At 44.3% G+C, this 1,153,433-nt stretch overlaps 1 protein-coding gene across 1 annotated transcript; it reads right to left on the reverse strand.

Annotated features, from left to right (window-relative positions):
• Positions 1-311,602: 311,602 nt before the first annotated feature.
• On the reverse strand, positions 311,603-955,172 carry LOC115094361 (gamma-aminobutyric acid receptor subunit gamma-4-like). The gene is made up of 9 exons (XM_029607335.1): positions 954,336-955,172; positions 867,095-867,243; positions 813,735-813,802; positions 512,683-512,903; positions 477,013-477,095; positions 432,952-433,089; positions 346,986-347,138; positions 323,739-323,941; positions 311,603-312,391 (listed from the first exon to the last, which is right to left on the reverse strand). The coding sequence occupies exons 1-9, from the start codon at positions 954,392-954,394 to the stop codon at positions 312,113-312,115; spliced, it is 1,353 nt and encodes a 450-aa protein (XP_029463195.1). The 5' UTR covers positions 954,395-955,172; the 3' UTR covers positions 311,603-312,112.
• Positions 955,173-1,153,433: the final 198,261 nt, after the last annotated feature.

Raw genomic sequence — 1,153,433 nt, forward strand, 5'->3', positions numbered from 1 at the left:
AGCTATGTGTTGAAAGTGAAGTAACAGACTTTCTCCCCTGCCATTGAAGCAGAGAGCTATGCTGAATATGCGTTGACTGCAAATCCTTTTTTTTTTCCACATTTCCTCTTACCGTTGAAGCTTAGAGCAATGTTGGAGTCGCATTAACCGTGTGTATGTATATTGAATAAGGGTATTATCTCCAGGTAGTAGCCTTCATTCCCGCGAGCCACCCTCTCTTCATTCACGTCCTCTAGACAATGGATCCACAGTGTTTATCCCACGCCCTTTTGAAGTCCTTCACAGTTCTGGTCTTCACCACTTCCTCCGGAAGGGCATTCCAGGCATCCACCACCCTCTCCGTGAAGAAATACTTCCTGACATTGGTTCTGAGTCTTCCTCCCTGGAGCTTCAGCTCGTGACCCCTGGTTCTGCTGATTTTTTTCTGACGGAAAAGGTTTGTCGTTGTCTTTGGATCGTTAAAACCTTTCAAATATCTGAAAGTTTGAATCATATCACCCCTGCTCCTCCTTTCTTCCAGGGTGTACATATTTAGATTCTTCAATCTCTCCTCATAAGTCATTCGATGAAGACCCTCCACCTTTCTGGTCGCCCTTCTCTGTACCGCCTCCATCTTGTCTCTGTCTCTTTGTAGATACGATCTCCAGAACTGAACACAGTACTCCAGGTGAGGCCTCACCAAGGACCTGTACAAGGGGATAATCACTTCCCTTTTCTTACTCGATATTCCTCTCTCTATGCAGCCCAGCATTCTTCTGGCTTTTGCGATCTCCTTGTCACATTGTTTCGCTGACTTCAGATCATTAGACACTATCACCCCAAGGACTCCCTCCTGTTCCGTGCACATCAGCCTCCCCCCCCCCAATCGAATACAGTTCATTCGGATTTCCACTCCCCATATGCATGACTTTGCACTTCTTGGCATTGAATCTCAGCTGCCATATCTTCGACCACTCTTCCAGCTTCCTTAAATCCCATCTCATTCTCTCCACTCCTTCCGGCGTGTCCACTCTGTTGCAGATTAGTGTTGTCCGCAAATAGACAAACCTTACCTTCTATCCCATCCGCAATGTCGCTCACAAAGATATTGAACAGGACCGGTCCCAACACCGATCCTTGCGGTACACCGCTTAAAACCGCTCTCTCTTCAGAGAGAGTTCCATTTACCATCACGCACTGTCTTCTGTCTGTCAACCAGTTTGCAATCCAGGCCACCACCTCGGCTCTTACTCCTAAGCTTCTCATTTTATTCACCAGTCTCCTGTGTGGAACCATATCAAAAGCTTTGCTGAAATCCAAGTAGATGACATCGAGCGCTCTTCCTTGATCCAATTCCTTGGTTACCCAGTCAAAAAAGTCAATCAGATTTGTCTGACAGAATCTTCCCCTGGTGAATCCATGCTGCCTCTGGTCCAGCAATTCTCCAGACTGTAGATAGTTCACTATTCTCTTTCAACAGTGACTCCATTACTTTTCCCACCACCGAAGTGAGGTTAACTGGTCTGTAGTTACCAGCCTCTTCTCTGTTCCCACTCTTGTGAAGCGGGACCCCCACCGCTCTTCTCCAATCACTCGGCACCACTCCCATTTCTAGGGATCTATTGAACAGGTCACACAGCGGACCTGCCAGCACATCTCTGAGCTCCCTCAGTATCCTGGGATGAACCTCATCAGGCCCCATGGCTTTGTCCACTTTCAGATTCTTCAGCTCTTCCCATATATTTTCTACTGTAAATGGATTTTCATCTACTCCACTCCCCTCCAGTTTCTTGTTAAGTAGAGATGGTCCTTCTCCAGGGTCTTCTTTAGTGAACACAGAACTGAAGTATTCATTTAATATTTCTGCCATTTCTTCATCACTCTCCACACATTGATCCTTTCTACCTTTCAATTTCACTATACCACTTTGAACTTTTCTCTTTTCGCTGATGTATCTGACTTACATACACACATTAAAGAAGGCAAAGTCCTATGTGAGATATGCAAAGTAGATTTGCTTGAGTAAACTCTTAAAATTAGCTTACTTATGAGCGGCAGGCTTATTTAAAATCATACATGTGCAAGTGCATGCATGATTTAAAATCCAGTATAAAGAAAACCTATAAATGTGAGAAAAACAATATTACAAAAATGTGAACATATTTCTCACTTGATTTGGACTATGGAAAACATAATGAATTATTTTTCCAGCAACCTTCATATAGCACAGGGTCCTGGATATTAACCTGGTAACCCTTTAAGAGCTAAAAGCTTCTTTGTGCTGTGAGTATAATCATCGGTTGCTTTGGAAATGTAAACATATAGTCTCATATAAGTTGGTAAAATACTTAGCTTGATGTTGACAGAGATGACTCTTCTCTGTAAAGAATGCTGCTTGCACGTGTGGATGAAAGGCTGTTGTATTGATGCTGAATTTGAAGGTCCCTTTCAGGAAATCCTTGTACTTGCTATTGAATCGCCCGTGAAAGGCTGTTAAATTGATGCCGTATTTAAAGGTCCCTTTCAGGTATTCCTGATGCTTGCTGTTGAATCGCCCGACTCTGCAGGGTTTCAGAGTGATCTTCTTCTTCAGGGGTCCAGCCAGCTTGGTTGTAAGAGCAATTTATAAGTATGCCATATCACTATTTATGCAGCATTACGATGTGCGGCTTATTCCTGTATAATGAATAAATTTGAGACTTTAAAAACAAACTCCATAGTCCAGTTTTAATAGGCGCAAACATGTTGGAACAGATATTATCAGTTAACAAAAAGTCTGAAAGGTTTACCGGGTTTTCATGTGTGATCAGTGCTGCTTCAGATTTGCTTCCTGACAGTGCAGGAGCTTGGATAGCGTCTGACGCGGCGCGGTGCATGCGCTGTCATTTTATCTTTTGAAAAGCTCGCGAAACAGCAGGGTTCCTGGATTGCGGAAAAGTTCAATTTTATTGTATCTAATTGGGAATGATGTGTTATGGTTGCGCTAAATGAAAGAATGCCATTGAAACTTGTCATTTAATATGCACAAGATAAAGAACTACCATTGAAACTTAATTTGCAGGCACACGATGTCACTGTTTAGAATTCTAAACATCTATAATATGAAAAACGAATTAAAAATGTGAAGCGTGTGGATGAAAGACTGTTGTATTGAAGCCAAATTGAAAGGTCCCTTTCAGGTATTCCTTGTGCTTGCTATTGAATCACCCAAGAAAGGCTGTTAAATTGATGCCGTGTTTTAAGGTCCCTTTCATGTATTCCTAATGCTTGCTGTTGGATCGCCCACAGGAGAATTTTTATAATATCAATGTATGCCATTCGATCTTGTCATTTAAGCCAACAGGCTCAACTGTCTTTAATTTATATATCCAAAAATTCTCCCGGAAGTTTAGCTTTGCTTGGCGATCCCCACCTCTTTTAAACATGGGAATATGTTCCAGAATTGTCCAGTGGAAATTTGAGAAAATATGTCCTTCAGATATACAATGTGGAACTAATGGTGCCTTTAAGTCCTTAGTATTAATACGACTCCGGTGTTCAATGAGTCTAGTTTTAATTTTCCTCGATGTGAGTCCTATATATAGTTTGAGACAAGGGCACAGCAGTTCATAAATTACATGATCCGTATCGCAATTAGTGCTGAATTTTTGTTTGACTACATATCCTGTGTTGGGATCTTTCCACGATGTTCCCACCATAGTGGAACTGCAAAAATCACATTTCCCACATGGATTATGACCACCTTCCATGATTTGGGGCTGCAATGCATCAGTTATTGCTGCTCTTACTATGTGTTGCTTAATGTTGGTACCCCTGGAATATGAAAACATAGGGGAGGCACTAAAAATAGGATGAATCTGAAGAACATGCCAATTATGCTGAATGATTGCTTTGATTTTTTTTTTTTAGTTAGATTTGTGAGTTTCAATACACATACCAAGGCTCCTTTATCTGATCTTGCTTTGTACTGTAGCAATTGATCTCTATCTGAAAACTTGGCTCTGATGAAAACTCTTTTGATGACTTTCTTAGGATAGCCTCTCTGCTGAAATCTCATGGAAAGTTGCTGGGCTTGGTGTGTAAAATCTTCTTGAGAACAGATTCTACGTGCTCTAAAAAACTGGCCAACGGGAATCCCAAGCATATCTCTGCTTGCGTGCACGTGTATGAGTGCATGCATGTTTGTTTTAAAATTAGCCTGATACTTTTGAGACTTGAAAAGTATGATCCCAGTGGCCTAAAGGATAAGGTACTGGTCTTCTAAGCCTGGGGTTGTGGGTTCACATCTTATCTGGGGTGGGTTGTGATGTCTTCTAGCCATTATTTTCAGATAATAGAAGGACCAGGGGACACTCCATGATGTTAGCAAGTAGCTCATTTAAAACAAATAGAAGAAAGTTCTTTTTCACTCAGCGCATAGTTAAGCTCTGGAATTCATTGCCAAGGGATTTGGTTTTAGTAGTTAGTGTTACTGGGTTTAAAAAAGGTTTGGATAAGTTCCTAGAGGTTAAATCCAAAAAGTGCTATTACAGTAATTAATAAGCAATAGTAGCTTGTGATCTATCTAGTGTTTGGGTACTTGCCAGGTACATGTGATTTGGCTTGGCCTCTGTTGGAAATAGGATACTGGGCATGATGGACCCTTGGTCTGATCCAGTATGGCATTTCTTATGTTCTTATGTGTGCAAATGTAAACCTTGCCAGACTCCACCCCCTCTCAGAATGCTTCTCCCTGATCTCCCTAAATTATGCACATATTAATCAGGCAATTTACAAAAGGAAATTTTGTGGATAAAGCACAGTTTTTGCCTACAGAAGTCCCTTTGGAAATTACCCTCCTTGTGCAAAGCATTACAGTTAATAATAATAAAAGAGAGGTAACAATTTAATCATGAAGTTAGCAAGTAGCACATTTAAGACTAATCAGAGAAAATTCTTTTTCACTCAACGCACAATAAAGCTCTGGAATTTGTTGCCAGAGGATGTGGTTAGTGCAGTTAGTGTAGCTGGGTTCAAAAAAGGTTTGGATAAGTTCTTGGAAGAGAAGTCTATTAACGGCTATTAATTAAATTTACTTAGGGAATAGCCACTGCTATTAATTGCATCAGTGGCATGGGATCTTCTTGGTAATTGCCAGGCTCTTGTGGCCTGGTTTGGGATGCTGGATGCTGAGCTTGATGGACTCTTGGTCTGACCCAGCATGGCAATTTCTTATGTTCTTATCCCACTATCCTAATAGACATTTTCAGTATAAACTGTTAAAGCTAAAGAAGAAAATATGCAAAAACAAACAAACCACAAAAAAGACAGGGATTTCAGACAGGAAAAAAATATTTTTTGTTCTTTGAGGAAGAATTTTAGGGTTTAATTTACTTGACATGGTTAGTGGTTGGTTGGATGTAAATACTGAAATGTTCATGAAAATTTTAGAATATGATATGTATTTGTGGGCACTTAACTGGCATTGTCAAATTTGGAAACATGGAGAAACTTTAAAAGAGTATATTATTTTCTAAAAAAGAAACATGTAGTAGAAGGTACAATATATAAATGTATGTCATTTTTAACTTATGAATGTGTTATTATAAATCTCTTATAATTATTGATAATGCAGCATATATTTGTTTTAATAAATAAGAAAAATTGAATTCTCTGAAATAGCAAGATTCCAACGTTAATGCAAGTAGGACTTGCAAGAATAAGTTGATTTAAAACTTACTAGTCAATAATAATTTTAACAACAGATGTAGAAATATGAAAAAATCAAAATGAAATGATTATCAGTTCTGTCAACAAAATTAAAACAGCTTAATTAGAAGAAATTAGAGTATAAAAGCAGCTGATTTCAGTTTCATCCCTAAACAATTCTTACTATAATGGTTTAATCTGTTTTACCTGCTGGCTAATGTGAATTGGAGGGGTGAGACAGCAGCCCTAACATTGTTTAGGATTAGCAGAAGGAGATTTGAAGAAGGTTTATCAGTTTAGCTCCAGATGGTCCATTATTCTGTGGATTTCAATGACTGTTTCCACCCTCTTGCATCTGCTAGACTCACAAAAAAAACCACTCAGGCCTGATCACTTCTCATGCCTCACCTCCTATAAGATAAAAGAGAGGTAACAATTTAATCAGGCAGGCTGCAAAAAGAAAGGAATGAGGTAGGAGGTCTGGTTCCTCAATAATATGTGACATTTTGGTGCATGTTGAACATATAATTATTAGACCATCTTTACAGGTTGAAAACAAAAACCTTCTGCGCTTTGAATTATTTTTGCCTGCTTCCAACCATATCAATTGTTTAAAATGCCCTGAAATGAAAATCAAGCAGTGAGCATAAAACTCTCCTTTCGTAAAGCAGTAAGATTCATTTAAAGAGGTATTCTACTTCTGATAAAAATCTCAAGGCAGAAAGTTGATGTTATGCCTGGTAGCCAGATAGTAGTGGAACCACAGTTTAGACCGCTTACCTTGGGATGAAGAAGTCGGGACTCAGAGGAAGAGCGAGGGTACCGGAAGGTAGTCCAAGGTCGGGGCAGGCAGCGATCGATCAGGAACCAAGTGCAGGTAATCCGAATAGGTAGGCAGCAGGCAGAGTAATCCAGAGGCAGTCCAGGGTCAGGGCAAGACAGTGAGGCAGCAAATCCGAAGACAGCGAAGCTCCCAAGAACAAACGTGGCCGAAGCAGTTACTCAGGGAGCCAATCTCCCTTAAATAGTCAGTTTTCCCGCGCTGGATCGCCTGGGCCGGCGTCTGACGTCAGGGGGGCGTGGCCAGGGCCCTAATCGCGCGAGAAGTCGTTTCCCTCACCGCGCGGAGGTGCTGGCTGGGGCGTCTGAGGGAAACGCCCCGATCCCTGCCCGATCGCGCCGCCAATGCCGCCGAATCGGCCCCGCTGCTCCCCGGAGCCCGGACAGTCCCTCCCGCACGCTGGCGCGCCGAAACCCGCGCGGAAGAGGTAACAGTACCCCCTCCGCAAGGTCTCCTCCCCCGTCCACGAGGTCCCGGCTTGGAGGGAAAACGAAGATGAAACGCCTGCAGCAAACGGGGAGCCTGGATATGAGAAGAAGGCTCCCAGGTATTGTCCTCGGGGCCAAAGTGCTTCCATGCAATAAGATATTGAAGTCGCCCCCTCACGCGTCTGGAATCGAGAATCTCTCGAACCTCATACCGACCATCATCAGGAAGAATGGGCACGGTGGTCCGCCGCCGCCGCTGAGGCCAAGACAGGATAGCAGGCTTCAGCAAAGAGACATGAAATGCGTTATGAACACGTAGTGAGGGCGGCAGGCAAAGCCCATAGGTAACCGGGTTGATCCGTCGCTGAATCGGAAACGGCCCAATGAAACGGGGCGCAAACTTAGCCGAGGGGAGACGTAAGCGAAGGTGACGAGTACTCAACCAAACGAGGTCCCCACAGCGGAGATCAGGAGCGGGAATCCGTGTCTTATCCGCCCGCCGCTTCATGAACGCAGTGTGTTTGGCTAACAGAACCCGAGCGGAGGACCACAGTCGAGACATAGAAGCGGCCGTGGCGTTGACCGCCGGGCAATTGGAAACCGTACGAACGGGCAGAGGAAAGTGCGGATGCCTGCCATATACCAAAAAAAATGGAGAGCTCCCGGTAGCCTGGCGAACGTGATTATTATGGGATATCTCAGCCCAGACCAACAGGGACGCCCAATCATCCTGGCGTTGGTTAACATATGCTCGAAGAAACGTCTTCACCGATTGATTGGTACGTTCAGTGAGACCGTTGGACTGGGGGTGATAGGCAGACGAGAAATCAAGCCGCACCCGCAGAAGTTTACAGAGATTGGTCCAAAACTGAGCGGTAAACTGCACACCCCTATCGGACACAATACTAAGAGGAAGGCCATGGAGGCGAAATATGTGATGCAAAAAAAGTCGCGCCAATTCTGGGGCCGAGGGCAAACCCGGAAGAGGAATGAAATGCGCCATCCGGGAAAAACGATCCACCACCACCCAGATTACAGTGTTGCCACCGGAGGGAGGAAGATCAGTCATAAAGTCGGTGGCAATATGCGTCCATGGGGATGTGGGAAGAGGCAGAGGGTGTAGCAAACCAAAAGGCCTCCGGCGCGGCGTCTTCTGAGCCGCACAGACAGGGCAGGAGTCCACAAAATGCTTGACGTCCGTCTGCCAGTTGGGCCACCAATAATGGCGCGAGAGCAATTCCTTGGTGCGAGCGACCCCCGGATGACCAGCTAGTTGATCAGTGTGGGACCACCGAAGAACCTTGAGACGCAGCCGTTTGGGAACAACGGTTTTCCCCACCGGGACGGTGAAGGTGGCAGCCAACTGAAGTTGAGCAGGATCAATGAGGAAGCGGGGAGGATCCGGCGCATCAACGATGTCGAAGCCACGTGAGAGTGCGTCGGCTCGGACATTCTTGGTGGCCGGACGGAAACGGACAAGAAAATGAAATCTGCTGAAGAAGAGCGCCCACCGGGCTTGCCGTGGGTTCAGACGCTGGGCGGTAGCCAAATATTCCAGGTTTTTATGATCGGTATATACCGTGATGACATGGCGGGCCCCCTCCAAAAGGTGACGCCACTCCTCAAAGGCCAGTTTTATGGCCAAAAGTTCTCGGTCACCAATGGTATAATTCCGCTCCGCCGGCGTAAATTTTTTGGAAAAAAAGGCACAGGTTACCCACTGATCCTCTACAGATCGTTGGAGAAGCACCGCCCCGACGCCCACCGCTGAGGCGTCAACTTCGAGTGTAAATGGCCTGGTAGGATCAGGATGGCGGAGACACAAATCATTGGTGAATTCAGACTTTAATTGGTGAAAGGCTGATACCGCCTCCTCCGGCCAGTGCTGTACGGAAGCACCCTTTTTCGTGAGAGCGGTGAGCGGAGCCACTAAGGAGGAAAAATGAGGAATAAACTGTCTATAATAGTTAGAGAACCCCAAAAACCGTTGTAAGGCCCTTAACCCCACCGGCTGAGGCCAGGTGAGTATGGCATTGAGTTTGTCAGGGTCCATGGATAAACCGGTATTGGAAACAATATAACCAAGAAAAGGTAGGCGTTGTTGGTGAAAAACACACTTTTCCAGCTTGGCAAATAACTTGTGCTCCCGGAGGCGTTGCAAAACTTGTCGAACATGAAGCACATGCTGGGATAAGGAGGGAGAAAAGATCAAAATATCGTCCAAATAGACAATGACGTGAGAATAAAGGATATCACGGAAGATGTCATTTATCATGTCCTGAAACACCGCTGGGGCATTGCACAGCCCGAAGGGCATTACCTGATACTCATAATGACCGTCGTGAGTATTAAACGCGGTTTTCCACTCATCCCCCTCCCGGATTCTGATCAAATTGTACGCCCCCCGCAAGTCCAACTTGGTGAAGATTTGAGCCCCTTTTATCCGGTCAAATAATTCAGAAATGAGTGGAATAGGATACTTGTTCTTCCTGGTGATAGAATTAAGACCCCGATAGTCAATACAAGGTCGTAGGGACCCATCCTTCTTCTTAACAAAAAAAAATCCGGCTCCTGCCGGGGAAGTAGAGGGTCGGATAAATCCACGCTCTAAATTCTCCGAGATGTATTGACGCAAAGCGGAGGACTCCGGTTCCGATAGAGTGTAGATTCTGCCCTTAGGTGGTGTTTGCCCCGGCAGAATGTCAATGGCACAGTCATACTTTCGATGGGGTGGCAAGGTCTCTGCGTATTGTTTACTGAAAACATCATGAAAGTCTTTATAGGGAATCGGAATGGTACTGGAGAGGTGCATGGTCAATACAGGGAGAACTGGAAGTCTCCCCAGGCAATGTTGAAAGCAGAAGGAACTCCATGCTGTGAGCTCTAGTGAAGCCCACTCTATATGCGGCTGATGAATCCGTAACCAAGGTAGACCCAGTATTATCTGATTCACGGACGCTGGGAGTACAAATAGTTGAATATTTTCTTGATGAAGAACACCGGTTTGGAGCAACACGGGCTTGGTGATGTAGGTTATATGCAGTCCCACCGGTTGCCCGGAAACAGAGGTTACCGACAGCGGAGTGGGTAATGGTTCCACCGGAATCTGGAATTTCTGCACTAATTGTTCCTGAATGAAGTTTCCCGCTGCTCCTGAGTCTATGAAGGCTTGAAAATGCCATGATTCGCCGTTGAGGCGAATAGTCGTGGGTAGTAATAATTGAGGAGAGGGAATGGTGGAACCCAGGGAGGCCTCTCCTACCCGACCTAGGTCCGAGCGTTTCCCGACTTGTTGGGACATTTGTTGAGGAAATGACCTGCCCCGGCGCAATATAAACAGAGATTTCTTGCCCGTCTGCGATTCCGTTCTTCAGGAGTCAGGCGAAATCTATCAATCTGCATGGGTTCATCTGAGTCCCCTGCAACCGGAGCCGTCGGAGGTACGACCATAGGTTGCTGGAACGTGGGGGCCAAACGGAAATTTCTGCGAGTGGCAGCTCGCTCCCGGTTTCGTTCTTCAACCCGTAAATCCAAACGGATAGCCAACCGGATCAATCCCTCTAGAGTCTCCGGAGGATCCCGACCAGCCAATTGATCCTTGATATGTTCGGCGAGGCCTTGCCGAAAAATAGCTGTGAGACTCTCCTCCCCCCATGCCAATTCAGCAGCCAAGGTACGAAATTGAATGGCATATTCACCCACAGTTCTGGAGCCCTGTCGGATCTGAAGCAATTCATTAGCTGCGGAAGAAGACCGTCCAGGTTCGTCGAAGATCAGCCGGAATTCTTTGAGGAACCGGTCAAGTGAATGGAGGATAGGATCATCTCGTTCCCATAGGGGAGATGCCCACGCTAGTGCAGGACCCTCCAGTAAGGACAGAAGGAAGGTGGTTTTAGTCTTATCATTGGGAAACGAAGCAGGTTGTAAAGAGAAATGCATCCGGCACTGGTTGATGAAACCCCGACAGAGGGCGGCATTTCCATTGAATCGAGGAGGGGGGGGCACCCGGATGGGGACCGGGGTAACCGCCGGGCTAGGAGCGGGTCCTGTGGGCAAGTGGGCTAAGGCATCCATCCGCGCCACCAATCGATCTAAGACCCCCGTAACCTGATCCAGGACACCTTGCTGTTGTTGGATCTTATTGGCCATCCCGGGAATGGCCTGTAGAGCGGTCAAATCCACTGGCTCCATGGCTTCGGCCAACTGTTATGCCTGGTAGCCAGATAGTAGTGGAACCACAGTTTAGACCGCTTACCTTGGGATGAAGAAGTCGGGACTCAGAGGAAGAGCGAGGGTACCGGAAGGTAGTCCAAGGTCGGGGCAGGCAGCGATCGATCAGGAACCAAGTGCAGGTAATCCGAATAGGTAGGCAGCAGGCAGAGTAATCCAGAGGCAGTCCAGGGTCAGGGCAAGACAGTGAGGCAGCAAATCCGAAGACAGCGAAGCTCCCAAGAACAAACGTGGCCGAAGCAGTTACTCAGGGAGCCAATCTCCCTTAAATAGTCAGTTTTCCCGCGCTGGATCGCCTGGGCCGGCGTCTGACGTCAGGGGGGCGTGGCCAGGGCCCTAATCGCGCGAGAAGTCGTTTCCCTCAACGCGCGGAGGTGCTGGCTGGGGCGTCTGAGGGAAACGCCCCGATCCCTGCCCGATCGCGCCGCCAATGCCGCCGAATCGGCCCCGCTGCTCCCCGGAGCCCGGACAGTCCCTCCCGCACGCTGGCGCGCCGAAACCCGCGCGGAAGAGGTAACAGTTGAACAGTGAATGTCTTCAGTAACAGAGAAATATAGACCTAGATTTAGCATTTTGATATATATTTTGCATGAATAGCACCCGCAATAAAAAACAGCTGCTCCTGGAGAGAGTGAGAGAGAGAGAGACTCTCTTTATAAGGCTCTCATATAAGTAATCTATTTATACTACTGTAGGAGGAGCAATTAGTAACTCGAGGTAAGGTTTTGAGGTGGTCTAGGTTTTGGGGGCAGGTTTACATGCACAGTCAGAGGTGCAAACAGCATAGTACGCATCAGTGAAGATTTGATGTGATTTGGGTGAGGAAAGATACACACAGATGAGATTTGTACATTGTACTTTTGACCAAGTTGATAGCAGCTAGGTAGAAAGTGTATCAAACTAGTTGCTCCTCCTACAATGATATAAAATGTTGACTAATATGTGTGCCTCCCCCGAGGCGCTCTCTATCTCTCTCTCTCTACTCCCCCTCCCCTTTACCCTCTCCCGCTCCCTCTCCTTCCCTGTTTTCTGCTAACTGCGCTCTTATATAACTTGCCTAATCGACCCCTCTGTGTAAATTGTATATAATTTTACCATGTGTAAATTTAAAGTGTAAATTGCATATAATTCTTACCATGTAAGCAACTGCTCTCCAGTTAGAAATCGTTAATCTATCCCTTTTTTTCTAACAGCCCTGTTCGACATTCCCTGTTGTAATGTAACTTTCGCTTTCAGTGTTAATTGGTTTACCCCCTAGTTTATTGTAAACCGGTACGATAAGACTTGGTCTTGAGCATCAGTATATTAAAAGAATTCAAATAAATAAATAAGTAAATAAATAAATAAATAAATGGGAATTGTGATTTTTAGCGCAAATCCCATTTTGGGCATATTGCGCAGCATAACGCCATGAACAAAGGTGTAGTTATTTCCGGCATTAAAATGTGTGATAACATGTGTTATGCTATCACAATGCTAAGCACCCTTCATTCAAATTTACTATGCCCTAACTCCACCCAAACTCCTCCCATTCAGGATAAATTTTCAAACACATCTCGTGATGCGTTATTTATTGTGGGCATTGTGTTAGGGTCCGTGAGAAGGCCCTAACACAATTTGATAATTGACTCTTATAGTTTGAAAATTCACATGAATATAAGGGATGTGCAGTTGTTTCAAATGAATAGGTAATATGAAATGAACCAGGGCTTTTCTGTTTTCTTTATTTTGTTTAAAACAAATCAAATGGACAGTGTCCTTGAAAATGTTATGTGCGCCGGCCGCAACAGACCCGCAGTTCGGGCTCCTCACCTCTTTCAAAGTGATCCAGTATCTGGTGCCTCATCTCTGGCCGCTGTGGGCCACTGTCTCCATCTTCGGGCCACCCCTGGGGCCTCCGGCTCTGCTACAGTTCCTGATGCTCTGTGTGAGGCCTCTCCGTGTGGCCCGTGGAGAGACGCCGTCCCCACCAGTGCTATGCCCCTCCCTAGGTGCACATGTGCATAGCTGATCCTTTAATAGGGCCCGCGGTGGGAACCTGGCTGCGGCCCCAGATGATGACATTGACAAGCTGCGGTATATAAGGCCAGGCTGCGCTCTCTCAAATTGCCTTTGCAACAGGTCCCCTCGCTAGTCGAGTACTCGTTGCCTCTTCAGTTCCTGGTTCCAGATCCTGATTGCCTTCATTCCTGTTTCCTTGTTCTGGTGTTCCTGTTCCTTCATCTCTCCTTCAGATTGCTAACCTGGTTTAAACCTGCATTGCCTGACTACTCCGTTGCCTCTGTGCAGCCCCGGACCTCTGCATTGCCTGATTATTCCACTGCTTGTCTCCAGTCCCGGAACTCTGCATTGCCTGACTACTCCATTGCTTCTCTCCAGCACTGGACTTCTGCTTCATCTGACCATCCTTTGACTCTCTCCTCATCTAGACCCCAGCCTTGCTTGCCACTGCAGCCAGCCCTGAACCCATCTTGCTTAAAGATGCCTCTTCAGCCTTTGTCCTGGATGTGGTTCATTCAGGCTTCGACCTGCTCTTCCTTGGGCGCCCTCAGTTAGACTGTGTTCCTATTGGCGCCTAGGTCTCCGGGACGCCGCCTCATCCACCTAAGTCCAGCTGGCCCCGGCACCCAAAGGCTCAACCCGCGGGGAACGAGGGCTGGTATTGGTGAAGCGCCAGCCGGCCTCCGTCTGTAAGCCCTCTCTGCCTGCCAATGGTGGGGACGCTATAGGTAGCGTCAACCCCACCTCGGCTCAAGGGTCCACTTTCGGCGCAAGAGATTGCAAAGGCCATGGACTCGGTGAAGCCGCGTGCCCTCCAGGCTATTCCTGGCCTGGCCCTATAGGTACAGCAACAGTTTTGCGAGGCTCTGGCCTCTTCCCTTGAGCATCTGCATACATGGCTAGATGCCATGTCCAGCAACTCAGTTCCAGCGATGGCTTGCGCTCCACCACAGCCATCTACTTCCTTCTCCAGAGCCCTGCTGGCCCTGCCAGCCCCGCCTCGTTTCAATGGTGACTCCAAACTGGGTAGAGGGTTTATTAACCGGTGCTATATGCAGTTTGCTCTTCAACTCTCCATCTTTCAAGATGAATTAACCAAGGTCCCATTCATCTTGTCTTGCCTAGAAGGGAAGGCTTCTCCCTTGTGGGAGCAATCAGACTCACTCCTACGGGAATTGTCTCGGTTCGTGACTGTGTTCCGGCGAACCTTTGATGATCCTGGCCAGCATGCCGTGGCAAGTACTGGTCTACTACACCTGCGACAAGGCCAAAGAAGCCTCTTCGACTACACCATTGAATTCCAGACTTTAGCGTCTGAACTCGCTTGGCAGGAGGACTGCCTGCGAACTATCTACCTGGACAGGCTCTCCCCGCAACTAAAGGATGAGTTGACAACACGAGCGCTCCCTTCCTCTCTCGAGGATATTATCGATCTAACAGGCCGAGTTGACCACTGTCTCCAAGAGCATCACCGGGAGAATCATATGCCCAAGAAATCCTCTCGGATCCGTTCCCACTTGCCACCTGCTACCAACCCTACTACTGGTAGGAATTCTGGTGTGGCTGAGACCGCCGAACCCATGCAGTTGGGTCATGGGCACCTGTCCCCGGAAGAGCGCCTCTGGCGGAGACAGACATGCCTGTGTCTGTACTGTGAAGCACCCAGCCATCACCTACAGACTTGCCCAGTCCGTCCGGGAAACTTCCCAGCCTAAGTTCAGTTGGGGTCCTGAACTTGGGCGCAACGTCCCCGGCCCCTCAACTATCCATGCTTGTTACTATAGTCTGGGACACTCAATAATTTCCTGTCCTTGCTCTGGTGGATTCCGGAGCAGGTGGTAATTTTATCCTCAGAGACTTGGTCCAACCCCTGGGTATCAATACCCGTCCTCTCAAGACTTCCCTGTACATTGCTTCAATCTATGGAGAACCATTACCCGGTCGAGTCTCCTTAACTACAGAGCCAGTTTGACATCTTACTGGTGCTCTCCACTCCAAAGAAATTGAACTTTTGGTTCTAGAGAAGTCCATCCACCCAGTAGTTCTGGGACTACCTTGGCTCCAACGTCCCTTCCCCCAATTTGATTGGGTGTCTCTCCGGCTGACAGAATCTGGCTCTGCCTGTCACCATACTGGTCTTCAGAAAGTGGCACCCCCACCAGTGTTCCTCTGGTGACCACTTCCTCAGGCATACCTGCTCCCTACGCAGACTTCGAAGAAATGTTCTCAATGCTGAAGGCGGACCTCCTAACTCCTCTTCAGAAATTTAATTGTCCCATCGATTTTCTGCCTGGAACCCCCCCCCCCCCCCCCCCCCCGAGGGTGTACCTATCCTCTGTCACTTCCCGAGACCAAGGCCATGACCGAGTACATCCGGGAGAATCTTGCGAAGGGGTTTATTTGCCTCTCTACCTCCCCTGCTGGTGCAGGGTTATTTTTTGTTATGAAAAAGGACATATCTTTAAGACTGTTTATCGACTACCATGTTCTGAATGTGATCTCTCTCAAGGACAAGTACCCTCTGTCCTTGATATCTGAATTGTTTGATTGGCTACACGGAGCCTCTATCTTCACCAAGTTAGACTTATGCGGAGCCTATAACTTGGTGCGCATCTGCCCTGATGACATCTGGAAGACTGCTTTCAACACCAGAGATGGACATAACGAATATTTAGTGATGCCCTTTGGCCTTTGTAACACACCTGCAGTTTTCCAGCGAATGATTAATGAAATCTTCAGGGATCTCTTATACATCAAAGTTGTGGCGTACCTGCATGACATTCTTATCTTCTCCAAGGACCTGGCCACACACCTTACCGATGTTTGTACTGTACTTCAACGTCTTCGGGAGAACCGTCTGTTCACGAAATTGGACAAGTACCTGTTTGAAAAATCCAGCTTGCCCTTTCTGGGGTACATAATCTCCCAACAAGGATTCTCAATGATCCTGTGAAACTAAAAGGAATACAAGACTGGCCACAACCCGTGGGCCTAAAGGCACTTCAATGTTTTCTAGGATTCACGAATTACTACCGCCACTTCATACCGCACTACTCTATGTTGGTGGCTTCTCTTACAGCTCTAACCTGTAAGGATCAGGACACCCGAAACGGGACCCTGGATGCTATTTCCGCCTTTCATCGCCTCAAGGAGGCTTTCTTAACTGGATCTTGTCTCCATCATCCAGACCCTAATTGCCCCTTCCTGGTTGAGGTAGATGCCTTCATGATTGGAGCGGGGGCAGTCCTGAACCAACGCTCTGCTTCCGGATCATGGTCCTGTGTTCCTTCTGCTCGCGCAAATTCTCTGCTGCAGAACACAATTACAGCATTGGAGACCGCAAATTACTCGCCATCAAGCTGGCTTTGGAGGAATGGTGCCCATGGCTAGAGGGCACCCAACATAAATTTACAGTGTTTACAGATCATAAAAACCTGGAACACTTGAGCCAAGCCCATTGTCTCAATGCCCATCAAGCCCAATGGGCTTTGTTCTTTTCCAGATTTAACTTCGAGATTTGCTACCGCCCGGCAGAGAAAAATCTCCAGGCAGATGCCCTGTCTCGTTCATTTGAGCCTGAAGACAAACCCGATGAACCCAGTCATATTATTGACCCAGCCTGCATTTGTCTTTCGGCTACTCATCCTGTTCCTTTGGGGAAAACGGTGGTGCCCTGTCAACTCCATGAGAGAGTCCTCTGGTGGGCACATGACTCTAAGTTTGCTGGTCACCCAGGGTGAGCACGAAACTTAGCACTGCTTCAGCGGTTCTTCTGGTGGCCCACTATGGTCTCTGACGCTAAAGCATATGTCAATTCCTGCAGCACCTGCACTCAATACAAATCCCCAGTCAGGCGACCTTGGGGTTTACTCCAGCCACTCCCAGCTCCCGAAGAACAATGGACACATCTTGCCACAGATTTCATCATGGACATACCACCATCTAAAGGCCTCATGGTCATTTGGGTTACAGTTGACAAATTCTCCAAAATGGCCCATTTTGTTCCACTACCGGGCCTACCATCTGCACCCAAATTGGCACGCCTGTTCTTTTGACACATCTTCCGAATACACGGTTTACCCAAGGACATTGTTTCTGACAGAGGCCCACAATTCATCGCCAGATATTGGCGCGCCCTTTGTAAAAGATTTGGCATTAACATCAGTTAAACAACAGCATACCATCCTCAAACCAATGGACAAGCCAAGCGTACAAACCGCTCCTTGAAGTCCTTCCTCTGCGCTTATATAAACGATCATCAGGACAATTGGCTGGAGCTTCTTCCTTGGGTGGAGTTCTCCCACAACTCACACAGGTAATGTACCTGTGCTGCTGCCAGGGTACATTACCTTTTTCCTTCGTTTACGGGAAACAACCATGGCCACTGCTACCCATACCATTGTCAGTGCCTTCTCCTGCTGCGCAAGCTACTGCTGATGCCCTCAAGGCACTTTGGAACCAGATGAATCTTCGCTTAAGCCAGGCCGCTTCCTGGGCCAAGAGATCTGCTGACACCCATTGATGCTCGGCTCCCGAGTTCCTTCCTGGCCAGAACGTCTGGTTAAGCACCCATTATATTCAACTCAAGATACCTTCTCAGAGGTTTGCACCAAAGTATATTGGACCTTTTCCAATTATTCGCTGTGTCAGACCGGTAACCTACCAACTCCAACTGCCGCCTACATTGGGAATCCACAATACAGGATGCTGGGCTTGATGGTCCCTTGGTCTGACCCAGTATGGCATATTCTTATGTTCTTATGTTCTTACATTTCACGTATCACTCCTAAAACCTGTGGTCCTATCCTGGCCTTCACGAAAGGCTCCTGCACCTCCTCTGCTGGTCGCGGAGACCAACACCACTTATAAGGTCCACAAAGTCCTTGATGTCCGCCATAGGGGCCACCGGTGGGAATACCTCCTTTCCTGGGAGGGTTACGGCCCTGAAGAAAATTCATGTGAGCCAGCCTGTAACATCCTGGATAAGAAACTCCTCCTCCAATTTCATCGTACCTATCCGGGCAAACCCAAACCTCCAAGGGGGGGCATAGGGGGGGTACTGTTATGTGTGCCAGCCACATCATACCCACAGCACGGTCTCCTCACCTCTTTCAAAGTGATCCAGCATCTGGTCCCTCATCTCTGGCGGCTGTGGGCCTCCAGCTCCATCCTCGGGCCACCTCTGGGGTCTCTGGCTCTGCTACAGTTCATGATGCTCCGCGTCGGGCCTCTCCACGAGGCCTGTGGAGAGACGCCGTCCCGACCAGCACCGCGCTCCTCCCTAGGCACATGCACGCGCACAGCTGATTCTTTAATAGGGCCCACGGCGGGAACCTGGCTGTGGCCCCGGATGATGACGTCTGCAAACTCCGGTATATAAGGCCGGGCTCCACTCTCTCAAATTGCCTTTGCAACAGGTCCCCTCATTAGTTGAGTACTCGTTGCCTCTTCAGTTCCTGGTTCCCGATCCTGATTGCCTTCGTTCCTGTTTCCTTGTTCCGGTTTTCCTGTTCCTTCAGATTGCTAACCTTGTTTGACCCTGATTGCCTGACTACTCCGTTGCCTCTCTCCAGCCCCGGACCTCTGCATTGCCTGACTACTCCGTTGCTTCTCTCCAGCCCTGGACTTCTGCTTCATCTGACCATCCTTTGTCTCTCTCCTCGTCTAGACCCCAGCCTTGCTTGCCAATGACTCCAGGCTGCTGCCAGCCCTGAACCCAGCTTGCTTAAATATGCCTCTTCAGCCTTTGTCCTGGATGTGGTTCATTGAATCTTCGGCCTACTCTTGCTCAAGCGCCCTCAGTCAGACTGTGTTCCTATTGGCGCCTGAGTCTCCGGGACTCCGCCTCGTCCAGTACAGACTGATACCTACACTGGCTGCTGCCTCTGGTCTGACCTCGATCCCCCCATCGATGACCACTGATGGAGGCCACCTAAGTTCAGCCGGCCCCGGCACCCAAAGGCTCAACCCGCGGGGAACGAGGGCTGGTATTGGTGAAGTGCCAGCTGGCCTCCATCCATCAGCCCTCTCTGCCTGCCGACTGTGGGGACCCATAGGATCCCTCCTATGGGTAGCGTCAACCCACATCAGCCCAAGGGTCCACCTTCAGTGCAACAGAAAATAGAAAATATTTTTATTTGGATTTGTTTTCAGATTCCATTCAAGTCTAGTGAGTCAAGCAAAATTGCAGGGTTTTCTTCCACTCATGGTAAGCCACAGAAACCAGAGTGGAGCTGGGGTGGGAAATGACAGTGAAGGATGAGGATTAATCAAGGTAAAATATTTTTTCAACCAGCCTATCTCAGCTGCATCTGTACAAATTAATAATGAATTTCTCATTTGTTTTTAACCTGAATCTTAAAGCTAGATGCAACTTTGAGCAATCACCATTTTGATCCTTTTTTTCTTTCAGAGAAATGGTGCCTTTGAAGCTCATTCTGAGAACCAAATGAAAAGGTTTAAACAAGATTTAGAAAGGAAAGGAAGGAGAAACTTCAAGGCAAGGTAAGCTGTGCTGTTTCTTGACACTGTACATTTTTGTCTACTTAATGTTACAGAATTATTGTATCATTGATCAGGCAGGAGTAAGAGTGTTTCTCTTTCTGTGTGCACATTATAATAACTACAGTGTCTCTGATAAGTGACTGCTGCACTGACCCCAAATAGAACACCAGCCTATTTATTCTTTATTTTCTCTGACTTTATATGTATGGAAAAAGGGGTCAGCATACACTGAAGTGTGTGTGTGTGTGTCTTTTTACCTCAACCTCTGTTATTTCCTAATAGAAGTCTTTATTAGAGATGTGCAATCGTTTTTCACGATTTAGTCAATGCCAACGACATTGTCTAAATCGTCATTGTTGGGGAAGTTGGGAAAAAGAATCAAAATTCCACGAATTTTCGGGTTAAAGTCGGTTTTTTATTACTGCGCACTAACGGATGTTAGTGCGCATGGACTATCCATTAGCGCGCAGTCGCTGGATGTAGTGCGCAGTACATGGCGCCTCACCATACTGCGCACTAACGGATTATTAGTGCGCGCTCAGTACATGGCAGTGCGCGGTGATATATGTTAGTGCGCACTAACGTAAATTGATACTAAATTGACACTTTTTTTTAAATTGAAGGTTGAATATGTATTCCTATTGGGTGTCTTCTTGTTTTTTATTCATTACCAAGGTTACCAACAGCCAAGGTGCTGTTTTTTACAGATTGTTTTATATGGGGGATGGGGAATGGGAATGGGGGATAGAGCTATTAGCTTTTAGCTTGAAGTTCTAATCCTACTGTAGTAGTGTGTCTGTGGATATTGTGATTAGGTCATCAATCATGTGACTAGAATTTGTTTGATATATTATGCATAATATTCATTTGCATCATTTTTGAATTGGCCACTTAAATTAATAGGTTTATTTTCCCTCCTACTTTTAGTCAATAGGTAGCTATAATAGCTATATAATAAGGGGTGCTCTGCTTATGTGTTGCTTTTGTTTTGTGGGTTTGAGGAGAAAACATCAGTCAGTCATTATAGCTAGCTGCAGCTGTTGATTGATAGCTAATATTATACAGCCTTTATTGTTATTAATAAGGGGTAGCTGCTAGCTGGCTTAGCTAGCTGATACTAGTATCAGCCTATGATACTAGCCAGCCAGCCAGTAGCCATTGCCACTAGCCACAGTAGCATATAGCTACTGCTAGCAGCCAAGTACCACTAGCCAAAATAGCCAATAGCCACAACCAGTGAGCTGAGCTGAGCTCTACTCTTTTTTTCTGTTTCTTGAGTGAGCTCTTCGTTCGCAGCATTCCTAGCCTAGGCATAGGCAGGCACCAGCACTCCAGTCCAGCAGCAGTGCTTGCTTATAAAGGACAAGGTAGGTGCTTTGACTGCTTTCTGAACATTGTAGCAGTAGAGTTTTAATAGATTTATAAATATATAAAATTATATAATATTATATTTATCAATATTATATAGATGTATGTGTAATCTACTAGATTTATCACTAATAGTGTTTATAGCTAGCTAGCCATAGCCAGTGACACTAGGCTAATAGCTAGCTTGGCTATTAGCCTAGTGTCACTGGCTATGGCTAGCTATTAAAGCCAGTGAGTCACTACTATCAAATCAATTCTACTACTAAACCTATAATTGGCCAATAGTCTGTCCAATATCCTATATTATGTTTCTTGTGCTTGGCTTAAGGCTTCTGCTCCTGTGTGTGAGATTTGTGGGTAAGACTTGAAGTGGGAGGGAGAAGTTATTTTAGTCCAAAGAACAGAATAGGCCTGAAAAGGATATGAAAAAATAAGAATAGGACTTCTCTAACCTCAATGCTTGGCTTGCATGTAGTATTAACAGAAAAGCCTAGCCAGTCCTGCCAGGAGGCTAATGTAATGAGTGAACTGAAGTATTGCAGCCTAGTTTCAGTCTCAGTCTGCTGCAGTTTGATGCTCTGGCCAATGCATGGTATAAATTGCAATATAATATATTAGTAAGTATACTATATCAAATTATCAATTGTCAGTGTCACTCACTGACTAATAAAAAATAATCACTATATCCTTCTTTGTCCTGTGGTCTGGGGGTAGCCTTAGCAATAGCTAGCTAGCTAATGCTATTAGCTCAATAAAGTTTTAAAAATGAATACCAAACTAATTTATTAACTTGTTTAATGTACTATATTTATTATATATTTCTTTGACCACAGGATCATAATGCCCCTACCAGTACCCTCTGGAAAAAAACGTGTTGCTAGTGATAGTGCTACTGGAAAGAGCTGTCTGCCAGTCCCTAGGAAAAAACTGCGATTTTTTGAGAAGAAAGAGGATGTAGAAGTGCAAGGAAACTTGTTGCAAGGGAAGGAACGAGCAGAATTTGAGGGAAAGGTGAAAAGATTAGATGAAAGAATGGTGATACAGAAAATATTTGATGATGATGAAGAATCAGATATTGAGGAGGAGGAGGAGGAGGAGGAGGAGGAGGATGATGATCAGGAGTTTTTGGCTAGTAAACATTCAGAGGAGAAGGAGGAGGAGGAGAACAGAAGCAATGACAATGTTAGTCAGATTGCAAAACAAACAACTACTGCCAGTGCCAGCAGTATTGCTGGTACCCTGTCCCCTACACCATTTGAACATCCACGTGTGACTACTACTACTACTACTACTATTTCTACTACTAGTATGAAAATGACAAGTATCCAGCCTAGAGTAAGGAACAGTACAAGGACATCAAAGATTTGGAATCATTATCATGTTGTGGCTGACCAGAGATTTGGACAATGTATCCATTGTAAAAAGATGGTGAGCCGTGGAAGAATTATTGGACATCTTACTAACAGCAACATGAAATATCACCTTGAAAGAGAACATAGAGCACTGTTGCTTGCAGAAGAAGCTGGTCCCACCGTGCTTGCCCAGGCTTCAAGTAAAGCAACAGGGAAGCAGCCACAGAAGGAAAGTAGTAGTACTAAAGAAGATACAGATTGTGTGCATCTGCAGAAGCAGCAGTCTCCTCTTCCTCATCCCCAGCAGCAGCGGCAAGCTACCATGGAGCAGATGGGGTGGTGTTCTTCTGCAATGTCACAGAGCAGGAAGCAGGCAATGTCTAAAGTGGGTACACGACATATTGCTCTAATGATTGCTTTGGATGATCAGCCACTGCAGATTGTAGAAAATGAGGGATTTAAGCGGATGCTCCATTATTTCGCCCCTTACTACAAACTTCCTTCAAGAAGTACATTTAGCCGTCAGGTGCTTCCTTCCCTATACAGAAAATGTCGTGCTGAAATGCAGATTATGATGGCAAGGGCAAAGGGGAGGAGCATCCATCTCACCACTGATGTTTGGACTAGTATGAATGCAATGCATGCATATTTGTCTCTAACAGCACATTGGTGGCAGCTGGATGAGGCATTAATACCTGTAAGCACTAGCAGCATTGGCAGTGGCAGTGGCAGCAGCTCCAAAAAGGTTTCGCCAGGATACCATTGGGCTTTACTGCATGCTCAAGTGCTAGACAAGAGACATACTTCAGAAAATATCTTACACGCAATTCAGGGGATGATGGAAAAATGGAATGGGCTCCTTAGAAGCAGTGATATGGAATGCTTAAATGGATTTTTCATTACTGACAATGGTTCCAATATTATTAAGGCTCTGGCTGATGGCAGATTCAGCGGCATCCGATGCTTTGCACATACCCTGCATCTGATAGTGAGGGATGCTTTGGGGCTTAGTGGCAAGGAAGGTGGTACTACTACTAGTTGTAGTAGTCAACTCCTGAAGCGGTTGATTGAAAAGTGTCGCAAAATAGCTGGGCATTTCAATCGTAGTGTAAAAAGTGGGAAGCAACTCAGAAAGAGGCAAATAGCAGTTGGCGCACCTTTGCACAACCTTCTTCAGGATGTGCCTACCAGATGGAATTCCACCTATCTTATGTTGGAGAGGTTGTCTGAACAGCAGACACCTCTTCATGATTTGGCAATGGCAACTGAAATTGGATTGGAAAATCCTCTTGGATGTCAGGACTGGACAAACATTGCACACATGGTGCATGTCCTCAAGCCTTTCAAAGTATATACTGATGCATTGAGTTCAGCTAATGCCACTTTGGGTGGTGTCATCCCTGTAATAAACTATCTGGAGGAGGTATTACAGGAATTTCTGCATCATCCAGATTTCTCTAAGGAAGTGTTAATGCTTGTTAAATGCTTAAAAGAGCAAGTTGAAAAAAGATTGAAACCTCTCATGCAAAGGGATTGCTATATGTTAGCCACGATGTGTGACCCACGTGTGAAAGGCAGTATTGCTCTCAAGAACAATGCTCTTACACATTGGAAAAAAAAGTTGATTAAAATGGTTGAAAACATAATGTCTAACAGGGTCTGTTCCACTGGTAACGATGAAAAAGAATTAGTATTATCCTCTCAGTCTCCAACTCCATCCTGCTCAAGTACTAGTATGATCAGCTGCTCCCCTACCCCTTCCATAACACATCAAAATATGAGTCATTCCACATTTAATGAACTGCCTGCCATGTCACAAGCAATCGCATCAGCTGTTGGCAGAAGAGTTACTACTACTGAGTCCTACCTGCAGGAGAATGTTTCAGAACTGCATGTTAAGAGTTTTCTGTCTGAGCCAATTCAGAGCATGGACTCAAATCCCTTGAGATATTGGGCACAGAAAGCTTCAATGTGGCCTGATCTTGCAATACTAGCACAGCACTTTCTTTCCTGCCCGCCAACAAGTGTGCAAAGTGAAAGAGTATTTTCAATGACAGGGAACATAGTGAGTCCACACCGTGCACGTTTGTCTCCAGACTTAGTCGAGCAATTGGTTTTTATCAAAACGAACTTTCCACAGCTTGGGTATCCGAACTTTCCCTGTGACTGGGAGGAGTGAGCCTCTTGTCGAGGGCCGAGATCCAAGGTCAAGGGGTGGAAGAGAGGCTTGGCTCTATGCAGCTGTGCTCCCCGCATCGCTTGCTGGGGTGCCCGGCCACAAGAGGCAGCAGCGGCCACAACACTGCCGCTGCTGCCTCTTGTGGCCCACAGGAGAAGCCAGTCTGGGAGTCACAAGACATGAACACTCTGTCCTGCTGCGTCTCCAACACAGGCTTCTCACTCCCAGGCTCCTTTCCCCCAGTGTCCACCTCTGAGGCAGGCAAGTCCTCGCTGGGTTCTTCTGCCTCAGCGTCCATCTCCGACAGCATGATTGTGTGAATGAAGTATGAAAGAATTTCAGGCCAATACAATATAAAATTGCACTTACAGTGCACAGAGAGGTTGATACTCTAACTAAGTAGCTAGTGGTTGTACTAGTAGTAGCTAGCTACTAGCTAGCTACTACTACTAGCTACTACTTGGATATCCAGTTTATATCCAACTAGTAGCTACTACTACTAGCTACTAGTTGGATATAAACTGTTACTGTTATATCCACTACTGTAACAATATATTGATTAACCAAATATATACAAACACCCTTGAGTGTAATAAAAAGAGAAAACTGAGCACCCAGAAGTTGTACATTTCTGAAGGATTTTTTGTTCATGAGTCTGCTTTCTCCTAGTCCTTACTCCTACTTTAGTATCACAAGCATTAAAGTTTTTGCTTCAAATGGCTGTCTTGGTCATGGAGCAATTTTTGGCATTGACGTGTGAGTCATTGCAGTAGCTTGAGTGCTGCACACACTGCACACAGTGCACAATATTGTATTGGCCAGGTTGAAAGATGTGTGAATGGTCAGTAGCCACGGTTGAAGCCTTGACGTTGGCGCTACTGCTCACAAGTATACAACTTGTGCTAATTCAGCCAGACTGAATGTTGTATGGAAGTGTATGACTAACTTAGTTACTACTAAAACAATGAAATATGTTGGATTATAATAGACATACATCCGTACATGTCTGCTCTTTGTAATTTAGTAGTACCATACTATATTATTTTTGAATAATTATTATTAGTTAAATGACTAATAAAATAATATATAAAAAAGAACAAACAAACATTTTGCACAATGTTAAAACATTTATTTTTTTTTACATATATTTAACTATTAGACATTAACAATAGACAAACATTTTTGTCAAAAAAAATAAATTAAAATAAAAAAAAACCAGCCCTGTTACGAGCTGGTTCGTGGACCCTTGTTTCTGCGGTAGATACAGGACGGAAACTCCTCGATGACTACTACCGTCAGATGGCGAGGCCTGTGGACGACGTGGCTCGAACTTCGCCCTGGAAGCACGTGAAACCCCCAGGAGGAGCCCGTAGGATCACAGCCGCTGGGACTTAGGCGACACACAGAAGACAGAAGGTGGTCTGGATGCAGGCGCCTCCTGCAGGTCGTGATTTCCAGACGGCTGGCGCCTCCAGCAGGTCGTAAGAAGGTCTCTGTGGGGAGTAGGGAAAATCCAACAAGCCGGTCCCAGAGTCGGTACACAACCGTAGTCCGCAGCCAGTCCAGGGGTCAAAAGCCAGATCGTGGTCCAAAGCCAGTCCAAGGGTCGAAGGTCCAGTGCGAGGTCCAAAGCCAGTCCGAATCAAAGTCCAAAGCGAGATCCAAGTCCAATCCGAAGTCAGAGTCCAAGAGGGGTCCAAATCCAATCCGAAGTCCAAACCAAAAGAATCAAGCAGCAGGGAAGGCAAAGCAGGAGCAGGACGAAGAACCAGGAACCAAAAGCGCAGATCCAAACTAACCTCGATACCAAGGCAAGGTCTGAGGGACAGACCTTGCCGTTAAATACAGAATCCAGGGGAAGTGCTGCAAAAGGGAGCCACGACACTTCCTGTCGTGGCCCCTTTAAGAATAGTCTTCAGCCGCGCGCGCGGCCCTAGGCAGTCCGGGAAGGGGGCGGAGCCACGGAGGGAGTCAGGAGCCTGCGGCCGGCCGCCTGTCGGCCCTGGCCGCGTGGGGAACAGCGTCTGAGGCTCCCTGCACCCGCAGGAGTCCCCCTGGAGGTCCGACGCTGAGGGTGAGTGCCGGGTCCCGACCGCGGGCCGCCGCGACCGGCCGCCATGACAGTTGGCCCCGGTCGCGCGCTGCCGCGGCGGGCGGCCATAACAAGCCCAGCAGCCCAGGTCAAGGCGAAATATGATGCCTTGACTTCATGATGTTGCAGCAGGGTCAGGCTCATGTGGAGAGGAGGGTGCCGCCACTGGAGAAACCTGCTCTGAAGCAGAGGGAACTGGCACCTCCTCCTCATGAGGCATCTCATGAGGAGGAGAAGCCATTTCCCTCTGCTCCTGAGGGGCCTCCTCCAGGGCTAACAACCTCCTCTCCACAGTGCAGACACTGGCCTGCACCTCTTCGACCTTCTGCTGCAACATCATGTAGTCGGCATCATATTTCGCCTTGAACTGCCGTACTTCCTGCAGGATCTCCTCCAACTTTGAATATTGTGCACAGCAGCACTTACAGGTTGGAGGAGATCCTGGAGGAAGTACGGCAGTGCTGGTGCTGGTGCTGGCACTGGCGCTGGCGCTGGTGGTGGTGCTGGTTGCAGTGGTGGGCCGCTGGCTGCTGGCAGCTTTATCTTGGCCTGTAAAGAAATTAAAAAAAATAATAATTCAACATGAGACACAGAACTATACATTATACATACATTACACATAGTCAGATATGACAAATAAAAAAGCAAATACTGGATGCGTGCGAGCAAGTTTATAAAATAATCTACCCCTTATTTAGTTTATTGACCTTGAGGATTATAGAAAAATGAGGAGTCCATTGCAGGGGAGAAGGAGTGAGGGGGAGAGTGGAGGGATATCAAATCTATCAACATAGATTAGAGAGAATACATAATTTGAAGGATTGGAAGGAGAAATAATAGTCAATCTCAGGTTACACAGAATATGATGGTAGGAGATACACTACAAACCTCTTCTTTTTTTCACCTTCAATTCTTTAGTTTACTATCATAGCCACTCAGTGTCATTTAATATATACAAATAAATAAATACACACTTCCCCCCATTCCCAATCCCCAGCCACTAAAACTGATTGATATAAAAAAAAAAGATTTTGTTTTTCAGCCTCAGATAATATATACTACTTTACTGGCCGTGCCAAGAGATATATTATTTCCTACCTAGACCACTACTGGTTGCTGCCTCCGTCCTCCTCTGGTGACAGCTCTGCCTCCCACTAGGCCCAGGAAGCCCCGCCTCGTCCCTGCCTGGGTGTGGTTCTGTACAAGACAAATCAAAATTCAGAGAACAGTTAGAATTTTAAAAACAAGAATGAGATCAGACACAATGATTCATTCACTGTTATAGTAAAGAAACATTTTTAAACACAAATTCCATTACAATTAATTGAATACTTGTGTAATGTGTGTTGTTCTTGTGTAGTTTTCTGAAAACAACTTACCAGGCACGGAACGGGCCACGGTTCGGCGGACCTCCTCGAGCCACCTACCCTCGTGCAATCGCAGATGGCGACCTGAAAATTAGAGGGATATACAGGAAAAAGAATAACATTGATTAATTTTTACAACATGCCCATGTTTTGCCTTGACCTACTAGATTATTTTTTATGCAACATACAAAAGTTAGTTATACATAAATACTATTTTATTTATATTTCAATGTGGCTTTCAAAAAAATCCCAAATACCACCATTTCAAAACGATTAATATATAAATATCAATAATATACCACAGATAATTTTATTTCCTTTGTAGTCTAGTTATTAAGTATTAATACTAGTATAGTATAGGGTAAGGGTGGTACACTAGTAGCTAGCTAGCTAGTAGCTAGCTACTAGTATTTCTGTTTTTTTAAAATATATTTACTTAACAATATAACTTTTATTACTTATAGTAGTTAATTATTACATTATAATTATATAACTCAATGTATGCTACTAGTAGCTACTGTAGCTAGTATTACTATCATACTCTATTTAATTTTCAATGACAAAATAATATACATAATTTATAATTGAATATTATGATCAACATTATTATTTTCACCTTTCTTTTTCAGGTCTTCCACCTCACGAGGGTAGGAGGCCCGCCGGCAAAACTCCTCCTGGAGAGAGGCCCAGGCAGCAGTCTCCCTTTGCAGGTTAGGCCTGCTGCCTGGGGGGGTGTAAAGGTTCCCCTCATCCAGGAGCATGAGCCGGGCTAGGAGGTCCACGTCGGCCTGGGTAAAGCGGGGCTTCCTGGACCTTGCTGCCACCTTGGAGGAGGACGGTGGGGAGGAGTCAGACTCCCTCCCCCTGTCACCACCAGACTCCCTTTCACGTTCCATCCTACCATGAGAAAATAAAAAAGGAGATGAAAAAAAGTATGTGCTATAGGACAGCTGTTTGTTCAGAAGCTCACACACTAATGCAGGGAGGGGCTAGGCAGCTCCCCCCTGTCTGTGAAGCCAGCCCTCAGCCCTCACCCTCACAGTGACAGTACACTATTCAGTTCAGTGGCAGGGACATGGGGGGAGGGGAGGAGTGAGGGTCAGGCAGCTGAGCTCCCCCCCCCCCCCTGTCTGTGAAGCCAGCAAGCCTCTCACTACGTAATGCAGGCAGGGAGGGAGCTGTCTCAGCCCTCACTGTGAGGGTGAGGGCTGAGACAGCTCCCTCCCTGCCTGCATTACGTAGGGGGGGGGGGAGCTCAGCTGCCTGACCCTCACTCCTCCCCTCCCCCCATGTCCCTGCCACTGAACTGAATAGTGTACTGTCACTGTGAGGGTGAGGGCTGAGACAGCTCCCTCCCTCCCTGTCTCAGCCCTCACCCTCACAGTGACAGTACACTATTCAGTTCAGTGGCAGGGACATGGGGGGAGGGGAGGAGTGAGGGTCAGGCAGCTGAGCTCCCCCCCCCCCCTGTCTGTGAAGCCAGCAAGCCTCTCACTACGTAATGCAGGCAGGGAGGGAGCTGTCTCAGCCCTCACTGTGAGGGTGAGGGCTGAGACAGCTCCCTCCCTGCCTGCATTACGTAGGGGGGGGGGGGGAGCTCAGCTGCCTGACCCTCACTCCTCCCCTCCCCCCATGTCCCTGCCACTGAACTGAATAGTGTACTGTCACTGTGAGGGTGAGGGCTGAGACAGGGAGGGAGGGAGCTGTCTCAGCCCTCACCCTCACAGTGACAGTACACTATTCAGTTCAGTGGCAGGGACATGGGGGGAGGGGAGGAGTGAGGGTCAGGCAGCTGAGCTCCCCCCCCCCCCTGTCTGTGAAGCCAGCCAGCCTCTCATGCAGAGAGGGAGCTGTCTGACACTGACAATCTCTGTTAAACTTTTTTTTCACTAAATTAGCATAAAATTAAATGAAGTACTTTTGTGTGTTAAACTTTTAATTTCCCCTAATGTAAGTAACTTCATTTAATATTATTTTTATATTATTTTATGCTACTTCACCGAAAAAAAGTGCATTAACTATTTAACTTAACCAACTAAGTAACTACTAGTAAAGTAATACTGTATAAAAACTAAAACAAAATCTTATATATTTATTATATTATACACTTACAGTGGTAGAGTTGATGATATAATGTGGTAATGAAGAATGAATCAACGATAACGTTGTGTCTGTTGATTATTACTGGTGTACTCTGTACTACTGCTGCTCACTGCTCAGTGCTCAGCTCACTGCGTGCTCAGCTCACTCAGCTAGCTCTGTCAGAGACTGCACGTAGTAAGAAAATAATTATTAGTGCGTGTATTTTAAGCAAAATGGCCTCCGGGGACCTCACAGAGCATGCTCAAGGTAGTGCGCACTAATCCGCGTTAGTGCGCACTAGCCAGCGGTAGTGCGCACTAACTATGGATGATTTAAAATACTGGTTCTACATTCCCATTGCCTGTTTTCCAGGTGGTGCGAACCAGTGGGAGCAGGGAACCGTACATTTAGCTAACGAACTCCTTAAAAATTGATACGTTTTACTTAAAAGTTGCAATTTTTGGCAGTGCGCACTAACTTTAGGTAGTGCGCACTAACGGTAACATTGAGCGCACTAACCCCGTTAGTGCGCACTAACTACGGATGATTTAAAATACTGGTTCTACATTCCCATTGCCTGTTTTCCAGGTGGTGCGAACCAGTGGGAGCTGGGAACCGTACATTTAGCTAACGAACTCCTTAAAAATTGATACGTTTTACTTAAAAGTTGCAATTTTTGGCAGTGCGCACTAACTTTAGGTAGTGCGCACTAACGGTAACATTGAGCGCACTAACCCCGTTAGTGCGCACTAACTACGGATGATTTAAAATACTGGTTCTACATTCCCATTGCCTGTTTTCCAGGTGGTACGAACCAGTGGGAGCTGGGAACCGTACATTTAGCTAACGAACTCCTTAAAAATTGATACGTTTTACTTAAAAGTTGCAATTTTTGGCAGTGCGCACTAACTTTAGGTAGTGCGCACTAACGGTAACAGTGAGCGCACTAACCCCGTTAGTGCGCACTAACTCCGTTCGTAAAAAAAACCAAAACACACGCGAAAAACTAAATTTTTAAACGAATCGGTCGACCGAAGCCAGACCCGATACCTAAACACGAAGCACATCTCTAGTCTTTATAGTCATAGTTTCTGAAGCTGGAAGAGCATCTGTCATCTGTTTGTTCAATCAAACCTAGACTGTGTGTGGTATGCTACCCAGTAAGCTGGTCAGACAATTGTTGCTCATTGTATGAAACTAAGATTGCTGAGTTTCATCTTTGAATTTGAAGTGTTCCAGCCCCTGAGGCAGCGGCTGTTAAAGCTGTGAAACTCGGCCTGAGTCGGGCATTACGCGAACACGTCTCTGTTTTAATAAACATTGGAAAAAGATTGAGGCATCTATTCTTTTTTGTTTTCATGGTGATACAGAGCACCATCTCATTTCCTCTATGGTGGTTTGCCACTGCAGATATATAGCAGAAGGCTGCTGGTCTGCTACCTGATTGGTGGAAGGTGCTATAGGGTCAGCTTGAGGAAAATTCTTCCCCTTTTCAACCCTTTTGTTACAGCTTCTGCTTTCATTGGTACATTGTATCTCCAGGCTAGTACTACCACCCTCCCCTGATGCCAATGCCAGTGGGTGCTGTTTCTAACAGAGGAACATAAGAACATGCCATGCTGGGTCAGACCAAGGGTGCATCAAGCCAGCATCCTGTCTCCAACAGTGGCCAATCCAGGCTATAAATAACTGGCAAGTACCCAAAAACTAAGTCTATCCCATGCTACTGATGCCAGTAATAGCAAAGGCTATTTTCTAAGTCTATAGTTGATTCAGTATACCAGCTTTTGACAGATGCCCAAGAACCTTCCCTCAACTGATGGCTTTACTGCAGTGAACATAATGGGGAAAATACAGGTATTCCCTCACTTTAAAGCACTTCTATACAACAAATATCTTTAATAATCTCCGCTTTGCATTCTTAGGTGCTGCAGCTGTTGCTGGCACTGCATTTCAGGTTAAGGGTGGAACATAAGGAAAAAGGCCAAGGACATCACTTTTGCTCTTTATCTGTACTGCTTGCACTTCTTGGAGTTTGCTCTTATCACCGTCAGAATCACCTGCCACCCCCACCTACTCACTGGAGGTTAAGACACTACTGATTAGAACTCGCAAATTCCCTTCTGCTAATAGCTTTTTGATATCTTCTGATTCAAGGAATCTGAGACATGATTCTTCCTCAGAATTAGCTTTACAAAATACTACCTCCATAACCTCAAAAGCAGTAATCACGGAGGAGCTTGCAGCTGGTTTTGGGTATTGCACTTCTGCTGTCCCTGACCTTGCCCCATCCTGAAAATGCCAGCCTCTAATGACTCACTTGCATTATGCTCCCTGCTCCATAGCAAGAGGGAGACAACAGACACCAATGAAACATGTTATCCCAATTTGAGTTTCTTATGGTCTGAATTAGTGTTACTGATCTGCTCCCCCAGAGGGGAGGAGCTAGCAATCTGTTATTGATCTGCTCCTCCCGAGGGGAGGAGTAGCAATCTGTTATGGATCTGCTTCCCCAGAGGGGAGGAGTTAGCAGACTGTTAGTAATCAGCTCCTCCAGAGGAGAGGAGTTAGCAACCTGATGTAGATCTGTTCCTCCAGAGAGGAGGAGTAGCAATCTATTATGGAATCTGCTCCCCGAGGAGAGTAGCCAGCAGTCCGTTGTACTCCATAGATGGAGTTAGTGATCTGTTGTGGGTTGACTCCCCACAGAGTGGCAGTGTGTTATGATACCGCTCTAGTAGTATAAGGAATGAACAGGAAACTAACAGGAAGCAGATTTAAAACAAATACAAGAAAGTATTTTTTTCAATCAGCACACAATTAGGCTGTGAAATTTGTTGCAAGATGATATGGTCAAAGTTAGCAATAAAGCTGGATGTAAAAAAGGTTTTGAGCATGTTTCTGGAAGACGGGCTCATTAACAAATATTAGTCTTGGGGGTCAGGAGGGTCCCCCAAGACTTTCCAAATGTCCCTGGTGGTCCAGCGGGGGTCCGGGAGCGATCTCCTGTACTCGGGCCATTGGCTGCCAGTAATCAAAATGGTGCCAATAGCCTTTGCCCTTAATATGTCACAGGGGCTACCGGTACCATTGGTCAGCTCCGTCACATGGTAAGAGCACAAGATGGCGCCGGCCGTCCATTGCTTCACCCGCCCCGACCCTTTAAATCAAATTATTTAGAATCTCCCACCCTCCTGACCACCCCAAAATGTTTTTAAAGTACCTGGTGGTCCAGCAGGGGTCCCGGGAGCGACCTCCTGCACTCACGCCATATTGCCAATATTCAAAATGGTGCCAGCGCTACTTTTGCCATCACTATGTCATACAGGTCGTATACGGGTCCAGGAGCGATCTCCTGCACTCGTGACGTCGGGTGACAGGAACCAAAATGGCGCCGGTGCTACCTTTGCCCTGTCATAAGGTAAGGGCAAAGGGCCACCGGCGCCATTTCTATTAATGCAGCCGTGGCCCGAGAGCGGGAGATCGCGGGAGATCGTGCCGGGACCCCCCCACTGGACCCCAGGTAATTTAAAACATTTTAGGGGGGTTCGGAAGGGTGGGGGATTTGTTTTAAAGGGTCGGGGTGGGTTTTAGGGTTGTTTTGGTGTGCCGGTTTTCCCGCCCTCCCCCGATTACGATTTTTCCCACCACCGAGGTGATGCTAACCAGCCTGTAGTTTCCAGCCTCTTCTCTCTCCCATTCTTGTGAAGCAGGACCACCACCATTCTTCTCCAGTTACTAGGCATTACACCCCTTTCCAGGGATTTATTGAACAGATCACACAGTGGACCCACCAGCATATCTCTGAGTTCCCTCAGTATTCTGGGTTGAACCTCATCAGGCCTCATGGATTTGTCCACTTTCAGTTTTCTTAGCTCTTCCCATACATTATCTTCTGTAAATGGAGTTTCGTCTACTCCACTCCCTTCTACAGTCTTGATAACAAGTGATGGTCCTTCTCCAGGGTCTTCCTTAGGGAACACTGAACTGAAGTATTTGTTTAATATGTCTGCTATTTCTTCGTCTCTCTTCACCCATTGATCTTTATCATCTTTCAGTTTCATGATACACTATGGACTAGGGATTCAAATCATTTTTCTGACAGATGAAAATATCGTACGATATTTTCTCATCCGTCAGGTATCGGGGAGTTCCCGAAAGTGTTAGGAAAACCCCACAAAATTTCCGTGTGGTTTTCTTATTGTTTTGGTGGGGGCGGGAAGAAAGGGCACAAAGAAAAACAACCCCCAAACCCACCCCGACCCTTTAAACCAAATTATTTAGAATCTCCCACCCTCCTGACCACCCCAAAACGTTTCTAAAGTACCTGGTGGTCCAGCGGGGTCCGGGAGCGACCTCCTGCACTCGCGCCATATTGCCAATATTCAAAATGGTGCCGGTGCTACTTTTGCCCTCACTATGTCATACGGGTCATATACGGGTCCGGGAGCGATCTCCTGCACTCGTGACGTCGGATGACAGGAACCAAAATGGTGCCGGCGCTACCTTTGCCCTGTCATATGGTAAGGGCAAAGGGCCACCGGCACCATTTCTATTAATGCAGCCGTGGCCCGAGAGCGGGAGATCGTGCCGGGACCCCCCCACTAGACCCCAGGTAATTTAAAACATTTTGGGGGGTTTTGGGAGGGTGGGGGATTTGTTTTAAAGGGTCAGGGTGGGTTTTAGGGTTGTTTTGGTTTGCCGGTTTTCCCGCCCTCTCCCGATTTACGATTTTTTACGATTTAAAAAAAAACAAAACACATGACGATCAGATTTCCCTCCTCCCCCCCAGCCAAAAACGATCGTTAAGACGATCAATCACACGATTCACATCCCTAAAGGATACTAATGATGCATTAAAATTAGGGCATCCCGACAGTGAGGTTCCAATAATAAGAAAAGTTGTCCAATTGCCTGTAACTAAAACTCACCTGAGCTAAAAAATTCTAACTTATCCCTATCAATTAAGAAGCAGAATGAAAATACAAACAAAAAACACACTTTGAAATGTTTGTATGCTAATGCCAGAAGTGTAAGAAGTAAGATGGGAGAATTAGAATGTATAGCAGTGAATTATGACTTAGACTTAACTGGCATCTCAGAGACTTGGTGGAAGGAGGATAACCAATGGGACAGTGCTATACCAGGATACAAATTATATCGTAATGACAGAGAGGAGCACCTGGGAAGTGGTCTGGCGCTTTATGTCTGGGACGGCATAGAGTCCAACAGGATAAACATCCTGCATAAGATTAAATGCACAATTGAATCTTTATGGGTAGAAATCCCTTGTGTGTTGCGGAAAAGTATAGTGATAGGAGTATACTACCGTCTACCTGGCCAAGATAGTGAAATGCTAAGAGAAATTAGGGAAGCTAACCAAATTGGTAGTGTAGTAATAATGGGAGATTTCAATTACCCAAATCCACACTAGTGGAAGGAAATGTCTCAATTCCACCATGAGTCTTGAAATATGTATGTTTATTTCATAACATTAGACTGGCAACTCCACTTTTAAGCAGAAAACATCTTATAGAGGTCCCCCGACACGGTCCCGTGTTTCGCCGTGGCTGCGTTGGGAGGGCCCGGAAACTTCAATATAATCTGTAAAAAATAGATATATAATTGGTGGAATGGAAAATGGGAGGCAATACCATATTCAAACAATAATATAAGCACATACCTTATATATTAGCATTACAAATTTCACCAAGGAGCGCTAAAGTCCTGTTAAAGTCTATGGGGGACGCAAAGGCAGACAGAGGGAGCTAGTAGAGGATGGGACAAGAAAGTAGAAAGATCAATCATGTTTCAGGACATTTTCAGCCAGACTATCTAAATTGGCACCTTGCATAGATTGTTTTAATCTTTTTTTTAATTTGGTGAATATGAAACTAATAGCTCTTTCAGCAGCCAGTGAAAATTTTGTTCTTAATCATTCTTCTGTTGGATCACAGAGAGAGAAGGTAGAGATTTTGAAGCTTTATATTTAAAGGAGAAAGCATGTTGTGCTTTTTCTATCACTGTCACTGTCACTAAGTTCTAGCTGTGCTACTAACCACAAGATAAACTGTAATATACGTGAATGCAGGACTAAAACTTTTGTTTTAACATAGTAACAATAGTAATGATTGCAGAAAAAGACCAAAATGGTCCATCTAGTCTGCCCAGCAAACTTCCCAAGGTAGTAACTGCTGCTCCGTGCAAGTTATCCCCCTCATTTCTGTTATAACTGTCGCTCCGTGCGGGTTACCCCCAAGCTTTTTTATTTATTTCCATCCTCCAGCCTTTTGGGATCCACAGTGTTTATCCCATGCCCATTGAAATCTTTCACAGTTTTAGTCTTCAACACTTCCTCCAGAAGGGCATTCCGGGCATCCACCACCCTCTCCATGAAGAAATATTTCCTGAAGTTGGTTCTAAGTCTTCCTTCCTGGAGTTTCAAATCGTGACCCCCTAGTTCTACTAAATTGTTTCCAATGGAAAAGATTTGTTGACAACCATGGATCATTAAAACCTTTCAAAACTCTGAAGGTCTGTATCATATCACCCCTGTTCCTCCTCTCCTCCAGGGTATACATTTTCAGGTTCCTCAACCTCTCCTCATAAGTCATTCGATGGAGACCACCCACCATTTTGGTCGCCCTTCTCTGGACTGCCTCCATCCTGTCTCTGTCTCCCTTGAGATACGGTCTCCAGAACTGAACACAGGTCTCCAGGTGAGGCCTCACCAAAGACCTATACAAGGGGATTATCACTTCCTTTTCTTATTAGATATACCTCTTTCTATGCAGCACATTCTTCTGGCTTTGGCTATCGCCATGTCACATTGCTTTGTCGACTTCAGGTCATTAGACACTATCACCCCAAGGTCTTTCTCCTGCTCCGTGCACATCAGCCTTTCACCCCCCAATGCATACAGTTCTTTTGGATTACCACATCCTAGATGCATGACTGTACTTCTTGGCATTGAATCCCAGCTGCCTTATCTTCAATCACTCTTCCAGCTTCCTTAAATCCCATCTCATTCTCTCTACTCCTTCTGGCGTGTCCACTCTGTTGCAGATCTTAGTATCATCTGCAGACAAACAATACCTTCTATCCTTTCCGCAATGTCACTCATGAAGATGTTGAACAGAACCAGTCCCAACACCGATCCCTGTGGCCCTCCACTTAACACCATTCTCTCCAGAGTAGGTTCCATTTACCATCACCCGTTGTCTTCTGTCCGTCAACCAGTTTTTAATCCACTCCATCACCTTGGAGCTGACTCCCAAACTTCTAATTTTGATTCTTCTATGTGGGACTGTGTCAAAAGTTTTACTAACATCCAAGTAAATTATAACAAGCGCTCTTTCCGGATCCAGTTCTCTAATCACCCAATCAAAGAAATCAATCAGATTCATCTGACCTTCCCCTGGTGAATCCATGCTGCTTCTGATTGAGCAACCCACCAGATTGTGGATAGTTCACTATCCTTTCCTTCAGCATAGTCTCCATTAATTTTCCCACCATCGAGGTGATGCTAACCAGCCTGTAGTTTCCAGCCTCTTCTCTCTCCCCATTCTTGTGAAGCAGGACCACCACCATTCTTCTCCAGTTACTAGGCATTACACCCCTTTCCAGGGATTTATTGAACAGATCACACAGTGGACCCACCAGCATATCTCTGAGTTCCCTCAGTATTCTGGGTTGAACCTCATCAGGCCTCATGGATTTGTCCACTTTCAGTTTTCTTAGCTCTTCCCATACATTATCTTCTGTAAATGGAGTTTCGTCTATTCCACTCCCTTCTACAGTCTTGATAACAAGTGATGGTCCTTCTCCAGGGTCTTCCTTAGTGAACACTGAACTGAAGTATTTGTTTAATATTTCTGCTATTTCTTCGTCTCTCTTCACCCATTGATCCTTATCACCTTTCAGTTTCATGATACCACTATGGACTAGGGATTTGAATCATTTTTCTGACAGATGAAAATATCGTACGATATTTTCTCATCCATCATGTATCGGGGAGTTCCCGAAAGCATTAGGAAAACCCCAGAAAATTTCCGTGTGGTTTTCTTATTGTTTTGGTGGGGGCGGGAAGAAAGGGCACAAAGAAAAACAACCCCCAAACCCACCCCGACCCTTTAAACCAAATTATTTAGAATCTCCCACCCTCCTGACCACCCCAAAATGTATCTAAAGTACCTGGTGGTCCAGCAGGGGTCCCGGGAGTGATCACCCACTCTCGGGATGTCGACTGCCACTAATCAAAATGGTGCCGATGGCCCTTTTCCCTTACCATGTGACAGGGGCTATCTGTGCCATTGACTGGCCCCTATCACATGGTAGGAGCAATGGATGGCCTGCACCATTTTTTAAGATGGCACCGGCCATCCATTGCTCCTACCATGTGACAGGAGCCGGCCAATGGCACCGATAGCCCCTGTCACATGGTAAGGGCAAAGGTCCATCGGTGCCATTTTGTTTACTGGCAACCGATGGCCCAAGAGCGGGAGATCGCTCCCAGGACCCCGCTGGACCACCAGGTACTTTAGAAAGGTTTTTGGGTGGTCGGGAGGGTGGGGGATGCTAAATAATTAAATTTAAAGGGTCAGGGTAGGCTTTTTTTTCTTCAGTTCGGGACAGCCGAACAAAAGTGCTCAGAACTGCGGGAAACAAAAGTTTCCCGTGGTGGTTCTATGAACACGATACCGGAAATGAGTCCAGTACCGATTCACAGCTCTACTATGGACCTTTCTCCTTTCTCTGATATATCTGAAAAATGTTTTATTGTCTCACTTTATCTCCTTGCAATCCTTTCCTCTGTCTGACTTTTTGCTTTCTTGATTACTTTTTTCATCTCCCTCAGATAATCCTCCCTATGTTCCACTTTTTGGGATCCTTTATATTTCTTAAAAGCTGCTTCTTTTGCTTTTATTACATCAGCCACCTCCTTTGTGAATTAGATTGGTTTCTTATTTCTCTTACTTTTGTTTACTTTTCTAACATATAGATTTGTTGCTTTTGTAATTGTTCCTTTTAGTTTGGACCACTGTTGTTCAACCTCTCCCATTTTCTCCCATTTTCTCCCAGTCTTTAAGTTCTGCTTCCAGATATTTTCCCATTTCTACAAAGTCTGATTTTTTGAAGTTCAAACCTAAGGTCTTTGTGTGACTTCTCTGGATTCTATTTGCAATATCAAACCATACTGTTTGATGATCACTGGTGCTGAGGTGGGCACCCACCCAGACATTAGAGACATTAGCCCCATTAGTGAGCACTAGGTCAATTATAACTCCCTCCTTCATGGGTTCCATGACCATTTGTTTGAACAGAGCCTCTTGCAGGGCATCCACTATCTCTCTACTTCTGTTAGATTCTGCAGAAGGGATTCGCCAGTCAACATCCAGCAGATTAAAGTCACCAACAATCAACACTTCCCCCTTCTTTCCAACCTTTTTAATGTCTTTGATCAGATCTCTTTCTAGTTCTTCTGTTTGAGTAAAAAATTCTGTGGGAATTGGGGTTGAGGGACAGGTTGCCTGTATACTTGGGGAAGGTGGGTGCCTGATTGTTACATGTCTAGTTCTACCAGAGCCCACTGTAAGACATTTTTTCCTGGGATTCTATAACCTCTGTGGGAGATGGGTGACAGATGGATGTTTTAAGGAAAGGGAGGTTAATTGAAACCTGGCCAATTGCTCCTTTAGATGGATTAATTTCATTATTGGGAAGTTTTATTCCACAAATTTCATTTTGTTTAATGTTTCATTTTCTTTAGTTTTCAAAAAAAAAAAGAAAAAGAAAAAGAAATGGGGCCTCCCAAGGCCACCCATCCCCACCACCAATCCCTCCCACCCGTAAAAACGCTGGGTCCAGAATCTTCCCTGGCTCCCACTTACCTGATATGGGGGATCCGCTGAGGAAGCCCAGGCTCAAGCCGAAGCCAAAGCTTTGCATAGGAGAAGGCTGTGGTAAGTTGCTGAAGTCTCGGCCTAGGCCCTATGCAAAACCCAAGCTTCGAGGCTTGGTGCAGACACTGTGGCCTAGGCCTGGTACCAGGGCCTCGGCCCAAGCCCAACTCCAGATCTTAATGTTTAGGTCTGATGCTAGGGCTCGACCCAGAGGCTGGGTACTGATGTCTGGGGCTCAGCCCACATGCCCGATGTGGGGGCCTGACATGGAGACTGGGTCAGACACCAGTGTCTGACCCAGAGGATGGGTTCTGGGCCTCTGCGCTTCACTAAGGAAGGAACATTTCTGGAACAGGAAGCCAAACCGTGTCAGAGGGAACTTGTTTAGGGGCTCGGAGGATTTTGATGCTGTACCAGAGGGATTTTTCCTTGAGCTGATCAAGACATTCTTGTGAGTAACTATTTTGCTAACTAAAGAGACTAAAGAGAGGACCAGGCTAGCTTGTGCAGGGACTAAAGAGAGGAGAAACTGAGTAACTAGATACCCTGAAGCTATGGGAGGAAACTGTTATTTAAGAAGAGTTAAGATTTCTGGAACTGCAGTTTTGTTTGATTTCTGCATCTACTTGAACTGGCACTTTATGTTTGATCCTGAAGATTTTGCAGTAAACTATAAGAACATAAGAAAATGCCATACTGGGTCAGACCAAGGGTCCATCAAGCCCAGCATCCTGTTTCCAACAGTGGCCAATCCAGGCCATAAGAACCTGGCAAGTACCCAAAAACTAAGTCTATTATTTGAAGTATAACTGGAGTCTGGAGAGTGGTTTATTTATGCAGAAAGTTCTCAACCTGGTACTAACCCTGCAGGTTATCCTGCCCTCAGCTCACAGCTCCAGAAATCTATTCCCCCACCTCTGAACAGTAACTATTAAGCTCCCCAAGGCTGGGAAGGTGACCTTGGCATACAGAGGATTACAGAATAGCACCCAACGTGGAGTGAGAGATGCTGGGTGCTCACATTTGTACTTCTCACCCGATTTGACACTTTTTGCCACAAACTGCAGTGAAATTGATGCAGAAACAGCTAGAAGATACTTTTTACTATTTTCCCATGAAAATTCAAGATGGCCGCGCTGCCCACTGATGCCCAAGAGAAGGCACAAGGAAAAAGAGTGTGCATGTCCGTGTTGCAGCCGGGAAGTGCGAGAAAGAGATGATGTCATCGACTTTGTGACCCATCATGATCAATCAGAGCAGAGGTGGCCACAAATTGCACAGGAAGGAATGATTCCATGCAGCATACAGGAGCCAATTGCAGGAGACAGCATGAAGCTATGGAAGGTTCAACATGACTGTGTATTCATCCTTGTGAGCTAGACTGAGGTCGCGTTCACCATCCAAAGACATGGGTTACTAACTATGAGGACAGGTGTGGTTAAACATCGAAAATGGAGACACAGTGGGACATGCTGAGTGCCAGAACTGCCACCAACTTCAAGGGCCTCTCTTGATCTGAGCCTGATGCGCATTCTGCAGGGACGCCCTTTCTGAGCAGCAGTCTGGGTTGGCTGGGATGGCCCAATTTCAAGTGCGCGATGCTGTTGCTGTTCCAGAAGAGCCCATAAAATCCTCGGATGGTGAAAGAAGTGCTGGACCATCCAAATCATCATCCTTCTCAGACAGGAGCGAAGGTAGTACCAGGTGAGCCTTAGTGCGGCTTGCAGGAACCAGTTTCAGCAACAGTGAGGCCCCTATTACAATTGTGAATACCCAGGCTTTATCCTACCTTTTCTTGGACCCCCAAACAGAAGATCCAGAGAAGGGGTGTGAGACAAAAGAGGAAGAGAGAGCGGCAGTGAAGCCAGAGGTGCTCCTGGAAGGGAGGGACTTGGTGCCAGAGCATGGGGAGGAGAAGAACCTGCAATCATTGCAACGGTGCTGCAGTCACCTCAGCGAAGCCGAGGCCATGGTGAGATCCATCATCTTTAGAAAGAGGCATTGCAGCCTAAATCACAAGTTCTGTTGGTTAATGAGCCATCCTGGTTCATTGGTAGAGGCACTAGTCAGGACTGTCACCTGGGAAGATGGCCCCCATCCTTCACATCATCCAGAGCAAGTGAAGTGATCGAGAGTTTGTGGGCCATGTGAGTAGTTCACTGGGAGGCCCAAAATTCTAGCAAAGAGCAAGTCTCAGTCACCAGCAGTTTGCATCCAGACCCTAAAAATGCAGATTTCCATGTGTCTGCCCAAACTGGAGACTCTTCTGGACTTTGTCTGTCTGTCTGTGGGGTCCATAATAGAAGAGTCCTCCTCTTTTGGGATATCACCAGGCTGGACCATTTCTAGTCTCAAAGTCAAAACAAAGTCTACCACCAGTAGCACCACTTCATGGCACTGCAAAATGTTGGGGCTGCCCTGGGGAATTCCTGGCCTAGACACAGAAGATACTGTGGACCTTTCATAAGTTCCTGCATCTCCTGAATTAAGTACAGTATCCTGGGTGAAACCCAGATGTCCCAGAGAGAAAAGGTTGCTGCAGTGGAGGATTTTGATGCTGTACCAGAGCAGAATGGAGGCTGGAAGATTGGGTGCAGCAGGAGATCTACAAACGCATCAAATGGGAGATCACATACAAAGACTTTTCCTGTGTTCACTCTGTGATGCGGGCCACTATCAACAAACAATACCACCTATGGCAGGAAGGATGGAGTGTTCAAAAGCATGCCATTGTGATAGTGAGGAAAGAAGGAAAACACCATCTGTGTCCAAAGACCTACATTCTACCCAGTAGCAAATGCATATAGATCACTGACCACAGCTGGTATTCACCTCGAAGAACTCAAGCTAACAGAAGACCTCCAGTGTGAAGGACATTTATTTTGTTGTCTTCTGTTGTCTGTCCATTTGTTTATGCTTTATTCCAGGTGCAGCACTGTTTGCAGCATCTGTGATCAGTTAATTAAAGTTATGGACTTGAAGTGTTAAAGGGGGTCAAATATACCCTGAAAACGATAACCAGCCTTTTCAGCAGACTAAGCAGCAATAAGATATTGTCTTCTTTATGGGCTTTTATTGAATTTCTTAGGGTGCCTATGCACATTTAAAAGAAATTTGTGCTGTTATCAATTTTTCTATTATGCAGTTTATTTTCAACTCTGTTTTGAGGAAAAAATTGAAAAAAACTTAGCAAAAAGGTATAACATTTCTTGAAAAAGCTCCATTTCCTTCATCATTCTATGCAATACCTATTATTATATTACTTTTATGGTTGTATAACCTTGTTTTCTTACAGGTTGTGTATTCTAAAAGAAATAATTTTCCCCTCCCTAGGGAAAATACTTTCAGAGATGAATTGAGAATGGAAGAATTTACATTTCTCTCACCCAGAGAAATCATTGTATCTAATGATTTTAAGGTGGCCAAACTGATGGATAAAGTGAAGATAAAAGCCAGAAAAATGCTTGACTGCATAGGGAGAGGAATGGTCAGCAGAAAAAGGAAGGTGAAATTGCCCCTGTATAGGTCCCTGGTGAGACCTCACTTGGAATACTCTGTACAATTCTGGAGACTGCACCCTCAAAAGGATATAAACAGGATGGAGTCTGTCCAGAGGATGGCTACTAAAATGGTCAGCGGTCTTTGTTTTAAATTTTAGGGTATAGACTTAAAGATCTAAACATGTGTACCCTGGAGGAAAGGCAAGATAGGATAGAGACATTCAAATATCTCAAAGATTTCCATAAACTTGAGGTGAGCCCTTTTTAATGGAAAGGAGGCTCTAGAATGAGGAATCATGAGATGAGGTTGAAATGGTAGACTCAGGAGTAATCTTAGGAAATATTTCTTTACAGAGAGAGTGGTGTATGGGTGGAACAGCCTCACACTGGAAGTGGTGGAGATAAAAACAGTATCTGAATTCAAGAAATCATGGGATAATTACAGGGGATCTCTAAGGAAGTGATGAGAATTCTAATGCTAAATTAATTGGACAGATGGCCAGACTGGACGAGCCATATGGTCTTTTATCTGTCATCATGTTTCTATGTTGGGGATTCAATTAATTCATAGAAGGTCAAACACAGACTGCTACATTCTTGGCATCATTTGCTCCTCTTTTGAAGCTTTGAAGCATTTGTTCCATTGTTTGTTCTGTTTTACTTCTTTTTTTTTTTTTTAGTTATTTCATATGTTTATGATATTATTTATGCCACTTTGCCCCTCTCATGGTAGTTTGAGATGTATTTTCCACTGTTGGTGCCTTTTTCCTCTTATTTGATGCTTTGGGATATTCATCCAACTCTTGATATCTTGGGGTGTTTGTTATCTCTGCTGATGGCTGTCAGAAAGTTTCATAAAACATGGACAGAAAACCCCAAATTTAGAATCCTGAATATGATGCATTGCTTTCCCTTTTGACTTTAATGGAAATAAATGAAACAAATGAGCTTCTCATCTGAACTGAATGAAACAGGAAACCAAACCAAAAATTTTACCATGTACACACTTAGGGGTAGAATTTCAAAGCTCTACGCGCGTAAATCCAGAGGATTTACGCGTGTAGAGGGGGTTATGCAAGCCGAGCCTATTTTTAAAAAGCCCGGTGATGCGCTTAAAGCCCTGGGATGCGTGCAAGTCCCGGGGCTTGCAAAAAGGCGCTGGAGGGGCGGGGGTGGGGCCAGAGGCTTCCGACAGAGAAACCATTGACTCTCTGTCAGAGGATCGCGTGCCAGCATGATGCCGGCGCGTGCAACTTTTGCCTGCCCAGAGGCAGGCGCAAAAGGTAGGATAAACATTTTGGGGGGGTTAGAGTAGGGCTGGGAGGGGAAAAGTTAGGGGAAGGGGTGGGAAGGTCAGGTTAGGGGGAAGGGAAGTTCCCTTCCAGGCCACTCTGATTTCGGGGGAAGGCAGCGCGGTTCGGTGCGCACAAGGTGCACAATTGTGCCTGCGCTCACAAGTTATAAAATTGGGCAGACATGAGCGCGCGCTGGGTACCGCACGCACATGTAGGCCATGCACGCTCCTTTTAAAATCCACCCCTTAATGCACACATTGCGACAAACATGGCAGGACTGTTAGATGCTGCAAATAGATTAGAGATGTGCCTTCATTCCAACAAATGAAAAAATGAAACAAATTAGGCCATTTCTGGTTCATTCTGAATGGAATGAACTGAAAGTAGCCTCCTTTGAAAATATTCCAAAAGTTTTGAGTATTTTCATATTTGTGCCATATTTGAAGACAAAAACAGGCCTTCTGTGGTCCTAGCAGGACCTCCCTAGGTCAAAAATCTGACCTGACAAAGAGGCCTCCCTGGATGTGGCATGACACAAAGGCCTACTTGGCACCAGGGTCTGCCCCAAACTGGTCCATCACTGAGGTCCAGCTGGCACTGGGGCCTGCCATGAGCCTTCCCAGAGCCAAGGCTTACCTGGTTCAAGGACCTGCACTGAGCTGGCCCAGAGCAGAGGCCTACCTAGCATTAGGGTCTGCCCTGAGCCAGCTACATGTTCAGGCCTGCCTGAGGCAGAGGTTCACTTTCTCTCTTTTTTCCTCTTATTGCAAAGGACAGGGAGCTTTCCCCTTCCCAGATCCTCCAGACAGGTTGGGAACGATGCCCAGTCACTTCCACCCAGATCTCTACTTTAAAAATGGCACCGATATTTGGAAGATAGAACTGAAGCGGCATTACATCAGCAACTTCCTCTGCTACGTCCAGTGATATTTTGTTGATTTTAAAGGGGGAGGGGGAGGAGCAAAAGCATGACCTGGCCCCGGGCTACCCCCGGCACTGGGTAGGCCTCTTCACAGGGCCAACTTGGGACAAGCTACAAGCCAGATTTTTAGCTCGACGAGGCCTACAAGGGATCCCAGAGGCCCATTCTTTTTTCCTTTGGCTCAAGGCTTTTTTCATTTTGGTAAATTAACTGAACCAAAACAAATTTTAAAGAAATATCCCCCCCCCCCAAAAAAAAAACAAAAAACCCTTAAATGAAAAAAGAAACCAAATCAAGAAAAATTGGGCTGCATATCCCTAATATATATATAGTTTGATTTATTTGGGAAACATGCTAAGGCATGACCTAATAAAGCAGTCTTGTAGATCTATGTGTAAAAACGTCTAAAACATCTTTTAACTACTTTAATGCATATTTTATTTGCATGTAGAAAAAAATGTAGTTTTTAATAAAAGTATATCCCTGATTTTTTGTTCAATGGATAATCATAATTTTATGGTCTAAAAACCATATAGCAGAATCAAATTACTGGAAATTATTTCCCTGATCCCCAGCTCTGTAGTTTGGACCATTTTATGGTTGTAGTTGCATTAATCTACCCCTTCCCCCATATGCACCAAATATTAGTATAGAAAGCATAGTCAGATTCCTCCAGCAGCAACATGAGCGTATACATAATGAAAATGTAGTAACCCTACAATTGCCACCAATGGACACTTCTAGGATGTACTTCACCATTACCCCATTAACCATCCAGAATATGGTGTACTGCCTTCTAGAAGTGTCATTAAAAACGTTTAACATAGTAAGCCAATCTGGGGGAGCTATTGTCAAACGCAATAGCAGATACAGGGTCCTGAGAGCAACCTTGACCAAGGGTGACTGTTTAACTCCCACCCACCCCTGGGGTTGTGTTTCTGATATAATCTGCCTGAATACATAATTTTTAAACTATATAGGCTGGTAATTTGGTAATTCCTTAAGTGTTATCCATCAAATTTACAAAAATGAGGACTATCCAATGCAACTGCTGTGGAGCCTTTATATTGAGGGTAATCATATGGAAACCTAAGGCTTGCCCCATTTGTTCAGAACTCTCTACCTTGGAAAAGGAACTGGCTGAAGTTAAAGCTGAATTAGATTCAATAAAGAAAGTCCCAGCCACTTTACATTATTCAGGAATTAATTTCCCATTACCACAGAATAACCAAAGGTCAAGGAAAAAGAGATTTACTGTGGACTCAGGAAGGATAAGACCTGTGACCCACAGACACCCATTATTGACAGCTGTGCAGCCCACAACTCTACCCCCCCCCCCCCCCACACACACACGCACTCACACAGGGCATTAAGGAACTCAAAAAACAGTATTACAGTGGGCTCTGGAAGAATTAGACCTATGATCTGGAGACACAACCTGTATCAAGTGCAAAATGTACAAAATGCCTTCTCTGTATTAAATACAGAAGAAGTTCTTGAGAAAAAGATTGAAGTGTTATCTGAAAAGAGAGAAGAAACCCAATGCATACAGAAATTCCAGATCAGAAACCAAAGAAAAAAGCTCACTGTGATGGATGACTCTGTCATAAGAGGCACTAATCTTTTCCCTTGCACAAATGCAAAAGGAAAAGTGAATAACAAAACTCAACTAAAGAAGTCACAAAAGGAGTCCAGGAACAGCAGTAAACTGAACGAAGAAAGCTGGAAAGCTATGAGCACAAATGATCATAGTTTGGGCAATAAAATCTCAGATCTGCAAGCCCTAATGGTGGAGGCGGACTTGGACGTTGTTGCTGTCACAGAAACGTGGGTAATGGAATCTCATGACTGGAATATGGCAATACCAGGCTATAACTTGTTAAGGAAGGACAGAGAGGATAGGAAAGGGGGAGGAGTGGCTCTTTATGTCAGAAACAATATCCAAGCATCTGAGCTGCAAGGAAGATGGGGCAATGAAGAAACACTTTGGGCCGACCTAAAAAAAGATGGGGCATCCATTTTTATTGGAGTGGTTTACAGGCCTCCAAACCAAAAGGAAGAGCTGGACAGAGATCTGGTTGAAGACATCCAAAAGATAGGAAAGAAGGGAGAAGTGGTGATTGTTGGAGACTTTAATATGCCAAATGTAAACTGGAGAATCCCATCTGCAGAATCTAATAATAGTAGAGAAATAGTGTCAAACAAATGGGAATGGAACCCACGAGAGAAGGAGCTATACTCGACTTAGTGGTCACTAATGGAGATAATGTCTCTGATGCCCAGATGGGCACCCACCTCAGTACCAGTGATCATCAAATGGTATGGTTTAATATCACAAAAAGGATACGGAAAAGAAGCACAAAGACCCAAGTTTTGCAGTTCAAAAACATGGACTTTGATGAAATGGGGAAGTACCTGGAGGAAGAACTAAAAGGCTGGGAGAACGAGAGAGATGTGGATCAACAGTGGACCAATCTAAAAGGAGCAGTTACCAAGGCAACTAATCTATATGTTAGAAAAGTAAAGAAAAGAAAAATGAAACCTATCTGGTTCTCAAAAGAGGTGGCTGACAAAATAAAGGCTAAAAAAACAGCGTTCAAGAAATATAAAAGATCCCAAAGGGAGGAGCACAAAGAAGAATATCTGGTAGAACTGAGGGAGACGAAGAAATTAATCAAGACAGCAAAAAGTCAAGTGGAAGAGTGGATTGCCAAGGATGTAAAGAGAGGTGACAAAACATTTTTCAGATACATCAGTGAAAAGAGAAAAGTTCAAAGTGGTATAATGAAATTGAAAGGTGGAAAGGATCAATGTGTGGAGAGAGTCGAAGAAATGGCAGAAATATTAAACAAATACTTCAGTTCTGTGTTCACTAAAGAGGACCCTGGAGAAGGACCGTCGCTAGTTAACAAGAAACTGGAGGGGAGTGGAGTAGATGTAACTCCATTTACAGTAGATAATGTATGGGAAGAGCTGGGGAAACTGAAAGTGGACAAAGCCATGGGGCCTGATGAAGTTCATCCCAGGATACTGAGGGAGCTCAGAGATGTGCTGGCCAGTCCGCTGTGTGACCTGTTCAATAGATCCCTAGAAACGGGAGTGGTGCCGAGTGATTGGAGAAGAGCGGAGGTGGTCCCGCTTCACAAGTGTGGGAACAGAGAAGAGGCTGGGAACTACAGACCAGTTAGCCTCACTTCAGTGGGGGGAAAAGTAATGGAGTCACTGTTGAAAGAGAGAATAGTGAACTATCTACAGTTAGGAGAATTGCTGGATGAGAGGCAGCATAGATTCACCAGGGGAAGATCCTGTCAGACAAATCTGATTGACTTTTTTGATTGGATAACCAAGGAATTGGATCAAGGAAGAGAACTCGATGTCATCTACTTGGATTTCAGCAAAGCTTTTGATACGGTCCCGCACAGGAGACTGGGGAATAAAATGAGAAGCTTAGGAGTGAGTGCCAAGGTGGTGGCCTGGCTTGCAAACTGGTTGACGGACAGAAGACAATGTGTGATGGTAAATGGAACGCTCTCTGAAGAGAGAGCGGTTTTAAGCGGTGTACCGCAAGTATCGGTGTTGGGACCAGTCCTGTTCAATATCTTTATGAGCGACAGTGGGGACAGGATAGAAGGTAAGGTTTGTCTTTTTGCGGATGACACTAAGATCTGCAACAGAGTGTACACACCGGAAGGTGTGGAGAGAATGAGATGGGATTTAAGGAAGCTGGAAGAGTGGTCGAAGATATGGCACCTGAGATTCAATGCCAAGAAGTGCAGAGTCATGCATATGGGGAGTGGAAATCCGAATGAACTGTATTCGATGGGGGGAGAAAGGCTGACACACAATAGTCGACAGAACCTCCTTCAGGAGCATTGGATCTCCATACTACCCCTAAGTCCAGAATAAGAGCCTCCTGACTCAGCTTTTGTTTATACTAATAATTTTCTTCTGTCTCAAGCCTTTCCTTCCTTCCAGCAGTCTATGCCTCCAAGTTTAATTTCCCTGTTAAATGTAACTTTGTTCTTTGTGCTCATCCTATTGTTTTTGGTTACTATTCATGGTTCATTTCCCCAATTCGATGTAAACCGATCTGATATGGTCTCTACCATGAAGGTCGGTATAGAAAAGTGTTAAATAAATAAATGTGCACGGAGCAGGAGAGAGACCTTGGGGTGATAGTGTCTAATGATCTGAATTTGACGAAACAATGTGACAAGGCGATAGCTAAAGCCAGAAGAATGCTGGGCTGCATAGAGAGAGGAATATCGAGTAAGAAAAGGGAAGTGATTATCCCCTTGTACAGGTCCTTGGTGAGGCCTCACCTGGAGTACTGTGTTCAGTTCTGGAGACCGTATCTCCAAAGAGACAGAGACAAGATGGAAGCGGTCCAGAGAAGGATGACCAAAAAGGTAGAGGGTCTTCATCAAATGACTTAAGAGGAGGGATTGAAGAATCTAAATATGTACACCCTGGAGGAAAGGAGGAGCAGAGGTGATATGATACAAACTTTCAGATACTTGAAAGGTTTTAATGATCCAAAGACAACGACAAACCTTTTCCGCCAGAAAAAAAATCAACAAAACCAGGGATCACGATTTGAAGCTCCAGGGAGGAAGACTCAAAACCAATGTCAGGAAGTATTTCTTCACGGAGAAGGTGGTGGATGCCTGGAATGCCCTTCCGGAGGAAGTGGTGAAGACCAGAACTGTGAAGGACTTCAAAGGGGCGTGGGATAAACACTGAGGATCCATAAAGTCTAGAGGACGTGAATGAAGAGTGAGTGGCTCGCGGGAATGACCCTGGAAATAATACCCTTATTCAGTAAACATACACACTGTTAATGCGACTCCAACATTGCTCTAAGACTCCAACATTGCTCTAAGCTTCAACGGCAAGAGGAAATGTGGAAAAAAGGATTTGCATTCACAAAAACGCAGGGAGTAGCTTGCTTGTTACGGCAATTACTACCCCAAACCAAATAAGCCTGATACTTCACTTTCAATGCATATCCAGCATAGCTCTCTGCTTCAGTGGCAGGGGAGAAAGTCTGATACTTCAAGCATATCCAGCATAGCTCTCTGCTTCAACAGCAGGGGGAATGAAGAAAGTTGGATCTATATACAGACAACAACCAACAAGGACTGAATTATATAGTCTGGGTAAACAAATAAGCATGAGTGTAGCTTGCTTATTGTGGCGGTTACTACCCCTAACTAATTAACAGGCTGATACAGTACAGTGTGCTCCGACGGAGCGCACTGTTAGCCTGCTATTGGACGCGCGTTTTCCCTTACCCCTTATTCAGTAAGGGGAGGAAAACGCGCGTCCAACCTGCGGCACCTAATAGAGCCCTCAACATGCAAATGCATGTTGAGGGCCCTATTAGGTATGCGCGTGGGATACAGAAAGTTAAATGTGCAGCCAAGCCGCACATTTTACTTTCAGAAATTAGCGCCGAACCAAAGGTAGGCGCTAATTTCTTCCATCACCGGGAAAGTGCACAGAAAAGCAGTAAAAACTGCTTTTCTGTGTACCCTCTGACTTAATATCATGGTGATATTAAGTCGGAGGTCCCAAAGAGTAAAAAAAGTAAAAAAAAATAAAATTTGAATTTGGCCCGCGACTGTCGGGTGGAAAACCGGACGCTCAATTTTGCCGGCGTCTGGTTTCCGAGCCCGTAGCTGTCAGCGGGCTCGAGAACCGATGCCGGCAAAATTGAGCATCAGCTGTCAAACCCGTTGAAAGCCGCCGCTCCTGTCAAAAAGGCGGCGCTAGGGATGCGATAGTGTCCCTAGCGCTTCCTTTTCCCCGTTTCTACTGCGCCACCTAATTTGCATAGTGAATCGCGTGCACCGGCGAGGGGCCGGTGCACCCGCCGGGAGAGCGGGCATTCATCTGCTCTCCCGCGGACTTTACTGTATCGGCCCGTAAGCTAGATATTTCACTTAGATGCAGTTCCAACACTGCTCTCTACATTAATGGTGGGGGTGGAAGGGAAATTGAACCAAAAGGTTACTAAGAGCCAAGAGAAACAGATAAGTATGAGAAAAAAAAAAGTACAAAACTTGCTGGGCAGACTGGATGGACCGTTTGGTCTTCTTCTGCCATCATTTCTATGTTTCTATGTTTCATTTTGTGGTAGCTCTGGTGCTAGTAGGAAGGGTATGATGTCCTTCTTGTCCATGAAGATCCTGTATCTTCAGACTGACTGGAGAGACTGGCTGGTAGGGTCTGCTTTGTTGGGGTGGACTTCTGGGTGAATGCCTGGAGAGAGGGCTGGGGGGAGGGCTACCAGTTGGGAAGGGCTGGTGATGCTATGCCAGGTGAGTAATTATCAGGAAGGAAGGGAAGTTTTCCTGATGCCCTGGATAAACTTATGCGGCTAACTTAGACTATAAATTCAGCGGTGCAGTCATCCACTGAATATATCTGGCTATCCTAAAGTTAGCTGGTTAAGTTTATCCGGCTGGATAAATTATCGGCTAACTCTGAATATAAGTGTTAGAAGGATAACTTACCCTGCTAACTTAATTCCTCCCTATTATGCCCAATCCCCACCCACCACTTAGCCAAATAAATAATTAGCTGGATAAGTCAGAACTACTTAGCTAGATAAGTCAGAACTTATGTGGTGCTGATGAACATGGACCTCTAAACTTTTTAGTGTTAACATTCACATTAGTATTGCAGACAGGCCATTGAGGGCATGCTTTTAGCATGCTCTTATTAACATTTATCACAAAGAATATTATGTGGCATTTTAGCATGAATATATTGAGGGCGATTTTCAAAAGCCATTTTCCTGGGTTATATAAAATGACTTTTTGAACATTGCCTATCCTTCACACAGCCTGTTGTTCCATAAAGCATGCACTTTTAGGCCCACTGTATGGAGGTGTTCTCAGGGATGGGTTTAAAGTGGAGGATGCAAACTATGCATGTGATTTACAGTTTCAAACATACATGCATTGGTTTTCATGGAAAATCTATGTACAGGAAAAAACAGGTGCCGATTTCTGCAATTATATTTTCCTGCAGCAATTTTCAAAGGGACTTTCCCTCTGACAGTTTGTACAAAGTCTCTGGGTTAAAGAACACACAGACTTTGCATCAATGTGGGTAGTTTTGAAAATTGCCCTAAAACTGTTTACTCTCTTTCATGCCAGAATGCTTTTAGTGCAAGTTTTATTGCATAGGTTCCTTACTGAGTTCCCTATCTAACAACTTGGTAATGTTCCTAAAATGTTTCATATGAAGCACTTTATTCTTGGTGAGGTTGATATTCAAAGGGATTTGTCCAGGTTATTTTGGGGTTCGCTGGAAAAATCCCGAGGATGGATTATCTGGGTTTTTTTTTTACCAGATAAACTATACCTAGTTAACAGATCAATTCAGTAAAGTGCGGCCGCGGTTACCCTGCTCCTAACCAGCTTTCTACTCACTTTTCGGCCGCTTTAGTCCAACCCGCAATACACTATCCCCTTTAATCCATTCTTACTGCCTCTAAATCACCGGGTAACCCATTCCGCCCGCGGCATGTATATTAGATGTAAACGATCGAATTAGCTATTCCCTCCCATACAGTAACGCGAGCGCTGACTATCGCTTTTTTAACCTGCCGTTTTGCCGCACGTTTAACCTAACTTACCGCCTACCTTTACCCCTGCGTTAGAGGCAGGGGTAAGGGTAGGTGGCAAACTTTCCCCCAGCCCCCGCTCACCTGTCCTGGCCGCGTCCAAGGGTGCTGGTCTCCGGGGTAGCCCCAGTCCTCTCCCCTCCTCCCGAAGCAACAAAAGCGGAAAAAAGTGAAAAAAAAAGTAGCAACGAAGTGGACGGTTCTCCTACGCTCGGGATTGCCAGTCCTCTCTCCCTTCCTCCCGAAGCAAGGCGCGTAAAGCAGCCTTGCTTCGGGAGGAGGGGAGAGAGGACTGGCAATCCCGAGCGACTTTCTCTTCTTGCAGCCCCCCTCCGGAGACAGACATCGGCAGAGACGGATCGCGGCTCCCCTGCCTCCCGGAGGCAGCTGCCGGCGAAGGTGGATGCCTGCACGGGCGAAAGTGGCCCCTGTGCGTGCAATTGGGCCGCTCAAGGCGTGACGTCACGACGTTTGGCAGGGGAGCCGCGGTCCATCTCCGCCGATGTCCGTCTCCAGAGGGGGGCTGCAAGAAGAGTAAGTCGCTTCGTTGCTTTACACTGCCAGTCCTCTCTCTCCTCCTCCCGAAGCAAGGCTGCTTTACGCGCCTTGCTTCGGGAGGAGGGGAGAGAGGACTGGCAATCTCAAGCGTAGGAGAACCGTCCACTTCCTGGTACCTGTCATTTCAAATGTCATTTGAAATGACAGATACCAGCGTGTCCGTGAAGCGTTAGGCCTGCGCACCCAGGATACTGTATAGCGCTCTATACAGTAAAATGGGTTGCGCGGGCCTAACGCTTCACGGACGCTTCTTGGACGCAGCTTGCATTTGCAAGCTATTTAAATATAGTATCGAGCGGTAGGTGAGCCGGACTGTGCGTGTGGCAACCGCGGGTGCGCCCGGCCCCAACGCAGCTCTTCCTACTGCTCCTTACTGTATCGGCCTGTAAGTAATTAACCAGATACAATGTATTTGGGTAATATAGAGGTATTCTAGGAGTATTCCAGGGTAGATATAACTTAGCTGAATAATTTATTTGGCTAACTCCAAGATTTAGGATCAGCAGAATAAGTAGTTCAGCTAAATGTAGACTTGCCTTAGAGCAAGGTTAAAATTATCTGGATACCACTCTTCCCTCTAAGCTGTGTGCTTATGTGTGTGCTTACATATCGTGAACCATGCAAACACAGCAAAACATATCACATACAAGAAATCCCAATGTTATTGGCATTAACCTGCTCATAGTGTTGTGAGTGAACTGTTTAGTGGATCCTTGGGCCGACCTGTGAGAGACTGGGGAGAGGTGTACTATAGTCTCTGTAAGTGACAGGTCGGGAGGCGGATACCAGGCAGGAGCTGGACGTGAGCTTCACCCTGGAAGCCGGTACTCCCCCAGGAGGAGCCCGTAGGAGCCCGGCCGCTGGGACTTAGGTGATTCACCCTGGAAGCCGGTACTCCCCTGGGAGGAGCCTGTAGGAGCCTGACCGCTGGGACTTAGGAGATCACAGAAGCTGGAGCTGGAGCAGGCAGGCAGGAAATGAAGCATGCTGCTTGCTAGGACTGAAGCAAGCAGGAACTGAAGCAGAACTGGCTACTGGAACCAGACAGGAGCTGAAGCAGGACTGGCTACTGGAACCAGACAGGAGCTGAAGCAGGACTGGCTACTGGAACCAGACAGGAGCTGAAGCAGGACTGGCTACTGGAACCAGACAGGAGCTGAAGCAGGACTGGCTACTGGAACCAGACAGGAGCTGAAGCAGGACTGGCTACCGGAACCAGACAGGAGCTGAAGCAGGACTGGCTACTGGAACCAGACAGGAGCTGAAGCAGGACTGGCTACGGGAACCAGACAGGAGCTGGAGCAGGGCTGGCTACGGGAACCAGACAGGAGCTGGAGCAGGGCTGGCTACGGGAACCAGACAGGAGCTGGAGCAGGGCTGGCTACGGGAACCAGACAGGAGCTGAAGCAGGACTGGCTACGGGAACCAGACAGGAGCTGAAGCAGGACTGGCTACGGGAACCAGACAGGAGCTGAAGCAGGACTGGCTACTGGAACCAGGCAGAAGCTGAAGCAGGGCTGGCTACTGGAACCAGGCAGAAGCTGAAGCAGGGCTGGCTACTGGAACCAGGCAGAAGCTGAAGCAGGGCTGGCTACTGGAACCAGGCAGAAGCTGAAGCAGGACTGGCTACGGGAACCAGACAGGAGCTGAAGCAGGACTGGCTACGGGAACCAGACAGGAGCTGAAGCAGGACTGGCTACGGGAACCAGACAGGAGCTGAAGCAGGACTGGCTACGGGAACCAGACAGGAGCTGAAGCAGGACTGGCTACGGGAACCAGACAGGAGCTGAAGCAGGACTGGCTACGGGAACCAGACAGGAGCTGAAGCAGGACTGGCTACTGGAACCAAATAGGAACTGAAGCAGGTCTGGCTACTGGAACCAAATAGGAACTGAAGCAGGTCTGGCTACTGGAACCAGATGGGAGCTGAAGCAGGACTGGCTACTGGAACCAGACAGGAGCTGAAGCTGGACTGGCTACTGGAACCAAGCTGGAACTGAAGCAGAACAGATTACTTCAAGCAAGCCAGACAGAAGCAAGACTTGGGCATGGAGTGAAACAAGTCTCAGGCAGGAACGGAGTCGCTAACGCAATAGCACACTCCGGGGCACGGAGCAACAGAGAACTGCAAGGAACCCCATTGCAAGGCAAAGTCCTGGGCTCTGCGGCGGCCTTACATAGGCCGCGGCGTCTGACGTCATGAATAGGGCGGAACTTCCAGTGGCAGGAAATGGCCTTCATAAGCACGGATTGCGCGCACGTGCGCCTAGGGAGAAGGCATCCTGGCCGGGCTTCTCGGCGGCACCCCCCCCCCCCCCCGCCCCCGCGGGGATGCCACGAAACAGGCCGCAGACCCTCGGAGACGGGCCGGGACCAAGGAGGTAAGGGCTTAGTCACGGCTGCCATGACTGGGACCGCAACAGTAGCCCCCCTCTTACGCCCTCTCTTAGCAGGCCCGGGTTTACCTGGGTGGTCTTGATGGAAGGCTTTCAATAAGTCTGCACAAATTTGAATGTGGTTTATAAACCGTTGCACAAACAGAACATGTTTGTGTAAGCAGTCTTTCACAGAATTGAGGGAACATTGCCGGGTACATGTATCCAGATAACTTTTCCTTAATCGTCTGTATTTCAAATAGTTGTCAATTGTAGGAACCAAAATATTTAAAACATTGTTAGCAGGCCTTCGGGCCCGATCCCCTACCTTCTCATCCCACTAAAAGTATTAAACTTAATGTCAGGCCCTGTGCTCGATCTTCCTCCCTCAAATCCTCTCAAAAGATTGGAACAACGTTGTGAATCTATTGGCTCAATGAGCAGCGCAACTCCGCCTTCCACAGTTGCTTGAAAAATATTGGTCTCTTAGACCCTTCCTGAACTTCACCTTCCTCCCTCTTCCTAAAGCCCTAACCTGCACCCTTCTGCCCCACTCGGAACGCCAAACCTCCCCCCCCCCCTCCCAAGCCACTGGGACAGCAGTACAAATGTTGCACTCCTGGCGGCTTTCGGCTTTGCTTTCACTACAGCGCGGGAAGCATATACCAACCTTGCTGTCAGGAGAATACCCCGGACGCCATGCTGGCAGCTTATGCTACCAGTTTTGCTTTCACAGTAACACTGGATTTTGTCAAGAGTAGTATCACATTCCCAGCTGACCGGGGTGGGAGGCTGCTTATTAGATCAATAGGCCCACAACTTTGTTCCAATCTTTTGGAGGGCTTGGGTGGGAGTGGGGTTAGGCACAATGACCAACATTAGTTTAACACATTTAGTGGGGTGCAGGCCCACTAACATTTTTTTTTAATTTCATTTTTGTCACTTAACCGGCTAAATCCTTTAGGGTAGATTTTAAAAAATTGCGCGATCGCGTACTTTTGTTTGCGCACCAGGCGCAAACAAAAGTACGCTGGATTTTATAAGATACGCGCGTAGCCGCACGTATCTTATAAAATAGCCCAGCACGCGATGCCTGTTCCCTCTGAGGCCGCTCCGATTTCGGAGCGGCCTCTGAGGGAACTTTCCTTCGCCCTCCCCCCACCTTCCCCTCCCTTCCCCTACCTAACCCATCCCCCTGGCCCTATCTAAACCCCCCCTTACCTTTATTCCACGATTTCCGCCTGCGAAAAGCAGACGTAAATCTGCGTGCGTCGGCCGGCTGCCCTGCTCCGTGTTCTGGTCCTGGGGGCTGGTCCGGAGGCCGCGGCCACGCTCCCGGAATGCCCCCGGGCCGAAACCACGCCCGCATCGCCGCCCCCAAAACGCCGTATCACGCCCCCGAAACGCCGCGTCATTCGGCCACGCCCCCGACACGCCCCCCCCCCCCGCCCCTTTTAAAAAACCCCGGGACTTACGCACTTCCCGGGGCTCTGCACGCGCCAGCGGCCTATGCAAAATAGGCGCGCCGGCGCACGAGGGCCCTGCACGCGTAAATCCGCCCATATTTACGTGCGCAGGGCATTTAAAATCCGCCCCTTTGAATATAGCCGGTCAAAGTAAAGTTACCCAGGTTCATGTACCCAGATAATTTTAAACCTAACCGGCTATATTCAAACACGACTGGTTGCGTTTTGAAATTGATCTGAGAAACAGTACCTGGAAAATGTTATCATGTGTATTCAACTGGATGTTTATCCCACTGAATCGCCCTGGTAACTTATCCGAGTAACTTTACCAATTAAGTTATCCATTCACTGCTTTTCTGAACATTGGCCTTCGTGTGTTCTATCATTTCCTGTTTGGAAAAGCAGGCAGCTTATGGTCTTTATTTTCTTTAACGAAACCCCTGTCAGGGCAACCTCGGTTGCCTCCCATCTATGGTTTCTGATGACATCTGAGTTCCAGTGGGCTTCCTACTGAAATCCTGGCTTGGAGGCTTTAACAAGTCTTCTGCTCCATGGCCGGAAGCACTTATTATGTCTGAGACATTGGGCATTTCATTTTTAATCTCATTTGGGAGGAAACCTTAAGTGAGGACTGTACTGTGCGACCATAATCTAGCGCTACACATCTACAGAGAATCAGTACAGTTTAACTGATCTTTCATTCATGCAATATAGCCACAGAAACGTGGTACAGGAACTTCAGAGGACAGTCAGTGGGGGAATCTCCCCGGCAATAAATGTGCAGGAGGGGGCTCTGGGGAGAGCCTCTTGCTCAGATATTAATGAAAGGGAAATATTGTCTCACTGAGTATGCAGAGCTGCCAAGAGCCCCTTGCAAACAAATTGGTACCAAGGCTTTGACTAAATACGCAGAAACAGTTTTGAAAAAAAAAGGACCACCTGTGAGCTCATTTGATAAATCATTAAAGCTGCCCTTTCTGTTGTAGAGGAAGAGCCCTACAGAGGATGCTGATGCATTCAGTCTGCCTTATGGATGCCCTCCCTTTTTTCATCCCCAGGGAAGTGTAAAGAGGTTTCAGAAACTGGAGCCTGATTAAGTGAGAAAAGTAGAGTGATTCTCAACCCAGAGATATTTTCCCCTTTGCAACAACAACTTGAAAAGCTTCCACTCACCAGGCACTCCTGGGATTTCACCACCAAGGATCTTAAGAACTACAAACTGCAGTAATTTAAGGTTTTATGTTTTGGCTTCTTCTTTTCCATGTCATTAGTTTTTTTATTTTTTTCCTAAGGCATCAGAAGTTGTTAACTGAGGCAGTCCAGACTCCCTAGACTCTACTCTGTCTTAAAACAGCTGCTAAAAAAATGTCAGCACAAGGTGCCAATGTCTTTTTCATTTTGCTATGCAAATGCAAACCAGGTGTACGTGAAATAGATATCTAATGGAGTTACCTACCGGTTCAAATTTTTTCAGGACAGTGTGATTCAGCCCAGACTTTGCCTTGTTGCATAAATGAATTTGCAGGGAAAAAAATAAAAGCTATGTTTTATCATCAGGCTTATGGGTAAGGAGTTTGATATTATGACTATTGTTTACTATTTGTAGTGTATGTTATTGAATTGATTCTATTTTGTGCAGGTTGATTGACAGTGTTTGCATGTCTATGTGTACATTTTATATCATTATGAATGTCACTGTGTAATCTGCGCTGAAAAGCAATGCTGGAAGTTGCAGAATATAATTTTTTTTAAAAAATTAAAAAAATAAATACCTGATTTTCCTTAGAAAAAAATAAAACAGGCCTACAAGTTTATGCAATGCATGTAGTGAGAATAAAACCAAGATTAAATTGACCTGCCCTAAAAAATTGGAATGAGTTGGCAACCTTAGTGCCCTATGCACAGGCTTTTCTGACTGAGGAAAGGTGGCAAGACCAGATCTGGGTAAAAGGAATACAATGTTAGTAGCTACCATACAAAGTGGGATGCTGAGAGCAGGCATCAGTGGAGGCAATTAGGACAGGAGTATTTTTGGGAAGGGAAGGGGATTGTCCCCTGTGATCCACCTTTAGACCTATTCATGGATCTAGTGTGGCTTTTAAAGAGTCAGAAAAATAAGGTTTCCAATTTAAATTTCCTCAGACTAGTTGCATGGGGAGCTTTGATGTTGGCTATTTTATTTTGTAGAATAAAGGGTTTGTATTGATGATGGTTCAAAATGGAACAAAACCAGGGGAAGGAGCAAGATGGTAGGCACCTCCAAGCTCACAGCAGATGGTCTTTCCTTTAATCTTTCTTCTCTTTGTGCTTAATGAGCTTTAGCCCTCTCAAAATGGTCAAGAGACAAGCTAAATCTCAAGTTTCACCCAAGAGAACAGTGACGGTTGCTTCCTCTGGATCCATTCAGCATTTTGTGAACCACAGTGAGAGGAAGCTGGGTGGCTCTGAAGCTGGGCTGCTTGGAGGTTTAGAGGAGGAAGATTCCCTGAAAGCTTCCCAGGCCCTTGACATTTTGTTAAGCTTGGAAAACCGGAGGATTCCAGCAAAGCCTCCTGTAGGAGGGGTTGGTGGCTTTGTGCTGGACAGGTCCCCTTCCAATTATGTCATTGTTACAGTAGAATCAGCTACTTCATAGATGGAGCCCCATGGAACAATGGTGCCAACCATGAAGGAATTGTCAACATCAGTGGGATCCTCAATGGAGTCAGTGGGGGCAGTTGAGAGCACTGATACCGGCGTGGTGGACAATCAAGTTTTGGAGTTCTAGATACAGTTTTTTGGAGAGATCACAAGTCTTCTCACTTGAAGCAATCCAGCTAACAACTGAAGTGTTAGGGAAGGGCTTATCCACTAAAATCTCCCAGATATCTTCTGGTTGTCATGATTTTAACAAAAGACTGGAGGTGTGTTAGAAGTGAGTTGGCAAATTGAGTCCTTGGAGCAAAAGGCTATTCAGTTGCAGTCCAATATGTCTTTACTGGTTAAAGATAATGCATTGATACACCGTAAGATGGAAAATTTTGAGAACATTGTTTGTCCTAGAATTTAAGGTTGATTAATTTTCCAAAAATAAAGCTGATGTTCTCTAAAGAAACCTTTAAAAAATATATGCTTGAGGTTCTGAAGATTCCAAAATAATCTTTTCCCCTTATGGAAGGGGAAATGGATAAGGATAATAAAGATGGAATGGAATCTGCTTCTCCGGATAGCCTAGACCACTTTTTTTTTTAGAAGATCTAGGGGTGGACTTCCACTTTAATTGTTCAATTGGATTATGAAGCTTTTCTTTAGACATAGAGATGATTTTTTTTCAGAAGTAAAATTAGGATATTCCCTGTTGTAGCTGCTATAACTCAAAAAGAAGGAATCAATTCCTACTTTTAAGACCTAAAGTGTTACAAACTGGAGCTTTGCTCTTCCTTTACAGCTAAATGTTTAATAAAATATTAAAATATTAAAAATACCTTTTTTGAACTTATTCAGCTTACTTTTTTCCTTCTAAGTTGTTAGAAAGTGCTAGGTTAGGATCTACTCCAGCTGGACCATTTGGTACTGAGGATCAATTCTCCTAAAAGACTGATAGCTGCTTTTCTAACTAGCAGTGTGTTCTTGATTTCCTTTTTTGACATTTCCTGGCTTCATGACTTCTTTTCCTCATTTTGTTGTGATCATGTATGATTTCTTTTTTTGTGTTGAGGCTTATTGATTGGGGCATCTATGTACTTTGCTTTTCAAGATTTATTCTTGTAATTTTGTAAATTCAATAAAAATAAAATATTTAAAAAATGAAGCAAAACCTCAGGAAGACAATACTAGAAAGTTAGAATGTCTGTCAGATTGGCACAAGTAAATTAGCTACTGCCAAGTGCTTGGAAAAGGCAAGTTTGTCCAGTTTCAGAGAAATCACATTCTCTGGGGATGTCACAAGTTCAAAATGCAGGAAAACAATACAGTAGACATCTGTTAAGGTTGACATATAATCTTAAACTTCCTCTTGTGATAGAACAGTCTACCCTCTCATCATGAAGCAATTTTGAATCTCTTGCTGTAGAAAAACATTGTCCCTTAGCACTTTCATATTATGCCTTTTTTCAGTGTCTCTTTTGATATACTAATTCTAAATATAATTATGATAAAAGATAGTCACTTTAGGCCATTGGATGCTGGCTCCTGAAAGCCGGTCAAGAAATGTATTGTTAGTCCAATAAAAAGGTGTCACTGTACGTAATATTTTTTATTCACCTTTATGACTGCACATTCAAGTGGACTGACATGGCAACTGTACTACTCTGAGATAAATTTTGATAATTAGTGAATGACGAGGATTATGAAAAACAAAAGAATGGTAAGTGAAAGTCATATGTGGGGCTTCATTGGAGAGGAACTCCTCCACTGTTCCTACAGTACGCATATACACAACCTTGCATCAATTCTTCTTATGATTGCAGATAGCACAGGATCTGCACCCAAGTGAAGGAGGAATGGTGGGAGGAAATTGTGGCAGCCCATGTGGAGCAACTTTATAACTCTCAGGCTGATATTTCCTGCTGCTTATCTCACTAAATCTGCAGCAGGAAGTTTTGGCCTGCAAGTTTGAAGTTCTTTATGGTGCCGGAATGGAAGAAATGGAGCAGTAGGCTGCCGCATAATGGGCTCCTACCTAGTGGAGTCTCTACCGGTGAGGAAAATTCCCCCCCGAAAAGAAGTCACTGCCTTCTTTGCCAACCTAACTTTGACTGCAGAAAAGAAATGCTAATAGTCAGAGCTTCCAATCTGCTCCTTCAGATGCCACTGATGTCTCTTCTGATGGGCATATCGGACAATGCAAATTTCAGTCACCTGTTTGAAATGCATGGGAGAAAGAGACACAAACTGTAGAGGAGCAAGTTAGATACTGGCCTGTCTTTGATGTTGCCATCGGTACTACTGCTAGATGCAATCTAGTCTCTGCCCTCCCCTTGCCACCAGTTTCCCAAATTTCTGCTGTCACCTGCTCTATGCTTGTTATGGCCATCGGCCGCAGGCGACTGCGGCGGGCTTGTCTTGTCATGCCTGGCTCTCTGCTCCCGGTACACTCACGGCTCTAGCCAGTCACTGCTGCCACGTTCCTGCTGGCTCCCTGTGCTCCACGTGGCGGCTGGAATGCCACAGACCAGCGTTCCGACCATGGGCCTCCCTAGGCGTGCTCACGCGCCATCTGTCTTCCCTTTAAAGGGCCAATGGCGGGAACTTCAGGCTTGTCCCCGGCTGATCACATCATGGGCCCAGGATATTTAAGGACTACCTTTAGCCACCACTAACTGATTTGGCAATGAGTTCCATGGTTCCTATCTGGTGCCTGCTCCAGTACTTCGGATCTGTTGTTCCTGCTCTATGGATCCCTGTGCTTCTCGTCAGTATCCGGTCTCGGCGCTTCCCGCTCCTCGGGGCCTGGCTCAGCGCTACTCCACCTGAGAACTTGTCTCTGCACTTCCTGCTCCTAGGGGCCTGGCTCTGTGCTACTCCACCTGGGACCCTGTCTCGGCGCTTCCCACTCCTTGGGGCCTTGCTCAGCGCTACTTCACCTGGGGTCTTGCCTCCTCGCTTCCCGCTCCTCGGGTCCTAGCTCAGCGCCTCTACACTTAGGACCCTGCCGCTGTGCTCTCCGCTCCTCAGGACCAGCTTCAGCACTTCTACTTTGGAGATACTGCTTCAGTGCTTCCACTTGTCACAACCTGGCTCAGCGCCACAATACTACTGGACTGTGTCTTGGTGTTCCCGCTCCTCGGGGCACTCCCTGGTGCTTCTACAACAGAAGGTCCTGTCACTGCACTGCCATATCTCAGGCAGTACCCATATGCTGCTACTCTATGCTCACCTGCTACTGCAGACTCCCCACTCTAGCCCTACTTCAGCAGACTACAATACAAGTCTCTGTTTCAGTACCTCCTCACCTTGTAGCCACTTCTACATAGTTCTGCCCTACAGTCCTCGGAGCTGCAGTGGTCTTTCATCCCTTGAGACTTTCTCTCTCTCTCCCTCCAGGAGTACCTCAGTCTTGGACTGTTCTTAACCTCTCTGACACTCTCTGCTTCCAGCCATCTACCCTCTCCGGGACCAGCCACACAGAGGCATGCCTAAGACCAGGCAGCCCCAGCACCCAAGGGCTCAACCTGTGGGGAACAAGGGCCGGTACTGGTGAAGTTCCTCTTGCCTCTGTTCCTGGCCAGCCTCGCCTCCCGACGGTGGGTGCCTGTGGGGTCCAACCCCTCAGGTAGCATCAACCCCACCTCAGGCCAAGGGTCCACAATTCCTATACAATATTCCTCTTGATGCCACTGTGTCAGGACATGGTTTGTGTGATGGTGCACCATATCTGGCCCTTTGCAACCCAATTTCTGAAGAGCATGTTATAATTCTCCAGCACCCCAGTAATGAGCTGCTCATTGACCTACATGCTGAACTTGTAGGTGCATAGATGCAGACTATGTGCTGCCTGGCTGCCGGAGGATCGGCTTGCCACTTCCACTTCTGGAAAGGTGGTGTCACTCTCATGACTCCTCGCTCCCCTCTCTTCTACCCCCCCCCCCCCCCACCGCACCTGCCCTGACAACTCCTCCTATCTCTGTCCTCTCTGGCTTGCCTTATCCTGCTGTCCTCCTCCCTTCATACTCACCTGCCGAGACCTTTCCCCTTCTTGCCTCCTCCTATCCTTTCCCTCCTCTCTAACTCTACTTTTACTGTCCCTACCTCTACTCCACCCATCCGCCTACCATTCCTGCCCTCCTCCTCCTTTCTCCTCCCTCCTCCATGCATCTCCTCTCCTCTTTCCTCAAGCCTTCCACATTTCATCCTCCTCTGCTCCTCACCTCTCCTCATTACTCCTCCACTACTCCTCCACACAAAGGTATAAACAGACAAACAAGACAAATGCACAAAAACTAGCACACAGAGATAAATACAATAGACAAAGGTAAAGGTAAACGTAAACAGATGAGAAGCAACACACAGGAGAACTCACTCAGGAAATCACTAGAACTTTCCTCGAAAACTCCAACTAACCTTCAATCAGCTCTCTCCAATTCCCGACATACCGTCAAAGAGGCAACTGCAGGAAGCCGATATATATATAAACAAAGAAAATAATGTGCCATGCATTAAATGATGTGCGGTGCAATAATGCATCGCATGATGCAATACTTACATGTGCGTTGTGGTATTTTGTAAATTTCCCTAACAATGCCCATTTTTTAATATGGGACACTAACATACCATATTTTTGCTATATTTACCACAGCTTGCTGAATCTAGAGGATAGTAAGTAGATAATGGTAATTTCCAAAGAATTACACTGGGGGATATGAACCAAAAAATAGCATATATGCATATATCTAGCAAATTATGTATTGCTTGAAGTATTGCATGTAAATGTTAATAGGTGAAAAAAGGAGATTTTCCTGGTTAAGGTTCAGAACTAAATGTGCAATTTTTTAATTTTTTAAGTGGTATTCGTGCAGACATTTCTAAACTTGTCCAAGCATTTTTAAACCTGCAAATGGGCTCACATAATGAAAATCAGAGTTATCTTTTGTCTGCAGTTTTTGGTTGGGAGGTCTGGTGGGGGCTCAGGGTGAAGTGCTAAGGGTCTAGGTAAAGAGGTGATAGCCTGAGTGAACCGCTGGAGCTATTGGTTAATGGAGGATTCAAGATACATGTGTAAGTATTTTTTGAAACAGAGCACATGAATACTTTAAAATATACTTGCCTCTGCATTTAATTCTGGGTCATTATGTGTGAATTGTTACACTTATTACATGTGTAGAGTATATGCACATTTTTTTAAAAGGTAGAGAAAGAATATATGTGCTCCTGCATTATAAATATATGCATGCATTTTCAAGGCAGGGATATGCTGTATTTTATAAGCTATGTAGCTCCTGCCACAAGGATTATAAATTATTAGCACAACTCTCTGTGTGCCACCTTATACACACAAGTGATGTACCATGGACAGTTGAAATTTGGGCTTGTGAAAACCAGAAACCTGAGCCCAATGCCTAGGGCTTACAGTTCACCTTTTAGCAATCTCCAAATGCCTGTAGGAGGAAGAAGGCTTGATTGTTTTTTTTCTAAATGATATAAAATCAACTTCTAATCATAAGTCCAAGAGCAAAGTGTTCCAGCGAATTGGAGCCACTGTTGAGAATATTAATAGCATGTTATGATTCAAGTGCACCTGAAAAAATGATGGAGTTTTTAATTTAAATTGTTTTCTCAAAATGCAAGCTTCCAGTGGGAATCTAAAGTTGAAACAGTTCTTTCAGATTCTCAGGGACAAGAGTATGGACCGCTTACAAAACTGAAGTAGCTAACTTAAATTATAAATACCAAACAATAGGCAAACATTGGAGACTAAAAAGAACAGGGGTACTATGCACATGATATGGAAGTCCCGATATCACCCTAGCAGTTTTGATTGTATAGAAAATCAATGTATTAAATAAAGATTACCATTACCATTACTTTTCTGGATAAATTGCAGAGCTGACAACAACATTGAAAAAATCAGCCAACACTTCACATTCAAGGAGGGGTTTTTTCAGCTCACCAGAAGGTACATGGAGTAAATTGTTTATCATGGTAAACAATTCATGAGGCTGATTTAAGGAACTTTAATCTTCCTGGTGAAGAAAGATTTTTTTTTTGGCTAAGTTGATAGCATTTATATATTTCCAAAGAGAAAGATGATATGGTTCCTTATCTTATATACACTTGGAGGTCGATATTTAAAAACCATTTAAATATCTAATGTGGCTAGCATTTAGCCGCATAAGTTGGGTGCATTACGGGGTGGGTGGGCAGGAAGTATTTCTAGATGGAGAAAAGTTAGCCACATAAGTAAGTTATGTTTAACCTATGCGGCTAATTCTAGTCGGGCTGAAGGGCTGTCCTAAAGTTAGCCAGTTAGACTTAACCGGCCAACTTTAAGATAGCCAGTTATATTCAGTGACCACGCTGCTGAATATATCCTGCCAAGTTGCACAGTGGCTGAAATTGGACCTCTTGGTGTTTTATTCATATTTTCATTCATATTTTCTTAGATCTTTTTTAGAGAAAGAATCTTTTAGATCTCAGGGGAACTGGTTTCAGCGATGCACCCTGATCTAAAGATGCAATGAAGGAGGTGGTAGAGGACTCAGCAGGAGCAGAAACATTATAAAAAAATCAAATCTTCAGAGACTAATTGACAACATCTCTCAAACTTATTGATATCAATTCACCCATAGCAATACTTAAAGGTGAAAAACAGAAGAGGCTTTTGTCATAGCCTTTTGAATAATCAAAGATGATCAAACAATGGTCAGACCAAGGGACCAGATAAACCTTAATATTAGATATCATTTTGGTAAAGGAAAACTCATCATGGCAGAACAATAAGTGCAGCATTTGCCCACTGTCATGTGCAGGTACTGTCATTAATTGTCAAAGTTTCACTCTAGACATGGTGTTTCAAAATTCATGACTAAGCATATTGCTAGAATTGTCAGTTTGCAAACTGAAATCTAATAGTATCAACTCTTGGTTCCCCATTGCTAGAGATGAAGAAAGGCCATGAGTTCACTAGAATCTCCCCAAATAATCAGGGGGACATCAAAATAATAGGGGTGTGCATTCGTTTTGAACTTAAATGTAAAACGCAACTTATTTTTGTTTTTTAACTTAAAAAAGTGATGAGGCGAAAACGATCGGATTTCCAACGTATTCAACATAGCTATGTTGAATACGTTGGAAATCGCGATTGTTGATCCTAAATAAAAATTTAAACCCCTCACCCTCCTTAATCCCCCCCCCAAGACTTACCAAAACTCCCTGGTAGTCCAGCAGGGAGTCAGGACGCCATTTCTGAACTCCTTTGCGAGGAGCACGTGACGTCGGCGTCACGTCGGAGTGACGCGGCGTCACGTGATTCCCCGCGCGTTCGCTCCGGGACCCAGCTTTTGGCCAGCTTGGGGGGGGCCTCCAGGTCAGGAGGCCCCCCCCAAGCTGGCCAAAAGTTCCTTTTGGGTGCAACGAGGGTCCCGGAGCGAACGCGCGGGGAATCACGTGACGCCGCGTCACTCCGACGTGACGCCGACGTCACGTGCTCCTCGCAAAGGAGTTCAGAAATGGCGTCTTGACTCCCCGCTGGACCTCCAGGGAGTTTTGGTAAGTCTTGGGGGGGGGGGGGGGATTAAGGAGGGTGAGGGGTTTAAATTTTTATTTGCACGTATGGACATAGACTCAACTTATGGAATTCTCCATATGTCCATATTGACCGAAATTGACCCCCCCCTTTCGACTTATGGACTTATGAACATAAACTTTTGCTCTGCACATCCCTACAAAATAAGGCCAACTGCAAAAGGGCTGAAAGAAGGTGTAAATGCTGGAGGAGCCAGGGAAGACATGAAAGGGGACATGGGTGAGAGAGGAAGACAGATGAGGGATGAGGAAAGGGGGTGAGTAAAGAGGATGGAAATGATTATTTATGTAAACTGGAACCCATGCTTTCTCCCTATAAGCACTACTCTCACCAAGCCTCTGAGTACAGCTTCGTTTATACTACTGCATTACTTCTTTGTACTCTGCTTTGAATACTCTTTGCTGGAAAAATGCATAATAAACAAATGATTATGATGATGATGACAGGGAATAGGAGGTTTGGGAAAGAGTTAGAAAAGGAGGGTGAAATAGGAGAACTGAAGAGGGGTGAGAGTAAGAGACAGAAAGCTGGTAGGTAGGTGAGAGCTGAAAAGAGGGATATCGAGGAATAGAGAGGTGAGAGAGTAATAAGGAGAGAGAAAATATAATAGTGAATAGAGTTAGAGAAGAGAGAAATGGACAAAAATGATGAAAGGGAAATATCAATGTCAATAACAAAAGCAGGGAGAAGTGAAGAAGACAGGAGGAGGAAGAAGAAATGGGAAATAGACAAAAGATCCTGAAAAATAACTTAGGTGAAGACCAAGAGGAAAGCAGAAAAGAGAAACTGCAACCAACCTGATTAGAAAAAATAAAATTCCCAAAAAGCAAAAGTGGGAACAAAGTATTTATTTTCATTTTTTAGTGGTTGAAATATGTCAGCTTTGGTAATGTGCATTTCTTATAGTTTTGTTTCTTTGCTCAGCATAGGTGGAAACATATTTCAAGCGCTGCATACAGAGCCTGACTTCTCAGAGTTTCCATTTCAGTTTGTATCTGCATTATTTGTTTCTTATTTGCTGTCCTTTATTCTGCATTAAGTAAGGGTCAACCTGTGTTCCGTGTGTGCAAAGGTGAGAGATTCTGCTTGTTGTATTTTCCTAAGTAGGAGATATATTGGTGTTCTAAAGCCCAGTGTGATATTTCTACTACTATTACTCCTACTACTAGTACTACTTGTTATCACTTCTGTAGCGCTACTCAGTACATGCAGTGCTGTACAATGCAAGAACATAACAAATGCCATGCTGTGTTAGACCAAGGTCTCAGCATCCTGCCCAGCATCCTTTCTCTCACAGTGGTTAATCTGGCTCCCAAGCACCGAGAAGAGTCCAAAGAAGATTTATTTCCTTTTACTCGGTCCAGAGATAGCAATAGCTTTATCTAATCAACCTGACTAATAACATTTTATGGATTTTTCCTCCAGGAGCTTATCGTAACCTCTTTTAAACCCTGCTGTGCTGCTTAGCTTGACCATGTCCTCTGGCAACAGATTCCAAAGGTTGAATGTGCGCTGAGTGAGAAAGTACTTTTTACATTTTTTAAAAAACCTGTTAGTTTCATAGTGTCCCCTTGTTTTAGTATTATTTGAAAGATTAAATAACTATCCTATATTTGTCTGTTCCAGCCCACTCACAATTCTATAAACCTCTATCCGGCACCCTCTTAACTAATTTTTTTCTGAGTAGAAGAGCCCTAACCCGTGCAGCTCATAGAAGAGCTATTCTGTCTTATTTTTGGAGTCCCCTCTGCAGCTTTTCTAGTTACTTTTATGTTGTTTGTTTTTTTGTTTTAGACGGGGCGAGCAGAACTACTGGTTTGAATCGTACCTAAAAAAATAGATCCTATAAAGTCAAAATAGGTAGCTATGAATCCAAGCAGATAGATTTGGTTCATGGAGTTCCCCAAGGATCCTCCCTATCCTCAACATTATTCAACATATATATGTTGCCACTATGCAAACTATTAGCCGGCCTGGGGCTAACGTATTTCATTTATGTCGACCATGTCCAATAATTCCCATTATCGACTCAATTGAAAAAGCCATAAAATTATGGGAAGTCTATTTTTCTGCAATAAATCAACTTGTAACTCAGATGAGTCTATCCTTAAATCCAACTAAAACTGAATTCCTCATATTATGCCACAAACTAAACAATAAAGTAATTTCAGATGTGAAAACAGTACAGATGAAATATTCTATTTCACACAAAGTAAAAGACCTAGGTGTAATCCTAGACAGTGAATTAAACCTCAAGAAATTTATAAGTACTCAAACTAAAGATTGTTATTACAAACTTCATGTTCTAAAAAAATTAAGACCTCTTCTCCACACAATTGGTTTTAGAACTGTACTTCAAACTCTCATTTTCTCAAAAATCGATTACTGTAATGCCATACTCTTAGGCCTCACAGCATCCACCATCAGACCTCTTCAATTACTACAGAACGCCGCTGCTAGAGTTCTTACCAATACCCGAAAAACTGACCATATAACACCTATTTTAAAGGAATTGCATTGGCTTCCAATATCATACAGAATACATTTCAAAATTTTAACTCTAATCCATAAATCATTATACAATGACAAAGTTGAATGGCTCAATGCTGCCTTCCATTTTCATACGTCACAAAGGAACACGCGCTCAGTGTTATCAATCTGCTGCCTGATGGGAGGAGCAATCAGATAGGAGTTAGCAATCTGTTCAGAATTTGCTAGAGAGTTAGCAGTCTCTGTTATAGTTGTGGGTGGATTCTTGGGCCGGTGGCAGATGACCACACCCCCGGGGGAAAATCCTGAGAGAGACCACCGGTCAGGCTCAGAGTTTGGAGACAGACACACACTAGTTCTTTTATTAAACAATATATTGAACTACCAGAGATGGCAGAAGTGAGTTGGAAAGCCCGGCTGGGCTGTAGTCCCTCAGATACTGGAAAGCAATCCCTGGAGGCTGAGCTGTAGAGAAACTGAGATATAGTGAGTAGGCAGAGTATGCAGATGGTAACACTCACACAATGTCCCAATAGAAGCCCAGGAGCTGGAATGTATAGGCCCTCGAGAAGCGAGTACCTAGTTCCAGGGAAAGCTCAGAGAGAACGATGGTAACTCAATGATGTAGCTGATATAGTTGGTAGTGATGACTTCCAGGCAGAAGAGTATATGAAGCAAGTCTGTGAACAAGGGCCCTCGAGGAGCGAGTACCGGTTCCAGAAAAACAAAGAGTGAGGCCCCCAAGGAGCGGGTACCTCTGGTAAGTCCAAGGAGGCAGAGTTGCTTAGAAAGACAAAGTGAGTCCATTGTCAATCCTTGCTAAATCGATGTGTTAGCAAATACTGAGACCTTAAATATCCGTCGCGGGTGACGTCATCTTCGGGGGACGCCCCCGAGGTTCGCACCATTGCCGGTACTTCAGTCGGGGCCATGCTGCGCGCATGCCCCTAGGCCTCCAGGAACATGGTGGATAGCAGCGTTGAGCCGGTCCGGGAATGCCCGAAGACTTGCGGCGGAAGGACGCTGCGGCAGCCAATCTTCCCGCAGAATGGAGAGGGAAGCACCAGAGAGGTAAGGAGGGCGGAGAGAGGGTGTCAGGCACCAACGGACACAACAGTACCCCCCTTCAAAGGGCGACTTCCTCTTCGGGTACCAGGCTTAGGTTTTGAAGGATGCATGAGGTGGAACTGACAAAGCATCTCTTTGTCTAGGATTTTGGTCTGAGGCTCCCAAGAGATCACTTCGGGGCCAAAACCTTCCCACTTTAGAAGGTTTTCAAAGTCTTGCCTCTTTTACGAACATCCAGAATCTCTGTGATTTTGAGTTCTATTTCATCTTCTGTACTGAAGATCAGTGAGTCTTGAGAAATAGAAGATAGTTCATTAGGAGTTGTATCATCTTCATCCTGATATATTGAAGAACATTCACTGATTAGTGTATTGTTTTCCTCATGGAGTATAGTAGAACCTTCACTGATTAGTATATTGTCTTCATCTCGAGGTATTGAAGAACATTCGCTAGTTAGTGCATTGTCTTCATCTTGAGATATTGAAGAACATTCACTGGTTAGTACATTGTCTTCTTCTCCCCCAAGGCAAATGTCCACACCTGCTGGTGACTCTGATGGTTGAGTAAAGCTCTTCTGGAGATTTTCTTCCATATTTTCCGACGTTGCCTTATTCTCAAAAGTTGTAAGAATGTTCACCTGTCCTTTCGGAGGCTCAGCTTTAGACTTCTGTCATATGGCCAGTCATAGGGCTCCAGTGAAAGAAGAATATCAACTACTTCTTTGGAGAAGATATCCCCGAAGGGGGTGTACTGGAGTGGCAGGCCCGGTACTGCTGGAGTTGCAGGTCTGTCATTAATAGGTGATATCTCCTTAAGGCATTTCCCATGACATTCTGGGCCCCAGTGGGAGAGATCCAGAGATGCCCAGTTGAATTGGGGTTGGTGTACTTGCAACCAGGGTAACCCCAAGACGATGGGGTGCACAGCCTTGTCCAGTACGAAGAAGGAGAGTGATTCTGTATGAAGAGCTCCAGTGTGGAGAGTAACTGATTCAGTTTGGCAAGTAACATCTCCTGGTAAGGGCCCTCCATGAATGGAAAATAATCGTAGTGGGTCTTTCAACTTGATGAAGGGAATCCTCAAATATTCCACTAGACTGCTGAAAATGAAGTTGCCTCCTGCCCCTGAGTCCACTAGGGCAGGAGTCTGAACTGTGATCGGTCCATAAGTCAAGGAGACTGAGAGAGAGAGCGAAGGAGAAGGCGCAGTAAGGCCCATGAATAGTCCTCCTGTAGGACTTTGGCCCGTTCGTGCTTTCGGACAAATAGAGCATGTAGAGATATCGTGGCCGGGCTGACCACAGTACATGCAAAGGCCACTCTTCTTTCGAAATCTTCTCTCTTTGGTAGTCAAGTGTCCACATCCAAGTTGGATAGGTTCATCTGTATCAGCAGCAGGGGTTACTGGAACCATCTGAGGTGTAGAGGCAGTGCTGGCCTGTTTCAACCCGGGTACCACCCTAGGCCGGAGTTCCTTCACCTTGTCCCGGAGTCGTAGATCAATCCGAGTAACTAAGGCTATTAATTTGTCCAGCGAGTCAGGTGTTTGGCGAGCAGCCAGCTCGTCCTTCAAATAGTTATCCAGGCCTCTGCAGAAGAGAGTCTAGAGACATCTGGGGTCCCAGCAAAGTTCTGCCACAACAGTTTTGAATTCTATGACAAATTCAGCCAAGGATCTGCTGCCTTGCTTCAAATCCACTAAAGCAAAACCGGCTACAGACATTCGAGCAGGGTCATCAAAACGGATTTAAACAAGTCCATAAATCCTTCTATGTCCTGAAAAATCTAGTCCTTGTATTCCCACAAGGTGGATGCCCAAATCAGAGCCTTACCATCCAGGTAAGAAAGGATGTAGGTAATCTTGGAGAGCACTGTAGGAAATAGAGACGGCTGTAAGGCAAAGTGCATGCAGCATTGGTTCAAAAAGCCCCGGGTCTTCTAGATTTCTCCGGAAAAGCGAATTGGAGCCGCCAGTGGTACAGCAGTCTTCAAAGTTACCTCCGGTGACTGACCTTCTTGGTTGGAGGTTGTGCCTTGAGCCTTCTGTGTGTGTAGTTGATGAAACGCTGAAGTAAGTTTCTCCAAAGCGTCTTGCTGCTCCACAATGCATTGGGCCAGGCCCGGTATGGCCTGCAAAGTACTGATTTGTGCCAGATCCATGGAGTTAGCAAGCTGTTTTCAATCTGCTGCCTGATGGGAGGAGCAATCAGATAGGAGTTAGCAATCTGTTCAGAATCTGCTAGGGAGTTAGCAGTCTCTGTTATAGTTGTGGGTGGATCCTTGGGCCGGTGGCAGATGACCAGGCCCCCGGGGGAAGATCCTGAGAGGGACCACCAGTCAGGCTCAGAGTTTGGAGACAGACACACACTAGTTCTTTTATTAAACAATATATTGAACTACCAGAGATGGCAGTAGTGAGCTGGAAAGCCCGGCTGGGCTGTAGTCCCTCAGATACTGGAACAGCAATCGCTGGAGGCTGAGCTATAGAGAAACTGAGATATAGTGACTAGGCAGGGTATGCAGATGGTAACATTCACACAATGTTCCAATAGAAGCCCAGGAGCTGGAATGTATAGGCCCTCGAGGAGCAAGTACCTGGTTCCAGGGAAAGCTCAGAGAGAACGATGGTAACTCACTGATGTAGCTGATATAGTTGGTAGTGATGACTTCCAGGCAGAAGAGTATATGAAGCAAGTCTGTGAACAAGGGCCCTCGAGGAGCGAGTACCGGTTCCAGACTGTCACCTGAAAAACAAAGAAGAGAGCGAGGCCCCCGAGGAGCGGGTACCTCTGGTAAGTCCGAGGAGGCAGAGTTGCTTAGAAAGACAAAGTGAGTCCATTGTCAATCCTTGCTAACTCGATGTGTTAGTAAATACTGAGACTTTAAATATACGTCGCGGGTGATGTCATCTTCAGGGGACGCCCCCGAGTTTCGCGCCATTGCCGGTACTTCAGTCGGGGCCGTGCCGCGCGTGTGCCCCTAGGCCTCCAGGAACATGGCGGATAGCAGTGTCGAGCCGGTCCGGGAACACCCGAAGACTTGCGGCAGAAGGACGCCGTGGCAGCCAATCTTCCCGCAGAACGGAGAGGGAGGTGCCAGAGAGGTAAGGAGGGCGGAGAGAGGGCATCGGGCACTGACGGACACAACACTCAGCCAGCAATGGTACTTTACCAATTCCTTCTCCAAAACTAGCACATCTTAATACCGTTAGAGAGCGAGCTCTATCTTTAGTAGGGATGTGCAGAGCAAAATTTTATGTTCATATTTTTTATGTCCGAAAGGGGGTCCCACTTGCGGCCAATATGGACATAAAAAAAATCCAATGAGTTGGGTATATGTACATATGTGCAAAAAAAAAATTTAAACCCCCTCACCCTCCTTAATCCCCCCCCAGACTTACCACAACTCCCTGGTGATCGAGCGAGGAGTGAGGACGTCATTTCTGCAATCCTTGGCGAGAAGCATGTGACGTCGGTGGCACGTCGAGTGACGCGGCGTCACGTGATTCCCGGCTCGTTCGCGCCGGACGGCTCGTTCGGCCCAAAAAGAACTTTTGGCCAGCTTGGGGGGGCCTCCTGACCCCCCCAAGCTGGCCAAAAGTTCTTTTTGGGCCGAACGAGCCGTCCGGCGCGAACGAGCCGGGAATCACGTGACGCCGACGTCACGTGATTCCCGGCAAGTTCGCGCCGGACGGCTCGTTCGGCCCAAAAAGAACTTTTGGCCAGCTTGGGGGGGCCTCCTGACCCCCTCAAGCTGGCCAAAAGTTCTTTTTGGGCCGAACGAGCCGTCCGGCGCGAACTTGCCGGGAATCACGTGACGTCGCGTCTGAGTGACGCGGCGCCACGTGATTCCCGGCGAGTTTGCGCCGGACGGCTCGTTCGGCCCAAAAAGAACTTTTGGCCAGCTTGGGGGGGTCAGGAGGCCCCCCCAAGCTGGCCAAAAGTTCTTTTTGGGCCGAACGAGCCGTCCGGCGCGAACGAGCCGGGAATCACGTGGCGCCGGCGTCACTCGACGTGCCGCCGACGTCACATGCTTCTCGCCAAGGATTGCAGAAATGGCGTCCTCACTCCTCGCTCCATCACCAGGGAGTTGTGGTAAGTCGGGGGCGGATTAAGGAGGGTGAGGGGGTTTATATTTTTATTTTGGCTCAACAATCGCGATTTCCAACATATCGAACATATCTATGTTCGATATGTGGGAAATCCGATCGTTTATTTCGAATCAATTTTTTAAGTAAAAAAAAAATATGAGTTGCGTTTTACTAATGCGGTCAATCCGAATGCACACCCCTAATCTTTAGCAGGTCCTCACATATGGAATTCTGTACCACAAGACTTAAGACTAGAAGCAAACCCTCGAATCGTCAAGAAGAAAATAAAGATCTGGCTTTTTCAGCCAGCCTATGCATAATCTAACAATGGCTTCTTCAATATTACTCCAACTCATATATGATTTCATACTATTCACAGAAAGCAGAGCACTTACTGTACATCTGATATTTTTTAGTTCTCTCTCAATTTTAGTATTTGCCTTTTTAGAAATATTTATTGTATATTTTAGTTTAATGTTTTTCCTAATTATGTAACTGATTGTTTGTTTTTTAATTGTGTTTTATATTTTATTACATTGTAAACCGATGTGATGTTTCCTATGAACTTCGGTATATAAAAGCAAATAAAATAAATAAATAGGATGTGATTGCACCACGGCTCAATACAGAGCTCATATGACATTTTCTGTTTTATTGTCCATTCCTCTTCAGGTCATTCTTAACATTCTATTTGCCCTTTTTTTTTTTTTTTTATTACCGCTATTGCCCACTGAGCTGAGAATTTCAATGCATTGTCCAAGGTACTTTTCCTTGGTGTTGTTTTCCGATATAGAAGCCAGCAATGTGCATTTGTAGCTTGTATTATTTTTCCCTATGTGCAACCCTTTCCATTTTTGCAAATTATATTACATCTGTCATTTAGGTGCTCAGTTTCCTTGTTTCTCAAGGTCCTTCTGCATTTCCTCACTGAACATCAAAATGGAGCCAGCTACACCACAGGAAGGCATTGAAATGATGTCATTTTGGCACCATCCTCCAGGTGGATGATGCCATTTCTAAAGCACCAGGAACTGGGCAGGCTCAATGAAGCACCGCTCCTGCCCTTTTACCAGCTGGACTCAGGAAATGGGATAAGGGAGCTGGAGTGACAGCTCTCTGCTCTGGCAGTAACGCATAATGAGGGCACCGGGCCCAGGTGCTGGGCCTGGCTCAGTTCAAGGCCTCAGTACTGGAGCTAAGTCTCAGCAGCAGGGCTAGACCTTAGCACCTGACCCAGGAAGGCACATCCAGGACAGCTGGAGGTCCATGTTTTTAAATGTATTCATTTATTTTTATTTAACAGCTTTTCTATACCGATATTAGTCGGCACATCATTTGTTTTTTGTGTGTGTGTGTTTTTAATGGGTTTTTTTCAGTTTGGCAAATGAACAATACGTAACAAAAACATTAAATGAATCAAATAAAAACAAAACAACAACAACAAAATCCCTGAAACAAAATTAATGAACAGAACCAGCGATTTTGGGGCTGCACCTCACTTTAACCTGTTACCAGTCCACAAGAGGACACTGCCTCCTAATACATGAATTCTTAATTTCCTGAGGAGTCTCTCATGTGGGACTGTCAAATGCCTTCTGAAAATCCAAATGTACTATATTAACTGGCTAACCTTTTTCTACTTATTTATTTACACCTTCAAAAAAAAATTCCAACAAATTTGTAGGGCAAGCATTCCCTTTGCTAAAATCATGTTGACTCTTCCCGATTAAGCAATCTCTATTTATATGTTCAGTAATATATAAGTATAGCTTCTACCATATTTCTTGTCACTGGCTATAGTTTCCCAGTTCACCCCTTGAGCCCTTTTAAATATTTTGCATATGCTGGCCCCACTCCATTCTTCAGGTGTTGTGGATATTTTAAATGATAGGTTACAGATTGCTAGCAACAGGTTTACAATGTCCAATTTAAATTCTTTCAGGACTCTGGGCTGGGTACTATCTGGCCCTGTTGATTTGTTGCTCTTTGTCAGTTTATCTACTATATCCTCTTTTATCACATAGATTTGTTTTAGTTGCTTACAATTACCACCTTCAAATAATATTTCTGGTGTGGGTGTGTTCTGAACATTCTGCTCAGTAAAGACTGAGACAAAGCAATAATTCTGTTTTTCTGATATTTCCTTGTCCTCCCTGAACACCTCGTCTGTCATTATCTAGTGGCCCAAATAACTCCCTCACAGGCTTTTAGCTTTGAATGTACTTGAAAACATTTTTCTTATTCTTTTTCTGTGTATTCATTTTTGCCTCTCTAGTAAGCTTCTTCTCAAATTCTCCCGTGGCCTATCTTACTGTTTTACATCAAACTTGTTGGTATTTATGCTCTTGCCTATTTTTATTTGTGGTCAGCTTTCCATTTTTTGAATGATGCCCTTTTGGCTTTAAAAGTCTCTTTCATCTCATCAATAAGCCATGCTGGCAGTCATTTGGTCTTCTTTGACTTTCTATAATATATGGAATACATTGTATTTGGTAGGGGTATGCATTCGTTTCCAACGTATTGGTAATCCGCAACGTATAGGGCCATATTCGTTGTATTCATGGGGAAGCGAAACGTATCGCGATTCCCCACGAATACAACGAATCTTCACTGAATTATAGGGATGTGAATCGTTTTTTGACGATTTAAAATATCGTCCGATATATTTTAAATTGTCAAAAATCGTTAGAGCCACGATACAATAACAATTCCCCCGATTTATCGTCAAAAAATCGTAAATCGGGGGGAAGGGGGAGGGGAAGGGGGAGGGCGGGAAAACCGGCACACTAAAACAACCCTAAAACCCACCCCGACCCTTTAAAATAAATCCCCCACCCTCCCGAACCCACCCAAAATGCCTTAAATTACCTGGGGTCCAGAGGAAGGGTCCCGGTGTGGTCTTTTACTCTCGGACCTCCGTGCGTTGTAGAAATGGTGCCGGCGCTACGTCTGACCTGTCATGTGACAGGTCAAAGGTAGCCCCGGCGCCATTTTGTTTTTTTGTCCCCCGACGTCAGGAGCGTAGGAGATCGCTCCCGGACTCCCGCTGGACCCCCAGGGACTTTTGGCCAGCTTGGGGGGCCTCCTGACCCCCACAAGACTTGCCAAAATTCCAGCGGGGGTCCGGAACGATCTCCTACTGTGAATCATTTTTCCGTACGGAAAATGGCGCCTGCCAGCACCATTTTCCGTACGGAAAAACGATTCGACTGCAGGAGGTCATTCCGGACCCCCGCTGGACTTTTGGCAAGTCTTGTGGGGGTCAGGAGGCCCCCCAAGCTGGCCAAAAGTCCCTGGGGGTCCAGCGGGGGTCCGGGAGCGATCTCCTACGCTCCTGCTGTCGGGGGACAAAAAAACAAAATGGCGCCGGCGCTACCTTTGCCCTGTCATATGACAGGTCAAAGGTAGCGCCGGCGCCATTTCTACAACGCACGGAGGTCTGAGAGTAAAAGATCACACCGGGACCCTTCCTCTGGACCCCAGGTAATTTAAGGCATTTGGGGGGGGGGTTCGGGAGGGTGGGGGATTTATTTTAAAGGGTCGGGGTGGGTTTTAGGGTTGTTTTAGTGTGCCGGTTTTCCCGCCCTCCCCCCCCACTGGACCCCAGGTAATTTAAGGCATTTTGGGGGGGGTTCGGGAGGGTGGGGGATTTATTTTAAAGGGTCGGGGTGGGTTTTAGGGATGTTTTAGTGTGCCGGTTTTCGATTTACACGATTTACACGATATTTAAAAAACCCAAACTGCGACGATCCGATTCCCTCCCTCTCCCAGCCGAAATCGATCGTTAAGACGATCGATCACACGATTCACATCTCTACTGAATTATTCGGCCATCTAAAGGAGCGAATTTAAACAAACCCCCACTCTCCTGACCCCCCCAAGACTTACCAAAACTCCCTGGTGGTCCAGTGGGGGGTCCGGGAGCCATCTCCTGCACTCACGCTGGTGGCTGCCGGTATTCAAAATGGCGCCGATAGCCTTTGACCTTACTATGTCGCAGGGGCTACCGGTGCCATTGGTCGGCCCCGTGACATAGTGAGGGCAAAGGCTATCGGCGCCATTTTGAATACCGGCAGCCACCGGCGTGAGTGCAGGAGATGTCTCCCGGACCCCCCACTGGACCACCAGGGAGTTTTGGTAAGTCTTGGGGGGGGTCAGGAAGGTGGGGGGTTGTAGTTAAATCAATTTTAGCCAGGAAACGAATAAGAATGAACTCATGAACGTATCGGGGGCCCCCCTTGCCGAATGCAATGTATCTGCCCCCCCACGAATACGAATTACGAATGCAATGTATGCCGTCCCTCTGCACATCCCTAGTATTTGGGCTTTTAAGATCGTATTTTTAAACAATGTCCATACTTCATGAAAACATAACTTTTACAACTTATTTTTTCTAATTCTCTCCTTTTTAAAGTCATATGATATAGCAGTAGTTTTGCACAATGTCCTCCCTCCAGTAATTGTTTTCAAATTTGATTGCATTATAGTAACAAAGTAACAAAGTAATGAATAAAGCTCTCTCACTTTGGAAAACTTGCCTTCAATCTATAAACAATCTCCTCAATAATCTAAATTTGGTCCTCAACTCCGCTAAGACTGAATTACTATTTATCTCTTCCAACCCAGACATCCATCCTCCACAAACCCATCACAGTCTCCAACTCACCCATACTCAAGTAAGAGATCTGGGAGTAATTCTAGACAACCGCCTTAATCTAAAGACTATGATCAATTCGACTACCAAAGATTGTTTCCACAGACTACAGGTGTTGAGAAGACTCAAACCTCTCCTATATCTCCACGACTTTAGAACTGTTCTGCAATCCCTAATATTTTCAAAAATAGATTATTGCAGCGCTCTTCTCACTGGCCTACCCAGCTCAACCACCAAACCTCTTCAAATGATACAGAATGCTGCTGCCAGAATTTTAACCAGTACCAACCGAAGAGATCATATTACACCAATTCTCCGAAACCTTCACTGGTTACCAGTCTACTACAGAGTCCTTCACAAATCTCTCACCCTGATACACAAGTCCATCCATAACTATTTTCATCTTGACCTTGAATTTCCCCTCAAACTCCATACATCCAACAGACCGATTAGAGAAATCCACAAAGGAGAGTTACAACCCCCTCCAACCAAAACCATTCGCCTAGTTTCGACCAGGGTCCGAGCCTTTTCTCTAGCAGGTCCAAACATTTGGAATAGCCTTCCTGCAGAACTCAGGTTGGAATCATGCCTACTAACTTTTAAAAAAAAACTTAAGACTTGGCTGTTCCGACTAGCCTTCTTGGATCCTTCAGACACACAATAATCTACCATCCTACTCACGAGCCATGGAACCATGCCTTCTTTGTGAGATGCCTCTTATCCAATACCTCCGCAATTAAACTATCTTATGACTTTTGATTTTAAGTTATGGCCCTACTCGGGCCTTTTTTACTCTATTTACTTCCAAAGCTGTAAAGCCTCCAAGTTTATAGTCCTTGTTCAATGTAACTTTCTTGCTCTCTTTCTGATTATAACTTATTGTTCTGTTTTTTGTTACAAGTTTCTATCCCTCGTTCGATGTAAACCGATCTGATATGGTATTCAACCATGAAGCTCGGTATAGAAAAATGTGAAATAAATAAATAAATAAATAATGATGAAAGAAAAGGACTAAATAGTCCATTAAGTCTGCCCTACAAACTTCTCATGGTATCTACCATGCAGTGTAGGTCACCCCAGGTTTCTATTAAGGGTAGTCCAAGCAGTTATTCCCAATCCTTATGATAAGAGTGGAAATATTTACAATCAAAAACCAAGCAACTGTCAAACCAAAAAAAAAAAAATATTGCTAGCAACATTTTTACTAGGTGAGGAGCCTTTCAGAAAATTCCGTCTATGCTGACTTGCTTTGCTTTTAGACTTGGCCGCAGAAGGAGTCCTGTGCTTTTTCCCCTTATGTCTGCATATCAGTACCCCCAGACTATAAAAGTCCATTTCCCCTCCCCCCCCCTCAAAGCAGAGAGTAATGTTGTAGTTGTGACAAAAGTATCAAGGCTTATTGGTTGAGGGTAGTAATTTCTGTGCTTTTGAAGGAAGGTTAGGCAGGGTGTAGGGAACTGGAAAAAAGGCCACTTGCATCGCCGTGCGTAATTTGAAAATTCTCTCCACGCGCAAGTCACAGTCCGCCCGCACATGTGCTCGTGGATGTTAAAATCTGGCACGCATGTGTGTGTGGACATCAGATTTTACAACGTGTGTGTCGGCGCATGCATGTTATAAAATCGACGTGCACATAGACATGTGCATGCAGTTTTCATCAATTTGATCTGCCCTGTCACATTGCTATAATTTATATCTTGGTTATTTTAATTTCCACCATGTCTCTGAGATGCCTATTATGCCTATATCCTAGCATAATGCCATACATTCTAACTCAACAATCTTATTATTCAGACTTGGCATTCATATACAGATATTTTAAAGTAGGCTTTTTATTTGTATTTTTATTGACAATCTGCTTATTAGCAACAGATACAAGCAGTGTAGAGTCATTCACATCTGAGTGTGGTTTTTTAAAAATGTGAATTTGTGCAGTTTTGAATTATAACTTTGAAATAACCTTGACAGGGAATCACAGTATTACAGTGAAGAACCTAGGGACAATTTCTTGTAGGTTTTTTATAGCCAACTAAAGGCACGAGCTGTGCTTTGGAGGTGGGTGTAATTGTGGAAACGTTACTCGCCTCCCTCCATACCTAGCTTGCCTCATTGATGTTCCCCCAAATACTGTCTAAAGATATCACTAGGACAGATTCTAGGGAAGAAGGGAGTGAGGCAATGAGAAAATGCTGGGAAAGAGAAGAAAAGCAGGGGGATAGTGTTGCGTTTGTCGGTCTCATTCGGCTTCGACCTTTGTGACTCACCTCTCTCTCTGCTCTCTCCGTTAGCCTTGGGAAGATGGCTACCACCGCCTCTGCCAGCCGCGCTCTCCAGCGTCCCCGGAATGGCTATGGCAAAGCCTCACACCATGTTTCTTCTAAGGGTCTCCTATGGTGTGCGCACGCATGCCACCTGTGTCTTTATCCATGTTATGGCAGGAACCTCGGGGGCGTCCCCCTCAAGTGACGTCATGCCATCTGGGTATTTAGCCTGTGCTTGTTTGCTAGCTCATTGAGTTAGCAAGGATTGGACTTGTCCAGTCTAAGCTACTCTGCCGCTTCCGTGCTGCCGCTAGAAGCTCTCTCTGCCCTTCGGGGTATTCTATAACCTGGGTACCCACTCCTCGGGGGCCCTTTGCTTTCTTTCAGGTGCCTTACTGGTATCAGGTACTCACTCCACGAGGGCCTGCTCTCCCTGCCGTGGTGCCTGTAACCATCTACTTCTACTTACTGGAATCTCTACCACACAGCTACCATCTTAGTGAGTAATCTAACTTGTCAGTCTCTCTCATCTACAGCTCTGCTGCCCTGGGAACCTGCCACCGGACTTCTCTAACCACCTCTGTGAGACGGGTCTCCTCTGTCGAGGATCCCTGGACTGCTATCTCTGGATTGCCTCACTACTGCCATCTCTGGTAGAACTCATCAGCTGTTCAATAAAAGACAAATCTTTGTATTTGTGTGTCCTGAGTCTAGCTTGGTACTGTGGTTCCTCACAGGGCTCCTCCCTTTGGGCATGGTCATCTCCACAGTACCCCGAGAATCCACTCAAACACCTCTAACCATAACAGATAGGTGCTGGGGGAAGGGGTGTAAACATGGATGCTGAGGGAAGAGGCAGGGGGGTGGATATTAGGAATGTTCATTTATTTTACCCAAATGGGTAATATGTAATGAACGAGTCTATTTTTGATTAATTCCAAAGGGAAGAAACAAAAAATGTTCTCCTTTTGAAAAATCAGAACATTATTTAGATTTTTCAGTTTAGTAAATAATGTATGCTGGCATTAGGGATGTGCAGCAAGGACGGATACGTTTGATTTGGTATTCATATTCATCAGGACCCAAATCCGTTGCATCTGTTTTCGGGGGACCCCGATTCGTCCATTAGTTATAGGGTATTATAAGAGAAGGCTGTGACAGGGTATTATAAGAGAGGGTTGGGATAGGGTATTATAAGAGCTAAGCAGAGGGGGCATGAGAGACCCAGGAATAGGGGTAGAAAAGGTTCAAAAGTACAGGGAATGTCAGTAGAGGGGGTGTGAGAAAGCTAGTAAGTGTGAAGGGGAAAGAATGGGGAGTGAAAAAATAGAATTGATGTCAGGGTGGGGCAGAAGTGGTGATGACATAGGGTGTGTGAGAGCCAGAGGGAGTGAAAAAGGAGGGATGGTCAGGATGAGTGACAAAGATACATGCGTAGTGAAGGTGGAAGGGAGGCTGAGAGAAATCCGTAGATGGTGAAAGGGGAGAAAGAGAGTAATAGCGACAGAAGGGTTGATGGGGTGTGGAGAGAGAATGGAAGTCAGAGGTGTGATGGGGTAGATGGATAAATTAGCCAGAGATGGTGATTGGGAGGAGGAAGGATGTAGAGAGAGGCATAGGTAGTGCAAGAGAAAGAGAATGCTTCTAAGGGAGTGAATTGAAAAAGGGTGAATGTTAGGGTATAGGAGGTGTGTGTGTGTGTGTGTGTGTGTGTGTGTGTGTGTGTGTGTGTGAAAGAGAAAGAGAGAGAGAGAGAGACAAAAGGGATGGTCATGGAGAGAGCCAGAGGGCAGGGATCAGAGGGAGAATAAGGGGAAGGGGCAGAAGAGATACTAGAGGTGGGCAGAGGATAAGGATGGGAAGTAATGTAGCACAAGAGGTAGGGAGGTAGGTATTAGTATTGGGACCATTGAGCCCCAGCATTCTTGTGGGGTTTGGGACATATAAAGCTATGGCTGCCTAGAGAGAGACTGAAAGGGATAAGGTGGGAGGTTGAAAGGGAAACTGAAGGGAACAAGAGAGAGAGAGAGAGAGACACACATACATACACAGACTATGTGCCGGGCATGGGGGAAAACAAGAAAGATGCTGGTCAGAGACAAAGGGGTATAGGGTGAGAGGATTGAGAGATGGGGGGGGGGGGGGGGACAGATGGGACTGATAGAGAGACTGGTGGGGATAGCATTGAGGAATTGAAAGAGAGATACTTTTGGGACTCCCCCTACCCCCCTACCCCCCATCCCTTCATCTTTGAAAATTTGAGACTCTGGTACTGTGCATTCGGATTCCCTGGCTCTTGGTACGCGAAAGGTTGGCCACCCCTGCTCTAAGGCAAAGGAATTGCTAATATCTAATGGAGGAATGACTGAACAAAATAGTGACTGCTCAAAGTGTTCTTGGTTTGATTTCACCTGTACAAATGATGAAGTCATGACATGCAGCTGCCAGCTGGGATAGGCTGAAAACGTTGAAATATAATTGGCCTTTCTCATTCCTTCTTCCATTCCCCCAATGGCTCCACTTGGTCTGGTTTCATGGGCAAAAAGCACATTACTTTACTTCCCTCATAATGTTTGATGGGCTGAAACTGAATGAGTCAAAAAAAGATTTAGATTTTTCTGGGGCTTGTGCCCATTGGGTATCGTTGATCCCAACCATGCTGAAAATCGACTCATTTCTTGCATTTTTCATAATCATATCCTCCAAATGCATATTCCTAGAGCTTTACATTATGACTCATCTGCAGTCTTTCAGTAGAAACTAGTACATCCAGATCCATCCATGAAATATTGGAGATATGTATAGTCGTTCATTCCTTGATATTTTCTAGGTCTTTTCTACTCGATCCGTGCTTCAAAAGGTTTTATTTTATTAATTTCCTTAATTTATTTTACTTTTTCTCCTATTTTGGAAGTGCAATGGTGCCTCTGGCAATAACAGAATACATTCTTAGGGCCTAAAGGCACTTGGTTTTCTCTTTTCCTTCAAAGCAATCATCTACAGTATCTAAACATTATGGGTGTGATTAATGAAGGGTTTTTGTTTTCCCCTTTCTGTGTCAATGGTGGGGGGAACGCATAGTGAATCAGGCCCATTTTATACGTCATTATTCACATATTCAGTAGATTATATGTAAACTGATTATTTAATGAGGCTGTTTCTTTGGAATTGAAAAATGGTTATAAAAATGTTTAAAGTAAAAAGAAAAAAAAATGCACATTGAGTTTTACAATGTATTTTGTAAGTCTCATCCTGGTCCCATTAATTGAACTGTAGAGTTTTCATTTGCCTCTCAGCTACAATGACTTAGCTTGTTTAGTATTCCCTTGAATATAGCTCAAATAGCTTATGATGCAATTATGGAGAAGCTCAGGTCTCATAAAGAAAAATAGTAATTAAGTATCTGACAAACTTGCAGTAAGAAAATGTTTCTTCATGACATGTATAGTACAGATCAATTAGATTGTTTAGACTCATAAGTAGGATCCATAATACATTTGACTGTGAATTAATTAGTGATATAGCACAGCAGTTTCCATAATGAATGATGACATCAGATAGCAGTTACTCCACCATCAGATTATAATGGATATATTAAAACTCACTATGGTAGATAGACATCGTAGTGGCACTTGTAAAACATGTATAAACAGGAAAATGTTATCTTATATAATAGACATCTGTGATGACTCAGGATCCAGCTGTCTCTTCCTTTCACCCCTGGGGATCATGCATCCAGACTTAAATGTAAACCATTTGTCTCTTTATTTTCTTACAGACCCATGCCAGCAGCTGCAACACAAAAAAGAATAAACACAATTCCAACTTGGTTGGAGTTCTATCTATGCTAGCTATCAGCAAGGCTAAGCTTGTTAGCTATCTCAGGCAGACATAGAGAAAACCAATTATCCCTGGCATGTGTTTACTTGAGCTCTGGCTCCTTAACCAAATTCCCTTCTCTTGTCATTTATCACTCTTTTTCAGGTTAGCAGGTCCTCTAGTCCCCCTCCTGGGTGCTTCCTAGACCTCTTGATCCTTCTGGGTTTATGGTCCCTCCTACCTTCCTAACCTATACTCTGTTTTCAAGGCTTCGCTCTGCATGCATGACCCAGGGGATGAGAGGAGAAGATACAGTTGGGATCTGAGTGGTCACAGATGTTTGTCTATTGTACAATGTTTCTGTATTTAAATTAACATTTTCCTGTTTATACTTGTTTAGAAGTGCTACAATGAAGTTTATCTACCATAGTGAGTTTTAATATACCTTTTATAATCTGATGGTAAAATAACTGCTATCTGATGTCATCATTCACTATGAAAACTGCTATGCTGTATCATTAATTCACAGTTAAATTTATTATGAATCTAAACAACCTAATTGACAACTCTTTTGCCCTTCCAATCCGCTCATCTTAGACTCCTCTTTCTCCTTCTCTACACATATCCAAAACACTGCTAAAATGCACTGTGCCTTTCTCTTTAACATCACCAAAATCCACCTCTTCCTTTCTGAAACACTCCAAGAACCCTTATCCACTCACTCGTTATCTACCACTTAGACTTCTGCAAACTACTTTTCATAGGTCTTCTAGTGAACCATCTCTTTCTATTTCAATCTATCCAAAATTAAGCTACATGACTTATTTTTTGGTCACAGTTGCTTCTCCCATATAACCCCTCTTCTCAAGTCTCTACTTTGGCTCCCTATCCATTTCTGCATAGAGTTCAAACTCCTCTTACTCACCTACAAAAGCTTCTACTTTGCAGGCAGCTCCTCACCTCATTTCCTCTAATTTTTCCCTGTATGTCTCCTTGTATACGGTGCTAATTAGGCAAGTTACTCTTATCTATGCCCTTCTCCTCTACCTCCAGTTTACCAACTCCTCACTTTCCACCTGGTTGCACCATATCCTAGGAATAGAATTCTTGCTATTGGAAATTTGTAAACTGTCAATATCATCATCTATGGTACTTGAAGACTGGAGGGTTGCCAATGTAACGCCAATTTTTTTTAAAAGGATCAAAGAGTCTGACGTCTGTGCCAGGCAAAATGGTAGAAATTATCTTAACAAACAAAATTCCTGAACATATAGATATGCATAATTTAATGGAACAAAGCCAACATGGATTTAGTCAAGGGAAGTCTTGCCTCACAAATTTGCTACATTTTTTGAGGGCATCAATAAACATTTAAATTAATAAAATATCATTGGTTGCCCATCGTCTGGAGAATTACATTCAAGGTGGTGTTCTTGGCATTTAAGGGCTAAAGAGGATTGGCTTCAAGTGGCTTTAACTCTGCTCTGAAGTTATGCCAGCCTTCTAGGGCATTAATATCTAGCTCTCAATTGATTTGATTAGATGAATCACGTGACAGGCTATTTTATGCACAGGGTTGGTCCTCTAATTTTGGCATTCATTACCAGGGTGTCTGGAAGCCAAAACCAGATTGCTGAAAGTTCAAAAATTGGTAAAAGCCGTCTTCTTTCAGACTGCCTTTAATATGTGAAATAGCATAGAAGGCGCTGCCACGACATGACGATGCTGTCAATTCTCTCCTGAAGAGGTAGGGAAATGACATGCTAATGTAAGATTAAGTGATTTTATGCTGGAGTTGTATTTATGTGAGTAATATTTTATGTTTGCATGTATATAAACTGCGTAGCATTGTAGATAGGCAGTTAATAAATATTTTAAACAAATACATAAATGTGGATTAAGGTGAGCCAGTTGATATAGTGTATCTGGATTTTCAGAAAGCATTTGACAAAGTCTCTCATGACAGACTTCTTAGAAAATTAAAAAGTCATGGGATAGGGGGTGATGTCTTATTGTGGAATGCCAACAGAGAGTAGGGCTAAAAGGTAAATTTCCCCAATGGAAAAAGGTGAATAGTGGAGTGCCTCAGGGATCTGTTCTGGGACCACAGCTTTTTAATATTTATAAATGACCTGGAAATGGGAAAAACAAGTGAGATGATCAAATTTGCCGATGACACAATTTTTTTCAAAGTTGTTAAATCTCAAGAGATTGTGAGAAATTGCAAGAGAGCATTGCAAAACTGGGAGACTGGGCATACAAATGGCAAATAAAATTTAATGTCAAAAAGTGCAAAGTGATGCACTTAGGAAAGAGCAAGCTGAATTATAGCTAAGTGTCATTGTTGAAAATACATTGAAATCTTCTGCTCAGTGTGCAGCAGCAGCAGCCAAAAAAGCAAATAGAATGCTAGGGATTATTAGGAAAGAAATGGGGAATAAAACAGAGCATATCATAATGCATCTATATCACCACATGGTTTCAAACTCATCTTGAGTATTGTGTGTAGTTTTGGTCGCCACATCTCAAGAAAAATATAGCAGAAATAGAAAAGATACAGAGAAGGGTGACCAAAATGATAAAGGGGATGGAAGAGCTGAAGAGGTTGGGGCTGTTCAGCTTGGAGAAGAGACGGCTGAGGGGGGATATGATAGAGGTCTTTAAGATCATGAGAGGTCTAGAGTGAGTGGTATAGCAGCAAGCAGTCATGAATGAGTACACTGAGGTGTATATTAAAAAAGCATTAAGCTATGAAGTTCCCCAAAGTGTAGAGTGAGGGATATGGCAGCAAGCCCAGTTGCATCAATACCCCAAGAAACAGAGTAAGGGGTAAGGCTGCAAGAAGTGAGGCAACAGCCCAGCAAAGTGCTGAAACAAAAACGTGGTAATGCAGGGAAAGGAGCCAGGCAGACTGATGACAAGATTGTGAGGGCATTGTGAGGGTGAAAGAATAGTGGGAGTAGAGAATGCAGCAGCAGGATTGGCAATAGTACAGAGGCAGGGAAGGGAAGAGAGGTTTTCCTCCTTATCTTATCTTTTCTTTACTTTTTTTGGCTCTGTTTCTAGGGCCCACTGGAACCAAGAGGGTGAAAGAATAGTGGGAGTAGAGAACGCAGCAGCAGGACTGGCAATAGTACAGCAGTGTGCTGAACCAGCGGAGAGGCAGGCTGGACAGGGGCAGCAAGAGTGCCAGCTGCTGGCAACATCACAGCTAGAGCTGATGGCAAAAAGTGTGGGCCTTGGTCCGGTCGTAGCTACACACTCAGTCCTTCTGCCATGTACATGGAAATCCAGCAGGAGGAGGATAGTCCTAAGGAAGATAAATGCAAGAAACAAAGATAAATTCTCCCAGTGAAAAATCATAAATCAAAAAGTCAAAAAAGGCACTGGGTAGGTACATCACCACTCTTTAAATTGGTCAAAGGGAAAACCTCAGATATCAGCATTAATGGATCTTAGTCTGATGAACCAAGGGACAACAGAGCCATCACAGGTTAACAAACTTACCCATTTCTGTCACCCTAGGTGAGTTCCAAAGTCTATAAAATTCAGAATCTTCAAAAAATGCATTGTCATTCAACCACAAGAATGCTTATCATAAGATGAAGTGTGATTGCTGTATTAAGCCACTTGAATGTACAGAAATAAAGGTTAACAAATAAAAACAGAAAAATATATATATCAGGCGATACCATTTTATTGGACTAACGATACATTTCAGAGACACTCCAAAGCCCTACTTCTCTCAAAATGAAGATAAGAGACACTCCAACCAGCTTCTTTTTACTGCACATCTCCCAAGGATTTCTTTACTGCTTGTATCATGGACATCAAGACACTTCTCAACTGCCTATCACAAACCTCAGGGCATTTCTTCCCAGCTGCTGATATAGTCCATGTTTTGCTAAATGATGCTTCAGGGCAAGAAACCAGCACAAAATATTTGTTTATAATCAATGTCAGTGACCACAGTATTGGATTCAGATGAACAAAGTCTGTCAACACTTAAAATACTAGAGAGAGCATCCTTATTCTGGGCCATCATTATTCAAATAAATAGATCAGCCAAAGTGACAATCAGAAATAACCAGCACTATCATCTGCAATCAAGGGGCAGCAAGGATCCCATCATTTATTCCGAAGAGAATTGTACTAATCGTATGAATCCAAAATAAGAAAATGACTACACATTGTGCCATTCTATGCTTGAATTAAGACTTTCTAGATGCAAAGATCATAAATTAAATATTCATTGTTGTTCGTTAAAAATTTAAAGGTGATTCACCAACTTGCAAATCCAGAGATACTCTGTTGATAACCAAACAATGTAATTCTGTAAAGCAGTGTTGAGCCTGTAGGTAACATTCACTAGTGGAGCTGCAAGCCTCTCATTCTTAATATAGCTCTTGTATTCCAATAATCTTATGTAGCATTCTCCAGGGGCATTTTTTATGCACTTACCTGTCTGTTGGTCCTGGGAAATAAACTGAGCAATTCAGGAACGCTTACTGTTCGCAATTGCTAACTGCATATCACTCTAGAAACTAGGTTCTCCAAATTCTGCTCAGCCACGAGATTTTCAAAATCCCCTTCCATCTATCACGGTTCATTTGAATCAATAGAATCTGCAGCAGACACTGATCAGAATGGAAAAGGGAGCATTGTGCTGACTGTAGCTGATGCACAGCATCTAGTCCTCTCCCACTGCTACTGCCACCCTCCATCCTAGACCTGCTATCTTCATCACTGCCACTTGTGCTTGCTCCAGATAGAATAGCCTCCCTTCTTCCTCTTCCATGGCCACATTTGCCTGTTGATCCCAGTAACATGATGCAGTTTCTTCAAACTGACCACTAGTTGATTAGGGGCTTTTGTGTTGCATTGTTTGTACACCTTATTATAGATGCACATTGGAGCTATTGTAATAAAGTCCATGCGAAAACTGGAGTTAAATTTTAGCGTGGTTTTTATGGGGGCCTCTGCAGGATGCAAATTGAGCAGCAGCAAAAAAAAAGGCGTGCTATTTGAAAAAATGTGCTAAAATTTGAGTTAACCTGAAAAATCCATACCAATGCAGAGAAGTGTTTTAAAACAGGCATAAGGAGGTAGCTGCTTGAAGTTGGAATGAATGAAACCAAAGTGACAGTGCTTGCCCAGGTTGTGCCCAGGTTGGGATAAAAAGAGTGGCACTTTTTATCCCAACCTGGGCACAATCTCACATGCAAAACCGTTTGGGCAAGGTACGCCAAATAAAATCAAAAGGTAATCTCTGTAGGGTGGGTGAGCACCTCTAACGGCTTTAGTTGCCTTTTCCAGAGAGCTTACCTTTTGATTTCACTTGTCCCATGTGCATGCACTACCCGGCGCGCTCACATGGACACGCGATTTTATAACATGTGCACACTGGCGCGCGCATGTTATAGAATTCTGGATCAGTGTGTGCAAGGGGGAGTATAATTTAGCAAATTTGTGCAGCGACGCATTGAGGTCTTCCCCAGTTCCCTCCCAGTCTGCTCCAATTAAGGCCCCGACACATGAGTCCCGGGGTTTACGAGCGTGTCCGGGCCCATTTGAAAATGGGCCTGGCACGCTTAAAGCCCAGGATTTACACGTGCCAGGGTTTTAAAATTCGGCCTTTTGTGTGCTGTTCAGCTATAGGTGTCCACCCAATCAGCCTATTCTTTGTTCATCTAGCGGTAGCTGCCTTCCCCGGAGAGCTTATTATTTTGTTTTACTCGTCATTCCTTGTCAAAATGAACTTGAATGAGAAGATGTTCCACAAGTTGGGATGCACAGCACCAATCCTACATGAATTGCCATTTTGGCAAGGAATAAAAAGTAAAATGAAAACATGAGCTCTCTGGGGAAGGCTCCTTCAGTTGAATCGTATGCCCGTTGGTGCTGTGCATCCATCTTTGGTGTCTTGTTCAGCTGCAGATGCCCCTCAGAGAGTTTTATGCTTTGTTAACCAAAATCATGGTGCCTGCCCTAGAGTGCAAGTGCTTTAATTTTACTTGCCATTCCTTGCCAAAATGGTCTTGGATTAAAAACGTTTCTCTCTGGAATGAGCATTTACAGCTAGCTAAACAAAGTGTAAGCTCTCTGGAATGGCACCTACAGTTAAACAGTATGCCAAACTTGGAATGCACTTCACCTATGTATGTATTTATCTATTTAAAACCACTTTTTGTCCATGCCCTCCAATGTTCGGGACGGATTACACATAATCAAGGAAATACAAACAAATTCATAAACATAAAAACAGTGCCATAAAAATGCAGGACAAGCAATCAATAATTCAGGATAAGCACTGCTAAGGAGGAGCTGAAACTAGAACTGGTTCTTGAAAAGCCTGATTAAATAGAAATCTTAAGAACATAAGAACATGCCATACTGAGTCAGACCAAGGGTCCAACAAGCTTAGCATCCTGTTTCCAACAGTGGCCAATCCAGACCATAAGAACCAGACAAGTACCCAAAAACTAAGTCTATCCCATGCTACTGATGCTAGTAGTAATAACAGTGGCTATTTTCTAAGTCAATTTAATTAATAGCAGGTAATGGACTTCTCCTCCAAGAACTTATCCATTTCTTTTTTAAACATAGCTACAGTAAGGGGGTCATTTTCAAAGGAGTTACGCATGTAGGGGCGGATTTTAAAAGGCGCGCAAATAGCCTACTTTTGTTTGCGCTCCAGGCGCAAACAAAAGTACGCTGGATTTTAGTAGATACGCGCGGAGCCGCGCGTATCCACTAAAATCCTGGATCGGCGCGCGCAAGGCTATGAATTTTGTATAGCCGGCGCGCGCCGAGCCGCGCAGCCTACCCCGTTCCCTCCAAGGCCGCTCCGAAATCGGAGCGGCCTCGGAGGGAACTGTCCTTTGCCCTCCCCTCACCTTCCCCTCCCTTCCCCTACCTAACCCACCCGCCCGGCCCTGTCTAAACCCCCCCCTTACCTTTGTCAGGGGATTTACGCCTCCCGGAGGGAGGCGTAAATCCCCGCGCGCCAGCAGGCCTCCTGGGCGCCGGGCCGCGACCTGGGGGCGGGTACGGAGGGTGCGGCCACGCCCCCGGGCCGTAGCCACGCCCCCGTACCCGCCCCCAAAACGCTGCCGACACGCCCCCGAAATGCCGCGACGACCGGGCCCGCCCCCCGACACGCCCCCGACACGCCCCCCTCCGAGAACCCCGGGACTTACGCGAGTCCCGGGGCTCTGCGCGCGCCGGGAGGCCTATGTAAAATAGGCTTCCCGGCGCGCAGGGCCCTGCTCGCGTAAATCCGCCCGGTTTTGGGCGGATTTACGCGAGCAGGGCTCTGAAAATCCGCCCCATAGGGGGTAATTTTCAAAGGAGTTACGCGCATAAATGTAACTACTATTGTAGCAATTTTCAAAAGCCATTTACTCACGTAAAGTGCACTTATGCGAATAAATCCTATGGACGATTCAATGGCATATATTGTAGCAATTTTCAAAAGCCCACTTACTCGAGTAAAGTGCATTTACATGCGTAAAACCCAGATTTACGCATGTAAATGCTTTTTAAAATCTGGCCCGTAAATGTGACATACTATCGTAGCAATTTTCAAAAGCTATTTACTCGAGTAAAGTGCACTTACTTGAGTAAATCCTATGGACAATTCAATGGCATATATTGTAGCAATTTTGAAAAGCCCACTTACTTGAGTAAAGTGTATTTACTCGAGCAAAAACCAGTTTTGCTTGAGTAAATGCTTTTTAAAATCTACCCCTAACTGCACTAACCACATCCTCTGGCAACAAATTCCAGTTTAATTGTGCATTGAGTGAAAAAGAACTTTCTCCGATTAGTTTTAAATGTGCTACATGCTAACTTCATGGAGTACTCCCTAGTGCTTGTATTATCCGAAAGTGTAAATAACCGATTTACGTTTACCCATTCTAGACCTCTCATGATTTTAAACACCTCTATCATATCCCCCCTTAGCTGTCTCTTCGCCAAGCTGAACAGTCCTAACCTCTTTAGTCTTTCCTCATAGGGGGGATATTCCATCCCCTTTATCATTTTAGTCACCCTTCTCTGTTTTCAAAGCCTTCTTAAAATCTTTGGCATTAGACATTGATCGAATGGATAGAGGAAGGCGGGGGGGGGGGGGGGGACTTGCAATTGGAAAGGTTCTTTCATGTGTCATGGCCAATTTGGTTTGTCTTGCAGAAGGAACTTCAAGGAGATAATGATTTGCTGATGTGAGGTTTTGGGAGGGAACATAAAAATGTAAAGTAGATAGTATCCATGGATTGGTGATGTTATGGATTAGATTATGTACAATGGAAAGCAACTTGTATGTGATATGCCACTGGATCGGCAGCCAGTGCAAAGATTGCAATACTGGGGTAATGTGGTTGTGTAATTTTGTACCTGCAAGGAGACGAGCTGCAGAATTCTGTACAAGTTGAAGTGATCTGATGGTGATTAGTGGGAGACCTGACATATGGAAAGGGTGGAAGACCAAACTATCAATGAAAACCAAATAACACAAGGAATGGGTGATTTTTTAGAATGTCTAAAATGTCTTTTATTTAAACATTCAGATAGGTTTTTTATTATTGAAACTCTCAGATGAGACACAGGAGAGTGTGAGAAATGGGTTACATAACTTTTTCTCCTGTGTCACATCTCTGAGTTTCAGTAGTGAAAATATATCTGAATGTTTAAATCATTCTGGACATTCTAAAAATGTGACCATTCCTTGTGTTATTTGGTTTTGTGGGAGACCAATATAAAGGGAATTACAGCAGTCTAGTCTGGTGAGAATTAATGATTGGAGAACAGTGTGGAACTCATAGGGTTCTAGCAGAGGTTTGACATGGCAGAGGAGTCTCAGGGCTTGTATAACAGACAATGTGTGACTTTATGTTCAATGTGGAATCAAAGGCTGTAGATGCTCTCCCCGAGAGCTTACTGGAAATTAAGCTCCTGGGTCCAAGGTGGAGTAAATTCACTTTTATGGTGGCCAAAGTTATTCTACTGCTGTGTCCAGTCTGGTAGAAACATCTAGACACTACCACACTGGGCACAGCAATAGTATGACATGGCCACCAGAAATGTGAATAAAGCTTTACCTCTGCTGTAAACCAGAAGTAAAATTTCCAGCATTAAGAAAATGTGTTTTAATCTATCTGCCCTTTAAGGCACCTCCCTGAATTGCCGAGGAATTAATACCCTTTTACATGGGATTTGCATGCACCATGCTATGGGTTTCTTAGTGTGGATATTTTTGATGCTTAAACCCATATTACATATGTGAGCAAAAACCCGTGGTACACTCAGTGCAGCTTATTACATCAGTCAGTCACTTTTATTACATCAGTCAGTCACTTTTAATATGAACAAAGCAGAGGACAGCATAAGGTACAGTGAGTGAACTGATGCTTGCTGAGTGACTATATATACCTAAGAAAATAAGAAGTCAAACTTAGTTCAAGTGTCACACACGCAATAATTCATACACTACACTGTTGATGACTCTCTTATAGAGACCATTGATTTCATAGGCTGCAGCAAACACACAATCTCTGTATCTTTCCTGAAACCACTGGCACAGTGGCATATCCTCTCTTCTGGCTTGAAGTAAAAACAATGCAGTAATTTCTTTCATAGACTTTAATGAGACCAAATTGAATGAGACAAAAAGGATTTGGAGGACTGCGCCCATTGAGCTTGGATGATCTGAACTGAATCGAATATTGCCTTATTTGGATCAGTTTTCATATTTCAAACATCTGAAGTGATCCTGTAGCAAGGACCTGCTCTCCAGGTGATGTATTGTCCTCTTGCACTGAGGAAAAGTCACCCAGGGCTACTGCCCACGAGGGAAGGATTAGGCTGGCCATCATGGTGATTCAATTATTAGAAATGTAGATAGCAGGGTGGCTGGTGGGCGTGAGGTCCGCCTGGTAACTTGTCTGCCTGGTGCAAAGGTGGCAGACCTCACACATCACCTAAATGGGATTAGAGACAGTGCTGGGGAGGAGCCAGCTATTGTGGTACATGTGGGCACTAACAACATAGGAAAATGTGGGAGAGAGGTTCTGGAAGCCAAATTTAGGATATTAGGTAGGAAGCTGAAATCCAGAACCTCCAGGGTGGAATTCTCTGAAATGCTTCCTGTTCCACGTGCAGGTCCCCAGAGGCAGACGGAGCTCCAGAGTTTCAATGCGTGGATGAGACAATGGTGCAGGGAGGAGGGATTCAGTTTTGTTAGGAACTGGGGAAAAATTTGTGGAAGGGGGAGACTTTTCCAAAAGGATGGGCTCCACCTTAACCAGAGTGGAATCAAGCTGCTGGAACTAACTTTCAAAAAGGAGATAGAACAGCTTTTAAACTAGAACAAGGGGGAAAGCCGACAGTCAAGCAGCAGTGCATGGTTCGGAGAAATGTATCCTTGAAGGATACTAATAAAACAGGAGAGTTAGGGAATCCCAACAGAGAGGTTCCAATAAAAACAAACGTAGTCCATGTGCCTATATGTAATAAATCACCAAAGCTAATGATTTCCAAATTATCCCTAATAGGGATGTGAATCGGGCTTCGGACGATTGAAAATATCAGACAATATTTTCAAAATCGTCAGAAATCGGGGGCTCCCCCAAAACGATAGGAAAACCCAACGATATTGATCATGGGGGTTCTCTTATCACTTTGGGGGAGGGTGGGAAAAACGGCACACAAAAATAACCCCGACGGTCCAAGTGCAGGAGGTCGCTCCCGGACCCCCGCCGGCCATCCAGTGCTCCTACCATGTGACAGGGTCCGGCCAATGGCACGGATACCCTGTCACATGGTAAGGGCAAAGGGCCATCGGCGCCATTTTGATTAGTGGCAGCCGACGGCCCGGGAGCGGGCGATCACTCCAGGGGCCCCCACTGGACCATCAGGTACCTGTAAAAAGTTTTTTGGGGGGGGTCGGGAGGGTGGAGGAAGCTAAGGTATTAGTTTTAAAGGGTTGGGGTGGGTTTTTTGTTTATTAGCTCGGGCGTAACTGATAAACAAATCCACGATCAGGCCCGATGAAAAGAAACCCACATGTGAATCGGAACCGGAATCCGAACCTATTCCGGTTCTGATTCACATCTCTAATCCCTAACAACTGAAAAGCAGGTTGTTAATACAAACAAAAAACACACTTTGAATTGTCTGTATGCCAATGCCAGAAGTCTAAGAAGTAAGATGGGAGTGTTAGAGTGTATAGCAGTAAATGATGAGATTGATATAATTGGTATCACAGAGACTTTGTGGAAGGAGGATAACCAATGGGACAGTGCTATATCAGGGTACAAATTATATCGCAATGATAGGGAGGATCAACTTGGTGGGGGTATGACACTTTATGTCCAGGAGGGTATAGAGTCCAACAGGATAAAGATCATACAAGAGACTAAATGCTCAGTAGAATCTATATATGGATAGAAATCCCATGTGTGTTGGGTAAGAATATAGTGATAGGAGTATACAACCATCCACCTGGACAAAATGGTCAGACAGATGATGAACTGCTAAGAGAAATCAGAGAAGCTAACCAATTTGGCAGTGCAATAATAATGGGAGTTTTCAATTACCTTAAGAAAATTAAAAAAATACATAATAAATTTTTTTTTGAAAATTAATAAAGAAAACAATGATGGTGAATGAAAAGACCGGTTGGGTTTTTTGTCAAAACTACAATGACAGGCTTGCTGACACCGTCATTAGGCTTATGTTTAAAATTACAATTTTTTGGCCCCTTTTTTTGTTAAAGTTTTCAATTACCCCAATATTGACTGGGTAAATGTAACATCAGGACTTGCTAGAGACATAAAGTTCCTGGATGGAATAAATACTACTTCATGGAGCAATTGGTTCAGGAATCAATGAGAGAGGGAGCTATTTTATATTTAATTCATAGTGGATTGCAGGATTTGGTGAGAAAGGTAATGGTGGTGGGGCCACTTGGCAATAGTGATCATAACATGATCAAATTTAAACTAATAACTGGAAGGGGGACAATAAGTAAATCTACAGCTCTAACACTAAATTTTCAAAAGGGAAACTTTGATAAAATTAGGAAAATAGTTAGAAAAAACTGAAAGGTGCAGCTGTAAAGGTTAAAAGTGTTCAACAAGCATGGGCATTGTTTAAAAATCTAGACGCGCAGTCCATATGTATTCCACACTAAGAAAGGTGGAAGGAAGGCAAAATGATTACCATCATGGTTAAAAGGTAAGGTAAAAGAGGCTATTTTAGCCAAAAAAAACCATCTTTTAAAAATTGTAAGAAGGATCCATTTGAAGAAAATAGGAGAAAGCATAAGCATTGTCAAGTTAAGCGTAAAACATTGATAAGACAGGTAAAGAGAGAATTTGAAATGAAATTGGCCATAGAGGCAAAAACTCATAATAAAAACTTTTTAAAATATATCCAAAGCAAGAAACCTATGAGGGAATCAGTTGGACCGTTAGATGACCGAGGGATTAAAGGGGCTCTTAGGGAAGATAAGGCCATTGCTGAAAGACTAAATGAATTCTTTGCCTCCGTGTTTACTGATGAGGATGTTGGGGAGATACCAGTTCTGAAGATGGTTTTCAAGGGTGATGAGTCAGACGAACTGAACCAAATCACTGTGAACCGGGATTGTAGTAGGCCAGATTGACAAACTAAAGAGTAGAAAATCACCTGGACTGGATGGTATGCATCCTAGGGTACTGAAGGAACTAAAAAATGAAATTTCTGATTTATTAGTTAAAATTTGTAATCTATCATTAAAATCATCCATTACACCTGAAGACTGGAGGGTGGCCAATGTAACCCCAATATTTAAAAAGGGATCCAGGGGCGATCCGGGTAACTATAGACCAATGAGACTGACTTTCAGTGCAGGGAAAAATAGTGGAAACAATTCTAAAGATCAAAATCATAGAGCATATAGAAAGATATGGTGTAATGGAACACAGTCAACATTGATTTACTCAAGGGAAGTCTTGCCTACACATCTGCTTCATTTTTTGAAGGGGTTAATAAACATGTGGATAAAGGTGAACTGGTAGATATAGTGTATTTGGATTTTCAGAAGGCGTTTGATAAAGTCCCTCATGAGAGGCTTCTTAGAAAACTAAAAAGTGATGGGATAGGAGGCGATATCCTTTTGTAGATTACAAACTGGTTAAAAGACAGGAAACAGAGAGTAGGATTAAATGGTCAATTTTCTCAGTGGAAAAGAGTAAACAGCGGAGGGCCTCAGGGATCTGTACTTGGACTAGTGCTTTTCAATATATATATAAATGATCTGGAAAGGAATACGACAAGTGAGGTTATCAAATTTACGAATGATACAAAATTATTCAGAGTAGTTAAATCACAAGCGGATTGTGATACATTACAGGAGGACCTTGGAAGACTGGAAGATTGGGCATCCAAATGGCAGATGAAATTTAATGTGGCAAGTGCAAGGTGTTACAATTAGGGAAAAATAACCCTTGCTGTAATTACACAATGTTAGGCTCCATATTAGGAACTATCACCAGGAAAAAGATCTAGGCATCATAGTGGATAATACTTTAAAATCGTCGGCTCAGTGTGCTGCAGCAGTCAAAAAAGCAAACAGAATGTTAGGCATTATTAGGAAGGGAATGTATTAATAAAATGGAAAATGTCATAATGCCTCTGTATCGCTCCATGGTGAGACCGCACCTTGAATACTGTGTACAATTCTGGTCGCCGCATCTCATAAAAGATATAGTTGCGATGGAGAAGGTACAGAGAAGGCCAACCAAAATGATAAAGGGGATGGAACAACTCCCCTATGAGGAAAGGCTGAAGAGGTTAGGGCTGTTCAGCTTGGAGAAGAAATGGCTGAGGGGGGATATGATAGAGGTCTTTAAGATCATGAGATGTTTGAACAAGTAGATGTGAATCGGTTATTTACACTTTCGGATAATAGAAGGACTAGGGGGCATTCCATGAGGTTAGCAAGTAGCACATTTAAGACTAATCGGAGAAAGCTCTTTTTCACTCAACACACAATTAAGGTCTGGAATTTGCTGCCAGAGGATGTGGTTAGTGCAGGTAGTGTAGCTGGGTTCAAAAAAGGCTTGGATAAATTCTTGGAGGAGAAGTCCATTAACTGCTATTAATCAAGTTTACTTAGGGAATAGCCACTGCTATTAATTGTATCAGTAGCATGGGATCTTCTTAGTGTTTGGAAAATTGCCAGGTTCTTGTGGCCTGGTTTGACCTCTTTTGGAAACAGGATGCTGGGCTTGATGGACCTTTGGTCTGACCTAGTATGGCAATTTCTTATGTTCTTATATTCTTAAAGGGAAATCATATACAGTACCAACTTAAAATCAAATAATGGATTACAAAGGATATGACTATCATGTGCTTTTAACTATTTAACTAATACAATTCATAACCTGGAGTGCATTATTACAATTCTAGCAATATTCATAGAATATAGTTCATTATAAAATATCATTTTTTTAATTTTCTGATTTGATTAATAAACTTCAATAGAATAAACGAGTTCCTAGTGAAGGGGAAAGCATTTCAGACTGGAGTTTGTTCACAGGTGGGCTCACTATGGCAACATTTTATGAGTCTAACAGGTTGCCAAGAGAATTAGAACTTACTTTGTCACTCTCCCCACCCAAGAGGTGCTAAGAACAAAAGAATTGTGCTGAAAGAGCAAGAGAAAGAGAGAGAAAAAATGAGAACGCTGACCAAGTGCTGGCAAGCAGACCCAAAAGCAGGATCAAGGGAAACATGTTTTTTACTTTGGCACAGTACATTAGTCATTGATAACTTTACCACCAGCTGGTTAGATTTTTTTTTATTGTAGCACAGGATATCACTGAATTCCCCCGTCTCTTTACATGATCAGCCTGAGATCCAGCTGCCTACATCTGGCAGCCAGAACATGCAGATGGAGCCATTTTTGCTAAACAATTTTGTTCATGAGTAATAATTATACAACAGGGGAAATGCCTTTTAAAAATATTATTTAAAGGACTGAAAAGATAAAATCCTAGTGTAATTCTAGGTCAATAGTGATTTTCATTCTCAGAAAATGTGACTGTTAGTCCTCAATTAATAGTAATTCAAGGGAAATAAAGATGAAAGATGCAGTAAAGATTCCATTAGTATGGATTAAGGATAGGAAGGGGTGAAAATGTAGTTTCTGTTGTGAATGTGGACCCTTGAGATGAGATGACATTGTCGCTAAAACCAGGGAAGGACTCCTGCTGGTCCTCATCGTCAGGAGGCGGCTTCGGAGAAGACCCCACGGGACCTTCATTCCCCGCAGATTGAGCCCTTGGGTACCGGGACCTGCAGGACTTAGGCGCAGGTCTCCTCCTCTGTCAAGGCGTAGGACCATGAGTCGAGAAGCGGAGGCAGTGTCAGATGGGCCCAGGGTTAAGGCAGGCGGCAGATGGGCAGAAACAGTAACAAGCTGGAGGTCAGAGCAAGCAGAGAGGATGAACAGGTCAGAGATCGGAACAGGCAGAGAACAAGCAGAGACGAGGTACCAGGCTGGAGTCAAGGCAGGCAGAGGTCAAATGGAGTCAACGAAGCAGGGTCAGAACCAGAGAGTCAATCCGAGGGAACGAGGAGCGAGTCAGGAACTGGAGGCAAGGAACAAAAATGCAGGAACCAGGAATCAGGAACCGGAAACAAGGCAGGAACGCAGGAACAAAGGCAAAAATCAGGAACGTAAACAACTCACACTCAAAGAAGAGCAGGACCTGTTGCTGAGGCTCTGATTGAAGGCAAGGCCTGGCCTTAAATAGTCCTTGGCTGATGAGGTCATCAACAAGGGCTGCAGGGCTTCAGGATCCATCTCCACTGCTGCTAACCCTTTAAGAGGCCAGGCTGTCCCGCACGCATGCACTGAAAGAGGGGGGAGCAGAAAGAACCGAGGACGACCTGCACAAGGGACGCCCCGGCGTGAGGACCCGCACACAGGGCCCAAGTGCACCACACCAGCCCCGACGTGTGCAGTGGAACAGCGTACAGAACACAAGTCCCCATACTGGGATACGACACGGCCGCCTCACAGGGCCGGAGGTGAGTGCGGCGGTCCATTTTTGAAAGGTTTTTTCCGGATGAATTTTGTTTCATGTAATGTTTATTTCATTTCTTTAATTGAAAATCCCCAAAATAAACATTGAAAAAACAAAAATAACAAAAAAAGGAAACGGGGACTCCCGTACCCCTCACCCATCCCTCCCACTTAGAAAAATACCCATACCAGATTCCTCCACAGCCCTCACTTAACCGGTCTGGGAGAGATCTGCAAACTCTGGTGCAATGACCCCAGTGGACGGTGTCAGTTGGTGAAGAAGAGCTGAAGAAAGAAGATGCTGAAGAGGAGCTCCAAGGCCTAGTTTCTGGGCTTGGGTCTGGGACAGACCCTGGGCTGAGGTTCAGGCATCTGTATTTGGCCTCTGGGCTGGGCCGCATTATTGGGCATGGGTCAAGGCCTTGGCCCAGGCATGACACACAGCCTCTGGGCTGGGCTCGGGCATCGGATCTAGGTCTGGGCTGTGATGGACCCCAGACTCCAAGCTGGGCCACGACATTAGGCTTGGGTCCGGGCTGAGGCCCTGGCATTGGGATCGGGCCAGGATGTGGCATTGGATTTGGTAAGTATCGGGGGTTGTCAGGAAATTTCCTGGCCTAGCATTGGGCCAGTGCCTAGGCTAAGACCAAGGTGTCGCGTTTGGGTGTAGGTCATGCCTCCTTTGTTGAGTTGCAGTCTATGCCTAGGCAAGGCCAAGGCTTCTGGCCTAGGTCTAGGCCAAAGCACTGGAGTCACACTTGGATGTAGGCTAGGACCCCTGTTCTGGGTCTTGGCCTACTCCCTAGGCAAGGCCTCGGCTTTGGGCTTAGGCCTAGGCCTGACTGGCAACTTTTTTAAAATAGGTTTGCAAAACAAAGCAAGATTCCGATAAAATTTCATGAGAATTTAACTCATTCTGTTTTGAAAACACTCTAAAATAAAATAGGAAATCTTATCCCATTCCCTATTTCGTTTCTCCCAAGTATGGATAATTTTCAAAATTGATCCCGGTATATGCTGTAAATATATGCATTAAGATAATACTGATATATGTTTTGATGGAGATTTTCAAAATTATTTATTTTGATATATACTCATGTAGCTGGATAAACTGACTTGTTGGAATTGGAATTGCCTTCCTCAGAGTTGCTAAAAGTGCATGTGGGCTTCTAAAATGTCTGCACATTTAGCTGGTTTAATATGATGTACTCCTGGGGAATTTCACCGGGCTGAGGGCCATGCAAGTCTTTTTCCACACTCTGCAATCATAGGATGGGGTCACCATAACTAGAACGTCTCCCCCAGATGGGCTATGAATGCTGCTCCTGTAGCTTCCCCAGTTCTAAAAGACCTGACCTGGAGCTAGAACAGGTGACATTCCATATAATAGATAGTGTGCGCTACTAACTGAGCCACCAGGACAGTCCTTGGGTTGCAATTTTGGGATGGACTGTGTGGTTATATTTTTTTTTTTTTAGGGTGATTTGGGAGGAAAAGGAGGGATTAGTTAGATTAGGACATTTGGGTAGGTCTGGTCTGTTTTTGTATTATTTTGTTTCTTTTTAGTATATTTACTGTGCTGTGAATCCTTTCCTTAGTGAGATATAACATGTTTGGTTTTTTTTGTGGGGGGGAATCTCATAGAGATGTGCAGGAAAAGAGTATGACATTTTAACCAGAGTGTGAATGGTGAGTAGCAGTTCTGTAGGAAGCAGAAAGCAGTCGGAGCACCTGTGTACGAGCTTTTCAGGATATAGTCATCAGGCAGAATTCCACTTATCTGATGATTCAGAGATTAATGAAGCAAACAACACCTCTTTATGAGTTGTCCATTGAAGACAAAATCGGTATGGATCTCACCCTCTTGGGGCTTAATTATGATTCAGGCACTCTAAGTTCTTAAACCCTTCAAGGATGCCACAGAGAATCTAAACTGAAAAATAGTTATCATAATCGATATTCTGGAGGAGAAATTAAAGGGTTTTTGGAACAGAGTTGCTACTATTCAAAGACTCCTTGTAGCTGCAACTGCAAAATTAGTTCAAACTCTGCCAGCTATATTCTTATATGTTGGCTACTCTGTGTGACCCATGGATGCAAGGGAGCATCACCAACTAGTCTGGCATTTCTGGCATACTGGAAAATTAATTCCACTGTTGGAGCCCTTTGCCCCTTTTTGGTGCCATGGGGTGTCCATGCCACTGTTGATGTCCTCGGATGCTGTTTCCTCAGCTGCAGATTTCTGCCTTCAAGTTTCTTAAAACTGGAATAGAAAAATCCAATGTTAGATTAAAAATGTGTGCATTATTTCCCTCTTTAAAGTGAATTTTCAAAAGTTGTGCACATAAAAATATGCAGTTACGCATGTAAAATAACATATACGCGAGTATTCTATTTTAGAAACTTCAACACGCTGTATAAGTGTAAACCTTGTGTAAAAAGAAGCCCGGCCAGGGGTGTTCCAGGGCAGAACTAACATTTACGTGAATAAGTTGCTATTTTATAAGGAATTTATGCGTGTAAATTTGGCAGCTCCTGCACAATATCTGGAGGAAGTGATTATAAATGTTTTATAAGTGAAATACTGATTGGGTGGGCGATCTGGGTAAAATGGGGTTCTTCAAGTTGAAGATCCGACTTATGGAGGTAAAATACGTTTAAAATATGCGTTTTAAATCTACTCGCATATCACTTTAAAATAAAATGTAAAAATACAGGGGTATATCTAAAATATGCGTTTTAAATCTACTCGCATATCACTTAAAATTAAATGTAAAAATACACGGGTATATCAGTTGCGCATACTTATGGAGTTGGGGTGGATGCCGTGAAGACACCCCTGATGGTGACTGTTTTCGCCGTCAGTTTTCACCGCCAGTTTCGCGCCCAATAGCACCACCTTTTACGAGGTGCTATTGGGTACAAAAGCGGCAGCGATAGCACTGCGGAGGTGCGATCGCTGCCAGCTTTTGCAGGCCTGCCCCTCGCTTCGCCACCCCACCCCCCATTACCGTCAGATTTTCTAAGGTCTGTAACATTAGAAAATCCAGGCCTTAGCTGGCTAAGTACCGCATTTGCTATACTTAGCCAAATAAGTTATGAGTTTTCCGGATAAGTAACAGTAAAGCAAATTTATCTGGATAAGTGCAAAAATATATTCACCCATTTTTTTAAATGCGTGCGCATGTTCCCGGGCATGTTTATATGTAATTTATAACCTACGTACATCGTATATGTGTAGTAGAATATATATATGGAGTATATGTGGAGTAGTCTTGCACGTGCCCATATATCCTCTTTCAAAGTTATCCTTTTTTAATTTAATGGAAAAGAATGAAATGTCTGAGTTGCTGATCCAAATCAAACAAATAAACTAAACTGAAAAAAACAAACCAAACCAAAAATTGTTTGCATGCACACCATACTATTGTTGGATGCTCATCGCTTAGGCTGTTTTCCCTGAGGGGCGGATTTTCAAACACTATGCACACGGGTACTTTTGTTCGCGCCGGTGGCGCGAATAAAATCTGGTGTACTTTTGTTCGCGCCGGTGGCGCGAACAAAAGTACACCAGATTTTATAAGATATGCGCGTAGCCACGCGTATCTTATAAAATCCGGGGTCGGTGCGCGCAAGGGGGTGCACATTTGTGCAACCTGCGCGCGCCGAGGCCAGCGAGGCCTGCCTGTTCCCTCCGAGGCCGCTCCGATTTCGGAGCGGCCTCGGAGGGAACTTTTCTTCGCCCTCCCTTTCCCTACCTAACCCACCCCCATGGCCCTATCTAAACCCCCCCTTACCTTTGTCGGCAAAGTTACGCCTGCTAAAAGCAGGCGTAACTTTGCGCGCGTCGCTGGCAGCCCCGCTCCATCCTCCAGTCCCAGGGGCGTGGTCCGGAGGCCTCGACCACGCCCCCGGGCCCGCCCCTGAAACGCCACGGCCCGCCCCGAAATGCCGCGTCATTTCGGGAACGCCCCGGACACGCCCCCTCCATCCCCGTTTCGAAAGCCCCGGGACTTACGCGCATCCCGGGGCTTTACGCACGCCGGTGGCGTATGCAAAATAGGCGCGCCGGCGTGCGAGGGCCCTGCGAGCGTAAATCCGGCAGGATTTACGCGCGCAGGGGTTTTAAAATCCGCCCCTAAGTGATTAATTCATTTTAATAAATGGACATGTTTCTTCTGTGCAAGTAATTGTATTGAAATGATTTGCATCATAGACCATCTTATCAGGCCATACGAAAAATAATTTTAATGGTCATTGATTGCTATCAATGCAAGGTAACAGTATGAATCTGCATGGCCTTCTATTGGAAGGATGGTAGGAATGCAACAGAACTATGTAGTTCTTCTTAACAGAGTTGTTGATGTAAGAGCAATAAAACAGCATTAGCTGAATTTGAAAGTACCAGTGCTTTACATTTACCAAGTCCATTAAAAGTGTCCTTCTAAATCAAGGCAACATTGGAACAGTTTGTGCATGGTATTTATTTAACATCATTTCTATTAAAGAGATAAAGAAACAATTAGTCTCAGGATAAGCTTACAAATTTTTAATGACAGAATGAGTAACTGACTTCTAAAACTATCCTCTTAGTGATAACTTAAGAGGAGTGTGGAAAAGAAAGTCTTAAGATCTTTTTTTTTCTGATTCAAATGTATACATTTTTGTCTCTAGCAGGGAAATGCAATGGTAATAGTAGTAGCAGGGATATGAGTCACTCCAGAGTATCCACAGTCATAAGTCAACTGCTATTGGCAATTATGGGGCAGAATAAAACATATGCACGTGGCGTACATTTGTGCACGCAACCTGGTGCGCACAAATGTACGCCCGATTTTATAACATGCACATGGCTGCACATGTTATAAAATCAGTGGTCGGCGTGGTAAGGGGGTGCACAATTGTGACCTTGCATGCACCAAGCCGCGCAGCCTTCCTCCGTTCCCTCCCAGGCCACTCTGAAATCAGAGCGACCTGGGAGGGAACTTCCCTACTCCTCACCCCACCTTCCCTTCCCTTCCCCTAACTCTCCTGCCCCCCATCCCTAAGCTAAACCCCCCTAAAAAAATGTCTTACCCAGTTACGCCTGCCTTGGGCAGGTGCAAGTTGCGCACGCCAGCCAATGGCCTGCCTGTGATCTCGGGCATAGTGGCAAATGGCCGCTGTGCCTGGAGGCTTTTGCCCCACCCCTGCCCTGGACTTCCCTGCCCCCACCCCTCCCCCATCCCGCCCCTTTTTTCAAGCCCCGGGACTTACATGCATCCCGGGGTTTTACGCGAGCCGCCGGGACTTTTGAAAATAGTCCCGGCGCGCGTAACCCCCCTATGCGCGTAAATCCTCCTGGATTTACGCACGTTGGGCTTTGAAAATCTGCCCCATGTGTGTGTGTGTGTGTGTGACTGTGGGTGTACAGTATATAATTATTATTCTTTAAAATACTTATAGATTGCTTGATCCAAATATTGTACTATGTGGTTTAACAATAAAACATACAGCATCATATTTCACATATATACAAAACAAACAAATGACAACAAATCATCAATGATTATAAATTCTCTATCCTGAAAACTTCCAAAAATAAGTGAGCTTTCAACTGTTTATGGAAAGTCATTATATCTGAGTTGAGATGTAGATAGCTAGACTATTCATTTTATAAAATTGAATGCTTAGAAGGATGGTCCCAGAAAAAAACAAAGTGCTAGGGATGTGCATTTGAAATGCCCAATGAAAAAAATATGAATGAGTCAATTTTCAATTCGTTTCGAGGCTACCGAACCAAATGGGTTCGGTAGTCATTGTTGTGTCCTATTAAAGTTAGACTTTACTCTGTTAGGCAGATTGGAGTTGGTTGGGGATGGGACAAGGAAGGAGCAGAGCTAATCACATTTCAGCATATCCTTCAAACAGCCTATCACAGTTGGCAGCTGCATGAGATTCCTTCAGCACATTTTTAGGTAAAAGTGAAACTATCAGCACTTTGAGCCATCACTATTTTATCGAGGTGTGAACAGAAAAATATTTCTGTTTGGTTCAGATTTTTGGTTTGGTTTCCTGTTTCATTCAATTTGTTCAGTACAAATCAGAAAATCATTCATTTTATTGGTGTCGTTTTTTTCATTTGTTTCCATTAAAGTCAATGGCAGAAGAAATGCATTCTATTTTTTACTCTAATTTTAGGATTTTTCATCTAAGTAATATGAAACTTGATGGCAGACAGCAACAACAGTGGCAATATCTCAAGACACCAAGAGTAGCATGATACCTCATGGTACCAAAAGAGATCAAAACCCACCAAAAATGTCAAAAACAAAACAGCATAAAAACTGGCATGAGTAGTCCAAAACACCAAAAGAGGGGGCAAAGGGAACCAGAAGTGACATGAGCACCCGAAGGCATAGAGTGAGGGATGTGGTAGGAATCACAATGGTATGAAATGAATAACCTAAGACATAGAGGAGGAATATGGCAGCAATTATGGTGGCATGAATACCCCAAGACACATGGTGAGAAGAATAGTAGCAAGCACAGTGGCATGAAGTTCCCAAGGTATAATGTAAGGAGCATGGCAACAAGCAAAGTGGGATCAATACCCTAAGGCACTCTTACTATGTATACTACTCTTTACATACTAGAGATGTATAAGAAAAAAATTAGTTTGTATCATTTTAGGGTTATTTTTATTTGGTTTTCATGTTCTTTAATGTTTATTTTGCCTCGTTTCCTGAATGAAGATGAATATTATTTTTTTTAAAAACCCAAAATGAAAAAACTGAAAAGAAATAGTCTGCCACCATACCTGAACCATAGTTATCACTTCCACGGGGCTTTCCGATAAAGAAAGGGACAAGAGCAATGCCCAGTCACTCCTGCCTGAATAGCTCCCTTTCAAAAATTTTACTGGAACCATTTTGTTTTTCACTGTGTATTATGACCATACAACAAAATGGAGCTAGCCTTAAGTCCTTGAGGTTGGCAACACTGTTTTATGGCGGCTTGGCAAGTAGACAGTATATCCAGCTAAATATAACTGAATAAATTGTCACAGATATTCAGCAGAGCCAACTAGATACTTTGCTGAATATAGCAAGTTAGCCAGAAAAATGTATCCTGCTAACTTTGACATTCAAAGTGAGACATATGAAAAGGACAGTGCACTCTTGTGAAGATTTGATGACCTTCGAAGTGAGTGTTAAAGCCGTGCAATATGGCTTTGCAAATTCTGAAAGCTAGCCCACTTGGCCGAAAAACCCGCCCCAAACTCATCCCCTTTTTCTAATTTGCATCGCACTATGCGTTAAAGGTGTTTTCACATGCTTTTAAAGGCGTTTTTTGCATGCAAAAATGCCTTTAACGCATACGAAAATGCCATATAGCAGTTTGATAAATGACCCCCTAAATCAGACTTCCCAAACTGTGGGTCACAAATTCTTCAGCTGGGTTCACAAAACCTTTAGCTGGGTTCACAAAATCTTTAGCTGGTGTCACAAATACCTCAAATGGCAGAACTCTTCAGGCACCAGCAATTGCAGCATTAGAGGTGGAAGTCAGCATGGGGACTGTAAACTTGCACATGCTCACAGGTCCCACTAGGGGTGTGCATTCGTTGTGAACGAATGTGCAATATGCAACGTATAGGTCCCTATTTGTTGCATTCGTGGGTTCGCGAAACGTATGGCGAACCCCCACGAATGCAACGAATCCTGAATGAATAAACCCCCCACCCTCCTGACCCCCCCAAGACTTGCCTAAAGTCCCTGGTGGTCCAGCGGGGGTCCTGGATCGATCTCCTGCACTTGCACCATCGGCTGCCAGTATTCAAAATGGCGCCGATAGCTTTTGACCTTACTATGTCACAGGGGCTACCAGTGCCATTGGTTGGCCCCTGTCACATGGTAGGAGCAATGGATGGCCGGCGCTAACTTGTGCTCCTACCATGTGACGGGGCCGACCAATGGCATCGGTAGCCCCTGTGACATAGTAAGGGCAAAGGCTATCGGCGCCATTTTGAATAGTGGCAGCCGATGGCCCGAGTGCAGGAGATCGCTCCAGGACCCGCTGGACCACCAGGGACTTTTGGCAAGTTTTGGGGGGGGTCAGGAGGTCCGCCCCGACTCCTCCTCTTCCGGGGCAGACGCCTTCTGTGGATGGAGAAAAGAGTCAATATATTCCGACTATAATGTATATGACTCTTTTTATACATCCTGTATCATTTCCTAGTAAAAGTCTGCAAAAAGAGCAAGCTTTCTATATGTCTTCATATTCTCCATATGACACTAGTACCGGTGTGTACAGGATTAGAGTATACTACATTTATTGTAAGAATAAAATTTGCCTAGCCACTTCTAGTAACTGAGCAATTGGATTCAATTTTATCATGCCATAAGCGGTAGAGATGTGAATCGGAACTGAAATCGGATCCGATTCTGGTTCCGATTCACATCTCTAATAAGCGGTAACTTTCAAAGTGATGTGCGTGCACATGGATGCACCGATTTTATAACTTGCACACATTTATGCACGGATGTTATAAAATTGGCTACCCATGTGTACATGCGTGCACAATTTTAAATACACGCACATCTGCACGCAAATGCCGTCTCCAGTGTGTAAGTGGGGGGGATTTTAGTAGAAGTGCTTGGTGACTCATTAGGCCTATTTCCCAGTTCCCTCCCAGTTATCCCCAGTGAAAGAGAGGACTTCCTAAACCCCCTATCTAACTTGCCTCTCTTTTACCTTAATCCCGACCTGTCACTGACTGCATTGTGCAGTCCCAGCCCGCCCACGCCCCACCCAGGCCACACCCACATCCTGCCCCATTTTTGCCCAAACTTTATTATCCACGTACTGGGAGATACGTGCATGGCACGGGCCTTTTAAAATCCGCATGGCCCATGCACGGCTGAGTAACACACGTATCTCCTGATTTTGCTGTGCGCAACCCTCATAGGGAGCAGAAGGTAGATATGGCACTAGCAGCAATAGAAATGGAAAAGGAGGAGAGAAGGCATTTTCTCCAAAGAGTTTTAGGGCAATCACAAGTAGCACTACTCCTAATAGTACTGTAAAGACCAGAATTCCCTGCCTAAACTAACCAGAATTTTTATTTTAAGCAGAAGGAAACCACAGGCAGGGTCAAGCAAGAAGAAGGTCTGTCTGGAAGAGCATCTGATACCCGCTCCCACACTCATTTCCGTTCCTGTGCAGGGGCAGGAGAAGGCAGAATCAATGGAGGATGGCATCAGCCAATGTAGGAATGGAGGCACTACAGCAGAGCATCCAAAAGCAGTACAGTGCTCCCCTCTGATTCCTTATGAGCAGTGTCTGCAGCAGATACTCAGAGAAATCACGGATTCAGATGACTCATGGAAGAATTTCTCAGAGAATGTTGAACTTCTAGTAGCACTAGCTACCAACTAGTGAGCAGCTGCAGAAGGTAGAAGGTGATACTGTTGAAGAAAAGAGCACCTGCAGGAAGAACAAATAGTGGCAAGTGTGAAACACGCCCCTGGTCTTTTCCCTCCTGGTCCTCCCTCAACCCCAGCATTAGTGCTCAGGCAACCATGCAGAGAAAGAAAATCCTGCAAGACATCAGAGGTGTGGAGGCATTTCATAGTTAGGGGATTACCAGCATTTGTTGTAAGGCTATCAGCAGAGGAAAAAAATGGCCATATTATAAAAGTTGATAAGCAGTATTATTAACAAATAAAAAAGAGCAGTATTATTATTATATTTTTTTTAAAGAGTATTGATTTCAGGAAAGGCAACTAGTACAAGCCTGGAGACCGTTTGCCACTAAAAGCAGCAACAACAGCAGGAAAGACAAAGATAAAGGAGAGTGTCTCTATTTCAAGCTGACCTCCCGGCCCTTTCCTCTAGTGGGGTGGCGCCCCATCAGTGGCAAGCCACTAGGAAGCAGACGGTAAGTGTCTCTATTTCAAGCTGACCTCCCGGCCCTTTCCTCTAGTGGGGTGGCGCCCCATCAGTGGCAAGCCACTAGGAAGCAGACGGTGAGTTTTTTACTTCACTCTCCCATAGTTGGAGCTGGACAGTATTGTGGTGTCACAATGCATTAGGGAAATATACGGACTGGACATTTAAGCTAAGCGTTTGATATCAAAATGCATCAGGGGTGATGTACGGACTGGACATTTAAGCTAAGTGTTTGATATCAAAATGCATCAGGGGTGATGTACGGACTGGACATTTAAGCTAAGTGTTTGATATCAAAATGCTTTCTTTCTATGTGAAACAATAGGAGTTGATCTAGCTTGCCCCAGGGTCTTTCATGACTTTTTAAATAAATGAAAAAAAAAAACATTTCATAAAAATTGTTACTCCGAAGTGAGTCTGGAAAATAAAAAATAATAAAGTGGACCAGAGGTCTATACAGTTTGTGATTTTTGCAAACTGAGGTCATGAAGGTCCTTCAAACTGTACCTATTTAAAGGAAACAATTTGTTCTACTGAGGCTAAGTTTTGTGTGATTGTCAGGGAAATGTTTGCCACTGGATGTAGGAATTAAGTGGCTGCTGCGCCTCTTAGCACTCAATTGCAAAGTGCCTCCCTGGGACAGCATTATTAAGTAAACAGGTTATCCCTGCCCTGCACACTCTGTGCTGTGCTTACAGGAAGGCACAGCGGGCCAAGCTGCAGCAGGGAAGCAGCCATTTTACCAGCAGTATCTGGACCAGCCAGAATCATATGCATGGCTACCTTTTTCTGATTGGCAGCAGGCAGAGGCAGAGGAGGGCAGCAACCTATGCGAAGGGTGATCATCAGGGTACAGGTGAGCTGTTCTGAACACCCAGGGGATAAATAAATATCAGTCAAACCTCAGTGAATATATTAGCAGCAACAAAGAAGATGATGGAGGGCCGGCAGTGGGGAGACAGGACCGCTCCTGTTCTTTTTATTGTTACAGACATTAGTGCTAACATGAAAAAAGTAGTGGAAGATGGGGGCTATGGCAGGATCTACTGCTTTGCGCACTTGCTGCACCTTGTTGTAAAGGATACCCTGAAGGTCAAGTAGGAATCTGGCATCTTAGTCCTTGAAGGAACTGAGAGAGGTACAGGAAAAGAGCAGGGCATTTTCACTGAAGCATGAAAGATGGGCAGCACCTGCATGAAACACAGTAAGCAATAGGGGTGCTCCTGCCCTGGCTCATTCAGGATGCAGGTACCAGGTGCATTTCTACCAATCTAAGGTGTCTGATTCAGCAAGGCATTTTCTCATAGACACAGAATAGGAGAAAAGCTTTAGTGAATCAGGCAGTAGGGCTGCAGAAGTTAGTGGAGCAATGGTTAGCCTTTCATGGCTTCTTTGGAAAGCGAGATAGGGGTATGAATTGCCCCCCTAGAAAAGCATGACTGGCTAAAGATGACACCAATGATGTGTGTATGTACTGAAGCCCTTCATGAATGTCATGGAGGATCTCACCTGCAAATGAGCCATCCTAGGTAAGGTCTTTCCCATAATCAAAATCCTGGAAGAGAAATTAGAAAGTTTCCCGTAAAAGCAGGGACTGTCAACAAAGGAGTTGCTGTGTATGGTCTCCTTGCAGCCGCAGATAAAAGATAGGCTCAAACTTCTCATGAAGAAGGATACTTACATGCTTGCCACACTGTGTGACCCACATATGAAAGGGAATATTGCCCTCTGGTCTAATTCACTTGAAGAAGACCCTGTTGGGTAGAGGACAGGAATGGGAGTTCCAGAGGGAGAATGGGGATGCAGCATAGGAAAGAAAGTAAACCTCGAACAGTACTGTCAAAATGAGCAGCACCCTGTCAGCTACCACTTCCTCCTCAACCTTTACCCACCAATTGCTCTGACTTTTGTAATAAAGCTGGACACAAATGTTCTCTTAAATTCTTTGAACGAGTGTAGGAAACTCTTATTCTCTGCTCTCTAAAACAATCATGTACATACAAAATGTTTTGCTGTCTCTTCATAACTTCTGGCATCACTGTGGAAAATCGTGTGACAAACATTAGAAATTCATCTTCTTTTTTTGTAACCAGAATTGGTTCTTGATAATAGCAATTCTCTGTAGTTAAACAATGCATGCTTGTAAGCCCTCTTCACAATTTTATATGGACACTCTCTCGCTATTAATTTTCCAGCCAGTTTTCACAAAAGTTTTTTGAATTCAGAAACATCTGTACAATTTCTACGGTTTCTCAAAAATTGAGAAAACGGTAAATTGTCCTTCAGATGATTTGCATGAAAGCTAGATTATTCAAGAAAATAATTTTGATCAGAACAATTTGAAAATAAAGTTGTACTTATTTTCCATCTTCCCCTTTCTTGATCAACACATCTAGAAATGAAACACCGTGAAAATCAAAATTCATAGAAAACTCGATCTTGTCTTACCAACTATTTAGCAATCTGACCAATTTTATTAATTCATCCACGCCAAAACAAAAAAATCTCGTCTATATATCTCTTCCATGGTCTGAATTTGTTACAGAATGGAGAACAATCCATTCCTCTTCAAATCTTTCCAGTCATAAATTAACAAGTGATGGGGCCATGGTGGCACCCATGGCAGTGTCAGAAATCTGTTCTTAAAAAATTTTCTTCAAAAATAAAAAAAACATTTTGTTAAAGCAATCCCTGTCAGATTCTTGATGAAACTAGTGGGTACTGGATGTAGATGTGGTCTCTTCTTTAATAACTCCCTGACAATGTGCAGTGATTCATTTTACGGTATTGATGTATAAAGCAACTTGTTGTCTATGGTTGCCAAATAATATTCACTGATGCTATCTTCTCTGAAATCCTGTAAGATATTAATGAAATGCATGGTATCTTGAATATATGAGTTGTTTTTACTTACAAATGGCTTTAAAAATGATGCTACAGAAATAGACAATCTTTCCAATAAAGTGTCATTGGCCAAAATTATCAGTCTTCTGGAGGATCTGATGAATGTTTATGGACTTTAGGTACAGTATATATCATGAGAATGTGTGGATGTTTTAAATTTAAACATTGCATTTCTTTCTTTGTCAAAAAGCCAGATTCAAATGCACTCTTGCTTATTTTTTTAATTTCTTGATGCAACACCTTCATTGGATCTGATTTCAAGTATTTAATACACAGCAGGATCATGAAGTTGCCATGATAATATTTACATAAACTTCCCTGTCTTGAATCGCTGTACAGCCGCCTTTATCAGCACCCTTAATAATCTATGGGGTGGATTTTAAAAGGGTTATGTGCGTATACTTGCTCCTGCATGCGCCAAGCATATTTTGCATAGGCCCAGCAACGTGTGCAAGCCCCGGGACATGCGTATGTCCCGGGACTTGAAAAAAGGGGCAGGGAGTGGGCGGGGAGGGGGTGGAACCGAGGCCTCTGACCCAGCAGCCGTGCCGAGGGATCACGTGCCAGCACTCGGCCGGCGCACACAACCTACGCCTGCCCGGAGGCAGGTGCAACTTTAAAAACAAAGGTCAGGAGGGAGTTAGGTAGGGCTGGGGGGCGGTTTAGGGAGGAGAAGGGAGGGGAAGGTGGGGTGGAAGGAAAGTTCCCTCCGAGGCCGCTCCGATTTTGGAGTGGTCTCGGAGGGAACAGGGAAAGCCATCGGGGCTCCCCTAGGGCTTGGCACAAGTGTGCACCCCCTTGCGCGCCGACCCTGGATTTTATAACATGCACGCGTGCATGTTATAAAATCGGGCATAGATGTGTGCGTGTCAGGTTGCGCGCACAAATCTACGCCCACCGTACCTCTTAAAATCCAGCCTTATGTGTCCTTGCTAAGGGGTCAATTTTAAAAGGCGCACACACGTCCATGTGTGCACGGTTCCCAGTGCGCACATGGACGAGCTGATTTATAACATGCATGCATCGGCGTGTTTTAGAAAAATACACATGGTGACGTGATCCACTTACCTCCAAGTCCCCTCTAATTAAGAAGTGAACTGAGAGTGGAACCTCCCTAACCCTAACCTTATCCTTCCTCCCTCTTTCCCTCTCCTCTCTGACCCCTAAACCTACCCTAGCTATCCCCAAATTGTTTTTCTACTTACTGCTCCTCCAGAGCAGAAGTAAACTCTGCCCGCCCACTTGCTGCCAGCATGCGCTTCCCCGGGACAGCGTCTGTGCTGTCCTGGCCCGCTGCCCAGACCCTGCCCCCCCCCCCCCTTTCTTCAAGCCCGGCACTTGTGCGCATATCAGGGGTTATGCGTGTGGCCGGGGCCCTTTCAAAAATGCATGCGGTATGCGCAGGCCCCGGCCACACATGTAACCTCCAATTTTATGCATGCTGGGCTTTTAAAATTCTGGCTTTAATGTATTCAATGCTTCCCTTTCATTGCCACATAGATTATAAAATCTTTTTAGGCACTTAAAATGCATTTTTTTCCAAACATTCAATGTCCTTTAACACCACTCTTTTATATGTTTCCAAAACAGGTGCTAAAGGACCTGATGGACTCCATTTCGATCTTTCACAAACATGGGAATTTTGTAAATCCCTCTTACACAGGCTGGACGGCAAGGGGTCCAGCCCCACTTACCGGCTTGGTGGGGACCTCTTCTGGTTCCCTCGTCGTAGCAGGGAATCCCAGCAGATGCTTCCTGCTGCCCTCTGCCAACCCTGGCCCCGCCATGTTCTCCTGCGTGCTGCGACAGGAACGCCATCCTGCAGGCAGTCTCTGGCCTGCTCCTTAGGCCCACGCATGCTGCTCTGCTGCATTTAAAAGGCCAGCGGTGGGAAAATGTCCACGGCTCCTCCAATGTCGTCAGACCTGGGGTCCTATTTAGCCTAGGCACTTGCAACCATTAGATGCCTCGGTAACAGGTCAAACTCCATTGGAGCTGTTGGATGCCATGCTCCTGACTCTTCCTCTCTCCTTGTTCCTGACTCCTGTCTCCGTTCCCTTGGATTGACTTCTGGCTTTTGACCTTGGAACATGACTTGGACGTCTTCCAGTTTTCCACCTGCCCCGACCTCTGGAACGTCATTGGACCTCTGCTTGCCTGCCGCCTGCCCTGATCTCCAGAACATTGCCTGGAACCCGCTTGATCACTGCCTGCCTCGACCGCAGACTGTCTGACTCCGTCTTTTCCTCTCATCATGGGATTCCTCATCCCTGGAGACCCACACCTTAGTCCAGCTGGCCCCGGTATCCAAGGGGTCAACCTGTGGGGAACAAAAGCTGGTATTGGTTAAGGTCCAGTAGGGTCTCTGCACCGCCAAGTTCTGCCTGCTGACGACGAGGACCTGCAGGGGTTCTTCTGCAGGTAGCACCAACCTTATCTAAGCCAAGGGGCCATATCTCAACAATCACTTTGGATCTGTTGACTAAAATATAATTTCAAGAACAATGTACGTATACATTTTTCAAAGTCAATCCAGAATTGAAAAGGGTCAGGAGAAACCGCTGAGACAAATGAAAGACCTTTTGATAATATTATTTCTCCATCTTGATTTATAACATGTTTTGAGGAACAATGACTACTGAGTCCAATCGTGGCTGTTGCCTGCTAGTGACCATGTCCATATTCTCTGAGTTGAACCCTGCTTGAGATTGCCATGTTGGTTCTTACAGGTGTTCCTGTTCCTGCCCCTGCTACACTTTCTCATGCCTGAACTTAAAAAGTGCCATGCTTTTCTGTGTCCTCTGAGTAGACTCTTCTCCTTCTGATGAATCTTCAGAAGATGTGTTCAAAAAGGTCACCTATCATTTCACTTTTGTGTCTTACTCCAGGGATATAATGTATCTTCAGCATAATCTGTCTCATCTCTATTAAATTTTGATAGCTTGTATCTTCTGAGGTCATTTTTAAATGTATCAACTGTTTTCTGGCAGATGGCGTTTTTACCCACGGCAATTTGTTCATCAAGTTGTTGTTTAAGGTCATTATATAACTTTTTAGAAGATTTGATGATTAATATTATCAGATCTAATGAGCATTTGTTCAGGATGGAATTCCATCTTTCTACAAATGCTTCTTCTTCTGAAAAAGTTTAGGTTCTTTTATATGCAAAGTCCTCACGATATTTTTTCATTCTTACAATATTCTATGAGAGTCGTGCTGTGTAACTCTGCACTTATACAACTTTTATACAATGCAAGTAATTCTGAACATTGACTAGATGATGCCTTGGGAAGAGAATCATTAATTAAAGAGGGTTCTTGTAACATTGTTTTCACATGCTCTGTGCTGTAACTAAAAGCCCTTCGTCAAACCTTAGACATGCCCAAAAAATTATGAAATGTTCCAAACAAATGTGAGCTAGTGAAAGTAAGTAAAAACCCAAACTGATTAGTTCTTTCACCAGATATTCAATTGTTATTCCACCAATCGTAGCTGAGCTTAAAATCCAACGTTGTTCTAACTGAAGTAATAGTTTCTCACAATCTCCACCCCTAACATGCTTCTTAGCGTAATCTATGACAAAACATTTCAAACTTTCAAAAACATGATTCTGTCCTAGACAGTGAAAGACAATGGGTGCCTTTACCCTTTGCCTCTTCAGGCAACTTTTATGTTCTACTGTATAAATCCTCAATGCCCTTGCTGTTTTGCCAATATAAAGAAACTGGCATGGGCATTGAATTGCTGAAATTACAAATTCAGAATTGCACGTAGTCAAATGTGTTAAAACATACACCCGCTTGTCAGAAGGATTACAGAATTCTTTAATTTGTATAGTAATTTTGCAAATAGTAGAGATGTGAATCGTGTCCTTGATCGTCTTAACGATCGATTTCGGCTGGGAGGGGGAGGGAATCGTATTGTTGCCGTTTGGGTGTGTAAAGTATCGTGAAAATCGTTAAAATCATGAGCTGGCACACTAAAACCCCCTAAAACCCACCCCCGACCCTTTAAATTAAATCCCCCACCCTCCCGAACCCCCCCCCCCCAAATGCTTTAAATTACCCTGGGGTCCAGCGGCGGTCCGTAGCTAAATCGGGGGAAGGGGGAGGGCAGGAAAACCGGCACACTAAAACCCCCTAAAACCCACCCCGACCCTTTAAATTAAATCCCCCACCCTCCCGAACCCCCCTAAATGCCTTAAATTACCCTGGGGTAGAGCGGCGGTCCGAAACGGCCTCCTGCTATTGAATCGCGTCGTCTTCAGCCGGCGCCATTTTGCAAAATGGCCACTGCAAAATGGCGGCGGCCATAGACCAACACGATTCGACTGCTGGAGGTCGTTCCGGACCCCCGCTGGACTTTTGGCAAGTCTTGTGGGGGTCAGGAGGCCCCCCCAAGCTGGCCAAAAGTTCCTGGGGGTCCAGCGGGGGTCCGTGAGCGATTTTCTGCCGCGAATCATTTTCCGTACGGATAATGGCGCCGGCCATATGCGTATCGCCGGCGCCATTTTCCTTATGGAAAATGGCGCCGGCAGGAGACCCCCCCCCCGCTGAACGACCTCCTGCAGTCGATCTCCTGCCGGCGCCATTTTCCGTACGGAAAACGATTCGCGGCAGAAAATCACTCACAGACCCCCGCTGGACCCCCAGGAACTTTTGGCCAGCTTGGGGGGGGCCTCCTGACCTCCACAAGACTTGCCAAAAGTCCAGCGGGGGTCCGGAACGACCTCCAGCAGTCGAATCGTGTTGGTCTATGGCCGCCGCCATTTTGCGGTGGCCATTTTGCAAAATGGCGCCGGCTGAAGACGACACGATTCAATAGCAGAAGGCTGTTTCAGACCGCCGCTCTACCCCAGGGTAATTTAAGGCATTTGGGGGGGGGGGATTTAATTTAAAGGGTCGGGGGTGGGTTTTAGGGGGTTTTAGTGTGCCGGTTTTCCTGCCCTCCCCCTTCCCCCGATTTAGCTACGGACCGCCGCTGGACCCCAGGGTAATTTAAGGCATTTGGGGGGGGGGGGGGTTCGGGAGGGTGGGGGATTTAATTTAAAGGGTCGGGGGTGGGTTTTAGGGGGTTTTAATGTGCCGGTTTTCCTGCCCTCCCCCTTCCCCCGATTTACAATTTTTTGACGATAAATCGGGGGAATTGGTATTGTATCGTGGCCCTAATGGTTTTTGACGATTTAAAATATATCGGACGATATTTTAAATCGTCAAAAAACGATTCACATCCCTAGCAAATAGAGCATTTCCCACACTTATAATATCTGTGAAGAATGGAACCACCTGCAATGAAGAGGCAAAGAGTAGAGGCACCCATTGTCTCTCACTGTCTAGGACAGAATCATGTTTTTGAAAGTTTGAAATGTTTTGTCATTGATAACGTTAAGAAGCATAATAGGGGTGGAAATCCTGAGAACCTATTACTTCAATTAGACCAACGTTGGGTATACTAGAAGTTGCAGTGAGAATGCTGAGATCCATGAGTAAATGTAGCTGAATAACAGGAAATGTGAGTACAGAAAGATGGTGGGATATTATAGTATATGTTATTTTAATAAGGACTTTATATTTTAGATTCACGCCCTCATCAGTGGCAATTTAGTAGAACTCATAGCACAGAATAAAAAAAAAGCAGAGAAAAGTGCTCAGGTAAGTTCTTTTTAAGAAAAGTTAAAAAATAATCATTAAAAATATTTTGTACATTAATAAAATCTAGGAAGAATGGAGGTTTTTATGATCAATGATTGAACAAAATGGAGCATGTTCATAAGTTTACTGCTATGGCTACATAGCATTCTGAGACAACTTCCTTAGAGGTGACTTATTTATAAGGGATGAAGTTCTTCTGTGCATAAACAATAGTGTGACCTGGGGTGATTATATCCTATCATCTTAATGTGGCCAAATATGTATATAAAGCAATGGCAAAAGCCAGAAAAATACTTAAGTGCATAGGAGAGGAACAGCCAGCAGGAAAAAGGAGGTGATATTGATCTGTATAAGTCTCAGGAGAGACCTCATTTGGGGTACTGTATACAATTCTGCATCTTCTGCATCTTCTAAAGGATATAAACTGAATGGAGTTAGTCTAGAGGGCGTCTAATAAACTGGTCAATTAATTTCATTGGAAAGCATATGGGAACAGACTTAAAGATCTAAACATTTATATTTGGAGGAAAGGAAGGAAAAATGGATATACAAGAGAGACATTTAAATATCTCCAAGGATTAAATGCACAAGAGGAAGGGATCTCTCAACAGAAAGGAAGCTCTTGAATGAGATGTGCTAAGAATTAATGTAAGGAAATATTCTTTATGGAGATGTTAGGGATGCATGGAACTGCCTCCCAGTGTTGCTGTTGGTGATGGTAACAGTGTCTGAATTCAATAATTCATGGGATAAGCCCAGAGAATTTCTGAGGAAGAGGAAGGAAATGTAGGAGGTGAGGACGGGCAGACTTGATGGGCCATAGGATTTTTATCTGCTATCATGGTCTATGTTTGTAGAGCATGTGACATGTATCATTTGTTAGCATTTAAGAAAGATAAAGGAAGCAATGTATGTTGCCTCCAGATAGTTTCTTATATATCAGTAATAGATTGGATAAGTCAAAAAATGAGTGAAAAAATAAAAATGAAGAAAAAATATAGCTTTTCCTAGTGTGTAGCCAGATGGACTCAGGACCTCTGGGTATTGTACTCTCCTGATAGCAGATGGGAGACGGAGTCAGATTTCAAAGCTGACGATAGCCTACATATACCTGTGCAGCATGCTTAGCTCTTCAGTATTTCTCCATCTCCATAGCAGATGCGGACACTATCCCAAACAAGAATAGTGTAACATTTACAGCAAGAAAGAAGAAAGAAAATTTTGTTATGAACTAGTGCTGCCCGTGGGTCCCCCCCCCCCCCCCCCGCGAGCAGGCCACTTACCCCCGCTGTTGTCTTCAGCCAACGCGGCAGGATGCCGCTGTCGGCCTGCCCACGTGGCCCGGAGGCCGCCCTGGAACTTCCTCTGCTCCGTGGTCGGAGCCGCGGTCTTCTTCGGGGCTGGGAGTGCCCCCAACGTCATTACCATCTTCGCGGCATTCAGGTCGCAGCCCTGGGCTCGAGTAGCGGCAGGAGCCTCTCCCGGGGCCTCCTGCAGTGGCTGGAACCGCTGCCGACGTTGGAGCCTGCGCTCAGGCTCAGCCCTGCCTCTGCCGACGTCCTACACACAGACACTGTGCAGGCCGCTGGCCATGGTCCTGCACAGCCTCTGCTTCCTCCCCCTAGGCGCGCAGCCGCGTCTTCTCTTTCTATTTAAAGGGCCAGACACAGGAAATGTCTGGGCCCCACCTTGGGACTATTTCCTGCCTCCAGCCCTATAAAGGGCTGCTCCGTTCATTGTTCCTGGCCTTGCATCGTCGTTGTCTCTTCACTCTGGAGGCTCCTGCCTGCCAGAGCCTGTGTAAGGTCTTCTTCTCATCTTGTGGAGCTTTTCACCGTGATGTCGTCTTGTCTCGTCATGCTTTGCCATGCCATGCTATGTCTTGTCTCCGTGCCTGAGGTCCATGTCCAGGTATCTTCGTGATCTCCTTCATCCAGGTGTTCCTGCCTTCCTCGATGTTCCTTCCTATGCCATGCCTCGTCTCTGCTCTCGAGCCTTCTGGTACCAGTAGGCCGGGGGTCCCTCAGATGCAGTAGTCCTGGGTGGACTGCCTGCAGGTGGACGGTTGTCCTGTGCTCCTGAGCCGTCAAGTCCTGATGTGTGTTCCTGTGCTGTCCCGCTCCCATCGTGGTCCGTGACCAGTCTGCAAGGGCTGTGTAGGGCGCGTAATGGACAGAGTGGTCCGCGACTCAGTCCTGCGGGTGGCCTGAGTAGGGCGCCCTGAGAGACAGTCCAATGTCCATGCCTTGTGTTGCCTCTTTGGATGTCTTGTCGAGGATGCCGTTGCATCAGCCATTTGTCTTCGTGCCATGGATGCCGTCGCATCACCCCTAGTCTTCATGCCATGGATGCCGTCGCATCACCCCTGGTCTTTGTGTTATGTGATGCCGTTGCATCAATCTTCATGTCTTCATGTCAAGGCCCATCTGCCCTCAACCTCAGGCCAGGCCTGCTGCTCCATGCTGCTTGCAGCAGGTCCGAAAGGGCCCAGAATGGTCGGAGGACCATTCATCTTCCAACATCCTCGTATGTTTGGCCATGGGAGCTTGCCGGCCTGGCAGAGGGTCAGCCATGCGGGACCACTGTCAACCCTTGGCTTGGCCTAGAAGGTCTGGGTCAGGCTGAGGCCCATGGTCACACTAAACCACCGTTCTCAACAAATTTATCTTAAGAAGAGAGCCCCACTTCTCCTGTGGTGAAACCTAACGGTCCCTCCCCCAATCAAGACTTTCCTGAGGTGATTTTCAATATCCCTCAGAAGTGAGCCTTGGTCTGATGGCTTTGGATAAGTAAAAAAAATGAGTGAAAAAAATAAAAATAAAAAATATAGCTTTATTTGGATACTTCCTAGGCACATCCACTCACCCCTATTTCCTATCTATTCATAAAGGAGATGGGATGACTACCCTTTGATGAGATGAAGAGCCATTTCATTTACAGCTGGTCCCCAGTCATCTAAAGATAATGGCTGTAAGTCACTGTTCCTGGTAGAATGGAAGGGACTTGAATGCCTTAAATGTTCAAAAGTTCCTAAAACCCAATCTTCTTCCAAAGTTTATTTTATAATAAAGAAATTAAAAAAAAACAGCTATGGGCTTGGCACACTTGTACCTTCTGCTTTAATTAATAATTGATAGCAACCAAAAAGGGCTTGTGGGAAGCTGGCAACACTAATTCAAAAATAGAGGGTAATGTTACTGGGAAGTGTGATTTTACTAGAAGCATTTTATATCTACAATAATACACGTGTCCTTAAAGAGAAAAAAACTGAAAAGTAATTGTAGTAAGAGCACATAGAAATGCCAGCATAAGAATTCCACTTGAAAAGTCATTTTCCATCTGCAGGTCATAACATTTGTAGAGTAGCGGCAGTACATATTCAGTTACTTTGCATAGCGATGTGGTGTGATTTATTAATGACACTTTATTTTTCCCCCTAAAGTAAGACTGAATTATATGCATTAGCTTGACATCTCACAGTAAAAACTTTGTTTTCAACAGAACCCATAAGTACTTACTGAATGGTTTTCTTCTCTTGTGACATTATCAGCTGCATACAGCTAAGTTAAATACAATACAACTGCACACTTTAATAATATAGCCATAACATATCACTGAATCCCTCCTGTGTTACTCAAATTCAGCTTATTCTTTTTTTTTTTTACTTTTCCTTATTCATTATTTTAAATGCAACACAAGAAACTAGCAAATTATTTCACTGTGAATCAACAGAAAGATTATCACAAATAGATCAAAAAATATTGAAGATTACTCAGTAATATTATCTACAACTGAACCATGAATTTGCTTTTTCCTTGAAGTTGCCTTCAAGTGATAAAAACGTGTTTTGCAAACATGGATTGTTCTTTAATATGTATTCTTATATGATTAAAAGTCCTCAAGCACCTATACTGGCTGACAATTAACTCCAGGATCACTTAGAAAACACTTACCCTTATCCACAAAGCGGTTTACAACCACGACATGCCTTGGTTCGAGGAACACCTCCGAATCTGCACCCACAACAGACCCACCAGGGCTCAACAGCTTGCCACAATGCACACTCCCTCACCCAAACTGTCCAAACTTAAATCCACCAGGGAACATGCCCTCTCCCGAGCCGGACCCTCCCTCTGGAACAAAATGCCACCCAACCTTCGCCTAGAATCTTGTCATAAAAGATTCAAACAGAACCTCAAGACCTGGCTCTTTAAACAGGCTTACACCTAACTCTCCTCCTAAACTCTCTAATACCCCCGCTATACTCTCCCTCCCCCCCTTATCCTCCTCCCTTACCCCCTTATAATGCCTTCATACTAACTTGCCCCTGTTAAAATATTATACATTTACCCTCTAGTCCTCCCCCCCTGCAATTCCCCTCTCTTTCTCTTTTCTCTCCCCCAGCCCCGCTGCCAAGACTTCCCCACCCCAATGAACTTACCCAATTTAATGTTTCCAGTTACTATTTATTGTTATCTTTTGTTAATTGTTCTCTGTGAAACTCATTACACATTGTTACTTGTTCTCTGTGAAGCTCGTTGCTGTATTTAGTTATCTGTGAACCGAGATGATGTTCCCAACGTATCCCAGTATACAAAAACACTAAAATAAGTAAATAAATAAATAAATAAATACATAAATAAATAAATAAATAAATAACTAGAAGTTATTTTTTACTTGTATAGTAAAAACTGAGAGGGTATATGAGATTATGCTATTACCTGATCAAGAATTGTTAGAGGTCAAGTAAGGTATAATGAGCATTTTATTCAATTTGAACTGTAAAGTAACTATGGCCTGGATTTATCAAAATGTACTAAATATTGCATGTGTTTTATGGTAACAGGCAGCTTATCACAATTTGTGCTAATACCTATGTGAGAGTAAGAGAGTGAGAGAGAAATAGGGGAGACACCCTAGCTGTAATGGTCTCCCACTAGATTGGTATTTATATCTCTATGGAAGGCCCACCTAGTAACTCGAGGTGAGGTTTAGGTATTAGTGTAGGGGTTAGGGACCACTTTGATATTCAAAGTGAGACGTATGAACAGAACAGTGCTCTCTTGTGATGATTTGATGATTTTGGAATGAGGAAACTCACCCAAAGAGGGGATATGTGCAATGTTCTCTCAACCTAGCTTGATGTTACTAGGTTGAGAGAACATTGCACAAATCTCATCTCTGGGTGAGTTTCCTCACTCTGAAGGTCATTAAATCTTCACAAGAGAGCACTGTTCTGTTTGTACGTCTCACTTTGAATGTCAACGTGGCCCCTAACCTCTACACTAATACCTCACCTCGAGTTACTAGGTGGGCCTCCCATAGAGATATAAATAGTAGGGATGTGAATCGTTTTTTGACGATTTAAAAAAATCGTCAGATATTTTTTAAATCATCAAAAATCATTAGAGTCGCGATACAATATAAATTCCCCCGATTTATCATGAAAAATCATAAATCGGGGGAGGGGGGGAGGGCGAGAAAACCGGCACACCAAAACAACCCCTAAACCCACCCCGACCCTTTAAAACGAATCCCCCACCCTCCTGAACCCCCCCAAAATGTTTTAAATTACCTGGTGGTCCAGCAGGGGGGGTCCTGGCATGATCTCCCACTCTTGGGCCATCGGCACTATTTTGGCTGCCACTAATATAAATGGCGTCGATGGCCCGATAAAAAAAAAAAACCCACCCGACCCTTTAAAATGACCCCCTTAGCCTCCCCCATCCTCCGGACCCCCCCAAAAAAACCTTTTTAAATTACCTGGTGGTCCAGTGGGGGCACGGGGAGCGATCTCCTGTTCTCGGGCCATCGGCTGCCACTAATAAAAATGGCGCCGATGGCCCTTTGCCCTTACCATGTGACAGGGTATCTGTGCCATTGGCCGGCCCCTGTCACATGGTAGGAGCACTGGATGGCCGGCGCCATTTTTAAAGATGGCGCCGTTAGGGATGTGAATCGTTTTTCGACGATTAAAATTATCGTCCGATAATTTTAATATCGTCTTAAACCGTTATGGAACACAATACAATAGAGATTCTAACGATTTATCGTTATAAATCGTTAGAATCGTGAGCCGGCACACTAAAACCCCCTAAAACCCACCCCCGACCCTTTAAATTAAATCCCCACCCTCCCGAACCCCCCCCCCAATGACTTAAATAACCTGGGTGTCCAGCGGCGGTCCGGAACGGCAGCGGTCCGGAACAGGCTCCTGCTATTGAATCTTGTTGTCTTCAGCCGGCGCCATTTTCCAAAATGGCGCCGAAAAATGGCGGCGGCCATAGACCAACACGATTCCACGGCAGGAGGTCCTTCCGGACCCCCGCTGGACTTTTGGCAAGTCTTGTGGGGGTCAGGAGGCCCCCCCCCAAGCTGGCCAAAAGTTCCTGGAGGTCCAGCGGGGGTCAGGGAGCGATTTCCCGCCGCGAATCGTTTTCCGTACGGAAAATGGCGCCGGCAGGAGATCGACTGCAGGAGGTCGTTCAGCGAGGCGCCGGAACCCTCACTGAACGACCTCCTGCAGTCGATCTCCTGCCGGCGCCATTTTCCGTACGGAAAACGATTTGCGGCGGGAAATCGCTCCCTGACCCCCGCTGGACCTCCAGGAACTTTTGGCCAGCTTGGGGGGGGCCTCCTGACCCCCACAAGACTTGCCAAAAGTCCAGCGGGGGTCCGGAAGGACCTCCTGCCGTGGAATTGTGTTGGTCTATGGCCGCCGCCATTTTTCGGCGCCATTTTAGAAAATGGCGCCGGCTGAAGACAACAAGATTCAATAGCAGGAGCCCGTTCCGGACCGCTGCCGTTCCGGACCGCCGCTGGACACCCAGGTTATTTAAGTCATTTGGGGGGGGTTCGGGAGGGTGGGAGATTTAATTTAAAGGGTCGGGGGTGGGTTTTAGGGGGTTTTAATGTGCCGGCTCACGATTTTACGATTTTTCACGATATTTTACCCCCCCAAACGGCAACAATACGATTCCCTCCCCCTCCCAGCCGAAATCGATCGTTAAGACGATCGAGGACACGATTCACATCTCTACCGGCCATCCAGTGCTCCTACCATGTGACAGGGGCCGGCCAATGGCACGGATACCCTGTCACATGGTAAGGGCAAAGGGCCATCGGCACCATTTTTATTAACGCAGCCAATGGTCCGAGAGCGGGAGATTGCTCCCTGCACTGCCACTAGACCACCAGGTAATTTAAAAACCTTTTTTGGGGGTTTGGGAGGGTGGGGGAGGGTTTTTTGATTATCGGATCCGGCGCAGCCGATAATCAAATATCAAATCGGGCCGGGCGATAAAAATTTTAAGATTTGGATTGGAACCGGAACCGATCAGATTCCGGTTCTGATTCACATCTCTAATAAATACCTATGTAGTGTATGGGCATCACGGCTAGGCTCTCTCTCTCTCTCCCTCCCTTCCCCCCTCCCCCCTCTCCCCAAGAGGATCCTGATAGCTAGGCTGGCTCTCCAGGAGCTTAAAAAAGGTGTTTTTTTGCATGCAAAAATGCCATATAGCACTTTGATAAATGACCCCCTATGTGATTTAAAAAAAAAAAAATCCTGTGCAAATATTTTTGCACAGCAGGAAAGTGGTCATAAGTGAAGAATTTATTCACTGAAAAAAAAGTCTGATTCCACTGATCAGTTTAGTCTATTTTGGACTTTTTTTTTTGTTGAATAAAGCCCAAATATGAAGCTGCATGATAAGTGGAGACAACAGCTAAACTGGACCCAGCAGCAGACAGTGTAGATAATAGTGGGAAGATACAGAGAAGACAATGCATATAAAGGATCTGATGTACTAAGCAATGCTTTCCATTTCATATAAATGGAAAATATACAGTATTTCACAAACCTTACTCAGAACTATTCAACATGGTATAACCCATAAAAGGTGAGAATGTACAACCAGGAGAATCAATGTAGCTGTTAACATCTGGTGGATGATCAGTCAACAATTGAGCCATAAAGTGCGATCAATACAAAATAAACTGGGTACAATTTTTATTCGCTCTGAGACTGGCTGTGGTAATTAAATATTAAAAAACGTAGACTTCCTTATTTATGCTTGCCCATCATTTTCAGTTTACCACATGTTAGAAAGATTATTAAACTCAATTTTTTTTTATTTTTTGCTAAGTTGCCTGTAGCTAAATATATATTGAATGCGGGATTGTCTGTTAGCGTCAGCATCAACTTGAAGTGTCAGTATAGATAATATGACCATCTCCATGCTACACTAGGGATATGATTTTGAGGTGATTATAATCATAATTGTTTCCCAAAGCAATGAATAAAATAATTGAGTGCAAATTTGCATATGTAGACTTCATCCACTGCAGGTAACCTGGCATTATCCTGCATTTGAAAAGAGTCCATATTAGATCAAGAGGTTCATTTTCTGAGAATTTATACTTTCATTCCAGGACTGCAAAGCTCATAGCATCAAGCCTTCTGCTACTTGTAGCCATAATTGTGAACATGTTTAAAGATAAGATAAAATATCACTAGTGTGATATTCAAAACTTGCCATGTTTATTTTCCACTGTTTTAGTCTACTACCAATGTTACTATTATCATTTCTAAAACACTACAGGGCATATGCAGTGCTGTAGAGATACACAGAAGAGGCAGTACCTGCTCCATAGAGCTTACAATCAGGTCAAGACAAACATGACAAATTAGTCTATGGTTATATTTATTGTATTGTTAGGATTTGAAAGCAGCTTCACAAATATGAGTTTTTAGCCTGGATTTGAATAGGGCCAGAGAGAGAGAATGAGGCACTAAATCCAAAGTTTCTTACAGACATACAACACAGGAACATGGAAACTGTAGAGTCAGGAGTTCGTGGTGGAGGAGATCACAGATAAGAGTGGCTTGGCCAATAAACAGAGTTCCGAAGGAAGCTGTAGGAAGAGAGGAGAGGAGAAGATAGGTAATGATGAGCTGCAGAGAGAAAGCATCTGGGAGCAAGTAAGAGAAACTTGGATTGTATATAGAAGTGGACGGGGGCAAATGTAGCAACTTGAACCAGTTCCAAACAGTCCCAGCAATACTTATTTGAGATAAAGGTGACAGTAAGATACAATGATTCTAATTATCAAAAGCTGAAGACACATCAAATGGCTAATCTCGGAATCAAAACCTCACCAAATAATGTGAATACTAGATAGAAATTAATGGCGAGGGCTCTTGCCCAGTGCCTGATGGCTCTGCTTTAACATCGAGGACATGGGTCGGGACGGCACACCCACCTACCGGCTTAGGGCATGTATATCGGGGCGCGCATGCATTTCCAATTTCTCCTCCCCTTTTCTGCAGCGCAACCACAGCGTCAATTATCTGGGCCCGGGAGTTGAGCGATTACGTCACCAGTGCAATTTAAATGACCTTCCTTTCTCGCTTGCCTCTTTTTCTTGGCCACCGCATTCTTCATTCGCATCTCGGCTTGGCAGGCGCCTCCCCCCGCAGCTCGCAGCTGATGGAGCAAATCGATCAAGAAACTGCAAGTAAGTTGGGGACTTGGGCAGGAGCCTGACCGTATGTAAGAAATCAGCATGGGGGGACGTAGGAGCGAGTTTTAAGAGGGCAGCCCAGCGTTGAACAGCATGGTGGAATCGTAGCCACAGATGAAAAGAGCAAACACGAGAAGAGGTGTGCAGGCAGAAGCGAGCGGGGACCGCAGACCAAAAGTGAATCAGGTGAAATGCAGAAGGGAGATGAAGGAAGTGCTGCCAACCAATGTCGCATGCCAGAGGCAGATGGGCCACCCACGCCCATACAAAGGCCACTCCATTTTGGCCTGTTGCAGCAAACGCTGGAGATCAACATGCAACTAGCAGCCGAAGCGGCCTCCAGCAGCATCAGAGTTTCTGTAGATCATGCAGGCAGTGCACTCACTGCCCCACAAGGGATTTCCCCAGGGTGGGGCCCAGCATGGTCAGGGACAAGAAATTGCTTCTCTGCAGAAGGCCCATACTTGCGCTCTATGCAAAGCTGGGCCCCTACAAACCCATATGCGTCAATGCTGCCAAATTACCCATGAGCTCAGGGGATACCAGGACAGTCTCCAACATGGTGTCCAAACTTCAGGCTATCCTGGCAATGATAGCTATGCTCCAATGGCGCAAGTTTCGGGTCCATGGCCTATCCCAACATGGAGTGCATGCCAATCCATAGCTGAATCTACTGTACATGGGGGTCCACATGGTCTTTCAGCAGGGCCTACGAGGCTACAGGTAGCAGCAAGTGCACAGGACCTGGCAGCACAGGAATCATTGCCACTCACAGCGACATCAGAAGCAAGCCTTGATCGCCCAGCACAAGAAGCGGGAGACACAGGATATCAGACAGCAGTGACGGCAGCCCGCACTGATCCTGACATCAGCATAAGCGAGGGCAAATATGGGTGAGTCATCTGGGGTCTTGGGTGAGAACCCAGGTATGGGTAAGGATGAAAAAGCAAAAATGTTGGGAAAGCGAAAAGGCAAATCCAAGCAGAAAGCCAGGTCTGACTCCAGTTTGGGTAGTTCCATGGACTCCTCTGATTCAGAGTCATCTTCCAACAATAACCATGAAAAACCAGAGGCGAATTAGGCAGAATCATCTAGATCGCCTCCAGTGCTGATGGCACTATCGTAATTATAGGAGAGTGCCCCCAGGGTTCTGTGGAAGAAGATCAAGAAGTGGACATATATAGATATTGTTAGGATACTAGAAGGGAATAGGAAAGGAAGGGACACGAGGGGTAATAACAAACATGATGAGGCACCAATTCCAAGGAACATAATCAACTGGACAAGGGCATTCCTAAGGATGATAAGTGTGGTGAGCCAGGATGACCCTTCTCAGTATGGTCCCATGTTAAGCTATGCAGATACTATATTGGAGGCTTACAGGGAGTATGATGGCTGGGCTTGGCTGAAGTACAATGAGTGATTCAGGGACAAAATGGAGGAGAATTGTTTTATGATGAGGGACTTGCAGGATATTGGGCTCTCGCTAAGGCAAATGAAGAATAAAACGGCGGACACAGGAGCTAGCACATGGCCCACACATAGATTGGGTCAACAAACAGCCCAGCCTGGGCAGGTTGCTCTGAACTCCCTTTAGCAATGGCATCTGCTGGAGAAGCAACAAATCATTCTGCGGTTTCCAAGATTGCAAGTTTAAGCATGCCTGCTCGATCTGTCTTGCCCCTCACCCAGTCATGAAGTATGAGAGGAAGAACAGCATAGGGAGTAATAGCAAGTTAAAATGAATACAGCTCATTTGGGAAGGCACCATCTCTAATGTTAGATGCAATGTGGGACTGGTTTAATCACTATCCAAAGAAGAATAAGGCAAATTAATTGGTCAAGATTCACCATACCTTTTCAGGGTGATATCAAAGGCATTCATGCAGGGAACACTCCTTTGGTGGAGAGGCACATGGACCTAGTGCAACAGAAATTGGATTCGGAATTGGCAATGGGCAGACTGGCAGGTCCATTCAAGGTTCCACTGTTCAGCAATATGATGCTCTCCTCTTTGGCCATCATGCCGAAAAAGGAACCAGGTGACTATAGACTAATTCAAAACCTGTCCTACCCACAGGGAGCTTCAGTGAATGATCATCTGCCAGCTGATGAGTGCATAGTACAGTATTCATCATTTGTCAGAACCATAGAGATACTCAACAGGTGCGGCAGAGGGGCTCTCATGGCTAAGACCGATATTGACTCTGCCTTTCAGCTTTCTCCTGTCCACCCCAGCAGTTTCCCATTATTGGGTTTCCAAGGGTACTTATTATTTCGACAAATGCATGCCAAAGGTGTGTTCCATGTCAAACTTTTTAGCTCATTCCTGTATTGGGCTACCGCACAGGAGGCTGGCCTGGAGAACATCGTGCATTACCTCAACAATTTTTTTGTTTGTTGGTCCTCAGGCTTGCTCCTGTTTACTGTCCACATTCCACAGTCTGGCTCTTGAGTTCAGCGTGCCACTAGTGCATGAAAAAACACACGGTCCTACCACAGTAATCAAATTCTTGAGAATCGAGCTGGATTCAACCGATATGGTATCCAGGTTGTCTCAGGAAAAACTTCAGAAGCTTCAGCTCATGCTGGAACAGGCAGTCAGCCAAGAAAGTGACCTTAGCAAAGGTTCAATCCCTCATCGGCACCCTAAAACTTCACATGCAGTGTTATACTGATGGGGAGGGAGATCTTGAGGAGTCTATCGGCGATTACTGCAGGCAGTAGCCACCCAAATCACCACATTAGGATCATGTAGACTGTAAAGGATGACTTGGCCATATGGGTATTTTTTCTGAGCAAATTCAAGGGAATATCTTTATGGCAGGAGCCTCCCATCTCCAACCTTGACTTGGGCATATATTCCAACGCATCGGGGGGGGGGGGGGGATTTCAGAATTTATTGTCAGGAGCAATGACCTTCAACCTGGGTAAAATTGGGCCTGATACGAAACATTACCTTCCTCAAGCTCTTTCCCATTCTTATCGCTCTGGTCATAATGGGCGAGAAGCTACACAAACATATAATATTCTGGTGTGACAATATGGCCGTAGTACAGGTTATAAACAGGCAGTCAGCCAGATGTCATAAGGTAGAACAGCTGTTGGTTCTCACTAGTCCTCACTAGTCTTTACTTGAATATGGTTATTTGGGTGCATCACATGCAGGGAATTCATAATGGTATTGCTGATACTCTGTCACAACCTAAATGGAATTTGTTTCAAAAACAGGTACCTGGAGCCGACAAGGAAGGAGTACCAGTGCTGGACTGCCTATGGAGCATTGGAGTAACACCACAAATGACCTCTTGCAGAGATTGGTAGCGCCACCTACATGGAGCACATATTGCAGAGCTTATGGAAACATGTCCAAATTTTTGAGGAGTTGGGTTGAAGGGTCCATACCAGAGGAGTTAATTGTCAAATATATAGCATGGGCAAAGGACAGGAAAAACCAAGGTGTACAATGTCGAATCAGTTGGCGGGGTTAGCTTTCTTTTCAAAGGTCCAGGGATGGGGTGACCCAACTAAGAGTTTTTAGTGAAGAAAATGTTGGCAGGGTGGGCTAGAAAGATGGGGCCATTACTTGATTCAAGATGCTCAATTACTCATGATCTGCTCATTTGGTTATGGCAGGTTTTACCGATCATTTGCGAGTCCGACTTTGAAGTTAAACTATTTAGAACCGCATTTTCTTTAGCACTTTTTGGCATGCTGCGAGTCAGCGAGCTGGTGGCCACTTCCAAAAAAGACATGGGTTACCAAGGTATTCTGATGCAGAATATCAAGGTATCTGATCACTCCATGCAAATAATTCTTTAAAGGTCAAAAATGGACCTAGCAGCCCATGGTGTCAGGTTTAGCTTGAAAAACGCAATGTTGCAGATTACTTGTCCCATACAGCACTTGCTGAATTTATTGGCAGTGCAACCGGATGGCAGTGGATTTCAATTGATTAACGTTGATCATCTCCCCCTTACCAGATACCAGTTTTTGGCTGATCTGGCTTTGGCTCTGACTGGAGCATGGTGTAACGCCAATGACTTCGGAAACCATTCGTTTAGAATAGAGGTGGCCACCAGCACAGCTCAGGCAGGATTGCACATTGATACCATACAAAGAATTGGTAGGTGGAGGTCAGACACAGTTTATACGTATATTAGGACAAATCGTGCATGAATGTATAACCTTTTCTTTGAACCTCTCTTCACAGATCTATCCCAAGGGCCAAGGATTGTTGGACACTCCTTTGTCCACTGGGCAGCAAAAAGGGCTGTAATTCGCACATATGGGGCTCATTTGGGCCCGGCTGTGCGGAATGTGTGAATATTATGGATGGGAGAAAGTGGAATATCCTGGGATCAGCTCCTGCCTTTTGTACAACTCAAGAAGGATACTCTAGCCAAGTCTAATGTCATAGTTATACATCTTGGCAGCAACGATTTTGTGACCTGGTCCTGCATACATCTAATTCGCTTCATGAAGAATGAGTTGGTTTCCTGGTTTCCCCGTACATGTTTGATGTGGTCAGATATTATTCACAGGATAAAATAGAATGACAATAAATTATAGAAGAGGGGTCCCAAAAATACCAACCAGCAAATCGGCGTATGTGTGCAAAAGCTAGGTGGTCACCAGATATTGCATGAGTGGACAGACGGCCATTACAAAGGTCTTTATAGGCCTGACCGAATTCATCTTTCTGATATTGGTTATGATCTTTTCAATAATGCAATACAGGAAGATTTGGAATGCATTTTCAGGTAAAGAGGAAGCAGCTTTATGTGGGGGGCATGAAGCAATTGTTACTACCTCATACTAGTGGTGGGTACACGAGCTGGTGGGCTGACTTAGCCAGCCTTGGGTGACCACCTTGCTTGGAGGTCAAGGTGTCTGTCTCCTTTTGTTGCAAGGGTATGGCTCTTGGGTCAGGCAGGGGTGGGTACTGACATTATTGCATATCTCGATGTTATGTCTCTGTTTTTGGCAAAAAACAAACTGATGATCATCTAAAGTTTTGGGAAAACCAGAATCCAAATTAAAAAATGTTAAGACAATACTCATGGGGATGCTCTGTACTGCCATGCCCAGGACCAGGGTCATATTCCCAGCCAGGACTCCACTTCTTAGGTCACTCTGATCTGGGGTTGCTGTAAACAGTGTTCACAGCCCAGAGGTAAGGAAACCTCAGACATCATTCAATACTCAGGTTCGCCTTACTGCATTTTAGAGAGATCTGAGCTCTGTGGCACCTGACTGGATTATAACCTCAGTGGTTGGCCTACGTGGTTGTTTTGAGAATTATCAAACCAATCTCATCTTTACCATTTTTATCTAAATTAATGGAGATAGTTCTATTGAAGCAACTTAATGATTTTATGGACGAGAATCTGATTCTCAACCCTTATTAGTTTGGGTTTTGAAAATCACTAAACACAAACCTCCTATTATTTTCGACAGTGGACATTATTCACAGGAGTTTCAACACTGGACAGCGTAGTTTTATGATTTTATTAAATGTGTCAGCAGCATTTGGCACTGTTAATCCTGATACTCTGATTAACAGGGTGAAAGAAAATGGAATCGCAGGGAAAATTTTAGATTAGTTTAGGTCATATCTTACTAACAATCAGCCACAAGTTTGTATTGATTATAATACCTCTTCTTGGCATAGTATTGAAACTAGAGTTTCTCAGGGTTCGTCTCTATCCACATTCAATGCTCTTCAATATTTATCTGGCACCCCTTTGTTGTGTGCTATCTTATTTAGATGTGAAATATAGACTTTGGGGTAGATTTTCAAAGGGGTACGCGCGTAGGATATGCGCGTACCCCCTGAAAACCTACTCCAACCCCCCCCCCCTGCATGCGCCGAGCCTATTTTGCATAGGCTTGGGGGCGCGCGCAAGCCCGGGACGCGCGTAAGTCCCGGGGCTTGCATGGAGAGGCGTGCCGGGGGTCATGTCGGGGGGCGTGGTGGTCGTGACGCAGCGTTTCGGGGGCGTGGCGCAGGTGACGCGACATTTCGGAGGCAGTGGTGCGGGCGTGGTTTTGGCTCCGGGGCGTTCCGGGGGCGTGGCTGCGCCCTCTGGAACAGCCCCTGGGTTGGGTGATGGCGCGCCAGCAGCCCGCTGGCGCGCGCAGATTTACATCTGCCTCCGGCAGGCGTAAATCCGTCGATAAAGGTAGGGGGGGGTTTAGATAGGGCCGGGGGGGTGGGTTAGGTAGGGGAAGGGAGGGGAGGGGAAGGTGAGGGGAGGGCGAAAGAAAGTTCCCTCCGAGGCCCCTCCGATTTCGGAGGGGCCTCGGAGGGATTGGAGGCAGGCTGTGCAGCTCGACGCGCGCAGGCTGCCCAAAATCGGCAGCCTTGCGCGCGCCGATCCCGGATTTTAATGGATACGAGCGGCTACGCGCGTATCTATTGAAATCCCGCGTACTCTTGTTCGCGCCTGGTGCGCGAACAAAAGTACACGCTCGCACAAAATTATAAAATCTACCCCTTTATGTGGACAACATTCAGGGTTTGTTTTTTTTTGTCCTGTTTTGCCATCTTGAGATTCAAATTTTTGTTTTGTGTCTCTCTGCCTCACTGCAGTAAAGAGCTGTTTGTTGCATTAAAAAATTGCTGCTTAATATTTCTAAGACTGAGATTATGATTTTAGAAAGTAATCCTTCAATAGATGGACCTCAATTATTTGTATTTGATGGTTGTGAAATTTTGTTGCAGTCACAGGCCAAAAAATGTAGGTGTAATCCTGGACTCTAGATTATCGATGAAGCCTCAGGTGAAAGCAGTAGTGAAAGTAACTTTTTAAAAACTTCACTTAGTTAGAAGGTTGAAACCATTACTTGAACACTCAGAGGTAGATTTTAAAAGCCTTGCTGGTGCAAAAGTGGCCACATGCGCGCATAAGTGAGCTGTGCAGGAGCTAAGCGAATTTTAAAAAGCCGGGACGGACGCTCGTACATGAATGTATATGCGTCCAGGAAAAGCAAGCAGAAAAGGGGCTGGGCGTGGCCAGTGCATCTTTGCTACCGCTTCTCAGTAGGCGATGAAAAGTCTAACAAGAGAAGTTGATTTGTACACTGCAGTGCTAGCTGCAGTGTACAAATCAACCCCAATCCACTTCCCGAAAACCCCAATCCACTTCCCGAATCCACTTCCCCAATCCACTTCCCGAAAACCCACCCCGATTCAAAGTGCTCCTCTAGAGTGGTTCATATATAGAGAGTATCAGAGCTACTCTATACAGAGTCTCTGCATCTCTTTCTCTTTCTTTCTCTCTCTCTCCCACTCTCCCCAACTGATATTTGCATGTAAAAGCTGCAGAAGTACACACAGCAACAATATATTACATGCTACAATTGCGTTTTATAATATGAGGCATATTTTTGCTCACGCTGCAATATGTGTGTTTATGGGCGCACGCACGTTCCTTTTAAAATTTACCTGTCAGATTTTCGTATTGTGCTGCAGGCCCTGGTATTCACTGGATTTAATTATTGCAGGTCTCTTTACCTCGACCTGCCTGCACATGTACTGCATTCACTACAGATCGCCCAAAACACTGCAGCAAGAGGTTTAGTTGGTTTAAATAGCAGAGAGCACATGACTCCAGTGTAATATACTCACTGGCTTCTGATTATTGCTGGAGTTAAATATAACATGGCATCCATTCTTTTTAAGTTGCTTGAGAATAATTTTCCATAGGCTAATGCACTTGTGAAGATCTATTGCCCTTCCTGGCCACATTGTTCAGCACATACACGGTTTTTAGTTGTGCCTTCCTTTAAACTGACTCACTTCGAGAAGATACGTGAAAGGGCTTTTTTTAAATTGCAGGGCCTGTATTATGGAATTATCTGCCCAAGCAGCTCAGAAATTCAGTATGTGTGAAAGCTGGAAAAAAATGATTTTTTAAAAATTTCTTAAAAGTTATCTTGTAATCCGTGAGACAGAGATGTCAGACACCTTTTTCAAGTGAGGCCTTTTATGCCGAACCTGTTGATTTTTATATTGAAGTATCAAACAAACTTTTGTTTGTTAGGCTTTTACAGCCCGGTATTTAAAAACTACTTAGCCCGGTAAGTTGGACTTATCTGTCTAAGGGCCTCATTTTCTAAAGTATTGCAGGCCTGCGATACTTAGGAAATGAGGGGCGGGGGGGGGGGGGGGGGGCGAGCCTGCGCTAGCCGGCAGCGATCGCACCGTCGCGGTGCAATCACTGCCGGTTTCGCACCCAATAGCGCCACCATAGAAGGTGAAGCTATTGGGCGCGAACTCGGACTCGAAAAGGGCCTTACCTTTTCGTCGTCTGCGGCGTCTTCGTGGAGTCAGCTCCGGTGATGCCCCGACTCCTCCTCTTCCGGGGCCGACTCCGCCCCCATTTTGAGGCCCTAAGTGGCAGCTGCTGAATATCCAGTTACGTTCAGTGGTCGCCACTTAGCTGGATAAGTCTGAATACTGACACTTACCCCTGGATTCATACAAATATAGCGGAATGATGAGCTGTGGGAAAAATAAGGGGCGTGAAGGCGTTATTGAGTAGGCGGCCACTTCGCGGCAGTGCGTTTTGCCTGCCGCGGTTGCAGGCATGCTGTAAACTTTTGTCCAGTACCGCAAATGGGAAAGGTGTAGTTATTTCCAGCGGTACTGCTGTTGATAATGTGTAAAACATTATCGCCCACAGCACTACCTGGCCCTAAATTTTGTAAACTTCGCCCAAACCTCTACCTTTTCCTTCATTTAAATTTTAAAGTCACGATGCAGTAGTTATTGCATGCATTAGGGTGTTATCGTGTGAATTAGAGGTCCAACATAGCTGAAGGAAAATGCCCCCCCCTCCCACCCAACAAAAGTGCTCCTAGAAATGTTTAGGATAGCAGGGGATCGGTAACCTTTGAAGTCACATTTATTCCTGCCTGAAGCAATTATTAGAAGATGATCACCATGGGGGTTTTGATATTCAAAGTTTTATTTATTTATTTAACAATTCTTATTACCCACAATTCCAACAAAATTCATTCATTGTGGAGAACAACAAACATGCACAGGAAAACAATCATAAAAACATGTGCACAAAAACAGAAAAAAGAAATAAATAATTTGAATTAAAATCAATTAAAAACGTTTGTAAAAAGAGCCACTATTTTCAATTTACAAAACCACAAATAGTCTTACTGCAAATTTCAGCTGGTACCCCATTCCATATGTCAGAACCCATATTAGAAAAAGCCTTTTTTCTTGTGAGACATAAAGAATATTGGCCTGGATTATCCATTCTCGCAGAGAATGGTAAATCTAGCGGTACCGGAGGGTGGGGAGGGGGGGGGGGCGGCCTGTGAAAGCCGGCAGGGTTCGCACCACCGCGGTGTTATCGCTGCCGGCTTGAGCACCCAATAGCGCCACTGTGAAAGGTGGTGCTATTGGGCGCGCTACTGGCGACGATAACGGTCCTTACCTTATCACCGCCAGTGAAGATAATGCCGCGTCCGCCTCCTCACCGCCCTGCCTCCTCCCCTTGCTGCCCTGCCTACTCCCCTCGCCACCCCAACTCCGCCCACAGCAAGTTATCGCACGCGAAAAGGGACTTTTCACGTGTGATAGGCTTAGAAAATGACCTCCATTGTCTGATTATCTTTGAGAGTTAATTGGACAAACTTTGTTGTTTGAAATCTCTCTCCTCCTTCCCTTCTCTACAACTGACGTTTCTCTGGGCAAATCATAATGGCGCTGGAGGTGTTTCCAGGTTGCAGTTAAACTTTGGCAGTTAAAGTTCAGGCTGATTATCCAGTCCCAAATTTTCATGCTTAGTATCCAGATAAATGTAACCAAAGCTGCACATTTAACTTTATCAGCACACAAATGGCTGAATATCAGCTTCTATGATTCATCTGTTGCTACTTCCATTTGCACAAATCTCAGAGGAAGATGTGAGAACCTTATAATGAAAGATGCAGTGATATACTTACTTATACAATTACCAAGATCTGGATTTCAGAATGCCATTCTAAGGCAACCAATTATGATGTTACTAAAAAAGAGTATTTTTGAAACTGTGAAATTAAGTAGACCTCTCGCATGATTTCATTATTTAGCCACCGTGTTTGTTTTCCTTTTCTTTCTGGACTGCTTCAGGCTTTTGAAATCTCATTACAGATTTTAGTCATGACTAGGGCACTATAGGAAAAATTTGCTTTCAAACGGCCAGTTTCTGTAATCTATGCTACAGGGCCCTGTGGTCGCCATAGGAACCATGAGGCTTTCAAAACAGCTGGCTAATATCGGGATTATAAAAATGTCATTATGGGGTATGTCTGAAATGAGTGAAATATTTTATTTTCAGCACTGCATTTCTTATTTTGTTAATTAATTTTTTATTTTATGAGCCATTTTCGTAAATTAATTTAAATTATCACCATCATAATTATAATTAAACACCCCGTTTCCAGAATGCAGTGAGGAAAATTAGCAGCGATGATTAAATCCTTGAGTGGTCACATCCTTAAATAATAGTTATGTATGCTGTTTCTAATGGCACATCAAAGTAGCAGTAACATGCTCTAGTAATAAAATGCAAAAAATATTTCAATACATATGTGAACTATAGAATTTCTGTTCATTTTATCGCATGCTGGGGATACATTTTTTACTTCCCCCAAAATATGAAAAAATCCTAATTTAAAAATAACGTATGTATTTTTCTTTAAAAAAATGTTAATCTATAGCATTTGGGAGCTCAAAAAACAATACTGTTTAGGGATGTGCACAGACAATATTTGAATTGCTTCAGTTTTTCATTTAATTTGGTTCAGATCAGATCAGATCATTCATTTCTTTTGTAAACAGTGAGGGAAGGAATGCATCCTAATTTGACTGACTTTGCAGTTTTCCCTTCCAGGTTTTATGCTTGCTGGCAGGCATTATAGCAGCAGAGGCAACAGCATCCCAAGACACCAAAAATAACACAAATACTTCACAACACTAAAAATGGTGCAAAGGGTGCCAGGGCTGGCATATATAGGCCAAACCACAGTGAGAGGTATGAAGTGGCACAAATAATGCCATGAATACCCTAAAACACCAAAAGAGGGAGAAAGAAATCAACAGCGGCATGAACAGTGTAAGGCCCTATGAGAGGAGTAAAGCAGCACAAACATTGGCAGGAACAATCCAAGGCCCCATAAGAGTGACAAAGCAACACCCACAATGGTAGAAACAACGAAGGAATTGTGCAAGGGGCAAAGCAGCACAAAATGTTGCCTGAACACCTGAAGTCAGTGAGAGGGGCAAAGGACATCAACACCAGTGCCATGAATATCCAAGGTACTGTGAGAGGGGCAAAGCTGCACAAGGAATGGCATGAACGCCACAAAGCATTCAGTAAAGCTATAGGGGTATATTTTAAACATTGCGCGTGTGCGTCCATGTGCACTCGCTACCAAGCGCGCACACATGGATGCGTGATTTTATAACATGCTCGTGCTGGCGCGCGCATGTTATAAAATGCGGGGTTGGCGCACGCAAGGGGGGAATAATTTTGCAAATTCGCTCGGCGATGCGTCAGGGCCTTCCCCAATTCCCTCCCAGTCCACTCCAATTAAGGACCGGACTAGGAGGGAACTTCACAACTCCTTAGCCTAACCTCTCTTCCCCTTCCCCTATCCTGCCCTCCCCCTATCCCTATCCTAAATCCCCCCAAATTCTTTAACCTACCTTTTGCTCCTGCTTCTGAGCAGAAGCAAGTTGCACATGTTAGCACCCTGCCGGCGCGCAATCCCCCGGCAGAGTGGCAAATGGCAGCTGTGCCGGGTACCTCTAGCCCCGCCCTGCCCCCCCCCCCCTTCCGGACCACCCCTTTCACTATCCCCGGGACTTAAAAGCATCCCGCGGGTTTACGAATGTCGTCAGGCCCTTCGAAAATTGTCCTGGTACGCAAAAGGCCCAGCCACACGCATAGACCCTCGGGTTTTCACTTCTGCAAGAGGAATGGTCATTGTTACACTTGTGCAAGAGGCGTGGTCATTGTTAAAAAATACCAACCTAGAAGCACAATCCAGATGTATTCCACACATTAAGAAAGGTGGAAAGCAGGCAAAACAATTACCGGCATGGTTAAAAAGGGAGGTGAAAGAAGCTATTTAAGCCAAAAGATCTTCATTCAAAAATTGGAAGAAGGATCCAACAGAGGAAAATAGGAAAATGCATAAACATTGGCAGGTTAAATGTAAGATATTGATAAGACAAGCTAAGAGAGAATTTGAAAAGAAGTTGGCCGTAGAGGCAAAAACTCACAGTAAAAACGTTTTAAAATATATCCGAAGCAGAAAGCCTGTGAGGGAGTGAGTTGGACCATTAGATGATCGAGGGGTTAAAGGGACACTTAGAGAAGATAAGGCCATCGCAGAAAGATTAAATGATTTCTTTTCTTCGGTGTTTACTAATGAGGATGTTGGGGAGGTACCCGTACTGGAGAAGGTTTTCACGGGTAATGATTCAGATGGACTGAACCAAATCACGGTGAACCTAGAAGATTTGGTAGACCGGATTGACAAACTGAAGAGTAGTAAATCACCTGGACCAGATGGTATACACTCCAGAGTTCTGAAGGAACTAAAAAATGAAATTTCAGACCTATTAGTAAAAATTTGTAACCTATCATTAAAATCATCCATTGTATCTGAAGACTGGAGAATAGTTAATGTAACACCCATATTTAAAATGGGCTCCAGGTATGATCCGGGAAGCTACAGACCAGTTAGCCTGACTTAAGTGCTAGGAAAAATAGTGGAAAGTATTCTAAACATCAAAATCACAGAACATATAGAAAGACATGGTTTAATGGAACAAAGTCAGCATGGCTTTACCCAAGGCAAGTCTTGCCTCACAAATCTGCTTCACTTTTTTGAAGGAGTTAATAAACATGTGGATAAAGGTGAACCGGTAGATGTAGTGTACTTGGATTTTCAGAAGGCATTTGACAAAGTTCCTCATGAGAGGCTTCTAGGAAAAGTAAAAAGTCATGGGATAGGTGGCGATGACCTTTCATGGATTACAAACTGGCTAAAAGACAGGAAACAGAGAGTAGGATTAAATGGACAATTTTTTCAGTGGAAGGGAGTGGGCAGTGGAGTGCCTCAGGGATCTGTACTGAGACCCTTACTTTTTAATATATTTATAAATGATCTGGAAAGAAATACGACGAGTGAGGTAATCAAATCTGCAGATGATACAAAATTGTTCAGAGTAGTTAAATCACAAGCAGATTGTGATAAATTGCAGGAAGACCTTGTGAGACTGGAAAATTGGGCATCTAAATGGCAGATGAAATTTAATGTGGCACGTGCAAGGTGATGCATATAGGGAAAAATAACCCATGCTATAGTTACACAATGTTAGGTTCCATATTAGGTGCTACTACCCAAGAAAGAGATCTCCCTTCAGACCTTAGGCTCGAACAATGCCCAATTACCTTCAAAAAAAGACTCAATACCTGGCTGTTCACCCAAGCCTATGCATGACTTTGACTTTACTCTCTCCTACCCACCTGGACAATTCATTTTATCTCCCACTGCTTAATAATCCTAGATATAATTTTCAATTTTCCAGCCAACAATTGATCACATGTTACATTTGTGACCCTAATCCCGTGTATTTTGATTCCTGTTATTTAAAATGATCTATTTCATAATGTGTTTAAAGTGAGTTATATCCTAGTTCTTCATTCCTTGTTCTCTGTAAGACTCTCGTTCAAGTCATATCAATGTTGTATGTAAACCGAAGTGATTAGTAACATTGTTACTAGAACCTCAGTATATAAAAGTGTTAAATAAATAAATAAATAAATAAAATAAATAGTGGATAGCACATTGAAATCATCGGTTCAGTGTGCTGTGGCAGTCAAAAAAGCAAACAATGTTGGGAATTATTAGAAAGGGAATGGTGAATAAAACAGAAAATGTCATAATCCCTCTGTATTGCTCCACTTGAATATTGTGTACAATTCTGGTCGCCGCATCTCAAAAAAGATATAATTGTGATGGAGAAGGTACAGTGAAGTGCTACCAAAATGATAAAGGGAATGGAACAGAATCCTCATTATTTCTCAAGACGACCTGAACTCACCCCAACCAACCTTCACTACGATAAAACCCTCACCTTTTGTCAGAGATCTTGGGGTCATCCTTGACAATCAGTTCAACCTTAAGAAATTCGTTAACACCACCACTAAAGATTGCTTTTTTAAACTTTAAGTACTCAGAAACCTCAAGCCACTTCTACACTTCAAAGACTTCAGGCTTGTACTGCAAGCAATCATCTTGACAAAACTAGACTACTGCAACTCTCTGCTTCTTGGTCTTCCAGCCATCGTTTTAAAACCACTTCAGATGGTGCAGAACTCTGCAGCTAGGCTTCTCACCAACACCAAAAGGAGGGAACATATCTCCCCCACTCTTCAAAACCTACACTGGCTTCCAGTCAAATCCAGGATATTATTCAAGGTACTCTCAATTATCCATAAAGTTATCCACAACCTCACTTTCCTCAACACCTCCACTCCTCTAAAACCTCATACCTCCTCTAGACCTATTAGGAGTGCCTACCAAGACACCCTATTCGCCCCCCAAGCCAAAACTTCTATCATAAAATGCGCCATCTCAACAGCTGGCCCACACCACTGGAACGCCCTTCCACACGAACTGAGACGAGAATCCTGCCCGACTGTCTTCAAAAAGAGACTAAAAACATGGCTATTTAGTATTTAGCCAAGCCTTTCAGGACATTTAACTTATCTTCCATACAACATTGCTCTCACCCACCCCTCACCCACCCCTCCCTCTACCTCTTGTCCCCTCCTCTATCCTCATCAGTCCCTTTATTTAACCTTACTCCCATCCCTTTAAGATGAGTATTTCAATTCCTCTGATTCTCGGATGAGCTTTTTATCAGATATGTATAAATAATTTCCATTTATCTTAAAATGCAATGTTCAGATCAGAATGTTACTTTTCTTTTTCCTGTTAAAACTGTTGAATTCGCTAACTTGTTTACTCTATCGCTGTAAGGCAAAATTGAAGTTAAATGTAAACCGGTATGGTTTGTATCTCTACAATAATATCGGTATAGAAAAAATAAAAATAAATAAATAAAATAACAGCTCCCCTATGAGGAAAGACTAAAGAGGTTAGGACTTTTCAGCTTGGAGAAGAGACGGCTGAGGGGGGATATGATAGAGGTGTTTAAAATCATGAGAGGTCTAGAACAGGTAGATGTGAATCTTTTTTTACTCTTTCGGATAATAGAAAGACTAGGGGGCACTCCATGAAGTTAGCATGTGGCACATTTAAAACTAATCGGAGAAAGTTCTTTTTCACTCAACGCACAATTAAACTCTGGAATTTGTTGCCAGAGGATGTGGTTAGTGCAGTTAGTATAGCTGTGTTTAAAAAAGGATTGGATACGTTCTTGGACGAGAAGTCCATTACCTGCTATTAATTAAGTTGACTTAGATAATAACCACCGCTATTACTAGCAACGGTAACATGGAATAGACTTAGTTTTTGGGTACTGGCCAGGATCTTATGGCCTGGATTAGCCACTGTTGGAAACAGGATGCTGGGCTTGATGGACCCTTGGTCTGACCCAGTATGGCATGTTCTTATGTTCTTATGTTTTAAGTGATTTAAAATCCAGCCCATATTGCAGAAAGCACAGTAGTATCAACCCTCTGAGACATGGAGTGAGGGGTAATGGAAGTGTTGACAGGAATCCTGAATGCACTTCCAGTATAAAATACCTTGACAAATGTAGATATGGGATATATGCAGCTAGGCACTTGACCATTTAACACTGGGCACACGTGCATGCACCCAGTGTATTTTATGGCATGTAAGCATATGTGCACGTATGTTATAAAATAGCTGTTTCCCTGGGTGCACGCTGACATACACATGTGAATGAGTGCCTGCACATCCCTTTGAAAGTTACCGTCCCCTATGTTTATTTCAGTTTGATTCATTTCCCAAACAGAAATGAACATTCAAAAAACAAATCCAAAGCAGCAACAACAAAAGAAATGAGTGTCTTTATTAAGCCCCTCCAAGTCTCTCTCTATAAAGTTGATGGGATGGCAAAGAAAGGGGCAGGAGCTATGCACATTCCCTGCTGCCCCAAATGATACCGGGCACCCTGAGGATCGCACGAAAGTAACATCACTTTGGCACTGACCTCAGGGCATCCCATGTAGGTGCTTCTAGGAAAGCTGCTAGGAAGCCTGGAAATATCAGCGGCCCTGCCACAGGTCCCAGACAAATATTGGGCCTCGTTTACTAAAGTATGTCTCTCATTCGGTGTCTGTGGGAGAAATGCTTAGTAAATCAGGTCCTTTGAGGCTAAAAAGATGAACCGTTTAGAGCAGTGGTTCTCAACCCTGTCCTGGGGACCCCCCAGCCAGTCGGGTTTTCAGGATATCCACATTGAATATGAATGAGAGAAAATTTGCATGTTATGGAGGCAGTGTATGCAAATTTTCTCTCATGCATATTCATTGCGGATATCCTGAAAACCCGACTGGCTGGGGGAGTCCCCAGGACAGGGTTGAGAACCACTGGTTTAGAAGCTGTTCTATAGGGTGTTGCAAGGGTAGATTGGTGATACTGCACAATAGCGGATGATCATGCACTCTAAAATAGCTATTTTACAGGTGTAAGCATTTAAAATGATTCTGCAATAAAATATCAACCGTTCTGGAAGTTAATTAATTAGCATTTCCATGTCCATGTTAGCATTGTCATACTTGGTCCTTGATTTATTCCACTCTATTGAATTTAATTTTAAAAGTATTCCACCTTTTTTGAACAGACCTGTACATGGAGGATTACAAAAGCTGTAGCATAGCACAAGACATGGTCAAAAATACCAAATACAAATCATTCAAAAGAATCTATCATTCAGCAAAGCACAAAACAATTCTACACTAAACATCATGTTAAATTACACTTAAAACGTAATAAGTCAATTTTGTTAGGGTTTGTTTGGCTAAGTTCAGGACATAGCCATACAAAACCATAGCTTTCAATTTTGTTCCCTTCTGAATAAGTTTTAGCTGGGTAAATTATATCTAGTGATGCACATTCATTTTTAATAAATGCAAACAAATGGAATGAATGAGGCCATTTCTTGTTCATTCTGTATGGAACCAACTGAAAATAGACTCTGACAAAAGTACCTGAAAATCTTTTGGTATTTTCATATTCATTGCATTTAAACAACACAAAAAAGTGCCTCTAGTGTTGTGGTGTCGAGGTCTAGGACCAAGTTGGGCCCAGCACTGAGGCCTAGTTCCAGGATAGAGCCTAATCCTGGGGCCTACCCAGACCAGTTCCTTGACAAGTGCAGGAGTTGGGGAGCTCCTATCCCAGCCCCATCTTACTTACTTATTTATTTATCTATTTATTTATTTTTATATATATATATATTTATTTATTTATTTAACTCTTTGCCCTCACTATGTCACAGGGGCCGACGGTCGGCCCCTGTAACATAGTGAGGGCAAAGGTAGCACCGGCGCCATTTTGAATAATGGCAAAACGGCCCAATTGCAGGAGGTCGCTCCCAGACCCCCGCTGGACTTTTTGCAAGTCTTGTGGAGGTCAGGAGGTCCCCCCAAGCTGGCCAAAAGTCCCTGGGGGTCCAGCGGGGGTCCGGGAGCGATCTCCTTCACTCGTGCCGTCGGGTGCCAGGATTCAAAATGGCGCCGATAGCCTTGCCCTTACTATGTCACAGGGGCTACCAGTGCCATTGGTCAGCCCCTGTCACATGGTAGGAGCACAAGATGGCACCGTTGGCCATGTGACAGGGGCAGACCAATGGCACCGGTAGCCCCTGTGACATAGTAGGTCAAAGGCTATCCGGCGCCATTTTGAACTGGTATCGAGGGTGTGAGAGTGCAGGGGATGGGTCCCGGACCCCCCGCTGGACCACCAGGGAGTTTTGGTAAGTCTTGGGGGGAGTCAGGAGGGTGGGGGGTTGTAGTAAATTTTAATTTTAGCCGGGTAACGAATAGAATTAGATGTATAACATTATCGGGGCGCCATACGGATGTATGCAACATATCTGCCCCCCCGATGAATATGTATCCCGAATGCAACTTATGGCGTCCCTCTGCACATCCCTAGAAATCAGAAGTTTTGATGGAATGTGATCTGAAGGGTGTGTGGAGGGTTTCATTTTCTTAAGAATGGACTCAATCTCCAGGGAGGATGTAGGTTTGAAGGAGTCGAAGCTGGCTCCCAGGTAAAACGGGGTGGCAAATGGGAGGGGGGGGGGAGAGGGTAGTGTTGGGAGAGAGAAGTGATAAGAGGTTGGATATCTTTTTCTGAAAGAAGGCTGCAAGTTCATTGGACTTAGTTTGGGCTTGGTAATCGGGGATGGCTGGGACAGATAATTTTGTGAGTTCTGAGATGTACGAAAACAGAGCCTTGGCATCAAATTGGAAGTCATCGATTCTGCAGGTGTAGAAGTCTCTTTTAGTTTGTAGAATGGAGCTTCTATAGCAGTGAAGGGAGGCTTTATAAGCGGTCAGAGTGTTGGGGCAAGGGTCCTTGCGCCATTTGCATTCTTGGTGTCTAAGTTCTCATTTTTTCTTTTTTAATTCTGGAGAGAACCACGGTTGTTTTTTCTTAAAGGCTGGGTTGATTACTTTCTCCGACAGGTGGCATATTTTGTTGGCTATCGAGTTTGTGATATTGTACTAGGAGCCGTGGGCTGAGTTGGGGTTGGAGAAGTCAAGGTTATGAAGTTCTTCAGAGAGATGGGCATTGAGGTCATCCAATGAGCATGTTTTCCTGAAGTAGAAGGGGGGGGTGGGGGGGAGGCCAGCCTTTCTTTCTCCGAGAGGGTAGTGGAAATTATGGTGTGGTCAGACCAGGGGACTGGGGTGCAGTCCGGGGGAGTTGTGAGAGTGAGGCCAGAGTTTATGGTCTAGGGTATGGCCCACATTATGGTTGGGTTTGTTAATGATTTTTTTGAAACCCATGGCCCTGAAGGAGGTCAGAATGGCTTCGCAGTTGAGGGATGGCGGTGTCGCATCCACGTGGATGTTAAAGTCCCCCATGATCATGGCTGGGGAGTCAGTGTTTATGTGTTTCGCTATGGATTCTATGAGCGGTGAGGCATCTGTGTCTAGTATCCCAGGAGGAGAATAGATGAGCATGATTTAAGAATAGATGATTTGAGAATAGATGAGCATGATTTGAGAATAGATGAGCATGATTACTTCCTGGGAGTAGGAGCAAAGTCTAGTCATGCCTCCCCATTTACTGGTGCTTATAAAATGACTAGGTAGACAAAAAAATTATACATTTTTTACACAAATCTATATGTTAGTATTTTAATGTATATAAATATATAAAAAGAATCTATCAAATGACTTCCCTTAATATGAAATGTCTCTATATTAAGAATAAAGGCTTGATAGATCCTTTTTAGTTATTTATTTGCGATTTAAGATTGTGAAATTTTGTATATTTCAATAGACTTTTTAAAGAAAGGTGATTTTGTTTGTGTGAGATATGAGATGTCTGTGGGGTAGATTTTCAAAGGGTTACGCGCGTAAGATACGCGCATAACCTCCGAAAAGCTGCCCCAAGCTGCCCTTGCTCTCACTGAGCCAATCTTGCATAGGCTCGGCGGTGCGCGCAAGCCCCAGGACGAGCAAATATCCCGGGGCTTTGAAAAAGGGGGCGGTCCGGGGTGGGTCCAGGGGTGTGGCAGCGGTCCGGGGCGGGTCTTGGGGTCAGGGGGCGGTCTGGGGGCGTGGTGGTGGTTCGGGGGTGGTCCGGGGGCGGTCCCGAGTCCTCCGGCACGGCGGCCTGTGCGGGGGATGGCGCGCCAGCAAGCGCAAAAGGTAGGGAGGAATCTCGTTAGGGCTGGGGGGTGGGTTAGATAAGGGAAGGGAGGGGAAGGTGGGGGTGGGGAGCGGTAGAAAAGTTCCCTCCGAGGCCGCTCCGATTTCGGAGAGGCCTCAGAGGGAACGGAGGCAGTCTGCACGGCTCGGCGTGCGCAAGTTGCACAATTGTGCACCCCCTTGCACGCGCTGACCCTGGATTTTTGAAACATGCGTGCGGCGGTGCGCACATGTTATAAAATCGGGCGCAGATTTGTTTGCGCCAGGTTACGCGAACAAATCTGCTCCCGCGCGCAGGTTTTAAAATCTGCCCCTGTGTGAATGGAATGTATGGTGATTTTATTGAATAAGAATTGGTTGCATGGTTTATTTGTTGATATGGTGTGAGGACTTTAGCAATTTTATGGAAATATTTGATTTTTAATAAATAATTATGGTAGTTAAAAAGTGATTTGAGAGTTTAAAATTGTGTGCATTTCAATTGTCTATCAAAAGAAAGGTGATTTGGTTTGTGTGAGATATGGTATGTCTTTGTGACTAGAATGTGTAATGATGTTATTGAATAGGTGTTGGTTGCATGGTGTATTTTTTGCACATTGATATGGTGTGGGGCATTTGCAATTTTTGGAAATATTTGATTTTTGATAACTATAGTATTTAAAATACATTAAAACATTGAAATAAAGATTTGTGTAGAAAGGGGTAGATTTTTAAAGAAGCACGTGCGGGATACATTTGTGCGCGCTACCCGGCACGCACAAATGTACACCCAATTTTATAACATGCATGCGCTGCTGCATGCATATTATAAAATCCGGGGTCGGCGGGCGCAAGGGGGTGCACACTTGTGCACCTGGCACGCGCCGATCCCTATGGGAGCGGCCTTTGAGGGAACTTTTCTTCCGCTTCCCCTACCTTCCCCTCCCTTCCCCTATCTAACCCACCCCCCCAGCCCTACCTAAATCCTCCCCCTTACCTTATTTCAAGTATTTATGCCTGCCTCTGGCATGCGTATCTCGCGCCTGCTGGCCGACTGCTGGTGCACCTCGTGGACGTTTTCCCTACAGATTGAAGAAGACAATTTTCAAAGGACCCTTCTTCATGGGTAAACACTTATCTACCTGCAGAGAATCTCTTTAAAATTGCTCCCTGACGCATTAAGTTTTAAAATCTTTCATTTTATTATGTTTAAGCAGTATAGCCAAAGTAAGCAGATCCTACTCAGTTCAAATTCCATCTGAAAGACCATAAATATTTTTTTAATGCATGACTTAAATAATGACTTGCATTTTTCTTTTCTCCTGCTATATAAATATTGCTTTTGATTTGTTAGGTTGCGAGGTCTAACATAGCTCAAGTGTACATTTTCTCATCAATCATAGCAAAAACCAGCTGGATCATACAAATAGATTTGTCATGCTGTAAGTCCACTAAATTAGCCTACTGCAGTGTACATGAAATGTTGAAGGACCTACTGAATGGAAAGGAAATTTCTAAAAAGTGTTCATGGAGGTATTGAATTTGAAATGTCTCCAGACCACCATTTGTTTCACCGCCTGTTCTAGTTTCTATTTGTTTATTTATTTATTTATTTGAAGACATTTATTGCCCAGCCTTCCGACATTCAGAGTGAGGAACAATATGAACATACATAATCAAAGAATAAGAGAAACATGACAATTACTAGATCATACAAGAGAGAGGGGAATAGCATCATTCTTCATAACAGTACATAGATCATCTGAGAGAGTAAAATAATACACAGGAAGAGGAGTTCATTCTATCAAGACGGTTGAGTTCTGCCCTCACTTCTAGAAACATAGAAACATAGAAATGATGGCAGAAGAAGACCAAACGGCCCATCCAGTCTGCCCAGCAAGCTTTTGCACTTATTTTTTTCATACTTAGCTGTTACTCTTGGCCCTTATAAGTAACTTTTTAGTTCTATTTCCCTTCCACCCCCGCCATCAATATAGATAGCAGTGCTGGTGCTGCATCTAAGTGAAGAATCTTTCTAGTTGTTTAGGGGGAGTAACCACCGTAATAAGCAAGCTACTCCCATGCTTGTTTACCCAGCCTGTGCAATTCAGTCCTTATTGGTTGTTGTCTGAATATAAATCCCATTTTCTTCATTCCCCCCTGCCGTTGAAGCAGTGAGCTGTGCTGGATATGTATTCCAAGGGAAGTATCAGGCTTAATTGTTTCTGGGTAGTAACCGCCGTAACAAGCAAGCTACTCCCCTGCTTTTTTGTTGATGCAAATCCTTTTTTCCACATTTCCTCTTGCCATTGAAGCACAGAGCAATGTTGGTGTCGTATTAACTGTGTGTATGTTTATTGAATAAGGATATTAATCTCCAGGTAGTAGCCGTCATTCCCGCAAGCCACCCCCATGCCTCTTCTCTTCATTCACATCCTCTAGACCTTATGGATCCACAGTGTTTATCCCATGCCCCTTTGAAATCCTTCACAGTTTTGGTCTTCACCACTTCCTCTGGAAGGGCGTTCCAGGCATCCACCACCCTTTCCAAGAAGAAATACGTCCTGATATTGGTTCTGAGTCTTCCTCCCTGGAGCTTCAAATCATGACCCCTGGTTCTGCTGATTTTTTTCAGACGGAAAAGGTTTGTTGTTGTCTTTGGATCATTAAAACCTTTCAAGAATCTGAAAGTCTGTATCATATCACCTCTGCTACTCTTTTACATAAGAACATAAGAAATTGCCATGCTGGGTCAGACCAAGGGTCCATCAAGCCCAGCATCCTGCTTCCAACAGAGGCCAAACCAGGCCACAAGAACCTGGCAATTACCCAAACACTAAGAAGATCCCATGCTACTGATGCAATTAATAGCAGTGGCTATTCCCTATGGGGCGGACTTTAAGAGCTCTGCTCGCCTAAATCCGCCCAAATCCGGGCGGATTTAGGCGAGCAGGGCCCTGCGCGCCGGTGAGCCTATTTTACATAGGCCTACCGGCGCGCGCAGAGCCCCGGGACTCGCGTAAGTCCCGGGGTTCTCCGCGGGGGGCGTGTCAGGGGCATGTCGGGGGCGGGCCCGGTCGTCACGGTGTTTAGGGGGCGTGTCGGCAGCATTTTGGGGGCGGGTATGGGGGCGTGGTTACAGCCCGGGGCGGTTCGGGGGCGTGGCCGCACCCTCCGTACCCGCCCCCAGGTCGCGTCCCGGCACACTAGCGGCCCACTGGCGCGCGGGGATTTACGCCTCACTCTGGGAGGCGTAAATCCCCCGACAAAGGTAAGGATGGGGTTTCGACAGGGCCGGGCGGGTGGGTTAGGTAGGGGAAAGGAGGGGAAGGTGAGGGGAAGGTGAGGGGAGAGCAAACGAAAGTTCCCTCCGAGGCCGCTCCAATTTCGGAGCAGCCTCGGAGGGAACGGAGGTAGGCTGCGCGGCTCGGCGCTCGCCGGCTATACAGAATCCATAGCCTTGCGCGCGCCGATCCCGGATTTTAGAAGATACGCGAGGCTCCTCGTGTATCTACTAAAATCCAGCGTACTTTTGCTTGCGCCTGATGCGCCAGCAAAAGTAGGCCAAATCGCGCGGTTTGAAAATCTACCCCTAAGTAAACTTGATTAATAGAGATGTGAATCGTGTGCCAGATCATCTTAACGATCAGATTCGGCTGGGGGGGGGGGGGGAATCTGATCATTAAGATATGTGAATTGGAATAGTTTCCGATTCCAATTCACATCGCAAATTTTTTTTTTAGGGAGGCCCGCGCCGCTAAAAAAAAAACCCACCCGACCCTTTAAATCGACCCCACCCTCCCGACCCCCCCAAAAACTTTTAAAATTTACCTGGTGGTCCAGGGGGGCCTCGGGGGGCCTCAGGGAGAGGAGAGATCCAGGGGGGCCTCGGGGAGAGGAGAGATCCAGGGGGGCCTCGGGGAGAGATTTCCCGTTCCCAGGCATCACCTGTTCTAAAAAAAATGGCACTGGATGGCCGGCGCCATCTTTAAAGATGGCGCCGGCCATCCAGTGCTCCTACCATGTAACAGGGGCCGGCCAATGGCACGGATACCCTGTCACATGGTAAGGGCAAAGGGGCATCGGCGCCATTTTTTTATTAGAACAGGTGATGCCTGGGAACGGGAAATCTCTCCCCGAGGCCCCCCTGGATCTCTCCTCTCTCCAAGGCCCCCCTGGATCTCTCCCCGAGGCCCCCCGAGGCCCCCCTGGACCACCAGGTAAATTTTAAAAGGTTTTGGGGGGGTCGGGAGGGTGGGGTCGATTTAAAGGGTCGGGTGGGTTTTTTTTTTTAGCGGCGTGGGCCTCCCAAAAAAAAAAAAAGGGTCGGGAGGGTGGGGGAGGATAAGGGGGGTCGATTTAAAGGGTTGGGTGTTTTTTTTTTTTTATTGGGCCATCGGTGCCATTTTAATTAGTGGCAGCCAAAATGGCGCCAATGGCCCGAGAGCGGGAGATCGCGCCGAGACCCCCCCCCCCCCCACTGGACCACCAGGTAATTTAACATTTTGGGGGGGTTCAGGAGGTTGGGGGGAGGGTAAGGAATTGGTTTTAAAGGGTCGGGGTGGGTTTAGGGGTTGTTTTGGTGTGCCGGTTTTCCCGCCCTCCCCCAAATAATTCCCGTGCCCTATTTAACGATACAATACAAATGCCCCTGATGATAAATCGGGGGCATTTGTATTGTATCGTGCACTCTAATGATTTAGGACGAATTTAAAATTATCTGACGATAATTTTAATCGTTCAAAAACGATTCACATCCCTATTGATTAATAGCCGTTAATGGACGTCTCCAAGAACTTAGCAAAACCTTTTTTAAACACAGCTACAGTAACTGCACTAACCACATCCTCTGGCAACAAATTCCAGAGCTTAATTGTGCGTTGAGTGAAAAATAATTTTCTCCGATTAGCCTTGCTAACTTCATGGAGTGACCCCTAGTCCTTCTATTATCTGAAAGTGTAAATAACTGATTCAGATCTACCCGTTCACCTCTCATTATTTTAAAGAACTCTATCATATCCCCCCCTCAGCTATCTCTTCTCCAAGCTGTACAGTCCTAACCTCTTCAGCCTTTCCTCATAAGGGTGCTGTTTCATTACCTTTTTCATTTTGGTCTCCCTTCTCTGTACCTTCTCCATCGCAATGATCTTTTTTGAGATGCGGCGAACAGAATTGTACACAGTATTCAAGGTGCGGTTTCACCATGAGCAATACAGAGGCATTATGCCATTTTCCGTTTTGTTAACCATTCCCTTCTTAATAATTCCTAACATTCTGCCTTTTTGACTGCTGCAGCACAGTGAGCTGATGATTTCAAAGTATTATGCACTATTATACCTAGATCTTTTTCCTAGGTGGTAGCTCCTAATATGGAACCTAACATTGTGTAAGTACAGCAAGGATTATTTTTTTTTATATGCAATACCTTTCACTTATTCACATTAAATTTCATCAGCCATTTGGTTCCCAATCTTCCAGTCTCGCAAGGTTCTCCTGCAATATATTACAATCTGCTTGTGGTTTAATTACTTTGAATAATTTTGTATCATCTGCAAATTTGAAACCTCACTCGACGTATTCCTTTCCATTTCATTTATAACTATATTGAAAAGCACCGGTCCAAGTACAGATCTTTGAGGCACTCCACTGTTTACCTTTTTCCACTGAGAAAATTGCCCATTTAATCCTACTCTCTGTTCGTGGCTTTTAACCAGTTTGTAATCCACGAAAGGACATCACCTCCTATCCCATGACTTTTTAGTTTTCTTAGAAGCCTTCTGAAAATCGAAATATACTACATTTACCGGTTCACCTTTATCCACATGTTTATTAACCCCTTCAAAAAAATGAAGCAGATTTGTGAGGCAAGACTTCCCTTGAGTAAATCCATGTTGACTGTGTTCCATTAAACCATGTCTTTATATATGCCCTGTGATTTTATTCTTTAGAATAGTTTCCACTATTTTTCCTAGCACTGAAGTCAGGTTCACTGGTCTATAGTTTCCCGGATCGCCTCTGGAGCCCTTTTTAAATATTGGTGTTACATTGGCCATCCATAGTCTTCAGGTACAATGGATGATTTTAATGCTAGGTTACAAATTTTAACTAATAGATCTGAAATTTAATTTTTTAGTTCCTTTAGAACCCTAGGGCTGGATTTTAAGTGGTACGCGCAGGTGTATATATGTGCGCGCGTAACCCTTTTAAAATCTGCACCCTAGGATGCAAACCATCCAGTCCAGGTGATTTGCTGCTCTTTAGTTTTTCAGTCTGGCCTACTACATATTCTAGGTTCACAGTGATTTGGTTCAGTTCATCTGACTCATCACCCTTGACAACCATCTCCAGAACTGGTATCTCCCCAACATCCTCATTAGTAAACACAGAAGCAAAGAATTAATTTAGTCTTTTTGCAATGGTCTTATCTTCCCTAAGAACCCCTTTGTCATCTAACGGTCTAACTGACTCCGTCACAGGTTTCTTGCTTCGGATGTATTTTAAAAAGTTTTTATTATGAGTTTTTGCCTCTATGGCCAACTTCATTTCAAATTCTCTCTTCACTTGTCTTATCAATGTTTTACTCTTTACTTGACAATGCTTATGCTTTCTCCTATTTTCGTCAAATGGATCCTTCTTACAATTTTTAAAAGACTTTTTTTTTGGTTCAAATAGCCTCTTTCACCTCACCTTTTAACCATGCCAGTAATCGTTTTGCCTTCCTTCCACCTTTCTTTATTCGTTGAATATATCTGGACTACACCTCTAGGATTGTATTTTTAAACAATGTTGATGCCTGTGGAATATTTTAATCTTTGCAGCTGCACCTTTCAGTTTTTTTCTAACTATTTTCCCCATTTTATCAAAGTTTCTCTTTGGAAAAATTAGTGTTAGAGCTGTAGATTTACTTATTGTCCCCCTTCCAGTTATTAGTTTAAATCTGATCATGTTATGATCACTATTGCCAAGTGGCTTCACCACCATGACCTTTCTCACCAAATCCTGCATTCCACTAAGAATTAAATCTAAAATAGCTCCCTCTCTCATTGGTTCCTGAACGGAGCAGTCGTTTATAGGGATGTGCAACAGGGACAGATTCGTCCCATTCGGTATTCATATTTGTTGGGACCCAAATCCGTTGCATCCGTTGCATCCGTTGCATCCGTTCTCCGGAGGCCCCAAACCGTTCATTAGTTACATGTGTATTCGTTTCTTAAAAAACCCCATCCCAACCCTTTAAATTTAATTAACTACAACCCCCCACCCTCCTGACTCCCCAGGACTTGTCAAACGTCCCTGGTGGTCCAGCGGGTGTCTTGGAGCAATCTCCTGCACTCGGGCTGTTGGCTGCCGGTATTCAAAATGGCGCAGATAGCCTTTGCTCTTACTATGTCACAGGGGCTACCGGTGCCATTGGTCGGCCCCTGTCACAAGGTAGGAACAATGGACGGCCGGCACCATCTTGTGGAGGAAATGGTGAATCCCTGGGCCGATGGTAGATGACAGCACCCCCAGGAGGAGATCCTGAGAGGAACCACCGGCTAGGCTAGAATATGGGATAAACACAATAGTTCTTTATTAGACTGGAAGCTGGACCACCAGAGGTGGCAGTAGTGAGTCGCTGTGTCCGGCATGGCTGAAGTCCTTCTGATACTGGAATATAATCTCTGGGTCGCTGAGCTGTAGAGAGAGACTAGAAGTAGTGAGTAGACAGGGTATACTGGATACAAGATGGTACACTCACAATAGTAGATGTCTGCAATGGTCTCTATGCCACAGAGAGAGTCTTCAGTACATTCAGGAACAGGAGCCGTAGGTGAGTACTGGTTCCCACAGTCTGTAATAAGATCTCACAATTACTGTATATGACATGGCTTCTAAAGTAGAAGAGAGTCTGTATAAGATTCTAGAAACATGGGCCCTCGTGGAGCGAGTACCAGTTCCTATCTGTAATCTTGCCAATGTATCTCTTGATCTCTGTAGCTACGATAACGTCTTGGATGGAAGGGAGTCTTCAGAGCAATAGGAATGTAGGCCCTCATGGAGCGAGTACCGATTCATATGTAATAGAACTCACTGTGTTCACGTCCGTGATCGCTTCCAGGAAATGAGTCTTCTGAGTGTTCTGGCAATCTGAAATCAAGAAGAGAGAGCAGAGCCCCCGTGGAGCGGGTACTACTGGTAAGTTTGAAAAGGCCGAGCAGTGGGGACGGGTTCCCCGGCTGACTCGGATCGTTGGTGCAAGTATCGTGGACTGCCGAAGCAAGTCCCGTTGGAGTTTCTTGCTAACTCGTTAGAGGTTAGCAAACAAAGACCTTTTAAAGTGCAAATGGATGACATCACTACGGGGGGACGCCCCTGAGGTTCGCGCCCTTGCTGGTACAAAGTCTGGAGCGCGCACGCGCACTTAATTCATCGGGAACATGGCGGATCCGTAGCATCAGGCCGGCCCGGGGGAACCGGGACCAAGAGGCGGAGAGAAGCTGCCGCTGCACTGTCCGTCAGAGCCGAAGGGAGTCGCATCCCAGGTAGAGAGGGTGGAGCGAGGGGCGAGAAGAGGCATGAACGCAACACCTGGTCTCCTTCATCTGACGTTCCTGATCTTGTTCCTCATTGGAGCTCCTCCGTTGCCTAAGAACATAAGAACATGCCATACTGGGTCAGACCAAGAGTCCATCAAGCCCAGCAGCCTGTTTCTAACAGTGGCCAATTCAGGCCATAAGGACCTGGCAAGTACCCAAAAAACTAAGTCTATTCCATGTTACTGTTGCTAGTAATAGCAGTGGCTATTCTCTATGGGGCGGATTTTAAGAGCCCTGCTCGCCTAAATCCGCCCAAAACCGGGCGGATTTAGGCGAGCAGGGCCCTGCGCGCCGGGAAGCCTATTTTACATAGGCCTACCGGCGCGCGCAGAGCCCCGGGAAGCCTATTTTACATAGGCCTACCGGCGCGCGCAGAGCCCCGGGACTCGCGTAAGTCCCGGGGTTCTCCGAGGGGGGGCGTGTCGGGGGCGGGCCCAGTCATCGCGGCGTTTCGGGGGCGTGTCGGCAGCGTTTTGGGGGCGGGTATGGGGGCGTAGCTACGGCCCGGGGCGGTCCGGGGGCGTGGCCGCACCCTCTGTACCCGCCCCCAGGTCGCTGCCCGGCGCGCAGGAGGCCCGCTCGCGCGCGGGGATTTACGCCTCCCTCTGGGAGGCGTAAATCCCCGGAGAAAGGTAAGGGGGAGGTGTAGACAGGGCCGGGCGAGTGGGTTAGGTAGAGGAAGGGAGGGGAAGGTGAGGGGAGGGCGTTAGAGGATTCCCTCCAAGGCTGCTCCGATTTCGGAGCGGCCTTGGAGGGAACGGGGGTAGGCTGCGCGGCTCGGCGCGCGCAGGCTATACAAAATCCATAGCCTTGCGCGCGCCGATCCAGGTTTTTAGCAGATACGCGCGGCTCCGCGCGTATCTACTAAAATGCAGCGTACTTTTGTTTGCGCCTGGAGCGCAAACAAAAGTAGGCTATTCGCGCTCCTTTTAAAATCCGCCCCTATGGGGGTAATTTTCAAAAGGAGTTACACATGTAAATGTAACTACTATTGTAGCAATTTTCAAAAGCCATTTACTGGAGTAAAGTACACTTACACAAGTAAATCCTCTGGACAATTCAATAGCGTAGCAATTTTCGAAAGCCCACTTACTCAAGTAAAGTGCATTTACTCGAGTAAAACGCTGTTTTACTCAAGTAAATGCTTTTTAAAATCAGGCCCTAAGTGAACTTAATAGCAGGTAACGGACTTCTCCTCCAAGAACTTATCCAATCCTTTTTTAAACAGATACACTAACTGCACTAACTGCACTAACTAACTAACTGCACATTTGTTGCCAGACAATGGAAATCACATTGTCTGGCAACAAATTCCAGAGTTTAATTGTACGTTGAGTGAAAAAGAACTTTCTCCGATTAGTTTTAAATGTGCCAAATGCTAACTTCATGGAGTGCCCCCTAGTCATTCTATTATCCGAAAGAGTAAATAACTGATTCACATTAACCTGTTCTAGACCTCTCATGATTTTAAACAGCTCTATCATATCCCCCCTCAGCCGTCTCTTCTCAAAGCTGAAAAGTCCTAACCTCTTTAATCTTTCCTCATAAGGGTGCTGATTCATTCCCTTTATCATTTTCCGTCACCCTTCTCTGTACTTTCTCCATCACAATTATATCTTTTTTGAGATGTGGCGACCAGAATTGTACACAGTATTCAAGGTGCGGTCTCACCATGGAACGATACAGAGGCATTATGACATTTTCCGATTTATTCACCATTCCCTTTCTAATTCCCAACATTCTGTTTGCTTTTTTGACTGTCACAGCACACTGAACCGATGATTTCAATGTGTTATCCACTATGATGCCTAGATCTCTTTCTTGGGTGTTCTAATATGGAACCTAACATTGTGTAACTATAGCATTGGTTATTTTTCCCTATATGCATCACCTTGCACTTATCCACATTCCATGTTCTGATATTTCTGTTCCTGTGCCCTGATGTCCTCGTTTCTTCAGTTCCTGGCTCAGGGTATTCCTGTCTGGCCTCGCCTGCCGGATTCTGCCTCCAGATGACCATCCTGAGGGTAAATCCGTATTTGAGACGGTTCCTGTTCCTGGTCATTCGAGCCCCATTCTAGCTGGATCCTTTTCCTGTGCTGCCCGGATTCCCTTCCATCCTAAGCTTCAGTCCTGCACTTGTCCCGCTCTCCGTATGCTACGTGACCAGCCTCTTCATGTTGTGTAGGGTGCTCATCTGTGACCAGCCCAAGGGGGGCTGTGAGGGGAGCTGTGTAGTGTGCCCTGAAGGGCAGTGCCTGTCTGAGTCTTTCAAGTATCCTGAAACCTTGTCTAAATCTTCCAAGTACCACGTATGCTTGTCTGAATCTTCCAAGTTTTATGTATGCTCGTCTGAGTCTTCCAAGCTCCTTGAGCCCTCATCTGAGTCTTCCAAGTTCCTTTTCCATGACTCATCTTGTTCCTGCCCTCAGCCTCTGTCTGACCTCATGCACTTGTTGTTCCCAAATGGTGGGTCTGGAAGGGCTACCGTGTAGCTGGAGGGCTACTCTTGAGACCAGCATTGTATTGCTGGGTCTCACCGGTGCATGCAGGTCCAGTGGAGGGTTGAGCCTGCCTTGTTCCAGTTCCTGGTGTTCCATGTCTTGATCTTGGTCCAGCCTTATTCCTGCTCCAGCCCATGCCTGAACACTCTCACCTCCTATGGTGTGTATCTTGGGCTCCTCCCTGAGCCACGCCATGGCCCAAGGTCTCACAAGCCCTTTTTAGCAAGTGACCACACTTCTGAGCTTGCAACAATTAGAGAAGAGTGGTGGCAGTCCCACGTCACAAGAATAGATAGGAGGCTGAAAACTACAGGCTGGTTAGTCTCACCTTGGTGGTGGGAAAATTAATGGAGAATCTCCTGAAGGAAAGGATAGTGAACTTTCTACAATCTGGTGGGTTGCATGACCCAAGACAGCATAGATTCACCAGGGAAAGGTCCCGTCAGACAAATCTGATTGATTTTTTTGATTGGATGATTAGAGAATTGGATCAGGGAAGAGCACTCAATTTGATTTACTTGGATTTTAGTAAAACTTTTGATACAGTTCCACATAGAAGACTCATCAACACAATTAGAAGCTTGGACGTTGGAGCCAAAGTAGTCGCATGCATTGCAAACCGGTTGAATGACAGGAGACAGCATGTAATGGTAAATTGAACCTACTCTGAAGAAAGAATGGTATTAAGTGGAGTGCCACACGGATCGGTTTTGTGACCAGTTCTGTTCAATATCTTTGTGAGCGAGCTGGTGGAAGGGATAGAAGGCGCAGTTTGTCTGTTTGCAGATGATACTACGATCTGCAACAGAGTGGACACTTCTGAAGGAGTAGAGAGAATGAAAAGTGATTTAAAAAACTTGAAGAGTAGTCAAAGAATTGGCAGCTGGGATTCAATGCCAGAAAGTGTAGAGTAATGAATCTAGGGTGCGGCAATCCAAAAGAGCTTTATGTGATGAGTGGTGAAAGACCAATTTGCAAAGACTGGGAGAGGGACCTTGGTATGATGGTGTTTGATGATCTGAAAATGGTGATGCAATGTAACAAGGTGATAGCTAAAGCCAGAAGAATGCTGGGCTGCATAAAGAGAGGAATAACCAGTAAGAAAAAAGAGATGATAATGTCCTTGGTGAGGCCTCACAAGGAGTACTGCATTCAATACTGGTATTCATATCTCAAAAAGGATAAAGTCAGGATAGAGGTGGTCCAAAGAAGAGCGACAAAATTGGTGAGGGGTCCGCATTGGAAAACTTATGAGGAGAGGCTGATGGATCTGAATATGTACACCCAGGGGAGATATGACACAGACCTTCAGATATCTGAAAGGTTTTAATGATGCACAATTGTCAAACCTTTTCCGCTGGAAAGAAAACAATAGAACTAGGGGTCATTAAATGAAACTACAGGGAGGATAACTCAGAACAATGTCAAGAAATATTTCTTCATGCATTGTACTCTCAAGCTAGCTTGATAGCAGCTAGGTAGAAAGTGCATCAAGCTAGTTCAAGAGAACATTGTACAAATCTCTTTTTTTTATAGCTTTCATCACTCCACATAAAATCTTCACTGATGGTAACTGTGCTGTTTGTACCACTGTGCATATAAAACTGCCTTCCAAAACCTAGGCCACCAACAAAACCTCATCCTGAGATCAGAATGGCCCCACTTACAGTATAAAAAGTTGACTAATATGTGTGCCTCCCCAGAATATCTCTCTCTCCCCAAAATGTGATTTGCAATAAATATTACAAATCCCGGTGCAGCCATAATGCACAGCTATCGCCAGGAAAAAGGTGTAGTTAAATCCCGCGATAGCGTATGTTACGCTGTCGCACTTAGTGTTAGACACCCCTCATTTCATAAACTCCTCCCTTTTGACTAAATTTTTAGAATTTGCATATACATCTTGCGATGCATTATCTATTGCATGTGTTATGGCATTATCATGGGCGTTAGGGCCCTAACACCCGTGATAACGCCCTAACGCGATTCAATGAATGACCAACAAAACCTGAAATTTTGATGCAACTTCAACATAGCTCTCTGCTTTCACAGCAACAGTTAAGGGAAATTGGATTCAAACAGCATTCAAGGGCCCTGAATTTTACGGGCTGGTAAACTGATAAGCATGGGGTTAACCTGCACAGTGCAGCAGATACTGGCATAAACTTGCTGGGCAGACCGGGTGGATCATTTGGTCATTTTCTGCTGTCATTTCTATGTTTCTATATTTTCGTGTTTGTGTCTAATTAAACAAAAGGAAAGATAAGTAATTTTTTTAAATGTGCCTTTCTTTTCATTTTCCCTACCCTAACTCCTTCCCACCCCTATGCACATTCTTTGATTTATAGACTCTCATCCCATATAAAAGGACAAGAAATGGGGAAGTGACCTAGCCCTAATCAATAAATTAATTATCACTAGGGATGTGAATCGTTTTTCAACGATTAAAATTATCGTCCGATAATTTTAATATCGTCTTAAATCATTATAGAACACAATACAATAGAAATTCTAACGATTTATCGTTAAAAATCGTTAAATCATGTTAGTGCGCACTAACTCCTGTTAGTGCGCACTAACAGAAAATGATACAAATTGACACTTTCCAGGTCAGTAAAGGTCAGTTAGGAATGAATATGTATTCCTATTGGCTGGCTGGCCTCTTATCTATTGATGTTACCAAGGTTCCCACTGAGGTGATGGTTGGGGGGATGGGAAATGGAAACTGTTGGTAGTTGACAAAAAAAGTAATGTGATTTGTCTATGACTAGAACTTGTGCCCTATTCCTGATACCAGGGGTGTTGTGATCTTCCTGCACTCAGTGCCCTATCCCTATTAATACCAGGGGTGTTGTGATCTTCACAACACCCCTGGTGTCAGGGTTAGGGCACTGTGTGCAGGAAGATCACAACACCCCTGGTATCAGGGTTAGGGCACTGTGTGCAGGAAGATCACAACACTCCTGGTATTAATAGGGATAGGGCACTGTGTGCAGGAAGATCACAACACTCCTGGTATTAATAGGGATAGGGCACTGTGTGCAGGAAGATCACAACACCCCTGGTGTCAGGGTTAGGGCACTGTGTGCAGGAAGATCACAACACTCCTGGTATTAATAGGGATAGGGCACTGTGTGCAGGAAGATCACAACACTCCTGGTATTAATAGGGATAGGGCACTGTGTGCAGGAAGATCACAACACCCCTGGTGTCAGGATTAGGGCACTGTGTGCAGGAAGATCACAACACTCCTGGTATTAATAGGGATAGGGCACTGTGTGCAGGAAGATCACAACACTCCTGGTATTAATAGGGATAGGGCACTGTGTGCAGGAAGATCACAACACCCCTGGTGTCAGGGTTAGGGCACTGTGTGCAGGAAGATCACAACACCCCTGGTATCAGGGTTAGGGCACAAGTTCTAGTCACAGTGACTGATCACATTACTTTTTTTGTCAAGCTACCAACTGTTTCCATTTCCCATCCCCCATATATTGTCAGTGGGAACCCTGGTAACATGAGTAAATAAATAAGAGGGCAGCCAATAGGAATACATATTCATTCCTAAACTGACCTTAACTGACCTGAAAAGTGTCAAATTGTATCATTTTCTGTTAGTGCACACTAACAATGGTTAGTGCGCACTAACTCCCGGTTAGTGCGCACTAATCGGAAAAAACGATTTTTTAACTAAAAAATCGTGCCAAACACGATTTTCTTCTCCTGCCAGACGATTTCAATCCTTAAGATGATAGGGCACACGATTCACATCCCTAATTATCACCCCCTTGCAGGTCATTGTGAAATTAATATTAATATACTACACAAATCTAAAGGATAATTTACCAACCAAATTAAGAAATCAACAAAATTAAGATGCAAACAGCAGTCCAAGAGTGAGATGGGGCCTTCCAGTCTTTTACACTGTTGAGAGTTTGTACGAGGTGCAAAGAGCTGGTGACTCTCAGAGAACAAGTCCAATCTCTGGAGGCCAGAGTGGCAGACCTGGAAGAGCTGATGCAGATAGTGAGCTTATAGAAAAGACCATCAGGGACATAGTAGCCAAGACCCAACTCAAGTCTGGAAGCTCTTGTGCTGCTTTGGAGAAGCAAGGCCACCTAGATGGAGAGCATCACCTTGGTGTAGCAGAAAATAATCTTGTAGCTAGGTCCTGTTCTCCAGGTGATACATTATTCTTTTGCACCTAGGATGTGTCTCCAAGGGCTTGTGCCCAGGAGGGAAGGGTTAGTTTGTCCATCATAGGTAATGAGTAGGAATGTAGATAGCTGGATGGTGGTCAACATAAGGATTGCTTGGTAATTTGCTTGCCTGGTATAAAGCTGGTGTAAGGAAGGTGGACCCTTGAGCTGAGACAAGGTTGTTGCCATCACCAAGGGGAGGCCCCTGGAGGTCCTCATCGTTGGGAGGAAGTTCAGAGAGAGAAGACCCAACAGGACCTTCACCTATACCAACCCACATTCCCTGTGGGTTGAGCCTTTGGGTGCCGAGGCCAGCAGAGGTGCAGCTTTCTCAGTCAGCTGGCAGAAGAGAGGTTGGACATACCAAGACTTGAGTCAGGCAGCAGGCGGAGTGAGATGGAGGCCAGGCCGAGGTCAGGGAAGGCTGAGGACAAGCGGAGATGATGAACCAGGCAGAAGATCAGTGGAGGCAGTGAACAAACGGAGACAATGAACCAGGCAGAAGATCAGGGCAGGCAGTGAACAAACGAAGACAATGAACCAGGCAGAAGATCAGTGGAGGCAGTGAACAAACAAAGACAATGAACCAGGCAGAAGATCAGGGCAGGCAGCAGACAAGCAGAAACCATAAGACAAGCAGGGTCAGAGCCAGAAGATCAATCCAAGGGAGCAGGGGCAAGGAAGGGCTGGACGGAAGCAGAAACAAGACCTAGGACTAGAGCTGGAGCAGGAACTGGAGGCAGGAGGCAGGAGAACTGCAGGCGAAGACAGGATCAGGGCACAGACAATATGCACTCACAAGGAGCTGGACCTGTTGCCGGAGCAAAGAGGAGGTGGCAAGGCAGGGTATTTATACCTGCCTTGCCTGACATCATCATTTCGGGCTGTGGGGAACTTCCCCGCCATTGGCCCTTTAAATCTGGCCCAGGCATGCGCACGCCTAGGGGGCCTGGGGATAACTCCAGCATTGGCAGAGCGGGCCGCAACGGCAGCAAACTTTGCTGGGCCGCAGCAACACCTTGCAACATTTTGAAATGATGAGCTCCATCGTAAGCAGGGAGAATCCAGGCTGCTGGCATTAACCTTTAAAATGTAGCTAGAGCAGCATATAAACTAGAGGAAGAAGGAAAGCTGACAGTTGCTTAGCAGTACATGCTTTAGAAGTAGGTATCTTTGAAGAATACTAAAGAAACAGGAAAGTTAGAGCATCCTGATATGAAGGTTCCAATAAAAGCAAAAGTAGCCCATGTGCCTATAACTGAAGAACAGATTGACTTAAAATATTCTAAATTATCCCTGTTAACTGCTAGGAAGGTTGAATACACAAATAAATGATGTAGCTTGAAATGTCTGTATGCTAATATCAGAAGTCTAAAAGTAAGTTGGGAGAGTTATAGCACTGAATACAAAGGAAGAAAATTGGCATCTCAGATACCTGGAGAAAGGTCAGATTTTATTGGATGATTTAAATTCAGCATTTTTTTACACTTTTATTTATGTTATTATGTATGTTTAACTTTGAGTCACTTTGAGCCTTGGCATAGGTGGCATCTAAATGCAAATAAATAAATGGTGCAGTGCTTTACCAGGGTATAAATTATATCACAGTGATAGGATGGACCAACTTGGTGGGGGAGTGGCACTTTGTATTAGGGATGACATAGAGTTCACCAGGATAAATAGCAAGGTAGAATCTTTATACATGTAAATTCTGTCTGTGATGGGGAACATGGAGAAAAAGAACAGATGGACAATGACATACTAAGAGAATGTAGGGAATCTAACAAATTTGGCAGTACATTGGAAAATTTCAATTACCTCGAAATTGACTGGGTAAATGTTATATCTAGACATGCTAGGGAGGTAAAGTTTCTGGATGAAATAAATGAATTACTTTATCGAGCAGCTGGTCTGGGAACCAAAGAAAAGGGGGATCCATTTTAGACCTAATTCTTAGTGGAACAAATGATTTTGTGTAAGAGGTAAATGGTAATGGGGCTGCTCAGAAACAGTGATCATAACACAATGAAATCTGACTTAATGACTGGAGGGAGGAAATTAAGTAAATCTACTGTTCAAAAGGGAGACATTAATAAAATGAGAAAAATAGAAAAAAAAAACTAACTGGTGCAGCTACAAAAGTTAATCCTTTACATCAGGCATGGACGTTTTTCAAAATAGCATCTTGGAAGCCCAGACTAAATTGATTCCATACATTTAAAAAGGTAAAAGGAACACCAAATGACTGCTGGTAGGATTAAAAGTTTAGGTAAGAGAGGCTATTTTAGCAAAATGTTCTTTCAAATATTGCGAAAAGGGTCCATCTAAAAAAAAAAAAAAATAGGAAAAAGCATACGCATTGGCAAGTTAGATATAAAATATTGATAAGGCAGGCAAAAAGAGAAGATGAAAATAAGCTGGCCATAAAGGCAAAACTTCATAATAAAAACTCTTTTAAATATATCTGAAGCAGAAAGCCTGTGAGGGAGTTCATTGGACCATTAGATAAATGAGGGGTTAAAGGGGCACTTAGGGAAGACAAGGCCATATCAGAAAGACTAAATGAATTATTTTCTTTGGTGTTTACTGTAGAGGATGTTGGGGAGATATCTATGCCAGAAACTGTGTTTATTAATGGTGTTGATTTGGAAGAATTGAAACAAATCACGATGAACCTGGAAGATGTAATAGAGTAGTTTGACAAACTAAAGACTACAGATGGTTTATACCCCAGAGTTCTGAAAGAACTCAAAAATGAAATTGCAGATCTATTACTGATAATTTTTAATCTAGCATTAAATTACCTGAAGATACAAGGATGACCAATGTAACATCATCTAAAAATGGCTCCAGGGATGATTCTGGAAAATATAGACTAGTTAATCTGACTTCACTCCTGGTAAAAATCATATTCACTATTCTAAAGAATCATAGAACAGATAGAAAGACATGGTTTAATGGGACACAGCCAGCATGGATTTATGCAAGGGAAGTCTTGCCTCGCCATATTTTAGGGGTTAATAAATGTGAATAATGGTAAGCTTGTGCATAATCTGCATACAGCAAATTTGGATTTTCAGAAGGTGTTTGACAAAGTCCCCCATGAGAGATGAGAAATTTAAAACGTCAGAATAGGAGGCAATGTACTATTATGGATTAAAACTGGTTAAAAGACAGGAAACAGAGAATAGGACTAAATGGTCATTTTTTTCAGTGGAGAATAGTTTTCTCAGTGAAGTGCCTCAGGAATCTGTACTGGGACTTGTGTTGTTAATATGTTTAAAATGATCTGAAAAAGAGAACGATGAGTGAGGCAATCAAATTTGCAGATGACACAAAATTATTTTGAATAGAAAAATCACAAGCAGATTCTGAAAAATAGCAAAATCTTGTAAGATTGGGAGACAAGTACAAAGTAATGGATATAGGGAAACTGACTCACATTATAGTTACGCAATGTTAGGTTCCATATTAGGAGATGCCACTCAGGAAAAGAATCTGGGCATCATAGTGGATAATACTTTGAAATTCTAATTTCTGTGTGTGGTGGCAGTTTAAAAAGTAAATTGGAAAAACTAATGGCAGAATTCAAGCATATGGGATAGACACAAAAACACCAATGTTCAAAGGTACCTAACTTTAGGCATGTAAAAAGCTGCTCAGACTTCTAGTTATGGCAACTTGCTGAGCAGACATGGGAGGCTAGTGCTCTGGCAGCTCTCTCCACGAATCAAAGGTTTTGCAGTGAAAAGAATTTGAACAGCCATCATTTATCATGCTCAGGCCTCAGTAACCTCTAGCATTATTTGCAGTGCCTGGATAGGGTGACTACTTGAAGTTATGAGTGTGAAGACATCTTGAGTCATGCGGGATAAAATAAAGGCTGGAGATGCAACAATGGCAGCCGTTGGTGGAAAGGTCAGACCTGATTTGACGGTTTCAGAGGACATGGTCCAACAGATTCCCAACAGTGTGGCTGCAGCACTTGATGAGAGATTGATAACACTTCAAACAGTCATGGAGGAGATAAAAGAGTGCTTGGAAAATCCTACACACCGGATTGAGACAACAGAGCAGTGCCATTTCATTGCAGGAAGATAAAATGTTGCAGGCAGAGGATCAGATTGCTTGCTGAACTGCAATTGCATAATGTGAACTTGCTAGAGTGACTGGAACAATCTATGAATCTTGGGGTTGCCAGAGTTGGTAAAATGAGTGGAGCTGATAAAAATTATTGAAGACTGTTTACCCAAAGAGCTAGGCCTTTTAAAACTGGAGGATAAACCGTGCTGTGAAAGAGCACACAGAACTGGTATAGTGAAAGACAATAGCGGCAGGTGCAGACCAGTAGTGGCATGCATTCTGAATGGGTCTCATAAAACCGGAATACTCATGGCATATCGAAAAACCAGAATACTGGAGTATCAAGGCCACAAACTTCTCCTGCTTCAGGCTTACTTGGCGCATATGGTTGCACAGTGGAGAGAAATGGTGCCGCTATGCTCTGAGCTATTTCAAAAGGGTATCCCATTTGCTTGCTTTATCTGGCAAAACTAAGAATACAAGCTGACGTTGCTTAAATATTTTTCACTACGGTTGGAGAAGTGAATGCATACTTATCCTCCATAAATGCAGCAGCTGTGCAGTGATCTGTTGAGGTCACCAGCGATGGCCATGTTATGAGGGTGGTGGATCATATTTTGGGGTGAAACTGGGACCTACATGACAATGTTGTAAACTCGACTCTGAGGATGTGGCAAGTGTGGTGGAGGCACTGATACTGCTGACTGTAAATTTATCCCTCCAAATTAACATTCTGTTAGCGCTAAATTTGTAGATGTGGTGTTTCATGGTGACATTGCTTTCCATGTACCGTGGGACTATCCTCTGGTAATGAGGATTGAGCTTTTGGAAGTTAAGGTCAACTAGTACTAATGACCCATTAGGTTGCACATGAAGATTTTGTGATTATAGCCCCTTTGTTTACCTGCATTTATTGATGTTCCATTTTTTTTTTTTTTGCTTGTCAAGTGGATATGATGTACATTTTATTCCACAAAGTTAATAATCTTTTGTTACTAATTTCCATCAGACAGCAAGAATTGTAAACTTTGACTGCTTTTTGGGGGTCTCCTTTAATGAATAAATGTTATTGGATTCTATTACAAAAAAAATTACATTTTAGAGGGACCTGTAAGTGTTTTTTGTGATGGGAATGATAGGGAAGAGTTTGTGGGGTTTTGCTGGTGCACACTCCAAAATAGGGCTGGAGTAGCAGTGGTGTGTGGTCCCTTGACTTATATAGACTTTTAAAATATGTATGTATTTATTTAGAGGCTTTTTTATACTAATATTAGTGGATACATCATATCGGTTTACATCAAACTGAAGGTATAAATTACATTTAACAGGGAAGGGGGATGGGATTGCAGAGAATAAAAACTAGAGTAATAACTAAAGAGGAATGAGAAAAGAAACTGCAGAGAAATAACATGTTAACATAATAATGTGAATATTAGTAGATTAGAAGCAAATATCTGTGGCAATGGGCTTATGGTGTAAGGGTCCTAATCTGGGTATGCTTGTTTGAAGAGCCAAGTCTTTAACTTTTTCTTGAATTTTATGGTGCAAGGCTCGAGGCGGAGATTCGTAGGTTGTGTGTTCCAGCGGGTGCGGCCTGCAATGGACAGGGCTCTATCCCTTGTGGAGGAGAGGTGTGCATTCACATTATTATGTTAACATGTTATTTCTCTGCAGTTTCTTTTCTCATTCCTCTTTAGTTATTACTCTAGTTTTTATTCTCTGCAATCCCATCCCCCTTCCCTGTTAAATGTAATTTATACCTTCAGTTTGATGTAAACCGATATGATGTATCCACTAATATTAGTATAAAAAAGCCTCTAAATAAATACATACATATTTTAAAAGTCTATATAAGTCAAGGGACCACACACCACTGCTACTCCAGCCCTATTTTGGAGTGTGCACCAGCAAAACCCCACAAACTCTTCCCTATCATTCCCATCACAAAAAACACTTACAGGTCCCTCTAAAATGTAATTTTTTTTGTAATAGAATCCAATAACATTTATTCATTAAAGGAGACCCCCAAAAAGCAGTCAAAGTTTACAATTCTTGCTGTCTGATGGAAATTAGTAACAAAAGATTATTAACTTTGTGGAATAAAATGTACATCATATCCACTTGACAAGCAAAAAAAAAAAAAATGGAACATCAATAAATGCAGGTAAACAAAGGGGCTATAATCACAAAATCTTCATGTGCAACCTAATGGGTCATTAGTACTAGTTGACCTTAACTTCCAAAAGCTCAATCCTCATTACCAGAGGATAGTCCCACGGTACATGGAAAGCAATGTCACCATGAAACACCACATCTACAAATTTAGCGCTAACAGAATGTTAATTTGGAGGGATAAATTTACAGTCAGCAGTATCAGTGCCTCCACCACACTTGCCACATCCTCAGAGTCGAGTTTACAACATTGTCATGTAGGTCCCAGTTTCACCCCAAAATATGATCCACCACCCTCATAACATGGCCATCGCTGGTGACCTCAACAGATCACTGCACAGCTGCTGCATTTATGGAGGATAAGTATGCATTCACTTCTCCAACCGTAGTGAAAAATATTTAAGCAACGTCAGCTTGTATTCTTAGTTTTGCCAGATAAAGCAAGCAAATGGGATACCCTTTTGAAATAGCTCAGAGCATAGCGGCACCATTTCTCTCCACTGTGCAACCATATGCGCCAAGTAAGCCTGAAGCAGGAGAAGTTTGTGGCCTTGATACTCCAGTATTCTGGTTTTTCGATATGCCATGAGTATTCCGGTTTTATGAGACCCATTCAGAATGCATGCCACTACTGGTCTGCACCTGCCGCTATTGTCTTTCACTATACCAGTTCTGTGTGCTCTTTCACAGCACGGTTTATCCTCCAGTTTTAAAAGGCCTAGCTCTTTGGGTAAACAGTCTTCAATAATTTTTATCAGCTCCACTCATTTTACCAACTCTGGCAACCCCAAGATTCATAGATTGTTCCAGTCACTCTAGCAAGTTCACATTATGCAATTGCAGTTCAGCAAGCAATCTGATCCTCTGCCTGCAACATTTTATCTTCCTGCAATGAAATGGCACTGCTCTGTTGTCTCAATCCGGTGTGTAGGATTTTCCAAGCACTCTTTTATCTCCTCCATGACTGTTTGAAGTGTTATCAATCTCTCATCAAGTGCTGCAGCCACACTGTTGGGAATCTGTTGGACCATGTCCTCTGAAACCGTCAAATCAGGTCTGACCTTTCCACCAACGGCTGCCATTGTTGCATCTCCAGCCTTTATTTTATCCCGCATGACTCAAGATGTCTTCACACTCATAACTTCAAGTAGTCACCCTATCCAGGCACTGCAAATAATGCTAGAGGTTACTGAGGCCTGAGCATGATAAATGATGGCTGTTCAAATTCTTTTCACTGCAAAACCTTTGATTCGTGGAGAGAGCTGCCAGAGCACTAGCCTCCCATGTCTGCTCAGCAAGTTGCCATAACTAGAAGTCTGAGCAGCTTTTTACATGCCTAAAGTTAGGTACCTTTGAACATTGGTGTTTTTGTGTCTATCCCATATGCTTGAATTCTGCCATTAGTTTTTCCAATTTACTTTTTAAACTGCCACCACACACAGAAATTAGAATTTCAAAGTATTATCCACTATGATGCCCAGATTCTTTTCCTGAGTGGCATCTCCTAATATGGAACCTAACATTGCGTAACTATAATGTGAGTCAGTTTCCCTATATCCATTACTTTGTACTTGTCTCCCAATCTTACAAGATTTTGCTATTTTTCAGAATCTGCTTGTGATTTTTCTATTCAAAATAGAAACCCTCGCTGAACGACCTCCTGCAGTCGATCTCCTGCCGGCGCCATTTTCCGTACGAAAACGATTCGCGGCGGGAAATCGCTCCCTGACCCCCGCTGGACCTCCAGGAACTTTTGGCCAGCTTGTGGGGGGCCTCCTGACCCCCACGAGACTTGCCAAAAGTCCAGCGGGGGTCCGGAAGGACCTTCTGCCGTCCAATCTTTTTCGTCTATGGCCGCCGCCATTTTTCGGCGCCATTTTGGAAAATGGCGCCGGCTGAAGACGACAAGATTCAGGAGCAGGAGCCCGTTCCGGACCGCTGCCGTTCCGGACCGCCGCTGGACCCGCAGGTTATTTAAGTTATTGGGGGGGGTTCGGGAGGGTGGGGGATTTAATTTAAAGGGTCGGGGGTGGGTTTTAGGGGGTTTTAGTGTGCCGGCTCACGATTCTAACGATTTATAACGATAAATCGTTAGAATCTGTATTGTATTGTGTTCCATAACGGTTTAAGACGATATTAAAATTATCGGACGATAATTTTAATCGTCCTAAAACGATTCACATCCCTAATGGAGTATGCCATTACGGGTTGCTCTAGTGGGGCGGCTAGATTGTATGAAATGGAAGGGCTCGTCGAGCCAGCTAGAGTTGTGTAGGTAGATGAATTTGTGAATAATGGTAAGGGTTTTGCAGAGGATGCTTGAAGGGATAGGGAGCCAATGGAGGTCTTTGAGGATGTGGGTGATATGGTCGGATTTATGGGCATTTGTGATGGTTGTAGCAACAGCATTCTGCAGCATTTGGAGCGGTTTTATGGTGGCGTAGGGGAGGCCTAGAAAAAGGGAGTTGCAGTAGTCCAGTTTGGATGAGAGGGTCGCATGAATAATGGTACGGAGGTCATGGGTATGGAAAAGGGGTTTGAGTTTTTTCATAACGTTGAGCTTACAACCGATGTCTGCGATTTTTGGACTTCATCCATGTAATTGTGGTCTATCATTTAAATCTGGTCTGTTTATTTTAATTGTATTTTTGTTTTTATATTGTGAATGTTATTTTTGTAAATTGCTTAGACTATATATGTGTTAATAAAATGTTAATAAAATGAAATGAAGGGGGGGGGGATTTTGTTTGGGCAATATAACAGTATGGATTTGTGTGTGGTGGTTATGGAGTGAGTGTGTGTGTGAATGTTGAAGGAAGGAATGATGCCCATGCTGATACATAGTGTACAGGAGTGGTGGTGTTCTATTATATACCATATTGAACAGGGATTCTTTGCTTCAAGTTCTAGATGCTGTGGGGCTGGAAGCATCCAAAAACTATCAAGAATTTACTATGGTTCACTACTGCGGGCTATAGATTGTTTACCAATGCTAGTTGGAAAACTTAATGGTAGGAGTTAATATTGTCACAATGAATGTAGATGGCATACATTCCCTCATAAAGCAGAAAAGGCTGATTACTTTATTCAAACAGTTCAATATCCATAGAGATTATTGCAGCAAAGAGCCTTTTAAGAGCTATGGGATGACTGGTTATATAAGAACTATGATATGATTGGTTACATGCATGAATGAAGTTTAAATGAAACTTGTATTTTAATAATGTAATAATGCATGAATGAAGCTATAGATTTTATTTTGTTTTTATATTCTTTTATTGTTTTATATTATATTGTTCTATATTGTAAACCGATATGATGGTAATAACCAAATACCGGTTTAAAATTTTTTTAAAATAAATAAATAAATAAATGATGCAAGAGACCAATTTAACAGATGTGAAACATGCCAATTTAAATGGGAATGGGTTGGATAGTGTTTCTATTCCTCACTCAAGATGGCAGAGGGGAGTAGCTGTTCTTATTCATAAACAACTTTCCTTTCAGATGGAATGTCAGATAGTTTATAGTTATTGTTTATAGTTTATTGCTTTTATATACCGTCATATCAGGGATTCCATCATATTGGTTTACAATGAAATTGACAGAAAAATCACAGTCAATAAATACAATAAAATGAATAGAAAAGATAAAATTATCAAATTACATTATAAAACAAATACTAAAATCAAACAATTAATATAATGAATAGATATGCCATAAAAGTTACTTCCTTCATACCTGAGGAGGGCAGATTCATCATTGTGCTCGGAGGTGGCTTTGTGCAATGTGCATGGCCCAAATGTATATTCTCACACATACTTCACAGAAATAATAGTTAAGCTATTATAGTTCCCAGAATATCAACTGTGGTGGGGGGAGATTTTAATATAGTAGCAAATAAACACAGTGATCATAATCCACCTCTAGTACCTAAAAAAACGTGATGATAGTAAAAGCGTAAGTTTTGCATGTCAAGAATTTGGATTGATTGAAGCATGGCACATTTTATACCCAGGAAAAGTGGAGTTCACTTTTTTTTTTCTTTTTGAATCCTCATAATAGCTACTCAAGAATTGATTATGTACTTGTTGTAAAAGGCCTATTCACTAAGGGGCAGATTTTCAAAGGCTACGCACGTAACCCGAGAAAATATGCCCCTGCGCACGCCGAACCTATTTTGCATAGGCTCAACGGTGCACGCAAGCCCCAGGATGCGCGTATATCCCGTGGGCTCTGAAAAAGGGGCGTGGGCAGGGTGCCGGCCTGGGGGCATTCTGGGGGCAGGACCGAGGCCTCTGGAACAGCCGCCGTGCTGGGGGATGGCACACCAGCAGCTGGCCAGCGCGCGCAAGTTACGCCTGCCCAGAGGCAGGCATAACTTTAACAATAACGATGGGGGGGTTAGATAGGGCTGAAGGGCGGGTTAGATAGGGGAAGGGAGGGGAAGGTGGGGGGGGGGCAGATGATTTTGGAGTAGCCTCGGAGGGAACGGAGGAAGCCTGCGCGGCTCGGCGCGCACAAGTTGCACAATTGTGCACCTCCTTGCGCGCGCCAAACCCTAGGAGAGCCCTGATGACTTTCCCTGTTCCCTCCGAGGCAGCTCTGAAATCGGAGCGGCCTCAGAGGGAACTTTCTTTCTACCCCCCCCCCCACCTTCCCCTCCCTTCCCCTACCTAACCCACCCCCCCCAGCCCTACCTAACCCCCCCCCCATACCTTTGTTTTGCAAGTTGCGCCTGCCTCAGCTGGCGCGTGATCCCCTGGCCTAGAGGCTCTACAGAGGCCTCTGGCCATGCCCCCACCCCGCCTCTTTTTTCAAGCCCTGGGAATACGCACGTCCCGGGGCTTGCGCACAACGCCGGGCTTATGCAAAATAGGCTCGAAGCGCGTAGGGCTTTTAAAATCTGCCCCTAAGCTCATTAGTTCATCAATAGGAGCCATAACTATTTTGGACCATATCTGATTATAATTAAGATACAACTGGGTCTGACTGAGCCGAACATCTTTAGTTAGAGGATGAGTCCCAAGTTATAATGAAACATTTCAACAATATCTGCAGGAAAAATGGAAAGATTACGTGTCACTGAATCAATCTCAGTTTTCTGCATTATTGCTTTGGGAAGCAGGTAAATCTGTAGTGAGAGGACATACCATTGCCTATATATCTAAGACAAATAAATCTAGGGATGCTGAAATTTTGCGATTAACATTGGGTTTACAAAAAGCCCATAATAGACATCAGGCCGCCACACTATCAGATATACATTAGCAATGCCTAGATCAGATACAAGCGGCATTAAATCACTTGTTATTCCCAAGGACGCAGAAATCTTTAAAGTATTTTAAATACTAGCTATTTGAATATGATAATAAATCCAGCAAACTGTTGGCAAATTTTCTGGGTAAAAGGAATTAGGGATGCAGCTAGGGTTCTTCATCATTTGGCTCAAGGTATAGAGTCAAGAGTTTTGTAATTTTTATCAAGCCTTATATGATAAACAACCAGAAGATGTTAACATCCAAGCCGAGTTCTTTAATAATTTTCAAAGGCTCATAGAAAGGAAGATGTGCTACTTAAGCTTAATTCCCCAGTGACAGATTCAGAGGTGTAAACAGTAATACTAAACCTGAAATTGGGAAAGGCAACTGGACTGGATGGCCTATAAAATTTTACAGTTTTTAGTGCTGCCAGTTCTAGCCAATGTTTGCAATGATATATTATCCCAGGGTCATATATTTCAGGAGATGAATCAGTCTTTAATCATTTTTTCTTCCTAAAATGAATAAGAATCCCTGAGAAGAAGGTTCCTACCGTCCCATTTCCTTAATAAATGGAGATCTGAAATTGTTGGTGAGCATACTGCTCAGCCGTATCACTGCCATACTCCCAGACATTATTCACCTGCATCAAACTGGCTTTATTAATGGTAGGCATGGGGTAAGAAACGTGTAAAAACTGATAACTGCCATATACCAAAAACAGAATACAATGGCCATGCACTCAGTCTGGATATAGAAAAAGCATACGATTCAGTGACATGGTGATACATGTTTTAGGCCCTAGAGCAGTTTAATTTCAGGGGAAATATCCTGACATGGCTCAAAACTCTTTACAAAAACCAATCAGTTTTTCTCATTAATGGTAATATGACTGACAGCTTCCAGCTGCTAAGGGGAGTCAGACAGGGCTAACTGACAACTATTGCCTCTGCTATTCATTATGGGCTAGATTTTAAAAGCCCTGCGTGCGTAAATCTTCCCAGATTTACACGCGCAGGGCACTCGCGCGCCGGCGGCCTATTTTGCATAGGCCGCCGGCACGCGCAAAGCCCGGGATGCGCATAAGTCCCGGGGCTTCGTAAAAGGGGTGGGAGGGGGCGTGTCCGGGGGCATGTCCGGGGGTCAGGGGGTGGTCCAGGGCGGGTCCGGGGACGTGGCGACGGTTCGGGGGCGGGCTGGGAGGGTGTTCCCGAGTCCCCCGGCACTGCGGCCTGTGCCAGGGGATGCGAGGCGGCTCGTGAAAGTTACGCCTGCTTCAAGCAGGCGTAACTTGCCCAACAAAGGTGGGGGGGGATTTAGGTAGGGCCGGGGGGTGGGTTAGGTAGGGGAAGGGAGGGGAAGGTGGGGGGATGCGGAAGGAAAGTTCCCTCCAAGGTCGCTCCCATTTCGGAGTGGCCTCGGAGGGAACGGAGGCAGGCTGCGCGGCTCGGTGCGCGCAGGCTGCTGATTTTGCACAGCCTTGCGCGTGCTGACCCCGGATTTTATAAGATACGCGTGGCTACGCGCGTATCTTATAAAATCCAGTGTACTTTTGTTTGCGCCGGTTGCGCGAACCAAAGTACGCGCACGCGTACTTTTTAAAGATCTACCTCTACGGGCTAGATTTTAAAAGCCCTGCGCGCGTAAATCCAGGAGGATTTACGCGCACAGGGCACTGACGTGCTGGCACGCCTATTTTGCATAGGCCGCCGGTGAGCGCAAAGCCCCGGGACGCGCGTAACTCCCGGGGCTTCGTAAAAGGAGTGGGAGGGGGCGGGTCCGGGGGTATGGCGATTGTTCAGGAGCGGGCTGGGAGGGTGGTCGCAAGTCTCCCGGCACTGCGGCCTGTGCCGGGGGATGCGAGGCGGCGCGCGCAAGTTACGCCTGCTTCAAGCAGGCGTAACTTGCCCAACAAAGGTAGGGGGGATTTAGTTAGGGCCGGGGGGTGGGGTAGGTAGGGGAAGGGAGGGGAAGGTGGGGGGATGCGGAAGGAAAGTTCCCTCCGAGGCCGCTCCGATTTCGGAGCGTCCTCGGAGGGAACGGTGGCAGGCTGTGCGGCTCGGCACGCACAGGCTGCTGATTTTGTGCAGCCTTACACACGCCAACCCCGGATTTATAAGATATGCGTGGCTACGTGCGTATCTTATAAAATCCGGTGTACTTTTTAAAAGATATAGCTCTAAGGCATTAGAACCTCTAGCAATTAAAAGCCAAATAGGCCCCAATTTAAAGGTTTTCAGATCAGTTTGATCACTCTAAACCTAGCTATGTTCTCGGATGGCATTCTTTTTTTTTTGGGAGACCCAGTTTCTAGCCTTCCCAAAGTGATAAAGGCTTTTGAAGAATATCAGGCATTTGTGGGATTAAAATTAAATTTCAGTAAACCAAATGCCCTGCCCATGGATGAGGAGGTTCAATTGAACTGGCAGGGATTGTGTCCATTTACTTGGGCTCAAGGAAAATTTAAATATCTGGGAGCATTGTTGCCCAGGGACTTTTCTGCAATATATAAGCTAAATGTTAGCAAGGCTTTACATGGGACTACAACCCAACTTCATGTATGGAAAGAACTTTTGGTATCATTTATGGGAAGATGTGCCTTTTTAAAAATGATGGTTCTCCCAAAGTCATTGTATATGCACCACATTCTGCCATGCTGGCTGAGAAGAGCTGAGCTGGCATCCCTATGTTCTTGCATTGTTCGTTTCACCTGGAGGGGAAGACAAGCTAGAATAGGCTCTTAGTGGCTTGGCAACACAAAAGAATGTGTGTGTGTGTGTGGGGGGGGGGGGGGTGTGGAGGGGGGCATTGGATCTGCTAAATTTAAGGCACTACAGTGTTGCTTGTCAAATGAGGTATGTGGGAGTTTGGTGCCAAGGAAAATATAAGCTCTGTGTGGAACTACTCTTGAAGAGTACCTCATAACACTGGTCCCCACTGTTTATTGCACAAAAATGATGCCTCTATGAATAAGGTGGCAAAGGACAATGTTCTGCTATGACCAGTGGTATAGGCATGGCAATCATCTAGGCAAAGGTGGACATTATCTAATAAGGTGTTATTGTCTTTGGCAATAAAAATTTCCCGCCTGGAAGTGATTACAGGGTTATGTTTCAGAAATGGAAGACACTAGGTATTAGGTACATAGATCACCTGCTTGATGGCAACACTGCCAGGTGCCAGTCATTCACGACTTTTCCTACTTTTTTAATTTGCCCAACTCCCAATTCTTTGCTTTCTTGTAAGCCAGGCATTATTTGCACTCTCTGCAATTGTCGCAGGCTGAGCTGGATAAGGAATTTGTCTTCACTAATGCAATCCAAGATCTGGGCGAAGAGAGGAACTCAATTGCAAACTAGTACAACTTTTGTAAACATTTCACCGCCTCAGCTGTTGAGTCCCTCAGCAAGTGTTGGAGTAGAGTTCTAAAAAGTAATGTGTGTCTGTGTCTGTGATTCAGAGATGTGTACGGCTTTTGCATAAATATAATGTAGAGCACCTGGCACAGAACTGTTTAATTATGCACAGTGTCACGAATCAGTCGTCAAGCAGTTAAGAAATTTTCCCTTTATAACAAATTATTAAAACAATCCTCATGCCAGTTGTCTTCATGAAGGAAAATAGTTGTCAAAAAATCTATAATTAATTCACAATTTATTATTCCCAAAGTGACCAAAATAATAAGAGAAATTAGAGATATATTTGCAATAACAATATTCAATTATTCCAATTAAAACAATTCATTCTTTCTTCAAGTAACAATAAAAATGTATTTAGTAATTATCAATTGAAACTCATGCACTCTATATTCTTCATACATGTATTCATTCCAGTGTTAACGGTTGTCCCATATAATTGAATATATTAAACATATATGTAGCATATCATGACATATAATTGAAACAACAATCATAAATCATCAATGATAAATTGTATACCCTGTTTCTAGGTATTCTATATTTCAATTTGATATATATATATATATATATATATATATATATATATATATATATATATATATAATTATAAGTAAACTAGTATTTAGTCTGATAGCAAACTTGTATTAAGCTTATATGCTAAAGGTCTTATGTCCCAGGTGACAACATGTAACAAACAGCTCTAGTCTTCAATGGATGATTGAGTTTAAGGCTTGTGACCAGTGACCACAGCTAGCTAGCATGGGTACCCTTTATCAAAAGCAGATGGGAAGCTTTAGATGCTTGCGACGCTAGCTTTTGCAGGCTGGAACTCTTTACCCATATGATTTGTAACTCTGGTACCTCTTGAACTTATAGTCTACTTTTCTTTACCTACTATCCTCGCTATCTATCTTATGAGGTCATGCATCAAAGGGCATTATGGCGTTAATGCATGCGAAAAATGCTGTAGTGCACAGTACAAATGCAAATTTTGGGGGGGTAGGCAGGATAAGGGAGGGGTTTTGGGCAGGAATTTGTTAAATTAGGGGCCATTTCACACAGTTTTAACTACACCTTTATCCCTGGCTTATATGCCTGTAATGCAATATGACCGTTATTCCATCATTCATTCATCTATCTGTCATTCTCTATCAAAGACTGACAAAACTTTCCCGTGAATCAGTCAATTTAAAATTAATTTTTAATTTTCAATCAAACTTCCTACCTCAAAATATTAAATAAATATTCACACACACTCACACAAACATTCCATAAGTTTTCCTAACTATCTTCAGTTACTTTGTTTTCTACTAGGCCTCAAAAAAATCAGCAACTTTCCTGTGCCTGCGGCAGTCCCCACTCTCCCGCAGCACCCCAACAATGCCGGCTATCCCGCGCACATCGGCGCATCACGAGACACTTCGGGAGCAACACCGGTAGGCATCGAGAGACCCAGAGCAGTCATGGCATTAAAATAATATAGCTGCCTGTTCTGGTCCCGATGTGAACCCGCCTCTTCACACACAGCACACCTTGCTTACATTTAAACAATGCAGCCACCGCCGCCTGCACTCCAAACACGGCTCGAGCCGCCAAAATCTACTGCACCTGCAGCACTCTCGCCGCTCACAAAAAAAACATAACGCGGCGCTGCAGCCACCGCCGGCTCGCCCCTCTCACGGCCCCTTCTCTCTCAAAATGTGGCGAACATGCCGCCTGAGGCCCCATCGCGGCACCTCTTAATTTTACCACTAAAACGCGGTGCTCAGCCGCTGAAACCTTTCTTTTATTTTTCGGCCAGTCCCTTGCTCACATCGAGGTCAGCCAGCCAGATCCTAAAAATAAAATGGGTTCCAGTTCCTATGTGGGCCATTCAAGCCCTCCTCCCATGGATCCAGGTACTTATTTATTATTTTCTTCACCTATCTACAATAATACAGGTGCGAGTCTGAAAGTAATGAAATATAGGATCTTTATCATGCTTATATTGACAATGTTCTCAGATACCACATGAAACTGGCAACTTTTCCAAAATGTTCCTAATGCAATTTGGGTAATGGTGAGTTAGTGCACAAATTTATGACTTGCTCCAGAATATCTTTTTAGGATGGCATTCTGGGAGCCGTGGAAAATTGTGGTGGATTCTGTAGATCCCCAAGGGGGGGGGGGAGGGACTATACTCTTATTGGGAAATGGGGTAGAAAGCCTTGAACTAAATAAAGGTACAGATCTTTATTTATTTGGCATTGTAGTTAGCATGCAGATGCTTATTGCAACTATGGATTAAAAGTATACCACCTAGCCTATCCTCATAGCAGACTAAAATGATTGGTCTCATGCAGATGGAAAGAAAGGATACTTTATTTCACAAACTTAAAGCATCTTTTGAGTATGTGGAGATGTGGAAAAGGTTTTATGAGCTACTTTCAGTAGAATAAATAAATAATCTAACTTTTGTGGGGTACGCAGTAGATTGGGAGGTTAAATCTGACACCTCTCCTGCTAGTCAAAATATCAGTCCATAGGATGACCATTTGATTGCAGGACTCACTGGTTTGTGAGAGTGTCCATATACACAACAGTGTCCAGGGCCATCGATTCTTCCTGAATTCAAGGGAAGTACGCATGTGAGGTATGAATTAGGGATGTGAATCGTTTTTCAACGATTAAAATTATCGTCCGATAATGTTAATATCGTCTTAAATCGTTATAGAACACAATACAATAGAAATTCTAACGATTTATCGTTAAAAATCGTTAAATCGTGTTAGTGCGCACTAACTCCCAGTTAGTGCGCACTAACTCTCGTTAGTGCGCACTAACAGAAAATGATACAAATTGACACTTTCCAGGTCAGTGAAGGTCAGTTAGGAATGAATATGTATTCCTATTGGCTGGCTGCCCTCTTATCTATTGATGTTACCAAGGTTCCCAATGAGGTGATGGTTGGGGGGATGGGAAATGGAACTGGAAACTCACGAACACCAACAGAAAATGATACAAATTGTTGACACTTCCCAGGTCAGTAAAGGTCACTTAGGAATGAATATGTATTCCTATTGGCTGGCTGTGCTCTTATCTATTGATGTTACCAAGGTTCCCACTGAGGTAATGGTTGGGGGGATGTGAAATGGAAACAGTTGGAAGCTTGACAAAAAAATCAATGTGATGATCATCACTCATGTGACTAGAACTTGTTTGTTTATTATTTTTGTTAGCAGGCACGTGAAATGCTAGTGCATGTTGAATTTGCCAATCACTGTGCATTTTAGAAAGGTGGTCCTGGCTGGAACTATTATACACAGTTCAAATATATGTGGTAATTGATTGTTGGTAAGTGTATTTTTTAAGTAGCCACACTGGCCACCAGTATGTTTACTTTTCCTCCTACTTAACTCACTAGCTCAACTTTATAAGAAGGGCTTCTCTGCTTGTGTGTTGCTTTTGTTTGGTGTGAGGAGAGCAGAAACATCAGATCTTTATTCAATCTACTACAGTCATCTGTTATATTAACCTACTCAATTTTTTTAAATGATTTATTATATCACTGAATTAATAATTAATTATTACTAGGTGGTGGTGAATGACTGACTAGGCTACTAGCCTAGTGTCACTGGTGAGGCTAGTGGCATTTTAGCAGAATTATAATTTATTTTTATTAGTACTGCAGCATTAATATATTCAAGCCTAGGTAGGTAGCTGTCTGTGAAGCCAGCCTCTCACCAGTAATGCAGGGAAGGAGCTGTTTCAGCCTCACCATCCTCCCCCCCCCCCCCTCACCCACACACCATTCACTGGCTGGGACATGGGGGGAGGGGAGGAGTGAGGGTCAGGAAGCTCCCCCCTGTCTGTGAAGCCAGCCTCTCACTAGTAATGCAGGCGGGATAGGGCACTGCATGCAGGAAGATCACAACACCCCTGGTGTCAGGGTTAGGGCACTGTGTGCAGGAAGATCACAACACCCCTGGTGCCAGGGTTAGGGCACTGTGTGCAGGAAGATCACAACACTCCTGGTATTAATAGGGATAGGGCACTGTGTGCCAGAAGATCACAACACCCCTGGTGCCAGGGTTAGGGCACTGTGTGCAGGAAGATCACAACACCCCTGGTATCAGGGTTAGGGCACTGTGTGCAGGAAGATCACAACACTCCTGGTATTAATAGGGATAGGGCACTGTGTGCAAGAAGATCACAACACCCCTGGTGCCAGGGTTAGGGCACTGTGTGCAGGAAGATCACAACACCCCTGGTATCAGGGTTAGGGCACTGTGTGCAGGTAGATCACAACACTCCTGGTATTAATAGGGATAGGGCACTGTGTGAAAGAAGATCACAACACCCCTGGTGCCAGGGTTAGGGCACTGTGTGCAGGAAGATCACAACACCCCTGATATCAGGGTTAGGGCACTGTGTGCAGGAAGATCACAACACTCCTGGTATTAATAGGGATAGGGCACTTTGTGCAAGAAGATCACAACACCCCTGGTGCCAGGGTTAGGGCACTGTGTGCAGGAAGATCACAACACTCCTGGTATTAATAGGGATAGGGCACTGTGTGCATGAAGATCACAACACCCCTGGTGCCAGGGTTAGGGCACTGTGTGAAGGAAGATCACAACACTCCTGGTATTAATAGGGATAGGGCACTGTGTACATGAAGATCACAACACCCCTGGTGCCAGGGTTAGGGCACTGTGTGCAGGAAGATCACAACACCCCTGGTATCAGGGTTAGGGCACTGTGTGCAGGAAGATCACAACACTCCTGGTATTAATAGGGATAGGGCACTGTGTGCAAGAAGATCACAACACCCCTGGTGCCAGGGTTAGGGCACTGTGTGCAGGAAGATCACAACACTCCTGGTATTAATAGGGATAGGGCACTGTGTACATGAAGATCACAACACCCCTGGTGCCAGGGTTAGGGCACTGTGTGCAGGAAGATCACAACACCCCTGGTATCAGGGTTAGGGCACTGTGTGCAGGAAGATCACAACACTCCTGGTATTAATAGGAATAGGGCACTGTGTGCATGAAGATCACAACATCCCTGGTGCCAGGGTTAGGGCACTGTGTGCAGGAAGATCACAACACTCCTGGTTAGTGATCTAACTCCCGTTAGTGGGCACTAATCGGAAAAAACGATTTTTAACGATTTTTCAACGAAATAATCGTGCCAAACACGATTTTCTTCTCCTGCCACACGATTTCAATCGTTAAGACGATATGGCACACGATTCACATCCCTAGTATGCATAAAAGAAGTATGATCGAAAGTAAGAATGTATGTTCTGGAAGAGACATGAGTGGGATGAGTGAGATGGATGGATAAGAGAGTGTTGGGAGGGAGATAAAAGAAAGATACAGAGTATGGCATGACTTATAGGTGACATAGAACTTTGGAAACACTTTATTCGTTTGTAGCTATATTGATACATTTCAACTATTAAAGTTTGCATATTTCATGTTGACATATGTACTGGGATATTTTGTGTATTTTCTGCCCAATAGAAAAGAAATATTAAAAAAAAGCAAACAGAATTCAAGGAATTATTAAGAAAGGAATGCAGAATAAACCAGACAAAGCCATAATACCTCTGCATTGCTCCATCATGAGACGACACCTAAAGTGCCTCATACAGTTTTACATAGAAACATAGAAATGATGGCAGAAAAAAACCAAACGGTCCATCCTGTTTGCCCAGCAAGCCTACAGCAACACCTGCCACACTATATAGGTCACCCCCATATCAGTTTCTCAGACTGTAAAAGTCATTGCCCTTGTTTATTGCTATCTTGAGTCCAACCCCCATTATCTCGTTAAGCAGAGAGCAATGTTGGAGTTGCATCAAAAGTATCTTGCTTATTTGCTCTATTAACCACATCTCTAAAATTATTGGAATTATTAGGTAGGGAATGGTTAATAAAACGGAAAATGTCATAATGCCTCTGTATCGCTCCATGGTGAGACGGCACTTTGAATACTGTGTACAATTCTGGTCACCGCATCTCTAAAAAGATACAGTTGCGATGCAGAAAGTACAGAGAAGGGCAACCAAAATGATAAAGGGAATGGAACAGCGCCCCTATGAGGAAAGGATGAAGAAGTTGGGGCTGTTCAGCTTAGAGAAGAGATGGCTGAGGGGGGGATATGATAGAGGTCTTTAAGATCATGAGAGGTCTCGAACAAGTAGATGTGAATTGGTTACACTTTCAGATAATAGAAGGACCAGGGGGCATTCCATGAAGTTAGCAAGTAGCACATTTAAGACTAATCGTAAAAAATTCTTTTTCACTCAACACACAATTAACCTCTGGAATTCATTGCTAAAGGATATGGTAAAGGCAGTTATTGAAGGTGGGTTTAAAAGAGGTTTGGACAAGTTCCTGGAGAAGTCCATAAACTAATATTAACCAGATAGACTTAGGGAAAAGGCATCTACTTATGGTTGGGCATTAGCAGCATGGGATATATCTACTGTTTAGAATCTTTCCAGATGTTTGTGATTTGGATATTTTACTGGGCTTGCTGCATTCTGGTCTGACTCATGGACGCCCGGATACAGGCGGGAAGGTCCATGAACGGAAGCCGTGACCTTGGACGTCCGGCCAGGCGCTCAAGGCAGCGGGGCCTCCGATCATGGATGCCCGGATACAGGCAGGGAGGGCCATGCGGGGTCTGTAGAAAAGAACCATCCACTTACCTGGTGGAATGACATTTAAATTGACATTTGAAATGACATTTGAAATGACAGGTACCTGCGCACCCTGGATACTGTATAGGCACTGTATACTGCTCTATACAGTAAAATGGATTGCGAACGCCTACCGTTTCATTGATGCGCTTTGAACGCTCATTTACCGCTGCTTGGATTTGCATCTAATTTGAATACTGAATCGAGCAGCTTGTGAACCAAAATGTGTGCGCGTCAAACGAGTGGGTGCCCGGCACTGCCACACTTTTTCTTACGTGTCCTTACTGTATCGGCCCTTCAGTATGCCAGTTCTCATGTTCTTATGTTCATAGATACATGCAAACATTTATTCCCAGTGATGCAGCATCATCCTGCCTAATCCCTAATGGGAAGTACATCACTGCCAAGTGCCAATAGGCAGTCAACATTAGTGACAAATTTAAAATGGTGCCAGGGACACTCTGACATGTACACTAAGTTATCACTGCCAATAGTAGGGAAAATTGCTTTTCTCTTGCCCATAAAGATTCAGAATCCTTTTTTAGGAGTTTGTGGGACCTAGCATTGTGTGGGGCTTTTGTGGGTTCATAGGCACAATTTTCAGTTCAAGAGATGGGTGAGGGTACGTGGTTTCAGGCCTGGTTACCCAATTTTTGTTGATGGAGAAAGGTGTAGTTATTGTAAATAATTTTTAAACAAAATTTAACAATGAACTTTGCACAATTTATGTAGGAATACAACTAGTAAAAAACAATAGGAGGTCGATTTTAAAAACAGTGAGCGGCTGTCCATGTGAGGGAAGGTCTTTCGCTGTGGATATAATGTTTATAGAGGGCAATCCACATTATAAACAGTTCCATGTCGAATGTTAAAATATAATTTGTCTATGTAGTCCCCTTTTTAGCCAATGAAAACGTAATACACAATTGGAGGCGGTGCTGTTTGGCTTGTTTAACAGGTGTTGAAATAGTTGATAAAGCACATGTGTGGCGTTCTTGGGAGTGTAGCTGCCATTTTTAAGACCATGGTTGCCGTAAGTAGGGCTGTGATAACAAGTAAGTATATCGAATATTGATGTGATATTTTGGAGGAATTCTGTATAATGTTTTTCATTATTTGTGGTTAGAATATATTTAACATCAGGAGAAAATCTATAGCAACTAGATAAGGTGATGTTATGAGATTGCCGGTTATGATATATGGGTAAGTGTTATTGGTAAAAGTAGTTGAGAAGTTGGTTTGTAAATTCTGTGGTTTACATTTAGGGGTAGATTTCAATAGCTGCATGTGCTTCCCGGTGCGCGCACAAGGATGTGCTGATTTTATAACATGCACGCGCCGGCGTGCACATGTTATAAAATCAATAGGCCATGTGCACATACGCACTGGATTTTGTAATCCGCGCACAAGGGCGTGAGGATTTTTGCTAAACTCTTATGGAGACGCATTTTGGCCTTCCCCAGTTCCTTTCCAGACTGCTCCAATTAAGGAGCAGACTGGGAGGGAACTTCTCTACTCTCTACCCTAACCTCCCTTCCCCTTCCCCTCTCCTCCCCAACCCCTAATCAACATTTTTTTTTTTTAACCTTTGTTGCTGGCAGCTGGGATAGCGAACAATGGTACTGTCCCGTTCCGACCCCGCCCCTTCCTGCCCAGAACATGCCTTCCGGCCCACCCCTTCCAAGAAGACCGGCACTTCAGCACACACTGGCCTTTACGCGTGTAGCCGGGCCTCTTGGAAGATTTTCCCTGCGCGCATAAGGCCCGGCCACATGCATAAAGGCCGGAATTTACACGTGCTGGGTATTTAAAATCTGCCCATTATTTTATTGTTGCTTGTAGATTCTACTTGAAGTGCAAATGAATTTGCGATGATAGCTTTGGTTTAAAACTTACTTTTGAAATCTCTTTAAAAAACGGTGGAGGTGCTACTAAGACCTGCACATGGTTTTGAAAGTAAATATAAGTTGTTTTCTAAGAACTTCTTTATAGTTAATGAGTATAATTGATAATAAGTTTGACGTTTTTATATTTTCTGTTTTTCAGATGACATTATTGTTTTTGCATTGACATATTTTTACAATGCATAAATGTTTTGTGATACATATTGTACATGTACTATAGATTAATCTATTGGGATTTATGGTTTTAATGTATTTATTTATTTATAAACTTTTCTATACTGATATTCGTGTGATATCATATCGGTTTACAGTGTAACAGCAGGTGGATATTACAAAGAACGGGTAAAGGGGAGGGGATACATAGGAACAGTTGGCTTAGCAAGGAGGTGTCACAATTGAACCAGTCAAACATCAACTACTTAAACAATTATAAAATATAAATATAATTATAGTAATAACTAAATATAACAGAATTATGTACAGAGTTCAGCTAAGAGCTGGCATAATGAGTAAGTAGGGAGACGGGATTATTGAGGGTATGCTTGTTTGAAGAGCCAGGTCTTTAAGTTAGCTCTGAATTTGGAAGGACATGTTTTGAGCCGTAGGTTAGTAGGTAAGGAATTCCAGTGTGTAGGTCCAGCTATGGAAATAGCTCTTTCCCTTGTGGACGTGAGGTGAGCTTTTTTTTAGGGCGTGCACATGAAGGGTCCCATTATTGGAAGCTCTAGTGAGTACTTCGAGCGTATTGGTTGGAATGGCTCTTCAAGCCAATTGGAGTTATGAATGTATGTATGTAGATCCCCTGAAGAAGATGACCTGGGGTCTTTGAAACTAGGTTCCTAGTTGGGATAAATTGGGTATGATTGATTTTAGGATATACCGTATTTTTCGCTCCATAAGACGCACCTGACCATAAGACGCACCTAAGATTCAGAGGGGGAAAATAAAAAAAAAATAAAATTGTGCTAAACCGGCTCTGCGTCTGGGCGTCTTATGGAGCAAATTAGGGGAGTGCATAGTTTTTTTTTTTCTCCCCATTTTGTTTTCGGGTCTGGGGAGGGCCATTTCGGTCCACTCCCCAGATCAGAAAATTTTTCTTTCTGTGGGAACCCCCAAAACCCCCCCCCCCCCCATCCCAACCCTTTAAATTAACAACCTCCACCCCCCTGACCCCCCCAAGACCTGCCGAATTAATTTCCTGCAACCCCCCACCCTCCTGACCCCCCCAAGACCTGCCAAACGTCCCTGGTGGTCCAGCGGGGGTCCAGGAGCGGTCCGGGAACGATCTCCTGGGCGTGAGCCGTCGGCTGCCAGTAAACAAAATGGCGCCGACGGCCCTATGCCCTCACTATGTCACTGAGACCGACCGCTGCTATTGGTCGGTCTCAGTGACATAGTGAGGGCATAGGGCCGTCGGCGCCATTTTGTTTACTGGCAGCCGACGGCCCTATGCCCTCACTATGTCACTGAGACCGACCAATAGCAGCGATCGGTCTCAGTGACATAGTGAGGGCATAGGGCCGTCGGCTGCCAGTAAACAAAATGGCGCCGACGGCCCTACGCCCTCACTATGTCACTGAGACCGACCAATAGCAGCGGTCGGTCTCAGTGACATAGTGAGGGCATAGGGCCGTCGGCGCCATTTTGTTTACTGGCAGCCGACGGCCCACGCGCAGGAAATCATTCCCGGACCCCCGCTGGACCACCAGGGACGTTTGGCAGGTCTTGGGGGGGTCAGGAGGGTGGGGGGTTGCAGGAAATTAATTTGTCAGGTCTTGGGGGGGTTGTAGGAAATTAAGTCGGCAGGTCTTGGGGGAGTCGGGGGGGGGGGGGTGTTTGTTAGATTTTTGTTTGGTTTTTTTTTTATATTCGCTCCATAAGACGCACATACATTTTCCCCCCACCTTTGGGGGAAAAAAAGTGCGTCTTATGGAGCGAAAAATACGGTAGGTTGTAGAAACTTTAATGTAGTTGACTTGTATTGATGAGTGTTTACAATAAACTTGTTAAAATGTTGGTAACATCTATGTGATAGAGGTGGATCTAAGTAGAGATGTGAATCGGAACTGAAATCCGAACCGATTCTGGTTCCGATTCACATATATAGAGATGTAAATCGGAACTGAAATCTGAACCGATTCTGGTTCCGATTCACATCTCTACTAAATAGCCAGTCCCTGATTGAGGGTTATTATCTAGATCCTCCAAAAGTAGTGGCTGAAGAAAACAGGGCTTGATCCTATCAATTGTTCAAACTTCTGACCAGATTCAAATTTGGCAAATCCTGTTAAATTGTTAGAATCTTTTGTGGCTGTCCAACTGAGAGATTTTCTGGAAACAAGGTTTGAATCTGGTGCAATCTGACTTTTGGCCTGGATTCAGCCCTGAGACAGACTGAGGTCTTCACCTATGTACAGTTGCTGTTGGATCATGGAGGATTGGGTTTTCTGGTCCTCAGTCTTACTGCAGCTTTTGAACAGTTAATCATCAACGCCTATGTCAGTCAGTGCTTAGCTCAGTGGGTCTCAACCCTGTCCTGGGGACCCCCCAGCCAGTCGGGTTTTCATGATATCCACAATGAATATGCATGAGAGAAAATTTGCATGTTATGGAGGCAGTGTATGCAAATTTTCTCTCATGCATATTCATTGTGGATATCATGAAAACCCGACTGGCTGGGGGGTCCCCAGGACAGGGTTGAGAACCACTGGCTTAGCTGAATGTGATTTGGAGGATACTACTCTTCTGGACTGGTTCCTTTCTTTCTGGTAGAACACAGAACATGGAAATGGGGGACCAATCTTTTGCTCCTTAGTCTTTGGATTGTGAAGCCCCCCCAGGGCTCACCATTGTCACCATTACTGTTTAAATTATATCTTCACACTCTTGGAAATTTGTTTAGAAATCAGGCGAAGGAAGTTTTTATCTATGCAAATGATATTCAGATGTTAGTACCTTGCAAAATTCCTGGCAGGAATACATTAATAGCCTTAATCTGTTGTTTGCAGCTATTGCACTTAGATGAGGTCCTATTTTTTACAACTGAATGAGAACAAGCTCCATATTTTATGGATAAGTGCATCTCTGTAGCTAGCCCAATTTGTTAAGATTAATATTAGGTCTTCAGACATTGATTTGGCTTCTCAAGAACATGGGAGTGATTTTGGACTCAGAATTTTCCATTGAAAACAGATGTAAGCACAGTGATGAAGGAAATATTTTTGTTCTCTTCACTTAATTAAGCAACTATGCCTTCATTTAAATCCTCAAGATGTAAGGATACTGATGCAGGCCACTGTCCTATCACATCTAGACTATGGCAACTCTATTTATGTTGTCCTTACTAAGAGATTAATTAATTAGAAGATTACAAATTGTTCATAATGCAGCACCTAGGACTATTATAAACTGTGAGTGTGAGAGAGAGGGCCATGACTCCTCTAGTATTATTGGCTTCCTATCTCCTCTTGAATACACTTTAAGATTTTGGCCTTAACATTTCAGGCTTTAGGTGGTATGGGCCTTCTTATGTGACAGAGAGTTTCACACGTTATGAGCCAGGGAGAAGACTGTGGTCATCGCAAGATATTGCACTAGAGATAACATCTGTCAAAATGGTTACTAAGGCTCCTTCCTGGGAACTTTTGATTTCCAGTTTCCTAAGATTGTTGCAGATGAACAGGGGGTGGCAGGTGTGCTGTGCGCACCAGTAGCAGAATGCACACATATTTTCTCTCATGCACACACAAACACACCAACGCACCCGCATGTTCACTGTCATTTTCTCACACACAGACATGCTCATTTTCACATGCACACTCACTCAATTCTCCCCCTCTTCCACATAAACATTCACCTCAGTAACAACAAACCAAACACCCTCTACTGCCAAACCCCTACAAAAAAGAAAAAAAAAAAAAGACAGCTAGATCCTTGCCAAACCATTCCATACTATGGGGGTAATTTATCAAAGTGCTATATGGAGTTTTCGCATGCAAAAAATGCCTTTAACGCATGCAAAACACCATAATGCTTGGTGTGATGCAAATGAGAAGATATTGGGGTGGGAATTTTGGCCGTGGGCTTTATTGTGGTTGTGATGGTTTTTGCACTTGCTGTTTTCAGGAGAGAGAGAGAGAGCACCTAGCCATGATACCCTCACTCTAGATTGGTATTTACATCTGTATGGGAGGCCCACCTAGTCACGAGGTATTAGTGTAGGAGTTAGGGACAACTTTGACATTCAAAGTGAGATGTATGAACAGAACAGTGTTGTCTTGTGAAGATTTGATGATAAACTGCCTATTACCATAAAACACACCCCTTTTTTTATCGCATGCAATATTTAGTGCATTTTGAGAAATCCAGGCCCATATCAGCAATAAATCTCAGGACTCAAACAGAAGCAACTTTATCTATGAAAAAGCTGCAATGCAAATATTATATCATGTACCTAGAGCACTAATACACCACCTACTAGGGAAACAGATCAAACCGTACTGCTAGAAATATTGCACCTAAGTCACACACACAGAGGTTAGATCTAATACCTAACACAGAATAAGGAACTATAAATTAGAAACAGAAATATGCAAAGCCAAAATGGAATGCCCTAAAAATCAGACTCTGAGCAGTGGAATACTGAAAAAAGTACATAATATAAATATATAAGGCACATTCCCAAAAATAGCATATGCCAATCACTAAAAACTCTAAATGTGTTGGTAGTTTTTACCTTTGTTATCTGATCTGATTTTTCTAATCAGTTTTCACAGCCTCTTTCTTCCATGTTCCCCCTTCTTAGTCTTTTTCTAATTCTTTTTCAGTCTCTTTTTTTTTTCTTTTCTGTTTTTCTCTCCTCCTGTCTTCTCCCTTTCCTCCCTGAAAAACACACACAGATTCTCACTCGCATATGCGCGCGCTCTCTCTCTTACACACATCCACACCCATATGCTGTTTCTCTAATACACACACATACACACACACACACACACACACACACACACATTCTCTCTCACAGCAATAACTCAATCACTTCCTCGATTTACCTGAACATCCCCCCACTACTATGCTTACTTAATAGATAACAAGGAACCCACAGAGCTGTGCCATCTTTAACAACCTGCTCCTCGAGCTAAAGCAGTTACACAGCCTTTCTGACTCACCTTGCCCAGCCTTATCACACAGCTGCAGGACACATACTCCTGAGTTTGGGGGCAGCACATGCAAGGCTCCAAAATGTTTGACACCCCCAGCAACTTGAGGCTGGAGTGTGCGTTTCCCAAGTCATCGGTCAAGGAAAGAAAAGATGAAAGCATGCTAACGGAGAGAGAGAAAAAAGGAGACGCAGCTCCTGCGTAACCTTTCATCCACCACCAACTGCTATGGGAAATCTGCACTTCCTACCCACCCTGAAGAAATGGTAGTCACGCGCCTTGCGCGGCCTTCTGCTTTTGCTGCTGGAGACTCCAATCACCCCCCTGCTTCACCATGCCGGCTGAAAGATGCACCACAGATGTGTGTGCACATGATGATGGTAGCTCCAGCATGCAGCCACACATGGGCTAGAACAAAGAAGAGACACGGAGCAGGTAGTGGAAAATCTCCAGCCCCGAGATTGTATGATCCTACCTGAGGACCCAGTAATTTTCCTAAATATCCGGAGTCTCAGGGCTACATCTGGAGAGTTCCCAGGTATTCTAAGGCTTGTACGTTCTTTCTCAGGGATGACTGCTGTATTATAGAAGGCATCACTTCCTTTGCTAAGAAACTCTTCTAAATATTTGTGGTTCCATCAGCATTTAAAAACACGGTTGTTTACTAACTTCTTAATTCTTCTTTTAGGCTTGCACATTATTATCACTTGGTTTACATTAGACAAGGTAATGCTTATGAATCATTATTTGGACCATGGGTGTTCCCCTGGGTATTTGGAGATTTTTAATGTAATATGTTTTGGTGTTTTTTTTAGGTTCCCTGTGGGAGACATGTAAAATATTCTAAATATCAAAGAAGAGTTGGGGATTGAGATATCAATTTATCACAAACCCACTGAATGCAATGCATTTTTATAACCAGAGTTTTCATCTCAGACTATTCAAATATGGCTTACTGGTCAATACATTTTTTAGACCGAAACAACAATGTTCAGTTTTAGATTTTATGTCAGGCCCAAATTTTAGAGGGATGTATTTATGCGATACTTTTAGAAAAGTTTTCTCTAGATATCTACTTTACAAAGAGTAGCACTCTGTGGGGCAGATTTTTAAAAAGTACGCTGGATTTTATAAGATACGCGCGTAGCTGCGCGTATATAATAAAATCCGGGGTTGGCACGCGCAAGGGGGTGCACATTTGTGCAACCTGCGCGCGCCGAGCCCAGCGCGAGCTGCATGTTCCCTCTGAGGCCGCTCCGATTTCGGAGCGGCCTCGGAGGGAACTTTTCTTCGCCCTCCCCCCACCTTCCCCTCCCTTCCCCTCCCTAACCCACCTCTCCGGCCCTATCTAAACTCCCCCCTTACCTTTTCGCGTGTCGCCGGCAGCCCCGCTCCATCCTACGGTCCCGGGGGCTGGTCTGGAGGCCTTGACCACGCCCACGGGCTGGCGCTACGCCCGTGGGCCCGCCCCCGATATGCCGGAGCACGCCCCCGAAACGCCGCATCGTTTCGGGAATGCGCCCGGACACGCCCCCTCCCGCCCCTTTTCGAAAGCCCCGGGACTTACGCGCGTCCTGGGGCTTTACGCGCGCCGGCGGCCTATGCAAAATAGGTGCGCCGGCGCGCGTGGGCCTTTTAAAATCCGCCCCTGTGGTTTGAATGATGACATTGAATGGCAGAGTGTGCTGATAGCAAAATCTTTTAACATCAATGCAGAATGTGACTGTATTGCACTAATGAGAAATTTACTTCAGTGGATTTTCTAATTGGCCTTTAATTCCTGCCTAGTAGAATAAAGGTTCCATATTAGGAGTTACCACCCAGGAAAGATGTAGGTGTCATTTATTTATTTATTTATTTGTTTGTTTGCTTTTATATACCGACATTCGTTGGCGTACATCATATCGGTTCACATGACAACAATTGGAATAGATTGACAAGGGTCGTACTATTTTACATTTAACAAAAGCTGGTTGAAACTGAGAGTACAATGTAACAAAAAAAATTTGTATTTAACAATAACTAGTTGGAACTATGTATACAATGTAATAAAAATTAAAGGAACGAGCTTTAAATAATCGCGAGGTGGAGAGTCTTGAGGGGGCACATGTTTCAGGATAAACATTTGTGCAGGGGAGACGGTGTCATGGTGGATAATACATTTAAATGATTGGCTAAATGTGCTGTGGTGATCAAAAAGCAAACAGAATGTTAGGAATTATAAGGAAGGGAATGACAAATAAAATGGTGGATATCATAATGCCTCTGTATTGCTCCATGGTAAGACTGAAGCTTGAATACTGGGCCGGATTTTCAAAAGGTTACGCGTATAAATCCGGAGGATTTACGCACATAACCGGCCTTACACGCGCCGGGTCTATTTTAAAAAGGCCTGGTGGCACGCGTAAAGCCCCGGGACGCATTTAAGTCCCAGGGCTTTCCAAAAGGGGCAGGCTGTGGGCGTGGCGTGGCGGGCCGTGGGCAGGACAGTAGTGGGGCCAGAGGCCTGCAACACAGCGGCCATTGCCGCTGTGTCGAGGGATCACGTGCCAGCAGCCTGCCAGCGCTCGCAACTTGCGCCTCCCCAGAGGCAGGCGCAAAAGGTAAGATAAAACTTTTGGGGGGGTTAGAGTAGGGCTAGGGTGGGGGAAAGGTTAGGGGAAGGGGTGGGAAGGTCAGGCTAGGGGGAAGGGAAGTTCCCTCACAGGGAGCAGCCTGGGAGGGAATGGAGGAAGGCAGCGGGGCTTGGCGCACACAAGGTGCAAAATTGTGCACCCCCTTGCACGCGCCAACCACGGATTTTATAAGATGCATGCGCCTACGCGTGCATCTTATAAAATTGGGTGTACATGTGCGCGCGCCAGGTATTGCGCGCACATGTAGGCCGCATGCGCATGTTTTAAAATCTACCCCACTGTGCGTAATTATGGTTGCTGCATCTCAAAAAAGATATAGTTTCACTAGAGAAAGTACAGAGAAAGGCGACCAGAATATAAAAGGCATGGAATGGCTGCCCTATGAAGAAAGAATAAAGAGGTTAAGTCTGTTCAGAATGGAGAAGAGGCGGCTGAGTGGGATATAACAGAGGTCTACAAAATCATGAAAGGACTTAAACAGGTAAATGTGAAATAGTTATTTTCTGTTTCAGATAATACAATGACTAGGGGGAACTCCATGAAGTTAGCAAGTAGCACGTTTAAAAAAAAATTGGAGAAAATTTTTGCCAGAAGATATGGTTAAGGCAGTATAAGTGGGTTTAAAAAAGGTTTGGATATGTTCTGGAGGAGAAGTCCATAAACTGCTATTAATCAATAAGGAATAGCCACTGCTCAATGCCAGCATTAGTAGCATAGGATCTATTTAATGTTTGGGTACTTGCCATGTACTTATGACTTGGATTGGCCACTGTTGGAAACAGAATACTGGGATTGATGGTCTCTTGGTCTGACCCAGTATGGCATATCTTATGTTCTTATGTTCTTATATAATATTTATTTATTTAGCGTTTTTTTCCATACCGATATTCGTTTTCACATCATATCGGTTTACACAGTCTTACATTGAACCATAGAGCTGAAAACAAGAGCAGGGAAGGAAAAAGGCAGATAACAGTATAATATGTCAAACAGGGGTGGAATATTTACAGCTATTTACAGTTACATAGTGGGCAGGTGGCGTAAAGGTGCGGCAGGCGAAGGAGGGGAGGGAGAAGGGGGGTAATTGAGGTCAAAGAGCGGGGAGAAAAAAGGAGGGGTGGAATTATGTGAAGGCCTGCTTGAAGAGCCAGGTTTTTAGCTTTTTTTTTTAATTTCTAGAGGCAGTGCTCTTGGCGCAGTTCGGGGGGCATGGAGTTCCAGATACTGCACATTCTTTCATGGAGATGAGATGAGTGAGCTTGGGGGAGAGAGAGCTGAGTGTTCCTTTGTAGGTGGATCTGGTTGGTCTGTTGAGGGTATGGAACTGTAAGGAGTCATGGAGCCAGTGTATATCCTGATTATGAAGGGTTTTATGAATTATTATAAAATTATATAATTTTATAAAAAATAAAAAATGTTATAGAAAATTATATAATTATGAATGATTATAAAATGGTGTTACTTGTTTCCAGTGTAGGTAATTCCGATAGGAAAAGTAATTATTTACTCCTGAAGATGAATGGCATTTGAAATACTGTTATAGCACTGGTTATATTATTACTTGGAGTTTAGCCTTTGCCATCAGATAAATGTTCTTATGTATATCAACAAAACTGCAGGATTTACTGCAAGAAAAAAATATAAAAATCATATCTGCCAGAGACCAATAATTATAATGGTGACTGTGCATGTCAACCCTGTTTCAGCATCCAAGTCCAAGGATGATGGTCTACTTTACAATTAAACAATTGGCCAAGATTGAGCAGCTGGAAACAAAGTGAATTCTAATATTTACGAAGTAATTATATCAGCATGCATGATTAGTTATTCTGGGAGGTGTAGTTAGTTAAATGCCCCAAGTTAGGAGAGCAGCATTAACCCTCTCAGGTATTACTACTGGATAGTGCATCTAGGATTAATAATGAATGAGGGCATAATGATCATTTTAATTATTCTGCTCTCACTTGCATGCAGGTTAGTGTAACTCCAGCAGTACAGCATATTCTGCCATTAGATCTGGCACTGTCAGCAAATTATTTTTTTTTTTTACTTTAAAAGGTCAGCTGATCATGTTTAAGAAGACATGGTGGGCGAATCACAAATCAAACCAACCCTAATTAGGTCACTTTATTTCTTTCAGCCAATATATTATATAATGTAATTAGCCATCTCTCCTATGGAGAGAGGCTAGATTGGCGATGAGAAGACTTTTTTTTTTAATTATTTTTATTAATTTCCAACAAAAGAAGATATACAGAACTTTTTAGTTCGGAAAAAAAAAACCCACACCTAGTTTAGGGTTACAAAAAAAAAACACACATGAAACCTTATAATGATCAGGTAATATGCAAGCCCTTGTCTACGTGTAAAGATACAGGAAATCAGAGGGGCAAGATGTTACATAAGCAGAAAATTCAGGAAATTAACACAAATTTTATATCATATGCCTTTAGAATTAACTGAGATTATCTTTTACTTATGCCAACCCCCCCCCCCCCCCCCTGTAGGTTCATTAGAGTGGGAGTCTAGAAATAGCCGTAGCTGATCTGGCTCTCTAAATATATATCTAGCATTTTTATACATAATAATACATAAACATGGAAAATGCAGAGAATACTTAGCTCCCTTCTCCCGTGATTCCTCCCTCATCTCCAAAAATTGTTTTCTCTTGGTTTGTGTAATCTTAGTAATGTCAGGGAAGATTTTTATCGGGTATCCATAAAATTTGGAAGATTGATTTCGGAAGAATGTTCTCAAGATTGAATCTCTTTCTGAAGGAGTAGAAAGCTGTACGAAGAGCATCGCTCTATCTTCAACAACAAGTTCTTGAGATTGCTCCAGAATTGCAGTCAAGTCAAATGTGGCTTCTTGATTTCCTTTTTGTTCTTCTAAGGTTATATCGCCAGTAGCCTGAGAAAAGTAATATATCCTTTCAATCTTTGGCAAGTCTTTTTCCGAGAATTTTAATATTTATTTATTTATTTATTTAACAGTTTTATATACCGACCTTCATAGTAAATAACCATATCGGATCGGTTTACAATTAACAAGAATAAAAAACTGGGGTAACTATTCAAGTAAACGAAAGATAAACAGTAAGTAGGAATGAGTCAAAGTTACAATCAACAGGGAATATATTAAGAAGATAACTTCTAAACAGTTCTCGATGTGAAAGTAAACGCATTTTAGGAAAATTAATGATCCTTCTATTATTTCTTCTCAGCTGATTCTCTAGGCTTTCCATTTTCACCATTTGATAATTCTCAGATTTTATTAAATTGACTTGAATTTTTTCCACATTAATTAACTTCTTTTCTATTCCTCCAATTTCGGTTTCAATCTTCTCAACTCTTCCTTCCAAAGCTTGATTTTTTTTAAATACTTTCCTTTACCATAATTGTCAGGGAAACTATCGCCTTCTCCATTGAAGATATTGCTTTCAGGATTTCTTCCAACGTCGATTTAGGAGTCATAGACTTAGAGACCTCACAGATCACCCGTATATTTCCTTCACCCCACTCATCCTCCAGGGGGTTAGCTCCCACTGCGGCTCGATGCGACTCCTCATCCGGTAATCCCCTGGAGCCCGATCTATCAGGGCTCACCGAGGGCAATTTAATTTCTACGTTCCCTCTCTGGGGTCCTACCTCCGATGAAGTTCCAGGTTTTGCTCCGTGCAGAGCTGATAACATTGATTCAGGATCTCTCCTCTCACACGGTGGGGCCGGGGTGGTTGGCACGCCGGGGCTCAAAGAGATCTCCGTGGCCTGGGAGCTCAGCATCTGCTCGTCGCTGATGCCTCCAGGGGCCCCTCCCTCCGGCATCGAAATCGCCAGTCCGGCAAATGCTTCCTCTATCCGGGGCTGCCTTGATACTAGGACCGGAGTTGAGGTAATATTTTTAACTTTGGCTTTACGTTTAGTATGCGGCATAATACCGCGCAATAAGAACAAAAGTTCAGGAAATATTTAAGCCAAGAGGAGTGCTCACCTCGGGTGCTCAGCGTTTCCATTCATTCCTCGGCAGCCATCTTGCCCCAAGACTTATTTTTATAACTTCATAGGATTAAATTCTGTGGGTACATTTTACCCGCAAACTTTATCCTAAACTTTCAACACATGTGCATAACTCTACTTTGAAAAATTTTGGTTCATTGGATATATGTATAGACATACATGCTCACAATTACACCTGCTTCTGAGCAAGTGCAACTTTTTGCATGTGGATTTACATGCTTACTGTCAAAAATTGAAAGTATGCATGTTAATCCTTTTCCTGCCCCCACACATCTTTTGTGGTTGTACACACAAGTAAGTGTGAAATTGTATTTTGTACATACTTTTCTGCATTAGAAGCCTGGTTGATTTTCAAAAAGGCAATTTACATGCCTAAAAACCAGGTTTTATGTGCATATATCCTTCTGAAAATCAAACCCAAAGAAAAAATACATTTTCAAAGCCAATTACTTGATTAAATAGCTATTAACCTGGATCAATAGACTGTGTGAAAATTATACATCCCTGTGCGTGGGAAAAAATATGCACGGGGCTCAATAGCACAAACACATATGCTTTTACCTACAGAAAAAATTAGATTCGATCAGAGGCAGGGATAAGTCCGGGGAGGCAACAATGCAATAGTTTTGCATTTTTTAAACAATGTATATTTTTTAGGGAAAAACTATATGCAAAACAGGCAGGAGCAACTCTCTTGAGAAAGTGATGTACATTTGTTTAAAATCTACAAGTAAAAATACCTGTGGGCTCTGAAACTACCAGCAAAGTTTTCATGCCCTCCCGCCCCCCCCCCGAACTCTTACTCCTAGATAAAATATGTTTTTCCCTAGATGTTGTATGTGCCTTTGAGGAATAAAAGAGAAACTCACAGAATTGTCTAACAGATCAGGGCTTGGAGATGAAAAAGACAGCTTAAGTGTTCAGTATTTGTAATTCCTTAATCCTTCTGGGTATTCTCACATGCTTCAGCAATTCCATTTCTATTTAAATTATATCTCTAGCAGAGATATGCGCAACTATTTACAAAGGTTTTCTGGAAATATTTTGCTATACCATGAGAAATTTGGAAGGCTTCTCAAATAGGTTCAACAAACCACTTTGAAAAACAATTGCAAATTACCATTAAAGGTTAAACTATATATTTGGCCCCTGCAAAATCTAAAGCAGGTCTGCAGGGAAACTACCAGGAGTTCTGTGACTTCCTGTTGGATTGACATGAAATTTCAGCAGAATTGTGTTGAATGCCAATCTTAAACCAGACTGAAATCCATCTGGTTTGAAATTGATGTTGAATAGTTTACACACCTTCACTATTGGGAAGCCCTAAACTAGGCAGCTGCAAGAGTGGGAGTGTTATCTCAATGTATGGATCATGTCATCCAGTTAGTAGAAATTAAGCTCATTTCTATCCAATAGAACATGAACCATAATCTGTAAGAGTTGATAATGTACATCTGCACGGGTTGATGATTTATACTTTTCATAAAAGCCATTGTCATTTGTATTGCACCGTCTTTACGTTCCAGGGTGTGAGCACCCTGAAATTAGCACAAATGGGTCGATGCACCAAAATTGAGCACATGTTCATTCAAATTGTAAATGTGCATGTTATGTTTAAATATCTTTATTAAGACAAAAGCAAAGTACACATTACTGCAAACAAAGTCAGCAAGACTTCCACAGAAACATCAGATACACTAGAAGGCAAGAAATCATACATACAATCAACAGGTGATCTTCCCATATTACAAACAAATGTCCTTTTTTCCTTGAGTCCCCTCAAGTCTATTCCTTCTACACCCCATAAACTAACCCTACCCACCCCAAGATACAGACAATTGAATTTGATCTGGATGCATTTGTTCTGATACATCCAGAAACCAATAAGTATGTTCCCTAAAGTAAAACCACCTCCCTCCTTTCTCCCAGGGCCGGTGCAAGGGTATTGGGCACCTTAGGCGACCCTTGCGCTGCCCTCCCCCCCCCCCCTCCCTGGTCACACACCCCCTCCCCCCACCTGTTTCGGCGCCGACTGTCTCTATTTCGCTTTGCCGCGAGCGGGATAAGCCCCGCTTGCGGCACCACGTGGCTGCCCTTCGGCGCCCCCTACGGCTCGGCGCCCTAGGCGACCGCCAAAGTTCGCCTAATGGACGCAGCGGCCCTGCTTCCTCCCCCCCTCCCCAATCCCTCCCTTCTAACGAGAATGACCTAATCTCCTGAGAGCCCAACTAACTAATATCACCAACATCAATGTGTCATCTCGAAATGTACTACAAGGTATTCAAAATTAAACTCCGAGCTCTACCTGAGAGGCTTTGAATATACTTATTATCCCATATGACCAAAAATATTTTTGTGGATTTAAAAGATGTATGGGCTGCCATCGATTCCATAAACATAATATGTACTGCATTGCACCACTGCCAAAAAGAGGGCAAACAGCTTTCACACCATACCAGAAGTATCGACCTCTTGCCCTGTGCTAATACTTGCCTTACAAAAAGCCTATCCTCTTCTTTCCTCATATATTTGGAAATTTCTATCCCTAAAAGCACCAATCCAGGAGTAATTGGAATGATGTAGCCCAGAAGGGTACCGATGTACTGCAAAATCCGCTTCCAAAATGTTAAAATCACAGGGCATATCCAGAAGGCATGTATTAAAGTGCCTTTTTCTTTTAAACATTTTAAACATGTCTCAGATTGGGAAATATGCACCTTGAAGGCTAAAGCTTGAGAGAAATATGCCCTATGAAAACATTTAAATTGCATCTCTCTCATGGAGGAGGTACCTTTCAAAGTCTTAATATATGTGAGTAGAACATTAGGAGCAATAATAAATCCACTCTCCTCTGACGAACAATTTGCAAGAGTGTTCAGCTAGGTCTCTTGAACTAATTTTAGTAATTCCTTATGAATACGGGAAAGAGAGAGCTTTGTGCGTTTTGTCAAACATTTCAACAATGTTCATATCCAAAGTATCATGTCTCAATGAGAATAAATAATGATGCAATTGCAAGTAAGAAAAGAAAGCAGACTCTCTCAATAGAAAAAGGGTCTTTAGTGCTTGAAAAAACAATAGAGTGCCACTAGATTTGAGATTACAACAAGATAAGAAACAATTTCGGAATGGACTAAAACCTGGCTGTTTCGGCAAGCATATGCAGACGAGTAAAGGGAATATAGGAGTCTCTAGACATGTTTTTAGCGTGTTTTAACTTTTTTAACCTTTTACTTATATTGCCTTTACTTTTTAGCTTTTGGTAATTTTTATAGTTTTAAATAATCTAGTTTTTTAGAGATATTTATAATATAATAATTGTATTTTTCCTATTTCCTTTCTTTTTTACTGTGACAAATATGTGAACCATTGAGATGGATTCATCCACACAATGGTATATAAAACTGTTTAAATAAATAAAAATAAATACATCTGCCAATACATGTTGAATCTACATGATACCCTGATATTTCCCAAACACAAAACATCTGGACTGAGAGCTGGGCACAAAATCTAAATTTTCCTGAATTGACAGAAATGGAGAATAATTACCATCCATCTTCAAAAGTGTGCTGAGTTTCTTCCAAGCCCAGTACAAAGGTGCCACCAGTACAGAAGTTGCCAAACCTGTTGGTAATCAATTGGAGGCCGCATGCAAAACATAGCATGGATCTAAATTGGACATCATAACCCTAACACTCTCAACATTTGTATATAAAGATTTGTCATACAACCAATCTATTAATCATAGCAAACTCCTATGAGGAAAGACTAGAGGTTAGGACTTTTCAGCTTGGAGAAGAGACGACTGAGGTGGGATACGATAGAGGTGTTTAAAATCATGAGAGGTCTAGAACGGGCAGATGTGATTTGGTTATTTAGTCTTTCAGATAATAGAAAGACTAGGGGGCACTCCATGAAGTTAGCATGTGGCACATTTAAAACTAATCAGAGAAAGTTCTTTTTCACTCAACGCACAACTAAACTCTGGAATTTGTTGCCAGAGGATGTGGTTAGTGCAGTTAGGGTAGCTGTGTTTAAAAAAGGATTGGATAAGTTCTTGGAGGAGAAGTCCATTACCTGCTATTAATTAAGTTGACTTAGAAAATAGCCACTGCTATTACTAGCAACAGAAACATGGGATAGACTTAGTTTTTGGGTACTTGCCAGGTTCTTGTGGCCTGGACTGGCCTCTGTTGGAAACAGGATGCTGGGCTTGAGGGACCCTTGGTCTGACCCAGTATGGCATGTTCTTATGTCCTTGTCAGGAAGCCCATCCCACCCTGGCCTTCTTCAGTCATTTAATATTTAATAGCTATTCTGTGTTTTCTGCCTGACCACACAAACTTTAATAGCAATTTTTCTAATAATTTAGCATCCTTACGTTTGATGAAAATTAAGAGGATCTTTAAAATGTACAACCATTTGGGAAATAACACTATTTTGAAAAGATTTATACGTCCTCCCAAAGATATTGGCAATTTCTGCCAGTCAACTTGTCTTTAGTAAAGGCAAGTAAAGAGGATATATTAATCTCATACAGTTGTCCCAAATCCAATGGGACAAATATTTAACTCCCAAATATTTAAAGAAACCTGGAGCCCATTACATTAGAAAGTCCTCTATCCAATTAGTCTTAATTTCTTCTGGGTACACTAAAGCTTCTGACTCATCTTTATTGAGTTTAAATCCTGAGAAGTCCCCAAATACATAGATCTTATATTATAGCTTTTGAAGAGAGACAGCTGGATAATGTAAATACACTAATAAATCATCCGCAAAAGCATCTTATTTAAATACTGTGGGGCCTAAAAGAAACCCCCTTATTTCCTGATCTTATTGAATACATCTCAACAAAGGCTCCAGTGCCAAAAGAAACAACAGGGGCAAGGGGCAGCCCTGCCTCATCCCTCTACTCACTACAAAAAGTAAGGAGTACTCTCCATTCACTGTTACCACTGCCATAGGATCCATATACAATAGTCGAATCCCCTGTTTGAACAAGCCATCCAACTGCATGTACTCTAACAATCCAAATAGGTACTGCCACTCCACCCTGTCAAACACATTTTCAGCGTTAAAGCTGACTACCACAAAGGGAGTATTGTTATTTATACACAGGATGATAGCAGCGAGTAACTTACGCACATTCACTGTGGCATATCTGTTCCTAACAAAGTCCTCTTGTCCTTTGCCAACAAAATCTGGCAAAACAAGAGCCAATCGATCTGCCATAATCTTAGCTAACAACTTTTGGTCAAAATTTAACAAGGAAATGGGGTGGTTCGAAGACACAGAAGTGGGGTCTTTTCCAGGTATGGGGATAACCATAATCATTGCTTTATTGGCTTCCTTAAAGAAACACTGTCAATCCAATAATAATGCAAAGGATTTACAAAATAAAGCAATTAGGTCTTCCAGAACCTTGTAGAACTTCCCAGAAAACCCGTCAGGCCCCAGTGTCTTCAACTGTTTGGTCTTACAAATAACTAATACCACATCTTCTTTTGCTGATAGACCTATTCAACTTCAGCAAATGCTGGTCCTAAAAAGAACACAGACCCATATTCTGTAAAAATTCCTTATATTTGGTTTCACTATAGCCCTCTGAGGTGTATAACTGTATATAAAAATCTACAAAAAATGTCAGTATTCCTTGATTAGAATTTAACATTCTACCATCATGTGTTTTAAGGTTGGAAATAAAACATGGTCTCATATTCCTTCTTTTGGTTATTTATATTTGTTTATAACATTTCATTAACTTGTTTCCTTCTAAGACCAACACAGTTTTCAGTAAAAACATCCTATTAAAAATGTACGTGTATGTATGTGCTAATTTTATGGCATATATGTTACCATCATCTGGGACCAAATAAAAGGTGAATATTAAAAGTCTGGAGCACATTGAAACCAGGATATTATACACACAATGTGGAGAAGTTGGGCCAGCGTGCTCCTAGCAGATTTTAAAAGTCGCCCAGGTACGCAAGTACTCGCCACTGCACGCACAAATGAAAAGTTCTGAAACAAAAGAGGGCGGGGCATGGGCGTTCATGGATTTTAACTTGAAATTAGTGTGTAAATATTGATGCGCACAGATGCGCAGCAGGGACTCCTGCCGAGTAACTTTACTTCTGCTATGGGTGACGTGTAAGTTGCAAAACAAAACGTTTCTGGGCAGATCGGTGGGGTTTTAAAGGTCGGAGATAACAGGAGAGAAGGGAGGTTATTAAACTAGGGGGCTGTGGAAGTCCTTTTCCTTACTTGGGCAAACTGGGCAAACTGAAAATGGTGTCAGCACACGTGTCTTTTAAAATCTCTCCACTTATTCCAGTAGAAGCTGCATTTGCATGCATAGGCACATGTTTATTTCAAATTGTATGCAAATCTGTACATGGTCAGACTATTTTATAATATGCGTGAATATACACGCGTATGTTATTAAATTGCTGTGTCCCTGGGCGCAAGCTGATAAATGCGTACATATGTGCATTTGCACGCTGGTTTAAAAGTTACCATTGTAGTGCATAGTCCTCTATACTGAGCACATGCTAGATGACCTTAGCAGCATGCATGCTAAGCTTTAATGCATAGACCTCAAAATGCATTAGCAAAAAAACATTGTACCACAGACATCCATAGCAGATTCCTGAAGGTGGCCGGTTTTGCAGCTCATTTTGGACAGAAGCAAAACGTTGCTTGCAAGATTGTCTCTCTGTATCTCATCATGCTGCTGGTTTCTCATGTGCGTGTTACTAACAAGCAAAAATTCTGCATACAAACTGTGTTTGTCACCTCTTTAAGAAAAGTTGGATAGTTTTCTTTGAGCTAGTTGGTCTCCATTAACAGATTTGCGACCTTGATCTTTCCACCTTTGGTCAGGGTGTTGCAGAATCTGACTTAGTGTATATTGATGATTCACATTTACAGTTATAAATAAAACAAAGTAAAAACAGATATAATATTCTAGAAAGTCTTTATGTCCCCCAATCTAACAAGATAGATAAAGAGCTTAGTGTTTTGGGCAAAGCAAAGAGCAGAAGAAACTAAAATAGTTCCATCTGTTACCAGTGTCTGTTGCTTCACTTTCGCTGCTTTGGGGCTCATTAAAAGCATCTGGCTGTCAGCTTTTGAAATGGAAAATCTTTATTAAGAAATGTACAGTAAACAATGAGATGCTTCCAAGCTAAGTTGTAAAGTCTTTTTGTGGCAATCAATAGGGCCTTCCATTTTGTTTCTTAGAATGCTGAAACAATTTTATCTTTCTGAGACGGGTTCTAGCATAGAAATTAGGGACTTGTTTTTGAGATCCAAATCTACAAAATAACAGGGGACACGCACGACATGCAGTACACAGTACCGTATAAAGCCTTTTTCTCTTGCTTTAGAATAAATGCTGCAGGTTTCTTTCTGTCTTAACTTCCATACCAGTCACCTGCCCCATTCTTGATAAGTCCATATCTAATTCTGTTTTTAAAAATCATGTGCCTGCATCAGAGACTAATTTGACTATTACACAACTTACACTATATCAATTATTGCTATAACTGAGCAAGGGAATTTGGTTTGAAGTCTGTATAATACATTTCACTGTTAAATTATGTAGTACTATGCAGAAATAGGTCATAGATCTTGCTTTACTGTATGCATACAAAACATCTTTATTTCACACTGATGGTACCATTTCTTTCAATAGTAAAAACATATTTCCTACAGCGTTTTGTTTCAAGAGAATGAAAGGGTGGTTCGACCATAGTGTCGGGCTGCCTGGCATTAACAAAAGCGGCAGACACACTCCGGCAGCTTGATGCCGGCGGGCCTGGGGAAAGGCGAGGGAATTATTTAATTTCAAATACTCCCGTCGTGGTGCTGACCCATTGGTGGGCGCCACGGGGAGTATCAGGAGCCAGAGGGTACTTAAGGGGCGGAGTTTCTGGCGGGGGGGAGGCCCTTTTCCCCGGTGGTCTTGGCTGAGCGGTGAGGAATGGCAACGTGCTCCTTCGGCGGCAGCAGCGGCGGTAATTTTGGAGGATGCCTTTGTAGAGGTCACGGTTAGCGACCATGAGTCGGATGGCAAGCGCCGACAGATTGTGACCAGGGGGGAGGGTGGAGCTTTGGCAACAGGAGGAGGAGGAGTTTCAGACTTTCCCTACTGATCTGTCCGGTCTGAGGGCGGTGGGCAGCGCATGGGCCCGTCAAAAGGGGGGGCATCAGTGGTATCTCCCGGCCTCTGGGTCTGCTCTGCCACTGACAGGGAGGGGCAGGGGCCAAGGGAGAAGCTCTACAGGGCCACACGTGGCCTTGGCAGGATCTGCGGAACACCTCAATCTGCCCAGTGCCCCGAGTATGGCCAGATGGGGGGGGGGAGTGAGTGCCTGAGCAAGGCCCTAGCTTTGTCGGTAGGGAAGTGATTAGGTCTGCTGGTGGTATGGGATCATGGTTCCCTCAGTCTAGAGGGGGTCCTTCTGAACAGGCCATCTCAGGCCTCCGTCAAGGAGGTGGTATCTGGAGTTAGTACCCCTCGATCTGGAAATCAAAGGTCTGGGATCAGGGGTGCGGGGATCAGTTCAGGACAGGAGGGTACCTCTGCCTCGGGGCAGGATCCCGTGGCTAGGTCTATGGGGCTCCAGAGGCAGGGGGAGCTAAGGCTCGGGCCAGGTTGGATGGGGCATACTGGTGACCCTCGTGATTCAGGTGAGGGATTTGGAATGATGCAGGGTTGGCCTACCAGAGTATTTGGGATTCCCTGGTTGGGCGCGGCTCCCTTTCCTGGGGGATGGGGTGTTCAACGTGGATCTGGACACGGCTACTGTATGCGTGGTGATGGGGTACCTAGTCTCATGGGATACTCTCAGTAATTATGGGGTTATTGGATGAACCAAGCTTGAGGGATGCCACTGCTGGTAAAAACACATTTTTAGCAAGGGGGTTCAATATTCTCCGTAATATCTTGACAGTTTATACAGAATCATCTCTAAACCATGTATAATGACCTATTCAACCTAATGTACCAATTCTTATAAACAGCAAAATGACTTGCTGAAGAAACCGATGACGAATATACAAGCATATCCCTGTGAAAGACACTGACATGTCTGTGCATTCTGACAGTAAAGGAACCTGTGCATCATTGCCCTAGGTAAGCAACAGCAGAGAAAGTCATCCTCTGGACCTAATCCAATGAGCTGTGTGAACTAATTCAGATATTGACCTCCTCAGGGAAATGATACTTCCTGACTTTCATACTTGCTTTACTACAACTACTCCACCACTCCAAACAACTAACTGAAGAATAAAGTAAAGGTTATATATAGTCACTAAAGTGTATTTCCCAAAAAATGAGTGCATGTGAATACAACTAAACAAGTGTACCTCACAATATCTGGATATGGACCACCACATGATGTCAACCATCTGCAGAATGGTGGCTGAAGCCTTGCCCAGTTGTTCCATATAAGGGAGGTAGAATTGAATAAATACTGCAATCTGGTATGGACCATTCTGCTGGGTGCCCATCAACCTGATAAATTATGAGAATATCACTAATGACAGTTGAATTGTCTGCAAAATTTGGCATGTGGAGACCCAAAGGGCATGGAGTTGAGATATAGCATATAACGCTGGGTATACAAGATCTTAATACTCAGCCAGCCTATAATAAGGTGTTTTGGAGAGCCAATAGCACAGATCTTACAGGCGAGCATCATCTCTACGTGTGAGCATCAGCTCACACGTCCGGCGCCATCTCCTCTTCGTTGCTGCTGCGTTCGGGGAAGGCCTGCGCGATCGGTGCCAAGCCCCGCCGGGGGAAGGTCAGTGTTACTCTCTCCCCACCAAGCCGGCCTCAGTGCCGATAGCGTGGCAGACTTGCAGGAAGGAAAGGCTAATTAAAAACAAGCCTATTCGCGCCGAAAACGCCGAGCCCCGCCTACCGAAACTGCGCCTCCAATCAGAAGCTAGCACAGTGGGGCTTTAAATCTGCTCACACGTCCGGCGCCATCTCCTCTTCATTGCTGCTGCGTTCGGGGAAGGCCTGCGCGATCGGCGCCGAGCCCCGCCGGGGGAAGGTCAGTGTTACTCTCTCCCCACCCAGCCGGCCTCAGCACCGATAGCGCGGCAGACTTGCAGGAAGGAAAGGCTAATTAAAAACAAGCCTATTCGCGCCGAAAATGCCGAGCTCCGCCTACCGAAACTGCTTTCTTGGCTGCTGCTGCACACTGAGCAGTTTTCAACATATTTTCTATGATGATACCTAGAACCTTTTCCTGAGTGGTGACTCCTAAAGTGGAACCTTGCATTGCATAGCCATAATTTGGGTTACTCTTCCCTAATTGCACCACTTTGAACTTATCCACATTACATTTCATTTTCCATTTGCATGCCAAGTCTCCCAGTTTTGCAATGTGCTCTTGCAATTTCTTACACTCCTCTTGTGATTTAACAACTTTGAATAATTTTGTGTCATCAGCAAATTTGATCATCTCACATGTGGTTTCCATTTCTATGTCATTTATAAATATATTACAAAGCAGTGGTCCCAGAACAGATCCCTGGAGCCCTCCACTATTCACCTTTTTCCATTGGGAAAATGTACCATTTAGCCCTACTCTCTGTTTTCTATCTTTTAACCAGTTGGCAAGCGACAAAAGGACACTGTCCCCTATCCCATGATGTTTTAATTTCCTAAGAAGTATCTCATGAGGGATTTTGTCAAATGCTTTTTGTAAATCCAGATACACTATATCAACTGGCTCACCTTTATCTACATGTTTATTTATACCCTCCAAAAATGTAGCAAATTTCTGAGAAAATACTTTCATTGGCTAAATCCATGTTGGTTTTGTCCCATTAAACTATGCCTATCTATATGTTCAGCAATGTTGTTCTTTATGATAGTTTCTACCATTTTGCCTGGTACAGATTTCAAACTCACTGATCTATAGTTTCCTCAAACACCCCTTGATCCCTTTTTAAAAATCGGTGTTACATTGGCAACCCTCCAGTCTTCAGGTACCATAGTTGATATCGATAGTTTACAAATTTCCAATAGCAGGTCTGCAATTTCTTTTTTTTTTTTTTTCTTTTTATAAAAAGTCATCATTTTTGCAATATAGAAAATGGAACAACCAATTATTATATTAGAAGGAAAACAAAAAAAAATAAAATAAAACTAGATGAAACTAAATCCTATCACATTACTTCACCATCTTTTGTTATCGAAATATTTCCATTTACCCAAAAATCAATATCATTAATGGGACAACTCCATGGAATTTTAAGAGAGAATTACAGGAAATAAAATATTCAAAAGGAAAATGGCCTTTACACGCTATGCAGCAAACAAAAAAAGAAATCATACATTTGTGGGAGTCGATGTGGCTGGCTTTCTCAAATCAATAAAGGACTTTAACTGTTCAGGAGAAAAAAAAATAAAGGTATCTACTCCTTTCTTGAGCACGCATTTACACGGAAACTTTAACATAAAAGAAAAACCTAAGGCAATCACTTCCTGACGTAGGGCTAAAAAGCCTCTACGTCTTATTTGTGTAGCAGCAGCCAAGTCAGGGTAGATTTTAACATTAGCATTCATATATGAAACTGGAAAAGAACCAAAATATTTTCTCATAACCAGTTGTAAATCTGTTAAGGAAATAAAGGCGACCAGAAGTGTTGCTCTCTCCAGCACATTAATATCTGAATTTTCTATTACCGTATTTCAGTGAGGTTCCCTTGCCAGTTCTGAGCAGTAGCTGTTGCTGCAGACTTTGGGAGGAAATAACATTTATTAATAGATGGAAGTTCTTCCTGGGATATTCCCAGTATTTCCCCCATAAATTTCTTTAAGGTGGTATATGGAGTCTCTCCAATCACTCTTGGAAAATTCAAAATACGCAAATTCAATTGCCTTGACTTATTTTCCAGAGTCTCAATCCTCTTAGCAAGGGTATCTCTCTCTCTTACTGTGGCAGCTTTGAACTCCAAATTTCCAGACTCCTTCTCTTCCAAAGCATGAACTTTATCAGTAATCACATTTATCTGTTTTTGCATTTGAGAAGTAATTGTAGTACTTTGTAATATTGAATGCTCCAGTCTTGTATTAAAACCATTGAAGGTATTCACTATGCCTGCCATCATTTCCCACAAAGCGACAAGAGTTAGAACCTGAGGGTGTTCAGGGACAACCAACAGGGCAAATTCGGGTACTCCTCCCGCAGGATTTTGCAGAGTTCCTCCCGAGGGTTCTTCCCCGATTACCCCTGGTCCTAGCCCGGTACCTGATATTACTTCACCATTCGGTGTCCCTGGATTGTTTGTAGCCACAAGTCCCACTTCTCTCGGAGCTGCAGTTACAGCTGTTCCCTCTGCTAGCAATCCAGGAAGGTGTTCACCGATAAGCGGTCCGTGCTGCAACACCGTCTCAGCCCTCTGCGTTGGCCCTTGTCTTAGGTCTGGGCTCAAGGACAACTCCTCCAAGGACAGAGACGGAGCTCTCTCCCCATCTAGTCCAGCGGGATCCTCGTTCCTTGGAAAGTTTGTTGCCGGGCTAAGGAAGTTCATGATTTCTTGTTGTCCCATTACTGAAGGTAAAGAGACCGAGGGGAAAACACAAATTTTCCCCTTTCTTTTCGCAGGCATTATTTCAAAAAAGGTAGCTTCAAGAATCCTGGCTTCCCGAGCCTTTCAGCGTGCAGCCATCTTAGGAGCCCTCCCCCTTCCTCAGCAGGTCTGCAATTTCATGTTTCAATATTCTTCAGCACTCTGGGATATATACCACCTGGTCAAGCTGATTTGCTACTCTTTCGTTTGTCATTTTGCTTTAGTACATCTTCCAGGTTGACTGAGATTTGTTTCAGTTCCTCTAAATTATCACCTTTGAATATCATTTTTGGCATAGGTATATGTATTACATCTTCCTCAGTGAATACCAAAGCAAATAATTAATTTTGTCTCTCTGCTATGGCTTTGCCATCCCTAAGTGCCCCTTCAACTCCTTGTTCATCTAATGATCAAACTGATTCCCTTGCAGGCTTTTTACCCCAAATGTACCTGAAAAAGCTTTTAATATGAGTTTTGCTTCCATGGCAAGCTTCTTTTCAAATTTTCACTTTGCCTTCCTTATCAATGTTTTGCATCTGCCTTACCAGTGCTTATGCTGTTTCCTATTTATTCATTTGGATCCCTTTTCCATTTCTTGAAAGATGTTCTTTAGCTATGGTAGCCTCTCCCACCTCACCTTTAACCATGGCGGTAATTAGGGATGTGAATCGTTTTTGAACGATTAAAATTATCGTCATATAATTTTAAAATCATCCTAAATTGTTAGAGTGCACGATACAATACAAATGCCCCCGATTTATCGTCTGGGGCATTTGTATTGTATCGTTAAATAGAGCACGGGAATTATTTGGGGGAGGGCAGGGAAAACCGGCACACCAAAACAACCCCTAAACTCACACCGACCCTTTAAAACCAATTCCTTACCCTCCCCCACCCTCCCGAACCCCCCCAAAATGTTAAATTACCTGGTGGTCCAGTGTGGGGGGGGGGGGTCCTGGCACGATCTTCTGCTCTCGGGCCATCGGCGCCATTTTGGCTGCCACTAATTAAAATGGCGCCGATGGCCCGATAAAAAAAAACCCCACCCGACCCTTTAAATCGACCCCCCTTAGCCTCCCCCACCCTCCCATATGACATAGTGAGGGCAAAAGTAGCGCCGGCGCCATTTTGAATATTGGCAATACGGCGCGAGTGCAGGAGGTCGCTCCCGGACCTCCACTGGACTTTTGGCAAGTCTTGTGGGGGTCAGGAGGCCCCCCAAGCTGGCCAAAAGTCCGTGGGGGTCCAGCGGGGGTCCTGGAGCGATCTCCTGCACTCGTGACGTCGGGTGTCAGGAACCAAAATGGTGCCGGCGCTACCTTTGTCCTGTCATATGGTAAGGGCAAAGGGCCACCGGTGCCATTTCTATTAACGCAGCCGTGGCCCGAGAGCAGGAGATCGCGCCGGGACCCCCCCACTGGACCCCAGGTAATTTAAAACATTTTGGGGGGGTTCGGGAGGGTGGGGGATTTGTTTTAAAGGGTCGGGGTGGGTTTTAGGGTTGTTTTGGTGTGCCGGTTTTCCCGCCCTCCCCCGATTTATGATTTTTATCGATTTTTAAAAAACAAACAAACATGAAGATCAGATTTCCCTCCCCCCCCAGCCAAAATCGATCGTTAAGACGATCGATCATACGATTCACATCCCTAATGCAGATATGCCTTCCAGTCCTCTTCTGCTGTAAGAGTTGTGTAGCCTCTGAAACCTGGGCCTGTGGAGTTTAAGGTCTGGATCGATCGCTGTGACCTCTGGAGTCCTCTCCTGGCAGCTGCTGGGAACAATATGCAGATAAGCCTTCTGGTCCTCTTCTACTGCCTGATATCGTCCACATAGGTGAGAAGCATGTATTTGAAAACACAAAAGGAAACATCCTTAATAGTTGAATTGGTATGAATTGCAATGAGTAGGTGTTCAAGGAAGAGATTGAATAGGAAAGAAGATAAGGGACACCCCTGTCAAGTACCTCAACCCAATGAAAAAGGAGCAGAAATATGACTATTTACAAAAACTTATGCATGTGGAGAATCATATAGAATCTTTACCGCCTTTAGAAAAAAGTCACCCAAATTGACCCATTTAACACATATAATACATAAAAATCATGCCATCTCTGACATGTGATTCTTCATGTCAGAAATGTTTTCTCTTCTTCCCTGTGGCTGCAATTTTTCATCCCTCTTGATACATCATGAACAGTGCTGGATCTTTGAGTTCAACTCCCTTACTCCCACTGGCCTCAATAGGGAGATTGAATGGGTAGCATTTTTCTAATTTAAGTCCTTAGCTTATTCACATAGGGGCGGATTTTCAGAGCCCTGCTCGCCTAAATCCGCCCAAAACTGGGCAGATTTAGGCGAGCAGGGCCCTGCGCGCCGGTAAGCCTATTTTACATAGGCCTACCGGCGCGCGCAGAGCCCCGGGACTCGCGTAAGTCCCGGGGTTTTCGGAGGGGGCGTGTCGGGGGGGCGTGTCGGGGGCGGGCCCGAACCGCTCGCGTTTTCGGGGCGTGTCGGGAGCATTCCGGGGGCGGGCCCGGGGGCGTGGCTACGGCCCAGGGCGGCCCGGGGGCATGGCCGCGCCCTCCGGACCTGCCCCCAGGTCGCGTCCCGGCGCGCAGGAGGCCCGCTGACGCGCGGGGATTTACGCCTCCCTCTGGGAGGCGTAAATCCCCCGACAAAGGTAAGGGGGGGGCTTAGACAGGGCCGGGTGGGTGGGTTAGGTAGGGGAAGGGAGGGGAAGGTGAGGGGAGGGCAAAAGGAAGTTCCCTCCGAGGCCGCTCCGATTTCGGAGCGGCCTCGGAGGGAACGGAGGTAGGCTGCGCGGCTCGGCGCGCGCCGGCTATACAAAATCGATAGCCTTGCGCGCGCCGATCCAGGATTTAGCAGATACGCGCGGCTCCGCGCGTATCTACTAAAATCCAGCGTACTTTTGTTTGCGCCTGGAGCGCAAACAAAAGTAGGCCTATTCGCGGAGTTTGAAAATCCGCCCCTTATTCTTCTGTCTATATAAGTATTCCCCTCTATTTTCCATTTTTATTTTCAAAATTTTCTTCTTTTATTTATTTTACTAATTTCCATTTTTACACACCTTTTTTTTTTTTTTTTTCCTCATTTTTTGGATGCACTTTTCTCCTTGAACTTGCAAAACAATTTGTCTCTTAACACACAATTTTTTTTCAGAATTTATTTTCAGATAGCTTTCTCTTATTTATACCTTTTCCCCCTATTTTTTGTTTTGTTTTGGTTTTTTTTTTTTTACCATTTTAAGCTCACCTTCATAGCTTTCATTAACTGTTCCCTTTCATTTTGTTTTGACAGCTCCACTGTGATGCCATGTCACAAGTTCTCTCTCCGCTCCCTTTTCGGGCTGCCCCAATGTCATCGGCTTCACCCTGCCTCCTCTCAGGCTTCCCCGATGTTTTTGCACCTTTAAATTTTTATTTTCCGTTAAAAGACTGCATCTTGTCACCCCGCTCTTGCTGTTACAGCCCCAAATGCTGAGCCTTTTCAATGGAATTTAAGGTTTGTCCTCCCCCCACCCACCCGCTCCTTTCCACTCATGTGCTTTGTAACCTGCTATTTATTTAGTGTATTACCATATTAAGCTCTCTTTTAATCTTGTTTGGTGCGGCTGATGTGGTTTTTCTGTTTCTTCTTATGCAATGTTTGTGATCAGCATCTCTGTTTTCATCCCTTGGCAGTTCTGTGTTTCACGCATCCTGCTATCCCATGGTTCTTAAACATTTTTTAAAATTATTATAATGTCTTTATATCAGAAGTTTGGATGCACTACATTCCTTCACCATTTCTTTTTGTGTTTAGCTTTATCCTCTTCATTGTTGTTTTGTTTTTTATCCTTGTTCTTTTACAGCCTTATAACACCTTTCTTCATATGGATTTAAACTAATTATTTTGAATCTGGTATGCATGGTTACTTACATAGAAACATAGAAATAATGGCAGAAGATCAATAGGTCCATCCAGTCTGCCCAGCAAGCTTTCACTCTTATTTTCTCATATTTATATGTTACTCCGACCACTGAGTTCAGGGCCCTTATTGGTAGCTTTTTGATTCTAATTTCCTTCCACCCCTGCCAATGATGTAGAGAGCAATGTTGGAGCTGTATCAAAGTGAAGTATAAGGCTTAATGTTTGAGGGTAGTAACTGTCGTACCGAGCAAGTTACCCCGATGTTTGTATACTCTTACTGCTCAGATCAGTGCCTTGTTAGATGTTGCCTGGAATTAAATCCTATTTCTTCATTCTCCCTGCCATTGAAGCAGTGAGCTGTGCTGGATATGCATTCAAAGTGAAGTATCAGGCTTAATTTGTTAGGGGTAGTAACCGCCACAATAAGAAAGCTATTCCCTCACTTATTTGTTTACCCAGACTGTGCAATTCAGTCCTTTGTTGTTGTCTGAATATAAATTCTCTTTTTTCATTCCTGTGCCATTGAAGCAGTGAGCTGCGCTGGATATGCTTTCCAAGTGAAGTAACATGCTTAAATTGGTTTGGGGTAGTAACCGCCGCAACAAGCAAGCTACTCCCATGCTTATTTGTTTAACCAGACTGTGCAATTCAGTCTTTGTTGGTTATATGTAAATCCTCTTATCTTCATTCCCCCTGCCATTGAAGCAGAGATTTATGCTGTATATGCATCGAAAGTGAAGTATTAGGCTTAATTGGTTTGGGTAGTAACTGCCGTAACAAGCAAGCTACTCCCACGCTTATTTGTTTACCCAGACTGTGCTACCTTGTTGGTTGTTGCCTGAATGAAATTCTCTTTTCCACATTTCCTCTTGCCGTTGAAGCATAGAGCAATGTTGGAGTCTCATTAACCACATGAATGTTTATTGAATATAATGAATAAAGGTAATAATCACAAGGTAGTAGCCGTCATTCTTGGAAGCCATCCCCATAGATTAATCTATGAACTCTACACCACAACAAACATAACTATAATATTATGTGTGATGAAAACCACCCGTGTAAGTACCTAGGTACAACTGGTCATGAACTACTTCGCGAAATGTCTATGTCTAATGATATATTGTAACCGAACCTTTAACGGCACCTGTTAGAATGTGCTATAGTACGCTTTTACCCTCATTAAATATGTGCCTACATGTAAACCGTTGCGATGGTACTTAACTTAGCAACGGTATAGAAAAATTTTTAAATAAATAAATAAATAAAATACCTCGTCTATTCATTCCCATCCTCCAGGCTTTATGGATCCACAGTGTTTATCCCACGCCCCTTTGAAATCCTTCACAGTTTTGGTCTTCACCAGTTCCTCTGGAAGGGCGTTCCAGGCATCCACTACCCTCTCTGTGAAGAAATACTTCCTGACATTGGTTCTGAGTCTTCCTCCCTGGAGTTTTAAATCGTGACCCCTGGTTCTGCTGATTTTGTTCCAACAGAAAAGGTTTATCGTTGACTTTGGATATTTAAAACCTTTCGAGTATCTGAACATCTGTATCATATCACCCCTGCTCCTCCTTTCCTCCAGGGTATACATATTTAGATTCTTCAGTCTCTTCTCATAAGTCATTCGATGAAGACCATCCACCTTTTTGGTCGCCCTTCTCTGACCCCTCCATCCTGTCTCTGTCCCTTCGGAGATATGGGCTCCAGAACTGAGCAAAGTACTCCAGGTGAGGCCTCACCAATGACCTGTACAAGGGGATAATTACTTCCCTTTTCTTACTCGAAATTCCTCTCTCTATGCAGCCCAGCATTCTTCTGGCTTAAGCTATTGCCTTGTTACACTGTTTCACCGACTTCAGATCAGACACTATCACCCCCAGGTATCTCTCTGCTCCGTGCACATCAGCCCTTCACCCCCCCATCGAATACAATTCTTTTGGATTTCCACAGCCCATATGCATGACTCTGCTCTTCTTGGCATTGAATCTCAGCTGCCATAACTTCGATCAGTCTTCGAACTTCCTTAAATCCTGTCTCATTCTCTCCACTCCTTAAGGTGTTTCCACTCTGATCTTAGTATCATCTGCAAATAGACAACCCTTACCTTCTATCCCGTCCATGATGTCGCTCACAAAGATATTGAACAGGACCAGTCCCAACACCGATCCTTGCAGCACTCTGCTCATCACTGCTCTCTCTTTAGAGTAAGTTCCATTTACCATAACACATTGTCTACTGTCCTTCAACCAGTTTGCTATCCAGGCCACCACCTTGGCACTCAAACCCAAGCTTCTTGTTTTATTCACAAGCCTCCTGTGAAGGACCATATCAAAAGCTTTGCTAAAATCCAAGTAGATGACATCAAGCGCTCTTCCTCGATCCAATTCCTTAGTCACCCAATCAAAAAATGTGATCAGATTTGTCTGAAAGGACCTTCCCTTGGTGAAACCATGCTGCCTCTGTTCCATCAATTCTGCTGCTTGTAGACAGTTCACTATTCTTTCCTTCAGCAGAAACTCCAATACTTTTCCCACCACCGAGATGAGGCTAACTGGCCTGTAGTTTCCAGCCTCCTCTCTGCTCCTGCTCTTGTGATGTGGGACCACTGTCACTCTTCTCCAATCACTCGGCACCACTCTCGTTTCCAGGGAACTATTGAACAGGTCACACAGCGAAGCCACCAGCACATCTCTGAGCTCCCTCAGTATCCTGGGATGAAACTCATCAGGCCCCATGGCTTTGTCCACCTTCAGTTTTCCTAGCTCTTCCCATATACTCTCTTCCGTAAATGGAGTTTTATCCATTCCGCTCCCCTCTAGTTTCTTGTTATCTAGCGTCGATCCTTCTCCGGGGTCTTCTTTAGTGAATACTGAACTGAAGTATTCATTTAATATTTCTGCCATTTCTTCATCTGTCTCCACCCATTGATCCTTTTCACCTTTCAATTTCAGTATACCACTTTGGACGTTTTTCCTACTGATATATCCGAAAAATGTTTTGTCACCTCGCTTTACCTCTTTGGCAATCCTTTCTTTCGCTTGAATTTTCGCTTTCTTGATTGCTTTCTTTGTCTCCCTCAGTTCCACCAGATATTCTTCCTTGTGCTTCTCTCTTTGGGATTCTTTGTATTTCTTGAACACTGTTCTTTTAGCTTTTATTTTGTCTTCCACCTCCTTTGAGAACCAGATAGGTTTAATTTTTCTCTTGCTTTTCTTTACTTTTCTAACATATAGATTAGTTGCCTTGGTAATTACTCCTTTTAGTTTGGTCCACTGTTTTTCCACATCTCTCTTGTTCTCCCAGCCTTCTAGTTTTCCTCCAGGTACTTCCCCATTTCATCAAAGTCCATGTTTTTGAACTGCAAAACTCAGGTCTTCGTGCTACTTCTCCGTATCCTATTTGTGATATGAAACCATACCGTATGATGATCACTGGTGCTGAGTTGGGCACTTACATGGACATTAAAGACATTATCTCCATTAGTGAAAACTAAATCAAGTATAGCTCCCTCCCTCGTGGGTTCCATTACCATTTGTTTGAACAGAGCCCCTTGCGAGGCATCCACTATGGGGCGGATTTTAAGAGCCCTGCTCGCCTAAATCCGCCCAAAACCGGGCGGATTTAGGCGAGCAGGGCCCTGCGCGCCGGGAAGCCTATTTTACATAGGCCTACCGGCGCACGCAGAGCCCCGGGACTCGCGTAAGTCCCGGGGTTCTCCAAGGGGGGCGTGTCGGGGGCGTGTCGGGGGCGGTCCCGGTCATCGCGGCGTTTTCGGGGCGTGTCGGCAGCGTTTTGGGGGCGGGTACGGGGCGTGGCTACTGCCCGGGGCAGTCCGGGGGCGTGGCCGCGCCCTCCGTACCCACCCCCAGGTCGCGGCCCGGCACGCAGGAGGCCCGCTGGTGCGCGGGGATTTACGCCTCCCTCTGGGAGGCGTAAATCCCCCAACAAAGGTAAGGGGGGGTGTAGACAGGGCCGGGCGGGTGGGTTAGGTAGAGGAAGGGAGGGGAAGGTGAGGGGAGGGCGTTAGAGGATTCCCTCCGAGGCCGCTCCGATTTCGGAGCGGCCTTGGAGGGAACGGGGGTAGGCTGCGCGGCTCAGCGCGCGCCGGCTATACAAAATCCATAGCCTTGCACGTGCCGATCCAGGTTTTTAGCAGATACGCGCGGCTCCGCACATATCTACTAAAATCCAGCGTACTTTTGTTTGCGCCTGGAGCGCAAACAAAAGTAGGCTATTCGCGCTCCTTTTAAAATCCGCCCCTATCTCTCTCTACTATTGTTAGATTCTGCAGAAGGGATTCTTCAGTCTACATCCAGCAGATTAAAATCTCCAACAATCACTTCTCCCTTCTTTCACATATTTTGGATATCTTTAACCAGATCTTTGTCAAGCTCTTCCATTTGATTTGGAGGCCTGTAAACCACTCCAATAAAAATGGATGCCCCATCATCTTTTTTTAGTGCTTCTTCTTTGCCCCATCGTGCTTCTTCTTTGCCCCCATAGTGCTTCTTCTTTGCCCCATCTTCCTTGCAACTCAGATGTTTGGATATTGTTTCTGACATAAAGAGCCACCCCTCCCCCTTTCCTGTCCTCTCTGTCCTTCTTTAATAAGTTATAGCCCGATATTGCAGTATCCCAATCATGAGATTCCATGAACCACGTCTCCGTGACAGCAACAACGTCCAAGTCTGCCTCCACCATTAGGGCTTACAGATCTGGGATTTTATTGCCCAAACTATGAGCATTTGTGCTCATAGCTTTCCAGCTTTTTTCGTTCAGGTTACTGCTTTTCTTGGACTCCTTTTGTGACTTTTTTAGTTGAGTTTTGTTATCCACTTCACCCTTTTCCATTGCATTTGTATTTGTATTTGGGGGGTGACATTCTAATATCTTTCTGCTACCCCCTGCTTCTAGTTTAAATGCCTTATGCCACAAGATTTGAATTTATCTCTTAGGATCCTTTTTCCTGCCACAGAGAGATGTAAGCCATCTTTGACATATAGCTTTTTGTTGTTCCATACATGGCCCTAGCCCCCAATAAATCCAAAACTTTGTTCCTTACACCAAGATTTGAGCCATACATTGAAGTTATCAATATGGCTTAGTCTCTCCTTCCCCTTTCTTTGAACAGGTAACACCTCTGAAAAGGTGATGGTTGTTGCCATGTGACTAATCTGCTTCACTAGAGACTGGAAATCTCTCTTTACCACTTGGATGCTGTTACTAGCAAGGTCGTTGGTACCCAGATGGATGATATTATCAGCTTTAGAGTCTTTGCTTTCTTCTTGGATTGTTGTGACTATCTGAAAGGCATTTCTGCCGGCCGATGATCCTGGGAAGCATTTAACTGTAGTGGTTCCCTCTAGAAGAGTTCCCAAATTAGTGTCTCTGATGACAGAGTCACCCAGCACAATGAGCTTTCTTCTTTGGTTATTGATTGTATTTTTAAATTTCTGTTTGCATTAAGTTTCTTCTTTCTTTTCAGATACCACATCAATCTCTTTCACCAGAGCTTTTTGTACTTGTATCACTTGAGAGAGTGTGTGTTTCCGCATCACCGGTCTTATTCTACCAGAGCCCACGGTAATCATGTTCATTTTTGGGTTCCTTGTCACCGTGTAAGTGTGTGTGTGTGTGTGTGGGGGGGGGGGGGGTGTGGGGTGGGGGGAGACATGTGGGCTACACAATTGTGTAGAATGGGTGTGGGTCACAGGTCTTATCCTACCTGAGCCCACTGTAAACTTCTTTTTCTTTGAGTTTTGTTTTTTTGGCGATAATGAGGAATTAATTTTGTAATACTGTGAAGTGGGTAAAACTTTATTGCAGCTAATTCTGCTTTAGCTTTAGCCAACTCCTTTTTGAGGGAAGAGAGTTCTAAACAAATGGAGCAAGCCCTAAGTTTCCATATAATTTCCCTCAAAATCAAGGCTCCACAATAGTTACAATGGATAGACCTCATTTTGGTAGATTTATTTGATGGATAACACCTGAGGAATGACCAAAATTTCAAATTATCTAATTACCAATTATGTATTCAGGCAGTCTATATCAGAAAGACAACCCCAGGGGTGGATGGGTAGAGGGTTTTCCCTCCTATTCCTTTTTCAATTTATTTTTGCCTTGAGTCACATTTTTATTTCTATTCTTGTGTTTACAATATTTCCATATTTTCACCTTCCCTATTTGGATTTGATTTTCTATAATAATTCAAGCCTGGTATGCAAGTCTAGTTGCTTTACTGTTTTTTATTTGGATGTGGTTTATGTATCAATATGTCCCCATATGAAGATTTACATGGGATGCACTAGTCAGCAAATTAAAGTCTGGTTTTTGGAACATTGGTCCCGTATCAATACGGCAGCAACAGCCCCTATTGTAACTCATTGTTTAGAAAAACAACATAGCTTTAGTCAATTATGATGGACTATTATAGATCAAATTAACATATAATCAGAGGCGGCAATTATCCATCGTGATTAAATTACCGCGAACAATATTGGATCTATATGTTGTAAACAGAGGCTCCTAGGGGTTTAAACAAAGAACTTGATTGGGTATCGTTAATTTGATGACATCAGTTCGAATTTCCATTGGGAGTTTTAAAGTCACAAGTTAGCATATACACACTTTAAAGGTTTGGAAACAGCTTTCTCATGTCATTTTAGAAAAAGTTTTCAGCTGCCGGATGAATGCAGTATTATTTTGGATTGTTCGTGTGGACCATTCCCCTGATGAAGGATGATTTCTGAAAGCTGGCCAAGTTGGGAGTCAAAAAGCTAAGTAAATGGGGCAAATTTTCAAAGGGTTATGCGCGTAACCCCGAAAACCTGCTCCTGCGCGCGCCGAGCCTATTTTGCATAGGCTCGGTGACATGCGCAAGCCCCGGGACACGCGTATGTCCCATGATTTGAAAAAGGGGCTGGAAGGGAGCGGGGCCAGGGGCGGGTGGTGGTCCGGGGTGGTCCGGAGGTGGTTCCAAGTCCTCTGGCACAGCGGCTGTGTCGGGGATGGTGCGCCGGCAGCCAGCCGGCGCACGTAAGTTACACCTGCCAGAGGCAGAGGCAGGCATCACTCCTGAAATAAAGGTAAGGGGGGATTTAGGTAGCACTGGGGGTTGGGTTAGATAGGGGAAGGGAGGGGAAGGTGGGGGGAGTGGAAGGAAAGTTCCCTCAGAGGGAACAGGGAAAGCCATCGGGGCTCCCCTAGGGCTCGGCACGCGCAAGGTGCACAAGTGTGCACCCCCTTGCATACGCCGGATTTTAGAACATACACGCGGCTGTGCGCACATGTTCTAAAATTGGGCATACATTTGTGCATGCCAGGTAGCGCGCACAAATGTAGGCCACATGCGCAGGTTATAAAATCTGCCCCATAGTGAACAAGTAAAAGATATTGAAGAGTCTTTTCACAGCACATCGGCCACCATAATGGGGAGAGAATATTGACACAAATTGAAGAGACAAGCAAGGCGAGAGTTTGGAAAAACATGTATTTATTTGATTTTAAAAGTCACAGGAGAGCACAATATATATACAAAAAAAATTGCTCAAAAAATAATTTGTGAAACTGCATCCAATAATGGTGGTCGGTGGTTAGTTAATGATTATAATGCATGAAGCATCAGACAACGAGGCTGGTGCTTTGACTAGCTAATATATGAAACTACCATTTGTCCATCTTTATATATTTATTTAATAAATAAGGAGAGTTAATTATAGCAGTGTTTCACACATTATTCTGTATTTTGGGTTAAATGTTTAATTTCTTTGGATAAATTCTAAAGGTTAACCTCACGAGTGGAGATTATTTGGTTTGGTTGCTAAAAGGAATTGCAGCACCCTTTTTCTTTGAAATCACTAAAGAGAATAATGCTTCACCAACTCAGGATTGTTTCAGCTTGAGGGACTACTGTTGAGATGAATCTCTTGCAATAGGAAAATATCTGGGTGCAGAGGCTTTAAGTAGTTTAATACTTTTTTCCTACATTTTGGGTGATGTAGGCCATTACCATTCAGTGAGCCTCCAAAGAGACTAGCCATCATCCAATGTTATAATAAGTTCCTTCACAAAAGGATTATTCAGAAAAACGGAAAGGGAGAATCTAGCACAGATGCATATAGCACAGCTGTTGCCAAAGGAAGAAGGAGAAGGAAAATGAAGGCAGTCAGCAGTGACTGTTGTTACAAACTGGTGGAAATTAAACAGCAGGGAAAAACAATTGAAAGCCATGATAGCCAGAGATGTGCTACACTAATTCCCTTGCTGGACAACTGTAATTATAATTTTAAAAGCTTGGGTTACTACTATAGAACCACATTGAAACAAGTTTCCAGTGCAGTTTCAGTAGAGAAACAGTAGACATAGATGCTGAGACCAGATGTTATATTTACACTAGTTAATGTAATCATGTCTTCCCCAGTATTCTGATTGTTAAGGAATTTGCAGAGTTCTTCAGGCAACTCAATATTTTTAGTATGATTATGAAGTGTCACTTTCATTGTGGCTGGATAAAACATTCCATACTGAGCACCTAGGTATTTTAGTAGCAGTCTGAATTCCAATAGTGCTTTGCTGTGATGCACAGTTATTTTATCAAGATCAGGAACAAATATAACTTTATTGCACTCAACTGTGACTGCTGATTTTTTTCTTGCTAATTGCAATACTTCTAAAGCTTGAGGGTAACGAAGAATCATAAGCATATAGGCCAAAGATATTTTGAGTTTTTTGTGGATGTGAAGGAATTCTATATGCTCATTCCATTTTGAATGGGTGAGAAAACTGAATCCCAAGGCAAGTTGGTATTAGCGATTCTAGATAAGTAATCATGTTGGATCATTCCTTACCCTCCCTCAGACCGAGAATCTGTATGTTATTGTTTCTATTTCGATTTGCAAGAACTTCAACCTCCCACTGAATAGAATCTGTTTTTTTTAATAGACGCTTGAAACTGATTTACAGTAACGAAGAGTGAGGAAGGATGGTATTCTATATCTTGGATGCTCTACGAGTAGGTGGAAAGTTTCACCGAGAGTTTTGCCAATTCAGATTTTACCTCACAGGTATTAGAATGGTTTAATTTTAACATCTCTTTAAGCTGCAGAAGCTCTGCCATCATCACATCCTGTGAGGCCTGCAACTTGGGTTTAACAGGGAGGGCCTTCACAAGCAACAGAGAATCATGCTTTGATCTTTTTGTACATGAAGCTAACACAAAAGCTGCTTCAAACTTCCCTCCTTTGGAGCCTGACATCTTCATAGACAATCCAGTGAATTTTGAGTTCAGAAACTGCAATCGAATTGGTTAAGCAACGCGATCATGCAGAGGTTTAGCAGGAGTGAGAGAATCAGGCAGCCATCTTCTAGCTGCTTGCTAGCATCACTCTTCTAACTTGCCTCTTTTCAATGTGCAGCTGCTCACACTCCAGATGGTTCCCATTCCCCACAAGGTGTAATATAGCTGCCAGAAGGTACCTTGACACCACAATGGCAGTCTCCAAAAACTCCCAAAACAAAAATACAAATTGGAATGGGCATCCTTGATACTCTGCCTTTCACCCCGTCCTGCCCCTGAACAAACATTCAGGGTTTGGGTCAAGCACAACTGAGTCCTGCCTGGGCCTCTTTGACCCATTTCCTGCCAGCAAAACCATCTTCAAGGCCTGTGCCTATTCAGCTAGCAGAGACATGCCCAAGTGGGGCCACCCAGGCTCTCACCAACAGCTCCTGAAGGACTGGTTGGTGCTGGGGCCTTCCCCTGCATCAGACTACCCTTTCCATTAAAGTGTGATCACCAAGAAAGTGGAAGGAACAATGTTCATAGCACCTGCCCATATGGAGCCCTTTCAAAAATGGCACTGGATATCTGGAATATTATACCAGAGTTATATCATTCTGGCACCAACTTCTAGGCAGCCTCCAGCATTTTTTTTAAAGGACTCCATAAAGGCATGAACTGTAGGCATCATTTCTGCCCCCTTTTTGATGATCCCTCTTTCAAGATAAGGTGTAAGTGCGGGATAGAGAAGACTCTGGCACCAACCAATTCTTTAGAGTGGGGTCAGAATAGACTGGGAAGCTCTGTCTGGGCACAACTCTATGACCGGATAGGCCTGAGTTCTGAAGCTGGTTTTGCTGGTGGGTGGTCAGTCAGATGGGTAAGAAAGACACTAGTTGAGCTCAGCCCATGGCCGGAGTCTCTGTTGAGGGGTTGGAAGGCCTTGAGGATTCCTTTTTTTTTTTTTTTTTTTTTTTAACAAAAAAATAAAAATACCAAAAATATTCAGCAGTTTTCATGAGAAGTTATTTTCAGTTGTTCCATTCAGAACAGATCAAAAATGCCTCATTCATCACATCTTTCACATTTATCTCAAACAAATCACATCCCTAAATTGAAATGAAAAATGTTAAAGGTGAATTTTTAAAGCTGGTAGCACATGCACATGTCCACCCGACTTTAAAAGCTTCCCACATGCGCACACAAGTAACGATGCACAAATATCTAGCATTGTGAAGAAAAGAGGTAGAATGTGGGCGTGGCATGGGTGTTTTGGGGCAGGGCCAAGAGATATGCGTGCAAGTAGCTACACACCTGAGTATGCACCCAGGTTTATTTTGGCGCAAAGTTACTTCTGCTATGGAGGAGGCATGAGTCTTTATAAAACAATTTCCAGGCATCTCTGAAGTGCTTCAGGGGGTCTGGGTTAACTGGGAGGAGTGCAGGCTAAAGAACCAGGGGGGGGTTTGGAGAACCTAGCTCTAGACTGGGCAAACTGTGAATGGGTGAAACTGGTCATGGGCTGGATGTGCAACTGTTATAAAATTCTCTCATTTGTGCATCCCAAAGCTGATTTGCATTGCTGTGCATGCACAAGCTTAAAATTAGGGGCTCACATACACGCACCAAGGCTATTTTATAAGATGCACCCATATGAGTGTGCAGAATATAAAATTGCCGCGTATTTGGTCTCACACCCATATACACATGTATATGTGCGCCCGTGTGCCCATGAGGGTAATTTTCAATGGGAGTCCTGAGAGTAAAATATTTTATAGGCAGAAATAGCCTTTTACAAAATTGCCCGTTTGATATGTGGGTGATCTTACGCATGTCATTTTCACACATAACTTTATCTAGATTGAGTAGTAGCATTCCCAGAGGCAGGGAAGAGGAGGGTTTTGTACTTATTAACATACTTTTGCATTTTTCAAAGTACAGTTTGCTCAGAATAATGCAGCAAAATTTTTCTGTGCACAATTTAGCAAACATAATTTGCGTGGGTGCTTTCAATGGGATAATTTACAAAAGGAAACGTACACAAGTATGTGCACGCTAATGTTTTGCTGTCATGTCTGTTTGACTCCACAGCTCAAGCTTTCCCAGTCAGAATCTCTCTGCAGGATCCCTGGAGCAAATAACATTTTAATCACATTATTTTCCATCAGAATGTGCTTTTTCCTGTCACAAGACATGCTCTAATTCAACAAAGTAATTTACAAATAAGAGAATGGGTACAGAAGATAGTTCTCATATCTTTTCTTCACTATAATGATAATAATGCCTATATGGTAAATGGATTTGTTACCATTTAAAATCTATTCTGCATGGTTTCACCTATTACACCAGCTCTCCGTGCTAAGGTTCAGCCTGTGGCACAGTCTTTCCTCTACCAGGAGTCCTCAATGAACTTTGCCTATAGACCTGCCAAGGACCTCCTCACTGGTTGTATCAAGCCTTAGCCCCATTTAACCCTGCCTCATCATTACCTAGTTGCCTCTTGATCAAGTCACCCTGGCTCCCTGACCTGGCCACCTTGTTCTCTAATTCCTGTCTTGCCTTGAGCTCTATCCAGGCCTCCTATCTTGCAGCCTACCCAGGCTTTCTGTCTTGCTCAGTGGCCTCTCTTGGTCTCCTGCTTCACCCTGTGGCCTTCCAGGCTTCCTTGCCTTACTATGTGATCTCTCAGGCCTCCATGCTTTGCTCTCTGGCCTCCCAGGCCTTCTTGCTTTACATACCACAAAGATCAGTAAGATCATAAAACAAAGGACTTCTAATGGTGCCTTTTACTCGGAACACACACCTAATGCAAATAAGAGATGAATGCTTTCCATAGCAGGCCCCAAAAGTTGTGAAACTCTCTTCCAGATTCACTATGTCAGATAACAGAAAGAAAGAGTTTCAAGCGTGAACTGAAAATGTGGCTCTTAGAAATGCATACGATTTAATGTAAAATGCCAATATGCCAATAAGTTCAACACCAGTATCAGAGATAATTTTAGTGGAACGAGCAGTAAGCAATAAATGATATATAGTGTATTTTAAGTAGAATTAGAATTTGTATCTGCAGTTGTGTTGACCTAGAAATTGTATGAAAATGAACTAGATTATATATTTGCTGCTGTGTTGAACATGAATTAGGATATGTATTTGCTGGAATATGGATGTTGACACAGTGTCAGAATGTTGACCAAGAATATGGATGCTGATTTTGTAACCTTCAAATACTTTTGGCAATAACCCTCAATTTACAATATCTCAAAAACTACTCCCAAACTTATGAGGGAACTGTAAAATACAATGATAAATTACTTTCTTAACTTTTGGCAAGTCTCGTGGGGGTCAGGAGGCGCCGGAACCCTCGCTGAACGACCTCCTGCAGTCGATCTCCTGCCGGCGCCATTTTCCGTACGAAAACGATTTGCGGCGGGAAATCGCTCCCTGACCCCCGCTGGACCTCCAGGAACTTTTGGCCAGCTTGTGGGGGGCCTCCTGACCCCCACGAGACTTGCCAAAAGTCCAGCGGGGGTCCGGAAGGACCTCCTGCCGTCCAATCTTTTTCGTCTATGGCCGCCACCGCCATTTTTCGTCTATGGCCGCCGCCATTTTCGTCTATGGCCGCCGCCATTTTTCGTCTATGGCCGCCGCCGCCATTTTTCGGCGCCATTTTGGAAAATGGCGCCGGCTGAAGACGACAAGATTCAGAGCAGGAGCCCGTTCCGGACCGCTGCCGTTCCGGACCGCCGCTGGACCCGCAGGTTATTTAAGTTATTTGGGGGGGGGGTTCGGGAGGGTGGGGGATTTAATTTAAAGGGTCGGGGGTGTGTTTTAGGGGGTTTTAGTGTGCCGGCTCACGATTCTAACGATTTATAACGATAAATCGTTAGAATCTGTATTGTATTGTGTTCCATAACGGTTTAAGACGATATTAAAATTATCGGACAATAATTTTAATCGTCCTAAAACGATTCAGATCCCTACAAATGATAGTGTTGCACTTGGAGGTGGACCCTTGTTCTGGAGCAGTGTAGGGCGGCTCCCTGGTCGGACCCAGGAAGCACCTGCCACCAGGTGGTGGAGCACAGGAGGAGACAGAGGCTAGCTGGAGCTTCACCACTGAAAGCCCGCAGTCCCCCCAGGTGGAGCCCTTGGGGACCCGGGCCGCTTGGACTTAGCTGGGCCTCCCAGGGTCTCCCAGATAGGAAGTATAGAGGTGTGCCCACCAGGATCAAGGGTGCGCGGTCGATGTCTTGACTAAAGGCCTGAGGTATCAAGGAAGGCCAGTACAGTGTCTGTGATGACAAGGCTAGGAGCAGGGCCAGAATCCAGGAGGCATGGTCAGTAGTAGCAGAGGTCAAGTTCCAAAGATCAATCCGAGAGTAGTCAGCCAAAGCAGGGGTCAGGTTCCAGAGGTCAGACATGGTCGAGGAGGCAGGCAAAGGTCAGAATCTGGGCAGCGGTCAGCGTGGTCAAGGAGCAGGCAGAGGTCAGTACCAGAGAGTCAGTCCAAGAGGTACTACCTGGGGGAACACAGGAACAGATGGACGCTGGAACAGGAGGATGCTGGAACAAGACTGGAACAGGCGATGAGACACGGAGGCAAACTAGTACACACACGGTGTCGACCCAATTGCCAAGGCAAGGAAGTGCAGCCAGGCACTTCCTCTTGTCCTGTGTTCAATGAGGGCATGCTGCAGAGCTAGGACCCGCCCCTGGCCCTATAAGGGACTGGGCAGCCCGCACGCGCACCTAGGGGCGGGGCCGATGCCACGGAGGACGCGAGCCCCGCCTTGAGGCTGGCGTTCAGAGGAAGGCCCAGTGACCACCGCTGCAGGTGCCGAGGCCTGGAGGAGCGTGTGGCTGCTGCAGGAGAGGCCGTGCGCATGTTATAAAATCCATGGTCAGTGCGTGCAAGGGGGTGCACAATTGTGCAACTTGCGCGTGCCGAGCCGTGCAGCCTACCTTTATTCCCTCTGAGGCCGCTCCGAAATCAGAGCGGCCTCAGAGGGAACTTTCTTTCCGCCCCCCCCCCCCTGCACCTTCCCCTACCTAACCTGCCCCCCAGTCCTACCTAGAACTCCCATCTTACCTTTGTTGAAGAATTTACCCGCGCCGGCCGATGGCTGGCCCGCGATCCCGGGCACAGCGGCAAATGGCTGCGCCCCTCCCCGCCCCAGACCGCCCATGCCCCGCCCCTTTTTGCAAGCCCCGGGACATACGTGCGTCCCAGGGCTTGCACGCACACCCGAGCCTATGCAAGATAGACTCGGTGCACGCAGGGGCAGTTTTTCGGGGTTACGCGTGAATCCCTTTGAAAATCTGCCCCATTATTTTTACTTGTGTATACATTTCACAGTAAAGTTTGATAATGGTATGGTGATAGGCATAGATAATTCAGTGTCCAGACATTTTAAGAACAATACAACTATAAAAAGACAAGCTTGTACAAGATTTCTATAAACATGCTACATAACATCAACTATTGATTTATTTGATCCGTATTGATCTTAGTTTTAGTTTTAGTTGCAAACCTATGGCAACACTTTCTTACTGTGATTTATTTTTCCTTGTAGAAGCAAAGAATGTATTATAAAAACTTGGTATTTGACATCCCGAAAAAGCCCTGTCTATAAAATCCTGAAAATGTTATATCAATTCACAATGAAAGTAATGAAAAAATACAGTATTGAATGGTGTTATCAGCTTTAGTAACTTGCTTGAAACCAAGAGCTTACTAATGGTTCTGCTTGTACTTTACTTTAACATGAAATACCGGTTGCTGTAGTGCATGACCATCTCCACTTACAAAGTCCCCTGTTTTCAGTTATGAATTGCAGTATTTCAGTTGTCTTGAATATTATGTTTCTCAAGCTTCATAATGGAAATTTTTTGTGCTTATGAAATTGCCATTTTAGTGGTGCAGGAAGCTAATGTTTTTGGTGCATCCTTACAGATAGTACAGAATGGCTTGTAGTTAGAACTTTCCCACACAACCTTACTATTGCACTTCATCTTTGTTTGCAGGAGTGAAGCTCAGGTTCAATGTTATTATAAGCAATGAACCTTAATGCTGAGGTTGACCACTGCAAGTAGCAAGTTTGATGATAAGTATTGTAATAACACCAATTCTCTGCAAGTGCACTGAAACAACTCAATTCATACAGACCACTGGATGGCAGTCAGTACTAATGACTTTCCTTCAGTATTAACTGAGATCAAGCCTAAAATAACAACATAAAATACATGGTATGTGTTTCCTTCTGAGTAGCAATCCACTAAAACATCTGGGCTCCGTGTGTGCCATGAGCTTGTGGTTTTTAAATGTTTGATTATCATGATGTACTCTGTGTTTTATTGTGATCATTATGGTGTATTGTGCTTTTATTGTCTCATTATGATGATGTTTTGTTTATTTTGTAAATTTGTTTTGGTTTTATGGTAATTATACATATATCATTTGCATGCAAATTGATTGGATGTCAATCCCAAACTATATGGGGACAACAAACAATCTTATTATACAATAGACCAAAATAAAATCAATCTTACAAATCTCCTATATTTTGATATTTAGAATGAGGATAGGTGGTTACGCAGTTAGTGTTGCACTGGAGGTGGACACGGCCTGGTGCAGGATTGGTACGGCCTTCTGTGGGGACCCAGAGGGCACCTGCCGCCAGGAGGTGGAGCACACAAGGAGACAGAGGCTAGCTGGAACTTCACCAATTACGGTCTGGGGGGCTCCACGGGTTGAGCCTTGGATTCCCGGACTGCCTGGGCTTAGATGGGACTCTGGGGGTCTCCCGGAGAGATGATGGAGAGGTGTGCGGCTGACGGTGGACAGATGAGCTAGACCAGAACAGAGAGTACCAGAGACCATGGGTATGAGGCAGGAACTGAAGGTTCTCCGGGCAGAGTAGGCAGCGCCTAGTAGGGGTGTGCATCTGCAACGTATTTTGTCCTATCTGTTAAATACGTGGGGAGGCGAAACGCATCGCGACTCCCCATGTATTTAACGGATTTCTGTTTTATTCGGCCACCTAAATAAAAATTTAAACAAACCCTCCTGAACCCCCCCAAGACTTACCAAAATTCCCTGGTGGTCCAACGGGGGGTCCAGGAACTATCCCCTGCACTCACACCCTCGGTGCTGGTTTCATCATGGCGCCGATAGCCTTTGTCACAGGGGCTACCGGTGCCATTGGTCAGCCCCTGTCACATGGCCCCTGTGACATAGTGAGGGCAAAGGCGATCGGCGCCATTTTGAACACTGGCAGCAGATCGCCTTTGCCCTCACTATGTCACAGGGGCCGACCGTCAGTACCTGTGACATAGTGAGGGCAAAGGCGATCGGCGCCATTTTGAGTATTGGCATCGGACGGCCGGCGTGCAGGAGGTCACTCCCAGACCCCCGCTGGACTTTTGGCAAGTCTTGTGGGGGTCAGGAGGCCCTCCCAAGCTGGCCAAAAGTCCCTGGGGGGCCAACGGGGGTCCCGGAGCGACCTCCTGCATGCCGGCCGTCCGATGCCAGGACTCAAAATGGTGCCGATAGCCTTTGCCCATACTATGTCACAGGGGCTACCGGTGCCATTGGTCAGCCCCTGTCACATGGTAGGTGCACAAGATGGCGCCGGTGACCATGTGACAGGGGCTGACCAATGGCACTGGTAGCCCCTGTGACACAGGCTATCAGCGCCATGATGAAACCGGCAAACGAGGGTGTGAGAGTGCAGGGAATGGCTTCTGGACTCCCTGCTGGACCACCAGGCAGTTTTGGTAAGTCTTGGGGGGGTCAGGAGGGTGGGGGGTTGTAGTTAATTTTAATTTTAGCTGAGACACGAATATAACTCGCCGTATTAACGCATCGGGGCGCCATACGGCCGAATGCATCGCATTTGCTCCCCGACGAATCCGAATCACGAATGCAACGTATGACGTCCCTCTGCACATCCCTAGCGCCTAGTGGTCTAGCTCATATTCCCTCTATTCTTGCACACTGCTCTGTAACCTGTTACTGGGAGAACCACTGTCCGCCAGCTCCTGTGGAATACATACTTGGGCAGCGAGGTAAAGGGGTCTTCTCCACATATGGCCTGTCAGGCATTGTCACAAGTCATACAGTATGTGCAAACACTAATATTCTGCTGATAATGATGTGTGAGCAACAGTGGTTACCTGTAAACTTCTGAACAGCACACCTGTAGGGAGGTTACTCCATTGGGGTTCTGCAGCATCTAAATGATAGTGGTTCTGTTAAGATTCAGTAAAGTATAAAGAATATTTGTATCACTGGGTGTCACACACAATTCAGTAATTAATTATGACTCTGTTTGTGCGGCCATGGAGGACAGAATCCCTGACTGATGGTCTGCCACTGCAGGTGGACATCTGGAAGCTCTCAGCCCTCGACCTCTTGCCATACAGGGTGTAAGATGTTGCCTACATGTCCACACCAGTATGTGGCCTGTGTATGTAGTGGTTGACAGGCCAGGTGCAACACTGAACACTGCCATGCTATTTGTCAGCACCCTTAGGCACATCTTGCTTCCCGGGCACATTTCACCTCATGAAGGACAGGTTGCCTTGTGTGAGGATACAGCATGTAGCATTCAGCCTGTTTAGCGTCTGCCCATCCAGCTAGTGGAACTCCTGGACCACAGAAATGTGGCGCAGCTTGGAGCACAATTGTTAAGGATGCACATGTGCTTGGCCAAGTGTGAGGTTTAACAACACTGTAGCTGGGCATGGCATCAGCTCATGGCAACGTTGGCCCTCCTTATATACCCTTGAGGAGGACATCTCCGGGTGCAGCCTGGTGGCGTGCTGCCAGAAGGGTGCACCCTTATTAGGTACAGTACATGGAGGCTCTATGTGTAAATGTGCATGGTATCATGGTTGAGGGGCAAACGTGAGAGCGGTTGGTGCAGAGGGAGGGTGTGTTACACAGAGGCTAGGTACTAGGGATGTGAATCGTGTCCTCGATCATCTTAACGATCGATTTTGGCTGGGAGGGGGAGGGAATCGTATTGTTGCCGTTTGGGGGGGTAAAATATCGTGAAAAATCGTTAAAAATCGTTAAAAATCGAAAAATCGAAAAATCGAAAAACCGGCACATTAAAACCCCCTAAAACCCACCCCCGACCCTTTAAATTAAATCCCCCACCCTCCCGAACCCCCCCCCAAATAACTTAAATAACCTGCGGGTCCAGCGGCGGTCCGGAACGGCAGCGGTCCGGAACGGGCTCCTGCTCCTGAATCTTGTCGTCTTCAGCCGGCGCCATTTTCCAAAATGGCGCCGAAAAATGGCGGCGGCCATAGACGAAAAAGATTGGACGGCAGGAGGTCCTTCCGGACCCCCGCTGGACTTTTGGCAAGTCTCGTGGGGGTCAGGAGGCCCCCCACAAGCTGGCCAAAAGTTCCTGGAGGTCCAGCGGGGGTCAGGGAGCGATTTCCCGCCGCGAATCGTTTTCGTACGGAAAATGGCGCCGGCAGGAGATCGACTGCAGGAGGTCGTTCAGCGAGGCGCCGGAACCCTCGCTGAACGACCTCCTGCAGTCGATCTCCTGCCGGCGCCATTTTCCGTACGAAAACGATTCGCGGCGGGAAATTGCTCCTTGACCCCCGCTGGACCTCCAGGAACTTTTGGCCAGCTTGTGGGGGGCCTCCTGACCCCCACGAGACTTGCCAAAAGTCCAGCGGGGGTCCGGAAGGACCTCCTGCCGTCCAATCTTTTTCGTCTATGGCCGCTGCCATTTTTCGGCGCCATTTTGGAAAATGGCGCCGGCTGAAGACGACAAGATTCAGGAGCAGGAGCCCGTTCCGGACCGCTGCCGTTCCGGACCGCCGCTGGACCCGCAGGTTATTTAAGTTATTGGGGGGTGGGGGATTTAATTTAAAGGGTCGGGGGTGGGTTTTAGGGGGTTTTAGTGTGCCGGCTCACGATTCTAACGATTTATAACGATAAATCGTTAGAATCTGTATTGTATTGTGTTCCATAACGGTTTAAGACGATATTAAAATTATCGGACGATAATTTTAATCGTCCTAAAACGATTCACATCCCTACTAGGTACCACCTGTACCCCGAGATGCCATCCTGGTATGGGCTGGTGCAGTGGCCACCAACATCGTTGTCATAAGGGCTGCGACACACACCGACATGTGGCATTTACACTAGTTGCGTGGGATGTGCATGCATGTATTGTGGGCGGACTGGGTGGAGATAGGGTTGTGGTCAGAGTGCAGACCGAACATCATCCCAACTGTTCACCTTCCTACCCAGCGTACCAATTTACTGTACCGTATGAGGGCGACAGTGCAGTGAATCCTACATACGTTATGAGCCACAAATGTTTCCAGTATTATGATAGAGGCAGACATTAGTTTATCACCCTGTCTGAACCCCTGTCATCCTCATCACTGCAAGTAGCAAGCGTGGAAACCGCTGTTGCAGGACAGTAATGTGTGTCAGCTAGTGCATTATCACTCACGCCCATGCATGTGCTGGTGTTCCAAACAGCTCTGGAATATGGTGTGCATAGGTTGTGTGCTGAAAGGCTATTCGCCTGTATCCGGACACCTCACACACATTCATTGTTCCCGCTCATTGATCACCGATTCTTCCTATGCCACAACCAGGTGACTTGCCACAGAGGGGTAGTACACATGGTAGGAAAAGGGAGTGGCCTGTACATCAATATACCTCATCACCTGCCTAGCCGTATATCTGGCCCCCTTCATGCATACATTCCACCCTGTGCAGCCTCCTTTTGCATTCTGCCACCTCCATATGGGCGACACATGGGTAATGCGGGTTCAGCGAAAGGGTTGCCCTCTATGGACCGTTTCACATGTGGGTATTTACTTCCTTTATTTGCACATCCAGACCTGTGCTGGACGGCTGTGTGATCATCTGTCAATAGTGACATTAGTTAGTCATCCTACTCAGCAGTAAGGCTGCTATGATGAGGGCGTTGGTAGAGCCAACACGGTTATGATGGGCTGTGTTTGCACAAGCATCAATGACTGTTTGTCTGCTCACCAGGAGCGTGCTGTAGGGGTACAAATGGCTGGTTGGAGGTGCGTCCACAGTCCACAAAATGCCTTCTGTGCTATAGAACCAACTGCAGTGGCTTACGTGGTACCAGCCACACCCAGGTCCTTGCCTTGTGCCGCTGTGACCCTTTTGTGGGCGCTTGCGTTGCCCATCTGTTGCGGCCCTGTCCGAAGAGGCACTCTGTTACAGTCCTGAGAGCCTCATTGGCATTTTGCACACATCTCCATGTTTGAAAACATTGCAGCCAGCTACTTTCGGCACCTTATAGACATTGGAAGGGCACTTGACAGCACATTGAGGGGGACTGCATCCTTGTCACATCCACCTGTCAGTCCTCTTGTGAGGACTCACTCCTCAGTAATGGCCATCGATCACACAATAGAGCAGTATACACATGCATGCATCCTCCCTCTGCCAGCCTGGCCGATCAGCTGTGCTGCTGGTGACGGCCTGTCTGCGAGGTGGCTGCCGACAGTCAGGCCATCACCATTGTGGCGAAATATGTGACATGTGGGTGGGTACCCCTATGTCGCAGCTCAGTGCAGACAGCACTGCTGACAATTTCTACAACTGACATGTTATGACAGGAGTATGTACGGGCTACATTAAATGGTAGAGATGTGGTTCGTTTGTCGCACGAATTAGGAAATTACACAAAATTTCCTAATTCGTTGTGGTTTCGGAGTCCCCGAAACCCGAAAAGAATTTTCCCCGAATTTCGGGGAAATTTCGTTTTTCGGGTTTGCATGGGGAGAGGGGCACTTTTTTTTTTTTAAATTAAAAACACCCCAAACCACCCCAAACATTTAAATTAACTATAATACAACACCCCCCCCCCCATGATCCCGATCCCTCCCCAAGACTTTTCGAACATCCCTGGTGGTCCAGCAGGGTCCCGGGTGCCATTTGATCCTTCGTGCCCATGTTGTGCGCTATTGCCAGGCTTGCTCAAAATGGTGCCGAATAGCCTGAACTACCATGTCACAGGGGCTAACGGCGCCATTGGTCAGCCCCTGTCACATGGTCATCGGCGCCATCTTGTGCTCTTGACCCCCCCAAGGCTTGCCAATAATCCCTGGCGGTCCAGCGGGGGTCCGGGAGCGATTTCATTGTTGGCTGCCAGTAATCAAAATGGCGCCGATAGCCTTTGCCCATACTATGTTGCAGAGGCTTTTGGCGCCATTGGTCAGCTCCAGTCACATGACAGGAGCACAAGATGGCGCCGATGGCCATGTGACAGGGGCTGACCAATGGCGCCGGTAGCCCCTGTGACATGGTAGTTCAGAGGCTATTCGGCAGTCGGCACCATTTTGAGCAAGCCTGGCAATAGCGCACATGGGCACGAAGGATCAATTGGCACCCGGGACCCCGCTGGACCACCAGGGATGTTCGTAAGTCTTGGGGAGGGATCGGGATGGGGTGGGGGGTTGTATATATGTACGAAAATGCTTGAAAATGCTTTTAAATGCTTGGGGTGGGTTTTTTTTTAGCTTCGTTTCCCGATTCATTTTTTGGCCCGGTTTCGGGTTTCCTCGTTTCGTTTTTCGAAAAACAAAACGAGAAAACCTGAATTGTACCACGAAGTATCTGAACCAAAAAACGACCCGGTAGAAAAAAACGAAGCACATCTCTATTAAATGGTGGCTGTGAGTCCCAACAGGGGACATCTATATCATGAAGTCTGACGGCCTGTGTGTGTGCTCGTTCCATGAGCATGCATGGCCAGGTGGCTTTTTCCTTGCTTGTCAGGCACACTGTGTTGATCACTAACTGCATCACATAATGTGTGCCATATATAGCATGACACAGGTGTGTGTTACCCCTTGGATGGCAGGTGTGCTGTGGACACCAACCCTGAGCTCTGCTGCTATTCCATCAGTAGTTGTACTGTGACTAAGCAGTTCATAATGTTGCTGGGGACATGATGGGCAGGGTGTTACATACTGTACTAATATTCACAGACCATATACATGTACGGTAACGGTACACAATGTGCACATGAGCACCTCATAATTGACATTTCTACACAAGATACACGGTGGCTGCACCCTTTGCTGCCTAAACTGCCCTGTTGTGACAGCAATGCCCGGCTGCCCATTGAGCCCCCATCACTGGTTTCACAGCCAGAGACGTGATGAGAGCAGCCACAGGTTTCAAGTGGGACTGCATGGATATGTAGGCCAGAACACATGTACATGCATAGTCAGTTACAGGGAGCCCAGTGGAGGTGTGTGTGAAACAGAACCACCGACCCATGGGAGCTGGCACTATGACTGATGTTTCATGTCTGTACGACATGTGTTTATGGAGGCAGATACACAGTATTGGTGGGCCCATGGCAGCACAGTGGCCTACATACTGCCATAGCTGTGGGGGGGGGGGGGGGCGGCGAACTGTACATGCGTCTTCTTTCCTTCGCTGCAATACCTTGTAGCAGCATACATCCGCCACAACCATGTGCATGCAACCAGATAGCTGCCTCTCCTTTCAGCCAGCTGCAATGACCCCAGAGGTGTGTTGATGTGGGATGCTACAGTGATAAAGGACCTTCAGATAGGTGTGGGCAGCACCAGATGTGCTTTTTTCTCACGCACCCATTCATGAGGCGTCAGGAGGTTGTAGAGATCCTCTGTGTTCCCTGCTGTGTATTGAGGCTCTGCTGCCTAGGCCCTCACTGATACCACTTGCCTACTGAAGGGGCGTTAGTGTTGCCGCAAGATGCTCATGACAAGAATATTGAGGATTGGGAAATAGGGTTAGAGTGACGTAGGTAGGGTTCATTACTCCTAATGGGCGTCAATTATGCACCGATATGCATGTTACCGTGATAGCATTAGGGACTGACAGAGATACGGGCCATTACAGGTACAATTATTGAATGGTGTTAGCAAATCAGGGGAGGCGTGTGAGTGTGTTGTGTCTCATGGGGACAAGTGTGTACAGTACTGTCATCCTTGCTGGGATGTCAGTATGTAGCAAGTGCTTAGTCCAATGGCACCGAATAAGTAACACACATACAGCACCTGAGCAGAGCCTTGAGCCAGCCCTTAGCCACCTTATTATGGGCTATTCACTCTGAGGTAGAGCACCACCCCCAAACAGTTTTTGGGTGGACAGACTTAGCAGGTGAGGCACGTAGCAGACTGAAAAGGAGGTCTGCACATTACACTATATCCTACCCCATCAGTGGGCAAACTGCCCTACTGGGCCATGGTTCTGTCCCATGCCAACCTTAAAAGTGTGTCTGTATAAGGTGTTGGCGAACCTGGCTGCCACTGACTGTGTTTTCATGCCGTCGGGCACGCGCACATGGGGGATCAGGTCTGAGGTCTGGATCTATAGCCACAGGAATTCCATGCTGAAGAGCCACATTATGGAACACACAGCAAAGCAGGATTATCCTAGCAACCTTGGGGGGAGCATACAGTAACGCTCCCCCAGTCTTGTCCAAACATCGGAAGCAGCTCTTCAAAAGGCCGATGGTACGTTCAATGACTGAGCGTGTAGCACTTAAAGTCTCATTATAGGCCAGCTGTTGCGCCATGGCAGGCAGGAGGATTGGGGTCATAAGCCAGGGCCTGCATCCATAGGCTGCGTCTCCTGTAGCAATGAGATAGGCAAGCCATTACAAATAATGATGTTTGTGTCACATGGGTGTATGTGCTCAATACATGCAGTAAAACCGGATGGCACGAGGCAGCCCATTCCAGTTGCCCCACACCCTATGTGTGTGGCTTCATGATTGCTTTGGCACACAGCTGGTATGTGGCTATTAGGCGGTATAGCACGTGAAGGGCCCCTAGACAGTGAGATTTATGTCAGCAGTGTGTATGTGGTTGGTGCGTTACATCACTGTCCTTACAGATCATATCCCTGTGTTCGGATCATATGCATCGTGCACTGCAGTCATTGTGTACAGACACATCTGCTCAACTGTACCTTTTATGTAGGTATGCATACCCAATAACATACATTGTGTAAACTGGCTGCCCCTCAATGTGCACAAATGACTAGAAGTGATCATGCGAAGTCTCATGAACGTCAGGACCTCACGAACACCTGTGGATGTGAGCTGCCCTTACATGACAAGTCTAAAATCACCTGGGACACTGCCAGTAGCCATGGCTACACCAAATATGTGTAGGCTGTCCACTAGTGCAGTGAGGTGAACAAGTCATGGCACATACAGGCCATACAGGGGCTGCTGTGTACCTCCTGTTTGGCAGCCAATAGCAAGTGGTTGGGTGCATGAGCCATTCCACCACTTAAGGTAACACAATGAGCCACTCAGGTCTGTTGTGATGGGGACATATGACTCCATCCCGACAGGCGTCTGCATCACATTTGTGTGCCATTACAGAGATGAACATTCCAAATATGTTAGATGTATGTTAACGTCTATCTTACCTACAAGCCAACCATCACCATACAGGCCAGCTTCAAATTTGCGAAACAGAGCTGATTGCCTGAGTATGAAGGAATCGTGCGCTGATCCCGGAAAGCTGGACATCACCGAGAGGATCCGCATTCCAGCATCACACACCACTTGCACGTTGAGTAAGTGGAACTGCTTTCTGTTGTGGTAGGCTGCCTCCGTCTGATGGGGTGGAATGATGGCCACATGAGTGCAGTTAATAGCTCCAATGACATTCGGAAAGCGGGCAATATCATAAAAACCATGCTTGAGGTCCATCAGGTCCTGTGTGTTGCGCGGGAATGCTATGTAGCGAGGCAAGCGGTCCATAACAGCTTCAATGACCTGGGGCAGACACCGGGAAAAGGTGCTCTGTGACATCCCACCCACAACAGCTACCGTGGATTGGAAGGAGCCACTTGCTGTGAAGTACAGGGCGGCCAAGAGTTTGGTCAGGCCGGGGACGGCATGGCTCTTTCGGGTTCGAGACTCAAGGGCACCTCGTATGTCTTCATATATTTCCAGGATGGCACGAGCGCTGAGGCGATATCTGCTGATCACAACATCCTCTGGCATACCCAGCAATGAGGTTCATGGAAGATAGATCCGCTGCCTGTACCCGCGGTGACGTCGACCAACGTCCTGGCGTCTGCATCGGGCCTACTCAGCCATGGAGTGCACTGCCCCATACACTGAGATTGTGTAGACTCTGGAGAAGATAGACCTACTAAGAACAGGCCTTTTTATTGGGTAGCAGTACCTTTGTAGGTCGGTGGGGTTTGGTTTTCCACATTTTCGTTCAATGCGATAATATCGCGGTGTGTGCTATGCGCCGCGAAACAGTGTATCGCATTTGAAAGAGGTGTAGTTATTGGCCGCATTAGGAGCCATGCTAACAGTGCAGCCCTTTCGTGGCACTCGATAAGTCCTCCCTACTTTACATGTGCCTCACCCCAACTCCACCCCCTGAATACTTAATTCAAAATTTGCATTCGCGAACCGCGATAACTGCTTTTATCGCGGTTTGCGAATTTTTCGCACATGATACGGCCGTACCGCGCATGGTATTTCCTTGGAAAATGAGGCCCATTATCTGGTTTCAAGTAGCTAGATAACTAATAAAACTTAGTTGGCTATGTTTGAATATAATTTAATATATGGCCATGACAGGTTGTACTTCCCCTATCTTCCAAATCCCTCTGAAATTAAATTATCATGTTCCATGGTTCACAGGTTGACCCCCCTCCTTCCTCAGTTCTCTTAATATATTTAAAATTATGCTGCCCCTAGACCCTCTCCCCTGCTACAGTATCATGAAGCTCCAGAACATGCATACTTTTAACCATATATGGGGGCAGGGTTAAATTTCAGACAGTGAATTTATGCTGGTGATTCATTAGTTACCCACATAAGTGGCTTTGAAAATTGCTCTCCCTCTATATCAGGTCATATTTTTTAAATTACCATTTTATTTATTACATTTTATCATAAACATTTCAAGAAAATAAGTAAGAAAATAAGCAGAGAAATGGAATAAAACAATATATCAAATTTAAGAAATGACCCAGGTAAATATGAAAAAACTCTGCCAGCTAAATCCACAACAATGAGGAGATCCAGACCACATTATTAAAGGAAATTTACAAAGAAAAAGAAGGAATGATATCTTGAATCTGGACAATTTACTTACTTATTGGTCTAAATGCACTATCCCAATAAGTGAGGACTCAACAACAGGCGATCTTAACTCTTCTTTAGAGCTCAAAAAGATCATATCCTGATATGGTTCATAAATAATATTCCTGATGGACTGGTATTTACAGGGAAATTTTAAGAAATATAAAGCCCCAATACATTATACAGCAGATTACAGTAGCAAAAATTGTCTTCTCCTTTCTGAGTACTCAGCAACATCTGGACGCATCCTCACTTTGCAATTGACAAAGATAGCATCTTATTTAAAAAATTTAGTTATATTAAATGAAAAAAAGGCCAAGCAAACTTTGCATTATAAAAACTTATCTCAAAGTAACAATAACACATGATAAGAAAATATACTAAATTTATATTACAGGCTAAGTCATAAAAAGAAATGAAGGGAGCTAACAGGAAATTAATAATTTACAAGAAATAAACACAGAAAATGAGATGTAACCTAACAAAATTTAAATGGTTCCAATAACCCCAGCAGGTCCTACAGATGATTTATCTATGAGGAAAGATTCTAAATGAGTAGAATCATAGAAAGATAACATCTTTATATCTGAAAAAAAAAAAAAAAGCCACAACTAGTCTCCATCTGCATCCATGCCAGGCAAATCATCAGAGTAGAAGGTAATACCTTCTTAGAATCTGATTTTCTAGAACTCCAGTTAAGTCCAAAATATTCATATCTTGTGAAGGGTCTAAATGGTTGCCCCTTAGCTTCTTTTTCTTAAACTGAGGGAAATAGTACCCCCTGAATACTAGTGGGGTATTCTTCTCAATTGATACCTTGAGAATTTACAACAAATATCTAACAGGTTACCTTAGCAGAGTGCTAGACCCCAAATTTATGATGGGTTGAACCACTTACTCCATTTGCCTTCAGTAATAGACATTGACAAATGTAAGAATGTGCTTTTTGTATGCTCTCCTCCATTAGTTCATGCCTCCATCCAAACTCAAGGGACCTATTTGGGTTAGTCCAACTCATGCAGGAACTTCTTCAGAAGAATCTGATTAGCTACTTTGAGGCCTGTGTTCACCTCTGACTGTAGCAACTTCCAGCCGGCATCCTTTGTCCAATGGGAAAGACTCCATGGAGTTTCCCTGGGCTGAAGGGTGCCTCGCCAGAACTGATGCCAGTATGTTTCTGTCATATAACTGCCCCTTCCAGGATGGTGATTTTAACTTCTGAATAGCTGATTCTTCCATCTAGTTTGGCAGCTTGAAAAGTTAATTGGCTTCTGCCTGTAAGCAGAATTACCAGGTAGGTGGTCCAGGTAGCTTTGGGCCAGCCAGCCAGCCATGTGAGAGGCTCTCTCAAAAATTTTTAAAAGCACATTGGATCTTCTTTCATCTTCATTTTGAACAAGACCAGAAGCAATGGGGCTGGCCATGCAGGGACAGCTTGCATTGCTTGGGCTATCTTTGTCAGCATCCCCTGCTGCTGGTTAAATTATTCATGTAGAATTTGAACCATTTTCTGTAGTTGATGCTGCCCTTCAGTGAGGGTCTGTACCAAACACTCCATCAGGCCGATACAGTAAAGCGCGGCTGCGGTTACCCTGTTTCTAACCCGCTTTGTACGCACAATTTGGATGCATATGTCTAACCCGCGATTCAGTATCCGGTTTTACGCATCCTTACCGCTTCTTGAAATCGACGTGTATCCCTTTCTGCCCGCGGCATGTATATAATATGTTAATGATCGGATTAGCTATTCCCTCCAATACAGTAACGTGTGCCCAGATTATCGTCTTTTTAACCAGCTATTTTGCCGCGTCTTTAACCTGCAAATTTACTGCCTACCCTGAACCTGGCGTTAGTGTGGTGAACTTAGCCGCCCAGTCCCAAACCAACCCAATCCACAGAAAAAAATGTTTCTCGCACAAGGGGGAAAAATTATTACAAAAAATAAAGCAAGGCGCAGGGCGAAAATCATTTCTGTATTACGCTTGGGCATCGGGGATTGCCAGCTTGACAAGCGTCAGGCAAGCCCCAGCAGCCAGCGATCGGCGGCAGGGAGCGCAACAAAGCACCTGTGCGTGCAGCTCCGATTTTCTGCCTCCTTCGGATGGGCAAGAGAGAGACGAGATTTCACGGGCAAACTTTCTCCCAGCCCTCGCTCACCTGCCCTGGCCATGGCCACTAGAGATGTGAATCGTTTTCCATATCGTCTTAACGATAGAAATCGTGTGGCAGGGCAAGAAAATCGTGTTAGGCACGATTTTTTAGTTAAAAAATCGTTAAAAATCGTTTTTTCCGATTAGTGCGCACTAACTGGGAGTTAGTGCGCACTAACTGAAAATGATACAATTTGACACTTTTCAGGTCAGTTAAGGTCAGTTTAGGAATGAATATGTATTCCTATTGGCTGCCCTCTTATTTATTCATGTTACCAAGCTTCCCACTGACAGTATATTTATTTATTTATTTATTTAACATTTTTTATATACCGAAGTTCTAGCAACAATGTTGCTAATCATTTCGGTTTACATATAACATTGGGGTGACTTAACATGTGTGTCTTACATGGAACAGGACTATGGACTAACAGTATATGGGGGATGGGAAATGGAAACAGTTGGTAGCTTGACAAAACAAATAATGTGATCAGTCAATGTGACTAGAACTTGTGCCCTAACCCTGATACCAGGGGTATTGTGATCTTCCTGCACACAGTGCCCTATCCCTATTAATACCAGGAGTGTTGTGATCTTCCTGCACACAGTGCCCTAACCCTGGCACCAGGGGTGTTGTGATCTTCCTGCACACAGTGCCCTATCCCTATTAATACCAGGAGTGTTGTGATCTTCCTGCACACAGTGCCCTATCCCTATTAATACCAGGAGTGTTGTGATCTTCCTGCACACAGTGCCCTAACCCTGGCACCAGGGGTGTTGTGATCTTCCTGCACACAGTGCCCTATCCCTATTAATACCAGGAGTGTTGTGATCTTCCTGCACACAGTGCCCTAACCCTGGCACCAGGGGTGTTGTGATCTTCCTGCACACAGTACCCTATCCCTATTAATACCAGGAGTGTTGTGATCTTCCTGCACACAGTGCCCTAACCCTGGCACCAGGGGTGTTGTGATCTTCCTGCACACAGTGCCCTATCCCTATTAATACCAGGAGTGTTGTGATCTTCCTGCACACAGTGCCCTAACCCTGGCACCAGGGGTGTTGTGATCTTCCTGCACACAGTGTCCTTTCCCTATTAATACCAGGAGTGTTGTGATTTTCCTGCACACAGTGCCCTAACCCTGGCACCAGGGGTGTTGTGATCTTCCTGCACACAGTGCCCTATCCCTATTAATACCAGGAGTGTTGTGATCTTCCTGCACACAGTGCCCTAACCCTGGCACCAGGGTTGTTGTGATCTTCCTGCACACAGTGCCCTATCCCTATTAATACCAGGAGTGTTGTGATCTTCCTGCACACAGTGCCCTAACCCTGGCACCAGGGGTGTTGTGATCTTCCTGCACACAGTGCCCTATCCCTATTAATACCAGGAGTGTTGTGATCTTCCTGCACACAGTGCCCTAACCCTGGCACCAGGGGTGTTGTGATCTTCCTGCACACAGTGCCCTATCCCTATTAATACCAGGAGTGTTGTGATCTTCCTGCACACAGTGCCCTAACCCTGACACCAGGGGTGTTGTGATCTTCATGTACACAGTGCCCTATCCCTATTAATACCAGGAGTGTTGTGATCTTCCTGCACACAGTGACCTATCCCTAATACCAGGGGTGTTGTGATCTTCCTGCACACAGTGCCCTATTCCTGATACCGGGGGTGTTGGGATCTTCTTGCACACATCCCGGTATCAGGGATAGGGCACTGCATGCAGGAAGATCACAACACTCCTGGTATCAGAAATAGGGCACTGTGTGCAGGAAGATCACAACACCCCTGGTATTAGGGATAGGGCACTGCGTGCAGGAAGATCACAACACTCCTGGTATTAATAGGGATAGGGCACTGCATGCAGGAAGATCACAACACCCCTGGTATCAGGGATAGGGCACTGTGTGCAGGAAGATCACAATACCCCGGAGGAGTGAGGGTCAGGCAGCTCCCCCCTGTCTGTGAAGCCAGCCTCTCACTAGTAATGCAGGGAGGGAGCTGTCTCAGACTTCACCATCCTCCCCCCCCCTCCCCCACACACCATTCACTAGCTGGGACATGGGGGAAGTCAGGAGTGAGGGTCAGGCAGCTCCCCCCTGTCTGTGAAGCCAGCCTCTCACTAGTAATGCAGGGAGGGAGCTGTCTCAGACTTCACCAACCTCCCCCCCCCCCTCACCCACACACCATTCACTAGATGGGACATGGGGGAAGTCAGGAGTGAGGGTCAGGCAGCTCCCCCCTGTCTGTGAAGCCAGCCTCTCACTAGTAAAGCAGGGAGGGAGCTGTCTCAGACTTCACCATCCTCCCCCCCCCCCCTCACCCACACACCATTCACTAGCTGGGACATGGGGGAAGTCAGGAGTGAGGGTCAGGCAGCTCCCCCCTGTCTGTGAAGCCAGCCTCTCACTAGTAATGCAGGGAGGGAGCTGTCTCAGACTTCACCTTCCTCCCCCCCCCTCACCCACACACCATTCACTAGCTGGGACATGGGGGAAGTCAGGAGTGAGGGTCAGGCAGCTCCCCCCTGTCTGGGAAGCCAGCCTCTCACTAGTAATGCAGGGAGGGAGCTGTCTCAGACTTCACCATCCTCCCTCCCCCCTCACCCACACACCATTCAGTAGCTGGGACATGGGGGAAGTCTGGAGTGAGGGTCAGGCAGCTCCCCCCTGTCTGTGAAGCTAGCCTCTCATTAGTAATGTAGGGAGGGAGCTGTCTCAGACTTCACCACCCTCCCCCCCCCCCCCTCACCCACACACCATTCACTAGCTGGGACATGGGGGAAGTCAGGAGTGAGGGTCAGGCAGCTCCCCCCTGTCTGTGAAGCAAGCCTCTCACTAGTAATGCAGGGAGGGAGCTGTCTCAGCCTTCACCATCCTCCCCCCCCCCCCCTCACCCACACACCATTCCCTAGCTGGGACATGGGGGAAGTCAGGAGTGAGGGTCAGGCAGCTCCCCCCTGTCTGTGGAGCCAGCCTCTCACTAGTAATGCAGGGAGGAAGCTGTCTCAGACTTCACCATCCTCCCCCCCCCCCCTCACCCACATACCATTCACTAGCTGGGACATGGGGGGAAGTCAGGAGTGAGGGTCAGGCAGCTCCCCCCTGTCTGTGAAGCCAGCCTCTGACTAGTAATGCAGGGAGGGAGCTGTCTCAGACTTCACCATCCTCCCCCCCCCTCACCCACACACCATTCACTAGCTGGGACATGGGGGAAGTCAGGAGTGAGGGTCAGGCAGCTCCCCCCTGTCTGTGAAGCCAGCCTCTCACTAGTAATGCAGGGAGGGAGCTGTCTCAGACTTCACCATCCTCCCCCCCCCCCCCCTCACCCACACACCATTCACTAGCTGGGACATGGGGGAAGTCAGGAGTGAGGGTCAGGCAGCTCCCCCCTGTCTGTGAAGCCAGCCTCTGACTAGTAATGCAGGGAGGGAGCTGTCTCAGACTTCACCATCCTCCCCCTCCTCACCCACACACCATTCACTAGCTGGGACATGGGGGAAGTCAGGAGTGAGGGTCAGGCAGCTCCCCTCTGTCTGTGAAGCCAGCCTCTCACTAGTAATGCAGGGAGGGAGCTGTCTCAGACTTCACCATCCTCCCCCCCCCCCCCTCACCCACACACCATTCACTAGCTGGGACATGGGGGAATTCAGGAGTGAGGGTCAGGCAGCTCCCCCCTGTCTGTGAAGCCAGCCTCTCACTAGTAATGCAGGGAGGGAGCTGTCTCAGACTGGTATCAGGGATAGTGAAGGGGTCTGAACGCTTCAACCTGACAAAGGACTTCATGTACCAGAATTCCCTGCTTCATGACGGGTTTACTTACAGTCTGCAATACAGCTGTAATTAGGACATTGAGAAACTCTCTGTCAGCACATTGCACATTTTCATTTTTTTGGCTTCGCTGTTCTTATTCTCTGATAAGCTTTCACTGCTGTAACCTAGATTAGAACAATGGATGTATTATGTGATGGGCTGTATTACTGCAGACTCGCAAATTCCTTTCCAGAACTGCAAGTCCCAGCAGCCTCTCCTGCAGAACATGGGAGAAGTTTCACGAAAGTTCCAGGGTGTCTAGGGAGGGGGTCAGTAGCCCCTTCAGCCGGAATATGCTTGCTCAGCAATGCTTAGAACGCATGTGTAAAAGATAAGAACTGTAAAGTGCATAAGAGTCTGCTCCTGGAGGGGAGGGGCATGCAGTTGTACTAAGCCTTTGTCTTAGCTGCATCTTGCTGGCAATAAAAGTCTATCTTTACGGATCAGTTGTCTGGACCTCCTTACTGACTAAAAAGAGACGGTTACAATAGGGCACTGAGTGCAGGAAGATCACAACACCCCTGGTATCAGGAATAGGGCACAGGTTCTAGTCATATTGACTGATCACATTACTTTTTTTGTCAACTACCAACAGTTTTCATTTCCCATCCCCCCAACCATCACCTCAGTTGGAACCTTGGTAACATCAATAGATAAGAGGGCAGCCAGCCAATAGGAATACATATTCATTCCTAACTGACCTTTACTGACCTGGATAGTGTCAATAATTTGTATCATTTTCTGTTAGTGTTCCTGAGTTTCCATTTCCATTTCCCAACCCCCCAACCATCACCTCAGTGGGAACCTGGTTAACATCAATAGATAAGAGGGCAGCCAGCCAATAGGAACACATATTCATTCCTAACTGACCTTTACTGACCTGGAAAGTGTCAATTTGTATCATTTTCAGTTAGTGCGCACTAACTCGAGTTAGTGCGCACTAACACGATTTAACGATTTTTAACGATAAATCGTTAGAATTTCTATTGTATCGTGTTCTATAACGATTTAAGACGATATTAAAATTATCGGACGATAATTTTAATCGTTAAAAAACGATTCACATCCCTAATGGCCACCCAAGCCCCCAGCAGCAGCAGCAGCAGCAGAAGGGCGTCCATGGGTGCCGGTCTCCCATAGGGGCGCACTGACAGCTCCAGAGCAGCCCCAGTCCTCTCTCCCCTCCTCCCGAGGCACGCATAGCGGCTCCCCTGCCTCCCGGGGGAAGCCGGCAGTGAGAGCGGCTTCAGCAGCCTGGGGCGGATCGGGCGCTTCCCATGCGAGGAGGCTTCCAGCAGCCCCCGCCGGCGAAAGTGCATGAACGCACGCCTGTACACCCAATTTGGGCACTCAAGGCAGTGAAGGTGCATGAACGCACTCCGTGACCTCGGATGTCCAGCCGGGCGCTCAGGTCATGGCGTGCGTTCATGCACCTTCGCTGCCTTGAGTGCCCAAATTGGGCGTACAGGCATGCGTTCATGCACCTTCGCTACCTTGAATGCCCGCCTGTACGTCCAATTTGGGCGCTCAAGGCAGCGAAGGTGCATGAACGCACGCTGTGACCTCAGACATCCAGTCGGGCGCTCAGGTCACAGCGTGCGTACATGCACCTTCGCTGCGTTGAGCGCCCAAATTGGGTGTACAGACGTACAGGCGTGCGTTCATGCATCTTCGCCGGCGGGGGCTGCTGGAAGCTGCCTCGCATGGGGAGTGCCCGATCCGCCCCAGGCTGTTGAAGCCGCTTTCGCCGCCGGCTGTCCCCAGGAGGCAGGGGAGCCGCGGTGCACACCTCGGGAGGAGGCGAGAGATGACTGTGGCTGCTCCAGAGCTGTCAGTGCACCCGCACGGGAGACCGGCACCCATGGACGCCCTTCTGCTGCTGCTGCTGCTGCTGCTGGGGGCTTGCGTGGCCGCGGCCAGGGCAGGTGAGCGGGGGCTGGGGGAAAGTTTGTCGTGACCTGAGCGCCCAGCTGGACGTCCGAGGTCACGGCATGCGTTCATGCACCTTCGCTGACTTGAGCACCCAAATTGGGCGTACAGGCTTGCGTTCATGCACCTTCGCCGGCGGGGGCTGCTGAGAGCCGCCTCACATGGGGAGCGCCCGATCCGCTCTAGCTGCTGAAGCCGCTCTCACTGCCGGCTTCCCCCGGGAGGCAGGGGAGCCGCGATGCGTGCCTCGGGAGGAGGGGAGAGAGGACTGGGGCTACACTGTAGCTGTCAGCACGCCCGCACGGGAGACCGGCACCCATGGACGCCCTTCTGCTGCTGGGGGCTTGCATGGCCGTGGCCAGGGCAGGTGAGCGGGGGCTGGGGGAAAGTTTGCCCATGAAATTTCATCTCTCTCTTGCCCGTCCAAAGGAGGCAGAAAATCGGAGCTGCGCGCACAGGTGCTTTGTTGCGCTCCCTGCTGCCGATCGCCGGCTGCTGGGGCTTGCCTGACGCTTGTCAAGCTGGCAATCCCCGATGCCCAAGCGTAATACAGAAATGATTTTCGCCCTGCGCCTTGCTTTATTTTTTTGTAATAATTTTTCCCCCTTGTGCGAGAAACATTTTTTTCTGTGGATTGGGTTGGTTTGGGACTGGGCGGCTAAGTTCACCAAAAAAAAGAAATGGACCTATCATGTGAACTAACAGTAAATTGTAAATTAGGATCCCGACTATTCATCCATAATTCTAGCTCCTTCAATGCCTGTTGGGTGTCTGTCCAAATGAAAAACTTATCTTCCAGCTGATTTCTTCTGCCTAGAGTTGGAGCCGAGTAGCTCTGTCCATCCCCACAATGTTATTGACAGTAGGCCATCGGGCTACTTAAAGGAGCCCAGCTGCAAGAACTCTGGATAGCTGCTACTGCACCTAGCACTATTTCTCCCCGCTGTTACCTGCCAGTTTATTTCTTCTGCTAAGAATCAGAGCAGGGTAACTCTGCCCACCCCACTATGTCATCAACGGCAGTCCATCAGGCCGCTAAAAAAAAAAATCTCAACTGCAAGAACTCTGGAAGCTGCTACTATACCTAACACTTTATTTCTCCCCGCTGTTACCTGCCAGCTGATTTCTTCTGTCAGGAATTGGAACCAGGTAGCTCTGCTACTTCTACAAGATCATCAATGGCAGGCTATCGAGTTACTTAAAAGAATGGCCCACAAGCAGGCACACCAGCATCAGGCCACTGGAAAAGGACTACAACAAAGGTCCTGTCCCTTTGCTTGGACTTTTACTCTGACTTATCTTGTGTCTCATGATGGCTTCCATCTTACAAGGTATTTCTATTATTAGTGGATGAGGTTACTACAGTTCAGTAACTAGAGATAGTCCCTGACCACAAGTTCTAACTGGTGCCTCCTCGCTCCTCTAACTGTAGGAAATATGTCCTTAAATGCCACATTAAACCCTTTCCTTTAGCTTACATGAACATGTATCCCTAAAATCTAAAACAGATGTTGTTTTTCAGTTACTATTAGATTTAAAATTAGATTTTTTAAATTCTTACTGAGAGCTAACACAGTGATGCTGACATATCACTTGTACAATTAGCCTGTTCAAAAGGCTTCCATTTCTTGTACAAATCAAGACAAAACATAAGAGGTGGTGGAGTAATTTATAAGGAAGATATTCCTCTGAAACCTAGTTCCTTAGGTTTAGCCAACGATTGTAATACTGTAATTAAATGTGTATACTATCTTATAAGTCTGCTTTACTGTCTGCAAAATAACTTTGACTACAGACTTTTCCTTTCTAATAGATTTTTTTTATGTTCTGCACAGGCTCACTCTAATAAGGTTCATGTTTTGAGTGATCTCAGTCTCCATTGTCATAATCATCCTAAAGGTATCTTTCAGGATTTCTTATCATTATTGTCCTCCTTACAGCATTCCAATTAATAGCAGTACCTACTCATAAAGCTGGGCATATTATAGATTATATATTACTGCCAGACAAATGTCTGGAACAAAATGAAATTGCCAAACCACAGGTTACAGTGGTCCTTTGGTTAGATCATTTTTAAATTATATTTATGTTCTGCTTTTTTTAAAAAAAAATTTATAATTTTCTCTTTATTAAATTTCCAATAAAATTATATTTCTCTTTGTAAAACAAAGGAAATAACATGCATCAATAAACACAAAGACAACTCTTTACCATAATTAACTTATTTTGCATTTATAACGCCTAATCTGGGGGAGTAGTAAGAAATATAGAATATACTTATAGAAACATAGAAACATAGAAATGACGGCAGAAGAAGACCGAATGGCCCATCCAGTCTGCCCAGCAAGCCTCACACATTTTTTCTCTCATTCTTATCTGTTACTCTTAGCTCCTTGTTCTATTCCCCTTCCACCCCCACCATTAATGTAGAGAGCAGTGATGGAGCTGCATGCAAGTGAAATATCTAGCTTGATTAGTTAGGGGTAGTAGGGGCAGTAACCGCCGCGATAAGCAAGCTACACCCATGCTTATTTGTTTTACCTAGACTATGTTGTACAGCTCTTGTTGGTTTTTTTTTACTTCTCCCCTGCTGTAGAAGCAGAGAGCCATGCTGGATATGCATTGAAAGTGAAGTATCAGGCACATTTGGTTGGGGTAGTAACCGCCGTAACAAGCCAGCTACTCCTCGCTTTGTGATTGCGAATCCTTTTTTTTCTTCTCCCCTGTCGTTGAAGCTATGCAGGATATGCGTGAAGCATCAGTTTTTTTTTTTGTTTTTTTTTTTTCCCCCTGCCCTTGAAGCAGAGAGCTATGCTGGAAATGCGTGATGTATCAGTCTTTCTCCCATGCCGATGCAGGAGAGAACCATGCTGGATATGCATGGAAAGTGAAGTATCAGGCACATTTGGTTTGGGGTAGTAACTGCCGTAACAAGCCAGCTACTCCCCGCGTTTTGAGTGCGAACCCTTTTTCTTCTCCTTTGCCGTTGTAGCAGAGAGCTCTGCTGGATGTGTGAAGTATCAGTTATTCTTCTCCCCTGTCATTGAAGCAGAGAGCTATGCTGTATATGCATTGAAAGTGAAGTATCAGGCATATTTGGTTTGGGGTAGTAACCGCCGTAACAAGCCAGCTACTCCCCTCTTTATGAGTGCAAATCCTTTTTTCCATTACCTCTTGCTGTTGAAGCTTAGAGCGATGTAGGAGTCACAGTAAGCATGTGTATGTTTATTTAGTAAGGGTATTGTGTCAATAGCCATCATTCTGGCGAGTCACCCACTCTTCATTGGTGGCCTCTTGACTTTATGGATCCGCAGTGTTTATCCCACGCCCCTTTGAAGTCTTTCACAGTTCTGGTCTTCACCACTTCCTCCGGAAGGGCATTCCAAGCATCCACCACCCTCTCCGTGAAGAAATACTTCCTGACATTGGTTCTGAATCTTCCTCCCTGGAGCCTCAAATCGTGACCCCTGGTTCTGCTGATTATTTTCCTACGGAAGAGGTTTGTCGTTGTTTTTGGATCATTAAAACCTTTCAAGTATCTGAAAGTCTGTATCATATCACCTCTGCTCCTCCTCTCCTCCAGGGTGTACATATTTAGATTCTTCAATCTCTCCTCGTACGTCATCCTATGAAGATCCTCCACCTTCCTGGTCGCCCTTCTCTGTACCGCTTCCATCTTGTCTTTGTCTTTTTGTAGATACGGTCTCCAGAACTGAACACAGTACTCCAGGTGAGGCCTCACCAAGGACCTGTACAAGGGAATAATCACTTCCCTTTTCTTACTTGATATTCCTCTCTCTATGCAGCCCAGCATTCTTCTGGCTTTTGCTATCGCCTTGTCGCATTGTTTCGCTGTCTTCACATCATTAGACACTATCACCCCAAGGTCCCTCTCCTGCTCCGTGCTCATCAGCCTTTCCCCCCCCCATCGAGTACAGTTCATTCGGATTTCCACTCCCCATATGCATGACTTTGCACTTCTTGGCATTGAATCTCAGCTGCCATATCTTCGACCACTCTTCCAGTTTCCTTAGATCCCGTCTCATTCTCTCCACTCCTTCCGGCGTGTCCACTCTGTTGCAGATCTTAGTGTCATCCGCAAAAAGACAAACCTTACCTTCTATCCCGTCTGCAATGTCGCTCACAAAGATATTGAACAGGACCGGTCCCAACACCGATCCTTGCGGCACACCACTTAAAACCGCTCTCTCTTCAGAGAAGGCTCCATTTACCATCACACATTGTTTTCTGTCTGTCAACCAATTTGCAATCCAGGTCACCACATCGGCACTCACTCCCAAGCTTCTCGTTTTATTCACCAGTCTCCTGTGCGGAACCGTATCAAAAGCTTTGCTGAAATCCAAGTAGATGACATCTAGTGCTCTTCCTTGATCCAATTCCTTGGTTACCCAGTCAAAAAAGTCAATCAAATTTGTCTGACAGGATCTTCCCCTGGTGAATCCATGCTGCCTCTGGTCCATCAATTCTCCAGACTGTAGATAGTTGACTATTCTCTCTTTCAGCAGTGACTCCATTACTTTTCCCACCACCGAAGTGAGGCTAACCGGTCTGTAGTTGCCTGCCTCTTCCCTGTTCCCACTCTTGTGAAGCGGGACCACCACCGCTCTTCTCCAATCACTCGGCACCACTCCCGTTTCTAGGGATCTATTGAACAGGTCACACAGCGGACCCGCCAGAACATCTCTGAGCTCCCTCAATATCCTTGGATGAATCCCATCAGGCCCCATGGCTTTGTCCACTTTCAGGTTCTTTAGTTCTTCCCACACATTTTCTACTGTAAAAGGATTTTCATCTATTCCCCTTCCCTCCAGTTTCTTGTTGTTTAGAGATGGTCCTTCTCCAGGGTCTTCTTTAGTGAACACAGAGCTGAAGTATTCGTTTAATATTTCTGCCATTTCTTCGTCTCTCTCTACACATTGATCATTACCACCTTTCAATTTCACTATACCACTTTGGACCTTTCTCTTTTCGCTGATGTATCTGAAAAATGTTTTGTCACCATTTTTTATCTCCTTGGCAATCCTCTCTTCCGCTTGACTCTTTGCCAACTTGATTAATTTCTTTGTCTCCCTCAGTTGATACAAATATTCTTCTTTGTGCTCCTCCCTTTGGGATCCTTTATATTTCTTGAATGCTGTTCTTTTAGCTTTAATTTTGTCAGCCACCTCCATTGAGAACCAGATAGGTTTCAGTTTTCTTTTGCTTTTCTTTACATTTCTAACATATAGAGCAGTTGCCTTGGTGATTGCTCCTTTTAGATTGGTCCACTGCTGATCCACATCTCTCTCGTTCTCCCATCCTTTAAGTTCTTCCTCCAGGTAGTTCCCCATTTCCTCAAAGTCTGTGTTTTTGAACTGTAAAACTCGGGTCTTTGTGGTTCTTTTCCCTATTATTTTAGTGATATTAAACCATACCGTTTGATGATCACTGCTGCTGAGGTGGGCGCCCACCTGGACATCTGAGACATTATCTGCATTAGTGAGCACTAAGTCGAGTATAGCTCCTTCTCTCGTGGGTTCCAACACCATTTGTTTGAACAAAGATACTTGCATGGCATCCACTATCGCTCTACTATTTTTAGTTTCTGCAGATGGGATTTTCCAGTCTACATCTGGCATATTAAAGTCACCCACGATCACCACTTCTCCCTTCTTACCTATCTTATGGATGTCTTTAACCAGATCTCTGTCCAGCTCTTCCTTTTGGTTTGGAGGCCTGTAAACCACTCCAATATAAATGGATGCTCCGTCATCGTTTTTTAGGTCGACCCATAGAGCTTCTTCAATACCCCAACTTCCTTGTAGCTCAGTTGCTTGGATGTTGTTTCTGACATAAAGAGCCACACCTCCCCCTTTTCTATCCTCTCTGTCCTTCCTTAACAAGTTGTAGCCTGGTATTGTTGTATCCCATTCATGAGATTCTGTGAACCATGTTTCTGTGATAGCAACAATGTCCAATTCTGCCTCAGCCATTAGGGCCTGCAGATCTGGGATTTTATTTCCCAAACTATGAGCATTTGTGGTCATAGCCTTCCAGGTACTCTCTTTACGGTTATTGCATTTCCTGGACTCCTTGTGAGATATTTGTTGAGATTTGTTATTCACTTCACTATTTCTTTTTGCGGTAGTGCCACTGTTGACAGAGTTTTCCATCTCAATTAGATTTTTTTTTTTGCTTATGGATCTTTAAATACTGCATGCATTGTGTTTTCTCTCTCTTTTCTGGTAATACTGCAATGCTTTTCTCAAGAACTTCTTCAGTTTTTATTTTAGAGAAGGCTTGTTGTTCTTTTTGCATTTGGTACATTGTGTGTCTCCTCATCACAGGTCTAATTCTACCAGAGCCAACTGTATTCCTGGTTTTTAAAGAATTTCCTGATGACCTGTTTGAGTGGGGCGGTATACCTGTTGGCTGCTCTTCTGTCAAGAATGGGTGACTGTGGGTCCTACCTGAGCCTAATGGATCTCCTTTTCTTGACTCCTGGTTTGTTTGTGGTATTGGGGAATTATTTTCTGAGTAATGCAATGTGGGTGTAATTCTTTTAATTGAAGCTAATTGATCTTTAATCACAGTCAGCTCCATTTTCAAGGATGAGAGTTGTGCACAAATTGGGCAAGCTCTAAGTTTCCAGATGCTTTCCCTCAGAATAAAGGCTCCACAGCAGTTACATTGGATAGTCCTCATCTTGGTAATTTGTGGCTTTATTTCCTTGACTGTAACCAATGTACTAATTTATCTTGCTGCCAATGGTAATCTAGGCAGTCTTTATTAGAAACAAGCCCCAGGGGTGGGTGGGTAGAGGGGTAGGGTGGGAGGGTGGGAGGGAGTCAAACAGTTTAGCCTGGGACAAGCTGGGTAAAGCAGGGCACTACTGGACAGTTGTCTACCTATAGGTGTATACACCTATAGGTGTATACATACATACATACATACCCAACAAAAAATATTGAGGACAGAGGAGTTATATCACTTTACTGGTCATCATTCTCTGTTATTCAAGTAGGATTTTTATCAGATAAGAAAGTCTCTAAATGTAAAGGATCAGAAAATGCAAACTTCTTCCCCTGAAAATTCACAAAGCAAAAACAGGGAAATTAAAAAAAAAAAAAATTAAGCTTGCAGAGCCACTGTCTGCTCTTTCAGAGACAAAAAATGTCTTCGATGAGCTTGTGTGGCTCTGGAAACATCAGGGAAGATTTGTATTTTCTGTCTGCAAAATGGAGTATCTTTCTTTCTAAGGAAATTTTGGAATACATTATCTTTATCTTGTTCACACAGAAATGAAACAAAAAGTGCAGATCTATTGTTAATAATATCTATTGATTCCTCTAGAAAGGTGGATATACCCATACTAGAGGCTTCAACCATTTCTTCATTTTGAGTCATTTCCATTCTCATTAATCTTTTGGGAAAATAAAATATTTTTTTTTATCTTAGGTGACAGTAATATTTCCTTCATCAATTTCTTAAACATCTCCCATGGAGAGTGATAAATATTGAGTTTGTATTTTAATTAAGTAATTTAGTTTTATATTTTATAGTATGTATAACACTTGTATTTTTAGATTTAAATATGTTTTTTATTTAATTTTATATGATTTGAATGTTACCATTTTATATGAAGTTTGTAAACCATTATGAAGGCAAGCCTAAATGATGGTATATAAAAACCAATAAATAAATAAATAATTGCTTTATAGGGAAATTAACCAGCCGCAAATGTTTTGATTGCAGCATATTTTCCAAATTTTCAATCTCACTATGTATAACTAAATTATCCTTAATGTGCATACATTCTGAAATCTATATTACTTGTATTTTTGAAGAAAATACAACCAAATCTTTCTCTATAATAGAAATGTTCTTATTCTGCTCTTCAATTAATACCCTGTTATTAACTACAGAAGACAATGATGTATTCATTAAGATACATTTGAATCCAGCTTGGATATCATCCCCAGAGATGAATAAGAGTAACATTGGGGGTCATTTTCCTGAAGGATCGCACGCGATAAGGGACGTTTCACACACGAAAAGCCGCGTATGCCAAAGGGGCATGCGGCTTCGTCCGGCTTCGGCCAGCTGAATCAGGGAGACAGACTGTGGAGTCGGCCCCAGAAGTGGAGGAGTCGGGGGCATCTCCACAGATATAACAACTTTACACAACATTTGACTAGGTACCAATTTCTCAACCTGTATAGAATCACTGTGCTTAATAAAACATAGATTGCTAGCAGGTAATATATCTATTAGGGATGTGCATTCATCTAGGACGAATTAGACAATTTCAACAAAATTGTCTAATTCGTACTGTTTCAGCGAAATGTAGAAATTTTTCTCGAAATTTCGGGTAATTTCATTTTTTGGGGTTAGCGTGCACTAACGCGGGTTGTGCATGCTAAACCCAAAATTAGTGCATACTAACCCAAAATTCGGGTTGGCTGAAGAAAAAAAAATGAACCATGGGAAATACGAAATTTCCCGTGGTTCCCTGATAACGAAGCCTGAAACGATCGGGCCATCCGGTACACATCTCTAATATCTATTACCTTGTTCTCATCCACCAATGATGTAACCAATGGTTGAGGGGGAGAAGACAGACCCCACCAGGACTCAGGGATGCTAAAGATATAGCACCCTCCCTGTCCTCTGGCGACAATCTCCTTTACCACGTGATTGTCCATTGGTCCCCATGTACTTCCTGCATCAGGAGAAGATGTTATAGCTTTTGCCGTTCTTTTATTTCCCATTTAGGGGCAGAAAGAACCCTCTGTCTCCCTGATTCAGATGGCCGAAGCCGGACAAAGCCGCATGCCCCTCTGGCATGCGCGGCTTCGGCAACATGCCAGTGGAGGCGGTACGCTGCACTGCCGCAGATTTTAAAGGCAGCAGTTGGCTCTGGATGATGTCACAGGCCATGCCTCTGGATGGAAATCAGCCGATGCAGCTGGTTCAGAGCATCCAGGCAGGTCTCCACAATCTCTCAGGCTCCCTCTGTCAAACTGGAATCAGCTAAGAAAAAAGCTAATACATTTCAAAGGGTATCCAAAAAAGTTAATGGTCCTAGTGATAATGAGAAATTTAAGATTGAATGGGATAAACAGAAGCCTAACATAAAGCATGATTCAGTTCAATCTTTAGCTGCTTCCTTAACTACTCCCTTAAATTTCATAATGGAAACCGTGGCCTCAATGAAACCTAAAATATTGTCTTTTAAACATAGAAGAGTCCCATGCTATACTTACAATCTCAAAATTAAGAAAATAATTGTGTAGAGCTGAGAAAATATGGTGCAACATTCCTTGGTTGAGAATTTGGTACTATATTGCCAGATACACTCAGAATATAGAGAGCTCTTTATGACAATCAGAAAATCCTACTTCACATCTCGTTTAAAGAATTATTTGAATAGACTACATGAGCTCTTTAATATTGTTAATAATATTTTCAATCCCTTTTCTCAAGGATCTTTAGGAACAGATCAGATTTTTGCATATTTTTTTAAAAAGCAAAGTTAATATCATAATGGTAGGGAAATTGATTAGTAATGACAGTAAATTAGATCAAGTTCACCATTATCCTTATAGAACTCTTTTGAATATATTTCCACAGTTGATATTGAGCACTTTTTACTGAAGTTGAAATGTTGTCATTATTTGTTTGATCCCTGATCATCTTGGATATTTAATAATTTAAGAGATGATTTTATAAATGTTCTTAGGGAAATAGTTAATTTTTCTCTTTTGGAAGGTCTAATTTCTGATATTTTAAAAAGATCTTTAGTATGGCCATTTAAGAAGGGATATCTTATCTACCCATTGAGCAATGTTCAAGTACAAGCCCATTACAAACTTACTAACTAGGCAAATTAATTGAGAAAGAAGTAGAGACATCCAGTTAAAGAAATTTCTGCAGAGACAGCAAGTTCTACATGTTAATCAGTGTGCTTTTCTATTGAACATAGTACAGAGACTCTATTGATCTTTGTAAATGATTATATTTTGCACATGCTTGATATAGGAAATTCAGTTTTTGCTATCTATTGTACATTGTTTCTGCCTTTGACTCAGTAAACCAATGGGTTTTGCTTGCTCAATTAAGGCCTGTATTTTCTAAAATCGCAGGCCTTAGTGAATTGCGCGGTACAGAGGGGTGGGCCTGCGAAAGCCAGCAGCAATCGCATCACTGTGGTGCCATTGCTGCGGGCTTTCGCAAACCGTAAAAGGTGGTGCTACTGGGTGCGTTACTGGTGGAGATAAGGGGCCTTACCTTTTCACCATCAGTGATGTCTTCACCGCGTCCACCCTGGTACCGTGCCGACTCCACCCCGATCTAGCTATTGCATGCGAAAAGTCCCTTTTCGTGTGCGAAAGCTATAGAAAATGACAGCCATAGAAAACTAAGTAGTAGTGTTGATGGTAAGGTCTCCCAAATAGTTTGAGTCATACCTCTCCAGTCGCTAGCAACAAGTGATAATTGGAGCTCAATTTTCAAGTTGGTATACTCCTAAAACTTGTGTCTGTCTGTTCCCGACACCCTCTCTCTGCCCTCCTTATCTCTTTGGCGCCTCCCTCTTCATCCGTGGAAAGGTTTGGCTGCCGAGGTGTTGTTCTGCCAAAGTTCTCCGGCATCCCCGGACTGGCTAGACGCTGCAAACCACCATGTTCCTGGAGGCCTAGGGGCGCTTGCATGGCGCGGCCCCGACTGAAGTACCAGCGATGGCGCGAACCTCGGGGGCGTCCCCCGAAGATGACGTCACCCGCAACGGATATATAAGGTCTTAGAATTTGCTAACACATCGAGTTAGCAAGGAATGACTATGGACTCGCTTCGACTTTCCAAGCTACTCTGCCTCGTCGTAGTTAGCAAGGGTTACTCTACATAAGCTACTCTGCCTCCTCGGACTTACTAGGGGTACCCGCTCCTCGGGGGCCTCGCTCTCTCCTTTGTTTTTCAGGTGACAGTCTGGAACCGGTACTCGCTCCTCGAGGGCCCTCATTCCCAGACTTACTCGGTACTCTCTTCTGCCTGGAAGTCATCATTGCCAAATACATCAGTGAGTTACCATCGCTCTCTCAGAGCTTTCCCTAGAACAAGGTACTCGCTCCTCGAGGGCCTATACATTCCAGCTCCTAGGCTTCTATGAGACATTGTGTGAGTGTTACCATCTGGTTCAGTACATGAACTCTGCACACCCTGCCTACTCTCTATATTTCAGTTTCTCTACAGCTCAGCCTCCAGGGATGGCTGTTCCAGTATCTGAGGGACTACAGCTCAGCCGGGCATTCCAGCTCACTACTGCCACCTCTGGTGGTTCAGTATACTGTCTAATAAAAGAACTAGTCTGTGCCTGTCTCCATACTCTGAGCCCGACCGATGGTCCCTTTCAGGATCTTCCCCCGGGGGCGTGGTCATCTGCCACCAGTCCAAGGATCCACCCACAACTCTCCTAAATAACAACAGATGCTAACTCCAAGCAGACTGTTAACTCCGAACCGAACAGAACTGGGTTTCCCTAAGGATCTATTTTGATATCTGTATTTTTTAACATTTATGTTCAGTCATTAAATATCTATTTTAAGTTTTATGCAGATGACATTTAGTTGTATTTCCCAGCTATCAGTGATATTTCAGTAACCAAACAATTGATCTTGACTTGTTTACCAAGCATTGGATACCAATGCTTTAGTTTTAAACCTTGTTAAAACTGAGATCCTTTGGATATCATGGAAACCAAGACCAGCAGAATTTGTAGGATTATCCAGTCAAGGGGTTAATAAAAGATTTCTGATCATGTTCGTAATTTGGGAATTCAGTTTGACTCACAATTTAACTAAAGCTCTCAAATCAGATCATTTGTTTCAACCTGTTATTTTAGGTAAAACTTTTCCATCATCTTAGACCTTTCTTAGAGCAGATGGATTTCAAACAATTGTTCAAGCTTTTATCTTGTCTACGGTCAACTAAAATCCATTTACCAGCACTACAATATCTCCAAAATTCTGCAGTCAGGTTGATCATAAATATGCCAAAGCATGAACGTATTACACCAGAACTACAACATCTGAATTGGTGATTTGTAATCAAGTGGATAAAGAATAAGATCATAAAGTTAGTATTTAAATCTTTTCAAGATGCTCCAGAGTATTTTAAATTGTTTAGGAAATGTGTTCCTTCTCAGTCATTATGCTTAGCCTCACAATATCTTTTAGAAATGCCTAACATCAATAAAGTACATCTTTAAGAGTTTTGAAATTGTGATAGTTCAATAATTGGCCCCAAATTATGGAACACACTACCAGAAGACATTAACATGATCTCCGATCAAAGTTTTTCAGAAAAGGTTGAAGGCGATACTATTTCATAAGAACATAAGAGCATAAGATATGCCACATTGGGGCAGACCAAGGGTCCATCAAGCCCAGCATCCTGTTTCCAACAGTGGTCAATCCAAGTCACAATTACCTGGCAAGGACCCACACAATAGATAGATCTCAAGCTTCTATTTCTCATTTAATAGCAGTTTATGGATTTTTCCTTGTTGAGAATCTGCTAAGGAGTTAGCAATCTGTTATAATCTGTTAAAAAAGCTGGGTGTTAGATGGGAGAAGCAATCTAAATGAATGGCTCCTAAGAAGGAGGAGTCAGGTAACTTGTAGTGTCTCAGATTCTGTTATATTCCGCTATGCTGGGAGTTAGCAATCTGTTTGCTAACTCCTCACGGAGAAACCTATCTGTTATGAATCTGAGATTGAGTGGTGAATCCCTGGGCTGGTGGCAGATGACCACACTCCCAGGAGGATATCCCGCGAGGGACCACCGGCTAGGCTTGAGTATGGAGACAGACACATATTAGTTCTTTTATTAGTTTTATTAGTTATTTTGGAAACCACCAGAGGTGGCAGTAGTGTACTGATATGCCCGGCAGGGCTGTAGTCCCTCAGGCACTGGAACCGCGATCCAGGATGGCTGAGCTGTTGAGAAACTGTAGAAAGTGAGTAGGTAGAGTAGACAAGGTTCATGAACAGAACTAGATGACAAAACTCACATATGGTCTCAAGGAAGCTCAGGAGCTGGAAAGGTTTAGGCCCTCGAGGAGCAAGTACCTGGTTCCAGGGAAAGCTCTGAGAGAGCAATGGTAACTCACAGTTGTTTGTAGCAGCGATAGCTTCCAGGCAGTAGAGAAATTTCAGTGTCCAGGAACATGGGCCCTCAAGGAGCGAGTACCGGTTCCTATCTGTAATCTGAAAGTAAAGAAAAGAGTGAGGCCCTCGAGGAGTGGGTACCTCTGGTAAGACCGAGGAGGCAGAGTAGCTTGGGAGTAAAGCCGAAGCAATCCCCTTGCTAACTCAGTTAGATAGTGAATTAGAGACCTTTAAATATTGGAAGCGGATGATGTCATCTCAGGGGGACGCCCCTGAGGTTTGCGCCCTTGCTGGTACTTCAATCAGAGCATGTGTGCCCTAGGTCATCAGGCAACATGGCGGATCTGCAACGTCGAACCGGTCTGGGGACATCGGACGGAGACGGCATGGAGACGCCATGGCAGCCAGCTGTCCATCAGACCCGGAGGGAGTCGCCACAGAGGTAAAGAGGGCAGAGTGAGGGCGTTGAGCAGCGCCGGATGCAACATTCCTCTAGGAACTTATTAGGAAAGTGGACCCTTGAGCCGCAACAAGGTTGGTACTTTTGCCAGGAGAGGGCCCCTGGTGGCTCTTGTCGGCGGAAGGTGGAACAGGTATGGATGGCCCCACAGGAGCTTCACCTATGCCAGCCCTCGTTCCCCGCAGGTTGAGCCCTTGGCTACCGAGCCGGCAGGACATAGGTGGGGGCCTTTCACAGAGATTCCTGACTATCTGGAGAGAAGGCGGATGGAGAACAGGCGGAGTCAGGAACAGGCTGGAGTTCAGGGCAGGCAGCAGGCAGGGCGAAGACGAGGAAAACAGGCTGGAGGTCTGGGCAGGTGAAGGTCTCTCAGTCAGATATTGTAGGTGTTTAAGGTGAGGTCACACTGTTTTACTTGGCCATAGGTGCCAAATGGCCTGGCTAAGGCTCTGCCTCCGAGATCCACACATATCTTCCGGAGCGCGCACATCTCAGAAGTTTTCAAAAAGGAGCATGGCGTGGGTATGGTCTGGGCATGGCATGGACAGTTTGGGGTGTGTTCCTGAGATGTGCACGTAAATACTTACACAATGTGGCGCACGCCAAGGCCTCTTGCCTCGTTAGCTTACTTCTGTTATGGATGATGTGTTAGTGAAAAAATAAAGAAAGATAGGTAGTTCTGCGGGGTTTTAAGGGTTGGAGTTAACTGATTGGGAGGTGAAGAATATTAAACTAGGGGAGTTTTAGGACCTCTCTCTTTTACTGGGAAAACTGGAGACGAACTGGTAAAACTGGGAATAGCCTCAGCGCGCACCCCTTATTTACACGGTAGAATTAGCATTTGCAAGCACATGCATACACCTACTTAAAATTTGGTAAACATGTGCACACAGCTAGGCTATTTTATAACATGTGCATTTATGCATGCATATGTTATAAAATGGCCACGTGCCTGGGCGCAGACTGACGTATGCACGCAAATGTGTGAATGCATGCCAGTTTGAGAATAATCCAAAGAAAATCATGTATGTGTGTGATATTTAAATATTGTTTTCTATTTAATTGATATAAGTAGATTATGCTCTCAGCACACAGTATGTTTGAAATACAACCCTGCAGTTTTGTAAGATTAGTTGTTTTTTTTTTGTCTAGAATGGGAACTTCAGCTGAATATTAATATCAAAAACTAACAGTACATTTGCTGGCCAGAATTTCTCATTCAATTTCCTCGTCTCTTATATCTTCCAGTAAAAAACAAAGTACAAACTAGAGATCAATATTTCTGGGTGTATCAGAACTTACCCCAAGAAATCTGAGGTTCTGAATTTCCTATTCTTTGCAGCAGATAAGTTTTAGCTGAGTAAATCATTGCATGGCTAAATTTTTCCAGGATAAAAAAGAGGCATTATGAAAGCATTCTGGGAGTAGGGCTTATACTTAGACAGGTAGCACTGATATTCTGTGCTACCTGGAAAATTTTGTCTGGAATATCTGGTTATGATGGGAAGCAAGTCTAAAGTTATCCTTTAATTTTAATTCAGTCATGGGATAGGAGGCGATGTCCTTTCATGGATTACAAACTGGTTAAAAGACAGGAAACAGAGAATAGTATTAAATGGTCAATTTTTTCAGTGGAAAAGGGTAAACAATGGAGTGCCTCAGGGATCTGTACTTGGACCGGTGCTTTTCAATATATATATATTATTTATTTTTTTTATATACCGACATTCTTGCATTAAATGCAAATCATGCTGGTTTACAGTGAAACAGAAAAAGCAGGAAAAAATTCCTTAGTCGAATACAATGAAACAGCTTAGTTAACAAAGGAAACATAAAAATAAATTTTTACATATACTCAAAGGTTTGCACGAAGGGGTGCATAAAGGGGAGAGCCCTTTATGCACCCCTTTATGCGACGCCTGGTGTTGAGGCTGTCTTAACTGTCCGATGTTAGTGACGTCATGGGGGGGCGGGTCTAACGATCGCAGCACCTACATCGCTGCTTCTTTCCAGTTCCAGGTGAAGATCAAGCTGTTTCCTTCACTTCCCCTCCCATGACTGTGGGGTGAGAAGCGCTGCAGGGTGCCCCTTGATGTTATCTGGCTTCCCACACGTGACGCCTGGTGTTGAGGCTGTCTTAACTGTCCGATGTTAGTGACATATATAAATATATATAAATGATCTGGAAAGGAATACGACAAGTGAGGTTATCAAATTTGCGGATGATACAAAATTATTCAGAGTAGTTAAATCACAAGCGAATTGTGATACATAACAGGAGGACCTTGCAAGACTGGAAGATTGGGCATCCAAATGGCAGATGAAATGTAATGTGGACAAGTGCAAGGTGTTGCATTATATAACCTTTGCTGTAGTTACATGATGTTAGGTTCCATATTAGGAGCTACCAGCCAGGAAAAAGATCTAGGCATCATAGTGCATAATACTTTAAAATCGTCGGCTCAGTGTGCTGCAGCAGTCAAAAAAGCAAACAGAATGTTAGGAATTATTAGGAAGGGAATGGTTAATAAAACAGAAAATGTCATAATGCCTCTATATCACTCCATGGTGAGACTGCATCTTGAATACTGAATACAATTCTGGTCACCACATCTCAAAAAAGATATAGTTGTGATGGAGAAGGTACAGAGAAGGGCAACCAAAATGATAAAGGGGATGGAACAGCTCCCCTATGAGGAAAGGCTGATGAGGTTAGGGCTGTTCAGCTTGGAGAAGAGATGGCTGAGGGTGGGATATGATAGAGGATCATGAGAGGTCTTGAATGAGTAGATGTGAATCGGTTATTTACACTTTTGAATAATAGAAGGAAAAGGGGGCATTCCTTGAAGTTAGCAAGTAGCACATTTAAGACTAATCGGAGAAAATTCTTTTTCACTTAACGCACAATAAAGCTCTGGAATTTGTTGCCAGAGGATGTGGTTAGTGCAGTTAGTGTAGCTGGGTTCAAAAAAGGTTTGGATAAGTTCTTGGTGGAGAAGTCCATTAATGGCTATTAATCAAGTTTACTTAGGGACTAGCTACTGCTATTCTTTTTTTTTTTTTTTTTTTTTATTAGAGTTTTAAACATTTTTACAATGTATATAATCAAAGAATAAATTTTGACTTCAAGAAATTAATACATACATGTTTGAAGTAATATTCCAAACCAAAATTTCCTAGTCCTCATTATGGGAGGATAAATTCTAATAATAAATAAGGAAAATGTAAATCAAACTTTACACACTGGAAATTTCTACTTTTGCAGCTTCCTTAACTGTCTCAACCAACTTCCTTATCTGAAAGAAATATTTCTAAATGGGCGGGATCTTGCAAAATAAATTTGTTCTTCTGATGGACCACAATACACTTACAAGGAAACTTTAGGAAAAAAGTTGCTCCCAGAGTAATTACTCTGGGCTTTAAATTCAAAAACTGTTTCCTCCTTGTCTGAGTAGTGCGGGACACATCAGGAAAAAGTTGGACTTTTTGTCCGCAAAACAGAAATTCCTTATTCTTAAAGTATTTCTGCATGATTAATATCTTATCACTTTCTCTAACAAATGTAACAATCAATGTTGATCTTTCAGGTATATCATCCAAGGACGATTCTAGAAAGGCAGTCAGATTAGGAGACTGCTGCTGGACAATGTCCATTTCTTCCTCTCCCTCCTGCTTTCTTAACTTAGTATTAATCACATAATAAATTTTTGAAATGCTTTTGTCATCTATTGATGTAATCGCTAGATTTTCCACCAAATATTTCTTTAGTAATTCACTGGGAGATAGAAGTCTAGTCATTGGAAAATTCAAGAATCTTATATTTCTCACCCTATACTCATTCTCTAGACTTTCAATCTGCCGGTGAATACTTATACTATCTTTAATAAAGGCATTATTGGCTGTCTGAAGTGATGTTATCTGTAGGGTAGCCATTTTACTTGCTTCCTCTACTTGTTTCAGCCTATTATCACATGATTCTAAAGCATTTTTTGTTTCAGCAGATGACTTGTTACTTTGAGCCATGAAGCCCATCATAACCTTCTGCATTTCATTAATTGCCCTCCATACATCAACCAATGTTATGTTTTGGGGGTCAATGGGACCTGGAACCACACACTGTAGTTCTGAGCCTCCTATAGCCCCCAGTTCATTCTCCCGACCTCCTCCTGCAGAGGGGGATACAATACTGTCAGTAGATATCATCTCTGATTGTTTTGCAGTTGGTTGAGGTGAAGACAATATTTCTGCTACTGGTTGGGACCCAAGCTGCTGGCTGGGACTTACTGATGCTCCTGATGAAAAGGAAATATCTGGAATAGAATTGCGGGCTGATTGACTTACCCGCCTAGTTAAATGAAAATCCATGGGACCCTTTACCTGCTGAACAGCTGGAGACGATGTAACTATCCTCGATTTTCTTTTTCTACCCATATAACTTAAAGTAAGTCACTTAGGAAAACTTTTTACCAAGGGGCGCGCCCCTTTGGCGCGCGGCTTCGGCAGCGCGCCGACGGCTGCGCGCCGTGCCTTCGTTGAATTTATGCCGGCGTTCAGCCCGGTCCGTGATGTCACTTCCGGGGGCGTGGCTCGGGTCCGTTCGCGGTGGTAGGCTCAGGTGTGGCAAAAGAGCAGCGATTCAGTCCCGTATGCCTCCCTCTCTTTCGAGAGCAATTCCAGCCAACAACTCCTCCAATTCAGGCCGTACCTTCCTTGAATTTATGCCGGCATTCAGCCCGGTCCGTGATGTCACTTCCGGGGGCGTGGCTCGGGTCCGTTCGCGGTGGTAGGCTCAGGTGTGGCAAAAGAGCAGCGATTCAGTCCCGTATGCCTCCCTCTCTTTCGAGAGCAATTCCAGCCAACAACTCCTCCAATTCAGGCCGTACCTTCCTTGAATTTATGCCGGCGTTCAGCCCGGTCCGTGATGTCACTTCCGGGGGCGTGGCTCGGGTCCGTTCGCGGTGGTAGGCTCAGGTGTGGCAAAAGAGCAGCGATTCAGTCCCGTATGCCTCCCTCTCTTTCGAGAGCAATTCCAGCCAACAACTCCTCCAATTCAGGCCGTACCTTCCTTGAATTTATGCCGGCGTTCAGCCCGGTCCGTGATGTCACTTCCGGGGGCGTGGCTCGGGTCCGTTCGCGGTGGTAGGCTCAGGTGTGGCAAAAGAGCAGCGATTCAGTCCCGTATGCCTCCCTCTCTTTCGAGAGCAATTCCAGCCAACAACTCCTCCAATTCAGGCCGTACCTTCCTTGAATTTATGCCGGCGTTCAGCCCGGTCCGTGATGTCACTTCCGGGGGCGTGGCTCGGGTCCGTTCGCGGTGGTAGGCTCAGGTGTGGCAAAAGAGCAGCGATTCAGTCCCGTATGCCTCCCTCTCTTTCGAGAGCAATTCCAGCCAACAACTCCTCCAGCTACTGCTATTCTATATAACAGTATATAGCTATTCTATATAACAGAATAGCTACTGCTATTAATTGTATCAGTAGCATGGGATCTTCTTAGTGTTTGGGTAATTGCCAGGTTCTTGTGGCCTGGTTTGGCCTCTGTTGGAAAAAGGATGCTGGGCTTGATGGACCCTTGGTCTGACCCAACATGGCAAATTTCTTATGTTCTTATGTTCTTAACTTTAATTCTATTTGGGCATTTTCAGCAGAACTTGTATTCTGCTGAATATCTTGGATAAAGTTACTAAGTTAACTTACAAGCAATGTACATTTGTTTGGAATGAATGCAAAAAAGGCAAAGAATGATAACATTCACAGTTTGTAGAAATGGTGCTAACAGAAAATAGGCCTCAGACATATAAATATAAAAACTTTTGTGTATATTCATATTCTTTTATATTAAAAAAACCCCAGAAAAAATGGGCCTCTTGTGGGACCAGGTCCTGGTTGTCAAGACCAATGTCACTTGGTTGCTTTTCTTCCTTAACCTGCTTCAATCAAGGCCCAGCCAAGGTCAGGTCTCATGGCTGAGGTCAAAGCCTGGAAATAGGAATAAAACCTGAGCACAGATACAGGTGGTCTAGGCCTGAGGCATAGGACTGGATCTGAGACCATGACTCGGCCAAGGCCAGAACTCATCAGAGAGGCACTGACTTGGACCTAGGTTTAGCTCTGACACTGGGGCCCAGTCCTAAGCTAAATCCCAGTTGTCTAGGCTGAGGCCTGGCCAAGTCTGGGTTCTGATTGCCAAAGCCTGGGCCAAGGGCCTAGAACTAAGCTTAGGTCTGACAAAAGGGCTCGATCATCGCTGTGTCCTGGTCACCAAGGCCATGGCCTAGACCTTGGCCTAGGTCCAATGTTGGGGTCCAGCCTCAGGGGTCAGAACCCAGCCATAGATCCCCCGAGCCTGATGCTGGTATCCCCATCAAGGTCGGGTCTTAGTCACTGAGGCCCTAGAACTAGGGCATAGGCCTAGGTCTGATCCCAATGCCAGGGCCCAGATAAGGCTGGCTCCTTGTCATCGAGGCCTGGGCCTCAGCCTATGCTTAGGCCCAATGTTGAGTCCTTGGAGTAGGCCTTCCAATATCTTCTTTGCTTGAGCCATCAACTACAAATGATGTCCTCTGCCAGAGGACGTGCCACAGTGACATTAATGCCGCATCTTCCTCAAGGGTATATGGCACTATTTTGTTGTACAGCGTTACATTTGCATGAGCATATACAAAATAGCACCATCCGCCTTGGAGGAAGGTACCACAGTTATGTCACTGTTGTAATTCCTCCGGGTGGAGGAAGTAATTTGAAGTAAATGGATAAAAAAAAATAATATGTCAAAGATCTGCTCCCAAGTCTAAGCTTCAGGCACAGGCCTGGGCCTTGGTGACTGGGACCCAGCCTCAGCTGGGCCCTGGTATTGGACCAGACCTAGGTTTTGAATCTTGGCCTGGGTCTTGGCAACTGGGAACTGGCCTCCGGCCTGGCACTGATGTCAGGAATAAACCTATGCCCTGGTCTAGGCCTCATCAACCAGAACCCAGCCTCAACTAGGTCACAGTATTGGATTCAGGACTAGGTCCAGACATCAGTAACTGGGTCCCATGCCCCTGTGTTTGGCCTCAGCAATTAGGACCTGGCCTCAGCACTGGACCTAGGCATGACCTTGATGACTGGGATATGATCTCATCCAGGCAGGCCCTGGCATTTGGCTTGGACCTAGTGTCAAGCCCTGGCCTCAATAATTATGAACCCACTCTTGGCTTGGCCCTGGTATCTGACACAAGCCTAAGCCTCGGACCTATACTTGGGCTTCCATTTTTCTTTTGGAGTGAAGTCAATGAGGCCTTCCCTCATTGACTTCAAAGTAAAACAGAAAATGAACTAGAAAGGAAAAAACAAACTTGTTTCATTCCAAAACTAATGAAACTAATTGAGGCAACCATGAAACAAACCAGCTCACCGATGCAAATTTTTCGAGGCTGCATATCTCTAGTAACTTTCCACTTGCTTTGCCACTGAATTTGGACTTCATATTATACATCAGGCCATCTGGTCATATTACAATGCATTTTATCAAGGCATGTACAAATGCCAATTATGACTTGCTCTGTTCATAACTATCATTTCCTGAAAACATGTAAAGACAATTATAGAAATAATTTTGAAGTCTATATTCAACAAGGAGGTAAGTGGATTAGTTGTCTGGCTAAAGTTAGTTGGATAACTTTACCCGGGTGTTCAGTAGGATAAATGTCCCTCTGAATATGCTCTGTTAAAGTTATCCAGCAAACTTGTAAAGTTTTCCAGTCTTGTGTGGCCGGATAACCACTTAACCAGATATCTTCAAAAGATATCCAGTTTTTTTATCTGCACTGCTGCAGATAAAAAAATACAAAAAAAAAAAAAAAGTCACAATGGACATCCCAACCCAATTCCCTCCTCCCCATCTCACATTTAACAAATCCCTATGGGTTAAGATCAGGGCCGGTGCAAGGGTATTAGGCACCCTAGGCGAAACGTCAGCTATGCCGCCCCCCCCCCCCCCGCCTCCACACACAATTAACTTACATTGTGCATTAATGAAAATAACGAAGTCTGTATTTATAACAGAACACTTATTTGACATTTTTATGCCATGTAAACCATTGAGATGATTTGTCTTATCGACGGTATAGAAACTTTTATAAATAAATAAATAAAAATAAATAAAATAAACATAAACCAAAGCTATACTTGTTGCTCAAACAAAAAAAGCAGACACATCACATAATATTAAATAATTAAAATGGCAGTTAATCAAGAAAAATAAACTTAAAAAGCCATGTTTACTTACCCCCTCCAGCAGCTCTCTTACTCCTCTTCCATGCAGGCTGTAGTACACACCAGAAGCAGCAGTAGTGGCTAAGCTCTATACTCATGGTCCTCTTCCTTAAGGCCCATGTCTCTCACACACACACCATATCAGTCATGCCCCCATGACCAGTTTCTGTCTCTCACACACCAATCATTTCCCAAACAGTCTTTGACAAACACACCAGTCACCTTCCTGAACAGTTTCTCTCATGCCATACACAAACAGGCTTCCCACTCCCGTGTTCCACTTACATATATGGGCTTCTCACTCTCATAATCACTTTCTCTTTCTCACACACACTCACCAGTCTCTCACTCGCATGCTTGTTCTCTCCACATGCACAGGCTTCTCATTCCCATAATCACTTTCTTTCTCTCACACACATACACAAACACACACACCAGTCACCTGATCTCTCTCATGCATACACACACACACAGGCTTCCCACTCCCATGTTCTCTTTCAGATATACAGGCTTCTCACTCCCATGCTGTATCTCACACACTCCCAGCTTTCTCACTCCCATGCTCACTCTTCACATGCACAGGCTTCTCATTCCCATAATCACTTTCTTTCTCTCTCTCACATACACACAAACACACACCAGTCACCTGTTCTGTCTTACATATACAGACTTCTCCCTCCCATGCTGTGTCTCACACACACCCAGGTTCTCACTCCCATGCTCACTCTCTTCACATGCACAGACTTCTCATTCCCATAATCACTTTCTCTCTGTTACACACACACACACACACACATACACCAGTCTCTCTCTCATTTCCATGCTCGCTCTCCAGGTGCACAGGCTTCTCATTCCCTGAATCACATTCTCTCTCTCTCACATTCACATACACACCAGTCACACCGTCACCTTACCAACCAGTCTCTCTCTCATACATGCACACACACACAGGCTTCCCACTCCCATGCTCTCTCTCACATAATCAGGCTTCTCACTCCAATGCTTTCTTTCACATACACCCCCACAACACCAGGCTTCTTACTCCCATGCTTTCTCACATACCCAGAGTTCTCACTTCCATGCTTTTTCTCTCTTTCACACACACACACACACACACACACACACACACACACACACACACACACATCAGTCACATCCCTGACTGTCTCACACTCTCACACATCAGTCATCTCCTTGAGCAGTCACTTTCATTGTCTCTCACATATACACATACATCAGCTCTCTGACCAGTTTCTCTCAATCACACACACATGCTCTCGATCAAATACATTCTCTCACACAGGCTCTCAATCACACACACAGGCTCTCAATCACACACAGGCAGGCTGGCTGCTTCTCTCTCTTTCTCTCACTCACTTCCTCCCCCCCCCCCCCGAGCACAAATGGTAGCTGCAGCAGTCTCCTCCTCCTCCAGCCCCCGCAGGCCAAAAAGGAAGACTCCCATCGGCCGCGGGAGGCTCAAGCTGCTGACTCCTTTCCCGATTCCCGGCTGCTTCAATTGCTCGGGGGCCGATGCTGCTGTCGCCGCTATTTTTTTCATGCGGCACCGCTCTTTCTCCTTCCCGCGCATCACTTCCTGTTCCGGGTCAGGGGGGGGCGGGAGGAAGAAAAGGGCAGCCGCGGATGCCACAGCTTTTTTTTTTTTTTTTTTGCACCGCTGCCGTTCCCGCTGGGCTTGAACGTGCTGATAGCCCGGCGGCAACGGCAGCAGGGAAGGAAGAGCAGCGGGAGAGACCAGGAGCACGCGAACCGCTGGGGGAGGTCAGATGGGTCTTTTGGGGCGGGCTGCCGGCAGCGGCTTCGGGGGGGCGGCGGCGGCTTAATGCAGCTCTTTTAATTTTACCGGGGCAGCGGCTGAGCGCGGCTCTCTTAATTTTACCGGGGCAGTGCCGCCCCCGGGAAGCTGGCGCCCTAGGCGACCGCCTAGTTCGCCTAGTGCTTCCGCCGGCCCTGGTTAAGATCCACCTTAACCTCTCCAAAACAAAAATTTCAGCATTGTCCCTCCAGTACTCTTTCCATCCTCCTCCAGAAAAGAATTATAAAAAATAATGCTACCTCACCACTCTCCAACCCTCACTATGCCTACCACTTCCCTCAAGCCCTCCCACCCACCCAGTAACTGAAAATGGTTCCTTATGTGGCCCGTGATCGCAGCATGGTGAGATCCCAGGTTCTTCCAGAATAGCTCTGAACAAGCATGCTGGAACAATAAGCAATCAGTGTAACTATTGTGCTGAACAGTTTTGATGATAGCTTATGATTCCAGCGTGGCTGTGCAGAGCTATGCTGGAAGGGCCCAGGATCACAGCATACTGCACCTCAAGCAAGACTTATCCAGATAATTAACAAGTGATATTCAGTAGTATGGCTATGCTGCTGAATATCTCTGTAAAAGTCGCTAGTTAGCTGGATAAATATGATCTGTCTAATATTAGACTTGCTTTTGAACTTTTGAGCAAGTCTAACATATCCAGTTAACTTGATAGATCCAAATATCAGCATTTATCTGGCTAAGTTAACTGGTTAAGTAGCTCCTCCCCAGCCCAGCCACTTCCCATCCACCACTTATCTGACTATTCAACACTATATGCTTCCTCTATTTAGACTTCTGTCTGATCTAGGAATCACCTTCTTCCTATACGCTGATGACATTCAAGTCTATGTACCATGTACCAATTCTATTGAAAATGCAAGATTAACTCTAGCGACACACATGAAGGCTATACAACATAAACTATCCAAACTTAAACTAACTCTAAACACTAATAAAACTGAAATCATTCTTCTAGGAAGAAATTTACCTATAGCGACTCCTCACTTGACATGGGTAACTTCAACATTACACCCTGAGACCAAGTACGGGACTTAAGCATATAGATTGGCGAAACCCTGTGGAAAAGCACATAAATAATTTAAACAAATCAGAATATGTCAAACTGCACTTACTACATACACTGAAACCATTGCTAACTCATGCAGGTTTCTACACAGTCCTGCAGACCCTCATCTTCTCATACTTAGACTAATGTAATTCACTTCAACTCGGAATTCCAGTCTTCTAAAAAATCTTCAACTATTACAAAATGCAGAGGCTAAACATCATGTTCAGGGAAATTCAATCACATATCACATTCACTGATAGATCTTCATTGACTATCTGAACAATCCTGCATCAACTACAAAGTCCTAACATTAATAATCTCCACCATACATTCTAATAACTCTGGTTTGGTAGATGTAGCTCTATAATCATACTGGCCACAGAGATCTTTAAGATCTCAAAACAAAGGACTAATAGCTGTGCCATCATTACAGAATACTCACCTAACAAAAATAAGAGACCGCATGTTCTCAATAGCAGGCCCAATGATATGGAAACTCTTCCCGAGTATCTAAGACTGACACCAGAAACAAAGAAATTCAAACATGACCTAAAAACTTGGTTATTTCAAAATGCCTATAACCAACTTAAAATCACCTGAGCACAGAGCATGCACCCTCAAGGATGAAATCATTACGAACCTATGTGTCAATTTTTAAATTGTATGTTGTTTGACCTCATTAAGTCAATGTATATGTTAATGTATAATATGTATGTCATGTTGTAAACTGTTGTGATCTTTATTTTTTTTGTTTGACCTCATTAAGTCATTGTACTTGTTGATGTATAATATGTATGTAGATGTATAATATGTATGTATGTGGTAAACCGTTGTGATCCTTATTTGGAATGATGGTATATAAAATGATTACATAAAAAAAAAATATAACTACTTAGCCAGATAAGTACGTATCCAGCTAAGTGTCAACAGTTGATTACAGCCAGATATTCAGCCGCCACCACTTAGACAGTTAAATCACTACTTATCTAGCTAAGTAGCCCTGAATATTGGCCTCTAGCCAGATAAATGGCTCAATATTCAAAACTTTGCCCTTTAGATACTGTAGATAACTATGAGTTATATGTCTAAATGGCTTTGAATATTGACCTCTCTGTCTTTAATTTTCAAATGTTTTCAACAAAATATTGCTTTGCAAAAGATGCAAAGAAATTGTCTTTTCTCTACAAAATGTAAAATGATATGAAAAAGCTGTATTAGAAGTAGTAGCTGTCATGAAGTCATGGTACAAGGAATATCATGACTAGTATATACTGGGCTACAATGTACTGAGAATGGTCATTTTTAGGAAGAAAGGGAGGAGACATGGCACTATAGATAAAAAACGTATTAAATCAACAGAATTACAGGACTTATAAGGTAAGGAGGAGGCACTCTGGGTTAATCTGGAAAGAGAATATGGAACATCTTTTTATATTGGTGTAATATACAGACTTCCATCAAAGACAAAAGAAATGGATAGAGATTTAATGGAGGATATTCGAATAATTGTTATGAAAGGGGAGGTGCTATTGCTAGGTAATTTCAATCTGTTGGATGTTGATTGAGGTTTTGCAGCTGTGAGGTCTTCAAGAAGCAAGACGATCTTGGAATCTCTGCAGAGCAATCTATTCTGTCAACTGGTAACAGAACCCACCCACATGGAAGGAGGTGATAATCAAGTGCTTACTAAGGAAACAATGAGGTCCATATTCAAAAGCATTTAGCCAGATAGCTCAGAATTTAACCAGCTAAATAAATATTTGGGCACATATCCGGTTAAATTTTAGCCTCCTAATAAGTTAGATGGCTAGAATTTAGCTGCCTGATAGAGTCATTCATCAAGCTACATTAGAAACGTTTTGCACAATAAATGGGGTCTCACGTGATAGACATGTGATCTTTATCACAATATGCTTTAGTATTTAAATATAATGAGTATGCAAATGAAGAACTCCTACCACATTTAATGGTATAATGTCACATACTAATGCTGGATTTAATGCGAGAAATAACAACATCTCTTTGATTTGCGATAGGGAAGCAGAAAAGATTCTATTGTACCATAGAGGCAGATACTGCGGGATAGTGGTAATTATCTTGCGAGATAAAATGAGGCCTTCTCTCAGACACACCTTCACAGTCCTAGTGAGCCAATAAAACATTCTTTTTTTACCTGCCCTATCTCTCTAAAGCTAGCTAGAATTGTACTAGTACTGGGATACTGGCTGCTTCAGGCTGCTCAGCAACTACGACTACAAAAACAACCACAACCAAGGAAGATTCTAATACATCCTAGGGAAGACAAACACTGGTGCCAGAGCTGCAAGACCCGATAGTGGAACGGAATGGTCCCCATCAGGGTTTGCCATGCAAGAGATGAATGATGCGGTAGAAGATGCACATCTTTCATCTCTGCACAACATTGCTGGGGATGCCTGAGGAACACGTGGTTAAGAGATATCACCTGAGCTCTCATGCTATCATGAAATTATGTCAAGACCTCAGAAGGGACCTGGATTCTGTCACAGCAAGGTTCCATGCTATTCCAGCCTCACCAAACTATTGTGCACCTTGCATTTTATGGCATCTGGATCATTCCAAACAACAGTCAGGGTCATTGGGGGAATGTCACAAGCATATTTTTCCCACTGTCTGAGCCAGGTCATAACAGTTATACATAGCCATATTAATTGTTACATTAGATTCTCTCATAAGAGGCAAGACTTGTTGGACTTGAAGAGAGGTTTTTATGCCATTGCAAACTTCCCATATGTTCTGGGACCTATTGACTGCATTCACATAGCTATCATCTCCGACCAGCTCTTGGAGAAGATCTTCAGCAACAAAAAGCCCTTCTACTCCATCAATGTGCAGGTGGTCTGTGACATTTGACTGCGCATCCTTGATGTGGTCACCAGGTATCCGGGAGCTGCCCATGATTCTTTTATACAATTGCACTGACATGGGGGGCTGACAGGGATGTGACTGCATCAGTTAGATGATAAGTGGCTTGAACATTTAGGTCAACAAGCCATAGTGCCAAAGCCAAGGTTTCTCTCTCCATGCTTTAGAGGCCTGCTAATTTTACATGCCCATACAATGAAATTGCCACAAAGCTCTGTGTATGACCAAGCACTGCAGACTTTCAACTTATTACCTTTAAGCAAGTGGCTGTTCAAAGCCTCCCTCTTAAAGCTGTTGAAATGTCATGTGTCAACCAAAACCTTTTTGTGACCACAGAGCAGGAACTCCCAGGTCTGATGTGCCCTATTGGTGCTGTGTCAGCCAGGATGTTAGCCACAGTTTGTCTTGACCATCACAGGGGTGCAGGTGTTCAATTGAAGCTGTGGACTGCATTTTGGGGCACTCCTAGTCATTGCATCATGTCTGACAAATATGTATCTCTAGAGGATACTGCAGAACAATCAGGGACATGCACAATCATACCACAAGGTTGATGTCTTTCTGTAATGGCGTGTGGCAGCTATGATGTACAGCTTCAGTGTTAGAGGAGTACTAGAAACAAGTAGAAATAACTTGGTTGTAAGTAACATGGACACATTTTGTAGGAACCCCAGATGCATTTTTCCATTCAGGAAGATCTGACACAGCATAAGCAAGTTCTATAGCATACATATAGTGTCACAGTAAAACACTTGCATGGACTTTGGGTTTAGAAATGGCCTTTTAAGGCTCATGTCAAACAATAGCTTAGCTTACATTGTGTAATAACATTCTGTTGGTTTGCAGCGATATAACAAAGTCACAGTGGTGTAAATGATGCAACCATTCTCTTTTTGCTGCAAGAGATTTGGGATATGGTTGCAGGACCTGGCTTCTCACACCTGTTACTATTCCCAACATACCAATAGAGACGAGGTACAATGAGGTATTATGTTATACCCGCTGTGTCATTGAATGCATCTTCTAGGTTCTCAAAAGTATGTATCACTGTTTTGAGAAATGGTGGGAGCTTTCATGTATGTCCCATCCAGAGTAGCAGAGATAGTGCTTGTCTGTTGTATCTTTCATAATCTTGCTCTATGTTATGGCATACCAGTTGACTTTGTTCCAGATCTACCTGAGGATCGTCCATGAAAACCTGCACACGCTGGGGAGACAACATGGACTGGCATCTAATTTCAGCAAAGAGTCATACAATGCTGCTTTGCCTGTTAGTCATCATCTAATCCAGTGGTTCCCAACCCTGTCCTTTGGACCCCCCAGCCAGTCAGGTTTTCAGGATATCCACAATGAATATGCATGAAAGAAAATTTGCATGCTATGGAGGCAGTGTTTTGGGGTGCAAGTGCCAGCATGGTGCCATCTACTTTCATGTTAGCTAGGGGGAGAGATCTGGGCCAGCAGAGTAGTGATACCTGGGGGAGGGGGGTAGCATGAGGCCTGCCCTAAACCCTATTTTATGGTATGTTTTTCTAGACAGAGCACTACTTACCTACACATCTATAGACAGTGTGCCAGCCACACAAGGCCAGATTACTTTAGGCTTACTTAGCCATATTTACATACTGGCCGATTAGAACTACAGTTACCTGACCTTATGTAGGTGCATAAATTTAGGGTGATTAGATTAGGTGGAACTTTTATCTTGCTGAATATAGGAGACTGTTTCTGCTGCTAACTGTAGCCACATCACTTGTCCACTACCCAGCCTAATGATTATGGACCTTAGTGTACTTTTAGTCTTCTAGAAAACAGTGTCATCCCAGAAAACAGCCTTTATGTAAACCTCAAAGAGCCTGCTGTGTGCCAACTGAGAAGCCATGAGGATGTGGAAGATAGAGAGTCCCCACTGCCTCAGAGCAGAAAGTGATGAGGCTAGCTATTGCTTGGAACCAGGCAGATGTCCTCATACTTACTATCACCCCTGCACTGCCCTTGGTTGTTGATCTGTAGATAGCTAGTAGCACCATCCCCCCCCAACCAGTACAGAAATTCAAAAAGGAATAGGATAGAAACAAAGCGTTCAATTTCTTCCCCCTGCCCATAGTTCTCTGCCTCCACTAGGCGAATGGTGCCCAAATATTGGGTTTTTCTGAATGTCTAGTATTGCAAATAGGATTTACTTCTCTTCAGTGCAGGGATATATTCAGGTACTTAGTTCCTTCACTTCAACAGGCCTACATACAACTTACTTCAATAACAAGTTTTCATGGATCCCCCTCTGTAGCTCTTTTATATGACTCAGCAGCCCTCAGAATGGTAGAAGCAAGATATTGCACCCAGATATCACTTTTGGAAATCCTGAGGACCAATCCAGTTTCTCAGGGATGAAGCTTCTGTTCTGAGCCTCAAAATGTATAAAACCCTCCTGATTTGTTCAACCTTAAACTTACCAGAACCACCCAGTGACTCAAAGACAGAACACTGGCTTCTTATCCCACCAGACCCCCCTGGTTCAAGGTCAGCAAACAGTTTTTCATTATAGCTCCAGAATCCTTAATCAAGGAGACATCCTTGACTTCAGCATCATGGTAGTCAGGCTGCCCCTTTTAAACCCCCCTCCCCCCACCTTCCCAAATCAAGAGCATGTCTCTCACAGGGTCTAGGCAAGTCTAAAAATATGAAAAAAGAAGACACTAAAAAATGCAAAGCAAAGTATTAATCAGAGAGAATACCAATTGTTAGTTAGCAGCATATATTGGTCCCAAGAAACGATATGTGAGAACCCTATACTTCTCATACAAGAAGGGATGGGCCAATACTTGACATACTTAGCAGATCTGGGCGGATGACCCATTAGGAAAAATCTTTCTCATCACAATGCAATCCTGGAGGACCAGCTTCAGGATTGCACATGAGTGACAGTGCTGGCTGCCATGCTTGGCTCTCAGTTAGGCAATGAGCATGTGATACCTGCATGTTTATTTTATGTCCGGTGACACTACTAGGTGGCACATAAGTAGCATTTAATAGACCTAGGCATAGCTCTCAGGCATCCTGCACTATTCTAGATTTAGCTACTATTTCTGTTACTACTACTAATCATTTTTAAAGCACTACTAGACCTATGCAGTGGTGTACAGATACATATAAAAGACAGCCCCTGCTCTATTAAGCTTACAATCTAGTCAAGACAAACAAGATAAACACAAGAGTCTGTGGAAAGTGTATTAGTATAGATAATTGTTTTTTATTAATTGAGAGCAGCCTCAAAAATGTGAGTTTTATCCTGGACTTGAATATGGCCAAAGAAGGAGCATATACACCAAACCAGGAAGCCTATTCCATACATATGGCTCAGCAAGATGGAAAGCATGAAGTCTGGAGTTCAAGGTGGAGGAGAAGGGCACAGATAAAAGCAATGTGCCCGATGAATGGAGTTTATGAGGAAAGACATGGAGAGAGAAAAGAGAAGATAGGTAATGAGAAGCTGCAGAGTGAATACATTTGTAGGTGAGTAAGAGAAGCTTGAACCGTATGCAAAAGCAGATGGGAAACCAATATAGCAACTTGAGAAAAGGGGGAGTGATATGGTCATAGTGATAGTGGAGGAAGATAAGTTGTCAGCTGAAATTTTGAATAGATTTCAGAAGAGCATTATGGTTTGGTGGGAGGCCCATGAATATCAAGTTGCAGTAGATTAAGCAGGAGGTGGTAAAGAGAATAAATGAGCATTTTAATAGGAAGGAACTGATTTTAACAATGTTATAGAGCAAGAAATTGCATGCTTTAGCCTTGTTTTGAACATGTGCAGAGAAAGAAAGAGGCATCAAAGATGACCGCAAGGTCAGGGCTATCCACAGAGACAGAAAATGAGGAAAGAGGGGAAGTAAGGTAGGGGGAAAGACAGAAAGTTCCTTCTTGACCGTATTTAATTTGAAGTGGTGGGAAATCCAGATGGTTGATATTAGACAAGCAAGCTGAAATTTTTGACCAGATTCTTGGTGAAATTTCTGGTGTAGAGAGATAGATCCGGGCATTATCAGTTGTTACTAAAAACCTTGGGAGGTCATCAGAGCTCCAAGGGAAGAAATGTATAGAGAAAAGTGAAGATGTCCCAGTACAGAGTCTTGAGGCACACTGACTGATAGAGGGAATAGCAGTGGAGGATGAACCACCATAGGACACAGTAAAAGTATGATAGGAGTGGTAAGAAAAAAACCAGGATGGAGCAGAGTCCCAAAATCTAATGTAAAGCAGTAGATGGTGATCAATGATATCACTGCTGACTCATTTGGAACAATGGGAGGCTTTTCTGCAATTCAGCACCAATAGGAAATGCACTTCCTACTAGCTTTAGTCCTTGTGGAGTTGCAATTTAGTTACAAGCTGCCCTGCCAAAATGATCAAAGCTCAGCAGGCTTTTGGAGAATAACCAGAGACAGAGAGGAAGAGAGAGAGAGAGATAATCATTCCTTATTATTACAGGCAGTGACCTGGGAGATCAAGGGACTGTGGAAGGGAATTTCAGTTCTTTCCAGAGAGCAGGAATATGTGACAGGGAAATCAGAGTAGTTGCAAAGCTCTCTGCTACAGCTGTTTCAAGAACATGTCACCTTCCTCCTGATATGGCAGGGAAGCAAGTTGCTGGACTCTGTAAAGCAGGAGACAGACCAGTACAATCATCCTGTGACAACTGAGAGGCTAAATAATGTTCTAGAGCCACAAGGAAGATTGTTAAAGTTTTGAATAGGAGCATCACGCTTCAAGACAGGGTACTTGGTCAGTGGGCGTTGTCACAATCTCTGGGATTCAGAGTGGAGACGTTTTCCTCATAACTAAGTATCGGTTAACTTGGAGAATTAGGCTTTTTTAAAACAACTTCCCCTACTTCCAGTCTGGAAATAAGCAGCTGCACAGACCGAAGCATTTTGCTTATTTATTTCTCCTTTTTTTCCCTTACTCTACAAAGACTTACATGCATTGAGAAGCATTATCTGCTTAAGTAAAGGGAACAAATCCTGCAGGAGCAGATTGTTTTGCATTTACCTAAGAGGTGTGAATGAGTTTGGGTTGTAAGGGATAGTTTCCCTAAAAACATTATTCTATTTTACAGTAAAATAATTTCCATTGGGTTGTTGCTGTTATAATGCATATAAATTTACTTTCAAATTAAACTGGTTAAAAGTGTCAAAAATCAGAATAAAAATTAAATAATTAAATAGTAACCGATCTGGTTCTCAAAGGAGGAGACTGATAAAATAAAGGCAAAAGAACAATGTTAATGTTGCGACCGCGACCTACAGTTCCTGATACGGATGCGGCCGCTAGCTCATGGGAGAGCATGAGCCCCTGAACCATGGCACGACTCAGAGAGAAGCCCCGACCCACACCATGGGAGGTGAGCGCATGCAAGCACGGGCGGAGCAGGAACAAAGCAGGACTGGAACTAAAGCAAGGAACTCGGAACAGGCACCAAGCAAGATCAGCTCTCCACTAGACCCACACGCACCAAGGAGACCCAGCAACGCAATGCTGGTCTCAGGAGTATCCCTCCTGCCACTCAAAAGCCCTTTCGGACCCGCGGCTTGGGAATGACGAGTGCATGAGGCCAGACGGAGGCCAAGGGCTGGAACAAGATGACTTGGAACTTGGAAGGACTCAGACAAGGACTTGGAACTTGGAAGGACTCAGACGAGGACTTGGAATTTGGAAGGACTCAGACAAGGATTCAGGTTACTCAGAAGATCTCAGGCAAGGTTTCAGGTTACTCCGAAGATCTCAGGCAAAGTTTCAGGTGAAAGTACTGGGTGAGAACTGCATCACAGCATGCCCTACACAGCCGTCCATGGCTGGTTGCGGACCACGCTGAGCGTGAAGCAGACTCCAGGCAAAGTAGTGGAACTTGAGACTGGAACATGTTGAAGTTTCAGTAGAGGCCTGCACCGGGGCGCACCCTACACAGCCACCTGTGGCTGGTCACAGTCCACGCTGAAATGGAGCAGGTTCTGGCAGAGTCTTGGGCATGGACAAAAGCAGGCAAGGAACTCTGAAGACTGGGACAGGATTCAAGACTCAGGATTCAAGAATCGGAGCTTGGAACTTGGAACATTAAAAACAAGGGTCTTCCGGTGACTTGTGCAGCAGACGAGAAGAAGGCCTTGTACGACGAAGCGTCCTACATAGCCCCCCAATGGGCTGGTCATGGAGCATGATGGTGGCACGTCAGGAAAGGTGCATGCAGGAAACTGGGAACTGTTTGCAGAGTTGAAGAGAAAGGCATCAGGACCAAGACATCTGGAACATCAGGACTCATGAATGGAACCACGGAACATCAGGACATGGGACAGGCGACGAAGGAGTTCCGACGAAGAACAAGACCAGGAACATCAGGACAAGGAGACCAGGAACATAGAACAAAGCCATCTAGACAAGTGAAAACCACGGAGGACCTAGACCGGCACAGAAGAACATGGACAACCATGAAGTCCGATCGAAGGCCTCAAGGAACAGGAACTGAGCCCTTAAATAGGGCTGAAGCAGGAAATGAAGCAACTGAAGACTTCCGGTGGGGCCACGGGCTTTTCCCACCGCTGGCCCTTTAAATGCAGTGAAGAGGCGCGGCCACACACCTAAAGGAGGGCCCAGGGAGTGAAGCAGGACCACGGACAGCAGCAGCCTCCAGACTTCAAAGGTGAGAAGCAGGCAGGGGTCCTGGCAGCGGTGCACAGGCTGCATAGGAGGCAGCGGCAGCTTCCTGCTGTCTGAAGGCATCCTGGTGGCATCTTCCCCCGCCAAAGGTGGAGTCAGCAGCATCTGCAGTGGTGGCACTAGGCCGCGAAGAAGCAGATCCTGGCAGTGGCTAGGCCTCGAAGATGAAGCAGCACCAGCAGCAGCCATTCCGCAAAGACAGAGGTGGCACTAGGCTGCGAAACAAGGGCCTGGCTTCGGTGGCTTCCTGCCGCAAGGAGACTCAGCGGCGGCTGCTCTTCCCACCAAAGATGGAGCATTGGCAGCAGCCTTCGGGCTGCACTGGGAAGAGGTTGTGGCGGCAGAGGCCTGCGGGCCGTGGCAGGAACGGCGTTGGAGAGTCAGATGGCTCTCCCTTCTGTGAAGAATGGCGGTGATGGCGGCCAGGCCGCGGGAAGCAGCCTAGCAGTGGCAACAAGGCAGCACTGAAGATGAGAGACCTGCGAGCAGGATGAGCTCTGCGAGCAGGATCGTAACAGTTAAGAAGTACAAAATCTTCAGAGGGACAGCCATGTTAGTCTGTTGATGCAAAAATCACAGAAATCGAGTGGCATCTTATAGATTTACCAATTTATTAATGCATGAGCTTTCGAGAACAGAGTCCACTTCGTCAGATGCATGAAGTGATGTTGAAGAAATGGGTAAAATATACACAGAACAGAGAGAAGGCATTGGATTAAGCAGAAATCTCTCCATACTATGTCCTGCCATGTGAATTGACTTGTATTATTTTATATGGAGATGAAAGCAAGAAAAAAATGTGATGTTGAGGTACATGATTATAGTTAAGTGCTTTTTGTGAAGCTAAGTCAAGCATTAACAATGAAAATAGCACATGCACTTTAATATTTAATCAACACTTATTTAGTCTTTGTTAGTATTTACTGTTGCAGTGACACATCAATTTATACTCCTTCTCTATATATTATCGTGATTTAGATCACTCCAAACCACTGGATTGAAGGGAGGGACTTATTTCTAGTTTTTTAGAATATTTATACAAACAACCCACTAATATCGAGAGAGAAGTGTTAGGTCAGTTTGTCATTTCCAGGGTTGTGTGAATCCAGGAGAAAATTTGCAACATCAGTCCTTTGAGAGGACAATGTTTTAAAAAGTATGATTGCTGCTTAACATGCCTCTGTCGATTTGTTTGAATATAGAATTTTGCTGGCAAAATTAAAGCAATACAAAATTATAATGGGGCTGGCTCAAAATTTTAGCATGCTGGTCTTCTAAAATATTTGATCATCCACCCCTGATGTGCTTGTAAGACAAATCACAACATATTTATTTCTCTCATATAATTGTATTAACTATCTGTTATACACAGATTTGCAAACTACACCTTCAAACATCTACATTTTGTACCTATAATGTGGGGAAAGCATTATGTTTGGACATAAAGTCAAAGAAGGTCCATAACTATAAAGTAGCATGTTTACTATTTAAATATAATTAGTTTAATACAAATCTATTGCTTTTTATAATAATATTAATAACTTAGCATTGACAATAGGGAACATTTGTACCAAATCCACTGCTTTATTAATATGGCTCCCATTGCACAAAATAAAGATGCTTTTCAAAAGTGTGACAAGCATACAATAGGACAATGCTTTCCTCAGCTTTCGAACCTCTCTGCACACACCTCCATCCTTTTACTTTAGAACACCTTTGTTGGAGCTGTGGACCCTTGGACCAAGGGGGAATTGATGCTACCTGTGGGGAGGAGGCCCGTAGGTCCCCACCATCGGCCAAAGCCAGGCCAAAAACAGGTGGAGAATCTCTGAGTCGTGATCTTGGCAAAGGGTCAAAAGCAGACATTCAGTCTAAACAAGGTGAGGTCCAAGGTCAGAGGCAGGAGGAAGGTCAGCAGCGTCAGGGTCCAGAATCAAGGTCAGGCTGGGAGTCCAATAGAAAAACACAGAACAGGAGACAAGGGATCATAAGGAGGCGCTGAAGATAGATGAGGGGAGACCAAGGAGGAGGCAGAAGACTGAAGATGGAAGACTGAAGACAAAGGGTGGACCAGGAAACAGCATGCAGGAGCCAGGAGCCAGGAACACCCTTCCAGTGTCCATGGAGTTCTTATATACTGAAGGGCTGATGATGTCATCAAGAGGCACCTCTCCAGGATTTCTGCCACTGGACCTTTAAATTACGCACTTAGGGTGCATGTGCACCCTAAGGAGAGCAAGGCCTGGGAAGACAGTAGCGTCAGAAGGAGACCTTGCGCAGCAGCTTGCTGCGCGTCCAGAGGGGGTGCCAAGCCAGCATGAGTGGAAGCCACTGGAATGAAAGGAGAGCCAGGAATGGAGATGCATTCCTCGGGGGTCCACCCCAGCATTGGGGAGTGTCAGGGGTCAGCTAGGGCAGGAGGTGAGTGCAGCAGCTTGCAGGAGATCATAAGCCTCCAAACACAACAACCTTATAAGTTTGAAAACGAACATCATCATTGTAATCCAGGCTGTAATGTACTGTATATTCAGGCAAAATAATCTTTCACTCATTCTGCACTCACCTACTGACAGGAGAATAGATCACAAAAGTTATTCACACATAAGCTAGTCCAAAAGAATGATATCATTTGCATCTTGATTATTCACCTTAATTTCTACATATCCAAAAGGATTAACACAATAGCACACTACTTTATTTGCTTCTTTTAAATTGAATAAATCAAGTATCAATGAAATTCATTCAAATATGATTTTGTTTATTTATGATATGACGATCTGAAAGAGAAAGCAAGAGAGAGAGAGAAAATGTATTGCTGAAAATTTAGAAACATAAGAACATGCCATACTGGGTCAGACCAAGGGCCCATCAAGCCCAGCATCCTGTTTCCAACAGTGGCCAATCCAGGCCATAAGAACATGGCAAGTACCCCAAAAGTAAGTCTATTCCATGCTACTGTTGCTAGTAATAGCAGTGGCTATTTTCTAAGTCAGCTTAATTAATAGCAGGTAATGGACTTCTCCTCCAAGTACTTATCCAATCCTTTTTTAAACACAATTTTCTAACCACATCTTCTGACAACAAATTCCAGAGTTTAATTGTGCGTTTAGTGAAAAAGAACTTTCTCTGATTAGTTTTAAATGTGCCACATGCTAACTTCATGGAGTACCTCCTAGTCTTTCTATTATCCGAAAGAGTAAATAACTGATTCACATTTACCCATTCTAGAACTCTCATGATTTTAAATACCTCTGTCATATCCCCCTTCAGCCATCTCCTCTCCAAGCTGAAAAGTCCTAACTTTAGTCTTTCCTCATAGGAGGCTGTTCCATCCCCTTTATCATTTTGGTCGCCATCCCCTTTATCATTTTGGTCGCCCTTCTCTGTATCTTCTTCATCGCAACTATATCTTCTTTTAGATGCGGTGGCCAGAATTATACACAGTATTCAAGGTGCGGTCTCACCATGGAGCGATACAGAGGTATTATGACATTTTCTGTTTTATTCAATAATAAGAAAAGTAGTCCAAATGCCTGTAACTAAAAACTCATCTGAGCTAAAAAATTCTAACTTATCCCTATCAATTAAATAGCAGAATGAAAATACAAAAACCAAACTTTCAAATGTTTGTATGCTAATGCCAGAAGTCTAAGAAGTAAGATGGAAGAATTAGAATGTATAGCAGTGAATGATGACATAGGCTTAATTAGCATCTCAGAGACATGGTGGAAGGAGGATAATCAATGGGACAGTGCTATACCGAGGTACAAATTATATCGCAATAACAGAGAGGAGCACCCAGGAGGCAGTGTGGTGCTTTATGTTCGGGATGGCATAGAGTCCAACAGGATAAACATCCTGCATGAGACTAAATACAAAATTGAATCTTTATGGGTAGAAATCCCTTGTGTGTTGGGGAAGACTATAGTAATGGGAGTATAGTACTGTCCACCAATTCAAGATGGTGAGACAGACAATGAAATGCTAAGAGAAATTAGGGAAGCTAACCAAATTGGTAGTGCAGTAATAATGTCTCTGAGATGCCAATTAAGTCTATGTCATCATTCACTGCTATACAATCTAATTCTCCCATCTTACTTCTTAGACTTCTGGCATTAGCGTACAAACATTTCAAAGTTTTCTTATTATTGGAACCTCATTCTTGGGATGCCCTAATTCTAACGCATCATTAGTATACGTTGAAGATACCTCCTCCGAACCTTGTGCTGCTGAGTGACTGTCGGCTTTCCTCTTCGTTCTAGTTTAAAAGCTGCTCTATCTCCTTTTTAAAGGTTAGTGCCAGCAGTCTGGTTCCACCCTGGTTAAGGTGGAGCCCATCCCTTCGGAAGAGACTCCCCATTCCCCAAAAGGTTCCCCAGTTCCTTAAAAAACTGAATTCCTCTTCCTTGCACCATCGTTTCATCCACGCATTGAGACTCCGGAGCTCTGCCTGTCTCTGGGGACCTGCGCGTGGAACAGGGTGCATTTCAGAGAACGCTAGCCTGGAGGTTCTGGATTTAAGCTTTCTACCTAAGAGCCTAAATTTGGCTTCCAGAACCTCCCTCCCACATTTTCCTATGTCGTTGGTGCCCACATGTACCACAACAGCCAGCTCCTCCCCAGTACTGTCTAAAATCCTATCTAGGTGACGTGTGATGTCCACCACTTCGCACCAGGTAGGCATGTTACCAGGTGATCCTTATGCCCACCAGCCACACATCTGTGTCTACATTCCTAATAATTGAATCACCAACTATGATGGCTGACCTAACCCTTCCCTCTTGAGCAGTAGGCCTTGGAGACACATCCTTGGTGCAGTAGGACAATGCACCACCTGGAGAGCAGGTCCTTGCTACAGGATCCTTTCCTGCTGCACCAGGTTGATACTCTCTGATCATGAGACCTTCTTCCTCCAAGGCGGCACCGGGGCTGCCAGTCTGGTTGGGACTTGGCTACTATGACCCTGAAGGTCTCATCTATATACCTCTCTGTCTGCCTCAGCTCCTCCAGGTCTGACACTTTAGCCTTCAGAGATCGGACTCATTCTCTAAGAGACAGGAACTCTTTGCATCGCATGCACATGTACAATTTCTCACCGGCGGGTAAAAAAATCATACATGTGACACTCCATGCAAAAGACTGGGAAGACCCCTCTTGCTGCTGGACTGCTGCCTTCATCTCAAATTTGTTCAGTTCCTAGTCAAGTTTTAGGTTGCTATGGCTGTATATTACGCGCTTAACCCCGAAAACCCGCTCCTGTGCGCCGAGCCTATTTTGCATAGGCTTAGCACTAGCGCAAGCCCCAGGGTGCGTGTATGTTCCGGGGCATGAAATGGGGACAGGGCATGGGTGGGGAGTGGGTGGGGTGGAGTGGGGGTGGGGCCGGAGCCTTCAGGTACAGTAGCCATTTGCTGCTGTGCCGAGTATCGCGGGCTGGCTGTTGCCAGCAGCGCAACCTACGCCTGCCCATAGGCAGGCGCAATTTCACAAACAAAGGTGAGGGGGGTTTAGATAGGGCTGGGGGGCAGGTTAGGTAGGGGAAGGGAGGGAAAAGTGGGGGGGGGGGGAGGGTGGAAGGAAAGTTCCCTCCGAGGCTGCTCCGATTTCGGAGCGGCTTCGGAGGGAACAGGGAAAGCCATCGGGGCTCCCCTAGGGCTCGGTGCGCACAAGATGCGCCGACCCCGGATTTTATAACATGCGAGCGGCTACGCACACATGTTATAAAATCGAGCGTAGATTTGTGCGTGCCGGGTTGCGCACACAAATCTACTCCCGCACATAAGTTTTAAAATCTGGCCCTATATGTCTCGTAGTGGCCTACAGGGGAATGATCAAACTCTCAATAAGGTTTTTTTTTGTTTTGTTTTAAAGTGGCACCTGCCTATAAATTAAAGGATGAGCTAGGGGTGGGTTGGGAAATACAGTCTAACCAGTTAGTCAGCTAGAGTGACTCACTGCTCTCTTGATTAACAAATGTTGGTACCTAATCAAACCAAATCACACTACTTTAAAACCTTTCCAAGGTGAGTGCTGAACTTTTCAACCTTTTTACTTAGGTATACACACATCTCCTAGTTTATTTCTAACTTCTGACTACTTTTTTTTTTAATATACAAACTCTAACCTGCTTATTAGCTGCTTTATAGTCTATTAAAAATAAACACACTAACTACTGCTTATTAGCTGCCTTACTGTCTGACTATTTAAAAATACAAAGTCTAACCAGTTTATTCCCTGCCTTACTGACTATTAAAAGCACAAACACACAAAAACACACTAAATAATATTCCCAGATAGTTAACTTCATCCCAATACTTTTAAAAAAGAAAATTTCCCAAGCAAAAACTTACTGATTTCTTTCAGCCTCCAGCAAGGTCATTCTCTCATCTCAGTGCTCCCACATCTGTGAATTTTATGTTCAGTTGAATACTTTTGCACGAACCCATCTGGAAATAAACTCACCATATTTGGCGTATATTCCCCAAATATCCAGAAATTGTTTGGAGCTCTCAGCTATTTTTTTTTAATTATTTTACAGCCTTTTTTTTCTTGGAATCTTAGCATTTACAGCAATTGAGGATCAATGTAATGTTATCAAAGTCTAAGACAAAACCAGCAAATTTCAAACAAAAAAATCAGAAAATATTTATTATTTAATAGAAGTTTTACATACCACTTATAATCTAGAAACCATACTAAGCTCTGAAGGCCCTTAGAAGGCATCCAAGTACCCTGATACCAAGCCTTGATTTTAAGTTTGTATATTGCTCTAAGTTATTCAGACATGTTCTTTAGGCATGCAGCATCCTTTATGCTGGTTTGGACTTGCTCCATCTCTCTCAATCCTGTGCATTGATTGGTGAAACTAATGATTCTTTCCTTGCCTCCTGGTATCATTTACTCAGTTAAGTCTAGCATGACTTTGCTTTGTTTCCCCTAATTTCCTTTACTTTTTCTAATAGAATAGTCATGGGAAATGCACAGTCAGGGTTGGAGGGAGAATTCTCAGGTTTTGCTCAGCAGGCAGTTAACAGAGCCATCAAGTGGTACATATGTTTGTTTATTGTCAAGATATGTAATCTGTTGTATACTGGACATTGTTTAATAAAAAATTTTTAAGAAAAGAAATGGTCATAGTACAATCTCCATAGATGAACTGTACTATTGGCTAATGAAGTAATACTATTTATTGATCCTACTCAAACGTGTGGGCCATGCTTTGCATATTTTTTTATTCTGGAGATAATATGCTATATTTATAAGTGGTTAGAATTCAAGTAGTCCCTTTATCTTGGATTGATCACTTTCCAATATTAGCCCAATATTAAAGAACCAACACGGTTACCAATATGTTACAGAGTTGAATTTAAAACACTATCATTTGCTTTTAGGGACGTATGAGGAGATGGTCTGTCTTGTTTTCTTTCATTAGGTTTCTATTGTCATCAATAGATGCTTTTTTTAGCAGTTCCATCTCTGAATGAGATCTGATAAATGAGGACTCACCAGCAAACTTCTTGGAAGCAGTTGCTTTTTGTTACCTACAGTAAGTCTCCCGTTAACCCGGAATCCATCCTCAACGCCGGCTCCCGATCTGGCGTGGCACAGCGCGAATTGCGGGCTGACTCCGCCCCCTTTTTACATCGGCTGCCGGCAGAAGTCCCTGCTAGCGCGGGAAACTAAGCCCTATTTAAAGGGAAGCTCTCCAGCACCGCACTGCTTCGGCCACAAGTTGCTTGTATGGAAACCCTGTTGGATTGCTGCTTTCTGCCTCCTGATCTCACCCGGACTGATATTGGATTGCCTGCTGCCTGCCTTTGGATTTGTTGCCCTAGTTCTCTTGTCTGCTGCCTGCCCTGACCCAGACTGTTATTGGATTCATTGCCTGCTGCCTGCCTTTGGATTTGTTGCTCTGGTTCTCTTGTCTGCTGCCTGCCCCGACCCGGACTGTTATTGGATTGGTTATCTTCTGCCTGCATGCAGATTCTGCTACCTTGGTGCTGTGTTCTTCTGCCTGTACTGATCCGGACTGTTCCTTGCACTCCAGAACCTCTACTAGACAAGGTAGGCGGTCTTCTATTTTGGTTCCACTAATTCGTACCTAATAGTTGGCTGAAGCCATGGAACCAGTAGATTTGACTGCACTTCAGGCCATTCCTGGTTTGGCCTCCCGGCTTCAACAACATCAAACCGTCCTCGACCAAGTTACAGGAGTTCTGGATCGATTAGCTGCTCGTATGGATGCGCTAGCTCAAACCTCTCCAGGGGTATCTGCTACCGTTGCACCTCTGTCTGCGACCATACGTCGTCTTCCTCCTCCGCGATTTAATGGAGCTTCCCTGTGGTTTCATAAATCAGTGTCAGATGCATTTTCCATTTCAATCATCTCTGTTCCCGTCGGATAAAACCAAGGTTACTTTCATTTTGTCCTTATTAGAAGGTCCAGCTCTAGCCTGGGCATCACCTTTATGGGAGAGAGATGATCCTATTCTTAACAACCTAGATTGATTTTTGAATGAATTTCACCTCATCTTTGACGAACCAGGACAATCAACTACAGCAGCCAATGATTTACTACAAATCAAACAAGGATCTCATTCCGTGGGGGACTACGCCATTCAATTTCAAACCTTGGCAGCCGAACTCTGTTGGGGAGAGGACAGTCTCACTGCAATATTTCGGCAAGGATTATCCAAAAACATAAAGGATGAATTAGCTGGCCGGGATCCTGCAGAGTCATTAGAAGAACTTATACGATTAGCTATCCGTTTAGATTTACATTTTCAAGAAAGAGCACGTGAACGTACCTTGGCTCGAAGGCTATTTCGTCTGGCCTCTTATAGCATCCAGGCCAGTAGAACCTCCTACCACCTTCGAGGAACCTGTGCAGATTTACAGATTTCGACTTTCTCCAGAGGAACGTCAATGAAGAAGACTGAAAAATCTCTGTATGTATTGTGCCAGAGCTGGACACTTCGTTAATAAATGTCCTAACAAGTTGGGAAACTCTCGGACCTAGGTTGGGTAGGAGAGGCTTCCCTGGGTCCCACCATTCCCTCTCCCCAGGTATTGATTCCTGTTACCATATCTTTGAAGGAAGAGACTATTCAGCTCCAGGCCTTTATAGACTCAGGGGTGGCCGGCAACTTCATAGAAGATAATTTGGTGAGAATTCATCATATTCCTAAAGAACCATTACATACGCCTCTTTCTATTACTTCTGTATCTGGACAACCATTGGGAAGTCGAATCTCCTATATTACTAAACCTATTATAATGAATTCAGGAATATTACATCAAGAAAGTATTCAACTATATGTACTTCCCTCCTCAGTCAATCAGATAATTTTGGGTCTACCCTGGCTAAGATTACACCAACCTCATTTGGATTGGGCCTCTCTACAGTTGACCAATTGGAGCACATTCTGCTTTCAAAATTGTCTAAAACAATTCAAGACCTGCCGAATCAATTCTGCAACTTTTTCTTCAGGCATTCCTGCACCATATGAGGAATTTGCTGATGTATTTAGTCAACAACAAGCAGAATCTTTACCACCTCATCGGGATTATGAGATTGTAGCATTGACATTCTTCCGGGGAAAACTCCTCCTAGAGGGAGGGTTTATACCTTGTCTGAACCCGAATCTGAAGCCATGACACAGCATATTCAGGAGAATTTAGCGCGAGGATTCATTAGACCATCCTCCTCACCAGCCAGAACCGGATTTCTTTTTGTTAAAAAGAAGGATGGGTTGTTAAGACCATGTATTGATTACTGAGGATAAAACAATATCACCAAGAAGAATAGATACCCCATTCCCCTCATTTCTGAACTATTTGATCAGATTAAAGGAGCCCAAGTTTATACCAAGTTAGATTTAAGAGGGGCCTATAACTTGATTCAAATTCGGGAGGGAGATGAATGGAAAATGGCATTTAACACACATGATGGACATTACGAATACAGGGTAATGCCGTTTGGACTTTGTAATGCTCCCACTGTATTTCAAGCTATGATCAATGATGTATTCCGAGATATCCTTTATTCCCACATCATTGTTTACCTGGATGATATATTAATATTTTCCAGAACTATAGAACAGCACCAGGATCATGTGCGACAGGTATTCCAATATTTTCCAGAACTATAGAACAGCACCAGGATCATGTGCGATGGGTATTCCAGTGTCTCAGGGAACATAAACTTTATGCTAAATTAGAGAAATGTTTATTTCATAAGGAGAAATTACCATTCTTGGGATATATTATCTCCAGTAAAGGATTGTCTATGGACCCGGATAAACTTATTGGAATGACTGCAACCAGTAGGACTGAAAGCCTTACAAAGATTTTTGGGATTTTCTAATTACTATAGACAATTTATTTCAGATTTTCTTCATTGGTGGCTCCACTCACCGTGCTTACTAAAAAAGGAGTTCCCATTCAGAATTGGGCAGATGAGGCCGTTCACGCCTTTCAAAAATTGAAGAGGGAATTTATTAAGGATCCATGTCTAAGACGTTCTGATCCGAATAAACCTTTTATTCTAAAAGTTGATGCTTCAGCCGTGGGCGTTGGAGCTGTTTTGCTTCAACCAGCAGACTCTTGGAAATTCATGACGTGCCTTCTTTTCAAAAAATTTTCACCAGCAGAAAATAATTATACGATTGGAGATCGGGAACTATTGGCTATAAAATCTGCATTTGAAGAATGGTGCCATCTTTTAGAAGGAGCCAGACATACTGTTACTGTTTACACAGATCATAAAAATTTAGCCTGCCTTGCGAAGGCCCAACATTCGAGTCCTCGGCAGGCTCGCTGGGCACTTTTTTTCAGTAGATTTAATTTTACCCTCCATTTTCGACCCACACAAAATAATCTTTGGGCAGATGCCCTCTCTAGAAGTTTCAATTGTGATGACACGCCTGAGCCCCCTGATACATAATAGATCCAGCACTTATAAGACTGGCTACAACCTTTACGGTACCTATTGTCATGAATGTGGTACCCAAACGCTTGAGAATGAAAGTTCTTCGTTGGGCCCATGATGCACAATTGACAGGACATTCGAGAGTTCCACGCACCAGGGATCTGGTGTCACGACATTATTGGTGGCCCCAATGGAGAAAGGATATCGGTTTGGATTCCGGTTCCGATTCACATGTGGGGTTTTTTCAATCGGGCCCGATCGCGGTTTTATTTATCGGCTGCGCCTGAGCCGATAAACAAAAAACCCACCCCGACCCTTTAAAAGCTGGACTTTTGGCAAGTCTTGTGGGGGTCAGGAAGGTCCCCCAAGATTTGCCAAAAGCCCTGGTAGTCCAGCGGGGGTCCAGGAGCGATCTCCTGCACTCGGGCCATCGGCTGCCAGTAATCAAAATGGCACCGATAGACTTTGCCCTTACTATGTCACAGGGGCTACCGGTGCCATTGGTCAGCCCCTGTCACATGGTAGAAGCACAAGATGGTGCCAGCCATCCAGTGCTCCTACCATGTGACAGTTCAGTTTTGAAAGAAGCCATAATTTATATTGAGTTAAATCTCAGACCAGTAATTTGTTACAATAGTTCTTATTCTTTCTGGAACTAGCTCAGTTACTCTTGTAGCTGTACTCAGTGTGTTACAGAATACAATAAAAACCATTACGGTATCCTGACATCATCACTTTCCAAATTAATGTTGGATGGGATATGCAGGAAGTTATTGAGCTGCAATTTTAGTTTTACTAGATTTTAAATTATCAGTGAATGTGTATTGTATGTGTATGTGTGTGTGTGTGTGTGTGTGTGTGTGTATGTGTGTGTGTGAAAGAAAGAGAAGCTTCCTTTTCTGATACTGGGGCTAAACATAAAGTCAGATCTTAATTCTGAGCTGTATTCAGAATTACCTCAGTGCAAGAGCAGAAAGACTGTTTCAGATATGCGCAAGGATGTAGGCCTAAATACTGATTTTTTTTTTCTTTGACTGTTTTGTTGGGATTGATAAATGTTATGCTGCATTATATCCAATAAGACAATCAATACACATCAGATAAAATGTTTTTAAAAATTGTTCAACAATTAAGTAGGGGCCTATGTACTAAAATGTGCTAGCAATAGTACAAGCATTGATGTGTGATAAAAGGCCTGTGTTAATTAATACAGCTAATTAACATGATTTAAAATACCATTAATGTGCTTGCATTGTTATTAACATAGTTGTATTAAGATTAATGCACATGCATTAACATTAATGTAAAACCTATGCTAAATATCTCTTTACCTATTGGGTAGTTAAAATAGATGCACATTAAGGGGTAGATTTTAAAAGGTGCGTGCGTGCGTCCATGTGCGCGCTACCCAGCACGTGCACATGGACGCGCCGATTTTATAACATACACAAGCCGGTGGCGCATGTTATAAAATCTGGAAGCCGCGGGCATATGCGTGTTGGATTTTATAATTCCCATGCGCATGGGCGGTGCGCGCAAGGGGGGAAGGACTTAGGCAATTCTCGCGCGGCGACGCATCCCGGCCTTCCCCAGTTCCCTCCCAGTCTGCTCCAATTAAGGTGCGGACTAGGAGGGAACTTCACTACCCCCCTACCTCACCTTCCCCTCTCCTCCCCACCCCCTAAATCAAAGTTTTTTTTGTTTTTTTTTTAAATCTTTTTTCAGCAACTTACTTCAGCTCCTGAGCTGAAGTAAGTTGTGCGCACCAGGATCCGGGTCTTCGGGACAGCAAACAATGGCGCTATCCTGGCCCACCCCTCCCCACCCAGAACACACCTCCCGGCCTGCCCCTTTCAAGGAGCCCAACATTTATGAGCTTACCTGGGGTTTACATGTGTGTACTCCTTCTAAAATGCACGCGGTACGTGCAAGGCCCGGCTGCTCGCGTGATCCCCGGATTTTATGTGTGCAAGGGATTTAAAATTTGCCCTTAAACTTCACAAATTTTCACTCATCTTCATTAATTCAAACCAGAGCTATACTTCCAGAGGTTAGTTAATCTTTTGTATTAGTGTTAATGCTGAAACAAGATTTGCTGTAAGTAACCATATCTTTTCTGGTGACACCCTATAAAAGACACCATAGGTATGTCACATGAGTGTGAGGAAATGTTCAGCTACCGGATATGTCTGTTGCTTCTGCATGGGAGACATCATGCAGCAAGGCAAGGGCAGCAGGGGAAGATATATGATAGATGGGAAGTAGTAGGAGAGAGTAGCAGTTGATCCATTGGTGGCTGAGGGGCAGCTGGTGAGAAGTAGGTAGCATAAGAGACCCAGCAAGGAAAATGGGCCATGGCATGAGCACATTTCTTTTTGTGGACTACATTGCTAGGCTTCCAGAGGAGGATGAGGTAAGAAGGTCCCAACTGAAATAGGTGATCATTTTGACCTTAAAAGAGGATTTTAAAGTTGATCCTCTGATAGGCATGTCTTATGCCATACTTGGCCTTATCAAACTATTGAGCTTTTCAAACCATCATGGATCTATTTAATGAACTGGAGCAATCTTTCTTCTCCAGATGTTTCAGCCAGGTATTACAAGCATTTTCATTTCATTTTCATTTTTATTAAAATTTATTGATCGCCTTTCACAAAAGGTCAAGGCGATTCACAATAAAACATACACAAAAAAAATTATTAACACATACAATATAAAAAACATACCATACATTTCATAGAAACAATGGTTTAAAGACATTTGTCAATATCTGAAGATTTTACTCATATTCACCATCACAAAAAAAATCAAAATTAATCTTTTGAACATTGATTATAAACATCCTAATGAAATAGCATTAAGTTCAGTATGCATGGGATTATATTTACGACATATCAAAGGCACAGTGAAGCAAAAATTCTTTCAAGGATCGCCTACATTTTTCAAATTATCAAGAGTTCGCAATTCAAATGGGAGAAGATTCCAGACAGCTGGTGCAGCTACTGAGAAAGATGTCTCTCTTGTAGAAGATAAATGAGCTAAATGAACAGAAGGTACTTCAAGCAAGCCAAATTGAGAAAATCTTAGGCCATGCGTGGGCTTATAAACACGTAACAATGCATTAGACCATACAGGAGAATCTGGACTAAGTAATTTGAAAACGGTCATGGCAATCTTTTAGTCAATTTGTTCAGGAATGGGCAACCAGTTCAAGATAAATAAAACTGGTGTGATATGTTCATAACGTTTTGTATTTGAAACCAACCGGGCCGCTGCATTAAGTATAATTGAAGCAATTGGAGTAAAACTTTAGGTACGCCTATTAGCAGACTATTACAATAGTCCAGATGAGGAAACATTATCGCACGTATGACAGTATGTAAATCATTTTCAAAAAGTAAATGCCAGAGACTAGAAATTATTTATTTATATACCGACCGGTTTACATTCAGGTACTGTAGGAATTTTTCTATCCCCAGAGGGCTTATAATCTAAGTTTGTACCTGAGGCAATGGAGGGTAAAGTGACTTGCCCAAGGTCACAAGGAGCAACAGCAGGACTTGAACCCGGGTTTCTTGGTTCATAGTCCACTGCTCTAACCACTAGGCTATATGAAGTTTGAAAAAGCCTGATTTTACGACCACTTTAATTTGAGGTTTGAATGAAAGAATTTCATCAAGCAAAACTCCAAGACTCTTGACAGGCTTATTCAGAGGAAAATAAAGATTGTCAATAGAAAGAGTGTCATTTAAGGGAACAGAGTGAGGACGATGAATTAATAGAAATTCAGTTTTATTTGTATTGAGAGAGAGTTTATTTTGATGTAACCATTTCCTAAAGTAGTCAAGCAAAGTTGAAGATGGTCCATGGTTTCTTGCCATGAAGTTTGAATTTTAATATAGAACTGAATTTCATCAGCATATATCTTGAAACCATCCATGATGGCTGTTAGCAATTTAGCAATGGGAGCAAGATATAAGTTAAAAAGCATTGCTGACAACAAAGACCCTTGCGGTACTCTGGATGTCAGTGGTTGAAGACACGTATGCTGATGATTAAATTTGAAAAATTGAAAACAATTATTAAGCCATAACAAACTGGTCTGGGAATTGTTAAGTTCCCTACCCAGAAAACAATGATCTGTCCTTCACCTGGATTTCTATGCCATTGCTGGACTACCAACATGATAGTTGCCATCATGCTTTAAGCACTTATCCCAGCTCTTGCAAGGGAGGTCGCTTTTCACAATGGTAAGCACTCTTACTTCTTGAATATGCAGGTGATGTCTGATGTACACATGAACATTATGAATGTGATACTCAAGTATCCAGTGTCCAGTCATATCATACACCACTCCATTTTCTTCTTCCTGTTTCAGCAGGGCATGTAGGGATGAGGATGGCAGCGGGGTGTGTAATTCTCAATTTTCTTTCATCTGTTACTGCATATACTGGTGCTCATTTGCCATTGACAATGTTATGCAATCTCAAGATTCTGCTCAGTAATGGTGTTCCTTGCACAACATTGACAAACACATAGAACTAACTCTTGTCTTAACACAGCCCCTTCTGGAGGATATGGATAATGCAATCTGTCATTTACCTCAAATTTACTACAGTTCCTCTCTCCTAATTGCCTCCTCCCTTTTTCCCCAGGTGACACAGGAATGGGTGCCGTGTGTGGCATCTCACTTCTATAGCTTACACAAGGATATTGTCAAGAAGAAGTACAATGAGATGCATACATCAACTCACTGTGCCATAAAACACATATTTACACTGTTAAAAAGTTGCTTCAGATATTTCAACAAATCAAATGTTACCTTAACATACTCTCCAATTTAAGTGACTCAGATTGTTCTTCCTGGGTACATTAGGAATGTCCATTTGGTTGATCTGAATTTGAAAATTGATCCAAAAGAGTCAATAATTGCTAATTGGTTATGTTTAGGTCATATGAACCAGATGCCTGCAGTCCTCTGAAAAAATCAGAATCCTTTTTGACTCATTCAGTTTGGTCCCATTGAAGTCTTTGGGGGGAAAGCAAACAATGCATTTTTTTTTAATTTCAAGCCAGGTGGATGGGTCATGTAAGAAGAAGACTAATCATGTTTCAGTAGTTTTTCAACCAGCCTATCCCAATTGGCTGCTGCACGGCTTGACTTCATCATTTTTTAATTGATAGTGAAACTAAAAACACTTTAAGGAGCCAGTGATTAGAAAAGAGATTTAATTTGCAGGAGAAATCAATATGTGCTTTTAGATTTTCTGATACCATTCTTAGATATGGTTTGGGGTGCCTCCTATCTAGTAGCAGTAAAAAAAAGTCTGTACGTTTTGTGAGAAGGTTGCAGTGTACATCATCAAGAGAGGGATACCATTGTTGCTGACACTAGGAGTCTGCAGAGGAAAATTGTTTATTTCAGTTTATTCATTTGTTTTGTAGAGCACCTCCATTCTGTTTACTAGTGTAAAACAAAAAAAAATATTTATTTGTATTATCCGTTCATTTGTTTACCATTAAAGTCTATGGGGGAAGCACTATAGCCTATTTTGGACTCTCAACCTGGGTAACATCAAGCTAGGTTGAAAGAAGATTGTACAAATCTCATCTTTGTGTGAGTTTCCTCACTCCAAAAGACATCAAATCTTCACAAGAGTGTTCTGTTCGGTTTGTATGTTTCACTCTGCTTGTCAAAGTGGCCCCTAACCCCTAACCCCTACACTACTACCTAAACCTCACCTTGAGTTACTGGGTGGATCTCCTATAGAGGTATAAATATCTAACTACTAGAAGGGCCTTATAGCTAGTCTGTCTGTCTGTCTCCTTAAAATACTATTTGCAGTCTTGTCATATTGCACAGCTTAATGTCAATGAAAAAGGTGTAGTTATTTCCGGCATTAAAACTGGGTGATATGGCTTCGCAAACTGTGAAGCCAGCCCACTTTGACAGAAATCTCACACCAATCTCCTCCCCTTTTCCAAGTTAGCATCACACCATGTGTTATGGTGCTTTTTGCATGTGAAAAAATCTTCACGTGAGTTGGAAAATAATCCCCTTAGAAAGCCCAAGCAATGGCAGATAGTTTTTCCTTCAAATCTGGTCACAGCCTTGAGTGATGAGGGCTCATGATGTCCTCTGCCATTGAAAAGACACTTCACTGGCGAAGCTAGTTGGTGGGTAGAAAAGATAGTGCTGAGCCACCTCGGCTTGGTTTGGCAAGACTGCTGACTTGTGTGTCCAATATGCTAGTGCACGCCATGTCTCTGATAGGCTCTGCAAGATAGCATATTGCATAAGTTTGTGCTGTAGTCTTCTTTACTGGGGTGGAAGTGAGGGTATCTCTTGCAACCTACTTTAGCTATTTCCTGTGTCAGGAGAGATGGTTCTTTGTGGGCAATGTGGCTTTTGCATATTGAGTTGGGGGAGGAAGTGCTAGCTGATATGGTGCTGCTCCTACTTGTACTAATGCTCTTTCCTGTGCTACATCCCCACTGTGCCTTTGCCTGTGACACTCCTGTTCAGACACTTTGGCTACCAGCTTCTCCCTCATGAATGTAAGATTCTGGGACTGGAGAATGACTCCCTTTCACCCATGAATCATAAAGTGTAGCAAAAAGTTACAGTATGTGTTGTTTTGTGTGAGAGGTTTCAGTTTTTCTTGCACTTCCTGCTGCAAGGAGTCCAGAAACTGCAACACCTTTACTTTTATTCACTCTTACTCACTCTTGCTATAGGAATGACTCTGCCCAGTATGGCACTTCTAGAACTCAGATTCTCTGTGGCATCCTTGAAAGGCCTCAGGATTTGGAATAACTGTATCATCTCTACCCAATCATGAAGCCCCAGGTGATAATGCATACCTATATCTATTTCCAGAATATTATGAAGGGATGTCTGCTGCTTCACTAACTCCTGCAGTATCATATGGGTAGCATTTTAGCTAGTGGTAATTAGGAATGTGCATTTGTTCAGGACGAATTAGGCAATTTCAACAAAATTGCCTAATTTCTCCTGTTTCGGGGACCAAGAATCCCGAATGAATTTTTCATGAAATTTCGGGAAAAATTCATTTTTGGGTTAGCGCCTGAACCACATCTCTAGTGGTAATATCTTGAATCAGATACTTGTGAGACATTCAAAATTCTTTCTGCTTTTCCTTGAGAAGCTACCCCACCTTCAAGCTTTTATGGAAATGCCATGATATTTTTCTGCACCTTTCTATTCGGTTCTTGAGGAATGAATTCCCATCATCTTTGGACTCCAACCCCAAGGCACCCTTCACTGCCAGGTGCAGAGTGTGCAATGGAATGGATGTTCTGAAAGCCCTCATTTTCAATTGCCTTTACCATCTTTGCACCACAATCTGTCACAAAGAAACCTGCTTGAAGACTCCTGCCTTTTCTCCTGACTAGCTGCCAACACTCCAGCATTTTTATTATGGTTCATAGCATATTGCTTGAGGTATGGGGGCTAGTCATCAACTAGGATTGCAGCAAAGCCCACCTGCAACCTGATGTTCCTTCACTGCTAAAGCTCCTTCTAGCCCCTGCCTCATCCAGGTCCTAACAGTATGCCATCAGGGAGAAGTAAGAGTGCATTTTGTTTGTGCTGGTCCAAATATCACTGGTAAAATGCATGTTAATCCTGTCTGTCTTAGCCAGCTTGTCCTGCATGCAACTATGCACTGGTTGTATGGGTGGGATGATCTTGTTACTAAATGTTGTCATGGAGGGCATTATGTAATTGGGGGCTAACATATGCAGCATATGCTTAAAATTCACATTTCTCTCTACTTGCAGAGGATGATCATCATGGGCCATCATTTTGCCAATGATTTTTATTACTATTTTAGGTGCTACCTTCCTCTTGCCCTGAAACAGTGCATCACCCCATTTGCTCTATGATAGTTTGCTGCTTTGGGTGCATGGCTAGTGACTGATGGCCTGCCACCTGACTGCTGGAAGGGATCATGAGATCAGCAAAGGTAAAAGTTTTTCCCTTTTGAATCCCTTTCTTCTTTTGATTTGAGTGATAGATGGGGGTCCGCAGACTAATACTGCCATCCTCCCCTGATGTGAATGTTAGCAGGTACTGCTTCTGTAGATGATGCTGCATAACAGCATTTATGGGATACCCCACTTACCTCCCTTGACTGTAGTGAAGACACTGAGACCTCCCTTACTTTAAAAAGCCTCCAGATCAGGGATTTCTTTTGTGTACCCTTCTCTATATTCTTTGAGGGTAAATATGGCACAGGAGTTGAGGTAGAGGCTAGACCCTGAGGTAAAACATCAGATGTATCACTCACACTCTCTACCTGTACTGTTTGCTCTTCCTGGGGGGTTGAGCTCAACATTGTCAGTACCATCTCTCTCCCCATCACCTCATTAGAGGCTAAAATGCTACTGACTAAATTTCCCAAATTTCCTTTGGTTACTAACTATTCAATATCCCAGACAAGATTCATCTTCTGAATCCATTGGTGCAAATACTGCCTTTACTGCCTCAGAAGCAGGAACCAAAATAGAGTGCACTGCTGGTGTTGCACTTCTGCTACCCACTACCCTGCTAATTCCAGTCTTGGATGACTCTTCCATCTCCCCTCTGCTCTAAAACTAGAGGGAGAGGAACAGGCAGCAGTAGCACATGCTCTCTACATTTCTCTTTCTTCTGCATTGAGCTGCTTTCCTCTCCTGCTGTTATGGACCTAAAAAGTACCTCTTAAATTTAGGTGTAGGACTGCTTTTGTTATTGCTACCTCTGGCAAAGATGTGAACCCTGCCAAGATATCCTCCTCTATCCTTTACTGACATGATAGAATTCTTTGAAGTGCACTGCCTACTGGGGATTGGAATATTACAAATGAATTTGAAACTATAACTGTACTGCCACTTACAGTGTCACTCACTGCATGGAGAAGTATGTCACACACACACACATACACACACACACTCATTTAATATATGTGTGCTGTACTGTGTGCAGTAATTACTTCATACACAAAACAAACAAAAAACTGTCAGCCTGGTAAATCTTTTGTCTTCAGTCTATGATTGTGCACTGCTCAATCAGACAGACAGACAGAAAAATATCATTAGCACTGCTGCAACTGCAATTTCAACACTGGTTCCAATCCTGACTCTCTCCCAGTGAAGATAAAAATCAAAATCAGCAGCAGTGCACTGCTTCTCTTCCTGGCACAGTGAGTTAAACCACTGCAGCACAGAGAAGATTAGAAACATAACATACCTTTACTAGTGCCAAATCAAAAAGATAAGCTTTTTTAAAATTTTCTGAAATTTTCTCCTAGCCCGTCCTTCTCTTGAAAGAGCTAGATTGAAAAATACAAACTGCTTTATATATATGCTCAGACTTTACACTGGGAGGACGTCAGTCTTACTTGATCCATACAGCAGCTATAGGCTAGAGAAAAGATACTACACCATGATTTGTCCTTTTGGCTAGTCTCCTTGAAAATGTGCTATGCCTTGGCTCTGACATGCTCCAACATGGTGATGAGCTGTTTGCTATAGTTACCATTTTTTTTCTTAACAGTAAACATTCTTAGATTTCAATGGGCCATTGGAATGAATGGGAAACATAAATGAATTGGATGAAGATTATTTTTTTCATTTGAAGGACTTCTCCATTCATTCCAGGGAGCCAGGAATTAAATGAATAGGATCACATTTGTTATGTTTTCCCCATTTGTTTCAAAGAAATACACATTCCTATCCAAAACACTGTGCCAGTAGCTGCAGGAAACATACATAGATTTCTATTTCTTGCAGCCTGTGTTGGCTTTGCACACTGCAATGACTTAGAGTTAACATCCTGCTTTCTTTCCCTAAAAGAGTCAGTGTGACAGTGCAGTATGCTAATTCTTGTGTGTGTGACTCTTGCACTAAACTTGACTAGATATTTTTGTAGTATACATAGGCAGCAAGCATCATTTCACTCCCTGTTCTTATGCTGTGCCAGGTTCTGTTTGTGAGAAAAGTGACTGACTGGTCTGCTCTCAGCATGTGTCCACAGTATGGGGTGCCGACATTGTGACACCAAATTCATTACCCACTATTGATCAATTTGAATAAATTCCATCATTACACTGATATCAAGATGCAAACATGGCAATGGGAAAGGAAGAGGGAGGATTATTCTTCCTCTGTAAAATCCTGGGGCAAGCATATTTAGCAGTGGCAATGATAAAGCACAGGATGAGGACCAGGAACACACCTACCAAGCTCAGAAGGGATTTCAAAGCAGGGACAACAAGCTAAAGATGCAGAGTTAGCTAAGATGTTGAAACAGCAGTCAGGCTGTTCTGATTTTCATTGTTGGTGTTAGTATGTTGCAGAGACCGAATAAGGCAGGCAGTGGAGGATGACAACAGCAGTGTGGGAGAACTAGGATCCATGCATCAGCTAAAGCCAGCACAACATTCCATTCTGATCAGTGCATCAGATATTTCCAGAAGCTCCTGAATCAGATTAATCATAGAAACAGAGAACATGACAGCAGATAAAGACCATACAGCCCAACCAGTCTGCACATCTTCTGCTCATCTTTACTGTATTGTCCATTCTTGTACTTCAGAAATTTTCTATGGTTGTTCCAATTTTTCTTGAAATATGATATAGTACTTGCATCCACCACCTCCACAAGGAGGCTGTTCCATGTGTCTTCTAGCATTTCTGTAAAGAAATATTTCCTTATATTTCCTTATATTTCCTTATATTACTCCTGTGACCCCTCATTACAGAGCTTTTCCTTTGAAAGAGGCCCTTGCCTCATGTACATTTATTTCTTGAAGGTATTTAACATCTTCCCTTTCCCTCGTTTCCTCCAGGGTATACATGTTTAGGTAATTGGCTTCAATATTCAAACCGAAACATTTAGGTAAGTTAGCTGGATAAGACTTATCCAGCTAACTAAAAGTAGAAATTACCACTTAGCCAGCTAAGTGTTACCACTTAGCCAGCTAACTAACAGTAGAAATTACCACTTAGCCAGCTAAGACATATCTATCTAAGTTAGACCTACTCTATAGCAGATCTAACTTAGCTCATTAACTTAAATGGATACATCCAAATATCTGCACCCCAAAATGCCCATTGCCCAGCCACAAGATATCCGGCTATCTACTTTTCCAGATAAGCACTTATCCAGCTAAGTTTCGACTGCTGAACATAGCCAGATATTCAGAAGCTGCCCCATAGCCAGATAAGTCTCAGCCCTGAAAAAACAATGACACCTCATTGAGGTTAACTTAGGTTAGCCTTTGCTCTTATTTGATGATATGGTCTTGCCTGCCTTTCTTATATCTGTAGCATTGGCTTTACTGTTGACTCTGCTGCTGAGGGTGCAGTCGAACATATGACTGATATCTTTTTTCTTGAGAAGAACTGTCTCTATTACTGTGGCTTGTGAGATCTTTATGAAGTTGTTGGCTGTTCAGCGTAAGCTGCAGGCAGTGTTTGTAAAATAACAAAGTGGTCCATTTTTATGTCCATTGTTTCCTTGATTTTTCCCCCAAAATAGTTTATCCCCTGTACATGGGGCACTAACTAACTTGTGAACATCTTCATGTAGCCCTGAAGTTCTCAGCCAGGCCACTGTATTGGTGCCTATCGCCATTGAGGAAATAATCTCAAAGCTGTCATGCATTGATTTTATTAAGTGTATGCCACACTCTTCAAGGTCTTGATTTGTCAATTAGCACTCTAGGTCTTTACCCTGGGTAGCAAAAATCTGGGAGCAGCAGTCTGGATAATGATTTGTTGTTTTTGTGCTGTGCTGAATCACTAAGCCCTTTGCCTCCTGATACAGCCCCTGCTTTCCCAAGCAGTCTGCAAGGAACAGGTGGAAAGGGGTGTGCCTGGAGTAGACATAACAAAGAAGGATACTTTTTGGGAGGTTAGGAAGGGATGGGTAGAGGATCATTTGATGGGGTAAGAAGAGATGTAGGGGGATGAGATGGGGGGTGTCTATATGGACCCCTAACTCCTTCTCCCTCCTCCTCCTTCCTCAATCTCAGAAAGAATCTCCATCTCTCTCCCTCCCTCCCAGACTCCTGATCTCCCTCGCCTTTTCTCAGTCTTCCCCATCTCCCATCTTCCCCATCCCTGGTCCTCTGATTCTTTCCTCTGCACTTTCCTGGTCTTCCTCCCTCCTCTCTCCTCTTCATCCTCAACCCATGTCATCTTTCTTATTCCTCTCCCCTCATCCCTAGTCCTCTTTCTTTTATATACTTCCTTAATCTCTACTCCTTTCACCTTCTCCTGCCTCCTGCTGCCAAAGCAATACTCTGACAGCAAAGTTGGTAGCTTATATGACCAGATTTGTTGTCAGCAATGTTGGATGCACTGGGAGCCAGATGCAAGATCCATGCTCCTGGTTTCCTTATGAGGTTTTGGGGGCTGGTTGGCATGGGAGGGTAAGAGTAGACTGAGCAAAGATAAGAGGAAAGAGGAGAGAGTAGTCTAAAGGTGCAGGTCTTATATGTATTATTTTGGGGAATATTGGAGGGGGGATAAGGGGATGAGGGATTTTGAGGCCTAAAGGACCACAACATCAAATATTCATTTTGGGGGGCTTGGAAAGCTTGGTTATTTTTCACTGATGTGGGGATGGATGATCGGGCCATGAGTCCCACTCAGGTGGTTATTTTTTTGGCTGGTAAATGCTGCTTAAGTGGATATGTTTTGAACATGTTCCCAAATGATTTTATATCTCCTCAAGCCCATATCTTGACATATTAACTTATTTGGCTTACTTCAAACATCAGAGTTAGCCAAATATGTTATTCTGCTATCTCATCTCCACACTGGAACACCTCCAAAATGTCTCTATCTGGACAATTTTTAGCCAGATAAGTGCCTGCAATATTAAAATCTCAGCATTTGCCTGGATAACCTGCAAGTTATATGTAGCTAAATGTCTTTCAATATTGACCTCAATAAATTCATGTCAATAGGAATTAATGGCTGTTCTGCAAATGTGATGTACTCAGGAACGGAGTTTTATGTGTGTGTGTGTGTATATGCATAAGTATGAGATTATTATGTGTGTGTGTGTGTGTATATGCATAAGTATGAGATTTTCCAGCAACAAATAAAATGTGCATGTATGAGTTAATGCAGGGTTTCCCAACCAGTGTGCCATGGCACGCTGGAGTGTTTTCACACCTGATCAGGTGTGCTATGGAAAAGTCAGCACCGCCTGATGCTCAGATCCTGACCAGCACCTGGGCTCTGCTCTTAACACCTCCAGCATCAAACGTCACCAGCAGTGGTTCTTAAACATGTAGGAACTCCTTTCTGAGCATACATGCCTCCTCTTCCTAGCTATAGCATGAACCTTGGACTGTGGTAATCATCAATGGGCAGCAATATGCAGGGCTTGGGCCTGCTTTGTGTGGCACACCATGTACACAACACCGCCTTACCTTTCCTCTCCTGAATTTCCCCCTTCAAATCCTTCCAGCCTGTCTTAGTCACATCAAGTGCTCAGTGCCCAGTCCACCAGTCTCACTCATCCTGTGGATAATTCTAAGTAGTGGGAGCAGCAGCAGCAGAGGAGGAGCTGTGGCAGCTACATGGTCATGACTGGTTCTAGCAGCCACATATGTCAGCCAAGGTAACAGGCTGAACCAGACGCCTGTATCACACAGACCCTCCCCCTTGCCCTCCTCCACTTGTATGTAGAGAGAACTGGCCCACTGTAATAAGCTCATATATATTTCTGCCCCCTACCTTGCTTAAAAATGTGGAAGAAACTGGCGGGGCTTTCAGTGCGTCCCTAGCGCTCCTTTTTGATGATCTGCGACCACTTCATGTCTGCATTACCTGACCCATGGAGGCTGGTATGCCACACAACATTATTGATAATGTAATTGTGCCTTGGGCTTGAAAAGGTTGGGGCACATTGGATTGATGGGTGCTTAATGGGCATTTCTGTGAGCCCAGTGGCAGACTGGCAGTTGTTAAAGAGCAGCTATGGTGGCTGTTTCCCCTGACCATCTCAAATATCGTCTTTTAGATTATGATGAATATTTTCTTCTTTTACTGAATATATCTTAAATATTCCCTTTTATGACAGTTACTGCATAGAAAAATTAAGTGTTTCCCACACTTTGTGCTCCTGAAGCCGAAGAAAAAGTAGGTAAATTGAGCCCTTTATTGTTAAAATTGATGTAGCACATTTCAATTTCCTGAAGGAAGCTCTTTCATTCGACCTTCTTAAAAATGTTCTATTCCTATTACAATTCTACCTTGAACTTAACCAAAATATTTGCCCTTCTTTCATTTTAATTCTCAGTTGTTTTCCTTGTCTGTGCTTATCTTGAGTAGATGCAAAATAAACTGACAAACATCATGCAAGATAACCTAATGTGCTGAGTTTGAATTCAATTTTAATATCTCGCTGAGCAATTATGTAATTGCTCCACCCTCAGATTGAACAGATTCACTATTTTAGTATATGTTTCCATACATTAGACTAAATAAACCATGCAGTGCAGCAATAAAGTTCATTATAATAAAATTGTAAAAATCATGCAAAAATGATGCATAATAGAACTTTCATTTAGCCGCAGATTCTGCATTGGCATATGCACCAGAAAAAAAAATGCAGTGATTTTAGCCAATGCATAACCATTGTCATAAATCTTATATCAGCCCAAATATGATTTAACAAAAGACTATAAAAGGTACACACCATTACCACCTTCATTCATATAACTGTTCTTGGAAATAATTAGAGTAAACTCTTATTTGCCATACAAATATGGACACAGGCTTAATGCACTGACTTGCTTGAGATGAGCATGGGTGAAATGAAAATTCCATCAACGCTGACTACTTTGAAATACATTTTTAATGAAATAAGAAGCAAGTACCTGCTTACTTATGAACTTTTGCAATGTACAGTGTGTATTGTTTATTTCTGTACAAGGTATGGAAAAGTTAGAGATAGAGGTATGCAATCCAGTAAACTATGTTAAAAAGCAAAAAAGCAGTAGGAAAGAATACACGGGAATAGGAGTCCAGGCGGGAAATATGAATGCGAATGCGTCCTTCCCTCCATGTCCCTGTTCGGCAATCTTCAATGCAACAGAAAAAGTTTTCGCATTCCTTCCGTTCCAAGCAAGATGACTCAGGCTCTGGCTCTACCTCTTGCCAGTGCATCACATTATTGATGGTAATAGTGGTAAAGGAAGAAATCACACCAGTGTCACAGGGTGGCTGTAATGTAAGTGAGAGGGAAAGGTCAGCACAGTACAAGCTCATTGGAATGGAATTACCTGTAAATCCACCTTCCATCCATTTTATCCACTGCAAGTGGAGTTTGTCTTAATTGTGGTTATGTGTGACTAGTAACATAGTGAATGACAGAAAAGTCCAAATTGGCTCATTCAGTCTGCCCAGTTGCAATTCTTCAACCTAACACATCTCTTTCACCTGACCTGTGAACCCCTTTTCTACCTTTTGAATGAGAAATACCACTTAAAACGCCATACATTTATTTCTATGTGTGTGTTGTATTTCATTAAGATCATGTTACAGGTAGCAAACATGCAATTTTGTAGTAATAACACTATTTCTAGTCTCCATCTTCCTTATTCAGCTGCCAGATTTGAATATTGGCTACCAGGTGCATATTTACCTACTTCCAATAAAAGCACTGGGCACTCTGATAAAAATGCCTGTGTCCATTATAAGCTGCATTTCTGTACAAGGTTACCAGAGAAAAATGTATTATATTTATGTATGGTATCTCACAGAAAATCTGTTTTTGTAATATATATAGCTGTTGCCCATTATAGTCATGTCTGTTCTAAACGAAACTGGCTATAATTTCAGAGAGCTACTGTAGTAGAAGATTCATATCACTACAGCAATCCTTAACATTGTAATTTTGATTCATCGGCAAACACTGGCAACAGATTTATGCCATTTATCTTCGTGCTATCAGGCCTATTCTTCCCAGTATAGTAAGACATATAGCAATATTAAATTTGCATTTGTTATACAATAATTCAGTTAGAAATTCATTGTGGCTCACAACTACGGGTCTCATTTACCAAGGCTTTTCTCCCATTCTGGGACTGTGGGAAAAATGCTCAGTAAATGAGGCCCGAAAATCCTGCTTATATTTCAGTATAGGCCGATTATTGTGAAATCTGTAAGTTTTGCAAAGTTTTAAGTAGGACCTTATCAATCATTTTCTTTCGGTGGGTCCCGAATCAGCTTTTACTCATAAGTTGGCCCGTCTTATCTGTTGCTCAGCTGCAACTAATTGAAGTTCATCTTCAACTTTACAGAGGGTCCTACTTGTAAATTTATAGCTCAAAACAGAGCCCTATAAGCAATTCTTTCAGAGGACAATAATCAAAAGATTTATGTGGGTAAACACTTGATTACTATCCTAAATACACGGTTTCATTATTGTTATCGCTTACTGTAGGCAAAGGTGAGCAGGGTTAGATCAGGAGAGGGAAAGCACAGTTGGTTGTCTGCATTTTCAACGTGCCGCTCCTACCTTCTTTTTTACATTTTGCACCTGCTTCAGTGCAGGTGCAAATAATGCAGATATTTTGTACTTTCGGTATGTATGCTGACCCTCATTTTCAAAAGCAAGGAGTTTCACTTGAAAGTCAGCTTGCAAGTGAATAATTAAGGTAGCAGATGAAGCAGAGAAAAGGTGACCATTTTCTGAATTTCTTCCCAGTCTGTGATAGGGAGGAGGAATAGTCTAGGTTAGGTTCCATATTAGGAGCTGGCGCCGGCCATCCAGTGCTCCTACCATGTGACAGGGGCCAGCCAATGGCACGGATATCCTGTCACATGGTAAGGGCAAAGGGCCATCGGTGCCATTTTTATTAGCACAGCCGATGGCTCGAGAGCGGGAGATCGCTCCCCGTGCCCCCACTGGACCACCAGGTAATTTTAAAACATTTTTTGGGGGGGTCGGGAGGGTGGGGGAGGCTAAGGGGTCAGTTTTAAAGGGTCGGGGTGGGTTTTTTGTTTATCAGATCGGGCACAGCTGATAAACAAAAAAACAATCGGGCCGGACAATAAAAATGATAAGATTTGAATCGGAACCGGAACCGAAACGATTCTGGTTCTGATTCACATCTCTAGTGAATCACCTAAGTGCCTGCGGTTGGGCTCCTACGGGCTCCTCCCAGGGGAGTACCGGCTTCCAGGGTGAAGCTCACGTCCAGCTCCAGCCTGGTATCTGCCTCCCGACCTGTCACTCACTAGAGACTATAGTACACCTCTCTCCAGTCTCTCACAGGTCGGCCCAAGGGTCCACTAAACAGCTCACTCACAACAGCGTGCATGTTATAAAAGCAGGCGTAAATTTGTGCATGCCAGGTTGCACGCACAAATCTATGCCTGCGCATAGGTTCGAAAATCTGGCCCAAAGTAGATCCCATGCTACTGATGCTAATAATAGCAGTGGCTATTTTCTAAGTCAACTTGTAGCAGGTAATGGAATTCTCCAAGAACTTATCTAAACCATTTTTAAAACCAAGCTATGGTAACTTCACTAAGTACATCCTCTGGCAATAAATTCCAGAGTTTAATTGTGCATTGAGTGAAAATGAATTTTCTCTGATTGGTTTTAAATGTGCTACTTCATAGAGTGCCCCCTAGTCTTTTTATTATCCAAAAGAGTAAATAACCGATTCACATTTACACGTTCTAGACATCTCATGATTTTAAAGACCTCTAACATATCCCCCCCTCAATCATCTCTTCTCCAAGCTGAACAGCTCTAACTTCCTTAGCTTTTCCTCATAGGGGAGCTGTTCTATTCCCTTTATTATTTTGGTTGCCCTTCTCTTTACCTTCTCCAAATTGGCAATTCTGGAACTCAGGTCCTCTGTGAGATCGTTGGAGGGTTGCAGGAATTTACCAGCTGCCTCATGACTACCCAATCATAATTTCTCAGTGGGCATGTCACATCTATCTCTATTTCCCAAGATAGCTCATGAAGGGTGTGTCTGCTGATCCACTAACCTCTGCAGTATCATATAGGTGGAATTCCAATGAGTACCAATATCTTGAATGAGATGCTAGTGAGGCATCCTAAATTCTTTCTGCTTTTCATGGAGAAGCTGTCCCTCCTTCATGTTTCTATAGAATTGCCCTGCTATTTTCTTGCACTTGTCTATCATCTCCTCCAAGTATTTATTCTTGTAGTCCTTACCCAGTCTCAGAGCATCCTTCACTGCCAGGTGCAGAGTATGTTCAAAACATTGGTTCTCACAGGACAAGCAGGATGGTAGTCCTCATATATGGGTGACATCACAGGATGGAGCCCAATCACGGAACACTTTTGTCAAAGTTTCTAGAACTTTGACTGGCCCTACTGGGCATGCCCAGCATGGCACTAACCCTGCAGCCAGCAGGGGTCTCCCTTCAGTCTTCTTTTTTCCGTGCAGCAGAAGCCACGTGGTTAAGGAGCTCCACAGAGATTCCTGACAGGAATTTTCCTCATGGAATTACTAAAAGGTTTCATACCCCACAGGGGTCCCTCCTTCAAACTTTTGACTCCGCGGTACTCAGGTAAGATTTTACCTGTTTTCGGTTGATTCCCGTCGAGTTTGGCCCTCGCGGCCTACTGGCCATTGACTGTACCGCGGCTCGACTTTTTTCATGGCCATGGTGTCGGGGTTCCTTCGGTGCCCTGACTGCAATCGCACCGTCCATCACAGACCCTCATAAAGTCTGTGTAATGTGTCTCGGGTGTGAGCACAATGTCCTGACCTGCACCAAATGTGCCCTAATGACACCCAAAGGTCGCAAGGCCAGAATGGAGAAGATGGAACTTCTCTTCCATGCTCAAACCCCGATGCCATTTATTGCATCAACGTCGTCAGAACCGCACCATCAACTTCGCACCAGTATCGATCACTGGCCGGTGACCATCCAGCATCAATGACTTCTCGGCCTTTAACTCCCTCTACTCCCCCTCAAGACCGAGGGGATCATAGAGAACGACATCGCCATCGACATCGGAAGCCTCGGACCATTGAGGGAGCAAAATCTTCGACCTTGCCATCGTCCGAGCCGCTGTCGAAGAAACCCCGTCCAGAAAAGGCACCAACCTTTTCGGCGACCGGGTCACCAAGGCAACCCTCACCCGAAAGGGGATTGGGAGCTGCGACTCCGCCTTTAACGGTGGTCCCTCCGGCTATGCCTCTGCCTCCTCTTCTGTTCCGGAGCCGGGGCTGCTTGCTCTAGGTCTCTGAGAAGAACTGGACCGGCTGGTTCAGGAGGCCATCGACAAGGCGATGCATCGACTCCAAGTTCCTCCGGCACCAACACCGGTACCGATCATGGAACTGACCGCTGACCCGATTCCGGCAGTGTTGGCACTGCTGCTTTTGAAAATGGAAGTGCTCATCGCCGCTTTTCTACTGATGGATCCCAGGTCACTGATGGCTCCGGTGCCCTCTCCGCTTACCTTGTCATCAGGAGGGGAAACACCGTTCCGCATCTCTCCATCAGGAGTCCTACCAATGCCTCAGCCATTGATGCTGATACATCCATTGATGCTGATACATCCATAAATGCTGATACATCCGTCGGTGCCAACGATCCATTCATCAATGCCCTCGATGCCTGCACTGGTGCCTTTGATGCCTTCATCGGTGCCTCCAATTATTCCTTCAATTCCTTCGGAGCCTAGACCAGGACCTTCAGGGATTCCACTGTCCCATCCCCCTAGGGCTCCTAGAGGGGCAGATGCTGATTCCTACGATACCTGGACAGATGATTCTTCACCAGACACCGATGACTTGCCTTCACCACCTTCGCCTTCTGAAAGCAGAAAGCGTTCTCCTCCAGAGAACCTTTCCTTCATAAACTTTGTGAAGGAGATGTCTGAATTGGTTCCCTTCCAATTACAGACCAAGCACGATGACAGGCACCAAATGATGGAGTTGCAATTTCTGGATGCTCCCAAGGAAATAACCTCATCCCCATTCACCAAGTTCTTCTGGATCTCCTCAAAAAGAACTGGGAACACCCTGGCTCTGTTGCATCAGTCAACAGGAAGGCTGACACCACTTATTTGGTACAGACAGCCCCAGGTTTTCAAAAATCTCAATTGAATCACCACTCTGTCATCGTGGAATCTGCCCAAAAGAGAGCAAAGAGATCAAAACCTCATACTTCCTTTCCCCCAGGCAAGGAGCAAAAATTTCTAGATGCCATTGGTCGCTGGGTCTTCCAGGGCTCAATGCTCATCTTTCGGATTGCCTCTTACCAGCTGTATATGACCCAGTACAACAGGGTCTTATTCAAGCAGATACAGGACTTTGCAGAGTCCCTGCCACAGCAATTCCTGGAACAGCTGCAAACCCTAGTAAACAAAGGTTTTGAGGTGGGCAAGCATGAGATAAGATCATCTTATGATATCTTTGACACTGCTACCAGGGTATCTGCAGCTGCTATCTCGGCGAGAAGATGGGCCTGGCTCAAGTCTTCGGACCTTCGCCCTGAAGTGCAGAATAGATTGTCCAACCTGCCCTGTATGGGAGACAATCTGTTCAGTAACAGATTCAACGAACGGTGGTGGAACTCAAGGACCATCATGAGACCCTGAGACAGCTCTCTCTGATGCCTTCTGATTATGCCTCCAAGCAGCCATTCAGGAAGGATACTAAAAAGTCATTCTTCCGTCCAAAGAAGTCCTATCCACCACCGTCTAGGACTCGTTCCATGAGACCTTTCCATAAGGCCCAATCTCGTCAGACATGAAAACAAAAGCCACAAGAAGCTCCTCAGCCGGGCCCTGCTTCTGGTTTTTGACTCCTGCATAGAGAGCAGCAGCCAGCTTCCACTGCCTCAGATACCAGTGGGAGGTCGATTGTGCCATTTCCACAACAAGTGGCACACAATCACCTCAGACCAGTGGGTCCTCGCCATAATCTCTTAGGGTTATCACCTGAACTTTCTCTCCATCCCACCGGACTCCCCACCTCGGCTGACGTGGGGAACATCTGACCACTCACCACTTCTGGAACAGAAGGTCTCCCTCCTCCTCCAGTCCAGAGCAATAGAACCAGTACCCTATTCCCAACAAGGCCTCGGATTCTATTCCTGGTACTTTCTAATCCCCCAAAAATCAGGCTGCGTTCGTCCAATTTTGGACCTACATACCCTCAACAAGTACCTCCAACGAGAAAAGTTCAAGATGGCAACCTTGGTTCCCTGCTTTCTCTTCTGCAAAAAGGAGACTGGTTATGCTCTCTAGACCTCCAGGACGCATACACTCATATTGCAATAACTCCATCTCATTGCAAATTCCTGAGATTTCTGATAGGCCCCAAGCACTATCAGTACTGAGTGCTTCCATTCGACCTCTCATCTGCACCACGAGTCTTCACGAAATGTCTCATAGTAGTTGCAGCCTTCCTCAGGACTCAAGGTGTTCATGTCTACCCCTATCTAGACGATTGGTTGATCAGGGCTCACACTCAGCAAACTGCTCTGTTGTCCCTGCATCTTACCTTACACACCCTGATTTCACTAGGATTTCTTGTCAACTACAACAAATCCTACTTAGTCCCATCTCAAACCTTATTCATAGGAGCAACTTGAACACCTTGCAGGCAAAAGCTTTTCTACCTCGACAACAAGCTCTCACTGTCGTCTCTCTTGCACACCAGCTGCAGTCTCAGCGCTACACAACTGCACGCCACTTCTCATCCTACTGGGATACATGGCGTCCTCAGTTCAGGTCACCCCAATGGCCCGCCTAAGGTCACAATGGACTCAATGCATTCAGCCCCTGTCGACCATTGTCCACATCACCGACTCACTCCATCAGTCTCTTGCCTGGTGGAAAAAGCAGATCAATCTCCTCCAAGGCTTGCCCTGTCAACCTCCAGACCCTCAAATAATTCTCACCACCGATGCTTCCAATCTCGGCTGGGGAGCCCATGTGGCCAATCTGCAGACACAAGGAAATTGGTCTCCAGAGGAAGCCAAACACCAAATCAATTTCCTGGAGCTGCGAGCAATCAGATATACTCTCAGGGTATTTCAGGATCGCCTGTCCAATCTGGTCATCCTGATTCAGACGGACAACCAGGTGACCATGTGGTACGTCAACAGAAAGGGAGGGACGTGCTCCTATCTTCTGTGTCAGGAAGCTGCGCAGATATGGGCGGAGGGCCTCTCCCACTCAATGTACCTCAGGGCCACCTACTTGTCGGGAGTGGACAATGTGTTGGCAGACAAGCTAAGTCGCACCTTTCAACCGAATGAGTGATCCCTCAACCCATAGTGGCAGACTCGATCTTCCAACAATGGGGTTACCCTCATATAGATCTCTTTGCAACATATCAAAACCACAAAGTACAGAACATTTGCTCTCTCACTCGCAGCCAACACTCACAACCAAGAGATGCGTTCTCCCTATCATGGGCGACAGGTCTCTTATATGCCTTCCCTCCACTTCCACTTCTCTCAAAGACTCTTGTGAAGTTACATCAGGACAAGGGAACCATGATCCTGTTAGCACCTCACTGGCCTCACCAAGTGTGGTTTTCAATACTTTAGGATCTCTCCATTTGCAGGTACATTCCCTTAGGAAAGGACCCACTTCTGATTACGCAAAATGATGGGTGCCTGCGCCACCCCAATCGGCAAGCCTTGCCCCTGACGGCATGGATGTTGAAAGGTTAATCCTTCAGCCACTTAACCTTTCTGAATCAGTTTCCCGTGTCCTGATTGCTTCACGGAAGCCTTCCACGAGAAAATCTTATTCTTACAAATGTAACAGGTTTCAGTAATGGTGCTCTTCTCAATCCCTTGACCTCTTTATCTGTCCAATCACGAAGTTTCTGGACTATCTCTGGCACTTGTCGGATTCAGGTCTAAAAACTTCCTCCATCAGAATGCATGTTAGTGCGGTGACCGCCTTCCATAAAGGTGTTGGGGATGTTCCTATATCAGTACAATCCCTTGTAACACATTTTCTGATGGGCTTGCTTCACCTCAAGCCTCCACTGTGTCCTCCGGCCCCTTCTTGGGACCTCAACCTGGTTTTAGGAAGGCTCATGAAACACCATTCGAGCCTCTCCACTCCTGTGAACTTCGCTATCTCACATGGAAAGTGATTTTTCTTTTGGCAATCACTTCAGATCGCAGAGTTAGTGAGTTACAGGCCTTAGTTACCTATCCGCCTTACACTAAACTTCTGCAAGACCGGGCAGTACTCCGCACTCATCCTAAGTTTTTGCCTAAGGTAGTGTAAGAGTTTCATCTCAATTAATCCATTATACTACCTACCTTTTTTCCCAGGTCCCATTCCAATCCAGGAGAGCAGGCTCTGCATACCCTTGACTGTAAACAGGCTCTAGTGTTCTGCCTAGACCGTACAGCTGCCTACAGGAAAAGCACTCGTTTGTCTCTTTCCATTCCACCAAATTGGAGCAGTCTATGGGTAAGCAGACTCTCTCCTCCTGGTTAGCAGACTGCATATCCTTTTGCTATCAGCAAGCAGGCATTCCACTTCAAGACCGTGTTAAAGCACACTCTGTGAGGGCCATGGCGACTTCAGTAGCACACCTATGATCGGTGCCGCTTCCTGATATTTGCAGGGCTGCCACCTGGAGTTCTTTCCATACCTTTACAGCCCACTATTGCTTGGACAAGGCCAGAAGACAAGATTTCATCTTTGGCTAATCTGTCCTGCGTAACCTATTCACAACTTGACATACCAACACCCTTCCACCTGCCCGTTAGGGTTCAGGATGCCCTCAGCCAAATTCCACCCCAGTTGTTGTGCCTGTTGCACGTCTTGGGTACATTTGGTGCATACTCGGACATCCTCAGCTCGGTACTCACCCATATGTGAGGACTACCATCCTGCTTGTCCTGTGAGAAAGCAAATGTTGCTTACCTGTAGCAGGTGTTCTCACAGGACAGCAGGATGTTAGTCCTCACGAAACCCGCCCGCTGCCCCATGGTGTTGGGTTCGTTACGTTTCTTATTTTATTTTTCGGCACTTCCTGTAGCTTTTTAAACAAGACTGAAGGGGGACCCCTGCTGGCTGCAGGGTTAGTGCCATGCTGGGCATGCCCAGTAGAGGCCAGTCAAAGTTCTAGAAACTTTGACAAAAGTGTTCCGTGATTGGGCTCCATCCTGTGATGTCACCCATATGTGAGGACTAACATCCTGCTGTCCTGTGAGAACACCTGTTACAGGTAAGCAACATTTGCTATACCCTGGAAGGCCCCATATAATCGTGTCAATTTGCCCAGTGCACAACGACTAAATATAACTTCTAACAAACACGGTGTATCAAAGATTTATAGTCTTTAGTAGCAATGTAAATATTCTTATGCTTCTAGTAAACTTTTTATCACAAGTTTCATGATACTTTAGGACCTTCATACACACCTGCGGTTTGGCAAGTAAACAACTTGTGCTTCCACTGCTACGGGTCTTTTTTAATCATCGGTCTGTGAAATTCCCTTCATTTTTGTTTTTTCAATTTTTGTTTTGATTTATGACTATTTTTGTAAAAATTATGAAATTAAGTACTTCCCTTCACTTGCACAACTGCTCTACAGCGTCCAGAGTCCAAAAGTCCGCCGTGTCCATGTTTCATGACCCGCTGCCTCAGGGACTTCTTGATATGACATTAAGCACACTGTTGTGATAAATCTCCAGGTATTCCTTAACGGAAAGTCTTCCGACATTCATCAATTTCTTTCGCCGAAAGAACAAAATGGTGGCGAGGTCTGTAATAAAGATGAGTTGGACCTCTATTAAAAAGTAAAACTGATGAATGTCGGAAGACTTTCCGTTAAGAAGTACCTGGAGATTTATCACAAGAGTGTGCTGAAAGTCATATCAAGAAGTCCCTGAGGCAGCGGCTCGCGAAATGTGGACACGTTGGACTTTTGGACTCTGGACTCCGAAGCGCGGTTGCGCAAGTGAAGGGAAGTACTTTATTTTTGTAAAAATTATGAAATTGTCATAAAATCAAAAGAAAAAGTGAAGAAACAAAAATGAAAGGAATTTCACGGACCGATGATTAAAAAAGACCTGTAGCGGTGAAAGCACAAGTTGTATACTTGCCAAACTGCGGGGGTGTATGAAGGTCCTAAATTATCATGAAACTTATGATAAAAAGTTTACTAGAAGCATAAGAATATTTACATTGCTACTAAAGACTAGGGATGTGAATTGTTTTTGACGATTTAAAAAAATTGTCCGTTCTTGGAGGAGAAGTCCATTACCTGCTATTAAGTTCACTTAGAGACTAGCCACTGCCATTAGCAATGGTTACATGGAGTAGACTTAGTTTTTGAGTACTTGCCAGGTTCTTATGGCCTGGATTGGCCACTGTTGGAAACAGGATGCTGGGCTTGATGGACCCTTGGTCTGACCCAGTATGGCATTTTCTTATGTTCTTATGTTCTTATATTTTTTAAATCGTCAAAAATCAGTTCAGTGCACGATACAATAATTTTCATGATTTATCGTGAAAAATCGTTACTCCCATTAGTGTCCACTAACGGGAGTTATTTGGGGGGAGGGCGGGCAAACCGGCACACAAAAACAACCCCTAAACCCACCACGACCCTATAAAACTAATCCCTTACCTTCCCCCCCCCCAAAAAAAACTTTTTACGAGTAATTGGTGGTCCAGTGGGGGCGCGGGGACCGATCTCCCGCTCTCGGGCCATCGGCGCCATTTTGGCTGCCACTCAAAAATGGTGCCGATGGCCCTATTAAAAAAAAACCACCCGACCGTTTAAAGATGACCCCTTAGCTTCTCCCACCCTCCCGATCCCCCCAAAACATTTTTTAATTACCTGGTGCTCTAGTGGTGGTCACGGGAGCAATCTCCCGTTCTCGGGCCGTCGGCTGCCCATCATAAAGATGGCGCCGATGGCCCTTTGCCCTTACTATGTGACAGGGTATCTGTGCCATTGGCCGGCCCCTGTCACATGGTAGGAGCACTGGCTGGCCGGCGCCATCTTTATGATTTTGAACACTTTTGTCTGTTGCTCTACCTCCAACCAGGTTTGTGAGTGTTACTTATACATTCTAGCACAATCATAAAAAAAAGTTTATATCATTTGTTATAATAAAACATAGAATATAAGAAATAAAATATATTAGAATAAAACCTACAGAAGTCTTAGGAATATGATTAAAAAAGGAAGCACTACATACAAGGAACAAATGCGTTGATAATCTTTTTGTAACATATTGTGGCTAATAATACTGTTTTAAAGTTTTCTTGTGTGAAATAGAAGGCAGCAGTAATAACATTTTGAAGGAAAAAAAAGACATTATAATTCAACAAGGACTAAGACAAGTATATTATATCATAAATTGTGGTAAATTGTAAGCAAAGCCAGATATCAAGTGAAGTTTGTGGCATAGTATTAGAAAAAACAGAGCAAACATATACTGTAGTTCTGAATATATTTTTATCAAGGGTCAATTATAATACTACAAATTGAAACTATTCTTGTCTCAGAAGGAATTCTAGTAAGTCAATAGGCCAGCAATTTGCTAGATTTAATGCCAAAATGCATGGACATACCTGTTTGGGTTTCTTGCCATCCTGAGTTGGAGGCTTCTTGTTCCCCACAAGATAGTTGAGTGTGGCATATTCCATCAGAGCAGCAAAGACAAAGATAAAACAGACCGATACAAAGAGGTCCATGGCAGTTATGTAAGAGACTCTGGGTAAGTGTTTCCTGGAAATGGTGCTCAGAGTAGTCATCGTCAGCACTGTAGTGATGCCTATGGGGCAGAAAATTCATACAATGAAAACTAAAAAACTAGGAAACAACAAGTTCAATTATTGTTCAGTTTGGAGCAACCAAACTAAATTTGCGTTGTCCCCCAACAAATTTAATTCCAGTTTCATCCAATTAAAGATTGTGGTGGAAAGTAGCAATCCTTTTTTTTTTTTTTTTTTGTACTCCAAGATAGAAAGACAGAGCAGAGTCATGAAATGGTGGAAAATATAATCATAAATCCATTTGGCTTCAAATTGGGAAATGTAGAAATAAGTATTGTCAAGGGCCATAGTGGCTCCCATAGCAATGCCTTCAATTTGCTTATAGAAAGACCATTAAAAACTGAAAAAAGTTTCTGTGAGTATAAGACTGGCTAAATGTAGCAGAAAATGAGTGGGAATATGAGGATTAGGAGATCTCTGATCAAGGAAGATTTTGATCTCAGCAGCTTGAGGGCTCCTCGCTCAAGCTATGGCACTCACCCCCGATGCTGCACCCCCCAGAGCTGCTCTGATGATGCATCAGCAGGCTGCACCATGCTACATCCACGTGCCACTCAGCACACACAATAGGATTCCACCAACTCTGCTCTCTGGCTGCCTTAGAGCATGCATGCGCTGACTGCCAGAATTTAAAGGGCCAACAACAGGAATCCAAGTTGGGCGCCTTGTGATGGCATCACCCCTTCTGCACTTTAAAAGGCTGCACAAGCTGCCTCTCAAATGCCTAGGCAATAGGTGACTACCTCGAGGTAGAGCTATTTGCCTCAGTGTGCTCCAGCGTTCCTGATTCTTGTTCCTGAGTCCCTGCGTTCCTGGTCTGTATTTCTGAGTTCATGTCTGCTCCCTGGTTTGTCTTCGCTTCAACATGGTCAGTCTTCAGTTCTTGTCTCCTGTCCTTGTCTCCTTCTTCTTGGTCAATCTTCAGTCCTGTTCCTCAGCCTTCCACTTTCTGTGTACCTGGTCTCCTGCCTGCCTCTCCTGACCAGCTCTGTTCAGTTGGGTTTCTGGTTTGGCTTTGGCTTGCCTCTTGACATTGATTAAACTCCACCTGCCACTGTTCACTGCCTGGACCTTGATCTTTATTGAACTCTCCCTGCCATAAGAACATAAGAAATTGCCATGCTGGGTCAGACCAAGGGTCCATCAAGCCCAGCATCCTGTTTCCAACAGAGGCCAAACCAGGCCACAAGAACCTGGCAATTTTACAAACACTAAGAAGATCCCATGCTACTGATGCAATTAATAGCAGTGGCTATTCCCTAAGTAAACTTGATTAATAGCTGTTAATGGACTTCTCCTCCAAGAACTTATCCAAACCTTTTTTGAACCCAGCTACACTAACTGCACTAACCACATCCTCTGGCAACAAATTCCAGAGCTTTATTGTGCATAGAGTGAAAAAGAATTTTCTCCAATTAGTCTTAAATGTGCTACTTGCTAACTTCATGGAATGCCCCCTAGTCCTTCTATTATTCGAAGTGAAAATAACCGAGTCACATCTACTCGTTCAAGACCTCTCATGATCTTAAAGACCTCTCTCATATCCCCCCTCAGCCGTCTCTTCTCCAAGCTGAACAGCCCTAACCTCTTCAGCCTTTTCTCATAGGGGAGCTGTTCCATCCCCTTTATCATTTTGGTTGCCCTTCTCTGTACCTTCTCCATCACAACTATATCTTATTTGAGATGTGGCAACCAGACTTGTTCACAGTATTCAAGGTGTGATCTCACCATGGAGCGATATAGAGGCATTATGACATTTTCCATTTTATTAACCATTCCCTTCCTAATAATTCCTAACATTCTATTTGCTTTTTTGACTGCTGCAGTACACTGAGCCGACAATTTTAAAGTATTATCCATTATGATGCCTAGATCTTTTTCCTGTGTGGTAGCTCCTAATATGGAACCTAACATCGTGTAACTAGAGCAAGGGTTATTTTTCCCTATATGCAACACCTTGCACTTGTCCACATTAAATTTCATCTGCCATTTGGATGCCCAATCTTCCAGTCTTGTAAGGTCCTCCTGTAATGTATCACAGTCTGCTTGTGATTTAACTACTCTGAATAATTTTGTATCATCTGCAAATTTGATAACCTCACTCGTCGTATTCCTTTCCAAATCATTTATATATATATTGAAAAGCACCGGTCCAAGTACAGATCCCTGAGGCACTCCACTGTTTACCCTTTTCCACTGAGAAAATTGACCATTTAATCCTACTCTCTGTTTCCTGACTTTTAACCAGTTTGTAATCCATGAAAGGACATCGCCTCCTATCTCATGACTTTTTAGTTTTTGTAGAAGTCTCTCATGAGGGACTTTGTCAAACGCCTTCTGAAAATCCAAATACACTACATCTACCGGTTCACCTTTATCCACAAGTTTAACAACCCCTTCAAAAAAATGAAGCAGATTTGTTAGGCAAGACTTCCCTTGGGTAAATCCATGTTGACTGTGTTCCATTAAATCATGTCTTTCTATGTGCTCTACTATTTTGATTTGAGAATAGTTTCCACTATTTTTCCCGGCACTGAAGTTGGGCTCACTGGTCTACAGTTACCCGGATCGCCCTTGGAGCCTTTTTTAAATATTGGGGTTACGTTGGCCACCCTCCAGTCTTTAGGTACAATGGATGATTTTAATGATAGGTTACAAATTTTAACTAATAGATCAGAAATTTCATTTTTGAGTTCCTTCAGTACCCTAGGATGCATACTATCCGGTCCAGGTGATTTGCTACTTTTTAGTTTGTCAGTCTGGCCTACTATATATTCAAGGTTCACAGTGATTTCGTTCAGTTCGTCTGATTCATCACCCCTGAAAACCATCTCTGGAACTGGTATCTCCCCATCATCCTCATTAGTAAACACGGAAGCAAAGAATTCATTTAGTCTTTCTGCAATGGCCTTATCTTCCCTAAGAGTGCCTTTAACCCCTCAGTCATCTAAAGGTCCAACCGACTCCCTCACAGATTTCTTGCTTTGGATATATTTTAAAAAGTTTTTATTATGAGTTTTTGCCTCTATGGCCAACTTCATTTCAAATTCTCTCTTCGCCTGTCTTATCAATGTTTTACACTTAACTTGACACTGCTTATGTTTTATCCTATTTTCTTCAGATGGATCCTTCTTCCAATTTTTGAAGGATTTTTTTTGGCTAAAATAACCTCTTTCACCTTACCTTTTAACTATGATGGTAATCGTTTTGCCTTCCTTCCACCTTTCTTATTGTGTGGAATACACTCTAGCTCTCCCATCTTACTTCTTAGACTTCTAGCATTGGCATACAAACATTTCAAAGTGTGTTTTGTTTGTTTTAACAACCTGCTTTTCAGTTGTTTGGGATAATTCAGAAATCATTAGCTTTGGTGATTTTTTTACATATAGGCATATGGACTATGTTTGCTTTTAATGGAATATCTCTGTTGGGATGCCCTAACTCTCCTGTTTCATTAGTATCCTTCAAGGATAGATTTCTCTGAACCATGCACTGCTGAGTGACTGTTGGCTTTCTGTGAGTATAAGACTGGCTAAACGTAGCAGAAAATGAGTGGGAATATGACTAGACGTAGACTCTGCTGAATGCCACTAGACTAGACGTAGACTCTGCTGAATGCCACGTGCCCTCACCGCTGCCTGTCTCTGGCTTTGCCTATCTTCAGCCTGCCCTAGGCGGTGACCTGTGACTCAACAACTATGATGGATCTTCACCTTCACTACAGAGGCCCGCACCTAAGTCCTGCTCACACTGGCACCCAAGGGCTCAACCTAAGGAGCATGAGGGCTGGTATAGGTGAAGCTCCAGTTGGGCCTTCACCACAGCCAGCTCCGCCAACCAACGGTGGGGATCTAGATGGCTCCTCCTTGCAGATTGCATTAACTCCACCTAGGTTCAAGGATCCACGTCCACAACAGAAGGATTCCACTATTGATAAGGCATAGTCTTGAGGGATTTTAGTGTACAGAGAGTTGATATCTAGGGTGATTAAATAGAATCCATGAGTAAGAAACTGTAACTCCTGGAGAATAGTGATATAATGACATGAATCATAGACATAAGAAGGAATGAGGGGAACAAAACACTGAATTAATTTGTCAATAAGCTTGGAATGTGGTTCCAATAGTGAGCCAATTTCTGAGATAATAGGGCATTCCAAAGGATTCTATAATGATTTGTGAATTTTAGGCAATATGTAACAACTTTCCTCTGTCATCTTGTGGGTCAGCTTAGACTTCAGCTTTGCAACAGTCTTCTAGTTTTTCCTCTCAATTATTGGCATTTAAACCTATTTCTACAGTTGAGGTTAATTTCCTTTTAAAATCAATTTATTTAACTACTTCTAAGTTAGATCGTTTACCTTCTAAACTAATATCAAATCCTGTTCAGGTTTTCCTGTCACATTAATGATTATTATAAATTCATCACTAACTACAGGTATTTTTCCTCATCAGTTAAAAAAGGGTATGGTAAATCCATTGCTAAAAAAAGAAAGATTGAATCCTCTAATTATAGACCAGTTTCTAGCTTGCCTATTTTGTAAAAAATAATTGAGAAGGTGGTATTTAATGAGTTAAGTGATTTTGTCTGCAAGACCAGTGTCCTTGATCGCTATCAGTCAGGTTTTCATAGGGCACATAGCACTGAAACTGATCTTTTTTCTTTGGTTAATGATATTAGAGTTAGCTTATAAACATCAAAAAGTGTTCTGACAGTACTTTTAGATATGAGTGCAGCATTTGAAACTGTGAACTGTCAGCTATTAGCCACAAGATTGTGTGAGACTGGCCTTGCAGACAAAGCCTTGACTTGGTTTTTCTCGTTTCTTTCAGAGCGCTCTTTCCAAGTTGAGTGGGATGTTAGAATTTCTAAATTGATTAAACTTCTATTTGGAGTCCCACAGGGCTCCATATTATCGCCCTTATTGCTCAATATTTTTCTCTCTCCTTTGGCTGCTATGATCCAAGATATGGATTTTTCATCGTTCATTTTATGTGGACAACTTACAGATAACAGCTTTTTTTTTTTTTTTTCAATTGGAAGAATTCCATAGATTTACCTACTTTCAATATCTTCTTGAATAGGGTAGCCAATTGGCTTACAAATCACAGACCACAAGAAAATCCTTCAAAATCTGAAGCAGTGTGGTTTAGTACTAAGTCTGCTATCCCAGTTGCTATGATGTTAGGAACACCTATTCCTATAAAAGATATAGTAATTTATTTAGGGGTATTCAATTGGACTCTACTCTTACTATATCTAGTTTTATTTCAGTTACTGTTCAGAAATCTTTTTTCATTGAGATGTATAAGGAAACTTTGTCCTATGCTGTATGCAAAGGATTTAAAATCTGCAGTTCATGCTTTTGTAATTTCAAAAATAGACTATTGTAATTCTCTTCTCCTTGGTGTTTCTAATATTCAGTTGAAGCCCCATCAAATTGGTGAAAAATACAGCAGCTAGGTTGATTTTAGGTCTTTGTAAATATAATCATATATTCCTAGCCTTAAAATTGTTACACTGCTTACCAGTTTTTATAGGATTCAATTCAAAGTGTTAATAATTGCTTCCCATAGTTTTTCATCCAGTTTATCATCTTATTTATCTAAATTGTTAATTCCATATATTCTGTTACATATGTTACATTCATCTCAAGATGGTCTGCTTCATATTCCCCCACTATCTGTTATTTGGCTAGAATCCACCAGAGAATCACCATTTGCCCTTCAAGCTCCCTCACTTTACAATGCTCTACCTTCCGATATTTGCTCCACATCTGATTACTTACAGATCGATACTCTAAGGCCGCGGTAGAAACAGTGCGGCAGTGTCAGGCGCACCCTCGTTCCCCGCACGCACAGTTCTCTTCACCTACCGCTCGATACTCTCTTCTAATTGCATGCAAATGCATGCCGCAGCTGCGAATCCTTAGGCAAGCGTTAGGCCCGCGCAACCCATTTTACTGTATAGAGCGCCTATACAGTAACCTGGGTTCGCGGGCCTAACGCTTCATGGCCACGCTGGTATCTGTCATTTCAAATGTCATTTCAAATGACATTTGAAATGACAGGTACCAGGAAGTGGACAGTTATGTTCCCCGATGATCAGCAAACTTTCCCCCAGCCCCCGCTTACCTGCCCTGGCCCCGTCCAGTCTCCGGTGCAGCCCCAGTCCTGTCCCCTCCTCCCGAAGCAAAAAAAAAACCCCGAAAAAGTAGCAAGGCTCGGGCCTGCTACAGTAGTCCCTTCTTCCTTCTCCTCTCCTCCCAATTTCGGTGCTCAAGGCGGCCGGGTGGGCGTGCATTCATCCAGGCAGAGGGAGCCGGCGGCGAAAGCGGCCTCCGGCTCCCTCTGCCTGGATGAATGCACGGCCCCCGCCAGCAGTGAATGAATGCCCATACATTTTCGGTGCTCAAGGCGGCCGGGTGGGCGTGCATTCATCTAGGCAGAGGGAGCTGGCGGCGAAAGCGGCCTCCGGCTCCCTCTGCCTGGATGAATGCACAGCCCCCGCCGGCAGTGAATGAATGCCCGTGCGATTTCGGCGCTCAAGGCGTGACGTCACGACGCTTGACGTCACGGCATGTGACTGCCTTGAGCGCCGAAATCGCACGGGCATTCATTCACTGCCGGCGGGGGCCGTGCATTCATCCAGGCAGAGGGAGCCGGCGGCGAAAGCGGCCTCCAGCTCCCTCTGCCTGGATGAATGCACGCCCACCCGGCCGCCTTGAGCGCCGAAATCGGGAGGAGAGGAGAAGGGAGAAGGGACTACCGTAGCAGGCCTGAGCCTTGCTACTTTTTCGGTTTTTTTTTGCTTCGGGAGGAGGGGACAGGACTGCGGCTGCACAGGAGACCGGACGGGGCCTTGAGCGCCGAAATCGCACGGGCATTCATTCACTGCCGGCGGGGGCCGTGCATTCATCCAGGCAGAGGGAGCCGGAGGCCGCTTTCGCTGCCGGCTCCCTCTGCCTGGATGAATGCACGCCCACCCGGCCGCCTTGAGCACCGAAATCGGGAGGAGAGGAGAAGGGAGAAGGGACTACCATAGCAGGCCCGAGCCTTGCTACTTTTTCGGTTATTTTTTTTTTTTGGCTTCAGGAGGAGGGGACAGGACTGGGGCTGCACCGGAGACCGGGCGGGGCCTTGAGCGCCGAAATCGCACGGGCATTCATTCACTGCCGGCGGGGGCCGTGCATTCATCCAGGCAGAGGGAGCCGGAGGCCGCTTTCGCCGCCGGCTCCCTCTGCCTGGCTGAATGCACGCCCACCCGGCCACGGCCTGGATAGAACACGCGCCCATCCGGCACGCCGGCTCCCACCGCCGCCTGGATCCAACGCGCGCCCACCCGCTCGCCGGCTCCTGCCGCTGCTGCCGCCTGGATGAACGGGCGCCCATCCGCCCGCCGGCTCCCGCCGCCGCCTCGATGACCGCATGCCTGGGGGATTCGGAAAGTGACAGGTATTTATACATATATATAAACAACTTACGCTGCAATGTTTTTTACACTTTACGGTTTTACCCCCATTTTTTACACTTTATTCCCGTTTTAATTTTCGAACACCACACTAACACCACACTAACACCAAGTAGAGGGTAGGCGGTAAACTAACAGGTTAAGGACGCGGCAAAATAGCGGGTTACAAAGGAGATAATCTGAGCACGCGTCACAGTATCGGAGGGGAATAGCTAATTCCTTCATTATACAGCTAATTCGTTCATTTACATATCATATACATGCTGCGTGCGGAAAGGGTTATGCGTCTGTTTTAAGAAGCGCTAAGGACGCGTGAAACTGGAGACTGTATCGCTGGATCGCCTTAAGCGTCCAAATTGTGCGCACCCAGCACGTTACAGACGGGAAATCTTCAACCGCACGTTACAGTATCGACCTGTTAAAGATTAAAAACACTGTGTAGTCCTGGTTCTTTAATAAGGCATTTGATATTTGATTTTTCAATCTATTTTGATGTATTGACTTTAGATAGAATGATAACACCATAAAATAAGGATCTTGCAGGGTCATTTATCATTTCACGATAGGGCCCTAACGCACGCTAGTATGCAAATGAGAGGAGTTAATGGTAATGAGCAGCTCCTAATATCAAATGCAATAGACTAACGTGGATTTTAATGCCTGAAATAACTACACTTTTTTTTCTGTGCTTTGGGTCTGCATTAGTGGGCAAAATCTTTTATTACATATGCGAGAGAGAGAGAGACTCTGTAGAGAACAATATGTCATTCTACTATTTATACCACAGTAAGAGGGGGCACTTTTAACTCAGTGTCGGATTTGGGGGATTGGGGTGCAGTTTTATATACAGTAGGAAGTATGAACAGTAAAGCTAACATCACTGAATATTTTCTGCTATTTGAATTGATGAAAGGTACAAAAGGAGTTGATTTGTACAATGCACCGAGTTAAAAGTGCCCCCTCTTATAGTGGTATAAATAATAGAGTGACATATTGTCCTCTACAGAGTTTCTCTCAACTCCCAATGACATTTGTGTGATAAAACCTTTTCGCTGTAACACCCCCACAGTGGACTAATCAGAGCGTGAAGTGAAACATAGCGCAGGTTCAATAATTTCCACAAGATGCGATAAAGTTACCTATGCGATGCGGGAGCAAGGTAATTTCCCTAATTACACTCCTTTTTTTATTGTGGGTGCTATTTCTGCTTTAATTATAGCATTTTGATAATTGGACTGTGATTTGCATTTTTATTTTGAGTTTTTTAAAATAATGTTTTAATTTTTGATGAGTTTTTGTATTGTTTTTACTTTTATTGGAAACTATGATTGTTTTTATTGCACTGCCACTTGGGTAACATGCTTTATCAATCGTAATATTAAGTTTTAATAAATGAAATGAAATGTAAATGACCGATGTAATAGGAAATTTCTCAAGGAGTAAATCAGTTTCACAGGGATGACATAATAATGTTCTAATATTTACATTTACATTTATTGAAATTTGTTAATCACCTAACACTAAAATCAGCCTAGGTAATGTACAGTAAAATGTGCATAACATTTGAAAATATAGCAAATAAAATACAATAAAATGAAACAATATACAATAAAATACAAAGATACAACTGTATAAAATTACATATAGGCTAATCTAAATAAAAAGGTCTTTAAAGGTCCTCTGAATATTTTAACTGAGTCACATAGCCGAAGTTCCATTGGGAAGGAATTCTAGAGGACTGGACCAGCAACAGAGAAAGAGCATTCCCGAGTAATGTGAAATCATGCCAATTTAGGTGATGGAATGTCTAAAAGGCCCCTCTGAGATTACTGTAAGTTTCGAGATGGTTGATAAATCTTCAAAATAGCATTGGACCAAGGACAGCATTTATCATTAATCAATTTAAAGACTGTCATGCAAATTTTGTATTTAATCCTTTCACCAGTAGAGAGCCAGTATAAATGCACCAAAACTGGAATAATGTGATCGTAATGTTTTAAACCTGCAATTAAACAAGCAGATGAGTTTAAAAGCAGCTGTAACGGTTGGAGTGTTGAGCAAGGAAGGCCAACATAAAGACTATTACAATAGTCTATAGTTGGAAAGATAGAAGCTTGTAATACAGTACACAATTATGTAACATACAGAAGGATTTTAGGCCAGTAAGAACACCTGGTCTGAAAAAAAAATGTATGTAATTACATAAGAACATAAGAAATTGCCATGCTGGGTCAGACCAAGGGTCCATCAAGCCCAGCATCCTGTTTCCAACAGAGGCCAAAACCAGGCCACAAGAACCTGGCAATTACCCAAACACTAAGAAGATCCCATGCTACTGATGCAATTAATAGCAGTGGCTATTCCCTAAGTAAAATTGATTAATAGCATTAATGGACTTCTCCTCCAAGAACTTATCCAAACCTTTTTTGAACCCAGCTACACTAACTGCACTAACCACATCCTCTGGAAACAAATTCCAGAGCTTTATTGTGCGTTGAGTGAAAAATAATTTTCTACGATTAGTCTTAAATGTGCTACTTGCTAACTTCATGGAATGCCCCCTAGTCCTTCTATTATTCGAAAGTGAAAATAACCGACTCACATCTACTCGTTCAAGACCTCTCATGATCTTAAAGACCTCTATCATATCCCCCCTCAGCCGTCTCTTCTCCAAGCTAAACAGCCCTAATCTCTTCAGCCTATCCTCATAGGGAAGCTGTTCCATCCCCTTTATCATTTTGGTTGCCCTTCTCTGTACCTTCTCCATCGCAACTATATCTTTTTTGAGATGCGGCGACCAGAATTGTACACAGTATTCAAGGTGTGGTCTCACCATGGAGCGATATAGAGGCATCATGACATTTTCCGTTTTATTCACCATTCCCTTCCTAATAATTCCTAACATTCTATTTGCTTTTTTGACTGCTGCAGCACACTGAGCTGACGATTTTAACGTATTATCCACTATGATGCCTAGATCTTTTTCCTGGGTGGTAGCTCCTAATATGGAACCTAACATCGTGTAACTACAGCAACGGTTATTTTTCCCTATATGCAACACCTTGCACTTGTCCACATTAAATTTCATCTGCCATTTGGATGCCCAATCTTCAAGTCTTGCAAGGTCCTCCTGCAATGTATCACAGTCTGCTTATGTAACTTGTGTTACCTGTTTGATGTAACTCAAGATTAATTTAACGGTGGTTAAAGAAGATTGGTAAGTATAGCTTTCAGAAATGTTTGGGCTTATAAAAGTTTGGTGAAAAGTGAAATTAAGGGATATATTCTTTAGAGTTTGTGTGTGTCTGAGGTAATAAGCAAGCCAGAGATAGTTAATTCTAGTGTCAGTCTTTCCCACCCACTCAACCCTTGATTTTTAGGAATGAGACACTTTCTCATTAAAAATCAATCAGGGTCTTATCTAAATCATACTATTGTACCAGCCCTTATTGAAAGTTTAATCATCCCCTTGTAGGACAATAGCTGATTAATTAGTAAATTTACCTTTAAATTTAAAGTACTCTCATTCCAACTCCCTTAGTATCTTAAACTTAACTAGGAACTCAATAAAACTAAGATGAAGGCAGCAGTCCAGCAGCAAGAGGGGGGCTTTCCAGTCTTTTGCATTGAGTGTCACATGTATGATTTTTTACCCGCCAGTGAGAGATTGTATGTATGCACTTGGTGCAAACAGCTCCTGGCTCACAGGGAACAAGTCCGATCTCTGGAGCCTAGAGTAGCAGACTTGGAGGAGCTGAGGGAGACAGCGAGGTACATTGATTAGATCTTCAGGGACATAGTAGCCAATTCCCAAATCCAGTCTGGCAGCCCCAGTGCTGCCTTGGATCAGAAAGGTCTCCCAGTAGGAGAACATCATCCTGGTGTAGCAGGAAGTGATTCTGTAGCAAGGACCTGCTCTCCAGGTGATGTATTGTCCTCTTGCACTAAGGACAAGTCTCCCAGGGCCACTTCCCAGGAGGGAAGGGTTAGGCCGTCCATCATAGTTGGTGATTCGATTATTAACAAATGTAGATAGCAGGGTGACTGGTGGGCGTGAGGATCGCCTGGTAACTTGCCTGCCTGGTGCGAAGGTGGCAGACCTCATGTGTCACCTAGATAGGATTATAGACAGTGCTGGGGAGGAGCCAGCTGTTGTGGTACATATGGACACCAACGACATAGGAAAATGTGGGAGAGAGGCTCTGGAAGCCAAATTTAGGAGTTTAGGTAGGAAGCTGAAATCCAGAACCTCCAGGGTGGCATTTTCTGAAATGCTTCCTGTTCCACGTGCAGGTCCCCAGAGGCAGGCAGAGCTCCAGAGTTTCAATGCATGGATATGATGGTACAGGGAAGAGGGATTCAGCTTTGTAAGGAACTGGGGAAACGTTTGGGGAAAGGGGAGACTTTTCCGAAGGGATGGACTCCACCTTAACCAGAGTGAAACCAAGCTGCTGGCACTAACTTTCAAAAAGGAGATAGAGCAGCTTTTAAACTAGAACAATGGGGAAAGTTGACAGTCACTCAGCAGTGCATGGTTCAGAGAAATGTATCCTTGAAGGATACTAATGAAACAGGAGAGTTAGGGCATCCCAACAGAGAGGTTGCTGAGATAAGCAGCCATTTTCTTCTGTTCTGTTACATAAATCTGTAAATAAGCTGGTGAAAAGCAGACCAGACTCCAGCAGTCAGCAGACTGACAAGCAAAAGAAAACTTCCAAAATAGATACAGTACTTAATTACATCTTCCTTCTTCCTGGGGCCTCTCTCTCTCTCTCAGGGCCTCTGCCTTTTATCCCTTACCTCAGGGAAATGCCCCCACCTGAGGATCCCCTTCCTGTCTGTCTTAAGGTGGACTGGGCCAGATAGCTGGAGTCGGTCCCTTAAGGCAGTCTGAGGCTTTCTGTCATGTACTCTATCACAGTGAGATATGAATGAAACAAAGTGAAAACACCACCTGTTATGCTGCATTTTTGCCGATGAAAAGGAATATCACGATCTACTGTGTCAAATGTAGATGAAATGTCAAGAGAGACAAGCAAGAATCTCTGACTATTGTTAATTCCTCATCTCAAGGTGTCAGTGAGTGATAGTAAGAGAAGTTTGGTGTTCATAGCATGTCTAAAACCATATTGATGTGGGTTGAGTAAATCCATTTTTTCTAGATGATCAGTTAACTAAGCACAGAGGCCTCAAGTATCTTAGATAAAAATGGTAAAGAGAAAATAGGTCTGTAATTATCTGAATTCAAAGTGTCTAAATTGCAGCTATGTTAAGATTAGTAGGAACTGAAACTTCTTTTAACAATAAATTGATAAGGTGAGTGAAAGTAGGTGCTAAAGTGTCTATAGTGATGTAAAAGAGAGCTGAGCGGATGATTTGCTCCTCCTTGAGAATGAAGTACCCTCCTGCTCCAGTATCTATCAGAGCAAGGACGGGGAAGGAACGAATCCCAGGTTAATGTAACTGGTAACAACAGCTGAGGAGCCAGAGAAGTAGCGCCCAAGTTCAGGACCCCTACTGAACTTAGGCCCGGAAGTTTCCCGGATGGACTGGACAAGACTGGAGGTGGTAACTGGGAGCTCCACAATAAAGGCATAGGCCTGACTGCCTCCACCGGAGGCACTCCTCTGGGGACAAGTGCCCGTGACACTACTGTATGGGCCCTTCTGCTTTCGAGGTAGATGGAGCTCCACTGGGGACAGTACCCATGGTAGGTAGTAAGCGGGAATGCTCCAGGATGGGTTGTCTGGGCGTCTGAACCTTGCGGTGGCACTCTTGGAGGCAATGGTCGATGTGGCCTGCCAAGTCAATGAGGTCCTCCAGGGAGGATGGTAACTCTTGGGCCACTAGCTCATCTTTGAGCTGAGAGGATAGCCCGTCCAGGTAGATAGCTCTAAGGCAATCTTCTTGCCAGGACAATTCTGTAGCTAGAGTTTGGAATTCAATGGTGTAATCATACAGGGTCCATTGACCTTGCCGTAGGTGAAGAAGGTTGGTGCTTTCCACAGCCTGCCATCCAGAATCATCAAAGATCTGACGGAAGACAGCCATAAAGCAAGACAGCTCTTGTAAGAGCGAATCCAAGCGCTCCCACAATGGGGAGGCCCATGCCAATGCCTTACCCTCTAGTCGAGACAGGATGAAGGTAACCTTCTTGAGTTCATTTTGGAAGATGGAGGGCTGCAGAGAAAATTGCATGTAGCATTGGATAATAAACCCTCTGCAGAGCTTGGAATTCCCATTGAAGTGGGGTGGAGCGGGTAGGGAAAACAAAGCCCCAGAAGGCGAGGGTGATGGCTGATGGCTGGCTGGAGATGATGCTGGAACTGGAAGGCCCATATGAGCATCGAGGTGGGCATGAAGATGCTTGAAAGAGGAGGCCAGTGCCTCAAGGAACCGCTGTTGCTCTTGCACCTTGGAAGCCAGATCTTGAATTGCCTGGAGGGCGGATGGCTCTGCCAAGTCCATGGCCTTGGCAACCTGTTGTGCCGGAGGTGGACCCTTAGGCCGAGATGGGGTTTATGCTACCCGCTGGGCAAGCCCTATGGGTCCCCACCATTGGTATGCAGAACTGGCTGATTGATGGAGGCTGGCTGGAGCTTCGCCAATACCAGCCCTCGTTCCCTGCAGGTTGAGCCCTTGGGTACCAGGGCTGGCTGGTCTTAGGTGGGCCTCAGTCCGAAGTCTTCTTGGGAATGATGAGTCAATCAGCCAGGGACTGGCAGCGGTGACTGGGATCATAGAACAAGTCCAGATGAGGCTGAGTCCAGGAAACCCGGGTGCCAAAGGAACACAGAGTAGACAGGGGGTGCCCGAGAGAGAACAGGCTGGAGCCTGAAAGGCCGTCCATTCAGCAGAGGTGTGATAAAGCAGACTGGGATCAGGGCAGGCGGCAAGCAAGGAGACGTGGCAAACATGCATGGATCAAAACTGGAGTCAAGCAAAGGAAGGTCAGGCATGGTAAAGTTCAGTGCAGGAACGTTGTCAGATGAAGCAGAGGTAAAGCCAGGTATCAGTCAGAAGCATAGTCAGACGAAGCAGGGGTCAAACCAGGTATCAATCAGAAGCATAGTCAGATGAAGCAGGGGTCAAGCCAAGTATCAGTCAGAAGTGTAGTCAGACGAAGCAGGGGTCAAGCCAGGTATCAATCAGAAGCGTAGTCAGACAAAGCAGGGGTCAAGCCAAGTATCAGTCAGAAGTGTAGTCAGATGAAGAAGGGGTCAAGCCAGGTATCAGTCAGAGGCGTAGTCAGACGAAGCAGGGGTCAAGCCAGGTATCAGTCAGAAGGTAGACAAACAAGGAAGATGCGGAACTTAGGAGTAGGAACAGGTACCAGTAACAAGGCAGGATCAGGAAACAGGAACAAAGACGAAGCAGGAACCAGGAATGCAGGAACAAGCAACTAAGCACACGACAAGCATGGAGACCTGTTGCCAAGGCAAGGAAACACTGGCTGGGCCCAATCTTATATACCGGGAACCAGTGAAATCATCATCCAGGGCCGCGAGGTGATTTCTCACTGCGGTCCCTTTAAAAGAAGCCAGGAAGCATGCGCGCGCCTAAGGACAGGTGCGGAGCGAGACGGCGGCGCTCCCTGTGGACCATGCGGGGGGGGGGGGGGGGGGGCTGCCATGTGCTGGGACATCCGCGGAGGAGCTGGGAGCAATGAGGGCAGCCCGGGCACAGAGGCGGCTGCCCACAGCCGCAAGGGAGGCGGAACCAGGAGCTGGAGCAGGCAAATGGGTGTAAGTGGGCCTGACCGCCAGCCTGCCACGGCCGGCACACGCAACAGTAAGTAATTGGCTACTAATGACAAGAAGAGAACTAGATGACTTTGAAAGCTACTGTACCTATGTATATGTATATATTTTGTCAGGTTAATGAAAGATATTACATCATCCAAAGCCTTCGCATTACCTTAGAACAGTTTAATAAAAGAACTAAGTGTGTGTCTGTCTCCCAACTCTGAGCCTGACCGGTGGTCCCTCTCGGGATCTTTCCCCGTGGACGTGGTCATTTGCCCAAGGATCTACCCACAATTATCACAAATAGTAACAGATTGCTAACTCCATGGATCCGGCACAGCTCAATGCCTTGCAGGCCATACCAGGCCTGACCCTGCGCATTTCAGAGCAGCAAGATGCCTTGGAGAAACTTACTTCAGCGTTCCATCAGCTACACACACAGAAGCTTCAAGGCACAGCTTCCAACCATGAAGGTCAGTTACAGGAGGTAACTTTAAAGACTGCTGTACCACTGGCGGCTCCAATCCATTTCTCCGGAGAAATCCAGAACACCCGGGGCTTTTTAAACCAGTGCTGCATGCATTTTACCTTACAGCCATCTTTATTTCCTATGGCTCTCTCCAAGACTATCTATATCCTTTCCTACTTGGATGGTAGGGCCTTGTCTTGGGCATCTACCTTGTGGGAACGCAAGGACCCCATTTTGCAGGACATAGAAGGATTTATGGACTTATTTAAATTGTTTTCGATGACCCTGCCTGAACTTCTGTCGCCGGTTCTGCTTTGGTTGAATTGAAGCAAGGCAACAGATCATTGGCTGAATTTGCCATGGAGTTCAAAACTCTTGCGGCGGAACTCTGCTGGGACCACAAATGTCTCAAGACTCTCTTCTTCAGAGGCCTGGATAACTCGCGAAACACCTGACTCGCTGGATGAATTAGTAGCCTTGGCCACTTGGATTGATCACCGGCTCCGGGATAAGGTGAAGGAACTCAGGCCTAAGGTGTTACCTGGGTTGAAACAGGCTAGTGCTATATCTGCACCTCAGATGGTTCCAGTAATCCCTGCTGCTGATAAAGATGAACCAATGCAACTTGGTCATGGACGTTTGACTTCCAGAGAGAGAAGACTTCGGAAGAGGCGTGGCCTTTGTATGTACTGTGGTCAGCCTGGCCACACATCTCTACATGCTCCATTCATCTGGAAAATGGACAGGCCTAAGCCTTGCAGGAGGACTGTTCTTAGGCCTCACTATGCCCTCTCCTCCACTCTTTCTCCAAGTCTCCTTGACCTACAGACCAGTCACGGTTCAGACTCCTGCCCTGGTGGATTCAGGGGCACGAGGCAACTTCATTCTCAGACGACTAGTAGAACACTTGAGGATTCCCCTCATCAAGTTGAAAGATCCATCCACTACTGTTATCCTCCATTCATGGAGAGCCCTTACTGGGCGACGTGACTTGCCAAACCGTACCAGTTACTCTCTGCACCGGAGCGCTCCATACGGAATCGCTCTTCTTCTTTGTACTGGAAAGGACCATGCTCCCTATCATCCTGGGGTTACCCTGGTTGCAAGTGCACCAACCCCAATTTTACTGGGCATCCTTGGATCTTTCCCGCTGGGGCCCAGAATGTGACGGGAGGTGCCTTAAGGAAATCTCGCCTATCATTTGCATGCCTACGACTCCAGTGATGCCAGGACTGCCGCCCCAATATGCTTCGTTCGGGGATGTATTTACCAAAGAAGCAGCTGATATTCTTCCTCCACATAGGCCCTATGACTGTGCCATAAGACTGAAGCCCAATGCTGAGCCACCAAAAGGACAGGTGTACCCTCTCTCAGCCATTGAGATTAAAGCACTGTCGGAATACATTGAAGAAAATCTCCAGAAGGGTTTTATCCAACCATCAAAGTCACCAGCTGGCGCAGGCTTTTTCTTTGTGGAGAAGAAGGACGGTACCCTACATCCATGTATCGATTACCGAGGGTTAAATGAAATCACGATCAAAGACCGTTACCCCTTGCCATCTCGGAGCTGTTTGACTGGCTGCAAGGGGCCAAGATATTTTCAAAGCTTGACCTGAAAGAGGACTACAACCTCATTCGCATTCGGAGCGGCGATGAATGGAAAACGGCCTTCAACACGTGAGACAGCCACTTTGAGTATCTAGTAATGCCATTCGGATTGTGCAGTGCACCCGCCATTTTCCAAAATATGATGAATGACATCTTGTCTGACCTACTGTACAAGAATGTTGTGGTCTACCTGGACAACATACTAATCTTCTCCCAGAATTTGGACACCCACATTGCAGATTTCAAGCAAGTACTCCACCGTCTTCTTGAACACCAGCTGTACGCCAAACTCTCTAAGTGTGAATTTCACAAAGACTCAGTGCCTTTTCTAGGCTACATTGTGTCAAAAGAAGGCTTCCAAATGGACCCTCACAAACTTGAAAGTATCAATAATTGGTCCCAACCTACCAGCCTGAAGGCTTTAAGGAGATTCCTGGGGTTCACCAACTATTATTGAAGATTTATAAAGAACTATTCTTCTTTAACCGTACCCTTGACTGCAATGACCCGCAAGGGTGCCAATGCTTCAAAATGGTCAGTGGAGGCCATTTTTGAATTCGAGAAATTCAAGACTGCCTTCTCCACAGAACCGTGCTTGCGGCATCCAGACCCAAACAAGCTCTTTATCGTTGAAGTTGATGCTTCAGATGTGAGTGTAGGGGCTGTGTTGAGCCAAACAGGAGACTCAAAAGCCTTACGTCCCTATTCTTTCTTCTCACGAAGATTTTCTCCAGCCGAGAAAAACTATGGGATCGGTGATAAAGAGCTCTTTGCAATAAAGCTTGCATTTGAGGAATGGCGGCCTTGGCTTGAAGGCACTCAACATCAAATAACCGTATTAACGGATCATAAAAATCTAGAATATCTCCGCCACACACAACATCTGAATTACAGACAGGCCAGATGGTCCTTATTTTTCAATCGTTTCAATTTTGTGTTGAAGTACCGCCCTGGAGATAGAAACATCAGAGCAGACGCTCTGTCATGCTCCTTTCTTTCACAGGATGTGCCTGATGAGCCACAGCACATAATTGACCCAAAGAAGATCCTCTCGGCATCCACTCAGTCTGTACCCGCTGGTAAAACTATCATTCCCAAAAGACTCAGGAAGAAAGTGCTCTTTTGGGCGCATGATTCCAAGCTGGCTGGCCATCCTGGCCAATGCCGTACCCTGCTCAAGATACAGAAGCTGTATTGGTGGCCTACCATCAAAAAGGATACCTATTCCTACGTGGCATCCTGCACCAATTGTGCTAAGAACAAACCCACTTCTGGGCAACCATGGGGTCAGATGCAACCACTGCCAGTTCCGGAACGGCCCTGGTTGCACATCACTACTGACTTTGTAGTCAATTTACCTACTTCCGGAGGAATGAATACCATCTGGGTGACAGTGGATTGATTTAGCAAGATGGCACACTTTGTGGCACTCCCTGGCATACCTTTAGCCTTAGAGCTTGCAAAGCTCTTCATAAAGCATATATTCCGCCTCCACGGACTACCTTCTCACATTGTATCCAACCGTGGGTTCCAATTCACGGCATGATTCTGGAGGGCCTTATGCAAATTGTTTGACATCTCTCTCTAGACTACACCTCAGCCTATCATCAGCAGTCGAATGGCCAGACGGAATGGATGAATCGAACAATGAAGCAGTTTATTTGAGCTTATGTCACGTCCTGACAGAATAACTGGGCCAAATTGCTTCCATGGGCTGAATTCGCCGTCAACGCTCATCCAGCAACATCTACTGGATTGTCACCTTTTGAAGTGGTTTTTGGACGTTCCCCAACACCGCCACTTACACTGAAGCTCTCAGTGACGTCCCCAGCAGCTCAATCCACTGCTGATGATATCCATAATCTGTGGGTTCAGACAAAGGACATGCTAATCAAAGCGAGTGGCCATGCTAAGAAGTACTACAATGCGCACCATTCGCAAGCTCCAGTCTTCAAGCCAGGAGACAATGTCTGGTTGTCAACCAAACACCTCAGACTTAAACTACCTTCTAGGGATGTGCAGAGCAAAAGTTTATGTCCATATGTCCATATGTCCAAAGGGGGTCCCATTTGCGGTCAATATGGACATAAACAGAATTCAATGAGTTGGGTATATGTCCATATGTGCAAATAAAACTTTAAACCCCTCACCCTCCTTAATCCCCCCCCCCCCCGCAGACTTACCACAACTCCCTGGTGGTCCCAGCGGGGTCAGGACGCCATTTCTGACCAACTTTGCAAGGAGCACGTGACGTCGGCGTCACGTCGGAGTGACGCGGCGTCACATGATTCCCCGCGGGGTTGCTTCCGGGATCCTCGTTCGGCCCAAAAGGAACTTTTGGCCAGCTTGGGGGGGCCTCCTGACCCCCCCAAGCTGGCCAAAAGTTCCTTTTGGGCCGAACGAGGATCCCGGAAGCGACCCCGCGGGGAATCACGTGACGTCGGCGCCACGTCGAGTGACGCGGCGTCACGTGATTCCCCGCGGGGTTGCGCCGGAACAGCCCGTTCGGCCCAAAAGGAACTTTTGGCCAGCTTGGGGGGGCCTCCTGACCCCCCCAAGCTGGCCAAAAGTTCCTTTTGGGCCGAATGAGGATCCCGGAAGCGACCCCGCGGGGAATCACGTGACGCCGCGTCACTCGACGTGGCGCCGTCACGTGCTCCTCGCAGAGGATTGCAGAAATGGCGTCCTCACTCCTCGCTAGTTCACCAGGGAGTTGGGGTAAGTCTTTGGGGGGGGATTAAGGAAGGTGAGGGGTTTAACTTTTAATTTTGGATCAACAATCGCGATTTCCAACATATCCAACATAGCTATGTTGGATATGTTGGAAATCCGATCGTTTATGTCTCATCACTTTTTTAAGTAAAAAAAAAAATATGCGTAGCGTTTTTCATATGCGGTCAATACGAATGCACACCCCTACTACCTTCCTCTCTGTTTGCTCCTCGCTATGTGGGACCATTCCCAGTCCTTCAACGTATTGGCAAAGTCACCTACCGTCTGAAGCTACCACCTGGTCTCAACATCCATAATGCTTTCCACATTTCACTTCTGAAACCGCTCATAATCAGCGAATTTACTTCCAAATCTCAAGACCCACCTGTCAACCATGCAGAAGACGACTTAGAGTTCAAAGTCGAAGAGATTTTGGATGTTTGAAAAAGAGGCAATACTTTTGAATACCTTCTATCATGGGAAGGTTTCAGCCCCAAAGAAAACTCTTGGGAGCTTCAAACCAATATTCTGGACGAAGAGATGCTTCATCAGTTCCACATCATGCATCCTTCAAAACCCAAGCCTGGTACCCGAAGAGGAGATCGCCCTTTGAAGGGGGAGTAGTGTTTCAAACGCCGCTGCCCGACGTCTCCACTCTGCCCACCTTACCTCTTTGGCGACTCCCTCTTTGGTTGATGGAAGTTTGGCTGCCGCAGTGTCTTTTTGCCGACCTCCTCCGGCGTCCCTGGATCGGCTAGATGCTGCCTTCCACCATGTTCTCCTGAGGCCTAAGGGCGTGCACGGCCCCGACTCAAGTACCAGCTGTGGTGTGAACCTCAGGGGTGTTGCCCTGAGATGATGTCATCATCACCAGATATTTAAGGTCTCTTGTTTTGCTAGCTAATCGAGTTAGCAAAGGGTTTCCTACCTAGCTCCCTCCAGGTATCGCTGTGGATGGGATTCGCTCTCCGCATACTTTGCTACTCTGCCTCCTTGGGGGTACCCACTCCTCGGGGGCCTTGCTCTCTCTCTTTTGCTTTTCAGGCCGCAGTCTGGAACCGGTACTCTCTCTTCGAGGGCCCACGTTCCCGGACCTGCTACTGAATATAACTTCTGCCTTGAAGTCACCGCTGCCTACAATACTAGTGAGTTACCATCTCTCTCTCAGAGCTTTCCCTGGAACCAGGTACTCGCTCCTCGAGGGCCTACTTCATTCCAGCTCCTGGGCTGTTCCAAGAGACTATTGTGTGAGTGTTACCATCAAGGTTCTGTTCCTGAACTCTGCATACTCTGCCTACTCACTATCTCAGTTTCTCTACAGCTCAGCCATCCTGGGATCGCTGTTCCAGTGCCTGAGGGACTACAGCCCAGCCGGGCTCTTCCAGCTCACTACTGCCACCTCTGGTGGTTCTCTAAAAACAGTTTAATAAAAGAACTAAGTGTGTGTCTGTTTCCCAACTCTGAGCCTGACTGGTGTTCCCTCTCGGGATCTTCCCCCGTGGGCATGATCATCTGCCACCGGCCCAAGGATCCACCCTCAATTATCACAATAACACACACGCATAAATCCTCAGGATTTAATGTTTTGAAAATCTACCCCTTAGTGTTTGGATACTTGCCAGGTACTTGTAGCCTGGATTGGCCACTGTTGGAAACAGGATGCTGGGCTTGATGGATCCTTGGTCTGACCCAGTATGGCATGTTCTTATGTTCTCTCTACTTCAAATTCTAGAATAAATCAAGTTCCCCAGTTCTTCCTTAAACTGTTTATACTATTCACAATCTTTCATCCCAGAAAATTACAATCTTTTCTTTGTCTTACAAGCTTACTACAGTCCTTCATTGTTCTTTAAAACAGTTACAAAACTAGATTCCAAATGCAGTGATACTGAATTGAAGTTAATGACCCCTTTATATGAGCCATATTGGAGTTTTCCCTTTCTCACTGTAAATAGAAAAAAATCAATGGGTTACTTGGGCATGGTTGACAGATGTTTCCTGACTTCAAACTTTGAAGTAGTCCTGCATTAAAATTGGAACATCTTTCAATTCATCCTTAAGGGTAAGCAAAATCTTAAGGCTAGTTGAGCTTTTCCCTTGCTATTTGCTTCTATATACTTCAATGGCATCACACTAGTTGATATCTTTATAATCTGGGTCACTGGAGAATTGTGGCACACTTTATAATTTGTTAACCTTTTGCGTTTTCTTTTTTTTATTCCCTTTTTTCACAGCTATTTGTTTGCTTGTTTTTTAGTTGGCTGCATGCATCTTTTATTGGCAGGAATGCAGCACTTGCATTTGATTTGGCTATAGACCATCTGTTTTCCTTGAAATTGAGTAAGCATTTGATAGACTAAGAGCATGATCTATAAGGAGACAGAGTGTTATAGTCCTAAGGCAGGAATATTTCAAGGAAATTCTGTGAAGAATGAGTCAAAATCAACAAAATAAAATTATTCTTCCCTGTCCACAAATTAAGAGCCATGAAGTATATTGATTCAATTTACTCCATACATCACTAATTCTTAATAACATATTTGGCTTTTATGGGCTTCCGGATAGAATTAATAATGTTTAGCATAATTAATACTTTTATTTACTTTAAATTTAAAGATTCAAATTTATACATGATATGTTTTTTCTACCATTTATAATACATTGAATAACATGTGTAATTATGTTACAACAGTATTATGCAATTTTTTTTTAAACTGCTCTTAGAACTTACAACAATGTGCAAGTGATTTGATTTTGTTAGTTTTTGATTTTTCATTGTATGCAGAATTCCCAGAGCATTATTATTAATTTATTAACAGCATAAATCCACCTGAAGTGATCTTATTTTATTTTCAAACAGGTCAACAGGAATTGAAAGCTACTGTAGCTAATTTCTATGCAAGCTAACTAATGAGTAGAATTAATTATCTCTTTGGAAAGTAACCAGTTGTATTGCCAAGGTATTTTTTAAACAATGATGTTTTACAACACTGTGTGACACAAAGCTTGATATTGCTGGATACTCAATTATGTTCTTACCAAGAGAGGTCCGTGCAGGTGTGGAGTCTCTTTTAATCCAGAATGATACCCAGGACAGAACCACTGTCAGAATGCAAGGGATATAGGTCTGAATAGCAAAATAGCCCATCCGTCTGCTTAGGTCAAAGTAAACTGTCATGACCATGTAATCCCCTTAGAGATGACAAGGGAGAGATAAGAAAGAAAAGGGCACATGAACGTATTGTTGATATAGTTATCAATAAATAAGTCTCCTGATTTTGCACACGCATTCACTGCTATTACTACTACGACTACTACTAATAATTTCTAAAACTCTACTAGATATACATAACACTGTACAGATATACATATTAGATCTTACAATCTAGTCAAAACAAAATAAATGACAAACAATTCTATAGGAAGTACATTTATTGTAGAGAGAATGGTTAAGATTTAAAACAGCTTCAGAAGGCACAGTTTTGCATGGGATTTGAATATGGCCAGAGAGGAAAAATGAGGCACCTCAGGAAGTCTATTCCAGGTATACAGTGCAGACAGATGGAAAGTGTGGAGTTGGGAGTTGGTGGTGGAGGAAGGCATTGATAAGAGTCACTTGCTGAATGAATGGACTTCATGAGGAAAGGTGTTAGAAAGATAGAAGAAAAATAGGTAATGAAGATCTGCTGAGTGAATGCATTTATAGATGAGTAAATCTATATGCAGATGCAGTTGGGGAGCCAGTAGCAACTTGAGAAGAGGGTTGCATGGTCATATCAACACTGAAGGATAATAAGTCAAATGGCCAAATTTTGATTAGATTGCAGTAGAATAAAGAGTGTTCAGTGGGAAGCCTGCAAAGAGTAAATTATACTAGTTTATGTAATAAATGAAAAGAGCATTTCTGTAGCATATTAACTGGGCCATTTATCAAATCACATTAAGGTGTTTTTGCATGTGTTTTGGCATGTGAAAAACACCATAACGCATGGTGCACATTTTTAAAAGGGGAGGGATTGGAGAGGAGTCGGGGTGGGATTTCCATAAAAGTGAGATGGCTCTGTGAAGCCATAACTACACCTTTTTAAATTGCATTAAGCTGTGTGATGTCATGTGATATGCCCATAACACAATTTGTGATTTTTTCACAAATTCTGTTTTGGCCATTTTTAGGCCAGGAGAGAGAGAGAGAGAGAGAACACCTATGTACAAGGCCCTTGAAGTAGTTAGCTATTTATGCTACTATAGGATGCCCACCTACTAACGCGAGGTAAGGTTTAGGAAGTAGGGGTTAGGGGCCACTTTTACATGCAGAGAGAGATGTACAAACAGAAAAGTGTTCTTTTGTGAAGATCTGATGTCCTTTGGAGTGAGGAAACTCACACAAAGATGAGATTTGTACAATGACGGACTCTCTACCTAGGTAACATCAAGCACATTGTCAAAATGAGCAGATAGGTTATGGAGAATGAGAACTGAGTAAAGGTGCTTGGTCTTAGCCCTGAAGAGATCCGCTCCCTATCTCTTTACTTCAGGCCTGCCTAGCAGTTTCCTCCCCAAAAACAATGTGCTTTGCCAAATATCAAAAAGAGGTCCTTTGCAGGACCTGACCAAACCCTGTTGAATACCCTACCATCCTGCATTAAACTTGTTCCAGATCTCCCATCCTACAAAAAACTGGCTCACACCTGGAACATTTAAGCAGTTTTTGCCCAAACCATTAACATTGGAGCCTCACTAAATCTTTGTATGCACCTCATATCCCATTGTGCTTTAAGCACTCTTGAAGCTTCCGCACTCTAGTATTCACTCTATTGTATTGTCACACCAGCTATTGTAGCAATATTTGTCAGATTTTGTAATATTTATATATTTTCTGCATAATGATCCCATATTTGAAAGGTGGCTATTTAAGTAACTGCTGAATATGAATTATTTGGCTAAGTTACAAGGGATATTCAGCAGTATATCTGCATACCAGTCACTACTTAGCCAGATAAGTTTCATTTGGCTAAGTTAAACCTGTGCGTTGGCAGGTATAATTTACCTGCATAACTTATCCAGCTAAGGCTAAATTGTTATGGGAGTCTCTGTTTAGTGGACCCTTGGGCCGACCTGCTGGAGACTGGGAAAGGTGGTCAATGTCTCTAATGGATAGCAGGCCGGGAGGCAGATGTTCAGGCAGGAGGTAGATGCTCTTCACCCTGGAAGCTGGTACTCCCCAGGGAGGAGCCCATAGGAGCCCAACCGCTGGGACTTAGGTGGCTGCACACTTGGAAGCCAAAGCCCCCCCCCGGGAGGAGCCCAGAGGGACCCGGCCGCTGGGACTTAGGCAGGTTGTGGATTAAGACAGGTAACTGGAACCAGACTAGGACAGTAGCAAGTTAGCAACACTGTAACTGGGCTCGGGTTCTGGAAGCAGGCAGGAACTGTAGCAGGATTCAGGTACTGGAACCAGGCAGGAACGGTAGCAGGATTTGGGTACTGGAGCCAGGCAGGAACCTAGCAGGTACTGTAGCAGGAACGGAGCGACGAAGCAAGGCGAGTCACTCCGGGGCACAGCGCAACAGGAAACCGGGAGGCTAACCCATTGCAAGGCAAAGACTGGATGGCCATGGCCGGCTTATCAAGGTCGCGGCGTCCGACGTCAGGAGTTGGGCAGAGTCACCATTGGCGGGAAACGGCCTAGAAAAGCGCCAGAGTGGTGCGTGCGCGCGCCTAGGAGCTGGGCATCCACGGGAGACCTTGCAGCGGCGCAGCCCCAGCAGGGATGCCACCAAACAGGCCGCAAATCAGGCCTCTGGAAGCGGGAGCAGGTCCGGGAGCCTGGAGGTAAGGGCCTGGCCGCGGTGCTCGCTGCCAGAACCGCAACATAAATATCACTACTTAACCAGAGAAGTTATCCGGCTACATAGCACTGCCCTGATCTGCTCACTGCCCGCCCACCGGATAAGTGACTTGAAAATGTGCAATATTTGTTATATATCATATGGACACATTGAATCTGAAATTATTTTGCAATTATTCCTGTAACATACTTTTAATTCTCCTGTTGGAAACGCATACCATAAATAATGACTTGACTTGCCTGAAGCCAGCAGATTGAGGCTGGCACCATTACTTATTGTTGCTGTTTAAAATAACGCTCGCCAAGTTCAAGTTGGCATCATTTTGTCAAAAAATTAACAATGGTACTAGCCTCAGACTACTGGCACTATTTTTGATAGCGTCAGAGACAGGCCAGGAGCAACTAAGAATGGCTCCTGCCCCATGAATACATTTTAAAACTCCAGGAAAAGAGATTTGAGTAGGGGTTGGGCCAGAAGTGGGGTATTTTGACTGTGATTATGATGTTAATTTTTGTAATAATGAAATGAATAAAATGAACAAAATTATGTTCATTTTTCTTTCATTTAATTAAAAAAAAAATTAAAATGTGTTAGAATTTACCATTTTGTTTTAAACAAATGTGCATCCCTGGAAAGAAATGACAGAATTTACAAGGGGGGGGGGGGGAACTCTTTAAAGGGTCAGACCTGCAAACAAGGAAAACCAAGTGTGAAATGCACTAAGCTAAGCAGTGGGAAATATAAAGAGTTACTTCAACTATCACTTGCAGATTAAAACTTGACACAAGAATGTTTAAGGAGAGGAAAGTTTAAATCTAAAAACCAGAGACTGATAATTGCAACACTGACAATGTACTGCAGAGAAGATGGCTCACGGCAAGCATAGATAAAAATGGTAAAACTGACAAATGTATTGAAGGAAGATCACCTGGGGCATTTCCATTCCAGTTGATAAAACCTTGATGCTAGAAAACTAGACATTGCAGTAAAGGAGGAAACCATAAAAACAGCATTGCTAATAGAAGTGTCAGTTGCTAATGACAGTTCTGTGTTACAGTGTTTAACCTGTGATGGTACTGATTAAGTTTTGTTTTATTTGTTTGTATTTTATATCTTTTATGAATGTTGACTTTGCTACCCACTTAGAAATGGTTACAGAGTGGGCTATTTTTTTAAACAAATAAATATGAAAAGACAGAAGATCATCAAGTATCAAGAGAAGCAAACTGAGATAAAGAAAATGGGAACGAAAGATATAGAAAGAGTTGTAATTACATTGGGTGTTAGTAGCATGATTAAAAATAACTTTTTAGCATTCTTTGATAAGTTGCCTGTTCATATTATTATCCTCTAGAGATGTGAATCGTGTCCTCGATCGTCTTAACGATCGATTTCGGCTGGGAGGGGGAGGGAATCGTATTGTTGCCGTTTGGGTGTGTAAACTATCGTGAAAAATCGTTAAAATCGTGAGCCGGCACACTAAACCCCCCTAAAACCCACCCCGACCCTTTAAATTAAATCCCCCACCCTCCCGAACCCCCCCCCCCAAATGCTTTAAATTACCTGGGGATCTGGCGGTGGTCCAGAACGGCGGCGGTCCGGAACGGTCCCCTCAATAGAATCGTGTTGTCTTCAGCTGGCGCCATTTTTCAAAATGGCCGCCGCAAAATGGCGGCAGCCATAGACAAAAACGATTCGACGGAGGAGGTCGTTCTGGACCCCCGCTGGACTTTTGGCAAGTCTTGTGGGGGTCAGGAGGCCCCCCCCAAGCTGGCCAAAAGTTTCCTGGGAGTCCAGCAGGGTTCCGGAAGCGATTTCTTGCCGCGAATCGTTTTCGTACGGAAAATGGCGCTGGCAGGAGATCGAGTGCAGGAGGTCGTTCAGCGGGTCCGGAACCCCCGCTGAACGACCTCCTGCAGTCGATCTCCTGCCGGCGCCATTTTCCGTACAAAAACGATTTGCGGCAAGAAATCGCTCCCGGAACCCCGCTGGACTCCCAGGAAACTTTTGGCCAGCTTGGGGGGGCCTCCTGACCCCCACAAGACTTGCCAAAAGTCCAGCGGGGGTCCGGAACGACCTCCTCCGTCGAATCGTTTTTGTCTATGGCCGCCGCCATTTTGCGGCGGCCATTTTGAAAAATGGCGCCGGCTGAAGACGATTCTATTGAGGGGGCCGTTCCGGACCGCCGCCGTTCTGGACCACCTCCGGATCCCCAGGTAATTTAAAGCATTGGGGGGGGTTCGGGAGGGTGGGGGATTTAATTTAAAGGGTTGGGGGTGGGTTTTAGGGGGTTTTAGTGTGCCGGTTTTCCTGCCCTCCCCCTTCCCCCGATTTACGATTTTTTAACGATAAATCAGGGGAATTGGTATTGTATCGTGGCCCTAACGATTTTTTGACGATTTAAAATATATCAGACGATATTTTAAATCGTCAAAAAACGATTCACATCCCTATTATCCTCTGACCTCCAGGAGGAAGCTTTCTTTGGCTAAATGTAAGTATTAAGAGACTTGGGGCATTCATGATACCTTATTTTGTTGCCCTCCCAAAGTTGACAAGCATAAAGATGAATAAACACCTGTTTAAATCTGATAACCACAGCCATTTATTAGATATCTGACAAGGAAATCTAATCAGGGTGCCAAATCCTGACTAACCTATTCTCAAGGCCGACTTTAGGGCAATGGTGACCTGGGAGAAAATTGTTGATGGTGAAATCCCCTTCAACTAAATGATCCTCACACATCGTGTCTATTTCTGCAATATATGATTTCCTTATAATAGATACAAAAGACCAGGTAATATGTAATCTTATAAGGTGCTCAATAAACAAGCAGAAAAACATGCTAAAGGAATGGAGAAAAGAGCACTAGCATTGTTGATATGGTATTAATTAAAGCAGAAATCTTTATTAATCATTCACTGAAAAATAAAATTAAAATAAATGAACACCTTAATTTTAACAAATGTGACACAAACAATCATGTGACCCATATACAAATAAGTATTGATAAATAAAGTTGTTGGGCAGTGTGTTGAGCTGCAAGCGAAGGCACAGCCAATGGTAGGGGCAATGGCGGAGTAGGTTGCTTCCCAGAGATAATTTGGAATGGGCATGCTCTTTCTGCAGAGTGGACATGATGGTTATAAGAGAATTCTGCCCAAGGCGGAAAAGATGCCCAGTCATCTTGTCTGTGTCTCATGAAAGAGTGGAGAAAGCCTTTTAAAGTGTGGTGAGTCTGCTCTGCCTGGCCATTCCCTTGTGGATGAAAGGCAGATGTGAAATCCAGTTGGACCACAAACTTCTTGCAGAGTGCTAGCCAATACTTGGCCGTGAACTGTGATCCCCGGTCGGAGGCTATATTCTTGGTAGACTGTGCAGACGGAAGATATGTTCGGCAAGTTTGGGTGCAGTAGGAAGTTTTGGGAGTGCCATGAAGTGGGCCATCTTCGAGAACCTATCAAAGGTTACCCATATAATTTGCTTCCCTTCAGACACTGGTAGGTCCACCACAAAGCCCGTGGAGATGTGGGTCCATGGTTCTTCAGGAATGGGGAATGACTGCAAGAGCCCCCATGGACGGCCTGGGAGTGGCTTCTGTCGGGCACAAGTTGGGCAAGAACTGACATATGCCCGGGCATCCCAACTGATGTGAGGCCACCAGTAGTAGCGAGTTAAGAGTTCCAGTGTGCAGTTATTTCCGGGATGGCCGGTGGTCAAAGAGTCATGTGCCCAGGATAGGACCTTTTTTCAAAGACGGAGTGACATAACTGTCTTGCCTGAAGAAATTATGTTGGTGATGTGAATCTGTTAACAAAGCTCTGTAGTGAAAGCTGGAGTTAGCAATCTGATGTGATGTTGTGCTAGGCGTTGGCAATCTGTCAGAGAGCTCTGTTGATAAAGCTGGTATTTAGAATAGTTGTGGGTGGATCCTTGGACCAGTGGCAGGTGACCACGTCCTCAGCGGAAATCCCGAGAGGGACCATTGGTCAGGCTTAGTGAAGGAGACAGACATACACTAGTTCTTTTATTAGAACACTGAGAGGAGAGGATCACCTTGCTAGTGGCTGAAAGGAATCAGTAAGTTTTTCGCTTGGGACATTGTCTTTTTTAAAAGTATTGGGGCAAAGTTAACTATTTGGGAATATTATTTAGTGTGTTTGTGGTTTGTGCTTTTAATAGTCAGTAAGGCAGTGAATAAACAAGTTAGACTGTATGTATTTTTAAATAGTCAGTCAATAAGGCAGCTAGTAAGCAGTAGGTAGTGTGTTTATTTTTAAAAGTCTGTAAGGCAGCTAGTAAGCAGAACTGAGTGTCTGTATTTAAAAAAAAAACAAAAACACAACCCCCCCCCAAAAAAAAAAAGTAGCCAGAAGCTAGAATAAGCTAGGAGCAGTGTATACCTAAGTAAAATGGTTGAAAGTTTCAGCTCAGTTACTCACCTTGGAAAGGTGTTGAGGTAGTGTGATTTAGTTTGAATAGGTACCAACATTTGTTAATCAAGAGAGCAGTGAGTCACTCCGGCTGACTAAATGAAGTTAGACTGGATTTCCCAACCCTCCAACTCCTCGCCCACCCACCCATAGCTCATCCTTTAATTTAAGGGCAGGTGCCACGTTCACTAAAAAAACCCCAAAAAACGTTATTGAGAGTTTCATCAGACCCTGGTAGGCCACTACCAGACATATAGTGAATTCACTAATACATTTAAAGGACATTAGACACATTCCTACTCCCATAGCAACCTAAAACTTAACTAGGAACTGAGCAAAATTAAGATGAAGGCAGCAGTCCAGCAGCAAGAGGGGGGCTTCCCAGTCTTTTCCATCAAGTGTCATATGTATGATTTTTTACCCACCGGTGAGAAGTTGTACATGTGCATGCGATGCAAAGAGCTCCTGGCTCTCAGAGAACGAGTCCGATCTTTATGTCTGGGATGGCATAGAGTCCAACAGGATAAACATCCTGCATGAGACTAAATGCAAAATTGAATCTTTATGGGTAGAAATCCCTTGTGTGTCGGGGAAGACTATAGTGATAGGAGTATACTACCGTCCACCTGGTCAAGATGGTGAGACGGACAGTGAAATGCTAAGAGAAATTAGGGAAACTAACCAAATTGGTAGTGCGGTAATAATGGAAGACTTCAATTACCCCAATATTGACTGGGTAAATGTATCATCGGGATACGCTAGAGAGATAACGTTCCTGGATGGAATAAATGATAGCTTTATGGAGCAATTGGTTCAGGAACCGACGAGAGAGGGAGCAATTTTAGATCTGATTCTCAGTGGAGCACAGGACTTGGTGAGAGAGGTAATGGTGGTGGGGCCGCTTGGCAATAGTGATCATAATATGATCAAATTTGAATTAATGACTGGAAGAGGAACGGTATGCAAATCCACGGCTCTAGTGCTAAAGTTTTAAAAGGGAAGCTTTGATAAAATGAGAAAAATTGTTAGAAAAAAACTGAAAGGAGCAGCTAGAAAAGTAAAAAAATGTGCAAGAGGCATGGTCATTGTTAAAAAAATACCATTCTAGAAGCACAGTCCAGATGTATTCCACACATTAAGAAAGGTGGAAAGAAGGCAAAATGATTACTGGCAAGGTTAAAAGGGGAGGTGAAAGAAGCTATTTTAGTCAGAAGATCTTCATTCAAAAATTGGAAGAAGGATCCAACAGAAGAAAATAGGATAATGCATAAATGTTGGCAAGTTAAATGTAAGACATTGATAAGACAGGCTAAGAGAGAATTTGAAAAGAAGTTGGTTAAAGAGGTACTTAGAGAAGATAAAGCCATCATGGAAAGATTAAATGATTTCTTTGCTTTGGTGTTTACTGAAGAGGATGCTGGGGAGGTACCCGTACTGGAGAAAGTTTTCATGGGTAATGATTCAGATGGACTGAATCAAATCACGGTGAACCTAGAAGATGTGGTAGACCTAATTGACAAACTGAAGAGTAGTAAATCACCTGGACCGGATGGTATACACCCCAGAGTTCTAAAAGAACTAAAAAATGAAATTTCAGACCTATTAGTAAAAATGTGTAACGTATCATTAAAATCATCCATTGTACCTAAAGACTGGAGGATAGCTAATGTAACCCCAATATTTAAAAAGGGCTCCAGGGGTGATCCTGGAAACTACAGACTGGTTAGCCTGACTTCAGTGCCAGGAAAAATAGTAGAAAGTGTTCTAAACATCAAAATCACAGAACATATAGAAAGACATGGTTTAATGGAACAAAGTCAGCATGGCTTTACCCAAGGCAAGTCTTGCCTCACAAATCTGCTTCACTTTTTTGATGGAGTTAATAAACATGTGGACAAAGGTAAACCGGTAGATGTAGTAAACTTGGATTTTCAGAAGGTGTTTGACAAAGTTCCTCATGAGAGGCTTCTAGGAAAAGTAAAAAGTCATGGGATAGGTGGCAATGTCCTTTCGTGGATTGCAAACTGGCTAAAAGACAGGAAACAGAGAGTAGGATTAAATGGGCAATTTTCTCAGTGGAAGGGAGTGGACAGTGGAGTGCCTCAGGGATCTGTATTGGGACCCTTACTGTTCAATATATTTATAAATGATCTGGAAAGAAATACGAGTGAGATAATCAAATTTGCAGATGACACAAAATTGTTCAGAGTAGTTAAATCACAAGCAGATTGTGATAAATTGCAGGAAGACCTTGTGAGACTGGAAAATTGGGCATCCAAATGGCAAATGAAATTTAATATGGATAAGTGCAATGTGATGCATATAGGGAAAAATAACCCATGCTATAAATACACATTGTTGGGTTCCATATTAGGTGCTACAACCCAAGAAAGAGATCTAGGTGTCATAGTGGATAACACATTGAAATCATTGGTGCAATGTGCTGCGGCAGTCAAAAAAGCAAACAGAATGTTGGGAATTATTAGAAAGGGAATGGTGAATAAAACGGAAAATGTCATAATGCCCTATATCGCTCCATGGTGAGACCTTACCTTGAATACTGTGTACAATTCTGGTCGCCACATCTCAAAAAAGATATAATTGCAATGGAGAAGGTACAGAGAAGGGCTACCAAAATGATAAGGGGAATGAAACAGCTCCCCTATGAGGAAAGACTGAAGAGGTTAGGACTTTTCAGCTTGGAGAAGAGACGGCTGAGGGGGGATATGATAGAGGTGTTCAAAATCATGAGAGGTCTAGAACGGGTAGATGTGAATCGGTTATTTACTCTTTCGGATAATAGAAAGACTAGGGGGCACTCCATGAAGTTAGCATGTGGCACATTTAAGAACATAAGAACATAAGAAATTGCCATGCTGGGTCAGACCAAGGGTCCATCAAGCCCAGCATCCTGTTTCCAACAGAGGCCAAAACCAGGCCACAAGAACCTGGCAATTACCCAAACACTAAGAAGATCCCATGTTACCATTGCTAGTAATAGCAGTGGCTATATTCTAAGTCAACTTAATTAATAGCAGGTAATGGACTTCTCCTCCAAGAATTTATCCAATCCTTTTTTAAACACAGCTATACTAACTGCACTAACCACATCCTCTGACAACAAATTCCAGACTTTAATTGTGCGTTGGGTAAAAAATAACTTTCTCCGATTAGTTTTAATCGGAGAAAATTCTTCTTCACTCAACACACAATAAAGCTCTGGAATTTGTTACCAGAGGATGTGGTTAGTGCAATTAGTGTAGCTGGGTTCAAAAAAGGTTTGGATAAGTTCTTGGAGGAGAAGTCCATTAATGGCTATTAATCAATTTTACTTAGGGAATAGCCATTGCGTTTAATTGCATCAGTAGCATGGGATCTTCTTAGTGTTTGGGTAATTGCCAGGTTCCTATGGCCTGGATTGGCCACTGTTGGAAACAGGATGCTGTGCTTGATGGACCCTTGGTCTGTCCCAGTATGGCATGTTCTTATGTTCTTATGTTCAATATAGTAAACCACCAGAGGTGGCAGTAGTGAGCTAGAAGCGCCCGGCTGGGCTGTAGTCCCTCAGGTACTAGAACAGCGATCCCCAGATGGCTGAGCTGTAGAGAAACTAAGAAAGGGAGTAGGCAAAGCATGCGGCATTCAGGAACAAGTCCTTGATGGTAACACTCACACAACAGTCTCTTAAGGCAGCCCAGGAGTTGGAATATATTAGGCCCTCGAGGAGCGAGTATCTGGTTCCAGGGAACGCTCTGAGAGATAGATACAGACTCACTGATGTTAAGCAACAAAGACTTCTTAGAAGCAATTTATTAAACCACAAAAGGTGGCGGTAGTGAGCTGGAAGTGCCTGGCTGGGCTGTAGTCCCTCGGGTATTGGAACAGCGATCCCAGTGTGGCTGAGCTGTAGAGATACTAAGAGAGTGAGTAGGCAGTATATGCAGAGTTCTGGAACAAATCCTTGATGGTAACACTCACATAATAGTCTCTTGATGCAGCCCAGGAGATGGTATGCATTAGGCCCTCGAGGAGCGAGTACCTGGAGCCAGGGAAAGCTCTGAGAGATAGATGGAAACTCACTAATGTTGTAAGCAGCAATGACTTCTTAGCAGAAGTGGTATTCAGGAACAAGTCCGGGACGTGGGCCTTCGAGGAGCGAGTACCGCTTCCGGACTACGACCTGAAAAGAAAGAGAGAGAGCAAGGCTCCCGAGGAGCGGGTACCTCTAATGAAGTCCGAGGAGGCAGAGTAGCTGGGTTTGCGGAGAGCGAATCCCATCCGCAGCGACCAGGAGGAAGCAAACCCTTGCTAACTCATCTTGTTAGCGAAAACTGAGACCTTAAATATCTGGAGCTGGTGACGTCATCTCAGGGGGACGCCCCTGAGGTTCGCGCCAACGCTGGTACATCAGTCGGGTTGCGCGTGCCCTTAGGCATCTGGTCAACATGGCGGCTTGCAGCGTTGAGCCGGTTCGGGAACACTGGAGGAGGATGGCCTGAAGATGCCGCAGCGGCTAGCCTTCCATCAACCCCGAAGGGAGTCACCAACGAGGTAAGGTGGGCAGAGCAGAGATGTAGGACAGTGACCGACACAACAGTTGGTGGCAGCGAGGTGGACATTAGCTGGGTCCAAAATATATTGAGGTGTGGCCAGGGTGTCTTCAGTCTCAGATGTTTGAGAGAGGGCATCAGCTCTAGTGTTCTTTGAGGCTGGACGATATCGAAGAGAGAAGTAAATCAGCTGAAGAACAGGGACCAGCGTGCCTGCCGAGGATTCAGTCACTGAGCCTGGCACAAGTACTCCAAGTTCTTGTGGTCTGTATATGCAGTGACAGGGTGTTGAGCCCCCTCCAGCCATTGCCACCACTCCTTGAATGCCATCTTTACTGCTTTTAGTTCCTTGTCACTGATAACATAGTTTCTCTCAGCGGGAGAGAATTTCCGGGAGAAATAGGAGCAAGGTAATAGAGCGCCATTGGATGAGAACTGGCTGAGCACAGCTCCCACTGCAAAATCAGAGGCATACACTTCCACTACAAACGGCCACAAAGGGTCAGGATGACGCAGGCAGGAATCCTGGAGAAAGGCGTGTTTTAGTTCTTCAAATGCTCGAAGCGCTTCTGGTGACCAGTCCCTGGCATTGGAACCTTTTCTAGTAAGAGCGGTGAGTGGAGCTACCATGCATGAGTAGCGAGGAATGTAGTGCCGATAGAAATTAGCGAAACCAAGGAAACGCTGGAGAGCACGGATTCACACTGAGTGTGGCCAGTCTCTGATACTAGCGACCTTCTCGGGGTATGGAAGCCGGTGGTGGATACAATGTACCCCAGAAATGGAAGAGATTCCCGCTCAAAGAGGCACTTCTCGAGCTTGGCATAGAAGTGGTGTTCCCAGAGGCATTGGAGTATGCATCGCACCTCCTTGCGGAACCATGCATTGGGGATCAGGATTCACACAGCCTAGGGTCAGCTCCCCTGTGACTACTAGGCATGGGGAATTTCTGGATGTTCCTTGCACTGAGCCAACAAGTGGCTCTTGCCAGCTCAGTAGAGGCAGAGGACCAGAGAGTGACATCACTGCCTCTCTTCAGGAGTGAGAGGACTGCGGCCCAGTGAGTTCTCTTCCAAGTCTCAGGAACCATCTCCCATCAATGCAGAAGATGACCTAGAATACAAGGTCGAAGCCGTCCTTGATATCTGAAGACAAGACAAGACCTTGGAATACCTTCTTTCGTGGGAAGGTTTTGGCCCCGAAGAAAATTCTTGAGAGCCTCTGACTAATATCCTTGACAAAGAGATGCTCCATCAGTTTCATCTCTCTTATCCTGGGAAACCAAAACCTGGTACCCGCAGAGGAGACCGCTCTTTGAAGGGGGGGGGGGGGGTACTGTTGTGACCGTTGCTGCCCGACGGCTTCACTCAGCCTTGTCTGCAACTCCTCCTGCTCTTGATGGACGCCTGGCTGCCGCGACGTCCGTCTGCCATCCTCTCCGGCATCCCCAGACCGGCTTGGGCGCTGCCTCCTGCCATGCTCTCCAGGTACCTTAGGGCACACGCATCGCGCGGCCGTCATTCTTATTTCCTCATTGGCGCGTTCCTCAGGGGCGTCCCCCTGTGATGACATCACGCTGCCCGGATATTTAAGCCTACTGTTTATTGCTAGCCGTTGAGTTAGCAAGGGGTGATCTACGGATGGGATTCGCTTTCCATATCCAGCTACTCTGCCTTCTAACTTCTAATGGACTCTTTCTGCTAACGGGGTACCCACTCCTCGGGGGCCTCTTTGCTTCTTTCAGGTCGCTGTCAGGTAACTGGTACTCGCTCCTCGAGGGCCCATGTTCCCTGACCCGCTGCCTGCATCTATCTCCTTTCCTACTTGGAGGAATTCGCTACAGACACCATCAGTGAGTACTACTATCATCTACTCCTCAGAGCTGTCTCCCTGGACCAGGTACTCGCTTCTCAAGGGCCTGCCCCCGTTCCAGTGCCAGTGCCATCTCTTACGTGGAACCGCTGTGTGAGTACTTTGCCAACAAGTCTCTCTACCTCCAGGGATCTGGTACTCACTCCTCGAGGGCCAGCTCTCCTTATCTTGGGTATTCTGCATACTTGGGACTCTGTGAATGTTCTATTGTACTCACTTTCTCAGTTCTCTCCACTACAGCACTGCTACCAGAGAAATCGCTGTTCCAGCGCCCTGGGGAATATTAGCCCAGCCGGGCTACATCTTCTACTCACTACTGCCACCTCTGGTGGCTTCTCAAACTGTCTAAATAAAGAACTATCTGTGTTTGTGTGTCCAGAGCTGAGCCTGACATGTGGCCTCTCACAGGACTCCCCCCCGTGGGTGTGGTCAGCTGCCGTATTGCAAAATGGCGCCGGCCGTATGGCCATATTGCCGTATTGCAAAATGGCAACACGATTCGAGTGCAGGAGGTCGTTCCCGGACCCCCGCTGGACTTTTGGCAAGTCTTGTGGGAGTCAGGAGGCCCCCCCCCAAGCTGGCCAAAAGTCCATGGGGGTCCAGCGGGGGTCCGGGAGCGATCTCCTACGCTCGTGACGTCGGGGGACAGGAACCAAAATGGCACCGGCGCTACCTTTGCCCTGTCATATGACAGGGCAAAGGTAGCGCCGGCACCATTTCTATTAACGCACCCGTGGCCCGAGAATGGAAGATCACACCGGGACCCCCCCCCCCACTGGACCCCAGGTAATTTAAGACATTTCGGGGGGGTTCGGGAGGGTGGGGGATTTATTTTAAAGGGTCGGGGTGGGTTTTAGGGTTGTTTTAGTGTGCCGGTTTTCCCGCCCTCCCCCGATTTACGATTTACACGATTTAAAAAAAAACAAAACCAAGAGGATCCGATTCTCTCCCCACCCCAGCCAAAATCGATCGTTAAGACGATCGATCACACGATTCACATCTCTAACCTGGGATGTTAAATACCTGGTTCGTGTATCAACATCACTGCAACCAATGCCGACCAATTCAGAGGAGGGTGAACAGACTCCTTGCCAGCAGCAATGACCACATAGCTGGCACCAATACCAGCTGCCCACTGACCCCCCCATGATGCCAGTGGGGGTCAGTCCAGCAGCTCCTGCCAGCCAAGTGCATGGAATGGTCCTTTACAGGAGGCACCCACACACCCACATTAGATGGGGACTACCCATCAAATTTGACAGATTAAGATCATATCCAACATACCCTGGCTTGTGTGTGAGGTTCATTCCTGTTATAGCAGGTGCTAGGGATGTGCAGAGGGACGCCATACGTTGCATTCAGGATTCGGATTCGTCGGTGGGCAGATATGTTGCATTCGGCCGTATGGCGCCCTGATATGTTAATACGTCGATTTCTATTCGTTTCTCCGCTAAAATTAAATTAACTACAACCCCCAACTCTCCTGACCCACCCAAGACTTACCAAAACTCCCTGGTGGTCCAGCGGGGGGTCCGGGAGCCATCCCCTGCACTCACACCTTCGGTGCCGGTTTCAAAATGGCGCAGATAGCCTTTGACCTACTATGTCACAGGGGCTACCGGTGCCATTGGTCAGCCCCTGTCACATGGCCATCGGCGCCATCGTTTGCTCCTACCATGTGACAGGGGCTGACCAATGGCACTGGAAGCTAGAGATGTGCATTCGTTTTTGCCGAATTGGAAAATTGCAACGAAATTGTCCAATTCGGCATGTTTCAGGGAGCCCGAAAAAAATCAGGATTTTCCTGTTTTTTCGCAAAAATTCGTTTTTCCGGTTAGTGCGCACTAATGGGAGTTAGTGCGCGCTAACTCCTCGTTAGTGCGCGCTAAGTCCTGTTAGTGCGCACTAACAAAAACTAACAAAAACTAACAAAAACTAACAAAATCTAACGGTTTTTGTTAGTGCGCACTAACAGGAGTTAGCGCGCACTAACGGGGAGTTAGCGCGCGCTAACGGGGAGTTAGCGCGCACTAACTAAAAATCGATTTTTCGTGAAAAAAAAGACCCGAACCGAAAAATAACGACATTTTCCATGGCGGCCGAAAAACGAAGAACGACACGAACACAAAAAACGATGCACATCTCTACTGGAAGCCCCTGTGATATAGTAGGTCAAAGGCTATCGGCGCCATTTTGAAACCGGCACCAAGGGTGTGACTGCAGGGGATGGCTCCCGGACCCCCCGCTGGACCACCAGGGAGTTTTGGTAAGTCTTGGGGGGGGGGGGTCAGGAGGGTGGGGGGTTTGTTTAAATTGGTTTCTTTAGGCGGCCGAATAATTTGGCGAAGATTCATGTATTTGTGGGGAATCGTGATACGTTTCGCTTCCCCACAAATACAACGAATATGGCCACATCCGTTGCGGATTGCCAATACATAAGGACCGAATGCACACCCCTAGTAGGTGCAAAACAAATCCATTTAGAGACACCTTCTCAAGGAGCTACACACTCAGACACATCTCTTAGTACTCAGTTTGGGACTATAAGGCATTTTGGAATCCAATATTACAGCAACAATTACAATTATCCTAACTACGCTTTATAAGAAAAGGATAAAATGTGACATTCTTTTACAGGGAAGACTAGAGAAAATATATTTTTCAAACACAAGAAGCAGTATTTGATGAGCAAGATATAAACTTTTTTGATAATTACAGAATTTCTAATTAGGTTTCTTGAATTGTACTGCTGTTATGTTGCTCTCCATGCACCTGCAGACATGTAATCATTTGTTCTGAAAACAGAAATACATTATTGCTTCATTGTACATGTGATTGGTATGATTGGTATAGCTGAGCAAATCATATGCCCTTTGTGCTAGGATAGTATCAGCAGGATCAGTATTATGATGATGCTAAACATGTGCCAGAGCAAAAATAGAGCTGATTGAACATGATGCTATTTCCAGGATTTGCTCATAAAAGCACCAGTTCTCATTATTTTGTGCTGAATGATACAATCCATTGGTGCTAAAATAATCGGAGCAGCAAACTGTAAAACACTATTAGCATTTACATCTACTGCACTCCCTAACACATGGGGCTATCCTAGAATAGATCTAAATGCAATGCTAGTAATTTTTCTTCAAGTCATTGGATTGTGTGCATTTGCAGTCTTCTCTTTGATTAATGCAGCATAAATATATATAAAGGCCTTGGAGAATTATTATTCTCACCTACTTCCAGTGCCACACAGTTGTCATGCTGGTTGAAGATAAAGGAATATTCAGTCTCCTGCAGAGCTGTATAAAATTAATATTTTCAAGTTGTCTAGTGTCATAAGGGGAGAATGTTGTTGTTACTACACTATTATCAGCATGAATTTACAGAATTTCACACTAGTGCATCCTTTTCAGAAATTCAGACTCATGCATCAAAATGTTAACTACAGGTTCTTCTGGGGCTGAGGATTCCACTATAGTATTTCTATATTTCTGAAATGGAAAATGGAAAAAATGTCCAGTGCATAGGTCTAATATTTAAGGAGCTCATTATAAAAACCACTTTAAAATGATCCAAAAAATGTATAGTGCTTGCCGTAAAAAATGCCAGAAATAGTATAGTCATGCTGAGATCTATTTTCTAAATCCCCCAAAATGGATAACTTAGGCCTGGATTCACCATTCTATTGCAGAATGGTGAATCCAGCAAAAACGGGGGGCGGGCCTGTGAAAGCCGGCAGCCATTGCACCACCGTGGTGTTATCGCTGCCGGCTTTCGCACCCAATAGTGCCACCGTGAAAGGTAGTGCTATTAGGTGCGCAACTGGCGACAATAACGTGTCTTACCTTATCGCTGCTAGCGAAGACATTGCGGAGTCCGCCCTGACACCGCCCCGACTCCTCCCCTCGCCACCCCAACTCTGCCCCTAGCAAGCTATTGCACGTGATAAGCCTTACAAAATGACCCCCTTAGGTAAATATGTTTTCCTAGCTATTCACAGGTATGGATTTAGGATTTGGGCTCCTATTGGCAGAATTAGAGAGTGAGGGGAGTGTGAGACAGGGGTAAGAAGATCCTGGAAATTAGATAGTGGGTGATGTCCCTCTACTACTACCTGTCTAGAGAGTCCAAGAGTGCCATAAGCGTGCCCTTTTAATGACTGGAACACGCTACTCCTTGATATAGTTCACTCCTCTTTGGCTTGGGTATTTGGCATCTTCAAAATTTGGCACCCTAGAATTGCCTTGGATGCCTATGTCTAAATCTGGGCCTTGCAGTACTGCATATTCTCAAATAAAGTTATTTGGGTTTACATACACAGATACATTTTAAACTTAATTAGATGTCTTTGAATATCTATAGTTAGGTTTAAGAGTTATCTGGGAATGTGTTCCCATATAACTTTAATTTACCAGGTTATATTCAAAGAATATAGCCTGTTAAGCAGCATTAGAAAAAATTGAGAAGGCATCCCGGCTCAACTCCCATGCCAGTGATTCAACGCAGGCCCTGTTGACTGATTCCCTTTTCCCGCTTCTCAACATGATGGTCAGTTTTCTAAGACACAGTATTTTCCCTGGCAGGAAAATACTACAGATTGTTTGGCCCTGAATAAGTTGAAATGCAGCCGGCTGGCACCATTTTAACTCAGATAGCACAAGGCCTGAAGCCTAGGGAGTGCTCTTGGCCCTACTAGGCCACCAGGGTTTTCAAGGTATGAGCGGAAGAATTTGGGTGGCGGGGGGCAGATTCTAAGGACATTGAGAGGGAGATCACTTTATTTACATAGGGGCAGGTTTGGGAAGATAGCGGGAGGGGCCTGAAACACATGTATTTATAATGTTTTTGATCATTTGGGCCATCTCTAAAGGTTGCAGGGGTTGAGGAAGGCATCTCATAAGAACTCCGGATTTTTTTTTACTCTTTGGGATGTTTCATTTGGGCCACTGGAGCCCTTTAACTTACAGCCCCAGGAGCACTGGGACTTATGTTAGCCTCTGCATGCTCGCGGGGAAAGTTAGTATTACCCTGAGTTGTAGCTAACTTTCATTAAAGTAGCACGGCTTGCGATCTTTACAGGTAAGTCGCATTATTTTATTTATATGAACTTGCCTAGTAATGAGCTGCTATGCATGCATCTGCAAAACATTTGCATGCAAAGCAGCTCATTACCATACCAGCATTATAGGGGTAGAATAACACATAATATTTAAAATACTGCAAGTTATCACTACCGCAAGGCACTTACCGCATGATAAACAGTATTTACTATTAACACGGCTTAGTAAATATACCCTCCAAAATCTAATGAATACAATAATCTCTGGCCTACAGCAGGAAAGCAACCTCCCCCCCAATGCCCACATCCATCACCTTCACCCTCCCTCCCATCCAGACCCTCCAATCTCATTACTAACCAATCTCATTACTAATCAAACAAACCAATCTCTACCCAGAATAACCCTTCTCCATCTCCCCTCACAGTTCCCCCTTCAGGGGTCTGCCCTCTCCTTATATTAAGGAGACTATCATTGTAAATTATAAACTGTATTCTCTGGTTATGACTTTCTTGTTTTTTAACTATCTTTCCTACTGCCTATTTATTTTATCCCCTGCCCAGTTACTGTCTCCCTGTTGAAATGTATTTTCCAAACTTTCAGTTATTATGTGAACCGGTATGATGTACCCACTAATGCCGGTATATAAAAGTTTCTAAATAAAATAAATAAATAAATTACTGTGACTGGGAGCTTGGAATTAGCATTTGGTTCCTGGAACATCCCTTGTTATTCTTTATATATTTGGAGAGGGGAATGAATGCAGGGGCCCTACTGGCTAGTCATTTTCTCCTTTGGGGTGCTTTATAGGAGGCCCTGATTTTTGTTAGCCAGTGTGGGCCTAGGTCTGCCACAAACACTTCTGTTCAGCCAGACTAAGCACAGCAATGATCCAAAGAATTATAGCAATACGTTGAACCCTGTCTGTGTCTATACCAGTATGAAACCTATGTGTCTTCTACATTGCGAAGTATGGGACATTGCTTGAAGAGTGTCTTTCTCTCTATGATGTGCCACTGCTTTGTCCGAGAAGATTTATATGTGGTAAGAATATGTGTGCGTGTATATGTGTAAGAATTTGTGTGAAGAGTGTGTGTTAGCTGAGTTTTGTTTTGGCACAAGAGAAAGAACCAAATGCATTCAACTCCAAGGGACTATAGTACAGTTGCACAGGATTATCACCTGTTTATGAACTTCATTTTTCAAACCCTCTGTTTTCAATTCACTGGACCTTCTCAGTTTAGCATGATCAGCTAATTAGCTTATTCTTGCTAAGTAACAAGCTCAAGTTAGTAATGTAACATCAGGTCTTATCAGGTAATAAATATCATCCAGTTAGCAAGCTTTCCTTAAGAATGTGTGTGTGTGTGTGTGGTGGGGAGGGGGAGAATAGCATGCTAAGCTTGGTAACCTCTTCTTTGTATAATACATTACTTTATTATTAACCTAAATCAAGCTCATTTTGGTATGTCATGCTAATGCTAGGGTAAGGCCTTCATGCATAGCTCACTATTTTTAGCGCGCATGCAAGGGCTTTAGGCAAACATGCAAGAGTTTATTGAATAGGCCCCGTAATATATATGAATTACAAATGCAAAGATGCTGTTTTTGAACCAACATTTTTCAATATATGGAATAACTTCCATTTCTAGTTACTGAAACCATTGTTATTTTCAGAAAATAGATTAGCTATTAAATTATACATAATAAAAAGTAAAATTGGTGATCATCATATTTTAATTATTTTCGCTAATAACAGCAAAGATAAACAAGAAACTGGCACTCATCTTGTTAATTCTGAGCACAATAGATTAATTATATATACTGTATATGTCTGGGACCCTTTCTTCCTAAAGTAACCCTCAATGTTTCTCATCCTTTGTATTATATAAACCAGCAAATTGGTAATGGTTTTCAGAGCAAAAAAAATCCTAGCATTTTAGATTTCCAAAAAGAAATATTTGCAGAAAACTTCATGGCATCATTATTATAAATACAAGAAGAACAAGAACTGGATAGAGTAGCAATATAATACTGTATTCAGTGAAGAGCATAGAAAAGTTTCATATGCAGGACCAACCTCCAAAACGTTGTAGATTTCCATTTTGTATTTATTTACATATTATTTATTCAGGCATTTTCTATACCATTGTTTAAAGCTCTTTCTTTCTGTTATGAAACGCAATGACTCTGGTAGAGAATTCCACAACATGGGGCCTGCCATAGAAAACATTTGGCCTCTTATTTACGTTAGATGAGTACTCCTCATTGTAAGTACAGTTAATAGTCCTTTGTTTTTCAATCTTAGTGTTCGCTGTGGTGTGTATGGTTGGGGACTCACGCCTAATAAGCAGGAGAATCTGTCATTGATGATGTTGAAAATGAGTGTTAATAGTGGATTCTTGATTTGTTTGTTGATGGCAATTTCTGCCTTTATTAATTGGTGATCAGACCAGGACAATACCGTGTGCGAAGTATTGAGTAGGCAGTTATTGGTATTTGCAGATTTAAGGTCTAGAGTGTGACCTGCTTTATGATAATCTGTAGGTAGTTTGTGGGAGGTCTTATGATGGTAACTTTCAAATGGGCACACAGGTGCACATATACACGTGCATATGGGCGCGCAGCCAGATATGTGGCAATTCTATATCCTGCACGCTCATATGGGTGCATCTTATAAAATAGCCCTGGCGTGTGTATGTGTGCTCCTGATTTTAAGCTTGTGCATACACAGCAATGTCAATCAGATTTGGGATGCACAAATGAGGGAATTTTATAGCAGATGCGCGTCCAGCCCATGTCCAGTTTCACCAGTTCACAGTTTTCCCAGTCTGTGTTTAGGTTCTCCAAACCCCCTTTGGTTCTTTAGCCTGCACTCCTCCCACTTAATACAGACCCCCTGAAGCACTTCAGAGTTGCCTGGAAATAGTTTTATAAAGACTCATGCCTCCTCCATAGCAGCTGTAACTTTGCAGTGGAATGTACCTGGGTGCGTAATCAGGTGCGTAGCTACTCGCACGCATATCTCTTGGCCCCGCCCTGTAATGCCCGTCCCCCCCCACATTCAGCCTTTTTTTCCCCCAATGCAAGAAATCCGCATATGGGTACTTGTGCGCACATGTGGGCGGCATATAAAATCAGGTGGACCCTCAAATGTGCTAGATACGCGCCCCATCTTCTGATTTTGTCACACATTCGGCTTTTAAAATTCACTTTTACGTGTAAAGCTGGAGTGACAATCTGAAGATTTAAGTTTTCCTGCAGTCTTCATTACATTCCTATAGGCTGCTGTATGGCCTGACAGATATTAGTAGCTTTTTACTGGCCCATAGTATGTTAAAGAGGACTGGTCTTCCTTAGCCTAGTTTTCAATGTGAAAACAAAAGCAGAAGCTTCTTTCATCAAGGAATCCTTTTATAAAAAGGAGATTTGGGTGGGGGAGGTAGAAGAATGGAGACAGTCTCTACATCTCACTAACAGGCAACAAGGAAACATAGAGACAGTAACTTTCATACCGGTGCATGGGCGCACACTGTTGTGTGTGTGCTGGCACGTGTCCCAGGAAGTGACTATTTTATAATATATGGGTGTATATGCGCACATGTTACAAAATAGCCTGGCTTCGTGCATATGTGTGACCAATTTAAGGGGGAGGATTTTAAAAGGCATGTGCGTGGCGCCATTGCCAGTAATACTAGTTGGTTCCCAGTTCACCCAGTTAATTGCTAGGTCCTCCAATCGCCCCTAGTTGATTAGCCTTCATTTCACCCCCCCCCCCCCCCAGTTAGCCCCAACATTTAAAACCCCGCAGATCTGCCTATTTTTCTTTATTTTACAATTTACACCTCCATCATAGCAGGGGATCTAGGTGCGCGCCCGGGCGCATAAGTATTTACGCTCACATCTCTGGTACACACCCCGAAACGCCCATGACCCGCCCTGACCAAGTCCATGCCATGCCCCTGTTTGAAAAGTTTGGAGATGTGCGTGCTGTGGGAGTTACGCACGTTTACAGGTGGCTTTTAAAATCTGCTCGGCATGCGCGAACCCAACTTGTGCACATATATCCCAGGTTTGGCACACGCTGGGCTTCAAAAAATTCAGGTAACATTGATGAGTCTTATACTTTCTTTTACTCTAGTTTCACCCCTATGATGTTCCTGCTACTAGAAAAAAAAAGGTCATTTTCCATAGCATTTATCAGAAAATCTCTTGCTGTAACTGAGCAACTTAATCTATGCCTTAAAGAAGACAGCAGGGCAAGAGTTGAGTCATCAGAAATATTTCTTTACAGAGAGAGGGTGGTGAATGCATGAAACAGTCTCCCAGTGGAGGTGGTGGAGACAAAAACAGTATCTGAATTCAAGAAAGCACGGGATAAATACAGGGGATCTCAAAGGAAATGATGAGAATTATAATGCTAAATTAATTGGATGGCTGGACAGACTGAATGGGCCATAGAGTCTTTTTCTGCTGTCATGTTTCTTGTGTTTCTAGGTTAACAAAATTGTCAGACCATGTCCCCCAACTGAACGAACGGATCTCTTGTGATAAAATTTATATTTTATTTCTAGAACATTATGCTGCTATTGAGTCAAAATGAGGCAGTAGATGGTACATATTGTAGGGTTTTTTTTTCAAACTACTCAGTGTTGGATGCCTATTAGGTGGTGAAGTGTCGTTAGAGATGCTTGAACGAGCTGTTTGGAAAAGTTCCAAGATTTTCCAGTGCTGTGCGCTTGACGGCAGGTTTGCTGTTCCTCAAATTATTAAAGGAAACTGGGAAAGGGTTTGCGTTTCTAGCACTTTAAGCCTTTGGTTTTGCCTCTGTTATGATTAAACTTGAGCTTTCACTCAGGAAGGCTTCTTTGGCCCTTGACAAACTTTGAAAGGAAAAGAGAATTGCACTTTGCAAGGCTGCTTCCTGCTCTACTCAGAAAAATGTGGATACTATAGAGGTGAATTTTAATACCTGCACGTTTATGGGCGCATGTTATAAAATCGGCTACCCAAGCGTACATGTGTGCACGATTTTATATCGACGTGCGAATGCTGTCTTGCGCGCGTAAGTGGGGGGATTTTAGTAGACGTACACGGTGACAAATTAGGGCCTTTTTCCCTGTTCCCTCCAAGTTTGCCCTTGTAAAGGAGCAGATTCCTAAATCCCCTACCTAACTTGCCTCCTTTTACCCTACTAGCCCCGACCCCTTTAACCCTGCTGACTATTCTAATTTTTGTTATTTCTGTGTTTAGTCAAGCAGTATGTGGCAGAAGCAAGTTCCATGGTTGTTAGATCCCGGTGCACACTTACAAATGATGCTGACATCATTTTTGTGATGTTGTCCACAGGACACTTCTGCATGTAAGTTTTATTTGGGATTATTAGTATACAAATCCCAGTAGAAATCTTAAGGAAGAAAAATTGCAACTTCTGTATGAAAGTCAACGTGCCTTAGTACATCGGACTCTAAGTTCAGATATAAGCTGCCTGGAACAGATTACAGGTTAAGTCTCCACAGTTTGCAGGGAGCTGATATGTGAGAACAGAAACCTAGGTCCCTAAGTCTAAAGTTTAGTTAAAAGTAGTTAGAAGTGGAGACAGGTCCCTAGGAAGTGGAATGCGGCTACCATATAGATGTAAATTATTGGGGAAATACACTTAAAGAGGCAATTAAAGATCTAATCTATGAAACTTCACCTTGCATTCCCTCAGGTATATCCTTTATAGACATACTTCTCTGGGGACAGAGACATACCTACAATATTTGAATGTAATCCTCCTGAAACTGTCTCAAAAAGCAGCATATAAAAAATAAATAACACAACATAACATAAAGATATAAGGGATCTTGACAAAGCTTCCCTAGCCCAGTAATACATGTTAGACGTGTAATCCTTTACTAAGTATTTAAGATGGCAATTTTCAAAGCATTTATCCTAAAATAAGTAGCTAAACACCTATTTATTCTGGCAAAATGGCCTATCTGAAAGTTGCCCTCCTTTCAGCATATCTGTGAGTACATGCTACTTTGGGGGCAATTTGAAATTTCCCCCAAAGGCTTCATTTTCAAAATGTTTAGCCATCTATCTGTGGGGAGTAAGGTGGCTCTACTGGCTCATATTGTCCGGGAAACCTAACACCCATGCAAAATGTATCCAGATAAAAAGAGGCAGTGATGGAGGTGTTCCGGGGGGGTGTGTGTGTGTGTGTGTGTGTGTGTGTGTGTGTGTGTGTGTGTGTTAAATTTTAGCCAGTGAGCACTGATATTCAGCTTTGCCCAGTTCTACTTCGCTAGAAAATTCTGGTCCAAAAAATACATGTTAGGTTTATCTGGTTAAATGCCACTGAATAACTGGGTAAAATTATGAAAATACAATTATCCCAGTAACTTTCCTGCTCACAGGCCACTAAATATCTACTTCACAACGTCTAACTAGGAAACTCACTTAAATAGTCTAAGATTCAGATAAGCGTTAAGATGTTTATTATTTATTCAGAAGTCCAGTTTTTGTTTGCATAGTTTTAAGTTGATACGATTGTACTCATGGAACTGTACTAGAGTTTAAAATGAAGCGTACCTTGTGCGAAGTTGGCAGACCTCATGTGCTACCTAGATAGGATTATAGACAGTGCTGGGGAGGAGCTGGCTGTGGTGGAACATGTGGGCACCAACGACATAGGAAAATGTGGGAGAGAGGCTCTGGAAGCCAAATTTAGGATTTTAGGTAGGAAGCTGAAATCCAGAACCTCCATTGTGGAATTCTCTGAAATGCTTCCTGTTCCACGTGCAGGTCCCCAGAGGCAGGCAGAGCTCCAGAGTTTCAATGCGTGGATGAGACGATGGTGCAAGGAAGAGGGATTCAGTTTTGTGAGGAACTGGTGAAACGTTTGGGGAAGGGGAACTATTCCGAAAGGATGGGCTCCACCTTAACCAGAGTGGAACCAAGCTGTTGCTGGCACTAACTTTAAAAAAGGAGAGCAGCTTTTAAACTAGATCAAGGGGGAAAGCCGACAGTCACTCAGTGCATAGTTTGGAGAAATGTATCCTTGAAGGATACTAATGAAACAGGAGAGTTAGGGCATCCCGACAGAGAGGTTCCAATAAAAGCAAATGTAGCTCATGTGCCTATATGTAAAAAATCACCGAAGCTAATGATTTCTGAATTATCCCTAACAACTGAAAAGCAGGTTGTTAATACAAACAAAAAACACACTTTGAAATGTCTGTATGCCAATGCCAGAAGTCTAAGAAGTAGGATGGGAGAGTGAGAGTGTATGGCAGCAAATGATGAGATTGACATAATTGGCATCACAGAGACTTGGTGGAAGGAGGATAACCAATGGGACAGTGCTATATCAGGGTACAAATTATATCAAAATGATAGGAAGGATCAACTTGGTGGGGGTGTGGCACTTTATGTCCGGGAGGGTAGAAAGTCCAACAGGATAAAGATCATACAAGAGATTAAATGCTCAGTAGAATCTATATGGGTAGAAATTCATGTGTGTTGGGTAAGAGTATAGTGATAGGAGTATACTACCATCCACCTGGACAAAATGGTCAGACAGAAGATGAAATGCTAAGACAAATCAGGAAAGCTAACCAATTTGGCAGTGCAATAATAATGGGAGATAGAGATGTGAATCGGAACCGGAATCGGTTCGGATTCCGGTTCAGATTCACATGTGGGTTTTTTCCCATCGGGCCCGTTCGCGTTTTGATTATCGGCTGCCCAGCCGATAAACAAAAAACCCACCCTGACTCTTTAAAAGTAACCCCTTAGCTTTCCCCACCCTCCTGACCCCCCCCCCAAAACCTTTTTACAGGTACCTGGTGGTCCAGTGGGGGTTCCGGGAGCGATCTCCCGCTCCGGGCTGTCCTCCGGTTACTGGGCCGTCCTTTGCCCTTACCTTGTGACAGGGTATCCATACCATTGGCAGGATCCTGTCACATGGTAGGAGCACTGGATGACCAGCACCATCTTGTGCTCCTACCATGTGACAGGGGCTGACCAATGGCACCGGTAGCCCCTGTGACATAAGTAAGGGCAAGGCTATCGGCGCCATTTTGGTTCCTAGCATCCGACGGCACGAGTGCAGGAGATCGCTCCTGGACCCCCGCTGGATCCCCAGGGACTTTTGGCCAGCTTGGGGGGGCCTCCTGACCCCCACAAGACTTGCCAAAAGTCCAGCGGGGGTCCGGGAGCGACCTCCTGCACTCGGGCCGTATTACCAGTATTCAAAATGGCGCTGGCGCTAGCCTTACTCGGGCCGTATTACCAGTATTCAAAATGGCGCTGGCACTAGCCTTTGCCCTCATATGTCACATAGTGAGGGCAAAGGTAGCGCCGGTGCCATTTTGAATACTGGCAATACGGCCCGAGTGCAGGAGGTCGCTCCAGGACCCCCGCTGGACTTTTGGCAAGTCTTGTGGGGGTCAGGAGGCCCCCCCAAGCTGGCCAAAAGTCCCTGGGGGTCCAGCGGGGGTCCGGGAGCGATCTCCTGCACTCGTGCCGTCGGATGCCAGGAACCAAAATGGCGCCGATAGCCTTGCCCTTACTTATGTCACAGGGGCTACTGGTGCCATTGGTTAGCCCCTGTCACATGGTAGGAGCACAAGATGGCGCCGGCCATCCAGTGCTCCTACCATGTGACAGGATCCAGCCAATGGCACAGATACCCTGTCACAAGGTAAGGGCAAAGGACGGCCCGGTAGCCGGAGGACGGCCCGGAGCGAGAGATCACGGGAGATCGCTCCTGGGACTCCCACTGGACCACCAGGTACCTGTAAAAAGGTTTTGGGGGGGTTGGGAGGGTGGGGGAAGCTAAGGGGTTACTTTTAAAGGGTTGGGGTGGGTTTAGAGGTTATTTTTGTGTGCCGTTTTTCCCGCCCTCCCCCAAAATGATAAGGGAAGCCCCACGATCGATATCGTGGGGTTTTCCTATCGTTTTGGGAGAGCCCCCGATTTCTGACGATTTTGAAAATATCGACGATATTTTCAATCGTCCGAAGCCCGATTCACATCCCTAATGGGAGATTTCAATTACCAATCAAAAGGATGGAAACTATAATCAGATTATAATTATAGCCTAAATGAAGGTGTCAACAAGCCTGATGATTGTTTCAACCAAAACCAACCGGTCTTCTCGATCATTCACCTTCACACAATTTTTAATGCACTTATTACATTTTTTTAGAATTTTCCAAAAATCATTTTTTACTTAAAAGATTGATGCTTAGACCATAGTCCAGAATTTATATTCCAAAAGCATTAAAAGGCACCCAACATGGCCAGTGTTTTGCCAATAGCTCAAACAAATAGGAATATGTGCCTAGAAAGAACAACAAAGGAATTCTTTAGAAAGACATGCAAAGTTGATCAATAAAACACAGCAGTACTTATCTTTGTTGTAAGGCTACCATTTCAGTCTGGACCAGGCGTCTCAACCGTCTCTTACAAAACAGAGGAACCGAAGCCAGCATTAGTGTCTCTTTAAATATCCAGCTGATGCCGAATATCAGCCTTAGACGTCACTTTATGCAAATGAGGATGCTGAACATGAATCTTGACGTCACTATGAGTGAAAAAACAGATGGAAAGAGAAAAACCATCTGCCCAAAAATGCAAACCTTATGCAAAGTTTAAAAATGAATGAAATCGATTATCCAAGGAATACATGTAAATCTAAATCAGTGTTTAGACCCTGAGGAGAGACTGTTTGCAATTTGTTAATCCAACGTTGTTCTAGTAGAGTAGCTGTAATTCATGATTACCTCCACGCCAATGTTGAACAACTTGGTCAATAGCACAAAAAGTCAAGTCAGTGAAAATCTATCCAGCCTGAATACAGTGGGAAACCAAAGGTTCATCAGCACGAGCATGTTTTATATTAGAATGATGTTCTATCATGCAGGTTTTCAACATGCACTTGGTCTTGCCAATGTATAGAAGATCACACGGGCATTTAATTAAATATATCTCCATCATGGATGTACAGGTGGTATTCTATTTCAGATAGATCTTAAAATCCAATTTTAATTCCAAAAAGTGTTTGACGGTCATAGAAACAGGGCAGACCGAACATGTGTAACATGGTTGATGTGAGCCAATGATATTATCAGTAGAACTGAATGAATTGGAAAAATCAGAGTGGACCAAGGAGTCCCTCAAATTCTTGGCACGAGAAAAGGTAATGCGTGGAGGAATTTGAAAGATATCATGCATTTGTAAGACATGCCAATATTTTAAAATGGATTTCTTTATCAATTTGGCTTCAGGTGAAAAAGGCAAAATGCATGTGTATCTAGACGATTCTTCATTGGAACAGGGGAGAAAAAGCCATTGATGATGCGAGAATTTGGTGCACAGATAAGCTTTGCGGATACAAGAGCATGGATATCCTCGTTGAGTGAATGTTCAGACAATGTTTTCGACTGGGTCTCAAAATCCGCAGTAGTAGTGCAGAGTCTTCTGAGCTGAATGAACTGGCTGACTGGAAGGTTTGTCTTGAGGGCGCGAGGATGTGCCCTCTCAAAATGCAAATAAGTATTAGAGCAAACTGGTTTCCTGTAAATGGAAGTTGTAAATCTATCCGATGTTATCTTGATTTGGATATCCAAAAATGAAATAGATGTTTGTTGGATGTCAGCAGTAAAACACAAATTCAAATTGCAGGTGTTTAGCCATGTCAGAAAAATTTTAAACCGTTCTTCTGTACCTCGCCATAAAACAAAAATGTCATCAATGTAACATTTCCAGACAACTAGTTCTTTTTGAAATGGATGATGAGTTAACCACTTGTCTTCAAAGACACTCATATATAAATTGGTCAAATCCGGGGCCATGGTAGCCCCCATGGCAGCCCACAAATCTGCTGGAAAAATTGTGAATTGAATCAGAAATTCTTTTTTAAGGTGATCTCTAAACGTTGGACCAAAAAGTCACTTGGAATGCAGTGTGGTCGAGATCTCTTGTCAAAGAAAGTGCTTTCCACTTCAATTGCCTCATCCTGCGGAATAGATGTATATATAGTGCCTTGACATCCAGGGTTACAAGTTTCAGATTAGTGGTGTCAATCTTCAATTCCTCTAAAAAAAGAATCATATCTGAGGAATATCTAATGAATGAAGACATTTGAGTAACGAATGGTGACAAAAATTGATCAATGAAGCGAGACAATTGTTCTAACAAAGATCCACAGCTAGAAACAATCAGACGGCCTAGAGGATGTTGAAGATCCTTATGAATTGTTGGTAGTGTATAAAAAATGGGAACTCGGGGATGTGATTTCACTAAAAATTGTGCATCTTTGGTGGTGAGAAAACCTGCTTTCACTAATGATTGTATCACATCAGAGATAACTCTTAGATCAGTGGTAGGATCTTGAGACAGGGGTGTATAGTAATGTGTATCTGTAAGTTGACGTGAAATTTCAAGTTCTTATGAAACACGATCCTGAATGATAATTTTTCCCCCTTTGTTGGCTGGTTTGATAATCAAATTTTGAGCCGAACGAAGCTCTTGAAGTGCTATTTTTTCTTGATGTGATAAATTATGAAAAACTTATTTTGAAAAGGTAATAATGGTAGATAATGATAAAATTTCTTGAGAAACCAGTTGATAAAATACTTTGATGGCTGGTTCATCTGGACCAGGTGGAACCCAAGTGGAAGGATTAGAAATTATTGAAAGATCCGGTCCAGTAGGATCTGATGCAAAAAAAATGTTTCAATTTTAAGACACGAGTGAAACGGAACAAAGAAACCAGAAGTGCAAAAGGATCCATTTTAGGAGTTGGAACAGAGGATAATCCATGTTCTAATACTTGAATCTGTGACTGTGTGAGATTCATTGATGAACGATTCAATGCTAGGCATTCTTTTGATGTTGGTAGCGGGTCACACATGCTGGTGGATTGTATTGATCTCGATTTTGTGGAGCAGGATATTGGTTTCATTCATTTTTAAACTTTGCATAAGGTTTGCATTTTTGGGCAGATGGTTTTTCTCTTTCCATCTGTTTTTTCACTCAAAGTGACATCAAGATTCACGTTCAGCATCCTCATTTGCATAAAGTGGCGTCTAAGGCTGACGTTCGGCATCAGCTGGATATTTAAAGAGACGCTAAACCTGGCTTCGGTTCCTCCGTTTTGTAAGAGATGGTTGAGATGCCTGGTCCAGACTGAAATGGTAGCCTTACGACAAAGATAAGTACTGCTGTGTTTTATTGATTAACTTTGCACATCTTTCTAAAGAATTCTTATGTTGTTATTTCTAGGTACATATTAGGGATGTGAATCGTGTCCTCGATCGTCTTAACGATCGATTTCGGCTGGGAGGGGGAGGGAATCGTATTGTTGCCGTTTGGGGGGGTAAAATATCGTGAAAAATCGTTAAAAATCGTGAAAAATCGAAAAATCGAAAAACCGGCACATTAAAAACCCCCAAAAAACCCACCCCCGACCCTTTAAATTAAATCCCCCACCCTCCCGAACCCCCCCCAAATAACTTAAATAACCTGCGGGTCCAGCGGCGGTCCGGAACGGCAGCGGTCCGGAACGGGCTCCTGCTCTGAATCTTGTCGTCTTCAGCCGGCGCCATTTTCCAAAATGGCGCCGAAAAATGGCGGCGGCCATAGACGAAAAAGATTGGACGGCAGGAGGTCCTTCCGGACCCCCGCTGGACTTTTGGCAAGTCTCGTGGGGGTCAGGAGGCCCCCCACAAGCTGGCCAAAAGTTCCTGGAGGTCCAGCGGGGGTTAGGGAGCGATTTCCCGCCGCGAATCGTTTTCGTACGGAAAATGGCGCCGGCAGGAGATCGACTGCAGGAGGTCGTTCAGCGAGGGTTCCGGCGCCTCGCTGAACGACCTCCTGCAGTCGATCTCCTGCCGGCGCCATTTTCCGTACGAAAACGATTCGCGGCGGGAAATCGCTCCCTGACCCCCGCTGGACCTCCAGGAACTTTTGGCCAGCTTGTGGGGGGCCTCCTGACCCCCACGAGACTTGCCAAAAGTCCAGCGGGGGTCCGGAAGGACCTCCTGCCGTCCAATCTTTTTTGTCTATGGCCGCCGCCATTTTTCGGCGCCATTTTGGAAAATGGCGCCGGCTGAAGACGACAAGATTCAGAGCAGGAGCCCGTTCCGGACCGCTGCCGTTCCGGACCGCCGCTGGACCCGCAGGTTATTTAAGTTATTTGGGGGGGGGGTTCGGGAGGGTGGGGGATTTAATTTAAAGGGTCGGGGGTGGGTTTTAGGGGGTTTTAGTGTGCCGGCTCACGATTCTAACGATTTATAACGATAAATCGTTAGAATCTGTATTGTATTGTGTTCCATAACGGTTTAAGACGATATTAAAATTATCGGACGATAATTTTAATCGTCCTAAAACGATTCACATCCCTAGTACATATTCCTATTCGTTTGAGATAAATGTCCAAAAATATTATATGCCCCTGAAGAAGCTATTGGTGAAACACTGACCGTGATGGGCGCTTTTTAATGCTTTTGGAATATAAATTCTGGACTATGCTCTAAGGGGTAGATTTTAAGAAAGTGCGCCTTCGCGTACTTTTGTTGGAGCACCAGGCGCAAACAAAAGTACGCTTGATTTTAGTAGATATGCGCGTAGCCACGCGTATCAGCTAAAATCCAGGATCGGCGCGCGCAAGGCTGCCGATGTCGTGTAGCCGGCGCGCGCCGAGCCGCGCAGCCTGCCGCCGTTCCCTCCAAGGCCGCTCCGAAATCGGAGCGGCCTCGGAAGGAACTCGCTTTCGCCCTCCCCTCACCTTCCCCTCCCTTCCTCTATCCAACCCCCCCCCCGGCCCTATCTAGACCCCCCCTACCTTTGTCGGGGGATTTACGCCTCCCGGAGGGAGAAGTAAATCCCTGCGCGCCAGCGGGCCGCTAGTGCACCGAAACGTGACCTGGGGGCGGTTCTGGATGGTGCGGGCCACCCCCCCGGACCGCCCCGGGCTGAAACCATGCCCCCGGGCCCGCCCCCAAAACACCGCATCCCGCCCCCAAAACGCCGCGCCGATCCGACACACCCCCCTCGAAAAACCCCGGGACTTACGCGAGAACCGGGGCTCTGTGCGTGCCGGTAGGCCTATGGAACATAGGCGCACCGGCGCGCAAGGCCCTGCTCGCGTAAATCCGGGCGGATTTACACGAGCAGGGCTTTTAAAATCCACCCCTAAGCATCAATCTTTTAAGTAAAAAATGATTTTTGAAAATTTCTAAAAAAAATTGAAGTGCATTAAAATTGTGTGAAGGTGAATGATTGAGAAGACCGGTTGGTTTTGGTTGAAACAAACGTCAGGTTTGCTGACACCTTCATTTAGGCTATAATTATAATCTGATTATAGTTCCCATCCTTTTGATTGGTTCTCTCCCTACTTGGGCAACATTTTGACTCCACAGTTACTGAATTGAGATTTCAATTACCCCAATATTGACTGGGTAAATGTAACATCAGGACTTTCTAGAGACATAAAGTTCCTGGATGTAATAAATGACTGCTTCATGGAGCAATGGGTTCAGGAATCAACAGGAGAGAGAGCTACTTTAGATTTAATTCTTAGTGGAATGCAGGATTTGGTGAGAGAGGTAACGGTGGTGGGGCCACTTGGCAACAGTGACCATAACATGATCAAAATTAAACTAATAACTGGAAGGGGGACAATAAGTAAATCTGCAGCTCAAACACTAAACTTTCAAAAGGGAAACTTTGATAAAATGAGAAAAATAGGTGGAAAAAACTGAAAGGTGCAGCTGCAAAAGTTAAAACAGGCATGGATATTGTTTAAAAATACAATCCTAGAGGTGCAGTCCATATGTATTCCACGCATTAAGAAAGGTGGAAGGAAGGCAAAACAATTACCGTCATGGTTAAAAGGTGAGGTGAAAGAGGCTATTTTAGCCAAAAAAACATCCTTCAAAAATTGGAAGGATCCATCTGAAGAAAATAGGACAAAACATAAGCATTGTCAAGTTAAGTGTAAAACATTGATAAGACAGGCGAAGAGAGAATTTGAAATGAAGTTGGCCATAGAGGCAAAAACTCATAACAACTTTTTAAAATATATCCGAAGCAAGAAACCTGTGAGGGAGTCGGTTGGACCATTAGATGACCGAGGGGTTAAAGGGGCTCTTAGGAAAGATAAGGCCATTGCATAAGGACTAAATTAAATCTTTGCTTCCATGTTTACTAATGAGGATGTTGGGGAGATACCAGTTCAGGGGTTGGTTTTCAGGGGTGATGAGTCAGACGAACTGAACGAAATCACTGTGAACCTGGAAGATGTAGTAGGCCAGATTGACAAACTAAAGAGTAGCAAATCACCTGGACTGGATGGTATGCATCCTAGGGTACTGAAGGAACTCAAAAATAAAATTTCTGATCTATTAGTTAAAATTTGTAACCTATCATTAAAATCATCCTATCATTAAAATCATCCATTGTACCTGAAGACAGATGTAACCCCAATATTTAAAAAATGCTCCAAGGGTGATCCGGATAACTATAGACCAGTGAGCCTGACTTCAGTGCCAGGAAAAATAGTGGAAACTATTCTCAAGATCAAAATCGTAGAGCATATAGAAAGACATGGTTTAATGGAACTCAGTCAACATGGATTTACCTAAGGGAAGTCTTGCCTAACAAATCTGCTTCACTTTTTTGAAGGGGTTAATAAACATGTGGATAAAGGTGAACCGGTATATATAGTATATTTGGATTTTCAGAAGGCGTTTGACAAAGTCCCTCATGAGAGGCTTCTAAGAAAACTAAAAAGTAATGGGATAGGAGGCAATGTCCTTTCATGGATTACAAACTGGTTAAAAGACAGGAAACAGAGAGCAGGATTAAATGGTCAATTTTCTCAGTGGAAAAGAGTAAATAGTGGAGTGTCTCAGGGATCTGTACTTGGACCGGTGCTTTTCAATATATATAAATGATCTGGAAAGGAATATGATGAGTGAGGTTATCAAATTTGTGGACGATACAAAATTATTCAGAGTAGTTAAATCACAAGCGGATTGTGATACATTACAGGAGGACCTTGCAAGACTGGAAGATTGGGCATCCAAATGGCAGATGAAATTTAATGTGGACAAGTGCAAGGTGTTGCATATAGGGAAAAATAACCCTTGCTGTAGTTACACGATGTTAGATTCCATATTAGGAGCTACCACCCAGGAAAAAGATCTAGGCATCAAAGTGGATAATACTTTAAAATCATCGGCTCAGTGTGCTGCAGCAGTCAAAAAAGCAAACAGAATGTTAGGAATTATTAGGAAGGGAATGGTTAATAAAATGTCATAATGCCATGGTGAGACCGCACCTTGAATTCTGTGTACAATTCTGGTCACCGCATCTCGAAAAAGGTATAGTTGCGATGGAGAAGCTATAGAGAAGGGCAACCAAAATGATAAAGGGGATGGAACAGCTCCCCTATGAGGAAAGGCTGAAGAGGTTAGGGCTGTTCAGCTTGGAGAAGAGACGGCTGAGGGGGGATATGATAGAGGTCTTTAAGATCATGAGAGGTCTTGAATGAGTAGATGTGAATCGGTTATTTACACTTTCGAATAATAGAAGGACTAGGGGGCATTCCATGAAGTAAGCAAGTAGCATATTTAATAGGGGTGTGCATTCGTTTTGAACTTAAATGGAAAACGCAACTTATTTTTTTTTTAACTTAAAAAAAAGATGAGGCTTAAATGATCGGATTTCCAACTTATTCAACATAGCTATGTTGAATACGTTGGAAATCGCGATTGTTGATCTAAATAAAAATTTAAACCCCTCACCCTCCTTAATCCCCCCCCCCCCAAGACTTACCAAAGCTGGCCAAAAGTTCCGTGAGGGTCCGGGAGCGAACCCGAGGGGAATCACGTGACGCCGCGTCACTCTGACGTGGCGCCGACGTCACGTGATTCCCCTCGGGTTCGCTCCCGGACCCCTCGTTGGGCCCAAAAGGCACTTTTGGCCAGCTTGGGGGGGTCAGGAGGCCCCCTCAAGCTGGCCAAAAGTGCCTTTTGGGGCCCAACGAGGGGTCCGGGAGTGAACCCGAGGGGAATCACGTGATGCCGACGTCACGTGCTCCTTGCAAAGGAGTTCAGGAATGGCGTCCTGACCCCGCTGTACCACCAGGGAGTTTTGGTAAGTCTTGGGGGGGGGGGGGATTAAGGCGGGTGAGGGGTTTAAATTTTTATTTGCACATATGGACATAGACTCAACTTATGGAATTCTCCATATGTCCATATTGACCGCAAATGGGACCCCCTTTCGACTTATGGACTTAAACTTTTGGTCTGCACATCCCTAATATTTAAGACTAATCAGAGAAAATTCTTTTTCACTCAATGCACAATAAAGCTCTGGAATCTGTTGCCAGAGGATGTGGTTAGTGCAGTTAGTGTAGCTGGGTTCAAAAACGGTTTGGATAAGTTCTTGGACGAGAAGTCCATTAATGGCTATTAATCAAGTTTACTTAGTGAATAGCTACTACTATTAATTGCATCAGTAGCATGGGATCTTCTTAGTGTTTGGGTAATTGCCAGGTTCTTGTGGCCTGGTTTGGCCTGTGTTGGAAACAGGATGCTGGGCTTGATGGACCCTTGGTCTGACCCAGCATGGCCATTTCTTATGTTCTTATGTTCTTAATTGATAGAAGGGCAGACATGGAGTACAAAATGTCCTCCAGCAATATAAAGGCCTATGTATGTTTAGGAGTAAATTTTCTAAAAGATTTTACATATAAAAATAGCATATACTCACAAATATGCTATTTGATAAATGTCGAGAGTACATGCATTATTAAATTACCCAGAGGGGGTAATACGTCATTTATATGCATAAGCCCATGCTTTAACCACATAAATGGCTTTGAAAATTACTTCTTAAATTTCAAACATCATAAATGTCATTAAAAATTCCTTAATTTGGATCTGTGCATGGGGTTTTCATCCTCAGATTAATTAATCAGTGAAGGCAGAACTAAAGATACAGCAGTAGCTGTTTTATAAGCAAATATTATTTGATGAAAGTTTGAAAGGTGCCCTTTGACTTGGAAAATTTAAATTGTTCCGGATGAGAAAATGGAGCCACAGTATTCTCTGGATGTGCAAAAAAACAAACAAACCAAGATGGTTAGAAAAAGAAGCAAAGAGATAGTAAAAAGCTCACATGAAACACCTACCATAGGTAGCTAGAAAGCTGTACTTGAACAGGGATAAAATAAAGAAATTTTCCCTATGAGGTCAAAAACAGTGCAATTAACCACCCTCAGTAGATGAGAAAAGAGACATTTCATCTTCTAAATGTGAGCGATATGGTTACCTCATCTTTCATGCACGGAATGGATAAAACTTTAATGAAAAACATAATTTTTTTCTTAATGAGAAACATGACCTTTCTAAGGCCTAATGTAAAAATGTTTAAAAAATGTTGGTGAAGGCTATCTACTACTATGGAATGACAGAAATTATGTGAGGGAAAGCAGAACTAGAAAAAGGCCTTTAAATAGGAGAATCATTTTAAAGAGGGACATGACTCACAGTATAGCTCAGAAGGAACTTCTCTGACCACTCCTTCTGGCACTCACATTCAGAACTTAACCGCATTATGTCCTACTGCATTTATAAAAAAGTCAGCAACGGAAACTGCTGCTAGGCCTCAGGTACATCACATCCATAAGTGTACGAGCTTAAAAACAGAGACAGTAACTTTCAAACTGATGCGGGTGCACAAATGTGCTCGCTTTTGCCGGTGCGCGCACATGGACGCACCAATTTTAAACATGCGTGTGTTTATGTGTGCATGTTATAAAATCGGCTACCCGCACGCATGATTTCATATCGGCGTGTGCATCCTGTCTCGAGCGGGAAGGGGGGGGGGAATTTTAGTAGGTACGCGTGGCGATGCATTAGGCCTATTTCCCAGTTCCCTCCCAGTTCGCCCTAGTAAAGGAGCGGACTTCCTAAACCCCCTACCTAATTTGCCTTCCTTTTACCCTACTAGCCCCGACACCTAAAACCTGATGACTACCTTTTTTTATTTTTTATTTAACTATTTACACAATGTCCATAGCAGAAGCAAGTTACGCAGTTGTGGGATCCCGGCGCACGCTAGTGCGTGTAACTGTGCCCGTGGGTGCAGTCTCAGCCCGTCCATGCCACGCCCATGCCCCGCCCAGACCACGGCCATGCCCCACCCCTTTTTCACCAAACCTTTTTTAATACGCATATCAGGAGATACATGTATGGCCGCGGGCTTTTTAAAAACCGCCTGGCACGTACGCGGCCGAGTCACAGGCATATCTCCCGGTTTTCCTGTGTGCAAGCCTATTAAAATCTACCTAATTCTGCATGACAGTTTTCAGGCAAATAAAACTAATGAAGCCATCCACTTTGCTCCCTAAGGGGACAAGTTACCAAACCGCTAAGGCAATGTGGCCTATTGACTTGCAACTCACATTAATGCGAGACAATGCACATTAGTGCAATATGATAAACGGCCCTTAAATTCCTGTACCTAATACAGCTCTTCAAGCACAAGTTAGAAAAACATCTGTTTTAAAAATACAGATTAACTATTCAGAGCAATTGCATTGTAATTTTTATGTGATTCTCAGAATACAGTTTTTTTTCTAGAGCAGATCTTGGGGTACATAGCATCTGCCTAAGTTTCTAATGCTTTTGCTTATTACTACTGTATATTTAAGGTTTAATACAGAATTTTCCATCTGTATCTGTCTCTGTTGCTTTTATTCTTTACTTTCTCCACTGGCACTTTAATCCTTTTGCCCTCTGTGTTAAGCTGATAATGTTAGCCTCTAATCTTTTCCTCTAAGAATTGTTGGCATCAGCTGTGCTGTTTGATGATTTAACATGTGTTTAGACTGCCTCAGCTAGCTGTTTTTGGTAAAACTAGTCATTAATAAATATGTTTTTATGTATCAGTTTTCATTAACACTTTATTTGCTGCTGTGTGCATAAATTTATTTTATGTTTGAAAGGGTTTACATAAAAATTTGCCACGTTATATATTGCTGAGTAATACTGAAGTTTTATATTATCTACAAAATACACTATTCTGCATTTAACTTGCCTTCCCCAAAGAAACCAGTTTAAATATACAAAATAAACTACCCCCTGGCATCTTGAAATACACTTAGACTGGTTCAAAGCTGATTTAAGATGCAAAACTAAATGTATTGACAGTTAATGTATGCTCAATAAAATGTAATTGACTTTTGGGGATCTCCCTTCTTTGTGAAGTGTTTGAACCCAAATGCAGATCTTAGCTTTTGAAAATCAATAGAAATGTGTAAACTATAGCACTGATATATATTCAGTCATTGTAGTACATACTGCATACAGTACAATAATCATTGGATATTTTATTTGGGCATATTATGAAAACAGTTTATTTTTTAATATAATAAATATAGGAAATAAATATTGGTGTATAGAACATTTGAGAGTCCAAATTCACAAGGCATTCAATGATTGTTGAAACTCACTAAATCTTGTTGCTGCTACTACTGCTGCAGTGAGAAAGGGGTTAATGTAAAAATAAAACCCAAACAAATATCTTGAAATTTTCTTGTATTTATATTTTCTAAAAGCCATTTTAGTAGAAAATCACATCTCCCTTCTTAAATTGTGGTTAATTATGACTTATCAACATATCTCGTTTCATTGCTAGAATATGTTGAGATCTATTATACTTTGTATGAAACAAGCTTTGCATGTGTATATAATTATATATTAGGGATGTGAATCAGTACCGGACTCGTTTCCAGTACCGATTTCGGGTTAAAACCGTGGGAAATCTTCGTTCCCGTGATTCTTACCCATTTTAATCGGCTGTGTCGTGCCAAAAAAAAAACAAAACACCCCGACCCTTTAAATTTAATCCTTTCGCATCCCCCATCCTCCCGATCCCCCCCCCCAATTTTTTTTAAATACTTGGTGTCCAGTGGGGGTCCCGGGAGCGATCTCCCACATTTAGGCCGTCAGTTGCCACTAATCAAAGTGGCGCCAATGGCCCTTTGCCCTTAGCATGTGACAGGGTATCCGTGCCATTGGCCAGCCCCTATCACATGGAAGGAGCACAGGATGGCCCGCACATTTCTTAAAATTTACCCTTTTGGTTTTAAAGTCTATGGAGGAAGGAAAGCAATTCATTTTTTTACTCCAAGCAAGACAAAGTAGAGCTGATTGGGTATAGGACATAGAAGGAGAAGGACCAATCAGATAGCTGGAGCCAGTCCGTTAAGGCAGTCTGAGGCTTTCTATCATATACTCCAAATGGGTTAATTTTGTTCATATCTTGACACGCAAGAACCTTATTCATAAACTAGGGTATGTTGAGTATGATCTCAATCTCTCAAATGTACTGTAAATGCTTATCTTAATGCTTGCTTTGTTCCACAGAGAGCTTCCTTCTGGAGTTCATAGGATGTATGTGCCTGGAAGGTTTTTTTTTTTTATCAGACCAGCGGTTCCCAATTCAATTGAGACTATTTCTTTCTTTCTGCCAAATTTTCTTAGACTCTGATTGGTTCATTTGGAACTTGAAGATCATTTCTCTCTCCATATGGCCCACAGAATAGTTGCTTGTTAATTATACTATCAGCAATGCTGTTTTTGCACTTTTATCTTTTATTTATTTAAAAATAGTGAGGTCCATATTCAAAAGCCATTTAGTTGGATAAGGTAATAGTTATCCATCTACATGGATTACCTGGCTATATTTAACACTTATTTGGCTAAATTCTTGCCAGGTAACTAGCTCCCCAGCTCGAATTTAGCTGGATAAGAAGGGGGCATTTCATGGTTGGGCAAGAGGTGTTCTGAGGTGGAGCAGAGTTAGCCGCATAAGTTAAACATCTAACTACGATATTCAGAGTTAGCCACTTAATTTATGTGGCTAACTTTGGATGGGAAATATGGCTGTCCTAAAGTTAGCCGGTTAGACATAACTGGCTAACTTTAAGATAGCCAGACATGTTTATCTGGCTAACTAGCTGAGCCACATAGCAGCTGAAAATGGACCCCATTACGCCTATATTGGACCGACCATGCTAGGTGGATCATATATGTAACCCCAACTCTGGGTGCGGGCTGCTACCCGATGAGACCATAAAAGAATTTGTTGTTCTCATGGGGACAAGAACATTGTTTGATCACTGACTCTTCCTTCCAGGGCCTGGGTTGTTGGTGAATAGGGAGGAAGATGACTATCAGGACCCCAGCTGCTAAGGATGGATTTTTTTTGTCTCCTTTATTATTTCTCTGGGGCAAACAATTTATGTCTATCCCATTGTGTGCTGGGCATGCCAAAGAAATACTGGAGCCATTGTAATAGTGTCCAAACAAATCTTTACTGATGAAAACAATGAGACTGACACAATCTTAATTCGCAGCACCACAATGATTTCTCTTGTTAAAATTTCCTCCTCAATCTGTGCAAGAAGGTCAAAACACCAGCTAGGGGAAATCCTACTCTCCAGGGCTTGGAAAAATAGGGTTCCTAGGAGGGTAGGGCATCCTTTTGTTGGGTAGAACCCCCCAGGAGGACAGGACGTCTGTTTGATGGGTAGAACCATCCCTTCCAACTGGCAAGGATATTTTGTTGCAGTCTCTGCGCAGAGAGATAAAAGTTTCTCTCTCCCCAGGGTTTGGAGCACCGGTTGAGTGACTTCTTGAATAGTAGGCCTTGCCTTTTCTCACAGTTTGTTGGCTTAGTCTCAGTTAGGGGTGTGCATTCGTTTTGAACGCATATGTAAAACGCAACTTATATTTTTAAAAGAGAAAAAAAAGGTTTGAGCAGAAACGCATCGCGAGTTCCAACGTATTCAACATAGCTATGTTGAATACGTTGAACCTAAATAAACACAAACCCCCCACCCTCCTGACCCCCCCAAGACTTACCAAAACTCCCTGGTGGTCCAGCGGGGAGTCAGGAAGCCATCCCTGTATTCCTTTGTGAGGAGCACGTGACGTCTGCGTCACGTCGGAGTGATGCGGACATCACGTGCTCCTCCGCGCCTCCGCTCCTCCGCTCCCCGACCCCCATTGGACCCAACCGGAACTTTTGGCCAGCTTGGGGGGGGGTCAGGAGGCCCCCCCAAGTAAAAACTGCTTTTCTGTGCATCCTCCGACTTAATATCATGGCGATATTAAGTCGGAGGTCCCGAAGAGTAAAAAAAGTTAAAAAAAAAATTTTTTTGAATTTGGCCCCCAGCTGTCGGACTGAAAACCGGATGCTCAATTTTGCCGGCATCCGGTTTCCGAGCCCGTAGCTGTCAGTGGGCTCGAGAACCGAAGCCGGCAAAATTGAGCGTCGGCTGTCAAACCCGCTGACACCCGCCGCTCCTGTCAAAAAGGAGGCGCTAGGGACGCGATAGTGTCCCTAGCGCCTCCTTTTCCCCGTTTCTACCGTGCCACCTAATTTGCATAGTGAATCGCGTGCACCGGCGAGGGGCCGGTGCGCGCGCCGGGAGAGCAGGCATTCGTCTGCTCTCCCGCTGACTTTACTGTATCGGCCCGAGTGTCAGCAGTCCAGAGCTGGAGCAGAGCTTTACTTTATTAGTAACTGGTGCTGGCAGTGGAGCAGGTGGGAGTGGATGGCAAGCTGCAAGTGAGGGAACAATTGCCTTGGAGAACTGGAGATGAAAGCATTTTCAGTTGGTGGTGCATGGCACACCCCCTTTTTTTTTTTAAGCTGGTGGTGCTTGTGCAGACATTTGCACTATGGATGCCTGCTATGCCTATGCCGAACTGGGAGAAAGAGTTAGAGGATAAACTTCGGAGACCTGGAACCTTCACACTAGCAGTGGTTATGATTAGAAGTAAACTCAATAGTGATTTTTTTTTAAAGAGGAGAAAACTAGCTAGAGATACAATCTTGGCTAAGAAGCTGGCATAGCAACTGCCTGTTCCCATCTCCACTGTTGGTATAGCGCAGGGTCAGAAGAAGAAGACAGACTCAGTGGAGAATGGCAGCAGAATGTGGTAGTACTAAGGAATCAGCTAAAGCAAGCACAGCACTCCCTGTTTCATTCTGACCAGTATTTGCAGAAGATATTTGCAAAACCTACTGATTCAGATGAATCATAAGAGAAATTTGAAGAATTAGAGGAAGGAGTTATTGAAAGTTTAGTAAAAGAGGAGAATTTGCAGAACCTAATAACTAGCATGATATATTAGGAATATCCATAGGCAGTAAGTAATACTTCTGGGTAGGGATGTGCAGTCAAAACGTTTTCGTTGCATTTGTGATACGTATTCGTGGGGGGTCAATTCCGTTTCATGCGGAAGTATGGAGAATTCCATAAGTTGTCAATCTGTCAATACGTTACTATGGCGAGTTAAATTCCTGTCCCAGCTAAAATTAAAATTAACTACAACCCACCCACCCTCCTGACCCCCCCAAGACTTACCAAAACTCCCTGGTGGTCCAGCGGCGAGTCCAGAAGCCATCCCTGCATTCTCACACCCACGTTTGCCGGTTTCATCATGACGCCGATAGCCTGTGTCAAAGGGGCTACAGGTGCCATTGGTCAGTCCCTGTCACATGGTCACCGGAGCCATCTTGTGCTCCTACCATGTGACAGGGGCTGACCAATGGCAAAGGGCAAAGGCAATCGGCGCCATTTTGAGACTCAAAATCGCCGTCCGATGCCAATACTCAAAATGGTGCCGATCGCCTTTGCCCTCACTATGTGTGACACATAGAGGTTAGTGAAACAAATAACATCCCATCAGAAGTTGTCTGTAGATGCTGAGATAGATGTGAAAAACCTCCTGGGGCATCAGGATTAGTTACATATGATACAGACAGTATAAGTTCCAAAGAACTTCAAGCATGCCATCGTGGATCTGAGTTCAAGAAGTTCATCCCCATAATCAATATCCTGGAGGAGAAACTGCAGAGTTTCCAACAGGACTAGGGACTAGCAGCAGACGTGCTGGTGCCTGTGGACTCCTTGCAGCTGCAAGTGCAAACATTACTCAAACCTCTCACCCAGCTAAATCATAATGTGTTGGCCACAGTATTTGACCCATGGATTGCCACCTTCCAGTCTGGCAATCTTGCATAAGCTGATAGCCAGGCTGCAGGAATGGGAGTGCCAAAGGCAGAGGAGCAGTGAGGATGCAGCATAGAAAGAGCCAACTCCCCATGCAGTATCAGCAAAACCCTCAAATCTTTGAAAGATTGCATACAACATTTTTCTTTTTGTGTAACTTTTTATAAGTCAAGTTCAAATGTGTGTACTATAAGCCAGTATAATGCAAATAAGTCCTCGCTTAGGAAACGCGCCCTCTCCACTGCCGGTCCCACACAATGGAACGCTCTTCCCCCTGACCTTCGCCAAGAACCCTGCCAGCAGACGTTCAAGAAAAAGCTTAAGACGTGGCTTTTCATGGACACTGTATGCTACATGACACTTTTCCTATCACAGTTATGAATGCTCATTACTCAACGGTTTTCTGATTATGTGCTGGCTTTAACCTCTTCTACCTTTTGTTTCATGACTCTCCTTTGTGGTTGATGTAACTCTGTTCGAAATAACCCTGTTCGATGTAATTCTAACCTTGGTTCTATGTAAACTGATGCGATATGTCTTTTCATGAATGTCGGTATAGAAAAAAGTTTAAATAAATAAATAATAATAAATAATATTGGGATTTCTTGTGCGTACTATATTCTGCTGTATATGTGGGGTTCATGACCTCTGTGTTGCATACAGAGGAAACAGTGCTTCCTCCCCCTTGGCCACCGCAAAGCATGCTCTTCTGCCACAGGCTATAGCTTTAACAGTTCACAATAGAGACCTCTTCCTCCCTCTCCCGCAAAGGAGACTCTTTCATAAGTTGCAGTACGTGGAGAGTCCATAAAGATCATGGCCCCAGATTCACTGACATAATGGGCATATGAGGCCTTAATCTGGCCAGACCTTGCAAAGGAAACCCAATATTTCCATTTCTACCCTCCAACCATTCTGCCCAGTGAATGGATATTCTCAATGACAGGGGACATCATGAGTCTACCTCATTCACAGCTGACATCAGATAGTGGAAAAGCTGGTCTTCCATAAAATAAATCTCCTTTTGCTGGATTTCTTTGAATTTCCATGCAATAGGAGCATTGAATGCACAGCTATACCAATCAATGCTCTTCATTTACGGCCTCAGCTCCTTGTGTTGTTCCCAGTTGCCACTCTTGCTGCCACTGTCCAATCTAGTTCTGCTGTCCTCCCTCTCTCCTGATTATTCTGGGATGTATTGGCTCAACCCCTCCCCCCACCCAAAAAAAAACCAAAAACATTTTCTTACCTTCCCCTCTCTGAATGCCTTGAGATCATGGAGCCTTGCTGCTGCTTGCTACCTGACTTGCTCTTCATGTCCTGCCTCTCATCTGGTTCAGAATCTTGATATGATATTGGGCCACTGATGCCATACATTTTACTCCTCCTGCTTTGATTTTCTCCTTGATATACCAGAGGTACTTTGGTCTCACCAAAGACCATTAAAAACAAAGAAAGTCCTCTCCTGTCTCTATCTTGATGCCTTGGATTCTTGGAGTCTTGTTTCAGCAGCCACTTTCCACCCACACACTCCTCATGCTCTACTTCTCTTCTAGTTCCGTGTCTTGTTATATTGTTGGGCCACTGTTGCTGCCCAGCTTGCTCTTCCTTCCTTGTCTTTTTCTTGATTCAGTGACTCTCTTCCTAGCTTGAAGCACTCTCTACTAAGCTTCAATCATGATAGGTAGAGAGTACATTGTACAAATCAACTCCTCTTTTACTTTTCATCACTCCAAATGACAGAAAATCTTCAGTGATTGCTATTCGTATCTCTGTGTATGTAAAACTGCTCCCCAAACCTACCCCACCTCTCAAACCCCACTCCAAGTTAAAAGTGTCCCTCTTATAGTGGTATAAATAGTAAAGTTACATATTGGTCGCTCTCCCTTTTTCTCTCTCTCTCTCATATGTGGGCACAATGCAAATCAGTTCTAAGCTCCAGTACTCTGTCCCTAAATCAACCTTAAATTTAGGGACTCAACCCTAATAAATTCTCAAAAAGGCCAATTTAGGAGCTGAACTTCAAAAGTTAGGAGTTTTAAAAATCTGTTACTTAGTTTAATTAGGCTTCTAAATTTAAGCTTCTAAAAATGAGTAAGTACAGTTCAGCATTAGAGCTAGGAAACAAGTGAGTTGCTTAGCACTGATTTTTAGCACTAGGCACCTAATTTAGGATATATATATATATATCTAGAATAGTAGATTTACATTTAGGTCCCTTAGTTTTCAGAGTCCTAAATTTAGGTGAATTTAAAGCTAAAAACTTTGGATTCTATGTTCAGCTGAAAATAGAAACCTAACTTTAGGGAATCAGCTTTTCTGAATGTCTATCTCTAGCAGACTAAATCTGCTCATTTAAAAATCTAGCCCCAAAGAACGGCTAAATCAAGCCATCTCATTACAATGAAACCTCATGCAAAAAATTTAGGAGTAATCATTGATTCGAGGCTTACAATGACTGATAATATATCTGATTTAGTAAAAAAATATTTTTCAAAATACACATGTTAAAAAAACTTAAGCCACTACTACTTCCAAACGTTTTCCGAATAATTACCCAAGCACTAATTTTAGCAGCCTTGGATTATTGCAATTCACTATATCTTGGATTACCACAAACGACAATACAACCACTACAATTAGTACAAAATGCAACTGCTCGAATGCTATGTATGTAACATATCTCGTAGAGATCACATCACACCTACATTACAATTAGGGATGTGAATCATTTTTTGACGATTTAAAACAATCGTCAGATATATTTTAAATCGTCAAAAATTGTTAGAGCCGCGATACAATAACAATTCCTCCGATTTATCGTCAAAAAATCGTAAATCGGTCGCCCGTATGACATAGTGAGGGCAAAGGTAGCGCCGGCGCCATTTTGAATATTGGCAATACGGCCCGCGTGCAGGAGGTCGCTCCCGGACCCCCGCTGGACTTTTGGCAAGTCTTGTGGGGGTCAGGAGGCCCCCCCAAGCTGGCCAAAAGTCCCTGGGGTTCCAGCAGGGGTCCGGGGGCGATCTCCTGCACGCATGACGTCGGGAGCCAGGAACCAAAATGGCGCCGGTGCTACCTTTGCCCTGTCACATGATAAGGGCAAAGGGCCACCGGTGCCATTTCTCTTAACGCAGCCGTGGCCAGAGAGCGGGAGATCGCGCCGGAACCCCCCCACTGGACCCCAGGTAATTTAAAACATTTTGGCGGGGGGGTTCGGGAGGGTGGGGGATTTGTTTTAAAGGTTTGGGGTGGGTTTTAGGGTTTTTTTGGTGTGCCGGTTTTCCCGCCCTCCCCCGATTTACGATTTTTAACGATTTAAAAACAAAACAAAACACGACGATCAGATTTCCCTCCCCCCAGCCAAAAATCGATCGTTAAGACGATCGATCACACGATTAACACCCCTAATTACAATATCTACACTGGCTACCTATATCTTTTCGCATAACATACAAAATATTGTCCATAATACATAACTTGATAACTTGATATACAATACTAATTCCATCTGGTTATGCTCACTACTAAGAATTTACAGGCCAACCAGACAGCTCCAATCTCTTGACAAATGTATGCTGGAAATTCCCTCAATAAGATCTGTTACTTTATCCTTAACACGAAAACGAGCTTTTTCAGTAGCTGCACCAACTCTGTGGAACACTCTTCCAGAACATATCCGATTAACGTCAAACCATGCAGAATTTAAAAAACTTTTAAAAACCTATCTCTTTACACGTGCATATAATTTATAATAAGACTTTCGCATAATACACTACTTTGCTATCAACAAATAATAAGCTTCCTCTGTAATTGCATTAATTTGCTGAATGTTATATTTGTGTATGATTAATTTATGTATGTTTTATTTTGTGAACCACCTAGACGGATAGATCCCTACCCCATTGTGTGGTATATAACAATTTTTAAATAAATAAATCTCATTTCACAAGGCATCTAGATTTAGCCACTCAAATTCTGGGTTGTCCTGGTAGTGTGGTTGGGTCAGGAGGAACAATTTAGTAGATTAGCTAATTTTCAAAAATAGTCAGCTAATTTAAGGGTCTATTTACTAAGCCATAATAATTTATCATGGGAGGAATGGGTGGCAAACTTTTGGAGGGAGGCATTTCAGCAATATTTCTCCTATCCTACAAGAAAATATTGTGGTGGGTTCCCTATGATATTTTTTCTCATGGAAAAACTCCATGAGAAAAAAATATTGTGGAGGACCTGTGATAAATATGCAATGACAGCCCCATCACATGAGCCACCATTATCTTAAAGAGCCTGCAGCAGCCCAAAAAGCCCCCTTCAGAAGTGACAAAATCTTGTCAGGGGATCTTGGGAGACTCCTGACCAACTCCCGCTGCCTGTCGAGATGGCCCACAGGAAAAAAAAAAGTAAAAATAAAATGATGGCAGTGTCGTGAGGCAACATCCAGCCCCTCCTTCCAAACCACTCCGTTTGGAAAGAAAAAACACATCCGGGATTCTAACATCTACCGCTGTCATCCATTATCCCCTGCCCCTGACACTCCCACAACCCCATAAAGAACACCTAGTCCCTGGGGTCTCATGGTCTCCCACGCCTCATCCCTTCCATGAAACAAATCCCTGGTGATCTAGGATGGACCTTCCATGATTCAACTTGAAGTCCCTGATAGTCTGGGGCAGTCGGGAGTACCTCTAGCTCCAGGCCGGTTGACATCATTTTCCAAAATGGTACTGATTGGCCTTTGTCTCTATCACATGATAAGGGCCATGTGAGTAAACAGTTCTTTCCTCTGACTGTGATTAAATCTATTCTTCCCCTCCCACCCACCCCCAATAAACCTTAAAGGATGCTACCTTGTTTTGTTTGTTGCTCTTGCCAAATCCTCATTTGTCCCATTATTGAATTGAACATGGTAATTGTTTAAAATATGTTTGCTACTGTAAACAAGGACAAGATCTGTGCTTCAGGTTCAAGACTGCAAATATATTTCTTTGCTTACCCTTTATTCTGCAGTTCCACATTAACACTGGAACAAAATCTTGGCATACTCCTAGTAACTATTTTTGCCAGGTTAAAATAGTATGTTATCCTCTCCTGAGACAGTGATTTTTTTGGTGATCATTTCTCTGTGTTTCAAGTGCTTGGATTGTTTTCTTTAGCCTCTTTGGAAAAAAAGTCACCATAAATAATATATTTATTCAACCGAGATTAGATAAACCCTTCTTCGCTTGTCTGGAAGAAGGCAGTCATGATACTTAACCGCTCAATGACTCAATTGAAAATAGAATAGAAAATAATAATAATAATAGAAAAAATTCAACTTGAATCCACCTCAACATTGTCCATTTCTGAATTGTTTATTGAACTGAAGTGGATGATGAAACTGGCTAAAATCCATTTTGAGCTTTGTATGTACAGTACTACATAATCTTGAAAGATTAACTCTCAACGAGGCCGATGTAATCAGCTGCTGTAAAGCTGCTGCGGGTTTTTGCACATTCTTGCACATGTGTCTGCACATGTTTTTCCCATGCTAGTCTTGCACGTGTGTTACCCTTTGTTGGGGGTTTGCTGTTTCTCCCCAGGGCCATAAAAGTCTTTGTTAGTCAGGGCTGCTCTCGCCAACCTTCCTCTTCTTTCTGCATCTTCCAAGGGGGTGAGCTCTTTCTCTGGGTGGGGAAAGGAAATCCTTTGTGGCCCAGGTGATGGAGGGTCTCTCCTGCTGTGTGTCTATCTCTCTGGTGATGTATCTCTTCAGGGGCAAACAGGCTGGACTCAGACTGGGTGTTTAAATAAGGTTTACTGATTATTTCCAAAAAGTCAATCACTGTCCTACAAATGAAACAGTACATTTGAACTATTTACAATGTCTCTTTGCTGGGGAGCTTGTGTCCATCTCTCTAGCTCCTGGGAGGGAGCTTGCTACTATCTCCTCATCTGTGCAAACAACTCAGTAAATTGGGAAATTCTAGGGGGCAACCCCATGCCACAAAAAGATCCTACCTGAGTCCAGAGTTCAGTCTGATGCCTACAGCTTGTGTCTTGATCCCTTTGGGGTGGAGTTCTGGTTTGGGGGTCTCCTGATCTTGATGTTACAAATCCCATTCTCTTTTTCCTGTCTATGGGGTAGATTTTAAAAGCCCTGCGAGTGTAAATCCTACTGGATTTACGCATGCAGGGCACTCGCGCGCCGTCGCACCTATTTTGCATAGACCGCCGGCGCGCGCAAAGCCCCAGGATGCGCGTAAGTCCCGGGGCTTCGTAAAAGGGGCGGGAGGGGGCATGTCCGGGGTCAGGGGGCGGTCCGGGGTGGGTCTGGGGGCGTGGTGACAGTTCGGGGGCGGGCCAGGAGGGCGGTTCTGAGTCCCCCGGCACTGCGGCCTGTGCTGGGGGATGCCGAGGCGGAGCGTGCATCAAAGGTAGGGGGGGGATTTAGGTAGGGCTGGGGGTTGGGTTAGCTAGGGGAAGGGAGGGGAAGGTGGGGGGACGCGGAAGGAAAGTTCCCTCTGAGGCCGCTCCGATTTCGGAGCGGCCTTGGAAGGAATGGAGGCAGGCTGCGCGGCTCGGCGCGCGCAGGCTGCCGATTTTGTGCAGCCTTGTGCGCACTGACCCCGGATTTTATAAGATACACGTGGCTACGCACGTATCTTATAAAATCTGGCGTACTTTTGTTTGCGCCGGTTACGCGAACAAAAGTACGCACGCGCGTGCTTTTTTAAGATCTACCTCTATGTGACTTTTCTGGGAGAGAAGCCTGATGTTCCAGTCTTGCCAAAAGCTCTCTATTTCCTTTCTCTAAGTTGTGCAGATGGGTGGGGAAAAAACTGCCACACTAACAAAAAGGGGAAAAATCCAAATGGCTCCATCCAAAATATATCTCATGCTGGCTGGTGCTGTGACTAGTCTTTCTTCCTTTTGGGCAGCAATTCTCAACCAATGTGTTGCCAAGCACCGGCGGGTGTGTCATGACTCCCTGTGCCCCCTGTCCCAGTTGTGCTTCCCCTTCTCCCCATAGGTGGACTGGCCTATCAGGAGGCTCATCATCCTCCGGTGGGCCGATGCAGTTAGTAGCGGAGTAATGCTGCGTGCTGCTGCTGGAGGCCAGGTTGGTGGTGGCTGAAGAATGGAGAGACCCTGTGTGCCGCCACTGGAGGCCAGAATGGTGGCAGCTGAAGAGGCCAGGCTTATTGGACCAAACAATGAGAAGGGGCTCCACATGAGAGAGGAAACTTGCTTGTGTGTGTATGGGAGTGGCAGCTTTGTGAGTGTGTGTATGTGTGTATGTGTGGTAGCTTTGTGTGTATGTGGTCGAATGGGTGCCTGGGTGCATGAGTGGTAGCTTTTTGTGTATGTGGTAGAATGGGCACCTGGGTGCGTGAGTGGCAGCTTTGTGTGTATGTGGTAGAATGGGAACAAGAGCATTTGTTTGTAGGGATGTGAATCGTTTTAGGACGATTAAAATTATCGTCCGATAATTTTAATATCGTCTTAAACCGTTATGGAACACAATACAATACAGATTCTAACGATTTATCGTTATAAATCGTTAGAATCGTGAGCCGGCACACTAAAACCCCCTAAAACCCACCCCCGACCCTTTAAATTAAATCCCCCACCCTCCCGAACCCCCCCCAAATAACTTAAATAACCTGCGGGTCCAGCAGCGGTCCGGAACGGCAGCGGTCCGGAACGGGCTCCTGCTCTGAATCTTGTCGTCTTCAGCCGGCGCCATTTTCCAAAATGGCGCCGAAAAATGGCGGCGGCCATAGACGAAAAAGATTGGACGGCAGGAGGTCCTTCCGGACCCCCGCTGGACTTTTGGCAAGTCTTGTGGGGGTCAGGAGGCCCCCCACAAGCTGGCCAAAAGTTCCTGGAGGTCCAGCGGGGGTCAGGGAGCGATTTCCCGCCGCGAATCGTTTTCGTACGGAAAATGGCGCCGGCAGGAGATCGACTGCAGGAGGTCGTTCAGCGAGGGTTCCGGCGCCTCGCTGAACGACCTCCTGCAGTCGATCTCCTGCCGGCGCCATTTTCCGTACGAAAACGATTCGCGGCGGGAAATCGCTCCCTGACCCCCGTTGGACCTCCAGGAACTTTTGGCCAGCTTGTGGGGGGCCTCCTGACCCCCACGAGACTTGCCAAAAGTCCAGCGGGGGTCCGGAAGGACCTCCTGCCGTCCAATCTTTTTCGTCTATGGCCGCCGCCATTTTTCGGCGCCATTTTGGAAAATGGCGCCGGCTGAAGACGACAAGATTCAGAGCAGGAGCCCGTTCCGGACCGCTGCCGTTCCGGACCGCCGCTGGACCCGCAGGTTATTTAAGTTATTTGGGGGGGGGTTCGGGAGGGTGGGGGATTTAATTTAAAGGGTCGGGGGTGGGTTTTAGGGGGTTTTAATGTGCCGGTTTTTCGATTTTTCGATTTTTCGATTTTTCACGATTTTTAACGATTTTTCACGATATTTTACCCCCCCAAACGGCAACAATACGATTCCCTCCCCCTCCCAGCCGAAATCGATCGTTAAGACGATCGAGGACACGATTCACATCCCTATTTGTTTGTGATTGAGAGCTTGTATGTGAGAGAACATGTGTGTGATTGACAGAGAGATTGGTCAGAGGTGATATGTTTTTGTGAGAGAGAGAGACTGCTCAGGGTGGTGATATGTTTCTGTGTAAGAGACAGAGACTGGTCAGGGAGGTGACTGGTGTGTGTGTGTGTGTGTGTGTGAGAGAGACAGAGACTGGTCAAGGAGGTGACTGCTGTGTGTGTGAGAGATACAGACAGGGTGTCTACTAATGAGGAATCTCCTCTGTGCATAAGAAAGAACACTAAGCTGGGTTAATGGTCCCAACTTGGCAGAAAGAAAGTAAAAATATTTCCTTACTCCTCAAAACCTAACTCAAAATGACCATGCTCTCTCTTCTTTAGCTACACCTTTTGCACTTGGGATAGCCAATCACAGTCAGTTCAGTGGAGAGACTGAAAGAGAATGGAAAATCCCACTATTGTTGTTAGTCCTGATGGTAAGGGATCTAGGGCCATCTAGTGACAATCTGAAGGATTCACCACACGTGTATGGACTGCAAAGGTGGCAGGGAGCCACGCATTGGACTTCTTAGGAATCTTACAAGTATGAGGGTGGGCCCAGCTAGTATAATCACCAACACATAGACTAGGACATATCTTGGATTTAGTATTTGCATCACATAATTGGACTGATTCTTGCTGTTTATCGTGTAATTAAATTCCCTGATTGGATCATTTCTTAATCAATTATTCCTTTCCTTTCATGATCCTTCTCTCTCAACCCATGGACCCTCAGGCTTGCATAATACCCTTAAGTGACTGCCAGTTAATCTAGAGCAACTGAAGACTCAGGCCGATACAGTAAAGTGGGGCCACGGTTACCCCGCTCCTAACCCGCTTTCTACTCACTTTCCGGCCGCGTTAGCCCTTCCTGCGATACACTATCCCCTTTAACCCATCCTTACCGCCTCTTTAAATCACCGGGAAACCCCTTCCGCACACGGTATGTATATTAAATGTAAACGATCGAATTAGCTATTCCCTCCTATACAGTAAAGCGCGCCCTGACTATCGCTATTTTACCCTGCCGTTTTGCCGCGCATTTAACCTGCTAACTTACTGCCTACCCTTACCCCTGCGTTAGAGGCAGGGGTAAGGGTAGACGGCAAACTTTCCCCCAAAAGGAAACCTCTAAAAACCTAAAATCCCCTCCTCCCGAAGCGACTCGACATTACTTTTTGTTGTTTTCTTACTTTTTGTTGCTTTCTGCTCCTTCCCTTCTCTGCCGTCCTCCAGAGGGGGCAGCCGGCGGTGAAAGCGGCTTGCAGCATTCCCCCCCGTGCAGGTCCCGGTTCTCCTGGCTCGGCCCTCATCAAATTGTCAAGTCGGGTGAGAGCCCACTATTCTGTGCCCTCTCCAATCACGGCGCGAGCGAAGCGAAGTGTACTTTCATTGGCCTGAGCGCCCGTCAATTTGGGCGCTCCGGCCAATGAAAGCACATAGACGGGCGCGCGTGACGCACGCCGTGACGTCGCAAGCGCCCGTCCATGTGCGCCCAAATTGACGGGCGCTCAGCCAATGAAAGCACGCCTGTCTATGTGCTTTCATTGGCTGGAGCGCCCGTCAATTTGGACGCTCCAGCCAATGAAAGCACATAGACGGGCGTGACGCATGCCGTGACGTCACGCGCGCCCGTCTATGTGCTTTCATTGGCTGGAGCGCCCAAATTGACGGGCACTCAGGCCAATGAAAGTACGCTTCGTTTCGCTCGCGCCGTGACTTTTGATTTCAATATCTCCGAGCAAAGCAGGAACTGTCTGATCACCTTAGCTTGAGCGTTCTTAGGTTTCTCGGGGTATGTAAAACTAAGACTGGGACCAGTGGAATAATTAAAAACCAGCAGCCTTAGCCAAACCAGACGCTCTCCCATTCTATGCCATGGAAAACGTCCTTAATGAATTGGCTCGGAGGGGACCGCTGCGAGCCGTTTTCACCACCTGCCCCCTCCGGAGGGCGGCAGAGAAGGGAAGGGGCTGAAAAGCAACAAAAGGTAAGTTGGCACATGTCGAGCCGCTTCGGGAGGAGGGGATTTTCGGTTTTTAGGTTTTCATGGATTAAAGTTGGGATCCACTTCCTGGTGCCTGTCATTTCAAATGTCATTTGAAATGACATTTGAAATGACAGGTACCAGCGCACCCAGGATACTGTATAGGCGCTGTATTAAGCACCTATACAGTAAAATGGGTTGCACGGGCCTAACGCTTCGCCTAACACTTCGCAGACGCGGCTTGCATTTGCATGCCATTTAAATAGAGTATCGAGTGGTATGTGATCTGAACAGTGCGTGGGGCAAATGAGGGTGCGACCGGCACTGTCGCACTCTTTCTAATGCGTCATTACTGTATCGACCCATCAGTGAGTGCTTACTCTGTTACTATTCCATGGGGAAGAGTGTATGACCACATTTTGGAAGTCCTCTCTCTTTAGTGATGTCAATTTTACAATGAATATCTCTGAATGTGTCTGTAATACTGCCCCCTAATCCCAACACATGTCCCAAAAACCCACCACGATACAATGGTACTTATATAGAGAGTGTCAGACTGATACTATACAGAGGCTCTCTCTTTCTCGCTTTCTCATGTAAGATATGCATGTAAAGGTTGTTGGAATATGCGTGCTGTTTGCACCGCCGGCTGCGGCAGCCCGCGACTGGGGCCGGGTGTCATGGCCGCCGGCCACGGCGGGCCACAACCAGGGTTGGGCTGGCAGCCGTGGCGAAAGTATCTCACCCGAGGCGTCGGGCTTCGTCGAGGGCTCCTGTGGTAGCAGGCAGCCCTCTTTGGTTTCCTCCTGCAGCCACTGCCGCGGCCAGGCTCGGCCGCATGGTTTCTCGGCCGGGTTGGCTCCTCCCCTTCTGCCTCTACTAGAGCCGCTCGCATGGCTGATGTGAATTCTTAAAGGAGCCATGACAGGAAATAGTCATGGCTCCTCCTGAGACTCCTCCCTTGACTTCCTATATTTAAGGCAAGGTCTGATCCTCAGACCTTGCCTTGGTATCAAGGTTCCTGGCTGGGATTTGTTCTGAGCTTCGTATTCCTGGTTCTTCATCCCACTCTGCTTCCCTGCTCCGTCGGATTGTCTTTTGGCTTCTGACCTCTGGACCAACATTCGTGTTTCCATGGCTTGATCCTGGTACGGCTTGCAACTCTTCTCCTGATTTCTCCTGGACTGGCTTTGTACCCTTCTCCTGATATTGATCCTGGACTGGCTCTCGACCCTTCTTGTGTACCGAACCCTCGGTCTGGCTATGGACTACTCTGTGACTCCTTCTTCAAGACTACTACAACCTGCTGGAGGCGCCAGCCATCTGGAATCCACGACCCGCAGGAGGCACCTGCATCCAGACCTTTCTTTAGTCTTCAAGGGAATCTCCTAAGTCCCAGCGGCCGGGTCCCTACGGGCTCCTCCTGGGGGGATCACAAGCTTCCAAGGTGAAGTCTTCTTTCAACAGCTACAGCAGTCGGCCTCGCCCTTCGATGGTAGAGACCTAGGGGATTATTTCCTTTTAGGTAGCGCTGACTCTTCCTCAGAATAGGGGTCCACCTTCTGATCCATAACAGATACCAAGGCCATGGACCCAGCAGAGGCCTCAGCTCGTCAAGCCATTCCAGGACTAGCCCAGAAAGTCATGGAGCAGCAATGCATACTGGAGTCCATGGCGTCTTCCTTGGAATGACTCAACGCACGTCTAGACTCTATAGTGGCTGCCCAGGCAGGCCCTCCACCAGTACCATTGGTAATGCCGAACAATACCCGGCCTACGATTCCATTACCTATTCCACCACGCTACGCAGGAGACCCTCGCCTGTGCCAGGGATTCCTCATCCAATGCAGCATGCACTTTCATCTTCAAGTCTCTTTATTCCTGGATGACCATACAAAGACTACCTATATCCTGTCTCTGTTAGAGGGTAAAGCCCTGGCGTGGGCTTCTCCCTTTTGGTGACAGTCGGATCCAGTCCTACAAGACCTTCCAAAGTTTTTGGAATTGTTTCAAGCGGTATTTGATGACCCAGGGAAACAGGTGGTCGTTGGCCCCAAGCTTCTACAACTTCGAAAAGGAAGTCAACCATTGGCGGACTATACCATTGAATTTAGAACGCTGGCCTCTGAACTCCACTGGGAGGAGAATTGTCTACGATCTATATATTTGGAGGGTCTGTCATCCAAAATAAAAGATGAGATGGCAGCCCAATAGTTACCTCAATCATTGGATTCTATTGTGGACTTGGTAACCCGGATCGATCGTTGACTACAAGAAAGGGCTCACAAGGGATCTAATACAAGAAGGCCCATGGCGGTTACTACCCCCTCTCACCTGGTTGCTTCTACTCAGTGAACTACATCCACTACTGGAGGGACTGTTGGAGAACCTATGCAATTAGGGTGTGGCCCCCTCTCTCCAGAGAAACTGCAAAGACGCCGTCGGGCAGGTCTCTGTCTATATTGTGGAGGAGCGGGCCATCTCATAGCTCGTTGTCCGACACGTCCGGGAAACTCCGAAGCCTAGGCTCCGTTGGGGGAGTAACCCTAGGCATCACTTCTCCAGCTCCCCCACTCACTCTACAGGTCTCCCTGGTTCTTGGAGGTCATCAATTTTCTACACTGGCTTTAGTAGATTCTGGGGCCGGAGGAAGCTTCATCCTCCAAGATTTAGTGGAACAACTACACCTTCCTCTTCTTCCTTGACCAAGGCCATTGATTCTATTTTCCATCCACGGAGATCCCCTTCCGGGGAGAATAACTCATCAAACTGTTCCCCTGGTTTGTCACATTGCACCCAATCATTCTGAACGATCTCATTTTATGTCATCCAGAGAGCCATTCATCCCATAGTTTTGGGCATTCCTTGGTTACAATGTCACAATCCTCAATTTGACTGGATGTCTTTAAAGCTTATCCACTGGGGTTCAGCATGCCAAGAAACCTACCTTAAAGGAACCACTCCCACCGACATTTATATCTGTTCCACTCTCCTTGAGGGTTTGCCGTCTCAATATGGTCAGTTTGCTGATGTTTTCTCCAAACAGCCGCTGATACCTTGCCTCCACATCAGGAATTTGATTGTGCCATTAATCTTGTTCCGGGAGTGACTCCACCTCAGGGTAGGGTCTACCCATTATCCACCTCGGAGACCCACGCTATGACCTAATACATTCAAGAGAATCTACAGAAGGGGGTTCATTCGATGATCTATGTCTCCGGCTGGAGCCAGTTTCTTCTTCGTGGGGAAAAATGACGGGACTCTGCGTCCATATATCGATTTCCATGGGCTCAATGCCATCACCATAAAAGAACGCTATCCATTACTTCTAATTGCTGAACTCTTTGATCAGTTACAAGGAGCCCGGGTATTTTCCAAATTAGATCTCTGAGGAGCATATAACCTGATCAGGATCCGTGAAGGTGATGAATGGAAAACGGCTTTTAATACTAGAGATGGCCATTATGAATATCTAGTTATGCCATTCAGATTGACCAATGCTCCTGCAGTATTTCAACACCTCATTAATGAAATATTTCGAGATCTACTTTATGTCTGCGTATTGGTCTATTTAGACGACATCCTAATATTTTCTCCTAATCTTCAGTCACATCGGCAACATGTCATTCAGGTTTTGCAACGTCTAAGAGAGAACCAGCTGTATGCCAAAATTGAAAAATGCATTTTTGAATGAGAATCACTAGCCTTCTTGGGGTATATCATCTCTAAACAGGGTTTTCAGATGGACCTCTCCAAGCTGAAATTCATTCAAGAATGGCCCCTGCCTAATGGATTATATGCACTTCAACGCTTTCTTGGATTCGCTAACTACTATCGTAGTTTTATTCAGAACTTTTCTAAACTAGCTGCACCTCTCACTGCTCTGACTCGTAAGGAGGCAAACATCAAGGCTTGGCCCATTGAAGCTGAAGAAGCTTTTCAAGCGCTCAAGAACTCCTTTCTGCAACAACCGTATCTCCGACATCCTGATCCTAGACTTCCATTCATTGTAGAAGTAGATGCATCTGCAGAAGGAGTTGGAGCCGTCTTAAGTCAGACCAATGCATTGGGAACATCTCATCCTTGCTCATATTTCTCCAAGAAATTTTCTCTGGTGGAACACAATTACTCCATCGGGGATAAGGAGCTTCTTGCCATTAAGCTGGCATTTGAGGAATGGCGGCAGTGGTTGGAGGGAGCACAACACTGCATAACAGTCTTCACGGATCATAAAAACTTGTTATATCTTCAGCAAGCTCAACGTTTGAATCCCCGTCAGGCTCGTTGGGCTCTCTTTTTCACATGTTTTAATTTCGAACTATGCTACCGACCAGCCGATAAGAACACTAAGGCTGACGCCTTATCCCGATCCTTCTCCACCGACGATACTGAAGAGCCCGTACAACATATTATTGACCTGGCTCACATTATTCTCTCTGCAACATTCACGGTTCCACCAGGTAAAACAGTGGTGCCTAAAAGATTCCGTAATAAAGTATTGGCTTGGGGTCACGATTCCCAGTTAGCCGGACAACCCGGACGAGTTCGAACTCAAACACTCCTCCAACAATACTATTGGTGGCCTGAGATGAGTAAGGATATACGAGCTTATGTAGACTCATGCCCAACTTGCGCTCAACATAAAATTCATACAGGAAAAACTTGGGGGCTGTTACAACCGTTGCCAGTTCCCACGAAACCATGGACACATATCTCCACAGACTTCATTGTGGAACTTCCACCATCTGAAGGCAACACTGTGATATGGGTAGTGGTAGATCACTTTTCTAAAATGGCCCACTTCATCCCACTGCCCTCCTTCCCATCTGCTTCTCGGCTGGCTCAATTATTCATGCTTTACATTTTCCGTCTTCACGGAAAGCCTCAGCACATCACCTCAGACCGTGGTCCTCAGTTCACGGCTCGATACTGGCTCAACCTCTGCAAGAAGTTTTGTATTTCTCTGGACTTTACCACAGCGTTCCATCCTCAGGCTAATGGTCAGGCGGAACGTACAAATCGAACGTTAAAACAAATTCTTCGGTTCTATGCCAACTCTCGACAGGATGATTAGGCGTCACTTCTTTCCTGGGCTGAATTCTCCCACAATTCGCATGCCGGCACCTCGACAGGGGCATCCCCTTTTCAGATTGTCTTTGGTCGTCAGCCCAGGCCACCCTTGCCTGTACCACTACCTGTTCCTTTGCTTGTGGCTCAGGTAACTGCTGCTGCACAGCTGAAACAGCTTTGGGTTCATACTCAACAGATGTTACGCAATGCAGCTCACTCTGCAAAGAGATTTGCCGACCAACATCGATGACGGGCTCCCCAGTTTCGTCCAGGGGAAAAGGTGTGGCTCAGCACCCAGCATATCCATTTGAGAGTTCCTTCTATGCGATTGGCCCCTCGCTACATTGGACCTTTTCCGGTGCTGCGACAATTAGGTCCTGTAACCTACCAACTTCGACTGCCTGCCACTTTGAGAATCCACAACTCCTTCCATGTGTCCCTTCTGAAGCCGGTGGTCCTCACTTGGCCTACCCAGAAACCTCCAGAAGTGGTGCAACATAGAGCAGTGGACAAAACCATATATCAAGTACGTGATATTCTGGATGTCCGGAGATGGGGCAACACCTGGGAATGCCTCCTAGCGTGGGAAGGATTCGGACCTGAGGAGAATTCCTGGGAGCCTGCTAAGAATATACTGGATAAGGATTTTCACTCCAAACACCCTGGTAAACCCAAGCTGGCCGTGGCAGCCCGCAACTGGGGCTGGGGGTCATGGCCGCCGGCCGCAGCGGTCCACAACCAGGGACTGGCCGGCGGCTGCGGTGAAAGTAACTCACCTGAGGCATCGGGCTTCATTGAGGGCTCCTGAGGTAGCAGGCAGCCCTCTTTGGTTTCCTCCTGCAGCCGCTGCCGCAGCCAGGCTTGGCCACATGGTTTCTCGGCTGGGTTGGCTCCTCCCCCTCTACCTCTACTAGAGCCGCGCGCATCGCTGATGTGAATTCTTAAAGGAGCCATGACAGGAAATAGTCATGGCTCCTCCTGAGACTCCTCCCTTGACTTCCTGTACTTAAGGCAAGGTCTGATCCTCAGACCTTGCCTTGGTATCAAGGTTCCTGGCTGGGTTTCGTTCTGAGCTTTGTGTTCCTGGTTCTTCGTCCCGCTCTGCTTCCCTGCTCTGTTGGATTGTCTCTTGGCTTCTGACCTCTTGACCGGCGTTCGTGTTTCCGTGGCTTGATCCTGGTACAGCTTGCGACCCTTCTCCTGATTTCTCCTGGACTGGCTTCGGACCCTTCTCTTGATATTGATCCTGGACTGGCTCTCGACCCTTCTCGTATACCGAACCCTCGGATTGGCTCTGGACTACTCTGTGACTCCTTCTTCAAGATTACTACGACCTGCTGGAGGCGCCAGCCATCTGGAATCCACGAACCGCAGGAGGCACCTCCATCCAGACCTTTCTTCAGTCTTCAAGGGAATCTCCTAAGTCCCAGCGGCCGGATCCCTACAGGCTCTTCCTGGGGGATCACGAGCTTCCAGGGTGAAGTCTTCTTTCAACAGCTATAGCAGTCGGCCTCGCCCTTCGACAGTAGAGACCTAGACGATTATTTCCTTTTAGGTAGCGCTGACTCTACCTCGGAATAGGGGTCCACCTTCTGATTCATAACACGTCCCATGAGTATTTTAAATGCTACATTCATATATATGCTTGCTCACTTTGCAATATGTGTTTTTATGGGTGCATGTGCATTTCTTTTAAACTTTACCAGTAAGGCATTATTTATTGATAAGAGTTCAACTAGTAGGGTTCAGACTTGCATGACTACTGCCCACTCATGTTAACCTTGGACCCCTCCAAAAAAAAAACAGTTCTGGCTACACCACTAGTCCATCCACTACTGAAAAACATGAATTTGTTTCCTGCAGAACAAGGCAATTTTCACCAGTTTCTACACTATTTATTGTGGGATAAATATTCAGCCATTGAGTGGCTATCTAAGGGGGTCATTTATCAAAGGCTTATCGCACGCTGCACTGCTGAATAAATCTGGATAATGTCTGAACTCTCAAGATCCTGTCTTTATAAGTACCATCCATAACTGTTCCATAACTGCACCCAGAACTTTCTCAAGTACTGGGCTAATTCCACCTTGCATCAGGTGCCTAACTTATGTACATAAGCATCATTTTCTTAACATTTCTAACATTGCACTATCCTCTTTATACCCATTAATCATTAAACTATACTTTTTAATTCCTTTATTGTTAACTAATGTACCAGTTTTCTACAGGTTTTATTTATATCCAAAATACCTATGTACTCTAAATCTAATATTTTTAGGTCACATCAGTGTTTATGCATGACTATACGCTGAATGTTATTTTTTAAATGTGCTTTGTGATTCACTTGGGAAAGAAGGAATATCAAATGCTCATACATAAATTAAATTAAACTAAATAAACAATTGCAAAGAAACTGGGCAAAAATCCAGTTCCTCCACTCAGACTATAGTTTCAGCTCTGCCACCCACTACCACGTCTTTCCAGTTCCTGAGGGGACCGTTCATCTCTGCTTAGATTGCACTAGCATTTGGTCTGATTACCATGCTTTTTTTCTGAAAAGAGAGAATTAAAGCTTGAAAATAGCATACTAGTAGTATCCTATACTATTTTTGTGTATCAATAACTTAGTACATAGGTGATATCAGCAAGTTTTTATCATTGGGTACAAAGGCTGCATGATTTTGCTCACTGGATGAATGTGCCACATTTTACTACACAGGCACCAATAAGTTGCAAGCTACCACAAGATCTCTATGTGTTGGCCACATATGTTAAAGAGAAACCAATAGCATCTCCATTGCTATGAACGAAATTGCCATGAATACCTCAAAATTGTAAGTGGTCACTGCTGTATAAATAACTTTATTCCCAGTCCCATAGTATAATGCAGATCATCTTCAGCAAAATATGCGAGTAACTGAAGAGAAACTGAGCAGGAGCAGAAGATAATGCACTAGATGGTTTCCAATGTTTCTCAAGTTTTTCCTACATTCACCTCTCACAGCTTTTCTCAGTTAGGCTTTGCCATGTTGAGACCAATGCAATAATTCTCCAAAGCATATAAACTATCACTTATCGGCTGATCATGAAATATAGGTCTCTAGTACTTTTGACATTAGCAGATCATGTTTCTTAACCTGCTAAGTTGCTATTGGATATGATTGTTATAATTTTCAATAGATAAAAAGAAGAAATCCTTATATGTAAGTTGGTTATAATTATATTACTTTATAATTCCTAGTCCATGAAAGTAAACGACACAGTTGGGAAGATCACTGTTCCTTTGGTGATATTGCTCTTGTAATGAGGGAGCCTTCAGACTTAAAGGTGAATTTTCAAAACATTATGAGCTGAAAAATTAGCATATATGCACGTAAGTAGCCACTACAATCGTATTTTATAAACATCCACAAAACGCAGGTATTTTCACTTTCTCATGCACATATGTGAGTAAAAAAAGGGGCAGTCTAAGGGCGTTCTTGGGCAAAGGCCAATCATGCAAAAGTTGCTAATTTAACTTTCAAAGAAATGGGATGATGGCCTTTTAATATAAATAAGATACTGAATGAAACTATACTCTTCTAATTTTGAAACAAACAGTATATTATTTTTTTGGAGTAACTGAAATTAATTTCACTATAATAAGTTTTGGCGAGATAGAAGGTTTTTTGACTAATGATTGATCCTAAGCCAGGTCCTATCTTAAAAGAGGCATATGAAGTCTTTTTCTCCTTTTTTTCAGGGATATTTGAATATTGTGGGGGTGTTTCTTTTCTTTTGGACTAATTAGTTAAACTGGTAATGTCACTCACATACATACACAATATCTTAAAATATAACAATTTACATATGCAGATCCCAGCTCATGAAAGTAAGATATACTTTATTTTTGCACATAAAATATATGCACATATATATATATGCATTGAAATATGTGGTTTCAAAGCATTGTATGTAATCGTGTGTTAACCTATTTACACATATATATTGGGGAAAACATACACATATTTTATAATATGTACTTATCTAGTGTGGACATGTTATAAAATATCATAGCAAAACTACATGCGGACATGTATATACATATATGCCATTACATGCAATTCTTGTAAAGTTATTCTCATGATTTATGGCTTTGGTATACAAGTCACTAATGGACTTTACTGATACTGTTGCTCAAACAAAATCTACTTACCCAACTAAGCAGAAAAAAAAAAGATAATGTTATGGTTCCCGGCCGCGCTTACCCGCGGCCAGGCCCCCCTACCTTCCTCATGCTGCCAGCACAGGATCCTGATCAGGGCAGCCAGCAGTGCACGGGCCGTGGCACGATGGCCTCTGGATGTCGGGGAGCAGCGTCGGGGAAGACGCGGCAAACCCCGCCTCTTAAAGGGGCAGCAGCGTGAAAACCAGGCCGGCCCCAGAAGATGACATCATCAACCAGGGAGATTTAAACCTCTCCCTGAGGACAGGAAGACGCCTTTGCAACAAGGTTCCAGTGGTTATTTGCTTGTTTTCTTCTGGATTCTCTTTCGTCTGGCTTGACTCGGATTGGATTTGGATTTTGCTGCTCGCCGCCTGCCTTGGACCTTTGCCTGGATATTGGACTTTGCTGTTTCGCTGCCTGCCCCGACCTGTGGCTTGGATTCTCTGTTGTCTGGCTTGACTTGGATTGGATTTGGATTTTGCTGCTCGCCGCCTGCCTTGGGTCTTTGCCTGGATATTGGACTTTGCTGTTTGCCGCCTGCCTCGGACCCCTCACCTGGAACTCGGACTTTGTTGTTTGCCGCCTGCCTCGGACCCCTCACCTGGAACTCGGACTTTGTTGCTTGCCGCCTGCCACTGACCCCTCGTTTGGAACTTGGACTTTGTTGTTTGCCGCCTGCCTCGGACCCCTCACCTGGAACTCGGACTTTGTTGCTTGCCGCCTGCCACTGACCCCTCATTTGGAACTCGGACTTTGTTGTTTGCCGCCTGCCTTGAACACCTTGCCTGGAACTTTTCATCACTGGGCTGCAGTACATTTCCACCTTCCGGAGACGAGCACACCTTGGCACTGCTGGTGGGTATCATCCCTTGTCCCGGACCAAGGATCCACTTTCCTAACAGCTAACAACTATACTAGGAAGCTGGCCCTTCTCAACAATTTAGTTGGTATTAATAAAGTGGCAAACATTATGAATTAATTTTGCCACTCTCAACTTCCAAAGTTTCTTCTGGTCAGTGCTGCATATAACTAATATCAGATTCTTTTGCAGCAATACATTGCACTGCAAACCCATTCATGTCCTCAAATCATAAATGTATTTCATTTCTCCCATGAGATACAATGTTCTGCTAATTATAAGGGTCTCAGGTTACAAGCATATTATCCTTAATTTACAGTCATTTCATTGGTTGCCTGTTCAGTGGAGAATTCAATTTAAGACTATATCAATAACTTTTCAAAATACTTGCCAATAATGTTCCTGTTCTTTTGTATACTGTTGTTTCCATTTATATTCCCACATGATTAGTTAGGTCAAATGGAACACACATTTTGGTTGTCTCTTCATTAAAAATGATACAGTTGGCAGAAATTAGAAACAGAGCTTTCTCTGTTGCTGCCCCTATTCACTGGAATACAATCCCCATTGAGTTAAGATTCCAGACTTGCTACTTGCTTTTCAGAAACAAGTTAAAACTATTTTTCTTTAACTAGCATTGGGAAGATAGGATATCAAATGTGCATAAAGAAATAAAATAAACAGTTACTCAGAAACTAGGCAAAATCCCTATCCCCCACACAGTGCCACTACAACTGTCCATTGTTTTTATTTTTATTTTATGCATTTTGATTTTTATGAATTTATTGACTATATTTTATTTTGTTGAATTGGATGATTTATGTATATGTTATGTTGTACTCCACTGAGATATTTAAGAACATAACAACATGCCATACTGGGTCAGACCAAGGGTTCACATCAAGCCCAGCATCCTGTTTCCAACAGTGGCCAATGCAGGCCATAAGAACCTGGCAAGTACCCAAAAAGTATTTATTTATTTTTAATTTTTCTATACCGAAATTCTTGTATGAAAACTAAGTCTATTCCATGTTACCATTGCTAATGGCAGTGGCTATTTTCTAAGTGAACTTATCCAATCCTTTTTTTAAACACAGCTATACTAACTGAACGTCCCCTGGCAACAAATTCCAGAGTTTAATTGTGTGTTGAGTGAAGAAGAACTTTCTCCGATTATTTTTAAATGTGCCACATGCTACCTTCATGGATTGGTAGAATGTAAATGATTCTATATAAATATATGAATGAATAAACAAACAAACAAATACCTTATTTGCATCTCCTTAAATTGAATTTTGAACAAGTAAAAAAAAATCTTGTCCCAATATTCAAAGATAATCAGTTATCTAAGTTATCCAGATATAACTTATCCGGCTAACTTGGAAGGAATATTCAGTGGCACAACTATGCTGCTGAATATAACTTTAGACCTGCTATTGAACAAATCTAATTTATTCAGTTAATTTAACCGAATAAGATTGAATATGTAACTTATCTGGTTACGATAAACAGATATGTTGCTCGGCCTTGATCTGCCCATTTCCCACCCCTAAGATATCTGGCTATCTCATTCAGATAAGTGGCGGCTGCTGAATATAGTGTTGCGCTCGGGGGTGGACCCTTGTCCTGGTGCAGAGGAGAACAGCTCCCTGGTAGGGACCAGGAAGCACCTGCCCTCAGGGGGTGGAGCACTGGAGGAGGCAGAGGCTTGGATGAGCTTCACCACTGGAAGCCCGAGGTCCCCCCAGGTGGAGCCCATAGGGATCCGAGCTACTTGGACTTAGGTGGGCCTCACAGGGTCTCCTGGAGAAGTATAGTAGACAGGCATGACCACGGACAGCAAGGGAGCGTGGTTGGACTCAAGACTGTAGGTCAGATGGAGCAAGGAGGACCAGAACAGCGTAGGAGATGACAAGGCAAGGAACAGAGCCAGAATCAGGAGACGTGGTCAATCAGGCGGAGGTCAGAATCTGAGGGTCAGTCCGAGGAGTAGTCAGAGGCAGAGGTCAGGTTCTGGAGGTCAGACGAGGTCACAAGGCAGGCTGAGGTCAGGAGGCAGACAGAAGGGTCGAGAAACAGGCCGAGGTCAGTACCAGAGAGACAGTCCGAAGGTACTACCTGGGAGATGAACAAACAGACGCAGGAAGAGAGGGATGCTGGAACAGTAGGATGCAGGAACAAGGCTGGAACAGTAGGATCCTGGAATGAGGCTGGAACAAGACTGGAACAAGGCTTAGAACGCAGTGACAATCTAGCACACAATGCAATGCCGACCCAATAGCCAAGGGAAGGAATTGCAGGCAGGGACTTCCTTAAGTAGTTCCTTCAATCAGGATGCGCTGCAGAGCTAGGACCTGCCCCTGGCCCTACAAGGGGCTGGGCAGTCCATGCGCATGCGTGTAGGGGCGTGGCCAATGCCATGGAAGACACCAAACTCTGGCGTGAGGCCTGGTGCGCAGTGGAAGGCTCGGCGACCACCGCCGTGGGATGCTGAGGCCTGGAGGAGCTCGCGGCTGCCGCTGGGGAGGCCAACCCGGGACCTGCAGAGGAGCCAGAGAGGTGATCAGGCCCGTGCGTGGGCCGGATGCGAACGGGGCGTGCAACAGTATCCCCCCCTTCTAGGCCTCCATCTAAGCGGCCGTGGCTTGTCAGGGTAAGTCCTATGGAAGGTCTTCAGGAGTTCCTTGTCAAGGATGTTGTGGGAAGGTTCCCACGAGTTCTCCTCCGCCCCATAACCCTCCCAGGCTAGGAGGTATTCCCATTTCCCTCGACAGCGATGGATGTTGAGAACCTCTCTTACCTGAAGAGATGTGTCTGGTTCGGTAGAGACCCATGGAGGAGAGGGAACTCTACGTGAGGGCTAGGAGAGGACCAAGGGCTTCAGCAGCGAAACATGGAACGTGTTATGGATGCCCATGGCATGCAGCAACTGGAGCTGATACGATACTGCTCCCACTCTTCGAATCACCGGAAACGAGCCAATATATTTGGGAGCCAAGCGATGAGAGGGAAGTCTCAACTTGATGTGTCGGGCGCTCAGCCACACCATCTGGCCAGGATGAAAGAGTGGAGCGGGATGTCTATGGGCATCAGAAGTATGCTTGGAATGTTCAGCGGCCTGGGTAAGGCATTCTTTGACTTGATTCCACACCTGACGAATGGTGTGGGCCATGGATTGCACAGCTGGAGAAGGAACAGTCAGAGGAACTGGAAGTAGCAGCAGAGGTTGTTGTCCGAATACCACGGAGAATAGAGATAACATTGGTGGCAGCAACGACTTGGGTATTGTGCGACAGCTCAGCCCAGGGTAGTAGATCAGACCAGTTGTCCTGCTAATCATTCACGTAGGAACAGAGGAATGTTTTTAAGGTTTGGTTGGTCCTTTCAGCTTGACCATTGGCCTGTGGGTGATAGGCTGACGTGAAACTCAAAGCGATGTTAAACTTCTTACATAGAGAGCACCAGTACCTGGCGGAAAACTGTGGTCCTCGGTCAGATACAATTTCCTTTGGGAGTCCATGGAGACAGAAAATGTTTTTCAGAAACAACTTGCTAATTCTGGGGCCGATGGGAGGGCCAGCAAGGGAATAAATTGGCCCATTTTCGAAAAACAGTCGATGATGACCCAGATTATAGTGTTGTTCTGGGACTGAGGCAGGTCTGTAATAAAGTCTGTTGAAATGCTGGACCATGGCTTGGTAGGTGCTGGAAGTGGTTGGAGTAGGCCCCAAGGCCGTCCGGTAGGCAGCTTCTGATGGGCGCAGATGGGACATGAATCTATATAGTTACGAGAGTCTTGTACCATGTTGGGCCACCAATAATATCTCCGTAACATCTCTATGGTCCTAGCACCACCCGGGTGTCCTGCCAACTTGGAATCATGAGCCCATTTCAGAAAGTTTTCACGTAATCTACTTGGAACGTGTTAGGGTTTTGAGGTGGTGGAGAGAATTCTTGCGTACTGTGGTGATGGTCACTCCCATGGGGAGGAGCCCCATGAGGAACCACAGTGCTAGGCTAGACACTATACATGGAGACACAGAGAATTCGTATTTATTATGCAGCTTGGTGGTACTGCCAGGGATGGCAGCAGTGAGGTAACCCAGTAGAGTCAGTCCAGGGGTCCTCAGGAGAGGAGACTAGTCCCATATTCGTATAGATGGTATGCAGCGCAGGGTAGAAGAGAGAGTCCCGGATGCAGACTCCAGCGCAGCAGCTGAAGATGAGACAAGCTGACAATGTTAGTTACTCACTGAAGTAGATAACTGTATTGATGAGAATCCTGGCAGGCAGAAGTAGTTGTACTGTAGGCACCAAGGTAAGGAGAGCAGGCCCTCGAGGAGGAGTACCCAGTCTCCAGGAATGGTACCTGAAAGAAAGCACAAGGGCCCCCGGGGAGCAGGTAGCCAGGTTAGAGTTTATTTATTTATTTATTTAAATCTTTTCTATACCGTCGTTAGGAAGGATCCGTCACAACGGTTTACAATAGGGCACATAAAATAAGGATGCTGAGATACATTAATTTACACGCGTGCCGTAATGATTCGGTACATAGTTTTCTAAATGATATAATTGGGGTGTGGTACAATACTGTCCATGAACTATCAGTTTAAAAACAAATCTAATTTTATAAGTGTCAACTTCTCATCTTGTGAAGAACGAGAAGGTAGAGTAAAAACAAATCGAAATATAGCTACACACTTTATTTGTTCATACCTCATACTTTGCCTGCCTCACTGTTTCTCCTTCTCTATTTGGTAGGCTAGCTTGAATAGTTAACCCTGAAGGGCAGAGAGAGAGAGCTTCCAGTGACTGCTGGGAGCGGCAGAGCAGCTTAGACCGGAGCGTATCCAATACTTGCTAACTCAGTTTGTTAGCAAATGAAGGGCAGGCTAAATACCCGGATGGAGTGACATCACTCGGAGGGGATGCCTCCGAGGTTCCCGCCATGACGTGGATAAAGACTTAGGTGGCGTACCCGCACGCACCCTAGGAGGCCCTCAGGAAATCCATGGTGAACACCATCGCTGTTGCCATTCTGGGGACTCCGGAGAGAGCGGCATGAAGACGCGGCAGCAGCCATCTTCCCAAGGCTTGAGGAGAGAGAAGGAAGAAAGGTGAGGCACAGAGGTCGAAGCCTTCTGAGACTGACAGACACAACAGTACCCGACTTCAAAGGGCCCCCTCCAGACCCCCTACCTGGTCTTGGTTTTTGAGGACATGATAGATGAAATTGATGAAGCATCTCTTTGTCCATGATATTAGCCAAAGGTTCTCAAGAGTTTTCTTCTGGTCCGTATCCTTCCCATGACAGGAGGTATTCCCAAACTGCCTCTCTTTCTTACATCAAGGATGCCATCAACCTTGTACTCGATGTCTTCTTCTGTATCAACAGGAGTAGGTTCAGGTGTCTTGGTGGAAAACTCACTAAGGACAAGCGGTTTCCGCAGTAAAACATGGAATGCATTATGAATCTTCATAGCTGGAGGAGGTTTCAGATTATAGGTGAGTGACCCCATTCGTCGGAGAATTGGAAAGGGTCTGACAAAGCATGGAGCAAATCGAGCAGATGGAAGCTTGAGTCTAGGATGTTTGGTAGACAGCCAGACTTTATCACCAGGCTGGAATTCAGGAGCCTTGCAATGGTGAGCATCATAGCCTTTCTTAGCTCTTTGTCCTGCTTTTTGAAGCATCTCTTTAGTCTTTCTCCATAGCTGCTGTATATCTTTGGCAGTAGTTTGAGCTGCCAGGGATGGCACAAAGTGGAAGTGGTAAAGGTGGTAAGGGTTGTCATCCGTAGACCACTTTGAAAGGTGTAGATCCAGTAGATGATGCTGGATGTGAATTGATGGCAAATTCAGCCCAGGGCAACAGTTTAGCCCAGTCATTCTATCATGTACCAACATAGGCGCGGAGGAACTGTTTGAGAGTTCTATTCATTCTCTCAGTTTGGCCATTCGACTGAGGATGGTATGCAGAGGTGAAGTCAAGTGTGATGTCGAATTTCTTACACAAAACTTTCCAGAACTTTGCTGTAAATTGAGTTCCTCTGTCAGAAACAATGTGTTTCGGCATGCCGTGCAGGCGAAAGATGTGACTGATGAATAGTTTAGCAAGTTCCATGGCTGAAGGCAAACCAGGGAGAGCCACGAAGTGAGCCATCTTCAAAAAAATTGATCCACTGTAACCCAGATGGTATTGTTACCTCCAGAAAGTGGCAAGTCCACCACAAAGTCTGTTGCAATGTGGGTCCAGGGTTCATATGGTACTGGCAAGGGTTGAAGCAGGCCCCAAGGGCATCCGGGCGGAGGTTTCTGTCTGGCATAATTGGAGCAGGAAGCTACGTACACCAAAGTGTCTTCCTTCATGGTGGGCCACCAGTAGTACTTTTGTAGCTTAGCCAATGTTCGCCATTGACCAGGGTGTCCAGCCAGTTTCAAATCGTGAGCCCATGCTAGCAACGTCTTTCTTAAATTGCAGGGTATAATGGTCTTCCCCAGGGGTACCGGATATGTAGCTGTCAGAATAACTCTCTTTGGGTCAATGATATGCTGGGGCTCATCAAGTACGTCTTCAGAGAGAAATGAGCGAGATAATGCGTCTGCTCTGACGTTCTTATCACCAGAGCGATATTTCAGCACAAAGTCAAATCTCTTGAAGAACAGGGACCACCTCGCCTGTTTATAGTTAAGGCGTTGAGCGTGATGGAGGTACTCCAGATTTTTGTGATCAGTGTAAACAGTGATCTGATGTTGTACACCTTCAAGACAAGGGTGCCATTCTTCGAATGACATTTTTATTGCCAGCAAGTCTTTATCCCCAATGCCGTAGTTCTTCTCCACTGGCAAGAAGCATCAGGAAAAGAATGAACAGGGGGACAAGATCTTAGAGTCACTGGTCTGACTTAGCACGGCTCCTACACATATGTCAGAGGCATCGACTTCCACAATGAAGGGTCGTGTAGGGTCCGGATGGCGGAGACATGGTTTGATGGAGAAGGCGTCTTTTAACTTCTGAAATGCTGTCACAGCTTCCGTAGACCAAGTGGCAATGTTGGATCCCTTCTTATTCATTGCTGTTAATGGAACAGTCAATGAAGAGTAGTCTTTGATGAAGGTCCTGTAGTAGTTGATAAATCCCAGAAATCATCTTAGAGCTTTTAGGCCAGTGGTTTGTGTCCATTTTTGACTACTCTCAAGCTTCTGAGGGTCCATCTGGAAGCCTTTGCTTGAGACAATGTACCCTAGGAAGGGCATGGACTCCTTGTGGAATTCGCATTTAGTCAACTTGGCATATAAGCGGTTCTCGCAAAGTCTCTGCAGAACTCTATTAACATCCTCCTGATGGGATTGCAGATCCTGGGAGAATATCAAGATGTCATCTAAGTAGACAACGACACATTGATAGAGTAGATCATGCAGAATGTCATTGGAGGAGAAGTCCATTAACGGCTATTAATCAAGTTTACTTAGGGAATAGCCACTGCTATTAATTGTATCAGTTGCATGTGATCTTCTTAGTGTTTGGATAATTGTCAGGTTCTTGTGGCCTGGTTTGGCCTCTGTTGGAAACAGGACGCTGGGCTTGATGGACCCTTGGTCTGACTCAGCATGGCAATTTCTTATGTTCTTATGTTCTTATCATGTTTTGGAAGACAGCCGGGGCATTGCACAAGCCGAAGGGCATCATCAGGTATTCAAAGTGCCCATCCCAAGTATTAAAAGCCGTCTTCCATTCATTGCCAGAGCGGATGCGAACTAAGTTATATGCTCCTTTGAGGTCAAGCTTGGAGAATATCTTGGCTCCCTGTAACCTGTCGAACAGCTCCGAGATGAGTGGTAAGGGATAGTGATCCTTTATAGTGATCTCATTCAGACCTCTGTAGTCAATGCATGGACGTAATGTTCTGTCCTTCTTCCCCACAGAGAAGAAGCCTGCGCCGGCAGTAGACTTGGAAGGTCTTATGAAGTTTTTCTGGAGATTCTCCTGGATGTACTCTGACATCACTTTATTCTCTACTTCAGAGAGTTGGTAAACCCTTCCTTTGGGTGGCTCCGTATTAGGCTTCAAATTGATGGCACAGTCATATGATCTGTGTGGAGGTAGGACATCAGCAGCTTCTTTTGAAAACACATCTTGGAAAGATGCATATTGAGGCGGCATCCCAGGCAACAATGGGGTAGTTGGCATGCATGGTATTGGAGAGATTTCCATTAAGCATTTGCCATGGCAATCTGGACCCAACATGAAAGCTCCAAAGTGGCCCAGTTGAATTGTGACATATGTTTCTGCAACCACGGTAGCCCCAGTACCAAAGGGTGCATGGCCTTCTCTAGCACAAAGAAGGAAATAGTCTCTGTATGAAAGCACCAGTACATAGACTCACTGGTTCCGTGAGCAGGGTTACGTCACCCGGTAAAGGCTCTCCATGAAAAGAGGACAAAAGTAGAGGAGACGTCATGGTAGTGGTGGTTATCCACAAATGTTCCACTAGACGTTTTAGAATGAAATTTCCTTTTGCCCCAGAATCCACTAAGGCAAGGATCTGGTATTCTAGAGTTCTGCAGATTAAGGATACTGAAGAGAGAGTGGAGGAAAGGGTGTAGTTAGACCTAAGAAGAATCCTCCTACAGGACTTAGGTCTGCTAGTTTCCCGGACATATAGGGCATGTTTGAACAGCATGTCCAACTTGTCCACAATGCATGCATAGTCCCAACCTCTTTCGAGTTCATCTCTCTTTAGAAGTCAAATGACTGTGGCCCAATTGCATCAGTTCTTCTTCACCCGCTACAGGACCTGGAGGTATAGGCCTGGGTACAGGCTTGACTCGAGTCTCTCCCTGAGGTGGTCTTCTGGGGCTCTTGACCTCTTGAACCTTGTCGCGAAGTTGGTGATCAATCCTTGTTGCCAACTTCATCAGTTCAGCTAAGTTTTCACGCATCTCTCGAGCTGCCAGCTCATCTTTCAACCAGGAGTTCAGGCCTTAAAAGAAGAGAGTCTTCAGGCATTTAGGGTCCCAATGTAATTCAGAAGCCAACGTCTTGAATTCAATGGCCAAGTCTGGTAAAGGTTTATTACCTTGTTTTTGATGAACAAGGTTATTCTGTTGTCAAGTACCGGGCAGGGTCATCGAATACTGATTTGAACAGTTCAAGAAACCCAGAAGATCATTCAGGATAGGGTCATTGCACTCCCACAGCGGTGAGACCCAAGCCAGAGCTCTTCCATCGAGATACGAAAGGATATAGGTGGTTTTGGCATATGCTGTAGGAAAATGGTTAGGTTGCAGAAAAAAGTGCATGCAACACTGGTTGATAAATCCTCTACATTTCCAAACTTCACCTGAGAAGCGTGTTGGAGCAGATAGAGGCACTGTAGTTTTGACCGTCACTTCTGGCGGTGTAACTTCTTTACCTGCGGTAGTTGGTATATTCATCTGTGCGTGTAACTGGTTTAAGGCAACAGTCAAGTTATTCAACGAATTCTGTTGTTGGGAGATTCACTGAGCCAGGCCCAGAATAGCCTGCAAAACGGTGAGCTGAGCCGAATCCATGGAGTTAGCAATCTGTTAGGGTTTTAAGGGGTTGGAGTGGATTCTTGGGTACTGTGGTGCTGGCCACTCCCACGGGGAGGAGCCTCGAGAGGAACCGCAGTACCAGGCTAGACACTATACATGCAGAAACAGAGAATTTGTATTTATTATGCAGCTTGGTGGTACTTCCAGGGATGGCAGCAGTGAGGTAACCCAGTAGAGTCAGTCCAGGGGTCCTTAGGAGAGGAGACCAGTCCCACGTTCATATAGATGGTATGCAGTGCAGAGTAGAAGAGAGAGTCCTGTATGCAGACTCCAGCGCAGCAGCTGAAGATGAGACAAGCTGACAATGTTAGTTACTCACTGAAGTAGATAGCTGTATCGATGAGAATCCTGGCAGGCAGAAGTAGTTGAACTGTGGCACCAAGGTAAGGAGAGCAGGCCCTTGAGGAGCAAATACCTAGTCTCCAGGAATGGCACCTCAAAGAAAGCGCAAGAGCCCCCGAGGAGCAGGTACCCAGGTTAGAGTTAACCCCGAAGGGCACAGAGAGCTTCCAGCGGCTGCTGGGAGCGGCAGAGCAGCTTAGACCAGAGCATATCCAATCCTTGCTAATTCAGTTTGCTAGCAAACGAACAGCAGGCTAAATACCCGGATGGAGTGACATCACTCGGAGGGAATGCCCCCAAGGTTCCTGCCATGACGTGGATAAAGACGTAGATGGCATGCACACACGCACCCTAGGAGGCCCTCAGGAAATCCATGGCGAACACCATCGCCATTGCTGTTCTGTGGACGCCGGAGAGAGCGGCATGAAGACACAGCAGCAGCCATCTTTCCAAGGCTTGAGGAGAGAGAAGGAAGAAAGGTGAGGCACAGAGGTTGAAGCCGTCTGAGACCGACGGATGCAACAGAACGATGGTTTTACCAGCTGGAACTGTAGTGGTCATGGCAAGGGATACGCAGGCAGGGGCTATGATGTATCTAGGAATGTCAGGAACATTGAGGTTTTTGGAAGCTGGGCAATAGCATAGAATGAAGTTGAACCATTCAAGGAAGAACACCCATCGGGCTTGTCGAGGATTCAAGAGTTGAGCTTCATTAAGTTGCTCAAGATTCTTATGGTCGGTGAAAATGGTAAACTTGTGTTGCGCACCTTCCAACCAGGGGGCACCACTCCTGGAGTGCCAACTTGATGGCAGGAAGTTCTCGGTCACCAATGGTGTAGCACTGCTCAGTAAGAGAGAACTTGTATGAGTAGAATGAACAAGGTATCAATTTACCCTTGGGAGAAAACTGGCTTAAGACGGCTCCTGCTCCAATCGCAGAGGCATCAACTTCGACGATGAATGGACATCTGGGGTATGGATGCTGAAGACAAGGACCAGAACAGAAAGCTTATTTGAGTGTCTGAAAGGTGGCTTGTGCTTTGGGAGTCCACACACGAGTGTTAGCCGGTCATGGCGGTGAGCGGAGCAGAAAGGGTAGAATAATTGGCAATGAAGCTCTGGTAATAATTAGTAAAGCCAAGGAAAAACTGTAAGGCCAGTAGGCTGGGGCCAGTCTCGGATCCCCTGGACTTTATCTGGATCCATGGAGAAACCTCAATTAGATATGATGTACCCTAAGAAGGGTAAGCAATTTTGCTCGGAGGCACTTTTCTTTTTCATAAAGATGGTTTTCTCTTAGACATTGGAGGACAATCCGAACATGATCTCGATGGGATTCAAGGTCTTTGGAAAAGATCAATATGTCATCAAGATATACAACTACGAATGAATACAGGAGGTCTAGGAATATTTCGTTCATAAGGCGTTGAAAGACTGCTGGGGCATTGCATAGCCCAAAGAGCATCACGGTATATTCATAGTGACCATCCCTCATGTTGAATGCAGTTTTCCAAATATCTTCAGGTCAGATGCGTACCAGATTGTACGCACCCCTCAGATCCAACTTGGTGAAGACTTGTGCCCCTTGAAGGCATTCAAACAGCTCGCTGGTAAGGGGCAGGGGGTATCGGTCTTTACTGGTTATGGCATTGAGCCCTCTGTAAATACAAGGGCGTAAACCACCGTCATTTTTCTTAACAAAGAAAAATCCCGCTCCAGCAGGAGAATCAGAGGGACGAATGAACCCCTTTTCTAAGTTCTCTTTGATATACTCAGACATGGCTAGGGTTTCTGGGTGAGACAGTGGATAAATTCTGCCCTTGGGAGGTGTTGTTCCTGGCAGAAGTTCTATGGGACAATTGAACTTGCGTAACGGAGGCAAGATATCCACCTTCTGCTTCGAGAAGACATCTTCAAAATCAGCATACTTAGTGGGCCACCCAGCTAGAGTGGTAAACTTCAGAACAGGGACTACTGGAGATACTTGAATTAGACATGTCTTCTGGCATTTGGAGCCCTACTGCACTCTCTGCAGGGAATGCCAATCGAACTGGGGTTCGTGGGCCTGGAGCCAGGGCAGCCCAGGATAACTGGATGTGTCGAACGTTTTAACACATAGAAGGACATCTCCTCCTCGTGGAGAATGCCCACGGTAAGATGGACAGCCACTGTTCAGTGGGTGATGAGCCCTGGAAGAGGTTTCCCTTGAATGGAGGTGATGCGGAGACTCACATCTAATGGCTGAAGAGAAATGTTCAAAAGCTTGACAATGTCATCCATGATGAAGCTGCCACTTGCTCCGGTATCGACAAGAGCAGTGGTGGCGAAGGAGTGGGCCGCAATGCCCAGACAGATAGGAAGCAGGAGTTGAGGGCCGGTGACAGTAGCGCCTAAGCTCAGGACCCCTGCTGGGCTCAGGCATTGCAGTTTTCCGGACGGACCGGACAAGACTGCTGACGATATCCGGAAGTGCCACAGTAAAGTCAAACACCCTCCTTCCTATGACAGAGATGTTCAGTCGGAGACAGTCACCCACGGTTCATAGGTTATATCACGGAAGAGGGTGGAGGTGCTGGAGTCTTGGCTGGAGGACTCTGGGCATGCGTGGGACACGGTGTGGGAGAACAGGAAGCCTTTACTTCTAGGCACCTTTGCCAGAGACGATGATCCATCTTCCCGGTGAGGGAAATCAGGTCATCTAGAGACGTGGGAGTCTCATGGACGGAGAGTTCATCTTTGAGAGCACTGGAGAGTCCATCTACGAAGATGGCTTGCAGACAATCTTCTTGCCACCCGAGCTTAATAGCCAGGGTCCTGAACTCCACCGTATACTCAGAGAGGGTCCGTGACCCTCGATGGAGGTGGAGTAGACTATGGCTGGCTACAGCCTGGCGGCCTGGGTCTCCAAAGGTCTGCTTGTAGAGAGCAACAAACTCGGATAACTTGGAAAGTATGGGATCAGAACATTCCCATAAGGGAGAGGCCCATGCAAGAGCCTTCCCTTCAAGGTGGGAGAGGATGAAGGTCACTTTAGTGGTTTACATCAGGAACAAGGAGGGTTGCAGTGCAAATTGCATGAAGCACTGATTGAGTTAGCCACGGCAGGATCAAGGGTCCCCATTGTATCGAGGAGGTGCAGGAAGTGCCAAGGATTCATTAGGTAGCATAGAGGTTGATAGGCCCATGGGTTCAGCCAGAGCTGTATCTCGCAGCTGTGAACTAAGCTCTTCCACCGAAGAGGCTAGTGATTCCAAAGCCCTGCGATGTTCTTGAACTGTGGTGGCCAAACCCGGTATGGCCCTGGAGGCGGGAGACTCAGCCGAGTCCATGGACTTGGCAACCTGTTGCTCTAGGGGGTGGACCCTTGTCCTGGAGCAGTGGAGAGCGGCTCCCTGGTAGGGACCAGAAAGCACCTGTCCCCAGGTGGGCGAAGCACTGGAGGAGACAGAGGCTTGGATGAGCTTTACCACTGGAAGCCCGAGGTCCCCCCGGGTGGAGCCCGTAGGGACCCAGGTCGCTTGGACTTGGGCCTCGCAGGGTCTCCTGGAGAGTAGAAGACAGGCCCATGGACAGCAAGGGAGCATGTCCATGGGCTGTCTACTACCTCCTGGAGAGGTAGTAGTCAGGCCCATGGACAGCAAGGGAGCATGGTCGGACTCGAGACTGTAGGTCAGATGGAGCAAGGAGGACCAGAACAGCGTACGCGATGTCAAGGCAAGGGACAGAGCCAGAATCAAGAGACGTGGTCAATCAGGCAGAGATCAGAATCTGAGGATAAGTCCAAGGAGTAGTCAACGAGGCAGAGGTCAGGTTCCAGAGGTCACAAGGCAGGCTGAGATCAGGAGGCAGGCAGCAGACTGCTTGATGGATGATTCACTGCAGTATAGCCTAGGCCCGGAAATACTACAGCAAGGAAATGAAGCACAGGCATGAATCTGAAGAGGAGAGGTAGCTTCGCCATAAAACTCTTCCTCCCCCCTCCCCCTACCACCCCACAGAAACAGTTGGGCCATCAGGATGTGGTGATAGCTGTGCAAAATGAGCTCTGGGACAGGCTGGCCCCGGGGAGAGTTCCCTTTTCTTTGTGCAGGATAGTGCTCCCTAAAATTGGGTCGCCCCCTAGAGTGGGGGTGGTTCCATTGGCTTCTAGTGAGCTATCGCTGGTCTTTTAAAATCTGATGGACATAGAAGATATACAAACGAGAATTTTGAAGGCCGAGGCAAAGGAGGTTTCCATGTGAACAGTGGGTCAGCGGGTGTTAAGAGATAGGCGACAGCCGGGGAGAGTTCCCTTTCCTTTGTGTAGGAAAGGGCTCCCTAGAATGGGTTGGCCCCTAGAGTGGGGCCCAAGCCTTCAAAGTGTGGTGACGTGGAGGAGGTTTCCATGTGAACAGCAGTTCTGGTTCAACATGGGTCAGCAGGTACTAAGAGATAGGCGACACCCGGGGAGAGTTCGCTTTCCTTTGTGCAGGAAAGGGCTCCCTGAAATGGGTTCACCCCTAGACTGGGACATGAGCCTGGGCAAGTCTGGCGACATGGAGGAAGTTTCCATGTCAACAGTGGTTCTGGTTCAACATGGGTCAGTTGGTACTAAGAGACAGGCTACACCCGGGGAGAGTTCCCTTTCCTTTGTGCAGATATGTTGTGGTTTGATCTGTCACTTTTTCCTGAATTGATTCACTGCCAGAAGAAAATGGCATCTTTTTCATTTGTGATCTAGGCGTCATAGTGGATAACACATTCAAATTGTTGGTTCAGTGTGCTGCGGCAGTCAAAAAAGCAAACAGAATGTTGGGAATTATTAGAAAGGGAATGGTGAATAAAATGGAAAATGTCATAATGCCTCTGTATCGCTCCATGGTGAGACCGCACCTTGAATACTGTGTACAATTCTGGTCGCCGCATCTTAAAAAAGATATAATTGCAATGGAGAAGGTACAGAGAAGGGCTACCAAAATGATAAGCGAATGGAACAGCTTCCCTATGAGGAAAGACTAGAGGTTAGGACTTTTCAGCTTGGAGAAGAGACGGCTGAGGGGGGATATGATAGAGGTGTTTAAAATCATGAGAGGTCTAGAATGGGTAGATGTGAATCATTTTTTTACTCTTTCGGATAATAGAAAGACTAGGGGGCACTCCATGAATTTAGCATGTAGCACATTTAATACTAATCAGAGAAAGTTCTTTTTTACTCAACGCACAATTAAACTCTGGAATTTGTTGCCAGAAGATGTGGTTAGTGCAGTTAGTATAGCTGTGTTTAAAAAAGGATTGGATAAGTTCTTGGAGGAGAAGTCCATTACCTGATATTAAGTTGACTTAGATAATAACCACCGATATTACTAGCAATGGTAACATGGAATAGACTTAGTTTTGGGGTACTTGCCAGGTTCTTATGGCCTGGATTGGCCACTGTGGGAAACAGGATGCTGGGCTTGATGGACCCTTGGTGTGACCCAGTGTGGCATGTTCTTATGTTCTTATGTTCTTATGAAAGATAATTCAACAGAGGATGCTTTTAGAGCAATAGAGACTGCCATTTGTGAAGTAAGAACTGAGCTTGAGATTTTTTGGGAACACCCAGAAGCTATTAATTGTACTTATGCACTTCAGCTGATGACAAAGGAACTTCAAAATCTCTCAGAAATAAGAAAACTGCTAATCAAGTCCAAATCTACAATATCAACCTATGTTGACTTTGTACCCTACACAGTGCCTCTGCAAACTATGGGAACACAGAGGATGAACTAGAGTGCAACCACCACCAGTTTTCTATAGAACTAGAAACATTAATGTTGGCACCTAAGAAAGATTTAGGGAAAATAGTCCATATTATGAAGGTCATGAAAACTATTGAGCATATGAAATATACAAGCTCCAAACATCTTAAGTCAGCTTTTTATGTTCTTACATTCCAAATGTTGCAAAAGAGGAAAAAGAATATTCTGGAAAGAAGATGCACAAATATATGAAACTGAAATTAGAAATACTAGAATTAAACTCAGACAGGCACAGTGTTTGAGGTCAGGCCCTTATAGTGATATAAGGGCTGGATGGGCAGGCACAACATTTGAGGTCTGGCCCTTGTATTAATGTAAGGGCTGGACGGTGGACAGACAGGCACAGTGTTTGAGGTATGGCCCTTGTACTGACTTAAGGGCTGGACGGGCAGGCACAGTGTTTGAGGTCAGGCCCTTGTAGTAACTTAAGGGCTGGACAGACAGGCACAGCATTGGAGGACAGGCCCTTGTAGTGACATTAGAGCTGGAGAGACAGGCACAGCATTTGGGGTTATGTCCTTGTAGTGATATAATGGCTGGAAAGTGGACAGACAGGCACAGTGTTTGAGTTCAGGCCCTTGTAGTGACATAAGGGCAGGACGGGCATGCACAGCATTTGAGGTCAGGCCCTTCTAGTGACATAAGGGCTGGACAGGCAGGCACAACATTTGAGGTCAGGCCCTTGAAGTGACGTAATGGCTGGACAGTGGACAGACAGGCACAGCGTTTGAGGTCATGCCCTTACAGTGATGTAAGGGCTGGACAGAAAGGCACAGCATTTGCAGGCAGGCCCTTGTAGTGACGTAAGGGATGGACAGACAGGCACAGCGTTTGGGGTCAGGCCCTTGTAGTGACATAAGGGCTGGACAGTGGACAGACAGGCACAGCGGTTGAGGTCAGGTATATGTGATGATATTATCTGGAGCATATGAAGCAGTTGGTGTTGCTGCAAGGCTTTAAATTGCTTTTATTAATCTTGTGATTCACAGGGAAAATCTGGAAACCCAAGCAAAGGCATGTTTATTTTCAAAAACACTAGCATTTCCATCAACTCTGGTGCCAGCCTTGAGTGATGAGGGCTCATGATATTCCTTGTCATTGAAAATACACGATCACTGGGCACACTGGTTGGTGGACATGACAGATATCACTGAGCCACTTTGGCTAGGTTTAGACAGACAGTGGACTTGTGGGCCCAATATGCCAGTGGATCTGTTTGCATGTCCTCTATGGGCTCTGTGAGATACCATGTCACTGACATTTGTGTTGGTGTTTCCTTTGCTTGGGTGGGCTGAGAGTCCTTCTTGCCAGCTGCTTTCACCCTAGCCAATTCCAGAAAATATGCTTTTTTAGGGGCAACATGGCTTTGGCGTACTGAAGTGGAAGAGGAAATACTAGCTGTCGCTGACAGAGTGCTGCTCCTGCTTGGGCTTGCACTACTCTCTGAAGTGCCCGCTGTTTCCTCCTCTGCTTCCTGCCTAATCTCTCTGCTTATGGTGCTCCTGTTCATGGAGTTTTAATAACAGCAGATTCTTCACAAATGTGAGACAATCGGACTCTAGGGCAAGTTTCCCTTTCACACAGGATCACAGACTGTGGCGAGCATGTATGTGTGATATTTTGTTAAAGGTGTTAATCTCTCTTCCACCTGCTTCTGCAAAAAGCCCAGACAATGCAGCACCTCTGCTGTCATTCCCTCTTCCTGTTTAAAGCTCTCCAAAATCTCCCCCAGAAAATTAACTATAGGGATGATGTCAGCCAAGGTGGAACTTCTGGAACTCAGCTCCTCTGTGGCATCCTTGAAGGGCTGCAGGACTTTTACCAGCTGACTCATGACTAACCAATCATGATGCCCTAGGGGACTCTGCACACCTATGTCCATTTCCGCAGAAAGCTCATGAAGGGGTGTCTGCTGTTCCACTAACCTCTGCAGCATCATATATGTGGAATTCCACCGGGTGCCAATGTCTTGATGGAGACGCTTGTGAGCCATCTCCAAATCAGTCTGCTTTTGTCGGAGAACCTACTCTGCCTTCACACTTCTGGGGAAGTGCACTGCTATGTTCCTGCACTTGTGTATTAACCTATGCATTAGGGATGTGCAGCAGGGACTGATTCATACGATTCGGTATTCGTATTCGTCGGGACCAAATTCCGTTGCATCCGTTTTCGGGGGACCCAAATTCATCTATAAGCTACATATGGTATTCGTTTCCCATTAAAGTTGAAAAAACCTCCATCCCAACCGTTTAAATTTAATTAACTACAACCCCCACCCTCCTGACCTCCCAAGACTTGCCAAAAGTCCATGGTAGTCCAGTGGGGGTCCTGGAGCGATCTCCTACACGGGGTTACGGGTGCCATTGGTCGGCCCCGTCACATGGTAGGAGCAATGGACGGCTGGCACCATCTTGTGCTCCTACCATGTGACAGGGGCCGACCAATGGCACCGGTAGCCCCTATGACATAGTAGGGGCAAAGGCTATCAGTACCATTTTGAATACTGGCAGCCGACGGCCCGAGTGCAGCAGATCACTCCAACACCCCCGCTGGACCATCAGGGACGTTTGGAAAGTCTTGGGAGGGTCAGGAGGGTGGGTTTTTATTCATTAATGATACGTTGCATTCGTGGGGGTTCGCCATACATTTCGGAACCTCATGAATGCAACGAATAGGGACCTATACATTGCAGATTGCGCATTCGTTCAAAACAAATGCACATCCCTAGTATGCAGATATTCATTCTCTTGGTGATTGGACTCCAACCCCAGATCTGTCTTCACTATCAGGTGCAGAGTATGTGCAAAACATCGGATGTTCTGAAACGGCCCGTCACATATTGCCTTTACCATGTTTGCACCATTGTCTGTAACAAAGTACCCTGCCTGAAGATTCCTGTCTCGCTGGTGTAGCTGCCAGCCCACCAGCATCTGTTTGATCCAAGCTAGTATACTGGCTGAGGTATGGGCCTCATCCATCAGGTGGGTGTGCAATAAAGCCCACCTCCACCCTGATACTTGTTCACTATTAGAGCTGCTGCTTGCCCCTGGCTCAGTCCCACCAGTATGCTGTCAGGGAGAGGTAAGAGTGTGCAGCATTCATGTTGGTACAGATATCACAGGTGAAATGCACAGTCTCCTCTGCCTTAGCTAGCAGTGCTTGGATGCGACTGCGACACTCATTGTACAGGCTGGGGATGACCTTTCTGCTAAATGTGGTTCTGGAGGGGACTTTGTAATTTGGAACTAAGACCTTCAGCAAATGCTTGAAACTCACATTCTTCACTACCTGCAAGGGCTGGTCATCAAGGGCATGATTTCCCCAATGCTCCTGGTTACAACTTTTGAGACTGCCTGCCTCCTTCCCCGGGATAGCGTTACCGAACATCACACCATTTACTCCATGGTGGGTTGTCATTTCTGACAATTGGAAGGGGGCTGCTGGCCTGCCACCTGACTACTAGATGGGGCTGAGGGCAATGCATGACTCTGCTCCTTTTCAACCACTTTATGGTGCCTGGAAAAAGGGGTTCTCTGACTGGTACTGCCAGCATCCCCAGTTGGCAATACTGTTGGGTGTTGCTTCTGCATATGATGCCTCTTGCCAAAATCAGTTAGATGTCCCATTTGCTTGCCTCTGCTAATAGCCCTGGCACAGTAATTACACTGAGTAAAATGTGGGTCCTCCGTCACTTTAAAGTGGCTCCAGATCGCAGATTTCTTTCATGATCCCTTCTCTATAGCCTTCGGGGTGGATGCTGGCACTGGAGTTGAAGTAGTGGGTGCACCCTGAGAAGCAATGCCAGGGGCATCAGTCACACTCTGTGCCTGCACTGACTGCTCTTCCTCTTCCTCATCATCAGTTTCATCTCTCCCCTGCAGCACTGAAGTGGAGGCTAAGACAGAACTAACTAATCCTCCTAAATCCTCTTCAGCTATTACTTCTTTCATTTCCACAGAAGATGATTCTTCATCAGAATCAGAAGCAAACAGTGTCTGCGCTACATTTTCAGCACTAACTAGAGTCTGCTGTCGCACTGCTGCTTTTGGGTCTCGTCCTTTTGTCTTGCATGACTCAGCCTCCCCTTCCCTTACCTCCAAAACAATAGGGTCAGAAACAGGTGGTGGAGGTGCATCATCTTTAAATTTTAGTTTTTTCTGGATGGAACTGTGTGCCCCTCCAGACATTTTAGATTGGAACAGCTCCCTTTTTAACTTTAATGGGGGACTGGCATTGCCTTTTGAAGTGCCTCCTCTGCCAGTCCCAATCACTCGTATACCTTTCCCTGACATCATGGATTTAATGTCACCACCTACTAGGGATTTCAATTAAAAGAATTATTTCTTTTTTGGTGAATGAGCACCTCTGTACCAATATATGTCAGTCTGGAAAACTACACACACACACACACACAGATGCACAGTGCAGTGCCTTGATGTACAATACAACTGAGACTGCTGTATGTGCACACAAAAAACTTTTAACTACAAAAGAGGCCTACTTGGGATTTGGCTTAAAAGAACACTGCTGTACCGATATATGTGAGTCTGGAAAACTGCCCACAGACACAAAGTGCAGTGCCTTGATGTACACTAAAACTGAGACTGCCCTGTGTGCACAAAAAAGTGAAACAGCCGAGAAAAGACTTGACTGTTAGTCTGAGCAAGCACAATTCCTAGTAATGCTGCTTCTTGTTTGAAAATACAAATTCCCAGACAGCCACTGCAACTTTCACATTATCTCCCACCCACACCATCCATACCCTGCCTGCAACGTACCTCAGGTGGGTAAGATCAGCAGCAAAATGCCACTGCTGCCAGCTTGTCTCAGTGGGAGAGACAGAGAGACAGTCTGAGTTCAATAAAAAAAAAAGTGCAGTAAAAATAAGCCTGGCTGGCATAGCAGCAAAAACAAACAAAAATCTTTTTCAATGGAAAATTCTATCAAAGTAGCAAGCAGCAATAGCAATTGAATACGGATTTGAGACACTCGGAGAGAGCTCAAAATCAACGAGCTTCTCAGTGAAATGCCAAGAAGAAAGTGTGAGGTGCGCTGCGTGCTTAAGGTATAATTAGTACAGCAGGAACAGCATCACAGAGCACTGAGAGTGGCAATTGTCTGCATTAGAACAATGCTTAGCTCTGATACGTTGCCATTCTGATCTCCTTGCAACTTGTCTGACCGACTCTATGACAGGGCTGTGAGGTCACTTATGACTCACAGGAAAGGGCTGGTTTCTGCTATGGATACTCCCACATGGCCTTCTCCTATTTCAAATGGCCACTAAGAAATCACTGCGAACCAAAAGAATGAAACAAATATAATATGTTTCATTCATGGACATCACATGCGTTTCATGAACCCACGAATCAAATGAACAGGGACTTATGCGTTGCGGATTGCACATTCATTGAAAATGAATGCACATCCCTACTGATGTCTACTGTGCTGTTCATACTTTTGACTGTGCATGAAAAATTGCCCCCAAAACCTAAGCCACCACCAAAACCTCACCCCAAGTTACTATTTGCCCCTCCTAAGTGGTATAAATAATTTACTTATATGAGAGCCTTATAAAGAATCTCTCTCTCTCATTCAGTCTCTTTCTCTCTCTCTAAGCAACCCAAAAAGTGGTAAGATAAAGTTAACATGTGTTAAAATAGTACATGTTGCGGTATCTGGAATTACTTTACCATGTCCCTTTTTCATCTCGAGCACTATTCTAACTTTGATTATCTTACCAGCTCCTGTTCTGAGAACTTCTGATGTGTTTCTTAATCCTGTGAAGTCAAACTGGTAAAGTCTCCAGGATCGCTGGTCTGCAACTTCAACAGAGTAGCGTCTCCAGCGGTAGATTATTTCTTCTCTTGGATATCCATCTATATAAAGAGAAGGTAATGTAACACAAACAATGATAATGAAACACTTTTAAACATTACAGAAAGTCTGTTTTCTCCTTATATCCAGTCTTTTCTGATAGACGTAACTGGTGTTTCTACTATTGATTTATTTCATGTCCCAATACAAGAAATATTTTGTGATGTGAATCACAACATGGTATAGATGATATAATACAGGAGATGTTTTTAAATCATAACATACAGATTAGTGTACCATTATAAATTAAAAATAAGTATTAAACTTTTTCTTTATGAAATCCCATTCAACTATGAGTACTGTAATGCCCTACAGAATGAAGGTATGGATTTTAGGCATTAAGTTCTGTCTATAGTTATTAGTACTTACTCACTGTACTGCAACCCCCCTCCCAGACTTAGCAAAATCATCCTGGTGGTCTAAAAGGGACCAAGGAGTGACTCTTCCACTCTGAGACCCGGGGTAACCATTTTTCAAAAACAGTGCTGATCCTTTGCTCCATAATGTGACAGGGGCTATCCAATAGCCGCATTAGCCCTGTCACATGAAAGAAACATAGGGCTGGCCAACACTAGTTTGAAAAATGGCACTGGCCACCCTTTGCACTGTCATTGGCTATCACTACCATTGGGTAGCTCCTGTTCCATGTTAGAAGAAAAGGGCAGCTGGTCCTGTCTTTTTAAAATGGCAGCTGTCAGGTCCAGACGTGGAGGGGCAGCTCCCTCTAGATGATTTTGGTAAGTCTAGGTGGGGGGTCAGGAGGCTGGGATAGGGTGGATGAATGGGGACTGGCGCAGCCAGTGGGGAGGAGTTTATTTTTTAAACAAAAGAGAGGGGTTGGGGGTTGGGAACAGGACATGGGAATGTTTCTATTTTCACTAATACTATGTTTCCTGGGGGAGCTTTGAACTTCTCCAGGGGTAGCGGGGATGGAGGCTCCCAGGTTACTATATTTGTCCAGGAAATCGGTATGCACTATTTGGAAACAGTGTTTACAAAAACCAAAAGACAAAACAAAAATGTTGTGTCTTTTCTATAATTTAGTTTAGAAAATGACTTGAAACAACATAGATATTGTCATTGACATTGTCTATGTTGTTTCAAATGATGGCAGATCCTTACTATTTACCTGGCCCATTTGATGCCTATGGCTGACCATTGGCTCCATGACTACAACTGTCAGTACTGACTTTTCCCTGTCACAGTCCCCTCTACCATCTGCATATCCTGGCCATGAGGATGCCTGTGTCCAACCAAAGGTTCCACAGTCTCAGATGTCTCCCCCATCACAATTCCCCATGCATCACAGGCCAGAATAGTGCATTAAGGGGGATCAAGGACAGATAGATGGGATCTTATCCCGAGGAGACAAGATGGCGGCATAGAGAGGATGTGTGGTATTTGCTGTCCTGAGTTTCTGCTGAAACTTAGAGCGGTTGTTCACAATGTCTTCTAAGTTCAAGGGGAAGGTCCATGTTTTTCCTTCAGAGTCCTTTCCCTCTTCTACACAGCAATTAGAAATTACCCACTTCATGTCCTCACCAGCGATGTCAGGAATTGAGGAGCCTGATGAGCAGGGCAGTTTGGGAGAGCCACGCGTGCCAGCAGAGGAGGTGTCCCTGAGTCCGGATCACCGGCCACTACCTGCTCATAGACCTTGCTCTGAGAGCCCCTCCATGGCGCCGGATGATAATGTAATTTCCATACCTGCAGTAGAGGGGCTTTTCTTTGCGACTCACCGCCTGGGCTACTCTCCTCTCCTGTGCTCAGTATCGCTGAGAATGCTGGTGTGTGTGTTTTTCCGGACCTATCTTATCAACTGGAGAGACAGTTTTGGAGCCTAGCATGGGTCTGTTACCATCTCTACCTGGGAAAATCGACAGTGGTGAGTTCTTTAAACTTCCATCTCACCCAGCAGTGGTGACTTTTGAAGCCCTGTGAGATCTTGTGGCTGGCTTCAGGACTTCATTAAATACTTTTAATGCAAAGATGGATCATTTTTCAACTAAATTCCAGAAGTACCTTTCGGACATACAGACCCAGGTTAATTTAGTTGGGATGTGCATTCGTTTTCAACGAATGTGCAATACATAATGAATACGTCCCTGTTCGTTTCATTCTTGGGTTCGCAAAATGCATTGCGATCCCCCCCCAAATGAAACATATCATATTAGTTTCAATCTTTTGGTTCACAGTGCTGGCAAGGAGACAAGAATGCCAATGTATCAGAGCGAAGCATTTTTCTAATTCAGCCAATTGCTGCTCAGTGCTCTGTGATGCTGTTCCTGATGTACTAATTCTACCTTAAGCACGTGGCGCACCAAGCACTTTCTTCTAGGGTTTTGTCTGAGAAGATCGTTGCTTTTGAGCTCTCTCTGAGTGTCTCAAATCTGTATTCAATTGCTATTGCTTGCTACTTTGATAGAATTTTCCATTGAAAAAGATATTTGTTCATTTCTGCTGCTTTTTTTACTGCATTTTTTTTTTATTGAACTCAGACTATCTCTCTGTCTCTCTCACTGAGACAAGCTGCCATTTGCTGCTGATCTTACCCCCCCTAGGGTAGGTTGCAGGCAGGGTATGGGTGGTGTGGGTGGGAGATAGTGTGAGAGTTACAGTGGCTGTCTGGGAGTTTGTATTTTCAAACAAGAAGCAGCATCACTAGGAGTTGTGCTTCGTCAGGCTTCCAGTCTTTTCTCTGGAGTTTCATTTTTTTGTGCACATACAGCAGTCTCAGTTGTAGTTTACAGCAAAGCACTGCACAGTTTATGTGTGTAGTTTTCCACACTCACATATACTGATACAGCAGTGTTATTTTACTCCAAATCCCCAGTAGACCTCTGGAGTTTAAATTTATTTTGTGCATATACAACAGACTCAGTTGTAGTGTACAGCAAGACACTGTACTGTGTGTGTGTGTGTGTGTGTGTATCCACACTCCCATATATTGGTACAGAGGTGTTCAGTCATCAATAAAGAACTAATTCTTTTAATTGAAATCCCTAGTAGGCAGTGACATTAAATCCATGATGTCAGGGAAAGGTAGACGTGGTTGAGTGATTGTGACTGGCAGAGGAGGCACTAGAAAAGGCAGAGCCAGTCAACCATAAAACTTAAAAAGGGAGCTGTTCCAATCTAAAATCTCTAGAGGGGCAGACAGTTCCATCCAGAAAAAATTGAAATTTAAACATGATGCACTGCCACCACCTATTTCTGACCCTGTTGTTTTGGAGGTGAGGGAAGGGGAGGCTGAGCCATGCAAGACAAAAGAGCGAGACCCAAAAGCAGCAGTGTGACAGGAGCCTCGTGTTAGTGCTGATGATGCAGTGCAGGCACTGTGTGCATCTGATTTTGATGAAGAATCATCTTGTATAGGATTCCCTTCATCATAAATGGAAGACTTCATAGCTGAAGAAGATTTAGGAGGATTAGTTAGTTCCGTCTTAGCCTCCACTTCAGTGGTGGAGGGGAGACATGAAACTGATGATGAAGAGGAGGTAGAGCAGTCAGCACAGGCACAGATGCACCTGGCATTGCTTCTCAGGTTGCACCCACTACTTCAACTCTGGTGCCAGCATCCATGCCAAAGGCTATAGAGAAGGGATTACGAAAGAAATCTCTGATCTGGAGCCACTTTAAAGTGAGGGAGGACCCGCGTTTTGCTCATTATAATTACTGTACCAGGGCTATAAGCAGAGGCAAGCAAATGGGACATCTAACTAATTTTGGCATGATGCATCATATGGAGAGGCAACATCCAACTGCCAACATCTGGGGATGGTGGCAGCAGCAGTCAGGGGATCCCCCTTTTCCAGGCAGCGTAAAGTGGTTGAAAAGGAGCAGAGTCATCCCACACCCTCATGTTATGGTTAGGCGGTGTTTGGGTGGATCCATGGGTACTGTGGCAGATGACCACACCCATGGGGAGGAGCCCCGTGAGGACAACAGTACTAGGCTAGACTCAGAACGCACAAACACAGTTAGTTCTTTATTATACAGCTTGAAGAGTACCACCAGAGGTGGCAGTAGTGAGGCAGTCTGGTAGTTGCAGTCTCAGGGACCTCGGCAGAGGGAGTCCTTATCACCCCGTTGGTACAGGAAGGTTCCGAAGAAGGTTTCCCAGCAAGGTAGTACTGTGGATGACATAGACTGAGAGTTAGAGTACTCACTAGGTGTTTGCTGTAGGTATGCGATTCCACCAGGTTTAAGAAGAAGTGCAGGCACCGAGGCAGGGAGAGCAGGCCCTCGAGAAGTGAGTACCTATTCCCTGTAAGGCACCTGAAATAAAGCAGAGGACCCCCGAGGAGCGGGTACCCAGGTTAGCAGTTACCCCGAAGGGCAGAGAGAAAGCTTCCAGCGGCAGCATAGAAGCGGCAGAGAAGCGTAGACAGGAACGGATTTGAGTCCTTGCTAACTCAACGAGCTAGCAAATTAGAATAGGTTATATACCCGGATGGCGTGATGTCAGCAAAGGGGAATGCCCCCGAGGTTCTCACCAAGGTTGGAATAAAGACGTGGGTGATGCATGTGTGTGCACCCTAGTAGGTACCTGGGAGGAGCATGGCGGAAGGCTGCACCATAGCTGTTCTGGGGACGCTGGAGAGGTCGGCTTGTAGACGAGGCAGTAGCCATCTTTCTTGGTAAGCGGGAGGAGCTGTGAACATGAGGAGGCAAACGGGGCGAAGCCATCTAGCACCGACGGACGCAACACCTCAGCAACTTCTAGCAGTCAGGTGGCAGGCCAGAAGCCACCTGCTATGTGTCAGAAGCGACAACCCACCATGGAGGAAATGGATGGTGTTCAGTAATGCTATCCCGGGGAAGGAGGTAGGCAGCCTCAAAAGTTGTAACTAGGAGCATTGGGAAAATGATCGCCCTTGATTACCAGCCCTTGCAGGTAGTGGAGAATGTGGGTTTTAAGCATTTGCTGAAGGCCTTAGTTCCAAATTACAAAGTCCCCTCCAGAACCACATTTAGCAAAAAGGTCATCCACAGCCTGCACAACCAGTGTCACAGTCACATCCAAGCGCTGCTAGCTAAGGCAGAAGGGAGTGTGCATTTTACCTGCAATATCTGGACCGCCATGAATGCTGCACACTCTTACCTCTCCCTGACAGCACACTGATGGGACCTGGCTGAGGCAGGGGCACGCAGCAGCTCTATTACTGAACAAGTATCAGGGTAGAGGTGGGCTTTACTGCACACCCACCTGATGGACGATGCCCATACTCAGCCAATATTCTAGCATGCATCATACAGATGCTGGCTGGCTGGCAACTACACCAGCGAGACAGGAAAACTCAGGCAGGGTTCTTTGTCACAGACAATGGTGCAAACATGGTAAAGGCAATATCCGATGGGCGGTTTCAGAACATCCAATGTTTTGCACACACAATACACCTGGTAGTGAAGGCAGCTCTGGGGTTGGACTCCAATCACAAAGGGAATGAATACCTGCATACGTTAATACACAAGTGCAGGAACATAGCAGGGTTCTGCCACAGAAGTGTGAAGGCGGGGCAGGTTTTCCGACAAAAGCAGACTGATTTGAAGATACCACACAAGCATCTCATTCAAGACATTAGCACCAGGTGGAATTCCACCTATATGATGCTGCAGAGGTTAGTGGAGCAGCAGACACCCCTTCATGACCTTTCTGTGGAAATGGACAAAGGTGTGCAGAGTTCCCTAGGGCACCACGATTGGTTAGTCATGAATCAGCTGGTAAAGATCCTGCAGCCCTTCAAGGATGCCATGGAGGAGCTGAATTCCAGAAGTGCCACCTTGGCTGACATCATCCCTATTGTTAATTTTCTGGAGGAAAATTTGGAGGGCTTTAAACAGGAAGAGGGAATCACAGCAGAGGTGCTGCATTGTCTGGACGTTTTGCAGAAGCAGGTGCAAGAGAGATTAAGACCTTTAACAAAAGGCCTCAGATATATGCTCGCCACAGTCTGTGTTCCCCATGTGAAAGGGAAACTCGCCCTACAGTCCGAATGTCTCACATTTGTGAAGGACCTGCTGCTAGTAAACATCCATGAACAGGAGTGCCATAGGCAGAGACAGATTAGGCATGAAGCAGAGGAGGAGACAGCGAGCACTTCAGAGAATAGTGCAAGCCCAAGCAGGAGCAGCACTCTGTCAGCGACAGCTGGTACTTCCTCCTCCACATCAGTAAGCCAAAGCCATGTTGTCTCTAAAAGAGCATCTGTTCTGGAACGAGCGAGAGTGAAAGCAGCTGGCAAGAAGGACTCTAAGCTCACCCAAGCAAAGGAGACACCAGCACAAATGTCAGTGACATAGTATCTCACACAGCCCATAGAGGACATGCAGACAGATCCGCTGGCATATTGGGCACACATGTCCACTGTCTGGCCACACCTAGCCAAAATGGCTCAGTGATGTCTGTCATGTCCACCAATCAGTGTGCCCAGTGAACGTGTATTTTCAATGACAGGGGATATCATGAGCCCTCATCGTTCAAGGCTGGCACCAGAGTTGATGGAAATGCTAGTGTTTTTGAAAATAAACATGCCTTTGCTTTGGTTTCCAGATTTTCCCTGTGAATGGCAAGATGAATAAAAGCAATTTAAAGCCTTGCAGCAACTCCAACTACCTCATATGCTCCAGATCATATCAGCACATGTACCTGACCTCAAGCATTGGGCCTGTCCATCCAGGCCGTAGGTCACTACAAGGGCCTGACCCCAAATGCTGTGCCTGTCTGTCCACTGTCCAGCCCTTACGTCATTACAAGGGTCTGACTCCAAACGCTGTGCCTGTCTGTCCAGCCTTTATGTCACTACAAGGGCCTGACCTCAACTGATGTGCCTGCCCATTCAGCCCTTACGTCACTACAAGGGCATGACCCCAAACGCTGTGCCTATCTGAAATTAGTTCTAGTTTCTCTAATTTCAGTTTCATGTATTTGTGCATCACTTCTTTCCAGAAAATTATTTTTCCTGTTTTGCAACATTTGGAATGTAAGAACATAAAAAACTGACTTAAGATGTTTGGAGCTTCATATTTCATATGCTCAATAGTTTTCATGACCTTCATAATATGGGCCATTTTCCCTAAATCTTTCTTAGTTGCCAACATTAATGTTTCTAGTACTATAGAAAACTAGTGGTAGTTGTACTCTAGTTCATCCTCTGGGTTCCCATAGTTTACAGAGGCACTGTGTGGGATACAAAGTCAACATAGGTTGATATTGTAGATTTGAACTTGAGTAGCAGTTTTCTTATTTTTGAGAGCTCTTCAAGTTCTTTTGTCATCAGCTGAAGTACATAAGTACAGTTAATAGCTTCTGGGTATTCACAAATAATCTCCAGCTCAGTTCTTGCTTCACAAATGGCAGTCTCTATTGCTCTAAAAGCATTCTCTGTTGAATTATCTTTCACAAATAAAAAAGATGCCATTTTCGTCTGGCAGTGAATCAGTTCAGGAAAAAGTGACAGATCAAACCACAACATACCTGCACAAAGGAAAGGGAACTCTCCCTGGGTGTAGCTTATCTCTTAGTACCCGCTGACACATGTTGAACCAGAAGCGCTGTTCACATGGAAACCTCCTCCACTTCGCCGCACTTTGAAGGCTCGTGCCCCACTCTCGGGGCGAACCCATTTCAGGGAGCCCTTTCCTGCGCAAAGGAAAAAAATTTCTCCCCGGGTGTTGCCTATGTCTTAACACCCGCTGACACATGTTGAACCGCTGTTCACATGGACACCGATGTAATGTGCAAACGAACATTGGTAAAAAGAAGCGTTAAATAAATAAAAATAAACCTTCCCCACTTCGCCACAATTTGAAGGCTCGGGCCCCACTCTGGGGTGAACCCATTCCAGGGAGCCCTTTCCTGCGCAAAGGAAAGGGAACTCTCCCTGGGTGTAGCTTATCTCTTAGTAGCCACTGACACATGTTGAACCAGAACCTCTGTTCACATGGAAACCTCCTCCTCTTTGCCATACTTTGAAGGCTCAGGCCCAATTCTCAGGTGAACCCATTCCAGTGAGCCCTTTTCTGCACAAAGGAAAGGGATCTCTCCCCGGGTGTCGCCTATCTCTTAACACCCGCTGAACCATGTTGAACCACTGTCATATGGAAACCTTCTCCCCCTCGACCTTCAAAATTCTCATTTGTATATCTGCTACGTCCACCAGATTTTAAAAGACTAGTGAGAGCTCAGTTCTCACTAGACGCCAACGGAACCTCCACACTCTAGGGGCCAACCCATTCTAGGGAGACCTTTCCTGTGCAAGTGAAAGGGAACTCTCCCCGGGGCTCTTTTTTGAATATTTGCTACTACCACCAAGATCTGCACCCGCAGCAGCTCCTCCCCACCCTGGCATAGTTCATCATGTTTCAGGTCCTAGCACGCGTGTTAGACTCCTTGGTCCATGTTTCAAGATGGGTCGTGTGGACAGTACGCCCCGGTTGACAGTCATGCTGCATGCAGGGGGCCCTGACCCCTTCACCCCACTCCTCTCTTCTTGGGTTCTATCTGAGAAGCTTGTTTGCTGTTTGAGCTCTCTCAGAGTGTCTCATCTTTATTCAATTGCTGTTGCTAGTTTGCTATAATTAATTTTCTATTGCTGAAAAAGATATTTGTTCTTTTTTGCTGCTGTGCCTGCCAGGCAGCCAGGTTTTTTTTTACTGCACTTTTTTTTATTGAACTACTTGTTGACTATCGGTCTCGTGCCGGTATTTAGCCTTAGATGGAGTTTACCATCCACTTTAGGCTGCATTCACAAATAACCCAACTCCAAGATGATCTGCCCCAGCGCGCCATGGGCAACTACTACTGGCCTAACACCATCCGCGGGCTGGGCCTTGTCTTGTCTTGCCTCCTTGTCTTTCCCCTATCAACACCACAGCGACCTGACTACCTCAGCTCTGCCAGCCTGTCTTGCCACTATCAAATCCACAGGGACCAGACTACCTCTGCTCTGCCAGCCTGTCTTACCCCTATCAACTTTCTGCCACTCTTCCTTACTGCCATACACCAGATGACTCACTCTACTCCTTGTGGTGTTCTTGACACTATCATGGTTCCTCAGTGTGTTGGTGCTAGTCTTTCTTCTGCTTTGTCCTTTTATCGGCAGCTTGTGTTTTTTTCTGACACTCTGTTCCCCTTTCATTGTTCTGTAGGATGTTGATACCACTTGTCTTGCCACTTTGCCTGTTGTGCTGCCTTCAAGAGTTCATGCAACTGTTATCAGTGCTCTCTTTTGAAGCTGTGGAGCGTTTTGGACCCTCTCATTGCTGTTTGCACCTCTGTTAAAGCCTCTTGCCACTCCTGGTACCCCCTTTTTCACCAAGATGTTGTTTCTTTAGGCTTTTCCTTTGTTCTTTGCTTTCCTTGTAAATGTATAATCAAGAAAGGAGAAAAATGTTTTATCTTTTTTCTTCCAGAACAGTTAAAACCTTTTGTTGAGTCCCGTAAGCCACTTACTTCCTCTCCTGTGCCTCCATGATTGTTAGTTAATTAACGCTGGATATACAATGTTAAGTCTTTATTCCTGAGTCAATCTTTTTCTGGTTTATTCTCCTTTAAACTTTTCCTCTCCTCTCTTTTTTCTTCTTTTTTGTACTTCTGCTTGGAGTGGAATTGTTTTCTTTTTTCTTTACTTATTGAAATGTATCTTGGAAGTCTTTTTTTGTAATTTGTGATTTTCCACATATTTCTGTTACAAACTATTGCTATGTTTGCAAATTATAAAATTCTATAAATAAAGAATAATAATAAAAAAAAAGCACAGATGGATGGATAAGACCAGGACATGAGGCATTCTTTTACTTTCTTGCAGAAAGAATGACTAAAAAACTGAAATAGTATACTGACAGACACTAATTCTAAAAGCAATTCACCTAGACCATATATTCTTAACAATTTGCACTTAAAAGATTGAGCGTGTTTCCTTAAATGAAACATTCTTCCTTCAATAGATTGAATTAACCATCAGCACTTAAATGATTTGTCTCCAAATAGAGATAATCTCTTGCCCTGGACAAATAGGGACATAATCTCTGGATAGATTTGAGAGTGAAGAAAAGAGCTGTAGAGGATGTAAAGGTGAATGGTGCCATCAATAACTTATCATCCAACAGCACACCTAAACTGCTTACTGGTTGTTTACAAGCTAATGATATACCATTTAGCACAAGAGCGATAGAGGTCTGCCTTCTTCCCATAGGAACCTCTGTTTTTAAAGGGTTCAACTGCAGTTTATTTTAAACCATCCATCGATTGACCTAGTCATCAGTTTTCCCAGCATTAAAGGAGTGAGCAACTAAATATCAGCTGGATAAATGAAAACCCAAAGTCATAACTTCTTATTGAATCAGCTAAAGGCTTCAGATACAGGTTAAACAATAGGGATGAAATAGACCTCTAAGGCACACCATAATAGTGATGGGTGACCTAACAACAATTGCCAAGTACTATTTGGGCCCTCTTGGAGGCCAGAATGGTTGAGCCTGTTCCACTACATGAGAAATTGTTCCAGCTGCTTCATAGTCCCCAAGGAGAATTCTGTCCCATCCTAGACCTAAGGGCCTTGAAGAAGTACTTCATAATGGGAAAAATTCAAGATGTTTACCATTGCCCTTTGTTACCCCTTCAAAACAAAAACTCATTATGTTCTCTCTGTATTTAAAGGAAGCAATACATCTAGAAATAAATTCCAATCACAGGACGTATCTTAGATTTATAAAAGAGGAACGCTACCTCCAGCATCGCATTCTGCCCTTTGGCATAACACCAGCCTCTCGTGTATTCATAATGTCTTGCTGAAATCATGGCATTTCTATGTAAACTAGAGGTGCGTGCATTTCCGTATCTGGATGTTTAGCCATTCAATGACACTTCTCAGGAAGAGACAGAGAGACCATTGGTAAATACCATCCAGATGCTGGAATTAGTAGGGTTCTTCATAAATTACCCCAAATCCAAACTGAGCCCAACACCTCAACTGAAGTTTTGGAGGAGCTGTGCTAGATGCAACTGGAGCCATGGCTTTTCTCTCTACCAATGAAATCTCTGACTTAATATCTGAGGTGAAGGAAATGAAGGTCTTGCTGCTCAGAGATATAATTTAAGTACTACCTTTGGAACATTCCTTTCTGCTGGTTATTGTATTCACCCAACGCTTGTGCTCTTGTTTTTTTCAGTGCTAGAGCTGTTGTCTTTCAGTAGGCTGATAATAAATGTATGTATTTTTATTGATGTATTATACTGCACAATGTATATTTATTGGGTTATACTTTGTTCAAAGATAGCAGCATATAAATGTTAGAGATATTATCATTTCATCTTCCAACAGTCTGAACTTGCATCAACATATTATGGATTTAGCTACGAACAGACTGACTATGAATAGCAAGATGATTGATTGATTGATTGATCTTCCTATAAGTGAAATAGTACTCAAAAATGTAAACATTTGCCTCACAATTATTTACCCAGACCATTCTTCAATAAATCTTCCATTGCAATGACCTATCAAAGGAAACCAACTAAGGAGGACTAGCATCCTCCACACTACTATTTACTTCAGAGCTATCATATCATAAATTAAATTTTGTGAGCCTATAAAATGGATTTGGCAGGAACTCCTAGAGCAAATTCATTAGTAATCTGATTTGATGCAAGTTATGAAGGGGATCCAGTGAGGATGATAATTCTTATACATTCTGAAGTTTAGGTGAAAGAGTGTTAGCATTTTAAAGGTTTTGCATGTCTCATTAAACTAGGTCTGCTTCATGTGCAATTAAGGATGTTCATTAATGCAGCATGCATAAACACTGTCAGAGCTTCAAAGACATGTGGTGACACTGTCAAAATCTCTACTAATGAGAGAGATATAAGCCATGAATCAGTCAGATCAGAGGGAGAGTTCAAACCCCAATGCTTCTTTTTTTTAAAGGAACTTCTGACGAGTGGCTTTTGACACTGAGCCACATCATGATCAGGTGCTCTACCCTCCAGTGTTCTGTGAGCTTCCTCGTAGTTGTGTTTAAACAAGTACCTTAAGTAATGAATGAAGTAACTGAATGAGAAATGATGTATAACTGAAGTACAGGTCCCAACTATGATTAATGAACAAGGTTTCAAAGTTCGTAAGAAAAACAACAGTAATCCCATGGAAGCAACAGGTCTTTTTTTGTTCAGATTATGGGTTATTCATAATTTAGAATTTATTCAACGCACAATTAAACTCTGGAAGTTGTTGTCAGAGGATGTGGTTAGTGCAGTTAGTGTAGCTGTGTTTAAAAAAGGTTTGGATAAGTTCTTGTAGGAGAAGTCCATTACCTGCTATTAATTGACTTAGAAAATAGCCACTGCTATTACTAACTACAGTAACATGGAATAGACTTAGTTTTTGGGTACTTGCCAGGTACTTGCTGGGCTTGATGGACCCTTGGTCTGACACAATATGGCATGTTCTTATGTTCTTATGTTCTTATTCAGAATAAAGCTAGTTTGTTTGTTTTCCAGTTACCTTTTTGGCCTTCAGGTCTGTTCCCCCAGCCCTCCTCCCCATTCACCAAAATACTTCAAAGTCATTGTAGGCTACTGTCCAATCCCCTCCCTAGCCCCCAAAATTAAAAAAGAAGCAAGCCCTAGTAGTGACCTAAGGCCACTCCCCCTCCATGACATTGAGCCCCAAAGCGCCAAGTCCCTTTCTGTCCTCTACCCCTCTCACACCCCTAACCACACCTTCTCCACCCTCCCATGCCCCTCCGGACCCCAGCTGGAAGTGTGGTAAAAACGTACCTGCTCCCAGGCATTCCAGCAAGGTTCTGAAAGCAGCACTGGAAGTGAACGCTCACAACATTGCTGTCAGAGCTATTAAGGTAATGAATAGCTCGGGAAAAGGAGGGGGATCTGTGCTTTTGAACTCAGTACTGTAGAAAGAGGAGGGGCCTATCCTTGGATCTCTAAGGCCCACTTCATTTTTTTCAAATTTTGGAGATTAAGCGTAGTTGGGAGGGATCAGGGGCTAACCCACAACTACTCTGAAGTACTGGGGTTGGGTTGGGGTGGGGGCTACTGGGCCTGAAGTGATAGGAGATTTGTGTTTTTTTTGTTTTTCCTAAATAACTGTATTTTGAATATCGCCAATTAAGTATCAAGTTACCCAAATACATAAATCCAGATAACTTTAGGACTGCTCTGAGCAGTTCAAGGGTAAGCCAGCTAATTTAGCAGGAAATTAGGTGTATAACATTGTTCTACCCTTGAATGCCCCCGGCTTGTCCCTGACATATCCCGCTAAGTGTTTAGCTGGATTATTATTTAGCAAGATAAATTGGACTAGTGAAACTGCAGGATTTTCCAGCTAAGTCCAGAACTTAGCTGCAAAAGTGCTTTGAATATGGACCTTCATAGATTTAGTTTACAGTGCAGACCCCTAAAAAAGTTTCAGAATTATGTGGACAGCTGTGGTCAATCTGCAGGCCATGCATGTGAAGCAATGGAGTTTCCTATATATTCATCCAGACCTGATTACAATTTATCCATCTGTCAACTATAGTTTGACCCTATCTAATAATGGAAATATAAGGAGATTGGCTAAAGACAATTTTGTGCAATGATGCAGAAGAAAGGCAGGTGCTAAAAATAGCTGCTATCACAAAGATTATGCACCTGAATTAACACTTCCCAGGAAGCCTTCTTGAAACAGACACACACAGAACCAACTTGCATAAGAAATACCATCAATACCAGTATCCTGTCTCTGACAGTGGCCAATCCAGGTCACATGTATTACTTGTTAGGTTCCCAAAAAATAGATCCAAACTTTCTTGCTCATATACCAGATACTTTCCCAATTCTACATGGGCTATTAGAATGATTTGGCTAATGGGGAGCAAACTCTGACTGTGGTTTTACCCTGCAGGATTCTGAAAGATCCAATTTGTAAATCCAAATGAAAAATAAATAAAATAATATTGATAATTATGGAGGACAAATAGGGCAAGGTAAAGAAAGAGACCAAGAGAAGAGGAAGAGCAATATTCAAAAGCCATTTATTGCCCACCCTGGGTGCCGGTAAAAGTATGCAAGTCATTCTATGGTTCACATACTTTTACCTGCATATTTTTGCAGCCATTCCTGGGACAGGTTTAGGTTGGGGAAAGGCATTAATACAAGCAGTTTAGAATTTCAAAGACAATTTTGTGGGTAATTTTCAAAGGGATTTACACGTGTAAATGTAACTACTATTTTAGCAATTTTCAAAAGCCATTTACCTGTGTAAAGTGCATTTATATGTGTAAACCCCATCTTTAAGCATGTAAATGCTTTTGAAAATCACGTCTTATCTGTATTAATTTGGCTGGAAAAAGTCCACCCAGAAAAAGGAGGTTAGTTCTCTGGGGACACTTTTTTTCATTAAACAGTTTTCAAAGGAAAGTAGGTGTACACTTTTCCTTTGGCACAAAGCACTCTGGTAAAATATGTCCAGACTTTCACTTTGCATCAAAATGCATAGTATTGAAAATTTCCTCCAGTAGCTTTTATACACAACTTCTTAACACCAGTGCTACAGTAATAGAACCAACGCTAATGAAGAAATGCAGGGTGAGGGGAAAGGGCAACTTTCAAATTGCCTGCATAGCTGTAAAGTATGCAAGCGCTTTTAGCATTCATAATTTATGAACATTTTCCAAAACAAACAGTGAAGATTGTTTCTCTTTGAAAACCAGTGGAAAGTATGTAACTAGGAAGGGTAATTTTCAAATGTCAATTAGAGATGTGCATTGTTTGTTTTTTTTTGGTTCAAGCTTTGTTTTCAGGCCCCCACGGGAAATTTCATTTTTCCCGCAGTTGTGTTTTTTTTCTTCTTCGTGGGTCCTGATTTTTGTGTTAGTGCGCGCTAACACAAGCTACGAATTTTTCCAAAATTTCGGAAAAATTCTGTTCATTTTTTGGTGCCCCTGAACCATGATGAATTAGACAATTTTGTTGAAATTGTCTAATTCATGGAAAAAGAATGCACATGCCTAATGTCAATGATCTCACATCACTCGTACACTGCTAATCATTCAGCTATACCAGATACTGAATCTCCAATTAAGACACCTTGCTAAATTCTAACGATGTTTTATTTCAACGGGTATCAAAACTTATATCTTACTGTATGCAGTCTTGGGAGGGAAGAACGAAGAGAGGTTGATCTCAGGTTCAGAGCACTGACTCTAGAGTTGAAATATCTGTTATAGGAATTGTACTCAAGATTTAAGCACACTTATTGTGTGCACTTTGGGGTAGATTTTAAGACCTGTGCAAGGGTATACATGTGCACACGCTAGTTATAAAATCAGGGATCAGCGCATGCAAGGGGGTGCACACTAGTGCACCTTGTGCGCGCCGACACCCGTGGACTTCTCCCATTCCCTTCCCCCTAACCTAACCTTCCCAGCCCTTCCCCTAACCTTCCCCCCCCCAGCCATACTCTAACCCCCCCAAAAAAATGTTTATCAAACCTGGATTTACATGCGTAGAGCTTTTAAAATCTGGCCCTTATTGAATATATGTGTATGGAAAAAAGAAATGCCTTTTCAAGATAAGAGGCAGCTTGCTTCTTTCTTTCAGAAGCACACATTACACTGAAAGCCTCTCGGCAGGCATAAACCAGAATCTGACTATATAGGAAGGACCCAGAATATGTGGGACCTGGAAACATGTGACCATAAAGGGCCAAAGCAAAAAAATTATAGGGACATGTAGTCCTTCTGTGACATCACTCTAGCTTACAAGTAGGAACAGAACAATTTAAACATATATGTGGCACCCCTACTAGTTGGTCATTAGATGTCACAAGGTCCCTGTAGACAACTAATATCATGAGCCTCAGTCACACCTACCTGGATGGCTGTGGTTGGATGCCTCAACCTTATTTAGTCCAGCCATTTTAGAACTCCATGGGATCAGTTTGAGGAAGCCTTTGAACAGTAAGGATGTTTAAGTTTTATACTCTGGTGAGGCCTCCTTGTTTCACCCAGATGGAGTTTCAGTTAGAAGTGATACTTCATTGGGCACGCCCTACCAGAGTGTCTTTCTCTTACTAGTTAACAGAAGAGATAGATTTTTACATCTCATGCCCCTTTGGGAGTGAAAGGTCTCTCAAAGAGGACCAAAGACCTGAGAGCTCAGTCTAAACCCTAGTAGGGCCAGATTTTCAAAAGGGTACGCGCATAAGATATGCACATACCCCCCGAAAACCTGGCCCAAACTCCCCCTGTGCGTGCTGAGCCTATGTTGAGTAGGCTCGGTGGTGTGTGCAAGCCCCGGGATGCGCGTAAGTCCCGGGGCTTTCCTGGGGGGGCGTGTCGGGGGGCATGTCGCGTCTGGCGCGTCATCAAGGGGCATTCCAGGGGCATGTCAGGATTCGTGTCATGGCTGGCGCATCATCGGGGGCGTTCCGGGGCGTGGCCGCGGCCTCCGGACCAGCCCCCGGACCAGACCCTGACGCACCAGCGGCCGGCCCAATGCGCGCAAGTTACGCCTGCCTAGAGCAGGTGTAACTTGTACAACAAAGGTAGGGGGGTTTAGATAGGGCCGGGGGGGGGGGGGGTGGGTTAGGTAGGGGAAGGGAAGGTGAGGGGAGGCCGAAGGAAAGTTCCCTCCGAGGCCGCTCCGATTTCGGAGCGGCTTCGCAGGGAACGGAGGCAGGCTGCGCGGCTCGGCACGCACAGGCTGCTGAATTTGGGCAGCCTTGCGCACGCCGATACCGGATTTTAATGGATACGTGCGGCTACGCGCGTATCTATTGAAATCCCACTTACTCTTGTTCGCACGTGCACAAATTTATAAAATCTACCCCTAGGTGAGCAAGCACCAGTGATGGATCCTATTGCAAGAGACAGTGAGGGCAGAAGATGTATCCAGTTTAAACTTTAGAAGTATTTTTTGGACCTGAAAAGCATGGGGAGGTTTTTGGATCTCTCCTCCCCAATGGGATTGCATTGGTGAGGTAGCCTGATCCCACTTGAAAAAATCACCTAAGGATGAAAGAACAAGACTGGGAGATCCCAATTGGATCTCCACTCATGGGACCAGGACAGGCTGGGTGTCCAGGAAGGAAATAAAGCAAGGTAAGATTTTTTCTGTGCAGTAGGAATCCTCAAATAGGATTCCTTGGTTGGCCACTAGGTGAGTTTTGTGTCATAAATATTATCACAAAGTTCTACCCAGATGCCTGAATAAAAGAACACTTCCTACTAGGGATGTGCAGAGGGATGCCATACATTGCATTCGGGATTCGTATACGTCGGGGGGCAGATACGTTGCATTCGGCAAGGGGGCCCCCCCGATACGTTTATACGTTAATTCCTATTCGTTTCCCCGTTAAAATTAAATTAACTACAACCCTCCACCTTCCTGACCCCCCCAAGACTTACCAAAACTCCCTGGTGGTCCAGCGGGGGGTCCGGGAGCCATCCCCTCACTCACAGCCTCGGCTGCCGGTTTCAAAATGGCACCGATAGCCTTTGACCTACTATGTCACAGGGGCTACCGGTGCCATTGGTCAGCCCCTCTCACTTGGTAGGAGCACAAGATGGCGCCGATGGCCATGAGACAGGGGCTGACCAATGGCACTGGTAGCCCCTGTGACATAGTAGGTCAAAGGGTATCGGTGCCATTTTGAAACCAGCAGCCGAGGGTGTGAGTGCAAGGGATGGCTCCTGGTCCACCCGCTGGACCACCAGGGAGTTTAGGTAAGTCTTGGGGAGGTCAGGAGGGTGGAGGCTTTGTTTAAATTGGCTCCTTTAGGCGGCTGAATAATTCAGCGAAGATTCGTTGTATTCGTGGGGAATCACGATACGTTTCACTTCCCCACTAATACAACAATAGGGCCCTATACGTTGCTGATTCCCAATTCGTAGGGAACGAATGCACACCCCTACTTCCTACATAGAGATTGCACTTCCACCAGCATTCAGATGTAACTTTAACACTATTGATAAATGGACTTTATGATTACCGATACGCAAACTTTATTTTTTTTTTATTTAATATTTATTGAGTTATAACATTAACAGAAGAAAATGTTATAAAGCAGGAAAAACAAGTAATATATCAGAAAATTTTACCTTAACATAATTTTCATAATTACAGTCCACGTCTAGGAGGTGATTAGAAATATTGCTCGCAGTGTATCTATTTTCTTATACAACCTATTTCCCTTACAACCATTAAGATTGAGATTTATCCCTAAGAAAACGTTCCAAGTGAGCTGGGTCCAGAAAAACAAATTTATTATTTTGATACATTATTTGGCATTTGCAGGGAAATTTTAAGAAGAAACTGGCTCCTATATCTAAAACCTGTTTCTTCAAAGCCAAAAATTGTTTCCTGCGAGCTTGAGTGGCTCGGGAAACGTCTGGAAAGACTTGTATCGTTTGCCCGCAGAAACTATAATCCTTAGCAAACTTTATTTTAACATCCAGACCCTGATCCTGTCTGAATTATCACAGCCTTTCACCTCTTGGGAAGCAACTACATTATTTAAACACATTATGTAGCAAGACACCATGGTCTGCGCCACAAGTGAAAGCTTACCCCCATAAAAAGAATCCCCCCAGGATTAAGAGTCAAGCATGGGAGTAAATTGCTAGCCGGAGCAGTCCCTGAAGAGAAATAAATATATGTGTGTCCGTGGGATTAACACCACCACTAAGGGTTACATATATACCACAACAAATCTATTCACAGTTAATGGGGGAAGAATAGGTAAACAAGAGTACTTTACTGTCGGAAATGACCTGTTATAAAATTGACCCCCTGATATGCAGGTAAACAGGTACTTGGATGTTTCCAGGGGTGGAGTTGTGGAGGGGTTTGCACTAACACGCATATTTTTGCTTTTCCGAAAAACAAATATTCCCAGAAAAATCTACGTACAAATTAACAATTATGACTGTATAAGGATAGTTTGGTGGAATAGTTTTCAAAGGGAAAGCACGCACGTATTTTTCCTTTCAAAATTTTTGTAACGCATAGCCATTTTTGATTAAAAAATGTATACAGGCTGTTACAAAATGACCCCCTAACAGCACCCTTGTATTTTGCATCTACTCATTTGCATGACAGTTTGGTGTAAAATAATGAACATACTTGTGAAAATGCAATGTACTGTATGTGTGCTATTATCCTCTTCTGACCTAATTATGCTTCTGCAAATGAGCTCTTGCAGTCTGGCTGAAAGTAGATGCACGTGCTATGTCAGCCGGCAGTACTTCTAGATGAATAGAGAGGGTAATTTTCAGCCAATCCATTTTATCTAGATAAATGATCCTGAAAATTGTCCTCTCCACTTCTAACCAAGCAATATTGCTGTTTTGTGCTGGAAATAAAGATGTGTTTGTGTCCTGATAGTCTAACTTCCTGGAGTGTCTTGATTTTAATATTTAAATCAAGGTGCACCAACATTTACTAAACAAAATTGCACTGACAATCTCTGTTTGTCCATTGCCACAAAAAAGCAGGGGCAAACTGGATGACAAAAGTTTTAAAAAGATCCTCAGTTTTGAAAAAATCATCCTCAAAGTTTAAAACAAATACTGAAATTTGTAGTGCACACTATTTAAAAAGAGTGCACTATTTGCAAAATTTGTGTGTACTATTTCTGAATAATATGCATTATTCTGAATAGTATTCACTACTTCCAAAACATAATAATAATAATAATAATAATAATAATAATAATAATAATAAATTGGGGAAACCTAAATGACATGCAAATTTGCCCTCAAACACCTTGAAATAATATGACACAATTTTTTTTGGCCTGTACACATAGAATGCCATACAATATTGTCCACTTGGGACTGTTTCAGCATCTTCCTACCATGTCAGACATTGGTGAGGAAAAATATATTTCCTCACTAATCTCAAGCGAACAGGGCTGAAGCCAATATTTACCCTATTAATAGTTTTGGCATTAGACCCAGCTTCTTTGGATTTTGTATGGCAATTGAATTGCATGCAATTAATTTTTCCCATCCTTGTAAATTACTGCCAGATATTAATTGGAATATCCTGTCAGTGGATTTGTTTAAGAGTCGAGAGATTCAGGACTCCCTTCAAGGTGCCAGCCTCATACAAATAGCGATGAAGCCCATGAGAGTAGGAATGAAAACTGGACCTGGGACTTAAAAATGATGATAGTGTCTTAAATGTCCAGATAGGTACACACCTTAAAATCAGTGACCGTCATATAGTATGATTGTGATATTACCACTAAGGCAGAGAGTTTAAGTCAGACAAGGCTAAAAGTTCTCAATTTAAAAATAATAGAGATGTGCATTCATTTGAGATGATTTAGATAATATCAACAAAATTGTCTAATTTGTCCTGTTTCATGAGTGCCCCAAAATGAACAATAATTCGCCTAAATTTGGGAAAAATTAGAATACTGCGCACTAAGTCCCGTTAGTGCGCACTATCACGAATTAGTGAAATATGAAAAAAAAAAAAGGTGGAAAAAATGAAGATGACCTCGGGAAAAATGAAGCACGAACCGATACGATATACAAAAATGATTACTTTTTTATAATGGGGAAGTACCTAAATGAGTCTTGCAGAGTGAGAGAAGGTAGTTTAAATGGAAGAGCAGTGTGCTTAACTAAAAGGTGCTATAGCGAGGGTGACAGATCTTTATGTCAGGAAAGTTAATAAAAGTAATTGGAAAGGAAATCAATATGGTTTGGCAAAGAGGTGGGTGAAAAAGTAAGGCCAAAAGATGAGCATTCATAGGTACAAAGGGTCACAAGAAGAATATTTAGTTAAGCTGAAAGAAGCTGGAAAAGAAATCAGGATGGCCACTGCACAAATGGAAGAAAAGATAGCAAAAGAAGTAAAATATGGCAATAACATTTTCTTCAAATATATCAGCTAAAGATGGAGAGCCAGAGATGGTATTCTAAGATTGAGAGGAAATGAGGATCAATGTTTTCCCGCAGGACGAGGATGAAGTAGGACTACTGATAATTGCTAAGGCTACATGTAGGAGCGGGATTGATATGACACCATTCACGGAGGAAAGTGTCTGTGTGCAACTGGGAAAACTGAAAGTGGACCAAATCATTGGCAGATGGGATGCATCCTTTCAGATGAATTTTCAACATAGTTTACACATGTACATGTAACTACTATTGTATCAATTTTTAAAAGCCATTTACTAAAGTAAAGCACACTTCTGTGAGGAAATCCTATGGACAATTCAATGTCTGACCTCCTGCCCCTCCGGGGTGTATTCATAGTGACCTCCTGCTGCAGTGGCAGAGGCAGCGTTGGAACAGCAATGGGGTTTCAGGTGGTATCAGAGGAGTCACAAATTGTAATTGCCCAGAGGGGAAAGGATAGAAAAGGAATTTTCCTTCTTTTTTTTTTTTTAATATAATTTTATATAGCCACTGCCATTAGCAATGGTAACATGGGATAGACTTAGTTTTTGGGTACTTGCCAGGTTCTTATGGCCTGGATTGGCCACTGTTGGAAACAGGATGCTGGGCTTGATGGACCCTTGGTCTGGCCCAGTATGGCATGTTCTTATGTTCTAATATTCAAACAAATAACATTGAACCAATATATACAGAAAAGATCAGAAAAGATTATTTTCTCAAAGATTTAATGATATATAAATGTTATCATAAAGAATAAACATATTTATCTGAATATTATAGGCATTCGTCAGGGGACATTAGATTAGAGCAGTATATAGGAAACAAACAAAAGGAGAGTAACTGCATAGTCGTTTACATCTTACTTAATGTCCAACTCCTTGACGAGGATTGTCAGGAGTGTGAGTCTAAATACTGTCTCAGTTGACCCTCTTAAGTAAAGATATATCTATTATTTTGGAAAACAATTATACACCTGCAAGGGAATCTTAGGTAAAACGTAGCACCTCTGGTAATGACTTCATTTTTCATCTGTAGGAAAATTCTCCTTTTTTCCTGCATTTTTCTAGTAATATCAGGAAATATCCTAATTTGCTTCCCATAAAATAAGTATTGCTGTTTGCGGAAATATAATTGAAGGATCAAATCCCTATCTGCTTGTTGCACAAATGTTACCAAAAGTGTAGCTCGGCTTTCAATCATTGTCTCAAAAGATTTCTCAATTATATCAGAACGATTATCCAATGATTTTTCCTCCTGTTCCCTTGTATCCTGTTTAAAGGGAAGATATATCATTTTTTAAATCACAGGTAATGATGTTTCTGTATAGCCCAGTATATTTATCAAGTAACTCTTAAAAAGGTCTTTAGCTGGTATCCATCTTGTCTTGGGAAAGTTAAGAATTCTTAAGTTAGTTTTTCTCAGTTCTTTTTCAAAGAGATCTATTTTCTTTACCATATTCATATCCGATTTAATCAGATTACTCTGAACTTCTTTAATCTCTTTTACTTCAGATTCAATCACATTTACTTTAACTTCTATCTCAGCAATAGCTTTTTCTTGAGATTAAGCTTTGCTTAAATTTTCTTTCACAAGCACAGTCAGATCAGTAACAGCTTTATTTAAGGTAATTAAGACCTTCCATACTTCCTCTAGTGTGATTTTTACCGGGATTTCCAACGAAGGGGGCAACTGGATTTGTATTTCAGGCTCTTTCTCTCCTTCCTCTGAAGGGCCGCTCTCACCATCCGACCTTGAAACCTCCTCATACCGGCCCTTGGAGCCCAGATGTAATTGGCTCACCGAAGCTATCGGCTCCATGCCTTTGCTTCTCAGGGCTATCGGCGTCCTCAGTGGTAGATATTTCCTCGACGGTCTCACGCGGGTTTCCCCCTCTCCCTGTGGGGACCCTTGTGGTGGAGTCGGCGGCGTTGGAGCTCCGGGGCTCAGGGATGTTTCCTCTGCCTTGGCTCCTAGCGGCTGCTCCCTGCTGGTCTCGCCCGCGGCACCTGCTTCCGGTTCAGATTGCGTGGTTTTCCCGAAGGTTTCTTTGATCCTCGGCTGCCTCAAAGGTACAGGAGTAGAGGTGGTATTTTCCCGCACTTTAGCTTTGCGTTTTGTGTGCGGCATTATACCGCTATTTTCTCACCAATGTTCACAGGAAATAATCACAAGAAAACGCAAAAGTTTCAGAGGCTTCCTCGGAGCTCGGTTGCCTACGTGCTCCTATGCAGTGGCCATCTTGCCCCAGAAATTTTCCTTCTTATCGGGTCTCCCAGTATTAGGAATAGGGGTCCACAACCCACCCAGCAAGTCTCCCAGGGGAAGAGAGAGAAGGCAGAACCCAAATAGAAAACTTCAAATGGAAGCAGATGAAAATTTTACAAATTCTGAGCAGTGACTCATATTTATTATCACAAGTTTAAACAGTGGGAAACAAGTAATGAAAATATAAATGTACTAGGGATGTGAATCGTTTTTTGACGATTTAAAATATCGTCCGATATATTTTAAATCGTCAAAAATCGTTAGGGCCACGATACAATACCAATTCCCCCGATTTATCGTTAAAAAATCGTAAATCGGGGGAAGGGGGAGGGCAAGACAACCGGCACACTAAAACCCCCTAAAACCCACCCCGACCCTTTAAATTAAATCCCCCACCCTCCCGAACCCCCCCAAATGCTTTAAATTACCTGGGGATCCAGCGGTGGTCCAGAACGGCGGCGGTCCGGAACGGCCCCCTCAATTGAATCCTGTTGTCTTCAGCCGGCGCCATTTTGCAAAATGGCCGCCGCAAAATGGCGGCGGCCATAGACAAAAACGATTCGACGCAGGAGGTCATTCCGGACCCTCGCTGGACTTTTGGCAAGTCTTGTGGGGGTCAGGAGGCCCCCCCAAGCTGGCCAAAAGTTCCTGGGAGTCCAGCGGGGTTCAGGAAGCGATTTCTTGCCGCGAATCGTTTTCCGTACGGAAAATGGCGCCGGCAGGAGATCGACTGCAGGAGGTCGTTCAGCGGGGGTTCCGGACCGCCGCTGAACGACCTCCTGCAGTCGATCTCCTGCCGGCGCCATTTTCCGTACGGAAAACGATTCGCGGCAAGACATTGCTTCCTGAACCCCGCTGGACTCCCAGGAACTTTTGGCCAGCTTGGGGGGGCCTCCTGACCCCCACAAGACTTGCCAAAAGTCCAGCGGGGGTCCGGAATGACCTCCTGCGTCGAATCGTATTTGTCTATGGCCGCTGCCATTTTGCGGCGGCCATTTTGCAAAATGGCGCCGGCTGAAGACAACAGGATTCAATTGAGGGGGCCGTTCCGGACCGCCGCCGTTCTGGACCACCGCTGGATCCCCAGGTAATTTAAAGCATTTGGGGGGGGTTCGGGAGGGTGGGGGATTTAATTTAAAGGGTCGGGGGTGGGTTTTAGGCGGTTGGCTCACGATTTTCACGATAGTTTACACACCCAAACGGCAACAATACGATTCCCTCCCCCTCCCAGCCGAAATCGATCGTTAAGACAATCGAGGACACGATTCACATCTCTAAAATGTACTGTAAGTTTTCCACAGTTAATACAACTTGGTTTTCTTTCAATTCCTCCTTAACAAGTACTTTAAATGAAGCGAACCATAAAACAATTAGATAAGTATGGTTTGAGTATTAAGTGCTACACTTTCGATATCAAGAATTTAGTAGTCAATGCTACTTTGAAGAAAGTGGATCTTTGTGCCCCAATTCTGTCTTGCAGGAGCAACAGGACACAATGAACACTCCAATTGCAGGTAAGTAGATAACCAGTGTTTGTGTTGTTTCTTTTCTGTGTTCTTTGACTCTGATTGTTTATTTAACCCTTTTTTCTTTGTCACTTTCCAGTGAACTCTCCAGTCCCTGTGAATTTTGAGGCCTTTGTACTACGTGTTCTTATGTCTCTGACACAATTACTTGTGACAGCTACTGCAGTGTTTCTGTACTGTCTTTCTTTGTGGTGTTGGAAAAAGTTTCAGTCTAGCGAGACTTTGTGGCAAGTATACACTTAGCTGATTTTCTTTAGGATGAATCTTCCTACCCTCTGCCACTGATGGAGGGTGTGGCTTGCTGCAATGCTGCTTGTGGGTGTGGCTTCAGTGCCAGAGGATCCTGGATGTTGCTTCCTGACTGTGATCCTTGTGCTGTATTGGGTACGTTGTCTCTGGAGCAGCCAGAAACCTATCTATACTCTTTAAATAAGAAAATAGCATGTTCTTCCACTGAACTAACTGTGTTTTTATTCCAGAATTTACTAGGATAGTTCCCTCAAGGCTTTTGTAGAAGTGAGCTATTTATATCTCTATAGGAGGCCCATCTAGTAATTCGAGGTGAGGTTTAGGTAGTAGTGTAGGGGTTAGGTGCCACTTATTCAAAATGAGATGTACGAACAGAACAGTGCACTCTTGTGAAGATTTGATGACCTTCAGAGTGAGAAAACTCACACAAAGATGAGATTTGTACAATATTCCCCCCATCCTTGTATGAAGTTTTAGAAAAGAAAATTTGGGAATTTTGAGACATAGCTTGAGGCTAGATGGAATCTGAATTTATCTGTGAGAAACTTATGTTTCTCAGTCCACTATCCCCTTCACATAATTTTCCCTCTAACACTGGCTCACAAAATGATGTCACCAGCCTGTTTCCTCAGGATTTCAGTGACAAAATGGAGTTTCATTTTTTTTTCTCTTTCACTGAGAAAATTTGTTTGGGAATCTAAATTTTCCCTTCCAAATAATTTGGAAAGGATTTTGAAGTGATTCACAGCATTTTCCAGCGTTTCAGGTTCCCTCTTTACCGTAAACCCTATTTCCTATAACAGAATAATACTATTTAAAAATTCCCATTCAAACTTTCATTAAAATAAAATAAATTGAGGGTTCCCTTTCTCCATTTCTGCTCATCTCAAGAGCATAGCCTCTGAAACCTCACCAAACCCCTCCAAAAACACAGGATGTATTCAGTTAGGCATCTCTGCCCTGGCCAATATGGATCTTCAGGTCCACTTTTGTACTCTCAGGTATTTTTGACACATTCTGAGACCCCCATACCACCTATGGCTGCCAGGAGAAGTCTCTCTAACTTGGCCCCAATGCTTATTTTGTCAAAATTTTAACTTTAGAAAGAGCCCTGGGACCCCCTCCCCCCAAAATCAATTTTAGCAAAATTAAATGGAAGCTTTAAATGCAAAGTAGGACTCAGGCAGGTGTTTCCCAACTAGAATCTGCATTTTAAATGTTCCCGTTGCTCAGATCCATTTTTATAAACTTTTAAAACTTCTTCTCACCTCTGTAAAACCAGGAAGTACCTCCTCCAAGTCACTTCCGGGGCGATGACTCACATGTTAATTCTCCTGCAACTTTATTGCATCTTACAACTGCCTGCACATCCTCTGCTTCTAATACAGTACCAAGATCAATGAGAGAACTGGGAAGAAAAACATGCCACATCCCAGCAATGATCTCTTAGAGCCCAAGTCTCAGGTCAGTAATAAAAATAAAATAAAAAAAGAAAAACAAACCCTTTACCTCCTTATTTCTGTATTTTAACCTCTAGTTACAACTGGCATATATTGAAGCAATCTTCAAAAGCCCACTTACTCAAGTAAAGTGCATTTACACCTGTGAAACCCAATTTTAAGCATATAACTGCTTTTTAAAATCAGATCAAAAGATACTAAAGGAGCTCAAAGATGTCCTTGCAGGTTCACTATATGATGTTTTCAATAAATCTTTGGAGTCAGATGTGGTCCTGCAGGACTGGAGAAGGGCGGATGTGGTCCCTCTTCGTAAAACTGATAACAGAAAAGTGGTTGGAAACTACAGTCTTACCTTGGTGGTGTGAAAATTGATGGAGAAAGGAATTTACTCTGAGGATGGAAGGATAATAAGTGGAGTAGCTCAGAGATGAGTCCTAGCAATATTGTGGAGGAGTTAGATGGAAAAGTTTTCCTTTCATAAATGACACTAAGGAGTAGACAGAATAAAAAGCGATCTAAGAAAGCTTGAGGAGTGGTCTAATATTTTGCAGTTAGATTTAATGCCAAAAAGGGCAGAGTCATGCACTTCGGGAGTGAAAATCAATGTGAGTGGTATGTGATAGATGGTGAAGAGCCAATGGATACCAATCAAGAGAGAGACTTTGGTATGACAGTATTGGATGATCTCAAGATAGCAAAATTGATGTTGGTGCAGAGCCGTAGTGTGCCTATGGCCAATAGGTCCTCAGCCATAGGTGCTGTTACTTGAATGGTGCCATAGCGCCGTTGGTGCAGATCTCAGGAGTAGTGCAGCCCTGCCAAAACTAGCAGCATGATCGGCAAAGCCTTAGGAGGAAGTATGGTATGACCTGTCATGCTAGATGGAACACAAGGCCCGACATGGGTTGTCCCTCGCAGTCCAAAGAAGAAGACATTCTGTTGGCTTTGGAAGCTGATGGAGGAGACTGCTGCTGCTGCTGCTGCTGCTTCCACTTCAAGAATGTGTGTGTATGTGTGTGTGTGTGGGGGGGGGGGGGGTGTGGGGTAAGTGAGTGAGTGATTGAGAAAAAAAGAGAGCATGTATATGTCTGTGTGTGAGAGTTTATGTATGTGTATGTTTGTGGATATGTGTGTGTGTATGTGTGTGTGTGAGAGAGAGAGAGAGAGAGAGAGAGAAGAAGAAAGAGCATCTGAAAATCTAAAGTTTCCAGGTATGAAGAACAGGGGATTTTTAAAAATGATTATTAGTTTTAATTATTGAATATTATTTAATGTGTCTGCTTTGAAAGATTTTATTTGTGTTCATAAAAAATGTTATGAGTTTTTAATTTTTGGATGTTATTCTAGTTAACTGTTTTGAATTATTTTGAATAGTATGGTTTTACTACTATTGATATTATTTATATTTCTTGATTTTATTGTTTTATGAGCAATGGTAATGTTTCTATATTTGTTATTGCACTGCATTCAGAATCTGACTTGTTGCATTTCCCAGTTCAGCTTTTTTTCTGCATGTTTCTATTCATATTCTGTATTTTGGGTGTCTGTGTTCTGCATGTGTGACTGAGGTGAGGAAACCCACTAGCGAGAGGTTTCTGTATAGGGAAATATAGCACAATGGCTTGTTTTGTTTTCCTGAAAGGTGTATTGGTGGTGTATGTGTATTGGTGTAATAATTGTAGTGTTGCCTTTTCATAGGTAGAGTTGTTGCTGTTTGAATGATGGCAGTGCTGTTTTGATATAGAAAGTTTATTGTATTATAATTCTGTTTTCTTGTAGCTTTTTGAAGTCATGACCATGCCCAATATGCATTACAGTAGGCCTAATATCATATGGATTACAATTGTATTTTTTGCTTTTTGTGAAGGATTTTCTGGTTGGCTACACAGCAAGTGGCTACACAGCAAATGTCATGGCTGGCTACACAGCAAGCCATGACATTTAAAATATATATTAAGTAAAATTTGTACTTCAGATGACTGCACTTTGAATACAGTTATTCATGTAAAATGTGTTATTATAAATATATAATTTTTAGTTGTGTATGGAGAAAATGTAACGGGGTGGGGTGGGAAGTGGGGTGGGAAGTGAAAGGCTCAAAGATTTGCCTAGAGCGCCTAATACCCTTGCACTGGCCCTTGGCATTGCTGTATAAATATTTAACAGAGTCTACCAACTTGTGGTATCATGTGTTATGTAATGTGAGGCTGCACTTTTTCACTGGGCTGTAGGTGTCAAATTGCCTGGCTATGGCTCTCAGATGGTAACCAAAACTAGCAGGATACTTGGATGTACTGTATAGGGAAAGGCATAACCAGCAGAGAAAAATAGATAATAATAGATCGTTGGTGAGACCTCACCAGGAATATTAAGTTCAGTTTTGGAGGCTTTATCTCAAAAAGGATATAGATAGTTTGGAGAAGGGCAACCAAAATGGTGCAAGATTTGTACAGGAAGCCCTATGAGATGATTCTGAAGAAACTTAATATACACACTACACTATACTCTAGAAGAGAGGTGAGACAAGGGGGATCCGATACAGACATTTAAATATCTGAAGTTATTCATGCACAGGAGGCCACATGTTTTGAATAGAAAGGAAGCTGTAGGAGCCATAGTACGAAGCTCCAAAATGAACAATGTCAAGAGGTATTTTTTCACAGAGAGGGGTGGTGGATGCCTGGAATGCCATCCTGGAGCAGGCAGTGATGACAAGAACAGTAGAATGCTACAAGAAAGCATGGGATAAACACAATGGCAAGAGAATGTAAGGAAGGCACAGCACAGCTTTCGCTGAGTAACAGTTGCAGCCCAGGGAAACAGTGATACTGCTTCATTGTGCTTTCTGGATGGCATGGAGAAACCTGCACAGAGGAGCAATTCTAAAGAGACACAGTGGGATTGGGGGGGGGGGGGGGGGAGGGGTGTTCTATGTGGCAATTTGATCTACTTTGGGTAAATGCACATAAAATTGTTGCTGGGCCGACTGGATGGGCCTTTTGATCTTTATCTTCCATCATTTACTATCAGGCCGATACAGTACAGTGTGCTCCGGCGGAGCGCACTGTTAGCCCGCGTTTGGCCGTGCGTTTTCAACGTGCTATTTTTACCCCTTATACAGTAAGGGGTAATTGCGTGTCGAAAACGCGCTGCCAACCCCCCCCCCCCCCGAAACTAATAGCGCCCGCAACATTCCTGTGTGATTCAGAAAGCAAAATGTGCAGCCAAGCCGCACATTTTACTTTCAGAAATTAACACCTGCCCAAAGGCTGGCGTTAATTTCTACCGGCACAGGGAAAGTGTACAGAAAAGCAGTTTTTTCTGCTTTTCTGTACACCCTCTGACTTAATATCATAGCGATATTAAGTCGGAGGCTCCAAAATTAAAAAAAAATCAAAAATTAAAAAAAAAAAAGTTAAATCGGCCGGCGGCCTGCGGGTTGAAAGACAGACACTCAATTATGCCGGCATCTGTTTTCCGAACCCGTGGCTGTCAGCAGGTTTGAGAACAGATGCCGGTAAAATTGAGCGGCGGCTGTCAAACCCGCTGACAGCCGCCGCTCCTGTCAAAAAGGAGGCGCTAGGGATGCATTAGTGTCCCTAGTGCCTCCTTTTACCGCGGGCCATCATTTGCATACTGGATCGCGCACCCAAGAGAGTGGCCTGGGCGCGTTTTGGGAGAGCGGGTGCTCGCCTCAGAGCGCCGGATCTCCCGTGAATTTTACTGTATCGGCCCGTATGTTAGCATTTTACCAGACTGCATTCCAATAGTGCTGTGCTCAGGTGCTTTATGCCTGACTTTATCAATAAGCCCAAAGAGAGAGAAATTAACATAGAAGGAAAAGTAAAAAATAATTTAAAAAAAAGGACTAAAGAAGGAATAAAAGAGGGAGCAAAGAAGAAAAAATGGAAAGTGAGAATGAGCAAAAGAGAATGGAAGCAAATGAGATGCAGAAGAGAGGGGATATGATGGTAGGGGGACAGTTTCAGTATTGTTTTTAGAGAGATGGGAAAAAGCAATAAAAAAAAACAAAAAAAACAAAGCTATAGTTTGTGGAGTGCAATAAAAAAAGCTGCTAGAAAAGTCTCACCTAGTACACTGTTTCAGTGTTTGTTCTTATGAGCATCCTTGGGGAGAATGTCAACAAGCAATAAAGGAGTTAGCACTGAACAGGTACAGTATGTATAAGGAGTACCAGGGGACAAATACACACACAAATAACAAAAACATGTTTTAAAAACCTGGGGTACCTCTTATAAAAATCAGTTTTAGCAAAGTGGAAAATGCTCTACCATATGAATTGCCTCTGTTTCTCTACTACTAAGGAGGAAAACTGTATTATGATACCAATCACTGAAGCACAAGAAAAGTTTCCCAATCGATAACATCATGTTTAAAAACAAAAAATAATCAAAGCTACAATGAAATGTTGTCCCAATCTACTGATATCAAAATGTAAAGAAAATAAATATTGATTTGTCAGAGCAGCCACACTCAGATGGCATGGGTCTCGTTTTAGTTTGTAAAATTAAATGTCAAAACTATTTTGTCAAAGAAAACTTGACATTGATACACTTGGTCCTAGCTGGAAGGAAATACTTTGATTGTACAACTAAATTACGTTTCTAATTAACTCGTGCACGTGACTGGCATGTGTAAAATGCAAACCAAAGAGAAGGTAGTTAGCATAACTCTATCTCCTTCATGTCTTACAGTATGTGATACATCTAAAATTGAGTGAAAGATTCATATTTTCAAAAGGTTTCCTATGAAAGAATGAGCTGGAACAACTCTGTACAATCCTCTGGGAAACAGGGAAATGATTAGCCATAGCAGCAAAATATGTTGTAGCCAAATACAAACATCAAAATACAAAGCCAGAAATGCAACATTGGGAGAGACAGTATTGAAAATCACAAAAAAACTATAATTGTACTTCTTATTTACTTTGCCATTTTTTTTTCCTTTCCTAGACTAAGGGATGATAAAGCTTGCGTGAAACCAATTATAGCATGGGCTCACAAAAAATGTAACAGGCCCGTTAAAAAGTAAATTAGTTAGTGATGCAAAAGATTTTGCATGCTTGCAGGAAAAAGTGTCAGAAACATCTTATTCATGTTCATGTGTGCATGGAAATGCCAAAATGAATTTCTTAAACAGTGTTAGCATATTGCTTACCAAGGCAATGCAAGATAGAGTCAGCACAACTCTTAAAAGAAGGCATGGAATAACCCGCATGAAGCAGCAGTTATAACTCTAAGCACTTTGCTGGGAAGGCTGGATGGACCATGCGGTCTTTATCTGCTGCTCTGGTACTAGTGCTAATGCTTTTTTCCTCTGGACTCCTCCTGCTGGCTTCCAAAGGGTATGCATCTAAGCCTGGTGCATAGGGGTTACTTGTCAGCGCAGAGGAAAGAGGTGGCGGAGTTGCTACTACGTCAGTCTAGGTGAAGAGGTCAAATGAAAGTGGAGGATTCTGAATTCCTACAGATCAGAAAACTGACATGAGTGTGTCTTTAGAACCGTCTGTTTTATGTGTCAGTAAGGATTTTCAAAGAGTGGTGTGAGAAGATATGGTGGAGACGAAGGGAGCATGCAAGAGAGAGACCAAGGGAAGACTCTGGCTATCCTGGCTCAGAAAGGCACAAGCTGTTAACCATTCCCAGTTCTAAAAATACCCCATAGTGTAGGCACTGCAGTGGTTGTATTTTACTCTTTGCTACCGCCTCAAAGTACACAAAACTTATCTCCAAACTAAAATCAAAGCAATTGGTCAGCTAAAAAAAGCTTTTGAGTCTCAGACTCCTCTTCAGCCTCAAGATTATAAACCATAGAGAGGCACCTCCAGTCTATATGGACACCAATCTGCTTGGGTTTTCAGGATATCCCTAATGAATATGCATGAGAAAGATCTGCATGCACACTGCTTCAACTGTAAGCAAATGTATCTGATTAATATTCTTTGAGGATATCCTGAAAACCTAAGCAGATTATTGTCTATGGAGACTAGGAGTTGCCAACTGTCAATTAATGTAATCTGAATGTAATCTGATTTGAAGTGCTAAAAAAAAGTGTGAAAAGCGGAATATAAAAATCTAAATAAATAAATAAAAAATAAATGACAGCAAAGACCTTTGTCCTCTGGATTGGAGAAGAGCAGTGGAGGTCCCACTTTACAAGAATGGTGACAGTGAAGAGGCTGGAACAACAGGCCAGATAGCCTCACCTCGGTAGTGGAAAAATTAATGGAGACTGCTGAAGGAAGTATAGTGAACTATCTTCAATCAGGAGGGTTACTAGACCCGAGGCAACATGGACTCACCAGGGGAAGATCCTGTCCATCAAATCTGACTGGGTGATTAAAGTGGATCAAGGAAGAGTATTCAATGTGATCTACTTGGATTTCAGCAGTTTGCTATGGTCCCGCATAGGAGGCTGGTGAATAAAATGAGAAGCTTGGGAGTGAGTGCCAATGTGGTGGCATGGATTACAAACGGCCTGACGGATAGAAGAAAGTGTGTAATGGTAAATGAAACCTACTTTAAAGAGAGAACAGTGTTAAGTGATGTTGGGACCGTTTCTGTTCAATATCTTTGTGAGCAACATTACGGAAGGAATAAAAGGTAAAGTTTGTCTATTTGTGGATAATACTAAGATCTGCAACAGAGTGGTCACACTGGAAGGAGTAGAGAGAATGGAAAGTAATTTAAGAAAGCTTGAGCAGTGGTCAAAGATATGGCAGCTGGGATTCAATGCCAAGAAGTGCAGAGTAGGGATGTGAATCGTTTTTTGATGATTTAAAATATCGTCCGATATATTTTAAATCGTCAAAAATTGTTAGGGCCACGATACAATACCAATTCCCCCGATTTATCGTCAAAAAATCGTAAATCGGGGGAAGGGGGAGGGCAGGAAAACCGGCACACTAAAACCCCCTAAAACCCACCCCCAACCCTTTAAATTAAATCCCCCACCCTCCCGAACCCCCCCAAATGCCTTAAATTACCCTGGGGTCCAGCGGCGGTCCATAGCTAAATCGGGGGAAGGGGGAGGGCAGGAAAACCGGCACACTAAATCCCCCTAAAACCCACCCCCGACCCTTTAAATTAAATCGGGGGAAGGGGGAGGGCAGGAAAACCGGCACACTAAATCCCCCTAAAACCCACCCCTGACCCTTTAAATTAAATCCCCCCCTCCCGAACCCCCCCCAAATGCCTTAAAGTACCCTGGGGTCCAGCGGCGGTCCGAAACGGGCTCCTGCTGTTGAAGCGTGTTGTCTTCAGCCGGCGCCATTTTGCAAAATGGCCGCCGCAAAATGGCGGCGGCCATAGACCAACACGATTTGACCGCAGGAGGTCGCTTCCGGACCCCCGCTGGACTTTTGGCAAGTCTTGTGGGGGTCAGGAGGCCCCCCCAAGCTGGCCAAAAGTCTCTGGGGGTCCAGCGGGCGTCCGGGAGCGATCTCCTGCCGCGAATCGTTTTCCGTACGGAAAATGGCGCCGGCAGGAGATCGACTGCAGGAGGTCGTTCAGCGAGGGTTCCGGACCTCCGCTGAACGACCTCCTGCAGTCGATCTCCTGCCAGCGCCATTTTCCGTACGGAAAACGATTCGCGGCAGGAGATCGCTCCCGGACGCCCGCTGGACCCCCAGAGACTTTTGTATACCCTGGAAGGCAGGAGGAACAGAGAAGATATGATACAAACCTTCAGATATCTGAAAGGTTTTAATGATACATGAACTTCAAACCTTTTCCATTGTAAAGGAAACAGCAGTACTAAGAGTCACAAAATTAAACTTCAGGGGCAATGACTCGGAACCAATGTCAGGATATATTTCTTCACGGAGGGGGTACTCGATGAGAAAGCCGGTAGCGATAGCACCTCCATGGTGCTATCGCTGCCAGCTTTTGCACTCTAGCGCCATCGTAAAAGGTGGTGCTACTGGGTGTGCTACCGCCAGCAAATTTTCTGCCGTGTCCGCCCCAACAATGCTCCGACTCCTCCTCTTCCGGGGCCGACTCTGCCCCGACTCTGCCCCGAACTAGCTATCGCATGCGAAAAGTCCCTTTTCGCATGCGATACGCAACAAAAATGACCCCCTTAGCTTACTAACATTCTTAACTGTTTGCACAGGAATCTGACATAGTGAAGGTCACTTGAGGCAGGGAAACCAGGCACAGGTATCCATTCTGCTTCTAGCCATAAGCTATGGTGCTGGCCTTGTTCTGCAAATTACACTTCACAGAATACTAACCTTGGGAAGGGTGTGACACTTAATTCACGCTTGGTCACTCTGTAAGCAGAATTTATCTCAACACTTTGAATTAAACAGAAATTTAAGATCAAAGGGTAGTGGGACTTGAATTCTCATTGGATTTTCTACAAGGTGAAGGCTGCAGTTCTACTAAAGACTGAAAAACTCAAAATATTTAATTAAATATTTGCTTTATTTGTACTTGGATTTTGTAAAATATTATTATATTTATGGTAGTATAATATACTGTAAGTAATTAATATAAAGTAATACAAATCTTTGAAAAATAGTGACCTAATAAATGTACAGTAGTTAAAATGTTCTTTTACTTTAGTTTTATATATTTAAGTTATCTCTGCTTACAGAAAATGTATACATAGATTAATTTCTGTGTCTTCAAATGCTTATGCACACCAAGAACAAAAATTGATCAGGCATAGACAATGCTTTCCCTGGTTCATTCCTAATGCACATTTTTAAATTAAGACAATACTCCATGGTCACCTCTGAAAACTGAAGTTCTTGCTCAGGGATAATCATATTCCTTGTTCTGACTCCCAGGTTCCCCCAAGTATTCTTTAATTATCCAAGCTAAAAATACAAATAACAGCTGTCTGGACTCGTTTTTCAAAAGCTCAATGCCCAAACCAGACATTATAGGTATGGAAAGTCAGTGGGAGCTGAGTACGGTTACCCTTGATCAGAACTTGATTTAACCTTCATTTGGACTTGCAAAAATATGTAGAAACGTCCAGCCATAAATGTTCTTAGATAACACATCATGGAGAAGAACAAGGTGACATTCCTGTGGAAGAATACTTTTCCAGGCCAGACCATTGCATCAATGATTTTACATTCAAGATACTAAAATAGAACTTCAAAACTTCTAGGAACATAAAACATTTGAAATTTGAGACAACTATAGGAAGAGTGATTTTTCAATAATCTTAGTAAGTATCTAAAGTTATAAACACTGGTGGGAGCCTCACGGTTCATAAAATTCTAGGGTGTGAAGGCTAAAAGATTTTGTGTCTTTTTTTTTTTTTGTTTCATTTTGGGAGCAATTTCTGTGTAGTTCAGGGTTATTTCTGTTTTTTCTTTCTATTTTTGGTTTCAGAAAATGGCGTGCGCTATTATCCCAAAACAAGTCCCATCTCAAGTGTCCCAGACCCCAAGGGTCTGTGGAGAGCCCCTGTCTCAACCCTATGCCAACCCTAAAGCTCCCCAAAAAAAAGTTATAGTTATAAGAAACCCCAGTTATAGGTCCCATCTCCAAACCTATCCCCTCCCCTTCGTAGAAAAAATAGCCCTCTCGGGATCCAGCCCATCCAATCCCCTGCCCTAACGACTTACCAAATCTGCCCTGGTGATCTAGTGGGAACCCAAAGCAACCCCTCACCCTGGATCTGGCAGTGGCCATTTTCCAAAATGGGGCTGGCAGCTCCTATCACATGATAGGGACAAAGAGCCAGTCAGTGCCATTTTGGAAAATGGCAGCTGTTGGGTATGGAGAGTAGGGGGTCACCCCAGGCCCTTACAAGACCACTAGGGCAGATTTTGTAAGTCTGGGTGAGGGGTTAGAAGGATGATCTAGTTTCTGGGAGGGAGACTATACTTTTTAACAAAGGGGAGGAGTTGGTAGGCAGGACTTGTGACTGAGGTGTCTCACAACTATAGGTTTTTCTGGAGGAACATTGGCCACCTCCAGCAGTGGCAGGTGGGTTGGGACAGAGGGGTCTCTGGAGATTTGCAGGTTAGGATGGTTTCCTGGGGGAAATACACACATTATGGGGTAAATTTTCAAAAAAGAGCATGCGTCCTTGTGCGCACGGTTCCTGGGGTGCACATGGACACGGCGATTTTATAACATGCGTGTGTCACTGCGCGCATGTTATAAAATATGATTCCTGTGCATACATGCATGCCATATTTTAATATCTGTGTGGGCGGGTGGCATCTCGCCCGTGCAAGGGGGGATTTTAAAAAAACAATGCACGGCGACGTGAGAAGGTGTTTCCCAGTTCCTATCCCCTTAACTACCCTTCCTACCTTTTCCCCTTTCCTCCCTGACCCCTAATCCCTACCTATCTATCGCTACCTATCTAGCTGTTGCCGTGCAAGTCACCAGGACAGCGCAAAATGGCGCTTTCCCAGCTGTCCCCCACCCCGACCCACCCATACCCAGCCCCCTGCCCACCCCTTTTTGATGACCCAGCACTTTTGTTTGTACAGGGAGATATGCACATGACTGAGCTGTTTCTAAAAGGTGCTTGGCGTGCGCACGGTCCAGCCATGTGCGTATCTCCTAGTTTTTGTGCACGGCCGTTTGAAAATTTGGGCTTATTTGTAAATACTGTGGACTATTTGCAAATAATGTGCGCTAAAAGCAATAGAAAAGAAAACTCAACATTTTAGGCCGGTTTTTTAATGGCCCATGCATGTAAAACTTAGGGGTTATGCGCGCGGCTGGGCCTTGCAGGCACCGTGCGCATTTTAAAAGGGGCCTGGCTGCACTCGTAAGCCCTGTTATGTGCACAAGAGCCAGGCCTTGGAAGAGGGGTGGTCCAGGGGGGCGGGGTGGGGCTAGAGGCACTCGGTACAGCAGCCATTTGCCACGGTGCCGGCACACGCAACTTGCTCCAGCTCCTTTGCAGGTGCAAAAAGTAAGTAAGAAATTGGGGGGGGGGGGGGGGGGCTAGGATAGGGATAGGGTTGGGTAGAATAGGGGAAGGGGAAGGGAGGTTAGGATAGGGGGTAGGGAAGTTCCCTCCCAGTCTGCTCCTTAATTGGAGCAGATTGAAGAAGGAACTGGGGAAGCCCGATTATGCGTCGCCCCGCAAATTCGCTAAATTATAACCCCCCTTGCGTGTGCGCATCGATATGTGCACAACGGGTAGCTCACGTACATGGACCCATGCATGTTCTTTTTAAAAATGTACTCCTTTGTCTTTCTTCTGTTTAGTTTTAGAAATGACAAAGACAATGTTGTTGATATTGTCTATGATATTTCACATGAAAGCACAAACTTATAAAATATTATGTATTTGAGATATGCTTCGGGTAAAAATTTCGTGTCAGGCTTCATTTCGAGGCCCCCCACGGGAATTTCGTTTTTCCCGTGGTTCTGTTTTTTTTTGGGGGGGCCCCCAATTTTCCCATTAGTGCACGTTAGTGCGCACTAACGGGATTATGCGCGCACTAACTCCCGATAGTGCGCACTATCCTGGCAGAGTTAGCGTGTACTAACTCAAAAATGATTTTTTTCCAAAATTTTGGAAATAATTAAATTGTTTTTCGGTTCTCCTGAACCATTCCGAATTAGGAAATTTCATTGACATTGCCTAATTCGGGAAAAACGACTGCACGTCCCTATTATGTATTTCTGTCCCAAATGTGTACACATATATTTATAATGCAGGAAACCACATACTTTCTCTACCCATTTTAGACCTGCAATAATTGTAACATGTGCATAGTAACCCTGAGTTGTATGTGGAGACACGTATACCTGCAGTACCTGAATGTAATCTGCTTTGAAGTGCCTGAAAAGCGGAACATAAAAATAAATAAATAAATATAAAGGACATGTATACTCCGCTTATGAAAATGCTTCCTTTTTGTGGCCAGACTTGCAATCATCAGTTTACCGACACTTCCCTCAACCAGTTCATCCAGACCCTCCAGCACTTTACCCTGACCTCTCACTACTTAACTCAGCGTGCCCAGCTAAACATTGCAGACAAAAGACAAATGCAACTTCTGTGACTTAGCAGGTGTAAAAGCAAATGAAAATGTTTGATAATGAATGCGTGTTTCCCGTTTACAAAATTGTAGCTTGCACATGAACTTCTGAACCCTGGAACGTCCTTGAAGTGCTTTTTATTCCTTTAATATGTAGGCACAACACTGATAAAATGCAAATAACATTGGGCACTTGCAAATTCTGTTTGCCCATGTGCAATGCTGCTTATGTGTACAACTTCCAGTTTTACATAAGTAAACATTTTGAAAATTTCCCCCTAAGAGACTTAACATAGACACTGCTTTTCTTACTCATTAGCAGACTTAGGGCCTCATTTACTAAGCATTTTTCCCATAGGCACGGAATGGGAGAAAAGCCTTAAGCAGTACCTTTCAAAGTGACACGTATACACACATGTGCATTTTCCGGCACATGCATATGGATGCACTGATTTTATAACATGCGCACATGTTATAAAATCAGGTACCCGAGCGTACATGCGCACACGATTTTATATTGATACGCACATGTGCACACGGATACCGTCTCGAGTGTGTAAGTGGGGGGGAATTTAGTAGATGCGTGTGGCGATGCATTAGGCCTATTTCACAGTTCCCTCCCAGTTCAAGAGAGGACTTCCTAAACCCCCTACCTATCTAGTCTCCCTTTTACCCTACTAATCCCGAATCTTAAAAGCCCACTTACTACCCTTTTTTAAAAAAATGATTCTACTTACATGCAGCCCATAGCAGAAGCAAGTTACGCGGTTGTGGGATCCTGGCGCGCGCGCTAGTGTGTGTAACTGACTGCATGGTGCAATCCCAGCCTGCCCATGCCTCGCCCAGATCAAGCCCACATCCTGCCGCTTTTCCGTCAAACCTTTTTTATCCACGTACCGGGAGATTTGCGCGTGGCTGCGGGCCTTTTAAAATCCATGCAGTGTGCGCATGTGCGAGTCACGCATGTAACTCCTGGTTTTGCCACGTGCAACCCTTCTAAAATCAACCTCTTAGTAAATAACCCCCTGCCCTTAGGCCTTAATATTCGATAAAGATTGTTTCCATATGCACAGAAAGGGAAAAAGTAATTTTGAATAAGGTCCATTGCCTTCCATTATCTTTACATGTTGTAGTGTTTTTTTCTCAGTTTTCTTACCCTCTCCAAACATATCACTACCCTCATGTCCTTCATACTTTTACTTCAAACTCTTTGTGTCCTTGAAAACAAACACTGTTTTTGTAATCCAACCTACAATGTATTCGTATATTCAGGTACCATCATCCTTAGCACATTTTGCAGTGATTTCATGAAGGAAGCTTTAGTCACAAATGCACAAGGCGGATATTTTTTGAAAGGGGGAAAAGTTGTATTTTATCTGCAGAAAACTGTGTGCCTGATATATGCACATACAATTTTGCACTACACACTACATGTATGTATATACTTTTACATTAATTTGGGGGAATCTTGGCAGGGTTGGGGCTTAACATGCATGATTTTAAATTTAAAAAACCATATCCATAGAAATTCTTCTGGCAAAGCTATTCACACCAAATAACAGGTGCAATTGTGTGAGTATAGTTTTGCTGGGATAATTTTCAAACCAGGCTTGTGCACATAATTCCACTTTGAAAACTGGTGCAGCTTTTGTGCAGATTTGCCAGCTTACTTATGCTTGATTTTGCAAGATTACTTCCTAACAGGTCGATACAGTAACGTGCGGTTGAAGATTTCCCGTCTGTAACGTGCTGGGAGCGCACAATACAGACGAGTAAGGCCATCCAGCGATACAGTCTCCAGTTTCACGCGTCCTTAGCGCTTCCTAAAATAGACACATAACCCTTTCCGCACCCAGCATGTAGATGATGTGAAAATGAACGAATTAGCTGTATAATGAAGGAATTAGCTATTTCCCTCCGATACTGTAACGGGCGCTGATATTATCTCCTTAGTAACCCGCTGTTTTGCCGCGGCCTTAAAGTGTTAGTTTACCGCCTCCCCCTAGTAGGTGTTAGGACTGTGAGTCTTGTAGCAAACCCATCGACACCACTTAAAATACTGAAACACAATAAAACACAATAAAAAAAAAAGCGATACAGAGATGATCGAGAAAATGTAATGCTGTGGGACACATAAAAACCTGTCAGAAAAAAAAATAAAAATTTTTAAATACCTGTCGGAGGGCCGCGTGAGTCCAGGCGGGCGGCGGCGGGAGCCGGGGAGCGAGTGGTCGCGTGTAAAATCTAGGCCGCGGGCGGGTGGGCGCCTGTTCCAAGCGGCGGCGGGGGCGGGTGGACGCGCGATAGTCTCAGACGGGCGGCGGGATCCGGGCAGAGGGAGCCAGCGGCGAAAACGGCCTCCGGCTCCCTCTGCCTGGATGAATGCACGGCAGTGAAGGAATGGCCGTGCGATTTCAGCGCTCAGCAGTCACATGCCGTGACTGCCTTGAGCGCTGAAATCGCACGGCCATTCATCCAGGCAGAGGGAGCCTCTGCCTGGTTGAATGCACGGCCCCCGCCGGAATGGATGCCCCTGCGATTTCGGTAGTCACGTGACTGTAGCAAGTCACGTGACTACCGAAATCACACGGGCGAAATAAAAAGGTATGATCTGCAACTTAATTGTTGACTTTAATCCTAAAAACATCCAAAAAGCAGAGGTAAAAGTAATTAACTTCATTTTTTTCCCTTTAACATTTATGCGAGGACCCTTAGGTTTCCTCACTGTTACTATGTTATTATTTTATGTAAATGGTCCTAGTTCTTAGACCCTTGTGAGTTAGCAGTAGACTAGGCAGTGGAGGGAGGTGGTGCACCATTTTGGAACAGCTCCTCCATTGCTGTAATGGTTTGCCCCCCCCCCCCCCCTGCGAGCATGAAAGCAGCTTGCAGCACTGCAGGGTGTGGCATTTTTGATTAGAAGATGGAGGTAAAAGAGTTATTTCTCAGAGTTGAAATGTGTTCCTATACTCTTTGTCTTATGGCCCAGAACACTAGCTGGAATAGTATCATTTTGAGGTTCTCTTCCTGGAACCCCTGGCTGGAGGATTTCGGGGAGTCCATTAGCTAGGTTAGATCAGGAGGTAGGGAAGATTCCACTGCTCCTTATTTATTTATTTATTTATTTCGCATTTTTATATACCGACATCCATTTGCACATCGTATCGGTTTACATAAAACGTCGCCGCAACAACAGGCGAAGCCTTTACAAAGAACAAGAACTGATTAACTAGGTACAATTTTATGAAGTACAGATTAACTAGGTACAACATTTTTGAAGGGATATCTCGAGAAGGAGGTTAAGAGTATATAAGGAGATAAGCTCAGTTATTAAATTAAAACAAATAGAGAACAAGGCCAGGAAAAACAGGGTATACAGGTAAATATTTACAATAAAATTCAGAAGTCTGTGGTGTCAATAGAATATAGAACAACAGACTGCATTCATTCACATTGTTGGGTGGTTCAACTATGAGGGGTATGAGCTGTAGAAACAGCCAAGTTTTTAATTTTTTTTTTTTAATTTAGGGGTGGAGGTTTCAGTACGTAAGTCCTTATCCCACACAAGTTGGACTGATCAGGAGGGATTTGCTACAGGAGATTTCCAGGATGTTGCCATTTTTTAAAAAATATTTTTTGCCTTGAGTTTCTTGGCAAAAAGTTTGCTGCCAACCTTCCTAGCCTGAAGAAGAGACATCTAAGAGAGCTACTGTGTGCCCCAGTGTCTGGACCTTTCTGAAGCGGTTTGTCATCTGAAGAAGAGATCTGTGAGTAAGAACCTTTTGATATACTTGAAGTTCCCCACCCAGAGTCTTCACCCTAAGGAAAGGAGGTAAATGTGGGAGTTTGAACCAGAGACTATTTTCTTGTATTTTTGCCTTCAGTAATTTTGGAAGGTGATTTTTCTGCCCAACCAGGATACCCCTAGCCACCTGGAACCTTGCTTGTCCAAAGTCTGGAGGGTGAGTGTTTTCCCTGGCCCCACTACTGAGAGACACTTGCACAGACAGAGAACATTTGGAGAATTGTGATTTCCAGCTGATTGCATCAAGAACTGATGTGGAGTAATAAGTATAAGTAGGCCATTTTTGCCACATAAGAATTTCTAGAGTAAAGATTTGCTTTGGATACTCAACTTGAGTCTCCACACTATTTTATTGGCACTCACATCTTTTACTGGTGAAACTGAATTGATACCTCCTCAGGTTAAAAGAATTAAGAGCCACCCCTGCCACCTTGGGCCTTGGAAGGATGACTTTCCCCCTACCTACAGTGGACAGAGCCCTGCCCTGGTGCTTGTAGGACTGCGCGAAAGGATAAAGAAGAGTCCTTGGGACCATGTGTGCCCCTGATCTCTAGGCCTTCAAAACCAGAACAGGGGTTACACATTTGAAGTACAATAAATGTGCATATGTCCAAATTTGGATATATGTAATTTTCTAACACCACTCTCAATCCATCCTTGCTCATCTGATATGGCATATAACAAAGGAGTGGAAAAAATCAGCTCCATGCACCCTTCTCTTTCACCAAACACTGAAGGGTGAAAAAGCTGAAGGATGTAAGTGACGCAGTTAGCTATATCTTGTAATAATAAGGTGAACTAGCTGAGGGTGAGGGTAACTGCCTACATTTCTGGAAGGGGACAGAGTTGAGGCACAGTCTGGAGAGGACACAGCAGTGACAGGTGTTACAGACATTAGTTCAACCATCAGCAGTTTGAGCCTAAGCTCTGGGATCCTGTCAGTACAACGGAGGTGAGCACACTCCCTGGTGGACAATCAGGCTAGCACTGACATCCGCAGCATGCTCAGATAGCACATAGGTAACACCCTCCTTCTGAAATTCACCACGCACAATCCAATGCCGTGACCATTCACAAACAACGTAAACTCTCCAAGTCATCTCCACTGGGATACCAGTTGTGTTGCCCAGGTCCTTTCCCATCTAAAGGCCAGTAAAATCAGGAGATGTCCAGTACAGTTGTTAAGATTTACACCGTACATAAATTAATTTTGTAAAAATGCAGTGACGTTGAACTACTTTCCCTTGTTACAAAAGGAGCTGGCTAAAAGTCAAATACAATACGTGGTTCCAAGGACATAGAAAGAACATCAGAAAACAAATCTTCATGGAAAGGGTGGTGAATGCAAGGAATGGCCTCCCAGAGGATGTGGTGGGGACAGAGACGGTAATGAAATTCAGGAAAGCAGGGAATAAGCACAGAGGATCCCTAAGTGCAAAGAAGTGAGAGGAGAGCCAGACAGAAACGGGGGTCTATGCCAATGTACCAGGAATAAAACTGAGCAGATAAGATGATGCATGAGATATTTATCTGCTGTCATATTCTATCTTGTTATGTTTCAGACATCATTATTTACTATTCCAGTCAATAACAGAACAGTTTGCACAAAAATAAAACATGTCACTTTTCATAGAATTAAATACGTGTGAGTTTATTTCTGTTCCCAGATGTCACTTTAGCTCAAACATTGAAGAAACATATATACTCACAGCTGGAAAACACAAGGGGGCAGGAATGAGTATCCATCGGAAAATTCTGTAGCTGGAGTTGACATTCAGCCTCTATTGTCAGTCTAGAGAAGAGACAAATGTATAATAATTACTCCTTATGTATAGAAGCCAGACAACTCTGTTTCACCTCTGCTAAATTGTAGTTCAACATTCAGTGTTCTATAGAACCTGATTACATTAAATAAATTACAGCTCCACATTTAAACTATTGCACTAAGAAGCAACTACAGTACCTGAACATTATCACAGCACACCATGAAAACTATAGCTCTAAAATACAACTGTTATTGTCCCAGCCTTAAAGTGTGATAATGCATTTCTAACAATTACAAATGTTAAAAACACTTTAATATTTCACAGTTCTTAGAGAAGTTATGAAATCTGCTTCCATGCATGAAATAATGAAACTTTTCATATTAAAATGTGAATTTGGGTTAATTGTTTTAATAATAAAGAATAGCTTATTGTATGGTGGTTATTTCCATCACCTGTAGAGCATATGGGGGAAATTAAATAGAAGACCCAAGCCAATTGGATGGCATTGCAGTGATTGATAGCAGTGATCGATAATGTGGTGCCAGAGAGAAGCAAGCAGAATAGCAGTCTAAAGGTCTATAGACTGAAAGGGTCTTTGGGATGGAGTTCCAAGAACTAGGTATGCTGAAACTCAGTTTCCTTCTCCTCAATACCTGAAGCCAATGAAATGACTTAAAAGCCAGAGCATCAGCAGATAGGGCTGTCAGACCCAGAGCCTTTGGAGATGATAGGAAACTCCCCCTATGCTGGACAATAGATACTTTAATTTTTAGCAATTATTGCTTTGTTGTTTTATCTCAAAGGTTTTTATTTGATTCTTGCTGTATAACTTCTAGCTCTGTTTTGACTAGATTGTAAATGCAAAAGAATAGGGGATGTCCATTAGGTTTTTGTGCAGCACTGGGAACATCTGGTATGTGCCGTACAAACTATGATGATAATAATAATTAGGTATGCACAGTCCCCATATTTTTGGTTCAGTTCATTTTATTTTGGAGGGATTTATTGTCTAGATTTGGTTCATTTAATTTTGTTTTTGGTTCTGTTTGTTTGCCAAATAAAAAAAAAACCCTAGGAAAAAACTTTTGAAACAAAAAAACCCACTAACCTTTAAAAAAATTAAAACAGGCCTCTGTTTGACATGGCTGGGTCATTGCAGACCAAAAAATGGCCTGGGCCTGGCACCAAGGCTTAGGCCTAGCTAAGGCCCAGACCCTAGGCCTAGAACTGGGGCCCAGCCCGGAGGCCTGGTCCTGTGCAATGTCCCACTGAAAGATCTGGCCCCAGTGCTGAGGCCTAGCCTTGATTCCTGGTCTTGATACCTAATGGCTAGGGATAGCACCATGGCCCAGCTCTGAAGACTGGTCCCAGTGCTTAGGTCCAGAGGCCTTGACCTGGTACTAAAAGCCGGCTGGGAGGCCTGTTCCCAGCACTAATCCCACCTTTAGGCAAGGGGAAGTACAGAGGTCCAAAACTGAGGCTTAGTCCCAGCACCAAAGCTCTTAAGCCTAGCCCTGAGACCTGGTCTCGGTACTAAAGCCCAACTTGAATCCTGATACCATATATGAGGCCCAGCCCTGAGGTCAAGTTTCATTTCCAAGGCTGTAGCCAGTGCCATGGAGTGGTCCGGAGACTTAATCTTGTTGCCAAGGCCTAGATCTGGCTCCAAGGCCAGGCCTTGAGACATGCTTTCCTCACCAAGGCATAAACCCAGCACAGGGGCCTAGCTCTAAAACCTGGTCCTGTTGTCAAGGCCTAGAGCTATCTCAGAGGCCAAAGATCAAGCCTCCCAATGTATTATTCTATCCCAGACCTTCAAAAAGTATTGCTCTCCACATGGAGGATGGCACTGGAGTGATGCTACTGTGGCATCTTCCTCCAAAGTGGACAGCACCATTCTGATATATGGTGAGGATATGGCAAAAATTCATCACCACCACCCTTAAGGAATGCTATTTCAAACTACACACACTCAAAAGACTAAAACCACTCCTGCATCCCAGCGACTTCAGAACTGTGCTTCAGGCACTCATCCTATCCAAAATAGATTACGCAAATGCCATCCTACTAGGCCTTCCCAAAAATGCCACAACCCCCCTGCAGCTCCTTCTAAATGCAGCTGCGCGCATAATAACAGGCACACGCAGAAACAAACACATCACGCCCATTCTCAAACAACTACATTGGCTCCCCATATCCTCAAGAATCATCTTTAAGACTCTAACTCTCATACATAAAGCCATCCACAACCCAAACATGCATTGGTTCTCTGACACCCTCCACCTTCGTACGACATCAAGACCAACCAGATCACCATACCTTGCAACAATACCCACTCCTACACCCAAACTATCCCACCTCGCTTCCACTAAACAACGCTCCATCTCCTTAGCTGGTCCCAAGCTATGGAACTCAATGCCCACCAGTCTACGCCTCGAGATCTGTCCAAAGAAATTTAGACAGAAACTTAAAACATGGCTTTTCACGCACGCCTACTCTTAATCTGCCATCCCAGCTCCATTCCCCCCCCCCCACCCCTCCTCTATTCCAATCAACCACCCACCCAGATTCTTTCCTCCCCCTTTACCCCCCCACCCTCCACCCCTTCCTCACCCCCCAACCTCCCATCTCTCTCTAACCTAGCCCCCCCTCTTCCCCCAGCTCCTCCCCACCACTCCCTCACCTTGTATATAGAATGTACATAACTCTTGCTTCTTGTAAATAAACCACCTTCTTTCCCCCCTCTGTTCCCAGCATACTCATAAAGTTCCAAGTTACTTCCCTGCCCCTTCCCTTCCCTCCCCCCTCCAGTTATGATATCAGTTACAATGTAAAGCCCTGTTGGCTGAATTTGCTGTTGTCTGGAAACCGATGTGATGTCTCGTGCGAATGTCGGTATAGAAAAATGTTAAATAAATAAATAAATAAATAAATAAAATAAATATGGCCTAGGTTTCAGCACTGGCAGCAGGCCTCAGATTTGTGCCTCAGCACTGGGACCAGATTTCAGGGCCAGGTCTCGGCACCATGACCAGTCCTCAGGGCTAAGCTTTAGAGCCAGGACCAGGACTTTGGAATGAGCCTCAGTGCTGGGTCTAGGCCTCGAGGCTGCCTCTTGGCACTGGGACCAGGCCTCCAGGCCAGCGTCTTTTTCTGTCCTGGACTTTCAAAAAAACTGACTCTGTCCACTTGGAGAATGGTGCTAGATTGAAGTCACTAATGCTCCTTTCTTAGGATGAACTGCAGCATTTGGTGCCCTGACTAACCCTCTGAGCTCGGCTGGGCTTCAATAATGGGACCAGGTCTCTGGGCCAAGCCTTGGTGATGAGTTCAAGATTGAAGATGGAGCTCTAGTGATGGGACCAGGCATAGCCATTTATACTGGGATGAGGCCTCAGGGCCAGGCCCTAGTTCTGGGACCTTTCCCAGGCCCTGGTGCCTGGCTCAGGCCTCAGGGTTAGGCTCTTGTACCAGGAATGAGCCTCAGTGCCAGCAACAGACTTCATGGCAATACCCTGGTGCCAGCAACAGACTTCATGGCACTCCGTGTCAGGCCATGTCACAAGACTTAGGCTTCAGGGTCAGGACCAAACCTCAGTGCCGGGTCTGGCCTAGGCCTAGACCTTGGTATCAGGCCTAGCACTGAGTTCTAGTCCTAAAAGAATCCCTTTTTATTTTAATTGGAGCAAATATGAACATTTTGGTATATTCCATTCAGAACAAACCAAAAGTGGCTTTAATGATCAATTTTTTTGCATTTGTTAAAAATGAATGCACATTCTTAATTAATACTAATGAAGCTGATATTCAAAGGAATTTATCTGGATTACTTTTGAGTCATACAATGTTTGAATATCATCATCACTTATACTGCTAAATTTTAGCCAGTTAAGTCATTATCTGGCTGAAGGTTAGCTGGATAATTTAAGGGCTATTTGGGACATTCCATGGAAGAGTTTAGTTATCAATTAACTTACTCAGCTAATTCCAATATTTGGAACTTATTTGGCTAATTTTATATATGGCTGCGAGCAAATATAAAGTTATCCAGAAATGTTTTCTCAGATAGCTTTAAGAATATGTGGAAATATTCAAAGAATATAGCTGGATAATCTCTGACAGAATTAAAAAATAAGAAGTGTGGAATGGCAGGTCCATGTCTCCCTCCCCCCCCCCCCCCCCCCCACCATTCAAATGCTCAACGACTTAGGGTCATCAGGCCCTTGCCCCCAGCTTCCTCAAACGCCCTCAAAATATTGCAAAGGTTAAAAGTGTTCAACAGGCATGGACATTGTTTAAAAATACAATCCTAGAGGTGTAGTCCAGATGTATTCCACGCATTAAGAAAGGTGGAAGGAAGGCAAAACGATTACCGTTTTGGTTAAAAGGTGAGGTGAAAGAGGCTATTTTAGCCAATAAAACATCCTTCAAAAATTGGAAGAAGGATCCATCTGAAGAAAATAGGATAAAACATAAGCATTGTCAAGTTAAGTGTAAAACATTGATAAGACAGGCGAAGAGAGAATTTGAAATGAAGTTGGCCATAGAGGCAAAAACTCATAATAAAAACGTTTTAAAATATATCCGAAGCAAGAAACCTGTGAGGGAGTCGGTTGGACCATTAGATGACCGTAAAGGGGCTCTTAGGGAAGATAAGGCCATTACAGAACAACTAAATTAATTCTTTGCTTCCGTGTTTACTAATGAGGATGTTGGGAAGATACCAGTTCCGGAGATGGTTTTCAGGGGTGAGGAGTCAGACGAACTGAACGAAATCACTGTGAACCTGGAAGATGTAGTAGGCCAGATTGACAAACTAAAGAGTAGCAAATCACCTGGACCGGATGGTATGTATCCTAGGATACTGAGGGAACTCAAAAATGAAATTTCAGATCTATTAGTTAAAATTTGTAATCTATCATTAAAATCATCCAATGTACCTGCAGCAGTCAAAAAAACAAACAGAATGTTAGGAATTATTAGGAAGGGAATAGTTAATAAAATGGAAAATGTCATATTTACTCTGTATCGCTCCATGGTGAGCCCGCACCTTGAATACTGTGTACAATTCTGGTCACCACATCCCAAAAAAAGATATAGTTGCAATGGAGAAGGTACAGAGAAGGGCAACCAAAATGATAAAGGGGATGGAACAGCTCCCCTATCAGGAAAGGCTGAAGAGGTTAGGGCTGTTCAGCTTGGAGAAGAGATGGCTGAGGGGGGATATGATAGAGGTCTTTAAGATCATGAGAGGTCTTGATCGAGTAGATGTGAATCGGTTATTTACACTTTCGGATAATAAAAGGACTAGGGGGCATTCCATGAAGTTAGCCTGCAGGGCTAAGAGGAACACATGTACTCTGCTATTTTAGAAGAGATTTACACCAATGAATTAGGAAGTTTATTTGCACAATTTTACGCCTGCTAGTTATTTATCACAATTGGAATTTTTGAAAATGTAATGCTAAAAAGTATGCAATTGATATCAGACTCGTCTGTTGTCTGCTATTGTTGGGTGGGAGGACTGGGTGAACTGTGGGGAGTTCAGGGTAAAGTACTAGGAAGATCTCAATGGACTGGAGGTGGACTTGGTGAACTGGTGGATAAAGTGGTGATTTCTATTGCATGCACATTTTTAAAAATATACCTTATTTCCACTATAAATAAGGATTTTACGTGAACAAGTTCTGTTATAGTGCATAAAATATATGCATGTATTTTTATAAAATAGGTAGAAAAGGTATGCATGTTCAATGCATTGCCAATCTCTGTGTGGAATGAAACATTCACACGTATGCTGGAGTGGGGGTGAGGTGGACATACATATATTATATTTTGCAATCTGCAAGGACCAGATATGCAAAGGTAATAAAATACTTTAATAGATCTCCATGCCCCCCCTTATATTTGTGTACACATTTGAATGTTATCTTCCCTATACGTAAGTACAATTTTGTGCACATAGCAAACAGAACAACTGAAATTTCTGCTCATCTCTAGCTCCAGCCAGTGCCTTATTGCACTGTTTCCCTATCTTGAAGTAACTGGAAATAATCACTCCAAGGTCTCTCCTGATTTGTGAATATTTTACACTGTCAGATGCTGAAGCAGATGGACTACTTAATCCTCAGAAAACTGATGCCTTTAGGCTAGCAAACTGGAGGATTTTATTAAATGTACGGAAAGTATAATGGAAAGACTCTGATTGGTTTGGCAGAATCTAATTCCGAGTGGCTATTACTGGAACAAATGCATGCTGAACAGCTTTAGAATTAGAAATCACCTGAAAATAGTAGATTCATTGAACTTAGGTTTCTGTCACAAACGATGGCAAGTATTGAACAAATGTTTCATGATGTGATCCTGCTGGTGAAGAGGCTGAAGAAAATTGGCTAAACCCAAGAAGCTAAAATATTCCCTATGTTTGTGTGTGTGCTTTCCCTCCACAATCCCCATCTGAACCTCCATTACTTGCAGTAAAAATAAAATCTATTATGGGAAATTCTGTAGTTGAATGAATGAATACGTGAATAAGTATATTGCAGCCACAGATAAGGGAATGATTCTCTCATCTGCAGTCTGCAGTCATGGAACAATATATTCTAGTCCTCAAAAGCTACTCTAGCAGCTTCCAGTTCTTTCTTTAACACCAAAACTGTTTGCTCCTAATCTTTTTCCATACTTTTTTTTTTTCATGTTACCAATTTATTTTTGCTTTTCACTTTAGCATTTTCTATCCTCCCTTCTATCCTCCCTTCCAATCCATCCTCCCAGATTTTCTCTCTGTTCACTTCACTCTTGTCTTCCAATAATAAATATGATCACCTTTATATCCATCTCCCTTTCCTTCTCCCTATCTCTCACATTATGCCCTCATTTGGTTTTCCTTCCTGTGTATCCTACTTTCCCTCACCATCCATATCTTCCCTGTGTTCCAGTACATTACTCTATATCTTTGGTTCCTCCTCTCTCTTCACCTAAAATTGTCCTTCACAATCCTTTCACATTGCCCTTCTGTATCTACTGCTCTCTCCAGTTGCTTCCATCACTCACTAATACAATGTCCTTCATTATACTGTATTTACATCTGCTGTCTATCTGCTATTTCATCATCCACTATTACTTCTTGTCAGGGCGAGTGCAGCCATAGGCAGCCAGCATGATACAAGATTTCAGACTGGAACAACTGGAACAAGGCTTCACAATCAAAAGTTGCAGGATGTTGTTACACCAGCCGAATGAGAATTCCTAGGTGCTCTTTTACCTTGAGTCCAAACAGAATATGTCTTCTGCTGGAGTAATAACAATGTTCTCTGGGCAGCTCTAATCCCAAGCAGTCATAGATTTAGCCATGGTTTGCCCTTGCAAACATCTGGACCCTCTCATGGATCATCTTAAACTCTTCTGTATCTTCCTACTTTTTTGCATTGCCACTTCAAGATGTGGTGGTTCTTGATCACACACTCCCTTCCAAATTCCACTCCAGGAGTCTCTAGTCCTGGTCTTTGGATGTAGATTCTGTGGAAAGATCTCACCATATCTGTTGCATGTATGTTTTGCACCGGTTCCCATTTGCAGTCTTCCAGAGGGGATTCCTTCCATTCAACCAAATACTCCTTTTCTTAAGGAGAAATAATCGATTGCAATAAAGCTCAGCCCCGGAGGCAGCCAATGAGGTCATACAGGAAGAGAAAGAGGGAGGAGAATTGAGAAGAGCACCCTACAGTACTGGCACTTACACAAAGACAATGTCAGGAACAGGACTTCCTGTTCCTGACATTGGTCTTGGCATCCAACACAAAGACAACAACACAAAGACAACTTACACAAACACAACAACACAAAGACACAACAACACAAAGACAACTTACACAAAGACAATGTCAGGAACAGGACTTCCTGTTCCTGACATTGGTCTTGGCATCCAACACTCTGAGTACCTGCTCCTTGGGAGCTCCCCTGCATTCCCGGCTATCTGCTCCTTGGAGGGCCTACCTGCCTGACTGCTACCAGACCTGCTTTTCAGGTCTCTCTCTCTCTCTCTCGCCTGGAACCATCTCTTGTGAGTACCTCTACTGACTTCTACTATACGAACTGTATTGAGGATTCCCCGTGGTGTACCCCGAGCCTCGGGCCACTGCTGCCTTTCCTTCAGTAGAATCTATTCAGCATTTCCTGCACTGCAGAGTATTGACACAACAACTACGGGAGCCACTTCTGGGTTTCGGCATCTCTACCAGTTCTTCAACAACTACTGTACAGACATCCTCAGCATATCCCGCTCCACGGGCCAGTACCGGATCTGTATTTCTGAGGTGCTTATACTTGTCAAAGGAGATCCCCGGCGTACCCTACTCCGCGGGTCATTACTGGATCTTCTCATCTGTGGCCTCGCTCTGGGTGTTCCCCATTGCTCAGGGCTGTACTATAACATCTCCAGCTCTGTGGACATTACTTTTTCTTTTCCTTCATAATAAAGTCTCTACTTCTATCTGTGTCCCACACCACTGAGACTACGCCTGCTGACAATGAGACTCACAGGGCTCCTCCCTGTGGGCGGAGAAACCTCTCATCTCAGGCCAGGGTTCACATTCTTACAGAAACATAACATCTGGTAATCATATCCTGAACACTACTCTATTGGCTTGTCCTTTTGTTATGAATGGACCCATAAAACATTGGTCTAACTTTGACATCAATCGTAATGCCCTTATGGAGGCAGTTTTCAAAAGCCTATACTTGGATAATTTGGTATTTACCCAAGTAAAATACTGACTGAAAGCTGCCCACCTCAAAGGTGAATAAAAATATGCATGGGTTTCATTGCACATGTTCTTTTAGTTGCATGAAAAAGAGGCATTCCTAAAGATGTTTTTAAGTCAGGGGAAGAAAAAAACACAGATACATTCCATTTTCAAATGCACATATGCAATTCTGCCCTGCCATTGCCTGCACAAGTAGGTACAAAATATGCAGATGCTCTGAACACGCATATGTTGTGACTGGTAGTTTTGAAAGAGAAACAAAGTGCTAGTTCCTGTTTGCAAATTTGAATAAAGTACACTTTTTATAAATACCCGAGTTTCTGAAATTATGCAGGCTATTTGAAAATTGTCTCCCATATGACATGTTGTGGCAGAGTGCCCAATAGAAACCCTCAAAAAACCTTAAATGTCTGGTCTCAGCTGCCTGGACCCGTCCACCTTAACATAGGGCATTCTGAGTTTTAAGGAAGAGAGAGGGAAGAAGAAAAGAATCATGAACCCCATTTTCTTCATCTGCATTTATTGGAGATTTTGGAAGAAGATGAGTAACTGCTGCACTGGAGGTGGACCCCTGGCCTGGTGCAGGATTGGTACGGCCCTCTGAGGGATCCCAGAGGGCGCCTTCCTCCAGGAGGCAGAGACACAAGGAGACAGAGGCAAGCTGGAGCTTCACCAATAATGGCCCAGGGGCTCCGCGGGTTGAGCTCTTGGATTCCTGGGCTCCCTGGGCTTAGGTGAGCCTCTGGGGGTCTCCCAGAGAGATGGTGGAGAGGTGTGCCCACCAGGGCTGGCGGAAGCACTAGGCGAACTAGGCGGTCGCCTAGGGCGCCAGCTAACCGGGGGCGGCACTGCCCCGGTAAAATTAAGAGAGCCGCGCTCAGCCGCTGCCCCGGTAAAATGAAAAGAGCTGCATTAAGCCGCCGCCCCCCCCCGATAAAAATAAAAGAGCCGCTGCCGGCAGCCCGCCCCAAAAGACCCATCTGACCTCCCCCAGTGGTTCGCGTGCTCCCAGTCTCTCCCGCTGCTCTTTCTTCCCTGTTGCCGTTGCCGCCGGGCTATCAGCACGTTCAAGCCCAGCGGGAACGGCAGCAGTGCAAAAAAAAAAAAATCTGTGGCATCCGCGGCTGCCCTTTTCTTCCTCCCGCCCCCCCTGACCCGGAACAGGAAGTGATGCGCGGGAAGGAGAAAGAGCGGTGCCGCATGAAAAAAATAGCGGCGACAGCAGCATCGGCCCCCGAGCAATTGAAGCAGCCGGTAATCGGGAAAGGAGTCAGCAGCATGAGCCTCCCGTGACCGATGGGATTCTTCCTTTTTGGCCTGCGGGGGCTGGAGGAGGAGGCTGTTGCAGCTACCATTTGTGCTGGGGGGGGGGGAGGAAGTGAGTGAGAGAAAGAGAGAGAAGCAGCCAGCCTGCCTGTGTGTGATTGAGAGAATGTGTGTGTGATTGAGAGCCTGTGTGTAAGTGAGAGAATGTATTTGATCGAGAGCATGTGTGTGTGATTGAGAGAAACTGGTCAGAGAGCTGATGTATGTGTATATGTGAGAGACAATGAAAGTGACTGCTCAAGGAGATGACTGATGTGTGAGAGTGTGAGACAGTCAGGGATGTGACTGATGTATGTGTGTGTGTGTGTGAAAGAGAGAAAAAGCATGGAAGTGAGAACTCTGGGTATGTGAGAAAGCATGGGAGTAAGAAGCCTGGTGTTGTGGGGGTGTATGTGAAAGAAAGCATTGGAGTGAGAAGCCTGATTATGTGAGAGAGAGCATGGGAGTGGGAAGCCTGTGTGTGTGTGCATGTATGAGAGAGAGACTGGTTGGTAAGGTGACGGTGTGACTGGTGTGTATGTGAGAGAGAGAGAATGTGATTCAGGGAATGAGAAGCCTGTGCACCTGGAGAGCGAGCATGGAAATGAGAGAGAGACTGGTGTATGTGTGTGTGTGTGTGTGTAACAGAGAGAAAGTGATTATGGGAATGAGAAGTCTGTGCATGTGAAGAGAGTGAGCATGGGAGTGAGAACCTGGGTATGTGTGAGACACAGCATGGGAGGGAGAAGCCTGTATATGTAAGACAGAACAGGTGACTTGTGTGTGTTTGTGTGTATGTGAGAGAGAGAAAGAAAGTGATTATGGGAATGAGAAGCCTGTGCATGTGAAGAGTGAGCATGGGAGTGAGAAAGCTGGGAGTGTGTGAGATGCAGCATGGGAGTGAGAAGCCTGTATATCTGAAAGAGAACATGGGAGTGGGAAGCCTGTGTATGTGTATGCATGAGAGAGATCAGGTGACTGGTGTGTGTGTTTGTGTATGTGTGTGAGAGAAAGAAAGTGATTATGGGAATGAGCATGTGGAGAGAACAAGCATGGGAGTGAGAGACTGGTGAGTGTGTGTGAGAAAGAGAAAGTGATTATGAGAGTGAGAAGCCCATATATGTAAGTGGAACACGGGAGTGGGAAGCCTGTGTGTGTATGGCATGAGAGAAACTGTTCAGGAAGGTGACTGGTGTGTTTGTCAAAGACTGTTTGGGAGATGATTGGTGTGTGAGAGACAGAAACTGGTCATGGGGGCATGACTGGTATGGGTGTGTGTGAGAGACATGGGCCTTAAGGAAGGGGACCATGAGTATAGAGCTTAGCCACTACTGCTGCTTCTGGTGTGTGCTACAGCCTGCATGGAAGAGGAGTAAGAGAGCTGCTGGAGGGGGTAAGTAAAGATGGCTTTTTAAGTTTATTTTTCTTGATTGACTGCCATTTTAATTATTTAATATTATGTGATGTGTCTGCTTTTTTTGTTTGAGCAACAAGTATAGCTTTGGTTTATGTTTATTTTATTTATTTTTATTTATTTATTTATAAAAGTTTCTATACCGTCGATAAGACAAATCATCTCAATGGTTTACATGGCATAAAAATGTCAAATAAGTGTTCTGTTATAAATACAGACTTCGTTATTTTCATTAATGCACAATGTAAGTTAATTGTGTGTGGAGGCGGGGGGGGGGGGGGGGCGGCATAGCTGACGTTTCGCCTAGGGTGCCTAATACCCTTGCACCGGCCCTGGTGCCCACAAGGAGTAGAGGTGCGTGGCTGACGGTGAGCAGACGAGCTAGACTGGAACAGAGAGTACCGGAGACCATGGGTAAAAGGCAGGAACTGAAGGTCCTCCGGGCAGGGTAGGCAGAGCTTAGTGGTCAAGCTCTAGGAAGGCTGCAGACAGCGTCAAGGCAGATGGGCCTGATGGTCTCAGGAGAAGCAAAGAGAGTGTTCGAATGGAGCGCAAGGGTCAAAGCCAGGGTATCTGTCTGAGGATGGTCAGCCAAAGCAAGGGTCAATTCCAGGTATCAGTCTGAGCGTGGTCAGGGGCAAGCAGAGGTCAGTTCCAGGTATCAGTCCAAGCATGGTCAGAGGCAAGCGGAGGTCAGTAACCAGTATCAGTCCAAGTGTGGTCAGAGGCAAGCAGAGGTCAGTACAGAGTATCAGTCTGAAAAGGTACAACCTGGGTTGCAGAACGTGGAACAAACTCAGGAACGAAGGAACACAGGAACAGGTGCTGGAAAACAGGAAGGACCACGGGAATACAGGAACAATGCAGGAACACTGGAACAAGAACAGGAACACAGGAACAGATGCGAGAACACTGGAACAAGCACACAAACTCAGGAACAAGGACAGCAACTAGTTCACACAATGTGATGACCCGTTTGCCAAGGTGAAGAATGGAGGGCTGAGCCCTACCTTATATGCAGGGCTCAGGTAATGTCATCGCTGGGCGCCGCAGCACCTTTAAAGGTCGGCCGTATGCTCGCATGTGCACCTAGGGGCCGACTGCAGGAAAGCGTGTTGTGGGCTTCTTCACGCCATGAGGGATGTGGAGCACCAGAGCAGGAGGGAACTGGGTCTGAAGTTGAGGAGGCTGAGGAGCTAGGAGCCCGAGGGCGAAGACGGCTAGCTACGACCACAGAAGACACCGGGGAAGCAATGGAGGCTGGGTCTGGAAGGTGAGCAGGGCTGATCGCAGCCCTAGTGCGGCTGGGGCATGCAACAGTAACAGCAGTATCTGATACTAAAAAGTGAGAAGATGAGAATAACTTGTGCCAATCATGTACTGTGAGGAGACCAAGGAATGCAAGGAAACTAAATGGAGAGGAAGGAGATAAATGACTGTGTATTTGAAGAGACATCTAAAACTGGATTTTATATATAATATTTCTTCTACATTAGGAGGGAAGTATTAAACTTTAAGAAGTCATAGATTTATTTAGAAGCGCTTATAACTAGGGATGGGCAGTCATTTTTTATGAAAAACAAAGGAAAAATACCCGAAATTTCATTCTAGATCACTTATGTCGCGGAACTCACCAACCCTAATACACCCACTCTCAACGAAACCGTCTCCAACAAAAGATGTGAAGAACTAGCTCTCTATTTCAAAAACAAAATCGACAATATCCTACTCCACTTCCCTGCCAACACCACCCCCCTCGCCCCTGTTCCCAATGACAAAAAGATCACTCTTAGAGCTTTTGACCTCACCACCAACATAGAAGTAGAAGCTATCCTAAATAAGATGAAACCCGCCACACACTCCTCTGACACCATTCCCTCAAAAACCCTCCTCTCCATTACCCCCACCATCACCAAACCTATTAAGGACTTTATCAACTGCTCTATTACCGCAGGCAGTGTCCCAGACCCACTCAAACTGGCCATAGTTAAGCCCCTCCTAAAGAAACCTACCCTCGACCCCACCGATCCTGCCAACTACCGTCTGATTTCCAATCTCCCTTTCTTATCCAAAGTCCTAGAAAGGGTTATTAACAAACAATTGACGGATTTTTTAGAAGACCGCAATATCCTCCACACTCTACAGTTCGGTTTCTGTAAAGCCCGAAGTACCGAAACCTTACTACTGGCCATGACAGATACCATACTCAAAGGTATGGACCATGGAAACTCGTACCTACTCGCCCTACTAGACATCTCAGCTGCCTACGATACAGTCAACCATCAAATACTAATGACCCGCCTAGCAGAAATAGGTATCGCTGGTACAGCCTTCTCATGGCTCTCCTCCTACCCCACACACAGAGAATACTTAGTAAAAATCGACAAGCACGAATCCTCACGCATACCTATCACACAAGGTGTACCTCAAGGCTCATCCCTATCCTCCACCCTCTTTAATATTTACCTCCTACCCCTATGCCACCTCCTCTCCGATCTAGGCCTAAAATTCTTCCTATATGCGGATGACGTGCAGATCCTCATACCGTTTCAAGGGTCCATAAACGAACCTTTGCAACGCTGGGAATCTTGCCTCGCCACTATAAGCGCCCTGCTATCCAAGCTACATCTAGCTCTAAATACTTCCAAAACAGAAGTACTCGTCATCTCGAAACAGCCAGAACGTTTCACCCTCCCCTTGCAACAAAACACTACCCACATTACTACTATAGCCCTCTCTCAGACCCAGTTTGTAAGAGACCTGGGCGTCTTCATAGATCAACACTTAAGCTTTAAACCCCACATCAAATCTCTACTAAAGGGGGGTTTCTATAAACTCAACATCTTAAAAAAACTCAAACCCCTCCTCCACACCCACGATTTCCGCACAGTCGTACAGACCACCATGCTCATGAAACTAGACTACTGTAACTCCCTGCTACTAGGACTACCTGCCTCTACCATCAAGCCCCTTCAGATTCTTCAAAACTCCATGGCTAGAATCATAACCGGTACACGTAAAAGGGACCACATCACCCCTATACTAAAGGACCTACACTGGTTGCCAATATCCTACCGCTCTCAATACAAAACCCTCACCATCCTTCACAACTCCCTTCATAAACACAACCACACCTGGCTTGATGAAATGCCCCATTTCCGCTCCTCCGACCGCCCCACAAGAACAACCCATATAGGCACTCTCCACATCCCACCCCTCAAAGCAGCACATTCAACGCACACCAGAGGGAGAGCTTTCTCCATTGCTGGCCTTACCCTCTGGAACTCCCTCCCCACCCTCTTACGCCAAGAGACATCCTTTCACAATTTCAAGAAAGACGTCAAGACATGGCTTTTCCGACAGGCCTATCCTGACACAAACCAAACCTAACATTTCCCTTCAGCTCCCCCTGCTCGACCTTATACCCCTGCTCCCCCCCTCTCAGTTCCCCCACTCGGCCTTCCACCTTTCACCCTCCCCTTCGCATGACTTTTCCCTCCTCTCCTCCCCCTCAGCCTCTCCCTCAATTCCTCATCACCTGGCCGACTCTCTACCCTTAGCATTCCCCCTCCCCGCCACTCCTCCTTTGTACCCTTGAACAATTTATTTCTCAGTGATTCCCCAGTGTTTACCGCCTTTCATCCTTTCCGTAATTCTACGTAGTTAAGAGCTCCTTGTATATAAACCACCTATACATACCTTCCTCTTCTCAATTTTAATTTCTTCTTTTACTTCCCTTGAACTATGCCGCTCTCCCTTCTACACCTCACCCCCCCCCTTTTTCCCCACCCCCCTCCTACCCCTACCCCTACCTCCATCTCCCCTCGCCCTGCCACCCGCCTTCCTTCCCCTCCTCTCCCTCCCCTACTTCTCCTTGACTCTCTGCTCCCATGGTTCATTGCTTTATAGTTTTCTTTTTATAGATTTTATAGTCTTGTTCCTTTTATACCTTGTTGTGTTAGTATTATTATATTGTGTTAATGTTATTTGGTTTTACTGTATCTCCCACCTGAGTTCATTGTAAACCGGCATGATGTGCTTCACGAATGTCGGTAAATAAAAGTTAATAAATAAATAAATAAAATAAATTTTTGTGTTACTGCATGGAAACTGATATACCTCGCAATAAGTGAAAATACATGCTCAGAAAGAGCATTTTTTTAATTTGACAATCCCTGCTTTTATTTTAGGAAAGGGGACCTGATATTTTGTGCATAATGACGGTAACTTTAATACTGACATGCGAGCACACATGTGCTTGCATATGCCAGCTCGCATCCAGAAACACGTCCATTATATAACATACATGTATGATATAAAATAGCCTGGCAGCACATACATGCCATGGCACACAAATTTATATGGATGCACACATGTGTGCTTAAATATATGCAGATTTCAGGTTAAAGTCACGGAACGGCCATATCCTGCCCATGCCCACAGTGCCATTGGGCATCCCCTGTCATATGTTAAGGGCAAAGGGTGACTGGTGCCATTTTGAAAAATGGTGTGGCTTTTTCATTGTCTCTACTATGTGACAGGGGTTGCCCAGTAGGACCAGTAGACCCTGTCACAAATTAAGGGCAAAGGGCAGTCAGTGCCATTTTGAATGAAGGTAGCCACTAGCTCGGGAATGAGAAAATACTCCCAGGTCCCCAATAGATCTCTGGGTACTTGTGGTGAGTACTTGGGGGGGGGAGGGGATGGGGGGCTCCCCTTGAGGGGGGGGCTCTGAATTTTTACATTTTTTAAAAATAAAAATGGTTCACCAAAATTAAAAACAATAATCTGGGGGCAGACCTGAAATGGCCCACCCCAAAATGAAAACAAAGCAGGTACAACATTTTTCAAGGCTCCCAAACCTACTTGTAATATTGCTAAATTAATTAAACTGTTGCAAATATCTTCTCATCATTTTATAACATCTCAGTAAAAGTAATGTTGGAATCCAAAAGTCAGCTTCCAGTGTGTTTCTTACTATATAGAGATGTTGCACTTATCAGTTCTGGCATCATCCATTCTGTATACCATAACTCTGAACTGGGACTCATGTGTCTGCAATGCAAGAAGGTTCTTGAAAGTTATCTTTGCCTCTGCTAAGGGAATCCTAGAGATTACAACTCAATATCAAGGGAAATGTACCACCCAAAACTATGATTTGAGATATGGCCTCTAGTACCACTGTCTGGGATACCATCTAAACCCTACCTGAATATCATCCAAATAAGTGATATAATAAAAAACAACTCTTGAAACTGAATCAACATTGTCTTTTCAATAACCTTTGAAAACAAAGCCAAATTTAATATTGGACAAAAATTCTAGACTTCATTCACATTCAGCTTTGGCTTCTTCAACAATGGCCTAATTGCTGCTTTTTCAATACAGAGGGAAGTTAACTCTCCCTAAAACATGAATTGGTAATAAAATAAATTATCACAATAGAAGCCTTACTCCCTGACCTAATTAAGCCAGAAGGTCAAGGATCCATCCTTGATGCAGTATGATTTAATCCTTGTGCTACAGACTTTACCCCTAGATTCATCAAAATGCTATAAATATAATGGAAATAGTGCCCGCACTAAAAAAGGGGCATTGTTAGGCTAATTACGCTGCTCCTGCATCGTATAGACAATTTCCACACAGCATGATACATTTTTGCACTATTTTTCACTTGCTGATATATACGAGAGAGAGAGAGACAGAGAGAGAGAGAGAAAAAAAAAAAAGACTCCATATAGAGTCAGTCTGCCACTCTCTATATATGGTGTGGAGTTACAGAAACATTCTGAGGTATTGACAGTAAAACTGACATCACTAAAGATTTGTAGTCATTATTATGGATGAAAAGTATAGCTAGAGTAGTTGATTTGTACAACACTCCCCTAAACCCCACCCCACCTTCCAAAACCTACCCCGATTCAAAGTGCCTCCCTACAGTAGTACATATATAGAGAGTATCAGACTGACTTTATACAGAGGCTCACTCTCTCTTACTCTCTCTCCCCCCCCCCCCCCCCCCCACGCTAAAAATATTTACCCCATATTGCAAGCACAACACTAGTATATTGATTTCCGGTGCTAAATCCTGCATTGCCGTATCACACTTAATGCTACCAACCCTCATTTCTATAAACTCCACCCAAACACCTCCCACTGGAATACTCAATGTTGAATTTGCATACACATTTTTGTTGTGTTATTTATCACGTGCATTAGGGCATTATCAGACGTGTTAGGGCCTTAAGGCAAATTGATAAATGACCCAGTTAGCTTCCTCCCAATTGTCATCTGAAAAAAGATGATAAACACCTCTCAGATGGTACTCTAGATATCACCATACTTGAATCTCCTATCTTACACAAAGCTAAATCATCCTTATCTCTCCTTCCTAAAAATCTAGTATATTGCTCAGCATCTAAATCACCATGACCAGATAGCCTTAAACTAAAAAATGATTGTTTAATTGCTTGTAAGATCTTAAAATCTGTCTTTTTTACATTGATAAGTTTATGTATTTATTTGATTTAGAGTCTGCCTTTCAAATACTTCAATTTTAAGATAACTGAGGCAAAACAATATTATTTGACCTCAGTAATAGCTGCCTTATAGTTCCAAAAGTGTTTATTTTTTTCTCAAGGAGTACATTTTAATTTAAAATAACATACAGATTTGAGAATAAAATCTACATGTTATTTTCTTCTCCTGACTCAAATAGGCTCCAGTAACATCTCTAAAATATGGATAAAAGTGCAAGAGTTGTAGAACAATGTGCATACTTTTAACTGTATTAAGAAAAAGTAATTTTCAGACAATACTTCATTTGCTTTTTTTTTTCCAAAAAATGACATGGTAAATATTTGTCTACTAGGTTTTTGCATTTATGAAAAATAAACTCAGCCAATTTTCAAATACACTTCATAGCAAAACCATTTGTGTTAACCTTGAAACATTTTTAAATGTTATACCCCACCAGCAGCACTCATCTGGATGAACAAGCAATAAATGTATTTAAATAAAATTAATAAACGGGGGCCTTTATCATCTTCACTACTGAGATACATAACTGAATATGCTAGGAAGCTATACAAGTGGACAATTTAACACAAGACCCAATCGTACATTCGAAAACTATAAATGCTTGCACAACTGGAAAAATTATCGCAACAAGTTGTAACATCTGACTTTTAATCATTTTTTCCAGTCTTCAATTTCTGATAATGTAAAATCCCCCCATCCCTTTGTTTTTCCTAAAAAAGTTGAAATATCTTAGAACCACCAAGTGCACGTTTTTGTGCAGGTATACTGTGCTGTACATATTTCCTGCATTATGCTGACTTTCAGTGTCTGCTTGTAGTATCTCATGGCTTAGTGCTTCTGCTACATATATAGATCACATTTTTTGATTGTTGTGTTTTTGAGTCATTTTGAGCCACTTATCAAGTATTGCAAGCAGGTTTTCATATACATTGGCTTATACTATAATATTTACTGTATTGGGCTGACAACCAGTGTCAGCCTGTAATATTTCATGGCTTAGAACCTCTACTACATATACAGATCACTTTTTTGATTGTCATTGTGTTTTTGAATCACTTTGAGTCACTTATCAAGTACTGCTTGCATGTTTTTATGCCCATTTTTATGCATGTGAGCTTGTACTGTACAATTTTCTATATTATGCTGACAGCCAGGGTCAGCCTGTGATATCTCATGGCTTAAAACCTCTGTTATATGTACAGATCACTTTTTTTGATTGTTATTTTGTTTTTGAGCTATTTTGAGACTATCAACAGCCAAATTCACATTTTTTGCCCATTTTTCATGCATATGAGTGAGTACTAGAATTGCCGAGTGCACATTTTCAAGCATTCAAACACTATAAATGCATGCACAATTGGAAATAATTATCACAGCAACTTGAACTTCCTGAAGTCTGATCATTTTGGCCAACCTTCAATTCTGATAATTTAACATCCCTCTGCCCCATTCAGTTTTTGTAAAAACATTAAAAAACCCTAGAACCACCAAGTGCATATTTTTGTGCACATGTACTGGTACTATACATATTCCCTGCATTATGCTGACTTTCAGTGTCTGTTTGTGGTATCTCATGGCGTAAAGCCTCTGCTAAATATTCAGATTACTTTTTTTCATTGTCATTTTGTTTTGAGCTACTTTGAGCCACTTTATCAACCACTAAATTCACATTTTATTGCCTGTTTTCATGCATTTGAGCTGGCTCTATAGTATTTATTATATTATGACAGCCAGTGTCAGCCTGTGGTATCTCATGGCTTAGAACCTCTTCTACTATGCAGATTAGTTTTTTAAATTGTCATTGTGTTTTGAGCCATTTTGAGCTAGTTATCATATACCGCATGCAGGTTTCATGCATGTGAGCTTGTATTGTACTATTTACTGTATTATGCTGCCTTCCAGGTTCAGCCTGTGGCATCTCATGGCTTAGATTCTCTTATGCTTACAGGTTACATTTTAATGACTTGGCTTGGAGCCACATATCCTTTTCCATTATCTCTTCTCATTGTTCCCTAGCACAGATAAATTTCTGGATGTGCTTAACTTTCTGCTAACAGACAGAAAGTTGATAAGTTTGCTCTGTTTTCATAGATTTGGAAAGGTTTATTAGCATTCAAAGTGGCACACAATTCTTTTTATTTTTTATTATTTATTCATTCATTTATGGTACTGTAAATGGACATCTGTTCCAGATAAAATCCAGGTGCCAACCTTTCAGGTCAAGGCTCCTATGCCACATAAGTACAGCCATAAATGGAAAGAGAGTACAGATAGACGTCAAAGTGCCTCAGAAGATGAATAAAGATGAGCATATTGAGGGAAACATTAACTGGTGCATGTGTTGCTAGTTGTTCTAGAGTGTGACCATATGCGGAGCAAATCTGAATAAGGGTGAGGGTAAAATTTTCAGATATAGAAGTTCATCATATAATATTATTATTAGTGAATGACATTGCAAGGTCCTGAGTTCACTTCCCAGGGGAGTGTGTATAGTTAGAGGGAACTAAGGCAGATATAGCAATAATATATTGCTATGTACAAGCTTGTTGGACAAAGTTTCAATATTACAGTGTGTCTTCACCTTTCTCACCTCTCCTCTCTCTCTCTATCTGCCTTATTCTGTTTTCTCCTGATGTGTTTTTTTTTTTTAGCTTTTATTTTATGGCAAAGGCTGTAATTAGATCATTTTGTGTCCCTGTATTGTGTGATTATTGCAGTAAGTCAAGGCCATTTGTATAATGGAAGAATAAAGAAATACATGTATAAGAAAGGTATAGATTGTGGCAGCTGTCTTGCAGAAAAACATGCAAAGTCCAGAATTTCCAGGGGAGTGTGCACTGTAGAGTTTATAGTTATATGTATTTAAAATATGCCAGGATGTTTCAAAATTATAAATCTTTTCAAACTTGACATGTGACTCAGCACAGCTTTCCACTTCTCTCCTCTCTGTATTTGCTTTATCTAGTGTATTGCTCTTGCTGGTTTTAGTGTTTGGCAAGACTGAATTAGGTCTTTTGAGTACCTGTATTGTGTGAGATTATTGCAGTAAATCAGGGCCATGTGTACACAGGAAGAATAAATAATTCTGATTGTTCTTGCTGGTTTTAGCATTTTCTTGGCAAACTAGGCTGCTCTGATTCATTATTTAGCAATGTGCTGGTATCACAGTGGTATTATTAAAATTAGGTAAAGGGGAGGAATGTGGGTGTGGTTTGGGTGGTGTTATCTCCCAGCAGCACTGTGGGTGATAATGTTTTTCACATTATCGCCTGCAGCACTACGGGAAATAACTACACCTTTTCCCGTGGCACTATGGGGGCAATAGTTACAGTGTGACTCACGGAAGTGGATGAAACTGCACCACTATGATGCGGCTGGCTGCCCAGTATCATCCCTGCCCCTTTTTGTTTCATGACTCATCATTCAGATATATATATATATATATATATATATATCAGAATGATTAATTTAGGAGTTTGTGAGTTAATTACAGCAGCTGACTGATTCAAGTCAGGGCAGTGCTCCTTCTGACCTTAGGCAAGTCACTTTTCCTTCCATTGCCTCAGGTGAAAACACTTGAACACAATGGCTTGTGTGTATGTAACTGCAAGCATAGAGGCAGATTTTCAAAGCCTACGAGCGAAAATCCAGGTGTATTTACGTGCGTAGGGGGGTTACACATGCAGAGCCTATTTTTCATAGACCTGGCAATGTGTGCAAGCTCCAGGATGCGTGTTCATCCTGGGGATTGAAAATATTGGTGGGGCGTGGGTGGGGCAGGGCGGCCTGGGGGCAGGGAGTGGGCGTTTCCAGAGTCCTCTCCACTACTGCTGGGCCCGGGATCACGCAACCAAGAGACAGGCGCAACTTCTGCAATAAAGGTTAGGGGGGGTTTAGGTAGGGCTGGTGGGGGAGTTAGATAGGGGAAGAGAGGGGAAGGTGGGGGGCAGAAGGAAAGTTCCCTCCAAGGCCACTTCGATTTCGGAGTGGCCTTGGAGGGAACAGGGAAAGCCATTAGGGCTCCCCCAGGGCTCGGCGCGTGCAAGGTACACAAGTATGCACCCCCTTGCATGCACCAACCCCGGATTTTATAACATGCGTGTGGCTGCTCGCGCATGTTATAAAATTGGGTGTAGATTTGTGCGCTCTGGGTTGCGCACACAAATCTACGCCCGTTGCGTAGCTACTAAAATCTGGCCCATAAAGAATAAACAGACATGTGCAAGCATTTTGTATACAATTATATTATAAAGAGAATGCTGTGGTTACATTGAGGCCTGATTAGATCAAATTAGGTATATATGTACTATATATCATACTGTATATCATACAGTAAAATCTAAAAATGTACTTCAAACCACTGGTGTGACAAATATCTAGAACCATTACATGCATGAAAATATAGAACTATATTTTAGGCTATATAATTGCAAGAAAACTTAAGACTTACATTACAAATTAAAATATCTTTCACATTTTATCAGCTATTTTTACAGGTATTTGATGACATTTTTCACATCATAGTACAGTTCCACTAGAACTGCAGGCATACTGTAATACAATTGAGAAGTATGAAGGCTCACACAATCAGTGTACCTGATTGCAGCAGGTTACAGTTCCATCATTTATGGCTCAGTATTGTGGAACTGCAATACATGTAGGTAAGTACAGCAGGTACAATTCAAAATGATAGGTAATTATTTTCAATGATAAGTAATGATGTACAATACATGTAGGTAAATACAGCTAGGTAAGTACAGCCAGAAATAGAAATAGAAAGAATACAGAGAGAAGTCAAAGTGCCTCAGAAGATGAATCAGGATGAGCATAAAGAGGGAAACATTCACTGGGCCCATGTGCTACGAGCTGTTTTAGAGTGACCATATATGGAGAAAATCTGAATAGGGTAGGGAGTAAAATGTTCAGACATAAAAGTTCATCATACAATATTATTAGTGATGACATGCAAGATCCTGAGTTTACATTCCCAGGGGAGTATGAACAGTAGCTGGCACAAAGGTGCATACAGTAATAATGTATTTGCTAACCAAGGGGCGGATTTTCAGAGCCCTGCTCGCGTAAATCCGCCCAAAACCGGGCGGATTTACGCGAGCAGGGCCCTGCGCGCTGGGAAGCCTATTTTACATAGGCCTCCCGGCGCGCGCAGAGCCCCGGGACTCGCGTAAGTCCCGGGGTTCTCCGAGGGGGGCGTGTCGGGGGCGGGCCCGGTCGTTGCGGCGTTTCGGGGGCGTGTTGGGCAGCGTTTTGGGGGTGGGTACGGGGGTGTGGCTACGGCCCAGGGGCATGGCCGCGCCCTCCATACCCGCCCCCAGGTCGCGTGCTGACGCGCGGGGATTTACGCCTCCCTCTGGGAGGCGTAAATCCCCCGACAAAGGTAAGGGGGGGGTTTAGACATGGGCCGGGCGGGGTGGGTTAGGTAGGGGAAGGGGAGGGGAAGTGAGGGGAGGCCAAAGGAAAGTTCCCTCCGAGGCCGCTCCCGATTTCGGAGTGCCTTGGAGGGAACGGGGGTAGGCTGCGCGGCTCGGCGCGCGCCGGCTATATGAAATCGATAGCCTTGCGCGCGCCGATCCAGGATTTTAGCGGATACGCGCGGCTCCGCGCGTATCTACTAAATCCAGCGTACTTTTGTTTGCGCCTGGAGCGCAAACAAAAGTAGGCTATTCGCGCTCGTTTTAAAATCCGCCCCCAAGTCTAGCCAGAAATAGAAATAGAAATATATGTAAGCCCAACTTGAATTGCATTGTAGATATGTTATAGATGATAGAACTGTAACCTGCTGTGATCAGGTACATGAATTGTGTGAGCCTTCACACTTCTCAATTGTTTAACAATATGTCTGCAGCAGTTCTAGTGAAACTGAACTTTGATATATAAAATGTCATCAAATACCTGTAAAAATAGTTGACAAAATGTGAAAGAAAGATATTTTAATTTGTACTGTCAGTAAATCTTATGTTTTATTTCAGTTATAGAGCCTAAAAAACAGTTTCACATGTTCACGCACCTGATGGTTCTAGATGTATGCCATACCCAGTGATTTGAAGTAAGAATATAAGAACATAAGAAATTGCCATGCTGGGTCAGACCAAGGGTCCATCAAGCCCAGCATCCTGTTTCCAAAAGAGGTGAAATCAGCCCACAAGAACCTGGCAATTACCAACATTTTTTTAGATTTTACTGTACACATGTTTTGACTTTTGTTTTTAATGATTTTGTTGGTTATTGCATCTAGTTTTATGTTCACTTGAAAAACATTTACTATCAGCAAACCAAAACACTACAATGAGTTTTTATTGAAATCATATGATACTAACAGTAAAAACAAAACCACTGTTGTCATGGACTATACTGTCAAAACTTTGAAATAATTTGTTGAAGTGCTTAATTCTTGTCTGTACTATTTGTAAAGCATCAATTTTTACACATTATTTTTTTTCTTTCAATTGGAGTCTAAACTGTAGGTGTACAAAAAACACGTGCATGGTGGTTTTAGGATATTGCCACGCCCAGTATATTTTACTATAAATGTATAGTCTATAATTTGAGTTTTGTTTCTAAGGATTTTGCTAGTTTTTGCATCTAGTTTTGTTTTATATTCAGTTTATGTTTATATTTGTTATCAACAAGCCATAATACTACAATGTGTTATTACTGAAAACCATATACTAATAGTAAAGAAACCACTATTGTCACAGAATGTACCATCAAAACTTAGAAATAATTTGCCAAAATGGTTAACTTTTGTTTGTATTTATTACAGAGCATTAATTTTATATTAATGTTATGTTCTTCTTTCAATTATATAGCATCTAAAACATAGGTGCATGAAAACGTGCACGCAGTGGTTCTAGGATGTTGCCAGACTCAGTACATTTTTAGATTTTACTGTGCATGCAGTCAATACTTTGGTTTGTGTTTTTAAGGATTTTGTTGTTTTTTGCATCTAGTTTTATGTTTTATGTTCAATTTATGTTTATATTTACTACAAACAAGCCCAAATACCACAATATATTTTTATTATTGAAAATCATATAATATTAACAGTAAAGAAACCACTGTTATCACAGACTGTACCATCAAAACTTAGAAATAATTTGTCAAAATGGTAAACTTTTGTCTGTACTTATTACAGAGCATCAATTTTATATTGTTATATTCTTTTTTCAATTATATAATGCCTAAAACATAGGTGCATGAAAACACAGGTGCAGTGGTTCTAGGGTGATGACAGGCCCAGTACATTTTTAGATTTTACTGTACATGCAGTCAATATTTTGTGTTGTGTTTTTAAGGATTTTGTTGGTTTTTGCATCTAGTTTTATGTTTTATTTTCAATTTATGTTTATATTTACTATTGACAAGCCAAAATACTAGAATGTCGGGTAGATTTTATAAATTTACGCGAGCGCGTACTTTTGTTCACACACCAGGCGCAAACAAAAGTACGCTGGATTTTATAAGATACGCGCGTTGCCGCGCATATCTTATAAAATCCGGGGTCGGCGCATGCAAGGGAGTGCACATTTGTGCAACTTGCGCACGCCGAGTGCGGCGTGCGCTGCCTGTTCCCTCCAAGGCCGCTCCGAGGGAACTTTCTCTCCACCCACCCCGCACCTCTTTGGATAGCTATAAAATCATTAGAAGGTGCTATCATGAATTTAACTAAACTGACAGTGGACTCAACATTTTAAAAATACTGAAACATCTCTTGGTAAAAATGAAGAAAAGATTAATCAAATGGGGACTAAAATGGAAAAACTAGAAAGTTGGCAGCAAAAATTTGCTAAAGCTGAGATAATGTATGAAAAGAAATTTGAAGGCATTGAGAATGCATTAAGATATTTGAATCTAAGAATACTTAATTTTCCAAACATGATTTGATCTCAGCATACGATATGTTTAAAGAATATCTAGTACAAATATTGAAAATGCCAGAGCAATCATTACCCGTATTATCCAAGATCTACTATGTAATCCCAAAGGGTAGGATAGTTGATAATAATATACCAGCTGTAGGTCAGTTAAATCTGTCTGAATTAATGGAGTCCTCTGTTGAGACACCAATATTGAATAGAGCCACATTGCACGCAACATTCACCTTTGCTTCTGATAGGGAGTCAGTTTTAAGGCTCTATATGAGAAATCGTTTAGTTTTGTTTCATGGTGACAAAATACGTATGTACCCAGATTTTAGTAGAACAACACAAGATAGAAGAAGAAAATTTCTTGACATGAGAGTAGAGGTGGAATCCAAGGGTGGAAAAATGCTGATTAAATTTCCATGTAAATGTGAAATTCTTTATAATAATCAAAAATATGTATTTTTTGAAACAACACAACTTAGAGCTTTTCTTGATTCCCACCCCCTTGAGGCTGCAGTGATAGGGCCTGATGCAAGTAGAGTAATCTAGATGGCACTCTTGTTTCAATTGTTAAAAGGAGGAGTTGTATACCTCTTTGTTTTCCTTATACCGCTCTTAATTTCGTAATAATTATCCTTCTGAAATTACAGATGTATATTTTTTCTTTAAATTTGATTGTTTCACTCTGTAAGAGTAATAATTAGCACATCTGAATTTTGTAAACAAATAGTTGTATTTGTTTTTTGAATAAGCATAAATAAAAAAAAACCAAACAAAAAAAACCACCCCAACCCTTCAAATTAACTTTATTACAACCCCCCCCACCACCACCACCACCACCATCCCAATCCCTCCCCATGACTTATTAAAAGCCCTAGTGGTCCAGCGGGATCCCGCGAGCGATGTCTCTCTCTCGGGCCATCGGGCCTGCCAGAAATCAAAATGGTGCTGGTGGCCATTTGCCCTTACCATGTGACAGGGGCTACTGGTGCCATTGGTCGGCCCATGTCACATGAAGGAGCAATGGATGGCCCTCACCATTTTCTAAGATGGCGCCTCCATCCATTGCTCCTACCATGTGACAGGGGCCAACCAATGGCACCGGTAGTCCCTGTCACATCGTAAGGGCAAAGGGCCACCAGCACCATTTTGATTCCTGGCAGGCCTGACTGCCCGACAGCCCAAGAGGGAGAGATCGCTCGTGGGACCCCGCTGGACCACCAGGGCTTTTAGTAAGTCTTGGGGAGGGATCGGGATAGTGTGTGTGGGGGGTGGGGTGGGGTTGTAATAAAGTAAATTTGAAGGGTTGGGGTGTTTGTTTTCAGGACGAATTAGGCAATTTCGTTGAAATTGCCTAATTCGTCCTGAAATTGCCTAATCGTCCTGAAATTGCCTAATTCATCCTGAAATTGCCTAATCTGTGATAAAAGAATGCACATCTCTATTCATTAGTGAACACCGAACTGAAGTATTTCTTTAATATTTCCACCTTTTTTTCATCTCTTTCCACACTGATCCTTTTCATGTTTCTCTTTTCAGTTTACCACTTCGGACCTTTCTTCTTTCTTTGTTGTATCTGAAAAAGGTTTTGTCACCTCTCTTTATGTCTATGGCAATCATTTCTTCCACCAGACTTTTTGGTTTCCTGATTATGTTCATCGTCTCTCTCAGTTTAACCAGATATTCTTCCCTGTGTTCCTCTTTTCGGGATCCTTTATATTTCTTGAATACTGTTCTTTTTATTTTTATTTTACCAGCCAACTCCTTTGAGAACCAGATAGGTTTCTTATTTCTCTTGCTTTTGTCTACTTTTCTAACATAAAGGTTAGTTTCCTTTGTAATCTCTCCTTTTAGTTTGGCCCACAGTTGTTCCACCTCTCCTATTTTCTCACAGTCTTCAATTTCCATCTTCAGGAATTTTCCCATTTCAGCAAAGTCTGTATTTTTTAAAGTTCAAAACTTGGGTCTTTGTATGACTTCTCCGTATACTATTTGCAATATCAAATCATATCGTTTGATCATCATTGGTGCCAAGGTGTGCTCCCAACTGGACATTGGAGACACAATCCCCGTTTGTGAGTACTAAGTCAGGAATAGCTCCCTCCTTCATGGATTCCATTACCATTTGTTCAAACAGAGCCCCTTTCAGAGCATCCACTTTCTCTCTACTGTTAGATTCTGCAGAAGGGATCCTCCAGTCTACTTCCAGCAGATTAAAATACCCAACAATCAACACATCTCCCTTCCTTCCCACCTTTTGGATATCTTCAGTCAGCTCTCTGTTTAGTTCTTCCGTTTGATTCAGAGGCCTGTAAATCACTCCAGTAAAAATGGACGCACCATCTTATTTTTTTAGGATGGCCCATAGTGCTTCTTCTCTACCCCCTATTCCTTGAAGTTCAGTTGCCTGGATATTGTTTTGACATAAAGAGATACTCCTCCCCCTTTTCTGTCCTCTCTGTCCTTCCTTAACAAGTTATAGCCCACTATGTCCACTTTCTAATCATGAGATTCTGTGAACCATGTCTCTATAACAGCAATAACATCCAAGTCCTCCTCCACCATTAGGGCTTGCATGTCTGGGATTTTAATGGCCAGACTTTGAGCATTGGTGCTCATAGCTTTTCAGTTTCTCTCGTTTCGTTTACTGCTTATTTTGGACTTATTTTTTTGCCTTATTCAGCTGACTTTTGTTATCCCCATCACCCTTTTCCTTTGTTTTTGTATTTGGTTTTGTTTTGGGTTTTGTAGTTGTTAGAAGGTGACATTCCAATGTCCTCCTGACACCCCTGTCTTTTAGTTTAAACACCTTATGGCATAGGATTTGAATTTATCCCATAGTATCCTTTTCCCTGCCATGGACACTTGTAAGCCATCTTTGACATGGAGTCCTTTTCTGTTCCATAAATTGCCACAGCCTCTAATATATCCAAAACTTTCTTTCTTACACCAGGTTTTGAGACATGTACAAAATTTATGTATATGACTTAGTCTCTCTTTCCCCTTTCCATGAACAGGTAAGACTATGTGACTAATCTGCTTCACCATAAGAACATAAGAAAATGCCATACTGGGTCAGACCAAGGGTCAATCAAGCCCAGCATCCTGTTTCCAACAGTGGCCAATCCAGGCCATAAAAACCTGGCAAGTACCCCAAAACTAAGTCTATTCCATGTTACCATTGCTAATGGCAGTGGCTATTCTCTAAGGGGCAGATTTTAAAAAAATACGCGCGCGCGAACAAAAGCACGCTGGATTTTATAAGATACGCGCGTAGCCGCGCGTATCTTATAAAATCCGGGGTTGGCACGCGCAAGGGGGTGCACATTTGTGCAACCTGCGCACGCCGAGCCCAGCGCGAGCTGCATGTTCCCTCCGAGGCCGCTCCGATTTCGGAGCGGCCTCGGAGGGAACTTCTCTTCTCCCTCCCCCCACCTTCCCCTCCCTTCCCCTCCCTTCCCCTACCTAACCCACCCCCCCCAGCCCTATCTAAACCCCCCCCTTAACTTTGCGCGCATCGCCGGCAGCCCTGCTCCATCCTCCGGTACCGGGGGCTGGTCTGGAGGCCTCGACCATGCCCCCGGGCTAGCACCACGCCCCCCGGGCCCGCCCCCTAAACGCCGGGACCCGCCCCCGAAATGCCGCGTAATTTCGGGGATGCCCCCGGACACACTCCCTCCTGCCCCTTTTCGAAAGCCCCGGGACTTACACGCGTCCCGGGGCTTTACCGCGCTGGCGCGCGAGGGCCCTGCGCATGTAAATCCGGAAGAATTTACGCGCACGGCCCTTTTAAAATCCACTCCTAAGTGAACTTAATAGCAGGTAATGGACTTCTCCTCCAAGAACTTATCCAATCCTTTTTTTAAACACCGCTATACTAACTTCACTAACCATATCCTCTGGCAACAAATTCCATAGTTTAATTGTGCGTTGAGTGAAAAAGAACTTTCTCCGTTTAGTTTTAAATGTGCCCCATGCTAACTTCATGGAGTGCCCCCTAGTCTTTCTACTATCCGAAAGAGTAAATAACCAATTCACATCTACGCGTTCTAGACCTCTCATAATTTTAAACATCTCTATCATATCCCCCCTCAGCCGTCTCTTCTCCAAGCTGAAAAGTCCTAACCTCTTTAGTCTTTCCTCATAGGGGAGCTGTTCCATTCCCCTTATCATTTTGGTAGCCCTTCTCTGTACCTTCTCCATCGCAATTATATCTTTTTTGAGATGCGGCGACCAGAATTGTACACAGTATTCAATAGAGATGTGAATCGTGTCCTCGATCGTCTTAACGATCGATTTCGGCTGGGAGGGGGGGGGGAATCGTATTGTTGCCGTTTGGGTGGGTAAAGTATCGTGAAAATCGTTAAAATCGTGAGCCGGCACACTAAAACCCCCTAAAACCCACCCCCGACCCTTTAAATTAAATCCCCCACCCTCCCGAACCCCCCCCCCCCCCCCCCAAATGCTTTAAATTACCTGGGGATCCAGCGGCGGTCCGGAACGGCGGCGGTCTTATTTCTTGCTCTACTTAATTTTTTCCCTAATATATTTCATTAGCTTAGCTCCAGCTGAGTTTGCCCAAAGGTGGCTAACTGCACTGTTTGTGTAAGACAGGTTTATCCAACTCCCGTGTCCCGCTTCTCTTAAGGAAATCAAAGCTGCATCTGTGCTTTAAATTACCTGGGGATCCAGCAACGGTCCGGAACGGCGGCGGTCCGGAACGGCCCCCCTCAATTGAATCGTGTTGTCTTCAGCCGGCACCATTTTCCAAAATGGCGGCGCAAAATGGCGGCGCAAAATGGCGGCGCAAAATGGTGGCGGCCATAGACCAACACGATTCGACTGCAGGAGGTCGTTCGGACCCCCGCTGGACTTTTGGCAAGTCTTGTGGGGGTCAGGAGGCCCCCCCAAGCTGGCCAAAAGTCCCTGGGGGTCCAGCGGGGGTCCGGGAGCGATTTCCTGCCGCGAATCGTTTTCCGTACGGAAAATGGCGCCGGCAGGAGATCGACTGCAGGAGGTCGTTCAGCGGCGGTCCAGAACCCCCGCTGAACGACATCCTGCAGTCGATCTCCTGCCGGAGCCATTTTCCGTACGGAAAACGATTCGCGGCAGGAAATCGCTCCCGGACCCCCGCTGGACCCCCAGGGACTTTTGGCCAGCTTGGGGGGGCCTCCTGACCCCCACAAGACTTGCCAAAAGTCCAGCGGGGGTCCGAACGACCTCCTGCAGTCGAATCGTGTTGGTCTATGGCCGCCGCCATTTTGCGCCGCCATTTTGGAAAATGGCGCCGGCTGAAGACAACACGATTCAATTGCAGGAGGCTGTTCTGGACCGCCGCCGTTCCGGACCGCCGCTGGATCCCCAGGTAATTTAAAGCATTTGGGGGGGGGGTTCAGGAGGGTGGGGGATTTAATTTAAAGGGTCGGGGGTGGGTTTTAGGGGGTTTTAGTGTGCCGGTTTTCCTGTCCTCCCCCGTCCCCCGATTTATCGGGGGAATTGGTGTTGTATCGTGGCCCTAACAATTTTTGATGATTTAAAATATATCGGACGATATTTTAAATCGTCAAAAAACGATTCACATCCCTAGTATTCAAGGTGGGGTCTCACCATGGAGCGATACAGAGGCATTATGACATTTTCCATTTTATTCACCATTCCCTTTCTAATAATTCCAAACATTCTGTTTGCTTTTTTGACTGCCGTAGCACACTAAACCGACGATTTCAATGTGTTATCCACTATGACGCATAGATCTCTTTCTTGGGTTGTAGCACCTAATGTGGAACCCAATATTGTGTAATTATAGCATGGGTTATTTTTCCCTATATGCATCACCTTGCACTTATCCACATTAAATTTCATCTGCCATTTGGATGCCCAATTTTCCAGTCTCACAAGGTCTTCCTGCAATTTATCACAATCTGCTTGTGATTTAACTACTCTGAACAAATTTGTGTCATCTGCAAATTTGATTATCTCACTCGTTGTATTTCTTTCCAGATCATTTATAAATATATTTAAAAGTAAGCGTCCCAATACAGATCCCTGAGTCACTCCACTGTCCACTCTCTTCCACTGAGAAAAATTGTCCCTTTAATCCTACTCTGTTTCCTGTCTTTTAGCCAATTTGCAATCCACGAAAGGACATTGCCACCTATCCCATGACTTTTTACTTTTCCTAGAAGCCTCTCATGAGGAACTTTGTCAAACGCCTTCTGAAAATCCAAGAACACTACATCTACCGTTTCACCTTTATCCACGTGTTTCTTAACTCCTTCAAAAAAGTGAAGCAGATTTGTGAGGCAAGACTTGCCCTGGGTAAAGCCAGGGTAAAGCCAGGGCAAGTGGTACAGGAAGTCTCTCTGTACCACTTGGATGCTTTTCTAGAAGGTCGTTGGTTGCCAGAAGGATGATAATATCTACTTCAGAGTCCTTGCTTTCTTCTTTGATCACATTGACTATTTGAATAGCGTTTCTACCAGCTGATTATCCCAGAAAGCTTTTAACTATAGTGTTCCCCTTGAAAAGAGTTCCCAAATTAGTGCCTCTGATGACTGAGACACTTAGCAAAATGAGCTTGGTCCGATGGTTATTGTTTGTATTCTGGCATTTTTGTGTGCATTAGGTTTCTTCTTTCTTTTCAGATGCCTCTTATTGAAAATCATATGATACTAACACTAGAGAAATCACTGTTGTCACAGACTGTATCATCAAAACAGAAATAATTTGACAAAATGGTTAATTTTTGTCTGAACTAATTACAGAGCATCAATTTTTACAGAAATATTGTTTTTTATTTCAGTTATAGAGCCTAAAACATAGGTGCATGAAAACATGCATGCTGGTTAGTCTAGGGTACAGACAATTTTGGTGGATGGAGTGTTAATGTGATATTCTGTATAATATTCTCTGAAATATCAGAATTTATGATAATGATGACATGGCTTGAGTGAAATTGTGCTACATTGCATTCTAATACATTTCTGGTTAACAGATGTTAGTAGTATAGTAAACTGTGCACAGAAATGTGTAGTCTGAGGGCACTTTTTTCCCCCAGAACTCAAAAACAAAATGTATTCGAAGGAACACTCCCACAGATCTGCACTTGCTGTTTTTGTACATACCTTTTTCCATAAAAATATTTGTGCCTGCTTTTCAATCTTTAAAAGTACATGAGTACGTTCTACTTCGTCCTGAGCCCCTCCCCCAGGAATGTCCCTCCAGTCTGTATAATTAATCACATAGAGGCACTATGCAGGTTACTTTATGTGCAGATTGGGTAGGCCATTTTCAAAGATACCTCATTTCTTTACATAAAAACACTGTTTTACTTGTGGAAGTGGCTTTAAAAATCGTCCTCCTCAACCTTCAGTGGCAATAAGATATCTGGCTTTATTAAATGTGCCTTTGTCATGCAAGTCTGCAAACAGGAGCCTACTCAACCGTGTCACCTCTGCAATGTTCCAGTACAGCATCATAGAATATACAGAAAAATATCATTTAACTTTCTGCCTTAATTAGTTGGAAAACTGGATTCAATCTAGCTAAAAACTTCAAAACTAATTATTGAACCTTCAACAAACACGGAATGTAAAACCTGTTCCAAATAAGTTTTGAACAGTACAGTATGGGCTGAGCACTGGATAATTACTGAGCTATCCAGTTACAGACCATCTGGCATTATTCTGTTTCTAGTTTTCCTTAGTAGGGCCACTATTGATTACACACTAAAATGTGTTCAATTTACAAGGAGATGTTTTTGAAAGTAAGGAGTACATTGTGCGTTCCTTCCTGTGACCTCCAGTGCTTTAGAGAGTTCAGCTTGTAACTCTCTGTGCGATAGTGGAAGTATCTGCAGACTCAACGTCTGTAAGACCCTACCAAGGAGTAAGAGAGGGGAAAAGAAAATCTGAAGCTATCTATTCCATAGCACTTTCGAGTGTCCTAAAGTTCAGGTCAAGAAGGATAAATATTGTGTCATGAATTGGAAGAAAGGTCTTGCTCTAGTAATTTTCAGGGAAAGAAAGGATCATATTCTTGGAGCAGAGAGTTCCAGATGGGTTGTCCAGAAGGGATCTGGGACCCACCCTGCAGTCTATTGTGATTCCTCAGGGAAAAGGAGCAGTAAACTTGTTCAATCAGGGTTACAAGGGGCTAGCATAGTGCTTCCCCCTAGGGAGGGTAGCTGTGCTAACGCTGCATGAAAGGCAGTGTTAGTTCTGTGGTGTAGATAATAGGGATGTGAATCGTTTTTTAACGCTTTAAATTATCGTCCGATAATTTTAAAATCGTCATTAATCGGTAAGGGACTCGATACAATAGGAATTCCCTCGATTTATCATGAAAATCGTTAAATCGAGTACGGGAATTATTTGGGGGGAGGGCGGGAAAACCGGCACACCAAAAAAACCCCTAAACCCACACCGACCCTTTAAAACCAATCCTTTACCCTCCCCCACCCCCCCAAAATGTTAAATTACCTGGTGGTCCAGTGGGGGAGGGGGGGTCCTGGCGTGATCTCCCGCTCTCGGGCCATCGGCGCCATTTTGGCTACCACTGATAAAAATGGCGCCGATGGCCCGATAAAAAAAACCCCACTCCGACCCTTTACAAATTACCCCTTTGCTTCTCCCACCCTCCCGAACCCCCAAAAACCTTTTACATGTACCTGTTGGTCTAGCGGGGGGCCCGGGAGCCATCCCTTCAATCATACCCTCGGTGCCGGTGCCTGTGCTGGACTGGTTTCAAAATGGCGCCGATCGCCTTTGCCCTCACTAAGTCACAGGGAGCGACCGTCTCTCCCTGTGACATAGTGAGGGCAAAGGCGATCGGCGCAATTTTGAAACCAGTCCAGCAGCACCGGCACCGAGGGTATGATTGAATGGATGGCTCCCGGACCCCCCGCTAGACCACCAGGTACATGTAAAAGGTTTTTTGGGGGGTCGGGAGGGTGGGAGAAGCAAAGGGGTAATTTGTAAAGGGTCGGGGTGGGTTTTTTTTTATCGGGCCATCGGCGCCATTTTAATCAGTGGTAGCCAAAATGGCGCCGATGGCCCGAGAGCAGGAGATCACACAGGGGACCCCCCCCCCACTGGACTACCAGGTAATTTAACATTTTGGGGGGGTGTTTGGGAGGGTGGGAGAGCAAAGGGGTCATTTGTAAAGGGTCGGGGTGGGGTTTTTTTTATCTGCTCAGGCCTCACTAAAAAATTAACGATGTCAATTGGAATCGGAACCAATTCACATCTCTAACGATCCGATTTTTTTCTCCCTCCATCCGAACCTGATCGTTAAAACGATCGGGCACACGATTCACATCTCTAGTAGATAAGTATGATTTGCAGAACTGGGGGATCCTAAACGTTATTTTGATAGAGTTAATAGGAGAACCTGCTACAATGAAGTAAGGCAATGCTAACTGACTGAGTTATTGGATAAGTGAATGGATACTGATTTGTCATCGAGTAAATGCATTGTTCATCAAATTGTTTCTATTGAAGAAGTTTTGTTACAATAATGGCATTGTTTGGAACTCTATTCCAAGTGTGGAGAGTGTTTTATGGGTCCAAGTCACTGTATCCTATAGGTCTTAAAGAGAAGCTTCTCCCTTGCTTAGGAATGAACCTCACCTAGTCCCTCTTTGCAACGAGGGCATGAGAGAGGTATTACATCTCACTTGAGGATTTTTTGATAGCTTCCACAATACCTGAGTGTGTAGAGCACCTTCCCATCATTCCAGATCCGGAGAAGCTGATTAGGTGTTGTTATCCAATGCGAGTCAGCCCTTTTGGAGTTCCTGAAAAAGGTGTCCGGGATCCAGATGCGGCTCACCATGTTACTGTTGAGAGTCAGAGCTTTTAGGGTACTGTTAAAGCGAAGACGTCTGTCGTACCAGGTCTGTGCAAAGAAAATATCTATGGTGTATTCCTGCCAGAAAAAGAAACAGAATAAAACATGCATGATCTCACCTAGCCTTTAGGATTAGGGCTCAAGTAGTCTCCACTGGAATCGTTTTCTTTTTTCTAAAAGCCACCATAACTAAAAATACATCTCCCCTCCCCCACCCCATGGTAACCTGCAAGCTCATGGGTACAAAGTATTCATGCACCCTCAGGTTCAATTCCAAAGGGAAACGTCCTGCAGAATTCTTCCCAATTGAGGACTGCCACTCCACACATCCTAGCAGGGTTAAAAAGGAACTCCTGTGCAAACTTTGGCAGGACTGCCCTGGCACCCTCCAACCCCTAGTGCCATCCCTTTCCTTGATATCCAGTTATTCAGAGAGAATCCCTTTGAGAATTGCTCTGATAAAGAAAGATTTTCAAGGAGTCCATGGCACCTAACCATGGAACGTCTCCAACACTGCTACATTTAGCCACTGTTACGGCATGATTTCTTGGGGAGATCTTTAGATCAGGGGAGAAAAGGTTTATGTATTATTGCATTTTTAATTAGATATGCAATAGTTTCTCATCCTAGACAGCATTTATTTGGAAACGGATTAAAGGTACACGAGTAGAAAAGTGTCAGTGAATTTTGCTCCTATGCAGTTTATTGAAATATGCCCCCTAGGATTTAACTTCCAAAAATGTTTTTTTATATTGCTTTGAATAATTGAGGAGATGGAGTAAATTATTATTATTTTAAGAAATAACAGAATATGTCTGACTTTTAAAACAATTTTGTGTCGAGAAAAAAATCTGCTGAAACTCTACCACCCATTCTATCTCAGTTTTCAAAGAGAAAGTGAGCGCATATCGTCGCGTTGAAACCTGCCATGCCTACCAAGTGCCTATGGAAATGAGCATCTACGTTTTGGGCAAGCAGATATTCTTCAGAAAATATTGAACATGGACTCAAAAGTGCAATCCATGTGCCTGATTTTTCAAAAGAATTTATGCGCATAAAATGGCTTTTGAAAATTGGCCGGGGTGTTGTGCTTGTAAAAGTTCACCTGTAACTCACTCACATGTATATTTTTGTGCACAAAAATGAGACATTCAGGGGGCGGAGCTGGGGTTGGAGAAATAATTTAAAAGCATATTTTTGATTTTCAAATCGTCGTGCATGCAACACATTTACACCTATGCCAGAGGAGGTGTAAATGTAAATGTGTCACAGCCCTCATTTTCAAAGCAGACTTCAAGAGGTCCATATTCAAATGTATAACTCAGAAGTTATCCATCTAAATGGATAATTAAGCATATTCAGTCACTTAACTGGCTAAATTATAATCGGGTAACTACTTATCTGGCTATAATTTGGCCGGATAAAAAAGAGGCATTTTCAGGGGCATTTCGGGGAGGCGTTGAGTTCTCCGGCTAACCTAGCTGAATATCAGGTATAACTGACTAGGCTAGCCAGATAACTTTAGACCTGCTTCCAAGCACGTAACTTTAAGCTGGTATATTATGTAGGGTGTTTATCTCACTGAATTTTTGGTACAAGTTATCTGGCTAAACTTAGCTGGATAACTTGTTCATTATGCACCCTACTAAATATGGACCTCAAGATGTGCAAGTCCTCTTTGAAAATTTGGGCTAAAATCTGCAAGCACTTTCTACTCGTAGACTTTAGCTCTCTACACAGTTAAAAACTGTTCCTCTTTACATACTATGTTCCAATGTCACCCCAGTCACACCTCAAGAGGACTTCCTCTAAATGCAAGTAGATATATAAGCACTGTGGAGCAATGCATGCACAGTTAGCCATATTAAGGGAGGGAAGTTTTCAGTCAGTTTCAGCACATGCAGTTATTTATATTTACCCACATTACCAGCTTTGAAAATTGTCCTCCAGGTACTTCTTCCTCACCAAATGTTTTTGCTGTAGTTATTTTAGCTATGGAGCAGTGGGTGGGGGCTCAATTTTCCATTTCTCCAAATTGGAACAAAGTTTGTAGGTGGTATTTTTTTGCCATTGATTTTGCACCAATTTTCAAAGCAAAAGTCCACACATACTTTCAAGGCAAAAGTACCTGCAGAAACGTTCACCTTCTTTTTCTGTGGGTAACTTTATTGTTTAATGATTATGGCATACATGGATTTAAAAATGGAATTTCTGTGGTATTTTCCTCCAAACCTACACATGCCTCAAGGATACCTACTCTAAATACAGCTAAAAGTACAAGCAATGCAGAACAACACAAGTGGGTTTAGCAGCATTAAGAGAGGGCAGTCATCAGACAACTGATTTCAACAAGCAAAACCCTTTTTACAAGTGTAAATAGCTTTGAAAATTGCCCTCCCCATGTTGTCCAACAAAACAGGGAGTATCTGCAATGAACACAGTGGGGTCAATTTTCAGAAAAAATCTACAATGGATAATTTATCCTGCTAAATTTTCAGAGCTATTCAGTGGAGTAAATGTCCCACTGAATATCTTCAGTAATCCAGTCATACCTACCCTGATAACTTTGAAATCTAATTGGCTATGTCTGAATATCACCAGTTAGGTTTTGAAGTTATATGGGTACATGTACCTGGATAAATTTAATCTTAACTGGCTAAGCAATTAAAAATAAAAAACCTAGAGTGGGCATAGCAGCCCAATCACCTAATCCCCTACTTAAGTGAAATCAATGTTGGACCTGCCAGCTGATCCCCTAACACCCCCAAATATTTTGAAATACTTTTGGGCTTACATCTTAAACTCTTCTCTCCCCCTCCCCACTAAGCGCCGGATTTTAAAAAGGTTACATGCGTAAATCGTCATAAGCGTGCCGGGCCTATTTTAAAAATGGGGGGTGCGGGCAGGGCCAGAGGCCTCCAACAGAGCATCCATTGCCACTGTGTCGGAGGATCACGTGCCGGCAGCCTGCCGGCGCGCGCAACTTCGCCTGCCCAGAGGCAGGCGCAAAAGGTAAGACAAAGGACAAAGAGGGTTTAAAGTAGGGTTGGGGGGGGAAAGGTTAGGGGAAGGGGTGGAAAGGTCAGGTTAGGGGGAAGGGAATGGGGGAAGGCAGCGTGGCTCGGCGCGTGCAAGGTGCACAATTGTGCACCCCCTTGTGCGCTCCAACTCCTGATTTTATAACTTGCGCACGCCTGCACGTGCAAATTATTAAATCAGGTGTACATGTGCGCGCGCCAGGTAAAATCTACCCCTAATTGTCCAAAGATTCTTGAAGCAAAGCTCCCCTGCAAAAACCTCCTCTTTTCTACCCTGGATAACACAACCCTAACCCTCTTGACACACCCAGATCTTCACAAACTTCTTCCCATGGCCAAAAGCTTAGAACGATCATGTCAAACAACAAAATGGTGCCAGCCTCAGGTCAGCTGATGCCATTTGGTAAGACAGCAGCACTGAGGCAGAAGAGACTCGAGATTATCCATTGAAACTGTGAAAAGGGCTAAAATGGGATACAGGGGATTTAGTTGAGGAGGCTGAGGAAACCAAACAATTATTTTGCAGGTTGGGTGAGCCATGCTCTGAGGGACACTTTTGTTTAGTTTTTCCTTTGTTTTTGTTTTGTGTTGCGATGAATGGCGAGGGCTGCATTTTTTTTTTCATTTATTGGCAAAAAGCACACAGTTCGCAAATAACATACACTATTTGCCAAGAAATGTTTAAATAATACAGCCCCTTCCTCCCTCTGCCACCTCCCATCACTCCTTACCCCTTCTTTGCAGTAGAAGAAAGGTGTACGAGTCATCCACTGGAGTTCCTTTAAAAATGTTATTGCTCTGGGGCCAGCCAGCTTATATGCATGTACAAGAAAATTGCACGAGCCATTTTGTTGATATCAATGTGGCTTCAGTATCAAGGCTGGCCAACACCATTTTTCTCCTACCCCTTTCTTATTCTGCAGACCCCCACAGAAGAGATAAGTTATGATTGAGGAGGGTCCCTAGCCTCAGCTCATTTGTAGCACATGGATTTTTGTTTTTTGAGTTTTCCGTGTTTATTTTGGCTAGGCAAACCAAGACAACCAAAATAAACGCTAAAACAAACCAAAAATGAATTTGTCCGACATGAAAAATCAAACTAAAACAAAATATTTTTTGATTTGCACATCCTTAGTTAATAGGAAACAATTATTTACTCTTTCAAATAGTAGTAGAACTGTCTGCAGATTTAAAACTAAATTAAGAAAGTATTTTTTTCAGTCAATGCACAATTAAGCAATCAATTCTGTTTCCAGAGAATGGGATCAAGGCTAATAGTGTAGCTTAGTTTAAAAAAAAATTAGACAAGTTTCTGGAGGACAGATCCTTTAAAGCAAATTTGCTTACTGTAAACGGTATTCTCTGAAGACAGGATGAATTTGACATGACACATGGGAGATATAATCCAATGGTGCCAAATGGACCCTTTTCTCTTAACTCAAAGAGATTTAGATTTACTGAGCATGTGCAGGAGTTCCTGTTAGAGCGTTGGCTCATGAGTTCCTCAGTCAATTTTAGAGCTAAGTCTAGCTAATTAGTTGACTCACCAGGGAGGAAGGTGGGTTTTTAGAATGGCTAAGTGTTTTCCATAGATAGCAGAATGAATATTTACAGTAAGCAACCTTGCTTTCTCCATCTACAAGCAGGGTGAATTAGCCAGGACACATGGGAATCCCAAACTGAGAGTTGCAGCAGAGCATTTACTGAACAGGCACGCAGACCCCACCGTAGAGAATAGACTATAGGGTGAGCAGGCTATTCAAAACTACTTGTCCAAATTTAGTGTCACTTTTTGATAAATTGTCTAGACAGCAATGGAATGTGAAATTGTGCACTGGCAATCAAGTGGCAAGGTTGAAAATGTCTTCAATAGGCACCCTTCTTAAATGAGCTATTGATGCAGCCATGGCTCTCACTTGGGGGCATATTAGGGATGTGAATTGTATTTCTGATGATTGAAAATATCGTACAATATTTTCAAAGTCATCAGAAATTGGGGGCTCCCTGAAACTGATAGGAAAACCCCATGAAATTGTTCGTGGGGTTCTCTTATCATTTTGGGGGAGGGCGGGAAAAACGGCACACAAAAACAATCCCTAAACCCACCCCGACCCTTCATAACAGCTCCCTTAGCTTCCCCCACCCGCCTGACCTCCCAACCCTCAAAATGTTTTAAATTACCTGGTGGTCCTGGGACTGATCTCCCGCTCTCGGACCATTGGCTGCCACTAATAAAAATGGCGCCGATGGCCCTTTGCCCTTACCATGTGACAGGGTATCCATGCCATTGGCCGGCCCCTGTCACATGGTAGGAGCACTGGATGGCCCGCGCCATTTTTAAAGATGGCACCGGCCATCCAGTGCTCCTAGCATGTGACAGGGCATATGCAATAAGTTGTGCTCAGCAGAATGCATAGTTTCACATGTAATTGTGCACACATTTTTTATGTGTAAACTTTATTGCAGATGCAGCAAGGACCTTTGCGCTAAAAGAATGTATGCACAACAATGTGCATTTAAGTTAGTGCCCTTGCATGGAAATTCCACGCTAATGAATGCATTAGCTTTTGCCCCCTAATGCAGACGGAAACTCTGGCTTAACTCACATTTTCTTAACACAGAAAATATAATTACTGGTCTGAGGTGGAATAACATTTCCAGTGCTAGTTGTAATCTATTGAGCAGAAGCAAGAGTTTGGGACCTCTAATCAATATTTTACTGCATCAACAGTTTTTGGTTTTGTTTTTTTTAATTTTTTATTTATCACTTTTACAATATAAACAAAGATTCCTTTGCTTTGAAACAAAGAGGGATTACAAAAAAGAAATCTGTTAATAATCACAATAATAATAACAGTTACAACAACACCTTATATGCAGAATTATATACCCTCATTCCTTCTAGGAAATATTAGGGGGGTGGAAAAGAAAACAGAGGAGTATCATAAGACATCATACATTAACTAGACTCCTGAGAGAATATCCATATCTATATATATTTTTTTTATATATGATCCAGATCTTTTAAATTGCAGGGGTTTCCCTCCTGGCATCTAAGAAACCCCTTAATTGCTCAGGATTATAAAATACAAAAGTGTTCCCAGAGTACTTTATTACGCACCTTGCGGGATAGCGCAATAAGAAACTTGCCCCTAAAGTTACTACTTCAGGGCGCATAAGTAGGAAAGATTTCCTGCGTAATTGTGTGACCCTTGACAAATCAGGAAATATACGGATTAATCCACCCCAAATAAGTAACATTCATAACCTTAAAGTAGTGTTTCATAATAAGGGCTCTATCAAATTCTGAAAATAAGGATATAAAGAGGACGGTTCTCTCCCCAACCTCGAGCCCAGAGCTCTCTAATATTCAGATAGATTATCAAAATATCCCATATCCCCAGCAGGGGATATCTGTATCTGGCTCTGTCTTTGCTTTAAATACAGAATCTTTTTAACAGCAGGTATTTGTTCATCTGGAATCTGTAGAATTTCTTTCAGATATCTTTTAAAAGTTATTAGTGGTATCTCGCCCACTACTTTGGGGAAATTCAAAACCCTAAGGTTGAGTTTGTCTAAGGTAATTCTCTACAGATTCCAGTCGACGCATCGAAATAGCCTGATCTCTCACACAAATGGCGTTTTACATCAGATACTTGTTTCAGTTCCTCTCTAATCTGCTGTAGTGCTTGTGTTTGTTCTTTGCCCTTCTGATGAAATTGGTTTTCAAAAGAGTACATTTTTTGGGAGATTTCTTCCGTTTTCTGGGTCTGCTCATTAAATGCCTTTGTCAACCCCACAATCAAATCCCAGAGGGACTCTATTGCAATTACAGCCGGTCTCTTTATCTCAATGGGGTTTTTTTTTAAGGTTACCCATTACCTCTCTTCCTCCTGCCGCCCGATGTTATTATCTGCGAAGATCCCCCATTCTTCCTCCTCTCTCCTCGCCACGTCCTCCGGAGAAATCGAGGACTCAGGAACCCTCTCCCACTCCGCAGCATTACCCTGCTGTCCCACTCGATAGAGTCACTCCTGTGACGCTCCTCACCGGTGACTCTACAGGCCCGGCAGCACTCGAAGAGTTGCTCTCGGCTTGTTCTCACGGTTTCCGGTGGGGGGTCAGCGATATCTCCCCAAGCGGAGAAGGGACTCCTCCTCCCGACCCGCTAGCGGGGCTCGTTGCCCCAATTTGTGATATGGGGGAAGCATATTGCGATATTATTCGCTGTCCTGCGGGGAGTGAGGGCTCGGGTGGATAAACCCTCACTCTCCCCTTTCTTTTATGAGGCATTTTTAAATTAGAAGGCAAAAAAATTCAAAGGTAAGGCGAACTTGCAGGAGCGTTGGAATATGCGTCCGGTCAGGGAGCCATCTTGGATCCTCCCCTGCATCAACAGTTTAAAAAAAAAATGTTTTCTGTGCAGAAAATATGCGCACAAAAAGTCATATGTCTTTTATGTGTCCAGGTAAAAGAGGAGGGAAAGGAAATGGCAGTGTGTATAGAGAGAATCAATCAAGAGAGTGTGGACAGCTCAAGGTGACTGAGGAGCTCCATGCTTATTTGGGGACCTCTCCCTCCTTCATCTCTCAATAGTGCTCCAGAGAGCGATTAGAAAACCTGGAAGTACCGGTCTGGGCTGGAATCCCAAGACCTTGAAGCTGCAGGGCAGAGACAAGGGAGCCACGCAAAATCGCAAATGAGTTTGGGCTGCAGGAAAGATTATAGGGGAAACATTTCTTTATGATCCCCAAAGTAAAATGTATTTCAGCCTGTGCTGAGTGCACATTTTGGTGTTTGGTGTTGCATTAGCATAACATTAGCTTACTGCATTGAGAGTTTAAAAATAATTAGCTTGTGTGTTTGGAAAGTGGGCGCTGAATTTCAGCACATAGTTTTAACTCTCAGCTTTTGCATGAACCCCCTTGATGAACCTTAACAGAATCTGTAATCTGAAGGTCTATTAGCACATGATAATGTGTGTGGTATAGGCTGCTAGCCAATGTTCATTTGACAACTGCTATTCCCAGATGGTTAGGACTGTAAGAGACAAATATTTGTCAGGTCTGATGATGTGGCTGAGTTCTTTTCTTGTAGTAAGCTAATGCTCTTTTACAGTCTAAGGAATTAAGGGCCTTTTCCCCTTTATATGTGTGTAGTCTTGCAAAGAACATAGGCAAAACAATGGGTTGATTATTATGAAAAAGCCTAGACTACCTTTGGTAGGAACTTTAGGTGGGTGCAGACCATCACTTTGTTCTGGAAGAATTGTAGGTAAGGTGAGTAAGAGCCAAAGCCTGACATTCACTAACTCTTCCGGCTGATGTGATTGCAACAAGAATAATACTTTCCATGTGAGAAACTGAGGGAAGCTGACATCATTGCTTCAAAAAGCAGCTTCATAAGTTTGTGACATAACTATGATAAGGTACTTTGGAACAGGTGGCTTGACATTGGTGGTTTAGTATACCATAAGCCCTTCATGAATTATGGGATGAATGGAGATTGTTCCTACTCTTAATGGATATGTGTAGGTTGCTATGGCACTAAGATGAACTTGTACTGATATGGTACTAAGACATGAGGAAGTAAGGAAGAGCAAATACTGGCAAATCTCCCATGGCTCACATGGGTTATTTTTCTTTTACTTCCTCTTTGTTCTTTAAAATTTGTCCCAGAACTGGTTAGAAATTAAGGGCAACCAGGGATAAAATGGGGTCTGATATTTCCAGACACAAACCTTGTTTCCAGTAGTCTTGATGGAGACATTTCTCTTATAATTGGTGAAAGTAAGTGAAGCATACCTCATACCACTTCTGATATCCTTTGTTAACATATGGAAAGTGATTTTGTAGATAGTTTGTATTGGAAGCACCTCAGCCTGGTGCGTCAATAATGTAGAAGCTTGATACCACAATTGTAACATCGAAGAAGTAGCATCAGTGGTGTTAGGGCTTGATGCTTTGAGTTTTCTGGTGCTTGGTGTATTGAATACTCTTTAGCTGGATGTGTCGATGATGCTGGTGATGAGGGCATCAGTGATACATGCTTCTAAGGTAATAGGAGCTGATGCATCAATGATGCTGGGAGTTAGTGTGTCAATGATGCCGGGAGCTGGTACGCTGATGGCACCAGGCACTAATACATTGACAGTGCTGGGTGCATCTGTATTGATGGCTCTGACAGCTAAAGCATCAATGACACCAGAAGATCAATGGCTTGGTAAATGATGTGTCGGCTGCATCAAAATTGCTGATGGCTGATGCTTGTTCACACCAGGTGCACAACTGGCTCTGAAGAGTGGTCTTCTTCTTTTCTGTAGTCCACATTTTGTGGAGCCATCAACAGACTTGTTGACACCAAGGAATGGCACTTTTTCTGTTTGTATGATGCCAAAGTAGAGGGCCCTGAGGACATCTCTATCAAGGGGGGGGGGGGCTTATTCAAGGAGCTTTTGCTCAACTCAGTCTGAAGAGCCTAAGGAAGATCTTCTCCAGGAGGAGAACTGGGTGCATTTCTTCATAGACTTATGCAGTTCCTCCATCTTCCATGGCCTGGACCTTTGAAAGCATAGAGACATCCAGCCTCAATGATAGCAGTTGACCTGGTCATGATTTGGTCCTAGGCACCAATAACAGATGTTTTGATCATAGATATTTTTCTATCAGACATACTGTCCTTGAAGCAACTGTGTTATAGTGGTAGACCCTTGGGTTGAGGCAAGGTTGGCACCACCTGCAGGGAGGAACCCTGATGGTATTCACTGTTGACAGGCAGACCTGCTGGAGCAGAGACCCAATGGGACCTTCTCCAATACAATCCCTCGTTCCCTGCAGGTTGAGCCCTTGGGTGCCAGGGCTGGCTGGACTTAGGTGCGTGTCTCTGGATGATGAAGAATCCAATGAATGCTGGTGATCTGCTGAAGAGCAGTCAGTGCAGGCTAAAGGTCAGATAGACCACAGGTGGAGTCAAGAGGTACCAGGTCAGGTGGCAAACAGCAGGAGTGAAGACAGGCCAGAGGCTGAGGCAGACAGCAGGTGAATGAAGATCTGAGGAGGTCCAAGTTCAGCCAGGCATCGATCAAAGAAGAGGGCAAAGTATCTGGAGCCAAAGAGTCAGGAGCCAAGAGTCAGGAGTCAGGAGCCATGAGAGTACTTGTTGCTGAGGCATCTGGTGTTGGGCAGATTCAGATTTAAATATTCGCACCATGCTGATGTCATCAATGGATACCGCGGTGGTTTTCCAGCTGCAGGCCCTTTAAATCAGGCCACAGTGTGCATGCGCCTAAGACTTCCCCTGCTCAGGCAGCATCTCCAGCATGGCTGGGCCTGTGCAGCGGCCCACCGTGTCTTCATTGGGGCATCAGGAAACCCAGCCAGGAGAGGTAAGGGCAGCCGGCCATGAAGTGGCCCCGCGGCCGGCCAAACATAAACACTGATAATGGACTTCTTGGAGCCAGACATTTCTGTGAAGAAACAAATAGTTATATATATTTTTATAGCACTACAAAGTGCTGTTTAGGGGTTGAAAAAATTTAATAAATGATAATACCAAGATATATTGATGAAGAAAATACAGAGAGAAAAGGTACCTGTTTGTCCTATAGTTAGGATGAAAAAAGACTGAGGGGATCATAAGGCAACATCTGTGTGAAAACTCTCGTCCATCCTCAGAAGAGCAAATGCTCTATGAGCTAAGAAAAAAAGGGCTAATTCTGCCCTGCTTCCCAACAGGGAATAATTATTAGCCAGATAAGTGTGGGTGTCTCCATCTCTTACTTCAGGGATTCTGTAACAAGGAATGGACTTTTCTATTTGGAATTGCTGGGTATTTCCAGATGACTCGGACTGGCTACTGTCAGAGGCTTGATAGACTGTTGTCTTGACCCAGCATGACTCCTCTTATGTTCTTATGTATTTCCACTACAAGGTGCTACTCTACCAGGCATGCTATTGGGTGCACATTCAAGACAATACACAAGTACAAGTAAAATTATGATAGACACTCATAAATAGCCTCTACTAGCGTGTTCCATATTTTATAAAAGTCTAAAATATGTGCATATTTTCACTTTCCTGCACAGATATATGAGCATAAAAAGCAGCAGTCTAAGAGTGTACTGGGGTGGGACCAATATTACATGCATAAGGGGACCAAGAATACATGCATTAGTTGCTAATCTAAAAGGCACTTACACATGTAGATTAGCTTATGTACTCACGTAATTTTATGCCTACTATTAATCTGCCATTATATTAAACATGCTTATGTTTACTATTGACTACGTGGGAGATTTAAGTGAACTGGGGTTCAGACTGAAGAACTAGGGAGATGTCGATGAACTGGAGAAGGACTGAGCTAAGAGTTGGTCTATTTGGTAAAACTGATAATTTCCTTGATGCATGCATCCTTTAAAACTACACCAATGTATGTACATAAATCAAGATTTATGCAAGTCTTACTTTTTATGTGCAAAAATATATGCACATGCTTTTATAACAGGTAGGAAAAGTATGTGTGTTCGATGCACTGATATACTTTCTTTCATTGTATTGTATATATTCATGCATTTGCATACATAGGTGCATATGTTATGGGATAGAGATACACATATTTTATCAAACACATATAAATCATATGCATAGGTCATAAAATACTTGTGCAGATTTGCTTGCAGCCATATACATGCGTATATGCCACATGTGCATTTTTTTTAAAGTTATCCTACCGTGTATAAGGCTAGTTCCAGAATCCCTAGGATTTTATTCACTCTCTCTTTTCTTTTTCCTGATATTTTTAAATATTTGTATCACTGCCAGTTTTTTTCTTTCCTTCCTTTCTTACATAAAAATATAGGCTATTATGATGGATGCATAAATCATCATTTTTAATCAATCAATATGGATAACAAATAAACATTCATAATCTTAAAAACAACATAAAACATAAAGCTCATAAAACATGTACATATTAAAAATTGCAGCTGATTCCTCCCTAATATTACAATTAATTTGTATTACAAGCCTGCATAAATAGTCATTTAACAATTTTATAAACCACAAATAATCTGTTTCTTGCCTAATAGCATTTAGTAACTTATTCCAACTCGTAGGTCGATTAAATTGTAAATCATGGACTATAAGAAATGTAAAAAAAAAGTAAATAAATACTCTTTAATTTTTGTGATTTGTGAATGGGCCATCAGAGCATCACTTTCCTTCCATGGAATGCTTTGGTTCTTAGGCAAGTCTTAGTACTTGCTAGTCTCCTTACCAGGATTACAGTGAAGAACATTAGTTGAGTTTCTCATCAAATGATCTAACTTCAGATAGTGGTAGGAATTTCATACTGGAAAGTGGATGAATTCTTTGAGTCAATGGATGGAAGCAGCAAGATCAGTTAGCAGCTATTGTAGAGCACCTTCTGCCTTCCCCCAGTCATTTAACTAAGGTGTGCCACTAGAATTCCAAAATACCATGGGAATTTGCAGCTAAAGGCATGACAGTACCATGTAAGCTGTGAAGGACATTTTGGGAAAGTCCTGTGATGATGGGGTGAAAAAGATGGCAGCAGCTTTAAGGAGCCAGAGAATACCTGCATCACCATTGATGGCACAATATCTACCAGCCCTCCAATTTTTCCTGTCCAAATTATCATAACAGATTTATTTCAAAGGTTGGACTCATTTTTTTTTATCATTGAGCTAACAAGTGTTAAATTTCCCTCCTGTACAGTCATTGTCATATAAATGGACAGACAAAGATTACGGCAGATAAAGACTGCAAGACTCATCTAGTCTGTTTCTTTTTTTTTCCTGTTGTAATTCTGAAGACTCTGAAGTCTTTCAACAGAAGCAAATGCTATAAAAGAAAGCTGCTTCTGCTGGGAGACTCAATCATCAGAGGAACCAATTTGGGAGCACATTTTGGTGGTGACACAACAGTTAAAAGCCTTCCAGGATCCTCATCTAGTAGAAATGCAAACCAGATAGTAGGGATGTGCAGAGCAAAAGTTTAAGTTCATATGTCCATATGTCCAAAGGGGGTCCCATTTGCGGTCAATATGGACATAAACAGAATTCAATGAGTTGAGTATATGTCTATATGTGCAAATAAAAATTTAAACCCCTCACCCTCCTTAATCCCCCCCCCCCCCAAGACTTACCACAACTCCCTGGTGGTCCAGTGGGGTCAGGACGCCATTTCTGACCAACTTTGCAAGGAGCACGTGACGTCGGCGTCACGTCGGAGTGACGCGGCATCACGTGATTCCCCGCGGGTTCGCGCCGGAACGCTTGTTCGGCCCAAAAGGAACTTTTGGCCAGCTTGGGGGGGCCTCCTGACACCCCCAAGCTGGCCAAAAGTTCCTTTTGGGCCGAACGAGAGTGCCGGAGGGAACTCGCGGGGAATCACGTGACGCCGCGTCACGCCGACGTCACGTGATTCCCCGCGGGGTCGCTTCTGGGATCCTCGTTCGGCCCAAAAGGAACTTTTGGCCATTGGGGGCCCCCCCAAGCTGGCCAAAAGTTCCTTTTGGGCCGAACGAGCGTTCCGGCGCGAACCCGCGGGGAATCACGTGACGCTGCGTCACTCTGACATGGCGCCGACGTCACTTGCTCCTCGGAAAGGCTTTCAGAAATGGCGTCCTCACTCCTCGCTGGATCACCAGGGAGTTGTGGTAAGTCTTTGGGGGGGATTAAGGAAGGTGAGGGGTTTAAATTTTTATTTTGGATCAACAATCGCGATTTCCAACTTATTCAACATAGCTATGTTGAATAAGTTGGAAATCCGATCGTTTATGTCTTATCACTTTTTTAAGTTAAAAAAAAAAAAAAAGTAGCATTTTACATTTATGTTCAATACGAATGCACACCCCTACCAGATAGTCCAAGTCATTGAAGAAGAAAGTAGGAGCTTTTATATTAGTGTTATCATCTAGGGGTGTGAATCGTGTGATTGATCGTCTTAACGATCGATTTTGGCTGGGGGGGAGGGAAATCTTATCGTTGTGGTATTTTTTTTTTTAAAAATCGTTAAAAATCGTAAATCGGGAGGGCGGGAAAACCGGCACACCAAAAAAACCCTAAAACCCACCCCGAACCTTTAGAACAAATTCCCCACCCTCCCGAACCCCCCCAAAATGTTTTAAATTACCTGGGGTCCAGTGGGGGGGGGGGCCCGATGCGATCTCCCTCTCTCTGGCCATGACTGTGTTGAGAGAAATGTGCCGGTGGCCCTTTGCCCTATCATATGACAGGGCAAAGGTAGCGCCGGTGCCATTTTGATTCCTAGCTCCCGACGTCACGCGTCCAGGAGATCGCTCCCGGACCCCCGCTGGACCCCAGGGGACTTTTGGCCAGCTTGGGGGGGGCCTCCTGACCCCCACAAGACTTGCCAAAAGTCCAGCGGGGGTCCGGGAATGACCTCTTGCACTCGAGCCATATTGCAAAATGGCGCCGGCCGTGACGTCGGGAGCTAGGAATCAAAATGGCGCCGGCGCTACCTTTGCCCTGTCACATGATAAGGGCAAAGGGCCACCGGCACCATTTCTCTTCACAGCAGCCGTGGCCAGAGAGTGGGACATCGCGCCGGGATCATCGCACTGGGACCCCAGGTCATTTAAAACATTTTGGGGGGGTTCGGGAGGGTGGGGGTTTGTTTTAAAAGTTCAGGTGGGTGTTAGGGTTTTTTTGTGTGGCCAGAGAGTGGGACATCGTGCCGGGATCGCGCCGGGACCCTCCCACTGGACCCCAGGTCATTTAAAACATTTTGGGGGGGTTCGGGAGGGTGGGGGTTTGTTTTAAAGGTTCGGGTGGGTGTTAGGGTTTTTTTGGTGTGGCCAGAGAGCGGGACATCACGCCAGGACCCTCCCACTGGACCCCATGTCATTTAAAACATTTTGGGGGGGTTCGGGAGGGTGGGGGTTTGTTTTAAAGGTTCAGAGTGGGTGTTAGGGTTTTTTTGGTGTGCCGGTTTTCCCGCCCTCCCCCATTTACGATTTTTAACGATTTCAAAACAAAGCAAAACACGACGATCCGATTTCCCTCCCCCCCCAGCCAAAATCGATCGTTAAGACGATCGATCACACGATTCACACCTCTAGCGTCCACCACCCTCTCTGTGAAGAAATATTTCCTGACATTAGTTCTGAGTCATCCTCCCTAGAGTTTCATTTCATGACCCCTAGTTCTATTGGTTTTTTCCAGTGGAAAAGGTTTGTGCATATGTTTATAAAATAGGTAGAAAAAGTACATAATTTTAGTGCATCACAGATATTTGCATGTAAGAAACATACACGCGCATGTTAAAGGGTAGATATACGCAAATTTTATAATCTGCAATCACATTGGTTATAAAATACTGTAGTAGATCTCTGCATAGTCCTATATGCATGTATATGGGGCCACGAAGAGTAGTTTGAAAGTTGCCCTCAAAGCCTTGGATCCTGCAACCTACCAGATTCAAGATACTTTACTATCCTTTCCTTTAGTACTGATGCAATTAATTTACCCAACACTGAGGTCAGTCTTGCTGATCTTTAGTTATTAGCTTTGTCTTCCCTGTAACCAATCTTTCCCCTAGATTCATCAAAATGCTATAATAACACATGGACAATGTCCATGCTAAGAAAAATGGGTTGTGTTTATGGAAATTTTAGAATTCCTACTTCTTATCTGTAGTATGGTAAACTTTTTGGAGTGAGAGAGAGAGAGAGAAAGGCCGTCATAGTTGCCAAGCATTTATATGTTATGTTTGAACTTGGTTTGTGGCCCTTGGGTCATGGAGATAGCTGACTCCACCCACAGGGAGGAGCCCTGTGGGGACTCTCCATGACAGGTGGGGTCTCAGCAATGATGGATACAGGAGTCAGAGAATATTTACTATAAAGCAAAGAGAAACCCGAGGAGTGGGTTTGCAAACTCAGTCCTGGAGTAGGAACACTGGGATGGATTCTCCAGTAGTGGTCCGCAGAGTGGGGTAACCGGAGAATACTTGCTTCTTGGTAGGCTTTGTGCGAGGTAGCTCCAGTAGTGGTCCGCAGCACGGGGTAGGCTGGAGATAGATGTTGGCAACTGGCACAAGACAGCGTGGATCCAGTAGTAGTCTGCAGAGTGGGGTAACTTGAGAATCCACACAGCAAGATAGAAGCAGTAATGAAGAACAGGTCTTGTACTCACTCCGAGATGTTGAAGTGGAGAATTCGTTGTAGCAGCAGTGGAGACCCGAGCAGGAGCAGTGAAGGGTCGTCCGCGGAAGCAGCGAGAGAACTCACTAAGCTGGAGAAAGTGAGACAGGCCGATAAGGCTCTCCGAGGAGCGGATAGCCCTGAGTGCAGCAAGGCCCCCGAGGAGCAGGTACCTGAGTCACTCAGTCTGGAACGCAGGAATAGCGAGGCAAGGTGTCTCAGAAGAAGGAATTGAGCAAGATGGAATCCTTGCTAACTCATAGGTAGGAAAATCCAAATAGGCTTAAATGCACATAGGCAGTGAATGTCATGCGTGAGGGGACGCCCCCGAGGTTCCCGCCATGACATGCACAAGAAGGAGGCAGCAGCTCACGCACCCTGCCCTAGTCAAACCAGATTCAAGATGGTGACTGGGATCAGCACACTCTGTTCCAGGAGCGCCCGGGAGTTGGGCGTGCAGTGGCAGAGGTGGCCATCTTAGCCAGAATCAGAGCTACTGGACAATTGAAGTGAGCAGCAAAAGATCGCAGCCGTCTGCGAACCGATGAGCGCAACATTATATCTCTATAGGAGGCCATCTAATAGCTCGAGGTGAGGTGTTGGTGGTGGTTTAGGGTCTAGAGGCCAGTTTTTTATGTAGATGTGAGATGTATGAACAGCACAGTACACCTCGGTGAAAATTTGACATCATTTGGGAGTTGAGGAAGTCTTACAAAAGTGAAATTTCTACTATGTTCACTTACCCTTGCTTGATGGACACTATAACAGGGTACCAATAAGCTAGGGTGAGAGAACATAATACAAAAATTTCAACTTTGTGAAACTTTCCTCACTCCAAATGATGTCAAATCTTTACCGAGGTGTACTGGGCTGTTCATATATCTCACTCTGAATGAAAAAATGGCCCCTAAAACCCCCACAAATACCTCACCTCAAATTATTAGATGCCCCTCCTATAGGCATATAAATAGTTGCACACTGTGGAGGGCTCCCCCACAGGCTCTCTTCTCTCTTTCTCTCTCCTTTCTCCATCCCCCCCCCCCCCCCCCCCCCCTCAAGCCCAGAAATGGCCGAAATGCAATTCAAAAAATGTATCGCAAATTGCGATATGGCTGTTTTGGTCATATTGCTCAGGTTAACACCAGGAAAACAAGGTGTAGTTAAAACCATGCAATAGCATGTGTTATACAAGCACAGTGCAAATATTGCCCCTCATTTTCTGCACCAAACTCTTTCCTAATCCCGCCCCTTCCTATAATTTGCATCCGTGCCATGCACTACTGTTATTATTGCATGCATTATGGCATTAAAGCATGAGTTACGTGTTATTGCATGTGTTTATGCCATAATGCATTTTGACGAATGACCCTATTAGTTTGAGTTATAACTGTGAATGTCACTTTGTAAACCGTTGTGATCTTGACATTGAACGATGGCATATAAAATGTCTAAATAATAAATATTTTTGTAAAAAGAGACATTATCTGTTCATCTCAATTACTCTGGCACTACTTCTATCTCCAATGAATAACTGAACAGTGAGTCACAGAAGCTCTTAAATCTCCCTTAATATCCAAGGCTATATTCCCTCTGGCCTCATTGCCTTGTACTCTTTCAGTTTCATATAACCCTTTTTTTTCTGTAAATGAAGTAGTATTTATTTCATTTACACTTCTGACATTTATGTTTTTTTAAACCAATCCTTCTTCAAGTTGAACATTGAACAGATGTACTCTGTTTTCCATTTGATATCCTACACACTTTCCTCTTTCCACTTTCTGTTTTACTAGCCCACGCTTTACTTCCTCCCTTCAGTAACATATCTAAAAATAAGTTCTGTCACATTGCATTACTCCACTTGCTAACTAGAATCCCATTCTAGATATTTCCCCTCCTCCTCTTTCTGACAACCTGTTTGAATGATGATCTTTTCGCCCTTATCCTTTCAGCCATTTCTTTGAAAAATCAAACTGGTCCTTTGTTCTTCCTTAACTCTTACTTTACTTCTTGCCTGTCCTCCATCTCCTTCTCTGTCCCCACACTTGCTCTCAGATTGTTGCTCAGCTTGACCCTCCGAAATCAGCATTCTCAAAACTGAGGGACTCAAATATAACGAGAATAATCAGAAGTGGACATTTTTATATATAGTATTTCAGCGTGAACATGAAGCAAATCAAATCCACATTCATGATCCATGAATCAAACATGATAATCTGCCCCTTCTGGATTGTATTTGTGAATGTAAATTTTCCAAATCCCGCAATAAAATGGGGTTTGTATAGTTTTTAATTGCACCCATTTATTAGCATCATGTTTCTAAGCAGGTTTAGAGAAATATGCTATGCAAGAACAGTATGAGGACTCTTATAATAAAGTCTTTAAAAGAACTAGAGCATTAATTCATGTAATAAGAAGTAATTGTACTCCTTTGCCATACTACTATTTAAAAATTACAGAACCTGCAAGCATGGTACCCATTAGGGGTTACTGTCAGGATTCTTATCAGGGTTGCATAAAGTGCCAATGCAAAGCAGGAGAGGAGAGCTGCATAGATAACACCTTTAAAAGCCCAAATGCTTCTCAGCTGGAGACCAGAGAGCATAATTGAAAAAAAAAAAAAAACACCTTATTTAATAAATTACCAAAAATAACAGTATGTGAAATGTAAAACAAATACAAAATAAAAAAGCAAAATCTGAGTTAATCTATAAGCAACTGAAACTCAAACATACACAAAATATCTGCGAAAATCATATTTTCACTTAACCAAATTAAACAAAAGTATATTTAATTTTAAAGGGTTAGTGTCTCCAGATGGGTTTGTTTCATTGATACTATGATGGTAATGAACTTCAGGCTTAAACCAGGAAACGTTGGGTATCATCTAAATCTCTTAACATTTACTGCTAGTGCTTTTCTTAACACTTGTATTGTGCCAAAGACACCTTCTGCTAGAACATGTAAGGGGTTAATATATATATATAAAGCATTTTCTGTAAAGGAAAAAAATGAATATTCAGGAAATGCCTGAGGAGAGCTTAATGTGCATCTCAGTGAGTGGCCATCTTGCCCATAAAAACCAGGAATCTTTAGCTTGGAATCTCCATTATTCCATAGGAGAAATTCCTGGGAGCAGTGGCCATTGGAGTAGAGGAATGTTTGTGTTTCAACCATAGGAACTACCAATTTTTGAAACTGGAAAAAGTAGTAGCAATCCTAGAGAACTGAATATGTTGTCAGACATCTGCATGTATCTGGAACCTTCTGCTTGGGTGAGTCCCTGTGTGAACTTTGTTCCAATCTAACAAGTTAATTTCAAAAAGTTACACACGTAAATTAGCATATACACATGTAAATTGCTTGTTTTTCGTGTACCCTGCTATTTAATAAAAATTAAAATTAAGCGTGTCTTTTCAGTTTCACACACACTTTTACCTGCACAAAAAAGGGGCAGCTTAGAGGTGTTCTGGGGTGGACTAAAAGGAACATGCACACATTGCTATTTTATAAGAGATTTTACAGAAATATATCAGGGCAACATTCACGCAATTTTTACACCTGCCAAATATTTAGCACACTTCATATCAGGCATGTTATGACCATCGGCCGCGGCCATCTGCAGCCGACCCAACTCACTTGATGTCATGCCTGGCTCTCCACTCCTGGTGAACTCGCGGCTGTGGCCAGCCGCTACCAACCGCATTCCTCCTGGCTCTCCATGCTCCACGTGGCGATGCCGTCGCCTACGCTCCGACTCTAGGCCGCCTTAGGCACGCGCGTGCATGCATGCCATCGGTCCTCCCTTTAAAAGCCCAATGGCTTTTAACACAAGCCTGAGATATTTAAGCACCTCCTTTGGCCTATGCTAACCGACTTGGCAACGGGTTCCCTGAGCTCCTCTGGTGCTTGTTCCTGTTGTCCGCGACCTGCGGTTCCTGCCTTGGATCTCTGCTCTCTTATTGAGGACTCTGGTTTCTGGGTACCTGCTCCTCGGGGGCCTGCTCTGCACTTCCTTTCCTAGGACTCAGTCTCTGAGCTACCCTGCTCCTCAGAGTAGCCACTGTGCTACTTCGGCAGAGATTCTGCCTCTATGCTTCCCCGCTCCTCGGGGTAGCTTCAGCATTACCACACTAGAGATCCTGTCAAGCATCCCTGCTCCTCAGGGCGGCCTCAACACTACTACACCAGAGATCCTGTCTCTATGCTTTCCCACTCCTCGGGTTAGCCTCAACGTTACTACACAGAGATTCTTTCTTCTTCCATGCTTCCCCCGCTCCTCGGGCCTGCCCTGGGCGTCCTCTGCATTGGAGATCCTTCTTCTGGTATATCCTATCTCCTGACCTGCCCAGCACTGCAATACCATTGAACTGTCCTCTATCTGTTAGCGCTCCACCCGCCAGGAGGGCAGAGTTAGCGATCTGTTTATCGATCAGCTCCTCCCAAGGGGAGGAGTTAGCGATCTGATAGGCTTTGGCTCCTGAAGGAGGAGGAATTAGCAATTTTCTTAGTGCTCTAGTCCCCCAGAGGGGAGAAGTTGGCAAAGTGTTATGCTTCATTCCTGTAACGGAAAGAGCCAGCAACCTATATGATCCTCACGTGAAGTTAGCTGTCTGATATGGATCAGCTTCTGCAGAGAGAGGAGTAATGGTCTGATGTGGGTTGGCTCCCGCAGATTGGCAGATGATGATACCACTCAATTAGTGTAAGGAGTAACACTCAGTAGAAATAGTGAATCCCTGGGCCAATGGCAGATGACAGCACCCTTAAGTGGAGATCCTGAGAGGGACCACTAGCTAGGCTGGAGTATTGAGACAAACACAGATAGTTCTTTATTAGACTGGAAGTAGAACCACCAGAGATGGCAGTAATGAGCTGATGTGCCCAGCAGGGCTGAAGTCCCTCTGATTACTGGAATTACGATCTCTGAGTTGCTGAGCTGTAAGGAGATACTATAGGTAGTGAGTAGACAGATTATGCTGGACATATAACCAGTGGTAGATGATACACTCACATTTTTAGATATCTGTAATGTCTTCCTATGCAACAGAGAGTCTGCAGTATTCAGGAACAGGAGCCTCAGGCGAATACTGGTTCTTATAGGCAGTCTGAAATAGTAACTCACAATAACTGTGTATGGGATGGCTTTTAGAATAGAAGAGAGGATAGGAGAGATTTAGGAACATAGGGTCGTTGTGGAGCAAGTACCGGTTCCAATCTGTAAATCTGTAATAGTAATCCATAAGATATAGTTATGCGATATCTTCTGAGGAAGAGAGAGAGTCTGAGAAGGTATTAGGAACATAGGCCCTCGTGGAGCGAGTACCGGTTCCTATTCTGCAATCTGCAATGGTAACTCACGATCTCCGTACCTGCGATAACGTCTTAGACTGAGGGAAGAGATTAGGAACATGGGGCCCTCGTGGAGCGAGTACCGGTTTCCTTGTCTGTAACAGGACTCACTGTGTTCATGTCTGCGATCACCTCCAGGCAATAGGAGTCTTCTGAGTCTTTGGGAACGTAGGCCCTCGAGGAGCGAGTACCGGATCCTGTCCAACAATCTGAAATCAAGAAGAGAGAGAGCGGGGCCCCGAGGAGCAGGTACCCCTAGGTGAGTCTGTAGAGGAAGAGCAACAGAGAATGCTTTCCCAGAGAGTTGCAAGGAAGGGGTTACTACCTTTGACCTTGCTAACTCGATCGTAGTAAGCAATCAAAGACCTTTTATTTTGGAAGCGGATGACGTCACTACGGGGGGGATGCCCCTGAGGTTCGCGCCCTTGCTGGTACAAAGTCTGGAGCGCACGCGTGCCCTTACATCATCATAAACATGGCAGATCCGTAGCATCAGGCCAGCCCGGGGATTCCAGGAAGAAAATGGCGAGAAGAAGCCGTGGCAGCATTTGTCCGTCAGACCCGATGGGAGTCGCCACAAGGTAGAGAGGGTGGAGTGAGGGCAAGAACAGGTGTGAACGCAACATTATCAGACCCCGGTCCACGGGGCACCCCGCTGTACTGTCTCAGTGCAGGTGCCTGAGATCACGTGGCTTGTGACACAGACAGCTCTCTATGTCTCCTCTCTCCTGGGCCACAGCCATGGTCCCTGTTGCCTGTGTTTCCATTCTACCTCACCTCCCAACGGTGGGGTCCTGTGGGGCCCAATCCCTCAGGTATTGTCAACTCCCACCTCGGGCCAAGGGTCCACGAAACCTACAAAAACCTAACAAGATTTGTCTGTTGTCTGCTATTGTTAGGTGGGACATCTGGGTGAACTGTAGGGAATTCAGTGTGAAGTATTAGGAGGGTGTCAATGAGCTGGAGACAGATTTCATAAACTGGTGGCAGTATCAGCACACTGGTGATTTCATTTAGGTGCACATTTTTAAATCAAATGTCTACTTTGGCATATAAATCAGGGATTTATACAAAACAAGTTCTATTTTTTTCACATTATACACATATATTTATAAAATTAGGCAGAGAAAGTATGGGGCAGATTTAAAAGGTACAACGTGTGGCCTACATTTGTGCGCGCATGTTATAAAATCAGGGGTCGGTGCGCACAAGGGGGTGCCACACTAGTGCACCTTGCGCGTGCCGAGCCCTCGGGGAGACCAGCTGGCTTTCCCCGTTCCCTCCGAGGTCGCTTTTTTAGATATGACTAGAAAACCCCAATTTTCAGTCCAAAAAGATCCATTGCCCCCTCCCCATTTACTTTAATGAGAACTTTCCTTTCCCCCTCACCTTCCCCTCCTTCCCCGACCTCTCCTGCCCCCCAGCCCGTAAAAAAATAACCCCGTACCTTTATCTCACAAGTTTACGCCTGCCAGCCAACTGCCGGCGCACTGATTCCCACATGCACAGCGGCCAGTGTGCCCATGCCCGGCCCGCCCCTGGACCGCCCCCACCCCGCCCCACCCCTTTTTGCAAGCCCCGGGACTTACACGCATCCCGGGGCTTTACGCGCGTCGCCGGGCCTTTTGAAAATAGGCCCGGCACACGTAGGCTTTGAAAATCTGTCCTTATATGCTTTCAATGCATTGCTGATATTCATCCATAATGAAACATATGTGCATGAATGCTGGGAGATGGACATATGTGTATTTTATAATCTGCACAGACCAGATATGCGAAAGTTATAAAAAAAAAATATAGTAGATCTTCATGTGCCCATATAAGCGTGTATATGGGGCCACAAAGAGTTTGAAAGTTATCCTCCCTGGGTAGTACGCCTGTAAGCTGAAATGTTTGTGAATGCAACAACTGTGAATAAATTTTGCCATAATAAAAGGGAAGAGGGAAAAGGGAAGAGAGGAGAAAGAATAACTGACCATACAAGCTAATGATACATTAACTTAAAGGAGCAGCAGAGGAACTGTATATCATTCTGTAAATAATTATCTACTTTTTCTTTTGGGATCAAGAATCCAGTGTGCTGTATGGTATCGTTTAATACCCATTAGAATTAAGAGACTGTGTGTTCCCACTACTTGTAGGTTCTGTCTAATATCCTCCCAATTCAAAAAAACCCCTGTGCTTGTCGCATGCCAAACAGCAAGCCAGGGTTTTTACTAATATTATATTAGGCTTTCCTGATTTTACGTTTTGACCAATAAACCCCTATAAAACAACCTCAATGCCAAAAAACCAGGTATTTATTAAACACCACTTCCCTAGTTTTCTCAACCCTCTTTTGCCTACCATGGATCCAAGTGCTTTTGGTGTCTTTTCCACACTAATGACTCCTCAGCTACCCAAATATATGTATTTGATTTAACCAGAACAGGAACCCAACAATAGTACTTGCACCAGGAAAACACCGCTAAACATTGATTATTGGTATCCCCGAAGAACCCTAATTAGATGCAAAATAAACACCTAAATTTACAGTTTATAAACACCTAAAATCAGAAGCCCTAATTATAATTAAACTAAATGTGGAATAGTAGAATGCTGAATCTTGTTGAAGATTTAATATACATAGATTTGTCTTTATTTTGGAGCACAGAATCCCAGAATCTCCGTTTCAGGTTTGATTTACTGATCATTCTCTAACCTTGAGTAGAAGCACCAGAAATTAAAATCACACGGTCAATTTAATCTAACAACAGTGTAGGAACCTTGCTTTACTTTGCAAATTTCCATTTTGGAAGAATGAGTGAATGGGAGTGAGACGGCAAACGAGAGAGATTGTGATTTTGTAGTGTGTGTGTGTCTTTCTTGGTGGAGGTGAAATGAGACATGTTTACAATGACTTGTGCTACTAAATTAGCACACATGCTGAATCTGCCTGCTTGTCAAAACAGCATTTGTTAATGAGAAATCATTTCTCTAAGAAACAGTACCTTGAAGGAATGCAAACGTTCGCTGGAATGTCAACAGAAAGGAACAATATTTTAAGTCTTTCATATAATAGGATTATAACCCAATCCCCTTCTTATAGTGGGCAATTTTGGAATGTGCCTATATGCATTGCAGCCAGTTAAATGAAGGAAACCACCCAAATGGTTTGCTCTGGAAAGTAGTGCTTGTAAAGTACATGCACTAAAGTAACTATATACGCTCCACCTGCGCAAGTGGTCGTGGTAGCAAAATAGTGTACGTATATTTGAAAATGGAATGCATTTTGGAGGTTCATATTTAGCCATTGTGCAGCTGAGCTAGTTAGCCAGCTAAGCTTATCTTGCTAACTTAGCCCATATATTCAGTGGCACAGCCATGTCACTGAATATATCTGGATATCTTAAAGTTAACTGGACAAGTTTATCTGGCCAACCTTAGGACAGGTCAATGGGCCGACTAGAGTTTTCTGAATATCGGAGTTAGCCAGATAACTATCCAGCTCCTCCCAGTTATGCTACTAGAATGCCTTTAACTTATCCTGCTAAATTCTAGCCAGCTAACTTATTATCCAGCTAAAATGTAGCCAGAGAAGTACCCAAATCTTCAGAGAGCCAGATAACTTCTCAGTTTTACAGCTAATGCTTTTGTATTTGGAGCTCATTCTATTTTCCTCCGCAGTCCTAAACATAATCATAAGAATGCCTCTTTTGAACTTGGCTAAAATAATACATGCTGTGAAGACCATCATTCACTTTTTCCAGGAAGACAATTTTCAGCCAATGCAGTTTACCTGGGTAGATTGCTATGTCCTTGGGTAAATGACTGAAATATGTCCTCTTTAGTGTGATGGTCCCCTAAACTAAATCCAATGTCACCTGAGTATAGCCATTGAAGAAATACAGGGGGGGGGGGGGGGCAATGGGGAGAGAGTCCTTTGACCTCTGGTTGAGGTAATGTAAAAGTGCCAGTATTTAAATCATCGTTATGTTGAAAAGATTTCTCACTGTCACATCTATTCAATTCTTTTGCAAGTTGATGCATCTCAGTGTTGTGTACCTTGTCAGCTATTTATGACACTACCGCATGCGCATGTTATAAAATCAGCACGTCCATGTGTGTACGCCGGGAAGCATGCACACACGGACGTGAGTGTACTTCTTTAAAAATCTACCCATAAAGGTTTTTCCCATAGACACAAAATGGGAGAAAAGTCTTAATGAATCTGGCCCTCTGACTGCTGAGAACCCTAGAATGCCCAATAAAAGTTTATTTATTTTGTTTGAAAATTTGTGTGAATCCCTCCTTCACCCAAGGGTAAAAACAGGGGTAGTTCTCAACCTTCACTGTCTTAAAATTCCCTTCCCACCCTATTGAGTCTCTTTTGCAGGGGATACATGATCTGGAATAGGGACTGATGAGTGAGGTGATCAAATTCTCAGAAGACACAAAATTATTCAGTTGTTAGATCACAAGTTGATTGTGAGGTATTGCAAGAGGACCTTGCATGATTGGGGGATTAGGCATTAAATGACAAATGAAATTTAATGTGGATAAGTACAAATAATGCATATAGGGAAGAATAAATTGTGGGGTACATGATGTTGGGGCTCCATATTAGATGACATCAACCAGGAAAAAAACTTTGGAATTATTGTGGACAATACTTTGAAATCCTCCTCAGTCCAAGTGTGCAGCAGTAGAAACCTTCCAACCAGAATATTAGGTATAATTAGGAAAGAATTGAGAATAAAAACAGGGATATTATAAAATCCTCTGTATTCATCCACAGTGTGACTGTATCTTGACTACTGTATGATTTTTTTGGGTAACTGCCATCTCAAAAAAAATATACAGCAGAATTAGAAAAGGTACAGAGAAAGACAACCAAATGATAAAGGGGATAGAATGGCTCCCCTATGGTTAACAGAATAAGATTTTTCAGCCTGAAGAAGAGATGGCTAGGAGGAAGTATGATAGAGTCTATAAAATCTTGAGTGGGGTGAAACGGGTAAAGAGTAGGGGTGGCATTCGTTTTGAACTTAAATGGAAACGCAACTTTTTTTTTTTTTAAGTTAAAAAAATGATGAGGCGTAAACGATCGGATTTCCAACTTATTCAACATAGCTAGTTGAATACGTTGGAAATCGCGATTGTTGATCTAAATAAAAATTTAAACCCTCACCCTCCTTAATCCCCCACCACAAGACTTACCAAAATTCCCCAAGCTGGCCAAAAGTTCCTTTTGAGCCAACGAGGGGTCCGGAGCGAACCCGAGGGGAATCCACGTGACGCGCGTCACTCTGAACGTGGCGCCGACGTCACGTGATTCCCCTCGGGTTCGCTCCCGGAACCCTCGTTGGGCCCAAAAGGCACTTTTGCCAGCTTGGGGGGGTCAGGAAAGCCCCCCCAAGCTGGCCAAAAGTTCCCTTTGAGCCCAACGAGGGGTCCCGGAGCGAACCCGAGGGGAATCACGTGACGCCGCGTCACTCCGACGTGACGCCGACGTCACGTGCTCCTTGCAAAGGAGTTCAGGAATGGCGTCCTGACCCCGCTGGACCACCAGGGAGTTTGGTAAGTCTTGGGGGGGGGGGGGATTAAATGGCGGGGTGAGGGGTTTAAATTTTTATTTGCACATATGGACATAGACTCAACTTATGGAATTCTCCATATGTCCATATTGACCGCCAAATGGGACCCCCTTTCGACTTATGGACTTATGAACTTAAACTTTGGTCTGCACATCCCTATAAAGAGGGATGGTTATTTACCTTTTCAAATAGTACTAGGATGAGGGGGACACATCCTAGAATAGATAGCACATTTTAACTTTGGTAATATTTTTAAATGTACTATTTATTAATGGAAATTATGTTTTGCTATTTTGATGTTATAGTCCATGTAAATTGCTCTGATTTACAATTGTAAGACCAAGTGTGTATTAAGGAAATAAATATAAGAAGAATATAGAAGCGGGTCAAAGCAGCAGCAAGAGTGGCAAGAACAGCTCAAGGCACCATGAAGGGGGAAAATATTACAAAAAGAGGCAGGAAACACTCTATGGTAGTGATTGAAGGTAAAAGCAGCAAAAAGAGTGGTATGAAGACCCCGAAAGCAACATAAGAGGTGCAAAGCAGCCACCCATATTGGCAAGAACACTCCAAGGCTCCATCATGAGGGCGAAGGACAACAACCAAATTGATACAAAGCCCTTGGCATGGCGAAGCCGGAGGAAATCCCTAGAGGAGGCTAATGTTGGTTTTCTATAGCATCTTTAGGGGAAGGGTCTTGCTGTTCAGCTTAGAGTCAAATAAAAGATACAATAAAAGATACTAATAAAACAAATGAGTTGAATAAAATAGAAATCTATAGCCAGATAAGCTGATAATCAACAATAAATTACAGAATAAATCACAACTAACATTTTTAGCACTTTGAAATTCAGTGCTACAGAAGAATTAAGAAGTAAAAGTCTTCTGGACAAGAAATGCCTTTAAGGCCTTCTTGAATTTAAGAGAAACTGGTATGTCTTGTGTTTTCCGGTCTTATTTCCTTTGATACTGGAAAAGTACCAGTAACATCTATTGAGTTGAGCAAAGTGACCTGGTAGGACAATGGGGAACTATTAAACTGGAGTACCCCACCATAGGGTCTTAAAACTAAGGCCAGGATTCATTGTTCCTTGCAGAATGATGAACGCAGTGCTAAAAGGGGAGGTGGGGGGGTTGGGAGGGGATGAAGAAGGGAGTGGTCGGGTGATAGTCTGCAGCCAGCAGTGCGGTTTTACCTGCCACGGTGTGGCCGAGGTGCGCATTATCGCGGGCATAGCGCCACCATAAAAAGGTGGTGCTATTTCCCGCGCTACTGCCAGCGCACTGTACTGTATCGGCCCGATTGTTGGTAGCCTTTTGCCTCATTGCGGATCTTTGGGCTATCCATGCCACTTTTGGTGCCATGTTGGTAAAGTCTCGATGCGTTGGCAGGCTTTCACCCTTTTGATGATGTCTGCCCTCAAGTTTCATTAGATATGACTAGAAAACCCCAATTTTCAGTCCAAATAAAGATGCATTGCCCCCTCCCCATTTACTTTAATGAGAAACATTATGAACAGATAAAACACATTATTTCTTTTTTCATTTGAAGCAAAACAAAATGAATGATTATGATCTAAGAAATGAAGAAACAAACTGATAATTTTTTTTTCCTTTGCACATTCATAAAACCTAGCCAGTCACATTTTAACTAGCTGGATTTAACAGAATTAACTGAGAACCCAGTCAGTTAGATACAGCTGAAAATTTGACTAAAGGTCATCCTTTAAAATTAATTGGCTATCTGTGCTGCTCAGCTGCTATTTAAAAATAGACCCCAATGACTACAGTACACATGAAAATGTTGTTTTGTTGATTTCTGATGCTTAACCTATAATCTTGTACATGATCAATAGAAAAAAAAAACTGTAGTCCTACTTAACATCAAAATACAGTAGTCTGAATTAAGACACAGCTTTCCTGCTTTTATGCAGCCAAATAATAATGCATTCTAGTAATTGTAATGAACAGCCAGAGAATTCTCTAAGCTGACATGCTGTATAGAAGTCTCTTGGAGTTTTCTCCAACATGAGTAAAATATTCAACCTTGCTCCCACACAAACACCCCTGTCGACAAGTTGTTGTTTCTGCCTCAGCCTATTAATTTCCTGTTTTGATGGTTATGTAGATATTGAATTCCTGAATCAATATCTGGCCTTGATTTGGGGATGGGAGAAAAAGGAAGGTCAGGTTAATGAGGGTATGAGGTAAAAATCTCCTTGCATTCAGTAAGGAAACTAATATATGTGTGATTAGATATTGTTTAATTAGCTGTTGCGGTTCTACAGTACAGAAATCAGAAGTTTTCTGCTTATACATGAAATACTAATCATGCATAGGTAGTACTGTCAATGATATCAAATGCAGTGTTTTGCAATGGTAAGTGAATAATGCTGTGCACATTTATATCTGTGCTATGGAAGATATCCCCTTTTTCCAAAGTATAATTTTATGCATTTTTTAGTTTAGAACTGTAAACAGCTTTTCTGTCATCAGGAAAGGTATATCCTTCTATGTCATCAGGTTTTTGCATATTCACATACATTGTCCCTGTTGGGCCTATCTATTAGGGATGTGCAGAGGGGGACACCATACGTTGCATTGGGATTCGTATTCGTTGGGGGGCAGATACGTTGCATTCGCAAGGGGCCCCTGATAAGTTCATAGCGTTAATTCTTATTCGTTTCCCAGTTAAAATTGAATTAACTACAACTCCCCACCCTCCTGACCCCCCCGAGACTTACCAAAACACTGGTGTGGTCCAGTGAGTGGTCTGGGAGTCATCTCCTGCACACACACCCTCAGCTGCCGGTATTCAAAATGGGCGCCGATAGCCTTTGCCCTCACTATGTCACAGGGGCTACCGGTGCCATTGGTCAGACCCCTGTCCACATGGTAGGAGCACAAGATGGTGCCGCCATCCATGCTCCTACCATGTGACAGTGACTGACCAATGGCACTGGTAGCCCCTTTGACATAGTGAGGTCAAAAGCTATCGGTGCTATTTTGAATACCGGCAGCCGAGGGCGTGAGGTGCAGGAGATGGCTCCCAGACCGCCCGCTAGACCACCAGGGAGTTTTGGTAAGTCTTGGGGGGGTCAGGAGGGTGGGGGTTTGTTTAAATTTGCTCCTTAGCCTGCCGAATAATTTGGCGAAGATTCATTGTTTCGTGGGAATCGCGATACGTTTTGCTTCCCCACGAATACAACAAATATGGGCCCTATACGTTGCGGATCACCATACGTAGGAAACGAACTGCACACCCCTACTATCTATAGGATTTCCCCACAAAGGTTACAAGACACCTCTCTATCAAGTCAAGACCAACCCCCAAAGTTTGCTCAAAAAAATCATCCACTGTCAAAGCTGCATCCTCACCACATCTGTAGGTGGCAAAAGCCCCACTCACCCTTCCAAATCAAGACCATCCCACTTCCCAAGTAAAGGTCACCCCTCTCCCCAGCAGGTACTAAGAACAGTAGTCCCTCAGTCCCTAGCACAGCCTCAATGTCCTTTGAACTGGAAAAGTAGAACATAAGAAGATAAGATTTTGCCATACTGGGTCAGCTCAAAGGTCCATCAAGCCTGGCATCCTGTTTCCAACAGTGGCCAATCCAAGTCATAAGTACCTGGCAGGATCCAAGGGGTAGATAAATTCCACGCTGCATATACCAAGAATAAGTAGTGGAGGTTTGCAACTCTACCTTAACAATGGTTAATGGACTTTTCCTCGAGAAACTTGTCCCAAACCTTTTTTTAAAACGCAGCTACAACTAATAGCTTTCACAGCATCCTCTCCCGCAACGAATTCCAGAGCTTAATTGTGTGCTGAGTACAAAAGTATTTTCTCCTATTTGTACTTTTCAAAAGTACAACGAAGGAGGATAGTGATCTTCCTTTGTGCTGGCCACTTCACAGATCCAATACTAAAATATTGGATTATTTTCCTCTCAGTTTGAAATGCACATATGGTTCAAAATATGAGGCAGCAAGTGACCGTTCAGCAATTGGACTGGTAAAGTGGCAGTATAGAGTAGGTCTCTTTCTTCCTCCTTCCACTTCTCTGGTCCTTGAGTGGAGGTGGTAGTGCTGGAGTGCTGGAGTGCTGTTATCAGAGCTCGGGCAACATTGTGGAAAAATGGATCAAAATGTAGAGTTAAAACCTTCACTGACATAAGATAAAATCACAAAGAAGGATCAGGTTGCACTTTTGTAGGAGACTATTTTTCCAAGTTATGGCTATTGCATCAATGACCTTATGAATCAGGATACTAAAAGGGAACTTCAAAGCTACTGAGGAGCTGAAGACATTGAAATTAAAATGCTTGAACACTTTGAAAGAAGCACAAAATGACTTAATAGAAATACTAGTTTCCTCGTGTTTCTATGCATATTCTTCCCAAAGCTGTAAATTCTGCTCTTTCTGTTTCACTCGCTCAACTTTCTCACCCCTCTCTACACATCTTCCCATCCTTTTACTTTACAGCTCGTAACAGCTTTGAAAGCAAACACTGATGCTGTCATCCAGCCTATAATTTACTTGTTTATTCAGACAGCATCATCCTTAGCCAGAAAGTTGTAGCTTGAGTGATGGACTGTTTGAGCAGTAGGACGCAGAAGTGCGTAAATTGAGTCCACTCTGGTGAAGGCAAAGTGACCAGCAGGGTACCCCAGCACTCAGTACTAGGACAGCTTTTTCAATATCTTTGCTAGCAAAAACTGCTGAGAAACTGGAGGGAAAAGGTATGCTTGTCCATAGCTAATACAAAAAATCTGTAACAGTGCGGAATGCAAAAATAGCATGATAACATGGAAGGGGATGTTGAAAAAAAAACCAGAAGAATGGTCCAAGGGCTTGAAAAAATGATTCCAGTGCTAAAAAAATATAAAATAATGCATTGTAGATGTAAACATCTATTAGCTACACATAAATTAGGAGGTTCGGGAATTGACCTGATCAAGACCTTTGCAGGCTAGGTTGATGGTGATGGATCCTGAAGCTGTGAAGGTATTTGAGCTAGGTGGCAGTCAGTATTGTTAAATCAATTGACCATGTGTAGACAGAGGGTGGACCTTGTGGACTTGTCTTGTCATTAATGACAAGCTTTGGTTGAGTGCACCAGTGCTTCTGAAACATTTCCAAAGTTCGTGATATTTCTTCTGCTGAACTATTTAGAGAGCAGTTCTCAAATCCATTTATGTGTGCAAACTGTCAGAAATTCACCTAAAAAAAAATGATATGGTGTTTCACCCCATGATTATGTTCACCACATTTAGGAAATAATTTTCGAGGCCATGTTTTGGGCAACACCGGAAAAAAAAATAAATAAATGTACTTGCTAATCTTTCTGCATTTTTCATTGAAATATGTGCCTGCAAGAAAAGCAAGTGCAAAATGCACGTGGGAACTTAGGACACATGGCAAGTTTCTCAGGGAAAGTACTCTCATGTTTTACCTATGACTGGGCAATTTCAGATTTTTGCACCAAACCTTATGTCCCTTTAGTAGAAAGTTTTTCCAGGATTTAAATGCTGTCACACTGTTTTTTTCCTCTTGCTGAGTTCTGTGGTTTTCTGTTCCCCTCAGTAAAGTGTACTTCATTTATTACTGTCACGTCAGAGCTAATTGCCCTCATCCTAACTGTACTGGAATACAATTTGCATCAATTGCTGTGAAACTAATTGATTTTAAGCTATATGTTCAGAAAATTCTACATTAAGAAAAAACAATTCTTCTGAATGGAGAATGGAAACAATGTCTTCCTTCTTTTTCTGCTTCTTTTTCTGGATATAGGATGGCTACAACTGGAATCTATAGAGCAGGGTTTTCAAGTTCCATTACCAGAAATCATTTTCTAAATAAAGTGGAGCTCATCCCAGCAAACATCTGAACTTGGCTGAACAACAGGGCTGATGATTTAAGCATCCTAAAAATTGTGTTTCAAAAAGTCTGAATTCACTGGCCCAGAAGCTGATATTACAGCTAACAGAGGAGGAGTAAAGTATAAACAATCAAAACAGTGAATCAAGAAAACTGGTGAATAATGTTTATTATTGTGGTTCAGCACTTTATAATAAATTTGTAATATTTTACTGTATTCTACTTATTTATTTTACTTAGTTATTGATTCATTGTTTTGATTGTTATACCTATACTCTTGCTCTCTTTGTTGTAGTCATTAACTATGGTGAGTTGCCTCTGTTTTGTTGCTGCTCCAGAAGTTGAAGTGACATGTGCCTGTGCATTACTGCGTGCAGGAGGGCCCACGAGTGGCCTTGCTAACCCAGCAGTTCCCGCCGGCAAACCCTGATGTCGCTTTTGCTCCTGCATTGCTCTGGGGCACTGCCATTGCACGTTGCTGCTTGCGCCTTGCTGCTGCCTCCCACGGCAGGAGATTTGTCACCAGTCATCCAGGTGGCTGGTCACCACCTCCAGTTCTACTGGGGCCTTGGGACGCCATCGCTCCAGTCATCGCTGCCGACTCTGCTTCTGCCGTTGCTGCAGGGAATGTCTTCAGATGCTGCTGCTTTCCCGCAGCAGAGTCTCCTCCAGCTCTTACAGCCGAAACATTGCCACTGCCCCTGTCTCTCTAGGCACGTGTGCTCATGCTCCTGCTGTAGTTAAATGGCCCGCGCATCATCTGGGTCTTTGTCTCGCCTTAACTCCTTGTCTTCAGTCTTCGCTTGCTTCCCTCGTCTTGCTTTGACACTGAGTCTTCAGTTTCTGCCTAGCCCGTGTCTGGATGCTCTCACCTGCCAACGGCATGGACCACAGCCATCCCCGGGGTTGTGTTGGTCACTTCGTGGCACAGGAGCTCATACATACCTATAGTCTGAAAGGTTTTTGGAGTGGCCGAAGCGCTACCTCCTGGACACCAGCCCTGGAGCTGGCGTTCCTAACATGCCTGTCATTTGGAAGATTCTAGCTTGCTTCTTAATTGAAGTTTCCACTCCTTAGGCCAAGGGATGTAGTATTCACAGGTTCTGAAGAGAGTTGATTGGCTTAAGGATATCATTAGACATCAAAACAGAAACATAAACTATAATTGCAGAAAAGGACTGTAAAAGGCTATCTCGTCTGTCCAAGCTACTTCCTCTTACAATCCCATAGATAACAGTTGGTCTCTGACTTTCCCTTCTCCTCTTTGTATGAAAAATAAAGGTCGATAAACAAAATAATAATTATATATGATTAAGAGTGTGGGGGAAGAGGAGTTTGATATATTAGCAGGCTGATAAGCAAATGACAGAGATACTATAGTTATTGTTGATAGTGAGTAAAAAAACAACCTGAGTATTTATTTATTAATGGGGGCGATGCAAAAAAAATGTTGCTGAAACCGGGTGCTGAGTGTTCGCGCTTTCCTAACGTGCCCCCAGGCACCTTTCCTGGGGGTGCCATGCAATATTTTAATTAGGGGTCACGCTGTCAAGATGCGCTAGGGTCAATTGTGCGCCCCTAGCGCTTCCTTGACAACTGGCACCTGCGAGCTGTAGGCTGTCTGAGACTGTCCACCGGTTTAGAAAACAGACACTTAATTTATCAGTGTCTGTTTTCCAAATCGGCGCACAGCCACAAATTCCAAAAACGGACGCTCGTGTAACTGAATGTCAGTTTCCCGAACCTGACCACCATCACGTTAAAAAACATTTTTTTTAAATCTTTTGTTCCTCCGACTTAATATCACCACAATATTAAATCGGAGGATGTACAGAAAAGAAGCATTTTCTGCTTTTCTGTACAACTTTTTGGGGGTGCTCAGAAACTAATACCTGCTCTGGACAGGCATTAATTTCTGAGCACAAAAATGTGCGTATTGGACGCACATTTTATTTTTTGCATTTGGAGTGAATAACTAATAGCTTCATTCACATGCATTTGCATGTGATGAGCACTATTAGTTTCCCGGAATGTTTGGATGCGCGTTGTGGAGGTGCTAATCCCCTTAATGGCTGGATTTTTAATGGCCCACGCACATAAACACAGGGTTATGTGTGTGGCTGAGCCTTGCACGCACCGCATACATTTTGAAAGGGGCCCGGCTGCGCGTGTAACCCCTATTGGTGCGCACAAGAGCTGGGCTTTGGCAGAGGGGTGGTCTGGAGGGAGGTGTGGGCAGGGTTAGAGACACCTGGCACAGCGTCCATTTGCTGCTGTGCCAGGGATCGCGCACTGGCAGGGTGCCAGCATGCGCAAGTTACTTCAGCTCCTTTGCAGGAGCAAAAAAAAAAAGGTAAAAAATGGGCGTACCCTAGGATAGGGATAGGGGGCAGGTAGGATAGGGGAAGGGGAAGGGAGGCGCTCATATGTTATAAAATTGCACGGCCATATGTGCGCCAGGTAGCGCGCACACATGGATGCATGCATGCATTTTTTAAAAATCTACCGCTTATAGCATAAGGGGTCTGTGGACGTGCCTATACAACCCATGTCCAACTGCAGGTTAAACAGTGTGCTCGGCTGAGCACACTGTATTGATTCGGCCCCTATGTCCTTTTATATTAGTATTGAAGTGTTTGAATAATGTAATCCTCACCCCTCTTCTCGTGTACAGCGCCATAGCAATTTCATCTATGATTTACTTAAATGTCAAGCAAAATCATCTTTTGCCCCTTCCTGCTTATTCTCTTCTGATCTAAAGAAGCCTGTGTTAGTTCCTGAAAGTTAGTCAAGAAATGTAGTAAATTGCCCAAATACATGTATATTTACCTGCTTAGGGGAGTAGCATTCAAGGGATGGAACCTGAGAAGAGTTAGGATTTATGTACTTAAAGGTGAATTTTAAAAGCTGGCCACATGCAGAAACTGGGAGGTGGGTGCGAATCTAGCACATGGGAGTGTCCACCCGATTTTATAAGCTGCCCACATGTGCACACAAGGACTGATGTGCTAATATCTTGCATTGGCAAAATGTGAGCAGGAAATACCATTGAAAGTTGCTGCCCAAGATTATAAATTATTTAGGCAAAATTGCATGAAATAGCAGGCATAATTGTGTGCGTGTAATTTTGCTTGGATAATTCTCAAAACAGATTTATGCGCGTATGTCAGCTTTGAAAATTGTTCAAAATCAGTCACAGTTTTGAAACATTACACAGACACCTTATGTGTGATGTTTCAAAATTATCCCCTTACTGACCTTTATTCCCACATATTCAAATGATTTAACATAACATTCAACATTCAAATGAACATCATTCCAATGAACTAGCAACCTTCACCTCTTTAAATAAGAATTCTATGCTTTCCTTATAACTTCCTAAACACTGTTATTGTTTTGTCTTCACTACCTGCTGTTCCATGCATCTATGACCCTTTTTGTGATGAAATACTTTATTTTGCAACTTCTTTCTAGTCCCTTGGAGACTCATATTATTATGACCTTTTGTTCTAGAACTCCACTTCAACAGGAGAATATTTACTTTGTGGGGAGAACTATATTCTGTCACCTTGACTGAATTGGTTACTTCTTACTGCTGGTATACTAAAACTCTTGATCTGAGTTTTGAAAAGAAAAAGGGAGGACAAGGGATAGGAAATAAGGAATAATAGAAAAAAGCTCTGAACTATGAATGATGATGATGATGATGATGATGAAAGAGCTAAACAGTAAGTTTTAGAGGAAACTCTGTAGTGATTAGCAGCACAGTACCAACATCAGAAATGTCTCCTTATTCTCATAGCATCAGAAAGGGCAGAGAGGGTGGCCACTGGGGCTCCATCTGTAATAACTACTCCCCTCTCCTAAATTTACATCAGGCTTCCTACTTACAGATCATGTCTGGAAGCTGAAAAGTGCAAGAAAATGAGAACTCCTCTGGCTAGATTGTTGAGAACATGAGAACATGAGAAATTGCCATGCTGGGTCCGACCAAGGGTCCATCAAGCCCAGCATCCTGTTTCCAACAGAGGCCAAACCAGGCCACAAGAACCTGACAATTATCCAAACACTAAGAAGATCCCATGCCACTGATGCAATTAATTGATCACTAACCAACCTCTCCCTTTTTGATGAATTCACCAACTTGAACGTTTTCAAGGGAAACCTTGTCTGGTGGTGTTTTTGTACGGAGGTTTTGGATCAGGGTAACCGATTTGCAGTTATCCTTTTCTTCACCTCCGTCTATTATTCTTTTATTATTTTTAAAGATATTTCTGAAAATATTCACTTTTTTTGTTTTTCTTTTTCTTATTTGTTCTTAAAATCCCTTCTCCCCGGCTGCTTTTCCGACCCACTACTACTTTTATTTCATACTTATCAAGGTCGCCGCCTTTGTTGATGTTCATGGGTACGGAGCTGCCTGTCCGACATTGGCCATGTTTCGGCACTGTGTGCCTGCTTCAGGGACCGCGGGAGAATTTACTGTGTCCTATAACGGGTTCACAGTGTCCATATCACTTTTCAGTTTGTCACGTGTCAAATGTGCAAGGCGCACATTTGACACGTGACAAACTGAAAAGTGATATGGACACTGTGAACCCGATATAGGACACAGTAAATTCTCCCACGGTCCCTGAAGCAGGCACACAGTGCCGAAACATGGCCAATGTCGGACAGGCAGCTCCGTACCCATGAACATCAACAAAGGCGGCGACCTTGATAAGTATGAAATAAAAGTAGTAGTGGGTCGGAAAAGCAGCCGGGGAGAAGGGATTTTAAGAACAAATAAGAAAAACAAAAACAAAAAAAGTGAATATTTTCAGAAATATATTTAAAAATAATAAAAGAATAATAGACGGAGGTGAAGAAAAGGATAACTGCAAATCGGTTACCCTGATCAAAAACCTCCGTACAAAAACACCACCAGACAAGGTTTCCCTTGAAAACGTTCAAGTTGGTGAACTGATGCAATTAATAGCAGTGGCTATTCCCTAAGTCAACTTGATTAATAGCCGTTAATGGACTTCTCCTCTAAGAACTTATCCATTAGAGATGTGAATCGGAACTGGAATCGGTTCGGATTCCGGTTCCGATTCACATGTGGTTTTTTTTTCATTGGGCCCGATCGCGGTTTTGTTTATCGGCTGCACCCGACTGATAAACAAAAAACCCACTCCGACCCTTTAAAACTAATCCCTTTGCTTCCCCCACCCTCCCGATCCCCCCAAAAACATTTTACAGGTACCTGGTAGTCCAGTGGGAGTCCCGGGAGCGATCTCCTGCTCTTGGGCCGTTGGCTGCCACTAATCAAAATTACGCCGATGGCCCTTTGCCCTTACCATGTGACAAGGTATCCGTGCCATTGGCCGGCCCCTGTCACATGGAGGGAGCACTGGATGGCCGGCACCATCTTTAAAAATGGCGTGGACCATCCAGTGCTCCTACCATGTGACAGGGGCCGGCCAATGGCACGGATACCTTGTCACATGGTAAGGGCAACGGGCCATCGGCACCATTTTGATTAGTGGCAGCCGACGGCCTGGGAGTGGGAGATCGCTCCCGGGACCCTCACTGGACCACCAGGTACATGTAAAATGTTTTTTGGGGGGTCGGGAGGGTGGGAGAAGCAAAGGGATTAATTTTAAAGGGTCGTGGTGGGTTTAGGGTTATTTTTGAGTGCAGTTTTTCCCGCCCTCCCCCAAAACGATAAGAGACCCCCACGAACAATATCATGGGGTTTTACTATCGTTTCAGGGGAGCCCCCGATTTCATATGATTTTGAAAATATCGACAATATTTTCAATCGTCCGAAGCCCGATTCACATCCCTATTATCCAAACCTTTTTTGAACCGAGCTACACTAACTGCACTAACCACATCCTCTGGCAACAAATTCCAGAGCTTTATTGTGCGTTGAATGAAAAAGAATTTTCTTCTCGATTAGTCTTAAATGTGCTACCTGCTAACTTCATGGAATGCCCCCTAGTCCTTCTATTATTCAAAAGTGTAAATAACCGATTCACATCTACGTGTTCAAGACCTCTCATGATCTTAAAGACCTCTATTATATCCCCCCTCAGGTGTCTCTTCTCCAGGCTGAATAGCCCTAACCTCTTCAACCTTTCCTCATAGGGGAGCTGTTCCATCCCTTTATCATTTTGGTTGCCCTTCTTTGTACCTTCTCCATCGCAACTATATCTTTTTTGAGATGTGGCGACCAGAATTGTACACAGTATTCCAGGTGCGGTCTCACCATGGAGCGATATAGAGGCATTATGAGATTTTCCATTTTATTAACCATTCCCTTCCGAATAATTTCTAACTTTCTTTTTGCTTTTTTGACTCCTGCAGCACACTGAGCCGATTTTAAAATATTATCCACTATCCACTATGATTATCCACTAAGGGCACTACAGCATTATCCACTGATAATGCTGTAGTGCCCTTAGCTAATCCAGAGTATGATTTTCAAAAGCATTTACATGCTTAAAAGTAGGGATGTGCATTCATTTAAAATGAATGACCAATCCGTGACAAATATGTTGCATTTTTTTGATTTGTTTGCCCCCGAAAACAAATAAGCAAGTCCCACGAATGAAACATATGTCACTTCTTTATGTTTTCCTATTGAAAAGCATTGGCTGCATTGGAAACATATAGCCTGAGGCTGGGCAGGTCATGTGGGAGTTTTCATAGCAACCAGCTCTGATGCCTATATCTCATATAGGAGGTAAAAGAAGAACCAGGATCTGCTGTCAAGGAAACCAGACTGACAAAGCTAGGGAACATATCAGAGGGAAGCATTTGTCATCAAAGTTTTATCTATTCTTCTTATAGTATTCCCAGACTTTACAGCTTGCATTTGGATCTCTCTCTTGAGGAGGATACAAAGTAATTTGTTATGTGTGAATTGTGTATTTTATTACAGTTTTATGTATGAACAGTGTTTTTGTTCAACATTAGAAACATTTTACCTTTTCTAATCCTTTTTAACTGCTGTTACACTGTCAGGCCGATGCAATACCAACGCACTAAAAACATGTGTCCAAACTGGACGCAATTTCTTTTTAATGTGAGCACAGTCACCTCTCCTGGGAGCTCAATGCAATAGGCAAATAAGGCGCCATAAGAAATTGCCATGCTGGGTCAGACCAAGGGTCCATCAAGCCCAGCATCCTGTTTCCAACAGAGGCCAAAACCAGGCCACAAGAACCTGGCAATTACCCAAACACTAAGAAGATCCCATGCTAAACAGGATGCACTAGGGATAAATTGTGCATCCCTAGTGCATCCATGGCATTGAGCACCCAGGAGACTAGATTTTACTAGTGTCTGTTTTCCTAATGCGTGCACAGCCACAGATTAGGAAAATGGATGCTTGTAAATTCAGCATCTCTTTTCCTAATCTGACTGCTTTAAAGACCTCTTTTTCGGCAGTTGTTTGGACCCAGAATTCCTGTGAAACCAGAGAAAATAACTTTTGCTTGCCTGTGGAATCAGAGTAAAGAACTTTTGCTTTGGTCCCTGGACCCAGTGACGCTCCGAGGAGGAGACCGCCTATAAAATCGGCGGGGCTGCGGTGGACAGCCGCAGTTGTTTGGACCCAGAATTCCTGTGAAACCAGAGAAAAGAACTTTTGCTTGCCTGTGGAATCAGAGTAAAGAACTTTTGCTTTGGTCCCTGGACCCCATGACGCTCCGAGGAGGAGACCGCCTATAAAATTGGCGGGGCTGCAGTGGACAACAGCAGTTGTTTGGACCCAGAATTCCTGTGAAACCAGAGAAAAGAACTTTTGCTTGCCTGTGGAATCAGAGTAAAGAACTTTTGCTTTGGTCCCTGGACCCCGTGACGCTCCGAGGAGGAGACCGCCTATAAAATCAGCGGGGTTGCAGCGCGCGGCTTTGTCCGGCTTAGTCCGGGCATGGACGGAGTGGAAGAGGAGAACCTGGGTCCTTCCAGCTGCCAGAGATCAAAGGTGTGAGTTGTAATACGTGGGAAAAGTGTACCTGGGAAAATAATTTTGACTTTAATGCCACATACAAAGAGAAAGGGGAAAGTCAGGGGAGATCCACCAAAGCCCCTGACCAGTACCCCCCTCGCAACTTACGATAGGAAACTTTTTCTCACGAAGTGGTTATATAAATCCAGGAGAGATTCCAGGCCTTGGTGTGAGTATAGAGCAACTACGAACACCACTGGATTTAAACACCTCATTGAGCCCTGGAGAACCCGTGACTCCTCCACCGCCTTGCCTTGCACAAGTAGGGATGTGAATCGTTTTTTGACGATTTAAAATATCGTCCGATATATTTTAAATCGTCAAAAATCGTTAGGGCCACGATACAATACCAATTCCCCCGATTTATCGTTAAAAAATCGTAAATCGGGGGAAGGGGGAGGGCAGGAAAACCGGCACACTAAAACCCCCTAAAACCCACCCCCAACCCTTTAAATTAAATCCCCCACCCTCCCGAACCCCTCCCAAATGCTTTAAATAACCTGGGGATCCAGCGGTGGTCCAGAAAGGCGGCGGTCCGGAACGGCCCCCTCAATTGAATCCTGTTGTCTTCAGCAGGCGCCATTTTGCAAAATGGCGGCGGCCATAGACAAAAACGATTCGACGCAGGAGGTCGTTCCGGACCCCCGCTGGATTTTGGCAAGTCTTGTGGGGGTCAGGAGGCCCCCCCAAGCTGGCCAAAAGTTCCTGGGAGTCCAGCGGGATTCAGGAAGCGATTTCTTGCCGCAAATCGTTTTCCGTACGGAAAATGGCGCCGGCAGGAGATCGACTGCAGGAGGTCGTTCAGTGGCGGTCCAGAACCCCCGCTGAACGACCTCCTGCAGCCGATCTCCTGCCGGCGCCATTTTCCGTATGGAAAACGATTCACGGCAAGAAATCGCTTCCTGAACCCCGCTGGACTCCCAGGAACTTTTGGCCAGCTTGGGGGGGCCTCCTGACCCCCACAAGACTTGCCAAAAGTCCAGCGGGGGTCCGGAACGACCTCCTGCGTCGAATCGTTTTTGTCTATGGCCGCCGCCATTTTGCGGCGGCCATTTTGCAAAATGGCGCCGGCTGAAGACAACAGGATTCAATTGAGGGGGCCGTTCCGGACCGCCGCCGTTCTGGACCACCGCTGGATCCCCAGGTTATTTAAAGCATTTGGGGGGGGGTTTGGGAGGGTGGGGGATTTAATTTAAAGGGTCGGGGGTGGGTTTTAGGGGGTTTTAGTGTGTCGGCTCACGATTTTAACGATTTTCACGATAGTTTACACACCCAAACGGCAACAATACGATTCCCTCCCCCTCCCAGCCGAAATTGATCGTTAAGACGATCGAGGACACGATTCACATCTCTATGCACAAGCTCCTGTTTTGGGAGGTAGCTTCCGACCCAGCGGGCCAGGAGAAACTACCCCTGTTGGAAGGAAAACGGAGAGGGAGGCAGCAAGGCCCAAAAGTGGGGGGAATATGAATGAAATCCCCAAAAATTTACCATCTTTGGCGAGTGAAGGGAGGACAGATTTCTCTGATAAGAGAAATGAACTCTGTTCTCAAGGATCAGTAAGTCTTAACAACTCTTTGGGCTTACAGTCACATCCAATAACGCTGGAGACTATTTGGTCCACCTTGACTGATTTGAAAACAATAATTTTTTCCTTGAATGCATCTGTGATGGGTACAAAAGATCAGGTATCTAAAATTGAACCTTTGGTGTCACAACATGAAGACAAAATAGCTAGTCTGAGTACTAGGATAGAACAGGTTGAGAAAGTACAGCTAGGTCTGATCCAGGGAGAGTCTATAAATACAAAAAGAATTGAGAACATTGAAAACTATATGAGATATAATAATCTGAGAATTTTAAATTTCCCAAAGGTGAAATTAATCTCCCCATATGAGCAGTATAAACGATACCTAATGGAAAATTTGTTACTAAAAACGGGAGAAATTCCGCCTTTTGAAAAAATATTTTTCGTAGTGATGGGAAAAAAGAAAAATGAAGTAACTCAACAAAATGAAGCAGGTAATTTGACGGCCTTCCTGGAACAGACAATCATCATTAAAATGATTGTCATCATTAAAATGATTAAAATGATTATCATTAAAATCATCCATTGTACCTGAAGACTGGAGGATAGCTAATGTAACCCCAATATTTAAAAAGGGCTCCAGGGGCGATCCGGGAAACTACAGACTGGTTAACCTGACTTCAGTGCCAGGAAAAATAGTGGAAAGTGTTCTAAGCATCAAAATCACAGAACATATAGAAAGACATGGTTTAATGGAACAAAGTCAGCATGGCTTTACCCAAGGCAAGTCTTGCCTCACAAATCTGCTTCACTTTTTTGAAGGAGTTAATAAACATGTGGATAAAGGTGAAAGGGTAGATGTAGTGTACTTGGATTTTCTGAAGGTGTTTGACAAAGTTCCTTATGAGAGGCTTCTAGGAAAAGTAAAAAGTCATGGGATAGGTGGCGATGTCCTTTTGTGGATTACAAACTGGCTAAACGACAGGAAACAGAGAGTAGGATTAAATGGACAATTTTCTCAGTGGAAGGGAGTGGGCAGTGGAGTGCCTCAGGGATCTGTATTGGGACCCTTACTTTTCAATATATTTATAAGTGATCTGAAAGAAATGCGACGAGTGAGGTAAGCAAATTTGCAGATGATACAAAATTGTTCAGAGTAGTTAAATCACAAGCAGATTGTGATAAATTGCAGGAAGACCTTGTGAGACTGGAAAATTGGGCATCAAAATGGCAGATGAAATTTAATGTGGATAAGTGCAAGGTGATGCCTATAGGGAAAAATAACCTATGCCATAATTACACAATGTTAGGTTCCATATTAGGTGGTACTACCCAAGAAAGAGATCTAGGCATCATAGTGTATAACACATTGAAATCTCGGTTCAGTGTGCTCTGTGCTGCGGCAGTCAAAAAAGCAAACAGAATGTTGGAAATTATTAGAAAGGGAATGATGAATAAAACAGAAAATGTCATAATGTCTCTGTATCGCTCCATGGTGAGACCGCACCTTGAATACTGTGTACAATTCTGGTCGCCGCATCTTTAAAAAAGATATAATTGCGATAGAGAATGTACAGAGAAGGGCTACCAAAATGATAAGGAGAATGGAACAGCTTCCCTATGAGGAAAGACTAAAGAGGTTAGGACTTTTCAGCTTGGAGAAGAGACGGCTGAGGGGGGATATGATAGAGGTGTTTAAAGTCATGAGAGGTCTAGAATGGGTAGATGTAAATCGGTTATTTACTCTTTCGGATAGTAGAAAGACGTTAGCATGTGGCACATTTAAAACTAATCTGAGAAAGTTCTTTTTCACTCAATGCACAATTAAACTCTGTAATTTGTTGCCAGAGGATGTGGTTAGTGCAGTTAGTATAGCTGTGTTTAAAAAAGGATTGGATGAGTTCTTGGAGGAGAAGTCCATTACCTGCTATTTATTAAGTTGACTTAGAAATCAGCCACTGATATTACTAGCAACAGTAACATGGAACAGACTTAGTTTTTGGGTACTTGCCAGGTTCTTATGGCCTGGATTGGCCACTATTGGAAACAGGATGCTGGGTTTGATGGACCCTTGGTCTGACCCAGTATGGCATGTTCTTATGTTCTTAATGCCAGCTCCAAGGCTGCTGTTAATTTTTGAGTGTAAAATTACCAACATGCGGTAATTTTTTACATCAGGTGTGCTAGTTAATTTACATGTAATGAGTGATATTTGCTACATGCTGGTTTGTATGTGGATTTTGGACGTGCTAATCCCGGAATTGAATTGCATGTAAGTCTAGTGCATCCAAAATGCCCATTCAGTGGTGCATTCAGTGACACACTGACTTTAGTATCCAATGTTGCATCAACCTATGTTTGAATTTGCTCAGGTTTTTAATTTTTTTTTAACATCTCACTGTCACTGCCATCATCCCCTACTCCCCTTCTGGGGGAAGGCAGGCTGCTGTCTGGCAGTGGCTGTGTTTGTAGTGATTTATTAAATTTTAAACCTGTTGCTATGTAAACCAGTATAGTACCAGTACCACTAGCTGTGCCACAGTACTCAAGATAGACAGGATGTTTTAACTCTCTCAGGCCTATGTAATACCATGCGCTCAGGTAGCACGTAGATTAACCCATGGTTGGGCATATGTTTTGGACATGCATCCATAACCCCGTATGCAAGAAGGGGATTAGCACATCCAAAATGCCTGTCCAAATGAGTGCATAGCTAATTACACTCATCACATGTAAATGCCATATTGATGAGGCTATTAGCTGTTACCCCCTTATGTAAAAGATAAATGTGTGGCCATCACACACATTTTTACCCTAACAAATTAATGCCAGCCCCGGAGCTGGAGTTGTCTTAAGGAGCCCCCAAAAAAGAGAAAAGCAGAAAATACTGCTTTTCCATAGTTCCTCCAACTTAATATCATGGCAATATTAAGTTGGAAGAACCGATATTAAGCAAGAGGAACCTATTCCTTAGGCGAGGCCCTGGCTTCGGGTCTAGACTTAGGCCCGAAGCATTTGTTTAAAATGAAACAAATGAATAAGGTTCATTTCATTCGGGGGGGTGCCCCCCGAATGAAACAAATTATTCATCGTGTTTTGCATTTTCATTTTAATCAAATGTGTATCCCTATTAGTGTGTACCATCACTGGGATCTAACTAAACCTGCTACTTCCTGACTTATCCCAATCAGAAAACTGAGGTTTGCCACATTCTCATGCCTCCTGACTTGTCCCCACCCTGAAAACTTGGGCCTGTCACACCCTGCTGCCTCCTGACTTGACCCATCCAAAAAACTCTGGCCTGACACAACATGGTCCCTCATGACTTGACCCCATCCACAAAATCAAGGCCTGTCATACCCTGCAGTCTCCTGACTTGACTCATGATGAAAACCGGGGTCTGACTCAGTTATTTCCTCCTAACAGGCTCCCATCATCAACACTGGGACTTCAATCCTCCTGCTTTCTCCTGACATCTCCCTTTCAACAACAATTAGGTCTGATTCAGCATACTTCCCCAAACAATTGTTGAAGAGAAGCAGGCAGGGGAGGTCAGTGGAATCGGGCTTCAATGGTGGTGTTTCGTAAGAACAACCATTGAGGCATGACACCACCATCTTCCCCTGCCTGCTTTGCTCCAAACAGTTGTTGAGATTAATCAGGAAGAGGAAGTCAATGGAGTCATGCCTCAGTGGAGGTGTTTGGCTGCTTCTATGCTTCACTCACAGTGCATTAGAGAACTTCTGACAATCCCGTAGTCCTGGTACCCCTTTGCAGAGCCTTAAGCTACTATTTATGCCAGTTTGGATGCCACTTTGCCACACTCTAAATAATTGCAGCTCTTTCCCCCTTCTGATGATTTCTTCTCAGAAGTTTCATTAGAATTGATTTAAAAAATTCATAATTCTGGAGCCCCGAATGGACTGTAATACTTCCCTCATAGGTTTTAATGGAAAATGAGCAAAACTAATGACCAAATACATTTTTTTTTGTTGTTGTTTTAAAACTAGTGATACGAATATAGGTCGCAACAAACTGAATGAATGAAGCAAAACAAAATTTTTTATTCTGCACATCCCTACTTAAAATGGGGTTTTATACAATATATGCCATTGAATTGCATACAGAATTTACTATCGTGTGTAGTTTATGTGCATAAATGGCTTTTGAAAATTGTTACAATAGTATGTTATTTTACATGTGTAACTCCTTTGAAAATTCACCTGTAAGTAATCACATGAGCAGCAGTAGAAGCATGTGTGTATGTGTCTGTGTCTGAGACAGGGTGTGTATATGTCAGAGTGTTTGAGAAAGTATGTGTGTCAGTGTCTGAGCAAGACTCAGGAAGTGTGCGTGACTGAGAGAATGTGAGTATATAATTGTGAGCTACCACTCTTTCCCCACCCATCTTAGATTCACCAGCAACTGCACGACATGGGTTTTAACTACTTTTTACCCAATCTGGAGACTTTTCACAGTAACTTACGCACATAACCCCGAAAACCTGCCCCTGCCTGCGCCGAGCCTATTTTGCATAGGCTCGGCGGCAAGCGCAAGCCCCGGGACGCGCATATGTCCTGGGACTTTGAAAAAGGGGCAGGAAGGGGGCAGGGTCATGGGCGTGATGCCAATCCAGGGGCGGGACCAAGGCCTCTGGCACAGCGGCTGTGTCGGAGGTTGGCGCACCAGCAGCTGGCCGGCGTGCCCAAGATACACCTGCAAGAGGCAGGTGTAAAAAATAAAATAAGGTAGGAGGTGGGGATTTAGGTAGGGCTGGGGGATGAGTTAGATAGGGGAAGGGAGGGGAAGGTGGGGGGGAGCGAAAGAAAAGTTCCCTCCAAGGCTGCTCTGATTTCGGAGCGGCCTTGGAGGGAACGGGGAAAGCCATCGGGGCTTCCCTAGAGCTCGGCGCGTGCAAGGTACACAACTGTGCACCCCCTTGCATGCGCCGACCCCGGATTTTATAACATACGCCGGGTAGCGCGCACAAATGTACACCGCGCGGGTTGGATTAAAAATCTGCCCCAGTGGATTTAGTGACTTTCTTCAAGTAGACATTGGCAACAGTGCATAGACGTCAGAATGGGGTGGGCCACCCAGGCCCTGGTCCATCCAGCTTTATCTCAGGGACAGACCATCCCTACCTGCAGGCAGATAGAAGACCTTAGCAGTTTTCTAGCATCGAGTTTTTTTTTATTGGTAGATCTGGAAATGAATAATTGCAATCTATGTTTTATGTATAGAATGCACATAAAAAAAGAATGACATTAACTCTAAATATAAAGTATAGCATTGGCGGTGAGGGTGGAGTTGGACTGGAGCCAGAGGCAGAGCGTGGTTGACTCCTCCCCCCACAACCAAAAAGGTGTTCTGTTGCCCATGTGAAAAAAAGTTGTGACTTCAGCAACTTATCTGTTACTGATAATGGAAAGGGTGAAAGTCCTGGGGAAAAAAAACTGTAATCACTGTCAGTTTGCTCTATTTTCTTCAGCCACAACATCAATAAAAATAATTCTGTAGACCATGAGCTTCGCCTCTAGCAGTACTGCAATTTTGTCTAGGTGCAATGGCTCAACAATCTACTTTTGGGTCTCTTTCATACACTTCATTCCGTCAAAGAGCTGCTTTCTCTTTGGCCGAGCAGGAGCAGAACAATTATCCATTTCATTTAGTTGGGAAAACGGTGAGTCCATTGTGTGCTTACTTTTAAGCTGTTTGAAAAGAGGCAATCCTGGGGGCTCGTTCAGGTCGGCAGAGGAAAACAGCTCAGGTACATATGAGTTTCAAATGCACAGTATGTTCTCTATTTTGCCACTTTGCCTACACAAATAGTGTGCAGAAGGGGCAGCGAAAATGGAAGTCACAATGGAAAAATGATGGAAAAGTCGGATACGGAATTACTGAACTAAAACTATGCTGAAAGGCCTAAAAAGTATAATTCATTTCTCTAGGCTCAGAAACAAGCCTCTGGTCATGATGCAATTTTATCTTAGTCTATGAAAGTGTTCTGAGATGCTCTAAGTTTTACATTGCGTGATCTGTTCTGTTCTAATAACACAGCTGCTACGTCATGTAACACAGTAGGAAAAAGCAGTGTAATAGGAAGCTTACTATTAGAGGAAAGACGGGAGGTGGTGACACAAACAGCCAGTCTAGCTGAGAACTGCATTTATATCCACTGTCTCTTATCTGTGCGACACTTATATAGGATTTTGGCCAACCAATACACTAAGAATAAGGTGCATTTATTTTCTGAATAAATCAGATAATTTTTTTCAGAGATCTAGGAGAAAGTTGGCTACAGGGAATCGAAGGCAGCAAACTTTCACAATACTGAAGCCCTGTAGTGACGAGAGATGACTTCCTTGCAGCTTGCATTGTTTCAAAAGCAGCAGAGCTTCCCAATGTTTTCCTGAGCCCAGGCACCAACTGAAGAGTCTTCCCAGGTCAGCTAGTCACAAAGCATGCAGCTGCTTTTACTTTGTGGCTGCTCATTTTCAAACGGAAACAATGCATGTTCTTTTTCTTCAAAATCAACAGCTTGTAGCCAAATAGTGCCAGCAAGCATTGCAAACAACCCAGGCCACTCACAGTTGCCCCCTACATACTCTAGCATTGTGCTATCCCTTTTAATCCTGGTTGATTACTAATAGGAAGCATATGAATTATATACAGTATACACACACACACTCACACAAATTTGCAAAAAAATGTCACCATTGTTAACTTTACTAATAGGACTAAAATCAATCTCTTATTTTCAATAGAAAACTAATTATTTCCTCCATGTATATTATTCACAATAGAAAACAAGAGATACATATCTTCAAAAAATGACATATAATTTAATTCAGTTTAAATTAATTTAAATTGCAGCACTGTAAACTTTAAAACATTGAATTCCAACCAGTTTAAAATAAATAATTATGCATTAGTGGTGTACATAAGCATGGCTTTTGCATAATTAATTGAGGTAAGATTCAAAGTTTAATTTGTTGTTCTATTAGGGGGTAGGGATGTGCAAAGAGACGCCATACGTTGCATTCGGGATTCGTATTCGTTGGGGGGGCAGATACGTTGCATTCGGCAAGGGGGGCCCCAATACTTTCATGCATTAATTCTTATTTGTTTCCCGGCTAAAGTTGAATTAACTACAACCCCCCATCCTCCTGACCGCCCCCCCCCCCCAAGACTTACCAAAACTCCCTGGTGGTCCAGCGGGGGGTCCGGGAGCCATCTCCTGCACTCACACCCTCGGCTGCCGGTATTCAAAATGGCGCCGATAGCCTTTGACCTTACTATGACACAGGGGCTACCGGTGCCATTGGTCAGGTCAGCCCCTGTCACATGGTAGGAGCAATGGATGGATGACCAGGAACTTTTGGCAAGTCTTGGGGGACCCTCCTGACCCCCACAAGACTTGCCAAAAGTCCCTGGTGGTCCAGCGAGGGTCCGGGAGCAACCTCCTGCACTCGGGCCGTCGGCTGCCAGTATTCAAAATGGCGCCAATAGCCTTTGCTGTCACTATGTCACAGGGGCTACTGGTGCCATTGGTCAGCCCCTGTCACATGGTAGGAGCACAAGATGGCGCTGGCCATCCATTGCTCCTACCATGTGATAGGGGCTGACCAATGGCACCAGTAGCCCCTGTGACATAGTAAGGTCAAAGGCTATTGGCACCATTTTTAATACCGGCAGCCGACGGCCCGAGTGCAGGAGATGGCTCCAGGACCTCCCGCTGGACCACCAGGGAGTCTTGGTAAGTCTTGGGGGGGTCAGGAGGGTGGGGGGGTTGTTTAAATTCGCTCCTTTAGACTGCTGAATAATTCAGCGAAGATTCGTTGTATTCGTGGGGAATTGCGATACGTTTCGCTTCCCCATGAATACAATGAATATGGCCCTATATGTTGCAGATTACCAATACGTAGGAAACGAATGCTAACCCCTATTAGGGGGTACATATTCAAAAGCCATTTAGACGAACCACTTACAAGTGATCTGTCTAAATGGTTTAAACGGCATATTGAGCCTATTATCCGGTTAAATAATACCCAGATATGTTGTTATTTGGCTATAATTTAGCCGAATATAAAAGAGGTGTTTTGGGGATATTCTGGGGAGGGGTCCCGTTAGCCAGCTAACTTAGCCGAATATTGGGTATATCCAGCTAAGTTAACCTCATATCCTTAGACCTGCTGGGACCGTATAACTTTGGACTTAACTGAGTATATTAAAAAAAGAATATATCCAGTTAAGTTATGCTGCCCCTTAAAAAAAAAAAATTGTAGCCTGTCCCTCACCTCCCTCCCACCATCTGAGTTGCCAAGGCCCTACGGGCTGACCTAATCACCATCCCCAAAATAGGCCGTGTAATGTACAAACTGAAATTTTTGGTGCCTGGATTTTATCGTGTGATAGAAATAATCCTTCTATTGGACACACCTACCACGCCCTTTTGGGCCAATAAAAACACCTTTTCTTACCTTGCCTATTCTCCTAAACCTATTATGTTTGTGACAAGTTTACTTGTTGGGGGCTTCTGGATGCTTCAGGATGCTCTCTGCCAAGGACAACAACCACATGAACAGTCAGAGGAAGTCCCAAGCCTTCCTAGAGAAGTCCCAGCACTGGAGCCTGAGCCACTGGCCCCACAGGGAAGAGGGCCGTGGCTCATGGGAGTGCTTGGCATGCAGGCGGCCAAGGCAGAGGAGATACAGGGAGCACATCTTTCCTTCACGAGCCTCATTGCTGGGCATGCCAGAGGATTGTGTGGTTAGCAGGTATCACCTCGGCTCGCAGGCTATCCTGCAATTATATGAAGAAATCCAAGGGGATCTGGATCCAGTCACAGAAAGGTCCCACGCTATACCATTCCCTGACTCCAACTAATACGCTTCACCAGCAAACATTCTACACAGCAGCTGTATATTTTGTACACTGTATATATTGTATACATATATATAATTAACTTCTTCTATCTCTCTTTATTTCCTCCACCCCAGTTCAACAGCCCTTGTTAATTGTAACTGCATCTCTTCATCACATTTATTTATGTTCATTGTTGTATTCATTGCACCCCTGTTTTTATGTAAACAGACATGATGTGAATGCTTCATGAATACCGGTATAAAAAAACCTTAAATAAATAAAATAAATACCGGGGATCATCAAACTATTGGCCACCCTGCCTTTCTTGGCATCTGGCTCCTTCCACACAACAGTAGGGGTTGTCAGAGGAATGTCCCAAACCAGTTTTTCCTGCAGTCTAAGCCAGGTCATAACAGCTGCATCTGACCGCATTAATCGCTGCATAGCATTTCTCAAGGACAGGCAGGACTTGATGAATTGAAGAAAGGCTTTTATGCCATAGCTCACTTTTCCACTATTCTGGGAGCTATTGACTGCCCTCATGTAATCATCATCCCACTCCATGACAGGGAGGAGATCTTCCAGAATAGAAAGCTCTTCCGCTCCCTCAACGTGCAAGTGGTCTGTGACACTTGACTGCACATCCTTGACACGGTGGCCAGATACCCGGGAACGGCAAACCATTCCTTTATACTTAGGCAATCAGGGTTCTTTGAAACTTTTGAAGATGGCTTCTATGGTGACGGTTGACTCGCAGGTAAGAGAGATGCTTCTTTCTCTATTCCCTCTCTGGCTACATGTTTGCAGCAAATGGCACAGACGTGGTGGTGGGGGGGGGATGTAACAGCATCACTGACATGACAAGTGGCTTGTACAATTAGGTCTACATGCCATTGCACCAGAGCCTGCCTTTCTCTCCCCATGTTCGAGATGCCTGCTCTTCTTGTGAGGCCGAACAATACACGTGCCATAAAGCTTGTTGTGTGAGCAGCCACTACACTTTCTATGGGTTCATTTTAAACACTGGCCTTTTCCAATCCTCCCATTTTGAGCAGTTGAAATCTCATTGGTTATTCACAACCTTTAAGTGTCCATACTGCTGTACTTAAGGATCAGGTGTGCCCTGAGAATGATGGGTCGGCCAGGATGTCAGGCATAGTTTGTCTTGCCCATCACAGGTAAAACAGAAGCAACGGCCTGTGAATTTTTGGGCCTAGCAGATTCCCTGTGTCAGGGTTGACAAATTTGTATCTCAGGAGGACATACTGCAGAGCAGCCAAGGACTTGCACATTCAGACCATGAGGTAGAGGTTTTTGTGCTAGCATACATGTGGCTGCTCTGATGTACTGCTTCAAGGTTTGATGACTGTTACAAAAGAGTAGCCATAGTTTGCTTGTGAGGGGTTGCCATGCATTTGGTGGAATCCTCAGATGCAGTTTCCTAGTGTGGAAGATCTGACCCAGATTCAGATAGTAGTCATATAGTATCACAGAAAAAGGTGGCATGCACTTAGGGTAAGGAAATAGGCTTTTAAAAGTCGTATGCTAAGCTAGAGGTTAGGTTAGCTTCTACTGTCTTACAGCATGCTGTAGTTTGGCAGCCATATCTCAAAGTAACTGTGGTGTGAATGAAGCTCGCATTCTGTCTTTGCCACAGGATATTCTGGATACAATTGCAGGCCCTGGCTTCTCACTCCCATTGCTATTCCTAACACGCTAGCGGAGACAAGATACAACAATGCCTTATGTTCTACCTGCTGTTGCATAGAATGCACCTTTGGAATTCTGAAAAGTAGATTTCACTGTTTAGACAAAACGGATGACATTTTAATGTATGCCCCACCCAAAGTAGCAGATATAATGCTGCTCTGCTGTGTATTCCATAATCTCACTCTACACCAATGGATACCAATGGAGATACCCCTGGATCCCCCATGTGCACCCGCAGAAGCCAAGGACACAACACTGAGTGGCAGCCAGCTCTAGCAAAGCCTCATAGAATGCTACGTTGGCTGTTAGGCCTCAATTACCCATTCCCCTTCTATGGAACAGAGGTCAATAGAGTGCTTGCTCTTCTCTCTACCATTTTTCTTTGACTCACTGTTCCTCTGTCTGGGTCAGTGTGTAACGGAAACTATGTACGCCTACTTAGGCTTCATCTTGACAATGGAACAGTAGATTGCACTTGAAAAATTGTAGACAAAGTAAAGATAGCACCAAATACATGTGGCTGACCTAATGTTTTCTGACAAAAAGTGGCATGTGTCATAATAGAGTTTGTGTAGAACTGCCAACATAGTGCACATAGCTTGGCCTAGCTTACAGCATTTTGCTTAGCAGCCCTACCCCTAGGACCTAGTCCTATCCCTCACATGTGAGTGATGGAACTCCAGCTGGGCCTTGAACATGGAGAGCAACAGCTCTAGAAATCCTATAAATCACAAGTAGCTCTGAAACTTAAAGGCACAGGCTAAAGCTATAGGTTGACAGTTTAATCACAGACTTAACATTTTACAGCCTCATCCCATAGCTGACAGCCATGTGCATGTGAAGTTATGCACCTGTACTTGGGATGATGTGTGTCATATGGGCCTGCAAAGTCACTGCTGACAGTGCTGCCTCAGCTGTTTCAGAGCCAGTGCTGACATCAGAGTGCTCACCTAGCAGGCCTTCAGTTACTGCCTTTAGTAAAGTGCCTGTCTGACACTGTGGCATTCCCACAATGCTCATAGGTCATTGCAAGCTAGCATACCTCTTTGTGGTTGCATGCACCCATATACAGATGTACCCTGCTACACCTACTTAGGCAAAATGTCAACTATCATGTACAGATGATGAAAGCCTTGGCCGTTAGGATGTCATGTTGGTTAGGTTAGCTTCTCAGGGAGGTTAGACAAGGATTCTGGTCAGACTATATGAAGGCAGGATTGGGAATCAGATGGTGACATGCCCTCACTTGTATTTCAAGTCACCTCAGAAATGTTAAGGTCACAGTATAGTTTCTAATAACTAAGAGCATCCACATCTCTCTTAAGAAAAGGCTCACATCATTGAACCCACCGCAAAGTATGTAGAAGCTATTTGCCTTGCCTGTTATGTCACAGGTAGCCTTTGTCAATTATGGAGATATCCCAGTGCTGCAAGGCCCTTGGCCAGTCCAGCTCAGGGCTAGTCATGTGGTGCTATTATATGTATATACCTGGAAAATATGCACAGTCGTTTCTTTGTAACAATAACTAGTATCAGTTACAGTCCTTATGCGATCTGTGGCCACCTTTAAAGCACATAGGCTAAAGACTCCTGGGGCAAACAGCTTGCAGAATGGTCCATTTCCAAGGTCAGTCAACACATTTCAGGGGTTTTATGGTTGGAGACCCTTGCTGCTCCACATGGCTGGCATGACTTGGGGGCCAAGCTGGAAGAATTGCTGTCCTATAGGCTGTGAATGATGTGGTATTTTTTTACAGTTATTGGTGAGCCAGGCACATGGTGTAGAGTGTGTATAGCATAAAGGCAAGAGAAGCTGTAGTCAGTTGATGACCTCAGGATCCTAAAATCTGCCTCATTTCAAAACTTGTCACTGTGCTGAATGTATGGGGCAACTGCTCCCAGAGGTGTTATGTGATTGGTATGATGGCATTCACTTTCTGTGTGGGTCTCTTGCAAGACAAGCATTTCCTGCCATTTAAGGGCTTGAGGGGCCCATGTCAGTACCTCTGACAAAGTACTGTTCATATATGCTTCTCGCAGATGTCTGTCATGCTGGCAATTATACCTAATCTGTGTGTACTTCAGACTGTGACTCCCTCAGATTCACTTTTATTTTACTTATCCAGCTATCTTACTTATCCAGATATGTCTTAAATAGTGCTGCTTAGTTGGATAAATTGCCACAGCACCTATAAGCTGGATATTTGTTGCCACCTATCCAGATAAGTAAAAAATTATGCTTAGAAAACATGCTGGATATTTTTTAATATGTGAGCATGTTTGGTAGATTTATGTGCATTTTATATATTGTGCACACATCTGTGCACACAATATAAAATATGTTTGCATGTGAAAGCTTGCCCATATAACTCTGTATATGGGCTCGTGCATTTTTTAAAATTATCCTTCCTTCTCGCCATAAGTTAATCAGATAAGTACAGCAAATATTCAAAACTTGCCATTTAGTTGGATAACTTGGGAGTTACTGGCTAAATGTCTTTGAATATTGGCCTCTTAGTATATTGGTTCCTAAATCATTTCATGTATTTTTGAAAAAAAAATGTTTCCTATTATTTCAAGGCTGGGTAAAGAGACACATTTGGTGCTATGTTGTTGTTTTTTTTAGTAAATCATTTATTTATTTATTTTTAATTCAATTCTAAAATAATAAATAGTAAATAAATGACTTTTCAATAACAAAAGTTTCCAGTAATAGAACAAATTCTATAAATTAAATAATCATTTTAAAATTTCAAAACAATACAATACAATACAACAATACAAATAACAAAATTAACCATTAAATAAATAAAAATATACAAAGAAAACTAAAACACAAAACCATAAATTCAAAAACAGTCTTAAGACATAAAATAAATCTGAAAGCTAAAATCTAGGCAATCTGTATAAAGAAATCAACAGTTAAAATCAAGGGAAGGGAAAGCAAGGGTAAAAAAAGCTGTCTTAACGGTTATCCTAAATTTAGAGTGAAGTTTGGGTAGTTTTTGCTGTGAAAATTTGTGTATATACTTTTTAAAATTAAAAAGTATGTATTCACATGAAAACCTCACCCCCAGAATGTCTCTCCTGAATGTGGATAAAAGTGAACACATACGCATACAGCTGTTAGGCATACTTTTATCCCATTATCAGACAGGCAATTGTAAAGAAAAGGCATTTCCCTGGGGAAAAGACTTCTTATCCTATGTGCATCCTGTCTTTTATTTATTTATTTTAAAACTTTTCTATACCGTCATTTAGTAGAGCACCATCACAATGGTTTACAGTCAGGCACAAATATGTTTGGTTTGGTTTCTAAATTATCCAAAAATTTAGAAACCAAAAATCAAAAAGTCAACAATTAGATTTCTATTGTGTTTCAAGCTGGCCAGACTTTCTGAGTTCTGTGTTTACAGAATATGCACAAAAGTTATCTTGACAAATTGTGGCATTTTATGATACTTCCTCTTTCTGTCTTAAAAGAAGTATTACCTGGTCCTTTCTATCACAGTTTTAAAAGAAAGCAGATGAATACATTTAACCTTACTTACTTCCTTACACCTAAGGGAATCAGTAATTATACTTCCTGTCTATAGTTCTCGGACTCCTTTTTATTTCAAAGAACTAATAATTTATACTCTCACCCTTAGCCCCAAAGCTTAATAACCTTGTCTATTTCATCTTTATGAACTACAACAACCTTACAGGGAATGAGACAATTCTGAGCTCAGCCATGCCATCAACAGGATTTATATCTGTACAATAGACAGTGAGCTTAATAAAATCTTCATTTGTGTGGTAAGAATGTTACAAACTACACATACATAGTTAAGGTAAAATATTTTGAAAATAGCATACTAATAAAACTAATTATTAGAAAAACCAGCACTGTGCATGATAATGTAAAAAAAAAAGGAAAAAGACTGTCCTCATTTTTCTGAGGCATGACATAATAATTAAACTAGGTTAGCCTGACCTCAGGAAACTGCTGACTTTTAAAATAAAAACTTTCTTGTGAGCATTATGGATAATGTAATGCAAAATGCTGTCAAGGCGATTGAAGTTAACGTCTCCAACCGCCTTTGTGGTAATACTGTAAAATTAATCTCATCATGGTTCCTTGTAGCAATTTATATACCGGTAAATCAGTAGATGCAGCTGACCACATTTTGTTTCGCAATTTAGTTCTTTCTTTTCTCAGTGTAGATATATATATATATAGTTTTATAGTTTCTATGATTGAATGCAGGCTGGACAATCAAGGGAAGAATGTCCACGTTTACTTTTCTGCACAATTACTTACTGGAATGCTCTTCCATTCGCAAAGTCACTGCTACACGTATTTTGTAGCCAATTCACTTTACAAGTGTAAGTATTTGCATAAACAATATTTCGCACCTTTGTCTATGCAACTGTATTAACTGGTTCATATAACGCTGCATTTTCTGACAAGCTTTCTTTCAGGTGATTATACACTACAGCAGCCAGGGGCTGAACATCCAGAAGAAAGCTCTTAAAATGATTATGGCAAGAATAAAATCCTTCCTTGCATTTCAGTGACCCAGGCAAACGTGGAAAGTTAAGTCCCTAGAATTGATCTCTTCACTATCAACTAAGGATTTTTGGCAAGACTGCTTTTAAAGGTATGAGATGGGAGAGATTAGTGCCACTCTTTGTGGGACAATTTCATATTATAACAGGAGTGGACCGGAGATCCAGCAACATAGTTTGAATATATTGGGGGTAGGGGCTATTTAGCTGCACATTTTAAATTCATACTGGGATTGCTCACTCATTAATTTTTGTTTTGTTATTTTGAATATTCAAAAAGCTGAAGAGGAGGTGGTTAGTGCAGTTAGTGTAGCTGGTAGTGTAGCTGGTAGTGCAGTTAGTGTAGCTGGGTTCAAAAAAGGTTTGGATAAGTTCTTGGAGGAGAAGTCCATTAATGGCTATTAATCAATTATACTTAGGGAATAGCCACTGCTATTAATTGCATCAGTAGCATGGGTTCTTCTTAGTGTTTGGGTAATTGCCAGGTTCTTGTGGCCTGGTTTTGGCCTCTGTTGGAAACAGGATGCTGGGCTTAATGGACCCTTGGTCTGACCCAGCATGGCAATTTCTTATGTTCTTATGATTGGCAAAATCACCCAGAACTTTAGCTAGGTATATACTATATTCAACGGTTCCTTTTCTTGGCTAAGTGTCACTGAATATTAGGCTGACGTTATCTGGGTAACTTTATCTGGATAACTTCTCTGCCTGATGGCTCACTGAATATTAACCTGAGAATGTAATAAGACAATGGTTTTTCTGTCTCTGATGAAAGACCATTCCCAAAGTTCCTCTGGAATGGCCTGATTGTGGTGCTCATTGTTGTCCTTCCTGTGGTTTGTCAGTGCATAGACTATTGCAGGTATTCAGAGTCTTGACCAAGAAAAGTGGTCTGGGCAATGAGTGTTTCTTTGAGCACACCAGTTCTTTTTGTTTGAATACAGAGCTCTTTTCAGAGACCTTTCCCTCCTGAGACTATGTTATGCTGCCACTCTATCTCCAACCAGGGTCAACACTCTCTTGGGGGGGGGGGGGGGGGGGAGGGGGAGGGGGCAGTTGTCAAGGCCAGGGCTGAAGCCTTGACAACTGGAGCTGTAGCTCATAAGTTTCCGACTTTTGTTAATCCAATCCCTTTTTGTGCGTGTTCCTTGCTCTGCAGTGTCGGTTCCAGTATCTCCTTCTTCCCCTCCTGCCCTCTAGAGAACAGGAGAGAAGGGCAAGTTTAGGGAGCAGAGTGGCTCTTTTCTGTTCTGTCTGCTTCAGGCTAACCCCCCTCTCCTCCCCTATTTTCTGCAGGCTGCCTGAAAGAGAAGAGCTGGAGTAGAAGACTCCTGCTGCTTTGTCTCTTAAGTTCGAAAAGAAGTGCGGGAACTGTGTTTCAGGCCGTTCCCCCACAAATGAATCCCTAGTTGTTTCTGCATCTTCAAACTACCATGACTCCCTTGCAAGAACTGAAATTCCCAATTAATACTTACAAAAACTGATTGTAATAAAACTTTAATCCAGCAAACAAACTGTTGTGTGTCCCAGCCGTGTCAGCTCCATGGCCGGCCCTGCTCACCTCGCTCTCCTGTCCACGAGCTCCGGGCTCTCCTCCTCCACAGCCACAGCCAGTTCGCAGCGTCCCCGGCTCCCACGCTCTCAGTCTCCGATGCAGGCCTCACAGAAGAGCTCCCATCGGTGTCCTCGGCCCCACCCCTAGGCACGCGCGCGCGGCTGGCCTACAACCTTTTAAAGGGCCAAGCGCGGGAAAACCCCGAGAGGTACATGCTGATGACATGACAGGGCTCAACCTGCGGAAACCCCAGGTTGCTATTGGCGAAACTCCAGTTAGCCTCTGTCTCCTCCTGTGCTCCGCCTCCTGGTGGAAGGCACTCTCTGGGTCCGACAGGAGGGCCATACCAATCCTGCACCAGGCCAAGGGTCCACCTCCAGCACAACACAAACAAAACAATATTACAGCTAATATTTTATGCATGTAATATTAACTAAACTATAATACATGTCAGTTGCTTGCACGTTATGAGGCAGCATGTTTTTACTAAACACAGACTGTGTCAAAAAAATCTGATTTCTCCATATGTAATTAGGTGACTGGATTAGGCTAATAAATTAAGGGCCTGATTTTCAAAGAATTACCAGGGTTTACGAATACAAAATTAGTATATATGCATGTAACTAATACATACACATGAATATGCAATTTTGAAAATATTGAAAGTATACACATAAAATTTAGGGGTGTTGTGGAGTTCAGAAGTATGATACAAGTTGCTATTTCTGTAAGTGGCATATGGACATGGATTATGAAACATTCATATAGTTTCACACCTGCTAATTAAAAGGTGAATTTTCAAATGGTTCTGCATATAAAAATAGCATAGACACGTGTAAATAGTATGTACATGTGTTTATGCTATTTTATAAACATCAAGAGAATGTGCATATGTTCAGTTTTTTGCACACATTTTACCAGGGAAAAAATGAGGTGATCTAGAGGCGTTCTAGGGCGAGGTTCATAAGTATGTGAGGAAGTTGTATTTTGTAAGTGATATATGCATATACATTGCAAACGTATTTGTATACTTTTTTGCCTGCTAATTGACTTGCACAAGTGAAATTGGACAAGCCTGTTGCCTGCAGTTTTTGGGTGGGAGGTCTGGGTGAACTGGTAGGGGTTCAGGGTGAAGTGCTAGACTATCTAGGTGAACTGAAAATGGACTGGGTGAACTGCTGAAGGTATCGGTGAACTGGTGATTTTGAATACACACACAAGTATTTTCAAAATGGTATACTCTCATACTTTATAAAATATCTGCCTCTGCATTTAATTCTCTTTATTCATTCAGTGTCACAATTATTATATGTGTGCACCCCTACACGTTGGCCACTAGATATCACTAGTAGGGATGGGCATTCATTTTTGATGAATTAGAAAATTCGTACGATATTTCATAATTCGTCATGGATCGGTAAAACCGTCAAACGATTGCATTTTCCAAGAATTTTCTGGAAAAATCATTTTTTGGTTTGGCATGCACTAACGGGAGCACTAACTCCCGTTAGTGCACTCTAACCTGTAAATGATTTGCCACGAAAAAAAAAAATACCGAAGCACGGGAGATACGAAATGTCCCGCGGTTTTACGAAAACAAAGCCCGATACGATTACTGGTACAATACACATCTCTAATCACTAGTTCCCTATAGATGTTAATCAGCTAGAGGGAATACCACTTTTCAGTTCCTCCTCTAGAGGCAGCTGAGTTGGTGGAACCTGCTTATAACTAGAGATGTGCTTTGTTTTTTTCTGCCGGGTCGTTTTTTGACTCGGATACTTTGTGGTAAATTTCGGGTTTCCTCGTTTCGTTTTTTTGAAAAACGAAACGAGGAAACCCGAAACCGGGCCAAAAAACGAAACGGCAAAGGAAGCTTAAAAAAAACCCACCCCAAGCATTTAAAATCATTTTTTTACATACATACACTACCCCCCCCCCCATCCCGATCCCTCCCCAAGACTTACAAAGTACATCCCTGGTGGTCCAGCGGGGTCCCGGGTTCCATTTGCCCTCCGTGCCCGTGCTACTGCAAGCCGTGCTCTTTAAAATGGTGCCGCATAGCCTCTGAACTACCATGTCACAGGGGCTACCGGCGCCATTGGTCAGCCCCTGTCACATGGCCATCGGCGCCATCTTGTGCTCCTGTCATGTGACTGGAGCTGACCAATGGCGCCGAAAGCCTCTGTGACATAGTATGGGCAAAGGCTATCGGCGCCATTTTGATTACTGGCAGCCGACAACGAAATCGCTCCCGGACCCCCGCTGGACCCCCAGGGATTATTGGCAAGCCTTGGGGGGGTCAGGAGCCCCCTCCTGACCCCCCCGGGGGTCCGGGAGCGATTTCGTTGTCGGCTGCCAGTAATCAAAATGGCGCCGATAGCCTTTGCCCATACTATGTCACAGAGGCTTTCGGCGCCATTGGTCAGCTCCAGTCACATGACAGGAGCACAAGATGGCGCCGATGGCCATGTGACAGGGGCTGACCAATGGCGCCGGTAGCCCCTGTGACATGGTAGTTCAGAGGCTATGCGGCACCATTTTAAAGAGCACGGCTTGCAGTAGCACGGGCACGGAGGGCAAATGGAACCTGGGACCCCGCTGGACCACCAGGGATGTACTTCGTAAGTCTTGGGGAGGGATCGGGATCAGGGGGGGGTGTTGTATTATAGTTAATGTAAATGTTTGGGGTGGTTTGGGGTGGTTTTTAATTAAAAAAAAAAATTTGTGCCCCTCTCCCCAGGCAAACCCGAAAAACGAAATTTCCCCGAAATTCGGGGAAAATTCTTTTCGGGTTTCGGGGCCTCCGAAACAAAAACGAAGTAGGAAATTTCGGGTAATTTCCTATTTCGGGCGAAAAACGAACCACATCTCTACTTATAACTAGGGACTAAGCTAGCATAGGCAAGGCATTTGAGCTGAGATTTTGAGGAGAGAGGAACTCTCTTCGAGTAGCTTCTTTTAGGGAGGTATACAATCTTCTCTCAGTATATTTTAGGAGGATACTCCTTCCTAGGTACTCCTGCTAGGTTGGATATACCTCAATTTAGAGAAGGAGCCTTTAATAGGATTTTTGACTACTTTAAGAATTGTTTTGCTGGGTTACAGCCTGGTGCTCCTGGTGAAGGCTACTCCCCGAATCCAGAAGCCAGGGTCATTGAAGATTTGCCAGTACCCATCTAGAGTTAGAGAAGAGCTGCAGTGACAGTGACATCCCATAAAGTTTTGGACATTTCAGTGAAGCGTTCTCTTTTAATTTGAGAGGAGGTCTTTTTGTCACCCTTCCTCTCATGTGGAGATTGGGGAGTATGCCTGATCTTTGTCAGTCAAGGCCTTTCCTGCTAAGAGGCCCAATAAGGCAAGAAATAGGAGAGCCCTGGGACATGGGCACAGTTTGGGTGGCTGTCTGAAGTCTCCTGGAACTTAGGGAGGATTGTGTAAACCTCTACGGGATTCCTTCACAGCATAGGATCCCCAGAATCTGGCACTCTGAAGCTCTCAACTCAGGAGAGCTAGGAACCTGAGTCACCAGCACACACACAGAGAGGAAAGGACACATATATGTTCAGCTGTTTATTTCACAAGGGAAGTGATTGTTTTTTGGAAGAAATCAGTAAACTATTATTAATTGAACAATCAGACCGGTGGCTTGCTTCTTTTGTCCCAGCCAAGCATCAACACCACACTAAACAGCTGCATACACTAAACAGCTGCATACAGAGAAGCCACAAGCAAGAGCTTCCCCTCACAGAAAGGACTCACCCTGGGGCACCAATATCAGAGTAGACAAGTGGTAGAGGAAGACAGCCCTCTAAAGAAAGAAATTCTTTTGTGTGCCCTTGGAGGATATGTCCCTCCACAGAAAAGGATTACAGATGCATAAAATATATGTCCCTAAATTTAAAAAAAGGGTAGCAAAAGTATGTGTTTTCTTGCATTGGAAATATTTATGTGTTACTGAAACATACGGGCATACTTTCAGAGCAGAATTACACGGCAATTTATAATCTGTGCAGCTCCTGCCACACAGTTTAGGAAATACTAGCATTCATCTTTGCATGTTCACTTACTCATCCAAATGGTATACCGCGGACAGGAGCGAACGTTAGACTTCCTGTTGCAAATGAGAAATTGCACTTGTCTGCAGTTTTTGGGTGGCAGGTCTGAGTTTAGTGGTGGCAGGTGGCAGGGTAAAGTGATAGAGGGTCAGGGTGAATGGGTGGAGAAGTGGGGAAACCTGGTGATTGCAAGTGTGTGTTTTCAGAAGCGGAGAACTTACATTCTTTATAAAATGCATGTTTCCATATATAATGCAGGGCTATTATGTTCACAATTATTATAAATATAGGTAGACATTTTTATAAAATGAATAGAGAAAGTATGTTTTCTTGCATTATAAATATATGCATGTACTGAAACATAGGCGAGTACTTTGGGGTAGAAATATGCAGTATTTTATAAATTGTGTGATTCTCACCACACAGAGGTCAATATTCAAAATGTGTTCAGCGTGATTTAGCTACATAAGAGGAACTTATGCGGCTAAGTAGCGGCTGCTGAATATGCGCCAATGTTCAATGACTGCCAATTATTTTCATAAGTCCCTTATATGGCTAAAACGTTAGCCGCATAACTTGTGGGTGTGTATTGGGTTGAATGATTTAGCCATATAAGTTATGCGGCTAACTACCAATATTGAGACTTAGCCGCATGTTATGTGGTTAAGTTATGTGGCTAAGTTAGATCTGCTCCATATGGGTCTGAACTTAGACATATAAAAGTTATATGGCTATGTGTATACACATACATGCATATATTTAGCGGCTAAGCCATGCTGAATATATGCTGCTATAAGGCATTTTTGCATGCATTAAGGCGTTTTTGCATGCATTAATGCATGCGAAAACGCCTTAATGCATGCAAAAATGCATTTAACGCCTGCGAAAGCACCATAACGCATGGTGCAATGCAAATCAGAAAAAAGGGAGGAGTTTGGGGCATGATTTGTGACCAAGTGGGCTGGGTTAACAATTTTGCGAAGCCGTATCACCGGCTTTAACGAGTATTTCAATTACACCTTTTTCATTAGCGTTAAGCCATGCGATAGGGCTTTATCGCACTTTGCGATTTTTTTCGCAGATGCCGTTTTTAGCTCCTGGAGCCAGCTTAGCTGTCAGGGCCCTTTTACAACCTGTTACCCAGGTAGAGAATCCATCAAGCTAGGTTGAGAGAACATTGCACAAATCTCATCTTTGGGTGAGTTTCCTCACTCCGAAGGTCATCAAATCTTCACAAGAGAGCACTGTTCTGTTTGAACGTCTCATTTTGAATGTCAAAGTGGCCCCTAACCCCTAAACTAATACCTAAACCTCACCTCCAGTATCTAGGTGGGCCTCATATAGAGATATAAATACCTACCTAGGTCAGATGAGTAGAGAATTCAAAAAAGGACATGCTGTTGCGGATCGCTCGGCGAGCGATCCCACTCCTGGAAGAGGTGTGTGCCCTTGGGCCGCGGCTCGACGCCAGAGAGTCTGAAGAGGTGCCGCGGGAGGCATGGCATGCCTGAGCATGGGCTAGACGGGAGCAAGCTGGAGTGAAGACTGGAAGACAGGCCCTCCCCCGAGCCTGCACGCTTCGGAAAACCCAACAACACTATGTTGGTCTTGTGAACAGTCCTCCGACCGTTCCCAGCCCTTTCGGACCTGCCGCAGGGTACGGCATGAAGCGGCAGGCCGGATGGAGGCCAGGGCAGCGAGGACTGGAACATGGATGCAGACGAGACTCAGAAACTCAGGTACTGGCAGTGCAGACGAGGACTCAGAGACAAGGTACTGGACGTGCTGATGTAGACTCAGAAGCAAGGTTCTGGGAGTGCAGACGAGGACTTAGAGACAAGGTACTGGACGTGCTGACGTAGACTCAGAAGCAAGGTTTTGGGAGTGTAGACGAGGACTCAGAGACAAGGTACTGGACATGCTGACTTAGAATCAGAAGCAAGGTACTGGAAGTGTAGACGTAGAATCAGAAGCAAGGTTTTGGGAGTGTAGACGAGGACTCAGAGACAAGGTATTGGACAAGCTGACAGACTCAGGAGCAAGGTACTGGAAGTGTAGACGAGGACTCAGAGACAAGGTACCGGACGTGCTGACATAGACTCAGGAGCAAGGTACTGGAAGTGTAGACATGGACTCAGGAACGAGGTATGATGCATACCGGAGACTGGCAACGTGGAACGCCCTACACAGCCCGCCTGAGGGGCTGGTCACGGACCATGACAGAGGTTGCCGCAGGATACCAGGCTTTCAGAGAGTTCAGGAATAGGGTAAGGCTTTCTCACAGATTCAGGAATGAGGTGCAAGGCTTGCATCACGAAGCGCCCTACTCAGCCCACCCATGGGGCTGGTCACGGACCACAACATGGCTTGCCGCGAGGCACCAGGACATCTTGAGGAACAGGAATGAGGTGCAAGGCTTTCAGGAGGCTCAGGAACAGGGTAAGGCAGGTAGCTGCAGTACAGGCAGTCTATAGCAGGGTTTGCTGCACACCGGCAGCCTGAAGCAGGGATTGCTGCGCACCGGTAGCCTGAAGCAGAGTATGCAGCACACCGGCAGCCAGAAGCAGAGTGTGCTGCACACCGGCAGCCTGAAGCAGGGATTGCTGCACACCGGCAGCCTGAAGCAAGGCAAGGCATCAACTGGACTGGAACACAGGATCAGATTGGAAGACAGGCCAAAGACAGGAACATGGACAGGCAAACATCAGGGCTGGTACATCAAGCAGACATCGGGACTGGAACAGCAGGTAAACATCAGATGAGACGAGAAGCTCCAACAGAGAACGAGTAACACTGGACCTTGCAGAAGGCTGGAACTCAAGGCAGCTCCTGGAACGAGGATCACAGGAGTGACCAACTCCTTGCGAAGGCAACGTTAGACTGGAAGCTGGGCCCTTTAGTAGGGCTGATGATGACAACGCCCTGGGAGGAGCCAGCAGGGGGCCACACCTAGCTGGCCCTTGAAGAGGAGTAGAGGGGCGCGCGCCCGCGCCCTAAGAAGCTGAAGAGACAGGCTGGAAGCTGACGGCGTCCTCTCGACCACGTGGACGATCCAAGGGAGTCAGGCAGGCCGCGGAGCAGGGCTGCTCTGAAGGTGGAAAGGTGGCAGGCTGCTAGCGGCTCCCAGCCGCGAAGACTGAAGCAAGAAGGCAGGGAACCGGCTGCACAAGGCCGAGGGCCGGCTGCGGAGTCTGTAGCAACCGGAGACAGAAGCAGGCAGTGGGTGAAGCGGGGTCAGAAGCAAACCGGGGTCTGAAGCAGGCTGTAGGCTGAAGCGGAGTCGGAAGCAGGCCGGAGTCAGACGCTGGGTGCAGTGAGCTGAAGAAGCTGTAGCAATGTGGAGGGCTGCAGGCACCGGCAGGGACGGCCTCCCTGCCGGGCGAGGACCCGGACTGCAGCACGGGCACCGGCAGGGATGCCCTCCCTGCCGGCTGAGGACCCCGGGAGCAGCCGAGCATGCCGGAGTGAGCCAGGAGAGACAGCGGGGGTCCCGACAGCGAGGGAGAGCTCACGACGGGTCGGCCCCACTGCATGAAGCAGAGAGCGGCCGGGAAGGAGCCCGGACACCTTAGAGGGACCGCCGCAGCGGCAGCGGCATCAGTGGCCCGGCTGGCCGCAGGAAGGTAAGGGCCTGCCCGCGCTCCTCGCGGGCAGGATCGTAACACATGCACCATTTTCAAAATGGTATACACACATACATTAAAATACCTGCCTCCATGCATAAATTAGGGATATTACATGTGCATGTTATGTTTCTTTTAATATATGCAGTATATGTTTATAAAATAGGTAGAGAAAGCACTTTCATTGCATTGCAAATATTTGCATACTGAAGCACACATACGCACATTCTTTCAGAGCAGAACTATGTGGTATTTTAAAAATTGTGGAGCTTCCGCTGCACAACTAATAAAATGCTAGAATAAATCTCTATGCATCCACTTTCACACACAAGTCCAGTATTGCAAATAGGTTTGAAAGTTAGACTCTATGGGAAGTAAAGAGGTGGTATACATCAACCAGGACAGAGATCACGGGATGATATTGTTTTATACTCTCAAAGTAGCAAAACAGTGTGAAAGGGCAGTGGACAGAGGTGGATAAAGAGAAACCTCACTTATCCTCAAGAAAATTTTTCAGATGAGTAGGATGAATAAAAACAATAACACATTTACAGGGAAATTTGAGAACTAATGTGGCATCTAGTGCCAACACTTTGCTTCAGCTGCAAAAACTGTTTCTTTTACATTTGATTTGTACAAGAAATATCAGGAAAGACTTGGACTTTTTGTCTACAGAAAAGAAAATCCTTATTTCTGAAATACAACTGAAGAATCAGTCCTTATCTTATTCACCATAGAAGGAAACCAATAAAATAGCCCTAGCTGGAATATCATTCACAGATGCCTTTTTTCAGGAAGACTCAAAACCTCCTGTGAATACTTCTTAAAAAGTTAATGCACTGATAGGAACCTAGTTATAAGAAAATTCAGAAACTGTACCGTCTTCCTTCTCAAGTTATTTTGCATGGACTCCAGCTGATAATGCATAACTAATCTGTTTTAAATGTGGGCCACTCCGGATGCTTTTCTAGAAGCCATCTGAGATCCTAAGATGTATAAGGAAGCCTCAGCTTCAGAGAAATGTTTTTCATAGTTCCGTAACTGGAAATTAGTTCCTTTAGTGAAATTTCAAAGTAATAGATAAAGTGAGGATCTTTACATGTGTGTGACCATCCTCCCTACATTGATGAAATATTGCCAGAACCTAAGAGATCACTTGACAACTCACTAGGTAGCAAGATAGCTGTTGGAACTGGAATATTCACCCTAGTAGAAAAGCTGGCACTGACCTGGGAGATAGGAGAGCATAGGGTATCTGAAACATGCCGAGTGCTTCCCAACTGAGCAGCAAAGTTCTCCTGTTGTGGAAGACTGTTGTGACGAGGCTGGTGGACCCCTCGCCTCAGGTGGAGTTGGCACTACCTGTGAGGGCAAGCCCCCGTAGGTCCCCACCGTTGGACGTTGAGGCCGGGTTGGTGCAGAGGGCCGGCTGGAGCTTCGCCAATACCAACCCTATTCCCCGCAGGTTGAGCCCTTGGGTTAGGGTTGAGCCCTTGGGTTAGGTTAGAGAATGGAAGCGTCAGCAGAAACATTCAAGACAGAAGCCCAAGGATCGCTTATAGCCAGTCTGAATTCAGAAGCCTGAGAGTCACCAATAGCCAGTCCAGAGTTCAATGCCAGAGAGATGTCGATAGCCATTCCGAGTCAGATGCCAGAGAGTCGCCCATATCCAGTCCAAGGTCAGAATCAGGAAGACAGAAAAACAGGATTACAGGAACAGGAGCAAACCTCCGCAGAGGAACTGGAAACAGGAGCCGGAGCCAGACCTTGCCTTAGGTAGTAAAAGGCTAGGCAGGGCACAATGGAGGAGCCACGGCAATTTCCTGCTGTGGCCCCTTTAAATTAAAAGCAGAAACAGGTGCGTGGGCCTAAGAAGACCCAGAAGGGGTGGGGCCCCCGTCAGGGATGGCCGCACGTCGGGAGGGCCTGAGCGGACGGGCCTGCTGACACGGAGGAGGAGAGAAGTGAGAGACGGTGCCCTGAATGTGACTGGCCACTGCAGCAGGTGACCCGGAGGTAGAGGACGCCGTGCAGATAAGGAGGGGGGCCCGGGTGCAGGAGGCCGCAGCTGGTGACCATAACAGACTTAGCTCCCCTTGATCTAAGTGGCTGTTGGTTGAATCTTCAAACTCCTCAGGCATCTTTCCAGATTTCAATGACTCCAACTGCTCCAACTTAGGTGCAACATCCGTGAAAATCCACTGACCTATCCCAGCATCCTCTGCAAGCATCGTGGAAGAAATGCCGATAGCGACTGGGGCCTTACACATGTTTAAGGTTCCTCTTCAAAGCTAACATATAGGCTGCACAGGCAGTAAACTGGGGCCTAGACTGAAAGAGGCTCCAGAAGGAAAAGAAGCCTCTGTGCACAGATCTAAATGGGCTTCTCCTATCAGACACAAACCATGGTGATCCATTGGACCTTGAACCACAGATGGACCAGGGAATGTGGTCAGTCACAGGCGTCCCCTTCCTCTTCTTCCCCATAAGGGGACAAGAAAAATTGGGAAATTATAAGGTAAAAGGAAGCTCCAACAAATGCATCTGGCAGCAGATGCTATCTTGATTTCTCCCTTCAGCAGAAATTCATTTTGTGGGAAGTAAAATTGAAGATGTCAGGAACTGCAAACATAGGCATCAGGATGGGTTGGCCTGCAGAGGCCGTGTTTCATCCAAAATTTGGCTTAGCAAGAGCCATTTAATTGCTAGTGTTGATCATTCTACAGCAGTCATGGCTAACCTATGACACGCGTGTCAGAGGTGACACGCCGAGACGTTTTTGCTGACACGCACAGCGTTTCAAGGACTATCGGGAATTTTTTTTTTTTTATCGGCTGTGCCGAGCCTTTTCTTTTTCAGCTGCGCCGACCCTTTAAAATTTGTTTTTTTAGTTTCCCCCTACCCTCCGGACTCCTCCACCAATGCCCCCGGGCGCAGGGAGGCTCATGCGGCGCAGCGATGAGGCTCAAGACAAAGATCGCATTTAAACGCGCTGATGCTTCTCCTCCTTCCTGCCTGTGCGTTCCCGGAAGTAAACGTTGCCGGAGCCGCGTGGGCAGGAAGGAGGTGAAGCATCAGCGCGTGCAGAAGAGGAGCAGCATTTGCGTTTACGGGCCGCCGCGAATTCCAAGTCGCAGCAGCCCGAGAAGAGGAAGAGGCCCGGTAGCAGGGCCGCCGCGGCCCGAGAAGATCAGGGCCGCTGCAGAGCCCATCCTGCGGCGACCCGCGAAGAGAAGGCCCAGAGGTGAGAGAGAGGCTGAGGGCCTGTAGAGTGTGCATGTGTGCGTGTTTGAGATGAGCTGAGACTGTGTGTGTGTGGGAGTGAAGACCTGAATGTTTGCAGAGACAGCATATGAGAGCCTCTGTGTGTGTGAGAGAGAGAGCATGTGCCAGTGAGAGCCTGTGTGTATGAATGATTGTATGAGAGAGAGCATGTGCCAGTGAGAGCCTGTGTGTATGAATGATTGTATGAGAGAGAGCATGTGCCAGTGAGAGCCTGTGTGAATGAGAACCTGACTGTGTTTGAGGGAAGAAGATGGAGAGAAAAAACAGAAAAAGACAATATAAAAGGAATTGGCAAAAAAATAAGAAAGGGAAGGTGGGAAAAAAAAAGCCTGTGACCAACCAATTAGAAAACTAAGATCAGACAGCAAAGGCAAAAAAAAATAAAAAAATTACTTTTTAGTGATTGGCACATGTAATCTTTGGGAATGTGCAAGAATAGCACTTTTTCTATGGATCTCACAATGTACGAGATCAGCATGGAGAACCTTTTGAGCTCAGTGTGTCAAAATTCATAAAAAACCGAGCATAACTCGGGTGGTGTGTCACTTCTAGAAAAATCCATAATTTTGTGATATTTGTAGCTCTAATCAATAACAAAAAGTTATAATTTTAATATGTACTGTATTTATTAATAAAGCAAAAACAAATAATTCTTTACCTTACCTGCTTAGTGACTTTTTTGTTGCTGAATTTCATTGGCTAAATCTTCAATTGAAGGTTGGTATTTCGTACACTTCAAGTCCAAGCAAGCGTTACAAACTTCATCTGGCAGTCGGTTTCTTTTATTGGCTCCCATTCATTTTCTCACAATCCCTCTCCATCCCCCAGGCATGCACACATTCCTTCACACACACACAGACCCATGGGGGAAGGCATCCATGCATTCACACACATACACCCCCAGGCAGAGTCCCATTCATACACATGCACACACTAAAGGCAGACCCCCCTCTCTTTTGCCAGCAATCTCAGAACCTCTCTCATTCCTCTGCTGCCACTGTCACTGCTGCCACATGGCTATTGGGGAGGTGCCGATTGCTGCTACTGACACTGAAGCCCATTCTGCTGCCTCCTCTGTGCAGGCCCCGTGGGCTTCCACTTTCTCCATGCTGATCTCGTACATTGTGAGATCCATAGAGAAAGTGCTATTCTTTCACATTCCCAAAGATTACATGTGCCAATCACTAAAAAGTAATTTATTTTATTTTTTTGCCTTTGCTGTCTGATCTTAGTTTTCTAATTGGTTGGTCACAGGCTTTTTTTTTCCCACTTTCCCTTTCTTATTTTTTTGCCAGTTCCTTTTATATTGTCTTTTTTTCTGTTTTTTTTCTCTCCATCTTCTTCCCTCAAACACACAGTCAGGTTCTCATTCACACAGGCTCTCACTGGCACATGCTCTCTCTCATACAATCATTCATACACACAGGCTCTCACTGGCACATGCTCTCTCTCATACAATCATTCATACAGGCTCTCACTGGCACATGCTCTCTCTCATACAATCATTCATACACACAGGCTCTCACTGGCACATGCTCTCTCTCATACAATCATTCATACACACAGGCTCTCATTGGCACATGCTCTCTCTCTCACACACACACAGAGGCTCTCACATGCTGTCTCTGCAAACATTCTGGTCTTCACTCCCACACACAGTCTCTCAGCTCATCTCAAACACGCACACATGCACACTCTACAGACCCTCAGCCTCTCTCTCACCTCTGGGCCTCCTCTTTGCGGGTCGCCGCAGGATGGGCTCTGCAGCGGCCCTGATCTTCTCGGGCAGGGGCAGCCCTGCTACCGGATCTCTTCCTCTTCTCGGGCCGCTGAGACTTGGAATTCGCGGCGGCCCAAAATCGCAAATGCTGCTCCTCTTCTGCATGCGCTGATGCTTCACCTCCTTCCTGCCCACGCAGCTCCAGCAACGTTTACTTCCGGGGATGCACAGGCAGGAAGGAGGAGGAGCATCAGCACGTTTAAATGCGATCTTTGTCTTGAGCCTTATCACTGCGCCGCATGAGCCTCCCTGCGCCCGGGGGCATTGGTGGAGATGTCCAGAGGGTAGGGGGATACTAAAAAAACAAATTTTAAAGGGTCGGCGCAGCTGAAAAAGAAAAGGCTCGGTGCAGCCGATAAAAAAAAAAAAAAATTCCCGATAGTCCTTGAAACGCTGCGCGTGTCAGCAAAAACGTCTCGGCGTGTCACCTCTGACACGCGTGTCATAGGTTAGCCATCACTGCAGTAGATGGTTGCTGTAGGTATGTGAATCCACCAGGTTGAAGAAGATGGTATAGGCACCGAGGCAGGGAGAGCAGGCCCTCGAGGAGCAAGTACCTGATCCCTGTATGGCACCTGAAATAAAGCAGAGGGCCCCCGAGGAGTGGGTACCCAGGTTAGCAATTACCCCGAAGGGCAGAGAGAGAGCTTCCAGCGGCAGCACAGAAGCGGCAGAGTAGCTTAGACCGGCCGAGACCAAGTCCTTGCTAACTAAATGATCTAGCAACATAGTACAGGCTACATACCCGGATGGCGTGATGTCAGTAGAGGGGAACACCCCCGAGGTTCACGCCATTGCTGGAATAAAGACGTGGATGGTGTGTGCGCGTGCATGCACTCTAGTAGGCCCTTGGGAGGAGCATGGCGGGAGGCAGTACCATGGCCATTCCGGGGACGCCAGGAAGGTCGGCTTGTAGACGTGGTGGCAGCCATTTTCCCTAGGGATGCGGGAGGAGCCGTGAACAAGGTGAGGCAAACAGGGCGAAGCCGTCTAGCACCAATGGACGCAACATAAATACTGGCCCAGCCCAGAAATGCCTCTGGCCCACCCCTTTTTTACACATGCAAAGTTACTTGTGTATCCTTGCTTATGCGTGTATTTGGAGGCTTATAAACTAGCATATATGTGAGTATTTGCTATTTACACACCTATGTGCTGATTTGTACGTGGGCAACTCTGAAAATTCACCTTTAAGTGAGCAAGTTCCCCTGCACAAGTTATGCCCTTGATAAAGCTGGTATAAAGTTGTACATGTAGCTGCCCTACTTACAGGGGAATTTTCAAAGCAGACTTAGCCACGTTAGTTTGTATGGAGCATTCAGGATAAAGCTTGTGAATAAAATGTACACACAGACTTAATCCCTACCCTCACAGTTATAAAACTATTCTTAGTTATTTGCACCTTACCAGTATGAAAAAACGTTAGCATGTAACTGTTAAAATTAGCAAGTCAATAAAGGAACATCAGAAGCAAATGATGCTTTAGAGAGTACATAATAAATAGCATAGGGGCCGATGCAATAACGGCGCATAGAAAGCGGGTGCTGAACAGCCAGCGCCTGCTCTCTTAACGTGCGCATGGTGCCCCAAAGGGGGGACACCATGCAATATTTAAATTCGGGGGTCGCGTTATGAAGGAGGCGCTAAGGTCACAGCTGCCTGTCTGCAAGTAATGAAAATGGCCTTCGAGTTTATCGGCAGCCATTTTCATTACTGGCAGACCGCCGAGTTATGAAGACCGACGCCGGTAAACTCGGCATCGGTTTTCATAACCTGCCTGTCGGCCAGTCGGCTGTGAGTTCGGCGGCCATTTTCATTACTGGCAGACAGGCAGGTTATGAAAACCGATGCCCAGTTTACTGGCATCGGTCTTCATAACTTGGCGGTCTGCTGAGTTATTTTATTTTATTTTTTTACTTTAAAAAAGTACAGAAAAGCAGTTTTTTCAGCTTTTCTGTACTTCTTTTCAATACACTCAGCTATTAACGCTTGCTCCAGCTTTTAAAGCTTGCATGTGATGAGCGCTATCTCATTCACTCCACGTTAGACGTGGGTAAAATAAGCTCTAATCCCCTTATTGCTTTAGGGGATTGATTAGTAGGGATGTGAATCGTGAGCCCGATCGTTTTAACGATCGGGTTCGGCTGGGGGGGGGGGGGGGGGGGGGGGAATCTGATCGTTAGAGATGTGAATTGGGATCGGTTCCGATTCCAATTCACATCACTAATTTTTTTAGTGAGGCCCGCGACGATAAAAAAAAACCCACCCGACCCTTTAAAATTACCCCCTTAGCCTTCCCCACTCTCCCAACCCCCCCCCCCCAAAACTTTTTATACATACCTGGTAGTCCAGGGGGGCCGCGAGGAGCGATCTCCCGTTCCCAGGCCATCAGCTGCACTAAAAAAAATGGCACCGATGGCCCTTTGCCCTTACCATGTGACAGGGTATCCATGCCATTGGCCGGCCCCTTTAAAGATGGCGCCGGCCATCCAGTACTCCTACCATGTGACAGGGACAGGCCAATGGCACGGATACCCTGTCACATGGTAAGGGCAAAGGGCCATCGGCGCCATCTTTATGAGTGGCAGCCGATGGCCCGAGAGCGGGAGATCACTCCCCGCGCCCCCCCCCCCCCCGGACCACCAGGTAATTTTAAAAGGTTTTGGGGGGGGGGTTGGGAGGGGAGGAAGGCTAAGGGGGTCGGTTTAAAGGGTCGGGTGGGGTTTTATTTTATCGGGCCATCGGCGCCATTTATATTAGTGGCAGCCAAAATGGCACCGATGGCCTGAGAGCGGGAGATCGCGCCGGGATCTCCCCACTGGACCACCAGGTAATTTAACATTTTGGGGGGGTTCGGGAGGGTGGGGGAGAGTAAGGGATTGGTTTTAAAGGGTCGGGGTGAGTTTAGGGGTTGTTTTGGTGTGCCGGTTTTCCCGCCCTGCCCCCAAATAATTTCCGTGCCCGATTTAACGATTTTTGACGATAAATCGGGGGAATCTGTATTGTATCGCGCACTCTAACAATTTTTGACGATTTAAAAAATATCGACGATTTTTTTAAATCGTCAAATAACAATTCACATCCCTACTGATTAGACGCAGGTAAAATAGGCGCTAACTGCTCGTTAAGAGTGGGCTCGGCATATTGCATTGGCCCCTTAGTAAGATCTCCCCCCACACGCTATTCAGCATGGACTTGCTTGCTAATACCAGTAATTAAAACCAATCTTCATGTGTAGTTTTGCTTTCATTTTTGCCACAGAATAAAAGTACCCACAGAGATTTGCACCCACCCTTTCTGCAGGGACTTTTTCAAGGCAAAATAAGATGCTTATTTTTAAAAATGCAAAAATGTAAAACTATGCAGGTTGCCTTCCCCACTGACATAACTCCACTCCCAGCCAGGAATGCCTCCTTAGAGCAGGTAAAATTATGCATATTGAGGAAAAATACACCTACTTTTTCACAGAGACAGGATGAACAACTTTCAAAAAGTTCATTTCTGCAAGTAAAATGCTGCTTTACCCACAGAAATAGTTTTGTTACTGCTGTCCCACCGCATAGTCCATTAAATGGCATTTTAACATGTACATTAAATATATAGTGATGTGCATGCTAAAAGTTTGAGTTCACATTTTAATTTATAGGCCTGCTAATGAGTATATACAGGGACTATTGTCAAGTTGCCCATATTGATACAAAGTTCACACATTTTACTTGTTGTTTGGCTCCAAACTTTGAAGGTAATGTATGCGAGGACTTTTCCTTTGAAAACTGCCATGAATAAAAATTACATACAGTCACATGCACCTGATTTTTGTGAGGGTAGAATTTGGCTTGATAAGCCTGTACAAAGATTTGAAAATGTAATCTACATGCACACTTTTCATTCCTCAATCTAAACATGCCTCCAGGAGCACCTTCTTTCAATACAACTAAAAATATGCTCATTATGGAACAGCACAAGGCCTTTTAGCCACATTGAGGGTGGGCAATTTTTAGACAGCCAATTTACAAGGGCAAAATGCTTTTCATCCATGTAAATCACTTTGAAATTGCCCTATAAAATGTAATTAAGAGTGCCAACTTTATGATTGCAAGTAGAAGCTAAGTTCTATAATCTTGAACTCATTATACTCACTATTTCAAAAGACTGTTAGACCTTGCAGATCTTAACCTTAGGGTACATGAAAAGATAATGGTATTTTGCAGGATCTCAATGGGGGGAATAAATCAATACATAGTTGAAATGTTCCTGTTAATAAACTCAACTTGCTGAAGACTATGCAGCGTTCTCACCTGAATTTCAAGTCTAAGACTGATTGCAGCTCTTTGACCAGGGATATGTGAAGGCTAATAAAGATTTTTCTGAAAGAAACAGTGTCATATTCAGTGAGAGCAACCCTCTTGGGATATGAGGAGGCTTTAATTGGTAATGGAGTGAGAAACTCAAAAAAACAGCAGTACTTTGGCAGAGAGGTTATGAAAAGCATCTTCCACTTATCTTGATGCCTATGCTATTTCCGGTTCTGCCAAAGTAAAAGATGGGATACTTCAGACATTTTTAAATCGTCACCAAGCTTCACAATGTATACAGAAGAAAGTCAACATTTATTTTGTTCATGAACCAAATGTGAGTTGTTTTCCTTTCTTGCTAACAAAGGACAAATAATTCTTTAATGAAAACCCATATGTTTAGAGGGTAATTGTCAAAAGGAGTTTTATGGGTTAAACAGAGTTCTGTACACAGAAATGGTCTTTTACAAAATTGCCAGCCTGAAATCCGGGTGAATCTTTGTGTGCATGTCATGTTTCATGCATAAATTTACCAAGCATTCCTGGGGTGGGGTTTCATAAGAATTTGTACTTATGCACTTAACCTTTGCATTTTCAAAAGTATATGGATAAAATTTCCCCCCAAATGTCTGCAGACAATTAGACAGATGTAATTGTGTACAGGTAGTTTGGCGGGATATGCATACAAATATACTTTAGTGCAATTATGCACATATTTTTATCTCATTTATGCAAGCTGATACAAAATTACCACCTTAATATAATAAAGAAAAATTGCATGTCTTTCAGTTTACTGGCAGGCATATTCTGGATAATGATGCAATGTGATGATATGCCTCACCGAAATGTCATATTATATCTCCCATGAAAACATTTAGGAAATTATATAATAAAAGTTGTATTTCAGCCCTCTAAAAATAGTATTCTATTTATTAAAGACTCAATAAGCATGATAAATTAGGTTTAATGCCATTAGCCTTGTGCAAATACGTTTTTAAAAGGCGAACACAGTTAATAGAAGAGTAGGCTCTCTTCTATCTGCTATTTACCATGGAATCATTAACACAAAAATGGTGTGGGCCATCCATTGCTCCTACCATGTGATAGGGGCCGGCCATCTGAAATAGGAGAAGGCCATGTGGGAGTATCCATAGCAAAAACCAGCCCTTTCCTGTGAGTCATAAGTGACCTCACAGCCTTGTCATAAAGTGGGTCAGACAGGTTGGCAAGGAGACAAGAATGCAACCTATCAGAGCTAAGCATTTTTCTAATGCAGCCAATCGCCGCTCTCACTCAGTGCTCTGTGACGCTGTTCCTGATGACCCTGTACTATTTATACCTTAAGCACGCAGTGTGCCATGCTCTTTCTTTGCGGGTATTGTCTGGGAAGGTGGCTTTACTCAGAACTAGTCTGAGTGTCTCAAATCTGTATTCAATTGCTAGATACTTTGATTGAAGTTTCCATTGAAAAAGATATTTGTTTATTTTTGCTGCCAGCCAGGCTTTTTTAGACTGCACTTTTTTTTATTGAACTCAGAAGGTCTCTCTGTCTCTCCTACTGAGACAAGCTGCCAGCAGTGGCATTTTGCTGCTTATCTTACCCCCCTAGGGTAGGTTGGTGCAGGCACAGGCAGGGTGTGGGTAGGAGATAGTGTGAGTTGGTATTTTCAAACAAGAAGCAGTATCACTAGGAATTGTGCTTGCTCAGACTTCAGTCAAGTCTTTTCTCTCCTGTTTCATATTTTTGTGCACACAGAGCAGTCTCAGTTGTAGTGTACATCAAGGCACTGCACCGTGCATCTGTGGACAGTTTTCCAGACTCACATATAATGGTACAGCAGTGCTCTTTTAAGCCAAATCCCCAGTAGGCCTCTTTTGTAGTTACAAGTTTGGTGTGTTCACATACAGCTGTCTCAGTTGTAGTGTATATCAAGGCACTGCACCGTGCATCTGTGGGCAGTTATCCAGACTTACATATATTGGTACAGAGGTGTTCATTCACCAATAAAGAAATAATTCCTTTAATTGAAATCCCTAGTAGGCAGTGACATTAAATCCATGATTTCAGGGAAAGGTAGATGTGGTCGAGTGATTGTTACTGGCAGAGGAGGCACTTCAAAGGGCAGTGCCAGTCCCCCATTAAAGTTAAAAAGGGAGCTGTTCCAATCTAAAATCTCTGGAGGGGCAGGCAGTTCCATCCAGAAAAAAATGAAATTTAAAGATTATGCACCGCCACCACCTGTTTCTGACCCTGTAGTTTTGGAGGTGAGGGAAAGGGAGGCTGAGTCATGCAAGACAAAAGGGTGAGACCCAAAAGCAGCAGTGTGACAGCAGACTAGACTTAGCGTTGAAAATGTAGTGCAGGCACTGTTTGCTTCTGATTCCGATGAAGAATCATCTTGTGTGGGATTCTCATCATCAGAAATAGAAAAAGTAATAGCTGAAGAAGGTTTAGGAGGATTAGTTAGTTCTGTCTTAGCCTCCACATCAGTGCTGCAGGGGAGAGATGAAACTGATCATGATGAGAGGAAGTGCAGTCAGCATTGGCACAGAGTGTGACTGATGCCCCTGGCATTGCTTCTCAGGGTGCACCCACTACTTCAACTCCAGTCCCAGCATCCACCCCGAAGGCTCTAGAGAAGGGATCATGAAAGAAATCTGTGATCTGGAGCCACTTTAAAGTGATAGAGGAACTACATTTTACTCAGTGTAATTACTGTGCCAGGGCTATTAGCAGAGGCAAGCAAATGGGACATCTAACTAATTTTGGCAAAATATGCAGAATAATATGCAGAAATATGAATATGCAGAAATATGCAGAAGCAACACCCAACAGTATTGCCATCTGGGGGTGGTTGCAGTACCAGTCAGGGGACCCCTTTTTCCAGGCAGCGCAAAGTGGTTGAAAAGGAGAAAGTCACCCCATACCCTCAGCCCCTTCTAGCAGTCAGGTAGCAGGCCAGCAGCCCCCTGCCATGTGTCAGAAGTGACAACCCACCATGAAGGACACAGGGTGGTGTTCTGTAACACTATCCGGGGGAAGGAGGCAGGCAGCCTCAAAGGTTGTAACCAGGAGCATCGAGGAAATGATTGCCCTTGATGACCAGCTCTTGCAGGTAGCGAGAATATGGGTTTCAAGCATTTGTTGAAGGTCTTAATTCCAAATTACAAAGTCCCCTCCAGAACCACATTAGGCAGAAAGGTCACCCCCAGCCTGTACAACCAGTGTCGCAGTCACATCCAAGTGCTGCTAGCTAAGGCACAGGGGAGTGTGCATTTCACCTGCGATATCTAGACTGCACTGAATGCTGCACACTCTTACCTCTCCCTGACAGCACACTGGTGGGACCTGGATGAGGCAGGGGCAGGCAGCAGCTCTATTAGTGAACAAGTATCAGGGTGGAAGTGGGATTTACTGCACACCTACCTGACGGACGAGGCCCATACCACAGCCAATATTCAAGCATGCATCAGACAGATGCTGACAGGCTGGCAGCTACACCAGTGAGACAGGAATCATCAGGCAGGATTCTTTGTTACAGACAATGGTGCATTGTAAAGGCAATATGCAATGGGCACTTTCAGAACATCTGAAGTTTTGCACACACTCTGCACCTGATAGTGAAGTTAGCTCTGGGGTTGGAGTCCAATCACCAAGAGAATGAATACCTGCATACATTAATACACAAGTGCAAGAACATAGCAGCACACTTCCACAGAAGTGTGAAGGCGGGGAAGGTTCTCCAACAAAAGCAGACTGATTTGGAGATGCCTCACAAGCATCTCATTCAAGACATTGGCACCCGGTGGAATTCCACCTATATGATGCTGCAGAGGTTAGTGGAGCAGCAGACACCCCTTCATGAACTTTCTGCGGCAATGGACATAGGTGTGCAGAGTCCCCTAGGGCATCATGATTGGTTAGCCATGAGTCAGCTGTTAAAAATCCTGCAGCCCTTCAAGGATGCCATGGGGGGAGCTGAGTTCCAGAAGTGCCACCTTGGCTGACATCATCCCTATAGTTAATTTTCTGGAGGAAAATTTGGAGGGCTTTAAACAGAAAGAGGGAATGACAGCAGAGGTGCTGCATTGTCTGGACATTTTGCAGAAGCAGGTACAAGAGAGATTAAGACCTTTAACAAAAGACCACACATACATGCTCGCCACAGTCTGTGATCCCCTGTGTGAAAGGGAAACTCACCCTACAGTCCGATTGTCTCACATTTGTGAAGGACCTTCTGTTAGTAAATGTCCGTGAACAGGAGTGCCATAGGCAGAGACAGATTAAGCATGAAGCCTAATCTGTCTCTGGCACTTCAGAGAGTAGTGCAAGCCAAGCAGGAGCAGCACTCTGTCAGCGACAGCTAGTACTTCCTTCTCCACTTCAGTATGCCAAAGCCATGTTGCCCATAAACAAGCATCTGTTCTGGAATGGGCTAGGGCAAAAGCAGCTGGTAAGAAGGACTCTCAGCCCACCCAAGCAAAGGAGACACCAGCACAAATGTTAGTGACACGGTATCTCACAAAGCCCATAAAGGACATGCAGACAGATCCACTGGCATATTGGGCACACAAGTCTACTGTCTGGCCACACCTAGCCAAAGTGGCTCAGCGATATGTGTCTTGTCCACCAACCAGTGTGCCCAGTGAACGTGTATTTTCAATGACAGGGGATATCATGAGCCCTCACTGCTCAAGGCTGGCACCAGAGTTGATGGAAATGCTAGTGTTTTTGAAAATAAACATGCCTTTGCTTGGGTTTCCAAATTTTCCCTGTGAATGGCAAAATGAATAAAAAAATATAAAGCCTTGCAGCAGCTCCAACTGCCTCATATGCTCCAGATAATATCAGCACATGTACCTGACCTCAACAGCTGTGCCTGTCTGTCTACTGTCCAACCCTTATATCACTAGAAGGGCCTGACCTCAAACACTGTGCCTGCCCATCCAGCCCTTACGCCACTAAAAAGGCCTGACTTCAAACGCTGTGCCTGTCTGAGTTTAGTTCTAGTATTTCTAATTTCAGTTTCATGTATTTGTCCATCACTTCTTCACAGAATATTATTTTTCCTATTTTTCAACATTTGTAACGTAAGAACATATAAAAGCTGACTTAAGATGTTTGTTTGGAGCTTGCATATTTCATATGCTCAATAGTTTTCATGACCTTCATAATATGGGCCATTTTCCCTAAATATTTCTTAGGTGCCAAAATTAATGTTTCTAGTACTATAGAAAACTGGTGGTAGTTGTACTCTAGTTCATCCTCTGTGTTCCCATAGTTTACAGAGGCACTATGTAGGGTACCAAGTAAACATAGGTTAATATTGTAGATTTGGACTTGAGTAGCTGTTTTCTTATTTCTGAGAGCTCTTCAAGTTCCTTTGTCATCAGCTGAAGTGCATAAGTACAGTTAATAGCTTCTGGGTATTCACTAGACGCCAATGGAACCACCACCCTCTAGGAGCAAACCCATTCCAGGGAGCCCTTTCCTGCACAAAGGAAAGGGAACTCTCCCTGGGTGTAGCCAGCCTATCTCTTAGCACCCGCTGACCCATGTTGAACCGCTGTTCACATGGAAACCTCCTCCACGTCGACTCGCCACACTTTGAAGGCTCGTGCTCACTATAGGGACCAACCCATTTTAGGCAGCCCCTTCCTGCGCAAAGGAAAGGGAACTCTCACCGGGTATAGCCAACCTATCTCTTAGTACCCGTTGACCCATGTTGAATCAGAATCGCTGTTCACATGGAAACCTCCTCCACATCGACTCGTCACACTTTGAAGGCTTGTGCTCCACTCTAGGGGCTAACCCATTCTAGGGAGCCCTTTCCTGTGCAAAGAAAAGGGAACTCTCCCTGGGTGTAGCCAGCCTATCTCTTAGTGCCCGCCAACCCATGTTGAACCAGAACCGCTGTTCAAATGGATACCTCCTCCAAGTCGACTCGACACACTTTGAAGGCTCTTGCTCCACTCTAGGGACAAACCCATTCTAGGGAGCCCTTTCTTGCGCTAAGGAAAGTGAAGTCTCCCCGGGTGTAGCCAGTCTATCTCTTAGTGCCGACCGACCCATGTTGAACCAGAACTGCTGTTGACATGGAAACCTCCTTCACGTCGACTTGCCACACTTTTATGGCTCCTGCTCCACTCTAGGGGCCAACAACCCATTCTAGGGAGCCCTTTCCTGCGCAAAGGAAAGGGAACTCTCCCCAGGACCAGCCTGTCTTGCCCCTATCAAAACCACAAGGACTTGACTACCTCAGCTCTGCCAGTCTGACTTGCCCCTATCAAGACAACAGGGACCAGACTACCTCCAATCTGCCAGCCTGTCTTGCCCCTATCAGCTTTCTTCCACTCTGCCTTGCTTCCATATACCAGACGACTACTCCTTGTGGTGTTCTTGCCACTATCATGGTTCTTCAGTGTGTTGGTGCTAGTCTTTCTGCTGTTTTGTCCCTTTATCGGTACCTTGTGCTTTTTTATGCCACTCTTTCTGCTTGCTATGTTCCCCCTTCATTGTGCTGTAGGATGTTGATGCCACTTGTCTTGCCACTTTGCCTGTCATGCTGCCTTCGAGGGTTCATACAACTGTTATCGGTGCTCTCTTTTGAAGCTGTTGTGTGTTTTTGACACTCTCGCTGCTGCTTTGCACCTCTGTTAAAGCACTCTTGCCACTCCTGGTACCCCTTTGCCTCTTTAAAGTACTTTAGGCTATTCATGCCACTTTGGTGCCACTTTGCCACAGTCTAAGTACCTTGGAGATCTTTTCTCATTCTGTTGATTGCTCCCCAGAAGTTTCATCAGAATTGATAAGAAAACCCCAATTCTGCAGCCAAAAATAGGCTACAAATACTTCCCCCATTGACTTTAATGAGAAAACGAAAAATGAATAAAACTAATCAACGAATTGGTTTTTTCCCCCTATGAAACTAATGCAACAAATTTGGGTCCCAGCAAAACAAAAAACTAATTGAAATGAATTTTTTCCTTCTCCACATCCCTAACTCACACACACACAGACACACACACACACACACACATATACATGCTCAGAAACACACATGCTTACACTAAGGCCTCTCCCAGCAGCCTCGGTTCTCCACTTCTGCTGCGAGACAGATTGGGAACTGCCTTGCAGCTTTTTTTCTTTATGGTCGCTTGGAGACCACGTGGTCCTGCAGGCTGCAGCTCTTCATCTTGGTCACATGGATCTCCAACTCATCTGGACGCGCGCAGCACAGCATGTTGGGAACTGCCACGTGGCTAGTGCCCTGCAATTCAGTGGGTTGTCAACTGCCACATGGCCCTACTGGTTGGTTTCTCCTCCTCTTTGTGCGTGGCAGATTGGAAACTGCCGTGCAGCCCTGCAACTCTCATCTTTGCTGAGTGCTGGTTCACAACCGCCACATGGCCTTATAGTTCCTCCTCTTCTTCGCTGCGACCCTGCAGCTCTTCATCTACATAGTGTGAACGGCAGGGTGGCCCTGCAACTCACTCCTCTTTGTTGCAGGGCCTTGCTGATCCTCCTCTTTGCGGTAGCACCAGCAGCTTATTCAACTTGGTGGTGACCCTCAGACTGCTGCCCCCTCCAGGCCGCTGCCCTGTGCGAGTGCATGGCTTGCACAATGGATTGCGCTGGCCCTACACAGAATGCTGTTTTATGGTTCCCTAGGCTCTGCCAAACTACTCCAGGGAAGGGGAAACCAGAAGTGACCCATGCTGCCAGCTTCCTGCAGGGCTTAAGAAAAAGAAAAGAAAAGAAAACAGTGAAGCTGGGGAGAGCCTGGACCAAAGCAGCACAGCCCCAGATGGAATCCTGCATTTCAACCTGGAGCCAATGCAGTCAGAGCTAGACTGAAGCAAGGGTATTAGGCAACTTAAGCAAACCTTACAGCCTTGCACACACATACCTCTAGCCCCATCCTCTCTATACATAGTTATGGATTTATATTAAGATTTTATATGAAAATGGACAAAAATACCACAACATGTGTATTATATTTACATGCACTGCTGTGGTACCATCCAGAAAACCCTGAAAAAAAAAAGCAAATGACAATTTTTGCCTCCCTTCCCGTTCCCAGCACCAACCTTGCCTCTCTGCCGGGGCTCACGTGGTCCATCGGGGACAAGAGCCCGCTCACCACCCAGTGAGCTGTGCAGACGCGAGTGGGAGGAAGCAACCCAGAGAAGGGGAGAGAGAGAGAAGTGAAGAGCCGAATTCAACGCATGCTGGGAGTAAAGCCGCGCCCCCGAAAGGCACTAGGCCAATCAGAAGCCGGCCTGAGTCCCTTTAAATCGAGCGAGGCTCCCGATGGCGTCGCGCGCCCGAAGGAGCGCGACCTAAGGGGCCTGCCTCTTAGTGCGCCCCTTTGTGAGCCCCAGGTCTGGGGATCACTCCCAGCGGCTGTCAGACATGCTCCAGCTCTGCCATCAGAGTTCCAATACCTTTCATCCACACAGCATTCATCCTACCAGCCTCCAGCACTCATCCTACCAGCCTCCAGCATTCATCTAAACTTCTTCCAGCAATCATCTGACCTTCTTCCAGCAATCATCTGACCTTCATCCAACCTTCATCCAAGAAATTAATACTTATCATTCTAACAACCAGCACTCTGGTCACAATAGGCCATAATGCCTCTTGGTCTCCCAATACCGATTCTCCATTATAGTACCATCTTCAAAGGAAAACCTCCAATGCTTTCCCGTCCACACACCTAAAAATCCCTCATCCCCATCATGATTTCCCCTATTATACAAATTCTAGGCCTAGCTCTATTCTCCCTGATTCTATTCAACGCCCAATCTCTCACCAAGAAAACGCTGATACTCAATGACCTTCTTTCTTGACGCAAATCCGGACTTCTGCGCCATAACAGAAACATGGCTTAAACCTACGGACACTGCACTAATAAATCAACTACCAACACAGACCTATGATTTTTTCTCCATTCCCCGACAGAAAAAAAGGGGCGGGGGTATTCTCCTAGCAGCCAAAAAAGATCTGAGATTCGTACAACATCGAGTTAACTCACCTACTAAACTTGAAACAGGCCTTTTCAAATCAGACCATCTTCAAATCCTTCTTGTCTATGGCCCCCCAGGCCTTCTTGACTCTGATGCCTCACCCATTCTTGAAATAACAGCATCACACCTAAATCTGGAGTCCCCAGCTATAATCCTAGGAGATTTTATCTTACATGTCGACGACCCCATACTCTCAACCAACTGCGAAACATTCCTAACCGCCATGTCAGCCATGGGATTCAAGCAGATTATCAACAAACCTACCCACAAAGCGGGTCACACCCTGGATCTCATTTTTGTGAACTCAGGCATCTCACACTCAGCACAACCGGTCTGCAAACTAGTCCCTTGGTCAGTCCATGCATTAATCTCTACCACCATCTTGCTGGCACAAACGAGCAACAAACTTTTCCCTCAACCACAATTTCTGTACAGGAAATATTGCTCCTCCGACGACCTCCACAAACACCTAGTCTCAGAACTCCCTCTCATAGATGTCTCCTCTCCTAATTCAGCCCTCCACTCCTGGTCCAACATAACAGAAATGGTAGCAAACAAACTCTGTCCACTGGCAACAAAAAAACTCAAACACAATGCATCCAAAAGACAACCATGGTTTAACGATAAACTTCGAAAACTCAAATATTACCTACGACAGAAAGAAAGTAAATGGCATAAAGCTCCATCATCGACCTCCCTCTCTGCTTACAAACTCGCCCTCCACCTATACAAGAGCTCTACATTAAAAACAAAAAGGAACTTCTACGCTCATCAGATCTAGGGATGTGCAGAGGGACGCCATACGTTGCATTCGTGATTCGGATTCGTCAGAGAGCAGATACGTTGCATTCGGCCGTATGGCACCCCAATGCATTAATACGGCAATTTCTATTCGTGTCCCAGCTAAAATTAAAATTAACTACAACCCCCCACCCTCCTGACCCCCCCAAGACTTACCAAAACTCCCTGGTGGTCCAGCGGGGAGTCCGGGAGCCAAACCTGCACTCTCACATCCTCGGTGCCGGTTTCATCATGGTGCCAATAGCCTTTGTCACAGTGGTTACGGTGCCATTGGTCAGCCCTGTCACATGGTCATCGGTGCCATCTTGTGCTCCTACCATGTGACAGGGGCTGACCAATGGCACCGGTAGGTACCTGTGACATAGTGAGGGCAAAGGCGATCGGCGCCATTTTGAGTACTGACATCGGACGGCCGGCGTGCAGGAGGTCATTCCCGGACCCCCGCTGTACTTTTGGCAAGTCTTGTGGGGGTCAGGAGGCCCCCCCAAGATGGCCAAAAGTCCCTGGGGGTCCAACGGGGGTCCCGGAGCGACCTCCTGTACGCCGGCCGTCCGATGCTGGTACTCAAAATGGCGCAGATAGCCTTTGCCCATATTATGTCACAGGGGCTACCGGTGCCATTTGTCAGCCCCTGTCACATGGTAGGAGCAAAAGATGGCGCTGATGGCCATGTGACAGGGGCTGACCAATGGCACCGGTAGCCCCTGTGACAAAGCCTATTGGCACCATGATGAAACCTGCACCGAGGGTGTGAGTGCAGGGGATGGCTCCCGGACCCCCCGCTGGACCACCAGGGAGTTTTGGTAAGTCTTGGGGGGGTTCAGGAGGGTGGGGGGTTTGTTTAAATTTTTATTTAGGTGGCTGTATAATTCGGCGAGGATTCGTGTATTCGTGGGGAATCGCGATACGTTTTGCTTCCCCACGAATACTTCGAATAGTGCAATATACGTTGCAGATCGCCAAAATGGCGAAAATGAATGCACACCCCTAATAAGATCCATGACCTTATTTTTGACTCCAAAGCCCTTTTTGCTTACGTATCCAATTTAACACAAATCAATGCACCAGACATTCCACTTAACCAAGCTCAAGCAAAAGCAGATGAGTTGGCCCTCTTCTTCATCAGTAAAATCACTAACATTCTAACACAGCTGACGTCTAATACCTCTTCGCCATCCAGCACATATCTCTACCCCAACAAAGACATTTCTCTCCAATCCTTCGAACCCATCACAACTTCAGGGATCCAAACAGTTCTGAAGAAAATGAAACCTTCTTCACATCCATTTGACCAAATCCTGACCAAACTGCTTCTGCTAATCCATGACACCATCTCCAAAGCACTAGCAGACATTATCAATTGTTCTTTATCCCAAGGAATCTATCCAGACGAGCTTAAAATGGCCTCCATCAAACCGCTCTTAAAAAAACCAAACTTGGATCCTAAAGATCCTAACAACTTCAGTCCAATCTCCAACCTCCCATTCATAGCCAAGGTCATGGAAAAGTTAGTTAACACAAAATTAGCGGACTACCTCGAAGATCACAAAATTCTGTTCCCTACGCAATATGCCTTCCGAAAATCATTAAGTACTGAATCACTACTCATATCTCTGACAGATTACCTCATCATGGGCCTCAATAAAGGTCATGCCTACTTACTGATCCTCCTGGACCTCTCGGCAGCATTTGATACTGTTAACTATGCCATCCTCCTAAATCAGTTGGCGAACATCGGCATAACAGGTACTGCACTGGCATGGTTCAAAACATTCCTTGGGAACAGAGGCTACAAGGTCAAGATACACAACAAAGAATCTCACCATTATCCTTCTTCACTAGGAGTTCCGCAAGGCTCCTCCCTCTCACCCACACTTTTTAACATTTACCTACTCCCACTCTGCCAGTTGTTAACCAAACTGAACCTAAAACACTTTTTATACGCTGACGATGTCCAGATCGTGATCCCCCTTAAGGAATCCATCACAAAAACTCTAGAATTCTGGAAAAATTGCCTTCTAGAAATCAACTACCTCCTCTCCAGTCTAAACTTAATCCTAAATTCTTCAAAAAGTGAACTCCTTCTCATATCCCTGGAAAACAGTAACATCACTACAAATCCACCAGCCAACTTACAAATATCACAAGTAAGAGACCTAGGAGCTATATTTGCTAATCGGCTAAACCTAAAATCATTTATTGACCAAACAACCAAGGACTGCTTTCATAAACTACATGTCCTAAACAGAATAAAACCTCTTTTCCACTTTTATGACTACAGAACAGTCCTGCAAGCAATAATCTTCTCTAAGTTAGATTACTGCAACTCTATATTATTAGGTCTCCCCTCATCTCACACCAAACCTCTTCAGATGGTTCAAAACACTGCAGCCAGAATATTGACAAAAACAAGAAGAGACCACATATCTCCAATCCTCAAAGACCTACATTGGTTGCCAATTCACTATAGAATTATATATAAGTCCATTACCATCTACAAAGCTATCCATCAACATTCTCCGCTTAACCTACAAATCCCATTCAGAAAACATACCTCCTCCAGACCCATCAGAGAGTCTTATAGAGAATCTCTACATGTAGCACATTCCAAAACCTCTCATCATATAATCTTCAGAGACAGCGCCTTCTCCACAGCAGGACCACCTCTATGGAACTCCATTCCACCGGATCTGCGACAGGAACCCTGCCTTCCAACATTCAGGAAAAGACTCAAAACGTGGTTATTTAAGAAAGCCTTTCCAGACCCCAACTGAACCTTAACTTACCATTATCCTACTCTCAGACATTACCATAACACGGTAAACAATAACACTGTAAATTCCATAACATTGTAAATTCCATACATTTGTAAATACTTGTTCTCTTTGTTAAAATCCTAACGCCTTTTCTCTGCTCCCAGTTATGTATTTCCCTATTTTATTGTAACTGCAACATTTTCTCTGCACCTGTTAATGTTTTTATTGTATCCTCATTTTACACCCCTTTGTTAAATGTAAACCAGCATGATGTGATACCTATCGTGAATGCCGGTATAGAAAAACAATAAATAAATAAAAATAAATAAATTGGAACTCATATTATATTAGGCCTGATGTAATATGTGTTGGGTGTAGGTTTGGCACTCAGAAAGTCATAACTAAATTACAAAACAATAAGCCTCCCATATGAAAACATTACTAAATACCAGCGCTCAAACAATACAACCCAATTTCTGAAAAGGCAACACTGCAAAACCAAAAATACCAGTACCCCTTCTATTAGGAAAATAGAACAAGCCAGGCTGCTATAGATCCCTACAAAGAAACTACACATAACAAAATACGTCACATCAGTCACATATGACGAATACAGGCAGACCCTCATCGAATGCAGAATAAAGAGACCATAAAGAATAAAAAGAAATGTGCAGACAAAAACTAAACTGGAAAATGCAATGTGCTGGACTCTGTATGCAGAGCAACAATAGAAAAATAAACATTACTATTGCTCATAAAACACTGAACAATACAAACTAAGAAATATAAAACATAATAGTACATTTAAATCAATAAATATAGTAAATGCTAATAAAAGGAACATATTTCAAAAACATTATTTTTTTTAATTTCCCAAATACCAATAAAATATTGACAAAAGAGAGATACATCAAATAACACCCAAGAATTTAAACTAATAAGGAAAAAAATACCATATTTTCCAAATCTGGGAACTCTTGATTTACAGTCATCATGAGATTGCCATGGATTAACGTGGTGCAAAAGCATATACACAAGCTGCCTCTCTCACACAAGCAAGCTGCCTTTCTCTCTCTCTCACACACACACATATGCACAAACACATACACACACACACACACAAGCTGCCACTCAAACACACAAGCAAGCTGCCTCACATATGCACACATACAAATAAGCTTCCTCTCAAACTCACACATACACAAGCTGCCTCTCACCCAAGCATACACATATGCACATGTATATAAACTGCCTCTCAAACTCACACATGCACAAGCAATCTGCCTCTCTCACATGGGAACTCTTCTCTTTCTTCAGCCACCACCAGCTTGAGCGCCAGTGGCGGCCTCTAGCCTCTCTCTAGTATTCAGCCACTGCCGAACTGTTTCGAGCCCATTCCGCAAGCAGCCTTTCACCTGCCCTGGCCTGACGCCACAGGATCTCTTCTTGCGACCTAGGCCGTCCCGGTGTTATGGTTTTGAGGTGTTGGATTTTTGGGTACTGCGGCGATGGCCACTCCCACAGGGAGGAGCCCCATGAAGAAGCACAGTACTAGGCTAGACTCTATACACGCAGACGCAGAGGATTTGTATTTATTATACAGCTTGGAGATACTGTCCAGGGATGGCAGTAGTGAGATAATCCAGGAGAAGCAGTTCAGGGGTCCTCAGCAGAGGAGACCAGTCCCACACTTGAATAGATGGTAGTTCCACACTTGAATAGACTGTTTTGCAAGGTAGTAGAGGAAGTCCCAGGTACAGAATCCCAGTGCTGAGCTGTAGGTGAGACAGAATGGCAAGGTTAGATTAGTCACTGAAGTAGATAGCTGTATTGATGGAGATCCTGGCAGGCAGAAGTAGTTGAATTGCAGGCACCAAGGCAGGGAGAGCAGGCCCTTGAGGAGCGAGTACCGGTATCCCAGATAGGCACCTGAAAGAAAGCATAAGGGCCCCAGAGGAGCGGGTACCCAGGTTAGAGATGAAAGACCCCGAAGGGCACAGAGAGCTTCCAGCGGCAGCAAGGAAGCGGCAGAGCAGCTTAGACCAGAGGCGTTCCAATTCATTCACGATCCTTGCTAACTCAGTTTGTTAGCAAATGAAGGGCAGGCTAAATACCCGGATGGCATGACATCACTCGGAGGGGACGTCCCCGAGGTTCCCGCCATGACGTGGATAAAGACATGGGTGGCATGCACGCACGCACCCTAGGAGGCCCTCAAGAGAAACTTGGCGAACACCATTGCCATTGCCATTCTGGGGATGCCAGAGAGAGCAGCATGAAGACGCGGCAGCAGCCATCTTCCCAAGGCTTGAAGAGAGAGAAGGAAGAAAGGTGAGGCACAGAGGTCGAAGCCGTCTGAGACCAATGGATGCAACACCCAGATTGTCGCTGCCGTTCCTAGAAGCCCGACGCCACTGTGTGCAGCAGGAGAGGCCACCATTGCCTCTTCACGGTGGAGTGCCGTTGCCGTCTTCATCTCCTTGCTATTATTTGTGATAATTGTGGGTGGATCCTTGGGCCGATGGCAGATGACTACACCCCCAGGGGAAGATCCCGAGAGGGGCCACCGGTCAGGCTCAGAGTTGGGAGACAGACACACACTGGATCTTTTATTAACTGTATGGTGAACCACCAGAGGTAGCAGTAGTGAGCTGGAAGAGCCCAGCTGGGCTGTAGTCCCTCAGGCACTGGAACAGTGATCCCAGAATGGCTGAGCTGTAGAGAAACTGAATATAGTGAGTAGGCAGAGTATGCAGAGTTCAGGAAAAGAACCTTGATGGTAACACTCACACAATAGTCTCTTGAAGCAGCCCAGGGGCTGGAATGGAGTAGGCCCTCGAGGAGCGAGTACCTGGTTCCAGGGAAAGCTCTGAGAGAGAGATGGTAACTCACTAGTGTTGTAGGGAGTGGTGACTTCCTGGCAGAAGTAATATTCGGTGGCAGGTCCGGGAACGTGGGCCCTCGAGGAGTGAATACCGGTTCCAGACTGCGACCTGAAAAGTAAGAGAGAGAGCGAGGCCCCCGAGGAGCGGGTACCCCTGGTAAAGTCCGAGGAGGCAGAGTAGCAAGCTTTGCAGACAGCGAATCCCATCTGCAGCGATACCTGGAGGAAGCTCCTTGCTAACTCGAATAGCTAGCAAAAACGAAGACTTTAAGTATCCAGTAAAGATGACATCATCTCAGGGGGATGCCCCTGAGGTTCGTGCCACAGCTGGTACTTGAGTCGGGGCCGCGCCGTGCACGCGCCCTTAGGCTTCCAGAGAACATGGCGGAAGGCAGCGTCTAGCCGGTCCGGGACGCCGGAGGAAGTTGGCAAGATGACGCCGCGGCAGCCAAACTTCCATCAACCAAAGTGGGAGTCGAAAAAGAGGTAAGGTGGGCGGAGTAGAGATGTCGGGCAGCGACGGTCGCAACACTCCTGCACGGCCCGGATGCCTTGACTCCTTGGTCTCTCTCCATGTGGCAGGAAGTCGCCGCCGACTGTATCTTCTTCGTGGCCCTGGTGTTGCTGCCGACTGCACCTTCACAACAGGAAAGCCGCCAACGCCTGCTCCTGCCTGTCCATGGGCCTCTAGGCACACGCGCACACCCTTTCACAACATTTAAAGGGCCAGCGGCGGAAAAAGCCCACGGCCCCAACGGATTATATCATCAGTCGTCAGCTCATCCAGCCCTATAAAAGGGCTCTCTTCCAGTTCCTCGGGGCCTTTGAATCAGATTTCACAGTTGCCTGTGGCTCTTCTCTGGTCAAGGTCCTCCATGATCTCCTCGTGTCTAGATGGCTCCTCGTTTGATGTTCCTGATGTTCCTGGTCTTCGTCTGATGCTCCTGATTCTGTTCTTTGTTGGAGCTCCTTCATCGTCTCTTTGGTGTCCTGATGTTCCATGTCCTGAAGTTCCGATGTTCCATGTCCAGAAGTTCCTGATGTTCCATGTTCCTGATGTTCCGTGTTGCATTCCTGGCCCTGATGTCCTCATTTCCGGTTCGTCATCCTGCTTCCAGGTTTCCTGCTTTCCTGGCATGGTCACTGGTGTGGTCCTTGACAAGCCCATGGGGGGCTGTGTAGGGCGCTTCATGGCACAAGGCCTGTCTTCACTTCTGCAGCTCAAGTATCCAGAAGGCCCTTGTTTCTAATGCCGAGGTCTGTTCCTGAATCCGAGTTCCGAGTCTTAAATTCTGAGTCTTGAATCCTGTTCCTGGTCTTTGAGGTACCTTGGTCCTGATTCTGTCCATGCCCTAAAGTCAAGCCAGAACCTGCTCTGCTTCACTGTGGTCCACAACCTGCCACAAGCGGCTGTATAGGGTGTGCTGCAGTGCAGTATTCTCCCTGTACTAGTACCTGAATCCTGAGTCCTCGCCTGATTCTTCCAAGTATCCTGGATCCTTGTCCAAGTCTTCCAAGTTCCATAAAACTGTCCAAATCTTCCAAGTATCCTGAAACCTTGTCCAAGTCTTCCAAATTCCACGTATCCTCGTCTGAGTCTTCCAAGTTCCTTGAGTCCTTGTCTGAGTCTTCCAAGTTCCACGAAACCCTGTCTGAGTCTTCCAAGTATCCTGAAATCTTGTCTGAGTCTTCCAAGTTCCACGTGTCCTCGTCTGAGTCTTCCAAGTTCCACATATCCTTCTCTGAGACTTCCAAGTTTCCTGAGTTCCATGTGTCATCTTGTTCCTGCCCTCAACCTTTGTCTGGCCTCACGCACTCGTCATTCCCAAGCGGTGGGTCCGGAAGGGCTACCGGGTGGCCAGAGGACTACTTTTGAGATCACCATTGCATTGCTGGGTCTCACCATGCGTGCAGGTCCAGTGGAGGGCTGAACCTGCCTTGTTCTAGTTCCTGATATTCCACGCCTTGATACTGGTCCAGCCTTGTTCCAGCTCCAGCCTGTACCTGAACATTCTCTCCTCCCATGATGTGTGTCTTGGGGCTCCTCCCTGAGCCGCGCCATGGCCCAAGGACTCACAATCCCTTTAGAGAAAGCGACCGCACCTCCGTGCTCGCAACAGAACTCGTTCTGGTGGCAGTTTCCAGCCTCTCTCCAGGCTTCAGCTGTCACTGGCCTGAGCTCTGGTGGTGGCCTCCAGACTCTCTCTACTCTTCAGCCGCCACCGGCCTGGTTCCAGTGGCAGCCTCCATCCTCTCTCCAGTCGACTCCAGCCCTGTGCTCCAGCGGTGGCCTCCAGCCTCTTTCTGCACTTCAGCCACCATCAGCCTGAGCTCCATCACCAGGCCCCAGCCACTCTCTGCTCTTCAGCCTTTGCCGGCCTGAGCTCCAGCGGTAGCCTCCAGCCTCTCTCCAGCTACCACCAGCCTTAGCTCTGATAGTGGCCTCCAGCCTCTCTGCAGTTTTCAGCTGCCATCAGCCTGAACTCTGGCAACAGCCTCTAGCCTCTCTCTGCAGCTGTCACTGGCCTGAGCTGAGGAAGCGATGGCAGGGGCTGGCATTGTGAGGCAGGTGCCACAGCAGCATTCTGAGAAGGGAATTTTTTGCCGCCTCAAAATTCTGCCACCTGAAGTGGTCGCTTCATCCTGCCTCATTATAGAACTTTCCCTGGCTACAGTTTTCAGTGTGTCACAATGTAGCAGAACTGAAAACACTTTTTAGCTACTATTGTATGTGGTGTCCTGCTGCTGTGCAACACATTGAAAGCATGTGAGTCTTGCCTGCATCTGAGTCAACTGTGTACATGATATGTGAGTATACTAGACACTACCTTCTCTATACTACTACATAAAATATCCTGAGTTCCATCATCAAATCCATTTAGATGGCCAACTGTAACGTTAACACTCTAAACCAAAAATGTGCATTATGCACCCTCTTACCTAGCCACATTCTAGCTACATAAGTTATCTCTCTTTAATTTACATCTCCCCCCGGCACCTGATTTTCTCCTTCCCAGTACCTTTAATGGGCCTATTTGTTATGGTATGGGGGGGTGTGAGTGGTTGTGAGAGCATCAGCTGCCTAGGAGGAAGAGGTGTTTTTTTTTTGGGGGGGGGGGCATTAGTTTGTGAACTTATTTTGGGGATTCAGGGATGTAGGGAAGGGAAAGAGCAAGTGCCAGCGTGGTTCCATCTACTTTCATGTTCACAGGATAAAGGGGTTGGGGGAGGTATCTGAACTAGCGGGTTGTTGATTCCTGGGGGAAGGGGATAGAAGGCCTCATACCATCAAATCAGGGTCAGGGTTGGCTGTTTTTTCTAGACAGAGCACCACTTACCCATATATCTGTAGAAGATATCCTGGTAAGTAGACGGTTAGCCAGCCACACAAGGCCATATCATTTTAGGCTTAATAAGCCATATTTACACATTGACTGGTTAGGCCTTCAGTTACCCGGCCTTATGTAGCTGCATAAGTTTAGGGTGAATAGATTAGGTGGCATTTTTATCTTGCTGAATATAGGGGAAAGTATGTTGTTTATATCCCTTATTGAAATACGTTATTTATAAGGTCATGGAAGCAAGTGTTTAAATAACGTATGCCAATAAGGGACATTAACAACACCAAGATCAGACAATGCCTTGTCCCAAGCAACAGCTGGCCTCTACACTTTCTGCTTTTAGGTAGTGGGGATTCTCTATCCTCCACACCTCCATAATTCCTCAGTTGGCACACAGCAGGCTCTATGAGCTTTACATAGAGGCTTTTTTCTGGGATGACACTTGTTTGAGTAAGCTGCAAGTAGATAACATATATTTGAAACTGTCCTACATAAAATACCTGATGTAATTCCTGTCTTTTAGGTGGAGTGAATACTAATGTAAGGGCCCCAGTGTTATCTCTTGTGAACTCATTTGTGTTACTCTACCTAAGACCGGACAAGAGTTACATGTTTACTATCTACTCGCTGGGCCTGGCACCTGCAGCTGCAAAAATCTGATTATAGATGAAGAAGACCAAGTGGTGAATATATATTTCGGGTAGGCTTCTCACTAAAGAGATATATGATGACAGCATTAGGTGCTAGAGCCAGAGACAAGGCCCATTGTTTGGTCAAATTTGGTCAATTGTTTGTTTTGGCTGCGCACTGTGCGCAGTGACATGAGCATAGATATGCAACTGGTTGCTCACCAGCAGAGTGAAGTCATTGCTACATCACCCTTAGCCAAACTTTTCTACATTTAGTCCACTTGACTATGTATGGTAGGTGAACACTAGCTAGATAGTACCCATCTCACATACATGCCCATGTACCCAATTATTAGCAAACTGTATGCTCTCTGGAGAAGGCAATATGACCCACTTGTGAAGCTCCACAGTAAGGAGTTTCATGTTTAGCTCTTGCTGCTCTTCCTTGGGAGCATGCAATTAGTTTTCCTTTTTAAGGTCTAGGCCACATGGTCTTGCATGTGACAAATGTACCCAGTTGGAATGGCCAAAGGCACTTTTGCATGCAAGATCATGTGGGTCCCAAACCTCTAACATAGTGAAACCTTAAGTCAAAAACCACACAATAAAAAGAAATATCCAGAAAGTAAAGTTTCAACATATGTGACCACTTTATTAAACAACATTTGTAGTCATAACATTCAAAGAAATTCAACATCTTTGGTAATCATATTCTGCAAGGACAAGATATCAAATAGCACATGACATTGTAAGTGAAAGAAACAGCACATTTTGTGGAGATATGTACATTAATTATTACAAATGGCAACACTACTTATACAGAAAAATAATCTAATCCTTTAGCAAAATGATGATTACAGCAGAAAATCTAGGAAGTGGAAATGGCAAACTAATTTCTACAGTACAGCTTTAATGTTAGAGCTGATGCCAGCACAACAATGTTACGGCACGAGAAGGTCCCCAACAGTGCATGTTGAAAATGTGCACTCAAAAGGGACAGCAAAGGGTCACAGCAGCAAAGTTCAAGAGAAGGCCCCCAACAGTTCATGTTGAAAGAGTGCACTCAAAAGGAACTGCAAAGAGACAGAGCAAGGTGGACATAGCAGGCAGTAGAACCAGAACGAGTGAGCAGCATGGAGGCAGCAGGACCAGGACTTGAGTGTACAGCATGGAGGCAGTAGCAGGATGAGATTAGATGAGACAGCAGCATGGAGACAGCAGCAGGATAACATAAGATGAGACATCAGCAGGACCATGAGATGAGACAGCAGCATGGAGGCAGCAGCAGGATGAGATGAAATGAGACAGGAGCAGGACCAGGAGATGAGACATGATAAGAAGAGATACCTGCAGGACTGTGACTGGAGACTGCATCAAGGAGGCAGGAATACAAGCAGAGCATAGAGGAGGGCATAAGAAGGAAGCAGAAGGACAACACTGCTAAGACAATAGACCATCCACATTAGCAAGCTGGTACAGGAACTTTCTAGACAGGACTGGCCCAGCCAACGTCTTCCATCTAACTGGCACAAGAACTGTAGACAGGATGGGCCCAGCAGGCTTCTTCCACTTAGTTGGCACAGGAGCTCTGCACATAGGACAGTCCCAGCAGGCTTCTTCAATCTAGCTGACAGGAACTCTACACAGGATGGGTCCATCAGGCTTCTTCCATCTTGCTGGCTCAGGAACTCTGTAGACAGGATGGGCCCAGTAGGCTTCTTTCATCTAACCGGCACAGGAACAATCAACAGAGGACAGGCCTGGCTGTCTTCTTTGAGTGGAGTTTGTAAGGGTTGGTTGGCACCAGTTGGCTTCAGGGACGTTATCCTCCCTAGTGCTTTGTGCTAGCTGGGGTGGCATTTGTTTAAGATGCTACTCCTGAGCCATCTGAGAGCTGGGACTGCTTCTTAGAGAGGACTCCTGTGAGGATGGTGATGGCCTGCATGAGTGCAGGCTCTGGCAAACACTGAATGAGTTTTATGACCGCTGATGTCAAATGGTTGATGGAGGATGAGACAGTGGTTAAGCCCTGTGTAAGGATTTCTGTCTGCTGGGTTGGTGGTCACTGAGGTGCTGTCTGTGGCTCCAAAGCTGGCATCACAGGCCTCATGGTATGAGCTGGCTGGCTCTCTTGTATATCCCACTGAACACATGTCATGCTGGAGGTAGGTGGTGACTGGACTGGTTCCTCCCATGGCAGGGCTGTTCTCTACATAAGACCAGAGAGGTTTAGGCTGGTGTCAAGGGTAAGAGGTGACCCAAGGGGTTGAAGTTGCAGCTGCTGCTGCTCCTCCTCTTCCTTGCTCCACTGCATCTCTGCATCCAATTGAAAAGGGGCACTGAGACCTGGAGCTGTGTTTCTGGTATCTGGGGCTTCATGGCAGGGACTGGGGGTTTCCTGGATGAGAGGTGTAGAAACAAAGAAGAATATATAAATATGAAGCTAAGAAGCTCACATGTACTTTTTTGCATAAGATGTATACTTTGCATCATTCAGTGTGAGCATCCTATGCAAAAAAAGTGTGGTCATCTGTAGCACACATGACATTTACAGGTGGTGATTTACTGGCCCCGGCTCGCATCATATCCAGAGCCTCGTCCATCCCTTCAAATGCGTCCAGTCCCAGCCGTTCAATCAGCTTCTCCTTCATCAGCAACAGGACGATTGGGCAAGGGGCTCCTTTTCCTGTTTGGTGCATGTATTTGTTCCTGCTTGCCACCTTATTCTTTAACTGAGCCTTGACATCCCTGTAGCAGTGAGCCACCTGCTCTCCAATCCTCTTGATACCACTTTGTCGGGATATGGCCTGTGTGATGGTCCAAACACACACTGAAGTATTACTTGCACTCTCAATAATCAGCATCCATACAAGTGCAAGAAAATGTAAATTCCTGGTTCATTCTTGGAAGGTAATTTTCTCTTTTATTTCGGCAACTCCTTATTTATGATACAAGCTTTAAATGCAAATCCCCCAACACGGTCCCGTGTTTCGCCACCCGGCTGCCTCGGGGGGGAATAATTTTAGCATGAATCTGAAAAAGCGCAAACATTCAAACATACCAGGAATGAGGTTAGTACCGAGCAGACTACAATAAGTAGGCGCACAAGTGTAAGTACATATTTTTACAATGTTATTCAAAACATACCTGTATCAGTCTGACATGAGTTTTAATCGGAGTGCACCTACTATGACTTACCACTAGGTTTAAAAACGCTACCAATGGGCGCGAAAATCACTTACAATTGTGTACAGCCCTATTGCCCAATCACTGCCGGCCTGTGGTGCCGACGTCAATTACCTTATAAGGAGTCTGCAGCTGGGTATACCCTTAGACGTGGTGACGTGATGACGTCATATCTAGCCCTTGGAAGCCCTGAAGGCCATCGCAGCCCGGTTGCAAGTGGTAATTCTGGATGATGCCAGCGAACTTGTAGGCGCATAGACATAGATAAGCTGCTGCCTAGTTGCCCCTTCCACTTCCAGAGAGGTGTCACTATACTCACTCTCACCTCACCTCCCACTCCCCTCCCTTTCTCCACCTCTGCATCTACCTGACAACTCTCCCACTTTTTCCTCTCTGTCTAGGCCTACCCTGCTTTCCTCCTCCAGCCATACTCTCATATATATAGCCCCTTCCCCCTCTCACCTCCTTCTATCCCTTCCCTCCTCCCTATCTCTAATCCTACTGTCCCTGCTCCTACTTGTACTACTCTTCCTCCTATCACTCCCGTTCTTCTCCTTTCCTCCCTCTTCCTCTCCCTCCTCTCCTCACACCTGCCACGCTCCATTCTCTCCTACTTCTCACCACTCCTCCACCATTCTCCTTACCATTCCTCTCCTCTACATAAAGGCACACACAGACAAATAAGACAAACACACAAAAACTTCCACACACAGATAAAGACAAGGGACAAAGGTAAAGGAAAACAGATAAAACACTAAACAGGACAACTTACTCAGGTAATCACTAGAAACATGTCCTAAACTCCAACTAACCACCAACTCACCTCTAACCTCTCTCTCCAACTCCTGACACCCTCAAAGAGGTAGATGCAGGAAGGTAGTATATATATAAAGAAAATAATGCCTCATATGTAAAATGATGTGTGGTGTTGTAATGTGTCGCATGACGTGAAAGAATATCGCGCTTTACGATAATTAACTACGTGAAGCGGTATTTCATTAATTCCCCTAACCACCATCATGGTTTTATGAAGGGATGCTAATACACCATATTTCTGTTATATTGACCGCAGTTTGATGAATCTAGGCCTGAGCTTATTTTTTTTTTTTTGTCTTTTATATTATGTTTTTTTTGTATTTAATTATATATATATATATTATTGTAACTCACCCCAAACTATTCAGAGGGCAGGGCTACAGTTTAAAGTAAATAAAATATTGAAGCTATTGTTATGCATGAAAGCTAAAATTCAGTGCATTACCTGTTAACCTGGGCAGCTGTTACTACCCTTCATAGGAAGGAGTGAGGCGCTCACCACAATATTTAACAAGGCCATGCAAACAGTATATTCAGGAATGGAGTAAATAAGGATGCTTTATTGGTAAATTAGTAACAATACATTTAATCCTAAGAAACTGAGCTCACAAATTCTAACCATGAATTGAGTGACTGCACAGGAGAAAGGATGAACCCGTGTTAACAAACCGCTGCTTCACCTCCAATTCTGCTGCCCATAAGCAAAGTCTGGTCCTTCTCAGTTGTAAAATAGGATATTACCAGTCAACCTGCTACCTTCAAGCAAAGTTGACAGCTCTCATTCAACTGGGTCAATTGTTCTGTTGTCACATTCGGGGCCACTTTGACCCTGATGACAGAAAGTCCTTTGATGTTGCCTCTGAATCTGTAGTCCATCACCTAATCCCACTCTGGGCTACCAAACCCCTGGGTAGCCACAGGACCTGGGCAGCTAGCACTGGCTTGTTTGGGACCCCTCCTCACTATAGCTGTGGTCTCTGAACCTCCTCATAACATAACTCAAAATAGTCATTTCAAAGTATTTAGAAAGAGTTCCTCAGCCAAATGTAAAACATGAACATATAGCCAGATAACTTTAACCCTAACTGGCCGGCATCTTCTGTAGCTGGATAAACTGCCAATTAACCGGATATCTTCAAAAGTTACCCAGTTATCTGGTGACCCTTAAAAAAGAAACAAAAAACCCAATATAATCATGGGTCTTCTGAGCCAAAGTAAACCCCCCATTGCAAAAGTTTGCCCCCCCCCCCTCCCCACACTAGCCAGAGCCTCCTGAACTTCCTGAAATTAATAAATTAATGTTATATTGGATCCGGCCGGCCCCAACCCTGACTCCTTGCTAAATGTGCAAACAATATGGGCTTCTCCCCCCCCATGTTGCCACCCTCCCGCTCAGCCTTTCACATATCCCAAATCTTAATTGTGGCCCCATTTATCTCCCCAGGCTGCTTCGGCATTACTATAGGACTAGCACCAGAAGCACCTGATATGAGTGTACATGCAAACAAACAAACAAAATGTTTGTATGAGTTTTTGTGCATACCAAGCCAAAACATGTTCAATGATATCTCAAGCAGAAAAAAACTCAACTTCAGTTTTGTAAATTGCATTTCTTCAGTACCCCGAGTCAATCCTGAAAGATGAAAAATTAAAAATGTATATGCGTGTATTAGGAAGATTATTGAAAACATTTTGCCAAAAGGTTTCCAATTTCAGTACTGATCTAAAACGATCAAAAGGGCCAAAGCTCCACTTTAGATCCAGTATTCCCCCATGCAATCTTCTTACATCAAACTTTTTCCTTTGGAAAATTAGAGATCACAGCTTTCAAATCTCTTTTCATATTTATACTCTATTTAATTATTTCATTTTTTTTTTTCATGATGCTAAGAATCAGAAACCTAGTTGAAAGCATTCAATCTCTCTCTCTCCCTCCCTTTCTCTCGCTCTCTGAAAAATCAATTCTATTAGCAAGGAGGAAACATCTTTTGCACAGAAAAGCAACCAAGCATGCAAAGAAATACACAATCTAGTGAAGTTATTTTATAACTGAGAGCAAGAGATGGAGTGTTCTGCTCCATTGACTCTCAGCATTGCTTTAGTTTATGTTCTTCCTACCTCTCTTTCTGCTGCCCCATCTCTCATTATCTCTCTTCTGGCTGCTCTTTCCGTTCCAACTCATTTTCCTTATCTTCTACTTTTCTCACCCTCTGTATCCCATCTCTATCCACCCTTCTACCTTTCTCCCTGTTAAGTTTCTCTGCTTGATTCTTTCTCTCTTTTCCAAAGAAGGCAGTTTGCTCATGTTATTGCAATTCTAGGAAACGTTGAATGTAGTGCAGGGGGCACGGAATACATTCAGCGTTTTTTAGAAAGACAAGAAAGGAGAAAGCACTATTGAATTCTCTCTCCACTGTTCTATTCTCCCTCTACCTCCAAGAGCATGATGCAGTTACTTTTTCAGATATTTCCATGAGAAAAGGCAGTGAAGACTAAGGGAAAGAATTCCAGTCTGAATAATAATAATAGGACCATAAATGTCCATAAAGGCTGCAATTCAGCTGGCTTTTGTAGAGAGCTCTACGGGGTCTCTACTAAATGGAATATACCAACTGTGGAAGAAGAAGAGAAGAATCTTTATTTGGCATACAGCTCCCCCATGTGGGCTACTGTGTTGGTTGTTCCTTACTACCATGAAAAGAAGAAACATCTGGGGGGGGGCAGGGGGAGGTGTGGAATTATTTAGTTAACTCTTGGGGTGATAGGCTGAAGTTTTTCTTGCTCATCTTTGGTTCATTTTATTTAGAAGGGAGTACCCTTAGGCCTGGGTTGGAAAGCAGAAAGGGTAACTGATCTTCTCTTTTGAGAAAAGTTTTATTTCTTTTTCAGACTTAGCTTTGGAGGAAGTTTTGTGCTCCCTTCCTTCACCTTTTTTGTTGTTTCTGGAAGTCTAGATTGTTTTGTTTGATCAAGCAACTAAATTCCTCAACGCCTAGGGAATTTAGTAAAGAAGAAAGGAGTTTTTAAGAGGTCTCTCACTGTGAGAGATCCAAGGACCCCTTCAAAGGTCAACAGTAAGAATATATTCACATTCCTTTCCTGGAAGGAGGAGAGAAAATGGAGGAAAGAAGAACTGTGGCACATATCTGCTGTTGATCAGAATCAAGTAGGATTGTATTATATGCCATTTAAACTTAGTGAGGATGATAGCGGTGTGGACCCTTGATCCGGGACAAGGGTTGCAGCCACCACCGAGGAACGGCCCCCAGTGGTCCTCATTGCCATGAGGCATTACTGGTGGAGAAGACCCAGCTGGAGCTTCACCTATACCAGCCCTCATTCCCCTCAGGTTGAGCCCTTGAGTGCCAGGGCTGGCAGGACTTAGGTGCAGGCCTCCTCACGAAGCAGAGTCCAGGGAGAAGATGAGGCGGCATCAGGGAGTCTGGGTCAAGGCTGGAGTTCAGGAGAGGCCGTGGTCAGGAGTCGGGGCTGGCAATGAACAGGCAGAGATGAGAAGACAAGCTGAAGGTCAGGACGGGCAGCAAACAAAGGAACCAGGAAACCAAGCCGAAGTCAAAACCAGGAAGACAATCCGAGGAGCAGAGCACAGGAACAGGAACAAGCAGGAACTCAGGAACAGGAACACTAGAACACAGCAACAACACACTCTCATGAGCAGGACCTGTTGCCAAGGCAAGGTACAGGAAGCTGACGCAGCCTTAAATAGCCCAGATCTGTGATGTCATCTTCAGGGGCAGGGCCAAGGTTTCCTACCGTGGCCCCTTTAAATAGGGATGAGTGTCGCGTGCATGCGCCTAGGGGAGCGCACAGAGAGAGGAAGTCGGCAGCATCTGGTGCCGTGTGGGAGAGATGCCGCTGCTGGATTCGGGGCCCGGCTGTCCTGGGCCATTGAGGAGAGATTCCAGGTTGGGTGCCTGCTGATGCAGGTAAGGGGGCCTGGCCGCGGGTTGCTGTGGCTGGGATTCCAAACAGAAGAATCTTATTAAGAAAAGTTTTGGGAGGGAGCTTCAAACTACTCCTTCAATTGGCAAGGAATGTGGAAACAAAAGAATAAATTAAAACAGCAGTAAAGAGTCATAGATTTATTGAAACTAAATTATGTAATGGATTTCATGGAACAAAGACTTGTATATGTCAATTACGTCATTTCTACATTAACTATCAGTAAAGTTATGTTGGAACCATATTCATCATCTATATTACTGTACATGTTAAAGACTTTTAGACCATGCTTAGGGCCTTGGAAATCAATCTCTCCCCCCACTCCCCAACAGGGAATCTTGGAAAATAGTATTAGAGAATACAGAGTTTGAATATCTTAAGCCCTTGGAATTGAGGGTAGCCCATGGACTCCTCAGTGATTACCTCAGTCCAAGTATTACACTTGCTTACATTGAATTAGTCCTATATTGTCCACGGCTTTAGTTCCTGCAACTCCTGGAAGAGCAAAAATTAACAGAAACCTGCCTCAGAACATGAATAGCTCTATTAAGCTTATGGAAAAGCAATTCAAGCAGGGGCAGCCAACTCTTCATTCACCAAGAGCCAAGGAACCAGAGTGCACAGTAGCAAAGAGCCTTACATTTTCAAGAGATGGGGGCACGTTAAGGAGAAAGAAGTCCCTGTTTGGGATCCCCCTTTCCTGTATCTCCATCATTATCTCTGTCTCTATCAGTGTCCCACCCTGTCCCCACCAGTCTCTCTCAAATATCCCACCAGCTTCTGTCCCTCAATTCCCTCACTCTGCCAGGACAGTATTTTAATCCTTCCACCCTGTCGCTACTAGGGATGTGCAGAGGGACGGCATACGTTGTATTCGTGATTCGGATTCGTCGGGGAGCAAATGCGTTGCATTCGGCCATATGGCGCCCCGATGAGTTAATACGGCAAGTTATATTCGTGTCCCAGCTAAAATTAAAATTAACTACAACCCCCCACCCTCCTGACCCCCCCCAAGACTTACCAAAACTCCCTGGTGGTCCAGCGGGGAGTCCAGAAGCCATCCCCTGTACTCTCACACCCTCGTTTGCCGGTTTCATCATGGCGCCGATAGCCTGTGTCACAGGGGCTACCGGTGCCATTGGTCAGCCCCTGTCACATGGTCACCGGCGCCATCTTGTGCTCCTACCATGTGACAGGGGCTGACCAATGGCACCGGTAGCCCCTGTGACATAGTATGGGCAAAGGCTATCGGCGCCATTTTGAGTCCTGGCATCGGATGGCTGGCATGCAGGAGGTCGCTCTGGGACCCCCGTTGGACCCCCAGGGACTTTTGGCCAGCTTGGGAGGGCCTCCTGACCCCCACAAGACTTGCCAAAAGTCCAGCGGGGGTCCCGGAGCGACCTCCTGCACGCCGGCTGTCCGATTCCAGAACTCAAAATGGCGCCAATTGCCTTTGCCCTCACTATGTCACAGGTACTGACGGTCGGCCCCTGTGACATAGTGAGGGCAAAGGCAATCTGATGCCAGTGTTCAAAATGGCGCCGATTGCCTTTGCCCTGACTATGTCACAGGGGCCGACCATCAGTACCTGTGACATAGTGAGGGCAAAGGCGATCGGCGCCATTTTGAGTATTGGCATCGGACGGCCGACGTGCAGGAGCTCGCTCCCGGACCCCTGCTGGACTTTTGGCAAGTCTTGTGGGGGTCAGGAGGCCCCCCCCAAGCTGGCCAAAAGTCCCTGGGGGTCCAACGGGGGTCCCGGAGTGACCTCCTGCATGCCGGCCATCCGATGCCAGGACTCAAAATGGCGCCGATAGCATTTGCCCATACTATGTCACAGGGGCTACCGGTGAAATTGGTCAGCCCCTGTCACATGGTAGGAGCACAAGATGGCGCGAATGGCCATGTGACAGGGGCTGACCAATGGCACCGGTAGCCCCTGTGACAAAGGCTATCGGCGCCATGATGAAACCAGCACCGAGGGTGTGAGTGCAGGGGATAGTTCCCGGACCCCCCGCTGGACCACCAGGGAGTTTTGGTAAGTCTTGGGGGGGGGGGTTCAGGTGGGTTTGTTTAAATTTTTATTTAGGTGGCCGAATAAAACAGAAATCTGTTAAATATGTGGGGAGTCGCGATGCGTTTCGCCTCCCCACGTATTTAACAGATAGGACAAAATACGTTGCGGATCACAAATACATGGAAAATGGATGCACACCCCTAGTCTCTACCAGTCTCAATTTTCCCATCTCTTTCCCTCTCAATCCCCATGCCCTGTCACCACCTATCTTTCTCTCACATCCCCTATCCTGTCCCCACCAGTCTCTGTCTCTCAGTCCCATCTCATCCCAGCAGTCTCTCTCAATTCTCCCACCAGTCACTCGTTCTCTCTATCAGTTCTCTCATTCTGTCCCCTTTTGGCAGCCCCTCCTCAGCAGCTCCAACTTAATACATCCCATTCAAGCCCCCAAACCCACTCTCTGCCCAGCACCAGTAGCCCCCCTCTTTTTTTATTCCTCTGCCCAGCATCAGTATCATCATCTTCACACTCGTCTCTGGCTCTCTCCCCTTGCCACCTCCTCTTATCTCTCCCTACTTTCTTTTTCTCCCCCTCACCCTATAGTCACTCTGGCTCTCTTACCCTCCATCAAAACCCCTTCTGCCTCTCATTTATTTTGTGTATGTTTATTTTATTTTAAAATACTTATAGTCTGCTTATAGCTGACCAGCCATACTAAGCGGATTACAATACATCAAATTCATAGTTAAAATAAATACAAAATATTCATTCTTAAGCTAAAAACATAACCTCAAATAAATAACTATACCAATCAGAGTGAGCACTTTACATTTAAATCAATCAAATAAATCTACCCAAAAGTTTCCGGGAACAAAAATGTATTCAACTGGTTACAAAATAATTTTATATCATTGATTGCACACAAGGCAGTGAGTGGGCAAAGAATTCCAAATTGTGGGCCCTATTATAGAAAATGCCCAGCTTGTTTTCTTTAAATGAGTTTTCCTAATTGATAGAATTTCTAAGTAACCCACTTTCTGAGAGTGCAAGGTTCTTACAGGAGTAAAGTGTTCCAAAACCCCGATAAATAAGTGGGTCTGCCCAATTTCATAGCTTTAAAGATTAAGACTAATCATTATTTATTTTTTATTTAATAAATTTTATATACCAACTTTTCATGCGAGCATATCAAATCGGTTTACAGTAGTTAGCAAACATTCATTTAAAAATATTTGCATTTCCAAAGAAGAAGGAAGTAGATAAAAACATAAGAACATAAGAAATTGCCATGCTGAGTCAGACCAAGGGTCCATCAAGCCCAGCATCCTGTTTCCAACAGAGGCCAAAACCAGGCCACAAGAACCTGACAATTACCCAAACACTAAGAAGATCCCATGCTACTGATGCAATTAATAGCAGTGGCTATTCCCTAAGTAAACTTGATTAATAGCCGTTAATGGACTTCTCCTCCAAGAACGTATCCAAACATTTTTTGAACCCAGCTGCACTAACTGCACTAACCACATCCTCTGGCAACAAATTCCAGAGCTTTGTTGTGCTTTGAATAGTAAACTAAAATTAGTAGGATAAGTTATCATAAAATTTAAACAATTAGAGAGGCAGTATAGTAAAAGTACAGATAATAAAATAAAAAATATATAAATTACCTTGGTGTAACATCAGTAGTTTGAAATCATTATGTTAGCTCTTGAAAGGCTCGTTTAAAAAGCCAAGTTTTAATCCCCTTTTTAAATAATTTGATGTCTGCTTCTAATCATAGTTCCTGTGGAATGGAGTTCCATAGTTGGGGGCCAGCAATAGAGAGAGTTCTTTCTCTTACATTATTTAGATGCACAATTTTGGGGGAAGGAATAGGCAACATCCCTTTTCCGGATGATCTAGTAATTCTTGAAGGGATGTGGAAATGAAGTGATGAAGTTAGCCATTCATTTTTTTCATTGTAGAGGGCTTTATGAATAAAGGACAATATTTTATGCTGGGGCCTGTATATGACCGGTAACCAGTGAAGTTCTTTTAATATTGGGGTGATATGTTCTGATCTTCTAGTTCCTGTTAAAAGTCTAGCTGCAACATTCTCCCCTTCATTACTCCTCTTTGTGTGTTTGTGTGTGTCTCTCTCTCTCATGCCTCTGTCCGCATCACACCTCTGGAAGTCATTCTCCCCCCCACCCAATCCCCACCCTCATTCACCACCTCTGGCTCTGTCACCCTCACTTCCCCCCACTAACCTATGACTCTCTGTCACCAATCCTTTCCCCTAATCATTCACCACCTATTAGGGATGTGCATTTGTTTACAATGAATGTGACATCCACAACAAATAGGTCCCTTTTTGTTTCATTTGTGGGTTCAAGAAATGAATGGGGAACACCCCCCCCCCCCCAAATGAAACATATCTATTAGTTTAATTTGTTTGGTTCACAGTGCTTTCTTATCAGCCTTTTGCAATAGAAGAAGGCCATGCGGGAGGATCCATAGCAACCAGTCCTTTCCTGTGAGGTCATAAGTGACCTCACAGCCCTGTCATAGAATGGGTTGGACAGGTTGACAAGAAGACCAGAATGCCAACATATCAGAGCGAAGCATTTTTCTAATTCAGCCAATCGCTGCTCTGTGGACCTAGTGACGCTGATCCTGGTGTTTTTTCTGCCGTTAGCAAGTGTACCACAGTGCACTTTCTTCTTAGGTTCCATCTGAGAAGGTTGTTTGCTGGAATGAGCTCTCTCAGAGTGTCTCAAATCTGACCTTTTCAATTACTGAAAAAGCTTTTTGTCATTTTTTGCTGCTGTGCCAGGCAGCCAGGCTTTTTTTTACTGCAGTGCTGCACTGTCTCTCTGTCTCACCCACTGAGAGAAAAGGAGTGACAAGCTGCCAGCAGTGGCATTTTCCTGCTGATCTTACCCCCCCCCCCCCCCTTTGCAATAGGTTATAGCCAAGGTTTGGGTGGTGTGGGTGGGAGATAGTGGGAGAGTTGCAGTGGTGCCACAGTACAGATTTCTTTTTTTCTCTGGCTGTCTGGGCATTGTACAACTACAAGCAGCATCACAGTGAGAGCACAGAGAGGAGTACTGTAGGAATTTGGCTTGCAGACTTACAGCAGGAGTAGACAAGCTGAGGCTTCCAGTGTTTTGAGTTTCAGTTATTGTGTACATAGAGCAGTCTCAGTTGTAGTGTACAGCAAGTCTCTGCACTGTGTGTCTGTGTGTGTGTGGGTAGTTTTTCACACTTACACATATATTTGTACAGTGGTGTTCAGTACATTACAACCAATAAATAAATAATCATTTCAATCCAAATCCCCAGTAGGCAGTTTCATTAAAATCCATGATGTCAGGGAAAGGTTCAGGTCGAGGGAAAAATGTTATTGGCACTGGCAGAGGAGGTACTTCAAGAAGGAGTCCCCCATTAAAGTTAAAAAGGGACCTGTTCCAATCCAAAATCTCTGGAGGGGCAGGCAGTTCCATCCGGAAAAAACTGAAATTTAAAGATGATGCACCGCCACCACCTGTTTCTGACCCTGTTGTTTTGGAGATGAGGGAAGGGGAGGCTGAGCCATCTAAGGCAGTTGGGGCAGTGGAGAAAGCAAAAGAGCGAGACCCAAAAGCAGCAGTGTGACAGCATACTTTAGTTAGCACTGATGATGTAGCACAGTCACTGTTTGCTTCTGATTCTGATGAAGAAGCTTCTTGTATGGGATTCCCTTCATCAGAAATGGAAGAAATAATAGCTGAAGAAGGTTTAGGAGGATTAGTTAGTTCTGTCTTAGCCTCCACTTCAGTGCTGGAGGAGAGAGAGGAAACTGATGATGATGGTGAGGAAGAGCAGTCAGCACAAGTAGAGAGTGTGACTGATGACCCTGGCATTGCTTCTCAGGGTTCACCCACTACTTCTCTAGTGCCAGCATCTACCCTAAAGGCTATAGAGAAGGGATCATGAAAGAAATCTGTGATCTGGAGCCACTTTAAAGTGAGGGAGGACCCGTGTTTTGCTCAGTGTAATTACTGTGCCAGGGATATTAGCAGAGGCAAGCAAGTGGGCCATATAACCAATTCCAGAATGTTGCATCATATGCAGAAGCAACACCCAACAGGTCCTGCTTCAGGGGAAATGCAGTCTCGACTCCTCTCTCAATTTAATCAGCGATAAACCTTCAATCTTCAAATGGCTAATTTTCCTGTGTTTCTTTCTCCAATGGTAGTAAGTGTATTTGAAATCAGACCACGGGAGAAAGAAACACAGGAAAATTAGCCATTTGAAGATTGAAAGTTTATCGTTGATTAAACTGTCAGAGGAGTCGAGACTGCATTTCTCCTGAAGCAGGGCCTGTTGGTTCAAAACACGATCGTGTCAGGACTTGTGTTGCATTCAACTCGAGACATTTTGAGATGAGTATTCTCTTAATATGATTTGTTTGGGACTTTCACTTAATTTTTGCCAATGAAAAATGAAAGGTGTACTTGTATTATTTTTGACATAAGAAGTTGAAGTTGCATTTTGCAGTTTGTCAGCATTTTAATGAAAATTCAAAACATAAAAAAAACTATTCACAAAAAGTGATATTGAAAATAAAGTAAAGTGACCCTTCACCAAATTTTCTGAGTTTGATTGATGCACAAACTCTGTAGTGTGGGTCCTACATTTAATGATATATTCATAGCTTTTTGATGTTGAATATGGCTATTTAAAATGATATAAAGGATAGACCAGTTAAACCAATTGAATATTGTTTGTGTTGCCCCTAGCAACACACCACAGGGACCTGACTACCTCCACTGTGCCAGCCTGTCTTGCCTCTGTCAACACCACAGGGACCTGACTACCTCCACTATGCCAGCCTGTCTTGCCCCTGTCAACACCAGATGGACCTGACTATTTCCACTGTGCCAACCTGTCTTGCCCCTATCAACTTTCTGCCACTCTGCTTTGCTGCCATACACCAGACAACTCTACTCCTTGTGGCATTCTTGCCACTATCGTGGTTGCTCAGTGTGTTGATGCTAGTCTTTCTGCTGCTTTGTCCCTTTTATCGGCACTTTGGAGTTTTTTCTGACACCCTTTCTGCTTGCTATATTCCCTCTTCATTGTGCTGTAGGATGTTGATGCCACTTGTCTTGCCACTTTGCCTCTCGTGCTGCCTTCGAGGGTTCATGCAACTGTTATTGGTGCCCTCTTTTGAAGCTGTGGGGTGTTTTTGACACTCGCTGCTGCTTTGCACCTCTGTTAAAGCACTCTTGCCACTCCTGGTACCCCTTTGCCCCTTTTCAGTGCCTTAGGCTATTCATGCCACTTTGGTGCCACTTTGCCACAGTCTTAGTACCTTGGAGCTCTTTTCCCCTTCTGATGATTGCTCCCCAGACGTTTCATCCAAATTGATAAGAAAACCCCAATTCTCAGCCAAAAATAGGCTGCAATACTTCCCCCATTGACTTTAATGGCAAATGAAAAACGAATCAAACTAATAAACAAATATATATATTTTTGTTTTGAAACTAATGAAATGAATTGGGGTCCAACGAAATGAATAAACGAACTGAAATGAATTATTTTTCTTCTGCATATCCCTACCACCTATGGCTCTCTCACACCCACTCCTCATTACCAACTCTGCCCCACACCTACCTTGATTCCATTTTTTGGTTCTTTCATCTCCAATACCCCACTCCCAACACTCCACCCCCACTTGAACCTCTGGCTCTCTTTCACACACATCTCCCCCCTCTCGCACACACTTTCTAGCACCTTCCACTCCATTTCACCAAGTTCTTTTGAATGCTTTCTACCCCCATTCCCAGGTCTCATGCCACCTCCACTTCCCATAATATTTCATAAGCACTGCACAGAAAAAAAAAGTTTGGAATCCTTTAGGGTGGCCTATATTTTAGCACAATTTATACTCAAAACATGATTAGATCTTAATTTAAACCCTGATCAGAGAGAAAGATAACCTACTGAATAAATAACTGAGACTAAAAGGAAATATGATTATTTATTCAACAAAAAGATTCAGCAATAAAGTGTCCTTGTGTGGAAAAAGTATGTGAACCATTCATTCATTCAGTAACTGGTGGCATTTCCTTGAGCAGCAATAACTTCAAATAAATGTTTCAAATAATTGTTGATCAGTTTCTCATATTGTCCTTGAAGAATTTTGGCCATTCTTCCATAAAAAAAAACAAAAAACAGTTTCATTTCTGACATGATCAGCTGACTTCAGGTCTTGACATAATATTTCAATAGAGTTTAGGTTGTGATTTTGACTTGACAAGCCATAACATGAAATCTCTTGTTTTTCCAACCATTCTATAGTAGATTTACTTTAACTCATGGACAGGTGGCTTGATATTCTCCTCTAAAATGTTCTGATATAAAGCAGAATTCATGGTTCCATCAATGATGATAATTGTTTCAGGTTCTGATGCAACAAAGCAGCCCCACGTCCTGGCATTTCCATTACAATACTTGACCATAAGATGAGGCTCTTATTTTGGAAAACAAGTCATTTCTTAAGGTGACCAAAAAATTCAAATTTTGACTCATCTATCCAAAGAACATTATTCTAGAAGTCTTGGGTGTCATCCAGATGCTCCTTGGTGAACCTGAGACAGGCAGCAATATTGTTTTTAAAAAAGAATGGTTTCATCCAAGCTATCCTCCTTTGAACACTATTCTTACTCATTTTTTCATGATGGTCGTGTTGCGGTCCCGGGTCGGCCCCGGGAGCGCCGCCTACCTCGTCGGGCTTCCGGGCCCGCTCTGCCCTCCCCGGGCCTCCGGGGACTCTTGCCGCCGCACTCCCGACGCTTGCGCACCTCGCCCGGGCCTGCATCCTCTTCTGCCACCACGCTCCCGCTCCGGCGGAGCAGCCGACGTCTCGCCGCGGCTGGCTCCGCCCCCTAGGTGCATGCGCACGTCCCGGCTTCTAATTTAAAGGGCCAAGCGCGGGGGAACTTGGTTCCACCCTCGGGTGACGTCAGAAGCTGCAGGGCTACTTAAGCCCTGCAGTCCCTGCTCTCAGGGCCTTGCAACGAGGTTCCCAGGTGTTCCTGTCTCCAGTTGCTGCGTTCCTGTGTCGTCTTGGTCTCCGCTTGGCTTTTGACTTCGGACTGGCTTGTAGTAATCCTCTGGCTCCTGACCCTGGACTGGCTTACGGTGACTCTCTGGCTTTTGACCTCGGACTGGCTTACGGTGATCCCTTGGTTCCTGGCTCTGGACTGGCAAGCGACGATTCTCTGGCACACGACTCTGGATTGGCAAGCGACGATTCTTTGGCACACGACTCTGGACTGGTGAGCAACGACCCTCTGGCACTCGACCTTGGACTCCGTCTGACTCGGCCCTCGCGGGCCCTCCTAAGTCCCAGCGGCCGGGTTCCTACGGGCTCCTCCTGGGGGGACTCCGGCTTCCAGGGTGAATCTCCTAAGTCCCAGCGGCTGGACTCCTACGAGCTCCTCTCGGGGGAGGATCGGCTTCCAGGGAGAAGATCTTCACACCACTGCGCCAGTTCCACCGTCCCCTTCTTCCTCGCCAAAGCCCTTGGTCGCATAGGGCTCTTCGTAGTACCTTCCGCCAGCCATCCTCGGGCCTGCATCTGCCGCCTCCCGGTCAGAACCACCGCTGAGAACCCTGACTGCAGCTCTTCCATCGGTTCCAATCGGCCCAAGGGTCCACGAAGTCAACAAGTCGATACATAAAAACTCACATAAGCTGCAGTGAGAAAAGTCTACACATCTTTAGATGTTAGTTGAGTTTCTTTGTGGCTTCATCACTGATTTTTTGGTTTGGTCATGAGGTGATCTTGGCAGGACAACTGCACCTGAGTGTAGTAAACTTTTTCCATTTGTAGACTGCCAGTGGATGAATGACACCCCAAATGTTTAGAGATGGTATTGCAATACTGTCCAGTGGGAAGAGCTTCAAATATTTTTTTTTAATTGAAGACCTCTGGAATTTCTTTTTGATTGTGATATGATGAAGACCAAACTCAAAACGTTTCGGAGCTTTATATAGGATTGGATGCCTAAACTCAAACATGCAGATTTACTCTGCAGGGTAGTTTACTTGTTACCTAATTATTTAAATACATGATTCTTTATTTACCAATTAATTGTTAAGGAAGCTAGGGGTTTCACCTACTATTTCACACATGCTAATTATGAATAAATCTTATTGTTCCTATTTTGTACATTATTGTACTTCAAGAAACACACAACTGTTTACACCCTTTGTATTGCATAAGACTGGTTTCAATTAAATAAGGGTAGTGTGGTAAGAACTTGTAATTCTCATTATTATATTTGGGGTTCACAAACATTTTTCGGCACTATGCAACTTACCCTCCCATATGAATCTCATGCAACTTCCAATCCTAGCCCTCTCACACTCCCTTGATTCTCACCACCCTAGCCCTGGTCTCCTCACATCTGCTACAGACCGCATGGCAGCATAGACCCCAGGAATGAGTAAGATGACAAATAAATTGCAGATTTCAGGGATATGGGGAAGGAGATAATATTCACTCCTCCTCACCTCTTCCCAGCATTCATCCCTCTCTTCAACTGTCCCAAAATGCATCCCCTTTCATATTGCTGACCCCAGAAGAATACACCCCCATCTAGCACCACACTCTCCCCCAGGCATTCATCACCTCTTGCACTCCTCCATCCCCAAAAATGTACAACCTTACTTCCTCCAACATTCAGCATTTCTCACCCCCCCACCCCAACCCTTCTGCCTCCTGCATTCACTCTTTTCGGCATTCACTCACTTTCCAGGTGACTCCTTCCTCCCCCTGCTTTTATTTGGGAGCACATTGATCTGCTGAGTCTGGGACCGTGTCCTCTCTAGTAGGGGTGTGCATTCGTTTTGAACTTAAATGTAAAACGCAACTTATTATTTTTTTTTAACTTAAAACAGTGATGAGGCGAAAACGATCGGATTTCCAACTTATTCAACATAGCTATGTTGAATAAGTTGGAAATCGCGATTGTTGATCCTAAATAAAAATTTAAACCCCTCACCCTCCTTAATCCCCCCCCCCCAAGACTTACCAAAACTCCCTGGTGGTCCAGCGGGGAGTCAGGAAGCCATCCCTATATTCCTTTGCGAGGAGCACGTGACGTCGGCGTCACGTCGGAGTGACGCGGCGTTACGTGATTCCCCGCGCGATCGCTCTGGGATCCTCGTTGCACCCAAAAGGAACTTTTGGCCAGCTTGGGGGGGCCTCCTGACCCCCCCAAGCTGGCCAAAAGTTCCTTTTGGGTGCAACGAGGGTCCCCCGGAGCGATCGCATGGGGAATCACGTGACGCCGCGTCACTCCGACGTGACGCCGACGTCACGTGCTCCTCGCAAAGGAATATAGGGATGGCTTCCTGACTCCCCGCTGGACCACCAGGGAGTTTTGGTAAGTCTTGGGGGGGGGGGGATTAAGGAGGGTGAGGGGTTTAAATTTTTATTTGCACGTATGGACATAGACTCAACTTATGGAATTCTCCATATGTCCATATTGACCGCAAATGGGACCCCCTTTCGACTTATGGACTTATGAACATAAACTTTTGCTCTGCACATCCCTACTCTCTAGGTCCTCCTCTCTGGACAGTTCAGCAGAAAAGAGCCCTCTGCTCCAGACAGTAGGTGGAATGAGGGTAGACCAGAAGAAAGGCAGAGATCTGACTGGCTTCCCCCGCTCATTCATTCACTGCATCTGGAAAAACATCAGACTGTGCGTAATAATTTTATTTCTTCTGGGAGAAGCAAGCAGACATTACAAATCCCAGGTTCTTGAAAGACTATTACTTTCCCCTATCAAAAAATAACCCAGAGAGCATGGGGTGCAATTTGGTCCCCACCCTCACTAAAACGCTCCAGATTCCTACTAGCCAGCAGAGCAGGGGTTACATAAGAATTAGAAAAAAAAAAAAGTATTTTAAGACAGAAAATATACTAAAAAAAAAAAAGAAAAGAAGATGGGAGAGGATTGAGGTGGGGATTGTTGGTAAAATTCAGATATACGTAGTGCATACTCAAGTATGCAATATTTCAATAAATATTTGGTTACCTGGAATCACTGCATTTTTGCTGTTCAAATGTTTGTCTTAAATTTTATTTTTTGGACCATTGTTACCTATTGTTGCAACACACCTGCTGGACTGATTTGATTGAATACTCAAGTATGTAAGATGGGATATGGATGTGCATTCCTTTAAAATGAAATTGCAAAACACTATGAATAAGGCTAATTTGTTTTATTCAGGGGAGCCATGAAATGAATTGTACCCCCCCACCGAATGAAATTAACTTTATTCATTTGTTTCATTTTGAACAAATGCGTCGGGCATAGGTCTAAGCCTGAAGCTGGGACCTTGCCTATGGCATAGGCCGAGGCCCAAAGCAGGGGCCACTGCATATGCCCTAGGTGAGGCCCCGGCTCCAGGTCTAGGCTGAGGTGATGGTTTGCACTCAGGCATAAGTCGAGGCCCAAAGGAAATACTGAGGCCTAGGCCTGAGCACAACGCTGAGGTCTTGCTCTAGGCCCAAGCACAATACCATGGCCTTGACTGAGACCCCAAAAATTAAAAAAAAATCAAAATCAAAATCTTACCTGATCTGTAGGTTATCCGTCGAAGGCTGGGTCCCAATGCCAGGGCCTTGGCCTGGATTCAGGCCCAATGCTGCAACCTGACTCTGAGGCCAGGACCTGACACCGGAGCCTTGACCTGGACCCAGGCCTGATACCAGAGCCTCAGCCAGAAGGCCGTGTCCTGATGCCTGGGCCTCCATCCAGGGTCAGGCCTAGGCCTGGAAGCTTCACATGTCCTCTTTTTCTTCTTCCCAAAACACAATAATGGCATCTGCTGGAGTCACACTGGAGTTAATTAACTCTGGTGCAGCCACTCCAACAGACACCGCCATTTTGATATACATCAAAATGGCACCATTCTCTGAGATACCATCATTGTGCTTTGGGAAGAAGAAAGAAGAGGACATGTGGAGCTTCCAGGGCCCGTGTCAAGCCTGGGTCCAGGCCTGGGGTCCAGGCTGAAGCCCCGGCATTGGGACCTGGCCTTCAGGTCACATCATGGCATCGGGTCTGCATTTGGCAGAGGTTCTGGAATCAGGAAAGCCTCCAGGCCATGCCATAGCACCAGGCCATGCCATCAGGCCTGGATCTGGGCTCCAGCTGAGGCCCAGGAGTCGGGCCTAGGACTAGATTGAAGCCTCGGCCTTGCATATATACCGAGGCGATCTGCTACAGAATCGGCTTATGCAATACCAAGGCTTCAGCCTAGTCTGAGCTAGTGTATCCCCACTGGTGCCAGCATATTTCCGGTAGGGTAGGAGGGAGGGCTTGTTTATATTTTTTGGCCATTTTGTTGTTTTGTTTTTTTTTAATTGCTTGATTCATTTTTTTTCACACTAATGAAATGAATCAAGCAATCCATGAACCAAAATTCATGGGGAAAAAAAACCTCCTGAAAATGAACTGAAAAATGAAAACACATTTGTTTCCCCTGAACATCCCTAAAATGAGACCAATCCCTATTCAAGTTGACAAGGAATGATTAAATATATTTTGAATGTATTCCAACTGGAATAATACTGCTGCCTGGCAATGCTGGCATTCTTTGTGTATGCTGTATCAGAAGAAACACAATTATGACATTCAGTCAGTCAGTGAATGATACATTTAACCATTTCTCATCTAGACCTGTGCAGAAGTAGTGTATAAACAAATGTCTTAGCATCCATCATCATACAGTGTGCATGTCTAGATGAGTACAGCGAGGCATAAAGAAAGAGTGATAGAAGCATGGAGAGGCGCTGAACTGTTCTCTCCATCTCAAAGACAAAAATCTTTTTAGTTTTCTTATGATACATAACTTTTGGGACTGAGTACCAGTGCTACATAAAAAAAGACAAAAAGGAATACAAATGAGAATTCAAATGCTTCAATTTAAAAATTATACACATATTTCAGCAAAACCAGCAAAAATAGATTGCAATTTAACTAATATTGCTATATCTGATATCTTATCTATTCTATAACCATATCTCTAGCTATAGACTTAGATACATATTAGTTTGTATTGCTCCAGTCATTACAATAATAAATAAATTCTCATCTTGTCATTGTCACCAACCTTGTTGGCAATTTGTGTTACTGATCTTCCTCATCCAAATAATTTAGTAGCATTTTTATTTTTTATTTTCTCTTGGGAATCATTTAATCAATATAAGTAGGGGATTCTACTGACATTAATAGTTCAGCTATAAACGGAAAAGTAGTTTTAGGTTGCCCAGCAAGGCAAAGGCAATAGTAAGAATGCAAGGGAAAGCTTTCTTTTCCTAAAAAACAAGCAGTTTTTTTCCAACTTCTACACAATCAAAGAACGATGCTGTGTGTGTGTGTGTATAATATCAAGAAAAGAAGACAACTATAGCATTTAGTGTAGTGCATTAGTGAGCAGGTGTCAGTAATGTATCTACAGAAATGCCCAAAAATAATATATATTGCAGCAGACACCCTAAGGCATGAAAGGTTGATTGAGGGAGTAGTATATTACCGGAAGGCTTAAACATGATGTTGGTTCCTTTGCCTTGACACCAGCTACAGTATTTCAATGCAAAGAGGCAGTAAAGTGGAGTTGGCAGTCTTTAAATGGGTGTCTCACAGGAACACAAGAGAAAGAAGCAGAGGAAGCTGCAAAACAGAGTGTTAGTGGACTGCAGTGGAAAAAGGCAAGTTCACTTTTCACCCTGTTTTCCTTTATTTATCTATTTAAAATTTATAAAATGCCTATCAACATTTCTAGGTGGTTTCCAATAGTACATCCATAATCACATGAAAACAATACCAGACAAACAATAAAACCAATAAAACAAATAAGCACTAGATATTTAAAACATAAAACTAAACAATAAGGGGTCAATTTTAAAAGGAGCATGCATGCCATGAACGAGTGTTTCCTGGCACATGCACATGGATTCGCTGATTTTATAAAATGCATGTGCTGGCATGCACAAAGTTATAAAATCTGATGGCTGCACACACATGCGTGACAGATTTTAAAATCTGTGAACAGGTACGGGCGGCCCTCGATTCATGCGTGCAGGGGAGGATTTTATAACCTATTCCCAGTGTTGTGATTGGCCGGTCCCAAGTTCCCTCCCATTCTGCTCCAATTAAGGAGTGTGCTGGGAGGGATCTTTCCTCTCCCTAATCCTACTCTTCTGACCTCTTCCCCTCTCCACCCTGACCGCCTAAAGCTATCCTGGCTATCCTTTTTTTTGTTTGTTAACTTACTTCATGCCCTGAGTTGAAGTAAGCTGGCGTGCGAGTCATCAGGACAGCACAAAATGACGCTGTCCTGGTCCACCCCACTGCCCCACCTCTCTCTGCCTAGACCACATAACCCAGCCCACCCCTTTTGCAGGGTCCGGCACTCCTGTGCATAACGGGGTTTACACAAGTGGCCAGGTTCTTCTGAAAATCCACACCGCAAGGCCCGGCCTCCATTTTTATGCATGTGGCATTTTTAAAATCAGACCATAAAACAAAATCCTGCATCCCATAAAAATGTGCATTATCTTCTCAGTCAACAGTATAAGATCACAGATAAAAAGCCTGCTGAAAAAAGAAAACTTTTACCATCTTTCTCAATTTTGATAATACGATTTCTACTTTCAAAATTGATAGCAAAGTATTCCACGATGCTAGTCCCTGTATGTAAAAGAGGCGCTATCTTGACTTATCTAAATGGACTACTTTAAATGATGGTATATTTAATTACATTTGGAAGGCAGAACTCAGTGCCTTAGCAGGTTAATACAGTTTCAAAACTATGTTAAAAATGTTTGGTGCCAAACCATTTATTCTTTTAAAAACCAGCATAACTACTTTGAACTTAATTCTTCAAATAATCGGCAGCCAATGATATTTCATCAAAATAAGAGGTATATGTCGGTGAATTGGAATCCCAGCAATATTTCTCGCAGCTGCATTTTGAACATATTGTGGCACATGCATGGTATTTTGTGGTTAACCAAGACATAGCGAGTTACAATAGTCAACTGATGATATGGCTAGAGAGTGGATAACTTAATGAAACGGAGTGACAGGCAATAATGTTAAATTTATAATAATGTTGCTTTTATACTCCTTTGATTCTCTGTCTCCTTCCCCCCTTTATTTCCAATGAATATATGAGAAATTAGTTGGATTTATAAAGATAGTGTTATATACATGAATGAATGTATGTAATATGTTGCTTGGAGATATATTTTCTGGTTTCATTTGCAAAGAAGCTCTTTGTAATTATTTTGTATAACTGATAAATAAAAAATGAAAATGGTGCAGTATCATACATTATGGCGTCACACTTTTACAAAAATCCCACCCCCAACTGCGCTCCAATCCCTCCCCTTTTAAAAATTAGCATTGCACCATGAGCTATGATACTTTTTGCATGCATTAAGGCATTTTTCGCATGCGAAAATGCCATAACACAAGTTGGAAAATGACCCCCTTAATTTGTGGACAAAAAGAAAACTTAGAGTCCAGTTTAATGCCTAGGGCCTGGATTCATCATTCTTTGCAGAATGATGAATCCTGCAAAAACGGGGGGTGGGGGTGGGGGCAGGCCTGCGAAAGCCTGCAGCCTTCACACCATGACGATGCACCACCTGCCAGCTTTCGCACCGAATAGCACCACCATGAAAGATGGTGGTATTCGGCGTGCTACTGCCAATGCTAATGTTAGTAACATTATCGCCAGCGGCGAAGCCACTGCCGACTCCACCCCCTCCCCACCCTGACTCCTCCCCTCCCCCTAATTTGCATTATATCAAATGCAAAAAAGCCCTTTCGCATGCAATATGGCCTTATCGCGTGCATTAGGGCCCTAACGCACACGATAAAGCTTTAGAAAATAACCCCCTAATTTACATACTTCTTGAGAAATGCCAATTTTTGTACTATCAATTAAATCTTTTGGTATACGTTCTGAAAGAAACCTTGATAAATATAGAATCTCTGTTTTAGACATATTAATGCCTAATCTATTCTGAGTCATCCACAATTTTAGCTTCAAAGGACATTGCAAAACCTTACTCAAGGCATCTAGATATGATTCTCTAATGAGTACATAAAATTGGATTCGCCTGCATATATTCCATATTCATCATCCAGTTCAGCGAATTCATCGCATGTTGGACCAAAAAATGTTAAAAAAGGAAGCCAAAAGTGGTGAACCCTGAGGCACTTCTCTTTTAGGCTTAAACACTCCTGACTTTATACCTGATGCCAGCACCCTGTAACTTCTATCTTCTAAAAAAGAAGAAAACCAATTAAGGACCTCATTGCTAATCCTATGTCTTGCAACCATATCAACATTATAGAATTGTCAACCATATTGAATGCTGCTGAAAGATCCAACAGCACAAGTAAGAATTCTGAACCATTATCAAACCCTCTTCTAAACATATCGCACAATGACAGAAGCAAAGTCTTGGTGTGGTGACCTGGTCTAAAACTGTATTGCTCTAAATCTAATATATGTTGATCATCCATAAAAACCTGTAATTGTTTTAAAACTATGTTTTCTAAAATTTTGGAAATAAAAGGTCAATTTGAGATAGGTCAATAATTTTTTTAATTGTCAGGGTCTAAATTAGACTTTTTTAGTATTGGTTTTTTTTTCATCTTTCCTCCCTGCTAAAACTTCTGTTCCCTCCCTTTTCAGTTATGCCTGTAACTCAGATCCTGTAATCAGACATGGACTATGCTGCTGCCCAATGTGCTGGTGATTTGTCTGACAATATGATCAAAGGGCCATAGCTTTCTCACTGCTCTGCCTGGAGTTTGTCCTGACCTAGGTTTGGTCAGAAATAGTGTTTGTGTACATGTGTATGGTCATGTTTGCTCACTGGTTATGAGAGCTGGAAGGTGAAGATGGGGTTAAAATGCACAAAATCTAAGGTTAAAGAAGAATCTAGAGGGACTCTGTGCCAGTAATGAGACATGATCATTGAGTTAATGTGAAGAAACATTGTAAGCTTATATCATCAATGTGGGTCCTCCATATTTAGCCAGAGAAGGACTCCATAATTTAAATCAAATTTATAAGATAAAAATCAATGCCATTTATAAAATAATTGTGAAAATAATAATAATAATAAAGTATGCACTGGTGTTATCAATGTTTAAAACGGAAGTAGATAATCAGAAGGCTAAGTCGCATTCCAGTTCACTGCAGAGTAAGATAAGGAGATTGTTACTAAGGCAGGAGGAAATAATGGAGGATTCCAAAAAGGCTACTGATATTTTTGTTGTGTCTAAGCCTGTGGTGCAACAAAAGAGCGATGATGACAATGCAATCCCTCAGCTTTATCCTCAGGTCATGGATTTGGCCCCTTCAGAGGATGGGGGTACATATGGAGGTACCCTGAGACCACTGCCATATTAATTGTAAATAAGAAGAGCCTGAGGTGAAGCCACTGGATGTGAAGCTCCTGACTCCTATCTCCAGAATGGTTACTAGGAGTAAGAGAAACAAATTCCCATAGATTTCCTCTGACATGCAAGGATTAATCCTCAGCCCCCAGCTCAAGTGTTCCTATGTTCTTTGTCTTTTCAATAAGGTCCATAGCTATTCCAGAACTTTGTGGACTGCTGACTTGGCTTAAGGCAGGGACTCCCATGAAAGTAGCCATTATACGCAAGGAACTGCAACTCTTAACCTCTTGATTCTGCAAAATTTAATAAGGAACCCTTATCCAGGAATGGTTGTGTGCAGCCATCAGGAGGCACCGCAGGGATTTTCCTGCCATGGGCCCTTTAAGGCTGGGAATAGTGAGTGTGTGTGTGTGCACCTATGGAGGAGCTGGACGGTAGAATCATGGCAGCAGTGGAGGCTGCAGCCGATGGCATTCGAGCAGCACTGAGTCTGGGTAACGTCAATGACCAGCTGGGGTGAGTACCAAGGCTTGTGGGGTCTCCCCACGAGCCATGAATCCTAAGAAGGTGCTAGAAATGGAGCAGTTGATAGTGATGTTGGCAAGGTTTTCTCCTTTGGCAAAGGAGCACCTTTGAAGTTCTCAAAAGGCTTCCAAGATGGTGTCACTATCACAGCTTTGTTGGACAATGGACAGTTATTTCCCATTAGATATAGTGTACTCTAGCTAATCGCAAGCTCCTGTCATACAGTTTATAAAATACTAATATAAATCTCCACAAGTCTACTTATGTATGCAAATTGCGTACTGCAGACAGTTTTGAAAGTCGGGCCCCTTAAATGTGTAATGATAATAGAAAAACATGTATAATGTATTTTCACAGCTACTATGTCTGTGCTAGCTTACCTGCTTGAAGTCACACTAGGTGAACTTCCCCAAGGGAAGTCAATAATCTTTAACTTGGAAAGATGATTAAACAGGATTTTCAAACAATAAAATCAATGGATATATGATACTTTATTCATAATTTTATAAAATAATTTAAGATTTAAGATTGTATATATTTGTGTCTAAATGCACAATGAATCTCATGTAAAAAATGAAAAAAAAAAATCCACTCAAGCTGCACAATGTGTGAAAATAACACTAATTAATGTAATGATCCCTTTTCTTGGCTCTGGGATTTTGGACTATTTTTTTTGTTGTGTGTGTGTGTGTTTTTTTGGGCATCTTATTTTCTTGTGATGTTGCCTTATAAAATTGTGGGATATACAACCTTCACTTCTTTATATCACCATCGCCAGTCCTCGGGGCTCCTCTCCCCACTCTATAGCTGCTGCCATTGAAGATAATGTCACAGCAGTGCAAGTGGAGCCGGGTCGGGCCTGGCCTACAGTACGGAACCTTCCAAGTAGGATAGAGATGCACTCGGGGGGGGGGGGGGGAGGGGCTGCAGCGTGTTCTGTGGAGATACCCCGTTCCACAGGACTGCACTGGGGCTCTTTGGTTTTTCTAATGCTGGGGTAAGGAGGGGCGACACTTCTGGCAAAATAGTTTGCATATGTTTCTTTAGTCAAATGTCTCATACATTATGTATGAAGTTAACAATATTTTGAGAATGTCATGTCATTTTTTATATTGATATATAGGTTTCACAGCAGTCAATATATATACAAGACAGTACACCATTTCATATCATGGAACAAAAAAAAAAAACCCTAGGGGAGTCGGATCCCCACCTCGACTTGCTTCTAATACATTTTGAATGGTGCAGCTCTTGCACAGCTCTCAGATGAACCTTATGTTATGGCAACACTGACCATGACAATCTTCATTTTTAGACTTCTCTAGCAATATTTTTAAACTTTTTAAATATACATTGTTAATTTTGTAAATGTGTCTGCATGCAATGCAGGAATTTGTGTACAATCATGCATAATACAAATTGTTTTTGCAGCTTTTGAGTTTTGGGGCTACTTTTGGGCTAGATTTGGTGATTGACTGGGCTCCAAAGCTTTTCGGCAACTGGCAGCCCTGATTAGTATGCCAGAGAAGGCTGAATGTGCTAGAATCTGAATTATGAATTACACGTACCTACTTTGCAAACCAACAAAACATGGGATATGTGAGTTCATTCCACTATGGGACCAATATCCCAGATCAGACATTCTACATGCTGCTATGGGAAGTGTGAGATAAATCTCAGATATAGCCTAACCACAATAAGTTTTCCAGCAGTGAGAAATGTATTTGCTATGGAACTCTTTAAGAAGTACATGTCTGTATGTCTACAAATCTCTCCTGAGAATTTCCAGCACATGTTGAAAGCTTATTTTTTTTTGCCAATAAAGATCTCACAACAAACTGAAGACAAAGAGGTCTCTGTTCTCAATTTATCATACAAGTTCAAGTGTGAAGTACTAACTAAAAGGACTTTGTTAATTATCTTTCTCTGGACTCTGAACAAGATTGGATTTTATGTAAACATAGAGTTCCATGATCTTGTCTTTATCCTCCTACTTTGCAATCCTTTCCTAAGTTAGTATCACGGGCTGACCAAGATGTACACAGACTTGAAATAATACTTCATACCTTAAGTGGCAAACTCAAGATCAAGCACAGCAGTCAGAATTCATAACAGGGCTTTAAACAAAGTAGCATGTAGAAAGCACAACTAAGACCTGGCTTTATTTTGCAGGAGAAACATAGGATGCAGGATAACTTTCTTACAAGGCATATACAACATCTCAAACAGGATTCAAAACACCACTTACAAACCTGGCCCAGGGATATATGGTTTCATTATGCCAGCAGAGAATCCCTGCTGGCTTAAGGTTTAAAGAATGTGTTATCAATATCAGTGGTGGATCTATGGGGGCTTCACTGGGTGTGCCCATGACATTAATACCAGAAGGGTAGAATAATATTGCTCTCCCCGATAGGGCTGGATTTCAGATTTTGGGCATTCAAAGGCAGAGTGGCATAGTGGTCCCCCTTTGAAGCTGTGCCAGCATACGGCTCTATCTCAAGCAGGAGCAGGCACCTCTTTAGCTTGTATATTTGATGCTTTCAAAATTTGGTGTCCTAGTCTGTTGCCTATGCTTGAATCCAGAACAGCTCCCCCAAACTCCACAGCTAGCATGGATCTCCCTGGTACAGTTCCAACTTGCTGCCCCACAGCCATTGGCTCAAGACCTGTTGGTCCTGACAATATTCCTCCCTTCCTCAGGGTGACTTCCAGGTATTCACATGGACCCTCTTGGGACTAGATATCCTTTTAAGAACAATACCAGAATTATCTTATGAAATCTAGATTTCCTGCATAAAAAAAAAGGTGTTAGTTAAAGATAGTTTAAATCTCCAGTTTACTCCAGAGGCCAGCATTATTAATGATCTCAGTGGTGGCCCTGCTGATCTTATGCAATTGCCGATAAGGTACAGACCCCCATTGTAACAAAATCAACTCGGATCTTGTGACTACCAACTTCAGGTCCCCCACACTGGTCCAAAGAGTCCCAGAGAAAATTCATACTTGGGGCCTTCTTAGTCTATGTTTTAATTTCCCCTTGCACCTGATTCCTTTGGGTTTGACTCACAGCCATATCTTCTCCTCCAGAAGAGTTAGCCTGCTCATCATAGTGTGCCACATATATGGCTGCCCCATGTAGGTGACTTTTCTTCTTTCTTGTGTACCCCCAACAAAGTCCCCTGTGATTTTCTATTGACACCACTTCCTCGCCTTGGCAATCGGGTCGTACATTCCGGTGTGTCTAATTTGCCTTCCAGTATCTCCAGTTCCAGTGTCCTTGTTCCAGCATCTTCTGTTCCAGCGTCTCCTGTTCCACCATATCCTGTGCCTCCTGTTCCAGCGTCTCCTGTTCCTTTGTCTATCCATCCCTGGTAGTACCCTTCGGTCTTATCTCACGGTACTGAACACTGCTTGCTCCTGACTATTCTTGATTGCTGCCTGGACCTGACCTCTGCCTGTTCTCTGACTACTCCTGATCGCTGCCCGAACCGATCTCTACCTGACCACTGACTTCTCCTGATTGCTGCCTGGAATGTGACCTCTGCCTGACCTACTCCCGGATTGACTACAAGTACTGAAATTTGCTTCAGCTGATCATTCTGAACTGTTACTCTGGCCTTAATTCTCGCTATCCATTCGGACTCTCTGTTCTGGCCTCCTGTGACCTCTGGACTTCCCTGTTTGGACACCTGCCACGTACCCTTGTTCATGGTGGGCACTCCTCTGACCTTTCTCTCTAGGAGACCCTGCGAGGCCCACCTAAGACCAGGTGGCCTGGGTATCCAAGGGCTCAACCTGAGGGAACCCCGAGTTGCTATTGGCGAAGCTCCAGCTAGCCTCTGTCTCCTCCTGTGCTCCGCCTCCTGGTGACAGGCGCTCTCCAAGTCTGACCGGAGGGCCATACCAATCCTGCACTAGGCCAAGGGTCCACCTCCAGTGCAACAGATTGCCAAGGCCATGGACTAGGTGGAGTCTCCCTCCTTGCAAGCCATCCCTGGCCTAGCCGCTCATGTCCGAGAACAACAGCAAACACTAGAAGCGTTGGCTTCATCTGTGGAGAGACTATGGTTTCAGCTACAGGACTCTGTCATGGCCAATTCGGGGGGTTGGGCTCAAACCCCGCCTCAACAGGCATCTCTGGCCCTTCCAGCTCCACCCCGTTTCAACAGAGATCTGCGCCTCTGCTGAGGCTTCATCAATCAGTGCTTTATGCAATTTGCACTGCAGCCTGCACTGTTTCCAAGTGAGACCACCAAAATTACCTTCATCCTCTTATGCCTTGAAGGGAAGGCCCTGGCATGGGCTTCCTCATTCTGGGCGCGTTCAGGTGATATTCTCAATCACCTCTCCCACTTCATGACCATTTTTAAGTGGACCTTCGAAGACCCCGGCCAACAGGCAGTTGCGGGTCATCAGCTTCTTTACCTCCGTCAAGCCTTGCATTCGCTCACCGAATTCACAGTGGAATTTAGGACACTAGCCACAGAACTGGGGTGGCAAGAGGACTGACACAGGGCAGTCTATCTGGACGGCTTGTCTCCTGCCCTTAAGGATGAGCTGGCTGCTTGTGAGATTCCCACATCTCTGGATGACCTGATTTCCCTGGTATGCAAGATTGACCATCGCCTACGTCAACGGTACCAGGAGGTAAAAGTCTCCCGGCCACCAGCCTCACACCCAGTCCGTGCTACAAATCCCCAGTTGAAGGCCTTACCGGCACCTCCTCCATCATCAAAGGAGCCGATGCAGATCAATCGCGGGCGCTTGTCTCCTAAGGAGCGTCTTCGTTGCAAGAAGGAAGGCCTTTGCCTATACGGTGGTGATTCCGGACACCTCCGACAATCCTGCCCTGTATGTCCGGAAAACTGCAGTGCCTGAGCCCAGCGGGGGTCCCGAGCTTGGGCGCTACTGTTACTGGCCATCAATTGCTGCTTCCGGTGTCCCTTTCTATGGAGTTACGCTCCTTTGCCGCAACCGCACTCGTGGATACTGGCGCAAGTGGTAACTTCATTCTGGATGATATTGTCACCCTGCTCCAGATTTCTCTTCAGCCTCTGGAAGTGCCCCTTTGCATCACATCCATCCAGGGAGAGCACCTTCCTGGATGCATCACTCATCTCACCGTGGCCTTCCGCCTCTCCGTGGGAACCCTCCATGAAGAGGAGATCTCCCTGTATGTTTTAAAGCGTTCTACGCATCTGATAATCCTAGGACTTCCTTGGCTCCAGGTCCACAGACCCCACTTCGACTGGCAATCCCTGCGGCTAATTCAGTGGGGACCCCAGTGCCAGAACCGCTGTCTGCGACAGATGTCTCCAGCGGTCACCGTTATTGAACTCTACAACACTTACTGGGTTACCAGTTCCATATTCTGACTTTCAAGATGTGTTCTCCAAACAGAATGCAGATATCCTGCCTCCGCTCTGGAAATTCAATTGCCCCATTGAGCTCCTACCAGGTACCATGCCTTCCAAGGGCAGAACCTACCCTCTCTCACTGAAAGAAACTCAAGCACTGAGTACATTAAGGAGAATCTGAATAAAGGTTTCATATACACCCTCCAATTCCCCGGCAGGAGCCAGATTCTTCTTCGTGAAGAAGAAAGATAGCAGTTTATGTCCTTGCATTGACTACTGTGGGCTAAACGCCGTGATTCGCAAGGATTGCTGCTCTCTGCCACTCATTAGTGAACTCTTTGATCACCTACAAGGAGCCCAGATCTTTACAAAGTTAGATTTCTGAGGGGCATACAATCTGGTGCGAATGCAGCCAGAAGATATCAGGAAGACCGCTTTCAATACTAGGGACAGTCACTACGAGTACGTAGTATTGAGTTTCAGACTTTCTAATATCCCTGTGGTCTTTCAGCGCTTGATGAATGAGATCTTCCGGGACCTACTCTATTCGTTTGTCATGGTATATCTAGATGATATACTGATCTTTTTCAAAGACCTGAAGTCCCACCGCTCACATGTTCAGACAGTCCTCCAACATCTCAATCATCTCTACACAAAATTAGAGAAGTGTATCTTCAAACAGACTCATCTCCCATTTCTGGGCTACATTATCTCCAATCGTGGTTTCACCATGGATCCTGAGAAACTCCAAGGAATTCAAGATTGGCCCCAGCCAGTAGGCCTCCGTGCCTTACAGAGATTCCTTGGATTTGCAAACTATTACAGGAACTTCATCGCTAACTACTCCACGCTAGCTGCTCCACTCACAGCCATGACTAGGAAAGGTAGTAACCTTCAAGTTTGGAGTCCCAAGGCTCAATCTGCTTTCTATGCCTTGAAAGAGGCCTTCGGCACCAAACCTTGTCTACGTCACCCAGATCCTAACCCTCCCTTCGTCATTGAAGTCGACATCTCCACCATTGGGGCAGGAGTAGTCCTGAGCCAATATTCCTCCAAGGGGGCCTTAGTACCCTGCTCCTTCTACTCTCACAAGTTTTCGCCCACAGAGCAAAACTACACGATTGGTGACCATAAACTCTTAGCTGTGAAATTGGCTCTTCAAGAGTGGCACCCCTGGTTAGAAGGAGCCCAACATAAATTTACGATGTTTACAGACCACAAGAATCTCGAACACTTAAAGGAAGCTCAACTATTGAACCCCGGACAGGCCTGTTAGGTGCTGTTCATTGAACGTTTTAACTTTGAACTTCGCTACCGCCCTGCAGCAAAGAACACCCGAGAGGATGCTCTCTCTCACTCTCTTGAACCAGAAGATATAAACGAAACTCCCAGGCACATCATTGACCCAGCCTGTATAACCCTCACAGTTACCCACACGGTGCCAGCTGGGAAGACGGTGGTCCCATGCCATCTCCGAGAGTGCGTCCTCTGCTGGGCCCATGACTCGAAGCTGGCTGGCCATCCTGGCTGGGCTTGGACCCTTGAGATGTTAAGAAGAACATAAGAACATAAGAAATTGCCATGCTGGGTCAGACCAAGGGTCCATCAAGCCCAGCATCCTGTTTCCAACAGAGGCCAAACCAGGCCACAAGAACCTGGCAATTACCCAAACACTAAGAAGAACCCATGCTACTGATGCAATTAATAGCAGTGGCTACTCCCTAAGTAAACTTGATTAACAGCCTTTAATGGACTTCTCCAAGAAATTCATTAGTAATATCCAAACACCGAATAGGCAGTGCACTTCAGTAAATTCTATCATGTCAGGAAAAGAGAAACGGAGGGATCTTGGCAGGGTTGGAAGCTTTAGCAGGGGCAACAATAAAATGACAGTCTAACATTCAAAATAAAGAGGGACTTTTTTTTAGGTCCAGAATGGCAGGAGATGAAGGCAGCTAAATGAAGAATAAATTGCAATCTGATGAGCATATGCCACCACTGCATCATCTTCTTCTCCCCCTTGTTTTGAAGCAGAGGGAAAAGATGACATAGTCATCGAAGTGGTATTAGCAGGGTAAGGGTAGCAAAAGTACAATGCTCAAAACCAGCAGCATACTCTTCCTTGGGTCCTACTTCTGAGGCAGTGAAGTCAATATTTGCACTAAATAATTCAGAGACATAATCTTGTCTGGGATTCTCTGAATCAGAAGATATTAAAAAGCTAGTAGCCAAAGAGAATTTGGGAAGATTAGTCAGTGATGTCTAACCCTCCAGTTCAGTAATAGAGAAGAGAGAGATGATACTGAAGATGTTGAGATCAACACCCAGCAAGAGCATGCAACACAGTGGAAGAGCATGTGTGATACCACTGGAAATTTTTCACAGGGTCCACCTTCCACTTTAACTCCAAGACTAGCATCAGCCTACAAGAATGTAGAGAAGGTACTTCAGAAGAAATCCATGATCTGGAGGTATTTTAAAGTGAGGGAGGACAAGTGGTTTGCTCAGTGCATTCAATAAAAGAAGGATATCAGTTGAGGGAATCAAGTGGGATATCTAACATATGCTGGTATGCATCATCACCTACAAAAGCAGCACCCTCTAGCATTGACATCAGGGGAGGGTGGTAGTTCTAGCCTGGGGGCTACTTCTGCCATGGAAAGGGGTTGAAAAGAGGAACAACTTTCCCCAATCTGATCCCATGGCTCCTTCAAGCAGTCAGGTGCCAGGCCAGTGGTCCCCAGCCATGCATCTGAAGCAGCAATCCACTGTAGCGGAAATGGAGTGGTGTTTCATAGTACTGAACCAGGGAAAGAGGCACACAGCATTTAAAATAGTAATGAGGAACATCAGGGAAATGATTGCTCTTGATGATCATCCCCTGTTATTTGCATCTCAGCCTAGTTCTCCAAGGTATCAAGACATAGCTTTTCAGGCAAGCCTATCCGAATGCTAACCAACCCTAGACAGCGCCAAGTCTACCAGTTGTGAATCTCACCTTTTCAGTGCCCCCCTGACCCTTTCAGAATTTGCCGGTATTATTTACATGTGTACAGCTAATTCAGTTATATTTTGTACTTCCTCCTATGTTATGATTTTTTTAATAAGTTTTTTTGTATTTAACTTTATGGTTACTCTCCACTTTTTCCTCCTTTCCTCGTTCCTTTTTCTCTCTCTTATTCTTTCTCACCCCCGTCCTGTTCTACGTCCCCTTTCCTGCCTGCTCCCCTCTCCCTGCTCCTTGTTCATTGTAATTTCCCTTCCTGAGTTAATTGTAAACTGGCATGATGTGTGCTATGAATGTCAGTATATTAAAAGTAAATAAATAAATAAATAACTCTGTTTGTTGGTTATACTTGTGCATTTTGTCCCTATAAAATAAATTTACGGCTCTCTACTTTATTGATTTATTTTGTATTGATGTAAACCAATATGATACTGGTATAGAAAAGTGAATAAATACTACTAATATTATTATTATTTATTAAAATATTTATCATCTGCCCAGATCCCAACCAAATTATCTCACCTTTATTATTTCATGATTGTAATGGGGTGTGCTGGCTCCAAAAACCCTTAGTCAGAAGGATGAACTGCAGGATAAAGGTGAGCTGGTAGATGTAGTTTATACTGATTTTCAGAAGGTGTTTGACAAAGTCCCCCATGAGAGACTCCTTAAAAAAAATTGAAAAGTTATGGGGTAACAGACAATGTCCTTTTGCAGATTGCAAACTGGTTAAAAGATATGAAACAAAGAATATGATTAAATGGTCAGTTTTCTCAGTGGAGAAAGGTAAGCAGTGTAGTGCCTCAGGGATCTAGCACTTTTTAATATATTTGGAAATGATTTGGAAAGGGGAATGACAAGTGAAGGATAAAATTTGCAGATGACAAAATTATTTAGAGTTGTTTAATAACAAGTGGATTGTGATAAATTACAAGAGTACCTTGCAAAACTAAAAGACTGGGCATCCAAATGACAGATGAACTTTAATGTGGACAAGTGCAAATTGATGCACAAAGGGAAAAATAACCCATGCTCTGGTTACAAGACGTTAGGTTCCATATTAGGAGTTCCCACCAAGGAAAAAGACCTAGGCATCTTAGTGGACAATATATTGAAATCATCAGATCAGTATTGTTGCGGCAGTCAAAAAAGAAAACAGAATGTTAGGAATTATTAGAAAAGGAATGGTGAATAAAATGTAGAATATCATAATGCCTTTGATTTGCTCCATGGTGAGACCACACCTTGAGTACTGTGTACAATTCTGGTTGCCTCATCTCAAAAATGATATAGTTATACTAGAAAAGGTAAGAGAAGGGTGACCCAAATGATAAAGGGGATGGAATAGCTCCCTTATGAGGAAAGGTTAAAAAAGTTAGGACTTTTCAGCTTGGAGAAGAGATGGCTAAGGAGGAGGTCTATAAAATCATGAGAGGACTAGAATGGGTAAATGTGAATTATTTACTGTTCAGATAATACAAGGACTAGTGGACACTCCATGAAGTTAGCAACTAACACATTTAAAACAAATCAGATAAAATTGTTTTTCACTCAATGAAGAATTAAGCTCTGGAACTGATAGCTAGAGAATATGCTAAAAGAATTTAGTGTAGCTGGGTTTAAAAAAGGTTTGGATAAGTTCCTGGAGGAGAAGCCCATAAACTGCTATTACTCAAGTTGACTTAGGAAACAGTCACTACTTATTAGCATCATTAGCAGCATGGGATTTATTTAATGTTTGGGCACTTGCCAGGTGCTTGTATCCTAGATTGGCCATTGTTGGAAACAAAATGCTGAGCTTGATGTACCCTTGGTCTGACCTGGTATGGCAATGTATGTTTCTATGTTCATAAGATCCACAGAAGAGACCTATTACATGTTCTGAATGTGGTAGAGATTTTAGTAGGAAAAGAGAATTAATGCAACAACAGAAAATCAACAAAGGGAAGTGTTCAGCTACAGGATATGGGAAAAGTTTTTCTAAATAAAGCAAACTTCACAAATTACCAGAAAAAGCACACTGAAGAGAAGCGATTTACATTTCAGTTTGTGACAAAAGTTTCAATTGGAAAGCAAATTTCACAAGAAACCCATAATTTCAATCCTGTTCAATATTTATATGAGCAGATTTACACCTGCTAAAAGCAGATGTAAATCACCCAACCCGGGGGCTGGTCCGGAGGCCTCGTCCATGCCCCCGGGCCGGCGCCACGCCCCCGGGCCCGCCCCCGAAACGCCGCATCATCTCGGGAACGCCCCCGTCACGCCCCCTCCCCGTCCCTTTTACGAAGCCCCGGGACTTACGCGCGTCCCAGGGCTCTGCGCGTGCAGGCGGCCGGATTTACATGCGCAGGGCATTTAAAATCCGCCCCACAATGTCCAAATTTTGGCCCATTGAGACCGAATGGGGAGGAATATTGTCTGCAGTTAGGAATTTGCTTGAATTTATTGAAGAGTTGTTTGAATAGGAATAAGCTGGTTCTAATTTCTAAGAAAACTGAGCTTTTGTATTTTGGATATAGTATGATTGAAGTTCCTCTGAGGGTGAACATCTTGCCTAAAGAAGAAGTTAGATCACTAGGGGTTTAATTAGAATCCACTTTGAGTTTAGAGAAATATGTTATGCTCCTGGTGAGAAATATCAAACCATATTTGGATTCTTCTATATTGATTGGTTGTTTATGCTCTTGTTTTTTCATATATTGACTACTGCAATGCTTTGTTTCTGGGACTTCCTGCAAAGTCTACATGAAAATTGCAGGCAATACAAAATACGGCAGCTCAAATTGTGACTGGAAATATTAGGAGAACCCCAGTGGGGCCATTGCAATTGATCTGCATTGGCCCCCAGTGTCTTTGACTTTTAAATCATTGAAAGGAATAGACCCAAAGCAGTTGGGAAATTGTTTAAGTTGTTATGGGCCTAGCAGAGGTTTGAGATCAATAAAAGGTCAAGTAGTCTGAAAGGTCTGAAAGGTCAAGTAGTTAAAATGTACCATCATTCCTGTCTGAAAGCTAGATCTTTTTCTGGGATGATTCCACAACTTTGGAACAGTTTGCTATCCAGTTTGAGAGAGGAGCTGGATTTACTACAATGGATTTATATTTTAAAGGATATGTATTTGTTATTCATGAAGAATGTTATAAATCTGCTTAGGAAGATTTTTTAATCTGTTTGGTGATAAATAATCATAAAGAATCAAAGAAACAAATAATTGAATAGATGAATAGATAATGTAAATAAATAGATAACATTTCACCCAGCAACAAGATCAATTTCAAGTAGAGAATGTAATAAAAGCTTATGTGGCAAAAATGATGCTAATGACAGATCATTCTCTTGTAGTGCATCTTACAAGTGGCAAGTAATTCAATAGGAAGACAGACATTTCCCATGCCACTCCACCTTGCTGCTATACCCCTCATGCTACACCTTGGGGTTCTTACTGCCACTCTGCCTTACTGCCATACTGCAGACTCTACACCTTGGTCTGTTCTTGCCACTGTGTGTGTGGGGGGGGGGGAGGGGGGGGGGCTACTTTGCACTCTCATGGTGTGTTGATGCCACTCTGTTCTGCTTTGTCCCTTTATTAGTGCCTTGGGGTTTTTCCTTTATTTATTTACAAAAATGTATATTCCACATCTTACCAAATATATTGTTCAATGCGGATTATAACATAATAAAACAGTTCAAACATAATTAATACAATACAGATAAAACAAGTCATATATTAACTAAAATAAGTTTAAAATAATTATGCCTTTAAAGCTTTCCTAAAAGCTTTATAATCTGTAATTTCAAGTACTTCAAATGGTAAGGCATTCCACAATGATGGAAAGGCTAGTGAGAATGCACTATGGCTAGTCGCTTGTAGCCGAGCGGCTTTAGCTGTAAGAATCATCAATATTTGCTGACTAGCCAAAAGTAAAGTCCATTGGGAACAATATATCCTCAAGAAATCCTCAATATATGATGGGCTATCACCATGTAATGCTCAATAAATTATAGTTAGAGTCTTAAATGTAATATATGACTCCATAGGGAGCAAATGTAGCTCCATTAGTATTGGAGAGATATGAGCAGAAAGTGGACATCCAGTTACTATCCTAGCTGCCACATTCATCAAAAGTTGACCTAGGAAAGCCTACAGTATGTAGATCACATTACAATGGTCTAAACTTGTAATGAAGCAAATATACCAAACTAAAATATTTGTGCATGCACATCACTATTACTTACCCCCGGCATTTCCTTGGGTTTTCCAGTACCTTGAGTTTTCCAGCCCCATACTTTTTTATGATTATGGGGAGCTTGGGGCGGGGGAAGGTGTTTGAAGAGCATTGGCCCGCCAGACTGATTTTGGAATCCTCTTGGGAAAGTAGGGGCCATGGCCACTGGGCTGGGCTTCTTTCTTTTTTTGTGTGTAGTGCTGGAATACAGCCAGCTATCCTAACGTTCTCCAGCTGACTTTGGTCAGATAACTTTAACTTTAACTGGCTGTATTAAAAAAATAACCAAGTAAGTTTAAAGTTATCTGGCTAAAGGTAGCTAAATAACTTTATTTGGGGATATTTACCAGGATATTCAGGTAACTTTAGCCAAATAAGTTACTTGTTCTAGACTTTTTTTTAATATTGGACCTATCAGGTCTGTGTAGTTGTCTGTGTTCCCCCTTTATAACTTTTCAACTATTCATCTAGTTTTATTCAGAATTCTAGTGCAGATAGTGAAGAAACCAGTGACTCTGGGCACATCCTTCATGTGTCCTTGATAACCTCTACAATGGGAATCACTGTTGTTTGTTACCTAAGTTTTCTGTGAGTAAATAAATAGGCCAGGTCCGTTCTATTCAGGGGAGATAAGAGCACATTGTGAAGTCTGAACAGTTTTAAAGCCGTTCTGCCATTGGAGAACAGTAAACATATAAAAAGCTGCCCTGCCATTGATAAGTAATAACCACTATGAAATTTTCTGTAGCAAAGAAGGAAACTAAGCATCTTGAAATGTTTGAACATTTCTTTGTTTCTTAATGTAAAAAAAAGTACTCATTTTTAAATATATGTTTAGTAAACCCGATCTGATGTCTTTTGACATTCCTTGTGGAAGTTCACATCTTTTGCTGTCAAGGCATGATGGCTTAGAGAGGGTAATTTTATAATGATTAAATAGAGCTAAACAGTCTGTGTGTGTACATTCTACCCACAGACATTACCTCAAAATTTCAAAGCAGACTGATGTGTATAAATTTGCAGATGTCTCCACTTCACATGCTGATAAATACACAGAAAATACACCTGCTCTTAAGCAGGTGCCTGGAGACTTGTGTGTACGCTTTCAAAAAAAAATCAAAAGTCTGAGCATAAATGCTTCCCAGACTAACTCCACCCCCTAGAATGCCTAACAGTACAAGTGAAATCAGGTTTTTCACATACCTTACCTATAGGACATGTGGTTTGGTTTTCAAATAGGGTTTTATAGTCATAAAGTGCTTTGAAAATTAATCCCAGAAGCTATATTATACATATTTCTCTGTAATCATTACATATTTTCAGTATATTCTGAACAAGACTACTATTCATCGGATGTCCCTGTGCAATGTTTAGATTGCTTAGATTTCTTCCTGGGACTCTATTTCCACAGGAAAAATGAGCTCCAGCAGCCTTACATTGAAAACATCAATTTATTTTTTTGGGAAAGTCTTTGAAGAGTAAGCACAGCGGGTGAAGCACAATCCTTCAGAGCTGCTAGAACAGACGGTGATGTCCATCGTACCATGCCGTTCACCAGATCACCACCATCATCATCATCACTGGAAGCCAGACATGCAGATGCTGATGAGACTGAGTTGCAGCAGGATCCTGTTATGAAATGCTCAGTATTACAGCTAGGGACAGGCCAACCAATTTAGGGGGAGAGACAGGAGAAAGAAACGGTGGCAAATAAGGGCCCTTCACTGCATCTGTACTTTTCTGAAAATGTAGATAATAGTAGCATCTCTGTTGCTGCTGCTCATTAGGCTGATACATATTTAACTGGCAGCTAATTGGATAGCTGGACCATTATGCAGTACAGGAGAAGGAACTAGAGGAAAATCCACAAATGATGCCCAGGCAAAAGACAATGATACCAAGGAAGTGTTGCTCTGATTGCTGGAAGTATCTACATTCGTTCAAGGAACCCTTGTCAAATGATATACTGCCTCTGACTAGTGCTTAAAGGAAAAGTGCAGTCTAGAAAGAATTTGACATTGGCAGAAACCCACAGAAATATCTGAACAACATTTGTGCTCTATGGAGGTGATAATTGGTCAAAAAATGTGTAGTGTGCTACACAGTCTTGCCTTCCACTGGGTGATAATCCCTAGCCTGGGATAGTTTTCATGTTAGTTATTAACTAATTATGGCAATGACTAATTTGTAAACAGTGCAACATCACTGTAGTGATGATAATGAATAGAGATGTGAATCGGAACTGGAATCGGTTCGGATTCCGGTTCCGATTCACATTGTGGGGTTTTTTTTCGTCCAGCCCGATCGCGGTTTTGTTTATCGGCTGCGCCCGAGCCGATAAACAAAAAACCCACCCCGACCCTTTAAAACTAATCCCGTAGCTTCCCCCACCCTCCCGACCCCCCCCCCAAAAAACATTTTACAGGTACCTGGTGGTCCAGTGGGGGTCCCGGGAGCGATCTCCCGCTCTCGGGCCGTCGGCTGCCACTAATAAAAATGGCGCCGATGGGCTTTGCCCTTACCATGTGACAGGGTATCCATGCCATTGGCCGGCCCCTGTTACATGGAGGGAGCACTGGATGGCCGGCGCCATGTGCGCCTGGTGCGCGAACAAAAGTACGCGCGGGCGTACGTTATTAAAATCTACCCCAATATGAACACTGTACCACTAGCTTTATCGGTGTCAGAGTGTCCAGACTAGGAAAGTGCTTCTGTAGTTTGCAGCAAATGTGTGCTTGTCACTTACAACCAAGCAAAGTCTCCCCTGAAACTGTACATCAGAAAAGCCACACATCTCATAGTAGAAAAACCTCAACCTCTTGGTATGAATATGCAAAGCCCTGGCTGCTCTGCAGTATGTTCTCCAGAGAAACAAATGTGTCTGACTTGACACAAATATGCTAGGCACAAACATGCACAAGCCGTAGCTTCAGGTTTACTTATGTGACAGGCAAGACAAACTGTGTGTGGCATCCTGGCTGAGCCATCAATAGCACCTGATCTGGGAGTGCCAGCAGTGAGGACACTAAATGGTTATGAGGAACCATTGAGATTTCAAATGCTCCAAAATTCTCAAAGAGGCCCAATTGCCTAAGTATAAAGGAATTATGCTCAGTTCCCAGGTACCTAGCCCATACGTCGATACGCATGTGAGTGTCACAGGCCGCATGCACATTGAGGGAGTGGAAGAGCTTTCTGTTGCAGAAGATCTCCCTGTTATAGCTGGGATGATGGCTATGTGAGTGCAGTCAATACCTCCCACAACAGTGGGAAAGTTAGCGATGATATAAAAGCCTTTTTTGATATCCATCAAGTTCTGCCTGTCCTATGGATATGCTATATAATTAATCAGGCGATCAGATACAGCTGTTATGACCTGGCCCAGACCGGGAAAAAGTACTCTGGGACATGCCCCTGACGACCTCTACTGCTGTTTGGAAGGAGCTTGCCATGAAATGCAGGGTGGCCAATAGTTTTGGAGGCCTGGCACAGCATGGGATCTTTCCATGTCCGGATCAGATCCCCTTTGATTTCTTCATATAATTCCAGGATAGCCCGAGAGCTGAGGTGATACCTGCTAACTGCATAATCCTGTGGCATGCCCAGCAATGATGCTCTTGGAGGAAGGATGCACTCCCTGTATCTCCTCTTCCATGCCTGTCTGCATGCCAAGCACTGACATGGGACGCGACCCTCCCCCATGCAGGGCCAGTGCCTCAGGCTCCGGTGCAGGGACTTCCCTAGGAGGATTTGGAACTTCTCTTGACTGTTGTTGTTGCTGCTGCTTTTCTTCTTCTTCCTGTTGTTGTCTGCGGTGAGCCTCCCAAAGCATCCAGTAACCCCTAGCAAGTAGACTTGCTACAAACATAATGGGTTTCAGAAGGCAGGCCAGGTAAGAACTGCTATTTTTATTGGACATGCATCTCATCTTTATTCATCAGTCCGATTAACCAATGTGGCATTGTTCAACAAATGAAGAGAAGACAAGTAGTCAATAAGCCCCAATATTATATAACAAAACACTATTGAGTACATTTTCAAATGGGTTATGCATGGAAAATTAGCATATATGTTCATAAGTAGCCTGTATTTGAGTACATGCTATTTTATAAACATCAATATCTGTTCAATATCTTTATGAGCGACATTGCAGAAGGGATAGAAGGTAAAGTTTGTCTATTTGCGGATGATACTAAGATCTACAACAGTGGACACACCTGAAGGAGCAGAAAGAATGGAAAGTGATTTAAGAAAGCTGGAAGAGTGGTCGAAGATTTGGCAGTGGGGATTCAACACCAAGAAGTGCAAAGTCATGCATCTGGGATGCGGTAATCGAAAAGTAAGGTATGAGATTGGGGGGGGGGGGGGGGGGGGGGGGGGGAGGCTGATGCACGCAGACCAAGAGTGAGATCTTGGGGTGATAGTGTCTGGTGATCTGAAGATGGCAAAGCAATGTGACAAGGTGATAGCTAAAGCCAAAAATGCTGGACCTGATTAGAGAGAGGAATAACCAGAAAGAAAATGGAGGTAGTGGTGCCCTTTTACAGGTCCTTGGTGAGGCCTCACCTGGAGTATTGTGTTCAGTTCTAGAGTCCTTTCTTCAAAAGGAATAGAGACAGGATGGAGGCAGTTCAGAGAAGGGTTACCAAAATGGTGTGGGGTCAGTATCAGAAAACTTATGAATACATATACCATGGAAGAAAGGAGGTACAGGGGAGATATGATACAGACCTTCCGATACCTGAAAGGTTTTAATGAGGTACAAACAGCAAACCTTTTCTGTTGGAAAGAAATCAGTAGAACTAGGGGTCACAAAACCAATGTCAGAAAATATTTCTTCATAGAGAGGGTGGTGGATGCCTGGAATACCCTTCTGGAGGAGGTGGTGAAGATCAAAATGGTGAAAAAATTCAAAAGGGCATGGGATAAATGCTGTGGATCCCTAAAGGCTAAAGGATGGAAATAAAGAGAAGTGTATGGAGTAACTTGCTGGTGCGGTGGTTACTACCCTTAACCAATAAGCCTTGATACTGTTGGTGCAACTCCTCCATTGCTCTCTGCCTCAATGGCAGGGGGAAAAGGGGAATTGGACGCATACAGCAACAATGAGGGGACCCCAACTTTTATGGTTTGGGGAAACAAGTATGGGGGTAAATTGCTGATGCGGCGGTTACTACCCTTAACCAATAAGCCTGACATTTTGATGTAACTCCATCATTGCTCTCTGCTTCAACAGCAAGGCATAATGGGGAATTGGATTCAAATAGCAACCAATGAGGGCCCTGACTTTTATGGTGTGGGAAACTGATAAGCATGGAGGTAACCTACACGGCACAGCAGCTTACTGGGCAGACTGGATGGACAATTTGGTCCTTTTCTGTCGTCATTTCTGTGTTTCTTTCTATCAAAAGTAGACGCGTATTTTAGATTTTGCGTGCATATTGTTGGTAGAAAAAAGAAGCGGTCTAGGAGTGTTCTGGGGCAGAGTCAATAAATATACACGAAGCTTGCTATTTTATAAGAGATATTCTAGCATAAATTATCTAATTTATTTGAACAATTTTACACCTACTAATTGACTAATGCAACAGAAATTGGACTTCTCTGATATCTGCAATTTTAGGGTTAAGAAGTCTGGGTAAACTAGCGGGAGTTTGGAATGAAGTGCTACAGTGTCTAGGTGAACCGGAAATGGACTGGCTGAACTGGCTGAACTGGCAGAGGGTATTGGCGAATAAGTGATTTCAAGCACCTGTGCAAGAAAGGATTTATATGTATGTGTACATTATAAAATATCTGGTTTTATGCATACATGTTCTTTTTTTTACATACCTAAAACAGCAGCTTGAATGATTATAAAATAGGTAGGAAATATACGTGATTTCACACATTGGAAATATGGATTCTGAAATATATGCGCACATTTTCAGAGCATGGAATTTAATAAACTGGTCAGCTCCCTCCATGTGGTTTAGAAAATACTAGGATCAATCTCTGATCATCCATTAAGGTGCATACATGCAGTAACACAAATAAGTTTGCAAGTTAGGTTTCCTGAGGGTACTTTTGAAAGCCATGTTCATGGGTAAAACAGTGTCTTGCTTGTGGAAGTGTTTTGTTTTGTTTTGTTTTTTTTTATAAAATTACCCTTCTTGTGTGCAGGTAACTTACGTGCACAGTGCCACTACATACATAAATTTCATCACAGTAAGGAGGAAGACTCATTCCTGTGTGCAGAACTAAGGAAGGGTTTGCACTTACATTCATGGTCTTGAATTTTCAAACGTATGTGCATATTGTGTCTCAGAGAAACTACCTGCAGAAAAAAACATGTGTAAGTGTGTTTGGGAAGTTTTCCTGAAATAATTTTCAGAGAGAAACGATATGATTATTTTCACTTAAAAAAATTAGGGCAAAGCCAGGGGTAAGATGTACCCTGGATTTTCATCAATGTGAAGTTAGTAAATATTCCCTAATGCAAGGGCAGGCAACGCCAATCCTCAAAGCAACAATCAGGCCTGGTGTCAGGGATATTCATAATGAATATACATGAGACCAATATGCATACAGTGGAGGTAATGCATACAAATCTATCTCATGTATATTCATTGTGAAAATCCTGAAAACCAGACTTGTCTGTGGCTCTTGAGAACTAGATTTGGCTAATCCTTTCCTAATGGTATCTCGTATCCTGTTAATAGGGTATCCATAACATGTTATCTAACCATGATCTTCTCATTTTGATGACTATAGGGGTAGATACCTAGCGTTTTCTATCATTTGGGGGAATTTTTCTGTTTCATTTATATTTTGTATTTTGCAAATAGCACACACTAGTTGCAGATAGCATGTGCTATGTGCCAAAATGAAATATCCAAAATTTGTGGACATTTTGGGAGGAATTTTTGATTCATTTTGGATTTAATGAAACAAAATGAAAATGGCATCATTTTAAACAAATGCATATCCCTAGAAAACACAGACGTGACTGAAAGTTTGATCTATATATAAAATATTCTTCACTACAGATTTCATAGGATGGAAGCTGAGATTGTTCAGTTGAGTATTCCGAATATCTATATACCCTGAACCTAATCGGTTTTAAGATGTTGATTAGTCAAAACAGTACAGGAATTTGACTTGCATTTTGGCATTCAGACTTCCTACCCACACTTCAGGGTCAACTGGGCAGTTGCCATATTAACTTTTATATGGAATTCAGTTCTCTTCATTCCAATCTATTCTGAGAGCCAGTCCCGCTGTGAAATGGCTGATATCCACATGACACCTTTCCACCAAGTGTGAAATGTAGCAGCATTTCATTTCCTTAAGTGGCTTCCACTCCAAGGGTGGTGATAGGAACCAAGGGAGGTGGGATAGCAAGCTCATAATTATGAAAGAAGGGGGGTGGGCTGGAGGGAACAAGCAAATCTTGATGAAAATAAGACCAGAGCCTGTGCCAGTCTGTCTCTACCACTGTCGGTTTCCCAGAGTCACTGCTGTTAATGCTAATCCCAGTCTCGCATGATTTAACACCAGAACCTCATTTAACAGACAGCAGTTCCTAGAAATGGAAGGCAGACAGGCATTCCAGAGAGTGGATAAAGGCAGTGATCAGCAGGAAGGGCATGTGAGCAATGCATGTTAATTCTGTTCCACTTCTTTGCCTCCGTAGTCATTTTCAACCAATGATCTGTTGGGTTGTGCTTTGGTGAACTCCTCTGTCATATTCAGTTCATCTGGACTGAAAGGACAATTTTTAACTTGCGTTCCGTATGTTATGTAGGAATGCAGTTTCTAATCATATTCAGCTGAAAATCGATTCTCTTATTCAGTGGCAGGGATGTGCAGAGGAGGGGGGTGTTTGTTTTCTGTCAGGTTATTTTTCCTGGATTCCTGAAGTGAAAATTGACTCATTCTGAGAAATCAGAATATTTTTTGGATTTTCTGATTTGGTAATTAGTATACAGTAGAAAATATCACACATAATTTACTAACACATCTGCCGCCCCCCCCTCCCCCAACCACTCTGCTGGATTACACCACACCCCCCCTCCCCACACACACACACACACCAGGCTCCTACTTCCTTCATTAGGGTTTCTAAGACACAAAGGGGCACAAACCCGCCCCATGTCCCATGTCACTTCTGATTTTATAATGGCGCGACTGGTTTTACGGTGACATTGCTTTTTGACCTTATTGCTTAATGACTGCTGGCCATGACGCTAGTACCATTTTTAAACTGGAACCAATGGGGTAGGAGCGACAGGGGCTCACCCTTGCCCCTTTTATATCATGTCAGTAAGAGCCAGAGGGGCACCTGGTGAGCTGCGGGGCAGAAGGGAGTGTTTATGGTCTTATTGGCAAAAACACCAAATCCAAAATAAACACAAAAGAAGAAACAATTTGAGTTAGTGAATACATATCTCTGGTAAAGCTTCCATCTGCCTACTGGGAGAGGGGTCGAAATCATTCATTGAAGGTTTTTAAGTTTGTCAGATGGTTAGTTATCTCTAAGGGTGATATTGGGTGAAAATTCCCCATTCGATCTTAAAGTAGGAGGCCTCAGACATCACTCAACCAGCAGATAGAAAATCCGCATGAAATTTAGAGATTTTTTCACAAAAAGATAGTCAACTAATACCTCTGCATGACAAAAACATCAAGAAAAATATACAAAACAGTAGTCATAAATGTATTAATAATATCAAAAGCATATAACAGTGGTTTGCTGCTGCTATATTGCCACACTAAATCAAGATACACATTTTTATCAGTCTGTAAAATTTCTTCCATCACTGTGCAGATTGTTTTAATCTTGTCTTAAGTGATGCTGAAACCAACAACTTTCTCTAAGAAACTTAAGCAATATTCTTTATCTTACTGCTGTAGAACTGTGAGGAACAGCTAACAGAATAATCTTTCACTATAAATTGTATACATACGTATTCTTTAGCATTAAGTATTAATATTATGAGCTGGCATCATATTGTCAGTGATTTGCCCTAGCAAGGCATACACGTTTTCAATTATAATTATTTGCTAGCCCTTCTGCTGCTTTCCTTGTTTAACTGGGGTTAAGGTCCGGGAATCGGGGGCAGCAGGAGGGTCATGCCTTCCGGGGGGGGGGGGGCTGGGGAGGCAGGGGAAGGGGATTTAAGTCTTTGGGGACTGTGGGGGTGGGACTATTGATGGTTTTGGGGGGGGGGTCAGACTGGGGGTGGGTATTTTGATACTTTGGGGGTGGGGAGCTTAGACTTGGGGGGGGGTGGGGGGGGGGGGGAATCGCTGCCGTTGCACCCATTATTGGAACTTATTTTTCTTGTTTGGGGGAGTCAGGGATGCCTTGACCGTTGGCCTCGTTTGGCCTTGGGGTTTTTTTTTTTTTAGGGGGAACAGTGGCCCTTTAAGATGATGGTGAAGTGGAGACCGCCATTGCATTAAAGGGTGGCTCACCCCATTCTTTTGTGTTTTGTTGTTTGGCTGCGACACAAAAGAAAGCACCTTAGAGCCAGAATGCTTTTTGTGGGGAGGGGGCCCCACTATCACGGCAATACCACCCCATGATAGTGGGATCCCTCCTGTGAGAAAACATCATGGCTTGATCAATCTAGGCCATAGTCTTAGGCTTATAAGACTAATCCGGCTAACTTAATTTTTACAGGGATACTCAGCAGAACAGCTGTGCTATTGAACTCCCCCTTGTAAGTTAGCCAGATAAGTCTTATCTGGTTAACTTACTTAACTGGATATCATTGAATATCTACTAGGGATGTGAATCGTTTTCCATATCGTCTTAACGATAGAAATCGTGTGGCAGGGCAAGAAAATCGTCTTAGGCACGATTTTTTAGTTAAAAAATCGTTAAAAATCGTTTTTTCCGATTAGTGCGCACTAACTCGAGTTAGTGCGCACTAACGGGAGTTAGTGCGCACTAACTGGGAGTTAGTGCGCACTAACTGAAAATGATACAATTTGACACTTTTCAGGTCAGTTAAGGTCAGTTTAGGAATGAATATGTATTCCTATTGGCTGCCCTCTTATTTATTCATGTTACCAAGTTTCCTACTGACAGTATATGGGGGATGGGAAATGGAAACAGTTGGTAGCTTGACAAAACAAGTAATGTGATCAGTCAATGTGACTAGAACTTGTGCCCTAACCCTGATACCAGGGGTATTGTGATCTTCCTGCACACAGTGCCCTATCCCTATTAATACCAGGAGTGTTGTGATCTTCCTGCACACAGTGCCCTATCCCTAATACCAGGGGTGTTGTGATCTTCCTGCACACAGTGCCCTATTCCTGATACTGGGGGTGTTGTGATCTTCCTGCACACAGTGCCCTATTCCTGATACCGGGGGTGTTGTGATCTTCTTGCACACATCCCGGTATCAGGGATAGGGCACTGCATGCAGGAAGATCACAACACTCCTGGTATTAATAGGGATAGGGCACTGCATGCAGGAAGATCACAACACTCCTGGTATTAATAGGGATAGGGCACTGCATGCAGGAAGATCACAACACCCCTGGTATCAGGGATAGGGCACTGTGTGCAGGAAGATCACAATACCCCGGAGGAGTGAGGGTCAGGCAGCTCCCCCCTGTCTGTGAAGCCAGCCTCTCACTAGTAATGCAGGGAGGGAGCTGTCTCAGACTTCACCATCCTCCCCCCCCCCCTTACCCACACACCATTCACTAGCTGGGACATGGGGGAAGTCAGGAGTGAGGGTCAGGCAGCTCCCCCCTGTCTGTGAAGCCAGCCTCTCACTAGTAATGCAGGGAGGGAGCTGTCTCAGACTTCACCATCCACCCCCCCCCCCTCACCCACACACCATTCACTAGCTGGGACATGGGGGAAGTCAGGAGTGAGGGACAGGCAGCTCCCCCCTGTCTGTGAAGCCAGCCTCTCACTAGTAATGCAGGGAGGGAGCTGTCTCAGACTTCACCATCCTCCCCCCCCCCCCTCACCCACACACCATTCACTAGCTGGGACATGGGGGAAGTCAGGAGTGAGGGTCAGGCAGCTCCCCCCTGTCTGTGAAGCCAGCCTCTCACTAGTAATGCAGGGAGGGAGCTGTCTCAGACTTCACCATCCTCCCCCCCCCCTCACCCACACACCATTCACTAGCTGGGACATGGGGGAAGTCAGGAGTGAGGGTCAGGCAGCTCCCCCCTGTCTGCGAAGCCAGCCTCTCACTAGTAATGCAGGGAGGGAGCTGTCTCAGACTTCACCATCCTCCCCCCCCCCTCACCCACACACCATTCACTAGCTGGGACATGGGGGAAGTCAGGAGTGAGGGTCAGGCAGCTCCCCCCTGTCTGTGAAGCCAGCCTCTCACTAGTAATGCAGGGAGGGAGCTGTCTCAGACTTCACCATCCTCCCCCCCCCCCCTCACCCACACACCATTCACTAGCTGGGACATGGGGGAAGTCAGGAGTGAGGGTCAGGCAGCTCCCCCCTGTCTGTGAAGCCAGCCTCTCACTAGTAATGCAGGGAGGGAGCTGTCTCAGACTTCACCATCCTCCCCCCCCCCCCCTCACCCACACACCATTCACTAGCTGGGACATGGGGGAAGTCAGGAGTGAGGGTCAGGCAGCTCCCCCCTGTCTGCGAAGCCAGCCTCTCACTAGTAATGCAGGGAGGGAGCTGTCTCAGACTTCACCATCCTCCCCCCCCCCCCTCACCCACACACCATTCACTAGCTGGGACATGGGGGAAGTCAGGAGTGAGGATCAGGCAGCTCCCCCCTGTCTGTGAAGCCAGCCTCTCACTAGTAATGCAGGGAGGGAGCTGTCTCAGACTTCACCATCCTCCCCCCCCCCCCCCTCACCCACACACCATTCACTAGCTGGGACATGGGGGAAGTCAGGAGTGAGGGTCAGGCAGCTCCCCCCTGTCTGTGAAGCCAGCCTCTCACTAGTAATGCAGGGAGGGAGCTGTCTCAGACTGGTATCAGGGTTAGGGCACTGTGTGCAGGAAGATCACAACACTCCTGGTATTAATAGGGATAGGGCACTGTAAGAGATGACTGTAGTAGATTGAATAAAGATCTGATGTTTCTGCTCTCCTCACACAAACAAAAACAACACACAAGCAGAGAAGCCCTTCTTACAAAGCTGAGCTAGTGAGTTAAGTAGGAGGAAAAGTAAACATACTGGTGCCAGTGTGGCTACTTAAAAAATACACTTACCAACAATCAATTACATATATTTGAACTGTGTACAGTTCCAGCCAGGACCACCTTTCTAAAATGCACAGTGATTGGCAAATTCAACATGCACTAGCATTTCAGGTGCCTGCTAACAAAAATAATAAACAAACAAGTTCTAGTCACGTGAGTGCTGATCATTACATTACTTTTTTTGTCAAGCTTCCAACTGTTTCCATTTCACATCCCCCCAACCATATTGGTAACATCAATAGATAAGAGCACAGCCAGCCAATAGGAATACATACATACATATTCATTCCTAAGTGACCTTTACTGACCTGGGAAGTGTGAACACTTTGTTTCATTTTCTGTTGGTGTTCGTTAGTTTCCAGTTCCATTTCCCATCCCCCCAACCATCACCTCAGTGGTAACCTTGGTAATATCAATAGATAAGAGGGCAGCCAGCCAATAGGAACACATATTCATTCCTAACTGACCTTCAGTGACCTGGAAAGTGTTTATTTGTATCATTTTCAGTTAGTGCGCACTAAATCGAGTTAGTGCGCACTAACTCCCCGTTAGTGCGCTCTAACTCGAGTTAGGGCGCACTAACACGATTTAACGATTTTTAACGATAAATCGTTAGAATTTCTATTGTATCGTGTTCTATAACGATTTAAGATGATATAAACATTATCGGACGATAATTTTAATCGTTGAAAAACGATTCACATCCCTAATATCTACCTCTCAGAAAATGATCAGACTTTAACCTTTTTACAGAAGGTAAAATAAATTAGTTTTGTCCTCAGATCTGAGGGAAGTAAATTCTATGTTGGTGTCACAGTTGAAAAAGCACTGGCCTACAACTATACCCTCTCAGCTCCTTAAAAGATGGAACCACTAAAAGAGGCCCTTGACCTGATCTTAATTGGCACCTAGAACCATACTGTCTTATGAGCTAATCTGGTCCTCAGCATATGTAATGCGTGAAATGAAAGCATGATCAATTTAGACTGAGCATGAGCCTTAATCAGAAGCCAGTGCAATGCTAAAGAACTGAAGTAATGTATGCTTCTGTGCAATAACCTGTCATCGACCTGGCTGCTACATTTTGGACTACCTGGAGCCTGTGTGTGAATATCTCAGGTAGATGCACACACGGATCCTTTCAGTAATCTAACTGTGACCAATGCTTTAATCATTTTAAAGGCTCTAATATCCAGAAATGGGTGTATTCCTTCTCTCTCTCTTGAATTTCCAAATTGAACTCCTAATCCCTTGTGAAACATAATGCTCCAAGGATAGATCAGCATCAATAAAGATCCACAGATTTTACAATTTTGGATCCAACCTTAATCGCTTTGGGGGAAAAATCAGCAACTTTGCCCCAATCTGTAATAACTCAGTCTTTTTAATTTTCAAAATTAATTGACTCATTACAAACCAATTAGAAACTTCCAAAAGCTTAGTACTGAGACAGAAATAGACTTGGCTCTATCTTCCCCAATTGGGATGATAATCTGGATAACATTTGCATAAAAATATGCTCTTAATCCCAACTCCCTAACTGATACTATCCCCAGTGGAGATAGTACCCAAGAAAGAAATAGTTTTGAGGGGGTTAGCACAGGATAAAAACTGGAATCTGTCTAACTTGCTGAACTAATGCTTGCTAAGGGAAATTTGATTGTGCTTTGAAATATATTTCTTTCTCTTTGTAAATTCGCTTGAATGTGCTTAGAAGTAACAAAGTTATTATAGGCAGAATAGGAGTATTTTTAATGGATTTACTCAAGGGAAGTCTTGCCTAACAAATCTGCTTCATTTTTTTGAAGGAGTTAATAAACATGTGGATAAAGGTGAACTGGTAGATGTAGTGTATTTGGATTTTCAGAAGGCGTTTGACAAAGTCCCTCATGAGAGGCTTCTAAGAAAACTAAAAAGCATGGGATAGAGAGGCGATATCCTTTCATGGATTGCAAATTGGTTAAAAAACAGGAAACAGAGAGTAGGATTAAATGGTCAATTTTCTCAGTGGAAAAGGGTAAACCGTGGAGTGCCTCAGGGATCTGTACTTGGACCGGTGCTTTTCAATATATATATAAATGATCTGGAAAGGACAAAGACGAGTAAGGTTAGCAAATTTGCAGATGATACAAAATTATTCAGAGTAGTTAAATCACAAGCAGATTGTGATACATTACAGGAGGACCTTGTGAGACTAGAAGACTGGGTATCCAAATGTCAGATGAAATTTAATGTGGACAAGTGCAAGATGTTGCATATAGGGAGAAATAACTCATGCAGTAGTTACATGATGTTAGGATCCATATTAGGAGCTACCACCCAGGAAAAAGATCTAGGCATCATAGTGGATAATACTTTGAAATCGTCGGCTCAGTGTGCTACAGCAGTCAAAAAAGCAAACAGAATGTTAGGAATTATTAAGAAGGGAATGGTTAACAAAACGGAAAATGTCATAATGCCTCTGCATCGCTCCATGGTGAGACCACACCTTGAATACTGTGTACAATTCTGGTCGCCGCATCTCAAAAAAGATATAGTTGTGACGGAGAAGGTACAGAGAAGGATGACCAAAATGATAAAGGAGATGGAACAGCTTCCCTATGAAGAAAGGATGAAGAGGTTAGGGCTGTTCAGCTTGGAGAAGAGACGGCTGAGTTTTGTTCTCGTTATTCTTCTATATATGAAGACCCTTAAATGTTGGCACAGTCCTCCAGTCTTATAACAAGGGCAACCAAAGCTGATCTCTCACCACCTTGCCTTCTGTGCTGGAGACTTGGCACTTCTCAAGGACTCCCCCTTTTAGAGTACCTGGATGTAAACACCTTGGTCTTTGCCCTGGAAGGAATCCAGAAGTATCCTGGATAAGAACGCAGATAAGTGTTGGTGCCCCAATACACAGCCTTGTTTTGTGCTACTTGGCACTAGGAAAGGGTCAGAGAGTTTGTCACATTCCTGCACCTTGGCCAGTATCTCTTTCTGGAAGGATAAAAACAAACTTCTCTGGGCAGTTTCTGGAGGACTTTCCATAGATAATTGCAGTTGTTTCAAAGGCCTTTGTCAGGTCTATGAAAACTATGTAAAGATCTTGATTTTGCTAGAGGCACTTCTCCAGAAGTGTGTCTTGTAGTGGAGGGATTCTGAGTCACTGTTAATAATGTTATACCAGAATCTGAGTTGTATAAGGGGGTCTTTTTACTGGGGGTGCTGCAAGACAGTACTAAAGTACATTGGCAAAGCTGTTTGTCAGGGGCTCGGTACTTGGATAGCAAAGGGTGCTACAGGGCAGGACTGAAGTTCTGTCTTTGATTCTGCATATCCAGGAACTTGAAATGCCACCAAAAAAGAAGTCTGGATGCCAGTACAAACTAGGGATGTGCAGAAGGAAAAAATTTGTTTCGTTTTGGTTTTCATTTCGCCAGGACCCAAATTCGTTTCATTAGTTTCATAGGAGGAAAAAAACCAATGTGTTTATTAGTTTCATTTGTTTTTCATTTTGCCATTAACGTCAATAGGGGAAGTATTTGCAGCCTATTTTTGGCTGCAGAATTGGGGTTTTCTTATCAATTCTGATGAAACTTCTGGAGAGCAATCATCAGAACAAGAAAAGAGCTCCAAGGTACTTAGACTGTGGCAAAGTGGCATCAAAGTGGCATAAATAGCCTAAGGCACTGTAAAGGAGCAAAGGGGTACCATGAGTGGCAAGAGTGCTTTAACAGAGGTGCAAATCAGCCGCAAGAGTGTAAAAAACACACCACAGCTTCAAAAGAGAGCACCAATAACAAATATAACCCAAGAAGAAAGTGTACTGTGTGCTATGCTTGCTTAAGGTAGAAATACAGTGGACCCTTGACTTACAAACTCAATTGTTCCAGAAGGCTGGTTGTAACTCAAGTTGGAGGTAAGTCAAGACTATTTTTTCCATAGGAAATAATGGAAATGCACATAATGTGTTCCAATCCTCCCAAAAGCACCCCTTACCTGACTATCAGCTATATAATTGAGCAGTGTCCGACATGCCACAAATGCGCAGTAGAGAGCAGCTCTCACCGAAGTGCCGCACTTGCACAGATGAGATAGCTCTCATTGATGTGCCATGCTGTGTGGCGAATGCGCAGAAGGGAGCAGCTCTGACTGTGTGGAAGAGAGCTCTGACCGACGCGTCGCGAACATCCAGAGTTCTGACCGACATGCTGCGAACCTCTTACCTGTTTTAACAGGCCCATGAGCAGCTGTGACTGCGCGGAATAGACAGCTCTGGCTGGCACACCTTGCCCATTTTAACGGGCTTAACGGCTTGTTTCTATAATAAAAAATGTATAATTACCAGAAACACCCATAATTTCCTAGTGTACTCACCAAAAAGTTATAAAATGTGCCTAGCCTACCAGAAACAACAATTTCACCTCCTCCACCAGTTCCTTTACGATATCTGCATATGGACTCTCTACCTGGGTAACATCAAGCTAGGTTGAGAGAAATTGCACAAATCTCATCTTTGTGTGAGTTTCCTCACTCTGGAGGTCATCAAATCTTCACAAGAGTGCACTGTTCTGTTCGTACGTCACACTCTGCATGTCAAAGTGGCCCCTAACCCCTACACTAATACCTACACCTCACCTCGAGTTTCTAGGTGGGCCTCCTATATGGGTATAAATACCTACATAGTAGGAGGGCATTATGGCTAGGTTCTCTCTCTCTCTCTCACACACATTTTTCATTTATGGGGGATTGCTATTTGTTTTGCGGACCCACAAATGTAACAAATAGGGACCTATTTGTTGCGGATAACATTTGTTGAAAACTAATGCACATCCCTATTACAAACTATTATGGAAAAAAGGACTGAAGAAGATAAAAAAAAGCTGCTGCAGCTTGGTGTAAATGGTTTCATTCAGACAAGCTAGGAACATCTTCTGAAGTGGAAAGCCCATGTCAAAATGTGAGTGAACCTCTCTAGAAATCTGTGCAGAGCACTGAAGATAACTTTCAGGCAGATCAAACTCTACAAGACTATGCAAGTTATAGAGATATGGATACTCAGTCAAAAAGGTTTTGCTAGAATCCAGAATGATGGGGGCCTGGGAGTTGATTTCATGATCCATCAACCTGGAATCTATCATCAGACAAAATCAGATGCATTCTCATCAAACATGGGCCAGAGCATAGGAGGTCATGTCATAGTGAAATGATTTTTAAAACACTAAAAACAAATGAAAAACAGCAAAGAAAATGTATTTTATTTTTACAGTGACAGCAGAAAGGATTTATTTTGTTTCCCATGCCTCTTGTTCTCCAAAGATTCAGCCTCTTCATTAACCCAAAAAATGAAGAATTTGTGACATGGAAACAGCTCTGTAGCTCAAATGAGAGCACTAGTCTTGTAAATCAGTGGTCATGAGTTCAGTTCTTATCTATATACAAACCCAAAATAATATAGCTGGTTATGTTCTCTATAAGGGAATATACTTTAAAATCCTCAGCTCAGTGTGTGGCAGTGATCTTTAAAGCAAACAAAATGTTAGGAAATATTAGGAAAGTAATGGAGATTGGAGAATAAAACAGAGAATGTCAAAATATCTCAATATTCCTCCATGGTGAGACAGCACCCAGACCACTGGGTGTAGTTCTTGTTGCTGCATCTAAAAAAAGAAATAGTTATACTGGAAGAGGTACAGAGAAGAGTAGAGATGTGAAACAGGTGCCAGAATCAGTTTTGGGATCATGGACCCACAGGAAATTCCATTTCCCATGGGTGTGGATGGTTTTTGTTTTTGGCTGTCCCGAGCCAAAAAAACCCAAAACACCCGACCCTTTAAATCTCATTATTTACAATCCCCCACCCTCCTGACCCCCCAAAACTTTCCTAAAGTACCTGGTGGTCCAGCAGGAGTCCCGGGAGCGAACGCTTGCTCTCTGGCCATCATCTGCCAGTAAACAAAATGGCGCTGATGGCCCTTTGCCCTTACCATGTGACAGAGGCTATCAGTGCTATTGGCCGGCCCCTGTCACATGGTAGGAGCAATGGATGGTCAGCACCATCTTAAAAAATGTTTGGACCATCCATTGCTCCTACCATGTGATAGGGGCTGGCTAATGGCACCGATAGCCCTTGTCACATGGTAAGGGCAAAGGGCCATCGGTGCCATTTTGATTAGTGGCAGCCGATGGCCCAAGAGTGAGAGATTGCTTCCGGGACCCCCACTGGACCACTGGGTACTTTAGGAAAGTTTTGGGGGAAATGGGGGGATGGGGAATTGTAAATAGTTAGATCTAAAGAGTCGGGGTGGGTTTGGGTTTTTTTTTCTGTGTGCCCTTTCTCCCCCCCCCCCCAAAAAAAAAAACGATAAGAAAACCAGATGAAAATTTCATGGGATTTTCCTATCGTTTTCAGGGACCCCCAATACTTGACGGTTTAGAAAATATCGTACAATATTTTCATCCGTCAAAAAAAATGATGCACATCCCTAGAGAAGAGCAACTAAGTGATAAAGGGTAGAGACGTGAATCGTGTCCTCGATCGTCTTAACGATCGATTTCGGCTGGGAGGGGGAGGGAATCGTATTGTTGCTGTTTGGGGGGGTAAAATATCGTGAAAAATCGTAAAATCGTGAGCCGGCACATTAAAACCCCCTAAAACCCACCCCCGACCCTTTAAATTAAATCTCCCACCCTCCCGAACCCCCCCCAAATGACTTAAATAACCTGGGTGTCCAGTGGCGGTCCGGAACGGCAGCGGTCAGGAACGGGCTCCTGCTATTGAATCTTGTTGTATTCAGCCGGCGCCATTTTCCAAAATGGCGCCGAAAAATGGCGGCGGCCATAGACCAACACGATTCCACGGCAGGAGGTCCTTCCGGACCCCCGCTGGACTTTTGGCAAGTCTTGTGGGGGTCAGGAGGCCCCCCCCAAGCTGGCCAAAAGTTCCTGGAGGTCCAGCGGGGGTCAGGGAGCGATTTCCCGCCGCGAATCATTTTCCGTACAGAAAATGGCGCCGGCAGGAGATCGACTGCAGGAGGTCATTCAGCGAGGGTTCCGGCGCCTCGCTGAATGACCTCCTGCAGTCGATCTCCTGCCGGCGCCATTTTCTGTACGGAAAACGATTCGCGGCGGGAAATCGCTCCCTGACCCCCGCTGGACCTCCAGGAACTTTTGGCCAGCTTGGGGGGGCCTCCTGACCCCCACAAGACTTGCCAAAAGTCCAGCGGGGGTCCGGAAGGACCTCCTACCGTGGAATCGTGTTGGTCTATGGCCGCCGCCATTTTTCGGCGCCATTTTGGAAAATGGCGCCGGCTGAAGACAACAAGATTCAATAGCAGGAGCCCGTTCCGGACTGCTGCCGTTCCGGACCGCCGCTGGACACCCAGGTTATTTAAGTCATTGGGGGGGGTTCAGGAGGGTGGGGGATTTAATTTAAAGGGTCGGGGTGGGTTTTAGGGGGTTTTAGGGGGTTTGAGTGTGCCGGCTCACGATTCTAACGATTTATAACGATAAATCGTTAGAATCTCTATTGTATTGTGTTCCATAACGGTTTAAGACGATATTAAAATTATCGGACGATAATTTTAATCGTCGAAAAATGATTCACATCCCTAATAAAGGGGATAGAATGGTTCCCTTATGAGGAAAGACTAAAGAGGTTAGATTTTTTTCAGCTTGGAGAAGAGACAGCTGGAAAGGGGTGGAGATAAGAGGTCTATAAAATAATGAGAGGAATAGAATGGATACATTAAATGTAAATGATTTGGGAAATAGCCTCTACTTAATCACTGCATGTTAGTAGCATTAAATCTATTTACTGTTTGGGATCTTGCCAGGTACTTCTGACCTGAATTGGCCACTGTTGGAAACAGGACGCTGGGCTTGATGGACCCTCGGTCTGACCCAGTATGGCAGTTCTTATGTTCTTATGTTATGTTCAGAATACCCAATCATGAATCATCAATAGAACACATCAACTGTTGTACATCTTCAAAGATTTTTGAAAAAAATCTAGTGGCTGTAGGTTTCATTGATGATTGTTTGCAATGTCAGTATGAATCAGAAATTTCCAAATGGCATCATATTCTGAGAGCGATTCTTCAACCAATAATTTTTTGTGCCAAAAATAATATAGCTCTTTGTGATTCCTGTAAAAGAATTGGTAACCCAACATGTGGAATGTTTTTGAACATTATTGAAATAGTAAGTCAGTATGATAGTTCTTTGAAGGAACCTTGAGAGATAGATTTTTCTTCTGTATTGATAGACTGTGGAACAGAAAAGTCTAGGTTAACATGAACATACATGATTTGCATTATATATGTTGCCAATTAGTATTCCTATTTTTGTTAGTCTTTTAATTTTGTTGTGAACTGCCATGATTGAATACAGAGTGATGGTATACAAATAAATAAATAAACAAATAGAAAAGCACAAGAAAAGTTCTGTTTCATACTTTTCACCCCAGATTCAAAATGAGTTCATTAGCATCTTGGCTTCAAGTGTAAGAAGCAACATAATAGAAGAAATAAAATTAGTCAAGCACTTTTCTGTCTTGTTTGACAGCACTCTTGACATTTCACATAAAGATCAAATGTGCCAGATTATAAAATATGTGAAAATTACAGAGCATCAGTGCTTGCTTGAAGAAAGGTTCATTGATTATATTGCTACAATTACAAAAACAGGAAAGGGGCTTGCAAAGGAAATATAAACAAAGCTGAATGCAGATGGTGTGAATGATTCAAGTTATTGGAGGCTAAGTATATGATAACAGAGCAAACATGGCTGGAAAATATAAGGGGGTGCACGCTGAACTTCTGCAAGAAAATCCTCTGGCTAAATTTGTTCCTTGTGCTACACACAGCTTAAATTTAGTAGGCGTGCATGCATCTTCTGCAAATGTAACTATGGTGTCATTTTTTGGGACCATTCAGAAACTCTATACACTTTTCTTAACATCTACTCATCGATGGAATAAACTGATGGAAGTTTTGGACATTTCTCTGAAAGGACACTGTGACACCAGATGGTGTTCTGAAGTGGATGTTGTACATGCTTTGAAGTCACAACTTTAGGAAGTAATTGAAGGTCTTAAGGAATTCTCCAAGGATGCAAACTTTGGTGATTCTGTGTCAGCTGCCTGCTTTCTACTCCAAAGAATCAAAAGCTTCAGATTTGTTGTACTGTTGACAAGTTGGAACATGATTTTGAGTAAACTGGCACTTGTCAATAAAGAATTTCGGGAAAAGTCACAAGACACCATGCTTTTCAAAATGTTAGAAGCAATGGATTGGAAACGGTAATGGAAAAAGTGGCTTCAACTCCCTAACAGTTCCGCAGCAAAAACAAATGAAGATTTGAATGGAATGGTTAAGTGGTCTACGTTTGACACAATATTGAAACTGGATATTAGTCAAATCATTACTAAGAATAAACCGGCCATACACCCACGTGACACATTTCCAGCCTTTCCTTGAAACAATTACACAAGTTATCACTCAGACAATCACAACATTAATTAACCTGTCTCTAACAGCCAATGCAAAAAAATTACATCTGGTAGAATTGACGATTGGGACAACTATCATCCAATATCCAACTTGTCTTTTCTCGCAAAAATTCTTGCAAAAGCAGTGTTATCCCAGCTTGTAATTCACCTGGAAGACCATAATATTCTCTCTCCTAATCAATTTTGATTTAGAAAACATCACCCAACTGAGACATTACTCATCTCATCAACTGACTCGGTTTTACTAGGACTTGACGCAGGTGAAGATAATTGACTTATCGGCCGCCTTTGACACTGTAAACCATAACCTGTTATGCCATCAGCTGAGAAACATTGGGATCGATGACATGATTCTTAGATGGTTCTCTTCATTTATACCTAACAGAACATTCCAAGTCAAACTAGGCAACCATTTAATCAGATACTTTCCAAGGTGATACAGGTGTCCAACAAGGCTCAGCCCTGTCAGCAACACTATTCAATATATACATGCTCCCACTATGTAAATTACTGACAAATCTAGGAATAATATTCTTCTTGTATGCTGACAACATACAGTTTTATATCCCACTCTCCAGATCATTTGAAAATACAGCTTCAGTACTCTCTACCAATATGAAAGCAATGCAACAAGAACTTCTGCAATTTAAACTAACATTAAACCCTATAAAGACTGAAATAAATTTGGCTGAGTAGATACTCACCCTTAGTTAAAACACCTGCCCTTTACCTGGGTAATCTTCAAATTATTCCCTCAAATCAAGTACGGGACTTAGGTATACAGCTAGACAAGAACCTATCAATGAAAATGCACATCAGTAAATTAATCAAGACAGATTATGCCGTTGTGTATACTACATCAGCTGAAACCATTATTAACTTTTGCAGACTTCCGTACGGTATTGTAAACTCTAATCTTCTCAAACCTAGACTGCTGTGACTCATTACTACTAGGAGTCCCAGCAACTATTACAAAATGCTGCAGATCGACTCTTATTAGGATCTAGGAAATATGATCTTATTACAACCTTGTTGATGTCACTACATTGGCTACCAGTAAGTACAAGCCAGAATCTACTATAAAGTAATAATGATTATATTCAACATCATTCATTCTGATAACATTGGTTTGATAGGAGTGATTCTATAACCATACAATCCACAACGAACACCAAGATCTGAAAACAAAGGACTATTAATTATTCCCACATTATGGAACATATATCTGATGTAAATAATAGATCGTGTATTTTCCATAGTGCGTCCAAAGCTTTGGAACTCTATGCCTGAGATGCTACAAATTTTGCCAGACAGAAAGAGATTTAAATGTGAGCTAAAAACATGGCTATTCAAAAATGCATATAATCTAACTTAAAAGCATTAGAATATACTGAGCAACTAAGACTAAAAGAACAAAATATAATGGAATCATGAAGAATAAACCAAACAAGAAAATGTAAGATTTTCAAAATAACACTCTAAGATGTGAAAACTATCATTTCATTTTAATTTGCCTTAAGTACTATATCAATTATTAATAAGTAATAGATAATTTCATTTGATAGATATTAATACCAGTTTATGAATACCTCCCCTGTAACCAATCATTGTTTGTTTGTTGAGCCATTACTTTGAATGTCATTTTGTAAACTGTTGTGATCTATACATGGAATGCCAGTATATAAAATGTCTAAATAAATAAATAAGTAAATAAGTAAATAAATACTGCGATCAACAGATCAATAATGTTACTAACTCTGCACTATTGGTTATTTTATTATTTATTTATATTTATGTATATTTATTTTGTTTACTGAATCCTTTATTTATTTATTCCTAATGTTTCCCAGGTTTAATTTTTTCTCTTGTTACATTTATTTATATCTCCTGTAACAAGGATTAAGGGCCAGCCCTTGTAGAAGATAAGGATCATATCCTCACAGACCTGAAGGTCACACTTATGGAACCAAGATCACACATGACAATTCATAGCTTACAATAGTAATAGTGTTATGGTTTAAATTTAAAAAAAAAATGTCTTCCAGCTTGTAGTGTCATGCTGTGCACAGGACGAGGGCACGCTTTTTCACTTGGCCATAGGTGCCAAATTGCCTAGCTATGGCTCTGAGGGAGGGACTTTTATTTCAGATGTGTGTCCAGCCCATGACCAGTTTCACCAGTTCATCCACCAGTTTGCTCAGTCTACAGCTTAGGTCCTCCAGACTCCATGGTTCTTTAGCCTCAACTTCCTCTATTTAACCCAGACCCCTTAAAAGCACTTCATCAATGGCTGGAAATAGTTTTAGTCAGACTTACACCTCAACCATAGCAGAAGTAATTTTGTGCCCAGGCATGTAGGTACATGTGGATGAATATATCACTTGGTTCTGCCCCAGAATGCTGATGTCCTGCCTATATTTTGCCCCCCTTTTCCCCCGTTTCGAGATATTCTTGCATCAGCACTTGTGCAAGTTTGTGGGTGGCTTATAACATTGGGGGACACACACATGTGCTAGATGCGCACACATCACCCAATTTTGGTGTGTACCCAGCTTTTAAAATTCACCTTTTTCATTTTTCTGCTATAGCCTTATCCTCCCTATGCACAGGTTTTATCCGCTGGCCATCTAAATGCCCACCTTAATCCTTCGCAAATGATTTTCTCCGCATCCTCTCCAGTTTATGTCCAGTCTTTTTTAATTTACAAAGAATACCAAGCAAAGGGTCTGGATGCAGCAAGCTGTTTTATAATGGAACTGCCATGTCAGAAGCATTAGATTATTCCTTATACCATTGTAAAACAAGAAAAACTACTAGCTGGACAGGGAAATCAACCTCAGGTAGGGTGATACCACATAAAAAGTTTCCAAAGATAAATTACAGTACATTTTAAATGTATGCTCTTTGAATAAGACAAAATATGTTTAGTATTATGGCCAATGCATAAAAATTTAAAACATTAGATAACAGTGATGAGTCCATAATATTCGAAAGGTCTGCCACTTCACATCCTCCTATACCACTAGTTTGGATGAGTTCAAGATTCAGGACTAAATCAGGGCCGGTAGAAGGGTTTTAGATGCCCCAGGTGAACCTTCTGGCTTGCACCCACCCCCCCCCTGGTTGCCCCGTCCCCCCATCATGCCAACCTCCCCTCCCAGTCTCAGCCCTGACAACTATCTTATTCATGCCCGCTGAGTGTGTGTGCTTCTCTGGGCCACAAGCAGGATGGGCACTGTTTGCAGCCCACTGAATCTCTACTCCTCTTGGCGACAAGCGAGAAAGGCTGTGCTTGTGGCCCCAAATGGCTGCTCTTTGGCGCCCCTTAATGGCTGGCAACTAGTTCGCCTACTAGGACGCGCTGGCCCTGAACTTGATAGCAATTATGCCAGACCTAGAACTTTTTTTGACTGCAGAAAATCATTAGTTTTTATAAGGATGAGAATTAAAATCCCCTAGTACCAAAAGTTAAAGGAATATAAGTAAAATATGAATATCATATTAGACAGCTCAAAAAAAAAAAACCAAAACGAGCCATCATGCTCATAGTAAACTGCAGTAAAAGCAAAGCAGTTTTAATTTGGGATGGGCAGGGTGAAAATATCATTAGGATTTTCATTTCATTTTTTTAATGCTCAAGTTTTATTCATCACACAGAAATAAATGTATTCGCCAGATTTCAATTTATTCGTGTCATTTTGTTTTGTTTAATTTTGAACATGCATTAAATGGTTTTGATGTACACTAAATCATTTCAGTAGGCATTAATCATTTTAGCATGTGTTAAGGAAATTAATATGCACTAAATGAAACAAGTGACAGCACATGCAAATTATCAAAGCTACTCCTTTCTAATGTTGATTGAAAATAGACTGAATAATCTGGTGAGCAAATCTGAGAAAGATTTAACCCCACAGTATCATCCTACCAGTTCTCTGTACTACAAAATTTATCAACTATATCATCACTAATTAGATCAAACAATATAGTGATTTTACCTGACAGTGATCTTAAATTTAATAACTTCATATTCCATGTATAATGATGCTCAGATTTATTATTAACTAGTAGAAGGCCTGCAATTGTATTACAGAGAATTAGCACTGCATAATTTCTACAACGTCTACTTGCATAATAACATATCTCTTCATCTGTTACTTTTACTTTTTCTAGTTAGATCCTCAATAGAATTAGTTATTAGTCAAGAACATTATTCAAAAGCTATAGCAATGCATAAAATAAATGATGTAGTTCAGTCAGACTAGATGGACATAAGATGCTTATGCTTGGTTCCTGGGAGGTTTATTATATTGTAATTCAGTTTTTTCAGAGGATTCATTTTCAATTTGTTTTCAACATTGAATTAAAGACAGCACATAGAGTAGATGTTTTCATCTTATTGGATCATTCATCTAACATCAGGATTAGCAGTAGATTCTGGTTCAGGTTTCTGCTTACTTTTAATAAGGGATTCTAAAGTAACACTAGGAGATTCATTTTCCAGATATTCGTTAATCAGTGGAATCCTGCAGGGATGAATCTGGTCTCTCAATTATTTAATATCTGCCTAGTTCCTTTAATAGAGATTACACAAAAATGTGTGTGTGTGTGTTGATGATATACAAATGTATATAACCGCTAAAGGGGATATAGCTAAATTCTTCCTTGGAGTCTATTGTCTTTGTTTACAATTTAAAAGCTTAAATTAAACTCAGCAAAAACTAAGGTGCTAAGGATGGGCTCCTCACTTTTGGGTTTATTGCTCTGCTGAGAGTATATCTCTTTCCCTAAGCCATACATTTGAAGTCTAGAAAACATCTTGGAATCTTTGTTGAATATGGACCAGCAAATTGCAGCTGTTTCAAAAAATAGTTGTCATAATTCAGATTAATTTGACAACTGAAACCATTAATTGACACTAAGGGGGTCATTTTCCAAGTGGATCGCACGCGAAAAGTCCCTTATTGCGTGCGATACCAAGATGGGGGCGGAGTCAGGGCGGCATCAGTCCCGGAAGAGGAGGAGTCAGGGCGGCACCGGGGCTGACGCTGCAAAGACTTCGCCGACAGCGAAAGGTACGCTGCTTTTTCGCTGCCAGTTTCGCGCCGAATTACTACACCTTTTATGGCATGACGCTGGCAGAGATCACACCGCGGAGGTGCGATCGCTGCCGGCTATTGCAGGACCGCCACCCTATTTCGCCCTCCTACCCCCCATTACTGCCGAATTCACTATGCCTTGCGGCATTAGTAAATTCAGCCCTAAGTGGTAGATATTGTGGAAGAAAGGGAGTTATTTTCCAACTCATGTTATGGCCTTTTCACATGCGTTAAGGCATTTTTGCATGTGAAAAATGACCTAACACATGCGAAAAGTACCATAACACATGGTGCGATGCTAATTTTTAAAAGAGAAGGAGTTGAGGGCATGATTTTGGGAAAAGTGGGCTGGCTTCACAAGGCCATATTGCACAGTTTTAACGCCGAAAATAACTACACCTTTTTCATTGCCGCTGAAGCAAGTTTTGTAACAAAAAAAAGAAGACGAAAAAGGTAGGGGGGAAAGGGCAGGGGAGGTGGGGGAAGGGAAGGGAAGGTGGGTTGCGGGGGTAGGGAAGTTCCCTCTGAAGCCGCTCCAATTTCAGAACGGCCTGGGAGAGAACGGGGGAAGGCAGCGTGGCTTGGAGCAGGCTCGGCGTGTGCAAGGTGCACCGACCCCCGATTTTATAACATGCGCGTGCATGTTATAAAATCGAGCGTACATATGTGTGTGCCAGGTAGTGTGCACACATGTACGCCCATGCGCACCTTTTAAAATATACCCCATTGCGTTTTGGGCATTTTTAGGCTGGGGAAGGATTAGGGCAAGGCCCTGAGGGAGAGGGAGAGAGAGAAATAAAGAGAGAGAGAGAGCCTCTGGGGGTGGCACCGTAGTAAACAGCTATTTATGCTACTATAGGAGGCCCACCTAGTAATTCAAGGTGAGGTTTAGGTAGTAGTGTAGGGGTTAGGACCCACTATGACATGCAGAGTGAGACGTACAAACAGAACAGTACACTCTTGTGAAGATTTGACATTCTTCGGAGTGAGGAAACTCACACAAAGATGAGATTTGTACAATGTTCTCTCAACCTAGCTTGATGTTACCCAGGTAGAGAGTTCATCAAGTTCTCTCTCGGCTGCAGGTAAGAACTGCAATAATTGTGGTATTACCACAAAGTGTGAAAAAGTTATCACACTCTGCGGTAATACGTATGCGAAGCGCTAAGATAGCGCACATTGCGATAAATAGACTTTTACCATAAAACATGCCCTTCTTCCTTTTGCATACAATAATTTGATGAATCTAGCCAAAATGTAACTGGATAAACATATCCAACTAACTTAGCCAGGATATTCAGAGGCATAGTTATGCCACTAAATATACCTAAATAGGTTCAAGAGAGCCAGATAAGTTTATTCAGCTAACTTTAGAGCTGCTGAATAGCAGATCTAACTTATACAGCTAAGTCTAAATAATGCAACTAAGCTAGCCAGATAAATAGACATACATTGGAATGCACCCATCCTGCCCACCACTTAGATAGATGACTATTTAGCCAGTTAAATAGTTATCTGGCTAAGTAATAGCATTGAATGCAGCTGAATATTCACATACATCCACTTAGCTAGCTAAGTGGAGCTGAATATCGGCTTTGTGATCATACCAAGCAATTTCTTTTTGCTTGACTTTTAAAACCTTATATGAGATTGGTCAAATGTTTTTAAATAAATTATTAATGTTTTATGCCTTTTCGGGTGGATTTTAAATGCCCTGCTCGCGTAAATCCGGCTGGATTTACGCGAGCAGGGCCCTCGCGCGCCTATTTTGCATAGGCCGCCGGCACGCGCAGAGCCCCGGGGCTTTTTTAAGGGGGCGTGTCGGGGGCCGTTGCCAAATGACGCGGCGTTCGGGGGCGTGACGCGGCGTTTGGGGTGCGGGCCCGGGGGCGTGGTTTCGGCCCGGGAGCATTCCGGGGGCATGACCACGCCCTCCGGAACAGCCCCCGGGTCAGGTCTTGGCGTGCCAGCAGCCCGCTGGCGCGCGTGGATTTACGTTTGCTTCTGGCAGGCGTAAATCCATGGATAAAGGTAGGAGGGGGGTTAGATAGGGCCGGGGGGGGGGGGGGGGTAGGTAGGGGAAAGGAGGGGAAGGTGAGGGGAGGGTGAAAGAAAGTTCCCTCTGAGGCCGCTCTGATTTCGGAGCGGCCTCGGAGGGAGCGGAGGCAGGCTGCGTGGCTCGGCGTGTGCAGGCTGCCCAAAATCGGCAGCCTTGCGCACGCCGATCCAGGATTTTATAAGATACACGTGGCTACGCGCGTATCTTATAAAATCCAGCATACTTTTGTTTGCGCCTGGTACGCCAACAAAAGTACGCGGTCGCGCTATTTTTTAAAATCTACCCCTTTGCAAATAAAAAAGGGGCAGACATGCAGCATGCGGGGAGGGTCCCCCCCCCCCTTAACCTGGTGCTTGCCAGAGGGGGAGGCCCCCCCTTTTCCCCCGACTTACCGCGGCGATGCAGCAGTGTTGCTCGAGTCCTCCCCTGGTATGGGGGAGGGGTGGTGATGACATCAGCCTCACGGGTATCCTGAGGCTGTGGTCACCAAAATGACGGAGAGCACTGGGCCCGGCCTCTTTTCATGGCCAGTGCTCGTGTTTCCTCCCACCCACCCAACTAAGCAAAGGGGAGAATATCACGGGGAGAAGGGGCAAGTAAGGGTGGAAGGGATCAATACTTATAAGTCGATGTTAAGAAGTAGATATCAAGAATATATAATTTGTCGCAGCTAAATGGTGGCGGGGGTACCCGAGTCGGTAGGTAGATGGGGACCTTGAGGACACGGTGAGGACAAACCGGAAGTCCTCAGGGAAGGAAAAATGCATATAGTTGGGTGTGGGCTGCCTGGAGGAATGCCCCATGGCTCGGACACGGCGGGGGGCTGGAAAGATGGTGGCGGACTGGCTTAACACGGCGGACGCCTGCATGAAGCTCAGATTACAATATGGTTGAACGCACCAATGTCTCAGGTACTGGTAATGTATTTACGTCAATGATTTTAATAAATGCTGCGGCCATGTTTTCACCAAAACTTGGAATCTGAGTAGTATGTTGAGTGATATGTGAGGCCTTTTGGCAGTACCCTTGCTAGCAGAATTCCATTTAACTTTGACTAGGAGATGGACCTTTTTCTATGTAGCTCCTTCCTTTTGGAACTCCCTTCTAAAAGCTATTAGACTTTATCAGGATTAATGGGCTTTAGGCATACTGTTAAAACCTATTGTATTGTTTTGAAACAACATTTTTGTTAATATTCTAGTTCCTCATCTCTGAATCTTATTCTGTTTCTAGTTGTATGGCATTTTATATGCTTTTTTAAAGATTATAATTAATAGTTATTTAATAGGTCATTAATTATTAAGTTATTTTATCTTTGTTCTGACCTGATATTATTTTTTATTTGTTTTGGAACTTCTTTACTTACAGTACAGTGAAGTTCATACTCAGCAGCATGGGGAGTAGGAAGTTACTCAGGTATATTTAGACAAGCAATTCAGTGGGACCTACCCAGGTAAGTCTGCCACTGAATATTCCTTTCTAAACATACCCAGTTAGCTTTAGGACATCGTTGGTTTTTTTCAACCAGACTTACTTGGGTAAGTTCAAGCAGGAAGTGATCAATATTGGTGTTATTTAGCTAAACCAAAGCTCCAGCCCTAGAACGCCCACTGTCCTCACTCTTTTTACCAATCTAAATCTTACCATAGTGAAACACTACCCAGGTAAAATGTAGCCTTTATGAAGTAGAAATCTTCAATTTGTCTTCAGTCGTACACAACAGAGATACAGCTGACATGGGAACTATTCACTAGGGATGTGAATTGTTTTTGAACGATTAAAATTATCATCAGATAATTTTAAAATCGTCCTAAATCATTAGAGTGCACGATACAATACAAATGCCCCCGATTTATCGTCAGGGGCATTTGTATTGTATCGTTAAATAGGGCACGGGAATTATTAGGGGGAGGGCGGGAAAACCGGCACACCATAACAACCCCTAAACCCACCCCGACCCTTTAAAACCAATTCCTTACCCTCCCCCACCCTCCCGAACCCCCCCAAAATGTTAAATTACCTGGTGGTCCAGTGGGGGGGGGGGGTCCTGGTGCGATCTCCCGCTCTCGGGCCATCGGCGCCATTTTGGCTGCCACTAATTACAATGGCGCCGATGGCCCGATAAAAAAAAAAAACACCCGACCCTTTAAATTGACCCCACCCTCCCGACCCCCCCAAAACCTTTTAAAATTACCTGGTGGTCCAGGGGGGCCTCGGGGGGCCTCGGGGAGAGATCTAGGGGAGCCTCGGGGAGAGATTTCCCGTTCCCAGGTTGAGAGAATGTTGCCCAAATCTCTTCTTGGAGTGAGTGTCCTCACTCCGACGGCCAGCAAATCCTCACTAGAGACCACTGTTCTTTCCGTAGGTCTCATGTTGAATGTGAAAGTGGCCCACAACCCCCTACGCTCATACCTACTCCCCACCTCGAGTTACTAGGTGGCCCTCCCATAGGGATACAAATACCTGTCTAGGGCATAGGAAGGTTCTCTCTCTCTCTCTCTCTCTCTCTCTGGGATACTCCTGGCTGGACACTTTCGTGTACTGCAATGATTCATTGGTTGTTTTATCGCGGTGCATGATGTTTTCGCGATTTGCGACTCCAGTTCCGCGAATGGCGAAAACATCGCGTGCGGCGATATACCCCTGCAGCACTTTATGATCAAGTGCATTATGGCAGGATGTGTGCCTCATTAAGCAACAGGTGTCACCTGATGGCATATGAAGTTTTGCCAAATTTTTGGCAAACCCTAAAAGAGATCTGTTTGTTAGGGGTGAGCAGCTGGAAATTCTTTGTTTTGTTTAGGTTTGTATTTTTTTTTTGTAATTTGTATTTATATCATTTCATTTTAGTGTGCACTACGTTGTTTTAGTGAGCATAAAAACCCATAGGAAGGATAATCTGGAGTAAAATATGTAAGTGCACACAAACATTCATAAGCTGGAGTGTTTAAAGTTACACCCATATTTTTATAAACTGTGTGGCATGTATAATCACTCCCTAACTTATACATATATGTGCACATTTATACTTACAAAAGTTAGGTATGTACTTGCTATGCATACAATTTCTGCTTCCAGGATTGTGCGGGTACATCATCAACAAAATGTCTCCTTAGGCCCACAAGCAAAATTTTAGTACCAGAGATGTCCATATCTTTGCAGAAATTATTGTGCAGCTGATAGACCTTCTCTTCCCTATCCCTGGGGTGAAGAGGAGATAGAGGAGGATAGCTTAAACCTGGCATGCCCTCCACTGCCACAACAGATGTCAAATCCCTGAGAAGTAAGAGCCTTCAAAGGAAACAGACTTTAGAGCAACCTTGTGTAGGCATGGGTAAGATGAGTGCTGGTGGGAACTAAAGGGGGAACTTGTAAGCTGTTTTACTCAAGATAGTGAATCATAAAGGAGGAAGATGAAAGGGATGTCCAGGATAAGAAGAAATCTGGCGGATGGTCACACTCTGTGCCTGACAGCTGGAAAATATCCTTATCAGTGAAACTGGGCAGACTGAAGGGGTGAGATGGTCTTTTTCTGCCATATGTTAACTATGTACACAGAAAGGGTGGTGGGTGCATGGCATGGGATCCTAATAAAAATGCTTGAGACAGAAATGATAACTGAGTTCAGGAAAGCTTGGGAGGGTATAATAAAGAAGGGTCTCCACTCACACTGAAGCAGTCTAGAGAGAGACAGAAAAGATGGAGATTCGAGAAGACAGGTGGAAGCTCTGATGGGAGATCCACAGAGAGCACTGTTTCAAAAGGGAAACAAAACCTGAATAAGAGTTGGTTAGGGGATTATACAATCACATTAAACAGGAAGCACAAGGCTGCTGGGAAATGGAGTTTTGAGAGCCTTGACAGAACAGTAACACAGTTTCTCAACCATTGCCTTCTGTTAAAGATAGTAACTGTTGCTCCATGCAAGTAAGCCCCCTCATGCCTTCAGTTATAAGTAGTAACTGTTGCTCCATACATGTTATTCCCCCCATGCAGAAATATTATACCTAAAATTAATATAGTTTACCCTAGTTCTTTATTCCTAATCTCTAGAATGTAAAGATATGCACTGTTTATCCCATGCCCTCTTGAATTCCAGAACTATTCTTGCCTTGATCACCTTTTTCAGGAGTGCATTCCAGGCATCCACCACTCTCTCTGTGAAGAAATATTTTCTGATGTTGGTTGTCAGTTGACTCCCACTTCAGTTTCATATTGTGACTCCTAGTTCTACAGTTTCCTTTTCAACAGAAAAAGTCTAAAGTTTGTGCATCATTAACACCTTTCAGGTATCAATGTCTGTATCATATCTCCCCTGCACCTCTTCTTCTCTAGAGTATGCATATTTAGATCATTCAGCATCTCTCCATACGTCTTCTAATACAGATCAAACACCATTTTGGTTGCCCTCTCTGGACCACCTCTAACCTAGCTCTATCCTTTTGGAGATATGGTCTCCAGAACTGAACACAGTACTCTAGATGAGGCCTATACAAGGGCATTGACATCTCTTTTTACCTGCTGGCTATTCCTTTCTGTATGCAGTCCAGTATCCCTCTAGTTTTAGCAACCACCTTGTCAGATTGCTTCACTGTTTTCAGAACTCCAGACAAAATGCCCTGGTCCATGCATATTATTATTTCGCCCCCAATCACATACAGCTCTTTTAGATTATTGTACTTCAAATGCATGATTCTGCACTTTTTGACACTGAATCCCAGCTGTTGCGAACATGGGGATGTGGTTGCTTGCTCGAGAGCAAGCCCTTGAATCATGGTGTAACCTCAGATGAGGTTCCAAGGTAGACACCATGGGAGGCAGGCATGGGTTGGGCTTGGAACTTGGCACATAGCTTAGAACTAGAAACAAGGCACACTCAAGCCTCTGCTGAGGTTATATGCACGGAGTGAGACCCAACAACGCAATGCTCATCTCTGGGGTAGCCCTCAGGCTACTCAATAACCCTTTCAGACCTGCCACTTGGGAATGGTTTGTGCGTCAGGACAGACAAAGGCTGAGGAAAGGCATGGCATGACATGGAACTTGAGACAGAGACTCTAGAGACTTGGAACTTGAGACGGAGACTCTGGTGAATTGAAACATGGATGAAGGCTCAGGTTCAGGAAGAGTTCAGCTTCCTGGGGCACTGCACCTCTGGGCATTCTACACAGACCCATGTGAGCTGGTCGCGGACTATGCTGTCCCACTGCACACCCTACACAACCTGCCACAGGGTGGTCATGGACCACGTGGGAAGTAGGACGGTTCAGGACTGAGACTCAGACGAGGACAGGAGTCAGGACATCATGAGGGCCAGTGGTGGGAACATGGCTTGGAATGAGGAGCATGGCTTGGAATGAGGAACATGGAGATCCGCTAGCTGGACAAGCTCCACGAGCCCAGAACTCAGAACATGACTTGACTTAGAACTTGGAACTCTAAAAACAAGGATGGATTCCAGGGACTTGATTCAGGGAAGACAGACTTGGAAACAGGCCCTGTTCCAGGAAGTACCTAACACAGTCCCCCATGGACTGGTCACAGACCATGACGCTGGCATGCCTGGAGGAAGGAGAAGGGAGAATCCAGAAGGCAGACCTTGGCCAAAGACCGGCACTTCAGGAACTTGATTGAAGATTCAGAAGAGGTGGAGATTCAGAAGACTGGACAAGGAACAGACAGGAGATCAGGAACATAGAACAAGCAATATGAAGGAGCTCCCACATAGGACAAGAAAACTAGGAACATGGAACCAGAACTTGGACCAGGAACATCCAACAAGGAACATGAAGACCATCAAGACAGAAATGACCATGGAAGACCTTGAAAGAAGACATACCATGGATGTCCATGTACACTCTTTGTGAAGGCCCCAAGGAACTGAAGGAGAGCCCTTTTACAGGGATAAAGGCCAGGATGAGGCAGAGTCATCATCAGCGAGGGCCGCAGGGCTTTTCCCACCACTGTCCTTTAAATTAACAAGAGAGGCGTGTGCATGCGCCTAAGCAGGAGCTAGCATCAGGGCAGGAGTGGCAGCATCGCCGGCGTCCCAGCTGCACTAAGAAAGCAGAAGTGCCAGCAGCATTCCTGCCACGAAGAGGGTTGAAATGGTGGTGACACTCCGCTACAAAGATGAGCAAGGCAGCAGCAAGCAGCTCCAGCTGCGGAGATGATCCTGACAGCGGTTCCCAGCTGCTCACGAGGGCTGGAAGTGTCAGCGGCACCCAGGCCATGAATGTTTGAGGCAACAGTGGTACTCCTGTGGCTCCAATGGCAGCGTTGGGCTGGTGAGAGGTTAGAGACTGCTCGTGGGTTTGTCCCGGGGCAGCATCATAACACCAGCTGCCAAACCTTCAGTCACTCTTCAAGCCTTCTTAAATCTCTTTACGCCTTCAGGCTTGTCCACTCTGTTGCAGATCTTATATCATCTGGAAAAAGACAAACGTTTCCTTCTAACCCCTCCACAATATCACCTACAAAGATATTGAACAGAACCAGTCCCAAAACTGATCCTTGAGACACACCACTTAACACTATTCTCTCTTCAGAATAGTTTCCATTTACCATTACACGCTGTTTTCTGTCAGTCAACCAATTTGTAATTTTTATTTATTTATTTAAGAACTTTTCTATACTGGTATTCGTGGGTACATCATATCGGTTTACAGGTAACATAACATATAACAGAGAACAAGGGTGGGGGAAACAAGGGAACACATGTGGAACCAAAGAACAGGGGTGGGGTGGGGGGGAGAATAGGATAAAAGGAGTAACTAATAAGGCATAGAAAATACTGAAGAACAGGGCATAAAATATACTGAGGTACAAGATGTAAGAAATACTGAATTACAAGGCGTAAAATATACGAATGTTCAAGGCATAAAATACACTGAAAAACAATGGGAAGAAAGTACAGGACTAGAAATCAATATTATAAAATAAGGTGAGTCTAATAAAAAAAGGCAAAAGATATACTGAAATACATGAGAGAGTATTTACAGGATTAACACTGGATGATAATAATATGAATACAGTAATCTATATAAAATATGATGAATACAACTATATAAAATATGATGAAAACAGTGAAATAATGGGGAGGGATGTAATAATATAGGGATGTGCATTCGTTTTTCGACAATTTGAAATATCGTATGATATTTCAAAAGTCGTCATGTATCGGGGGACCCCGAAACTGATAGGAAAACCCCACGAACTTTTGTGAAGTTTTATCATCATTTTTTTTTGGGGGGGGAGAAAGGGCACATAGAAAAAAAAACCGAAACCCACCCCCAACCCTTCAGATCTGATTATTTTCAATCACCCACCCTCCCTCCTAACATGTGACAGGTCAGCCCCTGTCACATGGTAGGAGCAATGGACGGCTGGCACCATCTTAAAAAATGGTGCGGGCCATCCATTGCTCCTACCATATAACAGGGGCTGGCCAATGGCACTGATAGCCCCTGTCACATGGTAAGGGTAAAGTTCCACTGGGGCTATTTTGTTTTCTGGCAGCCGATGGCCCGAGAGCAGATCGCTCCTGGGATCCCCGCTGGACCACCAGGGACTTTAGGAAAGTTTTAGGGGAGGGGGTCGGGAGGGTGGGAGATTATAAATAATTACATTTGAAGGATCGGGGTGAGGTTTTCTTTTTCGGCTCAGGACAGCCGAAAAAAAAGTGGTCTGACCACTTTTTTCCCACGGGTCTACGAACATGATACCGGAAACAATTCCGGAACCGATTCACATCTCTAATTTGTAATCCATTTCACCATCTTGGTACCTACTTCCAGGTTTCTCGTTTTATTCATGAGCTTCCTATATGGAAAGCCTTCCTGTAATTCAAATAAATCATATTGATTGTTCTTCCTTAATCTAATTCTCTAATCACCCAATCAAAAAAATCAATCAGATTGTTTGGCGGCACTATCCTTTGATGAAACCATGTTGCCTCAGGCCCAACAACCAGATTGTAAATTGTCCACCAACCTTCCCTTTAGCAGAGTCTCCATCAAATTTTCACACCAGAAGGAGGCTAAGAGGCTTGTAGTTTGCAGGCTCCTCTTTGCTACTGGCTTTCTGCAGTGGGACCACCACCACTCTTCTCTAACCCTGCAATACCACTCCTGTTTCCAGTGATCTATTAAACAAATCCTTCAGCAGACCTGCCAGCACATTTCTGAGCTCCCTTAGTATCCCGGGATGTAATTCATCTGGCCCCATGGCCTAGTCCACTTTTATTTTTCCTAGTTCTTCCCATACATTCTGTTCTGTAAATGGGGTTGCATCTATTCCACTCCCATCCACGTTCTTCTCAATCAGCAATGGTCCTTCTCCCTAAACATTTTAGAGAACACCAAACTGAAGTATTTGTTTAATGCTGCTATTTCTTCATCTTTCTCTACACATTTCTCTTTTCTCTCTTTTCAATCTTACAATGCCACCTCTTGTTTTCCTCCTTTCTCTGATGTATCTGAAATATGTTTTGTCACCTCACTTTACCTCTTTGTCAATGCTTTTTCCTGCTTAACCTTTTGCTTTCTTGATCACTTTCCTCATCTCCTTCAGCTTCCTCAGCTATTCTTCCATGTGTAGAGAACGGTGTGCTACTGATTGGGAGATTCAGCTTTCTTAAGCTAGAAAGAACACTGCTTAGAGAGAGGAAGACACAGAACCAAATGGGGAGCCCAAAGAGAAAGGGATTGGATCCATTATGGGGTGATCCTGGTGTCTCATGAGAGAAACTAGAAATGTTGAATGCTAATATATGGAATAAAGCTGTTCTAATTGCAAATCGATGATTGGCTCTGAGAAGTCTATTCCCGAAAACTGTGTATGACCCTGCTGACAGCCTGTTACTGAGAGGATCCATAGATGCCAACAAAGAAAGCCTGTCAGCAACTGCAGTTCTTGTCTATGTCCTGGAAGAAAATTGTGACAATTGAATGGGCATTATGCTCCATCTCTACTCTTATAGCATATGTTTCTAGCTTTCTATTTTCCTGATAGAGAACACGAATAAAAAAGCCTGTCATCTGAGGCTGTATATTTTATTTTTTTATTTTTATTTAACATTTTTATATACCGAAATTCATGTAGCAATGTTACATATCATTTCGGTTTACATTATATCATTAAACACACATGAAAGAATGCAATTACATTGAACAGGTAGATAAACTTGGATCAAGTAACTTGGGAATAACGTACAATGAATACTAAACGGACTAGCTGGAAAAGGTGCATGCCAACCTGGATTGGGGCCAAGGTACGTACACCAAAGTTCATCTGGAAATTTTTACAATTGTTTCCATATGTGCACCTTTGATGATATAAACAATACTTCTAATCTAGGTATCCTGTCTCTGTGGAAGGCTGTCTCTCTAGGTCTCATTCCAGATATAGGTAGGTATTAGGGATGTGAATCGTGTCCTCGATCGTCTTAACGATCGATTTCGGCTGGGAGGGGGAGGGAATCGTATTGTTGCCGTTTGGGGGGGTAAAATATCGTGAAAAATCGTGAAAAATCGTGAAAAATCTAAAAATCTAAAAATCGCAAAACCGGCACATTAAAACCCCCTAAAACCCACCCCCGACCCTTTAAATTAAATCCCCCACCCTCCCGAACCCCCCCCCAAATGAGTTAAATAACCTGCGGGTCCAGCGGCGGTCCGGAACGGCAGCGGTCCGGAACGGGCTCCTGCTCCTGAATCTTGTTGTCTTCAGCCGGCGCCATTTTCCAAAATGGCGCCGAAAAATGGCGGCGGCCATAGACGAACACGATTGGACGGCAGGAGGTCCTTCCGGACCCCCGCTGGACTTTTGGCAAGTCTCGTGGGGGTCAGGAGGCCCCCCACAATCTGGCCAAAAGTTCCTGGAGGTCCAGCGGGGGTCAGGGAGCGATTTCCCGCCGCGAATCGTTTTCGTACGGAAAATGGCGCCGGCAGGAGATCGACTGCAGGAGGTCGTTCAGCGAGGGTTCCGGTGCCTCGCTGAACAACCTCCTGCAGTCGATCTCCTGCCGGCGCCATTTTCCGTACGAAAATGATTCGCGGCGGGAAATCGCTCCCTGACCCCCGCTGGACCTCCAGGAACTTTTGGCCAGCTTGTGGGGGGCCTCCTGACCCCCACGAGACTTGCCAAAAGTCCAGCGGGGGTCCGGAAGGACCTCCTGCCGTCCAATCGTGTTCGTCTATGGCCGCCGCCATTTTTCGGCGCCATTTTGGAAAATGGCGCCGGCTGAAGACAACAAGATTCAGGAGCAGGAGCCCGTTCCGGACCGCTGCCGTTCCGGACCGCCGCTGGACCCGCAGGTTATTTAACTCATTTGGGGGGGGGTTCAGGAGGGTGGGGGATTTAATTTAAAGGGTCGGGGGTGGGTTTTAGGGGGTTTTAGTGTGCCGGCTCACGATTCTAACGATTTATAACGATAAATCGTTAGAATCTCTATTGTATTGTGTTCCATAACGGTTTAAGACGATATTAAAATTATCGGACGATAATTTTAATCGTCCTAAAACGATTCACATCCCTAGTAGGTATTGCACTGACACCTAATGTAAAGGCCAGCATTAAGGGGAATGATAGTAAATAGTCAAAGTGATATTAATTGGTTTGATTTTAAAACATGCAAGGCTGAAACTATAGGCACTGTGTAAACTATTACTTACTGTAGTTTTGTTATTGGACACTCTTTACTTCCTAACACATTATCTCCAATTACAGGACAATACTCATACATGGGTGATACCATCAGATGGATCCTAACATGCAACTTTGGCCTCAAAGCTTCTAGCATGCCACGCTGAGTGCTGAAGTACAAAACACACATGGTTTGTTCGACCTTGGATATTTTGAATACAATGTAATAGATAGAATCTCTAGGTAGTTGCTTCTTCAGACCCACCAAAGAGGGAGAAGATGCTTTCTGCTGCACCCTTGCCTCCATCAGCAGCAGGGTCCTTGATCTTACATTGGACGGAAGAATGCCCAAAAGCCACAGCCCACAGCTCAGTCAAGACCTGGCACAGGGCTTTGATGAGATTGAGGAAAGCATAGCACAGATTCTAGTGTCGGTGGAAAACCATCTGGTTGAAGGATTGGTGAGGTTTTAAAGTAAACTGTTGGCCCAGATTATCCTCAGACACTCAGGTTCTTGTCAAAACCAGAGCAGAAGAGCATGCCTATTGGATACTCCTCCAAATTGCTCACAAAGAAGTACTTGGGCAATATCTCAGCATCAGATACTGCCACAAGAAGAGCTTTCCTTTCTTTTAATGGTCCATTGGTTTTGAACTTTGCTCACCAGGAGTAAAAGGGCAGGATTCGAATCCAAGTATTTCCTGATCTGCAAACATGCTAGAGGGAAGGGGGACATTCCCATCCTAGAGCTAAGGGTATTAAAAAGGTAATACCTATGCATAGCGCACATTGCGATAATTAGGCAATTACCATAAAACACACCCCCTTTTTCTACCACATGCGATATTTACAGCAATCTGATAAATCTAGGCCACAGCTAGGTTTAAACGGGTTTTGAGCAAGTTCATGGAAGAAACATCCATACACCATTATTAACTAGGTGTCTCTGGGAGACCCACCACTTGTTGCTGGAAGTGAGCAGCAAGAAAATGGATCTATCTCTTAGGACTGCTCGCTGTCGGAGACAGGATGCTGGATTCTATGGACATTTGGTCTGACCCAGCATGGCACAATTTTTTAAATACATTCTTAGCATCATTTTACATGTATAAATCCTATCTCCTTGAAAACTACCCTCTTAGTTTGCACTAAATCAATTGAACACGCATAAAATGTATTTTACAAGCACAATTAATTGCATATGTGCATATTTGATTTTTAATGCAAAAACAAAATTTGTGCACACTAAATGAAACAAAACAAAAGAAATGACAACACATTTCTAGTGTTTGTCCTTTTTTGAAACATCCTTGTTGATGTTAACCTTTTCTTTAGCTTACTTTGGACCCATGTGCAGCGGACAAGATTGTGGCAGCATCCGAGGCAAGCATGCCACGGAGTGGCTTATTGTCTGCTAATGTTTTCTCAACATTCACAAGATCTAATTTTAAGGATACAAAGATAGACCAGACAGCAAAAGGATTGTGCCTCACATTCCACAAAGTGTTTCCCTTCAGACCTGTTCTATAATAATACTATTTATTTTGGGAATTTGTCCTCAGGGAGGTTTTTAGTGCCTGATATGTCACAACAGGCCCCATTTAGCATAATGTTAATTTAGGGCACATTTGAAGAGTATGATTTCACAAATAGGAACTGACCAGGGAAGTTCAGAATATAGTCCTTAAACATTGATGCTGCCACATGCACTTCCAATTGCAGACTTGCAGTCAGCGCAATTAATATAGTTGGGCGTTGGATATCATATGATCATGCCAATTGCATACAGTATCCTGTTTCTCCTTTAACATCTCTCTTCCTGTCATTTCAGTCTTGCCCCATAAAAAAAAAGGACAGTCTGGATCATTGGATACACTTTGATTTTTTTGGCCAGTCGAAGGTTCAAGTTTGTGGCCATTTGATGGCCATCTTGGTGGGGAAAGGTGCGCACATTTATTTGGCAAGGAAGGCACAGCATGAGAGAGGAGCAGCTGCCTCCTGCTCTATCACTGAAGCTGAAAGATTTGTCACATCTAAATGTACTCCACATGCATACACCTCTTCAAGCCACAATTTTATTTTGCTCCACCATTATTCCTTTAACCTGCTGAGGGCAGTTGAAATTATGGTTCAGTAAAGAAAGTCAACCACCTTTTGGTCATTCAATATGGCAGATAGCAGATGTGTCTATATATTCAGCCTAATTTAATAAAGTCTCTACAAACAATAACCCTCAACACATTGAAGTTATTCTGCTATTGTTTCTTAGTTAACTTATTCATGCCTTTAAAAAGTGTAATCTGTTTCCTTGCAGGTTCTTGCCCCCTTTTTTTTTCTCCAAAGCATTACTTAAATTCAGTACTAGCGGGTAATTAGTGTTCTTCCCTTTTTTTGGTTTTTCTTTTTAACAGCCAAGTAAAAGAAATGTCTCCCTAATAAAGAGGGCATTGTAAACTGGTGGAATCTTTCAGGCAGTCTTGCTAAGACAAACAGAAGAGCAGTAATAGATCATTCACTGGAGTGTTTAGGGACTTTTATAAGGGAAGGGCAGGGAAGGGAGGGGCAAGGGGTGGACCAAGGTATGCATGATGATATAGGAGGAGGCTAGAAAAGAACAAAATGATGTTAATAGATTAATATTTAACATTGAGGCAGGATAAATGGTGTCCTGCTGCTGAACTGTAAATGCAAAGTCAATCTCAAAGCTTTTACAGACGATAAATGATGAGGAGACGACAAGGAATTTATTCACATAGCAGGAGACCATTTTTCTGCTGCAACCTGCTTACCCTTCCATTGATATTATTTTCTATTGTAGCCAAATGATAAGAAACACAGATACAATGAAACAGCATGAGATCCAAAAGTCGTTTAGAAGCCAGCTTACCGTACTTCTCTGAGGCATTGCTGCTGCTGCTGCTGTTCACTCTGCAATTATCAAAAATGTGCTTTCTGACTATCTCAGAACAGCATAATAGAACAAAGCATTAGAACAGAGCATTAGAACAGAGCTAACTTTTCTTAATGGTCTAGTTTCTGGCTCTTCAATTCTACATTCTCCATTACACATCAATTTTAGTTTGACTCTTATGTTACTTGGAAAAACAGTGACCTCCTACAAATGGTCAAGTTTTACAGCAGCTGGAAGAGTGTAGAAGAGTGGAAAATCTGGGCAGATTGGAAGGGCCAAATGGTATTCATCTGCTTTTATCTACTATGTTACTATGTACTTTTATGTTCTCTGATTAACTGAAATTATGCCTGTATGATACAACAATTTTCTAAATGATTGCATGAGTTTTTATTTTTCAATGAATAAGGGTCACCTAGTTAAAATCTGATAAACTAATGTAGATTTTATTAGTTATAATAGATGATGATGTAAATTCATATTCATTTTAATTTTACATATAAGGAACCTGTGTCTGCCATTTGAAGAAACAGCAGAAACATGCTTAAGACTCAACTTATGTCAACAGTGGCAAGCAGCGCGGATCGGCGCGTGCAAGATGCACAATTGTGCACCCCCTTGCATGCGCCGACCCCTGATTTTATAACTTGTGTGTACTGCTGTGAAAATCTACCCCTTAGTGAATTAGGTCCATATATTGTACAGTTCTCCACACACACAGTAGAATGGTACTGAGAGTGGGAGTACAGTTATAAGATCAATAAACAAACAAAAATATTTGTAATATCCAAACCTCACTAGGAAGTACACCAACTTGAAAAAATTCCATCTTGTCAGATAAAGGGAGATTAGGGAATAATAGCAAGGTTAGCAGACTTTGCAGAGGCAACAGTAAAAAAAAGGCAGTCTGCACCTAAATTGGAGGAACGTTTCAAGACCAAAATGGCATGCGAAGAAGGCAGCTCCAATCAGAGGAAATTGAAATTTGGGGAGGATATGCCACCAGTTCCTGTTCCTCTTCCTCTTGTTTTGGAGCATAGAGAAAAGATGGGACTGGCATTATCAGAGCAGCAAGTGTAGCAAAATCACAATGCTCAAAACCAACAGCACACTCTTCTTCCCTGAGGTAGAGAAGGCATTATTTATAGCAACTGATTCTAAGTAAGAATCTTTTATGGGATTCACTGAATCAGAAGATATTGATGAGCTACTAGCTGAAGAAAATTTGGGAGGATTAGATAGTAGTGTCATAGCCTTTTTATTTTAGTGATAGGGGAATGCCCCAAGCATTTAGAGAAGAGATAATGGAAAAAAATCCATGAACTGGAGGTATTTAAAACAAATGGAGGATCCATGCTGTCATTACAGTATTCACAGAATGAAGGAGATCATTTGAGGGAAGCAAATGGGGCATGTCATAAATGCTGGTATGTATCACCTGGTGAAGCAGCACCCACTAGGAGTGAGAACAGGGAATATTTGTTTCATTTTTCATATCATTTTTGGGAGGAGTTTTTCTTACAAATTTCATTTTGTGAAATGTTTGTTTTCTTTCTTTATTAAAAAAAAACAAAAACATTGAAACCCCACCCAAAAAAAAACAATAAAAAAACCCAAGCCTTCCAGGGTCTCCCATGCCCCGACCCATCCCTCCCACCTGGAAAAATGCTGGAGCCAGGATCCTTCCTGGACCCTAATTACCCAGTCTGGGGGTGATCTGGAACCAGAGCCTTACATGAGCCCTAGGCCGAGGTCATGGTAACCTATCACAGCTTAAGCCAACACAAGGCAGAGGCTTCAGCCTGGGCCTAGAAGTCAGGGCCATGTAGTCCTGAAATCTTGGCCTTGCATAGGTCTAGGACATGGTAGGTAGGTAAATACAACCTTGGCCTAGGACCAACACAAGGCCCAGGCTTAGAAGCCTGGACCTGATGCCAGGGCCTCAGCTAGGCCAGATCCGGAGCCAAGGCCCAATGCCAATGCTTGGTCCATAGGAAAGGTTCTCATGCTGGGAGCTTGACCCAGAGGTGGTCCTGATGGGCTCAGCCTAGACCAGGGCCCAGACCCAAGCCTAAAACCTTGGTCCAGCCAAAAGGTTGGGACCCAGCACCAAGGCCTCAGTCCTGAACCAGAGTAGATAACAAGGCCCAATCTGGAAGCCAAGTCCTGATACCTGGGCTTCGGCCTAAGCCAGGGCCTGGACCAAGACCCAACATTGCAGCCCAGCGAGGAGGATGGATCCTGATGCTAGAGCCTTGGCCTGGACCCAGACCTGATGCCAGGGCTTGGCCTAGAGGCTGGGTACAAACACCTGGGCCTGGGCCTAGGGTCAGGCCCAGGCCCAGTGTCTAGGCCTTGAAGCGCCAATGATTGCATCCCCTTCTTTCTTCTTTGAACTGATGACATTCACAAGGGTTAATTAACTCCAGCACATTCACCCCAGCAGATGGTGTCACTTAGATGTATGGCAGTTGAATTAGCTGCCATACATTATAATGGCACCCTCCGCTGGGTAGGTTGCACCGGTATTATTTACCTCCAGTGTGACCTCACCGGATGACCTTAGTTTAAGAAAAAAGAAGAGGATGTGATCATCAGAACTCTGAGACATTGGTTCCAGGCCTGGGCCTGACTCTAGGCTGAGGTCCAGGTATTTGGGTCTGGCCTACATGCCAGGCCCCAGCATTGGGCCTAGGTTTCAGACTGAGGCCCCCTGCATTGGGACCTGGCCTTTGGGCCAAGCTTTGGCATTCGGCATGGATTTGGGCCCTGAACTAAGCCGAGGCCCTGGCATTATGATCCAACTTTAGGGCCGGGCCCCAGTATCATGTCTGGTTCTGGACTGAGGCCCAGCATTGGGACCAAGCTTTATACTCCAGCATAGGTCATGGCCCATTTTTTGGGTTTTAGCCTTATATAGACGAAGCCCAGGCTTCGGGCCTAGGCCTAGGCTGAGGCACCAGAGTCTTACTCAGCAGTAGGCCAGGACCCCTGGTTTGGGTCTCAGCCTACTCCCTAGGTGAGGCCCCAGCTTTAGTCCTAGGCCTAGATCCAACTGACACCTTTTTTTTTTTTATAGGTTTTCAAAATGAAATGAGATTCTGACAAAATTTTGTTAGAATTTAACATTCTGTTTTGGAAATGATCCAAAATGAAATAGGAAATTATGTCTCTTTTCCTATTTCATTTCTCCTGAATGCCTATCCCTAACACCCACTGTTAGGCATCAGGGGAGTGTGGCAGTACTAGCTTGGTGGATCCCTTTCTTCCATTACAAGTAAAAATCAGAAGAAAAGGGTTAAAAAGTTTGCCGCAAACTAATCTCATGGCCCCTTTCAGCAGTCAGGTGGCAAGTCAGCAGCAGCATGCCACATGTCTGAATGGGCAACCCACCATGGAGAAAATGGGATGGTGTTTTGTAGCACTGTCCTGAGACAAGAGGCAGGCAGCATCAAAAGAAGCAATTAGGATCATCATTGAAATAATTGCCCTGGATGAGCAGCACCTGCATGTAGTAGAAAATGTGGATTTTAAGTGTCTGCTGCACGTGCTAGCCCTCAATTACAGTGTAACCTCCAGGACTACATTTCGTAGATAAAGTCACTCCCACCCTGCAGAACCATGCCATAGTCTCAATCAGGCACAGCTGGCTAAGGTAGTGAGGAAAAAAACCATGCACTTCAAAAGTGATATCTGGACCAGCACAAACACTATGCATTCTTACCTCTCCCTGACAGCAAACTGGTAGGACTTGGCTGAAGCATAGAGAGGCAGCAGCACTAGCAGGATAGAGCATCAGGTGCAGATGGGCTTTATTGCATACGAATTTGATACATAGCCCCCATATCTTGTGTAATATTCTACCAGCCATAAGAAAGATGTTGGAGGGTTTGTAGCTCAACAGGAGAGGCAGATGTCTTCAGGCAAGTATCCTTGTTCTAGGGTGTCCTTGTTCTAGAGTACAAATATGGTAAAGCCAAAGAAAATGGGGCTTTCAGGATACCAGCTGCTTTGCACACACACGCACACTGCATCTGGCAGTAAAAGATACCCTGGGGATGAGGGTCCCAGGAATGTATTCCTGCAGTAACTGGTAGAGAAATGCAGGAAAATAGCAGAGCATTTCTATAGACATGTGAAGGCAGGGCAGCTTCACCATGAAAAGCTGAAAAATTTGGGCTACTTCACAAACATCTGGTTGAAGATGTTTGTAGCCACTGAAACTCTACCTTTATGATGCTGCAGAGGTTAATGGAACAGCAGACAGCCCTTCATGATCTGTCTCTGGAAACAGAGATAGGTGTGAATTGCTACCTGGGGCATTATGATTGGGTATTGATGAGGCAGCTGGTACAAATCCTAAAGCTCTTCAAAGATGCCATGTATGACCTAAGTTCCAGAAGTGCCATCCTGGGCAGGATTATCCCTATCATAAATATTTTGGAGGGAAAGTCAGAGAGTTTCATAAGCAATGGAAGCAGAAGTGTTGCAGTTTCTGGACTCCTTGCAGCAGCAGGTGCAAGGGAGATTGAAACCTCTCATGGAAAATGATACATACATGCTTGCTACATTTTGTGATTAGTGGTTGAAAGGGAGTCTGACTCTCAGTTCCCAGCACCTCCCATTCATTAAGGAAATGCCAGAAGCTAGGTTACATCAAGAGGAGTGACAGAGCAGAAGCTCAGTGGGGATGTAGTATAGGAAACAGTGGCCATCCCATAGAGTAATGCAAGAAGTAGCAGCACATCATTAACTAGCACTTATTTCCCCTTTTCAATACACTAAAGCCACATTGCCCACAAAGAACCATATTTTCTGGCACAGGCTATAGCTTAAGCAGCTGGCAAGAGAAACCGTTGGCCAACCCCAACAAAGAAGACCCAAGAATAAATTTTTGTGACTCGTTGTCTCACTGATCTCATCAAGAATATGGACATAGGAGTGCTGACATATTGGACACACAAGTCTGCAGTCTAGCCAGACCTAGCCAAGGTGGTTCAGGAATATCCTTCTAGCCCAACAACCAATGTGCCCACTGCATGTGTCTTCTCAATAGTCTGGGACATCATGAGCCCTCATCGTTCAAGGAAGGTGCTAGAATTAATGGAAATCTGGTCTTTTTGAAAATCAATCTGCCTTTGCTTGGGTTTCCAGAATTTCCATGCAAGCTGCAAGATGATTAAAAATGCTTTGGAGGCCTTGCTGCTACTCTGCCCAACTGCCAGGCCCTTTATACCACCTTAGGGATCTTGCTGCCACATGCCCACCTGTCGTAACCCAGATGTACGATCTAGGGGCTTTCTGCTACCACTCTGCTTACCTGCCTTGCCTCATATACCCCTTCCTACCCCCTCCCTCGGAATACCTTGTTACCCCAAAAAGCCAACTCTTATCAGTTCTTACCAGTTTTGACACGTTACTCCCCATGCTTAAGCTGTATCCAAGTTTTTCTCTCCCCCTGTTCTATGTAAGACAACTTTGTCACGGTTTTATGGTTGCAATGTAAACCAGAGTGATAATTAACTCTGTTATTTGAACTTCGGTATAGAAAAGTTATAAATAAACAAATAAATAAATAAATAATATACGACCTTAAGGTTCTTTCTGGCACATGCCTACCTGCTAAGATCCGGATGAATTGCTACCTCACTGCCTAACTGCCATGTCTATTATGTGCCTGCATGGGAGTTGGTTTTTCTGTGTTATTTGCTGTTGTTGATGGTTGTACTGGGGGTGTTTGACTTGGGCCTAGAAAAAAAAATGTGGAAAAGGAAAATATATATGTTTATCCTCCCAACCCTCTCTTTTCTGGTTCTTTGTTTTGTTCTACCCTTCTATGTTCCCAGCCTGGTTCTCCCACTTTGGCCTAGATTCATCATTCTTCGGCACGCACACATGTACGCCTGATTTTATAACATACGCGCGCAGCTGCACCCATGTTATAAAATCATGGGTCGGCACGTGCAAGGGGGCGCACAATTGTGCACCTTGCGTGCGCCGAGCCATGCTGCCTTCCTCCGTTCCCTCCCAGGCCGCTCTGAAATCGGAGCGGCCTTGGAGGGAACTTCCCTACCCTCCCACCCCACCATCCCTTCCCTTCCCCTAACTCTCCTGCCACCCCCCCCCAGCCCTAAGCTAAACCCCTCTAAAAAATGTATCTTACCCAGTTACGCCTGCCTTGGGCAGGCGCAAGTTGTGCGTGCCAGCTGATGGCCGGCCCATGATCCCGGGCACAGCAGCAAATGGCCGCTGTGCCTGGAGGCTCCGGCCCTGCCCCCACCCCTGCCTCACCCCGGACCACCCTGCCTCTTTTTTCAAGCCCCGGGACTTAGACGCATCCCGGGGCTTTACGCGCACCACCGGGCCTTTTGAAAATAGGCCCGGCACGAGTAATCCCCCTATGCACGTAAATCCTATGCACGTAAATTTCACAAGAAACAAAAAATTCCACCGAGCAGCAAGATCAAATTCAAATAAGAAATGAAGTAAAAGCTCATGTCACAAAAATTATATTAACAATAAACAATTCTTCTGTACTAAATTTGACAAGGGGAAAATTCTTCCACAAGAAGACATTCCAATGCCACACTGCCTTGCTGCTGTACCCCAGATTCTATACCCTGTGGTGTTCTTGATATTATGGGGGGGGGGGGGGGGCTGCTTTGCACCTCTCATGGTACTTTGGTGTGTTGATGCCACTCTTTGTGCTGCTTCAGCCCCTTATCAGTGACTTGGGGTTTTTCTTACCACCTTTTCTACTTTGATCCTACATCATTGTGCTTTACGACACTCTGATGCTACTTTGCCTCTAGTGCTACATTCAAGGGTTTATGCCACTGATTTTGGTACCTTCTTTTGAAGTCTTTGGGTGTTCTTCCCACTATTATTGCATCTTTGCTTCACTGATGGTCCCTTGGAGAACTCCTGCTACTGCTGGTTGCCCCTTTATGGTATCTTAGGCTCTTTATGTCACTTTTGGTGACACATTGGCATGCCTTCACCCTGATGATGTGTCTCCATGAATTTCTTTAGAAACGATTAGAAAATCCCAGTTTGGGAATCCAAAATGCACTGCATTGCTTCCCCCTTTGATTATAATGGCAAATGAAAGAACAAATAAAACAAATATGTATATATATTTTTTTTTTCACTTGAAGAAATGAAGGAACCAAACTGAATTGTTTTTCCTCTGCACATCCCTAATAAGAATCAAACAAAAAGAAAGAAACAACCTACATAATGCACAAAATTTCTAAATAAACTGGTTAGAATTAGGGCCTAGCACTATGTGACATTAAAAAAAAAAAAAGGTAGCAATAATTTTTCTATTCAAAAATAATGATGAGCCAAATTGGAGGAATCCCACTGCTCACAAATAATGCAGCTTAATGGCTGATGAGTGCCTAGCCACACATTTTGCTTCGCATTTCCTAAGGGGCAAAAGTATCTTACTGCTTTTTGTTGATTAGTATAGAAAAGATATTTCAGCCTTTTGAATGTAATCCAAGCAATACTTAATGTGTCAGTGTTTTAGATTCCATTTTTTATGATGTGATTAGTGATATTTCTGTTTTTTACCCTGCATTTTCCTCCTGCTCCTTTGGACTTCCCACTCAAATGAATTAAAACTGGAGTCTTATCATAAGCTTTCATTATTTTCAGATTTTTTTGCCTTCCTCATTTACCTAGTCCTTTTTTCATTCTTTATGTTGCTTCCTTGCAAATACCCTGAATTTCCAGGAGTGACCATATTTGGAAAAGAAACACAAACTACTTCAAATGTCTTAGATCTTATCCTGCCGTAGTAGCTCTGACATTATAGTTACTTCAAACACATACATTAAGCACTCAGACTCCAGAAGATGTGATGGAGTTTATGATCAATATGACATATTTAAAGCAGGAAAACGTGTGTGCTTTGAAAACACTTCAGAATTCTTATTGGCTACATTTTTTTTAAGTTATTTCTATTCTAATGAATGCAATAATGGCTGTATCACTGGCTGTATCAAGTAATACATATATGGAGAGGGCAATTCTTATTATTCTTATTATCATTATTATTTTCTGTAAGGAAAACATATGTTATCCTGTCAATTACACCAGTCAACCTATATGGATTTTCTATGCATCCTCTATTGTACAGTCCTAAATTAGTGTATCCCTTACAATGACATATATATAGATATAATAATACAACGTTTTCTTGTTCTAATCCCTAAAGGCTTATTTTAAAAGCTGTAATTGCACCAAAACCAGAAGATATGCGGTCAAATTGGGCCAGCGTGTGATCAGCATATTTTATAAACTGCCCATGTATATCCCACATGTCAAAAGTTTTGAAAAGGGGGCAAGGTGAGGGCGTGGTGTGGAGGGGCAGGGGCATGTTGGGGGAAGGCCAAGAGATGTGCACGTAAATACTTACACGCAGAAGGACGCGCCAGGGTCCCCTAGCGTAGCTTTATTAGTGTTATGGATGGCGTGTAAGTAATAAAATAAACAATTCTAGGCTAATTAGGAGGAGTTTAAAGCTTGGTGCTAACAGGGGGAAAGGGAGGCTATTTAACTGGGGTAGGGGGGGAAGGGGGTTGGGAAGTCCTATCACCTTCCTGGGTTAACTGGGAGCAAACTGGTACAACTGGCAATGGCATGGACACTCTCCCTTTTAAAATCCCTCCACTTACAGAGTGGAAGTAGGAATTGGGTGCACATGTGTGCAGCCTATTTTATAACAAGTGCTTGTCTCTGGACGCAATCCAGCAAACACACTCACATGTGCTCCTGCCCGCCTGTTTAAAAATTACCGTCCCTGGATGTTTTGCTGTATTCTTTTCTGTAGCCATAAAAATTGATCCGATATGCATGCATGTCTGAGCTTTGAAAATATTTCAGTGGGAGATGAAACAAGACTCACCAGAATGCAATTAACAATAATAAGTTTAAAGTCGTCATATGCCATGTGCCATAAACATCACCTTGTCTGATTTTGCACTGCTAACATTATTAGATAAGATTTAATTGAGGAATTAGCCCTGATGCTCAATTTAATCTGATATGATTAAATGCAGGAATGTCTTTTTTTTATGATGTAGTTGTTACATGCCAGAGAGGGATTTATTAGATTCTCAAGAAATCCAACACGCTTTCTCATGCTCCATCCTGTATAACTATACCCGAGGAGGAAATAATCTAGTTTTAAGCCATGTGTTATATTCATATTGGTTCTGATTTAATTAAATTGTTTATCCTTTTGTTTAGACTCACCTGAATAGATGTCAGTATTTTTAAAACTCTCCTGACTAGGTTTCAGTAATGTTGCTGACTGCTGTGAATTGCAGCATAGATTGTAAGTAAATGTGAAATTTTATTGATGATTATTTACAGGCAAATTATAATTTCTAGGGATGTGCATTAATTTTTCACGAATTAGACAATTTCAACGAAATTGTCTAATTTGTTCTGGTTCGGGAGAACTGAAAAATGAAAGCAATTTTTCTGAAATTTCAGAAAAATTTGGTTTTCGGGTTAGTGCGTGTTAACTTTAAAATGTTAGCATGCACTAATGGGAGTTAGTGTGCACTAACCCGAAAATCAGGGTCCCCCAAAAAAAAAAATCCTGAACTGCAGGAAAATGAAATTTCCCACAGTGGGCCGAAAACGAAGCCTAAACTGAAGTGCAGTATCGCTGCACATCTCTAATAATTTCTCCAAGAGATGAAAGCACTTATGAACACTAAACTACAGACCAGCAACAGTAGCACATTGTGTATGGCTGGAAAGGAAGAAAGAAGTGAGAAAAATTAAAGGAGTGTACTGAAAGCTTATATTGACTTCCAGTTGCTTGGAGAGAAATTTTCAAGATTTTAACCTTTATTTTTAATGCAGTAAATAGCCTTATTCTGTATGTTTTCTTTTCTTAAAATGCATTGGTGCTCATGTTCTTTCCAATCCTGTTTTCAGTCTTTTGGATGTCCCTTCTTTGAAGCAGGTACGTCTTGATGAATACCATGATTGAATACTCAGGGGCCGATGCAATACAGTGCACTCACACGAGCGTACTCTTTAACCCGCTGTCAGATGCGGGTTAAATAGTCGCTAATCCACCCCCCTAATGCATCCAACGTGGAGTGAATGAGTTAGCGCTCATCACATGCAAATACATGTGAATGAGGCTATTACTCATTCACTCCACATTAAAAAAAAAAAAGTGTGTCTCAGACGCACATTTATCGCTCAGATATTAATGCATGCCTAGAGCAGGTGTTAATAGCTGAGTGCACGTAGAAGAAGTACAGAAAAGCTGAAAAAACTGCTTTTCAGTACTTCTTCAATAAAAAAAAAAGAAAAAAAACCTCGGCAGACCGCCGAGGTATGAAGACCGACGCCGGTAAACTCGGCGTCAGTTTTCATAACCGGCCGTCTGCCAGTAATGAATATGGATGCCGATAAACTCGGCCGTCTGCCAGTAATGAAAACGGATGCCAATACACTCGGCGTCCGCTTTCATCACTGGCAGATAGCCCGTTATGAAAACCGAAGCCGAGTTTACCAGCCTCGGTCTTCATAACCGGCAGCCGCCATGGTTTCGCGTTAGCAAGGGGGCACTAAGGTTGCTCAAGAGACCCTTGCGCCTCCTTGCTAGCGTGACCCCCTAATTTGCATATTGCATGGCGCTCCCCTCTTGCAGGTGCCATGCGTGCGCCAAGAAAGCAGGCGCTGAAATGTCAGCGCCTGCTTTCCGCAAAATGTATTGCATCGGCCCCTCAGAATGGCCAATTCAGTACTTTGGAATGGCCTTCCTGAGGTGTTTAAGTCCGAGTCTAATCTGCTCTGGTTTAGAAGATTACTTACAACGCACCTCTTTTCTCTAGGTTTTAGGTTGTTGATTTTTACATAATTTTCTACGTTACCTTTCTACTGCTGAAGCAGACTTTATATTTTTGGATTTTACATATTTTCTACGAATTATTCATCCTGTTAAAGTTGAGATAACATTGAGCAAATTACATTGTTTTATTTCATCTATGAGTACTGCTCAGGGTTGTAATGGGTGATTTGGCTTTATATATATTTTACTTTTATTTAGGTAGATTGTTGTTTTATAGGGATATGCAGAAGAAAAAGATTTGTTTCATTTTCTTTATTTGTTTTCTGGGGAGCTCAATTTGTTTCATTAGTTTCGAAACAAAAAATAAATTGTTTATTCATGTATTTTTGTTTTTACTTTTTTGCCATTAAAGTCAATGAAGGAAGCATTGTATCCTATTTTGAGCTCCAGAATTAGGGTTATTTCATCAATTGTCATACAACTTGTGGGAAGAAATCAAAAGAAGGGAAAACGAATTCCAAGGTGCCTAGACTGTGACAATGTGGCACCAAAAGTGGCATGAATAGCCTAAGGCTCCGTAAAGGAGGAAAGGGGTACCAGCAGTTATAGTACTTGTCAAAGACATCATCAGAGAAGCAAAGAACCAGCAAGAGGGTAAAGAATACAGAAGGCTCTAAACGAAGGCACCAACAACATTATCATAAACATTTAAAAGCAGAATGTGAGGCAAAGTGTCACATGGATGGCATCAGCATCCTAAGGCACCATGAAGGATGAACAAAGCAAAAAGGGTGGCAGGAAAAACCCCAAGTCACTGATAAAGGGGCAAAGCAGCACAATGAGTGGCATCAACATAACAAAGCAATATGAGAAGTGCAAAGCAGCCACCAGAGTGGCAGGAATATATCAAGGTGTACAGTCTGGGTATGGCAGCAAGGTTGAGTATCTGTTATAGAAAGGGGAGTGCTGGGAGAGTGATCCCATCTTGAGGGGATTGTGTGCCCTTGGGCCTTGGCATGACCCCAGAAAACTCCAAGGCAGCACCGGGGGTAGGTAAGGTGTGTCTCGGCATGGGTGGAGATGGACGGTCTGACCCTCTGCCGGACCTGCATGCTTCTGGAGCCAACACATAGTGTTGGTTATTGAACAGTCCTCTGACCGTTCCCAGCCCTTTCAGACCTGCTACAAGGAATGACAAGAAGCAGCAGGCCGGACTACAGATGAGGGCAGATGAAGGCTCTGGAACATAGAGACTAGACATAGACGAGAAACTTGGAAGACTCTGGACATAGGAAAGGAACTTCGAAGACTCAGGATCAAAGTTCAGGAATAAAGTCAAGTACTGGGTTGAGGCTGCCATGCAGCGCACCCTACACAACCCACCGTAAACGGGCGGACCCAATGGGCTGGTCACGGACCATGCTAGAATGCGAAGCAGGCTCTAGATGAGGTGTGGAATAGATGAAGCTGGAACATGGTGAAGATTCGGTAGAAGCATGTACCAAGGTGCGCCCTACACAGCCCATCCTAGGCTGGTCGCAGACCACGCTGGAATGGCACAGGTTCAGTCAGAGTCTTAGGCATGGACGGAGCAGCCCCAAGAACATCCAAGGGCCAGAACGAGAGTCAGGACGGAGGACCATGACGGAACTTGGCTTCAAACAGGAAACAGGACCAAGACGGGATTTGGCTTCGGGCAAGGATGACCCTCTGGAGACTTGAACTGCGGACGAGAAGACAGGCAATGTACCATGAACACGCCAGGAAAGGGTGGCATCGAGGAACCAGGGGCTCTGGAAGCAGAGGTGAAGACAAGGCAACAGGAAGCACCATCAGGAACCAAGGACATCAGCCATCAGAAACATGGAAAGATATCAAGATGAGACATGGAGCTCCAATGAAGAACGAAGGCCTGACGGAGCGCTGGAAGACGAGACATCCAGGAGCAAGTAACTCCAATGCAAGGCAAAGCAGAACTGAAAGAGAAGTCCTTTTATAGTGCAGGAAGCAGGCAACTCCCTGGGAGGAGTTTAGATGGGCCACACCCAGCTAGCCCTATAAATAAAGAGAAGAGCTGCGGGTCGACCCCTTAGGAAGAAGGGGCGAGGCCCAAACCAGAAAGTCCAAGAGGAAGCAGAGCAGGCCTCAGGCAAGCCCAGATGGCAAGGAAGGCCTCCCAGCCCATGGAGCAAAACCTGTATAGTGTCCAGGCAAGGCCCCAGCTTCGGTGTGGCCTCCAGAGAAAAGGTGAGAGGCCTCCTGTGGCACAGCTACAGGAGGAATTGTAACAGTATCATAGAGACTCCCAAGGTGTATAATGAGGGTTCAGCAGCAAAGCAGAGTGGCACGGGAGATTTTTGTCTTTTTGTAGAAATTCTTGCCACTTGTCAGATTTAGTACAAGGTGAAAATGTGATGTCTGTATAATTTTTGTGACATGAGCTATTATTTCATTCTATACTTGAACTTGATCTTGCTATTGGGTGAAATTATAGTTTTCTTGTGAAAGGGGAATTCCAAATTAAATTTTTATTATATTTAGAGCATGTAAGTCTTTCCATTTTCTAATCAGTGTGGTTTTCCTAGTAAATTGTGAGATTTGCTTTATTAAGAAAGCTTTTCCCAGATTCTGCAGCTGATCTCAGGTTCTTCCATTTCTTGATTTGATTGGTTTTGCATGTGTTCTTTCTCTCTACCAAAGCCTTTACCACATTCTGAACATTGACATGGTTTCTCCTCAGCATCTTTTCTCTTGTGCCTACATTTCTTCCTTTTGTTTGAGGGTTTTTGTGGACTTTTCCCATATTCTGTAGCTGATCTCAGTCTCTTCCATTTCTTGATTTTCTGGCTTTCTTGATTTTCTGGGTTACAGCAAGTAAACATTTGGCTGCAAAGTTCCTATGGTTATATTAATGGTATGGCAGGTAGACATATGGCAGCTAGTTCCCCTATGGTAGTATTAGTGGTGTGGCAGATAGGCATTTGGCAGCCAGTTCCCTATGGTGGTATTAAGGGTATGGCAGGTAACAGGGTCTCCCAAAACAACGTTTACAAGAAAATGCACATTATTTATTTATTTATATACTTATTTATTTCAATTTATATACTGATATTCAAAATAAATCATACTGGTTTACATTCTAAAACAATAAATTACATTCTAAAACATCTCATGCACAGTTTTCAAGTTCATTATCACTGGATCCAGAGAGCAGTGATAGGCTAAATCACTGTGATATTCTATGTGCTGTGCTCTCCTTGACAACAGCTCAGAGCCACACTCATGACTCACTCGGAAGGGCTGGCTGTTAACATGCTATATAGTTATAATTACTAACTGTCACCTGTTCCCCATTCATTTCTATGGATCATATGAATATGGAATAAAATGAATGGGACAAATTGGATTTGTTTAACTTGTGAGACTCCCTCCATTTGTTTCAGGGAACCATGAAAAAAAAAATTGGGTTGTATATATTTCAGAATGCCCACCGATTCGGAACAAATGCTGATCCCTATTGTTTATTGTGTATGTATTAGTGTTTTATGTGTCTTAAGATTACTTTTTTATTATGGATGTTGTGGTGATACCTACAAAGAATTGTGGATGTTGTGGAATATAAAAAATGTTAAATAAGCAAATTATTGATTAACTATAAGATCATCATTTCCAGTTGGAGAAGAAAGGAAACCTGAATTGAGAAAATCCCATATTTTTACAACTATGGAGCTTACATAATAAAAAATAGAGTAAAAATGTTTGGCATGTTAGTGCTAGCAAATCTAAGGTCTCATTTAGTAAGTATTTTCCCCATAAACACAGAATGGGAGGAAAAGCTTAGTAAATCAGAGTAGAATGGTAGAAAGATATTTAGCATATGCATGTCAAAAATGTCCTTGTTACTATGTTCAAGGAAGCTATTCTGAAGCATGGAAACCTGACAATGTATTGGCTATATTGCATGACTAAGTTTCTAGCTAATAGGAATCTGAATCGCATTGTCATGTCAATCTGTGCATACTCAGTTCTCTTTTCCTCTTAGTTTCTCCTGCTTGTTAGGGATGTGCACTTGTGCAGTCATTTAAAATTAATGGGCAAAATGTGACGAATAAGGCCAATTTGTTTTAATTGGGGGGCCCTGAAATGAATCAAGGAGGCCCCCAAATGAAACAAACCTTATTTGTTGCATTCATTTTAGATGAATGCAATGGGCATAGACCTAGGCCAGAGGCTGGGCCTCTCCTAGAACACAAGCCGAGGCCCAAAGTAGAGGACTGTGGCCTATGCTCGAGTGTAACGCCGGGGTCTCGGCTGAGGCTCCATAAAAATTAAAACTTATCTGATCCATCAGTTTTCCGACAGCCGGGTCCCAAAGCCTGGCCTTGGCCAGGGCCCAACGACACAGTCTGGCCTAGCACATTCACCCCAGAAAATGGCACCATTTCTATATACTGCATTGTACAGCATATATGTACACATATTATAAAATAGTCTAGCTGTGGGTTACATGTTCTCCCAATTTTAAGTGGCCGCATGCATTTTAAAAGAGACGTGTGCCAGCGCCATTACAAGTTTACCACTTTGTCCACCAGATCACCCAGTTAACAGCTAGATCCTCCAGATCCCCCTGAATTGAGAACCTGCACTCCCCCCTCAGTTACCCCAGGCCCTTTAAACTTCTCCAAAATGGCCACAGCAGAAGTAAATTTACATGGCAGAGGACCTTGATGCGCGCATCTCTTGGTGGCACTGATATGCCCATGCTAAGACCATGCCCACACTCTGTGCCTTTTTGAAAAGTTCTGAGATATGTGTGCACCCTTCCATAAAGCCCTCCAAACTCTGAGATCCCCTGTATTTATCCCATTCTTTTTTTAATTCAGATATTGTTTTTGTGTCTACTACCTCCATGCATCCACTATCCTGTCTGTAAAGACATGTTTCCTAAGCATACTCTTGAGTCTACCCTCATCCCATGATCCTTCATTTTAGAGCTTCCTTCCCATTGAAAGAGGCTCTAGAATGAGGGGTCATGAGATGAGGGTGAATATTAATGTTTAGTTAAATGCTTATAGTTATAGACACTTGATACTTTGATTTGAGAAACTAATCTCCTCATATGTACTATAGTAGGCAGTTGGCACACAGTAAGTTGAGTTCCCAGTTGGCTTTTCAATATTATCGGGGACAGCTTAATGACCGTCCCATTGACTTTAATTTCTTTCCCATTATATTCTGGGGTTTGTGGTTCGGATTCCCCTTCCTCCCTCTATCCACATCCATATACCCCCATAAATAGAACTACCAACTTTTGAATGTATTGCAATTTTATTTTAACAATTGCAAAGCAAAAATAGCAAAATAGAAGTTTTATGCATCTCTAATAGCTTTGTGCCTTCCTAGCAATAAGGAAATCTTAAAATTGTGGAAATATGAATATTTAAACAAATGCATGTTCAATTTGTTTGATACCTTGATTAGACCATGCCCACTGTGTACAGCTGGTGCTCCAGAGCAGAGGGTGAAATATCTTGTTGCTTCTCAGAGGGAGACACCTGTTCATTAGTAATAACTCACTTTACAAACATGCAGTGTTCTTTGCTGCCTGTTTAAATTGCTCATCACTTTGAGTTTCCCTTTTGTTAAAATTGCCTTTGCCAGTTACAAAACATCAGAAATACTCCTTCTTTCTTTTTCTTTCCACTTCTCTATCTGTTCCTGATTCGCAGCTGTAGCTTTCGCACCCCTGCATCCCTCCCCACCTATTTTCAAATGATTACCTTCATCGTTAAGCACTGCTCCTGCACCTGGGCTCCATTCTCTCTCAACTCTGCGGCTGTGGCCTCAGCAGGAAAGTTATGCTTTGCATATTCATGGGTTGCAAAAGTCTGACCTGCTCTATTATACAGATTTGCAAATGGCTTCATTTTCACAGTCATAAGCTGCTATTACTTCCCTAATTGCCCACATTTACTAAATTTCGCATCCATGACTGAAATGACCCTTGAAACATTTGTATCAAGTGGTTGCTACCTATTTTAAAAGAAAAAAAAAACTGTATTCTTTGTAATGGAAATGTTTTGGCAAGTAAAGGATGTTGCTAGTCATCAGTTTTGACTGAGCTGTTAAATTTCCAGTTGAACAAAAATCTGCTATATGGTAATATTTGTAACATTTTATCAGTTTTATCTGATAATGACACTGAGTTCATCATAATACCTTTTGCTTGTACAAAAATAATTATGTTTTCACTATTTAGATTTCTAATTATAAAGTTGAATCACTCAAGTTGAGGCATATAAGTATTCAGCAAGGCAGGGGGAATTAAAAAAAATATAGGATTCAAACCTTTAGCAGAAGCTATGCGGGAAGATAAATAGCAGCAAATTGGCCATATTATGAGGTAACTGGAGTCAGGCCAGCTTTGAGTCTTGAAATGCATTATCTCTCTGGATTCCTTCTGTTGCATTGACTTTTAAGCACTCCACACTTTACCTTCCTGGCTCAGGTTGTCCTCAAGCGAGCCCTTGGACTGTATCACTCTGGAACTGTTTATTCACACACAGGCCAATACAGTAAGGGCGCGTAAGAAAAAGTGCGGCAGTGCCGGGCGCCCGCTCATTTGCCATGCGCACAGTCTGGATCACATACCGCTCGATACAGTATTTAAATGGCATGCAAATGCAAGCCGCGTCCAAGAAGTGTCCATGAAGCGCAATCCATTTTACTGTATAGGTGCGCCTATACAGTATCCTGGGTGCGCTGGAACCTGTCATTTCAAACGTCATTTCAAATGACGTTTGAAATGACAGGTACCAGGAAGTGGATGGTTCTCCTACAGACCCCGCTGCCTTGAGCTCCCAGCACCAGCAAGCCCTAGCAGCCGTCGATCGGAGGCAGGGAGCACAACAAAGCACCCTCCTTTGGACGGGCAAGAGAAACGAAATTTCACAGTCCCAAACCAAACCAACCCAATCCAATCCAAGCCCCAGCAGAGAGAGACGAAATTTCACAGTCCCGGGCAAACTTTCCCCCAGCCCCTGCTCACCTGCCCTGGCCGCGGCCACGCAAACCCCCAGCAGCATCAGTAGAAGGGCAGCGAGAGACAGCGGCTTCAGCAGCCCGGGACGGATCGGGCGCTCCCCATGCGAGGCAGCTTCCAGCAGCCCCGCTGGCAAAGGTGAATACGTGCATGCCTGTATGTCCCATATGGGCGCTCAAGGCAACAGGCGCATGAACGCACGCCGTGACCTGAGCGCCTGGCTGGACGTCGGAGGTCACGGCATGCGCGTATTCACCTTTGCCGGCGGGGCTGCTGGAAGCCGCCTCGCATGGGGAGCGCCAGGGTCAGGGTAGGCGGTAAATTAGCAGGTAAAAGACACGGCAAGATAGCAGGTTAAAAAGGAGATAGTTGGGGCGCACATTACTGTATGGGAGGGAATAGCTAATCGGATCGTTTACATACATATAAATGCCGCGGGCGGAAAGGGATACGTGTCGAGTAAAAGAAGCGGTAAGGATCGATAAAAACAGATAGTGAATGGCGGGTTAGACTTACGCGGCCAAATTGTGAGTACACAGCGGGTTAGAAACGGGGTAACTGCGGCCGCGCTTTACTGTATCGGCCTGTAAATAAGTTGAGTTCCCACCCTGATAGCCTTATCACGGAACACTGCCAGCGGGGCCTTCATAAGAGCAGAGATTTTGTCTGTAGTTTATTTCTCTAGCTCCCTACTGCTGCATTGACTTTTAAGCACTGAAGAACACTTTACCTTCTCTGACTTGGGTTGTAGAGATGTGACTCGGAACCGGAATCTGATCGGTTCCGGTTCCGATCCAAATCTTAAAATTTTTATCTCCCAGCCCGATTTGAGTTCTAATTATTGGCTGCGCCCGATCCGATAATCAAAAAACCCTCCCCCACCCTCCCAAACCCCCAAAAAAGGTTTTAAAATTATCTGATGGTCCAGCGGGAGCGCGGGGAGCGATCTCCCGCTCTCAGGCCATCAGCTGCGTTAATAAAAATGGTGCCGATGGCCCTTTGCCCTTACCATGTGACAGGGCAAAGGTAGCGCCAGCGCCATTTTGAATATTGGCAATACGGCATGAGTGCAGGAGATCGCTCCCAGACACCCGCTGGACTTTTGGCAATTCTTGTGGGGGTCAGGAGGCCCCCCCAAGCTGGCCAAAAGTCTCTGGAGGTCCAGCGGGGGTCCGGGAGCGATTTCCTGCACTCAGGCCGTATTGCCAATATTCAAAATGGCGCCAGCGCTACCTTTGCCCTGTCACATGGTAAGGGCAAAGGGCCATCGGCGCCATTTTTATTAACGCAGCTGATGGCCTGAGAGCGGGAGATAGCTCCTCGCGCTCCCGCTGGACCACCAGGTAATTTTAAAAGGGTTTTTTTTTGGGGGGGGAGGCTAAGGGGGTCATTTTAAAGGGTCGGGTGGGGGTTTTTTTTATCGGGCCATCGGCGCCATTTATATTAGTGGCAGCCAAAATGGCGCCAATGGCCCGAGAGCGGTAGATCGCGCCGGGACTCCCCCACTGGACCACCAGGTAATTTAAAACATTTGGGGGGGGGGTTCGGGAGGGTGGGGGATTTGTTTTAAAGGGTCGGGGTGGGTTTAGGGGTTGTTTTGGTGTGCCGGTTTTCCCACCCTCCCCTCCCTCCTCCCCTCCCCCAATTTATGATTTTTCACGATAAATCGGGGGAATTTCTATTGTATCGTGACACTAATGATTTTTGACAATTTAAAAAATATCTGACAATTTTTTTAAATCGTCAAAAAACAATTCACATCCCTATTGGGTTGTCCTCCCGCAAGCCCTTGGCCTGCATATATGGAGCTGTTCATTCCTGCCCTGACTCTGCCAAAAACACACCCACCCTGACTGCATCCTGAACATGGCCAGTAGGGCCTTCATAAGGGCCACCCTGTCGGCAGGCATGCCAGTTGGGGGCTGCCAGTGAAGGATGACTGGAAAAGGCATGCCCCTTTGTTTTCCCCTTAGTTTACAACATGGCTTGCAACACTTTCCATTTCTTTTTGTCTTATTCAGCCTTCTAATAACTTCCACGACGTTTCATTCAATGAATAGGAGGATTTCAACAGTTCAAGATAATGGATGCCACTTTTTTGTCCCCCAAAGATCATCCTTTTTGGCGACATGGTCAATATGTTATTCCCCACTATATTCAACGTACTACTGCTTGTGATGGTGCACTGCAGTATTCCCCCCTAACTTTGTGTATTTGAACATTTGTTCTGTTAAATCTAAGGTCAAAATGATTTTTGCTTTAGTACTTGATATTCATCTGGACTATTTCTTGCATGCTAAATCATGACATTTAGATTCTGACATTTTCTTATTGCACTCCTTAAGTCTTCCAGGGTACTTATTCTACCATCAAGCCAGCATTGGCAAATGTGGAGGTAGAGTAATTGCCAGATATATTGAGATTCAATTGCCATTTAATCCTCTGACTTAAATATAGGACTTGGTTATTGAAATCTTACACTGATGGTGTGTGATTGCTTCAATGCTTGTATATTGTCCTGCCAGAGTTACTGATCTTGGTTTGACTTTGTTAGGGGATTATATAACCACTCTTGCTCTAAAATCGAAGAAAGTGATATTAATAGGAGATTTTAATATCTATAAAGATACAATAACACTGTCCTTTGCACAGAGAGTCAAATTCTCTCTCCCCCCAGAGACTGAAGACACCAGATGGGTGCCCTGAGTGATCTTTTGTTGTGCTCTTAGTCACGGCTAGAAGATTTTCAGTCATATCAATTGTTGGTTCTCTGTAAACCGAAGCGATATGTACTTGTACATGATCTCCGGTATAAAAATGTTTTTTAAATAAATAAATATCTCTGGTTTCTCTGATCTCTTTCTTTCTCTTGCTCTTGGATCCCAGATTGGAAGGATCCCCTGGAAACAGACAGCTCATCCTGCTCTGATGCAGGAATGAAGGGGCAGACTAAAAACTTCCTCCTGGATCTCAAACTCAAGTCCTTTCCCTTTCAACAAAGTTTAACACTGGAGTTCCTCCTTGCAGCAGGTCACAAACTGTTCTGTCCTTGTTGAAGTTTTATGGAAGGGCAGGTCTTCCCTAACCTGAGCAGCCCCAGACATAGGGTTTCCCATTCTCTGAGCCCAGGTGGTACCCAGGGTTTCACAGGGTTCTTACCAAGAGCATTTGTCAAAACCCCAAAAAGCAATCCAGAGAGAGAACCCCAACCAGCCAGTGAGTGGACTGGAAAAGGAAATCTCTCCTGATCAGGAACCAAAGGCAGGTTGGGCCTGGTTCCTCTGATTGGGTTGACAAATAAACACAGGAAAAAACTTCTTACTGTCTCCAAACTGCTAACAAACCATAAGGGACAATCTCCAGACTTTCTGGAAAGAGCTGCTTAAATAACTCTCAAGGGGACGGCCATTCCAAACCCCCTCAAAGGGAGGAGATATTGTGTGTGCCACACCACAACTGCGGTGGGCAAAATCACACCACTGCAATGTGGCTGGGTGCATATGATCACCCCCCCCCCCCCAACACCCCTTTTTCCTTTGCGGCTCATCATTCCACTGTAAGCATCGCGGAATGATGAATCCCCCCTATTAGTTGGTCACAATGTCCATTCCAAACTTGATTAACTACAGCAAAGTATAGATGGAAATACTAATATTCTTCATGACTTGTCCATTTGTCAAGCCAAATACTTTTCAGATCTCTACTAGTTCATGTGAAAAGCTTATGACATCATGATAAAATTAGTAATTTTCCCAGCTTATAAATTTTGATAACTGCCCAACATGTTTCACTGGAAACGGCTTTCTCAGGGGCATATTTTTATGTTGTAAAGCACAGTTCATTGATAATAGCTTCATCTAACGCACATGTTAATGCTGCAAAGCCTCAGAAGTGTCTTTGATAAAACAAACAAACAAAAACAAACATACATGAAACCAAAAAAAATAACGCTACGAACCAAACTACAAGCAAAAACCCCTTAAAACTTACATAAAATGCTGACAAACTCAATGAAGCTACACATTCACTGCCATCTTCTCACAAAACAGCATTCATTTACCCCAAACAATCATAACCGTTTATGCATACTTCAAACACAATCAATCTACCCTACTAAATCTTACCATTCAAACCCACAGGATTCAAGGACTGTAAATCAAAAGTCCACTGCTCTTCCCATCTCAAAAGATAGCAATCCAAATTGCTGCCCTTGATATTAAAACACTGCTGAAGTAATGCAAATCTGATATCATCTACTGAATGACCTGAACATAACCAATGTTCTGTAAATGGAGCTGCCATATGAGTGTTATGTATGGCACTTCAATGTTCCATGATTTGGACGTTAGCCTATATGTTGTTTTTCACATAGATTTAATTGCCGGGGCACTGAATGAAATATAATACCTGATTAGATTCACAAGCAGTATGAGATTGTAACATATATGACTTAACCTGTATGAGGAGTAATAAATGCCTGAATTGTCAAAGATAATGGACATACATTACAGTGTCCACAACTGTGATAGCCAAAGGTATCATCACCACCACCTAGTATTTACAAAAGACAAGAGGATACATAAGCATCACACACGTTGTGTACTCTTTTGTGCACAAACAATGGAATGTGATTTGAAAACTTCAAGAATCTGCACCAGATGATAATATTTTCTAATAATGCATACCTCCTGAGAAGGGAAAAAAAACAAAGGGTAAAACACAAACTGGCTAATCAGGTCTCTCAGTTTTAGGCTTCTGAAATAGATGATCTTGATAAATATAAAGGACCCATTTATAGTCCTGCTGAATTGCTTGTCTTGGATACCAGAGATGTGAATCAGAGCCAGAATCTGTTCGGATTCCAGTTCCAATTCACATGTGGGGGTTTTTTCATCGGGCCCGATCGCGGTTTTGTTTATCGGCTGCACTGGAGCCGAATAACAAAAAGCCCACCCGACCCTTTAAAACTAATCCCTTTGCTTCCCCCACCCTCCTGATCCCCCCAAAAACATTTTACAGGTACCTGGTGGTCCAGTGGGGGTCCCGGGAGCGATCTCCCGCTCTCGGGCCATCGGCTGCCACTAATCAAAATGGCGCCGATGGCCTTTGCCCTTACCATGTGACAGGGTATCCGTGCCATTGGCCGGCCCCTGTCACATGGAGGGAGCACTGGATGGCCGGCGAGCAGGCACTGCTTACTGTCTGTTGTCTTCACCCAACACAGCACGGATGCCGCCGACGTCGGGCCTTCCAGTGCGGCCGGAGCCGTGGACTTTCTTGCTCTTCGCAGCCCGGAGGCCGCCCATGTCGCCTGCCTTCACGGCGGCCAGAGCCGCAGACTTTTATCCTCTTTGCGGATGGAAGCCACTGCCGACGTCACCCCTTCTTCGCGGTGTGAAGGTCACATCCCTGAGCTCCAGTGGCGGCTGGAGCCGCCTCTGGGGCCTCCTGCAGCGGCTGGAGCCGCTGCCGTCATCAGGGTCTGCTATACAGGCCCAGCCCTGCCTTCTGAGTATGAAGATGTCTGTGAAGGCTGCTGTCCACGGTCCTGCACAAGCTTCCTGCTCCTCCTAGGCACCGGCGCATGCCTCTCTGCTGGATTTAAAGGGCCAGGCACAGGAAGTGTGCTGGCCCCACCTAGGGAGTGGACTTCCTGCTCCAGCCCTATAAAGGGCTGCTCCGTCACTTCAGTCTTTGCCTTGCATCAGAGTTACTTCACTCTGGAGGCTCCTGCCTGCCAGAGCTCCATCAGGTCTTCTTCATGGAGCTCCTCTACATTTCATCTCATCATGTCGTCATGTTTGTGCCTGTGGTCCTTGTCCAGGTGTCCTGGTGTCTCGTCTTGATCCTCCGCTTCCTGATGTTCCAGGTTCCTTGGTGTCTTGCCCTTCTTGGTGTTTGCTTCAGCGCTCCTGAGCCTTCTGGTACCTGTCAGGCCGTGCTCTCTCGGATGACGTCTTTCCCGAGCGTGGAGTAGCCTACAGGTGGACTGGTGTCCTGTGCTCCTGAGCTGTCATGTCCTGCCAGCCTTTGTGGAGCTCCGGATGACTTATGGCTCCATCGTCGAAGTTCTGCCTTGGCTGGATTCTTCCCTGCGCTTGTCCCGTTCTCAGCGTGGTCCATAATCAGCCTCCTCGAGCTGTGTAGAGTGCGCAGTGGGACAGGGTGGTCCACGACCAGTCCCACGGGTGGACTGTGTAGGGCGCCCTGAGAGACAGTGCCAATCTCCTTCTGCCCAGCTTCTCATCTCGTCTGGACTTCGTCAAGTTCCTCGTCTCCTCCTGGATGCCGTTGCATCAGTCTTGGTATCATGCCTACGTCTTGTCCCTGATGCCGTCGCATCGGCCTTGGTGTCATGTCTTCAGCTACCTTGGTGTCATGTCTTGTGCCAGCCCTCGTCTCTGATGCTGTCCGTATCAGTCTTGGTGTCATGTCTTCGTCTGCGATGCCGTAGCATTGATCCTGGTGTCATGTCTTCGTGTCAAGGACCGTCTGCCCTCGACCTCAGGCCAGGCCTGCTGCTCCATGCCGATCCAAGCGGCAGGTCCAAAAGGGCTCGGAATGGTCGAAGGACCATTCACATTCCAACATCATCCTGTTGTTGGCTGTGGGAGCTTGCAGGCCTGGCGGAGGGTAAGACCGTCTGCCATGGTGGAACACGCCGTCAACCCTCGGTGCAGTCCTGTATCCATCTGGGGTTGGGCTGAGGCCCAAGGGCACACTAAAACACCTTTACATAACACAATGCAAGGCCTTTCGAGGCCCCTCACTTGACAAGCATGTCCCAATGATACATTTACCCAGTCAATATTGGGGTAATTGAAATCTCTCATTAATACCGCACTACCAATTTGGTTAGCTTCCCTAATTTCTCTTAGCATTTCATTGTCCATCTCACCATCTTAACCAGGTGGACGGTAATATACTCCAATCACTATAGTCTTCCCCAACACACAAGGGATTTCTATCCATAAAGATTCGATTGTGCATTTAGTCTCATGCAGGATGTTTATCCTGTTGGACTCTATGCCATCCAGGACATAAAGCGCCACACTGCCTCCTGGGTGCTCATCTCTGTCATTGTGATATAATTTGTACCCCGGTATAGCACTGTCCCATTGGTTATCCTCCTTCCACCATGTCTCTGAGATGCCAATTAAGTCTATGTCATCATTCAGTGCTATACATTCTAATTCTCCCATCTTACTTCTTAGACTTCTGGCATTAGCATACAAACATTTCAAAGTTTGCTTTTGGTTTGTATTTAAATTCTGATTTTTAATTGATAGGGATGTTAGAATTTTTTAGCTCAGGTGAGTTTTTAGTTACAGGCACTTGGACTATTCTTATTATTGGAACATCACTGTTGGGATGCCCTAATTCTAATGCGTTATTAGTATCCTTTGAAGATACCTCCATCCGAACCATGTGCTGCTGAGCGACTGTCGGCTTTGCCCTTTGTTGTGGTTTAAAAGCTGCTCTATCTCCTTTTTAAAGGTTAGCGCCAACAGTCTGGTTCCACCCTGGTTAAGGTGGAAGCCCATCCCTTCGGAAGAGACTCCCCCTTCCCCAAAAGGGACGTAATGTACTTGATTTCAGTAAGGCCTTTGACATGGTTACACACAGGAGACATAAATAAATTGAGCACCCTTAGAGTGCTCAAAACCCCCCCTGTGCGCGCCGAGCCTCTTTTGCATAGACTCAGCAGCGTGCGCAAGCCCCGGGACGCGCCTAAGTCCCTGGGCTTTGCTAGGGAGCGTGTCGGGGGCGTGTCAGGGTGTGGCTGAGGCCTGGGGGCATTTCGGGGGCATGGCCGAGGCCTCCGAAATCGCTCCCAGGCCGGGGAATTGTGCGGCGGTGGCTGATGGGCGCTCGCGAGTTACACCTGCCAGGAGCAGGCGTAACTTTCACAATAAAGGTAGTGGGGGTTTAGATAGGGTTGGGGGGTGGGTTAGGTAGGGGAAGGGAGGGGAAGGTGGGGGGAGGCCGAAGGAAAGTTCCCTCCAAGGCCGCTCCGATTTCGGAACTGCCTCGGAGGGAATGGGCAGCGCGCGCAGGGCTCGGCGTGGGCAAGGTGCACAAATGTGCACCCCCTTGCGCGCACCGACCCCGGATTTTATAAGATACGCGTGGCTACATGCGTATCTTATAAAATCCGGCATACTTTTGTTTGCGCCTGGTGCGCGAACAAAAGTACGTGCGGGCATACATTTATAAAATCTACTCCTTAGTGTAGAAAATATAGTGACTGGGTTAGAAATTGGCTGAGTGGGAAGCAACAAGGTTTAGTGGTAAATGGAATTTACTTGGAGAAGACTGACATTACTAGCAATATACCTGAGGGATGAGTCCTGGGACAGGTTCTTTTTAATAGTTTCATCAGCAAAATTATGGCAGAATTATCAGGAAAGGTTTGTCTTTTTGCTGATGATACCAAAATCTTCAACACAGCAGACAGCTAGGAATGTATGAAAAACGTGAGGAAGGATCTAGCAAAGCTTATGGAATGGTCTAGAAACTGGTAGATAAGATTTAATGCTAAAAATGCAGAGTAATGCATTTAAGCGTCAAAAATCCAATGGAGAGGTATATTATTGAAGGTCAAATTCTTGTAAGCACAAAAGAAGAGCAGGATCTCGAAATGGTTGTATGTGATGATCTTACAGTAGCCAAACAGGTGGATAAAGTGATGGCAAAGCCAAAAAAGATGCTTGACTGTATAGGATGAAGAATGGTGAGCAGAAAAAGGGAGGTGTAATTGCCTCTGTATAGGTCCCTAGTGTGAATTCATTTGGAATACTGTGTATCATTCTGGAGACTGCACTTTCAAAAGGATATAAACCAGTTGAAGTCGGTCCAGAGGGTAGCTACTAAGATGATCTGTGATCTTCATTCTAAAGAATATAGGGATAGACATCTAAACATATATACCCTAGAAGAAAGGCAAGGTAGGGAGATGTGATAGGAACATTTAAATATCTCAAAGGTTTCCATGCACAGGAGTCTAGTTTCTTTCAATAAAAAGGAGGCTCTAGAACAAGGGCTCATGGAAAAGAGGGTGAAAGGGGTAGGAATAATTTTACGAAATATTTCTTTACAGAGAGGGTGGTAGATGCATGAAAAGGCAACCCAGTGGAGCCAAAAACAATATCTGAATTCAAGAAGGTATGCAATAAATACAGGGGATCTCTGAGGGAGTTATGGGAATTGTAAGGACTACATAAATTGAACAGATGGGGAGACTAGATGGAGCATATGATCTTTTTCAGCCATCATGTTTGTATGTTTCCCTTCATTTATTTATTTATTTATTTATAATTTTTTTATATACCGCCGCTCAAAGATATCACGTCGGTGTACAATGAACAGGAACTTACGCCGGAGCGTTATACATTTAACAGATTAACAGATTATACATTTAACATCATTTAACATTATACATTTAACATCCAAGAGGCTTTTAACTTGACTTCACCTATAGTGGAGCATACCCTCCAAAGCTGAAAAAATTGACCTATGAGGATATTATTTCTCAAATGCCTAAGATGAAAACTCATACAATGCAGTAACCTATTCCTATCAGTCAATATGGTAAATAAAGTTGTTACAAAGCCTGCATCAACATAACTCACCCTCATATCAAGAAATGAAACATGACCACTATCCAACATATAGGAGACTCTCAAATTGTAATCACAATGATTCAAAAACTGAAAAAGCCCAACAAAATCTTGATTAAAACCACTCCATATCAAAAAATCTCATCAATAAATCTTAGCCATAAATGTATATGAGCCCCCCAAAAATGAGTAAACTAATTTTCATATATATTTATTTATTGTATGTTTTATCAAGGATGCTATTTGGGCTTTCCAGCATTAAAGTATGCTTTTGATGAAGCTGTTATCCATGAAGTGTGTTTTGCAAAGTTAAATTAAGCCTCTGAGGAAGCCATTTTGATGAAACATATTGGGCAGTTATCAAATTTTATAAGGTGGGAAAATCACTAATTTCATCATAAGACATGCCATACTGGGTCAGACCAAGGGTCCATCAAGCCCAGTAACCTGTTTCCAAATCTGGCCAATCCAATTCGCAAGTACCTGGCAAGTTCCCAAACATTAAATAGATCCCAAGCTACTATTCCTTATTAATTAATAGGTCTGGTTGGAGAAATTGCCAGTCTGAAATTAGCTGTTTAACTATTCCCTACCTGGTTGAACCATTGCCCTCATTTTAAAATATTAACGCAGGATCCCTCCTGCCCACCCCTCTGTTACCCAAAAGGATTTTTCCACGATTCCATGCCAACCCCTCCCCCATTTCAAATATTGATTCTCACTGCCCTGCCCCATCCCCATCCAAAATACATTAAAAAAAAATTGATTCCAGGCACCTTATCCTACCCCACCTGGACACCCTCCCCCCAAAAAATCTCCAGGCCTAGACACCAGTAGTCTTACTGTACTCCCAGCATGCATTGTTTCACTGACTACAAGGTTGAATGCCACCAGAAGGGGAAAAATGAAGATGGGGAGCCAGTGCATAAGCTTGTTAGGTAATGTGAGGGGGAGGGGATTCTAGCACTGCACATTTTATTTTGGATGGAAAGTGTGTGTGGGAGGGAGAGCACATGTGGGTTTGTCAGGGGAGTTGCCTTATTTATTTGAGTATGCCCTTTGGATGTCAAAGTTACCTGGATTCTCAGAGGACAAGCAGGATGGTAGCTCTCACACATGGGTGACATCGTCAGACGATATTATATATTCCTCGCATGAGCCAATGGAGATTTGCAGTTTTTTGGCTTGAGAAATGGATAACTCCTGAAAAGTATGAGTATTTTTTATCTCTGTGTTTGCTGCAGTTAATCAAGTTTGAAATGGACTTATTGTGACCTTTATTCATCAACTAAGCCACTTCTCCCTTTGGGTCATATCACCATTGTTTATTTTTTTAGTTTTGTTCTATTACATCCGTGTTTGTAAAAACAGTTGGTTTCAAGATTATTTCACAGATTGTTGTTCTGTTTATTGACTAAACAACATTTAAGCTTTGAGGCATTTCTGAGAATTTATGGTGATTGGCTTCTTTTGTGTTTAAGAGTGTGGAAAGGTTTTAGAGCGAACATGTTTGCATAATTGATGTCTGTGGTTTTTGCTTGTCTTTGGTCTGTTATTTGTTAATGGGTCTCATCAGTGTCTATATAGTTTATCTTAGTAATATTGTATATGAAGGGTGGCATTATATTCTTTATTGATAAATATTTTTAAATTATAATTGTTATGTTGATATAGATGTTAATTACAATTTTTTTAAAATGTATATTGAATTGCATCTACAATTATTTTTGGACACTTAAAGTTACCACAGGTTGCACCTATAGTTACTTCAGATTACTTTGTTTTTTTATTTCCATCCACTAGCCACTGGACATCCATTTCTGTCTTCACCATTTCCCTTTCAGTAAAAAAATATTTTATGACGTTGTTCCTAAGTTTCATATCCTGTGCTCTTGCCCCCATTAAGAGTACAAAAGTTATGAAAAGTCACTGTATGGGGATGAGAGGGATCAGAGAGGAGGCAAGGAGTTTAAGAACATAAGAACATGCCACACTGGGTCAGACCAAGGGTCCATCAAGCCCAGCATCCTGTTTCCAACAGTGGCCAATCCAGGCCATAAGAACCTGGCAAGTACCCAAAAACTAAGTCTTGGACAAAGAGATGCTGAACCAGTATCATAGATCACATCCACGGAAACCAAGACCAGGTAGGGGGTCTGGAGGAGTCCCTTTGAAGGGGAGTACTGTTGCATCCGTCGGACTCAGACGGTGTCATCCCACATGCCTCACCTCTATTTCTGCTTTCTCCACCAGCCTCGTGAGAATGGCGTCTGTAGCATCTCCTTGCCGCACCCTCCGGCGTCCCCGGAGTGGCTATGGAGCGGCTATGGTGCGGCATCCCGCCATGTTCTACCTGAGGGCCTCCTAGGGCATGCGCGTGTGCACGTCTCACGTCACGTTTGTTTGTTTTGGTGCAAACATTTTTGAAAGTAAAGCAATATTTATTATTTATTTATATATATACAGGTGAGGCCTCACCTGGAGTACTGTGTTCAGTTCTGGAGACCGTAGCTACAAAAAGACAAAGACAAGATGGAAGCGGTACAGAGAAGGGCGACCAGGAAGGTGGAGGATCTTCATCGGATGACGTACGAGGAGAGATTGAAGAATCTAAATATGTACACCCTGGAGGAAAGGAGGAGCAGAGGCGATATGATACAGACTTTCAGATACTTGAAAGGTTTTAATGATCCAAAGACAACGACAAACCTTTTCCGTAGGAAAAAAATCAGCAGAACCAGGGGTCACGATTTGAAGCTCCAGGGAGGAAGATTCAGAACCAATGTTAGGAAGTATTTCTTCACGGAGAGGGTGGTGGATGCCTGGAATGCCCTTCCGGAGGATGTGGTGAAGACCAGAACTGTGAAGGACTTCAAAGGGGTGTGGGATAAACACTGTGGATCCATAGTCAAGAGGCCGCCAATGAAGAGTGGGTGACTCGCCAGAATGATGGCTACTGCCTGGAGACCATACCCTTATTCAATAAACGTACACATGCTTACTGTGACTCCAACATCGTTCTAGCTTCAACAGCAAGAGGAAATGTGGAATAAAGGATCTGCACTCACAAAGGGGGGAGTAGCTGGCTTGTTACGGCGGTTACTACCCCAAACCAAATAAGCCTGTTACTTCAATTTCTATGCATATACAGCATAGTACTCTGCTTCAACGGCAGGGGAGAAGAAAAAACTGATACTACACACATCCAGCAGAGCTCTCTGCTTCAAGGCAGGGGAGAAGAAAAAAGGGTTCACACTCACAAAGCGGGGAGTAGCTGGCTTGTTACGGCGGTTACTACCCCAAACCAAATGTGCCTGATACTTCACTTTCGATGCATATCCAGCATGGCTCTCTGCTTCAACAGCATGGGAGAAGAATAAACTGATACTTCAAGCATATCCAGCATAGCTCCCTGCTTCAACGGCAGGGGAGAAGAAAAACAACCAATAAGGACTGTATAACATAGTCTGAGTAAAACAAATAAGCATGGGTGTAGCTTGCTTATTGCGGCGGTTACTACCCCTACTACCCCTAACTAATCAAGCTAGATATTTCACTTGGATGCAGCTCCATCACTGCTTTCTACATTAATGGTGGGGGTGGAAGGGAAATAGAACCAAGAGCTAAGAGAAACAGATAAGTATGAGAGAAAAAAGTGTGTGAAGCTTGCTGGGCAGACTGGATGGGCCGTTTGGTCTTCTTCTGCTGTCATTTCTATGTTTCTATGTTGTAAAAACACATTGAAACAAAAGGGGAAATTTTTTTTCATTTCACATTTTTTTCAAATGACCATTTCCCTTTATATATCAATACCACACACGTTCATGATTCCTTAAACTTTATTAAACTAGTCGGACCTTACGCTCATATAGAAACATAGAAATGACGGCAGAAAAGGATTCCTAAAGGCTAGAGGATGGGAATAAATAAAAAAGCTTAACCGGCACGGAGCGGCAGTTACTACCTTGGGAAGCTTGCTGGGCAGACTAGATGGACCATTTTGGTCTTTTTCTGCTGTCATTGCTATGCTATGTTACTTCTCATGTGAGGTGCTGCAGGAATATCAAGAAACAAAAGGAAGAAAGAATGGATGAACAATGCCCACTGGGCTTTGTGAAACAGGTATCACTGTCAGCTAGTACCTCACTACCTTGATTGGTATTTTCAGATAAGGAATACATTTTGAAAAGTGTCCATCATCGGCACAAACTTATTCTGCTTTCTTTCTAGAATTATCTGGTTTCCATCAAAATCTGCACAAGACTCTACAGCTTGTCTTATTGTCGGAGGGTGTTCCTAGGACCATATTACTCCTATCCTAAAGGAAGATCACTGGCTCCCTGTTTACCAGCAACTTGAATTTAAGTTACTTTGAATGACTTTTAAAATCATAAAATAGGATGGCCCAAATTACCTTTCATGATTCCTTAAGCTTAATTAAACTAGTCAGACCTTACGCTCATATAGAAACATAGAAACATAGAAATGACGGCAGAAATGGACCAATGGTCCATCCAGTCTGCCCAGCAAGCCTCCCATGGTAGTATCTGTCGCGCTGTGCAGGTTACCCCCATGTATCAGTCAGTTTTGCTTGACATGCTTTGCTTATGGACTTGGTTGTAGAAGCAGGGCTCTGTTTTTTCCTTAATGTCTGTGCATCAATACCGCAGACTGTAAAAAAAAAAAGTCATGGCTCGTGTTGGTTGCCTCTGAATCCAAATTCCTCTTTCCTCCCCCCCCCCCACCCCCATTCCCTTCTTTAAAGCAGAGAGTGATGTTGCAGTTGAATTAAAAGCATCAGGGCTTATTGGTTAAGGTAGCAATCCCATGCCTTCTGTTAAGGGTAGTAACTGTTGCTCTGTGCCGGTTACCCCCATGCTTATCAGTTCCCCAGACCATAAAAGTTGGGGCCCTCATTGGTTACTGTTTGAATCCAATCCATCCTTTCCCCTGCCATAGAAGCAGAAAGCAGTGTTGGAGTTGCATCAAAAGTATCACGGCTTATGCACCAGCAAGTTACCCCCCATGCTTGTTTTCTTCATTTCCTTTAGGACTTGGCCGTAGAAGCAGTCCTGTGCTTTTTTCCTGTGTATCAGTATCTCAGACCATGGAAGTCGGGGCCCTCAGTTGTCATCTAAATCCCATTCCTCTTTTCCCCCTGCCATCTTTGAGGAGAGCTATGTTGTAGTTCCATTAAAAGAATCAAAGCACATTGGTTAAGGTTAGTAATCTACAAGCCTTCTGCTAAGGGAAGTAACCACCATACCATTAAGCTATCCCTCTGCAAGCTTATCTCATTTCCATCCTCTAGCATTTAGAGATACACAGGGGCAGATATTAAAAGCTACGCGCGCAGGAGTAGATTTGTGCGCCCAACCCGGCACGCACAAATCTACGCCCGATTTTATAACATGCGCGCACAACCACGCACATGTTATAAAATCCGGGGTCGGCACGCACAAGAGGGTGCACACTTGTGCATCTTGCGCGCGCCAAGCCGCTCAGCCTTCCTCCATTCCCTCCGAGGCCGCTCCGAAATCAGAGTGGCCTCGGAGGGAACTTTCCTTCCACTCCCCCACCTTCTCTTCCCTTCCCCTACCTACCCCACCCCCCAGCGCTACTTAACCCCCCCTTACCTTTAACTTAGAAGTTGCGCCTGCCTCTGGGCAGGCATAGGTTGCAAGCACCGGCCGACGGCCGGCCCGCGATCCCGGGCCCAGCAGCAAATGGCCGCTGTGCCTGGAGGATCCTGCCCTGCCCTGCCCCACCCCCGGACAACCCCACCCCACCCCACCCCCTTTTTCAAGCCCCGGGTCATACGCACGTACTGGGGCTTGCGCGCGTCGCCGGACCTATGCAAAATAGGCTCAGTGCGCGCAGGAGAGGTTTTAAAAGGTTTCGTGCGTATATTATGCGTGTAACCCTTTTAAAATCCACCCCACAGTGTTTATCCTATGCCCCTTTGAAATTTTTCACCGTTTTTGTCTTCACCACCTCCTTCGGAAGGGCATTCCAGGCATCCACCACGCTCTCTGTGAAGAGATGTTGGTTCTGGGTCATCCACTCTGGAATTTCATTTCATGACCTCTAGTTCTATTGTTTTCTTTCCAATGGAAAAGGTTCGAATTCCATACATCATTGAAACCTTTCACGTATCTGAAGTTCTGTACCATATCTTCCCTGCACCTCCTCTCTTCCAGGTTGTACATACATATTCAGATCCTTCAGCCTCTCATCATAGGTCTTCCAATACAGTTCTCACACCATTTTTGTCACCCTTGTCTAGATCGCTTCCATCTTATTTCTATCCTTTTTAAGATATGAGCTCCAGAAACGAACACAATACTCCAGGTGAGGCCTCACAAAGGACCTGTACAAGTGGATTATCACTAGGGGTGTGCATTCGGATTGACCGCATTAGTAAAACGCTACTCATATTTTTTTTTAACTTAAAAAATTGATTCGACATAAACGATCGGATTTCCCACATATCCAACATAGATATGTTGGATATGTGGGAAATCGCGATTGTTGAGCCAAAATAAAAATATAAACCCCCTCACCCTCCTTAATCCTCCCCCCCCCCCGACTTACCACAACTCCCTGGTGATGGAGCGAGGAGTGAGGACGCCATTTCTGCAATCCTTGGCGAGAAGCATGTGACGTCGGCGGCACGTCGAGTGACGCTTGCGTCACGTGATTCCCGGCTCGTTCGCGCCGGACGGCTCGTTCGGCCCAAAAAGAACTTTTGGCCAGCTTGGCGGGGTCAGGAGGCCCCCCCAAGCTGGCCAAAAGTTCTTTTTGGGCCGAACGAGCCGTCCGGCGCGAACTCGCCGGGAATCACGTGACGCCGGCGTCACTCGACGTGCCGCCGACGTCACATGCTTCTCACCAAGGATTGCAGAAATGACGTCCTCACTCCTCGCTCGATCACCAGGGAGTTGTGGTAAGTCTGGGGGGGGATTAAGGAGGGTGAGGGGGTTTAAATTTTTTTTTTTGCACATATGTACATATACCCAACTCATTGGATTTTTTTTATGTCCATATTGGCCGCAAGTGGGACCCCCTTTCGGACATAAGAAATATGAACATAAAATTTTGCTCTGCACATCCCTGATTATCACCTCCTTTTTCTTACTGGTTATTCCTCTCTTTATGCAGCTCAGCATTCATCTGGCTTTAGCTATCACCTCATCATATACTTTGCGATCTTCAGATTCCCAGACACTATCACCTCAAAATCCCCTTCTTGGTTTGTGCACATCAGTCTTTCAGCTCCCATCACAAAAAGCTCTTTTAGATTATTGCATCCCAGATGCATGACTCTGCAATTCTTGGCCTTGAATCCCAGCTGCCAAATCTTTGGCCACTCTTCAAGCTTTCTTAACTCACTTTTCATTTTCTCTGCTCCTTCAGGCATGTGCACCCTGTTGCAAATCTTAGTATCATCCACAAAGGAGATTCCTTTTAGAAGTTCCCTCAGTTAGGAAAGCACAATTGATCAATACGCCTTGTAGAGCCTTTTTGTCATCAGCCCTGCCCTCTGGAATCAATGACCAGATTCTCTTTGAATTACTGATGAAATAAACGTTTTTCAAAAACAGTTAAAGATTCTACTTTTCCAGTCCTTTTTTGAAGTAAGTTTATCAAGTTTAACTGTTTATGTTTTCATTGTTTTTAATTATATTGCTTGCCTTATTTGTATAACGTATTTCTTGTAATCCATCTAGTAATGGGTTCCATAATAAGCGGAATATAAAAGATGTTAAATAAATAATGCAGCATTTCTGGTCTCCTTTATTAAAATCCTTTTGGTGTCTGGATGTCAAATATCAGATAAAACTCAAACAGCATCTTCCCTAAAAGCTGACATTTCATATTTAAATGAAGAGGGTCAGTGACTAAGGGGGTGAGAAGCTTTGTCAAATAATTACGTTAATTTGAGCTGACATCACAGTTGGGGAATGCTTAAAGCACTTCTAATTAAACCCAGATGAGCAACTTTACATATCTGAAAAGGGATAAAAAGTTATAATGAGACCTATGCAAATCTGAATGCAATTAATCACTCCATGTAAGAGGCTTTATTTGTATTTCCCAAGTTATGCAGGGTTCCTGAGTCTCATTTTTATAATATGTAATCCGAATACTTTTCTTTCTGAATATCTTTCGCGGCCACCTTACACAGCTCTCTGAGGAGAGGGATTTACAAATCTGAAAATGCACACATACATTACATATTTTTTTTCGAGGTCCCCTATATAATTAAGACATGAACATCTTGTCATCCTCATTATGGGGACCTGTTTTATAGCATTTGCTGTTTCTCTTTATTTTGTGTGCGTTATTTTTATGTATTTAGCAAAAACCAGAGACACAAATGTGAAACAGGACTTGCAACATTCACTGACTTGTGTTACTGAAAACAACCTTATGGTGCATTTTGTACAGCCAAGAAAGACAGAGAAAATCAAACTGAAAGAGAAATTATATCAAAAAAATGGACAAAAGCAGAGAGTAAAAGTAGGAAGAAAAATGTCTGGTTATGTGGTTCAACAAAAACAAATACTTTGCTATTGCACATTGTCTTCTTTAAAATAAATGTTCCTCTAACCCTTTCTTTTTAAAATCTACAGTTTCCTGTTAGATATAAATGTTCGCATTGTTCTATAATTCTTGGGGTCTATAAACACATAAATAACATTTTACAATTGGAGCTATTATTGCTAGTCATTTCATACATTTTACTTTGACATTTCAGAAATACAGCAAGAAATGATTTCACAGTATGAGTTAAGAATAGATTATGTTTTATGAAGCAGATCAATAAGAGTCTGCTAGATCTTTCCAGTAAAAATAAAGATATTCTGTCCAGAAAAAAAATTCCCCAGTTTTAATTGAGTTTCAGCACGTTTCTTTAAGACTATGTAATGCCATTAAAATCATATATTTTGAACTATACTTTATAGGTAATTTTCCCTGTAGAGGCAGTCAATTTATAGCAAACATATTCTCTGGCATTTTATCATCATTAACATTTTGTAAAGCATAAATGCAGAAAAGTTTATGAAAATGTATCTTAAGCTTAGAGTGATTCTTATTAAAATATACTATAAATATTATTCCTTATTGTTCATTCTCAGATATTGAAAGTACTGTATTTATTCCATAAATACAGCTCAATACTGTGGAACACCATTTACATGTATCAGTGGACGCACAGAGATTTATGTCACTATTTTATAAATGGTGTGGCAAGAGCCATAGAGTTTCTAAGATACTGTGTTATCTGCCCCGAACTTGTGGGCCAGATTTTAAAAAGGTTACGCGTGTAACCGGTCTTAAGTGCGCTGGGCCTGGTGACGCATGTAAGTCCTGGGGCTTTACTAAAGGGGCGGTCCGGGGGGAGGGCGGGGCCAGAGGCCTGCAACACAGCGGCCATTGCCGCTGTGTCGAAGGATTGCGTGCCGGCGGCAGGCGCAAAAGATAAAATAAACATTTTGGGGGGGATAGAGTCCCTTTTCGCGTGCGAAAGCTATAGAAAATGACCCCCCTTAGCCAGATAAGTTATCCAGCTAACTCATATCAGAGTTAACCAAAACTTTTATATAGCTAACTCAGCTCCTCCAGTCAAAACATAGCCAGCTAAGTGGTGCTGAATATGTATGTCTAGGTGTATCATTGTGATTGGATGGTCTACAAGAGAAGTTTTTGATTAGATAAATATCACAGATATATCCATATGTTAGCTAGGGATGTGCATTTGCTTCCTCTGATTTGGTGGTACATGTGTACCTCACTGACTTTATAGTACACATGGGAAAATGGATGATATGTGTGTATCTCATTATTAAAACTACACGCATACTATCTGTTTTCCCGCATGTCCTCTAAAGTTGGCAAGGTATGCGTGTAGCGCCAAATTGAAGGAAACTAATGCACATCTCTACAGACGGGAGCAGCAATGCTGCTGTTAACTGCTCGTGCTTGCAGTTTAGTTACAAGTGAGAGATCTAGAGGCAGAAAGACACCATTGGAAAAGCTGTGAGTTTTACTAATGAATATTCTATATATCCCTGAAGCAGTCTGACAAAACACAGGACTATGGTGATTCATGTCAAAGGACTTTACAGGATATTGGGAAGTAGTGAATGCTTTGTACTTAATTTTTGCAAGTTTGGAAAGACATTGCAAAATATTGAATGTTGACACTTTGGGGCAGATTTTCAAAGGCTATGCGCAAAACCTGAGAAAATCTGCCCCTGCACGCACCGAGCCTATTTTGCATAGGCTCGGCGGCGCACGCAAGCCCCTGGACGCGCATATGCTCCGGGGTTTCGAAAAAGGGGAGGGGCGGGTTTGGGGGCATGGCCGCAGTTTGGGGGTGGTCCGGGGGCGGGGCCAAATCCCCCAGCACAGCGGCCTGTGCTGGGGGATGGCGAGCCAGCGTGCGCAAGTTACGCCTGCCTTGGGTAGGCATAACTTTTGAAATAAAGGTAGGGGGGACGATTTAGTTAGGGCTAGGGGTGTGTTAGATAGGGGAAGGTGGCCAAAAAAAGTTCCCTCTGAGGCCACTCCGATTTCAGGCCTTGGAGGGAATGGGGAAGCCATCTGTGCACCCAGCCCAGATTTTATAACATGCGCGCAGCAGTGCGCCAACAAATCTATGCCCATGTGTAGATTTTAAGATTTGTGTGCTAGATGCTGGTAAAGGTTTATGATGGAGAGAGAGAGAGAGAGAGAGAGAGAGAGAGAGAGAGAGAGAGAGAGAGAGAGAGAGAGAGAGAGAGACTTGCTATAGTTTCTCCTCCCTAGACAGGTATTTGTATCCCTATGGGAGGCCCACCTAGTAACTCAAGGTGGGGATTAGGTATGATGTAGGGGGTTGGGGGCCACTTTGACATTCTACGTGACACCTACGAACAGAACAGTGGTCTCTTGTGAAGATTTGCTGGCCTTTGGAGTGAGGAAACTCACTCCAAGATGAGATTTGGGCAATGCTCTCTCCACCTAGCTTGATGGACTCTCTACCTGGGTAACAACAAGCTAGGTGGAGAGAACATTGCCCAAATCTCATCTTGGAGTGAGTTTCCTCACTCCAAAGGCCAGCAAATCTTCATAAGAGACCACTGTTCTGTTCGTACGTCTCATATTGAATGTCAAAGTGGCCTCCAACCCCCTACACTCATACTTAATCCCCACCTCGATTTACTAGGTGGGCCTCCCATAGGGATACAAATACCTGTCTAAGGAGGAGAAACTATAGCATCTCTCTCTCTCTCTCTCTCTCTCTCTCTCTCTCTCTCTCTCTCTCTCTCTCTCTCTCTCTCTCTCTCTCTCTCTCTCTCTCTCAAACAGGCTGTCCAGAAACATTGTGAACTGCAATATATAGCCCAAATTGGGTTAATAGCACAGCTTGCACTAAGAGTGTGTTGCATAGCTGTTATCACAAATTGTGATACACGTGCCTATTAGCATAGGGTATGCCCATTTCAGTTTGGATTTCCATTCAAGTTATTGTCCTTATTTCAGGTTACCTTAGGGGTTCATTTTCTATCCCTTTCGTACGCGAAAGTCCCTTTACCCGGGCGATAGTTAAATAGGGGTGGTGTCGGGACCGGAAGAGGAGGAGTCGGGGTAGTGGCGGAGCGGACGCTGTGGAAACTTCGCTGGCGGCGATAAGGTAAGACCCTTTATTGCCGCCAGTAGCATGCCCAATAGCAGCACCTTTCATGGTGGTGCTATTGGGTTTCGAAAGCCTGCAGCGATAACACCGCAGTGGTGCGATCACTGCCAGCTTTCGCAGGCCCACCCCCCACTTCGCCCCCCCGCCTGATTCAATAACATTTGCGCATTAGAAAATCCAGGCCTTAGTTTGCATTATCTCATGTCAATTCTACCATGAGTTATTTTGTCCCCGTTCTACCTCTTTAAGCAGGGAACACTCCTTCCTCTGAGGAAAGAGATATTTTGAATTTGGCTCGCATTGCTACATCACTGCACTTTAAAATGGATACAGTGATTTCAAAGAATAGTATGAAATCATCTAATTTTAAGTGGCCACAACACTGTTCTTGATGGGATTGATTCACCCCTGAACATTTGGGTTTTGTTTAGCAAACAGCAACCAAATAGTGGCTCTTGCTGAGTATTACCTGTCATAAAATGGAATATTCAGCTGCTGTTGGCATGTTTGAAACTTTCCAAAAGATAACTAGAAGTGACTGGAAAAAAAAGATGCAGGTGAATTTCAAAAGCCATGTGTGCACTAAACTGGGAGATATGCAAGCATCTCGGGCCGGCGCATGCGAAGCGGGTTTTAAAAGCTGCCCAAAAATGTGTGTATCTCCCACTACGTGCACAAACAATTTCTCTCAAAAAAAGGGGCAAGGTGCGGGCATGGGCGTTCCTGGATTTCTCTTTGAAACCAGTGCGAAAAGACGTCCGCACACAAATGTGCGCTGGGGTTCCCTACCGTGTAACTTTACTTCTGATATGGACGGCGTGGAAGTCCTAAAACCAAAGTAAAGAGGCAAGCAGGGTTTTAAGGGTCAGGGTTAACAGGGGGGGCTGTTTAGGGTGGTTAGGAAGTCCTATCCCATACCTGGGCGAACTGGAAACAAACTGTGAGAATCGCCAATGGCGTCGCCACGCATCCCTTACAAAAGTCCCCCACTTGTGCGCTACAGGCGGAATTTGTGCATCCCTTATAAACCTGTGCATACATATACACATGTTCATCCTATTTTATACCATGCGTGCATATGCACGCCTATGCTATAAAATGGACGTGTCCTTTTTTTTATTTTTTTTTTATGCAATTTCAAAACAATTACAAGGAACACCTTGTTTAGAAAATGAGGTATACAAAAAGGAAAAAAGAAACTTACAATATCATCTTAGAAATAATCATATAACCCCATTAATTTCAAGAAAAGAAGGGGGGGTGGGAGGGCAAGAGAAAATCAAGCGGAATAATCAGAGGTATTTAGAGAAAAAGAAACACTGAGATAAACCACCAGTTACATTGTATACGCCAGGTCTATTACAATGGAGAATCTAAAAGTGCCCGGAGTTAAGATGGTTTGAAAAAAATGTAATGAGCCTTATTGTGTCTAACCAAACATTTACAAGGATAACGAAATATAAAATGTCCCCCCCCTTGGACTGTACCTTTGAAACGCAATGAAAGAAATTTCTTCCAACGGAGTTGGGTAACCCTTGCAAGATCAGGGTAAACCCAAATATTTTGACTATAAAATAATGAAGAGCGGTTTCAAAAAAAGAATACAATGGACGTGTTCTTTTGCACACATGCGTATATCTGCGCACGTGCACTGCTTTTAAAATTTACATTATATTCACCTTATATATAGGGGCAGATTTTAAAAGTACTATGCGCATAAATCCACGGCGGCGTGCATAAAGCTCTGGGACATGTGTAAGTCCCGGGGCTTCAAAAAATGGGTAGTCTGGGGACGGGTGTGGGCAGGGCGGTCTGGGGCATGGCCAGAGGCCTCTCCACTGCCGCTGGGTGGGGGATCGCGCGCCAGCAGTCAGCCTCTGGCAGGCGCAACTTATGAAATAAAGGTACGGGGGTTTTTTTTTCTGGCTGGGGTGGGACAGGGAGGGGAAGGTCAGAGGGAATGGGGAAAGCCGGCTGGTCTCCCCGAGGGCTCGGCGCGCACAAGGTGCATTCGTGTGCACCCTCTTGCGCGCGCCGACCCCGGATTTTATAACATGCGCAGTGGGTGGGCAGTGGGTGGATCAAGGCAGTGCCACTTATACAGTTAATGTAACCAGATAATAGCAATAATCACTCTTATCTGATTAAGTTAACCAGATAAGTTGTGAGGCTAATTAGTGATTTAACTCATCCGGCTAAGTAGCGATATATACTTAGATATTTAGTAGTATAGCCATGTCACTGAATATTCCTTGTAATTTAGTCAGATAAGTTATTTCAGGCTAAGTTACTTATCAGGGCAGCTTTAAATATTGACCTCAAGTTGGTAGAACTCTCCTATTCTTGCCCTTATTGGGCTCCATCTCTGGCCATGCACCCAACTAGATATTCACTTTTATTTAGCTCCCTTGTTGCCTCCATGCTAAATAAATGTACTGCAGCTCAGGAATATATACAGTCAGCCTCCCTTTTTTTTTTTTGGACTGAATCCATTGTTTTCTATGGGAAGAAAAACAAAAATGTATTTTTCCTCCCATCAAGAATCATGGGAGCTGACCCTTGACACAATCTTTCCTTTCAGTCTATTCCAGAACATTGGAATGGACGCCAACATTTGTTTCAAGAAAAGTTTTTTAAAAGTCCTGTTTCAATGGCGTGTCTTGACAGTTTTAAACAGACAATCACGTGATCATCATAGCACATTAAGCACAGCACTTGTTCCCCAAACCAATCCTCCCTCCTCTCCACTTAGATATCTTGTTTACAATTACTCTCGTATGTACTTTTGGCACATAACCTCTACACAGACACTCAGCTCCTGCACTCACACACAGCACCTAAACAAACATACCCTTAAGTCTATCACAAGCCACAAAGTAGAACCAAGATGCAAACCAAACTAATACCTTTATTTTTTTAAAAAGCAGGGCTTGTGGGGAAACAAGTGATATTGGCACACTGGCTAGATCCTCAACCCCCCAGTCATGATCACTGGTTTCACAAAATGATGTGGCTCTGTTCTATGGAATATGCTATTGCTAAGGACACTATCCTACGGAAATCTATTACCACATCCCATGTATGGGCAGGGTTCACGTCTTCTCTCGCTCCGCACATTGGACCTTATCGAGATCCCTGGAGCCCGGACCGGACCCCAGACCAGGATACTGCATCTTCTACGGACACTGAGTCTGCTCCTCAAGATTCTTAGTCGAATACATCGGAGGGGAGTGCGCCTAGCTCTCCCTCCTACTTACCTGGACACCCCCATTACGGATTGCATGAGCGGGGTGGGATTGGGGGGGGGCGTTTAAAATTGGGAATGTTATTTGTAGTTTGTACTGTTTCTTGGTTGGAAAAATGAATAAATACAAATTCAAAAAAAAAAAAAAAAAAGCAATCTAGAAAGAAACTTTTATTATTTTTTGCCTCTACCCAGAAGCATGCAGGAGCTGGGAGTAAAGGGTTATTACAATGATGGACATAGGTAGGTCCTCTGCTCTGGGTTCCTCTTTCTCCTGTTGCAGTTTCTAGATGCCAAGCATCAGAATGGCCAGGCGAGGCTTAAAGAAAAAAAAAAAAAAGGCAATCAGGATGCATTCCAGACAAGCTGGCAAGTGCAAAGCAGGAAATCAGACACAGCATGCAACTACACCTCCAATAGAGGACATCTCACTTCCAGTGAAGGCCACAGGGGGATTCATACATGCATTGGTGTCATGTCTAGACTGCATTGCATCAGTCTTTGTGAGAAGTATCTGCATGTTGGACAATGATTTACATGTATAGGAAAATAATCATGAAGAAGATGTGCTCTGCTATCCACAGCGCATTCCATGAATCCTTGTACACGTCTGGATATTCCTGGAGCCAGAATGGCAGTCTTGTACCGTCAAGTTTCCCCAGACAGTATCCTTGGAGCAAGGTGACCTAGCTCAGGAGCTACCTCCTCACTGGATGTGGTTTGGTCTGGAAAACATCCCGAAATAAAAAGATGATCAGTGGACAGAATCTATGAAATGCCAAGCTAATGATTAGTTTAGGAAAAGATTCACTCACTCTCTGGCAGCACATAATTGATCCATCAACATGCAGGTATCCTACCCTTTACACACAGGCAGACAAAAAAGAAGATATGGCCAGCTGCCTGGCATTATTAGAATACCTATTGACGCACTGATTTTCATCCATATATGGATCCCAGTGGACAAACTACCATTCACTGAGGGTGGCAAAGCTACTGGATGTCCGCTCAGTCAGGCAATGAATATAATCAAATGATACCTGCACTTTTATACTATGACCAACATCTCTGCTAGGGCAGGTTCTTAGTTCTTTAAGGGGCCAAAAAGGTTTGTGCAGTTTTTGCACAACTGACAGCCATTGCTCTTCGGCTTGAAGAAGTGTTAGTAAGAGGGAGTGTCATCAGTCCATCTTTAGGCTTGCACAAATCCACTGCTTATAGAGCATGGCATGTTTTCCTCCATGAGTATTGCTGCCATCCGTTCTTATTCAGAGCAGTTAAAGTAGGGCATCCTGGTTCTGAAAGCATTAAGCCAGCCAATGTGCATGACAGCTGTGCTGCAGAAGATAAAGGGCACTTACAAGAGTAAGATGAATGAAGAGAACACAGCCTGTATTCTGGCATGAGCACTGTAGAGAAGTTGATGTAGTGACGGAGGTCCCAGTGGCCAGTACCCTTAATCTTGCTGCACTGTGTGGAAGGAGGTAAGAAAACAGTGAGGCACGCCAGCAATGTAGGAGCTAGAGGATTCCATGCTGTGTGTAAGTTTAAGGTACAGGGATAATCTGTGAATGCACTCTCTTCAAGAAGAGAACAGTGTTGACAGAATGCAGACTAAAGATTGACTAGGTGAGAACAAGTGTTTTAATTTACTTTTGGACCCATAGTAACCTTGCATTCCAACGTTTTGTCCTCCCATCTAACTTACTATAGCATTGTTTGTTTTTTTCCTGAGTATAACTGTTTGTTTGTTTTTTCTGTGTGTTTGAGTGCAGTCCTAGAGAGCTAAGGTGAAGTACCCACATGATGCTATGGGAGGACTGACGTGAGGGTAGGAGTTTGGGGCTTTCTTCCCTTCGGTTGTGTTGACATTATAGTCCATGCATGCTCCATATGATTCTCTACCCAAAAGTGCAAATGTTGCTGACAGCAATTTTTGCATAGCAAAAAAGAATAATGAGTTAATTGCATAAGGGAACGAGGCAGTTAATGCAATCTGCAGCCAGTGCCGGTGCGAGGGTGTTCAGCCACCCTAGGCAGAGATGTCATGATGATGTAATATTCCTTCATATTCTTCCTCCCCCCCTCCCCCCCCCTAAGTCACAGTGCCTGCATCACCAGAGCTCCCTTACCCTGCCGACCAGTGTATCCCAACGGGCAAATACTACAATTCCAAACCTGCCACCTGACTCCCTCACATTAAAAAGAATACCACCCTCACATCCAGCGATGGTGCCCTGCCCTAGGTGACTGCCTAGTCCGCCTAATCCCTCGCACCAGCCCTGTCTGCAGCTCAGACTGAGGTGGCATGAAACCCTTCATTTTATGGTCATTTGATCTGAACAGCTCCCGCTCTGTCTAAATAGCATGTATCCCCTAGATTTTTAGTAATGTGCCTGCTGCAAAGTTATATGCATACTTGTAAGCCTCCACAGAGCAAGGTGATTTTCAAATATTGGGTTGTTATGTGGGTAAATATATATCTGGTAGATTTTAAAAGGCCTCTGCATGCCAAAGCCGGGAGATACACATGTGTCTCAGGCCAGCGCTCGCCACGTGGATTTTATAAAGCGGCCGGGTATGAGCGCAAATCCAAAAGACAGAAAAATGGGCGGGGCATGGGTGGAATTGGGGTGGAGTCTGGATGGGACAAGGGCAGTTCGGATCCTGTGCACAAGCGCGTGCCAGGATCCCCTACCACATAACTTTACTTCTGCTATGAAGGAGGTGTAAGAAGAAAAACAACAACAACAAAAAAATAGACTACTCAGCAGGGATTTAAGGGTCAGAGCAGGTAGGGTAAAAGAAGGCTAGTTAGCTGTGTGTGTGTGTGTGTGGGGGGTAAGCAAGTCCTATTCTCCTTTAACTTGGTGAACTGGGAATGGACTGGGGAAAGGGGTATTAGCAGCATGCGTATCTTACAAAATCCCCCCACTTACCTAGTGGATGCGGCATTTGTGCACACCCATATAAAATAGTGCACACATGTACACGCGTCCTGCCAATTTTATAACATGCACGCATGAACTCGCATTGTTATAAAATGGACACGTCCATGTGTGCGCTGGCAAACACACACACACATACACATATACGCCTATGTGCCAGAATGAATGTTACTGTCGTACTGCAAATAAAGCAAAACTAGCATGTAAAGTTAGGTACATTATTTGAGTGCCATCTAAATGCATACTTTTTTTTAATGAAAGGTATGATGTGCATCTAAATATTAACTCAAAATGCCCTCTCGCATGTTTTGTCTGGCATGTGCATTAATGAAAATTAACTTATCCACATACAGCTCACTTAGACATTTTGGGGTAGATTTTTAAACATACTCACGCATCCATGTGTGCTCGCTACCCAGCGGCGCACATGGATATGCAATTTTATAACATGCATGCGCCGGTGTGCACATGTTTATAAAATCCAGGGCAGTCCTGCAAGGAGGGTGGAATAATAGCAATGTTTGCATGGCGATGCATCACAGCCTTCCCCAGTTTCCCTCCCTCCCAGCCTGCTCCAGCCTTCCCTCCCCGCCTTCCCCTCCTCTCTTCCCTCTTCCCCCGCCCCTCTCCTTATCCTAAGCTAACCCTCCTCAAGCCCCACTCCTCCCCGCCCCCCTGGACTGCCCCTTTTTTCGGCCAGCACTTCTGCATGTAACGGGAGTTACGTGAATGGCCAGGCCCCTTCTGAAAATGTGCACGGTGCATGCAAGGCCCGGCCGCGTGTGTAACCCCGGATTTTACGTGCATGGGCAATTAAAAATCTGCCCGTTTATCTCTAGATTTTCCCACTTAAAAAGACGACTTATGGTCTTATTTATTTAAGCATGTCCAAAGCATGCAGTGATACATATTTTTAACAGGCATTATTGCAGTGGTGTTTAAAACAATATTCATAAAAGGCTTTATATGCTTTTTACTGAACAATGTATTAAAGCTTTGCACTGTATGAATAACAAAGATTGTGTGTTGACATGTGCTTTTAATATTAAACTTTTAACTACACTTCTACAGAAGTAGTACAAGTTTTATGATAACAATGGCATTAATGCAGATTTCTGCATTAACACCAACTATGCTTCATATAAATGAGGCAATTAGCATAATTTTTCATTTTTATTAACTCATTTATATTTTATCAAAAAAATATGCTTTATTGGAAAAAAAAGGCATTACCTATAATGGTGCAAATATATTAACATTTTAATATGGTTCAGAGGGAGGTATCTTCGAAGGATACTAATGAAACAGGAGAGTTAAGGCATCCAACATAGAGGTTCCAATAAAAGCAAAAGTAGCCCATGTTCCTATAAGTAAAGAATCACCTCAGCTAAGGGTGATTCTTTACTTATAGGAACATGGCTACTATTCCTATCAATGAAAAGCAAACGATTCCTATCAAATGAAAGCAGGTTGATAACACAAACAGAAAACACACTTTGAAATGTCTGAGTCTAAGAAGTAATATGGTAGAGGTAGAGTGTATAGCAGTGAATGATGAGATAGATATAACTGTCATCTCAAAGACTTGGTGGATAGAGGATAGCCAATGGGACAGTGGTATACCAGGGTACAAATGATATTGTGATGATAGGGAGGATCAACATGGTGTGTGTGTATGGGGGGGGGGGGAGGTTATGTCTGAGAGGGGCATAGAGTCCAACAAGATAAGATCATGCAAGAGACTAAGGGGCAGATTTTCAAAGGGGTACCACATAAGATACGCACGTAACCCCCGAAAAGATGCCCCTTCCACCCCCTGCGCGCACCGAGCCTATGTTGCATAGGCTCGGTGGCGCGCGCAAGGCCCAGGTCACGCTCAAGTCCCGGAGCTTTCCTGGGGGCATGTTGGGGGCGTGTTGGGGGGGGGCATGTCGCGGCCGGCGCGTAATTGGAGGCGTTCTGGGGGGCATGGCCGCGACCTCTGGACCAGCCCCCGGACCGGAACATGGCGCGCCGGCAGCCAGCCCATGCGCGCAAGTTATGCCTGCCTCGGGCAGGTGCAATTTTTAAAATAAGGTAGGGGAGGGGAATTAGTTAGGGCCAGGGGGCAGGTTAGTTAAGGGAAGGAAAGGGAAGGTTGGGGGCGCCGGAAAGAAAGTTCCCTCCGAGGCCGCTCCGATTTCAGAGTGGCCTCGGAGGAACGGAGGCAGGCTGCGCGCGCAGGCTGCCGATTTTGCGCAGCCTTGCATGCGCCAACCCCGGATTTTAAAAGATACGCACGTATCTATTAAAATCCGGCTTACTCTTGTTTGCGCCAGGTGCGCAAACAAAAGTACGTGCTCGCGTACTTTTTTAAAATCTGCCCCTAAACGCACAGCCGAATCTTTATGGATAGAAATCCTGTGTGTGCTGGGTAAGAGAATAGTGATTGCAGTATACTACTGTCCATCTGGCCAAAATGTAGAGATGGATGATGAAATGCTAAGAGAAATCAAGGAACCAATTTGGCAGTGCAATAATAATGGGAGTTTTCATTTACCCCAGTATTGACTGGGTAAATGTAACATCAAGAAATGCTAGCAAGGTAAAGTTCATGATTGGAATAAATGACTGCTTCATGGAACAATTGGTTCAGGAATCGATGAGCGAGGGAGCTATTTTCGATCTCATTCTTAGTGGCATGCAGGATTTAGTAGGAGAGTAACGGTGGTGGGGTCCACTTGGCATAACATGATCAAATTTGAACTAATAACTAGAAGGGGAACAATATGTAAATCTATAACTCTAACACTAAACTCTCAAAAGGGAAACTGATAAAAGGAGGAAAATAGAAAAAAAACTGAAAGGTGCAGCTGCAAAGGTTAATAATGTACAACAGGCATGGACATTGTTAAAAATACCATTTTAGAAGTGCAGTTCAGATGTATTCCACATATTAAGAAAGGTGGAAGGAAGGCCAAACAATTACCAGCATGGTTAAAAGGTGAGGTGAAAGAGGAAGAAGGATCCATCTGAAGACAGTAGGAAAAAGCATAAGTATTGTCAAGTTAAATGTAAAACATTGATAAGACAGATTAAAAGAGATTTTGAAATGAAGTTGGCCACAGAGGCAAAAACGTATAACAAAAACTTTTAAAAATATATCTGAAGCAGGAAACCTATGTGGCTGTCGGTTGGACCATTGGATGATTGAGGAATTAAAGGGGCTCTTAGGGACGATAAGGCCATCATGGAAAGTCTAAATGAATTCTATTCTTCCGTGTTTACCAATGAGGATATTGGGTAGATACCGGTTCCAGAGATGGTTTTCAAGGGTGATGAGTCAAATGAACTGAAGCAAATCACAGTGAACCTGGAAAATGTAGTAAACCAGATCAACATACTAGAGAGTAACAAAATACAAGGACCAGGTGGTACATCCCAGGGTTCTGAGTCAAATGAACTGAAGCAAATCACAGTGAACCTGGAAAATGTAGTAAACCAGATCAACATACTAGAGAGTAACAAAATACAAGGACCAGATGGTACATCCCAGGGTTCTGAAAGAACTCAAAAATGACATTTCAGATCTATTACTAAAAATGTGTAACCTATCATTAAAATCATCCTGACGACTGGAGGGTGAGCAATGTAACCCCAATATTTAAAAAGGACTCCAGGGATTATTTGGGAAACTATAGACCACTAAGCCTGACTTCAGTGCTGGGAAAAATAATGGAAACAATTCTAAAGAACAAAATTATAAAACATATGGAAAGACATGGTTTTATGGAACACAGCCAGCATGGATTTACCCAAGGGAAGACTTGCCTCACAAACCTGCTATATTTTTTTGAAAGGGATAATAATCATTGGATAAAGGTGAACTAGTAGATCTGGTGTATTTTGATTATCAGAAAACATTTGACAAAGTCCCTCATGAGAGGCTTCTAAAAAAACTAAAAAGTCATGGGATAGGAGGCGATGTCCTTTCATGGATTGCAAATTGGTTAAAAAACAGGAAACAGAAAGTAGGATTAAATGGTCGGTTTTCTCAGTAGAAAAAGGTAAACAGTGGAGTACCTTAGAGGTCTGTACTTGAACTGGTGTTTTTTAATATATTTATAACTGATCTGGAATGGGATACGATGAGTTAAATGATAAAATTTGCAGATGACAAAAAATTATTGAGAGCAGTTAAATCACTTGCGGATTGTGATAAATAGCAGCAGGACCTTGTGAGACTGGAAGATTGAGCATCCAAATAGCAGATGAAATTTAATATGGGCAAGTGCAAGGTGAATAATATAGGAAAAATAATCCATGCTGTAGTTACACGATGTTAGGTGCCATATTAGGAGATACTACCCAGGAAAAAGATCTAGACGTCATCGTGAATAATACATTGAAATCATTGGCTCAATGTGCTGTAGCAGTCAAAAAAGTAAACAGAATGTTAGGAGTTATTAGGAAGGGATTTGAATAAAATTGAGAATGTCATAATGCCTCTTTATCGCTCCATGGTGAAACCACACCTAGAGTACTGTGTGCAATTCTGGTCACTGCATCTCAAAAAAGATATAGTTGCACTGGATAAGGTACAGAAAAGAACTCTGGAATTCATTGCCAGAGGATGTGGTTAGGGCATTTAGTGTAGCTGGGTTTAAAAAAGGTTTAGATACGTTCCTAGAGGAGAAGTCAAAAAACTGCTATTAATCAAGTTGACTTAGGGATAGGGAATAGCCATTAGCCACTGCTATTACTAGCTTAGTAGCACTGGATGTATTTTACGTTTGGGCACTTTCCAGGTATGTGTAACCTGGATTGGCCACTGTTGGAAACAGGGTGCTGGGCTTAATGGACCCTCAGTATAACCCAGTATGGCAATTTATTATGTTCTTATGTTCTATTATAGTTCTACTACAGGTGTTTAAATATGTTAATTTCATTTAGTAAATAGCCTCCATGTGTTTGAAAAATTATCCCCAATTTTATAAGCCAGTCTTCCGAAATAGTTATTTTGCATGGCCTCCTTTCCAGCTGCAAAATGATAAGGAGATCTAATTAAACTAGAGTCTCCAGCAGCTTATATTCATCTGAGTTGGGACTTCCAAAAAGCAGTCTGCTATGATAATGACAATGTATTATTCCCGGATCATCTATTTCAGGTAAATGTAACCCCCTGGTGGGACAGATCCTTTAACTGGAACCCAGAGTCAAATAGAAAGAAATTGAGATGGACCATTATTGCACAACCACTCCAATTTCTCTATGGAATTCCTTTCCTCCTATTGAATTGCTTTACTCTCTGAGGTCCAAGCTCCTAAGTGTGGGAACGAACAATAGTTTCTATACCCTGCTTCTTTACATTTCATGCCCTTTTTCCCCATCCTTGGTACACAACACTAAGTTTTAGTCTGTCTCTACATCCAAATAACACACAGTTGAAAAATGGTGGTTTCCAACTCCTTTACTGATAGAGGATTAGATGCTATTTAAACTTAAATTCTCTTTGTAGTTCAAATAAATAATACGATAGCAAGAAGATATAATTCTTCATCAAAGTCTCTATTCTCAACTGGAAGCTCTTAGATTTACACTGAATTCCATTTGTTCTCCAGTTTCTTTCTCCATTATCCTAGTAGATTGAGTGTTGATTAATCCTTCTGCAACTCCTAATTTAATTCTTAAATCTTCCCACTGAAGGTGGTTAGAATATATACAGTCCCAATATTTAATCAGAACTTAGTCCCTGATTAAATTTATCCCAAGAAATCCTTTAGACACACTTTAACTCCTCAAACAGCACCAGAAGGATTATTTGCTCTTTTTCTTGATTCTTTTAACTCCTTAAGGCAGTGCCTGGTGGGCACTCAGTCCCTCATGTAAGACTTCCCGCAGTAGCAACAAAGTTCTTGTTACCTTTTTGTTGTCTCTTCTTTGTTTCCCGTGGGGGTACACTTTACTGGGATCCCTTGTTTTAGATGGAATTTGTAACACCTCTGTTATCTTTCTGGATGAAAGACTTCCCTCATGGAAGTGTGCTGACTCTCAGCTCCAAGTGGAAAAAAAATATTAGATGAACCCAGAAGGGGAAAAAAATCAAGCAAGAAGCAGGAAGGGTGCAATAAAAACTTCCATGCCTCCAAACAGACTATTAATGTAAAAACATTCTTCCACTGTATCAGGTCACATTCAGGTCTATACTCTGAAGGAGATGTAGCACATTGCAGGTCTTCCTCACCCCAAATCCAGCCTAGAATACAGGGACACCCTAATCCACTGCAATTAGAGGGATTGGCTCTCACAGGGAATTCTCTAAAAGAGTCCAAAACAATTCCTAAAATACTGGATAGTTAAGACAGAAGAAGGCTGATTTCTTCATAGGTACACTTCCTTATTCCTGTCCATAAACCTAGAAAAAATTACACAGCCTAAGGCAACAAACTCCTTACCGCTTGAAAGTCTAAATCAGAATCCATGAGGATAGCAGGTACTTTGGACTGATAAACATCTAGGTAGGGGTGTATATTCGTTTTCACCATATTGCCGATCCGCAACGTATATTACACTATTCGCAGTATTCGTGGGGAAGCGAAACGTATCGTGATTCCCCACGAATACACGAATCTTCCCCCGAATTATACGGCCACCTAAATAAAAATTTAAACAAACCCCCCACCCTCCTGAAACCCCCCCAAGACTTACCAAAACTCCCTGGTGGTCCAGGGTGGGTCCGGGAACCATCCCCTGCACTCACACCCTCGGTGCTGGTTTCATCATGGCGCCAATAGCCTTTGTCACAGGGGCTACCGGTGCCATTGGTCAGCCCCTGTCACATGGCCATCGGCGCCATCTTGTGCTCCTACCATGTGACAGGGGCTGACCAATGGCACCGGTAGCCCCTGTGACATAGTATGGGCAAAGGCTATCGGCGCCATTTTGAGTAGTGGCATCAGACGGCCGGAGTGCAGGAGCTCGCTCTGGGACCACCGTTGGACCCCCAGGGACTTTTGGCCAGCTTGGGGGGCCTCCTGACCCCCACAAGACTTGCCAAAAGTCCAGCGGGGGTCCGGGAGCGACCTCCTGCACGCCGGCCATCCGATGCCAGTACTCAAAATGGCGCCGATCGCCTTTGCCCTCACTATGTCACAGGTACCGACAGTCGGCCCCTGTGACATAGTGAGGGCAAAGGCGATCGGCGCCATTTTGAATACTGGCAGCAGATCGCCTTTGCCCTCACTATGTCACAGAGGCCGACCATCGGTACCTGTGACAAAGTGAGGGCAAGGCGATCGGCGCCATTTTGATTACTGGCATCGGGCGGCCGGCGTGCAGGAGGTCACTCCTGGACCCCCGCTGGACTTTTGGCAAGTCTTGTGGGGGTCAGGAGGCCCCCCAAGCTGGCCAAAAGTCCCTGGGGGTCTCGGAGCAACCTCCTGCACTCCGGCCGTCCGATGCCACTATTCAAAATGGCGCCGATAGCCTTTGCCCATACTATGTCACAGGGGCTACCGGTGCCATTGGTCAGCCCCTGTCACATGGTAGGAACACAAGATGGCGCCGATGGCCATGTGACAGGGGCTGACCAATGGCACCGGTAGCCCCTGTGACAAAGGCTATCGGCGCCATGATGAAACCGGCACCGAGGGTGTGAGTGCAGGGGATGGTTCCCGGACCCCCCGCTGGACCACCATGGAGTTTTGGTAAGTCTTTGGGGGATCAGGAGGGTGGAAGGTTGTAGTTAATTTGAATTTTATCAGGCACACGAATAGAAATTGCCGTATTAACGCATCGGGGCGCCATACGGCCGAATGCAACGTATCTGCTCCCTGACGAATCTGAATCACGAATGCAACGTATGGCATCCCTCTGCACATCCCTACAGCTAGGACACACCATCTGCATGTTCTCACATGGAGGAGCAAAACCCAAATCTCAATCATTTATTTCCTCCATGAATCTCCCTATTAATGATACACTCCTTTAGTAAGAGAAAACAAAAGGTATCTTACATGAACATTTTATAAAATAAGAACAAATACGTCTTGTCAAGGAAAATTCAGTTCCCAGAACTTTATGGTTGTCAAGAAGAGGTTGATACATCTACCTGAGCTACTTACAAAGTAAAATTAGAAAATTGTGTATGTTTTCTTGCTTTAAATTAATAATCTCCATAGTTGAATGTCACAAATTTTAAAAAAAGGCATAATGTATTTATTTTAGCATTACCAGGTGGCATGTTATGAACTACTACATGCATACAATATGGTATGCCAAACTGTAATCCATTCAGAAATATTGCATTAACTTTTCTGAAGTGAATGCAGATGACAATTTCATATATATTCATTATTCTTTTCTACTATTAAAATATATGTAAACCTGCTAGACTAGTCTGACTAGTGAAGACATCATTGTAATTTATCAGCCCGGATAGCAGAGAGTAAGTGAAAAACAAATAACTAATACGATTATCTCATATTTCTGTCTCTTTAGTTCTGGTTTGCATTTTCAAGTCTTTTTTTCCCCAGAGTTTAGGTTAAGTATGTCCCCAAAGGCCCTTAAGGGCAATTTAGTTTTGTACAGTGGAGGACGGTTTACAGAATATTTTACTCACTTCTGACATTGACTAATCTGGTATGGTATAATTCATACTTCTTTCAGGGGCAACTAAAAGCACAGAATTTGCCATATCAGACTGTCCAGCAGAAGCCCACTGTGGACCTTGGGAAACTGGCCACAATTTTTACTCTGCAGAATGGCTGGGGCATGACATAATGAGCAAAGGTTACTGCAGCTTAGAGCAACACTGCTGGAGTGGAGAAGGTGACTAATGCCCCTGGATTAGAATAGGGAACCTGAGGCTTTCATTCAAGAAATGTAAGAATCTCAGCAAACCATCAGCCTTGAATATCTGGATGTTATTGTAATTGTGCAATGAGCAATAGAAAATATGAGGAAACTACAGTTAATGAAGGCTAGTGAAGTCATTATTTTTGCTTAAATTGTATATTACTGGATACTAACAGGGGCATTTAAAATGGCAGTAAGATACAACTAAAAGTGCTTTAACTACTAATGCGATTCATTATAGTGTTCTCAACACGTTACGAGAGCTAAGGTTCAAAACCCAAGAATTGTTGAAGTGTCCAAATAAAGTACAAAATCAAATTTCCTTAATTTACAAGAAGGAACACTTTCCTTATTTGATGGAAACAGGTTGCTGGGCTTGATGGACCCTTGGTCTGACCCAATATGGCATTTTCTTATGTTATTATGTTAAAGGTTCTTGATTTCATATTTGTAATTTTGCTCAGTCACTACAACATAACTAGGATATCACTTAACAATAATGCACGTTCAATCCATCAGCATAGAAGGAATATTATAATTGACATTAGGAAATAGAATGGGTTCATTTCTGCACGTAATTTATATTTAATAGTGGATTTAGTAAATGCCCCTAGAGTCTTTTTGCTTTTTTTTAGCCTTTCAGCTGATTCATAATTCAGCAGAGAATAGCTTAGTTCTCTTCATGATCTCTACTCCCCCTACAAACTAGTTTTCTTGAAAAAAAAAGAAAAAGAAAGAAAGACTCAGTTGAAAGCATTTCTGTTATCTGTTGTAAATCTTGATTGCTTGATAAGGTGTTAACATTTTAGCGCTAATTTTATTTGCTGTCGAGCAGCATTTGTGGCTGGGAACATAGAATGATCTTGCAGGATTTTACTAGTTCTCTCACTTATTATGCCACATACTACAATGGTTTTCAACACTTTCTGTCATCTTTCAAATAAGAACATTACACAATTTCCTCCTCAGCTCTCTCCTCTCTGAAGCTCAGTCTAATCACAACAAGGTGTTTTCAATGGAAGTTCGACACAAATCAGTTTGCAAGGTCATCACAATTTTCACTTGGTTTTCTGTTCACTGTAACAAAATCTGTATAACAAAATGATGGGAAACAAAGTGTGTAAAAGAGGAAGAGACAAAGGCTTGCATGGAGAAGAAGAAAGAGTTTGGAGGTTTTCAGTACTGAAGTGTTATTGTTATGGTAGCTGGCCACGGCAGCCCGCGACCGGGGCAAAAGCCTACCTGCGGGGTCGGGCCATCTCCCAGGCTCCAGCAGGCGCAGGCAGCCCTCTCTTGTGCTCCCTTTACAGCCGTTGTTGCAACTGTGGTCCAACCACATGGCTCTTCTCCTGCCGGGCTGACTCCGCCCCCTCTGGGGCTGACTAGAGCCGCGCGCGGCTGCAGGCTAAATTTAAAGGAGCCACGACAGGAAGCTCCTTTAAGGTGGCTTCTTGTTTGGTTAGTTCTGAGCTCGGAGTTCCTGAGTCCCTCTGATCGAGCCTGTTCCTGTTCATCTGCTCCTGCTTCTGCTCTTCTCCCTCCTTGGTTTGATTCTTGTGGTGTAACTCCAGACTGGCTTCCGACCTCTCTCCTGGCATTGACTCTGGACCGGCTTCCGACCTCTCTCCTGGCATTGACTCTGGACTGGCTTCCGACCTCTCTCCTTGCATTGACTCTGGACTGGCTTCCGACCTTTCTCCTGGCTTGGACCTTGGACTGGCTTCCGACCATTCGCCTAACTTAGACTATAGGACCTGCTTCTGACCATTCTTCGGCTGCCACTACTGGACTGACTTACGACCTGCTGGAGGCACCAGCGGTCTGGAGACCACGACCTGCAGGAGACGCCTGCATCCAGACCTATCTTCCGTCCTCTGTGATTCACCTAAGTCCAAGCGGTCCTGGTCCCTATGGGCTCCTCCTTGGGGGGACCATGGACTTCCAGTGGCGAAGCATCTACTCAACTTCTGCGGTACCAGGCCTCACCTTCTGACGGGAGGGATATACGAGGGTTCACTCTCTCCTAAGTAGCTCTTACCCTTCCTCGGACTAAGGGTCCACTTCCAGGATCATAACAGTTATAGGCAGGTTGAAAGGTGACCAAAGGTCCATAGATTCCAATCTTCCTCTGTTTACCTAATAGCTCTTTCTAAATGAAATTCCAAAAGGCCAAAAAATGCTCTGTCTTTAGGCAAATCTGCAGCATTGAAAACATGCTCCAAACATGACAATTGCTTAGAACTTCTAGATTACCACATTCCCAAGCATTTATAGCTACATCATCACATCAACCAATAAGGGGGTGGGGGAGCAGGTTGTGAAGAGCCTATAGGCCCAATTTCAGTTGGTCAGGGGGATTATTGGGGGGAGGAGGAGGAGCTTGGAGGCCCATATTTGAGACTGGATATGGTAGGGAGGTTTTCCTATATGCAGGCCTGGATTTATCAATAGGCACAATAGGCCAGTGCCTAGGGCAGCAGAAATCTGGAGGAGGAGACCGGGGGATGGGGCAACAGGCTAGCTGAAGATTTGCTGCCGTCCAATAAAAATAATATAAATTATTCTAATAAATATAGTGTAAAACTATTTTAGTTTCATAATGTAACATAAAAGGTGGAAATATTTGCCAATTTGGTTCAGAATTTTAAAATTTTTGCCAAAGAATCTTCCCTTTGAGCTGCCACAGAAAACTAGAGGAGGGGGACTGTGCCCCTGTGCCCTAGACCTTCTTCCCCCTGTTGTCCAACATTGGGGAGGGGAGGGAAGAGGGGAATGAGAGGTGGCAACAGCACCAAGAGTGCCTAGGGGCGCCAAAATCCTAAATCTGTCATTGCCTATATGAATCATTCTTTTCACTTTGAACCAGACAGCTCAGGTAAGGCTGTGTTCTGCATTGCAGTTTGATATGCTGGACATTAAAGCCCGCTGTACCACTAGCATTAAAACTGGTAGGTAACTTGCATTATCATGCTAGATTTAATACTGATTAGAGCACAGGCCCCCATAGCCTAGGACTGTAATATTTGCTTCTAGCATCATATCACCCACATCTGATAATTTTGTTATGTTTTTATCAGGAAAAAGCAGTTTAAGCTTCAAAAGCCATTTGTATGTGCCTAAACTAAATATGATTTATATACCTGATATATAGTAGTCTTACATCCACAATTTAAAAGTGGGAGTAATCAATGTTATCTTTCTGGGAAAAAAAGATGCTGGCACTCACATGCAGGATACAAGTTTTTTTGTTTGTTTTTGTTTTTTTTGAGGGGCCACAGGGTAAACCTAGCAGGTGGAGGAAAATGGTGCCAGTGCTCAGTACTGGAGCATAGTCCCTGAAAAAAGCCTGGGGAATAATAATTATTAGGCATGTGCAGAGGCAAAGCTTTTGTTTTGGTTTGTTCATTTGTTTTGTAGGTCACCTCCATTTGTTTCAAATGAAAAAAGAATGTGTTCATTCATTTCCCATTAAAGTCAATGGGAGCAGCAATGCAGCCTATATTGAGCTTCAACATTGGTGTTTTCTAATCAATATTAATCAAACCTGTGGGTAAACAGTATCAGAAGGGGGAAAGCAAACTCCAAGATACCATCGCTGTGGAAAATTGGAACCAAAAGCGGCATGAATAACCAAAGGCACCATAAAGTGGCCAGAGGGTACCCGCAGTGGCTGGAGCTCTTTAAGTACCATCAGAGTCGCAAAACAGCAGCAAGAATCTCAAGAACACATCCCAAGGCACCAGGAATAGGTGTAGAGATGGGGGTATGGTAACAAGAAAGAGTAGCAGAAAGACCGCCAAGGTTTAAAGTCTATACTAAGTGTCAGAAAGATCATCATAAAGGTGTAACAAAGCAGAGTGGGAGCAAGACCCATGAGGTGTATAGTCCGGGGTACAGCAGCAAGTCAGATTGGCAGAAAGAACCCCAAGGTGGTATAACAGAGGGATGTCAGCAGAGTGCCAGAAAGATTCCCCAAAAGGATGGCAGCAAGGCGGAGTGGCATCGAGATCCTCAAGGTGTCTCATGTCAGGAGCAGAGCAGCAAGGCATACCAGCAGCAAGGCTTCAATGGTGTAGCATAAGAGGTATTGCAGCAAGGAAAAATGGCAGCAATACCCCTAGTATAGCATCAGGTGCATGGCAACCAGGCAGAGCAGGGATCCGTATGATTTGAGGGGATGGGGGGATGGTATGACACATTTTGAGTGCAGTAGGTAGGCTGGGAGGGCTCATATGGCAGCACCACATTAGAATAGTCATAGATCTAGGGAAGGGGGTGGTGGGGAGCAGATCATTTTTTCTTAAATTTAAGAGGGATTAGAGATTGCATGGCCTAACAGGGCTTATATGAAGGTTTGTGGGGGAAAGGAAGAGAATCAGGCCATAGGACCTTTACTTCTACTTTTTTTACAGCACTATTTAATCAGATATCATAGAAACATGAGGGCAGAAAAAGACAGTTTGGCCCATCCAGTCTGCCCATTTGACCAATTAATTTAGCATTATAATTCTCATCACTTCCTTAGGGATCCCCTGTATTTATCCCATGCCTTTTTGAATCCATCAATTCCACTGGGAGGCTGTTTCACATATTCACCACCCTCTCTGTAAATAAATATTTCCTAAGATTACTCCTTTCAACTTCATCTCCTGACCCCTCATTCTAGAGCCTCCTTTCCACTGAAAAAGGCTCACCACCTGTGCATGGAAATCTTTAATGTATTTGAATGTCTCTAATAGGGATGTGAATCATTTTTTAACGATTTAAATTATCGTCCGATAATTTTAAAATCGTCATTAATCGGTAAGGGACTCGATACAATAGGAATTCCCTCAATTTATCGTGAAAAATCGTTAAATCGAGTACGGGAATTATTTGGGGGGAGGGCGGGAAAACCGGCAAACCAAAACAACCCCTAAACCCACCCCGACCTTTTAAAACCAATCCTTTACTCTCCCCCACCCTCCCAAACCCCCCCCCCCCAAAGTGTTAAATTACCTGGTGGTCCAGTGGGGGGGGGGGGGTGTCCCGGCGCGATCTCCCGCTCTCGGGCCATCGGCGCCATTTTTATCAGTGGTAGCCAAAATGGCCCGAGAGCGGGAAATCGCGCCGGGCCCCCCCCCCCCCCCCCCACTGGACCACCAGGTAATTTAACATTTTTTTTTTGGGGGGGGGGGTTCGGGAGGGTGGGAGAGCAAAGGGGTCATTTGTAAAGGTCGGGGTGGGGTTTTTTTTATCTGCTCAGGCCTCACTAAAAAATTAACAATGTGAATTGGAATCGGAACCGATTCCAATTCACATCTCTAACGATCCGATTTTTTTCTCCCTCCATCCGAACCTGATCGTTAAAACGATCGGGCACACGATTCACATCTCTAGTCTCTAATATTCTCTCCTATCTTACCTTTCCTCTAGGGCAGTGGTTCTCAACCGGTGTGTCGCGACACACCAGTGTGTCGCCAAGAACACGCAGGTGTGTTGCCACACTTCCCGGTCCCCAGCTGCTCTCCGGTCCTCCTTCGCCCAGGCTTAAACTGCTGTCAGCCTGGGCTGAACACGGCAGGAGAGCTGGAGTCAGCGGCATCGGCATGATCTCTTCTTCCCGCCCCCCCCCTCCCCCGCGGCCTGGAAGAGGAAGTGGTGAGCATCGGGTGCTTGCGCGGGAAGAAGAGACCATGCTAGTGTGGTCAGAATCAGCCCAAACAACAGAAGAGAGGTGCGGTCTGAAGAATGTGCAGCGTGGCTCAGAGGAAAATGAAGAAGAGCGTCAACCCCTGTGGCTGATGGGACTCCTCCTCCGCGAGGGCTGAAAGTGAAGGAGGTTAGGGTTGGGAGGAGGCTGCTGCTGCTTCTAGTACAGGGGGGTGGGGGGGAGGGAGAGAGTGATTGAACAAGCATGTGTGTTTGAGATCCTGTGTGTGTGAGTGAGAGATTGCATGTATGTAAATGATCGAGAGCCTGTATATGTGAAAGAGAGTATGTGTGTGATTGAGAGCCTGCCTGTGAGAGAGAGAGAGCATGAATGTAAGTTTACGATCGGGAACCTGTATGTGTAAGTTTGTGATTGAAAACCTGTTTGTGTGAAAGAGTATGTGTGTATGATTGAGATCCTTTGTGTGTGAGAGAGATCATGTGTATGTATGATTAAGAGCCTGTGTGTATAAGTAAGAGAGAGAGCATGTGTGTCTGTGTGTGATTGAGAGCTGGTTTAGGTGAGAGAGCATGTGAGTATGTGTTTGAGAGCCTGTGTGTAAATGAGAGAAAGAGAGACCATGTGTGTCTGTGTGTGATTGAGAGCTGGCTTAGGTGAGGGAGCATGTGAGTATGTGATTGAGAACCTGTGTGTAAATGAGAGAAAGAGAGCGAGCATGTGTGTAAGCATGTGAATGAGAGTCTGTGTGTGAGAGAAAAAGACAGCATGTATGTGTGTGATTGAAAGCCTGTGGGGTAGATTTTCAAACAAGGCGCGTTGGCGTACTTTTGTTGGCGCTCCAGGTGCAAACAAAAGTACGCGGGATTTTAGTAGATACGCGCGGAGCCGCGCGTATCCGCTAAAATCCTGGATCGGCGCGCGCAAAGCTATCAATTACGTATAGCTGGCGCGCACCAAGCCGCGCAGCCTACCCCCGTTCCCTCCAAGGCCCTCCCTCCCCTCACCTTCCCCTCCCTTCCTCTACCTAACCCACCCCCCCGGCCCTGTCTAAACCCCCCCTTACCTTTGTCGGGGGATTTACGCCTCCCGGAGGGAGACGTAAATCCCCGCGCGCCAGCGGGCCGCTAGCGCGCCGGGACGCGACCTGGGGGCGGGTACGGAGGGCGCGGCCACGCCCCCGGACCGCCCCGGGCTGTAACCACGCCCCCGGACCCGCCCCCAAAACGCTGCCGACACGCCCCCTAAATGCCGCAATGACCGGGCCCACCCCCGACACACCCCCGACACGCCCCCCTCGGAGAACCCCGGGACTTACGCGAGTCCCGGGGTCTGCGCGCGCCGGTGAGCCTATGTAAAATAGGCTCACCGGCGAGCAGGGCTCTTAAAATCTGCCCCTGTGTGTGTAAGCGTGAAAAGATAGACAGCATGTGTGTAAATATGTAATTAAGAGCCTATCTATTAGAGATGTGAATCGGAACCGGAATCGGTTCCGATTCCGGTTTCGATTCACAACCTGCATTTTTTTCTTGCGGCCCGATCGGGTTTTTTTTTATCGGCTATACCCGAGCCAATAAACAAAAAACCTACCCTGACACTTCAAAACAACTCCCTTAGCTTCCCCCCACCCTCCTGACCTCCCCTCCCCCAAAAAAAAATGTTTTAAATTACCTGGTGGTCCAGTGGTGGTCCCAGGCGCGATCTCCCACTCTCGGTCCGTCGGCTGCCACTAATAAAAATGGCGGCAATGGCCCTTTGCCCTTACCATGTGACAGGGTATCCGTGCCATTGGCCGGCCCCTGTCACATGGTCGCGCCATTTTTAAAGATGTCACCGGCCGTCAGAAATACGATTCACATCCCTACTATCTATATAAGTGAGAGAAAAAGCATGTGTATATGTGAGTGACTGAGAGCATGTGTGTATAGGTGTGTAATTGAGAGCCAGTGAGAGAGAGAGTGCTGGTATGTGACTGAGAGAGAGGAGAATGTTCCAAGCAAACCACCCCTCCTCCTGCTAATTCAAAACAATCTCAGGACACCTGGATATCAAACGTTCCCAGGTATGCAGAGCAAAAAAATTTTTGTATCCTTATTTTTCATTACTGGATCTTTGTGTCTGCTATTTTGAAATATTTTATTGGTATCTAGAAATTTTTTATATGAGTTTTTAATTATTGGATATTCCACTCATCATCTGTTTCAAAATAATCTGTTCTTTTTGTTAGTATGATTTTACTGCTACTGATTTTATATTTCTTGATTTGTTTTATAAGGATGGGTGATGTTTCTTTTTTCTTTTATTACACTCCATACAGAGATTCTGGTTTGCTGTAGTTTCCAATTCAGTTTTTTGTCTGCATGCTTCTAGTTATGCATTTTGGTCTCTTTATTCTTTGTTAGGTGAGGGTCAGCACATGTGATTCAGGAGAGGTTTTCTGCTGGCGTGTAGTTTCTGTTTAGGGCTCTAAAGCAGCCTGACTTGGTCCGTTTTCCTAATAGGAGGTGTATTGGTGTCTTAAGACCTAGTGTAATATTTTCAGTGTTGCCTTTTCTTAGGTAAGGTGGCTACCGTTTAATTGCTGGAAATTGGTGCTGTTTTGGTGTGGGATGTTTACTATTTATGCAATTTCTGTTCAGACAGAATATGTATCTTTTCCTTGTGTCATTTTCAACAATAAAAATAATTACCGGACCTATACGTTTTATTTCCGCCGTGAATTGTAATGAGCAGTGTGTCACACATGTGAGCGTGGCCTGTCAGGTGTGTCACGATGGGAAAAAGGTTGAGAACCACTGCTCTAGGGTATACTTATCACCATATGCTGAATAACAAAGACCACTGACCATTTTAGTAGCTACCCTCTGGACCAACTCCATCCTGTTTATATCCTTTTGAAGGTGCTGTGTTACAGATTTTGGTATATCAGCAAAAAGGCAAAACTTTCCCGACAACCCTTCTGTTATGTCACTTACAAAAATGTTGAAAATAATTGGTCCAAGGCACTTTGCTAATAACATCCCCCTCCTCAGAGAAAACTCCATTTATCACTACCCTTTGTTCCTTCCCACTCAGCCCGTTTCTATCCCAGTTAGTCTCTCTAGGATCCATACAGAGCAGTCTTCTGTGAGAAACTGTGTCAAAGGGCTTGCTAAAATCCAAGTACACTTTGTCTAGCACTCTCAGTTGATCCAACTCTCTGGTCACCCAATCAAAAAAGTTGATCAGATTCATCTGGTAAGATTTATCTCTGGTAAAAACATGCTGCCTCGGATCTTGCAATCCATTGGATTCCAAAAATTTCAATTCTATTTATTTGATCACCACAGAGGTCAGAGTAATTGATCTCCTACTTATTTCTAATTTTGTGAATAGGAACCACATCCACCCTTTTACAGTCCTCTGGAACTACTCCAGACACTAATGGTCGGATTTTAAATGCCCTGCGAGCGTAAATCCGGCCGGATTTACGCACACAGGGCCCTCGCGCGCCGGCACGCCTATTTTGCATAGGCCGACCGGCGCGCACAGAGCCCCGGGACGCGCGTAAGTCCAGGGGCTTCGTAAAAGGGGCATGTCGGGGGCGTGTCGGGGGCATTCCCTAAATGACGCGGCGTTTCGGGGGCATGACGCGGCGTTTCGGGGGTGTGACGCGGCGTTTCGGGGGCGGGCCTGGGGGTGTGGTGCTGGCCCGGGGGCGTGGTCGAGGCCTCCGTACCAGCCCCCGGGTCGGGTGATGGCGCGCCAGCAGCCCGCTGGCGCGCGCAGATTTACATCTGCTTTCAGCAGGCGTAAATCTGCCAACAAAGGTAAGGGGGGGGGGGGTTTTAGATAGGACCGGGGGGGTGGGTTAGGTAGGGGAAGGGAGGGGATGGTGCAGGGAGGGCGAAGGAAAGTTCTCTCCGAGGCCGCTCCGAAATCGGAGCGGCCTCGGAGGGAACAGGCAGTGCGCGCTGTTTTCAACAGGCAGTGCGGCCTCCGAGGCCGCACTGCCTGTTGAAAACATCAGCCAGCAGAGCTGCCAGGACATGTCTAAGTTCCCTTGGTACTCTTGGAAGTATCCTTTCTGGCCCCATCATTTTATCTACTTTAAGTTTAATTAGCCCCTCATGAACCCACTGTTCTGAAAATTGATTGAGGTTTATTTCACTTCCAATCTTATTTGTGTTTGGTTTATGTGGTCTTGCTCTAGGCCCTTCTACAGTGGACACCAAACAGAAATATTTGTTAAGCAATTTTTCTTTTTCTTCATGAGCCTCTCTATATATTCCTCCCCGCCACTTTTGAGTCTCACAATGCCTCTTTTGCACTTCCTTCTATCACTGACATATCTAAATCTACCCGTTTTACCATATTTATTATTTTTGCTTTCTATGTGAAGTTTTATATTTCTGAATACTTTCCCAGCTTCTCTTAATTTGTCCAGATATTGTCACCTCTGTTCCTCTTTCTGTGATCTATTGTAGTTTATGAAAGCTAACCTTCTCATTGCTACCATTTAAGCTACTTCTTTAGAAAACCATAATGGTCTGTTTTGTCTCTTCTCTTTATTTACATTCCCAACAAAAAGATTATTTGCCCTTATGATATTTCCTTTTAATTTTGCCTACTGCCCTTCTATTTTCCTTAGATTTTCCCATCCAGCTAACAACTCCTTGAAGTACTACTCCATTTTGAGAAAGTTAGTTTTCCTGAAGACTAAAACCCTAGATTTAGAATGAATCTTCATCTCTTGCATCTTAATATTGAACCACATTAGTTCCCAGATGATCATCCACTACAACATCAGAAATACTGTCCTTGTTGTTAAGCACCCTGAGGGGCAGTGCCTGACTAAGTCTCCAAGTGCCTCATCTCATCCAAGTCTCCAAGTGCCTATGTCTCATCCTTGTTCCACAGTCTTCGCCTGTCCTCGACCGCTGTTCATCCTGTCGCACCTGCCGTTCCCAGGCGGCGGGTCCGAAAGGACTATTGAGTGGCTGGAGGGCTACCCCAGAGAACAGCATTGCGATCCTGGGTCTCTTCTGGTGAGTTTTGTTTTGGCAGAAGTTAGAGCACCGAGTCCTTCCTTGTTCTGTATTTGCTGCTACTCTGTTGTCCTTCAGCTTGATGATAATAGTACATTTTTTTCTGATCATGGGTACATGTAAGATGTTAGGGACTCAAGGGCAGTGTGTTTTTGTGGAGGAAGATGAGGATGAGGAAGAAGGATCTGCAGTAAGTGTTCGGTTCTACTTATACATCAATGTGCTATTCTCCTGCTAAAGTAAATATCATTTGTCTTTCTACTTTGACAGGTTGTTGTATTATTTTCTGCAAATTGCAGCTCAGTATGTTCTATAACGCAGTATATTAGCTTTCTGGGACCATATTATTTTAAAAAAAAAAAGTTTTTGGTCATGAGCATAGAGTGTGAAAAACAATTCCAAAACAGATTCAGAAAGAATTGTGTATATAATACTATATTATGCATGCTGTCTTACAGGTAATACAGATAAGAATAAACTACCATAAAGCGGCAAGTTATATGGGTCATTTTTTTCTTGCTTGACAGCTTTTCTCACTAGACAACTATGCATTGATTCCTTTAAGCAAAGCAATGTAACTGTCCCTAATTACAGTATTTCTTGAAGAATAATGCATATATTGACAAGTAAAGTGTGTTATAGCTCAAATAAAAGATGACAGGGCTACCATGCTATAATAGGCTGTGTCAATCCACCACAGCACTGTAGATAGTTTCACTATATTCCTGTAATTCCATCACTGGGAATTACATTCTGTTATGTTATCTATGTATCATCTATGTATCTAGGTATCATCTATGTGCTTCATCCTACATCTTTCCATCTGTTTCTCTTTTTGCCTGTTTTTCTGTATACCCATTCATTTTTTGCTTTGGATACAACACACACACCATGGGATAATTCCTCACTAATAATAATAGACCCAGCATCATTACAAAAAAGTGAAATTTATTTATTTATTTTATTTATTTTTAATTTTTATATACCGAAGTTCTTGTAGGGACTACAAATCACTCCGGTTTACATAAAACAAAGAACTGCTCAACAGAGAGTGGAGCTTTACATGGAACCGTAGAACATATGGAACAGTATAAATGGATGACAATTAAACATAGTGAAAAATAAATAAAAATAACAGTTTAACTGGTAATAAATAAAGAATTATATTATTTACTATAAGCAGTATAACTGTTTAAAGTAGAAATAAATATTAACAATGCTAAATATATATAAGAAATAAAGTGCATTTTTGAACTCAAAGATAGTTGTCCAGTTACTTAGTACAGAAATGCTAATAGCATATGAATTAGAACCCTGTGGCCCATGCTACCTGAGATCTGAACCCTCCTCTATTCCTCCCATTATTCTGGACGTGAAAGTCTCCCATTTAAGTGAACTAAATTGAACTATATAATGGGTTTTAGATTAAATCCTGATTATCAAGTTCCTAGCAATTTTATAGTTTGCAGTACAGTCAACATGGAGGACTTCCTCTCACCTTTTGACAACTGGAGTGGAAGTAAGAAGACAGAGGAAGATTGACTCTTTCACAACAATTGCCCAGGAAGCAGTGGGCAGGAATAATCATCAACGGGGGAGAAGGCAGAGATATGGGGCCTAAAACTGATGTTTTCGTACTGCAGGCCAAGTATATAAAGAAGACAAGAGGAAGATTTGGCAGGAGGAAAGTGACAGTTCAAGATGTAGGTGTTGAGAGAGATGAAGACAAAGACAGACTGCAGGAAAGAAGATGCCAATAAGTAAAATGATGGGGAGGAGTCAAAATCCTGTGAAACAGTAGAGAGAGTGAGCACAGATTTTCCAAGGATCTACAGCAAATTTTACAACTGGACCCCCAAGGTTTTCAATCATCTCCATCTTTCAAACATACTAGGGATGGGCATTCGTTTTCAACGAATGTGAATTCCACAATGAATAAGTCCCTGTTCATTTCATTCGTGGGTTCATAAAACGCATGGCGATTCCCCACGAATGAAACATATCATATTAGTTTCATTCTTTTGGTTCACAGTGCTGCTTTCTTAGCGACCATTTGAAATAGGAGAAGGCCATGTGGGAGTATCCATAGCATCAACCAGCCCTTTCCTGTGAGTCATAAGTGAACTCACAGCCCTGTCATAGAGTGGGTCAGACAGGTTGGCAAGGAGACCAAAATGCCAATGTATCAGAGCGAATCATTTTTCTAATTTAGCCAATCGCTGTTCTCAGTGCTCTGTGATGCTGTTCCTGCTGTACTATATCTACCTTAAGCACATGGCGCTTGGCTGTTCTCTGAAGCTCGTAGCTTTTGAGCTCTCTCCGAGTGTCTCAAATCTGTATTCAATTGCTATTGCTTGCTACTTTGATAGAATTTTCCATTGAAAAAGATATTTGTTCGTTTTTGCTGCTGTGCCAGCCAGGCTTTTTCTTTACTGCACCTTTTTTTATTGAACTCAAACTGTCTCTATCTCTATCACTGAGACAAGCTGCCAGCTGAGGAATTTTGCTGCTGATACTACCTCCCTGGGGTAGGTTGCAGGCAGGATTTGGGTGGCGTGGGTGGGAGATAGTGTGAGAGTTGCAATCGCTGTCTGGGAGTTGGTATTTTCAAAGAACAAGCAGCATCACTGTAGGAATTGAGCTTGCTCAGGCTTCCAGCCTTTTCTCTGTGTGAGTGTGAAGTTTTCCCACACTCACATATATTGGTACAGAGGTGTTCAGTCACCAATAAAGAAATAATTGTTTTAATTGAAATCCCTAGTAGGCAGTGACATTAAATCCATGATGTCAGGGAAAGGTACACCTTGAGTGATTGGTACTAGCAGAGGAGGCATGTCAAAAGGCAGTGCCAATCCCCCATTAAAGTTAAAAGGAAGCTGTTCCAATCTAAATCTCTGGAGGGGCAGGCAGTTCCATTCGGAAAAAAATGAAATTTAAAGATGATGCACTGCTACCACTTGTTTCTGACCCTGTTGTTTTGGAGGTGAGAGAAGGGGAGGCTGAGTCATGCAAGACAAAAGGGTGAGACCCAAAACCAGCAGTGTAACAGCAGACTCTAGTTAGTGCTGACAATGTAGTGCAGACACTGCTTCTGATTCCAATGAAGAATCATCTTGTGTGGGATTCTCACAATCAGAAAAGGAAGAATTAATAGCTGAAGAAGGCTTAGGAGGATTAGTTAGTTCTGTCTTAGCCTATACTTCAGTGCTGGTTGGGGGGGGGGGGGGGGGAGAGATGAAACTGATGATGATAAGGAGGAAGAGCAGTCAGCACAGACACAGAGTGTGACTGATGCCCCTGGCTTTGCTTCTCAGGGTACACCCACTACTTCAATTCCAGTGCCAGCATCTACCCCAAAGGCTATAGAGAAGGGATCACAAAAGAAATCTGTGATGTGGAGCCACTTTAAAGTGAGGGAAGACCCATCTTTTGGTCAGTGTAATTACTGTGCCAGGGATATTAGCAGAGGCAAGCAAATGGGACATCTAACTAATTTTGGCATGATGCATCATATGCAGAAGCAACATTCAACAGTACTGACATCTGGGGATGGTGGCAGTACCAGTCAGGGGACCCCTTTTTCCAGGCAGCGTAAAGTGGTTGAAAAGGAACAGAGTCATCCCATGCCCTCAGACCCTTCTAGCAGTCAGGTGGCAGGCCAGCAGCCCCGTGCCATTAGCCAGAAGCGACAACCCACCACTGAGGAAATAGGGTGGTGTTCGGTAATGCTATCCTGGGGAAGGAGGAAGGCAGCCTCAAAAGTTGTAACCAGGAGCATTGGGGAAATGATTGCCCTTGATGACCAGCCCTTGCAGATAGTGGAGAATGTGGGTTTCAACATTTGCTGAAGGTCTTAGTTACAAATTACAAAGTTCCCTCCAGAACCACATTTAGCAGGAAGGTCATCCCCAGCCTATACAACCAGTATCGCAGTCGCATCCAAGCGCTGCTAGCTAAGTCACAGGGGAGGGTGCATTTCACCTGCGATATCTGGACCGCCATGAATGCTGCACACTCTTACCTCTCCCTGACAGCACACTGGTGGAACCTTGCTGAGGCAGGATCAGGCAGCAGCTCTATTAGTGAACAAGTATCAGGGTAGAGATGGGCTTTACTGTACACCCACCTGACGGATGATGTCCATACCTCAGCCAATATTCTATCATGCATCATACAGATGCTGGTGGGCTGGCAGCTACACCAGTGAGACAGGAATCTTCAGGCAGGGTTCTTTGTCACAGACAATGGTGAACACATGGTAAAGGCAATATCCAACAGGCGCTTTCAGAACATCCGATGTTTTGCACACACTCTGCACTTGGTAGTGAAGACAGCTCTGGGGTTGGAGTCCAATCACCAAGAGAATGAATACCTGCATACATTAATACACAAGTGCAGGAACATAGCAGCACATTTCCACAGACGTGTGAAGGCGGGGCAGGTTCTCTGTGAAAAGCATACTGATTTGAGGAATACCTCACAAGCATCTCATTCAAGACATTGGCACCCGGTGGAATTCCACCTATATGATGCTGCAGAGGTTAGTGGAACAGCAGACACATTTCTGTGGAAATGGACATAGATGTGCAGAGTCCCTAGGGCTTCATGACTGGTTAGTCATGAGTCAGTTGGTAAAAATCCTGCAGCCCTTCAAGGATGCCATGGAGGAGCTGAGTTCCAGAAGTGCAACCATAGCTGACATCATCCCTATAGTTAATTTTCTGGAGGTAAATTTGGAGGGCTTTAAACAGAAAGAGGGAATGACAGCAGAGGTGCTTCATTGTCTGGACGTTTTGCAGAAGCAGGTGCAAGAGAGATTAAGACTGTTAGCAAAAGACCACAGAAACATGTTCGCCACATTCTGTGATACCAGTGTGAAAGGGAAACTCGCCCTACAGTCCAATTGTCTCACAGTTGCGAAGAACCTGCTGTTATTAAATGTCCATGAACAGGAGCGCTATAGACATAGACAGATTAGGCATGAAGCAGAGCAGGAAACAGCGGGCAATTCAGAGAGTAGTGAAAGCCCAAGCAGGAGCAGCACTGTGTCAGTGACAGCTAGTACTTCCTTCTCCACTTCAGTACGCCAAAGCCATGTTGCCCCTAAAAAATCATCTGTTCTGGAGCAGGCTAGAGTAAAAGCAGCTGGCAAGAAGGACTCTCAGCCCACCCAAGCAAAGGAGACACCAGCACAAATGTCAGTGACACGGTATCTCACAGAGCACATAGAGGACTTGCAGACAGATCCACTGGCATATTGGGTACACAAGTCTACTATCTGGCCAAAGTGGCCAGAGAATGGACTTGTCTGGCCACTTTGGCCAGACAAGACAGAAACTGGCCAAAATGGCTCAGCATTATCTGTCATGTCCACCAACCAGTGTGCCCAGTGAACATGTATTTTCAAAGCAGGGGATATCATGAGCCCTCATCGCTCAAGGCTGGCATCAGAGTTGATGGAAATACAAGTATTTTTGAAAATAAACATGCCTTTGCTTGGGTTTCCAGATTTTCCTTGTGAATGGCAAGATGAATAAAAGCAATTTAAAGCCTTGCAGAAGCTCCAACTGCCTCATATGCTCCAGATAATATCAGCACATATACCTAATCTCAAACACTGTGCCTGTCCATCCAGCCCTTAAGTCACTATAAGGGTCTGACCTCAACTGATGTGCCTGTTCATCCAGCCCTTACGTTACTACAAGGACCTGACCCCAAATGCTGTGCCTGTCTGTCCAGCCCTTATATCACTACAAGGGCCTGACCCCAAATGCTGTGCCTGTCTGTTCACTGTCCAGCCCTTAAGTCACTACAAGGGCCTGACCTCAACCGCTATGCCTGTTCATCCAGCCCTTACATCACAAATCTTTCTTAGGTTAATTAACATTAATATTTCTAGTACTATAGAAAACTGGTGGTAGTTGCACTCTAGTTCATCCTCTGTGTTCCCATAGTTTACAGAGGCACTGTGTAGGGTACAAAGTCAACATAGGTTGATATTGTAGATTTGAACTTGAGTAGCAGTGTTCTTATTTCTGAGAGCTCTTCAAGTTCATTTGTCATCAGCTGAAGTGCATAAGTACAGTTAATAGTTTCGGGGTATTCACAAATAATCTCCAGCTCAGTTCTTGCTTCACAAATGGAAGTCTTTATTGCTCAAAAAACATCCTCTGTTGAATTATCTTTCACAAATGAAAAAGATGCCATTTTCTTCTGGCAGTGAACCAGTTCAGGAAAGAAGTGCACAAAGGAAGGGAACTCTCCCCGGGTGTAGACTATCTCGTAGTACCCGGTGACACATGTTGAACCAGAACCACTGTTCACATGGAAACATTCCCCACTTCACTACACTTTGAAGGCTCGGGCCCCACTCTCGGGGCAAACCCATTTCAGGGAGCACTTTCCTGCGCAATGGAAAGGGAACTCTCCCCGGGTGTCGCCTATCTCTTAACATTCGCTGACACATGTTGAAGTGCTGTTCATATGGAAACCTCCACCACACTTTGAAGGCTCATGCCCCACTCTCGGGGCAAACCCATTTCAGGGAGCTCTTTCTTGCGCAAAGGAAAGGGAACTCTCCTGGGTGTAGCCTATCTCTTAGTACCTGCTGACACATGCTGAACCGCTTTTCATATGGAAACATCCTTCGCCTCGGCCTTCAAAATTCTCGTTTGTTTATCTGCTACGTCCACTAGACCAGTGAGAGCTCACTAGATGCCAACGGAACCACCACACTTTAGGGGCGAACCCATTCTAGGGAGCCCTTTCCTGCGCAAAGATAAGGGAACTCTCCCCGGGTGTCACCTATCTCTTAACACCCGCTGACACATGTCGAACCGCTGTTCACATGGAATCCTCCTCACTTCACACACTTTGAAGGCTCGTGCCCCACTCTCGGGATGAACCCATTCCAGTGTTTTTGACACTCTCGCGCTGGCTTTGCACCTCTGATAAAGCTCTCTTCCCACTCCTGGTACCCCTTTTCCCCTTTACAGTACCTTAGGCTATTCATGCCACTTTGGCGCCACTTTGCCACAGTCTAAGTACCTTGGAGCTCTTTTCTCGTCCTGATGATTGCTCCCCTGAAGTTTCATCAGAATTGATAAGAAAACCCCAATTCTGCAGCCAAAAATAGGCTGCAAATACTTCCCCTATTGACTTTAATAGCAAACGAAAAATGAATGAAAATAATGAACGAATTGTTTTTTTCCCCTATGAAACTAATGAAATGAATTTGGGTCCTGGTGAAACAAAAAATGAAGTGAAACACATTTTTCCTTCTGCACATCCCTAATACATACTGATCCTGGCTCCCAGATTTGAGAGGCCAAGGTAGGGAGGAGTATGGGTAAGTGTAAATTCATCCTAAATGTATTTCCCATCCACAGCCTGATGCTGCTGAAGTACTGCATTTTCAACTATTTATTTCAAAGTGAATTAATATGTACATACAGAGGGCAATTTTCAGGTATCTCACAGTGCACATTGTACACGCAGACTTTACCAAAATTTTCAAAGCAGAGTTATGCCTCCTAAGTTAGCTTTAAACTACTTGGCTCATTGACCAAGTACATGAATACATTCACTTTTGTAGTTAGACTTCTTCTTTGGAAGGCAAATCTTACACACGTTTCGTTTTCGGGTCTGAGGAGGGCCATTTCAATCCACTCCCCTGAATTGGAAAACATTTATCGTGCTATATCGTTAAAAAAAACAAAACAAAACAAAAAACCCCCACCCCCAACCCTTCAGATTTAATTAATTACAATCCGCCACCCTCCTGACCCCCCAAAATCTTGCCTAAAGTCCTTGGTGGTCCAGCAGGGTCCTGGGAGCTATCTCCCGCTCTTGGGCCATTGGCTGCCAGTAAACAAAATGGTGCCGGTGGCTCTTTGCCCTTACCATGTGACAGGGGCTATCGGTGCCATTGGCCAGCCTCTGTCACATGATAGGAGCAATGGATGGCCCGTGCCATTTTTTAAGATGGTGCCGGCCATCCATTGCTCCTATCATGTGACAGAGGCTGGCCAATGGCACCGATAGCCCCTGTCACATGGTAAGGGCAAAGGGCCATCGGCGCCATTTTGATTAGTGGCAACCGACAGCCCGATAGTGGGAGATCGCTCACGGGACCCCACTGGACCACCAGGGACTTTAGGCAAGTTTTTGGATGGTCAGGAGGGTGGAGGATTGTAATGAATTAAATCTGAAGGGTTGGGGTGGGTTTGGGGGGAGGGGTTATGTGCACTTTCTCCCCCCCCCCAAAAAAAAAAAAAAGATAAGAAAACCACATGAAATTTCGTGGGGTTTTCCTATCATTTCGGGGACCCCGAACAGTGATGAATTAGGAAATGTAGTCTATATTTCCTATTTCAGCACAACAAATGCACATCCCTATAAAGAATGCACAAAAATCCTGAATCTGCCCCCTGGAATGCCTCAGCACCGTTCATGTAAATGTACACATGATTCCATATGTATTTTTACTCTCACTGAGCCCTGGGCTATTTTAGTACAGGCATTTACATACACAAAGCATGTAAATGGCTTTGAAAAGTACCCCCCATAATATACAATAAATCACAACATTGAAATCAGATAATCAGATATCCACACTAAAAATATATTTTTTGTACATTTGCTGTGTAAGCCTTTTTCTCTGATTGTACTGTTCTAAATTCTTCCTTGCTTTCATCTTTCATGTCCTCTCCTCTTTTTTTTTGGCTCCTTCCATTTTATCATATGTACATTCTTCTTTCCATTCTATGTTTTCTTCTCCTTTATTTCATCTTTGCATAAATCACTAATTCCCCACTCTCTAGCCCCTCTCCTCACCCCCTAGTACCAATTAGTTTTATCATTAAGAGCACTCTTCTCCCCCCCTTACACCTCACCACCCCCATTCCCGCATAACCTTTACACGTCCCTCCCCTTTCTACTTTCAGGTCATTCTACCTCATGTACCTCAAAGTTAATTTGCCTCTTGTACTTTCAAGTTATCTTGCCCTAAAATTTCCCTCTTGAACTCCTAAGTTAAGTTGCCCTAGCATTTCGCACTTATGTTCATTATCTAGATTTTATACTGTTACTCTTCCTTTTTTCATTTATTATTTACTGTAAAGTTACTGAGTTCTTTGTAATGTTTCCCCAAATGTTACATGTAAACCGATGTGATGTCCCTCTAATGTCGGTATAAAAAAGCTTTAAATAAATAAATAAATAAAATAAATCTCTCATTTTATATCTTTGCTATCTGACTTGTGGTCCTATCACTTCTTTCCGCCTTTCTTTTCTGTTTGCCTCTTTCCTCCCTTGCTCCTTTCCCTTTCCCCACATCCTGTATCTGTCTTATTCTTCCATCTCCTTACAACTCCATCTCACAGGCCCCTTCTATTCTTTCTTCTCCTTATTTTCCACCTGTCTACCATTCTGATCTTAGTTTCTATTTTCTTTCTCTTCCTCTTTGTTTACCTTCCTCTGCCTATCCTCATCCTCCATTTTCCTTTTTTTCTCATTTCTCTCTTATCGCAGCTTCTTATCCTCCATCCCACCTCTCCATCTCACCATCTTCCTCTTCCCAGTCTTTTACTCTCAATCTTCCCCTCTTTATAACCTTTGCTTAATAAGAGTGAATCTCCAAACCTACAGTCCACAGTGATCACTATAACCGCAAAACAAAGGACTATTAACTGTGCCTACAATGAAAAGTACACATCTAACGCAAATTAGAGACCAAATGTTTTCCATAGCAGTCCCCAAAGTTGTGGAATTCTCTGCCAGAAGTGTTACATCTGATAACAGAAAGAAAGACTTTCAAACATGAGCTGAAAACCTGGCTCTTCAAAAATGCAAATGATCTAATATAATATATCAACATGCAGAGAACTACAATATTAAAAAAAAAAAACTATAGATAATGTTAGAAGAGTAAGCAACAAGTAATGAGTGATATATAATGTACTAAGACAACTCTCAGACTAATACATGAAGACGATTGACATGAAATTATATAGCTCAAAATACTATCTAATAGGGATGTGCATTCGTTCAGGATGAATTAGGCAATTTCAACGAAATTGCCTAATTTGTCCTGGATCGGGGACCTGGTTTTCGGATTAGTGCACACTAACAGGAGTTAGTGCGTGCTAATGTTAAAATGTTAGTGCGCACTAACCCAAACTTCAGGTCCCCCCAAATTTCATAGGCCTGAACCGTGGGAAATACGATATTTCCTGTGGTGGCCCGAAAACGAAGCCCGAGCCAAAAGGTTTGGGCTTTGCACATCCCTACTATCGAAGCCCTTGATTTAACATGTTTTAGATGTTATGTTGACCTATAATATGAATGTTACTTTTGTGAACTGTTGTGGTTTTATTTTGGAATGACAGTATATAAAATGCTTAAATAAATAGCAAGCAAATAAATAAATACTTTTTCTCACTCCCTTGCCTCTCATCCTCCATCTCCACCTCTGTTATCTCCTTCTTCTATTTTGAATCCTCAGTCTCTATTTCCCCTCCATCATTTCCATCTTTCTTTTCACATCTTCTTACCCTCTGCCTTACTACTTCCTCTTTCAATTTTCAACCTTCATCTCCCCCTCCTCATCCTCCCTTCTTTCCAATTTCCAGCTCATTCTCCATCACTCTCGCTCTCCACAGTCCTTCACAATCTATCTCTTAATTTCCCCAGATCCTTTTATCTACTGTGTAGAATATCTTCCATGGTCAACATTTCCCAAAGGCCCCTATGTAAGGATGAAAAGTTGTGAAGCTCATATCAGGAGCAATCAGAGGCCTCAAAGGGATAAAGAGGAGAGAAAGCCTTGTGATGTTGCCAGCACAGTAAGGGGAGAATAAAAGGCCCTAGACTGATGTCAGCGACAGAGAGAAGGGGTACTGCGGGATCAAAGTGGCCATGTTCAGTAATCATATGATTACCCCTTCTCCTCATGGCATGATTCTTTTAAACAGGAAATATGCAGGCAAGAAGCAGGAACAACCATGGGAACCAAGAACTATCCCATTGTTCTTTGACTAAACTGAGGGACAATATTTTTTTTGTTTTTTGTTCTCTCCATCAGCTACCAATAGAATTTGAAGCCAGATTTAAGATCCTTTTCCTTGATTTTAAAGCACTAGAGGACTTTGCCCTAGTGTATTTAAAACCATTCCTCTATATAAATATACCTATGCATATTTTGAGGTTATCAGTCTCTTCGATCCAGGCAACCAAACTAGTGAGCCTGATTTACAGGGTGTTCTTCAGTGTTACACCAGAATTGTGGAAAAGCCTGCTTAAGTTAATGTTTTAGAAATTACTATTTTTGTTTTAGGAAAAAATGTAAAGACCAGATTGTTTGATCAAGTCTTTAATAAATGAAGATTGTCTTACAATATGCAAGAATATTTGAGGCAGGGGACTGCAAACTCTGTCCTTGAGGGCTGCAACCCAACTGAGTTTCAGAATTTCCACAATGAATATACATGCCATCTGCTTTCATGCAATAGATGCAATGCATATAGATACATCTCATGCATATTTATTGTCACAATCCCAACACCCTAACAGTGTTGTGGTCCTCAAGGACCAAGTTTGGAGACTCCTGACATAAGGATTCATAAATTATAACCCAACTTTTTTCTGCTGCTTTTAATCAGTGTAATCATTTTTATATTTTATTCTCACCTGAAAATTGATTATTAATCAGGGAGTTTTTGTTTTTGTTTATTTAATGGTACATACTGGTTTCATGATAATATATGTAGTTTATTTTAAAATGTATATGTTTATTTTATAGTTCCTCACGCAGATGTCTTTAGGGCAATTAAGTTTCTAATAAGTCTAACTTCTATTCCACTCTGCAGTTCTACTTCCTTTTTGTCTACAAATTAAGCCCTGATTCCACTCCCCACATGGCCAAGTTTCACATCAAGTTTCATCAAGGAGGTGTTTACAAACGAAATGGTAGTTATATCCAGAAATTTTTAAACTAAAAAACAAAAGACAAAACACTTAAAAAAAATTCTCAAAAAATTATAAATATAATGTTGCCAATGTAATAACTGTGGTAGACCTGCCATGGGTTTTTTCACAAGGTATGTGTGGTTTCCCATGCTAATCTTATGTGTGTATGTAAAAGCATGATTAGTGGAGAAAAAATGTGCGCACAAACCCACTCAAAAAACTATGGCCTAGATTTATCAAACTGCACTATATATTGCATGTGATAGGAAAAGGGGCATGTTTTATGGTAATAACCTATTTATTGCAATGAGCATTATCTTAGTGCTTTGCATAGGTATTACAGCAAAGTGGGTTAACTTTTCATACTTTGCAGTAATACCTATATAATTGCATTTTCCTTCCTGCAAAGTGCTCATTTCATGAGAGAGAGAGACTATCTACAAGGCACTTGTAGTGGTTAGCTATTTATGCTACTATAGGAGGTAGCACCTAGTAGGTCGAGGTGAGGTTTAGACAGTCATGTAGGGGTTAGGGGGCCACTTTTACACACAGAATGAGATGTACGAACAGAACAGCGCACTGTTGTGAAGATTTGATGTCCTTCGGAGTAAGGAAACTCACGCAACGATGATATTTGTACAATGTTCTCTCAACCTAGCTTGATGGACTCTCTCGGGTTACATTGTACAAATCTACCTAAACCTCACCTCGACTTACTAGGTGGGCCTCCTATAGTAGCATAAATAGTTGCTTACTATGGAGCCTCCCCCAGAGGTGCTCTCTCTCTCTCTCTCTCTCTCTTTTTCTCACTCTCCTCCTACATCTCATGACCTTCCCCAGCCTAAAAATACACAAATTGCATTATGGGCATATCGCATGACATCGCACAGCTTAACACAATTAAAGAAGGTGTAGTTATTTTCAGCGTTAAAACTGTGTGATATCATGCGTTATGGCTTCGCATTTTGTGAAGCCAGCCTACTTTTACAGAATTCCTGCACCCAACTCCTCTCCAATCCCTCCCCTTTTAAAAATTTGCATCCCACCAGTGCAGTAAGTGTAGCTGGGTTCAAAAAAGGTTTGGATAAGTTCTTGGAGGAGAAGTTCATTAAATACTATTAATTAAGTTTACTAAGGGAATAGCCACTGCTTTTAATTGCATCAGTAGCATGGGATCTTCTTAGTGTTTGGGTAATTGCCTGGTTCTTGTGGCCTGGTTTAGCCTCTGTTGGAAACAGGATGCTGGGCTTGATCGACCCTTGGTCTGACCCAGCATGGCAATTTCTTATGTTCTTATGTACATTATGGCATTTTCGCATGCGTTAAGGCATTTTTCACATGCTAAAATGCATTAAAGCATGCGAAAATGTCATATCGTGATTTGATAAATCACCCTGTTTGATTGATTTAACATGAGTCCATGCTAATGCCATGCAAAGGAGGCAATAAACTATTCATGGGCAATGTAGAGAGTGGGGTTTTTTTAAGTGGAGTTTTTAGCACCTGGGGCTGGGCAAGAGTAAAGTTTATGCACCTGTCTGTGGGACAAAAAATTAGTCAGCAGAAACTAGAAGAGAGGTTGGAGACAAAACAGATACATATCAGAAATGTTGAATGCTTTTGTAGCCCAATCTCTGCTGTATTTCCTCCGCTTACTAGCAACTGCCATTATAGCTCCCAAGGGGTTGGAGACGGAACATGAAGGGGTTAGACCTTGCTCTACCCACCCTCAGTTTCACTGCCGGACCATTAACTGACTACTGGCTTATGAAAGGGGAAAGGCTTTCAACCGAAAATGAATCATGGACCAACACATTATTGCAGGTTTGTGCATGGTTTATTGAATAGGGCCTTCAGTGCATGTTGCAGCATGCATTCTGCGTGGTTATTTGTTTTGCACAGATTTTCTGCACACGTCTTATTTGCTTGCTGTCCCCTATTACATTCCATGGAGGTGCCTGCTTTTGCCACTCAGGCTAAAAACTGAGAAGTAAAATTTAAGACCCACACGTGGGCGCAGATGTGTGCGTGTTTGCCACCATGCGCACATGGATGTAGTGATTTTATAGCACACATATACATACACATATACGTGCCTGTGTTATAAAATCAGCTATACGCATGTACATGTGCTCATGATTTTATACTGATGCGTGCATCTGTATGCAGATGGTGACTCGAGCATGTAAGTAGGGGGAATATTAGTAGCTAGTAGCTATGCCCATCGATTCAGTTACCTGTTTCCCCAGTTTGTTCCCAGATCAGCCCAGTAAAGGAGAGGACTTCCTAAGCCCCCTAGCTAACTTGCCTCATTTTTACCCTATAACTACCAAGACTTAAAACCCAGCTGACTAGCATAGTCATTTTTGTTACATCTCTTACATGCCATTCATAGCAGAAATAAAGTTACGCAGTAGGGGACCCTGGCATGCGTTTGTGCATGAAAATACTTTCGGTGAAAATAAATTTATGCGCGTACCCACATGGGTTTTAAAATCCACGCAACACAATGGGTTGAGTCATGCTCATATTTCCTGGCTTAGGCGTGCACAGGGCTTTGAAAATCGACTAGACTATGCACTGGAAAATAGTGATGATTTCACAGAGGGTCTTATTTCATCAGTACCAATGAGAGCAGAAGTAACCAGCAAGTCTATTTCCACAGCGAAATGCAAACCTTGGAGGTTTAGCAAAACTGATTATCTGAAAGAAGATGCCAATGAATTAAAATGATTTTACAAATCCCATAGCCTTTCAGAGAGAAAAGCAAAATGCATACCAGAGAAGATGCCTCATTTCTAACGCGAGATTCCAACAAAAGATCATGGTGTGAAAAAGTGCTTGCTTGAATGCCATCCTTATAACTTTAAAAGGGTACCTCTTTTCTAAAAAAAAAAAAAAAAAAAAAGAGAAGCCATTTCATGTCCTCATTCCTTATACTATGTTGTAAAAAAAATTGTCTCACTGTTAAAGTATCCTTTAGTGACCTAGGATGTAGGCTCTGATAGGACAGCAAATTATTTCTATCCTTATCTTCCCTAAAAATTGAGGAACATATGCTTTTTGAAGACACAGAGATTTCAATGTCCAAAAAAAGATATCACAACATTACTACTGTGAGCTGAAAACTATAAATTAGGAATGCAACCATTCAGCCATAATAAAAATTCATGAAACTTCACGATCGATCCTTTCTAAATAATACAAATATTGTCAATGTAGAACTTGCATGTCCTTAGCAGTGGCCAATAAGGGGAGAAATAAACAAAACTGTCCTTGAGTTGGGCTACATGCAAACAGGATATGGAGGGCACATAGTTGCACTCATGGTGATGTCCTTAATTTGCTGATAATATTGTTCCTGAAAAATGAAATTAATTTTTGGATAATGCTATAGATGTAAGTTCCCAAGAACAAGCAGGGTTCTTTTTCTTTCTCAGCCCAAGGACAGCAGTGCACCAAATAACCCATTCCTTATAGAAGCGGGGTTGTTTGACTCCACCCTCCTGTGGTAATGCCTGACTCTCCTTAAGAATTTTCGCTTAGTCTTCCCGTCAGGGCACCCACAACCTCCCACTCAAACAGTGTTGGTGCAAGGACCTGTGCTGTACCTTATTGTAGGCTACCTTCTGTCCCTTTCTCTACATATTCTCCTCCTGGGTTCACTCCTCAGCTTCCATGGGTTCCTCCGGGGATGCTTCCCTCTGTGTTTTTGCTAACTCCTCTTCCTCATGATTCCCTGCAGGCAGGAACTCCATCCCTACCTCCTCTCCCTGTCTTCACCCTCTCTTACCATTCCAGTTTCCATGGGGACTATGGTATCTCCTCCTCTCTCTCCCTCTGGGGCCTGACTCTGCCCACCCCATCCTATTTTCCATTCTCTGCCATATTCTAGGGAGTGGCACACATCTGTCTGGCTTCTTTTCCTTTCCAGGTATGAAATTATCCAGGGTGTTTTTGTAAGTATTTTCCTCATCCTGGTGTGGGTTGACATTTTTCCTCTTTTTGCCTGAGTTGCTCTCCCCCATCATCACAATAGCCTTCCTTTTATGCCTGCATTAGACTTATAGATTTTGTGAAACATACTTTAGGGAATATATGTATATTAAAGATTTGTGAAAAATATGTATGTACCTCAAATTGCAAGTGTTTTTTTGGAGCAGCATGACTATATTCTTCCTTCTTTGGATGCACCCAATAAATAATAATAGGATAGCTGGGTGTGTATGAATACTTAGGGTTCGATTTTAAAAAGCACGTGAGTTCGTCCATGTGCATGCGATTCCCAGCACACGCACATGGATGCGCCAATTTTATAACATGCGCCTGTCATCGCGTGCATGCTATAAAATATGATATTTGCACATGCATATGCACCTGATTTTTATAACTAAGGAGCGGACTGTGAGGGAACTTCCCTAACCCATCCTTCTTCCCTCTTCCCCTCTTCCCCTTGCCTTCCTGACCCCTAAACCTACCCTACCTAACCCCAATTTTTTTGTTTTGATATTTACTGCTCCTCCAGAGCTGAAGTAAACTCCACGCACCAGCCAGCTGCTGGTACATGCTTCCCTGGGACAGCATCTAATGGCACTGTCCCGCCCTGCCTCCCGCCTCCCGCCCCTCCCCACCCAGACTCCACCCCCGGCCCTCCCCTTTCAGCATACCCGGCAATTGTGCGCCTATCGGGGGTTATGCACATGGCCAGGCCCGTTCTAAAATGTGTGCGGAACGTGCAAGGCCCGGCCAAGCGTGTAACCCCCGATTTTTATCTGTGAGGGCCTTTTAAAATTCGGGCATTACTTTTTTCACTTGTTATGAGAGTAGCAGAGGGTGTGTTGTTTTTTTGTGTCATTTGGTTTCCAAAAACATTTTAAGAAAAGTGTGACCTTATGCAATAGCTATTTTAATTTTATATTTTTTTTTTATTTATAAAATGTATTTACCGCCCAGTGAGCATTTACATCCATTAAAAAATCACATAAAACAAACATCTTCATCATCATTGCTGTAATCAGCCAACAACTCATATCAATTCAACATGAACACATAAAAAGCAGGGTCTTAACTTGCTTTAAAAAACCATTGGTAGCTCAGTTCTGCCCTAGTTGTAACTGGAAGCTTATTCCATAATTGTGGAGTTAAATTTGAAAAAGCCTGCTTAACATATTGCAGTTTGAACTTGCATACCTTAGAAACTTCCAGCTGATGCCCTTGCTACAAACTGGTTGTGCACTCCAATTTCCTACCTTTTCAAAATTCCTACCTATATCATGAATTTCAATTCTCAGTTTATTCCACACTAATTAGTACACAACCAGTCAAAATTCTTAGCCAAATATTTGACAAATTTAATTGATTCATCCACATTCATTTTGACTGGAATCAGGAATTTGATGTCGTCTGCATATGTATATAAACAGTGACACCCAGTTCCTAGAAAAGGTCTGCTTGAGCTCGCATGAAGCATTAAACAGAGGAGAAAGACAGGGACCCTTAAGGACACTGGCCTTTAACATCAATGGTTGTAAAAAAGAATCTACAAATTGCACTACCTGTGTCCCATCCCTCAGAAAAGAAGAAATGCAATCCAATTCTCTCATCCACCCATTGACATCTTTCAGGAAGCAGCTGATGATCTACCAAGTCAAATAAAATCAAAAACTTTGACTGGCCTGCATCTAAACAGTACAGGTCAAAAGATGCTCAAGCATTACCATTTCACTGTTCTGAATGAGATAACACTTAGGGGGTAATTTTCAAAAGGAGTTACGCATGTAAATGTAACTACTGTTGTAGCAATTTCCAAAAGCCATTTACTGGAGTAAAGTGCACTTACACAAGTAAATCCTATGGACAATTCAATGGCATATATTATAGCAATTTTCAAAAGCCCACTTACTCAAGTAAAGTGCATTTACTCGAGTAAAACCCTGTTTTACTCGAGTAAATGCTTTTTAAAATCAGGCTCTTAGAGTAGTGCCTGAGATTTCACGTAAAACTAGAAAACCAGAAAATGGAATAGGCTAAGGGCAGCTCAATGATGTGGAAAATGGTCTCTAAGGGCCTCATTTTCTAAAGTATCGCAGGCCTGCGATACTTTAGAAATGAGGGGCGGGGGGCCGAAACGGGGGGGCGGGCCTGCACTAGCTGGCAGCGATCGCACCGTCGCAGCGCGCGCATGTTATAAAATCGGGCGTAGATTTGTTCATGCCGGGTTGTGCGAACAAATCTACACCCGTGCACACCTTTAAAAATCTACCCCAATATGCAGAGAAAATGATCTACATAGACTATTGACAATTTTTAGGTTACTGATGTTGGCTACAAGATAAGATGAGGAGAGATAAAGAGGAACCTGATAGAATGAAGGGTGAAAATGGGATCCTGGAGGGGAGAAAGAGAAGAACCAAAGAGTGAGATGAGATGCAGATAAACTTGGCATGGAACGAGATGGGGGAGAGAGAAGGGGGATGAAGAGAAACTTGAGAGGGTGGGAAGAGAGGGACATAAAGGGGCAAAATGAGATACAAGTTTTTCCAGAGGGAAAAGAAAGAACTGAAGAAGAATTTAGATAGTTTTTTTCATATATAGGCAGACAAAAAAATCTCAGCAATTTTGCATCCTGCTTTTGCTTCAGAAGGATGTAGGATAATTTAATTTCTTAAAATGAGTACAATTCTATCATGCTTATGATAGGATACGTGTGGTCTTCCTAAATGTTGAAGTTCTGCTATATACCATGCAGTCAAATTTTTGTTAACTCAAAATAGGCATAGTTTTGGTACAACAGATAAGCTTATGAACATTTCAGTTGCAGAGAAGCAGGACCTAGGTAACAGCAGTACATTTTAGAAATATATTTTAACTCTTATTTATTCATTGATTTTTTAAATTTATTTTCAAATTTATTAACTGCTTTTTGCTTTAGCTAGAATTTCCAAAAAAAATAAATTTGATATGAGCTGCAAAATGTAATATTTTTGTTTCTCTACCTTATACATCCAGGGGGTAATTTTCAAAAGGAATTGCATGCATAAGTGTATCTACTATTGAAGCAATTTTCAAAAGCCATTTACTTGAATAAAGTGCACTTACGTGAGCAAATCCTATGGACAATTCATGGCATATATTGTAGCAATTTTCAAAAGCCCACTTACACGAGTAAAGTGCATTTACTCGAGTAAAATCCAGTTTTAAGTGAGTAAATGGTTTTTAAAATCAGTTCCCCAGTGAATTGGAGCCACAAGGAAAGGATTGTAGAGCAGGAAAATGGTGAGGGGGAGATTTAAGCCAAAGAAAGGGAAAGGTGAGAAAGAGGAGACTTGGCAAGGTGGAGAAGGGGGAAATGGCAGTGGAAAAGAAAGATGGTGGGATAAGACTAAAAGAGAGTTAAGAAATGGAAAATTAAGGGGGGGAAATACAGAGACAGTGAGATGAAAGGGTGAGAGCTAGATGATGATAGGAAAAGAGAAAATGAAAGATTTTTTAAAAAAAATTCTTTAGTGACTCGCACCTTGAGAGCTATAGGTCATATATGAAACAGATACAATTAGAAAGCATGGTTTACCTTGTATTCAAAATCTTCAGACAATTACTGCTGTTTTTTCAGCACATATTGAACCAGAGTTGTGACTTGGTCATCGGAGGTAGGGCAGGAAAATATGAAGGCAGAATGAATCTGTCCACCCTCTCATGCCGCACATGGTACTTTTCAAAATAGCTCTAGCTGACTTCTCGCAATTCTTTGGAAACTGTAAAGTTTCCAAAGGGCCCCTAACTGCTAAGGTACCCACTAACTTTTAAAGCCACACAAAATAAGGCAGTTTTCAAATATGAGGTATCCACATACATTGCGTTTGAATGTTGGGTTTTTATGCTTCTAAAAGTACATGCCATAATGCCATAAGTTAGCTCTCTTAGTGGCATGCCTACAACATGCATATTTTGGAAAATTCAATGTATGCACACAGGGCCAGATTTAAAAAAGGTTACGTGTGTAAATCCGGAGGATTTACATGCGTAACTGGTCTTACGCGCGCCTATTTTAAAAAGGCCCAGCAATGCGCATAAAGCCCCGGGACGCGTGTAAGTCCTGGGGCTTGCAAAAAGGGGTGGGGAGGGATGGGGCGTGGGTGGTCTGGGGCAGGGTGGGGCCAGAGGCTCTAGGTACAGCAGCCATTTGCTGCTGTGCTTGGGATCGTGCACCAGCAGTTGGCCGGCACGCGCAACTTACTTCAGCCCCAGGGCTGAAGTAAGCTGTGAAACAGAACCAAAAAAAGGAAAAGGTAGGGGGGAAGGGCAGGGGAGGTAGGGAAAGGGAAGGGAAGGTGGGGTGGGGGGAAGAGAATGGGGGAAGGCAGTGTGGCTTGGCGCATACAAGGTGCACAAATGTGCACCCCCTTGCGCGCGCCGACCCAGGATTTTATAACATGCGTATCCCGCCATCCCCAAACAAGTTGGAGAGAATCTTAGGATAAGAACACAAGAACATAAGATATGCCATACTAGGTTGAAGAGTCCGGAGAGGTGGCAGCTAAAAACATTGCTGCCTCTTTCTCCAAGGGTGACTCATCCAATTTAACCACCCACAGGACGTAAACATCCATTGGACCCGAGGGTGGGGGCTACGAAGGATCTGTGGGGTAAGATTATTCCTTTGCCCACCTTTTCTGGACTGAATGTGGCAACTCAGTAAGCAAAAGGAATCCAAGATTAGAGAAAGGAAAAGTCATGCTCACACCGGGTAGCGTGCACACATGTATGCCCGCGCACAATCTTTTAAAATCTACCCCACAGTTTGTAAAATACATCTCTGAAAAGAAGGTTCTTATCTTCATGGCCAAAAGTGCATGCTTTATTAAAGCACAAATGTACTTTCAGGTGGCTAAAATTCATTCACCTACTTATGGACGCCTTAGGTGAGTGAAATCTAATTTTACCTATGTAAATATTTGGGTACTTGTCAGGTTCTTGTGGCTTGATTTGGCCACCAGATACTGGGCTTGATGAACTCCTAGTCTGACCTGATATGGTATAACATATGTTCTTATCCTAAGATTCTCTCCTTGTTTGGGGATGGTGGGGTGGGGGAATTGGAGGGCCAGAGGAAAAATTGAGAAAGGAACACCACTACAGAGAGTATATGAGGATGAAGTAACAGCACCAGCTCCAAACTGGAATTTTGATGAAAGTTTGATGACTGAATGGTGATGCTGAGCAATCTTTTCTCATATGAACTTCCTGAGAACCCCTAGCTTTCACTACTAAAATAATGTGATAATATAGGCTTCTACAGTGGCAACACTTCCAATTTGATTGTAACAGGTTACCACATCTCCTAATAGGAAAGGTAGAAAGGATAGAGGATGCAGCTAGCTTCCTGAAGAAACGAGGGAAAAGTAAGGAGGCCTCTAGCTTCCAAAAGAAGAAGAAAAAGGACAAAAGATGCCAATACCCAAGGGAAATTAACAACAAATTATCGATGCATATTCCTTTTGTTGGTTATTGCACTGATTATAACCATTCTTTGTTGAGGGCTATGCATGAGAAGTGGGGTCATTTATTTTAATCTGTACATTTTTGTTTTGGTACATAAAAGGTGGGCACTGTTGTTTGATGCCTTTTTTTATTCTGTTGTATTTGTTATTTACCGATTAAGTGGATTGTTTTAATTGATTGTATTACTTTGCATTTATGGTTTTTGTATCTCACCCTAAGCACCTCTGTGGGAGGATGAGAAAATATTTTTAAAGAAAGAAAGAATGCATACCAGAGTACCAATAAAGAAAAAAAAAAAGAAATGGTCTCTCTTGAAGTGAAATATTTCCTTGGTAAAGAATGAATTTTCAAAGGAGTTATATGTGCAAAAGTGGCACATATCCTAGCAATTTTCAAAAGCCTAATTATGCATGTAAAACCTGGCTACCTCCAATGGGTACTACTGATCTGCCCAGAAGTCAAAATAGGGGAAACAAAAAAAATACCTACAAAGTAAGGAGTAAGAGCAGTTTGCCATGCAAATCTGTAAGAAATGACGCAGAAGAAAGAATCAGATATGGAAAACACAAATACATTTTGACGCAGAAGTATATAAAGGTGCCACTTTTATTTAGATGACATGCAAAGACCCACAACAGAACCTACCATTAAAAGAAGGTGAAGTTCAGTGCAGTCTGTACTATTTATAGATCATGACACCATGAAAAATGTGTGATTTCACCTTCCACATGAGAATGTAAAAAGTAAGGAACTTATGAGCTATTTTACAAACTTTTTAGAGCTTCTAATAATTTTAGAGACCAATACATTTTCAAAGGAATCTTAGTGAAATGTGCTCTGGTGAATTACATTGAGAGCATCATTTTAAATGATCATGATCGATGAACAACATATATATCAATACAAATAAAGCATAGCTCATAATTTTATTGTAAAAGTCATTTATGTACTATATTCAGTGTTTCCATTAGTCTTCCTGCACACAAATTCAGCAGCCATTTTGACATTTATTATGTATACATTGCTTTTGGTTAGCTGAATATTTTTATGCTTTCTTTAGGATAATTGAGCTAATAGCATATGAAAAGCTCCCTCTTATCCTGTTTTTAGTGTCTGTAGGCAGAAGTAACCATGAGGTAGTCTATAGCTCTCACCAATGATTTAAAAAAAAAAAATTGTTCAAGGCTCATCTATTGTCAGAACAGCAGAGTTCAAACAGTAAAATCTGTTCCATTTATCCTACAGAGACATTTACAGCAGTACTATATTATGAGACTGGGCATGTGGTCTCCTTTGATCAGACATTTCTGGACATTCCATGCTGTGTAGATGATAACAATGTCCTGTTTTCCAGGAGATTATGGAAACTGCAAGCACAGGAGGTACAGATTTGCAAAGTTCTGCATTTACAATCCTCTTTAGTTCTTCTACCAATCCTTGCCTTACATTTTCAGCCTACTATAAACTGAAAGGAAAGAAATTTTGGGGTTGAAAAGCAGTTTTTCTATTGATATCCTAAAAAATGATAAATCACAATATCAAAGGGCAGGGCAAAGGAATAATTCACTGGTCCCATGGATGGTAAAGAGACAATATAGAGTAAAGCAGAATGATTTTAATTGTAAAGGTTCCTTTATTGAAAGAATAGTAATTGGATTTGAAATTGAGCTCCAAGGATTTTTATGTGCTATACTCTAAATAATACAAATCTAGAGCTGAAAACTTCAGATTATCAACTACCCAAATGGAAGACGACAGTAAGATCACATCAAACCAGAACAACATTCAGATGTTTGGTCCATATACTATAGTTTATATTTACCTTCATATGTCCCAAGTAGCATTCCAGATTAATAAAATGTCCTTATTTGAGTTTCGTCTAGCAAAAATCTCCTCTGGGTTGGCATGAAAATCTGTAGAGGAGACTTAACCTCTAGTAGGGATGTGCAGTTCAAAAGTTTTTGTTTGGCTGTTTTTTCACTCTGGGTTTATTTTTCCTTTTAAATTTAGTTTGTTAAATTGTTTTAATAGTTTGATTCACCAAAACAAACATTAAACCACACCCACCCTGCCCCCACAAAAAAAGTATAACTGCTACAAAAGTAGGCTTCTGGTGGCCCATGTTGGCCAACCCATAGCCAAAATATTGTTCCAAACTAGGCCCAGCACCAAGGTCCAGCCCCAGTATCAAGGCCCAGTCCCAGCACCAAAGCATAGCCCCAGCTCCAAGGCCTAACCCTAGGCCAGGTTCCGGTAACAAGATCTAGACCTCAGGGCCAGGCCTAGGACTCAACACTAGAACCAGGCCTCAGTACCGCCTCCAGTGCTGAGTCTAGATTTTGGCACCAGGATCAGCTTCAGCACTAACCTTGGTGCCAGGCCAGGGCCTAGGTTTTGGGGCTAGGACCAGGCCTCAGCACCAGACCCTGATGCCAGGTTTGTTATAGTCTTGGTTCCTTGCCCTGCCCAAACCAAGACTTTGGCCCTAGGCCTGGTTCTGAACTAGGCCTCTGTGCCAGTTCTGATCTGAGGCTAGACCTTAGTATGGGCCTGGCTAGTAGCTAGGCCTCAGTGGCAGGCCTGCCCAGTGCTAGGCCTCACTGCTGGCTCTTGCTTTGGCTAGTCCTCAACTCTAGACTTGACTCATTGCTAGGCCTTGGCATCACACATAGGTATTGGTGCCAAGACTGGCCCATTGCTAGACCTCAGCAGCAGGCCTTGGTCCTGGGGCTAGGTCTCAGCACCATGCCCATCCTGTGGCTAGATTACAGTGCCAAGCTTAGGCCCAGCTCAGAACTAGGCTTCAGTGATGGAGCAATGCATAGTGCCTAGCACTAGACTAAATCACAACACTTTGCCTGGCCCAGGGCTAAGCCACAGATCTGGGCCATTGGAGGTTGCTTTTTAATTCAAAATGTAACAAATATGAAGATAGTGGAACATTTTCGAGTAATTTCGTCAGAGACTCTTTTCAGTTCATTCCGTTTGGAACAAACTGAAATGGCCTCGTACATTGCATTTTTGCATTTGTTAAAAATGTATGCATACCTCAACCTCTAGGAATGTTTGTAGGGGAGAAATTCTTTCAATGATAGATATGTTTCCAGCAAAAGAATAGCTTGATGAGTGTCCAATAAAAAAAGAATTTCACTTTCTACCCCCATTTTTCCTTAGCTATAAATTAATTTCTATTAATAGATTAATGTTAATTTTGGGTAAATACTGTTTTGATAAATATAAAATAGTCATAATGCAAAATAGTCAGGTATAATATGGGCAGATGTTAAAGTCTACCGCAAAAAGTTGAACCAATGCACCTCAATCCTGACAAGTTATAACTCGATTAGCCTCAAGCTGAGCCTCTTCTGTGGAAAGATTGCCAATTACAATATGTTAAATTGTGACAAATTATGTTGAACCTAGTTCTCCAGAGTTAAAAGTCTTGATTTCAAGTGTTTGAAGTAAAGGGAAAAAAACACATTTATTATGCTAAGGATGGATGAGCACCTACAGTACAGCTTGACTTAAAAATCCACAGTGGAAAACTGTGATATGAAAATTGCCACTAAAGGGATTGTTTTCATATCTTACTGTATAAAACTAATGTAAACCCCTTGCTTGCTGCAGAAAACAATCATTTCAGCTGTCAGAAGTACAACAGGCATATTTTCAAACCTCAGCCATATAATTGGGAGATCTGAATCAAGTCCAAATGGCTAAACACAGTTAATTCAAATGCAATTCCAAATCAGAGCGATATTCTATCTATAATGTATACTGGGAAGCCTTTATCACTCGCTGTATCAGTGTAATTTGTGTTAATTTCCATCAAATTAGAAAGGCAATAATTGAGCTTCTGCAAGTAAGAAGAAATATAGGCTTAGAAGTAATAAATTCCCCTAGAATCTTAAAGGGTAGTACTGATAGAATAGTAATGTTGATTATTAGGGATGTGAATCGTTTTAGGACGATTAAAATTATCGTCCGATAATTTTAATATCGTCTTAAACCGTTATGGAACACAATACAATAGAGATTCTAACGATTTATCGTTATAAATCTTTAGAATCGTGAGCCGGCACACTAAAACCCCCTAAAACCCACCCCCGACCCTTTAAATTAAATCCCCCACCCTCCCGAACCCCCCCCCGAAATGACTTAAATAACCTGCGGGTCCAGCGGCGGTCCGGAACGGCAGCGGTCCGGAACGGGCTCCTGCTACTGAATCTTGTCGTCTTCGGCCGGCGCCATTTTCCAAAATGGCGCCGAAAAATGGCGGCGGCCATAGACGAACACGATTGGACGGCAGGAGGTCCTTCCGGACCCTCGCTGGACTTTTGGCAAGTCTTGTGGGGGTCAGGAGGCCCCCCCCAAGCTGGCCAAAAGTTCCTGGAGGTCCAGCGGGGGTCAGGGAGTGATTTCCCGCCGCGAATCGTTTTCGTACGGAAAATGGCGCCGGCAGGAGATCGACTGCAGGAGGTTGTTCAGCGAGGGTTCCGGCGCCTCGCTGAACGACCTCCTGCAGTCGATCTCCTGCCGGCGCCATTTTCCGTACGAAAACGATTCGCGGCGGGAAATCGCTCCCTGACCCCCGCTGGACCTCCAGGAACTTTTGGCCAGCTTGGGGGGGGCCTCCTGACCCCCACAAGACTTGCCAAAAGTCCAGCGGGGGTCCGGAAGGACCTCCTGCCGTCCAATCGTGTTCGTCTATGGCCGCCACCATTTTTCGGCGCCATTTTGGAAAATGGCGCCGGCCGAAGACAACAAGATTCAGTAGCAGGAGCCCGTTCCGGACCGCTGCCGTTCCGGACCGCCGCTGGACCCGCAGGTTATTTAAGTCATTTGGGGGGGGGTTCGGGAGGGTGGGGGATTTAATTTAAAGGGTCGGGGTGGGTTTTAGGGGGTTTTAATGTGCCGGTTTTGCGATTTTACGTTTTTTCGATTTTTTACGATTTTTCACGATTTTTCACGATATTTTACCCCCCCAAACGGCAACAATACGATTCCCTCCCCCTCCCAGCCGAAATCGATCGTTAAGACGATCGAGGACACGATTCACATCTCTATTGATTATGTTTAACATTTGGGAAAACTTCAAGAACAGTGTGAGGGAGCAGCAAAAGTTATGCACATTCCCATGCTTCTGACTGTATAAATGAAATAAAGATCAGAACACTGAATAATAGTTGTCCTAGACTTCTACAGCAAATTAAGGGTCTCATTTAATAAGGCTTTTTTTCCCATTCTGTGTCTATGGGAAAAATGCTTAGTAAATCAGGCCCTAAATTGGCCTGTTCATTATCAGCATTTATCATTTCACGATAGGGCCTTAACGCGTGCGTTAATTCCCAAATGCACACGATAAATGTTGCAATGCTAATTCCACATTGAGTATTCCAGTGGAAGAAGTTTATGGAAATAAGGGTCATTAGCATCCAATTTGATAACTTTTCAGCTTGGAGAAGAGACGGCTGAGGGGGATATGATAAAGGTGTTTAAAATCATGAGAGGTCTAGAATGGGTTAATGTGAAACAGTTATTTACTTTTTCAGATAATAGAAAGACTAGGGGGCACTCTGTGAAGTTAGCATTATGCACATTTAAAACTAAAGGGAGAAAGTTCTTTTTCACTCAATGCACAATTAAAATCTGGAATTTATTGCCAGAGGATGTCGTTAGTGCAATTGGTGTAGCTGTGTTTAAAAAAGGATTGGATAAGTTCTTGGAGGAGAAGTCCATTACCTGCTATTAATTAAGTTGACATAGAAAATAGCCATTGCTATTACTAGCAACAGTAGCGTGGAATAGACAGAGGTAGATCTTAAATAAGTATGCTGGATTTTATAAGATACACGTGTAGTCGCGCGTATCTTATAAAATCCGGGGTCGGTGCATGCAAGGCTGCGCAAAATCGGCAGCCTGAGCGCACCGAGCCGCACAGCCTGCCTCCGTTCCCTCCGCGTCCCCCCACCTTCCCCTCCCTTCCCCTACCTACCCCACCCTCCAGCCCTACCTAAATCCCCCCCCCCTACCTTTTGTTGTGCAAGTTATGCCTGCTTGATGCCGCCTCGGCATCCCCCGGCACAGGCTGCAGTGCAGGGGGACTCGGGACCGCCCTCCCGGCCCACCCGCAAACCATCGCCATGCCCTCGGATCCGCCCCGGACTGCCCCCTGATCACCAGCATGACCCCAGACACGCCCCCCTCCCCTTTTATGAAGCCCCAGGACTTACGCACGTCCCGGGGCTTTGCGCGCACCGGCAGCCTATGCAAAATAGGCGTGCCGGTGTGCAAGTGCCCTGCGCGCGTAAATCCTGCCGGATTTACGCGCGCAGGGCTTTTAATATCTAGCCCTTAGTTTTTGGGTACTTGCCAGGTCCTTATGGCCTGGATTGGCCACTGTTGGAAACAGGATGCTGGGTTTGATGGACCCTTGGTCTGACTCAGTAAGGCATGTTCTTATGTTCTTATGCTGTCCTGGGCCCTTCCAGAATAACAATGGGCAGCTGTTCTAGAAATGTAAGTTAGCAGCAAAATTGCTCAGCCAACTGCTTTCAGCTTTCATGTGTGAAAATAAGAGAAAAGGCACCCATTTCTACTTGCACTGATCTTGGCATGATTCACTATCATAAATCAAATACTAATCTAAATAGCAAAGGGAATGTTATTATAAAACTTCATATTTTATGTCTATAGTATAGGGGAATATTTGCTAGGCGTGTGCACTGCAAAAATTGTTGTTTACTTTCATATGTCATTTCGTGCAAATAGTTTTTGTATTTTTTTTTAGGGTTTTTAAATTTAATTTTTGTTATGGAAAGTAGTGATTGCTATTTGCAAATAGTTTGCAGTATTTACCAATAGTGCATGCCATTCTCCAATACCAAAAACAAGAAAGAACTTCAGTCTCAGACTTCAGAGGTCTTCGGAGATCCCTGTCCCTCCACAACCGCTGGCGGCAGCCATTTCTTAAGAAAAAGTAATTATTTTTTAAATAAAATCCCAGTCACAGGTCTCAACCCCAGCCCTTCTTCCTGTTAAAAAAGAACCCTGTGACAGTTGACCTCCCACTGACCACTCTAACCCACCCTCCCAACCCACCCCTAGACTTACCAAATCCTCCCTTTGTGATCTAGTGTGGGCCCAGAATGACCCCTTCCACTTCTGGATCCAGCAGCTGCCATTTTGAAAAATGGTGCCAGCCACCCTTTGCCCCTCATGTGGCAGGAGTTACCCAATGGCACGGGTAGCAGCATAATATGATAGGGGCAATGGATGTCCAATGTCATTTTTCAAAATGGTGGCAGCCAGGTGTGGAGAGGAGTGGTTGCTCCCAGGCCACCTCTAAGGAGGTTGGGCTAGGCTGGGTGGGGGGATCCCAGAAGATATTTTTTAACAAAGGTGAGGGGCTGGGGTTGGGGGCAGGGACTGTGGCTGGGATTTTACTTTTTTTTTTTTTTTATCACTTTTATTGGGGAAATGGCTGCTTCCAGTGATTAGGGGGGGGGGGGTGAAACAAGGGATCGCCAGACACCCCCAGATTGTGCTGTTTGTCAGCAGTGCCGGTATACATTATTTGTAAATAGTATGCACTGTTTATAAATAATGTGCACAAGAAATGATAGAAAAAACCCACATTTTTCTTTTTTTTTTTTAATATAATTTAGATTAAAAATTGACATGAAATGACAAATGACAGCATATCCCTACTGTTTATTAAACATCATTAATGCTATCACAGGCCTTATTATGTATTACAACAGAATACAGAGTTGTAATAAAAGCAGAATTAATTGAGATTTCTATGTTAAATGCAAATGAGCGTATCAATATGCAAAACATATTAATGAGACCATTTGCATGTTAGTGTGGTTTAATGATGCTAGTGATTAAAAGTTAACTACATCTCAAGAGCTGTATTTCACTTTTCTCTGGCTGAGCATTGGTATGCTTATCTCTGGTCACATGGGGGTTGCATAAAATAATAGGGCAGCTAATCCCTGTTTTGCTTTTCCTGGAAAAGATAAAGCAGCAACCTATATTGCTGCACCATTTAATAGAGTTAAAGCACATCCCTTGTATTAAAGCCCTCTTCCCCATCAGAGTGAAAGCAAATCTATATCATATTTATATTCATATCTTTTTAAACTAGAACATGGGGGAAGCTGACAGTCACTCAGCAGTGCATGATTCAGAGGGAGGTATCTTCAAAGGATACTGGTGAAAGTAAGTTAGAACATCCTGACAGAAATGTGATTATATAAGAGCTAAATAAAAACAGATGAATTTTAATATAAAACACATGGATAAAAATGAAGACAAACTGCCTATATCATCTGACAATAAACAGGTTTTGGTACATATAAAAATACAAATACAAATAAAACTACTTGAATGTGTTTTATGTAAATGCCTGAAATCTGAAAAACAAGACTGAAGAGTTAGAATGTATGGCACTAGAGGAAGATATGGACATAATAGATATCTCAGAGACCTGGTAGAAGGAAGAGCATAACAAATAGGACACTTTGATACCAGGATACTCATTATTAGGAATGTGCATTCATTTGAAAACAACTGTGCATAACATAATGAATTAATGAATAGGGATGTGAATCATTTTTGAACGATTAAAATTATCGTCAGATAATTTTAAAATCGTCCAAAATTGTTAGAGTGCACGATACAATACAAATGCCCCCGATTTATCGTCAGGGGCATTTGTATTGTATCGTTAAATAGGGTGCGGGAAAACCGGCACACCAAAACAACCCTAAAACCCACCCCGACCCTTTAAAACAAATCCCCCACCCTCCCAAACCCCTCCCCCAAATGTTTTAAATTACCTGGGGTCCAGTGGGGGGGGTCCCGGCTCGATCTCCCGCTCCCTGGCCACGGCTGCGTTAAGAGAAATGGCGCCGGTGGCCCTTTGCCCTTATCATGTGACAGGGCAAAGGTAGCGCCGGCGCCATTTTGGTTCCTGGCTCCTGACGTCACGCGTGCAGGAGATCGCTCCCGGACCCCTGCTGGACCCCCAGGGACTTTTGGCCAGCTTGGGGGGCCTCCTGACCCCCACAAGACTTGCCAAAAGTCCAGCGGGGGTCCGGGAGCGACCTCCTGCACGCAGGCCGTATTCCCAATATTCAAAATGGCGCCGGCGCTACTTTTGCCCTCACTATGTCATACGGGCGACGGTCGCCCGTATGACAAAGGAAGCTTTGGCATAAGGGGAGAATGGAAGTACTAGCCTGGGGATCCTTCCTGCCACTTCAAGTAAAAACCAAAGAAGGGGGTTGAAAAGGTAAAGACTTTTTCCCAAGCTGATCATATGACCCCTTCCAGGAGTAAGTTGGCAGGCCTGCAGTCCCCAGCCATGCTTCCAAAGTGGCAAATCACCAATCAGAAAATAGGATAATATTCCATAAAACTGTCCCAGGGCAAGAGGCTGGCAGCATTAACAAGGAATATTGGAAAAAGTATTGCTCTGGATGACAAGTCCCTGCAGGTAGTGAATAATGTAGGATTTAAGCATCTACTGCATGTGTTAATACAGAATTACTAAAAGCCCATCAGCATTACATTTAGCAGGAAGGTCATCAATACCCCATATAAACAATGCCATAATCGCATGCTTCTTGCTAACGCACAGGAGAGTAAAGTGCATTGCATCAGTGAATTCTGCATCAGCATGAATGCTATGTACTCTTACATCTCACTCACGGCACATTGGTGGGACGTGGCTAAGGCATGGACTGGCAGCAGCTCTAGTGTGGACAGAGAATTAGGATGAAGATAGGCTTTGCTGCACATCCTGTGGATGCATAGCCCCCATACCTTGTGCCATATTCTATCAGCCATAAGAAAATTACTGGTAGGTTGGCATCTAGACCGGAAAGGCAAGAGTCTTCAAGAAGGTTTCTTTGTGTCAAACAGTGGTGAACATTTGGTAAAGGCAATAGAAGATGGGGACCTTCAGGGTATCCATTGCTTTGTACACTTGCTGCAACTTTTAGTCATTGGGTGAGGCCTAGTGATGACAGGAATCCTTTCCTGAAGAACCTGATGGAAAGTACAGTAAAATAGCAGGGCATTACCACAGAAGCATGAAGGCAAGGCAGCTGCCTCTAAAAGATCTAATTCAAGATATTGGCACCCACTGGAATTCCACCTATCTGGTAATGCAAAGCCTGGCTACCTTCATTGCCCCTTATATATATATCACCTTAGGGATCTTACCACTACTCTGCCTACCTGCTATGCCCCAGATGAAACACCTTAGGAGGGCTTGCTTCTACTGCTCTACCTTTCTGCTATGCCCCTTCATGATATGTCTCTGACCACAGAAATAGGTGTGCATTGCCCCCTGGCGCATCAGATTTGGCTGACGATGATGCAGTCAGTACAAATTCTGAAGTCCTTAAAGGATACCACAAAGGATCTGAGATCCCGATTTCTGAGGGGTGGGAAGAAGACAAAAATTGTATTTAATTTTTCATTTTGTTTTTGGGGGTTGGTTTTCCATGAATTTTGTTTCATCTAAATAAACATTAAGAAAAACAAGAACAAAAAAAAAGAAACTAGGCTGCTCAAGGCCTCCTGTGCCCCCACCTATTCCTTCAACTCGAAAAAATGCCAGGGATAGGATCCTCCCTGGCCCCCACTTACCTAATCCAGGGGGATCTGACGTTGAGACCTAGACCCAATGCCTGGACCTGGGCCTAGCCCAGAGCCTGGGCACAGGCCTGACACCAAGGCCTGGTCCAGAGACGAGGTCTTGACACCAGGGCCTCAGCCTGGATCCAGGCCTGATGCTAGGGCCCAAACGGAAGACCGAGTCTCAATGCCTGGGCATTGGCCTAGGCCAGGGCTTGTCCCCGATCTGATGTCATGGTCCAGGTCCTGATATTGGGACCTCAGCATGAACACAGGCCTAATGCCGGGGCCTGATTCGGAGACCAGGTTCCAATGTTTGGGCCTCAGTATAGGCCAGGGCCCAGGCCCAAACCCAATGCTGTGGCCTGGTCCAGAGACCTAGGCCACAGCCCAAACTCAAACCTAGCACTGGGGCCCAGTTCAGAGGCCAGGTTCTGATCTGGGGCCTCAGTGCAGGGTCAGACTCAGGCCTGGTGCCCAGACCTCGGAGATCTTTAGTCCTGCTTCTTTCTTCTTTGACAAAATGATGCCGTCCACTTGGGAGGCATTGTTTTCAGCCTTGGCATATTCCCTATTCCTTAGGTGAGGCCCCGGCTTTGGGTCTAGGCCTAGGCCTGACTGATTGATTTTTTTGCTTTCAAAACAAAATGTGAAAACCTGTTATCCTTCAGAGGTACCACCAAATGGATCTTACTGCCACTGTTCCATCTATCTGCTATGCTCTTGATATACTATCTTATAGTTCTTGTTGCCACATGTCTACTAGGGGTGTGCATTTGTTTGCAACGTATTGGCAATCCACAACGTATATGCCATATTCATTGTATTCGTGGGGGTCACGAAACATATAGTGAACCCCCACGAATACAACGTATCACTAACGAATAAAGCCCCAAACCTCCTGACCCCCCCAAGACTTGCTAAAAGTCTTTGGTGGTCCAGCGGGGGTCCTGGAGCGATCTCTTGCACTCGGGCCATTGGCTGCCGGTATTCAAAATGACGCCGATAGCCTTTGCCCTTACTATGTCAAAGGGGCTACTGGTGCCATTGGTCGGCCCATGTCACATGGTAGGAGCACAAGATGGTGCCGGCCGTCCATTGCTCCTACCATTTGACGGGGCCAACCAATGCACCGGTAGCCCCTGTGACATAATAAGGGCAAAGGCTATCGGTGCCATTTTGAATACTGGCAGCCGACAACCCGAGTGCAGGAGATCGCTCCAAGACTCCCACTGGACCACCAGGGACTTTTGGCAAGTCTTGGGGGGGGTCAGGAGGGTGGGGTTTGTAGTTAATTACATTTAAAGGGTTGGGATGGGGTTTTTTTGGGGAAATGAATACATATGTAACTAATGAATGGATCAGGGTCCCCCGAAAACGGATGCAACGGATTTGGGTCCCGATGAATACGAATACCGAATGGGACAAATCCGTCCCTGCTGCACATCCCTGTCTACCTTCCATGTCTACCTTCCATATGTAGCACCAAATGGATCTTACTGCCACCATTCCATCTATCTGCTATGCCCTTGAAATGGTTCTATTGCCACATGTCTATCTTCCTTGTCCCATATGTAGCACCTTAGGGATTTTGCTGCCGAATACCTACCTGCCATGCCCCTTACATACTACCTTAGAGGTTTAGCTGCTACTGCTCTGTCTACCTGCCATGTACTTTAAATACCACCTTAGGGCTCTTACCACTACTCAGATTAGACTCCATGCCTCAATGTACCACCTTAGGGATCTTTCAGCTATTATGCTTACCTGCCATGCCCCAGATGTATCACCTTAGAGCTCTTACTGCTACTGCTCTGCCTACCTTCCATGCCCCTTATATACCACCTTAGGAGTCTTACTGCTACTATGCCTACCTTCTCCGCCCCTTAAATAGTACTATCTTAGAGGTCTTGCTTCTACTGTTCTGTCTACCTGTCATGTCTCTTATACGCCACCTTAGAGGTCTTACTGCTCCTCTGCCTAGTTGCCATGCCCTACTTGTATCATCTGAGGGGTCGTTCTGCAACTATGCCTTCCTGCCATGTCTTAGATGTATCACCTTAGGGATCTTACTGCTACCTCTCTGCCTACCTCCAGAGTGGGATACAGACACAAATTCTCACTTATTACCATACAGCATCATCAAAGACAAATAACTAATATTGAAAAAATATTTTATTCCACAACATTGATTATCAAAAGTCACTTATTAACAACTTCAATATATTGCACAGTACATAAATTGCATGTTCTATCACATTTAAAAAGAACATCCCTACCCATTAACATCCATCCACAACCATACCTAATCATTCATTCTAACAACACATTCATACAAAATACCTCACATTTATTTCATCAATCAATATCATAATAGGTTTAAACAAATATATGCATTAAATCAGCGAATTGCTCAAAATGTATCTATGAAGTATGCTCTCTCAGTTAAATTTATTCTACAAACGTTCTCTCTGTTCAATCTGTCCCAGTTGAATTTATTCCACAAACGTTCTCTCTGTTCAATCTGTCCCAGTTGAATTTATTCCACAAACGTTCTCTCTGTTCAATCTGTCCCAGTTGAATTTATTCCGCAAACGTTCTCTCTGTTCAATCTGTCCCAGTTGAATTTATTCCGCAAACGTTCTCTCTGTTCAATCTGTGCCAGTTGAATTTATTCCACAAACGTTCTCTCTGTTCAATCTGTCCCAACAAGGCGCTTATTTCACCGCCAATCGGCTTCTTCAGGGGAAATAACTTATTACAGAGAACCTCACTTCTTGAGAGAAACCTCTTTATTGCTTACTTCACAGGCTCTTAGATCACTAAGTGAACTAATACTTGCAGTCCGTTGTGCTCTCTTTTAGCTTCTCCAATATTTAAAAACTTGTAACTCAGCTAAATGTCGTTTAGTTACCCTCCTATAACAATTCAGTTGTCTCACTGCTCACCCAACCTCTGCTCCATAGAATTATCTTTCCGATGCTGCTCGTCACTTCCTTTTACTGCTTGAACGCTAGTTAACGCTCACTGTTTCCAAAGTGTATATATATATATATATATATATATATATATATATATATATGCCCCATATATATATGGCGCAGTGCCTCTGTCTGTATCATATGTCAATCGTAACCAGAGGTCCTATAATAAATACATTTTCATCCAAACTTTATTAAATATATTTTAACACATAATCACCTCCTCTAATACATAGGAACTCCTATCTAGACAATACATATATTAAAACTTAATCAATCATTCATTACCCTACATACCCACTATCCATACATACTCACATCATCCATATATCCCATAAAATCCCCCAACATGATCATTAAATACAAGAATATAATGCGTGTTATCTCTTACAGTGTGTAGCGTACTACCTCACATTGATTATTAAATTAATTTCATAATACATAGGATAATAATTATTCTCATATATGAATTAATTAATATTAATATTAATTCATATATGAGAATAATTATTATCCTATGTATTATGAAATTAATTTAATAATCAATGTGTAGTAGTAATTAAATTAAATTAATTTCATAATACATAGGATAATAATTATTCTCATATATGAATTAATTAATATTAATATTAATTCATATATGAGAATAATTATTATCCTATGTATTATGTATTATGAAATTAATTTAATAATCAATGTGAGGTAGTACGCTACACACTGTAAGAGATAACACGCATTATATTCTTGTATTTAATGATCATGTTGGGGGATTTTATGGGATATATGGATGATGTGAGTATGTATGGATAGTGGGTATGTAGGGTAATGAATGATTGATTAAGTTTTAATATATGTATTGTCTAGATAGGAGTTCCTATGTATTAGAGGAGGTGATTATGTGTTAAAATATATTTAATAAAGTTTGGATGAAAACGTATTTATTATAGGACCTCTGGTTATGATTGCCATATATATATGGGGCATGGAAGGTAGGCAGACCCTTAGGGGTCTTACCACTACCTAGCTGCTATACCCCAGATTCACCATCTTAGGGATCTTGCTGTTACTGTTCTACTTTCCTGTCTCGCCCCTTATGTACCACTTGAAGTGTCTTGCTATCACTCTGCCTTCCTGCCATATCCCTGATAAACCATGTTAGGGGTCTTGCTGCCACAAGTCTACCTGCCATTGACCTGATATGCCACATTAGGGGTTTTGCTGTTACTGATCTGCTTACCTGCCATGCCCTATAAAAATCACCTTAGTGGTCTTGCTGCAATATGTCTACCTGCAATATCCATTATGTATCACCTTAGGGGTCTTCCTTCCTACTGCTCTATCTTCCTACCATGTCCCTGAAATACCACATTAAGGGGCCTTCCTACTGTTCTGCCTAGCTGCCATGTTCTAGATATACCACCTTCATGGTTTTGTTGTCACATAATTACCAGCCATGTGCCTTTTATACCAACATAGGGATCTTGCTGCTACCACTCTGCCTACCTGACATGCCCCTGACATACCTCTGTCTGCCTATCTGCCATACCTATTATATATACCAGCATGGGAGTTTTGGTTCCACCATGCTGTTTGCAGTTTGGATCTCAGCTTAGTTCTCCCACCTTGTTTATTTGCTGGTTGGTTATACTGAGGTATTTTGTCCTGAGAGTAAAAATTGAAAAAAGAAAAAAAAAAGTATGTTTCTTCTCCCACACTACCTCTTTTCTGGTTCCTCTATAGTCCGAGCTTAATTCTCTCATTCTGTTTCTTTGTTGGTTATATTGGAGATTTTGTCCTCTAAAGATAAATTTGAAAAAAAGAAAAAAAATACAAGTTTCTTCTCCCATCCCATCTCTTTTCTAGTTCTCTACCATACTATTTTATTGTACATCTCTACGATCCCAGACCAGGTCTCCCACCCTTCTTCTTTCTTGGTTATACTATGGTACGTTGTTCCTAAAATACATCATTTAGACAAAAGAAATGCAGTCACAAGATGTACAGAAAAGATTGTTCAGATGTTCTGAATATGGTAAAGGTTTTAGTAGAAAAATAATACTAATGCAACATCAGAAGATCAATAATGGGAAGCGATAGTGTTCAGTTACAGAAAATGGGAAAATCTTTCTTCATAAAGCAAGGAAAGACACACTGAAGTGAGACCATTATATGTTCTGAATGTGACAAAAGTATCAATTGTAAAGACAGTTTCACAAGCAGCCCAAAATTCTACCCAGCAGTAAGATCAATTTCAAGCAGAGAATTTAATATATGCTTATGTCACAATAGATATACTAATGACAGATCATTCACTTGTACTTAATCTGACTAGTAGCAAGTATTTCAACTGGAAGTCAGACATCTCCCATGATATTCTGCCTTGCTGCTACACCCCTTATCTTACCTCTTGTCTTACACTCACTCTACCATACCCCAGACTCTACACCTTGGGGTTCTTACCACTGTGAAGGGATGCTTTGCATTGCTCATGGTGCCTCAGTGTGTTGATGCCACTCTTTATTCTGCTTTGTCCCTTTATTGGTACTTTGTGGTTTTTTCTGCCACCTTTTCTTCTTTGTTCCCACCTCATGGTGCCTTAGCATGTTGATGCCAGCCTTGGTGCCACTTTGCCTCCCATACTGCCACTGTTTGTGCCCTCTTTTGAAGCTTTGGGATGTTCTCACTCTTGCTGCTTCTTTGCTCCTCTGATGGTGCCTTGGATAACTCATGCCACAAAAGGCTCCCTTTTTCCCCTTTATAGTGCCTTAGGCTTTTCATGCCACTTTTGGTGCCATATTGACCTAGCCTTAATGTGTTGGCATGCTTTCAGCTTTATGATGATGTCTACCCACAAGTTTTCTTAGAATTTATGAGCAAACCCTGATTTTGGAGCCCAAAATAGGCTGAAGTGCATCCCCCACAGACTTCATGGTAAACTAATGAACAAATAAAATGATTTTGTTTGAAACTAAAAAAAAAAAATGAATGGAGGTACCCTATAAAATGAATGAATGAATGAACCAAAACCAACTTGTTTCTTCTGTATACCTCTACACATTTTATCAACATGACAAGGCTGATAAAATTGTTGGAGGGGTGGTATTATATGTTAAGAATGGCATACAATCAAGTAGGATAAAAGTTTTGTAGGAAACAAACTGCAATCTAGAATCCTTATGGATAGAAACTCCAAGAGCAACGGGAAAGAGTATAATAGTACAGATTTATTTTGCCACCTGCATGACCACAGGGTTGCCGACTCACTCTAGATATTCAGGACAGGTTGGATTCAGTCCTGGCTTTACCCCATTGCATGCTAGGATTTATTCTGATTTCTCTATTGCATTCCCTAAGAAAAGCAAGACTATAAGTACCTGCATGAAGGCAACACAAGACAAGACAAGAAGGCAAGGTAGAATACAGGACAAGATAAGAAGGTCAAGGAGGCCACAGAACAAGGCAAGATGAGGTAAGAAGGCTAAAAGGGCTAAAACAAGGAGCTGAGATGACTCGAATAGTGGGAGAGGTGGAGTTAAATAGGACAAGCCTTGCCTCGTCATTCAGCCTTCAAGGCAGTGGCTAGAGCAGGTGTGAGTGTGGGTCCATAAAGAACTCGCCTGGCGGGGGGCTTCCTAGCAGCCAGGATCATTACAAGAAACTTGCCATAGAGGTAAAAGCTAGGGTTAGAAAGAAGTAAAAATGTTGTTTCATTTTTTGTTTTGTTTTTGTGGAGGAGTTTCCCCATGAATTTCATTTAATTGAATGTTTATTTTGTTTATTTAAGTTAACAAATATGAAATAAACATTAGAAACCCCCTATAAAAAATAGAATTATAAAAGAAACTTGGTCCCCCGATACCTTCCATTCCCACCAACCATCCCTCCCACACAAAAAATTGCTGGAACCAGGAGTCCTTTACTTAGCTAGTGAGGGGGATGGGGGGATGGGGAATCTAACGCTGAGACCAAGGCACTACCCAAGGCCCAGGCTTCGAGGTCTGTCCATATGCCAGGGCCTAGGCCCAGGCCCAAAACCTCGGCCTGATCCATAGGCTGGTTACCAATGCCTAGGCCAGACCTCCAATGCCAAGGCCTAGTTCAGAGACCAGATCCTGATGTCTGCGCCTTGGCCTAGACCCAGGCCCTACCCAACCTAGAGGAAATGTCCCAACAAATGTGCCTTGGCCTAGGCCAGGCCAATGCTGCTTCCCAGTCTGGAGACTGGGTCCTGATGTCTGGACTTTGGCCCCTACCCAGGCCTAATCCTGGAACCCAACCCAGAGGCCAGTTCCTGATGTCTATGCCTGGGCACAGGCCCTGACCTAGGCCAAGTGTCTGGTGTCAAGTCTGGGTCTGGACCAAGGCCCAGCATTAGGACTGGACCATGATGCGATGACAGATTCAGTAAGTGGGGTGATGTTGAGAAATTTCCTGGGCTTGTGTCTTTGCTCAGGTCTCAGCTGAGGTCTCCTCATTGGGCCAGGGCCTATGCCGTGACCCTGGCATAACACTTGGGTGTAGGCCACAGCTCATTCCTCGGGCCCTGGCCTATACTTAGGTGAAGCCTAAGCTGAGGCACTAGAGTTGCTCTTCATCATAGGCCAGGACCCTTGCTTTGGGTCTTGGTCTATTTCCTAGGTGAGGCCATGGTTTCAAGCCTAGGCCTAGACACCACCAGCAACATTTTTTTTTATTGGTTTTCAAAATAAAACAAGATTCCAATGAAATTTTATTGGAATTTAACTTGTTCCATTTTGAAAATGACCCAAATCGAAATAGGAAATTTTGTCTCATTTCCTGTTTCATTTCTATTGAATGCCTATCACTAGTAAAAACAAGTAATAAAACTTTTTAAAGTACATTCAAAGCAAAATGTCTGTGAGGGAGTTAAGCCTCTAGTCAACTGATGGGTGAAAGGATTGGACAAAGAGAACAAGGAAACAGCAGAAAACCTAAATGAATTCATTAGCTCTCTCTTTACTGAGGAGGCTATTGGGGTCATACCCATATCAGAAATATTTTTTGGTGGTGATGACTCTGAGCGACTAAATGGAATCACTATGAAACTGGAGGACGTCATAGCTCAGATTGACAGACTAAAGAATAATAAATCACTAGGATTAGATGGCATTCACCCCAGAGTTCTCAAGGAATTCAACAATGAAATTACACTTCTGTTCCTGGTGATTTTTAATCTATTATTTAAAATAGCCATGTTACCAGAAGACGGGAGGGTGTCCGCTGTTATGCTAATCGTAAGAAAGGGCTCCAGGGTGATTTGGGAAACTATAGAACAGTGAGCCTCATGTCGGTGGAAGCTTTTCTTAAAAATAAAACTGCTGACCACATAAATAGACAAATCTTGCCTTACAAATTTGCTAGACTTTTTTGTAGGTGTAAAAAAACATAGAGACTAAAGATTAGCCTGTTGATATAGAGTATTTCGATTATTAGAAGGTATTTGACAAAGTCTCTCATGAGAGACACCTCAGGAAATTGGGAGATCATGGGATCATGGGTAGTGTCCTGTTGTGGATAGATAGCTGGATTAAAGACAGAAAACAGAGGGTAAAATAAATGATCACTTTTTCAAATGAGAGGTCATTAGTGGACTGCCCCAGAAGCCTGGGTTGGGACCTGTGCTATTTAATATATTCATAAATGTTCTAGAGAAAGGAACGGTGAGTGAGGTGACAAAATTTGAGTCATTAAAACAGCAGCTGATTGTGAAGAACTGTAGAAGGACCTTGTGAGACTAAGAGACTGGGCTTATAAATGGCAGATTCAATTTAATGTGGACAAGTGCAAAGTAATGCCTGTGGGGAAAAATGATCCAAAACTACTGATTCATGAAACTGGGTTCCATGTTAGGAGTCATCACCCATGAAAAGAACCTTGGAGTCCCTGTGGACAATACATTGAAATCTGGGCTCAGTGTGCAAAAGTGGTCAAAAAAGGAAATAAAATGCTAGGAATTATTTGGAAAGGAATAGAGAATAAAACTTAGAATATCATAATGCCTAGAGGGGAAGAAAGAGAGATTTACTGCCATTAGAGGAGGACTGCTTCCAGCTGGTGATGCAGTGGGAAGTTTCCCTCCTGCCCCATTGTCTGTGCCCTGAGCTGATGTCATCAAGCAGTGATTGGGGCGTATATGAGTGGCATCCCAACCGTGTGCACAGAGGAGAAGAGAGAGAGAGAGAGAGAGAGAGATACCGCCATTGGTGAGATATTTCCAGCTGGTGGTGCAGTGGGAAGTTTCCTTCCTGCCTCATCATCTGGGCCCTGAGCTAACATCATTAAGCGATGACTGAAACACATAAGAGCGGCATCCCAGCGGAGCACTGCCGAAGGAGCGCACCCCTTCTGGAGGATTTTGTTTCCTTGTGTGACTTGGTTTAAGACTCTGCCCTATGGGAAGGAAAAGGAAGGGCACATTGTGGACTTCTTCACCGACTCCCTTAGAAGTCCGAGGGCCAATGGATAACCACCTCAAGCGGTTGGTACAACAGCCTACAGAGAGCATGAATGGAGAAGACTCATCTAGTTCTGGAGCTTCTCTAAGCGCAGGCCAGAATCTACCATCACCACAACCTTCAGGTTGGTCTATCCAAGCTACTGCTCTGCATTCTCCTATTGCTGTAAATTCAATGATACTTTCCTGTGTAAGTCAGGAGGGGGAAGGAGATACAATTCAGCAGCTTGATTTAATTTTGCTGGATAATATAGAAGACCCTACTCAGGTGACATTAATGAATGTCTGGAGATCTGAGGCCAAGATGGATAAGACTTTATCTATCACAGTCCAACAGTTTTCAAAATATATGCGAGACTCCAAGTTTAAAATTGAAAACTGTTAGGCTCATATTACTTCCTTTAAGTCTACTACAAATACTCTGTCTAATCCATGATCTACACTGCAAGCATCTGCCTCTTCCTTTGTTAAAGATTGTTTTATTTTGCATAATAATATATAGGATTTACAAAATGTTCAGAAGCCAAAATTTTACATTTTCTCAATTTTCCAGTTACAAGATTGCTTTCACCCCAGGAATTGTTTAAAAAATATATCCATGAGGTTTTAGGCTATCCTCCTGATAAAGAAATGACTATTTCAAAAAAAATTTATTTGCCTAGTTATAAGAAAGATACTAGAGAATAAGGAAAGCAGAGTTGCTTACCTGTAACAGGTGTTCTCACAGGACAGCAGGATGTAGAGATGTGCAGAGGGACGCCATACGTTTCATTCGGGATTCGGGTTCGTCGGGGGCAGATACGTTGCATTCGGCAAGGGGGCCCCCCGATACGTTTATCCATTAATTCCTATTTGTTTCCCCGCTAAAATTAAATTAGCTACATGCCCTCACCCTCCTGACCCCCCCAAGACTTACCAAAACTCCCTGGTGGTCCAGGGGGGTCCAGGAGCCATCCCCTGCACTCACACCCTCGCTGCTGGTTTCAAAATGGCACCGATAGCCTTTGATCTACTATGTCACAGGGGCTACTGGTGCCATTGGTCAGCCCCTGTCACATGGTACCAAACATAGGTACGCTACTGATGTCACCATAGCCCTGACAGAGTGTGCTTTTACACGGTCTTGTAGCGGAATGCCTCTTTGCTGGTAGCAAAAAGAAATGCAGTCCGCTAACCAGGAGGAGAGGGTCTGCTTTCCCAGAGGATTTCCCAATTTGATGGAATCGAAAGACAAAAACAATTGATTGGATTTCCTGTAGGTTGACGTGCGGTCTAGATAGAAGGCTAGAGCACGTATGCAGTCCAAAGAATGCAGAGCCTGTTCTCCTGGGTTTGCATGGGGGCTGGGAAAAAAAGGTAGGTAGGATAATAGATTGGTTAATATGAAATTCCGACTCTACCTTCGGCAAACATTTAGGGTGAGTGCGGATCACTACCCTGTCATGCAGAATTTTAGTGTAAGGCAGGTAGGTAACTAATGCCTGCAATTCACTAGCTCTGCAAGCAGACGTGATAGCGAGAAGGAAAACTACTTTCCAGTTGAGATAACGGAGATTACAGGAGTGGAGAGGCTCAAATGGAGGTTTCATGAGCCATCCCAAAACTACGTTAAGGTCCCAAGCAGGGGCCGGAGGGAGCAGTGGAGGTTGTAACTGGAGCAAGCATCTCATAAAGAACGTTACTAAGGGTTGTGGAAATAGAAACATCCCCTACGCCTTTATGAAACGCGGCTACCGCACTGATATGCACTCTAATGGAGGAAGTTTTGAGGCCTGCCTCCGACAGGTGCCAGAGATAGTCCAGAAACTTCACTGTGGAACAAGTGAAGGGGTCTAAGGACATAGAGGTGCACCATACTGTAAACCTCTTCCATTTAGAGCGGTAAGACCTTCTCGTGGAAGGCTTTCGTGAAGCTACCAGGACTCGAGACACTGACTCTAAAAGGTTAAGAGGTTTAAGTATTAGCATTTCAACATCCAGGCAGTCAGAGATAGGGCCTGGAGGTTGGGGTGGTGGAGGCATCCGTTGTTCTGAGTTATCAGAAGCAGATCCTTCCCCAGAGAAATGTGGCGGTGTACTGATAAGTCCTGGAGGATTGGAAACTAGGGATGTGCAGAGGGACGCCATACATTGCATTCAGGATTCGGATTTGTTGGGGGGCAGATACTTTGCATTAGGCCGTATGGCGCCCCGATTCGTTAATATGTCCATTTCGATTCGTTCTCCCACTAAAACTAAATTAACTACAACCCCCACCGTCCAGACCCCCCCAAGACTTACCAAAACTCCCTGGTGGTCCAGCAGGGGGTCCGGGACCATCCCCTGCACTCACACCCTCGGTGCTGGTTTCAAAATGGTGCCGATAGCCTTTGACCCTACTATGTCACAGGGGCTACTGGTGCCATTGGTCAGCCTCTGTCACATGGCCATCGGTGCCATCTTGTGCTCCTACCATGTGACAGGGGTTGACCAATGGCACCGGTAGCCCCTGTGACATAGTATGGGCAAAGGCTATCGGCGCCATTTTGATTACTGGCAGCTGACGGTCCGAGTGCAGGAGGTCGCTCCTGGACCCCCGCTGGACCACCAGGAACTTTTGGCAAGTCTTGGGGGACCCCTCTGATCCCCACAAGACTTGCCAAAAGACCAACAGGAGTCTGGGAGCAGCCTCCTGCACTCCGGCCGTCAGATGCCAGTACTCAAAATGGCGCCGATCGCCTTTACCCTCACTATTTAACAGGGGTCGACGATTGGCCACTGTGAGATAGTGAGGGCAAAGGCGATCGGTGCCATTTTGAGTACTGGCATCCGATGGCCGGCATGCAAGTGGTCGCTCCCGGACCCCCGCTGGACTTTTTGCAAGTCTTGTGGGGGTCAGGAGGGTCCCCCAAGACTTGCCAAAAGTCCCTGGTGGTCCAGCGGGGGTCCAGGAGCGACCTCCTGCACTCGGACCATCGGCTGCCAGTAATCAAAATGGCGCCGATAGCCTTTTCCCATACTATGTCACAGGGGCTAGCGGTGCCATTTGTCAGCCCCTGTCACATGATAGGAGCACAGGATGGCGCCGATGGCCATGTGACAGGGGCTGACCAAATGCACATATAGCCTCTGTGACATAGTAGGTCAAAGGCTCTTGGCGCCATTTTGAAACCAGCACCGAGGGTGTGAGTGCAGGGGATGGCTCCCGGACCCCCCGCTGGACCACCAGGGAGTTTTGGTAAGTCTTGGGGGGGGGGTTCAGGAGGGTGGGGGGTTTGTTTAAACTGGTTTATTTAGGTGGCCAAATAATTCAGCGAAGATTCGTATATTCGTGGGGAATCGCGATACGTTTCGCTTCCCCACAAATACAACGAATATGGCCACGTCCATTGTGGATTGCCAATACATAGGGACTGAATGCACACCCCTATTGGAAACCACACCTGGTGTGGCCACTGAAGGGCTATCAGTATCATGATGCCCTTGTCCTTCCGTAACTTCATGAGAGTCTTCGATATTAGTGGAAGTGGAGGGTATGCATAGAGGAGACCGCTAGCCCACGAGAGGGCGAAAGCATCTCTCAGTTGCGAGTGGTGTCTGCGTGTTATAGAGCTGAAGTTTTCTACTTTGCGATTATGGACTGACGCAAAGAGGTCTATGTGAGGGTAGCCCCAACGTTGGAATATTGTGTCCGCTACTGTGGGGTTGACAGACCCCTCGTGCGGAATAAATATGCGGCTCAACTTGTCCACCAATACATTGTCCACGCCCGGCAAGTAGGTGGCTGTGAGGCACATCGAGTGGGAAAGGGCCCACGCCCATATCTGGGCAGTTTCCTGACACAGGAGGTAGGAGCCCGTTCCCCCTTGCTTGTTGATGTACCACATCGCCACCTGATTGTCAGTTTGAATCAGGATGGCCTTGTTTGAAAGGCAATCCTGAAAGGCTCTGAGGGCATATCTGATTGCCCGAAGCTCCAGAAAATGTATCTGGTGTCTGGCTTCCTCTGGAGACCAGATTCCTTGAGTCTGCAGGTCGCCGACATGAGCACCCCAGCCTAGATTGGAGGCGTCTGTCGTCAAGGTAATTTGAGGTTCCACAGCCTGAAATGGAAAGCTTTGAAGTAAATTGGAGTGTTGCATCCACCAGGCCAGCGATAGTCGGAGCTATGTGGTAATGTGAACAATGCTGGACATTGGTTGACAAGCCTGAACCCACTGGGATTTTAAGGTCCATTGCATAACTCTCATGGATAGGCGAGCCATTGGAGTGACATGCACTGCAGACGCCATGTGACCCAAGCAGTATGGGGAAGTGACGAGCAGTTGAGGATACTCGAGTCTATAAATGATGCGCCAGAGAGACTATGGTGAAAACCCGATCCTGAGGGAGGAAGGCTTTTGCCTGTACTGTGTTTAGGTTAGCCCCTATAAAGGATAGGGTTTGAGATGGAACTATCTTGGATTTGGGATAGTTGATTAGAAACTAGGGGTGTGCATTCGGATTGACCGCATTAGTAAAACGCAACTCATATTTTTTTTTTACTTAAAAAATTGATTCGACATAAACGATCGGATTTCCCACATATCGAACATAGATATGTTCGATATGTGGGAAATCGCGATTGTTGAGCCAAAATAAAAATATAAACCCCCTCACCCTCCTTAATCCCCCCCCCTACTTACCACAACTCCCTGGTGATGGAGCGAGGAGTGAGGACGCCATTTCTGCAATCCTTGGCGAGAAGCATGTGACGTCGGCGGCACGTCGAGTGACGCCGGCGTCACGTGATTCCCGACTTGTTCGCGCCGGACGGCTCGTTCGGCCCAAAAAGAACTTTTGGCCAGCTTGGGGGGGCCTCCTGACCCCCCCAAGCTGGCCAAAAGTTCTTTTTGGGCCGATCGAGCCGTCCGGCGCGAACTCGCCGGGAATCACGTGGCGCCGCGTCACCTCTTAGAGGTAGATGAGAAATCAGCAGGCACTGAAGAAAGTTGACGCAGCATTTCATGGTGGTTTTTTAGCTGCGCCACAGTCTCCTGGATCTTGTCTCCAAAGACATTATCACCAGTGCAGGGCAGGTCAGCCAACCTGTCCTGGACCTCTGGTCTGAGGTCTGAAGATTTCAACCTGGCCCACCTTCGTGAACTAATCCCCACTGCGGACACCCTAGAGGCAGTGTCAAATATGTCGTACGCAACACGGACCTCATGCTTGCCCGCATCTAGGCCTTTTTGGGCCAGAGCATTCAGGTCATCCTGAAACTGATCAGGTAAAGACTCAGAGAAATACTGGATCTTCTTAAAAAGGTTTCTGTTATACTGAGTCATATATAACTGGTAAGAAGCAATGCGGGATATAAGCATTGAGTCATGAAAGACCCGTCTGCCAAAAGCATCCAGGGATTTTTTTCTCCTTCCCTAGAGGTATGGAAGAATGAGGTTTGGAACGCCATGCCTTTTTCTGGGCTGATTCCACAACCACTGAGTGTCAGAGTAATGCTCCAGATGTGATCTCTGAAATCCAGGGGCTGACTGAACAAGATAGGTGGCATCTGTCTTACAGTTGACAGGAATGGAACCTGGGTGTTCTCAGTTTCTCTTTAGAAGATCAATTAGGATTTCATGAATAGGAATAGACATGATTTCCTTAGGGGCATCAAGGAACTAGAGCACTTCCAGCATCTTGTGCCTTGAATCCTCTTCAGTCTGAAGCTGAAAAGGAATTGTCTCAGACATTTCTTTAATGAAGTTAATAAAAGAGAGACCCTCTGGAAGAGACCGCCTTCTCTCTTCAGGGGGAGAGGGCTGTGAAGGCAGAGCTTCTGTATCCTGGGAAGAATCATCAGTCCAAGGATCGTACGGTTGATCACCAGCTCCCTGAGGATCTTCTGAGGGAAGAAATGGCATTATTCCCGAAGGCCCAGGCCTGGGCATTGAAGGCATCAGGAGAGGCATCGATGGTGGCACCGAGGGAACTGGTGACATCGATGGATGAGAGGGTGGTAGGATTCCAGATGGTGGTATGGGTATCTGTGTTTCTTCACCATCTGACGACAAAGGTATCCAGCTTACCCAGTAGCAGTGCCAGGGCCCCGGGAATTGGATCGGTGAACAGTTCGAGCACCGGTACCAGCGTCGATGGAGGCTGGAATCCCTGCAGTGCTTTTCTCATGGCCTCTTGCATCATCCAATCCAATTCCTCATGGAGACCTGGGGCGAGTAACCCCAGCTCCGGAGCAGGAGGCAATAGAGGCATAGCCAGAGGGTCCACCGGTAAAAATGGAGTCATGGCTCCCTGCACAGATGATGGTGGGGAACGCCTCGGTGACCCAGTAACAGAGGAGGATGGGGCCTTCTCTGGATGGGATTTCTTTGTCGGTGGCTCTGTCGACGCTGATTCCGAGGGCTTGCCTGGATCAACAGATTGAGCCTTCCGATGCCAGTGTCGACGCTTTCCACGCTGTTCTCCTCGGTCCTTCTCCTGAGGCGATGAGGAAGATGTCAACACCTTTGGAGTAGTCAATGCCGGTCGGGCAGCACCGGTGTCCCGCTGCTGGCGAGAGGTCGATGGCACCGGATCAGACAAAGTCGAAGCGGTTGATGGAGTCGGGGGTTTTGAATGAAAAAGAAACTCTTTTTTCTAAGCGGGCTTTTCGGCCCTTCGGCATCATTTGAGCACATTTGGTGCAAGTTAGGGTATCATGGCCAGACCCCAAGCACAATGCACATACTCTGTGCGGGTCTGTGATGGACATTGTCAGAGGACAATCGGAGCACCGATGAAAACCCGATGCCATGGCTTCGACAAAAATTTAGCTGAGGTGAAGTCAATGGCCAGTAGGCCCTGACAGGAAAACTTGACAGGAATCGACCGCAAGAGGGGTAAAACCTTAACTTTCAACCATGAAGCATTGATATCGATAGGGGGACCCCTATGGGGTAGAAAGTTTTGAAAAATTTTAAAGAAGTTCCGTGAGGAAAATTCCTCTCAGGAATCTCTAGAGAGCTCCTTAACCCACGTGGCTACTGCTGAGTGGAAAAAAAGAGACTGAAGGGGGTCCCCTGCTGGATGCAGGGTCAGTGCATTGCTGGGCATGCCCAGTAAGTTCCAGTCAAAGTTCTAGAAACTTTGACAAAAGAGTTCCATGATTGGGCTCCATCCTGTGATGTCACCCATATGTGAAGACTACCATCCTGCTTGTCCTGTGAGAGTAATGGATACTTTAATGGTAGTTAGTCCAAATATATCTACTATTTTATTGATGATATTTCTGTGAGGGCCACTCCATTGGTCTCATTTTGTGCTGAGAAAGATAAAGATTGGGTCTTCAAAAAATATTTTTCATGTAAAGATTTTTCCTTTTGTGGGAAAGGATTCAAATCTTCCCAGATGTATCTAGACCTACACAAGTAAGGAGGAAGCAGTTCCTCCTGTTACGACAGAAGGTTCTTGATTTAGGAGGGACCTTTTATTTCAAGTTTCTCTGCAAGTGTCTGGTGGAACATCAAAAGAATATGTTCATATTTATGGATCCTGTTCACCTTGAAACTTTTATTTCTGATAGGAATTAGATTCATAAAGATAATATACTCTCATTATTTCTTTGTTATGCCGTCGGTCGCAGATGGCTGCGACCGTGTTTACTTACTTACACAACAATACGCTTGCATGTACCGCAGAGGAACTTACGGTCAGCCAACAAAGGATTGTTAACAGTACCTACAATCAAATCGGCAAAACTGTCAAGTTCGTGAAAGAGCAATATCTATAGCAGGTCCAAAACTGTGGAACTCTCTGCCTAAAGAAATTAGATTGCAAGCCGATATAAAAAAATTTAAGGCAGATCTTAAAACGTGGCTGTTTAAATGTGCCTACTTAGAAACACAGTGACAGCAGAATATGGTTTTACCACAGCACATTCTTATTTTGTATTTTATTGTTTTTATCTTCCTGCCTTTTAATTAATTTAAAGTTTATTTTAGTATTTATGATTATTGATGCTTCACTGATTATTAAGTATTTTATATTATTTGTTTATGCATTGTATTTTCTTACTTTAATTTATTGTTCACCGTTATGATGGTTTTACTGAAATGAAGGTATAAAAATAAACAAACCTTAAACCTTCCTTCACCACTCTCCTGCCCGCCCCGGGTCTGCTCGTGGCGCAGGGCAGTTTCCACCGCCGCATTCCCCAAGGCTCCTCATTGCGGCCTGGACGCCGCCATCACCCACGTCGACTTTGGGCCTTCCTAGGCGCACTCGTGCACCACCGGGCCCTCCTTTTAAGCCTCTTTGGCGGGAACCTTAGGGGCATCCCTGATTGATGATGTCATCAGACCTGGGTGCTTAAACTGTATCTTTGCCCCCAGCTAGCCGACTTGGCAATAAGTTCCATACGTCTCTACAAGCTCCTGCCTTTGTGTTCCTGTGGCTATGCTATCGGACTCCATGGACTTGGACTCTGTCTGGTACCTGCTTGTCTCCTGGCCTCCCCTGCCCCTCGGGTTGGACCTGCGCCTCCTGGAGTCCTACCCTGCAAGTCTCCCCACTCCTTGGGGCTGTCCCTGGAACAGTTCTGCCACTTGGGAGTTCTACCTCAGTGCTTCCCCGCTCCTCGAGGCTGTGCCTATGTGCTACTCAGGAGACTGTCAGTACTTCCCCGCTCCTTGGGGCAGTGCTCTTGTGCTACACTGCGACTGTCCGCGCTTTCCCGCTCCTCAGGGTCACGCCTACATGACATACTGAGACTGCCAGCACTCCTTTGCTCCTCAGGGCAGTGCTTCCATGCTACTCAGAGCTTCCAGCTCCTCGGGGTTGTGCATACGTCATCAGTGGAGACCTGACTCGGGCTCTCCTGCTCCACAGGTTGGCCTACGTCATTACATCAGCACCTCCTATGCTGCGCAGCTCCGACCCTCAGGGCTGCCTATCTGGAATACCTCCTGCATTGTCAGTCTCGCGCCTCCTGCTCTGCGGCCTGTCTTGCCCCTTCCCCTTCGTGATCTCTGCCCAGGTATTATCTCCAGCTTGTCTCCCTACTGGGGTAGTTCTCCTGGCTCCTTGGGACCTCTCCATAGCCTCACCCAGAGCTCCCCGCTGTGCCTGACCTCGCCTCCCGACGGTGTGGACCTGTGGGGCTCCTCCCCACAGGTAGTAACAACTGCCATCTCGGGCCAAGGGTCCACATACCCACAAACATTATTTTTCTTTTTTTGTTTTTGTTTTCCTTATCTCTTCTGCCAATGTTTCCTTATGTGTCTATTTTTTGGACTATGAGGGAAGTATAGGTTATTATTATGGTAAAACATAGATTACTATGTATTGGTTATGTTACTTCTTTTCCATTTTTCTGCATTGTTTCTGAAAAAATGCAATGAAGAATATATATTTTTTTTAAAAGTATATCATAATGCCTTTGTATAGATCCATGGTGCGATGATACCTTGAGTATTGTGTGTAGTTCTGGTTGCCCCATCTCAAAAAAGGCATAGCAGTCATAGTCAAGCTGGCCTTAAATACATCAAAAACAGAGCTCCTTTTCATCTCCCCAGCTCGCCTTAACCCACCTCCCTCAGTGCACCCCTTCCCTTTCTCCCAACATGTCAGAGATTTAGGCATCACTCTCGATAACCATCTCAGTTTTCAAAAACACATCAACAACATGACCAAAGACTGTTTTTACAAACTGCAGGTACTAAAGAAAGTAAGACCTTTACTACACCATAATGACTTCCAAACAGTCCTCCAAGCCACCCTTTTCACGAAGATCGACTACTGCAACTCTCTTCTCTTAGGCCTCCCAGCAACCTCAATCAAACCACTCCAAATGCTGCAAAATGCGGCAGCGAGAATTCTAACTCACGCAGATCAGACCACATCACTCTGATCCTCAAAGACCTCCATTGGCTCCCGATCCCATCCATAATCCTCCATAAGAGCCTTACAATTATCCACAAAACCTTGCACAACCAAAACATTCATTGGCTTAATGACTCCCTCCAATACCACACCTCCAATAGACCCTCCAAAACCGCTTACAAAGGATCCTTAGCCACTCCTGCTCACAATCTCTTCCAACTCATATCCACCAAAAAACTTGCACTATCCTTAGCGGGACCAACATTATGGAACTCTATGCCATCTGAACTCTGCCAGGAACACTTCTCTACCACTTTCAAAAAAAAAGCTAAAGACCTGGCTGTTTGAACAAGCCTACACTTGAATTATCTCCCTCCTTCTAACTCCTCCTCCCAAAATCTACAAGCAATTGTAATATAGTTATTGTTCTCTCTCTTGAAAAATCCTCTCCTAGGTCACTTGACCCTTTATTTTCTCCTACTCTCCCAAGTTCATCTATATCCCTGTTACATGTAACTTTATCTTTCCCTCTCGGTTCAAATATTACTCCCCTGTTACCTGTAAACCGATGTGATATGTCTATGAACGTTGGTATATAAAAGTTTTAAAATAAATAAATAAATAAATAGAAAAGGTATAGAGAACGGCAACAAAATTGATAAAGGGGATGGAAAAGCTCCCTCTTGGAAAAAGGCCAAACAGATTAGGGCTCTTTAGCTTGGAAAAGTGACAACTGAGAGGGGATGTGATTAAGATTTCTAAAATCATGAGTGGGATGGAACAGATAAATAGAGATAGAGGATAACTTTCTTACAATTGTGCGTGGCAGCATATGCATGTGTATTATGACCACACACATATTTTCTATGGTATTTTATAATATCCACATTTGATATGTGTACATTTCATAAAATACATGTAGTTCGACCACACAACACATGCGTGTAGGAAGGCTTACGTATAAATACATGCAATGTATTGAAACCACATATATAAAAGGATTGAATGCCCATACTTTACCCACTTATTTTAAATATGATGCATTTATTTTATGTGTGTGAATATGTGATATATGTGCTTATATTTTACAAGTGAAAATAAATGAGGACTTATTCGCTAAGTCCCGATTTATACACCTAAGTCAACCAATTTTAAAACATGCGCGTGTACATGAAATTAACCAGGCTACAAATTACTCTGCCAGTTCACCCAGTCCTTTTCTAAGTTATCAAGACTGCCCTGCATTCAGCCCGAACTTCCGTCCACCTAGACCTCACACTCTGTCAGTCCCTCACATGTTTAATATCATTTACACCAGATAATTAGCAGGTGTGAAAATATGCAGGTAATTTAGGAAATGTACACGTGTCTTTTAAAATAACAACATATGCATGTAGCTGTTGCTTCCGCCCCAGTATGCCCTTTGACCACCCCTTTCTTACACACATATATATGTGCATGTGAAAGTACACATAAGCATGCATTTTTTACTTTTATAAAATGCGAGTAGAGAATACGTATGGTTTATTTAACCTTTCAAATAACAGTAGGACTAGGGGACACTCCATTAAACTCGTAATTGGCAGATTAAAACAAATAGTAGAAATAATTTTTTTCACTCAATGTACAATCAAGCTTTGGAATCTGTTGCTGGATGATGTGATAAAGGCAATTAACATAGACCAGGATTCATCATTCTTCGCAGAATGATGAATCCTGTGAAAACGGGGGGTGGGGTGGCGAAGGGGAGGCAGGCCTTTGCACCACGGCGATACGATTTCGGGGGCCGCGGTGTGCCAACTGCTGCACTGAATAGCTTCGTAATCACGGTCCCCTGCATCATTAATTAGACACAGAACTTAAAGACTTATTCAACAACCACAGTCTAGTTCGATATCCAAACGGATAGAAACATTTTTGTCCAGATACCAAAATTTGATAATATTGAAAAACAATCTTATGTAACCCACAAGTTGTCAGCTGGACTGACCACTATCATAAACAAAATGCTGGGTTTGATGCATCTTTACATTCTATAGGGCAAATTTATTAAGTTTATTAAATTATATTTCAACATACAATTTTAATGCACTTTTGTTGCTACTGGTATCTACTAAACTGAAGTAAGCCGAGTATTGCAGTTTAATGAGTAATACATTACAGTATGCATTCCCGGAGTCAGGGACGCATGGATGTTACCAATGGCAGTTTGCATGCTCCCCACTGCAGGGACACATTCTCAGCCTCCCCTGGCCACAAATGATAAAATGTTGTTCTGAGTTTGATCCCCCCCCCCACCACCACCACCACCACCAGCAGAGATAAAGCACATCCCACATCCCACCCAAGCTCTCTTCATAAGTACAATATCCTTCCTAAGTAACCTCACCCTAGCTCCTAAACCTGCATCCATCCCAACCATTTGAAAAATGCCCCCACTTCTCCTGACCCCCTTCTCCCATTCCACCAACCCCCTCCCTTACCTCAAGGAGCTTCCAGGTCAGTAATGGGGCAAGAGTGTCACCTCCTCTCTCCTGGATTGATGGCACCATCATTAAAATGATTTCTATTGACCTGAGGTTCCCTTTTATTCATGCAGGGCAGGACTGACTGGGGATTACTCCTGACCTATTTTGAACCTGGAGGCTCTTTGAGAAATGAGAGGGTACAGGTCAGAGGGAGTAGGGTGCACTTGTTTTGATTGTCGGGTGGGAAGCAGAGATAGAGGGGGGGGGGGGGGTATTGTTCTGGGATGAAAATCTGGGTGGGGAGCTGTGCTCTGTGTGTGTGTGTGTGTGTGTGTGTGTGTGTGTGTGTGTGTGAGTGGGTGTTTTATGGAGGGGGATGGGTGCTTTAACTTTGCTGGAGGACCAAAGTTAGGTCTAGCTGCCTTATTTTACCATTTGTGGCCCAGGTTCCCTGCAGCCAGGAACATACAGATATTACTGCTGTTGATAAAGCTGATGCATTCCCAGATGTGGGAGTACATACTTCATATTCATTACAGTCTGTAATACTCCGCTTACCACAGTTTGGTAAAGGCCACAGTAAATAATGTGTGTTAAAAACATGAAAATGCACTTTAGTAAATAGGCCCTGTAATGCATTCTTAAATATGACTAATCTGTATATTTAAATACTGTTCAGCATTTACAAACAGTAGGTGTACAGTTAATTTTGGTAAAAGAAAGGCATCAGTTAATTGAGTTCAGCCTTTGCTATGCCACCCACATTTGGAAAATTATGTCTTTATAATGATAAAGACAAAGAACCATGCTTAATTTCAGCCGATACTTCCCAAATAAAAATGTTATTTCTCACCGTAAGATGGTGATCACAGAATACTTCTAGACCAGTGTCATGAATCAAGGCTCTCACCGCACTTACTCAGCCTGTCGAGCAGCGGAGGAGCTGGCCCCAGCCAATGCCGCCAAGAGCAGCCCACCCAGTCAACACCACAATCATCCTGGCCCCTCCAGCAGCTGCTCTAGGCACATGCATGGCGTGCTTTTTTGGGGCTGTGGTGAGAATTCTCTTGCGGTGCTAGGAGATGATGTCAGCGACTCCCCCTTCATAAGGCTGCTCCAGATGCCACACAGACACCTCAGCAGCAAGGTCTCCTGATGTCCTTGTTGTCCCAGTGCATGTTGCTACTTTCTCTCTTATATTCTTGTCTTGTCTTTTCCTTGCTTGTTCCTGCCTTCCTTGTCTGTCTGTGACTGGTCCTTCCCTGTCAGTTCCATGTCTGTCATCTGATCCCTCTGTTGTCTGTCTTGTTCCTTGTTCCCTCAGCCTGATTTTCTGGTTTCGACTCTGTCTTGGATTGGACTCCACCTGACTGCTGCCTGGACTTGACCCCTTACTCAGAACTGACCTTGCTGTCTGCTACCTGCCCCGATCTCTGACCCGCCCTACTGACCACTGCCTGCCTCAACCCACACTCTAGGGACCCTCCTAGAATTCAAGGGCTCAACCTGTGGGGAACAGGGCTGGCATAGGCAAAGTTCAAGTCCATCCCGTCACAGGGCATCTCCTGCAGTGATGGCCCCTCAGTAACAAGGGTCCACAATTCAAACAGTGACTACAACCAGCACCAAAAAGTCATATAGATTGGCAAAACTGTGCAATGAGTCATGCTGAATTGTCTTTAGTTCTAGTCAGTTTAAATGCCATTATGCCATAGTAAAGCTGGCATGAAAGCTTAAGATATATTTTTAAGCAATGTGTGATTGCTAAATCAATAAGAATTTCACTAAATATGAACTCCCAGAATAATTATTAATCTATAGATCTTCATCTAACTTTAGATTTAAAATGACAGTCAACATGGCTAGAATCTTCTCAATTAACAGTCGCTTCCTCTGAATAAATGTAAACTATCTTCCTTCTAGTCTTAAGCTACCAATTTATGTAAGAAAGCCAACAGTCAGCTTCTTTCCTCCAAGGAGACCATGTCCAAAAGAGACAACTCTTCCTAGATTAGGGTCTAACTATGTTTTATTCATAGTTTTACTTTTTAAATTTTGTAGCATTTTTGTTTTTGAGGTATGAAACCCAAACTTCTGCAACATACCCAATATATGATCTACCAAGGAGCATGTACAATGGTAGAATTATTTCCCTCCACATATACACAGCTCCCTGCTTAATATACGCCAGAATATGCTTAGTTCTGGAAGCAAAAACCCAGTGTTTCCCAACCATATCCTGGAGGCACATTTATTTAGTTAGGTTTTCAGGATTGCCATAATGAATATGCATGAGAAGGATTTGAATGCAATGGAGACCCAATGCTTGCAAATCTCTTGCATGCATATTCCTTACATGTTGCGCGCCCCGTCCACATCCGGCCCGTGCACGGGCCTGCTCACCTCGCTATCTCCTCTGCAGGTCACGGGTTGGCCTCCCCAGTGGCAGCCACAAGCTCCTCTAGGCCTCGGCGTCCCACAGCGGCGGTCGCCGGGCCTTCCACTGCGCACCAGGCCTCACACCGGAGGTCGGCATCTCCAGTGGTGTCGGCCACGCCCCTATACGCTCGTGCGCATGGAGCGCCCGGCCTCTTGTAGGGCCAGGGGTGGGTCCTAGCTCCGCGGCACGCCCTGATTGATGGAACGATATAAGGAAGTCCCTGCCTGCACTTCCTTACCTTGGCAATCGGGTCGGTAATGTAAGTGTACTAGTTTGCCTCAGCGTTCACAGTCTTGTTCCAGCCTTGTTCCAGGATCCTACTGTTCCAGCCTTGGTCCAACGTCCTTCTGTTCCTGCATCTGTCTGTCCATCCTTCCAGGTAATACCCTCGGACTGTCTCTCTGGTACTGACCTCGGCCTGTTCCTTGACCTCCCTGTCTGCTGCCTACATCCTGCCTGCCTTGTGACTTCGTCTGACCTCCGGAACCTGACCTCTGCCTCGTTGACTACTCCTCGGACTGACCCTTGGATTCTGACCCTCGGATACCATTGACCACTTCTCCTTATTCTGGCTCTGTCCCTTGCCTTGTCATCGTCTATGCTGTTTGGGCCTTCCTTGCCTCTCCAGGCCAACAGCATGAAGACTGACCGTGCTCCCTTGCTGATCGTGGGCACGCCTCTCTACTACCTCTCTGGAGACCCTGCGAGGCCCACCTAAGTCCAAGCGACCTGGGTCCCTATGGGCTCCACCCGGGGGGACCTCGGGCTTCCAGTGGTGAAGCTCATCCTAGCCTCTGTCTCCTCCTGTGCTCCGCCCCTGGGGGCAGGTGCTTCCTGGTCCCTACCAGGAAGCCGTTCTCCACTGCTCCAGGACAAGGGTCCACCTTCAAGCGCAACATTACAGATATCCTGAAAACCAGACTGTTTAGGTATGCTTCCAGTAGAGGATTAAGCATTCATTTTTAACTGATTACCTATTATGGCAAATAAATTCCTTCCCTAATTTTCCCAGTGAATTGATTTGGGTAAACCCAGATAATGTGGATGATGTGGATGGGTTGCTAACTCATGAAAATGTATTTTTACTTCCAGATTTGTTTTGCAAAAACACATTTTACCATTGTCATTTATTGCATCGTTAGATTTACTATGCTGATTGTCCCTATCTAGTCTACACAGTAGTGCAGCCTCACAGAACCTGAGCCAATGGCATTGGAAACAAGTCCTATTGCTCATGATGTTTTTACTGAAATGAAATTATCTTTATTGATATTCTATTTTGGGATTTTTTTTTTACTATCAGTAACTGACAGCTGGTAACTCTGCTTCCATATTTGGTGCTCTGATTTTCTCTAGCCCATAACAATGCCTAACCAACATCTTACAAGAAGGAAGGATGTAGTGGTGCATTTCGAAATAATCTACTCCTTTGAATTCCACAATATCTAAATAATGTAGAACATCAAAATTCAACTCAACCTCATCTCCATGTCCATAACTTCCTTTTAAGAGATTTATTCACTTTCTCTGAATCATTTGCTCCTATATACTTCAAAAAACATCATTATTCATACTAAATCACATGAGCATCATTTTAATGATGAAGTTTCATCTTTATGCCCTGAGACCTCATAAAATCATTCTCATTAATACATCAGAATATTAGAAGGCTTGCAAGCTGGTTAACTAAGGGGTTTTTTTTGCCTACAGTTTAGTAACTGAGCATATTTATAGCATGAATAATAGTATGATAGCTTACCATGCAGTAATATAAATGTATAATTCTACCATCCCTCAAGATGTAATTTACAACACTACAATGCACAAATATCATTCATATCACACTAAAGATTACATTTTGCCTGAAAAAAATGTTTAAGGACTTCATTTGTTTACATTACCATATTCAGTTTATTTTTAACAATCTCCCCATAATTTGAAATTCTTTTCCCTCAACACCATCTTCCTACTCTTATCGAGAGGCCCCTATGTAGAATTTTGGTACTTACCATATGAATGACAGAAACTGGGCCAATGCTGTTTACATAGATATCCACATCTATGAATGTTGGTTTTACTAGAAAGAAGCAGAAAATAAAACAGCAATAATCAGATACTGAGGAAAACGTATACAGTATTAAACAAGAGGAAGGACAAAGTTCAGTGGCATCTGAATCCAATTCTTGATACTTCCAAAAAGGTAATAGTTGTTAGAATCAGTTGTGATTACATTTGGGCATTATTTCCCCCCCATTTTCTGACTAAAGAAAGGGGATCCATTTCATCCTGTGGGAATAAAATATTCTGTTATTTAATATAATTCCTCTACTTGGCAAACAACTTCACCATTATCATCACTACAGAAATTAGCACTACAATCACTATTGTCACCATCATCAGAGCCCATTTCATAATAACTGCTACTATCATTTCATCATCTCCATCACAATTGCAACAACCATTTTTATCCATTGCCTGTATCATCACTATCAAAAATACCTTTTTCGTTGTCATATTTACCTCACTCAGAATACTGTTGTCATTATCATCTACATGACAATCATCCTCACTACCATCACCCTAACTCTCTCATCACCTCTACCCCCAAATACCATCGACAGCATATATGGAGGAATGTTACCATATTTTTGTATTATCAACATTACTCCTTGCTTTTTCTTCTCTTCACATTTAAGTTTCTTTGCTGGCCAAGTTCTGAAGTTAAGCCAACTCTATGTTCAACCCCTCACTGGGAAATTGTGCTAGCAGGAGCCATCTCTGAAATGCATAGTCAGATTTACTTCTGTGGAGGCCTAAGCACATTATCTTCATGAAACAGATGAACTAAAGTAGACAGATGACATGTAAATAACCTTAATGATTGTGAGTATCATTAATAATGGAGGGCCTGCTTTGAACCTGCTTCTTCAAAAAGTCACATATTTTTAAATCCTCCCTAAGTTCTCTTACTTGGCTGACTTTTCAACTAAACGTATATCAAATGCCAATCAGAAGAATATTAGTTCCAAGCAGAATCTATTCTTCACTTAACTAGGAGAAAGATATATCAGGTAAACTTTGATTTAGGGAATGGAGTCAAATCTGTCAAAGTTAATTTGTCCATTGTTAATTCAAATGATGAAAGCAGAACAGAGCAAAGTGGTGGCTTGACATAGAGCCCTGCAGGTAATACAAATCTTGTTTTAGCATTTCACAATTTTAAGGGAAGTAGAGTTAGATATATAGTAGAACCACTTCAAGAATTCCAGTTTGCAAATGTCACCATATGTGGAGAGAAATGTTTCTAGATAAGAAGGTACAGTAAACTTGTAGCATTCAGAACTAAGGTTTGGAAAGTAACTTATGAGAATTCAATAACAAATTTTATTGGAATAATTCAGAAACTGAATCAGCCCCGTGCTCCTGACCATTATGGGGTGAATTTTCAATGATTTGTGAGTGAAAACTTAGTCTATATGTTCCAGCATCTGTTCCTGTTCCTGTTCCTGCCTCGAGCTCCGGTTCCCACCTTCTGCTCCTTTTCCTGCTCCTGGCTTCTCACCCTTGTTCCTTCTTCCCTCAGACAGACCTCCCTGGCTTAGGACTTTGGATCGGACTTCACCTTGCTTGCTCGCCGCCTGCCCAGGGCTTTGGATTGGACTTCTTCCTGCCTGGCCACAGCCGTCCCTTGGATCTCACTTCCTATACTACGTTGGAGCTTCTACACAGGAGCCACCTAAGAACAGCCGGCCCCAGTACCCAAGGGCTCAACCTGCGGGGAATGGGGTTGGTAGTTGTAAAGCCCCAGCCTCACCCCCTGATGTTGGGAACCTGTGGTAGGTCTTCCTCCCAGGTTGTGTCAATCCCAACTCAGGCTAGGGGTCCACGGTCCACGTCGAGGTCCCAACAGTTTGCCAAGTCCATGGACCCAGCAGAGGCTTCAGCCTTGCAGGCCATACCAGGCCTGGCTTAAAAACTCTTGGAGCAGCAGAAAGTATTGGAGTCCCTCACCTCGGCAGTGGAATGCCTTAGCCAACGTCTGGATTCCACCATTCACCCGGGTGCATCGGCATCTGCTGTAATGGGGTCCCCTCCCCTCCCCCCCCCCGCCGACTGCACAGTCAGTGCTGCCCCTTCCGGCACCACCTCATTTCGCTGGGGATCCTCAACTCTGCCGTGGCTTCTTGAACAAATGCCATATGCACTTTTGTCTCCAGGCCATGCTCTTTCCGGATGATGTTACCAAGACAACTTATATACTCTCCCTCTTGGACGTTAAGGCCCTAGCTTGGGCATCTCCTCTCTTGGAGCGAGCTGATCCAGTGTTGCAAGTCTTGCAGAGCTTTCTCTTGCTTTTCCACACCGTCTTTGATGATCCCGGGAGGCAGTCTATCTCTAGTACCTCCTTGTTCCACCTACGTCAAGGGTCTCATTCCCTAACGGACTTTGTCATCGAGTTTCGCACCCTGACATCAGAACTTCATTAGGGTTGTTTACACTCAATCTTTTTGGATGTTTTAGCTGACCGAATTAAGGATGAGTTGGCAGCCCGAGAGCTGCCCCCATTGCTGGATGGCCTCATAGATCTGGACAGGCGGCTAGATCGCCGACTTCAGGAGCTATCCCAGGAGTTACTTGCTCCCAAGAAACTTCCTCTATCTACTCGAGTTCCTCAGCACTCACCCTCTCCCAAACAGACCGCTAACCCAGCCAAAGTTGCCTCCGAAGAACCCATGCAACTGAGTCGTGGCCGATTGATCTCCAAGGAGCACCTCTGGCGTCATCGTTCTGACTGTGCTTATACTGCGGTAAGGCTGGGCACCTCCTGGCTCAATGCCCGGTATGCCCGGGAAACGCACAGGCCTAGGTCATGTTGGGGGACTACTCCTGGGCCTGACAACTCCTGATCCCCCTCTCACACTTCCAGTCTCTCTCAAGGTGGACGGGCAAGAATTCCACACTCTGACCTTGGAGGACTCCAGGTCAGGAGGCAATTTCCTCCTCAAACAGCTTGTCCAACACATCCGGATTCCCACTTGCCTCACCCCGGTACCTCTTGTACTCTCCTCCATTTCTGGGGAGCCCCTACTGGGCAAGGTTTCCCAAACCACCGTCCCGTTCGTTCTCTGCACCAGTGCTCTGCATGAAGAGACCATAACCTTCCACGTCATCGACTGCTCCATTCATCCGGTGGTACTCGGTCTGCCCTGGTTAAGGAAACATTCTCCACAATTTGACTGGGCATCCTTGCTACTCTCACAGTGGGGTACCGCCTGTCATGCCTCGTGTCTAAAATTACCTACGACGCATCGCTGTCTCTCTACGGTGCTCCTCCCTGCCGGGCTACCACCCTTTTATGCCCCCTACGTGGAAGTCTTTTCCAAGCAAGGAGTGGATACCCTGCCTCCGCATCACCCGTTTGACTGTGCCATCAACCTCCTGCCTAATACAGAATCCACCGGGATCGTGTCTACCCACTATTCCTTGCAGAGACTAGGGCCATGACCAACTATGTACAAGAAATTTAGCCAAGGATTCATCCGGGCAGGCTTCTTTTTTGTGGCCAAAAAGGACAGTTCACTCCATCCCTATATTGATTACAGGGGTCTGAACGCCATCACAATGAAAGACTGTTATCCCCTGCCTCTCATTTTTGAGTTATTTGATCGCCTACAGGGAGTCCGGATCTTCTCCAAACTTGACCTGCGGGGAGCCTATAACCTTATTCACATCCGAGAGAGCGACGAGTGGAAAACGGCCTTTAATACTCGCGATGGGCACTATGAGTACTTAGTCATGCCATTCAGACTCTGCAATGCCCCGGCTATTTTCCATAATATGATGAATGGCGATGGAGAAGGTACAGAGAAGGGCAACCAAAATGATAAAGGGGATGGAACAGCTTCCCTATGAGGAAAGGCTGAAGAGATTAGGGCTGTTCAGCTTGGAGAAGAGACGGCTGAGGGGGGATATGATAGAGGTCTTTAAGATCATGAGAGGTCTTGAACGAGTAGATATGACTCGGTTATTTATACTTTCGAATAATAGAAGGACTAGGGGGCATTCCATGAAGTTAGCAAGTAGCACATTTAAGACTAATCGTAGAAAATTCTTTTTCATTCAACGCACAATAAAGCTCTGGAATTTGTTGCCAGAGGATGTGGTTAGTGCAGTTAGTGTAGCTGGGTTCAAAAAAGGTTTGGATAAGTTCTTGGAGGAGAAGTCCATTAATGGCTATTAATCAATTTTACTTAGGGAATAGCCACTGCTATTAATTGCATCAGTAGCATGGGATCTTCTTAGTGTTTGGGTAATTGCCAGGTTCTTGTGGCCTGGTTTTGGCCTCTGTTGGAAACAGGATGCTGGGCTTGATGGACCCTTGGTTTGACCCAGCATGGCAATTTCTTATGTTATGTTCCACAACCTGTTATACAAGTGTGTTGTCATCTATTTGGCCAACATTTTAGTCTTCTCCAGGAATTTCCAAACCTATCACCAGGACGTTGACCGAGTGCGTCAACATCTTCAAGACCACCGGCTCTTCGCCAAACTCGAGACGTGCTCTTCCGAGAAGGAAAGCCTACCCTTCCTAGGGTATATAGACACCCAGCATGGATTCCACATGGACCCAGAAAAGCTTAAGAGCATCCAGGAATGGCCACAGCTGACAGGTCTACAGGCTGTTCAGCGATTTCTTGGATTCACTAATTATTATCGAGCTTTTATCCATAACTACTCCAAACTCATAGCCCTGATTACTGCCCTGAACCGCAAGGGCACAATGCCTAAACAGTGGCCTCCAGAAGCCGTAACTGCCTTTCAATGTCTAAAGACTGCTTTCCTCCATGAACCTTGCCTCTGGCATCCTGATCCGCTGTGCCCCTTTGTGCTCGAAGTCGACGCCTCTTCCGAAGGAGTAGGGGCGGTATTAAGCCAACATTCTCCTACCGGCTCTCCATGTTCCTTCTTTTCTAGACAATTTTTGTCCGCTGAATGGAGCTATGGAATTGGCGACAAAGAGCTTCTGGTGATCAAGCTCGCCTTCGAGGAATGGTGTCCCTGGTTGGAGGGATCCCAATGCCCCATCATGTATACAAAGACCATAAGAATTTACAGTACCTTCATCAAGCCCAGCGGGTTGAACCCTCGCCAGGCCCGTTGGGTGCTCTTTTTTACCCACTTTAATTTCATCATGTGCTATTGCCCAGCACTAAGAATTTCAAAGCGGATGCCCTCTCTCGTGCTTTCACTCCTGAAGACGTTGCCAAACCTCCTTGTCATATCATAGATCCAGCGTGATTCCTTCTGTCGGCCACCATCACCATGCCTTTAGGGAAAACTGTGGTTCCTCGCAGACTTCGCAGCAAAATCCTGCAATGGGCCCACGACTCTCGCACCGTGAGGCACCCTGGACGAGCCTGCACCCTTGCCACTGTCCTACAATTCTATTGGTGGCCCACGGTCAGGACAGATGTTCATGACTACGTAGACTCCTGTCAAGTCTGCGCTCAGCAAAAACCCCTGTTGGGTCCAGCCTGGGGTCTATTACAACCCTTACCAGCTCCCGTGGAACCATGGTCACATATTGCCATGGACTTCATTGTAGACTTTCCACCTTCCAAAGGCAAGACCGTCATCTGGATAGTGGTGGACTGCTTCTCTAAGATGGCGCACTTCATCACTCTGCCTGGTCTTCCCTCTGCTCAGCAGCTGGCGCGGCTCTTTGTACATGTCTTCCGGCTTCATGGTCTCCTGAAATATATAGTCTCTGACCGAGGAACCCAATTTACAGCCTGCTATTGGAAGGCTTCTGCAAGAAATTTGATATCTCCATGGATTTTATGACTCGTACTACCCGCAAGCCAACAGTCAAGTGGAGAGGACTAACTGGACCCTGAAGCAGTTGCTCTGCAGCTATGTCAGCCTACAGCAAAATGACTGGGCCTCCCTGCTCCCTTGGGCAGAATTTGCATTGAACTATTTCTTCTCCTCCACCAATTCCTTGTCTTTCCTGCTGGTCTATGGGCGGCAGCCTCTCCCTCCGCTGCCTTTACCTTTAAGAGTACCCTCTCCCACTGCCCAGTTAATGGCGTGTGAATTGTACCATCTTTGGGAATACACTCAGCTTCTTCTACAGAAGGCCAGTCAGAGAGCCAAGAAAACCACTGATGCCCACCGAAGACCTGCTCCACACTTCAGAACCAGCAAAAGGGTCTGGCTCAGCACCAAATATATCCACCTGAAACTCCCGTCCATGCGCTGGCACCTTGCTATATCGGTCCTTTTCCCGTGCTCTGTCAACTGGGACCCGTCACCTACCAGCTATATCTACCTCCATCCCTGAGGATCCACAATTCCTTTCACTCTTCCCTTTTGAAGCCTCTGGTGCTATCTTGGCCGTCACAATCTCCTCCCAAGCTTCAACCTTTAACAGCTATAGAAGAGGCCATCTACCAGGTCCGCTCCATCCTGGATATAAGAAAAAGAGGTCAAAGATGGGAATACGTATTATCCTGGGATGGCTTTGGCCAGGAAGAGAATTTGTGGGAACCGGCCGCCACCATACTAAATAAGAACCTGCTTAAACAATTTCATCACTCCCATCCTGGGAAGCCTAAACCCCCGGGGAGGAGCCCTAGAGGAGGGGGTACTGATGCACTCACTGACCGCCCCAGACCAGCTCCTTACGTTCCCTGACGCTGTGTTACCAGGCTGCCACTCTCCGGCCCCTCTCCGATGCCTCTCAGCTGCTCTGCTTTTATCTCCCCTGCGCCGGGCCTTCCCCAACGCACAGAATGCCAGCGGCTTCTCGGCCTGCTGGGCCTTTTTCCTATGCATGCGCGTGCACGCGCAGCCATTACCTCGATTTAAAGGGCCAATGGCAGGAAATATTTGCGAGCCCCGCTGGATGATGTCACTAGTCCTGACCTACTGTAGGCCTGTTTCTGCAGGACTCCCACAGCAACGAGTCTCCTGCCTCTCTAGTGGTGGTTCCCAGCGCTTCTTCTGCCCAGTACCTGCCTTCTGTTCCAGCACCCATTCCTGTTCCTGCCTCCAGCTCCGGTTCCTGTTTTCTGCTCCTGTTCCTGCTCCTGGCTTCTCACCCTTGTTCCTTCTTCCCTTGGACGGACCTCCCTGGCTTAGGACTTTGGATCGGACCTCACCTTGCTTGCACGCCGTCTGCCCAGGATTTCGGATTGGACTTCACCTTGCTTGTTCACCGCCTGCCCAGGACTTCGGATCGGACTTCTTCCTGCCTGGCCACAGCCGTCCCTTGGATATCACTTCCAATACTACGTCGGAGCTTCTACACAGGGGCCAGCTAAGACCAGCCGGCCCCGGTACCCAAGGGCTCAACCTGCGGGAAATGGGGTTGGTAGTGGTAAATGTTCCAGCTGACCCCTGTCTTCCTCTAGCCTCGCCTCCTGACATTGGGAACCTGTGGTAAGTCTTCCCCCCGGGTTGCATCAATCCCAACTCAGGCTAGGGGTCCACAGTCCACATCGAGGTCCCAACAGGAACAAATGGAGCTAATTTCCATTTAAGAAGCTAACCAGTTCTCAGATACAACAAGGGTCTGTCTACTATATAGTGCAATCCCTTTAAAAAATGCTGAATTCCTACCACAGAGCACAGGAAGATCATAAAAATATTTATTAATTTCTGATATCCTCATTTCAATTTTAGGCATGCTTGCTTATGAGGAAATGTTGCTTTCCAGCAGACCACAGTCCTCAGTGCATAGCTTTATGGCAATTATTAATGTACATGGTAATTAAGAATTAAGTGCTGTAAAACAAAGTTGGACCTATTTTGGGCATAGTGCTGGCAGTTATAAATTGCAGGCAATCAAAGTTTTCCAGCAATTTTTAACTGTTGCCTCTGTTGAAGATACTAATTCATGTTTGATTGATCATCCCCTTAAATTTTTCCACAAGTTCAACTAAAAACAATGTATTGCATGAAGGGGCTCGTCCTGGAGGAAGAAGTATAAAATGTATTCCTGGCTTGTTTCTGTTCCTGATTTGAAACAATTAATCTTACTGGGGGCAATTCTAAAACTGTATTGGAACAAATTCCAGAGGTAACCCTAGCATGCAGATTTAGCACCAGTTTTCAAAAAGAAAGTGCACACACGCCGTTTGTTGGTTTTGTTTTTTTTCATTGAAAATAACACATAGATCTGAAAATGCAATCTACATGTGTTATTTTTTCCCCTGAGCTAAACATACCCCCAGGAACATCTTCACTTAATTCAGCTAAAAGTGCACGCATTACAGAGGAAGATACTTTTCAGTTCATTGTGGATGAAACAGTTTCAGACAGCCAATTTATGTGCATACATTTCTCTTTATTTACAGAAATGGCTTTGAAAATTGCCCTCAATAAGTCTGGAAAATTACTGCCAACAAGTCAGGTGAAAATGAACTGGCTTCTAGGGATGTGAATCGTGTCCTCGATCGTCTTAACGATCGATTTCGGCTGGGAGGGGGAGGGAATCGTATTGTTGCCGTTTGGGGGGGGTAAAATATCGTGAAAAATCGTGAAAAATCTAAAAATCTAAAAATCGCAAAACCGGCACATTAAAACCCCCCTAAAACCCACCCCCGACCCTTTAAATTAAATCCCCCACCCTCCCGAACCCCCCCAAATGAGTTAAATAACCTGCGGGTCCAGCGGCGGTCCGGAACGGCAGCGGTCCGGAACGGGCTCCTGCTCCTGAATCTTGTTGTCTTCAGCCGGCGCCATTTTCCAAAATGGCGCCGAAAAATGGCGGCAGCCATAGACGAACACGATTGGACGGCAGGAGGTCCTTCCGGACCCCCGCTGGACTTTTGGCAAGTCTCGTGGGGGTCAGGAGGCCCCCCACAAGCTGGCCAAAAGTTCCTGGATGTCCAGCGGGGGTCAGGGAGCGATTTCCCGCCGCGAATCATTTTCGTACGGAAAATGGCGCCGGCAGGAGATCGACTGCAGGAGGTCGTTCAGCGAGGGTTCCGGCGCACGATTCTAACGATTTATAACGATAAATCGTTAGAATCTCTATTGTATTGTGTTCCATAACGGTTTAAGACGATATTAAAATTATCGGACGATAATTTTAATCGTCCTAAAACGATTCACATCCCTACTGGCTTCAGCTACAATGCATGGGCCTCATTTGTCACAAAATGTAGCCATAGCCATGGAGATCTCATTGTTAATAAGAACATAAGAATTGCCATACTGGGTCAGACCAAGGGTCCATCAAGCCCATCATCCTGTTTCAAACAATGGCCAATCCAAGTCACAAGTAGCTGGCAAGTACCCAAACATTAAATAAATCTCAAGCTACTATTGCTTCTTAATTAATAGCAGTTTATGGGTTTTTCCTCTAGGAACTTATCCAAACCTTGTAGCATAAACATTCACAAGATGCTAGTCGAACTGTCTTACAACTTCCCTAGAGTGAAGTATTTATTTCTTTTTAAAGAGAGTGTCAGCAGTAATCTTTAAAACAGACTTGGCCTATAAAATGCACATAATCATATCACCCTATTAATATGCTATGGATTCCAGTGACGACAGTAGGATCAGTGGTATCTTTTAAAGTTGGGGTAAGAAATTAGGATAATAAGTATCACCTGATTAATAAAATATGTCTACTAGACATAGAGCCTTCTCTATAGCTGGACCAAAAGAATGGAACTCTATCCCAGGATACCTAAGTTCCATCAAAGATTCCAAAAATTTCAAAAAAGAACTAAAAACATGGTTGTTTAGACAATCATACACAGAATGATATGATCTATATTTACCAATTTCAACCTTCATCCTGAACCCTAATACTTCTGTGCAATAAGTTTATGCAAAATTTTTTATGCAAAGTTTATGCAAAATTAAACCTATATGTTAACATTCTAACACGTTATACTCTGCTCTTGCTGAGATGTTATATATATATTTTGCTCTTTGTATTGTATTAAACCCAGTTACACTAACTGCTTTAACCACATCCTCTGGCAATGAATTCCAGAGCTTAACTATGTACTGAATGAAAAATTATTTTATTCAATTTGTTTTAAATGAGTACCTTGCTAAGTTTATGGAGTGCCCCCTAGTATTTCTATTATCTGAGAGAGTAAATAACCAATTTATATTAACTTGTTCAAGTCCTTTCATGATTTGTTAGACCTCTATCATATCCCCCCTCAGTCGTCTCTTTTCCAAACTGAACAGCCCTAACTTCTTTAGCCTTTCCTCATGGGGAGCCATTCCATGCCCCTTATATTTGGTCGCCCTTCTCTGCATTTTCTCCAGTGCAACTACATCTTTTTTTAGATGCGGCAACCAGAACTGCACACAGTATTCAAGATGCGGTCTCACCATGGAGCGATACAGAGGTTTTATGACATCTAATGTTTTATTTGCCATTTCCTTCCTAATAATTCCTAATACTCTTTTTGCTTTTTTGACTACCACAGCACACTGAGCCGACAATTTCAATGTATTATCCACTATGATGCCTAGATCTCTTTCCTGGGTGGCAGCTCCTAATATGGAACCTAACTTCGTATAACTACAGCATGGGTTATTTTTCCCTATATGAATCACCTTGCCCTTGTCCACATTAAATTTCAACTGCCATTTGGATGTCCAATCTTCCAGTCTCACAAGGTCCTCCTCCAATTTATCACAATACTTTGGTGTTTTAACTACTATGAATAATTTTGTTTCGTCTGCAAATGTGATTACCTCACTCATTGTATTCCTTTCTAGATCGTTTATAAATATATTGAAAAGTAGGGATGTGAATCATTTTTTGACGATTTAAAATATCGTCCGATGTATTTTAAATCGTCAAAAATCGTTAGAGCCGCGATACAATAACAATTCCCCCGATTTATCGTCAAAAAATCGTAAATCGGGGGGAGGGCGGGAAAACCGACACACTAAAACAACCCTAAAACCCACCCCGACCCTTTAAAATAAATCCCCCACCCTCCCGAACCCCCCCAAAATGCCTTAAATTACCTGGGAGGAAGGGTCCCGGTGTGATCTTTTACTCTCGGACCTCCGGTGCTTGTAGAAATGGCGCCGGCGCTACCTTTGGTTTTTCCATACGGAAAAACGATTTGCGGCAGGAGATCGCTCCCGGACCCCCGCTGGACCCCCAGGGACTTTTGGCCAGCTTGGGGGGGCCTCCTGACCCCCACAAGACTTGCCAAAAGTCCAGCGGGGGTCCGGAACGACCTCCTGCAGTCGAATCGTGTTGTCTACGGCCGGTGCCATTTTGCGCAAAATGGCGCCGGCCGTAGACAACACGATTCGACTGCAGGAGGTCGTTCCGGACCCCCGCTGGACTTTTGGCAAGTCTTGTGGGGGTCAGGAGGCCCCCCCAAGCTGGCCAAAAGTCCCTGGGGGTCCAGCGGGGGTCCAGGAGCGATCTCCTGCCGCGAATCGTTTTTCCGTATGGAAAATGGCGCCGGTCATACGCCGTATGGCCGGCGCCATTTTCCGTATGGAAAAATGATTCGCATGCAGGAAGTCGTTCCCGGACCCCCGCTGGACTTTTGGCAAGTCTTGTGGGGGTCAGGAGGCCCCCCCAAGCTGGCCAAAAGTTCCTGGGGGTCCAGCAGGGGTCCGGGAGCGATCTCCTACGCTCCTGACCTCGGGGGACAAAAAACAAAATGGCGCCGGCACTACCTTTGACCTGTCATATGACAAGGCAAAGGTAGCGCCGGCGCCATTTCTACAAGCACCGGAGGTCCGAGAGTAAAAGATCACAACGGGACCCTTCCTCTGGACCCCAGGTAATTTAAGGCATTTTGGGGGGGTTCGGGAGGGTGGGGGATTTATTTTAAAGGGTCGGGGTGGGTTTTAGGGTTGTTTTAGTGTGCCGGTTTTCCCGCCCTCCCCCCCACTGGACCCCAGGTAATTTAAGGCATTTGGGGGGGGGTTCGGGAGGGTGGGGGATTTATTTTAAAGGGTCGGGTGGGTTTTAGGGATGTTTTAGTGTGCCGGTTTTCGATTTACATGATTTTCACGATTTTCACGATATTTAAAAAACCCAAACGGCGACGATCCGATTCCCTCCCCCTCCCAGCCGAAATCGATCGTTAAGACGATCGATCACACGATTCACATCTCTATTGAAAAGTACCGGTCCATGTACAGATCCCTGAGTCACTCCACTGTTTACCCTTTTCCACTGAGAAAATTGACCATTTAATCCTACTCTCTCATAATGGAGAAATTGCAAACAGTAGCATACCTAAAGTGTTTGGCACCCAGGGCTGATACTTCCTTTGGCACCCCCAAATATTATTTCAAAATTTAAGCATATAGAAGTATATATAAGATTTGCAAGTAGACTTGTAAATAATACACTAAGGACTGTACTGTCATAAACAAATTGGAACCAAGAAAAATGCAGGATATTAATGATTCAGTGACAGGTATTACTGCATTTGTTTTATACAAAAAGCACAGGAAATCCAGTCTCAATACTCAGCCTATTCCCAGGACTCAAATAGCAACAGCACTGCCCACTGCAAATATTACTACAGGACCTAGAAGACCACTACACCTTGTACTGAAAACAGAACAAGCTGGACTGCTATAGGCTCCTACACAGAAACTATATACTAGCAGAATCCCTCAGCTTGGGCACATGCACAGAATATAAAAAGACCACAAACAATATCTATTTATTTTAGATTTGTATATTCCACTTTTGGTACAAATATTAATCTATCCCCAGAGGGCTTACAATTAATTTGGTAGCTGAGGCAAGAGAGTTAAATTACTTGGCTTGCTCAAGGTCACCAGGAACAATAGTGGGATCTGAATGCTGGTTTCCATGGTTTACAGCCCACTGCTCTATTCACTAGGCTACCCCTCCACTCATACCCATAATAGTAAATCTATACTAATAAAAAAAATAAATATTTTAAAATAGCTGATGAATAGAACATCCAGTAATTAACTCATAAAAATTTTTCTAAATTTCACAAAACACCAATATTCTATTTCAAAACTGTAGACAAATCAAATAATTATCAATAATTAAAGTATTAAAGATTTAAAAATCTCCTGATCTCCATCTTTGTGATATTTTGATTTCCAGTCACCCTGAGATTGTGGGGAGTGGAAGAAGGGGGCCATACAAATGTCATCCTCTCTCTCGCACTCACACATACACATGCCTTCTTATGGCCTCCTCTCACAAATGCAAATACTCATACACTCTCTCTCTCTCTCACACACACACACACGCATGCACACACACACACACACATAGGCTCTCATATATTCCCCTATCTCTCACATACACACTCAGCTCTTTCTCATACACAGGATCTCACACATATACCCTAACTCTCTCTCCTTCTCTCTCACATTCACATACACACACGTGCTCTGTCTCACACACATGCCTCTCTCTCCCTCACACCCACCCACACAGGCTCTCTGGTTCCCCAGTTGTCATACTTCTCTGCCTTCCCCCGCCCCCTCTTCCCTCCCAGACCCCCCATTGTCCCAAGAGTCTGGCTCCCCAGTCCCTTCTCCCCTCCCAGACCTCCCAGTCCCTAGCAGTCTTTCCCCCTATTCACTTTTAACTACCATACTCTCTCACTGTCACTGTTCTTGTTCACTGAACTTTTTTTTTTTTTGCTCAATTCAAATGCTGCACCGGCACTGCAATCCTAAAAGAAACGGTCGCATATACAGCACACTTCTTCATTATGGGGTAGATTTTAAAAAGCATTTACTCGAGCAAAACTGGTTTTTGCTCGAGTAAATACACTTTACTCAAGTAAGTGGGCTTTTCAAAATTGCTACAATATATGCCATTGAATTGTCCATAGGATTTACTCAAGTAAGTGCACTTTACTCGAGTAAATAGCTTTTGAAAATTGCTACGATAGTATGTCACATTTACATGCGTAACTCCTTTGAAAATGACCCCCAATGCCTGCCCTCAGATCCACATGAACATAGAAGCTAGTTTTGAGGATATCCCATCCCAGTTCCACACTCCCTGCTGGGCTGCTTTTTGAATGGGGATGGGGCAGAAGATGGGACCTTGCTTCCAGACAAAGTAAGGTCCTACCTCATGCTGTGCTGCTGCTTATCAGTCATCATGCTAATGTGCCTGAGCTGCTGCTTCCGTGATTGGCCCTGTCAATAAGTCCCCCTACCTACTCCATAGACCATAAGCTTCCTTCTTATTGGCCCCCTCTGTTGTGTTGCTACAATCAGGGGTGCAGCCTGCAGGCAGCAACAGACTGCGGCTTCCTGATTAACCACAGAGATGCTCGGATGAAAAGAAATTTTAAAAAAACCCAGTCAAGGGTCAAATTTCAAGCCTCCAGATGGCATCCCCCTCCGGGTTGTTACGGAGTGCGGACTCCCCCCTCGCAACCCCCCCTTAGTACACCACTGCAAACACTTAAGGGCTTACAGAGAGAAAGTCAAGCAGCAATGGCAGAAGTGAAAATAGAGGTAACTACTGTGCCAGAGCAATTTACAACCTTTACAAAGTGATAATCAAAAGCTGAGCAGAGAACCTCACATGTAAAAGATGCAATGACTCAGATACAGGTGAAAGTAAAATAAATCACTATTCCGGAAAAAGAATCTGAAGGACTTAAATAATAGAAGTAAGTGGAACAATCTTTATGTACTGGGAATCCAAGAAGGAGCAGAAAGCAAGGATCCAATGTGCTTCCACTTAAGTTTTTTTTACTGAAATTGTTGAATATTCATTTTGAAAAGAAGTTCAAAACTGAGATAGCTCACAGAGTGTCCACACACAAAATGCTTAATATGAAGGAGCCAAGGCGATTTAAGTTGTGCATTTTAAGGTATCCTCAGGTACTGAAGATAATAAAGCTAGAATCAGTGCTCTTCTCTAGTATAAGGGAAAGAAAGTGTGGATTATTGGACCTCAATATTAATAAAAGCAAAGTGCAACAAAGGAAGCAATTCCTGGCTTTGAGAGAGTGACTAATAAGTGCCAAGGCCAGATATGGACTCTATCACTCAGACAGGAAAATGCTATCAACGAACGAAGTAGAAACTTCAAAGATTCAAGAAAAGCTGGCAAAGTAAAGTATATTGAAACTTTGGAGCACAACCTGATGGAAAAGCAATGAAAACATGTACAGCTTCAAACAGCAGAAAAGGCTGGGATGTTTTTATCATAAGAGAGAAGATACAAGGCAGTCTCTTCATATGATTATGGTAACAATTTTGCTATTTGCCACTGTCTGCGGTTCAGAAAGATCAGTTATGTCCGTTCTGCAAAAACAGCAAGAGGAAACTGGTGTTCTCTATGGTTGCAAAGTACTCAGTACTCAGAGAGAGATAGTTTTTCAGTACTCAGAGAGAGATAGTTACTCTGGTGTTTAAATCACTCGGAGTGAAAGGACTTAGGGTGACTGATAACACAGGTAGAGTGGGAATTGGGTCTGGTTAAAAACTTGGGAAGCTTTTGCAGATCTTTCAAGGGCTAACAACAGGTTTACGAGCAAATAAGTATGAGTGTTGGTGGATACTTCATCAAATTTGTAGTTTGGGACATAGAAACATAGACATGATGGCAGACAACGAACAAATGATCCATCCAGACTGCCCAGCATGGTTATGGTATCACCAACCGTGCCATACAGGTCTCCCTCATAAAGGTATCACCAGGGGGTGGCAACTGCCATGGTATACAAGTTATCCCCATACTTGTTTCACAAACCGTCAAAGTCAGGTCCCTTGTTGGTTGCTGTCTAAGTCCAATTTTCCATTATCTCTTGCCGTTGAAGCAGAGAGCAATGTTGGCGTTACATCACAAGTATAAGATTTATTGGTTAAGGCTAATAACAGCTACATCAGCAAATTACCCCATGCTTGTTTGTTTTCCCAGACTGTATAATTCGGTGTCCTTGTTGCTTGCGGTCCAAAACTAATTCTCCTTTTCCTCTTTTCCTCCTGCTTTTAAAACAGAGAGCAATAATGGTGGCCCTTTGCCCTTACCATGTGACAGGGTATCCGTGCCATTGGCCGGACCCTGTCACATGGTAGGAGCACTGGATGGCCCGCGCCATCTTGTGCTCCTACCATGTGACAGGGGCTGACCAATGGCACCGGTAGCCCGTGACATAGTAAGTGGCGCCATTTTGATAACTGGCAGCCGTGGCCCGGGAGCGGGAGATCGCTCCAGGGACCCCCACTGGACCACCAGGTACCTGTAAAAAGTTTGTTGGGGGGTCAGGAGGGTGGGGGAAGCTAAGGGATTAGTTTTAAAGGGTCGGGGTGGGTTTAGGGGTTATTTTGTGTGCCGTTTTTCTCGCCCTCCCCCAAAATGATAAGAGAACCCCCATGAACAATATCGTCGGGTTTTCCTATAGTTTTGGGGGAGCCCCCGATTTCTGACGATTTTGAAAATATCGTTCAATATTTTCAATCGTCCGAAGCCCGATTCACATCCCTAGTAAAAAGTACCACAGATTTTTCAGCAAAGCAGCCAGTTGCAGCCAGTGTGAAAATTATCTTCTCTATGTCTATATAGACTGGGAGAATAACTTTTAAACAATTGCACGTGGCAGCATATTTGCGTGTATGTGACCACGTATAGGGCTGAATTTTAAAACATACGCGCATGGCCTACATGTGTGCGCACTACCCGGGGTCGGCACGTGCAAGGGGGTGCACAATTGTGCACCTTGCGCATACCGAGCCCTATCTGAGCCCCGCTGCCTTCCCCTGATCCCTCCCAGGCCGCTCCAAAATCGGAGGGAACTTCCTTACCCCTCCCCCCCACCTTCCCTTCCCTTACCTCCCCTGTCCTTTCCCCCTACCTTTGTTGCTTTCTTTTTTTTGTTTTAAAACTTACTTCAGCTACGGGCACCACACTTCGAGAGCCAACTTTATGGCGAGCAATTTGCGATCCCTGATGCTATAATTTTGCTGTCAATGAGAATTTATGGGAGTAAAAGGAACAAGAAACTACAGCACCGGAGGTGGTGCGTTGACTTAGGAATGCCCCAGCCCCAATGGTGGAGGCATCAACTTCAACTAGAAATGGACGAGTCGGATCTGAGTGATGTGAACAATAGAGATGAGCTTCGTTTTTTTCTACTGGGTTGTTTTTTTAGTCAGATGCTTCGAGGTAAAGTTTGTTTTTCCTCGGTTAGTTTTTCGAAAAACGAACAAAAAACTAAATGGGGAAAAATGAAATGGCCCAAAAAACGATGTGGGAAAACGAAGCTCAAAAAAACCTACCCCAAGCATTAAAATTTACTTTAATACATTAAATGCAACCTCCCCCCCCCCCCCCCACACCATCCCGGTCCCTCCCCAAGCCTTACTAACATTTTTGGTGGTCCAGCAGGGTCCCGCGAGTGATTTATCCCTCCGTGCCATCAGGCTATCTGGCCTGCCTCGCATCAAAATGGTGCCAATAGCCTTTGATCTACTATGTCACAGGAGCTACCGGTGCCATTGGTCAGCCCCTGTCACATGGTAGGAGCATTGGATGGCCGGCGCCATCTTGAGAAATCCCAAGAAGCGCTAGAGCGCTTTGAGTCCCACTGGTTGTGACCAGTCCCAGATTCCCTTTAATTTAGCGGGGTCCATGGAGAAACCTTGTTGAGAGATTATATAACCAAGGAAAGGCAAACTGGACTTTTTGAACAGACATTTGTCCAATTTCACAAACAGATGGTTTTCATGAAGATGCTGGAGGACAGTTCGTTACATTGGTGCAGTGAGTGTCGAGATCTCTGGAAAATATGAGGATATCATCCAGATAAGCCATGACTTTAGTGTATAATAGATCTCTAAAGATTTCGTTCATCATTCGTTGGAATACTGCAGGAGCATTACAGAGGCCAAAGGGTGTTAGTGACCGTCCCTGGTTTTAAAAGTAGTTTTCCAAATATCATCGGGGCAAATCCTCACCAGGTTATACCCCCACGTAAATCCAGCTTTGTGAAGATGGAGGTACCTTGAAGATGGTTGAATAATTCTGAAATCAGCGGTAAGGGATATTTATCCTTGCGGGTTATAGTGTTTAGGCAGCGATAGTCAATACACGGCCTAAGTGACCCATCTATTTTGGTCACAAAAAAGAATCCCGCCCTAGCGGGTGATGTAGATGGACGAATAAATCCTTTTGCAAGATTTTCTTGAATGTATTCAGTCATTGCCTTTGTCTCAGGTAACGACAAAGGATAAGTGCACCCACGAGGAGGCGTGTTCCAGGAAGGAGATCAATTGGACAGTCAAATCTCCGGAGAGGCAGAAAGAGATCAGCCTTCTGTTTAGAGAACACGTCCTCATAAGCAGCATACGGGGCAGGTACGCCTGAGGATGTAGTAGCTAGGGGAACCACATGAGATAGTATCACTTTTTGGAGGCAGGACTGATGACAAGTGGGACCCCACTCTATTAGTTGCAATGAGGCCCAGTTGAATTTAGAGGAATGCTTCTGTAGCCAGGGGAGTCCAAGTACTATAGAGTGGATAGACTTATCCAAAACTAGTAATTCGAGTTCCTCATTATGTAAGGCCCCAGTACATAACTGGACAGATTCTGTAGTCAAGGAAATTCGGCCAGGTGACGGCTCTCCGTAGATAGAAGCAATGATAGAGACGTATCAAGTGAACAGGTTTTTATACCCAAAATCTGTACAAGGTCTTTCAGGATAAAATTACCTCCTGCTCCAAAATCTACCAGAGTAAGGACCGGGAAGGCCCGGTACTGAGAATTGAGGGGCCGGAGAGGTTGAACCCAAGTTCAATACCCCTACTGAACTCAGGCCAAGGAGTTTCCCAGATGGATAGGACAAGTTAGTTGATGGTGACCAGGTGCTCCGCAATACAGATACAGGCCGGTTTGTCTCCACCGGAGATGCTCTTCCGGTGTCAGCTGCCCACAACCCAACTGCATAGGTTCTTCCACTTTGACCACTCTAGTGTCAGTGCAGGATGCAGTGTTTGTAACAGGTGGTGAGCGTGAGTGAACCTGTGAAGGCTTCTTGGACATCCGACTCTCCCGGTGATGCTGTTGAAGATGATAATCGATTCAACCCCTTGCCAAATCAATAAGGTCCTCCAGAGAGGTCCCGTGCAGCCAACCCATTTTTTAGCTGCGGAGAGAGTCCATCCAGGTAGATAGCTCGGAGGCAGTCTTTCTGCCAAGCGAGCTCGGTAGCCAAAGTCCGAAACTCAATGGTATAATCAAAAAGACTTCTTTGTCCTTGACGAAGATGTAGTAAACTGGTGCTTGCCACAGCATGTCACCCAGAATCATCAAAGATCCATCTGAAAACAGCCACAAACTGAGCCAACAAGGAATCTGAGCATTCCCACAGGGGAGAAACCCAGGCCAGATTTTTCCATTCAAGGCGGGACAGGATAAACATGACCTTAGTCAACTAATCCTGGAAGACAGAAGGCTGCAGAGCAAATTGCATGTAGCATTGGTTTATGAACCCTCTGCAGAGTTGGGAGTCAGATGGGGGGACTGGAAGTGCCAGCAAGGCTGGGGGCATTGATGGAGGTGGCTGTGGCATAGGAGCCAAATTATTTGTAAGGGCATCAAGCCGGGCGTGAAGGTGATCCATGGAGGAGGCCAATGCCTCAAGGAACTGCTGCTGTTCTTGTACCTTGGATGCCAGGCCTGGGATGGCCTTGAGGGCACGTGGCTCCACCGAGTCCATGGCCTTTGCAACCAGTTACATTGGAGGTGGATCCTTGGGCTGAGGTGGAGTTGACGCAACCCATAGGCGAGGACCTACGGGTCCCTACCCATCAGCAGGTGGAGTGGGCTGAAGCTAGAGGCCGCTGGAGCTTCACCTATACCAGCCCTCGTTCCCCTCGAGTTGAGCCTTTGGGTTCTGGGGCCGGCAGGACTTAGGCCTCGAGGTTGGTTAGAGATGAAATAGTAATTCAGCCCAGAGACAGCAGTTCTATCCTGGACTGGATTCGGTACAGAGGCTCAGGTGCTAAAGGAACAATGGGGAACTGGAGGCACCCAAGCAATGGAAGGCCTAAGTCTTGAAAGTCCACGACCAGAGGATAGGCGAGGAGAGGCGTTACTGACAGGCTAGGTTCAGAGCCAATGGTGAGTGGAAAGTTATGCCAAGCAATGTAGAACTCTGGACACAGGAAAGTCTGTAGCGTAGTCATGCAAAGCATGATTGCTTCTCCGGGCATGGAGAAGGCAGGCATAGTCAATCCAGGCAGTAGTCAAAGTACGGAGAAAGCAGGCGTAGTCAAGCAAAGCGATGGTCAGGGCACAGAGAAGGCAGGCGTGGTCAAGCATAGCGGAGGTCCAGAGCTGGAGAGAAACTGAAGAATAGTCAGGTGTAGCAGAGGTCCGGGGCTGGAGAGATGCTGAATAGTCAGGCATAGCAGAGGTCCGGGGCTGGAGAGAAGCAGAAGAGTAGTCAGGCATAGCAATGGTCCAAGGCTGGAGAGAAGCAGAAGAGTAGTCAGGCGTAGCAGAGGTCCGGGGCTGGAGAGAAGCAGAAGAGTAGTCAGGCATAGCAATGGTCCGGGGCTGGAGAGAAGCTGAAGAGTAGTCAGGTTGCCTACCGGAGGAGGTAAAGGAACCCAGTTGCATCCACCTGCGGCCATGGATCCTAACAGAATGATTTCTGTTTTTCTGAATGCAATACTAATTTCATCTGTTTAAGCAATTGTTCATGTCGAGCAAGGCCTAGAAGCATCATTGAAGCCAGACATGCACACTTTACCTCCTGCCCCCACTAGAGTCCATGGAACTGCTAGCGTCTGTGTCATTCATGGGAAGAGGTCTGGTTGAAGTGACAATGCTGGGATCTCTGTCAGATGTAGAAAGGGGAGCTGAAGTGCAAGCCCCATCAGCTTTGTCTGGATTTTCATTTGTTCCAGGGATTGTAGAGAATCCTGGAGAGGTTTGAGAGCCTTCACCAAGAGGGTGGGTTAGTAATGTGTCTGATGTGGTATGTGGAAGCACAGTGCTGTTGAAGCCTGTAGGTTTTCTTTCTTCCATAGGAGGACTCTTTGAGACCAGGGCAAGATCACCTAAAAATGTCTTCAAACTAGAGCTGTGAAATCAGGTGTATAGAATGGAGGTAACCCTAATGGACTGCTTTGTAATTTTTCTAAAGATTCTGTTCAGATGAATCAATCTCATACAGGGTAAATACAAAATTGTCATCTTTAAAATCAATATTTGTTCTTTGAGAGTACAAGAACTTGAATAGAGTAAAGCTGTTTTGATCAAAGATAATATAAATTGAGAAGACAAGTGGAGAAACTGGAAAATTAAATCTGTCCTAAGAATGTAAGATTTTTGAACTTTTCTTGGAACATGTTGATAGCTCCAGGAGAAATGTTGAAGAACTGTTTTTAAAATATTCTCAAGATTTCTCCTAAGAAATTGTCATCTTTAAGTAAGGTATATTATATCCCTGGTTCCTTCAGAAGGTCCAAGAGGAAGGGGGCATGTTTATATTCTAAGGATAGACTGAATTTGATCCAAGTTATGGAAACATTATCGAAAGAAACTAGAACTAGAGCCACTTTGATGGCTACTTTTTTTTTTTTTAACCAGATATGAACAGAGATTTAGTTTTGAAATTGTTTCTTCAATATACATTTTCTTGTTTTTATGGGTACACAATTAATGCATTTCCTGATTTATACATCCGGCTGCACTGGTGGTTCAAAAGCAATTCCTTTGTGAGATAGGTAGCAGCCAGACCATAGTTTAGTTGGAGGAAGTAGGTAAAAAGATAGGATGGAAGACCAAACAAGGTTTGGTCTTCAAAGCTTGTATCTGGATCAAGTGAAATTAATTTCCTTCCACTGAAATCTGAATTCCCTCTGAAATCTGTTGGATTTCAGAGGGAAAGCTTGTTTTCTCAGAAGCCTCAGAATCAAAGAAAAAGTTTAAAGATAAGGAAATTAATTTTGACATTGGCAAAAGGCTTTTTCTTATTTTCATTGCAGTCAAAATGCTCTCACTGTGAGAGAGCGACAGAGGCACTGCTATCTGTCTGTTCATTGAAGCAGGGTAGTGGACTGGAGATACAGAAGCAGGCTAATTTTGATGTGAGCATCTGTGTGCCCATATATTCATATATCAGCATGCGAGTGGAGATACACTTCAATTTTAAATCATGTATGCACTTACACACAAATAATTTAAAATAAGCCTACTGAACATAAGTATGCTCCTGATTTTAAGAGGTTACTTAAGCAAGCATATTTCACATATCTTCCATAGGACTTTGCCAGCTTCAATGTGTGTAAGTGGATTTTAAAACATGCTCATGTGAGAGACATTCCGAGTTTTTTAAATTAGTCCACCAGTTTCTTTAGTCAATCTCAAGCTCATCTAGACCCTTCTGGTTCTTCATCCTGCCTGCCCCCCAGTTTACCTGAATTTCTCACCCTGGCATATAAACCCCAAAAATGAGAGATCTGTAGACTTACTCATCAGGAGCAGCAGTAAAGCTACATGGCTACGAAGCCGTCATCAGCTGTGGCTACTGGTCCTAAAATTTGGAGTTATGAGCTTAGTAGTTGGCACTACCCTGGAACACCATGCCCCACCCCTTTTCCACCTTTTTGTTACTGCTGCATGTATATATATATATATATATGTGTGTGTGTGCAACTTCTAGCTTATAAAATATTTCACTTGTGTGCAGCCCACTTGTGTGCATACTGTACATGGCTTTTTAGTGAAAGTAACATTTTAAGAATTTGGTTCTTATTTTTTTTGTTTCTGACTGATTTTGCACAGTGCACTGCACTGCTTATCTGCAGAGAGATTACAATGAAGAGACATTCAGCCCTGCCAACCTTCATGCTTATTCTATTTCAGATAGTTTGTGTGTGTGTGTGTGTGTGTGTGTGTGTATGAAAAAGGAGTCAGTTAGTAGTACACACATACACTGTGTGTGTGTGTGAGAGAGTGAGAGATATTTTTGTATCCACTGCAAAGGATAAGCCTAAAAAGACAGAGCCTGTATCACTAGCAAGCTGTTAACTCTGCTTGTTAAGTTGGTACTCAGTGTGTCAACTTCATTGAGTGTGGGTGACAGTCAGTATTAGACTGGTACTGTTAAGTAATACAGTACCAATAATGTACATTGTGACATCACAACTCTCCCATAGTCACTTCCAATTCTATCATGCTATTGCAAGGAAAGGGACGAGGAGGGAATGACAGTGGGCAGGAAAATGGCAATGGCAGGAGCATGGGATTGGCTTTTCCGGCAGAGCAAGCCCAGCCTGTCAAAAATACAAGCAGTGGTAGTAATGAGAAAAAAAGGTGTCCTGCTCTTAAACTTAAAAGCAACTTTTTAAGCTGCTGAAAGCAAGGAATGGAAGCCAGCTCAAGAAAGAAGAAATTAAAATTGAGAGAATATGTGATTCTATCACTTCTTTCTCTCTTCCTTGCTTTGGAGTAGAGGTAAAAGGTAAGAGAGACAATCAGGTATTGCATTAGCAGGGGAGTTGCCAGGGCAGGGGCAGCAGAATTGCAAAACACAAAAGTCTATTGATTAAAATATTGTGATTTACGGTGTCGAAGGCCACGGACAAATCAAGTAGGACCAAGAGGTATGATTAACCACTACCAAATCCTCTTAGAATTGTGTCTGGTTTTGTTTAGTTTGTTCTAGGCTGGTTGGTTGTGTTTTTGCCAATAAAAATTATTCTGACAAAAAAAAAAAGAATTGTGTCTGATAAAGCCAAAAGAAAGGATTCTGTACTATGGTGCTTTCTAAACCCAAATTGTGAGGGAAAGAGTATATTGTTATTATCTAAGTGTTCCATCAGTTGGATTTAGACAATTTTTCTAATAGTTTTGAAATAAATGAGAGATTAGACACCAGCCTAAAATTATTAAAATTATTAATAACTGTCATTTGTCTTTTTAAAACTAGTTTGACTACTGCAGTTTTTAAGGATTCTGGAACGATTCCTTCTTTTAATGATAGATTAATCATTTCTGCTATGAGGATAGATATTTTGTGAGCTACAGAGCTGCTTTGCCTCTGCTGTCACCCGAGGCTCTCACTGTTGCATCAGAGGTGGACTCGGGCCGAGGTGGGGTTGACGCAACCAGTAGGTAAGGATCTATGGGTTCCCACCGTCAGCAGGTGGAGAGGGCTGATAGGAAGAGGCCACTGGAGCTTCACCTATACCAGCCCTCATTCCCCGCGGGTTGAGCCTTTGGGTGCCGGGGCTGGCAGGACTTAGGTGGGCCTCTGTATTATAGTTGGAGAAGCTGGTTCATCCCAGAGACAGCAGGCGAGAGATGATACAGTCTTACTCTGGTCTGGATAATTGTTATAATTAGTGAGGTTTGGGTGGACCTTTGGACACTGTGGCAGCTGACCATGCCCATGGGGGGCAGTCCTGTGAGGGGCCACAGGTCAGGCTCAGCTGAGGACACACAAACACAGAGATTGATCTTTATTTAAACAATGTTGTGTAGCCACCAGAGGTGGCAGTGATGAGTAGTTGAAGTAACCTGGCTGGGCTAGTATCCCTCAGGCGCTGGAACAGCGACTCCTCCGGTAGCAGTGCTATAGTGGAAAGAACTGAGAATGAGTACAGTGGAACATGAACAAGCCCCAGTATGGAGAACCCCAGGATAGGAAGAGCAGGCCCTTGAGGAATGAGTACCTGATCCCTGAGAGCTGAGAGGCTTGTAGGAGATGTACTCACACAGCAGTTCCAAGTAGGAGATGGCACCAGGGCTGAAACGGAGGCAGGCCCTCAAGGAGCGAGTACCTGGTTCCAGGGAAAGCTCGAGGTGGAGATGGTAGTACTCACTGGTGTTGAAGATAGCAAATCCTTCCAGGCAGAAGAGAAGGTAGGAGCAAGCAGCGAGTCAGGGAACATGGGCCCTCAAGGAGCGAGTACCAGTTTCCTGATAGCGACCTGAAAAGCAAGTGAGGCCCCCCGAGGAGCGGGTACCCCATTAGCGTTAAGAGTCCAATGAAGATTGGAGGCAGAGTAGCTGGGTACGGAGAGCAAATCCCATCTGTAAGAATCCCCTTGCTAACTCAAAGGCTAGCAAGCAGTGTAGGCTTTAAATATCCAGGCAGCGTGATGTCATCACAGAGAGATGCCCCTGAGGTTCGCGCCAAGTAGGAAATAAGAGCGAGGGCTGTGTGGCACACGCGTGCCCTAAGGTACAGACGGAGCATGGTGGGACGCAGCGCCCAAGCCGGTCCGGGAACGCCGGAGAGGATGGCAGATAGATGCCGCAGCAGCCAGGCATCCATTAACAGCAAGAGGAGGAGCAACAGGAGAGAGGTAGGAGGAGTGAAACCGTCGGGAAGGGATGGTTGCAACAGTACCCCCCTTCAAAGGGCAGTCTCCTCTGCGGGGTACCAGGTTTTGGTTTCCAAGGATGCGAGAGATGAAACTGATGGAGCATCTCTTTGTCAAGGATATTAGCCAGAGGCTCCCAAGAATTTTCTTCGGGGCCAAACCTTCCCAAGATAGAAGGTATTCCCAGGTCTTGCCTCATTTGTGGACATCAAGAATGGCTTCGACCTTGTATTCTAGGTCATCTTCTGCATTGATGGAAGATGGTTCCAGAGATTTGGAAGATAATTCACTGATGATGAGTGGTTTCAGAAGTGAAACATGAAAAGCGTTATGGATGTTCAATCCAGGTGGTACCTTCAGACTGTAGGTAACATTGCCAAGATGTCGGAGGATTGGAAATGGTTCAACGTGGCGAGGAGCAAATTGAGAGGAGGGTAACTTCAGTCTAAGGTGCTTAGTGGATAACCAGACTTTGTCACCAGATTGAAAGACAGGTGCTTTGGAATGATGAGCGTCATAGAACCTTTTGGCTCGATCACTCAATTTGAGTAGAATTGCTTTCGTCTGAGTCCATAATTGATGGATTTCTTCAGCAGTGGATTGAGCTGCTGGGGACGTCACTGAGAGCTTCAGTGAAAGTGGCGGTATTGGGGAACGTCCATATACCACTTCAAATGATGTTGATCCAGTTGATGTTTCTGGATGAGAATTAATGGTGAATTCTGACGGCAACTCACATAGGCCCGAATTAACTTTTTCAGGGTCCTATTCATCCATTCTGATTAGATTGAGGATGATAGGCAGATGTATAATCTAGAGAGATGCGCGCACCATAAGGTACAGACAGAGCATGGTGGGACGCAGCGCCCAAGCCGGTCCAGGAATGCCAGAGAGGATGGCAGACAGACGCCGCGGCAGCCAGGCATCCATTAAGAGCAAGAGGAGGAGCAACAGGAGAGAGGTAGGAGAAGTGCAGCCATCGGGAAGGGACGGTTGCAAAAATAATGTCCTGGAAACTTGGGCGCCGATGGAACAAAGGCAGACAGAGGGCGCTCAAGCAAAGGTAGGCTGAAACCTGATGAATTCACGTTGAGGGAGTAGGCAGAAAAGACATCCAATGGTAGGCTTGAGTTAGGGCTGGCGGCGATCCAGAGGCAGTGGCAAGCAAGGCTGAGGTCTGAACACAGAGATGGTCAAGAGTGTAGTCAAGCAAAGCTGAGGGCTGATCATGGAGATAGTCAATAGCGTAGTCAAGCAAAGCCGAAGTCTGATCACAGAGATAGTCAATAGCGTAGTCGGATGAAGCAAAGGTCTGGGTCTGGAGATAGGCGATACGTAGTCAGACAAAGCAGAGATCTGGGTCTGGAGATAGGCTGTAGCATAGTCAGGCAAAGCAGAGATCTGGTTCTGGAGATAGACTGTAGCGTAGTCAGGCGAAGCAGAGGTCTGGGTCTGGAGGTAGGCTGTAGCGTAGTCAGACGAAGCAGAGATCTGGGTATGGAGATAGACTGTAGTGTAGTCAGACGAAGCAGAGGATCTAGGTCTGGAGATAAGTTGTAGCATAGTCAGGCAAAGCAGTATCAAAGTCCGTGTAGTCAATCCGAAGCATAAGCAGGGCAGGAATGAGGAAACAGGAACCAGGAACAACTAGGAACAACAACGCAGGGAAGAGACGAATCTCTAAGTAGCAACGAGTACTCGACCAGTGAGGAGACCTGTTGCAAAGGCAACACTAGGGAGCGGAGCCTGAGCTTAAATACTATGTTGATGTCATCATCCGGGGTCGTGGCTAGGTTCCCGCCACGGTCCTTACTTAAGGATCAGCAATGCGCTCGCTCGTCTAGGGAAGGACGCGGCGCCAGTAGTAGCTTCTCTCCATGGGCCACACGGAGAGGCCTGATGAGCAGTGGCAGCAGGACCAGGAATGCCGGGGACTGTAGCAGAGCCGGAGGCACCAGGAGAGGCCCGAGGACGGAGCTGGCAACCCACCGCCACCAGCAAGGAGGAACCAGAGGCTGGATTCCCTGTGAAAAAGTGAGGGGGCCGTGCCGCAGGTCTGCCGTAGATGGCACGCATAACTGTACTCCCCCATTTACGCCCCCCTCTTGGAGGTCAGGGAAGGATGATAGTTCAGGAGAAGGGTTTTGTTCAGTATGTTGTGAGCTGGTTCCCAAGAATTTTCTTCATGTCCATAACCTCCCAAGAAAGGAGTTATTCCCACCTGCTGCCCCTATGGCGGATGCCAAGGACTTCATGTACTTTGTACGTTGTATCAGTTTCAGCCATGAGTGGAGGTGGTTCAGGAGCCTTTCGGGCAGGCCAGGATAGGACCACAGGTTTTAAGAGAGATACATGAAACATATTATGTATTCCCAGTGTAGTAGGCAGCTGAAGCTGGTATGTAATGGGTCCAATGTGTCGGGTGACCGTAAAAGGTCCGATATCCCTTGGAGCGAACCTTTGGGAACGTATACTGAGTCGGATATAAAGTACTTAACCAGACTTTCTGGCCGGGGAGGAATTCAGGATCCGAGCATCGGTGACTGTCAGCAGTTCTCTTGGCCTGGGAAGCGGCTTGACATAAGGGAAGATTTGTCTGCTCCCATAAAATCTTGAGGGCATCCACAGTAGCCTGTGCCATAGATGATAGAGAACGGTGACATGCTTGTAGCCATGGCAATGTGGGACTTGTGAGAAAACTCTGCCCAGGATAAAAGTTCGGAACAATTGTCTTGGTGGTCATTGATGTAAGCACGCAAGAAGTCTTTCAAGGAGTGATTCATTCGCTTGGCTTGTCCATTAGCATGGGGATGATAGGCAGTTGTTAAACTGATATTAATACTGAATTTTCGGCAAAGAGCACACCAATATCTAGCAATGAACTGTGGACCTTTGTCATAGACAATGTCCTTGGGTAGGCCATACAATCTGAAGATATGGTGAAAAATTAGGCATGCCAATTCTGGAGTGGATGGTAGACCCGGTAGAGGGATAAAATGGTCCATTTTTGAAAATTGGTCTATGGTTACCCACATTATGGTATAACCCTTTGATGGAGGAAAATCCACAATGAAATCCATAGACAGGTGGGTCCACGGTTTCTTGGGAGCTGGAAGTGGTTGCAGGAGACCCCCAAGGTCGACCGACCGGGGGCTTTTGCTGTGCACAAGTGTTACAGCATTCGATGTATGCTTTAGTGTCAGAGACCATAGGTAGGCCACCAGAAGAACCACTGGAGCAGTGCCAAGGTTCATGCTCATCCTGGGTGACCGGCAAACTTAGAATCATGCGCCCAGTGGAGAAATCTTTCTCGGAGTCATCAGGGCACAACAGTCTTCCCAGCAGGGACTGGGTGAGTAGCAGACAAACAGATACAGGCTGGGTCTATTATATGGCTGGTTTGTTCCAGAATGTCTTCAGGCTTGAAAGAGCATGATAGAGCATCTGCCTGGGGCTGAAACCCCACCACCAGTGACATCATCCAGGGCACCTTCGTGCACCCTAAGTGCATCAATACATTTCAATAACTTCACATTATCTTATTTCTACTCTTTCAGCTGCTCACTTCTTCCTGAGAATTACCTGAAGAATAGCAATCATGACTGAACATCAGATTGAAATCCGTTTATACAATGGAAAATATTGAATACTGTACCTAGAGATGAGATCCAACATGGCACATGGATCCAAAAGAAAGTCCCCTACAGTCAGAACTTTAATCAACATACTAAGTAATATCACATCTATGATCTCAAACTGTATACTATTTTCCCTCCTACCAATCAATGCACAATCAATATCTAAGAAAGTTCTGATTATCAATAATATTTTAAATGATAAGAAACCTATTATCTTTGCCATTTCAGAAACTTGGTTAAAACCCCATGATACAGTACTGGTTAATCAGATTGCTGGACTTAACTATGATGTATTCTCTATTCCTAGACTCAAACGCAAAGGTTTACTGTTGATAGCTAAGAAAGACCAAAATTTGAAATTGATACCCCTTTCCATTGCCCCCCCCCCTCCTATGAAATAGGAATGTTTGAGTCTAGTCGGCTTCAGATCTACTTGATATACTGCCCCGCTGGATTACTAGTTCACAATATGCCACGATCATTGAAGCATTGACTAGTAACCTAAAATTACATAAACCAGCATTCATTTTAGGGGAATTCAATCTCCATGTGAACTCTCAATCACATTCCACAACCTGTGAAACTCTGATCAAAACACTGTCTCCTCTAGGGTTTGAACAAATTGTAAGTGAACCGACACATAAAGCTGGACATCCACTGGATCTAATCTTTATTGACAAAAACAAATTCAACATATCTTCTATAAATAATTTTAAAGTACCCTGGTCTGACCACAATTGGATTCACACCCGTGGCATTCTAGATCTGAACCCAATTAACTCAAATAATCAAAAGACTACTTTCTCTTATCGTCACCGTATTAAAGAGGAAGATTTAGTCCCTGAATTGGAACATATATTGGAAAATATTTATCTAGAAAATAGCAATAAGGCCATTGATTCTTGGCACAGCTTGACAAAATCCATTGCTGACAAACTAAGCCCCATTATCACTAAAACAATTACTAAGTCAAGGAATCATAATCCTTGGTACAATTCAAAGATAAGGGAAGCCAAACGGACTTTCCGAAATAAAGAGAGACTGGTGAAAAAATCCCACCCTGCAACATTCAGGTGCCTATCGATCATATTTATCTATATATAGAACCCTGATTAATAATTCAAAAACAGAATTCTTCACACAAAAACTTATACCCCTGGTATTCTTTTGCCTCTTTACAAAGTTTTTGGCTATTCATTCCACTTTTGGTACTACTTTGCCACAGTCTTGGTGCTTTGGGTTTCTCCTCCCCCTTCTGAAGATGTCTACCCACAAATTTCTCTAGAATTGATTAGAAAACCTCTATTTTTGAAGCTCAAAATAGGCTGAATTGATTCCCAATTGATTTAATTGTAAAAAAAAATAAATGGAACAAATAAATAAACATATTTTTTTTGGTTTGAAATTAATGTTCTATGATACTCAATTTGTTTGCATGATAGGATTGATACCTGCCTTTTATCATGTTATTTTATTTTATTAACTTGATATTGATGCTGATATGTATTATAATTCCTTATGTTCCTCTGTTCTATTTATTGTGAAATTCAATTTTCTATTGTTGGAAACTACTTTCTTCAAAGTAATTTGCAAAACCAGGGACCAAGCAATAAGCCAAATCAAATCAAGTATGAGCTGCATAAAAAGCTGATATTCAAAGACAATGCATGTGGGGAATGTAAGACTAATAAACTAAAATTAAAATATGCTAAATGTTTTGCAAGTGTTAATGCTGATGAAGAAGGTAATATTCAGTAAGCTGGTTAGTGGACAACTTATCCAGCAAAAGTTAGTTGGATAACCTGACCCATGTATTCAGTGGGATAAACATCCCGCTGAATATATTTGCCTAAAGTTATCTGTTTACATGTAGCTGGATAACTAAAACAACCTAATCAGCTAGGTTTGAACATAACAGGTTAGGTTTTTTAGTTATCTGGCCTTGTATGGCCAGATAATTTGCCACTTAACCAAATATCTTCAAAAGATAACTGTTGCGGAGGTGGACCCTTGGCCTGAGGTGGAGTTGGCGCTACCCTTGAGGAAACCCCCACTGTTCCCTGCCATCGGGAGGCAGGGTCAAACGGGAAGCGGAGGCCAATTGGAGCTTCGCCAATACCAGCCTTCGTTCCCCACAAGTTGAGCCTTTGAGTTTCGGAGCCAGCTAGTCTTAGGCGGGCCTCCGTGTGGTTGATCCCGGAGAGAGAGTCAAAGGCAAGGTGCCAGGAAGCAGCGGAGACTCAGTCCAAAGGAACAAGGTTGAAGACAAGGCCAGGTTCCAGAAGCCCGGACAAACAGAAGGTAAGTGATTAGGAACAAAGTTAAGTCTGGGCTTGTGAGTAGTCAGATGCCTAAAAGTAGGCCAAGTCCAAAGACAATCCACTGGAGACGAGATCAGGTTCAAGCTGGAGTCAGGGCAGGCGGCTGAATACTAGGTCAGGTTCAAGCTGGAGTCAGGGCAGGCGGCTGAATACTAGGTCAGGTTCAAGTTGAGATCTGGGCAGGTGGGTGAAGACAAGGTTGGGTACAAGCGAGGGTGAAAGCGAAGGAATCTGTCCAGAAATTGTCGGGTACAAGTGAGGGTCAAAGCAAAGGAATCCATCCAAAGGGTAGTTGGAACAGGAAGCTGGAACTGGAACACGAGAACTGGAACAGGATCAGGTACTGGAACAGGAATACTGGAACAAGAGCAGGTACTGGAACAGGAACACAAACACTGAAACAGGAACCGGTTCTGAATTGAGAACACGACGAGCAGCAACTAAGTACATGACAGTAAGCATGGAGACCTGTTGCCAAGGCAAAGACTGAATAGCAGAACCCGCCTTATATACTAAGGCTGTGAGACGTCATCATCCGGGGCCACGGGAGGGTTTCTCACCATGGCCCCTTTAAAGTCAGCATCCATACAAGTGCAAGAAACTATGAATTCCTGGTTCATTCTTTTAAAGTTATTTTCTTTTTTATTTGTTATTTCGGCAACTCCTTATTATTATGATACAAGCTTTAAATGCAAGTCCCCTTGTTCTTACTTGTTCTTACCCCTGTCATCCCTAAATGCCCAATGACTTTAATGTTCGACTTTGGGGGGGGGGGGGGGGGGGATCAATGCTGTGTGAGGTTTGAGCCAGGGGATAGCTGCGGCTTTTGATTTTTTTAAATTGTGGCCCTATAAGGCAAAGGCAGTTCCTTGAGGTTGGGGGCCATTATTACACCTAAATGAGCACTCGCCAGGTTCTTTTGTCCCATGATGCTTGACCACAAGACAAAAAAAAGGTGCCACAGAATTGTAATCTTGTTTTGGAGGAGGGGCCCCACAATCACAATGCCCCCCCCCCCCCCCATCAAGAATGGGACCACCCTGCATAAATACATTGCGGCTTAATGCATCTAGGCCTTAGCCTGTTATAGTTAAAAATCAGCTAGCTATATAATTTATCTCCTCCTAGGAATGTCTCTTATTTATTGGGTAGATTTTTGCTGTATAATAACTTATCCATTCTAAAAGCTAATGGGACAAGTGCTCAATATTCCAAAATTTTCCATTTAGATGGATAACTTGTGATTTAGCCATCTAAATGGCTTTGAATATTGGCCTTTAAAATGGTAGGAGCATTAGTGCTTTTAATATATGTTGATATTTCACAAACATTATAACACAAAAACCTATTCTAATTAGGTAATCAGAAGCAACTCTGCATAGAAAAGTGCAGTATTATAGGAAAATACATTAAAAAACAAATATGAACACAGATCATTTAAGGCAAAAAAATTAACTATAACTCCAGGAAATGTAGTTATGTTTTTACCGTCAATTTTAAATACGCATTTTTGTTAGAAATTAACACAGAACTCATTTTCATGTCATTGACATGGCCAATTAACACAAGCTAATTAATGCACATTAATGGCCAATGTTAACACACTGTGATGAATTATCTTTAAAATTGACAGGAAGGAATAGTCTTCTATGACATGGAGAAACTTCTTGTTACAATTGGAGCCGTCCAACCTTGTATAAGCTAACTAACCGTGAAATTGTTGACATATATTTGAATTGGAGGATTCTTATGAACAATTTTTCCAGAGACCCCCTTTTTTTTAATAATAAGAAAATAAAAACAAATATGAATGTTGACAAGTGAAAAATAAAAGTATGATTTTTTGATAAGGGGGAAGGATAGGCGCAGAACCACAAAAAAATAGGTTTTTTGACTCGTGATTTTGCCCTTAACAAAATCAGTGAGGTTTCACTTGCATTTAGCATCCTAAAAATAAAAAATAAAAATGTTTTCTTTTTTATTTATTTTATGTAAAGATTTTTATATACCGCGGCACGTGTGTCACATCACCTCGGTTTACAGATAACAATAATTCAACGAGGCGCTTTACAATACAACATGTTAACTGATATAAAAGGCAATAAGGTTTACCCGTAAACTAGGTAAATTAAAAAAAATACATAGAGTAATAATTAACAAAAGGGTGAATTTCCGGGAGAGAGGGGGGGAGGAGGAGGGAAGGAAGGGGTGACGGTGACATAGTTGGGTAGTAGAAGACTCAGTTAGTTAATAGTATGCTTTTTGAAACAACCAGGTTTTGCTTAAATTTTTTGTGGCACTCTTCCTGGCGTAGATCCGATGGCATGCTGTTCCATATTGTAGAACCAGCTATGATGAAAGATCGATCTTTTGTAGAGGCAAGTTTGGTCATTTTAGGAGAGGGGATAGGCAGTCTGGCTAGATGCTGGGGTCTGGTTGGTCGGTTTGACTTTTTGAAGTGTAGGTGTTCAGAGAGCCAAAGCATATTACTGTTGTGGATGGCTTTATGTATTAGTGTTATGGTTTTGTATATTATCCTGGATGAAACGGGAAGCCAGTGCAGAAACTGAAGTGCAGGAGTGATGTGTTCGTGACGACGTGTGTCAGTAATAATGCGGGCAATGTGTGCAATGTGTGCAATTGTGTGCAATGTGCATTAAACACATCAGGGGCAAATTTATTCTACCATAAACACACTGTGATGATACAGTGATATTAGTATAGGTATCTGCGCAAGAGGATAACCATTAAACAAAAGGAAGGAACAACTTGAAGCTGGGGTTATTTGGGCTACACTAGCAGGACTACAAATCCCAGGATTCCAATCACCTAGTTTTAGAAAGGTAGTGTAAACAATAAGGGCTGGATTTTCAAAAGGCCGGATTTTCAAAAGGTTACGCACACCGGGCTTATTTTGAAAAGGCCCAGTGACGCGCATAAAGCCCCGGGACGTGTGTAAGTCCCAGGGCTTGCAAAAAGGGGTGGGGCGGGGTCAGAAGCTCCCAGCAGTCACCCGGCGCGCGCAACTTACTTCAGCCCCAGGGCTGAAGTAAGCTTTAAAATAACAGAAAAATGAAGAAAAAGGTAGAGGGGAAAGGGCAGGGGAGGTAGGGGAAGGGAAGGTGGGGTGAGGGGGTAGGGAACGGGTAAAGGCAGCACGGCCTGGCGTGGACTCGGCGCATGCAAGGTGCACAATTGTGCACCCCCTTGCGTGCGCTGACTCCCGATTTTATAACATGCGCGCGCCTGCGCGCGCATGTTATAAAATCGGATGTACATGTGTACACGCCAGGTAGCGCGCACACATGTACGCCCATGCACAGGTTTTAAAATCTACCCCTAAGCTTGGGAAGAAGTAAAATTTTGTTTCTATTTTTTTTCATTTTTGTGTGTGTGTGTGTGTGGGGGGGTGTTCCATAAATTTAGTTTTGTTTAATGTTTATTTTGTTTACTTAATTTAAAGAAAAGCAAAATAAACATTAAAAATTTTTGACAAATAAACAGAACCAAGGCCTCCTGAGGCCTCCTATCCCTCCCACTGGAAAAAATGCTGGGGTCATGGTAAACAGTAGGGATGTGAATTGTTTTTTGATGATTTAAAATATCGTCCAATATATTTTAAATCGTCAAAAATCGTTAGAGGCGATATTTTATAGGAATTCCCCCGATTTATCGTCAAAAATCGTAAATCGGGGGAAGGGGGAAGGGGGAGGGGAAGGGGGAGGGTGGGAAAACCGGCACACTAAAACAACCCTAAAACCCACCCCGACCCTTTAAAATAAATCCCCCACCCTCCCGAACCCCCCCAAAATGCCTTAAATTACCTGGGGTCCAGTGGGGGGGGGGGGGGGGTCCCGGTGTGATCTTTTACTCTCGGGCCTCCGGTGCATTGTGGAAATGGCGCCGGCGCCATTTTGTTTTTTGTTCCCTGACGTCAGGAGCGTAGGAAATCGCTCCCGGACCCCCGCTGGACCCCCAGGGACTTTTGGCCGGCGCCATTTTGTACGGCAAAACGATTCGAGTGCAAGGAGGTCGTTCCCGGACCCCCGCTGGACTTTTGGCAAGTCTTGTGGGGGTCAGGAGGCCCCCCCAAGCTGGCCAAACGTCCCTGGGGGTCCAGCGGGGGTCCGGGAGTGATCTCATACGCTCCTGACGTCAGGGGACAAACAACAAAATGGCGCCGGCGCTACCTTTGCCCTGTCATATGACAGGGCAAAGGTAGCGCCAGCGCCATTTCTACAACGCACTGGAGGCCCGAGAGTAAAAGATCACACCGGGACCCCCCCTCTGGACCCCAGGTAATTTAAGGCATTTTGGGGGGGGTTCGGGAGGGTGGGGGATTTATTTTAAAGGGTCGGGGTGGGTTTTAGGGATGTTTTAGTGTGCCAGTTTTCCCGCCCTCCCCCGATTTACACGATATTTAAAGAAACAAAACCGCAACGATCTGATTCCCTCCCCCCCCAGCCGAAATCGATCGTTAAGACGATCGATCACACGATTCACATCTCTAGTAAACAGTACTTTGCTTCCACATACCACATCCAGGGGGGCATCTGATGCCAAGGTCTAGGGCCACGCCAAACCTTGGCCTTCTGTAAGCTTAGGCCTCAGTAGGTTGCCACAATTTTGGCCTAGGTCCTATGCAAGGCCCAAGCTCAAGGCCAGGGATCTGACCCAGTTGCAATGTCGTGATGCATGGGTGCTGGTTTAGACCAAGGCCCAGACCCAGTCCAGATACCCGGGCCTAGTATGGAGATGAGATCCCAATGCCTGGTCCTCAGCCCAGGGTCAGGCCCAGACCTGGAGCCTAGGCCTCAAAAGTACTCTTCAGACATCTTTTGCCTTCTTTCTTGTTTTTGAAATGATGCCATCCGCTGGGGATGCACTCGAGTAAATTAACTCCAGCACATCCTCCCCAGAGGAGGATGCCATTTTGATGTATGGCTGCTAATTGAAATGCTGGGGAAGATGTGATAACTTATTTTTGAGCATCCCCAGCAGATAGCATTATTTCAAAGAGAAGAAAGAAGACAGAATACATATAAAGAGGACCACTAAGACTTGGGCTCTAGCTGGACTAAGGTCCAGGCATCAGAACTCATTTTTCAGGCTGGGCTCTGAGATCAGGCTTGGGCCTGAGCCCTGGCCTAGGCCTCAGCCCAGTCTTTGGGACCCAGTCCCCGGCCTGGGACCCGGAATTGGACCTGGGCCCGGGCCAAGACCCAGTCTCCGGACTGGGCCCCAGCATTGGACCTTAGTTCAGTATCAGGACCTGATCTCTAGAACTGGCTCTGGCATCAGGCCTGGGCCCAGGCCGAGGCCCAGGAGTTATGAACCAGCCTCTGAACTGGGCCAGAATGTTGGATCAGGTAAGTGAAAACAATTTGGTATTTAGGCTTTAGCTCAGGTCTTGGCTGTGTCACCAGGTTTGGGCCAGGACATAGGCCGATACCTTGGTGTCAGGCTCAGGCTTATGTTGCTGCCATTTTGTTGGGCCATGGCTTATATCTAAGCAAGGCCCAAGCCGAGATACCAGAGTCTTGCTTAGGCATAGGCTGGAGCCCCTGCTTTGGGTCTAGGCCTATTTCCTAGGCAAGTCCCCGGCGTCGAGCCTAGGCCTAGGCCAAGGTTTCAAAATGAAACAAGATTCTGACAAAGGTTTGTAGGAATTGTAATCTTTCCATTTTGAAAACAACCTGAAATAGGTTGAAATGAAATAGGAAATTTTGTCTCATTTCCTATTTTCCTGCATACTCATCCCTACAAAAAAAAACTAAAGGGCTGAGTTGGAGGGAGGCTCCCTCAACTCACCGATAGTCTACTAGCTCCAAAAATGGAACCAGAGGGGAACAGCAAACAGAGACAGAGGAAAGGAGTTAGACAGAGAAGGGCACCTGGCCAACAATTGAATGCAGTGCTGATGAGGAGACGATAGTACCAGATGTACATTCCCATTTCTAAGCTAAGTCTCTTGCCTAGAAAACAGCAGGGAAATTGTAGCTATTTCCTTGAGATTTGGGGAACGTGTTTAGTAAGCAGCAGATGGTTAGACTTTTCATCAATGTAATAGAAGTCACTGTTGCAAGCTAGCTCTGATATAGCACAGCTCTTCAGAAGGGGTTAATAAACATGTGGATAAAGGTGAATGGATTTTCAGAAGGCGTTTGACAAAGTCCCTCATGAGAGGCTTCTACGAAAACTAAAAAATCATGGGATAGGAGGTGATGTCCTTTCGTGGATTACAAACTGGTTAAAAGACAGGAAACATAGAGTAGGACTAAATGGTCAATTTTCTCAGTGGAAAAGGGTAAACAGTGGAGTGCCTCAGGGATCTGTACTTGGACCGGTGCTTTTCAATATATATATCAATGATCTGGAAAGGAATACGATGAGTGACGTTATCAAATTTGCAGATGATACAAAATTATTCAGAGTAGTTAAATCACAAGCAGACTGTGATACATTACAGGAGGACCTTGCAAGACTGGAAGATTGGGCATCCAAATGGCAGATGAAATTTAATGTGGACAAGTGCAAGGTGTTGCATATAGGGAAAAATAACCCTAGCTGTAGTTACACGATGTTAGGTTCCATATTAGGAGCTACCACCCAAGAAAGAGATCTAGGCGTCATAGTAGATAATACATTGAAATCGTCAGCTCAGTGTGCTGCAGCAGTCAAAAAAGCAAATAAAATGTTAGGAATTATTAGGAAGGGAATGGTTAATAAAACGGAAAATGTCATAATGCCTCTATATCGCTCCATGGTGAGACCACACCTTGAATACTGTGTACAATTCTGGTCGCCGTATCTCAAAAAAGATATAGTTGCAATGGAGAAGGTACAGAGAAGGGCAACCAAAATGATAAAGGGGATGGAACAGCTCCCCTATGAGGAAAGGCTGAAGAGGTTAGGGCTGTTCAGCTTGGAGAAGAGACGGCTGAGGGGGGATATCATAGAGGGCTTTAAGATCATGAGAGGTCTTGAACGAGTAGATGTGACTCGGTTATTTACACTTTCGAATAATAGAAGGACTAGGGGGCATTCCATGAAGTTAGCAAGTAGCACATTTAAGACTAATCGGAGAAAATTCTTTTTCACTCAACGCACAATAAATCTCTGGAATTTGTTGCCAGAGGATGTGGTTAGTGCAGTTAGTGTAGCTGGGTTCAAAAAAGGTTTGGATAAGTTCTTGGAAGAGAAGTCCATTAACTGCTATTAATCAAGTTTACTTAGGGAATAGTCACTGCTATTAATTGCATCAGTAGCATGGGATCTTCTAGGTGTTTGGGTAATTGCCAGGTTCTTGTGGCCTGGTTTGGCCTCTGTTGGAAACAGGATGCTGGGCTTGATGGACCCTTGGTCTGACCCAGCATGGCAATTTCTTATGTTCTTATGTTCTTAAATCCAGAGAGTGAAAGCTCTAAAAGTGAACATGATGAGAAAAGGAGAGGAATGCTTGCTCTACCGGCTAGAACATAGTTTGAGAGAGAGAGGGAGTGAGAGACAAGGTCAATATTAGAGGCTGCAGAAAAGCTGAGCTGTATAATATGCCCAGACATATTAGGCTGAAGTTACCTTAACTGGTGCTGGAGCAGTTTGCTTTTGTGTTATTTGGTTAATTTGTGGTTTGCAGCCTTAATGATGAGAATGCTGAAATCATGTAGTGGAATTTCAGTATTTTGGAGCCATGCTTGATCAGCTCTGTCCTTGTATGCTTTTCGGGAAACTGTGGGTTTAGAAAACCCTGCACATTTAAGTCTGAGATGTTTTCTGTCATTAATTGTCTGTAACTTGTGCTGCAAGCTATATAATTGGAACTTCATACCGTAGGGATTACTCTAGTCAATCACTTGGAAACTCTGGCAAGGAAGTCTTACTCTTTTAGTCTGTGCAAACCAGCCCAGAAGTGACAGGGAACTTATCTCCTTATGCTTGATTCTGCTTGGAAACTTAAAAATTGGGCTGTCTTAACCCTTGCTCAATGCCTGTTTCAAACTGTTTCTGATTTGGTGGAATGTTAGGTTCTAATGAATGCAAAGAATTTAGGGAATTGAAGAGTGGCTTGTTTTGGAGTCATTATCAAGGACTTGTTGTGCCAGGAGGTAGACCCTTGTCCTAATGCAGGATTGGTAGGCTCCCTGGTCGGACCCAGAGAGTACCTGCCACCAGGAGGCGGTGCACAGGAGGAGACAGAGGCTAGCTGGAGCTTCACCACTAGCAACCCGGGGTTCCCTCAGGTTGAGCCCTTGGTTACCCAGGCCGCCTGGTCTTAGGTGGGCCTCACAGGATCTCCTTGAGAGAAAGTTCAGAAGTGTGCCCACTATAAACAAGGGTGTGTGGTCGATGTTAGGGCTAGAATTCGGGGTGCCAGAGAAGGCCAAAAGAGAGTCTCGAAATGTATTGCAAGGATCAGGGCCAAAGTCAAGGTATCATGGTCAGCCAATGCAAGGGTCAGTGCCAATGATCAGTGTGGATAATCAGCCAAAGCAGGGGTCAAATACCAGTAGTCAGTCCGTGGGCAGTCAGACAAAGCAAGGTCAGGTTCCAGGATGCAGTCAGACATGGTCAAGTTCAGGCAGAGGTCAGTTCCAGGCAGCGTGCAGACGTGGTCGGTGATCAGGCAGAGGTCAGTTCCAGGCAGCGAGGAGACGTGGTCGTAGAAACAGGCAAAAGGTCAGGTGCAGGCAGCGATCAACATAGTCAAGAACAGGCAGAGGTAAGTACCGAGAAGACAGTCTGAGAGGTATTACCTGGGGAGACAAGGCGACAGAAGGACTCTGGAACAGGAGGATGCTGGAACAGAAGGACGCTGGAACAGGACTGTCCTTGAGAGAGGGAGATAGACCCTCTAAGTAGAGTGCCCAGAGGCAATCCTCTTGCCATTCCAGTTCCGTTGACAGTGTCTGGAACTCCACTGTGAACTCAGAGAGGGATCTTGAGCCTTAACAGAAGTAGAGTAGGTGATGACCCGCAACCGCCTGATGACCAGGATGTTCAAAGTTCCGTTTGAAGACAGTGATGAACAGGGACAGTTGCATGAGATTGGTGTCAGAACACTCCCAAAGTGGAGAAGCCCATGCAGGGGCTTCCCATCTAGGCATAAAAGGATGAAAGTAATTTTCGTTGATTCAGAAACAAAGACGGCTGAAGGGCAAACTGCATGAAGCACTGATTGAGGAGGCCTCAGCGGAGGCGTGGATCCCCATTGAAACGAGGAGGGGCTGGCAATGCCAGTGATGCTCTCGGTAGCAGGGTAGAAGTTAGGCCCACAGCATTAGCCATTGCTACATCTTTCATTTGAGAGTGGATTTTCTCTATGGAAGAGGCTAGAGTCTCTATGGCTCGTCATTGCTCTTGGATAGTTGCTGCCAGACCCGGGATGGTCCATATGATGGGAGACTCAGTCCATGGCCTTGGCAACCTGTTGCACTGGGAGGTGGAGGTGGACCCTTGGACTAGTGCAGGATTACTAGGCTCCCTATTCGGACCCAGAGTGTGCCTACCACCAGGAGGTGGAGCACAAGAGGAAGCAGAGGCTAGCTGGAGCTTCAACACTAGCAACCCGGGGTTCCCTTAGGTTGAGCCCTTGGTTACCTGGGCCACCTGGTCTTAGGTGGGCCTCAAAGGATCTCCTTGAGAGAAAGTTCAGAGGTGTGCCCACCACGATCAAGGGTGCGCGGTCGATGTTAGGGCTAGAAGTCCGGGGTGCCAGAGAAGGCCAAAAGAGTCTCAGAATATATTGCAAGGATCAGGGCCAGAGTTAAGATATCATGGTCAGCCAATGCCAGGGTAAGTGCCAATGATCAGCCCACCATAAACAAGGGTGTGTGGTCGATGTTAGGGTTAGAATTTGGGGTGCCAGAGAAGGCCAAAAGAGAGTCTCGAAATGTATTGCAAGGATCAGGGCCAAAGTCAAGGTATCATGGTCAGCCAATGCAAGGGTCAGTGCCAATGATCAGTCTGTGGATAGTCAGCCAAAGCAGGGGTCAAATATCAGTAGTCAGTCCGTGGGTAGTCAGCCAAAGCAAGGTCAGGTTCCAGAGAGTAGTCAGACGTGATCGAGTTCAGGCAGAGGTCAGTTCCAGGCAGCGTTCAGACGTGGTCAGTGATTAGGCAGAGGTCATTTCCAGGCAGCGTGCATATGTGGTCGTAAAAATAGGCAAAAGGTCAGGTGCAGGCAGTGATCAATGTAGTCAACAACAGACCGAGGTCAGTACCGAGAAGACAGTCCGAGAGGTACTACCTGGGGAGACGAGGAGACAGAAGGACGCTGGAACATAATAGGGATGTGAATCGTTTTTCAACAATTAAAATTATCGTCCGATAATGTTTATATCGTCTTAAATCGTTATAGAACACGATACAATAGAAATTCTAACGATTTATCGTTAAAAATCGTTAAATCGTGTTAGTGCGCACTAACTCGAGTTAGTGCGCACTAACTCCCCGTTAGTGCGCACTAACTCGATTTAGTGCGCACTAACTGAAAATGATACAAATAAACACTTTCCAGGTCACTGAAGGTCAGTTAGGAATGAATATGTGTTCCTATTGGCTGGCTGCCCTCTTATCTATTGATGTTACCAAGGTTACCACTGAGGTGATGGTTGGGGGGATGGGAAATGGAACTGGAAACTAACGAACACCAACAGAAAATGAAACAAAGTGTTCACACTTCCCAGGTCAGTAAAGGTCACATAGGAATGAATATGTATGTATGTATTCCTATTGGCTGGCTGTGCTCTTATCTATTGATGTTACCAATATGGTTGGGGGGATGTGAAATGGAAACAGTTGGAAGCTTGACAAAAAAAGTAATGTAATGATCAGCACTCACCTGACTAGAACTTGTTTGTTTATTATTTTTGTTAGCAGGCACCTGAAATGCTAGTGCATGTTGAATTTGCCAATCACTGTGCATTTTAGAAAGGTGGTCCTGGCTGGAACTGTACACAGTTCAAATATATGTAATTGATTGTTGGTAAGTGTATTTTTTAAGTAGCCACACTGGCACCAGTATGTTTACTTTTCCTCCTACTTAACTCACTAGCTCAGCTTTGTAAGAAGGGCTTCTCTGCTTGTGTGTTGTTTTTGTTTGGTGTGAGGAGAGCAGAAACATCAGATCTTTATTCAATCTACTACAGTCATCTCTTACAGTGCCCTATCCCTATTAATACCAGGAATGTTGTGATCTTCCTGCACACAGTGCCCTAACCCTGATACCAGTCTGAGACAGCTCCCTCCCTGCATTACTAGTGAGAGGCTGGCTTCACAGACAGGGGGGAGCTGCCTGACCCTCACTCCTGACTTCCCCCATGTCCCAGCTAGTGAATGGTGTGTGGGTGAGGGGGGGGGGGGGGAGGATGGTGAAGTCTGAGACAGCTCCCTCCCTGCATTACTAGTGAGAGGCTGGCTTCACAGACAGGGGGGGAGCTGCCTGACCCTCACTCCTGACTTCCCCCATGTCCCAGCTAGTGAATGGTGTGTGGGTGAGGGGGGGGGGGAGGATGGTGAAGTCTGAGACAGCTCCCTCCCTGCATTACTAGTGAGAGGCTGGCTTCACAGACAGGGGGGAGCTGCCTGACCCTCACTCCTGACTTCCCCCATGTCCCAGCTAGTGAATGGTGTGTGGGTGAGGGGGGGGGGGGGAGGATGGTGAAGTCTGAGACAGCTCCCTCCCTGCATTACTAGTGAGAGGCTGGCTTCACAGACAGGGGGGAGCTGCCTGACCCTCACTCCTGACTTCCCCCATGTCCCAGCTAGTGAATGGTGTGTGGGTGAGGGGGGGGGGAGGATGGTGAAGTCTGAGACAGCTCCCTCCCTGCATTACTAGTGAGAGGCTGGCTTCACAGACAGGGGGGAGCTGCCTGACCCTCACTCCTGACTTCCCCCATGTCCCAGCTAGTGAATGGTGTGTGGGTGAGGGGGGGGGTGGATGGTGAAGTCTGAGACAGCTCCCTCCCTGCATTACTAGTGAGAGGCTGGCTTCACAGACAGGGGGGAGCTGCCTGACCCTCACTCCTGACTTCCCCCATGTCCCAGCTAGTGAATGGTGTGTGGGTGAGGGGGGGGGGGGAGGATGGTGAAGTCTGAGACAGCTCCCTCCCTGCATTACTAGTGAGAGGCTGGCTTCACAGACAGGGGGGAGCTGCCTGACCCTCACTCCTGACTTCCCCCATGTCCCAGCTAGTGAATGGTGTGTGGGTGAGGGGGGGGGGAGGATGGTGAAGTCTGAGACAGCTCCCTCCCTGCATTACTAGTGAGAGGCTGGCTTCACAGACAGGGGGGAGCTGCCTGACCCTCACTCCTGACTTCCCCCATGTCCCAGCTAGTGAATGGTGTGTGGGTGAGGGGGGGGGGGAGGATGGTGAAGTCTGAGACAGCTCCCCCCCTGCATTACTAGTGAGAGGCTGGCTTCACAGACAGGGGGGAGCTGCCTGACCCTCACTCCTGACTTCCCCCATGTCCCAGCTAGTGAATGGTGTGTGGGTGAGGGGGGGGGGGGAGGATGGTGAAGTCTGAGACAGCTCCCTCCCTGCATTACTAGTGAGAGGCTGGCTTCACAGACAGGGGAGAGCTGCCTGACCCTCACTCCTGACTTCCCCCATGTCCCAGCTAGTGAATGGTGTGTGGGTGAGGGGAGGGGAGGATGGTGAAGTCTGAGACAGCTCCCTCCCTGCATTACTAGTGAGAGGCTGGCTTCACAGACAGGGGGGAGCTGCCTGACCCTCACTCCTGACTTCCCCCATGTCCCAGCTAGTGAATGGTGTGTGGGTGGGGGGGGGGGGGTGGATGGTGAAGTCTGAGACAGCTCCCTCCCTGCATTACTAGTGAGAGGCTGGCTTCACAGACAGGGGGGAGCTGCCTGACCCTCACTCCTGACTTCCCCCATGTCCCAGCTAGTGAATGGTGTGTGGGTGAGGGGGGGGGGGGAGGATGGTGAAGTCTGAGACAGCTCCCTCCCTGCATTACTAGGGAGAGGCTGGCTTCACAGACAGGGGGAGCTGCCTGACCCTCACTCCTGACTTCCCCCATGTCCCAGCTAGTGAATGGTGTGTGGGTGAGGGGGGGGGGGAGGATGGTGAAGTCTGAGACAGCTCCCTCCCTGCATTACTAGTGAGAGGCTGGCTTCACAGACAGGGGGGAGCTGCCTGACCCTCACTCCTGACTTCCCCCATGTCCCAGCTAGTGAATGGTGTGTGGGTGAGGGGGGGGGTGGATGGTGAAGTCTGAGACAGCTCCCTCCCTGCATTACTAGTGAGAGGCTGGCTTCACAGACAGGGGGGAGCTGCCTGACCCTCACTCCTGACTTCCCCCATGTCCCAGCTAGTGAATGGTGTGTGGGTGAGGGGGGGGGAGGATGGTGAAGTCTGAGACAGCTCCCTCCCTGCATTACTAGTGAGAGGCTGGCTTCACAGACAGGGGGGAGCTGCCTGACCCTCACTCCTGACTTCCCCCATGTCCCAGCTAGTGAATGGTGTGTGGGTGAGGGGGGGGGGGAGGATGGTGAAGTCTGAGACAGCTCCCTCCCTGCATTACTAGTGAGAGGCTGGCTTCACAGACAGGGGGGAGCTGCCTGACCCTCACTCCTGACTTCCCCCATGTCCCAGCTAGTGAATGGTGTGTGGGTGAGGGGGGGGGGAGGATGGTGAAGTCTGAGACAGCTCCCTCCCTGCATTACTAGTGAGAGGCTGGCTTCACAGACAGGGGGGAGCTGCCTGACCCTCACTCCTGACTTCCCCCATGTCCCAGCTAGTGAATGGTGTGTGGGTGAGGGGGGGGGTGGATTGTGAAGTCTGAGACAGCTCCCTCCCTGCATTACTAGTGAGAGGCTGGCTTCACAGACAGGGGGGAGCTGCCTGACCCTCACTCCTGACTTCCCCCATGTCCCAGCTAGTGAATGGTGTGTGGGTGAGGGGGGGAGGGAGGATGGTGAAGTCTGAGACAGCTCCCTCCCTGCATTACTAGTGAGAGGCTGGCTTCACAGACAGGGGGGAGCTGCCTGACCCTCACTCCTGACTTCCCCCATGTCCCAGCTAGTGAATGGTGTGTGGGTGAGGGGGGGGGGGGGGGATGGTGAAGTCTGAGACAGCTTCCTCCCTGCATTACTAGTGAGAGGCTGGCTTCACAGACAGGGGAGAGCTGCCTGACCCTCACTCCTGACTTCCCCCATGTCCCAGCTAGTGAATGGTGTGTGGGTGAGGGGGGGGGGGGGAGGATGGTGAAGTCTGAGACAGCTCCCTCCCTGCATTACTAGTGAGAGGCTGGCTTCACAGACAGGGGGGAGCTGCCTGACCCTCACTCCTGACTTCCCCCATGTCCCAGCTAGTGAATGGTGTGTGGGTGAGGGGGGGGGGTGGATGGTGAAGTCTGAGACAGCTCCCTCCCTGCATTACTAGTGAGAGGCTGGCTTCACAGACAGGGGGGAGCTGCCTGACCCTCACTCCTGACTTCCCCCATGTCCCAGCTAGTGAATGGTGTGTGGGTGAGGGGGGGGGGGGAGGATGGTGAAGTCTGAGACAGCTCCCTCCCTGCATTACTAGTGAGAGGCTGGCTTCACAGACAGGGGGGAGCTGCCTGACCCTCACTCCTCCGGGGTATTGTGATCTTCCTGCACACAGTGCCCTATCCCTGATACCAGGGGTGTTGTGATCTTCCTGCATGCAGTGCCCTATCCCTATTAATACCAGGAGTGTTGTGATCTTCCTGCATGCAGTGCCCTATCCCTATTAATACCAGGAGTGTTGTGATCTTCCTGCATGCAGTGCCCTATCCCTGATACCGGGATGTGTGCAAGAAGATCACAACACCCCCGGTATCAGGAATAGGGAACTGTGTGCAGGAAGATCACAACACCCCCAGTATCAGGAATAGGGCACTGTGTGCAGGAAGATCACAACACCCCTGGTATTAGGGATAGGGCACTGTGTGCAGGAAGATCACAACACTCCTGGTATTAATAGGGATAGGGCACTGTGTGCAGGAAGATCACAATACCCCTGGTATCAGGGTTAGGGCACAAGTTCTAGTCACATTGACTGATCACATTACTTGTTTTGTCAAGCTACCAACTGTTTCCATTTCCCATCCCCCATATACTGTCAGTAGGAAACTTGGTAACATGAATAAATAAGAGGGCAGCCAATAGGAATACATATTCATTCCTAAACTGACCTTAACTGACCTGAAAAGTGTCAAATTGTATCATTTTCAGTTAGTGCGCACTAACTCCCAGTTAGTGCGCACTAACTCCCAGTTAGTGCGCACTAACTCCCGTTAGTGCGCACTAACTCGAGTTAGTGCGCACTAATCGGAAAAAACGATTTTTAACGATTTTTCAACTAAAAAATCGTGCCTAAGACGATTTTCTTGCCCTGCCACACGATTTCTATCGTTAAGACGATATGGAAAACGATTCACATCCCTAGAACATAATGATGCTGGAACAGGAGGATTCTGGAACAGAAGGGCACTGGAACAGGACTGGAACAAGGCTGGAATGAGTCTGAAACAAAGACTGGATACGCAGAGGCAAACTAGAAATTACGTAGTGATCGACCCGCTTGGCAAGGCAAGGAAGTGATGGCAGGGACTTCCTGATATATTGTGCTTAATCAGGGCACGCAGCGGAGCTGGGACCTGCCCTTGGCCCTATAAGGGACTGGGCAGTCCGCGCACGCCTGCCTAGGGGCAGGGCTGATGCCATGGAGGATGCCAAGCCCCTTGAGGCCTGGCTGGAGGTGGAAGACCAGGCAACCACCGCCACAGGATGCCGAGGCCTGGCTGTGCTTGCTGCCGCTGCAAGAGAGGATGACCCAGGACCCATGGAGGGTTTAGTGTGGTGAGCAGGCCCAGGCGTGGGCTGAGCTTGGACGAGATGCTCAACAGGACTGGAATGGTGCAAGGATTTTGGGAAACAGATGTAGAACATTACAAGAGTTTCCACAAGGAGATGGAATTCAAGTTCCAGGTTTTGTTTTGAGTTAAAAAGTAGAGATCCTTACTTTGTTGAGGGTAACAAACCTGGCAAACTATTAGCTAGACAGTTAAAACAACTAATATCACAGAGCCAAATCTTAAGGATAAAGGACCAACATGGCAAATATCTCTTAGATAATGGGAATATCCATAACCATTTCGTGCAATTCTACCAGGACCTTTACTCCAATGATCAGTCAATTTTGGATAGTGATATAGAAAGGTATTTAGCAGAGGTTTCAATGCCATCATTGTCAGAGGCCCAAAAAGAATCATTAGATGGACCAATTTCACAAGGTAATATATTTAACCCAATATCCACACTTAAACCTCATAAAGCTCCGGGATTGGATGGCTTCTCGGGTCTTTTCTATAAAACGTTTGGAGATTTACTAATACCGCTAGATTCACCATCCATGAATCTAGCAGGTATTACCATATTGCCAAAACCAGGAAAGGATGGAGCTCTGGTGGGTCCTAAAGGCCAATATCTCTTTTAAATTTAGACTTAAAAATACTGGCAAAACTTTTGGCCTGCAGACTCAATGGAGTGTTACCTATCTTAATCCATAGCGATCAATCGCGCTTTATTCCGGGCCGGCAAGCAGGGGATAATATACGCAAGATAATCAATCTGATGTGGATAGCCCAAGCCCACCAGATTCCATCTGTACTGATGGCAGTGGATGCGGAGAAGGCTTTCTATGGGGTCCACTGGGGCTTCCTGTTTCATGTTCTTAAAAAATTTGGCCTAGGGAAGAACTTCAGGACCTGGATATCAGCAATGTATTCTTCACCCAAGGCTTGTATTAAAGTGAATGGCTCATATTCCTCTATTTTTAATTTGGGTAGGGGTACCTGTCAGGGGTGCCCCCTTTCTCCCCTCTTGTTTGCTTTGTTTATGGAACCGCTAGCGTCAATAGTCCATCACAATAATGATATTAAAGGAATACAAGTGGGAGATTGTCAATATAAAATTTCGCTCTTTACATATGATATTCTTTTTTCTTTAGCCCATCCTCAGCTTACCCTCCCTATTTTAGTTCAGGAGTTAGATAGATTTAGTGCAATATCGGGTTTTAAAATCAATATGTCAAAAACAGAGATCTTAAATATATCACTCCCTGATGCCCAGGTGTCCTATATTCGGTCTCATTTTCCCTTTAAGTGGAACTCCCACAGTATTAAATATTTAGGTATACAACTAGGGTTGGATTGGAAGCAACGTTTTGCTTTAAATTATGCGCCTTTGCTAGCGAAAACTGCTAAGGATTTGGAGATTTGGTGCCCTTACATGCTTTCCTGGCTGGGGAGACTAGCAGTTATTAAAATGAATGTGCAACCGATATGGCTGTATTTATTTCAGACACTCCCCATAGAAATCCTGGCTAAATTCTGGAAATCCTTACACACAAAAGTATTTCATTTTATTTGGCACAGAAGGCCGCCACGCATTGTAAGGTCGGTCCTGTATCGCCCAAGGATAAAGGGGGATTGGCTGTCCCAAATTTTTTAAAATACTATCAAGCAGCCCAGTTTCGGGTTATTCAGGACTGGACCTATGGCCACACTCTAAAACACTGGGTATCTATAGAACAAGCTATGAGTAGTGGGGTTAAATTGTATCACCGAATTTGGGGTCTGCCCATGAAAAATGAGGTAAGTGGAGTCACTAACCCTTTTACCTGGCTGACTCTGAAAATATGGAATAAATGTAGGCCCTTACTAACTGGACATACATTTCTTTCACCACTACTACCCCTTGGTAGCTATAAAGGCGGCCAACCACCTGTCATGGTAGGTAATGCCTTTCATGAATGGAATTGGTGGGGCCTATGGTGCTTTGGACAATTAATAGCTGATTCTGCTATTCTATCATTTCCAGATTTGCAATCGCAATATCAGTTACCCGACAATGAATATTTCCATTACCTTCAATTGCATTCTAGTATTCAGGATAAATCATTGAAAGAACAGGTCCTTCGTACGGAGACAGATTTTGAAGAATTATGTTTTAAATGTACTACACTGCGGGGGGCCATTTATAAAATCTATACCTGGTTGGGATATCATTCTACCATTACTAGCCCTCACCAATCTCAATGGGAACGAGATTGGGGTCATAAGTGGTCTGTTAAACAATGGTCACAATATTTTTTTGAGGATTGCAAAAAGTTCTGTATCCGCAAATATTGTTGAGACAAATTACAAGTTGCTGTACTGTTGGTACCTCACTCCACTTAAACTGAGTAAAATGTACCCGCATAGGGATGCCCAATGCTGGAGGAATTGTACTATGGAGGGTTCATTTCTGCATATCTGGTGGTCTTGCCCTAAAATTGTGCCATATTGGTCCTGGATAGCAGATATTTTGTACCAAATGATGGCGGATGAGGTCCCTATCACCCCGGACCTCTATCTGCTGTCAAACTATCCTACAACCTGGATGGCCAGCAGGAGGATACTGATCAATCTCATCCTTTATGCAGCTCGACAGGAATTGGCATCACATTGGCGTAAGGAAGTACCACCTGCGGCGGTGTCAGTTATAAACCGGATTTGGACTGTGCATTATTGGTACTACTTGCGAGCTACGCAGGTCGACAAGATAGCCCCAACATGTGGAAATATGGGAACCGTTCCTACGATGGTATAAAACAAATTGAGGTTGGTTGGTCAAGAACAATCACCATGGTCTGAGGTGTCTACGTATATCTTGACAGGGAAAATGTAAGGGTAAAGGGAGAGAGTATATTTACAAGTTGGATGCCATTTCCTTTTGTTCCATTGCTTTCTGAGAGACTGAAGGTTTTACCATGAGGTATATTGGATGCAGGGGTGGGGTGGGAATTAAGTGTTTTGCAAAGAACCATACTTATTGATTGAGACTGGGGTTAAACTCATGACACTAAGGATTAGCCACATGTCAGGGATAAGAAACCTTTTCCTTGCTGTGAGAGGTTTTAAAATGTTTGCACAGGAAAGCTTCTGGCAATAGAAAACCAATGTATAGAGGGCACTTCAACTCTTTAAAGTCCTAAAGACCCGTCTTGAAATTGTAGAAATCAGCCCCACAGAGACCCTGAGGCTCTACCCCACATCACAATAATTCAGTATATTGGTCCTTTTGGGCAGAATAGAGGTGCAATTTTGAAATTAGATGCCCTGTTGAAAATGTACCCTTTTTTGTTGTTTCTCTCCATTTCTGAAAATTGAGGACCATATTCCCTCCAGGGTGCCTGTGACCTTTTCTTCTTAGATTATTGTAAATTTTGCCATTGCCGACCCTGTCAGTGTCACTCAGTAAGATTTACTCTAAAGGGGGACAATTTTCAAAACTCTGCAAATCATTGCAAGGTTCACGGGTACTTTTCCGTGCACCAGGAAAAAAGAACCCAAGTTTGTACCTCCTTTTTCTGTGGATATGTTTTCCGTGAAAAACAACATGCATAGTTTGGAAAATGCAAAACTATGCAGATTGTTGCCTCATCTGACCTAACCATGCCAGTAATCACACCTACTTTTTCCTGCAGGTAAATATACAACGTGGTTGATCCCCGTGTACACTTTTACCTACATACAGGGAGGCAATTTTCAGGCAGCCCTTTCACCCGGGTAAATAGCCATTTACACGAATAAACAGCTTATGAAAATCATCCTGTACAAGTGTTAGACAAGGGCCCATAGGAATAAATGAGGCCTAGAGAGGCAGCAGTCATCCATGCCAGATTTATACCTGCCTGTAGTACAAGTAAATATATGTGGGTCTGAAAGATGCCAGCATGGCAAACATGGTACATATGTATTAGGTGAATTAGTCCTGACAGACACGCCTATTGCATGAGCTGAGGGCATCATTGGAATGTCGTAGGTGCTCTGCCTCCTGTGTGGTCTGGATACCTTTTGTCTTCAAGTCAGTAAATTAATTTGTGTGTCCCTAAAAATCTCTTTTTAGGACAGTTACACTGGGCAACAATGAAAGTGTTACTGACCTAAAAAGGTCCTACTCTGTAGTATCTTGATGTGCTGAACACGAATATGACCATGAAAAGTTTTTATTGGCTCTCGTTTTGAAGATATTTAATATAGTTCACTTTCTATGTTTAGTCGTGTAAATTTATCCAGTAGGACTGTAAATAAGCCTAGAATTATGTAATATTGCATCATATTGCATAATACCATCATGCACACATCATCCAGAGTTTATTACATCATTTTCTGATGCAATGCAGTTCTACTGCCATGCTGCTGCTGAGTAAGCTGACGTCAGCAGTGTACTATATGAAGCCCAGTCAGAAAGGGTGAGCATTTGAAATATTCATGCTGGCTGACTACTGCTGGACACTCTGCAGAGATGCTCCCGAACAGGTGAACAAGAGACAAGCAAAGAAATCTAAGATGTAGTCTATGACTTCATTTTTCAAACGGTATTAACTGTAGGTCTCCTACTATTGGCATACAATTCAAGATGTAATTATATTATTGAATATTACAAAAAAACGAGCCAATTTTGCATTTTCACAGTCACATTCATGTTTAGCACATGGAAATTTATAAGAATTGACTAATTTCATTTCCGTAACATGACTTTTGTGAAAATTTGTTGCCCAGTATTATTTAGTAAACCTTCACTATCTGCTGCTATTTGCCCTCTTCTAGCCAAAAGCATAATTTAGGAGGCAAGCTTATGTAATTACTCTGCAATATAACAACAGCCAATTATTTTGGTTATTATCTTATGTACTGATTGTAGGCATGACATTACTGTTGCTTATTTTCAAGTTCATTAGCGAAGTAGTGCGCTACATGTTAGTGTTATGTGAAAATGTTTCTGGCTTACATAGACAACAAAGTATATGTTTCCTACAGTACAGCACTATTCCTATGTACACTATTAAAACAGAGTCCTGGTTTTTCAGCTAAAAAAAAAAGCTTTCTGAAAAATGGCATGCACTCCTAAATGCAGCTGTTCTAAACAGAACTAGTGATCAATCAGCAAGCAGATGCTCTGATTGGGCACTATATCCATGAACAATCCAAAGGGGAATATGAAAAAAATAGAGCCTTCTACATTTTATTTCTTTCCTGTTCACATCACCTCGGTTTGTCATGCAGTTATCTCCTAATAAAATGAGCATTACTTTTTACAGCAGTAGTATAACAGTTCAAAAAGCAGTACTTGTGTTTTGGGTTAACTGTAAATATTCTGTAACCAGCATGAACTGCTTCTTTAAAATGTGGTTATGTCATCTGAAGTATCCTTTCCCTTTAAATGAATTTATGGTGCATTTTGAAACTGATGGAATAACAACCCCCCCGTTTAATACGTTTTAGCCACCACTGAAAACAAAGGCTAGACAAATACATTTCAACAAACCAGACGAGGAAATTCATAAACTTATAATTTTTGGGGCGCAATCCAAATTAGATCTCTGGTAAAGATAATAAAGTAGTATTACTGCTGATAACCAGGGCCGGCACGACTATTAGGTGGGCCTAGGCGGTCGCCTAGTGGGGCATCAGTGGGCAGGGTGCCACCAGAGCACAAGGACGGCATTTTCAAAAATGGGAAAGAAGCAATCACGGAGAGAGAGAGAGAGAGAGAGAGAGATCTGTTAAGAGGGTGACCATAACGTTATGTCTACCACTGTCAGAGAGCACATTCAACTCAGGCTGGGTTAGAGGAGGGGTGGCGTTACATTGGTCTGCCTAGAGGCGACAGACCCTTGCATTGGCCCTGCTGATAACCGGACTCAATCTTCCAAGGTAAAGCAATCAACAAAGTCAAGCCAATGGATCCTAAGTTAATGAATGTACCACAAAGGTGAGGAAGTTCACATTAACAGAGTTTTGGGTACCATTTAACAAGATACACACTATCAGATCATCACTGTGGTACAGCTGCCAGAAACACAACTGTCAAAACATTGCTGTTAAAAGGAAAAAAAGCTTTTAATGCAGCAAACAGTCAATGAGGAAAGACTTCAGGATTCACACCTATTGTTGTACACCCCAAGCACTGGCTCTTCCATTTTATAACACATGATCTCAAACACTAGAACAAGAGACACAGAAAAAGGTGTACAACAAATATCCAAGAGGAACTTACCGCCAATGTCAGGCCTCAGCTTGTTGTCATAGTTTTTCAGCAGAGAATTCAGGATCTGTGTAGCATCTGTCTCCTGAGTTTTGGGAGCCAGGACCCATGTCTTGTTCACACTCACATAATCATAGTCATATTCCTCCGTGCTTTCTGTGCTGAAGAAAAACACGGAACAAATCATAGAACCATCTTCAGCATTCTCTCTCTCTCTCTTCCCTTTCCTTCCTTCAAAAGCTTAATACTCAGCAATACTGTCTGTAGGTCTATAACTATGACTCCCACCATCGCCACAGATTCAATTAATATGATAATCCCCCACTCCTAACATGAAAGGGGCTAAAAGCAAAAGGAGAAATTGCACCTATTTGTAGAAAATAGCATCACATCAATTTTTTTAATGTATGATAATATAAATCATGAAAATAACTTTCAAACAAGACTGCATGACAGCATTGACTCATGTATATGGCCACACGTAGATCTACAATATTATTTTATAATCTGCACGAATCACAAAATACACATATCTCTACCCCACAACAAATGCACATATGTATGCTTATGCGTGAATACATGCAATGCATTGAAAGTGATGTATTTCAATGCACTGAACGCACATACTTTTCCAATCTATTTTAAAAATATACTCGTACATATAAGTTGAGCAAAAACTAAGTAGGACTTATTCACATAAAACCTAATTTATGCATAAGTCGGTATATGTTAAAATATGCAAGGGTAACTGAAATTATCAATTTACCAATTATTCCAGCAGTTCCCAGACCTCCCACCCAGCCAATAATACACAATAAAGAAGTGTAATATCAATTATGCAAGATAATTAGCAGGTGTAAAATTACATGAATAAGGTGCCAAAAGTACGCAAAGGTCTTTTAAAATAACAACTTTCATGCAGAACTGTTGTTTCCACCCCAGAATGCCCCTGGGCCATCCCTTTTTTCCACATATATATATATATATATATATATATATATATATATATATATATATATTCATGCAAAACATAAAGAACATGCAGATTTTCTACTTTTATAAAATAGTGACAACGTGTGTGCAAGCTAATTTTTATGTGCCTAGCTCTTTAAAAATTCACCCCAGTATTTATTGATATCTCATCTCATGCAGTTGTGGGCATTTCTTGATCCCTCATGGTGCAGTGAACTCTATTTGATATGTTGATAATGAGCAATTTTTAATATCCCATAATGCAATAAACATTTCTCAACTCATGATGATATAATTCACATTCCCTTTCATCTTCTGATATTGTGAACATTTTCTAATAGTATCTCAGCAGAGCGTAATGCACATACCTTTGATACCACATGATATGGGGTAGATTTTCAAAGGGTTACGCGTGTAAGATATGCGCGTAACCCTCTAAAACCTACCCCTGCCCGCGCCCCGGGACGCACGTATATCCTGGGGGCTTTCAAAAATGGGTGGTCCGGGGGCGTGGCCAGGGGCAGGGCAGCGGTTCGGGGGCAAGTCCTGGGGCATGGCCGGGGGCATGGCGGCAGTCCGGGGGCGGTCCCGAGTCCTCCGGCACAGTGGCCTGTGCCGGGGGTTGGCGCGCCTGCAGCCAGTCGGCTGCAGGCGCGCCAACCCCCGCCGGGTAGCGCGCACAAATGCCCCCCCGCGCGCCTAGGAATTAAAATCGGCCCCTATTTGAAATTCTGTTATTTTCCAGAAGCAAAAAGCAAAGGTCTACAAACAGTTCAATTATATATAGTAGCAGTTAGAAATGAAGTGTTTTGCTTGGTTAGGCAAAATTGTGTGACACTGCAATAAAATTCCACTTACTGCAAGAACAACTGCAATAGTTCTGCCTTAATCTCTTGAAAACAAAACAAAACAAAAAAATAGTTTTAAGAACACTTTTTTTTTTTTCTAAGCACAACAAGCCATTCCCTATGAATGTATTCCCACCTGGAGCTAAGACACTCAGCTTCAGCTCATGCTTCACATACACCCAAAGCACGCAATAGAGCCTGTTTTACTGCCCTCCCATTCATGCATTCTAGCTTCACAGATATATCACTGCAAAGTACAGTGAGATGTTCCTGAGCATACATTTTCTCTGAGTGGAAGTAGAAAAATAATATAATTCAAGATTTCAGAGGATAATAAACGAGCCTTTATCGGGGGAAAGGTAACATTCAAAGCCATTTATGTGGGGTAAGGAAGCGCTTCTTCCAGATCCTCTTCCCTGCCCCTCCCCCCATTTGAAAATGTCTTGCCTGGTATGCCTGTGATTTTCAGCTTATAAATAGATTGTGTGCACACATTTAAGCACACATCAGGAAAGGCGTTCTGGGAGTGGTCGTCGGTGGGGGTTGGGATTTACATGCAGGCCTTTTACTGTCAAAAAGAATGCACATCAGTTCTACAGGAAAATATGCCCACACAAATAGCAGGTGCAGGTCTGCGTGGATACTTATTCTGATTCAGTTTTCACAGGGAACCTTTTCCTTCAGGAAACTGAAACAGAAAGATTTCCTGGATCCACCTGCAGTTCCTCAGCTGGAGTCTCTTTGTGGGCAGCATTCGCAACCCCACTTACATTCACATTTACAGCAATACTTATTGGCTAACTTGTACTGGATTCCTGAGAGAACCAAAAGCTGGTCTAGTCAGGGGCAGGGGAAGAAAATGAGTAGACAAAACACTGGGTAGCCCTAATCAATGCACTCTAGCCTTTCTTGGGGCTGGCTTTGATTGATCTGGAAGCTGATAAGGATGTAGGATAATTATTATTAAAAAAAGAGTTTATGAATGCTCTTTCTTATGGTAATGGTAATTTTATTTTGATAAACCTATTTTCGAGATTACATCAAAATGGTGAACAATAAAAATTTAAAAACAAAACTAATATAATATGAAACCATTATACCAAGATAAATAGCAAAAAAACAAACAAACCCCAAATCACTGATTAAAGATACAAATAGCAAATAAATTATATCACTAAAATTCATCTAATATAAAACATATAAAAAATTCAAATACTTTTGAAAAAAATGGGTTTTCAACAATTTCCTGAATTTCATGTAATTACCTTCCAAACGAATACCAAAAGTTAAAGAATTCCAAAGTACAGGAGCCTGATATTGAAAAACAGTCTGTTGAGTACCCTCTAAATAGTTTTCCTTCGGTGAGAACAGTAAACAGTAAACAAACATTTCTGGGATGATCTTAGACATTGCAATGGTTGGTAAAGAGTCAGTAAGTTAATGAAATAACTATATATTTATTTATGTATTTATTTATTTATCGAGTTTTATATACCGTCATTCGGATTCATCATCATAAAGCCATAACGGTTTACAAAAATATGAAGGTTACAAGGTTAAGGGGATTAACAGGGTTTCAAAAAAGGTTCAAACAGTTGTTAAACATAGGGGAATCATATGCTAGTTAGTTACTGATCTGTTTTACGTTTCATTTCTTAGTTATAATCTACAGTTGAGATATGTTCATTTATTCATTTAATCTTCAGGTTGGAGTGGAGGGTAAAGATGTTGTGTTGTTCATTGGGTGAGCTGGTATGCTTTGTTGAACAACCATGTTTTTAGATCTTTTTTGAAAGTTTTTAGGTTTTCTTGGGTTCTGAGTTCAGTTGGTAGGGAGTAGAGATGTTAATCATGTGCCAGATCGTCTTAACGATCAGGTTAGGCTGGGGGGGGGGGGGATCTGATCGTTAAGATATGTGAATTGGAATCGTTTCCGATTCCAATTCACATCGCTAATTTTTTTTTTAGGGAGGCCCGCGCCGCTAAAAAAAAAGCCCACCCGACCCTTTAAATCAACCCCCCACCATCCCGACCCCCCAAAACCTTTTAACATTACCTGGTGGTCCAGGGGGGCCTCGGGGGATGATTTCCCATTCCCAGGCATCAGCTGCGCTAAAAATAAGTGGCACCGATGCCCCTTTGCCCTTACCATGTGACAGGGTATCCATGCCATTGGCCGGCCCCTGTCACATGGTAGGAGCACTGGATGGCCGGCGCCATCTTTAAAGATGGCGCCGGCCATCTTTACTCATCAGCCCCTATTATACTATACTCTATACATTTTATTTTAGCGCAGCTGATGCCTGGGAATGGGAAATCGTCCCCCGAGGCCCCCCTGGACCACCAGGTAATGTTAAAAGGTTTTGGGGGGGGGGTCGGGAGGGTAGGGGAGGCTAAGGGGGGTCGATTTAAAGGGTCGGGTGGGTTTTTTTTTTTTATCAGGCCATCGGCGCCATTTTAATTAGTGGCAGCCAAAATGGCGCCGATGGCCCGAGAGCAGGAGATCGCGCCGGGACCCCCCCATTGGACCACCAGGTAATTTAGCATTTTGGGGGGGTTCGGGAGGGTGGGGGAGGGTAAGGAATTGGTTTTAAAGGGTCGGGGTGGGTTTAGGGGTTGTTTTGGTGTGCCGGTTTTCCCGCCCTCCCCCAAATAATTCCCATGCCCTATTTAACAATTTAGGACGATTTATGACGATAAATCGGGGGCATTTGTATTGTATTGTGCACTCTGACGATTTAGGACAATTTTAAAATTATCTGACGATAATTTTAATCATTCAAAAATGATTCACATCCCTAGTAGGGAGTTCCAGAGTTTTGGGCTACCTAGAGATATTGCTCTCTTTTGGGTTGAGGTGAGTTGATTGGAACGCGTAGGTGGTATTTTTAGAAGTCCCTTATTTGCTGATCTTAGGTTCCTGTTTGGGGTATGTAGTTTTATAGAGGAGCTTAGCCAATTTTCTTGTTTTTATTTATTTATTTATTTATTTATTTAGAGGTCTTGTATACCATTGTTCCAAGTGAAAATCAGTAGTTCACCATGGTTCAAGACATTAACATTCATAAGTATTAGAGAACACTGAGTACATCAATAACAAACATCATTATTATTACTGGGCAATGGGTAGAGTATTTGAGTGGTAGCTTGGGAGGGTATTAGGGGAAAGAAGGGGTATAAAGGTGAAAATGGGAAGACAGTTAGGGTAAGAAAGTAATCATTGAAATAGTTTGTGTTGAGTTTAATGCATTTTGGAACAGTCATGTTTTCAGGTCTTGTTTGAATTTCTTCTTGACAGTTGTGGTTCTTAGTTTTTCCAGCATGGTGTTCCAAAGTTCAGGACCTGCTATAGATATTGCCCTTTCTCTTGTTTACGACAAGTGGGAGGTTTGTAATGCAGAGAATGAGAGGAGACCTTTATTTTGTGATCTCAGTTTGTTGGGATTTCTGATGTTTAAGTGGTATTCCAAGCAGATCATTATTATTAGGGATGTGAATCGTTTTTCAACGATTAAAATTATCGTCCGATAATTTTAATATCGTCTTAAATCGTTATAGAACACAATACAATAGAAATTCTAACGATTTATCGTTAAAAATCGTTAAATCGTGTTAGTGCGCACTAACGGGAGTTAGTGCGCACTAACTCCCAGTTAGTGCGCACTAACTCGAGTTAGTGCGCACTAACTGAAAATGATACAAATTGACACTTTCCAGGTCAGTAAAGGTCAGTTAGGAATGAATATGTGTTCCTATTGGCTGGCTGCCCTCTTATCTATTGATGTTAACCAGGTTCCCACTGAGGTGATGGTTGGGGGGATGGGAAATGGAATGAAAACTCAGGAACACTAACAGAAAATGATACAAATTATTGACACTATCCAGGTCAGTAAAGGTCAGTTAGGAATGAATATGTATTCCTATTGGCTGGCTGCCCTCTTATCTATTGATGTTGCCAAGGATCCAACTGAGGTGATGGTTGGGGGGATGGGAAATGAAAACTGTTGGTAGTTGACAAAAAAAGTAATGTGATCAGTCAATATGACTAGAACCTGTGCCCTATTCCTGATACCAGGGGTGTTGTGATCTTCCTGCACTCAGTGCCCTATCCCTGATACCAGTCTGAGACAGCTCCCTCCCTGCATTACTAGTGAGAGGCTGGCTTCACAGACAGGGGGGGAGCTGCCTGACCCTCACTCCTGACTTCCCCCATGTCCCAGCTAGTGAATGGTGTGTGGGTGAGGGGGGGGGGGAGGATGGTGAAGTCTGAGACAGCTCCCTCCCTGCATTACTAGTGAGAGGCTGGCTTCACAGACAGGGGGGAGCTGCCTGACCCTCACTCCTGACTTCCCCCATGTCCCAGCTAGTGAATGATGTGTGGGTGAGGGGGGGGGAGGATGGTGAAGTCTGAGACAGCTCCCTCCCTGCATTACTAGTGAGAGGCTGGCTTCACAGACAGGGGGGAGCTGCCTGACCCTCACTCCTGACTTCCCCCATGTCCCAGCTAGTGAATGGTGTGTGGGTGAGGGGGGGGGGGGAGGATGGTGAAGTCTGAGACAGCTCCCTCCCCTGCATTACTAGTGAGAGGCTGGCTTCACAGACAGGGGGGAGCTGCCTGACCCTCACTCCTCCGGGGTATTGTGATCTTCCTGCACACAGTGCCCTATCCCTGATACCAGGGGTGTTGTGATCTTCCTGCACGCAGTGCCCTATCCCTATTAATACCAGGAGTGTTGTGATCTTCCTGCATGCAGTGCCCTATCCCTGATACCGGGATGTGTGCAAGAAGATCACAACACCCCCGGTATCAGGAATAGGGCACTGTGTGCAGGAAGATCACAACACCCCCGGTATCAGGAATAGGGCACTGTGTGCAGGAAGATCACAACACCCCTGGTATTAATAGGGATAGGGCACTGTGTACATGAAGATCACAACACTCCTGGTATGAATAGGGATAGGGCACTGTGTGCAGGAAGATCACAACACCCCTGGTGCCAGGGTTAGGGCACTGTGTGCAGGAAGATAACAACACCCCTGGTGCCAGGGTTAGGGCACTGTGTGCAGGAAGATCACAACACTCCTGGTATGAATAGGGATAGGGCACTGTGTGCAGGAAGATCACAACACCCCTGGTGCCAGGGTTAGGGCACTGTGTGCAGGAAGATCACAACACTCCTGGTATTAATAGGGATAGGGCACTGTGTGCAGGAAGATCACAACACCCCTGGTGCCAGGGTTAGGGCACTGTGTGCAGGAAGATCACAACACTCCTGGTATTAATAGGGATAGGGCACTGTGTGCAGGAAGATCACAATACCCCTGGTATCAGGGTTAGGGCACAAGTTCTAGTCACATTGACTGATCACATTACTTGTTTTGTCAAGCTACCAACTGTTTCCATTTCCCATCCCCCATATACTGTCAGTGGGAAACTTGGTAACATGAATAAATAAGAGGGGCAGCCAATAGGAATACATATTCATTCCTAAACTGACCTTAACTGACCTGAAAAGTGTCAAATTGTATCATTTTCAGTTAGTGCGCACTAACTCCCAGTTAGTGCGCACTAACTCCCGTTAGTGCGCACTAACTCGAGTTAGTGCGCACTAATCGGAAAAAACGATTTTTAACGATTTTTTAACTAAAAAATCGTGCCTAACACGATTTTCTTGCCCTGCCACACGATTTCTATCGTTAAGACGATATGGAAAACGATTCACATCCCTAATTATTATTTAGGTTAATGATATTGAATATGATTATTAATGTCTTATAATGGATTCTAGATTGAGTTGGTAGCCAGTGTAGTGTTTTTAGTGTAGGAGTAATGTGATTGTATTTCCTGTATCTGGATAACAGTCTTGCGGCTGCATTTTGCAGAAGTTGTAGTGGTTTATGTGACAAGCAGGAAGACCAAGGAGCAGGGAATTGCAATAGTCAAGGTTTGAAAATATTATTGTTTGTAGAACAGTTGTGAAGTCTGTAGTAGTTAGTAAAGATTTTAGGCAGCTTAGTATCTGCAGCTTGCTATAGCCAGATTTTATCAATATTCTGGATAACCCTTAGGGGCAAATTTTAAAAGCCCTATGCGCGTAAATCCAGCTGGATTTATGCGCGCAGGAGGGCTACGCGTGCCGAGCCAATTTTGCATAGGCCCAGCGATGCGCGCAAGCCCCGGGATGTGCGTTTGTCCCGGGGCTTGAAAAAAGGGGCGGAGCATGGGCGGTCCAGGGTGGGGGCATGGCCAGAGCCTCCGTAGGGCCTCTAGGCCGGCAGATTGTGTGCTGGCACTCGGCCGGCAGGCGTAACTTGCACAACAAAGGGGTTAGGGGGGTTTATGTAGGGCTGGGGGGCGGGTTAGGTAGGGGAAAGTGGGAGGGGGGCAGAAGGAAAGTTCCCTCTGAGGCCGCTCTGATTTCGGAGCAGCCTCAGAGGGAACAGGGAAAGCCATCTGGGCTCCTCTAGGGCTCGGCGTGTGCAAGGTGCACAAGTGTGCACCCCCTTGCCCGCGCTGACCCCGGATTTTATAATATGTGTGCAGCTGCGTGCACATGTTATAAAATCAGGCGTAGATTTGTGCTCACCGGGTTGCACACACAAATCTACGCCCGTGCGTAGGTATTAAAATCTGCCCCTTAGAGAACACTTTATGAACTAAACAAAGTAAACAAAATTTGACAACCAACAGGGAGCCAGTGAAGGTCTTTAAGCACCTGTCTGGTCTACTGCCCACCCAGTCTCCTCGAACTAAACATATCCCCACTTATAGAATTTTTCACAACTCATCTAAATCCCTGTAAACCCACCATAATATTAGTGACTTTAATCTTCACATGGACATTCACCCCCTATCTAATACTTGCCAAACACTATTTGACATAATGATGGCATAAGGTTTCAAACTGATCACAGATAAACCAACACACAAAGCTGGCCACTCATTAGATCTCACATTCATTAACAGTAGCTTCCTTGAAAACATAAAAATCGAATACACACAAATCCCATGGTCAGACCACTTCCTCATTAACTCTCAGATCAAGCACACAAGACCAATAGAAAAACAAAACATAGAACCAGCTGTATTCTCATACCGTCCCCCTTTCAACACCAATAAACTTAGACAGACTAAATGAAGAATTAACACACATCAACTTCGCAAATAGCCACAACGCAACAATCGACTAGTTAAACAAAACCACTACTTTGGCTAATGAATTAAACCCTCTGCAAATGGCCCGCATAAAAGAACCAAAGTTAAATGATCCATGGTATAGTGAACAAATCAAAGAATTAAAACGAAGCCTTAGAAAGAAAGAAAAAAAATGGAAAAATAACAAAACTTCTGAGAATTTAACAAAGTACAGAAAACAACTAGCATACGACAAAAGAATCAATTTTTGTTGTGTTCCGCGCCCGCAGCCATCCGTGGGCACGGCTCCCTACCTCCTCCCTTGACCAGGCCACCGGCGGCAGTGTCGGGGCAGACAGCCCTGCGTCCAGGTCTGATGCCCCCAGGCGTCGGCGCGGGCTGCCAGGCTAGCCTCTGGGTCTGGAGCCGTCCCTGCTCCTCCCTCGCGGCAGCTACTGCGTTCCTCCGTGGCCCAGGATCCAAGATGGCCACCACCATCTTAGGTGCGAGGCTGCGCCTCCTCTCCAGATTTAAAGGGACCTCGTCCCTTTAATTACTCTCAGCTGAATCCTATCTACAGGGTCAGAGGAAGTATAAAAGGCGACTTCCTCTGACCGTTCCTTGAATTGGCAACGTCTCCTGTGAGTGTTGTTTGAGTCTGCTTGCTTCGGTGAGTTCCAGTGTCTTGACTGCTTGTTCCAGTTTCATCTTGGTGTTCCTGGTTCCTGACTTCGGATTGGCTGACGGTGATTCCCGGTTCCTGACTTCGGATTGGCTGACGGTGATTCCTAGTATCGACTTCGGATTGGCAAGCGGTGATTCCCTGGTGTGCGACTTCGGACTGGCAAGCGACGACCCTCTGGCACTCGACTTCGGACTTCTTCTAGACTACCGTCTCCAAGGGTAAGATCATCCCTATGGGCTCCTCCTGGGGGGACCGCAGGTCTCCAGGGCGAAGCTCCAGTTGGTCCTTGCACCGATACCCTGACCTCTCAAAGGTCCACCTTAGTCCCAGTGGTCAGGTCCCTACGGGCTCCTCCTGGGGGGACCGCAGACCACCAGTGGTGAAGGCCGCTCGTCTGCTCATCTCTTCGTCCGTCTCCACAGTAGCTTCTGTCTTCACTGCCAAGGGTCAGCTGCTCTCCTCCTCTGTCCTGCCTCACCACCCAACGAGAGAACCTACGGATCCTCCGCAAGGTGTAACATCCCCTCATCGGCCCAAAGGTCCACAAGCCTGAGCATACAATTTTAGACACAAAAAAAAAATACTACAGTGCAAAAATAGAAAAATTTTCAAATAACGCCAGAACCCTATTTAACATAGTAAAGAACCTAACAAGTGATAATACAAACAACCACTTAACTCTACAAGAGAACCAATGCAATGAAGTAGCTCAATTCTTTAAAGAAAAAATTGAGAACCTGAGAAAAAAAATCCCTAACACTACAAAACAAGAGATTAAAATGCCCACTAGAGATGTTAGTAACTGGTCAGAATTTGAAGAGGTATCACATGTTGAAGTTGAGAAAATGATAAATCAAATGAACCCTGCTACACACATAATTGACGCCATTCCCATTACAGAACTAAAAAAACTAGCCAATACAATAACCCCAACTCTAACTAAGATCATCAACCTCTCATTAGATGAAGGAGTAATGCCGGATACATTGAAAGGAGCTATAAACAAACCAATAATTAAGAAAAAGAACCTCGACCCCTTAAACATCAATAACTATAGACCAGTATCAAACTTACCCCTATTAGCCAAGCTAATTGAAAAAACAGTACAAAAACAATTGTCAAACCACATTGAAAGTAACAACATATTATACCCAACACAACATGGTTTTTACAAACACTACAGTACTGAAACTCTGCTTTTAGCTTTATCAGATAATATCTTAAGAGGTTTTGATACAGGAACACACCACATTCTGGTTCTATTAGATCTCTCCGCAGCATTTGACACGGTAAACCACAAAATACTACTCAACAGACTGAAAGAAATAGGACTCACTAATAAAACAATAAAATGGTTTGAGTCATACTTAAACAATAGATGCTTTCAATTGCAAATCAAAAATACACTCTCGGACAAAGCCACACTCCTAACCGGTGTCCCACAGGGATCAGCCCTGTTGGCAACACTCTAACATTTATCTCCTCCCGGTTTGTCACCTACTAGCAGGACTTGGAATCATACATTACATATATGCAGATGATATACAGCTACTGCTACCCATTGTAAACACCATTGAAGAAACAATGAAACTTGCCAATATATATCTTGAAATAATCAAACAGCTCTTAAATCAGATGGAACTGGTAATAAACATCGACAAAACAGAATTCTTACACCTTGAACGTAAAAACATACACCACATACAACCAACACTCACAAGCAAAAATAATCAAGCCGTTGAGCTAGCAACGAAAGTACGGAATCTAGGAGTAATAATTGACCCTGAGTTAAACATGAAACAACACATCTCATTGAAAGTAAAAGAAGGATACACGAAACTAATGATCCTGAGAAGACTTATACCTCTACTAACAATAAACAATTTCCGCACAGTTCTACAGGCAATGATATTCGCAAGCACAGATTACTGTAATTCCCTACTTTTAGGACTACCACAATCTACGATTCGGCTACTGCAAATATTACAAGACTCAGCTGCTAGAATTTTGACTGGCAAAAAAAAGAATGACCACATTACAGGAACTCTCGCCGAATTACACTGGCTTCCAATCGAACAAAGAATACAATATAAGGTTTTATGTATAATTCACAAACTAATCCACGATGAAAAAGCTGACTGGCTTAACACTGCACTGCGCGTACATGTCCCGCAAAGAAACCTGAGATCTGCTAATAAGGCTCTACTAACTGTCCCCTCTGTCAAAACAGCATGCATCACACAAGTAAGGGAAAGAGCATTATCACTGGCTGGCCCCGTGCTATGGAACACCATGCCACTCGAAATAAGGCTACAGAGAAATTTGAAAATATTCAAAACCAATCTGAAAACCTGGCTCTTTAAACAAGCTTTTTATAAAGATAAAGAAAAGGAGAAAAACAGTTGATGGATAAGGATGCACCAAACTAGATGTTGTTACTAGTAACCTACAAATGCATATTCATGTTAATTTCAAACCGCCTAATATGTTCCAAACATACAGGCTTAACTTACACACATAGATTATTGCATTACATTGTTACCGTACTTTGATGGCACATGATTAATTTGTAATCTATACCACTCATATTTTCATTATCGTGCCTTGTTGTAAACCGTTGTGATGGTTGGCTAACAGAGCGACGGTATAGAAAAGTTTTTAAATAAATAAAAATAACATAAACAGGAGAAATAAGATCAAACTTAGATAAAACACTTAACAGTCCTAGCTGAGGTATTTTGAAGTAACTACATTCTTTTTAATTTGGATTCTGTGATTCTCAAATTCAAAGAATTTAAATTGTTGATTTTAGAATGTACTAATGCATTAGAAAGCAGGGTCAAGTCAGATCCTGACAAATAGGCTTTGAGTCGATAAATCATATGAAGGTAAAAAAAACCTGACGACAAAGAGTGGACAGTGGACACCTATTTATTTATAGACAAAGGTTGATCTAAATAGATTCCAAAGATCTGAATATCTTTCACTAAAGGTATATGTCAAATTATTCAAAAGTGGCAACAAACTGATATTAGATTTATAGCTCCCAAATCAAATGGCTTCATATTTGTGTGGATTCACTGTAATTTGTGTGAACTCAACCAGTCAGAAATGTTATCAAGGCACTCATTAAACTTGGACATATCCTGCACTGAATCAGAATTAAAAGAAGCAACAACTTGAATGTCATCCACATAAACATAACAGCTATAACCCTGCTCATGAATAATTTTAGAAAGGGGAGTCAAAAAAAGATTGAAAAGCAGGGGAGAATGAATAGACCCTTGTGGTAAACCACTATTTACATCCTTCAATGATAACATTTTTTTTTAGCCCATTTAACTTTCAATTGGCGCTTCTTAAAAAAGACCTAAAGTATTGCCAGACAGTCCCAGATATTCCCAGCTCAGAAAAACAAGATTAAAGAAAGTGATCAGTTGTATCAAAAGCTGCACTAATATCAATAGATACCACTATCACATAATTTCCCTTGTCAATTTTAAGCTCAGTTTCATTCAGAAGTGTTTTTTTTAGTACTAACATTTTGACAGAAACCTGATTGTTTAGGTGCTAGGGATCATAGAAACATAGAAGCATAGAAATGATGGCAGAAGAAGACCAAACGGCCCATCCAGTCTGCCCAGCAAGCTATGCACTTTATCCTTTTTTTTTTTTTCCTTTTTCTCTCTCCCACCTGTTACTATTGGCTTCCAGTACCCTCCAGCCCTAATTCCCCTCCACCCCACCACCAATGTAGAGAGCAGCACCAGATCTGCATCCAAGTGAACATCCAGCTCAATTAGGGGTAGCAACTAGGGATGTGAATCGTTTTCCATATCGTCTTAACGATAGAAATCATGTGGCAGGGCAAGAAAATCGTCTTAGGCACGATTTTTTAGTTAAAAAATCGTTAAAAATCGTTTTTTCCGATTAGTGCGCACTAACGGGAGTTAGTGCGCACTAACTGAAAATGATACAATTTGACACTTTTCAGGTCAGTTAAGGTCAGTTTAGGAATGAATATGTATTCCTATTGGCTGCCCTCTTATTTATTCATGTTACCAAGTTTCCTACTGACAGTATATGGGGGATGGGAAATGGAAACAGTTGGTAGCTTGACAAAACAAGTAATGTGATCAATCAATGTGACTAGAACTTGTGCCCTAACCCTGATACCAGGGGTATTGTGATCTTCCTGCACACAGTGCCCTATCCCTATTAATACCAGGAGTGTTGTGATCTTCCTGCACACAGTGCCCTATCCCTAATACCAGGGGTGTTGTGATCTTCCTGCACACAGTGCCCTATTCCTGATACTGGGGGTGTTGTGATCTTCCTGCACACAGTGCCCTATTCCTGATACCGGGGGTGTTGTGATCTTCTTGCACACATCCCGATATCAGGGATAGGGCACTGCATGCAGGAAGATCACAACACTCCTGGTATTAATAGGGATAGGGCACTGCATGCAGGAAGATCACAACACTCCTGGTATTAATAGGGATAGGGCACTGCATGCAGGAAGATCACAACACCCCTGGTATCAGGGATAGGGCACTGTGTGCAGGAAGATCACAATACCCCGGAGGAGTGAGGGTCAGGCAGCTCCCCCCTGTCTGTGAAGCCAGCCTCTCACTAGTAATGCAGGGAGGGAGCTGTCTCAGACTTCACCATCCTCCCCCCCCCCCCTTACCCACACACCATTCACTAGCTGGGACATGGGGGAAGTCAGGAGTGAGGGTCAGGCAGCTCCCCCCTGTCTGTGAAGCCAGCCTCTCACTAGTAATGCAGGGAGGGAGCTGTCTCAGACTTCACCATCCTCCCCCCCCCCCCTCACCCACACACCATTCACTAGCTGGGACATGGGGGAAGTCAGGAGTGAGGGTCAGGCAGCTCCCCCCTGTCTGTGAAGCCAGCCTCTCACTAGTAATGCAGGGAGGGAGCTGTCTCAGACTTCACCATCCTCCCCCCCCCCTCACCCACACACCATTCACTAGCTGGGACATGGGGGAAGTCAGGAGTGAGGGTCAGGCAGCTCCCCCCTGTCTGCGAAGCCAGCCTCTCACTAGTAATGCAGGGAGGGAGCTGTCTCAGACTTCACCATCCTCCCCCCCCCCCCTCACCCACACACCATTCACTAACTGGGACATGGGGGAAGTCAGGAGTGAGGGTCAGGCAGCTCCCCCCTGTCTGTGAAGCCAGCCTCTCACTAGTAATGCAGGGAGGGAGCTGTCTCAGACTTCACCATCCACCCCCCCCCCCCTCACCCACACACCATTCACTAGCTGGGACATGGGGGAAGTCAGGAGTGAGGGACAGGCAGCTCCCCCCTGTCTGTGAAGCCAGCCTCTCACTAGTAATGCAGGGAGGGAGCTGTCTCAGACTTCACCATCCTCCCCCCCCCCCCCCTCACTCACACACCATTCACTAGCTGGGACATGGGGGAAGTCAGGAGTGAGGGTCAGGCAGCTCCCCCCTGTCTGTGAAGCCAGCCTCTCACTAGTAATGCAGGGAGGGAGCTGTCTCAGACTTCACCATCCTCCCCCCCCCCCTCACCCACACACCATTCACTAGCTGGGACATGGGGGAAGTCAGGAGTGAGGGTCAGGCAGCTCCCCCCTGTCTGCGAAGCCAGCCTCTCACTAGTAATGCAGGGAGGGAGCTGTCTCAGACTTCACCATCCTCCCCCCCCCCCCCCTCACCCACACACCATTCACTAGCTGGGACATGGGGGAAGTCAGGAGTGAGGGTCAGGCAGCTCCCCCCTGTCTGTGAAGCCAGCCTCTCACTAGTAATGCAGGGAGGGAGCTGTCTCAGACTTCACCATCCTCCCCCCCCCCCCCTCACCCACACACCATTCACTAGCTGGGACATGGGGGAAGTCAGGAGTGAGGGTCAGGCAGCTCCCCCCTGTCTGTGAAGCCAGCCTCTCACTAGTAATGCAGGGAGGGAGCTGTCTCAGACTTCACCATCCTCCCCCCCCCCCCTCACCCACACACCATTCACTAGCTGGGACATGGGGGAAGTCAGGAGTGAGGGTCAGGCAGCTCCCCCCCTGTCTGTGAAGCCAGCCTCTCACTAGTAATGCAGGGAGGGAGCTGTCTCAGACTTCACCATCCTCCCCCCCCCCCCTCACCCACACACCATTCACTAGCTGGGACATGGGGGAAGTCAGGAGTGAGGGTCAGGCAGCTCCCCCCTGTCTGCGAAGCCAGCCTCTCACTAGTAATGCAGGGAGGGAGCTGTCTCAGACTTCACCATCCTCCCCCCCCCCCTCACCCACACACCATTCACTAGCTGGGACATGGGGGAAGTCAGGAGTGAGGGTCAGGCAGCTCCCCCCTGTCTGTGAAGCCAGCCTCTCACTAGTAATGCAGGGAGGGAGCTGTCTCAGACTTCACCATCCTCCCCCCCCCCCTCACCCACACACCATTCACTAGCTGGGACATGGGGGAAGTCAGGAGTGAGGGTCAGGCAGCTCCCCCCTGTCTGTGAAGCCAGCCTCTCACTAGTAATGCAGGGAGGGAGCTGTCTCAGACTGGTATCAGGGTTAGGGCACTGTGTGCAGGAAGATCACAACACTCCTGGTATTAATAGGGATAGGGCACTGTAAGAGATGACTGTAGTAGATTGAATAAAGATCTGATGTTTCTGCTCTCCTCACACCAAACAAAAACAACACACAAGCAGAGAAGCCCTTCTTACAAAGCTGAGCTAGTGAGTTAAGTAGGAGGAAAAGTAAACATACTGGTGCCAGTGTGGCTACTTAAAAAATACACTTACCAACAATCAATTACATATATTTGAACTGTGTACAGTTCCAGCCAGGACCACCTTTCTAAAATGCACAGTGATTGGCAAATTCAACATGCACTAGCATTTCAGGTGCCTGCTAACAAAAATAATAAACAAACAAGTTCTAGTCACGTGAGTGCTGATCATTACATTACTTTTTTTGTCAAGCTTCCAACTGTTTCCATTTCACATCCCCCCAACCATATTGGTAACATCAATAGATAAGAGCACAGCCAGCCAATAGGAATACATACATACATATTCATTCCTAAGTGACCTTTACTGACCTGGGAAGTGTGAACACTTTGTTTCATTTTCTGTTGGTGTTCGTTAGTTTCCAGTTCCATTTCCCATCCCCCCAACCATCACCTCAGTGGTAACCTTGGTAATATCAATAGATAAGAGGGCAGCCAGCCAATAGGAACACATATTCATTCCTAACTGACCTTCAGTGACCTGGAAAGTGTTTATTTGTATCATTTTCAGTTAGTGCGCACTAAATCGAGTTAGTGCGCACTAACGGGGAGTTAGTGCGCACTAACTCGAGTTAGTGCGCACTAACACGATTTAACGATTTTTAACGATAAATCGTTAGAATTTCTATTGTATCGTGTTCTATAACGATTTAAGACGATATAAACATTATCGGACGATAATTTTAATCGTTGAAAAACGATTCACATCCCTAGTAGCAACCGCTGCAAACAAGCAGGCCACACCCCTGCCCCATATTCTTACCCACCCCTGTTTTTTTTTTTTTTGTTTTTTTTTTGGAGATGGCAGCCCTCCATCCTTTCGCTCCGTGAAGGTGGAACACCAACCACTGGCATCCCGCTCCGTGAATGCCTCTGTGGCTACTGCCGCTCCGTGCAGTGTTTTGCTGCCTCCTCTTTATTCACGTCCTCTAGACTTGATGGATCCACAGTGTTTATCCCACGCCCCTTTGAAGTCCTTCACAGTTTTAGACTTCACCACTTCCTCCGGAAGGGCATTCCAGCATCCACCACCCTTTCCGTGAAGAAATACTTCCTGACATTGTTCTTAGCCTTCCTCCCTGGAGCCTCAGCTCGTGACCTCTGGTTCTGCTGATTTTTTCTGACGGAAAAAGTTTGTCGTTGTCTTTGGATCATTAAAGTTTTTCAAGTATCTGAAAATCTGAATCATATCACACCTGCTCCTTCTTTCCTTCAGGGAGTACATATTTAGATTCTTCAATCTCTCCTCGTATGTCATCCGATGAAGACCCTCCACCTTCCAGGTCGCCCTTCTCTGTACCGCTTCCATCTTGTCTTTGTCTCTTTGTAGATACGGTCTTCAGAACTGAACACAGTACTCCAGGTGAGGCCTCACCAAGGACCTGTACAAGGGGATAATCACTTCCCTTTTCTTACTCGATATTCCTCTCTCTATGCAGCCCAGCATTCTTCTGGTTTTTGTTATCGCCTTGTCGCATTGTTTCGCAGACTTCATATCATTAGACACTATCACCCCAAGGTATCTCTCCTGCTCCGTGCACATCAGCCTTTCCCTCCACATTGAATACAGTCATCATGAGAATTATTGCCCACTCTCAAATATTCCATTTGTGATGAAAGTGATAGAAAAGTTGTTTTCACTCAACTTATTGATTTTGTTTCTCGAGTGAAAACAACTTTTTCTATCTATCTATTCTCATGATCCCTAGCATCTAAATTTTTCTTTTATAGAATTGGAGATACCAATGAAAGCTTTAAAATAGATGAGATTTGACCAGTCATCAAACTAGAATTGACAAACATATTATTTTGTTAATCCCAATTCCTTATCTTTAATAAAAAATGAAGGCATAGAATCAAAATCTGAGGTAGTATTATTTAGAGATGTCAATATCTTTTCTATACCCAATAATACAACCAGATTTAAGGTATTCCAACATGTCCATCTCAAAATGGATCCTCATAGCTCACTACAGTCATTACAGGATGATTCTAACACCACAGCTTGAACAATGGGAAGAAGTTGAAAAGGAATCTCATATTAACTGAATCTTCTCCTAAAAAAATCTGCTAAATTAAAAGCAAAGGAGAAAAAATAGAAGAACCAGATAAAGACATACCTGACAACTAATAAACAATGGAGAAAAATTCAACTTACTTACAATATAGTCATTTTTAGCTAATTTAATCTCATGCTTATGAGATAGCAGCTTTACAAATATTCCTATTTTCTTTACAAATATTCCTTGACTGCTGTGCCTGTCCATCCAGGCCTTATTTCCCTAGGTGGGATTGACTCTGTCCTCGACTGCTGTGCCTGTCCGTCCAGGCCTTATGTTCCTACAAGTGTTTGACCTCGATTGCTGTGCCTGTCTGTCCAGGCCTTATGTTCCTACAAGTGTTTGACCTTGATTGCTATGCCTGTCGGTCCAGGCCTTATGTCCCTAGGTGAGATTGACTCTGTCCTCAACTGCTGTGCTTGTTTGTCCAGGCTTTATGTCCAGTCCTAATGGCTGAACCCTCGTTGGAAAGGGAAACCTCAGTCTCTGGCAATTAAAATTAGTAATCCTTAACAGCATGGATCCTTAAATAAAACAGTTTTCTTTAGTTTCAGGGCAGAGAAAAGAACTTCCCCCGTCTTGCTTATGATGTCATGATCTGTTGCAAATGCTTAAATCCTAACAATTTGTTCCATTATACACTCTAGAGGCCATCCATTTGAGGGAGCCCTTTCCTGCTCAAAGAAAGGGAACTCTCCCCGGTGTTGCAGCCTATCTCTTAGTACCTGTTGACCCATGTTCAGAACGAGAAAAGATGTCCAAGGTACTTAGACTGTGGCAAACACAGTGAGACCATGCTCACAGTAAGACCCTGCTCCAGGTTGCCACACTTTGAAAGCTCGTGCTCCACTCTAGGGGCCAACCCATTCCAAGGAAGCCCTTTCCTGCTCTTAGGAAAGGGAACTCACCCCGGTGTTGCAGCCTATCTCTTAGGACCTGTTGACCCATGTTTAACTGCTGTTCACATGGCACCCTGCTCCATGTTGCCACACTTTGAAGGCTTGTGCTCCACTCTAGGGGATAACTCATTCCAAGGAAGCCCTTTCCTGTTCTTAGGAAAGGGAACTCTCCCTGGTGTTGCAGCCTATCTCTTAGGACCTGTTGACCCATGTTTAACTGCTGTTCACATGGCACCCTGCTCCATGTCCCATGCTTGAAGGCTTCTGCTCCATTCTAGGGGCCAACCCATTCCAAGGAAGCCCTTTCCTGCTCTTAGGAAAAGGAAATCTCCCCGGTGTTTCAGCCTATCTCTTAGGACCTGTTGACCCATGTTTAACTGCTGTTCACATGGCACCCTGCTCCATGTCGCCAGGCTTTGAAGGCTTGTGCTCCACTCTAGAGGCCAACCCATTCCAAGGAAGCCCTTTCCTGCTCTTAGGAAAGGGAAGTCTCCCCGGTGTTGCAGCCTATCTCTTAGGACCTGTTGACCCATGTTTAACCGCTGTTCACATGGCACCCTGCTCCATGTCGCCACACTTTGAAGGCTCGTGCTCCACTCTAGGGGATAACCCATTCCAAGGAAGCCCTTTCCTGCTCTTAGGAAAGGGAACTCTCCACGGTGTTGCAGCCTATCTCTTAGGACCTGTTGACCCATGTTTTACCGCTGTTCACATGCACCCTACTCTGCCTCAGCCTTGAAACCTCTCGTTTGTATATCTGCTAACTCCACCGGATTGTAGAAGACCAGCGAGAGCTCACTGGACGTCAGTGGAAACACCCCACTTTAACAGCGAACCCATTCCCATTCTAGGGAGCCCTTTCCTGACCAAAGAAAAGGGAACTCTCCCCGGGTGTAGCCAGCCTGTATCTATTTACCCTCTGACCCATGTTGAACCGCTGTTTACATGGTAACCTCCTCCACCTCAGCCTTGACAATTCTCGTTTGTATATTCAAGTTTCATATCACCAAAATTCCAGGAAGAGTGCAGATGATAGCACATATCAAATCTTGATTCTTCTAAAGTATAATTCATCTGTATGTACTCTCTTCTATCAGTGTTCAATGTGCCAAGCACATTTTATTAGTACTTCTTCTTAGCTTCGGAATACTAAAGTTCTTCAAAGTCTCTGTTTCTACTAACACAACAGCTGACATTTTGGATTTTACTTCTCTTGATGAAGTCCTTTTTATTAGTGTTTTACCTCCGGTCATTTCTTCCATTTTGAAATCAGCCTCTTTCTATGCCAAGCAGTACTCTTACTGCTTTCCAGCCTCCCTGTCTTTTATCAAGGATATTCTCACACTACAGTCCCTGGGGATCCTGGGTGCAGCCAGCCTGATTTTAAAAGACCAACGAGAGCCCACTGGACCCCAATGGAAATCCCCCACTTTAGGGGCGAACCCATTCTAGGGAGCCCTTTCCTGCGCAAAGGAAAGGGAACTCTCCCAGGGTGTTGCCTGCCTGTATCTACCTTCTGACCCATGTTGAACCGCTGTTTAGGGGCGAACCCATTCTAGGAAGCCCTTTTCTGCGCAAAGGAAAGGGAACTCTCCCTGGGGCTCTTGTTGAATATTTGCTACTACCACCAAAATCTGCACCCGCAGATGGTCCACCCCACCCAGGCATAGTTCAATATGTTTCAGGTCCTAGCACTCGTGTTATACTACCTGGTCCCTGTTTCAAGACGTGTCGGGTGCACAGTATGCCCAGTTGACAGTCCCGCCACATGCTGAGCCTCGTCTTGTCTTGCCTCCTTGTCTTTCCCTTATCAACACCACAGCAACCTGACTACCTCGGCTCTTCCAGCCTGTCTTGCCCCTATCAACTTTCTGCCACTCTGCCTTGCTGCCAATCAGCAGATGACTCACTCAACTCCTTGTGGTGTTCTTGCCACTATCATGTTTCCTCAGTGTGTTGGTGCTAGTCTTTCTGTTTGCTATATTCCCCCTTCATTGTGCTGTAGGATGTCGATGCCACTTGTCTTGCCGCTTTGCCTGTCATGCTGCCTTTGAGGGTTCATGCATCTGTTATCGGTGCTCTCTTTTAAAGCTGTGGTGTGTTTTTGACACCCTCGCTGTTGCTTTGTGCATCTGTTAAAGCACTCTTGCCACTTCTGGTACCCCTTTGCTCCTTTATTTATTATTTATTTTTAGTTTTTTTATACCGATTTTCCTGCATAAAATGCATATCAAACCGGTTTACAATGAAACAGAATAAGCAGGAAGTAAAATTCCTTAGTCTAATACATTTAAACATCAATAATGAAATAATTTTAAACAAAGCAAAAAGCTAAATAACATTAATAAAAATTAAATTATTAACATAAACATAAATATAATTATATTAGAAGGAGCACAAAGGTTAGCACGAAGGGGAGCACAAAGGGGAAAACCCCTTTGTTGCGCGACGCCTGGTGTAATCGCACCGTTAATCGGGTCGCCGCTGGCTGGTCGTCATGACGTCGGGGGGGGGGGGGGGGGGCAGGTCTTCCCATCGCTGATTTTCTCTTTTAACATCTCAGTTCATTTTTACTATTTTTTTTTGTGTCTTTTTCTCATTAGATGTAGTTTTCTTTACGTGCCCGATGGTAGTGGGCTGCCCCTCTGTAACAGCGCCTGGTGGAATTGCGCCGTTAATCGGGTCGCCGCTGGCTGGTCGTCAGTGCCTTAGGCTATTGATGCCACTTTGGTGCCACTTTGCCACAGTCTAAGTACCTTAGAGCTCTTTTGTTGTTCTGATGATTGCTCCCCAGAAGTTTCGTCTTGATAATAAAACCCCAATTCTGCAGCCAAAAATAGGCTGCAAATCCTTCCCCCATTGACTTTAATGGGACCCAGAAAACAAATGCATGTATCAACGTATTGGAGCAGCAATGAATACGCCCCACGACGAATACGTATCCCAAATGCAATGAATACTTTCTGGCTGCACATCCCTATTATTTACCTAGATACAGAATACAAAGAAAGAGGAAGGCTCTGCAGCTTGCGGCTATGAACAGATGTGCTTGTAGCCAGAATATACTTCACTTAGTTTTTGTGCCTGAACCTAACTTTGATACAATAGGCTAAATATCTAACAGGGGATATTCCATTGCAGGGTCTGCTGCATTTTAGAATTATTTCATTTTGGTCCTTTAAATGTAAAAAATTCTTTGATTCCTGTAGTTCAATAGAAAACAGAATATATGATTTAAAGAAAGACTTAGGGAGAACAAATTTCAACAGGATTTATCTGGTAACTAAATTCCCTTGGTTGGAAGTTAATAAAAATTATCCCCTTAGAGCAACTACAATTCTGCATGACTTTCACAAAATGAATACTTTTTATCCAGATTAAAAAGAGGCATTGCCATGTGAGTGTTTAAGTCAGGAGCATAACCGATGCCAGTGCATTTAGATTTTTAAATACATTCATGGTATTTTACTCCCATTCTATCACCTGAAGGTAAAACAGGTGCACTTTTGTGCCTGCGTACCTTATTGTCCATTTTCAAAGGGAAACTACTTGGATGTTTTCCCTTTGAAAATTGGCAGCAAGGTCCATTGATTCCACATGCTGTATTTTGCAACAACATGGGCTACTGAAAATTGACTCCAGAATGGATTCTTTCATTCATGCTTGGCATGTTCATGATCCCAAACTTTGGATCCCTAAGGAAGTTAATTAATGAGAAACTACACAAAACAAACAAACTGCTAAAGAGGATGGGGTGAAGTGCTTTGGAGCATTACTGTTTGGATTCTAGCTTTCTCTAAAAGCTCTTTTAAATTAGTACCTTTATATTGTGTTAGCTCTTTTCTTGCTATGTTAGATGAATGATGAAGAAGCACTGCATGATTATTTTGATAACATTGCTCTCAAGCAACAATGTATTTCAATTATCAAAACATGGAAGTAAGACAACTGGGATAGCACGATGACAACAATTAAAGTACGATAAGCTTGTATAGAATCTTCTTTAGCTCTCCTTTAAGTAAAACTGTGTTCCATGGTCCTAAAAATGGATTCTCAGTAACTTAAGAACTTGACTTCAACAGCATCTAACTCTTCTCTTACTTATTCATGTCCAGAATTTAATTTTCCTCTTCCTTCTCCAAGCACAAATACATTTGCAAGCAAGATCCCTTTCTCTCCATTTCCTTTTTTATTGATTACCTCTATTATATCGCATATTGTAATAATTTTTACAATGATCCTTAACTCTTACTATAACAACGTTTATCATTAATTTCTTCTTACATGCACACACATACAATGCATATTCAAACACTCAAACAGATCATTCACCCTTTCCCCCAATTACTATTTATATTACACTAAGAAAGAACTGCAAATAATGATCTAGCAAGCATAAGAATGTGTGTTTTAGTTCTGCCTCATTGATTTCCAGTGAAGCCTAATTTGGGTGTACTGTACAAAACAAAACATATGCATGCATTACAAAATATAACACTTCTCCCAGAAATTTATGGCTGTTTTAGATGTTAGTTATAGAGGTAAAATGTGTTAGCTGAATACATGTGGAGACTGTTTTTCTTATTTTTAAGAAGATGTTTCTGTATGCACCAGGAGTCCAATTGTACAGTATGAGGAAGTTGTGAGGAATGAACAATGAGATTAAAATTCTCTCCCAGTTCATTCTGAATGCACACATTATGTTTACTTCTACCTCCTGCTCAGGCAGAGCATTCAATGGATTGGCCTCGCAGTGTGAAAAGTAATAATAACCCAACCCATCCAAGCTGTGATTCCAAGCTTGGAGAAGCTTGCAGTGTTGAGATGAGGAGCAAGCAAGTCTGAATTACTCTGCATATTTCTCTTCCGCTTCCTCTATCTCCCGAGTCTCCTCCCGGCAGCAGCTGAGTCTCTTTTGATTCAAATTTCAGGTTTGCCTGTGCTCTATGGTTGTAAAACTAATTTCAACATTTCCACTTTATTAGCTCTGACAGTGCCACTTTAACATTAAGTGTTTTTAATTTCAAATAATGAAAGTACAAGACACAATATACTGCATACATAAGAACTCGTTAGCTATAAATGCAATGTTGCCCTGACTGAGTTATAAACATGAAATGGACATGAAGATTCTTGTCTGTTTTTGGGAGAGAATAATCTCCAGTATCCACTGGTGAGGGAATACATTCTCTTTTTATTCCAGTTCATGTCATAAATAAAATACATCACATTGGATTGATGTTTCCAGATATTTTTCCATTAATTAGAGGTAGATAGTAGATAAGTATTTACAGTATATAGTGTACACTTCTTCTATACCTCTATGTAACATGGCAGGTTTTCAAATGGAGATATATCTTGCTTAAACAGTTCTTCCCTTTCTCCAATATAAGCTCTACCAATTTTTTTTGCCTAGTTTGTTACTTCCAATAGGATTTTTCCTCTACCAACTACTGGAATAGTATTGGGTCTTTACTCCTTTCACAAGCAAATATGAACTCTGGATTCCAAGGAGGTCTCACTCATTTTAGTCACAGGTCCAGAACTGGACAAGTCAAGGTAAATCATGCTTTGTCCAAAGACATGCATGGCAACATTTGAAACTCTCAGACAGAAGGGTGCAGAGTTGAACTATTCTCTTCTCCCTCAAGGTAAAGGGCAGAAAACCTCTGCTTTACTCAGAGGAAAACTCAAGAATATTTATTTATGTATGTATGCATGCATTTATATAATTTTTTTTTATATTCTACTAAATTCAATAACATTGTTCTAAGTAGATCAAAAGTAAAAGCATATAACAATGACATCACTCATAGAACAATGCACACCGAATAAATTCATTATAACTAAGAGTATGTCAATATTTAAAAGCAAACACTAGATCTTTCCCTACAGAAGACTCTCTCTGCATACCCTCTTCTGTCAGAAACCACCTACTGCACACCCAGTGAGGTCCACAGAAATGTACCATTCTTTGTGCTTAAGAATGTGTTTACCTATTAAAAAGGTACAGACCCTATACAATAAGATGCTGAAGTAATGACTTTAGTGAGAATCCAGATTCTGAAGGAAATAAACTAAAGTATGGAATGACTGGATCATGTCTGAGCAACTTTGAGAGAATTAAAGGAACTAAATGGCAGGTGGGCTGGTGTTACTGGCGTAGTAGTGGACCCTTGGGCCGGCCTGGCAGTGAGATGGAAGAAGAGGATGGCACTCTGCGGAGAAGGAGTAGGCCGGTGTCAAGTCACACGAAGATCCGGAGTCTGCACCCTGAAAGCCTGTGGACCCCCCGAGAGGAGCTCATGAGGTCCCTGGCCGCTGGGACTTAGGAGAACCAGAGCACGGAGGAAGATGAGACAGTCCGAGGTCGAGGCAGGCGGCAGAAGTGGAACCAAGAACAAACCAGACTCAAAGCCAGGAGGACCAACCAGGGAGGATGGAGGCACAGAAGGCAGGAACTGAAGCTGGAACACCAGGAGCAGGATCAAGACTGGAACGTCAGGAGCTGGAGCAGGAACCAAGGATCAGGAGCAGGAGCAGGACTGGAACATCAGGAGCCAGAGCAGGAACCAAGGAGCAGGAGCAGGAGCAGGAACACGAAGCAACTAGCACTCTAGAAGAAGAACCTCATTGCAAGGCAGGGAGAAGAAGCAGACGCCGGTTTAAATACTAGCCAACGTCTGATGTCATTCAAGTGGGCGGGCCGCGGACTGGCGGAAAAATCCCTTTAAATTGGGCTTCCCTGCGAGCGCACCTAGAGAGGGAGGAGCTGGATTCAGAGCCTCGGCGGCGTCTCTCTCGTGGAGACGCCACCGCAAGAAGGCCCGAACTGGCCGGCAAGTCGCGCCTCCTGCTGCGGGACCTCAGGAGACCCTGAGCCACCCTGAACCACCCGCTGCAGTCGCCGGAGGACGGGAGGTAAGGGCCCGGTCGCAAGGCTTGCGACCGGGACCGCAACAGCTGGCCCCTGAATAACCGAGGCCTAGCATACAGCATATGGTAGGATCCTGAACACATGAGGAGCATGGAAAGAGTAATGGCAGGGCAGAACAGAGGCGAGGAGACCTCACTTGCCTCTGCACCTCCCCAAGGGTCACATCCATCTCATGCACCCTCACTTAGTTATGAGGGAAGAAAAGACATGAAAGAAAGGTTAACTCCCCCAGCACCTAAACCAACTCAATAAAAACAAAGCCCAAGATTTGTTCCAAAGCCAAAACAATATATTGAGAAACAATTTAGCAGTGCTATTGCAGATACTAAATGCATCATACAAGGCAACAGTAAAACAGATGAGATAGAGGCAGCATATGAATAAGAAGACCCCACTCCCCTGCTGATGTCATTAAGTGGCCCAACTTATTCTTTAAGTTCAAACAAGTGTTATTGGTTTTTCTGAGTAAAATATTAACAACAAAAACCACCCCAAACCACAAAAAACACACAAAAATGAAAATGGTGTATGTCAGTAAAAAAATTATAAATATCAAAGATGTTCAACATCTCTGTATGAGGTCACATACATTAGAGGTCATAAAAGTACAGGTCAGCTTTTTCAGCAGCTGTAACTTCATATTTATGTGTAAGATAAATTGTATTCCACCAGAACACAGCATTGGGAAGGGAATAATCTTCCTAGCATCCCAGTATATTTTGATAAGCTATAGAGAGCCCAATATTCAAAAGTTTTTTGGCAGGGGGAAAAACAATTTGTTGTAGGAGAGTAGATTTTAAAATAACAGTAGGAAAATAAGGGATACTTGCAACCCCAGTATTTTACAAATAATATCCCATATATTACACCAAAATGATGTACATTGGAGCAAAAATATAGAAATGAAACATAGAATCAAGATGGCAGAAAAAGGTCATATGGTCCATCCGGTCTGCTCGTCCATCCAGTTAGTTTAGCATTATAATTCCCATCACTTCCTTAGAGATCCCCTGTATTTATCCCATGCTTTCATGAATTCAGATACCGTTTTTGTCTCCACTACCTCCACTGGGAGGCTGCTCCACCCATCTACCACGCTCTCTGTAAAGAAATATATCCTAAGATTATTCCTAAATCTACCCCCTTTTCAATCTCATTGCATGAGCCCCCTGCCCCCCAGCTACCATTCTAGAGTCTCTTTTCTATTGAAAGTGGATCACCTCCTGTGCATGGAAACCTTTGAGATATTTGATTGTCTCTATCATATCTTCCCTTCTCGCCTTTCCTCCAGGGTGTATAATCTTTAGATCTTTAAGTCAATCCCCATATGATTTAGTATGAAGACCATTGATATTTTTAGTAGCCACTGTCTGGACCAACTCCATCCTGTTTATATCCTTTTGAAGTGCGGCCTCCAGAACTGACCACATTATTCCAAATTAGGTTTTGCCAGGGACCCATACAGAGGCAATATCACCTTTCCTTTTCAGCTGACCATTCCTCCCTCTATGCAGCCAAACATATTTCTAGCTTTTACTATTGTCTTATACACGTTTGGACACTTTAAGACCATCAAATGCAATTACCCCCAGATCCCACTCTTCCTTTGTGCTTAGAAGAATCTCACCTCCAATATTATATCTTTCCCTTGGGTTTTTGTATCCTAAATGCATTAAGAACTTAAGAAGTTGCCATACTGGTCAAACCAAGGGTCCATCAAGCCAAGCATCCTGTTTCCAATAGTGACCAATCCAGTTTCAAGTACCTGGATTAAGTAGATCACATGCTACTAATGCTCCCAAACATTAAGTAGATCCCATGCTACTAATGACAGTAATAGCAGTGGCTATTCCCTAAGTCAGCTTGATTAATAGCAGTTAATGGACTTCTCCTTCAAGAACTTATCCAAACCTTTTTTAAAACCAGCTACACTAACTGCACTAACCACATCCTCTGGCAACAAATTCCAGAGCTTAATTGTGCGATGAGTGTAAAAGAATTTTCTCAGATTTGTTTTAAAAGTACTACTTGCTAACTTCATGGCGTACCCCCCTAGTCCTTCTATTATCTGAAATAGTAAATAACTTAGTCACATTTACCTGATCTAGACCTCTCATGATTTTATAGACCTCTATCATATCCCCTTCAGCCATCTCTTCTCCAAGCAGAACAGCCCTAACCTCTTTAGCCTTTCCTCATAGTGGAGCCATTCTGTCCCCTTAATCATTTTGGTTGCCCTTCTCTGTACCTTTTCCAGTGTAATTATATGTTTTTTTGAGAAGTGGGGACCAGAATTGTACACAGTACTCATGGTGAGGTCTCACCATGGAGTGATACAGAGGCATTATGACATATTTAATTTTATTAACCATTCCGTTCCTAATAATTCCTATCATTGTTTCCTTTTTTGACTGCCGCAGCACACTGAGCCAACAATTTTAAAGTATTATCCACTATGATGCCTAGATCTTTTTCCTGAGTGGTAGCTCCTAATATGGAACCAGCATCGTGCAACTACAGCATGGGTTATTTTTTCCTATATACATCTCCTTATACTTGTCCATATTAAATGTCATCTGCCATTTGGATGGTCCCATACCATAGGCACCCAATTTATTAATGTCTTCCATGTGCAACCGTGTCAAAGTCTTTGCTGAAAACCAAGTACACTACATCTAGCACTCTCCCTTGATCCAACTCGCTGATCACCCAATCAAAGAAATTCATCACAGTTATCTGACAAGATTTACCTCTGGTAAAACCATGCTGCCATGGATCTTGTGATCCATTGGATTCAAAATGTTTCACTGTTCTCTGCTTTAGCAGTGATTCCATCAGTTTGTTCACCAAAAAGGTCAGTCTCACTGGTCTGTAGTTTCCAGTCTCCTCCTTACTTCCACTTTTATTATTAGGAACAACATCCACCCTTTTCTAGTCCTCCAGAACTCCTCCAACGTCTAAAGAAGCATTGAAAAGGTCAGCCAGCGGAGCTGCCAAGATATCTCTAAGTTCCCTTAATATTCTCGGATGAATCCCATCCAGCCCATCGCCTTATCTATTTTAAGTTTAATTAGCTCCTCACAAACAAACTGTTCAGAAAATTGACTGAGGTTCACCTCACTTCCAATCTTATTTGTGTTTGTTTTATGTGGTCCTGCTCCAGGCCTTTCCACAGTGAATACCAAACAGAAATATCTGTTAAGTAATTTTGCTTGTCATTATTTATATATTTCAAGCTTTTTAATACTGTACGCACGGCAAATGCTGACTGGAAAGGTGAAGAACCACATCAAATACATCAAATTCCATATATAAGATAAATAATATTAAAATAAAATCAATCCATGCAGTTTAAAATCTTTTCATGGCATAGAGAAAGCAATGTAGGATGACCCTTTTCCTGATCTTAACTAGCTGCCACTATAAATAACCAGAGCTTCATAATCTTTCTAAAGGATAAATAGTTGGTCACAAGCCTGATCTTCAGTTCTGGATCCCATACTGAAATTACTCTTTTCCTACAAGTCATAGTTCAAAACGAGTTCCCTATGTAGATGAAAGACTCCTATTAGGAGAATAAAGATTTACTAACTCTTTTAAATATGCTGGCTCAGATCCTTGTTTAAGTTTTATCCTTAGTATCTTCTACATATTCCTCCCCTTTATCTTTGAGCCACACAATGCCACTTTTTCAATTCCTTCTATCAGTAAGATATCTAAAAAAAAAGTCTTGCTCTCCCTCCAGTTTTACCATATTTGTTTTTTTATTTCTATTCAAATGTTTACATTCCTGACTAATTTCCCAGTTTCTCTTAGTTTTTCCAGATATTGTCACCTGTCGTTCCCTTTCTGTGATCTCTTCTTATAGTTTATGAATGCTAAACTTTTCTCCCTTACCTTTTTAGCTAGAAAACCATAACAGCCACTTTATTTACTTTCTGTCATGGTCTGGCAGCGCTGGAGTCAGGGGCAACCCCTACAAAGGCAGTAAAGGACCAGAGGGCAGGACTGGAGCTGTTCTGCTGCCTAATAAGTCCCCTCCCCCACAGTTTGAGCCCTTGTGTTCTGGGAACCGATATGACTTGGCTCCTGCTGAACATCATAGCTGGTGTCAGGCACATGCTGAGAACTGAGTCCTGGAACAGGCTGGGAGCTGAAACCAGGTACGGCCTGGCAGCTGGAATGAGGTACAGACTGGGCTGGAGACGAGGCTGGAATTGAGGCCAAGGTCATAACCAGAGGCAACAGCAAGACCTAGGAAAACATACAAATGGACTGGACTGGACAGGACAAGACAAGACAAGACAAGGATGGGACAGGCAACAGGGAACAAGTGCATGAGATTGAGCAAGGTAACTCTAGTAGGCCCAGAAGTTGCAAGGCAGGACAGACAGGCCTAGGAAGCCACAGAGCAAGGCAAGGAGGCCTGGAAGGCTACAAATTAGGACAGGGAGCCAAGATACGTCACAGAGCAAGGCAAGAGGCCAAGAGAGTCCATAGAGCAAGGTAAGAGGCCAAGAGAGGCTACAAGGCAGATCAGGAGGCTTGGATAAGCCACAAGGCAAGGCAGGAGACCAGGTAGGCCGTGATGGAAGGCAGAAGGTCTCGATAAGCTATAAGGAAAGGCAGGAAGCCTGAGTAGACTGCAAGGCAAGGTAGAAAGCCTGAATGGGCCACAAGGAAAAGCAGGATCCCTATGTAGACCTTAAGACAAGGTAGAATAGTGAGATGGAGTTGACCAGATCAAGAAGCCAAGGTCATTCAATGATGAGACACCTAGGGACTGGACAGACTGGGTTAAGTTGGTCTGGGTCTGAGGTAATCAATGAAGTGGTGACTTGCGCAGTTGGGAGTTGAGCTTTCTGAGGACCCCTGGTGGAGGTGAGGCTCTGCAGCAGGGATAACTATGGCATGGGGAGGCTGCATAGCAGGCAGAACATTTACACTTTACTAACAAAAAGATTTGCTGCGTTTATATCTTTTTTTTTTCTTTTGCCCACTGCCCTTCTACTTCCCCTAGATTTTCCCATCCAGTTAATAATACTTTGAGGTACTCCTCCATTTTAAGAAAGTTCATTTTCCTGAAGTCTAGGACCCTCCCCATAGAATGAACCTTTAACTCTTGTGTCTTAATATTGAACCACACCATCTTGTGGTCACTGGATTGGAGATGATCATCCACTACATCATCAGAAATACTATCCCTGTGATAACTACCTGGTCCAGTATTGCCCTCTCCCTTTACCAGTTGACAGAACCAATCTCCTTGCATAGAATCCAGGATCTCCCTGCTATTAGAAAATCCTAGAGCTGGGATGTCCCAATCAACATCTGGCAGATTGAAATCCCTTAGCAGTAGCATCTCCCCTTTCACAGCAATCCTGAGAATATCATCCATTAAAACTCTATCCATCTCCTCTGTTTGTGATGGAGGTCTGTATATTACTATCTATAAATATCTCTCTTAAATTTCCAGCGAGGTTATTTCATAGTATATATCGGTGATGCAACAGCAAGACTAATATACCTTTATCATTCCAATATCAATATTCACCTGGTCAAAATTTTTTTTTTTAATCATTTAGATGACCTCATACTGGGCATCAGGAATGCTATATAGCAAAATAGATTTCCTCTACTGAACTTTTAATCATTGGTCATAGAAATGCAATTTTCTTTATGCTTATTGTGACATGTTTTTCCATTCATGAAAACCTCTGAACGCGCTGGGTCTAAAGTGTTTCTCCAACGAAACTAAGTAGCTAAAAAATGTTTGCACTATAAATGGAATAGTAACTATTTAAAAAATTGAAATGATGATTAAGAATCACGAATGGGAAAACACATAGATTCTACTGAGCATTTAGTCTCTTATATAATCTTTATTCTTTAGGACTCTATACCCTCCCGGACATAAAGTACTAGACCCCACCAAGTTGATCCTCCCTATCATTGTGGTATAATTTGTACCCTGATATAGCACTGTCCCATTATCCTCCTTCCACCAGGTCTCTGAGATGCCAACTATGTCTATTTCATCATTCACTGCTATACATTCTAACTCTCCCATCTTACTTCTTAGACTTCTGGTATTCACATAGACATTTAAAAGTGTGTTTTCTGTTTGTATTAACAATCTTCGTTTCAGTTGATATGGATAATTTGTAATTCCTTAGCTGAGGTGATTCATTATTTATAGGCACATGGGCTACTTTTGCTTTTATTGGAACCTCTCTGTTGGGAGGCCCTAACTCTCTGTTGTGTCAGAGGAGGACCTTTGGGCTGAGGTGGGTTGATGTAACCTGTAGGCAAGGACCTATGGATCCCCACCATCAGCAGATGGAGTGGGCTGAAGCTAGAGGCTGCTGGAGCTTCACCTATACCAACCCTCATTCCCCTCGAGTTGAGCCTTTGGGTGCCGGGGCCGGCAGGACTTAGGTGGGCCTGAGGTTAGCTAGATATGGAAGGTCTTTCAGCACAGAGACAGCAGCTGGTAGATGGCATAGTCCTAGCCTGGACAAGATTCGGTACTGAAACTCAGGTGCCAAAGGAACAATAAGTAACTGGAGGTGCTCAAGCAAAAGAGGGCTTAAGCCTTGTAAGTCCACGTCCAGAGGATAGGTGAGGGGAGGGGGTCACTGACAGGTGAGGATCAGAGCTGGCAGCAGGTAGAAGTTGTGGCAAGCAAAGTAGAACTCTGGACACAGGAAAGTCTGTAGCATAGTCATTCAAAGCAAGGGTCAGGACATGGAGAAAGCAAGTGTAGTCAATCGAGGCAATGGTCAGGACATGTAGAAGGCAGGCATGGTCAGGCATAGCGAATGTCTGGGGCTGGAGAGAAGCTGGAGTAGTCAGGCATAGCAGTGGTCAAATCCAAAGAGTCAGTCCAACACATAGATGAAACAGGGACATGTGGAGAGGCCCGACGAACAGGGACATCTTGGATGGTAACACTGGGTAGCATGGCAGGGCTGGAGGCACTGGAGGGAACCCGAGGTCGGAGCTGGTGGCCCACTGCTGCCAGTGAAGAGGAGCCAGGAGCTGGAGTCCGTCTGAAAAGGTGAGAGGGTCGCGCCGCAGGGATGCTGCGGGCAGCACACATAACAGTACCCCCCCCCCCCCTTTATGCCCCTCTCCTGGGTTTGCACGGATGGGCACGGTGGAATTTCAAGAGGAGGGTCTTATCCAGGATGTTTCGAGCTGGCTCCCATGAATTCTCTTCAGGTCTGTATCCCTCCCAGGAAAGGAGGTATTCCATTGGCAGCCCCTACGTCAGACATCTAGGACTTCGTAGACCTTATATGTTGTTTCGGTTTCTGCCACCAAAGGAGGTGGCTCAGGGGTCTTCCGGGCAGGCCAAGAGAAAATCACAGGCTTTAAAAGTGATAATTGGAATGCATTATGTACACCCAGTGTAGGAGGTAGCCGAAGCTGGTATGTAACAGGTCCGATGCGTCGGGTAATAGTGAAAGGCCCGATGAATCTAGAAGAAAATCTCTGCAATGGAATGCAAAGTCGGATGTATCTGGTACTTAACCAGACTTTCTGGCCAGGAAGGAATTCAGGAGCTGAGCGGTGTCGACTGTCAGCAGTTCTCTTGGCCCGGTAGGTGGCCTGATGCAGGCGAAGATTTGTCTGGTCCCATAGCATCTTAACGGTATCCACAGGGGACAGCACGGATAGAGGTATAGGTAATGGTGGTTGTGCTTGTTTCCCACAGACAATTGAAAAAGGGGACATTCCAGTAGCTGTGGCAATGTGAGAGTTGTGAGAAAACTCTGCCCAGGATAAGAGGTCTGACCAGTTACCTTGTCGGTCATTGATGAAAGTGCAGGAAAGCCTTCAAAGAGTGGTTCATCCGATCAGCTTGCCCATTGGCCTGGGGATGATAGGCGATCGTAAGGCTGATGTTAATACCAAATGTTTGGCAGAAAGAGCACCAATAACTGGCGACGAATTGAGGACCTCGATGTAAAACAATATTCGTGGGTAAACCATTCAATCTGAAAATACGCTGGAAGAATAATCGTGCTAGCTCTGGAGCGGATGGTAGGCCCGGTAGAGGTACGAAATGGGCCATTTTAGAAAAGCGGTCTATGCTGACCCATATTACAGTGTGATCCTTAGAAGGTGGCAGATCCACGATGAAATCCATAGACAGGTGAGTCCACGGTTCTTTGGGTGCTGGAAGCAGTTGTAGAAGGCACCAAGGTCGCCCAACCGGGGGTTTCTGTTGTGCACAAACATTACAGGATTCAACATACGCTTTCGCATTGGAGACCAAGATAGGCCACCAGAAGAACCGCTAGAGCAGTGCCATGGTTCGCTCTCGTCCTGGGTGTCCAGCAAATTTGAAATCGGGGGCCCAGCAAAGAACTCTTTCTCAGAGTCATCAAGGCACTACCATTTTTCCAGTAGGATCTGGATGGGTGGCAGACAAAGAGATACAAGCTGGGTTGATTATATGGGTTGGCTCTTCTGGAATGTCTTCAGGCTCAAAGGATCATGATTGGTCTTCTGCCCAGAGATTCTTGTTCGCTGGGCGATAGCGGAGTTCAAAATCAAATCTAGAGAAAAACAAGGCCCATTGAGCTTGGCGGGCATTGAGACGTTATGCTTGACTCAAATGTTCCAGATTCTTATGATCAGTGAACTCCATAAATTTATGTTGTGCGCCCTCTAGCCACGGGTGCCACTCTTCGAGAGCCAACTTTATGGCGAGCAATTCACGGTCTCCGATGCTGTAAATTTGCTCTGCTGATGAGAATTTACGGGAGTAAAAGGAACAAGGAACTACAGTACCAGAGGTGGTGCGTTGACTAAGGATGGCCCCAGCACCTATGGTGGAGGCATCAACTTTGACTAGGAATGGACGAGTCGGATCTGGGTGGTGCTGACAGGACGCCTTCTGGAAGGCTTCTTTCAAATGATGGAAGGCGGCAATGGCCTCAGGCAGCCAGTTTTATGTATTTTGGCCTTTTTGGGTCAAGGCTGTCAGAGGAGCAGCCAGTGTCGAATAATGTGGGATGAAGTGGTGACAATAGCTGAGAAATCCCAAGAAGTGCTGGAGCGCTTTGAGTTCCACTGGCTGCAGCCAATCTCAGATTCCATTTAATTTAGCTGGGTCCATGGAGAAGCCTTGCTGATATATTATATAGCCAAGGAAAGGCAAACTGGACCTTTCGAACAGGCATTTGTCCAATTTTGCAAACAGATGGTTTTCACGAAGACGCTGGTGGATAGTTCGTACGTCGGCACGATGAGTGTCGAGATCTTTGGAAAAGATGAGGATATCATCCAGATAAGCCACGACTTTGCTGTACAATAGTTCTCTAAAAATTGTGTTCATCATTCGTTGTAATACTACGGGTGCGTTACAGAGGCCAAAGGGCATCACCAAGTATTTGTAGTGACCATCCCTGGTGTTAAAGGCAGTTTTCCAAATGTCATTGAGGCGGATTCTCACCAGGTTATACGTCCCGTGTAAATCCAGCTTTGTGAAGATGGAGGCACCGTGAAGGTGGTCGAACAATTCAGAAATCAGCGGTAAGGCATATTTATCCTTATGAGTGATGGCGTTTATGCCACAGTAGTCAATACACGGTGTAAGTGACCTGTCTTTTTTGGTCACAAAAAAGAATCCCACCAGAGCAGGTGATGTGGATGGGCGAATAAATCATTTTGCAAGATTCTCCTGTATATATTCAGTCATTGCCTTTGTCTCAGGTAATGACAAAGGAAAGGTGTGTCCAAGAGGAGGCGTGGTTCCAGGAAAGAGATTGAATGGACAATCAAACCTTCTGAGAGGCGGAAGGAGGTTATCGCCATGGGTCTTTTAAAAGAACTTATGATGTGCGCACCTAGGAAGGGGCGCGGTGCTGATGGTGGTGTCTCTTCGCGGGCCATGCGGAGAGGCCCGATGAACAAGGACATCTTGGCTGGCAAAACTGGGCAGCGTGGCAGTGCTGGAGGCACTGGAGGGAACCCAAGGTCAGAGCTGGCGGCCCACCACCATCAGTGAAGAGGAGCCAAGAGCTGGAGTCCATCTGAAAAGGTTAGAGGGCCGCGCTATGGGGCTGCTGTGGGCGGCGCACGTAATACTCTCCTCTTTCATTAGTATCCTTCAAAGATACATTCATCTGAACCATGCACTACTGAATATTTCAAAATGGCAGTCAAATTATAAAAATCTATAGAAGAATGAGCAGCCACTTCCTGGGTACTAGAATTACAAAAAGGCAAAAAAATGCAACTTATTAATTGGAGGGACTTTATCTGAAGAAATATGCAAAATGTTTGTCAGATATTTCCTCAAAGTTTCTCATAGGTGTTCACCCATAGAATGTGGGTAATTTAGGAATCTTAAATTTAGATGTCTCAAATTATTCTCAGTATATTCCACTCACCTCAAAGAGCTTTCCCATTCCTTAATTAAAGATGCATTGACAGACTGCAACTTATCAGTTTTCAAACTATTAATCTTCCCCAAGAAATCTTGGTATTGAATAGAAGTATCCTGTGAGAGAGTTTCCAACTTAAAAGAAATGTTGTTTAACTTACCAGAGCAGGCCGTAAAGGATAAAGCAAAATTGGCCATTAAATCCCGAATGGTCTCTAATGTTCCAACCACTGGTTTAGGGTGCAGGACAAAAGGAAGAGTGGGAGCCAATTCCAGTTCAGATGAAGAAGTACTCCCAGAAGGTAAAGTGAACACCCCTTCAGCATCCACTTGCAGATCTCCAAATGAAAGGGAAGGGCTGACAAGCATCTGCCCAGGACAGTCTCCTACCAATGATGGAACAGCCAAAGAGCCAACACTAGCAGTGACTCCCTCTGAAGTATCATTGGGCACTTCAGTCACTCTAACAGGAGAGCTCCACAACACTGGCGAGTGTCCAAAAGCTTGAGCAACACCTCTACCCCGGGCAAAAACAGTGATCCCTCATCCATGGGGAGCTTCACAACCTCTCTTCCACTGCAGGAACTGCAAACTCTGTGATCAAACGCTGCCCAGAGAGCAGAGAAACCTCTGAAGGGAAAGACCCTAATCTTTCCCTTTCTTTTCAGAGACATTAAAACAGGTAATCCTAATCAAAGTGAGACAAAGTCCAACCAGGCAGAACATTCATGCCAACATCTTGGCTACTCCCCTACCTTTTTGATGTTTGATGATGATAATTTCTTGGTTAAACTGGAATGTTTGTTTTTCCCCAGAAAAAGAATGTGAAAATAAAAAAAAAGGTTTCTCCTCCCCCTTCACTTGTTTTATGGTTCTTTCTTTTGTTCTAATCCCTATACAATCCCAGCCTGGTTTTCCTGCACTGTTTGTTGATTAAGCTGGGGTGTTTTATCCCCAGAACGAAAATATGAAAAAGACAAAAAAAAAAAAAAAGAAACTGGTTTTTCTTCCCATTACGCCTGTTCATTTGTTCTTTGTTTTCTTCTATTCCTTCACCATCATAGCATGGCTTATCCATCCTGTTGGTTTGTTGATTCTTCTTGGGTATTTTGTAGGGATGTGAATCATTTTTTGACGATTTAAAACAATCGTCAGATATATTTTAAATCGTCAAAAATCGTTAGAGCCGCGATACAATAAAAATTCCCATGATTTATCGTCAAAAAATCGTAAATCGGGGGAGGGCGGGAAAACCGACACACCAAAACAACCCTAAAACCCACCCTGACCCTTTAAAACAAATCCCCCACCCTCCCGAACCCCCCCAAAATGTTTTAAATTACCTGGGGTCCAGTGGGGGGGTCTCGGCACGATCTCCCGCGATCTCCCGCTCTCGGGCCACGGCTGCGTTAATGGAAATGGTGCCGGTGGCCCTTTGCCCTTACCATATGACAGGGCAAAGGTAGCGCCGGCGCCATTTTGGTTCGTGACACCCGACATCACGAGTGCAGGAGATCACTCCCAGACCTCCAGGGACTTTTGGCCAGCTTGGGGGGGCCTCATGACCCCCCACATGACTTGCCAAAAGTCCAGCGGGGGTCCGGGAGCGATTTCCTGCACTCGTGCCGTATTGCCAATATTCAAAATGGCGCCGGCGCTACTTTTGCCCTCCGTATGACATAGTGAGGGCAAAGGTAGCGCCCTCACTATGTCATACGGGTCGTATGACATAGTGAGGGCAAAGGTAGCGCTGGTGCCATTTTGAATATTGGCAATACAGCGCGAGTGCAGGAGGTCGCTCCCGGACCCCAGCTGGACTTTTGGCATGTCTTGTGGGGGTCAGGAGGCCCACCCAAGCTGGCCAAAAGTCCCTGGGGGTCCAGCGGGGGTCCGGGAGTGATCTCCTGCACTCGTGACGTCGGGTGTCACGAACCAAAATGGCGCCGGCGCTACCTTTGCCCTGTCATATGGTAAGGGCAAAGGGCCACCGGCACCATTTCCATTAACGCAGCCGTGGCCCGAGAGCGGGAGATCGCGGGAGATCGTGCCGAGACCCCCCCACTGGACCCCAGGTAATTTAAAACATTTTGGGGGGGTTCGGGAGGGTGGGGGATTTGTTTTAAAGGGTCAGGGTGGGTTTTAGGGTTGTTTTGGTGTGTCGGTTTTCCCGCCCTCCCCCGATTTACGATTTTTAATGATTTAAAAAAAAAAACAACAAACATGACGATCAGATTTCCCTCCCCTCCCAGCCAAAATCGATCATTAAGACGATCGATCACACGATTCACATCCCTAGTATTTTGTCCATAAATATCCTCAGTCATAAAAAAGAAATACAGGCACAAGAAAGAAGATGCAGAAGAGAAACCAGTTCAATATTCACAATGTGGTGTTTCAGTAGGGAGAGAAAAAAACAGAAAATCACGAAATTGAAGATCCTGAGTTCAGCTACAGAACGTAGGAAAAACTTTCTTAATAAAACAAACCTTACAAATATTAGGAAAGCTCCACTGAGGAGAAACCATGTTCATAACCATGTTCATGTGGTAATTGTGACTAAAGTTTGAATCAGAAAGCAAATTTCAGAAGAAACCAAGATGCTACCCAGCAGATATCTCAAATTCAAGTAGGGAATGTAATAAAAGCTTATGTCATGAAATTGTATTTAGCACCGTTCATGTACTAAATCTGACAAGTGGAAAGTGCTTCAATATAATGACTGATATCTGCCATGCCACTCTGCCTTGCTGTGATACCCCTCATGCTACGCCTTGGGGGATATTTCTGCCACTCTGTCTTACTGCCATACCACAGACCTATCACCCTGTGTTCATGCCACTCTGCTATGTATGTGTGTGCATGTGTGTGTGTGTGTATGGAGGGGGGCGGGGGGTTACTTTGAATTTCTCATGTTCCTTTGATGTGTTGATGCCATTTTTTGTGCTGCTTTGTCCCTTTATAAGTGCCTTAGGATTTTTTTCTACCAACTTTTATGATTCAGTTTCCCTTCATGGTACCTTAGGATGCTGATGCCATTCTTGGTGCCACTTTGCCTCTTATGCAGCCTTCAAGGGTTAGTGCCACTTGGTACCTCTTTTATAGCCACAGATTGCTCTTCCCCCGTTGCTGCTTCTTCACTTCTCTGGCAATACCTTGGAGAATGTCTGCCACTGTTGGTACTCCTTTGCCCCTTTATGGAGCCTTAGTCTCTTCATTCCATTTTTGCTGACATTTTGCAACAGTCTAGACAACATGGAGTTCTTTCCCCCTTTTGATGATTTCTTCCAACAAGTTTCATGAGAATTTATATCACATACCCAATTCTGGAGTTTAAAATAGGCTGCAATGCTTCCCCCATTGACTCTGATGTCAAATGAAAACATGATAAAACAAATAAATCAATATATCTTTCATTTAGAACTTAATAAAGCAAATTGAGGTCCCCACACAATGAATGAACAAATTGAAACAATTTTTTTTTTCTTCTGTACATTTCCAGTCCATGAATATCCCTAAAACAGAGTATTTATATGAGTGCATTGTTCTAGAAGTCATATTGGTCCTGGAAATAACTGAAATTTTTGTAAATTGTGATATTTTTATTTGGACCAACTAAAAAGGATGAGCATGAGCTTTCAGGACATAAAAATGCCTTCTTCACATCTAAATAATTGACCCGTTTGGTCTCCAGATTCATATTTTTGTCTTTTTTTTTTTTGTTCAGTAAAAGGTATCACCACCTACAAAGATGTAAGTATTTACATTACAATGAATTTTTATAGTATAAAAATAGAGAGATTATGTAAAGTGTAATCACAACCCTTGAGTTGCTATTATGAAGATATCGTGACCTATAAACGTGGTACTTCAAAAGCCTTAGTTAAGCTGCTTAATTTTAAAACTGAAAATTGAAAACAAAAAATGTAGTCAAGCTTTTGTACCCTGTGTTGCGATTCCGGGTCGGCCCCGGAATCGCCGCTTACCCCGTGGCCGCCCCGGTCCCGGGCCGTCTTCCCCTTGCCTCCGGGGACCGCGTCCGCCGCGGCCCCGACGCGTCCCCACCTCGCCGGGGCCTGCAGGCTCCTCTGCCGCTCCTCTGCCGCCTCCTCTGCCGCCTCCTCTGCAGTGGCTGCTTTGACGGAGCAGCCGGCGTCTCGCCGCAGCTGGCTCCGCCCCCTAAGCGCGCGCGCGCGCCTCGGGTCCCCATTTAAAGGGCCAAGCGCGGGAGAACTTGGTTCCTCCTCTGGATGACGTCAGAGGCTGCAGGGCTACTTAAGCCCTGCAGTCCCAGTTCTCAGGGCCTTGCAACAAGGTTCCCTGTTTGCTCCGCTTCCTGTTGCGAAGTTCCTGGTTCCTCTTAGTGTTCCCTGGCTCTTGACTCGGATCGGCTGACAGTGCTCCTTGGTTCCTGACTCTGGCCCGGCATTCGGTGACTCTCTGGCTTCCGACGTTGGACTGGCTTACGGCGACCCCCTGGCTTCTGACCCTGGACTGGCAAGCGACGATTCTCCGGCACGCGACTCTGGACTGGCAAACAACAACCCACTGGCACGCAATCTCGGACTCCGTCTGACTAGACCCCCGCGGGCCCTCCTAAGTCCCAGCGGCCGGGTCCCTACGGGCTCCTCCTGGGGGGACACCGGCTTCCAGGGTGAACCTCCTAATTCCCAGCGGCCGGACTCCTACGAGCTCCTCTCGGGGGAGGATCGGCTTCCAGGGCGAAGACCATCTCTCCACAGCGCCAGTACCACCGTCCTCCGTCTCCGTGCCAAAGCCCTTGGTCGCATAGGGCTTCCTTGGTTCTTCCTGAGGCCACCCATGAGTCCGTGCTTGCCGCCTCCCGGTCGGGACCACTGCTGCGAAGCCTTCACAGCATCTCATCCATCGGTTCCGATTGGCCCAAGGGTCCACGAAGCTAACACCCTGAGCCCAGAACATCAATCAGCATTCTTTTATCCCTTCACTGAAACCTCCTGCTTTAACAAATAAGAATAAATTTGGGCTAACTCCTTTGATTCCTTTCCTCTCCCATGGTAAAAGAAAGACCTTTTGCTATACATTCCATGAAACATAGGATGTAAGCTACCTGGTTGTACTAGGGATACTCTGATAAATTATACCAACACTCATAGATACAAGAGCTTGAGTATAGGCCCACTTTATTTTCACAACAGGCTTCCTTCCACTTCACAAATTCTTCTTTACCTTGAATCTTGTAAACTGTTCCTGTATCACAGCTGAAATTTTAGAGGGACACCTCTGAGAACAGAAAAATAATGCTCTTATTTCCCAGGATTATCTATTTTATCATCAAACCTTATTACTTCAGTGACTTTAATTATGTTAGTAAAAGATTTAACTAGTTAGATATTGTATTTAGTTATATAGTAAATTATGCTGGAAGCTTAAGCCGAAATGTACTTTTGGAGCAGTTGATGCTCATTTTAACAACATGGCAAACTGTAGGCACATATTACCTGTGTTTTAAAAATGAATTTGATAAAATAAATGAGTGGCAATCATGGATCAGTCATGTTCACCTTTTCTTGTGCATCCATTTTTACTGGAGTGGTTTACATGCCTCCTACTCAAACAGAAGAACTAGACAGAGATCTGATAGAAGACATACAAAGGTGGGAAGGAAGGGAGATGTGTTGATTGTTGGAGATTTTAATCTGCTGGACATGGACTGGAGAATTCCTTCTGCAGAATCCAACAGAAGTAGAGAGATAGTGGATGCCTTGCAAGGGGCTCTGTTCAAACAAATGGTAATGGAACTGTTATTAAAGCTCTGTCGTTAAAGCTGGGAATTAGCAATCTGTTATTAGAGCTCTGTTGTTAAAGCTGAGAGATAGCAATCTGTTATTAACGGAGTTGCTGGAGATAGCAATCTGTTATTATTTAGAATAGTTGTGGGTGGATCCTTGGACCAGTGGCAGGTGACCACGCCCTCGGGGGAGCTTCCGAGAGGAACCACTGGTCAGGCTTAGTGTAGGAGACAGACACACACTAGTTCTTTTATTAGACAATATAGTAAACCATCAGAGGTAGCAGTAGTGAGCTGAAAGTGCCCGGCTGGGCTGCAGTCCCTCAGGTACTGGAACAGCGATCCCAAGGTGGCTGAACTGTAGAGAAACTAAGAAAGTGAGTAGGCAAGACATGCAGAGTTCAGGAACAAGTCCTTGATGGTTAAACTCACACAATAGTCTCTTGAGGCAGCCCAGGAGTTGGTATGCATTAGGCTCTCGAGGAGCGAGTACCTGGTTCCAGGGAAAGCTCTGAGAGATAGAAACTCACTGATGTTATAAGCAACAAAGACTTCTTAGTAAGCAGTAAATAAAGAGTTCTGGAACAGTAAATAAAGAGTTCTGGAACAGGTCCTTGAGAACACTCACACCATAGTCTCTTGAGGCAGCCCAGGAGTTTGGAATACAGTAGGCCCTCGAGGAATGAGTACCTGGTCCCAGGGAAAGCTCTGAGAGATAGATGGAAACTCATTAATGTTGTAAGCAGCGATGACTTCTTAGCAGAAGTATTCAGGAGCTGGTCCAGGACGTGGGCCCTCGGGGAGCGAGTACCAGTTCCGGACTGCGACCTGAAAAAAAAAAAAGAGAGAGCGAGGCCCCCGAGGAATGGGTATCTCTAGTGAAGTCCGAGGAGGCAGAGTAGCTAGGTTTGCGGAGAGTGAATCCCATCCACAGCAACCTGGAGGAAGCGAACCCTTGCTAACTCATCTTGTTAGCAAAAACTGAGACCTTAAATATCTGGAACTGATGATGTCATCTCAGGGGGACGCCCCTGAGGTTCGCGCCAATGCCGGTACATCAGTTGGGCCGCGCGCGCGCGCTCTTAGGCATCCAGTCAACATGGCGGCTTGCAGCATCGAGCCGGTCCGGGAACGCCGGAGGAGGATGGCCTGGAGACGCCGCAGTAGCTAGCCTTCCATCAACCCCGGAGGGAGTCACCAACGAAGTAAGGTGGGTGGAGCAGAGATGTCGGACAGCGACGGACACAACAGGAACCCACAAGGGAGTGAGTTATACTTGACTTACTGCTCACTAATGGAGATATCTCTAATGTCTGGGTGTGTACCTACTTCAGCACCAGTGATTATCAAACAGTAGGGTTTGATATTGCAAATAGGTTAAGGGGAAGTCACACGAACACCCGAGTTTTGCAGTTCAAAAATGCAGACTTTGCCGAAATGAGAAAATTCCTGGAAGTGGAACTTGAAGACTGAGAGAAAATGGGAGAGGTGGAACAACAGTGGGCCAAACTTAAAGGAGCAATTACAAAAGCAACAAATCTATATGTTAGAAAACTAAACAAAAGTAAGAGACATAAGAAACCAATCTGATTCACAAAGGAGGTGGCTGATGTAATAAAAGCAAAAGAAGCAGCATGTAAGAAATATAAAGGATCCCAAAAAGTAGAACACAGGGAGGATTATCTGGTGAAACTAAGGGAGATGAAAAAAGTAATTAAGAAAGCCAAAAATCAGGCAGAGGAAAGGATTGCCAAGGAGGTAAGGCAAGGTGACAAAACATTTTTCAGATACCAGAGAAAGGAGAAAGATCCATAGTGGTATAGTGAAATTGAAAGGTGGTAAGGATCAATGTGTAGAGAGAGACAAAGAAATGGCAGAAATATTAAACAAATACTTCAATTCAGTGTTCACTAAGGAAGACACTGGAGAAGGACCATCACTTGTTAACATAACTATAGAAGGAGGTGGAATAGACAGAACTCTATTTATGGAAGATAATGTAAGGGAAGAACTAAAAAAAAAACTGAAAGTGGACAAAGCCATGGGGCCAGAATTCTGAGGGCACTCAGAAATATGCTGGTGGGTCTGCTATGTGACCTGTTCAATAGATCCCTGGATAAGGGAGTGGTGCCTAGTGACTGGAGAAGAGTGGTGGTGCTCCCGCTTCACAAGAGTGGGAGCAGAGAAGAGGCTGGAAACTACAGGCCGGTTAGCATCACCTCGGTGGTGGGAAAATTAATGGAGACTTTGATGAAGGAAAGGATAGTGAACTATCTACAGTGAGTTGCTCGATCAAGAGCAGCATGGATTCACCAGGGGAAGGTCCTGTCAGATGAATCTAACTGACTTCTTTGAATAGAGAACTGGATCAGGGAAGAAAGCTCAATGTAATTTACTTGGATTTTAGTAAAGCTTTTGATATGGTTCCACATAGAAGACTCATCAACAAAATGAGAAGCTTGGGAGTGAGTTCCAAGGTGATGGCATGGATTACAAACTGGTTGATGGATAGAAGACAATGTGTAATGGTAAATGGAACCTACTCTGAAAGGAGAATGGTGTTGAGTGGAATGCCACAGGGATCGGTGTTGGGACCGGTTCTGTTCAACATCTTTGTGAGTGACATTGCAGAGGCGATAGAAGGTAAAGTTTGTCTATTTGTGGATGATACTAAGATTTGCAACAGTTCTGGAGACTGTATCTCAAAAGGGAGGCAGTCCAAAGAAGGGCGACCAAAATGATGGGTGGTCACCATCAAATGACATAAGGGAGGTTGAAGAATCTGAATATGTATAGCCTGGAGGAGAGGAGGACCAGGGATGATATGATACAGACCTTCAGATACTTGAAAGGTTTTAATGATCCATGATCAACAACAGACCTTTTCCATTGGAAACAATTTAGTAGAACTAGGGGTCATGATTTGAAACTCCATGGAGGAAGACTTAGAGCCAATGTCAGAAAATATTTCTTCATGGAGAAGGTGGTGGATGCCTGGAATGACCTTCTGAAGGAAGTAGTGAAGACTAAAACTGTGAAGGATTTCAAAGGGGCATGGGATCAACACTGTGGATACCTAAAAGCTACAGGATGGGAATGAATGAAAAGAGGCATGGTGAGCATCATAGAACTTCTTAGCGCAGTCACTCGCTTTAACTAGCATGTCTTTCATCTGAGTCCACAGGTTATGAATTTCATCAGCAGTAGATTGAGTTGCTGGGGACATCACTGAGAGCTTCAGTGGAAGTGGCGGTGTTGGAGAGAGTCCATATACCACTTCAAAATGTGTTGATCCAGTTGATGTTGCTGGATGAGAGTTGATGGCGAATTCAGCCCAAGGTAACAGTTCAGCTCAGTTATTCTGATAGCAACTCACGTAGGCTCGAATGAACTGTTTTAAGATTCTATTCATCTGTTCAGTTTGGCCATTTGATTGCAGATGATAGGCTGAAGTGTAGTCTAGAGAGATGTCGAATAACTTGCACAAGGCCCTCCAGAATCTTGCCGTGAATTGAGATCCTCGGTCTGAGACAATGTGTTTTGGTAGGCCGTGAAGGCAAAAAATGTGTGATATGAAGAGCTTCGCAAGCTCCAAGGTTGAAGGTAAGCCAGGCAGCGCCACAAAATGGGCCATCTTTCTGAGCAGGGTACGGCGTTGACCATGATGGCCAGCCAGCTTGGAATCGTGCGCCCAAAAGAGCACTTTCTTCATGAGGTGTTTAGGCACGATGGTCTTACCAGCGGGCACAGAATATGTAGTCTCCAAGATGACTTTCTTCGGGTCAATTATGTGCTGAAGTTCTTCAGGCACATTCTCCGAGAGAAAGGAGCATGACAAGGCATCAGCTCTGGTATTTCTGTCTCCAGGGCAATATTTAAGTACAAAGTCGAAATGATTGAAAAATAAGGAACATCTAGCTTGTCTGTGGTTAAGACATTGCGCAAGGCGGAGATACTCTATTTTTGTGGTCCGCGAATACGGTTATTTGATATTGAGCGCCTTTGAGCCAAGGCCGCCATTCCTCAAATGCAAGCTTTATTGCCAAGAGCTCTTTGTTGCCGATCCCATAGTTCTTGTCTGCCAGGGAGAAACATCGTGAGAAGAAAGAGCAGGGATGTAAGGCTTTAGAGTCTCCAGTCTGGCTCAATACAGCCCCCCACACCGACATCTGAAGTGTCAACTTCTATGATAAAGAGCTTGTTGGGGTCAGGATGCTGCAAGCATGGTTCCGTGAAAAAGGCAGTCTTTAGTTTCTCAAACGCTGAAATGGCCTCCGCAGACTATTTTGAAGCGTTGGCACCCTTGCGGGTCTTTGCGGTCAAGGGTACTGTTAAAGAAGAATAGTTCTTTAAAAAGCTTCTATAATAGTTGTTAAACCCCAGGAATCATCTCAGGGCCTTCAGGCTGGTAGGTTGGGACCAATTTTTGATACTCTTGAGCTTTTGAGGGTCCATCTGGAAGCCATCTTTAGACACGATATAGCCAAGAAAAGGCACTGAGTCTTTATGAAATTTGCACTTGGAGAGTTTGGCATAGAGCCGGTGTTCACGGAGTTGGCGTAGTACTTGCTTGACATCCTCTATATGAGTGGGCAAATCCTGGAAAAATATCAGGATATCATCCAGGTATACCACGACACTGTTGTACAGCATGTCCCGCAAGATATCGTTCATCATGTTCTGAAATATAGCGGGTGCGTTGCACAGGCCAAAGGGCATAACTAAGTACTCAAAATGGCTGTCTCGAGTGTTGAAGGCTGTTTTCCATTCATCGCCTCTACGAATGTGAACTAAGTTGTAGGCCTCCTTCAGGTCAAGTTTTGAGAATATTTTGGCCCCCTGAAGCCGGTCAAACAGCTCTGAGATTAAAGGCAGGGGGTAGCGGTCTTTAATCGTGATCTCGTTCAGATCTCAGTAATCGATACAAGGACGTAGGGTATCGTCCTTCTTCCCCACAAAGAAGAAGCCTGCGCCAGCGTGAGACTTCGATGGTGTAATAAACCCCTTCTGTAAATTTTCCTCGATGTATTCGGACATTGCCTTGTTCTCAATCGCTGAGAGTGGATAGACACATCTTTTAGGAGGTTCAGTATTGGGTTTCAGTCTTATGACACAGTCATAGGACCTATGCGGAGGAAGGATGTCAGCAGCTTCTTTGGAAAACACATCACTAAAAGATGCGTATTGGGGCGGCAGTTCTGGCATCGCTGGAGCAGTAGGCACTTCCCATGATAACCGGGGCCCCAGTGGGAGAGTTCCAAGGATGCCCAGTCAAATTGGGGTTGGTGTGACTGCAACCAGGGTAACCCCAGGACAATAGGGTGTATGGCCTTCTCTAACACAAAGAAGGGAATTGACTCAATATGGAGAGCTCCGCTGCGGAGAGTTACCGGTACAGTTTGGCAAGTCACATCACCCAGTAAGGGCTCTCCATGGATGGAGGATAGGAGTAGTGGAACCTTCAAGGTTACGAGGGGAATCCTCAGATGTTCCACTAGGCGTCGAAGAATAAAGTTGCCTCCTGCCCCTGAATCCACCAGGGCAAGAGTTTGAACCTTGGTCAGCAGATCAAGGAGACTGGGAGAGAGCGTGGAGAAGAGGGCATAGTAAGGCCTAAGAACAGTCCTCCTGCAGGACTTAGGCCCGTTCATTTCCTGGATGAATTGGGCATGTTGGGACATCGTGACCAGTCTGTCCACAGTACATGCATAGACCATGCCTCTTCTGAAGTCTTCTCTCTTTGGAAGTCAAATGTCTGCAACCAAGTTGCATCGGTTCATCTCCACTGGCAGTAGGAATTACTGGAACCATCCGAGGTGCAGGTTTAGCACTAGCCTCCTTCTGATCAAAACCTCTATTAGGCCGGAGCTCTTTCACCTTATCACAAAGCAGGTGATCGATCCTAGTAGCCAAAGCCACTAGTTCATCCAGCGAGTCAGGTGTTTCACGAGTGGCTAGCTCGTCTTTCAAGCGAGTATCCGGGCCTCTGAAGAAGAGAGTCTTCAGGCATTTGGTTTCCCAGCAGAGGTCTGTAGCAAGAGTCTTAAACTCTATCGCAAAATCAGCCAGTGGTCAGTTGCCTTGCTTCAGGTCCACAGAGCAGAACCGGCAATGGTCACTCGAGCAGGATCATTGAAAACGGATTTAAATAAGTCCAAAAATCCATCTATGTCCTGCAAAATAGGATCCTTGCATTCCCACAGTGCAGAGGCCCAAGACAAGGCCCTTCCATCAAGATAAAATAGAATGTAAGTAGTCTTGGAAAAAGCTGTGGGGAACTGAGAAGGCTGTAATGCAAAATGCATGCAGCACTGGTTTAAAAAGCCCCTGGTCTTCTGAATCTCTCCCGAGAAACGAACTGGAGCAGCCAGCAGTACAGCAGTCTTTAAAGTTACTTCATGTAACTGACCTTCATTGCTGGAATTAGCGCCTTGGATTTTCTGTGTGTGCAGCTGATGAAACGCTGAAGTGAGTTTCTCCAATGCGTCTTGCTGTTCAGAAATGCACAGGGCCAGGCCCGGAATGGCCTGCAGGGCATTGAGCTGTGCGGAATCCATGGAGTTAGCAATCTGTTATTGTTTGTAAGGTTTTGGGTGGACCCTTGGACACTGTGGCTGCTGACCATGTCCACGGGGGGGAAGTCCCGTGAGGGGCCACAGGTCAGGCTTAGCTTTAGGACACACAACACAGATAGATCTTTTATTAACAGTACTGAGGAGCCACGAGAGGTGGCAGTACTGAGCAGAGATGAAGCCCGGCTGGGCTTGTAGTCCCTCAGGGCTCTGGAACAGTGATACCACAATGACTGTGACAGCTGTTTCTCTCAGTAGGAATCACAGGAGCTGCAGTAGAGGCAGGCCCTCGAGGAGCGAGTACCTGGTTCCAGGGAACAGCTCTGAGAGAAGTAGATGGTAACTCACTAATGGTGTAGGCAGCGGTATCTTCCAGGCAGAAGTGAAGTCCAGGCAGCGAGTCCGGGAACTTGGGCCCTCGAGGAGCGAGTACCGGTTCCAGACAGCGACCTGAAAGAGAAGAGAGAGGCCCCTGAGGAGCGTGTACCCCAAATAGAGTAAGTCCAAAAATGGAGAAGTAGAGTAGCTAGGTACGGAGAGCGAATCCCATCTGTAAGGAGTTTACCAGTATGAATACCTGAACCTTGCTAACTCGATTAGCTAGCAATAGTGTAGGATTTTTGTATCCGGGATGCATGATGTCATCACAGGGGGACGCCCCTGAGATTCGCACCAAAGAAAGTATTTGAAGCAGGGCCATGTGGCACGTGCGCCTTAAGGCAGCTGGACAGCATGGCAGGAGGCAGCGCCCAAGCTGGACCAGGGACGCTGGAGAGGACAGCAGGCAGATGCTGCGGCAGCCAAACGTCCGTCAACTGTGGGAAGAGTCGCCAGAGAGGTAAGGAGGGCAGAATGGAGACGTCGGTCAGCAACAGTCATAACACAGGTTAAGCCAAGCCTGGTGGGTGGAGTGGAGAACCGGATCATAGAGGTACTCACTGGAGCGTAGTGCAAGCGACTCCCTGGTAATGAAGATAGTGGGACCAAAGGTTCATGGTGCAGGATACACTAGACTGGTAGGCCCTCAAGGAACAAGTACCTGATAGTACAGGAGATCTTGAAATAAACAACGAGAGACTCCCGAGGAGCGTTTGTCAAGTTAGTAGAGACCCCGAAGAGTAGTGGAAGCGAGAGGCCCCCAAGGAGCGGGTGCCTAGAGCTTCTTCAGGAGCTAGATTCCCCGGAGGGTAGCGAGGCATCTAAGCGAGCAGCTTAGAGCAGTCAGAGTAGCTAAACCGAAGTCCTTGCTAACTCGAAGTAGGTAGCGAAGCGGAGGCTTAAATATCCGGAGGTATTGACGTCATGCGATGGGGACACCCCCGAGGTTCCCACCATGACATGTACATAGGCATAGGCAACATGTGCGCGCTCACCCTAGGAGGCCACGAGAAGGAGCATGGTGGACTGGGACACCCATGCTGAGTTTGGAGATGCCGAGGGTTTCGGCACTGGAGGCAGCCATCTTGACCAAGGAGGAGGAAAAGGGTAGAAAAGAGGTAAGGAAGAGCGGTTGCAGCCATCTGCGACCAATGGACGCAACAATTATAATAAATAACATTAAAAATATCACGGAATTACATAAAATAAAAACAGTAAATTCAAAAGTGAGACTATTACCAATACATGGTTTAGTCCATTGAAGAAATACCGTACATCAGTGTACATTAAGTTTTATAGTCCTCTGTTGGTTTACAAATTTTTGATTATAGAGAGGACTTATAGGATCGAGTTGTGTTTGGTTGCATCAACTATAACTGACAATTTACCATTCACTTTCAAAAAAGATCCTTTCACATGCTTACCCAACTCGAATCAACAGCTGTATGTTATCAGCATAGAAATATCCATTTATATAGTAACATAGTAATGACAGCAGAAAAGGAACAGATGGCCATCCAGTCTGCCAGCAAGCTTCTTATGGTAGTATCTACCACTCCATACAGGTTACCCCCCGTGATTATCTCAAGGGTAGTAATTGGCTCTCTGTGCAGTTACCCTCAAGCCTTAACATAAGATGTTGCGATCGTCACTTCCCGACGGCTTCACTCCGCCTACCTTTCCTTTTCTGCAGCTCCTCCTGCTCTTCAGGATGCCGTCCTGGTGTCCACCTGCCGTCCTCTCCGGCATCCCCGGACTGGCTTGGGCACTGCCTCCCGCCATGTCCTACAGGTACCTTAGGGCACGCGCGCCACGCGGCCCTCATTCCTATCTCCTCATTAGCGCGTTCCTCAGGGGTATCCCCCTGTGATGACGTCACACTGCCTGGATATTTAAGCCAAGAAAACACAGAGGTAGTCTCTGCTTCTAACATAGAAGCAGAGACTACATGCTGCACGTCGGTGCGAGAGTGGTTCAATGCACTGCTGATAATTAATGGTTGCATGTTGGAAGATTTTGCACAAATGAATGCTATGTGGTAGCTGTGAAGTGTTGAAGCCCCTGAGACAGCGGCTATGTGAGCCGCGAAACTCGGCCAGAGTCGGGCAAGTTTTTTAATATACGTCTCTGTTTTAATAAACATTGAAAAAGTTCCAGGCATCTATTCTTGTGTTTTTCCTGATGGATATTTAAGCCTACACTTTATTGCTAGCCATGTTCCCTGACCCGCTGCCTGCATCTATCTCCTCTTCTACTTGGAAGAATTCGCTACAGACACCATTTGTGAGTACTACTATCATCCACTACTCAGAGCTGTCTCCCTGGGACCAGGTACTCGCTCCTCTAGGGCCTGCCTCCATTCCCAGCACCAGTGTCATCTCCTATGTGGAACCATTGTGTGAGTACTTTGCCAACGAGTCTCCCTGCTCCCAGGGATCTGGTACTCACTCCTCAAGGGCCAGCTCTCCCTACCTCAGGGCTTCTCCATATGTGGGACTCTGTGAATGTTCTATTGTATTCATTCTCTCAGTTCTCTCCACTACAGCCCTGCTACCGGAGGAACCGCTGTTCCAGCGCCTGGGGAATACTAGTCTAGCCGGGCTATATCTTCTACTCACCACTGCCACCTCTGGTGGCTTCTCAAACTGTCTAAATAAAGATAAATCTGTGTTTGTGTGTCCAAGAGCTTGAGCCTGACCTGTGGCTCTCACGGGAACTTCCCCCCGTGGGCGTGGTCAGCTGCCACAGTGTCCAAGGGTCCACCCAAACCCTCATTAATTGTAACATAAGAGTAGTAAAATTAACAATCAATCAAAACCAGCAATTGTCAAACCCATAAATTACTGCTAGCAACATTTGTACTGGGTCAGGAGCCTCTTGACAATTCATACTATGCTGCTTGACATTTCTTTGCTTTGGGACTTCACCGTAGAAGCCATTCTATACTTTTTCCCTTGTGTTTGCATGTCAGTACCCCAGATAGTAAAAGTCAGGGCCCATGTTGGTTGTGTTGCCCATATCCAATTCCTGTTCTCCCCGCCCCCCACCCTCTGCTGCCATCAAAGCGGGGAGAGAAGTCGCAGTTGCATCAAAAAGTATCAAGGCTATTGTTTTGAGGGTTGTAATCCCCATGCCTTCTGTTAAGGGTAGTAACTAGAGATGTGAATTGGAACCAGAATCGGTTCCGATTCACATCGGGAATTTTGTTTTCGTGCAGCCCGAATCGTTTTTTGTTTTTTTTTTTTAAATCGGCTGCGCCCGAGCAGATAAACAAAAACCCACCCTGACCCTTCAAAACAGCTCCCTTAGCTTCCCCACCCACCCGACCCCCCCTCCCCCCAAAACATTTTAAATTACCTGGTGGTCCAAGTGGTGGTCTCGGGAACAATCTCCTGCTCTCGGGCCATCGGCTGCCACTAATAAAAATGGTGCCGATGGCCCTTAGCCCTTACCATGTGACAGGGTATCCTTGCCATTGGCCGGCCCCTGTTACATGGTAGGAGTACTGGATGGCCGGCTCCATCTTTAAAAATGGTGCGGGCCATCCAGTGCTCCTACCATGTGACAGGGGCCAGCCAATGGCATGGATAAACTGTCACATGGTAGGGCAAAGGGCCATTGGCGCCATTTTTATTAGTGGCAGCCGATGGCTCAAGAGCGGGAGATCGCTCCCGGGACCACCAGGTAATTTAAACGTTTTGGGGAGGGGTCAGGAGGGTGGGGGAAGTTAAGGGAGCTGTTTTGAAGGGTCAGGGTGGGTTTAGGGATTGTTTTTATGTGCCGTTTTTCCTGCCCAACCCCACAAACAATTTTGTGGGTTTTCCTATCGGTTTTTGGGGAGCCCCCAATTTTCTGACAACTTTGAAAATATCGTATGATATTTTCAATCATCAGAAATACGATTCACATCCCTAGTAGTAATTGCCACTCCATGCAGGTTACCCTTGTCTTCATTTCTGTCTTCTAGACTTTACTGATCCACAGTGTTTATCCATGACCATTTGAATTTGTTGACTGATTTTTTCTTTCACCGCCTCCTCCAGAAGTGGTCGAAGATATGGCAGCTGAGATTCAATGCCAAGAAGTGCAGAGTCATGCATATGGGGAGTGGAAATCCGAATGAACTGTATTCGATGGGGGGAGAAAGGCTGATGTGCACGGAGCAGGAGAGAGACCTTGGGGTGATAGTGTCTAATGATCTGAAATCAGTGAAACAATGTGACAAGGCGATAGCTAAAGCCAGAAGAATGCTGGGCTGCATAGAGAGAGGGATATCGAGTAAGAAAAGGGAAGTGATTATCCCCCTTACACAGGTCCTTGATGAGGCCTCACCTGGAGTACTGTGTTCAGTTCTGGAGACCGTATCTCCGAAGAGACAGAGACAAGATGGAGGCGGTCCCGAGAAGGGCAACCAAAAGGGTGAATGGTCTTCATCGAATGACTTATGAGGAGAGATTGAAGAATCTAAATATGTACACCCTGGAGGAAAGGAGGAGCAGAGGTGACATGATACAGACTTTCAGATACTTGAAAGGTTTTAATGATCCAAAGACAATGACAAACTTTTTCCGTCGGAAAAAAATCAGCAGAACCAGAGGTCACGATTTGAAGCTCCAGGGAGGAAGACTCAGAACCAATGTCAGGAAGTATTTCTTCACAGAGAGGGTCGTGGATGCCTGGAATGCCCTTCTGGAAGAAGTGGTGAAGACCAAATCTGTGAAAGACTTCAAAGGGGCGTGAGATAAACACTGTGGATCCATAAAGTCTAGAGGACGTGAATGAAGAGTGGGTGGCTCACGGGAATGACGGCTACTGCCTGGAGATAATACCCTTATTCAATAAACATACACACGGCTAATGCGACTCCAACATTGCTCTAAGCTTCAATGGCAAGAGGAAACGTGGAAAAAGATTTGCATTCACAAAAAAAGCGTGGAGTAGCTGCTTGTTACGGCGGTTTACTACCCCAAACCAAATAAGCCTGGTACTTCACTTCAATGCATATCCAGCATAGCTCTCTCCTTCTACGGCAGGGGAGAAAGATTGATACTTCACACATATCTAGCATAGCTCTCTGCTTCAACGCAGGGGAGAAAGTCAGATACTTCACTTTCAATGCATTTTCAGCATAACTCTCTGCTTTCGAACGGCAGGGGGAATGAAGAAAAAGTAGATCTACCCCTAACTAATTAAGCTAGATATTTTCACTTAGAGGCAGTTCCAACACTGCTCTCTACATTAAAGGAGGGGGTGGAAGGGAAATAGAATCAAAAGGTTACTAAGAGCCAAGAGTAACAGACAAGAATGAGAAAAAAAAAGTGCAAAACTTGCTGGGCAGACTGGATGGGCCGTTTGGTCTTCTTCTGCCGTCATTTCTATGTTTCTATGTTACCACCCTCTCTGTGAAGAAATATTCCTGACATTAGTTCAGAGTTGTCCCTTCCTGGAGTTTCATTTTGTGACCTCTAGTCTACTGTTTACTTTGATGGAAAAGGTTTGAAGTTTGTGCTTCATTAAAATCTTTCAGGTCTCTGAAGGTCTGTTTCATATCTCCCTTGCACTTCCTCTCTCACAGGGTATACAAATTTAGATCCTTCAGCCTCTCCTCGTAAGTCTTCCAATACAGACCCTGCACTATTTTGGTTGCCCTTCTCTGGACCACCTCCATCCTGTCTCTATGTATTTAGACCCAATGGCAAAATAATATCCTCCCAAAAGCTGTTAATATACTGTATGTTAAACAGCAAAGGCGAAAAGAGAGACCCTTGCGGGAAACCAGAGTTAATTCCTAACATTGGGGAAAAGAGCCTATTAACAAACACCTATGAGGTTTACCCATCAGAAATGAAGTGATCCATTTCACAATCTATCCCTAAATACTCATAATCCTATATCTCTGTAACAAAATTGTATGATTTACTCAACCAAGCCAGATGCATACTCATCTCCTACCTCTATCTTATTTATAATTACTAAAATCCACCCCCTTACCCCACCCACTTACTGTAACAATCCTGGGTCCTTGGCAGCACTTCCACCAGCAGAGGTCCTCTCTGGGCCATGCTCTCTCTCCTGTAACTGCCTACTTCAAGACTTCAAAGGGGCGTGGGATAAACACTGCGGATCCATAAAGTCAAGAGGCCACCAATGAAGAGTGGGTGACTCGCCAGAATGATGGCTATTGACACAATACCCTTATTAAATAAACATACACATGCTTACTGTGACTCCTACATCGCTCTAAGCTTCAACAGCAAGAGGTAATGGAAAAAAGGATTTGCACTCATAAAGAGGGGAGTAGCTGGCTTGTTACGGCGGTTACTACCCCAACCAAATATGCCTGATACTTCACTTTCAATGCATATACAGCATAGCTCTCTGCTTCAATGACAGGGGAGAAGAATAACTGATACTTCACACATCCAGCAGAGCTCTCTGCTACAACGGCAAAGGAGAAGAAAAAGGGTTCGCACTCAAAACGCGGGGAGTAGCTGGCTTGTTACGGCAGTTACTACCCCAAACCAAATGTGGCCTGATACTTCACTTTCCATGCATATCCAGCATGGTTCTCTGCTGCATCGGCATGGGAGAAAGACTGATACATCACGCATTTCCAGCATAGCTCTCTGCTTCAACGGCAGGGGGGAAAAAAAAAAAAACAAAAAAACAAAAACAAAAAACTGATGCTTCACGCATATCCTGCATAGCTTCAACGACAGGGGTGAAGAAAAAAAAGGATTCGCAATCACAAAGCGAGGAGTAGCTGGCTTGTTACGGCGGTTACTACCCCAACCAAATGTGCCTGATACTTCACTTTCAATGCATATCCAGCATGGCTCTCTGCTTCTACAGCAGAGGAGAAGAAAAAAAAAACCAACAAGAGCTGTACAACATAGTCTAGGTAAAACAAATAAGCATGGGTGTAGCTTGCTTATCGCGGCGGTTACTGCCCCTACTACCCCTAACTAATCAAGCTAGATATTTCACTTGCATGCAGCTCCATCACTGCTCTCTACATTAATGGTGGGGGTGGAAGGGGAATAGAACAAGGAGCTAAGAGTAACAGATAAGAATGAGAGAAAAAATGTGTGAGGCTTGCTGGGCAGACTGGATGGGCCATTCGGTCTTCTTCTGCCGTCATTTCTATGTTTCTATACTTTATGGCTTCATGACACAGCAAGGCAAACTCTATTTAGCCCTGCCTCTCCCACAACTTGGCACCTCTTCATTGAGTCACCTTGGCTCCTTGCATTGGCACACCTTGCCTTGCCTTGCTACTGCATGGTCCCTGTGACCTTCTTGTTTTGCCTTGCCCTGTGGCCTCCTCGGACTTCTTGCCTTGCCTTGTGGCCTCCTTAGCCTTCCTGCTTTGTTCTGTGATCGCTCAGCCTTCTTACTCTGCCATGTGGCCTTCGGGCCTTCTAGACTCACTTCACCTTGCTTTATGGCCTACTTAGGCTTCCTTGTCTGTTTTCTCCCTTGCCTTATAAGTCCTTGCTTTGCAGTAGTTTATGTTAATCTGTGGTGGTTTATTCTTTGCCATGTTCTTGGTCCTATTCAGTCCCTGTCATGTCCAGTACTTGTCTTGTCCTGTCCTTTTCTCCCTGTGGCCCCTGCTCCCTGTAGACCTCCAGTTCTAATCCCTGTCACCAATTCCAGATCTTGCTTTCCGGTTCTAGTCCTCTATCTCCAGTTCCTACCCTGCCTTTGGTAGCAGCTGTGTCTCCAATTCCAATCCTTGTCTCCTTTTCCAGCCCTTGTCTCCAGATCCTGGCCTGCCTCAGTACCAGCCTGAGCCTTTGGTTCCAGCCCCTGCCTACAGTTCTATCTTTGTCTCTAGTTCCTGTCTCAATGCCTGTGCCTGCCTTGTCTCCATGCATGTCCTGCCTCTATGGTCTCCAGCTCCGGCCAAAGTCCTGCCAGCCACTAGAATCTTCAGGCTCAACCTAAGGGGAAGGTGACTGGTCAGGTAGAAGACCCTGCTCTACCCTGCCCTGAAGTCCTGTACTGCCCCCTATAGGGGAAATTCCTATACCCAGCTGGTCTCCCAGTTGTGACACCTACCTTCCCAATTATTCCAGTACTTAAACCATGAATGACGTTCTATGGCACAACATTGTTTGAAAACAAATATCTTTATTGGATGGATATGACTGCAGCATAAATCACATTTGCATAACAATTCAATCACTAAACACATTCTATTATCTTTAAAGATAGTCTAATATCTCTGGTGACTATGCCCTTACCTGAGTTGCAGTTTTATCATGCTAATTCAAAATTCCTCAATTGGGAACATAGGGCCATCGAAGCCTCACCATTCTGACTTCTCCTGAACTTCGATATTTGCTTATTAGGTCACAGATGCCCTGTGGTATGATGATATCCTGGTCCATAGCAAGAATAGAACTGACACTATTCAAGGTGCAACACAACTTTTGGGATGGTGAGCAGGCCAATCCTGGCCATCCAAGCCAAGATTTGACAGGTAACTCATCTACCCTCTCACCAGCCCATACAACATAGTAGCAGAATACCCCTCTGAGTATTCTCTGCCTAGATAGCTTTCAACATAGCACTTTCTATGTGCTCTTAGGATGGTCAACCCTCACCCCCTATGCTGTGACTCGTTGACGATCCACCAAACCTATCATGTGGCACTGAAACCTTTCATCTATCCCAAGATGGATGAGCTGGGCGGGAAAACACAGAAAGAAAAGGCGTGATTGGTAGGGATGTGCAGCCAAAAATGTTTTCGTTGCATTCGTGATACGTATTCGTGGATGGTCGATTCCGTTTCAAGCGGAATTATGGAGAATTCCATACTTTGTCGATCTGTCAATACGTTTCCCGGTTCCCATTAAAGTCAACGGGGAAAGGATTTCCCTAAATAAAAATTTAAACCCCCCCCTGCCTGACCCCCCCAAGACTTACCAAAACTACCCTGGTGGTCCAGCGGGGAGACCCTGCACTCGTTTGCCGGTTCATTATGGCACCGATAGCCTGTGTCACAGGGGGCTACTGGTGCCATTGGTCAGCCCCTGTCACATGGTCACTGGTGCCATCTTGTGCTCCTACCATGTGACAGGGCTGACCAATGGCACCGGTAGCCCCTGTGACATAGTATGGGCAAAGGCTATCGGCGCCATTTTGAGTCCTGGCATCAGAAGGCCGGCGTACAGAGGTCGCTCTGGGACCCCCGTTGGACCCACAGGGACTTTTGGCCAGCTTGGGGGGGGCCTCCTGACCCCACCCAAGACTTGCCAAAAGTCCAGCAGGGGTCCGGGAGCGACCTTCTGCATGCCAGCCGTTCGATGCCAATACTCACAATGGCGCCGATCGCCTTTGCCCGCACTATGTCACACACTATGTCACACATAGTGAGGGCAAAGGCGATCGGCGCCATTTTGAGACTCAAATCACGTCCGATGCCAATACTCAAAATGGCGCCGATCGCCTTTGCCCTCACTATGTCACCTATAGTGAGGGCAAAGGTGATCGGCGCCATTTTGAGGTCCGGGAATCAAAATGGGCACTGATCGCCTTTGCCCTCACTATGTCACAGGGGGCTACCGATGCCAGGACTCAAAAGGGCGCCGATAGCCTTTGCCCATACTATGTCTCACAGGGGCTACCGGTGCCATTGGTCAGCCCCTGTCACATGGTAGGAGCACAAGATGGCGCCAGTGACCATGTGACAGGGGCTGACCAATGGCACCGGTAGCCCCTGTGACACAGGCTATCAGCGCCATAATGAACCGGCAAAACGAGTGCAGGGACTCCCCGCTGGACCACCAGGGAGTTTTGGGTAAGTCTTGGGGGGGGTCAGGAGGGTGGGGGGTTTACATTTTTATTTAGGAGGCCGAATAAAACAGAAATCTGTTTAATACGTGGGGAGTCGCGATGCGTTTCGCCTCCCCACATGTTTAACAGATAGCAAAAAATAAGTTGCGGATTACAAATACGTGGAAAACGGATGCACATCCCTACTGATTGGTGGGCTGGTCCAGGCTTAAATTTAGTTCACTGGCCCTCACACCAACCTCTGCCCCTCTTCCCAAACCAGAGGTGGATCACCCCCACAGTTGTGGCTTTTGCCCCTAAGAGGGAATAGAAGAGGCATCTAAATCAAAAGCAAATAATAAATCAAAAAGTATCAATGCCACTTCCTCACCCCTATCTACCATACACAAAGTGCCATCTTCAACCAAGTTTAAAATAGACTTGGTACTATGACCCTTTCAAAATATTCACTGGGATTCAGATTAGCACCCTCATCTAGAAAGTTAGTTGCTTTGTCACAGGTTTTTCCTAAACCTTTGCCAAAAATTGGGATGGATGCCACCGTTTGATAATTATTACAGCATCTTCCATCTAAAGTAATTTACTTTAATATTGAAGTAATTATTGCTTTACTTAAACTAGCAGGCACCATACCCTCTATTAGGAAAACATTAATTATCTGTAATATGTATTGCAGTCATACCTCTGAAAGGATCTTCACTAAACTCATAGGGATGGGTCCAGATTACAAATAGTAGCTTTCATCTGTGCTTATAGTTGTTTAAACTCTAGCAGACTGAGGGTGTCAAAACTCTCCAGACAGAAACTGAGCTTCCACCCAAATCCCTGTCCTTCCCTCTCAAAATTAAACAAATCTGTCATAGTCTATCTTTTGCCAAACCATCACATAGATCAATAAGCTTTTCAGATAAGTCAACTACAAACTCCTTACTCTCCAGCATCAGACTAGGATCCAGAGTATTCGCTACATCCTTCCCCAACAACTTGTGTACTATCAAAAGCAATTCCCTCGAATTATACCCTACTGCAATTATCATGTCAGAATAAACCTTTTTCTTAACATTAATCACTGCACGGTGATATAAATTAGCCATTTTCCTCCAATTACGTCTGTTAACAGCTGTACAATGCTTCCTCCAAATTCCCTCTAAACAATGCACTTTCTTTTTAAGACAATTCAGCTCCTCTGTAAATCATACCATTTTTAATTGCATTTTTTGCTTCTGAGGTTTCAAGGCAGCAATTACATCTAATATCCTATTCATCCTCTCAAACCACTGATTAACCAAAACCTCATTTAAATCTTCTCAAAACTCCTTCATTTATTTTACTCTAATCATGCACTCCCCTTGCCTCTCCATGCTCCCCATACCTCCTTTTCCCAGTTGAAAAACAAAATATAAACAAAATGATTACTCCAGGAAACTCTTTCAGAGCCTTTGGAATAAAAATCAGATTCCTCATACATAAAATCCAAACCTAACCCAAGATCTAATGAATGTCCCCTTACATGTGTAAGATCTGGACATAAATGTATGAAATGACTATCTCTTAAAATGTTTTAAAACATTCTGTTCCACTTGATTGCTTTTTTCTTTCATTTTTATAAAGTGTTACAAAAATTAAATCAAGATAACTTGATCATGATACAGGATACACTGAAAAATACAATAGCCAAAAGGAAAAAAAAAGGATTATCCAATAGGATATATTGTATCAGGATCCAAGTAGCCCACAAACGAAAGGGGAGGGGATGTAATATACAGCCAGAGACTGAGAAAAAGTAAATGAAAAAAAAAAAGAAAATCTGACATTAACTGACTTTCACTTTAATGCTAGAACTGAAAGCACAACAAAGCCCAGCAGCCTCATCCAATACTAGGGCTCCCGACCCACCCACTTCTTAGCATCTAGAAAAAAACAAAGCTGTGATGGTTCCAAAAAAATGTGTTGTAACCAAACATTTGCAATGTCAAAGAATAATGAAATGTGCATCAAGAGATAATACCTCCTGAGACATTTCCAAAAACCTCTTCCCACCTCTGGAACACCCACATTTTCCACCCAAAAATATTGTACCATGATTGTGAAATCCTAACAGAGTCTTCATCCTGGGCAAATACAAACCACACCAATAGTGTTGCCCTCTTAACTGTATCCTCTCCAGATCTCTTTAGTAAAGCAGTTATACATCTAGACTGTGCATTGACAAATCCCTTCGAGGCTGCTCACCTCCTTTTTCCTCCGTCCTCTTCCCAACAGGTAGATAATAGGTCTTATTTAAAAAGGGGATAGCATTCTCAGGAAACTGCAATATTTCAGTCAAGTATTGTTTAAATAGATCAAACAGGGGCTGAGTGACTATGCATGTTAATATGTCTGTGTGAGTCGGTGATGTGCATGTCTGTGCCCAATAAGTGGAGTTCTGTGTATGTCTATGTCTATATGAATGGGGAGCATGAGTGTGTGTGAGTGTGTGTATTTGTGTGTGTCCTTGGGTGGGGTATGCATGTCTGTGTGTGTGTGGTGAGTTTGGGCTACTGAATGGCAAATGACATTTAATGTCTGAAAGAGCAAAGAGATGCACCTAGGGAAAAATAATTCAAACTACAGTTACACGATGCAGGGTTCCCTATTGAGAGTCACTACCCAGGAAAAGGACTTTAGAGTCCTTGTGGACAATATGCTGAAATCCTTTCCTCAGTGTGCGACAGTGGTCAAAAAAGCAAATAGAATACGAAGAGAGATGCAAAAATGAATGGAAAATATCAAATTTTAACTTGATAACAAATCAACAAAATTAAGATACAGATATGATAGTCTGGCACCAAGAGGTACACCTACAGTAATTCCAACGTGGCAACCAGCACCATGCTCAGTGTTTTGGTGGCTGGTCACCATTTGGAATGCCTTAGGGATATAGTGGAGATATAATCATGCGACAAATTGATTCACTGGTTAGATGGGTGCATGACAGCATGAAAAATTGAGGTATATGGCTCAGTTTGCTATTTACATAAGAGGCATGTTGTTATTCAACCATGTTGGAAATGAATAAAGGCTCAACCCTGTGATTATCCACGCAGCTGAGTTATCAAATATATTTGACTGTCTTTTATAAAAATGGTGTGGCAAAATATGTTGATATAAACAGGATGCAATATAGGAAGAGTGTAAAGACAATAGTAAGAGAACTTCCCCAAGAATATTTTTTTACCATCTATGTGGCCATCATACCGGGCACGCCCTGTGTATGGATACTTCATTTGCCTTACATATATATCATCATCCAGAATAGACTTTCCTTTGTTTTTTTTAGTTTTCTATGCAAGTAAAACTTATCATGCCTGATTCCCTGGTGAAACAAAACTGCCTGACACAGGTCCATTTTTCGTGCACTGCATCAGAGGGAATTTTCAAGCAAAAGTCCATTATTTTGTTCATTTAAATATCAGATTGTTGCCTGCTTCGCCAAAGCACCTTCTGGTATCATATATATATGGCGCCCAAAGCATTTTCTTGGTACCATATAGATATGGTGCCAAAGACCTTCTTGGTACCATAAAATATGGCGAAGCAGGCAACAATCTGATATTTAAATGAACAAAATAATGACTTTTGCTTGAAAAATTCCCTCTGATGCAGTGTACGAAACACAAACCCATGAGGTACACATAGCATCAATAAGACTATTTAAGTGGGAAAGATATGTTTTCACTTTTGTCTAAAAACTTAAATAATTTGTTTCTAACTAATCCCTGGATTCATCAAAATGTGTTATTAACGCATTGATAACACCGGTGTTAAGAAAAAGGGATGTGTTTAGGGAAATTTTAGAATTATTGTACAATGTGGTAACTTACTGCTTTACATTAATGGTATCACATGGTCAATAAACATTGCATACTGCACTAAGGAAGGGGGAGAGGGAGAAAGAGAGACTATAAGAGACTACCTATAAGGCCCTCCTAGTAGTGAAGTATTTATATCTCTATAGGAGGGCCATATAATAGGTTGATGTGAAGTGCTGGTGGTGGTTTAGGGTTTAGGGGCCGGTTTAGCATGTAGAGTGAGATGTACAAACACCTTGGTGAAGATGTGACTTTGGAGTGAGGAAAGTCTTACAAAGATGAAATTTCTACTATGTTCTCTCACCTTAGCTATATACTCATTTCCCTGTAAATGTATAGTGAAATTCCAGAATGCTTCTTATGTTTTCTATCAATCTCATCAACTGTCTACTTTTCTGATGAGTAAAATAGTTTCCACTCCATTGCTTGATAACCGTCAAGGGCAGAATGAAAGACTGCCTATTGTATAAGACGTTTACTAAGTCAGTATTACCTTAAATTAGTAATAATTTAGTATTTCTGTAAATTTTGATCTTGATATTTCCTCTATGGTGGACTTGGGAGTGGCGATTTATCCTTTGCATTAATTACCACTTTTTGTGAATTATTCTTTCCTTTTGTGCCACAGAATTTCAAATCAAGTGTATTGTCTTGAGATGTAATTGAAAACGCATAAATAAATAAAAAAAAAACCAAAAAAACATGCAATAGCATGCATTATGCTATCGCACAGAGTAATATTGCACAGAGTAAATCCCACCCAAACTCCTCCATGATCCTGCCCTTCCAAAATATTTGCATTCACGTCATGCGTTATGAATAATAATGCATGCGTTATGGCATTAATACCTGTGTTTCCATAACACAATTTGATGAATGACCCTATTAATGTCTAATAGAAATGTATTCCAAAGCTGCGGGCCATAACCAAAACATCCTGGCTCCCATTCACATTTTTCTCACGTCTTTTCTAGTAGGGACAGTTAATAACTAATTCTGGGCAGAACACAGCATTCAAATGCAGGGGTGGACAACTCCAATCCTTAAGAGCCACAAAAAGGCCTAGTTTTCAGATATTCGTAATAAATATGCATGAAATATATTTGCATACAATGGAGGTAGTACATACAATCTATCTCATGCATACTCATTATGGAGATTCTGAAAACTAGACCTGTCTGTGGCTCCTGAGGACCAGAGTTAGCTACCCCTGTTTTATAAGGACAATACCAATGAAGCTGGTCCTTCAAATACTGCAGACCTTTGCCTTGAAACATTATAAATGTCAACATCAGAAGCTTAAACACTGTTCTACATTGTATTGGCAAAGAGCATAGCCAAGAAAATAAAGGGGCAGATGGCATAATGTCCTGACGTTGGTGGAAAGATAGTCGTGCAGCTGAATTTTGGACAGTTTGTAGTGGAAGGAGATGGTTCATTGAGAGACCTATGATGAGCAGGTTGCAATTTTCTAAGGAGGAGGTGATTAAAGATTAGATAAGCATTATGGTAGTGTGTTCAGAAAGGAAGGGACAGATTTAGGTGATGATAAAGATAAAAAAGCATACAAAGAATTGGTGGGAGACCAGACTGCTGATGTGGATTATTAATGCTGTGCGGTGATACAGCTTCAAAGAAAATAACATCAATGCTTAAAGTTCAAAAAATCTTGGACGGCCTACATTTTTTGACCATTCCTCCTTGCCTCTAGATAAAGACGCAACATTTTCCCTTTTCCCCACTTTCTCAATTTCTGTGCAAAAAGTGATCCCAAGGTTACTGGCTGAAGGGACTGGGAGGAAGACAGTGTCATCCACCTACTTTGAGAAAGGGGGGGAAGATGGGATGTGGATTTGGGGGAAAAGGTAAAGAGTTTTCTCTTGGCCATGTTCAGATTAAGATGGCAATGGGAAATCCAAGGCCAACAATGTCAGACATGCAGGCTGAGATCTGGACTGAAGTTTTGTTGAATTTCTGGTATAGATAGATTTGAGAATCATCAGCATAAAGATGGCATTGCTTTGTTTTTCTGGTTTGTTTGTTAATTGTCATTTATAAATATTTAAGAATATTTTATTTGTATCCCATCTAGAAATGGCGATAGGTAGATAACTATTTTAAATAAATAAATAGCATCGAAAGCCATAGGAGGAAATCAAAGCATAGAGGAAATTAGTATATAGAGAGAAGAGGGCCCAGGAATGATCCACCAGAGGACACACTAAAAGTGTGTTGGAGAGGAAAGAAGAGAACTAAGATAGGATAGAGACCTAAAATCTAAGATGGTAATTTTTAAACATGAGTGCATGTTATAAAATAGCCTGACCATGTGCACATTTGCGCCCAATTTTAAGTGGACACGCACAAATGCCACTTCCACCTGTAAGTTGGGGGATTTTAAAAGACGTACGCAGACGCCGCTACCAATTTTTTTTTTTATAATTTATACTTTATTAATTTCCAAATCACACTCAAGTGATAACATATTTTCAAACGAAAAAGTAAAGCAATACAGGTACACTAACATAACAAATTCAGGAATCATAATTACATAACAAAACAATTTTAGTACCTATATCAAATAAGGAGAGCGGTCAACCATAACCTTACTTCATAACAGTTTAGAAGAAAAGGAGGATTATTTCATTTATTCTGTACCCACTTCTGTTGTTAAAGCTTGGTTAATCTTTTCTAATTCTTTATCCCTCAAAAAATTCTCCATATGAGAAGGAGTGGTGAAGATAAACTTATTCCCTTGGTAATTCACAAAACATTGGCAGGGGAACCTTAAATAAAAAGTTGCCCCTAATTCCAATGTTTTGTCTTTCAGTTTAAGAAATTGCCTTCTACGACCCTGCGTGGTCTTAGATACATCAGGGAAAGTGTAAACCTTCTGTCCACAAAATAAAATTGCACGATTTTTTAGGGATTTCACAAATATAGACTCTTTGTCCCTCTCTTGAACAAATGACACAAACAAAGTTGTACGCTTATTAATTATATCCAGGGAGTCCTCCAGAAATGTTGATATCCCTGGGGAATGCAAATCATTCATTCCACCTGGTTCACCAATCATTCTTAAGGGAAAATAATAAATTTTTGAAATAAGAGGAATTTCATCCTCCTTGTATATTAGTATCTCTTTGAGATATTTAGTAAACATCTCCTGTGGTGACATTAATCTCGTATACGGAAAGTTAACAAATCGCAAATTCTTAATTCGGAAAACATTTGCCGCTACCAATTTTACCAGTCCATTTCTAGTTCACTCAGGTAAGGAATAGAACTTCCAAACCCCCCCCCCCCCCCCCCCCTAGTTTAAAGCCTCCTTTCTCCCCTGTTAGCCCTGACTCGCTGATCTGTTTTTTATCTTTATTTCACTACTTGCACATCATCCATAGCAGAAGTAAAGTTATGTGGCAGGGGACTCCAGCATGTACCTGTGTGCGTAAGTATTTATGAGCGGATTTCAATGTAAACCCAGGAATGTGTGTGTCCCAACCAGACCATACCCACATCCTGCCCCTTTGCTGGAACTTTTCAATTGTGTGCATAGCGGCAAATACTTGCATACGCGGGCAGCTTTCAAAATCCACTCAGAGCACATCAGCTTGACTTGTGCATGTATCTCCCAGTTTTGTTGTGCGCCAGACTTTTTAAATTCACCTTTAAGAGAAAACGAGTATCAAGGAAAAGGCGCTGATTGACAGTGTCAAAAACAGTGGATGGCTTAAGTAAAGGCCTGTGGTTTTAGCCATAAATATATCATTGGAGGTAGAGTGTTGCGTTTGGTGCTCCGAGGGCTAACCCCATGAACCGCCACTCTCACCTCATGCCCGGACCCCCACTGCCGTTGCTTGCTGTCAATGTATCCAAGTGGTGGAAGGCCACCAGCCCAATTTTGCCAGACCTTCGTCCATTCTCACAAATGTCTTCTTTGCGGCTGATGCCACTGCCAACTCCTGTGTGACGCAGGCCCCCTTAGGTATGTGCGTACCCCTCAGCCCAATTTAAAAGGACCATGGTGGGGACTCCCTATTGATGACATTAGCCAGCTAGGTCTATAGAGACCTCCTTGCTTCAGCAATAGGTCAACTACCCCTGGTAGAGCTAGTTGCATCAGCATGTTCCTGATCTTCTTTCTTGTGCTCCTGGTCTTCATCTTGGCAGTTCCTGGTTTTCATTTCCTGAGTTCTTCATTTTCGTCCTATGGTCAGTCTTCAATTTTTTGTCTTCTTCCTGTGGTCAATTTCTTCAGTGTCTTTTCCTGCCTGTTTGCTGATCCTTGCCTGCCTATCTATCCTGTCTTCCCTCGGATGGATCTCTGGTTCTGACATCGGCTTGCTTGACCCTAGACTATGACTGAACTCTGCTTGCCCTGACCGATGTTCCCTCTTGACTTTGCTGCTGCTGCTCTGCCTACTCTGAACCCTGGCCTGTGATCCAATCATCTCAATGGATCTTCAGCTCGTCAACAGAGGTCTGTGCCTAAGTCCTGCCAGTCCCAGCACACAAGGGCTCAACCTAAGGTGAATTAGGGCTGGTATAAGTGAAGCTCCAGTTGGGACTCTGCCACAGGCTGCCATACCAGCTGATGGTGGAGACCTGCAGAGCTTCTCCTTCAGGTGATGCCAACTCCACCTCAGTCCGAAGATCCATATCTGCAATATAGACTGAATCCTGATATTTGCAAGAATACAAAAGCAGACCTCCTGGCCTCCAAACACCTCCTATGCACTCCAAATAGTGTTTTTCAAGGCATTTTAAATACATTTATGAACATTTCAAAACTGAATGATTAGAGATTAATATCACCTTTATGAAAGTAGATATTTGGAAAAACCCAGTATTCAGCTGCTGTTTGTCAAGTGGAGGTCCATATCTCCATAGTTGGATTGAGTCCATAGCAAATAGCCTTTTCAGATGAGAACAAGAAATAATTTAAAAAGGAATAGACCTATACCCACAATCAGAAGATCCTCAAGTACATGGAAATGCCATCAGAGATTAATAAAATATGAAAGAGAGAAATAGAAATGGTCCCAATTGTATTGGGTGCCACTGGCTTGATTTAAAATAATTACTAAGCACACCTTGAATTGTTGCCTGTAAATATTGCACACTTTGAACTTCATAGGAGTCTTTCTTTGTCATAATGCAAAGTATTAAGAACAGCACTGACAGTAATTTTAAGAGATTAAGATCATGTTCAATATGTCCCGGTTATGAGTGAGGCTCATTCTTATCACAGTATACAATAAAAGAGCCCATGTGCAGATACTATCTCCAAGATAGAATTTAATTAATTAAATATAAAGTGGTTAATTTTCAAAAGTTTCTAGTAGCCTAACTATGGGGTTTGATGGCCAGATCCAACTGGCTACAAAATTTCCCCTACAGAGTGTTTAGGTAATAGCCATCTAAGGAGTCATTTACTCAGTCATGTTAGGCATTTCCTGCATAGGAAAATGCACATGGTATTTTAAATTCTGTTTTTTGTTTTACTCCCAATAATGCTGGTTTAGTAATAAGCTGTTCTGCATGCAAATACTTTGCAAATACATGCAAAGCAGCTCATTACTAGGCAAATTCATGCAAGTAAAATAACATGGTTTGCCTAAAAATCACAAGCCATGTTATTTTAATGAAAGTTACCTACAACTTCTGGGACTGTAAGCTAAAGAGTGAGAGTAACCTGACTGTCCCTCTGCCCCCTCAAATAAGGGGAAAGCTCCCATGGATCTTTTGAAACACCCATTCTATCCCCCATTGCCCCTAGAGGTGGCCTCAGTGCCAAAATAAAAAAAAAAAAATTAACATAAATAAGTCCTCCCTGCATTCCTCCCAACCATTTGTAAAACAATGCCCCTCCCCCAGCCTTTAAACCCACACCCCAGCATCAGGAACCCATAAGTTTACAAACTCCCCCCATCCCACCCCCTTTTGGTCTTACTTTTGTTACAAATTCAGAGGTGGACCCATGTTCCGAGGTAAAGTTAATGCTACCAAAGAGAGAGTCAACCCTCTTAGGTCCCAATTGTCGGACGGCAAGGCTTGAAGATTCAGTAGTTGAACGAAGACTTCGCCCTGGAAGCTCGCGGTTTCCCTCAGGAGGAGCCTGTAGGAACCCAGCCGCTGAAACTTAGGAGACTCACTGAAGACTGAAGATTGGTCTGGATGCAGGCGTCTCCAGCAGGTCGTAGATTCCAGAAGGCTGGCACCTCCAGCTGGTCGAGTCAGTCCAGGAGTAGAAGCCGAAGAGCGAGGAAACAACAAGAGAAATGATGCCCAAAGGATTTTCCAAATCATTGATTGCCTACCTTGCTGTTTTCTGAAGCCAAAGAATGGTCTGGAGCCGTTCCGAGGGTCAAAGCCAGGAGAAGAGTCGAAATCTGTTCCAGAAGCAATACAGGAGAATGGTCCAAAGCCAGTCCAGGAGCAAGCCAGGAAATGGGTCTGCAGCTGGTCCAGGGTCAAGCCAAGAGAAGAACGACAGCCAGTCCAAGGGTCAGATGCCAAGAATCAGTCCAAAGAGGGAGGAGAACAGAAGCAGAACGAAGACCAGGAACCAGGAGCACCAGCACTGAACCCAAACCACCGGAAGCCTCAATACCAAGGCAAGGTCTGAGGAGCAGACCTTGCTTTAAATACCTGAGCCGAGGAAAATCTTCAGGAAGGAACCACGACAACGTCCTGTCGTGGGCCCCTTTAATTATAATCTTCAGCTGTGCATGCGGCTCTAGGGAGCTCAGAGGGGGAGGAGTCAGCCCGGCATCGCAGAACCATGCGGCTGAGCTAGTAGCGGCAGTGGCCGCGCGAAGAACGTTGAAAGGAGCAGCCTGTCCCTGCAGGAGCCTCAGAGGCGGCCCGACACCGCGGAAAGGTTCTTGGCCCTGGTCGTGGACCACCGCAGCCAGCAGCCATGACAGGGCAGACCGGCCCTGGTTGCGGGACGCCACGGCCGGCAGCCATAACAATTTTACTTCTGCTAGTGTCCCAGTGGGCCCATAGCATCCCCAAGACCCTGAGCCCTGCACTCTGAGTTAAAATGGCCTTGCCCAGCTGCATTTCAACTTATGCCCCATCAGATGATAAGAGCATAAGTTGGAATGCAACCAGAAAGTACCATTTTAACTCTACTATCTCTGGTGGCCCTATGTCATCTAAGTACAACCAGGAGGTGTTGGGGCTATGGTGGGGTCATTTTTCACAAAAAGGTAACTTGCCATGCCAAGTTGGACAGCTTAGTCAACAGTTGGTCAACTTTTTATACCACTTTAAAGGGACCATTCTGAACTCAGGGTGAGGTTTTGGTGGTGGGCTAGGGTTTTGGGAAGCAGTTTTAATTGCACAGTCAGAGATACGAACAGCACAGTAGACATCAGTGAAGATTTGATGTGATTTGGAGTGATGACAGGTAAACAAAGATAAGATTTGTACAATGTACTTTCAACCTAGCCCCCAAAACCCTAGCCCACCACCAAAACTTCACCCTGAGTTCAGAATGGCCCCTTTTATAGTGGAATAAAAAGTTGACTAATGTGTGTGCTCCCCAGAGGCTCGCTCTATCTCTATCTCTCTCTCCCTCTCCCTCCTGCCCAAAATGGGATTTGCAATATTATTTTGCAAAACCTGTTTCAGGGATAACACACAGTATAACGCCAGGTAAAAAGATGTAGTTATTTCTGGTGCTAAATCATGCGACAGCATGCATTATGCTATCGTATGCAGTTGCGTGTGCCAGCTGTGGCAGGCCCGTGGCCGGCCCACTCACTCCCGTTTGCCTGCTCCAGCTCCTGGTTCCTCCTCTCTTGTGGCCGTGGGCAGCCGACCGTGTTCCCGAGTTGCCTCCAGCACTCCTGGCTTCTCCACGGACTTCCCAGCTCCGCAGGGAGACACCACCGTCTCTCGGCATGCCACCTCCTAGGCGCACACATCTGTTATACTTTTAAAGGGACCGCAGCAGGAAACTACCCCGCAGCCCCAGATGATGACGTCACTGGGTCCCGGTACTTAAGGCCAGGCCCAGCCAGTGCTTCCTTGCCTTGGCAACAGGTCTCCACGCTAGTCGTGTGCTTGGTTGCTCGTTCCTGCGTCTCGTCTGTGTTCCTGGTTCCCGGTTTGTTCCTGCTTCGTCTGACTACATTACTGATTGATACCTGGCTTGACTCCTGCTTCGTCTGACCACACTACTGACTGATACCTGTCTTGACCTCTGCTTCGTCTGAACACGCTTCTGATAGATACCTGGCTTGACCCCCGCTTCGTCTGACTATGCTCCTACTTGTTTTGTGGATTGACCTTTGCCTGGCCTGACCATTCTTGGACTGATTCCTGGTCTTGACCTGAGCCCGTGAACCTGCTTCTCCTTGCTTGCCAGCTGGTCCGACCTCTGCCTGATCTTCAACGCCTCTACTGAATCTACTCTGGACTTGGCCTCTCTGGCTTCGGCCTGCTTGTGCTCGGGTGCCACCTGTTTTGCTGCCTATTCCTCCTTGGCGCCCGGGTTTCTGGAACTCTGCCTTGTCTGGACTTGTCCTCCTATCCAAGTTACCGCTGCTGACCTCTGGCTGATTTCCACACCACGTCCAGGAAGTCCTCGGACGGAGGCCCACCTAAGACCAGCTGGCCACGTTATGCATGGGCTCAACCTGCGGGGAACAAGGGCTGGTATTGGCAAAGCTCCAGCTAGCCTCCGTCAATCAGGCAGCTCCGCCTACCGACGGTGGGGACCCATTGGGCTTGCCCTGTGAGTAGCATCAACCCCACCTCGGGCTAAGGGTCCACCTCCTGTGCAACATATGCAACCTTAAACATCCCTCATTTTCATAAACTCCACCCAAACTCCTCCCTTTTCACTACATTTTTTAAATTTGCATACACATCTCGCGATGCATTATTTATTGCATGCATTATGGCATTAATGCAGGCGTTAGGGCCATAATGCCATAATGCAATTTGATGTATATTTCTTGAGATAGAATTCTCATCGATACCACTAAGGATGGAAATCATATCTAATCATCACAATGACGATTATCATGCTATAGAAATTTGAAACTAAATTTACCCTGATGTGCTGCAGTACCAGACATGGTGAATAAATGATTCCATTGTTTATTAGGAGGAACAGGATCTACTTTATTGTTCATGTCTTCTGAACCAGAAATCATCCAATAATTTTAGTGTCTCAAACATCTATTTAACTAAAGCAAAATAAAAATCAAAGGAATAGCAACATGGGATTATATATATGTGGTGTTATTTTGTTATATTTGTAAATAATGTTGCTTTAATTTGCAGATAGTCTAGATACAGTATATGCATTACATCCAAATTATAGCAATATTATTTTCATAGAATAACACAGGATGTGCATAACCTTTTAGTTTTTAAAGGATGGCTAAACCTTGATATAATAGGGATAATGCCTCTAACATTGCTTTATAGTTTTAAATATTGGTTTTATGTGAATTTACTTACTAAAACTTTCCACTAGAAGCACAATCAGAGACAGATTGCATTTAGGATACCTTGGGCATCATTGGAAAGGAAATTCTCATTTGAAAGATCTCAGTAACCTACAAGAAAGGTAGATATAGTTTTGAGCTGTTTACTAATGGAGTTCAGCAGCAGGAAGCCTGCAAAGGACAGGTTTCTTTTTCAGCCACAGAAAAGCTTGTAAGTGATTCTGGGTCATATCATCATGAGTGAGATGTTAGACTATAGATTTTTTTATTCATTCTCCTCCCCTCCCTTTACTTTACAGGTATTGTATACACCTTTTAAGTACAGGGAGATTTACTGGAATCTACATCCAAAAGCTCTTCCCATTGCAAATTTGCAACCTGTCTCTGAGCACATCATAGAAAAGGCAAATGCATCTACTTTTAAAACTAAAGAATGTCCAACAGTAAGACTGAGCTTCCCAAACCTGGCCTGGTGAACACACATCAGTGTTTCAGGATCAATTTACATATAATGGGTCTCTAATGTATGCAAATTAATGTCATGCATATTTATTGTGGATATTATGAAAACCCAACTGGCTGTGGGGGGTCACCAGAACAGGTTTGTGAAACACTGCAGTAAGAAGTACACCAGTACAGTGGGGTCAAGAATAAACTCCTAGGTTTTGAATGAAGGAATCAGTGAATCAATAGACTAGTGCAAGAACTGAAAATCATACTACTTTGTTACATATTCCTAATTATAAAGAGCAAAATTTTCAAAATTGTGCAGGCAGGTGCAAAGGCAGTTGGTATATTTACACATGAATTGTACCACCAGTTTTCAAAAGGAAAGTATGAGTACACTTTCCTTTTAAAATGAAAAGTACCTGCAGAGGTTTGCCTCTGTTATTTCTGTGATTACCTTTTCCGGTCAAAAAACTCATGTATTTTTGAATATTCAGAACTAGGTGCATTGTTTCTTCCCCCAACATAATGCCACCCTCGGAAAGCCTTCACTAACATGCAGGTAAACATGTTTTTCCCAGAAAAATGGCTTTTGAAAATTTACGTCTATGTATTTTACCTCAATAAAGAACAGGAAGCATAAGGTTTCATGATTTAACATTGCAGGGAGGAAAGTTCAGAGGAACCATGAGAAAATACTTCTTAACTGAGAGGGTGATAGATGTCTGAATAGCCTACTAGCAGAAGCAGTGGTGACAAAACTATGACAGAATTCAAGCTCGCTTGGAAAGATACAGATGATAGTGACAGGAACAAGGTTAGGAATTCCAGTATTGCAAACAACCCATCTTCATTCCTTCAAGAGCAGAGGCAAGGGAAGAAGTGATAAAGATAAAACAAGATGCAGATAATGGAAGCATGAGCCAGTGACACTGTAGGTTATGGTGTATCCGGAGAGGAAATAGCAGGCTACAACTCCCCAGAAACCAACTGGGTTGATTCTGGCAGTCTGGTGGTGGCTAGTTAGTACCATTCAACAAGCCACAGGGACATAGAAGCTGTTAGGTAAAATCTTCACTAGTTTTGGTTGCTCTATATACTGTATTATTGCATAGAAATATTTTATTTTATTTTTTTAGATTTATATTCCATTTTTCAGCACATTTTTTTAGATTTATATTCCATTTTTCAGCACTTCAAAGTGGATTACATTCAGGTACTGTAGCTATTTCCCTATTCCCAGAGGGCTTACAATCTAAGGCCTGGATTTATCAAAATGTGATAAGTATTGCATGTGATAGCAAAAGGGGTGTGGTTTATTGCAATTTGTGCTAATTACCTATGCAAAGAACTGTTAGCAATAACAGCCAGACCTGTTGGGGGGGGAGAGGGAGGGAGGGAGGGAGAGAGAGAGAGAGAGAGAGACTAGCCATAATGTCCTCTCCCTAGATAGGTATTTGTAGCCCTATGGGAGGCCCCACCTAGTAACTCGAGGTGAGGTTTAGGTATTAGTGTAGGGGGTTAGGGGCCATTTTGACATTCAAGGTGAGATGTACGAACAGAACAGTGGTCTCTTGTGAAGATTTGATGACCTTCGAAGTGAGAAAACTCACTCTAAGATGAGATTTGTGCAATGTTCTCTCAACCTAGCTGGATGGACACTCTACCTGGGTAACATCTGATTTCGGAGCGGCCTGGGATGGAACGGGGGAAGGCAGCGCGACTCGGAGTGCGCTCAGCACGTGCAAGGTGCACAATTGTGCACCCCCTTTTCTCGCGATGACCCTGGATTTTATAACATGCATGCACCTGAAAGTGCATGTTATTAAATAGGGTGTACATGTGCACATGCTGCGCTGTGCATGCACATGTATGCACATGTGCTCCTTTTTAAAATCTACCCATATATCTATTAACATAAGAACATAAGAAATTTCCATGCTGGGTCAGACCCAGAATCCATCAAGCCCAGCATCCTGTTGCCACAAGAACCTAGCAAGTACCCAAACACCAAGAAGATCCCATGCTACTGATGCCAGTAATAGCAGAGGTCATTCCCTAAGTCAACTTGTTTAATAGCAGTTAATGGACTTCTCCTCCAAGAACTTATCCAAACTTTTTTTGAACCCAGCTACACTAACTGCACTAACCACATCCTCTGGCAACTAATTCCAGAGCTTAATTGTGCATTGAGTGAAAAAGAATTTTCTCTGATTAGTCTTAAATGTGCTACTTGCTAACTTCATGGCGTGCTCCCCAGTCCTTCTATTATCCAAAAGTGTAAATAACCAATTCACATCTACTTATTCAAGACCTCTCATTATTTTAAAGACCTCTTTCATATCCCTCCCTCAGCCGTCTCTTCTCCAAGATTAACAGCCTTTTTTGAGATGCGGTGACCAGAATTGTACACAGTATTCAAGGTGTGGTCTCACTATGGAGCAATACAGAGGCATTATGACATTTTTTGTTTTATTAACCATTCCCTTCCTAATGATTCCTAACATTCTGTTTGCTTTTTTGACTGCTGCAGCACACTGAGCCGACGATTTTGAAGTATTATCCACTATGATACCTAGATCTTTTTACTAGGTGGTAGCTCCTAATATGGAACCTAACATTGTGTAACTACAGCAAGGGTTATTTTTTCCTATATGCAATACCTTGCACTTATCCACATTAAATTTCATCTGCCATTTGGATGCCCAATCTTCCAGTCTCACAAGGTCCTCCTGTAGTGTATCATAATCTGCTTGTAATTTAACTACTCTGAATAATTTTGTATCATCCGCAAATTTGATAACCTCACTCATCGTTTTCCTTTCCAGATCATCTATATAAATAAAAATGTTAAATAGTTTGGACAAAATAACTAATCTCAGAAACCACTGAACCGATTGCTTTCAAATTTGGACACAACCTTCATTTCGCATACAGGAAGGTTCCTCTGTACTTACATTACAGATATGTCACACCTGTGACAGGTAAAATAGGTTTAAAAATTGTTTCCAGAAAACAGCGACATCTGCTGGACATAAGCACTATCTGTTACACCTTACACTAACACACGCTACACTAATCATTTCGCCAGTCCAGTCCAGTCACTTCCATTTTAACACATTCGCGCACTTTTTTCACCGAAAGTTAACTATTTCCATTACAGATAAAATACACCCACCACCCTCCTCACAGCCCCCACACACATGCCATATTGATTTACTTCCCACAGCCTCCCAACACACACAAAACCACCCTCCTCACACCCCCCACACACATGCCAAATGTATTTACTTCCCAGGCCCTCACAACACTCACAACACACACAAAACCTGACAGAAGTCCAGGAGGCTCCAGCGGGGGGGCCAGGACCGGTCCGGGACACATCTCCTGCACTACAGCCGTCGGCTGCCAGCAACCAGCACGGCGTCGACGGCCCTTTCCCTTACTATGCCACTCAGGGACACCAATGGCGGCAGTAGCCCATGTGACATAGTAAGGGCGAGGGCCCCTCGGCGCCATTTTCAGGACTGGCAGCCGGCGGACTTTTGCCCTTACTATGTCAGAGGACCTACCGCTGCCATTGCTCCACCCCACTGACATAGTAAGGGCAAAAGGCTGTCGGAACCCGTTTCAGTGCTTGCAGCTGACGGACCAACGCCAATACATCGCTCCCGGACTGCTCCTGAACGCCCGCTCCACCGACTGACATTTTTATCAGGTCTCGGGGGGTCTGGAGGGTGGGGGGTGGTAATGAATTTATTGTGAACATCTTGGGGAGGGGTCACGAGGGGGGGCAGGTTTCATTCATTCAGCAACTTTGGGGGGGCAGGGGGGTGGGCTACTGTTTTTCGCAGGGCTGGGGGAGGGGGGCAGGAGAGTGTGGGGTGGTTAGTTTAAGAGAACGTTTCTCATAGGGTTGTTTTTTGGGGGAAAGGGGAGGTTCACACACAAATAAATACACTAAGTTTGCATGATCTCGGGAACGCACCAAAATAGCCCTCCCCAGACCACAAAACAAATTTGGAAGTGCAAATTTGGTTAGGCACTCCCTTATTTGGCTACATAATGCGCACAGAGGCCCAGGGACAGACTACATGTAGCACCAACAATTTTAATTTCCCAGGGAATGTCTGGCCAGAGCAGTGTACAATGCAATATAAAATAAAAATAAAAAACATAAAATAATGTCATAACCTCATACAACAATATAAATACCAATTCCACAAATCCTAGCAGAAACTATCAGTCACTCCAAAAGCATTATTAAAATTAGCACGCTTACCTTCTTTCTAAAAAAAACAGCTAATTTGTTTCCAATCTCACTTCTCAGGGGTCTGAGTTCCAAAGTTCTGGTCCTCTAACCAGAAACATTTTCCTCCTATATACCATCTTACATACAGTATATAACTCCTTGAAGGAACCTAGCATAAAGCCTCGCACTGAGAATGCAAATTGCACTTAGGGATATAACTCCTAATGCATTCCTGCAGATATTTAGCTTCTCCCTCCCCTCATGTAATGCCTTAAACATTAGATAGAATCTTAAACTGAGTGTGCTTTTCTATAGATACCAATGTAACTACTAGGGATGTGCAGAGCAAAATTTTATGTTCATATTTTTTATGTCCGAAAGGGGGTCCCACTTGCGGCCAATATGGACATAAAAAAAATCCAATGAGTTGGGTATATGTACATATGTGCAAAAAAAAAAAAATTAAACCCCCTCACCCTCCTTAATCCCCCCCCCCAGACTTACCACAACTCCCTGGTGATCGAGCGAGGAGTGAGGACGTCATTTCTGCAATCCTTGGCGAGAAGCATGTGACGTCGGCGGCACGTCGAGTGACGCCGGCGTCACGTGATTCCCGGCTCGTTCGCGCCGGACGGCTCGTTCGGCCCAAAAAGAACTTTTGGCCAGCTTGGGGGGGCCTCCTGACCCCCTCAAGCTGGCCAAAAGTTCTTTTTGGGCCGAACGAGCCGTCCGGCGCGAACTTGCCGGGAATCACGTGACGTCGCGTCTGAGTGACGCGGCGCCACGTGATTCCCGGCTCGTTCACGCCGGACGGCTCGTTCAGCCCAAAAAGAACTTTTGGCCAGCTTGAGGGGGTCAGGAGGCCCCCCCAAGCTGGCCAAAAGTTCTTTTTGGGCCGAACGAGCCGTCCGGCGCGAACGAGCCGGGAATCACGTGACGCCGGCGTCACTCGACGTGCCGCCGACGTCACATGCTTCTCGCCAAGGATTGCAGAAATGGCGTCCTCACTCCTCGCTCCATCACCAGGGAGTTGTGGTAAGTCGGGGGGGGGGATTAAGGAGGGTGAGGGGGTTTATATTTTTATTTTGGCTCAACAATCGCGATTTCCCACATATCGAACATATCTATGTTCGATATGTGGGAAATCCGATCGTTTATGTCGAATCAATTTTTTAAGTAAAAAAAAAATATGAGTTGCGTTTTACTAATGCGGTCAATCCGAATGCACACCCCTAGTAACTACTGTAGTTCAGGACTAGCCCTTACTCTTCTGAGGTACCTATATAAACGCTCAGCCACCATATTTTGGATCACTTGTACTCACTGAATTTTTTTTTTTTTAGGAATGCCTACTAACAAAACTTTCTAGTAATGAAATAAGGGGCAAATTAAGACTTGAACCACCACTCTAAAAACAGAAAAATCTAACACTGATCTTAGCCTCCTTAAATAAGCCTTTGGAAGGCTCTTTGGGGCGGATTTTAAATGCCCTGCGCGCGTAAATCCGGCCGGATTTACGCGTGCAGGGCCCTCCCGTGCCGGCGCGCCTATTTTGCATAGGCCACCGGCGCGTGCAGAGCTCCGGGACGCGCGTAAGTCTCGGGGCTTTCTAAAAGGGGCGTGTCGGGGCATGTCGGGGGCGCGTCTAAAATGATGCGGCATTTCGGGGGCGTGACGCGGCGTTGCGGGGGTGGGCCCGGGGGCATGGTCGAGGCCTCCGGACCAGCCCCCGGGTCGGGTAACGGCGCGCCAGCAGCCTGCTGGCGCACGCAGATTTACATCTGCTTTTCGCAGTCATAAATTGTGGAATAAAGGTAAGGGGGCTTTAGATAGGGCCGTGGGGGTGGGTTAGGTAGGGGAAGGGAGGGGAAGGTGGGGGGAGGGCGAAGGAAAGTTCCCTCCGAGGCCGCTCCGAAATCGGAGCGGCCTCTGAGGGAACAGGCAGCGCGCGCTGGGCTCGGCGCACGCAGGTTGCACAAATGTGCACCACCTTGCGCGCGTATCTTATAAAATCCAGCGTACTTTTGTTTGCGCCTGGTGAGCGAACAAAAGTACGCAATTGCGCAATTTTTTAAAATCTACCCTTAAGTGTGATAAGAGAGATATCTCTAACCTTATGCCTTCTTGTCACTGTAGTATATCTAACGTTCAAATACAAAGAATCAAAAATCCTTCATTACCTCACACAAGAAGTCATTCCATTTTAGCTACATTTAAAGGCAAATTTTGGTATTCAAACCATTTTAAAATCACTCCCATCCCCTCATTAATCCTTTGAATTGCACTAACTGGATCTCTCCCTGCTGTAACCACCAACTGTACCTCATCTGCATATATAAATCCAGAAAATCCCAAAGAATGGATCAATGACCCTAGTGGCTGTAAAAACACATTAAATAACAATGGCAACAATGGATAGTCTTTAAGAACTCCACATTTAAGCCCAAAAGGATCTGAAAGAACACCTTTCACCCTTAGTGAGGCAGATGGCCTTTCAATATCAACCTCTTTTAGTCTATTTTGCATCTCAGCTTGGCATTGACTGAGTCAGACCTGATTTTTCTCTAATTCCCTGTGCTTAGTCAAATTATTATTTCAACAAGCTGCAAGACTCACAAAGTATCCTCTATAATGACTGTGAAAAAAGAAAAGCTTACTCCTTGAAATCTTGTTGAACCCAAGTATGACAAGGTAGAGTAATAAGAAGACAGATATGAACATCCAGGCTAAAGTAGATAGCGTTCTCCTTCTGTCTCAACTAAGGGAGCTTCTTTTTAACACAGAGGAAAGTCCATGGTTTAAAGCCAGAAGGGTACAGGCTCAAATCCTGAGATTTCTAATTGGAAAATAGGCTTAGGCACTGCACAGCACACAGAAAGTATTGCATCTTCACATAGGTATAGTGACTAAAAATGGAATCTTTGATAGTCCCATAAGAGCAACCAAGAGCTAGGCACTCATCCAGGGTTAGTGATGAGCCGATACTCTGAGCATCAGGTAGAGATATCTATGGCCCATCAAGCAACACAAAAGAGTATATATAAAAAAGGGGGATCCCCTTTTCTCTTTTTTTTTCCCCATGTTGTTTTTCCCTCAACCTGGTAAGCTGTACTTGGGGTTCTAATTTCTGTTTTGCCCTTTGGAGAGGATACTCAACCCTGAAGAGCTAATAAGAGCAGCAGCTGATACAACAGCACCTATAGAACCAGCCCAGCATATTTGGGAGATCAGCAAAGGATCATTCAGTAGCTACTACTGAAGTCATCCCAAGCATCTTTGAGGGTGTCCTCAAGTGGGCAGAGCGCTGAAACAAGATGGAGATCAGCCATACTAAATTGAACCCAAAAGGAAATGTGGATTCCTTTCTTTGAGAGTGTGGTTGAGGCTGCTATGTGGCCTCAAGGGTAGTGGACTTGGTTCTATATTGAATTGGAGAATCAAATGCTGCCTACGGACTCTCCTGAAATCCACAAAGACCTATAGGAGGAGGTTTTCAATACTTCACTTTGAAGTCCAATTGCAAACAAAAGTCCTGGCCCAGCAACTAAAAGTTGCCTGTTATTACTGGCTGTTCCCTGATGAGCAGTCAGGAAGATGTAGTAGATACAATTGTAGACTCTCATTGGGATCCTTACTAAGGAGTATGGCCTAGCAGCTAAGTCATGCATCATTTCTTCAAAAGCACCCACACTAATACCTAGATTTATCAAAATGCTAAAAATATCGTGGAAATAGTGCCTGTGCTAAAAAAAAAAAAAAGGGGTCGTGGTTAGGATAATTTTCCTGGTACCGCATCATGCAATACATTTATTTCACATCACACGCTGAATAATCCACTGCAGGCACGTTACCTACCTGCATGGTTTGAGAGAGAGAGAGAGAGAGAGAGACTCACATAAAAGTTAACTATTTATACCATTGTAAGAGGGGCCACTAGTAACTCAGGTTGAGGTCTGTGGGTTGGGGTAAATTTTGGGAGGCAGTTTTACATGTACATTCATACATATAGACAGCACAGTTGCCATCAGTGAAGATTTTATGTGATTTGGAGTGATGACAGGTGAAAGAAGAGTAAATTAGTACCGTTTACTTTCTACCTAGCTTGATTGCACCTAGGTAGAAAGTGCATCATTAAGTAGAGAGAACATGGTACAAATCTACTCTTCTTTTACCTTTCATCATTACAAATGACATTACATTTTCACTGATGGCAACTGTGCTGTTCATACCTATGACTGTGCATGTAAAACTGCCCCTGAAAACTTACCCCACCCCTCAAATCTCACCCCACATTCATAATGCCCCTTCTTATATTGGTATAAATAGTTAACTTATAAGTGAGTCTCCACATAGGGTCTCTCTCTCTCCCAAACCAGCATTTGCAATAAAAACCATTTCAGCTGGTAACGCACAGCTAATGGAGGCATAATGCACAGAAAAAAGGTGTAGTTATTTCTGGTGTTAAAACCTGCATTGCTGTGCATTACTTTATCGCACACCATGTTAACTGACCCTCATTTCCGTTTACTCCACTCTAACTCCTCCCACTCAAATGCAATTTTTAAATTTGCATACACATTTTGCAATGCGGTATTTATCGCAAGCGTTATGGCATTATTGCAGGCGCTAAGGCCCTAGCATGCATGATAACGCCCTAATGCATTTTGATAAATGATCCTCAAAGGTTGCTACAGTGCTTTATTCCTGCTTGCATATTAGCAAGTGACCCCTAGTGTCTATGCAGATTTTTTGAAAGCGTAGGTGCTTTTCTTTTCAATTCTGATATAAAAACCCAAAGCCCTTGCTGAGGAGTCACAAGTAGTTGAGAGATTTATTTACTACTCACAGTCAGTGGTTAATAATTTACCGTTTTAAATTATTCTTTATGTCATTTTTGTTGGGAGGAAGTTTCCCCCACCATTCCTTCCCAAGAGAGATGAGTAAAGATTTGAGGGTTGGTTTTTTTTTTTAAGTTATCTCGGCATTCCTCAGTCCAAATGATTCCATTCCAAATCTGGCAATTGGTTGTAGAAGGACTGAATAATATCCAGTTTATTTATTTATTTATTTTCCAGCACTTCAACAAAGTGGATTACATTCAGATATTGAAGGTATTTTTTTCCTATCACCAGAGGGCTTACAGTCTAACAGGTAAATGTTAAAAGGAGTGCACGTACCCCCATAAAACGTGTGTATTGTTACGTGAGCAAAGAAACGCTTAAACGTATATCATGCATGCAAGTACACACATATCATTTAAAATATCCCTGCCACGCCTACGGGGGGCAACCTTTATGCACATATTTTAATAACATACTCGTATTCGTGACCATGAGGGAGTGAGAGAGAGACACACACACACACACACACACAATCTGACACTCTATATATCTCCCACTGTAAGAGGGGCACTTTCAACTCAGGATGGGTTTTGGGGGTGGTGGTGTTACAAGGGTCTACAGACCCTTGCGCCATAGGCAGACCAATGTAACACTGTCCCCCTCAAAACCCACCCTGAGCTGAAAGTGCTCCTCTTACAGTGGAAGATATATATAGTGTCAGATTCTCCCTCTCTCTCCCCCCCCTCCCCCCCACCAGTGTTCAGGCACCATGATCAGTCTTTGCAAAATGTGGGGTTACGTGTTTAAGTCTTGGCCCCATCCCAAAACACCCATGTCCCGCCCCTTGTATACGTCCTTATTCTTCCCGGCTTCTTAAAATTCACATTCCTCACGTGCAGCCCACATATGGGGCCATTTTTGCATGAGCAATGCTTTTAAAATCTACCTGTAAGTCTGTACCTGAGGCAATGGAGGGTAAAGTAACTTTCCCAAGGTCCAGCAGTGCTATTTGAAGCCTGGTTTCCCTGATTCATAGCGCGCTGCTCAAACCAGTAAGCTACTCCTCCATAACAGAGAGGAGAGAGGAGGAAATGAGCCACCACATTGTTGCTCCCTAAAAGCAAACAGCTAAAGATTTGGCCACAGAGTGCAAGAGAAAAGAGAGCAGAGGAGAGCATTGAAGAGTTCACAGCAAGCAGTAGAACCCAGATCTTTCAGGGGAATTGTTAAGGGGCTAGGAGGACGCTTCCAGTTTGCCCATGGCAGCTTCATAATTCATCCAAGGATAATGAAGGGACCCTGAAGGAGAAGTTGAGGACCAGATTCATAGATTTACTGCTTTCAGTTGTATTATGGAGATAACCTGAGAAACGTGCACCATGTGCCATATTTTTCATGTTGAACTACTACATCATTGAGATTTTATTTTGGAATACCATCAGAGTCCAGCTTCTTTATTTGAATTTAGATGAAGAGATTATTCAAAATGCCCAGGGTCCTAGAGGTTTATCCTTCCCTCCCCAAGAGAGGACCTACTTTTGGGACAGAGAATGGGCTAGAATTTAACCCTGGTATTGAGTATATGCCCCTCCCTGCTGGGGCCAATCTGAGCTGGGGGTTACATAATAATCTTAGAGCAATCCCTGGGGCACTGCCGGAGGAGCGTTCAGTCCCTCCCTCCACCTCTTCTTCCCGAGCGGGGTGGGGGTGATCAGGCGCTGCTGCGGCTCCCCGAGTGAGAGCACACCCCCAACCCGTCCGGCCGTCTGTGCAGGACACTTGCCAGCGTCGGTTTTTGTGACCGCCGTACAGCAGTAAGGGAAACCGACGCCGATAAACCTGGTGTTGGTTTTAGTCGCTAAAAACCAATGCCGGGTTTATCTGTGTCTGTTTCCCTTACTGCCGTATGGCGGTCATGAGAACCGACGCCGGGTTTATCGGCGTTGGGTTTCGTGACCAGCGTACGGCAGTCATGAAGACTGTTTAGGTTTGCGACCCCCATGCGCACGTTAAGAGAGCCCCAATGTTGTTAACAATGCATCGGCCCTTATGTTATTAACATTGTCTGTGCTATTTTAAATGAAAGTATATCCCTATCCTGGACTAAGGATGAGATGCAGTTTATTGGGAAAGATGCTTCCTTCTAAAGTAGGAGGTTATGTGATAGGATAAAGTAATAAGGGGATGCTGCCAACTATCAGTTAATTTACTGGCAGTCAGTACAAAAAAATAATAATAAAATGGATTGTCTTTAAAACTAATCTAATGTCAGCAAAATATCAAGAATGATGGAGCATTTATCTGAAGTACTATTGATCCAGATCCTGAGATGTTGTACTACTCAGAACTTATGGCCTGTTTCTTGGTACATAAAGGGTTGATTCTTGGCATAGTAAGGGGAAGGTGTAATTTAGTGATTCGAACAAAGGCCTGCAAACCAAGGAATCCAGGATTGAAATCCCACTTCTTCCTCTTACACTCTGTGTGAACTTGTGCAAGCCACTTTGTCCACTCCTGGTACCCATGTAGATTCTAAGCTGTTTGAGACAGAAGATATTGTTCCTGAATTTAAAAAATGCTATAAGCCATCTTAGAAAAAATGGACTAAACATTCAAATTCCCTTTCCCTCCTCTTCCCATATGTGCACCAAGTGGACACTGTAAAATGTGTGTCCATATAAAGTTAGGTGGTGAGTAAAGTTTTTGCAGACTATCATTAAAAGAAAACAATTCATGAGTTGGCACCTCTGATTAACAGCCAGGCTAAATCAGATAGGATTTTCTGACTAACCCAGCTTTTGGAACTTTCTTGTAACGGAGATGGTTGAAGCCAGTTGATTGTAGATAAAAATTATGAGATCCCCACTTGGAAAATAGATTGTGGCACTGTGGAGTGCACAGGAATTGTTGAACTTTCATATCCGGTAATCCCAAATAATCAAAGCCTTTGCATTTAAATCTACAGTATTGTTAAATCACAAACTATTTTGCTGCTGACATGTTCAATTCAGTTGCAATCTAGATTGAGTAAATCCGAATTAGAAGCAAAGGAAATCCACCTAGCCTTAATAAATACAGTGACACTTATTAAAAAGGTATTGAAATCCATGATCGGCTACAGTCATCAGCAAAATCCAGGCAACTCAACTGAAATCAATAGAGCCATAGCAGCTTTCTTGTAGACAATATTGAAAGTGCACTTAATAGGAATTTAACAAATGTAGTCTATGGAACACAATGACAAATGCATGCAATGTATGTTCACAGTAATTACTCAGCATTTGTTATGATAATGTGCTTAAGGAAACTTAGTAGAAAGTATAAGTGGAATCGAGCTCTTAGTTTCTGTTGTGGGATTCGTGAACCAACACAGAAATACAAAAATGTAAACTCCCAACCTTTGTGTACTACAAGATCCACTGACCAGATTCCTGCATTGGTCGAAAGATTCAATTCCTAGTTTCCGAATGCAGTTGATTGCAGCAATACAGGGTGAAACGATTCAAACTCCAAGTTTGTGAGTGTGTTTGTAAAGGGATTGAGAAGTTTACATGTCTTATTCTGCCGTTCATTTTTCACCAGAAAATCCTTCCACTTTAGCTTTGGGGGTAATGATCTGTTGACAGCAGGTTCTTCTGTGATATAACCATTAGCCTCACCAGGAGGGTCAGGAACAATACAAATTCAAAACCCTAATGGTCTTGGCTTTTTTTTTAAATGTATATTTAAACTGGAGCTGGTACAAGAATCAAATTCCAAAGAAACTACACTTTGGGGGGGGGGGGGGGTGTTAGAAGTGTGATAAGGACATTGGAAAAAAAAATTATGTGAAAGAAAAATAATTCCACCCACCTCATGTATCTGTCATAGGTCACTCTTAGGAAATATGCACACTGTAGCAATTAATGTGTGATTCTGATTCAACATGAAAAAATAAACCACTCAGCAGATAAAATGGTAGATGTACTGACTATAATGCAACCTTCACAGCAAAGCTTTCGGAACAAGATCTGTACAAATGTGAGCACTCAGTCCCTACATTTAACTTGCAAGAGTCACTATGAGGCAGGGACACTGTGTATTCTAGTGAATCCTGAAACTCAATAAATAGCTTTCCTATGCTTGTGCTGAATGACATTTATGCAGGTGCCATAAAGTGCAAGGGATCCCCAAACTAGGTCAATGAAAATGACCTTGCCTTGCCTGGAGGTCATGGAGCTAAATCCTAGTGTTTGCAGAAACTTTTCAAATGAATGAGCCAGAGGAAATAGATCAACTATAAATAAAGAGAGTGAACGAAAACCATGAAAAAAGAAAGACAAAAGGAAAAAGGAAAGGGAAATCATACTGCTCTGAAGCAAAAATCAAGCTCTTAGCTGTAATCTTAAGAGGTAAAATCCAACAAATTGCAAAAAATAACAATGGAGCATGCACCATATAACACGAGACCTAACCCTTAGATGGAAATTATTCTCCTCTTCAGAGATTTAATACTATATGTTGTAAAAGCATATAACTGCAGATTGGTAGCACTGTAGTTTAAAAATTCTTAAAAGCGTGTACAAGGATTTTTAACTACTGGAATGTATTTGTAAGAGGGCTGAAGCTGGGATCATTGAGCTATCAAGAGGGGGGGGGGATGCATGACATGTTTTCACTGAAGACAGATGAAAACAGGAATTTCTTTTTGAAAAGATTAGATTTTCAAAAATAATGCTTTTTTCACTTGTTTTTAATTCTAGCACCAGTACAGATTTATATCTATCCATCAATTGGGCTGTCCACAGTATCTGCCTATCTTTTCTCCCTTTTTCTCTATCTATTGTAACCAGCTTTTCATGCTAAATACCCATCCTATATGTTTCTATCTCTTTTCCCTTCTGCACCTCTTTACCTGGGCTTTTATTAAACCCAACTTTATCTGGACTCTGCCCATACCAAGGTTTACTTCTAGTCACATATATTGCTCCCCTATTCCAGCCCTGTACCTCACCTGGCACATAAAATGCAACAGGCACACACTGCATGCAACAGTCCAATTTCACAGCATGATTTCAGAGAAACAGATAAATATGATTTTTTTTTTTTAGCATCAAAGGATCATTATTACTGTTAGATATGTTTCATTCTGTCATTGACAAAGTGCCCTATTGAAAGTTTCCTCACCTTATCTGAAGGGCTGGACAGATGATGGTCAGATAGAACAGCAGAAGTTTTCTAGACATCTTGAATGAGAAATCCAGATCTTTCCTCTCAGAGTTTCCACATCTACAAATATATAGTGGATGCTTTTTCTATCCCTCTCTCTTTTTTTATATGTGTGCGTGTGTATATATACACACACATACATGTATACACACACACCCACACACACACAATGTATTTCGATTTCTCAACTACAGAAGCTTCACCTCCTAATTGTCGTCTTCCAGTCTGTCAGTACTAAAGTGACCTCAAGCCAGATGTGGTGCTGCAGCTGTAATATTTTGACATCAATAGGACGGCAATAAAAGAACACTTATATGAACCCTTAAAAGAGAGCAGAACACCCAGAATAATCCATGTTCAAGAGAGGGAAAAAATGTCTCTATATATCCCTCCTTTTCCTGCAAATTAAAAAATAGCCATTCATTGCCTCTCTAACTGCTGACTGGTGCTGTTATTTTGCTTCTGAATGTCCATGTTCTTAAGGGTCTTTATTCCATTCAATCCCTTCTTCCTCCTCTTCTACAAACAATCCCGTTTTCCCAGTGTGAAGCAGACAGGTGCAGAAACGCAGCACCAAGAGCTCCACTGGTTTATACCAGTGCCTGGGACACCAAATCACCCCTCTCCCCGTTCCTTTTCCGAGTTCTTCTTTCTGTGTTTTTCCACTCTGTTTTTCCTTCTTCAGATTCCTTGTTTTTAATTCTAATTTTCCCTTTTAGATCCTTCTGGAAATACAAATTGAAGTTGGACATTTCTTAATCTACTCCTAGAGAGAAAGCAGAAAATTAGAGAGGGAGAGAGGGAGACAGAGACAGAGAGAGAGAGAACAATGCTAAGAGATAAAACCCAGGGTCCTAAATTCCTCCCATTTCAAGAACAGTGTACAAATCTCACTGCTTCTTATTTCAGGTAAGCATGAAAATGCAATGCTTTCCTTTATTTCCTATTAGGTTATCCTTACATGAGATCAAGGTGAAATAATCATCTGCTATGATGTGGATATATGGTGTAGATGGTGGTAAAATGATGGTAACTAAAAGAAATACTGTAATTCTATCACAATGTTTCATGACAGAAAGCACTAAAAGTTAAAAATCTTGTGGTGAGGATGCAGGCAGTAAAACATATTGTACTTTTGTATAATAGTTTATTAAACGATAAGCCACAAGATGAAAGAGTAAATGTTTCTCTATCACCAGAACAAGTAACAATAGCTTTTATTAGTTTTCTTTTCATTATAAATTAACAACTCACAACTTGTCCTACCTAACATTCCCTGCTGAATTATTATTTATGGTTCTTCTCTGTTAAACACCCATGACCTTCCTTCGGTATTATTAAAATGTAGATTTAATGGGATTATCTATCTATGACTTACAATTTTCCTTTCAATATTCCTTAGGTGGTCTATTTGTCAGAATTCTTTTTGGCCTCTGGTGGAAGAATTTTTATTTTTTTTAAAAAGTTGAAGTACAACTATCATAAAAACAGATCATCATAAGATAGGTTGCTCCAAAAAAAATATATTCATCATAGTCTGTGAATAGATATTCACACCATAAAAATAGATACATCACATTAACTCCATTAATACTTTCTACTCCACTACAACAATGCCAAAATCACCTAAATGAATGCATACCTTCCATTAGATTTTGGGAATCCTTGAGCACATATGCTGGAGTTTGGAATAAATTCTGGTCAAACTGATGTCATAGCAGCACAGTCCCATTGTTTCCTATAGCAGTAATATTTGACACATTTACAACTTTCTGACACTTTGAAAGGAATACTAATTTAAACAAATCTTCAGTTATTCAAGCCAAGAACCTGGTATTCCTCTCCCCCCATCTCCCTCCCCAGGACCTTACTCTTTAGCTTCCATATTCTGTATCTGCCCAACCCAAAAGTTAACCGGCTCTGCTTAGTTCTAGTCCTGCCTTTCTCTAGCTCCGCCTCTTTCCAGACCTTCGTTGTTCCTGTTCTAGTCCTGTCCTGTTCCAGCTGGCTCCCACTCCTAACTCCATTTCAGCTCCATTTGTTTCTAGCCTTGCTGGTCCAGACTATGGCCCGGTTCTGCTTCAGCCAGGTCCAGTTCCATCTCCAGCCCTGCTCGCTCCAGCTCAAGCTCCATGTTCTAGCCTCAGCTTTGACCCCCAAGCTCCAGCATCAGGTCTGGCCTTGACATGGTGGGTCTCATATTCCTGCTACACTCCAGCTCCTACTCATGAATACTAGCATGAGCCAGTAACCTGATACTTTTACCTTTTATATCGTGACGTATAGTCATAACGTTAGACCTCTCTCGCTCTCTCATACACAATCATTTGGTTTATACCATACACACTAACATTTGCATTCTATATACTCTCTACATGCATGCAAACATTTACATGTATAACAAATTCCCATCATCTGAAACACACAATATACACATCCATAGGACTATGGATTTGCAAGACTTGAGGGAGCTCATTAGATATAAGGCAATCAATATTTTAAAAAAAACCCCAAAAAATAAAGGAGAACTTATATAACTTATCCAGCTAAAGGTAGCCAGATAATTTATCAAGAATATTCAGCAGGCTAAGTATGATGCCGAATATCCTCTAATAAAGATATCTGGCTACATATAATTGGATAACTTTGAAACCTTACTAGCTATCTTTCAGTTTTGCTGATTAGGTTTCAAAGTTATCCAAATACTTGTACCTGGATAACTTTAACCATTATATTAAAAATATAGAGCCGGTTAAGTGATGTCAATGCAGTGAAATAAAACAGGCAGCCTAAAGGTCCTTGCGGACCAATCCCCCCACCCCAGTGAGCCGAAGCCCCTCCAAACATAAATGGCATATGGGCTGGCTCGGCACCCACTCTCCTGGCCTTCTCCCCCATAGTGAGAAAAATTTCAAATTTCAGCATGATCAGAGCAATGCAGGAAGCCACTAGGAGGAGTAGGTCTGTACTGTGATCCTGGTGCTCATTGGACTTTGTGGAATGGCAGGTGGATGGTAAGGTTAGGGGAGCTGCCAGCGAGGAGGGGAATGAGAAGCAGATGGAGGTAAGCACATTTTTACTCACCATGGGGGAGGGGTGACAAGCCAGTCCATATTGTTTTTACTCCTAAATTTGTGGAAGGGCTGGGGCCTGAGGCCCGCTTTTTTGTCAGTGGAGTGGGGGGATAGGGCCACCAGACCCCTTAGGCTGCACTTTTTTTCCTGCATTAGCACCACTTAATCACATATATTCTTTGAATATAATCAGAAAAGTTTAAAGTCACCTAGGGACACATCCCTACAGAACTTTAACCATGCTCATGCCCTTGTCTAGAGTTAGCCCAAAAACTTATTTGGTAAACTTCAAATAAGTTATTCAGCTAATTCAACTCTAACCTGGAATGCCCCCGATTTCTTCTTACTTATCTGGCTAAATTTCATTTAGATAATGACTTATCTGGCTAAAGTTTAGCCAGATAAGTGGCACCAATATTCAAAACTCAGCATTTTGTTTCTTTAGTTAAAAAAAAAAAAGAAACATTAAACCCCCCCCCCAAAAAAAATGGGGAAAAAAAAAAAGAAATGGGGCCTCCCTCTCTTATGCCCCCCATCCATTCCTCCCAACTGGAAAAATTCTAGATTTGGGATTCTCCTCAGCTCCCACTTACCTGGTCCAGGCAGCATCCACAGATAATGCCTAGGCCCCGGCCCAAGCCAAGGCTTTACATGGGGCCTAGGCCAAGGTCATGATGATCTATACTGAGGCCTAAGTCTATGCAAGGATGAGACTTTAGCCTGTACCTAGGAATCGGGGCCAGCTGGTCCTGAAAACTTGGTCTTGTGTAAGCCTTGGCTGAGGTAGGTCACTGCAACCTCAGGCTAGGTCTTATGCAAGGCCCAGGCTTGGATGCCTGGAGCCGACACCTGAGCCTCAGCCTAGTCCAGGGCCCAGGCCCAAACCTGATGATGCTGTCCAGCCTGGAAGCAAGATCCTGATGCCTGGGCCCTGGCCTAGGAAGGCATGCACATTGGCCCAAAGCCACAGCCCACAGGAAGGTTCCCAACACCAGGGCCTCATCCAAAAATCTGGTTCAACACCGGGGCCTCAGCCCAGACCCAGGACTAATGCCAGGCCCTGGCCCAGAGGCTGGAACTCAATGCTAGGGCTTCAGTGCAGGATCATGCCCAGGCCTGGCGCTCAGACCTCTGAGCTCCTCTTCTACATCTTCTTTTTTCAGCTTTTCTTTGTCAACTGATGCCATCTGCTGGGGTCATTGCACCAGAATTAATTAACTCCAGTGCATCCTTCCCAGTGGAGGGCACCATTTTAAAGTATAGCAGTATAGATTCTAGAAGTATTTTTTAAATGAATAAATAAAATGGCATCTTCCACTGGGGAGGATGCACTAGAGTTAATTAACTCCAGTGCATCAATCACAGCAAATAGCTTCAGTTGGAGAAAAAAGGCCACAGAAAGAAGACGACAAAGATAAGCTCCGAGGCCGAGGCTCCTTGCTTGGGCCTGACCCTGGGCCGAGGCCCAGGCATCAAAACCTGGCATCTTAGCCGGGCCCTGGCATCAGGACTGGGACAGGCTGAGGCCTCAGCTTTGGGACCTAACCTCTGTGCCAGGCCATGGCATCCAGTCTGGGTCCCAGCCCTGGACTAGGCCGATGCCTAGGTGTCCTATTTGGGACTGAACTTTTGGGCCGGGCCACGACATCAGGCCTGGACATATCCCAGCCTCAGGCATCATGACCCTGCCTCTGGGCTGAGCCTTGGCATCATGTCTGGGTTTGAGCAAAGGGCCCAGCATCAGGCCAAGATATGATGTCTGAGTTGGTAAGTATGGCTGGGGGTTGTCGATAAGTTTCTTGGGCCTGGATCTTTGCTCATGTCTTGGCCTAGGCCCCGGCATCAAGCCACGAATTAGGCTGAGATCCCGGTACTGAGCTTAGCGTAGGTTGCATCCCCTTTATCGGGTCATGGCCTAAGCCTAGGCGAGGTCCATCTTTCGGGCCCAGGCCTAGGCCGAGGTGCTGGAGTCACACTTGGATGTAGGCTAGGATCCTTGCTTTCAGTCTCGGCCTAATCCCAAGGTGAGGCCTGAGTTTCAGGCCTAGGCCTAGGTCTGACCAGCAACTTCTTTTTTAAATAGATTTTCAAGACGAAATATGATTCCAATAAAATTTCATTGGCATTTAACTTTTTCCATTTTGAAAATGATCCAAAACAAAATAGGAAATTTTGTCTAATTTCTTATTTCTTTTCTCCCAAATACTCATCCCTAGTCATTTCTCTACTAGCATTAAAAAAAAAAAACCTAGTATGTACATTTTCTCTTGCGCTACATATTCTACAACTCTACTTACAATCTACACCTAGGTGTTCTAGTATATATGCAACACAAAACAGTTCATACAATAACTGATTCCACTCACTGGAAGTATAGACATTATGAAGCTTTCTTTAACATTTGGATTTGGATCCTAATGAACTAGCCAACTATCGCCCAGTATCAAACCTCCCTTTCCTCTCCAAAATACTGGAAAAGATTATCAACAAACAACTCACTGAATACATTGATGAACACAGCATACTCTCCACATCACAATATGGTTTTCGCAAACACCATAGTACAGAAACACTACTCATCACCCTCTCAGAATCTATACTTAAAGCCATGGACAACGGACAATCCCACATACTTGCACTATTAGATATCTCTGCGGCATTTGACACTGTCAACCACCTCACACTCATCAAACGCCTCATGGAAATTGGCATTGCTGGCACAGCCCTACTATGGTTCCAATCATACCTTAGTGACAGAAGCTACAGTGTAAAAATTGGTTGTAACAAATCCAACCCTGTCAAACTATCTCAAGGAGTACCACAGGGTTCATCCCTCTCTTCTACACTCTTTAATATATACCTCCTCCCCCTCTGCCATCTCCTCTCTAAACTGGGTATCCACCACTTTATATATGCTGACGACGTGCAGATACTCATCCCTATTAATGATTCCATTGCAAACGCAATGAAGATCTGGAACTCTGCGCTATCTGAGATAAATAAATTGCTCTCCGATAATTTCCTAGCACTCAATACTAACAAAACAGAGCTACTCATTCTCTCCCCTCCTAACAACCCTTCACGCAGTCTCTCCCCCATACCCTCACTACCCACTTGCCCTCCTACCCTACAAGTCCGCAACCTTGGCATTATGATAGATGACCAATTTAACCTCAAAAAATTCATTTCAGCCACCATAAAAAGCGGATTCTTCAAACTCCACACCTTGAAGAGAATCAAACCTCTTCTTCATACCTCTGACTTCCGCACAGTTCTGCAAGCTATGATCCTGTCCAAACTTGATTATTGCAACGCTATCCTCCTAGGCTTACCAAAAAGTACCCTACAACCTCTACAGTTATTACAAAATGCTGCGGCACGCATCCTTACCAACACTCACCGTCATGACCACATTACTCCCGTCCTTCAATCATTACATTGGCTCCCCGTAACCTCCAGGATAGTATATAAAGTACTCACGCTCATACACAAAGCCATTCATAACCATGACTTGCAATGGTTCCCAGAACATCTCCTGCTTCACACTCCGACAAGACCCACAAGAACGCACCACCTGGCCAAACTCCAAATACCCTCTCCTAAGTTCATGAAGCATACCACCTTTAGAGAGCGATCTTTCATCATTGCAGGAACCGCCCACTGGAATAAAATGCCTTCCCAATTACGCCAGGAACCTTGCCACAAAAAATTCAAGCACAATCTTAAAACATGGCTGTTCAAACTAGCGTACCCTGACTAACGAACTGACTTTCCCCCAAGATGCGACATGACTGCCCAACTGACCGCCCAACCTACCCTCGCCCTCTCTATTTTCTCTCCCTACCCCAACTGACCCTCGCCTTTTCTATTTTCTCTCCCCACTTTCTATTTTCTCTCCCCACCCCCCACCCTCTATAGGTTTTCTCCTCGTCTTCCCCTCCCATCTTTTACCCTGCCCTGCTAATTACCCTGATTGCTTTATTTAACTATCTTGATAAAACTAACATGTACATTTGTATATATTTCTCGTATTATCATCTCCTGCCCTGTTAACCCCTACCTGTTAATGTTACTATTGTAAAGCTTGTTGCTAAGTTATGTTACATTGTGAACCGAAGTGATGTTTTGCAAACGTGCCTCGGTATATAAGAAACCCTTAAATAAATAAATAAATAACATAAAAGAGAAAGAAAATTAGTATTACAAGTACACATTCAGCTACTTTCTGGCAGGCTGAGGAAGGTAGTTTCCCCACCATCCTCCCTGTATCCTAAGCTATCACAACTGCTTAATTGCCTCTATGGTACATACTTTAACTGTTTGTGATCTTTTAGTTACTAGACTGGAATACTATTATGTGGTTGAAAAAAAAATAGCAAAAACTCAGACCACCCATAATAAACTTTACTTAATCAACTATAACAAGATTCTAACATACCACAACTACAAAGAAGAAGAGGAAGCTAACAGTGCATGTGACTGAGAAAAAAAGCATTAAAACTGAAATATTACAGAAGGATATCAGAAATCAGAACATATGTCAAAGTGTGAACAGTGTATCAAATCAAACCTAACCATCTAGCAAAGAGGGCACAAAAAGCGCGTAACACTTCAAATAACATACCAGATCCTTTTCTTATCACTGGTATAACTTGGAAAAACAATTAATAAAACTGATGAACTTAAATAAATGACTCAGGATAAGCATCGAGAATCTACTCCGGCACTTCTCTATCTACCCCCCCCCCCCCCCCAGGTGAGTCAGCCACTTGATATCACCCCATTATCTATCCCCTTACACAAGACTACATAGAATCTAATACTTGGAAGAAGGAATGTTCATGGTTTCCTGCCGCGGCACCTTTAAAGGTCAGCCCTGTGCGTGCAGGCGTGCCTAGGGGTTGACTGCAGAAAGAAATGGCGTGGGCCTTTCCGCGCCATGAGGGACGCGGAGCAGGAAGGAACCGGGTCCGGAGTTGAGGAGGCCAAGGAGCTAGGAGCCCGAGGGTGCAGATGGCTAGCTATGACCGCAGGAGAAACTGGGGGAGCAGTGGAGGCTGGGTCTGGAAGGTGAGCAGGGCCTGTCACAGCCCTAGCATGGCTGGAGGGTGCAACAGTACCCCCCTCTTCACCTCCACCTCATCAGCATAGGCTTCTCAGGGTGCACTTGATGGAAGGTTCGCAGAAGTTCCTTGTCCAGAATATTGTGAGAGGGTTCCCATGAGTTTTCTTTGGGTCCGAACCCCTCCCATGACAGGAGATACTCCCAGTGCCCTTTCCTACGATGAACATCTAAAACTTCCTTTACTTGGAGGCAAGCTTCCGGTTCTGGGGAGACGGGTCGGAGGTGGCGATCGTCGTGAAGGCAAAGACATGACAAGAGGCTTGAGGAGCAAGGCATGGAAAGTGTTGTAAATGCCTAAGCTGGCGGGTAGGCGAAGATGATATGTGATGGCCCCCACTTGCCGCAAAACTGGGAAAGGGCCCACATATTTCGTAGCCAACCTCTGGGAAGGTAAACGAAGTTGGATATGTTTGGTGCTAAGCCATACCTTCTGGCCAGGAAGGAACGTGGGGACAGCGCTGCGATGGGCATCAATCTTTCTTGCTCACTCAGCAGCCTGGCCCAGTCTCTGTGTGACTTGCTCCCAGAGGTGCTGAATTGACTGGGCTGTTGCTTGAGCTGCCAGCGATGGCACATTCAGAGGAACTGGAAGCAGCAGATGGGGCTGCCAGGCATAGATGATGTGGAATGGGGAGCTCCCTGTGGTGGCTGCAACGTGGGTGTTATGCGCAAATTCTGCCCATGGGAGGAGATCAGCCCAGTTGTCCTGCTGGTCATTTATGTAGGACCGAAGAAAGGCCTTTAGGGACTGTTTTGTTCATTCGGCCTGGTTGTTCACCTGAGAGTGATAAGCAAAGGTTAGGTTTAGGCTGATGTTATACTTGCAGCATAAGGACCTTCAATACTTCGCCGCAAATTGTGGGCCTTGGTCCGACACGATCTCCTGTGGGAGTCCATGGAGGCGAAAGATGTGGGTTAAGAAGAGGCGCCCAGTTCGTGAGCGGAAGGCAGGTTAGGCAGAGGTATGAAATGGGCTATCTTGGAGAAACGGTCTATGACAACCCAAATCACGGTGTTTCCCTTGAAAGGGGGTAATTCCACAATAAATTCAGGGCAAGGTTCATCCATGGTTCTGTAGTCGCCGGAAGAGACTGGAGAAGACCCCATGGGCGTCCAGTAGGTGTCTTCTGCTGGGCGCAGATGTGACAAGAATATATGTAATCCCGGGAGATCTTCACCATGCTGGGCCACCAGTAATGCCTGTGGAGCATCTCCAGGGTCCGAGCCCAACCAGGGTGACCAGCAAGTCCAGAGAGTGGGTATGTTCTCCCTTTGGGAAGCGTGGTACCGGGTAACAGCTCGATTGGGCAGTTAAACCTCCTTTGAGAAGACATCTTGGTAGTCAGTGTAGGGTGTAAGTAGCCCAGGAAGGGTCATGGAGGTTAACACAGGTACGGACAGGGACACCTGCCGTAAGCAGTGTGTCTGGCACCAAGAACCCCACTCGATGAGCTGGAGCGACTCCCCAGTCGAAGTGCAGGGAGTGTGGTTGTAGCCAGGGTAGGCCGAGGACGATGGGGTGTACTGACTATTTCAGGACCAAGACAGGAATCTCTTCATCGTGGAGAGTCCCTACGGTCAGCCAGATGGCTAGGGTGTGATGGGTAATGCGGTCGGGTAGGAGTTCTCCATGGATGGAGGCTATTCGCAGCGGAACCTCAAGGGGGTTGAGTAGGAATCTGGAATAATGTGACTAACCCCTCAAGAATAAAATTCCCACCGGCCCCAGTATCCATGAGGGTGGTGGAAAACGAATGTGTCTCCCTAAAGAAGGAGACGGGAAGCAGTAGTTGAAGGCCTGTAATTGTAGTGCCCAAGCTCGGAACACCCACCGGCCTTGGGCTTTGGAGTTTCCCGGATGCACCAGAAGGGTGTGGATATGGTGACCTGGACCCCCACAGTAGAGGCAGAGACCAGACTTCTGCCTTCGGATGCGTTTTTGGGAGTAAGACAACCACGGTTCATCTGCATCGGTTCTTCCTTTGACAGGGATACCACTGGTTTTGCCCTTGATCTGGGGCTAGCGGACCAAGGTGGTTCCGGGATGTCTAGTCGTATGGTTCTTACCTCCCGATGCCATTCCTGGAGGCAGTGGTCAATCCGCCCGACCAAGGAGATGAGGTCCTCCAATGACGCAGGAATCTCTCAGGCTGCCAGTTGGTCTTTTAGAGTGGATGATAGTTCTTCACGATAGAGTGCCAGCAGGCAGTCCTCCTATCCCAATTCCATTGCCAGGGTTCGGAATTCCACGGTGTATTGTGTGAGGGAATGGGTCCCCTGGTGGAGATGGAGGACATGGTGTCCGGCGACCGCCTGTCAGCCTGGGTCATCGAAGGTGCGTAGAAACATAGAAATGAAATGAGGGAGCTGCTGTAGTAAAAAGAGTCAAAATGCTCCCAAAGCGGGGAGGCCCATGCCAGGGCCTTCCCCTCCAAATGCAAAAGGATAAAAGTGAACTTTGTCACTTCGTCCAAAAACAGAGAAGGTTGTAGCATAAACTGCATGTAACACTGGTTAATGAAGCCTCGGCAGAGATGAGGGTCCCCATTGAATCGGGGAGGAGCTGGGAGGGCCAGCAGTGCCCGTGAGGGTGATGATCCAGAGGGAGTGCTATGAGCAAGAAGCCCAGGGTTGGCCATGGCGGACTCTTCAAATTGTGACCGTAGTTTCTCCACTGAGGTGGCCAATGCCTCGAGGTATTGCTACTACTCCAAGCACATGTAGCCAGGCCCGGAATAGCCTGCAAGGTGGAGGACTCTGCCGAGTCCATGGCTTGGCAACCTGTTGCGCTGGAGGTAGACCCTTGGCCTGGCGCAGGATTAGTACGGCCCTCTGAGGGATCCCAGAGTGCGCCTGCTACCAGGAGGCGGAGCACACAAGGAGAGAGAGGCAAGCTGGAACTTCACCAGTAACGGCCCGGGGGCTCTGTGGGTTGAGCCCTTGGATTCCTGGGCTGCATGGGCTTAGGTGGGCCTCTGGGGGTCTCCCGGAGAGATGGTGGAGAGGTGTACCCACAAGGAGTAGAGGTGCGCTGCTGATGGTGAACAGACGAGCTAGACTGCAACAGAGAGTACCAGAGACCACGGGTACAAGGCAGGAACTGAAGGTCCTCCGGGCAGGGTAGGCAGTGCCTAGTGGTCTAGCTCGAGGAAGGCCGCAGACAGCGTCAAGGCAGGTGGGCCTGGTGTTCTCAGGAGAAGCAAAGAGAGTGTCCGAATGGAACGCAAGGGTCAAAGCCAGGGTATTCATCCGAGAATGGCCATCCAAAGCAAGGGTCAGTTCCAGGTATCAGTCCGAGCATGGTCAGGGGCAAACAGAGGTCAGTTCCAGGTATCAGTCCAAGCGTGGTCAGAGGCAAGCAGAAGTCAGTACCGAGTAGAGATGTGAATCTGAACCGGAATCGGTTCGGATTCCGGTTCCGATTCACATGTGGGGTTTTTTCAATCGGGCCTGATCGCAGTTTTGTTTATCGGCTGCGCCCCAGCCGATAAACAAAAAACCCACCCCGACCCTTTAAAAGTAACCCCTTAGCTTCTCCCACCCTCCCGACCACCCAAAAAACTTTTTACAGGTACCTGGTGGTCCAGTGGGGGTCCCGCGAGCGATCTCCCGCGATCTCCCACTCCGGGCCGTCCTCCCGCTCCTGGGCCGTCGGCTGCCACTAATCAAAATGGCACCGATGGCCCTTTGCCCTTACCATGTGACAGGGTATCCGTGCCATTGGCCGGATCCTGTCATATGGTAGGAGCACTGGATGGCCGGTGCCATCTTGTGCTTCTACCATGTGACAGGGGCTGACCAATGGCACCGATAGCCCCTGTGACATAGTAAGGGCAAAGGCTGTCGGCGCCATTTTGAATACTGGCAGCCGACGGTCCGAGTGCAGGAGGTCGCTCCCGGACCCCCACTGGACTTTTGGCAAGTCTTGTGGGGGTCAGGAGGGTTCCCCAAGATTTGCCAAAAGCCCTGGTGGTCCAGCGGGGGTCCGGGAGCGATCTCCTGCACTCGGGCCATCGGCTGCCAGTAATCAATCCAGGTCCGGATTTGAGGAGACAGAGGAGCTAGGAGTCTGAGGGCGCAGATGGCTAGCTATGACCGCGGGAGAGACTGGGTGAGCAGTGGAGGCTGGGTGCTGGAAGGTGAGCAGGGCTGGTCGCAGCCCTAGCTCGCAGGGGAGCGCAACAGATTGATGGCAGATAAAGACTGCAATAGCTCATCCAGTCTGTCCAATTGAGATTCATCCTTTTGTTTTGTGTCATTATTTATTTTTATTTTCCATTTTGCATCATTTTATTTGTATCGTTTCCCAATCTATGTTTTGTTTTTTTTCAATATGTCTGTAGATCACAGACTTGAGATTGATTCCTTCCCAACCCACTGGTCCTTTAAAGATGTTAACATTCAAATCAAATCCGAAGCTCGACATTTAGGCGTCCTCCTAGATTCTACTCTCTTTCTCTCTGCACCCTCAAATACAGTCATTGCTTCGTAGCTGTTTCTTTAAACTCCAAATGCTCCACACTATTAAACCATTCTTAAACACCTCTGTTTTCTTTCTTGTCATACAGTCTTTAATTCTATTGTCTCTAGACTTCTGCAATTTCCTCTACCTAGGATTACCTCAGATTACATTGTAGGCCTTACAGGCCATCTAGAACTCTGAAGCCAGTTCGGTCTCTGGGTCTCCTTTACACATGCACATCTCTCCAGCTCTAGCAGAGCTTCACTGGTTGCCCATATACTGGTGCATTAGACTAGCATTTAAATATTAAAGTATGAAAGACAAATAGGTAGGTAAACAACAAGAGTGGTACACAAAAACTTATTTGCAAACTATATTGGTTCATTCTATGGTGCAGTGCTGCAGGCTGTCCACTGTGACCTGCGATTTCTGTTTGCAAATAAGTAAGGAAGAATATTCATTTTAACATTTCTGGTGCCTCTTAGGGTGCCTTGGAATTTTTACAGCTGTTTTTAGGATTGTGATTTTTAAGCTTGTTTATGATCCAGTGATTAGCCTTTACTCCTCTTAGTTAGGAGGAAATAAGGACAATCAATTATATAATCTCATAAGAATATAAGGCCAAGGATCCATAACCCAGTATCCTGTTTCCAGCAGTGGCCAGTCCAATTCACATGTACTTGGCTAGTACCCAAAAAAGATTCCAAGCTACCTATTCTGGTAACAAGCAGTGGCTATTCCTTATTGATTAATAGCAGTTTATGGACTTTTCCTCCAGGAACGTAACCAAACCTTTTCTAAACCCAGCTATATTTGCTTCCTTAACCACATCATCTGGCAATGAATTCCAGAGCTTAACTCTGCATTGAGTGGAAAAGAATTATCTCCAATTTGTTTTAATTGAGCTACTTTCCAACTACATGGCATGCCACCTAGTCCTTCTATTATCTGAAAGAGTAAATAGCCAATTCACAATTACCTGTTCAAATCCTTTCATGATTTTTTAGACCTCTATCATATGCCCCCTCAGCCGTCTCTTCTCCAACCTGAACAGCCCTAACCTCTTTAGCCCTTCCTCATAGGGGAGCTGTTTCATTCCCTTTATCTTTCTGGTTGCCCTTCTCTGTACTTTCTCCAGTGCAGCTTTTTTGAGATGTGGCGACCAGAATTGTATACAGTATTCAAGGTGCGGTCTCACCATGAAGTGATACAGAGGCATTATGACAGCCACTGCTTTATTCGCCATTCCTTTCCTAATAAGTCCTAACATTCTGCTTTTTTGACTTCCATAGCACATTGAGCCGACAATTTCAATGTATTATCCATTATGATGCCTAGATCACTTTCCTGGGTTGTAGCTCCTAATATAGAAGCTAACATTGTGTAACTATAGCAGGGGTTAATTTTCCCTATATGCATCACCTTGCACTTATCCACATTAAATTTCATCTGCCATTTGGACACCCAAAATTCCAGTCTCACAAGGTCCTCCTGCAATTTATCACAATCCGCTTGTGATTTAACTACTGTGAATAATTTTGTGTCATCTGTGTTACTCATTCCAGATCTTTTATAAATATATTAAAAAGCACCAGTCCTAGTACAGATCCCTGAGGCACTCCACTGTGAAAACAGACCATTTTAATCCTACTCTCTGTTTCCTGTCTTTTAACCCGTTTGCAATCTACAAAAGGACATCACATCCTATCCTATGACGTTTTAGATTTCTTCAGAAGCCTCTCATGAGGGACTTTGTTGTATGCCTTCTGAAAATCCAAATACACCATATCTACTGGTTCACGTTTATCCACATGCTTATTCACCCCTTCAAAAAAATGAAGCAGACATTTTGTTGAAACATGGCCATTTGGCTGTATTAGATTCATCATTGTACTCATTTTATGTTTGATTTGATTGTAAATATGCTATTGTTGATAATGAATTTGTAATATATTATCACACTCTTGTCATTTTCACTTTTAAATATTAAAGGCCTTGCAACTACTGGTTTTCCCAAACCTGTAATCTATTGCCCCACCCATTCCTTTGAGCCATGTTAAAAGGTCTGCTGGTTGTCCCTAATTTTGAAAAGATCTGATTAGCCCAGTGTTGTGACCATATTTTAGTTTGCAGGCTATCAACTATGGAATGAACTCTAGATGTCATTAAGGCAGAAAATAGCCTATTGCACTTCAGAAAACGTCTAAAATCACCTAGGGTTTCCAGTCTTTTACCCTTTTTTGGTCACTTCCATGCCTGGCCACTCTGATACAAGTGGTTGAGAATAAGCCACTCTGCCTTGTATATATATGTTTTTATTCTGTCAGTTTAAATGTTACATCTCAATATTGTATTGAGTTTTGTTTCTTTTAATCCTCTGTATGTTTATTGTAACCCACTGAGATCTGTGGATTGGATGACTATAAATTAGGGATGTGCAGAGGGACGCCATACGTTGCATTCGTGATTCGGATTCGTCGGGGAGCAGATATGTTGCATTCGGCCGTATGGCGCCCCGATGCGTTAATACGGCGATTTCTATTCGTGACCCAGCTAAAATTCAAATTAACTACAACCCCCCACCCTCCTAACCCCCCCCCCAAGACTTACCAAAACTCCCTGGTGGTCCAGCGGGGGGTCCAGGAACCATCCCCTGCACTCACACCCTCGGTGCTGGTTTCATCATGGTGCTGATAGCTTTTGTCACAGGGGCTACCGGTGCCATTGGTCAGCCCCTGTCACATGGTAGGAGCACAAGATAGCGCCGATGGCCATGTGACAGGGGCTGACCAATGGCACCGGTAGCCCCTGTGACAAAGGCTATCGGCGCCATGATGAAACCAGCACCAAGGGTGTGAGTGCAGGGGATGGTTCCCGGACCACCCGCTGGACCACCAGGGAGTTTTGGTAAGTCTTGGGGGGGTTCAGGAGGGTGAGGGGGGGTTGTTTAAATTTTTATTTAGGTGGCCATATAATTCGGCGAAGATTCGTGTACTTGTGGGGAATTGCGATACGTTTCGCTTCCCCACGAATACTACAGCGAAAACGAATGCACACCCCTACTATAAATGTTATAAATAAATAATAAATAGATGCTGAACCCATGTGCACTAAGGTACAGGGGCTCATTGGGAGGGTTATGGGCCACAACAGTATCCCTGCCTCCCAGATCCTTACTTCAGTCACTTTTTCAAAGCCTTTAGGATTTTCTATCTTCTCTGGGGCTCTGCCACACATATGTCCAGTCAAAGTCACTAAATACCACATTGCACACAAAAGCGATTGTTCAAAAATAAAAGTCTTTACTTCTCTCTTATGGCAGGCAAACAAAATCCATAGCAGCATACTGACGTTTAGTGCACCAAACAGTTCAGAAAAAAAAAGTCCAAAACCTAAAAACGTTCAGTCTCTCACATTAGCAAAATATTGCAGACTATTGACAGCTAAGCTCTTCAGGAAAGTAACCCTTATCTCTTGGCTCTATCCTACAGCAGCACTTTTTGCACCAGGAACTGGACACTTGTACCAAGTTCCTGATGTCTGTAATGGGTGCTAGGTTAGGTAGGAGAGAAAGGGGAAGGTGAACTTCAAGAAGGGGTTCTGTTTTCTAAATGTATTTTGACAGTCTCAGCAGTGGAGTTGGGATGGTTTCTCAGTGCAAGTTCTCAGTTCAATAGGCCCATAACATTCCTGTAACTTTTGGGGACTTGGTAGGAGAAGAGGGGGATTGTGTAATATGATCCTCATCAATTTGAATCCTATAGTGGGGGATGGGGAGGATCTGGTCACCAGGCCCATAATGATTGGTTGTATTTGGGAGAGGAGTGGGATTAGAACTTAATCAGCTATGCATTGAAAATAGTAGATATGTGGAGTGTCAGAAAAAATTGTATCAATTCTTTCATTCATTTCGTAGGTCACAGTCATCTGTTAGGTGCATTTTAAATGAAAAAAAGAAAGGTTTGTTATATTCATTCATTTGTTTACCATTACAGTCAAAGGAGGAAGCCATGAAGCTTATTTTGAGCTCCAAAATTGGGCTTTTCTAATCATTTCTAATGAAATTAGTGGGTTGACATCAAAATTATCTCAACAAGGAACCAAATGTGGCATGAAGATCCCAAGGACCTGCAATGGGCAAAATTCTATTGGCGGTGGCAGGAGTTCTCCAAGGCACCATCAGAGGAGCAAAACAGCAGCAAGAGGGACCAGATAAACCCCAGGCTGTAAACTTGGGGTTAAAAAGTACCAACAATAGTGGCTTAAACGCTGTGCAAGAGGGGAAATTAGCAACAAATGTGGAATTAAGTGCTCAAGGCACCGAGAGGCAGAAATTGAAATCAAAGCAACTGAAGGAGTGGCATTACATTCGCAAAGCATCATGAGAGGTTCAAAACCAGCCATCTGGAATGGCAAGAACACCCAAGGCTCCAAATGAGGGGCAAAGGCCAAAACCAAATTGGTAGAAAGCCCTAGGTAGGGAGAAGTCAGAGTAAATCATTGGAAGAGCCCTGATGCTATTTCTACATGGCATCATTATGTGAAGGAGCTCACTGTTCATACTTGGGATTGGTCTTCTCTACAGGCTAAGATGTTACTGACTAGAGTCCGCAAATGCACTTCATCCATTAGCTTTCTAATATCCTGTGATTTAGGGAATCTAGAACACAATTCTTCTGAATCAGTTTTTGTAAATACTGCCTCCATTATATCAGAATAAGTAATCTTGGAGAAATGCAATCCTGCTTCTGGGTGCTGTACTTCTGCAGCCCTTGAATTTTGCTGTTGTATAATCCATTAAAGGATAAATATTCTATGACATCAATAATCAAAAGAAATGTAAGGAAATAAGAGTTTGAGAAAATGTCTAATAGGGCATGAAACATAAAGACAACTGGGTGGGTAAGACTGTGAAAAGCATTGAAGGGCTAGTACAGGACCAAGAGTCAGCAAGTATCATAGAGGAAGGGGATTTGGAAAGCACTAAAATAGTGAAGGAGTGGAGCAAGCAACCTAAGGACCAAGGTTGGCTTGGAGTAGTAGTGGAAGAAATGGTGCTGGTTACTAAATACTAGAATGGTAGGAACAAAGCAATGTAGAAATAGTAGCCAAGAATCCCCTAAAGTGTACCTCAAAAACTGAAGAGGGAGGAGGAAGAATGGCATAAAAAACCTAAGACAGTCGGCCCCTGTGACATAGTGAGGGCAAAGGCGATCGGCGCCATTTTGAGTACTGGCATCCGACAGCCGGAGTGCAGGAGGTCACTCTCGGACCCCCGCTGGACTTTTGGCAAGTCTAGTGAGAGTGTCAAAAACACACCACAGCTTCAAAAGAGAGCACTGATAACAGTTGCATGAACCCTCGAAGGCAGCACAACAGGTAAAGTGGCAAGACAAGTGGCATCAACATCCTACATCACAATGAAGGGGGAACAGAGCAAGCAGAAAGAGAGTCAGAAAAAAACACAAGGTGCCGATAAAGGGACAAAGCAGCAGAAAGACTAGCACCAACACACTGAGGAACCATGATTATGGCAAGACACCACAAGGAGTAGAGTGAGTTGTCTGGTGTTTGGCAGCAAGGCAGAGTGGCAGAAAGTTTATAGGGGCAAGACAGGCTGGCAGAGCGGAGGTAGTCTTGTCCCTGTGGTTTTGATAGGGGCAAGACAGGCTGGCACCGGGGAGAGTTCCCTTTCCCTTGCACAGGAAAGGGATCCCTAGAATGGGTTCGCCCCTAGTGGAGTGTTTCCATTGGCTTCTAGTGAGCTCTCGCTGGTTTTTTAAAATCCGGTGGACGTAGCAGATATACAGGTTTCCATGCAAACAGAGGTTCTAGTTCAACATAGGTCAACGGGTACTAAGAGATAGGCTGGCTGCACCCGGGGAGAGTTCTCTTTCCTTTGCGCAGGAAAGGGCTCCCTGAAATGGGTTGGCCCCAAGAGTGTGGTGGTTCCGTTGGCGTCTAGTGAATACCCAGAAGCTATTAACTGTACTTAAGTACTTCAGCTGATGAAAAATAAACTTGAAGAGCTCTCAGAAATAAAAACAACTGCTACTCAAGTCCAAATCTACAATATCAACCTATGTACCCTACAGTGCTTCTGTAAACTATGGGAACACAGAGGATGAACTAGAGTACAACTACCACCAGTTTTCTATAGAACTAGAAAGATTAATGTTGGCACCTAAGAAACCTCTAGGGAAAATGGCCCATATTACGAAGATCATGAAAACTATTGAGCATATGAAATATCCAAGCTCCTAGCTGGACAGACAGGCACAGCATTTGTGGTCAAGCCCTTGTAGGGACGTAAAGCCTAGACAGACAGGCACAGCATTAGAGGTCAGGCCCTTGTAGGGACGTAAGGCCTAGATGGACAGGAACAGCGTTAGAGGTCAAGCCCTTGTAGGGACATAAGGCCTGGACTGTGGATGGACAGGCATAGCATTAGAGGTGAAGCCCTTGTAGGGATGTAAGGCCTGGACAGTGGACAGACAGGTACAGCATTAGAGATCAGGCCCTTGTAGGGATGTAAGGCCTGGAAAGTGGACAGACAGGCACAGCATTAGAAGTCAAGCCCTTGTAGGGACATAAGGCCTGGATGGACAGGCACAGCATTAGAGGTCAGGCTGTTGTAGGGATGTAAGACATGGAAAGTGGACAGACAGGCACAGCATTAGAGATCAAGCCCTTGTAGGGACATAAGGCCTAGACAGTGGATGGTCAGGCATAGCGTTAGAGGCCAAGCACTTGTAGGGATGTTTGGCCTGGACAGACAGGCACAGCATTAGAGGTCAAGCCCTTGTAGGGATGTATAGCCTGGATGGACAGGCACAGCATTAGAGCTCAGGCACTTGTAGAGACGTTATGGCCTGGACGGACAAGAACAGCATTAGAGGTCAAGCCCTTGTAGGGACGTAAGGCCTGGACAGTGGACGGACAGGCACAGCATTGGAGGTCAGTCCCTTGTAGGTACATAGGGCCTGGACAGGGGATGGACAGGTACAGCATTTGAGGTCAAGCCCTTGTAAATACCCAGAAGCTATTAACTGTACTCATGCACTTCAGCTGATGACAAAGGTACTTGAAGAGCTCTCAGAAATAAGAAAACTGCTACCCAAGTCCAAATCTACAATATCAACCTATGTTGAATATGTTGTTTACACAGTGCCTCTGTAAAATATGGGAACACAGAGGATGAACTAGAGCGCAACTACCACCAGTTCTCTATAGTACTAGAAACATTAATATTGGAACCTAAGAAAGATTTAGGAAAAATGGCCCATATTATGAAGATCATGAAAACTATTGAGCATATGAAATATGCAAGCTCCAAACATCTTAAGTCAGCTTTTTATGTTCTTACATTCCAAATGTTGCAAAACAGGAAAAAGAATATTCTGGAAAAAAGTGATGCACAAATACATGAAACTGAAATTAGAAATACTAGGACTAAACTCAGACAGGTACAGCGTTTCAGGTCAGGCCCTTGTAGGGACATACGGCCTGGACAGTGGACAGACTGGCACAGCGTTTCAGGTCAGGTACATGTGCTGATATTATCTGGAGCATAGAGGCAGTTGGAGCTGCTGCAAGGCTTTCAATTGCTTTGTTTGATCTTGCCATTCACAGTGAAAATTTGGAAACCCAAGCAAAGGCATGTTTATTTTCAAAACCATTAGCAATTCCATCAAATCTGGTGCCAGCCTTGAGCGGTGAGGGCTCATGATATCCCCTGTCATTGAAAATACATGTTCCCTGGGCACACTGGTTGGTGAACATGACAAATATTGCTGAGCCACTTTGGCTAGGTGTGGCCAGACAGTGTGCCCAATATGCCAGCAGATCTGTCTGCATGTCCTCTGTGGGCTCTGAGAGATACCGTTTCACTGACATTTGTGCTGGTGTCTCCTTTGCTTGGGTGGGCTGAGAGTCACTCATGCCAGCTGCTTTCTCTCTAGCACATTCCAGAACAGATGATTTTTTTATGGGCAACATGGCTTTGTCATACTGAAGTGGAAGAGGAAGTACTAGCTGTCATTGACAGAGTGCTGCGCCTGCTTGGGCTAGCACTACTCTCTGAAGTGCCCGCTGTTTCTTCCTCTGCTTCATGCCTAATCTGTCTCCGCCTATGGCGCTCCTGATCACGGACTTTTACTAACAGCAGGTCCTTCACCAATAGGAGACAATTGTACTGTAGGGCGAGTTTCCCTTTCACACGGTGATCCCAGACTGTGGTGAGCATGTATGTGTGGTCTTCTGTTAAAGGTCTTAATCTCTCTTGCACCTGCTTCTGCAAAAAGTACAGACAATGCAGCACCTCTGCTGTCATTCCCTCTTCCTGTGTAAAGCCCTCCAAATTTTCCTCCAGAAAATTAACTATAGGGATGATGTCAGCCAAGCTGGCACTTCTGGAACTCAGCTCCTCCGTGGCAGCCTTGAAGGGCTGCAGGATTTTTACCAGCTGACTCATGATTAACCAATCATGATGCCCTAGAGGACTATGCACCCCTATGTCCATTGCCACAGAAAGTTCAGGAAGGGGTGTCTTCTGCTCCACTAATCTCTGCAGCATCATATAGGTGGAATTCCACCTGGTGGCAATGTCTTGAGACGCTTGTGAGTCATCTCCAAATCAGTCTGCTTTTGTTGGAGAACCTGCCCCACCTTCACACTTCTATGGAAGTGCGCTGCTATGTTCTTGCACTACAGTCCTGTAGATATTCATTCTCTTGGTGCTTGGACGCCAACTCCATAGCTGACTTCACTACCAGATGCAGAGTGTGTGCAAAACATTGGATGTTTCGAAAGCCCCCACCTTATATTGCCTTTACCATGTTTGCACCATTGTCTGTGACAAAGAACCCTGCCTGAAGATTTCTGTCTCTCTGGTGTAGCTGCCAGCCCACCAGCATCTGTCTGATGCATGCTAGAATATTGGCTGAGGTATGGGCATCGTCCGTCAGGTGGTTGTGCAGTAAAGCCCACCTCCACCCTGATACTTGTTTACTAATAGAGCTGCTGCCTGCCCCTGCCTCAGCCAGGTCCCACCAGTGTGCTGTCAGGGAGAGGTAAGAGTATGCAGCATTCAGTGTGGTTCAGATATCGCAGGTAAATTGCACACTCCCCTCTGCCTTAGCTAGCAGCACTTGGATGCGACTGTGACACTGGTTGTACAGGCTGGGGATGACTTTTCTGCTAAATGTGCTTCTGGAGGGGACTTTGTAATTTGGAACCAAGACCTTCAGCAAATGCTTGAAACCCACATTCTCCACTATTTGTAAGGGCTGGTCATCAAGGGCAAACATTTCCAAATTGCTCCTGGTTACAACTTTTGAGGCTGCCTGCCTCCTTCCCCGGGATAGTGTTACCGAACACCACCCCATTTCCTCCATGGTGTATTGTCGCTTTTGGCACATGGCAGGGGGCTGCTGGCCTGCCACCTGACTGCTAGAAGTGGCTGAGGGAGTGGGGTGACTCTGCTCCTTTTCAAGCACTTTACACTGCCTGGAAAAAGGGGTCCCCTGACCGGTACTGCCACCATCCCCAGATGGCAGTACTCTTGGGTGTTGCTTCTGCATATGATGCATCATGCCAAAATTAGTTAGATGTCTCATTTGTTTCCCTCTGCTAATGAACCTTAACGTTCATTCTAGTAAATGCCCAATCCATAACAAAGAAATTCCCAATAATTACAGACCTATTGTATGACATTAAACCAAATTTCATCGCTATCACTGAAACGTGGTTAAAAAAATCTGACAGTATCATCAAATATCAAATAGCACACAGAAGCTATGACATATTCTCAATTCCAAGGATAAATAAACGCGGAGGCGGCATAGCACTAATTATTGAAAAAAAATGTAAATGTAAACTGATTCCAACAACCCCCCCCCCCCCCCAAACCACGAAATTGCACTATTTGATACAGAACACATACAAATATGCATTATATACTGCCCATCCGGCTTGCTTGACCTAAACCTACCCCCTTTAATAGAATATTTAACAATTAACCTAAACACATCAAAACCTACCATCATAATGGGTGATTTTAACCTTTATATGGACGTGTTTCCACTATCAAATACCTGCCAGACATTAAACGATATGATGGAAGCACTGGGGTTCACATTAATTACAGATAAACCCACACACAAAGCTGGCCACTCCCTCGACCTGACATACATAAATCATAACTTCACTGAACACTTAAATACTAGCTATAATCAGATTCCATGGTCGGATCACTTCTTAATCCAATCCGCCATCAAAGTCATAAAACCATAAGAAATACAGAAAAATGAACCCTTAGAATTTAAATATCGTCCCCCCTTTAACCATGACATTCTAAAAAATAAATTAGAAGAAACTTTAATAAACCTCAACCACCAAAACTATATAGACACAACAACAGAATGGATAACAAAAACAAGTAAATTGGCAGACGACATTAACCCCACTCGAACAATACAAATCCATGAACCAAAACAGAAAAACCCTAGGGTTAATGAAAAAATAAAGGAAATTAAACAAAATCTGAGAAAAAAAGAAAAAAGGTGGAAAAAAGACAAATCAGCAGAAAATTTAACCAAATTTAGGAAACAACTAGCCTTTTATAAAAAAAAAAAATAATTCTTGAAGCAAAAAAACAATTCTTTAATTCAAAAATTGAAAAATTTTCAAACAACCCACGAACGTTATTCAACATAGTTAAAAATCTGACTAATGATAAAGCAGATATGCCCCAAGCCCCACAAGAGAACAAATGCAACGACCTAGCACACTATTTCTCAGACAAAATCACAAACCTTAAAGCAAAGATTCTGATCCTAACAAAACAGGATATCAAGATGCAAAAAAGAGATGTGACACAATTCTCCACATTCGACGAGGTATCCCAGACCGAAGTTGAATGCATGATAAAAAAAAACCTGAATCCCGCACCACATAAAATTGACACCATTCCCACCACAGATATAAAAAAAACTAGCTGATATAACCTCATACACATTAACCAAAATAATTAACCTATCACTCAGTGAAGGAGTAATGCCAGACTCACTCAAAAATGCAATAATAAAACCAATTCTGAAAAAGAAAAACAGTGACCCAACCGTCTTAAGTAACTATAGACCTGTTTCAAACTTGCCCATGATCGCAAAATTAATAGAAAAAGCAGTACAAAAGCAATTAGCTGAACATCTAGATAACAATAACATATTCTTCCCATCACAACATGGTTTCAGAAAACACTATAGCACCGAAACGTTACTAATCTCTCTAACAGATACCGTACTTCGCGGATTTGACAGTGGAAAACACTACATCATGATACTGCTAGATCTGTCCACAGCATTTGACACAGTAAACCATGACATACTATTGAAAAGACTGGAAGAAATTGGATTACAAAACAAAACAATTACCTCAACAATAGATCTTATTCAGGTACAGATAAACTCAATATCAGACAAAATCAAACTAAAGACAGGAGTCCCCCAGGGTTCAGCACTCTCAGCGACTCTATTTAACATTTACATGCTTCCCCTCTGCCACCTGCTGGTTGGGCTAGGTATCATACACTACTTATATGCTGACGACATTCAATTAATTCTACCAGTTGAAGAATCAATTGAAAAAACACTGAATTTTGCAATGTTATACCTAGACATAATTAAACAACTATTAAACCAAATGGAACTAGTAATCAAGATTGAAAAAACAGAATTTATACATCTTGAACGAAAAAACATTGAAAGAATTCAAAATCCCATCCGACTTAAAAATGACAAATCAGTAGAGTTAACTGATAAAGCTAGAAACCTAGGAGTAATTATAGACACTGAGCAACACTTATCAAAAAAAGCAAGAGAAGGCTATGCCAAACTAATGGTCCTTAGAAGACTAAAACCCTTATTAAATCAGGAACACTTTCATACAGTACTACAAGCATTAATATTTGCCAGCACAGACTACTGTAACACACTTTTCCTAGGATTACTATACACTACTATCAGACCACTGCAAATACTACAGAGCTCGGCTGCCAGAATACTTACTGGTAAAGGCAGAAGAGATCATATCACCCAAACACTTGCAGATTTGCACTGGCTTCCAATAGAACAGAGAGTTCAATTTAAAACACTATGCACAGTTCATAAACTAATAAATGACGAAAATTCTGACTGGCTAAACACCGCAATACGATTACATGACCCTCAAAGAAGTCTCAGATCGGCCAATAATGCTCTGCTAACCATACTCTCAGTCAAAACAGCAAAGTTGACCCAAGTTAGAGAGAGAGCACTATCTTTGGCAGGACCATTATTGTAGCACACATTACCACTAGAATCAAGACTAATGAAAGAATTAAAACTCTTCAAAAAAGGCTTAAAAACATGGCTCTTCAAAAAAGCATTTCACAGTGAGGTAGCGGAATAACAACACATACACAAAGCAGAAAGTCACCAAGAAAAAGCAGAATTGCTTATTTTTGTTATTTTCTCACATTTAAGTATTAAATTAGAAAGACAGTTTAATCATAAATGGTAACCACACCCATTCCCCATTTAGAGTATACTATTGAAATATATAACCATATAATAATGGCACCCCATGGATAATTTAGAAACCACATATTTGTGCTTAACTGTAAACCGTTGTGATGGTGCACTACTAAACGACTGTATAGAAAAGTTTTAAATAAATAAATAAAATAAATAAATAGCCCTGGAACAGTAATTACACTGAGTAAAATGCGGGTCCTCAATCACTTTAAAGTGGCTTCAGATTGCAGATTTCTTTCGTGATCCCTTCTCTATAGCCTATGGTGTGGATGCTGACGCTCGAGCTGAAGTAGTGGGTGCACCCTGAGAAGCAATGCCAGGGGCATCAGTCACACTCTGTGCCTGCGCTGACTGTTCTTACTCCTCCTCATCATCATCAGTTTCATCTCTCCCTTGCAGCACTGAAGTGGAGGCTAAGACAGAACTAACTAATCCTCCTAAACATTCTTCAGCTATTACTTCTTCCATTTCTGATGACACTCCCACACAAGATGATTCTTCATCTGAATCAGAAGCAAACAGTGCCTGCGCTACATTTTCAATGCTACGTCGAGTCTGCTGTCGCACTCTGCTTTTGGGTCTCGCCCTTTTCTCTTGCATGATGCAGCCTCCCCTTCCCTCACCTCCTAAACTACAGGGTCAGAAACAGGTGGTGGCGATGCATCATCTTTAAATTTCCTTTTTTTCCGGATGGAACTGCCTGCCACTCCAGAGATTTTAGATTGGAACAGGTCCCTTTTTAACTTTAATGGGAGACAGGATCTGCCTTTTGGTGCCTCCTCTGCAGTCCCAATCACTAGACCACATCTAGCTTTTCCTAACATCATGGATTTAATGTCACTGCCTACTAGGGATTTCAATTAAAATAATTATTTCCAAAAGAGGCCTACTGGGGATTTGGCTTCAAAGAGCAACACTGTCCCAATATATGTGAATCTGCAAAACTGCCCACAGGCCCACGATGCAGTGCCTGAATGTACACTACAAATGGGACCCCTGTATGTCCACACACAAAACTTGTAATTATAGAAGAGGCCTACTGGGGATTTGGCTTCAGAGAGCACTGCTGTCCCAATATATGTGAGTCTGCAAAACTGCCCACTGATACCCAGTGCACTGCCTTCTTGGCTTAAAAGAGCACTGCTGTACCAAGATATGCGAGTCTGAAAAACTGCCCACAGGCCCACAAGACAGTGCCTGGATGTACACTACAACTGGGACCTCTGTATGTGCACACACAAAACTTGTAACTACAAAAGAGGCCTACTGGAGATTTGGCTTCAGAGAGCGCCGCAGACCCAATATATGTGAGTCTGCCAAACTGCCCCATAGACGCCCAGTGCACTGCCTTCTTGGCTTAAAACAGCACTGCTGTCCCAATATATATGAGTCAGCAAAACTGCCCACAGGCCCATGAGTCAGTGCCTGGAAGTACGCTATAACTGGGACCGCTGTATGTGCACACACCAAACTTGTATCTATAAAAGAGGCCTATTGGGCATTGGCTTCAAAGAGCACCCAATATATGTGAGTCTGCAAAACTGCCCAGAGGCCCATGAGACAGTGCCTGGATGTACACTCTGGGACCGCTTTATGTACACACAGCAAATTTGTAACTACAAAAGAGGCTTACTGGGGATTTGGCTTCAGAGAGCGCCACTGTCCCAATATATGAGAGTCTGCAAAACTGCCCACAGGCCCAAGAGGCAGTACCTGGATGTACATTACAACTGTATATTTCAAAAAAGATGTACCATATTGGTGATTGTTTGTATAATTAAATACTGTTTAAATTTCTAAGAGATATTGACCAGTAGATTATTTGCCACACATTATTGCTTATATGATTACATATTTATCTTTGCTGGCTTTCAGGTAGATTTTAAGTGTTGCTTGTGCAAAAATATCCCCATACATGCTTATGTAGGCTAAGTGCAAGCTTTAATAAGCCATGAAGTATGCATGTACATACTATGCAGTAGGCAGAAAAGGAGTGGGGCCAAGACTTACACATATAACCCCTGAATTCTGCATGGCTGAACATAGCAATGTGTGCCATGTTACTTTACAAGAGAGAGAGAGAGAGAGAGAGAGAGAGAGAGAGAGAGAGAGAGAGAGAGAGAGAGAGAGAGAGAGAGAGAGAGAGAGAGAGAGAGAGAGAGAGAGAGAGAGAGAGACACTTTTAAAAAGAGAATCTGACACTCTATATATCTCCCATTGTAAGAGGGGCACTTTCAGCTCAGGGTGGGTTTTTGAGGGAAGGGGGCATGTTACAGTGGTCTGCCTAGGGTACAAAGGTCTGTCAACCCTTGTAACACTGCCACCCCGAGTTAAGAGTGCCCCTCTTACAATGGGAGATATATAGTCTCTCTCTCTCTCTCTCATAAAGGCTCCAACACATACACATGGTAGGGATATTTTAATGGTATGCGTGTACCTGCATGCATATTTTTGCTCATATGCCCAATATGTATATTTATTGGCACACTCAAGCTCCTTAATTTACCTTTTAGTATTTATATTTTGCTTATGCTCATGCAGGGACATTTTAATTCTCCGGCATGCACCAAAACTGGCAGATGGCCGGGCTGCACCTACACCAAATGCATTTTTATAGTGGCTCAGCCATGCACATTTCTACCAGTACGTGCAGAAGTGCCAGTTTCTTTAAAAGGGGTGGGCTGGGGCAACACCACTAGGCCCTGTCCTGGGGAAGTGCATGCTGGCAGTTGGCTGATGTGTGGAACTTACTACTGCTCAGGAGAGCAGGTAAGTTCTATAACAAAAAAATAGGGAAGGTAGGTGAAGTTTAGGGGTTGGGGAGGCGAGGAGAAAAGGGAGGAAGCTTAGTTAAGGGGACAGGGAAGTTTCCTCCCAGTCTGCTCCTTTATTGGAGCATGGCCCTTTAAAAATTTACCTCTTAATGTTTACACTTATATAGTTCCTTAGGCATAACTGGCTGTAAGCCCAGACTGCCTGTTCTAGCTATCTTGTTAGTTTACTAAGCACACTTATATACATCTCTTTTTTTTTTTTTTTTAAGTTCTAACATAAACAATCCTATGATCTTATAAACATAAAAAATTGTTGCTAATCTATTCTAACAAACCACAACAATTTATCTACTTATGAAGAAACTTCATTGTTTTTAAACACTTAACTTATAAACATTTAAACTTGTTATTTCTCTTTTATGGCAACCCATAATTACCTAAAAACTCACAAAGAATTCTATTTTGGTTTGCTGTCGGGGTTTTCCAGATTGTCTTGCTGATGTAGAGGAAATGGCATCTTGGTTCCCTCTGGCAGCATAACTGTAAAAAACTTTATTATTTCCCTATTAGATGTCTGTGTGGTTCTTGGGGGGAAGCCAACATATATATCAAAGGGTTCTGGGGCATTCTTCTGCTTCTTAATGACTTGAAAGGTCTTTTCTTGAAAAGTAAGGGGCTGCTTACCATTAATACCTGAGGTGGTCCCTGTGACCTTGACAATCTCCTTCCTCCTCCTGTGGCATCAAGGATGATACCTTTCTCTCCTCATCTCCCAATCTTCAGTAGATACTCATGAGCCATGGATGTGCTCCATCTCCTCTCTTCTGTCCCCTTTCTCCTTCCTTCTTACAGGATGGCTAGAATTCATCCTCACCTTGGTTTCTGATGATCTCAGGTTCCATTTGCAAGAAGGGATCCTCTGCCATTGGTTAGAAGAGGAAACTCAAAACAGCTTAAACTGAGACCAAAAGGATTTGGCACTCGAAAACTCAAATAAGTTAAAGGTGGCATGAAAGGGTAGAGGGAGGAGGCATAGCCTAGTGGTTAGAGCAGTGGGCTAGGAGACCAGCGTTCAAGTCCTGCTGTTGCTCCTTGTGACCTTGGGCAAGTCACTTTACCCTCCATTGTCTCAGGTACAAACTTAGATTGTAAGCCCTCTGGGGAAAGGGAAATATCTACAGTACCTGAATGTAAACTGATGTGATATCTCAGATCGAATGTCAGTATATATAAAAAAAAATAGAAATAAACTCTCATCCATAACAAAAGTCTCCACAGTTTAAAGTTAAGACTTAGAAAAATGAAAGCACAGCTCCTTGAAAGCAGAAAGGATCCACAAGGGTAAAATGGGATATCTCTAGAAAACACTGGGACAGTTCCATTGCTAGTCACCCTATGGAGTAGCTGTAAACCTACACTGTTATTCCTGAAGCTCTCCCTACAGCAGGTGGTATATGCCTTTACCTAACTCTAGTAGGGAGACTAACAGGAACCCTACACAAACATGCAGTGCTTTTTACAAGTGGTATATGTCTAATTTTCCTGATAATCCATGTGTAGACTTGTCCAATAAGCTAGATACTGGGTGTAAGGAAATCAAAGCATGTATGGCAACTTCATATGTTCTTAGTTATATCAGATACCTGTTGGCCTTCATTACCATGGAGTAAGACTAACTTTATGCCCTATTACTTTCATTGACATAACCGGCTTTTGAGAGAGGTGAATGATGTGAACTTGTTGCAGACAGTTTCTATTGAAAAGAGCTCCCACTAGCACATCTATATGACACCTCTCTGCTGGAAGATTTCTTGTTGGTGAAAGGGTCACTAAATGTCAGCTCCTTGTCTCCCGATTGGGTGATGTTAATAGTGGTGAAGCAGACAAGATGTTTCCCTGTAAGGGCCATATTCAATTATCTAGTAATTTGAAGAAGTAAGACCTAAGTGAAGTCTTACAGTTCTGATATGTTGTGCCCATTATAACAAAGACATTCAGGGGAGCTAGGTATGGAATGGTAACCCCAATTAAACAGGAGAAAAACTGAGATAGTTGTAAGGGTAGAACAGTGGAGGCAGATGTTAGAGGAAAGTGCAGCTTGCCTAGCTACATACAGACCACTGTGGGGTGTGAGTAGTGAATACAGTAGGCTGTCCCAAGTGAGGTAAATGTCTGAGATTATATCCTATTTAGCATGCATCAGAAAACATACACAAACAATATAAAATTAAATATAAAATAACTTTTTTCAAAATATTTAAAACGTTACAATTTTTACATATAATTGAACAACAAAAAGGGGGTAGAAGTGGCAATAGCTAAGGAGAAAGATATTTACATAAAGGGCCCAGGAACCTCTAGAGGAAAGATCTTGATAGACCTAGAGGGTTGGGGGGCTATGATGATTGTCTTGAGTCCAACATATCAAAAGCAGCTGTGAAGCCCTCTTGATCCTGGGAGAGATGCTCCTTCATATCCAACAGCCACCTGAACTCAATGCACAGTTCACGGATATCCTTCCAATCTTCTGAACTGTGGACCTCGTAGCCAGTAAATCATGGGCCTCTGGGCTTGGAGCTAGTGCTCCAGCTGCAGAGCCCACCTCTGCAGCTAAAGGTTGCATGCCAGAAACAGGGAGTAAGGGAGGTGAGCCACTCACCTCCCTTACTCAGCAATGACTAGATACCCTCACAGCACTGTGTCTGGAGGTACTTGGGTAAAAAAGGGAAGTAGGCCCTACAAGGGAGAGGATAGGAATGTCAGCCTGTTCAAGCTGAGGTCTGGGGCTACTAGATGGGTGGAGGATGGCTGCTGTAGTGCTGCAGGTTGTGGTGGTGTTGGTGGTGGTGGCTTCTGGCTACACATCTGCTGCTCCAGGCGGAATGGCATGGTGCTCTTACTTCTCTTCCTTCTCTGAGCTAGTGTTGCCTGTGAACAAAGGCATAAGTGTGTGGCAAGTCATCAGCTGGTATGCACTGGGGTGTGATGTGCAGCATCATAAAAACTGATAGTGTATTCCTTTTATGGAAGAGAAGAAGGCAATGTGAAATCCAATCTGCCATAGATGTTTCCATGGCCATATATGGGTTCCCTAAGATATGCTTCTGTATAGTGATTCTTTTCAGCATGGTGCCTAATTAAGTAGGAATGTGCATCAGGAGAAATGAAATAGGAAATGACAATGACATGTTTTCAAATCAAAAGGATTTAAATTCTAATGAAATTTCATCAGAATCGGATTAATTTTGAAAATCTAAAAAAAACTGTCATCCGTCGAGCTTAGGCCTGGGCCAAGACCCAAACCAGGGATTGCGGCCTACTCCTGAGTGTGATGCCGATGCCTTAGCCTAGTTTTCAGCCTGAGGCTGGGGCATCACCTAGGCACAGGCTGCAGCTTGATGCAGGGACCATAGCTTATTCTTGAGCGCAATGGAGGATCTCGGCCTAGGCCTGGGCCCGATGCTGGGTCCTTGCCTTATGCCAAAGCATGATGCCGGAGCTTTGGCTGAGACCCAATCAAAAGATTTTGGTAGGGTCTGGATATTTTCCAACCCTCACTTACCTTCTTGGTTAAGGATCTGATACCATGAGCAAGCCCAGGCACGATCCCAGGGCCAGTTCAGATTCTAAGTCCCAACACCTAGGCCTTGGCCCAAGCCCAGGCCTGATGCAGTGGTCTGGCCCAGAGAACCATTCCCGACACCTGGGTCTCAGCCCAAGACCAGACCTGATGCCAGGCCACGGCTGGGAGGCCAGAATCTGATTAGAGATTAAGTAATTGGTAATGAGCAAAAAGTTGTTCATGGTAACATGTTGCATTGCAAATTACAAGTAGGGATAAGAAGAACATAAGAACATGCCATACTGGGTCAGACAAGGGTCCATCAAGCCCAGCATCCTGTTTCCAACAGAGGCCAATCCAGGCCATAAGATCCTGACAAGTACCCAAAACGTCTATCCGATGCTACTGATGCTAGTTATAGCAGTGCCTATTTTCTAAGTCAGCTTAATTAATAGCAGGTTATGGAGTTCTCCTCCAAGAACTTATCCAAACCTTTTTTAAACCCAGCTACACTAACTGCACTAACCACATCCCCTGGCAACAAATTCCAGAGTTTAATTGTGCATTGAGTGAAAAAGAACTTTCTCCGATTAGTTTTAAATATGCTATATGCTAACTTCATGGAGTACCCCCTAGTCTTTCTTTTATCTGAAAGAGTAAATAACTGATTCATGATTTTAAACACCTCTATGATTTTAACATATTCCCTCTCAGCCGTCTCTTCTCCAAGGTGAACAGTCCTAACCTCTTTAGTCTTTCCTCATATAAGAGCTGTTCCATCCCCTTTATCATTTTGGTCGCCCTTCTCTGTACCTTCAATATCACAACTATAACGTTTTGAGATGCAGCGACCAGAATTATACACATTATTCAAGGTGTAGTCTCACTATGGAGCAATACAGAGGCATTATGACATTTTACATTTTATTCACCATTCCCTTTCTAATAATTCCCAACATTCTGCTTGCTTTTTTGACAGCCGCAGCACACTGAGCCGACGATTTCAATGAATCATCCACTACGACACCTAAATCTCTTTCCTGGTTGGTAGCTCCTTAATATGGAACCTAACATTGTGTAACTATTGCATGGGTTATTTTTCCCTATATGCATCACCTTGCCCTTATCCACATTAAATTTCATCTGCCATTTAGATTCCCAATTTTCCAGTCTCACAAGGTCTTCCTACAATTTCACAATCTGCTTGTGATTTAACTACTCTGAATAATTTTGTATCATCTGCAAATTTGATTACCTCACTCGTCGTATTTCTTTCCAGATCATTTATAAATATATTGAAAAGCACGGGTCCCAGTACAGATCCCTGAGGCACTCCACTGCCCACCCTCCTCCACTGAGAAAATTGTCCATTTAATCCTGCTTTCTGTTTCCTGTCTTTTAACCAGTTTGTAATCCACGAAAGGACATCGCCACCTATCCCATTTCTTTTTACTTTTCCTAGAAGCCTCTCATGAGGAACTTTATCAAATGCCTTCTTAAAATCTAAATACAATACATCTACGGGTTCACCTTTATCTACATGTTTACTGGTAGATAACCCCATATATCTTAATCCAAGTATAACCCCATATATCTTAATCCAAGTTAATTCGACCTGTTCATTGTAAGACATTTACTTGTCATTGTTATTGTTGAGAATGTAAACCGAATTGATCAATAATTCTGTTATTGGAAAGTCGGTATAGAAAAATGCTAAATAAATAAATAAATAAATAGATGGTAACTTTCAAACTGGTAATCAGGTGCACCTTGGTGCGTGTGCATCGGCTTGTGCCCAGGGACATGGCCTTTTTATAACGTACGCTCACAGGCATGCATGTTATAAAATAGCCTGGCCACGCTAGCATGTGCACCAGATCTTAAGTGGGTGGACGCAAGTGTGCGCAAATGCCACTCCTCATTCGTAAATCTGGAAATTTTAAAAGGGGCGCTCTGAGGCAGTTTTATCAGTTCATCCCCAGTTCACCCAGTTAAAAGATAGGTCATTCAAAACCCCCTAGTTTAATAGCCTTCACCCCACCCAGTTAGCACCAAGTCTTAAAACCTTTCAGACCTGCCTACTTTTCTTTATTTTTTAACTTACGAGTCCATCCATAGCACAAGTAAAGTAGCACAGCAGGGGGCCTTGTCGTACTTCTCAAGTACACGCCTCGAAACACCCATGCCCCAGCCATGCCCCACCCAGACCATGCCCACACCCCTCCCCTATTTGAAAACCTTCAAGATGTGCACACTGCAGGAGGTACTTGCATATCTTGGCAGCTTTTAAAATCCGCTTGACACATCCTCTAATTAATGGACATGTTGGGCTTTTAAAATTCACCTTTAAGAGTTTAGTCAGGTTTGATTTTAATGTAGATATAATAAAAAAAACAATCCAAGGGAGAAGTGCAGTGTAATTATATAGAAGATCCACACAATGAGTCAAAAGTTCATGAATATAATTTTAGTAAATGCGGCAACTCAACAATTTTAAAGATTGTCTGTAATACAAGTTTTAAACAATCCCCCGACACGGTCCCGTGTTTCACCGTGTGGCTGCATTGGGAGGGACGGCAAAAGTTTCAAAAGTCTAAAAACAAGAGAGGTTTATATGTGGATACACAGAGAACATGATGGAAATAGCTGAAAATTATTAAATATCTTACATTTTTACAACATACCTTAGCCAAGTGTCGTTGCACATCTTAAATGGGAGTGCACCAGAGTGTTACAATAGACAGCCCTTTAAGGCTGAAAAAAAGCAGACAAACAGAACAGACAAATAACAGACAAATAACAGAGGACCTAACAGAAAACTATGACTGCGCAGAACAGTGCTTAGCCAATCCGAAAACAGCTGGTAAAAATGGACCTGTGAATGATAATCATGTGAACACACCCCACTCGATTTCATTGTTTAAACCAAATGGAGATAAACCTTTAAAAAAAAAATCCATTTTTGTTCTCTACGGACCAAAATCTCTGAAAAGTAACACCCCCCCCCCCCCCCCCCCAACATGGAGGAGGAAGAACATCAATTACATAGAACTTCAAATCTGAGATGTCATGGGCTTGAGCGATCCAATGGGCAATGAGGGGAGCATTTTCCCGCTGTGTATTGAGATTTGAGCGATGTTCGATAATTCTTGTTTTAATCATCCGTGTCATTTTTCCAACGTAGATCTTAAAGCAAGGACATCTTATGACATAAATGACTCCAGATAAGGTGCAATCGGAATTAAAGTGCAATGGAAAAGATACCTGTGTAGAAGGGTTACTGAATGTGTCAAGATATAAAGAATGGGAACAAACAGAACAGGAACCACAGGGACCATGGCCCTTAAAGATTTCCATAGAACAGTTGATTGGGGGTGTACTAATAGATCCCTAAGATTTTGTACATGGTGAAAAGTAAATCTAATAGGACATGCAAAGATATTATTTAGAGATAATATTGGCCAATGGCGACGAATGATGGATATAAGGGCGGTGATCTGGACAGAAAAGGGCAGAATACAATTGATAATCCCTTCGGAGGAATGAGATTGGGGTATAAAAAGAAGATCTCTTTTAAAGAGCCCGTTTAAAGGCTTTCTTTAATACTGAAAGCGGATATCCACACTCTCTGAATCGAGCAAGCATTTGTTGTGACTGGGAAATAAAGTCTGAAGTAGAAGAACACAAACGTCGAAGCCTTAAAAACTGGCCAAAGGGGATATTGTTTTTTAATCTCAATGGATGATGACATTTAAAGGCTAACAAAGTGTTGTAATCCGTGTCTTTCCTAAAAATAGATGTGATAAATGATTCAGAATCAAATGAAATAAGAATATCCAAAAAAGAAATCGATGAGTGGTGAATATTAAAATTAAATTGTAAATGCTCGTTGCAGTGGTTAAGCCAATCTAAAAACAGAAAAAATTGAATATCAGTGCCGGTCCAGAGTAAAAGGATGTCATCGATATATCAAAGCCAAAGGGGAATGAATTTAAACCATTCGGAAGGGTAAACAAATGTTTCCTCAAAGTTAGATACATAAAGGCAGGCTAGGCTGGGGACCTTGGTGGCTCCCATAGCCGTACCCTTTATTTGCTGGTAAAAGACTGAATTGAAAATGAAAAAATTCTTTGTTAAGACTAACCTAGTGATTGATACTAAGAATTCAGTGGGAACACAAACCAGACTTGGACGGGAGTTAAGAATATCTTCTATCAAGCCTCCTCTTGGGGTATATTGGAATATAGCAAAATGATATCCAATGTCACAAGGTAAAAAAGTTCTGAAGGAACTGACAGGTCTTGTAAAATGGTGATCAAGTGTGAAGAATCCCTAATATAAGAACGGCTCAAAGAAACAAACAGTTCAAGGAAATGGTCAGTAAATTGTAAAAGAGGTTCTAGTACGGAGCCAATCCCAGAAACTATGGGACGGCCCGGAGGGTTTACAAGAGATGTATGTATTTTGGGTAAAATGTTGGAGTAACCGGATGTTCAACCGCCAGAAAATTAGCTTCGCTCGTAGTGATCCATTTTCGATCAAGAGCTTCAGTCACAACTTCCTTAATGTGTTTTTGTAACATGCCCATGGGATCAGTGGGTAGTGGAATGTAGAAGACATGGTCCTGTAATTGACACTTAACCACCTCCATGTACATTGATCTATCTATCTAAGGCAATGATTCCACCTCCTTTGTCAGCAGGTTTGATTATAATATTCTGGTCATCTAAAAGGGACCTTATAGCCAATCTCTCTTGCTTTGTGATATTGGATTTAAAAAATTTTGGACGAGTGCCTAATTTTTCAATATCCATACAAATTAAATGTTTAAATGTTACTAATGCTAGATCAGAAGGAGGAGGTGGAATCCACCGTGATTTCTTGGATATAATTGAACCATCTCATGTGGAAACAGTATCAGCAAAAAATAGTTTGAGTTTCAACATGCGAAAGAATCTATAGAGGTTGATTTGAAATTCAAAGGCATCACATTTAATGGTTGGGACGAAGGAAAGTCCTTTCTCCAAAATATCATTTTCCATTTGTAATAGTTGATGAGCTGACAGGTTAAACACTAAACCAGTGGGTTTCTGAGTTATTGCCAAGAGTCCATTGGACGTGGTTGAAATTGCTGACGTGTGTTGCGAGTGATGCGTGAAGTTTGTTGTTGAAATGGGCGACCGTGGGAACGTTGGAACCGAGGGTTCTTTGAGGATGGACCAGGTTCTAAAAAAGGCTGTGTTGCTGGGATTAAGGAGGAGTAGAAAGATGCTCCACCAGGGAAGATTGCTAAAGAAACTGAACCTCCTTCGTGTTCGGTGGATACCACATTCTCGTCTCCAGATGAGTCTTCTGAAGAAGACTGGGCAAACATAACAGGTTTTTGGGGGAAACGTGTAGAGGCCATCTATGAGTATATGTAGCCCTTTTTGTAGTCCAGTTCGTCTCGCTGAAACTTCTTATGTTTAGTAGCTTTCAGATCATCTTTAAATTTTGCCAAATTAGATTTAAATTCAGCAAGCTGTTGGTCAAATGTTTCAATAGGCGAGTTAGATTTAATATTCTCAATCTGGAGCGATAGTTCTTCTTGTAGGGAGGATGTCAAGTGTTTAGTAGTTTCAAATATGAGGAGCATCAAGTCGAAAGAACATTTATTTAAGATCTGGTTCCACCGAGTGATGAAGTCTTTGTTTTCTGTATGCAAGCGTGGCTCTTTCTAAACCCGAAGGCCCGGGGGAATTCTTCTAACCCGACAGTATTTGATAAGGGTGGAAGCATCACAATTATCCAACTATCACAATTGGAAGCATGAAGTTCAGCTCAGGTTAGACATTTTTGTAAGCTGATGGCATCTAACCAGGATGTGGATGAATATGTCGAAGGTATATCAGCAAAAAAAGGAGTGTCAGAAAGTACAGCTTGGAAGGCTTCCTCAGTGTAGCTAAAGGTTAAATCATCAGAAGACGGCTCTGTTCAAGCCGACCATGTCAGTGGATTGTTTAAAACTTGTATTACAGACAATCTTTAAAATTGTGGAGTTGCCGTATTTACTAAAATTATATACATGAACTTTTGACTCATTGTGTGGATCTTCTATATAATTACACTGCACTTCTTCCTTGGATTGTTGCTTTATACCGTGCAGTATCTCTCCTCCATTGTTTGTGATATAATAAAAAAGCAAGAAAAATATTTACCAAAGCAAGTAATATAATACTGTTATGCCTGATGATAAAGAAAGCTAAAACAGAGCTAAGAACAATTAAAATTCTATTAAATCCTGTTGAGACAGGAGATATAATAGATAAAAGATGGCACAGAATCATTAGATATTATATTAAAACTAGCAAACACTGGGGAACACAATTTTCATTGAGTTAGATCTGACACTTGTTTTTGACTAACTTTTGACATCTGAATCCAAAAATGACCCCAGTTTTTAGTCAACCATCATATGTACATCCCATCTACCCTGATACCATTCCTCCATTACCTTCAAAACTTGGTGGAATTGCTCACCTTACTCATCACTGACTGTACAAAGGTTTTTCAGGAAGTCAGCAAGACGGTTATGCAGAAAATGCACCTTGATGCTCATGTTGCAATAAAGCATTTTGAAGCTCTCCAAGTGTTTCTGGATAATTTCAGTGTAATTCTGTGCTTGTGTATTAACAAGAAAGTCCTTGACAAGGTTTTTGAATGACAACCAAGCATTCCTTTGGAGTTCTGACATTGTCCAGATGAAATGTTCATCTTTAATGAGCTGCTGAATCTGTGGACCATCAAACACACCAGCCTTTATCTTTTCAAATGACAGGCTAGGAAATGCCAAAATAAGATACTTGAAACAGTCTCCTTCAGTTGGCAAAGCTTAACAAATTGCTTGAGACCCAGTTTTACGTGCAGAGGTGGGAATATAAGAACATAAGAACATAAGAATATGCCATACTGGGTCAGACCAAGGGTCCATCAAGCCCAGCATCCTGTTTCCAACAGTGGCCAATCCAGGCCATAAGAACCTGACAAGTACCCAAAAACTAAGTCTATTCCATGTTACCGTTGCTAATAATAGCGGTGGTTATTATATGTCAACTTAATTAATAGCAGGTAATGGACTTCTCGTCCAAGAACTTATCCAATCCTTTTTTAAACACAGCTATACTAACTACACTAACCACATCCTCTGGCAACAAATTCCAGAGTTTAATTGTGCATTGAGTGAAAAAGAACTTTCTCCGATTAGTTTTAAATGTGCCACATGCTAACTTCATTGAGTGCCCCCTAGTCTTTCTATTATCTGAAAGAGTAAAAAACCAATTCACATCTATCTGCTCTAGACCTCTCATGATTTTAAACACCTCTATCATATCCCCCCCTCAGCAGTCTCTTCTCCAAGCTGAAAAGTCCTAACCTCTTTAGTCTTTCCTCATAAGGGAGCTGTTCCATTCCCTTTATCATTTTGGTAGCCCTTTTCTGTACCTTCTCCATCGCAATTATATCTTTTTTGAGATGCGGCGACCAGAATTGTACACAATATTCAAGGTGCAGTCTCACCATGGAGTTCTTTCTATCAGCAAGTGGCTCATGTAGAATGTTTGGATCACCAGGTTTGAGGTTAGATCTTGGAGGCCAATTTCCTATCGAATGCAATATTTAGTGCATTTTGATAAATCCAGGCCTAAGATAGGCTATAGAGAAAAAACTTGACGTGATAGAAGAAAACTAACTACAGTTTTGAAATCAGGATGCCTATTTAAGTCTAAAACAGCTGAAAAATTGAACTCAACAGGAATTACGTTAAAAGTTGTTTCCCAGTCCAGGAAATATGGAAAAGCTGCAGGAGGATAAAGTATGGAGTAGGCTGATAAGTGTCAAAGGTGATTCCATGAAAACAACTTAAAGGCCATGCATTTTGAAAATGAAAGGAGCTACAATATAAGGGATTGTTATCTACATAGATGCCAAGACAGGTCTCAGGCATTGAGACAGACAATAACCTAAACAGGGAGCTTGGGCATCAAAGCAATTCACAACAGAAAAAAAAAAGATGATATTCCTTCTGCATAAGACCTTGGTATGTCTCTTTTGGAATATGAACTTCAGTTTTAGTTGGCTTGGTACCAAAAGGGTATGGATAAGATTGAGTGAGTTCAAGCAAAAGAAAAAAAAATCATAAAAAGATTGGAACATTTATATTACAAGAGAAGAGTAACCATTTGAGTATACACAATAGCTAAAAAGGTAGGTTAACAGAGATATGATAATATTGTATAACCATATATTTAACTATAATCTAAGTATTTAACATAATAAGTATTTAATCACAAGTATTTAAGCTATTTAAAAATAATAAAATCAAAGGGTATAGTTTTTTAACATATTTATTTTAAAATTGACAAAAATATATTATTTATAGTTTTAGAGCTACTACTCTGGAATACTTTTGTCAGATCTAATTAGAGCTTCTTCCAGTAAAATTGCTCTTAGTTGTTAGAATGATGCAGGGATGGTAATTTACAAAATGAATGTCTTAACATATTGGAAAAGATTTGCGTAATTAGAACACAAAGGTTTTGCACTGTCACATGCTCACTTAGGGGATTTACTTAATCAGAAGTGGTGTTGCTTTGAAAAAGTAAAGGTCAAAACATAAACTACTAATCAACAGGATCATTTCTTGCATTCCACTAAATAATTTGTGGAAAATTATTACATGTTTTTGGTGTTGGTACAGTGAGAAACTGACAAAGTCAAACATAAAAGATAAAATATTGCACAAAGTATATTATGAAAGAATTAATGCTGTGAAATGCATTAGCTTAGTGTGAAATTAATTAGGTGGAATTGAACATAGCAGTGATAAATGAGAAAAGCGATTCATTCATTCTTGCTTTCAGCCAGTTGATGCTTCTAAACTCTCTTTAAGAACAAAACAACAAAAGACTTGCCAAACTGGGACAGACCAAAAGTCCATCAAGCCCAGTATCCTGTTTCCAAAAGTGACTAATCCAGGTCACAAGTACCTGGCAGGATCCCAAAGGGTAAATAGATTCCAAGCTGCTAATCCCAAGAATAAGCAGTGGATTTCTGTAACTCTACCTTAATAATGGTTAATAGACTTTTCCTCCAGGAACTTGTCCAAACCTTTTTTAAATATAGCTCACTAATAGATTTGCCACATCCTCTGGAAGTGAAATCCAGATCTTAATTATGCAGGGAGCAAAATAATATTTTCTTTTATTAGTTTTAAAAGTATTACCCAGTAACTTCATTGTGTATTCCCTGGTCTTTGTACATTTTGAAAGAGTAAACAACTGATTAACATTTACTTGTTCTTACATATCTCTCCTCAGCCGTCTCTTCTCCAAGCTGAAGAGCCCTAACCTCTTTAGCCTTTCTTAATAGAGGAATTGTTCCATCCCATTTATCATTTTGGTCACCCTTCTTTGTACATTTTCTAATTCTGCTATATCTTTTTTGAGATGTGGTGACCAGAATTGCACACAATACTCAAGATGAGGTCGCATCATGGAGCGATACAGAAGTATGATATTCTCTGTTTTAGATTCCATTCTTTTCCTAATAATACTTAGCATTCTATTTGCTTTGTTGGCTGCTACTGCACACTAAGGGGTAGATTTTCAAAAAACGCAAATAGGCGTACTTTTGCTGGCGCATCAGGCGCCAGCAAATAGGCGTACTTTTGCTGGCGCATCAGGCGCCAGCAAAAGTACGCTGGATTTTAGTAGATACGCGCGGAGCCGCGCGTATCCACTAAAATCCTGGATCGGCGCGCGCAAGGCTATGAATTCTGTATAGCCGGCGTGCGCCGAGCCGCGCTGCCTACCCCCGTTCCCTCCAAGGCCGCTCCGAAATCGGAGCGGCCTTGGAGGGAATCCTCTAACGCCCTCCCCTCATCTTCCCCTCCCTTCCTCTATCTAACCCACCCGCCCGGCCCTGTCTACACCCCCACCTTACCTTTCTCCGGGGATTTACGCCTCCCGGAGGGAGAAGTAAATCCCCGCGCGCCAGCAGGCCTCCTGCGCGCCGGGCCGCGACCTGGGGGCGGGTACGGAGGGCGCGGCCACGCCCCCGGACTGCCCCGGGCTGTAGCCACGCCCCCGTACCCGCCCCCAAAACGCTGCCGACACGCCCCCGAAATGCCGCGACGACCGGGCCCGCCCCCCGACACGCCCCCCCTCGGAGAACCCCGGGACTTACGTGAGTCCCGGGGCTCTGCGCGCGCCGGTAGGCCTATGTAAAAAAGGCTCACAGGTGCGCAGGGCCCTGCTCGCCTAAATCTGCCCGGTTTTGGGCGGATTTAGGCGAGCAGGGCTCTGAAAATCCGCCCCTAAGCCAAAGATTTCAACATATTTTCAGTGTTGACACCTAGATCCTTCTTCTGAATGGCGATTGCTAATGTGGAACCTTGCATTATATAGATATAATTTGAGTTACTCTTCCCTAAGTTCATCATTTCGCATTTGTCCACATTATATTTCTTTTGCCATTTGCATGTTGTCTCCCAGTTTTGAAATGTCCTCTTGCAATTTCTCACAATCCTCTTGTGATTTAACAACTTTGAATAATTTTGCGTCATCGGCAAATCTGATCACCTCTCTTGTTGTTCCCATTTCCGGGTCATTTATAAATATATTAAAAAGCAGTGGTCCCAAAATAGATCCCTGGGGAATTCCACTATTCACATTTTTCCATTGGAAAAATTTACCATTTAGCCTAACTTTCTATCTTCCAGTTGGCAATCCACAATAGGAAACCGTCACCTATCCCAGGACTTTTTCATTTTCTAAGAAGTCTATCATGAGGGACTTTGTGAAATGCTTTCTGGAAATCAAGGTACACTATATCAACTGACTCACCTTTATCCACATGTTTATTTATGCCCTCAAAGAAATGTAGCAAATTTGTGAGACAAAACTTCCTTTGGATAATCCATGTTGGCTTTGTCCCATTAAAAATATGCTTATCCATATGTTCAGCAATTTTGTTTTTTATGATAACTTCTACCATTTTGCCTGGAACAGACATCAAACTCAATGGTATGTAGTTTCCTGGATCACCCCTTGATCCCTTTTCAAAACTTGGCTTTACAAATGTCCAATAGCAGGTCCACAATTTAATTTCTCACTTTTTTTCAGCACTCTGGAATGTATACCATCTGGTCCAGATGATTTGCTACGCTTTAGTTTATTAATTTTCCCTAGTACATCTTCCAAGTTGCCTGAGATTTGTTTCAGTTCTTATGAATTAACACCTTATTATATTTACTAATACAATTTATTTTCAGGTTTGTAGCCTGAGTGGGGGATGAGACAGGGCCGTGGTCACTCTAACACCAAAATTCTGTGCTCTTCCCAAACAACCTCTCATTTGCAGCAACACAGAACACTTAAAATCATCACACCATAATACAATTAATTCATCTTTTTACTAGTATGACAGAAAATCCAACCAGAATATTAAATGGGAAAAGTACAGTAATAAAGTACAAAAGAAACTTGCAGTTTTCTTATTTTAAACCAAATCATGCAAAAATAACAATGGGTTCGGCCTGTTAACCAGGGCTGCCAACATACTCATATGGATACTTATAGTTTAAAAAAAAAAGGAACTCTAATAGATAAAGGTTGAGGGGAAAAGCAGTGAAGTACACAGCTTTCAAAGATTGCCTTTACCCCAAATACACAAAAAAGTGGGGGGAACTGATTCACCCCAATATCACCAGTTTGTAAAAGGTGCCCCCTGTCCCAAACACAAAATTATGTGGAAAAAAATAACAATCAAAAAAATGAAGCCCTTCTTGATGTTGGAGCTGGCTAGATGATAATCCGAATAGATGAGCACTGCAGTTTGTGGAAGGTCTCTCTCTCCTCGGGTGCTTCTTCAAATGGCTTGATACTAAACAGAAAGCAAGCCTAGTTTCAGTATCTTACAGAAAGACCACAGTCCATCAGCTTCTCTTTATCTGCACTATTCTCGTGTGGCTGTGGCAAGGGTTTATGCTTGACTTAGGCTGACAGGCTGAAGCAGCTAAAATGAGATACTGAATTTGTGACAAAAGGTAAGAAAATATACTTTCTCTCTCCTCTGTTAAGATATTCTCTGTGCAAAGTTTAGATTACTTAACTCAGTCACTTAGGAGGGTAATCCCTCCATATGCTCCTGTGCCTGGATATCTCTGGAAAGAAAGTCTCTCAGCTCCTGGCTCCTTTGCCCCTTGTTGGGATTTTATATGTAGCTCAGCTATAAAGCCAGATACACTCCTCTCTTCCTTGCTCCTGGCACCTCACACAAACAGACCCAGACAAATTGTGTCTTTTCTTCCTTAAATGGTCTTCCAGCATTCCTTTGGCTTCCTCCTCTGCTGGCTATGTAGTGCTATTTTCTTGGGAGACTAAACAATACAACCATTTTCCCAATGTGTTAATATTGTGAATGCTAGATGCTGGTTCTTGCAGAACATTTATCATTCACAGGAGAATACACAGGGATTTTTGACATTTTTATATTCCTTCACCTTGGCTGTGGCAGTTTGTAGTCCCTTCAGCGTTGAAAACCAATTTTTGACAGGTCCAAAACAGATCATTCAGATTCGGTACACATTGTAATCCCCCCCCCCCCCCCCCCCCCCCCCCACACACACACACAATAAGCTCATGGGGGCATGAACTTGATTTCTAGTAGCTTGCTACACATATTTGCATCACAGTCTGTCACAAAAACCTGGCTGTAGGATCCTGCCTCTCTCATCTAGCTACCAACTCCTTAGCATTTTAAGAACATAAGAAATTGCCAAGCTCAGCATCCTGTTTCCAACAGTGGCCAATCCAGGCTATAAGTACATGGCAAGTATCCAAACACTAAGTAGATCCCATGCTACTGATAACAGTAATAGCAGTGGTTAGTTAATCCCTAAGTCAACTTGATTAATAGCAATTAATAGACTTCTCCTCCAAGAACTTATCCAAACCAATTTTTACACCCAGCTACACTAACTGCGCTAATCACATCCTCTAGCAACAAATTCCAGAACTTAATTGTACATTGAGTGAAAAAGAATTTTCTCTGATTAATTTTAAATGTGCTACTTGCTAACTTCATGGAGTGCCCCCTAGACCATCTATTATCTGAAAGAGTAAGTAACCGATTCACATTTACCCATTAGAACATAAGAACATAAGAAATTGCCATGCTGGGTCAGACCAAGGGTCCATCAAGCCCAGCATCCTGTTTCCAACAGAGGCCAAAACCATTCTAGACCTCTCATGATTTTAAAGACTTCTATCATATCCCCCTCAGCTGTCTCTTCTCCAAACTGAACAGCCCTAATCTCTTTAGCCTTTCCGCATAGGGGAGCTGTTTCATCCCCTTTATCATTTTGATCACCCTTCTCTGTACCTTCTCCAGTGCAATTATATCTTTTTTTTGAGATGCGGCAAACAGAATTGTACACATTACTCAAGAAGCAATCTCACCATGGAGTGATACAGAAGCATTATGTCATTTTATGTTTTATTCACCATTTCGTTCCTAATAATTCCTAACATTCTGTTTGCTTTTTTGACTGCTTGCAGCACACTGAGCCGACCAGTTCAATGTATTATCCACTATGCCGCCTAGATCTTTTTCCTGGGTGGTAGCTCCTAAAATGGAACCTAACATCTTGTAACTGTAGCATGGGTTATTTTTCCCTATATGCATCACCTTGCACTTGTCCACTTTCTTATGGCTGACAAAATATTGCATGAGGTATGGGAGGTATGCATCAACTAGAGGTGCAGCAAAGCCAACCTGCTCCTTGATGCTTCATCCCCACTAAACTCCCATCAGAAAGAGCTAAGTGTGTTTGTACCAATTGTGCTGGTCCATATATTGCTGGTGAAATGCACACTACTCCCCTCTGCCTTAGCCAGATGTACCTTATCAATACCATCAGAAGTACATAGCCTAAGGGCTTATTTGGATTCCCAATTAATACTGAAGATGCATATTTGCTATGTGATAAAAGTGGCCTTTTATAGATTAAAGATGTTAAGACTATTACGGCCATTATTGCCAGTTAAGTTATTTCAAAAAATGCTGCAATCTTTGGTTCTTGGATGCTTTGATTGTTGTAGCAGCCTTTGCACAGGGCTGCTCGTTAAGCTTGTAAGACTGAGTGGTATAGTCTAGCTCAGCCCCTGCATTCTGCTAGTACCTGGCTCTTGCAGGTACCATCTAGAGAGAGCTTATAAGCATGAACCAGACACGGGCTACGGTATTTTTATTTGTTGCTACAACATTGCGGAACTCACTATCAATGCACAGAGCAAGACTTGAAAGTGTTTAGAAAATTGATCAAGGCAATGTATTTTAAAGAGGCACTTGGTTAACCAGCTTCAATTTTTATTTATGATTTATGTTAATATTTGTTGTTAATTTGTTTTTGGTTTCTTATATCTTAGATTTTATTTTATTGTTTTCAAGTTCTATATTAGTTATTTGTGTTTTTATGATTGATTGTAAGCCACTGTGGCTGGAATTCTTTTTGTAAGTAGGAGAATGGAGAAATTACTTACCTGATAATTTCGTTTTTCTTAGTGTAGACAGATGGACTCAGGACCAATGGGTATAGTGTATTCCTAATACCAGTTGGAGACGGAGTCAGATTTCAATCTGACGTCAGCACTACATATACCCCTGCAGGAAGCTCTGCTCTTCAGTATTCTCCTCGAAAAGCAATTATGGATATGTGTGTGTTTGAATAACTTGATTAACTTGGTTAACTTGATTAACTTGAACTGGTTGACGTGAATTTTAGCTGGAGACTGTCAGTGCACTCAACTGAGAAATGCCAACACCCGGTAACTCTGGGTGTCCTAACTAGAGGTAAAGTGTGGCTTATCCATGCTTTCTTGCTCTTGGGGATTGTCACCCGAGGTTTCCGTATTCTGAGGCAGCCATGGGCGGGATACTGAGTCCATCTGTCTACACTAAGGAAAACAAAATTATCAGGTAAGTAATTTCTCCATTTCCTAGCGTGTAGCAGATGGACTCAGAACCAATGAGATGTACAAAAGCTACTCTCGAACCGGGTGGGAGGCTGCCCGTGGCCCACTTAGTACTGCCCTTGCAAATGCTGTGTCCTCCTGGGTCTGAACATCCAGGCGGTAGAACCTCGAGAGGGTGTGAATGGAGGACCATGTTGCCGCCTTACAGATCTCGGCGGGTGACAGCATCTTGGTTTCTGCCCAGGACACTGCTTGGGCTCTGGTGGAATGGGCCTTAACTTGTAGAGGTGGAGGCTTGCCTGCCTCTACGTAGGCCACTTTGATTACTTCTTTGATCCAGCAGTCTATGGTTGCCCGCGAGGCCGCTTCCCCCTGTTTCTTCCTGCTGTGAAGGACGAATAGGTGGTCTGTCTTTCGTACAGATTCCGATCTTTCCAAGAATTGGACTAGGAGTCTGCCAATATTAAGATAGCGAAGGAGGCGTGAGTCTGCTGAGTCCTTATGCTCATCTGGAGATGTCAGCAAGATGGTTTGGTTTAGGTGGAAATGAGAAACCACCTTTGGGAGGAAGGAGGAGACAGTGCATAGCTGTATGGATCCCGGTGTGAATCTGAGAAATGGTTCCCGACAGGATAGTACCTGAAGTTCGGAAATGTGACAGGCTGAACATATTGCCACTAGGAATGCAGTCTTCAAGGTCAGGAGCTGTAGGGACAGACCGCGTGAAGGTCTAAAAGAAGCTCCCGCTAGGAAGTCGAGTACTAGATTGAGATTCCATAGGGGTACCGGCCTCTTTAGTGGTGGTCGGATTTGCTTGACCCCTCTTAGGAAGTGGGAGACATCTGGATGGGAAGATAGACTGATGCCATTCACTTTGGCTCTGAAGCAGGCCAGCGCGGCCAGTTGAACCTTGATGGAGTTGAGAGACAACCCCTTTCTTCAAGCCATCCTGCAGAAATTCCAGGATCATGGGAATTTTAACTGTCTGTGGAAGGATGTCACAGTCTTCACCCAGGCTTCAAATATCTTCCATATTCGTATGTAAGGTAAAGATATGGAAAACTTGCGTGCTCAGAGCAAGGTGGCAATCACTGCCCCCGAGTATCCGCTCTTCTTCAGGCGAGTCCTCTCAATGGCCAGACCAAAAGCAAGAATCAAGTTGGGTCTTCGTGGAGGATCGGTCCTTGCTGGAGCAGGTCCCTGTGTGGATGTAGACACAGAGGGTTTCCCTCCAGAAGTCTTTGCATGTCTGCATACCACAGCCTTCTTGGCCAGTCCAAGGCCACTAGAAGTACTAGCCCCCTGTGGTGTTCTATCTTGCGGATGATCCCACCCAGTAGTGGCCATGGAGGAAAGGCGTGCAGCAGGTCTTCCTGTGGCCAGGTCTGGATGAGGATGTCGATCTCCTGGGATTGTGGTTCTCGTCTGTGGCTGAAGAACTTGGGGACTTGGGTGTTGGACCGGGTTGCCAAAAGATCCATGGCTGGAGTTCCCCAGCGGTCTATTATTAACTAGAAGTCTGTGGTTGACAGCCTCCACTCCCCTGGGTCTAGACTTTCCCTGCTGAGGTAATCTGCAGCAACGTTGTCTTTTCCCGTGATGTGGGCGGCCGAGATCCCTTGTAGGTTTGCTTCCGCCCACGCCATTAGGGGGTCTATTTCCAGGGACACCTGTTGGCTTCTGGTCCCTCCCTGTTGATTGATGTAGGCCACTGTTGTGGCATTGTCCGACATGACTGACAGATTCGCCCCAGAATCTGTGACTGAATCGTAGGCAGGCTAGTCTGACTGCCCGGCCTTCCAGACAGTTGATGTTCCATCCTGACTCTTCCTTGTCCCATTGTCCCTGGGTCATCAGTTCCTGACAGTAGGCTTACCACCCTCGTAGGCTCACATCCGTGGTGAGCAAGACACAGGTCGGTGGGGATAGCCTTACTCCCTTGCTCAGGTGGTCTTCTTGTAGCCACCAAAGGATCTGGATCTGTACCTCTGCCAGTAACTGGAGGCGGACGGTGTAGCCCGTGGACATCGGGTTCCATCGTGACAGTAGGGAATGTTGTAGTGGTCGCATGTGGGCCCTTGCCCATGGTATGACTTCTAGGGTTGATGTCATGAGTCGAGGACTTGGAGGTAGTCCCATACCATGGAGCGAGCACCATTCAACAGTTTTCTCACCTGGTCCATCAATTTCCTTCTCCTTGTAGGGGGAAGAATGACCTTGTCCTGTTGGGTGTCGAACCATACTCCCAGGTATTCCAGAGACTGGGAGGGCTGCAGACAGCTCTTGGTTGCGTTGACGACCCATCCGAGGTTCTCCAGGAGATTCTTGACTCTGGTGGTCGTCTGATGACTTTCCTCTGGAGATTTTGCCCTGATCAGCCAATCGTCCAGATATCGGTGAACGAGGATTCCTTCTTTCCTCAGTGTCGCCACCACTATGACCATAATTTTGGTGAACGTCCAAGGGGCTGCAGCTAGCCCGAAGGGTAACACTCGGAACTGGTAGTGATGGTCCAGGATCGTGAAGCGTAGGAAGTGCTGATGATCATGATGGACTGGGATGTGCAGATAGGCTTCTGACAGGTCCAGGGAGGTCAGAAATTCTCCCGGCTGTACCACCCTTATGACCGAGCGTAGGGTTTCCATGCGGAAGTGTGGTACCCTCAGGTAGGAGTTGACCAACTTAATGTCAAGGATGGGCTGGTATGTTCCCTCTTTCTTGGGGACGATAAAATAGATGTAATAGTGTCCAGTATTTCGTCGGTGCGTGGGCACCGGTGTTATAGCCTTTAAGGCGAGCAATTTGGTTTGTGCGGTTTCCACTGCCATCCTCTTTGAGGGGGAATGGCAAGAAGATTTTACAAATTTGTCTGGAGGGATGCTGTGGAAGTCCAAAAAGGATCCCTCTTGAATGATGTTTGGACCCACTTGTCTGACATTATCTTGACCCATCTTTTGTAGAATCGGGAAAGCCTGCCCCCTATGGCTTCTTCCTGTGGATGGGTCTGTTGATTCTCATTGTGGGGTGCGGCTGGGGCCTGGACCTGAGCCAGCTTCCCTCTTGTTGTGTTTTTTCCGATAATTATGGCCCCTGCCTGTGGGGTGAGGTGCTTGATATGTATTCTTGTACGGTCTGAAATGCTGTGATCCTCTGCCCCTGGATGTTCGGGGAGAGGAGCATTAGTTTCTCTTGATCTTGTCCTCTGGTAGCTGAGGTAACTTCTCTAGTTCGCTTCCGAACAGGAGGGTTAGTTTAAATGGCATTCTAGAGAGTTTCATTTTGGAAGTTGCATGAGCTGACCAGCTTCGGAGCCAGAATTGCCTTCTGGCTGCCACAATGGATGAGACGCCCCTGGCTGAAGTGCACACCAGGTCGGAAGTCGCATCCGTGAGGAAGGATATTGCTGGTTCTAATGTTTCGATGGACGTGGTGGTGTTCCTGGCCATTGATAAGCATGCGCGTGTCACCACGGCACAGCAGGCAGCGATCTGTAGTGTCATAGCTGCTAGGATTCCTGACATCTGTCTTGGGCATCCTTGAGTGCCGCTCCTCCTTTGACTGGAATGGTAGTGCGCTTTGTGACAGCACAGACCATGGTGTCCACTTTGGGAAACACCAGAATTTCTTTGGCTGAAGGTTCCAGTGGATATAGGGCTTCTAGGGCCCATCTTCCCTTGAAACTGGCCTCCAGAGCGTTCCATTCCAGGTCGATCAGTTGCTGTATGGCTTGCAGCAATGGGAAATGGCGTGAGGCATGACGGAGGCCGACCAGAAGAGGGTTCGTCTTTGGCTCTGTTATGGCGCTTGTGCCTGAGATGGCCAGCTCCTTCAGGCTCAGGGACACGAGGTCTGGTAGTTCATCTTTGGAGACGAAACGCATCATGATTCGGTATGGTTCCATTCCTGGAGGGATTTCCCCTTCCTCCTTCCATGTCCCCTAAGGTTAGGCTTTTGTCTGGGGGAGGCACGTCTCTGGGAAGCCGAGAAGGGCCTGGGAGATTTGGGTCCTCTAGTGGAGGCTGTGGCTGTGTCACCGGTGGTGCCGATTGTGCCTGGACAAAGGCTTGCAGATCTTTAAAGAATTCCACCCAGGAAAAGGTTCCTGGGTCTAAAATTGAACCCAGTGGCATTCCCCGAGGGCTCCGTCTGGAGGGCCAAGCTGGGGATAGAGAGGTCTGGGGTACTATCAGTGGATCCAGATGCCGGTACTGGCTGGTGGGGGGGCTTGCCCTGGTTCTCCCAGAGCTCTCTCGCACTGTAGGCACAGGGCAGTAGCCTCTTCATGCTGCACAGCTCTTATGTGGCAGGCTGGACAGAGGGCTTGTGCTTTGGCTTTCTTGGCCAGTAGTGCCATGGTTTGTACACGTAGGGGTGTTCAAACCTGGTCTGTACCTTTATATGTGCGTGCCGGGAGGCTTACATATTCTCTCCGGGTGCGCCGAGGGTGTGTGTGCAAGCTGCGAAGATATGCGTGCAGGCCGGTGTGTGCGCTTAAGGGGATGTGTGCACCGCTGTGCGTGCAGCCGAACTTGTGTGCCCGGCACTGTTCAGCATGGCGCTATGTGCCCGGCACCCTCCTGCACCTTGCTGTGGACACGGCACCTATGAGTGCGCCGCTGAGTGCACAAGAATGTTATGCACCTGGCTCACGCTGTGTGCACGGCTCCGTTAGGTGGACAGTACGGCGACCAAGGGGGGGAAAGGTGGACAGTACGGCGATCAAGGGGGGAAAATGGCGCCAGCAACCATGTGAGTAAGATGGCAACCCCCCCAGAGGGTCTCCATCTTTACGATGGTGGTGGCCATGTTTAAAGATGGCGCTGGCCAGCCAGTGCTCCTACCATGTGACAGGGGCCGGCCAATGGCACGGATACCCTGTCACATGGTAAGGGCAAAGGGCCATCAGTGCCATCTTTATGATTGGCAGCCGATGGCCCGAGAACGGGAGATTGCTCCTGGGACCAACACTAGAGCACCAGGTAATTTAAAAATGTTTTGGGGGGATCGGGAGGGTGGGAGAAGCTAAGGGGTCATCTTTAAAGGGTCGGGTTGTTTTGTTTTTTTTAATCGGGCCATCGGAGCCATTTTTGAGTGGCAGCCAAAATGGCGCCGTTGGCCTGAGAGTGGGAGATCAGTCCACGTGCCCCCACTGGACCACCAGGTACTCGTAAAATGTTTGGGCGGGGTTCGGGGGGTGGGGGAAGGTGAGGGATTAGTTTTATAGGGTCGGGTGGGTTTAGGGGTTGTTTTGGTGTGCCGGTTTTCCCCATCTTCCCCCCAAATAACTCCCGTTAGTGGACACTAACGGGAGTAACGATTTTTCATGATAAATCGTGAAAATTTCTATTGTATCGCGCACTGTACCGATTTTTGACGATTTAAAAAATATCGTACAATTTTTTTAAATCGTCAAAAAACGATTCACATCCCAAATATGTAGTGCTGACGTCAGATTGAAATCTGACTCTGTCTCCAACTGCTATCAGGAGCACACTATACCCATTGGTTCTGAGTCCATCTGCTACACGCTAGGAAATCACCTTGCACTTATTCACATTAAATTTCATCTGTCATTTTGATGCCCAATTTTCCAGTCTTACCATGTCTTCCTGCAATTTATCACAATCTGCTTGTGATTTAACTACTCTGAACAATTTTGTATCATCTGCAAATTTGATTACCTCACTCATCATATTTCTTTCCAGATCATTTATAAATATATTGAAAAATAAGGGTCCCAATACAGATCCCTGAGGCACTCCACTGCCCACTCCCTTCCACTGAGAAAATTGTCCATTTAATCCTTCTCTCTGTTTCCTGTCTTTTAGCCAGTTTGTAATCCACGAAAGGACATGACTTTTTACTTTTCCTAGAAGCCTCTCATGAGGAACTTTGTCAAACTGACACAACACTTTGTCAAACTGACACAACACCCCTACTCATTACGAGTGTTTTTTACTTTCTTACTTTTAAGCAGTAACAGATAATATGTAGATTATTAATAATTTGGAACCGACCTGATAAACCTAAGCACACAACCTCACCTAGCAACTTATAGCTATTGTAAAACTTTGTACCGTCCCTTACAGGCACCTGTCTAGATGTTAAAATAAAGCTTCATTTTTAAGTGCCTTATTGTTAACCGTTGTGATGGCTTCTAGCTTAACGACGGTATAGAAAAGAGTTTAAATAAATAAATAAATAAATAAAATAAATAAATGCCTTCTGAAAATCCAAGTACACTACATCTACCAGTTCACCTTTATCCACATGTTTATTAATTCCTTCAAAAAAGTGAAGCAGATTTGTGAGGCAAGACTTGCCTTGGGTAAAGCCATGCTGACTTTGTTCCATTTAACCATGTCTTTCTATATGTTCTATAATTTTGATGTTTAGAACACTTTCCACTATTTTTCCTGGCACTGAAGTCAGGCTAACCGGTCTGTAGTTTCCCGGATCGCTCCTGGAGCCCTTTCTAAATATTGGGGTTACATTAGCTATTCTCCAGTCTTCAGGTACAATGGTTGATTTTAATGATAGGTTACAAATTTTTACTAATAGGTCTGAAATTTCATTTTTTAGTTCCTTCAGAACTCTGGGGTGTATACCATCCGGTCCAAGTGATTTCAGTTTGTCAATCAGGCCTACTACATCTTCTAGGTTCACCATGATTTGGTTCAGTCCATCTGAATCATTACCCATGAAAATCTTCTCCAGTACAGGTACCTCCCCAACATCCTCTTCAGTAAACACCGAAGCAATCATTTAATCTTTCCGCGATGGCCTTATCTTCTCTAAGTGCCCCTTTAACCCCTCGATCATCTAACGGTCCAACTGACTCCCTCACAGGCTTTCTGCTTTGTATATATTTTAAAAGTTTTTTACTGTGAGTTTTTGCCTCTACGGCCAACTTCTTTTCAAATTCTCTCTTAGCCTGTCTTATCAATGTCTTACATTTAACTTGCCAACGCTTATGCATTATCCTATTTTCTTCTGTTGGATCCTTCTTCCAATTTTTGATATTTGATCATCTGTTATAAAAGAATTGGCTGTCTGAGAAAATACAAATTGGATTGTGTAAAAAAGGATATTTCTATGTTGTGAGAGGGTGAAGACTCACCACCACAGAAATAATGTTCAATGCCAATACAAGAAGTTGAGCTTTTAATAAAATCATTGACAAACTCCTTGACCAAGAAGTAATTAAAAAATTGCTTCTATGTGCTTATCTTCTAGTTTGGCCAATGATTAAACCTGATAGTACATGATGTTTAATAATCACACCTTGAATGCAGTGTCTAAGACAATGTTACTAATAGTTGCCTCATACCCAGAAATGATTTCCTAAACTAAAATCATGCTAGTAAGATTTACAAAGTTTTGGACATCATTAATGGTTTTGGAGTTTGCCTCTCACAGAGGAGTGCCAATATTGTACAGCTTTAACATGGAAAAGATAGCAGGATGCATGGACTAAGATGCCTCTGGGGTGCAAGGCATGGATTTTCCACATGCACATGAAAGCTTGGTGAGAAAGTATAATACAGTATGTAGATGACCTCTTGAGTCAGACTCAGGCATTCAGTATTATGATGACCTCAGAGAAGTACTGACTACTTTACAGGCAGCAGGATTGAAAGTTATCCCTTTGCATAGCCTCAATTGATAAATTAACTGTAATCTTTTCTTAGGTGTGACCATTTCAGGTGATAGTAAAAGTACTGAGAAACTTTACATAGTAAATTGCTACTTCTTACTGACAAAACCTCTCTCCTGTTGTTACTGGTATTGATAGGATTTTTCAGAGACTCCATGCAGATTTGTACTGAGATATTTGCACCCCTATATGATCTTAGAAGGGAAAGATCATAGTAAGACAAAGGAATATACTGAAGCAGTAAAGAAATTAAAAGAAGCACTAGTATCTGCTCCAGTGCTGCATATTCAGAAGAGACTAATCCTTTTTATATTTTTCCAGTGTTGGGAATTACAGTTCAGAAATTAGGACAAGAGGACCATCTGGTGGCTTTTGCATTTAGGCTAATGACCTTACCAGAAAGGAATAGAGATTATTGTGAAAAACATTCTAGAGTGCTGTTAACTAGTAAATTTCAATATCTTTCTGGAACACCTCTTGGAAGCTAAATAGGTAACTTTATTTGCTTATTTTTACATTGAGTATATGGAAGGAAACCTGGAGGCAAACAGCATGCAATAACAGCTCTGGGCTAGCTGGACCAGAGGAAACCCAAATGATGGGAAGAAGGGGGAGAAAAGGTGGAGTGCCAGAGTGGCTTGGGTTTGGTCTGGAGAGATGAGAGGGAGAGAGCTGAGAATGATGGAAATGAAATATCTTGGGCAGAGGAAATGTGAGGGGGTCAGCATGTGTGCTGGTCAGCTAAAGAAAGGAGTAAGGCGTGATGGAATTGAGCTGGAGAAGGAAGTGTGCTGAGCTCGAATTGTGCTTGGGTCAGGCTGGGGACAGAGGAAGCGAATGTTGGGGTTGCGCTGGGGAGGGGGGGGGGGTCAGGCTGAGATAAGGGTGAGTATATACTGGGATCAACCTGTGGAGGGAGCAAGGCAGTGCTTGGATTGGGATGAGTAAAAGAATAGGGTCCCCTCTGGGGAATTTCATCAGATTTCAACTATTTTACATATAGAAATAATTACTCTTGTCTCCTATTTTGCCTGTCCCTGCATTTTTTCCTGTGGCTGCCAAGGGATGCTCTCAGCTGTACAGCATGCATACTGTGTGCCCTAAAGAATGGTCCAACACTTCCATGGACAGGAAAAGGATTTAATGTGCACTTTATTTATATAAAAATGCTAGTAAACTACTTTCCCAGGTGATAATCATCAAAAGCAGTGAACACTTTTGCAATCAACAACTGTATCAAAAATGTAATACATAAAACATAGAACATGCACAGTCTATATAAATATAAGAAAACCGCATAAATAAAAATCTGAACTATGCATTGTGCTGAAATTGTGCTACTGCACGAATGATCGAACACAGTGGCATGGGTGGCCCTAGGCTTGCACCACCAGATCCAGACAATTATTGATTTCATGATCTCTGCTCGCAGTCATTGAAGACTCGGACCATGCCCATCCATTGGGCTTGAGCTGATCAGGCCACAGCTGCTCAGCAGGAGGAATCCCTACCATTGCTATGCAATCAAACCAGCAGTGATTGTGCTGTCTCTGTGAGACACAGACTACAAGTGACTTCCTGGGCTCAAGGAGGGGTGAGGAAGAGAGGATGAGGGAGAGGGAAGTAAGAATAAGGAGGGTTAAGAAAGGGATGGAAGTTAGGGAAAGGGGAGAGGGTAAAGGGATAGTAGCGAGGGGTGGAAGATGGACTTCTGGGAGGGACTGGGATGCTCATTTCACCACAAATGTTTGAGGTTACAGCCAGCAGAATATAAAAGTTTTGATCATACCATGGCTCAATATAGAGGCAATATGGTATCATTTGGAATGTTATATATGGTTTTGGAGACCACATCTACAAAAGGATAGAAATCAATTGGACTCAGACCAGAAGGTGGCTACTAAAATGGTCAGTGATCTTCATTCTAAAGCATATGAGAATACACTTAAAGATCTAAATATGTATACCCTAGAGGACGAGGAATAATTAAGATATGATAGAGGAGGTCAATATTCAAAGCCTCACAAGTTATCCATCTAAATGGCAAGTTTTAGAATATTGAGCCACTTATCCAGCTAGATTTTACCCAGATAAGTCATTATCTGGTTAAAACTAGCCAGATAAAAAAGAGGCATTCCAGGGCATGTCTAAGGTAGTTAGCTAGCTTTGCTGAATTTCATTTCTATCCAGCTAATAGGGTCATCAAAATGCATTATTGTGTTAATGCCATAATGTATGTGTTATGAACAATAATGCATAGCAGGGAAGAGTTTGAGTGGTTTTTAATAAAATACAGAGAGAGAGAGATAGAGAGAGAGAGACTGACTATCTACAAGGCCCTCCTCATAGTGGAGTATTTATATCTCTATAAGAAGGCCGTCTAATAGGTCGAGGTGAGGTGTTGATGGTGGTTTAGGGTTTAGGGGCCAGTTTCGTATGTAGAGTGGGATGACTGAACAGCTCTGTACACCTTGGTGAAGATTTGACATCATTTGGAGTGAGAAAATTCTCACAAAGATGAAATTTCTACTATGTTATCTCACCCTATCTTGATGGTACCCTGCTTAAATGGACAGAACTGAAATTCATCAACGTTATCCAACTACTTTAGACACACTTAATGACTTATCTGGCTAAAATTTAGATGAATAAGTGGCTCGGTATTCCAAAACTTGCCATTTAGATGGATATCTTGAGTATTGTGAGCAGTTGTGGTGACTCCATCTCAAGAAAGACATAGCAGAACTAGAAAAGATGCAGAAGTGGGTGACAAAAATGATAAAGGGGTGGAACATCTCTCCTATGATGAGAGGCCACACAGGCTAATGCTCTTCAGCCTACAAAAGAGATGGATGGGATGAGATATGATAAAAGTTCATGTAATCATGAATGGGTGGAATGGGTAAATAAAGGATGCTTATTTGCCATTTAAATTATAGTAAAACAAGGGCAGACTCCATGAAACTAGCAACCAGCAGATTCAAAACAGATTGCAGTAAACACTGTTTCACTCAGTGCACAATTACCATATATACTGGTGTATAAGTCGAAAACTTTTACCCCAAAAGTTGATGCTTAAAATTGCAGTCTTCTTATCCATGGGTCAAGCCACATTAATGCCAGTATCATAATGCAAGATGCATGATTGAATCATTCGCACGCTCCTCCTCCCGATCCCTTAACTCACCCACTGCTATGAGGACAATGACAGACTTGCAGTTGCATAGGCACATCGTCCCCCTTCCCAAGCCAGGGTCCTAATTGCCACAATTAGAACCATGTGGTCCAAAGTGTGGTACTGGGATCCCACAGGGGAGTAGGGAGGACATGCCTGAATGACCGCAAGTTCGTCGTCATTGTCCTCCTAGCAGCAATGAGCATTTGAGTTAAGGGATCCGGAGGAGTTGTGGGAGAGAAGCTGTGCTACCACTACACTGGGAGATTGTTGGGGAGAAGGAAGAATGTTTTTGAGCAAATGCAAGTGTTGTCATCCAGATAGCAGCAGATGAGTTAAGGAATCTGGAGGGGCAAAGGCGGGGCAGCCATGGGGGAGGGAGGGAAGGATTCTGACAGCAAGGACAGACAGGGAGGGAGGAAGGGAGGGAAGGAAGGATTCAGAAAGCAAGGACAGCCATTCGAATAATGACATCTTACTCTCAGGAAAATGAGTGCAGAGAAGAAAAAGAGCATCTTACACCACAGCGCTGAAATTGAACATGCAAAGGAGACCAATAATTGTGTAGCTGCAAGAGAATTTGACATTAACGAAAAACTCAGAGATTGGAGAAAAAGTGAAGAAAAGCTGTTAGAAATGCAAAAGTCAAATAAATTCTTACATTTCAAAAGTGCGCCTTTTGAGGGAATGGAAAAGGATATAAATGATTGGGTAATGGCAGACAGAATGGCTACATTGTGACTCACTAGAGCATTAGGATTTGTACCCTTCAAATGGCAAAAGAAGAAAAATATTCAGCGACCGAAAGTCTTGATGGAAACCCTGGCTGTGGGTCGCCGCAGCCGAGTCCCCCTTCCTGTGCCAGCAGACGCCGATTCCAGCCCTTCTCTGCGGCGGTCCGAGGCAGGCTGCTCCGGAGCCCTGCCACAGCGTCCTTCCCACGTGACAGATGCCACCGACTTCTTCCGGGGACCCATCCCCCTAGGTGCATGCGTGCGGCCAGGGCTGCCTTTTAAAGGGGTCACGGCGAGAAACCTCGGCCCGGCCCAGCTCAGCCCAGCCCCCAACGAGGATGTCATCATCTGGGGCTATTTAAGCCCATTCCTCTTGTCCATTCCTTGCCTTGGCAATGAGTCTGCTCCTTGGAGAGTCAAGTTGCTGCGTTCCAGTGATCCTGCTTGTTCCAGTTCCTGTTCCTGATCTCCGGTTCGTGCCTGTTCCTGTGGTTCCGCTTCCTTCTCTTGGTTCCTAGCTCTCAGATTGTCTTCTCGGTTCTGACTATGGCCTGGATTCCTGAGTCTTCTGTCTGCTACCTGTCCTGACCTTTGGCGTGTTCCTGATTCCTGCTTGTCTTCTGCCTGCCCCAACTTCAGGCCTGGTTCCTCGTGCTGCTTTGTCGCGGCCTGCCCTGACTCCTGGACTGCCCTCGTTCATCCGGACCTCTGCCAGCCTCGACCTGGACTGTCTACACTGCTTCCTCCTGTGGACTTCTCTTTACTAGGAGACCCTCACTTAAGTCCTGCCAGCCCAGGTACCCAAGGGCTCAACCTGAGGGGAACGAAGGCTGGTATATGTGAAACTTCTGTCAAGTCTCCTGGTTCTGCACCGCCTCCCGGCTATGAGTTCAACTGGGGGCTTTCCCTCAGTGGAGGTTCCAGCTCTCGAGCCGGCTCAAGGGTTCACAGCACTAACAGTTTGCCAAGATCATGGACCCGGCAGGCTCAACAACCAACAGCAGCAGCATTGTCTGGACCTCTTGGCGGCCACTGTCGAGCGCCTAGCTAATTGCCTGGACTCAGCTCCCCAGTCTGAGGCTCTGCCACCACCTCCCGCTGCAGCGCCAGCGCCTTCTGCTTCCCTACATCTTCCAGATCCTAAGCAGTGCTGTGGTTTTCTCAATCACTGCTTTGTGCGCTTCTCTCTCCAACCGGCACAGTTCACGTCAGACCAGGTCAAAACGATTTATATCTTGTCCTTACTGGATGGCAAGGCCCTGGCTTGGGCCTCCTCCCTTTGGTAGCATGGCGACTCCTTGCTTGGGGACTTACCATGGTTTGTCCACACCTTTAAACAAGTCTTCAACGAGCTAGCTCGACTGTCTATAGCTGTCACTGAGCTCCTTCACCTTCGTCAGGGGTCTCTATCTTTAGTAGACTATGCAGTCAAATTTTGCACACTGGCTTTGGAGCTGGGCTTGCGGGAGGACAGCCTTCGAAGTATTTTCCTTGAGGGCCTTACCTCAAGGATCAAGGACGAGCTCGCTGCTCGGGAGCTCCCCGAGGACCTAGAGTCTTTGATCAACATGACTGGGAGAACTGACCGCCTTCTACAGCAGCGTGCCCGAGAATAGAAACCTGGGCGCAGGCTTATACCACTGGCACCTTCCTTCTCACGACTGCTGGCTCCACCTCCACAGCACACCTCTTCACATGGTGAAGGACCTATGCAGCTGGGTTGCAGTCCTCTTACTCCTGAAGAGAGACAGTGTTGTTGCTCGCTTAGCCTTTGCCTCTACTGTGGCGGCAAGGGTCACCTGTTGGCTCAATGCACAGAGCGACCGGAAAACTCCCAAGCCTAGGCGTCACAGGGGAGCTGATCCTAGGCTGTGTGAATCCTGCTCCTAAATGCACAGTCCCTTTGTCCCTGACGTACTCAGGAGGATCCTTCCTTACACTGGTGTCCATCGACTCCGAAGCCAGAGGAAACTATTATAGCTGATTTGGTGGAGCAGCTACAACTCCCAGTATTACCAAGAGTTCCACTGTTACAAATATCCTCCAATCAGGGGGCTCCACTTACTGGCCAATTCACCTCTGTTACTGCTCTGGTATCCCTCCGCACCGGGATTCTCCACAAGGAGAGGATCACCTACTTTATTTTGGAAAAGGCTATTCACCCCATAGTGTTGGGACTATCTTGGCTCCAAAAGCACTCCCCATGCATAGATTGGGAGATTCTTCAAAATCGCAGCCTGAGGCCCTGCCTGCTTCTTATCCTGCTTGCTGGAATTACTCCGGTTCAGATTGCCACTGGCCACCACTTCTCTTGCTCTTCTAGCTCAGTACGCGAACTTTCCAGATGTGTTCTCAAAGGAGAAAGCCGAGACGCTTCCCAAGCACTGGCCTTTTGACTGTGCTATTGACCTCTTGCCCAATACTACTCCTCCTCAAGGCCGAGTTTCCCCTTGTCTCTTCCTGACACTCAAGCGATGTCACAATACATCCAAGAAAATCTGAAGAGGGGATTTATTCGAACTTTGACTTCCCCAGCAGGAGCTGGTTTCTTCTTCGTAGCCAAGAAAGACGGCTCCTTAAGGCCATGCATAGACTACCGTGCCTTCAACGCCATAACCCATCAGGACAGGTACCCTCTCCCACTCATCCCAGAGCTCCTGGACCACCTACAAGGGGTGAAGATTTTTACAAAGCTTGATCTCTGTGGGGCTTACAATCTAGTCTGAATAAAGCCTGGTGATGAATGGAAGACTGCCTTCAATACCCGCGACAGGAATTATGAGTACTTAGTAATGCCTTTTCGGCTATGTAACACCCCGGCGGTCTTCCAAAATCTTATGAATGAGGTTTTTTGGGACATGCTCCACTCCAATGTGATAGTCTACCTGGACAACGTGCTAGTGTATTCAAAAAACTTCCCTACTTATCGTATGGAGGTGCGACATGTTCTACAATGCCTCCAAGAACATCACCTCTTCGCCAAGTTTGAGAAGTGTCTCTTTGAACATGAGACTCTCCCATTCGTGGGGTATATAGTCTCAACCACCAGATTCCACATGGACTCTGAGAAGGGCGTGAGTATCTGGGATTGGTCACATCCTGTAGGGATCCACGCCCTCCAGTGGTTCCTCGGCTTCACTAACTTCTACTGGCACTCTATCCCACACTACTCACATATGGTAGCGCCTCTCACCACCCTTACTAAAAAGTGTTCCAACACCAGGGATTATCCGCCTGAGGTGCTTCAGGCATTCAAAGAACTGAAACAGGCCTTCCTCCATGACTCCTACCTATGCAATCCTAACCCTTCACGTCCATTTGTGGTAGAGGTGGACGCTTCAGACTCAGCGGTGGGAGCCATATTCAGCCAGTTCTCTTGCAACGCACTTTACTACCATGCTCATATTTCTCCCGTAAATTCTCACCCTCCAAGAGGAAATAGGGTATCAGAGACAAAGAACTCCTAGAAATAAAAATGGTGTTTGAGGAGTGGTGGCAATGGCTGGAGGGGGCTCAACACCCCATTACCGTATATATGGATCACAAGAACCTGGAATACTTATAACGGGCACAGCGCTTAAATCCACGGCACGCACGCTGGTCCCTGTTCAACCAATTTGATTTTTCCCTGCGGTATCACCCTGCCTCAAAAAATACTAGACGGTAAATACAACACCAGGGATATATTTTCACTGGTTCTCTCGAACTACAACACAATATACACAATGAGAGAATCTACTATGAAGTACAATCATATCGTGCATGACTCTCACTAGACAGAGTTAAAACTAACTAATCACATTCACTCACACCATGCACACCATTAAAAGTAAACATCAAGAAACAATGTGACACACTAAATGTTACAATGTATCATAGTGTGTTAATCCTCACCCAGCTTTTCTCTAATACATATTAGAGTATCCCCACAGTACACCATCAATTTTTTATATAATTTTCAAAAAGTATCTTTATACATCCACCATTCTCTTCTTTTTTCTGTATGTATGGGGTTACGTCAAACCTGTTTCTTCACAAAGGGTTACATTAATTTTTTCATTCAACAACACACTATGTACTGAATCCGTCCCATTTCTTCGCAGGGACTGAATTCACCTTCACTCTTCAACATAGTGTATGTTGAAGAGTGAAGGTGAATTCAGTCCCTGCGAAGAAACGGGATGGATTCAGTACATAGTGTGTTGTTGAATGAAAAAATTAATGTAACCCCTTGTGAAAGAACAGGTTTGACGTAACCCCATACATACAGAAAAAAGAAGAGAATGGTGGATGTATAAAGATACTTTTTGAAAATTATATAAAAAATTGATGGTGTACTGTGGGGATACTCTAATATGTATTAGAGAAAAGCTGGGTGAGGATTAACACACTATGATACATTGTAACATTTAGTGTGTCACATTGTTTCTTGATGTTTACTTTTAATGGTGTGCATGGTGTGAGTGAATGTGATTAGTTAGTTTTAACTCTGTCTAGTGAGAGTCATGCTTTTATATGAATAATAAAAAATATGTTTTGCACGATATGATTGTACTTCATAGTAGATTTTCTCATTGTGTATATTGTGTCAAAAAATACTAGAGCAGATGCTCTCTCTCGAACTTCGGAAACCGAAGATGCCCTGGCCTCACCTAAATACATTTTGTATCCAGCTAAAGTCCACCTCGCTGCTACCAATATTATCCCTCTGGACAAGACAATTGTGCCACTCTGCCTCCTCAGAAAGGTTCTATCCTGGGCACATGACTCTGACAGCTAGCCATCCCGGCAGGTCTCGCACACTGGAACTTCTGATCCATTACTATTGGTGGCCTCACGTGGACTGTGATGTCCGGGTGTATGTCAGTTCTTGCCCAACCTGTGCCCGTTAGAAGCCACTTTCTGGTCACCCTTGGGGTCTCTTACAGCCACTTGCTATACCTGAGGAGCCATGGACTCACATCTCCACAAACTTCATGATAGATTTACCATTGTCCAATGGGAAGCAAGTCATTTGGGTAACCATCGACAGGTTCTCAAAGAAGCCCACTTCGTGGCACTTCCGAAACTTCCCACTGCACCGGAGCTTGCCCAGTTTACTCAACATATTTTCCACTTGCATGGTCTACCATGACCTTTAGCCTCTGACTGAGGGTCTCAATTCACAGCCAAATATTGGTGGGCATTATGCAAGAAGTTTGGGATGAAACTGGATTTCACATCTGCCTTCCATCTGCAAGGAAATGCCAGGCGGAGCGGACCAACCGCACCTTAAAGGGATTCCCCCGCTCTTTTGTTGGAGACAGACAAGATGACTGGGCAGCTCTATTACCTTGGGCAGAATTCTTCCATAACCAGCATGTCCACTCTGTGACGGGAGCATCCCCCTTTGGGAGGCAACCGGCACCACCATTACCCCTACCATTGTTGGTACCCTCACCTGCAGCTCAGCTTATGACCCAGCAGCTGCACGGACTCTGGAACATCACCCAGGCTAACCTGCAATGGGTGGCCGAGGTCACCAAGAAAGGTGTGGACAAACATCGTCGGGCTCCACTTTTCAGTCCTGGAGATCGGGTGTGGGTTAGCACTCGCCACATTAGTCTCAGATTACCCTCTATGTGGTTGGCACCAAGTACATTGGACCCTTCTCAGCGAGCGAATGCTTGGGCCCAGTTTCCTACCGTCTGCCATAGGGTCTGAAGATACACAATGTCTTCCATGTCTCTCTTTTAAAACCCTTGGTGCTCTCAGGCTTTCATTGTAAGCCACCTGAACCTCTGGATGCAGTCGCTGATGAGGATCAGTTTACCAAGTCCAGGACATTTTTGACGTCAGGTACAACCACAGACACTGAGAGTACTTAATCTCCTGGAAGGGCTTAAGCCCAGAGAACACCTGGGAGCCTGCCTCCAATATCTTGGATAAATCTCTCCTCCACCAGTTCCATCATGCGCACCCCGACAAGCCCGGTCCTTCTGTGAGGGGGTGTAAAGGGGGGGTACTGTTGGGAAGCCCGGCCATGGGTCACCACAGCCAGATCCCCCTACCTTTGCCAGCAGATGCTGGCTTCTGCCCCTCTCCATGGTGGTGTGAGGCAGACCACTCCGGGGCTCTGCCGCAGCATCCTTCCCAAGCAGCAGAAGTCGCCGACTTCTTCCGGGGACCCGCCCCCCCCTAGGCACGTGTGCATGCAGCCAGGGCTGTCTTTTAAAGGGACCGCAGCGGGAAACCTCGGCCTGGCCCCCAAAGAGGACATCAACATCTGGGGCTATTTAAGCCCACTCCTCTCATCCATTCCTTGCCTTGGCAATGGGCCTGCTCCTCGGAGATTCAAGTTGCTGCGTACCAGTGTTCCTGCTTGTTCCAGTTCCTGTTCCTGTGGTTCTGCTTCCTTCTCCTGGTTCCTAGCCCTCGGATTGTCTTCTTGGTTCTGACTATGGCCTGGTTTCCTGATGCTTCTGTCTGCTGCCTGTCCTGTCATTTACTATATATAAACAAAACCTCTTATGGTGAAAAAAACATCCAACATCAAATATATATATTGATTTCCCAATTTGTGAAGAACAATTACTGTATTAAAGCAACCTTCATATAGCACTAGGTTCCTGATAAATATATCGGGTAACCTGTCTCAGCTGGGCAAGCTTCTGTGTGCAGTTTTGTATAATCCCGCACCTACAGGAAGATTACCCTAAATCCTGTGCTGATCACAAACATCAAGTTGCATATTTATAGAATTGACCGCTATTCATCAGCTTGCTGCACCCCTGAAGAAGGAAATGATTCCAAAACCCTGCAGAGTCGGGTGTTTAGACAGCGAGTGGCAATGAGGACTTGAAAGGGACCCAATCACAGGACGTTTAATTCATAGCCCCGGCCGGGGAACATATTTGCGTACCTGAAGGGGACCTTGTAATCGAATTTACAGTACATCGCGGCACATCGCAATAACTTCAAAGTTAAGTACTTGTTGCGGCACCTTGCAACTATCCTTAAGTTAAGTATCTCACTAACTTAAATCTTTGAAGCAACTGATGATTATACAAAACTGCACATAGAAGCTTGCCCAGCTCTGACAGGTTATCTGATATATTTATCAGGAACCTAGTGCTATATGAAGATTGTCCTGACATTTGGCGTGTTCCCGGTTCCTGCTTGTCTTCTGCCTGCCCCGACTGCTGGCCTGGTTCCTTGTGCTGCTTCTTCACTGCCTGCCCTGACTCCTGGTCCGTCCTCGTTCATCCAGACCTCCGCCAACCTCAACCAGGTCTGTCTACACTGCTTCCTCCTGTGGTCTTCTCTTTGCCAGGAGACCCTCGCCTGCCAGCCCTAATACCCAAGGGCTCAACCTGATGGGGGTGAGGGCTGGTACAGGTGAAGCTCCTGTCAGGTCTCCTGGTTCTGCACTGCCTCCCAGCTATGAGCTCCACTGAGGGCCTTCCCTCAGTGGAGGTTCCAGCTCTCGTGCCAGCTCAAGGGTCAACTGTGCTAACAGGTCTGAAAGAATTCACAGCATCGTCTGGTTGGTGTTCACGGTTCATGAACTGATATGGAATGTGCTTTCATCAGTGTACAAAGATTTCACAGAAACTGCCTAAAGAGCTTGATGAAAAGACCTGTTCATTCTACAAATTCATTTTTCAGCAGAGAATAAAGAATCATTTCAATATGAATAACATTGGTAATATGGATGAATCGTTGATGACATTTGATGTGCCTGGCAATCACACTGTAGGTGGCATTGGTGAAAGGACTATACTTGTAAAAACAACTGGTCATGAAAAGACCCATTTCATGATGGCCTATCTTGCCCGGCAGATGGCACAAAACTACGTCCGGTGGTAATATTCAAGAGGTTATGCCGAAGAACCTAAAAATTCCAGTAGGCATAACGATTCAGGTTCATCCTAAAGGCTGGATGGATGAAGAGTGAATGAAATGGTGGCTGTGCAATGTGTGGGGTAGGTGACCAGGTGTGGGGCTAAAAAACAACCATCATGATTGGTGTGGGATATGTTCTGCGCACATATAACAGAGGATGTGAAGGGTGATGCAAAGAAAATGGCAATCACATTAGGAGTGATTTCAGGAGGTCTGACATCAATGCTCCAGCCATTAGATGTCTGTCTCAACAAGCCTTTCAACGACCAATTGCTGCATGTGTGGCAATAATAGATGTTTTCTGGTCAAGCAAAGCTAATGAATGGAGGGAACCTGATGAAACCAGACATTGATTTGGTAGCAAAATGGGTAAAGGATGCCTGGGCGTCAATTTCACCAGAAATGGTCAAGAAGTCATTCCTGAAATGCAGCATTAGTAATGCTATGGATGGATCAGAAGATGATGCCATCTATAAAGACAAAGACAAATCAGCATTGGTTGATGATTCAACAGATGGAGCCAGCAATGACAACATGTACACTGATAGCATCACCAAAGAACAGTTCAACGATTTATTTAGACTTTCCGACAATGAAGAATCGGACTTGGAAGGATTTGAATAAAAAAGAGAAGAATTCAAACAGCAGGAAAGTCATGGGAGAGGGAGGCAAGGAGTCATATAGCAGGGACATTTTCTTAAGTTGTTAAATGATAATGTTTCTTATGAAATACTTTATTCTGCTTTTAAAAAATAAATAAATTATTTTCATAGGTTATCAGTATGATTTCACCTTTTCATAAGCCACCTTGGTTTTACCCTCTACTTATCCACAGGTGACTGATAAATCTTGATAGTGGGGCCAAAAAAATAGCCTCAACTTATGAGATCAACTTATAAGTATGTACTGTAAGCTGTGCAATCTATTGTTGGAGAACATGATCAAGGCAACTAACATATGGGAGTTTAAAAGAGATTTGACAAGTTCATGGAGGAAAAGCCTGTAACACATTATTAGCCATGCAGGCTAAAGAAAGCTATTGCTGTCCCATGAGTGAGTAATAGGAATTAGCTCTACTTTATGGGATCTGCCAAGTACTTGCTGAATTAGACATTCTCGGAGACAGGATGCTGGGCTCACTGGAGCTTGGTCTGATCCAGCAAAGCAATTCTTATATTCTTGTGTGCTTATGTTCTTATTTCTTGTCAGGTAGACATAGTGGCAGGAAGACATCCAAGGTTGTAAATTTGAAGCATGCAAGGTAGTCAGAGTTGTAGCAAGACCCCCAAGTTGGTACATCAGGATCATGGCAGAAAAGCAGAGTGGCAGCAAGACCCTATCACAGAGTATAAACCCAGGGATGATGGAGTTCCTTAAGAACAGGGCTTAGCTATCTGAACCCAATCCACCTTAAGATTTGGAATTCTGGGTACATGCTGTCTCTTCTACCCCAGGGATATAATGTAGACTAAGAGGAGAGTAAAGGAAGATTGAGGATTCCAGGAATGTGAGTTAGAAGGGATAGGCAGCCCCTTGAGTATAGCTGGCCTATTTATGTTGCTGTGGTAAAATAGAAGGCAGTTCTTTGCAAGGTTAGTCTGAATTTGTGTTATGTAAACTGTGAATGCTCGTGATTTTGTTGTACTGTATAATGAAGCACTTAAAAGAGTAAAAAGCCATGACTGCTCACTCTGTGCCACATATGGTGTCAGCTTGGAGATCTTCTGTGCTAAGCAAGGCACAGCCAGAAATCCATGCCTCAGAACAGAGAAGAAGTTTGTTTGGAAGTCTGTTAGCTCTATACAGTTGCTCAGAGCAGGAACTGGTGAGCTATTTAGCAACACAGAACAGTACTCAAGCACATTTTTTTCTTTCCTTTGGGCCAAAGAAATATAGGAGAAAAATACACACATTGAAGAAAACTGTGGAAAATTTCCTGGGGCCTGGCTACAGGGATAGCCCAGGAGTCCATTATAACAGGCCAAGGGGGCTAGCCCCACCTGAAACACTTTGGAGAACAATGAGTAAGTTAAAGCCAAATAGGCAAGAGTTTATTTTGTATAAAGTAGGAAATAGGGGTTTCATTTTCTTTCCCTTCCCTGCAGAGAAGAATGAAGTGGGTGATTCAAGCACTCACTGAGAGACAACTACATTTATGGACCATTATATGGGTGAGGGGATGGAACAACAAAGCATCCTAGAGAATTTGAGTATCCTACAAACAACCTTGATTGCATTGCAGGAAGGTTCAGCCAAGAAACATACGTCATTTACAGAAGCTTTTTAAGCTATTGCAGAATGTCATACCACAACAACTTCCACAATCCACAAGTTAAGACCAGGAGAGAAATTCAGAAGTTCTTCTAGTTAAGTTTGAGTGGACAGCTTTACTGTCTCGGTAGTCTAAGGCAAACTGGACCATATATCTGGGAAACATTGACTAGGCCCAGCCAAGCGGCATATCAATCTGCAAATTTGGATGGGTGGGCTAGTTATCCAATTGTCAAGAGGGTTATACTTAAAAGGGCTGGGTTAAACCAAGAAACATATCAACTGTGGTTCTGGAAAGGGACCCCCCACTTCATAGAAAGCCCTAGGAATCTTTTTCATCATCTCAAGGTCCTTGGAAAGGAAATGGCTACAGACTAATTTATTTATTAATTAAATTATTTATTTAACAGCTTTTAATATACCGGTGTTCGTGGGGCACATCATGCCGGTTCACAATAAAACTTGAGAAAGGAGGAAATTACAAAAAAAACAGGGAGCGGGGGAGGGAGCAGGCAAGAAAGGGAGCGGGGGAGTGGGGGATAGACAGAGAGATGAAGATGAGAGAGCAGCAAAGAAGGTAGAGAGGAGAAACTATAACTGTGGAGAAGAACTTATTTACAGCAGATTATGAAATACAACAGCAGAGATTGACTTATTTACAGCAGGTTATTTGATACAACATTTTTATAGCATGCTAATGTAAAATTACATCTAGAGGAGGGTTCAAATTATTGCGAGGGGGGAGGAAATGCGGGGGGGGGGGCAGGTGTCTATGGGGGGTTGGTCTCAGGGTAGGCCTGCCTGAATAGCCAGGTCTTGATGCCTTTTTTGAAGGTGAGCAGGGAGGGTTCAAGACGGAGGTGTGTGGGAAGAGAGTTCCAGAGGGCAGGGCCGGCGATGGTGAATGCTCTTTCTCTGGTGGAGGAGAGGTGCGCGATTTTCAGGGGGGGCGGTGTGCAGGGTGCCTGCAAGAGCGGATCTTGCGGGACGGTGGGAAGAGTGAAAAAGAGGCATTTCCTTGAGCCAGGCGGAGTTGTTTTTGTAGAGAATGTTGTGAAGTATGGTCAGGGTTTTATACTGAATGCGGAAAGCCAATGCAGTAGCCAATGCAGATTGCTAAGAATGGGTGTGATATGTTCTGTTTTATGGGTGTTAGTGAGGATTCTCGCCATGGCGTTCTGAAGTGTTTGCAAGGGTTTGATGGTAGAGTATGGGAGGCCTAGCAGCATGGCGTTGCAGTAGTCCAATTTGGAGAAAATGGTTGACTGCAAGACTAAACGGAAATCCTGTGTGTGGAGTAGTGGCTTGAGATTTTTAAGGATCTGGAGCTTGTAAAAGCCCGCTTTCAGCAGATGTTTGATGTATGGTTTGAAGTTGAGGTGCTGGTCAAGTGTGATTCCCAGGTCTCTTACGGTGGGGGGGTAATATGAAGTCTGAATTAGAAGTGGCTGACTTAGGGAGTCATTTTCGCTTGCAATCACTAAAATGGGGCGGCGACAAGATCAGAACAGGAGGAGTCGGGGCAGCACCGGGGCAGACGCCATGAAGACAGCGTGGATGGCGAAAAGGTAAGGAGCCTTTTCGCTGCCTATTTCGCGCCCAATAGCACCACCTTTTATGATGGCGCTATTAGGTGCGAAAGCTTTTCCCCCTCCCCGCACTGCACAATTCATGACGCCGCGGTAGGTTAGAAAATCTAGGCCTTAGTCTTGCTTGAACAATACCTTACATCCATTTACATGGCAGTAGGTACACCAACATACCAAGCATATGCTGAAATTGGCCATAGAGTTGGCTGATGCCTTCCATCAAAACCAGCTTGCAACAGGGTATCCTGGAGTACAATCAAGATGTCTGAGCCTGACAAGGAGCATAAGGGACCCAACAAACATCCTCAGGGCAGTGAGATCCCACCTTGAAATTCAGAGGCCAGCCAGTAAGCACCTCAATTTGTTTAACTTGTGGCAGGCGAGGACATTTCACCAAAGACTGTTGGTATTTAAGAGATGAGGCCATGGATATTGGCCTGACATTCCAGCCTATTCAAGAGGCTATAGAGCACGTTAACAAGACAGAACCTTTAAAGAAGTCATGACTCTGGAATAGAGAAAAGAAAGGGGTCAGGGAGCTTCTTCTTCATTTGGGTGGTGATGGTCAAGATCCTTTTTCTTTTTTTGCAATCTGTATGGGAAATGGACATGGACAAGACTGTTGTCCCTATGATAAGGAAAGTCTTGGGGGAACCCATAAGCAAAACAATGAGGGTAAAGCGAAAGAAGACCTCTGGAATGCTTCTATTGTAAGACTACAAACCATACAGACAAGGAGTGCCTAAGGCTGGAAGATCTGGAATGAGAGTGCCACCTAGCACATCAGAGCAAAAATAACTGCAGTCAACCAAGGGAAGGGAAAGATGAACCCTTGATGATCATGACTGAATGTAAATTGAATAAGCATGTAGGCTAGGGCAACTCCAACCTTGAGAATGAAGAGTGGGAATGGGAGTGAACTTGTACCTTTGAGAAGCTACAAAGCTGCAGTCTTGTGAATGGTCCATGTCTGAGACTATAGTATTTATAAAGAACTCAAGATAGCTGAAAAACAGAAACTATCAAAATACAGAAAAATCCAGCTATATGTAGAACTCAATGGAGACTTGCGTACATTGCAACCGTCATACGTAGCCGCAGTAGAATAATGGCTTATAGTGTCAAGCCCTTGCAACTCTGGGCTTGAATAATCATAGGTTGCTGTAAGTATTAAGGTGCAAACACTGTGTGAGTACTACTAATGTTTGCTCTTAACGCTTTCCACCAGCCAGGTAAGTAATATCTTACATCCTGAAGTGCACGCTCCAACACAGCAGTGTTTCGGAGTGTTCAACTCCTTCCTCAGGGAACTTCAGGGAGGTAGTTAACTGGAAGCAAGAAATAAACTTACTGTGAGATGATAATTGTGGTCAGTCAAGAAGCGGTAGCAAACACTGGCTGAGATCGCTAAAAAGACAATACATAAAAGACAACGCATATGGGGTTCAAGGAATCCTCCCTAATGAAAAGACTTATGCGTTAAAATTGTGATTGAACATCTTTAGTGAGTTTTAAAGTCTCTAGGTGTTGTCGATGCGATACCAAAGTTAAAAACTTACGTGCCCCAAAAGTGAGCAGCCTTGCCGAGATTCTTGCCGCTAAGATGACAGAGAACCGCGGGCGAAAACGCCATGTCTGAGACTGGCAGACTATGTGGTCTCAGTTGAATTGAATGAAGTCCCCGTCCAAACCTTAATATATTCAGCCTGTGGCAAGACACTTATAAGAAAGGAGCTAAGTAGGCAGGACAAGATGGCCACCAGCGAGTAGCCTGTGAAAGACGCCGATCAAGAGGGGAGCTTACCTGAGTGATTTCTTCGCTATAATATGCCGCACACCAAAAGAAAGGGGAGACTAAGAGGGACGATGGAATCTCCCCTGCCGAACTCTTCTCAGGCTTCTTCGTGGGTGCAGGCTTCTTCGTGGGTGCAATGGCGTCATCCCCCATGAACTTGGTTGCTGGAGGAGCAACACGAGAGCACGCACTCTCCTCCCTGACCCCTGACACCACACTCAACCCCGGAGAGCCAAAGAGGCCGGCCCCCTCGGTGAACATCGACGCAGCATTGAGAGCACTGGAGCTGTGAAGGACTTTGCCGACAGTAGTTTGGATTGAAAGCCTAACCACTGGCTAGGAGACAAATCCAGAGGCAACACGTATGTTGGCAGAAGTAAGGAGTTTGGCCCACGGGAGATCAAAGGAGGCTCTATTAACATCGGATATCGCTCAAGAACAACCTGGACACGTATAACAACATGCTCTCAACGTATGGCGGGTGTAGGGAGCAGCAACTTGGAGGAGGGTGAAAGCCACCTAAGAGCCTTGCTGGCTGACTCTGAAACCTCGACGTGTGGAAATGTAACATTGGAAGGAATATGGCAGGCTCTAAAAGCGACAGAGAAATCTATTCAAATGCTATCGTTTGTAACTCTAGACACCAGGGATCAGACTGTGATAAATAACAGCCTTATAACTACTTATAGTAAAAAATCAGAGGAACTTGAAAAAAGAATTGAAAATACAGAGAACATTCAAAGTAAAATGATTATCTCTGAAAAGAAGAATAAAAGGCTAGAAGGAGTGGAGAATGCTCTCAGAGCACATAATCTGAGAGTATTGAACTTTCCCGTCTTAAGTTTAGTCTCCCCACTGGACTTTTTTAAAATATACATATGTCAAGTGTTAAAAGTACCAGAAGCTGCTACCCCGGTATTTGTAAAAGCTTATTATTTATTTATTTATTTATTTATTTATAGATTCTTTTATACCGCGGTACGTATAGACATACATCACCTCGGTTTACAGTGAAACAATAAATTAGCAACCAGCTTTACATGTAACAGTTTAAAAAACAGTAAAACATTTAACAGCAACAGGCTTTACAGAAACAAGGGTTATAAAGATAATATGCATATTACCTTCAAGGGTTTTAAAGATAATATGCATATTACCTTCAACAACAGTCTCAGCGAATCCAGGAAGAGGGAGAGGAACCAGGGGGGTAATGCCCCTGAAAGTTTCAACTTAACAAATATCTTGGAATCTTCTTTAGAAACCAAAGCTTCTCAAAGAACTCTGTTAATCTCCTTTGCTTTTCTCTCTGAACGGAACCAGATATTGAGATTATTTCTTAGAGACAATTACCTTTCTATGGAAAACCCATTTGGATATACCCTGACGTAATAAAAATTACACAAATGCGACGAAATAATTTTCTGTGGATGTGTTCAGAGGTCCTTCAACTTGGGGCAACATATATTAAAATATCCCTGTAAATGTTTAATTAAATATTTGAATGTTCGTTATGTTTTCTATGAACCAGACCAGTTAAGAAGTCTTTTTGGAGGCAAGATCCCAAACAACTCCAGATGTTAGTCCAGCTCTAGAAAGTTAAGTAACGCCTAACACTACGCGCTGTATGGTGGCCTTATTTACTTCTTATTATATTACCACTGTTTGATATGCTCTTTTTTCTGTCCCCCCCTCAATTTTCTTATAATTTTGATATTGGAATCATGGATTATTTCAGATAATGGAAGAACTTTTTCTTAAGATATATACATGTGTTTTCTGTATAAAAATATCTGCTTTGCTGTTCAAGGAGAATATACTTGGAAATTGTTTTTTTGAAAATTAAAATAAAGAATTAAAAAAAAAAAAAAAAGGAGCTAAGTAGAAGAATAGGAGTTAGCTATAAGAGAAAGGCAACTCTTGCATTTATACACAGAAATCAACAACAGTACCCCACTGGTCAAGTGGTGCTGACAACAACCGTAAGATTGGCCTATAAGGACATCAGAAAACTGCTTAAACTCCCATATCCCATGGTAATAGGATGACACTTTAGGATCACCTCAATGTTGAAATGAACAGAACAGACTATAAAGTATAGCCCAGAATAAGGTGGTTGGACCATGGAAGAACTAAGAAAGGAGAAGCCTCTACCAAGTCCAGCATTCAAGGACTGTGGGGACTAGAACTCCCAGGGAGAGGGTCAAAGTTTTGCTTGGTCAGTTACAGTTAAACCAATCTCTAGACCCACAAGTGGAGGGAAGTGGGCTTTCTTATCACAGGGAATTAGTCCTGGCACAGGTAAGCACTCAAATCTATAAGGTTTAGCTGATGGGAGGATATGTGACAAGGAATATACCCAGGAACCATGGAACACCTTAAGAAGAGGACTTAGTTATCTGAACCACCTAGGCAAGGAATTGTCTGAGTCCCCCTTAAGGCAAGGAATTTTGGGTACAGGCTGTTCCATCTGGCCCAGGGATATAATGTAATCTGAAAGGAGAGTAAGAAGAGGAACGTGAGTAAGAAGGGACAGGCAGCCCCTCAAGAATAGTTGGCCTATTTGTGTTTCTATGTAAAATAGAAGACACTTTTTTTGCAAAGCTAGTTTGAATTTGTGTTTTTATGAACTGTGAATGCTGGTGGTTTTGTTGCACTGCAAAATAAAGCACTTAAAAGAGGAAAAAGCCTTGACTGCTCATCTCTGTACCACATCCTGATATACCTAAGGTGGTATATATCAGGATGATGGCATGAAGGCATAGTGGCAGCAAGACCAGATGTACCACCAAGGTAGTCATCTGGGGCATGGCAGAGTGGCAGCAAGACCTTCAAAATGCCTTCACTTGTCTTGCCACTTGCATGGAAATTCTGGAAAGCCCAGAAAAGGCATATTGATTAAAAAAAAACAAAAAAAAAAAACAGCTTTTCTAACAATGCTTGATAACTTTCCTACGGGCCGATACAGTAAAAATTGCGGGAGAGCGGGCAAGCGCCCGCTCTCCCAGCGCGCGCACAGGACACTCTCCTGTGTGTGCGATACAGTAAATTAATTTATTTATATTAGGGTCCGCGGCAAAAAGAGGCGCTAGGGACACTAGCGCGTCCCTAGCGCCTCTTTATTGACAGGAGCGGCGGCTGTCAGTGGGTTTGACAGCCGACGCTCAATTTTGCCAGCGTCGGTTCTCGAGCCCGCTAACAGCCACGGGTTCGGAAATCGGACGTCGGCAAAATTGAGCGTCCGGTTTTCAACCCGCGAGCTGCATTTTACATTTTTTTTTTTTAAACTTTTGGGGTCTCCGACTTAATATCGCCATGATATTAAGTTGGAGGGTGCACAGAAAAGCAGTTTTTACTGCTTTTCTGTGCACTTCCCCAGCGCCGGCAGAAATTAACGCCTACCTTTGGGTAGGCGCTAATTTCTTAAAGTAAAATGGCGGCTTGGCTGCACATTTTATTTACTGTATCGCGCGGGAATAACTAATAGGGCCATCAACAAGCATTTGCATGTTGCGGGCGCTATCAGGTTCGGGGGGTTGGACGCGCATTTTCGACACGCTATTACCCCTTACTGAATAAGGGGTAAAGCTAGCGCGTCAAAAACGCGCGTCCAATCGCGGGTTAACAGTGCACTAGGTCGAAGCGCACTGTACTGTATCGGCCTGCTAGTCAGCTATCTTATGAATGTCTAGCTCAATGTTTTTATAGCCCCGTTCTCTTCTGCGAAATATGCAGATTATAAAATTTTAAATAAATACATAAATTAATTGATGCCCATCTTATCTTCATAGCAAATGTATAAGAAACTGCCTGAAAAACATAACTCAGTCTAATGTATTTACATGCATGAAATAGTATATAGGAATGAAGCAGCTTTACCTAACTGTAAAACCTTTTCTTCTCTTTCCTTTAGTTCTGAAAAGGAGGAGCTATGGAATTCATTTATGCAAAGGTGCCATTTTTTGTCTCTGCAACATAAAACTCCTTATCTTTATTTATTTACAATTTTTATAGCCTGCTCCTTGATAGTTCAGAGCAGGGTACCAAGCACACTCATTATAAAATCTGCATTAAACAATAAAAAAGTGACAAAACAATATAATAGCTCTGTGGGGCATAGTAAAAAATCTCTTTGTTCAGAGGAGGCTCAGTATAGATTATATGAACTTCCTGAAGGTCACATGCAAGTTTAAAAAGGTGTGTCTAAATTATTTAACTTAGCATCTTGGATGTGGCGTAAAGGACGTGGAAGAGCATTACATAGTTCAAATTCTAACTTTAAAGTCAATTATTTACTTTTCAGATTTAGTTATTTCAGCTGTTTGTTTTAAAGCTCATAATAACTCCTAAACATAGTTATTTAGATAACATACAGGCATCACACTGCCTAATATTCTTTGTTTTCAACTACAGGGATTTAAATAACTTTCACTACCACTTTAATCAAAATATCAAAGACATCTGCTCAATTTTAAATTACAGTGGACTTTGCATCTGAGCACATTTCCCTGTTCTAGGAATTTGCTCTGTACTTTAAAAAAAACACATTCCCTGGCAAGCTTTTCCAATTAATACTGAAAGTGACATCATCCAAAAGATAATATAAGGGAATAAACCCTCTCTCTCTCTAAACTAAATAGAAATTAACTCCTACAGTCTGAACCACAAGATTTATGCTTCTTTGTACCTGTCAGTTGCTACCTAATTAATTTCAAAAACAAAATTAATGAATGTACTTGGACAACTGCCAGCATAGCACATGCAAGGCATCTTATCTATTCTTGAGACTATAGCATACTAAATCAAAATGGAATCCCAACAGGTCTATTAAATAAAACTTCTTAATAAGAAAATCTATTTTACATTTCTAGCTGTATAGATGGCTTCTATCATTGCAATTTCAGTAGGGCAATGCCTCTATTACATTGGAGAAGGCAAGAATTCAATTAATGGAGCTACAAGTTTAAAAAAAAACCCTCTCACTCTCTCTCTCACACACACACACACACACACACACATTACTTTAATGAAGTAAGCTGTTTATAATGAAATTAGTAAAGAACTTCTTTAATTTAAATCCAGAACTGTCTTTTATGTCAAAAATGCCACAGCTTACTCAAGCTAGCGTTTTGCCTCAAAATATTCAAAGTATTTTATTTTTTCACATTAAAATCTTCATTCCACATAAATACCATTTCTCAACCAATTCATAACAATGATGATGGAATTAAACTATTTGCTCGTTTAAAAAAAAACCCCAAAACTTCATTATTTCTTCAGGAAAGCAAAGCAAAAAAAATATTTTTCTCAAAAAACAATTTCAGCAAGACAAGAGATATCTTACTAGCATACATAGCTCCCACACAGATTATTGTGACTTAACTATTTCTTTGACATTTGTCTCAAGATAATGGAAACTTCAGCTTTTGATATTACAAACTCCTTAAGGAAGCTTATTACCAATGAGAATTTTTTAGAACTGAAAGCAAAGTTACTTATCTTAAATATGTAATGCTTGCAATTCATAGATTTTTGCAGGTTTACTTTTATGGATTTCTGAAGCAGAAAAAATAGCTGTCTGTTTTTTGTCTTGGAAGAATTTATACTCATTCTAATGATGTGGCATTTGTTTTTTACTGCTGCCTCCTCAAGAATATAAATATTTACTTTTCTGCAACAAGTTTAGGTCTTGCATACATAAACTCATTTTCCTTATACATTTTTTCTCTTTTCACCATTGCTGCCTAATGAGCAAGTTTTCTCTCACAAATTTTAACTATTTGCATCTTATTTTAAATTCACTTCTCAACAAAATCAGCTAAGAAACTGCATACTCATCTGCTAGCGAAAGTGACTTGTATCACACTGTCTGCAGCTTGAGTGAAAGAATTAGATTCCAGTTCCAAGATCATATCAGGAAATAGCTGCCAGATAATAAGCACTACATTTAGTAATATATCTGACATGCACTGTCTTCTTCTGCACAGAAATTTTCCTATCTATAGCACCTCAGGTTCTGTTCCTATAGGTAGTGTTATGATACTGTTCGTAAACCTTATGGGGGATCTGGAAGGTTGGATATATTTGTAATGTGTCTGGTTTCACTCTACATCAGAATGGGGAATATTCCAGCAATGGGAGATTCCAAGAAGTGTGGTATAATTTTGAGTGGCGGTGAGAGTCCACCCCCCAAATTATGGGTCATATAGGTGTGCTATAAAGGGTGTGTGGAGAGAGACTGCAATCTGCCTTGAATTCCAATGGATTCACAAGAGAAGCGGTCTCTCAAGAAAGGGCAATGGGTTAACTCAGGAAGATCCAGCCCTAAGAGAATGGAGAGGATTTTATTCTGGTCAAGTCAGTCATCTGTGTGTAATTTTGGTAGAAGGAGAGGAATTTTTTTATATTTTGGAGGAAGGTCTAAAGATTCTGGGGTCTTGATCATGAGTAATAAGAAAATCCCATGTGGAAGTGAGAGCTGTTGGGAATCCTGCATGCGTTCCCCCACAGCTGGCTCCCCTTACCTGCTCTAGCAAGCCCCGACGCCAAGCTCCATCCGCCGACGGCTCGAGACGGCTGCTGCATGCAGGCTTCCTGTGCACGCCTCCCTAGGCGCGAGTGCGCGGCACCTGCCATGTCTTAAAGGGGCCGTGGCAGGAAACCTCAGCCCAGCCCACGAAGATGACATCAGACGTCCTGGCTGGTTAAGTCCAGCTTGGACCAGCGTTCTCTGCCTTGGCAACAGGTCCTACTCTAAGTGTGTGTTGCTGCATTCCTGTTCATTCCTGAGTCCCTGCCTGTTCCCAAGTCCCTGCCTGTTCTCCGCCTGTGGTTACTCTGTCCCTGGCTCCTTGCCCCTTGGATGGTTGTCTCAGTTTCAACTTTGGCTTGGCTTCCTGGTTTCTCCTTGTCTGCTGCCCGTCCTGACTCTTGGCTTGTTCCTGGCTTCTCCTTGTCTGCTGCCCGTCCTGACCCTTGGCTTGTTCCTTCCTTTTCTGAGTCTGCTGCCTGCCCTGACCCTTGGCCTGGTTCCACGTTCAGCCTGCTCTCCTCCTGCCCTGACTTCTGGACTGCCCATGATACTTCTGTCTTCAGCCTGCCTCTACTTCCTGATGCCGCCTTCTCTGCTGGTTCGCTCTGCACTGGGAGACCCCTGCCTAAGTCCTGCTGGCCCCGGCACTCAAGGGCTCAACCTGAGGGGAACAGGGTTGGTATAGGTGAAGCTCCTGATGGGTCTCCTGGATCTGAACCGCCTCCTGGCTACGAGGTCCCCTGGGGGCCATCCCTTAGGAGTGTTATCAACACTCATGCTGGCCCAATGGTCCACAGAGCTAACAGTTTGCCAAGGCCATGAACCCAGCAGACTTGTGTGGCCTCTAGGCCATTCCAGGCCTGGCACAAAATCTTCAACAGCAGCAGCAGTGTCTGGACATATTAGCAGCTACAGTCGAGAGCCTGGCCAACTGCTTGGACATGGCAACATTGCCTGGAGTTTCACCTTCACCACCAGTCCCTGTATCAGTCTCGATCACTTCTGTGCCACTGCCAGTGCCACCCTAATATACAGGGGACCCGAAGCAGTGCTGTGGGTTTCTTAACCACTGTTTTATGTGCTTTTCCTTACAGCCTACACAGTTCCCGTCGGACCAGGTCAAAACAACCTTCATCTTGTCCCTACTAGATGGCAAGGCTCTGGCGTGGGCTTTTCACCTTTGGGAGCGTGGCAATTCCTTGTTGGGAATCCTACCGCGGTTTGTCCACACCTTCAAGCAGGTCTTCGATGAACTGACCCGACAATCCATGGCAATCTCAGAACTCCTTCACCTTTGCCAAGAGTCTCAACCCTTGGTGGTCTACGCGGTGAAATTCCGCACCTTGGCTTCTGAGCTAGGCTGGCGGGAAGCCTCCGAAGCATTTTCCTAGAAGGCATGGACTCTAGGATTAAAGATGAACTGGCAGCCCGGGATCTTCCCGAGGATCTGGAAGCTTTGATAGACTTGGCTGGACGAATTGATTGCCGCTTACAGCAGCGTCTACGTGAATAGAAACTGGGGCATAAGCCAGTGTCATTGGCTCCCTCCTCAAGCCCGCTCGTCCCAGCCTTGCCTCTCAGGCAGGGGGTATCTCACCCAGAGGAATCAATGCAACTTGGCCATAGTCCTCTCACTCCTGAAGAAAGGCAGTGATGTCGCTCACTAGGACTCTGCCTCTACTGTGGTGGCAAGGACCACTTGCTGGCCCAGTGCACAGAGCGACCGGGAAACTCAGGAGACTAGGCATCACAGAGGAGCTGACCCTAGGCTGTGTGAACCATGCTCCCCAATGCACCTTTCCTGTAACCCTTCTTCTTCCTGGGGGGGGGGGGGTCATTTGATACTCTGGCATTCATTGACTCAGGGGCTGGAGGTAATTTCATTCTGGCCAAACTGGTAAAGCAACTACAACTCCTGGTGCTACCCCGGGCTCCCCCCTTGCAGATATCTTCGATCCATGGGGACCCCTTACTGGGCAGAGTCACTACAGTTACTTTACCGGTTTTACTCTTCCCCGGGATCTTCCATGAGGAAAACATTACCTTCGTTCTAGAGAAGGCCATCCACCTGGTGATTCTGGAACTTCCCTGGCTCCAAAGACATACTCCACGCATCGACTGGGAGACCCTGCAGATTGCCTCTTGGGGCCCAGGCTGTTTCTCCACTTGCCTAGCTGGTCTACCTCGGGCTCGACTTCCAATAGTCACGGCCTCCCCAGCTCTCCCAGCTCATTATGCTGACTTTGCAGATGTCTTCTCTAAAGAAAAGGCTGAAACTCTTCCAGATCATCGGCCCTTCGACTGTGCCATCGACTTACTGTCCAACACCACTCCACCTCATGGGTGGGTCTACCCATTATCATTGCCTGAGACTCGGGCAATGTCACAGTACATACAAGAAAATCTGGAACGAGGCTTCATCCGGCCTTCAACAACCCAGCAGGTGCTGGGTTCTTTTTCGTTGCAAAGAAGGATGGCTTGTTAAGGCTGTGCATCAACTACCGTGGCCTCAACGCAATTACCTGTTGGGACAAGTACCCGCTTCCACTGATCCTTGAGCTTCTGGACCACCTACAGGGGGTGAAAATATTTACTAAACTAGATCTTCGTGGGGTCTACAACCTGGTTCGTATTAAACTGGGGGACGAATGGAAGAATGCCTTTAATACGCGAGACAGGCACTATAAATACTAGAGATGTGCATTCGTTTATCACAAATTAGGCAATTTCAACGAAATTGCCTAATTTGTTGTGCTTTTGGGGGACCTGAACCACGAAATGGATTTTCCCTGAGCTTTGGGGAAAATTCGTTTTCAGGTTACTGTGGGGGGAGGGGCACATTTATTAAAAAAAAAAAAACCAAAACACCCCAACCCTTAAATTTTACCCCCCCCCCCATCCCGATCCCTCCCCAAGACTTACTAAAAGTCACTGGTGGTCCAGCGGGGTCCCACGAGCGATCTCTCCCTCCATGCTGTCGGGCCTGCTATGACTCAAAATGGCACCAATAGCCTTGCCCTTATGATGTCATTGGGGCTACCGGTGCCATTGGTCAGCCCCTGTCACATGGTAGGAGCAATTTTGAATACTGGCAGCCGATGGCCCGAATGCAGGAGATCGCTCCGGACCCCCACTGGACCACCAGGGACTTTTGGCAAGTCTTGGGGAGGGATCGGGATGGTGGGGGTGGGGGGGGTGTAAGAAAATAAAATTTAAGGGTTGGGGGTGGTTTTTTTTCCCGATTTGCAGTTTTTTTTAAATTTGTTTTTCCAGTTTTGGGTTCGAGTTCTAGTTTCATTTTTGGCAAAAAACGATCCATGGGAAAATGAGTTTTCCCATGAAGCGCCCGAACTGAAACCCAACCCGAGCCAGAAAAATGAAGCTCATCTCTAATAAATACTTGGTAATGCCCTTTGGGTTGTGCAATGCCACGGCAGTCTTCCAGAACCTTATGAACGAGGTTTTCCGGGACCCACACCAATGTTATTGTCTACCTAGATACATGTTAATCTATTCCAAAGACCCTTCCACCCATCTCAGGGAGGTACACCACGTCCTACAGCACTTCCATGATCATTTTCTCTTTGCTAAACTCGACAAGTGCCTGTTTGAGTGTAAATCCCTTCCCTTCCTGAGATACATTGTGTCTACCATCAGTTTCCATATGGATCCTGAGAAGGTGGCTTGCATCCGGAACTGGCCACGGCCACAGGGTCTCTGTGCTCTCCAGCGATTCCTCGGGTTTGCCAACTTTTACCGAAACTTAAGTCCCCGTTCTTCACAGTTGGTAGCGCTTCTTACCGCCCTCACAAGGAAAAGTACCGATCCCTAACGTTGGCTGCCTGAAGCATTTCAGGCCTTAAGAACATAAGAACATGCCATATTGGATCAGACCAAGGTTCCATCAAGCCCAGCATCCTGTTTCCAACAGTGGCCAATCCAGGCCATAAGAACCTGGCAAGTACCCAAAAACTAAGTCTATTCCATGTTACCATTGCTAATGGCAGTGGCTATTCTCTAAGTGAACTTAATAGCAGGTAATGGACTACTCCTCCAAGAACTTATCCAATCCTTTTTTTAAACACAGCTATACTAACTGCACTAACCACATCCTCTGGCAACAAATTCCAGAGTTTAATTGTGCGTTGAGTAAAAAAGAACTTTCTCCGATTAGTTTTAAATGTGCCACATGCTAACTTCATGGAGTCTTTCTATTATCCGAAAGAGTTAATAACCGATTCACAACTACCCGTTCTAGACCTCTCATGATTTTAAACACCTCTATCATATCCCCCCTCAGCCGTCTCTTCTCCAAGCTGAAAAGTCCTAATCTCTTTAGTCTTTCCTCATAGGGGAGCTGTTCCATTCCCCTTATCATTTTGGTAGCTCTTCTCTGTACCTTCTCTATCACAATTATATCTTTTTTGAGATGCAGCAACCAGAATTCGTTCACAGTATTCAAGGTGCGGTCTCACCTTCCTCCAGGAGCCCTGTCTCCACCACCCCGATCCCTCTCGCCCATTTGTAGTAGAGGTACATGCCTCGGATGTGGCAGTGGTAGCTTAACTCAGCCAGCACTCTGATGCTGGAGCCCTGCTACCATGCTCCTACTTCTCCTGGAAGTTCTCTCCCGCCAAAAAGAACTATGGCATCATGGACAAAGAACTTCTTGCGATCAAGATGGTGTTTGAAGAGTGGTGGCAATGATTGGAGGGAGCCCAATACCCCATCACAGTGTATACCGACCACAAAAATCTAGAATTCCTCTGCTAGGTCCAGCGCTTGAATCCCTGACAGGCCCGTTGGTCATTGTTCTTCAGCAGATTCAACTTCACCCTACGATATCGCCCTGTTTCCAAGAACGCCCAAGCGGACGCTCTATCCCGGACCTGCGAGACTGAGGACTCACCAGTTACTCCTCAGTACATCTTAGACCCCACTAAAGTTCTTATCTCAGCCACAGACATGGTACCTGTTATCTTTTCTGCTAGGAGTTAGCAATCTGTTAGGAAAGCTCTGTGTTAGAGCTGGGAGTTAGCAGTCTGTTAGGGTTTGCTCCTCCCAAGGGGAGGAGTTAGCAATCCTGTGTTCCTGAGCTCCTGCCTGTTCCCGAGTCCCTGCCTGTTCTCCGCCTGTGGTTTCTCTGCCACTGGCTCCTTGCCCCTTGAATGGTCTTCTTGGTTTCGACTTTACTTGGCTTCCTGGATTCTCCTTGTCTGATGCCAGTCCTGACCCTTGGCTTGTTCTTGGCTTCTCTGATTCTGCTGCCTGCCCCGACTCTTGGCCTGGTTCCATATTCAGCCTGCTTTCCATCTGCCCTGACTTCTGGACCGCCCACGATACTTCTGTCTTCAGCCTGCCTCGACCCGGACTTCCTGACGCCACCTTCTCTGCTGGTTCGCTCTGCACTGGGAGACCACCGCCAAGGTCTTACCGGCCCCGGCACCCAAGGGCTCAACCTGAGGGGATCGGGGTTGGTATAGGTGAAGCTCCTGTTGGGTATCCTGGATCTGAACCGCCTCCTGGCTATGAGGTCTCCTGGGGGCTGTCCCTCGGGGGTGTTATCAACACTCGTGCCAGTCCAAGGGTCCACAGAGCTAACAGAGCTAAGTAATGTTTGATAATTTGAAGGACTGCATTATGTTTGAATTTTTGCTGTTGGACTGTGTACTTGATTTTTGTACCTGTAGATTTTGTTTGTTTGTTTGGAGCACACCTGTGTGTCTGTGGATTGTTATTTGTTAGACCCTTAAGGTATAGTCTGTCCTCTTTTACAAAATTCACATTTCTCCACCTTGTACCAAGTGAATCAGTGCTCAGCAGGGCTGGGAAGTATGGCCTCCTTCCAAAGCGGGCTGGAGGGCTTACATTTTGTTTGGGCAGTAGCCACACTGGTATGGGTGACTGTTTGTATTATTGATAATGTAAAATAAAGGATCTTGCATGTTCATCTAACCAGGAGGGTAAAGTTCAAAGAAAAAAAAGATGACAAAAACTGTCTTGGATAAGAAGCATTTATAGGTGGCTATTTTCTATGGCTAATATCTGTTATATATCAAACGTAATGTGGCTAGAAATGCCTGAGCACACTTATGCTCCATCATATACTATGTCACTTTGATTTTCCAGATGTTGTTGACATCAGAGTGATTTTACATGCCTGAAAAGGAATAATGAGCTACAAGAATATTTTAATGAGGCAGATAACGCATTCTGCCCTACGGAGAAGGGCCTGCTTAAAACCCTTCATTATGCACTCATAATTGGCTTTTTCACTTCTATTGGGGGTCCCAAGGAGCAGCTTCTCAAACTCAGAATAGCAAATAAGATATTTAGCTGACTCTTACTCTGCTGAATAATTATTCACTTCATCTTAGCCCTCTTGCTCTCCTCCCCCCTCTTCCCCAACAAAAGTCATTTACACAGCATAGGAAGTTTTAAAAGAGGTCTTTGTGCACAGAGTAAAAGGCATTTCCATTTCCCCTTGGTGCACTACAGATGCACTGCATAGGAGGCTGACGATATATCATCATGCTAATTAGAAAAGATGCAACAAGCTCTGTTCTTTCATTCTATTTCCACAGAAATCATTTTGTAGGCAGTAGGTTCCAGGTGTTATTTCTGATTTTATAGACAAGTCAGTGAATTAGCTACTCATTTATAGCAATTTCTGGGATTATAGAAAAAAAAGGTTATCAACACGTAGCCCCCTGTGCTATTGGCTCCTAGAACTTTGGGGCACATTCAGGATTGGTGGGGGAAGAAGACACCACCCATGCTTCCTTTGGTTCTTTCTTGATGGGGTGGGGGGGAATGACAGTGTTTCAAGATGTAGGCACTGTAACGATCTTATTTAAAAGTCCTAGAATCCAGAAATAAAATCATATCACACGTACTTCAGGGCTGTTCAAAAATACATCTTTGGAGTGAGTAATTTTAATCAGATGAACACATGACAATAGCAGAAAGTCGTGGTAGAGAGCAAATCTTCAGGAAAAAACCCAAAACAATATAAAAAGTCTCAAAATACAGACTATGCAGCTCTGCACATACTAGGGCAGGGGAGGGCAAACTATGGCCTGTGGGCCAAAACAGGGCCATCTTCTATTTTATTTCTGCAGGCCACCTTCATAGCATCCAGTCTGTTGCTGCTCCTCCAATCTGACATCATCGACGAGGCTCCGATGTCACGCGAGTCGACGCGTCGTTTTGGGACATAGATGATGATGTTGGGCAGGCTGGTCTTGTGCTTCCTCCTTCTCAGACTTTAATTCTCCAGTTGACTCTCTCAGGCTGTCCTGAATCTCCACTTGTTTCTCCTTCTTCTGGCTTCCCTTCACTGCTGCTTGCTCTCTGTGCCTCAGGCTAAAAAGCTGAGGCTTTTCCTTTAAAAAAAAAAAAAAAAAAAAGCAAAACCAGCCAGCCCTGACTGTTGCCATTCTCCTCTCCCCATGGCTACCATAATCGGTTTGGTGCTGAGACATCACTGAAAACCGCATGGTGACTTCAGCTAGTACTATGATTTTCTTATTTTAAAGCCACTGAAGTCTGATTTTACTCATTTTGAGGAGGAATTAAAAGCAAGCTTCCCCTCACAGTGAACTGGACCTTTGTGAATTTGATTCATAAGAATATAAGAACATAAGAATTGCCCATACTAGGGGAAGAGGGCACATGAGCCAGTGTGAAGATGGCTGCCTAAAACCTTACCTCCTCTTCCTACGACAGAATAAGTATAGTATTTTGTTGTTCTCTGGCTACTATATTCTCCAAACTTTCATCATTTCTCCTTCATAATGTCAGGAACCAAAAACAAGGGTAGCAGGGATTAGGACCTGCACAAATATTTTTCCCATGGCTCACCTTGGTATTTTTGATGCGGGCTTTTTGCATATCTTGAGCCTCCCCAGCTTTTGGGCCATCATCTTATTGGGATGGGACGCAGGGGTATAAATTGGCAGTGAGCATGTGCAGAAAGTGAGTGGGTTAGTGGTGCATTAAAAAGATCAGTTCAGGATCTCACAGTGCAGAGGAGTGTATGAGAAGGACATTCTTTTGATAGGTCCCAGTCAAGCGAAGAGATTTGAGATTCATAGCTGTTTTGAGAAGTATGAGAGAATTTTTTATATTTTGGATCATCTCGTGACTGAGAGGAGGGACCCCCCCTGGAAGAAAGGGCTGAATCCCTGTTCCCTACTCTCAGCCAACAGCAAAGTGGAAGACATATTGGATTTTTGAGAATTGTAAGAAGTATTTTCAGAATCCATCTATTTTTGAAGCTAGGGGATTTTTTTCATCTCCTCTGGTGAATGTTGGAATAGGAGGAGAACTTACCTACCTTTACTGGGAGTGGCAGTTTGAACCAGGACACAGTTAAGAGAAGGAGGCGTCAAAAGAGGAATTAAGGACAAAGAAATCTACTTTTTTATTTGTATTTTTCTCATCTTATATATGATTTTTTAAATCATAGCCTGGATCTTATTTTTCCAATTTAAGCAAACTGTTTTATGATTTGAATGGAACGCCAACCTTTGAATCTAAGCCCTCATTCAAGTGTGTCCTTTTTGATCAACAGACCACATCACTGTGAAATTTGATAGAAGATTGAGAATGATTGCACAGCCTGATTACTCCACCACAGCATCTAGGGCCCTGGAGGTTCAGGCCTTATCCCTGATGAAGAACTCTGGCCCCCAGGGCCGACGTTTGATGCATGAGCATGTTAGATGTCTGGGAGTGTAAAGACAGACATTGGAATTTTCTGTAGCCCCTGTATCAGTGATCTTCCACCAGAGAAGGGGTTACACAAGTAAAATAGAAGCAACTTTTGCTCTCGCCTCTGGCACTAAAAAGTTGAAGCATGGCTCTTTGTCTTCTGAAAAGCAGCAACCTAGCAAGGCTGTCATATAGACTGATCTGATCTTCATTGAACTTCAGTAGCTAAAAGACACAGGTTAATGTGGTGAATACCTGAGCAATTAAAGTTGAGATCTCAAGCCTTTCATCCAGTGTAGCTTCCTTTCAATCCAGGGTGGATACTCTCGAGCACTGTATGGACTAACAAAGCATCTATGGTTGAGTTGCAGACTATGGGCCTCATTTTCCAATATCGCATTGGTATCGCATGGATACCAAAAAGGGGTGTACCTTATGCTAATAAACATGTGTATTGCAAATTGCGATATCAGCTATGCGAAAGGCTGTTATCGCAAGTTGCACTATTAGCCCAATTTGGGCTATATTGCCAGTATATATCGCGGTTCACGATGTTTCCAGACAGGCCTGTTTCAGTATGTTGCAATATGTTGTTACCCAGGTAGAGAGTCCCTCAAGCTAGGTTGAGAGATCATTGCACAAATCTCATCTTGGAGTGAGTTTCCTCACTCCGAAGGCCAGCAAATCTTCACAAGAGACCACTGTTCTGTTCATACGTCTCATGTTGAATGTGAAAGTGGCCCCTAACCCCCTACACTAATACTTAACCCTCACCTCGAGTTACTAGGTGGGCCTCCCATAGGGATACAAATACCTGTCTAGGGAGGAGAAACTTTAGTAAGTTTCTCTCTCTCTCTCTGCAACATACTGAAACAGGCCTGTCCAGAAACATCATGAACTGCAATAAACCTCTAGTGCACAACATAACACAAATGAAAGAGGTGTAGTTATTGGCCATACTAACACTGTGGCTGTTTCACAGCACACGATAAATCCTCCCTACTTTACATTTGCTCCACCCCCTGAAATCAAAAATTAACAGCTGTTAGTGTGATTTGCAGAATTATCACCCACAGTAACTCCTTGGAAAATGACCCCCTATATTTGTCAAAATAGCTGCTGCACACCATGGAATGGGGGACCATGTTAACAGAAATCAATGAAACATCCATATTTTGGAAATTCTTGAAAGAAAAGAAGGTAGTGAGATGGTGAGTTTTCTGCTGAATCTTATCCCCAAGTGTTTGGGCATCACTTTTGATCCATCACTTTGACATTGAGTGTGACAATAGAGTCCCATCACATCCATTAGAACAGGCTAAATACCTGAGGCCTGTGCTACTCAAATTATTTTACTCTCTGCAAGTTTTGACTATACTAATAACTGTGAAGGAAAATCTACCTATTATTTATGAAGACTTTAAATCATTATTTTTCCCGATTTAGGGAAGAAGATGGTTCAACATTCAAAGTACATACAAGAGAAGTGCAGAATAGAATGATGATAAATTTGATAAATTTCTGGACCTGCAAGTCTATTCTGCACTTCTCTTGTATGTACTTGAATCACTGAGCCCAACCCTAGCTCCCTTGTGGCATTTGTGGATCCCTCACCATTCACAAGCAAATTTTTAACCTTTGACTGTTGTTTAAGGAAATCAGAGCTCAGTTCAGATTAGGGTACCTGAATCACATGTATGTTACTCATAAAAACAGTACCAAAACTTATGATGTGTGTGAAGATCTGCGGAAATACCTGAAGTCCCTGTCGGTTTCTATACAGGTGGTCACTTAAAAGGCTACACAGGAACTATGGAATGGTTTCATACCTTGCTCTCTGATGCTGTTGTAGAATTTACTAATGTGGTTGAATACAGTTAATTTAGGCTTTTCCTATCAGAGTTCTTGGGAACACTGACTTTTACTTTAAGGATATAATTTTCACTAGCCTTTTAGTTCCTAACGTGGAGCAGGATGTATAATCTGGCATTTTGATAATTCCTTTAAGATGAAAGTCTTCTGCTTTATCGGGCTTTTGTATTGTCGATATGATAGGCTGACTTTTAAGGTGCACATCGTCACTGTTTCAGCAAAATGTTTTAGAGCTAATATATTTTTATTTTCTCTCTGTTTAGGAGAGGGATTTTAAGTTGTCTTCTATCCTGGTCATGTGCTTGACCTACTAATTTTCTTCTCTGGCATCACCACTTGCTTTTTCTTATGTCTGACAACCTAATTATTTACAGTTCTTTTATAATTTTTCTCTGGTTCAATGTTTTATCTGTAGTATTATATGCTGCTACTGCATCTCTTTTACTTTATTTTGTATATTGCCATCTTTCCTTGGGCTATCTTCTTCTGGAATTAGTCTAGGAGCATGTAGCCGCGCGTATCTTATAAAATCCGGGGTCGGCGCGCGCAAGGGGGTGCACATTGCGCGCGCCGAGCCTTGCTTGTACTGCCCATTCCCTCCGAGGCCGCTCCGAAATTGGAGCGGCCTCGGAGGGAACTTTCCTTCGGCCTCCCCCCACCTTCTCCTCCCTTCCCCTACCCATCTCCCCCCCCCCCCCCCCCAACACACTTTTATCATGAAAGTTATGCCAGCACCGATCGGCCACCGCCACATGATTCCCCGGCCCGGGAGTGATTTTGGAAGACTCGGCCATGCCCCTGAAACGCCCCCGGGCCGGAACCACGCCCCCCCGGAACGCCCCGAACGTCGCGCCGCCCATGACATGCCCCCCTAGCAAAGCCCTGGGACTTACGCGCGTCCTGGGGCTTGCACGCGCCGCCGAGCCTATGCAAAATAGGCTCGGCACGCGCAGGGGGGTTTTGAAAGGGTTATGAGCATAACTTATCTGCGTAACCATTTTAAAATCTACCCCTCATGCTCCTAATGTTGATGTCTCACAATTTTTTCATGTCGTCTCCTCTCTTTCTGCTGGAGAACAGTAAAATGTCAATTCTTATAGGTGGAGAATTCAATCAACCTCTAGATTTATTTTTGGATTGGATGTTTTCCCATAAAGGCAAAATACCACCTTTCTATATTGCTATACATGATATGATTTCTCGGTTTGGTTTAGTAGATCATGCTATTATATCCCACAGATAAAGATTACTCCTTTATATTCTCTCTCTCATTAACCCTACTCATGGATTGATTATTTTCCAGAGTGTATTCAGCTCATTCAGCTTATTCTTGTACATGATCATGCTTTGACCTCTTTCTTTACTGTGGGGATGCCCACAAGCTAAGATATCATGGAAGTTTAATGCTGGTTTATTGGATGATAAGATATTTATTGGTCAGATGCTAGATAAAAAAAATAGTCTAATGACAATGGGAAAGTTTCTATAAATACTTTATGGAAAGCTTTTAAGATTACGATTCAAGAAATTATATATGTTATACATTGAAAATGAATAGAGACTTATGTGCTGAAATAGCTTCCTTGGAGCAGTATATTTTATGATTGGAACATAATACTCATAATAACAGTTTGCTATCTACTGTTTATGTTGAAATATCAACAAACTGTTGAGTGAGCAGGGAAAGCAAATTCTCAAAAATACAGATATTGCTTTGAAAATAAAAAAGTGGGTCACTTATGGCAAATTACTTAAAATATAAAAAAGAGCAGATGTGAATCTCTGCATTTCAATGTGAAGCATCGGGATTACTAAAGATTTATTACAGAATTTCAAAAATACTATGTCATTATATGCTTCCACCACTTCTAATGATATGATTAAGTTTGCTATGTCTCTGTACAATATAACTCAGCCTTCTTACAGCAGAACAGAATGGTTTATTGGATTCTCCTATCAACCGGGAAGAAGTAAAAAAAGGCAACTTTATCCTTGTCTGGAAAACTCCAGGTTTAAATGGGCTCTCTAGTGAGTTCCATAGAGCTTATTCTACTAAATTTCTTCTTAAATTGCTACTCCTGTATCAGGAAATGCAGAATACAGGTATCTCTTACCTGTAGTTTAATGATGCTAAAATCAATGGTCTTCCCCTTCCCAGGTTTCTAATTTTAGATCTATTTGTTAAATGTGGATTATAACATTTTAGCTAAACTCTTAGAGACCAATATTCAGAAGCCACAGGATAACTGAAAGGTTATACGTCTAAATGGCAAAGTGGTGGTATTAGAAACCATGTGCGGCTAAATTCAGGGGTGGTCCAGAGGCGGGCAGGAGGCTTTTTGGGGCCGGGGTTAAAGTTAGCCGCATAGGTTATGCAGCTAACTCTAGTTGTGAAATAAGGCTGTTCTAAAGTTATCCAGCTAACTTTAATATAGCCGAGTATATTCAATGGTGCGCCATACCACTGAATATCCCCATTAATTTAGCCAGATAGCTATATTTGGCTAACTTAACTAGCTGCTCTGTGGCTGAATATCAGCTCCTTAGCTCATAGATGAACATTTTGTGAGTGTGTTGACCCATAAAGATCTGTCTGAATTTATTATGCCACGACTCAACAGGAGCCTCCTTGGAGGTCTAGGCTTATCCATGTGGTCTTGATGAAATTGGGAAAGGAGGGATTTATCTAGGATGTTCACAGCAAGCTCCCAAGTGTTGTCTTCAGGACCACATCCTTCCCAAGACAATAAGTATTCCCATCTTCGATGATGGAAGCAAACATCTAACACTTGATAGATAGTGTCATCCTCAGCAACTGGTTGCAAGGAGTCTGGTGGAATTTCGAGAGAATTAGAGGTTTAAGCAGAGACACATGGAATACATTGTAGATCTTCAAAGTACTGGGAAGACGTAAACGATAAGAGACAATGCCAACTCTCTCTGAAACCGTGAAGGGTCCAATAACTTTAGATGCTAAACACATTGAAGGGATGCGGAGGTGGATGTATTTTGTGCTCAACCATACTCTATCTCCTGGTTGAAATACTGGGGCTGGACGACAATGTTTATCGCTGTTCTTAGAGATAGCAGCCATTCACTGCAACTTGAGTTGTGTAGACTCCCAGAGGAAGTGAAATTGCTGAGCAGATAATTGAGCCGCAGGAGACTGCACTGACAAAGAAAGGGGTAGAAGGGACTTGGTTTGCCTACCATAGACAAGCTGAAAGGGAGACGTCCCCGTAGCTGAATGGGCATGATGGTTATATGAGAACTCAGCCCATGGTAGTAGAGATACCCAATTATCTTTCTTGTCTCCGACAAAGGTTTTTAGTGAACGACTGGTTCATTCAGCTTGTCCGTTGCTCTGTGGATGGAATGCAGAGGTAAAATCCAAGAGGACTCCAAACTTTTTACAGAGTGCCCTCCAGTATTTTGCTGTAAACTGAGGACCCCGATCCGATGTAATTTGAAGTGGCAGTCCATGAGTGTGAAAGATGTATTGTGTAAAGAGTTGGGCTAGCTCAGGGGCAGAAGGAAGTTTAGATAATGGAACAAAATGAGCCATTTTAGAAAATCTGTCCACTGTGACTCATATAACCATCTTCCCTTCAGAAGAAGGTAAGTCCACTATAAAGTCCGTAGACAAGTGGGTGCATGGCTCAACTGGAATGGGATTGGAGCAGGCCCCAAGGACGGCCTGGTAACGGTTTTTGTTTTGCACAAGTGGGACAAGAGTTAACCTAGGCTTGAACGTCCCATTTTACGCGAGGCCATCAGTAATAGCAATTCCAAAGTCCGCACCATGCCATGATGTCCTGCCATAAAGGAATCAAGAGCCCAAGCTAGAACTTTCTTCCTCAGCTGAAGTGGAACCACTGTATTGCCAGTAGGAGCTACTTCTGTGACTGCCAGCAAGACTCTTGCAGGATCCAAGATGTACTGAGATGGACTATGTGTGACTTCTGTCTCCGTAGTGCGGGAAAGAGCATCAGCACATACATTCGACGCCGGTCTGTAATGTAATGAGAAGTGGAAATGACTGAAGTATAGAGACCAGCGAGCTTGTCTGGGATTCAGTCGTTGTGCTCGGCATAGGAACTCCAAATTCTTGTGGTCTGTATACACCACTATGGCATGCTGAGCCCCCTTCAACCATTGACACCACTCCTTGAAGACTAATTTGATGGCCAAGAGCTCTTTATCGCTGATTCCATAATTTATTTTGGCAGCTGAGAATCTCCAAGAGAAGTAGGAACAGGGGAGTAATTTGCCTTTGATGGAGATTTGACTGAGCACTGCTCCTACTGCAAGATCCAATGCATCCACCTCTACTATAAAGGGCCGTAGGGGGTCTGGATGATGTAGGCAAGTGTTCTGTAGAAAAGCTTCTTTTAAGTCCTTAAAGGCTTGACATACAGGCAAAGACCAGTCCTTGGCATTAGCCCCCTTTTTTGTGCCACCTTCTGTGCATAGTGAGGTATAAATTGCTTGTAGAAATTGGTGAAGCCAAGGAACCGCTGGAGAGCCTTGACTCCCACATGTTGGGGCCAGTCTTTAATAGCCAATACTTTGTTTGGGTCCATGTGAAAACCAGTTGATGACACGATGTAACCCAAGAAGGGTAATGATTCTTGCTCAAACAAGCATTTTTCCAATTTAGCGAACATGCGATTGTCTTAGTCACTGTAGGACCTGTTTTACTTGTTGACGATGTGTAACAATGTCTTTAGTATAGATTAATAAGTCGTCCAAATAGACAATGACAGAAGAATGGAGCATATCTCGTATTACCTCATTCATCAGGTTTTGGAAAACTGCCGGGGCATTGCATAGCCCAAATGGCATGACTAGATACTCGTAGTGTCCATCATGAGTATTGAAAGCAGTCTTCCATTCATCTCCGGGACAAATTCTTATGAGGTTGTAGGCTCCACAGAGGTTGAGTTTAGTAAAGACCTTGGCTCCTTGTAACCTGTCCAAAAGTTCTGGAATGAGAGGCAGGGGATATCTGTCTCTGAAGCCAAATCCCCAGTGGGCCTCTTTTGTAGGTACAAGCTTGATGTGTGTACATACAGCGGTCCTAGTAGAAGTGTACAATCAGGCACTGCCTCGTGGGCCTGGGGGTGGTTAGCAGACTCACATATATTGGGACTGCGGTGCTCTCTGAAGCCAAATCCCCAGTGGGCCTCTTTTGGAAATAATTCTTTTAACTGAAATCCCTAGTAGGCAATGACATTAAATCCATAATGTCAGGGAAAGCTAGACATGGTTGAGTGATTGGGACAGGCAGAGGAGGCACTTCACAAGGCAGTGACAGTCCCCTATTAAAGTTAAAAAGGGACCTGTTCCAAACTAAAATCTCTGGAGGGGCAGGAAATTCCATCCGGTAAAAAATGAAATTTAAAGTGACGCATCGCCACCACCTGTTTCTGACCCTGTAGTTTTGGAGGTGAGGGAAGGGGAGGCTGAGTCATGCCAGACAAAATAGCGACACCTAAAAGCAGCAGTGCGACAGCAGTCTCGACTTAGCGTTGACAATTTAGCACAGGCACTATTTGCTTCTGATTCCAATGAAGAATCATCTTGTGTGGGATTCTCATCATTAGAAATGGAAGTCGTAATAGCTGAAGAAGGTTTAGGAAGATTAGTCCTGTCTTAGCCTCCACTTCAGTGCAGCAGGGGAGAGATGAAACTGGTGATGAGGAGGAAGAGCAGTCAGCACAGGCACAGAGTGTGAATGATGCCCCTGGCATTGCTTCTCAGGTACCCACTACTTTACCCACTACTTTAGCTCCAGTGCCAGCATCCACCCCGAAGGCTATAGAGAATGGATCACGAAAGAAATTTCTATCTGAAGCCACTTTAAAGTGATGGAGGACCCACGTTTTGCTCTGTGTAATTATTATGCCAGGGATATTAGCAGAGGCAAGCAAATGGGACATCTAATTTTGGCATGACTTATCATATGAAGAGGCAACTCCCAACAACAGTACTGCTATCTGAGGATGGTGGCAGTATCAGTCAGGGGACCCCTTTTTCCAGGCAGTGTCAAGTGGTTCAAAAGGAGCAGAGTCACCCCATGCCCTCAGCCCCTTCTAGCAGTTAGGTGGCAGGCCAGCAACCCCCTGCCATGAGGCAGAAGTGAAAAACCACAATGGAGGAAATGGTGTGGAGTGTGGTAATGCTATCCTGGGATAGGAGGCAGGCAGCCTCAAAACCTGTAACCAGGAGCATTGGGGAAATGATTGCCCTTGATGACCAGCCCTTGCAGATAGTGGAGAATGTGGGTTTCAAGCATTTGCTGAAGGTCATAATTCCAAATTACAAAGTCCCCTCCAGAACCACATTTAGCAGAAAGTTCATCCCCAGCTTGTACAAGCAGTGTTGCAGTCGCATCCAAGTGCTGCTAGCTAAGACAAAGGGGAGTGTGCATTTCACCTGCGATATCTGGACCGCCATGAGTGCTGCACATTCTTATCTCTCCTTACAGCACACTGGTGGGACCTGGCTGAGGCAGGGGCAGGCAGCAGCTCTATTAGTGAACAAGTATCAGGGTGGAGGTGGGTTTTACTGCACACCCACCTGATGGACGAGGCCCATATCTCAGCCAATATTCTAGCATGCAGACAGACAGACAGTACTGCTATCTGAGGATGGTGGCAGTACCAGTCAGGGTACAGATGGAAAGCATCTATACCAGCGAGACAGGAATCCTCAGGCAGTGTTCTTTGTCCAAACAATGGTGCAAACATGGTAAAGACAATTTCTGACGGGTGCATTCAGAACATCCGATGTTTTGCACACACCCTGCACCTAGTAGTGAAGTCAGCTCTGGGGTTGGAGTCCAATCACCAAGACAATGAATACCTGCATACATTAATACACAAGTGCAGGATCATAGCAGCACACTTCCACAGAAGTGTGAAGGCGGGGCAGGTTCTCTGAAAAAAGTAGACTGATTTGGACATGGCTCACAAGAGTCTCATTCAAGACACTGCCGCCTGGTGGAATTCCACCTTTATGATACTGCAGAGGTTAGTGGAGCTGCAGACCACCCCTTCATGAACTTTCTGTTTCAATGGACATAGGTGTGCATAATCCCCTAGGGCATCATGATTGGTTAGTCATGAGTCAGCTGGTAAAAATCCTACAGCCCTTCAAGGATGTCACGGAGGAGCTGAGTTCCAGAAGTGCCACCTTGGCTAACATCATCCCTATAGTTAATTTTCTGGAGGAAAATTTGGAGGGCTTTAAAACAGGAAGAGGGAATGGCAGCTGAGGTACTGCATTGTCTGGACTTTTTGCAGAAGCAGGTAGGGATGTGCAGCCAGAAAGTATTTGTTGCATTCGGGATATGTATTCATAGGGGAGCATATTCGATGCATTCGTGCAATGGTGCCCTGATACGTTGATACGTGCATTCGTTTTCCGGTTCCCATTAAAGTCAATGGGGGAAGTATTTGCAGCCTATTTTTGGCTGCAGAATTGGGGTTTTATTATCAATTTTGATGAAACTTCTGGGGAGCAATCATCAGAACAACAAAACAGCTCCAAGGTACTTAGACTGTGGCAAAGTGGCACCAAAGTGGCATGAATAGCCTAAGGTACTTTAAAGAGGCAAAGGGGTACCAGGAGTGGCAAGAAGAGTGCTTTAATAGAGGCACAATGCAGCAGCAAAAGTGTAAAAAACACACCACAGCTTCAAAAGAGAGCACCGATAAGAGATGCATGAACCCTCGAAGGCAGTACGACAGGCAAAGCAGCAAGACAAGTGGCATCGACATCCTACAGCACAATGAAGGAGGAACATACATAGCAAGCAGAAAGACTAGCACCAACACACTGAGCAACCATGATAGTGGCCAGAACACCACAAGGAGTTGAACGAGTCATCTGGTGTATGGTAGCAAGGCACAGAAGCAGAGGATAGATACAGGCTGGCTACACCAGGGGAGAGTTCCCTTTCCTTTGAGCTGGGAAGGGCTCCCCAGAATGGGTTGGCCCCTAGAGTGGAGCACGAGCCTTCAAAGCGTGGTAACCTGGAGCAGGGTCTCACTGTGTTGTGTTTGCCACAGTCTAAGTACCTTGGAGATCTTTTCTTGTTCTGAACATGGGTTAACAGGTGGGAAGAGATAGGCTGCAACAACGGGGAGAATTCCCATTCCTTTGAGCAGGAAAGGGCTCCCTGGAATGGGTTGGCCTATAGAGTGTATAATAGTACAAATTGTTGGGATTTAAGCATTTGCAAACAGATTATGAGTTCATAAGCAAGACGGAGGAAGTTCTCTTCTCTGCCCTGAAACTAAAGAAAACTGTTTTATTTAAGGATACATGCTGTGAAGGATTACTAGTTTGACTTGCCAGAGACTGAGGTTTACCTTTGCAACGAGGGTTCAGTCATTAGGACTGAACATAAGGCATGGATGGACAGGCACAGCAATCGAGGTCAAACACTTGTAGGAACATAAGGCCTGGACAGACAGGCACAGCAATCGAGGACAGAGGTGAATCCCATGTAGGGACATAAGGCCTGGACGAACAGGCACAGCAATACAGGACAGACACAATCCCATCTAGAGACATAATGCCTGAACGGACAGGCACTGCAGTCGAGGACAGAGTCAATCCCACGTAGGGACATAAGGCCTGGACGGACAGGCACAGCAGTCGAGGTCAAACCCTTGTAGGGACATAAGGCCTGGGCGGACAGGCACAGCAGTCGAGGACAGAGGTGAATCCCTCGTAGGGACATAAGGCCTGGACGGACAGGCACAGCATTTGAGGTCAGGCCCTTTTAGGGACGTATGGCCTAGGTAGTGGAAGGTCAGGCACAGCGTTTCAGGTCAGGTACATGTGCTGTAGTGCTTATATTATCTGGAGCATAGGAGGCAGTTGGAGCTGCTGCAAGGCTTTCAATTGCTTTTATTCATCTTGCAATTCACAGGGAAAATTTGGAAACCCAAGCAAAGGCAGGTTTACTTTCAAAAACACTAGCATTTCCATCAACTCTGATACCAGCCTTGAGCGGTGTGGGCTCATGATATCCCATGTCATTGAAAAGACATGTTCAATGGGCATACTGGTTGGTGGACATGACAGATATCGCTGAGCCACTTTGGCTAGGTGTGGGCAGTAGACTTGTGTGCCCAATATGCCAGCGGATCTATCTGCATGTTCTCTGTCGGCTCTGAGAGATACCATGTCACTGACAGCTATGCTGGTGTCTCCTTTGCTTGGGTGGGATGAGAGTCATTCATGCCAGCTGCTTTCTCTCTCGCCCATCGCACAAAGGCATGGGCAACATGCCTTTGGCATTCTGAAGTGGATGAGGAGGTACTATCTGTCACTGACATAGTGCTGCTCCTGCTTGGGCTAGCAGCACAACTCTCTGAAGTGCCCGCTGTTTCCACCTCTGCTTCACGCCTAATCTGTCTCTGCCTATAGCGCTCCTGTTCACGGACTTTTGCTAGCAGCAGTTCCTTCACCAATAAGAGAAAAATCGTACTGTAGGGCGAGTTTCCATTTCACACGGGGATCACTGACTGTGGCGAGCATGTATGTGCAGTCTTGTGTTAAAGGCCTTAATCTCTCTTCCACCTGCTGCTGCTGCAGAACGTCCAGACAATGCAGCACCTCAATTGTCATTCCCTCTTCCTGTTTAAAGGCCTCCAAATGTTCATCCAGGAGATGAACTATAGGGATGATGTCAGCCAAGGTGGCACTTCGGGAACTCAGCTCCTCCATGACATCCTTTAAGGGCTACAGGATTTTTACCAGCTGACTCATGACTAACCAATCATGATGCCCTAGGGGATTCTGCACACCTATGTCCATTGTACCAGAAAGTTCATGAAGGGGTGTCTGCAGCTCCACTAACCTCTCCAGCATCATAAAGGTAGAATTCCACCGGGTGGCAATGTCTTGAATGAGACGCTTGTGAGGCATTTCCAAATCAGTCTGCTTTTGTTTTAGAACCTGCCTTGCCTTCACACTTCTGTGGAAGTGTGCTGCTATGTTCCTGCACTTCTGTATTAACCTATGCAGGTATTCATTCTCTTTGTCATTGGAATATAACCCCAGAGCTGACTTCGCCACCAGGTGCAGAGTATGTGCAAAACATCGGATGTTCTTAAAGCGCCCATCGTTTATTGCCTTAACCATGTTTGCACCATTGTCTGTGACAAAGAACCCTGCCTCGCTGGTGTAGTTGCCAGCCCTCCAGCATCTGTCTGATGCATGCTAGAATATTGGCTGTGGTATGGGTCTGGGTCCGTCAGGTGGGTATGCAGTAAAGCCCACCTCCACCCTGATACTTGTTCAGTAATAGAGCTGTTGGCTGTCCCTGCCTCAGCCAGGTCCCACCAGTGTGCTGTCAGGGAGAGTTAAGAGTGAGCAGCATTCATGGCGGTCCAGATATCGTAGGTGAAATGTACTCTCCCCTCTGCCTTAGCTAGCAGCACTTGGATGCGACTGCGACACTGCTTGTACAGGCTGTGGATGACCTTTCTGCTAAATTTGGTTCTGGAGGGGACTTTGTAATTTGGAACTACGACCTTCAGAAAAACGCTTGAAACCCACATTCTCCATTAACTGCAAGGGCTGGTCATCAAGGGCAATCATTTCCCCAATGCTCCTGGTTGCATCTTTTGAGGCTGCCTGCATCCTACCCCGGGATAGTATTACCACATACCACCCCATTTCCTCCATGGTGGGTTGTCGCTTCTGCCATTTGTCAGGGGGTTGCTGGCCTGCCACCTGACTGCTAGAAGGGGATGAGGGTGTGGGCTGACTCTGCTGCTTTTCAACCACTTTGTGCTGCTTGGAAGAGGTCCCCTGACTGGTACTGCCACCATCCCCAGATGGCAGTAATCCTGTTGGATGTTGCTTCTTCATATGATGCGTCATGCCAAATTTAGATAGATGTCCCATTTGCTTGCCTCTGCTAATATCCATGGTACAGTAATTACACCGAGCAAAACGCGGGTCATCCATCACTTTAAAGTGGCTCGAGATTGCAGATGTCTTTCGTGATCCTCCCTTCTCTAAAGCCTTGGGGGTGGATGTTGGCACTGGAGCTGAGGTAGTGGGTGCAGCCTGAGAAGCAATGCCAAGGGCCTCAGTCACCCTCTGTGCCTGCGCCGACTGCTCTTCCACCTCCTCATCATCAGTTTCATCTCTCCCCTGCTGCACTGAAGTGGAGGCTAACTGATCCTCCTAAAGCTTTGTCACCTATTACTTCTTCCGTTTCAGATGAGAATCCCACACAAGATGATTCTTCATCTGAATCAGAAGCAAACAGTGACTGCGCTACCTTGTCAATGCTAAGTGTTAGTCAAGACTTCTGTCCCCCTGCTGCTTTTGGGTGTCAACATTTTGTCTGGCATGGCTCAGCCTCCCCTTCCCTCACCTCCAAAACTACAGGGCCAGAAACAGGTGGTGGTGATGGTGATGCATCATTGTCAGATTTCATTTTTTTCTGGATGGAACTGCCTGTCCCTACAAAGAATTTAGATTGCGACATGTGCCTTTTTAACTTTAATGGGAGAGTGGCACTAGTGTCTTTTGAAGTGCCTCCTCTGCCAGTCCCAATCACTCAAATACATCTAGCTTTCCCTGACATTATGAATTTAATGTCACTGCCTAGTGCCTACCCACTGCTCACTGTCACGGTGCCTTGCTGTGCACTAATGTAACGCGAGTGGTGTGCCCACACACGCAGCTTGCTTGTAAGCAAAAAAAAGAGGCAGACTGGGGATTTCACTGCACAGACCGTCCCAATAATAAAGTTCAGTCTGTTAAACTACCCACTGCCCTCTGAAGCCCAGTGCACATAGAGACTGAGTGAGTTGAATTAAACAAACTCAGTTTAAAGAAGCTGGAATTGTTGGCAAAGCACGAAAATCGATGAAATATATTTTCCAATGCAAATACTAGCAAAATTGAATATATCTCTCCCAGCCACAACACCCAAATTGTGCTTGCTTGCAGCCTAGCCCAGAGGGTGAATGAAAGAAAAAATGGCACTGCTAACAGCTTCTCTCCCTGGCACACAGAGACCATCTCAGATCACCTAAATAATAAACTGCTTAAAACACAAACAGGGCTAGCTGGCACAGCAGCCAAATAAAGAATAAATAGTTTTTTTTTTCTCTTTACTAACTAGCCTAACTTTCAGTGCAGCCTCCTTCCACAAAGCCCACCTCCCCACACCACCCCTGCAAAGAAAGTGAGTGGATTGCCTCGTGCTGAAGAATAGTGCTGGGTCATCAGTAAAATGGTCACCGAGCACTGAATGACAGCACAATTGGCTGCATTTCACAGAATGTAAGTGCTGATACGCTGCATTCCGGTATCCGTGCCAACCTGTCCGACCCTTTCCTGTGAGTCACTGATGACTCACAGGAAAGGGCTGGTTTTTGGCTCTGGATACTGTAAAATGGCGTCCTTTGGGACGGATTTTAAATGGGTTATGCGTGTAACCCTTAAAAAAAAAACCTGCGCGTGCCAAGCCTATTTTGCATAGACTCAGCGGCGCGCGCAAACCCCGGGATGCGCGTATGTCCTGGGGCTTGCAAAAATTGGCTGTCCAGGGCGGGGCCATGGTCTGGGGACGGTAGCCCCGGGACACGTGTATGTCCCGGGGCTTGTAAAAATTGGTGGTCCCGCGGCGGGGCCATTGGCGGGGCCGCGGTCTGGATGCAGTAGCCCCAGGACGCGCGTATGTCCTGGGGCTTGCAAAAATTGGTGGTCCAGGGGCGGGGCTGCAGTCCAAGAGCGTGACCAAGTAGGTAGGGGGGGAGGAGACGATTTAGTTAGGGCTGGAGGGCCAAAAACAAATTCCCTCCGAGGCTGCTCCAATTTCAGAGCGGCCTTGGAGGCAATGGGGAAAGCCATCGGGGCTTCCTTCTATTAGGGCACTAACTCCAGAATTAGAAAAATAGGTAGGATGCACTAACATGGAGTTAGTGCACTCTAAGACCTGTAGGTTGCACTAACTCCGAAATTAGAAAGCCAGTTAGTGAGCACTAACATGACTTAGGGGTAGATTTTTAAACCTGCGCGAGCGCGTCCACGTGCTCGGGCTAACCAGCGCGCGCACATGGACATGCAATTTTAGAACATGTACTGAGCCATGCTGCCTTTCCCCATTCCTTGGAGGGAACTTCCCAATCCCCCATCCCATCTTCCCTTACCTCCCCTGCACCTTTTTCTTGCTTTTTCTTTTATTTCAAAACTTACTTCAGCCCTGGGGCTGAAGTAATTTGCATGCGCCAGCCAACTGCCAGCGTGCGATCCCCTGCACAGCGGCAATTAGCCACTGTGCTGGGAGCCTCTGGCCCCGCCCCCGGACCACCACTTTTTGCAAGCCCCGGGACTTTACGCATACTGCTGGGCCTTTTGAAAATAGGCCCAGCATGCGTATGACCCGTTACGCACGTAACCTTTTGAAAATCAGGCTGTTAGTGCACACTAACAAGGGTTTAGTGCACACTAACACCGAAGCAATAGAAACATGAAAAAAAAAAAAAGGAAACATGGGAAATCTGATATTTCCCGCAGGGGACCCGAACCGAAGTAAGATCTGAAAAAATAAAACAAAGCACATGCCTGATTCCCAGTATCCCAGACAGTGGGCCCCTCAGTTCTCATAATGAGAGATATCTTCATTAATGCGTCAAGGTCACAAACCTTATACACTAATCGAAGACCAACAGAAGTGAAGGGAGAGTGAGACAGGTGTTACATAGCTTCCATGCAGTGTGACAACACGCAATTAATAAGTCATAGACAACACGTAATTAATGAGAGCCTCATATCACTGAGCTATATATGCTCACTTAATGCTGTTCTGGATGTGTTTTCTTTGGAACACAAAGCATTAGAATCACTCATAAAATATAATCATTGGTCTCATATTTTTAGAACGTTTTTTGATTTAAAAACATGCTTTCAAAAACATGCGCATAACAGTCACCCTTATATGGGCACATGTGCGCAGGTTTTAAAGTTATCCTCCTTAGTTTTGTAATCCAAATGCATTATCCTGCATTTTTTAAGCATTAAATTTTAACTGCCAGACTCTAGACCAGGGGTGGCTAACTCTGGTCCTCAAGAGCCACAAACAGCCAGGTATTCAAAATATCCATAATAAATATGCATGAGACAGATGTGCATGCACTGCCTTTATTGTATGCAAACCTGAAAATCTAGCCTGTTTGTGGCTCTTGAGGACCATAGTTGGCCACACTTTCTCTAGACCATTCTTTAATCTTCACTTGAACCCTCCTTATGTTTTCTACACCTTCCAGGATTGTACGTTGTGTTAGTCATCATCATCATCATCTTCACCATTAATAGCTCTATCATATTAATAATAATAGTTGTGTTCATTTAATAAATGTTTAACAGAATAAGAAATAGTAAGAACACAGAAGTAACGATAGAAACATAAAAATATAGAAGATATCAGCAAACAAAGGATAAATTGGCCATCCAAAGCCCATTTCTGCCTGCCTTCTTTGCTATCATAGGCCTTCTCCTTCCCTACACTAAAATGGTCCATTTATGTCTAGATAATACATGCTTAAATTCTAGGAATGTGCACTGCAAAAATATAAAACTTCCCAAAAGCAAAACAAAGAACCAAAAAAAAAAAAAAAAGCCAAACCTGGCCTCCAACCAACACCCCCCCCCCCCCCAAGTAAAATTTAACACTGGGCTAGGTCCTACATGGTGAGCCCTCCCTGACCCCTTCTACCCCCACACCCAAACCTGCAATCAAATCTAGCCCAAGCTGGCTCAATCCACAGCGATGATAGTCGCCAAAGTGACAGCAATTCGGCGCCAGCTGAAGCCATTATTAAAGATACAGTCACTGGGGCTGAAGTGCGTGGGCTTTCCTCTGGCCTTTAAGATTCTTTTACCAGCTGCCACTGGAAAGGGGTAAGTGGTGCTGGTGAAGAAGGACCCCGCCTCTGGCATATATTTATGGAGGTTATGAGGGGCCTGAGGAGTTCCCAATTGGACTCTAGGAAGATCAATCTTGCAGGCCCGGGCCACAGGTTATGTTTTACAAGTTAGGATTTCTTAAAAAAAAAAAAAAAAGTTGGCAACAAATACAAAAATACCTGAAAGATTTTTGGATATTATTGAAGGGTGGCATTTTTGGTTCATTCCATCCTTCTCCTCCCTCACCTCATTCTTCATCATCTTTCTTCTTTCATCTCACCTGCTAACTCTCCTTCACCTTCCATCCTTCCCCTCCTATCTCTTAGCTTTCATATCCCCTGCCTTCCAATCTTTCTTTCTTCTTCTCCACCATCAAACCCCACCTTCCATCCCTTCATCTTATTTTTTTTTTATTTTATTTAAGAGTTTTTATATACCGTCATTAAGTTATTCACCATCATAACGGTTTAAAATAGGGCACCTATATCAAAGAAAAATATGGGTCGTACATTACATGGGTGGTGCCATTAGTTTTTGGTAACAAACAGGAGTTTTATATCCAAAGGCATTTATTTGGGAGATTGAGTGTTTCGTAGCAATTTGTCCTGATGGTTGACTACAGTTAAAAATAGGTTGAATTAATTCAGTTAGGAGCATTAAATTAGGCATTCGGTGCTTTATGCTGCTTATCCTTATTTAATTGCCTGCATCATTTTCTTTCTTGAAGGCTTGTATGAAAAGCCAGGTTTTGAGTTGTGTTTTGAAAAGTTTATGATTGCTCTGGAGTTCCATAATATGGGACCGGCTAGAGACAGTGCCCGTTCCCTCACTTGGGTAAGTCGTGCAGTTTTCACAGAAGGAATGGGAAGGAGTGCTGTTTGCTGACCTTAAATTTCTGTGTGGGACATATACTCTAAGTGCTGTGTTCAGCCATTCTGCTTTATCATTGTGGATGAGTTTGTGTATTAAACACAGTTCTTTGAACTGTATTCTTTGTTCTATGGGAAGCCAATGTAGGGTGGCAAGTGTATCTGTTATGTGATCTCTTGTTTTTTCCAATGAGAATTCTAGCTGCAGCATTTTGTAAAATCTGTAGTGGTCTTACTGTAGTGTTGGGTAGGCCTAGTAGCAAAGCATTACAATAGTCTGTTCTGACAAATATCAGAGATTGAAGTACAGTACGAAAGTTTGGCAAGGATAGTAATGGTTTAAGTTTTCTGAGTATCATGAGTTTAGCATATCCTTCCTTAACCTTTAATGATATGTGTTGTTTGAGGTTTAGTTCATTGTCAATTATTACTCCGAGATTGCGAACTTTCTTTGCTAAGTCAATTTGTTGGTTGTTATTGAGAAATATTGGAGTTTGTGTAATATTCATGCTTTTCCTTTCTAAGTGTATAAATTTGGTTTTATCAATGTTGATTATCAGCTCCATTTGGTTTAGTAGTTGTTTTATTATGTCCAGATACATCATGGCTAGGCCTATTCTTTTTCAATAGTTTCATCAATTGGTAAGATTAACTGGATGTCGTCAGCGTAGATATAGTGTATGATTCCAAGTCCAGCGAGGAGATGGCATAGTGGCAGAAGATATATATTAAACAGCGTAGCAGATAGTGCTGACCCTTGTGGGGCTCCTGTTTTCAAGGTAATCTTATCGTATAGAAGTTTTTAATTTGAACTTGAAAAGTTCTGTTATTTAGATATGATCTGAACCATTTGATTGTTTTGTCTTGTAGACCTATTTCTTCAAGCCTTTTGATTAGTATTTTGTGATTCTCATCTCCCCCTACACCATGCTTGCCTTCCCCATCCTCTTCACCTTTCATACTTCTCTTCCTCTGTCTCTCCCTTCTGAGCTTACCCTCTCTGTTCATCCCTCTCGGTCACCTCCTCTTCTGTCACCTCCTCTTCCAAGCTTTTACTTATTTTTTTGTTTTTTATAAACATTTATATTCCACACATTGTTTCTTGGTGGATTACAATTTGAAAACATACACCTTCCAACTTCCCCCTTCACCCTTCCTTTCCTCTCCCTTCCCTGTGGCAGTCAGACAACTGACAGAGAGGGAGTCGGTGGGTGGTTTTAGCCTCCTCCTGCCATAGGCTCCACTCTCTCCCACATGGAACAGCTTTTGAATTGTGAAACACAAACATAGAAATGACGGCAGAAGAAGACCAAAAGGCCCATCCAGTCTGCCCAGCAAGCTTTCGCACTTTTTTTTTCTCTCACATACTTATGTTTCTCTTGGCTCTTAGTAACCTTTTTTATTCTATTTCCCTTCCACCCCCGCCATTAATGTAGAGAGCAGTGTTGGAACTGCATCTAAGTGAAATAGCTTAGTTAGGGGGGTATTAACCACCGCAATAAGCAAGCTACACCCATGCTTGTTTATCCAGAGTATGTAATTCAGTCCTTGTTGATTGTTGCCTGAATATAGATCCACCTTTCTTCATTCCCCCCTGCCATTGAAGCAGAGAGTCATGCTGGCTATGCATTGAAAGTGAAGTATCAGTCTTGCTCCCCTGCCGTTGAAGCAGAGAGCAAAGCTTGCGGCAGAAGAAACAGCAACATGATGCTCCATCCAGTCTGTTCATGAGACCAATAAATTTAGCATTATAATTCTCATCACTTCCTTAGAGATCCCTTGTATTTATCCCATCAATTCAGATACTGTTTTTGTGTCTACCACCTCCACTGGGAGGCTGATCCATGCATCCACCATACACCACACTCTTTGTAAAGAAGGAAGTTAAAAGGATAGGTCTCTAAATCTGCTCTCCTGCCGGTTAGGCTACTGGGGACCACAACTGCTAATCTTCAATACTGCAGGCTATCAAGAACAGCAGGAATAGCCAAATGTTGTGTGGGCACAAGGAATCTGACAGGTACTACAGGTCCTTCTCTTCGGGGGGGGGGGGGGGGGGGGAAGAGGAATTAATCATAAGGGCAACCTGTCCCATGATTTTTGGCTCTGAGGCAGCTGCAGTTTCAGAGCAGGACCACAGAGGCAGCTGCTCTGCATCATCACTGGAAAGGAGCTGCGATTCGTCCCCCCTAGTCAATGGCACCTAGGCCCACAGCCACATTGGCCATAAGCTAGGTACGGCTCTGATACCTCTCAACCTAAATATCAAATGACTTTGCTTCCTTCAAGAACAAAATCAAGGACCTTCATCAGAACTCACAGAAGATGCTCACACAGATTCGAAGACAAATTCAACCATTTCAAGCACATCAGAAGTATGGGACTTATTCACTGCAATCAAAGAAGAACTTGACAAAACTCTGTCCGCACTACAACTAAGTACCTGCACTCTCAACCCTAGCCCATTCAAGTTAGTGAAACTGGCAAGAGAGGGCTTGGTTTGTTTTATCATTAGGTCATATATTGATATTCTAAGTCCTGGTGTAAAATTTGCAGCCATGCTTTTTCATGAGTAAGATTGTTGATCTTTTAGTCTGGAAGTTAATTATGTTCTGGTATGGTGTATTTGTTCTAGGGTCTGAGTCCATTTTTTGTGAGATTTTGTATGCTTTACAATGTCTGATAACAGAGGGAGTTTATGTTGCTGTTTCTGATGTGACAGAATTTAAATATTACTTTTATATAGTGAGTAATAAATTTACTTTTCAAAAGTGATTTAAAAGTATGATGTCCAATTTTGTGCTTGCTCAAGATTGTTCTTGGTGTCAGGTAGGAGGAGGAAGTTGATCTTGATTGTTGAGTTTATTTTGGAATCTTATTACTACTTGCCTTATTGCATTAATGACCAAAATGAGATATAAAATATCAGGAGGGAAGGGGTGGAAGGGTTTATGGGCCTGTGTCTCAGGTCTTTTAAGTACTTAGCAATTCCTCTGTATAGTCAAGTCAAGCTTTTAAACTAGAACAAAGGGGAAAGCCGACAGTCGCTCAGCCGCGCATGGTTCGGAGAGAGGTATCTTTAAAGGATACTAATGATGCATTAGAATTAGGGCATCCCGACAGTGAGGTTCCAATAATTAGAAAAGTAGTCCAAGTGCTTGTAACTAAACACTCACATGAGCTAAAAAATTCTAACTTATCCCTATCAATTAAAAAGCAGAATGAAAATACAAACAAAAAACAAACTTTGAAATGTTTGTATGCTAATGCCAGAAGTCTAAGAAGTAAGATGGGAGAATTAGAATGTATAGCAGTAAATGATGACATAGACTTAATTGGCATCTCAGAGACATGGTGGAAAGAGGATAACCAATGGGACAGTGCTATACCGGGGTACAAATTATATCGCAATGACAGAGAGGAGCACTCGGGAGGAGGTGTGGCGTTTTATGTCCGGGATGGCATAGAGTCCAACAGGATAAACATTCTGCATGAGACTAAATACAAAATTGAATCTTTATTGGTAGAAATCCCTTGTGTGTCAGGGAAGACTACAGTGATAGGGGTATACTACCGTCCACCTGGTCAAGATGGTGAGATGGACAGTGAAATGCTAAGTGAAATTAGGGAAGCTAACCAAATTGGTAGTGCAGTATTAATGGGAGACTTCAATTACCCCAATATAGACTGGGTAAATGTATCATCGGGTCACGCTAGAGAGATAACGTTCCTGGATGGAATAAATGATAGCTTTATGGAGCAATTGGTTCAGGAACCAACGAGAGAGGGAGCAATTTTAGATCTAATTCTCAGTGGAGCACAGGACTTGGTGACTTGGTGACTGCCTGCCTGCTGCCCTTACTAACCTGAAGCGGACACCGCTCTTTCATCGGAGGAGGGAGGCCTGCGCGATCGGCGCCCAGACCCGTCGGGGTAAGGCCTGTTGAATTTCCCTTCCCCCCGGCGGGCCTGATCGCCGACCTCACAGCCAGAGCAGCGGCCCCACGGCGCTAAGACCCGCCCACCAACCCGATCCGGCCAATCAGACTGCAGCAGAGGGAAGTTTAAAAATCCTCTCCCTCAGGCGCCGCGCACCGGAGGAGCGCGACAAAGGGGCCTGCCCCTTTGTGTGCCCCTTCATGCAGCCTCCGAGGACAGAGCGGAACTAATCCGACTTCTACTTAAAGCTCCCTCCATACTCTGGGTATATTCCTGAGTCGCCTGTCAAGTCTAGAGGAAACCATCTCCCAGCCAGGTAACTTGTGCAAGGGAGACAGGAAGCTATTCTGAGCATTCTTTTTCATTTGGAATACAAAACTTTCACCAACCTCCTCCTGAACAAGACCAGCCTTTCCTAACGCTCATCTTGCATCATCTTACCAACCTATATCCTCGATCATCTCACAACTTACAATCATCAGAATTCTTCCTACCCTTCCATCTGCTCCAGCAATCATCCTGCTATAACCATTCTACTTCCTTTCTCTAACTGACGTTCAATTGACTCTAATTAACATCCAACACTTCATATTGCTCATACTATTCTGTTTTACCATCTTTGTAGCTTCCTTTAGAAATCTTTCAACACTCTCCACCATACAACCTGATCAATATGCTACCTGGATTCCCAATCCACATACATCACCACTTTTGCAATAGTTCACACTTCATTCCAATCATCAGGAAACAACGTAAACCTCAAACTAAACCTCTCCCACAACATTACAACCGTCAGCAAAGGCTAATCCCAATAATGACCTCACCACTCACTCAATTCCTAGGCCTCTCTCTTCTATCTTTAACTCTATTCAATTCACAGTCGCTTTCAAAAAAAACACACATCTTAAATGACTACCTTACTGAAGCAAACCCTGACATCTGTGCAATCACAGAAACCTGGTTGAAATCATCGGATTTAGTGCTATTAAATCAATTACCTACTCAGCTATATGATTTGTTCTCCATCCCTAGACCCAAAAGAAGAGGAGGAGGTCTGCTCCTGGCAGCCAAGAAAGGTCTTGGAATAACATTACATCATTCATATACCACATTAAACATAGAGCTCTCTGTCTTCAAATCTGATCATTTACAAATTGGCCTAATCTATGCTCCTCCAGGAACTTTAGACTCTGACCCTTCACCTGTCATTGAATTCACTGCTAAATATTTCAACCCAGACATACCCGCCATTTTATTGGGAGACTTCAACTTACATGTTGATGCTTCCCCACAATCCCCAAACTGCGTTACCCTACTATCAGCTCTCAGCTATATGGGATTTACACAAATTATAAAAAACCCTACACACAAATCAGGTCACACTCTGGACCTTATTTTCATTAATCAGTGCATCTCGCTCCCATCTACAATCTCATGCTCTCCTGTTCCTTGGACAGATCATCATATCATCAACACAACCCTCAAGATTTCAGAACACCCTCCTATTTCGTTTCCAAAAACCACTATTCAATACAGGAAACCTTGTTCTACAGATCTTCTCATCAACCAGCTCTCTAATGAATTTTCTCAACTTGATCTTTCTAATGCAACTACAGCCACCACTTCTTGGTGCAACATCACCAAAAAGATTGCAGACATAACCTGCCCTTCCTTCACAAAAGTAATACAACCCTCGCCAGACAACAGGAAACCCTGGTTCTCCTCAGAATTGAAGCTGCTTAAACATGAGCTAAGAAATAAAGAACATACATGGAGGAAAAACCCATCTCCCACTACATTAGCTACGTACAAAACCTCCCTCAATGCCTACAGGATCACCATTCTTAGAACCAAGAGAGATTTCTTCTCGAAAAAAATACATCATTTCATTTTTGATTCAAAAGCTCTTTTCTCCTACGTTTCAGCCCTCACTAAACCATCCCCTCCTACTATCCCAGATGATCAAGCGTTCAACAAAGCCTCTGAATTAGCTGACTATTTCAAGGAAAAAATTGATAAATTGATTGGCCCCTTCTCATCATCTAGTTCCTCTCTCCCACTCCCGCTCTCTACCCCACCTCAATTAAATACGACTTTGGAATCTTTCGAGACTACATCAGCTCTTGAGATAGAAAACATTCTCAAGAAAATGAAACCGTCCTCTCATCCATTAGACACAATTCCAACCAACCTACTCATTGCAATAAGGAACACCATTTCAAAGCCAATTGCAGACATCATTAATTGTTCTCTGTCCCAAGGTCTAGTTCCTGACCAACTTAAACTAGCTATTCTCAAACCTTTACTAAAAAAACCGAACCTTCCGACCACAGATCCAGCCAACTTCCGCCCAATAGCCAATTTGCCAATGATTGCCAAACTGATGGAAAAGATAGTCAATAAACAGCTATCCGAGTACCTGGAAGAAAACTCTATTCTTGCACCATCCCAATACGGCTTTCGTAAATCATTGAGTACGGAATCCCTACTTATCTCTCTTACTGACACTATTCTGGCTAATATGGACAAAAAACAACCACATCTCCTGATACTTTTAGATCTACCTGCAGCCTTTGACACTGTCAACCACTCATCTCTATTAAAAGGTCTGGCAGACATAGGCATTAAGGGTACAGTGCTTAGCTGGTTCAAGTCCTTCCTGGCAAATAGACATTTTAAGGTAAAAATTAACAACAAAGAATCCCATCTGGTCCCATCCAACCAGGGGGTCCCTCAAGGTTCCTCACTCTCCCCAACCCTTTTTAATATTTACCTCTTACCTCTCTGTCGACTACTTGCTAAACTAAATCTAACCCATTACCTTTACGCGGATGACATCCAAATACTCATCCCAATCACCGAATCTATACACAAAACCCTGATTCATTGGAACAATTGTTTGCAACAAATCAATCATCTTCTTGCTAGTCTTAATCTTATTCTCAACAACAACAAAACTGAGATCCTAATTATCAATCAGGACATCAACAACAAGTTGCTAAACCCAGCTAACCCACTCACTGCAACCATTCCTTTACTAAACAATTCACCACAGGTACGAGACCTAGGCGTCATTCTAGACGATCAGCTTAACCTTAAAAAATTTGTTAGCACCACCACTAAAGACTGTTTCTACAAGCTACAAGTCCTGAGAAAGCTGAAACCTCTCCTTCATTTCAATGATTTCCGGTTGGTCCTTCAAGCCATTATACTAACAAAAATCGACTATTGCAATTCGCTTCTCTTCGGCCTCCCAATCTCATCCTTCAAACCCCTCCAAATGTTACAAAACTCTGCAGCTAGAATTCTTACAAATACGAATAAGAGAGATCACATCACCCCCATTCTCAAACTCCTCCATTGGCTTCCAATTAAGCAAAGGATTCTTTATAAAGTGCTCACAGTAATTCACAAATCAATTCATAATATATCCCCACTTCAGTTAAGCACCCAACTACGTCATCACTCTTCAGCTAGACCCATCCAGAGGAGCTTACAAAGGCACTCTACATGTTCCCTCATCAAAATCCTCGCTCCAGAAACGTACCATATCTACTGCTGGCCCCATTCAATGGAACGCGCTCCCGCCAGATATCCGTCTAGAGATTTGCCACTCCACATTCAAAAAGAAACTGAAAACCTGGCTCTTTAAACAAGCCTTTACAGGACCATAAGCACTTTTTTTCCCTACAACCAGCAAGAGTTCCTCATCATATCATTCTCCAGGATCTACCTGACTCTATATCCATTCTCTTGCTGCAGGTCTTACATGACATCTGTTTTTTTTTTTTTGTTTTTTTGTTTTTAATTTATTTATTTATTTATTCTGCTCTATGAGTTTTGTTAGCTAATTTGTTTACATCACAATGTTTATTTTGATCTAGTTTACCCTTTTCCAAGTTCCATAACCTTGTTCTATGTAATGCCTATTGGCAAAATTTATGTTTAGTTTCAATGTAAACCGATGTGATTTGTATTTCATACAGGAACACCGGTATATAAAAATCTAAAAATAAATAAATACCACCGGGGTACAAAATATATCGCAATGACAGAGAGGAGCACTCGGGAGGAGGTGTGGCGTTTTATGTCCGGGATGGCATAGAGTCCAACAGGATAAACATTCTGCATGAGATTAAATACAAAATTGAATCTTTATTGGTAGAAATCCCTTGTGTGTCAGGGAAGACTACAGTGATAGGGGTATACTACCGTCCACCTGGTCAAGATGGTGAGATGGACAGTGAAATGCTAAGTGAAATTAGGGAAGCTAACCAAATTGGTAGTGCAGTATTAATGGGAGACTTCAATTACCCCAATATAGACTGGGTAAATGTATCATCGGGTCACGCTAGAGAGATAACGTTCCTGGATGGAATAAATGATAGCTTTATGGAGCAATTGGTTCAGGAACCAACGAGAGAGGGAGCAATTTTAGATCTAATTCTCAGTGGAGCACAGGACTTGGTGAGAGAGGTAACGGTGGTGGGGCCGCTTGGCAATAGTGATCATAATATGATCAAATTTGATTTAATGACTGGAAAAGGAACAGTGTGCAAATCCAAGGCTCTCATGCTAAACTTTCAAAAGGGAAACTTTGATAAAATGAGAAAAATTGTTAGAAAAAAACTGAAAGGAGCAGCTACAAAAGTAAAAAATGTCCAAGAGGCGTGGTCATTGTTAAAAAATACCATTCTAGAAGCACAGTCCAGATGTATTCCACACATTAAGAAAGGTGGAAAGAAGGCAAAACGATTACCGGCATGGTTAAAAGGGGAAGTGAAAGAAGCTATTTTAGCCAAAAGATCTTCCTTCATAAATTGGAAGAAGGATCCAACAGAAGAAAATAGGATAAAGCATAAACATTGGCAAGTTAAATGTAAGACATTGATAAGACAGACTAAGAGAGAATTTGAAAAGAAGTTGGCTGTAGAGGCAAAAACTCACAGTAAAAACTTTTTAAAATATATCCAAAGCAGAAAGCCTGTGAAGGAGTCAGTTGGACCATTAGATGATCGAGGGGTTAAAGGGGCACTTAGAGAAGATAAGGCCATCGCGGAAAGATTAAATGATTTCTTTGCTTCGGTGTTTACTGACGAGGATGTTGGGGAGGTACCCGTAATGGAGAAGGTTTTCATGGGTAATGATTCAGATGGACTGAATCAAATCACGGTGAACCTAGAAGATGTGGTAGGCCTGATTAACAAACTGAAGAGTAGTAAATCACCTGGACCGGATGGTATACACTCCAGAGTTCTGAAGGAACTAAAAAATTAAATTTCAGACCTATTAGTAAAAATGTATAACTTATCATTAAAATCATCCATTGTACCTGAAGACTGGAGGATAGCAAATGTAACCCCAATATTTAAAAAGGGCTCCAGGGGCGATCCGGGAAACTACAGACTGTTGACTTCAGTGCCAGGAAAAATAGTGGAAAGTGTTCTAAACATCAAAATCACAGAACATATAGAAAGACATGGTTTAATGGAACAAAGTCAGCATGGCTTTACCCAGGGCAAGTCTTGCCTCACAAATCTGCTTCACTTTTTTGAAGGAGTTAATAAACATGTGGATAAAGGTGAACTGGTAGATATAGTATAATTGGATTTTCAGAAGGCATTTGACAAAGTTCCTCATGAGAGGCTTCTAGGAAAAGTAAAGTCATAGGATAGGTGGCGATGTCCTTTCGTGGATTGCAAACTGGCTAAAAGACAGGAAACAGAGAGTAGGATTAAATGGGCAATTTTCTCAGTGGAAGGGAGTGGACAGTGGAGTGCCTCAGGGATCTGTATTGGGACCCTTACTTTTCAATATATTTATAAATGTCTGAAAAGAAATACAACGAGTGAGATAATCAAATTTGCAGATGACACAAAATTGTTCAGAGTAGTTAAATCACAAGCAGATTGTGATAAATTGCAGGAAGACCTTGTGAGACTGGAAAATTGGGCATCCAAATGGCAGATGAAATTTAATGTGGATAAGTGCAAGGTGATGCATATAGGGAAAAATATCCCATGCTATAATTACACAATGTTGGGTTCCATATTAGGTGCTACAACCCAAGAAAGAGATCTAGGTGTCATAGTGGATAACATATTGAAATAGTCAGTACAGTGTGCTGCGGCAGTCAAAAAAGCAAACAGAATGTTGGGAATTAGAAAAGGAATGATGAATAAAACGGAAAATGTCATAATGCCTCTGTATCGCTCCATGGTGAGACCGCACCTTGAATACTGTGTACAATTCTGGTCGCCGCATCTCAAAAAAGATATAATTGCAATGGAGAAGGTACAGAGAAGGCCTACCAAAATGATAAGGGGAATGGAACAGCTCCCCTATGAGGAAAGACTAAAGAGGTTAGGACTTTTCAGCTTGGAGAAGAGACGACTGAGGGGGGATATGATAGAGGTGTTTAAAATCTTGAGAGGTCTAGAAAGGGTAGATGTGAATCGGTTATTTACTCTTTTGGATAGTAGAAAGACTAGAGGGCACGCCATGAAGTTAGCATGGGGCACATTTAAAACTAATCTGAGAAAGTTCTTTTTTACTCAACGCACCATTAAACTCTGGAATTTGTTGCCACAGAATGTGGTTAGTGCAGTTAGTATAGCTGTGTTTAAAAAAGGATTGGATAAGTTCTTGGAGGAGAAGTCCATTACCTGCTATTAAGTTCACTTAGGGGCGGATTTTCAGAGCCCTGCTCGCGTAAATCCGCCCAAAACCGGGCGGATTTACGCGAGCAGGGCCCTGCGCGCCGGGAAGCCTATTTACATAGGCCTCCCGGCGCGCGCAGAGCCCCGGGACTCGCGTATGTCCTGGGGTTCTCCGAGGGGGCGTGTTGGGGGCGTGTCGGGGGCGGGCCCGGTCGTCGCGGCGTTTCGGAGGCGTGTCGGCAGCGTTTTGGGGGCGGGTACGGGGGCGTGGCTACGGCCCAGGGCGGTCCGGGGCGTGGCCACGCCCTCCGTACCCGCCCCCAGGTCGCGGCCCGGCGCGCAGGAGGCCCGCTCGCGCGCGGGGATTTACTTCTCCCTCCGGGAGGCGTAAATCCCCGGAGAAAGGGAAGGGGGGGGGGGGTGTAGACAGGGCCGGGGGGGGGTGGGTTAGGTAGAGGAAGGGAGGGGAAGGTGAGGGGAGGGCGTTAGAGGATTCCCTCCAAGGCCGCTCCGATTTCGGAGCGGCCTTGGAGGGAACGGGGGTAGGCTGCGCGGCTCGGCGCACGCCGGCTATACAAAAATCGATAGCCTTGCGCGCGCCAATCCAGGTTTTTAGCAGATACGCGCGTCTCCGTGCGTATCTACTAAAATCCAGCGTACTTTTGTTTGTGCCTGGAGCGCAAACAAAAGTAGGCTATTCGCGCGCCTTTTAAAATCCGCCCCTTAGAGAATAGCCACTGCCATTAGCAATGGTAACATGGAATAGACTTAGTTTTTGGGTACTTGCCAGGTTCTTATGGCCTGGATTGGCCACTGTTGGAAACAGGATGCTGGGCTTGATGGACCCTTGGTCTGACCCAGTATGGCATTTTCTTATGTTCTTAAGCATTCAATCTCCAGTCCAGGTCACAAGTATTCAGCTTATCCCAAAACGTAGATCTATTTTTTGTTACTCATTAGGGATGAGCAGAACCAATGTTTTTTTGTTTTTTTTTCTTCATTTCAGGGTTTGGTTTATTTAATGTTTGAGTTTGACTCATTTTCTGAACTGAAATTAAAAAAAACAAAATAAAAAAACAACCAAAATGTTGTCTTCCCACGACCCTCTCCCACTTCGGGCCTAGAGATCTCATGGGGTTTCTTGGCTGGGTCCCTATGACCAGCCCCTTCTACCAATAAGTCAAGGCTGGGGATTACCTGGCTGGACAAAGCTAAATTCAGCTGAGGCCTTTCCATGAACCAGGAACTCCAACCTCCACAAATAAGCCTGGGCTGGGGACCTCCCTATCATCCATTTTACTCTTCCATGAGGGGGTGGGGGTCATCAATGAAGAAAGGGGCATGAGTGTTCCTCAGTAGCTCTGACTCATTGTATTTGTCATTTAAGGGGGAAGGGTTTGGAGGGCCCCAGTAGGCCTTGGCTGAGTGTGGATCTGTCCAGCCAAATAGGCCCTGGTTCTGACTTATGGAAGAGATGGGGGGGGGGGGGGGGGGGGCTGTAGGGTCATGGGGAAACTGCTGCAGGAATTAAAGCAGCAATCGGTAAGGGGCAGGGAGAACCCTTTCATTTTAATTTTTTATAGTTTTTTGGGAACAAAACAAAAATATTGAAACATTTTTGGAAATGTTCAGGCAAATCTATTTTTGATTTGCTCCAATCAAAACAAACCAATATTACTTTTTTGTTCTAGAAACGATTTTTTTTTCAAACAAATACACATCCTTATTAGAGATGTGAATCGGAATCGGTTCAGATTCTGGTTCCAATTCACATGTGGGTTTTTTCCATCGGCCCGATCGCGGTTTTGTTCATCGGCTGCGCCCGAGCCGATAAACAAAAAACCCACCCCGACCCTTTAAAACTAATCCCTTTGCTTCCCCCACCCTCCCAACCTCCCCAAAAACATTTTACAGGTACCTGGTGGTCCAGTGGGGGTCCCGGGAGCAATCTCCCGCTCTCGAGCCGTCGGCTGCCACTAATAAAAATGGTGCCGATGGCCTTTGCCCTTACCATGTGACTAGGTATCCGTGCCATTCGCCGGTCCCTGTCACATGGAGGGAGCACTGGATGGCCCGCACCATTTTTAAAGATGGCACCAGCCATCCAGTGCTCCCTCCATGTGACAGGGGCCAGCGAATGGCACGGATACCTAGTCACATGGTAAGGGCAAAAGCCATCGGCGCCATTTTTATTAGTGGCAGCCGATGGCCCGAGAGCGAAAGATCGCTCCTGGAACCCCCACTGGACCACCAGGTACCTGTAAAATGTTTTTGGGGAGGTCGGGAGGGTGGGGGTGGGTTTAGGGGTTATTTTTGTGTGCCGTTTTTCCCGCCCTCCCCCAAAACGATAAGAGAACCCCCACGATCAATATCTTGGGGTTTTCCTATCGTTTCGGGGGAGCCCCCGATTTGACGCTTTTGAAAATAATCAACAATATTTTCAATTGTCCGAAGCCTGATTCACATCCCTAATCCTTATTAAGTTCACAGATAGCAATAGCTTTCCTCAGTCTACCTGACTAATTATCTTTTATACAGGAACTTGCCCAAACTTCTTTAAACCGTGCTATTCTAGTTGTTGCGGAGGTGGACCCTTGGCCAGAGGTGGAGCTGGCGCTACCTATGGGGAAACCCCCACAGGTGCCCCACCATCAGGAGGCAGGGCTGAGCAGGAAGCGGAGGCCGACTGGAACTTCGCCAATACCATCCCTCGTTCCCTGAAGATTGAGCCCTTGGGTTCCGGGGCCAGCTGGTCTTAGGTGGGCCTCCGCATGGTTGATCCCAGAGAGTGTCCAAGGCAGGGTATCAGGAAGCAGCGGAAATGCAGGGTCCGAAGGAGCAAGGTCGTAGACAAGGCCAGGTTCCAGAAGCCTGGACAGACATAGGCAGGCGAGCAATTTGGAACAAGTTAAGTCCGAGCTTGTGAGTAGGCAGGAGCCTAAGAAAGGCCAAATCCTATGACTATCAGCTAGAGATGGGATCAGGTTCAAGCTGGCATCAGAGCAGGCGGCTGAAGACAAGGTCAGGTTCAAGCTGAAGTCGGGGCAGGTGGCTGAAGACAAGGTCAGGTGCAAGCAAGAGTGAAAAGCCAAGGAATCTGTCCAGAGCGTAGTCAAGTACACGTGAGGGTTAAGCCAGCGAATCTGTCCAGAGCGTAGTCAGGTACAAGTGAGGGTTAAGCCAGCGAATCTGTCCAGAGCGTAGTCAGGTACAAGCGAGGATCAAAGCCAAGGAATCCGTCCAAAGGGTAACGGGCACAGGAAGCTGGAACAAGAACACGAACAGGTACTGGAACAGGAACCCGAAAGAAGCAGTAACTAAGTACACGACAGGAAGCGTGGAGACCTGTTGCCAAGGCGGAGACTGAATGGTGGGGCCCGCCTTATATAGTAAGGCTGAGAGATTTCATCATCCAGGGCTGCGGGAAGGTTTCCCGCCGCAGCCCCTTTAAAGACAGCGAAGTTGCGCACACGTGTGCCTAAGACGGGCAAGTTGGAACTAGGAGATGGCGGCATCTCCCCTCAATGCACGTGGAGAAACCCGACCGGGACCGGAGGAGGCCGCGAAGCTGCCAGAGGAACCTGGGAGCATAGCAGGAGCATGAGCACATAGGCAAATGCCTACCGCTGCCAAGCAGGAAAGGCCAGGTCCGGGACCCGGGCGTCGGGGGTGAGTGGAACCGGCCGCAGGGCTGCTGCAGCCAGGAAACGCAACACTGGTCACCTTGACCACATCCTCTGGGAACAGATTGTGCATTGGATGAAGAAGTACTTTCTATGTTTTATTTTAATTCTGCTAGTTCTTAGTTTCATGGAGCATTTCTTGTTTCATTATTTGAAAAGACAAATATGCATCTGGTATTTGCCTACCCCACTCACGATTTTACAGAATTCTATCATGTCCCCTCTGAGCTATTTTCCAAACAGAAGATCTTTATCCTGTGTAGCCTCTTTTCATAGGGGACCCATTCCATCTCCTTTATCTTTTTTTTTTTTTTTTTTTGCCTTACTCTGTACCTTTTCTAGTTTTGCTATGTCTCTTTTGAAATGGGGCAACTAGACCTGCACATAATTTTCAAGGTGTGGGCACACTATGGATTGATAGAGGCAGTATATTATTTTCCATTTTATTCTCTAGACATATATTCTAAGTACCTTACTGTCTCCTTAATTACAAGTAATGTATTTAAGAACAACATTGCACACTGATAATGCTTTGAAGCTTAATTATGTTAAAATTACAGTTAGACTAGGGATCAATTAGTTTATTTTTATTAATTGATAATTTTGTTGAACTTATTTAAATACTATTACCACATACATCAATTTAATGTAATATAAATGCTTGCATGCACAAATTACCCCAGTGTAGTCAATAATTACATATAATATATTTGTATTACTTCCTTAGTGTGCTGGATGGCTCCTATTTATAACTTTAACACAGATTGCTGAAGGGAATAACCAAACAAAGATACTATTTCAGAATATACTGGTGTGATCCTTTTTTGCTTTTAAATTCTGCTTCTTGGATAAAAGTGCAAAAGACTGTTCAAATTGGGGTGATTTTCAACAGCATTTAAATGCTTAAAATTGGGTTTTATACATTTAAATGCACTTTACTCTTGTAAGTGGGCTTTTGAAAATTGCTACAATAGTTATGTTTACACTTCTAAATACTTTTGAAAATGACCCCCCCCCCCCCCCGTGCATACATTCTGTTTTCAAAACCTTGTCTGGGGGGGGGGGGGGAGGGGGTGTGACAAAAAGGGTCCAACCTCCGCTCTTAGGCCTGGCGAATAGTGAATCCCAGCGCTAACAGGGAGCGGGCCTGCGAAAGCTGGCTGCGATCGCACCTCCGCGGTGCTATTGCTGCTGGCTTTCGCACCCAATAGCGCCATCGTAAAAGGTGGTGCGCTATTGGCAGCAAAAAGGGTTCTTACCTTTTCGCAGCTAGCGATGTTTCTGCCGCGTCCGCCCCGACTCCTCCTCTTCCGGAGCCAACTCCACCCCAAGCTAGCTATCGCACGCAAAAAGGGACTTTTCGCGTGAGATACACTACGAAAATGACCCCCTTAGTTCCCAGCCAAAAGACTGAGAAGTGAGGCATGGTACTGGGGTGCGTGACTGGAAACCCTGAGCCTTAGCAGCTCCTAATGGCTGGAGAGGAGGCAGGGAGCTCATTTTGAAAAGGAAACAACCCAAGGACTTCAAAGCAAGTGCAAAGCAAATATGTTAAAGTAAATTACCTAAGGGAAATTCAAAATTAAATCCCAGCATGTACATCCTCTTCCTGACTTCCTCCATGCCACTTTTTCTCTAGGTAAAAATACTCATACTGGGAAACATTTTGCATACCTATACCCTCATTATGAGGGGAGAAGGCTTGACAAACTCATAGGGTCGTTTTCACAGGTGCGCTAGCCCATTATTGTGTGCGTTAGGGCACTATCGCAAGTGATAACGCCCTAACGCACGCGGTAATGGGCATTATCACGGTGGTAAAATTAAAATTAGGGGAAGGGGTGGAGGCACCGCTGCCGGCGATAATGTTTTGGACATTATCGCCGGCAGTAGCCACGGGAAATAGCACCACCTTTTAGCGTGGCGCTATGGGGCCAATATAGTGTGCAGCGCAGCCGCACCGTGGCAGGTGAAACCGCACCTCCGTGATGTGGCCGGCTGCACACCAGCTCCCCCCACTCCCTTTACTGCGGCAGCTCATTATTTCACAGGAAATGATGAATCTAGCCCTCAGTTTTTATTCAGGGAAAACGTGTTTACTGTTGTTTACCACAGAAAAATGCATAAAAATTGCCTTCTTAATATAATAAAAAAAATATAGAACCATGACATATTGTATGGTCTAATGAACTTCTGCTACTTCAAGAATTTGAAGATGAAAATGTTCATAATCTCTTGATTCTACCTGTGAACCCTAATTAGCCATTCTCATGATTATTCCACTTTATTCTACTGTGAAATTGGAATTCATCCAGTCATTAATTCTGTTAATAAACAGACATAGTAGCCAGGGTAGGGTTTACTTTTCAGATGAATACAGCATAAAAATATCATAAGACAGGTAAGGGTACATCCATAATCACACCTGTTTTGTGTAAGAAATACTTCTAAAGGATATTTTTGAGCTGAATTGGCAGAATTCAAACTTTATGGCCACATTGCTTCTTTAGCTACAGTTACCTAGGTTATAGAACTGAAATCTCAAAATAAAATCTGAATCCATGATTTGAAGAAATAATCTGTATCCAACATTAGGTAGATTTTAAAAGCCTTGTGCATACAAAAACAGCCAAATACTCGCATAAATGGACAGCGCAGGAGCTATGTGAAATAGTCGATTGATGTAACATGTGTAACCCCTAATTTTCCTTATTTTAGACCTTATAAGCGATGAAAATTCTAACAAGAGGAGTCGATTTGTACACTGCAGTCTCTGCTAGCTGCATTGTACAAATCAACTCCTTTTCATCACTTATACGGTCTAAAATTCTTTAATGTCAGTTTTTACAATGGATACCCTGAATGTGTCTGTAACACCCCCCCACCCAGTCTCAACCCACCCTGAACCATAGTTCCCCCTTACAATGGTCCATATATAGAGTATCAGAAGGAGCTTTATAAAGAGTCTCTCATGTGAAGAACATTTTATAACCTGTGCTATTTTATAAAGTATACACATATTTATTTTATGGGCACACACACGGCCCGTTTAAAATGTACGCGAAAGCCAGCAGCTTGTCATGTAAGCAGACTCTTCTTCTCAGTTTCACAAAACTCTGTTGATGATGACAAAACCCAGTTTCTTTTAGAATTCCACTATCCTTCAGCTAAGTGCTTAAATGAAAATCTCATTGCAATATATCATAGTTATTTTGACTCACAGCAAATTCTGCTAAACTTGACACTGTCAAATATCCAAGAGATAGGCAGCATAACTATATATATTGGCCTACTTAATAATTCAAAGTGAACAAGAATATATTCTGTTTCTTGCAGTCATCTAAGACATCAGGTCTCTACCACTTCACTGCATGATATAAATGAGTCGAATACTATATTTCTCACTGTCATCCTGCTCGTTAGTTTTGGCATGGGCTGATCAGCAAGTATTGACCCCTACTGGATAGTCATTGCCTATCAAGTCCAACACTTACAGATGGGCTCTTCAGCATCCACTGGACAACTAAAAGATGGCAACATGTGAGTGCACATCCAAAGATGCAGTGATTTTATAAACATATGCACACGTATGTTATAAAATAGCTTAAGCACATGTGTGTGTGCTACTAATTTTGGAAATGGCACACACAGCTGAGTATAGTTGGGTTTGAGCCGCACAAGTGGGAGAATTTTATAACAGGCGCATGTCCATGCCATCCACCAGTTCGCCCAGTTTAGGTTCTCCAAACCCCCTTGGTTCTTTAGCTTGCACTCCCCCAGTTACCCCAGATCCTTTTAACCCTTCAGGGCTGCCTGTTTTTTGTTTTTTTGTTAAGTTATACTTCTGCTATGGAGGAAGTGAATTTACACGGCACTGGACCTGAGCGTCTGCCCAGGCAAATAGGTACTTGAGAACATAAGAACAAGCCATACTGGGTCAAACCAAGGGTCCATCAAGCCCAGCATCCTGTTTCCAACAGTGGCCAATCCAGGCCATAAGAACCTGGCAAGTACCCAAAAACTAAGTCTATTCCATGTTACCATTGCTAGTAAGAGCAGTGGCTATTTTCTAAGTCTACTTAATTAATAGCAGGTAATGGACTTGTCCTCTAAGAACTTATCCAATCCTTTTTTAAACACAGCTATACTAACTGCACGAACCACATCCTCTGGCAACAAATTCCAGAGTTTTATTGTGTGTTGAGTGAAAAAGAATTTTCTCCGATTAGTTTTAAATGTGCCACATGCCAACTTCATGGAGTGCCCCCTAGTCTAATATCTGAAAGAGTAAATAGCCGATTCACATCTACCCGTTCTAGACCTCTCATGATTTTAAACACCTCTATCATATCCCCCCTCAGCTGTCTCTTCTCCAAGCTGAAAAGTCCTAACCACTTCAGCCTTTCCTCATAGGGGAGCTGTTCCATTCCCCTTATCATTTTGGTAGCCCTTCTCTGTACCTTCTCCATTGCAGTTATTTCTCTTTTGAGATGCGGCGACCAGAATTGTACACAGTATTCAAGGTGCGGTCTCACCATGGAGCGATACAGAGGCATTATGACATTTTCCATCTTATTCACTATTCCCTTTCTAATAATTCCCAACATTCTGTTTGCTTTTTGGACTGCCACAGCACACTCTTGGCCATGCTCTGGTATGCTCATGCTCTACCTACACCATGCCCCTTTTTTCTCTAATGGAATATGTGCATGTATTGGTATATGTGTGCACATACACCTCCTTTATGAAATCAGGTGGATATGCATATGTGCTAGATGCTCGCCCGTCTCCCAATTTTGGATAGCGAATCTTTTTTAAAATGCATTTCAAAGTGTACAATTGTGTAGTAGTTGATGTTTTAAAGTTGAGCATGGAATTATGGTTGATAGATCAAAAAAAAAAATACACTGAGAGTGAGAGGTTGAGTTGCTCCACACTTCAGAAACCTCCCTATTGTTCTTAATTTCTACTTTTTACCTTTTTGATGGTGAAATGGAAGGGGAAGATTCAGGGTACTGCTGTTTGCTCTCATCCCCCCAATCAGGTGACCATTCCTCAGCTTGTGGCCAGAAATGTAGACCTTTGGTCAGTTGTCCCTCTTGCTGGTGATGCTGAGGGGAGCATGTACCAGTTAAGAGTCTGAGACTTATTTGAGTCCTGACCTCCACTCTCTTCTGCCAGCCCCTGGAGTGGGATGGAGTCCGCAGATGTTGTGAGTGCGCGTTGAGGTAGTTCCCTTGCAAGCATCGTGGCCATGTTGGTGAGCCATATAGGGTGAGGTGTTGGCTGTGGCATGGTCAGACGTGGCTCCAGCAAGTGTTTCTGCAGCTGCTATTAGCCCAAAAGGATTTGCAGCAGGGATAACGGGAAATCTGCTTTCCAACCGAGGAAGAGATGTGAGAGATTTGCTGGCAGTTTGTGAGTAGTTTGCTTCCTCCTGGGTATCCTCCTTGGTTTGAGCCAGCTCATAAAGTTGAGGACATCCGACAGGCCACTGTGGTGCTTGAAAAGACAGTGTGTTGCAGGTTGCAAGAAATAGCTCTCTCTGTAATATCAAAGAGCAGGATGAAGTGTTGGAAAACTGTCACCCAGGGGATGAACTTCGAATCACCGTGTCCCAGATCCGGTGCTTAGTAGGCACACTCACATGCACTTACAAAACTCCAACTGCAGTCAATTGTAAATACCTCCTCCAGGTCGGTCCCGTAGCAGGGCTCGAACCCACAGTCTCAGTGGGAAACTGAAGCTCTCCAGGTGAGCCATCTGCTCCAGCCAGCTACCACGGAGCTTGGCTTCCTGCCTGAGTCTCAGCCTTTATATCACAGTCCTCTTCCTTGTATGCCACAAGTCCCAGCAAAACAAAAAGAATGTCCCAAAACAAGCCAGCAAGGAACTTTAAGACTGGCCCTGCTGGCCTTTCTGCCACCTCCCTCATATCTCTGGGCCTCTACCACTTTCCCCAGAGATAACTCCACTCACTTGGCAGTTTTAGAAGTAGTTCATTCGCAAAAAGCCATTCAAAACCAATGGCAGTCTCTGGACTCCCAGGCTCACCTTTCCTGGCACCAAGGTTGCAGTCCTTCTCCTTGCAGTCTCTCCTGCATGCACAGCTTCCTGGGAATGGAGGCCTTCCAAAGACAGGTATCACAGTCCAGCATCCAACCTCTTCAATCTCCAGAAGGAGACTGAAGCTGTTCTGGTTGAGGTTTGTTTTTATAGGGTGGAGGCTCCTCCCCTAGTGGTCAGGGATTGGTTCCCGGGGCTCCACTCTCTTCCCTCCACACCTGTGTCTCTCATCTCTTTACTACTGGGGAAGGAACCTGTGTGACTCCCTAGTCTCCAGTCTCCGTGTTTTCCTTCCCTCTTAAATTTCTTCCCTGGGGTTTTTAGTTCCTGGGACTTTTAGTTCCTGGGAGATTTAACCTTCCTCCCCGGGCTGGCATAGTGACCCCGTCACACATCTTCCCCCGTTTTTCAGGAGTCTCACCCTCTGTTGAGACTCCTACCCCCTCCCTAGACAGGAAATTAGTATTTTATCTAGTACTTGGGTTTCCTGATGGGTCTGGTGCCCCTTTGTTACCTTTACCTCAATGCTGGACTGCATTTGGACACCCCCTGATGCCTGTCCCTGAGACAAACTTCTAAGCGTACTATCTGTAAGGGTAGTCTGCCCCCCCCCCCCCCCCCCCGTTCGCTTTGGGCTATTGTAAGTGTAGCATCTTTCACAGGCAGCTTGTCTCAGAGGTTTTTTCAAGTCTGCTTTCAATTCAGCAACTTCCCTAGCTGCACGAGCAACCTCACCCTCCACTTGGGTTGCTTCTTCAGAAATCTCCTTTAGATCTTTTTGAAGCAGTTTTACGGTATCTTCTCTGCCCTCTCCCATTCCAGTTTTGCTATCCAGTCAGACTGCCATTCTTCCTCACCAGACTCTTCCTGGATCTTCTGTGATGTGCAAGCTGGCTTCCCCAGTATGTCCATCTTTTGGGATACCTCAGAAGTATCTCTGGCATAGGATTCTGGCTCTGACCTCTTTAGCTGGGCTCCAGTATTTGGGGCTTGCATTTCAGGCTTCTTTCCATCCACTTCTTGCTGTAGATCTGTAACCTGTTTCTGCAACTTTTGTACCCATTGGAGGGCTTGGTCTTTCTCCACGGCTTCTGCATCCCTTCTCATCCTCATGGATTGCAACTCCTCTTCTTTCTGGGCTAGTTGCGCAGTGTAGTCCTCAATCTGCACCATCATTAATTTTCTCTCTTTTTGCACTTCAGAAATATGCTGCTGCAGAAGTAGAACACTCTCTTCCATTTTCTGTATCTGACCAGCATGTGCCTCCATCTTTTGGTCCCAAATCTGTTTCCAATGTGCAGCTTCCTGTTCAGCAGTCTGCCGTAGTATCTGCTGGGAGTTTGCTAGGCTTGAGAGCTTCATATTTTGTTTCCCAGGTCCTCACAACCTCTTCATGGTTTCTCGTCTGTACCTCCGCCTGCTCTGACCACTTAGCCTCTGAGCTAGCCTCTGCTGAGCCTCCTGCAACTCACTCCGCAGCTGTCCCATGTCCTTACCCGCTATCTTCTGACTATTAAGGAAGTCTGCCAATAACAGATTTATCTGCTCTCACTGTTCCCTCTCAATCTTCAGCATACCCAGAGACGCTTCCAATTCAAGCTCTGTTTGTACCTTAATTTGGATGGCCTCAGCTAAATGTCTGACCAGGGTCTTTCCTCTGGGTCCTCTTTACCTTTAGCCACCATCTCTATTCTTTTTTTCTTTTTAACTTCAGCCTCCAGGGATAATGTTTTCTTTCCTCTTCTCCACTTATGCTTCACCCTGGATCTTTGCTTTTCCTCAGGTGGGTCCCTCTGTATCCTCAGTGCTGACCTAAACTCCATCTCCAGTGGACCATCCCCCTTTTGACCATTACTTGGGGAGTCCCCTACTGATATGCTGTCAGTGGTCCCAACTTCTATCTGGTCATAGCAGTTCTTTGCTCCTCTAAAGTTAGGCTCCCTGTTGTAGTTAGAACATGTTCCTGGGGAACCTCAATCCCATTATTCCCTATACTCCCAACCAGGCTCTACTTACCTTTCTGGCTCTGCTAATTGACAAGACCGTCTTAAGGACCTGGGGTCACTAGAAAATGGATCATACTGGGAAACAACCTTTCCCTGCTCTGTCCCTTTCTGTTTGTGATCCCCTCTTGGCTTCCGGGTTCCCTTGTCTCTACCAATACAGCAAGGCAGCACTACTTTTGGGGTCACTTGCCTTACTGAGTACTGGACAACCACCTGTATCCTCCCTCTCACCATCTATTGGTGGAGGATTCTCAGGGACTTGCTTTCCCTCTACCCACACTTTATCATAGTACCACCAACGGGTCTTTAGGACAAGCCAACACCATGTGGCTTTCCTCTCCACAGATCCCGCATCCTAGACACTCCCTAAAAACATCACTCCTTTGTCCTTTCTCCCTTCCACTGGAAGATATTCAGGGTCATTCCTTTCACTGACCCATTCATATCAGGCCTACCCTTTCCTATACCGGCCTTATACCATTTCCCCTGTCTCAAGGAAGATTATACTTTATGTGGTTTTGACCCCCCTTGCCCTGGGTTCCTCCTTTGAACCTAGGGGTCTGGACTTCATAGCCACTCCTATTGGCTGTCCATATTCTTCCCCTTTACCTGGTTCAGGAATTCCTACAGGCTTATCCAAAACCTTTTTATTGTCTCCCTTGCTATCAGGGTTCACACCCACCTGCTATAGGCTACCCTGTACTAGAGATGTGATTCGGTACCGGACTCGTTTCCGGTATCAGGTTCGTAGAACTGCGGGAAATCTTCATTTCCCGCGGTTCTGAATGCTTTTTGTTTCGGCTGTCCCGAGCCGGAAAAAAAAAACAACACCCCAACCCTTTAAATTGAATTATTTAGAATCCCCCACCCTTCCGACCCCCCCCCCCAAACTTTTCTAAAGTACCTGGTGGTCCAGTGGGGGTCCCGGGAGCGATTTCCCGCTCTCGGGCCATCGGCTGCCACTAATCAAAATGGCGCCGATGGCCCTTTGCCCTTACCATGTGACAGGGGCCATTTTTTAAGATGGCGCCGGCCGCCATTGCTCCTACCATGTGACAGGGGCCGGCCAATGGCACCGATAGCTCCTGTCACATGGTAAGGGCAAAGGGCCATCGGCGCCATTTTGATTAGTGGCAGCTGATGGTCCGAGAGCAAGAGATCGCTCCTGGGACCCCTGCTGGACCACCAGGTACTTTAGAAAATTTTTGAGGGGGTCAGGAGAGTGGGGGATTCTAAATAATTCAATTTAAAGGGTCAGGGTGGGTTTGTTTTTCTGTGTGCCTTTCTTCCCCCCCCCCCCCAAATGATAAGAAAACCACACAACAATGTTGTTGTGTTTTCCTATCGCTTTCAGGGCCCCCCATACCTGACGGATGAGAAAATATCATACGATATTTTCATCGTCAGAAAAACGATTCACATCCCTACTCTGTACCATTGGCCCTGTGGGCATATCTTTGCACCCATCTCGTGTGGCTAATAAACCCTTACCACGCTCATGCCCTTTGACCACAGGAGCCCTTCCCTCTTCATGAGTTTCAAACATTTTCCCATGACACTGGTTCTTACTAAAAACATTCCCAGCTGGGACTTCTCTGCCCCGCAAAATAACTTCTTAACGGAGGGGTTAACATCCCAACATACTCTCCACAGCTGGCCATAACAGCCTCCTTTCCCTAAGTTATTAGAGTCCAATTTGACTGATTTTTCCCCGGTTCCACCAACTTCCATGTTTCGCACCCTAGGATAGGCTGCACCAAACAGTCCGACTCTAGCGTCCTGCTCAAGCTCTCCATTTCCCTCGACTCGCTTAGCCATCCACCCATCCTGTAGGCAATCATTCTCTGGTCAGCTTGACCATGAATTTCCCCTTCCCCTCGTTCTCCAAGGGTTCTTGTCTCACCTCAGGTAAACATTCTTTTTCCCAGATGGTCATCAACCTGTTGAAACCTTGGGTAAGTCCATCTATCATCTGGAGCATGGCTTTTTGTTGTCTTGTTTGTTGGTTGAGCGTATGCTGCACATACGCCGCCTGCTGTGTTTGCATTTTCTCGACTTCCCACTTCAGCAATTCCCCAGCTGCCATGATGTCTGAAAAGAAACAAAACAAGACCCAAGTGTGATACCTTCTTCTCCTTGGCTCTTCCTTTTCCAGGACTTTTGTGTCTAGGTTTTTTTTTCACTTTGCAGCCCTGTTTAATCCACCAGCACCCCCCCCCCCCCACATCCACATACTCTTACCTCCCAGTGCCAGCAGGCCATGCCTTGAGCTAGACAGCTGGGTCTTTGTCTCCTGCTGGCAGTCACTTTCAGTTCTTGTCCTGCCGATTATCACATCCCACTGCTGCCACCACTTTGTCACCTGGTGGATGAACTCCAGATCCTCTTGTCATAGATCCAGTATTTGGTAGGCACATTACAGTACACCTACAAGACTCCAACTGTAGTCAATTGTAAATCCCTCCTCCAGGTCCAGAAGGTTCCCCTAGCAGGGCTCAAACCCACAGGCTCTGGCTGGGGAACTGAAGCTCTCCCAGTGAGCCACATGCTCCAGCCAGCTATCACTGAGCTTGGCTTCCTGTCTGAGTCTCAGCCTTTATATTACAGTCCTCTTCTTTGCATGCCACAAGTCCTGGCAAAACAAAAAGAATGTCCCAAAACAAGCCAGCAAAGAACTTTAAATCTGGCTCTGCTGGCCTCTCTGCCACCTCCTTCTTATCTCTGGGTCTCTACCACTTTCCCCAGAGATAACTCCACCCACTTGTCAGTTTTAGAAATAGTTCACTAGCAAAAAGCCATTCAAAACCAATGGCAGTCTCTGAACTCCCAGGCTCACCTTTCCTGGCACTAAGGTTGCAGTCCTTCTCCTTGCAGTCTCTCCTGCCTGCACAGCTTCCTGAGAATGGAGTCCTTCCAAAGACAGGTATCACAGTTCAGCATCCCACCCTCTTCAATCCCCAGAAGGAGACTAAAGCTGCTCTGGGTGAGGCATGTTTTCATAGGTGGAGGCTCCTCCCCTAGCAGCCAGGGCTTGTCTTTTGGCCCTCTACCTCTGGGGGAAGGAACCCCAAGGCGTCTCCTGGTTGTCTGGCTCTGCCGAGTGTGTGCTTCCTGCCTGGCCTTCTTGCTCTGCTGAGTGTGGGCTTCCTGCCTGGACTGGCCCTCAGCTGTTGCTGGATCTGGCTCTTACCATCTGCCTTCAGCTACCTTCAGCTTCCTCCATCTGCTGTCTTGGCCTGCAGGGCCATCTTCGGTTCCTCCCCTGAGGAACAGCACCTTACTCCCTTCCCTTCCTCCCCACCACTCACACATGAGTGCTGCAACACTTCCCCCCCCTCCCTCCTTCATAGTTTAGGTTTTTTGTACCCCCTCCCGATCCTTCTCACTTCCACTCACCTCCTCCCCCACATTTTGTTTAGTTTTTTGGTCCAGGTGCTGCTCCCTCTTTGTGAGAGGACCTCCACCTGCCCCTCTGCCGTGAGGGTAGAGGCAGCAGGCCCTGCAGGCGTGCGGGCTGAAAAAAAGCCAGGAGGTAAGGGGGACCAAGGAGGAGCCACTCAAGGGTGGCCCCTTCCTTCCCCCCACCTATTTACTTCTTTTCCATCCGTCTGTTGCCTACCTTGTGCTCTCTGGTGTTGTTTTGTTCCTTCCTTTAAATGTTTTGCTGTTACCTTCCTTTTTGTTTGAGTTACTGTTTGCTCCTGTTCCTTCCCCTGCCTCATTAACGAGTTAAGTGGCTACATCTGTCTGCAGCCTCCGCCCAGCCCTACTGCAAGCCCTGTCCTTTCCTCCCCTTTCAATTTTGCTTTTGTCTGGCTCTTAGGATCTTCCTGGAGGCTCGGCACCAAAAGTGTGCATGCTAAACACCCCCCACCCCCTCTCTTCTAAAAGAGGGAACAGCAGTGATACTGCTCTCTAATCCCTTAGGGCCCTTCCCCCTCCCCGCCCCCAGGCGTTTTGTTTACTTTTCCTTTATTCTTTCTGCCTACATTTTTTATCCTTTTGGCTCCAGGGGCCTTACTCCCTTCTTCTTCCCCCCGCCCCCCCCCCCCCCCCCCGGGACAGAAGTAGAAGTCCCAGGGAGTACTTGAAATTATTTCCCCCCTACAATCCTTCCTTCACTTCCTTTCTACCCCCCAGCCACTTACCATTTAGTTTTTTTCCTTTTCCCCTTTTCTTTTCCTGCTTTTAGTGTGTGTTGGGTAGGCCAGATATCATATCTTCCAAGGCACGGGAGATCACTCCTCTGGCCTCCGGCACTGCCGCCCTCACTCCTACTGAGGAAAGGGTGGTGTGTGCGCCATCTTTGTCGCCTCCTAGACCGGAAGAAGAGGGTCCTCCTGCCCCGCCACACCCCCCCCCCCCCCGTCCAACTCCTTCTCAGGGGTGCAAGCCCCAGGGTGGCGGCTGCCGGCACCAAGCCCGCTGGCAAGAGGGCGAGGAAAACCAGGCACATTGCCCCACCTGCCTCTCCTCCCCCTCCCCCTCCCACCCCTTACCCCTTTAAACCGCTACGGGGGACATTGTGGGCGAGGGAGGCATCCTAATCACCTTCCCCCCCTTGCCGCAGAGAGAGGCACCCAAGACATGGCGGGGCAAGGCCGCTGCGAACAGCACACCCGGCGCAGACTCCAGCCCCACCAAGCCTGCCTCCTCTGCGGCACGCCTCTCTACTGCGGCCGATGTGGTCCGACTGCCGCGGCCACGCATACGACAACCTCAGGGGACCACGCTAAGCTCCTTCCCACCAATCCCCTCCCACCAGCCCTGTGGCGGTATGGGCCAAGCTACATGGCCACGGCTGCTAAGGGAGTGAGTGTCAGCAAGCGGCCCACACCATCAACAGACCTCTATTCATCGGCGGCCGGCTCCTCCGGCCTCACCCTTCGGCACGGCATGCGCTGCCACATGCTGGCCACCCCGGACCCCTCCACTATTTGGCAGCCCTGGCCAAATTGGTTGGGCCCAAGGAGGTCGTGGCGGCGGGGAGGATGCATGGCAAGGCAGGAGGTCGTTCAGCGAGGGTTCCGGACCTCGCTGAACGACCTCCTGCAGTCGATCTCCTGCCGGCGCCATTTTCCGTACGGACAATGGCGCCGGCCATACGCGTACGGAAAACGATTTGCGGCAGGAAATCGCTCCTTGACCCCCGCTGGACCCCCAGGAACTTTTGGCCAGCTTGGGGGGGCCTCCTGACCCCCACAAGACTTGCCAAAAGTCCAGCGGGGGTCCGGAACGACCTCTTGCGTCGAATCGTTTTGGTCTATGGCCGCCGCCATTTTGCGGCGGCCATAGACCAAAATGGCGCCGGCTGTCACATGGTAGGAGCACTGGATGGCCGGCGCCATCTTTAAATACGGCGGCAGCCATCTTTAAATATGGCGGCGGCCATCTTTTCGAAGGCGGTGGCCATCTTTAAAGATGGTGCCGGCCAGCCAGTGCTCCTACCATGTGACAGGGGCCGGCCAATGGCATGGATACCCTGTCATATGGTAAGGGCAAAAAGCCATCGGCGCCATCTTTATGAGTGGCAGCCGACGGCCTGAGAACGGGAGATCGCTCCCGGGACCACCACTAGACCACCAGGTATGTTTTGGGGGGATCGGGAGGGTGGGGGAAGCTAAGGGGTCATTTTTAAAGGGTCGGGTGGGTTGTTTTTTTTTATCGGGCCATCGGCGCCATTTTTGAGTGGTAGCCAAAATGGCGCCGATGGACCGAGAGCGGGAGATCGGTCCCCGCACCCCCACTGGACCACCAGGTACTCGTAAAAGGTTTTGGGGGGGTTCGGGAGGGTGGGGAAAGGTAAGGGATTTGTTTTATAGGGTCGGGGTGGGTTTAGGGGTTTTTTTGGTGTGCCGGTTTTCCCCCCCTCCCCCGATTTACGATTTTTCACGATAAATCGGGGGAATTTCTATTGTATCGCGACTCTTAACGATTTTTGACGATTTAAAATGTATCTGACGATTGTTTTAAATCGTCAAAAAATGATTCACATCCCTATTATGTAGTTCTTCTCTCAGTTTGTTTTCTCACTATATAGTTTCCTTAGTTATTTTCTTTCCATTTTCTGGGGTCTCCATCTCTTATGTTTGTGGGCTGATGGAGAATATGCAGCATCATCATTTTTTTCTTTTTCTTTTGTAATTTGGAATATGACTTTTTTTTGTTGCTACTCGGTTTTTATATAAGTGCTTGTATATTATGCTGAAATTGTAAAAAGTTTAAAAAAAAAAAAAGAATTGTGGTTGCCATTAGTCCACTTGGATATATAGAAATAAGGTTCAGTAAACAAGTTGTAGGTGATACCTTTTTATTGGACTAACTTAATACATCTGTGACAAGTTTCCTTGAATTATTTCTCCTCTCTGTAAGGAAATGTTGAGCATTGTGTAAGGTTACGTTATTAAATATTTTGACACAGATATTCAGCCACTATCCGGCTGAGGGCCTCATTTTTCAAAATGCGGTAAGGTTAGTGAGAGTGAGAGTGAGAGAGAGAGAGAGAGAGAGAGAGAGAGAGAGAGAGAGAGAGAGAGAGAGAGAGAGACTGGCCATAATAGCATGTCCCATGCATAGGTATTTGTATCCCTAGGATAGGCCCACCTAGTAACTCGAGGTGGGGAATAGGGGCCGCTTTCACATTGTACATGAGACGTACGAACAGAACCGTGGTCTCTTGTGAGGATTGGCTGGCCTTCGGATGTATCAAGCTAGGTTGAGAGACCCTTGCCCAAATCTCATCTTGGAGTGAGTTTCCTCACTCCGAAGGCCAGCCAATCCTCACAAGAGACCACTGTTCTGTTCGTACGTCTCATGTACAATGTGAAAGCGGCCCCTAACCCCCTACACTCTTACCTAATCCCCACCTCAAGTTACTAGGTGGGCCTATCCTAGGGATACAAATACCTATGCATGGGACATGCTATTATGGCCAGTCTCTCTCTCTCTCTCTCTCTCTCTCTCTCTCTCTCTCTCTCTGAAAAATGGGTCCCCCAGTGGTTGAATGCAGGAAATACATCAGGTTTGGCTGGTATCACAATGTGCACTAACTTATCTCTTCGCATAGGTAATTATTGCAAAATGCGATAAATACTATATTAGCATAAACCACGCCCCTTTTGCTATCGCATGCGGTACTTACCGCATTTTGATAAATCTAGGCCTGAGTTTGCTAGATAAACATATCCAGCTAATTTAGCTGGGATATTCAGCAGCTCAAGCAAGCAGTTGAATATACCCGGCTATCTAAAAGCTGGATAATTTTATCCAGCTGATTTTAGACCTGCTCAATAGCATGTCCAACTTATCTGGCTAATTTAGCTGGATAAGGCAGAATAATGGCAGTTATCAGGCTAACAGGGTTATTCATCAAAATACATTAGGCCATTATCATGGGCGTTAGGGCCATAATGCATGCACTATTTATTGCGTCGCACAACGCAAATGCAAATTTTGAAAATGTATTCAAAGGGGAGGAGTTTGGGCAGGATCTATGAAAATGAGGAGCATTAACGCAGCATGCAATAGTGCAAAACACACTTTTAATGCCAGAAATAACTACACCTTTTTTCCTGGCATTAAGCTGAGCGATATGCCTGAAATGGAATTTGCAATATTTATTGTGATTCCATTTCGAGCACAGGGAGTGGGGAGGGGGGAGGGAGAGGAAGAGAGAGAGAGAGCGTCTGGGGTGGCACACATAATTGTCATCTATATTTACCACTGTAGGAGGGTAATCTAATAAATTGAGGTGAGGTTTTGGTGGTGGTCAAGGGTTTGGGGGGCAGTGTTAAAAGCACAGTCAGACTACGAATAGCACAGTACACATCAGTGAAGTTTTGATGTGATTTGAAGTGAGGAAAAGTACACAAAGATGAGATTTCTACAATGTTCTCTCGCCCTAGCTTGATGCACTGTCTATCTGGGTGCTATCAAAATGCACTTTCTACCTAAAGCGAGAGAATATTGTAGAAATCTCATCTTTTTGTACCTTTCCTCACTCCATACCACAGCAAATCTTCACTGAAATGTACTGTGCTGTTCGTACGTCCAACTGTGCATGTAAAACTGACCCCCTAAACCATAGACCACTACAAAAACCTCACCTTGATGTTATACTTGAACTTGGTTTGTGGGCCCTTGGGTCGTGGAGATAGCTGACTCCACCCACAGGGAAGAGCTCTGTGGGGACTCTCCATGACAAGCAGGATCTCAGCAGTGATGGACATAGGTGTCAGAGATATATTTGTTATACAACATGAGAAACCCGAGGAGCGGGTATAAACTCAGTCCTTGAGTAAGAAGACATGAGATGGATTCTCCAGTAGTGGTCTGCAGAGCGGGGTAACCTGAGTAACACTTCCTTCTTGGTAGTTCTCTAGTCACCTAATCAAAGAAATCAATTAGATTCATCTGACAGGACCTTCTCCTGGTGAATCCATGCTGCTTCCTTCAGCAGAGTGTCCATTTATTTTCCCACCACTGAGGTGATGCTAACCAGCCTGTAGTTTACAGCTTCTTCTCCCACTCTTGTAAAGCGGGACCACCACCGATCTTCTCCAGTCACTAGGCACTATACCCTTTTCCAGGGATCTAATGAACAGATCACACAGTGACCCGCCAATAGGGATATGCATTAATCTAGGACGAATTAGGCAATTTCAAACCCAAATTAGTTTTTCCCGAAATTTCGGGAAAAATTTGTTTTTGGGTTTAGTGCGCACTAATCCTAAATTCGTGTCCCCACAAATTTAAAAGGTCCAAACCGCGGGAAATATGAAATTTCCCATGGCGGGCCGAAAACGAAGCCCGAACCAAAAAGTTCAGCTTCGCACATCTCTACCCACCAGCACATCTCTGAGTTCCCTCAGTATTCTGGGGTAAACCTCATCAGACCCCATGGCTTTGTCCACTTTCAGTTTTCTTAGATCTTCCCATATATTATCTTCCGTAAATGGAGTTTTATTTACTCTACCCCTTCTACAGTCTTGATAACAAGTGACTCTCCTTATCCAGGGTCTTCCTTAATGAACACTGAACTGAATTATTTGTTTAATATTTCTGCTAATTCTTCATCTTTCTCTACCTAATGATCCTTATCCCCTTTCAATTTCACTATACCACTATGGACCTTTCTCCTTTCTCTGATATATCTGAAAAATGTTTTTTCACTTCACTTTATCTCCTTGGCAATCCTTTCCTCTGCCTGACTTTTTGCTTTTTTGATTACTTTTTTCATCTCCCTCAGTTTCACCATATAATCCTCCCTGTGTTCCACTTTTTGAGATTCTTTATATTTCTTAAAAGCTGCTTTTTTTGCTTTTATTACATCAGCCACCTCCTTTGTGAAACAGATTGGATTCTTATTTCTCTTACTTTTGTTTATTTCTCTAACATATAGATTTGTTTCTTTTGTACTTGCTCCTTTAAGTTTGGCTCACTGTTGTTCGACCTCTCCCATTTTCTCCGTCTTAAAGTTCTGCCTCCTGATATTTCCCCATTTCTACAAAGTGGGTTTTTTTGAAGTTCAAAACTCAGGTCTTTGTGTGACTTCTCTGGATCCTATTTGCAATATCAAGCCATACTGTTTGATGATCACTGGTGATAAGGTGGGCACCCACCCAGACATTAGAGACATAGCCTCATTAGTGAGCACTAGGTCAAGTATAACTCCTTCCTTCGTGGGTTTCATTTGAACAGAGCCCCTTGCAGGGCATTCACTATCTCTCTACTTCTGTTCGATTCTGTAGAAAGGATTATCCAGTCTATGTCCAGCAGATTGAAGTCACCAACAATCAACACTTCCCCCTTCTTTCCCATCTTTATAATGTCTTTGATCAGATCTCTGTCTAGTTCTTCCGTTTGAGTCACAGGCCTGTACACAACTCCAGTAAAAATGGATGTTACCATCATCTTTTTTTAGGATGGCCCATAATGCTTCTTCTCTACCCCACTTTCCTTGCAGTTCAGTTGCTTGGATAATATTTTTGACATAAAGTACTACTTCTCCCCCCTTTTTTTCCTTTCTGTCATTCCATAACAAGTTATAGCTGGTATGGCCATATCCCAGTCATGAGAATCCGTGAACCATGTCTCCGTGACAGCAACAACATCCAAGTCTGCCTCCACCATTAAGGCCTGCAGATCTGGGATTTTATTGCCTAAACTGTGAGCATTTGTAGTCATATCTTTCCAATTTTTCTCCCTTGCACTTCCTAGAAACATTTTTCTGTTTTTTTGAGCTGATTTATTTTGTTATTTTCACTTTGCATGTCCTTCACAGGTCTTATTCTGCCAGAGCCTACTGGGGTTGAGGTATAGGTTGCTATAAACTTGGGGAAGGTGGGTGCCTGATTGTCACATGTCTAATTCTACCAGAGCCCACTGTAAGACATTTTTTCCTGAGATTCTGTAACCGCTGTGGGAGATGGGTGACAGATGGATGTTTCAAGGAAGGTTAATTGAATCATGGCCAATTACACCCTTAGATGGATCAGCTCCATTTTAATTTTAGACAGCTGAAGGCAAAAGGGACATCCCTTGGTTCTTCAAATTATAGACCTTGGGACATAAGCATCACAATTGTTGCATTGAATTAAAGCCATTCTCTTTAATTAAAATCCTAAAGATAAGGTAAGGTACGGTACGGTTAGCAAAGATTTTTAATAGGTATTTGAACAAAGAATTAAAAGTATGTGTTATCCAGTAAAGATTAATAGGTAGAATATGCAAATTTTACAAGCAATATGACAGTATAAGTTATATCTAGGCTGTAAGGAGCTACTATGTAATTGGGGATGAGGTAATTGAAGCTAATTATCTAGGAGACCAATCAATGGCTAGGATGACTGGCTATCCTTTTTTAATTCTTAGTCCTAGAAAGCAGACAAATTAGCTCTGTTTCAGGTATCAATTACAAATATGCCCCTTTCTAACAGACAAGGCACAATCTTTTGCTAATATAAAGCCCTATTACATTAAGCACAGGTAAATTACAAATAAAATTGCACTTAGCAGTCTCAGCAAGACGTTGGCTCATGAAGATCCCAGCTGCAAAAGATTCAGTTTCCCCAGCACATGAGACTATGGCAAACCAAATCCAATTAGCCCCACCCCCACTAACAATTAGAGATTAGCTTAGTTTTTCTGTGTCGGGTCGGCTTTCGGTTCGGGCGCTTCATTGAAAAATTTTGATTTTCCGCAGATCGTTTTTCGGCGGCACGGATCGGGGAAAACGAGTCAGAAAACAAATCGAAAAAAAAAAACAAATCGGGAAAAAAAACCAAATAGGAAAAAACCACCCCAACCCTTCAATTTTACTTTATTACAACCCCACCTACCATCCCTATCCCTCCCCAAGACTTACTAAAAGCCCTGGTGGTCCAGCGGGGTCCCGCAAGTGATGTCTCCCTCTAGGGCCGTCGGGCCTACCACGAATCAAAATGGCGCCGGTGCCTTCTGTCCTTACGATGTGACAGGGGCTACCGGTGCCATTGATCGGCCCCTGTCACATGGTAGGAGCAATGGATGGCTGGCGCCATTTCAGGGAGTCTCTCTTGGTTATCTAACTTGGTCTCTTACCTGGCTCTATGCCTTGTGGCCTCTAGGCCTTCTTGCTCTTTGATCTTTGTCTAGAGGCCACAAGGCATAGAGCCAGGTAAGAGACCAAGTTAGATAACCAAGAGAGACTCCCTGAAATGGCATCTAGGTTCAGGAAAGACAGAGTTAAATGGGGCTGGAACTTAGGTGTGGTTCAGACAGCAAGGCAGAGCTTGGCAAGGCTTTAGATAGAGCTTGCTGAGGACCCCTGGTGGCTGCAGCACAGGCTGAGTCAGGTGGCCAGTGACACGATGGCTCAGGTAGCTCAGAACAGAGCTCACTGGAAGCCTTTTCTGGTGAGGAGGTGACACAGCAGGCTGGATCAAGGCATGGTGAGGCATGACCAAAGGCAAAACCAAGATAATAACAGCCTAGGAACCAGGGAAACCATGGCTCTACAGTAAGCAAATCCACGGCTCTATTGCTAAACTTTTAAAAGGAAAACTTTGATAAAATGAGAAAAATAGTTAGAAAAATAACTGAAAAGAGCAACTACAAAGGTAAAAAGTGTCCAAGAGGAGTGGACATTGTTAAAAAATACCATCCTACAAGAACAGTCCAGATGTATTCCACACATTAAGAAAGGTAGAAGGAAGGCAAAACAATGATTACCAGCATGGTTAAAAGGGGAGGTGAAAGAGGCTATTTGAGCCAAAAGATCTTTATTCAAAAGTTGGAAGAAGGATCCAACAGAAGAAAATAGGATAAAGCAAAAGCATTGGCAAGTTAAATGTAAGACATTAATAAGACAGGCTAAGACAGAATTTGTAAAGAAGTTGGCCGTAGAGGCAAAAACTCACAGTAAAAACTTTAAAAAATATAATTGAAGCAGAAAGCCTGCAAGGGAGTCAGCTGGACCGATAGATGATCGAGGGGTTAAAGGGGCACTTGAAGAAGATAAAGCCATCTGGAAAGATTAAATCATTTCTTTGCTTCAGTGTTTACTGAAGAGGATGTGGGGAAGATACCCATTCTGGAGAAGGTTTTCATGGGTAATGATTCAGATGGACTGAACCAAATCATGGTGAACCTAGAAGATGTGGTAGGCCTGATTGACAAACTGAAGAATAATAAATCACCTGGACCGGATGGTATACACCACAGGGTTCTGAAGGAACTAAAAAATGAAATTTCAGATCTATTAGTAAAATTTTGTAACCTATCATTAAAATCATCCATTGTACCTGAAGACTGGAAAATGGCTAATGTAACCCCAATATTTAAAAAAGGCTCCAGTGGCAATCCAGAAAACTACAGACCAGTTAGCCTGACTTCAGTGCCAGGAAAAATAGTGGAAAATGTTCTAAAGATCAAAATCACAGAATATATAGAAAGACATGGTTTAATGGAACAAAGTCAGAAAGGCTTTATCCAAGGCAAGTCTTGCCTCACAAATATGCTTCACTTTTTTGAAGGGGATAATAAACATGTAGATAAAGGTGAACCAGTAGTTGTAGTGTATTTGGATATTCAGAAGGCATTTGACAAAGTTCCTCATTAGAGGCTTCTAGGAAAAGTAAAAAGTCATGGGATAGGTGGTGATGTCCTTTCATGGATTACAAACTGGCTACAAGACAGGAAACAGAGAGTAGGATTAAATGGACAATTTTCTCAGTGGAGGGAGGGTGGGCAGTGGAGTGTCTCAGGGATCTGTGCTGGGACCTGTGATTTTCAATATATTTGTAAATGATCTGGAAAGGAATATGATGAGTGAGGTAATCAAATCTGAGGATGATACAAAATTATTCAGAGTAGTTAAATCACAAGCAGATTATGATAAATTGCAAGAGGACCTTGTGAGACTGGAATATTGGGCATGCAAATGGCAGATGAAATTTAATGTGGATAAGTGCAAGGTGATGCATTTAGGGAAAAATAACCTATGCTATAGTTATTAGTTACACGATGTTAGGTTCCATATTAGGAGCTTCCACCCAGGAAAGAGATCTAAGCGACATAGTAGATAATACATTGAAATTGTCAGCTCAGTGTGCTGCAGCAGTCAAAAAAGCAAACAGAATGTTAGGAATTATTATGAAGGGAATGGTGAATAAAACGGAACATGTCATAATGTGAGACTGTACCTTGAATACTGTGTACAATTCTTGTCGCCGCATCTCAAAAAAGTTATAGTTGTGATGGAGAAGGTACAGAGAAGGGCAACCAAAATGATAAAGGGGATGGAACAGCTCCCCTATGAGGAAAGACTAAAGATCTTAGGACTGTTCAGCTTGGAGAAGAGAATGCTGAGAGGGCATATGATAGAAGTGTTTACAATCATGAGAGGTCTAGAATGGCTGAATGTGAATCGGTTATTTACTCTTTTGGATAATAGAACCAGGGGGCATTCCATGAAGTTAGCATGTAGTACATTTAAAACTAATCGGAGAAAGTTCTTTTCACTCAACACACAAACTCTGGAATTTGTTGCCAGGGACGTGGTTAGTGCAGTTAGTGTAGCTGGGTTTAAAAAAGGTTTGGATAAGTTCCTGGAGGAGAAGCCCATTATCTGCTATTAATCAAGTTGACTTAGGGCCAGATATTCATACCTACGCGCGGGCCTAGATTTGTGCGTGCAACCCACATGTTATAAAATCCGGGGATGGCGTGCGCAAGGGGGTACACACTTGTGCACCTTGCGTGCGCCGAGCCCTAGGGAAGCCCCGATGGCTTTCCCCATTCCCTCCGAGGCCTCTCCAAAATCAGAGCGGCCTCAGAGGGAACTTTCCTTCCGCCCCCCCCCCCCCATTCCCCTCTCTTCCCTATCTAACCCGCCCCCAGTCCTACCTAAATCCCACCCACCTTTATTTTTTTATTTATGCCTGCCTCTGAGCAGACGTAGGTTGCGCGCGCCGGCCAAGTGCCAGCAAGCGATCCCCGGGCCCAGCGGCATTGGAGAGGCCTATGGCCATACCCATGGCCCGCCCCCAGACCGCCCCACCCATTTTTTCAAGTCCCGGGACTTACACGCATCCCAGGGCTTGCGCGTGTCACTGGGCCTATGCAAAATAGGCTCGGCACTCACAGGAGCGGGTTTTCGGGGTCACATGCATAATATACGCACATAACCCTTTTAAAATCCGCCCCTTAGGGAATAGCCACTGTTATTATTAGCATCAGTAGCATGGGATATACTTAGTTTTTGGGCACTTGCCAGGTACTTGTAACCTGGATTGGCCACTGTTGGAAACAGGATGCTGGGCTTGATGGACCCTTGGTCTGATCCGGTATGGCATGTTCTTATGTTCTTATATTCTTATGATTCAAATCCTGCTGTTGCTCCTTGTAACCTTGGGTAAATCATTTCATCTTCCGTTGCATCAGTTACAAACTTATAGGGAGATGCATCAAGCCATAATAGTGATCTAACATGTGTTAAACAGCATATATCATGTGTATATCATGTGATATATGTGATATTTTGTATCTCCCTGTCCAGGTTCCCTCCCCTATTATAATAATCTTCCTTTCCTGCAATTTGCATGCATGAATAATGCTAATGCATGCAGATAAGATCATGCATAAGAAATCTGATGCAAATATTTTATCACATCCAACTAAGAAGGTTGTCAGCAGTGATAAAATAGCAACACCACTTTGAAAAGCATTAAATCTGAGGCAGGTCCAGGACTCTAACATGGGTCCTAAGGCTCCCATCTCACATTTAAAGAGGTGGCAAAATCAAAATAAAAAAATTGCGATAAAGAGGGGAGTTTGGGTGGGGGTCAGTGCTTAAGCCAAGGTTGACATTCAAGGTGGCCCTGATTCCCCCTAAAGTATAAAAATTAAAAAATGAACCTGTGTGGTGATGGCCCCGGCACCCCACCAAAGTCCAACAATAAAAATGGGGTCCCACTCCCGGCCACCCACCCTTCCGCCAAAGTCCAATATTAAATGTTTCGGTCACAGTCCCCTAGTCCACCCACACCCCCAAGTCCATTAATAAAAATGAGGTGCAAGCTCTGGCCCCACCCCCCAAGTCCATCCCCCCCCCCCCTTCCCATAACCCCCCAAAATGTAAAATTAAAAAACAGGGTCCCAGTCCAGGCTGCCACACTCACGCCACCTCTCGGCCCCCCATACCTCCCACATTTTCAAATGTAGTATAGGATGTAATTTTGAGGCCTGGGACACCCTCGCACCCTGCCCGGTCAGTGCCATTTTCCAAAATGCCATCTACCTGATCCAGCTCCAGCCATATGACTGGTTTAGGTCTGGGGATTGGACCTCAGCCACGAGGCCTGGAAAATGGTGCCAGGGTGCACCTGGCCTTGACATGGGATCTGATAATTCATTTGAAGATTTAGAGGGGTGCGGGAGGGGAGTCAGGGTGGCAGCCAGGACCCAGGGCCCAGAACCCTGTTTTTTAAATGTTACCTTTTGGGGATGAGACTCTGAATTGGACTTGAGGGGGTGGGGGTCCAGGTCCTGCGCCTCACTTTTATTGATAGAGTGGGGGTTGGGGGGGGGGGGCTGGGATCCAAACATTTAATATTGGACTTTGGGGGGAGGGTAATGGAGCCATCATTGCGAGGGCTCATTTTTTTCAACTTTTACACTTTGGGAGGAGTCAGGGCCGACTTGAGTGGCAGCCCTGGGTTGAGTTAGAGGTCAGCACTGACCCATGCTCAATCTCCCCTCTTTGCTGTGATTTTTTGGGGGGCACTCAGCAGCCCTTAAGGCAACGGCGGTCCCTTGAGGTTGGGGCCGCCACTGCATTAAAGGGATGCTAGGCACGTACTTTTGCCCCGATAGGTTTGGCCTTGAGACAAAAGTATGCGCCATACGGCTGCAATCTTTTTTCAGAGGAGGGGGACCTACTATTGCGGTGATCACCCCCCACAATAGTGGGACCCCTTCTGTGATAAAATATCATGGCTTAATGCATCTAGGAGTTAGATTCTAAGCTCTCTGAGGATAAGGAAATGCCTATAGCACCTGAATGCAATCCGCTTTGAAGGGCCTGAAAAAAGTGGAATATAAATCAAATAAATAAAAAATATATAGGCATGTTAATCTGTCTACGCCTCAAAACCACTGTATTCAGCTGTTCTTCACTCATGAGGAAATCCTTAAGCATGTAGGTCCCAATATTGAGTGCCACTTATTTGGATAAGTGGTGACTTCTCTGGCTAAGTGGCAGCAGCTGAATATTCAGCTGCACTGAGTGGATGCCATTTAGTCAGATAACTATTTATCCTCCTAAGTAGTTAGCCAGTTAAGTGTTGAACAGGATAGAGGCATAACGAGGAGAAGCTACTTATCCAGATTACTTAGCCAAATAAGTTAGACCTGCTACTGAGCAGGTCTTGTTAGCAGAATAAACTTATCCCGCTAACTTTAAACTTATCCAGCTACATAAAGCAGTGTGGCCGCACCACTGAGTATCCCAGCTAAGTTAGCTTCATGAGTTTATCTGGGTCACTTAGCTAGCCAACTAGGCTTTCAATATTGGCTTCCTTGGGTTTCAGGATAATAAAATGCATTATGTATCCATTTGCCCAGAAACTAGAAACTCATTTTAACTCTCAAGTACATTCCTTCTCTCTCTCTCAGACACGCACAGACAAAAAGTATTTCTCATAATCACTGGCTCCTCTCTCTCCTTCCCTCACATACACAGTGGCTTTCTCACACTCACTGGTTTTCTCTTTCTCCTTCACACACACACACACACATACAAATACATACACACACATAGACACAGGTTCTCTCTCTCTTTTTATCTCTCTCCCACCACCCACACATGCACACATGCTCACTCATACTCATTTGTGATCTCTTCCTCATACACCCAGGCTCTCACACATTTGTCTCTCTCTCCCTCACATACACAGGCTCTGTCACACTCTCTGGCTCTCTTTCCCCCCACTCACATACACACAGGTTCTCACACATTCACTGTCTCTCTCTCCCCCACAACTCACATACACACAGCTCTCATACTCTCACTCTCTCTCTCTCACCTCCACACACAAACATACACAAGCTCTCACACTCACTCTGTCTCCCTCACATATACACACACACACACACACACAGGCTCTCACTCTCAGTCTTTCTCTCCCACACATACACAAACACACAGGCTCACACACTGCATTTATCTCCTAGTTTCTCTCCCACACACACACAGGCTCTCACACTCGCTGGCTTTCTCTCCCACACGTAATCAGGGCCTCTTTCATACTCACTGGCTTTCTCTCACATGCATACACACACACACATACACACACACACATACACATGCTCTCCCACTCACTGGTTCTCTCTCACAAGTTATCCATCTAAATAGGTTAAACGGTATATTGAGCCTATTATCTGTCTAAATTATAGCCAGATATGTTGTTATCCAGCTATAATTTAGCCAGATAGAAAAGGGGCGTTTTGTGGGCTTTATGGGAAGGGGTCCCGTTATCTGGCTAACAGCCAAATATTGGGTTTATTCAGCTAACTTAGCTGCATAATTTTAGACCTGCTAGAAGCAGGTCTAAAGTTATCCAACCTTGTGGGGCTGAATAACTTTATATATAACCGATGATATTCAAAAGAATATCTGGTTCTGTTTAAAGTTATCTGGCATTTTAGTTGGATAACTTTAATCTGGGATATTCAGTGAGACCTTTATCCCACTGAATATCTGGGACCCACTTAACCTGAGCAATTACAGACCAGTATCAAACCTACCCTTAATTGCAAAATTTATAGAAACAACTATACAAAAGCAACTAGCAGAACACCTAGATAGCAATAATATCCTGTATCCATCACAACATGGCTTTTGAAAACATTATAGCACAGAGGCACTACTGCTTGCGCTGACAGACAACATCATGAAAGGTTTCGATAGTGGTAAACATTACATTCTAGTGATGCCAGACCTGTCAGCGGCCTTTGATACCATAAATCATGACATACTTTTAAATAGACTAGAAGAAATAGGATTAAGTAACAAAACTATCAAATGGTTTAGATCATATCTAAGTAACAGATATTTCCAAGTACAAATCAAAGACGTAATGTCAGAAAAAATAAACCTTCAAACAGGAGAATCACAGGGATCCGCCCTATCTGCTACACTTTTCAACATATACCTGTTACCATTATGTCACCTGCTGACTGGTCTGGGCATCACACATTATATATACGCTGACGATATTCAATTAATACTACCCATCGACGACACAATTGAGAAAACATTAAACATGGCTAACATGTATCTAAATATCATCATAACAGCTGCTAAACCAAATGGAGTTAGTAATTAATATAGATAAAACAGAATTCCTACATTTAGAACGCAAAAATATTGAGATCATTCAGAGCCCAATCACACTCAAAAACAACCAACAAATAAAATTATCAGAGAAAGTACGGAACCTAGGAGTAATAATTGACACAGAACTAAGCTTAAAACAACATATATCTTTAAAAGTAAAGGAAGGATACACCAAACTCATGGTTCTCAGAAGACAAACCACTTCTGAACAACCACCAACTTTCGATCAGTACTACAAGCATTGAATTTTGCAAGAACTGATTATTGTAACGCCCTTCTACTAGGTCTACCATACACCTCACTAAGACCAATACAAATTTTACAAAACACAGCTGCAAGAATTTTGACCGGTAAAAGTAAAAGAGACCACATCACCGAAACCCTGGCTGAATTACTAGGGATGTGCAGAGGGATGCCATACGTTGCATTCGGGATTCGGATTCTTTGGGGAGCAGATACGTTGCATTCAGCCATATGGCACCCCGATGTGTTAATATGGCAATTTCTATTCGTGTCCCAGCTAAAATTAAAATTAACTACAACCCCCCACCCTCCTGACCCCCCCAAGATTTACCAAAACTCCCTGGTGGTCCAGCGGGGGGTCCGGAAGCCATCCCCTGCACTCTCACACCCTTGGTACTGGTTTCAAAATGGCGCCGATAGCCTTTGACATACTATGTCACAAGGGCTACCAGTGTCATTGGTCAGCCCCTGTCACATGGCCATCGGCACCATCTTGTGCTCCTACCATGTGACAGGGGCTGACCAATGGCACCGGTAGCCCCTGTGACATAGTATGGGCAAAGGCTATCAGCGCCATTTTGATTACTGGCAGCTGATGTCTCTGTGACATAGTGAGGGCAAAGGCAATTTGGAGCCATTTTGAGTACTGGCATCCGACGGTCGGAGTGCAGGAGGTCGCTCCCGGACCCCTGCTGGACTTTTGGCAAGTCTTGTGGGGGTCAGTAGGCCCCCCCAAGCTGGCTAAAAGTCCCTGGGGGTCCAATGGGGGTCCCGGAGCGATCTCCTGCCATCGGGCCATCGGCTGCCAGTAATCAAAATGGCGCCGATAGCCTTTGCCCATACTATGTCACAGGGGCTACCGATGCCATTGGTCAGCCCCTGTCACATGGTAGGAGCACAAGATGGTGCCGATGGCCATGTGACAGGGGCTGACCAATGGCACTGGTAGCGCCTGTGACATAGTATGTCAAAGGCTATCGGCACCATTTTGAAACATGTACCGAGGGGTGTGAGAGTGCAGGTGATGGCTCCCGGACCCCCCGCTGAACCACCAGGGAGTTTTGGTAAGTCTTGGGGGGTCAGGAGGGTGGGGAGGGGGTTTGTTTAAATTGGTTTATTTAGGCGGCCGAATTTCGGCAAAGATTTGTGTATTCGTGGGGAATCGCGATTCGCTTCCCCACGAATACAACGAATATGGCAACATCCGTTGCTGATTGCCAATACGTAGGGACTGAATGCACACCCCTATGAATTACACTGGCTACCCATTGAGCAAAGAATACAGTACAAAACACTATGCACTATACATAAATTAATACATAACGAAAAAGCAGACTGGCTAAACACAGCCCTGCGCGTACATGTCCCTAACAGAAACCTAAGATCAGCCAACAAAGCACTCCTAATTATTCCATCAATCAAAACAGGAAGCCTAACACAAGTAAGAGAAAAGGTGCTATCCTTGGCAGGACCCATACTATGGAACTCCATGCCCTTGGAGTTAAGATTACAAAGAGACAGCAAAACCTTTAGAAAAAGTTTAAAAACCTGGCACTTTAAACAAGCTTTTCAAAAAGAGAAGGGAGAATAGAACCTAGGGAAGTGCAAGGTATGAACAATTGAACACCCACACACATTGCAATAATCATTATGTGTGTAGTTTTTATTTATCGTTCATCACTAATTATAAATTAGTATAATTATCGTTCATCACAATTATCGTTCATCACAATTATAAAACTAGTTTTGTACTCAAAACTGATACAGAGAGATTTGGACATGATTTATCACATTTACCAATTAATATTGCTTACAAACTATGGGCCTCATTTTCTAAAGTATCGCAGGCCTGCGATACTTTAGAAGATGAGGGGCGGGGGGGCCGAAACGTGGGGCGGGTCTGCGCTAGCCAGCAGCGATCGCACCGTCGCGGTGCGATCGCTGCCGGTTTCGCACCCAATAGCGCCAACATAGGAGGTGTAGATATTGGGAGCGAAATAAGCAGCGAAAAGGCACTTACCTTTTCCCTGTGCGCACCGTCGTCGCGGAGTCGGCCCCAGTGACGCCCTGACTCCTCCTCTTCCGGGGCCGACTCTGCCCCCATTTTGGTATCGCATGCGAAAAGGGACATTTCACGTGTGAAACGTCCCTTACCGCATGCGATACGTTTGGAAAATAAGGCCCTATGTTACCGAACCTTTATGGCACCCGTGTAAACTGATATATTTTAGCATCATTGCTTTTATGTGCCTTACTGTAAACCATTGTGAAGGTATCCATCTTAACGACGGTATAGAAAACATTTAAAATAAATAAAATAAATAAAATTAGCTGGATAACTTTTCCACTAAACATCCTACTGAATGTGGACCCCAAGCAAGATTTAAATAGAGATGAGCAGTCTTTTTTTTTTTTTTACTTTTTTGTTTCATTTTTTTTCCATTTTTATTAGTTTTTTATTTAATTTCTTTTTAGTGTCCAGTAATTTTGATTTAGTGCACAATATTTTAATTTAGTGTGCACTTTTCAATTTAGTGTGCACTAAAAATTATTAGTGCATACTAAAGAAATCAGTGTGCACTAAGGGCCAGATTTTAGTAGCTATGTGCGGGCGTAGATTTGTGCGCACAACTCGGCGCACACAAATCTATGCCCGATTTTATAACATGCACGCGCAGCCACGCACATGTTATAAAATCCGGGGTTAGGGCGCGCAGGGGGGTGCACACTTGTGCACCTTGCACGCGCTGAGCCCTAGGGGAACCCCAATGGCTTTTCCCGTTTCCTCCACCCCCCACCTTCCCCTCCCTTCCCCTCCCTTCCCCTACCTAACCTGCCCCCCAGCCCTACCTAAATCACCCCCCTACCTTTATTTTATAAGTTGCACCTGCCTTTAGGCAAGCGTAGGTTCCGCGCGCCGGCAAGTGTCGGCGCGTGATCCCCCGGCACAGCCACTGTGCCGGAGGACTCGGTCCTACCCCGCCCTGCCCTGCCCACTCCCCACCCCTTTTTTCAAGCCCCAGGACATATGCGCGTCCCGGGGCTCGGCGCGCGCAGGAGCGGGTTTAAAAGGGTTATACGCATAATTACGTGCGCAACCCTTTTAAAATCTGCCCCTATGGAAATGAGTGCATACTTATCAAAACAAAAAAAAAAGAATACATATCCTTAGTTTAAATGTATCTGAAAAAAAGGGCTGCTGTGGGTTAGTCAAACTACAATACCTGATGATATTCCTCAGTTTTAATTAATGAAAATAAATATCCTTCTTGTTGGAGGCTAGAAACCTTGACATTGTTTTAAATCACAGAATTGAAAGTAAGTAAGTGTGGCTTTTCCAGCTGAGAATGGCCAAGCACCTTAGGTATATGCTTAGCCCAAACAATTTTAAAGAGGTGGCAGAGGGGTTGGTTTTATCCGCACTGGATTATTGGAACACAGCATATTTTTGCCTCCACAAGAAACATGACAAAGTACTCCAATAGGTCTAGGATGTTACTTCCCAGATGATCGTAGATGCTGGTAGAAGGGAACATATTACCCCTATTTTTAAGGAAGCTGTTTTTCCTCCCAATAGCCATTTGAGCAAAGTTCAAGTTTTTAATGATGTTGCTTAAGGCATTGCAAAATCATGACCCTGAGTATTTAAGTCGTCTTAGCACCTTATATCCCTTTCCGTGCCTTGTGGTATATTAACAGATAAAACTATTTGTTCCCCTGGTTAAAGAATGTAGGCTACAATAGTTTGATCCAGGGCCTTTCCAGCTACTCATCTGGCCATATGGAACAGCCTTTGGTTGGAGAGGGGTACATATTGTCATTTTGAAAGGGATTGAAAACATTTTTGTTATGTGAAATATTTTCAATTGTAGCTAATTGACCGGTGCATAAAGTTACTTTAACATAAGATGTCAATGTCTTGTCAGAACTGTTTAAGTGTTTAAAAATATTTAATGTTGACACCTGTAATCCACCTTGTACATCATCGTTTACTGTTATTAAATGCACTATTTGCATTTATTTTATGTAATACACTGTTGATTTTTTACCTGCACAGAACAAAGATTTGTCGTATGTTGCTGGCTTTTTTAAAAAAAAAATATATCAAATACATAAACAAAGAAACCTGTAAGGAGTTGAAGGAAAAAGAGGAGAAGAGTCAGAGAATGAGAGATCTTCTCCCTGTGTCCCTGGAGAAGAGGAAAGGCCCATCAGGATCTGGGATATGTCCTTCATGAGCGTTCAACAGTTATGCTGTGCTATTCTTGCCATTTACAGTTTAGTGAAAAGATGAGAAAATTGTAGAGAAATATGATAGCATTTAAAAGCATAAGTATATGTGTATATGCAAATCTCTCTCTCTCTCTCTCTTTCTCTTTCTCTCTATATATTTAGCACAACACACAAAGGTCAGTTCATGACTGAATGATTTTATTCTATAGTTCTGGGAAAGCGTCCAACGCTTCAAAAAAAATCCTCTGCATTTCGCATTGTTTGGAATGTGAAATGCACTGCATATTTTGACTTTCTTGATGTGAAGTTCATTGTCATGGGGATGAGTACAAATCAGATATTGCATGCTACTGCAACTAAAGCATGAATAGCGTCAGGGAAGCAAAGCAATACAGTCTTAGCTAAATAAGGCGCTGGAGATCCGCAACCACAGGCAGGAGCTTCCCACAAGCAGGATTTCAGTCCCCTTGGGCTTTTCGCTGTTCTGTTTATTTTCCATGTTCCAGTGCTGTATCACAAATTAGCATACATGTGGGTGCAAGGCAGCATTTGGATATGCAGCATTGGAAAGATGAATCTGAAAACAAAAGTCGCATTTTCCTTGATGATTCACATCCACCACCTTTCAGCTTCATCTGAATTTTATAGCACATGGGAATCATGATTTCTGCTGTGGTTAACAGTCTTCACAGCAAGTTTAATACCCCAAGTATTCTAAGGGGAAGAAAAAGAAGAAAAGAAACATTTCCAAGCCCCTGTGGGCATTGACCTAGAAACTGCAGCATTCGTGCTAATGTGAAGCGATAAAATGTTGGTAAATTTGTCTCCTTTTCAAGGGCAATTTTTAAAGATGTTTATAGACCACTTCAAAAATGACCCACTTAATGATTTCACTGCAGCAGTGTGCTTGCCTTTTACCTCTCAGTTTCTAAAGGGTTAGTGGCGTGGTAGTCGGAATAAACGTACAGAAAATTCATAGTTGGTGTTACACTGAGTGAATTTCAGCCAGGTTTCAGTTTGTTGCCATTTTCAGACTTTTTTTTCCAGTTCAGGAGAAAATGGAAATGTCTCAGTGGGTTTGTAAATATCATTTCAATATTTTCAAAGAATGGATCCTCACCAAAAAAAAATAAAATCCTGATTGTTTTACCTTATGAGGCACTCCCCCTACCCCATCCACCCCCCCCCCCCCCCGCCCCCATAAACCTCTATCTGCACTCCCTACACATCCATATTAGCCATAATATATTTCCCCCTGTACATACATTTCTACAGCCCCTGACACCACCCCACATATACTTCTCCACTTCCACCCCATCCCACATGCAGTCCTCTAAAACAGACCCTCACACATACCCCCCCCCCCCCACACACACACACACAAAGAACAAACTGCACCCACATACACACAGAAAGGTCCATATTCAGAAAGCCCAGCTGGATAACTTCTCCAGTATTTTCAGAGGGATAAATGATACACTTAATATACTTGGCTAAATTTATCTGGCTACATAACTAGCTATGTCTGAAATTAGCTGGTTAGGTTTTTAAATTATCCAGTCTGGCTGGATAGCTCTCTACTTATCCAGATATCATAAAAAGATATCCGCGTAGGAAGCACAGTAAAAATGAAAATCAAACAATCATTGGTGGGTCAGCGGCCCAATGGCCACACCCAACTCCAATATGTTGAAATTGGCTGCAAGGGGCCAAGCTATGCAAGCCTGCCCCCCCCCCAACAGTAAAATGTGTCAGGGGGGGTGTCTGTGTGTGATCAACCTCAATTTGATTCTTGTCTTCCAAGGCTCCCTGCAGGCCCCTCTCCCCTCCCCCTCTCACACTCACAATACTTGTTAACCCCTTACCTGCTCGTCACTCCCCACGACCACCAGATAACCTTCTACCTGCTCCTGGCACCTCCAGTGCTTTTCTGCTAAGGAGAGCTTACACTTCCAGTACTACTTATCATAGCAGAACAGCCCTCTTAGCAGCGGGAGCAGGTATGAAGTTACCTCTCTCCCCGCAGGATTTCTGGTGGTCTGGTGGAGTGGGGGTTAATGAGTATTGTGGGTGTGGGTGGGAAGGGGGGTTGGTAGGGAGCCTTGGATTTCAAAAATAACCAAAAGGAGAAGCAGGAGGTTGGGCAATCTGAAATCCCCCCCCCCCCTTACAAATTTTACTATATCGAGTGGGGGGAAGGGTTGAACTGCTCAACTCATTAGGGTGGGGGTAGGCATTGGGTTGCTGGCCCACAAATGATTTTTTAAAAACATTTACTGTGCTGCTTACCCAGATATCTTTTGCACAAAGCCAGATAACTTTAGGACTGCTCTGAAGCAGCTGTAACGTTATCTGGTATAGTTAAAAATCAGCTAAGTTAGTCAGATAGTCAGATATCTAAAACATAAGATCATAAGAACATGCCATGCTGAGTCAGACCAAGGGTCCATCAAGCCCAGCATAGGCCAAACCAGGCCACAAGAACCTGGCAATTACCCAAACACCAAGAAGATCCCATTCTACTGATGCAATTAATAGCAGTAGCTATTCCCTAAGTAAACTTGATTAATAGCAGTTAATGGACTTCTTCTCCAAGAACTTATCCAAACCTTTTTTTGAACCCAGCTACACTAACTGCACTAACCACATCCCTGGCAACAAATTCCAGAGTTTAATTGTATGTTGAGTGAAAAAGAACTTTCTCCAATTAGTTTTAAATGTGCTACATGTTAACTTCATGGAATGCCCCCTAGTCCTATTATCCGAAAGAGTAAATAACTGATTCACATTCAGCCATTCTAGATCTCTCATGATTGTAAACACTTCTTTCATATGCCCTCTCAGCCTTCTCTTCTCCAAGCTGAACAGTCCTAACTTCTTTAGTCTTTCCTCACAGGGGAGCTGTTCCATCCCCTTTATCGTTTTAGTTGCCCTTCTCTGTACCTTCTCCATTTCAACTATCTCTTTTTTGAAATGCGGCGACCAGAATTGTACACAGTATTGAAGGTGTGGTCTCACCATGGAGCGATACAGAGGCATTATGACATTTTCCATTTTATTAACCATTCCCTTCCTAATAATTCCTAACATTCTGTTTGCTTTTTTGACTGCTGCAGCACACTGAGCTGACAATTTTAAAGTATTATCCACTATGACGCCTAGATCTTTTTCCTGGGTGGTAGCTCCTAATATGGAACCTAACATCATGTAACTATAGCAAGGGTTATTTTTCCTATATGCAACACCTTGCACTCATCCACATTAAATTTCATCTGCCATTTGGATGCCCAATCTTCCAGTCTTTCAAGGTCTTCCTGCAATTTATCACTATCTGCTTGTGATTTAACTACTCTGAATAATTTTGTTTCATCTGCAAATTTGATAACCTCACTCGTCGTATTCCTTTCCAGATCATATATATATATATATATATATATATATATATATATATAAAAGCAAAGTACTAGTCCAAGTACAGTTCCCTGAGGCACCTGGAATGCCTCTTTTTTTATCCAACTACATTATAGCTGGACTTCGGTCGCCACGCAGGTCTTCGCGGCGACCGAAGACCTGCGCGACCGGCGCCGGAGCCCCACCGGGGGAAGGTCAGGTCAGTGCTCGGCCTCCCCACCCGGGGGACCCCGACGCCGGCCGCGCTCGCCGAGGCCCAAATCCGGCGACAGCAACGAAAACAGCAAAAAAACCAGCGAATCGCGCCAAGGCCCGCCCAAAACTCAGAAGGCAGCCAACCAGAGAGAGCCCGGCAGGGCTTTAAACCCCGACTGCAGGCGCCATTTCCTCCCTCTTCTCGCGGCGACCGAAGACCTGCGCGACCGGCGCCGGAGCCCCACCGGGGGAAGGTCAGGTCAGTGCTCGGCCTCCCCACCCGGGGGACCCCGACGCCAGCCGCGCTCGCCGAGGCCCAAATCCGGCGACAGCAACGAAAACAGCAAAAAAACCAGCGAATCGCGCCAAGGCCCGCCCAAAACTCAGAAGGCAGCCAACCAGAGAGAGCCCGGCAGGGCTTTAAATCCCACCCTGCTAGGCGCCGCGCGCCGAGCGTCGCGCGCCGAAGGAGCGCGACAGGGGCCTGCCCCTTTGTTTCGCCCCTTCGGTTCGCCCCTTGCATCCCCGAGCAGCATCACACCAATACCGAGCTCAGCCAGCGTCCATATTGATTCACGTTCTTCCAGCTCTCACCCAGCAAGCACCATACTGCACCCAGCCAGTACCATCTCAGCAAGCTTTCAATAAGCATCCATCCTACATGCTTACCACAAGTGCTCAGCAAACAACCATCCTGCAAGCATACAAGTGCTCAGCAAACAACCATCCTGCAAGCATACAAGTGCTCAGCAAACAACCATCCTGCAAACATCCTCCCTGCAAACATTCAGCAAGTTTACAGCAAACAACCATACGCTCATCCAGAGCCCTAACCAACTAATTATTTCTCCTAATTATTTCTCCTAATCTCAGCCTTTCCTCCCATCAGTCATCCGCCTACCCACTGCACCAGCCAGCTAACCATCCACAATGTCTCTAGTACTCCCAATACCAACATTACAACACCGCCTCCCACCTAAAAGAATATCTGCCAGACGAGCCCTTCACAAGAACTTAAAAACCCTCACCCCCACCTTGATTACACCAATCACCCAGCTTCTAGGCCTCTCCCTCTTCTCAATCTCACTCTTCAATGCACAATCCCTGACAAAAAAATCCCTAATTTTCAATGATTATCTCACCGACGCCAAGCCAGATATTTGTGCAGTAACCGAAACATGGCTTAAGCCCTCAGACACAGCTTTAATAAACCAACTACCTACACATACCTATGACGTCTTCTCACTCCCGAGACTGAAAAAAAGAGGAGGTGGAATCCTTCTGGCTACGAAAAAAAGCCTGAACTTCTCCCAACATCCATTCAGCTCTATCTCAAAATTGGAAGTCGGCTTCTTTACCTCACAACATCTTCAAATCCTTCTTGTCTACGCCCCCCCAGGGTTCCTAGAATCTAATGTCTCCCCTATCCTTGAAATCACCACCATGCTCATCAACCTGGATTCTCCAGCAATCATCTTAGGAGACTTCAATCTTCACATAGACAATCCCTCTCCATCTAACAGCTGCGTAACCCTCCTCACAGCCCTATCTGCTATGGGATTCCAACAAATAGTCAATGAACCCACACACAAAGCGGGTCACACCCTGGACTTGATTTTCGTCAACAAAGGCATTACGAATATTTCCAACTCGAAGAACAAAAAGATCCCTTGGTCAGACCACACTCTCATTTCCACCTCTTTCGCACTGAAAGAAACCAACACTCCCAACATCCCTTCACCTTCATTCCACTACAAAAAGCGATGCTCTCCAGAAGACCTTAACACCCAATTAGTCTCCCAGCTCCCCCTATTAGACCTCACCGACCCGAACACTGCCATTCGTTCATGGAACAATATAACAGAAAATATAGCCAACAAGCTCTGTCCGTCTATTACAAAAAAATCTCACACCAATGCAGCCAACAGACAACCTTGGTTCACCAACGAACTCAGAAAACTTAAACAAAGTTTAAGAAAAAAAGAAGCGACCTGGCGTAAAACCCCTTGCGACACCACCATCTCTTCATACAAATCTACACTATACCAGTACAATTCTCTCACCTCAAAATCAAAAAAAGACTTTTATGCATCTAAGATTCACAACCTGGTCTTTGATGCCAAAGCCCTCTTCGCCTATGTCTCCAGCCTCACTCAAACCATACCGCGAGAGATCCCCGGCAACATGGCTCAATCCAAAGCTGATGAACTCGCTCAGTTTTTCCAAAATAAAATTTCCAATCTCTTAATACAACTGCCTCCCGACACCGCCGCTCTCCAGACATATCAACAACCTGCTCACAAAAACGTCAGCTTAAACACCTTCGAACCTGTAGCTTCTACTGAGATACTAGCCATCTTGAGAAAAATGAAACCTTCATCTCATCCTGCAGACCACATCCCTTCCAAACTACTTCTATCTATTCCAGACACAATAGCAACATCTTTGACAAACATCATCAACTGCTCTCTAGCCCAAGGAACCTTCCCTGATGACCTCAAAATGGCCTCAATCTCACCGCTCCTAAAGAAACCCAACCTTGACCCGAAGGACCCCAACAACTTCCGTCCCATAGCTAACCTCCCATTCATCGCCAAGATCATGGAAAAACTAGTGAACTCTCAACTCTCAGATTTCATCGAAGACAACAATCTTCTCTTCACCCCACAACACGGCTTCCGAAAAAATCGAGGCACAGAATCCCTCCTCTCCTCGTTGACAGATTATATCTTAATGGGCCTGGACAAAGGAAACTCTTTCCTATTGATCTTGTTAGACCTTTCAGCAGCGTTCGACACGGTCAACCACACCATCCTCCTAAACCAGCTTTCGTCTATAGGAATCAGCGGTACCGCCCTATCCTGGTTCAAAACGTTTCTCAATAACAGAGGTTACAAAGTTAAAATCCAAAACAAGGAATCCTCAAGATTTGACTCTGTCATAGGAGTCCCTCAAGGTTCTTCATTATCTCCAACCCTATTTAATATCTATCTTCTTCCTCTCTGCCAACTTCTTACCGACCTCAATCTAAAGTACTTCCTTTACGCAGACGATATCCAAATCATCATCCCCATCAAAGACACATACTCTAAAACTATTGACTACTGGGAATCATGCCACCTGAAAATCAAACAACTACTAAACAACTTACACCTCATATTAAACTCTTCCAAGACAGAAATCCTACTCATCTCTCCCGAAAACAATATCTCCAACACTACTCTTCCCACCAACCTACCTACCACACAAGTTAGAGACTTAGGAGTGTTAATAGACAACCGGCTAAACTTCAAGGCACATATCAACAAAACAACCAAAGACTGCTTCTATAAACTCCAGGTTCTGAAGAGGATAAGACCTCTCTTCCATGCTCAAGACTTCAGAACGATCATCCAAGCAGTCATTTTTGCAAAATTAGACTACTGCAATTCCCTATTGCTAGGTCTGCCCTCATCCTATTCCAAACCACTACAGATGGTTCAAAATTCAGCAGCCCGATTACTAACAGGCGCAAGAAAAAGAGACCACATATCACCCATTCTGAAAGAGTTACATTGGCTACCCGTCCACTTCCGTATCATGTATAAAGCCATATGTGTCATCTTCAAAACTATTCATCAACGCATCTTCCTCGATCTACAAATCCCCCTCCAAGTACACAACTCGACAAGACCTACCAGAAATGTTTACCGAGGCGCCCTCAAAGTTCCTCCTGCGAAAATGACCAGACACATCACTCTAAGAGATCGTGCCACCTCCACAGCTGGCCCTTCCCTGTGGAATTCCATTCCTACAGATCTCAGACTGGAACCCTGCCTCTTAACTTTTAGGAAAAGACTTAAGACTTGGTTATTCAAGCAAGCTTTCCCAGACACAATCTAATGTCACAAGTCACGGACTCAAACCAAGGACTTCAAAATATTCAGCCATTAATCATGCCATCTATACATAGCATTTAATTTATTTATATACCGTTTAACCGTTTATTCTTTCCTATCTCTTCCTTCTTATCCAAGTTCTGCTACCCCTGTTATTTGTAACTGCTCCTTCGATCACCACAGTTCTAGTTGATGTATCTAATGCACTCCCGTTTCATGTAAACCAGCAAGATATGTGCTCATGATTGCCGGTATATAAAAACCTTAAATAAAAATAAATAAATAAATAAATAATCACTCATTTGACTATAATTTAGCAGGATAAGTGGCTGAATATGGAAAAACTTGCAATTTAGATGGATAACTTGTGAGATCCATTTAAATAGCTTTTGAATATTGACCTCACAGATATCTATCACTCTTTATGTGTAAATGTGTAAATGTTTGTGTCATTACTACTCCTCCAAAAGTAACATCCTCCTTCTTGTAAGTAGAAAAAAAACAATGTTATTTAGTGTTGGGGAATCCATTCCTCCTTGCCAAATGTCCAGATTTTCTCTGAACAGTCCAGATTTTAAAGGCAGGGTCCAGAAGACAGATGAAGGGCTAACATGTCTGGAAATTATCTGGATTTTAACCCTTCAATACAGCACAGCAGCTGAAATTCAAAACCATGCTTGAAGTAGCTGTGGTTTAGCTCCACAGCGAAAGGTGGCCTTACACAGCTATGAAGAAGTTGCTTGCAGACACCCCCTCTCCTTGATTTCTTTGATGGATAAGTATCCCCTCCTACCTGCAGCACAACAGCAAGAGGCCTAGTGGGGCCATTGGTATCTCCCCTCTCCTGCCCCTGGCACAATTGAAAGTGATATCCTTCCCCTTTCACTCGCCCACAGTGCAACAGAAAGGCATCTCCAGCCCCTTCCACCTACTCACAGTGCAACAGTAAGAGGCCTAGCAGGACCCTTACATCCTACCCCCTCTTGCCCATGGCACAATTGGGAGTGGATGATCGAGGCCCTTCTATATTTCCCCTCCTGCCATGGTGCAACATCAAGAGGCCTAGCATGGCCTTCAGCAGTTCCTTCCCACCTGCTGGAGGAACAAGAAGCCAAGCGAAGCTGTTGGTGTGATGAAACAGAGGAGCTCTGGAATATGAGAGAGCCTGTTGTAGGGGGGGGGGGGGATGTGGAAGCAGAGAGAGTGAACACTTCCATTGTGGTTGCCTAGCAATGGCAGAGGCGTCCCCAGGATTGTGGTAACCTCCTCCTCACTGTAGGAGGTTACCACAATCCTGGAGACAAACCTAAAAGAAAGATATGTGGTGGGGGGGAGAAAGGAAAGGGTTGGGGTGGGCTTTGGAGGGGGGTGAATCTGGAAGCCGCAAATTTGAAATAATATATTTATAAAGGGAAGTTGGAGCAGGGGGTGGGAGAGGGGCAGGGGTACTCCAAGTGCCAAAAATGTTAGTTTTTACATTAAATGGCCCACTTTGGGGGGTGACTAGATCAGCCTGGTAAGACCTTGGCAATGTGGGTGCTGGGAGAGAAGCGCGAGACAGGCCATGATTTTTTTTTTTAATGTAACATAACTTAACTGGATATATTATTTTTTGAATATATCCAGTTAAGTCTAAATATGCAGCCCCACAAGGCTAGATAACTTTAGACCTCCTTCTAGCAGATTTAAAATTATGTGGCTAACTTATCCGGATATCCCCGGATATCCCTGATATTCGGCTAAGTTAGCTGAATATTATAACGGGATTTCTATCCGGAAAGCGCTCAAAACGCCCCTTTTATATTCATAAGAACATAAGAAATCACCATACTGGGTCAGACCGAGGGGGGTCCATCAAGCCCAGCATCCTGTTTCCAATCCAGTCTACAAGTACCTGGTAAGTCCCCAAACACTAAGAAGGTTCCATGCTACTGATGCCAGTAATAGCTGTGGCTATTCTCTAAATCAACTTGATTAATAGCAGTTAATGGACTTTTCCTCCAAGAACGTAATCAAACCTTTTTTAAATACAGCTACAATAATTGCACTAACCACATCCTCTGGCAACAAATTCCAGAGCTTAAGTGTGCGTTGAGTGAAGAAGAAGTTTTTCAGATTAGTTTGAAATGTGCTACTTGCTAACTTCATGGAGTACCCCCTAGTCCTTCTATTATCCGAAAGAGTAAATAACAGATTCACATTTACCCATTCTAGACCTCTCATAATTTTAACACCTCTATCATATCCCCCCTCAGCCATCTCTTCTCCAAGCTGAACAGCCCTAACCTCTTCAGCCTTTCCTTATAGGGGAGCTGTTCCATCTCCTTTATCATTTTGGTTGCTTTATCATTATGTTGTTATCCGTCTAAATTATAGCCAGATAACAACATGTCTGGCTATAATTTAGCCAGATAATAAGTTAAATATGCTGTTTAACCCATTTAGACAGATAACTTGTGAGGTATCCATCTAAATGGCTTTTAAATATCTATCCTGTTCATTTCTAGCCATCCAATATTTCATTTTCTCTAAATATTCAATGATCTATATAAATGTGTATTGTACCTAGGTTTAGAGTTTATATTTTTTTTTCCCTATTAATTTGTTGGTGTTTCTTACAAGAACAAAAATTATATTTGCCCCCAAAAATGAAGAGTTCACTGATTTCTCTTGTTTTTGTTCTTGATGTAAAAAATACACACAAATTCCCTTAGAAAATAAAATAAAAACTGAAAACAAATGTCCCTAAAAATACCATACAAACAATTGGAAAAGTAAGCTGGTTGTCATCTGCATAAAATTTAAACAATATTCCAAGAGAGGTGCTAGATACAAGCAAGCTGGCTGATAAGGCTGCCCTTTGTGGAATCCCAATATCCAAGGTGTGGCAATGTGAGCAGTCTTGGGGTAGCCAGAGACCAGACTCACTCTTAACTAAGGCAAGTCTCTCATAAACTTATTAAAGAAAAAACAAAAACAGAAGTAACTCTGCTTTTCTTCACAGTTCACAAAACAAAGACAATAATTCACTTACACTTCATTAGTACTAGCCTTCTTTAGGCTTTCATCTCTCCCCTGGGCCTCTCTTCCCTCCTCTGGCCAGACCAGTTATTCCCCTTTCCCAGGGAAACACCCAAAGACCTGGATTCCCTGCTGCTATAGTGTTAAGGTAGACCATGCCAGTTCTCTGGAGCTGGTCCTTTATGGGGTTCAGATAATTAAGAAGAAAATCATTTTAATACAATGAGGGTCTAAATAATCAAATCACATGTGATAGTGTGTCAAATAGAGTAGATATGTCTAGGACCACTCTTTATCCTCCTCTCTTAATAATTTATCAATCACTGATACAAAAAGTGTTTTTCAGTGCCATGATTGGCTCAGTAACCTCATTGGCTAGAATCCAGTACATCATTATCATTAATTATTCTATGTAATTGTTGCAATTAACCAATCAATAACCCATCAAAATGAATTATAGGCAGTTTGCATTCTATACAATTTATTATTACAAATATTTCCCGGTTGATCTTGAGATTTGTTAGATTGGAGAAAGAAAGTACTATATTTTCAAAGATGCATTATAAAAAATGAGCAATGCTACTTCAAACTCTTCCATAATTTTCTAGGAAGCAGTGTCTCTTAGGCCACACCATCCATTTAACCTCTACTGAATCTCTTTGCCTATTGTATCCCATTCATCAATTTTCTGTTGCTTTCTTCTTCAGTTGGTTAAATGTATATTACAACTGTTTGTACTGAAATATGGCTGCAGTGATCAGCTGTGTTCTTAACGCTACCATTTTTCTTTTATTCTCAAAAGCATAATTAGAACAGAAAACTCCAAACAATTGGACAAGACTGAAGCCGCAGGCTCTGTAGCCATCAGAGTGAACTGACGGAAAAATTCAGGGAACAGGTGCTCTGCCATTCCCTCTGAGACATCCTTTGTCTTTTGTGCACAGGTTCTGGGCTATGCAGGACTAGAGTTCAAATGATAGGCAGGAATGTCCCACTGGATTCTTCCTGTGATTTCCATTTTAAAATTCATTTATGCCTCTCTTGCAATAAAAATGAATTGTTTTATATTTCTTTCATGTGTCCTGGGGCTGTAATGATGGCTAATTAATGATGCTGATGTTACACTCAAGAGCAAACATATAAATGTATATTTAAAGAACTACATGATGGAAAAAAGAGTGGAGGTAAAGAAAAAAAGCTGGAGTTACAAAAAGGTTTCCATGTTATAACTTAAGAACATAAGAAATGCCAAGCTGGGTCATATCAAGGTCCTTCAAGCCCAGTATCTTGTCTCCGGGCGGGTTGCAAGTTCCCAGCAGATCCCATAAAGCAGGACTATTTCCTGATGCTTGGTCCTTGAGAAAGCAATAACTTTTTAAAATCTACCTGATAATAATGTTACATGGAAGTTTCCTCCATGAACTGGTCCAAGCCTTTTTGAAAATCCCACAATGCCAGATACCTTGACTACATCCTCTGTTAACAGATTCCATGGTTTGATTGTGCGCTGAGTAATAAAAAGTACTTTCTTCTAGGGATGTGCAGCCAAAAATGGTTGTATTTATTTATTTATCTGTTTATTTATGTATTTTCATTTTGTTTTCGGTTTTCCCTTTCCAATTTATTTATTAGATTTTACTACAGGTTAATAAAATCAAAGAAAAGTGACATAATAAAGAAAATTTAATTCAAATACAAATTTGGAAGAAATTTAATCACAATTCCTCATATATAAATAAGGAAAGAGAAAAAAACATAGGTCTTAACAAACCTAAGAAGAAGAAAATGTAAATCAGACCAGTTACCCAAGTGTTACCACCAAACCCAGCAGCTCATTCACTAACTTATCCATCAAGGAGGTCTCCAGAAAACCTTTTTCTTCTGATATAAGCTAAAGAAATAGCTTCCTTCTTACTTGAGTTTCCCTGGTGATATCAGGGAAAATTGTTATCTTTTGACCACAAAAGAGACTATTTTTGTACTTAAAATATTGTTGAAACACAGAGTCCTTATCAGATTCAAATACACCTGAAATAATAAAGGTTTCCTAGTTTTAATATTGTCTTGTGGTCTGTAAGAAAAGAGATATATCAGAACTATCAATTGGAGGAAGTATGTCGATAAGCCTTCTTCAGAGTTGGACATTTTCTTAGACTCTGGCATATAAAAGCAATGTGAAATCAGGAAGCTCCTCTCAAAAGAAAACAATTTATTTTATATACTTCCTAAACAATTTAAAGCCAAATACAAATCTGGACAAGAATGTACAGGAAGCACAAGTTCTTTGATCTTGATTTATTTTCCAGCAGTTCCTGTTTATAATGAAGAAAATATATGCCCTAGGCTGAAATTTGGGAAGGTGTCAGAAAGGAAACATTTCCCTCAGCAGAGATGCAGAAACATACAAATCATGATCTTCAACAGCCTTTCCAGCCTCCTCGCCCAGGCATTACAGCTCGGCATTGTTACAGGCCCCAAGAAGCACTGATCCGGAAATAAGGGGAGGAGCGCTGGGACAGCCCAGCTCCGCCTGCTTTCTCATACTCGCTTTTCAGCGTGACTTTGTGAGAAAAAGAAGGGAAGAAAAGGAAAAAAAAAAGGGAAAGGTGCACTTGTCAAAATGCACGACATAAATCCAGACAATTTGAAGGAAGCCTGACTAAACCCATTTCTGATTTTAATTCAGAAAAGGTTTTGATGAAAAAAAAAATTGAGACACCTTTGAACTTTTTCTTGAAGTTTGTACAATTATTGGCCAAATCTAATTTGAAGAGGCTCTCAGATCTCTACGAATTGACATGTCCCTCTCTGATTCTGTCACCGTTTGGGTATCCTTTTGACTTCTAATCGTAAAGAATTCAAAAAATTACTAAAAACCCATTTATTCATTCAAGCTTTTCATTTACAATAATATCTAAATCACTTGTATATGCATCCTATTTTTAACATTGTTTGTATAAAGTGTTTGCGTTGTTTTAAAATTATGTATGTGTTTTGAACATTTGTAAACCGCCTAGACGGATATATCATATCCATTTGTGCGGTATATAAAAACTTTAAATAAAAATAAAATAAATTTAAAAAAAAGACTTAAATTGTCCTTAATTAAAGCTGCTGTGCTTGCTTGCTGTTGCATCCGTCGGTCTCAGATGGCTTTGCCCGACATGCCTCACCTCTATTCAGCCTTCTCCACCAGCCTCGGGAGAATGGCATCCGTAGTATCACCTTGCCGCAACCTCCGGCTTCCCCGGAGCGATTCTGGCGCGGCCTCCTGCCATGTTGACCTGAGGCCTCCCAGGGCGTGCACGCGCGCACGCCTCACATCTTGTAGCAGTGTTGGCGCGAACCTCGGGGGCATCCCCCTCGAGTGACATCACTGCTTCCGTATTCAAAGGTTTGCCCATTTGCTGATTCTCACCGAGTTAGCAACAGATTGGATTTGCTCCGGTCTGAAGCTACTCTGCCGCTTTTACCCTCTGGAAGCCACCTTCACCCTCCGGGGTTCTACTAACCTGGGTACCCGCTCCTTGGGGGCCCTTTGCTTATTTCCAGGTGCCTATCCTAAATACAGGCACTCGCTCCTCGAGGGCCTGTGTGTCTATCCTGGTGCCTGCTACCAATTCTTCAACCTGCTGGAACACTACCTATCAGCTACAGAGAGTGAGTACAACTTCTCTCAGTCTGTCCATCTACAGCTCCTCGCTGCTTATCTGCATCAGGCCCTACACCACCATTATGGAACGGGTCTCCTCTGCCAAGGATTAGACTGTTAATAGCTATCCTCTCTCTACTGCTCATTGGGAACTCTATCTACTCAGCTACTAGGGAGTGTGTTACAGCATCTGCCAGTCTGTCTCTCCTACAGTGCCTTACTGGACATCTACATTGAGGCCTTACACCACCATTGTTGAATGGGTCTCCTACGCCAAGGATCATAGACTGTTGCTATCTATCTACTCTCTAAAGCCACCTCTAGTGAACCACCCTAGCTGTATAATAAAAGATATATTCTCTGTGTTTGTGTATCTGAGTCTACCCCGGTGCATCAGTTCCCTATGGGGCTCCTCCCCGTAGGAGATACAATCACTGCTGCCCCTGAGAATCCACCAAACACCTCGATATCATAACACTTGCAAGGTAGAAATTGAGGCAGTATGAGATATAATATGAGACTCAATATTACTAGTCTTTTGATCTAGCTCTGAGAGTTTTGATGATGAGTTAAAAAAAAACCTGACAAAGTTGGGAAACTGATTGAACCAAGGACATCTCCATACATGACACTATTTTCCAAATGTCTTGCAAGGAGACTTCAGAAGGCTCCAATGAGGATTCAATAATTTCTGATGAGGGATAAGCCTGTATAGAAGCAATAGGTTATGGAACTACAACTCGCTGAACCTTAGGACTGAAGGACTCACTTTATGGACAGACTGAATGATCCCCAAGAGCAGAGTCTCATATGAGGACAAGATTATCTTGTTCTCCAAGTGGTGAAGGCCCCTGTATTCTTTCTGGAGTAACCATAGATGGAGCTTCTGTTCTAATTCTAAATCAAGTGAGGAAACTTGGAGAAATTATGGTCACTACTTTATCTATATGACCTCATATTGGCCGACTAGTACGCAAAGGGCCAGATTTTAAAACTTATGCGAGGGCATAGATTTGTGGGCACAACCCGGCGCGCACAAATCTACGCCCGATTTTATAACATGTGCGTGCAGCCGCGCACATGTTATAAAATCCAGGGTCGGCGCGTGCAAGGGGGTGCACACTTATGTACCTTCCATGCACCGAGCCCGAGGGGAGCCCCGATGGCTTTTCCCGTTCCCTCCCAGGCCGCTCCAAAATCGGGAGCGGCCTCGGAGGGAACTTTTTTCGCCTCCCCCTGTGACGGGGGTCTATGTCACAAACCAGAACCGTCAAGTAAAGACCCAGGAACCAAAGATTCAGGAGAAGGGGGGAAGGAAAATACGGCAACACCAGGCTAGAGACGTCCCTTGGTTCCTTCCCCCAGAGGTTATAAGACCTGAGGAGCCACAGGTGTGGGAAATGGAGGGTGGAGCGCTGGGAACCAATCCTTGGCTTCAAGGGGAGGGCCAAATTGAGGAGGAGCCTTTTCCAAAACCAATCGCATACAGTAGGGGGAGGAGTTTCCACATGATAAAAAGGACTCCCTGATAGAGCAGTCTCAGTCTCCTGCCGGGGACTGAGGAGGAAGGAACAGGCTGCCTGGCTGCTCTGGGAAACTTGGACACTGGATATCCCCGACGGTGTGAAGGACTGCAACCACTATCACAAGGAAGGTGAGCCCGGGGACTTCCTGTTGGTTTGGACTTACGATAAAGACACTTTACCTAGAGAACTGCCAAGCGGGTGGTTGCATCCTGGGATGAGAAAAACCATCCCAAGAGATACGGTGGGTGGTGGCAGTTAGGCCCAGCAGGGCCAGGCTTTTGACCATTGGATTTGTTGTTTAAAGATGGACTTTTGAAACTGAGTTGCTAGCTCAGTGGGGAAGGCATCAGCCTCCCATCCAGGTGGAGGAGGTTCAAAACCCGCCTGAGGACTTGTACAGAAAAATAACTTTAAACTATTATTTGAGTTCCTGAGTGACCAGTGCAGCTCATACAGGGTTGGACCCTGAAATGGATACAATTCACAAGGTGTGGACCGGCGAAAGCATCACACCCCCCCCCCCCCACCTTTCCTTTCCTTCCCTTCCCCTATCTAACCCAACCCCCAGCTCTACCTAAATCCCCCCTACTTTATTTCGGCGAGTTACACCTGCCCAAGTTAGGCGTAAATTGCGCGCGCCGGCCAGCTGCCGGTGCACAAACTTCTGGTACGGCCGCCATGCTGGAGGACTCAGGAATACCCCTGGCCACACTCCCTGACCTGCCCATGGACCGCCCATTTTTTAAAGCCTTGGGACATATGCGCGTCCTGGGGCTTGCGTGCACTGCTGAGCCTATGCAAAATAGGCTCGGCGTGCATAGGGGTAGGTTTTCGGGGGTTATGCAAGTATATTATGCACATTACCCTTTGAAAATCTACCTCAATTCATAATATGTTACAGCTTTTTCATAAAGTAGGCCCCTCTCTTAATGAGAACGATCTTAAGACCATCATTCATGCTCTAGTTATGACTCCTCTCATTTACTGTAATGTTCTTTTTCTTGGGCTATCACAAGCTACATTATGGGCACTTCAATATATTCAGAATTTGGCTACCTAAATTATTTCCGGAACCTCGATGCGCCAACATATTTCTCTTGATTTAAGACAATATCATTGGCTTTCTATCATATGGCATATTAAGGTTAGGGTCTTATTATTTGTATTTAAGAGCTTAAATGGAATGTTGTCGTCAGCCTTTAATTCAGATTTGAAGCTGTACCAACCCTTGAGGCCATTAAGTGTTGTGGGAATGCTGGAGGTGGTCCTATTTCTGGGAGATTGTGTATCCTTGGACCACAACGCAACCTCAAAGGTGCTCCAGGAAGCACCGAGGCAGGCAAGGACTGTCCAAGCACAGGCTGGAGATGCAGGACCCTGGCCTCTACTGAACCTGATCGCATCGAAGAGACCCAGCAATGCAATGTTGGTCTCTGGAGTAGCCCTCCGGCCACTCGATAGCCCTTTTGGACCTGTCGTACGGGAATGGCAGATGCAACAGGATGGACAGAGGCTGAGGGTCAGAACAAACAGGTTCAGATGAAGACTCAGGATACTTGAAGGATGAGACGAGACTCAGGATACTTGAAGGATGAGATGAGACTCCAATATACTTGAAGAGAAGAACTCCAACAGAGTCACAAGGATACTTGAAGACTTGAGATGGGACTCAGGATGCCTGAAGATAAGGTACTCTAACAGTCACAAATCAAGAGTTATGAATTGGTACTGCCACATCACACGCCCTACACAGCCAGTCAAGGCAGGTCATGGACTACGCTGGTGGTTCCTGACTCGGGTTGCTTAGAGGTTTCAAGACGAAGACTCCAGCTAGGCCTGCACTGAGGAGCGTTCTCCACAGCCAGTCAAGGCAAGGCACGGACCAGGCTGATAAAGGGCAGGTTATGCAGAGTTTATTCATTTGGACGGAGGCAGACGCAAGGGACTCTGAAGACCCAAACAGGATTCAGGATAAGGAGAAAGACCTCAGGATCCAAGGACTCAGAGTAAAGGCACGAGATGTGCATTCATTTATGACGAATTAGGCAATTTCAATGAAATTGCCTAATTTGTTGTGGTTCGGGGGCCCCGCCCCTGAAACAGATTTTCCCCGAACTATGAGAATTTTGTTTTTTGGGTTTGTACGGGGGGAGGGGCACATTTTATTTTTTAAAATAAAAAAACACCCCAAGCATTAAAATTTAGTATAATACAACTCCCCCCCCCCACCCAGATCCCTCCCCAAGACTTACTAACATCCCTGGTGGTCCAGCGGGGTCCCACGACCCCGCTGGACCAAAAACCAAAAACCAAAAACAGGAATCAGGAAGATTAGGAGATCTGGATGTCGGAATATCAGGAACTGGATGGACGAAGACACAGGATCCGACGAGAGACCTTGACGAAGATGAAGACAAAGACATGGAATTCCAACATGGAACAGAGTGCCTAGGAGAAGCTAGGTTAAAGAGAAGTCCTAAGGAGGACTGGCTCCTTGCGAAGGCACTGAAGCAATGAAGAAAGGCTCTTCTTATAGCGCTAAGAAGACACACCCATGAAGATTCATCAGGAGGACCACTCCCATGCTGGCCCTTTAAGAGGCAAAGAGAGGCGCGGCCTTGCATCTAAGGAGGAAGTGGGCAGGACCTTGGAGAGCGATGTCCCTGCCGCTGAGTGCAGGAGCAGGGCCAGGCTGTGGAACAGGCCCCGACGCTGAAGCGGCGGCATCCAAGCCGCAAAGAAGAAGACCCTTCTGATCTAGACCCTTCTGATCTAGACCCTTCTGATCTAGCCAATTATCGCCCTATTTCTAACCTTCCATTTATCGCTAAACTCCTTGAAAAAACTGTCAACAAGCAACTTACAGAATACCTTGAAGACAATCACATTCTTGCCCCCGCACAATTTGGCTTTCGAAAATCTCACAGCACGGAGACTCTATTACTTTCCCTGACTGACCATATTATTAAAGGATTTGAGAAAGGACAATCATACATACTTGCCTTCCTTGACATCTCATCCGCATTTGACACCGTCAGCCATCCCATTCTTCTTCAGCGACTAACTGAAATAGGCATTACAGGTGTTGCCCACAACTGGTTCAAATCCTACCTCAGCAACAGAGACTACAAAATTCAGCTAGGCAATCATGTATCCAATGCCATCCCCCTTAATCAAGGTGTCCCTCAGGGATCATCCCTCTCCTCTACCCTCTTCAATATTTACATCCTTCCCCTCTGCTACTTCCTTTCTAGCCTAAATCTCCCCCACTACATATACGCTGATGATGTTCAGCTGCTCATACCCATCACTGACTCCCTTTCGAAAACCATGGATTTCTGGAATGATACCCTCCAATCCATAAACAATCTCCTTTCTTCTATCCACCTAGCCCTTAACACAACTAAAACTGAAATCATGCTCATCTCACCCCCCAACCACTCGATCCTCCCCCCTCTATCACAGTTCAAATTTTCCCAACAAGTCCGTGATCTGGGAATCATCCTCGATGAGCACTTTACACTGAAGAAATTTATCAACAATATACTTAAAGATGGTTTCTTTAAACTCCATACTCTGAAAAAACTTAAACCCTTACTGCATGCCCCTGATTTCCGGACAGTGCTTCAAATCACTATCTTTGCCAAAACTGACTACTGCAACTCCCTGCTCCTCGGCCTTCCTAACAACGCCATTCATCCCATTCAAATTCTGCAAAACACAACAGCCCGAATCTTGACCAACCTACGCAAACATGACCATATTACACCTGTTCTTAAAGATCTACATTGGCTCCCAATAGCATCCCGTATACAATATAAGGCTCTCTCTCTCATCCACAAGGCTTTATACCATCCTGAAATGAACTGGTTCAATGAATCCTTCCGCTTACACCAGTCTAATAAGCCTACCAGACATGCACATCTCACAACCATGCCTATCCCCTCTCCCAAACTCCACAAACTAACCTCTACGAGAGCCCGTGCACTATCGATCGCCAGGCCGACCCTTTGGAACACAATGCCAGTTGAACTACGGCAAGAGGAATGCCTGAAATCCTTCAAGCGGAAGCTTAAGACCTGGCTATTTGCCAAAGCATACACCTAATCTCCTCTCTTCCTCTCCTCTATTCCTTTCCACGGCCCCCTTCGGTACCCCTCTTTTGCCCCATCCTTCTTCTTTCCGCCCCCTACTCCCCTATTCTCCCCCTTCTGCTCTGCACTCCCCCCTCCCCCCCTAGTATTCCTAAATCCCTTTTCTCTCAGTCTCTCAACATTGTACATATGTATATAATTGCAATTCTTGCTTAATATTTAATGCAATTTATCCCATGTTCTCTTACCCCTTTATTCCCTTGCTAACATGTTTTATTTGTTCAATGTAAAGCGCCATGCATGGCGTATGTTTGCGTTACACTGTGAACCGATATGATATCCTGGATGAATGTCGGTATATAAAATTTTTAAATAAATAAATAAATAAGATGGAAGCGGCTCCCTGCCGCAGGAACAAAACCAACAGTGGAGGCCCCCAGAGGGGAGAAAATTATGTCGGCAGCCTCCAGGCCACATAGGAATGCCATCATCGACCTCCTGGCCACAAGGGCAGCACCCAGGCAGCTCCAGCCGCATGGAGAGGACATCGGCGGCCTCTGGGACGCAAAGGCTGCAACACTTGTGTGAGTCTAGCAGACTTAACCGAGGGGATAGTTAGTAGTGCTTTGTTGGCTGATCTTAGGTTTCTGTGTGGAACAAGTACACGTATTGCTGTGTTCAGCCATTCTGCTTTTTCGTCGTGGATTAATTTGTGTATAGTGCATAGCGCTTTATATTGTACTCTTTGTTCAATAGGTAGCCAATGAAGCTCTGCAAGTGTTCCAGTAATATGGTTTCTTTTTCTTTTACCAGTCAATATTCTAGCGGCTGAATTTTGCAGAGGCCGTGTGGTCACCTGAGGTAGTCCTAGGAAACAGGGCATTGCAGTAGTCAGTGCTTGCGAAAATTAGTGCTTGTAAAACTGTTCGGAAATTTTCTAGTGTTAGCAAAGGTTTTAATTTCCTAAGTTCCATTAGTTTAGCATATCCCTCTTTTATTTTCAGTGATATGTGTTTCAGGTTTAGTTCAGAGTCTATTATGACACCTAGGTTACATACCTTTTCTGCTAATTCTATTCTTTGCTTATTGTTAATCGTTATTGGTAATTGTATTGGGTTTATGTTTTTTCATTCTAAGTGCAGGAATTCCATTTTATCAATGTTTATCATTAGCTCCATTTGGTTTAATAGCTGTTTGATTATGTCTAGATACATATTGGCTAGTTTATTCAATTGTGTTGTATACGGGTAAGATTAGCTGTGTCATCAGCATATATATATAGGGGCGGATTTTCAGAGCCCTGCTCGCGTAAATCCGCCCAAAACCGGGCGGATTTACGCGAGCAGGGCCCTGCGCGCCGGGAAGCCTATTTTACATAGGCCTCCCGGCGCGCGCAGAGCCCCGGGACTCGCGTAAGTCCCGGGGTTCTCCGAGGGGGGCGTGTCGGGGGCGTGTCGGGGGCGGGCCCGGTCATCGCGACGTTTCGGCGGCGTGTCGGCAGCGTTTTGGGGGCGGCTACGGGGGCGTGGCTACGGCCCGGGGCGGTCCGGGGGCGTGGCCGCGCCCTCCGTACCCGCCCCCAGGTCGCTGCCCCCCAGGTCGCCCCCCAGGTCGCAGCCCTCCGTACCCCCCCCAGGCCGTACCCCCTCCGTACCCCCCCCAGGCCGCGCCCTCCGTACCCGCCCCCAGGTCGCTGCCCCTCAGGTCGCCCCCCAGGTCGCAGCCCGGCGCGCAGGAGGCCCGCTGGCGCGCGGGGATTTACGCCTCCCTCCGGGAGGCGTAAATCCCCCGACAAAGGTAAGGGGGGGGTTTAGACAGGGGCCGGGCGGGTGGGGAAGGGAGGGGAAGGTGAGGGGAGGGCAAAGGAAAGTTTCCTCCGAGGCCGCTCCGATTTCGGAGCGGCCTCGGAGGGAACGGGGGTAGGCTGCGCGGCTCGGCGCGCGCCGGCTATACAAAATCCATAGCCTTGCGCGCGCGATCCAGGTTTTTAGCAGATACGCGCGGCTCCGCGCGTATCTACTAAAATCCAGCGTACTTTTGTTTGCGCCTGGAGCGCAACAAAAGTAGGCTATTCGCGCGCCTTTTAAAATCCGCCCCATAGTGTATGATTCCAAGGCCTGCTAGGAGGTGGCATAATGGGAGGAGGTAAATGTTGAAGAGTGTTGCAGACAATGCTGATCCTTGTGGTACTCCTCTTTGTAAATTTACTTTCTCTGACATTGTGTTTTTGAATTTTACCTGAAAAAATCTGTTATGTAGATATGATTTAAACCATGCTAGAGTGTTACTGTGCAGCCCTATTTCTTCGAGTCTTTTAATCAAACTTTCATGATTCACTATGTTGAATGCTGAGGAAAGATCAAATAATACAAGGATGTAATGTTTTCCACTGTCAAAGACTCTTAAAATATTATCTGACAGTGCCATTTTGACTTTTGCCCTCACTATGTCAACATAGTGAGGGCAAAAGTAGCGCCGGCGCCATTTTGAATATTGGCAATATGGCCCGCGTGCAGGAGGCTCCCCCCAAGCTGGCCAAAAGTCCCTGGGGGTCCAGCAGGGGTCTGGGAGCGATCTCCTGCACTCGTGACGTCGGGTGACAGGAACTAAAATGGCGCCGGCGCTACATTTGCCCTGTCATATGGTAAGGGCAAAGGGCCACCGGCACCATTTCTTTTAACGCAGCCGTGGCCCGAGTGCGGGAGATCGCGCCGGGACCCCCCCAACTGGACCCCAGGTAATTTTAAACATTTTGGGGGGCTTCGGGAGGGTGGGGGATTTATTTTAAAGGGTTGGGGTGGGTTTTAGGGTGCCGGTTTCCCCGCCCTCCCCCGATTTACGATTTTTTATGATTTAAAAAAACCAAAAACCATGACGATCAGATTTCCCTCCCCCCCCCCCAGCCAAAGACGATCGATCACCCGATTCACATCCCTACCTTCAACTACTCATCTTTTCCAACCTGGATTATTGCAACTCCCTATTTGATTACCACTCTCCACCATCCGTCCACTACAAATCTTACAAAACACTGCCACCAGAATCCTCACAGGAACAAAAAAGCACGAACATATCACGCCAATTCTCATAGCTCTACATTGGCTCCCAATAAAACATTGAATAGATTACAAAATACTGACACTACTGCATAAAACAATATACGAAGAACAAACTAACTGGTTAAATAAATCAATAAAAGACACACACCTCAACAAAATCTCCGTTCAACCAACAAAGGCCTTTTGAAAATCCCACCTTACTCACCTTACCCACCTTTACTCACTCCCAACAACTAACCTCAACCCGTGATAGTCATATCTCTTGGCAGCCCCAAACTCTGGAACACCCTCCCAATGGAACTAATAACTCAACCAAACCTAAAAACCTTCAAAAAGGAACTTAAAACCTGGATGTTCACCAAAACCTACCAAAACACCCAATGACTCATACACACCCTCCCCAAAATATAACACAAATCTGGACTGAAACTTTCTCACCCCCGTCCTATTAACCTTCTTTCAGAACCCCACCTTGTTCCCCTTGCTACATTAAGAATATCCCCCTCAAGCTTAATAATACTGTAAATGAACGCTGCATGTATAAATGAACACTCTATGTATGTCAATACATCTACTAACCTTCTAACACTTTATCCATAAAAAACGTGTCAACCAATATGAATACGATCTTAATCCTCATCCTAACCTCTTAACATCTTACCCATCGAAACTTGTAAACCGTTATGATGGCGAAACCGATTGATGGTATATAAAACTCAATAAATTAAAATAAATGCCAAGATATTTCAAACCTTCGGAGTGCCAGCAAAATTGAGGAAGTTGAGAAGCAAGTCCGATAGCATAGCAATTTAGGGGCATCACTCCAGATTTGCTCCAGTGAATATGATAACTTGATATAGAGCCAAAGGAGGAGATACAATTCACGATTTGAGGAATGGTATTTAAGGGATGCCGGATAAAGAGAAGGACATTATTGGCATAGGCCGCCAGCTTATATTCTGCTCCTTTGAAGGGGATGCTCATTACATTTGGATCCTGCATAAGGGTAAGGAGAAGAGGTTCTAAAAAAATATTTAAAAGATGGGGGAAAAGGGATAGCCTTGTCGGGTTCCCCATTGCAAAACTACCGGAGGAGAAAGAGCACCATTAATAAAAAAGGAAAGAGACTGGAGAATGATTGTAATGCTCCTGCCCGCGGACCACATCCCATGGACAGGCCCTCACCTACCTCCATCTTCGTGGCCTTTGCCACCCCAGACTGCCACCTCTCTTCCCGCGGCCTGGGCCACCCCCGAGCTGTTCTGCCGCTGTTGCCGCTGCCGCTCATTCTCCCTTCGTGGCTGTGAGCTGCACCGCTGACTCTGCCTTTGCAGCGGGGAAGCCTCCGCTGGGATTCCCTTTAGAAGCATGGAGCTGCCGCCGCTGTCCCATTCATCTTTGCGGCATGAATGCCACCTCCAGCCTGGCTCCATCGCGGAAGGAAGCCGCCACAGGCCTCAGGTCTCCTTCCTTCCTCCAGGCCTCCTCTAAGTGTGGGCTCATGCCTCTTCCTCACATTTAAAAGGCCAGCAGCAGGAAATACTCCGCAGCCCCTCCGAATGATGTCATCTCAGCACTTCCTGGTCCAGCTATATATAAAAGCCCTGCTTCAGTTCCAGAGCTGGAAGCAGGCGTAACTTTACGCGCGCCGGGCCGGCTGCCTCGCTCCATGTTCCGGTCCAGGGGCCGCTGTCACGCCCCTGGAACGCCCCCGGGCCGGAACCATGCCCCAGGACACGCCCCCGACACGCCCCCCGAAACGCCCCTCCATGCAAGCCCCGGGACTTACGCGCATCCCGGGGCTTGCGCGCACCGCCGAGCCTATGCAAAATAGGCTTGGTGCGCGCGGGGGGGGGGGGGGTTGGGGTAGGTTTTCGGGGGGTACGCGTGTATCCCTTTGAAAATCTACCCCAAAAATTTTATATAGACGCATACATGTGCATGCAAATGTCCCCAAGTGGGGGGATTTTAGTAGGCTCTCTGGGTTTATCCCCGCTATGACCAATACTCAAGGCCACAAATAGTTCAATATATTGAAGCTTTATTGAAATATTCATTTCAAAGTACACAGAGTACTGGGAAGGAGATAGCAAGTAGCTCAGGGAGTGAGTCAGCTTGCCTTTGAAAGGTCCTTCCCTGAACAACTGCACATTTTTTAAAATCCACACGGTGCAAGCTGGCCTGACTTCTGCACATATCTCCTGGCATTGACATGCATAGGGCTTTTAAAATTCACCTTACTATTTCTATTTAATGTCCACACATTTTTTAGTGCTCATTAACAAAATGAGAACATTTTCAGAGGTGTTTCATAAGTAAAAATCAATTGTACATTTGAATGTTTGATGCAAGTGCGTACAAGAAATTGTAAAAATTATATATTCGTACACACATGTATTCTCACATGTTCATGCAGAAAAGTATGTACGAACAAAGTGGGTATATTTAGGGCATGTTGGGCTATGATTTGGACGTTTGTGTATAGTTTGCTATTTTATAAAGAATGCTATGCAAATATCAGGAATGCCCAAGTGATTTTACACTGCTATTTAACATTTTCAAATTTGAACTTTCATTGTCTTTTTGCCATGCTTGCTTCTCCTGTTGAGTGGAAAAGGCAACTTGATAGGAGTAGAGGTAGAGGGTGGGGGCTAACTGGGAAATTATTTTCCTTACCATAAGTTTGTTTGGTATCTCTTTTAACTCTTTTTTTTTTTTTTTTTTGTGGGTCTGTCCTTCTGTCTCATTGAAGGTTTTCTTCTATTCTTTGGGGGAACATTTCAGTTGATGACACTGCATTTCTGGGAGAGCGTGTGGATTATAGCACTCACTGGAGCTAACTGGGTATGTTTATGTGTCTCTGGGGCTAAATGAGGATAATTAGGGGTATATAAGTGTGTAGGTCACCAGGTCTGTCTAGGAAGAAGGGAATCAGTGGGCTGCCTGGGGCTAGTGTGTGTGTGTATGTGTGTTACTGGGACTAACTGGATGTGTATGAGAGTTGTAAAGTGACCATCAAAATGTGTATTACAAACTTATGGCTATTCAGGGTGCAACATTTGAGGAGAGAGAACAGACGAGAAGGAGGAGGTGGTATGCTTAGAGAAAGTTTATAGAGGAGCAAGTCTTGCTTCGGTACAGGTTCAATGTTGAAGCCATACTATACATATGCCAGCAGTTAGAGCAGAACCTGTACCCTTACACTCAGAGAGGCCACGCCTTGCCTTGCCAGTTGACCTCTTATGCCACTGGTCGCCAATTTAGGAGGGTCAATGTGGTATATTAAGAGTGGTTAAGCTCTGATGAAGGAGGTTTTGTCAGCCTAAACATGAGATTATGACAAGTGTCATCTTGAAAGGTTGAGGCTGACAGTGGGACCCCGGGACATATATAATTAGAGATAAGTTCTTCTTTGGATTTTAAGATTGGGAAGTGTTGAGTTCTTTAGAAAATATAAACATTATTAAATATTTCTCATATTGAAAACATAAAAGGCACATTGAACCAGCAAATGAATGAACAACTTCATTCATTTGCTGATACCGCTTGAGGCCCATCACATGGCGAGAGGCAGTAGATTAAAATCTATAAAGTACTATATATGTAATCTGATGCTGTATTTGTTGGAGCCGATTTAAAAGAGATAAATACACACTTTAGCTAATTAGAATAAGCTGTGGAACGAGCTTCCTACTAAGTTGAGGATCCAAACCGATATGAAAACTTTTAAAAAGAATTTGAAAACTTGGCTTTTCAGAATTGCGTTTAAAGAAAAAACTATTTTATTATTATAAGTTTAAAGAGAGTGACTGAGAACTGTTTTAATTATCATATTATATAGACTAATCAACTATTTTAGAACTGAGAGTACGAGACTTAAAAATAACTTAAATATGAATTTTAGATTGCTTTACTTTGATCTATATTATGAATGCACTTTATTATTTTTTAGTTCTTGTTTAATTTAATTTATTTTAATGGGGTGATTTATATTATCTGACTATTTTTATTTGTGTTTATTTTTATTTTATAAAGATTTAGTAAATGTGTTTTATATGAATTTAATTCTACTTTTATTTGCATTTTATGTTTGGAAACCCTTGTGATGGCCTGTCTGAATGATGGTATATAAGAATTTTATAAATAAATAAATAGATAAATAACTAATATAATAATATGCCTCTCTTGGGTCTAGATTTTTCATTTTGCTATAATATAGCAGAAATAGTGCCTGCGATAAAAATGGGTATGGTTAGGCAAATTGTAGAGTTACCGCATTTCATATATAGTATGATTGTGCTGGAATGTAATACAAAAAAATCAGGCAGGGAAAAAGATGGAGATTCAAATTGCTAGTACAGGTTATATCCTTTCTAGAAGCTCTTGCAGACCCACCCCTCCCACACAGTGTCAGGTGACATGGCTGGGGGGTATTAACACCTTGCTATCTGTGCTGGAACATGACCTTCTATTATCGGTCCTCCAACACTAGCAAGATTGTGCAAGGAGCCCATATGTTTGGGCAACAGCCTCTCTAGTAATGATACATTATAGCTTGAATGCAAGGAAGTGGGGGAACCTGAGCGCTGTATTACATATGGGATTCTATATGCTTATCTACTCGGGAAAGTAGAGAACAAAGAAGGAAGAAAACTAACCAAATAAGAAGTTATATTCCTCAGTCAATCTTCTGGCTTGAAGCTGGGATATATCCTTGCTCTGTAGATAGGAATGCATGGTTTTTGGAGGTTGTTTAGAATATTACAATGCCTGAATCTAAGATATGGAGGGGGATGGGACTGGCTGAATGTCGGACGGAATCCTTTAGGTCATTTGCCCACAAAAACGGACTGAACAAGCAGTCATAATTCTACAGCTGGTAGCTAGGATATATTTTTTGTAATATAGACAGGAGTAAAAAGGCAGACTGAATAGATCTATTTATCTTTTTCTACTGTCATCTACTATGATACTATACATATTTTGTTAGAATACAGCACACAGGACCCTCATCACAACCTTTTACATTCCATGATAGCCATTGTTTTTTTAATCTGTACTCAATCATATTTTCTATTTATTTATTCTGTAGCCAATGTAAAATAAGGTTTACCACAAAGACACGTATACAGGGACAGTGTAAGTCCTTTCCCAATACTCACTCACCAAGACCTCAAGATATACAGAGGAAATTAATTTAGTCTGGCAATCATGTATATTTGTTGCAGTTGGTCAGATTTTTATGTCAATTAATAATGACAGCTTCTGCATGCAGGATAGCCAACAGACTGGGAAATGAAAAACTAGCAGACTCAGGGCTTCTGTACGAGAGGCTGAAATAACCTAGTGTGACCGACTGCCTCTGGGTGAAGAGTGTGCAGAATGAGAAAGAAGTCAAGGATGCTATGTCATTTCTTGGAAAAAGCCAACATCAGCAAGTTTCCAGCTTTTTGAGTTTCTGACTTGATATCCTGGAACAACTTAGCAGAGATATTTTTGTGTTAGAAATCCAACATAAACTCAAGAGAAAAAAAATTGTGGCTGGTCCCATTTTTCAATGCTTTATCCTAGACTAGGGGTTCTATGGGTCTGGTTCAGGTCTGGGCAGGGAGGAAGATTGCCAGGGACCCTGGTGCTGTCGATCATGATCTTTTGACCACTTCACACTGTCGATCAAATAGTTCCAGGGGGTAACAAATAGTGAAGAGTAAGAGTAGGGAAGCCAAAATAGAAATCACAAAAGGGTCCATCAATCCCCTAGTAAGTCCACTCTGGGTTTCTCGCAAAGAAAACACTGGAGTCCATTGTTGGTGTTCAAAGAAAAGATCGTTTTTACTGTAAGTTAAAGAATTGAATCCAGGTCAAGATGACAAAAATAAGAATCAACATATATCTAGTGATCAATAAAAAAAACAAATGGCTTCTCTGTCCATCCTTCTTCTGTTCAGTTCCCTTCCTGTTCTTGCACCTTCATCCTGATTGAAAATATCCTCACCAGTAAGCGTGGGATAACTAGAGTGTAGTTTCTGTTGTGGCATGAACTGGGCTGAAAGAAGAAAAATATCCCCAAGCAAAATTACTAAACTGGGTTAAACACTTCAACTGTAATTCAAACTCTCAAAAAATTCAGGTCTCGAGTTATTGTCTCAAAAGGTAACTTCTTTGTGTTTACCCCATGTATTAACTGGTCAAATTGGCAAAAAGATCTCTGATTCCTCTGGAATACCAGGGGAATGCCCTTCCCTCTGGCACTGGCCATTCAAATTCCAAATAGTCTCACAAATCTCATCCTCAAAACCTCTTTTCTGAATGCTTGAATTGCCTTCTGTGAGATCCTGGGGGAATCTCCAGCTCTCTAATCAATTCTCTATTGAAACCCAGGAAAGGTTTTAGCTCCTTACTCTTCCTCTATCTCTTGTCCTCTCTGCAACCCACTAAAACACTGGGCATGCTCCATAGGTCTTTATACCCACCCTAAAACCCTACCTTCAAAAAGGTGGGTATATAGAAATGGGAGAAATCAATAAACTAGGGAGGCAAGACATGCGCTTGGTTCTAACGTTCCTCACTCCTCAATAAAACAAGACACACTTTGTGGCATTACAACAGGCCGCAGTTTATTCTTCCTAACCCAAGCCCTCACAACAATATAACTGATCTTAACCTTAATATCAATTATAAACAAACCCCTCCCCCCATTACCTCCCTACTTGGTGCCTCTACCACCATGTCCCAGTGGTACAGCATACAATCCCTCCCTTTCTTGCTTACCCTGCCTCCCCCAGCAAGGGTAAGTCCTGGCCTTGAGCTTTAGCCCCCTGCTTGCTGGCTGTCTTGTATAGCAGACCACCCAACTACAGGAGATGCACCCCCCCACACACCATTTTAACAGTGCATTATTGACATAACTTGGGCTTGGGATTCCGCCACAAACAAGGACGATCAATGTCATCCTTGTTCCCCCACTGCGGCCCTTTAGCATCTTAAAATCACCATCTCTAATCCTTCCTGCAAGGCATTGTTGAACAGATCCATTCCTACTTCCGATAGGTGAACCCCATTGCCCCTGAACAGACCGTCATCTACGTCCCATGCCCATTCATGCCGAACCCAAAACCCCCCTTGAGACAACACCCACCTTCCGATTTGTCTATTCACTTTCATTATTCCATTTTTGCACTTCAGCCAAACAATTATGTCCGACTATCCCACCCTAATGCTAGGCCACAGAATCATGATCCTTGCCAAATCCTTCCTCATCCATGCTTTCAATTCTCTACATGACCCCCTCCCTACGTCGTTGCCCCCAAATGTATTCATATAATTTTTGGCACCTCCCCCCCCCCCCCACAGGCCCACCTGCTCTTGCAGGAAGAGTATCAATTCCACCCATCTCATTCCTCGTTTGCTAAATCAAGAAATCCTCCAGTTCCACCGCTCCAGGTCCAGATGCTCCCCGTAAGGTCTTCGCATTGCTTGCCATTGCACCCAGTGGATAAAGGAGTGGCCCACGACTCAGGCACACTCCTGAACCCAAAGAAGCCCCAATAACTCTGCAAAAGAAGAGAATCCAATTAATAACCTGTATCACCCCCCCCCCCCCCCCCATTTTCGTGATCCTTATGTCCTCACATAGGACGTGAAGGCATTAGACTTCCATCTCCCAATGACTTTGATCCCTGCTTCGGACATGCCATATTCTGCTGCTGTAGTGGCTGCATCAAAATGAAAGGAATGTGAGCTATAACGTCCCACCTCCCATCCAAGTCTGCCCACCACCATTTTTAAAACTCTTGTAAATTGAAAACTGGTTAGCAGCACGCCATTTTCGTGCACTAAGAAGGAACCCAGCACTCTAGGACTCACCCGCGCGTATTCTTGTGTAGCCCGTCCGGGCATGCCAGTGCATTCTCAGCCGGAATTAGTGTGATGACTTGCCCTTTCCCTTTCTGATCAGTTTTTGATATGTGCACATATATAGTGACCGTGCCATCCTCCACTTGGACTTGATGGACCATAAGCCCTGTCCCCGCATTGGCCTTGGATCTCACCACCAGCTCACTGATCCTTGTCACCCCAAAGAAAGCCAAAGAAAAGGCTTCCCTAAATAACCGCACCTCGTAACTTGACCAACACACTGATGCCAACTGCTCAGTCAGGCGAATCAAGTCACCGTATCGGATGAGGCACCTCCTGTCCCCTTTGCCCCCTCCCCCCCCCCCCCCGGATCCTTCTGCCACCCCCTAAGACCCTCTTTGTAATTAAACTGAGCATCAGGTTCCCCCAGCCTCTTAACTTCTGGAAAAAAGAAAACCCTGCAACATGTGTTTTGACTGAAGACACGGAATAACCATTGTATTTGGCCTCAGTATGAACTGCACAATCAGCTCCTCCTTAACTGGCCCTCCTCTCCATCCTGCAGCCTATAGAAAATGAGCCACCACTCATCTTCCCGCAATGCAAGCTGCCTAAGTGACTGGGGCAACCGACTTCCGTATCAATCTCCATTCTTCATCCATCCTAGGTTCCAAAGGTACTCCAGAAAATGTTCCACCTTTTGCTTCACCTGTGGAGCCAACGCCCGGAAAACCTTCCATTTAAAATGAGAGAGGGCATCAGCTATCACATTTTGAACTCCTGGGACATGCTTGGCTCTAATGCTAACATTCCATGGTAATCACATAGCCATCAACGCTCGTAACAGAACCGAGACCCTCAAGCAGTTTGTGGACAATCGGTTAATCACTTGCATGACCCCCAAATTGTCACACCAAAATACCACATGCCGGTTGCTCAGCTTTTCCTCCCAAATTGCTAATGCTACCACCATGGGGAATAACTCTAAAAAGGTAATGTTTTTGGTAAGGGCATCAGACACCCAATCCTCCAGCCATGACTCCGCATACCATTGTCCCTGAAAATAAATTCCAAAGACGGTGGACCCCCGCTGTGTCAGAGAATAGCTCAATATACTGGTTCGATATCTCGCTGTCTGGTATCATCAACATCCCATTGAAAGATTCCAAGAAAACCTCCCAAACCCCTAATTCGTCCTTAATCCTGCAGGTCACCCTGATAAAATGATGGCCTGCCCGAATACCCACAGTAGCTGCAGATAACCTCCGGATGAAAGCCCTCCCCATTGGAATCACTCAGCAGGCAAAATTCAGAGACCCAATCAATGACTGCATTCTACGTAAAGAAACCTTGATCGACTTCCTCACATCTTGCACTAATTCCCGCAGCTTTAGCACTTTGTCCACAAGTAAGCATGACACCATCGCGCTGGAGTCCAACTCGATGCCTAAAATGGTTAACTGATAGAAGGCCCTTCCGTTTTATCCGGCGCGATTGGCACACCCAACTGTCCTGCTACTTCCAGAAAACCGTCTAGCTGCCCCTGACACTGATTGGACTGACTAGTCCCTACAAACAAAAAATCATCCAGATAATGCAGCATGCTGTCACAGCGCATGTGCTACTCAGTGACCCATTGCAAAAAGGAGCTGAAGGCTTCGAAGTATGCACAAGAAATCGCACAACCCATCGGCAAACAACGATCTATGAAATACTGCCCCTCAAAGGAAAACCCCAGTAAGGGGAGGGAACATTTGCCGTATGTATCGGCAGCAGCCGGAAAGCGGTCTTGATGTCGGCCTTTGCCATCCATGCACCTTGCCCTGCCCTCCGCACCAAGTCCAAAGCGGCATCGAATGAGGCGTATCGCACTGAACATTCGCTCTTGGGAATGAAATCATTCACTGATTCACCTCGCGGGTAGGAAAGATTAAGGATTAGTCAGTATTTACCCAGTGCCTTCTTTGAGATGACCATAAAAGCGATAGATGCATCCACCAAAATGGCAGCACACTGAAAGGCCCTTCTATCTTCCCTAAACCCCTCTCTGCCTGTAATTTCACCCTTGCTACTTCCGCTAACCTAACCGCTGACCTTGCGTTATGTACCTTCCCCCACTCCCTGGCCCCGTGTATGGGATCCTGAAACCCTCCCTAAAACTGGAAAACAATAAATTTGCTGCCTTCTGATCAGGATAATGCTGTAACCAAACCTGCAACTCCTCTACCACCACTGGGGACTCTGCCTTTCCTAACTGAACCTCACTGCTTGCCTCCCCTACGTGGGGCTGCAATCTGACTCTGTGAACACTTGGATGCGGGATGGGCTCCACCGCACGAGGCACATGCATGTCTGAATTTGCAATCTGGGAACAAATAATTGGCCTTGTTAAATCTCCAGCACACATCAGACCCTTTAACCGTCAATTTGGTCCCTGTCCCTGCTTTACTACTAGTCCCTGCGGCTCGAAAGGAACTTGTACCTCCGCCCATGCCACCTGCACCTGCTGCTCCAAAAAAAATGGTACTACCACCCCCAGCCCCTTTCATGCTCCCTATGCTCTTGTTAGTCATCTGCGTCAACCATAGGTTAATGTCCTGTGTACGCCAAGACATATGGCGATTCCTCGCCATGTTATCTCTGAACTTCTCATCATAGTTGAGCCAGGCCCAACCTTCATAGTCCTTAAAAGCCTCCAATATACTATCTCTGTATACCAATAAAGGCCCATACTGCACAGGCTCAAAGTGCCCCACTACACTGCCCAAATGCATGAACCCCCTGACCCAGTTTAGAATATTCTTCGAAACCTTGGGACTCGTGGTACCCTCTTTCCCCTTTTTCTTCCCCTTTTTCTTCCCCTTCTTCTTGTCCTTCCCACCTCCCTGTCTCCCCTCCAATAGCTTAAAATTATTAACATATTTCCTTTTGCGAATCTGCATCTTCCTAGGGACTTCTGTCAGGCACACACACAGCCCGCAAAACCACCCCTATACCTGTAATCCTGTCTACCACATGCACCCCAACCTCTGCCACTTATTTATTTATGTATTTATTTATTTATTTATTTATGTATGTAAAGCTTTTCTATACCTGCATTCATGATACAGTCATATCATGCCGGTTTACAGATAACAAGGGATGCAATAACTTTGTTTTTTTAACCAGTGCCGAGGAAGTAAAAAGTTACAATATAACAAGGTTATTGAAACTGGGGGAAGGAAGGAGACAGGGTGAGTGACCTTGTCCTAGAAAATGTGTTCATCCTTATCTGTTTGGTTTTTCCCTGTGTCCCATGTTGGAGCAAATAATACTTTTGCTATGAATGGAATAATTTTGTTTGCTAAATTTAGAACTCAGAGAGAGAGAGATAAATATAAAATTATATGTTGGCCATGTAACTGGGAAAGAGCTGGAGATTCAGACACACTTGCAGCAGATACCCTTTCCTGGGATTCCCCCTTTTCACCTTCACCATCCCACCAGCCAGGGCCCAGAACTCGAGCTCCAGCAACGCTCCCGTACCCCTCCCCATACCATGTAGGCCAGCCACCAAAACCTCCCCCCCCCCCACCCCATGCATGAACCCCTACCCACCGCCGGGCATGGGGGGGTTCCCTCTGGGCTGCCTACCTGAGCTACCTCCATAATCCCCTGCCGGTAAGGGATGAAAACTGCTGCACTCCTTCTGGGATGCCCCACTGTGCACGGCACTGTGTCCTTCTGCACCACCCCTCGTGCCGACTCTGGGTCCTCCACTCATCACCCGAGCTGCCCGCCGCTTGCTCTTTTGAGAAGCGCTCCGGGTTTCCTCACTACCATGCGTGGCTGTTCTGCGATGAGGTACGCCTGCCGGCATATCACCTTGCACCTGCCCTTCCCCTGTGTCTATTCGCCGACCCCTGCTGCTTTTCCTGGTGACAGGGTCTTTGCCTTTGCTCCACCCACGATTTATGTTTCTAGCATTGACAGCATCTTCTGCCAGGAGTGGAGGCAGGGGGCGGAGGGGGGGGGGGATGTACGGGGGGGGGGGGGAATGCGTGGTATGAGAAATCACTGCAGGATGCGTCGAGAGAAAGGTCCAGAGGGAAAATTGACCGAAGGACCTGCTGAGGGGGGGGGGGGATAACGGGGGAGGGGGGCCCACCTCGGGGGCCACTCTCCCCAGAGCTCGACAGGGGGGCCTGCCAAACTTGCCTTATCCGCTAGAGGGGCACCAGCTGGAGGAGTCAGGTCCCAGCTCAGCAAAGCTTGACGACGACCTCCGACGGGGGAGGCTGGGAGGCCCGGGCCGGGCAGAGCACCACGCTCTCTGCTTCTCCGCTGCATGCTCGGCAGATCGAGGTGCCCACACGTCTGCCTCCTGATTCTAGTGTGTTATTTTTTTTTAAACTCACACTGCAGAAGCAGCTTGTCGAAATACCAATTTAAATCTTTTTTTTTTTTTGTTTTTTGTTTCGCGCGATCGAGCGCACATCCAGCGAAGACGAAGCCTTCCACTGCAGCTAGCCGGGTACGTGTGGCAGGGAACTTGCCACGTCACTGGCTAGCTGCAGCACCTGGCCAATAGCGGTGCAGCGATTTGAATCGATGCACTCGCTGGCAGTTTCACACCCCCCTCACGCACCCGATCTCCCCCCCCCCCCTGCTCTGATCGCCATCACATGCTTTTCCCGCGGTTATCTTCGGCAGCGCAGGACAAGCCTATGCTGCCGATCCTAAATATCAAAATCCCTCCTACTGTCCCAACACAGGGACAGTGACCAGCGTAGCCCCGTCACAAAAGTATTAGTGATCAAGATACTTTTTCTGTTGAACAGAGAGATTATGTTGAAGCTTTTTGTTGACAGAAAGGAAGGAATGCAAATGTTTACGAGTATCACATGCAAACCAAAAAAATGACCTCACAGGATTTGCCAAGTTGATAAAACCTTTGGGGTTAGGTCATTTTGAGGGAAAATTTCAAAGTTTCTCCTCTGCTGTAAAGTTCCCCGGGGTCCTCTTTACCCGCCGACTCTGCACCAGGTCTCAAAAAGGATGCATGCAGTTTCATTTTGAAACTTGCAATGAATACAAAGTGACTCTGCCTCTGCTTTTTCCAAGCCCCACCTCGTACACATCCCTGAGAATGCCTCCCTTAATAATGGCTATAAGATATAAGTTTTGTTCCTCAAGGCACATGCTTTTAGCCATATTGAGTTAGGGGAATATGCAGACAGCTAAGCTATGTGTGCAAATCACTATTTATCAGCATAAAAGGATTTGAAAATTGCTCTTTATGAACACCTTTTGTTGGCTTACAAATGACAAAACTATGAAAAGGCTGTGTAAGTGTTCTTGCAATGGAGGCAGTCTAAATTGTCCTGTACTTAAGTGATGATTTTCATCAGCTGAGAAGGCAAAATTGACGCCCCATGCAATGAAGACAAAATTGCCTCAGGCCTTGCAAGCTATTTATGTTGCAAAGAAGTTACTTTACTGTACAAGTCTCTTTTTTTTTTTATCAGTTACTTCATGCAAACTTTTCATTTTTGCATTGTTGAGCCTGAGAGCTTTCCCCTCATCATCATGTGCCTCTTCTTCACAGCAGGGAAGAAAAAAGAACAACAAAAGCAACAAAATGCCTTTCAGTTTATGAATTGTACTGCTGGAAACAGCTGGCATTCCTTAGGCTGATATGAGATCGGCACTGATGCAATTCAGAAGGGGCTGTGTCATGCTCTGGGGACTGGGATACCTTCTGAAGGAAAGAAAAAATTAAGAGAATAACTGGTCCAGGTGAAAGAAGACAGGAAATACTATTTCCCTGTGACTTAAAAAGATAAGTACTGTAGTATTGTGGACTTTTAGTACTTGTGCATCTGAAGCGTACAGACTCCTTAGTAAAAATAGGGACTGAAGGAACAACCTTATGGGAGATTTAAAGTGAGACGTGAATATGTATATATTTTGTATAAAGCATTTTGGGGTAGATCCTATGTATATGATGGGAGTGTAGGGGGGATTTGGGGATTCTTTTAATATGTTTTTAGCCATTTCGGTGCTTGCGGACACAATTCTTGTCTGGTGTACCTAGATCTACAATGCATTAAACTTAGAAAAGAGGTAACAATGCCAAGTAGAAAGGTTGAATGAAGGTATTTGTTTATAAATTAGATAAATCTTAAAGTTCATATGAAGGACAGGAGAACATAAATTTGCTCAAAATTCTGATATTTCTTCTTAACATCCATATGGAAGTAAGTAACACTGGAAACCATTTTACATTCAGATACAGGGGTAGATTTTCAAAGGGTTACGCGCATAACCCCCGAAAACCTACCCCAAACCCCCCCTGCGCACGCTGAGACTATCTTGCATAGGCTGCTGATGCGCTTAAGTCCCGGGGCTTTCCTGGGGGGGCGTGTCGGGGGCGTGTTGCAGCCGGCACATCAGGGGGCATGTCGCGGCCGGCGCGTCATCGGGGCGTTCCAAGGGCAGGGCCGCGGGCATGGTTCTGGCCCGGGGCATGGCCGCGGCCTCCGGACCAGCCCCCAGACCAGAACATGGCTCGCCGGCAGCCGGCCTGGCACACGCAAGTTTTGCCTGCCTCGGGCAGGCGTAACTTTTGGATTAAAGGTGGGGGGGGGGGGAGTTAGATAGGGCCAGGGGGGTGGGTTAGGTAGGAGAAGGGAGAGGAAGGTGTGGGGAGGTGGAGGGAACGGAGGCAGGCTGTGCGGCTCGGCGCGCGCAGGCTGCCGATTTTGGGCAGCCTTGTGCGCGCTGACCCCGGATTTTAACAGATACGCGCAGCTATGCGCATATCTATTGAAATCCAGTGTACTTTTGTTTGCGCCTGGTGTGCGAACAAAAGTGCGCGCGCACGTAGTTTTATAAAATCTGCCCCACAATGAATAAGAGCCAAGTGGTTTACTGAGATACTGTAATACCTACCTACATATGGCTTTGCAATCTTCATGACAGATGAGCGTCCACAGCTAGGATCACATCCCGTTGCCTCCACCCTTCCCATAAATGGAATGTACTCCTACAGTTTGTATGATGCTGCACATCACATCACAGCCCTGGGCACATCAGCTGATGGCTTGCCACACAATCTTTTTCTCTGTTCACAGACCCCACCAGTTCTAATGAGGAAGGGGAGGAGGAGCAGCAACAGAGGTATTGCAAAGGGATGGTATGGCAATTGCCACCCTAAAAAAATGACTTGATTACCCCAATTTTATACATTAGATCGGACAGTGATAAAACAAACCCCTCCCCCTTGCCCCTGCTAGCGGCATGAGTTACGTTTAAGCCTACATCATCTCCTGCTGCCACTGGGCCAATCTCATGGCAGCTGAAGAGAAAGAGGGCACCAGACCTGGTGACCATCAGCAGACACCCATCCCACTGGTAGCTGAAGATGTTAGAAGGCCCAGCAGGCTGCCGTGGAGCTCATCTCATGGCATTCAAAGAGATAAGGACACCTAACCCAGCGGCTCCCATTAGACTCTATCCCGCTGGCAGGCAGCTGAAGAGAGGCAGAAGCCTGGCAAGCTGGCAGTGGAGCCCATCCAGTGGTGGCTAAAGACGGAGAAAGGCTTGCTAAACCACCATGGAGCCCGTCCAGTGACAGCCAAAGAGAGAGAGAGAGGGTTCTTGATCTGGTGGCCACCAGAGGTCTCTATCCCACTGATGGCTGAAGAAGAAGTCAATAAAAGAAGGAAAGACCATGAGTGTATGTGAGTGAGCCTTTGTATTTGTGTGTGTGTCTGTGTGTGAGAGAGAAAGGCTATGTGTGTGAGAGAGAGAAAATGGCTGTGTGTATGTATGTATGTGTATGTATATGTGTGTATGTGTATGTATTTATGTGTGTGTGAGTGTGTGTGAGACACTGGGTATATGAGAGAGGCTGGGAGAGTGTGTATGTGAGACAGGCTGGATGAGTGTATGTGCCTTCCCCTCCTTTCTCCCACTAATGAACGACAATCTCAGGGCATCTGAAAATCAAAAATTCCCTGTTATGGAGAGAAGGTTATTTTTTATTTATTTTAATTATTGCTTCGTGCTTGATGTGTCTGCTGTTTTGAAATATTTTATTGGTGTTTGGGAAATTTGGTGTATTCTATTTGTCAACTGTTTTGAAATATTTATTCTTTTTTATGAGTATGGTTTTACTATTACAATTGATGTTTTATATTTCTTGATTTCATTGTTTGATGTTTTATGAGGAACAGTGATATTTCTATTTTTCTATTGTTGTACTGCATACAGAGTCAGGCTTGCTGTGATTTCCAGTTTGCACATTTCTGTTTATATTTGATAGTTACTTTGAGACAGATTTACGAAGGCTTTTCTCCCATTCTGCGTCTACGGGAATAATGCTTAGTAAATAAGGCCCTTTATTCTGTATTTGATGAGGGTCTATCTGTAATCTGCATGTGTGATCAAAGTGAGGGATTCTGCTAGTGTGCAGCTTCTATAAGGATCTGTTGAAGTACAGCTTATTGTGTTTTCCACATAAGAGATATATTGTTGTTCCAAAACCAGGGAAATACTGCAATGCTTTATTTTCCTAGATAAGGTTTTGCTGTTCAAAAGTTAGTGCTGCTATAGTAAGGCAGGGTTGCTATACAGTTTCTGATTTTAATTCTTTTTACAGAGTTTTGTGTTACTTTACAAAGAATCTTGCAGTTGAAGGTGTTTGTGCTGCTATTACTGACACCAGAATTGGAAAACTTTGTTTTGTATGGTTAGTCATAAGGGGACCAATTATCCACTTACTAGCAACATGAAAAGAAAATTTGAGGAAACCTCACGATTAATTTAGTGGGTTTTCTTATCGTTATTGGGGGGGGGGGGGCGGGAAGAAAGGACACAACCTTGGAAAGAAACTAAGAATCAGACTCAATAAGCCGTCTCACTTCCTTGTTTGAGCGACCACATCTTTCCAAGGTTAAGAAGATGTGGGTCCTGATAATGTAGCCATGTTTTTCTTGGAATTATTTGAATTATTTTTATTATTATTACTGTAAGGTTCTATGTAAAGGCAGAATGTGCTTGTTTCGAACTGCCGTATTTCAGGATAGTCATGCACCTAGTTAGGATACCTAAGTTCAGAAGTTTATACCTATGATATTCTGTACTCGAAGGTCTGTATTGTTGTTCAAAAAACTAATAAAAATTTATACAACAAAAACACAACCTGACCCTTTAAAATGAGTTTGTTAGTATCTCCCCACCCTCTGGACCCCCCCCCCCCCAAATTTTTAAATACCTGGTGGTCCAGCGGGGGTCCCAGGAGCATTCTCCCATGCTCGGGCTGTCAGTTGCCACTAATCAAAATGGCGCTGATGGCCCTTTGCTCTTACCATGTGACAGGGGCTATCAGTGCCATTGGTCGGCCCCTGTCACATGGTAGGTGCACTGGATGGCCATGCCATTGCTCCTACCATGTGACAGGGACCGACCAATGGCACGGATAGTCTGTCACATGCTAAGGGCAAAGGGCCATCGGCGCCATTTTGTTTACTGGCAGTCGATGGCCCGAGCATGGGAGAATGCTCCCGGGACCCCCGCTGGACCACCAGATATTTTTTTTGGGAGGGGGGGGTCCGGAGGGTGGGGGGATCCTAACAAACTCATTTTAAAGAGTCGGCTGTATTTTTTGGTTATCGGCTCAGGCACAGCCAATAAAAATACCCCGATCGGACTGCAAGATAAAAATTTCACGATGTGAATCGGAACCGGAATCCAAACCGATACCAGTTCCGATTCACATCTCTAATGATAGGCCAGAGATTTAGACAGGAACTCCTTTCTTACATTGGAGAGAAATACTGGCCTTACCAGGGACCTGTCTTTATATCATTAATACAGTAAACCTTATAGAGCACGTGATTAAATGTAGATGAGTACCAGTGCAAAGATATTGGGGGGTCCCTATTGAGCCACTGTGCGGCTCAGCAAGTTAGACAGATAACATTTGTTTGGCTTATCTTAGTCAGGATTTTAGGACAGCCCTGTGGCCCAACCAAAGTTAGCCAGACAACTTATCTAGCTAACTCAACTCCTTCCCTATCCACCCATTCCCTGCCCCTGAGTTAACCCACTAAAAGCTTAGCCAGATAATTCACTTATCTGGCTAAATGGTGCCCGCTGACTGTGGCCGTCCTTCAGCGGCATCACTTAGCCTAATAAACCTGACTTATCTGGCTGTTTTGTTTTTTTTTTAATATTAGGTTCATGTAGTCCACCTTAAGGACAGAAGAGAACCTACAACCAAATACTAGGCATATAACCTGCATTATGACAAGCAGTAATTTTGAAGTCTTATCTACATGTTACATATACAGGCCAAGGAACCTGGAGAGCTGGTGAATGTTGTCCACATTGGACAGTGTCTGAATGTGAGGATGGCTTGCTCTGGGTCTTGCATGATAGTGTCTAATTTTATGCATGAATACAACACATTCATTGTAAAGGTTCCAATAAAAGGTGGCGAACATTTGAAAAGGTTGTGAGAAAAAAAACATGCATTTCAAATGACAAATGAGCCTGCTCTAATAAAACAATAGAATAATATTGCTATTAAACTATAAGAAACCCAGTTGAAAAACATTGCCTGCAAGATGCAAAGTGCAAAAACAATCATTTTGTAGGTACACTATAGTTTCAAATCTATCTTTACAATAAGACAGAAACTTTAAAACAAGCGTGTGGGTACAAAGACATACATTACATATGGGCACGTGAGCAGACATATGCTGGAATTTTAAATAATGTGTGCAGTTTGATTTCAAATACACTTACTAGGGATGTGCATTCGTTTGCGACAAAATAAGAAATAGAGATGATATTTCCTATTTCGTCGCGTTTTGGGGGGCGATGAAACAATAAGCAACCCCACAAAATTTTGTGTGGTTTTCTTATTGGGTTTTTTGGGGGGGAGAAAGGGCACATTAAAAAAAAACAAAATCCCAAACCCACCCCAGCCCTTTAAATTTAATTAATTGCAACTCTCCACGCTTCCGACCCCCCCCCAAGACTTACCGAAAGTCCCTGGTGGTCCAGCAGGGTCCCGGGAGTGATCTCCCCCTCTCGGGCTGTAGGCTGCACTAATCAAAATGGCGCCGATGGCCCTTTGCCCTTACCATGTGACAGGGGCTATCAGTGCCATGGATGGCCTGCGCCATTTTTTAAGATGGAGCTGGACGTCCATTGCTCCTACCATGTGGCAGGGGCCAGCCAATGGCACCGATAGCCTGTCACATGGTAAGGGCAAAGGGCCATCAGCGCCATTTTGATTACTAGCAGCTGATGGCCTGAGAGTAGGAGATCGCTCCCGGGACCCCTGCTGGACCATCAGGGAATTTCGGAAAGTTTTGGGGGGGGTCGGGAGGATGGGGAGATTTCAATTAATTACATTTGAAGGGTTGGCATGAGTTTCGGGGTTTTTTTGTTTTTTTTTTTACAATCCCGTTCTAATTAATTAAATTGGAAGGGTTGGGGCGGGTTTCGGATATCGTTTCGGGGACAGCAGAATTAAAATCAGCCTGAACCGCGGAAAAACAAAATTTCCTGTGGCGGGCTGATAACGAAGGCTGAACCGAAAGGTTCGGCCAAATCACATCTCTAACACTTATCGCATGTATGTGTGCTCCTAATTTTAAGCCTTTACTCCAGCAAATATACTTTGTGTATCTTCTTAGGACTTTGTCGGCTTTAATGTGTGCAGGTAGGTGGATTTTAAAACATGCTCGCATGAAGGAAATTCCCAGTTTTTCCACTTAGTCCACTAGTTTGCCCAGTCTATCTCGAGGTCATCCAGACCCCTTTGGTTCTTCAGTCTGCCCTGTCTAGATGACCTGGACTCCTCACCCTATTGTGTTAGGCCTAAAATGTAGGGATGTGAATCGTTTTAGGACGATTAAAATTATCGTCCGATAATTTTAATATCGTCTTAAACCGTTATGGAACACAATACAATAGAGATTCTAACGATTTATCGTTATAAATCGTTAGAATCGTGAGCCGGCACACTAAAACCCCCTAAAACCCACCCCCGACCCTTTAAATTAAATCCCCCACCCTCCCGAACCCCCCCCAAATGAGTTAAATAACCTGCGGGTCCAGCGGCGGTCCGAAACGGCAGCGGTCCGGAACGGGCTCCTGCTCCTGAATCTTGTTGTCTTCAGCCGGCGCCATTTTCCAAAATGGCGCCGAAAAAATGGCGGCGGCCATAGACGAACACGATTGGACGGCAGGAGGTCCTTCCGGACCCCCCGCTGGACTTTTGGCAAGTCTCGTGGGGGTCAGGAGGCCCCCCACAAGCTGGCCAAAAGTTCCTGGAGGTCCAGCGGGGGTCAGGGAGCGATTTCCCGCCGCGAATCGTTTCCGTACGGAAATGGCGCCGGCAGGAGATCAACTGCAGGAGGTTGTTCAGCGAGGCGCCGGAACCCTCGCTGAACGACCTCCTGCAGTCTATCTCCTGCCGGCGCCATTTTCCGTACGAAAACGATTCGCGGCGGGAAATCGCTCCCTGACCCCCGCTGGACCTCCAGGAACTTTTGGCCAGCTTGTGGGGGGCCTCCTGACCCCCACGAGACTTGCCAAAAGTCCAGCGGGGGTCCGGAAGGACCTCCTGCCGTCCAATCGTGTTCGTCTATGGCCGCCGCCATTTTTCGGCGCCATTTTGGAAAATGGCGCCGGCTGAAGACAACAAGATTCAGGAGCAGGAGCCCGTTCCGGACCGCTGCCGTTCCGGACCGCCGCTGGACCCGCAGGTTATTTAACTCATTTGGGGGGGGTTCGGGAGGGTGGGGGATTTAATTTATAGGGTCGGGGGTGGGTTTTAGGGGGTTTTAATGTGCCGGTTTTGCGATTTTTGGATTTTTAGATTTTTCACGATTTTTCACGATATTTTACCCCCCCAAACGGCAACAATACGATTCCCTCCCCCTCCCAGCCGAAATCGATCGTTAAGACGATCGAGGACACGATTCACATCCCTACTAAAATGCAATTCCTGCAGACTTACACCTCATCAGTAGCAGCAGTAAATATATGCGGCTAACAAGCCACCGCGCACTGTGGCTGCCGGATTTAAAATATGCAAGTAACTGTTCTACCTGCCCCAGAACGCCCCAGAATACCCCAACACTCCCTAGCTCTGCTCATTTTTTTTTACTCCTGCCTGCGCAAATACACATATAGGGGCAGATTTTCAAAGGGGTCCACGCGTAAGATACGCGTGTACCCCCCAAAAACCTGCCCCAAGCTCCCCCTGCGTGCACCGAGCCTATGTTGCATAGGCTGCCAGCGCGCGCAAAGCCCTGGGACGCGTGTAAGTCCCGGGGCTTTCCTGGGGGCGCATGCCAGGGAAGTGGTGGGGGCATGTCACAGCTGGCGCGTCATCGGGGGCGGGGCTGCGGGCATGGTTCCGGCCCGGGGGCGTGGCCATAGCCCCTGGACCGGAACATGGCGCACCGGCAGCTGGCCCGGCGCACACAAGTTACGCCTGCCTTGGGCAGGCGTAACTTTTCAAACAAAGGTGGGGGGGTTTAGTTAGGGCTGGGGAAGGTAGGGTTAGGTAGGGGAAGGAAAGGGAACAGAGGCAGGCTGCGTGGCTCAGCACGCGCAGTCTGCTTATTTTGCGCAGCCTTGCGCATGCCGACCCCGGATTTTAAAACATACGCGTGGCTACGCGCGTATCTATTAAAATTCAGCATACTTTTGTTTGCGCCAGTCACATAAACAAAGTACGGGCGGGCGTAGTTTTTTTAAAATCTGCCCCATAATTTGCAGTTTCTAAAATATGCATTACGTGCGCGTGGCCCAGATACATATATGGGCCTTTTAGCATGAGCAACACTTAAAATTCAACACTAAGGGCCGGATTTTCAAAAGTACGCGCGCCGGCCCTATTTTAAAAAGGCAACGGTGATGCACCTAATGCCCCGGGACCCGTGTAAGTCCCAGGGCCTTACTAAAGGGGTGGTATAGGGTCGGGGCGGGACAGACCGTGGGCGGGGGGGGGGGGGCCAGAGGCAGACGCAAAAGGTAAGATAAAAATTTGGGGGGGGTTAGAGTAGAGCTAGGGGGGAAAGGTTAGGGGAAGGGGTGGGCAGATCAGGCTAGGGAAAAGGGAACGGGGGAAGGCAGTGCGGCTCGGCATGCGCAAGGTGCACAATTGTGCACCCCCTTGCGCGCGCTGTCCTCCTGATTTATAACTTGTGCGCGTTATAAAATCGGGCATACATGTGCATGCGCTGGGTAGCACCCACACATGTATGCCCACACGCAACCTTTTAAAATCTACCCTTAGAGTGCAAAATAATTTATCTAAACCCCCATAACATACTAATATCAAATCAAAGTAGTATCTTGTGCATCCATGGATGTCTTGTAAACACACCACCAAACTATTGAAAACCAAAAATCTTACCACCTTCCTATAGATGGGAAAGAGTATAACCCTAATGGCTCCAACATGAAGATTCAGTTTCTAGGCAGGCAACTTTGCTACCAGAAACAGCATTTTGATGATTACTGAGGGCTGGTTAATATTACCTTGCAGTGTGCTTACAGTTTAAATGTTGTCTGGTTATAAACTGACTGTTATCAATATGCAGCATATGGTCACACATGTTTATGTTGGAAAATGTAGGAAGGTGGTTACTTTGAAAGGCTTTGGATGATTGGTTACAAAGGATAGCTGGATACACAATATTCCTTTTTTATGGTAAATTATTATTATGAGAGTTTGGATGGTCTACTAAGGAAATTATTTTAACACTATTTTCCTGAATACATCATTAGCACTACAGTATATGTATGTATGAACTGGCCATTTTGAATGTAGGGCTAATTAAAGATCAAATGTTTTCATGTATGTTTTTTTTGAAATGGTAGATTATTTATAGGACTGTGAGAATTTTCTAAAACATATTTTTTAAGCTTTCTGACATTTCTATTATGATTCCAAGTTTTAGAGTGATCACTGAACACTATGCTGACTTTTGCAGCATGCAGTTTAGAGCCATTTTTTATTGTGACTGTTTCTTATACTGTGATATATGTTCATCAGATCAGTATCAGTTCAAATTTAAGTGTAAATATACCTTCTGTACCTTATTGTAAACCAATGTGATATCTCATTGAATGTCGGTATATAAAAATCATAAATAAATAAAAAAATAGATAAGATGCAGGCAGTTACAGCTGGTAGGTGGAGCTAGGCATTCATAGTGCAGTGCAGAATGTGGTGCATATTCATTGATGTAGCAGGGGCCTGATATGTCAACATTACTGGCTTTATGTAGCCCCCCCTTTGAATCAATAAAGCATGATTTCACCATTGTGATTAAAGCAGTGAGAAATATATAGAGACCTTCTACCTGATAGGGTTGGGCCATTACACAGTCTCTAAGACCTGGCCCAAATTTGAGCCTGTGAAATGACAGACCTGGCCTATAGAGTGTAACCTCTAATATATAGGCCCACTCCTCCTGAAACTAGGAGGAACCTGAAAGTTGAGAAATCACTCAAGACGTTATCAAAGATGTTTACTTGTACAGCAGTTGAACTAAATACCATTGAGAAATAAAGGGTCATGAAACATCTGTGAACACATTATTAAGGACTAATGAGTTTAGGGAAAGAAAACATACAACACCAGCTTTGAGTTTGGAGCTAAGTGACTACTTTATTGACATCAACATGTAGTCACACAGATGATATAATATGTGCATTTTTGCTGGTAAAGATATATTAGAAGTAATGCCAAAGTGATTCATCATTCATAATCTTTGTAAGAAACAGCAATGACCAGTGTCACTAAGGGCATACATGTAATCTTATCCTTATACAAACTGGTGATAACCGCAAAGAACACACAATATGGAAGTGGCAACCAAATAGACACATTTCCCCAGAAAAGGGACTGCTGATACAACAAGTTTTTAAATAAGTAATGTAAGGACCAAGAGAGTCCATATTGAGAAAGTGCACTGTAGCTGGGCCTAGGAGAACGTAAGACTGTCCATGATGAGAAAGTGCACTGAAAGGGAGAAGGCAGCAAAGTCTGGACTGGAGACAAGGCAGGAAACTAATGACTGGAGAGAGCAGAATGGAGACAGGAGGCAGGATGACAAGAGATGGCAAAATGAAGACAGGAAGCAGGAAGCTGATGACTGGCACATGCTCTCTCTCATATAATCATTCATACACACAGGCTCTCACTGTCACATGCTGTCTCTCTCACACACACACAGGCTCTCACATGCTGTCTCTGCAAACATTCAGGTCCTCACTCCCACACACAGTCTCTCAACTCATACATGCACCCACACACACACTCTACAGACCCTCAGCCTCTCTCTCACCTCTGGGCCTCCTCTTCGCGGGTTGCCGCAGGATGGGCTCGGCAGCAGCCCTGATCTTTTCGGGCCGCAGCAGTCCTGCTACCGGGCTTCTTCCTCTTCTCAGGCTGCTGTGACTTGGGATTTGTGGCGGCCCGTAAGCGCTGCTCCTCTTCTGCACGCGCTGATGCTCCTCCTCCTTCCTGCCCGTGTGGCTCTGGCAACGTTTACTTCCGGGGCCGCGCAGGCAGGAAGGAGGAGGAGCATCAGCGCATTTAAACACGATCTTTTTCTTCGGGCCATGGTGACGTGAGCTCCACCACGGCCCTGCCGATCTGCTTGCTATATGCGTGTGCTGCTCAGCCGCCAGTGGGATGAGGTCCACTGGCGGCCGCATGAGCCTCCCTGTGCCCGGGGGCATTGGCTCCCCTCGGGATACCACTGCTCATGATGCCCCCTAATACTCGGCACCCTAGGCCCAGGCCTAGTTCGCCTAGTGCTTCCACTGGCCCTGCCTGTGCTCACTACTACCATGGTTGTCTCAGGCACCGTCTCCTTTCTTCTCATCTTGCCTTACCACAGACTCAGCATGGGGCCTTTGCTGCATATGGAGCTAGCCTCTCCCTCTGGCTACTGCTTTGTTGTGGCCGACTCCGCTTTAGCTGTTCTGCCACTGATGTGACCTTCTGAATTTGATCTTCATTACCTATTCTTCAAGGGGCTCCTCACTTACAGAAAGGTAAATACATAACTAAATTGAGCCACCTCTTATAGTAAATACACCTCCCATTGTCAACCTTCGCATCTAATAAACCATAACACAATTGTGGGTTAGATTTAAAGTTCCTGCTTCTGAATATCATTGCACGGTTCTCAGCGTACCCTTTGCATATATTTGTCTTTTGCATGAATGGATGCTGAGTTTGTGAGTTGAATCTTCAACATCGATGAGCTATGTTCGCTACCATAGGTTATCCCTGTGACATGCTACATGTCAATTCCGAGAATGGATAATAAAATACAGGGATTATTGCAGAAAGGATCAGGGTTTCATGAATATATGTTTCTCAGTGCTGCTGTTTAAATAGTATGCTGAGATTAAACATTTATAATTTCAAATTATAGAAATAATGAATGTATAGAGGTATTCTAGCTAAAAAATGGTCATTTCTTTTTATTAGATCTTCAGTCTTACATTTCAATTTCCTATTTCATTTTGTCTTTACATGTGCAAAAGTTTATTTCTGAAATATTAATCAATGTTTTGTTAATGATTTTCTTTGATGCACTTAGGGGTAAATTTAAAAAAAATACATGTGCATGTTGCATGTCCATGTGCACGCGCGGTTTTTTTTTAAATCCATCCATTGTTGTCTTAAGTAAGTTCAGTTTTCAGTGGATGCAAAAGTCTCAGAGTGAGCTTTTCCACCTGTAAGCTGAAAAGATTTTATCCACAAAGAATGACAGAAACTCATTTGAAATAATACATCTCTAGAGATGAAATAAGAATCATTTCTGAATATATAACAAGCTGAAGACAATCCATGTTCAGGAAAAGTACACATAAGTATTATGTAATAATTAGGGGTATGTGCAGACATGTTTTGCTTTTCATTTTATGCTTTTTCATTTTTATTTGAAATGAAAAAAAAAATACAAACAAACAGAAAATGAAATAAAATAAACAAAAAATGT

The sequence above is a fragment of the Rhinatrema bivittatum genome, chromosome 6 (assembly GCF_901001135.1).
Source record: "Rhinatrema bivittatum chromosome 6, aRhiBiv1.1, whole genome shotgun sequence".
Lineage (NCBI taxonomy): Eukaryota > Metazoa > Chordata > Amphibia > Gymnophiona > Rhinatrematidae > Rhinatrema > Rhinatrema bivittatum.

Coding starts and splice junctions, on each gene's coding strand:
- LOC115094361 (XM_029607335.1), bottom strand. CDS start 954,394: ATGTCTAGAAAACTTCTGCTGTTCTATCTGACCATCATCTGTCCAGCC. Junction 477,096..512,682: donor AAGGTGCTCTACACACTCAG/GTATTGTGGAAG, acceptor TCTCTTCTCTAG/ACTGACAATAGAGGCTGAAT. Junction 347,139..432,951: donor AGTTCTCAGAACAGGAGCTG/GTAAGATAATCA, acceptor GTCATCTCTAAG/GGGATTACATGGTCATGACA.